Source organism: Macaca nemestrina, chromosome 8 (genome assembly GCF_043159975.1).
Source record: "Macaca nemestrina isolate mMacNem1 chromosome 8, mMacNem.hap1, whole genome shotgun sequence".
Classification (NCBI taxonomy): domain Eukaryota; kingdom Metazoa; phylum Chordata; class Mammalia; order Primates; family Cercopithecidae; genus Macaca; species Macaca nemestrina.
The window spans coordinates 125,019,038-126,041,672 of record NC_092132.1 but is presented as its reverse complement, the minus strand read 5'-3'; the positions used below and the strand labels follow the sequence as shown (position 1 = coordinate 126,041,672).

Here is a 1,022,635-nt window from a genome sequence, read left to right as displayed (position 1 = left end):
TCCCAGCCAGATCGCAGCGACTCCCCTTGATAGCAAAGTTGTCTAATCTCTGTTCATTTTTGCTTTCTTATTTGTTTGCTTTGCACAAACCACTCCATGTCCCTGGCACTCTCCCCCTATTCCTGTCTGCAGAAACCTCCCCAGCCTTAAAAGACAAAATTAACCCTCTACTTGGTGAAAACTTCAAAAATCATGACGACTCCTTCTAACTCCGAGCATGTCTTGCCTCTGCTAGTCATCTGGCACTTAATCAAGTACTGCCTAGTGGATTCTTACTTTCTTGTGTACACAGCTGTAGTTAACTCATTCTTCTGACCAGGCGGGGCGCTGTGGCTCACACCTGTAATTCCAGCACTTTCAGAGACAAAGGTGGGTGGATCACCTGAGGCCAAGAGCTTCAGACCAGCCTGACCAACAGGATGAAACCCCTTCTCTGCTGAAAACACAAATCATTAGCTGGGCTGGTGGTGCATGCCTGTCATCCCAGCTACTCTGGAGGCTGAGGCAGGGGAATCGCTTGAACCCGAGGGGCAGAGGTTGCAGTAAGCCGAGATCGCGCCGCTGCACTCCAGCCTGGGCGACAGAGCAAGACTCTGTCTCAAAATAAAATATAAAATAAAATAAAATAAAAAACTCAGTTCTTCTACTTGTCAATGCAAGGATACTTTCCTTTCTGAATTGCACTGGAAGCAGAGTTCAAGTGTTGGAGTAAGATAAAATAAGATTGAAAAGCTGTTAGAGAACTTTGTTAGGAGTTCAGACTTTGTTTTATAGGACAGGGTTTCCTACTTTATAAGCTTTAATGTGCGTACGAATGGAGGGAGAGCTTACTAAACATTCAGATCCTGTGCTTGCCTCAGCAGCACATATACTACTACAATAGAAATTATACAGAGATTAGCATGGCCCCTGTGGGAGGATGACACGCCAATACATGAAGTATTCCATATCTTTAAAGGAATCGGCCAGGTGCAGTGGTTCACACCTGTAATCCCGGCACTTTGGGAGGCCGAGGCAGGTGGATCACTTGAGGTCAGGAGTTCAAGACCAGCCTGGCCAACATGGTGAAACCCTATCTCTACTAAAAATACAAAAATTAGCTGGGTGTGGTGGCGGGTGCCTGTAGTCTCAGCTACTCGGGAGGCTGAGGCAGGAGAATCGCTTGAACCTGGGAGGCAGAGGTTGCAGTGAGCTGAGATCATGCCACTGCACTCCAGCCTGGGCAACAGAGACAGACTCGGTCTCAAAAAAAAAAAGAAAAAAAAAAAAAAAAAAAGGTTCACCTTCCTTTTTGTATCTGGCTTATTTCACCCAGTGTAATGTCCTCAAGGTTCATCCATGTTGCAGCATGGGTCAGAATTTCCTTCCTTTTTAAGGCTGAATAACATTCCACGGTGTGGACCACATTTTGCTTCTCCATTCATCTCTCAATGGCCCCTTGGGCTGCTTCCACCTCTGGGCTACTGTGAAGAATGCTGCTGTGAACATGGGTGTACAAATATCTGTTTGAGCCCCTGCTTTCAGTCCTTTTGTGTATTTCCCCAGATGTGTGATGACTGGATCACATGGAAATTCTGTTTAGTTTCTTGAGGAGCATCATATTGTGTTTTGCTTGTTTTTTGAGACAAGCTCTGTCACCCAAGCTGGAGTGCAAGTGGCACGATCTCAGCTCACTGCAACCTCCGCCTCCCAGGTTCAAGCAATTCTCCTGCCTCAGCTTCATGAGTAGCTGGGATTATAGGTACACACCACCACGCTCCGCTGATTTTCTATATTTTTAGTAGAGACGGTGTTTCACCATGTTGGTCAGGCTGGTCTTGAACTCCTGACCTCAAATGATCTGCCTGCCTTGGCCTCCCAAAGTGCTGGGATTACAGGAGTGAGTCACCGCTCTCAGCCCATACTGTTTGTTTGTTTGTTTGTTTGTTTAATTGCAGCTGCACAATTTTACATTCCCACCAGCAATGCACAAAGGTTCTAATTTTTCCACCTCCTTGACAACTTTTCTGTTTTGTTTGTTTGTTGTTGATAACAGCCATCCTAATGGGTGTGAGGTGGTTGGTTACTTTTTTTTTTTTGAAATGGAGTCTTGCTCTGTTGCTAGGCTGGAGTGTAGTGGCATGCCTCCCGGGTTTAACCGATTCTCCTGCCTCAGCCTCCTGCGTAGCTGGGACTACTGGGGTGCCACCACTACGCCCAGCTAATTTTTGTATTTTAGTAGAGACGAGTTTCACCATGTTGACCAGGCTGGTCTTGATCTCATAACTTTGTGATCCGCCTGCCTCGGCCTTCCAAAGTACTGGAATTATAGGCGTGAGCCAGCGCACCTGGTCAGTTGGTTACTTTTTAAAGTGGTTATGTTTCTTTAGACTTTTAGTTGTTCAAAAACTGACAATGTGATTATTTGCTTGAATGATTCTAATGGAATCAAAGACTTGAGTGGAATAAGTGAGTGATTCCCTAAGGGTGTCAGCATGTATATTCAAAATTTCCCAGAGCCCCTGCCTAGTAGTGATGAAATCTGTGTTTTCATGAACGCCAGTCCTGTTTGAATTTTTGAGACACAAATGGGTAGTAGTGATGTGCCCTGATCTCAAATAAGAGGGGAAGGAGCGCCCTCTTGTGTTCCTTCTCTGCTGGTGTCAATGACTACAGAAAGCCTGCTGAGAAATGCACATTTTGGATCTTCCAAAGACATTCCAATGACAGTGCTACTGTCAAACGCCAATCATGTGTCTACTGCGTGAAAGAAAATGTGGAAATATGGCATGAATGAAACTGGAATCCTTTGAGGAATTCCCAACCTAGTGGGGGAATAAGATACATGCAGAAATCACTCGAGTAGAAGACAGATTGAGCAAAATGGACAGAGTATATATAACGTGAATACGGGAAGATCAAGACTTCGACGGGGAGAGAAGTCGAGATTCACATCAGAATGTAAACCTGGCTGGTTAAGGAGGAACTTGAGATGGCACTGGATTTTTTTTGTGGTTTTTGGGTTTTTTGTTTGTTTAGTTTTTTTGTTTTTGGAGACAGAGTCTCACTCTGTGGCCCAGGCTAGAGTGCAGTGATGCAATCTTAGCTCAAAGCAACCTGTGCCTCCTGGGTTCCAGTGATTCTCCTGCCTCAACTTCCCGAGTAGCTGGGATTACAGGCATCCACCACCACGCCCAGCTAATTTTTGTATTTTTAGTAGAAACAGGGTTTCACCATGTTGGCCAGGCTGGTCTTGAGCTCCTGACCTCAAGTGATCCACCCACCTCGGCCTCCCAAAGTGCTTAGATTACAGGTGTTAGCCATCTCACCCAGCCAGCACTGGGGTTTTTTAATGGCGCCAGCTTCCGTTTGTCTGGACGTGGAAGGGCCAACCACATAGGTATAGTTGTCAGATTCCCTAGTCGTTTGGAGCAAGGACCCCAGAACTCACGGGTTCCCTGTCTTCTCAGTAGTGCCCTTCCCACAGCTGTCTCTCTCTTGAGTTTCATCCCCCGAACTCTCCCTTTCCTAAATTGGCTGATGGCAGAGGCACTGCCTCCATAGCTTCCGCTGTCCGTCGTGCACACAAAGAAACTTACATAGGTCCTCTGGTTTTAGGATTTTGCAAATATAATCAGGGTAGGGACAAGTTACAAAGGGATTAAGAAACTCTTGAAATCTCTGTTTCTGAGAGCAGCCTTCTGCCATCCTCTTAGAGTCCTGAGGAGGTGACGCTCCCATCCCTTGGTCTGCATCCTTCTGTCTCTCTGTTTTTTTTGTTTTGTTTTTTGATGGCATGTTTCTCTGTTGCCAGGCTGGAGGACTGTGGCGTGATCTCGGCTCACTGCAACCTCGGCCTCCCTGGTTCAAGCGATTCTTCTGCCTCAGCCTCCCAAGTAGTTGGGATTATAAGTGCGCGCCACCACACCCAGCTAATTTTTGTATTTTTAGTAGAGATGAGGTTTCACCACCTTGGCCAGGATGGTCTCAATCTCCTGACTTCGTGATCTGCCCACTTCGGCCTCCCAAAGTGCTGGGATTACAGGCCTGAGCCACCGCACCCAGCTAAGAAAATTCTAAGTTCTGCTATTTCTCCTGAAGACATTCTACAACCTCCTTGTATTATCTCCACCCTCCTCCACTACTTTCAGTTCAAGTCAGCAGCATCTCTTCCCTGGAAAACTGTGATGGCCCCAAACTGGTCTTCAGTGTTGCCCCTCTCCCGCATTATCCAGAAGTCAGAGCTCTTTCAAATGCAAGTCCTAGCAAGTCACTCTCCTCTTTAAAATCCTGTCCTGATTGCTCAGCTATGTTGGAGATAGTGTCTTAACTCCTTAGCACAGCCTGGCTTCCCATTTGGGCTCCTGGCTATCTTTTCGGCTATCTCTCTTTTCCAACCCTGCCGCAACTCAGCCCCACTCCTCTAGGCTCCAGCTGCACTGGACGTTTTACAAGGACCACTCACAGTGACAAGAAGTTTCCTGGATGTGGATCTTGTGGTGCTAACGCCAGGACAGCCCTGGCAAACCAGGATGCTTGGTCACCCAGGTTTGGTCTGGGGTCTCTTTACTTTATTTGGCTTACTTTATTCCTCTCCGTCCTCTCTGTGGAATGCTCCCCCTTGTACACTCAAACCTCGTAGTTACTATGAAATACTGTTCATCCCATCCCAGGTTTCTCCCTCCCTCCTTCCCTCCCTCCTTTCCTTCCTTCCTTCAACAGAGTCTTGCTCTGTCACCCAGGCTGGAGTGCACTGATGCAATCTCAGCTCACTGTAACCTCTGCCCTTTGGATTTGAGCAATTCTAGTGCCTCAGCTTCCTGAGTAGCTGGGACTGCAGGCACGTGCCACCACGCCTGGCTAAATTTCGTACTTTTTTAGTAGAGTCGGGGTTTCACCATGTTGGCCAGGCTGATCTCGAACTGCTGACCTCAAGTGATCCACCTGCCTCGGCCTCCCAAAGTGCTGGGATGACAGGTGTGAGTCACCGTGCCTGACCCATCTGGAGTTTCTGCTTGGACATCACTTCTGCAATGCCCCGTGGAGTGGCTCACTCCTTCCTTCTGTGAGCTTTCACAGCCTGGCCGCTCTGTCTCCTTCGCAGCTATGATCACCGCGTTGAAGGCAGGAACAGTTTCTTTCTCATATCTATATTCCCAGAGACTTGCATGAAGTCTGGTGCAAAGTGGGCATTCATAAAGTTTTGCTGAATGTGGCCGGGTGCGGTGGCTCACGCCTGTAATCCCGGCACTTTGGGACGCCGAGGTGGGTGGATCACCTGAGGTCAGGAGTTCGAGACCAGCCTGGCCAACATCGTGAAACCCCATCTCTACTAAAAATACAAAAATTAGCCGGGCATGGTGGCGCATGCCTGTAATCCCAGCTACTCGGAGGGGCCGAGGCAGGAGAATCGCTTCAACCTGGGAGGTGGAGGTTGCAGTGAGCCGAGATCATGCCATCACACTCCAGCCTGGGGACAAGAGCGAGATTTCATCTCAAAAAAAAAAAAAAAAAAAAGTTTTGCTGAGTGAATGAATATCAACACAGTTTACCAACCATTACCTGGTTCCTACCACAATGGGAGATGTGCCTACCTCACATGTCTGTGTCCAATGTATGGCAAGGGTTGCCCAGGGAACCATCCTGGGGCACAGAGCCTACCCCCAAATGATCACAAGATTATTTCCCATCTCACACGTTCTCCTAGAACCTTGCAGCTCTCCCAAGTCTTCGTCCTCTCTGCTTGAAATTGGACAAGCCCCTCTGGCCAACTAGGGATGGTGGAAGAGACTAGGAGACTTCCAAGGCTGGGACCTCAAAGGTGATTCCGGTCAATCTGGCTCTCTCTTGGGACCCTCATCCTTAGAACCCAGCCCCCCTGCCATGAAAACCCCAGGCCACATGGAAAGGTAAAGAGGCCCCGCCCTCAGTCCCGGCTGAGCTCTCAGTGGGTGGCACACACCCACTTTCCAGCCATGTCCCTGTATCCCTTCGGACATGGATCCTGCAGCCCTCGGTTGAGAGGATGTGGAGGATGCTGTGTGGGTCGGAGGTCTTGTCTCTGAGAGAGAGACAACCTCCCCACAGAGCCCAAACCACAGATTCATGAGGAAAATGACGGACTTGCAAGCAAGTGCATTCAGGGTGGTTTATTACACAGAAATAGATAACCCGAATATTCCTTAAGACAACATGCAGGCTGGGCGCGAGGGCTCATGCCTGGAATCCCAGCACTTTGTGGGGCCAAGGTGGAAAGATTGCTTGGGCCCAGGAGTTCAAGACCAGCCTGGGCAACATAGGGAAACCCCATATCTACAAAAAATTAACAAATTAGCTGGGTGTGGTGGCACACGCCTGTAATCCCAGCTACTCAGGAGGCTGAGGTGGGAGCACTGCTTGGAGCCTGGGAGGTCGAGGCTGCCGTGAGCTGTGATGGCGCCACTGCACTCAGCCTGGGCCACAGAGAGAGATCCTATCTCAAATAAAAGAGACAACATGCAGCCTCTGGCACTGGAGGGGACTTTCTTTCTCCTGATACGTCCTTGCCCCAGGGGATCTTGGCTTATTCTGAAAGGGGCTGTGAACAGACTCTGGTCTGGCCCATTCAAACATCTGCCTGCAAAGTGACAGGCTCGTGATATAATCAAAGAATGCACTGGGACAAAGGGGGTCAGACGCACGGAGCTACAGGCCATCCCAGCTTACCTGTCTGTCCCTGGCTTCTGGGGGCAGCCCAGGAGGAAACCCTTCCTGACAGCCGTCTTCTTTTGGAACACATGGGAGGAACACAAGGTCTCAACTCAGGGAGACACATTCGCTTCACCCTGGATAGGACAAACAAATCAACTGAACCCACCTATCATTTGGGCATCAATACCCCTGTGTCTGGGGCCTTCCGCCCAGGCCACTATCTTTTTTTTTTTTTTTTTTTTTTTGAGACTGAGTCTCGCCTTGTCGCCCAGGCTGGAGTGCAGTGGCGTGGTCTCGGCTCACTGCAAGCTCCGCCTCCCTCCCGGGTTCACGCCATTCTCTTGCCTCAGCTTCCCGAGTAGCTGGGACTACAGGCGCCTGCCCGCCAGCACGCCCAGCTAATTTTTTGTATTTTTAGTAGACACGGGGTTTCACCGTGTTAACCAGGATGGTCTCGATCTCCTGACCTTGTGATCCACCCGCCTCGGCCTCCCAAAGTGCTGAGATTACAGGCATGAGCCACCGCGCCCGGCCCAGGCCACTATCTTTTGTGTGTGTGTGTGTGTGTGTGTGTGTGTGTGTGTCTTTATTTTTTCATCTTTTTCATTTTACAAGAGATGACCCTTTCAATAACCAGACAGTGGATGTGACAGGAGAAGTTTCAAGGCCAGGAGTTTGAGACCAGCCTGAGCAACTGAGCAACACAAGTAGGAGAGCCCAGATGAAAAAAAATGAAAAAAGGAGGAGGAGGCCGGGGTGTGTGTGTGGGGGTGGGTGTGTGATGGGGGTGAGGGTGGCTGGGGGAAGGAGAATGAAAGAAAAGAAAAGGAAAAAGAAAAGCAACCACCAAGAAAGTTAACATTCTCCAATTGTGCAGGCACAAAAAAGAGTGATTTCACGTCTTTTCCAACAACACGGATAAAGCAAGAAGCAAGTATGTATCCAGGGAACTGCCAGGCCACTATCTTAAACCATGCCAAAATATATATTTACAGTATGTAGCGCAAGGACATAAGTGTTCAACATTACAAGCTTGGCAAACGTGTGTGTGAGTGTTTTTGTTTTGTTTTGAGACAGAGTCTTACTCTGTCACCCACGTTGGAGTGCAGTGGCACGATCTCGGCTCACTGCAACCTCCACCTCCTGGGTTCAAGCGATTCACCTGCCTCAGCCTCACGGGTAGCTGGGACTACAGGTGCCTGCCACCACATCCGGCTAATTTTTCTATTTTTAGTAGAGATGGGGTTTCCCCATGTTGGCCAGGCTGGTCTCAAACTCCTGGCCTCAAGTGATCCACCCACCTCAGCCTCCGAAATTGCTGGGACTACAAGTGTGAGCCACTGCACCCAGACTCTAGGATTCTAATCTAGTTAAAGCAGAATGATAGAAAAACAGATGTTAGCTGGGTGCAGGGGCTCACACCTGTAATCCCAACAATTTATGAGGCCAAGATGGGAGGATAGTTTGAGCCGGGAGTTCAAGATCAGCCTAAGCAACGTAGGGAGACCTTGATTCTACAAAAAACCAAAGAACAATTAGCCAGGTGGCATGTGCCTGTGGTCCCAGCTACTCAGGGGGTTGAGGTGGGAGGATGGCTTGGGCCCAGGAGGTCCAAACCCAGATGGGTTTGATCAAAGGGAGGTGCTATTGAAAGTGAGGAAGGCTGGGAAGGGAGAGAGGTGGGGGTCTTCTCCGTCTTCCCTCCCTGCTAGGCCTTGGGGTTTCTTTTTTTTTTTTTTTTTTTTTTTGAGACGGAGTCTTGCTCTGCCGCCCAGGCTGGGGTGCAGTGGCCGGATCTCAGCTCACTGCAAGCTCCGCCTCCCAGGTTTACGCCATTCTCCTGCCTCAGCCTCCCGAGTAGCTGGGACTACAGGCGCCCGCCACCTCACCCGGCTACTTTTTTGTATTTTTTAGTAGAGACGGGGTTTCACCGTGTTAGCCAGGATGGTCTCGATCTCCTGACCTCGTGATCCGCCCGTCTCGGCCTCCCAAAGTGCTGGGATTACAGGCTTGAGCCACCGCGCCCGGCCAGCCTTGGGGTTTCTTTGTTGTTGTTTGGTTTTGTTTTCTAGAGACGGAGTCTCACAATGTTGCCCAGGCTGGTCTCAAACTCCTAGGCTCTAGTGCTCCCACCTTGGCCCCCCAAAGTGCTGGGATTACAGGTGTGAGCCACTGCACCCAGCTCCCAGGCCTCAGTTTTGATGTGGCTGTGTCGCTCGGCCACACCACACATGTCCTGGTGGACGGCCCCTCTTCCGTGGCTACAGCTCTTCACTGATCCCAGCAACTCCACCTTCTCTCTCTCCTTTGCCTCTCCAGCCTAAGGGATGATAAAGTTTTCTGCTGTTGCCAGTTCCTGGGCACTTCACCAGCCCTTCTTCATGCTCTTTTTATTTATTTATTTTGAGACAGAGTCTCACTTTGTCACCCAGGCTGGAGTGCAGTGGTGCCATCTTGGCTCACTGCAACCTCTGCCTTCCGGGCTCAAGCGATTCTCATCATGCCTCAGCTTCCCAAGTAGCTGGGACTACAGGCGTGTACCACCATGTCCAGCTACTTTTTTCTTTTCTTTCTTCTTTTTTTTTGGTAGAGATGGGGTTTCACCATGTTGCCCAGGCTGGTCTTGAACTCAGGGGATCAAGCGATACGCCCACCTCAGCCTCCTAAAGTGCTAGGATTACAGGCGTGAGCCACTGCACCCGGCTCCTTCTTCATTCTCTTAACTCTGCCCACAGCATATGTTATGGGCTACACTATGTCTCCCACAAATTCTATGCTGAAATCTTGACCCCCGGGACCCCAGAATGTGACTGTATTTGGAGACAGAGTGTTTAAAGAAGTGGTTAGGGTTAAATGAGGTGGTTAGGGTGGGCGGTAACCCAATAGGACTGGCGTCCTTTTGAGAAGAAATTAAGGCCAGGCACCGTGGCTCACGCCTGTAATCCCAGCACTTTGGGAGGCTGCGGTGGGTGGATCACCTGAGGTCAGGAGTTTGAGACCAGCCTGGCCAACATGGCGAAACCCCATCTCTACTAAAAATACAAAAAATTAGCTGGGCACGGTGGTGGGTGCCTGTAATCCCAGCTACTCCAGAGGCTGAGGTGGGAGAATTGCTTGAGCCTGGGAGGCAGAGGTTGCAGTGAGCTGAGGTGCCACTGCACTCCAGCCTGGGCAACAAGAGTGAAATTCCATCTCAAAAAGGAAAAAAAAAGAAGAGGAAGAGGAAGAAGAAGAAGGAGAAGGAGGAGAAGAAAGGAGAAGAAAGAAGAAGAAGGAGGAGGAGGAGGAAGAAGAGAAAGAGGAGGAAGAAGAAGGAAGAAGAAGAAGGAGGAGGAGGAAGAAGGAAGAAGAGAAGGAGGAGGAGGAGGAGGAGGAGGAGGAGGAGGAGAAATTTAGACACAGACATATACAGAGGGATGACCACTTGAGGATGCAGGGAGAAGATGGCATCTACAAGCCCAGAGAGAGGCCTCAGGAGAAACCAGCCCTGCCAGATCCTGGGTGTCTAGCTTCTAGAACTGCAAGGAAATACATTCCTGTTGTTGAAGGTTCTTGGTCTCTGGTGCAGCCCTAGCAAACTAAGATACCACGGTAAACAGCCCCTCCATTCAACTGCTCATGCAGCCTTGGGAATGAGCCTGTATCCTTCTGGGACCTGCCTCACCCACCTGGTACTACCAATGGTGCCGTTATATGTCCCATCACTAACCTCATGATATCTATCATCATGTTTCTACATCCGTAAATCTGTCCACATTTATGCCATGAATTCCTTTTTACTGAAATACTGTAGGACTCACTACCACAATAAGTACTTAAGCTGAAAGAGTTTCTAATAGGAGCCAAGTAAATTCAGCTCTCCACTGTGCAAAGCATCTTGTCATTTCTATAATAAAAGTCTTTCTATGTTGTTCAGTCCGCTTTGGCTCTGGAACCTGGATGAGTCATGCCTGGGGCCCAGGGTGTCTCTGAAGATGCTGCATGAGAATTTCAGCTGTGGTGGTAGTGGCTGGGAGTCCCACTGACTCAGGAGGAGGCCAGGCGAGATGAGCTGGAACTTTTAGGGGAGAGCTGGAACTTAGGGACATCTAGAAAGGAAAAAGGAATCATGAAAGCGAGAGTTATTAAAACACCAAGGGAGCTATCTAGTTAAACTTATTTTTAACGACATAAAACAATTTTATAAAAGTATAGGGCTGACTGGGATTTATTGAGATTTCCCAACTTCACTTCCCTCTGCCCCCATGCAGTCTTCACCCTGAGCTACAAATAATACGGTCTTTAGCGTCCAAAGTGCTCTCACATTATTTCATCTGAACCTCAAGATCACATGCAGTAGAGAGGATAGTATTAATAAGTTTCATTTTGCAGATAAGTGAAACTGAGGAATTTGAGTGACAGTCCAAGTTCACACAGCTAAAAAGCATCACAGCTGGAGCTAGAAACTTGGGATTTTTAGATGAGACTATTGGCATCATTCCCATATTTTAATTTTAAGTATTTTAAAAAATAGATATTTTTTAGAGATGAGGCCTCCCTATGTTGTCCAGGCTGGTCTTGAATTCTTTGATCCTCTCGCCTCTGCCTCCCAAAGTGCTGAGATTACCAGCGTGAGCCACCGTGCCCAGCCTGTTCCCATAATTTACACTCTCCATTAATCAATGCATGCGCTTGATCTCTCTAAAAAGGCAAATGTCACAGGTTGACATCACAACCAAAACTCACAGTGGGAAGGGATTTCTCCTCGACATCTGGCCGTGAGCAGGAAAGCGAAGAGAATGGAGAGAGGAAAAGAAAGAAATAATCCGAGTTGAGCTTGAAGGGAGAGAGAGTGAGGCACTCTTTAAAGTTCGCCCTTATCTTGGTTCCAACTGTGCAAGGAGAGACCTAAGAGGATTGGGCTGAACACGGATACCGTAGCCTCCCCTGAGCACAATGCCCCCCCGTTACTCCATACTAAGCTGCCAAGTCACAGGAGTCTGATCAGAGTCCTTGTTATCTCTTTAACACTGTGGCGGGTATGTTTGCAATACACAGGGTTTCTGTAAGTCTGGGAAAATCCTACTTTAGACTTTCATTGACTCAGCAACGACATCCACCAATGACAGCTCCCTGGTCCTCCCCTTCAGCTAACGGGCTCCCTCTCATTCCACAAGGAAGCTCCACACCTGCCTGAAGTGCTCTCTGTAGTCCTCCCGTAAGTCTAACCTGTCCTTCCAGGCCTGCCTTCCTGCAAGAAGCTTGCGTGTCTCCATCCACAGGATGTTTCCAGCAGGTGGATTCCCGAAGCCTTTATTACCGACTTCTCTGGCTTCGTGTTGAACATATGCTCTAAAGCATTAGTACTCACTTCTAAGTGTAATTATTTGTCCCCCAGTGAGACTGCAAACTCCCTGCAAGCAAAACTGAAAACTGTATTTTATTTTATTTTTGAGACAGGGTCTCACTCGGTCTCCCAGCGGCACAATCACAGCTCACTGCAGCCTTGACCTCCTGGGCTCAAGCAATCCTCCCATCTCAGCCTCCCGAGTAGCTGGGACCACAGATGTGCACCACGATGCCTGGCTAAATTTTTTACATTTTTTTTTTTTAGAGATGAGGGTCTCCCTATGTTGCCTAGGCTGGTCCTGAACTCCTGAACTCAAGCAATCCTCCCGCTTTGGCCTCCCGAAGTGCTGGGATTACAGGCCCACTGTGCCCAGCCAAAGCTGGAAGCCTACACTTCATTGAATCGACAGGTGTCTGCCTATAGTAGGTGCAGACATGTTTGTTGATTTTTTCTGGGAAAGAGTGGGCAAAACTGGGGTTAAAGTAGCAAGTTGTTAGCATCGGAAAGGAAAAGGGGGAAGAGATGGGAGTAAATAATCTTCCCTCGTTTGAAGTGTTTGGTGTTGATTAAGATCCCTGTAGTGGAAGCATTTTCATTGTTGTTTCAAGATCAGCATGAGGTAAGAAAATAAACAGGAAGGTTCCTCTATGCTTTTTTAGTAACAATGAAGATAAAATAATACCTGTTGAATGGCCAGGTGCAGTAGCTCATACCTGTAATCCCAGCACTTTGGGAGGCCGAGGCGGGCGGATCACCTGAGATCAGGAGTTTGAGACCAGCCTGGCCAACATGGTGAAACCCTGTCTCTACTAAAAATGAAAAAAATTAGCTGGGCATGGTGGTGGGTGCCTGTAATCCCAGCTACTCAGGAGACTGAGGCAGGAGAATCTTTTGAACCTGGGAGGTGGAGGTCACAGTAAGCAAGACCATGCCATTGCACTCCAGCCTGGGGAACAAGAGTGAAACTCCATCTCAAAAAATATAAATAAATAAAATAAAATAATACCTGTTGAATGAAGAAAAAGCCTAGCTCTCTGTGATACAAGAATGGGCTAGTCACATCTCACCTGTAAGAGTTTCAAATTTAATCCTATTACCGAGTAATGCTTATCTGTCACTGCATTTGCAGAACCCCTTTCTCCTGAGTCCCCGGGCAGTTCACAGGTCCAGGCAGGCTCCTCACAGCCCTCCCATTTCACCATGGCAGGTCCCAGGGCTTCCCCTGCTCTCCTCTCCTCTTGGTAGCTGTCACCACCCATCCAGACTATGGCATTTCTCTTCCCTCCAAGATGGGCTCAAGGAAGATGGTCTCCTTCCGGCCACCATTTCTTGTGGTCCCGGAACACAAGCTCACAGACCCTCTTCATTTTGAGACTTTCATGTCCATTATTACAAGAGAAAAGATAAGATTTAAGGGAGAAAACATGGGGAAGTTCTATAAAAGGGTAAAAATCTTACAGTTCTCGATCCTGCTCTATAGCACCTGACTATCTGGTTGAAATGATAACTAGAAGTTTCTTCTATACCAATGTTGGGGTCTCCCAAACCTTTTCTTTCCTTCTGATCTTTTCCCCTGGCTGTGAATCCACCCCCACCTTCTTCCCCCAGAAAGGTCCGTCTTCACAGCACATAGACTTCACAGCAAGAAGCATCTTAGCCGGATAACTCAGGCCAAGTTTCACATGGTTTAACTTCTGAGCACCTCGAGACACAGCAAGGCACATTTCATGACACCTCTATTCTCCGTGAGAATCTTCCCTAAAGGGCATTTTCCTATGGCTCCTCAGGGATTATTTTTGCTTGTCTCTTTGAAAATAATTAAGCTTGTTTATTTTTTGAATAGGTTACTTTTCTACATAGTTCAATATTCAAAAGGTACAAAAGCATTCAGCGAAAAATCTGCTCCCACCTCATCCTTGAGCCTCCTAATTCCCTTTCTCAAAGTTACCAGGGTTGTGTTTGTTTTTCTGTTTTGTTTTTTGTTTTGTCTACTTCCAGTGATATTGTGTATGCATGTGAGCAAATGTAGACATAAAATGCAAATGTACCGTCCCACTCTCCTTTTTAACACAATTGGTAGCACGCTGTGAACACCACTGCTGTTTGCTCACTATATATGTGAGAGGCTATGTATGGAGTGTGTGTGTGTGTGTATGTGTGTGTGTGCGTGTGTGACTGTTACAAATCAATACACGAGGCTGGGTGTAGTGGCTCACGCTTGTAATCCCAGCACTTTGGGAGGTCGAGGTGGGTGGATCACCTGAAGTCAGGAGTTCGAGACCAGCCTGGCCAACATGGTGAAACCCCATCCCTACTAAAAATACAAAAATTAACTGGGCATGGCGGTGGGCACCTGTAATCTCAGCTACTCAGGAGGCTGAGGCAGGAGAATCGCTTGAACCTGGGAGGCGGAGGTTGCAGTGAGCTGAGATCGCACCACTGCACTCCAGCCTGGGCAACAGAGTGAGACTCCATCTCAAAACAAAACAAAATAACAACAACAACAACAACAAAAAACCCCAAATCAATACACGAAGAACTTCCCTAGTCTTTCAATGGCTGTAGAGCAGATGAACCATACCAATAGATTATTTGGGCCATTTTCAATGTCCTGCTCCTACAAACGACGCCAACATGAATGATCTTTTATGATTGTGCAGGCCCCTCCGCTTTTTGGTAGGTGGACGTTGCCAATGGCCATGCCATCTATCCGCATTCCTAGTGCTGCCCTGGAACACCATCGTAAGAATATTCCGGCCAGGCATGGTGGCTCGCGCCTGTAATCCCAGCACTTTGGGAGGCCAAGGTGGGCGGATCACCTAAGGTCAGGCTTTTGAGACCAGACTGGCAAACATAGTGAAACCCCATCTGTACTAAAAATGCCAAAAAAATTAGCTAGGCATGGTGGTGCACTCCTGTAATCCCAGCTACTTGGGAGGCTGAGACGGGAGAATCACTTGAAGTCAGGAGGCGGAGGTTGCAGTGAGCTGAGACCGCACCACTGCACTCCAGCCTGGGCAACACAGTGAGACTTTGTCAAAAACAAAAACAAAAACAAAACAAAACAAAAAACCACAACAACAACAACAAAAGAATTTTCCAATCCCCCATCTGTCCCTATGAAGAGGGATGGGATCAGATAATTCAAAGATATTTTTCTCATCAGTTGAGCTTTCTGTTCTTTTTCTAGAGGTATTTACACAATATCCTGATGTGCCGTTATTGTGTCTTTAAAGGGAAGGAAATAGAAGAGAAATGCAAGGCAATGTGTTTGACATTGGAATTCGCCAGGGTTCTGTTCTTGGCCCGCTTCCTGGCCAATCAGTGCCTGAATCTTCCATGGCTGGATGTGTTTCTGTCACCCTGCTATTCCCCTGGGCTCCGGGCCCATCTATTCAGACCTCTTCTGAACTCGTATACTTGTGGTCCCTGAGGTACCTCCAACCTGACATTTCCCACTAGGTTTCCAGTCCCACTGGGGAGAGGCAAGAACCTTAATACAACTGCCCGCCCCAGATTCCTGGGACTTTTCCCTTGCTGGGCCAGAAGCTCTCCCTTGTAGCCTGGAAGTTCTCGAGGGCAGGGGCTGTTATCTTATGATTATCTCCCTAGGGCTAGTTCAGTGCTTGTAAAATCCTTGTTCATTAATGACACACATACCAATGCTTCCTTCTTCTTTCTCATCTCAGGGCAATGGCTGAAACCACCTTGCAAGTGAACTTTAGATGGGGATAGAAAATTCCTATTTTCAGACTGGATGTCATTTTACTGGGCACAGAGAAATGGGTGAGAATGCCAAGAGGCTACTGAAGGTGAGGGGCCCAAGAAAGACAAGGGTCCCACAGGAGGCTAAGGCCCAAGAAGAGGTAGAAACAGGAACAGCCTATGTATACTAGCTTGTCTATAGACCTGTGTTTTTCACTCCTTGATTGATTTTTTTTTCTTTTCTTTTCTTTTTTTTTTTTTTCTTGAGATGGAGTCTCACTCTGGTGCCCAGGCTGGAGTGCAGTGGCGCAATCTCAACTTACTGCAACCTCTGCCTCCTGGGCTCAAGCTATTCTTCTGCCTCAGCTTCCTGAGTAGCTGGGATTACATGCGCCTGCCACCACGTGGCAAATTAGCCCAGCTAATTTTTGTATTTTTGGTAGAGACGGGGTTTCACCATGTTGGCCAGGCTGGTCTTGAACTCCTGACCTCAGGTGATTCGCCCACCTTGGCCTCCCAAAGTGCTGGGATTACAGGTGTGAGCCACTGCACCCGGCCCCTGATTGATTTTTTTGTTTGTTCTCCATTCATGTTATTTGCAGATATCTGCAAATGATCACTGATGCAAACAATACCACTGGATCAACCCGAGGATCAGTGAAGTGAACACATTAAGTAAAGAAGTATGTGGATACGGAAAATAGATAAATATAGTAATAACAATGACAGCACCTGCTTTGTGCCAGTCCCTCTTCTAGGAATACCAATGACAGTAATAACTGCAAATACCTGACAGCCAGGCATTGTGCTAACATGCATTTATTAATTTATTTCTTCTTCACCACAAGCCTGTGATGTGGTAAAGAATCTTACCACATCTTCACTTTTTGTGACAATCTTCACTTTGTAGAAGATTCACCTCCTCCCTTTAAAAAAATCTCCATCTCAACGTTTTATGATGATTCCCAGTTGAGTAGTCGATGCAGGATTTTTCTTGGCCCCTTTGCCAGACTTGCAGCAGGGGCACCCTGTCTACTCAGCCTGCTGTGCTCAGCCCCTTGCGGGAGGGAACATGCGAGTGAGTGAGTGCGGACCCCAGTCGGCCACTCTAAGCGCCAACACAGGAGCAAGCTCCATGTGCAGGGCCTGCAGCCAGGCCAGGCATGTTACCTCAAGGGAACGTGGTGGCTCCTGGACAAGGGTGCCCACGACCCTGAAGCCCCAGAGGGGGCGTCAGTGTGCTGATTAGCTCTTTTAGTTCCGTTGTCCATAGCCCAATGGATGGCAGTATATTAGCACTCATTGGCCCCTGCACCTGTCGCGTGGGGCAGCTGCCCTCCGCTAGTGAGGGCAAAAGGCCAGTGTGGCAGCCTTTTTGGGTACCCACACTTGGTGGGTCCTGAGCTCTTGTCCAGCATCCAAGAAGAATGAGGTCACGCTGACAATAAAGGGTGTTGAGGGCAGATTTTTTTTTTTTTTTTTTTTTTTTTGAGACAGAGTTTCACTCTTTCTGCCCAGGCTGGAGTGCAATGGCGTGATCCTGGCTCACCGCAAACTCTGCCTCCCAGGTTCAAATGATTCTCCTGCCTCAGCCTCCCGAGTAGCTGGGATTACAGTCACCTGCCACCACATCCAGCTAATTTTTTTGTGTGTGTTTTTAGTAGAGATGGGGTTTCACCATGTCAGCAAGGCTGGTCTTGAACTCCTGACCTCAGGTGATCTGCCCGCCTTGGCCTCCCAAAGTGCTGGGATTATAGGTGTGAGCCACCGTGCCTGGCCTGAGGGCAGATCATTTTATTGAGGACAGAGCAGCTCTCAGCAGAGAGGGGATGCAGAGGGGTGAGGAGGTTCCCCACCCCCACAGTTGGGTGGTTTCTCTCTCCCCATGTGGCTGGGTCAGGGCTTTTTATGGACTCAGAATGGGGAGTGCATGCTGATTGGTTTGTGAGTACACAAAAAAGGTTAAAGCAGAGACACCAGTCAAAGGTGGGCACAACAGTGTAGAAAACCAATTAGAAAAGGGTAGGTACGTGTAAAATAGGTGAAGGCTGGGGATCAATCAGGGGAAAGCGTGCCCAACGGGAAGACAGATTCTCAGTAGGTCTGTGGATTTGACTTGTAGCGTGGCTTTCAGGCTTTCAACTGTCTACGGGTTGGTGGTGGGATTTCACCAGGGACCCACCCCTATCTGCCCAGGCATTTGGCTGCCTCCTGGTGCTATCAGAGTGATGTGGTAATATTGTATATAAATATGGATTATTGTGTTTGAAAAACATAAAATCAGAAGTTATTGGTTTTAGCAGTGCAAGCACAGTTTAAACTTACCCCTGTAAATTGCCTAAAGCACAGGCTGGGGGCTGAGGTCATGGGTAGAGACAAAGCCTCTGAGTCCAGAGGAGATGGTTGAGAAGGTCCTCCCCGGGGGGGCCTTCCTCTAAGAAGAAGGACTAAGAGGCTGATGCTAGTCCCAGTCCCAGCTTCATCCGGTTGAGAGGATGCTTAATCCTCAGGATGGAGTTGCTTCAAGGACTTTCCATCTAGGAATTCTGGAGAAGGACCCCTGCTGTCTCCTGTCTGATCAGGAGCCCAGAAAGCTGCTCAGTCCTGTCTGGACACCTTCCAGAGGGCCCCCGATTTGGCCAACACCTATGAGCAAAACATTCCCTTTCACTCCCAGCTTTTGCTTCTGGCGGAAATAAAGGCAAGGTGTTAGAAAGAAATAACCAACGCAGTTTTAAAGAATCCACAGGCCTGGCTTTGTGTTTATCTTTTAAGTAACCTTGGGGTAATATTTTTAGCTGCAGAGGAAGGCTAAGCAACTTGAGCCAGTGTTTTGAAATTTAAATCCAAGACTATGTGACTATATCTTTCATGCTTCCAAGTAGGTGAAATAGGCCATAAGGTCTGAGTGGTTGGTTGTTAGTAATCATTGTGAACTAATATTTCAAAACATCTGTGTCTTACAAAATCGACTTCCAGTGTAATTTGTGGTAAAGTACCATATTACTAAACACACACCCCACACACACACACACACACACACACACACACACACACACGGTACATATATATATCTTATTTTATGTTATTTATATATATATTTATAAATATATAAATATATATATATATTTTTTATATATATATATTTTTTTAAGAGAGGGTCTCACTGTCACCCAGGCTGAAGTGCAGTGGTGCAATCATAACTCACTGCAGTCTCAACCTCTCAGGCTCAACCAGTCCCCCCAACCTGAGCCGCCCCAGTAGCTGGGACCACAGGTGTGTACCACCATACCTAGCTAACTTTCATTTTTTGTAGAGACTGAGGGGGTCTCATTATGTTGCCCAGGCTGGTCTCAAACTCCTGGACTCAAGTGATCCCCCTGCCTCAGCCTCCCGAAGTGCTGGGATTATGGGCATAAGCTGCTGCATCCAGCCTACATACATATATATTAAACCCCAATGGTAAGAGTGACCAAAGCATGTTATAACAAATATGTATATAACTAATAATATTATATAAATCACAAACACAGTTCTCTTCTGGTAGGTCCTGAACAGAAGTTAATTTGTGTCAAATATTTTGTGTTAAAATAAAAACAAATAGCCATTTGGCATTGGTCTAAATGCTCAGTGAAGAGAGCGGGTAGAATCATTTCCATTGGAAATATCACAGTAATTTATTACGGATAGCCTGATGAAACGAGAGGCAACAAGACAGAACAAGTAAACTCAGCTCTCTTCCAGGCAAAGGAGAAATGCAAAGACTCCAAGTAGCGGGCTCGCCTGACAGTTGATTTTGCCCCCAGGATTCTTGCCAAGGAGGCTTTTTCATCTCTTAGGTATAAAAAATTAACAACAACCAAGATTGTAGTTCTCAGGCAGTGGAGTGCACATAGCATATAATTCATGGCACTGAGTTCAACACACATGCACTCTTCAGTCTAGGAATATGGAGTAAAAAACAAAACACTGGCTAGGTGCAGTGACCCACACCTGTCATCCCAGTGTTCAGGGAAGCAAGGTGGGAGGATTGCTTTTGGCCAGGAGTTCAAGAACAGCCTGGGCAACACAGTGAGACCCTGTCTCTACAAAAAATTGAAAAATTAGCCAGGTGTGGTGGTGTGCATCTGTATTCCTAGCTACTTGGGAGGCTAAGGCAGGAAGATCGCTTGAGCCCAGGAGGTCAAGGCTGCAGTGAGCTCTGATTGCACTGCTCCACTCCAGAATGGGCAACAGAGCGAGACTCTGTCTCTAAAAAAAGAAAAAGAAAAAACAAGGACCACCACAATGATGAGGAATACACACACAGGCACAAGACTATACAGAGGCCATGCAGGAGCTGAAAATATATGGCTTACATTCCACATAGCTATTGATGCAACTGTTTCTTACACAGTGGAAACTGACTATAAGGGCCAGGTGCGGTGGCTCACATCTGTAATCCCAGCACTTTGGGAGGCTGAAGCAGGCAGATCGCTTGAGACCAGTAGCTCGAGACCAGCCTGGGCAACATGGAGAAACCCTGGCTCTACTAAAAGTACAAAAATTAGCCAGGCATGGTAGTGCACACCTGGAATCCCAGCTACTTGGGAGGCTGAGGCATGAGAATTGCTTGAACCTGGGAGGCGGAGGCTGCAGTGAGCCAAGATCGCACCACTGCATTCCAGCCTGAGCAACAGAGTGAGACTCTGTCTAAAAAATAAAGAAAAGAAAAGAAAAGAAACTGACTGTAAGGAAGAGAAAAGACAAAGGGAGGAAGAAGAAGATAAATGGGAAAGGTCAAGGAAAAAGTGAAAAGGAGACTCTTGTTCCATGGACCAGGGCCTCCCGCTAACGCTTTCTGGCTGCCTGGCAGGTCTCTCCTCCATCTATCTCTCAGCCGCAGCTCACCATCAGATTTCTCTTGTCTTTCATTGTGGGCTCGGGTGATGGCTTAGTATGATTTTTACTGCTGTTACTACTACTATTACCACTACTAGCTTTGAGCTAGGTACTATGCTAAATGCTTTACATCCTCCTCCCAATTGAGTGACGTTAGTTAGTCTTGTTACTAACTCCATTTTACAGATAAGGAAAAAGAGGCTCAGAGAGGTTACACAACTTGGCCAAAATCACCAGACTACTAAAATAGTGGTACGATGGGCATTGAACCTAGGCTATTTGCATCCCAATCTGTGTCCTCAGAAAGCAAAGTAGGCTGGGTGTGGTGGCTCATGCCCGTAATTCCAGCACTTTGGGATGCTGAGGCAAATGGACTACTTGAGGTCAGGAGTCTGAGACCAGTCTGGCCAATACGGTGAAACCCCATCTCTACTAAAAGTACAAAAATCAGCCGGGCATGGTGGCAAGTGGCTGTAATCCAAGCTACTTGGGAGGCTGAGGCAGGAGAATTGTTTGAACCCAGGAGGCAGAGGTTGCAGTTAGCTGAGATGGCCCCACTGTACTCCAGCCTGGGCATAGAGTGAGACCCCATCCCCCCCCCAAAAAAAGAAAGAAAGAAAGAAAGAAAATAGAAAAATAATATGATACTGAATGACAGCACAAACATGTATTACATGCTTAATATAGACCTGGGATTTAGGTAGGTGTCATTATTCCCATTTTACAGACAAAGAAACTGAGGCTTAGAGAGGTTAAGTAACATCCGAAGTCATACTGTTTAGTACAAGAACCCAGGTCTGTCTGACTGCAAATCCCATATTCTTTCTTACTCCTCTTTCCAAATGGAATTCCCAGGAATTTCATTGGTTGAATGAAATAATTAAAAATATCTCCCATGGATATTTTTGGTTCTGCACATTCAAACCAGACAGACATTGTTATAGAATGAACACCTGGCATTGCAGAGTGGCTCATTCCTGTAATCCCAGCACTTTGGGAGGCTGAGGCAGGAGGATTGCTTGAGGCCAGGAATTTGGGACCAGCCCCGGCAAAATAGCGAGACCCTGTTTCTACAAAAAATACCCCCCTAAAAAATCACAATTAGCCAGACTTGGTGGTGCACAGGTCCCGGCTACCTGTGACGCTGAGGTGGGAGGATCCCCTGAGCTCTGGGAGTTGTTGAGGCTGCAGTGAGCTGTGATCACACCACTGCACTCCAGCCTGAGTGACAGAGTGAGACCCGTCGCAAAAAAAAAAAAAAAAAAAAAAATTAATTTAAATTTTAAAAACCCCAAATACCTGAGGAGTGCATCAGAATTTGATAAGAAGTATATTAAAGACTGCCTGCAAGGAACCTTCTACAGAAACTGTTTTATAAATTCTTCTGTTTTGGTTCATTATACTTCCTACAGTTCAAAGAAAAAGATTGGAAACAGAAAATAGTTTGTATTGGTTTAAAATTAGGATTCACGAATGTAATGTTTTTTTATTTTATTACTACTATTATTATTATTTATTTAAGTGCTCTGTCACCCAGGCTGGAATGCAGTGGCACAATCATGGCTCACTGCCCCCTTAACTTCCTGGGCTCAAGTGATCCTCCTACCTCAGCCTCCCAAGTGGCTGGGACTACAGGCATGCGACACCACGCCTGGCTAATTATTTTATTTTTTTTTGTAGAGACGGGGTCTCGCTATGTTGTCCAGGTTGGTCTCAAACTCCTGGCCTCAAACCATCCTTCCACCTCAGCCTCCTGTGTCCCTGGGATTACCCAGCCACTGCACCCACCAAACTCTCATTTTATAAATGAGGAAACAAAGACTCAGGGGATTTGAGTGACTACTCATTAGTGGCAGAGTTGATACTAGAACTGGGGTTTCCTGATTCTTAAACCATTGTTCATTCCACAATATGATCCAGGAATCACTGTAGAGTATATTCCTGTTTTTTCTTTCTTTTTTTTTTTTTTTTTTTTTGAGATGGAGTCTCGGTCTGTCGCCCAGGCTGGAGTGCAGTGGCCAGATCTCAGCTCACTGCAAGCTCCGCCTCCCGGGTTCACGCCATTCTCCTGCCTCAGCCTCCAGGCGCCCGCCGCCTCGCCCGGCTAGTTTTTTGTATTTTTTAGTAGAGACGGGGTTTCACTGGGTTAGCCAGGATGGTCTCGATCTCCTGACCTCGTGATCCGCCGGTCTCGGCCTCCCAAAGTGCTGGGATTACAGGCTTGAGCCACCGCGCCCGGCCCTGTTTTTTCTTTTCTTTTCTTTTTTTTCCTCTTTTGAGTGAAGGAAAAAAGGTGAGAAAGCGTGAAGAAGCACTTTTAAAAATCAGGACTCTAAGAGTAAAGTTATCCCTGGAAAGAGGTGAAAAAAGTAATTTCAGAGGCTGGAATTAGCAGAGGACAGAAAAAGATAAGGTCTAATCTAAGGCAATTAGAGTAAGCAGGCAATTAAAGACTTTTGTTACTTGTATTTAAGTGAATGCTCTGAAATGGCAGGCTTTTTGAAATCCATGGCTGAACCAGGACCTAGAAAGTGAGGACACCTAACTCCCAAGTAAAAGTTCAGTGTTAGACAAGAGGTATTTGTATTTATGCTTAATAAAGGAAAAAACAAAGAAAAGAAACAAGATGTCAGCTAGGGTCCTCTTAGCCCAATTCCAGGGCCTCGGAAGTTCAAAGCCCATCTCCTTATTTTCTGTGAATTGTCCTAAGGAGTGTTCATTTTCTTAGCTTTCTAGACTTCTAAGATCTTGCTTCCATGTGTAAATGGAGTAGAATTTGCTGCAGAGATGGAGGCAGGTATTTACATCCCAGTAACGGCAAACAGGTTTAATTGGAACAGGTGGTATCTAATACTGTTCCTACCTCTCTCCCCTACCTAATCTTGGCTTCTCTCCTCCTCCTCCTCCTACCTCTTTCTGCCCTACTCCCGCTCCTCCTCCTCCTCCTCTTCCCTTCCAGGAGCAGAAACAACAAATTCTTCCTCTAATCTCTAGTCGAGCAGGTTTTCCCTGTCTCTGAAGGCCTAGAGTCTGCTGACATCCTTGCTCTCAAGGCCTCCTCCTTCCCTATGAGTTTAGTAGTCTCTCCCTCAAGAACACAGCTCCTTTCTTCCCTAAGAATTACATGCAACTGCTGTTAAAATTTAAAATATAGGGCTGGGCACAGTGGCTCATGCCTGTAATCCTAGCACTTTGGGAGGCCAAGGTGGGTGGATCACCTGAGGTCAGGAATGTGAGACCAGCCTGGCCAACATGGCGAAATCCCATCTCTACTAAAAATACAAAAATTAGCTGAGCGTGGTGGCAGGTGCCTGTAGTCCCAGCAACTCGGGAGGCTGAGGCAGGAGAATCACTTGAACCTGGGAGGTGGAGGTTGCAGTGAGCCGAGATTGCGCCATTGCGCTCCAGCCTAGGCAACAAGAGCGAAACTCTGTCTCAAAAAAAAAAAAAAAAAATTAAAAAATATATATATTGTATGTCTTTACACAAGGTTGAAAATCTTTTAAGTTTAATGAAGATGGTATCTGACTACTGTGGAGTTTATATATATATATGTATATATACATATATACACACACACACTGTGGAATTTATATATATACACACACATATATATATATAAACTCCACAGTATGTGTGTGTATGTGTGTATGTGTGTGTATATATATATTGTTTTTTTTTTTTGAGACAGTCTTGCTCTGTCACCCAGGCTGGAGTGCAGTGGTGTGATCTCGGCCTCCCAAGTAGCTGGGATTACAGGCATGCACCACCATGCCTAATTTTTGTATTTTTAGTAGAGATGGGGTTTCACCATGTTGACCAGGCCAGTCTCCATCTCCTGACTTCGTGATCCGCCCTCCTCGGCCTCTCAAAGTGTTGGGATTACAGGCATGAGCCACTGTGCCCGGCCGGAGTTTATATTTTCAATTGCTTTGTTTTATATGGAATCTTGTTCTCATAACTAATTGTAATGGGAGTGTCTTGACATTTACATAATTTTCATAAGGAGCCTTCAAAACTGTAAAGGATTAGCAATCAGGTCTAAGCTTTATTCCCATCTTTTTTCTTTTTTTTGAGACAGAGTCTTGCTCTGTCACCCTGGCTGGAGCACAATGGTGCGATCTCAAGTCACTGTAACCTCTGCCTCCTGGGTTCAAGTGATTCTCTTGCCCCAGCCTCCCAAGTAGCTAAGATTACAGGTGCCCACCACCACACCCAGCTAATTTTTGTATTTTTAGTAGAGACGGGGTTTCACCAGGTTGGCCACCTGACCTCAGGTGATCCTCCTGCTTCAGCCTCCCAAAGTTCTGGGATTACACGTGTAAGCCACCTTGCCCAGCCCATCGTTCATCAATCATTCACCCCAAAAAATGGTTAGACTAAGTGGTTCTAAGGCAGCACTTGGGGTCCGCTTTAGAATCAAAAGCAGAAGAGCAAATCAGGTACACTTGCAAGGGGGCAGGTTTTGAAAACTCAAACTCATCGAATAGGAAACATGACAAGCTCACTGCAACATGTGGAAGATGTGAAACCGTTTCCCCAAGTATGGTTCTGTTTTTGGAGAGAGCACTCACATCTGTAGGCTTAAGTAATGATACGCGAAAAGGGAGGCTGGTGTCAGTGATCTGAGAGCCACATCCCCAGAGAGATGAACTAAGGAATATTACCTGTACTTTTTTTTTTTTTAAGATAGGGTCTCACTCTGTCACCCAGACTGGAGTGCAGTGGTGAGATCATGGCTCACTACAGCTTCAAACTCCCGGGCTCAAGTGATCCTCCCACCTCAGCCTCCAGAGTAGCTGGAACTACAGGTGCATGCCCCTGCCATGCTTAGCTAATTCAAAAACGTTTTATTGTAGAGATGGGATTTTGCTGTGTTGCCCAGGCTGGTCTCAAACTCCTGGCCTCAATTATTCTCCCATCTCAGCCTCCCAAAGTGCTGGGATGACAGGTATGAGCCACTGCCCCCCGGCCACGTGTCCTCTTTTATTCTCCCATTGTCTTCTCTCTTCCTGCCCTTTCCATTTAACAAAGCCTCTTTCCTGATAATAGGAGCGAGGAATCTTCAAGTGTTCAGGTCTCAGGTAACCTCCTAGGTTTGAGGGTCGGGGTTTGGGGGTATGTCACTTTCATCTTTGTCTTTAGAAGGTGCTCCCCTAAGTTTGTCCTGCTCACCCACTTCTCTAGGTCCTCCTGAAATCTTCCTCCATAAACCTGTCTAAATGATGGGGGAACTTTCTGTCAGAGGTGTTTGAACCAGAGCAACTCCATCTTGAAGGGGGGCTGGGTAAAATGAGGCTGAAACCTACTGGGCTGCATTCCCAGATGGTTAAGGCATTCTAAGTCACAGAATGAGATAGGCGGTCAGCACAAGATACAGGTCATAAAGACCTTAATGATAAAACACGTTGCAATAAAAAAGCCGGCCAAAACCTACCAAAACCAAGATGGCGACATGAGTGACCTGTGGTCATCCTCACTGCTACACTCCCATTAGCGCCATGACAGTTTACAAATGCCATGGCAACATCAGAAAATTATCCTATATGGTCTAAAAGGGGGAGGCATGAATAATCCACTCCTTGTTTAGCATATAATCGAGAAATAGCCATAAAAATCGGCAACCAGCAGCCCTCGGAGCTGCTCTATGGGGTAGCCATTCTTTTATTTCTTTACTTTCTTAAGAAACTTGCTTTCACTTTACGAACTTGCACAAGATCCAAGAACTCTCTTTTGGGGTCTAGATCCAGACCCCTTTCTGGTAACATTCATGTATCAAATGAATACATGATTTTCTGCACTGGAATCACACCTGGGCTATGTCTGGCGTAACAAATTCACTCTATGGCTGCAGTTACCAGAGTTTTACCCTCACTTTCCTTTGTTCCCCTGATTGGATTTCCTCAGTACCCATTTCCTCTTCTCTTCTTCTTCTTCTTTTTTTTTTTTTTTTTTTTTTTTTTTTGAGACGTTGTCTCGCTCTGTCACCCAGGCTGGAGTGCAGTAGTGTGATTTTGGCTCACTGCAACCTCCGCCTCCCGGGTTCAAGCAATTCTCCTGCCTCAGCCTCCTGAGTAGCTGGGACTACAGGCGCACGCCACCACGCCCGGCCAATTTTTTTTTTGTATTTTTAGTAGAGACAGGGTTTCACCGTGTTAGCCAGGATGCTCTCAATCTCCTGACCTTGTGATCCGCCCACCTTGGCCTCCCAAAGTGCTGGGATTACAGGCATGAGCCACCACGCCCGGCCTATTTCTTCATTTTCACAATCATCTTGCATCACTTAGGAGGCCGATGAGGGCGAACTACTATCCTGTGGAGAGGAGAACTGAGTCACACCCGCCTTGTATCCCAAACAGCCAAGCTTGTTTTTGGCAAGCTCATCACCGGCATGAGTCATACATCACAGCATACTTTTTGGGGGATTTAATGATGCCTTATACTCTTTATCAAAACTACAAAACGTAAATAGTGATTATAATTAGTATATTTACAAAAAAACACAAGAATAGACAGACACACTTAAGAGCCCCGTTCACGAAGAGCTAATTCTTCCATCATTGCTTAACGTACTCTGGTTTCCCTTTCAGCCTTAATTAGTACAACTTCTTAACTTTTTAATTTATAATGAATGCTTTCACTTAAGCAAGCCCTGCTAGTGTTTGACAGATGGTTAATGTCAAAAGCCCATGGGGATGGCTTAGCTTTGGGTTTTGTGTTTTCGAAGCAGGAGAAATGTCTGACTGTGCTGATAATTTCTCAGCATGCATCACCATCAATTTTTATTGTCCTTCAAATTCCCCATTCTCCCTTGGACTTCTCTTCCACTCCTTGCCTATCACGGCCTGGAGACCAGGCAGAAGCACGCCATAATGGCTCATGTGATAAGCCTCATATAGTTATTTTTCTCAGTTAATGGCTTCACTGACAATTTTACTGCTTTGCTCTAAGCTCCCCCATTCCCTTGGGCATCAGTACACATGTCTATGATAAGCCTCATCCAGCCCAACAAAACTGGCCCTACAGAATTCAGATGGCCCTGTTTAAAGAAGCTCATCTCTCTCTCTGCTTTTTTTTTTTTTTGCAACATAACACTTGAAAATACATTTAAACAGAAAGTAATAGAGCTTTAAAGCAGAGCTATAAAAGTGATTTATTCCTGAGTACGTACTTTTTCCTCTCCCAGCTGACATCCATTTTATATTAATTTTCCTTGAGTGTGTATCTTCATCTCTTTTCTAAATCCTTACTACTATATATGAACTTTTAATTTCACCCTTAATCCTTTCTACTTCGTGCCAAAGACTTGCATAATGTGCTGAAAGATCCACAGGGCTTCGGAGCCACGATTTGGGAAACTCTGCTATGCAATGATAATGCTCCCTAGTCACAATTACTGGCTTTATTAGGTAGTCAATTCGCTGTTTTTTAATTAGGAAAGGAAAAGTTCTTAATTCATGTTTTCCAAAGTTACTTTAAATGCATTTTCCTTTTTTTTCTTTTCTTTTCTTTTTTTTTTTTTTTTTTTTGAGACAGTCTCACTCTGTTGCTCAGCCTGGAGTGCAGTGGTGCGATCTTGGCTGACTATAACCTCTGCCTCCTAGGTTCAAGCCATCCTCCTGCTTCCCCCGCACCCACCACAGGCATGTGCCACCACACCCAGCTAATTTTTGTATTGTTAGTGGAGACAGGGTTTCGCCGTGTTGCCCAGACTGCACTCGAATTCCTGACCTCAAGTGATCCTCCTGCCTCAGTCTCCCAAAGTACTGGGATTAAAGGCGTGAGCCACCATGCCTGGCCTAAATGCACTTAGATCAGGGGAACCTTCCTTCACTTAGAGATAGCGATTTCTGATAGCACCTCCCCCTGCCCCAAAGGACTCGGCAGAAAAAAGAACCACTGATAAAAAAAAAAAAAATACTTCCCTTGGCCAGGAACGGTGGCTCATGCCTGTAATCCCAGCACTTTGGGAGGCTGAGGCAGGTGGATCACCCGAGGTCAGCAGTTGGAGACCAGTTTGGCCAACATGGAGAAACTCCATCTCTACTAAAAATACAAAAATTAGCTTGGCACGGTGGAGGCACCTGTAATATCAGCTACTTGGGAGGCTGAGGCAGGAGAATCACTTGAACCCAGGAGGCGGAGGTTGCAGTGAGTCGAAATCACGCCATTGCACTCCAGCCAGGGAAACAAGTGCAAGACTCTGTCTTAAATAAACAAACAAACAAACAAAAATACTCCCCTTATATCATACAGTTTTCAAAGCAATTTCATACACATCAGTTCATCCAGTCTTTTTTTTTTTTTTTAAACAGATGAGAAAACAGAGGCTCCGAGAGATTAAATAAAGTGTATCTTCAAGGTCATGGCTTCTCTGTCTATCAGTGTCAGAAACCCGAATTTAATCACCACTCCATGATTCTGATTAAATAAACGAATTCAATTTTGCAAATAGGATTAGAGATCTGGAGATTTTCATTAATGTTATGGTGACGAATCTTTTATAAACAATACTTACCATTGATTGTGCTTTTCTTAGCCTAGTTCTGTCCTGCAACTTATTTTTCTTATCATGTGACTGTCGGCTGAAATCTGGGGTCATTTCGTTTCTTTTTTTTCTTCTGTAAATTGGAAAGCAGTGGGGAAATTACAAAGTATCTTTTTAACACTCGGTGGTTTGCATAGCTATTTGTCTGTTTGAGTTTGTTGTTGCCATGATTTAAAAGATTGTCTCCACTTAACTGGAAATAAGCCAAATATCTATCAATAGAGAACTAGTTGAATCAACTCTGGCATCTCCACACAATGCAGTACTATGAGCTGCAAAAGGAAGGTAGGATGTTTCTATATTCAACTGTAGAAGGATCTCCAGGATATACTGTTACATGAAGAAAGAAGGGTGGATGAGACGGTACGTACTGTGTGCTGCCATTCATTTCAAGAAGGTATTAAGATCTCTGCCTCTACATATTGTGCATATATATTTACTTGTACTTTTTAAAATGGAAGGATTATGGCCAGGTGGGGTGGCTCACGCCTGTAATCCCAGCACTTTGGGAGGCCAAGGCGGGTGGATCACCTGAGGTCAGGAGTTCGAGACTAGCCTGGCCAACATGGTGAAACCCCATCTCTACTAAAAATACAAAAATTAGCCAGGCGTGGTGGCACACACCTCTAGTCCCAGCTACTTGGGAGGCTGAAGCAGGAGAATCACTCGAACCCAGGAAGCAGAGGTTGCAGTGAGCCGAGATGGTACCACTGTACTTCAGCCTGGGTGACAGAGTGAGACTCCATCTCAAAAAATAAATAAATAAATAAATAAAATGGAAAGATCAAACCATAAAATGAAAAACAGTTACCTACAAGTAGGATTCCCATGTGAACTGATCAAAAACAGGGAATGTGAGCTGGGCACGGTGACTCATGTACGTAACCCCAGCTCTTTGGAAAGCGAGGGGGAAGGATAACTTGAGTGCAGGAGTTTGAGACCCACCTGGGCAACACGGTGAGACCCTATCTCTACAAAAAATTAAAAAATTTAGCTGGGCATGGTGGTGCATGCCTGTAGTTTCAGTGACTCAGAAGGCTAAGGTGGGAGGATCGCTTGAGCCCTGGAGGTCCAGGCTGCAGTTAGCCATGACTATGCTACTGTGCTCTAGCCTGGGCAACAGAGTGAGACCCTAAATCAAACAAAAAAGAAAAAAGAAAGAAAAGAAAAAAAAGGAACAAGTAATACGGAGGAACAGGGACCAAAAGTTAGATTTCTCCAAGTATAGCTTATTTTGTATATTTAATTTTGGAACCATCTAATTTTTTCTCAAAATCATAAAATAAAATGAACTGAAAAATATCTAAAATCTGAAAAGCAAAATGAAACATATATATTATCTATTGAGTTGGTGGCATTACTACACACAAAGGAGTTACTTCATGTGAGTTTAATGCAGTAATTTGTCTGAATATTCTTGATAGAATATATCTGAGAGATAAAAACACAGACAGGGAAGTCAAACTGTTTTCAGTAATCATATCACTTGCTTTAATATTAGCATTTGTTTTCTAAAACTCCTGTATATATTAGGATAAAGTAAGGCTCCTCCAACCACAGCCCACAGGCTCAAGCCAGTCTGCCACCTGTTTCTGTAAGTAAAGTTTTATTGGAACATAGTCATGCTTATTTCTTGCACATCGTCTATTACTATATTCAGGCTACAATGGCAGAGTTGAGCAGCTGTGACAGAGACCATATGCCCTGCAAAGACTAAAATATTTCCTGCCTTGCCATTTACAGGAAAAGTTTGCCTGATGTAATAGATCTAGGCGATGAGTATCCATGGCTACCAACACAAGAGAGACAACCAGAAATGATGGGCGTTGTGACGGAAGTACATATCCCTGTTCAGTATATACATAAGCCTCTAGGTCTGACTCTCAGTATAGCCAGGTACAGGGGACAGAAGAACCTGTTAAGATGCATGTGGGCGGTGCAATCAACAAAATCCAGAATGTGAGAAGCTCTCCAGGATAAATGGTCTGATAGCTATAACAAATAAATTGCAAGGAAAAAAAAAAGGACAGAGGGGAAATCTATGGAGAAAACAAAAGAAAAGAAAATGCTGAAGTGACATATAGATCAAATGCATGTATATTGCTATGTAGGCTTCTGTTTTTTTTTTTTTCTTGAGACAAGGTCTTGTTCCATCACCCAGGCTGGAGTGCAGTGGCACAACCATGGCTCACTGCAGCCTCCACTTCCTGGGCTCAAGCAATCTTCCCATTTCAACCTCCTGAGTAGCTGGGACTATGGGCATGCACCATCACATTTGGCAAATTTTATTTTATTTTTATAGAGACAGGTTCCTGCTATGTTGCCCAGGCTGGTCTCAAACTCCTAGACTCAGATGATATTTCTGCCTCAGCCACCGAAAGTTCTGGGATTACAGGTATTTGCCACCACACCTGGCCTGATCTTTTTGGGAGTTCACTCCAACCTCTCAGCTCAGCTCCCTTGGCCCAATAAAGAAGGGTGATATGGGCCAGGTGCAATGGCTCATGCCTGTAATCCCAGCACTTTGGGAGGCTGAGGTGTGCGGAGCAAGAGGTCAGGAGTTCGAGACCAGCCTGGCCAACATGGTGAAACCCCGTCCCTACTAAAAATACGAAAATTAGCTGGGCGTGGTGGTGAGCACCTGTAATCCCAGTACTAGGGAGGCTGAGGAGGAGAATGGCTTGAACCCAGGAGGCAGAGGTTGCAGTGAGCCGAGATCATGCCACTGCACTCCAGTCTGGGTGACAGAGCAAGACTCTGTCTCAAAAAAAAAAAAAAATAAAAATAAAAATAAAAAACAAAAAAGAAGGGTGATTTGCATAAATGTCCAAAAAGAAGATCAAAATTGGGGGACTCCCACTTTCTGGCTTTAAAATTTATTACAGAGCTACAATAATCAAAACAGTGTCATACTGGTGTAAAGACCAACATAGAGAACAATAGAATAGAATAAGGAGCCCAGAGTTAAAACCCTTACATATATGGTCTATTGACTTTCATCTAAGACTCTTCAGTGGGGCAAAGGACAGTCTTTTCAACAATGGTGCTGGGGAAACGGGATATCTACATGCAAAACAATGAGGTTGGACCCCAACTTTATACCATATGCAAAAATTAACTCAAAATGGATCAAAGACCTCAACCGCGGAACTAAAACACAAAACTCTTAGAAGAAAATGTACAGGAAAATTGCCATGACATTGGATTTGGCAATGATTTCTTGGATATGACACCAGAAATTTAGACAAATTGGACTTCATCAAAATTGAAAACTTTTGTGCCCTAAAAGATGCTATCAAGAGAGTGAAAAGTCTGGGGTGTCAGGTCTACTTGGGGAAATGAGCTTCAGGGTTGCTCCGTTTCATTTGTTTAATCTTTGCACTATCTCTTGATTTTTCTGTCACCAACCTGACTCCAGCTCAGTCTCTCCAGCTTGCTCCATTCCCAGGACTCTGATCTCAATTATGTGCCTCTGAAATTGGACCTCTGTGGAGTAATACCTCAGCCTTTCTTGTACCTGTGTGCTGGTTCATACTGGGCTGGCGCTGTCCATCATGCCAGCAGTAGGCACCAAAACTTATGAAGACCTAACCACTAGCCAGGCATGGTGGCTCATGCCTGTAATCCCAGCACTTTGGGACGGCGAGGTGAGAGGTTCACTTGAGTCTGATTACTTCAGTCTGGGAGTTAGAGACCAGCCTGGGCAACATAATGAGATCCCATTCTACAAAAAATAAAAAAAATAATAATTTTTTAAAAGGCTTAGCACTTTTTAAAAAAGGCCTAAATCCTTGACAAATCCAGTCCAATGGTCCTTGATTTGTGTTTAATTCATCTAGAAGTGAAAGGTAATGCCCTTTTACTAAGGGAAACATTTAAGCAAGAAAGAGGCACCTCCATCCCTGCACTCACCCAGCCTTCTTCTTTCAAGTATAATATTTTAATAAACAACAAAGGAGCTCCACCAGGAAACCTCAAAGATCCAAGGCTGTTTCACATATTCCACATCTTTGGGGAGAGCTGAAGAGTCACTTTCAGCTTAAGATATTGTACTAGAGCCCTATTGGCTCCTGACAGGATGTTTCTAGGTTTGAAAGATACTCATGAAGAGATTTCTGGTGTGTTTGTCAAAGAACCAAAAATATTTTTTCTTTGTTTTCTTTCTCTCTTTCTATCTCTCTATCTCTCCCTCTCTCTTTTTTTTTTTTTTTTGAGATAGGGTCTAGCTGTGTTGCCCAGGCTCGTCTCAAACTTCTAGGCTCGAGTGATCCTCCTGCCTCAGCCTCCCAAAGTGCTAGGATTACAGACACATGCCACCTTACCCAGCTTTACTTTCAGAATTTATTTATAATTGTATATACATACATACATATATATATATATAGAAAATACAATCAGTAAATCTAATGAGTGTCAGGTTTCTTACCATCAGAAAAGGGAGGTACAAATACAGAAAGAATAACGGCTAGAATGAACCCTTTGGTGCTGGATTGCAATTTAATATTAAAATATTAGAAGAGGCCAGGCACAGTGGCTCATGCCTGTGATCCCAGCACTTTGGGAGGCCGAGGCATGTGGATCACCTGAGGTCAGGAGTTCAAGACCAACCTGGTCAACATGGTGAAACCCTTGTCTCTACTAAAAATACAAAAATTAGCTGGGCATGGTAGCAGCCGCCTGTAGTCCCAGCTACTTGGGAGGCTGAAGCAGGAAAATCACTTGAACCTGGGAGGTGGAGGTTGCAGTGAGCTGAGATTGCGCCACTGCACTCCAGCCTGGGCGAGCATCAGAGACTATGTCTCAAAAAAAAAAAAAAAAAAAAAAAAGGCCAGGCGCGGTGGCTCAAGCCTGTAATCCCAGCACTTTGGGAGGCCGAGACGGGCGGATCACGAGGCCAGGAGATCGAGAGACGATCCCGGCTAACACGGTGAAACCCCGTCTCTACTAAAAAATACAAAAAAACTAGCCGGGCGAGGTGGCGGGCGCCTGTAGTCCCAACTACTCGGGAGGCTGAGGCAGGAGAATGGCGTAAACCCGGGAGGCGGAGCTTGCAGTGAGCTGAGATCCGGCCACTGCACTCCAGCCTGGGTGACAGAGCAAGACTCCGTCTCAAAAAAAAAAAAAAAAAAAAAAAAAAAAAAATTAGAAGAAGCAATGTTAAATCATTACTATTACAAAATGCAAACATACTGTAACCAATAGAGCAAATTTGCTAGTAATGGTTAGTATCCTGTTCTATTACTTTTTGCTTCTATGTACTGAAAAGCTTTTGTATTTCACAGTAAGTTCTATTTTCATCTCTTCATATACTGAAATGCCAATAAATTATTTCTAAAAACAAAGACGTTGAGAAGAGCATGGAGCTTCTTACCCTTGCCAGACAGTCTCCAAGGGGTCACAGTTGTCTAGGTAATTAAAACGAATGATATCTGTTGGATGCTTATCAGAAGATCGCCAGGGTGGAAGTGCTTTCTGCCCTGAGTTATTCTTCTTTCTTAAAGAGGAAGAGGACCGAAAAGCTGATAAAGGGGACTGTTTTTCCTCTGGAGAATTGCTTGTAACTAGTTGAACGTCAGCGATTACAAATCCATCCTTTGGGGGTGTCTAGAAGAAGAAAGTTAATTATGTTCTCAAAACACCATAATACGCTGGGTGTGGTAGCTCACGTCCATAATCCCAGCACTTTGGGAGGCCAAGACAGGCGGATTACCTGAGGTCAGGAGTTCGAGACCAGCCTGGCCAACATGGTAAACCCCATCTCTACTAAAAATACAAAAATTAGCTGGGCAGGGTGGCGGGTGCCTGTAGTCCCAGCCATTCGTGAGGCTGAGGCAGGAGAATCACTTGAACCTGGAAGGCGGAGGTTGCAGTGAGCCAAGATCGTGCCATTGCATTCCAGGCTGGGTGACAAGAGCGAGACTCCATCTCAAAAAACAAACAAACAAAAAACAAAACCACACCCTATAATAACAACAACAACAATAAAACAAAGAATATATTGAACGTCCTATACCATTACCATGGTGACAATGATTATAGCAGCCACCACTCCAGGAGTACTTGCCATGTTGCAGGCACTGTCTCAGGCAGTTTTCATGCATTATATTGTTTAACCTTCACAATAACTCTATAAGGTAATCATTACTACTTCTGTTTTGCAGAAGAGGAAATAGAATATAGAACAAACTAATTCATTTGCCCACTACTACAAAAGTAGTAAGTTGGAGGGCCAGAATTTGAATACAGAACTGTCTTGCTTCAAGCCCATATATAAGACCTCCCTATCCTACTCTTCTACCATACCATTGTCTAGTTTGTCACAACTGCAGCTAATTTACTCATAAAAAGTACACATTCCCCCAAAAAAGTACTCCAGCTCTCATGACCTCTAACACATAGAAACAACTTATAGAAACAACTTGGAGTTGTAGAGACGTAGACTAGATTTTATCAATTATCAAAACCTCAACCACTCCCAAAGAATACTTCTGCTTTAATCTCCAAAACTGAAAGCCTGTCTCGTGTCTGTGAAATTCATAATGTTTTTATGTGGTTGTAGCCTAAGGAAAGTACTATTGGTAAGTTGAGAAGCCACTAAGGGCTTAATTTTTGTTCATTAAGAGATTAAGGAAGCTTTGCTTGGTAAATCAGTTTGCTTCCATTGTTGGTGAAAATCAAGAAATTCCTCAGTTCCTCCAAGCATAATCAGTTAGTTTCTCATCCTTGTTTCAACAGCTCTTTGTATACAATTCTGTTGGATAACGCTTTAGTACTCAGTGTTGTAATTATTTGTTTATTTTTCTATGTCCTGGGCTACTAGACTAGGCTCTGTGAAAGCAGGGCTGGGGTCTTTCTATGTTTAGCACCTAGCTCACAACAGTGTTTAATAAATATTTATTCAGGCTGGGCGTGATGGCTCATGCCTGTAATCCCAGCACTTTGGGAGGCTGAGGAGGGTGGATCATGTGAGGTCAGGAGTTCGAGACCAGTCTGGCCAACATTGTGAAACCCCGTCTCTACCGAAAATACAAAAAAATTAGCCAGGCGTGGTGGCGCATGCCTGTAATCCCAGCTACTTGGGAGGCTGAGGCAGGAGAATCGCTTGAACCCCGGAGGCAGAGGTTGCCGTGAGTCGAGATCGCGCCACTGCACTCTAGCCTGGGCGACAGAGTGAAATTTGTTTATTCAATGAATGACTGTAACCTAGAAGCAGATTAAGAAGACATTTCATATTTACAAAATTGATAGCTCATCATTGGTTTAGTATTCAGTATTTTGTGCAAGTCTCGTTCAGAATGGACATTCATTTCATTTCCCTGAGCTTATATTGAATTAAATCTGTTTTTGCTGGAAGAGGTCTAGTTTAATACTGCTGGGAATAAATAATATATGATAATAAAAAATAACTTCAGGGGAAATTTTAGGCATAAATGCTAGAAGTCATATGTAAAAAATCATTAATTCTGTATAGTACAAAATGCTTACACTTTAACAAAATAGGTAATAGTGAAACCTGTGATAACTTATTTGTATTAAGTAAACAAAATTTTTGTTCACATCGCCTGGAGTCTTTTTGAGAATTTTCCTAATCATGAATAGATGTTGAATTTTGTTAAATGCTTTTGTTTGGATATATTGAAGTGATCATATATCTTTCCTCTCTTTAAAAAAATACGGACTGCTTCATGAATTTGCATGTCTTCTCTGAATCGTTCCAATTTTAGTATATGTGCTGCTGAAACATGCACTTTTTTCTCTTTTATTTCGTGAATTACATTGATTTTTTTTTTTTTTTTTTTTGAGACAGTCTTGCTCTATCGCCCAGGATGTAGTACAGTGGCTCGATCTCAGCTCACTGCAACCTCCAGCTCCCAGGTTCAAGTGATCCTCCTGCCTCAGCCTCCTGAGTAGTTGGGATTACAGGTGCATGCCACCACGCCCAACTAATTTTTTTTTTTTTTTTTGAGACAGAGTCTTGCACTGTCACCCAGGCTGGAGTGTGGCACAACCACAGCACACTGCAGCCTCAACCTTCTGAGCTCAAGTGATCCTCCCAACTCAGCCTCCCAAGTAGCTGGAACTGCAAGAGTGTGCTACTGCACCCAGCTAATTTTTAAATTTTCTGTAGAGACAGGGTCTTCCTATGTTATATAAGTTGGTCTCAAACTCCTGGCCTCAAGCAATCCTCCTGCCATGGCCTCCCAAAGTGCTGGGATTATAGGCATAAATCACTGTGCCTGGCCCCAAAGTCAGTTTTTTATATATATATATATAAAACTCACAACTTTTCATTTTACTAGTTGGTTAATCACTTTTCTCTCCTCTGCCCCTGAACAGCCTGAGCTTCCACTATTGCTTCCTGAGAATGAGATGCAGGAGAAGTCTCACTAGGAAAGGAGTCAGAGCTACGGGAATTTTCAAGAGAACTTTAAAAATGCTTCACTTAAAACTCTCTTTTTAAAAGAAATCCTCATGGAGCATACCAACTACTGAAATCAGAAAGACTTTTATCATTGCAATTGTAACAATATTAATTATGCATAGTTTATTACTGTATTAAGTGTAGATGGAGCCTATTTCAAGAAAACACAATAAAGCCTAAACTGAAATAAGCAAGCTAGGAGTTGACTATTCATATTTCAAAAGGATTCTCCAATTTTAACAGGATTCATTGCTGTTTTTTTCACTAGCTTTAATACCCCTGTGGTTTTAAAAATCATTTTAAAAATGTAATTTACACATAATTTTTCAGGAACTCATCTATTGTACAAAATTATGCACAACTCTGCATGTGTATAGATAATACTATAAACAAAGGGCTCATAAAATTTTCCCATAAATTATCTCATTAGCTGGGACTGTACGAATGAATATAAGCATTGGTTAGAATGCATAGGAAGCCACTAGAAAACATTATTCTTGAATTATTTACTTTTTATTAATATATGTAAATGCTCTACATTGCTTAGTTCCTAGCAAAAACTAAGAATTCTAATATGCCCATGGGGCCCTTCCCTGATGACTCATTTATTAGAAAACTTTTCCTTATAAACGATACAAAAATAAACTTCAGCTCACCTGGTACAATCACAGAAAATTTGAATTAGTAAAGTAAAACTTGAAGACCCATAGGTAACAAATACTTCACATTACCCACAGAGTTCCCATGTAAGAACCGTCTGATGTCACTGTCAGAGACACAGAAACCAGGGACCTGGACAGAGAAAAAAGTTCCGTGGTCCTAACCGCCTGGATGCAACTGTGGTTTGGGCGTGGCAAATGAGGGCTCTCAACTAACATGAATGTCTTGAAAACAACTATCAAATCTCAGGAAAGGATAATTTTGAAATCATAGTATATGTCCTTTGAACTACCTCCCTTCCCCAATTTCCAATCTGATCCTTTATTCTTAGTTCTAGAATTTGCAAAGAGTCAACGTTTGCAAGCTTGCGGCTTTTTGTCTAAAATTCACCTTAGGCTTGGTAACATGAAGTTCTTTCACCATTTGAATATAGTGCTTCTTCCAGATCCCCTGCTCAAAAGGAGTTGGAGAGAAATTGATGTACCAGTTAAACCGTAAACATTTCAGCATCCAGAGCTGATCCAGCTCGGCTAGGTTCTTCCAATGCCAGCACACCTGGAAAAACAATTACAATTAAACAAAACCAAATCGAACAACCCCCTCAGTTTATATGCCCACTTTCTCTAGGGTTTGAACTGTCATCCTGGGCCTGAGATAACTTTTTTTGTCCTTTGCCTCCAAACCATAGCTTAAATGGTCACCTCCTACCTGAAGTGTTTCCTACCCAGGCAGATTTAAAGTAAATTAGCATTTGCTTTAAATTCTAATTCAGATTTAGAATCAGAGTCAATTAATATTTATGGAGCACCTATTAATTATCTTCATAGCAACCTAGGGAGGTAAGTACAATTATTACTCTCATATTGCCAATGAGGAAATTGGGGCTCAGATAGACTTTGGAACTTTCCAGAGGTTTCCAAAGGTCATATAAAAGTTGTATAAGGATTATATAAACTTGGGTCTGCATTTTATTTATTCTTTTCATGGTGTGCTTCCTTTTCCCTCCTACATTAGTCTGTTTTCACATTGCTGATAAAAACATAGCAAGACTGGGTAATCTATAAAGAGAAAGAGGTTTAATGGACTCGTAGTTCCATGTGGCTGGGGAGGCCTCACAATCATGGTGGAAGGCAAAAGTCATGTCTTACATGGCGGCAGGCAAGAAGGAACGAAAGCCAAGCAAAAGGGGAAACCTTTATAAAACCATCAGATCTCATAAGAGTGACTCACTACCATGAGAACAGTATGGGGGAAACCATCCCCATGATTCAATTTTCTCCCCCTGGGTTCCTCCCACAACATGTGGGAATTATGGGAGCTACAATTCAAGATGAGACTTGGGTGGGGACATAGCCAAACCATATCACCTCCGTTCTTTCAATTTCACTAAATATAAATTTTATAATGGAATATAATCACTGATACCATGTGATGTATAGAGCCTTTAGGATTCCACAAAGCAGAAAGCATTTATTCTGTACATACCAGTTCCAGAGCATTATGGCTAATCCCACCCATCCAGCAAATGGCAGAGATGGCCCTACTATGTGTAGCAATATTTATAATAATTTACCCAAGGGTTTGAATAAGTCTTGCCAGAAACTAGGATCAAGTTCACATATAAAGCTGAAACGAGGGATTCAGTGTCTTTGTAAGAGTTGCAAAGATGACATATAACCTTCAAGCCCAAATTTCACCCTTAGAAAACTGGCCTCTTTTTCAAGATTAATTAAATAATTAATAATTTTTGAGTGCCCCTTCACCCCAAAAAGGGAACACTCCGTAATGGCCTTGCTGTCCACACACCTATTTTTCTATCCCTCTCTGCCTCCCCACTTCCACTCACCATTTATTGAGTTCCTCCTATGTTTAGTATTGTTTTATGTGCAGAAGATGAGACGTTGAGGAAAGAGTAGGGCACAATTAGAAGAAATAATAAATTCAGGAAAGGTTAGGGAAGGAGGAAAAAGTTAAGGATTTGATAGAGCCCTATAGGCAGCAACAGAAATCACATTTAGTTTGTTTGACCCAGAAATGAAACAACACCAACCTCATCTCCGTATGGTAAATTCACTCAGAATTCAATGGGGAGATGGAGTTTTTGGGAAAGGGAAGGGGGAGAAAAGTCTCAATTTTCATTCCTTTTCTCCTTCTTCTTCTTCTTCTTTTTTTTTTTTTTTTTTTTTTTTTTTTTGAGACAGTTTTGCTCTTGTTGCCCAGGCTGGAGTGCAGTGGCGCAATCTTGGCTCACTGCAACTTCCGCCTCCCGGGATCAAGCCATTCTCCTGCCTCAGCCTCCTGAGTAGCTGGGATTACAGGCATGCACCACGCCTATCTAAGGGTTTCTCCTCTTCTTTAGATAATGTTTTGACCTGAGTACTTAAGTTGTTTTTCTTCCCAAGGCAAATATAGTTTTTGTTTTTTGTGTTTTTTGTGTTATTTTGTTTGTTTAAAGGTAGAGAGGAATGAAGAGAATTGAAAGGTAAGTAAGAGCTTTCAAATCTACAGGACACAGTTCCTCCACAACCTTCCATCTTTTTAAAACAGCAGGGACTTTATATGGTTTACTTTAAATTGAGCTGAAGAATGATGGTCTGTGTTTTCCCCACAGTCAGTAGTGAGGAGAAATTATGTCTTACAGTGCATACAGATGATAGAATTAGCTATTTCAAATAACATTTCCTTCTAATAATAATATTATCCTTGTGGAAAATGAAAAATTCTGAGAAGTTTAACCCATGACCCCATTAATCAGAGATGACCATTATTGACAACCTGCTACAGTTCTTTTCCTTTCAGTCTTTATTTGAAGTATATACAAAAGAAAATCAGGAAACCCTATATACAACTTAAAATATTTTTTCATTTTAAATATTATAACATCTCTGTTCTTCCAAAACATGTTTACTAATGGTTGCACAATAATGCATCATAGGCCAGGTGCAGTGGCTCAAGCTTGTAATCCCAGCACTTTGAGAGGCCGAGGCGGATGGATCACCTGAGGTCAGGAGTTCCAGACCTGCCTGGCCAACATGGCAAAACCTGTCTTTCCTAAAAATACAAAAATTAGCTGGGTGTGGTGACACGCGCCTGTAATCCCAGCTACTCGGGAGGCTGAGGCAGGAGAATCGCTTGAACCTGGTGGGGCGGAGGTTGCAGTGAGCCGAGATCGAGTCATTGCACTCCAGTCTGGGAGACGAGAGCAAGACTCTGTCTCAAAATAATAATAATAATAATAATAATAATAATAATAATAATAATGCATCATATATGGCTGTATGATACCCTCTTATTACTGGGCATCCAGATTGCTATGCTCTTTTAAAAAGTCATTTCAGGCCAGGTGTGATGCCTCACACCTGTAATCGCAGCACCCCTGGAGGTCAAAGTGAGTGGATCACTTGAAGTCAGGAGTTTGAGACCAGCCTAGCCAACATGGTAAAACCCTGTCTCTACTAAAAATACAAACATTAGCCAGACATGGTAGCGCATGCTGTAATCACAGCTACTCGAGAGGCTGAGGCAGGAGAATCGCTTGAACCCGGGAGGCAGAGGTTGCAGTGAGCCGAGATTGTGCCACTGCACTCCAGCCTGAGCAACAGAACAAGACTTCATCTCAAAAAAAAAAATCATTTTTGGAATAGGTATGTGCATATTAATACCAAATTCAAAGAAACAAAGGAAGTCCCTCTCCCATCACTATCCCCCAGTCACCCATTCTTCTCCTTGGATGAGACCACTGTTACCAGTTTCTGGTAAATAATTCTTGAATATTCTAGGTATATAGTAACAAACACATATATGTATTTTTGAGACAGGGTCTCACCCTGTTGCTCAGGCTGGAGTGCAGAGGCATGATCATAGCTTACTGCAGCCTTCAACCCCCAGGCTCAAGCAATCCTCCTGCCTTACTTAGTCTCTCAAGTAGCTGGAACTCTAGGCACATGTCACCATACCTGGCTAATTTTTTCTTTCTTTCTTTCTTTTTTTTTTTTTTGAGACAGGGTCTCACTTTGTGACCCAGGCTAGAATGCAGTGGCATGATCTCAGCTCACTGCAGCCTCCTCCTCCCAGATTCAAGCAACCCTCCTGCCTCATGCCCCCCAAGTAGCTGGGTGTAGGTACAGGTGTGCACCACCACACAGGGCTACTTTTTGCATTTATAATAGAGATGAGTTTTCACCATACTGGCCAGGCTGGTCTCAAACTCCTGACCTCAAGTGATCCGCCCACCTTGGCCTCCTAAAGTGCTAGGATTACAGGTGTGAGTCACCTCCGCACCTGGCTGACCTAAGTTTTTTTTTTTGTTTTTTTTTTTTTTGAGATGGAGTCTCACTCTGTCGCCCAGGCTGGAGTGCAGTGGCGCGATCTCAGCTCACTGCAAGCTCCACCTCCCGGGTTCACACCATTCTCCTACCTCAGCCTCCCGAGTAGCTGGGACTACAGGTGCCCGCTACCACGCCCGGCTAATTTTTTGTATTTTTAGTAGAGATGGGGTTTCACTGTGTTAGCCAGGATGGTCTCGATCTCCTGATCTCATGATCCGCCCACCTCGGCCTCCCAAAGTGCTGGGATTACAGGCATGAGCTGCCACGCCCAGCGTGACCTGGCTAATTCTTAACTTTTGTAGAGACAGGGTCTTGCTATGTTGCCCAGGCTCTAGAGTACAGTGCTGCAATCTTGGCTCACTGCAGCTTTAAACACCTGGGCTCCAGCGATCCTCCCACCTCAGCCTCCCAAGTAGTTGGGACTATGGTCATGGGCCACCACACCTGGCTAATTTTTGTATTTTTTGTGGAGATGGGGGTCTCGTCATAATGCCCAGGCCAGTCTCAAACTCTTGGCCTCAAGCATTCGCCAGCCTTGGTCTCCCGAAGTGCTGGGATTACAGGCAAGCCACTGTGCCTGGCTGTATATATTCTTTATTCTTTTCAAAATGTGGTAGGATAGTTCTACACCTCTGCTTTTTTTTTTTTTTTTTAACCAATGACATATCTTGGAGATAGTTGCAGTTTATTTACCCAGTCCCTCCTGGTAGATATTTTCATTGTTTCCAACCTATTGCTAGGACAGAGAATCGTGCAATATTCTTATACAAGTGTGGCTTTTACCACGTTGCAGGATACCCATCAGACAAATTCCAAGAAGTGGAACTGCTGGGGCAAAGGGAATTTTTATTTGAAATGTTAACACTGCCCAATGGTTCTCCATGGTGGTTACATCAATTTATCTACCAGCAATATATGAAAGTTCTTGCTTTCCCACATCCTCACCAATATAGAATATTATCATTTAAAACAAATCTCAATCTGAGTCATGAAAGATGGCATGCCAGAATGAGGCTAAGCATCTTACATATTCTAGAGACATCTGTATTCCTTTTTCTGTAGATTACTTGTTCATTTCCTTTGCTCATTTTTCTCCTGGGTTGTTGGTCTTTTTTTTTTTTTTTTTTTTCTTAATATAGATTTATAAGAGCTCTTTAAAAAAAAATAAAGAAATTAGCCCTTGCATGCAATCGATTTTTTTTCCCTGCCTACTGTTTGGATTTATTTATGGTGTTCTGTTCCATGAAGAATATTTTAATTTTTATAGTCACAGTTTAAAAATCTGCCTTCTTCATTCTTGCTCATGATACAAAAAATGGAGGAAGCAAGATTTCAAATTGTGTATTTTCTTTTAAGACTTCTGGGTATGATGGAATACTGACATCCTTTCCTGTTTTCTTTGAGGATTTTAATGGTTTCCTTTGGTTTCATCTGTCTTTTATACTACTTAATTTTTTTTTTTCCAGAGAGTTGCTCAATTGTCCCTATACCATTTATTGAATAATACATTTTTTTTTTGAGACAGAGTCTCACTATGTTGCCCAGGCTATAGTGTAGTGGCACAGTCACAGCTCACTGAAGCCTCAACCTTCTGGGTTCAAGTAATCCTCCCACTTCAGCCTCCCAAGTAGCTGGGACCACAGGCACACATCACCACACCCACCTAATTTTAAAATGTTTTGTAAAGATGAGGTCTCCCTATGTTGCCCAGGTTAGTCTTGATCTCCTAGGCTCAGACAATCCTCCCACCTTGGCCTCCCAAAGTGCTGGGATTACAGGTGTGAGCCACCACACCCAGATCCATCTTTCCTCCTGCATTCATTTTCTTAATTTTAAAAACTCAAGTTAACATGTCACACATATATGAATGCACACTGGCGGGTAATTTCCAGTCTTGCCAGACTCTATGAAAAGACTCAACAAAATGACTACCAGTTTTATATCTAAAATAATTTAACTTCATTTTAATACAGGACGGAATTACTTGTAAAGGAAAAAAATAATGACAATCACCTCCTTTTCTAAGGCCTGTATGAGCACACCTGCCCACTTGGATCTCTTTTAGTCTCATTCTCTTTTGTACATATCTCATTAGGTCCTTATTTTGAGCTTTTTTATTCATGAATGACCTGCACCGTACAATTGAGGACTTTATTGCAACTGAATGCCGTACAGTATAAGACCATCCTGCTGACGAACCATTTCTTACATGTATATGTAATTCCCCAACTAGCTAATACTTCTTTGTTGTATACTAATGTGGCCTATACTTTTTTCCCCATTTGAGTTCTAAACAGAGTTGGACGCAAAGATGGTGAAGGTTAATACAAATGTACGAACATACTGATCTTCCCATCTCTTTCTTAGTTTCGTGTGTGTGTGTATATGTGTGTTTGTGTATGTATGTGTATGTTTGTGTTTATCTGTATGTCTGTGTATGTGTATGTGTGTTCAAGTGTGTTTGTGTGCATATGTATTTGTGTGTGTATGTTTGTATGTGTGTATGTGTGTATATGTGTGTGTTTGTGTATTTGTGTTTGTATGTGTTTGTGTGTGTTTGTATTTGTATTTGTGTGTAATTGTATGTGTATGTTTGTATGTGTGTATGTGTGTTTATGTGTGTGTGTGTGTACATTTGTGTGTATGTGTGTATATGAGTGTGTTTGTGTATATGTCTGTGTTTGTGTGTATGTGTGTATATGAGTGTGTTTGTGTATATGTCTGTGTTTGTGTGTATGTGTGTATATGTGTGTGTGTATGTGTGTGTTTCCCCTTAACTACTTCTAGTTTCAAGTTTCCTAAGGCTGTTCTCAGAAAACACCACATACCCCTTCCTTGCCTTTACCTGTGCACAACGACAGAGGCTCCGGGGGTCCAGGAAAGAAAAGATGTATAAAGATAACACCCTTGGAAGCTTGGTTGTAAAGTCCAGGGCTTCTGCTGGAATTTTCTCTTGAAGCTTTCGACAGCAGAACTTTTGCTGGGACAGCGAGCAGCGCTCCAACAGGCCTGTGAGGATTCTTCTTCTCTGAGAGTCTGTCCATTTGTCAAACTGGAAAAACAAAAGAAAGCAAAATGTAAAAAGCTCCAGGTTTAGTCTGATAGCAGATTCATTACAAGTAAGAGATGACAATGGCACAGAAAGGGAGTTTAGTAACTTATTTCTAGTGCAAATCAAGTATTTATTTCCCTAATCAGCAAATTCCATGCTTTGCCACCTGTCTTCTCTCACATTTATATGGGAGCATGTGCATGACCTAAGTGTGTACACAGAAGTGCATGTGACCTCAAAACTTGCAGTCACATATGAACAATAAATTGGGAGCTGCCCATATTCATAAACTGAGAATATATCTGCTTATAAAAGACAGTTTTAAGGGAAAATAACTGCACAGCTCCTCCCCGCAAATAGTTTCTGCATTATCCCATCAGTGCTTAAAACGGCAGGACCAGAAACAAACCCTTGTATTCACAATTGGAGATAAAGTATTATAAGCAAATATCCCTGGGAAGGAAAGTATATTGGAGTCAATTCTCACTAGTATGTAAATGACTGATATGATCGGAGAGGATGTGTTGATAAAGGAGGACTTGAAGAGAGGAAGTGAATGCCAAAGGAAGCCAGGGTACGTCCAACAATTGGCTACCTCACAATTTTCCTCAGAGATTGCCCTGAACAACACCCAAGATCAGGGAATGACCAAGGATGAGCACCTTGGGACTGCCCAAAACCAAAAGAGAGGAAGGAAAGAACACCTACCAGCTCAGTGAGCCACTTCACTGGAAGTCTAAATCTCTTTTCTTCCCTGGCCCATTGGGGAAGAGAAAATAGGGAAGTTTCAGCTGGCTGTATTTTTGTATATCATTGCATTTCAGATATAGATATTCAGTGCAGTTATAAACAGACTTTTTTTTTTTTTTTTTGGACATGGAGTCTCGCTGTGTCGCCCAGACTGGAGTGCAGTGGCGCAATCTCGGCTCACTGCAACCTCCACTTTGTGGGTTCAAGCGATTCTCCGGCCTCAGCCTCCCAAGTAGCTGGGATTACAGGCACGCACCACCGCACCTGGCTAACTTTAGTATTTTTAGTAGAGACAAGGTTTCACAATGTTGGTCAGGTTGGTCTCGAACTTCTGACCTCGTGATCCAACCACCTTGGCCTCCCAAAGTGCTGAGACTACAGGCGTGAGCCACCGCACCTGACTATAAACAGAATTTTATAATCTGTTTATAATCGTTTAGTTGTAATCATAAAATACACTGACTACCTAAAAAGGCATGTAAAGGAAAAATTTATTTTTTGCAAGCATTACAACAAGTTAACTTCATTATAGTTATACAATATATTTTAAATTTAATTTGATTTTTTTTTTCTTTTTGGCTTCTCAAGGGTCAACTTGATTTTTTTTTAATTAATAGTGTTAAAAAACAAAATGTCAACAAATTGCATTTAAAGATCTAATTGGTTTTTATTAGCGATTCATGAATCAGGCAGCATCCCATCAAAAGAACAGACAGCAGGTCCTCAGAGTTGAGCAGAGGAGGTTGGTTGGCTTCAGGGTTGGAAAAGGGTTGAAGAAAGCAGAAATAGGCCCAGTGCGGTGGCTCATGTCTGTAATCTCAGCACTTTGGGAGGCAGAGGTAGGAGAATCTCTTGAGCCCAGGAATTCGAAACCAGCCTGAGCAACACCCCATCTGTACAAAAGAGTAAAAAGTTAGCTGGGTATGGTGGTGTACAACTGTGGTCTCAGAAACTCGGGAGGTTGAGGTGGGAGAACTGCTTGAGCCCAGGTGGTAGAGTCTGCAGTGAGCTGTGGTCATGCCATTGCACTCTGGCCTGGGCAACAGAGAGAGACCCTGTCAGAGAAAAATAATAATAATAAAGTAAATTTTAAAAAAGGAGAAATAAGGAACAAAAAGTGGATTGATTATTTCAGAGTTACTTTCCTCATAAGATTAACACATAAGACTTTCTTATGCCAGCTCAGATAAACTGGGACCCTTCAGATTGGTGGCTGTGAATCTCCTGTTTTGGGTTTGTTTGTTTGTTTGGTCCTGTTTTTCATTTTTAATTTAAACTGGCCCTTTTTAAAGTTCAGTTTGATTATGTGAGAGTGCCTCCATTCCGGGTTGGTTTGGTCTGTTGGGGCCTAGTATAGGAGCTCAGTCCAAAACAATGGCCTTCCATAAATTTTAACAGTAGAGGCTCGGTGGCTCATGCCTGTAATCCCAGCACTTTGGGAGGCCGAGGCCAGTGGATCACGTGAGGTCAGGAGTTCGAGACCAGCCTGACCAACATGGAGAAACCCCATCTCTATTGAAAACACAAAATTAGCTGGGCATGGTGGTACATGCCTGTAATCCCAGCTATTCAGGAGTCTGAGGCAGGAGAACTGCTTGAACCCGAGAGGCGGAAGTTGCAGTGAGCCAAGATCGTGCCATTGCACTCCAGCCTGGGCAACAAGAGCAAAAACTTCATCTCAAAAAAAAAAAAAAAAAAATTAACAGTAGAATAACAGTAGAAATACTTCCTAATTAAAACTATCCACTATTATAGATTTATTCAATGACCCACAAATCTCACTTTGGAGACTATCACTGTGGTGGGGAGGAGGGGGATCCTAAAATGAAAAAACAGAAACTTTAACTGCGAAGACCACGGGAATAAAACTGATTCATATGTGAGTGTTCCCTGACTTCTAGCCCCGTTTCTATACAAGCCGTATCTCCAACTGCCATAAAAGGAGACTTCTGGCTGGGCGCAGTGGCTCTCGCCTGTAATCCCAGCACTTCAGGAGGTCGAGGCAGGTAGATCACGAAGTCAGGAGATCGAGACCATCCTGGCTAACACAGTGAAACCCCATCTCTACTTAAAAAAAAAAAAAAAAATTAGCCAGGCATGGTGGCGGGCGCCTGTAATCCCAGCTACTGCACTCCAGCCTGAGCAACAGAGCAAGACTCCGTCTCAAAAAAAAAAAAGGAGACTTTTTTCCCAGCTCTTTCGGATGGGTTCTCAGGAGAATGAGTAGAGAGAAACCAGGCCAGAATGGCTAAGGCCAGAGGAACTGGCCCCAGAAGCTGAATTGATCTATGAAATAAAGAGCCAAAAAGAAGGTGAGAAGAGAGAGAGGGAGAACAGTTGGAAAACTGGCTTGATAGGAGTCACAGGGGTGATAGTAGCCTCTACAGTAGCAGTGTGGGAGAGCTCGGGAGTGAAGGAAGACTGGAGGAGTATGGCTATGAGTTTTGAACTGGATTTCCTGTTTTCTTTGAAAGAGACAAAATGAAGATTGGAATTCATTTTATTTATTTTTTATTTCATTCTGTTTTTTTTAGAGACAGGGTCTCACTCTGTCACCCAGGTTGGAGTACAGTGGTGCAATCCTAGCTCACTACAGCCTCAACCTCCTGGGCTCGAGGGATCCTCCCACCTCAGCCTCCTGAGTGGCTGGGATGTGCCACCACATCAGGCCTGGAATTCATTCTAAAATGACATTTGGGCAGTGCTATGTGAGTCTGGCGAGGCTGAGCTACGTTGAGACCCAGGATGATTATGGTCACAAAAAATTTTCATAAGATATTATGGCTGCCACAAAATCAAAGATAACTCAAAATGCCTAGTAGTAGGGAATCAGCTAAACAAACCATAATATAACAACATGATAGGGGAAAGCAGGGCATTATGGGTTGATGGTGGGCTTCAGAATAAGACAATTTGCTGTCTCACTCCCAATATTCTATTAGTTCTTTTACTCATCAAAAATATGTCAGCCTCGATTTCCTCATTTATACATTAGCGATAATTACATCTACCTTGTAGGGTGGTTGAGAGGATTAAATACAATAATATATGTATAAAATTCCTAATAGAGTACATGACTCATTGTAGACATGGCAGCTACTATTAGAAAATGTCACAGTGATGTTAAAAATAATATGTATGTGGGTTAAGTAACTATAAAAAGAAATGCGCATAAAATTACCATGTTTGTACATTGACAAGGATGGAAAGTGCATTTAGAATAAATGAGGCTAGCTCATCCACTTTCCTGCTGCCCTCAAAAGAGAATGGGCTCACGTTGCAGAATGAGTGATTTAACACAAATATAAAAGAACATCAGGATGATGAAATACTGAAGAAATCTATAAAAGAAAACATTAAAACACTTTCTCTAGCGATGAAAAAGATAATTACATTGGTTCCTCATTTATTTCCCTGATTACAATGGTCAGAGGTAATTTGTTTGGCTTTGATAGGTGTTCTTTGCCTCAAGGGATTTTCCTTTCCAATTCTGTTTGTTTAGGCTAATAGAAAACTAATTTACATTCCTTGAACTACCAACTGAAGAAGGTTGGGAGATGACTCAGAAGAATGCTGAACAGTAGGGGGAAATCCCTTTAGGATTTAGAAGGTGCTAGAAATAATCCAAAAAGTACATAATCCATGGAAGGGTTAACTGTACAGGAATTCAGTTATCCCCCACATCTCTTGCGTCACCTCTCAAGGAAAAATACCCCTGACTGAGTAGCCAAGGACCTCATGTATGAGACTAGGGGACTGTCAGGACCATTATTCTCCTATTCTAGCATCACGTACGGTACCTTGCTTCACGATTCATTCCTGAAGGATGCCTTTTTTTAGGCTTTCTTGACTCAATATAACTGTGCACATCCTATTTTTAGAGTAGTTGTTACAAGGATTCTTGCTGCCGTTTGAGGAAGTGAGAAGGTTGCTGGGGTGATCAGGTTCCACCCACCTCACACTGAATGGCAAAAAGAGGGTGGGAGGGAGATAAAGAGAGAGGCTTGTGGCAAAAAGAGGGTGGGAGGGGGATAAAGAGAGAGGCTTATTTTTGCTGGCTTATTCGTTATATTATCTCTTCTGGTTGAGTTTCTGAGTCCTATTATCAAAAATTTAATTTCACAAAGTGTAAATACGTTTTTGTCTTAGAAGTTTCAAACAGGGCTGGGCGAGGTGGCTCACGTCTATAGTCCCAGCACTCTTGAGAGGTCAAGGCGGAAGGATTGCTTGAGCCCAGGAGTTCAAGACCAAAACCAGCTGGGCAACACAGCGAGATCGTTTCTTTAAAAAAAAAAAAAAAAAGTGCTATGTTGGCGTATGCCCGTAGTCCCAGCTACTTGGGAGGCTGAGGTGGGAGGATCACTTGAGCCCAGGAGGTAGAGGCTGCAGTGAGCCGAGATCACACCACTGCACTCAAGCCTTAGCTACAGAGCAAGACTCGGTCTTGAAAAAAACAAAAGTTTCAAGCAGACACATATAGAATCAATAGAATAAAAAATGAAAAGCTTCTTTAACACTGCTCCCTATCAAATCTCACTTCATCTCCCAGAGATAACCACTGTTCAAAAGTTTGATGTTCATGCATTTCCTTTTTTTCTAACTAAAAATAAAAAACAATTTTTAAGGCCGGGCATGGTGGCTCATGCCTGTAATCCCAGCACTTTGGGAGGCTGAGGCGGGCAGATCACCTGAGGTCAGGAATTTGAGACCAGCCTGACCAACATGGAGAAACTCCGTCTCTACTGAAAAAAATTTACAAAATTAGCTGGCCATGCTGGCGCATGCCTGTAATCCCAGCTACTCAGAAGGCTGAGGTAGGAGAACGGCTTGAACCCAGGAGGAGGAGGTTGCGGTGAGCCGAGATTGCGCCATTGCACTCCAGCCTGGGCAACAAGAGCGAAAACCCGTCTCAGAAAAAAAGAAAAATTGTTTTCAGAGACAAGGTCTTGCTATGTTGCCCAGGCTGGAGTGCAATGGCTATTCACAGGCATGATCATGGTGCACTACAGCTTCAAACTCCTGGACTCAGGTAATTCTCCTGCTTTAGTCTCTGGATTAGCTGGGACTTGAGGAGCACACCACCATGCCTGGAAGATGGTCATGCATTCCTATACGTTCACACACACACATATCTCCATCAAGTTGGAGGTAGTGAAATAAATTAGAGTATACCCATCCCAGGGAATACTATGCAGCAGTTTAAAAAATAAACAAAATGGCCGGGCGTGGTGGCTCAGGACTGTAATACCAGCACTTTGGGAGGCCAAGGTGGGTGGATCACAAGGTCAGGAGTTCGACACCAGCCTGACCAACATGGTGAAATGCTGTCTCTACTAAAAATACAAAAATTAGCTGGGTGTGGTGGCACACGCCTGTAATCTCAGCTGCTCAGGAGGCTGAGGCAGGAGAATTGCTTGAACCTGGGAGGCGGAGGTTGCAGTGAGCCAATGCACTCCAGCCTGGGTGACAGAGTGAGACTCCATCTCAAAAAATAATAATAATAATAAATAAATAAACAAAATGTAGCCACACATGTCCTGATATGTAATGAACTCCAGGGCATATTGTCTTCTCATTCTGTCATAGTAGGATGAATATAGCATTTTTTGTTTACTCAATTTACTACTGATACCATTACTACTGATACATTTCCAGTAGGAAGAAAGAAAAAGGAGGAGGAGGAGCAGTATCTTGGTACATGCTTTTTCATGCCTTTTCATGTTCTGAATGAATAAATCTCTAGTATACATAAATATAGAGGCTCAAAGGGTACGTGCCTTTAAAATTTTAACAGATCCTGTCAAATGGTCTTTAAAAGGTCTTTACCATTTTACATTCCCTCCAAGTGAGTTTAAAAGTATCTTCCTGCTCTCTAGTGAATCCTTCCTTACAGGGTATATTATATATGTAATATATATAATGAAGAGTTATATATATTATCTAATTCTTCAATTTTTGCCATACAGGCAAGGAAGAGAGAATTTGGGAATTTCATTGTTTTCATTTGCATTTCTCTGATTTTGGTAAAATTGAGCATATTTTATATGCTTAGTGTTCATTTATTTTTTAAATATTCCTCATTCTTATATTAGCCCATTATCCTATAGGGACATTTGTATTTTTCTTATTGACTTGTCAGAACTCTTTATATATCCTGGATATTAATCATTTTTCTGTCATGCAATTTGCAAAATAGTTTTCCTTGTTTCTCTTTTGAATTCTAACTCTGATTGTGGTTGTTTCCAGCAAGTTAAAAGTGATGTCATCTACTTTATTAAAATAGGTTATGATATTACTATTATTTATACTAGCAACAGAGCAGAAGCTGAGAGAAAATCTGAGATTCTTTCCCTCTTCACTTCTCCTGCTGTGTTCTCTCTCAATTTGGGAGGCAATAGCCTTTTCTAACAGGGATCGAAGGGCAGAGATTTGAGAGGAAGGGGATTAAGTAGTAGCATGGAACAGCAAAGTAGAAGAGCTTTTCAGTTTCTCTTGATTGTTTTATTTGCTGTTGTACAGAACATTAGACAGAACCATGTGCAAATAAATGAACAAAAATTGCCAAATTCTATGGCCAAATATGAAAACACTTCCAGACTGTCTATCATTGAATACAATTCATATTACATTTTATCTCTCACTGTCTAGATTCTTTTTAAAAAAATGACTTCACTTCTAATACTAGATTAAACTTTAAAACTAACACAGTGCTGGATGCCTACAGTGAAAATTCCAAGCAATGCTAAGTAAAAACACTGGTATCTTTATTTCTCCTTCTTCCCTCCTTCCCTCCCTCCCTCCCCACCTCCTTCCTTTCTCTCTCTTTCTTTCGAAAATGCATTTCTTATATTACTGTCTTGAAGTCCATGAAATACACAAAGAAAATCTAAAAATTAAAATGGAGACAGAAATGTAAATAAAGTAGAAATATCTCCCTTAAGCCCCATTCATTGGGTTTTTGCAGGGGTACATAGGCTACCATATGACTTAGTGATTTTAAAGAATAAGTTTGTTTGGGGAAAGGAGAAAAACAAGAGACCATTATTTGTTGATTTAGAAAATATCTGTTAATGCCTGGTAAGCATCGAGGTATGTACAACGAAAAACAGGATAGAAGCCAGCCCTGCCTCCGTAGATTATTCTCTTGAAGAAAGAAAATAGAGAATCTCAAAAAAAAAAAAATGCCCAGAGATGGATATTTTGATCATCATCCAGGGATGGCCATTGAGACTTTGTGTCCCTCCTTTTGAGGAACAGACGAGAAAGTCCTAGTTTTTGATGAAGGACAGTTGTATCTTGTTAGGTAAAAACATAACATTGTTACAGTTCTTGTATGAAAGTGTCAGGATCTATAGAAGGTTATATATGAATGCTGAGTAGCCAAATGGGTAAACTGTGCTGGTTACTAAGTTATTGTCCCTCAGATCCAAATTCATCTTTCTATTTTGGGGTTTGTTTTGAGACATGGTCTTGCTCTGTTGCCCAGGCTGGAGTGCACCAGTGCAACAGCTCACTACAGCCTTGAACTCCTGGGCTCAAGCAATCCTCCTGCCTCGTCCATCCCAAGTAGCTGGGACTATAGGAATGCACCACCACGCCTGCCTAATTTTTTAAATTATTATTTTTGTAGATATGGGGTCTTGTTATATTGCCCGGCCTGGTCTCAAACTCCTGGCTTTAAGGTCTCCTCCTCCCTCAGCCTCCCAAAGTACTGGTATTACAGCTGTGAGCTATTGCACCTGACCCAAATCCACCTTTCTATGCTCTACTTTGTGAACATAGAAGGCAGGATCTCTTGGGCTGGGCATGTGGTTCACACCCGTAATCCTAGCACTTTGGGAGGTCAAGGGTGATGGATCACCTGAGGTCAGGAGTTTAAGACCAGCCTGGCCAACATGGTGAAACTCCAGATCTACTAAAAATACAACAAACTAGCCAGGCGTGGTGATGGGTGCCTGTAATCCCAGCTACTCAGAAGGCTGAGGCAGGAAAATCACTTGAACCCGGGAGGCAGAGGAGGTTGCAGTGATCTGAGATGGCACCATTACACTCCAGCGTGGGCAACAAGAGCAAACCTCCGTCTCAAAAAAAGAAAAGAAGGCAGGATCTCTATCACCATGTTTCTCCTTTGACAGCTGGCTCCCTGATAAATGCTGCCAATGAGGAGGAAGGTGCTAGAGGGAAACCGAGGGACGAGAAACTTACTCCTGCTTGGTTGCTGTTCCTATCAGGATCACCTAACTCTTGACCCTGACAGTAGCCATTGATTCCAAGGTCCAGCTTTTTTTTCCATACACCTAGAACCATCATGTTTTGCCAGCTGTATCAGAACCAGCTGGCTGTGATGTCATCTGCTTTACTCCATAGAAATCTGGCTTCCCTATGGTGCTGAAGGTCTTCCCTCTGAGCTCCCAGTACCAGGAGAGCTGGTGGTAGCTAATTCCCACAGTTCTACCTCCCTGGAATCTCAGCCTTCCCTTTCTGTCTCTTCTGTTCTCCAATATTTGCTTAACCAATCCTTTTCATTTAATTATGTCTGTCAAAATAAGATACGATTTCTGTTTCCCTGACCAAATCCTAACTGACACTTACAGAAAGCACCTGTCATGCTTCTCAGGAAATGAGGAAGCACTCCCTTAAATCCAAGCTGAATTCTCTGGGCTCTGTGATAATGCTACAGACTGAATGTTTATGTCACCCCCAAATTCATGTTGAAATCTCAACCCCCCAGTGTGATGGGATTAGGAGGTGGGGCCTTTGTGAAGTGATTAGGTCAAATGAGGGTGGGCCTCAAGAAGGGGATTATTGTCCTTATAAAGGAGACCCCAGATAACTCATTCCCCCTCTTCTCCACATGAGGACACAGTGAGGAGGTGACTGTCTATGAAGAGAGGCCTCAGCAGACACTGAATCTGCCAGCACCTTGATCTTGAGATTCCTAAGCCTCTGGAACCATGAAAAATAAATGTCTGGGGTTTTTTTCTTTCTATCCAAGTTGAGTAAAAAAATGCCTGTTATTTGTAAGCCACCCAGTCTGATTTTTTAAAAGCAGCCTGAAAGATGAAAACAGATAACATAACATAATGCAAAAACATTATGTTTTTAATATAAATATAAACTATATTTTAAATGTTTACCCATTTGCCAAGCAGGGCTCTTCTTTCTTCAAATACCTACAATAAGTAAAAAAGAATATGGTAATTTCATATATCATAGTTCAAAATACCCATTACAAGAACGATATCATTAAGGGATCTGTGAATAAATATTCATTGTATCAGCTGAATATAAAAAGACAGATTTTACTCCTGAGGTTATGTATTTTTACCCTGGGCAAGGTTTCTCTCTTTTTTTATTTCAGTTTCTACATGTGGAATAATTCATATGAAAGAAGAAGTAATAAGGCTGGGTACAGTGGCTCACACCTGTAATCCCAGCACTTTGGGAGGCCAAGGCAGGCAGATCATTTGAGCTAGGGAGTTTAAGAGCAGCCTGAGCAACATGGTGAGACTCCATCTCTACAAAAAATACAAAAAATTAGCCAGGTGTGGTGGTGTGTCCCTGTAGTCCCAGCTGAGGCTGAAGTGGGAGGATCGCTTGAGCTCGGGGAGTTGAGGCTGCAGTGAGCTATGATCATGTCATTGTACTTCTTACCTGGGTGACAGCACCAGACTCTGTAAAAAAAAAAAAAAAAAAAAAAGAAGAAGAAGAAAAAGAAAGAAGTAACAGTTGTTTAAAGGGAAAGAAATTTTAAAAATGGAATTATAAAGGTAAATCAGTTTTAGAATTTGAAAGGAGATGAAAAAACTAACAAAAAAACAGGAACATGAAACTCCCGCATCTGAAATATTTCAGTATTAATAGTATGAGAATTTACGAAACAGGTGAATGATCAGTTCTGTTTTTCTATTTCAGTGTATACACATATCAGTGGGTGTACAAGTATGTACACATCTGTAGGATTAGAAATGTGTGTGTGTACACATCTGGGCTTCCACTTGAATGTTTGTTGGTATAAGTTTATTACAATATACTATTTAGGACAGAAACTAAGTCTTATTCATCTTGACATCTCCAGCAGAGTGTTTACAGAGCATGTTACAGGTATCTATGTTTATTGAATTGAATGAATGTGATTGTGAGAATGAATATCCTTATGGATGTATCAGTACAATGTGAGTATCTTTATATATTGGTGTTGAGGTGCTTTTCTGAGCATCAGTGCATATGCACATTTCAGTGAGTGAGGAAAGGAAGACTAATGTAGGTACATGTGGCAGAGAAGGGGCTTATTAAGAGAGGAAGAGAAAGAGAGTAATGAACATATTTGAATGTCTCACTTGCTTTATCCCATACACCCTCTGTCAGCTTTCAAAATCGGGATTGATATTTTCCCCTCCTCTTGGCACTCACTACATTCTCTAGTGCTGTAAGAATGTTCCCTCTTGGAGAGGTGGCTCAGACCTATTTCTTCTCTTTTTATGGAAGAGGTTGAGGATCTGGTTTTATGCTTCCCACAGATTGTGTTTTCCTTCCTTTTTTAACTCTCAAGCTCTGGTTGCCAAGGACATACAAAATAGGAATTGAAATAACTGGTTCAGCCACCACCTCGGGACCAGTGAAATGTCAGTTTTGCTCTTGGCCAGGGAATCTCTTCTGTCACAGACAGACACTTTTTGCACATAAAAGAAGAAGAAAAAGACCCTTCCCCGCAGCTAACTGCCATCTGGGCTACCAGGACCCTCAAATAATGGCAACAGATAAACTCAGAATTTCTAGATGAAAAGAAGTAGAAGAGAATCTGTAGAACACAGAAGATTCAAAATATCTGGATTCAAATATTGTCTGAATTCTTCTCTATCAATCATGCATCACCCAACCCGTGCAACCAGTGTTGTCACTTTTCTGAAGCCCAGGGATTTCTCTCTTCCCAACTCCTACTCTATTTATAGTTCATGCTTCACTTAGACTTTATAGTGTTTGTTTTGCTCTCTAGTGGTGTCTGTTAATTTTATCTTCCCAAGTAGATTACAACCACTTTCTCTTACATGCTCCATAGAACCCTCAAGTACAGAGTCCATGGAAGGCCCTCAATAAACCATTTTGCTGATTGACTAACAACAAGAAGAAAGCTTCAGAAGTCATTGAATTTTAGAGCTAAAAGGAATCCTAAAGATCTTTTTATTCGATTCCTATATTTTAGAAAGGATAAGCAGAGGACCAAAGAGGTTATATTTACAGATATTTAAAAAATCTCTGGGTCCAAACTATGTGTTCAGCTCAACACTGCACTTGATTCCTCACCAGATCCTTGGTCTTCCCCATTCTGACTTCCAGCCTTACATTCTTGATGAACTTCTGCCCATGCTTTGGTCTGACTATAAGAAGAAGCAGAGGTTAGGTCCTGAGACCACAACAGAGCTTCAAGAGGAAGTTGAAGCATGGTGTCCAATGATGGTGTAACCCATTGGAAACAAAAGGAAACTGACTTAAAGGGGAAAAGACGGTCAACAAGAGGGTAGTAGAAAAGGAATGGGGTGGATATTGGGAAGTGCTACACAGGCTAAAACATGAGACAAAGTCTAAGCAGAGTCCATGCAAGTCCAGCTCTTTACCAGAAGGTAAACTCAAGCAGAAACTGATGGGACACAAGGAGTAGAGGAAAGACACTAGACTGAAAGTCAGGAGACCCCAGATCTGGTTCTGACTCTACCTTTGACAAGACGTATCATTTTGGGCAGATAATTTTGTCGTCAGGTTCTCAGTTGGACTTACAGTCTTACACACTCTGGTTTGGAGTAAGTCTTTATTTCAAAGATTTGCAATCAGGTTCTTCATTTTAAAGAGCTGGAAAACAAAGTATTTCTTCCAAATGGAAATATTAAAATGGATCTTCTTTTCTTGCAAGATGCTGCAGTCTGTTTATATCACAGTTTACTCAGAGCCTGCTGTTAAGTCAGAATCCCATGGTTGTTATTTTAGTCTGTTGACACTGTAGTTACATATTTCACCGTGTGACATCATTACAATGTAGGAGTGAGATATTTAGGGGCCCCTAAATAATGATCGATTGATGGTAACTGGGTGCTTTTTCTCAGAACACCTTTTTTTAACATGTACTGTACAACATGTGTGAACCATACTCTAAAAGAAATGTGGATCACTTTCTTTTCTTTTTAAAAACTGTGTATATTTAAGGTATACAACTTGATGCTTTGATATATACATACATAATGAAATGTCAAGGAAATTGTCCTATCCATCACCTTCCATAGTTACCTTTCTATGTGTGTGTGTGATAAAGATCACTTTCAATTAAAACACTAGTTGGCAAAGAAATACACATTTTAAAAACATTCCTTCACTCAAAATTCACAGTGCTTGAATAACTTACTAATCCGTTAAATATGCCTATCCTGGTGATGCTGTTTTTTTTTTTTTAGGCATCTAAATTTGAATTTAGAGAATTCAATCTCTCTGCTTAAAGCCTGCTGTGAAGTTAAAATCCTGACTTTTATTTTAGTCTAAGATAGTTACATATTTCACATTTTACTACAGAATAGAAGAAAGACAAAATTAAAACAAAAACTTAAAACCAAGAAACCTTAAAATTTCACTGATCATTGGTGACAAACACCCTCATTTAGAAGTGTGGAAGCCCCTTGAAATGATTGTCTGCATGCCTTTTGGCCGGCTGTCTCCTTGGGCATCTATTTTTAATTCCTTTCACACAGTTAGAATGTTAGAACCAGAAGAGACCTTCAAGGTCATCTGATCCAATCCACTCATTTTACAAAGGAGGATAAAGCCCAGAGAAGGTAAAATTGGTACAGCTGATTTGAAACCAGAGTTTTCAATTCCCAGAGTTATCGTCCTTTGTTTGCTTATATGTACGAATATGTGTGTGTATAATATATGATACATATTTATATTCTAATTTGTTTTAAAATTGGAAACTGCTGCATTGTATGAAGTAAGAAAATGAAAGCTCTCTCTTCTAACAGACCCTCCTCTGTCCACCAACACCCATATAACTCTTCGGGAAAAACCAGTATTAACAGTTTGATATGGCTGGGCATGGTGGTTGATGCCTGTAATCCCAGAGCTTTGGGAGGCTGAAACAGAGGCTCACTTGAGCTCAGGAGTTTGAGACCAGCATGAGCAACATAGTGAGACCTTGTCTCTACTAAAAATAATAAAAAATTAAAAAAATTAGCAGGGCATGGTGGTGTGAGCCTGGTGGTCCTAGCTACTTGGGAGGATGAGACAGGAAAATCACTTGAGCCCAGGAGGTGGAGGCTGCAGTGAGCCGTGATTGTGCCACTGTACTCCAGCCTGGGTGACAGAGTAAGATCCTCAAAAACAAACAAACAAACAAACAAACATCGGCTTGGCATAATCACATACAAATTCTATGTGTGTGACTCTGTGCATTCGTACACATACTTCTGTGTATATATACACACTAAGATTTTTAAAAATAATTTTACGCCACACAATAACCTAACTAAACCAAAAAAATGATTTTTTTTGGGAACAGAATGGGAATTCGGGACAATGCAATACATATTATCTTGAGAAGTGATTGTTACATTGGATAAAAATCTGTTAAAGAAACAATGAGTGCTGTGATGCACTCGTTCCCCTCCAGAACGGAAGGATTTATTTCCCCACCTGCTGGAAGGCTGCTGGTTGACAGTCACAAGCTTGAGAGAGCTGCCTTGCCCAAGGTCAGACCTGGTGGGGGTGTAGGCAGCTGGTGCCCACTGAATGGTCAGTGTGGAAGTATAAAGACCAGACCCTCTTCCCCTCTTCCCCCTTGCCACAACGTAAGACAAATGATGTGGTTTGGATCTCTGTCCCCACCAAATCTCATATCAAATTGTAATCCCCGGCCGGGCGCCATGACTCACGCCTGTAATCCTAGCACTTTGGGAGTCCAAGGCCAGTGGATCACTGAGGTCAGGAGTTCAAGATCAGCCTGGCCACCATGGTGAAACTCCATTTCTACTAAAAATATGAAAATTAGCCAGGTGTGGTGGTGGGCGCCTGCAATCCCAGCTACTCAGGAGGCTGAGGCAGGAGAATTGCTTGAACTAGGAGGCAGAGGTTGCAGTGAGCCTAGATCGCGCCATTGCACTCCAGCCTGGGCAACAGAGTAAATTCTGTCTCAAAAAAAAAAAAAAAAAAAATTGTAATTCCCTATGTTGGAGGTGGGGCCTGGTGGGAGGTGATTGGATCATGGGGGCGGTTTCTCATGGTTTAACACCATCTCCCTAGCGCTGTCATCAGCAGGAGTAAGTTCTCATGAGATCTGGTTGTTTAAAAGTGTGTGGGACCTCCCCTGTCTCACTCTTCCTCCTGCTCCTGCCACGTAAGATGCCTCCTCCTGCTTTGCCCTCTGCCATGATGGAAAGCTCCTTGAGGCCTCCCCAGAAGCAGATGCCATTGTGCTTCCTGCACAGCCTGCAGAAGTGTGAGCCAGTTAAACCTCTTTTCTTTATAAATTACCCAGCCTCAGGTATTTTTTTACAACCTATCTGAAGCATCATGGCCGCCTCAGGGAGTCCTATGAGGTCAGCGGAGACCTCACTGAGACTGCATTCCAGCCAAACTTCTTCCTCTGTCCCACATCTGCCCCTTTTCTCTTCCTTTTATTTCCTTCCTTTTCCAGGTGTTAATCCAGAAAGTCCTCTCCAGTCAACACTCTACATGCTAATCTCAGAATCAGCTTCTCTAAAAATCGAACTGCAAGAGGCATTCAGGAAATTTTTTGCCTCCTAAGACACTTTTCTTCTCCACAGCTGCTAAATTGATCAAGACTCATAATTTTTCGAAGAAAATTTCTGAAAATCAAGGAATCCAATGAACGCCTATTTGAATTCAAGTCACTTTTTCACATGTGTGTAAAATCTTCACAATTCTATGGGAAGACAGATTTCAAAATGAGACCCTGAAGTTTTGGTAGGGGAACCAGATAAGCTGTTATACAAACTGTGGGAGAGTGTCAAGCATTGCAAACAGGTGCTGAGTAAATTACTGTTGAGCTGGATAAAAACGATTTTCTTTCTTTCTTTTTTCAGAGACAGGGTCTCTGTCACTCAGGCTGGAGTGCAGCGGTGCAATCGTGGCTCACCCCAACCTCCAACTCCTGGGTTCAAGCGATCCTCCTGCCTCAGTCTCCCAAGTAGCTGGGACCATAGGCATGCACCACCATGCCAGGCTAATATTTTATTTTACTTTTTTTTTTTTTTAAATAAAGATGAGGTCTCACTACGTTGCACAGGCTGGTCTTAAACTCTTGGCCTCAAGCGATCCACTGGCCTCACCCTCCCAAAGTGCTGGGATTACAGATGCGAGCCACTGTGCCTGCCTCCCAAAATTTTTTCAATAGATTTGTTTGGTGTTCATGGCTAGATGAAGGCTGAATCTTTCTCTCCCTCTTTCTCTGCCTTTCCTTTTGTTTCTACAGGTCCCTCTATTTTTTTTTTTTCATTCTCTTTCCTCATTTCCTTTATCATTTTCCTTTTTCAGTCTCTCTCCATTTTATTTCTCACTATTCCAATCTCTACCTTGGCCCTTCTGTTCCTTTCCTAAAATTGCTCATCAGTAGAAACTGATTTGACTAGAAATAGAAAGTACCGAGCAGGAGGGTTCAGGTTGGATGAGAGCTTTGCCAAGGGATGAGGCCATCTGTTGAGTTTAGAGGGGCAGAGGGGTAAATCCAGGCTAAGGACACAAAGATGAAGAGGCAGGAAGACAAGAGTCAATGAAAGAGGTACCAGGGAGTAGACCTGAACTCTGATTCAATTTCCCTCCCTCCCTCCCTCCCTTCCTTCCCTCCCTTCTTTCTCTTTTTCTCTCTTTCTTTCTTTCTTTTTTTTTCGGAGACAGAGTCTCACTCTGTTGCCCAGGCACTGGAGTATAGTGGCACAATCTTGACTCACTGCAACCTCCACCTCCTGCGTTCAAGTGATTCTTCTGCCTCAGCCTCCCGAGAAGCTGGGACTACAGGGGTGCATCACCATGCCTGACTAATTTTTATATTTTTTAGTAGAGACGGGGTTTCACCATGTTGGCCAGGCTGGTCTTGAACTCCTGACCTCAGGTGATCCACTCGCCTTGGCGTCCCAAAGTGCTGGGATTACAAGTGTGAGCCACTGTGCCCAGCCCTGGCTCTATTTCTTATGCTTCAGGAACCAAACCAGGTTCCTGGGGGTACACAGAGAAAAGACAGAATCTCAACTCTTCATGCATGGGAGTTGACTGGGAAAGCCAGTAAATAATGATGAGAGCAAAGAAAAGGAAGCAGGACGCAGCGGGAGGCTTCACAGAGGAAAGGACATTTGAATTGACTCAGATAGGAGGCAACGGCAAGAGCACGTGCAAAGGCATGGAGGTGTGAGACAGCAGGGTTCACCTGGGGGCCCTGAACTGGGCCTGGGCATCGGATGTGAAGGAGCAGTGGCAGGGATGGAGCTGGGAAGTTGGCTGAGGTCAGATCATGAAAGATCCTCAATGCTATGCCTGGGGGTGTTGGAATTTACTCTTGGGAGTGGAGCCTACTATTGGTTTCACATAATAGAATCGGAATCTTAGAAAGATCTCTCTGGGACCAGAATAGAGGATGGATCGGCAGGGACAGAGGCAGTGAAACCAGTTAGGGGGTGACTGCAGTATACTAGGCAAAGGGTGCAGACTGTGAGCTGAGAATGGAGCTGGAAGTAGATAGGCGGGTGGAGAAGAGAGGCCTGAATGAGAGATTGGGAGGAGGACTCAGAGTACTGGAAAGCAAATTACATATGGTGGCAAGGGAGCGTTGGTAGACACTTCTCTGTGTGCCTCTCACACCCTGAAACATCTTGGCATGCCAAGAATGTAGGGGCCTGCGTATTCGTGGCCGAGCACGGTGGCTCACCCTGTAATCCCAGCACTTTGGGAGGCCGAGGCAGGTAGATCAGGAGGTCAAGAAGTCGAGACCATCCTGGCCAACATGGTGAAACCCCGTCTCTACTAAAAATACAAAAATTAGCTGGGTGTGGTGGCATGCGCCTGTAGTCCCAGCTACTAGGGAGGCTGAGGCAGGAGAATCACTTGAATCCGGGAGGTGGAGGTTGTAGTGACCTGAGATCGCACCACTGCACTCCAGTCTGGCGACATAGTGAGACTCTGTCTCAAAAAAAAAAAAAAAAAAAAAGCAAGGCCCTGAGCATTCGTGACCTGGGCCATTATTGCAGGTTGTGTCTGCAGTAAGGCAACCTTGAGGGATGAGGTAATGTCTCCCTTTGGGAGCAAGAGCAGGCTTACTTACTGCTTACTATGAAAAGCAGTGGATGCCCTGGGCTCACTGTTCCTCAGCTGTGGTTCAAACCACTGTATGTGTAGCATTTATCTGGGCCCTATGCGTCCCACCTGTGGGACGGGGAGGACCAGCAGAACCCATGCAAACATAATGTTCATGCCACTTGCTGCTTGTAAGTAAAGTTGTTTTGACCCAAGAATCTCATCCTTTATTGTGAAACAGCAGAGTCTTCTATTCCATAAGTCACAGGCTAACTTTTTAGCTTGTAATCTGGGGGAAAATCAAATCCCAGACTGGACAGGGAGAAGCAGAATTTCTGGCTTCAGTGACTTGGTATAAAGTAGTGTCTCTCACCGGGGGAGGAACTGGTATGTAGGAGCGAGAGGATGAGGTCAGTTTTATACATGGTGATTGTGTTTTCCTGCCAAATAGGTGTGGTCCTTATATACAGCGATTGGTCACTGGAGCTTACAGACCTGTTGGTAAATTTTGTCCCTAACTGAAGCAGGAATAGAAACCCCTAAAGGTTGGTCACTCTCACACCTCGGCCGTCCACCGTGATCCTTTAGTGTAGTCCGCTGGCACCTTCCCAGAGTGCAGGTGGAAAATAAATGTCTTTGTTGTTGTTGCTGCTGTTGTTGAGATGGAGTTTCCTCTTTTTGCCCAAGCGGGAGTGCAATGGTGTGATCTCGGCTCATTGCAACCTCCACCTCCCAGGTTCAAGTGATTCTCCTGCCTCAGCCTCCCAAGTAGCTGGGATTACAGGCACCCACGACCACGCCCAGCTAATTTTTTTTTTTTTTGTATTTTTAATAGAAACGGGGTTTCACCATGTTAGCCAGGCTGGTCTCGAACCCCTGACCTCAGATGATCCACCTGCCTCAGCCTCCCAAGTGCTGGGATTATAAGCATGAGCCACTGCACCTGGCCATGAAAATAAACGTCTTAAGAGAACCTGAGTAATGTGAATAATCAGCTGAAATGTATTCTTTTTATATATCTTATTAAATGTGCAGCATTACCCAGCAACCTCAACTATACCAAGAAAACCGGGTTTTGGGGAATGCCGTGGACCACTCTCTCATTTCTCAGTTCTGGTGGTTCTAGGGAGAACAAGCGATGGAAGAAAAAAGGCAAGTGGGGTGGGAGAGGAAGGTGACAGTGGGCGAAAGAACAAATCTAAGACATTTTCTTCTTGGGCAAGGACTCTGCGTCTATTGCCAGCTTTGCCCATATAGCAAGGGTTCAGTAAAAGTTTTTGAATATCTTCATTTTGGTTTTTGTTCATCCATTACACAATCCTAAATAATTCCTGTTCATATTTTGGTAAGTAAAATTTTAATATCTTTTTTCCTTTAAGTCATGGATTCAATTGATAAAATAGTTCTGGTCACTTACCCGGTCATTCAATAGCTGATGGTTTAAGGGTGTCCAGGTGCTCATCTTTGTCTGCATTTTGGGACCATCTAGGTTTTTTGGAGGTGCAAATGCCATCATGAAACAACTGGATATCCTTCCATAAGAAAAACAGCACCTATCAGAAGAAGTGAATCATATAACCCTCAGAAAACAAAAATTACTAATACCAGCCGGGCACGATGGCTCACGCCTGTAATCCTAGCACTTTGGAAGGCCGAGGTGGGCAGATCACTTGGGGTCAGGGATTGGAGACCAGCCTGGCCAACATGGTGAAACCCTGTCTCTACTAAAAATAAATGTAAAAAAAAAAAAAAAAAAAAAAAAAAGCTGGGCGTGGTGGTACATGCCTGTAATCACGCCTACTAGAGAGGCTGAGGCAGGAAAGTCACTTGAACTTGGGAGTTGGAGGTTGCAGTGAGCCAAGATGGCACCACCGTACTCCAGCCTGGGCAGCAGAGCGAGACTCCACCTCAAAACAAATAAATAAATAAACCAATACTAATACCATATAATTTTGTAGTATGTTGGCAGAGGGAATGGGGTGGGAAGAGCATTTATTGGGGGCATCTTATATGTCAAGCACTTCATATGTCTCCTCAATGGAAGCGCACAATTATCTGGTAAGGCGGTGGGTTTTAACTCATTTTACACATGAGGAAAATTTGGCTTATTGATGTCACCCTGTGCAAGGTCATACAGATAGCAAGTGGTGGAACTGGTAGTCGGACCCAGGTCAGTTTAATGCCACTTTATTTTCAATGGACTCTGGGGGGAAATCCAGAATCACCGCTAGCTGAGGACATACTATATGGGCCAGGAAGATAAGTATTTTAAATTTGAAATCATCATGCAATATGAAACACTTCATTCTTGTCCCTTGTGATATTAACTCTCCTCCTCCCCTCTTAACTTCCAGATATCCAAGTAACAAGAACTCCTGCCTGAGAGTGTATTAAAGAGGTAGCATGGCGGGAGAGACAAAGCCAAGGCTTTGGAAATGAACAGATTTGAGTTTATTGTGGGAAATTTGCTATTTTTAGTCATCCAGTATATGTCTGCCTCCTTTTGATTAAAGCACTTTAATTTTCAGGAGGAATTACTTTTCCCTCATTGTTTAGAGCCTGATGGTTTAATTAATTAAGGTAGCCCGTCCTTCCCTAGCCAAGAGATGGTCATGAGACCAAACTAGGCCAACTGGGCTGACAATGGCTTATTCTTACTCTTATTTTATTAACTGATTTATTTATTTTGAGATGGAGTCTTGTTCTGTCACCCAGGCTCGAGTGCAGTGACACGATCTTGGATCACCACAACCTCCGCTTCCCAGGTTCAAGCGATTCTCCTGCCTCAGCTCCCCTAGTAGCTGATTGAGAGTAGTTCTGATATATACACTCAGGGTTGCAGGTTTCTGCATTTTCCACGCTCTGATGGTGGGTTTCACAAGGACAGGTAGCAGAGATGGCGAATGGGACCAGGGCCTGCTTGCCTGATCAATGGGCTCCACAAATGACCCCACAGCAACAGATACTGGATATTTTTTATTTTTTGAGAAAGAGTCTTGCCCTATTTCCCAGGCTGCAGTAGAGTGGTGCAGACACGGCTCACTGCAACCTCCACCTCCCAGGTTCAACCTCCACCTCCCACGCTTCTCCTGCCTCAGCCTCCCGAGTAGCTAGGACTACAGGCGCCTGCCACCATGCCTGGCTAATTTTTGTATTTTTAGTACAGAACGGGGTTTCACCATGTTGGCCAGGCTGGTCTCGAATTGCTGACCTCAGGTGATCTGCCCACCTCAGCCTCCCAAAGTGCTGGGATTACAGGCACAAGCCACTGTGCCCGGCCTTGGATAATTTTTTTAAATCATTATTTTTTGGCTGGTATGGGATTTTCCCAAACACTATCGGAGATCTTTGAGGTTCTCATTTGACATGTAATACTTTCTCTCAGGAAGATAAAGCCCACGTTTTAAACCCCCTTGGGTGCCAAGACAATGCCTTCCTGCAGTTGTCTGCTGCCAATATGCCACTGGAATGAGGGGCGCTCAGATCAGCACTCAGGTTCTTCTCAGCCTCAACAGCTAACTATCTGAGACATATTTAGGTGAGTTACTAAGCCAAAAGAAATGATTTCATTACAGTAATATTAACTGGCAGCTAATGATAAAAGTACATGTGAGCAAGCCGGCATGGTGGCTCACACCTGTAATCGCAGCACTTTGGGAGGCTGAGGCAGGTGGATCACCTGAAGTCAGGAGTTCAAGGCCAGCCTGACCAACATGGTAAAACTTCATCTCTACTAAAAATACAAAAATTATCTGGGCATGGTGGCGCACCTGTAATACCAGCTACTCAGGAGGCTGAGGCAGGAGAATCGCTTAAACCCAGGAGGTAGAGGTTGCAGTGAGCTGAGGTCGCACCACTGCACTCTAGCCTGGGTGACAGAACAAGACTCTGTCTCAAAAAAAAAAAAAAAAGTTATACATACAAAGTGTAGCCTCTGAGTCTGGCTCTCCCCAGCTAAAAAGTGATATATTTGTTTTTGTTGTTGTTATTTATTTTCTACATTTCTTCTTCTTCTTCTTCTTTTTTTTTTTTGGAAGAGTTTTGTTGTTGCTGCCCAGGCTGGAGTACGACGGTGCTATCTTGCCTCACTGCAACCTCCGCCTCCTGGGTTCAAGTGATTCTCCTGCTTTAGCCTCCCTAGTAGCTGAGATTACAGGCATGAGCCACCAGGCCCAGGTAATTTTATTGTTTTAGTAGAGACAGGGTTTCACCACGTTGGTCAGGCTGGTCTCAAACTCCTGACCTCAGGTGATCCACCCGCCTCGGCCTCCCAAAATGCTGGGATTACAGGCGTGAGCCACTGCCGTGTCTGGGCTACATTTCTTCTTTTTAAACTAGTTTTTTTGTTGCCTGTAATCCCAGCACTTGGGAGGCTGAGGCAGAAAGACTGCTTGAGCCCAGGAATTTGAGACCAGACTGGGGAACATCGTGAGATCTTGTCTCTACACAAAGCAAAAAAACCCAGAAAATTAGCTGGGCATAGTGGTGCACGCCTGTGGTCCCAGCTACTTGGGGCAGGGGCAGAGGGCTGAGGTGGGAGAATCGCTTGGGCCCAGGAGGTTCAGGCTGCTGTAAGCTGTGATTGCGCCACTGTACTCCAGCCTGGGCAACAGAGCAAGACCAATTTTTATTATTTTAAAAAGAGCAATTTTATTATTTTAAAAAGAGCAATTTTTTAATTATTTTAAAAAATAATAAAAACATAAAAATTAAATGAGTTGTTTTGAATCCTTTCTTAAGAGCTACATGGCTCTTGGAGAATATGATGAAAGCTATGAATTCTTCCCCTAGAAAAATGCACATACGCACAAAATTTTGCTTACCCCTGCTCTATGCTGAACAACTCTCTCCTTTCCAGTTTGTGTAGGAAATCATGTGACTGATCCTAGGCACGTTCTTCTGAATGAGGACAAGTAGCTCTCCTTGGTAACTCCCCCAAGGGCCTGCACTGGTTGTTTTCTTTTTCCTGGTTCCTCAGAGCTACATGTCACTTAGATTAGACTTTCTTTCAACCTGCTTAAAGATAGATGGGTTTTCAGCAGATGGGCCTGGCCCCGGGAAGCAGCCCTCTTGGCCATATAGGCCAATGCGGATGTCCTGCCTCGTCTCTTGCTATTATCCTTTTACAGTATTTTCCTCCTTCCATTCCAGAAGACAGGCAGTATGTGTATTTGCATGCACATACATGCTCACAGAACAGACCACTTGCTATTATTAAGACAGATTTTTTTTTTTCTCTTTTGAGATGAAGTCTCACTCTGTTGCCCAGGCTGGAGTGCAGTGGCGCGATCTCGGCTCACTGCAACCTCCGCCTCCAAGGTTCAAGTGATTTTCCTGCCTCAGGCTCCCGAGTAGCTGGGATTACAGGCATGCACCACCACCCCTGGGTAATTTTTGTATTTTTAGTAGAGACGGGGTTTTCCCCATGTTAGTCAGGCTTGTCTTGAACTCCTGACCTTAAGTGATCCGCCTACCTTGGCTTCCCAAAGTGCTAAGATCACAGGCATGAGCCGCTGTGCCCAGCTACAGAGATTTTTATATAACACATACAAAACATAATTGTCCCCACTTAACAAAACAAAGCCAGTTGTCATCCTCTCCTTCCACAGATGTCTTGCTGTTGCTTTTTGTAATCTCCTTCCTTGTAAGGACTACCTTTGAATATTCATCTTTTTCTTTCTTTTTTTTTTTTGGTGGGTGGGGGGGGGGGCAAAGTCTCACTCTGTTGCCCAGGCCGGAGTGCAGTGGCACAATCTCGGCTCACCATGACCTCTGCCTCCCGGGTTCAAGCAATCCTTCTGCCTCAGCCTCCCGAGTAGCTGGGATTATAGGTGCCTGCCACCATGATCAGCTAATTTTTGTATTTTTAGTAGAGACGGGGTTTCAATATGTTGGCCAGGCTGGTCTCAAACTCCCGAACTCATGATCTGCCCACCTTGGCCTCCCAAAGTGCTGGGATTGCAGGCATGAGCCACCGCGTCCAGCCAAATATTCATCTTTTTCTTAGAATTAAAATACAGAAAGAGGGCCTAGGACCCTAGTTCTTGACATATGGTTCTAGTCTCATTTTCAATAGCAAGGATGGGTCCTCTGGCCACATACTTCCAATTTGATCCTCTAAGCCTTTTTTTTTTTTTTTTTTTTTTGACAGGGTCTTGCCCTGTCACTCAGGCTAGAGGGCAGTGGTGTGATCACAGCTCACCATAGCCTCAACCTCCTGGGCTCAAGCAATCCTCCATGTCAGCCTCCCAAGTAGCAGAGAATACAGGTGTGCGCCACCACTCCTGGCTAATGTTTTTGTACTTTTTGTAGAGACAAGGTCTTGCTCTGTTGCCCAAGCTGGTCTCAAACTTCTGGGCTCAAGCAATCCACCACCTCAGCCTCCCAAAGTGCTGAGATTACAGACATGAGCCACCACCTCCTGCCTTAAGCCATTCTTCACACTGTCATCATTATTTAACCACCTTACTAAGTACCTACAAGGCAGATGTTAGGGGTACAAAGATAAGAGTCAGCTTTAATAGAGCTCACAGTCTCCTGTTAGGTATTTTTTAAAAGACCAGTTGATCATGTCACTTTTCAGCTCTGAACCTTCAGAGGTTCACTGATGGCTACAGGATCCAGACTTCCTTGCACGGAAGTCTAGGTCTGCCATGATTTTACCTCCATCTACTCTTTCAGCCTCACCCGGCCCCACCTTTACGCACTCTCTGCCCATACACACTGAACTCATGGCCACTCTGAGAATGTGCCACACAACTCTGATGATTCTTGGCTTATGTGGTTTTTCGGTGCTCACTGCTCACCTGAATCATCACAGTAGTATATCATAGGTACTCAATATTTGTTAAATCAATAGAAAAAATGACTACAGCAGTGGAAGTGGGGAGCAGTTTAAGGATTAAAACTTGTAGAAATGTTTGGGAGGCTGAGGTGGGTGAATCACTTGAGCTCAGGAGTTCGAGATCAGGCTGGGCAACACAGTGAAATCCCGTCTCTACCAAAAACAAAACAAAAACAAAAAATTAGCAGAGTGTGGTGGTGTGTGCTCGGGAGGCTGAGGTGGGAGGATTGCCCTGGGAAGCAGAGGTTGCAGTGAGCCAAGATCATGCCACTGCACTCCAGCCTGGGGGACAGAGTGCGACCCCATCTTGAAAAACAAAAAAACCGCCACCACCACCACCACAACTTGTAGAAATGTAGGCCAGGTGTGGTGGCTCATGCCTATAATCCACACATTTTGGGAGGCTGAAGCAGGAGGATCTCTTGAGCCCAGGAATTCCAGACCAGCCTGGGCAGTACAGCAAAATCCTATCTCTACCAAAAAAAAATAAAAAAATAAAAAATTGCCAGGTGTGGGTGTGGCGGTGGGTGCCTGTAGTCCCAGCTACTCAAGAGGCTGAGGTGGAAGGATCGCTTGAGCCCAGGAGTTCAAGGCTGCAGTGAGCTATGATTGCACCACTGCAGTTCAGCCTGGGCAACACAGCAAGACCCCATCTCAAAAAACAAAAAAAACAAAACCAACCAACCAAAAAAACCAAAAAACAAAACAAAACCCTTGTAGAATTGTAGAAATGTAGAGTGAAACTCAGAACATGATACTGGGCTCTGGGGTTATATGCAGAGTTCGCTGAGCAGAATAGGATTGGGTCTGTCTGCTAACAGAATTTACCCATATACTGTAATATCATCAAACAAGGGAATCTCAAATTATTATCAGGAAATTATCAAGAAATAGGGTATGGGTAGATTTAAATATGAATTCATCGTCCGCTTAACTAGTTTTTAAAAAGCAAGAACTATAATACAACGCAAAGAGCTAGTGTTTGATACGCATATAATTATCTGTGGGTTGTTAATTTCACAAGTATAAATATCTGGCAGTTGCACTGTAGCCCAAATGAGAGGGTACAATGAAATCCCCAGGAGCACTGACAAGGCTCATGAGAGACCCAGGAGCTTTCCAAAGAGAGTCTCCATCTTTTTCATGCACTGCCCACAGCTCTCACCTCTTTTAGCTTGTCTCCCTCTTCAAGCCTCGAGCGCTGACGTTACCACAGCTGCATTAGGTCAGCTTTTCTCTGACTCCCTCCAGCCCCTCACCTCCCCCAGCTTCCAGCAAGCCCAATCACCGCCTATAAATCCCGTCGCTGGCATCCGGGGTCTCTTAGGCAACAATGTGTGGGCTCTTGATTGGCCGCGAGATCCAGGAGGGCTGGCTACAAAATTGGGCACGGGGATAAAATTAACAAGTGTGGCGGCCGAGAGCGTGGGAGGGACTGCAATGTCTCAATATAACCCGAGAATGAAGATGCGTCGAATCCTGAAACAAGCAGCGTTGAAAACCTTCATTCAAGACGTAGTGTGTCCCAAATCAGCCCTACCTACCTACGGAGTATGCCCAGTCACACTGTCCTGGTCACTCCGGAGCTGCGAAATGCAGGCTCCACTGTGCCAGGTTTTAAGAGTGGCCAACAGGTAAACAGAGGGTTGGAGGAAGAAGAATTCGAGACTGGTTCAATGAAATAATAGCACCTGCAACAGGAAGTGGAAGGATGGGGCCAGCAGGAATTGCCCAACACACAGACACACAAATGCTTAAATGCAAATTTCAATTTATTGGATTATAGAATTCAGGCTGACTGACAGATACACCAGGGAACCAGCAGATGGCATGCCCTAATAAGAATAACTAAATTTGGGAACTCTTAGAATCCCGTCCAATTCATTAAATTTATTGAGCGCCTGTCTTGTAATAAGAAGCGAAATGAGAATACAAGGATAAAAAAGAAATCTAAAAAGGAAGACTGGAAAGTGCAATATACAAATACCTAATGGAAGGCTCCCACGGTTAACAGCTGTTATAGAGTTATGAACAAGTGCTGGAGGATACCAAAAAGTTCAAAATTCCGGAACAGAGGTCCTTTGGTCAATGTAAATCAGGTCTTATAAGCAGCAGTGAACAACAACAAAAAGCAAAACAAAACAACAGCAAAAAAGACTTTCCTCACTATCTTTGTTTCCCAAAACCAATAAGAAGGCATTCTCCGACTTAAATGTACAAACCCTGTGTTTCTGTTGTGTTTTATAGTTTTTATTTTTATTTTTTAGGGGACGGAGTTTTGCTCTTATTGCCCAGGCTGGAGTGCATTGGTGCGATCCCAGGTCACTGCAACCTCTGCCTCTCAGGTTCAAGCGATTCTCCTGCCTCAGCCTCCTGAGTAGCTGGGATTACAACCATTTGCCACCATGCCCGGCTATTTTTTTTTTGTATTTTTAGGGGAGACAGGGTTTCACCATGTTGGCCAGGCTGGTTTCAAACTCCTGACCTCAGGTGATCTGCCCGTCTTGGCCTCCCAAAGTGCTGGGATTACAGGAGTGAGCCACTGTGCCTGACCCGTTTTATAGTTTTTAAATAGGCAGCATTTGTGTATCTCCAGTTTGAAAAGAAAAAGTGAAGCTCATAGAAGTTGTTGCTTTCCTTAGATTAAAATGGATCAGTAAGTGGCCAAACTGAAATTAGAACCTACGTTGTTTGAATTCCAGCCTAGGGATTTTTTCCACATGACCAGGTTGTACCTAAATGAATAAACAAAGCCTTGGGGAAAGGGGCGGTGAGGGGGTGGCCTGGGGGAGGTACTTAGATGCAATACTAAATTACCATGTATTACCAGTTAGCTTTTATGGTTTCAAAACGGGTTCATCCAGAAAGAGACCAGTTTTAACAATGTCGGGAGTGCTGTGTCTCTCTATGAAGTTCCCGCTCATTAAAGACTTCGTATTTGTGGTTACAACATGGAATGAAAGAGAGATGGGATCATAGAGAGCATCTCCTTTAGCCCTGTTGGATTAGAATATTTTCATTCCTGAAAAGAAGATCTCTTTCTTCTTGCCTCTCAACCAACACCTTCTGGGCCTCTTGTTGTCCTGCACCTCATCATCAGACTACTGTCCTCCCAAAAGAACCTGAGCCACACCGTCCACACTGTCTGTGTTCACAGTGAGTTCTCAATGTCTGACACTGCAACATTACTTTTTATTTATTTATTTATTTATTTTTAAGAGACAGGGATGGCTTTGTTGCCCAGGCCGCCAGTGTAGTGGCACAACCAGAGCTCACTACAGCTTTGAACTACTGGGCTCCAGCAATCCTCCCAGGCTAATTTTTAAATTTTTATTTTTGTAAAGACAGGATCTTGCTATGTTCCCCAGGCTGGTCTCCAACTCCGGGCTCAAGCGATCCTCTCTCCTCGGCTTCCCAAAATGCTGGGATTATAGGCCTGAACCACCTCACTCAGCCCCAAATATTAATTACTTTTAAGGGGGACATTTCGAACATAAAGAAAAGTTTGGACACTTTCATAAGAAACACCCTTGATTCTCCACGGAGATTTAAAAAAAATGTTACATTTGTGTGTATTTCACAGATACAGGAGAAGCTTCTTTTGTCTCATTCCCAGGTCTCATTCCCTTCCCTGCCTGCCTAGAGGCAGTCATTGTCACGAAATTGGTGTGCAGCCTTTCTGTCCATTTTTATGCTTTTATTATATGTATGTTTGCCCTCATAGACATTGTATAGTATTGCTAGTTTGTTTTTTTTTCTAAAGAGGCATAATCACTTATATATCTTGTGTCCTCCCCACCCCACTCAATGTTCTTTTTCTGAGATTTAGTCATGCTGATACAGTGGTGATCATTTCTACGTCATTTCCACCTCCCGATGTTGAGCTATGATGTGTCCCATTCCTGACAGTCTTTACAGGATGGTGGCTAAATTGAATAAAAATGCACCTCGCACAGCATCTCCGGAGGTTCCCCAGCTACAAGGGATCTGATACACACAGATTTCCCCCACACTATCTGCCCCCTCACTCACTCTCCACAGAGGCACAGCTGGCTCCAGAGGATACACTGCCCTGCCTAGAATCAACCTAAGAATCAATATTATTTTAAACATTGTTTACTGCATAAGTATTTACTTATTAGAGAAACTGAAACTGTCATTTCAGATCTCATTTATCATGCCTGTTCACACAGCTCACCTTCTGATGTGAAACACTAGGTCTAAGTTCAATACTCTTAAACATTTACTTAACACGTATCAAGCGCCTTTCTAAAAATAATTGTAAAACACACGCAACGTAAACGCACCACTGTAACCATATTTTAAGTGTACAATTCTAATAGTGCTAAGTCCATTCACATTGTTCAATTTCTTTAAGTTCTATGTGCTACCGAATGAACAAAATGATGCCCATGCAATCTAGGTTCACGAGGAACAAAAAAAGAAGAGAAAGAAACGGTTAAACGGTGCAGTGAAAAGAAAAACAGCCCTTTTCTTTTCATCCCAACAACAGGTTGGGATGAATCCAGGCCCTGTTGTTAAAACGCTGCATGGCTTTAGGTAAATCATCTAACCTTTTGGGGCGATCTTTTCCTCGTCTGAAAAATGAGAGGTTCAATTTAGACGATCTTTAAGAATTCTTTCAGCTTTAAAGCCAATTATGTAGAAAAGGAGAGGAGAAACATTTCCTAAGGAGCAAAAATTGGGGCGCGCACCAGTAACGACCAGCTCCACCTGTTTCCAAAGGTCTTGGCCAAGAGGCTATGAACTATCCCGGGCGAGTAGCCTGTCTGCCATGCTGTTTCGCGTGGAGCTCTGTAGCAGGCCAGAGCTCCTGCACCCCATTCCACCCTCAGCATCCGGGCATCTGCCTCTTGAGCACCCCAAATCCCCAGGTCCGGAGGTCGGCACCTCTGGTTCTCAGACCAGGTGTAGGTGGTCCTGCAATCACACCTCCGCGCTCGCGTGTTATCAGGGGAGGGAGTGCATTGCCAGGAGGCCCCCGAGTGCATCTCAGATTAGCGCCTCCGGGGCTGGGAACCAGCACGCCGGAGCAGGGCAGCTCCAGACGTCAATCAGGGCGAGAGGCACAGAACAACGAGACACGCCAGGCCAGCCCGGTATGCCCAGGCTCCGGCAGGGAGCTTTCGGCCGAGCGTGCTCAGTGCGCCTGCCCCGTGCGTGCGCGCGCGCTCGTGCGCTCGCTCCCCGGGCCGCGCGCCCTGGCGCTCGCGAAAGCTCGCTGTCGCTGGGAGGCGCGCGCCGGCGGTCTTCCGCCGCTCCGGGTACCTGAGGGACGCGCGGCCGCCCTCGGCTGGCGGTGCAGCCCCCACCGCTTTGGAGCCAGACGCCGGGGTCTGAGGTGAGCCCCCCGAAGCGTGTGGGCCCCTGGGCCGGGGCAGCGGGAGAGGGAGCGGCGAGTGTGGAGCCCGCGGACGCGCCGCGCGGCTGCCTGCTGCTCCGCCTCAGCCCGCGCCGAGGAGCCAGCAGCAGCCCGGCGCCTCCTCCTTAGGGATCGTTCCTCTCGTCGCGGCCACAACAAAAGCCTTGGGCACCGGGCTGTGGCGGACGGCGGAGCGGGGGCCTGGGCCCGCGGTGGCGGCAGGGGGCCTCGGGGACGCCTAGTTTGGGGCTGAGGGCTGACGGGGGAGCTGCCCCTGGAGACGGTTAACCCTGTCCGCCCTGAGCCCGCGCTCGGCAACCTGTGCGAGTGTGGACCGCGGTTCTTTCGCCTCCACCCCGGCCCAGACCCTGCGCGGCTGGGAGAGGGGCCTGGCCAGAGCCGGCTGCAGCGCGGGGCGCCGGGGGGCGTGGGCGGAGGACAATGCGCCGGTGGCTCCCTGCAGCCCGAAGCGCGCGCCGCCAGGCTCCCAGCCCCGGCTCGGGTCAGCTTCGGGCCCACCTTTGCCTGCCCACGCCTGAAAGTTTCCCCGCCGGTCCGTCAGTTTGCAAAATCCTTGCTCCCTTCCGCGAGCTTCCCCCGGCTGCCTCCTCCGCGGGCTGTGGGTTTGCCGTGGGGTGGCCACTGCTCGATGCCCGAGGGTCCGCATCTGAAATCAAGCTGTGGTGAAATAGCCTGCAAGGTTAAGGAGCCTTATGTCCTTTCAAGACATGTAAACGTTTTCCTAGAGGTGTTTTACATCCTAGGAGTCTTGAGTTCGATCCCTCTGTTGTAAGATAAGCCAAGGGGGCTTTTCTTGGCTTTGTTTTTAAGAACAAAAGCACGTGCCATGAATTGAGGCAGAGGAGTAGACTTCAGATTTAGAGAGATCGGCCCCATGAAGGAGGTTCGGCGGTTTGCCCAGTGTAGAATGACTCTTTGAATTTTGGTCCCCGTCTGGATTGAGGGAGATGCAGCGGCAGTACAGCAGAGCAGCCACATCAGTGACTGCTATGGGAAAGTGTTCAGACACAGCTTCATCTTAGAGAAGTAATTCTGATCGGGAATGCTTATTGATGGGAATTGAGTTACTTTGTAAAGCCAGTATGATATGAGCAAGGAAACAAAGACCTGACTACCCCTGGGGATGTTATCTCCTTCCCTCATCCTCCTTTAGTCCTTGGTGGTGTGCTGGTGCCGTTCCTGCATTTTAGTCTGGAAAAGGAATAGAAATCCTTAGTTCTATTATTAAGAAGTGGTTACTCCTGAAGATAATGCTTTCCGTCTTTACTATTAAACAAATCAATACTATTTTTTTCCTCCAGAAAAAAAGAAAACCCACAAAGATTAAAAAAAAAAAATCAGAGTCGGAGAGCCTAGGAAAGAGGTGTAAGAGCTTGACTGGGCGGGGCTGGAAGGATAGAGCTGAAGATAAAGTATAACTAAGAGGCAGCCCTTCTACTATACCCCCGTCCCACCCCATTGTTTGAAACTGTTAGGAAAATAAGTAAATTACGGGTAAAGCCTATCATTCTGCCCTCTCTTTCCTCCTATCCTTTTCCCCTCATCCACTACTAAAATTCTGTATCTCCATTTCTCCTAAATCTGTAAAAGCGTCCCATTTATAAAAGGAGAAGAAGGACAATGAGCCGTTTCCTCATCCTAGCTACTCTATGCTTCTGAGCTTTATTTTGTGCTTTGAGCATTCAGGTGGATATTTCTTGGGAGTTCCGTGATTGAGATATTTGAAGTAGAGAGGGCTAAGGGAATTTAATAGCAAAGTGCACATTCTTTCTTTGTATAGAACAAAGTGAAAGCTTTATCACTGGGGAAGGAGAGAGGAGTTTTTTACTCACAATAAGTTGTCTGTTTCCCAGGAAACAGACTTAAATTTCATATTAGTTTGATAGTGAAACTCTAAGATTTTATATTCAAAACTTTTTCTGAGTATGTGAGTTTGTTGATGTTAAGCTGCTGTTGACTTTCTTTTCCTTCAGAGACAGATAGTAGGAAACAATTCGTACCACTTCTTTGAGCGGTTTTGGCCCGAAGTTTTTTTTTTTTTTTTTCCTATCCCCAGAATTCTAGAATTATGCATGATTAAAACTGCAGCTGTGCACAAAAATAAAAAGAACGATTTTGAAAATATGTACTGGATAAATTATTCAGCATAGATTGGAGGAAATTTTGTGGTAGTCTCGAGGAAAGAAATTAGATTTTCAGTAGTGATATTTCTATAATGCTAGGAACAAGTGAAGTGTAACAGCTTACTGGCTAGGAAAGAGTTTTACCTACTATGTCAAAAAATCAATTTCCTCTTTTTGCTTTCCAGTTCATCATGTTGGGAACTATTGACAGTTCGGTATATTCAAGGAGTGTATTGCACATTAAGTTAGAGATGAATATAACTAGGCTAGTGGACCTGAAAACCAAATCCTGGTCCCCAGATTTTATCTCATTAAAATAATTCCGTAGCCAAAGCATGCAAACCATACAGCCTTGTTAAGGGGGATGGAAAGCAGGGACTTGGTATTAGAGAATTTTTTGATAGCAGATTTAAGAGAAGCTGGGCTGAAATTTCAGCCCATTTTAAAGTCCAGAATCTATCTGTCTCTTAACTTTTCAGTTTTATTTTCAGGTCAATTTTTAAAGATCTTCTGTCTTCTTTAGTCTTAGTAATTAATAATTTCTAAATTGGACTGAACTTTGATGCCTACCATTCATTTAAATTTTGAACCTAGATGGATTTACTTTTCCTCTGTGTGCGTGTGTGTGTGTGTGTGTTTTAAGCCTTAATCACTTAACACATTGGAAGATTAAGTTATTTGTTGTAATCAGTAGATGATGACAAATGGACTTTAAACATTAGATGAAGTAGGAAAGTTCAGAAAAGAGATTCTCTGAGATTAGTAGGAATCTAGGTCCTGTGAATTAAATATGAAGCTATATAAACTTTCTTGTAGCAACCAGTAGGCAAAGGGCCAAAGACTATATAGACTTTAAGAAAAGGAAAGTACCATTTGAGCAATGAGTGTTCGCTGAGTGTATATTTTGTCTAACAAGACAATAATTTTCTTAAGAGAAGGAACTGTTATTTAGAGATAGTTATTGCTAATCCTTGCAATGCGTTCTTGAAAACGTGTCTGAAAAAAGACAAAGAATATTCCTCCTGTTCCCTCTGTAGGCACTGTGTAACCAGCATTTACTTCTTGAGACAACCTTTAGATGATCTTTCTCAAGTTGAAATGCAAAATGTTACCTGCATTTATCAGGTGTCAAGAAAATGAATTCTCAACAGAACAGTGAAATGGAGCACTATCTGTAGAGAAAGTGTAAATTGGAATAGAGTTGCTGAACATAATCTTTTGTTGCAGAACCCCTTTGACAAACCCTTAGGGCCCACTTCTCTCATCATCCTTTCTTCTGGGATTCAGTCTGCTTTCCTCTTCCCAGTTGCCACCTCCTGCATTTCCCACCGAGTTCTTTGGGTCTGATTTTGCAGCCAGCCTGGGAAGATGGTCTTCCAAGATTGGAATCCCTTCCCTTTATTGCTGTCTTTCAGGAGAAATACTTAGTTTATTTTATTTTAAAGACTTTTTGTCATCAAAAGAAACCTGATAAATAATGGTTGGGAAATATAAATTCCTAATGTTGTACATTCATAAAAATAGAAATGTGTAAACTTTAAAGTATCTAGTCCTTTTTGTTTTCTGATGGAATGTTAACCAAGTAACTTAGTCTGAAATCAGCTTTCCAGATATTCTGTATTGCTCTATGGAGAAGTGAATGTGTCTCTTTTCCCCTACAAAGGGCATGAGCAACTGTTGCATAGCATTCACTTTTTGCAGGGCCCTCACCCCTGAAGCTGCTCACTCCAATTGTGTTAATCTAGTAGGTCCCCCCTTTGTTTTTCCAGTTGATATACTGCAGTTTCTTATAATAAAAAAAGAAGATAATATGAATAAGAATGCCCCAAAAAACTCTTAACCTTTATTTAATGACTTGCTACGTTTGGATAGGATCTCTTTGGCCAGAATCTTTACTATGTCCTGCAAATCTGGAACTTCAACTTACAGCTTTTCCATGGATGACCCTACCTTAGGAAAAATGGCATGCTCACATGATTGTGATTAAAGCAGATAATTCATTATGTTATTGAAGACATATTATTTGGAATGTTTATCAAAAGTTTTAATTTTTTATTTTATTTAATTTTTTTGAGACAGGGTCTCACTTTGTCACCCAGGCTGGAGTGCAGTAGTACAGTCTCTGCTCACCGCAACCTCCGCCTCCCACGTTGAAGCAATTCTCGAGCCCTTCCTGAGTAGCTGGGACTACAGGTGCAAGCCAGCTACTTTTTGTATTTTTAGTAGAGACAGGTTTTTGCCATGTTGGCCAGGCTGGTCTCAAACTCCTGGCCTCAAGTGATCGTCCCGCCTTCGTCTCCCAAAATGCTTGGATTACAGGCGTGAGCCGCTGTGCCCAGCCAGGAATGTTTATCAAAAGTTTTTAAGTTGTGCATACCATTTGATTCAGTTGATTGGTTATCTGATTTTTTTAGTATTGAAAATCAGATTTTGACTCTTACTATATTGATCATTACTGATTTGCTTTTCTTACTAGGTACGGTAGAGCAGTAACGTGTTCCTTGGCTTGTTGCTTAATTAGTAGTCAATAAACCAGTCATTTCACTAGTAGTTTTTCTTGTCAGCTAGTCAGCACACATTTATAGATTGAGCAGAGTTAATTACTTCATACACAAAATAATGCATGATAGGTTCTTTAACAAAATTCCGTAAAGCATTTAATATTTTATTTTTAAACAATCGAAATAGTTTTACTATATTACACGTACATATATTTTTTCTGACAAAATGAGCTATATACATATACTGTTTTGTAAACTGCTTTTAAATTTTATTTTTTATTTATTGTTACTATCTTACCATATCCACAAATACAGGTTTATGCTCATCATTTTTAGTAACTATATAATATTCCATCATGTGTTTATACCATAATTTATGTAACCAGTTTCTTATTGGTAGACGTTCAGGTTGTTTCCAGCTTTTATACACTAATATTTTGGTTGTGCATCATGTGTACTTATGTGTTTACTTAGAATAAATTATAAGATAGATTTGCTGGATGAAGTTGTGTACATTTTAAGGGCTTTTGATGTAAGTAGCCCCCCCCTTTTTTTTTTAAAGTACCAACTAGTTTACTATTAGCATTTGAAAATGTTGAAATGTTGAAGGTGTTCTTTACCCTGTACTTCCACCCTTTACTATGTTCTATCATTATTGTTTTTTCCCATCTGATTGGCAAAAATCTTATCTCACATTTGCATTTTTTATTAGTGAAGTTGAATATCTTTTCATATGTTTCTTGGCTACTTGTCTTTCTTTTGTAAATTTATGTCTTTTACTTATGTTTCTATTAAAATGTTATCCCCTATCTGCTTTTATTTTTAAAATTCATTTTATGTATATAATTATATAAATGATACCTTTATTCTTTTTAATTATTCTGTTCTAGGATAGCATTTCTCAAGACCTGACATGGAGCACTTGTAACCTGAGGTAATCATTAGAATGCATATCATTCTCCAGGATTCAGATTTCTGGGAGAATCCATGAATCTGCTACACTTTAAGATTAGAGAACTGCTATTTTGGGGGAAATGAAAATTCTTTAACACCTGTACTTTGCCTGTTTTCTTTTTGTCTCACTGAATTCCACTGCTGTTTTTTCCCTTCTTTAATAATCATAAACTACAGTCTTTCTGTATCAAGATTATTGTCCTTTCACAGCTGAACAGTAGATTTTACAAAAGCATCTTGGTACATGGTAATGTGAATGTCATAGTACATAAGGAAGCACTTTTATAAGAAGGTGGGATACTTTACTTGCAAGTGAGGCAAAAGGAATAAAAGAGGAAACCAGGTAAAATAGATGGAGTAGGCAGAATGTAGGGGGACATATCAGCTAGTTTTAAAAGCTGAATGAGAGGCCGGGCGCGGTGGCTCAAGCCTGTAATCCCAGCACTTTGGGAGGCCGAGATGGGCGGATCACGAGGTCAGGAGATCGAGACCATCCTGGCTAACACGGTGAAACTCCGTCTCTACTAAAAAATACAAAAAACTAGCTGGGCGAGGTGGCGGGCGCCTGTAGTCCCAGCTACTCGGGAGGCTGAGGCAGGAGAATGGCGGGAACCCGGGAGGCGGAGCTTGCAGTGAGCTGAGATCCGGCCACAGCACTCCAGCCTGGGCGACAGAGCGAGACTCAGTCTCAAAAAAAAAAAAAAAAAAAACGGAATGAGATATTGCTCAGTTTCTTCCTCAGGTTTTATGTGGTAGTATTCTTTGAACCATTGATTTGAAACCCCTACCTGCTTGAAAAATAGATTAGTTTAAATGAAATTTTTGAAATTCTTGGTGTTACTATATACATATTCAATAGGGAGTAATGTTCCCTTTAATTTTTTTTTTAGTTGCAGGCAGATGAATATGCTGCATAAGCAATAAACAACAAAGACTGAACTTACATGGATGTTTTAATACTACAATCAAATAAAACTTTCAACAGTTATTTGATGTATTTAATGATATGCATAGTTGTTACTGTGCTGCATGGTAATTAAGATAAATATGTTTTTAACTATGGTTAATATCAGTTTTCTTTTCTTTTTTTTGTGACGGAGTTTCGCTCTTGTTACCCAGGCTGGAGTGCAATGGCGCAATCTCAGCCCACTGCAACCGGAGCCTCCCAGGTTCAAGCAGTTCTCCTACCTCAGCCTCCCGAGTATCTGGGACTACAGGCGCCTGCCACCATGTCTGGCTACTTTTTTGTTTTAATAGAGACGGGGTTTCACTATGTTGGCCAGGCTGGTCTCGAACTCCTGACCTCGTGATCCACCTGCCTCAGCCTCCCAAAGTGCTGGGATTACAGGCATGAGCCACCCCGCCCAGCCCAGTATCAGTTTTCTATAGGCAGACCTCCACATTTGTGGGGAGAAAAAAAATATGGCAGGCCAAGAATCCGTTTCAGAAATTTCTGATGTAGAACATGAGGAGCTTTGGGGCTTTTTGAGCAGGGTTTACTTTTAACCTTAGTTTCCTAATTCTAGGGACCATACACTTTTCCCTTCCGTTAGTCAAGACCATCTGCTAGAGGGAGAAATTGGGAAGATTCAGCCATTGTTTTACTTTCTCCAAATAGTTTTCTGTCTGGTAACTGAAGCTTGGGACATAGAGTTCCCAATCATTGATAGTTAATGCACAAAGGATAGTTTCTTTCCCCGCTTAAGCCAAAGCAGTTCCAGGTCCCACAATCTAAGTTATTATAGGTGCTAGCATTTGAGTTGTCCTGTTAATCTGGGGCTTTGAGAATTTCTGAACCTGAATTTCTCATCTTTTCCCAACCTAGGCTCTCCACAACAAACATAAAACTATCCAATGCATATGAAACAAATTGAAATAAAAGCAAAGTTAACATCGTTACTAAACCAAATCGAAATGTGATAGCTTAGAATATGCCTTTTTCATACCAGACCTGCCTTCCACTCCATCCACACCCTCTCAGAATCACACATAAGTTTGCCCCTGGAGAAGTACATACAAGTTAGAAATTCTAAAGCTCCGTGGAAACAATAACTGGGAATTATTCTTATTTCTGCTGTGACTTTTTAGGGATGATTTCTATTCTCTGTGCAGCATGGCTGTGTGTAATGACCATTCGTTGATGAAATATTTCTTAGTGCTACATCTGTGTTGTTAAATTTTTGTACTGTCTAAAATATAATGTAATACTGTGAAAATTTCCTAGTATTTTAGAACCTTCTATATGTCAGTTCAGTATTGGTTGATAGAGGTAGCATTTGTATAAACTAATTCAGTGATTAAAATGTCTAATGTTTAATACTGCTTTACCATTTATAAAGTACCTTTGCGTTCCTTGTCTTAATGATTCACTCATATCATCCCTGTGAGCGAGGTGGTATTGGAGTCATTTTCAAGAAGAAAAATTCTGGGTGCATAGAAGTTAAGTGGTATGTTTACATTCACACAGCTAGCAAGAGACTTGAATCTGTATCTTTTGACTTATTTTTCAGACCACTTTCACAGATGTCTTCTGCTACGTCAGTTAATGCAAAAATATACTGTTAAAGATTAAAACACATACAATTTTAAGTTCAATAATTTAGGTTATAAGCATAATATTTATATTTTAAATAAAATTCAAGACAATAGCATAAGAATTTTTCAAAATGAATCAATTGTATATTGTGACTGATGAAAAAATTGCCATTATAGATGAGAAGTTAAACCATGTGTTATATAAGCAACTGAGGGAAGAAATGAAATTTGCATTTAAATGCTGTTTAAGAATCATTTTAGTGTAGCTATAGCATAAATGATAAAGTAGAAAAATTATATCTTTATAAAGTACCCACATATTGTTAACTATTAGGTCAGTGTAATATCTCTCATCAAAGATTATTAATGTCAAGTCCATAATACTTTGAGAGCAAATGACTAATTTCTCCCATTTTTTTAAAATAATACTTTCCAGATATTTCAGTCGAAGGAAGAAATAGCTCTTCTCCTAAGATGGAATCTGTGGTTTGGGAATGTGGTTGATCAACTTGATATGTTGGCCAAATGTGCCCCATGTAATAAAATGAAAAGAAGAGACAAGATGATGTCATTTTCCCATATTGTGAAACCAAAAACAAACGCCTTTTGTGAGACCAAGCTAACAAACCTCTGACGGTGCGAAGAGTATTTAACTGTTTGAAGAACTTAACAGTAAGATATAGAAGAAGTATCTTCGAGCTGAGACCTGCAGGTGTATAAATATCTAAAATACATATTGAGTAGGCCTCATCATCCGAATCTCGTTCAGACCCAGGAAGGATGGCTATGACTTGGATTGTCTTCTCTTTTTGGCCCTTGACTGTGTTCGTGGGGCATATAGGTGGGCACAGTTTGTTTTCTTGTGAACCTATTACCTTGAGGATGTGCCAAGATTTGCCTTATAATACTACCTTCATGCCTAATCTTCTGAATCATTATGACCAACAGACAGCAGCTTTAGCAATGGAGGTAAGACTTGGTCTATTCTTTGATGTATCTTAGTGAGTGACTCTTGCGTTGTCCTATCAGCCAATCTAATGAATGTGTTTGATAAACAACAGGAAAATAATATGCTATTTTAAATTATGTCTTATACATTTAAAAATTTATATGTTTTGCTTCAGACTCTAATAGATTGAAGAATTCACATTTGGTGAATGTAACTGTTATATTTTAGACATTATACTTTTATAAAGAAATTTGAAATACCAGAACATGGGAGATAATAGCCATTCAGAAGTTTAAAATTTAAGAATAACTCCCAAGCAGTGAAAAAGTTTTTGTCAATGCGAATTATCTGTTCTTGATCTCTCAGAATTTTATGAAAGTTTGCTGCCTTATTTGAATTTTTTTAATGGTAATTCTTCAGACAGTTTTTAATTATTTTCATTTAGAAACTATTTCAAATTTACAAACTGTGGACACATTAATTGATATAGTTAATAATAGGTTTAAATAAGGGTATATATATCTATAATGGTTTTAGAATTGAGGACAGGGATATATATATACCAGATAAGAACTGGGAGGCAGTAAGCAGTGGTGGTATTAAGAATAGACTTTGAGGTAGACAAACCTGAGTTTGAATTCTACATCTACCACTTTCTAACTGTATACTTTGGCCATGTTATATGAACTTTCTCACCACTTTCTCACCATAGTTTCTTTGCTTGTAACTTAGAGACTTCTGTAAGGTACAAAGTGAAAATCCATGTATAGTACTTGGCACATAGTAAGTACTCTATAAGTGATAGCTTTTACCATTTGTTCATATTCTCATATTAGTGAGGCTACCTAATATAATTTAGAGGGAATGCTTGATACATTAGACTTCAGCCTGTTTCCATAGCGCTTTCAGCAAATGGAAGCCTATGTTTTAGAATTCTTCATTTTATAGTAAAATCGAAAAACCTAAGTCTGAGAAAATTTGTAAGATTATTATTCATATATTTTGAAATAAGGAGGGCATCTTATATATTCCACATATTTGAAAATGCTGTAGATGTTGAACAAAACATTTTTTGCTTTTCCTCTGAGTACACGAGGTCTAAGTGGTTGAAGAGAGAGATTTGGTATAGGCTATCAGATTAGGATATATAAAAATGGGTATTGGTTTAATACAATAAGTTGGTTCCAGGTGTAGTAGTCTTTGCTATGTATTAAAGCTATTGATTTCTCACAGAAAATTGAATTAGAAACATTTTTATGTCTGATATCATTTTAAATCATAACTCCTTTGGGAAGCAAATGGGTTAATAAGAAGCAGGTCATAAAGATGCTTGTCCTGACTTGGGTTCAACTTTTGGCTCTGCCATGTAGTAGGTTTAAGACTTTGGACGAGTTGCTTAACAAACTCCTGATCTTTGTTTTCTTCATTTGTGAAAAGGCAGTATATGATATACCTTGAAGGGCTGTTGGGATTAAATAAGAGATTTATAAAGTAGCTAGCACAATGCATCATACACAATAGGTGATTTGCAAATATTAATTCTATTCCAAATTCCATTTCTAAATCATCTAAAGGGAAGTACTAGAAACACCACATATTTGCTCCAGTGAATTTGCATCCCTCCTTGTAGGTTCATGGGGCATTCATTCATAGTGATAGCGTGATAGGCCCTCTCTGCCTTCTCAAATATACACAGGTAGTCTAGATATTTCAGTGACAATGGGGTTGCCTCTGTTTGAATTTCAGACATTCTAGGGAGAGCACCTAAGTGAGTAATAGTTTCTAAGAGAAGGTTCTAATGACTTGAAGTAATGTTGGGAATAGTTGCATATTGCATGGTTATCATATCAGGACAGTGATGCCACTGGCTGAAAGAATAATCAAACACAGTTTGAGAGTGTAACATTTCTTTAATAGCAAATGACGTGGAAATTCAGCAGACAACACAGCCTGTTCAGTGCTGCTGATGACTCTCTCCACCTCCATCCCTCTACTGATCCAGGAACCAGCTTAGCAGGCACAAGTAATTGGAGCAAACCCAGCACATTCTTGAGTGTTTGCTGTGAGACTGGATGAATTCAAAGACAGTTTCCTAGGTGTAGCATCTTTCAGCAGGCCCCAGGCTTTAAGCCTGCCTAGAGTCCATTCCTTTTTTCTTTTTTTGTGGGTTTTTTTTTTTTTTTTTTTTTGAGACATGTTCTCACTCTGTGGCCCACAGTGGAGTGCTATGGTGCAGTCATGGCCCACCACAGCCTCAACCTCCCAGGCTCTGGTGATCCTCCTGCCTCAGCCTCCCAAGTAGCTGGGACTACAGGTGTGTGCCACCACCCCTGGCTAATTTTTTTGTATTTTTTTTAGAGACAAGGTTTTGCCATGTTGCCCAGGCTGGTCTTGAACTCCTGGGCTGAAGCGATCCACTTGCTTGGGCCTGCCAAAGTGCTCGATTATAGGTGTGAGCCACTGCGCCTGGTTGGAGTCCATTCCTTTACTGTTTTGTGAGTTAAAATGAGTGCCTGGAACACAATGGTATGTGGGCAGTAAGCTAGATTAGCCACAAAGAGGGGAACAGAATCTGGGTTACTTTAAATTTTATTCACAATCAAGTTGGATTTCTTACATTGTGTCTGCAGGGTTCATACTCTGTACTTTTATTGAGATTGGGACATGTTTAGATGGGTAAGTGTCAATCCATTAAGTTAGAAAAGAAGATTCTTGCTAATATGTTTATTTCTTTATTTCTGCCTTCCAAAACATGCACATCGATATACAAACATACATGCTACATTCTTCTAAGTTGTTAACTTGATGTTCTCTTTTCCCCCTGGGTATGAGTAGGTTTTGATAGGAAAAAAAATTCTCACTTCTGAGCCTTCCAAACCATTTTGAGCTGTCCAGATTGCTAAGTAAAGTTTTGGGAACTGTTCAGCATGGCGCAATAATCAACAAATGTCAGTAGCAATCTTTACTGAGCCCCCTATTATCAGGTATTTATGACTCTAGTGGTAATAAAAGAGATCTGGGCAGGCTTTTCCTCATACTGAATAGTTGAACCAAATTGGCTAGGATGGGAACAGATTAGTGTAAGAAGCACTAGAATAGGGATAGAAGACTTGTATTCTGTCACTAACTAGGTTTGAGACCTCTTTGTGTTGATTTCCAATAGGAAGTAAATTTTTTCTCCTGCCATTTTATAGGGTTATTGTTAAGATCAAGTGAGATAAGTGGCATTTATGTTAAAGAATTTTGAAAAGTTAAAGTGCTGTGTGAATACAGAGCATTATTCTTTGTTGCCTGTCACCCTGTTTTTTAATTTCAGTTAGTGTGTAGAACGAGCAATCTTTAATCTCTTTGGGAGGCTGATTGCTTGCCCCTCCCCACCCCGTATATAGAGGAAAGTAGGCCTTTCTATAGGATAATCAGAGGAAAAATTCCTGGGATGGTTTGTGTTTGCTTCCATTTCCTGTTTTCCTTTGTCATTCTCATTAAAGATATTTTTATGATTTAAGGTTTTCTTATAATGGGAGCATGGGAATCTGGCAATGAAATAATCCTAGTAGGAACACAGAGCTTAAAAGCCTGAACATCCTGTATCTTTTATGGTTCATTAAGAACCAAGTATGTTTGAACCAGTCTCCCAGTTATCCAAACTCAAATTTGAGCTTTTTACTAAAAAACTTTATTATGGTAATGTTCAGTATATACAAATAGAATAATATAATGAAATGCCATGTATCCAGCATCCAGCCTTAAACATTACCAACTCGTAGCTAGTCTTGTTTCATTATCACTGCACGCCCTTCTGGGTCACCTTGAAGCAAATCCCAAATATCAAAATTTAATCCACAAATATTTTGGTATATATCTCTGAAAAGTAAGGTCTCTGAAAATACATGAACACAATACCTTGATTTCTTTATCAGTGTCAAGTATCAAATTAATGTTCAAATTACTCTTGCATATTCCACAATTTTTTTTTCATATTGGCTTTTTCTAATTAGGGTTCATACATTGCATCCAATTGATGTCTCTTAAGTCTGTTTTAATTTATAGGTTTTCCTTTCCTGTTCCCCTTTTTTCTTGTAATATATTTGTCTTATAGAGTTTCCCATAGTCTTTATTTTGCTGATTGCATCCCTGTGGTGGTGTTTACCATGTCTCTGTCTCATTTATTTTTGTAAACAGGCACTGTAGAAGCTTGATTTGACACCAGTTTGGTTTTTTATTGTTGTTTTGGAAGGAATACTTCATAGGTAGCTAACATACTCCTGCCAAGAGCACATAATATTAAGTTATTACTCTTTTTGTAAATGTTAGCAGCCATTGATGATTTCCTAGACCAATAGTTTTGTTAGGGGTTTGCAACATGTGATATTCTAATTGTTACCCTTTCTTCATTTCTTAGCTGGAATATTTGGAAGCTTCTCATTGACTATTGGATTACTTTCTTGTACAGTTTATATAAGAAAGATAGGATAAGTGCTTCCATGTTCCCCCTTTATTAGTTTTTAGAATAATTAGTTGATTCCCAACCATCCATCCAAGGTGACCAGTGAGGGTTCTTTTTTTTTTTTTTTTTTTTTGGTTTAAGTCTCATTGTGAACTCAAGGTTGTTTTTTTTGTTTTTTTGTTTTTTTAAAAAACATATTCGATGTTTTAAATCTATCACAGTGATTATTGAGGCTCAGAATATTCCATGTTTGGTAGTGGGAGCCTCTACATGGTAGCTCCTGAGTGTTTTATTTTTGAGACAAGGTCTTGCTCTGTCACCCAGGCTGGAGTGCAGTGGAGCAATCATAGCTCGCTGTAGCCTCAAGCTCCTAAGCTCAAACAATCCCCCTACCTCAGCCTCCAAAGTAGGGACTACAGGTACATGCCATCATGCCTGGCTAATTTTAAAGAACTTTTTTTTTTTTTTTGGTAGAGACAAGGTCTCACTGTGTTGCCCAGGCTGGTCTTGAACTCTTGGCCTCAAGCTATCCTCCCGCCTTGGCTTCCCAAAGCATTGGGATTACAGGCTTGAGCCACTGCACCTAGCCCTCCTTAGTGTTTTTGACACCACCCTAATGATATTTAATAGTTTCTTTTCTTTCTGGTGTGATTCAAGCTCACTTCATAAAATTCCGCATCAAACCCTGAATCATCAATTTCTCTAGGAAGTACTGGTTCCTTTTATTTTGGAAATGATAGAATTAAGAGATCACTATCTGGGTGCTAAGTCTGTTGATACGAAGTCATTTTTAGGCCTTTTCATGAACACAGCTAGGGAATACTTTTTTTTTAAGAGAAAGTCAATCGTAAGTTTATACTGATACTTGCAATTCAAGTAATATTGCAGGATGTTGTTTTGTTTTTGAGACAGGGTCTTGCTCTGTCACCCAGGTTGAAGTGTAGTGGCACAATCACGGCTCACTGCAGTCCTAATCTCCCAGGCTCAATTAATCCTCCTACCTCAGCCTCCTGAGTAGCTGGGACTACAGGTGCATGCCACCATGCCTGGCTAATTTTTGTGTTTTTTGTTTGTTTGTTTGTTTGTTTGTAGAGACAGGGTTCACCATGTTGCCAAGTCTGGTGTCGAACTTTCGTTCTCAAGCTATCCACCAGCCGTGGCCTCCCAAAGTGCTGGAATTACAGATGTGAACCACCATGCCTGGCTATGGATTTTATTTAGCATCTTTAAATTCATTTTTGTTTCTCTATTCTCTTATCCTCAAGTTTATTATACACATACATTATAGATTTTCAGAATAATATTAGTAATATTATTACTAACAATGATTACAGCAAGCAGTTTAAGATTTCTTTATACTTCTTTTTGTCCTTTAGGGACAAAGATTTCTTTTTTTTTTTTTTTTTTTTTTTTTTTGAGACGGAGTCTCGCTTTGTCGACCAGGCTGGAGTGCAGTGGCCGGATCTCAGCTTACTGCAAGTTCCGCCCCCCGGGTTCACGCTGTTGTCCTGCCTCAGCCTCCCGAGTAGCTGGGACTACAGGCGCCCGCCACCTCGCCCGGCTAGTTTTTTGTATTTTTTAGTAGAAACGGGGTTTCACTGTGTTAGCCAGGATGGTCTCGATCTCCAGACCTCGTGATCCGCCCATCTCGGCCTCCCAAAGTGCTGGGATTACAAGCTTGAGCCACCGCGCCCGGCCGTGGGACAAAGATTTATTTATACTTTTTGTTCTTTAGGGATGTATATCAGCAAGGATGTACAGTGAAATTATTGTGTTTTAAGTCACTGAAATATTTTTTCTTCATGTGGTTAAACACAATATACAGGTTCATATGTGTTACTTTGATTTTGAGGAATGACATTTATTTTGTAATTATACTTCAAGGTACATTCAGAGAAGTCTAGTTTCTATCCCTCTCTCACCTCTATCTTTCTTTTTCCTTTCACCTAAAGGTAGCCATTTTTAAAAAGTTTTTATCCTTCCATTTAAAAACCTTAAATTTAACACTTATATAAAATATTTATTTAATATATATCTATATATATTCTTTCACCTTTTTTGATACAGTTATACTGTTTTTTTCCCTACATTACTTTTTTTTCCACTTAATATATTTCGGATATTTCATAGTAACATTTATAGATGTTCCTCATTTTAAAATTTTAAAAAATTGTGGTAAGATATACATAATACAGTTATGTAACATAATTACAATTCCATCTCCAGAGTTTTCTCTTCTTCCAAAACTGAAAATCTACACTCATTAAATAACAAATCGGTCCCCATTTTTTCTTCTTCCTAGTCTCTGGCAACTACCGTTTTACTTTCTTTGCCTCTGGTATTTTGTATAAGAAGAATCACACAGTATTTGCCCTTTTGTGACTGGCTTATTTCATTGAGCATAACATCCTCAAGGTTCATCGATGTATCATGTGTTGGAATTTTCTTCTTTTTTAAAGGCTGAATAATATTCCATTGTAGGTATATAACATGTTTGGCTTATCCATTTATCCATCAGTGGACCCTTCGGTTGTTTCTACCATTGGAGTATTGTGAATAGTGTTGCTATGAACATAAATGTACAATCTGAGTTCCTGCTTTAAATTATTTGGGGTTTGTAGTCAAAAGTGGAATTGCTGGGTCGTATGTTAATTCCATGTTTAATTTTTCGAGGAACTGTCAAAATGTTTTCCATATGGTGGCACCATTTTACATTTCCACCAGTAATACACAAGATTCCAGTTTCTCCACATCTTGGCTAACACTGGGTATTTTCTGGTTTTTTTGTTGTTGTTGTTTTGTTTTGTTTTGTTTAATAGCTGTCTTCATAAGTATGACATGATCTTTATTTTTTTATAGTTAAATTTTACTCCATTGGGTTGGATATACAGTATTATTCGTTCAATTCCTGTTGATGGACACAGGAAACAACTGTGTTTCTGGTCTTTTACTGTTACATAATCTTACAAGTGTGTTTTCACATTTTGACTAGTGTATTTTTGGGATAGGTTCCTAGAAGTATAAATGTATGTGTTACTTTCGTTAATATTGCCACACCTCTTTATAGGGGTTGTACCATTTTGCGTTCCCACTAATAATGTGTGAGAGTATCTGTTTCTTCACAGCTTTACCAAAATAATATGTTGTCATGTTTGTTTGTTTTAAACCAGTATGATAGGTGGGAAATGTTGTCTTAATGATTTTCATCACCTACTTTACAGAGACAGAAACACCTTCATAATTATTGATACATGAAGGTTCTTAATACCGACAAGAGTATGAAATTCAGAGACAAAGCAGTTCAAGCCCAAGTTTTGCTACTTATCAACTGCGGACAGTAACAATATAATATCCATGTGCCATCATTAGAATGAAATTGGTTATGAGGATCAAACTATGTGAAAATTGCTTTTTAAAATAACAGTGGGCCAGGCGTGGTGGCTCAGGCCTATAATCTGAGGACTTTGGGAGGCCGAGACGGGCGGATCACCTGAGGTCAGGAGTTGGAGACCAACCTGACCAATATGGTGAAACCCCATCTGTACTAAAAATGCAAAAATTGGCCGGGCACAGTGGATCTACGCCTGTAATCCCAGCACTTTGGGAGGCCGAGGCGGGCAGATCACGAGGTCAAGAAATCAAGACCAGCCTGGCCAACATGGTGAAACCCTGTCTCTACTAAATATACAAAAATTAGCTGGGCATGGTGGTACATGCCTGTAGTCCCCGCTACTTGGGAGGCTGAGGCAGGAGAATAGCTTAAACCTGGGAGGCGAAGGTTGCAGTGAGCCGATATCCCGCCACTGCACTCCAGCCTAGCGACAGAGCAAGACTCTGTCTCAAAAAAACAAACAAAAAAAAAACAAAAACCGGGCGTGGTGGTGTGCTCCTGTAATCCCAGTTACTTGGTAGGCTGAGGCAGGAGAATTGCTTAACCTAGGAGGCGGAGGTTGCAGGGAGTGGAGATTGTGCCACTGTACTCCATCCAGTCTGGGTAACAGAGTGAGACTCCATCTCACACACACACAAAATAAAACATCAGTGCCAATCCTTGCCTAGAGGATCAAATCCAAAGCATAATAGACATTCACAAATTGGCTTCTACTTATTTAGCATTCCTTAAGTCTATCAAGTCTGTAAATGCTATCTCTGCTTGGAAGGCTTTTGTAGTATCCCATTTGGTAATGTCTTAATTTTCAAGGCCTGGTGTGGCTGTTATTTCCTTGTGAAACCTGGGATGCCTAGAAGTTAGTGACTTTCTCCTCCATACTCACCAGTGTGTTTTATATGTACTTCTATTTTTGTGTGTATATTATTATATTGGAATTGTTTACGTTTTTATTCCTTCTACTAGAATTAACCCCTTGAAAGTAGAGTTTGTCTTTATTCATCTTTGTATGCCTAGTACCCGACACAGAACCTCACACATAGTAACTGCTAAATAAATGTTTGAATTAATTCATGAACTTTATAAATCCTAAATCCCTTAGAGGTGGCAGTAGTAATTGATTACGGTTTAGTGCTATACCTAAGCTCTTAATTTCCTAGGGTTATAAATAATTCTGTGGTTGGTGGAGATGGTGATGGTAATTCCAGTACCAAGGTTGCCATATACTTTTGAATACTAGTATTTTACTTTTCTTTTTTTCTTTTTCTTTTTTTGGGGGGGCCAGGGTGTCAAAGTGACTTGAATCCTTCAACATTATGTGTTTCTACTTATAAGTGGTGTAATTAAGCAAAGAAAGCAACACAACTTTCTCATCTCTAGGCCTTTCATGTTTCTTCTGCATGCATATTCTCCATCTTTGCTTATCAAAATTCTGTTGTACTTGATCCATTGTTAGGTTGAAAAAAGAAAGTAAGGTAGATAGCAAAACATTAGTATGGTATCATCCTGGTTTGGTTGAAAAACATATATGCATGGTCATTCAGAGTGAGTGAGCTGGTGGGATTTTCACCAGGACCAACAGTGGTTGTTCCTGAATTAGTAGTTTGTGTTTTTTATGTTCTTCTTCTTCTTTTTTTTTTTTTTTAAATTATACTTTAAGTTCTAGGGTACATGTACATTTTCTGGTTTTCCTGTAAGGAACACATTATGCTTTTAAAATAGTAAAACTAGCAAATTTTATTTTTAAAAACTTTCAACTGTCCTTTTTTGCTTAGCTCCTGGTGCAGGGTCTAAGATTTAGTATTTATTAAATATATTTTGATTGGATAAGTACAATATAGGGAAGAACTTGGTAAATACTGCAAAAAAGCAAAGTGCTAAGGGGATTCAAAGAGAGAATGGTCGTACGTGGAAGGAGTCATGGAAGGCTTCAAATCGCAGATGATATTTAAATGAACCTTGAAAGACAGATTTTTTTTTACTGTAGTTTTTATTTTAAGAGAATAGTATAATGTACCCCCATATAACAATAATTAGTAACATTTCATGGATAGGGTTTTTAGAAAATGAAACTTCTTTTATTACATTTATAGAATTCATGGTGTTAATCTTTAGAATATGTGCGTTATCAAACAGATTTACTTTCTTTATTATTTTTTGTTAAGGTTAATAGGTGGTTTTCCCTAAACAAACATCTAGCAAAGTGGCCTAAGAAGCCTGGTGTGACGAGAAACCAGCCAGGAATTAAACTTCCAAATTCAAAAAGGTACATACAAGTAGTAAATTGCATTTGGTCATTTCAGACTTTAGGACAAAAAATAGCAGCTTCTGAAATTTTTGATTGATTTTCTTGTGTGACAAATCACTATAAAGTGATTTGTCTTAAATTATTAAATGCATTGAAATTTGGTTTGTAAAGCTTTATCTTTTGAGACTTAATTCAGAACCCGTCCATGATATTGGAAATATTAAAAGTTTACTTCCCATAGGAGAGTCAGATTTATGGACCTCTCTGGGAACTTGGCTTTAACTTATGAAAATACATATTCTTCTCTGATAATGAGAAATTTCTGTAAAAAACTCACTGAGAAAGTATTGGAAGGTATTTAATATGCTATCACAGAACATTTTTAAAAATTAAGATTTGAACAGGAAAATAAATCTATGAGATTAAAGACATTTTTACAAACCTAGAGTTTTTTTTTTTAAATACAAAATAATTATTAAAGTTTGGACCTTTTCTCATTAGGCATTTTATTGTTACAGAAAGGGGATTTTTAAAAGGTCTCATTTTTAGTCACTTACAGTTATTCTAAAAAGTTGTTTTTGAATAATTTCTCATTCTAAGGGATCTGAAATAGCCATTTTTAAATTTTCAAGACCATTCCACGTTTGGTTTTATATTTAGTGAATTTAGTCATAAAACTCCCAAACCCCATAGGGTACAGTTTCTATGGTTACCAGACCCTTTGTAGAGTGACAAAGGTTGGAATTCTGATTCTCATGAGTCAAATTTTGGCCTTTGACTGGGTCTCCTCTGCACATCCATGCTAAGCTTGGGCTGTTGCTATGCTTGAAGGCTTGTCAGCAAGCAGGTTCCTATGGTAACAGGAATGGAAATTTGAAAGAAGAAAGAGAATGGTAGCACAAAGACTTGGTTGATTTGAATTTGAACAAAGAATGGAAGGTTCCCTGTAGTGCACCTTTGTTGTAGAAACCAGAAATTTAATTTTAGAAAGTTACTTTCCAGTTTGTAAACTTCCTATACCCTGGTCTTGATTTAGTGAACAAAAGTATTATGGTTTAGGGAAGTACTCAATAAGAATCTTTTAAAATTCAGTTAGCTAAAGTTCCTTTTCTGTACTTCATAGAGCTTTCATAGTGTTTCTTATGTTATCCATTTGTTCTCAGATTTTTGGTGTTCAGGCTACCTCATTTAATTTTGATTTTGCTGAGGTCAGAAATTGCTAAGGTTAAAATCAGGGCAATTTGCTTATTTGAAAAATGTTAATATTTGTATTTGTTTTTATGTAACAGCTTTATTGAGATATAATGTGAGTACAGTAAACTGCCCTCATGTAAAACATTCAGTTTGATGAGTTTTGACAGATCCTGTGAAACCATCACCACAGTCGAGATACAGAGCAGTTCTATCACCTCAAAAGCTTTCTTGTGCTGCTTTGTAGTCACCCCGCTCTCTACTGCCTGCTCCAAGCAACACTGATCTGCTTTCTTTCATTATGGATTAGTTTCCATTTTCTAGAGTTTTGTATAAATAGAATCATGCAGTATCTACTTTTTTATGTCTGGTTTCTTTCATTCAGCATGATGATTTTGAGATTCATCTGTGTTTTATTTTGTTTTTTTTGAAAACTTCACTTTAAAAACTGTCTCACTTGGCAGTTGAGAACAGGGAATTTAGCAAGGTTCCTCCTTATGCCCACCAAGTAGGCCTGCTACAGCTCTATTAACTTGCACCTTTTCCCCAATCCCTTTCAAGCTATCATTTATTAATTGTGTTCTGTATGCTAACTTTTATCTTTTTACTTATGAGTTATTAAGACCATTTTACAGAAGAGGAAACTGAAGCTTAGAGAGATTTGAATACAACAAATTTGTTAAATGCAAGGGCTCTGGATAAGAATGCCGAGATTTGACTTAATCTTGGGTCTGTCTTTGTAGTTGTGTGATCTTGGAAAAGCTACTTAGTTTTCTATATCTCATTTTCTTCACGTGTATTGTAAAATGAGTTCATAATAATAGTACTTACCTTATAGGATTGTTTTGAAGGTTAAATGAGATAATATGTGTAAGGCATTTTGAACAGTGCTTGTATTAGCATTGGAATGTATCCAAATCACACAGCACCGAAGTGTATTACCAGTGGCAGGGAATCCATACGGGTCTGCAGCAACCTCAGTTCTTGCCTCCTCAGAAGAAAGAATTCGACTGAGGGGCATAAGGCAGAGTGGGAGACTGAGGCAAGTTTTGGAGTAGGAGTGAAAGTTCAGTAAAAAGCTTTAGGGCAGGAACGAAAGGAAGTAAAGCACACTTGGAAGAAGGCCAAGCGGGTGACTTGAGCGATCAGGTGCGTGGTTTGATTTGACTTATGGTTTTATATGTTGGCATACTTCTGGGTCTTCTCCCCCGAGTCTTCCCTTGGGGTGGGCTGTTTGCATGTGCAGTAACCTGCTAGCACTTGGGAAGGGGCTGCATGTACAGTGTGTTTACTGGAGTTGTATGCATGCTCACCTGACGCATTCTTCCCTTACCCGTCTAGCCTTCCTAGAGGAAGGTCATATACCAGTAAAACGCTGCTATTTTGCCTCTTAGTGAACATGTTTGAGCCCACTCCCTCAGCTCCTGAGATCTTATCGGGAAGCTGCTAATCACCAATTTCAGGTTTTTCTTATCTGTTGGGAGGATGCCTTTCCCTGGCATCAGCTGAAACCAATTATTATTTTAGAGCGGCTTGAACGTCAAATATTTTCTTCCATTCTGTTGGTTGTCTGTTCACTCTCCTGATAGTGTCCTTCAGTACACAAAAGCTTTTATTTTTGTTGAAGTCCAGTTTACCAATTTTTTTCTTTTCAACTTGTGCTTTTGGTGTCATATCTAAGAAACTACTGCTAAATCCAAGGTCATGGAGATTTGCCCCATGTTTTCTTCTATGAGTTTCATAGATTATGCTTTTATACTTAGGCCTTTGATAAAATTTTGAGTTAATTTTTGTATATAAGGTAAGGTAAGAGACTAATGTTATGCTTTTGCATATGGATTTTCTCTTATTCCACTGTCTTTTGTTGAAGAGACTTTTTTCCCATTGAACAGTCTTGGCATCTTTGTTGAAAATGAATTGGCCACACATGTGATGGTTTAATTCTGGACTCCTAATTCTGTCCCATTAAACTATATGTCTGTCCTAATCTAGTACACACTTTTGATTCCTATAATAGCTTTGTGATACGTTTTTAAATTGGAAAATATGAGTACACCAGTTGGTTCTTTTTCAAGATTGTTTTGGCTATTCAGAGTCTCTTGTAATTCCATATGAATTTTAGGACCAGCTTTTCCATTTCTGCAACAACAGAAGGCCATTGGGATTTTTGAAGGGATTACACTGAATCTGTAGGTCTTTTTTGGGAGTATTGCCATCTGAACAACGTTGTCTTCGAAACCATGAACACAGGATGTCTTTCTGTTTATTTAGGTCTTCAGTTTCCATCAACAATATTTTATAATTTTCTGTCTTATGTGATATTGGATAAATTTATTCCTAAGTATTTATTCTTTTTGATACTCTTTTAAATGGAATAATTTTTTATAATTTTCTTTTCTGTTGGTAGTTTTTAAAATTTTCATTGATCTACTTGGGTTTATATCTACAGTCTTACTATTTGATTTTAATTTGTTCAAACTATTTTGCATCCTTTTTTTCTCTCTTATCTTGCCTTCTTCTTTTTATTGTTTGTTTCCCTCTCTGTTGCTTTGTTAGTTGTGCGTTCTTTTATTGTTTACCCTAAAAATTATGATAGGTACTTTTGACTTATAATATTCTGATAGAAATAATTACTTCAACCATTCCCCCATTAGTGCTCTTCTGACCCTCCACCGTTTCCACTTTACTATAATGCATGTTAATTTTACGTGTATTTTGTATGTATTTTAAGATGATATTATTTTTGTTGGCACAGAGTATTCATTCATTCATTCCCACAGTCATCCCTTTTGTTGCTCTTAATTCATTTTTAATTTTCATCTTAGATCATTTCCCTTCTGTCTAAAGAACTTTCAAGCATTTCTTTTAGTGCAGTTTGCTGATGGCTATTTTTTCCTTTTTTGTCTATCTAAAAGTGTATTTATCTTCATTTGTAAATAATATTTTTACTGGCTAGAGATTATAGGTTTGCAGTTATTTTCTCTCAACTTTTTAAATAAGCCATTCCATTGTTTTCTGGTTTTCTGAAGTCAAATCTGAAAGTTACTGTCCCTTCCTTGAAGGTAATGTCCTTTTTCCACTGACCGCCCTTAACATATTTTTCTTTGGTTTTCAACTCTTTAAATAAGATATGCCTAGCTGAGGTTTTCTTGTATTTATCCTTGCGGTTTGGGGAACTTCTCAAATCTGTAGGTGATTGTCTTTAATCAGTTTTGGAAAATCCTTAGCCATCATCTTTGTAGATTTTGCCTCTGCCCCGTTCTTGCTGATCTGTCCTTTTGAGATTGCATTTACATGTGTTAGATCTTTTTTGTGTGTTTTACATGTTTCTTACCCTCTCTTCTGTATTTTTTGGTCTGTGACCTTCTTTCTGTTTGAATATTTTCTTTTGCCTTATTTTCTATTCTGCAAGTCTTATCTTTTGATATCTCTAATAAGTTCTTAATTTCAGTAATATAATTTCAATTATAGAATTTTAATTCTATTATAATTCTAACTTTCTGATGAATTTTTTTATCTTTTATTGAAGATAAAAAAGATAGTCATAGTTATATACAGTCTTGTCTGTTAACTCTAAGAGCTGGATCACCACTTTTTTTTTTTTTTGGTTTTCAGTTATATCACCCTGTCTTTTGAGATGCCCAGTAATTTTTTACTAAGTGCTAGACGTTATAAAATATTAGTGAGATTCCAGATAGGTTATATTACTATAGAAAAGATTAATCCTCTTTTCTTCTTAGCAGATAAATGCAATTAGCACTTTACTTTTATTTATTTGTTTTATTTATTTATTTTAGAGACAGGGTCTCACTCTGTCTCCCAAGCTGAATGTGGTGATGTGATCGTAACTCACTGCAGCTTCGATCATAGCTTACTGCAGCCTTGAACACCTGGGCTCAAGTGATCCTCCTGCCTCTGCCTCCCAAGTAGCTGGGACTACAGGCATATGCCGCCATGCCTAGCTTTTTGTTTGTTTGTTTGTTTTTTTAAAGTAGAGATAGTCTTGCTGTTTTGCCCAGGCTGGTCTCAAATTCCTGAGCTCAGGTGATCCTCCTGCCTTGGTCTCTCAAAGTACTGAGATTACAGCTGTGAGCTGTTGTATCCAGCCAGCAGATCACTTTAATTCAGTCAGGAACTGAGCTGAGTTAGAGGCTGCATTGCAGTGTTGGTAGGTCTCTCCCTCTGATTTGTCTCTGCTACTAGGGTGTAGTCATTCAGGACTTCTCAGCAGAAAGTTTGGTATGTTGAGATGCTGTGTGGAGGTTGAACTGTAATTCATGTCCTTTAGACTGATAAGACTGCCAGAATCTCCACTCTGTTCTCTTTCTGCTTAGCTTCTTGGCTTCCTTCCCTGTGTAGCTTTAGAATTTTCAGATACACATAGGGAAAACTGACTCTGTGTTAGGCTCAATCCTTCCCACTTCTCACTTAGATCTTATTTCTTTCATTTCCAATTTTGTCTCTATAGCCTGAAAAGACCACCTACAGCTCTGCTAGTTTCTCAGGTTCTCCAGCACAGCCTAGGCCAAGCTTGATTCCTAGCCTCTTGTTTTATGCCCAGTTCAACAAATACCTGCTTCGAAAAGTGGCTGTACATATCAGGCTACCTGTTGGTACTTTCCTGCTCTTTGAATTTATTCCATCTGAAGTTCTTTAGCAGTTCTCCAGTGGCTTTAAATAGATAACTTAAAACTTTTTTTCTCTTTGTAAGTTGTTCTTGATGGAAACATTGGTGTAATACAGAGTTTCTTAGAAGTGAAAGTCATAGTTTGTTATATATCAGTTATTATATTCATTTTATAGTTCTCTGACATCAGTTTCTTTAAGTGACTCTTGATTTTCTAATTGTATTATGTATAGGAGGCTCTGGAAAATAATATACATCAGTGCAGAAACAAATTGATTCGTCCACATTAGAAAGGCCTGGTGGTAAGAATATCTCTAACAACTTCAAAATCAGCAGTGACTCAAACTTTTATATAAATAAATGCAAAAAATATTCCATAGTCAAAAGCACAGATGCACATCCTTGGGATATTTTTTCTATTCCTGTGGTTGAATTGATTATTTTACTGGGTTTTATGTTTGGGGCTACTGTTTTTTTTCCCTTAATATTAACTTACAGCATTAGCTTTGTTTACATCACGTGATTTCACAGTATAAAGAACTCTGTTTAAAATGTGAAAAAGGCATGGTGCTGTAATCCTAGCACTTTGGAAAGCTGAGGTGGACAGATTGCTTAAGCCCAAGAGTTTAAGACCAGCCTGGGCAACATGGTGAGACCCTGCCTTTACAAAAAATACAAAATTTAACCTGTGTGGTGGTGCGTGCCTGTAGTCACAGCTACTCAGGAGGCTGAGGTGGGTGGATTGCTTGAGCCTAAGAGGTAGAGGTTGCGGTTAGCTGAGATCCTGTCACTGCACTCTAGCCGGGGTGACAGAGCGAGACCCTGTCTTTAAAAAAAAAAAAAAAAAAAATCAAGAAAATTTGAGCCCAAAGTGAGAGCCCTTTCCCTACCCTCAATGCTTAAATTGCTACTATGTTGCTACTTACCTTCCTCTCCTCCTCCCATTTTTTCTCCTATTACTTGTCCTCTCTCTCCTGTTGACTATTGTTAATTGAAGAGAATTTAGAAATTGAAATACTTAAATGAGGCCAAGTGTGGTGACTCACACCTGTAATCCCAGCACTTTCGGAGGCCAGGGTGGGCAGATCACCTGAGGTGGGGAGTTTGAGAGCAGCCTGGCCAACATGGGGAAACCTTGTCTCTACTGAAAATGCAAAAATTATCTGGGCGTGGTGGTGCATGCCTATAATCGCAGCTACTCAGGAGGCTGAGGCAGGAGAATTGCTTGAATGTGGGACCTGGAGGTTGCAGTGAGCCGAGATCATGCGACTGCACTCCAGCCTGGACAACAGAGCGAGACTCCATCTCAAAAAAAAAGAAAAGAAAAAGAAAGAAAGAAATACTTAAAGGAAGAAAACTAAAATTTCTTGTAATCCCATCACCGATTTAGTCACACTTTTGAACATTTGGTGCATGTCTTTTGTGTATTTATTCTTTGTAAAATGGATATTGTCAGTGGTTCTCAACCCTGCTTCTTCATTAATATCACCTAAAATATAGATTCTGGGATACACCTCACATTTAACTAAATCAGAATCTTCAAGGGTAGGGCTAGGAGAGTTTTATTTAAAAAACCAAAAACTCCCCTTCAGAAAATTTTAATAACCCTCAGAATTTTCTTTTAATGAAAAAGAGAATGTTGCAATATTATAGAAAGCTTTAACTTGTATACAGCTCTTTAACTAATTATTCAATTTTAACTTTTCCCTAGCCATTCCACCCTATGGTGAATCTGGATTGTTCTCGGGATTTCCGGCCTTTTCTTTGTGCACTCTATGCTCCTATTTGTATGGAATATGGACGTGTCACACTTCCCTGTCGTAGGCTGTGTCAGCGGGCTTACAGTGAGTGTTCGAAGCTCATGGAGATGTTCGGTGTTCCTTGGCCTGAAGATATGGAATGCAGTAGGTGCGAAAATTGTAGATTTTCATGGATCATTTCTTATGTTGCAATATGTTTGAAATTACTTGTCTTCTTTTCCATCTGTTTTAAAAAACTTTTTTTGAAGTGTACATATTAGTCATTAATTTTGAATAGCAGTTTTATGGCCTCAGAATTGTTTATTTGCTTAGAAATTTGGAAGCACTAAATGAAAAAGAAAACATTTCTGTGAAGAAGTTTTTAAAAGACTTAAGAATTACATAATCAAGACAGTTGATTTTTCCCCCTTTAAAACATTTTTTTCTGATTATGAAAATAGTGCTATTTGTGAAAAATTATACAGAGAAGAAAACCATTTATTACCTCATCATTGCAGGAGCTTAAATACCTTTATGATTTAACTATAGACTTGTAGGATAGTTCTCTCAGTTCTTTTTTTCTGTCAAGTATTAACATACCAAATCCAGAAAATGTCAAATACTTTTCAAATTACATCCAGTATATAGACTATAATAAGCATGTCTTAAAGTTTTGAGGATTTATTAGACATTCTTAAAGTTTCGTTTGAGTGAGCATTGTTATTAGTAATAATATATTTATTATATAACAATGTTTTACCTATTTGTATTCTGAAATATTTCAAGGATAAAGATTAAGGTGAATACTTATGTATCTATTATTATCTAGCTTTGCCCAATCTTAACAGTTTGTAATATTGGCTTCAGATTTTTTTAAAGAAATAAAACAATACAGGTTGAATTGAAGGTTTTTCCTTATTATCCATCTTGAGCTTATTATCTTCTTACCCCCCAGGAGTGAGATAATCTTTATGTTGAATTTGTTTTAAAATCATTCCCATGTTTGCTTATATACTCTTACTACATATATGCATATCCATAAACAACACAACATTTTTGTATGTATCTATCTGTGTTTGTACCTGTAACCTGTAGGTCTGGTACATTCCTTTTAATTGCCGTGTAGTGGCCAATTGTATTAATATCCTACAGTTATTTAGCTTTCTACTGATGGTCATTTAGGTTGTTTCCAGGTTTTTGTTATTATAAGCAACCTTCTTTTCTCCTTCATATTTAAAAATAATTTTGTTTGTTGTCTGGCAATAGCCCTTGGAGGCAAGTAAAGCAGATTTTGTTACTTACTTGACAGATGGAGAAACTTAAGAAATAATAAATGCTGTACAGTAAGTCTTCACTTAACGTTGTTGATAGGTTCTCAGAATATGTGACTTTAAGCAGAATGACATTTAATGAAACCAATTTGTTTTCTTTTCTCTTCTCTTTTTTTTTTTTTTGAGCTGGAATCTCACTCTGTGCCCCAAGCTGGAATGCAGTGGCATGATCTTGGTTCACTGCAACCTCACCTCCCGGGTTCAAGCGATTCTCCTGCCTTAGCCTTGTGGATACCAATTTGTTTTCTTATAAACGTTATAACAAAATGACGTTGAAAAAAAACAGTGATTTTTAAGGACCTGCTGTATGGTGTCTTGCTTGAAGTCACAGTTTAAAAGAATCTATCTATGATGTTAAATGGGGACTACTGTATTAGCTTCTTGTAGTCAATTCATTGATGTTCTGCTTTCTCATATTTGTCTATTTCCCACCTATTTTACCTGCCCTTTTATTTAGTCCCATCTAACCATTCATCTCTTCTCTCTCCAGACACCTGAAAATGTTGCTAGTTTCTCTTTTAGGAGTCCGTAAATAAAACAATTATGAATTGCCTGGGTAGGAACTCTTGTTTTATGCTTCTTGTATTTAACGCCTATTGTTTAGGTGTCTTTTTATTTTAATAGCTTATATATAAGCATAGAAATCTCATAATCTTTATTTTTAAAATTTGTTTTGATAGGATTAAACCTGTTTTATGTCCTCATTATATCCTGGGATTGCCTAAATTTGAAATCTTAAATTCTGAAAAAGGGAACTTTCTTTTTTTCTTTTTTTTTGAGATGGAGTCCGCTCTGTCACCCAGGCTGGAGTGCAGTGGCGCAATCTCGGCTCACTGCAACCTCTGCCTGCTGGGTTCAAGCAATTCTCCTACCTCAGTCTCCCGATGAGCTGGGCTTACAGGCACCCGCCACCATGCCCAGCTAATTTTTGCATTTTTGGTAGAGACGGGTTTTCACCGTGTTGGCCAGGCTGGTCTTGAACTCCTGACTTTAGGTGGTCTGCCCGCCTTGGCCTCCCAAAGTGCTGAGATTACAGGCATGAGCCACCGCGCCCAGCCTCAAAGGGAACTTTCATAGCAACCTTTTATTCTTCCATGGCTCTCATACTTTTGTACCTACTATACTGGTTGCCTTGGTTCATTTGTGCAGCTATAACAAAATACCACAGACTGGGCAAATTATAAATAATAAAAATTTATTTCTCAGGCAGAGGCACAGGCAGATTGTGTTTCTAGTGAGGGCTGCTTTCTGCTTCCAACATGGCACCTTGTTGCTGCATCCTTCAGTGGATAGGAACACTGTATCCCCATGTGGCAGGAGAGCAAGAGGGCCAAGCTCACTCTGCAGCCTCTTTTATAAGGACATTAATCCCTTAATTGTCCCAAAGACCTCACTTCGTTTTTCTTTTTTGGAGATAGGGTCTCGCTCTGTTGCCCAGGCTGGAGTGCAGGGGCACAGTCATAGCTCACTACAGCCTCAAACTCCTGGGCTCAATCAGTCCTCTTGCCTCAGCCTCCCAAGTAGCTGGGATTACATGTGCGTGCCACCATGTCCAGCTAATTAAAAAAAAAAAAAATTGTAGAGATGGGGTCTTGTTTTGTTGCCCAGGGAGGTCACAAACTCCTGGCCTTAAGCAGTCCTCCCGCCTTGGCCTCCTAAAGTGCTGGGATTATGAACTGAGCCACGGCACTTGGCCAGGCTCTGCCTCTGAGTGCCACTGCAGTGGGGATTGTTTCATGAATATTCATGTCCCTCAAAGTTCATGTGTTGGAAACTTAATTCTCAGTGCAACAGTGCTGAGAGGTGGGACCTTTAAGAGATCATGAGGACTCCACCCTCATGAATGGATTAATGCCATTATCTCAGGAGGGCATTAGTTGTTGTGAGAGTGGGTTCCTGATAAAAGGATGAGTTTGGCCTCTTTTCCTCCCTGGACCCCCATGCTCTCTTGCCCTTTTGCCATGGGTTGGTACACCAAGGATGCACCTCCTTCCCAGATGCAGGCCCCCTTGACTTGGACTTCCTAGCCTCTAGAACTGTAAAAAATAAATCCCTGGTTTTTATAAATTACCCAGTCTTAGATAGTCTGTCATAGCAGCACAAAATGGACGAAGACAGCACCTATTCTAATAATTCATGGACAACCCCAGAATTTTTATCTTTTTATCCTAAATAGACCCTTTCTGGTCTCATTTGTTTCTTTATTTAGCTTAAATGTTGTGGTCTATCACTTGAAATAACATGTTTGATAGCAGTTTCATCTCATTCCTCTTACTGTACTTATTTAGACCTCCAAATAGACTGATTAATTTTTTACAAATTGATTATGCTGTATATTTAATGATTCTGAAATTACAGCAGTTGTATTTTCTATTTGTAACCACTTGTCTTGGTCAGAAAAATTTCTGTTCATTTTCCTCAGCACTTGTGCCAAATCTGTATCACTTAAACTTGTATCTCACCTTTATTTCCTTCAACCTCAGCCTGTCCTCCTTTCCTGAAAATGATTCAGTCCATCGTGTAAGAGAACTATTGTGATCTGTTATGTCTCAGACTGTTCCTTCTCAGTTTCCTTCCTGGATCCTCCTCTTTTTTCTGCCCCTTGAATAATGGTGCTTCCCAGAGTTTGGCTCCTGTTCTCTACAGCCCTTGCTGGATAATCTCATCTCACCTATTTTAACTCTTATTTATATACTGATAATTCCTAAACCTGAATCTGTAGCCTCTCCCTGAAAAGCTCAAAACCTGCATATATCCAGCAGCTGTTGAAAATCCTAACATATATCCGGTAGCCATTGGAAATCCTGGCCTCAGTTTGTCTCAGCAACCTCAATTTTGGCATATGTAAAATTGATTTTACTTCTTGGCTTACTTTTTTATTCCCTTGAAGTATCTTCTGTTCCTACTTCATTGATCTTAACTCCCACATTCAAATTATGCATTCTGTTGCTTTTAGCTAACTAATTTCATATCCATCTCATTCTCGCTGCCTTATTTGGCTTTCATTTTGGCACTTCTGGTGTCCCTGCCCCCATTTTTGCCCCACTCAAGTCTGTCTTTTACACTGCTCCTGGTTACCTTTCTGATTACTTGGGTTTGGGTTATATGAATATATTCACTCAACCAACATTCTTTAGTTTGACAGATGTCAATTGAATGTCTTTGGTGTGCTAGGCACTATTCTAGATGCCAAAAATGAGCAGTGAGGAAAACAGAGATCCTGTTCTTATGGAGTGAAAATTCTAGTGGTGGAGGTAAATAAAATTGTAGACAATGTCACAGGAAAATGAATGCTAATAAGAACAAATGCGGTAGGTGATAGGGATACAATATAGGAGAGCAGAGGGATTCTATTTTCTATAGAGTGCTTGGAGAAGTCCTTTTTGATAAGGAGGCTTTGGACCAGGGACTTGAATGAAGTGAGAAAACAAATGATGATATCTGGGGGCAGAGCAGGCTAGGCAGAGGGGAAACAGAGCAGCAAGTACAGAGACTCCGAAGTGGAACCATGCTTCCTAAACTCAGAACGACAGGAGACCAAAGTGGTTGGAGCCAAGTGAGTGAGGGAGAATGGAAGGAAATAAGATCAGAAAAGTACTGGGACTGAGGGTCTGTATAGCTGTGGTAGGGAATTTGGATTTGACTCTGAGATGAGAAGCCATTAGAGGGTTTTAAGCAGAAGAGAGGGAGGATCACGGACACAGGAGTAGCATATCTTTAAAGGATTACTTTAGCTGCTCTGTGGAGATGGAGATCAATTGGAGGCCCCTCTAGAAGTCCAGGGAAGAAGTATTGATGGCTCAGACTGGGCACCAGAGGGGAGGAAATGAGAAGAGGTCGGTTTCCTGATGTATCACTAAGTAGAATCACAGGAAATGCTGGTAGATTGTGATGTGTATATGAAAGATAAGGGACATCAAGGATAACCCCAAGGTTTTTGGCCTGAGCAGCTAGAAGTATAGAATAATCGCTTATTGATATGGGGAAACCTGTGGAGTGGAAGTCAAGAATTTGCTTTCAGAAGGGTTGAAGATTGAGGTGCCTATTATATATCTAAGTGTATATGTTGGGTTGGCAGTTAGATATACAAATAATTTCCATAGATATATCAGTATCGGGTAACATGGGAAAATTGTAGTGTTTACATGGTTTTAAATTTTGTTAATGTTTACACACATACACACACACACACACACATTTCTGCAACATGCTTACCTCTCCAGTCTCATCTCCTGCCACAAGTCATGCACACTTTATGTTCCAGCAGTAACAAACACACCCTGTTCAGACACCTATGCCTATGTTTATATTTGCTTACTAGAATGCTGATTGGCTTACTGCTAATAATGATTTAAAATCCTGTATTGGGGAACTTACTCTGTGAAGTCTTTCATAATTCCTACCACTTATGTAATTAATTTGTCTTTATCATTATCATTTTTGTACCTCATACAGATTTTAATTGCTAGCAGAGTGTCACACTGCTATATTTTGTGTATGTTGTGTTTATAATTATGTGTCTCCTTCTAGATTCAAGGATAGAGATCTGTATTTTTATCTTTTTAACTCCTGGCATATTGCAGTGTTCCAATAAATACTTGAATGCAATACATTCTGTCATTGGCTTTATAATTATCTGTGAAGAAAATGGTTTGTATTAGAAAATCTAAAAAATTTGAAGATATTAATCATCTACAGTATAAGGTTATATATGTGTTTGGCAAACTTAATGATAGTTTCTTAGAAACTATTTGATGCATATAAAACAGCAAACAGCTAGTTACTGGGAGTCTAAAGTCTTAGAAACAGTTATTGGCAAAAAAATTAAAGATGAAGGGAGTTCATGATAATGGTCTCCTTAGTTGCATAAATATCTGCAACACAACCTTGTTTTCTTTGTCTCGAGGCTATCATACTTTCTCAAGACATACAACTAGTATTTTTTGCTCAACTGTCAAAAATCTGGTTGTATGGACCACAAACAAGATATCACCATTTACTTTATTTCTACATATTACATTTGCTCTCCAGGAATAAATAAGGTTGTGAGTGCCAGATTTGGAAATCCAAATTGTTAGATCGTGGTAGATTTCCCCATAAGTAAAAATAGTTCTCATGTTGTTTTGTTTTTTAGGTTCCCAGATTGTGATGAGCCGTATCCTCGACTTGTGGATCTGAATTTAGCTGGAGAACCAACTGAAGGAGCCCCAGTGGCAGTGCAGAGAGACTATGGTTTTTGGTGTCCCCGAGAGTTAAAAATTGATCCTGATCTGGGTTATTCTTTTCTGCACGTGCGTGATTGTTCACCTCCTTGTCCAAATATGTACTTCAGGAGAGAAGAACTATCATTTGCTCGCTATTTCATAGGATTGATTTCAATCATTTGCCTCTCTGCCACATTGTTTACTTTTTTAACTTTTTTGATTGATGTCACAAGATTCCGTTATCCTGAAAGGCCTATTATATTTTATGCAGTCTGCTACATGATGGTATCCTTAATTTTCTTCATTGGATTTTTGCTTGAGGATCGAGTAGCCTGCAATGCGTCCATCCCTGCACAATATAAGGCTTCCACAGTGACACAAGGATCTCATAATAAAGCCTGTACCATGCTTTTTATGGTACTCTATTTTTTTACTATGGCTGGCAGTGTATGGTGGGTAATTCTTACCATCACATGGTTTTTAGCAGCTGTGCCAAAGTGGGGTAGTGAAGCTATTGAGAAGAAAGCATTGCTGTTTCACGCCAGTGCATGGGGCATCCCTGGAACTCTAACTATCATCCTTTTAGCGATGAATAAAATTGAAGGTGATAATATTAGTGGCGTGTGTTTTGTTGGCCTCTACGATGTTGATGCATTGAGATATTTTGTTCTTGCCCCCCTCTGCCTGTATGTGGTAGTTGGGGTTTCTCTCCTCTTAGCTGGCATTATATCCCTAAACAGAGTTCGAATTGAGATTCCATTAGAAAAGGAGAACCAAGATAAATTAGTGAAGTTTATGATCCGGATTGGTGTTTTCAGCATTCTTTATCTCGTACCACTCTTGGTTGTAATTGGATGCTACTTTTATGAACAAGCTTACCGTGGCATCTGGGAAACAACGTGGATACAAGAACGCTGCAGAGAATATCACATTCCGTGTCCATATCAGGTAAGGGAAACCTTGTTACAAATTTCAGAATGTGTGATAATAAAACAAAAGCATATTACTATAATGAGTTAATATCAGCTGTTTTTTGAAATGTCATGAATCTTCAACTTGTACGTTAACATTTTAAGGGTGAGATAAATACGTTGTAGTAAATATGTAATATATTTGATAGACATCTTCATTTTAAAAGATGACTTACAAGTCTACGCTATGGGCTTTTAAGCAGTGTACTTCTATTGGTGATTTTTTTTTTTTCCAGAAGTGTGCAGTATTGTGGGGGAGAAGCACTTTACCAACATTTATAAAAATGTGCTGTCTTTTTATGGGAATTTTACTGATGTTCAGGTTAGAAATTGTTTTATTAATAGCAGTTTTGCAAAAATAAGATGCAAGTATAAAAACTCTTAATGATCTTGATTTTTCCTCTTTACATACTGAATATTTTGTGATTTCTTTTTGAGTTTAGAGTTCAGAGCCTCTGGTAGTCTTAGAATTATGGAATTTCAAATCTAGAAAGAACTTTAGAGATCATTTATTCAGATTCCCTCTGTAATTTAGAGTTCTTGAACATCTAGCATCATATTTGAAGCTTTGAAATGTTAAATGACTTGCTCATGAGTAGTAAATGAACAGCTAGGATTTAGTCTTAGATAAATGTAGTCAAGGAAAATATATCAGAAGAGTTAATGCTAAGTATTTCTCTCTCCCATCTTTAGTACTTCTAGAATCTATGTTCCTACTATTACCCTATCTTCTTTTATATATTTACGATTATTATTTAGAGACAGGGTCTTACTAGAATGCAGTGGCGTGATCACAGCTCACTGCAGCTTCAAACTCCAGGAGCTCAAGCAATCCTCCTGCCTCAGCCTCCCGATTAGCTAGGACTACAGGTGTGCACCACCATGCCCAGCTCATTTTTTATTTCTTTTTTTAAGAGATGGGGTTTCACTACGTTGCCCAGGCTAGTCTCGAACTCCTAGCCTCAAGTGATCCTCCCTCCTGGACCTCCCCAGATGCTGGTATTACAGGCGTGAGCCACCATGCCAGCCTCTCTCGTTTCTTTTAAAACAAGTTTTCTTAAAAGAGTACTCTAATGTGGTGTCTCCTGTTTGTCATTTTCCAGATTTCCTATTATAAAAGTGCACCAGCCACCTTTTCATCTCCTCCAACCTTTGTTACTCTAATACTTTTAAATACCTTTATTGAAGTACTTATGTATTACAGATAACTTTTGTTTACTAGTCTGTTTCCCCTACTACTATACAGTGAATTCTTTGAAAGGAAGAATTTCTTTTTTTGTGTTTTGAAGACATTCTGTAGATAATAGTAATGAGAATGTGGGTATATAGCTTGAGAAGAGAAGACATTTTTAAGACATGGTAACAGAAATGTACATTTAAGAAATGGTTACTGCTACAGAGAGTATGGGGTTAGCACATAATAAATGCTGATACATTTTTGATCACTGAGAATGCCAATTACCCTTTTATTTTGGTATAAATAGTCCTATACAAATGATATTTATCATTGTATAATATTAGGTACTGATTTTTTAAAAATAAACCAACTCATAACTTAAGAGACTAGGAAAAAATGAATAATTGAAATTTCATTCAATTTCTTGCCAGAACTGCTTACTAAAAACTCCTAATACGAGTTTTCAGACCTAAAGGTAAAAATCCAGTTTTCCTTCTGAGAGAGAGATGTTGAGTTATATTTTATGCTTCCCCATGTCAGTTTCTAAGATTGTAAATTATTATTTTAGGGCTATGACCATGAAATAATGGTCTTAAAAAATAGCAAACCTCAAACATGTAAATCAGTAGAGTAGTTGGGATGCTGCTCTTTTCATGACATACCTAGAATTCTTTTAGCATCTTTAGAACCAGTTTGAGCTACACTGAAATATATATGTGTGTGTGTTGGGGGCGGGATTAATAGTGTTTTCTAAGAAATATTTCCATCATACAGAAATGAATAACAAATGATAATAACAACAAAGGTATTAAACTGTAAGGTATTAAACTGTAGGAGTCCTAGCTTCTTTTCTTACTTTCATTAATTAACTTTATAACCTTGGATGAACTTCACCTCTCTCTGCTTCAGTTCTTCATAATATGAGGATAGTAATAGAATCTACGTCCTAGGGTTGTTTTTAGGATTATGCATGTAAATACTTAGAAGTGTGGCTACTAGTCTAGGGCCACTTCACTCTGAATGCTCTTGATATCTTCTGATCTCGGAAGCTAAGCAGGGTCGGGCCTGGTTAGTCCTTGGATAGGAGAAGTGTGGCTACTACATAATAGGTGCTCAAAATGTTGGCTCTATTCTTACTTGTTATTGTCTATTATTGTTGTTGCTACCATTATTTACATATAAATATGTTTTTTAAAAGCCATCCAGTAGTAAGCCTTAGCAAATGCAATATTTGTTTCAGACTTTTAAAAGAAGTCATAAATTTAGCTGAAACTTCCTGTGTACCCTTCCCTCATCCTGTTCCTCTTATTCGCTCCCCAGAGACAACCATCATCGTGAATTTGGAGTTGTTCATTCCCATAAAAGCCGATACAATTACCAATACATATGTAGTTATAAAAAATGTTTGTTTCACCCATGTTTGACTAAATTCTTTAACTCAACATTTTGTTTTTGAGTTGCATTTATGTTAATACTACAACTCTAGTTTTTAAAATGTTTCCTTTTACTAATATAAAGGAAATTTATAACATTTCAAATATATAGAGATATAGAAAATAAATATCCATGTACTCACAACCCAACTACCGTGAAATCTTGAAATTATGGCATATGTATCTATATCTGTCTGTGTACCTAGGTATCTAATATTAAAGATACAGTTAATACCTCCTCTGTTCCTTTCCATATTCCCATTCCTCTTCTGTCTCCCTCCCTAGAGAAACTCTTCTCATAAATATGGTATTTTTCATTCTCCTGAATATTTTTATACTGTTGCTGAGTGTTTATGTATCCATGAAATTTGCTGTTGATGCAAGTTTCTAAAATGCATATATGTGAGATCATTCTGTAGCTCATTTTTAAACTCAGTTTTATGTTTTTGAGAATATATATGTTGGTATGTGTACTGATAATTTGTTTTAACTGCAGTGGAGTATGCTACTGTATAAATATACTGTAATTTATTCACTCATTTATTGATGAATTTTATAGTCGTTTCTAATTTTTTGTTAAGCCATTTTTCAGTGAATATTCTTATAACACCTTCATTTCTTACATATGAACAAGAGTTTCTATTGGAAGTTTTGCATTGTAGGCTATAAGCACGTTCAACTCAAGTGGTTATTTTAATTTATACTCACACCAGAGTATGCGTTTCCCCTTTGTCCCCATTTTGGCACTCTCAGGCTTTTAAATTTTTGCCAACCTTTGAAATAATATGTCAATTCTGTAGTAATTTACCTTTTTCTTATTATAAGTAAGGTTGAATGTGTTTTCGTATTTTTATCAGCCATTTGGGGTTTCTCCGTGATTTACCTATTTTTTTATCTTTGTCCATTGCTCTGTTAGATTGTTTGCTTTTTACTGTTTAAATATTCTTGGTATTCTTTGCCAGTCATTTGCATTACAGATTTTTTCTGCTTTGTGGCTTGTCTTTTCACTTTATTTGTGCTTTGTCTTTTGTGTTTTAAGATAATTCTTCCCTGCCACTAAAGTCATTAAAAGGGCCTGCTGTATTTTTTCTAGCAGTTTCTACAATTTGCTTTTTTGAGTCATATCTCTAATCCCATAAAATTTATTTTTGTGAATGTTGTAAGGAACATAATTTTATTTTTCCATATGGATAAGACATGCTTTCTGCATCATAGATCAAATAGTTCATCTATTTCAATTGTAATGCAACCTTTTTCATGCACAAGTTTGATTTTTAGGCTCTCTCATTTGTATAACCATGTGTCAACTTCACATCTTCCTTACCTTGTTCTTCTTCTTCAAAACTATTTTAGCTATTCTTGGTACTTTGCTCTTCGGTATGAGTTTTAAAATCAATTTTCCATGAAAACACTGTCAGGATTTTCATTGAAATTGTTTTCGATTTATAAATGAATCTGGGGAACATTGCTGTTTTTGCAATACTGAGTTTTGATATCTTGTTTATTTACATTTTCATTAAATTGGTTGTTGGTGTACAGGCATGCCATTTAAAAATTTTTTAAATTTATTTATTGTGACAAAGTCTCGCTCTGTTGCCTAGGTTGGAGTGCAGTGGCACAGTCATAGCTCTCTGTAACCATGAACTCCCAGGCTCCAGTGATCCTCCTGTCTCATCCCCCTTAGTAAGTGGGGCTACAGGCATGTGCTACCATACTTGGCTAATTTTTTTTATTTTTTGTAGAGATGGGGTCTCCCTGTGTTGCCCAGGCTGGTCTCAAGTGATCCTTCCACCTTGGCTTTCTAAAGACTGGGATTATAGGTGTGAGCTACTGTACCTGGCCTGATTGATTTTGTGTATTGGTTTTATATCAGACATCCTTGTTGAACCCCTATTAGTTCTGATTGTGTATGGATTCTCTTAGATATTCTTTCTAGAAATCATGTTGTTTGCAAGTAGGGACCATTCTGTCTCGCTTGCTTTCAAAGTTTTATATTTCATGTAAGAGCTGCCTACTCTTGGAAAGGATTTGTGCGTCTTCCTGTAAAACTCTGTCCTCATATCTTTGAAGTGAAAGGAAAGAAGTTAGTTAAGAAAGTAGGCTTTTGTAAGTTAACCATTTAATCTCTTCAATACTAATGGTTTTATTCAGGTCTTTTATTTCTTCTTGAGGCATTTTTTTTTCATTTACATTTTTCTGGAACATTATTTCATCTAACTTTTCAAATACATTGGCATAAATTTGTTCATTTTTAAAATGTTTTTACCATTTTAGTTTTTGTTCCTAATATATATGTTCTTTTTTTCCCCCATGATCAATCTTGTTAAAGGATTATTTCTTTTTGTTTGTTTGTTTTTGGTAGAGATGGGGTCTTGTTATGCTGCCCAGGCAGGTCTCAAACTCCTGGCCTCAGGGATCCTCGCTCGTTGGCCTCTCAAGAGCCACTGTGCCCACCAAAGATTATCTTTTTAATTCAATTATTTCTGGTCTTATTTCATTCCTACTGCTTTCTTTAGAATTACTTTGTTTTTCTAGATTCTTGAATTGAAAGCTTAACTCATTTATTGTCAATATTTTCTAATTTTAAAAATACATTTAATAGTTACTTTAAATTTAACCAAAAGACCATTATTAACCAGTTTGGTCATTCACACTCATTCTGTCTCCTGAACTTAGCTTTAAGCAACTTTATGGTTTTTTTTTTTTTTGAGAACCTTTATTGAAGTTTGGGAATCTCTCTCTGGCTTTTTGTTCTTCACAGAAATGTCCCTTCACAAAGCTGATGGAAAGGGATGTTTTTTACCCTAACATCTCATGGGTTAATAACACTTGGATACATTTTAAAAATTCCCTCCAATAAGTATTTTTTTCTAGGATTTCCTTTCTCTTTAGCATAATAATTCAGAGACTGTTCTAGAAGATAGTGCTGGTGTGGCTAAAGTTTTATTCTATATGTGAGTCCCATGAATTCCTTTGTGATTCTTGTACTTTCCAATCTTGCTTGCGTAAGTAGATGTTGAGTTAAACCTGGCCTGTTCAAAAAAAATAAAGCACTATAAATATGAACTCTTATTCGTGTAGACGTCATTGTGGGTAAAATCTGTGGTTACTGATATCCACAACAACCTTTTCAAATAGACAGCATGGCTTCATTCCTGCCATTCAAAAGCATTTAAAGCAGAAAGAAGTAATGTGGCTTACACAGTTACATTAGTTTAAGGATCAGCAAACTATAGCCCATCTGAACTGTAGCCTACAGATAAACTAGAGGACCAGCCACCTGTTTTTTTTAATTGTCGTTTTATACACACACACACACGTTATGTATATGTTTCATTTTAATCATTTTTAAGTGTACAGTTCTGTGACATTAAGTAAATTCACATTGTGCAACCATTACCACCATCCATTTCCAGTACCTTTAAATCTTTTCAAACTGAGAAGACTTAGCAACACGGTAAGACCCCGTTTCTACAAAAAATATAAAAATTAGCCAGGCATGTTGGCATGCTCCTGTAGTCCTAGCTACTCGGGAGGCTGAGGCAGGAGAATAGTTTGAGCCCAAGAGGTCAAGGCTTCAGAGAGCTGTGATTGCACCACTGCACTCCAGCCTAGGTGACAGAGCAAGATCCTATCTCAATAAAAATCAGCCAATCAATCAGTGAGACTCTGCACCCATTAAACAATAACTCCCCATTCTTCTTCCCCACATCCCCTGTCAACTACCATTCTACTTTGTCTCTATGAATTTAATTCTAGATATCTCATATAAATGGAATTATACAATAATTTGCCCTACTTTGATTTTTTAAATATTCAGATATTAGGATATTAATATTTGTTTTTGTTCAGAATTTATTTTTAGAGGAATCTTATACAGACTTCTGAATTGAGCACCAGTGATGTGAAATTTTTATATTGAAGTAATACCCCACATACTTGAATAAAGATCTGCTGTTATTGAGTGTGCCTTATAGAACACTTAGTAGGTGATGATGATAATTCCTAGTAAGTTTTTTAAATGTTTTAAGCAATGATGGAGCAGTCTCCTCAGGTGACTTAGAAAGAGAAAATATTTGAATATTGCTTAAAAACCAGTAAGGTTGCTTTACAGTTATCTCTCATATTATAGAAACTTTCAAATATCTGAAAAAATCAGTTCGTGAGTTGTTTATCGTGTTTTTTCAAAATACCAATTGGGTTTAGTGCAAATCGCGTAAATATAAATTGATAATTTAAAGAAAAATTGGCTGGGTGTAAAGTATTTTAAAATGAGTGCTGTTGCTGAAAACAGTTTCACTGGCTTGTTTTTTCTGTTTTCTAAATAAAATTCTAGGTTTTAGCACAGTTTTAGATTGACAGAAAAATTGTGAAGATAATACAGTGAGTTCCCATATGCCTTGTACCAGCTTTCCCTGTTATTAACATCTTATATCACTGTGGTACATCTGTTGTAATTGGCTAACCAATAGGGATACATTATTATTAACTGAAGTCCATACTTTAGTTCGGATTTCTTTAGTTTTTATCTAACGTCCCATTTCTGTTCTAAGATCCCACCCAGGAGGTGACATTTAGTAGGCATGTCTCCTTGGCCTCCTCTTGGCTATGACCGTCTTTCACCCTCTCTTTGTTTTTGATGTCACTACCTAGATTTTAAAATACTATACCAACCATTTTTAGCAAGAAGACTCATTTTTAATGTTTATTAAATAATACTTGAAAAGTAGTATTGAATGCCTAAATTATGAATTAATTATGAAACATAGTCTGAGTAGTCAGAGTAGTATTTCACAATTTAAAAGCTGGTTTATTTCTAGAATACTTTTTTTATATTGTGTATTTAAAAATAACAGATCAGTAATTTTACAGATATTTGGGTTTTTTTGGTCTAATAATAATTTCCTCTGTTTAATGCCTTCTAAGAATTTCAAAGTATCCTATGAAAGAGTTACAGTTCTCAAAGATTCTTGATATTTCTAGAAAAGAATTTGAATTTAGCATGATATTCATTAAAAATGTGGGCTTTAAAATCAGACAGGCTGGGTTTATGACTTGTTGCTACCATTCCTTCATATAAAATGCAGGAAATAGTATGCTAAATACAGTAATATGTACCTCATGGGTGGCAATGAAGATTAAATGAGAAATTTAAACCTCTTACCAGAGTGCTTTGCACAAAGTAAAATTTCAGTATTAACTCCTGTTACTACAAGTACATAATTCTTGAGGCTTTAAAAAGGATTATCCTATACTCTGCACTAGAGTAATTTTTTTCTTTTAAACATCGATTTTGAAAAGCACATGTTTCCTTCCTTTCCTAAAATGCCCCTTCCTTCATTTTTTTCATCTGTTTCATCCATCTAATTTAATGCAGTGTGTCCCAAGGAATTTTGACATTAGAACTTTTATTTCGGGCCGGGCGCGGTGGCTCAAGCCTGTAATCCCAGCACTTTGGGAGGCCGAGACGGGCGGATCACGAGGTCAGGAGATCGAGATCATCCTGGCTAACACGGTGAAACCCCGTCTCTATTAAGAAATACAAAAAAAACTAGCCGGGCGAGGTGGCGGGCGCCTGTAGTCCCAGCTACTCGGGAGGCTGAGGCCGGAGAATGGCGTGAACCCGGGAGGCGGAGCTTGCAGTGAGCTGAGATCCGGCCACTGCACTCCAGCCTGGGTGACAGAGCGAGACTCCGTCTCAAAAAAAAAAAAAAAAAAAAAGAACTTTTATTTCAGCAACGGAAATGTGTTATACAGGCAGCTTAACCAAGACTGTCAAATTCACATTATAACCATTTATAGAATTCTTTAAAAATTATTTTTATAGTCCAGGCACAGTGGCTCATGCCTATAATCCCAGCACTTTGGGAGGCTGAGGAGGGTGGATCACCTGAGAGGTTGGGAATTCCATACCAGTCTGACCAAAATGGTGAAACGCTATCTCTACTAAAAATACAAAAAGTAGCTGGGCTGTGGTGGCGACGCACCTATAATCCCAGCTACTGAGGAGCCTGAGGCAGAAGAATTGCTTGAACCCAGGGGGCAGAGGTTGCAGGGAGCCGAGATCGTGTCACTGCACTCCAGCCTGGGTGACAGAGGGAGACCTGGTCTCAAAGCAAAATTATTTTTATAGAAAACAAACAAAAAATATTATTTCTGTTCTTCTGAGCACACAAGGCATCCCATCTGTTTTATCTAGTCTTGATTCAGAAAAATACAAAAATAGCAGAATAACATTAAATCTAATTTGTTATGATTTTAGCTTCATTTTCTGATGAGTCTTTCCCTTTACCAGGCAGCTCCAAAAGGAGTCAGAATTGTTTATGAAAGGACCATGAGGGAAATGGGTATGTTTTACGCTTCCAACATTAGACAATGAGTAATTCTTTTTTATAAATATGTAGTACTACTAACCTTTTTTTTTTTTTTTGCTACTAATCTTTAAATTGGTAAATATCCTGCCTACCTATGACTTCTTAGGGCCAAACCTCAAAATTATTTAGTTTCTGTAATAGAGGAAAAGAATGAGAATTCCCTGAAAAAATATTCTATATCTCTTGTTTTGCCAGAAAATATTACAGAATAGGATAAGAAGGAAACATAGACTGTTATAGAAATTTATAGAAACCGTTAATACTGTTATGTACTGGTTGTAAAATGCTGTCAAATGACACTTTTGGATAAATATGATAAAATATACAAGTTATTCTGGCCTCTGTTAAACAGAATAACCTGTGTGTTCAGTTTAAGTCTTAACTGCAGAAATACCTGGTATGCAAATAGCTTACACATTTTTAGGAAAAAATTCAATGTACTTGCCATTATCTACAGTAGGGCATGGCAAACTGTAAAAGATCAGATAATAAACATTTTAGACATTGCTGGCCATTGCTTTTTGTTGCAGCTACTCAGCTTTGTGGCTATGGTACAACTACTCAGCTTTGCTGCTATGGTACAAAAGCAGCCATAGACAATAAGTCAGCAAATGGAAGGAAGTATTCCAATAAAGTTTTATTTGTAGAAACAGGCACTGCAACAGATTTGGTCTTCAGGCTGTAGTTTGTTGACCCCTCATCTATAGCAAGTATTATTCTATGTCATCTTTGATCATTCTTTTATTTTTTTTTTTAATTTTTATTTATTTATTTTTTTATTTTTTTTGAGACGGAGTCTCACTCTGTAGCCCAGGCTGGAGTGCAGTGGCCGGATCTCAGCTCACTGCAAGCTCCGCCTCCCGGGTTCACGCCATTCTCCGGCCTCAGCCTCCCGAGTAGCTGGGACTACAGGCGCCCGCCACCTCGCCCGGCTAGTTTTTTGTATTTCTTTGTAGAGACGGGGTTTCACCGTGTTATCCAGGATGGTCTCGATCTCCTGACCTCGTGATCCACCCGTCTCGGCCTCCCAAAGTGCTGGGATTACAGGCTTGAGCCACCGCGCCCGGCCTGATCATTCTTTTATAACAGTGGTTGGTGACCTATGACATTTTTCTGTCCCATATAAATTGTCATTGTTGCATTCTCATTACTACTTTTGAGGATCATCCTTTTACTCTACTGCATAATAGTATTAAAAATATTTAATATATGCTGGGCTTGGTGGCTCACGCCTGTGATCCCAACACTTTGGGAGGCCAAGGCAGGCAGATCACCTGAGGTCAGGAGTTCGAGACCAGCCTGACCAATATGGTGAAACCTGGTCTCTACTAAAAATACAAAAATTAGCCGGGTGTAGTTGGGGGGCGCCTGTAATCCCAGCTACCCAGGAGGCCGAGGCAGGAGAATTGCTTGAACCCGGGAGGCAGAGGTTTCAGTGAGCCTAGATCACGTGCTGTACTCCAGCCTGGGCGACAAGAGTGAAACTGTCTCCAAAAAAAAATAATAATAATTCAATATAATCTAGTACTGCTATCACTATAGTAAATAAATAAAAAGGAATTCTAACATATCACTATAATAAACACATGTGAATAAGACGTATTTCCAGTAATCTTTGAAGGCATTACCATACCAATTTAAGGAAATAATTTTAGTATTTTATGAGAATAGTAGAGTTAGAAGCAACGTAGTTTAATAATCATAGTTTCTTCTAGTTTTTTTAAGTTATATGCTGTGTGTCATGTCCTGTGCTCAACAATTTATACACGTCATCTCATTTAATCCTCACATTAGCCCAGTAAGTTATATTGTACTCAGTTTTACAAATGAGAAAACTGAGTCTCATATATTTATACAGTTTATCCCAAGTCATACAGTAAGTTACAGAGTTGGGATGTGAGCTGATTCCAAAGTCTATAGACTTAACATCACTTTACACCTCTTCCTATGCAAAAAACACAAGTTTGAGTATTTGGAGAGACATCATGTAGTTCTGGCTAGATCTTTAGTTTTGTGTCTGTAGGCTAGTCACTAAGTTTAAACTTTCTTCATCTCTAAAATTTTTAAGGGATTGGATTGAATAATCTGTAGGGTTTTTTTCTTAGGTCTAATATTAAATGAATCTAGGAACTGTTCTCCCTTAAACCACAATTTGTTTTTCCCCTTTTACAAAATTCATTCATTAGTGCAAAACCATTTATTATGTATGTACTATTTTGGCATATTGATAGTTGCTGGAGAAGCAACTGTGAGTAAAATACAGCCTCTGCCCTACAGTTCATAGCCTAGTAAGAGAAAATAAACATGGAAATCAGATAATTCTATGACTAAAGAACAGTTAGTTTTTAGTTCTGTCTCATCCCTTAAAAAAAAAAAAAAAACAAAACAAAAACGGAGATCCCTAGTAAAAATAAAAATGTCTTCAGGAATATGATAGTTATACCCTATATCAGGGATCTCCTACCCCCAGGCGACGGACCAGTATAGGTCCACACAGCAGGAAGTGAGTGGTGGGTGAGCCAGCAAAGCTTCATCTGTATTTACTCCCCATCGCTTGCATTACTGCCTGAGCCTCCTGACGGGTAAGCAGCAGCATTAGATTCTCATAGCACGAACCCTGTTGTGAGCTGCGCGTGTGAGGAATCTAGGTTGCGTGCACATTTATTGACTAGTTCATCTTTTCTCCCCTGATCTATAATACTGCCTTAGTCATATATCAAGTTCCCATATGTGAAATGTGTTTTGCTGTTCTATTCAAGGCTACATTGTCTTAATTGCTATCACAAAATAAGCCTTTATATTTGATAGGGCGAGTAAGTGACTTTTCAAAGCATAATAACAGTAAAGGTTGCTAAGCAGTGTAGTGTAGCTAAAAAGTACGCAGAAGCAGGAATCAGAAGACCTCCATTCAGGAACTGTTGTCACTTACCAGTTGTATGACAGACTCTGTATGAACCTGATGAATAGCTCATTTTTATGCGGGCTTTAGGTGACCATAGGCTTGATATAAGTCAATATTTTGTAATGAATTTATTTAAAAAAATAAAAGCAAGCCCAATGCAATATGTACTTCTATTAGTAAAGTATAGATTCCTCTTGATAGGGAAAGAAGCCAGGGATTCTGCCAACCTGATTCAAAGCTAAGGTCTCAAAAACAAGTATTGAATTTAGGCTGCCACAATAATAATAATAATAATAATAATAATAATAAAATACTTTAAGTGTTTTTCTTTTTTTGCAGGGTATTTCACCCTTAGCATGAGTAGTTTTTTTTCTATTTAATTAAAAATAATTTAAGCCTCGAAGTCTTTGTGGATTATGTATCTAAATAGAAAAATCAAAACGCAGGTAAATGGTTTGTATATGATGGTTGAAAAGAGTTATTGCAATTCTGTAGATTAAATCGGAGCACTGTTAGTGGAGATCAGTGATTCAGAAGACAGTGAATGTAGGCTATTTATAGCTAGCCAGGCTGTTGTAGAACAGGGACAGTCATCAAGACCCAGGGCTTACAGTAAGTAGATGCTGATGTCTCCCTTTTTTGCCAGGTATTCTCCAGGTAGATAAAGAAATACATCAGGTAAGTTTTGGGGATTTTTTTTTTTTTTTTTTTTTTGAGATGGAGTTTCGCTCTGTCGCCCAGGCTGGAGTGCAAAGGCACGATCTCGGCTCACTGCAACTTCCGCCTCCCAGGTTCAAGCTATTCTCATGCCTCAGCCTTCCGAGTATCTGGGATTACAGGCACCCACCACCACATCAGGCTAATTTTTGTGTTTTTAGAGACAGGGTTTCACCATATTGGTCAGGTTGGCCTTGAACTCCTGACCTCAGGTGATCCACCTGCCTCAGCCTCCCAAAGTGCTGGGATACATCAGGTAAGTTTTTTCCAATTGCAAAGGTGATACAACATCAATAGGAATATAGCGTTTTCAGGAACACTTAAAAAGAATACTTGAAAGTTTTCTTACTTGTCCATTTTAATTATGCAAGGAACTGAGATGTTTTGTGAGTTTTTTCTTTAAAAATTCTATAGCCAAGTGTGGTGGCTCACGCTTGTAATCCCAGTACTTTGGGAGGCCAAGACAGGTTGATTACTTGAGGTCAGGAGTTTGAGACCGGTCTGGCCAACATGGTGAAACCTCGTGTCTACTAAAAATAGAAAAATTAGCTGGGCGTGGTGGCGGGTGCATGTAGTCCCAGCTACTCAGGAGGCTGAGACAGGAGAATTGTTTGAACCCAGGAGGTGGAGGTTGCAGTGAGCTGAGAATTGCACCACTGCACTCCAGCCTGGGTGACAGAGTGAGCCCCTTTCAATAAATAAATAAATAAATAAATAAAATTCGGTTTATTATAGGGCTTTTTAAAAATAAAAACTAAACACTGTATCCCATTTCCTTTATTTAAATACTTTTCTTTAGTGAGCTTTGCCTTTCTAGCTAGTATATGGCCTGTTTTACATACTAACTACCCCACTATTTTTGTGTCTCTGTGTGATTTATAAGTAGATAATAATGTATTCTCCCTCCTCTTTGTTCTTCATTTATAAGGGGACACTCCTTTATAGCAGTAGCTTGGCTGTTCTTCCGTAGTGTCTTGGCCCTCTGGCTCCAACACTCTGCCTGTGGCATGTTCAAAAAACAGGTGGTGTTTGAGTTGCTTTCTTACTGTATCCCTGCCATGGGCAGGTGCTGACTTGTCTTTTCTGGAATTTTGGCTTTAACCAGAACTCTGTAATGCAAAATGTTCTGTGTTACATCCTTGCTGTTTTCCAAATCTTCTTGCCTAATTGGAGGTTTTGGTTATTGCTTTTACTGATTTTGTTTTTAGCGCTCCTTCCCTCTTATGCAAGCATTTATGTTATGTGAACAATATTTCTAATTTACACAGACAATTCAGTTTAAGGTGCTAAAGAATAGAAGTTGGAAGATAGGGTGTCTCTCCTAGGATCTCTGTTTTCTTTCCCTTCTCCTTTTTTCTGTGTAATCTTATCCAGTCCCATGTTTTAGACTATACAGCCCAACCTTGTTTCTGTGTTCCAGAATATCTATTTACATGACACTTCCTTTTGAAAGTCTATAAAGCATTTCAAACTTAGTATGTCTAAAACACAGCTCTGAATTTTTCTCAAATCTGCTTCCTGCATCCCATTCCCAGTTCTGCTCCATTCAGTAAATGGTATCATTGTCCACTCGTTGTTCAGACACAAATTTGGAGCTGTCTGTGCACCCTGTCTTTCTCACATATCTCAGATCCAGTCCTTCAGCTTTTCTGTACCTCCACCTTTACCTTAGTCCAAGCCATTCAGTAATTCACAGTGGCCTTCCTATTCATCTTCATGCTTCTACTTTTGTTTGTTTTCAACACAGTAGTCAGAGCGAGTTTTAAAAACATAAGTGAGATCATGTCGCCGGTTTGTACAAAACCCTCCAGGGCTTCCTATTACTCTTAGAATAAAATCCTTTTTTTTTTTTTTTTTTTTTAAATACTATTCCCTGCAGTGCCATATATGACTTGACCCCTACCTCCTTCTTTGACTTCATCTCCTACCACATCTCTTCCATCCATGCTCACTTTTAGCCTTGCTGGCCTTGTTGTTATTCTTCAGAGACAACAGACTTGTTCTGTCAGGATTATTGTTACTGCCGTTTCTTCTGCCTAAATCCCTACTTAAATGTCATGTCCTTGAAGAAGCCTTTACTGACCACTTTGATCTAAAATTGCTTGCTGGCCAGGCGCTGCGGCTCACGCCTTAATCCTAGCACTTTGGGAGGCCGAGGTGGGTGGATCACCTGAGGCAGGGAGTTCGAGACCAGCCTGGCCAAAATGGTGAAACCCCATCTCTACTAAAAATACAAAAATTAGCTGGGCGTGGTGGTGCATGCCTGTAATTCCCAGCTACTTGGGAGGCTGGCGCAGGAGAATCGCTTGAACCCAGGAGGCAGAGGTTACAGTGAGCCAAGATCCTGCCATTGCACTCCATCCTGGGCACAACAGAGTGAGACTGGGTCTCAAAAAATAAATAAAATAGCTTGCCCATCCACCACCACACCACACCCACACACGTTATCCCCTACCTTGTGTTTTTGTTCTTATTGCTACCTGAAATTGTAAGCTTTCTTTAGTTCCTATACATTGATAGCACTGTACCCTTACCCTGTTCTAGAGTGTAAGTTCAACAAGGGCAGATAATTTTCTGACTCATGATCAGTCATCTAGAATTGAAGACAGCCTTGAAGTCATTAAGTTCATGCCTCTTATTTTATAAAAAGTGATTGGACCCATGTCACATTGCTCAGGCCAGTGCTCTTCATATCACACAATTGTTCTAATTCTGCTATCAACTCTGATTAGCTCTCTTTATCTTTTTTCATTACAATTCTATTAGTTTTAATTTTTATGTTCTTTGCCTTCATCCTCTTCATCATATTACTTATGTAAGTCACCTCTTTACAAATAATTATTTTTCTTCAGTTAGTCTTTGTTTTCTCACCATTTATTGAGTATAAGCAAATGTGATTTGAAGTCTGCTTCCCAGCTCTCATTCTTTCCCTTGCCACACTCCACTGTTTTTTGTTTGTTTGTTTGTTTGTTTGTTTGAGACAGAGTTTTGCTGTCACCCAGGCTGGAGTGCAGTGGTGTGATCTCGGCTCACTGCACCCTCTGCCTCCCAGGTTCAAGCAATTCTCCTGCCTCAGCCTCCCGAGTAGCTGGGATTGCAGACGCCTGCCACCATACCTGGCTAATTTTTGTATTTTTGGTAGAGACACTGTTTTGCCACGTTGGCCAGGCTGATCTCGAACTCCTGACCTCAAGTGATCTGCCCGCCTTGGCCTCCCAAAGTGCTGGGATTACAGGTGTGAGTCACTGCGTCTGGCCCACACTCCTTTTTTATGAGATTTTCTCTTTTTGTGAGCCAAAAAAGAAAAAAAATTTATACAGTCATGGTTATATGTACATTTTAACTAATATGATAGATTTTTTAATAATGGAAAAGGAAAATAACTTTTGTAGCAAAACTAGTCTCTAATTCCCCTATAAAGTTTTTCCAGATTAATAGGCTCATAGGCTATTAGAATAAATCTTAGAATTTACCTATTCCAACTCCTTAATTTTCAGTGGGGAAAATGTATCTATCAGCTTAGAAAACACTGAGGTAAACAAAATGAACAATTCTTCAGGACTTCTCAGAACCTTGAATATATTAATGTCTAATCCCTCAGGGGCAGGGGGAGAGTCTCATAATACCCAATATCTTTTTAAGATATTCTGTGGTAAAATAAAATCGGATAAAATATGGATTACCTGTTAATATCTTCTGGGATAGTAGTGCTCCTAAAAAACATTTTTGAATATTTATTAGGTGTCAAACACAGTTCTAAGTACTTTACGCTTTTCAACCTGTTTTATCTACTACATTCATGTGTTCCTCCTTAATATTATGTGAATATCTGCCTTTAAGAAGTAGCATGCCATATTGGATAATACATATTGGAAAATGCAAGAAAGGATGTGTTTGTGTATGCAGAATATAAGTCCTAGGTATTGATTCATTTACAAATTTATTGTGTTTTCTATCTAGTTGATCATTGATTTATTTATATAGCTTACTTTACATATTTATGATATTCCTATATCATATACTGTAGATTAAATATCAGTATAATTTTTGATAATTTCTTAGAGCAATTCAGTTGTAGAACATTTGTTGATATCTATCATAATATAAATTTACATTGTGTCTCTTGAACTTGTGGAATTCCATTAATACAGTAAAAGTTTTCCTGGTTAAATGTTTTGTCAATTTTGATTATACACATATAGTCTTTTCTACTTTTTAAAAAGTCCAGAATATGTAGGAAGAAAATGATAAAACATACTCAGAGGAAAAGCCCCCTTACCCCTGTAAACCAATATAACCACAATTTACGTTTTTTCCACACTTTTTGATCCCTATGTCTCTAGTCTGTTTTCTGTTGAGTATAACAGAATACCTGAAACTGGGTAATTTTTAAAGAAAAGGAATTTATTTCTTACAGTTTTGGAGGCTAAGAAGTCCAAGGTTGAAGGGGCCGCATCTGGTGAGGGTCTTCTTCCTGATGGGAACTGCAGAGTCCTGAGTTGATGCAGGGCATTATATAGCGAGAGGGCTCAAAGTACTAGTTCAGTCACTCTTCCTCCTTTTATAATGCCACCAGTCCTATTCCTGTGATAACCCATTAATCCATTTATGAGGCAGAGCCCTCATGACCCAACACCTCTTAAAGGTCCCACCTCAATATTCCCCCACTGAGGTTTACGTTTCAACGTGAGTTTTGGAGGGGACAAACATTCCAACCATATGTAGCAACCACTATGGTAGCTTCTCTTCAGAGAGATGCAGCCCCCTGCCTCCAACCAGGGAACCACATCTCTTGCTCTTGAGTAGTCCCTTTCCTTACATCGTGCTGGCACTGTGACTTGCCTTTGATGAGTAGAATGCAACAAAAGTGATTCTGTATGACCCCAGGACTTGGCCAAGATCTCCTGGAATGCTTGCTTTGGGAGAGGTCAGCCTCTAGTAAGAAGTCAGACTATCTTGAGACCACAAGATGTGTGGAAGCCCAGGCTAGTCCTAAGCTGTGTAGAAAGACTTCATGAAGGGAGGGAAACAGAAAGAAAGGTGATTGAGAAGATCAATCACAGAGAGAGGGAGAGATCTTCTCAGTCAGCTCCCATCTTTTCCAGCCATCCTAGCTGACATTTGAGTGAAGAAGCCATCCTGTAGGTATGTCCAGCTCAGACTAGCATCCAGATGATTCCAGCCCCAGCCATCATCTGACTGCAGCTACATGTGAGAGCCCAAGTGGGAATCACCCAGCTGAGCCCAGTCAATTCACAGAACTGAGAGAGAATAAATTCTTGCTTTAAGCCATTAAGTTTTGGTGTAGTTTTTTACACAGTCATAGATGGCCAGAACAGTGCATATTGGTATATTAAAAAACATACCAAAAGTCATATTTAATATATGTATAAATAATGTTATAGATATTACAGTCATGCACCATATAACAGTGTTTCAGTCAACCATGGACCACATATGGGACTATGGTGTTCCCATAAGATTATAATGTTGTATTTTTATTTTACCCTTTCTATGTTTAGATACCCAAATATTTAATATTGTGATACAATTGTTTGTACTATTCAGTACAGTAACCTGCTGTACAAGTTTGTAGCCTAGGAGCAATAGGCTATACCATAAAGCCTAGGTGTGTAGTGGGCTATACCATCGAGGTTTAGTCTAACTACACTCTGATATTCGCACAATGACAAAACTGCCTAATGACGCATCACTCAGAACATATCCCTATTGTCAAGTGACACATGACTGTATAATTTTGAAACATAAATGGTGATCATATTTGGCACATCGGTCTACACCTAGTTGTGTGCTGTAGCTGGCTCTCAGGCCTGTAAGAGGCAACTCCACGTTCAGTGATATCACACTGGTTGCTTGAAAATGGCCATCGAAGTTGGCAGATGCTGCAAATCAGGGCTTGCCTTGACCCAGAGAGCCAGTTGTTGAACTTTTACCAGCACACCACTGTCTGTATTTTCCTTTTTTCATTTACATTATTTTTTTGAATGACTGTTTATTTGGTAATTTGGATGTACCATAATTTATTTAAACAATCCCCTGTTATTGACATGTTATTTCTTTAGGATGTTATTTCTCAAAATAGAATTGCTGAATCAAATGGAATATACATTTAAATTTTTTATAAGTTTTACAAGATTGTGTACTAGTAAGGTTATACCAGTTTACCAACAGTGAGGATGTTTCCCAGTGCCCCACCCAGCACTTATTTTTATATTTAGAATCTTCATACATATATTTTTTTAAATTTTTTTTTATTCTTAAAAGTTTTTAATGGTTCGAGGCTGGGCGTAGTGGCTCACGCCTGTGATCCCAGCACTTTGGGAGGCTGAGGTGGGCGGATCACATGGTCAGGAGATCGAGACCATCCTTGCTAACACGGTGAAAATCCATCTCTACTAAAAATACAAAAAATTAGCTGGGCATGGTGGCGGGTGCCTGTAGTCCCAGCTACTCTGGGAAGCAGGAGAATGGCATGAACCCAGGAGGCGGAGCTTGCAGTGAGCCAAAATCGTGCCACTGCACTCCAGCCTGGGCGACAGAGCAAGACTCTGTCTCAAAAAAAAAAAAAAAAAGTTTTTACTGGTTCGAAACCCAAAAGCTACAAAAGTATATGGGAAAAGTCTCTCTTCTATCACTGCCTGTGCTTCCCAGCTTCCCAGTGCCCCTCTATAAAATTCCAAGTAAAATTCCAAGTGTTACTTCCCAGTGCCCCTATACTTGGAATTTTATAAGGAATTTGTATATCCTCTTTCAGTGGTATTCATGCGTGTACAAACAAGTATATTCCTTTGCTCCCTCTTTCTTTTACTCACTTGGTAGCTCCCACACACACTTCCCCACCTTGCTCTTGTCATTTAATGATATGTTGGAGATCAATACCAAAAGAGAAAACTCTTCCTCAGTATCTTTTCATGCCCTCATGGTATTCCATTGAGTGGATAAATCATACTGCTTCTAATATTTTACTATTGGTATATGATATATGTACAATACTTGAACATACATCATTTCACATATATATATGAATATATAGCATACATTTTTTAAATAGTTGCTTAATCAAAGGGCATAACTTTGATAGATATTGCCAAATTGTCTTTCATAGAGGTTTATGAATTTACCTCTCCATCGCCAATATATGAGAGTATTCGTCCACACATTTGCTAATGCAATATACTGTCAGACTTTCAGATCTTACCTATTTGATAGGTTGAAAAGTAGAACCAGCATATAATTAACTATGAGTCTGAGCTCTAGATCTGTCTTTTGTTTTCTGTAAATTGTTGATATATTTTGCCTGTTTTTCTTCGGGTCATGGGCTTTTTTAGTTGTAGGAGTTTATTATTCATTAACGAAATTAGCCCTTTTATCTGCCATATAATTTGCAACAATTTTATATCAGCTTTTTAATTGTATTTTGGCTGCTGTTAACAATAGTTATGGCCGTGCAGAAATGTGGGATTTTATCTGGCATAGTTGTTTCTTTCTTTCTTTCTTTCTTTTTTTTTTTTTTTTTTGAGACAGAGCCTAGCTCTGTCGCCCAGGCTGGAGTGCAGTGGCATGATCTCGGCTCCCTGCAACCTCTGCCTCCCAGGTTCAACCAATTCTCCTGTCTCAGCCTCCCAACTAGCTGGGACTACAGGCGCCCACCATCACACCTGGCTAAATTTTGTATTTTTAGTAGAGACAGGGTTTCACCATATTGGTCAGGCTGGTCTCGAACTCCTGACATCAGGGGATCTGCCTGCCTCGGCCTCCCAAAGCACTGGGATTACAGATGGGAGCTACTGCGCTTGGCTCACTTGTCTCTTTTTGATGGCTTCTAAGTTTTGTGTCATTGTTAGAAAGTAACTCCTCATCTCTCTCCCCGAAATAAAAGCTTTCATCTACAACTTTAACTTTATGGTTTTTTTTGTTGTTAATTTTTTTCTTACGTTTGAATTTTTGTTTTTTTTGTTTTTATTTAATTATTTATTTACTTTGAGATGGGATCTTGCTGTGTTGCCCGGGCTGGAGTGCAGTGGCGCCATGCAGCCTCTGCCTCCTGGGCTCAAGCGAGCCACCTGCCTCAGCCTCCCTAAGTGCTGGGATTACAGGCCTGAGCCACTGCGCCTGGCCTGAATTTTTGATCTTTTAGAAATTCATCTAGGTATGAAATATGGTATGACTTCACAGCTGTTTTTTTCTAGAAGCGTGTCCAGAATCCATTTATTGAATAAACATTTTTTCTGAATGGTTTGAAATGTCACTTACTTAAGTACTGCTTATATTAAACACTGTATTCCATAATTACACAGCTTTAATTATTATAGCTTAATGATGTATTTTTCTTCTCTTTCAGGACTTTCCGGTTTGTTTTTGTTTGTTTTTCCCTATAAACTTTAAAATCAACTTGTCTAATTCTCATATAACTCTTGGTATTTTTATTGGAATTTTGGAATTTGATAACTAAATCAAGGATAATCTCCTTTCTTATGATAAATTATTTCTAACTAAGAACATGTTTGAAGTGGGGTGTGTTTTAAAACATCTTCAAATAGATCATTTTTCGTATTAAATTTATTCTTAGGTGTTTTGTCTCTTTTGTTATAGTTTGTGTTAGTATGCTAGGGCTACCATAATGAGAGACCACAGACTGGGTAGCTTAAACAACAGAAACTAATTTTCTCACAGTTCTAGAAGCTGCAAGTCCAGGATGAAGGTGCTGGCAGGTTTGGTTTCCTCTCAAGTCTCTCTCCTTGGCTTGTAGACGGGAGCCTGCTTGCTGTGTCCTCACATGGTCTTTCTCTATGTGTACACATCCCTGGTGTCTTTATGTCCAAATTTCATCCTCTTATAAGGATATCAGCCAGATTGGGTTAGGATCTACCCACATAACCTTAATTACCTCTTTGAAGGCCCCACCTCCAAATACAGTCACATTCTGAGGTACTGGGAGTTAGGGCTTCAACATATGAATTTGGATAGAGGAGACAGTTTAGCCCATAACAATGGTAAATGAAAAATTTTCTTTCTTATATCTACTAATTGATATTTATATATGTGAAAGTTATTTGTGTATTTTATTTCATACCTAGCCACCCCGCTTATAATTTATAATAGTTTTTACTTTATTCTCTTAGTTTTTCCAGGTATAAAATTATATTATTTATAAATAACGATCACATTGCCTCCTCCTTTCTAGTTTTTATAACCTTTATTTCTTTTATCTAATTGCAGTCTAGAGCTGTTGAAATGGTTAACTAAGAGTGGTGGCAGTAGATACTCTTCTTGTATCCCATATTTTAATGAAAATATTTCTGGTGACTTTTGGTGTTTCTATTAAGCATGATGTTTGCTTTTGGATTGTGATATAGATATATAGCATCTTTAAGGACTCCATCTATTTGTATTTTATTACAGTTCTTAAAAATCAAGAGTGAATACTTTTATCAAATGCCTTTGTGGCATTTATGAAGATGATCATATGTTTTCCCTTTGATCTAATAATATGTTGAATTTATAAATAAATTTACTGATATTGAACCATGCTTGCATTCCCCTGTTTGGTCCTGGCCTATTCTTTTAATTTGCTTTTGAATTCTGTTTGCATACAAATTCCTAAATGAGACATAAATAAATAGTTTCTTTATGGAGCCTTTGTTAAGTACGATTTTATTCTTGCTTTATATCAATAATTTTAATAGCTTTCTTTTTGTGTGTTTTCAGACAATTTGAAATTATGTGTTCTTTAATGGTTTATTAGCATTTTCCTATGAAACTCTTGGGTTTAGTGCTTTCTGAGAGGAGGTGGCTCTTTGACAACTTTATTTCTTCTATAATATATCTGTTTAAATTTTTTTATTTCCTGTGGAGTCAATTTTGTTAAATTACATTTTCCTATCATTTGTTTCCATTGGTTTTCAAGTCTGTTTGAATGGAATTGAGCAAAGTAGTCTTTTTAAGATTATTTAATTTTTCTCTATTTGCATCTGTTTATTATCGTTTCTGTGTCTGTGTATTTGCTGTTTTCTTCCCTTTGTTGTTTTGATTAGACTGGAGTCTGGACTATTCCTTTTTCAGTAACCAACTTTGGGTTATTCTGCTATTTTTTGTCTTAACAAATACTTTATTTCTTCTTTTATCTTTTTTTTTTTTTTTGGAGACAGAGTCTTACTCTGTTGCCCAAGCTTGAGTGCACAGTAGCACAATCTTGACTCACTGCAACCTCCACCTCCCCGGTTCAACTGATTCTTCCTGTCTCAGCCTCCCGAGTACCTGGGACTACAGGTGCCTGCTACCACGCCCGGCTAATTTTTGTATTTTTAATAGAAATGGGGTTTCGCCATGTTGGCCAGGCTGGTCTTGAACCCCTGACCTCAGGTGATCTGCCTGCCTCAGCCTCCCAAAATGCTGGGATTACAGCCACCACACCCAGTCTATTCTTCATTTTCTTTTCCTTAGGTTTGCTTTATTGATTGATAATACAATTGATATTTCTAGTTAGTCATTATTCTATTGATTTGATTTAAGGCTTTTTGTTCTATAGAAGTTTTAAATTTTTAATAGTCAAAACTATCAGTCTTTTCCTTTCATTGCATCTTTTCACATTACTCTTTTAAAAAGTTCATCTACATCACCACCACCCTTCCCCCGCCATTGTACAAATGCTCTTCATTCTTTCGTATTTTAGAAGATGACTAACGTCAGCCAAATGTCTATCATCATATCTATCTAGATAGATAGATATGTCTCAATGTATAGAGTATAAATTTATTGTCAGATTTTCAGGAGTGTGTTTTTTCCACATAATAAGAAAATTACCTATAAAACCTTATAAGTGAGAACATCAAATTTGTAGAATTATTTTACTCTTACTTTATTTAAAAGATTTTGGGCCAGGTGCAGTGGCTCATGCCTGTAATCCCAGCACTTTGGGAGGCTGAGGCAGCAGATCACCTGCAGCCTGACCAACATGGTGAAACCCCCTCTCTACTAAAAATGCAAAAATTACCTGGGCATGTTGGCACATGCCTGTAATCCTAGCTACACGTGAGGCTGAGGCAAGAGAATTGCTTGAACGTGGGAGGCAGAGGTTGCAGTGAGCCAGGATCACACCATTGCACTCTAGCCTAGGTGACAAGAGCAAAACTCGGTCTCAAAAAAAAAAAAAAAAAGAAAAAGAAAAAGATTTCATAATGGCCTTTAATAGAAAGTTATTTTTATATATTTAAGATGCTTTTCTTTCTGTTCTTCCAGGTTACTCAAATGAGTCGTCCAGACTTGATTCTCTTTCTGATGAAATACTTGATGGCTCTCATAGTTGGCATTCCCTCTGTATTTTGGGTTGGAAGCAAAAAGACATGCTTTGAATGGGCCAGTTTTTTTCATGGTCGTAGGAAAAAAGAGTAAGTTGAAATAAATTATCACAGTGTTCACAAACCTCACATTTACGTAATTTTTTTGTGTGTTGCTTGTGTTAAAATGATTTGGATTTGGAGAATTATTCAAACAAGACTGTAACATTTTCAGCAGTATCCAGTTATGATTAGCACAGTAGCATGTCTTAATTTAAAACTAAAAACTTATTTTGAGAAGACGGCCAAGTAGTCCCGAAGATGACCAAGCCTCCTGTACTAATTCAGAGTATTTGAAGGAAGTCCAATCTTTGTGAAAAAAATTCAAATTGTAATTTTCTTAAAAGCAAATTAATGCTTTTCTCTACATTCTTATCCGATCTTCCTGATATTCCTTTGAAGGTTGACATATATTCTTATCTCTCTTTTACAAATGAGAAAACCAAGATAGTGGTTAAGTGCTTGGCCAAAGTCACACAGGTATTTACTGATAAGAGCTAGATAAACTTCTGTCTCCAGTTGTCCATTGTTCTTCCAAGTGTACCAAAAGTGACATAAAGAAATACTCTTATTCCATTCTAATATAGTACATGTTAAAGCCAAATAGAAAAATGATATTAGTAGATTAATTGAAATGTGTTAGAGGTTGTTTAATTCATAGTTGGCCATACTGCATATTACAGTGTGATTTGAGGGCATATTTAAGGAATCTTTGAATGTTTGTACCTTAGTTTGTAAAACAAAACAAAACAAGACCCTTCAGTTTTCACAGTGGAACAAATGATTTCAGACTCTACTTAGTTTTAAGTCTCATAGGTATCTCTGTCTGAGTTATCACAAACTCTGAGTTAGTGGATTGTATATTTCTTATGATTTTACTTAACCTAGGATCCATGAAAGAATGATTTTTTTGTGGGGTAGTCTGTAAATATTTTAAAATTGTATGTAGAATGTGCCTAGTACTGGTTAATGTCATTTTCTCATGAGATACAATTTGAAGTTACTTTAGTTTCTGCCTCACTAATAAAGTTTATATTCACTAAAATACCAGTAATTAACAATTTCTGTTACACAAATTATATTAACATCACATTTTAATATACAGTCAGCCTTTTGTATCTGGGGGTTCCATATCAGTGGATTCAACCAACAATGGATCAAAAATATTTGGGAAAAAAAAAATTCAAGAAAATTCCAAAAAGCAAAACTTGAATTTGCTGCATGCTGAGCACTACACTGAATCTATGCAAATAAAGTGATGTATTAGGTACTGTAAGTAATCTAGAGGTGATTTGAAATATACAAGAGGTTGTATGCAAATACTACGCCATTTTATATAAGGACTTGAGCATCCTCGAATTTTGGTACCCGCAGGGGGTCTTGGAACCACTCTCTTGAGGAAATTGAGGGATGACTGTATACATTTCTTATTCTGATATCTGAGACTGCTACTAGTGATATCAGATCATGCATTTCTCCTTTAAATATAATTTCGTAGAGCAGAGAAGGAAAGAAGGGGATGAGCTCACTCAATAGCAACCAAAAACATTTATCTTCTGGGCATATTCATTCTTTGAACAACGAGAACTTGGACACAGGAAGGGGAACATTACACACCAGGGCCTGTTGTGGGGTGGGGGCAGCGGGGAGGGATAGCATTAGGAGATATACCTAATGTAAATGACGAGTTAATGGGTGCAGCACACCAACATGGCACAGGTATACGTATGTAACAAACCTGCATGTTGTGCACATGTACCCTAGAACTTAAAGTATAATTAAAAAAAAAAAAAACAAAAGAAAGTCTTGTTGAATGCTTACTATGTGCCACCAACTACCTTTGGATACCAGTGATTTGATAGCAAACAGAACAGGCCAAGACCCTGCTCTCTTAGAGTTTCCTCCCTTTTGGGATTTACTGTGATTTATTTGTGTATTCTTCAGAAAACTGTATTGTAATCACAGTAAAACACGATGCTGAGGAAAGGACTTGAATTAAACATTCCTGGACACCTCTGGGCCATATATAAATAATTCTGTAATAGAGTTGCATTAGAAATTCCAGATAGAGCTAAACTGAAGCTTTCCTTATAGAGATTTATTCTAGTTAGTTGGCGGGGATACTGGTTGGGCCCAAATCCTTCTGAAACTGGTTAAAACTCTCGGGCCCTTCCATTTGGTTTTCTGCAGCTGTGGATTTCCAACCAACAGTCCTTGTCATCTTCCAAGCCAGAATGTGCTCTGAGCTGGAGTGGCAGCCCCTTATTCTGGCATTCAAGAGTGTGGGCACCCTTTGGCTATTTCTAGCATTTGTCTGGTTAGCCTTTGGGAAACGACTATAAGATAATCATAATAATGGGTACTAATTTATTGGGCATATTTAATACTCAAAGACTGTTCTAAGCACTTTACACATTAAATCATTTAATGCTGTAAACAGCCTTGTGAGGGAGGACATCATTTTACAGATAAGGAAACTGAGGCATAGAACCAAGATTTCATAACAAGTGATTGCAGACATATAGATTCAAACCCAGACAGTCTGACTCCAGAGCTTTGCTTTTAACTGCTTTGTTATACTATGCTGTAGATTCGTTTCTAATATTGTGCTAATCAAATTAATGTTCTCCCCTTAAGTGAAGCCAGATTTAAGACCATACTTATGCTAATAATTCTGACATAGATTTAAATATTTTTAGAAATCCTCTTTTGGATTACCTGGGTCATTTCACTTAATTTCTCTGGACATTATCTGTAAAATGAGGGGACAAACCTTCACCATTTGAACGTGAGTTAAACTTCTGGGACAACTAGAAGTCAGTTTTAACCAAGTTTAGAAAATAAAGTCAACAACCAAGAATGACTTGGTAGGATGTATGTATATATGTGAATAAGGTCATTGATGACAGAGGAACGAATCCAGATTTTTTTTTCCACTATTTTTGACTTGTTCTTTTTTCTGTCATGTTTTTGACACTTTGTTTTCCAGATATATATAAACACTGTTTTATCATTACCTTGTGATTAGCCTCTAAGACTTTAAACTTAAGTTTGATCCTTGACTGTTGGTTTTGTTGTGTGATTTTTTGAAAGTTCTTTAATCTCTTAAAACTTTAGTTTCTTTGTATATGAAATGGGGATTATAATGTCTGTTATTAATAGATATCCAATATTCCCTTAGAAATCTACTCTTAGGACATGAATCTCTGTAATGATGACATTATTAAGGGGATTCAAAGAAGAATATATATAAAGTACTCGATAAATACTAGACTTCCTTCAGCCCACCTACCCCAACATGAAAAACAACAGCAATAATGACAATCCTTTTGTAATGTGAAAATTTATAATATATGTAATTTCTCAATATATGATCCAGTCTTTACATGCTGGAGTTTTATTTTTGAAGTGAAATTGATGATCTGATTTTAACTTTATGATTTTTCATAGTAAGTCCTTTATTTACATAATCCAAGACACTAACCTTTACAACTGTTTAGCTCATGTATTAATTTAATTACTGCCTTGTTCATCATCATAAGCCATCCGTCTACTTAATCCTTTGATAGCAGTTAGAATTTTTTGTTTTTGACAATAATTTTTCCCCTAAATGTTTCCCTTTAAGCTTCTAATATGTCTGAGACTTAATTGTAACTTTAATTTTTCATTTTGTTTTATTCTAATTATGACTGCTCATGTTTATTCCAGCACTAGACAACTGCTTCTGCATAAAATCAACTCGTACACTAAAACAACTGCTCTTACAACTTAAATGTTGTATCCATGCTACAGTGAAGCCTCTACTAGTTATATAAACCATGCAAGAAAACAATTTTTCTATTTTAGAGTTATATCTTCATAATAGTTCAGTATTTTGAGAATGACAAATTTCTTTGGCTGAAAGGGACCTTTTAGAAATGATGAAATTGTATACCTTCATTTTATAGATGAAGAAATGAAAGGAAGAAGAGATAATGACATGCTTAAGATCATGTTTTTGTTGATAAAGTTGGAACTAAAATCCTGATTTCCTTATTCTAACACAGGCCTTTTTCCATCATACCACCTTAGGGGACAGATTGACATGGATTGTTGTTATAGTCTTTCCTCTGTCAACAATGTTTCTTCATATCAGTCCTATAGATCTAATTTGGCGAGCAATTAATTTCAAGAATAATATCAGTGTTGCACAGAAGTATTGCTTATTGGTCTGTGGGAAGATTGGTATGTATGTTAAACTTACTATTCTGTTGTCTAGGATAGTGAATGAGAGCCGACAGGTACTCCAGGAACCTGATTTTGCTCAGTCTCTCCTGAGGGATCCAAATACTCCTATCATAAGAAAGTCAAGGGGAACTTCCACTCAAGGAACATCCACCCATGCTTCTTCAACTCAGCTGGCTATGGTGGATGATCAAAGAAGCAAAGCAGGGAGCGTCCACAGCAAAGTGAGCAGCTACCACGGCAGCCTCCACAGATCACGTGATGGCAGGTGAGTTTTGTTAGTAGTGTAGTTTATTTCATAAGCTGAATTATGGTCATACAGCTTAAGAAAGAAGAGCAGCCAATTCTGAAATAGAAGTTGAACATAATTAAGCCTTTGAACTTTGCTAGATAGAGTTGTCCAGACTATGGTCAGACTTAAAGTCAGTCAGAGTTGTTTAGATTTGATGCGGTAAGCAATATGGGAGTTATTGCAGGGGATTGAGCAGGGAGAAGACCGGGTAAAAGTGGTTATTTTAGTAAGACTAATTTAGTAAACAATTATGGAACACCTGCTACATCTGGCACTGTGCTAGGCCCTAAGAATACAAAGATGACTTAGGCATGATCTTTGCTCTTAATAAGCTCACAGTCTGTTTAGAAAGAAGTGTAGTCAGTTTGTGGTTTAGAACATGGATCTGGAATGATAAGCCTCAGTTTCCTTATTTATAAAATGAAAATAGTAATATCTGCCTCTTTAATAATGTTGTACAAATTAAATGAGATAGCCTACCTAATTCCTTGGAACAGTGCCTGCCTCAGCGAGTACCTCATATCAGCTTCTATTATTGTAATTGACAAAGCAACATATAAGTATGATAGTATAGTTCAGGAGTTAGCAAACGTTTTCCGTAAAGAGTCAGATAGTAAATATTTTAGGCCTTATGAGCCATATGGTCTCCATTGCAACTATTTGAGTCTGCTGTTGTAGCATGAAAGCAGTCGTAGACAATATGTAGTCAAATAGAAGTAACTGCATTCCAATAAAACTTTATTTGCAAAAATGGGATTTGGCCAGCAGGCCTTAGTTTGCCAACCCCTGTTTACTAGGTACAGTAGTAGCATAGAGGAGGGAGTGATTAATTCTGGTGGCTGGGGAGGGGTTGGTTTCACAGAGAAAATGTTTGAGAGAAGCCTGGCTGTGCGTTTCTTGTTAAATTTGAAAAATGAGACACTAGAATTAGAAACTGCTTGGGATTTTTTCAGTAATTTATTTGAGAGATGATAAAGGCTTTTAGGAGAATGGTGGCAGTGGGAGGAGAGGAAGAGCTGACCTGAAAGATATTTAGAAAGAAGAAATGATGTAGCCAGATGTGGTGGCAGGTGCCTATAATCCCAGCTACTCAGGAGGCTGAGGCAGAAGAATCACTTGAACCCCGGGAGGTGGAGGTTGGAGTGAGCTGACATCATGCCACCGCACTCCAGCCTGGGCAACAAGAGCAAAACTCTGTCTCAAAAAAAAAAAAAAGAAGAAGAAGAAGAAGAAAGAAGAAATGATAGAGATTGGTAAGAAATTAATATTAGCAGCTAGAGAAAAGGAATGTGCTAAAGACTTTTTTGGGATTTTTTTGTTTGTTTGTTTGTTTTAAGATTTCTAGTTTGGGAAACTGAAAGAATGGAAATTATAATGCCTGAAACTGACAGGATTCTGTGTTCACTTGAAAACATCTGTTTCCACAGCTGTTTCTGTCCTGTCAGTCTCAGTCTTCTCCCTGTCCTCCTAGTGTAGGATCCGATTCTCTGTACTTTCCTTTTTTAATCTTCTGTTTTTTCCTCTTAACTTGTTTTCTTTTACTTTCTGTTGGTCAGCTACCCTGTGTTTAAAAGAGCAGCAGTCTTTCTTTGATGCTGATTTATCTTGTATCCATTTCCTTTTCCTTTCCTGGCTAAATTTTGGAAATAACTATTTTGAATATTTTTCTTCCTAATCCATCCTTTATGCCTTGAAAGTGTAGTCTTTTTCTCCTCTCTACCTGCCTGAACTGTACCCTCTAACATCACCAGTGACTTCATTTTAACCACAAGGATCCTTTCTCCTTCCTTCCTCCTTTTGTTCCACTTAGCGCTCCTATATGAGAAGCATTCTTCTAAGTGCTGGGGATGCAGAGAAGGAAGACAAAAGAGTAAACAGTCAATTACAATACACTTCAGTAGGTATAGTAAAAATGTGTACAGGGTGCATTGGGATCTCAGAGAAGAAAACCATTTAATAAATCATAGAAAGTGAAAGCTTCGCAAGAGATGTCTCTTCTACTTTCAATAGGATTCAGAGGAGGCAGTTGGGAGTTAAAGACAAGGAAACAGCACATGCAGAGGCAACGAAGACAGGCAGGTAGTTAGGTACGTGGGTATGGCTAGAGCATAGACTGCATGTTTCGGCAACTGACGGAGAGGAATTCATACTGAGGAGTTTGCATTTTTCCCTCACAGCAGTGAGAAACTATCATAGGACTTCAGGCATTGAAGTGAGAAAATCAGATTTGTATTTTAGAAAAATCACTTGGCAATAGCATCAGAATGAAGAAAATTGTGAGTAAGACTAGTTAGGAAGTTTCTACAGTAATTTAGGGGTCCCAGCTAAAAATACTGATAAGGAGGGAGGGAATCAGAATTCTTTTAACATATATTTATCAGTCACCACCCTCCATGAACTCAGCTTTATTTGACATTATCGGCCTTATCCTTTCTTTATTTCTTTTATTTATTTATTTATTTTTTTTTTTTTGAGGCCGAGACTCACTTTGTTGCCCAGGCTGGAGTGCAGTGGTACTATCTCAGCTCACTGCAACCTCTGCCTGCCAGGTTCCAGCGATTCTCATGCCTCAGCCCCCTGAGTAGCTAGGATTACAGGTGTGTGCCACCACACTCAGCTAATTTTTTTTTATTTTTATTAGAGACGGGGATTTGACATGTTGGTCAGGCTGGTCTCGAACTCCTGGCCTCAAGTGATCTCCCCATCTCAGCCTCCCAAAGAGCTGGCACAGGCATGAGCCACCATGTCCGGCCTGGCCTTATCCTTTCAATGATGAATGAATAATTATTTATAGTATAATATCTATGCATGTGACATACTGTGTATAAAGATGTATATGGAAGGAAAGTAAGATGTAATTTATGCATTCTAGGAGCATATAACCTTATAGGAAAGATAAGATGTGTATGGAAGAAAAGTAACATGTAATTTATGCATTCTAGGAGCATATAACCTTATAGGAAAGATAAGACATATACATATGAACCAATTAAATAATAGCACAAGCCAGGATATAATTAAGACAGTGAGTGTTAAAGATAATAGATGTAGAACTGCAGGAAAGAGAAAGGTCAGATTGGTTCATGAAAATATCTTAGAGGAGATAAGTAGGGTGAATGAACAGTAAAAGATGAGTTTATATTAAGTAGAGAATTTCTGAGGGCAGTTAAAAATAGATTTCAGCCACTCTCATCTGAATAGAGCTGTAGCTTAGATAAGAAAGTTTACAATCATCAATACGAGGTAGTTGGCAATTAAAATTGTGAGCTAGAATCCCTTGAGTCACTATTAAAAAAAAGAACAACAGGCCAAAAACAAGACCTTGGGAAATATTCACAGTAATAATAATACAGGAAGAAGAACAATGGGCATGTGAGTCAGAGAAATTGCTTATCATTCTTTTTGTTATGATCTATTTTCTGTATAATTGTCTTTCCTCAGCTAAGTTTGCAGCTTCTAGAAAATAAGAACTAAGTGACACCATATTCCTTCACAGTATCTAGCACAGTGCTAGGCATGTATATAGTAGGGAATGTACACATCTATCAAATAAATAATGACTTCAGAAATAATGTGGATGTTTCCCAGAAATTCAGGAGCCAGAATGACAGTGGCACCCTACTGAAGGTGTTTTGTAATGTGGCGCACGAGTACTCATACTGTAGGACTCTTTGCTGTACCTAGAACTTTAGGGCAGATTTGAGAGATTCCAAGACTATGGTGAACCAGAAGTCTGAACAAGGATTGTCGTAATTTGAAAAGCCATCTCATGGAGATTTCCTTCTGCTTCAGTCAGTTTTTAACTTTGTGTGTCAACACTATGTTTTGGTCATTTTCTAGTCATCTCATTGGCTGTGGGATCTCACACACACACACACACACACACACACTTCCCAATACTCACTCTGGCCCAGATTCTTTGCTGGATAATTATTGATCTCTGTGCTATATAAAACAAAATAGGCTGAGGTGAATACACCTACACACATATGTCAGCTTCAAAGAATAAGTAATTGGTGGTTAGATGAGAGGGTGGGTGAAAAAGGAAGTGAATAAGTAGGTAGGTGGAGGTTTGGGAATGAATGATTAGGTTGGTAAGTGGGTGCCATGACGAGAAAAAGCTAGGGAATAAATAAGGAGGTATTAGTAAAACTACAGTTAATTCAGTTATTTAGATTAGTGATAGCAAATACTATGGAAACTCAGAAAGAGTCAGTCGTCTTCAAGGTTTTTATATGTTGACTTTGGAAGGCACCACAGTATCTTTTTGACAATAGCAGCAAATTAACCATCCTAATTGTTTTGTCTAAGCTTATATTAAAATTTATTTACATTTTCACATTGTGTTTTAGAGTCAGTGGTCACAGTGGTTTAAATGACTGTCAAAAAATAAACTTGGTAATTCCTACATATACAGTTGAGATTAAACAGTATATTTAAATTTACTTTTCTATGTAGTTGACTCTTAATTATCCATGGGCAGGTTGTTCATATTCTAAAATGTTTTGTGGATGGCCATATGTGTCACTTAATGAATTTAGATAAAATTATTCAATATAGTAAATTTTTCTATGAAAAATATATTATTTGAGTTTTTGTAACTCAAAGCTTTATATTTCATTTTAGAAAATGCTCAGCTTATATTTTTATATAGTGATTTTTAAAAGAAAACTTTATATCATTACTAGAAAACTGCATCATATTTTGCTCTTTTCATTTGCCATATTTATTTGAGACAGACGCTTGGGTAGCCATTGAGAGGTGAAAGATCTCCAAATCAGCTGCCAAGTCATATTTGGAAACTTGGAAAAATCTTCTACTCAGTTTTAAGGCAACAACCATTATGCAGAATAATAATTATTAGACTAGAATAACAAGCCCATTCTGAAATGTTTTCATCTGCAAACATTGTCATTATTTACCGAAACATGCAGAACAAATTTAAAACTGTTTTAGGTCCTAAATATGAAGTTATCTTTTAATGAATGAGAAATAACATTTTACCTATTAACATGAGAAATGTTTAAAATATTTATCTTTTCATATTTAACTTTTCTTTTTTGCTTTACTGAAACAAAAATACATGTTTTTGTTTTTTGAGACAGAGTGTCGCCCTAGTCGTCCAGGCTGTAGCAAAGTGGTGCGACCTCGGCTCACTGCAACCTCTGCCTCCAAGGTTGAAGGAATTCTTCTGCCTCAACCTCCCAAGTAGCTGGGATTACAGGTGCCCACCACCACGCCCAGCTAATTTTTGTATTTTTAGTAGAGACGGGGTTTCACCGTGTTCGCCAGGCTGCTCTTGGACTCCTGACCTCAGGTGATCTGCCCTTCTCAGCCTCCCAAAGTGCTGGGATTACAGGCCAGAGCCACTGCGCCCGGCCAAAATACATGTTTTTTTGAAAAAATAATTTTCAAAGGACTTCTCAAGTTTTAAACTCTGATCTAATGAAAATGTTACTAGAAGATCACCTCTGTGGTGTATGAATCTATCTTTAAATTTTATAAATAATTCACACTGAGTCATGAAATTTGTTACAATTATTTTTGTGAAGGAATGGTGGATTAACGCTTTCTGACAGCCAACAGATCTGCAGCTGCTTATGATTAGTTTTTTTGATGACTGTTTAAAAAAAAAAAAAAAAAAAACCTAGCCTGCTATATATTATTTTTAGAAACGTTACTTAAAACTTAATCTTAATTAAAGTTATAGATTATACTAAGTTTTCTTTGAGGTTTATTATCCTAAATCAAATACTTTTACAAAATGGTATATGTATAGGTGTAAGTATAAACAAAAAGTATTTTAAACAAATACTTCTTGAGGCACTAGGGATTAAAGGATAAAATATGGTCCTTACCTTGAAAGAGCACACTATAAAGCCAGAATCATTGATAAATAGCATGCTAGCTCCATAAGCAAAGGCCTAATAAAAAAGTCATAATTGATTTTCCTGACCTTGACTGGCCTAGAGCTAATCTTATTCCTCATGGCAAAGCTCAGTGAGTCAGGACTGCAACAAAAGAAAATTTAACAGCTCCATTGCTGCTTTCCAAGATAAGTGCAGAGAAGGAGACAGCCTGCAGTTAGCAGAGGGAGCCCAGCTCACAAACTCCAAGCTGGGTCTAGAGCTGAAGGTACAAAGAATTTACTTTAGCCAGAATATAGGTTACAAAGTGTTAGGACGTAACTTCCAAGCAGATGTAGCTTCCATGAAGGAGCATCTTCACAGCCTGAAGCCCTGATGAGAGGTAATTAAGATAATTTACAGGTAGTTAATTCAGTTGTTAACTGGGCTATCTGGAAAGCAGCTTTCGGCACATACTGTCATCATTGCTTGCCAGTTTATTCATTTATTTATTTTTTTAGGTTATACCGATTTCACCTCTGATTTCATATTCTCCCTCTTCCAATCAGAGTCTTTTAATAAAATTTGAGTGTACCCGTCTACTGATCATAGCCACTCTTCTTGGCTGCCAGGGACAATGCCACATTTCTTCTATTTGTTGTTACCCCTCTCCCTGAACCCACCCTGTTCAAAACTCATTTGAATGACAAAGGTATCCATATCTAGTGCAGCTTTAAATCGATCAGCCTTATTTAATCTTAGCTTCTGTCCTTTTGCAGAGAATGAATGGAACCTTAATTCTGAGTGGATTATTTCTTCTCTTTTGTTGGCCATGTCAATAATTCTACAGTGTTAACGAAGTTAAGCAATCAAAAGTTGGTTATTACTTTCTCATGGTTGATTTCCTAATAATTTCCCTTACTGAGGCGTTTTTATGAAAATTATTAGTGTTATTAATTTTCTAGTGTGTTCTGTTACCCACTTCAAAATAAACTCTCTCGTGACAGGTACACGCCCTGCAGTTACAGAGGAATGGAGGAGAGACTACCTCATGGCAGCATGTCACGACTAACAGATCACTCCAGGCATAGTAGTTCTCATCGACTCAATGAACAGTCACGACATAGCAGCATCAGAGATCTCAGTAATAATCCCATGACTCACATCACACATGGCACCAGCATGAATCGGGTTATTGAAGAAGATGGAACCAGTGCTTAATTTGTCTTGTCTAAGGTGGAAAACTTGTGCTGTTTAAAAAGATTTTATTCTTTGCCTTTTGCATGACTGATTGCTGTAACTCACTGTTAACATGCTTTCAGTCAACTACAGATTGTGTCCACTGGAAAGGTAAATGTTTGCTTTTTATATTGCATCAAACTTGGAACATCAAGGCATCCAAAACACTAAGAATTCTATCATCACAAAAATAATTCGTCTTTCTAGGTTATGAAGAGATAATTATTTGTCTGGTAAGCATTTTTATAAACCCACTCATTTTATATTTAGAAAAATCCTAAATATGTGGTGACTGCTTTGTAGTGAACTTTCATATGCTGTAAACTAGTTGTGAGATAACATTCTGGTAGCTCAGTTAATAAAACAATTTCAGAATTAAAGAAATTTTCTATGCAAGGTTTACTTCTCAGATGAATAGTAGGACTTTGTAGTTTTATTTACACTAAGGGAAAAAAGAACTGTGTTTTTAAACTGTAGGAGAATTTGATAAATCAGCAAGGGTATTTTAGCTAATAGAATAAAAGTATAACAGAAGAATTTGATTAGTCTATGAAAGGTTCTCTCAGCATTCTCTCGAAATAATCTTCATCCAGAGATATTCAGGATTTGGATTAGCAGTGGAATAAAGAGATGGGCATTCTTTCCCCTATAATTGTGCTGTTTTTCTAACTTTTGTAAATATTACTTTTACTGGCTGTGTTTTTATAACTTATCCATATGCATGATGGAAAAATTTTAATTTGTGGCCATCTTTTCCCATGTAATAGTATTGATTCATACAGAACTTAATGTTCAAAATTTGCTTTGTGGAGGCATGTAATAAGATAAACATCATACATTATAAGGTTCTTTGTGGTAACCACACTTACAAAATGGCAAAATGTTTTCTCTGTATTCATTGTTGTATTTTTCAATAGTGAGATGTGATCTTGCCAAAGCCACCAGACCTTGGCTTCCAGGCCCTCCTATAGTGAGTTGATTGTCTGCACTTGCCTTGCCCAATAGCCAGTAGGCTACAGCTTTTGCCCCACACCCTTATTTTCAGATTCTGGATCATTCTTGTTTACAACTGAAATATATATAACCTCAGTCCAAAGTGGTGATTGATTTGATATTGGAAAATCACTGTAGCTAAATGAAGCATGATTAGTAGTCTTACTATGAATATCATTTAATCTTAAAAAAAGTAAAAAATGTTTATCTGGTAATGTTTAAATAATTTACAATATAAACTGTAAACCTTATTAGGCATGAAATAATCAGAAGAGAAAGAAAATTGCTGGAACATGCTGGATGTATTATGTAAAAAGCATATTTAAACAAGGGTCCTCAACCCTGACTGCAGGTAAGAATCACTTGGGTTACTTCAGATGCCTAACACCTTCTCCTCATACAAGTAAGAATTGGTAGCTTTCTTAAAAAGGAAAAAAGCTTTCCAGGTGATTCTAATCTGCAGCCTGGCTTGAAACTCATTACTATAACTTGCCCCTGCTGATCTGATGGCATCATATATCACATGAACATCCACATGGATTCAGTCTTTGGCTTTCATATCATTATCTGATATTCAGTTGTTCTGCATCAGATGCCGAGTTCTGGGCTCCACTCTTAGAGAGACTTAGTAAGGCCAAAGTGATAGGACTTTAAAATCTGTAGTTATAAAAATACTGCAGGTGATTCTTATGCAGATAATCCAAGAATTATACTTTGAAGATTTATTCTAGACTCTGAAGAGGCCTGGCTCTGCCTTCTGCTATTATAGTTTATGACCTTTTAACAATTCAGCTTTCCGAGCCTCAGTTCTCTTGTTTGTAAATGAAGATAGAAGATAAATACCTACTCTACCTACCTCACAAAGCTGTCAAATTAAGACCAAGTGAAAAAAAATTCTGTGAAAGCTCTTTGAAAACCATAAAGCATTATGAATGATAAGGGATTAGGTTATTGTGGATTTAAGAGGTGTGAGGACTGCTGTAGTATATTCCTTGACGTGTTGAATTCATGTGTACTTTCTTTCTCACCCTTTAAAACAAAAACTGCCAAGAAGTTAGGTGTTGAAAAAGAATCTTCTCTTCAGGCAGCAAAGTCAGTTTTCTGATAGTAATAATTTGTCTATTATTTTATATATTTCAAAGTACATATATGATAATATGACTTACTCTTCATGGGAGATATTTGAATATTTGGCCCAAAGTGTTTTCAGTTTTTCTCTGTGTTCACTGCCTTGGAACTGGAGTTAATGCTCAAGGCAGGTAGGTCTGAATTCCCTCATAACTGACAATTAATAAACATTTTCTCTGAAAGCCAAACATATAACAACTCATTTATCAATAATTCATGAAGCTTTTGTCTGAGAATCTCTCCTGCAAACAGCATGAGAGAACCAAAACAAACATTCACAAACAAAAATAAGTTAATGTAGAAGGTACCAGTTTGAGCTCGAAGATGTTGTCATTCATTGCCATCTGCATTATATTATCAACTGCCAAAATGTTAATTGGTTTTCTTTTACAAGTGGGCCAAGTATAGACAGTTAAGTGAACATCACTATGAAAATCTTCGTGCTTCTACATTTTTATATATTCATTTGTATTTTCTTTGTCAAATTAATTGTTGGTATGTATGGGAATACTATAGTGACTTTTCAGTTACTTTCAGTAAGTATCTTTATTTTGTCCCACAAAATTTATGTAATATTGTTAATCCATGGTTTTAAACAACAGTATTTAGTTTGGGCAGCAGTTTCAAGTCTCAACTAGCTTAAACCAATCTGAGTAAGTCTGGACAGTTTTCCTACCATATGTTTAACTTTGATTGGCATATGATAATGTTTAGTGTTTTCTTTTTTCAGTTGACAACTGAGAAAACAATAGTTCTCTCTAAAATGTTAATATATTATCAAAAGCTTTTCAAAAAGTACTTTGATTTCAGCAACATTGTTTTATTCAATAATTAGACAAAAGATCTAAGATAATATTAAACTCAAAACAGTTTGTTTCAAAGAACAATTGGTCAATAACTCAGCTGGCACAGGGCTTCATACAGTTTTTCAATAAATATTTAAATGAACAATTCTTGCCACACAACTTGCTTTTACTCTAGTACTGAGTCTCACATCAAATAAATTGGAAAGATCTAAATTTAACCAATGTATTTGAAATGAAGTCTCTGCTTTACCAGAATAATATATGGCAGGTAATAAGCATGTAAAATACACTGAATGAAACATATTTTGCATAGATAACAGTCCATGTCACTATTGTAATTAAAGAAATATATGTACAGACATGTACCAATCCTTTTAATTAATTTTAGAAGATAAAGAATGATTCTTAGAAGTGAGTAATTAGACTCCTTTTAGTCTTATGCTGTTAGATCTTTGTGGACCAGTTGGGTAAATTAATCTTCAAATCAACCTTCCTTTTTCTGCTGCTCTTAGAGCAGATTTATAAAAATTCTAAGAATGTGTTCAAATTAGAAAAATTTACTACATTTTAACCTACCTCATCAATTTCTTTGTGATAATAGCTGGAAATAACTCAAATTGTACCCATCTTAGTTTAGGCTGTATCTCTGTGAAATGAACAATTTAATTTTTTTATATAAATTAGTGAATCATTTGCTGGAGCTTAGAAAATATCAACATACCAAAATTTCATTATGATGATGTTTATATTGCTTTTTGACATGCCAAAGGTACATTTACATATTACCATATTTGGATGACTTACGTAGTCTAGTGTAATGAAAATTCCCTTGGGATTGGAATTTAACTCATGATGTCAACTGGGCTGGTCATTTAATTTCTCTGAGTCTTTGTTTCTTCAGTGTAAAATGTGGATAAGGTAATTTTTGGTTTTAGCGTCCCTCACTGGATATTGTAAGGATCAAATGAAATAACATTTATTATAATGCTCTGTAACCCATAAATTATTCTACTTAAAAAAAATTTTTTTTAGAGACAGGGTCTTGCTCTGTCACACAGGCTGGAGAGCAGTGGCATAATCATAGTCCATTGTAACCTTGAACTCCTAGGCTCAAGCAGTCCTCCAGCTTCAGCCTCCCAAGTAACTAAGACTGTAGGCGTGCACCACTACACCTGGCTAATTTTAATTTTTTTTTTTTCTTTTTTTGAGATGGAGTCTGGCTTTGTTGCCCAGGGTGAAGTGCAGTGGCACAATCTCGGCTCACTGCATCCTCCACCTCCTGGGTTCAAGTGATTCTCTTGCCTCAGCCTCCCAAGTAACTGGGACTACAGGTGCACGCCACCACGCCCGGCTAGTTTTTGTGTTTTTAGTAGAGATGGAGTTTTGCCATGTTGGCCAGGAGTTTTGCTGTTCTGGTCTCAAACTCCTGACCTCAAGTGATCCGCCCACCTCAGCCTCCCAAAGTGCTAGGATTACAGGCATGAGTCACTGCATCTGGCTTAATTCAAATTTTTTAAATTTTTTGTAGAGATGGTTCTCACTATGTTGACCAGGCTGGTCTTGAACTCCTGGCCTCCTAAAGCACTGGGATTACAAGCATGAGCCACCATGCCTGATCCATAAATTGTTCTACTGATATCATTTGATTTTGTTAGAATTTGGGGGGGGCTGTAGAAAACAAGGTTACAGTCTTCATTAGTATTTCTTTTTAGCAGTAACAACAAAATAAGGCAATTAGACCAGTATTCATTTGGTACAGTCTTTAAATCGGTCATCCAATTAACCTTTAAAAAGTAGGTTATGCTTTTAAATTGTATTGGTTCTTTAATATGTGTTATACCAGAGTATGCTCTCAAATTTTATGTAGTTGAATTTCTAGAACAAATTTGGGGATATTCATTATATTTTTCCTTTTATATGAAATTGTGTAAGTACATTAGCTTGACTTAAATTATAAAAATATATATATATAAAGAAGAATGTAGACCCTATAACGTTTCTTGTCTTTGACTTTTTGGCTTTTATGTACCTAATTCTTTCTGATTGAGAACAGTTTTGAAAAAGTCATTCACTTGTTGGTTTTCATCATGGCAAAACTTTACATTTTAAGTCATCACACTATGAGAATTGTACACATTTATAATTTTTTTAAACTGTGTAAAGTAAGGATTTTTTCTCCATTCTTCACTCACAAAGGATAGCATTTTTATGGAACCTAGATTTACAAAGGAACTCATGATTCTTTTAAATGTTTTTATGTAGTTTTACAACTGATTAAGAAAAAATGTTTACATTTAATACAGCTGTATTTCCTAGTAGCTGTATAATCTTATACATTATTCTTATATAATTTTGACCTATTTTGTATGAAAATAATTGTGTTGGCATCTCTTCATAATTTCATTCTTTTCTCTCCTCCTTTTGTTCCAATTAGATGAATTTGGGAAAGGAGTAGGAAGACTATGCCTTCCGTCTGACTGTAATCAATCTCCTGGGTTTTTTACTGATTTAATCTTAATCCTGTCCTCCTCTTTAGTCATTAAATTGATATAGGATTACAGTTTTCTCTCAGGATCCAAGTCTTCTAAGAATGAAAATGTTAAAGTCTACCCAGAATCAGCCATCCTTGTAGACATTTCTATTTGGTTGATTTATAAATATTTAATATATAAAGATTTAATATGAGTTAAACATGTTTCTTATTCTGTGATCTCTAATTAGGAAGTAAAATTCTGTTGACATAAATATAAAAGAAAGTAAAGTTTTCACTCAAACACCAAACCACTACATTACTTACTTCCTAAGACACAGTAGTTCAATCTGTTGAAATGCATTGAAGGATGATTTCCTTCAGATTACTTTTTTAATCATCATCTGCCTCAGGAAATCTGTTATGTTCTTTCTTGAATATTTTTGTTGGTGTGAAAGTGTTGCTTATACTTTATGCTCATTTTATTGGTCACTGTCACCAGTTTTTCCCAATAGAGATTAAACAAGTTTTTTTACCTTGAAATAATTCAGATTTTGAAGATTCACTGTTTCATTATTTTGCTAATTACCATTAACTGGTAAAGTTAGTCTTTAAAGATTTTTTAAGGTTGATATTTTGTCATATTTCCTGAAGTAGGATGGATTACTTTATTATTATTGTAGCGTTAAGGCTTTTTGTTGTATAAGTCAGCTTGTTTGTATATGCTAAATTGCAGATATTTCTTTGTGTTGTGCTTATTGGTTGTTTTTTTTTTTTTTTTTTTTTAACTTAGAGCTTAATAATTTCTATTTTCTATCCTGGAGTCTAAAATTAAACAAAAAAAAATTTTCTAAATTGGCAGAATTTTTTTTTAATGATTAGTAAAAATGCATTATTTTATTTTTAAAAATACCATAGGATTTTGAGTGAGGAAACTTGATTTCTAGTCTTGCCTCTCTTTTGCAGTTAACTGTGTAACTTTGGACAAGGCATTTTACCTCATGCTGCCTCCATTTTCTCATTCTCTAGGGAACAAGAGAATTAGTTTAGATGGCGTCTAAAATTCCACCCAGCTCTCATTTAGTTCTCCTATGACCATTTTATAATCATTATTTTGGTCTCATTTTTATTCTTGTTATTCATCCCATGAACTAGATCAACTTGTATTATTTTACTAGATCGACTTGTATTATTGTCATTTGCATGTAAATTGATGGGATTCAGATATGTTATCAACTTTTTCCATTAGCAATTTTAAGTAATTTCAAAAAAGGAAAATTATATTACAGGTAATAAAATGAAAGAAAGTTATAAATATTAGACATGGCTTTTTTAAATGGGAAAGTCTTCTTAAGTACCAATATAAGCACCTTAAATTGATATATAGAAAAGAATGACATAACATTTTGTGGTCTTTGTTCTCTTAAATGTGAATATAGCTAGTTAGCCTAAAATTTACACAAAATGTATTCAAGATCGAATTAGTGAACAAAGCAGTGGTTCATATGGCTAATTTAAAAGCTATTCAATTTACCAATATTAAAATAATTATAAAATATAAAAGAAATTTCAGAGGAGTTGATTGAAAATTTTTTGTTCAGTAATTATTCTTAAGCTGCATTCTTAGGTTTATTACGTAAATATAGTTGCCAGATTGCCATGGGCAAGTGAATGTCTTCATTTGAAGTATTGTTAGAGATCAGTGTGGCTTGCTATTTTTAATTTTTTTCTGGCCATACAGAAAATGTTTCTCGAAGGGTTCCTTAAATGTCATGGGATAGAATGTAGAGATTGAGGCCAGATGCAGTGACTCACGCCTGTAATCCCAGCACTTTGGGAGGCTGAGGTGGGTGGATCACCTGAGGTCAGGAGTTCCAGAACAGCCTGGTCAACATGGCAAAACCCCTTCTGTACTAAAAATACAAAAATTAGCCAGGTGCAGTGGCTCATGCCTGTAATCCCAACACTTTGGGAGGCCAAGGCAGGCGGATCACGAGGTCAGGAGATCAAGACCATCCTGGCTAACATGGTGAAACCCCCATCTCTACTAAAAATACAAAAAAATTAGCCGGGTGTGGTGGCGAGCACCTGTAGTCCCAGCTACTCGGGAGGCTGAGGCAGGAGGATGGCGTGAACCTGGGAGACGGAACTTGCAGTGAACCGAGATCTCACTACTGCACTCCAGCCTGGGCAGCGGAGCGAGACTCCATCTCAAAAAAAAAAAAAAGAGATTGTATTAGTTACATTTCAGATTTCTCTGGTAGATTAAGTGTTCTCTGTGCACTAGGCCAAGGAAGTTCCTGTTACCTTTAAAGATCATTGTGTTTGCTCTGATTGTCTACATTAGCTCATATCAATCTTTTGAACACTGGTTCAAATCTGGGTGTTGGGATAAGATCTGATGATTAGAGAATAGTGGAAAGTTGATATAGGAAGGTATACTGGTTTCTGGTGTGATTCTTTAGCTCCACTTGATTCCTTGTCTTATGTCATTTCACTGGATCATGTAACTCTCTCCTGGCTGTCAGAAATTAAATTAGATGCCCAGCCTTTCTCATTCAGAGATGCCTGTATTATGTTATTTTGATTGCGTACCAAAAAAAAATTGTTTTCAGTTCTCTGGCTCTGCAAGTCTTTGTGATCACATTTGTTAAATTGAATCTGAGATTCAGATATTTCATTTAATATTTTCTGGGTTTTAATAATGGGATATCCTGTAAGATAAAGCAAGTAATCCTAGAGTGATTTACTTTATGTTTAGTCATCCACCATTTTCCTATTTCTCTACTCCTCCCATTCTAAATTTTTAAAAGGAAATTTACAAATGTCTTCCCTTTTCCCTGCCTCAGATAATTTTTCCCTGAACTCATCTTGTCAGCAGAAACATTTAATATGAAATAATTCCATATTTCTGAGACAAGATCAACACAGTAGTTCTTTACATTGAGCTGAGGTGAATGTATACTTAAAAATACTCTTATTTTCTTTTTATATGAACTTAAAAAACTTTAAAAATCATATATAGGACTCCCCAATGTGAAAATTTTAGGCTGGACATTCTCTTGCCATCAGGTGCTATTTCTACCTTAGCTGTGAGTTGGACTAAATCCGAATTTTGTAGCATTCATCTTTTTATAATATTTAACTTCACTAGAATCACCACGTCTTTAACCCCAACTTCCAACAACTTTCCTGCTTTTATTTTCAAATGCCAAATTGTATCTTTGTGTTTTATTTTCTCATTGAAGTGTAAAAGTATCACATATATGAAGGAATGACTGATTTAGACATTCACTTTGGCATAATAAAGATTGATATTGATGCCATCCACCATCCCTTTCCTCTAGCCCCAGAAAGAAAAGTTCGACAACTCAAAAACGAGTAAATTCTCTTATCTTGTTATTTAATAGAACAGTGGAAGCTGTTTCTTCAAAACTAAAATATTTTACCAAAACAATACTTTTTGTATTTTAATCTGATAGTGAATTTGAGGATTATTTATGTAAATGTATCATAATTAACAGTAATTATTAGTTACTTCACTCTCTAATTTGTGATACCCAAGACTCATATTTATTTAATGTGAGGTGTTTTTTGAGCCTTTTTTAATCTTGTTTTCTTAACTTTTTACAGTGTTGTTAGATGATCATGGTCACATCTCAGCATGTAGATCAGCTCCTGTAGTAGATCAGTTGTTCTCTGTTAGAGTCAGGCCAAGAAGGTTTTTGCTACATGGTCATAATTGGATAATACAGTATTATTCTGAACCACCTGAAATTGCTGGTTTTATTGGTCAAAAATGATCAGATGCTGGCAATTTCATAATATATATATTCAAGAAGGAACAAACAAAAGATCTTTTAGAATAGATATGTTAACTTCTCATCCTAACCCTATCAACATATCAGATGTTTTATGAAGGAGATTCTACAGATAACCACAAGTCTTACCAAGAAAATTCTCCTTAAAAAAATTATCCTTTATTTTGTTGTAAAATTTTCCAGTTTTCAAAAATGTTTTATCAAAATGACTTCATAATTGAAGTAAATACCTTTTGGGAGTATATATATGTTAATAAGGCTTTCACTAACTCTGTGTGTAGTTTAAAGCTTTTATAATCTGAGATATTGTTATATATTAGGTTGGTGAAAAAGTAGCTGCAGTTTTTGCCAGTTTTTTAATGGCAAAAACCGCAGTTAGTTTTTCACCAACCTGACATAAAAGGATTCATCTGTAAGTATCATTTAGAGGCAAAACAATTTTCCCCCTCACATCTAATATGGACTCAAATTTTGGCAACTGGAATTGTATCCTCTTGGTAGGCATTCTAAATTAATGAATACTGCTATGTGGTATAGTAAACAAATTTGCCATAAAATGCCATTTAAAGATTTTCTTTGTACCTTTATTTCAGGTTATAAGAATAAAGGTATATAAGTTGAAGATCATACAAAAAAATAGGAAACTCCTACACAGGAAATCCCCAATTTTATGATTTAATAGGTTGTAAATTGAGTTGTTCCAAATTCAGACTACATCTCATCATATAAATAATATGAATAATAAGGGTAAAAGATTAGCCAACAAAAACTAATCTAGTACACCACAGAGGTACTCTAGATACATTTTTATAGTGGAGAAAGTTTACTTTGATCTCTCAATAATTGCTTGGTACACTTCTTCCTGGGCAATATGCTCGTGATACCCTCTTCATGTGACCTATTCCTCAAATGCTACATTCTCCAGAACTTCCCTACCTGCCTTCTATCCCCTAGTTATTCTTATCAGTACTTCCAAAATATAACCTATCTCAAGTGTTAGAAATTTGCTTTAACTAATTTATATTAAAGTGTTAGTGACTATAGCCCTTTTAGCTCTCTTAAAGAGAAATCTGCATTAAAAGCAACCACGTTGCTGTTAGCGCAAATTAATCTCAATGAGTAGAATGTTAAGCTTTAAAACAAAAGTGGAAATCATTTAAATTAGTGTTGATGGGACATTTTGAGGCAAGAGATATCATTAAGTGACCTAGCTTGGAAATCTGCCTCCTTTGCCCAAACCCATGTAATGTCTGAAACTGCTGTGTTTTTTCAGTGACCTTGAGAAAGGGAGCTAGTCATTTGTATTTATGGGCCTTATGAAGTCACGGCCTGCTGATCCTGTTTTTTAAGTTCAAAGGCAATGCCTGAAGCATCCTAGATCTCCTTCACCCTCATTCTACCTGACCAACGGCTAGGTCTGTCTTCTAGCTCTTTCTCATTGATACTACATTTACAGATGAACACTATCCATGCTTGTTTAAAAAAAAAAAAAAAAAAAAAAAGTCTTTCCCCATTTTACTGTTACACTTTTTCAAGAGCTATAAAGGTAGAAAACGTATCCTTTTCATTATTCTAAAAAATATATCATTTTTAAATAGCTGGCACTTAGAAGTTTAGTTTTCCAAACTATTCTGAATCAAATTGCTGAGGTGATTCTAAATGTCTAATCTTGGTTTATCATATAAACATCTAATTAGAAAGTGTTTATGCTAAAGACTTGTATTTTGTGGTATTAGTTCTTTGTGTTTCTTTTTTATATGTTCATTAAAATGGTTCACTTCCAAATGAGTGGAAAAGTTGCTGTTGTTGGGATGTACAGGGCAAGTGCACTTGGTTAGAGCATGAACTGGGAATTTCACATTAGCTGATGTGCTTTGCACTCTGCTCTTGTAGATTTATTTTGTTTACAGTAGACTGATGTCAGTTTTTGTAAATGTTTTTTCTTAGCACTTTAACTGTGAGTGTACAAACTGATTTTAAATGTAGTGGTTGTATATTTTGGTTATAAATTGGAAATTTTTAATAAAATTAAAAACTTTGTTCTCTTTTCTGTCGTTAGTACCTGATTAATTATAATTTTCTTTGTCATCTTCCAGACCCTTTAAACAGTCTATTTAACATTACTGTACTGCATTTTTAAATGTTTTCATATTTTAAGTTTTTCATATAATAATGTAGGAATCACAGTAGTCTGCCACATAGAAATAAACACACACCATCCTATATTATATCCCTTTTTCTCTTACTTGTTTTGTCAATGCAGATAAAACCCATCTCTGTTCCTTGTTATATCTTCAGCACATTACACTATTAGACACATACTAGAGGCTCAATAAATATCTGTTAAATACATTGAAGTATTGTATTTATATCAATTTCCCAATAAGAAATCCTACCCATATAAGCAAACAAATTATCAGGTGATTTATTTTCATGCACAGGAAGGCAGAAGAGGATTTAAACTATTAGTAGTATGTATTAGCATATATCTTGCCTCGATCATACAGTCTTTTATTGGGAGACCTTAGAAATCCTAAGGTCCAGCTTAACCTGGTGCAGACCTTCAAAACACCATCCTTTATAACCCTCTGCTTGAATGATTTCAGTAGCAGGAAGCTCACTATGTAAAGCCTTACATTTCATTTTTATTTTATTTTATATTTTTGTCTGTTTTTTTGTTGTTTGGCCTTCCATTTCATTTTGAGACAACTCTAATTGTTATAAAAGACTTTCCGTATATTGAGTGGAAATTATACCTTCACTCATTGATACTATTCTACAGATATACAATAATTCTATCACAGAAGTACTTTCTAGACATTTGGAAAAAAAAAAAAAAGGTATCCTATTTCCTCCAAATCTCTGCAGGCAAAATGTGTCCTATTCTCCAATTCCTATTCTCCAGTTATCCTATAACATCCTGTCAGACCCTAGTTCTTCTCCAAAACACTCCAGTTGTGAATACTCCTCTTAAAGTCTTCCAAAGAACTGAACACTCATCTCCAGATGCTGTAAAATCAGTGAAGATTGCATTGTACATTATGTGTACATAAACTTCGAATTAACCTCTACACTACTGTTAATCCGAAGTTTATGCAGAAAAACAGGAGCCCTTTTTTACAATCATCTCCCTCTAACCATTGAAGGGTCTAGCTATTTATATGATGAAGTATGTATATATACATATTAATTGTCCAAATAAATTTGTCAACTAAAGTCAAATATTTCCCTGAGGCACTGATTGTCTACTATGTGCCAGGCAGTGAACCAAATAAAGTCCCTAATCTCCTGACTATTTCTAAGATAAACCAAAGACTTAATTAAGATGGAAAAATATCCTAAATTATTGTTGCTAAATTTAAGATTCACCTTTGAGGGAAGGGAGGAGGGTATTTTTGAGTGTTTTATGTTGATCATTGGCTAACTTGGTGGGCAAATGCCGGTCATTCGCCAGTTGAGGATTAATCAGCGTGTATGCTGGAGCACAGAGGTACATATATGCACAGTTTCTTCATCTGCAAAATGGAAGTATTGGACTAAGCCAGTGTTTTTTAGCTATGGGATCCTTCATCAAATAAAATAGTGTATGTAGTCTCAGTACGTAAAATAGATAAAAGCACCCTTTTGTTTAAAAGAAGTGTAAGATCCCTGAATTCCACTTATTTGGCCCAGCCCTTCTTAACCCCTGTCCATAACAGCATCTCTTGAAGCACGGAGACAGAACTCTCTTCCAGCTGGAAGAGCCCACTTTAAAAATTACTAAACTGTTCTGTATCTTGACTGGTGGTGGCCACACACATCAGCATGTGATAAAATTGCACAGAATTGCATATACACACACCCAAATGAGTGCATATAAACCAATGAAATCTGATTAATATTGATGGATTATATCTATACCAATTTCCTGGTTTTTATATCATAGTTACCACTGGGGAAAACTGGGTGTGGGTATTCTTTAAACTGCATGTAAATCTACAATTAAAAAGTGTAACAAAATTTTTTTGTAAATTAAAATAATCTCTAGGTCCCTTCTAAAATTCTCTGATTAATGCCCCATTCATTTTCTAGCTGCCTTTCCTTTCCGTTAATTTTAAAGAAACAATTAGCATTTGTTTTGAAGAGACTCTTGGTGAAAGTATCTTACCCGGGAATTTTTCGATTGTTACGTGGCCCTCCTAATTGGGTGTTCTCAGTGAAAACAAGACACTGGTAATGTGCTTTACATAATTAGAAAATAGCCCTCACATTCTACCTGTTTCCAACCCCCCACTTTCTCTAAGCTTCCCAGGAGCAATTATTCAGAAGTCAAACTGCTCAGGACCCCTACTCCAAGTGTGGCAGAAGAATGGCCTCTTAAAGATGTCCACTTCCTGATCCCCAGAACCTGAGAATACCTTACCTTATATGGCAAAAGGGACTTTGCAGATATGATTAAGGTTACCGATCTTGAAGTGGGGAGATTATCTTGAATTATGCAAGGAGACCCTATCTAATCACATGATTCCTTAAAAGAAGAGAACCTTTCCCAGCTGTGGTCAGAGAGAAATGTGACAATGGAAGAAGGCTAAGAAAGGCTCAACATTGGAAGGACTTAACCCAAGGTCACTGGCTTTAAAGATGGAGGAAAGAGGCCATGAGCTAAGGAATGCAGGCAGCCTTTCAAAGCTGGAAATGGCTTTCAGCTGACAGCCGACAAGAAAATATGGCTCTCAGTCCTGCAACTGCAAGGAACTAAATTCTGCCAACAACCAGAATGAGCAAAGGTATTAATCCTTCCTGAATGTCTCCAGAAAGGAACCACTGACATCACGACTTTAAGGCAGTAAGACCCACGTCAAGACTTCTGAGCTACAGAACTGGAAGTTAATAAATTCAAGTTGCTTAAACCCCTAAATTTGGGGTAATTTCTTACGGCAGCAATAGAAAGCTAATATACTAAGCCTCACACCTCCACATCTGCAAAGTGTAGGCAGTAAACAAATGAGTAATGGAAAATGGCCCAAGGAGGCCATTAAGAGTCAGAAACATTTCAGAGAGCTGGCCAGTTGCCATGAAACAGACTGTTGAGGTGGGTGGAGGCAGGTTGGAGGAATTGAGATTAATAAGAGCAATCGGTCCCTGCTGCCTTTCTTCTGATTTCATCTCTTTTATTATTATTATTATTATTTTTTTACCATTACTTTTTCAGTTTTCATTTATTTCCATATGGTCTTCATTTTTCTCTTTTAATCTAATCAAGCATGGTGGTTTTTTGTTGTTTTTTTTTTCCAACCCCACACTTCCACCAGCAAATGAACCCATTCGTCAGAAGGAGATGAGGAGCAACTTAGGCTTTGGAAAAATGAGATTTTCACATGTACCAACTATTGAAAAATTAGGGAACACAGCTTTAGTATCTAGTCTCTGGGTTCTCCTGAGACTGTGAACATACACAAAAAAGAGTTATACACAAATCCACTTATTTAAACAAACAAAAGCTACAACACCAGGCACTCAAAAATATTTTGAAAATAACAAAAGCTCTCTACTAAGGTACTGATGAGTCACTGTCTTCTATTCTGCAGCTGAAGAATTATATTGAGCTCTTTTCACTATGTCTGTGGACAGCTCAAGACTAAAAGCCCTTTGGGGCCAATGGAATGTCCTCATCAGCCTCAAATAATATTAGACAAGCTACTGTACAATAATAAAAACAGCAGAGGAGTTTAAACACGCCACATGACACCAGACTCGTTGGAAAAGTGTTTGCTAAATGTGGGAAATACGTTCATACACTATGTATGCAAGCTTTTGATTTCTCACATGTCCAGGTGACCAGAAAGGCAGAAAGAGGGAAGTTGTTCTCTGACGACAGATAGGGTACAGTTGAGCCAGATTAGGGGAACTGTTGGTAACAGGCCCCCAGGGCACAGGTAATGCATGGGCCTCCACTCATCAATTTGGTGGATTCCAAATGAACCCTTATTATAGTGACAAAGATTCCCGTGCATTCTCAGTGTGATGGTAGTAAGCATTTCTGAAAATTCCAAAAATGTATGGGCCAGATATTGGCTTATTTCTGGAGCCCCTGCTACAGCACTAAAATTGACAAATCCAGAGGTTCTCAGGTGGGAACAAGCTAAATCCTGTAACTGAAAACTCCTTGACGTCCTATTTTGGGGGAGAAAAAAATTGAAAAATCCTTCCTTTCTTCTCCTTGTCCTGTTCATTGATACAGGCTCTTTACGTGACATATTTAACTCTAAGCCTGTTTCAGCTGTCATAATTTTGGTTGTTTTCAGAGCCAAGGGTCATTTGTGTATTGTTCCTTGTCTGTTGATGAAAATTGCTTTAGAAAATGATGTTCAAGTATCTGTAACCATTCAATAGCATTCATTCATTCATTTATTCAGTAAATACTCATTTGTTTACCTACTCCTTTTGTAAGACCCTAGGCATGCAAAGGAGAAAATGATGTGGTTTCTTTTTTTTTTTTTTTTTGAGACGGAGTCTTGCTCTGTCACCCAGGCTGGAGTGCAGTGGCACAATCTCAGCTCACTGCAACCTTTTCCTCCTGGGTTCATGCCATTCTCCTTCCTCAGCCTCCCGAGTAGCTGGGACTATAGGCGCTCGCCACTATGCTCGGCTAGCTTTTTGTATTCTTTAGTAGAGATGGGGTTTCACTGTATTAGCCAGGATGGTCTCGATCTCCTGACCTCGTGATCCACCTGCCTTGGCCTCCCAAAGTGCTGGGATTACAGGCGTGAGCCACCGCGCCCTGCCAGTGACATGGTTTCTAATCTTGCAAAGCTCACACAGCTCACACTGTTGTGAGGAGATGAGCTCCTAAACACCTGAGAACTGCAATACTGCTGTGCTCAAAGCATCATGGAGGCACACATGTGGAAGAACTTCTGCCATGAGGACTGATGGTACAGAGGGGTTTGTAGAATATGGAAGAGTCAATCAATGTTTATTGACCACCTATTGATTGTTGAGATTATGTCAGGGAACAAAATGCCCTTGTTCTGTTGAAGTCCTGTAATCAGAATTTTAAATCTAAAGGGAGAACACAAACAATAAACATTAATTTCAGATAGTGATAAATATTATAACATGGTCTGATAAGAGACCCCTAAAGGTCTTCATAAACAATGTGGATATTGTTTAAAGTAATAAACAGTGGTTTTAGTTAAGGGATTAACATGACATAATTTTATTTTTTTAAAAAATTATTCGGCAGCTCCATAGAAAATGGGTTGTTAGGACCAAGATTGCACATAGGATCCTGGGCAACATGGTGGAACCCATCTTTACAAAAAAAAAAAAAAAATTAGCAGGGTGTCATGGTGTGCACCTGTGGTTCCACGAGCTATTTGAGAGGCTGAGGTGGGAGGATCGTTTGAGCCAGGGAGGTAGAGGTTGCAGTGAGCTGAGATTGCACCACTGCACTCCATACTGGGTGACAGATCAAGATCCTGTGTTAAAAAAAAACAAAACACACACACACACACGGAGACCAATTCAAAAAGCAACTATGCCAGTACACATTAGAGATACTAGTATGGCTGGTACTCAGATTCTAGTTGTAGAGATGAACAAAAAAGGGAAGTATTTTGAAAGTAGAGCTAGACGTACTGATGTACTGGACGTGACAGATGAAGGAAAGGGGATGAATAATAGATGACTTTGTTTTTTGACTAGAGCAGCCTCATGGATTATGGTGTCACTTACTGAAATGAAGACTGGGGGAAGAGCAGATGCTGGAGAGAGAAAAATCATATGCTCTATTCTGGACTGGTTAGATGTAAGGTGACTGCTAGCCATCCAAGTGGAAATGCCAGGTAAGCAGGTGGACATATGAGTCTGGAGCTCTGGTTGAGTTTGACCTGAGATAGAAACTTGAGAATCATCAAGATTTAGATGGTATTTAAAGCCATCCGGCTACATGAGATTACCTTGGAGAAGACTTTGTAGTGAAGAGAATTTGAGTAGAGGACAAAAGGTCAGGAAAGCAGAGAAGGAGAGACCTGTGAGATAGGGAGACAGTCAGGGGGATGTGTTATCACGGAAGCCAGGAGAGAAAGGAGATTTGTAAAGGAGAGAGTGGTTCAACCAATCAAATGATTCTTAAAGATCAAATAAGGCAGTGGGCGCAGTGGCTCATGCCTGTAATCCCAGCACTTCGGGAGGCTGAGGCCAGTAGATCACCTGAGGTCAGGGGTTCAAGACCAAACTGGTCAACATGGTGAAACCCTGTCTCTACTAAAAATACAGAAAATTGGCTCGGCGTGGTGGTAGGCGCCTGTAATCCCAGCTACTCGGGAGACTGAGGCAGGATGCTTGAACCCGGGAGGCGGAGGTTGCAGTGAGCTGAGATCATGCCATTGAACTCCAGCCTGGGTAATGAGTGAAACTCCATCTCAAAAAAAAAAAAAGATCAAATAAAGCCAGACACCGTGTCTTACACCTGTAATTCCAGCACTTTGGGAGGCTGAGGTGGGAGGATTGCTTGAAGCCAGGAGTTTGAGACCAGTTAGGCAACAAAGTGAGACCCCTGTCTCTACAAAAAAGAAATATATATATACACACACACATATATACATATATTTTTACATATATAATATATAAATATATAGTATTTATATAATATATTAAATATAATATAAATATAATATTTATATAATAAATTATATATAAATATATATGTAAAAATATATGTAAATTTATATATTATCCAGGTGTGGTTATATATATTTTTATGTATATTATATATTATATATTTAGTATGTATTATTTGTATATTAATATATAAAAATTAATGTATATATAAATATATAGATTTATATATAAACATATATTAATTTATATTAATTTATATATTATATATTAATTTATATATGTATACACATACATAAAAAAGCCAGGTGTGGTTAGCTCATAGTCTCAGCTACTCAGAAGGCTGAGGTAGGAGGATCACTTAAAGCCCAGGAGTTTGAGGCTGCAGTGAGCTATGATGCTACCACTGTACAAGACCCTGTCTTAAAAAAAAAAGATCAAATAAGATGATGACTGAGAAAGACAATTTGATTTGACATCATGGAGGTTATTGAAAAGAACAACTTCAGTGGGTAGGAGTAAAGGCAGTTGCAAACGGATTGAGGAGTAACTGGGGAATTTGCATTTCTAGCACTTGAAAGATTAGATACTTTCAGTGACCTTCCCAACGAAAACAGCACAAATTCTGGACTATGTATGAAAATCTTTGTAATTTGCATTGCTAAGCTGCCCTGATCTTACCAATAAAAGTCAAAAACAAAGTGAAAGCAAAAATCATTGGTAATAAGCACCAGAAGCAGCTCTGCTGTGAGAGTTTCTGCTGAACTCTAGAGACAGCACAGCATGTGGGGGCAAGAGATTGAGCCTAAGCTCCAGCCCATTAGAGAATGTAATAGGAGACTTCCAAAGGGGTATACTTTCAATGTGAAGGTGAGGGAGGAAAAAAGAAGTCATGCAGAACAGGACATCAAAGAAACTTAATTGCTTCAAATTTAGCGTTGGTTGGCAGGAGTATGGTGAATCCCCCCTGAGAATTTGTAACCATAACTGCCTTCATGAACATTGTTTGTTCCAAATACACACTTTTCTCTGTGTGGTTTGAACCTAAAGCCAAGAATATAACTCAAAGGGTCCTGGATGACTGTAATTTCATGCAACCGGCAGAAGCAAATGCACCATTTCTTTGGAGGAATGCAATTTCAGTTCAGGTGTCAAGGAATTCCCACAGAGAAATTTGCAAGGTAAATGAAAAGTTCATAGTCAAAACTAGCAAAACACACAAAAGAGCACAAGACATTGTGAGTGAGAGCCTGTTCGCCAAAGACTTCCGTATTCTAACATTAATAAAGAATACAAAATAATTTAATATATTTAAAGAAATAAAAGAAGGTATTGGGGTATAACTAAGGAACAAGATACTGTGGAAAATGCCAAGACAGATTTGGAAAAAAAAAGACCTAATTGAATTCATAGGTATGAACAGTTTAATTAGAAACAACAGAAGAAACAACTGATGAGAGATTAGTGAAATAAAAAAGTGACTTTTTTAAATGTCCAGGATTCTTTAGCTTTTCGCTTCTAACAAATAGAATAAAGCAGAAGTGAAGCTATACAGTTTTGGAGATAAGGTCATAGGAGTCACTGTGGCTTCCTGCAGCTTCTTGCTGTTTCTCTTGGATCCCTTTCTGGGGAAGCCAGCTGTCATGTCATGAGGGGACTCCAGCAGCCCTGTGGAGAGGCCAGGTGACAAGGAGCTGAGGCCTTGGGGCAAGCCAAGGCCTGGGAAGCAGCTACTCTAGCCCTGGTGATGCCCTCACACGACCACAGCCCTGGCTGACGGCTCCTTGTGAGACGCTAAGCCAGAACCACCAACCAAGCACACCTGGACTCCTGACTCTCAGAAACTGTGAAATGATCAACCTTTGCTGCATTACACTGCTCCCTTTTGGAGTAATTTGTTATGCCACAATAAATAACTAACACAAGATTGATTTGAAGAAGTTATCCCAAATGCAGCACAAGACAAAGAAATAGACGTGAAATGACATTAAATCAGCATTCCAGCAAAAGCAATGGGAAAAAGAAATATTTCAAGTGCTAATAGCTAAGAATTTTCTAGAATTGTTGAAAGATATTAATCATTAAGTCCATGGAGCCCAGTGAATGCTAAGATGAATAATTTGTTTAAGTGCATTTGGACACGTTATAGGAAAATGGAAGAATACCAGAAGGGAAAAAATGAAGCAGCCAGAACGGAGACAGATCAATCATAAAGGAATAGCAATTACACCAAAGGCTGGTTTCTTTACAGCAATAGTGGAAGTCAGGAGTCGGGAATATATCTTAGTTTATTGAAAGAAAAGCAATTGTAAACCAGGAATTATCAGTTGGCAAAACTCTCTCTCAAAAATGAAGGCTCGGCTGGGCTCAGTGGCTCATGCCTGTAATCCCAACACTTTGGGAGGCCAAGGCAGGCGTTATCACCAGAGATCAGGAGTTCGAGACCAGCCTGGCCAACATGATGAAACCCCGTCTCTACTAAAAAAAAAATACAAAAATCTTGGCCAGGTGTGGTGGCGTGAACCTGTAATCTCAGCTACTCGGGAGACTGAGGCAGTCTTGAACCTGGGAGGCGGAGGTTGCAGTGAGCCAAGATCGCTCCACTGCACTCCAGCCTGGCAACAGAGCAAGACTCCATCTAAAAAAAAAAAAAAGAATGAGGGCTCAAATTATCTGGGTAGCCAAGATCACCACTATGGCCACCTACCCCAAGTCCCTCCACATCTACCTCTTACTGTTTTTCAAGAAGAATACAACCATACACATCACACACCTTTAGCATAACAAGACAAACACCGCAAATTTCAAATTACCTAAAGCAGGAAAGTAAACACTGTCTTATAGCAGAGATTTCTCTTGAGGCCCCACTGCCAAACTTTGCAGAGAACCAGAGGGTCTAGAAAATCTGCACTTAAGAACGAAAAGGGGCCTGGCGCGATGGCTCACGTCTATAATCCCAGCACTTTGGGAGGCTGAGGCAGGTAGGTCACTTAAGGTCAGGAGTTGGAGACCAGCTTTGCTAACATGGTGAAACCTGATCTCCACTAAAAATACAAAAATTATCCGGGCATGGTGGTGCACACCTGTAGTCCCAGCTACTTGGGAGGCTGAGGCAGGAGAATCACTTGAATCCAGGAGGCAGAGGTTGCAGCGAGCTGAGATCGTACCACTGCACTCCAGCCTGGATGACAGAGCAAGATTCCGTCTCAAAAACAAAAAAGGAGAGAGAGAGAAAACGAGTTTGAGCTAAAATCAAAGTTTCACTCACATTATGAAAATATTGGAAAAGAGTCCTGTCAGATTAGAGGTCACAGGACTTTAAGAGTACATGCAAGATTCAAGGACACCGTCATCTTCTCAGGGCAAAGAGAGTAAAAAAATGGGGAGCAGTAGAGGCAGAAGTGCCCTGTGGAAACTGAGTAGTAAAGGGGAAAAGAACCACGAGGGGAAATTTCAGAATCTTGCAAAATGAAAGAAAACCAAAAAGTCAAAGGACAGCTAAACCCTTCCCTTGACTCTTTCCCAAAATCTGCCCATTGAAGAAATACACTTTACTACCCCATCAGAAGAGGATGCTCCCAAACTCACCACAAACCCTGCTCAGGAAATGCATAGACGTAAACAGTCTTCACTTATATAAACCTACTTCAAGAAAGAAACAGAAAAAGAAAAGCAAAAGATTTTGGCCGGTAAAATTTCCATCACCACTGCCCAAAAATAATATCTGCAAAGCTGAGAAAAACCAAAACAGAACGCTACCCAGAAATATAAGAAGACTGGAGTCTACATATTGATAGTGTCCACTGGGCACTGAGAAAACTGATTTGGAATTATCAATTCTGAAACATATCCTGGTAAGGTAAACTGTGGATGCAACCGAAATGAATCACATCGCCTGGCATTCACGTCCTTTGTAATCTCCTCCCACACTGACTCTGGCTTGGTCATGTGAGTTGCTTTGGCCAATAAGACATCAGCATGTTGCAAGCAGGTGCTTGTTAAGTGTTAGTATATTAGGGGTTGTCCTCTTGGAATGCTCCTACTTGGAGCCATTAGCCCCCATATAAAGAGGCCCAGCTACCCTGTGTTTTAGCCACCCTAGCTAAGGCAATAAACATGCGAGTGTCCCAACAGAGACCATGTGTAGCAGAAGAATTGCACATGTAATTCCAACTCAAATTGCAGAATCATGAGATATAATAAATATTTATTGTCTTAAGTCACTAAGTTTTGGGGTGGTTGGTTAACTAAAGCACCTGGTAAAATGATTAGACTTTAAGGACACAGAAAAAAACCCTCGGAGTCTTGAGAAGAAAAAAAAAAGTTAACTAACTTAAAAAGACATGAGAATTATTCTGGCATTAAACTTCTCAAAAGCAATATACAAAGCAAGACCAACATAAAGCCTCATTTTTAGGAGACTCGAGAAAAGAAGGAATTTTATGTTCAGCTAAAGTGTCCTTCAAGTATTGAAGCTTTAGGGGGAAAAAAAAGCTTTAAACATACAAGAACTAAATAACCAATGGCTCAAATAAGAAATCAGAAGGGAAATTATAAAATACTTTGAAATGTATGAAAATAAAAACACAACATACCAAAACTTACGGGATGTAGTGAAAGGAGGGAAATTTATAGCTGTAAACTACATTGAAAAAAAGAAGTTCTCAAATCAATAACCTAAAAAAAAAAAAAAAAAAGAGCACACTAAACCCCAAGGAAGCAGAGGGAAGAAAATGATAAAAGTTACAGCAATCAATATCAGGAAATTAACATTGATACAGTACTACCATATAATCCATGGATCCCATTCAAATTGTGAACACACACTTTGAGCCCATGTATATATTCTATTCCTCAACAAATTTTTACCCACTTGCTTTTTTTACCCACATCCTTCTACGAGTTTTACCTGAATAAATGTTAGCAGACTATTACTCTGACAGCTGTCAAATAATTGATTTTGCTAATTCTATCATTCCTTATGCTTTTTTTTTTTAAGACAGAGTATCCCCAGGCTGGTGTGCAGTGACACAATCTCAGCTCACTGCAACCTCTGCTTCCTGGGTTTAAGCAATCCTCCCACCTGAGCCTCCTGATAACTGGGACCACAGGTGTGCACCACCACACCTGGCTGAGTTTTTAGTTTTTTTGTAGAGATGAGGTCTTGCTGTGTTGTCCAGGCTGGTCTTGAAATCCTGGGCTCAAGTAATCCTCCTGACTCAGCGTGAGCTACCACGCCCAGCCTGTTTACTTTTTGTTATACCTTATGCTGTAACTTATAATTAATGTTAAAATAATCTGTAATTTTTCCACAGAATAAGGCTAATTATTTTTTCAATGCTTTTTTTTTTTTTTTTAAGAGACAGGTTCTCACTTTGTCACTCAGGCTGAAGTGCAACAGTGCAATCACAGTGCACTGCAGCCTCAACCACCCAGGCTCAAGCAATCCTTCCTGCTCAGCCTCCTGAGTAGGTGGAACTACAGGCATGCACTACCACGCCCAGCTATTTTTTTTTTTAATATTTTTGTAGAGACAAGGCCCAGCTATGTGGTGCCCAGGTTGGTCTTGAACTCCTGGGCTCAAATAATCCATCGTAGCCTCCCAGAGTGCTAGGATTACAGGCGTGGGCCAATGCGCCTGGCCTAAAATGCTATTTGAACTTAAACATAGTAGTGTATTTCATGGGCCAGGCACGGTGGCCCACCCTGTAATCCCAGCACTTTGGGAGGCCGAGGCGGGTGGATTGCTTGAGGTCAGGAGTTCGAGACCAACATAGTGAAACCCCATCTCTACTAAAAATACATAACTTAGCCGGGCATGATGGCGGGTGCCTATAGTCCCAGCTACTCAGGACGCTGAGGCAGGAGAATCGCTTGAACCCAGGAGCAGAGGTTGCAGTGAGCCAAGATTGTACCACTGCACTCCAGCCTGGGTGACAAAGTAAGACTCCATCTAAAAAAAAAAAAATATATATATATATATATATACACACACACACACACATATATATATATATATATATATACACGAATGTATTTTATTAGTGCTACTCATTATTTCAGTGCCCAACCCAACCATCTCTCTCCCCATCTAATAGTTTTGTGGGGCCTCCCAAGGTCCCTCAACCAGACTCAGACTGATGACTCAGCTCTCTTCCCTCTTGGCAATATTTAGGGATATTTTGGGTTCTGTCATGAACCATGAGGTTCATGGTCATGAGGTAATGGTCATGAGGCTCTGTTTGGGTCCTCTTGTCTCCCTAGGCTTGTTGCCTGCAATAAGTCATAATCCTAGGAAGAGTTAACAACAGGCTTAAAAAGTGGGTAGTGTGAGTTAAAGTCAGTGGTATGTGTTGGGCCTGGGGGCAGAGTGGACGCTCCTGGCTTTGAGTGACTTTGGCTCCAGTTTCTGGAGATAAGAAGTCCAGGGTCTGACTGTGGGAGACGGTGACCAAGGTGGAGGGTAGGAAATGGTCATTGGAGATGAGGGTATCAGGTAACCAAGAGGCTTGGATGTAGTGTTGGATGTATTGTTGGCACAGACCTTGAAGCTGCTGAGGCAGCTGCAGGAACCAGGTTGCAGAAGAAACCTGGGACCAGATGCTGCAGTCTTTAGCGCATGAAGGAGGGAGAGGGAGTGGTAAAGAGATGTTGCAACAAGAAGTGGGGGAGGGCCGGGCGCGGTGGCTCAAGCCTGTAATCCCAGCACTTTGGGAGGCCGAGACGGGCGGATCACGAGGTCAGGAGATGGAGACCATCCTGGCTAACGGTGAAACCCCATCTCTACTAAAAAATACAAAAACTAGCCGGGCGAGGTGGCGGGCGCCTGTAGTCCCAGCTACTCGGGAGGCTGAGGCAGGAGAATGGCGTAAACCCGGGAGGCGGAGCTTGCAGTGAGCTGAGATCTGGCCACTGCACTCCAGCCTGGGCGACAGAGCCAGACTCCATCTCAAAAAAAAAAAAAAAAAAAAGAAGTGGAGGAGAATGCTATAGATGGATGGTGCATTCCTCACAGAGGCAGGGCATGTGGCCCAAGTCCTAGAACCCAGTAGATACTCAAATCACTTATTACACTGAAACTCTCAACATCAGAGTAGCGCATAGGTTAGAGTCTAACCGTTAGACAACAGAAATGCAGTTAAAATTCCTTTTTCTACTTGAGAGTGGGCTTTTTTTCTCTTCCCCATTAGCTTATCAGCATGGATTAATTTACAGATTAACATCTTTGTTTTGGAATGGATGAGATAAAGATAGGAAATTTTGTACGGTAGAAGGAAATATAAGGGTTCGGTCTGGGGATGTAAGTTCTAAGCCTGGAACGTGTTCTGAATGAGGCTAGGCGAAAGGTTGTAGGCACTAAAACCAATTTCATCTATTGGGTTGGTGCAAAAGTAATTGCGGGTTTTGATATTAAAAGTAATGGCAAAAACCACAATTACTTTTGTACTAACCCGATACTTCACAGTTTTAGACCAGACCACTCTTCACTGGTTTAAAACAAACTCTGAGAAAGGAATCCTGCCTTCTCTTCAATTCCCCCTTCGTTTGTATTTTCAGTGGTACTAACCGCCAATTCTCAGGCTCCAAATGTTGTCTTCTTCCTCTTCCATCCCTGGTTTTCCTCACTCTCCCTGGCCGTGTCAAAAATAAAATAAATTCTTGATGCAGGAACTCCATAAACATGTCTATGGAGGGGGGAATCCATTCTTTTGAAAAGAATCTCAGGATTGGAAAAGTGCTTAGAAATCATCCAACCTGGGGACTGGCAGACTTTTCCTGGAAAGGGCACACAGTTAACATTTCAGGCTAATTGTGACAGTTGTCTTGGGTGTGACTACTGGGGCCCATATTGTCACAGGTAGTAAAAGTATTTACCAAGACAGTCATCGGTAAAGAAAGGAAGATATATTAGAGAAAGGATGAGAATAAGTTGCAAGAATGCAAGGGGCAGCACAGCAAGGAAGGGGCTGTCTGCAAGGATGCAGGGGCCGGAGGGAAGCTGTACAAGGTCATGCTACAGGGGGTTACATGCAAGTAAGCTTGGGCTATATACACTCAGAAAATATTGGGGTGAATTATAACCGCCAGGCCTTTCCAGGTGCCTGAGGGAAACACTTTGCTGATCTTAGCCTTCTTGCAACTCACATATCTTCATTTCTGGAGTTGCAAGATACTGGCTGTGGTTTTTCACACAAAGGGGTTGCAAACAGGGTTAGGTCCCTGGATTAGGTCCCTGTTCTGCTAGCCTGGCTCCTTCCTAATTCCTGTTAACTTATTGATTTGTTAGGGCCCCGGTCCCTGGATTAGGTCTATGTTTTGCCGCCCCTGGTTCATTCCTAGTTCCTGTTAACTTATTGAATTGTTAGACCCCCGGTGCCTGGATTAGGTCCCTGTTCTGCCAGGCTGGCTCCTTCCTAGTTCCTGTTAACTTACTGATTTGTTAGGGTCCCACAACAGTCTCTGTCACAACCCCTTACCTCTACTGTTGTAAAACAAAAGTAGTCATGGATAATACAGAAACAAATGAGTAAGGCTGGTGCCAATAAAACTTTATTTACAAAAGCAGGCTGTAGGCCAGAATGGGTCCAAGGGCTGTGGTTTGCTGACCCCTGATCCAAACCAACAGATGATAAAACTGAGGCCCCGTTAGCCTGAAGGAAAACCCGGACTAGAAATCCAATTCCCGTGAGTCTCAGAGAAGAGCTCCTTCTATTAGAACAGAGATTCTCAAATTTTGCTTTGCATCAACATCACCTGGAGGCCAGAGAGGTGAGGGGCAATTATGAGAAAACAGATTCCTAAGGGATTTTTGATTCACTAGGTCTGCGGTAGGATCCAGGACTCTGAATTTTAAAAGCACACATGATTCTGCCCTCTATGGCCCAGGGATCATACTTTAAAATACATTTCCCCACATCACAGATGCTTTTTTTTTGAGACAGAATTTCACTCTATCGCCCAGGCTGGGGTGCAGTGGTGCAATCATAGCTCACTGCAGCTTTGACCTCCCTGGCTTCAGTGATCCTCCCATCTCAGCCTACCAAGTATCTGGGATCGCAGGTACATGCCACCATACCTGGCTGGTTTTTTTTTTTTTTTTTTTTTTTAGATACGCGGTCTCACCATGTTGCCCAAGCTGATCTCAAATTCCTGGGCTCAAGTGATCTTCCCACTTCAGCCTCCCACAGTGCTGGGATTACAGTCATGAGCCCCTGTGCCCAGTCCCCCCACATCAAGGATTTTTGAGTCGCCTGGGCAACAAGTAAACCTTCTGTATCCCAGACAGACAAGTAAGCAGGTGATGACGAGACGTCTTGAAAGCGCCTCTGGATTTGCCCTCCCTTCCCCTTCGCCCCAGCAGCCCTTTCTCTTTAACAGCTGGCCTCAGTCACGGGGAGCAGGTGGGGCGTGTGCAGACACACCTGCCGGCAAGCCCAGAGGGGCGTCCCTCTAGGGAGCTTTCCTAATGAGCACCGCCTGCTGACTGACTGGAGGGGAGGAGCTCATTATTCGCTTTTGGCCCAGAGCCTTGTCTTGTAGGATTGCAAATGAAGGAATGCCTGTGGCTCCCACGTTCACCTCAGTGGAAAGATCTCAAAGCAACAGTGTAGTTCACACATCTCACTGAAAAGGGTCAGAGCAGCTGGAAGGAAGCTTGTGGAAGTTGCTTGGCACAGAATTTTCACACTTGATCTATTCCTTTCTTCCTCCATCCATTACTCCCACCTTGATCCCTTGAATGGGAACATTGTTTGCCCCAAGTCATCTAAAAGCCTCTGTTCTTTTGAACAATACCTGCCCCCCAGCCCCCAGATGCTTAGGAAATATAACCCGTAAGAAAATAACACGAGGTTAAGAATATTATGTCAGCAGTCCTTATTCCTGTAAAGGCGCGGGCCTAATCCAGCCACTTTATTCCTTATGTTAGCCCTGCTTCAAACCCCTGATGGGACCTTTTTCTTGTAGCTCTTCTTCTCTTGGCAAGAACTCTAGAATGAAAGCCAAGCCTAGATATTTAGTGTTAAAAGTTAAGTTGGAATTTATAGAAGTCAATTCCAAAATGCCCTCCTGGGCCATCCGCCAGCTGACACCCAAGGAAAGGGAAGAGGCCGAGGGCAGAGGTCAGATTTAGACACAAGGTTGATGGCCTCACTGCAGTAACCACCTTCTTAATCACAAGACCACACTATGAAGACCGGGCGCGGTGGCTCACGCCGGTAATCCCAGCACTTTAGGAGGCCCAGGCAGGGCAATCACCTGAGGTCTCCATCTCAAACAACAACAACAACAACAACAAACAAACAAACAAAGGACCACAGAAGTGCAAAAAGGGAGGTTCCTCCCTCCACCGAAAGAGGGAGGTTCCCTTCATTGTGCGCCCCTGTTCCTGTCACCCACAGGTCCTAGAAGAGAGAGAGCCTTAGCTGGTCTTCCTGGTAGCCTTTGCACCTGCTGTCTGTCTATGACACGCTGACTCCCACTGCCCCCTGCACTTCTGAGCTGACGTCGTATTCATTCAAAAGTGTCCGTTATCCTCAACAGATGTCCCCGATTTAGGATGGTTTGACTTAACAATTTTTTGACTTAACGATGGTGGTAACAACATGCATTCAATAGAAACCATACTTCCAGTACCCATACAACTTTTCTGATTTTCACTAAATTACATGAGGTATTGAACACTCTATGTAAAATAGGCTTGTATTAGATTACTTTCCCCAACCATCAGCTAATATAAGTGTTCCGAGAACATTTAAGGCAGGCGTGGCTACGCTGTGATGTTCTATAGGTATATTCAACGCTTTTTTTTTTTTTTTGAGATGGAGTCTCACTCTGTTGCCCAGGCCGGAGTGCAATGGCACGATCTCGGCTCACTGCAACCTTTGCTTCCTGGGTTCAAGCAATTCTTCTGCCTCAGCCTCCTGAGTAACTGGGATTACAGGCATCCGCCACCACACCCAGCTAATTTTTGTATTGTTTGTAGAGACAGGGTTTCATGATGTTGGCCAGGCTGGTCAAACTCGACCTCAAACCCCTGACCTCAAGTGATCTGCCCACCTCAGCCTCCCAAAGTGCTGGGATTACAGGAGTGAGCCACTGCACCTGGCTGCCTCAATGCATTTTCGACTTAGGATATTTTGAATTTACAATGGGTTTATGGGGACGTAATCCCATCCTCATTCAGGAGTGTCTGTATTTGAATCCTCCATTGTCCAAATGAGAAACAGGGGACTTGAGAGGTAAACAGGGGACCTGAGAGCCGAGGTAGCACAGCCTAACAGACCGCAGGACTGTGAGCCCTGCTGTTGCCATGGAATGGTGCACCTTGGTGAGTTTTGAGACCATGGCGCTCCCTTTCCTGTGAGAAACCCGCTTTGATAAGGAGAGCGAGGTGGGCGGGGGACACAGAGAGGCACTGAGGGAAGCCCATCTTCGGAGATGAGCCCAGGCTTAGCCTTGCAAGGACTTCAGGTACATGTGGAGCAGGGGAGGGTGGGGGGAGGGGGAGGAGGCTGCTGGGCCCCCTCCCTGCTGCTCGTTCACTTTCCTCCTGGCTCTTTCTGTGCGTCTCTCCATCTTTCTGCCTCTCTGCCTCCTTCCCTTGGCTTCTGCTTCTCTGTAGCCCTGTTTAGACCAAGAGTTGTTAACTTAGGGCTCCTGAAGTATAGAAACATGTTATCTATTTTATGGAAGAATGGCAGTGAACATAGGAGTACATGTGTTTCTTTGTAGAACAATTTATTTTCTTTGAAATGTATACCCAGTAAGGGGATTGCTGGGTCAAATGGTAGTTCTAAGTTCTTTGAGAAATCTCCAAACCGCTTTTCACAGTGACTGACCTAATTTACATTTCCAACAACAGTGTACAAGAGCTCCCTTTCACCACAGCCTCGTCGGAATCTGTTTTTTCACCTTTTTTGCGAAACAGGCCGGGCACGGTGGCTCACGTCTGTAATCTCAGCATTTTGGGAGGCTGAGGCGGGTGGATCACAAGGTCAGGAGTTCAAGACCAGCCTGGCCAAGATGGTGAAACCCTGTCTCTACTAAAAATACAAAAATTAGCCAGGCGTGGTGGCACGTGCCTGTAATCCCGGCTACTTGGGAGGCTGAGGCAGGAGAATCACTTGAACCTGGGAGGCAGAGGTTGCAGTGAGCCGAGATAGTGCCACTGCACTCCAGCCTGGGTGACAGAGCAAGACTCCATCTAAAAAAAAAAAAACAACAAAGCACCCAGAAAAATGGGTTGTTGCCTTCACTTTTTAATAATAGCCTTTCTGACTGGTGTGAGATGGTATCTCACTGTGGTTTTGATGTGTATTTCTCTGATGATTAGTGATGATGAGCATTTTTTTCATATGTTTCTTGGCTGCTTGTATGTCTTGAGAAGTGTCTGTTCATGTCTTTTGCCCACTTTTTAAAGGGGTTATTTCCTTGTTGAATTGTTTAAGTTCCTTGTAGATTCTGGATATTAGAGCTTTGTCAAATACATAATTTCAAATATTTTCTTATATTCTATAGGTTGTTCACTTTGTTTTTATTTTTTATTTTTGTTGTTTGTTTATTTGTTTTGAGACAGTCTCACTTTGTTGCCCAAGCTGGAATGCAGTGGCGTGATCTTGGCTCACTGCAGCCTCTACCTCCTGGGTTCAAGCAATTTTCCTGCCTCAGCCTCCTGAGTAGCTGGGACTATAGGCACATGACACCACGCCCGGCTAATTTTTGTATTTTCAGTACAGATGAGGTTTCACCATGTTGGCCAGGCTGGTCTCAAACTCCTGACCTTAGATGATCACTCTGTTGATAGTTTCTTTTGCTGTACAGAGCTTTTTAGTTTAATAGGTCCCACTTCTCAATTTTTGTTTTTGTTGCAATTACTTTTGAGGACTTAATCATAAATTCCTTCTTAAAGCCTATGTCCAGAATGATGTTTCCCAGGTTTTCTTTTGGGATTCTTATAGTTTGAGGTCTTACATTTAAATATTTAATCCATCTTGAGTTAATTTTTGTATCTGGTGAAAGGTAGGGGTCCATTCTTCTGCATATGGCTAGCCAGCTATCCCAGAACCATTTATTGAATAGGGGTTCCTTTCCCCATTGCTTATTTTTGTTGATTTTGTTGAAGATGAGGTGGCTGTAGGTGTGCAGCAGCTTTACTTCTGGGTTCTCTGTTCTGTTCCATTCATCTATGTGTGTGTGTGTGTGGTTTTTTTTGTGCCAGTACCATGCTGTTTTGGTTTTGGTAACCTTGTTGTATAGTTTGAGGTTGAATAATGTGATGCCTCTGGCATTGTTCTTTTTGCTTAGGATTGCTTTGGTGATTTGGGCCCTTTTTTGGTTCTATATGAAATTTTAGGATAGTTCTATCTAGTTCTGTGAAAAATGACATTGGTAGTGTCATAGGAATAGCATTGCATCTACAGATTGCTTTTGGCAGCATGGCCATTTTAAGGATATTGATTCTTCCAATCCATTTCCAATGGTATGAAATGGTTTTCCATTTGTTTGTGTCATCTCTGATTTCTTTCAGCAGTGTTTTGTAGTTATCCTTGCAGAGATCTTTCACCTCCTTAGTTAGATGTATTCCTAGGTATTTTGTTTTAAATGGGATTGCATTATTGCTTTGTCTCTCAGCATGAACATTATTGGTGTTTAGAAATGCTACTGGCTTTTGTAAATTGAATTTTTTTTTTTTTTTTTTCAGACAGAGTCTTGCTCCGTTGCCCAGACTGGAGTGCAGCAGTGTGATCTCAACTCACTGCAATCTCTGCCTCCCTGGCTCAAGTGATTCTCCTGCCTCAGCCTCCCAAGTAGCTGGGATTGCAGGTGTGCACCACCATGCCCAGATAATTGTACATTGAATTTGTATCCTGAAACTTTACTGAAGTCATTTGTCAGTTCCAGAAGCCTTTTGGTGGAGTCTTTAGGGTTTTCTAGGTATAGAATCATACAGTCAGCGAAGAGAGTTTTGACTTCTTTTCCTATTTGGATGCCTTTCATTTCTTTCTCTTGCCTAATTGCTCTGGCTAGGACTTCCTATGTTCCTAATTTTAAAAGCCACCTAGCTGGATATTTTCTTCTTAGAAACATTTTTTTATGAGGATAGTTGCAGGCTGCTTTTGACTTGCCTATGACAATTCACTTTGCCCCCCAGGAACCCCGTTAATGGGAAGTTCCCCAGGATGGCCTACTTAGACATCTGGAGCGTAACGGCTCCCTCTAGCGTCACTGTTTCAGATTGCATATTGCTCGGGTGAGGAAGGTAAGAATTCCAGTCCGTGGACAGGATTGGCTGTCAGCAGGCTGTGGGGCTGCCAGAACAGGTGGCTGCAGATGTAGGAGAGAAAAGGAAGAGTCTTATACTGTGCTCCTGAGCAATGCGAGACTTTTCATGATTTGCCTCAACAATTACAGAGAACACCCCTTTGACATTCAAGGGTACAGACTGCACTCCCACTTTGTGGCGTTCCGATATCTTGGCATATAAATATTCCTGTATGCTGTATTATTTTTCAATGTTGAAATATTGGTATTTTTGTTGGCACGATGCTATCATTGTGGTATGTTAAAAATCTGGGCTAGGCACAGTGGCTCATGCTTGTAATCCCGGCACTTTGGGAGGCCAAGGTGGGAGGATCACTTAAAGCCAGGAGTTCCAGACCAGCTTGGACGATACAGCAAGACCCCCATCTCTACAAAAAAAGAAAAATTAACTGGGCATGGTGGCATACGCCTGTAGTACCAGTGACTCAGAAGGCTGAGGCCAGAGGATGATTTGGGCCCAGGAGTTTAGGCTGCAGTGAGCTATGACTGCACCACTGCCCTCCAGACTGGGCAACAGAGCAAGACCCTGTCTCAAAAACTAACTAACTAAATAAATAAATAAAAGAAAACTTTACATCTTGAGATATATTTAGAGAGTTAGACACTAGCTTAATTTTCAAATGGAGTAAACATGCACTCATCTAGGAAGCATTCTCAGATGCTTTGGTAAGGAGCAAGGACAGAAAGGAAAGTAACTGATAAGAATCTCTGGGAAGAATGAGTCTCAGTTCTCAAAGACATTTTAACCAACACAATACGAACATGACGGCGTTGAAGTTGAAACAGGTAACTCTGCGTTAGAATCTCCAGCTGTCGGCCGGGCGCGGTGGCTCAAGCCTGTAATCCCAGCACTTTGGGAGGCCGAGGCGGGTGGATCACGAGGTCAGGAGATCGAGACTATCCTGGCTAACACGGTGAAACCCCGTCTCTACTAAAAATACAAAAAAAAAAAAAAACTAGCCGGGCGTGGTGGCGGGCGCCTGTAGTCTCAGCTACTCGGGAGGCTGAGGCGGGAGAATGGCATGAACCCGGGAGGCGGAGCTTGCAGTGAGCCGAGATCACGCCACTGCACTCCAGCCTGGGAGACACAGCGAGACTCCGTCTCAAAAAAAAAAAAAAAAAAATCTCCAGCTGTCCATGCCAGAAGATGATAAAAAAAAATCCAGACAAAAGCTATAACTAAGAGTCAATAAAATGATTGCAGTTCCTGGAAGGTAAGCACAAAGCAGTTGTCCTAAAAAGATTCGTTTCAATGTTATAAAGCAAGACCAAAAACATGTGTAATTTGAAATGGACTCAGAGAAAAAAGTCAAAGCTGTTAACTCTGAGGATGCCACCTGCATACCACAGCATGTCTGGAGCTGAGATCCTTCCACCCAGCAGATAGTTGTGTGTTTGCATTGCCACTGTGTTTGGTACAGTCACAGGAAAAGGTACAGTAATGAAGCACAGAGCAGGGAAAGCCGTGCCTGCTACACCCAGGGGGCATGGTCTCCAATGAAGTAGTTTCCCTATTTCACCTTTAGGGACTGGCAAAAGTTACCTTGACCTTCAGGGGTTAAGTGATAACCCAGATTGGAGTGCCTTTTTTATCTGTCTAAGGACAAGTTTTTTTTTTTATTTGTTTGTTTGTTTTCTGAGGCAGAGTCTCGCTTTGTCACCCAGGCTGGAGTGCAATGGTGTGATCTCGGCTCAATGCAACCTCTGCCTCCCGGGTTCAAGCGATTCTCCTGCCTCAGCCTCCCGAGTAGCTGGGATTACAGGCACCTACTACCACACCAGGCTGATTTTTGTATTTTTAGTACAGATGGGGTTTTATCATGTTGGCCAGGCTGGTCTCGAGCTCCGGAGTGCAAGTGATCCACCTACCTTGGCCTCCCAAAGTGCTGGAATTACAGGCGTGAGGCACCACGTCCGGCCAATTTTTATGTCACTAGATAGGTTTTCCCAATATTATCACTATTTCCACTTCATTCTCTCCCTTCACACTCTCTCCTTTCTTCCACTCTGAGTCCCATCCATCCCTGCCTATGTTTCTCCTGACCCTCACATCTTCCCTGCTTCCACCCAACCCTCTCTGTCCCACACAGCTCTCTTCACCCCCTCATATGGTTTCATCCAGTCTCTATTTCAGCCCTTCCTGGTTCCAGAAGAGAGCTCCTTATAAGGTCCATTAGCCAGGGGTGCGTTCTTCTGTCTTGAGGGGCCTCCCCCTCCTCACATACCTTTCTCCTTTTTCCTTTGCCCTTCTCTCGTTTGAGTATGAAACCAATGTCGGATTTTTCTTCTTGGTCACTTTGCAAGCCAGGGACACTCGGTCGGCAACATTCCACCCGGGCCTCAATCGGCCACACTGGCGTGCCCCAGCTCACCTGTGTCATAGCTTGGACCTGTGTTCAGTGGTTCCCAAGCTCTTATACTGCACCCAAGAAGAATGAGGATATGCTGGACATTGAAGGGTGAGGAGGGCGGAGAAGAATTTTATATAGCGATGGAACAGCTCTCAGCGGAGAAGGGACACGGGGCAGGGGTGACTGGGTAGTTCCCCTATCCGATGGCGCGAAAGTCCCCCTGTGTGGCTAGGTCTGGGGCCTTTTAAGGGCTCAGGATGGGGAGTACATGCTGATTGGTTTGTTAGCATGCCAAAATGGTTAAAGTGAAGACACCACTCAAAGGTGGGCATGATAGTGTAGGAAACCAATTAGGAAAACGTAGGTATATGTCAAATAGGTGAAGGGTGGGATTAATCAGAGGAAAGCACGCCAAGCGGGAAGACAGTTTCTTAATCCGGTCTGAGGATTTCACTTGTAGCTTGGCTTTCAGGCTTTAAACTCTCTTCAGCTTGGAGGTGGGGTTTCACGGGGGATGCACCCCTATCTGCCCAGGCATTTGGCTGCCTCCTGCCGCTCTCAAAACTGTCACTGAATAGTTGGGATTTGGGTTCTTTGGTCTGACAGTGCTGGTATAGCCTTGCTCTCCAAATAAGATTGGCGAGAATGTCCATCGCGTGCCCAGGAATTTGCACTCATTTCTGTGACTTCCCGACTGTGAGCCCTGCTCCCATCATGAGTTGAGCTGATGGATCTCACCCAGGCCCTGTAAGTGCTGTGTGGGCTCTGCACTTCCTTGACCCAGAAATGAGACTCAGCCATCCCCCACTTTCCCACCTAAAACCTACTTTCCAGAGGCATTTGTGTGAAGAATAGACTTAGCTGATGTTCAGGAAGAGAGAGTAGTAGGTCTTTCAATATAATCCATAGGCTCACAGAAAGAAAAAAAAAGAGTAGGTTACAATGCTTCAAGGCAAACAGCTGGAAACAGACATCAGAATGTCTGTGTTTAAAAGTCCTTCAGGTAGCCAATGACTCCAGGTCATTTTGCCCCCTTATTGCTCTGTTCTTGTGATGTCTGCACAGCCCTCCTCACGCCTCCCTTTCCCACCTGTCCTCCTCCCGTGCTTTTTCTGTTACCCCTAAACACTATACATGTATTTTTCTCTATTTCACAGAGCAATTCTGCATTCTAGCCTACTGGTTTTCAAAGCGTATCATAATCCATTAGCAGGAAGTAGAATAAGCTTAGTGGGTCAAAAGAAGATGTTCTTTTGTTTTTTGAGGCTGAGTCTCTCTCTGTCACCGGGGCTGGAGTGCAGTGGCGTGATCTCAGCTCACTACAACATCCGTCTCCCGGGTTCAAGCAATTCTCCTGCCTCAGCCTCCCGAGTAGCCGGGACTACAGGCATGTGCGACCACACCCATCTAATTTTTATATTTTTAGTAGAGGTGGGGTTTCGCCATGTTGGCCAGGCTGGTCTCGAACTCCTGACCTCATGTGATCTGCCCGCCTCGGCCTCCCAAAGTGCTGGGATTACAGGCGTGAGCCACCATGCCCAGCCTAAGATTTTCTTTTTCTTAATTTTTTTAATCGAGAGGGAGTCTCACTCTGTTGCCCAGGTTGGAGTGCAATGGCACGATCTTGGCTCACTGCAACCTTGGCTGCCCGGATTCAAGCGATTCTTGTGCCTCAGCCTCCTGAGTAGCTGGGACTATAGGCGCCTGCCACCATGCCCAGCTAATTTATTTATTTATTTATTTTTTAAGTAGAGACGGGATTTCGCCATGTTAGCCAGGCTGGTCTTGAACTCCTGACCTTAGGTGATCCGCCTGCCTCGGCTTCCCAAAGTGCTGGGATTACAGGTGTGAGTCCCCTGTATCCCGCCTAGATTTTCTTTTAATTGAAATAGAATGGAATGGAAAATATCCATGTGGGGTGGTAGGGGAATAGATATGATTGCTGGACACAGTGGCTCACTCCTGTAATGCCAGCACTTCAGAAGGCCAAGGTAGGTGGATTGTTTGAGCCCAGGAGTTTGAGACTGGCCTCGGCAACATGGCAAAACTCCGTCTCTACAAAAAATACAAAAATTAGCTGGGCGTGGTGGCACACACCTGTGGTCCCAGCTACTTGGGGGGCTGGGGTAGGAGAATTTGGGCCCAGGGAGGTGAAGACTATAGTGAGTTATGACCACACCACTGCTCTCCAGCCTGGGTGACAGGGGGAGACCCTGCCTCAAAAAAACAAAAAGTATTGTTTTGTGAAATATGTTTGGGTTTTGTTTATTGGGTTTTTTTTGTTTTGTTTTGTTTTGTTTTTTTTAGGGACAGGGCCTTATTCTGTTGCCCAGCCTGGAGTGCAGTGGTGCAATCACAGCTCACTATATCTGGGAATTCCTGGGCTCAAGTGATCCTCCTGAGTTGCTGGGACTACAGGCATATGGCACCATGACAGGTTAAGTTTTTATTTTTTATATTTTGTAGAGATGGAGTCTCAGTATATTGTTCAGGCTGATCTCTAATTGCTGGCCTCAACTGATCCTCCTACCTCAGCTTCCCAAAATGCTGGGATTACAGGCATGAATCACCATGCCTGGTCAGTTTTGATTATACTACATGAATAAGTGTTATTAAGGGTTGTAATTTTTTTTTCAAGTCTGTAAAACACCATCTGGTCCCTATGGTTGAACTTAGCTGCAAGTCCACTTTTTTTTTTTTTTTTTTTGCCTCGCATTAATAAACATTTATTTCATTCAAATTAGAGCAATAATCTTCCATATTTGAGTATCTTCCCTGCCCATAATTCAAAGGAAAAAAATCCAAAATGATTAGTAAAGAAAACAAGTGAGGCTTAGTAGATCCTTTTAATTTCTTAAAAAAGTTTTTTTTTTGAGATGGAGTCTCTGTCGCCCAAGCTGGAGTGCCTGGAGTGGCACGATCTCAGCTCACTGCAAGTTCTGCCTCCCGGGTTCATGCCATTCTCCTGCCTCAGCTTCTCAAGTAGCTGGGACTACAGGCACCCGCCACCACACAGGCTAATTTTTTGTATTTTTAGTAGAGATGGGGTTTCACTCTGTTAGCCAGGATGGTCTCGATCTCCTGACCTCGTGATCTGCCTGCCTTGGTCTCCCAAAGTGCTGGGATTACAGGTGTGAGCCACTGCGCCCAGCCTGTTTTAAATATTTTTAAGCTTTAAAAAGTGTTTCAAGTTTGTAATTCCTAGTAGGAAAACATTATCTGAATGAAAACCCTAATGGCAAACTACTGTAAAAAGCTTGAGCTGTGGCCAGGTGCAGTGGCTCACGCCTGTATTCGCAGTACTTTGGGAGGCGAGGCGGGCGGATCCCTTGAGGTCAGGAGCTCATGACCAGCCTGGTCAACATGGTGAAACCGTCTCTACTAGAAATACAAAAATTAGCCAGGCGTGGTGGTGGGCGCCTGTAATCCCAGCTACTCAGGAGGCTGAGGCAGGAGAATCGCTTGAACTGGGAGGCGGAGGTTGCAGTGAGCCGAGATTACACCACTGCACTCCAGCCTGGGCGACAGAGTGAGACTGCATCTCAAAAATAAATAAATAAAATAAAACAAAAAATAAAAAAGTTTCAGCTGCATTTGGGGTAGAGGGGTAGGGATTACTGCAGAACTGACATCCATCCAGGGATAGGAGAGCAGAGATGTCTTAATAGGGTTAATCTCAGGGAAGGAGCAAGAATGTTTATAATTTGTAATGTTTCTTAAGGTAAATAACAATGGGCCGGGTGCGGTGGCTCACGCCTGTAATCCCAGCAATTCGGGATGGTGAGGCGGGTGGATCACTTGGGTTCAGGAGTTCGAGACCAGCTTGGCCAACATGGCAAAAACACATCTCTACTGAAAAATACAAAAATTAGCTGGGCATGGTGGCGCGTGCCTGTAATCCCAGCTACTCGGAGGCTGAAGCAGGAGAATCGCGTGAGCCCCAAGAGGAGGAGGTTGTAGTGAGCCAAGATCGTGCCACTGCACCCCAACCTGGGCGACAGAGCGAGACTCCTTCTCAAAAACAAAGCAAAAACAAAAACAATGATGGTGTTTTAAACTGTATCAAAAATGCTCTTGCATCAAAGCAGCTGCATCAAGCTGTCACAAATCTAGTAGAATATGGAGTTCCAGGGACCATCAGGCTGGAACCAAGCTGGCTCTACCCACGTGGGGGTAGTGTCTCTTAATTGCTGGCCAAGCAGTCTGAAATAAACTTATCAACTCATCTTGTTTAAGGGGCGGGGAACAGGGGGAGTGGGATGTGAGTGAGAGGAGCAACCACGACTGCACACCTGCTGTATACAAGGCCTCCTATCTCATTTAGCCTCAAAACAACTCTCTGTGTTAAGTATTTTCACCCTAATCTTGAAGATCTGGGAACTGATAATTAGGGTAAGTGACCAGATTTTTTTTTCTTACCAGGGATTTTTTTAGTGCTCCAGCAAAACTCCTTGCAGGGCTGATTTAAAGTCTGGGCCAGGGCCAGTAATCCCAACACTTTAGGAGGCTGAAGTGGGAGGATCACTTGAGCCCAGGAGAGCAGCCTGGGTAACCTAGCAAAACTCTGTTTCTACAAAAAAATAAAAAATAAAAATAAATTAACACAATAAAGGCTAAGCCAACTGTAGGGGCCCAGACATCAATCTCTAAAGAGTGCGGATACCTTACTGGACACATAATGAGGTGAGACTGTTTCACTTCCGGCTCTTTTCCTGGGGAAAGGAGCATAGACAGCAGCAGATGGTAAGACACAGTTGATGAGTCATACCCCTGGCTACTAGGCGGAGGGTGGAGCAGGGCCCGGTGAATGCAGGGTTTGGGCCAGGTTGCAGTGATACCTGAATCCTCAGGGCAACAGAAGAAAGACTGAGCAGGGCCACCGGAGGGTCCACTGCTCTTCCTCCCGGCAACCCCCGCCCCATCACGCCATGCGGCGTGGCCTCCCTTCCACGTACTGAACGTTCTTAACGTTTAGAGTGACAGCTATATAGTTTAAAAATCAAACTTCCACACAGTTATGTACAAGAGTCTAAATGAACAGGAAGTGTGTTTTGTAAAACAAAATTTAGCTTTCTCCAAATTCCTTTTTAAAAGAAAATAATTTAGAATGCTGTAAAGCATTGTGAGATCTTTCTTCCATAGCCTTGAGGTTTTATGTGAGGGAAGATTGGGAAGAGAGAGGGAATCACTGAGAGGGGGTGGGGATAAGAAAAGGAGGAAGACAAGGATGTGTGGGCACAGAGAAGACTATTGTTTTGAAGGAGAGGCAGGTGGTCTGCCTCCCACGGTCCCAGGTAACTTGCACCCAGCCCTGTCTCTCACCAGCATGCAGGCCTCTCCCTGCCCTGGTAGCCTCCCTCAGGGGGCCTCACTTCTTCCCCCAGCCATACTCCAGCTGCATTTCCTCTCTCTGCGGGTCACACGGGATCAATGAAACAACTCTCTCACAACAGCATTCCCACCACGAGGCATTTTGTAAATTACTGTATATATAAATGGAGACCGTTTAGAAATTGTATGTGATTTTCAGCTGGAGTAAATCTTTTCTGTACTTAATGCCAGCATTGCTGTAAATTGTTTTCCTGGGGAGAAAACAGCAAGCCTACCACACCACAACCCCAACAGGCGTGATTTCTTTATTTTTTTTTAACCTTTAGAGTGACAGCTATGTAGTTTAAAAAATCAAATTTCCACGTAGTAATGTACATGACTCTAAATTAACAGGAAACGCGTTCAGTAAAACAAAACTGAGTTTTTTTCCAAAGTCCTTTTTAAAAGGAAATAACCAGGCCGGGCGCAGTGGCTCACGCCTGTCATCCCAGCACGTTGGGAGGCTGAGGCGAGGGGAATCATTTGAGGTCAGGAGTTCGTGACCAGCATGGCCAACATGGTGAAACCCCACCTGTACTAAAAATACAAAAATTAGCCGGGCGTGGTGTCGCGCGCCCGTAATCCCAGCTACTCAGGAGGCTAAGGCAGGAGAATCGCTTGAACCCTCTGCTTGAAAGCTGAGGTTGCAGTGAGCCGAGATCGCACCACTGCCCTCCAGCCTGGGCGATAGAATGAGACTCTGTCACAAAAAAAAAAAAAAAAAAAAAGAGAAAGAAAAGAAAAGAAAGAAAGGACAGAAAAGAAAGAAAAGAAAGAAAAACTGGGGTTGGGCACGATGGCTCACGCCTGTAATCTCAGCACTTTGGGAGGCCGAGGCGGGCAGATCACCTGAGCTCAGGAGCTTGAGACCAGCCTGGCCAACATGGTGAAACCCCATCTCTACTAAAAATACAAAAATTAGCCAGGCATGGTGATGCACTGCCTGTAATCCCAGTAACTCAGGAGGCTGAGGCAGGAGAATTGCTTGAAGCCGGGAGGCGGAGGTAGCAGCGAGCCGAGATTGTGCCACTGTACTCCAGCCTGGGAGACAGAGCAAGACTCATTCTCAAAAAAAAAAAAAAAAAAAAAAAGGAAATAACTTAGAACGCTGTAAGCAATCGTGAGATAGAATGCTGTAAGCAATCGTGACATCTTTCTTCCACACCCTAGAGGTTTTACGTGAGGGAAGATTGGAAAGAGGGAGGGAATCACCGAGAGGGATGGGGACAGAAAAAGGAAGGAGGGAGACAAGACCATGTGGGCACAGAGAAGGATCTGGGAAAAATAGGATAAAATAGGAGATACAATAGGATAAAATAGGGAAAGGGAGAGACAGAGGCTCGATGGGTGCGGGGCGACTTGTCCATAGTGGATCCCACCCATAGAAGTTATTCCACAGGTGCGGTGCTTTTGGAGAATATTCCTTAACTCTGAGATAGAGCATTTGTGTGCAATCAGGGAAAACGCAAGGGGAAAAACGCAATCAGAGAAACTTCTAATTCCACCGCTTTTCTCAGGGCATACACTCATCTCTTTATCCACAGCCTAGGAGATTGCAAAAGTGCAAAGGGAGGGTCCAGATTGCTGCCTTTGGGGAGGGATGTGTGCTTCCACCTGCTGCGTGTCTGCTTGTCTTGCACACTCACAGCACCCTCAGATGCCACTGGGCACAGACACCAAGCAGGCAACAAAGTGAGAACGCGGGGAGAGGGACAGAGCCCCGCTCGTTTCTGCTTTGCAATTTGTGATAATCTATGGGTTACTTTATTTTGAATTTCTAAATACATTTTCCTTTTGTTGTTTGTTTGAGGCAGGCTCTTGCTCTCTCGGCCAGGCTGGAGTGCAGTGATGTGATCACCACTCACTGTAGCCTCCCAGCTCATGCAATCCTCCCACCTCAGCCTCCAGAGTAGCTGGGACTACAGGCACACTGCACCACACAGGGCTAATTTTAAAATTTTTTAGATATATATTTTTTAAATAGTAGAGACAAGGTCTCGCTATATTGCCCAGGCTGGTCTCAAACTCTAAGGCTCAAGCAAACCTCCTGCCTCAGCTTCCCAAAGTTCTGGGATTACAGGTGTGAGAATATATTTTCTCACTTTTTGATTGAGGTGTAACTTACATACAGTAAAGTGTGCAAGTCATGACAGTTTCTTACATGTGTATAGGCCCATGTAGCCACCAACCACATTAAGACATAGGATAGGATGCCTCTGGACTCCAGTGGGCTCCTTGTGCCCCTCCCAGTGAGTATCCCCCAGAGGTGACCACTCTTCTAGTCTCCATAACTATGCATTGGCTTTGCCTGTGTGATTTGTACCTATGGAGACAGAGTGCTAGACAGACATATGGAGACACCTCTGTATGCATTAGTTGTGTGTTTGGTCTCTTTTGTTCATTATTGTTTTTGCCATTCATCAGTGGATGGTGGTACATATAGCAACAATTCATCCTTTTTCTTCTTCTTCCTTTTTTTTTTTTTTATGAGACAGAGTCTTGCTCTGTCACCCAGGCTGCAGTGGTGCGATCTCAGCTCACTGCAACCTCTGCCTCCCAGGTTCAAGTTGTTCTCCTGCCTCAGCCTCCTGAGTAGCTGGGACTACAAGTGCATGCCACCACGCCCAACTAATTTTTGTATTTTTAGTAGAGACGGGGTTTCACCATATTGGCCAGGCTGGTCTTGAACTCCTCACCTCAAGTGATCCGCCCACCTTGGCCGCCCAAAGTGCTGGGATGACAGGTGTGAGCCACCACATCCAGTCTTCCTTCCTTTTTAAGGCTGAGTAATATTCCATCGAATACATAAGCCACATTTTGCTTATCCATTCACGTGTAGCTGGATATTTGGGTTGCTTCTACCTTTTGGATTCCTTTATACATTTTACTAACATTTACTGAGTACGTACTCAGTATAAATAACTGTGATAGTTGCTAAGGGGAGTTTAAAAAAAAAGAATGGCATGATTCTTCCCTCAAAAACATGATTTTCTAGGTGTGGGTGTATAAAAGTAATTATATAAGGTAAGATAAAATAAGTACAATAATATGTGTACATACAAAAGAGTACTGGGGCCAGGAATGGTGGCTCACGCCTGTGATCCCAGCATTTTGGGAGGCCAAGGCGGGCAGATCACCTGAGGTCAGGAGTTCCAGACCAGCCTGGTCAACATGGTGAAACCCTGTCTCTACTAAAAGTACAAAAATTAGCTGGGCATGATAGCACATGCCTGTAGTCCCAGCTACTCGGTAGGCTGAAGCAGGAGAGTCACTTGAACCCCGGTGGAAGAGGTTGCAGTGAGCTGAGATCACATCACTGCACTCCAGCCTAGGTGAAAGAGCGAGATTCTGTCTCCAAAAAAAAAAAAAAAAAAAATAGAGTACGGGAATCTGGCGAAGCAGTGACCAATCTCAATCTGAAAATATCAGACAGGTTCTCAGAAGGTGCAGCACCTGAGCTGTGCCCTAAAGAGGAAGAAATGGGGTTTCCATAGGTGGTGAGTCGGGTGGGGTGGGAAGGAGCTCAAGTAAAAGCCAATAGTGTGAAAGCACGTGGCATGCCATGAAAAGAAAGAAATAATTAAGAGTGTTGTGTTTACTTTAGGTAACTGATCCTCCGAAAAGACTGCTAAGCACAGACTTGAGGCAGTAACTTCCGTGCACATGTCTGTGGTAAGAGACCATCCACTGCCATAGCACAGAGCACTGGGAACACAAGTTAACAGTCTTGAAATAGGTCATCAAGGCTGGGCGCGGTGGCGCACGCCTGTAATCCCAGCACTTTGAGAGGCCGAGGCGGGCGGATGACAAGGTCAGGAGATCGAGGCCATCCTGGCTAACACGGTGAAACCCCATCTCTACTAAAAATACAGAAAATTAGCTGGGCGTGGTGGCGGGCACCTGTAGTCCCAGCTACTCAGGAGGCTGAGGCAGGAGAATGGCATGAACCCGGGAGGCGGAGCTTGCAGCGAGCCTAGATCATGCCACTGCACTCCAGCCTGGGCGGCAGAGCGAGACTCCATCTCAAAAAAAAAAAAAAAAAAAGAAAGAAAGAAAGAAATAGGCCATTAAGCTGGTCCCATTACAGAAACACACAGAGAACTCCCTTTGCAGAGATCTCCTGGCGGAGAGGCCTTTGGATGTCCAGCTAGTTGGGATCACTTGGGGAAGGGTTCAGGGTATCCTGCTGAACTCACCCATCCTGTGGCTCCTGCCCAGTGAGCTAGTGCATTTAGGCACAAATGTGCCTAATGTGAGACCATCTTGGGAGTCCAGTGAAAATGAACACTCCCCAAGATAAGGCTCTCCACTTTACTACTAGTTTTTGTGGGTTGGAATTCAGTCTTTCATTTACCCAATCAACATACCTTTGCTGACAGCCAAAGAGTTTCTGGGTGCTAAGATATAGTTAACAAGATACATTGATAAGATCTCTGCTGTCTCATAGAGCTTCCCTTCCTGTAGAGTGAGATAGAAAATAACCAAAGAAATAACCTGGCTGGGCACAGTGGCTCACACCTTTAATCTCAGCATTTTGGGAGGCCAAGGCGGGAGGATCACTTGAGCTCAGGAGTTCAAGACCAACCTGGGCAACATGGTGAAATCTGGTCTCTACCAAAAATACAAAAACTTAGCCGGTCATAGTGGCGCATATATGTGGTCCCAGCTACTTGGGAGCCTGAGGTAGGAGGATCACTTGAGCTCGGGAGGCAGAGGTTGAGCCAAGATCATGCCACTGTACTCCAGCCTGGGAGATAGAGCAAGACTGTCTCAGAAAAACAAAAAACAAAAATGAACCAAAAAACACACGCACACAAAACCCAAAGAAATAACCAAGAAAATTATCAAACAGCAATAAGAGCTGGGAATTAAAATAAAATGGCGTAACAGTGAATGGGTGGCTTCTTGTGTCGGGTGATCTGAGATTGTGACATTAGGCTGAGTTCTGAAGGAGCCTACCACACAGAGGTCTGCTAGCAGAGCATCCCAGGCAGAGTCACAGATCGTGCAAAGGCCCTCGGGCAGGACTGAGCTTGACACATTTGAGGCACAGAAACAAGGGCCGATTTGTCCAGAGCACAGTGAGTGAACAGAGAGTGGGTACAATAGGAGTTAGAGAAATAGCCTGGGGCCATCACAGAGAATGTGTGACTCAGAGAAAGGAGTCTGGATTTTTTTCTAACTGCAATGGGAAATTGTTGGAAAGCTACAAGCAGAGGGAAAACTTGATATGGTACATATTTTTAAAAGGTCACTGGCATGAGGATTTGGCTGGAGGGGAGGGTGGTACAGTAAAAGTGGAGAGTGGACTTGGGTGCATTTCGGACATGGATTCCACAAGCGATAAAGAAGATTTTAAAAAAAGAAATCTAGGGAAATTCCTACAGTTTTGGTTTAAGTTACTGAGTGGATTATGGTGCCTTTTTAAAGATGAGGACCCCTGAAGGAGGAGATCTGGGTGGGCAAAGGAAAGGTGGAATCCAGAGTTCTCTTTTGCATAAGTTCTTTTGAGGCGTATGCAAGGCCAGGCATGGTAGCTCATACCTGGAATCCCAGAGCTTTGGGAGCCCAAGGTGGGTAGATCTCTGGTGGAGGCCGGGAGTTCAAGACTAGCCTTGTCAACATGGCAAAATCCCGTCTCTACAAAAAGTTTTCAAAAATAACCGCGTGTGGTGGTGTGAGTCTGTAGTCCCAGCTACTTGGAAGGTTGAGGTGGGAGGTTCGCTTGAGCCCACGAGGTTGAGGCTGCAGTGAGTCGTTATGAAGCTACTACACTCCGGCCTGGATGATAGAGTGAGACATTGGCTCAAAAAAAAATTTAAAAAAAGCCAGATGCAGTGATTCACGCCTGTAATCAATCCTACCACTTCGTGAGGCCAAGGCAGGTGGATCACCTGCGGTCAGGAGTTCGAGACCAGCCTGGCCAACATGGTGAAACCCCGCCTCTAGTAAAAATACAAAAATTAGCCGGGCGTGGTGGTGTGTGCCTATAGTCCCAGCTACTCGGGAGGCTGAGGCAGGAGAATCATGTGAACCCAAGAGGCGGAGCTTGCAGTTAAGCTGAGATCCCACCACTTTACTCCAGCCTGAGTGACAGAGCGAGACTCCATCTCAAAATATATATGTGTGTGTGTGTGTACGCATGTGAAACAACTCCAGAGTTAGTCAAGAGTCCTGGGAAAAGAGATCAGGGCTGAAAATATAGATGTGGGGAATCCTGGGGCAACAGGGGAAATTTCCTCATCTCTTTGTTAACGGATCATTAATTAGGTCCAAGTCAATGTCTTGTGTGCTGGACAGCCGCTGTAACATACCCAGGGATCTCTTTCATTTCCAACCTGACCTAGTCCTGGCAAATACACTACCTGTGGTTGTCATCTGGACCAGAGGAAAAAGGGATGAACTGGGATCCCAGAGCTCAGGCGCTGAGAACCAGCTCTGATTCCAGGAATCAAAACAAAGAAAAATAACAGTTATCGAGCACTTTCACGTGGCAACCCTATGTGGTGCTTCTCAGGATCTCTGTCTTAATTTCCACACCAGAACTTTGTGATGATTCTTACTTTCCCCACTTCACAGATGAAGAAATGGGCTCAGGTTGGTAAAATGGCTTCTTCAAGTTTGTAAATCAAGCCCAGATCTATTTCTTTTTTTTTTTTAGATGGAGTCTCATTCTGTCTTCCAGGATGAAGTGCAGGGGCGCGATCTCAGTTCACTGCAACCTCTGCCTACCGGGTTCAAGCAGTTCTCCCTCAGCTGGAACTACAGGCACATGCCACCACACCTGGCTAATTTTCTTTGTTTTTTTTTTTTTTGAGACGGAGTCTCGCTCTGTCGCCCAGGCTGGAGTGCAGTGGCACGATCTCAGCTCAATGCAAGCTCTGCCTCCCAGGTTCACGCCATTCTCCTGCCTCAGCCTCCCAAGTAGCTGGGACTATAGGCACCCGCCACCACGCCTGGCTAATTTTTTGTATTTTCGGTAGAGATGGGGTTTCACCATGTTAGCCAGGATGGTCTCGATCTCCTGACCTAGTGATCCACCTGCCTCGGCCTCCCAAAGTGCTGGGATTACAGGCGTGAGCCACTATGCCTGGCCTTTTTTTTTTTTTTTTGAGATGGAGTCTTGCTCTGTCACCCAGGCTGGAGTGCAGCGGCACAATCTTGGCTCGAAGCAACCTCCGCCTCCTGGGTTCAAGTGATTCTCCCACCTCAGCCTCCCAAGTAGCTGGGATTATGGGTGCCTGCCACCATGCCTGGCTAATTTTTGTATTTTTAGTAAAGAGGGGGTTTCACCATGTTGGCCAGGCTGGCCTCAAACTCCTGATCTCAAGTCATCCACCCACCTTAGCCGCCCAAAGTGCTAGGATTACAGGTGTCAGCCACTGCGCCCCCCACATCTGTTGATGCTGTTCCACTGTATTACCTCTCCTTGCTGCATGTGCTTGGGCCAGATTTTTAGTCCCTCTGGGCTGGGGTTTCTTCATTTATGAAGTGGGACATTATTAGGATGGGTGTGGTGGCTCAGGGCTGTATAATTATAGCACTCTGGGAAGCTGAAGCAGGAAAACTGGTTAATTCCAGGAGTTGAAGATAAGCCTGGGCAATATAGTGAAACCTCATCTCTACAAAAAATAAACAAAATTAGGTGTGGTGGTGCATGCCTGTAGTCCCAGCTCCTTGGTAGGCTGAGGTGGGAGGATCACTTGAGCCCAGGAGGTTGAGGCTGCAGTGAGCTGTGGTCATGCCACTGCACTCCAGCCTGGGTGACAGAGCGAGACCCTGCTTCTAAAAAAAAAAACCACATTGACTGTTACGGTTTCATCTAACTGTAATATTCTGGATTCTGAATGCATTCGAGTGTGTTTATGTTTCAGTTTTCTAAGTGACTTTGAATCTTACTGTAGCTGAAATGCTTTAGCGAGAGCATGATTTCCACGCTTTCCCAGCAAGAGGGGTGATGATTCAGCAGTTGGGGCATCTGAAATGCAGGGATTTGTTGCTGCGAGCCCCGAGGTGAAAGGCCTCTTGGAAGCATAAAGGATTCTGTCGCAGTCACTTTGCTCCCTTTGCCCCCAGCGCCTTCCTTTCCTTAGCTCTGGAAAATAGTTCTCATTTTCTAAATCATTGTGCTTTGAAGACCAAGTCTGATGGCGAATGTCAAAGGGGTCACAGGGTTAAATACAGAACCGAGTCTGTTCACTGCTGGCTGGGAAGCTGGCCGCTATCACCCACCCCAGCTAGACCTCGTCATCGGGGCTCCCTGCAAGAGGACCGTCATTTCTTTTAGGCTTTGCCAACAGCAAAGAGCAAAGGGCTCTTTCTTCATTGACGTATGCCCGCCTGGATCCAGAACAGTATTCTGATGGCAGACAGAAAGAGCCACTCCAGCTTAGTGGCGTGATGTTTGTTCAAAATCTATCTTCAGTGCAAATGTTCTTCGGATGTTTAAATCTCCTATGGTAACTTTTTGGTGGTTGTACATTTCTAACATGTCTTAAAACTCTAGCAAGGTGGGCGGGGCATGGTGGCTCACGCCTGTAATCCCAGCACTTTGGAAGGCTGCGGCAGGCAGATCATCTGAGGTCAGGAGTTCAAGACTAGCCTGGCCAACATGGCGAAACCCTGTCTCTATTAAAAACACAAAAATTAGCCAGGCGTGGTAGCACATGCCTGTAGTCCCAGCTACTCAGGAGGCTGAGGCAACAGAATCATTTGAACCTGGGAGGTGGAGGTTGCAGCGAGCCGAGATCGTGCCATTGCACTCCAGCCTGGGAGCCTGGGTGACAGAGTGAGACTCCATCTCTTTAAAAAAAAAAAAAAAAAAAAAAAAGAAAGGAAAAAAAGAAAAAAACAAAACTCTAGCAAAGTGAGTCAACTCTCCAGGTATGCTTGACCAATAATCTACCCAGGTAAAAGTTATTATTATCTTCTTAATTTTATAAAAGCCCCAGGGTGAATTCTTATCATGAACGGGTGCTGAGTTTTATTAAATGCTTTTTCTGCATCTATCGCTGTGATCATATGAGTTTTCTTCTATAGCCTATTGATGTGATAGATTACACAAATTGACTTTTTTTTTTTTTTTTCCAGACAGGGTCTTGCTCTGTTGCCCAGGCTGGAGTGCAGTGTTGCAATCATGGCTCACTGCATCCTCGACCTCCCAGGCTCAAGCAATCCTCCCACCTCAGCCATTCAAGTAGCTAGGATTACAGTCACACACCACCATGCCTGGCTAATTTTTAAGTTTTTTGTAGCGATGAGGTCTCACTACGTTGCCCAGGCTGGTCTCAAACTCGTGAGCTGATGTGTTCCTCCTGCCTTGGCCTCCCAAAATGCTAGGATTATAGGTGTGAGCCACTACATCCAGTCTATAATTCTTTTTAAACATTGTTGTATTCAATTTACTAATAATTTGTTGAGGATTTTTGCATCTATGTTCATGAAATATATTGGTCTATAGTTGTAATGCCTTTGTCTAGTTTCGGTATTAGGTATGCTGGGTTTTTTTGTTTTTTGTTTTTTTGTTTTTTGTTTTTTTGAGACGGAGTCTCACCCTGTTGCCCAAGCTGGAGTGCAATGGCATGATCTTGGCTCACTGCAACCTCCGCCTCCTGGGTTCAAATGATTCTCCTGCCTCAGCCTCCTGAGTTGCTGGGATTACAGGCAACCGCTACTATACCCAGCTAATTTTTGTATTTTTAGTAGAGATGGGGTTTCACCATGTTGGCCAGGCTAGTCTCGAACTCCTGACCTCATGATCCACCCACCTCGACCTCCCAAAGTGCTGGGATTACAGGAGTTAGCCACCGTGCCCAGCCATATGCTGTCTTTTATAGAATGAAATGGGAGGTACTCCCGCTGCTTCTATTTTCTGGAAGAGATTGTATAGAATTGATATCATTTCTTCCTTAACCATTTCATAGAATTCACTAGTGAAACCATCTGGGCCTGGTGCTTTCTGTTTTGGGAGGTTAATAATTATTGATTTGGTTTCTTTAATAGGTATAGATCTATTCAAATTATCTACTCCTTATGTGAGTTCAAGGAATTGGTCCATTTTATCTAAGTTATCAAATTTCTGGACATAGTTGTTCATAATATTCTTTAATTATTCTTTTAATGCCATGGGATCAGTAGTGATGGCCTCTCTTCTTTCATCTCTGATAATAGTAATTTGTGTTTCTCTCTCTCTCTTTTTTTTTTTTTTTTTTGTTAGCCTATTAGCCTAGTCACAGGTGTATTTTCTTTTTTTTTTTTTTAGGGACAGGGTCTCACTTGGTGCAGTCATAGCTCACTGCAGCCTTGACCTCCTGGGCTCAAACGATCCTCTGACCTCAGCCTCTGGAGTAGCTAGGACTACAGGCACATGCTACCACACCCAGCTAATTTTTTTATGTTTTTGTAGAGATGGGGTCTCATGAAACATCATGAGCCCAGGCTGGTCTCAAAATCCTGGCCTCAAGCAATCTTCCTGCCTCAGCCTTCTGATCCCTAGGATTACAGGCATGAGTCACTGAACCCAGTCAGATTTATCAATTTTATTATACTTTCAACAAACCAGCTTTTAGTTTTGTTGATTTTCTCTATTGATTTCCTGTTTTCAGTTTCTTTGATTTCTAGCCTAATTTTTATTTCTTTTCTTCTGTTTACTTTGTGGGGTTTGGGGGGGGCTTTTTGCTTTTTTTTTTTTTTTTTTTTTGGACAGGGTCTCACTCTGCTACCCAGGCTAGAGTGCAGTGGCACAATCTCAACTCACTGCAACCACTGCCTCCCATGTTCAAACAATTCTCGTTCCTCAGCCTCCCGAGTAGCTGTGACTACAGGCATGTGCCACCATGCCCAGCTAATTTTTGTATATTTTGTATAGATGGGATTTTACCGTGTTGCTCAGGCTGATGTTGAACTCTTGGACTCAAGTGATCCACCCACCTCGGCCTCCCAAAGTGCTGGGATTACAGGTGTGAGGCACCCAGCTCTTCTGTTTACTTTGTATTTATTTTGCTCTTTTTAAATTTTCCTAAGGTGCAAGCTTAGGTTGCTGCTTTTGGATATTTCTTCTTTTCTCATATTTCCATTCAATGCTATAAATTTATCTCTCTGCATTGCTTTCACTGCACCTACAAATTTTGATAAATGATATTTTCATTTTCATTTACTTCAAAATGTTTAAAATTTTTTCTTGAGACTTCTTCCATGTATTATTTAGAATTATGTGTTTTATTTCCAACTTTTATTTTAAGTGTGGGGTACATGTGTAGGATATGCATGTTTGTTACATAGGTAAACGTGTGCCATGGTGGTTTGCTGCACACATCATCCCATCCCGCAGGTATAAAGCCCAGCATCCATTAGCTGTTCTGCCTGATCTTCTCCCTCCTCCCACCCCTGTCCTCCAAATTATGTTGTTTAATCTCCAAATATCTGAGAATTTTCCAGCTATTTTTCTGCTATTGATTTCTAGTTTAATTCCATTGTGGTCTGAGAGCATATTTTGAATGAATTCCATTCTTTTATGTTTCTTAAGATGTATTTTATCCAGAATGTGGTCTACCTTTGTCAGCGTTCCATGTGCACTTGAGAAGAATTTGTAATTTGCTGTTGCTGGATAAAGTATTCTGTAGATGTGAATTATATTCAGTTGATTGATGGTGCTGTTGAGTTCAGCTGTATCTTTACTGATTTTCTGCCTGCTGGATCTGTCCACTTCTGATAGAGGAGTGCTGAAGTCTCCAATTACAATAGTGAACTCGTCTATTTCTCCCGCAGGTCTATCCGTTTTTGCTTCATCTATTTGGATGCCGTTGTTAGGCACATACACATTGAGTATTGTGATGTCTTCCTGTAGAACTGACCCGTTTGTCGTTATGTAATGTTCCTCTTTATCCCTGATAATTTTCCTTTCTCAAAAGTCTAATATGTCTGAAATTAATATAGCTACTCCAGTTTTCTTTTTTCTTTTTTTTGAGATGGAGTCTTGCTCTGTCGCCCAGGCTGGAGTGCAGTGGCTTGATCTCGGCTCACTGCAAGCTGGGCTCAACTACCTCCTGGGTTCAAGAAATTCTCCTGCCTCAGCCTCCCAAGTAGTTGGGATTATAGGCATGCACCACCATGCCAAGCTAATTTTTGTTTGTGTGCATATATATATATATATATATATATATATATATATATATATATACTTTTTTTTTTTAGGAGAGATGAGGTTTTACCATGTTGGCCAGGCTGGTCTCAAACTCTTAATCTCAAGTGATCTGCCTGCCTGGGCCTCCCAAAGTGCTGGGATTACAGGCTTGAGCCATCACGTCCAGCCTGCAGCTTTCTTTTGATTGGTGTTAGCATAGTATGTCTTTCTCCAACTCTTGGATTTTATTACATTAAATCTATCACTGGGCCAGGCAGTGGCTCACACCTGTAATCCCAGCAGTTTGGGAGGCTGTGGCAGGCAGGTCACTTGAGGCCAGGAGTTTGAGACCAACTTGGGCAACATAGGGAGATGCTGACTATCTTTTAAAAAAAGAAAAAAGAAAAAATATATCACTGGTGAAATTATTATTGTGAAAAATGTAACCATTCTTACAAAGGGCAGTGCAGTAAGGTACTTTCAGTCATTTGTACCTTAGTAAGAATTAGTATATAAGAGACTTTCAATAAACAGGTATACTTTTCTGTGGAGGGAAATGGGGGAGGGGGGTGAGGGATGAAGAGTCAGTAACTGAAGGAGGGAGATGAAAGACCTACAAAGAGAAAGAGAGGCAGTCAGACATGAAAGCCAAAATATGTGCTCTTCAAGATTCTTACCCAGGGCTGATATTGCCTGAATGCTTAAGAGCTTTCCTCTCTAAGTGAATTCAGTTAACAGGTGTGCTCGAACCCTTTGCACAAGGGCTGCATCAAGGAAACACAGTATGCCTACTAATACTCGACTCCAGGAAGCCCACTTCCTGTTAGAGTGTCTCAGTCTTGAGAGGATTTGTCCTGGCAGGACTTGCTTTTTAGCCACGCCAAGTATGTGGTGTGTCTCTGTGGAATGATTTGAGGAGTGTCTGCAAGATTGCCCTGTCCTACTCATGCCAAAAATTCCACCATGAATGAGTCATACCTGTTGCTAGCAACACCCCGTGCGGGGAAGGCGAGGACACAGAAAGAAGATGGGGCAGCTTCCTTCCTCATTTTGCATGGGGATGGCCCATGACTAGGGTCTACAGTGGAAATAAGGTCTTATGCGGAGGGGAAAACATATGTGAAGTGTAAGCTGATGTTCATTGCAACATTATTCACGATAGCCAAAATGTGGGAACAATCCAAGTGTTCATCACATGAATAAACAAAAAGGAATGTTTATGTACAATATACAATAGTACAATATATATGTACTATTCAGCCATACAAAGAAATGAAGGTCAGGCCAGGCATGGTGGCTCACACCTGTAATCCCAGTACTTTGGGAGGCCAAGGTGGGTGGATTGCTGGTGGAACCCAGGGGTTCAACGCCAGCCTGGGCAACATGACAAAACCCTGTCTCTACAAAAAATACAAAAATCAGCCAGGCGTGATGGCACATGCCTGTAGTCCCAGCTACTTGGGAGGTGAGGTGGGAGGATCACTTAAGCCCAGGAGATGGAGGCTGCAGTGAGATAGTGCCACTGCACTCCAGACTAGGTGACAGAGCAAGACGCTGTCCCCAAAACCAAAACCAAAAACAACAACAACAAAAAAAAACAAGAAATGAAATTCTGACACATGCTACAACATGGATGAAACTTGAAAACATTATACTGAAAGAAGACAGACACAAATGGGCAAATATTGCATGATTCCATTTATATGAAATATCTAGAACATGGAAATTCATAAGACAGAAAGCAGATTCGAACTCACTGGGGTCTAAGGGGAGGGGGGAATGGAAATTATTGCTTTAATAGATATGGAGTTTATCTTATGGGTGATGACAAGTTTTGGATAGTGTTGATGGTTGCATAACTTTATGAATATAGTTAATGCTATTGAGCTCTATACTTAAAAATAACTAAAATGGCAAACTTTATCTTAAATATTTTACCATAATAAAAAGGACAGTGAGGCCGGGTGTGGTGGCTCACACCTGTAATCCCAGGTACTTTGGGAGGCCGAGGCAGGTGGGTCATCTGAGGTCAGGAGTTCAAGACCAGCCTGACCAATAGAGTGAAACCCCATCTCTACTAAAAAAAAAAAAAAAAAAAAAAAAAGGTATATCATAATAATAGTAAAACTATAGATGTGACTCGAGATTCCTGGCATGGGAATAGACTGAGGGAACTATGGAAAAGAGATAAAATCCAGAGGGGGAAAAACGCAAAGGCCTAGAATTAGAAGCAAAAAAAGCTTGTTGGGAAATGGGAACCTGGGTTCAATGAAGTCACCAGGGGCTGGCAGTGAATGTAGCTGCTGGGGAGCTGAGTGGAGGTCAGATCAGGAGAAGCCTCATGTTCGGCACAAAAGAGGTTGAACCTGGCGCAGCAAGGTTTCTAAGCAGGAAGGAGCTTATGGCTGGTCAGATTTGACCGTGGGTAAAATCACTCCAGCAAGTGTGGGGGATTTATGGCCTGAGAACAGTGCTGAAAGCAGTGAGAGAACGCCACAGGGTCTGCCAGGCGCGAGAAAATAGGCTCTGGCCTCGCTCCCACTCCCCAGCAGCCCCTAGTGCTCCTAAGAGCCAGTGTGAGAAACAGGAGACCCACCTGTATCTCAGTTCTGATACCTGATTTAGCACGAGCTTCCCCTGCTCTAACAGGAGACCATATGGCCTTCTCGAGGCTCACCTGGATATCAAGTCTCTAAACTGGGGAGGAAGCCCACATAGAAATTACCTTGGTGATTAAAAAAAGAAACACCTGTGTGAGCCCTGGACCCTCTAACCTAAATATCTACCTTCCTGGCAAGGTCTCCTGGGGGAGAAGTGAAAGAAGGGGATTTTCCTCCCTTCTGAAAATTCAGATTGCCCCCCTTTTGCACTCCGAAAGAACACGCTTCCTCCTGGTGTGTTGGGGCTCCCTGCCATTCCCCACCCCTGCTGCTCCTCCCTGGACTGACCCACTGCCCATGGCTCCCAGCTCCCCTCGCCCACTGCTGCCAGGTGGAGGTTCTGCTCCTAACCCCCAAGGGCTGCTGCTTCTGTCTGCTTTTCCCCCATGGTGCTCCCAGATACAGCTCCCTGCCAGTAGCTTCTCCACTTTGAGACCCTGTTAACTCAGTCACCTGGGCCCCAGCTCCTTGTTCAGTGACTTCATGTCGGTAGCTTGAAATCAACGAGGGTGGCAGTATTACAGCACAGGCATCTGCAGACACCACACATCACAGCTTTTATTTCTGGAGAGCCAGCTGTCATCCGTATCCGTACACCGCCGACAGGGCTTCTGGTTCTTGTAGACAGACTCCCGCAAGAAAAAAAACTGATCCCACAGTGCCAGGCAGGGCTTCAATACTCTGAGATCCACTAAGTCCCCACCACCTCAGGAGGCAGGGCCAGTGCTCCCTGACATTGTAGAACTTCCCATTTCACCCCTGTGGTCGGGCTAACTGATAGAGGTGGCTCAGTTCACAAGCACATTCTGCAGGCTCCTACGGAACTTGAACTAGAGCGCTGAGTTCTTCAGCAGGAAGGATTGTGTGTGCCATCCACGAATGGGGATGCTGTTTCCCATAACTGCCAACCCATGTCCTCTCATGTTCCTGGGGTTCAAATGCAAGGAGATGCTGCCCCTACACCCATCTCAGGCATTTGGACCGGAGTCCAGGCACGTTAGATTCGCCATGTAGGCTTCATGGCCTCTAGACTGTCTTAGCTCATTAACATCTCAGAGTTAAACTGGAAAGGCCAGAAAGGTGTTAAACAGAAACAAAAACATTGTAATCAATTTGGTTTGACTGTATTTAACCGTTTAGCTTTTCTTTTTATTTTTTTTTTAAGAGATATGGCTCACTCTTATCCCCCAGCCTGGAGTACAGTGATGTGATCATTGCTCATTGCAGCCTTGAACTCCCAGGCTCAAGTGATCCTCCTGCCTCAGCCTACTGAGTAGCTGGGGCTATGGTGGGCACCATTATGCTTGGATAACTTTCTTATTTTTGTGGAGACCGGGTCTGGCTATCTTGCCCACGCTGGTCTCTAACTTCTGAGCTCAAGCGATCCTCCCCTCTCAGCCTCCCAAAGTGCTGGGATTTCAAATGTGAGCCACAGTGACCACTGTTGGCTTTCTGAGACATTTAAGATCATGTACATTATTGTTAATTATGATTGTTTTTGTCATTCAGTTTGTGTGATTTTCCAAAGAGTACACTTTGAATCTCCAGGTGTGTTTGAATTATCCCCCTCCTTGCTCACTGACAGGCTGAAGTCCTAAGCCCCAGTACCTCAGAATATGACCTTATTTGGAAATCAGGCAATTGCAGATGTAATTAGTTAAGATAAGGGCATGCTGGAGTAGGGTGGGCCCCAAATCCAATCTGACTGGTGTTCTTATAAAACGGGGATATGTGGACACAGGAAGAATGCCACGTGTACATGAAGCTGGCCATTTACAACCCAGGAGAGAGGCCTGGAACAATCTTCCCTCACAGTCCTCGGAACTGGAACCAAGGCTGCCCACACCTTGAACACAGACTTCCATCCTCCAGGGCTGTGAGACAGCACACGTCTGCTGAGTTAGCACCCCAGTTTATGGCACTTTCTGACAGCAGCGCTAGCTAACCAATACCTCTCTTGCTAAACGTACTTTTCCGTTTGTGCCCCACCAGGGTTTGCAGACAAGCAAAATTGTCATGGTTCCCTAACGCCTCAGAATGTTTTCTTCCTAAGTCACTTTTTAAAATTATTACTTACAGTGAGGAAAAACTGAAATATTGCAATGCCATCTACAATTAGGATTAGTCCCAACCACTCAGAAACGTTAAAAACTGATCTAATAAAAATAAAGAACCTTAAGACGCATTAAACTCTTAAGCTGCTCAGAAGCTGCTGCTTCTGTTCGTGGACACGCAGATTTGCCACAGTTGACATCACTGGCCACGTGCTGTCTTGTGTTTGTTACTTAACATCGCATGACAAGTATTTCCACGTAGTGACAATGTTCATATCTTATTTAAGTAGCGACTTACTAGTCATTTATGTTCTCATTTTTCACTACATTTTTGTGTAATTTGTTTAATTCCATTTAAACTTTTTCCTCGGGGCATGTATGGGAAGAATTCGGGATTCCAGTTTTAGCCCCTGTCACACGGAACCCCGTTCTTCTCCAGACTGAGCTGATCTGTGGTTTCCCCAGAAATAAAAACGATGCGTACAGGTTTCTCCCTTCCCTTGACGTCATTTCGTTTGACCCTTTGTAATGATTTTCCCTAGTTTCGAAAGCTTGCCCTAGTCTTAACGCTGCTTTCGCGTTTCCTTATATCGCTAAGCGGGAGGTGGCCTCGCACTCTAAGAATCTGGCTCATTGTCATGCTTTACCGGGACCCCAGCGACTCTGCGCCCTCGGCGCTCGGCGCCCTAGCCCACCGCCGCGTGCACCCGGGTGCGGGTGTTGTTGCAGCGGCGCCCGCCAGGAGGCAGCGCAGGCTCGGTGTTGGCTGCGACGTCCCACAATGCACCGGGCTCTGGGGCCTGCACTACCTCTTGAACCCAGCTGCCGGGCCTCGAGAAGGCGGGCCCACGAGCCGGCGGGGGCGGGTCCTCCGAGGAAAGGGCCGGGAGCCTACGCGGAGGCGGTGGTCGGGGCGTTAGGGGGCGGGGCCGGGAGCCGCCGAGGGGGCGGTGGGCGGGGCATTCTGTCGGGGGCGGGCCCGAGAGCGGCCGGGGGGCGGTGGGTGGGACCGGGAGCCGGCAGGGCCGGGACTGCCGAGCGCCGGGGGCGGGGCCTCAGGGGGCGGTCCCGTGGAGAGGGCGGGGCCAGGCCACTGGCCCTGTTGCCGGCCGCAGTGGCCGCCGCTGGAGACCGAGGGACCTGGCGCTGCAGCGAGGTAGGGACTCTTCGGGATCTTCGCTTTCGGGAGTGGGAAGTCTTTTCTCCGTCGTGCTAATGGGAGAAGCGGCGAGCTGCTAAAATTTAGAGACGGCTTCGCACTTCTCGCCGTAGCCCGGGCTTTGCCCGGGGGATCGATTTTAAAACTCTTTGTCTGGCCCCGTCGTCTTGCCCGCGGGCCGAACGTGGGGCGCCTGCTCTGGGTGTCTGGGGCGGGCGATTGCAAGCTCGCGGTGCATGCCTCCTGCCTCGAGTGTGGACGTGAACTCCGGGGTGGGCTGGGCTGGGTTTCTGCAGAGGCGGGAATGTGTGAGAGCTGGGAGAGTGTGGCTGTCAGCAGGGGTCCGTATCACACTGTGGGCGGGGGTCCCAACCCCTGCTGCCTCGGGTACGGGGTAAGCGGCATCTGCCACCCTCCCGCCTCGCGCGCTGTCAGGAGGCGCCGTCCCCGTGGGTAAGCCCGTGCCGTGGGTGCCCTCCCATCCCTGCAGCCCCAAACATACCTACCCCAGAGGACACCACAGAATGCGGACCCCAAAGCCAGCTGTACCCGCGAGCCCCTCAGCACATCTAACTTTAATTTGGTATCCCACAATTGGAGCTTTTCAAAAGTTAAGTTTGGCAGATTGGAAGCCTGGGAATAGGGGGCGCTAGGAATGCTGAATTTTGTTGGTGTCTGTCCTCAGCCTGTTTCTGGGTCACCCTGCAAGGCTCCATCCGTTCAGTCTCACCCCTTGGTAAGAATGTCCTGCCCTGAAGGCTCCAGGCTGAAAGTCTAAGGTGACCCCATCTTTGCCTACTTTTCAAGGTTTGGCAAAGCACGTGTGTCTTTTGAGCCTTATCCCCCATGTAGCATAATTCATGTTTTTAAAGGTATGTTTTTATTTAAAACCTTCACCCTATATTTTCATTCCTATAAATACGAATTGGTTGATTTTACTTGTTAACTCCTTTAGGTGTTTAGTAATAAAGGTTATAATTAGGAAAACTGAAAGATATTCATCAGGTAAACACGATCCTCCTTAACGAATTTGCTGATCATAAAAGGAAGCAGATGGGAAATCAGGCAAGCTTGGTTTTAAAACATTTCTGCCTCTGAGAAGGTTGAACTATTAAAATTACATTTATTGTTCATTCCAAGTCTAAAATGCTAGCAATGAACTCAGATTCCTTTTTTGCTAGACGTTCATACCTGTTGACTTGAGATAATAAAAAATAAGAAAATTCTCCCCATCCCCAGAACTGAAGAAAATTCTTTCAAATTGTTCTCACCTTACCTATCCCCAGGGAAAGGAGGTAAGTCTCAGGTTGTTGGGATTCTAAATATTTTGTTAAGCAGAAATTCCTGCTGGTCCTTAACTTTGCTCTGGAATTATCAGTTCTTTTTCAAAATGTGAAATTATGAATTGCCTATTACATACAATATTCCACATCTCACATTAATATTCATTTAAAAGCGTTGTGAGGCCGAGCGTGGTGGCTCTCACCTGTAATCCTAGAACATTGGGAGGCCAAGGTGGGAGGATTGCTTGAGCTCAAGAGTTCAAGACCATCCTGGGCAACATGGAGAAACCTCATGTCTACAAAAAATGAAAAAGTTAGCTGGTATGGTAATGAGCACCTGTGGTCCCAGCTACTTGGTAGGCTGAGGTGGGAGGATCACTTGAACCTGGGAGGCAGAGGTTGCAGTGAACCGAGACCACCCTACTGCACTCCATCCAGCCTGGGTGACAGAGTGAGACCCTGTCTCAAAAAATAAAAATCATCGTGTATTTGTGAGTAAAAAGAAACAAATCTTTAAAAGATTAAAAACAAGAAAAAATTAATATATTTTAGTGATTACCATTTTGACTTCCCTGGAGCGACAGTAAACCCAAAAGATAAAACCAAAATCTAGTCATTAATAGTCACTGACACCATAAGAACTAGAAGGCACCATTTGAAGCTTAAAAAGAAGTTTAAAGACATCTTAAATTCAGACAATAACTTTGCACAGTGGTTTGCGAACATCGGTAAACCCATAGCCTCAAGTGATTCCTATGGAAAGACAGTGACACTCAGATCAAGAAATTTAAATACAAATTCAGGGCTTACTAAAAAAATAAGCAGATCAAGGGTCTCCAACATCAACTGTAAATACACACATGTTAGGTTAATTTAAAAAATGATCCACTGTTTTTTACAAAATTCCAATGCCCATATGCTTCCAAAAAGGCACAACTGGCATAGTTTTTGCTTCTAAAGGAGGTAAACTTTAAAAACGGACCTGTAGTTACAGACTGGCACTTAGAGGAGTTAACATAAACAGGTGACTGACTCATCAATTACTCATTTTTTCTGAGGATTATTTACCTACTAAGTGCAAGACTGGACTCATAGCTTTAGCTCAGTCCTAGTGAAAACACTGTACATAGGATCTATTAATGGAGGCTGTGTCATCAAGACCTCAGAAGTAGGGGCCAGTGTATTTCTTAGACACTGATGAAACAGAAGCATCTCTCAGAAGAACCATAAAGACATGAGTAGCTCTGTGTTAAAACACATCATTTATTTGGAAGGGAGAAAGGAACAGAGAAAGAACAACAGAGAGGAACTCAGAGCATTTCCTCTGTGGCTTCCCCCTTTGTGGTGCCAATTTAAAAAAAAAGTTCTTTATTGTCTAATGATACTAATTTTTAAATAATAGTCATGTAATGTGAGGCTATAGAAGCAGTTATTCTGAAGGAGAGTCACTCATACATGAACTATCCAGGTTTCCAATAATAAAAACATCACTCTATTCCTATTCATGTATTTGTTCAATAAACACCCTAGCACAGTTCTAGGATTAGGAATATGAAGATGAATAGTTTAACATGTGACTTTAAGAGGCTGATCTAGTTGGGGAAATCAACCCAGAGATAATTATAGTATGTACATGGTATGATGATAGATGTCTGCTCGTAGTGCTATTGGACCTCTGAAAAAATCAATGGCTGAAATTAGTATTAAAGGATGACTAAGTTTTAGCCAGAAGTGGGACGAGAGTGCTCCAGGTAGAGGGGACAAACATTAAGAAAATCATGGAGGTAAAGGCCAGGCACGGTGGCTCATGCCTATAATCCCAGCACTTTGGGAGGCCAAGGTGGGAGGATTGCTTGAACCCAGGAGTTTGAGACCAGCTTGGGCAATATAGTGAGACCACATTTCTCCAAAAAAAAAAAAAAAAAAAAAAATTAGCCAGGTGAGGTGGTGTACTCCTATTGTCTCAGCTACTTGGGAGGCTGAGGTGTGAGGATCGCTTGAACCCGGGAGGTGGAGGTTACAGTGAGCTGAGAGATTGTACAATTGTACTACGATCTGGGCAACACAGTGAGACCCTGTCTAAAAAAAAAAAATTTAAATTAAAAAAAGTTTTTAAATGATGGAGATAAAGTACCAAAATATGAGGCCCAGAAAGATACAGAATAAGACTAAAGAAAGAGGAAGGGGTCACACCATAAAAAGTCTTGTAAAGGCAGGGGGAGCCACTGGAAACTTTGGTGGGAGAATAATGGGATCAGATCTGCTTTAAGCAGCTTGCTCTGAGACTTCACTGAAGAATGGACTTAGGAGGATAGGAGGCAGGAAGAGCCGTTAAGAGGCTGCAACGGTGATTAGGAAAGAAATGATGAGGGTGCAGCATTGGTGGAATGTGTGACCAAATGGTCATTCATGCTTAGACATTATCAGCTTTCTTAGACATGATTTCATTTGGTTTTTATAACCACCCTTTGGTTTTTGTAGGGTAGATTAATAGGCTCATTCTACAAGTGTTTACTTAGGTGTTTTGTGTTCACTATCCCTGATTCTTACAAAAACCCTATGAATTGAGCATTATTAGCCCATTTCCCAGAAGTGTGTACTAAGGCACCAGTGAGGGCAGAGGCACAATCAGCCCCAGGTGCGGTCTTTCATACAGGGCTCATTCTGAACAGCAGGTGGGTCCTTGCCTCTGAAGACGGAGGTGGGACAACCCTTCCAGGTAAACCCACACCTCAGGCGCCAGCGTGGGAGTGAGACCGCAGTGCCTGGCTTCTCAAGCAGTGCTGTTTATGCATTTAAAAGTCCCCTGGCCTAGTGCGGTGGTTCACGCTTGTAATCCCAGCACTTTGGGAGGCCGAGGCAGGCGGATCATGAGGTCAGGAGATCGAGACCATCCTGGCTAACACCGTGAAACCCTATCTCCACTAAAAATACAAAAAATTACCTGGGCATGGTGGTGGGCGCCTCTAGTCCCAGTTACTTGGGAGGCTGAGGTAGGAGAATGGTGTGAACCCGGGAGGTGGAGCTTGCAGTGAGCCAAGAGTGCTCCATTCTGGGTGACAGAGCGAGACTCCATCTCAAAAAAATTAAAAATTAAAAAAAAATAAAACAAAATTCCCCTTGAGGCTGGGCACGGTGGCTCATGACTAATCCCAGCACTTTGGGAGGCTGAGGCAGGCAGATCACTTAAGACTGGGCAACATGGCAAAACTCGTCTCTACAAAAAATACAAAAATTAGCCTGGCATGGTTGTGTGTGCATCTGTTGTCCCAGCTACTAGTTGGGGCTGAGCTGGGAGGATCTCTTGAGCTGAGGAGGTAGAGGCTGCAATGAGCTAGTATAGAAGTTCTGGAAAAAATGAAACATAGAATTATATGATCAGCAATGCCACTTCTGGATTTAAACCCAAAAGAATTGTAAGCAGGGATTTGAATAGATATTTGTACATCCATGTGCCTAGCAAAGTTCTTTACAATAGCCACAAGGTGGCTGCTGCCTCAGTGTCCATGGACAGATGAATGGATAAACAAGATCTGTCAATACAAACAGTGGAATATTATTCAGCCTTAAAAAAGAAGTTCTGAGACATGGTACAACATGGATGAACCTTAAGGACATCATGCTAAGTGAAATAAGCCAGTTACAAAAGGACAGATACTATATGATTCTACTTGTATGAGATCCCTAAAGCAGTCAAGTTCATAGAGACAGAAAGCATGGGGGTTGCCAGAAGCTGGGGAGAGGAGGAGTGGGGAGTTAGTGTTTAACGGGTGCAAAGTTTCAGCCTGGGAAGATGAAAAAGTTCTAGAGAAGGATGATGGTGACGGTTATGCAACAATGTGAACATACTTAATGTCATAGACCATTGCACTTAAAAATGGTTAAGATAGGCTGAGCACGTTGACTCAACACTTGTAATCCCAGCACTTTGGGAGGCTGAGACTGGTGGATCACCTGAGGTCAGGAATTCAAGACCAGCCCGGCCAATGTGATGAAACCCCGTCTCTACTAAAAACACAAAAAGAATCTGGGTGTGGTGGCACGCTCCTCTAATCCCAGCTACTCGGGAGACTGAGGCAGGAGAATTGCTCGAACCCAGGAGGCAGAGGTTGCAGTGAGCCGAGATCGCACCACTGCACTCCAGCCTGGGCAACTGGGTGAGACTCCATCTCAAAAAATAAAAAGAAATAGTTAAGATAGCTGGGCAGGGTGGCCTCACGCCTGTAATCCCAGTGACTCAGGAGGCTGAGGCAGGAGGATCACTTGAGCCAAGGTTGAGGCTGCAGTGAGCTATCATTGCACCACTGCTCCAGCCTGGGCAACAAAGTGAGACCTCATCTCTTAAATAAAATAAAAAATGGTGAAAATGGCCAATTTCATGTTCAGTCTATTTTACCACACACGTAAAAATTTCCATGGAACGTCACATTATGATCAGATTTTCAAGGTCTAGGAGCTTGTGACAAACTTGTTTTTTGTTTGTTTGTTTTTTGAGACAGAGTCTCACTCTGTTGCCCAGGCTGGAGTGTAGTGGCACAATCTCTGCTCAGTACAACCTCTGCCTCCCAGGTTCAAGCAATTCTCCTGCCTCAGCCTCCCGAGTAGCTGGGATTGCAGGTGTACACCGTCATGCCTGGCTCAGTTTTGTATTTTTTGTAGAGATAGGGTTTCACGGTGTTGGCCAGGCTGATCTCCAACTCCTGACAGATTTGTGACAAGGAAGACTAGGAAATGCAATTGGGAAGATTAAAATGGGCATCTCATAGATCACAGCCCAAGGAAAGAATGCTGGCTGGATTCCTGGAGGACAAATCACAGAACGAGAAGCTGAAAGGTGGCAGAGACGGCATTTAGTTCAACTTCCTCTTTTTACAGATGAGAACAGTAAGGCCCGAGTTATCCAGTGACTGCCTAGGGTCACTGAGCAACTTCAAGCAAAGGGAGGATGTGAAGCCAAAACCTGTCCACCCTTCCCCACCCCCACCCTCCCATTCCCCCTGAAAGACAACCAGCGCCTGGTACTGAGAAGGAATCTCTGGGCTGACTGACAAAGCTGTGCTCTGGCTTGCTTTTCAAACAGAAAACAAACCGAGTTTTCCATCTCCGTCAGTCTTGCTACAGCATATTCATAGGACTACCATGGCTGAAGAGATTTGGGTGCTCAGAATTTGGTGTTTGGTTGCTGGCTGTCTAGGTATCAAGGTGAAAAAGTGGTGATGTTAGAGTGAGTTCGTTCATTCATTTATTCATTATCAAATATTTGAGGGCTGACAACGTGTCAAATATCTTTTCCAATTTCTAGTTTTTCTATCTAGTAACAACCATCTGCCATCTTTATTCTAGATGTTCTGCCAGTTGCCCTTGGACATAAACTCCTTTTATATAAGCTTTCATTGAGTCTTGGATGGGGCCACTCGGGAATAGGTAGAGTTGGAGGGTAGATGATATGAGATGAAGGTGGGCGGTACCAGATGCCAGACAGAGTTTCAGTTCCATCAAGGAAGCCACCCAGAGCTACAGGATTCCATTTCAGACGTGTGTCTAGGGGCTGTAACATGCAGAAGTGGAATCCTGTTAGTGTAACTTGCTCCAGCAGAGACCAGGTATGGGGATTGCCTGGAGGTCTTAATGCCTGCATGGATGTTCAGAGTGATACATGCAGCAGAAAACTCAAAAGACAGACTAAAAGGAGAGATATTCAGAGATAAGCAGAGATGCAGAGAGAGAGAGAGATGTGGAAGAGAGTGCAATCTGGAAGAACCACAATTTTCCTGGGATGACATCTCAATCTTGTGGCCTCTAAGGATAAAGCCAGACTGACTCGTCACAATGATGCATAAAGGTAGATAGAGCCTCTTTTTCTTTTTTAACTGATATGGTTTCGCTATGTCCCCACCCAAATCTCATCTTGAATTGTAGCTCCCATAATCTCCATGTGTCTTGGGAGGGACCTGATGGGAGGTAATTGATACATGGGGGCAGGTTTTTCCCGTGCTGTTCTCATGATAGTGAATAAGTCTCTTGAGATCTGATGGTTTTATAAAGGGGAGTTCTCCTGCACACACACTCTTGCCTGCCACCATGTAAGATGTGCCTTTGCTCCTCCGCCTTCTGCTGTGATTATGAGACCTCTCCAGCCATGTGGAACTGTGAGTCCATTAAACCTCTTTTTCTTTATAAATTACCCAGTCTTGGGTATGTCTTTATTAGCAGTACTAATACATTAACCCACTATTTGTACCTGCTTGCTTCCAGGAGAGTTGAGTTGTAGACTACACGATAAAACAACTTTAAAAATGAGGCACTAGGGTGGTTTAGTAAAACAATGACCAGCTTTGAAACCACTTATCAAACTCTGGAACCTTGGAAAAATTACCTAACCTACCAGAATGTTATGTTTCCTTATCTGTAAAATGCAGATAACAACAACTTTACAGAGTGTTGGGAGAATTAGAAATCCATTAGTGTTTTCATTCAGCATTTTCACTGAGTGCTACATTAGTGGCAATACTGTGTTAGGAGCAGAACAGGTAAGGACGGGTAAGACATGGTGCCTGCCCTTGAGAGGCTTATAACTGGGGCGGAGGAAGACAGACACGTAGATAGACAAGTGGGTGAGGTGTCAAAGAACTTTGCTGGAAATGCATACAGGAAAGAAAGAAGGTATATCAGGAAATGTGTGCAGAAAGAAGGAAGGCATGTCAGGAATGGCATGGGGCCAGGCATATAGGAGACACAGTAGATACTAGCTGTTTTTAAAATTATAAAACATAAAAATGATCAAAGCAATGAAGCAGAAATAAATCTCATGGGACACCTGAGATGAGACATTTTGGCAGAGAATTTGGCTTTAAGTCTCTTAGAAGCCACGACAGAAAAGGAAACAGGTTGGGTGACATCATTTTCTTATTCTAGTAAGAGAAAGTACACAGATTCAACTTTAGAGAGGACTTTTTTTTTTTTTTTTTTTGGAGCTAAATCAAGGAAGGATTTATCACGTGGACTCCCTTGAATATAATTTTGAAGCTGTGAACAGTACCATCAGTAACATTTTATGGACAGCTCTGATGGTTTTTATACCACGGCACTCCTCTTACCTTTGGTGGAAGCTCTCTGGAGTTATCACTGACGTGTAAAGTGGTTTACTGTTAGAATCCTGGTGTGCTAGGATTCTGGGAGAGTCACTTTCAGGAAGTTACCTGGCGATGAGTCATCAGAAGAACCTGGAGAAGTGAGAGGATTGGAAAAGTTCTCAGTGTTCTGAGCTTAGTTATTTTCTCTGTGCTACAGGGCAGAGGATCCCTTGGCATGAAATAAGAGCTAAGTGGTCCAACAGGCGTTGAAGTGTTAAAACAAGAATAGAATAAGTCCTGTGCTAATCCTGACACAAGATAGTAGGCTCTGGGGATGATAATGCTTACTGCTGATGGGAAGACCAGGGATTAGCAACCAACCAGGGAATATACTTCAGATAAACTAAACAGGAGGTAGGGTGATGTCATGGAAAAGGCATAGACTTTGAAGTCAGGTTTATCGGGTTCAAATCCTAGGTCTGCTAGTTGGTAGTTTCACAAATTACTTAATTTTCTGATCCTCAATGGGATATTAAGAGTTATCTTGGGCCAGGCATGGTGGCTCACGCCTGTAATCCCAGCACTTTGGGAGGCCGAGATAGGTGGTTCACAAGGTCAAGAGATCGAGACCATCCTGCCCTACATGGTGAAACCCCATCTCTACTAAAAATATAAAAATTAGCTGGGTGTGGTGGTGCACACCTGTAGTCCCAGCTTCTAGGGAGGCTGAGGCAGGAGAATCGCTTGAACTTGAGAGGCAGAGGTTGCAGTGAGCTGAGATCGAGCCACTGCACTCTGGCCTGACGACAGAGTGAGACTCCGTCCTGCCCCCACTCCCCGTGCCGCACCAAAAAAAGTTATCTTGGGCTGGGCGTGGTGGGTCACGCCTGTAATCACAGCACTTTGGGAGGCTGAGGCAGGTGGATCACCTGCGGTCAGGAGTTCAAGACCAGCCTGACCAACATGGTGAAACCCCATCTCTAATAAAAATACAAAAATTAGCTGGGCACCGTAATTGCAGCTACTTGGGAGGCTGAGGCAGGAGAATCGCTTGAACCCAGGAGACAGAGGTTGCAATGAGCCGAGTTCACGCCATTGCACTCCAATCTGGGCAACAAGAGTGAAACTCCATTTCAAAAAAAAAAAAGAGTTATCTCATATTTCTAGTTGTTTTGCCAATTAAAGATAAGGTATATAAACAATAATAATAGTAATAATAATGAGTGCTAACAATGATTGAGACCTTAGTGCAGGCCCTCTGCTAAGTGCTTTAACTGCATTATTTCATTTCTTCTTCTTCTTTTTTTTTTTTGAGATGGAGTCTTGCTCTGTTGCCAAGGCTGGAGTGCAGCGGTACGATCTTGGCTCACCACAACCTCTGTTTCCTGGGTGGAAGCGATTCTTCTGCCTCAGCCTTCCAAGTAGCTGGGATTTACAGGCGTGCTACCATGCCCAGCTGATTTTTGTATTTTTTAGTAGAGATGGGGTTTCACCGTGTTGGCCAGGCTGGTCTCGAACTCCTGACCTCAGGTGATCTGCCTGCCTCGGCCTCCCAAAGTGCTCTGATTACAGGCATGAACCACCACGCCCAGCCACATTTATTCTTAATAGCAACTCTCTATGGTACATACTACCTGCAACTAGAAGATGCTCAGCAGATGGTATATATTGGTATCATTTGTTTCAAATTAATAAATAATAAAAATATTAAATCTGGCCCATTGTCTGTTTTTGTAGTCCATGAGCTAAGAATGGTGTATACATTTTTAAGTGGTTGAGGAAAAAAATTAAAATAGAGGCCAGGTACGATGGCTCACACTTGCAATCCCAGTGCTTTGAGAGGCCGAGGCAGGAGGATCACTTGAGGCCAGGATTTCAAGACAAGCCTGGGTAACATAGCAAGACCCCATCTCTACAAAAAATTTAAAAATTAGGCAGGTGTGTTGGCGCACACCTGTATTCACATCTACTCAGGAGGCTGAGGCTGGAGGATCACTGGAGCCTGCGAGGTTGAGGCTGCAGTGTGCCATGACTGCACCACTGCACTCCAGCCTGGGCAACAGAGGGAGACCTTGTCTGCAAAAAAAATAATAAAAATAAAAAAATAAATCAGGCCAGGTGTGGTGGCTCACTCCTGTAATCTCACGTTGGGAGGCTGAGGTGGGCAGATCACTTGAGTCCAGGAGTTTGAGACCAGCCTGGCCTTCTTTACTAAAAATACAAAAATTAGCCGGGTGTGATGGTGGGCGCCTGTAGTCCCAGCTACTTGGCAGGCTGAAGCATGAGAATCACGTGAACCCACGAGGCGGAGGTTGCAGTAAGTTGAGATTGCCCCACTGCAGTCCAGCCTGAGTGACAGAATGAGACTCTGTCTCAAAAAAAAAAAAAAGAAAAATTTATGACATATGAAAATGATATAAATTTAAATTTCTTTTCTTTTTTTTTTTTTTTTTTTGAGACGGAGTCTTGCTCTGTCGCCCAGGCTGTGGTGCAGTGGCCGGATCTCGGCTCACTGCAAGCTTCGCCTCTCGGGTTTACGCCATTCTTCTGCCTCAGCCTCCCAAGTAGCTGGGACTTACAGGTGCCCGCCACCTCTCCCGGCTAGTTTTTTGTATTTTTTAGTAGAGACAGGGTTTCACCATATTAGCCAGCATGGTCTTGATCTCCTGACTTCATGATCTGCCCGTCTCGGCCTCCCAAAGTGCTGGGATTACAGGCTTGAGCCACTGCACCCGGCCAAATTTCAGTGTTCATAAGGTTTCCTTAGAACACATTCATGCCCCTTTATTTACATGCTGTCTAAAGATGTTACATGCCATCTAAAGCCATCAGTGCTGCATTAATCTTCAGTGGTTGTGACAGAGATACGAATGGCCTGCAAAGCCCTACATGTTTACTGTGTGGCCCTTGACAGAAAACGTTTGCTGATCCCTGATTTAGAACAAGACTTCCAGGGGCAGCTACAGAACAGAAACTCAGCTGACCTCTGTGTAAGCAAGATCGCCCAGGGGTGACTTTTCAGACATGGAATCCGGTAGGAGCAGAAATCCCATCTGCTCCCTTGTTGAACCCATGGACAAGGCCTGTGCTGGGCAGTCCCGACATGCACATGGGCCGGGTTGAGGAGAGAAACAGGGCTGGGGCCAAGCCTATCTAGGGCCAGAACTTAGTGGAGCAGGCTGAGAAATCTGGGATCTCTGAGCTTTTTGTTTCTATGCTTTCGTATTTGTTTGCTTTTCCCTTTGTATTTTAGCAAAAATTCTCTTTTAAAATTCTCATTGAAGCTAAACCAAGGAGGAGAAATGATTGATTCACATCTGGGCCAGGAGAGAGTCCAAAGTTCTTCATTGTTCTTAAGCCATGCTGTGTCTGCCTGGCCCCTGTCACTTCCTTGTCGGGACTCCCCTCCTGATCACTCCCTATACTCTGGCTCTGCCCAGGCCCTGCAGCTCGCAGCACCCAGGAAGAAGTCTGCTGCACCCTTCATGCTGTTTTATTCTCTGCTGGTCCCTCTGTTTCCTACCCCTCCACACCTTCCCAGCCTGGCGGAATCCTCAGCCTTCAAGATTCTGCTGAAGTGCCACCTCCTCCTCCAGGAGGCCCTCCCTGGCTCTTTCTGCCCATCCGGAAAGAGATGACCACATCTGCTTTTTTCTTTTTTCTCTTTTTTTTTTTTGAGATGGAGTCTCACTGTGTTGCCCAGGCTGGGGTGCAGTGGTGCAATCTCAGCTCACTGCAACCTCCACCCCCTGGGTTTAAGTGATTCTCCTGCCTCAGCCTCTGTAGTAGCTGGGATTACAGGCAGGCACCGCCACACCCAGCTAATTTTCTTTATTTTTAGTATAGACAGGTTTTGCCATGTTGGCCAAGCTGGTCTTGAACTCCTGACCTCATCTGCTCGCTTCGGCCTCCCAAAGGGCTGAAATTACAGGGATGAGCCACCGCGCCTGGCTGACATCTGCCTTTTTGCCACACTCTACCTCCTATCCTACCACCTGTCACTCTGCATGGGCGATGTCCACTGTCCATGGATTCTTTCCCATTAGGGATGACATTATAAGCTTAGCACCCTACACGGCTCCTGGACCATGGTAACCTGGAGTGTGTGAAGGCTGAAAATGAGGATCAGAGTCCTCTGAAGGACTGGGAGGAATGAACTTTCTCACTCAAGAACTAGAAATTCCTTAATAAGAGATGATGGTGATAAATGGAAACTCAAGCAAGGAAGGCCTAGGGTGGCAATATTCCTGGCTGGGCTTTTTTCTTTTCCCTTATGTGAAGGATATTGAATAATTCAGTAGGAAATACCCTTAACTATAAAAGACAGAAAGCACTAAGCAAGGAATGGTGGCACGCACTTGTAGTCCCAGCTACTCAGGAGGCTGAGGCATGATCACCTGAGCCAAGGAGTTTGAGACCAGCCTGGGCAACATAGCAAGACTGGTCTCTAAAAAAAAAAAAAAAAAAAAAAATCTGGGTTTAGTGATGTGCACCTGTAGTCACAGCTCTTCAGGAGGCTAAGGTGGGAGGATCACTTGAGACCAGGAGTTCGAGACCAGCCTGGGCAACATAGTGAGACCCCCGACTCCAAACAGACACACACATACACACACACACACACACACACACACACACAAATCAAACAATATTCATGTAATACCTCTCCAAGGACTTATAGCACAAGACTACATTGTAATTCAGAGAAGACATTTCAGGAGGGGCTGAGACAATATTGTGCAACAACTTTGTTGATGATAAAATATAAGGATAGAATTTTCTTTTCTCTTTTCTTTTCTTTTCAATAGAGATGGGGTTTTGCCATGTTGGCCAGACTGGTTTTGAACTCCTGAGCTCAAGCAATCTGCCTGCCTTAGTCTCTCAAAGTGCTGGCATTACAGGCGTGAGTCACTGCCCCTGGCAGAGGATAGAATTTGAAAAATGCAAATGTTGGCCTAGCACGGTGGCTCACACCTGTAATCCTAGCACTTTGGGAGGCTGAGGCAGGTAGATCAGCTGAGGTCAGGAATTCAAGACCACCCTGGGCAACACAGTGAAACCCCGTCTCTACTAAAATACAAAAAATTAGCTGGGTGTGGTGGTGCGCACCTGTAGTCCCAGCTACTTGGGTGGCTGAGGCAGGAGAATCGCCTGAACCCAGGAGGCAGAGGTTGCAGTGAGCCGAGATTGCACCACTGCCCTCTAGCCTGGGCGACAGAGCGAGACTCCATTTCCAAAAAAAAAAAAAAAAAAAAAAAGCAAATGTCTAACTTGGCCAGGAGATAAGATCTTTCAAGTACACATGAGCTCTTATCACTCTCAACAGAATCTTGTCACAAGATCCAAGGGCAATATCTGCACTTAAGAGAATGGTTGTCTGTAACTTTGACCTCAGCTGGGTGATCACTGAGCTCTCAAGACCTTTATCTTATAAGAACAGTTTGAGTTGGGTTTTTCATACTCTCACTCTAGCCTAGGAACCCTTTCGGCCACTTTGGGCCTGTTGTGAGTTCCTAGGGTTGCAGATCTCCATGAGCTTGCCCGTTTACTCTGCAGAAAACTTAGTGTTATAGCAGGTTGGCGCATGGTGGCTTATGCCTATAACCCCAGCACCTTGGGAGGCTGAGATGGGTGGATCACCTGAGGTCAGGAGTTCGAGACCAGCCTGGCCAACATGGTGAAACCCTGTCTCTACTAAAAATACAAAAATTAGCTGGGCATGGTGGCGTGTGCCTGTAATCCCTGCTTGAATCCAGGAGGCAGAGGTTGCAGTAAGCTGAGATCCTGCCACTGCACTCGAGCCTGGGCAACAGAGCAAGACTGTCTCAAAAAAAAATCAAACAAACATAGTGTTATATCAGCCAACCTAAAGGTTCCTCTTTCAGGTCATTAATGAAAAATGTCCCAGTAATAACATTTCTTTATAAAAGAAACCTTTTATAAATCAGTCGTTTTATTGTAATCAAACTTCTAGATTCCATTCTTTCTCATCAGGTTCTGGTAAAATGGGAGCAGTTTCTATGATCAACGGGACTCTCCTAGCTTAGTCTATTTTCTAGCCAGCTTTCTCTCTCTCCTGTTCTTCACAGCAGATTTTCAAACACCCCCATTCCCCTTAAACCTCCCAGGTTCCCATCACTCCCGGCAAAGAGCCAGCTGGCTACTTTATGGAGATAGGAGAGACAGTCAGTTCCTGCTGCCGTCCAGGTGCATCTGAGCAAGTTTTTCTCTCTTTCTATCTCATTCCAGCTGAAGAAGTATCACTCCTTTGATTAGGGCCAACGTTTGAATCTGTCGATTGAGTAAGCATGGTAGTGGTCTGTGTCTATAATCCCAGCTACTCAGGAGACTGAGGTGGGAGGATCACTTGAGCCCAGGAGTTTGAGACTAGCCTGGGCAACATAGCAAGACCCCATCTCTAAAAAAAAAGAAAAGAAAAATCAATCAATCTGTGGATTGGCCTGTGCTCTAGGCCTTCTCCCTCCTTTAGGGTCTCTCTCATTGATGATCACCTCTCCTGCATCCTTCTTGGCCTTTACACCTTGTCCCATCTCATCCATCAAAGTCTGTCTTCCTCCAGCAACCTGCCCCTTCACAGCCCAGCTTCTTGGCTTAGAATTATTTCTCTCCAGGGACCTCCTTCCTCTTCGGCTCCCCAGCTGCCTTCACTCTGGCTTCTGTTCCCCTGGCTGCACTGAAACCATCCTCGCAAAAGTCACAACCACTTTCCTGCTGCTAAACCCAATGTATGTGTCTTAGTCCTTATCTAACTTATCTCCCGAAAGCATGTGTCTTTGAGAAATTCTCTTCTGCTGGCCCTGTCCTCTCCCACTTTCTTTCCTCCTTTTCCTTGTGCTGTTTGTTCTTGGTCTCATCTTCCTGGATCTCTTCTTCCATGGCAGTTCTGCCCCGGGCCCCCTACTCTCCCTGTACCCATCTTCTTGGAAATCTTTTGGTTCCAAGTGACAGAACCCAAACTCATGGTTTTGTTGGTAGTGGTGTTTTGCTTTGTTGGTTGTAACAGCCAACCAAAGGGATAGTTGAGTTTATGGAGTTATTTATGGTTGCACAATTAGCTCCATAAACTCAACCAACTAAAACACCACTACAAACGAAACCTATGACAAAGGAAATGCATTGTTTCACACATCTGAAAATCCAGAGGTAGATCTGTGATATCTGGTCCAGAGACATAAAGTAAGGTCGTCATGCTCAGCCTCCCTCTGCCTGTCTCTTGGTTTGTTTTCCTCTGTTTGCTTCACTCTCAGGCAGCCTCTCTCCAAGTGATGGCAAAATGCCTGCCAGCATCTCCAGGCTGAGACCCAGTCCTCTTAGCAAACACAAGACAATCTTCTACCCAATTTCTTAAGCTGGAAGTCTAGGATTCTTTTTTGTTTTGTTTTGTTTTGTTTTGTTTTTTGAGATGGAGTTTTGCTCTTATCACCCAGGCTGGAGTGCAATGGTGCAATCTCAGCTCACTGCAACCTCTGCCTCCCAGGTTCAAGCGATTCTCCTGCTTCAGCGTCCTGAGTAGCTGGGATTACAGGCATGTGCCACCACGCCTGGCTAATTTTGTATTTTTGGTACAGACGGGGTCTCACTGTGTTGGCCAGGTTGGTCTTGAACTCCTGACCTTAGTTGATCCGCCCACCTCAACCTCCCAAAGCACTGGGATTACAGGTGTGAGCCACTGAGCCTGGCTAGGAATAATTTTTTTTTTTTTTTTGAGATGGAGCCTCACTTTGTCACCCAGGCTGGAGTGCAACGGCGTGATCTTGGCTCACCACAACCTCCGCCTCCCGAGTTCATGCAATTCTCCTGCTTCAGCCGCCCAAGTAGCTGGGATTACAGGCGCCCACTACCACACCTGGCTAATTTTTGTATTTTTAGTAGAGACAGGGTTTCACCATGTTGGCCTGGCTTGTCTCGAACTCCTGACATTGTGATCCGCCTGCCTCGGCCTCCCAAAGTCCTGGGATTACAGGTGTGAGCCGCCGCGCCTGACCAGGAATAATTTTTGACTCCTCTTTCCCAACATTGGCTTAGACACCAAGTCCAGTCCCAGGTTCTCAATCTCTCTGCATCCCTGCTGCCAATAATCTCATTCAGGTCACTGTCCTTTGTCTCCATCCCTGTCTGACCCCCGGGGGGTTTCCTGCCTCAGCTCCTGCTGCTTTGCACTCCACTCTTCCCATCACAGCTGGGACCATCTTTTGAAAACATTAATCTGGTCCCATCCCTTCAATATACAAAGTCCTCATTAGCAGGAAGCTGAAAGCAAAACTCCCTGTTATGTTTTCTGTAAGGCGCTGCCTGCTGCGGCTCCTGCCTGCCCCTGCCCGCCTACCTCTTTATACTTCCCCTCTTGGTCCCTGTGATTTGGCTTCTGATGCCAGATGAGCCACTCCCTCCCAGTTCTCTCTCCATCCTACTCCCTCCACCTGGACTGTTCCCCTCCTGAGTCCCTCCTGACAGCTGATTTTTGGGTCATAGTTAGACATAACTTCACTGAGGACAGCCTTTCATACTGCAGTATGTATATACTCTTCCTGTTAGAACATTCTACTTTTTCCATCTTAGTACTTATCACCCTTTCTTGTAATTGCTTTTAAATCATCCATACTTTTGGGTTGGGCGCAGTGGCTCATGCCTGTAATCCCAGCACTTTGGGAGACCAAGGTGGGCAGATCACTTGAAGCCAGGAGTTCTAGACCAGCCCAGCCAACATGGCAAAACCCTGTCCCTACTAAAAATACAATTAGCCAAGTGTGGTGGTACGTGCTTGTAATCCCAGCTACTCGGGAGGCTGAAGCAGGAGAATCACTTGAACCCAGGAGACGGAGGTTGCAGTGAGCTGAGATCACGCCACTGCGCTCCAGCCTGAGCAACAGAGTGAGACTCTGTCTCAAAAAAAGAAAAAAAAATCCATACCCCTCTGCAGACTCTAAGGATCACAAGGGCAGATATTTGCTTTGCTTTATGAAATATCCCCAATATTACAGAATAGAACTCAATATGTATTTGTTGACTTGTACCATAAAATGAGATGCAATTGTGTTAGTGGTTTTCCAGTTCTCTTCTAGATTTTAGAATTTAGATTGATTCCATAAACTGGAAAAATCTAAAAATATAATATCTACTCTTTCTCTTTATTTATATGCTTATCGTTCCCCCTTAACAAACGGTAACGTTTGAGAATTGAAAAGATCGTAGTAAAATCTAGCACTAATTCACTTCATTTGACAGCTTAGGAAGGGAAGGCTCAGAGGGTCTCTGTAACTTGCAGAAACCACAGAGCTATTTATGGTTGCATAATTCGATCCATAAACTCAAACTCAGAGCCCCCAACTTTCAGTCCAGGGCTTCACCATGGTATTAACACTTTTATTAGCATTTTTATGTATTTTTAATTTATTATTTTTTTGAGACAAGGTCTTGCTTTGTTGCCCAGGCTGGAGTGCAGTGGTGCGATCATAGCTCACTGCAGCTTCGACCTTCTGGTCTCAAGCAGTTCTCCTGCCTCAGCCTCCCGAGTAGATGGGACCACAGGCATGTGCCACTACACCTGGCTAATTTTTATATTTTTGTGGAGATGGGGGTCTCAATATGTTACCCAGGCTGATCTCAAACTCCTGGGCTCACATGATCCTCCTGTCTCAGTCTCCCAAAGTGCTGGGATTATAGGCATGAGCCACTGCACCTGGCTGTCACTAGCACTTTTAACAGACTAGTGTAGTATGATTTTTTTTTTTGTATTGATACAAAGGAATCTTATTGCTTATAGCCTCATGTTTTACTTTTTAAAATGTGCTTTTGGATCCTGTACATCTCAATAGATTTTCAAGAGGAAAATCACTGCCAGGTCTGTAGACACCTGGGTATCCTCTAAGGTTCTGTGCTCACGGGTTGGGTTAATATCTAACACATTGCTCAGAGAGAGCCAGATGTTACACACTGCATTCAGTTCTCCTTCAGTTTCACCTCACAAGGATAGTGACTGAGTAGATGCCATCTGGATTTGATGATCTGGGGAATGCTTATATTGTGTAAAAGAAGTAACAGACTTTGGTTTAACTCTTTGTATTAACTGTTCCCCATTGCTTCTGTGAAATCTACAGGACACACTGTTAACTTTACAGGGGCAATGGAACAGTCCATTACGAAATATGAGCTTGAAAAGAAAGTTGTTTCTGTAAGTTAAGGTTTGGAAAAGACCAAGCAAGAGTAACAGTCGAAAAATAATTATTTTAGAATTGGGTATGGATTAAAAAAACAAATATTGGGGAAAAGTATTTAGTTAATTTATTTTTTTTTAAGACGGAGTCTCACTCTTTCCTCCAGGCTGGAGTGCAGTGGCACAATCTCAGTTCACTTCAACCTCCACCTCCCGAGCTAAAGTGATTCTCCTGCCTCAGCCTCCAGAGTAGCTGGGATTACAGATGTGTGCCACCAAGCCTAATTTTTGTATTTTTAGTAGAGATGGGGTTTCACCATGTTGGCCAGGCTGGTCTCAAACTCCTAACCTCAAGTGATCACCCCGCCGACCCCCGTGGCCTCCCAAAGTGCTGGGATTACAGGTGTGAGCCATGGCACCTGGCCATAACTTTTTTTTTTTTTAATTTTTAATTAAAAATTTAGGCCAGGCACAGTGGTTCATGCCTGTAAATTCTAACACTTTGGGAGGCCTAGGTGGGCAGATTTTTGAGTCCAGGAGTTCGAAACCAGCCTGGGCAACATTGTGAAACCCCATCTCTATAAAAAAATACAAAATTAGCAGGGGCATGGGGACATGCACCTGTGGTCCCAGCCACTTGGGAAGCTGAGGCAGGAGAATCACTTGAGCCCAGGAGGTAAAGGCTACAGTGAGCCAAGATTGCACCACTACACTCCAGTCTGGGTGACAGAAACACTGTCTCAAAAAAAAAAAAAAAAAAAAGGGCTAGTTGTGGTAGCTCATACCTGTAATCCCAGCACTTTGGGAGGCTGAGATGGGAGGATTGCATGAGCCCAGGAGTTCGAGGCTGCAGTGAGCTCTGATTGTGCCACTGCACTCCAGTCTGGGAGACAGAGCAAGACCCTAGCATTACAAAAGAAATGTTTTAAGAAAACCAAAAGTAGAACCGATTGACCAATATATTATGAAACTCCAGTGAATGGACCTATTCCAAAAGGAAATTTCTTGGCCACAGATTGCACATAATTGTTCTTCAAATGTTAATTTTTTTTACCATTAACTTTTTTTTTAACGTTGAAATTTTATTTTAAAAATTGACATGCAAAAAATTGACTTTTGGGATATATAGCTATAGACTTTTTAATTTTAAATTTAGCGTGTAGAAACTACTTTTAAAATGACTTTTATATAAATATTGAGTAGATGCAAAAGAAAATGTGCAATACAGGTGTAGGGTATAGAAACAATACTACGTTGGGCCAGGTGTGGTGGTTCACGCCTATAATCCCAGCACTTTGGGAGGCCGAGGTGGATGGATCACTTGAGGGCAGGAGTTTGAGACCATCCTGGCCAACATGGTGAAACCCCATCTTTACTAAAAAGACAAAAATTAGCCAGGTGTGGTGGTGGGTGTCTGTAATTCCAGCTACTCAGGAGGCTGAGGCAGGAGAATTGCTTGAACCTGGGAGGTGTAGGTTGCAGTGAGCCGAGATTGAGCCACTTCACTCCAGCCTGGGTGACACAGCAAGACTCCATCTCAAAGAAAAAAAAAAAAAAGAAATAATACCACGATGAATCCTGTGTACTCATCAACCATTTTAAGAACATGATGGCTTGTCTTAGAGGCCCCCATTGGCCCATTCTACTCCCTTTCTTCCCCCTAAGAAATAACCACTATCCTGAATTTTGAACCTATCATTCTCCTGCTTTCTTTTAGTACATGCCTTTGTATTTCTTAACAATATGGGTTTTTTGTTTTACGATACAGAGTCTTGCCTTGTCACCCAAGCTGGAGTACAGTGTCACAATCATGGCTCACTGTAGGTTCAACCTCCCAGGCTTAAGTGATCTTCCCATCTGAGCCTCTCAAGTGGCTGGGACCACAGGTGGGCACCACCACACCTAGCTAATTTTTAAAGTTTTGTAGAAATGAGGTCTCACTATGTTGCTCAGGCTGGTCTCAAACTCCTAAGATAAAGTGATCCTTTGCCTCGGCCTCCCAAAATGCTTGGATTACAGGCATGAATCATTGTGCCCAGCCTAAGCCATATGTTTTTAAAACATATTTACAGTTTGATTTTTTTTTTTTTAGTTTGACGTTTAGATAAATGAAATTATACTATTTGTATACTTATGAGCCTTTTTTTTGCTCAATATTATGTTTTTCAGATTGATTCATTAAAGATGGGTGTGATTCATTTATTTAGAGTAGTACTCTGTTATATAAAGGGATCACAATTTACTTATCAGTTTTACTATTGGACATTTAGGACGTTTCAAGTTTTTCTTTTTTTTGCTAGTGAATCAGTGCCGCTATGAACATTATTCTGGGCGTATGCTTGGACATAGAATCTCTGAAGTACAGTCTCAACTGTTAATTTAAAATAAAATGTTTGGCCCAGTGCAGTGGCTCACACCTGTAATCCCAGCACTTTGGGAGGCCAAGACAGGAGGCTCACTAGAGGCCAGGAGTTTGAGACCAGCCTGGTCAAGAGAGTGAGACCCCATCTCTACAAAAATTTTAAAAATTATCCAGGCACAGTGACTCACACCTATAATCTCAGCACTTTGGAAGCTCGAGGTGGGAGGATTGCTTGAGCCCAGGAGTGCAAGGCTGCAGTGAGCTATGATGGACAGAGCAAGATCCTGTCTCTAAAAAATAAATTTTAAAAGTAAAATAAAATGTTCAATGTATCTTTTTGTTATGATTCCTTGCTTCAACTGGTTATTTCAGTTAATAGAAAAACCTACTCTCTTAGTGCATGTATGTGGCTTGTTCTATGCTTCTGAATCTTCATGTATTATAATTTTGCTTTTGAAATGAATTTGAAGCTTCTCAAGGGCTATTACTGGACCTATGGATTTCATATCTCTTAGATCTTACCATGGTGCCTGATGCAATGTTCTGTATACGCCTCTGGTGATGGAGTTTTATTTCCTTAGCTATTGGTCAGGCCAGCTAGTCGTTCTCATTTTGGGTTAACATTATCGTATTGTTTTCATCTTTTCTCCTCCTTTCATTTCTTCTTAATTTGGGGCACATTGTTTCTTCTGAAAAGGGGAGTGAGAAAGGAAATAATAGAAGGAACTGCTCAGCCAGTCTCTACTGGGGGCCTGCACTGTATTTGTCGTGGTACTTGACACTAAAAAAAGAAACTAACATGAAATGAAAGACAAGTTTAAGATATATTTAAAACAGATGTTTGTGCTTTAATTTAAAAATTCCAAATGCAACCCTTTGACCCAGCAAGTCTACTTCTTGAAATCTATCTTATGGAAATAATTAAAACTTGTGCAAAAACATTTAGGTCTAACATGTTCATCTCAGCCTTGTTTGTAACGGAGAAGAATTAGAAACAAATTTTCAACCATGGGGATTTAACACATAAATACAGTGGAATTCCTCTGTTAAAAATTATATATATATATATATATATATATATATATATATATATATATATATATACACACACACACACATATATATGGATACAGATATTTATGATTTATTAATTGGAAAACATGAGCTATAATGTACAGTGTCATCCTATTTTTGTAAAAGACAAATGTACAACAATGACTAGGAGAATGGTCACAAAGAATATGTGCTAGTGATGAAAATAAATTTTTTTTGCTTATCTGTGTTTTAAACTTTTCTACAATAAACCTTTATTTATTTTTTTTTGAGACGGAGTCTCGCTCTGCCGCCCAGGCTGGAGTGCAGTGGCCGGATCTCAGCTCACTGCAGGCTCCGCCTCCCGGGTTCACGCAATTTTCCTGCCTCAGCCTCCCCAGTAGCTGGGACTACAGGCGCCCGCCACCTCGCCCGGCTAGTTTTTTTTGTATTTTTTAGTAGAGACGGGGTTTCACCGTGTCAGCCAGGATGGTCTCGATCTCCTGACCTCGTGATCCGCCCGCCTCGGCCTCCCAAAGTGCTGGGATTACAGGCTTGAGCCACCGCACCCGGCAAACCTTTATTTTTTATTAGAACCACTTGTAGTCTTACCATAAACTAAGGCTTTCTAAAGTTACTCTGTTTTTTTTTTTCTTAAGAAATGGGGTCTTGCTATCTAAAGTTACTCTGTTTTTTTTTTTTTTTTCCTTAAGAAATGGGGTCTTGCTATATTTCCCAGGCTGGTCTCAAACTCCTGGGTCCAAGCTATCTACCCACTTTGGCCTCCTGAAGTGCTAGGATTATAAGAATGAGCCACTGCATCTGGACTTTTTTTTTTTTTTTTAAAGTTATTCTCTTATTGATTGATTGATTGAGACAAGGTCTTTCTCTGTCACCCAGGCTAGAGTGTGGTGTTGTGATCATGGCTCACTGCAGCCTCAACTTCTCAGGCTCCAGAGATCCTCCCACCTCAGCCTCCTGAGTAGCTGGGACCACAGCCCACACTGGGCTAATTTTTGCATGTTTGGTAGAGATGGGTTTTGCCATGTTGCCCAGTCTGGTCTTGAACTCCTAGGCTCAAGTGATCTACCTGCCTTGGCTTCCCAAGGTGTTGGGATTATAGGCCTGAGCCACTGTGCTCAGCCTAAAGTTATTCTTAAATTAAAAACTGCTTCAGCCACCAGAGCTTCTGTTAATGTAATTATTTTATATAGCTCTTTTTCCTCAGAAGTACTCAATTACAAATAAATAACTGTTAATAGTTGAGGTCTTGTGAAAAGGAACACATTTCTTTTACTTTCTTGCGTTGATAATACTTTTCCCCCAGCTGCAGTGGGTTCCGAGTCCATAGCTATGTTAAGTTAGAGCCTTGTGAGAAGAGAACAGGGAACTTGGATTTTGTTTATGGTTGACATACTAATTCTCTTTACAACCTTGGCATATTTACTTTGCCGCTTCTTGTCCAGCAACTCTCTGTGAAATGTGGAGAATGCCTTTCTCATTACTACCCTAGCAGATGTATTAAAAGTCTCCGGGGACTCCCCTCCTGGAATGAAACATGGTCCATCTTGGCCAGCCAGGGTAACCTTTCAGGTTACCTTGTAACTTCCAGTGTAACTACTATGCACATTCACTAAATTGTCAAGTTAAATCTGAGTCATTACTTATTCATTAATTCAACAGATATCTGAATATTGACAGGCTGGGTTCATATGCCGGCTTTGCTATTTAACACTGTGAGCTTGGGGGAAGTTAGTTAATTTCTCTGGGCTGCCATTTCCTCCTTTATAAAGTGAATAGTATGAATGCATAATTGTTGCAAGGATTAAATGAGATACAAAATGCATCATAGTAAGTTCTCAAAAAATTACAGCTAAGTGCCAGGTACTGAGCTTTAAGTCCCATTCATTCAGTATACACTAAGTGAATCTTAGTATGGGCCGTGTTCTAGGTACTTGGTTACTTCAGTGAACAAAACAGACAAAAATCTCTGTTCTTGTGAGTCTTACAAATTCAAGCAGATGCAAACATGAAATAAACTGTATTCTAATCCACGGCTGTTGCTAATAAGCATTCCTATTTATTTAGTTCTTGTTTTTTTGAGACGGAGTTTTGCTCTTGTTGGCCAGGCTGGAGTGCAATGGCATGATCTTGGCTGGCTACAAGCTCCTCTTCCCAGGTTCAAGCCATTCTCCTCCTTCTGCCTCCCTAGTAGCTGAAATTATAGGTGCCTGCCACCACGCCCAGCGAATTTTTTGTATTTTTAGTAGAGACGGGATTTCACCATGTTGGCCAGGCTAGTCTCGAACTCCTGACCTCAGGTGATCCACCCACCTCGGCATCCCAAAGTGTGGGGATTACAGGCCCCAATTTAGTTCTTTCTATGTGACAGCCACTGTGTGGAGTGATTGCCTGCATAATCACTCATACATAATCTCACTTTCTCATTAACTCTGTGAGGCAGAGATTCCTGTTGTCATCTGATGGTATGGCAGCTGAGCATCAGAGAGGTTATGTTAAGTTCAGGAGACAAGCCAGTGGAGAAGATGGTATTCAAACCCAGGCTGTCTGTCTCTAAAGCTCACGCCTGATCCCTGCACATTGGGAGTCTCGCTTCCAGTGTCTGTGTGAGGCTGTCATTTCTGCTGATAGTTCTTTTCTGACATTCTTGCCAACACTTTTTTCTAAGCAGCAGAAGCTGTCGGGGAAATAAATTTGAGTTTTCCTCATTTTGTATTAAAATATTTAATTATCTCTGCAGGAAATGATTGGAGAAGGCAAAAATGACAGCTCTGCTTAGAATGTTTCTTTGAATCAATCAGGAATTGCAGGTGACTCTCCTCAACATGTGAAAAAGAGGTCTCAATTAGAAGGAGAAGTCAGGGTGCAGCCTTGAGGGGGCACTAGTTGGGTTGGGGGTGGGGGGTGGTAGGGGAGACCATCAGTGGAGGTCCTTTGATGCTGGTCATGCTACCAGGCTAAGGTGAAGAAATCCAAGAGTTGACGCCTCCTGTACACTGCACAGTGTTGTATGGATATTGGATAATGGATTGGTCCGGCACCTTTCCTGTATTTATTCTTTACTGATTATTTCTCGATTCTTTCCCTACCGGTTTCTTATGTCATTCTGATGCTGAGTTTCCATACAGGTAGGAGTTTGTTTTGGGCCCCTTTGGTTGATTGATCTGGTTATCTATTTCTGGGCTAATATTGTACAGTCTAACTACTATACTTTGTAATTTTGGGTTTTTTTCCTGGCCCTGAGTCTTTCGGAAAGGTGTGCCTCCTCAGCTCCTCCAGCTCCCCCATATCCCTCTTCCTCTGCCAGTCTGCAGTTGCCCAACCCTCTGGAATGTTCATGTCCTCCAGAGGTAATGTTGAATAAGTCCTGCACAAATTTAAAAAATTATCATTTGGAGATATTTCAAGTATTCAGAAAAGTATGAAGAATAACATCCCATAGTCATTACTTATCTTTGACACATCATAACATTCTGCCTTTTGGCTCCAGATCCTTTTTTTAAGTAATACGAGAAAAAGTCATGAACACCCACTGTGCACCACTTCCAATTTCACTATCCTCCCTCCCTCCCTCCCTTCCAGAGGCCACCACTGTCCTGAGTGAGCTGTGTGTCATTACAGGGCATGCTATCCTCCTGTTACTATATATCCATGCACAGATCATAAGGCACATACTTTTATTCTTTAAATCTATTTTTAGAGATAGGGTTTTGCTATGTTGCCCAGGCCGGACTCAAACTCCTGGGCTCAAGGAATCCTCCCATCTCAGCATCCTGGTAGCTGGGACTATAGGCGTGCACCCACAGCCAGCTAAGATTTGTTTTGGTTTCTTTGTTTGTTTGTTGAGACAGAGTCTCACTCTGTCACCCAGGCTGGAGTGCAGTGGTGCAATCTCAGCTCACTGCAACCTCTGCCTCCGAGTTCAAGCAATTCTCCTGCCTCAGCCTCCTGAGTAGCTGGGATTGCAGATGCCCGCCACCATGCCCAGCTAAGGTTTTTGTTTTATAGAGACAGGACAGGATCTTACTACATTGTCTAGGCTGGACTTGAACTCCTGGGCTCAAACGAGCTTTCTACCTCTGCCTCCCAAGTAGCTGGGAATACAGCCATGTGCTAATGTGCTCCGCATAAGTCATATTCATGTATCATTTCCTTGTACCTCTATGCAATTGTTCCTCTAGGATATTTATCTAGAGCTACAATTGCTGGGGCTTAGTGAGTGCACACTGATCTGGTCAAATTTTTCTCCACAGTGCTTGTCCCAGTTGATGGTGTGTATGACAGCTTTTGCTTCTCCTCTGCCTCTACCATGCTTACTACTGTTGGCTGACTTAAATTTTTGCCAATCTGATGCCTGTGAAATCGTGTCTTGTAATTGTTTGCATGTGCCTTATTACTAACGAAGTTGAGCATCTTTTCATATGTTTATTGGCCATTTGCATCTCCTCCTTGTTGAATGATCTGTTCATATTCTTTGCTTTTTTGTCTGTTGTGTTGTCATTTTTCTGATTGGTTGAAGTAGTTATTTATATATTCTGGTTACTAAACCTTTACCAGCCATGTGCCATGCAGGTATCTTCTCCAAGTCTCTTGCTTGTTTGTTTCTTTACTTTGTCTATGGTGTATTTCAGTGTGTAGATAAGTTTAATTTTAATGTAGTCAGCCATTTCACAGTAATTTCTTTGTGATTTATGCTTTCAAGTCTTATTTTAAAAATTCTTCCTCTACTCCCAAATCATGTATGCATTATCCTGTGTTTTCTTTCTTAAATTCTATAAGGTTTTGATTTTTTTTTTTTACATCAAGCCTATAAGCAATAAGCAGATAATCCAAAATATAGATGTTGTCGAAAGGCCAGGCATGGTGGCTCACGCCTATAATTCCAGCACTTTGGGAGGCAGAGGCAGGCAGATCACCTGAGGTCAGGATTTGAGACCAGCCTGGCCAACATGGTGAAACCCCATCTCTACTAAAACTACAAAAATTAGCTGGGCATGGTGGTGCACACCTGTAATCCCAGCTACTCTGGAGGCTGAGGCAGGAGAATTGCTTGAACCTGGGAGGCAGAGGTTTCAGTGAGCCGAGATTGCACCACTGCACTCCAACTGGGGTAACAGAGTGAGACTCTGTCTCAAAAAAAAAAAAAAAAAAAATTCCAGATGTTTTTGAAGGCCTCTCTCTACCTCTCCCCAGTTTCAGAATTTATTCTGTGATTGGTGTGAGGTAGGGGTCCATTTTTCTTTTCTTTTTAATATGGATAATTGATTGGTTCAGCACCTTTATTGTATTTATTCTTTATTATTATTATTATTTTGAGACACAGTCTTGCTCTGTCCATGCTGGAGTGCAGTGGCGTGATGTCAGCTCACTGCAACCTCCGCCTCCCAGGTTCAAGCGATTCTCCTGCCTCAGCCTCTTGAGCAGCTAGGATTACAGGCATGTGCCACCACACCTGGCTAATTTTTGTATTTTTAGTAGAGATGGGGTTTCATCATGTTGGGCCAGGCTGGTCTCAAACTGCTGACCTTGTGATCTGCTCACCTCAGCCTCCCAAAGTGCTGGGATTACAGGCATGAGCCACTGTGCCTGGCCTATATTTATTCTTTACTGATTATTTCTCTATTCTTTCCCTACTAGTTTCTTATGTCTGTCTGATGGCAAGTTTCCATGCAGGTAGGAGTTGGTTTTGCGCCCCTTTGATTGGTTGATCTAGTTATCTACTCTGGGCTAATATTGTACAGTCTAAATACTATACCTTGTTAAAAGCCTTGATATCTCATAGGGATAACAAAGCCTACCTTCTTTTTCTTTTTTCAAATTTCCTTCTTGTTATTTTCAGTTCTTTGTTTTTCCATATGTATTTTAGAATCAGCTTATCTAGTACAGGTTGAGTCTCCCTTATGTGAAAAGCTTGGGACCAGAAGTGTTTCAAATTTTATTTTTCTCCTTTTCACAGGTGTTGAATGTTTCAGATTTTTGATTTTTTGGATTTTGGAATGTTTGCACTGTTACTAATCCCAAACTGCAAAATCCAGAATGCTGCAATAAGCATGTCCTTTGAGTGCCATGCCGTTGCTCAAAAGTTTCAGATTTTGGATTTTCAGATTTGGAATGCTCAATCTGTACCTTTAAAAACAGAATACATAATCCTGAGTACTTTCCAAAGCTTCATGTAGACCACCATGCTGCTGTTTGCACTAGACCCGATGACATTATCCTTCCTGATAAGCTTTCAGAACAGTTTCTTCTGTTTTTTCCAAAGACATGGTCTAACTTTGTCCCCCACGCTGGAGTGCAGTGGCATTATCATGGCTCACTGCAGCCTCGAACTCCTAGGCTCAAGCAATCTTCCCACCTCAGACTCCAGAATAGCTAGTACTACAGGCATGTGCCACCACACCCGGCTAATTTTTAATTTTTTTGTAGAGACATGCTCTCCCTATGTTGCCCAGGGTAATCTCAAACTCCTGGGCTCAAGTGATCCTCTTGCCTCAGCCTCCCAAAGTGCTGGGATTATAAGCATGAGCCACCATGCCTGACTGGCAACAGTATCTAATTCCTGTATTCATAGGTCATTTTGCACATATTACTTTTTTCTTAAAAAAATGTGTTGAAATACATATAACACAAAATTTCCCATTTAAACCATTTTTGTGTATAACTCAGTGGCATTCATTACATTCATAATCGGTGCAAACATCCCTACTCTGACAAAACTCTCTTCCCATTAACCGAGGTTAATAATTCCCAATTCCTTTCTCCTCTCAGCTTCTGGCAACTACCATTAGACTTACGTATCTATGAATTTGCATCTCTTCTTATATGTGGAATCATACAATATGGTCTTTTTAGGTCTAGCCTCTTTCATTTAGTATATCTTCAAGGTCCATATTGTAGCATGCATCAGAACTTAATTTTGATGGCTGAATAGTGTTCCATTATGTGTATGTATATACTGAACCACATTTTGTTTCTTCCCATGTTGGGCATTTCAATTCTAGCTTTTGGCTCCTGTGAATAATACCTCAATGAACATCGGTGTGCAAGTATTTGCCTGAGTCCTTTTTATTTCTTCTGGGTATTTTCATAGGAGTGAAGTTGCTGGATCATATGGTAATTCTATGTTTAACTTCTTGAGGAACTGCCAAACTATTTTCCACAGTGGTTGCGTCGCTACATTTCCACCAGCAATGTCCAAGGGTTCCCATTTTTCCATATCCTCTTCAACACTTGCTATTTTCCTTTAAAAGAAAAAATTATAGTCAACCTGGTGTGGTGGCTCATGCCTGTAAACCCAGCATTTTGGGAGGCCACGATGGGAGGATTGCTTAAGCCCAGGAGTTCCAGGCCAGCCTGGGCAACATAGGGAGACCCCATAGCTAAAAAAAAAAAAAAAAAAAAAAAAAAATTATCTGACTGTGGTGGTGCATGCCTGCGGACTCAGCTACTCAAGAGGCTGAGGTAGGAAGATCGCTTGACCCCAGGAGGTGGAGGCTGCAGTGAGCCATGATCGTGCCACTGCACTGTAGCCCAGACGACAAAGTGAGATCCTGTCTCAAAAAAAAAAATACATACATATATATATATATAGAGAGAGAGAGAGACAGAGAGAGAGAGAGGGCACAAGCCATCTTAGTAGGTGTGAAATGCTCTCTCATGATTTTCATTTGCATTTCCTTAGTGATTAGCAATGTTGAGCATCTTTTCCTGTGTTTATTGGTCGTTTGTGTATCTTCTTTGGAGAAATGTCTGTTCAAGCTCTTTGTCGTCTTTTTCTCCCCATTGTATTATTTTTTAGAGTAGTTTTTAAGTTAACAGCAGAACTGAGCAGAAAGTAGAGAATTCCCATATACCTCTCACCTCCACACATGCATAAGCTGACCCACATTCAACATCCCTCATCAGAGTGGTACATCTAATACAATTGATGAACCAACTTGACACATCATTAGCATCCAGAATGCATAGTTTACATTAGAGGTCACTCTTGGTGTTGGTATGCAGGTTTTGATGACTGTATAATGACATGAATCCACATTATAGTAGCATATAGAATAGCTTTACTGCCCTAAAAATCCTCTGTGCTCATCCTATTCATTTCTTCTTTCCTGCTAATCCCTCCCTTTGCACATTTTAAAATGGGATTGTTTTTATGTTGTTCAGTTGTAGTAGATTTTTACGTATTCTGGACATCAAACCCTTATTGGGTAGATGATTTATACATATTTTCTCCCATTCTGTGGATTGTGTTTTCACTCTCTTGATAGTGTCCATTGATACCTACAAATTTTTTATTTTCATGAAGTTTAGCTTATCTATATATTCTTTTGTTACCTGTGCTTTTTAAGTGTCATCCTTAAGAAACCACTGCCTAATCTAAGACCCTGCAGATTTGCCCCATGTTTTCTTCTAAGAGTTTTATAGTTCTACCTCTTAAATTTAGGCTTTTGATTCACTGTTAGTTTTTATATGGTGTAAGGTAAGGGTCCAACTTCATATCGCATGTGGATATCCAGTTTTTTCAGCACCATTTGTTGAAAACACTATCTTTTTCCCATTGAGTGGCCTTGGCACTCTTGCTGAGATCAATTGACTATAGATATTTGGGTTTATTTCTGGGTTCTACATTTTATTCCATTGGTTGATATGTCTATTTTTATGCCAGCACCACACTTAGTGCTGTTTTGATTACACTTTTTTTGATTATTGTAGCTTTGTAATAAGTTTTGAAATCAGAAAGTGTGAGCCCTCCCACTTTGTTTTTCTTTTTCAAGATTATTTTTGGCTATTTTGGGTCTCTTAATTCTTTATGAATTTTAGAATGGGATTTTTCTTTTCTGCAAAAGATGCTCTTGAGATTTTGATAGGAATTGCATTGGATCTGTATAAAACTTTGCATAGTATTATCATCCTAACAGTGTTAAGTCTTTCAGTCCATGAACATGGGATGTCTTTCAATTTATTTGGGTCTTTTAAAATTTCTTTTGGCAATGTTTTATATTTTTTTTCACTGATTACATTTTAAGTTAGTTGTTTACTGGTGCTCTCTAGGAAGAGAGTAGCATGTCTCTAGAATATAAGAGGGTCTTTCTGAAATGCTGAGTCTTACAAAGTTTAGCTAAAAAGGGAGAAAGCAGTATTTATTTTTAATACCAGAATTGGTTTCCCCAGTCATGATTTCTGAGAATTGTTAAACAGGTGAAAAAGAAACTTGTATGGCTTCAGATTCTTGGGAGATTTTGTGGACTTCATTATGTTTAGCAGGTCACAACGAGATGAGTTTACCCTGTGCTGTTTTTGTTTTGTTTTGTTTTTCTTAAAGACAGGATCTTGCTTTGTTGCCCAGGCTGGAGTGCAGTAGCATCATCATAGCTCACTGCAGCCTCAACCTCTTGGGCTCCAGCAATTCTCCTACCTTGGCCACCTGAATAGCTAGGACTATAGGCATGTGCCATCGCTTCTAGCCAACTTTTTATATTTTGTAAAGATGGGGTCTATGTTGCCCAGGCTGGGGAGTCTGGCTTAAAACAAAATCTTTCAGGAAGATGTTATTATTGAATCCATGTTCAATATTGTAATATCATCTTTAATACCATCTTCTATCATTATATCCACATTGCAGTCTATATCATATAATAATATAGAACAAACGCTTTAGATCTTTGACTTTCTGGAGCCCCATCTTCTTTCTCATACCCCAATTTTGTTGTAATTCTGCAAACATTCAAACCTGAACATTTGAACATTCTAACCCTCTTCCAAGAATGACTCTTGACTTCTTTCTTCAGGTGATGGTACCACATCAAAACACTGCCTAACAAGGCAAACAGAGAACTATTATTTAGTCAAACCTTTTGGGCTTAGGGAAATAAAATGGTAGCAGACCTTTGTTTGGGAGCCAAAGCAAGGTGAGAAGAGTAAGGCCGATGTATTTTTCTGACCCTCATCATTTTCCTTGTGTTTGTTTATTGACTTTTGTAAGGTTAGCATGAGGCCTCTGATATTAGCAGCATATACTGAATATTGTCTCAATATTCTGAGCACTTTAAAAATCTTTCACCTGATTTAATCTTCATTATGAGTTCACAAGGCCAGGCCTGGTGACTCACACCTGTAATCCTAGCACTTTGGGAGGCCAAGGTGGGAGGATCACTCGAGTCCAGGAATTCAAGACCAACCTAGGTGACAGTGAGGCCCATTGTCTATTCAAGAAAAAGAAGAAAAAAATTCTGCAAGACAAATATTATTATGCCTATTTTATAAGAAAGTCAGACTCAGAGAGATTGAATACTTTGCCATGGTCATCCATAGAGTAAGTGATAGAGCTATATTTAAGCCAGAACTAGCTGATTCTGAAACCCATGCTCTTGTGATTTTCCTAGTCTTCTTTAATATACTTTGAGAATAAAAATCATTCTTTTTTTTTTTTTTTGGAGACAAGGTCTCCTGTTGCACAGGCTGGAATGCAGTGACATGATCATAGCTTACTGCATCTTTGACCTCCCTGTGCTTAGGCGATCCTCCTACCTCAGCCTCTGGAGTAGCTGGGAGCACAGGTGTGTGCCACCACATCTGGCTAGTTTTTTGTATTTTTAGTAGAGGATGGGGTTTTGCTATGTTTCCTAGGCTTATCTTGAACTCTTGGGCTTAAATGATCCACCAGCATCGGCCTCCCAAAGTACTGGGATTGCAGCATGAGCTACTGCACCTGGCCTAAATCATTCATTCTTAATGGGTATTTAGCTAATAAGCCCAGGCATCACATTTCTCCATCTACTATTTACAGAATGGTTCAACCTGGTCATGATGGGGGCCTGAACAAGGACAGTAGTTGAGAGAGAGGAAGGGACTAATTGGAGACCTATTATTGGCCTAGAAGTAATAGGAGTTAGTTGATGATGCAGTAGGTGAGAAAGAGCAGGTGGTGTCAAGATGAGTACAGATGCAGGATCATTGAGAACCTTCTGCCTTTTAGACAATAAATCTTTTCATTTCAGGGAAGCACCTGCCATTAAAACTTCTTTTCTCTATGGCATGCTGGACCCTGGTCATTAATAATTTATAATTTATCATCCGTGAGCAATCAGAAGGTTGTTCAACCATTTTTTTTTTTTTGAGACAAGGTTTCTCTCCCGTCATCCAGGCTGGGGTGCAGCCTCTGCCTCCTGGGAGGTTCAAGTGATTCTCCTGCCTCAGCCTCCTGAGTAGTTGGGATTACAGGTGAGCCACTACACCCGGCTAATTTTTGTATTTTTAGTAGAGACAGGATTTTACCGTGTTGCCTGGGCTGGTTTTAAACTCCTGACCTCAAGTGATCTGCCTGACTCAGCCTCCCAAAGTGCTGGGATTACAGGCATGAGCCACCACGCCCAATCTGTTCAGCCATTTTTTGAATTATATCCTCCAATTCGTTCCCCTCTGTGTCATTTGAGTTTCTATAATTTATAATCAAAAGAGTCCTGACTAATAAAGGGGAAAGTTTTTTGCTACAGGGCTGTTCCCAACCTTGGGATTAGGAAAGGTTTTGGGATAAATAACTTGCACACGTCAAGGTCTACTGTATTCTTTCAAGTATTGAGGGGCTTGATTTTGCGTCTGATTTTACTGACTTTATATAAAGCCTTGTGTTAAATGGTGGGAAACTTTGCTAGCTTCAAATATGCCCAAACCTCCTCAAATAGTTTAAATATTTGCTTATTCCTTTCATAACCCCTAAAGAGCTGAGAAAAAAAATTTGTGAAGACTCAAAAATTATTTGTTGTTTCTGAGATGAATGTGACCATCATTATGGTCTTTCTTTTCTCTCTCTCTCTCTCTTCTTTCTTTCTTTCTTTCTTTTTTTTCATTCATTTTGAGACAGGGTCTCACTCTGTTGCCAAGACTGGAGTGCAGTGGCATGATCTTGGCTCACTGCAGCCTCTGCCTCCGGGTTCAAGTGATTCTTCCATCTCAGCCTCCTGAGTAGCTGGAACTACAGGTGCCCACCACCACCACACCCAGCTAATTTTTTTGTATTTTTTGGTAAAGTGGGGGTTTTACCATGTTGGCCAAGCTGCTCTTGAACTCCTGACCTCAGGTGATCCACCTGCCTCGCCCTCCCAAAGTGCTGGAATTATAGATGTGAGCCACTGTGCCCAGTCTCATTATGGACTTTAGCGAGTATAAGGAAGACAGTGGTTTGGAGTGTTGCATAGAGAGTTTTAAACTCAGTGGGAGGAAGACTGGGGAGGAGCTATTGGCCTGGCCAGCGCACTGAGTAACGCAGTCATCTCTGCATCTACTGCCCTTTCTTACCCTGGCACCTTGGACAGCTCCACTCTGCCTGGCCTGACTAAGTGGGCCCCACTGACCTGCCGTCCAAAGATATCTTCAGCGTTATGGGAACATTTTTTTGTTGTAATATTTTAATTTTAATTGTTTAGAGCTGTAACATTCTTATGCTGCCCATCTGAGCTTCCTTTTTTATCCTTCAAGGTTTCTGGACTACATGGTTTGGTAACAATCATGGTTTGGTTTTTATTTTTAATGTATACATCTTTCACATTGTACACTCTATTTTTTTGCTTTGTAAGAGTCATACAAAATTGGAAAATTGGAAAAAAAAATTGGAAAGCACATCAAAACATAAAGACCAGGGGGGAAAAAACCTACCCATTATTACACAACTTGAAGCCAGTAGCATTTGCATTTGGGCATGTTTCTCTGTGGTATCTTTGGGGAGTGTTCCAAGCTTGGCTTGGCAGCTAGCCTTGCCTGGGCTCTTTGACCTCCTGGGCTTCACTCCTCCCTTAATAGTGGTTTACTTAATCGACCTTCCCCTCCACTTTCTGCCTTCCCGTAGACAGAATTAAAGCCAGCTGCTTGAGGATTCTGGTAACTGGTGAGGACAGCTGATCCTGAGCCCGCTGGCAAGAGGGCAGGCTGAGAGGGTGGGCTCGGACTCTGGCTGATGCAGGGGCACCAGGCAGGAAGCTCAGCAGCTGGGCAGGGGCCTGGACACAGGGCTGCCCGCGCAGAAGCCACGTGGTCCCGCTCTCACATTTCCCCTACTGTTCAGAGCCGGCCAAAGCTGAGGGCTTATGCTTGACACCGGATGGGGGATGGGGGGGTCCCCCAGAAACCAACTTCCTGCTCATTATGTCAGGCCTCAGCAGGGGATATTTGTTCATTATTCTCTTAATTGTTTTGAGTAGGAACATAGTCACATGGTTTATGGAGCAGAAGTCTCCCTCCTGCTCAGCCCCATCCACCCTGTTTTCACCCTCCCTGATCCACTCCAGGTAATCAGCTTTTCATTTCTATGTGTATTCATCTAGACTTTATTTGTGACTACTAAAGCACATACAAATATATTCTCTATTCTTTGTTTTCCTTCCTTGTAAACAAAAGGAAGTGTCTTATACACCTTTTCTGTACCTTGCTGGTTTTTTTTTTTTTCCTACTTAATATATCTTGGAGACTTTAAACATATCTGTACCTTGAAAGCTTCCTCATGCACTTTTTTTTTTTTTGAGCTCGCTCTGTCGCCCAGGCTGGAGTGCAGTGGCATAATCTCAGCTCACTGCAACCTCTGCCTCCTGGGTTTAAGTGATTCTTCTGTCTCAGCCTCCCGAGTAGCTGGGATTACAGGTGCCTGCCACCGTGCCTGGCTAATTTTTGTATTTTTTAAAAGAGATGGGTTTTTGTTGTGTTTGTCAGGCTTGTCTCGAACTCCCAACCTCAAGTGATCCACCTACATCAGCCTCCCAAAGTGCTGGGATTACAGGCATAAGCCACTGCACCCGGCCCTCCTCATGCACTTTTATACCTTCAAAATATTCCATTGTATGTATGTAACACAATGTATTTCATCAGTCTTCTATTCAAGGATATTTGCCTTCTTTCCAATCTTTTGTTATTTTGAGCAATGCTACAGTGAGTAACTTAGAGTATATGTTATTTCCTAAGTATGGCTGAAGGATAAATTCCCAGAAGTTAAATTACCGGGTCAAAGGAGATACTCATTTGTAATTCTGATCTCTGTGGCCCACTTCCCTCCATGGGGTACTGTGCCAATTTGTACTTCTACCGGGAAAGTATGCAATGCAGTCTTTGTTTCTCTTGGGGGATTATTACATACTTCTTATATGTTGCTTTGAACTGTTCTTCTTTTTTTTTTCTTTCCATTTGGATGCTGTCCTCCCAGTTAGAGGGCAAGTTTATTGAGAGCAAGGGCCAAGTGTTTTATTGCTTTTGAAGTGTCTGCATTTATAAATAATATAATACTGCACCCTAGGAGCATAAGAACTACTTCTGCCTTCAGTATCATTTGGGAGATTAAGCCAATTAAACTTGAATGACAAGAGGATTCTCACGCCTGGTTAGAGTTCAGCTGAACTGATTTCAACTTCTCCCTCCAAAGTCAAGGTATTCCACATCCTTGTTTCAGGTAGTTATGGTAGGAATCCTGAGAGGAGAGTCCTTGACCGGGACGTACAGCAGTTTTGCTTACTTCTATGTCAGCTTCTATCCTGGATCTGGGTGTCAGTTTCCCAGATGCAACCCCAGGGTTGCCCCTAACATCAGCAAGTCTAATTGCTGCCAGTCCCGTCGCTTACTTTCCTCAATTTGTGCCAGCGCCTGCCCCAAACTCAGCAAGAGAACAAAGAGCTGCTTTTAAGCTTTTTGTATCTGCCACATATGCAAACATGACATCATTGCAAATTTCGTTTGCCTATATCCTGGTGGTGAAAATGTCCTCAGTGTTTCTTTGTTGTCTCGGTTCTCACTGTGCTGGAGTCTCCCCTGTGTCTAATTCTGCCTGGGGGTCCAGGGCTCTTCACATTCTTTGGCTTGAATATCCCCTGAAAGAACTTTGTAAAATTGTATGCCCCCTAGCATGCTGACAATCTACATGCGACATTTTATTATACATTTAAACAGTTGTGAGGATATATTTTACAGAATATTGTCAATATTGACACTCAACTTTATTTAAAAAATAAAGTTGGGCTGGGTCTGTAATCTGAGTGCTTTGGAAGGCCAAGGCAGGAGGATTGGTTGAAGCCAGGAGTTTGAGACCAGCCTAGGTAACATACCAAGACCTCGTCACTACAAAAAATTTTAAAAATTAGCCCACTGTAGTGGTATGCACCTGTAGTACTAGCTACTTATAAAGCTGAACTGGGAGGATTGCTTCAGCTAGGGAGGTTGAGGCTGCAGTGAGCTGTGATTGCACAGCTGCACTCCAGCCTGGGTGATAGGGCAGTGAGACCCTGTCTCCAAAAAAAAAGTTTTTAGGTAGACATGTACACATGTATATATATGTTAAGCTCTTAAATAATGATAATAAATATATGTTTGTACACACACACACATATATATACACATACCCAATTTTTTATTTTGTTAAAATATACATAACACAATTTATCATCTTAATCACTTTTAAGTGTACAGCTCAGTGGTATTAAATACATTCATAATGTTGTGCAACCATCACCACTGTCCTTCTCTAGAACTCTTTTCATCTTGTAAAACTGAAACTCTGTACCCACTAAATACTAACTCTCGATTCCCCGTGTCCCTGGCAACCCCCACTCCACTCTCTACCCTTCGATTCTCACTATTCTGTGTGCCTCACATAGGCACGTACAATATTACTTACTTATCACATACTAAGGAAATAGCCCTCTATTCCAATTTTTGGCTTTTTTTTTTGCGATTGCTATTTTAATGGAGAAAGTTTTCTCTCTTTTTTTCGTTTATATTATTTAATACAATAAAGTCTACCAATTTGAAGTGTATAATTTGATAAATTTTGGTCATTGTATGTATAATCTCATCACAATCAGAGCATATTCATGTTGAGGCTTTGTATATGAGCTTTATCATATATATATGTACACACATATACACACAATGTATGTATTATATGATATAAAGCCTTAGCATAAATATAAATGCATACATGTGTATGAATAGATATGTATATTATATATAATAAAAAATTTCTAAATACATATACGTAAATATAAAGCCTTAACATGAATATATGTATGTTGGGGTGTATATAAACACACATATATGTATAGTACACATATGTATTGATATTAAGGCTGTATGTTATATAAATTATAAATGTAGGCTGGGTGAGGTGGCTCATGCCTGTAATCCCAGCACTTTGGGAGGCTGAGATGGATGGATCATTTGAGGTCAGGAATTCCAGACCAGCCTGGCCAACATGGTGAAACCCCGCCTCTACTAAAAATACAAAAAAAATTAGCTGGTCGTGGTGGCAGGCACCTGTACTCCCGGCTACTCAGCAGGCTGAGGCAGGAAAATTGCTTGAACCCGGGAGGTGGAGCTTGCAGTGAGCCGAGGTTGTGCCACTGCACTCCAGCCTGGGACACAGAGTGAGACTCCATCAAAAAAAAAATTAAATAAATAAAATATAAATGTATTTATTACATGTTGTTTCACATATTACACAAACAATATTAAATATGTGAAAGTATAAATATATATAATACAATATAACATATAAATATACTTATATAAACTATAGAGGGTAAATGATAGGTCCTTAACATAAATATGTGTATAGATGTGTGTGTATATATGGGTGTAACATACACATGCGCAGAAACCTGTTACATTATTCTTTTCTTTTGATGGTATACAAAGGAATCTCATAGTGTTTGACTCCCGCCATCATCCATTAAAATAATACCTGGACAAGCTCTCCTTTAAACATAAGAAATGTTATTCTTTTTTTTTTTCTAAATTTGAATTTCCATTCCACTTCCCACACAGCTTTTTCTCATATATATTTTTATCCTTGAAAGTCTTTTGCTGGTCACCCTATCATACTGCATAAAAAGGACAGACCTAAATTGATATTTTTATTTGCTGTCACCATTGAACAAGCGTTTAATCATTTCTTCTGATGAAGTTGTCATCAGTAGTAGTAATACAAATTGGCCAAAACCACACTGTGTATTTCCAATGAATAAATCCTTATTAAATAGGAAGTTAATTTAAGTTAGAAATATATTCCTTAATGAGATGGTTGGCCTTTTTCTCCGATTAGTTTATGTGTCTAGGTTTGGTTCCTACTCACTGCTGGAATCAATTGGGTTTCTCCATGACACTGCAGAGGAAACTTGTTTGTATAAAGAGTAGAGCCAGGCTTGGTGGTTCACGCCTGTAATCCCAGCACTTTGGGAAGCCAAGATGGGTAGATAATTAGAGTCCAGGGGTTTGAGACCAGCCTGGGCAACATGGTGAAATCCTGTCTCTGTGAAAAATACAAAAATTAACCAGGCGTGGTGGCACGTGCCTGTGGTCCCAGCTACTGAGGAGACTGAGGCAGGAGGATTGCTTGAACCCAGGAGGTCCAGGCTGCAGTGAGCTGAGCTGCAGTTGCGCCATTGCCCAGTTGTTTGAGGCTGCAGTGAACCATGATTGTGCCACTGCACTCTAGCCTGGAAGACAGAGTGAGACCCTGTCTCCAAAAAATAAAAAAGTAGATGGAAATGGAAATAATTGTATTACCGTACTGTCAGTTAATTCTTTGAGCTCATTCTGAGCCAAAAACCCTATTCTAATTTATTGTCAAAAATAATTTTTAATGCTCTATCCACATGCAATTCAATGGGATCTCTCCTTGGGCTTGAGGGAAAGGAAAAATGTTGGAAACCCCCTGACTTTGCAAAAGCAAATTTTACTCAGTCCTTGCGGTTATATGTTGGTTCAGCACTAATACCGGGATTGGGTTTGGTGCCCGAGGAAATATGCCATGGTAAGATTAGGATGGGTAAGGGGTGTCCTCTTGTTTTATAAGGTGGAAAAGGGGCTACTGGGGAAAGTAAGACTCTGCCCTTCCCTCGCAGGCAAGGGCTCAGGCAGATCAGTTGCAGAAAAGCGGGCCTAATGAATACCTGGAAATCAATTCCTTTAAAATTGTTGGTGCCCTCGTACTGAAGAGGAAGTGTTCTTACACCTCCATTTGAAGACCATTATTCTTTTGTTTTTATTTTGCGATGGTGTCTCACTCTGTTGCCAGGCTAGAGTACAGTGGTGTGATCTTGGCTCACTGCAACCTCCACCTCCTGGGTTCAAGCGATTCTCCTGTCTCAGCCTCCCGAGTAGCTAGAATTACAGGTGAACTCCACCACGTCCAGCTAATTTTTAAATTTTTAGCAGAGACAGGGTTTCACCATGTTGGCCAGGCTGGTCTTGAACTCCTGACCTCAAGTGATCTGCCCACTTCAGCCTCCCAAAGCGCTGGGATTACAAGTGTGAGCCACTGCGGCTGGCCTGAAGACCACTATTCTTTGAAACCCCTGATCTCTTCTACTTTACAAGACAGCGTTCTCAAATTAGGGTTTGATATGGTTTGGCTGTGTCCCCACCCGAATCTTATCTTGAATTGTAGCTCCCACAATTCCTACGTGTTGTGGGAGGGACCCAGTGGGACGTAATTGAATTATAGGGGTGGGTCTTTTCCTTGCTGTTCTTGTGAAAGTGAATAAGTCTCATGAGATCTGATGATTTTATAAAGAGGAGTTCCCCTGCACAAGCTTTTTCTCTTTCTGCCACCATCCCTGTAAGACGTGAGTTGTTCCTCCTTGCCTTCCATCATGATTGTGAGGCCTGCCCAGCCATGTGAACTGTGAGTCTATTAAACCTCTTCCCTTTATAAATTACCTTTACCTTTATAAAGTCTCAGGTATGTCTTTTTCAGCAATGTGAGAATGGACTAATACAGGGTTTCAACATACGAATTTTGGGGGACAATTCACTGATTCAGCAAGAATCAGGATATGAGGCATCTGATCCTGATTCTGCCACTAAGTGATTGTGATCCCAATGGACTGGTGGCTTGGTTGTTTTTCTGGGTTTCAAGGAAGGCATGTGTGATTATGGGGAAATGGTGACCCAGTTGTGGTTATACATACAAGATCCTGTGTTGAGAGGCAGATTGCATTCTGTTCACTGTGTTGTTTACTGTGACAAAGTTGAAGCTAACATATTCAAGTTTTGTTTTGTTTTTTTGAGACAGGGTCTTGCTCTGTCACCCAGGCTGGTGTGCAGTGGTGTGATCACAGCTTACTGCAACCTCCGCCTCCTGGGCTTGAACAATCCTCCCACCTCAGCCTCCTGAGTGGTTGGGACTACAGGCATGTGCCACCATGCCCAGCTAATTTATGTAATTTTTTTTGTAGAGACAGGGTTTTACCGTGTTGCCCAGGCTAGTCTTGAACTCCTGGGCTCAACCCATCCATCTGGCTTGCCCTCCCAGAGTGCTGGGATTAAACATGTGAGCAACTGTGCCTGATCAAAAAATATTTTAAAAATAATAAACATTGAAAGATAGTTGGACATTAACATGAAAAGTCTAATTTAAGGCATTAACAAGAAAAGTTCAATTTCCCAGAGACCCCCCCTGTATAAGTCAGGTTTTACAGTATCCCAGCCCCAGAAGGATGACAAAAAGGACAAAAAATATCTGTGTAGAGTTAGGTTGATTAGAGGAAAATAATAAGCCCAAAGTCTGAATTTGAGTTTGTTAACTGATCTCTCAGCCAGCACCAGGGCAGAAAGGGGGCAAATGACCCACAGAAAAATGGTGAGCATCTCATCTGTAAAATTAATCACGGTGGTTACAGGAGACCCAGGCCATCGTCTTTCTGGGGTCTTTTTCTTTTTTTCTTTTTCTTTTTTTTTTTTTTTTAACGGAGTCTCACTCTATCCCCCAGGCTGGAGTGCAGTGGCGCAATCTCGGCTCACTGCAACCTCCACCTCCCAGGTTCTCCCGAATAGCTGGGATTACAAGCACGTGCCACCACACCCAGCTGATTTTTGTATTTTTAGTAGAGACAGGGTTTCACCATGTTGCTCGGGCTGGTCTTGAACTCCTGACCTCAGGTGATCCACCCACCTCGGCCTCCGAAAGGGCTGGGATTACAGGCGTGAGCCAAAGCACCCGGCCTCTGGGGTCTTTTTTCATTTTGAGTAAGCAAACACCTGAAGTACTTTTTTCATGTGGAATGAGTGGTGGTAAATGATGTGAGTTTTGACAGGTCTGAATATATTTTTTTCATATTAATTCTTTAACTGTATCGGATGATTCTTTATAGAATCCAGAGTTCAAAATATTCCTTTCCCCAGGCATTTGAAGATATTGTTCCATTGTCTTCCAGCAACCAGTATTGTCGATGAAATTTGATGGCAGTTTAATTCCCTTTCCTTTTTATATACATCTCCCCCACTGGAAGCTTTCAAAATTTCCCGGCGTTCTGAAATTTCATAAGAATGCCATTAGGTCTTTCTTAAATTCATTCTGTACAGCAGTCAGTGGTCCTTGTAATCTGACGATGAGTTCCTCTTCAGCTCAGGGTCTTTTTCTCTCATATCTTTGGTGATTTCCTCCCCTTCCTTCTTTTTCTCCTTTGGAATTCCTATGAAAGGAATATTGGACTACCTGACTCTATCACCCTTAAGCCTTTTCTCTCACATTTACCTATTTTTGTCTATTTCCTTCTTATTCTGAAAGTTTTCCTTTACTTTTGTTTTGTTTTGTTTTGTTTTGAGACGGAGTCTCGCTCTGTCGCCCAGGCTGGAGTGCAGTGGCCAGATCTCAGCTCACTGCAAGCTCTGCCTCCCGGGTTTACGCTATTCTCCTGCCTCAGCCTCCCGAGTAGCTGGGACTACAGGCGCCCACCACCTCGCCCAGCTAGTGTTTTGTATTTTTTAGTAGAGACGGGATTTCACCTGTTAGCCAGGATGGTCTGGATCTCCTGACCTCGTGATCCGCCCGCCTCGGCCTCCCAAAGTTTTGTTGTTGTTGTTGTTGTTGTTTTGAGAGGGAGTCTCACTCTGTCACCCAGGCTGGGGTATAATGGTGTGACGTCAGCTCACTGCAGCCTCCACCTCCTGGGTTAGAGTGATTCTCATGCCTCAGCCTCCCGAGTAGCTGGGATTACAGGGGCCTGCCACCACCATGCCTGGCTAATTTATGTATTTTTAGTAGAAATGGGTTTTTGCCATGTTGGCCAGGCTGGTCTCAAACTCCTGACCTCAGGTGATCTGCCCACCTCGGCCTCCCTAAGTCCTGTGGTTATAGGCATGAGCCACCACGTCTGGCCGCTTTACTTTCACATCTCAAGCTCAGTCTTCACTTGTTTACTTTTTTTTTTTTTTTTTTTTTGAGACAGGGTCTCGCTCTGTCTGTGGTCATGGCTCACTACAGCCTCAATCTCCTGGGTTGAAGCCATCCTCCCACCTCAGCCTTCCAAGTAGTTGGGACCACAAGCACATGCCACCACACCTAGCTAATTTTTGTATTTCTTGTAGAGATGCGGTTACACCATGTTGCCCATGGTTCAAACTCCTGGGCTCAGGCAATCCTCCCATCTCAACCTGCCAAAGTGCTGGGATTACAGGCATGAGCCACAGTGCCTGGCCTACTTGTGTACATTCTAAGGAAGGCAGTCCTGCCATCTGATTTTTTTTTTTTTTTTTTTTTTGCCCTGTAATCATACCTTAATTACCAAGTACTCTTTTTTATTCTTTTCTGGATGGGTTTTCTATGTTTAGCTGGAGGGCAAAAGCTGAAGGTGTTTAAGACAGTGGCGGTCCCAACTCTCCCAGCTTTTATGAATTATCCTAAGAATCGCCGTGGTGCACTTCTGTGCCTTCTGTCTGGCGCCATCCAGTTAGAAGCTTCCATGGACTTCTTTTCAAGACCTGGCCTTCCTGGTGGCGTTTGAGTCTGTGGTTTTCTTGTCTACTTCTTTGTCAGTCTCATCCTAATGCTTTCTGCCCTCGAGGATTTTTAAAGATTTCTTGCCTGCTGATCCAGCCTTTATTTTTGCGCCTCTTACTATTTCATTCTTTTTCAAAGTATCTTTTTCATCATTTCAATGGGTCCTTGAATGGGAGATGAGAAGGATCTTAGGTACTCAGTGCATCAGTTTAAGCTCTGGAAGCTTCTTTTCTTTTTTTCTTTTCTTTTCTTTCTTTTGCTTTTTGTTTTTAGACAAGGTCTCGCTCTGTCACCCAGGCTGGGCTGAAGTGGCACGATCATGGCTTACTACATTCTCAAACAACTGGGCTCAAGTGATCCTCCTGCTTTAGCCCCCCGAGTAGCTGGGACCACGGGCATGTACCACCATGCCTGGCTAATTTTTTTTTTGATGGAGTCTCACTATGTTGCCCAGGCTGGCCTCAAACTCCTGGTCTCAAGCAATCCTCCCACCTTGGCCTCCCAAAGTGCTGGGATTACAGGCATGCTCACGCCCAGTCACTCTTTTCTTTTCTTTTCTTTTTTTTTTTTTTTTGAGACACAGTTTCACTCTGTCACCCAGGCTTGGAGTACAGTGGAGTGATCTTGGCTCACTGCAACCTCCACCTCCCAGGTTCAAGTGATTCTCATGCCTCAGCCTCCCCAGTAGCTGGGATTACAGGTGCATGCCACCACACCCAGCTAATTTTTGTATTATTAGTAGAGATGGAGTTTCCCCATGTTGGCCAGGCTGGTCTCGAACTCCTGACCTCAGGTGATCTGCCTGCCTCGGCCTCCAAGAGTGTGGGATTACAGGCGTGAGCCACCATGCCCAGCCCCAGCCACTCCTTTCTTAAAATTGTATTCCAGTCCTCTCCTCCTGCCTTCGACTCCCTGTTTTATCTCCTTACCTTGCATAAAGGTCCCCACAGCAGTGCGTCCTGGACAATCCTCCTGGCAGACTGGACTTGAAGGTGTGGGAGCTTCCTGTGCTGCTCGGTCTGTTGACCCAGACACCAGATCCTCTGGGGCAGCAAGGATGAAATACTTTGGTTGTGCTAATGGAGCTCCCCCATTGTTTACCTGTCAGAGAAAAATTGCACTGGACAAGTTAAGTAGGCAAAGAAAACTTTTTTCAAGACTATTGCATTGGGGGTCAAGACTCAACTCTGAATGTAACAGCGGCAGCTGGGGATTTGTAGACAATGGACAGGGTGCAGGGGCCAGTGGATGGAAAAGTAGTGCGAGGAACTTGGCAAAGTAACAAATGTGGGGGATTCTTGCAGAACCAGATTCAGCAGGCCAAGGATGAGACCTGGTCAAGAAGAGCACTCAGAGAAGCCTTACTCAAGTTTGGTCAAGGACCGGGAGTCACTGTTGGCCCCTCCTTCATTCAACGTTCTGTGAATATTTCTGTTCAATACTGGGCCTCCTGGCCAAGTGTCTACCCTCCTCACTGGACTTGATAGCTCAGGCCTCTGATACTTCTTTATTTTGCATGGTTCTGATTGGTGAGGTTTCTTTAAAGCTTACTCAGCTCTAATGCTTTGGCAAGCAGAATCAAATTGTGTTTAAGCCCAGGCTTTGGAATCAGAAGCACTTGGGTTCAGATCTTGTCTCTGCCACTTATTAGCTGTATGACTTTGGGCAGGTCACTTAAGAATATTTTCTTCCCTTGGCCAGGCGTGGTGGCTCACACTTGTAATCCCAACACTTTGGGGAATTGAAGCAAGAGAATCTCTTCAGTCTAGGAGTTCAAGACCAGCCTGGGCAAGTGCGATGACTCACACCTGTAATCCCAGCTCTTTGGGGGATTGAGGCGAGAGAGTCTCTTGAGTCTGTCCAGGAGTTCAAGACCAGCCTGGGCAAGATGGTGAGACATTGTCTTTACAAAATAAAACTGGAAAAATTAGTAGGGTATGGTGGCGTGCACTTGTAGTGGCAGCTATTTGGGAGGCTGAGGAGAGAGGATTGCTCGAGCCCATGAGTACAAGGCCGCAGTGAGGTATGATTGTACCACTGCACTCCAACAACAAAGTGAGGTCCTGTCTCAAAAAAAAAAAATAAAAATAAAAATAAAGAAAGAAGAAAAGACAAAGAATACTTTCTTTCCAGAGTTGTTAACTTTTTTTTTTTGAGACAGGGTCTCACTCTGTCACCCAGGCTGGAGTGCAGTAGCGTGATCTCGGCTCACTGCCACCTCTGCGTCCCGGGTTCAAGAGATTCTCCTGCCTCAGCCTCACCAGTAGCTGGGATTACAGGCACCCACCATCACGCCTGGCTAATTTTTTTATTTTTAGTAGAGACGGGGTTTCACCATGTTGGCCAGGATGGTCTCGAACTCCTGACCTCAGTTGATCTGCCTGCCTCGGCCTCCCAAAGTGCTGGGATTACAGGCGTGAGCCACCACACCCAGCCCAGAGTTGTTAACTATTGATGTTATCATCATTGTTCACTAAATGGAAGCTATCATTAATTTTCACATTTTATTGATCCCAACTCACTCACATCATGTAGATCTCCTGAAGCCAGGGCCAGCCCCAACATACTTCCCGTATCATGGCTAATGTACAAGTTGACCTAGGCTTGGCATCTGGCAAGCATCTAATACGTACCAGTAACCAATAGCATACCCCTGTCTCCTTTGATAGAAACAGAATCTCTCTCTCTTTTTTTTTTTTTTGAGACGGAGTTTTACCATGTTGCCTAGGCTGGAGTGCATTGGCATAATCTCAGCTCACAGCAACCTCCATCTCCCGGGTTCAAGCAATTCTGCCTCAGCCTCCTGAGTAGCTGGGACTACAGGTGTATGCCACCACACCCAGCTAATTTTTATATTTTTAGTAGAGGTGGGGTTTCACCATGCTGGCCAAGCTGGTCTCAAACTCTTGACCTCAAGTGATCCACCCGCCTTGGCCTCCCGAAATACTGGGATTACAGGTGTAAGTCACCATGCCTGGCCTGATAGAAGCAAATCTCCGAGGCCCTTTGTGGTACCTCTCTTACTCTGAAAAGCATTCTTAGTCTTCTTCAATTTGCACTGCACTAACTATAAGGAAAATGTCCTAACTTTATTCCAATAGCAGCATGTATCAAGGCCATTGGAACACTCTTTTTTTAATGGCATAATTATTACAGCAGTTACCTACATCAGTACTTAAAGTGGAGTGGGGTGTTAATGTTATGCAGCTTCGCTGTTCTTTCATGCCTATCAAATGCTTCTCGTCAAGTTACCATTTCCTGCATAATGCTATTACTCTATTAGATAAATTGATATGTCCTCTATGGCCTCTTTACTTTCAAAAGTATGTCTGAGAGCTTTCAGAAGTTTGAGAAGGAGTGTGTGTTGTGCAAACTAAGGGGGAAATGGAGGACAGAAAGCCCTGTCATTTTTGTAGTAGCTCACATAGAAGCTTCAAGACAAAAGACAGAAATGGAATCTATCCCCATAATTCACAAATTATGGGGAATGTACATGTTGTTTCCACTTTTGATATCATCTCTAACTCCTCTGTTCTCTGATACTAAGCAAGAAAATTAACATCACCCAGAATATTATAGTGGGTGTCTCAGTGACCATGTGTTCCCCTTCCAGCAAGCCTCAACCTTCACTTCCAGGGCTGATGGCACAACAAGGGCTGAAATCACCACTGAGTCATTGAATCTGAATCACCTGTACTGAGATGCCAAGTTACAGATGTCCTTTAAAGGGACTTTGAGGCCGGGTGCAGTGACTTATGCCTGTGATCCGAGCACTTGGGGAGGCTGATGCGGGTGGATCAGCTGAGCTCAGGAGTTTGAGAGCAGCCTGAGCAACATGGCAAAACCACGTCTCTACCAAAAATACAAAAACTAGCTGGGCGTGGTGGTGTGTGTCTGTGGTCCCAGCTACTTGGGGAGCTGAGGCCAGAGGATCGCTTGAGCCAGGGAGGTGGAGATTGCAGTGAGCTGAGATTGTACAACTGCACTCCAGCTTGGGCAGCAGAGTGAGACTCTGTCTCAAAAAAAAAAAAAAAAAAAAAAATGGGTGGGGGAGAGGGAGGACTTTGAGACAGGTTGCTAGGAATAGTGCTAATCTTTAGTGAGGTAGAAATTAAGGCAGAAAACAGTGATTTAGAAAGAATTTTTGGTCCAGTGCTGTATTAAGGGATTGCCAGAGAAACAGATCCAATAGAGTATGTGGGTGTATAAAGAAATTTATTACAGAATTGATTTGCATAATTATGAAGGCTGACAAGTCCCAGGATTTGCAGTTGGATGGCTGGAGACCCAGAAGGGCTGGTGATGTAAATTCTAGTTCGAAAGCCAGCAGACTTGAGACTCAAGAAGAGCTGACGTCTCAGTTCAAGTCTGAAGGAAGAGGCAATGTCTCAGTTCAAGTCTGAAGGCAGGAAACAACTGATGTCCCAGCTCAACAGTGAGGCAGGAGGAGTTCTCTCATTCTCAGCCATTTCGCTCTAGTCAGGTCTTCAACTGTTCAGATGAGGCCCAAGCACAGCAGGCTTTACTCAGTCTCTCGAGTCCAATGTTAATGTCATCCCCAGACACCTGAATAACATCTGACCCAATGTTTGGACACTCCTGACCCAATCAAGCTGACACATAAAATTAGCCATCACTAAGTTCCTCCTCCTCAATATCATTTTGGTATTTAAGTAGTCCCTTCAACTATCTGAAACATAAAGGAGGAGAGAATAGAATGGGAGCAAATCTTTACTCCCTTTCCTGACAGCACCGTAGCTTCTGTTTTACTTTTTTTTAATTTAATTAATTTATTTTTTGAGATGGAGTCTCACTCTGTCACCCAGCTGGAGTGCAGTGGCACAATCTTGGCTCACTGCAGGCTCTGCTTCCTGGGTTGAAGCGATTCTCCTGCTTCTGCCTCTTGAGTAGTTGGGATTACAGGTGTGCACTACCATGCCTATCTAATTTTTTGTATTTTAGTAGAGACAGGTTTTCACCATATTGGCCAGGCTGTTCTTGAACTCCTGACCTCAGGTGGTCTCGTCTGCCTAGGCTTCCCAAAGTGCTGGGATTACAGGCATGAGCCACAGCGCCTGGCCTAATTTTATTTTTATCATTTTTTTTTGAGACCGACTCTCTCTAAGTTGCCCAGGCTGGAGTGCAGTGGCACAATCTTGGCTCACAGCAACCTCTGCCTCCTGGGTTCAAGCAATCCTTGTGCCTCAACCTCTGGAGTAGGTGGGATTACAGGCGTGCGCCACCATGCCTGGCTAACTTTTGTATTTTTAGTAGAGACAGGGTTTCACCATGTTAGCCAGGCTGGTCTTGAACTCCCGATCTCAGGTGATCCACCCGCCTTTGCCTCCCAAAGTGCTGGAATTATAGGCATGAGCCTCCACGCCCAGCCCAGAGCTACTGTTTTAAGTGTACCTGTAAATGTTGGCTGCACCCTTTAATCAAACTCACCCCATGTTAACGCATCGGTCACTAAACTAGGAAAAAGGTAGGAGTTACTGAAATGCTGCTTTCCACTGGCACCACTTTGTGAGGAAAAGGGAACCCCAGAAGAATAACACTGTGGGCATAATTTCTTTATTGTACAGTGAATTCAGCCTTGCAGTTATTTTTCAGAGATGAACAGAATTTAAAGTGTTAGAACTTATTTGGGAGGCTAAGGCAGGCAAAGTGCTTGAGTCCAGGAGTTTGAGACCAGCCTGGGTAATAGAGTGAGAGCCCTGTCTCTACAAACAAAACAAAACAAAACAAAATTATGTTCCTCCACTTTTCCAACATTTAGCTTTTACATACACAGCTGATGTTTTCCTCCCTTAAGTAGCTTGGAGGAGCTGAGGTTGCTGAAGTAATTGTGATAACTGTTTGCTTTCCTTAGAATATGGTTTTCTGGCCAGGAGTGGTGGCTCACGCCTGTAATCCCAGCACTTTGGGAGGCTGAGGCAGGTGGATGACCTGAGGTCAGGAGATTGAGACCATCCTGGTTAACATGGTGAAACCCCATCTCTACTAAAAATACAAAAAATTAGCCGGGTGTAGTGGTGGGCATCTGTAATCCCAACTACTGGGGAGGCTGAGGCAGGAGAATGGCATGAACCTGGGAGGCGGAGCTCGCAGTGAGCCAAGATGGTGCCACTGTACTCCAGCCTGGGTGACAGAGCAAGACTTTGTCTCAAAAAAAAAAAAAAAAAGAATATGGTTTTCTTAAGGGAGATCAGATTAGTTTGTCTTGGTTGTGAAGATTGTCAGGTGTAGCAATTGTACTCTTGAATTTACTGTATTCCTTTGATCAGCATCAATATCAAAGTATATTCCTTTGATCAGCATCAATATCACCTGGGGATTTGTTAGTACTAGGAAATCTCAGGTCCCATCCAAAATCAACTAAATCAGAAACTCTAGGGTTGGACCCTAGAAATCTGCATTGTAACAAGCCACCGAGGTGACTCTGATGCATGCCCATGTTTCAGAATTACGGATTGAGTATATTTGCCATGTAGTTGCTTGGTGGTGATGCATACATCTTGAAATTGACCTAAAACCTAGAAAGGTAACCAATATGGTTTGGCTGTGTCCCCATCCAAATCTCATCTTGAATTGTAACTTCCACAAATCTCACGTGTCATGGAAGGGACCCGGTGAGAGGTAATTGAATCATGGGGGGTGGGTCTTTCCTGTGCAGTTCTTGTGATAGTGAGATCTGATGGTTTTGTAAAGGGGAGTTTCCCTGCACAAACTCTCATTCCCTCTTGCCTGCAGCCATGTAAGATGTGCCTTTAGCCTTCCGTCACGATTGTGAGGCCTCCTCAGCCACGTGGAACTGTGAGTCCATTAAACCTCTTTTTCTTTATAAATTACCCAGTCTTGGGTATGTCTTTATCTGCAGCATGAAAATGGACTAATACAGTAACAAACCAGAATTCTAGAGAACTTCAAAACTGCAGATGACACTCTTCCTTTCAGCAGGCATTTTCATCAATGTATGGTTGCTAAGTTTAGTCATATGCCCATGAAATGGTTAATTTTATCTGTCAACTTGACTGGCCATGGGATACCCAAAATAAACATTATTTCTTGATGTGTCTTTGCGGGTGTTTCTGGATAAGATTGACATTGGGATTGGTGGATTCCATAAAGTAGATTGCCTTCCCCAGTGTGAGCGGGCATCATCTGATCAGTGGAGGGCCTGAAGAGAACAAAAGGCAGAGGAAGGAGGAGTTTGCCCTGTTTTGGTTTCCTGCCTGCCTGCTTGAGCTGGAACATCTCCAGACTGGGATTTACACACCATTGGTTCCCTGGTACTCAGGACTTCGGATGCAGATTTAATTATACCACGAGCTTTCCTGGGTCTCTGGCTTACAGAAAGGCTGGTCATGGGACTTACTATCCATAATCGTGTGAGTCAATTCCTTACAATTAATCTATCTCTTTCTCTCTCTGTTTTTCATTGTGTCTTTGAGAATGTTTGTGGATGCGACTAGCTCTCTGTATCTGTCTATATACAGAACCAGAAGGAGATATCTGGAGATATCTCTATGTCTATCTATATATAGAGATATCTCCTCCTTGTTCTGTTTCTCTGGAAAACTTTGTATAGATTTTGGCACTGAGAGTGCTTCTAGAGGAACAGAATTTTAAGGATGAATTTTCTGAACTGGTTCTGGGGTTTCTAGAATTGGTTCTCTAATATGATTAAAGGCACTAATGACTCTATTTCCAGTAGTAAAAAGAGTGCTAATAGTCCATAGTGTGAGCTGTTTGTGGAGATACACAGAATACTGTGTTGGATACTCCTAATCAACCAACTATAGAATCAATGAGCTCACTAATGTTATATATGATACTTTTTTGTTTTTTGAGATGGAGTCTTACTCTATCACCCCAGCTGGAGTGCAGTAGCACAATCATGGCTTACTGCAGCCTTGACTGCTTAGGCTCAAGTTATCCTCCCACCACAGCCTCCTGAGTAGCTGGGACTACAGGTATGTGCCACTTTGCCCAGCTTTTTTTTTTTTTTTTTAAGAGACAGGGTCTTGCCGTGTGGCCCAGGCTGTTCTGAGACTCCTGGGCTCAACTCATCCTCCCATTTTGGCCTCCCAAAATGCTGGGATTACAGGTGTAAGCTACCACGCCTGGCTTATATATGATACTTTCAAACATTTTGGAAAATGAATGAATATAATGATGTTGGTTGGAACCCTAATGTCATGCTGGTGGAAGGAAAGGATGAGGTCAGGGATTCATATTCCTAGTTCGTGCACCACAAAAATGACCTAGGAGCTTCTATGTGTGCCCTGAGGGAGACCTTTATCTACTATACAGAAGGGCTGAAATTGCTGAAAATCAAATGCAGAACCTCATCCTGCAAGTGGCTGAATTACAATACAAGTTGAACTCACAGCTTTGCAGGCTGTGTGCAGTTAAAGTGAGAGCATTAATTGGGAAAGAATGGGATCTTGCAAGTTGGGATGGGGATGTTTGGGAAAACTTTGATAAAGCTGAGGACATTGAGCCCCTAAATTCTGATGTCTCCTTTATCAGTGAAGGAGCACTCCCACCTTTGCTTCCCAACCCCAGCAATGGCGGCATCCCCACCCCTCAGTTCTATTGGTCTTTCCCCCTCTGAGAGGAAGAAGCCTGCATTGCCTGAGGAAATAGTAATGACCTCCCCTGAGGCAGGTGCCGAGCAACACAATGTTGAACTCCTCGGGACCCACCCCACCACTCCTCTTTGTTAGACTTCAGTCCAGCAGCCCCTGAAGATGAGGTACACTGTGTGACTGGCCCATAAGAGGTGTGCTACACTCCACTGAACTACTTGACTTTTTAAATTTCTACAGACAGAAATTCAGGGAATGTGTATGGGAATGGATACTATGAGTGTGGGATAATGGTGGTGAGGAGAGCAAAGATCACCTGGGCAGAGGGCACCAAGCAGACCATCCAGAGGCCAAACTCCTCAACTGAGGGATTTACAAATAATGAGATTCCCTATGATCTAAAGTAGGCATCTGGTATGCGCTTCTTTCTCCAAAATGTATGCGTAACTAGAATTTATGTACATCTCCAGAATGCATGCACGTCAAAACTCATTGTGCAACCCTTGCTGACATCAAGGCACAAAAATGTCTACAAATGTAATCGTTTATCATGACCTATGTGGTTAGTATAGTCCAAATTACCGTTACGCTCCCTCTTTAAGGTTCATAAATACCCCTAAGGAAAAGTCCACTGCAGCACGCTCAGTCCTTTTTTGCAGAAGCACTCAGCTGCACTTTTCTGTCTAATAAAACTGTCCTTTTCTAACCTATACTGCTGTCAGTAGATTCTTCTTACTACGCTACTATCCACGAGCTTACCACTTTCTGATGCTGGGGCTCTGACACCTCGCCCAGCAGGTGGAAGGAACATAAAGTTGGATTGGGCTGAATGTTTTGACATGGGCTCACTATGGGAGCAGAGATTCTCCATTCAGTGTTGCAGCTTGGGGCGTTAGAAAGTGTTGAATCCGGCTGGGCGCAGCAGCTCATGCCTGTAATCCTGCAGTTTGGGAGGCCAAGGCAGATGGATCACTTGAGGTCAGGAGTTTGAGACCAACCTGGCCAACATGGTGAAACCATGTCTTTACTAAAAATACAAAAATTAACTGGGTATGGTGGTGCACGCCTGTAATCCCACTACTTGGGTGGCTGAGGCTGGAGAATCGCTTGAACCTGGGAGGCGGAGGTTGTAGTGAGCCAAGATCACGCCACTGCACTCCAGCCTGGGTGACAGAATGAGACTCCGTCTCAAAATAAATAAATAAATAAAATAAAATAGAATAAAAAGGAAGTGTTGAATCTGATTGGTTGGCTGGCTGGCTGAAACATACACTCAAAAGTAGTCCTCGTGAGTGAACTGGAAATGGTGGACATGCCTTGGTTTAATGTGGAGGAAGGGATTCAAAGACTTAAGGGACAGGCAGGTTACAGTGCAATTGTCATTTGAGGTCTACTCACCCACCCTGGGAGGGTCTAGAAGGCATACGTTTCATCAGTATTGTGAGAAATAAATGTGTGAGGGGTGCCCTGGCATCCTTGAAGAGCTCCGTGATTGCTCTTGTCTGTGGGCCAGACCTTGTGGTGTACATTTCAGTTAGTGAACCGGGAAGCATAAATGCAGTGGGTGTAGCTGGATCTCGGGGTGGCAGGGGCCAAGGGGGTGGCAGAGCTGTCATACAACCCAGATTATTGATATTGATGCAGAGTGGGTTTAGGAGATAGTAAGTTGGTTTTAGACATAGTTTAGAGAGCTGTGCAACATTTTGGTAAGCAAGTCCAGAAAGCAACTGGACATTCTGAGGGCTCAGAGAAACAGTCCTGAGATAGAGACATAAATTTGAGAATCACTGGTATAAACCTATGTTAAAACACACAAATAACCAAATCAACCTTTGGTGGATGAGATCACGTAGGGAAATGATAGAGTGCAATGAAGCCAAGGCCCAGGACAGAGCCCTGGGGAAGGTGCAAGCCTTAAAGGGACGGAGGAAGATCACCCAAAGTGGTGAAAGGAGACAGGAAGTAGAGGCAGTGCTTTTCAGACCCCAATGTGCGTAAGCATCATATGGAGAGTGTGTTGAAACAGATTTTTGGACCCCCAACCACAGAGATTCGGATTCAGTAGGTCTGGGTGAGCCTGAGAACTGCATTTCACATCTGGCTCCCTTGGGATGCTGATGCTCCTGGTCCGCAGCCCATGCTTTGGGTAGCATTGGAATAGGCTCGTCCCTTGGCTACAAAGAGAAGGGAAGAGAGTGAGCATCTGAGGGTAGCTGGAAGTTTCTGGGGATGTAAGAAACTTGTACATCTTGATAGGTCGAGGTGAAGGAGGCAGTAGAGACAGGGAGAAGTTGAACATCCTGGAGAGAAAAGGGATAATTAATGAAGGAAATGCATGGAAGAGATTAGAGGAAAAAGAAAATGAAAGCACCAGAGATGTGCACAGTAAAAATATTAAAGAGCTATGGTGCCTGCTTTCAGAAAACTAAAGCCCCTTTGAGGAAGATGATTTCTTATCACTTCCCCTCCTTTTATTATTTTTTAAAAAAAATCTAACTCCTTGGAGCTGCTATTTACTTGTACCTTTCTGACTCCCGCACTGTGCCTAGGAGCCTTTGTCTCTCTGCCAAAATTCTCCCAGGGCTGTAACTTCCGGGTACAGAGACCTGAAGGGATGACTCGCTACAGATGACTGAACAGTAATGAATAGATTTTCAACAACACAAGGCATTTGAAGGATAAAGGAAAATTTCAAAAAACGTATGATCATTATTGCAAAATTGTGTTTCTACCACTTCTTGCTAGAATTGCTGTCAAGCTGTTTGACAGCTCCCCTGGGATATCACTCTGGCATTGCAATCATTGTGAAGCACAAAGACACATCTCGCTCTCCTCTGTTCACTAAAGCTGCTTCTGTATAGCCTCAGAGCCCTCTGACAAACTAGAAAAGCATCAAAAATCACTTTGTTGTGTTACAAAAAAAAAAAAAAACCACACAGCCACCCCAATAATAGCTATGAGCAGCTATCTGCCTGTGTGCTACACACTCTGAGTTCAAGACAACAAAATTTTATTGAGGGCTTGTAATAGAACAAGCACCAGGAGAGGTGCTGGGATCCAAAGATTAGTAAAATACTGTTGGGATTCTGAGAGGTCCTTCATCTTCCTCTCTCTTTTGAGTCCTGAGCCAAACGGTACAGTCACAGGAATCAGACTGGGTTTAAAATGTCAGCTTGATTGCTACTGAAGCTGGCCTGGAGAAGGTGGCTTGGATCCAAGGCCAAAACAGGCTTCTCATTTCTTTCTCCATGAATTGAACTTGACCTTGGACATTGGCATAGTTGCTGGAAACTGCTGTATCTGCTGCTGAGTGGAGAAGAGAAGAAGGCATGTGGCCTGTGGGCAGACATCTACAAAAGAGGAATTCAAAGGGAGCCTGGACAGTGAGTGTGCAGTGACCCTGCACCTAGTCTCATCGATCACACACTGAATTGTTTTCTTCTACAAGGAAGAGTAAGTAAGCAGAGTGCGCAGAGAGAAGGATGGACGCTGAGATAGTTTGGATGTCTGTCCCCTCCAAATGTCGTGTTGAAATTTGATTCCCAGTGTTGGAGGTGAAGCCTAATGAGAGATGCTTGGGTCATGGGGGTAGATCCTTTAGGAATAGATTAATGGTGGGAGGAGTGGGTGAGTTCTCACTCTATTAGTTTCTGAGAGAACTGGTGTTAAAAAGAGCCTGGCACCCCCCCTCCCCTCTCTCTTTGCTTCCTTTCTTTCCATGTGACCTCTGCACACTCTGGCTGCCCTTCAACTTCCCCCATGAGTGAAAGCAGCCTGAGACCCTCACCAGATGCAGATGCTGGTGCCATGTTTCTTGTGCAGCCTGCAGAACCGTGAGCCAAACAAGCCTTTTTTTCTTTGTAAATTAATTATCCAGCCTCAGGTCTTCCTTTATAGCAACACAAATGGACTAAGACAGATGCCATCGCTTCAATACTGTGGAGAAGAGAAAGTTTCCTAGATTCTTGGTCAAAGCAAGCATGGGGAGAAGGGAAGAGCATGATTTCCCCTGTATGTTCCAACTGTTTGGTGTCTTAGTCCATGGGTTTTAAAATAAAACCTCTGGCCAACCGAGGATGGGCTGCCCTCTTGCACTGCATGTAGTGGAAGTGATAAAACAGATACCAGGGGATGCAATCCTAGGCATCAATGGCAAATTCAGCTCTAACTTTCATGAGGCCTCTCTCTCCCTCACACCAGCTTGTTTGTGCATCTGCCTGGGACCAGGGGTGGACTTTCCAGTCTTGCCTGCAGAAGGTTCTGTAAAGACACAGAACAGTGCATTGAGTAGATTAATGCCAGCACTGTGCTATGCTCCAAACCAAAGGGTCGTTTTCTATTCTTGTTCCCATTTTAAGAATGTCCAGTCTAGGCCAGGCATGGTGGCTCAAGCCTGTTATCCCAGCACTTTGGGAGGCCGAGGCGGGCAGATCACGGGGTCAAGAGATTGAGACCATCCTGGCCAACATGGTGAAATCCTGTCTCTACTAAAAATATAACAATTATCTGGGCGTGGTGGCACGCGCCTGTAGTCTCAGCTACTCGGGAGGCTGAGGCAGGAGAATCACTTGAACCCAGAAGGCAGAGGTTGCGGTGAACCGAGATCACGCCACTGCACTCCAGCCTGGAGACAGAGCAAGACTCTCTCAAAAAAAAAAAAAAAAAAAAAAAAGAATGTCCAGTCTGGTGGCTCATGCCTATAATTCCAGCATTTGGGAGGCCAAGGTGGGAGGATTCAGCCTGGGCAACATAAAACATAGTTTTTTTTTTTTTACAAAAAAACTGTTTTCTACAACATAAAACACAGTTTTTCTACCAAAAAAACTAAACATAGCAGGCTGTTGTGAGGCATTCATGTAGTCCCATCTATGCAGGAGGATCACTTGAGCCCAGGAGTTCAAGGCGGCAGTGAGCAATGACTGTGCCACTGCATTCCAGCCTGAGTGACAAAGCAAGACCCTACCTCTTAAAAAAAAAAAAAAAAAAGAATGTCCAGCCTTGTCTACTATGATCCTAAATTGTAGCATGAAAGTACTCTCATAACGCCATGCCAGGAAAATAATACTGCCCTGAATTAGGATAGTTGTCTCACTATTCAATTCCAAAAGGCAATTTAAGTTCTTGCATCAAGAAGCTCTCAATCTAGTAGAATAAGACAAATGCTTAAACCAATAATTACAACCTAATCCAGGCTTTTTATAGTAAAAACAAGAAAAATTTACAGCCGCTTAAACCAAGCCACATTAGTTCTTTTTTATGTTTTGAAAAGCTAGGATTTAATATTTGTGCTTTTTTTTTTGGTGTAGGTTAACAGTACATAGACAAAATACTATTGCCTTAAAAAAGAACCTCTTCCTCAGCCAGGCTTGGTGGCTCATGCCTGTAATCCCAGAACTTTGGGTGGCCAAGGTGGGCAGATCACCTGAGGTCAGGAGTTCAAGAATAGCCTGGCCAACATGGCGAAACCCCATCTCTACAAAACTACAAAAATTAGCTGGGCATGATGGCAGGTGCCTGTAATCCCAGCTACTTGGAGGCTGAGGCAGGAGAATCACTTGAACCTGGGAGGTGGAGGTTGCAGTGAGCCGAGATCACACCACTGCATTGCAGCCTGGGCAACACAACGAGACTCGGTCTCAAAAACAAACAAACAACAACAACAAAAAAGCACATCAGCTGGGCGCGGTGGCTCACGCCTGTAATCCCAGCACTTTGGGAGGCCGAGGCAGGCGGATCATGAGGTCAAGAGATCGAGACCATCCTGGCTAACATGGTGAAACCCCATCTCTACTAAAAATACAAAAAATTAGCAGGGCGTGGTGGTGGGCACCTGTAGTCCCAGCTACACGGGAGGCTGAGGCAGGAGAATTGCGTGAACCTGGGAGGCAGAGCTTGCAGTGAGTGGAGATCGCGCCACTGCACTCCATCCAGCCTGGACGACAGAGTGAGACTCCATCTCAAAAAAAAAAAAAAAAAAAAAAAAAGGCATATCCAGAGAAGAAGTATCCTCTTCCCCTGTTTCTTCTTTTCTTCCCCCCAGCTTTATTAGGGTGTAACTGATAAATAAAAATTGTGCATATTTACAGGGTATGACACGATGTTTTATGTACACATTGTAAAATGATTAAATCAAATGAATTAACATATCCATCACCTCACATACTTAATTTTGTGTGTGTGTGGTGAGAACATTTAAGATCAATCTCTTAGCAATTTATAAATATACATTGTTAACTACAGTCACCATGCTGTACAGCAGATCTCCAAAACCAATTTATCCTATCTAACTGCAACTTGGTACCCTTTGACTAACATCTCCCCATACTTCCAATCCCCGCAACCACCATTCTATTCTCTTCTTTTATGAGTTTGATCTATTTAGATTCTACATATAAGTGAGATCAATACAGTATTTGTCTTTCTGTGCCTGGCTTATTTCACTTAGCATAATGTCTCTAGGTTCATCCTTGTTGTTACAAATGATAAGATTTCCTTCTTTTTGAGACTGAGTCTCGCTCTGTCACCCAGGCTGGAGTGCAGTGACACGATCTCGGCTCACTGCAACCTCCACCTCCTGGGTTCAAGCGATTCTCCTGCCTCAGCCTCCTGAGTAGCTGGGATTACAGGTGCCCACCACCATGCCTGGCTAATTTTTGTATTTTTAGTAGAGACGAGGTTTCACCATGTTGGTCCGGCTGGTCTCAAGCTCCTGACCTCCTGATCTGCCCGCTTTGGCCTCCCAAAGTGCTGGGATACAGGCATGAGCCACCGCGCCTGGCCAATTTTCCTTCTTTTTTGTAAGGCTGAATAGTATTCCACATTTTAAAAATTCATGCATCCCGGCCAGACGCACTGGCTCACACCTGTAATCCCAACACTTGGGAGGCTGAGGCAGGCAGATCACCTGAGGTCAGGAGTTCCAGACCAGCCCGGCCAACATTGTGAAAACCTGTCTCTACTAAAAATACCAAAAAATTAGCTGGGCACCGTGGCATGTGCCTGTAATCCCAGCTATTCAGGAGGCTGAGACATAAGAATCATTTGAACCCTGGAGGCAGAGGTTGCAGTGAGCTGAGATTGTGTCACTGCACTCCAGCCTGAATGACAGAGCGAGACTCTGTCTCAAAAAGTGAATAAAATTCATGCATCCCTTGATGGGTTGGACTGATTTCATATTTTGGCTATTGTAAATGGCGCTGCAATGAACATGAGAGTGCAGATATATCTTTAACATGCTGACTTCATTTCCTTTGGGTAAATACTACAGAAGTGTGTTTGCTGGGTCATATGGTAGTTCTATTTTTAATATTTTAATATTTTGAGGAGCCTCCATACTGCTTTTCCGTAATGAGTGTGCCAGTTTCCATTCTTATCAACAATATAGGCTGGGCATGGTGGCTCACACCTGTAATCCCAGCACTTTGGGAGGCCAAGGCAGGCGGATTACCAGAGGTCAGGAGTTCCAGACCAGTCTGACCAACATGGAGAAACCCCGTCTCTACTAAAAATACAAAATTTGCCAGGCGTGGTGGCGCACGCCTGTAGTCTCAGCTACTTGGGCGGCTGAGGCTGGAGAATTGCTTGAACCTGGGAGGTGGATGTTGCGGTGAGCCGAGATCGCGCCATTGCACTCCAGCCTGGGCAACGAGAGCGAAACTCGGTCTCAAAAACAACAATCTATAAGGTTTGCTTTTTTTACGCCTACACCAACATTTGTTTTCTTTTTGATAACGGCTATTCTAACAGGTGTGAGATGATACTTCATTATGGTTTTAATTTGCATTTTCCTAATGATTAGCGAAGTTGAGCATTTTTTTTTTTTTTTTTTTTGGTATACTTGTTGGCCATTTTAACGTATTTTTTGAGAAATATTTGTTCAGGTCCTTTGCCCATTTTTAAATTGGGTTATTAGTTTCCTTGCTATTGAGTTGAGTTCTTATGTGTTTTGGCTATTAACCCCTTATCAGATGTATGGTTTGCAAATATTTTCTCCCACTCTGTAGGTTGTCTCTTCACTGTTGATTGTTTCCTTTGCTGTGCAGCAGCTTTTAATTTTTATTTATTTATTTATTTTTTGAGATAGAATCTTGCTTTGTTGTCCAGGCTAGAGTGCAGTGGTACAATCTCAGCTCACTGCAACCTCTGCCTCCCAGGGTCAGCGATTCTCCTGCCTCAGCCTCCCAAGTAGCTGAGACTACAGGTGCGTACCACCATGCCTGGCTAATTTTTTGTATTTTTAGTAGAGACGGGGTTTCACCATGTTGGCCAGGCTGGTCCTAAACTCCTGGCCTCAAGTGATGCCCCCACCTTGGCCTCCCAAAGTGCTGGGATTACAGGCGTGAGTCAGTGTACCCAGGCTGCAGCTTTTCAGTTTGATGCAATCCCATTTGTCTATTTTTGCTTTGGTTGCCTGTGTTTTAGAGTCATATCCAAAAAGTCATTGCCCAAACCAGTGTCAAGAAGCTTTTCTCCTGTGTTTTCTTCTAGTAGTTTTACAGTTTCAGGTTTTGTGTTTAAGTCTTTAATCTACTTTGAATTCATTTTTGTATATTGTGTAAGATAAAGGTCTAATTTCATTCTTCTGTATGTGGATATCCAATTTTCCCAGTGCCATTTATTGAAAAGACTGTCTTTTTCCCATTGTATGTTCTCAGTACTTTTGTGGAAGATCAATTGACTATAAATGTGTGGATTTATTTCTGGGTGCTCTATTTTGTTCCATTGGTCTATACGTCTGTTTTCATAGCAGTACCATGCTATTTTGATTGCTGTAGCTTTGCAGTATATTTTGAAACAGGTCATGATGTATTCTTTTCATTCAAGATTGTTTTGGCTATTCAGGGTCTTTTGTGTTTTCATGTGGACTTTAGGATTATTTTTTCTATTTTTATGAAAAATGTCATTGGAATTTGGATAGGGATTGCATGGAATCTGTAGATCACTTGGGTAATATGAACATTTTAATAACATTAATTTTTCCATTCAATGAATACAGCATATCTTTCCATTCATTTGTGTCTGCAGTTTCTTTCATTGATTTTTTTGGGGGGATATCTGTCACCTCAAGCATTTATCCTTCTTGTTTATAACTGTTTCAAACAATCCAGTTATACCCTTTTAGTTATTTTTAAAATGTACAATAAATTATTGCTGTCTATGGTCACTGTGTTGTGCTATCAAATATGAGATCTTATTCATTGTTTCTAACTATATTTTTGTGCCCATTAACCATCTCCCCTTTCCCCCACCACTGCCCTTCCCAGCCTCAGGTAACCATTGTTGTTCTACTCTCTATCTCTATGAATTCAGTTGTTTTAATTCTTAGCTCCCACAAATACGTGAGAACGTGAAGTTTGTCTTTTTGTGCCTGGCTAGTTTCACTTAACATAATGACCTCTGTTTCTATCCATGTTGCTGCAGGTGACAAAGTCTCATTTTCATATGGCTGAATAGTCCTCCGTTAAGTATATGCACCACATTTTCCTTATCCATTTGTCTACTGATGAACACTTAGGTTGCTTCCAAATCTTGACTATTGTGAATAGTGCCTCAATAAACATGGGAGTACAGCTATCTTTTTGATATACTGATTTTCTTTCTTTTGAGTATACACCCAGCAGTGGGATTGGTGGATCATATGGTAGTTCTATTTTTAGTTTTTTGAGGAACCTCAAAACTCTTCTTCATAGTGGTCATACTATCTATCATCAGTGCTTTTTGGTTTTCAGAAGGCATTATTTCTATCTGAGGTGACTCTGTAAAAATATTTTTTATTTTCACTGAGCATGATGCATGATGGCTCACCCTTATAATCCCAGTACTTTGGGAGGCTGAGGTGGGAAGATTACTTGAGGATAGGAGTTGGAGACCAGCTTTGGCAACACAGCAAGACCTGTTTCTATAGAAAATAAAAAATGCTGCTGGGTATCTTGGTACATGCCCGTAGTCCCAGCTACTCGGGAGGCTGGGATGAGAGGACCACTTGAACCCAGGAATTTGAGGCTGTGGTGAGCTGTGATTTTGGCACTGCACTGCAGCCTGGGCAACAGAGTGAGACCCTGTTTCAGAAAAAATATTTTTAAAAATGTTAATTTTGAAAAAATTTCAAACTTGCAGAAACATTGCAAAAGTAGTAAATCTTAATACAGATTTACCAGTTGTTAACATTTTGCTATATATTTTTTCTCTCTAGACAGACACACATACAAACACAGGCTATTTATTTATCTGAAACATTTTAAAGTTGCACATATCATGATCCTTTGACCTTAAATATTTTAGCGTGAATTTTTTAAAGCACAAGACCATTCTCTTACATAATTACAGAATAACTTTTAAATTCAAAACATTTAGCATTGTTATAATGCTATTATTTATTATATAATAGAGTCAATTTGCAAATTTCACCACTTGTTCCAATAATAAATAAATAAATAAATATATATTTTTGTGTGTGTGAGATGGAATCTTGCTCTGTTCCCCAGGCTGGAGTTCAGTACCATGATCATGGCTCACTGTAACCTCTGCCTCCTGGGTTCAAGCAATTCTCCTGCCTCAGCCTCCTGAGTAGCTGGGACTATAGGCACATGCCACCACGCCTGGCTAATTTTTGTGTTTTAAGTAGAGATGGGATTTCACCATGTTGGCCAGGCTGGTCTCCAACTCCTGACATCGTGATCCACCCGCCTCAGCCTCCCAAAGTGCTGGGATTACAGGCGTGAGCCAGCGTGCCCAGCCCAGTAATGTATTTTATAGCAATTTTTTAAATACCAATTTAACATCCAATCCAGGATAACACATTGCATTTAGCTCTCATGTTTCTTTTGTCTTGTCTATTCTTGAACGTTTCTTCAGCTTCCCCTTCTTTCTTCCTGTCTCCCTTTTCCTTTCCTTTCCCCCTCCCCTTCTCCCTCTTCCTCCTTTCCTTCCTTCTGCCCTTGCTTTTTTTGATGACATTGACATTTTTAAAACATAGCCTAGTTGTTTGGCCCTGTTGTCCAGGCTGGAGTGAAGTGGCAGGATCATAACTCACTGTAATCTTGAACTCCTGGGCTCAAGTGATCCTCTTGCCTCTGCTTCCCAAAGGGTTGGGATTACAGGCACAAACCACCCTGCCCGTCCTTTCTTTTTTTCTTTTGAAATATTTTCAAACTTACAGAAACATTGCCAGAATTATATAGCATTTTGCAAGTTTTTTTGTACATTTGAAATTATTTTTACTCAGATTCACCAATTTTTGATGTTTTGCCACATCCACGTTTTAGCATTTTTTCTCTCTTCCTTTGTGTGTGTGTGTATATTATATTATGTATGTGTGTGTGTGTATATATATATTTTATATTTTTATTTTTTTCTTGAGACAGAGTCTTGTTCTGTCACCCAAGCTGGAGTGCAGTGGCACCATCTCGCCTCACCTACAACCTCCGCCTCCCAGGTTCAAGCAGTTCTGCTGCCTCAGCCTCCCGAGTAGCTGGGATTACAAGTGACTGCCACCATGCCCGGTTAATGTTTGTATCTCTAGTAGAGATGGGGTTTCACCGTGTTGTTCAGGTTGGTCTCTAACTCCTGACCTCAAGTGATCCGCTCACCTCGGCCTCCCAAAGTGCTGGGATTACAGGCGTGAGCCACGGTGCCCGGCCTATGTTTGTGTATACGTAAAAAATCGTTTTATAAAATTGAACCAGGCCAGGTGCAGAGGCTCACACTTGTAATCCCAGCATTTTGGGAGGCTGACAGGGGGGTGGATCACTTGAGCCCAGGAGTTCAAGACTAGCCTGAGCAACATAACAATACCCTCTCTCTCTCTAAAAAAAAAAAAAGAAAAGAAAAGAAAGAAAAAAATAAAAAAATTGAACCACTTAAGAATAGGTGTCACCCTTTATGTGATAGTTTTGGAAGTGGGCCTTGAGGTTCTTGCCAATTGGACAGAACTTGGTGTGGGGAAGGGAATTAGCCAAAGGGCTCTGCATGTGTGGAGATTCAGCCCGTATGTACATGAAGTGGCTGGCAAAAAGCCAATGTTTTGGAGTAAATGGGCTGAGGGAACAGGGACCAGAAAGGCAGCTGCAACTTACAACTTATATTAAGGAATTGGGACTTCATTCCACGGAAAAAAGAAAACGTTGAAGGTTTTAAAGCCAGCGATGATAGTACCAGATTTATTTATTTTAGAAAAATTAACTCTAGGGCAATTAGGAGGAGAAAGGACAAGATAGACCAAGTAGGCAGATATTGCATTCCACCAGGTAGCGAGGGAGACCCGAAGGAAGGGGATGCAGCGGAATGTTTGTTGAGTGTTTACTGTGTGCCAGCTATTTTACATGTGATATCTCATTTAATTATCACAAAAAGCTGAGGTCAGAGAGGTTAAGTCACTTGACCAAAAACAGTCATTAGTAGGTTTATGGCATAGTTAATATTTGAACCCAGGCCCATGTGACCCTAAAGCCCACTCTGAAATACAGTGGGGTCATGTAGGACAGAGCAGGACTCCGGGAAGCCATGAGACTCTAAGGTGGGACTGTCAGGCCCTGCTAGCCAGTTGGACATGGTAGGTGAGGGAGATATAAGGGTAACAACTGATGTTTCCAGCTTGGACTCCTGGCTAGACTATAACAGTGACATTCCAGTCCAAGCTGGAAACTAGAGAAAATGATTACTAGGGGCTGGGCACGGTGGCTTACACCTGTAATCCCAGCACTTCAGGAGGCCAAGGTGGGCAGATCACTTGAGGTCAGGAGTTTGTGGCCAGCCTGGCCAAGACAGTGAAACCCCGTCTCTACCACAAATACAAAAATTAGCTGGGCGTGGTGGCGCATGTCTGTAATCCCAGATACTCGGGAGGCTGAGGCAGGAGAATTGCTTGAACCTGGGAGGCAGAGGTTACAGTGAGCCGAGATCGCACCACCGCACTCCAGCCTGTGTAAAAGAGCAAGACTCTGTCTCAAAAAGAAAAAAAAAAGAAAATGATTACTAAGGAAGGGAAGGAATTGGGAATTGGGGAAGGGAGAGAAAATAATGATTTTGTTAACAGTTTGTATAAATTTGGTTTGGATGACTGTGTTTGTGAAAACCTTAGACAATATATCCAGTGGACAGTTTTGCTCAAGAGCTCAGAAGAAAGGTCTGGCCTAAAGATAGTGATTTGGCTGGTGAAGTCTTAGAAGTGTTCACCTAGTGATGAAAAGATGGCTAAGGATGGAGACCCAGGCATACAAGCATTTAAAGAATGGTGGAGAATTAAGACTCAGTGAAAGAAAAGAGAAAGGATGGGGAGAGGCAAAGCAAAGACTGGACCATTTCAAGAAGGTGAGTGACTAGGTCTGTTAAGTTCTAAAGAAGAGTTCCAAAGGGAAGCTTGAAAGATTAAGTGGGATAACAAATTAGGAAGTTGCTGGTTATTTTTTTTCATTTTTTTTAAATTTGTTTTTTTCGATAACCTCATATTAGAAGTGATCACTGGTTATCTTAATGAGAGCAGTTTCAGTAGATTGACTGCAGCCAGCACCCCCAGGGATTAAAGAGTGAATGACAGTAGAGAAGAGATGACTCTTTTATTTATGTATTTTTTTGAGACAGAGTTTTGTTCTTGTCATCCAGGCTGGAGTGCAGTGGTGCGATCTCAGCTCACTGCGACCTCTGCCTCCCAGGTTTAAGCAATTCTCCTGTCTCAGCCTCCCAAGTAGCTGGGATTACAGGTGCCTGCCACCATACCCAACTAATTTTTTTTTAATTTTTAGTAGAGACAGAGTTTCACTATGTTGGCCAGTCTGGTCTTGAACTCCTGACCTCAGGTGATCCATCCACCTCGGCCTCCCAAAGTGCTAGGATTACAGGCGTGAGCCACCGCGCCCAGCCTGAGATGACTCAAGAATTTGGGCAAATGATGATGATGACAGCAGTTGATGTTATTGAAGGCTTACTGTATACCAGGCCCTGGACTAAAAATTTACATGGATTATCTGGGATAATCCTTACAATACTCCTATGAGGTAGGTACCATTATTATCCCCATGTTCTGATGAGGAAATTGTAGTGGAGAGAGTATAGAGAGGTTATGTAATATGCCCAAGGTGTTCTACCATGAATACATAGTGGAACAAGGATTCAAATCTAAATCTTTCTGGGTTCAGTGCCCGTGTTGTAAGATGATAGTAGCTTGAGCTGAGTTATTCTCTTATTTTCCCCCAGGCCTGAGACTGAGCCTGTTTATAAGCGGAATGGGGGTAAAACCCTATAGTAAGGAGGATAGTGACCATATATGTAGCAAAGAGAATAACTGATCAAACAAGATTTAAAGGAAGGATATTAGATCACATTAAAAAATGGAGCATCTAGTTTCAGAAAGGAATTAGGGACATCCCTTTGTCAAGGGCCAGAAGAGATGAAAGAAGAACCAGTGAATACGTACTCAGCTGTCAGCTTAAGGCAACATTCTTTTCTGAGATTTAAGTAACATTGGCTTAAGTCCCCATTCCCCATCCATTGGGAAACTCAATCCAAGATTTCTGTGAATTCCTGGAAGCTCCCCTTCTTTTTTTTTTTTTTTTTTGAGACGGAGTCTGGCTCTGTCGCCCAGGCTGGAGTGCAGTGGCGCGATCTCGGCTCACTGCAAGCTCCGCCTCCCGGGTTCACGCCATTCTCCTGCCTCAGCCTCCCGAGTAGCTGGGACTACAGGCGCCCACAACCGCGCCCGGCTAATTTTTTGTATTTTTAGTAGAGACGGGGTTTCACCGTGGTCTCGATCTCCTGACCTTGTGATCCGCCCGCCTCGGCCTCCCAAAGTGCTGGGATTACAGGCGTGAGCCACCGCGCCCGGCCAAGCTCCCCTTCTTATGGTTTCTTTGGCTTTGAGTTTCTGCTTCCACTAAATTCTTTATCTTACTTGTTACCGAACTTCTGTGGCTGTTCTCATTTCTTGGTTCCTTGCTGACCCAGTTGTGGAACTCAGCCCCTTGCAATCTTTTTTTCTTAATTTTCCCCCAGATCACTCACATAAGGCATTTGTGCATGTGACAGATATTACTGAAGGCTTAGGGGATTTTATATCCTTAGCAACACAAATAACTTAAAATTCCGACAATGGATATCTCTATTTTAAACACTCTCCAGCTCCCCATCACTGGGAACTCTCTCCCGCAGATCCAGCCTCCCACACTGTTATTTGAGCCCCATCTCTTTTTATCCACCTCCATTTCCTCTCCTCCAGTCCCCATGCTTTTGGATTTTAAAAAATATAGATCCGACTAGCTGTCTCTTTGCTTCCGAGTTTTATTCTAAGTCATCCTGTCTTCTTCCATACTTCAAATGTCATTTCAAAGTAGTTTCCTAAATAAGGCATTTTCCATCCCTAAGAAGAACTCTAGCATCTACTAAAATAATAGTTTTTCACCTCAATACTTATAGTTTTAAAGGTGGAAGGAAAGCATTTCAAAGAGTTTACATCTGTTGTCTTCTATTTTCTTAGTGAAATATAAGACATGCTCCTCTTTGGAGGTAGGGATGAGTCTAGCAAAGATTTGGATAGCTGGGGTTAGGGATTCTGTCAATAGACATTTACCAGTTTTCTAAAATTTCATAAAATACCATATTTACATAAAGTAATTCCTTTAAGCTTATAAACTTCTAGGATTGATTCCCTTGCTAGAGATGGATTATTCGGTTTACTGAGTACCCTGGTCAACACAAGAAAAGTAGAAAAAGCAACAGGGAGAAAAAATGTCAGAGTATGTAAACTAAAGCCAGGGTAAAGGAGATCACAGTCTTTGCTGATCCAATCTCTCTTCCAACTCAGCCATAAATACAGTTTCTGCACCGCACCACATTGCATCCCTGGGGGGCTACAGGGATGTTCATTTTGCGGCTGAAATAGGATAAAAGGGTTGTATTTATTATCTTTTGGTCCTTGACAAATTATCTCAAACTTGATGGTTGAAAGTACAAATATTTATTTAATTAAAAAAATAGTCTGCACATCAATTTTAATTTTTCTTTTCTTTTTTGAGAGAGTCTCACTCTGCTGCCCAGGCTGGATTGCAGTGGCACAATCTTGGCTCACTGCAACCTCTGCCTCTTAGGTTCAAGTGATTCTCATGTCTCAGCCTCCCAAGTAGTTGGGATTATAAGCACATGGCACCACACCCAGCTAATTTTGAAAATACAAATATTTATTATTTCACCGTTTCTGTAGGTTAGGAATTCAGAAGTGGCTTAGCTGGGTGTTTTTTGTTGCTGCTGGTGGTGGTGGTTTTGTTTTAACTTTTAAGTTCAGAGGTACATGTGCAGCTTTGTTATAGTAAACTTGTGTCACGGGGGTTTGTTGTACAGATTATTTCATCAAGCTGGGTGGTTTTGGTGCAGGGTCTTTCTTGAGACTGCAGTCATCTGAAGGCTTGATGGGGGCTGAAGGATCTGTTCCCAATCTTATTCATGTGGCCGTTGGCAGGAAGCATCAGTCCCTCACCTGGGCCTCTCCATAGTGTTGTCACAACGTGGCAGTGAGTTTCTCCCAGAGTGATCTAAGAAGGAGAAAGCAACCAAGATGGAAGCTGAAACGCCTCGTGTCGCTTAATCCTGGGAGTGACATACCATCACTTTTGCCATGTTCCATTGGCCACAAAGATGGATCCTAGTTGGGGTGTGGGTGGAGACTTCACAACAGTGTGAATACCAGGGGGCGGGGATCACTGGGGGCCTCTTCAGAGGTTGGCTGCCATGGAAGTCTCCGAAAACATTTTGTATTGGGGGGGGTGACGTTGGGGGGAAGCGTATGCCTTAATATATATGTGTGTTGTTAGACAGGCTAGACTGGTATTATAGTTACCAGACTTTTAGATTTAATAGACCAGTAAAATAAAAAATAACTGGGTAGGGGATACCAAAATTAGTATATTTCAGTGTTTTGTTGTGTGAGAAAGATACAGAAAAAGCTGCCATTGACCACCACCATGTTCATTTCATAAAAACACATTTTAACATAAAAAAGGGAGAAGGACATAATCTCAGAATAAAGTCTAATCCTTTCAATTGAATCATTCAACTTTGTGAAAAACTCGCAAACTTGTCTGTGCTTTTCGCATTTAACTGTGGACTGATGAAAACTTCATCCTAGCTTGGTCAACAAATTGTTATTCAGGAATTACTGAGCTAGACCATAGGATGCTCCAGTAATTTTCAAGATGACTGTGAGGATCATGTAGAAACATAATAGTTCATTCAAAGTAAGTGAAAAAGAAGGACTTGAAATGGTTGACACAGAGATAACAATTTTATAAAATCATGCTCATGAGCTGGAAGGAAGCCACAGAGCTGGTAAATATTTAATGTATCAGTTTTTGTGATTTTTTTTTTTTTTGCTATTGTGTTCCTACTAATATTTAGATGTTGGCCGGTTGCAGTGGCTCACGCCTGTAAACCCAGCACTTTGGGAGGCTGAGGCGGGTGGATCACCTGAGGTTGGGAGTTGGAGACCAGTCCGACCAACAGGGATAAACCCCGTCTCTACTAAAAATACAAAATTAGCCAGGTGTGGTGGCGCATGCCTGTAATCCTAGCTACTCGGGAGGCTGAGGCAGGAGAATTGCTTGAACCTAGGAGACCGAAGTTGCGGTGAGCCGAGATAGCGATGTTGCACTCTAGCCTGGGCAACAAGAGTGAAACTCCATCTCAAAAAATGTTTAAAAAATTTAGATGTTTATTATTTAATTAATGAAATAAAGATAAATAGAGCATTATTGAAGCCTCGTTAAATGTACATAAAGGTAATACAAGGCTCGGCATGAGCTTTTAAAGGACTTTCATAGCTAATACATTTCACGATGTTTAATATATTTTTTTATTATTTGCATCATTTATGTCAAGTATCCTTTTTCTAAATAATCACCTCTTCACTTTAAATATATGCTTTTCTTAGTAACCTAGATGATGTAATTATACATGTTTCTTTTGACATGAGGGTGAAATATCTAACACTATCCATTAGAGATGGGCTTTGGATTGTTAGTTTTTTGCCCTCCAAATTGATGGATTTGTAGAAATATGGTCACATTTTCATTTGGTTCCACTTTTGATCTATGGCATAGTGTTTGCAAGGCTGAAGGCTTGGGTTGGGAAAGGGATCAATTATTATTTTGTTCTGGGATTGACTTGGACCCTACTGGAATCATGCTATCACCTTTTAGGTTGAGAATTAATTTTGAGTAATATTTAGGAAAATAGGGGAAAACTTTCTCTTCAATAAAATCTTATTGCAGATCTTCATAAATTGGTTTAAAACCTATATATTTTTCTTTTGAAAATCCCTTTGGTGGAAACTACTGTTTCTTTCCATACATAAAGTCCAAATGTTATTAACAAGTTATATATATTTAAAAGTAGCATAATTAGTTTTGGAAATTGTACTTTCAGTTTTGATTTTACAGCCAAATTGGTTGACTAAGAAGCTAATTGATGTGCTTTAAGAACCTCTGTGAATTTTGCCAGTTTTCAGTTGGAACGCCTTGTTCACACAAGGCATTTTTAAATGAAAGTAGTGAGCAGTTGATTTTTTGAATCTATGAATAACATTATTTTGGTGTAAGGACAATTCTAGAGTCATTGAGCTGTATATAAATGTGACACTGGAACTCAGCCATCAACACTCTGCCTAATTTTACTTCTTTCCTCTGGGTATAGCTCTCACTGCACTAAGTTCTTCCAACAGTCAGACCATGTTGTGACATGTTGCGTCTAACTGAGCACATTTTTGCTACTCACCGGCATAATTTAGGGTAAATGTTAGATGCCTTTATGCTTGCCTTAGGGAACATTTGTAGGTACAAGCCTAGAAAATTTTGATGGCATTTTGATACCCGCTGTTGGTGCTAGCTAATTTGAGTCTTAATTGGTCATTACAGGTTAGGTGTCTTATGCAGATAACAGATTTTTTTGTTGTTGTTGAGATGGAGTCTTGCTCTGTCGCCCCGGCTGGAGTGCAATGGCACGATCTCGGCTCACAGCAACCTCCGCCTCCCGGGTTCAAGCAATTCTCCTGCCTCAGCCTCCTAAGTAGCTGGGATTACAGGCGCCTGCCACCACACCAGGATAATTTTTGTATTTTCAGTAGAGATGGGTTTTTTGCCATGTTATCTAGTCTGGTCTCAAACTCCTGACTTCAGGTGATCCCCTCACCTCTGCCTCCCAAAAGTGCTGGGATTACAGGCATGAGCCACAGTGCCCGGCCACAGCTAACAGATTTGAATCAGGCTAAGCTTTCTAATGTGAAACTTGAATGTTTATTTTTTTTTTACAGCCACATGGCAAGGCAGAAAATACTATGACATGAGGTAATGAGTTAACAAATACTTTAATAATAAAATGTGTCTTGTCTTGAAACTGATATTAACTCAGTGTTCTTGCCACAAATTATCTGTGAGCCACCCAAATGGCCCCACCTTTGGCCAGACAAAAACCAGCTACTTTTAAAAGGTAACATCAAAGTCAGGACTTCTAGAGTGAGCCATTTATCTGGGTAACGAGTGCTATCCCTGGAGCCTTAGAAGATGACCTTTTGGCTTTTTGGCACTGATAGACCAAAGAGAAGAGTAACCTTGGAACCTCAGTCTAGAAATTGTCATGCATTGTTCTAATTATAAGCCACAAAATTGCTTAGTCATTTATATATAGAAGAGATCTTGAATAGCAGCTGTCAGCACTTTCTTTTAAAATCAAAGCTTTACAAATAGACTAAGTTCTTATCTGACTTAACCTCACTGATAATTCCCTTTGAAGATTGCTGGGGGTCACCAATGGCTTGTTTGGGATTGATCTAGAAGGCTTGCTGAGTGGATTGTGGGGCTGGCAGCCATTAGCACGGAAAATGACTCAGGCACCTCCCTCCCTGAGACTTGAAGTAACTGTTATCACCAGTTTCTCCTTCTGTGGGACTCAAACCCCCTTCTTTTGGATATTAAACACGTGGGGATAAATAAGCAATCAGTGGGGGCCCCCAAGAGAGCATTTGCTGAAATCTGTAAAATAATTTCTTGGTAAGAGAACACAGACTTGCTGGGCATATTTGTCACACTCTATGCAATTTACATTTTTCTGGCATGTACACCTCAAATGATAATTCCCTTGTCAAAGAAATGTGCGCACGAGCTTCTCTAGACAGCCGATCTTTTGTATCATCTCTACATTTGAATTCATTTAACAAATCAAATGCCTTTGTTAAATCTAATGCAGCAGACAGTTCACATCACCATGGTCAGCATCTATCTTGCACCACAGTGGAGTAGAGTTGGCAAAGTTTCAGGCTCTGGAGTTAGACTGCTCGGGTCCAAAACCTGGCACCACCACTTACTAGGTTGGCGATTTAGGCAAATTAGTTAACCTCCCTGGGCTTCATTTTTCTCATCTGTGGCAAAGGAATAATGGTCCTTATTGTTTAGGGTCATTAAAGGAGCACATGGGATGACACATGCAAAGTGCTTAAGAGTCTGGTTCTGAAATAACTACTTAGGGGCCGGGCGTGGTGGCTCACGCCTGTAATCCCAGCACTTTGGGAGGCCAAAGTGGGTGGATTGCTTGAGCTCAGGAGTTCCAGACCAGACTGGGCAACCCGGCGAAATCCCATCTTTACTAAAAATACAAAAAATTAGCTGGGCATGGTGGCACATACCTGTAATCCAGCTACTCGGGAGGCTGAAGCAGGAGAACTGCTTGAACCCAGGAGGCAGAGGTTGCCAACACTGAGCTGAGATTGCGCCACTGCACTTCAGCCTGGGTGACAGAGTGAGACTCTGTCTCCAAATAAACAAACAAACAAAATAACTACTTAGTTACTCCCAGGGAAGAACATCGTAACTTTAGTCAGGGCCATGTTTGGTGACCAGAGACAAACGTATTCATGTTAGTTTAAGTAAATGAGGATTGTTTTTTTTTTTTTTGAGACCGAGTTTCGCTTTTGTCACTCAGGCTGGAGTGCAGTGGTGCCATCTCGGCTCACTGCAACCTCTGCCTCCTGGGTTCAAGTGATTCTCTGCCTCAGCCTCCCGAGTAGCTGGGATTACAGGCAGCAGCCACCACGCCCAGCTAATTTTTGTATTTTTAGTAGAGACAGGGTTTCACCATGTTAGCCAGGCTGGTCTTGAACTCCTGACCTCGTGATCCACCCGCCTCAGCCTCCTAAAGTGCTGAGATTATGAGGATTTTTTAAATAATAAGGCTACATAAGCAATCACGTGGACACCCAGTGTCAGCTGGGACCTGTGGGTACCAGAGGTCAATGTCAACAGCCTGTGAGGCTTCTCGTTGCATCTCCGTGGGTTTATTTGCTTCTCTCTCTATGCTGACTCTATTTGCTTCTATTTTCTGCAGACCAGCTTTCTGGGCTTATCACTGTGCACAGGCCCAGAAATTCTTTCTCCCAGATCTGTGTAAATTAATAGATCAAGCACTGTCTCTGTCACGTGACTCAGTTACAGTGACCTGTTCCCACAATTCCAGGTGAGAAGTCCAGTAGGCTGGGACCAGAGGAGAGGAGGTCATGCGGTAAATATAGTGGCCCCTTCCAAAGGCTCCGGTGTCTTATGTCCCTAAGAACGGGGCATAATGGTGGTGGTGGTGGGAAGGAGGCAGGGAGTGTGGGAATAATTGGCAACTCTACGATAATCATGGTGCTGATGTTCAAGGGAGATTAAAAGTGTCTTACTTTGAGTGCCAATTATTTATTTTTTTAAGACATGGTCTCGCTTTGTCACTCACGCTGGAGTGCAGTGGTGCGATCACGTCTCACTGCAGCCTTGACTTCCTGGCTCAAGCGATCCTCCCACCTTAGCCACCTAAGTGTGCCACCATGCCAGGCTTTTAAAAATTTTTTTTTAGAGACAGGGTCTTCCTGTGTTGCTCAGGCTGGTCAAACTCCTGGACTCAAGTGCTCCTCCCACATTGGCCTCCCAAAGTGCTGGGATTACAGGTGTGAGCCACCACACAAGCCCAATTATTTATTTTTTAAAAACTTTTTATTGAAGGATGACATACATATAGAAAAGAAGATGTATGGGAAGTGTAAGCTTGATGAATATGACAAACTGAACACACCTGTGAACCCAGCACCCAGCTCAAGAAACAGCATTATCACTGCCCAGATGGCCCCTTTTGTTCCCCCTTACTTAAGACTCCATAAGAGTGAATTAGTTTTGCCTGTTTTTAAGCTATCAATGGAATCATATACTGTACACATTTTTGTGTGTCTGGATGCTTTTGTTTAACATTGGGAGAGTCAGCAATATTGTGTATATTTGTAGAACATTCATTCTTATTGCCGTAAAGTATTGTGTGCATGCATACACTATACATATATATACTTTTTTTTTTTTTTTGAGATGGAGTCTCGCTCTTTTACCCAGGCTAGAGTGGAGTGGCATGATATTGGCTCACTGCAACCTTGGCCTCCCAGGTTCAAGCGATTCTCTTGTTTCAGCCTCCCGAGTAGATGGGATTACAGGCACGTGCCACAACACCTGGCTAATTTTTGTATTTTTTAGTAGAGACGGGGTTTCACCATGTTGATCAGGCCGGTCTGAAACTCCTGACCTCAAGTGATCTACCCGCCTCAGCCTCCCAAAGTGCTGGGATTACAGGTGTGAGCCATTGTGCGGTGTTATATTTTATATTTTGTTTATCTGGTCTACCTCTGATGGACATCTGGGTACTTTTCTGTTTTTGGGTAAATGGTGCTGCTGTGAGCTTTTGTTGATCATGTACACATTGCTGCTAACTACTTTTACCGCCAGTGGCTTATACTAGGTATAATGAATTATCTTCCATCATGTGTAACTGAATTGATGGTCACTCATGAATACTTATGAATACCATTATGCTTTTTATCTGGTGACTTCTTTTTATGTGGTAACTTTCGTGATGTGAGGGCAGGGCCGTTTTACACATTTTGCATACATAATAGAATCTTGCATATATTTCTATAGATGCTCAACTATTTGCTGATTGAATGAATGAACAAATGAATGGTGCGTGCCTCCCTTTTTTTTGGGAACAAGCTCTATTTACAGGTGAGGCCCCCAGCTGTGATGTTTGGACCAGGATGACCTGCTGCTTGGCTAAAGCTGATTGATTAAAGGGGTGGACATGTGACCCAAGCTGGGCCAATGATGTCTCTCTTATGGGAGTTTAAAATTTGGAGCTGAAAGGAGAGTGCATGCTGCTGATGCTCAGTCCTTGTGATTGTGCTCCAGATAGAAGACCCACAGGCTCCTGCTGCTGGGTACCAAAGGTTCAATGCATCCTGCTTTTCCTAATTTCTAGATGTAGATAAATATCTACACACATCGCAGGGCTGGGTGCGGTGGCTGACGCCTGTAATCCCAGCACTTTGGGAGACTGAGGTGGGCAGATTGCCTGAGCTCAGGAGTTCAAGATCAGCCTGGGCAACATGGTGAAACCCCATCTCTACTAAAAATAAATTAGCCAGGCATGGTGGTGTGTGCTTGTATTCCCAGCTACTCAGGAGGCTGAGGCACAAGAACTGCTTGAACCCAGAAGGCAGAGATTGCAGTGAGCCAAATTCACGCCACTGCACTCCAGCCTGTGTGACAGAGCCAGACTCTGTCTCCAAAAAAAAAAAAAAAAAAAAAAATCTACATACATGACTGTTAAAAACAACAATGCAAAACTATTTTGGATTCAGTTTCAAAATACAGAGTAGAGATAATAAGTGCTGTAAAATGTCAAAATATGGAGAGATCAGTGAAGACAGTGAAGACTCACTTCATTGTGCATACTGTTGCCTTGGCTTCCTTCTTGAGGACAGCTGCTGTGAACGTGACCATATTTTCCAAGCCAGGATTTCAGTGTTAAGGGATGGGCCAGGGAGGGGAGTTACGGGGATTGGGAATGAGAATGGGATGTAGGTGTGAAACTGTAGAGGATCAATGGTAGAGATCCTACAAGTAAAGGCTTCAAGTCTTGGAAACTGATTGAATGTGAAGGTAAAGAGAAAAGTTGAAAATGATGTCAGGTTTTGAGTTTCTGGGTTAGGAAAGATAAAGGTAACTATTTTAAACAAGGACATTTGAGAAGTGCAAAGTGGGAAGGGATAAAGATGAGTTCGGTTTGGGATATATTAAATTTAAGGCCCTGGTGAGATAGCCAGATGAGCTCAAGAATTAGGAAGATTTGGAGTCCCATGTGTCCTTTGCTCCATGCTGTGTGGTGTTGGACACCTTATTTATTTAGCTTCTTGAAGTCTCAGTTCCCTATCTGGCAGCCGATACCTCCCTGTAAGGATTGAAGTGAGGCAGTGAATAAAAGGGTTTAGCTTATTGCCTGGCAATTAAGTATTCATAAAGTATATATTAATAGGGTGATGACGGCCCTGGGTGGTGGCTCACACCTGTATCCTAGCACTTTGGGAGGCCAAGACAGGCTGATTGCTTAAGCTCAGGAATTTGAGACCAGCCTGGTCAACATGGTGAAACCCCATCTCTACAAACAAAACAAAACAAAACAAAACTTAGGCTGGGCGTGGTGGCTCATGCCTGTAATCCCAGCACTTTGGGAGGCCAAGGTGGGTGGGTCACTTGAGGTCAGGAGTTCGAGACCAGCCTGGCCAACATGGTGAAACTCCGTCTATACTAAAAATGCAGAAATTAGCTGGGCATGGTAGTGCGTGCCTGTAATCCCATTTACTTGGGAGGCTGGGGCAGGAGAATCACTTGAACCCAGGAGGTGGAGTTTGCAGAGGGTCTAGATCACGCCACTGCACTCCAGCCTGGGCAAAAAGAGTGAGACTCCATCTCAAAACAAAACAAAAACAAAAAACAAAAATTAGGCACGGTGGCAGGGATGTATGGTCCCAGTTACTCCAGAGGCTGAGGTGGGAGGAACACCTGAGCCCAGGGACATCGGGGCTGCAGTGAGCTGTGATCGCACTACTACACTCCAGCATGGGCGACAGAGCAAGATCCTGTCTCCAAAAAATAAATAAGGATGATGATGATGATGGGAGGGTGTTCAGAGTGCTACTGGCAGCAGGGCCCCAAGCTCTGCTGTAAAGGACCAGCTTGCAGATGAAGATGATGCAAGGAAATTGGCTGAAATTAGCAAGAAGGGAGTGTGAGGGGGAAAAAAGAAAGTAGCCCCAGTCATATCGTTGATAGAGAACACAAGGTAGGAGAAGGAACAGGAGACAGAGAGGGGAGCAGGAGAGTGCAGGCTCACAAGATCAAAGCGGAGGGGAGGTCAGCAGCAGGTGAATATCCCTGTTCCCTAAAGCTTCATAATCTTTTTTCTTCTTCCCTAGACGGAGACTTGCTCTGTTGCACAGGCTGGAGTGCAGTGGCACAATCTTGGCTTACTGCAACCTCTGCCTCCTGGGGTCAAGCGATTCTCCTGCCTCAGCCTCCCAAGTAGCTGGGATTATAGGCGTGTGCCACCACGCCTAGCTAATTTTTGTATTTTTGGTAGACAGGGTTTCACCATATTGGCCAGGCTGGTCTCGAACTCCTGACCTCGTGATCCACCTGCCTGGGCCTCCCAAAATGCTGGGATTATAGGCCTGAGCCACTGCGCCTGGCCAGCTTCATCATCTTTAAAAGCAAGTAAGTCAAAGTTAAGGGCAGCAATGTGTTAAGTTACTCCAACGTAAAAGAAGACAGTCCAACAGGTAGCAGGTACCTGCACGTCCTCTCTCGCCAGTGTGAAGATGAACCAAGGCCTGGTAGTTCTTCCGTCTTCTGTGGTATCTCCTCCCATACTGCCAAGCCCCTACCTGCTACCGCCGCGTACCTTTGGAGGAGAGCCAAGTAGAGGAATTGTTAAAAAAAAAAAAAAAAAAAAATAGAATTTATGATACCCAGGCAACACTCACTCCATTTTCATTTCCTGCAATGCTTGTGATTTTTAAACTTTGCCTCCTCCTCCTCTCTTGACTTTCCTCAACAAATTGGTAACAGTAAGGGGTTGCGTATGTACACATCTGATGGCGATAAGACTTGGAAAGCGTTTGTTTATAGTAATCAAGAAGAAAGGACAGGAAAAGTGAACAGGAGAGGGGAAAGCAAGAGAAAGAGGATAGGAAAAGGAGGATCCGAGTAGGGACTGGTTTGGGGGTGGAGAGATGAAGAGTGTGCTCTAGAAAACAGGTTGCTATGGGTTTTTAAAGGTTTGTTTTGCAAACGTCATCCTTAGCCCAAGCTGTCCCCCGTGGGCATCAGTCTTCACAGTTTTCTCAGCCTCCTCGCTGGAGCACTGGGCCTGGGCTCCAGCAGGAAGGGCAAGTGGATAAGGCCGGCAGCTGCGAGCCTGTCTCTGGGGTGCAGTTCTTCTAAAGGCAGCCGACCACCCAAGCGCAGGGCCAGAAGCCAGCCTGGCCGGGCTCTACCCGGCTTCTCCAGGCCCTGTGTGTTTGGGGTTCCCTGGCGAGGAAACCCTGAAGTAGAAGCCCTGTGTTCTGGGTATTAAAAACATAAAAAAAAAAAAAAATACATTGAGACAAATTTGATCGTAGCTCATACTGCAGTTACAGGTTTTAAAAGCTGGTTTCTAAGTTAAGCAGGTGACCAGGTAGGGTGCCTGCTCCCATCCCCATCCCCTGTTCCATTATCCAAGAGGTCTTGTCCTGATTTCGCCAAGTATGGAAACACAGTTACGTGTTCCTTGGGACTGTGGAAAATGTGCAGTTTGGGGCTCACAGGGGCTGGCTCTTCAGCATTGACACGGTGTCCTTCTTTCCTGTCTTGTTTTGGTGATATCTCACACGACTGGATTAACCTGTTGTTTTTGCAAAGCCCCAGGATTTTCCTAAGCGTCCAAGCCGTCCGGCCTTGTCTTTGTTATGAAATAGTCAAAGGGCTTCAAAACTGCAGGCTGTTGCCGCGCACGGCGCCCGTCCTTGGAGGCCTTTTCTCTGGGGATGGAGTTTTAGATTTCAGGGGTTTGTGACTTGACTTTTCCTGGGCCAGCGCTACTGCGGAAGCGGCGCTGGCTCGGGAGTCAGAGCCGGTTCCCGCGCCGCCGGGAGCATCCTCCCTGCCCTCCGCGGTCGCATCTTCTCAACTGGGCCCGGCGGCCTTTGCAGGACGCGGGTTGCGAGGCTCCGAAGGCGGCCGGCGCGCCCCCCGCACCTCCCACAATCCCCGGCGCCCGGCCTCGCGCCCTGACCCGGGTGTCACCGTGGCGCTGCGGGAGGCCTCGGCGGTCTTCGGACGCGGTCGGGAAAATGGAGAGCGCGTGCCCGCGTCCGCGCCCCCGCTCGCGAACGCCGGCTTCGGCCATTTCCGGCGCGGCGCCCTTCGGCAAGTTCCGCAGGCTTCTGTCGGAAATGGCTGCCGGCCGGCAGGGGGAGCGGCGGATCCGGCGCGGCCTGGAAGGCGGGCGGCCGGCAGCCCGAGCGGCTTCTGGGACGCCGACTTTCGCGCAGGCAGCGGCAGCGGCGGCGGCAGGTCCCTAAGCTGGAAGCCGGTAGGACTGCTAGCCGCGCGTGAGCCCGAGGAGCGGGGGCCGCGCCCGGAAGGGCTCGTGGGAGGGTGCCGGGGCTGGCCCCGAGCGCTGGGGACGCGGCGGGAGGAACCGGGTCCGCGGTGCCCTGGGGAGGCTGCTGCCCGGCGGCGGGAGGCGTGCAGCCTCCGAGCGGAGTAGGCCTGCCCGACGGCTCAGGGGCCCGGGGAGAGGCCGCCAGGCCCTCGGCCGGCAGTGGGGAAGGCTAACGGGTCCCTGGGCTGGGGCACCCCCTCCCCGCCCCCACACGCCCTCTCTCGCCCCAGTTTGGGCTGCTCGGGACCCGCCTCCACGTCTTTTCTTGCACGCTCGGTTGCAGCTATTGAGCTTCCTCTGCTCCCTAAAGCCCTCCATCCTCTGTGGCTCGCGGCGTTTGTCCGGCTGCTGGCCCGGAGCATCTTCTGTCGGCGGAGGCGCAGCCCGGGACTACCCCCACCCCTTCCCGTGCACACCTTCCCACATCTGCCCCCTGCTTCTACACGCAGTCGCCTGCTGCCCTCCCCGCTGGCTCTTTTTGCCGGGCTCGCCTCCTTTCAGGAGCCACAGTCAGAGGAGCCGCTTCCTGTCCGATGGTCCAAGTGCTGCAGGACCCTGACTCCCAGGCCCAGCTCCCCTAGAGCCGGCCTCGCGCTGCCCGGGCGGGACCGGACAGGGCTGCGCGGGGCGTGTGTGCGCGGCGGAGCTCCGAGCCCAGCGACGGGGACAGCACCTATTCCGAGCCCCTCGGAGGCGAGGCAGGGCTGCCCGGCTGCTGATGGGTGCTGCTTTCTCTTCCCCACATTGAGCGAGAGGTTCGGCTCCTTTTATTAATAAAATCTATATGGCTCTCAGAAGACTTAAATTTTGTGGATTTTGCCCCTCCCCCGCCAGCCGCACCACCCCACCCCCGCCCTTCCCCGCAACCTGGATTGTTTTGCTTCCCCTTTTAAAAACTCCAAAAGCTTCATCAAGTCTTCTTGGTTCGACTGCTTTGGTGGAGGAGGAAGCGCGGAACACCACCACATGTCCATTTTTTTCCCCATATGTGATTTACTTAAGAGGCGTCTTTAGCATTTCTTGTCACTTTGTCCTATTCTTTGTCCAATTTAGGTAGCTTCATTTTTACTGGCCGAGCTCCCCGTGGGTTCTTTTGTTTTTAAAGGCATTGTGTGTTGCAGCCATGCAGACTCTGCAGTTTTCTGTATTTTGTTCGCCAGCGAGTCCTGCATTCTGATACGGTGACTGTCTGTGACCTGTGTGCTGGTATAGTAACAGCGGGGCACAGAGTCTGGAGCGAAGCGAAGCCTTTTCAGCGACTTGCTGTTTAGCAGAGGGACTTTTAAATATTTTGTGATGAAAGAACTGTTTTCTTAAACTGTTATTTGGTGTGTTAAAAATACCTTATCCTGTGGGAATTCCCCATTCTTTTGCCTGTGGGGGGCCCGAAGAATCATAAGAACTCACGAGCATGAGAGAATCTAGCTTAACTAAGTGCTTTCTGGAAGAGTCGGAATTGTGGCTCTTCTGACTTCCGGAAACATGTGTTTAATATCCAGATGTGAGGGGCATACCTACCTAAAAAGTGATTGACAGGCATATGTCTGTATCCCTCCACCTCTGACTTTTCTAGTGGGGGAAAACTCTGTTAATATTTGGTGTGTAGTTGGGATCTTTCAGTGATGAGGCCTCAGAGTTTTGATCTCAGAGTAAAAAGATTTTAAGTGAACAGTTTGGAGAGAAGTAAGTCAGGGGCCAGGCTGAGCATGGGAAATGTATTTTTAGGAGAGAGGGCAAGTCCAGAGGGTGGTTTGAAGCCAGCAGAAGAATGTCTTAGACTCCGGTTCTTTTCCGCAGGGCCCTAGGCCAGCTGTGGATTGGAGGGTTATGGGTGATGAGGGGGTGCAGGAGTGATGTGGAGACCCTGTCCCAGTTGAGACTGGTGGTCTTCTGGAGGAGGGTGGGAGGGATTCCCTGTTGTAGACTCCGGTGTTAGGAGAAAAAAATGAAGGTCCCACCAGACCTACTCTTGGTAAAGGTTCGAGTGCCTTGGCATGTTACTGTAGAGTGAGGCAAGGAATATGAAACCAGGACCTTTCATAACGTCTTAAAACTGCCCACTCCATTCACTGGTTATTAAGTTTAGCTCAGAAAACTTCTGTTAACATATTTCTGTTTTATTTTTGTTACCTCTTCATTTCGGCAACTATCATTTCGAAGACTTTCAATGATAGGGCAGTTGACTAAGAGGGAAGAAAGGATTTTTCACTTTTAGAGGTTTCATGGAAATAGCATAGCCCAGGCAGAGAGAGTTGATGAGCTCCAGAGGGACAGAGGTGGGCTCACCTGTAAGCTTCATCTTTTCTTTTCTTGGCGGAATCAGTTGCACAGTCCTTTTAAATTTTCAATCATTCAGACCTCTTGGGTGATGTTACTAGGGAGAAGAGAAGCAGGATTTAAAAAACCTGTGATCTTGAAAATAGAAGAGGAATGTGGAGACTCATTACTAACATACTTCCCTCTCCCACACTTAGGCCATAAAGTGCAGTGTAGGATACTACTCACACCCAAATGACCCATTAAAAGTCTAGAAGTGGAGCCATAGGAAGATGAACTGTAGAGTCTGTTGGAGAGTGAAAGCATCATATACATAATATATAAGAATGCCTACTATACGCAGCCATACAAACGGAATCCATAACGGAATGAGCAAAGCTGTATTCCAGTGAATCTTTATCTACAAAAGCAGACAGCTGCCACTTGCGGGTGCCTGCCTTAGGGCGCCACCCCTCACACACATGCCTTTTCTTTGGTATATTCCTTCATTTGGCTGTATCCAGTACCTTTTGGACTGGTCAATAACATTAATGGTTAACGTCCTGGATGTTTGCTTTGTTGACTGCTTTCCCTTTCAAACCTCTTCTCCAACTTGCTTTTACATGTTTTTTCAGCAATTTTGATGTACTCTTTCCAGCATGGCTTCCTTTCTTTGTTTTTCTTTTCTTTTTTCTTTGAGACAGAGTCTCGCTTTTTTCGCCCAGGCTGGAGTGCAATGGCATGATCTCAGCTGACTGGAAACTTCCGCTTCCCAGGTTCAAGTAATTATCCTGCCTCAACCTCCCGAGTAGCTAGCATTACAGGTGCGCGCCACCACACCTGGGTAATTTTGTATTTTCAGTAGAGATGGGGTTTCACCATGTTGGCCAGGCTGGTCTTGAACTTCCACCTACCTTGGCTTCCCAAAGTGCTGGGATTATAGGCGTGAGCTGCAGCATCCGGCTTCCTTTGTTTCTGAAATAGAGCTGTAAAATATAAAAAGCACAGTGGCTTCAAATGCAGAAAATAGTTGATGGGATCCCAAATTATTAATGGAGTCTGTGGAAAATTAAGATGGTCCTTAAAGGAAAGCCTTATGCTTGAAATCTTGGAGGTGAAACGAGAAGGAGGTCTTGGAAATGGCCTTGCTGCCTTGAGTAGATAGGGTGGTGAAATTTTCCCCACAGTAAAACATGTTTTTGTGCTTTCTGGGAGCAAGACAATTGTCAGTCACTGAGGGCCTAGAGTCTAAAAGGATCTTTGAGGTCATCTGGTCTAACCCCTTAATTTATGAGTTAACAAAGGATAAGGAGCTTGTGAGTCAAGAAGGAGGAACTGGGAAGTTAGGGGGCCTGATGAATCAGAAAGATGGTAATGATGATGGGATGGTAAAGCGTCTCAAGCTGAATTCACCCATGAAGGGTGAAGGAGGATGCCCGAGTCATAAGCTGATTTAAGGCTGGGCACGGTGGCTCACACCTATAATCCCAGCACTCACCTTGAGTCCAGGAGTTCAGGACCAGCTTGAGCAACATCATAGTAAGACTCCGTCTCTTAAAAAAAAAAAAAAAAACCAAAAACTGATTTATGCATGGCTTAGCAAACTTGCCTCACTTTCTGTGTCTCATTCAGGGAGGCCCAGGGCACGAACGACATCAGTTGTATGCCTCCACAGCATAAAATAAAAATCATGTGTTTTGGAGAAGTGGAAAGCGTTAGAGAGATTAGTTTATACTCTAGGCACTTGTATACTAAGTTGACTGTTCTGAGAATAAGTTAGCAAAATCCATCTGAAGACCGTATTTAAAAACCTTGTTTCTACATCTCTACCCAGCCCTTATGAAAATGATGCATCTCATTTTAGGAGGGAGAGTGAGAAAGACAGGAAGAATGCAGAAATGACCTATAATTTCACAATCTAGAAGTGCCTCTGTTGGTGTTTTTGCTTCTGTTTTTCTATTCAGAAATATATACATATGCATTTTAAACTTGTTATACGGCGTATATGGCTTTGAATCTGTATTTTTCCGGTTAACATTATCATGTGAACATCTTTTCCTTTTATTTAAAACCATTGAAAAGCTTCCTAATGGTGTGATAGTCATATCAGTGACAGTCACACATTGTTTAACCTTGCTCCTAGTCTTGGACATTTAATTTATATATTTTATATAGATGATAAAGAATAATGAGGTGATTGCATCTTTATATACAAATCTTGCTCACCTAAAATACATTCCTAGAAAGTGAAATTGCTGAATCAGAGATAAGAAAATTTTGAAGGTTTTTTTTCTTACAAATGGCAAATTACTTTTCAGTTTACCTTTTTACTGACACAAGAGTACCTGCCACATTGTGGCAGCCAGCATAGTTCAGAGTTGTACTCTAATCACTTTATTTTAATGTTTTAGTACGAACATTTTGGAAGTTAAATCTTTTTTCTCACTCATGATTCTTTAAGAATAATTTCTGGGATAGAATTACAGGGAAAGAGGACAGGCACAGTTTCACTGTTTCTATTACTGCCAAATTGTGCTCCAGAAAGGTGTGCCAACTTGCAATCCCAGCAGCCAAGTGTGGGAATGTTTACCCTGGATCCTGCTTAGCACCAGATATTATAATTTTACAATTCTTTGATGATTTATTAGTGGAAAATACCACAGTATCTTGTTTGAAATGTGCATTTCTTTGATCGCTAGGAAGGTTAAATATATAAACATGTTTATCACTTGAACCCTTTTTTGTGTAATTTCTTGTTTATATCCGTTGACCACTGTTGATTGCCTTTTTAAAATTCTGTCATATTGCGCAGGCTTCCCAGTTTTTAATCAAATTTAAGCTTTTTTTCCCTTCTGAATACTTAGAATCCTTTGATTCTTATAGAGTCAAACCTGTTGAACATTTCTGGATTTTAATTCTGCTTGGATTCCTGGAAAAGTGGCTATGCTTAACTTGAGATGAAATTACACTTATGTTTTCCTTTTCTTGTTACAGTTCATTTATTATAATTAACTCTTGAATGCATCTGGAACTTATTTTTGGATTTGGTTTGTCATGTAGTAATCTGACTTTATTTTTTTTTTTCCAAATAGATGTGTCACATTATTTATTGAAAAATGTAGTGAGGTGTTTTTTAAAAAAGATTGCAACAAGGTAATATTTTTAATTACAAAAGTAATACATATTGATTGTAAAATGAATTAAGACAAAATGAATCCTCTAAGTAAACAAATGGTAGATAAGTGAGAAGCAGTATACAGGGCTGTAGGTCATACAGACCTGGATTTGTAACTTGGTTGCTGTATTGCGTTGAACAAATTTCCTAGCCTCAGTGATATGCCACTGCTTCATCGGTGAAGTGGGAAAGACAGTAATCCCATGTGGCTGATGAAATGAGATAATATGTGTGAAGTGTGTTATCTAGAGTACTGTGCCTAGCACACTGTAAATATAAATCAGTAGCAATTATGATAAAGCCCTCTTCTCCCCATCTTCCAAGGGCGTGTGGTGCATTGTAGTGTGGACTTTCTGCATTAGCTAAGGGATAGTGCTGTTTGTCTTCTTCAGCTGTCTACAGTTACATTGATTCGGCTGCCATCAATCTGAATCTCCATTACTATCAGTTCTTCATTAGACCAATGGTTTTGGAGTTAGGGTTGTGTGCTCTGCATTAAAATCACCTGGGAACTTCGTCAAACTGCAGGAGTCTGGCCCCCCACACGTAGGAATTCCGATTTAGTTAAAGTAGCTTGGGCCCCGGTTTATTATTTGAAAAAATTCTTAAGTGGTGAATCTGATTTTTACACCTAGTTAAACTTGCCTGGTAAAACAATACGATTTGGATTTGTAGGACATTAGCAAACTGGTGGGAAGGGAAACAGGTAAGGCAATGGCATAATTTTCAAATTGAGGACTTACCCAGCGAGTTGAGACTTCTGGGCTCAGGTTTGTTGCCATATAAACAGATGACTTGGGGTAATCAATAGCCTCATTTTCCTTTTTAGTATCTATATATTGAGCAGCGGAAGGAATGCTCACCACTTATTGATGAGTTCCTTTTGTATTTTGTGATTTGTCTGCTAGTGGCATTTGTGGAACACCTTGGGATTTAGAAATCTGCTCTTAAACCCAAAGAATAACTTGTTTTCCCTTTCTAACAGCCATAAGGGTGGCTCAAACTCCGGTTCTCTGGTTGCATCATAATCTTCACTCTCGAGTCAGTAGGTCAAGGCACAACCAGTTTTTCACACTTCATTTTGTTTTTTAATTGCTGAGGATGTTCTATTTCGCTTTTTTCATCCAGGCTAAATTATCCAGTAAGAAACCACTGTGGTCGTTGGATTGTGAAAACATAGAGCCTTGGTCTCCTGTAACTTGGGAAGTGTCTATATGTAGTTCTTACAGCTTACTCTTTATCTACAATTAGCTTCCCTGGGAAGTGCCTTTTTTTTAAACAGAAGACAAATCAGTGATCGCGTTGGGAAATGTGTTTTAGTGCTTATTAACATACTTCCTGACTTCACGAACTAGGTACTGTCTTGCCTTGACAGGCTGTTTGTCATGCCTGTACTTAGTAAGGAAATCAGGAAATGATGTTTTTTTGGGTTGTTAGTACTTCAAAACAAAACAATCCTCTGAAATACTGCTTTCAACGACCTCACTGAAATGGTTTCCTGTGGAGAACTCTCTTTACCTAATTGGAAGGGCTCCTGGTGATGGCAGCAATGGCAGCAACGTGCAGACAGCTCTGTAGAACCCGCACCTGGGTTGTCATGGAGTTCTGCCACTTGATGGGCCCATTTTGACCTAAATGAAAAAGAGAAAATGGTACTATAAGCACAGATATACAGGTGGGTCAAAGGCACACTGGCAAACATATTTTTCTCTAAGTCTGCTATTCTCTTTAGCAGGTAGATACTTTGAATATAGTGTTGACTTTCGGTTTTGGAGGAATATTATGTGTTTCAATTGTAATTATTATTCATGGTTACAGTGGAGTAGCAGTGATATGGAGAATGTAAAAATACATATGATAGGCATGTGTGTGTGCCTGCTTGCATTGTTACTTGTATTAATATAGACAGTGTAACATAATTAAGGCATTAAAGGTATGAGCCTTACAGTCAGCTTGCTTTGGTTTGAATTCAAGTTTCACCACGTAACAAGGGTGACTTATGGCTAATTAGCCTCTGTGCTTTGGTTTCCTCATGTACAGAACAGGAATAACAGTAAATCCACTTCATGAGATTGTTGTGAGGATTAAGTGAGTGTGTTGAGGAATATGTGGTAGTAGGTTTAACCCGGCATATAGTGAGCATTCAGTACCTGTTAGCTATTATCATAATTATTTAAGATATTAGAGGCCATTGAAGGTTTCACTGGGAACATCTGGAAAGCGTCTAGCCTCTCTGTTTCTCGCCCTGTTCTCCCTTCATACCTTCCACGTGGAAGGCATAATAGCCAGATGGAGCAGTGACTCCATTCTTCCCCGTTGCGCCTCCTGTCTCTCCAGGTGAGTGTTTTAGTGTAGTTTAACTTTTTTTCTTTCTGTCAGAGCTGCATTGTAGTCTGATAATTTTCTGCGTATAAAATTATACAGTTTTATTAAAAGACGCGAAAGAAGACCTAAATAGAGACATATCCCAGATCCGAGATGGGAAGTTTCAATATCAGTGTTTTTGTTTTACAAGGAGAAAAGTCAAGTCGTAGGACGGTTGTTATATCAACAAACTCTTGAAAGCAAGGCCGTGAGTAATGTTCCTGCTGATAATCGCAGTTTGCTGTTGAGATAAGGGATGCGAGAGGAGGAGGGCCCGGTACTTGGAGGTGGAGGGGTGAGAAGGTGAAGGGGAACACCAGCACGTGCACAGTTCTGGATGGGAACTCTGAGCCCCGACTTCTCAGCCCACTGCTCAGACTCTGAAACAGAGTGATTACATTGTAGCTTTCCAGGGCTACAGCTTGGTTCAGCCGTTCAGTGAATAGCTAGCAGATAGAGATTTCTACTTTGCATTTGTCACCAAAATGTCTAATTAGGGAAAAGAGTAAAAGGTAGGACGCTGGCCACAATCTGAATGATAAATCTCTGTATACAACTATTTTAGTTTTTTTCCCCCTGGGAGAAGACACTGTCATGATCCCCTTCTAGTCATAGAAGATGTGCTTGCTGCCATTGGACCTTTGACGTGTAGATGGCTGTGTTGCTGACCACTGGAAAAAGGATATCAGGAGGGAGGTGAAGATGGGAAAAGTAAATTTGAGAGTCAGCCAATCCGGGGCTAACCGAAGCTCACTGGCAAATTCTGGGAGGTGAAGGCAGAGAAGAGGTCGAGGACAAGCCTGCGGGAACAGCTACATTTGGGGAGCAGTGAAAAGGGGTCAGAGAAAGAGAACCAGGAGAGGGCATGGGCAGGAAGTGTAAAATGCAAACTGCCTTAATATGAGGTACACAGCACGGGTGAGAATGCAAGACACTTTGATAGGAGAAATGAAGGTGTAAGTGGAGAGACTTTTTATGCTTCTGGATAGGATTAACTATATTAAAATACTTAAGACTTCCCTACTTAAATGCAATATAATGGGATTCTTTTTATATGTCACTGAATTCTGTCCCTAATATTGTGTTGAGTTTTTTTGTGTCTATATTCATGAGAGATTTTTTTTGTAGTTTTCTTTCTTTTCTTTTCTTTTCTTTTTTTTGAGGCAGGGTCATGCTCTGTCACCCAGGTATGATCTCACCTCCCACCTCAGCCTTTCGAGTAGCTGGGACCATGCCTGGCTAATTTAATTTTTTGTTGTTGTTGTTGTTAGAGATGGTGGGGTCTCACTGTGTTGCCAGGGCTGGTCTCAGGCCATCCTCTCCCCTCAGCCTTCTGGAGTGCTGGGATTATAGACGTGAGCCCCAGTGCCTGGCTTGTGGTGGTCTTTTTTTTTTTTTTTTTTTTTAGTACTGTCTTTGTTTGGCTTTAGTGTCAGGGCAATGCTAGGTTTATAAAATGAACTGGGAAGTGTTCCTTCCTCTGGAAGAGACAGCGTAGAGTAGGTGTTTAGTTTTCTTTAAATGTTTAGTAGAATTCTTCAGTGAAACCATCTGGGACTGGAGATTTCTTTTTTGGGATTTTTAAAAGTATGAAGTCAATTTACTTAATAGTTATAAAACGAATTAGATTATTCCCTATTGGATGAGTTGTGGTACTTTGTGTTTTCCAAGGAGTTGGTCCATTTCACTGAAGTGTGTAGAGTTGTTTGTAGCCTGCAGTGGTAGTCCCTGTTTCATTCCTGGTACTGGAAATTTGTGTCTTTTCCCTTTTTTCTTTGTCACTCTTGCAGGTTTGTCAAACCAGTGACAAACCTCTTTGTTTTCTTGCTTTTTGCTTTTTCTCTTCTGCTTTTCTGTTTTTGATTTTGTTGATTTCTGCTCTTTAGGTTTTGTTTTTTTTCCGGGTTCTTGAAGGAGGAGCATAGGTGATTTGAGACTTTTCTTCAATATAAGAATTCGTGCATACATTTTCCTCTAAGCACTGTTTTAGCCATGTTCCCGTTTTTTTTTTTTCTTCCATCTATAATATCTTACTTATTTTGTGCAGTAACTTTGGCAGTAGGCAGAGATTTTCAGCCTCACTTTACAAAGGAGGAAATGAGCTCAGGGAGATTATGTAACATTCCGAAATTCTCAGGGCTGAGCTGCGTCCTGAGCCAGGTAGTCTAGCTGCAGGTCCATATGGCCATCCAGCTGCCTCCCGACTCTGAAGTTCTCTCTCTGTAGTTTACAGTGTATTCAATACATTATTTGTTCATGGATTCATTAACATTATGTTGAGAGCCATGGGGAACACGTTCAGTATGAGGTAGGAGGACTGGGTCCCAGCAAAGCAGAAAGGGAGGATGAGTCAGAGAAGTAGATGGAACACTAAAAAAGCACAGCTTCCTGGAAGTCCAGGGGAGAATTGAGAGTTTGTAGGATGAGGAAGTGAGTTTGTACGACTCATTTATTTAACAAATATTTATAGAGTGTGTACAGTGTGCCGGACACGGGGCTGGGTGCTGGCCACCCAGCAGTGATCCAAGCACAAAGGGTTCCTCCCCTTGAGGATTAGGCTTTGGTGGGGAAGGGAGGGAATTAATAAATTAAAAGATACTGGGAAGTAAATCAGTGGGTCGGAGCCAGAGGGCATCAGGGAGTAAGAAAGGCAACTTTAAATGAGAATGCCAGGAAAAGTTGAGACCTGAAGGATAAGAAAGAGTCTGCCAGGCAGAAGCCTGGGGAAAAACATTTCAGACAAAACAGGTGAGAGCGAGAAGCTTGGCATAGTCGAGGAGGTAAGAGGAGGCCAGTGTGGCCGAAGCTGAGAGAGCAAGGGGAACAGTGATGGTAACTGAGATGGGTCTGGGGGGCCCGGCAGTACAGTGGGCAGCCTTGAAAATACCAAGAGGGGAGGCGTGGTCTGAGTCACGTTTCAAGATGGTCCTGGTCGCTGTGTGTGGAGTGCATTGCAGGGGCAGGAATGGAGGCCAGCTGGCAAGTTAAGCATGAAATGCTGTGGCAGGTGACAGAGAATGAATTAGACATGTACATTGTATATGGAGTAAAAAATCTGAAGGTTCCTCCTTATTATTTCAGTGACATTTATTCTAGAGGCTGATATATTTATTGTCATTTTCCAGAGAATGACAGAAGAGATTCTGAGAGTATTCTTTTTCTTTCGGCTTGAAATAATTTAATTAGCTGTTTAGGAAGGAATGCTAATGCTATTGGACATGGATGATGCTTTTGCCTGGCTCCAGTAAAAGAGATGGGAATTTAGTGGGGATGCATTCTTTTGAATCATTGTTGAATTATTGGTTTCTGTGAGAATGTTTGTTTTTACTCTCAGCTCTGCTTATATGTAAGTTGGTAGCACTAGAAATATTACACTAAATATAGTCAGTCTCCAAATGACTTTTTAAAAACCCGTGTTTAGACGCTGTATGTGGTATCTTTTTGAATTTTTGGTATGAAAAATTTCAAACCTAGGCAAAAGCAGAGAGCGTGATATAATAAGCCCCCATGGGTACCCATCATTCATTGTCAACAGCAGTCAGCGTACGGCTGATCTTGGGTTGATTTCTACCTGCAAACACTCCCCGCCACCCTCATCCTGTTTATTTTGAAGCAAATTCCAATAATATTTCATCTGTAAATATCTCAGTATATACTTTCAACAAGTAAGGACTTTTCCATATTTTAGTGTTTGGTTTTATTCCACCTTAGAGCACATAAATAGGTAACGTCTGTCTGGATGGTTTGCCTGCGTGAGTCCCCTTGTATACCACTTGTTGCGGTGTGTTTATTAAAAGTCTACCTTTCCACTTCAAAGAGTCTGTTTGGACAGTAAATTATTCGGTGACCTCATATACATGAGAGAAATCTTTTCATAGGGGACAGTAAATAAGTTGTTTAATAGCACTTTCAGTATTGAGTATTTTCTAATAGCGTGTCACTGTTCTATTTTTGTTTTTGCTTAATTTTTTTTAATCAGGAGAGCAAGCCCTGGAGGTTCACTCTTTCAAGAAATCATGTGTTGAAGTGTAATGCTACACAAGTCAGAGGAAGGAAGGATCCTGAAACACATGGTGAGAAAGGAATGAGTCAGCTGGATTGCGGTGATTACGTGATTATGCCTTCTTTTCTTTTTCTTCCATTCTGTTGTTTCTTTGTTACAATTTGGTCATAAGTGCAAAGAAGATTCTTTTGAAAGCAAGAGATTTAAACGTGAATCACAAGGATAATGTAAATTCGAGTATTTGGTCAGCTGCTAATTATCCAAGTTTAGATTATCCAAATACTTAAAACTTTTATTAATATTATCATCAACTTGAGGTCTGATGTCTTGTCAGATGTTCTTTCTAATGGACGAAGTGACTCACACCATCATTTCCCTCCTCTCATTCTTTGCTGTTAGCCAATTCTAATATCCTCTTTTCTTTCTTTTTTTTTTTTAAGAGATGGAGTTTCACTCTTGTTGCCCAGGCTGGGGTGCAATTGTGGGATCTCCGCTCACTGCAACCTCCGCCTCCCGGGTTCAGGTGATTCTCCTGCCTCAGCCTCCTGAGTAGCTGGGATTACAGTTGCGTGCCACCACACCCAGCTAATTTTGTATTTTTAGTAGAGATGGGGTTTCTCCATGTTGGCCAGGCTGGTCTCAAACTCCTGACCTCAGGTGATCCACCCGCCTTGGCCTCCCAAAGTGCTGGGATTACAGGCGTGAGCCACCATGCCCGGCCTAATGTCCCCTTTTCTTTAGAAATTGTTATTATAATTTATTGACAGATTAAAATTTAATATCAAATGTTACAATGAAATCAAATGTTACTTGAAAAAATGTTAGAATGTTTTAAGAAATCTTTATTCTGAAAAAAAATTATGTTTATAAAAATGGTAAAAAGGAGAGAAGACTATTACACCTTTAATAGTTAAACATCTTTGACAGAGGTAGAGGCTAGAAAAAGTGGTTGTGCCTCTGTGAATTCCTACTCATTTTATGCTACGTGTACCCTTGTTTGTTTATATCTTATCTCTTAGGCTGAAGGAAGTTCCATGAGGTCAAGGATTATACATCCTAGATTCTCCCACAGTTATATTTAGCATGTCTTAGCCCTGTTAAGAGTATGGTGAATATTTTTTGGAAGAATGAAAAAAGAAACCGGGAATATTCCCTGGCATAGAATATTATGATTTGCTTCCAGCTCTGTTGAGTTTGAGGGAAAGCAAGTGGCAAGCCTCTGTAGTCAGTGGCAGTGAAGCTTGGTGAGAGAGCAGGGCTGGGAGTGTCGTTGAGGGACTGAGTCGCTTCAAGCATCCTCCCGTCCACTCTACTTTGTGTCACAGCATTGTGGTGCCCTGCCGTCTCCATGCACCTATCTCCATTTTAGAAGACTAGGAAACCGAGGTCTGATAGCAAATCTGTCAGCAAAGAATGAGAACGAATGTCTCTCATTTCTAAGTATAGTGTTCTTTCTAAAAGAGCAAGTTACTATTTATATTTTAAGAAAGAGCACATGATGTCTGCTAATGGAAGATAAATGAGAAGCAAACTGGGAAATACATTTTGTCTCAGGATTACTGCATCTACTACTGGATACAGATCAAAAGAGTTCTCTTCAACCCTTTCAACTCTATGTTGAACAAATTGAGCTTTTCAGAGTCTTTTTTTGTAAAGTATTTCCAAAGAAGACTTACAGGTTAGGAGTAAACATAAACTACCCAAGTTGGCTAGGAAGGTATTTCTCTTCATCTAAAGAGGATGCCCAGGTATGGAACAGATAAGAAAATGAGACTGTGGACATCTTTGTCCCGTGAATTTAGTTGGTCATTGTGTTATAGGACTGTAATGCCACTCTAGATCCAGTTAAATAAGAAGTGGGGAGGGGTTGTAAACTGCAGCTTTTTGGGGGCACTTATCCATTTATTGCCCCAAGTAAAATACCCGTACCAAACAACAAACAGCATCTCTACATTGTCATTGTAATGTTCTTTGAGACACAGCCAGTGTTCTAGCCGTTGTTCCATCTAAGATTTAAGCATTTTCTAGAAATGTATGGTGGTGGGGGTGTTGAACATAATCTCTTCAAGACTGACATGGTTCTCTTTCTTTTGCAGGCCTGATTGTTGGCAAAGGCATCGTAAGAAGCTGGCATTTATTTCTGTTCTAACCCATTACTGTATAACTGTGAATTGACACTATGCATACTTGTTGGTCAGCAAAGCCAAGAAACAAGAGCTATGGCAGTTGAGAAAGTCTGTCTGATTCCAGGGTGTTTTTTCTGGGTTTCATCATCAGGTACTTCCTCCCTTTCATCGCAGCAAGAATGTGGCACCTTTTACCGTTTGATAAAGATTAAGGACATGTTCTTTGGTCAACAGCCAGAACTTAAAATCTTCTGGAATAGGGTCAGAGACCATTTCAGCTGCAGCTGAGGAAAATGAAATTTCCATTTTATTTGGTGCCTTGTCCAGGGAGCACACTAACTCTTCCGGAAACGCGTCAGTGAAACAGAGATAGTTTTGTGGAATAGCAACCCATGGTTATGGCGAGTGACCCGACGTGATCTGGGGGGCAGGCTGCAGAGGACTCATGACAGGCTATACCATGCTGCGGAATGGGGGCGTGGGGAACGGAGGTCAGACCTGCATGCTGCGTTGGTCCAACCGCATTCGCCTCACGTGGCTCAGCTTCACGCTCTTTGTCATCCTGGTCTTCTTCCCGCTCATCGCCCACTATTACCTCACCACTCTGGATGAGGCTGATGAGGCAGGCAAGCGGATTTTTGGCCCCCGGGTGGGGAACGAGCTGTGCGAGGTGAAGCACGTGCTGGATCTGTGCCGCATCCGGGAGTCGGTGAGTGAAGAGCTCCTGCAGCTGGAGGCCAAGCGCCAAGAGCTGAACAGCGAGATCGCCAAGCTGAATCTGAAGATCGAAGCCTGTAAGAAGAGCATCGAGAATGCCAAGCAGGACCTGCTCCAGCTCAAGAATGTCATCAGCCAGACCGAGCATTCCTACAAGGAGCTCATGGCCCAGAACCAGCCCAAGCTGTCCCTGCCCATCCGACTGCTCCCAGAGAAGGACGATGCAGGCCTCCCTCCCCCGAAGGCCACTCGGGGCTGCCGGCTGCACAACTGCTTTGATTATTCTCGTTGCCCTCTCACCTCTGGCTTTCCGGTCTATGTCTATGACAGTGACCAGTTTGTCTTTGGCAGCTACCTGGATCCCTTGGTCAAGCAGGCTTTTCAGGCGACAGCACGAGCTAACGTTTATGTTACAGAAAACGCAGACATTGCCTGCCTTTACGTGATACTAGTGGGAGAGATGCAGGAGCCGGTGGTGCTGCGGCCTGCTGAGCTGGAGAAGCAGTTGCATTCCCTGCCACACTGGCGGACAGATGGACACAACCATGTCATCATCAATCTGTCGCGTAAGTCAGATACACAGAACCTCCTATATAACGTCAGTACTGGCCGTGCCATGGTGGCCCAGTCCACCTTCTACGCTGTCCAGTACAGACCTGGCTTTGACTTGGTCGTATCGCCGCTGGTCCATGCCATGTCTGAGCCCAACTTCATGGAAATCCCACCACAGGTGCCGGTGAAGCGGAAATATCTCTTCACCTTCCAGGGCGAGAAGATTGAGTCTCTGAGGTCTAGTCTTCAGGAGGCCCGCTCCTTCGAAGAGGAAATGGAGGGCGACCCTCCTGCTGACTACGATGACCGGATCATTGCCACCCTGAAGGCGGTGCAGGACAGCAAGCTGGATCAGGTCCTGGTGGAATTCACCTGCAAAAACCAGCCCAAACCCAGCCTGCCGACTGAGTGGGCGCTGTGTGGGGAGCGGGAGGACCGCTTGGAATTGCTGAAGCTCTCCACCTTCGCCCTCATCATCACCCCCGGGGACCCTCGCTTGGTTATTTCCTCTGGGTGTGCAACACGGCTCTTTGAAGCCTTGGAAGTTGGTGCCGTCCCGGTGGTGCTCGGGGAGCAGGTCCAGCTTCCCTACCAGGACATGCTGCAGTGGAACGAGGCGGCCCTGGTGGTGCCCAAGCCTCGTGTTACCGAGGTTCATTTCCTGCTCAGAAGCCTCTCCGATAGTGACCTCCTGGCTATGAGGCGGCAAGGCCGCTTTCTCTGGGAGACTTACTTCTCCACTGCTGACAGTATTTTTAATACTGTGCTGGCGATGATTAGGACTCGCATCCAGATCCCAGCCGCTCCCATACGGGAAGAGGCGGCAGCTGAGATCCCCCACCGTTCAGGCAAGGCGGCTGGAACCGACCCCAACATGGCTGACAACGGGGACTTGGACCTGGGGCCAGTGGAGACGGAGCCGCCCTACGCCTCACCCAGATACCTCCGCAATTTCACTCTGACTGTCACTGACTTTTACCGCAGCTGGAACTCTGCCCCAGGGCCTTTCCATCTTTTCCCCCACACTCCCTTTGACCCTGTGTTGCCCTCAGAGGCCAAATTCTTGGGCTCAGGGACTGGCTTTCGGCCTATTGGTGGTGGAGCTGGGGGTTCTGGCAAGGAGTTTCAGGCAGCGCTTGGAGGCAATGTTCCCCGAGAGCAGTTCACAGTGGTGATGTTGACTTATGAGCGGGAGGAAGTGCTTATGAACTCTTTAGAGAGGCTGAACGGCCTCCCTTACCTGAACAAGGTCGTGGTGGTGTGGAATTCTCCCAAGCTGCCATCAGAGGACCTTCTGTGGCCTGACATTGGCGTCCCCATCATGGTAATAGAAAAATGAAGAGTTCGTTTTGGTGCATGAAATAGTGTCACTCTTAATCCCTTTTCCATCTTCCTTCACTTTAGCAATAGTGACTTCTAGTAGAGGAGAATACATGCATACTCATGAAAAACCTGTATAGTTTCCTTTCTTCCTGAAGGATTTGCTTGCTGCTTTTTCAAGCCTTGGTAGTTCTGTTGCTGTTACTCACTTCCTAAATCTAGGATCCCCAAAACCAAAACTGATTGTATATTCAATATACAAAACCTTGTCGGTTATCCCATAGACTTCTTCCATGTCACAACAAGATGATGATGATAATGATAAGCTACCATTTAGGAAGCACTTAGCATCTAGTCACTATAATAAGCATTTTGTGACATATCATTATCACTGTTTCTTCAACTTATTCATATGGGAGCTGAGGCTTAGGTTAATGAATTTGCCCAAGATCATGGTGAGTAATGGAGAAGCTGAGCTTTAGTGTGTCTGATTCCAGAAGCGGCAGCTTTAGTCACCTCCCAAAGGGTTTAGGAAGGCCTGTGTCATTTTCCAGGTATTCATAGAAGTCTTTTGGAAGACTGGGGTTGGGGTTTGATATTTTGGAGTTGGAGAACCAACTCCAGTGGAACCTTCCAGGGTGTCTTGTAGGTTCTTTCTCATTCTTTACTTCATCTCATGGTTAGGTGCTGTATTTTACAGGAAAAATAATAGCTAAATATGTAGGACAGGGCTTTAGTTCTGAGGAGTGTATCCACTTCAGAATGAAACTTGGCATTCTAGAAGAGAGATGGCGACCATCTCTCTTAAATGTGCAGCCTTAGAGCAGGTCTTAAGCAGACTGCCAACTATTTAACCTGCTGCATATGTAGTTACTTTCCGGCAAAAGGTAGCAAAAGGTCTGATGGGCCACACATTGCTAGAAGTCTAGTTTTTTAAAAAATGTATTTCATTGGGAAGCCAATTTATTTGAATTGTTTTTCTAAGCAGCAGCATGGTATAATAAGTATGAGATTTGGCGTGATACAGACCTGGGATTAAGTAGTCATTTTGTGATCTTTGATAATTAGCTTTTTTGATCTTGCATTAAAGAGGAATCTAAGATAAGACAACTAAGAATTCTAGAAAGGTGCTCACTTACTTGATTCCTTCTTGCCCCTTAATGTTAAAGGAGATGGAAGCCAATATGTTTGTCTTGCCTATGCTGTGGGCAGCTTTAACTGACTTCACTCATAAAGGCTTCTTGTATCCTCTCTGCATCATTTCTGTTTGTGTCATAGTTGTTACTGCCTACTTCCTTCTGTGCAAAGTACCTCTTTGCTTTAAATTTTTTCTTACTGCTGCTAATCTTATTTTTTTATTTAATTGAATTTATAATCAGAAGCTATTCAAAGACTGTAGGGTTATAAATCCTTTTTATCCCTGTTTATTTTGTATATTAAGCAAAGTTTTGTAAATGAGTTTTTTTAATAGACTTCTCAAAGTTCACTTTTTTTCTTTCTGTTACAACTTTGTCATTGAAATTAAAGAAGGATTTGCTCTGTGAAAGATAGATGCTCCTCAAATAGTGGAATAATAGAGAAGCCATTGTTTTCCATTTTTCCTGAGTTTTCTTTGATTTTGATAGGGACGTAGAGAAGCTAGTACCACCCCAGTTGACTGAAATTCATCGAGAACTTACCAGAATGAATCCTTTTTAAAAAACTCTCGTGGGAAATAAGTTGTCCTGACTGTTGGGCAGCCCATCGCAATAATACCTAATGGAAAATGCCAGAAACTTTACAAATAGGCCGTTCTAAACAGCTTTCTCATATTAGCATTACAAGTTTTTTTTCTGATCCTTTTAAAAAAGAGGAAGTAGCTTCAGATGGAGAATTTCACTCCATCCTGCAAATATTCTGGTTGTGCTTTGTATCTAGGAGAGGCAGGTGTTCTGGCCTGCAGTTGAAGTTGCTGACATCTTGGATGTACCTGGGTATCAGAGCTAGAAAGAGACTGGCAGCCCTCTCTGCTATAGAAAAATGGCACTACTATGATACACCTCAGAGTGGGTTTTCCGTCAAGATGTAGATATAGCCAATTCAGTATGCTAGCTTAAACCAAGGTTCCCAGGCATCAGTGGATCTACCCAGGAACCTCCGTGCCACTTCAGAAAGTGCTGGGCATTACGGGCTTCTCTTATGCTCAGGTTCCCACTAACAATAGGCATAAGTGCTGGATGTTTGTGGGCTGTGAAGTCTATTGAGTACCAGCTATTTTAAGTGGAGAAGGATTGTCTTAGGGATCCCCCATAGGACTTACATGTTAAAATTTCTCATTCTTTTAAATAATTACTTACATACAAAGATCTAGCTTAGAGTGAAGGTGATCTTTATTGCCACCACCCTTGAACAGTCCTGTTTCAAATGCTCTGTGTAAAGAGAACTTCAGCACGAATGGGATGGTGGCGGGGCAAGGAGGCAGGACTTGTAGAGAGATGGGAGAAGTGTCACCAGTTGAAATGGGTCTCCTGTTGAATGGGGTAGGACTACTAAACAGAGGGGCGATGGTGGGTGTCTGCTCTCTCCCTGGCTCTTGTATATTTTGTAAACATGTGAATCAGGTCCCTTAGCTCCTGGAGCACAACAACAAAATACCTAATGAAAGCCAACTAGAGAGTATTGTTATGCCAAAGGATTTGAGGTCTAGGCTTTTGAAAAACTCTCCACTGTATTGGGGACCACCACTTTCATGGCACCTGACAGATGTTCCACTGTTTCCAGGCCTCTGTTGTTTCTGACGATATGTCAGTGGTTTTCAGATTTTTGTTTCCTTGTATGTAAGGTGTGGTTTTCTCTGGCTACTTTTGAAATTTTTTTTTATTTGGTTTTCAGCAGTTTGTGGTATGCCTCAGCATGGTTTTCTTTGATGTTTATTCTAGAAAGTGTTGATATTTTTGTTTTAGTAGGTGGTTAGTTGTATTGACTCAGACTAAAAGCCCTGTCTCGTGAATGGCCACTCGCATGTTGAGTTATTTTATATGTAGCTGCTCTGCTTACAGCCTGCACCAAGCATGCATGGCTTAGGGGTGGGCCAGAGACAGAGCAGTTTCTACACAGAACTTGGAGCTCCCCCTCTCTGGCTTTCTCCTTTCTGGATTTTTCTCCTTTCTTTCTAGGGGCTATGGTTACCTTATACATTTCCTTTACAGGCCAGAAAGACCATAGGTTTCGTATGAGAGTTTTAGCAGTCTTTCTTGGTACCAACTCTGGCTTGCTCTCAGGGTGAAGCAACAGTAATTCTCCCTGTACCAGTAACTCCCTCCCTCTGAATTTTAGCACCTCTCCATAATTGGTTGTCTTTTGTTGACTCTCTAGTGCCTTCTGGAAATTGCTTTTTTGGGATTTTTGTGCAGAGGTTATAGTTGTCATCTGAGGGAAGACTGGGTCTGGCAGAAGCTTACTCAACTCTCTGGAGGCAGAAACGCCAAGTAATCTCTTCTTGATAGATAGTCCCATTAAAAATTTTGGTTTCAGTTACTACTTTGACCAGTTGACACATCTTCCTTACTCTGCTTTATACTCTGGAAAATAGTAAGTAGGGTGGCCGTTTTAGAATCTGTCCTTTTGGAGTTGTAACACGTGGGCTGTTAGGAAAGGGACGTCTTTCAGTTACTAACAGTGTAGTCTAGCTCACTCGAGACGTTGCTTCTCTTCACACTGTATACTCACTGATTGCTGAGACAGTCTCTTGGCAGCCCATCCCTGAGTCTTAGTTTTTCATTCTTTTCTTCATAAAGGGTATGGCTAATTTACACAGGGTGCCTTGGAAGGGCTCTTAGAAGGGATGACATTCGAGCAGAAGCCTGAATGAAGCGAGCGAGAACGCCACGTACATTCTGGAGGGATGTATGGGGAATGGCAAGCGCCAGAAGCAATACCCAGTGCATCTGGGTGGCACGTTTGAAGGAGGTTGGAGTAGGCGGTAGGGCCAGCAGGTGCAGGACAGCGCAGGTCACGCTTGTCTGGGTTTTATCCTCTCTGCCTTAGGATGCCCTTGGAGGGTGTTGAACAGAGGAGACACATGATTTTTATGGAACTATGGGGAAAAGAGCAGAAGCAAAAAGACTCGCAGTAGCCTAGGTGAGGAGCGGTGGTGGAGAGAACCAGTTCAGAGATCAGCATAGCATACATCCTTGCAGACTGCAAGGTCTGTGGAAGTGATGAGGTCAGAATGCACCATTTTTTTTTTTTCCAAATGAAAATGATAGTGCCGGACACAGTGGCTCACGCCTGTAGTCCAAGCACTTTAGGAGACTGAGGCGGGCGGATTGCTTGAGACCAGCCTGGCTGACATAGGGAGACCCCATCACTACAAAAAAATAGAAGACATTAGCCAGGCATCATGCATGCCTGTAATCCCAGGTTCTTGGGAAGCTGAGGTGGGGGGGATTGCTTGAGCATGGTAAGTCAAGGCTGCGGTGAGCTGTGATTGTGCCACTGTGCTCCAGCCTGGGTGATAGAAGGAGACCCTGTCTCTAAAAAAAAAAAAAAAAAGAGAGAGAGAGATACAAAATTATTTTTCTGATGTAAATATCATTCCAGGGGAGTTATTTTCATGCTCTCTCCCCAGTAGCATCTGTAGTGCACTCTTGGCGTCAGGAACTTTCTGGATGGGGACTCTGCCTCTCAGGTTAAGAGGCTTGGCTTCTGGCTAGACCTCAGGCAAGAGAGTGGAGATCGTTCTCAGGGCTTACTCCTTAAAGTGTTGGTAAGCTGTATTTTTTATCTCTGCCCACTCTATTTTTAAAAATGTCCCTTGAACGAATGAGATGATAATTTCCTAAAATTGTGATAGCTAGGTGAAGCCAGCAGGAAAAACCTTGTCCAGCTTCTCCAGGTCCAAGACTGTGCAAGGTCTGGTGCACTTCACTAGGAGCTGGCACATCTGGGTGGTTTGATTTTCTCTCTGACAACATTTGATTTAATAACTTGGTGGCTATAGCTGTGGCTTTCTGTTTGCGAATGGGCTGTATGGCTGCAAAGGAAAATTATATAAAACAAGGCTACCCCAAACCAAAAATGAATAGCAAGAAATGCAGAAGTTTAAAGGAATTGCCGGAAAGTCATGTTGCATAATTTACTAATTGCAGCAAATTGATTCTTGAGGTAGTGTCTTCCCCTCTTAGTTTATGTATACTCTTTTTACTAATTCAAAGTAAGGAATCTGAGACTGTGATAATTCTGTTGCTTCAGGTCACTTGACTAATTGATGCCTGTATTACTCAGGACTTTTTTTTTTTTTTTTTTGAGACACGGTCTCACGCTGTTGCCCAGGAGCGCAGTGGCATGATCTTGGCTCACTGCAGCCTCCGCCTCCCTGGTTTAAGTGATTCTCGTACCTCAGCCTCCCTTGTAGCTGGGACTACAGGCACACACCACCATGCTCGGCTAATTTTTGTATTTTTAGTAGAGTTGGGGTTTTGCCATATTGGCTAGGCCGGTCTCGAACTCCTGACCTCAGGTGATCTGCCCACCTCTGCCTCCCAAAGTACTGGGATTACAGGTGTGAGCCACTGCCAGCCCCAGGTCTTAGGACTTCTGACAATAGATATGTATTTTTTTTCTTTTTCTTTTTTTTTTCCGCATGCACATTTCCTGGAGAAGCACAAACTTGTTTTTTAAAATATGTATATAAAATATAGAAAATGTATAAATTAAAATACATACAGAATATAAAATATACATGTAAAGTGTATGACAATTAAAATAGAGACTGTGCTAATATCATGTTATAATAATTGTTAACAGTTTTTGGGCATTTTCTGTGTGCTAGGCACTGTGGATGGTCTTTATCTGCATTCTCTCATTTGTTGACCTGCTAACCTAGGTTTTTTACCTGCACTTGCACTGGGATCATTGGCAACTTTTTCTCTTAGAAGTTAAAATAGACTTGTGTCATTTAAAACATGTACAATTTTGTTTGTACTGTATGACATCCATATGTAAAGTTATAAATGGAAAACCAATGCACTGTTACCTTCTTATTCTCTTTCCTTCCTTTGCATTTTCTTGCTTTCTGCCCCATCACTTGACGTTTATTGAATGAATCCCTAAATAATGTAGTCCTCGGCCGGGTGTGGTGGCTCACACCTGTAATCCCAGCACTTTGGGAGGCCTGGATGGGTGGATCACGAGGTCAGGGGTTTGAGACTAGCCTGGCCAAGATGGTGAAAACCCCGTCTCTGCTAAAAAACAAACAAAAAACAAAAATTAGCCAGGCACGGTAGCGGACGCCTGTAATCCCAGCTACTCAGGAGGCTGAGACAGGAGAATAGTTTGAATCCGGGAGGCAGAGGTTGCAGTGAGCCGAGATCATCCTACTGCACTCCAGCCTGGGTGACAGGGTAAGGCTCCGTCTCGATGATGATGATGATGATGAGGATGATGATGATGTAGTAGTAGTCCTCTTTCTGTCATCTTCTTTCTGTCACTCACCTCCCTCCCCACTCACTTCAAGCTGTGTTACCTAGGTCCTCCTGAGTTAGGTGGGCATGACTGTGTGCCTCTTCCTGGATCTGATTTTCCTGTCCTGAGTTCTCTGATGGGTTCCTCTTTTAAGTTGGAGGAAGGGGATGATGGAGAACTAAGATCAGTTGCCGTTTCCTTTCTTGCCTGTGTGATGGCATGATGTTAACTTTCATTCTCAGATACGGATTTGCTATAGGGATGTATTATGCATGTATGTGTATTGTTGGAGGATGGAGATTATTGGGCATGGCTGGGCTGGATATAATCTTAAAGAGAAAAAGGGCATTTCAAGTGTATTTAAATGGCCAAATTTCAGAGGTGGCAGCGTTCTAGGCCACGATTGCTGTCCCTTTTCCTTTGTGATGGGAGGTCAAGGGTCCCGTGAATGATATTGTGCAGAAGAGCAAGCGAGGCACTGTCAGGGAGCCCTGTGTGTGAGACAAGCCAAGCAAAGAGTGCTCCTGGCTTGATGTAGGTGGATGGGTTTTTTGCTATAGAAAACTACACTAAATACTAAGAGGTTTCCTATTCCTCTCTAGTTATCATTCTTTAAGATTATTACAGATATTGAATGTTTACTTATAATTTTGATCTAGAAACTTCTCAAGTCTTTATTTCATATTCTGTAAATAGAATGGCAGGGCTAAATTATGTTCTATTTTCTGCTCATTCATTCATTTATAAAACATTTGCTGAACATCTGCTATATTGCCAGGCACTATGGTCTATCCATTTTGGTTAATGTCATACCAGTAATTAAAGCAATAACTTGAAAGTGAGTTTTCCTGTTCACAAGTTACTAAGGTGTAATCATAAGGCATCTAATAGCAATGTGCTAGAGTAACATGAAGAAATAGCCAGTATTGTGGGGTCGGGGGAAGAGTGTTGTTTTAATTTGAAACAAAACGACTTCAACAAAAATGAGAACCTTTCCTAAACATGACACAGTCCCTCTGGTTGACTGGTTTCTGTTATGTTCAACCTGTCTTTTCTCAGATTCTTAGAGGCCATGTTAATCTGTGAGTCTGCGTTTAGAAATTTTTTTTTTTTTTTTTTTTTTTTGAGACGGAGTCTTGCGCTCTCGCCCAGGCTGGAGTGCAGTGGCACAGTCTTGGCTCAGTGCAACCTCTGCCTCCTGGGTTCAAGCAATTCTCCGGCCTCAGCCTCCTGAGTAGCTGGGATTACAGGCGCACACCACCACACCTGGCTAGTTTTTGTATTTTTATTAGAGAAGGGGTTTCACCATGTTGGCCAGGATGGTCTCGATCTCTTGACATTGTGTTCTGCCCGCCTGGGCCTCCCAAAGTGCTGGGATTACAGGCGTGAGCCACTGCGCCCAGCCTGCATTTAGAAATGTTTGAGCCTCTTTGTTCTTCTGATTTTGGTGCCAGAATGGATAATAGTTGGTTTGCTGAGCTTTTGTTTAGCCATTAAACACTGCAGCTTTGAAGCAAAACTGTTAGAAGAAAACTTTTACTCTTCCACCCATTTAGTTTTAGTTGGTGTTTGCAAAGGTTGTGAGGGCAGAAATCTTTTTGTGGTTATGGGGAAAAGGGGAATGTCTTAGGTAATGAACTATAGTTACTCTTCCAAGCGCTGTTTGGTTTACTGTCTCCTGCAGGTTGACTCTAAATCAGGGTGTTGAGCAATGGCACAGTGACATTTTGGGTCAGATAATTCTTTGTTGTGGGGGGCTGTCTTGTGCACTGTAGGATCTGGTAGCATCCCTGTCTTCTGCCCATTAGATACTAGATGCAAGTAGTGCACCCTTTTCTCCAGTTGTGACAACCAAAAATCCTTTCAGACATTGCCACTGTAGCCTGGGGCAAAATCATTCCTGGTTGAGAACCACTGCTCCGAATTTTTAAAGCTGACTTACTGCAGTTACTTGTCAGCTAACCACAAATAAACTGTAGTGCTTGGTGGTGTGTTTCTGTGAATCTTTAACAGCTTTTCTGTTCTTTTTTTTTTCCTTTTGAGACAGAGTCTCACTCTGTGGCCCAGGGTGGAGTGCAGTGGTGCGATCTTGGCTCACTGTAACCTCTACCTCCTGGATTCAAGGGATTCTCCTGCCTCAGCCTCCTGAGTAACTGGAATTACAGTTGCCCTCCACCGTGCCTGGCTAGATTTTTAAAAAATTATTTTTAGTAGAGATAGGGTTTCGCCATATTGGCCAGGCTGGTCTTGAACTCCTGACCTCAGGTGATCCGCCCGCCTTGGCTTCCCAAAGTGCTGGGATTACAGGCGTGAGCCACCATGCCTGGCCCTTTTATTCTGATTGCTGTTCTGATTATTAAAATGCAGTTCGCTCTACCTGAACAGCTGTTGTCATTCTAGCCCAGAGCAGTTGTGCTCAGAGGGTGAGCAGTGGTGGCAGGCGCCCTGTGTTCCTGGAGTCCTTAGTAGTTGTTCTCTTGTTGCTTCTTTGATACCTAAGTAATGGACTTTAATAAACTTACTAAAAAAACTGGTGTGAAATCTAGGCCAAAACACTTTGATATTTGACCTCCAGCTCCATGACCCCACCGAAGTCTTCTAGAGCACAAGTAGGTTCTCTTGATTTGGTTGTTTAATAATTTTGGGTATGACCTAGATATCACATCATTTTAGTTTTTCTTGTTTTTCATTTGCAGGTGCAGAGTTAGGTTGTTAATAGGATTGTCAACTTTGGCTGATAAGTAACTTCAGATTTTGCAAACAGCATGGTGCTATGTTGAGTTAGCAGAGAGGGTACTTACATTCACACGTCTAGTAAGTGGAGGAGTTGGAATTTGAACCCAGGCTTTTCTGAATAGCTCCAAAGCCATGCTTTCTCCCTCTGTACCAGTGCTTCTCCCCATTTAATGTGCACAGGAATCCCCCAGGGGCATGTTAAAATGCAGATTCTGACTCTGGGCTTGGGGTGGTGCCAGCACCCCTGCAGGCCCCAGTGGTGTGTGCTGCTGGTCTTCACTTCACACTTTGAACACTGAAGCTCCTTGCTATATTCCTGGTTTACTAATTGTGCCGTAGATAATCTGTCTGAAGGTTAACCCACAAAACTGATAATCTTCAAGCCAATATTCAAGAACTGACATTTTCAAGTGGTTTTTCTTCATTTTAAGCTGTGTGTATTCACTGCTGCAGGTGACGGCGAGCTTTGTTTGGCTGAATTGGCAGAATTAGTTCTATACTGAGTGAATGCTAGGTGTGTTAGGAAGGTAAAGTGAATGATTGGGGGGAGTTTGTTGAGGGAGTTTGTGAACAGCTGCTATGTGCCATCATTTCCAAGGCAGACCTTATTTTACATTTTGTCATCTCTGAAATTGAGGATGCGTCTTACAATGGATGGCCTCTCACCATCGCCGAGCTTGCCATTCAAGTCCAGCCCCTTCTTGCCACCCTCCCGCCCTGTGGCAAGCGGAGCTGACAGCTGCTAAGGTGAGCACTTGGCATCTCCTCTCCTTGCCGCTCTCTCTTGTCTGACCTAGGCCTCACTCCGTCCTTCGTTTTGTCATTGCGGAGTCTGAGCTTAAGACACCCTGGGCTGTACACTTGGGGATTTTTATGCTGGTCAGACATGCTGCAGGGCAAAGTAGATCTCTCAATCTGTTGCTTGGCTTGGACATCTGTTAACTGTGGTGGCGAATCTTGCAGATCCTTCTTTGTCTTGAGTTGGGCAGGAACTCCTCTGGGGCTGAAGTGGAGTCTTAAAGAAAGCTCTGGCTGAGAGTGTTGGCTGTCACCTGTAATCCTGTCACTTTTTTTGGAAGGCTGAGGGAGGGGGAATGCTTGAGACCAGGAGTTTGAGGCCAGTCTAGGCTACCTAGCGAGACCGTGTCTTTACAAGTTTTTTTTTTTTTTGAAATTACCCAAGTATGGTGGTGCATGCCTGTAGGTCCAGCTACTTGGGGGGCTGAGGCAAGAGGATCAATCACTTGAGCTAAGGAGCTCTAGGCTGCAGTGAGCTATGACAGCACCATTGCACTCCAGCCTAGGTGACAACTCAAGACTCCATCTCTTAAAAAAATTTTTTTTAAAGTTCTGTAATAAAGTAAACATGGGATCATCAATTTCACATGCCTTCTTAATTAGCAACATTGTTTTTCCTTGACAGTGCACAGATTAATAATGCATTTTCAGGCCAGGTGTGGTGACTCATGCCTGTAATCCCAGCACTTTGAGAGGCTGAGGCAGGCAGATGCCATAAGGTCAGGAGTTCAAGACCAGCCTGGGCAATATGGTGAAACCCTGTCTCTACAAAAATACAAAAATTATCCGGGCATGGTGGTATCTGCTTGTAGTTCCAGCTACTTGGGAAGCTGAGGCAGGAGGATCACTTGAGCCTGGCAGATGGAAGTTGTAGTGAACTGAGATTGTACCATGGCACTCCAGCCTGGGCCACAGTGAGACTCTATCTCAAAAAAAAAAAAAAAAAAAAAAAAAACTGGGCGTGGTGGCTCATGCCTGTAATCCTTGCACTGTGGGAGGCCGAGATGGGAGGATCACTTGAGCTCAGGAGTGTTCTAGACCAGCCTGGGCAACATAGTGATGAGACTTTGAGAACTTTTTTTTTTTAAAGGTATGAATTAGAGTTTTGGCTCTTGCAACTTGCCAGTTGTATGACATCACTCTGGGCCTCAGTTTCTGCATGTATAAAGTGAGAGACACTATAGTCTCCAAAGCCCTTCTAGCTCTGAATTAATTGGATTTTAAGTGTGCTAGAATGAATGAATTGAAGTATGAGGGCTCTGCGTTAAGAACACGGAATAAAGGATTCTCCTGGTAAGGAGGGTGTGGCAAGAGGCGTCTTAGCTGGACCTCCAGCGGGAGGGAAGGTATTATTTGAAGCTGAAGAGACATGCTAGTAGGTCACAGAGCTCCTTGGAAACCATTCATAAAATTAAGTCCTCAGATGCAATTAATTCATCATGCCAGGTAGAGGTTGTCCTCAGTACAAGTAAAACAGTTTGTTGGAAGTAAGGTGATTTTTCGTGGCATTCTGAAAAGATCATTCTTCACGAGATGCTCTTTGTTTTTGGGGTTTGAGAGCAAAATAATGGTTCCCCTTTGGTTGGACTAATTAGACAAAGATACTCTAAGAATAAAATGAGCCATCCAGGTACTGACTGTGGTCATGATTTATATGAGTATTAGGTGGCAAGGTGAATAACACAGCTACTCACCCACATTGTAGGTAAACTAAACTGAGATATGGTAAAATAAAAATTGTTTTGTTATATAGTTGTACTGTTTGAAGCACCAATTTTTTTTTTATGAAGAAAATACTGCTTTGCATATATGTAGAATCACTTAGATGTTTTTTGAATTGGGATTTGCTGAAGATGCAGAAGCTGTTGTACTGAGTACATGACACCTTGAAAAGAAAGAAAAAGTTTGTGTACGAGTAGTCAGCACTGTAGGTAGGAATTGCAAAGGTGAAGTAATTAATCTCGACCAGATGGGCTGTGCTCTTTTTTTGGGTTTATATCCCAAAAAGGCATTAGAATTGGGAGTCAGAAGTGACAGACTCACGAGGTTTCTGAGTTAGGTTTTAAAATTACTGACCAGGCTGGGAACTCCATAGCCATTGGAATCTCAGATCCACTCTGCCACCTTGTGTTCTCTGGGGAGAGTCGTTTTTAATTTCCCTACATCGTGTTTATTGCATGTGTAAAATAATCCTCAGCTTTTGCTTGATTCACAAGAAAATTAGCTAACGAGTGAAGCTGAAAAGGTAAATCCATATACATTTATTGAAGTGTAAGGCAGCTTTTATTCCTGAAAGGCACATGCTAGATTTTACAAGTGCGGAGATCAGTCAAAATTATTCAGTAAATCCAGCCATGATCTCCTTAGACCTAAATACACATTTTGTTTGACCTTCCATAACACAGCCTTGATTTTTAATGTTTTTCCTTCCTCATCACAGGTGGTCCGTACTGAGAAGAACAGTTTGAACAACCGATTCTTACCCTGGAATGAAATTGAGACAGAGGCCATCCTGTCCATCGATGACGACGCTCACCTCCGCCATGACGAAATCATGTTTGGGTTCCGGTGAGAGACTAATTTCCAGTCAAACACTTTAGGTTGCAAGTGACAGAAAACCTGGATTAGGCAGCAAAATGAATTTCTGATGGTAATTGGCTGATGGTAACTGAGAAACCCTTACAGGTAGTCAGGGCTGATGTGGGACGTGGCTGGATGCAGGCTTGTAGATGGCGTTGGAGGAGTCTGTCTCTCTTTACCTCTAGGCTGTGCTCTGCGTTCCTACAGGCCTTCCCTCTGTGGCCGGGGAGGTGGAATTCTTTGATTGGCTAGACCGTGGTTATCTGCCTGCTCCTGGTGCTGCAGGTGTATCATCCTTAAATCCAAACTACATGGGCAGAGAGTAGAGGCAACGGGTAGGGTAGTTCTCTAAAGGAAATAGGAGGGTTTCGTTTTTACAGGAATGGGAAGTAACTTCCAGGCAGGCAGAAGTGACATGTTGCTGTGTGTTGGAGCAATGGAACAGTGCCAGGATCCTGGACCCAAAAAGATTTGGGGGAAAGAGGGTGTCAGAAGCAATGATTTGAAAGGGAAAAGAAGGGAAGGAGGAAAAGGAGGTGGTGGTAATGATGGCAGCGATGATGATGCTAAACATATGTTGAACCCGTACTGTGTGCCAGGGACTAGCCTAGGACTTTTTCTGTCTTATCTCATTAATCCTTCTAAAATTTGATGACATAAATTGTAGCTGTCTACATTTTATATAGGAGTAAATTGAGATACAAGAGAACAAAACCATGTAGAAGCTAGGAAGTGGCAGCAGAGCTCTGGGTTCAAATGCAGGTTTGTCACACTCCCGACGTTCACCCAGCCTTCAGCTCTCGTGCCTTCTTGAGTCTTAGGAATTGCTGAAGGATCCCACTTGAGGGTCACTGTGGGGAAGAGGATGGAGTAGATGAAGGCTACTCCAAGTGTGTCAGGGACTGGGATGTTGGCTTGGGGACAGTTGGTTACCTGTTTATGGTGAGGTAAGTACAAAAATTGAGGGCAAGCATTCAGAAACTTTTAAAGCAATTTGACATTTACTATGAAATCCAAGTATATGATTATTTTTCTTGTAGTTCTTTTTTTTTTTGCAACATTTCTTCAATATAATTCAGACACCGTAAAATTTCCTCATATTAGTGTATGATTCAGTGGTTTTAGTATATTCAGAGTTGCACAAACATCACCATGGTTAATTTTAGAAATCTTCATCACCACTGAAGGAAACCCTGTACCTAGTACCTATTAACAGCCATTCCCAATTTTTCTCCAACCCCTCTCAGTCCTAGGTAGCCACTCAATCTTTGTGTCTCTATATATTTGCCTATTCTGGACATTTTCTATAAATAGAACCGTACAACCACGCATGGCCTTTTATGACTTTCTTCTTTCACTGAACATGATGTTTTCAGGGTTCATCCATCTTGTAGCAGGTATCAGTTCTTTTTTTTTTTTTTTTTTTTTTTGAGATGGAGTCTCACTCTGTTGCCCAAGCTGGAGTGTAGTGGCTTGATCGCAGCTCATTGCAGCCTCTGCCTCCTAGGTTCAAGTGATTCTCTCATGTCAGCCTCCTGAGTAGCTGGGATTACAGGTATGGACCACCACACCCAGCTAATTTTATTTTTTGTATTTTAGTAGAGATGGGATTTCACCATGTTGCCCAGGCTGGTCTTGGACTCCTGAGCTCAGGCGACCTGCCCGCCTCGGCCTCCCAAAGTGCTGGGATTACAGGCTTGAGCCATGGTGCCCAGCCCAGGTACCAGTTAGTCATTCATTTTCTGTTGATGGCTGTTTGGGTCATTTCTATTTCTTGGCTATTGTGAATAATGCTGTGAACCTTCATGTGCAAGTTTTTGTATGAACATGTCATTCCTCTTGAGTGTATACCTAAGAGTAATGTGGATAGCTGCTTTAACATTTTGAGCCTGTCAGATTGTTTTTCTGGGTGGCAGCCCCATACTGCATTCTCACCAGCAGTGTATGAAGCTTCTAGTTTCTCCACATCCTCGTCAACGCTTGTTATTTTCTATTTTCAAAATTTATAGCCGTCCTAGTCATTGTAAAGTGACAACTCGTGTGTGTGTGTGTGTGTGTATTTTTTTTTTTTTTTTTTTGAGATGGGGGTCTCACACTGTTACTGAGGCTGGAGTACAGTGGTGCAATCTTAGCACGTGGTAACCTTGAACTCCTGGGCTCAAGTGATCCTCCTGAGTAGCTGGGACTACAGGCTCACATCACCACACCTGGCTAATCTTTACATTTTTTTTTTTTGGTAGAGATGGGGTCTCACTTTGTTATTCAAATTGGTCTGAAACTCCTGGCCTCCAGCAGGCCTCCCAAGTGCTGGGATTACAGGCATGAGCCACAGTACCCAGACATACAGTTGTGATTTGCATTTCTCTCGATGTTGAACATCTTTTCATGTGCTTATTGATCAGTTAGTTAGCCTTTGTATACCTTCTTTGGAGAAATGGCTTTTCACATTCTTTGCCCATTTTTGTTTGGATTGTCCTTTTTTTTTTTTGAGACAGAGTCTCGCTCTGTCACCCAGGCTGGAGTGCAGTGGTGTGATCTTGGCTCACTGCAAGCTCCGCCTCCCGGGTTCATGCCATTCTCCTGCCTCAGCCTTCCAAGTGGCTGGGACTACAGGCGCCCGCCACCATGCCCAGCTAATTTTTGTATTTTTAGTAGAGACGGGGTTTCACCGTGTTGACCAGGCTGGTCTCGAACTCCTGACCTCAGGTGATCCACCTGCCTCAGCCTCCCAAAGTGCTGGGATTACAGGCATGAGCCACCGCACCAGGCCAGGATTGTCTTTTTATTATCATGTTATAAGAGTTCTTTATATATTCTAGATGCAAGTCCCTTATCAGAGATCAGAGTTGCACATATTTTCTCCCATTCCATGGGTTATTTTCTTACTTACCTGATGGTATTATTTGAAGCACAGAGTTCATGTTTTGAAATTCAGTGGATCTGTTTTCTTTGGTTGCTTGTGCTTTGGGTGTCATATTTAGAAACCAGGCAGTTCATTTTTGTTGTATTTTACCAAAGTATTAATCTATAATAATTTTGGGGAAAAATTAGTTCTTCCCCACATCATTTGAAAACCACTGGAGGCCAGGTATAGTGGCTCACGCCAGTAATCCCAGCACTTTGGGAGACCAAGGTGGGTGGATCACCTGAGGTCAGGAGTTCGAGACCAGCCTGGCCAACATGGCGAAACCCTGTCTTTACTAAAAATATAAAAATTAGCAGGGCGTGTTGGCGCGTGCCTGTAATCCCAGCTTCTCAGGAGGCTGAGACAGGGGAATTACTTGAACCTGGGAGCGGAGGTTGCAGTGAGCCAAGATCACGCCACTTCTAGCCTGGGCAACAGAGCTAAAAAAAAAAAAAAAAAAAAAAAAAAAAGCCACTGGAGTAGATTTCTTTGGAGGTCTTGTTCAAATTAAGTGTGGATCCAGAATAGAGAGTTCTTTCTCTGTGCTTCCATTCTGTTCACCGAAGGCCTAACCTGACCTACCTGGCAATGGGGCTGCCTTTGGCTTAGGCTTGTAAGAGCAGATGCTCAGATGAAAAGAGCAGTGGCTTTATTGCTCATCTGTCTTAAATCCATCTGTAAAGAATGATTTGACACATTTCTGAAAAATTAGAACATCTGTTCTTATTCTCCTCCACCCAGCCTCTCACATTTCCTTTGACCTCTTGCCTAGTGTACTATTGAGGCAAATCTATTGATAGCTGTGATTTAAAAAAATCCTTGTAAGCCGAGGTGTATTTTTTTTTACACGATAACAAATAGCTGACTCTCTCCATTTGTTTTTATGAAAGGAAAAAAGCCATGCAGTAGCTCCAGGCGTGATCTTTGCTGCTGCAGGTGGTAGTGGTAGGGGGTGGGCGGCAGGGAATGTGTTTCTGCTGCAGCGTGATGTGGTTTGGAGCATGCTGAAGGGCTGGTGTGGTGAGCATAGTCGTGGGGTGTTAACAGGAGAACTGCCAACCCTTAGATCCAAGAATGATTTTGATAAGGAGCCCAGCTTTAAGGAGTTTGAAGCTTATTAACATAGCTGGCATTAACATAGCTTCCAAGCCCCTGATTTAGGGATTTCTGACCTTGCCCATGCTATTTTCCAGCAGATTTGCAGGTGGTGAGAGAGTAATGGGAAGCCTTTTAATGTGTCTCTTAACCGTCATTCACGTTTGAGATTTAGCCTCTGGTAATGGAGCTGGTGAATTATTGCTGTCTGTACATCCTAACCTTTTCCCACCCTGACCCTTTTCTTATGTGTTTGGGCATCCTTTGATCTAAAGCCTTTCTCTTATTAATCTCCCCAATTTGCTTATTTCACCTTAATGGGAATGAAACAGACCTAAGTTGAAAGGAAAGGGTAAGTCTAAGAATTCTTTCCTCTGGCAAAGATAGATCTTGACTCACTTCAACTTATGTAGCCAAGAAAGAGATAGAATCAATCGTAAGGGACAGATAGAAAAGGTATACCAAGAGACTTGAGAGCATGTGTCCATACAGAAAGGAATACACGAATGGCTAGAGCAGCATTATTTGTAACAGAAGTGCAAACAACACAGAGGGCTAAATACTGTGGTTCCATTATGTGAGGTCCCTAGGTAGTCATTCATAGAGACCGAGAGCAGAATAGAGGCTGCGGGAAGGTGGGAGTGGGGATGACTGTTTAATGGGGACAGAGTTTCCGTTTGGGCAGATGAAAGAGTTCTGGAGATGGATGGCAGGCATGGTTGCACAACACTGTGAATGTCTGTAACGCCACTGAACCATATATTTAAAAATGATTAAGATGGTACATTTTATGTTCATTTTGCCACAATTAAAAAAAAATCAGTTGTCTTAAAAAACCCGCCTAGAAGGCTATTACATTGTGATAGAAATTGTGATTTCTCATCTTTTGGATTAGATTAGAGTCTTCCAGACTTATTAGGAGAGAAGCTCTTTTGAAATAAAATATGTGTCTTAGGAACTGAAGTTCCATGTAAGTGATGAGGGAGTTTGCAGGCAGTTTAAATCTCTGGCAGCCCTTCTGCAGGCCTGTTGGGTTCTGTGGAGCTTAAAACGCTTTCAGTTCTCCAATGTATCCTGTGACACTGGGGACCAATTTTATTTGTTCTACTTTGCCTATAAATTTGGAGATGATATAAAAGTTTCTACTGAAACATATTGAATTCTCCATTTATTTCTGCCATTTAATGAAACCTTTCAGTTGTATGGTTCTGTAGACCACTTCTCACGATACACGTTTCTCCCTCAGCCCTGCTCAAATTTGGAATTAGGAGTGGTGCAGTTCAGTAGTCTTCTGTGGTTAAACCAGTGGTCTCCAAACCTTTTTATTATGTTTCTTCTTCATAAAAGAAAAGTGTGCAGTATATGTAAATTACATACACGTCCTACTGAACTAATATGTCGTGCTCATTAAAAACAAAGCCTTTCTTAGAAAATGTTGGTTCATTCATTTTTAGAGCCAGGTCTTGCTCTGTTGCTCAGGCCGAGTGCAGTGGTGCAATCACAGCTCACTGCAGCCTTGAACTCTTGGGCTCAGGCAGTCCTTCCACCTCAGCCTCCCAAGTAGCTGGTAGTACAGTTGTACTCCACCATGCCCAGCTAATTAGAAACAATTTTTTTTTATAGAGACAGGATCTTGCTATGTTGCCCAGGCAGGTCTCCAACTCCATGCTTCAAGCGGTCCTCCTGTGTTGGCCTCCCAAGTGCTGAGGTTACAGGCATGAGCCACCCTGCCCGGCCCTTTCTTAGAAATTAAATAAGCTAAAAAGAGAATTGAAATTGATATCATCTTCCTGCTTCTTAGTAGATTATTGTACATACCCCATTCTGGAGACCTCCTTAGTAGATTATTGTATATACCCCATGCTGGAGACCCCTTTCCCAAGTTATGACTTATTCTTTCTGGAAGGGCTGGAGGATACTGACTGCTAGAGGAACAATGTGCAGGTGCTTATTAAGGAAGCTGAATATGGTACCTTATTTGCTTTTATCCTGTTTGGCTTGTTGTTGATTTTGTTTTATTTTGAAAGGATAAGAGAAGTAAAAGCCTAAGGGCCAGAGCTTGTAAGGTAGAGGCAATAACTGTGAACGCTTTTGATGACCCTAAAGCTTTGTACTCAGGTCTGTGTATGCACTTGTGTTTTTCAAGGGTGTGGAGAGAAGCTCGGGACCGCATCGTGGGCTTCCCTGGCCGTTACCACGCATGGGACATCCCCCATCAGTCCTGGCTCTACAACTCCAACTACTCGTGTGAGCTGTCCATGGTGCTGACAGGTGCTGCCTTCTTTCACAAGGTAGGAAAAAGCTGGTAATAATGGCATTGACTTGGTGAGAGTTTGGCCTTTGTGTGATAGTGGAATGCTGCCCTCAGCTTAGCTCTCCTAATGCTTCTTACATGTTTCTTCTGTGCTAGAAGTCAGTTGTTTCAATTTTTAGAGACAATGATCAAGATGCTTAGAGCAACTCTGGGATAAAAAGTCAAGATTAGAGGGCTGCCTGTACAGTTGCACATAGGCCATTTGGAAACCACTTTATCTTTCTGGGCACTGGCTCTCCCTTTGTAAAACTGAGGGCTCTGGGCTAAAAGACACCTCAAATACTTCTGGTTTCAACACTACCACCCCAGATGTGGCCCGGCTATCAGAAGGTGACCTGGGCACTTTTCTGACTTAGATGTACCATGCCTGTCCCAGGCCCCGCGATGAGCCTCTGTGTGGCTCTGCCAGTTCTTTGTGATACTTTAGTGCTTATTCTTTCACTGTGTCTCATCATCTAATTTTCACTGAATATCTGAAGCTTAGGACCCTGCAGTCTTTCCTCCTCTACTGGTCTGTGTTCTGTTTTTTTGCTCTTGGCCTGTCTTCCCTCTCTACCTCTTCCATTCTGTAAAGTGGCCCCTGACCACGTGTGGCCACAGAGCACCTGGCACATGACTGGTCAGAATGGAGACGTGCTGTTAAGTGTAAAGTGCACAACAGCCTGCGAAAACTTGTAACTAAGGATGTCACATAGCTCAGTAATTGTTTATATTGATTGCATCTTGAAATGCAGTTAGTTTGGATTACTGGGTTAAATAAAATTATTGAATTTTACTGTCTCTTTTTACTTTTTAACGATGTGGCTTCTAGAAAGTTTACAGTGCTGTATGTGGTTTGCCTTCTGTGTCCGTGAGTGCTGCTCTCTACCTCCCTCCTGAGGTCTTCCCGGGCCCTGAGGAGTCCCTGTTCTAAATTACCCTGGCATTACCCCCACTGCCCACCTCACAGAGCACCTCTTCTGTCCCGAGTCTTCTCTGAAGACAGTGCTCCCTTTAGCCTTTTCCTGTGGACTTTGAGGCACTCATTTCCCCACATCTGTGCTTTGGCACAGGGCAGGCGTAGGGAACGTTTTCATTGCTTACCGATGACACTTCCTTCCCAACTGGCACATAAAGTCTCATTTGCAGCTCCTGTCGTCTGTCTTCCTGCCATCAACTAGCCTTTTCATCGTGCCCTGACAGTCACCAAAGATGGCGGCACCTGCCTCCTTCTCTTTGTCTGCATTCATGCCCTCCACGGTTCTGGCGCCTTCACTGTCCTCACAGAAGACCCTCCCACCGCTTTCTCTGCATGGATGGTGAAGCGTCCCGGGGTCTAGCCTCTGTTGCTCTTCTTATTTTCCCTAGGCGTTCTCTCACACACTCAAGGTTTCGAGGCTTTTCCTAGCATCTGCAGGCTGGTGATTTCCTCTTCTGTATTCCAGCCTTGGCCTTTCTTGCTGAGGTTTGCGTTTGTGTATTTAATTATTTTCAGCATATCTCCCGTTTGCCCCTCAGACACTTCAGATAAACTTTTCCCTCACCGTCTCTCCCCAGCTCCTTGAAGTCTTTCCTCCCTTACATAGCTCACATCTCAGGTGGCGGCATCTTGCCGGTCACCTCAAATAGAACAATACAATTCATTTTTATAGGGACTTTTTTTTTGTTTTTTAAGACAGGGTCTCACTGTCGCCCAGGCTGGAGTGTAATAGTGGGATCTCAGCTCACTGCAGCCTCAAACTCTTGGGACCAGGTGACCCTCCTGCTTCTGCCTCCTGGGTAGCTGGGACGACAGGCATGCATCACTACACCTGACTAATTTTTTTTTTTTTTTTGGTATTTTTTGTAGAGACGCGGTTTTGCAATGTTGCTCAGGCTGGTCTCCAACTCCTGGGCTCAAGCGATCTGCCCGCATTAGCCTCCCAAAGTGTTGGGATTACAGATGTGAGGCGCTGTGCCTGACCTATAGGGACATTTTGAACCAGCCTAAGCAGTCATTAAACTTTCAGCTGTTCTTTTAAAAACTTAATGTGTGAAGTTGATACACTCATCCCATTCTTGCACTTCTCCTCAGGACTTCCTTTCCTTGGGTGGGCTTTGTTTGGGGAATTGCAAGTAGGGTGAGAAGAGCAGGGTGTTAGCAGCTGGTCAGCTAAGAAGGAGCCACTGACTGATCTTAGCAGTGTCTACTCATACCTTGAGGATGTACTTTTCTTCTGAATTGCCTTCTCAGATTCAGATTGTTCTTTAAAATCACGAACGGTCAGGTACCTCTACTTTCAAGAAATCATTTACTTAATGAAATTTAGTATTTTTTCTGTGTGAAAATCTATAAAGAAGATTACAGACTAGCAGCCCCCAAGCCTCAGTTGGCTTCCAGAGAGACTTTTGGGCCCTCTAGTGTTGTCCTATACACTGACAACTTTTAAAAATCAGAAGATTTCATAAAAGACCTGAGCTGCAATACAAATGAAGATCAGGTCCTATGAGGCCCTGGCTGGGGCTTCGTGGCGGCTGCTCCTGTAGTTGGGGCCCATGATGGGGTCTGCGTGCGCTCACCTGCCTGTGGCTCCTCGTTTTTCTTACACCCATTTCTGTTTTTATTTTTTTGAGACTGAGTCGTGCTCTGTGGCCCAGGCTGGAGTGCAGTGGCACGATCTCGGCTCCCTGCAATCTCTGCCTCCTCAGTTCAAGCAATTCTCCTGCCTCAGCCTCCCGAGTAGCTGGGACTGCAGGAGCATGCCACCACACCTCGCTAATTTTTATATATTTAGTAGAGATGGGATTTCACTGTGTTGGTCAGGCTAGTCTTGAATTCCTGACCTCAAGTGATCCATGCATGTGATAGATATTTTTTAAAGGTTGAAATAAAGGTGAAACAAAATTTTAAAATAATGTGATCACTAAAGTCTTAAATTTTAGTGAAAGCAGTATGATTGAATATGTTTTATTATTTTTGAAAATCTTGATACTGTGTGTTACAGCAAGTCAAGTCTGTTTCTAAATTAAACTTTTTTTTTCCTTTTTTTCTTTTCTTTTTGAGGTGGAGTCTTCTCACTTCTTTGCCCAGGCTGCAATGCAGTAGTGTGATCTTGGCTCACTGCAACCTCTGCCTCCTGGGTTCAAGTAATTCTTCTGCCTCAGCCTCCCCAGTAGCTGGGATTATAGGCATGTGCCACCACGCCCGGCTAATTTTTGTATTTTTAATAGAGATGGGGTTTCACCCTGTTGGCCAGGCTGGTCTCGAACTCCTGACCTCAAGTGATCACCAGCCTCAGCCTCCCAAAGTGCTGGGATTATAGGCGTGAGCCACCACACCTGGCCAACATAAATCATTTTTGACAGCAGAACCACATGCTGATGGAAATAACTGAACATTTATTCTGATAATGCTTTCATCATAGTTTTTAAAAAAATTATTATTAAAAGGCAGTTCTTATTACTAAAATGTCTCTTCTTTCAAGACATGAGTTATGTTAATACCTTCTCATCAGCATACTAAGGACAGTCACTGGCCATTTAAAGGGTCAATAAATTTGAATTACCTTTTTAAAAAAATGTATTATTTTTTATTTTATTTATTCTTACTTTTTTTTTTTTTTTTTTGAGACGGCATCTCACTCTGTCACCCAGGCTGGATTGCAGTGGCACAACCATGGCTCAGTGCAGCCTAGAACTCCCAGGCTCAAGCGATCTTCTCACCTCAGCCTCCTGAGTAGCAGGCATTACAGGCACATACCACTACATCTGGCTATTTTTTTTATTTTTCGTAGCTATGAGGTCTTCTCCTTATGTTGCCCAGGCTGGCCTTGAACTCTTGGGCTCAAGCATTTCACCCACCTTGGCCTCCCAAAAAAAGTGTTGGGATTACAGGCATGAGCCACCATGCCCAGCCTGGATCACTTTTTTGTTTAAAAAAAGAAAAAAAAAGTACAATTCATTTTTTAAGTTCACCAACTCTTAAGTACTTTGCTGTTTAAGTTAGTTTGTCTTAAACGAGCACATTTGTTCTGTGTTACAAAAAAATTTTATTATTTCACTAAATAGATTGTATTGTAGGTAATGAAATATGTTAATCAGTTAATCAGTTTAGCTGGGCACTTCACCTGTTCATTTGTTCATTACAGCAAATTGCGACATATAGCAGTTAACATGTGCCCTGTCTTGTAGTATTTGCTGATTTCTGTGGTATGAATAAATATTCTTACCTTGGCTGATTTGAAGTTATCAACATGAGTCACTGAACATGGATTTGGGAAGAGATACACAGTTGTACACCATTATATAGTAATTTCAACATAAACAGTAGATATAGGTAACCTCAAGTTAATAGTAAAATACAAAGTTAGGAAGTAATGAGTTGAAGGTATTTATTGCATGGATTTTTAATATAATTATTTAATTTGAAGTTTATGTAATTACGTCTTTAATGGCTATGTTTAACAACAAGCTCACAACATTCTGAAAATGTAGCGGTCGGCATTCATGAGCAGGTGTGAGTGGCTCCAGCACGCCCCTCTGTGGGCCTTGTAGGACAGTCTGAGAACTTTGCCTTTTACTCTGAGTGAGATGGGAAGTGTTGGAGGCTTTGGAGGGAAGGGGTGACATGTTCAGTTGGCTTGAGTGTTAACACAGTCACCTGCTGTGCTGGGACTAGCACATAGGGAAGAATATGGCAGCAGGGAGAATCTTCAGGAGCTGATGTGGAGAATCCAGACAAGAGATGAAGGTGGCTGGGAGCAGGGGGTAGCCAGGGCCGATAGCGAGTAGTGACCAGACTCAAGAATCTGTACAGGAGGCAGCGAGGGATCGTGTGTTTCGTGGTTCTGTGATTTATTGAGATCTGAGAAAATAACCAGGCTTTTTTCCCTCACTTATCTTTTTTTTTTTTTTTTTCCGCCATTGTTAGAGATAAAATAGTGTTCAACTGAACCAGCATCTGACCTAGTTTGACAAATCTTTATACTTATTTCAAAATTGCTGCGGTACCAAGAAGATGATATGACATTGTTACTAAAGGGGGTGATGATGGCAATTTGAATGGGATAATTCCTCACTGCAGAAGATCCACACGATAGAATGTTTCGAATCCCCGGGCCCAGCCCTGAGTGCCAGGAATACCTCCTAGTTACTGCCACACCCAAACAACCCAAACAACCCCTCCATCCACGCATATTTTGGCTGAAAGCCAACAACCTGTGTCTTCTAACACAGCATGTGGTTCTTTTTCTTCCTCTGACAGTATTATGCCTACCTGTATTCTTATGTGATGCCCCAGGCCATCCGGGACATGGTGGATGAATACATCAACTGTGAGGACATCGCCATGAACTTCCTTGTCTCCCACATCACTCGGAAGCCCCCCATCAAGGTGAGGTCCCGCCGCTGGTGGGACTGGATGCGCGCATGTTTACTTCACTTTTTTTTACAGTAGCGCAGCACGTAACTGCACTGTACCTCAGAGTCCTCATTCATACGATAGGGATGATACTACCTACCTCATCAGAGGATTATGGGCTTAAATAAGTTGTTACGACAGGGGCCCTTCATTCCTAAGGGCAATGGATAGAAATCAGAAGGTTTGGAACTTGGGTGGGAAAGATGTTGCATCATTATTTTTATTAATCTCTTACTGGAATTTAGCATTTTCTTCAATTATGAAACAGGCTACAGTTCACAATAGTATTTGTAGTAACTGATTTGTCACCAGTAGAAATCATAGATATCTTCGTATCACATTACCTTTGTTGGAGTATCTGCAAAAAGTATTGTTTCTATTTGTTACCACTTTGAATTCACGGCAGTTATTCCCTTTCCCCTAGATGTTGTTATTTAATGCATTAGGAAAAGAGCATGTGTGTCACTGTGTTTTACTGAAACTTGCTTCCTTTGTCATCATGTGTATTGCAGTTTATATATCTAAAAACATTATTTTGAGGAGTCCACAGCCTTGATCAGATTGCCAAGCCAGAGGCACAGGCGATGTCCATCAAACAAAAAACTTAAGAATTTCTGAGTTAATATATGTAAGGCTCTAAGAATAGTATTGGCACATAAGTACTATGTAAATTATTTGCTCACAACCAAAAATACCCTCAGAATTTCTAGAATTCCTCTGACAGTATTATGCCTACCTGTATTCTTATGTGATGCCCCAGGCCACCTGGGACATGGTGGATGAATACATCAACTGTGAGGACTACTCACACCTGTGAATTCTAGAAATTCTGAGGGTATTGTTCTGTTTTTTCTTGGAGTTATTAACAAATACACTCAGTGCACGGAAAGCCTGGTTCCACCCCCTTCCTGTCATCTTTGAGGGCTCTGTCAGCAAGTTAGAGCATGCTGGTAAGCGTTAGGATAGCTCAGTCCTTAGAGAAGCAGACGTTATTAGAACCAGTAGTACTGTGGAGTCTGTCACTTCAAATGAATATTTGTGACTGTGCTTATGTCTGTGTTTATGTCTGTTTCATAATTGAAGAAAATGCTAAATTCCAGTAAGAGATTTGTACCTGATGTCTTTAGAAGGGTCAGCAAACTAAAGAGGTCATATTTTCATTATTATCAAAAAGGTATATTACTTAATTTTATGAAATAAGTTTACCTTCATGGGTGTCATTGCCATGAGTAAATAGTTGTGTTCAGCCTGGCATGGTGGCTCATGCCTGTAATCCCAGCACTTTTGGAGGCCATGGCGGGCGGATCGCTTGAGGTCACGAGTTCGTGACCAGCCTGGTCAACACGGCGAAACCCTGACTCTACTAAAAAATATACAAATTAGGCCAGGCGCAGTGGCTCACGCCTATAATCCCAGCATTTTGGGAGGCTGAGGCAGGTGGATCACGAGGTCAGGAGATCGAGACCATCCTGGCTAACACAGTGAAACCCTGTCTCCACTAAAAATACAAAAGATTAGCTGGATGTGGTGGCACGCGCCTATAGTCTCAGCTACTCAGGAGGCCGAGGCAGGAGAATCACTTGAACCTGGGAGGCAGAGGTTGCAGTGAGCTGAGATCATGCCGCCATACTCCAGCCTGGGCGACAGAGCGAGACTCAGTCTCAAAAAGAAAACACACACACACACACGCACACACACACACAACACTACACTAGCTAGGCGTGATGGCATGCGCCTGTGATCCCAGGTACTCAGAAGGCTGAGGCCGGAGAATCGCTTGAACCCAGGAGGCAGAGATGGCAGTGAGCTGAGATCGTGCCACTACACTCCAGCCTGGGTGACTAAGTGAGACTCCATCTCAAAAAAAAATTAATAATAATTGGTTCTAGACTAAGTACCCACCAGCATATACTAATAACAATAATGAAATCATATGTTTAGAAGCCAGGTGCAGTGGCACACACCTGGTAGTCTCAGCTACTCAGGAGGCTGAGGCAGGAGGATTGCTTGAATCCAGAAGTTCAAGGCTGAATGTTCCATGGGCGTGTCTGTGAACAGCCACTGCCTGGGCATCTTAGTGAGAAGTCGTAGCTTGAGTGCTAAGCAGAGTGGCCACCAGAGGACGCTGGTTCCATGCAGCAAAGCATAACAAAGATAGAAATGTATTTGGAGGCTAACTGTGGCTCTTGGGTAGAATGTCACTCCTGATTGTCCCAGGGTTTCTTCTGTCCGAGACTTCTGCTAAAGTCTCACAAGAGAAGAATAATTAGCAAAATAATGTATCAATTTTTTTTAACTGTGAAAAATAATAGTCACAAGTATTTATATAAAAATAGTATGTTTTCCAGGTACAGTGGTAGGTCTCATATTAAACAGTGAAAAGACTTTGTAGACTTTGAGGTAGGGAGGCAAAGGTTTTAGAAAGCAATGAACAATGGGTGCAATTTTCTTTTCCTTATGTTTCCTTTCTTATGTAGCCAGGGACTGGATTTGAGTCAAGATGTGTGCATCAATTTATGCCTCTCTAGTAGACCAGAAGACATGGTCCATGAAAATTTAAAGTATCTGAGTGATTAGGTACCTAATAATAGCATCAGTTACCTGAGCAGGCACAGACATGGGGGATTTTTCATCTTTGTAACGTGTGTTTGTCTACTGCATTATTAGGCCAGTGTTTCATTAGCTAAGCCATCTCTTCAGTGCAGGGGGAAGTAATGTGGGCATGGTGCACATGATTCTTACCAATTGAAAACTTCAAAACTGAGTATTCTCTCTCAGTTTTCTTCATCTTTCTGGAATATATGAAGAATTCAAGATTGGGATGAGTTTTCAAATTCAAAGGCTGAAATTAAGTGTGTTTTCAAACTCAGTAATTCCTTCAACTTATGAATCTAATTATTCATAATAAAGAACCAGTTTGAATTAAATATTTTATTTACCTAATTTTAATGGTATCAGGTGTATGTACTATTGTATGTTCAAAAATAGTAATTTTTTTGTTGTGCTTTAAATACCTCCAATTTTTACTGTCAAACTATTCCCTGTTTGAATTAGGGAGGTCTGACTGCTTTGTATGATTGGCAGTGTTCTCTCAGTAATGTTAATATCTTAATGATATTGACTAAAGAATGGGGAGTTAATGTAATATTATTGCTTTGAATAATGTACTACTTTTGCAAGGAGAACACAGAATGTAAATAGGCTTCATTCAGGATAAGAGATTAAAAAATCACCCGTAAAGTTTTGAGAAAACAGATGGCTTAGGTGGTAAGGAAGCCGAAATGCAAGTGAACGTCTTGGTTCTTTGGGGTAATATAGGTTCTTGGCATCTATTGAGGATTTTCCTCATTGTTACTAAGCATAAAATGAATATTTCTCTTAGACTGAGTTACCTGGAATCTTCCATGTAAACTGTGATCCACGATATTGGTTAAATAAGTAAATGTCCAAACTTCAGTTTATATTATAGTTATTTCATTCTTTTTAATTTTTTTGCATGTTTTATTATGCAACATACTTATATATTTACAAATATATTGGGGATGCAGTCTTAAGTGGTTTTTTTGTTTTGTTTTTGTTTTGTTTTGTTTTTTTGAGATGGAGTCTCGCTGTTTTGTCAGGCTGGAGTGCAGTGGCACAATCTTGGCTCACTGCAACCTCTGCCTCCCGGGTTCAAGCGATTTTCCTGCCTCAGCCCCCTGAGTAGCTGGGACTATAGGCATGTGCCACCACGCCCAGCTAATTTTTGTATTTTCAGTAGAGACGGGGTCATGTTGGCCAGGCTGGTCTCGATCTCTTGACCTTGTGATCCGCCCGCCTCGGCCTCCCAAAGTCCTGGGATTACAGGTGTGAGCCACCGCGCCCGGCTTAAAAGTTTTTTTACTGATGGATTACATGATTAAAAACATTTGGAAACCACTGCTTCCGTGAAAACAACAGTTATAAAGACACTTTTTGTGTCACGTGGAATAATATGCAGGCTAAAGGGCATTTCTCCTGGGGCTGGATTCTGGTGTCTGGGGTGAGGAGAAGGGTTTTTAGATCCAGTGAGAGCCCCATGGAATACTGGACATAGATGCTGTTTGAGAACGTCCTTCCCCAGATTCCTGACCCCCACATCCTGTTCCAGGGGGAACCATGGGAAGAGCAGTAACTCGGTGTTGACATGACCCCAAAGGGTTCTAAGGGAGCAGCCAGTGAGTGAGGGGGGATGTGAGGAGACAAGTGGGACCTGGAGGGGAAGCTGTGGAGGTCACGACTGCCCAGAGACTAGATTCTGAGGTGAGCCACCCTTCGAGCACTGGCCTGTGTCTCCTCCCAGTTTAAACTCTGGGACCTGGGCTTTGACGGCGAATACTGGCCGTACACAATGATTACTCTTCTGCTATTAAGTTATGGGATGTGTCTTTCAATTAAAAATTTTCCACTTAATTTATAATAGAAATTTAAAAATTATTTGGGAAAAGAGACATGCAGAAAGAAATCAAAAGTGCTAAAACTTTTGGCTTCTTTTGGTTCTCTGGTATCCTGTCTATTGTGGTGACTTTTTTATCCATACATATATATACACAAACACACACACACACGTACATGTGTAAAAATACATATATACATATTTTTTCTTTTTTTTTTTTGTTTTTGAGATGGAGTCCTGCTCTGTCACTCAGGCTGCAGTGCAGTGGCATGATCTCAGCTCACTGCAACCTCTGCCTCCCAGGTTCAAGTGATTTTCCTGCTTTAGCCTCCATAGTAGTTGGGATTACAGGCATGTGCCACCATGCCCAGCTAATTTTTTTGTATTTTTAGTAGAAACGGGGTCTCGCCATGTTGGCCAAGCTGGTCTCAAACTGAGCTCAAATGATCCACCCACCTTGGCCTCCCAAAGTGCTGGGATTGCAGGTGGGAACCACCACACCTGGCCTTATTTTTGTATTTTACATTTATATACTTGATTTGCAGTCTGCTTTTTAAAAACTTGACAGTAGGCTGGGCGGTATGGCTCACACCTGTAATCCCAATATGGAGGCTGAGGCGGGTGGATCATGAGCTCAGGAAATGGAGACCATCCTGGCTAACACAGCGAAACCCGGTCTCTACTAAAAATACAAAAAATTAGCCTGGTGTGGTGGCGGGCACCTGTAGTCCCAGCTACTTGGGAGGCTGGGAGGCTGAGGCAGGAGAATGGCGTGAATCTGGGAGGCGGAGCTCGTAGTCAGCTGAGATCACCGCACTGCACTCCAGCCTGGGCTACAGAGCGAGACTCCGTCTAAAAAAACAAAAAACAAAAAACAAAAAAACTTTACAGTAAATTTTCTCGGTTTTTGTTATATAGTGGACTAGGTAATTTGAAATAAGTAACAAACTTCTTTTTTCAGTGTATAGTTGAGCTAATAAAAAGGTAAGAGAATTGCCGGAAAGGAAGCAGACGGGAGGACTAAAACTTAGGGTGGCAAGCATGGAGGCGTTGCTGAGGCCATCATGGGGAGCTGTTCTCACCTCAGCTGTCTAGAGGCTTGGGTTTTATCACTCATGTGAAGGAGTGAAGAGCCTGTTAAGGGCGGAGAATTAGAATGGAGATCTCCTACCTGTTGCCCTGGGGAGATGACATGCACCTTATTTTAACCTGGACTCTGACGGAGCGGGGCGCGCGAAGTGTAGGTTGAGAACGTTAAATAGTCTTTTGAGCCTCCATGGGCTTAGGTACTCACTCTGTATGAAATCTAGACCCAGGGCCACATGAGGTGGCTCAAGTCTGTAATCCCAGCACGTTGAGAGGCTGAGGCAGGAGGATTTCTTGAGTCCAGGAGTTCCAGACCAGCCTGGGCAATGTAGGGAGTCCCCAGGGAGAAAATAACAAAAGAAAACTAGACCCAGTCATTGATACCCTTGGACTGTTTGACAGAATAAAACCAAAAATCTGTTGTAAGGAGAAATTACTCTCAGCAGAGGAAGTTCCCACTTAAGAAAAAGAAATTTCTTCACCTCAGGCCACATAGGCATGCACAGGAAAAGCCTCATTGAAAATGAGCTTGAAATGTAAAATTACCAGTTAGCCACCGAGGAAACAGCTGATCATGAGCAAGAGCGAACACACATAATAAACAGGTTATAGTTCTCCAAGGATTTCAAGTAATAAAGCCATTAGGTAGACTCTAAAACAAGTAGGCTTAAAATGACTAACCTGAAAACATAAAAAAGCAACAAATCACTCCAAAAAGAACAGATTGGAAAGCCCTAAATGGAAATGAAAGCCCTAAATGAAAACTACTGAAAATGAAAATCATAGTTATTAAAATCTCTGTCAAAAAGGCATGAAAAGATCAGACTTAGGTGAAAAGAAAATTAAGGAAGTAGAAGATAAATTTAAAGACATTTCTGCCCCATGTTTCTTTGTGTGGCGTCCTCCCCTCCCTGCTCCCCTCCATCCTCCCTTCCGTGGAGCCAGTGTTTCCAAAGCCCGCTTTGCAGGTGTTGCTTCTTCAGCCCATTGAAAACCCAAGTTCATGGCTATCTTGCAGGATTTGCTTTTTCATTGGCCTCAGGATTTCGTTCATTCTTTCATTCATTCATTCATTCATTCTTCATTGTTTATTCATGCATGCATGTATGTATGTGAGTGAGTGACAGGTTCTCACTGTCCCCCAGACTGGAGTGCAGTGGTACCATCATAGCTCCCTGCAGCCTCAAACTCCTGGGCTCAAGCAACCTCCCAAGTAGCTGGGACTACACCAAATAACTGGCCTGCTGCCACACCCTGCTAATATTTTTATGTTTTGTGGAGATGAGGTTTTGCTTTGTTGCCCAGGCTGGTTTTGAACTCCTGGGCTCAAGCGATCTTCCTGCCTTGGCCTCCCAAAGTGCTGGGATTAATCACCAGGTGATTTCATTTCTTATTACAGGCTCAGCCCTGTATTTAAAGAGGGTTTCTGTATTTCATCTTGCGTGTTCAGGTGTTCTGAGGGACTTATGCCATTCGGCCTGCCACATTGTAATGAAGCTGTCCCTCTTCACACTTTGCTGGTTAGACATTTTCTAATTAATAGCAATATGACTAGACTGTAGTATGGCCACTTTCCCATGGCTTTAAATGTAGTTAAGCATCTTTTTTGTGGACAGTATTCAAGAATGATTTGACTGGCCCCTGTTTGGGTAGTCTTCAGTATTTTCATTCAAAACATTGATGAAACAACTCGGTACGTAACTATGGCTCTGCAACCAGGTACATACTAGGAGTGGACTTACCGAGACAGCTCACACTGCACACGTTAAGGCTTGTGGCATCTGAGAAGTGCAGGCCGTCTGGACAGAATACCTGACGATGTTTCGAGACATCTGGTAGGCAGGAGGCCTGGGGCGGGGCTCTGGCTCCTGCCACACTCTGCAGGGTTGTTGCCTCTGGGGGATCAGCGTCTTCACCCTGGACATGGGGGTTGTGGGATCGGTTCAGCTGCAAGGGTTCTGTTGGTATTAGCTGGGATTCCCACTCTGTGTCTCTCTTCCATTTCCAGGTGACCTCACGGTGGACGTTCCGATGCCCAGGATGCCCTCAGGCCCTGTCGCACGATGACTCCCACTTCCATGAGCGGCACAAGTGCATCAACTTCTTTGTGAAGGTGTACGGCTACATGCCCCTCCTGTACACGCAGTTCAGGGTGGACTCCGTGCTCTTCAAGACACGCCTGCCTCATGACAAGACCAAGTGCTTCAAGTTCATCTAGGGGCAGCGCAAGGTCTGGGGAAGAGGATGGGCAGAGGGAGGAAGATGGCTCCCAAGGTTCCAAGGCATTGCAGGACCTTGGGGACATCTGCTGGGTGGGTGGCCCAGACCCTCTGCTGGGAGGGGCAGCATGAAGAGTGGAAGGAAACCGCTGCCTTTATCTTGAAGTCGGCCACACTGGGCCTGGAGCCCTGGGCGGAGGCCCCGGGGTTCCCCACACAGGGCACTGACTGATAGCTTACACTGAGGACCGTGGAGACTCTGCAGAGTCACTCACACCATTCATACGCCCAGGACAGCTAGTTTGTGGTTTTTAAATTCAGTAACAACTATTATGATTATTTAAAAAGAGAAAGTTTCAGATTTGCCATTCACGGCTTATTTATATATATGTGTGTGTATATAAATATATGCACACACACTTGCATACATATATATTTTTGGCTGGGGGAGTGTGAGTTTTGCCTCTCTAAGGGAGGGACCGCGCAGGCTCCTTTGTTCTGTATTCTGGCGGAGATGGGTCCTGGCCTTGTGTCACTGGCTTATACTTAAAGATCATCTCCCATCCTCCCCAGCGCCGTCTGTGTGCAGAAACCAGACAGGGATGAACGTGGCCCTCTTACGGGCCTGGACGAGAGAAGACCTGTGGGTCTGTTCCGTACCCTTTCTGTTGCCAGTCGGCAACCTGCAACTCCCGTTCTCTTCCCAGTGAATCCCTGGGAGCGCCTGACCCTGGTGGGCCGCTCAGCTTCCTGCTGCTGGGGCCAGTGATTTTTGAGGATTTATCTTTAGGCCAGGCTTGCCTCAGTACTTACCCCTGCTCTCCCATTTCTCCCTTGTTTGAGAGAGAATGAGGAAGCAAAGAGTGAGAAAGAATAGGGTCTGAAGATGTTACTCCCAGGTGGCTCTTTCTGTCTTGTTCTTTTGTTGAAACATACGTGCTGTGGGCCTCAGGCTTTTCTGAAGTGCTCTCTCTTGGATTGGACAGGAAATCAGCAGGGTGCACGTCTGCTGTGGTCTGAAGTGGTTTGCAGGTCAGCCTCCTCTCCCTGGTGTAGAGCAAGCCAGTGTCCTTCGAGGACCCCACCCGGCTGGCCGGGAAGTGTTACAGCAAGGCACCTGCCTTGGGATAATTCCTTGGTGAAATTCACCTTCCCCCTGCCTCTGTCTGGAGCCCCATCCTGTGTTATCTGTGGTTTTTGGACCCCTAATGTCAGCTTGGCTGTAGGACCCCCTGAGGTTTGGTATGTGCTAGAACAATGGGAGGCCGTGATTTGCTGTGTAAGCTCACATCCAGCCTTCGAATCTTAACAGGCATTCACAGCCCGAGTTACCCCTTTCCACTCCCTGCTTAGGATTCTGTTCCCTGGGCTGAAACTGAAATAAGCTAATTTTTTGGGTCATAGTGGCAGTAGGGGAACCTAGGAGGGTGTGAGTGGAATTGGTCAGGGATTTAGCCCATGAAATTTGTTTCTTGAACCCTGCTTTCTTGAAGTGGAGTTGACTCGAAGGTTTCTAGCAACTGAACAAAAGCTCAGGTCTGTCCTGGTCATGCACATGCCTTAAGCCAGTTCCGTCTTCCCTAGACCTTGGCATCCTGTGCTTCTATTTCTCGGAATACGTTCTCTGACCTGCCTGTACCACATGGGTCCTCTTCAAGTATTGTGTTGAAGCTGGGCTCTTTTGGTAGCTCCCACCCAAAGGGGGAGGGCTAGCTCAGCTTAAGGGAACGCTCCCCATTGGCAAATCGGACCTGGCTACTGCCAGGACTGTTTCCAGAGGTTCCCCCTGGCAACAGCCTGTAGCTCCCCCGCTGAGGCAGCGACCTAGGAAGTGTGGTTTTGTTCCCAGCAGTCGGGGGTCGGACGCTCTGCCTCAGAACTTTCTAGTTGCGCTCTCCCTGACTCCTGACTGGTATTCCTTTTAGCAGTAGCCTTCTTCCCTCGGGGAGCCAAAGAGTGTGGTGTGTGGGGCTATATTGTGGCTGCTATTTTATCTGGTTTATTTTAATGTGAGGAACTCATATACTGACTTTAGTGGGACTTGGTGAGCCGGGGCCGTCTGTGTGGTGGGACCCCCTTTAGAGGGACTTGGTGAGCATAGGTCGTCTGTGTGGTGGGGTCAGGGGCCTGTCCCTTTAGTGGAGCCAGGTTGTCGGGCCCTGAATGTCACTGGTGGATCCAAGAAGGGCTGAGTGGTCTGACACCAAAACGTGCTGTAGGGAGGGCTGTGGTGCTGGCGCTTCCAGCAAGGACAGCCCTCCTTGACCCTGAAAGGAACACTGGCTTGAAGGACTGCAGACAGGTTCGGAGGGGCACGCCCTCCTCGGCGAGAGGCAGCAAGGCAGCCACGGTGTCACTGGTCAGGTGCTTCTCACCACGGGAAAGCCGCTGACCTGTGACTCATGCGAGATGGGAAAGTAGCGCCACAGACGCCGGGTCTCCTTGGCTGTCTGTGAGCCGCCCGTGGCCACCTCGTCCTGGCTCGCAGGGTGCAGGACCACCTCGTTCTCTGGGTGGCCAGCTTGCTGCTCCGGTTTGGGCTGTCCTACTTTAACGCCATCCCAGGGCTCCACAGGCCGCTGTGAGCGCTGGCTCCCTGGGCAGTGCTCCTCAGTGTGGACGGTGCCTCGGGCCAGGGCTCACCAGCTGGGGTCCTGTCCAGAAGGATGGGATCTTTCTGGGAGCTGCGCTGGACCGAGTGGGGAGCTCCTAGTTTGGAGGGGGGAAGCTTTGATATCCATGCCACGTCCATCCACCCCACCCCTTTTCGTCACGAGCACAATGGTCTTACATTGGATTTTTGTAAAAAAATAAAAATAAATGGAGACTTTAACTCAAGCAGCTTGGAGTTCTTTTGTGGTTTTCCTCAGCAGGTATGGAAGAGGGACCTGAGAGAAGGCACCTGCTTGATTGCTTGATTCCAGGTCGCCACCTGCGTACACCAGCTGGGCCCGCTCGCAGAAGACGACAGGAGGCAGCGTGACCAGGCCCTGGTGTGGGCTGTGGACCAGAGATGGGTGAACACACTCACATTCACGCGGGCATCCTTGCCTGCGCCCGGTTCCAGGGCAAGTCATTTTGACTAAACAGGAACTTAGGGGCTGTTGAGGTGCTTTGCAGGATGTGGAAGGGCATGTGGCCCATATATGCAAAGTTAATTTTTTCACGGGAATTTAAAAGCGTGTGTGTATATGGAGTGGTTATGGGGAGCTGTGTGTGCCTGTGATCCCAGGACAGGTGAGGCCTCACTGTGAATGGCTCAGTTTGGTCCATAGGTCATGCCCCTGACCTACAGGGCACTAAGACACCTGTGCCTGCACCGGGCTGGCGCTCCCTGACTGCACAGCCCCTTCCTGTTGGTGCCCACAGGCCTAGAACTTGTGCTTGGCTGTGGGATCAGAGGCTTCCTCAGGAGAGGGCACTGAGCTGTGGGCTTCGGGGAGAAGGATGGAGAAGGGAAAGGGGATAAAGGCGAGGGCTCCTCTCCTGGGCTCTGCAGGTGGCATTTTCGGTCACACTGACAGTCCTAAGAATGGGTGAGACCTAACGGTCAGTGTCCCTCCTCAAGTGGGTTCACGACTGATCAGGCAGGTTTGCAGCAGCTGATGGGTGAGATGTCATCTAGGGGCATTCTCTGGAGTTTTGGCTGTCAAGCTGCTATTCTTCCAGCCATCCGTCTCCATGTTACGATTGTCCTGGGACCGGAGAGACTTGAGAAGGTAGCATGAGGCTGTAGAAAATGCATCTTCCTATATACACAGAGAGACGATGTCTGCTTTGAGTCTCTACCTGTTGAGTTGTGGCTTGGACTTACGGTCACCCAAGGTGGTGAATGTGAGCTGCTGATGGGATCGTCACTGAAGTGGAAGGCTCCACAAGGTTTACGAAAATGTGTGAAGAAGAATGTTGATGGCGGGGTGTGCTGCCTAACGTCTTAATCTCAGCATTTGGGGCGGCAGAAGTGGGAGGATCACATGAGGCCAGTTCAAGACCAGTCTGGGCAACATAGCAAGACCCCCATTTCTACAAAAAAAATTAAAAATAGAATGTTATGAAGATACCGAAAAGAAGAAAGGAGAATGTAGCGGGTCAAGGTCTGGATCCTAGAACACACTGGGTGCAGATCCTGGGCTGGCCATCACACTGGTGGAGAGCAAGTTATCTATTAATATTTTAGGCTCTAATCCCACCATACGATGGCAAAAGTTGTGCCCATCTCCTAAGCATATGTTAAAAGTTAAATAACATAATATATGTAGAGTCCACTGTTTGACACAATAAAAATGAACTGTTACTGGAGTAAAATACTGTCCACTTATTCATGGCTCTTTCTGCCTTCCACTAGGTTTGAGCACCAGCGCCTGGCTGTGTGCCCTGCCCACCTCCTGTTAGAGCCCCCATGCTCTGTCGCCTCACCATGCTGTGTGCTGGCCACTGCTCTGCCTCCCACACCAGACTGCAGCCTCTTGAGAACATAGCACACAACAGGAGTTCCATAGTTTTCTCATGAATGAATGCTTTGACAGACTGAAGAGGGCCACTTAGAAATCACAGCTTGGGCAAACTGTTTTACCTTTCTTCATCTGTCTTCATGTTTACGAAAGAGTACAGGCTGGGCATAGTGGCTCACACCTGTAATCCCAGCACTTGGGGAGGCCAAGGCGGGTGGATCACCTGAGGTCAGGAGTTTGAGACCAGCCTGGCCAAAATGGCGAAACCTCATCTCTACTAAAAATACAAAAATTAGGTGTGGGGGCACGTGCCTGTAGTCCCAGCTACTCAGGAGGCTGAGGCAGGAGAATTGCTTGAACCCGGGAGGTGGGGGTTGCAGTGAGCTGAGATTGCGCCATTGCACTCCAGCTTGGGCAACAAGAAACTCCGTCTCGTAAAAATAAGAAATAAAAAAGTAAAGTACAACTGCTGGTCCTGTTGTAGGACTGTCATGTTAGCATTTAAACTACTTAAATTCTATTGATGTAAACGATTGGTCCCACATTTCAAACATACAGCAATGTTGAAATTATTTCTAGGGTATAAATGTATATGTCTGTCATTTTACTGGACCTGCCTTGGAGTGTCCTATCTTCCCATGCCCTGTCCCTTCACCCGTTCCTTCATTCATCCTTTCACAGTGCACTGGCTGCATTTCTGAGTAAACTGGTAACATCAATGCATTTCCTTCTAAATACGTGGGCATACAACTGTTAATTATAGGGCAGTATTTGTGTTTTTAATGTAAAATTTATTTTAAACTTACACACGTTAAGTGTGCATTCTTTTGAGTTCTGACAAACGCACACGCCTGTGTAACCCAGACCCCTCTCAAGATACAGAACACTATGATCAACTCAGAAAGTCCCCTCATGCTCCTTCCTCCTAGTCAGTCGCCACATCCTCCATCCCCAGACATAGCCAGTGCTGATTGTTTTTTCACCTTGGATTAGTTTTCCATATTCTAGAATTTCATATAAATGGTGTCATACAATTTCTACTGTTGTGTTTGTCTTCTACACACCCAGCATAACATTTTGGAGAGGCATCCATCATTGCTGCATAGATGGGTGATTAGTTACTTTTCATTGCTTAGTATTCCCTTGTATGAATCGAATAAAATCTGTCCATTCTATTGTATAGGTGCTGGGGCTGTTTCCAGTTTTTGGATATTACGAATAAAGTTTCTCTGAACATTCATGTGCAAGTCTTTCTGTGGATTTTTATTTCTCTTGGGTAAATAGGAGTGGAACTGTTGGGTAATATGATAGATGTATACATGTTTAGTTTTATAAGAAACTTCTAGACCTTTTCTCAATGCGATCATTCCATTTTGTACTAACACCAGTAATTGAGACTCCCAGTTCCACATCCTCACCAATCTGTGGTCTTGTCAGTCTTTTTAATTTTAGCCATTCTGGTGAGTAATGGTGTCTTACCGTTTCATTCTGCATTTTCCTAATGATTTAAGTACCTTTTCATGTGTTTATGCCGTTTATATATATTTCCTTTATGAATTATCTGTACACATCTCTTGCCCATTAAGAAAAACTGGATTGTCCTTTTTTGAATTGCTTTCTTTTCTTCCTACATTTTTAATAGATTTTGAGGGGAGCAGTTTCAGATTTACAGCAAAACTGCATGGGAAGTACAGAGTTCTCCTCTTCTTCCACCTCACTCCTCACTTGCCCTTTATTAACATCTGCCATTAGTGTGATAGATTTGGTACAACTGATGAGCCAGTGTTGACACATTGTTCACGCAAGCCTATGGTTTACATTAGGCTTCATTCATTGTGTTGTATATTCCGTGGGTTTTGACAAATACGTAATGACAAATATCCACCATTATAGTATCATACAGAACAGTCTCACTCCCCTAAAAACTTCCTGCGCTCCACCTATTGGTCCCTCCCTCCCTCTCTGAATCTCTGGCAACCACTGATCTTTTTACTGTTTTCACACTATGGCCTTTTCCAGAATGTCACATAAAATCATACAGCATGTGGCCTTTTCACATTGGCTGCTTTCATGTAATATAATATGCACTTAAGGTTCTTTTGTATCTTTTCAGTTTGATAACCAATTTCTTTTCTCACTGGATAACATTGTATGGATGTATCGTCTTTTTTATTACTGAGTTACAGGAATTCTTTGCCCTGGACACTAGTCTGTTGTCAGATATGTTTTGTAAATTATTTTTAATTTGTGGCTTGCCTAATCATTTTCTTTATGGTGTCCTCTGATTAGCAGAAGTTTTTAATTTTGAGGAGATACAATTCTTTTGTTACTGCTTTCAGTGACCCAAGAAACCTGTGCCTACCCAACATCATGAAGATATTTTCAGTGTTTTTCACCAAATGCTGTATGGTATTAGCTCTTGTAATTAAAGATCCATCTCAGTTTTTATGTATGGTGTGTGGTGGTCAGGTTTCTGATTCTTTTTATGGGCATTGCAGCACCATTTGTTAAAAAGACTTTCCCTTCCCCATTGGATTGCTTTAGGGCCTTTGTTGAAAAAGTGGCCATTATAGAAGTGGGGCTCTATTTCTGAGCAACCTTTGTTGTTACGCTGCTTGGTTCATCCTCGTGCCAGTTCCATACTGTCTTGATGAACGTAGCTTTCCAACTTTGTTCATCTCCAAGATTGCTTTCAATATTATAGTTACTTTGTATTTCTCTGTCAAGTTTAGAATTAGCTCTGTGGTATTAGCTCTTATGCTTATATAAAATCCATCTCAATATTGCCAGTCTTTTCTAAGAAACCTGGGATATCAGATACAAAAATGTAAACATAAAATTTGCCACGTTAGCCATTTTAAAGTGTACCATTTAGTTCCATTAAGTACCTTCACAATGTTGTGTAATCATCACCACTAGCTAGTTTTAAAACTTTTTCATCTCAATTTCTGTACTCATTAAACAGTAACTTCCCATTCCCCCACTACTTCCAGCCTCTGATAACCTCTATTCTGTCTCTATGGATTCATCTATTCTGGATATTTGAATATCAATGAATCGTAAAATATGTGGTCTTTTTTGTCTGACTTTTTTCACTTAGCATGTTTTCAAGGTTTACCCATTGCAGCGTGTATCAGAATCTCATTCTTTTCTGTGGGTGGATAATAGTTCATTGTATGTATATTACACATTTTGTTTATCTGTTCATCTGTTGGTGGATACTTGGGTTGCATCCACCTTTTGGTTACTCAGGTGGGGAATAATATTGCTAAGAACATAGGTGGTCAAATATTTGAGTCCCTGCTGTCAAGTCTTTTGGGTATCTATAGAGCAGTGGAGTTGCTGGACAATATGGTAATTCTGTATGGTAATTCTGTATGGTAATTTCAATTCAATATGGTAATTTAACTTTTTGAGGAGCTGCCAAACTGTCGTCCATAGCAGCTGTGTCATTTTACATTCCACTGGCAGTGTATGAAGGTTCCAATTTCTCCACTTCTCCCAACACTTTCTTTTTTTTTTTTTTTTTGAGATGGAGTCTTGCTCTGTCACTAAGGCTGGAGTGCGATGGTGCAATCTCTGCTCACTGCAACCTCCGCTTCCTGGGTTCAAGCAGTTCTCTGCCTCAGCCTCCCAACTAGCTGGGGTTACAGGCACCCGCCACCACGCCGGGCTAATTTTTTGTATTTTTGTTTCACCATCTTGGCCAGGCTTGTCTTGAACTCCTGACCTCGTGATCCACCTGCTTTGGCCTCCCAAAGTGCTGGGATTACAGGCGTGAGCCACCATGCCCGGCCCAACACTTACTTTCTGATAAAAAATTAAAAAAAATATTACAGCCATCCTAGTAGGTGTGAAGTACCTTGTTGTGGGTTTGATTTTCATTTCCCTAATGACTAGTGTTGAATATCTCTTTATGTGCTTATTGGCCATCCATGTATCTTCTTTGGAAAAATGTTTATTCAAGTCCTTTACCTACTTAAAACATTGGGTTAGGTTGTGGTGTGGCTGTCTGCTGGGATGGTATTGTATCAAATCTGTAAATCAATAGGCAGAATTAAAATGTTAGTATTGAGTCTTCTAATCCATGAATATGGTATATTTCTCCGTTTATTCAAGTCATTAATTTCAGCAAGGTTTTGAGACTTTTAGTGTAGAGATCTTACATATATTTTCAAAAGTTATCTCACACTATTATGAATGAAGTTGCTGTTTCAAAAACATTTTATTTTCTGGCCAGGTTTTGTGCCTCACACCTTTATTCCCAGCACTCTGGGAGGCCAAGGTGGGTCTCTACAAAAGTAAAAAGAAAAAAAAAATTAGCTGGATGCGGTGGCATGTGCCTGTGGTCCCAGCTACTTGGGAAACTGAAGTGGAAGGGTCACTTGAGCCTGGGAGTTTAAGGCTGCAGTGAGCCATGACTCTGCCACTGCACTCCAGCCTGGGTGACAGAGCAAGACTCTCTCTCAAAAACATGTTAATATATAAAATACAGTTGACTTTTGGATACTAACCTTGTATTCTGCAGTCTTGCGAACTTATTCCAGTAGTTTTCTAGATTTCTTAGAACTTTCTATGTAAAAAGTCTCATCTGAAAACAGTTTTACTTCTTTCCTACCTTTATGCTTTATCTGTTTGTATGCCTGCCTGCCTTCTCCTCTTCATTTTTGCCTTACTGCAATGACTGGGACTCCAAGAGCACTATAGAACAGTAGTATGGATCGGCACCTTGCTTTGTTCTCAATATTTGGGTAAAAGCTCTAGTATTTCACTGAGCTGTAAGTTTTTCATACATGACCTTTATCAGGTTGAGTATGTTCCCTTTTATTCCTGTCTGCTGAGTGCTGTTAGAGAATTTCATCAAATGCTTTTTTCCTGTATCTATTGAAATGATCATATGGGGTTTCTCCTCTATTCTGCTATTATAAATTAGATTGGCTTTCAAATATTTATCCTTGCATTCCAGGGATAAACCCTACTTGGTCATGTCATATTATCCTATTTGTGTGTTGCTGGATTCAGGTTGCTGATAATTGAAGTTTTTGTTTTTGTTTTTTGCATTGATGTTCATGAGATATATTTACTTCTCATTTTCTTTTTTGGTAATGACTTTGTAAGGTTTTGGTATTAGAGTTATGCTGGCCCCTTAAAAAGGATTGGAAGTATCCCCTCTTCCTCTTTTTCATAGAGGTTATACATGATTGGTGTTATTTCTTCCTTAAATGTTTGATACAGTTTCCCAGGGAAACCATCTAGGCCTGGAGTTTTCCTTGTGAGAAGATACTAAATTTAATTTCTTAAGTGAATATCAAGTTCTTTTTCTTGTTGAATGAGCTTTGTCTATTTGTGTCTTCAAAGGAAATTTTTCATTTTATCTGTAGTGGTAAATTTGTTGGCATAAGTTGGTATTCTTTTTATCCTTTTAATATTTGTAGGCTCTTTAGTAATACCCCCCTTTTCCTTTCCGATTGGTTGTCGTCTTCATATCCGTAGGATCTGTAGTGATGACCATAGTTTTTTCACTGCCCATATGGGCAGTCGGTCCTGTCTTTCCTTGATCAGTGTAATGAGGTGTGTATCAATTCTGCTGATCTTTTCAAAAATCAGCTTTTGACTTTGTTAGTTTTCTCTATTCTGTTTTGTTCATTTGTCCTTTTATGATTTCTTTCCTCTGTGTTCTCTGGGTTTACTTGGCCCTTTTTATAGTCTTCTAAGGTAAAAATTTAGGTCAATTTTAGGCTTTTCATTTTTTCTGTAAGCATTTAAAGGTATAAAATGACTTTTAAGCACTACTTTAGCAGTATCCTATATATTTTGAGCTTTATTTTTCTGTTCAAAATATTTTCCAATTCATTTTGTGATGTCATCTTTGATCCATGAGCTATTTTAGAAGTGTTTAATTTCTTTCTTTCTTTTTTTTTTTTTTTTTTTGAGATGGAGTCTTGCATTGTTGCCCAGGCTGGAGTACAGTGGCACAATCTCAGCTCACTGCAAGCTCCGCCTCTCAGGTTCACGCAATTCTCCTGCCTCAGCCTCCTGAGTAGCTGGGACTACAGGCGCCCGCCACCACACCCGGCTAATTTTTTGTACTTTTAGTAGAGACGGGGTTTCACCGTGTTAGCCAGGATGGTCTCAATCTCCTGACCTCGTGATCCGCCCTCCTTGGCCTCCCAGAGTGCTGGGATTATAGGCGTGAGCCACCACGCCCAACCAGAAGTGTTTGATTTCTAAATATTTGTGGTTTTCCAAAATATTTTGTCGAGTTTGAATTTAATTCCATTGTGGTGAGAGAAGGTTTTGTGTATGCGTTCAATCCTTTTAGATGTAATGAGATGTGTTTTATCACCCAGCATGTGGTTTTCATGGTAAACATTCTGCTGCTGTGGAGCAAGTACTCTAAAAAGTATCAATTACGTCAAAGTTTTTGACAGTTTTGTTCAGGTCATCTAAAGAATTTACTTTTTTTGTCTAGTTGTTTTAATAATTATTACCAGGGTGATAAAATCTCTATGCTAATGGAATTGTTTTTTGTGGTAGGTTGTTCTGTCACCTACTTACCTAACTACATACGTCCGGAGTTTATAGTTTTATCTCTAGGAGGGTCAGGTCTGATGGGAGCTGTTACATCGCCATTCCATTATTTGACCATTACTTGAATAAGTACTATAGAAATGTTTCAACACACTGAGCAGGGATTGGCGTACTTTTTCTGTAAAGGGTCAGCAAATGTTTTAGGCTTTGTGGACCACATGTGATTTCTGTTGCATCTTTTTTCCAACAAGTCTGCTTGTGGGCCAGATTTGGCTTGTTGGCCACAGTTACCGACCTCTTTTCATCAGGAAGCTGCCCACTGAATCAAGTAGCTATTTTAAAGCACGGGCTAAATGATAGGGATTTTTACACTTATGTGCAGGTTCCCATGTTTAGAATATTGCAGTTAAAAAACTGACCCACCAGGAAATGTTGTTTTGGCCTGTAATTCCTAAGTATTTCTGAAATTTTCTTTCCTTACCTTCTTCCCCCAAGCCTCATGCTGGGACAAGGTGGAAAAAACAGACTCTGTCCTCAGGGTGCTCATGGTCCTGGAAATGTGCTCCTCTCTAGCTGTAAGTCTGGGAGAAGGGCTTATCTGTGACGGTGAGCTAAAGCCATGATAGACAGCACAACACACCGAATATGTGAGCAGGTGCCGACTAATGCCCCCTGATGACTGGAAGGTGCTTCCTGATGACTGGGAAAGGCTTTGTGAAATGAAAGGCCATTATTTCCAAAGTATGTGAAGCAACTATGAATAGTTACTAGAGTAAAAACTTAATATTGGATAATTTAACAAAATGTTAGCAAACTTAATTGATAATGTGTTTGGTAACTCAGAATGAGAAGTTACTTTTTACCGGTGATTGATTTGATAACTACATCAGGGAGACTTACACATGGATTAGGAATGTTTATTGTAGAGAAAGGTAAAGGGTAAATCCTGCTAACACAAACAACATTACGTGGGGGCTATGCATTTTTTTTTCAATGGCCTGCAATGCCAACATAAGAGAAGCAAGAAATATTCTACATGCCTAAGGAGATGGGCGTTTACACCCCTTTCAAAGATCTGTGGTCCTGTGACTCAGAAGTTTACGTTTAATATGTGTGTGTGTATATATACACACACATATACACACACATATATATACACGTATACATATATATACACACATACATATATACACACACACATATACACATATATATACACGTATACATATATATACACACACATATATATACACACGCGCATATATATATATATATATATATATATATATTTTTTTTTTTTTTTTTTTTTTTTTTTGAGACAGTCATGCTGTGTCTCCCAGGCTGGAGTGCAGTGGTGTGATCTTGGCTGACTGCAAACTCCATCCCCCCGCCCCCTCCCTGGGTTTCTCTGCCTCAGCCTCCCGAGTAGCTGGGATTACAGGCGCCTGCCACCACGTCTGGCTAATTTTTGTATTTTTAGGAGAAATGGGTTTTCACCATCTTGGCCAAGCCGGTCTTGAACTTCTGACCTTGTGATTTGCCCACCTTGGCCTCCCAAAGTGCTGGGATTACAGGTGTAAGCTACTGCACCTGGCCATGATGTATATCATGTTTTATGATGTGATTAAAAGCCATAATGGGCTGCCAAGGAGCAGTAGAGACTCTGGTATTTGATCTTTAGAAGATCAGTTCCTGACGGAGGCTGGATTGAGTCTTCAGTGAGACTGGCCCTCCGGCTCAGCTCAGCACTGCTGGTCTCCAGGATTTACCTGTGACTTCCTCCAGGATTGTCGTTGGTTATTTCCACTCTATTTTAGGTTCAAAGAAGAATACTGTTATTTATCTGTAGTCCCACTGCAGTGCGTTTGAAAGGTAAGTGTTGTCTACCTTCTTATAGATGGCCTAAAGCAGTGAGGCAGCATTCGCTTCTCTTGGCTTCAGGAAAAAAACTGGACTCAGGGCCAGAGGAAGAGTGTGTTCCTTTCCTTCCCACTGGTTGCTTGGCTCCTGTTAATATGTCATTATGCAGGTTTAAAGGTTTCTTCACTCCTGTTTCTGTTGATACTTCATTACAGTTTGGAAACGCCTTTACAGGACAACTGTGAGGGCCAAAAGCTTCAAGCTCTCCAGGGATCGGGAGAGATGGAGTACATGTGACTTGAAAAGCAATGGCCTAAAAGACAGATTTCCATTTCCTGGCCAGCTGCTGACCTGATACTCACCCATGGTGTTGTGGTAAGGCAGAAGCCACTCACTGGCTGTTCTGCGGAAAGTTACTTAACCTCTGTTCCCTCACCCAACACCTGACTGCAGCCGTGTGAAGAGGAGACCCTGAGCCAGGGTCGACCAGCTAAGCCACACCACACCAGATTCCCGACCACCACACCAGATTCCCGACCATAGAAACAGACGAGAAACATTTTTTTTGTTGTTGTTGTTTGTTTTTTTGAGACAGAGTCTCGCTCTGTCACCCAGGCTGGAGTGCAGTGGCGTGATCTTGGCTCACTGCAGGGTCCGCCTCCTGGGTTCACGCCATTCTCCTGCCTCAGCCTCCTGAGTAGCTGGGACTACAGGTGCCCGCCACCACGCCTGGCTAATTTTTTGTATTTTTAGTAGAGATGGGATTTCACCATGTTAGCCAGGATGGTCTCGATCTCCTGACTTTGTGATCTGCCCACCTCGACCGCCTCCTAAAGTGCTGGGATTACAGGCGTGAGCCACTGTGTTTGGGGTAATTTGTTGTGCAATAGATACCTAATATATCACTTTGTACTAAGACTTAAATAATATGAGGTCTCTGCACTATTGTTAAGTTTTTTTCAGTTAATCACTAGGATTCCACTGGGTTTGAGTACAAACTTTTCTGGATGTCAGAGTCTTCACCAGGTTGGTGTCAATGTCAGTCAATATCAGTTAGTGTCAGTGAGCCGCATCTCTGATACAGCCAGGCCACATCTGCTGCTCATGCCACTTATGCCGCTTCTTCTGAGTCTTCTAATCAACCTGGCATGGTATCCAAATACCTGAACTTTAGGCAATTACTCCTAACTGCTCTTCTCATACCTGGAAAGGCTGGCTCTGGATTTTTCTCTCTTCTCTATAAAGCATGAGTCTTTGCTGCTTCCTGCCTCTGACTGTTGCCACTAAGTGGGTGGTGATGACTTGATTAAAACCTCCTAAGTTTCACCCTGCTCATTGGGCACCCACTGACTCACTTGTTCCTACTGCTTGCTTCTTTTGCAACCCCCCTCAAGGGACCAGCACTGGGCTCTCTGATCAAGCCCTTTCACAGCAGACAGGCTTGACAGATCCCATCATTCCTAGATAGCACTGCTAGGACATTTAAATAAAACCAAAATTTTTGGTTTCTCCTGAGCTCTAGCTTACACTGTTTTTGCATTTCAGATATTTTTTTTATATGGAGTCTTGCCCTGTTGCCGAGGCTGGAGTGCAGTGGCATGATCTCAGCTCACTACAACCTCCACCTCCCGGGTTCAAGTGATTCCCCTGCCTCAGCCTCCCGAGTAGCTGGGATTACAGGTGCGTGCCACCATGCCTGGCTAAGTTTTTTTGTATCTTTAGTAAAGACGGGGTTTCACCATGTTGGCCAGGCTGGTCTCGAACTCCTGACCTTGTGATCTGCCCGCCTCAGCCTCCCAAATTGTTGGGATTACAGGTGTGAGCCATTGCACCTGGCCCTCAGATGTTTTAAAAATTTAATTTCACTTGATTCTCTCAAAGGTTCTGTTGGAAGTATGCCTGCCTGGGATGCCTATTTGTAATTCTAAAAAGAAAACTAAATGTTCATAGCCATGGCACATTCATCTCTTGTAATGTCAGTCCTGCCCCGTGGTTGGAAGCCTCGTTTATTTTGTAGCCTATCCCTTGACTGGAGTGGACCCAAACCTTGGAAAATAGAAACCTGCTTAAGCATTCCTGTGCCCAGGTTTGGTAAGGTCGGAGATGGCAAACTGAAGCAGTCATTCCCACCGATATGATCGTTCCAACAGAAGTGATAATGCGCCATAAAGCCAGAGCAGTCAGTTCTGCAGCTGTTCATGTTATGTATTTATCGGGTCACTAAATCCCCGTGTGCTGTTTAGCAGTCAGCCGAGTTGGAGGCTGACTTCTGACTGGATTTCAATCACTCCAAGACGGTTAAGAACAGCCTGCGCTGGGCGTACTACCTAGCATGGCCCGCCAGGGCTAAGATTTGTTCTTAAAACTCACAACGTGTCACAGCTCATGCTATCTGACCTGGCAACTGTTGGTTTTATACACTTCAAAAGCAGTCGTCTTTTGTGAGGTTACTTTTGTCTGAAAGCTTCCTGTGACGAGTGGCTCTGAGGGTATCCGTGAGTAACACTCGGTTTAACGCAGAGACTGAGGCTCTGTGGGAGAGGTGGCGCAGGTGGAGCCTGAGGCTGGGGTACCGACCTGCATCACTCTCCATGCAGCCACAGCTTAAAGGTGAGCACCTTCGTACACAATTTAAGAAGAAACAGATCTGTGTTTTTATAAACTGCAAATTATATCATTTAACATACACATCAAAATTCAATTTGCTGTGGTGTTTTCTAAGTTCATGCTGTCTGTATATTTTCATATTTTTTCAGCTACTAAATCAATATAAAGATTTAGTAGACAACAGAAGACAGCTAATTATATAAAAATAAGTTTTTATTAACCAATGTGCTCAGAGTAGAAAATGCAGACAGATGGGTTCACTTTACCATATTTTGGGATCATCTTATTGGGTGCAGCACTGTAGGCAAGTAAACGAAACCAAAGGCTGGCTCCCCTGCCCGAGGCCTGGGACCCATGTGAGACAGCCAGCCGGTCATCTCCGCCTCCCTGGCTCCCATGAGCCTCTTGGAAAACTGCTTCCGTTCCACTTCTGCCACCCTTCAGCTCCTCGGGAGAGCCAGAGTTGAGAAGAAATTAGCCTGAAGTTGAAAGGGAAAGTTCTTGCCTGAAACAGTGCTGGGAGTAAGTCCAGACCATTTCCCTCAAGAGCCACCTCTTCACTCCTTAAGCCAGAGGACACCACAAAGACATGGTTAACGGCCTCTCATGCCACTCGTCAGGTGGCTTGTGAGGGCAGCCAGTGAGGGCCTGCAGGATTTCAGGGAAGTGGCTCAGACGGCCCACTCAGAACTTCTGTAAGAATTTGAGGACCAGGTCCCGCAGTCGCACTCTGAGCATCTCGTCATTGTCGCAGATGATATGGGTCGAGTCTTCTTCAATCTGGATGAGCGTCTCAGCTTCCTGGAGCAGGACGATATGGCCCTTGGCTGTGTCCTCCACCTTAATATCACTGAAGCCGTGCTGCTCCGAAAGAAAAGAGAGAACGGGGTGGGCGGACTGCAGCTGTGAGATCTACAAACTACACTTCGCAGACTTGACCGAACTTTCTAGAAACTGACACGCCTCAACATTAATTCTTCAGACTAGTCATAGGGCCTTTGACAGCAATAGTTTCATATACTTGAAAAGAGACCCAAAACATGCAAAATCTCATGCAAAACAGAACAGAATTTCCACAACCTGCCTAAGCTTTGTGAGCTCTTTGAGGGCACGTCCAAGCCCTATGTTCAGGAGTCTGGGACGCTCGGTTGCTTGCACCATGCCGTCCCCTGGTGACAAAGCTCCCTCCTAAGTTGCAGCTCTCTGAGCTTCCAGGAAAATGCCAGGTGACACCAAGATACCCCTGACTGTGGGACTTGGCAGAGCCCTCTCAAGAGTGAAGGAGAGAAGGCAGCAGAGCAAACTTTTCTCAGCTATTGCTAAGGACAGAATTTCCTTCCAAATCAGACGTGACGTGGAAAGGAGGCATGTGCCTGAAACACACACACAGCAGGTGAAGGGCCTCGGTGTGGGGAGGCCACCTGTACTTCATGGCTGCAGGCTCCCCTAGGGACTTGGACAGGTGCTTGTTCCTCCTGCATAGAGGAGCCGAGGTGGACGTGCCAGGGTGGAACACTGGGTCAGGACATAGGCCAGGCCAGGCAGAAGGTCCTCATCTTAAGTTTTAAAAAGTCCAGCTTGAGGCCCATCAATAGGGCCCAGGAGCCCTGCAAGGTCATGGAGGAGGGTGGAGGAGAGCTGCAACCACCCAGCCAGAGCCTTTTCCCTATGGGAAGATCAACGACAGGTGGAGAAAACCAATCCTAGGAAAGGGAAAGTCTTTAAGATTTGAAAGTCCGTAATTGTGATATTTACATTGGATAGAAAATTTGTAGAAATCTCCTTCCATGTAATTATAATTTGTTGCAGTTCTTGCAAGCAGCAGCATGAACAGTATTACCTTTAGCCAATTCCTTCTCCTTCCTATCAAGGACTCTATAATCCTAATAAAGTCATCTCTGAAGTCCTGTGACTGAAGCCAAAATTACAACCTTTAAGGTTAGATATTTTTTTTCTTTTAATCATAGTCAAGAAATCTCATGTCTGGGAGAAGCAGCCATCAGGGCTGCTGAGACAGAGGGGAAGGGCCAGTGTCCCCTCCCTCCATGGCCTCCTGCAAATCCTGACACTCAGCTGGAGCCTTGGCTCCCCTCTGACAGCAAGGAGTCATGCGTGGAAGCGCAAGGCTCTGGCAGGGCCGGGTCCTCCTTTGTCCTGGCCTCCCTACCCTGCCCCACTCATCACATCTGTGTGTGGAAGCAGCTTTTTCTTCAGTCTGGAGAGGCCTTCTGGTGACCTCGTGCTGGCAGGAAGGACGGGGCACTCCTCAGTCCGCTGTCTTTCTCCTGGGTCTCCCAGCAGGACCTTAGACCAAGCAGATGCCACAGGACAGCGGGGACTAAGTGACAAGCAGCAACATCCACTCCCTGCAGCCAGGGGGCCATAGTGAGCCAGAGAAAGGCTGCCACGTGTGGCGTTTCCACGGCGCCCGCGAAATCTGCTCACCTTCTCCAGGGTCTGCACAAACTGCTCCACGGGGATGGAACCGCTCAACAAAGGCTTCAGGACTTTGCAGTCCGGGACATCATCGCTCACCCGCTTTCTCTTCTTCCCACTGGTGGGCTGGGCGGGCCGAGGAGGGGGCTAGAGCAGAAGGAAAGAGTGGCTTTCATGAGCTTCCTCTGAGCAGCAGGGGCCACTGCAGGCCACACTGAGAGCCTGAGACTATCCTGTCCTCACAGGCCACAGAGCCCTGGCCCGGTTTCCTCAGCTGGCACTCAGTTCAAGTTCCCTGGCTGCCGGGGGCCCCATATCCACACGCTCTGATGCTCAACTGTCCACCCGACCAACACCTTATTCGCTAAGATCTCTGCCTTTTATCAAGATCCACTGTTAAACTTTCAGGTGGTTCACTTTAGTATCTGCTGAGTAAATTCTCCACAATACACTGTGTCGTGTTGCAGGTACAGTCATGACCCTGTGGCTAGGTACACTCACTGTGCGGTCAGACCAAAAGGGGGAAACCCCAGCTTTGCCACCATCTGGCCAATGTTAGAGAAGCTGCCTACAAAATGATGACAGCAGCGAATTCTGAGGGCTCAGTAAGACAAGGCGGGTCAAGGACCCAGCACAGGGTCTAACAGACTTTAAGTGGTAGCTAGGAGCAATTCTACATGTGGCATAAAAGTGACACAGTCTAGATCTGAAAGGAATTCTTAAGATGCAGTGCCTGCCCTGGAGCCGAAGTGCCACCCGCTTGTGTGCGGGTCAGTGGCAGGGCCAGGCTCTCAGGCAGCCACAGCTTCATGCAGGTGCCCTCCAGTTCCAGCCCCCAAGGGCAGGGCTGCACCTGCTGCCCTGCCTTGCATGGCAGCGCTCCCCTATGGAATGTGCCTGTGGCAGCCCTTGGGATGATGTACGGCCTCATCTCTGGGCAAAGCAGCCTCTCTGAGGCACATGGCCAGGGAAATAATTCTTCAACAAGAATTCATGGGCCGGGCGCGGTGGCTCATGCCTGTAATCCCAGCACTTTGGGAGGCCAAGGCAGGTAGATCACGAGGCCAGGAGATCAAGACCATCCTGACTAACATGGTGAAACCCCGTCTCTACTAAAAATACAAAAATTAGCCAGGTGTGGTGGCGGGCACCTGTAGTCCCAGCTACTTGGGAGGCTGAGGCAGGAGGATGGTGTGAACCCGCAAGGCGGAGCTTGTGCCACTGCACTCCAGCCTGGGCGACAGAGCACAACTGCATCTCACAAAAGCATATGAAGTGCTGTTTCAAATATAATCTGTTAGGTGGTCTGGTCTCTTGTTGGGGAGAGGGTCCCCTCCACTCCCGCCCAGCACCCCCTACCTGAAGCAAGTGCTTGTTATCTTTGGTGTGCAGCACGGCCGAGACAGTTGCCAAGGAGATGCCAGGCTTGATCTCCATGGGCACCAGTGAATCTGCGAGCTGAAAGCAAAAGGCACAGTTCAGGCTGGGGGCCTTTAATGATGACCGTTACTCTTCCTTTAATCTGTATTTACATCACTGCAATCTACAAAGACAAAGTAACTTTAAACAATTTTTTTTTTTTTTTGAGATGGAGTCTCGCTCTGTCGCCCAGGTGACACACCAGGTGCAGCCTTTCATTCATTCTGGCCTTTAGTTCACCCTCGTTCCCTCTCCAGGTGACCAGTGGCAGGAAGGACAGGGACAGCAGCATGGGGGTTGAGGGAGCTCTCTGCTTGCTGAAAGTCTGACTTCTCCCGATGGTGGGAGCCACGGCTTTACCTGGGGGTGGTGTCTTTCTGACCACCTGCACCTGCTGGGTGCCCTGCCATGCGGCCTGACCTTATGAAGTGTTCTGTGGCTGCGTTTAGCCGCATGGGTTTTAAGACATGTAGGCCTCGACCTAGCCAAGCCACCTTTATTTAAAAACAAAAACACGCAAGAGGCCATTATGTAAACATGAAGATCAGTAACACACAGGCAGAGGAAGCAGCTTAGGATAGTTAAGCAGATTGGCAAATGGTACGTGAGGCCTGTTTCATGAAATAAGAAAACTGCCCGTGGTGAGCGTGAAGCGGCCCTCGCGGAAGAGCAGGGTGTGCGCCAGATCCCGTTCTTCACTTCAGGCCGCCTCCTCCCTGCACAAGGCTGGGGTGGGAGCTTTGGGTTGGCGTTCTACGCTCTCCAAGAAGACTCTGAAGGAGTCTTTATTTTTTTTTTTTGAGATGGGGCCTTACTCTGTTGCCCAGACTGGAGTGCGGTGGTGTGATCATAGCTCACTGCAACCTCAACCTCCTGAGCTCAAGTGATGTTCCCTCCTCAGCCTCCCCAGTAGCTGGGACTACAGGCATGAACCACCACGCTTGGCTAAATTATTTTTTTGTAGAGATGGGGGTCTTGCTGTGTTGCCCAGGCTGGTCTTGAACTCTTGGCATGAAGTGATCCTCCTGCCTTGGCCTCCCAAGGCCTGAGCCACTGTGCCTGGCCATAATGTCCATTTTAAAGGCAATCACTGTAGCAAGTTGGATTGAGACAGTTATCTCCATTAATGATCAAAGACATACAATTTGGCTGGGTGCGGTGGCTCACGCCTGTAATCCCAGCACTTTGGGAGGCCATGGTGGGCGGATTGGAGTTTGAGACCATCCTGGCCAATATGGTGAAACCCATTTCTACTAAAAATACAAAAATTAGCCAGGATTGGTGGTACGTGCCTATAAACCCAGCTACTTGGGAGGCTAGGGAGGAGAACTGCATGCACCCGGGAGGTAGAGGTTGCAGTGAGCCCAGATAGTACACTACACTCCAGCCTGGGCAACACAGCAAGACTCTGTCTCAAAAAAAGACATACGACCAGGCACAGTGGCTCATGCCTGTAATCCCAGCACTTTGGAAGACCGAGGTGGGCGGATCACAAGGTCAGGAGATCGAGACCATCCTGACTAACACAGTGAAACCCCGTCTCTACTAACAATACAAAAAAATTAGCTGGGCATGGTGGTGGGTGCCTGTAGTCCCAGCTACTCAGGAGGCTGAGGCAGGAGAATGGTGTGAACCCACGAGGCGGAGCTTGCAGTGAGCCAAGATCGTGCCACTGCGCTCTAGCCTGGGCAACAGAGTGAGACTCCATCTCAAAAAAAAAAAAAAAAAGACAATTTAAAATGAGATATCAGTGTATACTTAAATAACTGGAAAAGAATAAAATTGGAAAAGAACTAAAAAAGGACAACATCCAATATTAGCAAGGAGGCAGAAATAAGAGCTGTCTCCAGCTCTGCTGTGGGAGTATAAACTGCACTCATTCTAGAGGACAAGCCGGCAATATATAGCCTAGAGCCAGAAAAGGATGTTCATAATCTTTGACCCAGAAATTCTAATTTCAGAAAATTTTCTTGTGGAAATAAACATATATGGACAAAGATTTATGTAAAAGGATGTTCTTAAAAGTGTTATAACACAGAAAAAGCAGAAATGAAAATCTATGAATAAAGGAACTGTTAAATTATGACAGACCATTGTGCAACCATTAAAGCTGACGCTTTTGAAATACCTTTTTTTTTTTTCCTTGAGATGGAGTCTCACTATGTTGCCCAGGCTGGAGTGCAATGGCACAATTCTGGCTCACTGCAACCTCAGCCTCCAGAGTAGCTGGGATTACAGTCGCCCGCCACCAAGCCTGGCTAATTTTTGTATTTTTAGTAGAGACAAGGTTTCATCATGTTGGCCAGGCTGGTCTTGAACTCCTGACCTTAAGTGATTCGCCCCTGCCTCAGCCTCCCGAAGTGCTGGGGTTTACAGGCGTGACCCACCATGCCCAGCTGAAATATATATATATATTTTTGAGACACAGTCTTGCTCTGTCATCCAGGCTGGAGTGCAGTGGCATGATCTTGGCTCACTGTAACTTCTGCCTCCCGGTTCAACCAGTTATCTGCCACAGCCTCCCAAGTAGCTGGGATTGCAGGCGCGTGTCACCACACCCAGATAATTTTTGTATTTTTAGTAGAGACGGGGTTTCACCATCTTGGCTAGGCTAGTCTTGACCTTGGCTAGGCTAGTCTTGAACTCCTGACCTCATGTTCTCCCTGTCTCCCAAAGTGCTAAGATTACAGGCGTAAGCCATCACGCCTGGCCAAAATATCTTTAATTATATACTTACTGTTAGGTGAAAAAGACAGTGTATGAGATGTGATTCCAGTATGCACACACACAGTGAACAGACAAGGCAAATACGTCAGAATCTTAACATTTATCCCTGGCATTGGGACTGATTTTTGCTTTTGTCTTTATCTCTTAGTTATGTTAACATATAAGGTTTTTATTACTCTTAAATGAATATTTTAAAAATGTCTTAGCTTTAATTTCTCATATAGCAAACATCAATAGACATAACCCACATTAACAAAACCTCTTTGGCGTTCTATTTGTAAGGATGTCTGAGACCAAAAGGTATAAGGAATGCTGGCTTCGAGAGTTGGAATCTAAACCGAGGCCGTCAATCCCAGCCCCTGTAAAATACTAGACAAAAACAATCCAGAGACACATCTAGAGAAAATGAAAAACAAAATCATAGCAAAATAATAAAAACATAGTAAACATTAAACAACTCTAAGGATGGCACCTGGTGGTCCCTAACAGCCTCTCCAGGCTTGTGGAAATGAGTCACATTCAGGAGCCGAGACCTCCAACCCAAGGTCTGGAGGCCATTTCTGAACCTCAGACTCCAAAAGAAGTTTGGGCACACTGGTTTTAACAGTAAGTTTTTGTATTTCTTTTTCCTGTCTGTTGAAAACACATTCAAGTTGCCTCAAGGGGTGAAAGGAAGCCAGAGGTATCCTCCAACCATCCTCAACGCTGTCTTTCAGGAGAGGCCGCATCCCTCGCTGTCTCCCTCTCAGAGGCGGGCCCAAGCACAGCATGCCACAGCTGTTCCACATGGACAGCGTGCTTTCTGCTCCTTCCCTGCTAAAACTGAAGCTAAGAGTTCACAGACCCGTAAAATACTTAGACTTTGATAGACCAAAACCTGCAAGTATGCTCAAGAGGATATAAATAACCAAGTTTACAATCCTTATGTTTTTGTTCCTGTTATCTCCCCTATCTACCTCTGAATTCAGCGAACTTTGACACTCATAACTAAGGTCCAGGAAGGAAGAGAAAAGTCACCACCCTATGGTATTTAGGGACACAGCGGGTGTCAGCATCTCCATTCCCCAGGGCTCTGGCCCGTGATGTGGCCCAGGGGTCACACCGCTGAACGCTAGGTAGGGACTAACAGCTGTTACTTTATTACTTGGAAAAGCAAGAAGGCCCTGAAAATCCCCCCTCTTCCCGGTTACTTGGTTAAGGGTCCATGTTCTTTGCTCATTCATACTTGAAGTCTCACTCTGTTGCCCAGGCTGGAGTGCAGTGGTGTGATCTTGGCTCACTGCAACCTCCACCTCCTGGTTCCAGCGATTCTCATGCTTCAGCCTCCCCAGTAGCTGGGATTACAGGTGCTTGCCACCACACCTGGCTAATTTTTTTTGTATTTTTAGTAGAGATGGGGTTTCGCCATGTTGGCCAGGCTGGGTTGGCCAGGCAGATCTCGAACTGACCTCAAGTGATCCACCCACCTTGGCTTCCCAAAAGTGCTGGGATTTCAGGTGTGAGCCACTGTGCCCAGCCTGGTTCATTCATACTTGACATAAATCCAAAAGAAGGCCACCCCTGCACGATCTTCAAGAGCCTCTGGAAAACTCTAGTTTAACCCTAGGAAGGAGAACGGCTCACCTCTGGCATGATCTCGATCTTCTCGTACCGGCGTTTGAAGGGCAGGGCGAGGACCTCGGCCCGCCGATAGGACATGGCAGGGGGCTGGCAGTCGATCATGAGGTCCATCCTGTGGGACTGGGCTGGGGGCGGCTGGGTGTACTGCTCGGGACACACCACATGCAGGGGCTGAGGAACCAATGGGACAGGCGAGAAAGGAGGTGTGAAGTACAGTGGCCCCTGCAGAAGGCCCGTTCCTGACCCCGATCCACTCCCCACCATCACAGGCTCACCACCTCCAGGCCAAGGTGAACTTTCATCCTCTCAAGCCCAATGAACCGTAGAGAGCAGAGGGAACGTGAAGGCACTGGGGCAGAAGAAACATCTCAGAAACCCCTAAGCTGCCTCAGCTTGCATTTGTTTTCGTTTTTTTCACTGTTTACGTAAGTTTCATGGTAACTTCCATGTGTCTGCTCCCAACAGTCTCTGGGCTTCCTGGGGGCACGGTCTTTCTAAAACATTCCCACATGTCTGCTTTTATAAGCTCTTGGCCAATTACCAGGCGCTGTGGGTTCGGAGTTTCTGCTGGATGTGCAGGTCGACTGGTATTAGGCAGTGGACACTGCTCAGGTCATATGCTCACTGTGTACGACCAAGCAGCAGAGGCAGAGGTTTTTTTTTTTTTTTTAACAAAATGTCCCTTGAGAAAAAAAGATTAGTAAACCAATTTTTACTTTGCACAAATATCACCCAAATGAAAAGGAATGCTGGCAGCCCACAGGGGCACTGTGTCTTCCCCGCTTCTACTTAAGAGCTCGGACCAAGCCCTGAATTCCCTGATGAATACGGCTTTCCACCGGGCTGACCGGGCTGAGCTTCCAAAAGCACCTGTTCCTTAGGGCTAATACTTTTCTCCTTCGAACTGCCCTTTGCTCCTCTTCTTGACCTGTCTCAAAGCATATCATGCCACAGTCGCAGCCTGATGGCTTCTCCCAGGTTTTCCTCGCCTAAAGTGGAGACCAGGTGGCCTCCAGTTTCCAGGATTAGCACCTGACAGGGGGGCCAAGAGCTGGTTTAGGGACTGGGATTTGAAGTTAATGAGAAGCAACACGCCCTTCCCTTCACCGCTGCTTCTAACTTGGATGAGCACACAGTAGGGTAGCGAATCACTGCAGACAGGCTCCACGTTTGCCGTCTGCTCTCATCATGCCTAGAGAGCGCCAATATTCTTTCTTTGTTGGGCAAGCACATTAATAATCACCAGAATCCGCTCCTGGGGCTCTCCAGGGGTTCTCCGCTTTCTCTGTTTCTTGTTCTCCTGTCTTAGAGTTTTGTGACACAGCTCTCTCATCCAGAGGCCGAAGGTGCTGTGCTGGGCCCCTCGGCCCTCATCTCCCTCCTGGGAACACCAGGGAGTGGAAAGGGAGAGCTCTTCCTCGCCGGTGGCAGCTGTCCTCCTTGCCAATTCCAGTGCCTCTCCCGACTCTCAAGAGCCAGAAACCCAGCGAGCAGTGGCCGAGCCAGCACAGTGGTTCCGTGGCCCTGCCTTCCTGCTACACGCTCCTCCTGTGCGCGGATTCTCCTGGTCTACACTGTACCCCAGCTACTTCTCCCCTTTCTCCAGGGCAGAAAATGTGAAGTGAAACAAATGACCAAAAACTACCACAAAACCCAAACCCAACAGCACTGTTTGTGGTACCAGCCTACAGGTGTGACATGGCCCCAGGACGTGTTTCAATTAAACTGTCTCAGCTTAGTGAATATGTTTCTAGAATGACTCTTTTTGGCAGGGGTGAGAGGATTTGCTTTTAAGCGGACACAGATGGTTTTCTTTCCCTTCCACTTCTGATTTCTTTAGAATGGAAACTGCTGTCAGGGTGTAAAGACCACTCCTTTTCAGTGTGGAGGGGGGCTGGCCTGTGTCCCAGCATTCTGTAGATGCATGAGAATTGAAGACAAGAATCAAATGCAGCCTCTCTCCCTTCACCCCACACAAGCATGAGCCACACCAAGGTGACATGACTATGTGAAGGCACAAGCAGTGGCCTTCATTACCTGCACTTCTTTAAGCAGCTTTGACACCTGGATGAAGTTCAGCCGGGTGTCGATGGGGCAGTAGATGCATTTCATGGCCAGCGGCTGGTAAGGAGCCAGGGCTTCCAGGTAGGAGAAGTCTGGTTCTACGGAAAGTACAAGAAAGAAATCTTACAATGCAGACTACACAGGAGCTGCCGAGCCAGGCGGCGGCTGGGGCGCTGAGGGCCCAGAGACAGCCAGGGGGTTGGGAGGGAGCCAGGAAGCACACATGGCGGGGGACGGAGGTCAAAGGGGCCCCGTGGAAGGAGGGGCAGGCTGGGATGGACCCTGTGGGTGGGCTCCAAGCTTCAGCAGAGGCAGATGAGGTAAATGAGGGAGAAATAACGTATGTGGGGGAGAAAAGAAAGCTCTTCTTTACAACGAAATGCCAAGAAACAAACGATGAAATAAAAACCAAAACCACCATTTGGCAACCATTACAGTTCACCACTTATTCAGATGAGAATCATTAATAAATGCTAAAAATATTAGATACCATTTTGAGGGAGAACAGGTATATACATAGTTTCAAAGAGTCCCCCGCAAGGTACTGATTTAATACAATGAGAAAAACAGTGTTCTGACTCCTACAAGGTCTTTTTACCTTGCTTTTACCCATGCTGTGTGTTCCCCTTGCTGAAATGAGGCAATAAACCCAACTTGGTTTGACCACAGGCATGTTCCTGGTGGCCTCTAGGTCACACACAGAGGCTGGGGGAAGGGCCGAAGTGTCCCTGACCCCCATGCTTCTGATGTAACTGGACTCCCTCCTCCAAACCCAGCCCCTAAAGCTAGGAAGGGAGGTGGTGACGATGATTTCCCAACAGCTGCCACGTGCCGGGTGATGTGCCTGGTGCCCAGAGTGATCCACAGAGGTAGCTACTGACAGTCCCATTTACCGTGGGGACAGTCATGCTTGCTGGTGAATTGGCTGAAGTCACTGCAAGCTGGGCCAGATTTCAAATCAAGGTTTTTTTTTTTTTTTTTTTTTTTTTTTTTTAAACTTCATAGCCTGTAAGATTTCTAAAACCCAAGGCCGACTGAAGATCCTAACCCATGGGTGTCCAAGCTTTTGGCTTCTTTGGGCCACATTGGAAGAAGAACTGTCTTGTGCTACACATAAAATACACTAACACTAATGACAACTGATGAGCTAAAAAAAAAAAAAAAGGTCTGTGCATAATTTCCATGATATCCCCCATCACAGATAAGCAAAAAGGTCCTAGCATTCAAAGGGCTGGGCGCGCTACACTGATAAAAATGATATAGTGATTATCTACGTAAACTCTCTACTTGACCTTACCAAAAGAATTTTTTCCCCTGAGGGATTTGTCTCCAGAAGAAAATCCATAGCTAGAGTAAACTACAATCAGAAGAGAAAGATCTACCTCTGTAAACAATCCCTAACAGGTAAAACAAGATCGGTTACTGAATCACTGCAGTTCTTGAAATGGCTCATGATATCCTAGCAAAAAGCACTCAGTAGGATTCTGTCTTGGAGAAATCTGAAAACAGGCATGAAGGCCTTGCTGGATGCCCAGCTGTCCAATGGCACACGCTGCTTCACTCTTTCTCTGTGATTTCTTCATTCTTTGGAACCTATAGTAGAACACTGTTCGTATTTATGCCTCACTGCAAAATCCTTCCCTGGGTCTCTACCTTGTAGGTGCATTCACTCATGGCCTCAGTGGAGAGAACCGTTTTGTTTCTTTATTTTTTTCACTTACCCGTGAATATGACGGTGTTGAGACTAGATTTTCCCCAGAGCTCCATGAAGTGGACCACGTCCCCGAAGCGGAGGGAAGGGTGCCCGGTGAACACCACACAGGGCTGTCTGAAGTCGTTGCTGAAGTCTCCGTGGATGCTGGGGTAGTGCTTCAGCTTATTGGTCTGAATGAGCTGGAAAATATAGAAAAAGTACACAGAGATGTGAGCCTGCCCAGGCTGAAGGGAGAACCAAAGTACGGGAGGGTGAGCGGGACTGGATCTAAAATACCAACAAAGAAGACAAGCCACGGATTGGGATAAAATGTCTGCAAAAGTCACACTGAGAGAGGACTGTGACCCAAAATGTATGCACTCCGAAACCCCAGCAAAAAGAAATGAACAACCCTACTAAAAAGTGGGCAAAAAACCTGAACAGACACCTCATCAGAGAAGACAGATGGCAAACTAGCATATGAAAAAATGCTCCACACCCTATGTCATTAGGAAACCGCAAATTAAAATGACGAGATACCACTACACACGTATTATAATAGAATGGCTAAAATCCAGAACACTGACAGCACCAAATGCTGACAAGGATATGGAAGAACAAGGACTGTCATTCACTGCTGGTGGGAACGCAAAATGATACAGCCACTTTGAAAGATATTTTGAAAAATTATGTCCACAAGAAACCTGCACATGAATGTCCTAATTGCTAACACTTGGAAACAACCAAGATGTCCTTCAGCAGGTGAATGACAGAACTGTGATGCATCCAGACAATGGAATATTATTCAGCACTAAAAAAGAAATGAGCTACCAAGCTATGAAAAGACATGGAGGAACCTATTCCTAACTGAAGGATGCCACTCCGAAAAGGCAAGGCCCCTATGATTCCAACTGTATGACATTCTGGAAAAGGCAAAACTATACAGATAGTAAAAAGCCCAGCAGTCATCAGGGATTCGTGGAGGGTGAAATGAACAGGCCAAGCATAGAGGATTTGCGGAGCGAGGACGCTGCTCTGTGTGATGATGTAATGGTGGATCCGGGTCACTGTTCACTCGTCCAAAACCACAGAAAGCACAACGCCAAGAGGAACCCCTAATGTACACTCTGGGCTTTGGGTGATGGTGACGTGTCAATGTGGGTTCACCAGCTATAGCAAATGCACCTCTCTGGTGTGGGATGGTGCAGTGGGCAACTGAGTGTGTGGGGCAGGGGCATATGATTGCAGTGAACCTAAAACTGCTGTGAAAAGTAATATTTATTAATTTAAAAAAATACAAGTGGATCTTATTAAAATAGTTTTTACCTAGAATGTGATTTCTGGAACACCTGGGCAAGTCAAGTCTTTCTAGTAATACTGACATACTTCCTGGAAACTGATTCAGATTGTTATGGCTTGATTTAGCTGGACTCTTCCTTTATAAACTGCCTGACACTCCATGCCGGGCCTGAAGTTCTCATTATCACTTTTTGTTTGAAGTACAAGTGACTTTCCCAACACTTGTTAGTCACCAAGTAGTGGCGACAATAAACACATCTGTCACACCAGAAACACTGTTTACCAGTACAGGACCTCCTCCTGTGAAGCTAGAGGTTTAAGCTACTGCAGCAACTGAATAAGGACCAAGACCAAAGACTCTATTTTCTGGGATCATTTCTGTTGTCTGCTACTAGAGAAGCTTCTCTGTGTATAGCATGTGGATGTGTGTGCACACAGGCACACACATGCACACACACGCACACATGCACACATGCACACACACGCACACATGTACACACATGCACACACACGCACACATGTGCACACACGCACACATGCACACACACGCACACATGCACACACGCACACACACGCACACATGTACACACGCACACACGCACACACACGCACACACGCACACATGCACACACAGGCACACACGTGCACACATGCACACACACGCACATGCGCGCACACACACACACACATGCACACACGCACACATGCACACACACGCACACATGTGCACACATGCACACACACGCACACAGGCACATGCATGACAAAGATCAAACTGGCTTTTAGAAATGTGATGTCCTCGTAACACACACAGTTATATTATATAACAAACAGGGGCCAGGCATAATGGCTTACGCCTGTAATTCTAGCACTTTGGGAGACCAAGACAAGAGGATTGCTTGAGCCCAGACGTTTGAGACCAGGCTGGGCAACAAAGCAATACCTCTCTACAAAAAAATAAAAGAAAGTTAGTTGGATACTGTGGCTAGAGCCCAGAAGTTCAAGGCTGCAGTAAGCTATGACTGCAACACTGTATCCCAGCTTGGGTGACTGAGACCCTGTCACTAAAAAAAACACAAATTAAAAAAACAAAAAACAAAAAACCAGCACTTTGGGAGGCAGATCACAAGGTCAGGAGATCGAGACCATCCTGACTAACATGGTCAAACCCTGTCTCTACTAAAAATACAAAAAAATTAGCTGGGCGTGGTGGCGGGCGCCTGTAGTCCCAGTTACTCAGGAGGCTGAGGCAGGAGAATGGCGTGAACCCGGGAGGCGGAGCTTGCAGTGAGCCGAGATCGCGCTATTGCACTCCAGCCTGGGCGACAGAGTGAGATTCTGTCTCAAAAAAAAAAAAAAAAAAAAAAAAAAAAAAAGCAGGTAGCTCGCAGCCTCAAAGCGTTCTTTCAAGTGTATGTTTTGAACCAAGAGTCACCCCTGCGGCACAACACTTGACAATCATCTCCCAGTGCCAGGCCCATTCAAGGCAACAGCAAAGACACTTACGAGTAGATGGCATCTTGTAACGTCTCAGACACTGTGCCTGCCGCCCAGGCTTCCTCGCCCCACCCCAGTATCCAGAGGGCAGACACCCAGACTTCACAGACCCTAAATATCAACCAGGCCAAAGGAAGCACTGCTCTGGGAGGCTGTTTCATGGATAAAGCAATGGCCTGTGATAGGCTCAATCCTGTGGCCACACGTGGTGCATGAGAGGGCCCTGGCCAACACCTTGAAGTGCAAATGAAGTCACCCTAAGAGTGGGGATGTGGTCAGAATGGGACACACCCCAAAGAGAAGCCAAACTGTCTTCACCTTGAAGACCTCATCTTTAATTAAAGAGACCTGGTTGTATTAGGAAGACACTAACACTATCCCGGAGATCTTTATCAGCTGTCGCATGCTTGGATGGAATATGAATAGTAAAGCCGGAGCAAACATCGAATTCCCACTTTCCTTCCAGGTAGTCTGCAAGTCAAACTGACATTCTTTTTTATAACCTATATGGCCAAAATCATTAACTGTCTCAGTTAAATGGGTGAGTGGCTGTCAAAAGGAGTCTATTGTATCCAGAGATGTCAAGATGATGAATGTGATTCTAAGAATAGCAGCAGGTCTCTGCACACTTAAGTCACTTTTAAGCATTATCTATAGTTCCTGTAGCTCTACTGATCAATGCATAGAAACTAAGATAAATTCATCATTTTTTGCCAATTGGATCTACCTTTCTAGCCAACTTACTGCATCTGACCAGCGGAAATGAAGCTGTGGGGCAGGAATTCTGGACAGTAATTTGTTACCAGTACTAAGGGCAGAACCATCGTTTCTCATGCGCAATGGTAACAATACCAAGGGTCGACTCCCTCGTGCCCTAACAATGACAGGTGCACCTGAGGAACCCTGATGGTGCGACCAGTCTACTCACATTCCTAACTCTAAGTGGCACCAGGTCATCTGTGACAGGTGCGTAAGTGAGAATGTGATCACGCTCCTAGGAAACAAGCTCTACAGCAAGGCTGACTGCAAAGGAAGCAAAATAGACTTTCAAAAGCAAAGTCCACCACAAGATGTTTTGCCACACTTAATTTTCTGACATTTTAATAATATTTCTAGCCTGTATTTCACTATGGCATTGACACAGCTTGCAAAAACCCTGGCTGCTGAAATACTATTTAGACTACTGCAACCAAAAACTAACTTCTTCAAAACCTTCTACTTGGCATCCTGGTTCACTTATAAGACCTCTCCTTTACAGTATGAAAACAGTAATTACATTTAAAGTAATTAGCAGGACATTTGTTGAAATACGTGTTAAATAGTTAACTCTAAAACAAAACTCTAAAACTAAATTCCTAAACGTATCTATCTGCACTGACATGCTCTATGTAAAAACAGTCTATCTGCCTTAGTTGAAGAAAGGTTATAATTTTGACAAAGAAATGAGTGGGGAGATAATCACAGTTAACATGGATGTATTGTAACAGTACACTCATCAAAAGCAGCAAATGAACACTGACACAATACTGCCCCCTCTCATCTACATGCCCCATTCAGACTTTACCAACTGTTATCAATGCTCCTAATAGCAAACAAACAAGACAACAAACAAGTTCTTCCATTTCCAGATCCAGCCCATGGCCATGGAGTGCATGTATCTGCCACAACTCTTCATTTTCTTGGCAGTTCCTCAGTCTTCCCTTGTCCCCTAGGTCTCCGGCATTCTCGAAGGGTACAGATCAGTTATTTTGTTGAGCATCATCAACTTGGGTCTGAATGCTCATTAGATTCAGGTGAGGCATTTTTAGCAGCAGGATCACAGAAATCATGCTGTTTTCTCAATAATTTGCACTAAGAGCCATGCAGTGTCAATTAGTCCAATTACTGGTGATGTTAACGTTGATTGCATATGTCAAGTTTGTCCAAACTCCAGTTACTATTTCTCTCTTTAAACATGAATTTTGTGGGGACACACTTTTTGGGACTATAAATGATCTAGTTCTTCATACAATTTTTACTTGTTGGTTTTAGCACCCACTGGTGTTTCTTGCAGGAATAAATTATAACTGTGGTGGCTGTCAAATGGTGATTTTCTAATTCTAAGATTCTTTCCTACATTAATTATGTAAGTTTACTGTTGGAAGAACTTTCCCTTCTTGCCTACGTACTCAGTTACTTCACTATGGATGCGGGAGTTTCTGTTATTCAATGGATTGTATTCATTACTAGCATTATTTATTTTGATGTTCCAGTGATCTCAGATGTGGCTTCTGACCCACCATTCTCTGAGCACACAGCAAGATCTTTCAGCCTCATGTTGTATTTTCCAAAGAGGCCTGGTTCCTTTTAGTGGAGAATAGTATCTAGAAACAGCATCTGGGAGTTAAATGTGTTCTTCAGTTAGTGGCATGTAACTCTCCCAGGCCCTCTCTCTGGCCAGAGTTGGAAGATACGTATGTGCACACACGCACAAGTGTATTTCTCTCTGTGTCTGTCTACATATATTGAAAATAGGAGTTCACACCAATACCATCAATTCTATCCAACAGCACAGGATTCATTCCGGCCTTCGCTCTTTCCTTATATCTAACTCTGTACACCTTGATGGATTTTTTACAAGGTGAGCACATGTACATCAAGAAATAAAGCATTACTAGCTCCTCAGAAATCCCTCTTTGTCCCCTTCCTGTCACTACTGTCCCCTCCCCTCCAGGATCACTACCACACTGGCATCTAATACCACAGATTAGTTTATTGTATTCAAAACACAATAAACTAATTTTATATAATAAAATCATACCATATCTACTCTTTTAGATCTGGATTTTTCACTCACATTATGTTTGTGAAGTTTATCTACACTGCATGTAATTGGAGCTTATTTGTTCACAGTGATGTAAGGTATTGTGTGATTATACCACAAAATCTATTCTATTGTTGATGGGCAGTTGAGTATATTTCAGTACTATTACCAAAAAGTTTAGTTTTTTTTTTTTTAAAGACAGGGTCTTGCTCTGTCACCCGGACTGGTGTGCAGTAGCACGATCACAGTTCACTGCAGCCTCAAACTCCCTTGGCTCAGGTGATCCTCCCACCCCAGCCTCTAGGGTAACTAGAACTACAGGCATGCTCCACCACACCCGGCTAATTTTTTGTATTTTTTTGTAGAGACAGGGTTTTGCCATGATGTCAAGGTTGGTCTCAAATTCCTGGCCTCCAGTAATCCTCCCACCTCAGCCTCCCAAAGTGTTGGGATTACAGCTGTGAGCCACCACACCTCACCAAATTCTAGATCTGTGTGTGTGTCTTTTGGTAACATCTCTATGCATTTCTGTTCGATGTATACTTTAGGAACAAAACTGCTGAGGCATAGAGTACATTGTTCAGCTTTAGCAGATACTGTCAGTTTTCTTTTTTTTTTTGTTTTTGAGACAGAGTCTCCGTCTGTCGCCCAGGCTGGAGTGCAGTGATGCAATCTTGGCTCACTGCAGGCTCCACCTCCCAGATTCATGCCACTCTCCTGCCTCAGCCTCCCGAGTAGCTGGGACTACAGGCATCCGCCACCATGCACGGCTAATTTTTTTGTATTTTTAGTAGAGACGGGGTTTCACCGTGTTAGCTAGGATGGTCTAGATCTCCTGACCTCGTGATCCGCCCGCCTCAGCCTCCCAAAGTGCTGGGATTACAGGCATGAGCCACCACGCACGGCCGAAACTGTCAGTTTTCTAAGGTGGTGATACCAATTTAGACAACCTTTGAGTGAAAATATAACCAAAAAGAGGAGTAACTATTGTGTGTTAGCTTCATGGTAGTAGAGCAACAATAACATGAAACACAGAAAAATGTTCATAATATACCCTTGGGTGAGAAGAATCTGACAACAAAGCTGGGTATTCAGCTACACAGAAAACACCCATTTGTTCTGTGAGGGAGGAAGAAGCCTTTAGTTTTTGAACTGAAATGTTATTGTCATCATTAAAAATGTACATATATGACTGACATAACTGGGAAGAACACTCTGCCAATACATAAACCCAATTCAAAAGGGTAGTAGTATGTATCAAAATAAAATTCCTCATGCGGTCAGTAGAACAGAAGCAGGCTATGAATTGCATGAACATAGTACAGGCTAAGCATCCCTAATCCAAAATGTTCCAGAATCTGAACTTTCTGGGCACCAACATGATGCTCAAAGGAAATGCTCACCGGAGCTTTTTGATTTCACACTTTCAAATTTGGGATGCTCAACCAGTAAGTATATTCCCAAATCCCAAGTCTGAAACAATTCTGTGGCCCCCAGCATTTCGGGGAAGGGCTGCTCCCCGTGTGCAACAGAAAGTGTTAATAGAAGGAAAACAAGTGAAGCTTGAGTTAAAATACTTCCCTGCGTCTGACTTGGGAGGCAGAGGGGTCTACAGGTTTACTGGGGGTCTGCTGTGTCTCACGACCTGCTGCCTGCATCTGCATCAGGTTACCCACACTGCTTCCTTTCCATGTCCCAGTGATTTTGTTTTCTTACCTCTGCATGAGGAAAAGGTGGTTCTGGAAGATACACCTTACTCTGTTTGTTGTGACAAAGCCTATTAAAGAGGAAAAACACAGCAGCATGTGAGGAGGAGCACACGGTGGCATCTGTTGCCACCTAGAGGCAGCAGTGCAAATATTAAATACTGAAATTTATTAAAAATTTCCTGCCAGCGAATTTCCCCGTGAATGAAAGGCAGTGCCTACAGAGCACAGACATATCTTGTATTTTTTTAAACTTTAGAAAATTTCTCAATACGTTTTTTATTAAAATATAAACTTGTTATTTTGGAATAATTTTAGATTTAAAGAAAAGCTGCAAAGACAGTACAGAGTTCCCATGTCCCCTTCTCCCTATGTCCCCAGAGTTAACATCTGATATGACTGGCACAGTCATCAACTAAGAAATTAACATCAAGACGTGACAATCAACTAAACTCCAGACTTCATTCAGATTTCACTCGTTTTTCAATTCATGTCCCTTTTCTGTTCCAGGATCCAATCCAAGATACCACAGTGCATGTAGCTGTGATCAATTTCACAAAGAAAGTGATCTACACCTTGAGACATGGCTTCTGTTTTTGTCTATGTACTCTTCTTTTTTTTTTTTTGAGACAGAGTTTTGCTCTTGTTGCCCAGCTGGAGTGCAATGGCGCAGTCTCGGCTCACTGCAACCTCTGCCTCCTGGGTTCAAGCGATTCTGCTGCCAAAGCCTCCCAGGTAGCTGGGATTTCAGGCTACAGGCACCCGCCACCATGCTTGGCGAATTTTTGTATTTTTAGTAGCGACGGGGTTTCACCATGTTGGCCAGGCTGGTCTTGAATTGTTGACCTCAGGTGATCTACCCGCCTTGGCCTCCCAAAGTGCTGGGATTACAGGCGTGAGCCACTGTGCCTGGCCCACACACTCTTTTTAACAGCAGCATTGTTAACTCCAACGAGAGAAGAACAAAGGATCGTGGGCTAGAGACACTGTGAATGTTTTTGGTAATTTACGTTTGCTTTTTCCTAGTCAGTTATGACTTTACAATACTGAGATGTCTGGATAAAGCAAATGTGGCAAAAAGTTTAGTTGATAAATCAATATATGTGAGTGTTGTGCAGGTTTGACATTTAAAAAACTGTCCTACTTAGAGGGGAGGAGCTCAGGGCTTCAGGGCTTGGATTTTGTATTAATACATTGTATCTAATTTTTCCTACCCTTAGTTTCATTTAACTGTGGTTTAAAAAAATCACTGTATACCCTACTTGGAAGATATAAATATGGAAGAGCAAGATGCTTTTGGAGGGTTACCTTATATTATCTAAATAGATACTAGTTCCGTCTTTACTTCTAGCTCAGAGAGACAAACATAAAGTGCTTGGTTCTAAACTTATTTTTATTGTTCCAAAGGACATTATCCTACATCCATTAAAGGCAGAGATTAGGGATACCGAAGAGATTACAATATGATTAGAGATTGTGAAGCCCATCTACATAACACTTAGGCCAGTTCTGCTAACAGATCCTTCATGCTCTGCTCTAGAATCTTCATGCAGGCACAGCAGACAGCAACCCACCCCCTTTCTAAGACAGAGGTTGAAGGACCTGATTAGAGTTTGCTTCTTCTGGGGGTAGCTGCTGGAGTTCAAAAGGAGATCTGTGTATACCAGATTATCAGAAGAGTGAAGAATAAATGATGCTTCCAGGATCATCTCTAATTGGGAATGTGACAGACCCTCCTGCTCCCTGATGGCCGGACCTCAGGTACCACACACTCTTCCACTGCTTGTTCAACAAAGGATCAGAGCCAGGCGCTGTGGCTCAGGCCTGTAATCCCACCACTCTGGAAGGCCAACGTGGGTGGATCACTTGAACCCAGGAGTTTGAGACCAGCCTGGGCAACATGATGAAATCTCGTCTTTACAAAAATTAGCTGGGCATGATGGTGACACCTGTAGTCCCAGGTACTCAGGAGGCTGAGGTGGGAGGATTGCTTTGAGACCAGGAGGTTGAGGCTGCACTGAGCCGTGATCGTGCTATTGCACTCCAGCCTGGGTGACAGACTGAAAGCCTGTCTCAAAAACCAACCAACCAACCAACCAACACTCCAAACCCCACAAAAGATCAGAGAGGTCTGTCAAGAGCTATTCCCTCCCATCTCCATCCCCTGCAAAAACAAAACCAACCCAAACAACCAAGCCTCTTAGCTTGGAGCAGGGACAGACACTGGATAGCAAGGGGCTGGGCTTCTGCAGGCATCAAAGCAGGACCATGCAGAAGCCAGAGCAGAACCCATGAGAATGGGAAACACAGAGCCAGGGAACCAGAGTGGCAGGGAGTAAGCCCAGGACAGCAGGCCGGGCCTGAGGCTGAGCACAGAGCAGCCAGGCTGTGAGGCACCCATTCAGAACACCAAAGAGGAGAGGAAGCCAAACGTCAGAACAGGCTGTGGTGGTCCTGGCGTAGGGGCCTGGGACTTGCTAAGTTAATGCAAGTCTGGAGCTAGCAGCTATCCATTTTGGTAACTAAGTTCCTTATTTAGGGAGAAAGGGTGCTTTTCAGCAAGGCTGCATGAAAGAGAACAGCACAGTGAAACAGAAATACAGAGAAATCTCCCAGGCTCAAAGATTCCCCTGCCTCAGCCTTCTGAGTAGCTGGAACTACGGACATGCACCACCATGCCCTGCTAATATTTTAATCTTTTGTGGAAATGAGGTCTTGCTATGTTGCTCAGGCTGATCTTGAATTCCTGGTCTCGAGCAATCTTCCCGTCTTGGCCTCCTAAAGTGCTGGGGTTATAGGTGTGAGCCATCCTGACTGGCCTCTTTCTACTTCTTTAACTATTTGTCTTCACACTTCCTAAATATTTGTTCTCTACCGACCCCCAAAATGCAGGCATTACTTAAGTCCATCCTTTTCCCACTGCCTGTTCTTCTAACCTGAAATCCTCTCCCCAGGCAATCCCATTCATTCTTGTGGCAATCCCAGCCACTCACAACTACCTCAATGCTGAGGACACCCAACCTGTGACTCCAGCCTGGGCTTCTCAGATCTTTGAACTGGGCAAGTTTCACCTGCACATCCCCTGCCTCAGGCACCGTGAATGCCCTCAGGGACAAAACCAAACTAAGCTAACCATCCTTGCTGTATGCACCTACCCTTCCTTTATAGAATCTATTTTGTTTGGGGTCAACACGATCTACCACACTAGAAATTGCAGTGTCAATCTCGATTGCTACCATTTCTGTGTCAAGTAACCAGTAAGTACTGCCCGTTGTATTTCCTCATCGCCTCTCAAATCGGTTCCTGCCTTCCTTTCCTCCATGATGGTAGAGACTGGAGTCTTCTGTCCCTCAGCCTCTGCAAAGACTATTGTCTTATACTTCAGTTTCACCCACTCCCACCACCCCCAACAAACTTCACATAAATGCAGAAGGCTCTATATAAAATGCACATATAATCATGTTCATTTCCTGCTTAAAATCCTCCAATGAATCCCTACCATGGACAGGATCCCTCTAGCCTCGTACCCTGCCACTCCCCACCCTGAACTTTATACTGAAACAATAAAGAACTATGGATAGTTCTCTGAACGAACCAAACCATTCAAACCTCCCATCTATGTCTTGGCCTGTGTTATCCCCTCTTGACCCACACTATCACCCCCAGCAGCCCACCCAGCTCATCCTTAAGTAGGGTTTCTGTCTGGCTGATTCTTGGTCATTCTTCAGGAGCACCTCCTTCCAGAATGCCTTTCTTAAACCCCCAAATGGGGTCACCACCCCTTCTCTGAATACCATACACATATACATAGGTGTATGCGTGGGTATGTGTGTATATATCTCCATCAGATTATTTCCAAGTGGTAAGAGGTTTACACAGCTGCCTCTTCCTTCATGGTACACATTCCTCAAGGTCAGGGACCTCTTTGTATCCTCAGTGCTTTGGCACTTAAAGGTTTATGGACTGAACTAAATACAACTACAGATGGAAACAAGAATAATATGATCTCTGAGTTTAGGAGTCCATGGGAGGAATATTTGAAAGGCTTAAAAGACAGAGACACATCTCATGTCTCAGCATGGGAAAACTACTGCAAAGATGCTGATTTGTAATTTATAGGTTTTGTGGACTCAAAAAAATATTCTGAAAACTGGCAAAGTGATTCTATAATTCTTACACAAAAATAAGTAAGCAAAAATAGCTCCAATAATTCTGACTAAGAAAAATAATAGAGAAATGTACTTTACCACTGAGTACAATTATAAGTGAGGCTGCAGTTATTAAAATATATTGGCAGTATGTTGGCCAAAGAATGAATGGATCACTCAATCAGGGTAGTCTAGAAACAAAATCTAGTACATATGAAAGTCTGGCATACAACATTAACACAAGTCAGTTGAAAAAGTTAACATTATTCAGTAAATAGTACTTGGACAGGTAACTACGTGACTATTTGGGAAAAAAACAAAGTTAATGCTTCTCTTCATACTCTATACTAAAACACATTCCAGATAAAATAGTTAAGGGATGATGTAAAAAAAGAAAGAAAGAAGCTACAATAAAACTGAAAGAAAGTAGGTTTAGCCATGTGACACCTATCAGGCAAGAATTTTCTAAAGATAATATCAACAGAAGAAACTGCAAAAGAGACTAAAATTATCAGTATAAAAAACTAAAAAAACTTATTGCAAAAAAACAACCAAAAAAACCAAAGGCCTAAATGCAATGTGGACCCTGGATTGGATCCTGAACAGAAAAAAAAAAAAAAAAAAAAAATTGTGGAGAAACTGGTGCAATCACAATAAAGATCAGAGTTAATAATAATGTACTAATGTTATTTAGGCCGGGCATAGAGTGACTCATGCCTGTAATACCAGCACTTTGGGAGGCCAAGGTGGGTGGATCACCTGGTCAGGAGTTCGAGACCAGTCTGGCCAACATGATGAAACCCTGTCTCTACTAAAAAATACAAAAATTAGCTGGGCATGGTGGTGTGCACCTGTAATCCCAGCTACTTGGGAGGCTGAGGCAGGAGAATCACTTGAACCCAGGAGGCGGAGGTTGCAGTGAGCTGAAATCGTGCCATTGCACTCCAGCCTGGGCGAGAAGAGCAAGACTCCGTCTTTAAAACAAAAAAACAAAAAACCAAAAAAAGGTACTAATGTTATTTTAAAAATTTGGATGAATGAACATGGTCACGTGAGACATCAACATTAGGGGACACCGAGTAAGAGGTATACAGGACCCCTCTGTACGATCTGTGTACTTCTCTGTAAATCTAAAATCATTCCAAAGTAGTAAGTTTATTATTTAAAAATTGGAAAAAAAAAAGACAAAAATGTGCCAAAATAAGAAAAAAAAAGTCTACCTAAATATATCCTTAATACATATATAAGGAGTTCGAATAAATGTATGAGTGATGTACAAAACCTCTAACAAGTAAATGGGCAAGAAGAGAACGATTTTACAGAAAAATCTTTCTGGAAAGCAATTTAGATGCAGATAATAAGCATTAAAAACTATTTATACCCTTTGTTCCAGTAATTCTACTTTTAGTAATTTACCTAAAGCAAAAGATGTCACCATATATACAGAGATATTAATTGAACATTTGTTACGAAAAGCAAAAAAATTGGGAAAAGCCCTTCCATCCAGTAGTAAGAAATAGTTAACTACATCATACTATATACAAATGATGTACAAATGATGGAATAATGTAGTCATGTAAAATTTATGTTCTTAAAGATTTGATGCTTTAATATTTATTTATTTTTTTCTTTTGAGACGGAGTCTTGCTCTGTCACCCAGGCTGGAGTGCAGTGGCTCGATCTCGGCTCACTGCAAGCTCCGCCTCCTGGGTTCACACCATTCTCCTGCCTCAGCCTCCTGAGTAGCTGGGACTACAGGCACCCGCCACCACAACTGGCTAATTTTTTGTAATTTTAGTAGAGATGGGGTTTGACCGTGTTAGCCAGGATAGTCTCAATCTCCTGACCTCGTGATCCACCCACCTCAGCTTCCCAAAGTGCTGGGATTATAGGCATGAGCCACTGTGCCTGGCCTCTAATATTTAATTTTTAAAAGCAGGATTCAAAATTAAATATTCAGTAAGATACTGATATAGGAAAAAGAAATACATCAGAATGCTAAGAGTGGTAAGTTACTTCTGGATAGCAGGATTATGGGGTCAGTTTTTTTTTTGAGATGAAGTCTCCCTTTGTCCCATGCTGGAGTACAAAGTCGTGATCTCGACTCACTGCAACCTCTGCCTCCCAGGTTCAAGTGATTCTCCTGCCTCAGCGTCCCAAGTAGCTGGGATTACAGGCACCCACCACACGCCCGGCTAATTTTTGTATTTTAGTAGAGATGGGGTTTCGCCATGTTGGCCAGGCAGGTCTCAAACTCCTGACCTCAGGTGATCTACCCGCCTCGGCCTCCCAAAGTGCTGGGGTCACAGGTGTGAGCCACTGTGCCTGGCCGGGGTCAGTTTTTTTTTTTTTTTTAACTGTCTTCTGTAATTTAAATTTTTTTCTATGGTAAACACATATTACATGTATATTAGAAACTAACAAATATCTAAAAACCAGAAACACAAAAACAACCTCCTCTCATTTTTGTATTCTCGACTTCTGTTGAATAAAATATTCCAACAACATAAAACATATGTGGTGGGTGAAAACTGGACTTGAAGAGTGCACACCCTGCTGGGATCCAAGCACAGAAGCCCACAGGGCTGGCCCAGGGAGTTATCTTCTTCAGTATTTTTATTAAGGATCTGGAAGCAGAAATTCAGAGCACACTGATGAAATGTGCAAGTGATACTGAGGGTAGACTGCTCATTACTCAAGATGACCTTCCTCTGTTGGGAAAAATGAGACCCTGTTCACAAAGGATAAAATTCACTGGGTACCAATAAAAAGTGACAAAGGGCCGGGCGCAGTGGCTCACGCCTGTAATCCCAGCACTTTGGTAGGCCAAGGCAGGCGGATCACCTGAGGTCAGGAGTTTGAGAACAGCTGACTAACATGGTGAAACCCCGTCTCTACTAACAATACAAAAATTAGCCGTGCATGGTGGCGGGTGCCTGTAATCCCAGCTACTTGGGAGGCTGAAACAGAATTGCTTGAACCCAGGAGGCAGAGGTTGCAGTAAGCCAAGATTGTGCCACTGTACTCCAGCCCGGGCGACAGAGCAAGACTCCGTCTTAAAATAAACAAACAGAAAAAAAACGCACAGAGAAGAATAATTTGTACATAGGATAGAGAAGCCTGTATGAGTCTAAACACAGGAGGGGTTTAGAAAAAAAGACCACAGAAGGGAATGAAAAAAGTACTTTAAAAAAGCAAGAGTTGGGAGCAGCATAATTGAATATGTTACGAGAAGGTGATGCACAAATTCCTTTTTAATTAGAAACTCAGTACATGCTGTGTCTATCTGGTTACCTCACGACTAAAAGGATTAAATGCACCCTAGACTGCCTGTGTCACAGTCCCAGAACATTTGGGAAGCACCATTCTAAGGCACCATTGGGATACTGTACAAGTTATTTCCCACTTCTCCCTTTATTTTTGGTCAGGTGAGTTACATTCAAACATGCATCTAAATAACTCTAAAAAGGTTCACTAACTTCGTATTGTTTAATATTTTGCCAACTCTAGGATTTGATCAATTTTCTGATGTAATAAAATTTTGTCAAATATCATACTGTTGCAACTTTAAAAAATCTAGTTTTTCTTCTCAGATTTGGTACTATACATTTTAGACAACATGAGCTTGGGCTTGAAAAATTTTTTTAACTTTTAGAATGTCATTTCACTGAGTAACAGGCAGAGGGTGACATTTGAGAAGTATATAAGATTTTTGTTACCAATTTTGAAAGTGCTGTAAGTCTCTGCCTTACATGCTTCCCTCTTTGACAACTATTATTCTAAACTTAGCAATGCCACAGTTTTGGCTTTTAATAATGCAATCTTATCACAGAAAGAAAAACAACAAAATGAAATTTCCATAGTAATGTGAGAAAAAACAGGATTATTTTTATTCTTACTGCTTGAATGTCCTGAATCAAATAAAATTCATAGAAAAAAACTACTGACATACCACTCAGCAAAGATCTGGGAAAACTCCAGTGAACTGTTGGCCACAGGGGAGATGAAGTAGAGGGGGACGCTGGAGAGCCCAGCTGAGTCGATGTACTGATACAGGCACTCCAGGAGGTCATAGATCACTCCAGAAGGGTAGCAGGGAACCAACACGTTTCCTCCATTGCGGACTGTCAGAGCTAGAAAAGTGGATGCCAGAGGAGAAAAAACGTCGTATCAAGAGGGCAGTGTTATAGACTGTAACTTGTAAAATAAGATTTGCACTTGTTTTCCGACTTCTGTTTTTATGATTCACTCGCCTGTCTAATAACCTGCTTCTTTTGAAGAACACATCAAAGCAGGGGATGCTATAGGCTGATACTGATTTTCTCATCACTGTCTAATCTAGGTCCCTGGGAATAGAGCATGTGATTAGGGGTTTGGGTTTTTACCAATGGCAGCTGAGCTTCAGGACAGAGCCTCCAAGCTCCTTCCTGTTTTAAATCCTGCTCAAAAATTTGCTGAATTTGTCTCTGTTCAGTCTCTGAACATGGCTGAATGACATATAAGGAAATAGGCCAAGTTTTTCTGTTTGAGTAATATTTGTCTGCAGGAGTTAGTAGTATTTTGTTTCATTAACGTTTGTCTGCAGGAAAATCCCCTATACTTTAAGTACTTAGGCTCACCTAGATGCTGTTAACTTGAGTGCTGGTGGACTTGCTATTGCTAGAGTATGGTATTAAAGTAGGGTACAGTGGAGAAAATCAACATAGCTGGTCATAGCTCAAGAGCCTAGCTCAAATCCTACCTCTGTCCCAACCCACAGGACCACAGGAAAGCCACTACAACCTTCCCTGGCCTCAGTTCCTGCATCTGTTACACGAAAAGAATGAATGAGATCAGTAATTTTCAAGCTTCAGTTTGCATGGAAAATGTCAGAGAATATGTTGAAAATGCAACTTTTCTTCTGGGTGTCTCCTTTCCCCAGAGATTCTGACTTACCAGGTAGGGCCCCCAAATTTGCATTTTTAATAAGTAATCCCATTGGTCTTAAGGAATGTGGTTAGTGGACCCCACTTTGGGAGACTGAATTAGAAGTAAGGTTCCTTTCAAGCCTAAAGTTCTTCGAGTAGATGATTCTAGACTATAAACAAACATACAAACCAAGACTATTTGAGATTAGTCCAATTATTTTTCTAAGGTAAAAATAAATTACCTTTGGGTTAGTATCAAAGAACAAAAACAGACTATGTTTATTAGCATGGCCAAGTGAAATTTCTAAGAACAGTGCCTTCCATGTAAATATAAGAAGATGACCACTTCTTCTTCCTAGAGCAGAAGTAGTATCACTTAAAGTTGCTAGAGCTGAAGGTCTGAGCTCATTAACTTAGCTGTTATGGACTGAATGTGTGTGTCCTCCACAAGATTCTTATGTTGTTGGCCTAACCCCCACTGTGATGGTACAGAGAGGCAGGGACTTTGGGAAGTGATCAGGTTTAGATGAGGTCACAAGGGTGCAGGCCCCATGATGGGATTCATGCCCTCGTAAGAAGAGAAAGAGAGGCTGGGTACGGTGGCTCACACCTGTAATCCCAGCACTTTGGGAGGCCGAGGCGGATGGATCATGAGGTCAGGAGTTCGAGACCAGCCTGGCCAACATAGTGAAACCCCGTCCCATCTCTACTAAAAATACAAAAATTAGCCGGGCACGGTAGTGTGCACCTGTAGTCCCAGCTACTCAGATTTAGTGAGTTATATCTGAAGGAAAATAAATTTCTTACAGGTAGAAAATGCCCCATACCTCTCTTAATTTAGCCTTTCTCCAAAAGAAGAAAGAATAAAACCAATCAAATATTAGTGGGGAAAAAATATACCTGTTTGGCTGGGTGCTGTGGGTCACACCTGAAATCCCAGCATTTTGGAAGGCCAATGTGGGCAGATCGCCTGAGGTCAGGAGTTCCAGACCAGCCTGGCCAACATGGTGAAACCCTGTCTCTATGAAAAATACAAAAATTAGCCAGGTGTGGTGGCACATGCCTGTAGTCCCAGATACTCAGAAGGCTGAGGCAGGAGAATCACTTGAACCCAGGAGACGGAGGTTGCAGTGAGCCAAGATCATGCCACTGCACTCCAGCCTGGGTGACAGAGCAAGACTCTGTCTCAAAAACAAACAAACAAACAAACAAACAAACATACATATATATATATATCTGTTCACTGTATTGCTGTTGTGAGTTCAAAGTGTAACACTCTTTTCTGTGCTATTATTTGCAAAGATGTACTGCCTCCCTTCTTTGACAACTGCTACCCTGTAAGCACTCCTTCCCGCATTATTGTAAAATAGTATATTTATTATTATTATTATTATTTTTTTGAGATGGAGTCTCGCTCTGTCACCCAGGCTGGATTGCAGTGGCCGGATCTCAGCTCACTGCAAGCTCCGCCTCCCGGGTTCACGCCATTCTCCTGCCTCAGCCTCCCGAGTAGCTGGGACTACAGGCGTCCGCCACATCGCCCGGCTAGTTTTTTGTATTTTTTAGTAGAGACGGGGTTTCACCGTGTTAGCCAGGATGGTCTCGATCTCCTGACCTCGTGATCCACCCGTCTCGGCCTCCCAAAGTGCTGGGATTACAGGCTTGAGCCACCGCGCCCGGCCAGTATATTTATTATTGTAAAATAAATGCAAGATAGAGCATCCAACGTAAGATGAGAGATGGTTGCACACCTAGGTTGCTGCAGAATTCTCCCACCATGCCATCTGGGTTTGCAGTGGGGATCTGGGTAAGCCCTGTCAGGACAAGAACATCGCTGTTTTTGAGAGAAGCTTGGTCCATGGGCTGAAAAAGAACACAGAAATATGGTTGGTAATTTTAAAAGGAGCATTACCTGCAAATAGTGAAAGAATAAGAGAACACAGACATTGCTCTTTCTATGTTGAACCCATCATCGAGTTCTCTTACGTTCTCTAAGGAATAGTCTGTCCTTAACCACTGGCTGCCTAAGTTGGGTGGGGACTGATGGCAGGAGGCAAGAGGAAGTTTTACGCAGGGATGAACAAGTTCTGTATCTTCACTGGGGCAGTGATTATATCAAAATTCAGTTTTACACATTTAAGAACTTTATGTTTCACCATATATACATTTTACCTCCATTAAAACAAGGTATCTTGTATTTCTGTAATGCTTTCTTCGTTTCAAAATGCTATCTCACATGTCATCAGTGGTTCTCAAACTTCATGTGAGTCAGAATCCCCTGGAGGGTGTGCTAAAACACGGATTGCTGGGTCCCTCCCAGAGTTTCAGATGCAGGTTGGGATGGGGCCTGAGAATCTGCATTTTCACATGTTCCCAGGAGATGCTGCCATTGCTGGCCTGGGGGATCACACTTTGAGAAGCATACATTATAGAATTTGATTCTTAAAATAACTCTGAAGCACAGGAAGTAAGCATACACTATGGGAATATGGAATTTGGGACTCAAAGAGGTAAGGAGATTTACACTAAATCCCAGTGGCATAGAAGTCATGAAGAACCCTGGATTGGGAACTAGAAGGTCAAATCTACTCCCAATTCCATGACCAGCCTCATGACCTCAGTCATGGCTCTGAGCTGAGTTTCCTATAAAATGGGGCTATTTCTTGACCCATCTCCCTTAGATGACTTCTGTAAGTCTCATAGGTTAACATCCATGATCTTGTGAACTAGGAACTCCCAGGGCACACTACTATGTGATTCTTAGGATGCTGTGTTTTTATTTTTACTCACCACAGCTTGAATTTAATTTTGATTGTTTTCCAATCATTTCAAAAAATATTACCCTTTCTAAATAAATTAGGATTAAAATAAGAAACCAAAATGAGGGCCCATGGATTAAGAAGCTGGAGAGCTCACAGGAGACCTCATAAAGATTTCCATGTGAAATGCATCCTCTCCTCGTCTCCATTGAAAATACCCAGTGGATCATCAGAAGAAAAAAGCTAGCAACACAGTTTACTATGAAGGCCTATCCCTCTTTTTTCTGTCCCACCCAATTTCGCAATAAATAAAATTCCAAATAATAGCAAAGTCTCAACATCTGCATTGTGGTCTCCGAGGAGCTGTGCCTTGAGTATTTTCCTTTCACCTTCTATTATATATAAGCATGGATACATGAGCTTCATTATTTTTTAAATAACATAATTGTGGTCCTACGTTATAAGCAGCTTTATAACCTGAAAAACATTTACTATGAAAACAGAAAAAGGCCAGTGGTGAAGACAGCTATATGTGAATAGCTTCTATTTTCTATTTGCACAAGTATATTCACACAAGTATGTAAGAGTGTTTTCTCTGCTTGGGCAGAACTCATCTATTTGTACTTCTCCAACAAATACATATGCATCCATTGTTTCCAGAGAAGAGAGGAAGGTAAGTACAGGACAGCGATTCTTAGCAGATGTGTAAGGGGCCTCAGATGATTTCTCATGTGCGAGTATCAACTGGAAAGAAACCAGAATGGTGACAAAGGAACCAAGCATCAATGGGTAGCAGTTAGCTTAAAATGGCAACCATTTTATATAGACCTTGTTAGAATGAACCAATAATGATCCCGAGGGCTGAAGGGAGATGAGGGACTTTAGAGGATCCAGGAACCTTCTGAAATGGTATATACAATTCTGTGTGTGCCTGTGTATACTTTTCTTTTTTCTTCTCATCTCGGCTCACCACAACCTCCACCTCCCGGGTTCAAGCGATCTCCTGCCTCAGCCTCCTGAGTAGCTGGGATTACAGGTGCTCACCACCAAGCCCAGGTAACTTCTGTATTTTTAGTAGGGAAAATTTTCACCATGTTGGCCAGGCTGGTCTTGTACTCCTGACCTCAAGCGATCTTCCTGCTTTGGTCTCCCAAAGTGCTGGGATTACAGTCATGAGCCACAATGCCCAGCCTCTGTGTATACTTTTCCATAAATTTAACTGGGTGGTGAAATGGGGCCATGATCCTAAAAAGATGAAGAACTGCTAATCCACACTTGAGCTCAGACATTTGAGGCTGCAGTGAGCTATGTGTGTACCACTGTGCTTTGGCCTGGCCGGCATTGCAAGACTGTCTCCCTCTCAAACAAAACAAAAGAACTACCGATCCAGATAAAAACATGTAACACAGGCAGGGCTCGGTGGCTCACGCCTGTAATCCCAGCACTTTAGGAGGCCGAGGCAGGTGGACCACAAGGTCAGGCACTGGAGACCAGCCCGGCCAACATAGTGAAACTCCGTCTCTACTAAAAATACAAATAATTAACTAGGCGTGGTGGCGGGTGCCTATAATCCCAGCTACTCGGGAGGCTGAGGCAGGAGAATTGCTTGAACCCGGGAGGTGGAGGTTGCAGTGAGCTGAGATCACGCCATTGCACTCTAGCCTGGGCAACAAGAGCAAAACTCCGTCTCAAACAAAACAAAACATGTAACACAGAGCAAACTCTGCAAACATCTCTGAAACTTGGCCATCAGCATCTTCCTCTGAATATTAAAGGACCGCCAACACACAAACAGAGGCAGTGCTACAGTACGAATGTCGCCGAGTGGGAACCATTTTAAGATACCTCATGATCAGGTCAGACTGGATGTTTGTAATTTTAGCCCTTAACTCAGAGACATTTCTCGTTGATTCCCAGGGCTACTGTGATGAAGCAGGCTTAAAAGGCTTTTAGTGACACTCTCCAAAGCAAGCTGACACCTCAAACATCTCCATTTCACCACCAAAGGGCAAATGTATAGATTACTGGTGTCAATGACCACTCACTGAGTGCTGCAAACGGGAACATTTTGTTCAAACACACACACAAAGAAAAAGCCATCTTGTCCAAGTACCAACTTAAAATACCTTACAAAGTTGAAAGTCATAAACAAGTGATTCTTCTTTTTGGTCACTTTGCAAGCCAGGGACCCCTGGCCAGCGACGCCCCACTCGGGCCTCACTCAGCCACGCTGGTGTGCCCCAGCTTACCTGTTACTGCTTATACCTGTGTTCAGTGGTGTCCGAGCTCTTGTACAGCGCCCAAGAAGAATGAGAATACACTGAACATTAAAGGGCGAGGAGGGTGAAGAAGAATTTTATTGAGCGATGGAACAGCTCTTAGAAGAGAGGGGATGTGGGGGGTGGTCCCCCACCCCTGCAGTTGGGTGGTTCTCTCCTATTATTGACTGAGGCTGGGGTCTTACAAGCAGAGGATGCACAGTGCATGCTGATTGGTTAGTATGTAAAAAAGGTTAAAGCAAAGACACCAATAAAAGGTGAGTATCACAGTGTAGAAAACTAAGTAGGAAAGGGTAGGTATATGTAAAATAGGTGAAGGGTGGGGATCAATCAGGGGAAAGCGCACCAAACAGAAAGATAAATTCTCAATCCGAGTCCGAAGATTTAACTTGTAGCTTGGCTTTCAGGCTTTAAACCGTCTTTGGCTTGGAGGTGTGGTTTCACTGGGTACCCATCCTATCTGCCCAGGCATTTGGCTGCCTCCTGTTGCTCTCACAAACTTGAGGAATAATATTTTCATAAACCCCAAGCCTAAGAGAGCTGTGGCCATGGTGTCGGGCCTCTGATGCTTCATTTAGATTGAACACTTGGCACAAGGCATGAGAAGAAGACCTGGTCCCTAGAAGCTTATAATCCAGTTGAAGAAAACATTTATGCATAATTTTAGAAAAAGGATTTTTCAAAAAGCCACAGAAAGTATAACGCAAATTTTCAGAGTTTGCACTGAGTATACAGATGCCAAGAGGAATGCAGACTAGCAAGCTGCACCAGGCCAGGTGAGGTCAGTAACACATGGCTTTTGGCAGATGATGTTTTGCTCCAGTTTTCTTTTCTTCCTTGGCTAAGGAACTTAAGACTCAATTTCAACAGCCTGGGTCACTCACTGCCTTTGGAACATCTCCCGGACATCTCTCCCTTCCCCAATACCAAGTTGTCCCTTTAACATGTGCCCTGGGGCTTCTAATACTTTCTATCTCAGCACTGATCACTCCAAACTGAAAGTACTATTTACTTGTCTGTGTCCCCCACAGGACTCTGAAGCTCCGTGAAGGCAAGTACTTTGTTTCCCTGTTGCCTAGCAAAATGCCTGGCATACAGCATATGCTAAACAAACATTTGCTGAATAGATGAATAAATAAAAAGAACGTGGTCTGGTAGGAAATGTGAGAATTTCACACTGGGAAAGAGTGCAGTGGGAGTCAGGAAGGTGAGAGGAAGCATGACCACTGCAGGATGGAGAGTGTACTCTGGGCTAGAGAAAGGAGTTGAGTAAAGAGAGTGCAATTGGTAAAGGACCAAAGTGGTCAGGATCATGCCCACTGACAGAGTGGGCAGTGAGGAGTCAACCTTCTGAAGCAGCAAATGACATTCTGGTAACAGCAATTACAGGAGATTTTGCTAAAGGAGGTAGGTGAGAGCAAACAGAGAACATTTTTAAGGCCCCTATAGCAGTCCAGACAGAGAGAAACAAATTATGTCATGGCAGGTGAGGAGATGGAAGCACCAGATCCACTTGACTGATCACCTGCACCCTGGAGAAAAGTTCTGCATGTACACATCTTCGCCCACTATTACCACTTCTGTAAATTTCATGTTTCTCCTATAGCCTAGCTTACTCTGTTCCCCAAAGTAGGGGTTTAGGAAATATCACTAACTACAGGAGGTAATGAATGAACAACTAAACAAATGCACCATAAATGGTATACTTTATTTCTGAGAGAAGGAAACATTCTGCAGAGAGAAGCTGTATAGCCAGATAAGACAAATAAGATAGAAAGCATGGAAAGAAACAGGTGGAGAGCCAGTAAATTGTCCGGTCTCCCCCTCCTTGCTTTGTGGGACCTACCTCCAACCAATCCATGGACCATTAGTAGCTCAGCTTACCTGCCGCCCTAGCCCCCAAATATATTACGCTTAATTTTTACTGTAGAGCTTCCAGATCAGGGCATAGTATTGCAGAAACAGCATAACATTTGGGGAAATTCAGGGGGAAGAAAACATTACAAAAAACAAAACAAACCTACCTAGCAACTGCCTTAGTTCTTAAAAATTTGATTTGGCTGGGCATGGTGGCTCATGCCTTTAATCCTAGAACTTTGGGAGGTCGAGGCAGGTGGATCACTTGAGCCCAGGAGTTTGAAACCAGCCTGGGCAACAGGGCAAAACCCCATCTCTACAAAAAATACAAAAAAATTAGCTGGCATGGTGGTGTGCGCCTATACCTCTAGCTACTCAAGAGGCTGAGATGGGAGGATCTCTTAGGCCCAGGAGGCAGAAGTTGCAGTGAACTGAGATCATGCCCTTGCCCTCCAGCCTGAGTGACAGAGTAAGACCCTGTCTCAAAACAAACAAACAAACAAAAAACAAAAAAAACCCCAAAAACAAAAAACCTGATTCAAGAAATCCAAATTTAAGATATTTTCTTTAGATTTAAGAGAAGAAACTACATTACTGCCAGTCTTTGTTATTTATTTCTTATTTATTTTTGAGACAGAATCTTGCTCTATTGCTCAGACTGGAGTGCAGTGGCATGACCTCAGCTCACTGCCTTGGGCTCAAGCGAGACTCCCACCTCAGCTTCCCAAGTAGCTGGGACCACAGGTGCATGCCACCATGGCCAGCTAAGTTTTGTATTTTTTGTAGAGATGGAGTTTTACCATGTTGCCCAGCCTGGTCTCAAACTCCTGGGCTCAAGCAATCCTCCTGCCTCGACCTCCTAAAGTGCTGGGATTACAGGCGCAAGTCACCAGGCCCAACCAGTGCCAGAGTCTTTAAGACCTCAAGAAAATGAGCCAATAGGAGCATTCCCCTGACCTTCAAAGGGAAAAGGATCATGAAGTACAGGTGTGGGAATTGTGCCAGCTCTAGGAGACCTTCTCATAGGCCAACCACCATCTTCCAACCCCATGGATAAGAAGGAATTCCCACAGTGAAGAATAAAACATCGTAAGCTCAGGGAATGACTGGGTGGAAAATGCCAATTCATTTTCTTTTATTTCATTTCTTTTTTTTTTTTTGAGACGGAGTCTCGCTCTGCCGCCCAGGCTGGAGTGTAGTGGCCGGATCTCAGCTCACTGCAAGCTCCGCCTCCTGGGTTTTATGCCATTCTCCTGCCTCAGCCTCCCGAGTAGCTGAGACTACAGGCGCCCGCCACCTCGCCCGGCTAATTTTTTGTATTTTTTTCTTTTTAGTAGAGACGGGGTTTCACCCCGTCTTAGCCAGGATGGTCGCGATCTCCTGACCTCGTGATCCGCCCGTCTCGGCCTCCCAAAGTGCTGGGATTACAGGCTTGAGCCACCGTGCCCGGCCCTTTTATTTCATTTCTTAAACAAATTCTTTCCAAAATTCTAAGCCAGAGATTCTTAACCTGAAAAATAACAATGGGCTTCTGAGGACTCCATAAACTCAGGGTCTCCAGAAATAAAAAGCGAAGTCTGTGTCAATGTGCATAAATGTTTTATTACTTTTTTTGGAGTACTTCTCATCAGATTATTACTATCAGGCTTTTGGTTAATGACCCACAAAATGTTAAGAACCACTGCCTGAAGGCAGACATCCCCCTGTGGAACCCTTGCTTTCAAATCATCTCTCCTCCCCTTCTCCCTCAAAGACCCAGGAGCCTTAGAAACTAGGGAACCACGTGTCTTAGCTTCAAGGCCAAAAGTTAAGTGGGAAGGAAACAGCCCACTGACTGGCTGTGCCTGGTTTTCCAAATTTATTCCTGGCCAGAGACCAAGGTGTTGGAGAGTCTTCAAGGCCTTCAGGTAACAGCTAAAGGGGTAGGATGGGTACCTTTCCAGGTCTGTTTTGTGGTCAGAAGGATGAGAAAAGATCAAAACAATAAACAACTAAACCTAAACACAAATGAAAACATACTGCCAAGAGTAACAACAAAATACTCTACCGTGCCCAACAATTTTCCATACTTCAAATCTTAGCCTGGTAAGGACATCAGTGTCACATTCTATTATAGATAAGTTTCTAAAACTAACCAGACCAGGCGTGGTGGCTCATGCCTGTAATCCCACCACTTTGGGAGGCTGAGATGGGTGAATCGCTTGAGCCCAAGAGTTCAAGACCAGCCTGGGCAATATGGTAAAACCTTGTTTCTAAAAAAAAAAAAAAAAAATTAGCCAGATGTGCTGGCGCACTGTAGTCCCAGCTACTTGGGAGGCTGAGGTGGGAGGATCATCTGAGCCTGGAGAGTTTAAGGTTGCAGTGAGCCATGATCACGCCACTGCACTCCAACCTGGGCAACAGAGTGAGACTGTCTCAAAAATAAATAAATAAATTATAAAACTAAGCCCTAATGTCTAGGTATATGTAGCTTTTGCTATACTATGCTGGGGAGTTTCACATCTAAAACTCAAGTCTACCCCTGAAGTCAGGCAGAGTAGCCAAGAAGCTATTGAAATAATATGACTATTACGTTGCCTTTTCAAACCAACATAATACAAAATGTAGTATTCAAATACAGGTTCAAAAGTCACAAGCAAATCCATTCATTTGATTTCCACAGTCAGAAAGGCTGCGACTTCAATTATCAAAAGTGCTTGCTAGTTATTGCCAATACATTTATGGGATCTTTCCAACAGGTGCTGCTTGTGTTGTTCTATTAGTATTATTTTTAAACTGTGTCCTGGGCCCTCTTTCTGGGCAGACTATACAACTGTTTGAAATAAGTTTTTTTCAGGAAAAAAGTTTTAAACCATTTCAATGTCCAACAGTGAGAAAGAGTTAAACATTTCATGGTATATCCACGGGACAGAGCACTAGACAGATATCATATGTCATGTGGTAGAATCCATGATGACCTAAGTAAAGTTCACTACACAGTTCATCAGAAAGAGCAGAAAAGCAGGCTGCAAATAGCTCTTAATGTTAGGATTCATACAATTTTTATCTTTTCTCTGAGATTTTTGTATTTTCCAAAATTACTACAATAAATACAAATTAAAATTTTCTAATCAGAAATAGAAGAAAATAATATTATTTCAAAATAAGACATCTACTATGACTCCTGACAAGACCACACATGGGCATGAGCTGCTGGCATGCTCCTAGAATCTATTTTTATTTTTATTTATTTATTTTGAGACAGGGTCTCACTTTGTGGTCCAGGCTGAAGCACACTGGTGCGGCCACAGCTCACTGCAGCCTCAACCTCCCTAACTCAAGTGATCCTCCCACGTGAGCATCCCGAGTAGCTGGGACCACAGGCATGTGCCACCACGCCCAGCTTCTTTTTTGATTTTTTGTAGAGATGGGTCCCACTATGTTGCCCAAGCTGGTGTCGAACATCCTGAGCTCAAGCAATCCTCCCACCTTGGCCTCCCAAGGTGTTGGGATTATAGGCGTGAGCCAATGTGCTCTGCCACACTCCCAGAATCTAAACTGAAAGGACAGAGGTGCTCAGAAGCAAAGGCAGCTGACAAATGTGAGAAACTAAATCATAAATTCCTGGGGAATAAATTCCTGGGGAAACTAGGGGCCTTGGAATGAGGACAAAAGGGCAGGCAATAGCTTCTACTGCGGGTGGAGGAGAGGTTGCGCAAAAACCCTTTGTCCTTTTTTCTTTCCTCCATATTACAGTTGGCAGATTGTGGCCGGTTCAACCCCCACTCTGTGAGGAAGGAAATGCCAGAACAGCGGGATGAAGGTTCACAGAACACTAAGCCACTCCTTGGTTGTTCCCTCACACCACAAGGGCAAAGTGGTGACAAGTCAGGGAGACACTCAGGAGAAACAATGTCTGAAGCACAGATATGAGAGGAGGGGCCCTGAGGGTCAAGCAAGGAGAGCTTGCAGGGAATCAAACAAGACCACCAAGGAAGGCAGCATCTACTAAACATTGTGAGCTAAAATCTATCTCCACAGGGAGAATTAGTGAACCACAGTAGGAATATATGTATTACAATATCCCAAAAAATATACAGAGGGAGATTAAAATGAGCAAGTGTAAGGAGAAACATCTAGAAATACTGTGAACAAAAGTATGTTTGTGTGAGGAGCAGCATGAATATGGCCAAGAACGAATTCAGGAGCTGGAAGATTTTTTTCAGGAGGCTTCATGAAGTAGATGGGAAATATATAAGAAAAAAGACATGCAATACACAAAAGTGTCAGTATCTATATACTAGAAATTCCATAAAAAGAAAAAGAAAATCAGCCAGGAGTAAGTAATTTAAAATATGACTAAGAAGTTTTTTAAGTTAAAGGAAACTGGAAGATCTCACAGACACTATATTAACAGGAAAAACACACATTGAAGAGAAATCATTGTAAAACATACAAATATTAAAGTGAAAATTCTAAAAGCAGATCCCATATAACGGAACACAAATCTAAATGCCTTCAGAGTTCTTAACAACAACAAGTGATACAAGTGGAAAATGAAGTCGTATTTCCAAAGCTTTATCCTATCAAAGTTTTTTTGCCTTTGATTTTTAATCCATCCAAGCTATCATTTAAATGTGAGAAAAAATTAAAGACACTCTTAATAATCAAGGCCTCATAGGCTTACCACTTCAAGATCCTCTAGATTCCTTCCCATTCCTCAAGTATTCCTGGAAGAATAAAAGTCAATCTAGCAGGATGTTATGAGATCCTGCATATGGAAAGTAAGGTTGAAGAACTTACAATGTATCTCAATGAAGATCACTGTTGTTGCAATAAGGAATACATTCACCACCCTATGTGTATTCTAAACGACCCAGAACTAAAATTCTAGATGGTTTCACCATAGTCAGCATGGGGTATGGTGTGCAAAGGAAGAGAGAAAGATGGGGGAGACAAGAGGACAGTGTGGCTTTGGGAGGAAACATACAGATACTGGTAAGTAAGATAGTCACAGAAAAAATAAACTAAGAAATACCTCAGAAGAATAAAAATAAAATGTGTATTTTCACATATACAGAAGGAAATTTACCCTTCTAAAGGAAGGCAAGAAAAGACTAGGAAAAGAACGAACTAAAAACATGAAAGAAGATGGCAAAACTACAACAGCCATCACAAGAAATACAAACAGGCTCACCAACCAAGAGACACTAGATTAAAAAAAAAAATCCCGGCCAAGCACGGTGGCTCATGCCTGTAATCCCAGCACTTTGGGAGGTCAAAGGTGAACTGATCGCTTGAGCCCAGGAGTTTGAGACCAGCCTGGGCAATATAGGAAGATCCTGTCTCTACAAAAAGTACAAAAATTATCCAGGCATGGTGACATGTGCCTGTAGTCCCAGCTACTTTGGAGGCTGAGGCAGGAGGACTGCTTGAATTGCAGAGGCAGAGGCTGCAGTGAGTTGAGACCACACCACTGTACTCTAGCCTGGGCGACACAGCAAGACCTTGTCTCAGAAACAAACAAACAAACAAACAAAAACCAAACCAAACCTGGGAAAAAGCCTCTTGGCTTTTAATGCAGTTTTTATAGAGAAAAAAAAGAAAGCATCGAAGCATCCTGATAAAAAGAATAACTGATTGATAAAATATAATGATCATGAATATATGGACTCCTGAGTATACAGCATAGAAATATTAAAAACTAAAAATTGGTAAAACTACAGTGAGAAATAATCAACAACTAACACACCCTTTTCAGAAATCAGTAGCTAAGCAAAGATATGACTTGAATGATGCAAAACACTCAAATACATATAGAAATATTTTACCCAACAGTGAATACACATTCTTTTCCAAGACACGTAGAGAACATTTACAAAAATAGATTGTGCTTCAAAGGAAGCCTAATCAAATTTCAGTCCATCAGGATATGTTTATTATAATGCAAAAGATTAGACTCTTGAAACATAGGCTTAAAAAAATTTCCTCTAATCCTATGTCTAATCAGACTGGATGGACTAGAAACAATTATACTGTAAAATAACCTTTGGTTATTTAAATCATGAACATTATAAAGAATATTATGACATACTTAGAGATGAATGACAAAGCACTGCGTATCAAAAATGTAACAGAGTAAAATTATACTAAGATACAAACTGGTTGCTTTAAATACATTTGTGGAAAAGCAAACACTGAAACGCACTTAGTAAAAACAGTAAATCTGAAGTAAAGAAGGAAGGAAGGAAATAAAGGGCAGAACAAAGGATGAAAATACAACCAAAACAATTAAAAGCAAAAACTTATTTTTTGAATAAAATCAATAATATAGACAATCTTCTGGCAAGTCTGATCAAGAAGATGATGAAAATAAAATTTAGAATGAAAACAGACTTACACAAAAAGGTTAAACAAATAAAAGAGGATTATAAATAGTTCTATACCTATGATTTTGAAAACCTAGGCAAAAAGGACAAATCTCTGCCAGAATTCTGGCACAATTTTGGCCCAGAAAACGTAGTTCAGTAGTGGTCATCCAGATCCAGACAGTTTTATGGAACATTTGACCAAACTTTCAGGAAAAGATAATCGCTACCTCATATATTTTTTTCTGACATTAGAAAAAGAGGGAAAGGCTCCCAAATCACCTTATGAGATGAACATACCTTGGTTTCTGACAAACAAAGGTAGTATAAGAAAATAATGTATGGGCCCATTTTTCACCTATGACTATAGATTATAAACTTCAATAAAATACTCACCAACTCATTCCTGGAGAGTATTTTAAAAATAATAGATTGTAATCAAGCAAGATTTATCCCAGGAATACTGGATGGTTGAACGTGAGCAAAGCTAACACTGCAATTCACTACACTAATGGTCTCCAAGGAGAGAAATCAAAGTTGATCGCACATGCTCAACAGCATTTGATAAAGTATAACACTTATATCTGACTTTTAAAAAATCAGAAAGCTGGGGATAAAGGAGACACTCCTTAGCTTGACAAATAAAAATGGTGTAGTAAGCACAATGTTTAACGAAGAAACTACAAAAGCTTTCCTTTTACAGTCTTATACAAGACAAGGATGTCCACTATCATCACTGCTGTGCAATACAGTATTATAGGGCTCAGTCACAAGATAAGAAAAATAAAAGATACAAAGGTTAGAAGAGAGGTGAGAAAACTGTTACTTCATTGCAAGATAATATCAATAGATAAATATCAGAATTAAGAGAATTCAGCATGGTTGCTAAATATCAAATCCATTAAAAAATTAATACTGAGACCTCATGCTCAGTAAAGGCTAGTTCTCTTCCTTCTCCATTTGGGAGGCTGCACTCTTTGGCCTCAATTTTCCTTTAACTCTCCAACCATTCTTACACAAGACTATTTTTTCTTCCTTCCACTGTCTGTTGGTAAAAGTTCCCTATGGCTCAGTCTTTGGCCCTCGGCCCTTTATCTAGATTTTTTTTTTTTTTTTTTTTGAGACAGAGTCTCTCTCTGTTGCCCAGGCTGCAGTGCAATAGTGCGATCTCCGCTCACTGCAACCTCCACCTCCCAGATTCAAGCGATTCTCCTGCTTCAGCCTCCTGAGTAGTTGGGATTACAGGTGAACACCACCACACCGGTTAATTTTTGTATTTTTAGTAGAGATGGGGTTTCACCATGTTGGCCAGGCTGGTCTTGAACTCCTGACCTTGTGATCTGCCTGCCTTGGTCTCCCAAAGTGTTGGGATTACAGGCATGAGCAATCATGCTAAGTTAGATTTTTAAAATGTGACAACTCTCCAGTCTGTCTCCAGACTTGCCTCCACATCCCAGTTCCAGCCCCATATTTCCATTTGTCTAATGTTCTTAAATTCACATTCATGAAACCTACTACCCTCTTCTGCAACAAATGGCCCTCTGCCAACTCTTCCTTGTTAACTGGATTAGTGGCCATTAACACCATTCTCAATGTCATGCAGACATAAGATCTCTAATTTTTATTCTTTCTTTTCTGAAGACAGTGGGCATTCAACAAATATTTCTTGCATTAAAGACCTGCCAATGTTTTAACTCTTTTCTCCATTCTTACTGCCTTCAGGCTTAATCCAAAGCCTTATTTCTCTATGTTTATCAGAATTCTACAGCAGCCTGTGATATTCTTCCTAGTTAGTAAAGATTCTACTCAAATAGACCAGGGGTTAGCAAAGTTTGCTGTAACATTTAAAGTAGAATTCTGCCATTATAACCTTTTTTTTTTTTTTTTTTTGAGACAGGGTCTTGCTCTGTTGCCCAGGCTAGAGTACAAATGGCACAAACATGGCTCACTGCAGCCTCAACCTCCCAGGCTGAAGCAATCCTCATGCCTCAGCCTCCTGAGTAACTGGGACCACAGGCGTATGCCACCACACCTGGCTTCTTTTTTTTAAACTTTTTGTAGACATGGGGTCTTGCCATGTTGCCCAGGCTGGTCTTGAATTCCTGGGCTCAATCATCTTGCCTTGGCCTCCCAAAATGCTGTGATTACAGGCATGAGCCACCCTGTCCAGCCTATGGTGTATATTGAGCCATAAACATTCCATAAACAAACGGGTGTGGCTGTACTTCAACAAAATATTATATGCCAAAATAGGTGGCATGCCACATTTAGTGCCCAGGCCACAGTTTGCTAACTGTGCAATTAGACTATCAAGTTTTTCAAACCAAAACTTTTCTCATCCCTGCCAATTCAACACAGAATCCAATTACGTGGGTAAAGAAAAATCTAATTTTTTTCTTTTTTACATATAACACAGGTCGCCAGCTAGAAATTAAAATTAATTACTTAGGTATGTTGCTCATTACTTTCAAGACATTATTTTCCCTTTAAATTTATGAATCTTGTAAGAATAATTTACTGGAAATTACATCAATAGTACTGTAAAGGCTTTGAACTAAGCAGGACAAATCAGAAGAGTTGGCAGCCAAGTCATCTTTCTCTCTTTTATGGAAGAACACATCAGGAATGATAGAAGATGCCAATAAAAAATTTTGATTCAATGAACCAGATGATGGTGACATTGATGGGCTTTTGATTTCAATAACCAGGAAGGGCCCAGAATTCCGCTAGATGGAGGAAAAAATAGCAGCGTCCCCTCTAGACCCTGAGATGAAACTTGGCTATAAAAGAAAGTATAAAGAAATAATGCAGAATGGCAGCTCAGACATCCTATTATTCCCCACTAGAGCACAGCATGGTTCTCCCCATATTAAAATGGGTCTGTTAATTATTGACTTAGCCATTCCATAATGCATGCTTATATCAACACATCATGCATACCATAAATATATACAGTTTTTATTTGTAATTAAAAGATGAATAATTTCTTTACTTATGGATAGTGCTCTCACAAACATGGTGAATGTTCTTCACACCCACTGAACTTTGTGTAAGAAGCATGGTCAGCACCAACTCCACAGAGTGACACGGTACAAGAAGGGCAAAGATGATCTGTATGCTGAGGGAAAGTGGCTTAATGGCAGGAAGGAGTGGCTATGCAGGCAGACCAAGCCAATCTTCTGGAAAAAGGCTAAAACTACAAATGAGATTGTGCTAAAGCTTAAGTGTTGGGCCCAACTGCAGATCTAAGAGAATGCTGGCTACTAAGAGACATAAGCATTTTTAACTGGGAAGGGATAAAAGGAGAAAACACCAAGTGATCCAGTTCTTAGCTTCATTTTTGTTTGTATTATGAAGACAATAAAAATTTGAGGTTATGTTAAGAAATAAATAGGCCAGGTGTGGTGGCTATAGTCCTAGCTACTTGGGAGGATTGCTTGAGCCCAGGAGTTTGAGATTACCAGTGAGCTATGATTGCACCACTGTACTCCAGTCTGAGTGACAGAACAAGACCTTCTCTCTCTCTGTAAATGGATGTAGATAAATAAATGGAATATGGACTCCCACAAGTTACCTAATGTATCTATATACCCATTCAACAGCTAACTAATGTCCCCCACTCCCTATTACAAACATAGAAATAACCAACATTCAGGAAATGAACAGTAAATTATTTAGAAATACCTAAAAAGGAGTAAGTATCACATTCATAACAATGTTTATATGTGCTGGGCTTCTTGCTAAATATGACTGGAATGAGTAACTTAAAACCTTCCAATAGTTTCCCTCTCCATATTAAAATAAAACCAAAATTCTTCCTCACAGCCTGCTAGCACTACATGACATGGTGTCTGCCACTCTCTTGGACCTCACTGCTGACCACCATGCTGAGACCACAATAGCCTTCTCTGCCCTTCAAATTATTCTTGCTTTAGGGGCCCTTCACTGGCCATCCCTTTATAATACAAACACTCACAGCTTCACGTGGCTAATTTTTCTGTTTTTCTTTCTCTTTTTTTTTTTTTTTTTTGAGATGGAGTCTTGCTCTGTCACCCAGGCTGGGTGCAGCACACGATCTCGGCTCACTGCAACCTCTGTCTCCCGAGTTCAAGTGGTTCTCCTGCCTCAGCTTCCCAAGTAGCTGGGATCACAGGTGTACACCATCACACCTAATTTTTGTGTTTTTAATAGAGACGGGGTTTCACCATGTTGGCCAGGTTGGTCTCGAACTTCTGACCTAAAGTGATCCACCTGGCCGGGCGTGGTGGCTCAAGCCTGTAATCCCAGCACTTTGGGAGGGCGAGACGGGCGGATCACGAGGTCAGGAGATCGAGACCATCCTGGCTAACGCGGTGAAACCCCGTCTCTACTAAAAAATACAAAAAACTAGCCAGGCGCAGTGGCGGGCACCTGTAGTCCCAGCTACTTGGGAGGCTGAGGCAGGAGAATGGCGTAAACCCCGGAGGCGGAGCTTGCAGTGAGCTGAGATCCGGCCACTGCACTGCAGCCTGGGCAACAGAGAGAGACTCCGTCTCAAAAAAAAAAAAAAAAAAAAGGGATCCACTTGTCTTGGCCTCCCAAAATGCTGGGATTCACAGGCATGAGTCACCATACCCAAACTTTTTTTTTTTTTTTTTCTTGAGGCAGAATCTCACTCTGTTACCCACACTGGAGTGCAGTGGCGCAATCTTGGCTGACTGCAACCTCTGCTTCCCAGGCTCAAGCGATCCTTCTGCCTTAGCCTCTTGAGTAGCTGGGCCCACAGCATGTGCCACCACACCCGGCTAATTTTTGTATTTTTTGTAGAGACAGGGTTTTGCCATATTGCCCAAGCTGGTCCTGAACTCCTAGGCTCAAGCAGTTATCCCATTTTGGCCTCTCGAAGTGATGGGATTACAGGTGTGAGCCACTGCGCCCAGCCAACATGGCTTACCTCTCCAGATCTCAGTTAAGTGAGATCTTCCCACCGGTTTTCCTGGGCACCCAATCTAAACCAGTCTCCAGCGCTCTGAAAATCATCCTGATTTACTGTTTTCAGTACTTGTATCACAATAGGAAATGGCCATACACTTTATTTTTTTACCTACTATACACCATCCTCTCCCCAACATCATCAACTCCCCTACAACATAAGATCCACAAGAGTGGCTTTGCCCATTGGTCACCACTGAATCCCCAATACCCAGATGTGTGCATGACACTTGACACTTGGCCCTTGGGAAGGATTTTAAACAGCTAATATTTGCTGAGTAAATGCATAACTATCTGTGTCCCACATTAGGCTATGGTCTTTGGAAGGACTGTGGGAATTTCAGAACCCTAGTGGTGACCCTCAAGGTAGCAGGACTATTTCAGAGAAACCTGTAGGCCAAAATGTTGGGATTCAAATAGTCTACCTTGGCTAGAGTGTATCTGTAGAAAACCAAATTGGGAAGATTTAAAAATGGCTGATGGTACCCTGGACACATTCCGAATTTGAGTTAAGTAACCAAAAAGCTGAGTTGCAAGAAGAGAATTTGGAAATACCTGGGGGTGTGTGGTAAGCAAGGAGGATCCAGAGACATAAGACACTTTCTCGTAATGAGACTGGATGATCCAGTTGGAGCTCCCAAGGGCATAGCCAGAGCTCAGAGGCGTCACCTGGACTGCACCAAAAAGCTCCTAAAAGAGAACCACAGTAAGAATGTGCAATGAGCTTACAGTGACAGTCACACAAGGTAATTCTGGAGGGAAAAACAACAGAAATATCCTCAGTTTAAAAACAAAAAATATTTTAAAGTAAACCAGAGACTGGGTGCAATGGCTCACGCCTGTAATCCCAGCACTTTGGGAGGCTGAGGCCGGTGGAACGCATGAACCCAGCCTGGGCAACGTGGCGAAACCCTGTCTCTACAAAAAAATACAAAAATTAGCTGGGCATGGTGGCACATGCCTGTAGTCCCCAAGTAGCTACTTGGGGCAGGAGGATCACATGAGCCTGGGAAGTCGAGGCTGCAGTGACCCGTGTTTGTGCCACTGTACTCTAGCCTGGGTAACAAAGTGGGACCTTGTCTCAGTCAATCAATCAATAAAGTAAACTACAAAGTTTAAGGAAAACAGAAAGATGATGGAGATCATCATGCTCCAAATATAGAAAGCAATCCTATAATCTGTACTTGTCACCTGAGAGCTCCAGCCCTCTTCCATATCCCTAGGCACTCAAGGTTCACACATTAAAAGGGAGAGATGAAATATTACCATACAGACCAAAGATACGCTTTGGCTTTCCTTTTTCATTTTCAGTTAGGTGTTAGGCCCTTGTTCCTGACTGGAACGGAGGAAAGAACAGAGGCTCTGGATCCTCAGTAACGGAATGGCTTTAAAAACGTAACTATAGGATCCTTCGAAACAATAACAATATGAACGGAAAGCATTCATAAATGACTGAAATGTAATATGAATACTCACAATTTTCTGAGAATATCCCACCAGCTGGATTTTACTAAGGGCAGAGTTCACCTCTTGCATTGTATAGCATCTTCTCCAGGTTGACACTTCCACTGCATCCTTGAGAGGAGAAGGTAACAGCCTGCAAATGGATCACAATATCAACTACCGGGTGAACATTTCTTCATGTTCTACAGCATTCCTTTCAGTAATTTGTCCATTTGATCTAAATGGTTTAATTTACTGGCATATAATTGTTCATAGGATTCCTTTATGATCGTTTCTCTTTTTTTATTTTTACTTTTTTTGAGACAGAGTCTCACTGTGTCACCAGGCTAGAGTGCTACGGTGCAATCTTGGCTCACTGCAACCTCTGCCTCCCGGGTTCAAGCGATTCTCCGGACTCAGCCTCCTAAGTAGCTGGAATTACAGGTGCCCACCACCATGCCCAGCTACTTTTTGTACTTTTAGTAGAGATGGGGTTTCACCATGTTGACCATGATGGTCTCGACCTCCTGACCTTGTGACAGGCCCGCCTCAGCCTCCCAAAGTGCTGGGATTACAGGTGTGAGCCACCGTGCCCAGCCATTTCTTTTCTTTTCTTTTCTTTTAAATAGAAACATGGTCTTGCTATGTTGCCCAATATGTGTCAACAGAAAAACGTTTTATCATTTGCTCCAAAAGAATCAGAAGGAGACCTGAAGAGTAACTTCCCTGACATTCACTGTACAATACAGGTCCAAGTACTGGGGTGAAATGAATGCATGCCATTAGCCTCTCCTCTCTCTCCTGAAACAACACTGAACAAAAGAGGAGGGCTACACACACACACGCATACACACACACACACACACACACTCACACACACCGTTAAGACAAAGAGAATGAGAAGAGACAATAGCAAGGCATTTTAGAAAGCAGAAAGACAAATGATAACTGACTTAGTAGGCCCAGGAAAGTTCAATGCAAATGTTTAATTTCTACTGCAGAACCCACAAAAAGTATGGCAACTGAAAACAACAGGTATATCTGGAAGTTGAATCAATCTAAAAACAAGAGGAATTGTTGAAAAAATAGATGAGATTCTTAGAACCTTCCAGATCTCCTCATTCCTTCCATATAGCTCAGCGGCTGTCCCTTCTCCTCTCAGATATGCTACCAGAGATTGTTCTCTGGAGGGAGTAAAAATAGAAATCTGGACTAGGGGAAACCATCAACTGAGGCAGCCTTCCTAAACAAAAATTCATATATTTAGAGAATCAACGTTCCTCTCTTCATTTGGCTGCCAGAGCACTATGAGTAAGCTTATACCCTCCAGGGTAGGGGGCTGAAAGAATCTTCTCTGAAGAATCCGATCAGCCTCAAAGAAAAAAAATTAATGAAAAGATCCTAACACAGGGGGTTCCACAAAGAAACCGCTCAACCAGATTACTTTATGGTAAAGTCTGGAATTGAATAAGCCCTACTCATGGCACACACACTTTCTAATTAGTTTTTTTTTTTTTTTTAATTTTCCAACTCTTAAACATGAGCCAGTAAGCCAAGAACTACCATAAATTTGAGAAAAGTCTCTAAAATAATAAAGGCTTCAAATGGGGGCAGAGGAGCAGGTAGGGAAATTAGAAGAAATAAATTAGGCAGGTAGAAGAAAACTTTAAGTTAAACAGCTTGTCCTTACTATCGTTAGAAAAATAAGATAGTATAGCTAAGAAATGAGAAGAGATTGCTACAGAAAAAAGATTAAGAGAATAAAAAGAGCTGTTAGAAATTAGAAATACAATGTCATACAGAGAGTGAAAGCATGCCAACAATACATCAGAATTTCAAAATAAGCGAAAAAGATTTAAAAGTTATACAAACACGAAAGAGGCACATACATGAAAAACTAGCAAAGCTTATAAATGACATGACAGAACTCAATACAGAATTAGAAATAAAAGAAAACATCACTTTGGAAATGAAGACTAAACTACAGGTTGAGCATCCCAAATCTGAAAACCTGGACGGTGCGGTGGTTCACACCTGTAATACCAGCACTTTGGGAGGCCGAGGTGGGCGGATTGCCTGAGCTCAGGAGTTTGAGACCAGCCTGGGCAACACTGAAACCCATCTCTACTAAAAATACAAAAATTACCTGGGTGTGGTGGCGGGCGCCTGTAGTCCCAGCTACTCAGGAGGCCAAGGCAGGAGAATCGCTTGAACCCGGGAGGCAGAGCTTGCAGTGAGCCAAGAATCTCACCACTGCACTCCAGCCTGGGTGACAGAGACTCCCTCTCAGAAAAAAAAAAAAAAAAAATCTGAAAACCTGAGATCAGAAATGCTCTAAAATCTGCAACTTTTTGAGTGCAAACATGATGCTCAAAGGAAATGCTCACTGGATTACTTTGGATTTGGGATTTGGGATGCTCAATCAGCAATATTCCAAATTGGAAAAAATCTGAAGTCTGAAACACTTTGGTCCCAAGTATTTCACATCCGGGACACTCAACCTGTAACAGAAACACAAGAGTAGATTAACACAATAGATAATGACACAAGAAAAATGGGAAGAAAAAATAGCAAAAAGAAATGACGAGATTTAAACAATTCAAAAGAAACAAATGTTGAAGACAGATAAGCAAGATGCCACATAAGGGTAATAGTAGTCCCTAACAGAAAACCAAGTGAGAAAATAAAAATTAATACTCATAACATTCAATTACTAAATATTATAATTGCTAAAATAAAGAGACATGAAAGCACACACTAAAAGAACATAGTGCACACTTGAGAATACTGACCCAGAACAATGAACGCCAGACATATTCTGTGAAAGTATTTAGACAACAAGCAAACCTTTGGGATCTAGGAAAAGAGCAAGTGACTTACCAAGGAAAGAAAATTAGATTTTATCAGTGGTTTTAACAGCAATGTTTAATATTAGAAAAAAATAGGAGAACATATTTAAGATACTCAAAGAAAGAAAATGCAAGCCAAGGACTATATATCTAGCAAAACTGACTTTCAAGGCCAAAGATCACAGAGAAACAATTATGAACATGCAGGAACTCAGGGAATACTGTTCTTGTGATCCTATCCCGAGAAATCTACTGAGAACTGAGTTTCAGACAATCAGAATGATTAAAGAAACCAGTATGAATGGGCCAGTAGTGAGCATTAAATATACAGTTGCTAGTAGCTGACAGACTAAATGAAGGTTAAAAGGAAGGGAGGATAGTATGTAACGAATATATATTCTGACAACACAGATACGGTACAAGTGTAAAAAGAACCGGGCGCGGTGGCTCAAGCCTGTAATCCCAGCACTTTGGGAGGCCAAGACGGGCGGATCACGAGGTCAGGAGATCGAGACCATCCTGGTTAATACGGTGAAACCCCGTCTCTACTAAAAAGTACAAAAAACTAGCCGGGCGAGGTGGCGGGCTCCTGTGGTCCCAGCTACTTGGGAGGCTGAGGCAGGAGAATGGCGTGAACCCGGGAGGCGGAGCTTGGAGTGAGCTGAGATCTGGCCACTGCACTCCAGCCTGGGCGACAGAGCAAGACTCCGTCTCAAAAAAAAAAAAAAAAAAAAAGGAAAAAAGAAAGTGGGGGGAAATATATATGCTCTGTTCTCCAAAGAGTACTAGAAACAATGACCAATTGAGTAGCAATGAGCATTGCTAACAACCAAAATGGGATCTTAAAATTCCACTTCCCATTGGAGAAACCAGGGTTTCTTGGAGAAATGGGTAATTTAGGGAAGAGAATGTACAAGAAGAGTCTTAAACATCCTGCTATCACAGATGGCAAGGAAACAATCAAAGACTATGAGGGTCACAATAAATGACCTAGGGGACAATGAGTCTGTTTTCATGCTTCTGATAAAGACATACCTGAGACTGAGAAGAAAAGTAGGCCGGGCGCGGTGGCTCAAGCCTGTAATCCCAGCACTTTGGGAGGCCGAGACGGGCGGATCACGAGGTCAGGAGATCAAGACCATCCTGGCTAACGCGGTGAAACCCCGTCTCTACTAAAAAATACAAAAAACTAGCCGGGCGAGGTGGCGGGCGCCTGTAGTCCCAGCTACTTGGGAGGCTGAGGCAGGAGAATGGCGTAAACCCCGGAGGCGGAGCTTGCAGTGAGCTGAGATCCGGCCACTGCACTCCCGCCTGGGCGACAGAGTGAGACTCCGTCTCAAAAAAAAAGGAAAGTAGGTTTAATTTGACTTACAGTTCCACATGGCTGGGGAGGCCTCAGAATCATGGCGGGAGGCGAAAGATACTTCTCACACGGCGGTGGGTGGCAAGAGAAAATGAGGAAGAAGCAAAAGCAGAAGCCCCTGATAAACCCATCAGATCTTGTGAGACTTATTCACTATCATGAGAATAGCACAGGAAAAACTGGTCCGCATGATTCTATTATCTCCCCCTGGGTCCCTCCCACAACATGTGGGAATTCTGGGAGATACAATTCAAGTTGACATTTGGGTGGGGACAGAGGCAAACCGTATCAACACCTGACAAGGCTTTCAGTGTTCAAAGATGGGACAATTTCAGCTGAAACAACCACCACCACCACCACCACCACCACCCAATGAGTTGAAACCATGCAATATTTCAGAGGGGGCTGTGATTGGATTGGAGCTTTTGAGTTGCTGGGAATGTTCTCTTCCTTGACTAGGGGGGTGGCTTTAAGAGTGGTTGCTGTATAGTAATTAATAATTAAGCAATATATTAGTTTTGTGTGTTTTGATATCTCTGGGTTGTTTTTTTTTTTTTTTTTTTTTTTTGCTGCTGTTGTTTTTAGACAAGGTCTTGCTCTGTCACCCAGGCTGGAGGGCAGTGGCATAATCACAGCATACTGCGGCCTCAACTTCCTAAGCTCAAGTGATCCTCCTGCCTCAGCTTCCAAAGTAGCTGGGACTACAGGTGTGTGCCACCATGCCCGGCTCGGTTTATTTTTTGTAGAGATGGGATTTTGCCACGTTGCCCATGCTGGACTCAAGCAATCTGCCCACCGTGGCCTCCCAAAGTGCTGGGATTATGGGCATGACTAATATCTGTCTTTTATATTACAATAAAAAGGTTAATTTAACAATCAGAAGAATTTATGTTAAAAAATATTACAGCAGGAATGAAACACGGATAGAAGGCTTGGGAAATGAAGTTAAGGGAATTCTGCAGAAGAACAAACAAAAAGAAAAACAGATGGAAAAGAGGAGAGAAAAATATTTACATGACAATCTAGGAAGTTCAGCATCTAATAGCAAGAGTTGCAGAAAGAACACAGAAAAGGGAAGTAGAAAACTTTTTTTAAAACCAGAATTAAAATTCTTAATTTTCTAAATTGGGAATTGGCAAACCTTTTCCATAAGTGGTTGCAGGTATTTTAAGCTTTGCAGATCACATACAGTCTCCACCACAACTATTCAGCTTAGTCGCGTAACAGCATACACAATATGTAAATAAGCGTGGCTGTGTTCTGATAACGCTTTATAAAAACAGTGGTGGGCCAGATTTGGCCCAGAAACAGTGCTGGCCAACAGTTGCCACTCCTGTTCTAAATTGAAAGGGCCCATTAAGTACTCAGCACATGAATGAAACTGCTTTAGTAAGATCCATCATCATGAACTCAAGGAATAAAGATTCTAAAAGCTATCATATGGGAATCAAGAGGTACAAACTAAAGATCTAGGCTCAAAACAGCACTGGACATTTCAACAACACTCCTGGAAGCTAGAAGAAAATATAATAATGTTTTCAACATTGTAAGAGAAAATTATATCTAATGTAGATTTCTGTCAAATAGTTTGAGGGTTATTTCTACCAAATAGTTTTAGATGTGCAGATTCAGAAAATTTACTTCCCACACATTCTTTGTCAGGGAGTTGCTGGAGGATGTGGCCTGAAAAATCAAGGAGTAAACAAGAAAATGGAAGACTCAGAAAACAGAGCTTCTAACAGAAGCAAAAGAAGTCTTTGGGATAATGGTGAGGAAAATCCTCAGCTGAAAGCCATGGCATTGGGCCCAAGACAGCTGACATCAGAGAGAGAAGGCTGGGGAGAGGACTTTTCAAGGAGATAAAAGTTGTCTGAATACCTATGGAGACTGAACATGATGGGTGGCAGGATATGCCACCCCAAAATATGCCACTTCAGCATAAAGGTTAGTTTGAGGTAAAGGCACCTGAGAAACAGCAGGTGCAGGAAGAGCTCTCTGACCTCCTCTTTTTCCTCCTGAAAGGAGATGAAATCCCCATATGGAAGATGTCCTCCCTATAGCAGGAGGAAAGTAACACTTTATCTGTAGGGAAAGGGAATGGAGTTTGAGAAAAACCTGTACCAGCAAAACTTGTTAAACCCTGATCTTCCCAGTCACTTCTCCACCCAATTGACTGCTCTGGCCCAAGTCCCCTTCCCTTGTCACATTTTCCCAACGTCCTGCTCTTTGTCCAACTCAGTGTCTGCGTTCAACTCTAACTGCTCCTTTGGGTCTTCATTCTCCTGTGCGGACTCCTACATATATGTAATTTAATCAAATGTGTATGCCTTTCTTCTGTTAACCTGTTTTATGTCAGTTTAATTCTTAGGCACAACTGGATACCCTAAGAGGGTAGAGGAGAAATTTTAATCACTTACAAACATATTGAGGAGAGACAAGTAGGGGAAGAGTATAGAGACAATAGGTACATAAAATAACTACACAAATAAGAAAACAAGGTAATTAACTCAAGGGAAAACAAAAAGTTGCGCAAGATAGAAAAAATAATCCTAACAATCTTATACGGCCAGTGAATTGCATTTATACAGCCATAACAATGGAAACACTGAATTAAGATTTAACCAGAACAGCACATAGATCAAATCGTTCCTGTGCTTTTTACCCTTGTTTCTTTGGCAACAAAGTATCAATGATCCATTGTCATTACCTTCTACATAAACAGATACATGAAGATTTTCTTACTCACTTATCTTAGGTACACATAGTGAACTGCTTTATGTTTTGCAATATTTATTCTATACATATTTACTTAGCACTGACTGTGGTCTCGGGACGTAAGTCACATAAGGGGAATGACACGCACAATACAGGGCTTCTGTTCACACTGTGCTTAAGTCTAAGAAAAATTTAACAGAACAAGGCAACAAAAGGGATGCCAAAGGACTCGAGTCATTCTTGCCTACAGGCTGGCCTTCCCTCCCAGAAAGGCCTAAACAATATACTACAAATGCAAATCTCAAGATCGTATCATCCCCCAACTTCAATGGTTCACCAATACATTGAGGATAAAATCCAAGGCTCTCAGCATGACTTCCTAAGGCCCTTCTTTATCTGGGCGCTGCTTTTGCCTGTACTGTCTATACCGGGCTTTTTCAGTGCAAGGCCCTGCTTGCCTGCACCCCACCTACTTAAGTCCCTCTGTCTTCTACATTTTGAGTGGACAACACTTACTTGCTCTTGCTTAAAACCTAGACACATCTGTCACTTTCTCTCAGATCTTGTGACCCCAGTCTAGGCTAGGTGCACACTCACATGCTCTTCAGGAAGGCTGGCTGGCCCTGAGTCTGGCAGGAGTGCAGGGAAGTGGCACAGAAGCTCCCTCTGGACTGAGGCCACCTCAGGGTCTGCTGCTCCTGCATCTCTTACCTCCACATCCCCATAACTCACGACTGCCTGCTTTGAGGAAGGAGATATTTCTCTCAGAGGCACTGGTAAATAAGGAAAAAAGAGAATTTACAACCAGACAAGTCTAGGTTTACATCCTGGAGTTAGCTCTTCACCTCCAAGCCTCAGTTTCCTCATCTATAAAATGGAGAGAATACTACCTTCCTTTGAGAGTTTCTCTGCAATGGGGAAATGATGTATAATATAATGCATGTGAAGTGTCTGGTGCAGAAGAGATGCTGAGTCAAGGTTTGTCTCCAGCCCTGCTCCAACACAGCCCAAGGAGCATATGCATTTCTCTACAATACTGCAGTGGACTCCAACCCAAGGAGATTGACTCTGACTGGCAGCAATGATTCTGAACTTGAGAGGCCTCAAGGAAAAACCCAAGGTTCTACCCAGCTTTGACTCCTCCTTTAAGTTCTCAGGATCAGGCAGCCCAGGGGCTTGAACCTCCTGGGGCTGCCCTGCACAGAAAATGAAGACCTCTCACTTTGGACCCAGTAGCAGCCAAAGAGTTTCTTGACTTAAAAATGCCAGAGCTGGAAGGCTGTCATGGGAGTGGCTAGAGAGCAGGGACTGTGATGAATAATGATGAATAACACTTGCAACTCCAACCACATCTCTCCATTCAGTTGAATTTCTTTCACATTGTCCCCAGCTTTGCCAGGGCCCTGCAACAGTCACCTCTCTTAAAGGCTGACTAGAAAGTCACACACAAGGCCAGAACTATGCCTGCTTTCTTTCTGTGATCTTCCTTACCTATTATTTGACAACCAGTACTGCCATTACCCAGAACACCATACCACGTGGGCTTTCCTTCCTGCTAGCTCTGTCTTCTCTTGATGGCCCTTCCCAGCACAGTCTCCCCTTTCCATCTAGGACAACACCCTGTGAAAATTCAGCAGACTAAGAACTGGAACAGCCGAGCTAAAAAAGAGGCTTTGGTCACTTTAATGTTTTCATTGTGTGTGGAGATGAAACAGTCTTACACTCAGCTTATTGAGTACTAGCAGTGTTCTGACCAAACCCTTAGAAGGGAAAGAGGGAAGCACGAAGATGCAAAGCATCTACAACTTTTGTCCTCAACAGCCCAGAACTTATTTCTAGAGAAATTACCGGTGTTTCAAATAGGGACACAATTTTCTTAAGCAAAACAAAAGGCTCCTGAAGATCCAAGTATATTTCAGCCTGAATCTTTCCCATCTTTTCTTTTAAACTAAATGGTATGGAAATCATAAACTTACGTTCTACAAAAACTGAAGAAAGCATGTTTATACAGAAATTTTCACTACAGATGATTTTTGCTAATCAGATCCATAGAACACTGTAGTTAGAAGGAGAACAGTCTTGTTAAATTCGCCTTTTGTTTTGTATTTTACTAATACCCACTGAAAAGAGTAATGTGTATCTTTTTATCCCATTGTTATCATATGATTCACACAGCAATATTTTTTCGTTTTTGTCTCCTCAGCATTGAGCACAGTGCCCAATATAAATGACACTCAAAAGAAAAAAAGTTCAGTTGCTATCCCAGGAAAGAAAAGAACCAGCAATGCAATTATCAACATGTCCCCTCTGAACTGCACCACATTTGGGTAGAGGTGAGCCCTATAACTGTGAGAGGTGGTGAAAAAAATCAGGGAGGAGCTCAGGGGTAACCCAGAAGAGGAAAGTCAAGTTATCCCCACTGCCTCTGGTTCAGTCTGACCTGCCCGGTTCAGGGTTTTGTGGCAGGCGCTTCTGCCATGGCTCCAAGTGACCCCCACCTACAGGATTCACCCCCTTGTGGAATCCTCTCCTCAGTGTGAGCTGGATCAAGTGGCTTGCTTCTAATATGACAAAGATGATGATGGGCTGTCACTTCGGTGGTTAGGTTACAGAAGACTAGGACTTCTATCTTGCTCACTCTCTTGCCCGCTTGGAATGGTCTCTTTTTCCTCATTCAAGCCCTACTCAATCTGCCCAGCCCAGCCTAAGTCTTGCCATTTAGCCTCTATTTTCTCTGCTTGACAAGCTCCTTGAGTAGAGGACTAAATCTTAAATTTTTTTGGGTATTTTTCTACAAACTTATCATAATACCAGGCATTTGGCAGTTACTCAACAACTCTGAAATTCTCTGAATTTCATATTTCTGCCCACAAAGTCCTTTTGCTGACATCCTCTTTTATTCTTTCTAGATATTTAGTTACTTTGTTGTGCTTCTGCTATCTCCTAACACATCTTGTCTAACTTAGCTTTCCCAGAAACTCTCCTTAGGCTTACTTGAGGTCCCAATTACGGAGAGGCATTTATAGAGCCATTTAAAGCCATTAGAATTATTGGCTGATTTTGGATAAGAAGGATAAGGAAACCCAGAGGGAACTAGTTCTGTGTTTCTCTGGCTTTCTAATTTATCAAAGTCAAGTTCTCAGAGTCTAAATGCTTCATAAGTACTTTCTAAAGGATTTCATTGTTTTGCTTTGTTCTTACCACACTTGAGTGCCTGATGAACTTCTTTCCCAGGGCTCTGACATGATGCCAAAGCTCTGCGGCCTCTTCCTCCATCCTGCCAGCAAAAGCAGCACGCTTTTGTGTTTTTATTAAATATTAAGACTTTTAAGTCCAGAAGGACCACTTGGAAGGTGGTAAGTAAAAAACTGGCTGGGCATTAAGTGTTTGTTGAATGAATGAATGAATGAACAAAATTAATATAAGGAGAGAATACAAAGAAGATAGGAATCAAGAAAGTTCCCTGCCTGACTCTCATCACAGCAAAGGGCTTAACATGCCCGTTGGGGCTGGGATGGACTGGGTATGTTGGCAGAATAAGGACCCACATGGAGTTTGTGGAGCCTCAAAATGAAGTATGTTTCAATATTAACCAGAAACTAGGTTATAACCCCTGATGTTTATTTTAGATCAAATTATTGCTTAAAAAACAGCAATTGCTTAGGCTACCAAAGCATGACAGGAACAACTCTTGAGAGCAAGTCAATGATCTCTGCTCTAATCCTATGCTCATGGAAAAATTTCTTACCCATAATTTGAGGTCTTAAGTGGACTTCCTGGCTAGCATAGAGTGTCCTAGATAGAAGAGCCACTCTAGTTCTGGAGCCAGTCAGAGGTCTTACTTTAAAGTGATTAATCGGGATTTTTGTTTGTCACTCTACATCCTGGGAGTCTGGTCAGCATGAATCAGTCCCTCAGAGGCTAATCAACTCCGAGTGAAATGAAACAGTGAAGTGACTGGAATCGCAAAGCCCAACCAGCTGTGATGACTCCGTCAAAGCACTGCTGCTCTCTGAGGGCCTGCCTTAAGGAGCCTCTCTCTGGACAACTTTCAGAACTCTAACACAAGTGGACTTAGAGATAATTTAATTCTTATTTTACAGAAAAGATTGAGTCTAAGAGTCTGAGTGACAGTGACAGCTAACTACAGGTAACAGTGGAATTTGAAAACAGTTTTCCTTCTGCCCACTTGACTACCTTGCTTTCATCAGAAAGCCAGTGTCTGAAGGTACATTAGGCTGTGGAAGACAGATGTGTTCTGGTTAACAAAAGCAGATTATGTAAGCCACTTATCTTATTAAAGGAGACAAGGACACTGGCATTTATTGAGCACCTACTGGGTGACTGGCATAATTTTAAGAACTTAGTCATATTACTCATTTAGTCCTTACAATAATCCTATTAAGTTGTTAATATCGCTCCTATTTCATGAAGGAGGAAATAGAGCCTAGAAGGAATAAGTTGCCACAGTTACCAAGAAACAGATCTGAAATTCAAATACCAGTCTATTTGACCTCCAAGTACACACTTTTATCTTCTCTTCCTATCATAGAGTTAGTTGATAAACTGTACGCATACCCAAGGGGTGTCAGAGCAGAGGAACTTCAACTTGAACATGCATGGTTTTAAGTCTTTTTTGTTTTGTTTTGTTTTGTTTTGTTTTGAGATGGAATTTCACTCTTGTTGCCCAGGCTGGAGTGCAAATGGCACGATCTTGGCTCACCGCAACTTCCACCTCCTGGATTTAAGCGATTCTCCTGCCTCAGCCTCCCAAGTAGCTGGGACTATAGGTGTGACTAATTTTGTATTTTTAGCAGAGATGGGGTTTCACCATGTTGGTCATGCTGGTCTTGAACTCCTGACCTCAGGTGGTCCACCAGCCTTGGCCCCCCAAAGTGCTGAGATTACAGGAATGAGCCATCATGCCTGGCTAGTTTTAAGTCTTCTGTAAGGTATGAAGCCACATTTCAAGTTTCAAGTATTAAAAACTGCCATAAAAATTCAGCCAAGAATATATCAATGCTTAATTGCTTAATGCTTGCATGAGGATGATAATATGTTGTAATGATTTATCCTTATTGTAACTGTAGATTTCTAATCTTATAAAAAATGTTAGCTTTATACAAAAGAAGTACTAGAGGTGGGGTTACTTTCTTAAGTAGAATATCTTCCTTTATATTTTTCCATTAAAAACCTAAACTTAAGTGAGTGTGGGAAAGTCAGAGACCCAAAAATTATATTGTGAGGGATTCTCCTTTTCCTTCCCTTCAAAATCCATCTCTTTTTCAAGAGTAATCTGTAATGTCAAAGTTAGGAAGAAGGATGGCTAACTTCTTTGATATAAATCTCAAGGAGCACTGTCAACTGAGGCAGGAAGTTATACAGCTGCCAAAAAGTAGGAGTAATAGTTTTTTTTTTTTTGGTACATGTACTAATAATAAATCAAATGCTAATTCGAACTAACTTCAAATGATTTACGAGAATTTGTCAGATTCTTTTGACTGAGTTTGAAAATTTTTAATTTACTGTTTTCTTTAGTTGATAGTTTTATTAGTAATGTAAGCTACTAAGATGTATTAATTCTAGGCACTTGACAAGATCTGCTTTGAGTCTGCCTATATATAGTGTAAGTCAAAAATTGGGGGCTGAAGTCTCAAATCGAGTACCTCTCAAAGTACCTCTCAAAGAGGTTCTTTGCTCAGATCATACGGGATTTTATTCTAATGTAGGAGCCAACATTTCTAAAAAGATTTTTTAAAAGTCACATTTACAACATCTAGACTTTGAGTTCTAAGGAAGGCTTGGGAACTGTGGGCTCACATTCCCATATGGCCACGATCTGCTGGAGTTGCGAGTCAGCTGCCCCTATAGAGGGGTGTGGTCACTGGTCCACATTTTCCACCAGCCCATCTCACTCTGGTGTGTACCTTCCTCAGCCCTGTAGGCATGTGGACCTGTGATCCCTACTTTGGAAGACCTGGACAGGCAAAGCGCAAGAATGAAGAAAATAACAACAACAACAACAACAAAAAAAGAATGAAAACATAAAGAGAAGATACAGCCTACATAATGGGAAAAATTTTGGTGAACTAGATAGCAAAAAATAGCATTTGTCAATGTAGCATGCCACAGTAGTTTGGGACGCTAGATATCAACTAGCTTGTGATAGAGAGAAATCTAAAGGTGACGTAAATCCCTTAGCACAAACATTGTCCAAATGCAGCACTTTTAGAACTCTGGTCCAATATTAAATTCTAGGTGAATATTTCAAAAGAACTCTTTCGCTTGATGCCAATTAAAGAATAAATAGCTCTTATGGCCAAGCACAGTGGCTCATGCCTATAATCCCAGCACTTTGGCAAGCTGAGGTAGGCGGATCACTTGAGTTTGAGACCAACCTGGCCAACATGGTGAAACCCAAAAAACACAAAAATTAGCGAGCATGGAGGTGTGCACCTTTAGTCCCAGTTACTCAGCAAATTGATGAGGGATAATCGCTTGAACCCCGGGAGGTGGAGGCTGCAGTGAGCCGACATTGCACCACTGTACTCCAGTCTGGGTGACAGAGACCCTGTCTCAAAAAATTAAAAAAAAAAAAAAATAGCTCTTCAAATTCTTCTACCACTTCTAATATTTATGCTGAATTTATCTAGGAGAAAAAGAGAACACAGCTATGGAGTGTCTCTTTCACACCTCAGTATATTTTCCAATAATTAGACTCTTCCCTTTCTCTACCAATAACTATGGCTCATCTCATGCTGTCATGCTCAAAAATCAAAGCACAATCCTTGGCCAGGGTGAGAATCAAAGACGGCCTTCTCCAAAAGTGCAAGTTACTACTCTCCTTGCTCCTCTACCAAGTTAGTCTCAACAGTTTCTGATTTTTGCCCACAGTTCAACTAGCAGCTTCTTTTAAAAGGGCGATTTCCATTCTATTATAAAGATACATGCAAGTGTATGTTCACTGCAGCCCTATTCACAATAGCAAAGACATGGAATCAACCAAAATGGCCATCAATGATAGACTGGATTAAAAAAATGTGGTACCTATATACCATGGAATACTATGCAGCCATAAAAAGGAATGAGATCATGTGTGTTGCAGGGACATAGATGGAACTGAAGCCATTATCCTCAGCAAACTGAGGAACAGAAAACCAAACACTGCATGTTCTCACTTTTAAGTGGGAGCTAAACAATGAGAACACATGGACACAGGCAGGGGAACAACACACATTGGGGCCTCTCAGGGAGGGCGGAGTGGGGAGAGAGAGCATTAGGATAAACAGCTAATGCATACGGGGCTTACTACCTAGGTGATCGGTTGACAGGTGCAGCAAACCACCATGGCACATGTTTACCTATGTAACAAACCTGCATGTCCTACACGCATATCCCAGAACTTAAAATGAAAAAACTTTTAGAAAGGGAGATTTCTTTGCTGGGCGCGGTGGCTCAAGCCTGTAATCCCAGCACTTTGGGAGGCCGAGACGGGCGGATCACGAGGTCAGGAGATCGAGACCATCCTGGCTAATACGGTGAAACCCCGTCTCTACTAAAAATACAAAAAACTAGCCGGGCGAGGCGGCGGGCGCCTGTGGTCCCAGCTACTCGGGAGGCTGAGGCAGGAGAATGGCGGGAACCCGGGAGGCGGAGCTTGCAGTGAGCTGAGGTCCGGCCACTGCACTCCAGCCCGGGCGACAGAGCGAGACTCCGTCTCAAAAAAAAAAAAAAAAAGAAAGGGAGATTTCTTGTGCATCCTAGGAAATACCTTTCAGGCCCCTCCCTAGCCTTCTCCTCCTTTAGCCTCATTCATACTCTCCCTAATGTAGGTGGCACTTCTTTTGTGTGGCCAAATGGGAGGCAAAGAAAAAATGGCCGAGGATTGTGCCCAAGGTCACAAGAGAAAAGGTGAAGTAAGGATTTGGGGCTTCCTAAGACTTTGCCCAAGATTTGGGAGTCAGGAAACACTGCCTTTTTTTTTTTTTTTTTTTTTTTTTTTTTAGACAGCGTCCTTGCTCTGTCCCCCAGGCTGGAGTGCAGTGGCGTGATCTCAGCTTACTGCAACCTCTGCCTCGCAGGTTCAAGCGATTCTTCTGCCTCAGCCTTCTGAGTAGCTGGGACTACAGGTGTCCACCACTATGCCTGGCTAATTTTTTTTGTATTTTTGGTAGAGACGGGGTTTTACCATAGTGGCCAGGCTGGTCTTGGAACTCCTGACCTCAAGTGATCTGCCTGCATCGGTCTCCCAAAATGCTGGGATTACAGGCCTGAGTCACTGCACCTGGCCAAGAAATACTGACTTTTGAACACTATTTGTGGTGTGCCAAAATTATTTGCAGCAAAACACTATAAATGGTTTATATTTAAGAGGAAGAAGGGAGGTCAGAGCATGCATGTTCCATGGGAAAGAAAACAAAGTCCTGAGGTTTCTGAGAGGGAGATGTAGGGAACTGGGGTCCTGTCCAGTCCAGTGGGCACACGGGAGATGAAAACAAAAGAAGGGAGGTTATCAGAACTGAGGAAAAGAGAAAAGGGAGCTGGGAACAAGAATGCGGTACTGCACCAGGGCAGTCAGATCAAGGAGGCCATTCACATACACTCCAAAGACTTATATATGCACATGTCCAGAAAATGTTTCCTAATGTGAAGCCACGCCCACACTATACATCCCCAAACAAGGAAATGGACATTCAGAAGATCCTTAAAACACAGGAGAAAATGCACAGATAAGCCTACTTCCTCATCCCCTGACACAAGAAGCGGCTCACATGCATGTGAGAAGAGGCATGTGTGTGTGCACAAGAGGTGGCCCAGCAGATGGGTTAGGAGCATGGACCCTGCAGCCAGGCTAGCTGGCTGGCTGGGTTTGAATGCAAATCTTGCCACTCACTAGCTGTGTAACCTTGGACAAGTTATTTAATCTCTCTGTATCAGTTTTCTCTCCTGTAAAAAAGTAATAACACTGGCTGGGTGTGGTGGTTCACGTCTGTAATCCCAACACTGTGAGGCTGAGGTGGGCAGATCACGAGGTCATAAGTTTGAGACCAGCCTGGCCAATATGGTGAAACCCCATCTCTACTAAAAACACAAAAATTAGCCAGGCATGGTGGCACGCACCTGTAGTCCCAGCTACTCGGGAGGCTGAGGCAGAAGAATTGCTTGAACCTTGGGAGGCAGGGGTTGCAGTGAGCGGAGATCACACCACTGCACTCCAGCCTGGGAGACAGAGAGAAACTTCATCTCGGAAAAAAAAAAAATGTAGTAACACGACTACTTACCTACCTATTTATTAAAGGAATACATAAATTAAACAACACATTTAGAAGAGTGCCTGGCACACAACAAGTGTTACATAAGTAAAATAAATAACGTGTACAAAGGGATGCACGGAGGAGACTAATGCTCAAGCTCTGAAATAGTCACTATAGAAAAAGTGTATTCCTCTAGCTACGTATTTATATTCTAATCAAAAGAAGATCTGCAAAAACTAAGACATTCTAATGTTGAAATAAGCAGATGACTACAAATCGCTGATCTAGAAGGGAAAGAGAAACCAGTGCCAACTGGAAAAAAGTGGACTTGGGTAGGAGCATATGGAATATAAACTGCCTAAGAAATTATAAGACTATGCCGGGTGCAGTGACTCACACCTATAATCCCAGCACTTTGGGAGGCCGAGGTGGCTGGATTGTGAGGTCAAGAGATCAAGACCATTCCGGCCAACATGGTGAAACCCCATCTCTACTAAAATTACGAAAATTAGTTGGGCGTGGTGGCATGCACCTGTAGTCCCAGCTACTTGGGAGCCTGAGGCAGGAGAATCGCTTGAACCCTGGAGGCAGAGGTTGCAGTGAGCCAAGACTGCACCACTGCACTCCAGCCTGGGCGACAAAGTGAGACTCCGTCTCAAAAAAAATAAATAAATAAAATAAATAAAAGAAAAAGAAAAAGAAAACAAGAAATCAAAAGACTAGTTTTTACTCCAGATGTGATGCCACCATCAGAAGGTGGGGCTGCTGCAGGGCCTGGAGGTGAAGGCAGAATTGCTATGGTTAGAGAAAGCCCAGTGTGTTAACATCCACAGGGGTACTCTGTTGCCAATTTAAGTAAGAGAGCATGGAAGTGAAATTAAGCTGCTGCTTCTACCATATTTCTCCTTACTTCATCTCTTACAGCCTGGTTCCTGGACCTAGCACTCTAAGGCAACTCACCTCTTTGGGATTGTTAAGGACTTCCCCATTCCTATAGCCAAGGGCCTCATCTCCATTTTACTTGATATTCCTGCAGCATCTGAGACCAACAACAACCTATATTTTCTGAAACTTCCTTGTCCCTTGGCTTCCACTCAGCTCTCCTCTTACCTTCTTAATTACTTACAGCCTCTTTTACAGCTCTTACCAGTTCTTTTTAATTCTATCTCAGAAATTCCTTTGAAGTTAGACTTCAGGTTCATGCTCACAGATACTGCCTTAGTTCAAGGCTTTGTCATCTCCCCTGGATTTCAGCAGTCACACTGCTGGTCCTCCTGCCTGTCTCTGCATTCCCGTCCATCCTTTACGCTACTTCCAGAGTTACCTTCCCCAAAACAAATGTGGTCATCTGCCTCCTTATAAACCTTCACTGGCCGAATTCACACTCTCAACAATATAAAACTCAAGTTTCACATATGAGAATCTTCATTCTCTTGCTCCAACTCACCCCTTTACTTGCACCTCTCACCTCTCTACTTACCCTAATCCACACTGAACATCTCACTGTTTCCTGAATATACTATGTCCCATGACACCATGCCTGGACTTCTCTTCTCAACCTCTGCAATAGGGACAAGTCCATTTCTTCTTCCAAGACCCACCTCAACTGTCATCTCCTAAGGAATGTCCTTCTCAGCCTCCCTAAGCAGGGTTCTTCAGTTTCAGAGTGCCTACAGCACTGTGGGTAAACATCTTTTTTTTGTTTGTTTGTTTGAGATGGAGTTTCACTCCTGCTGCCCAGGCTGTAGCGCAATGGCACAATCTCGGCTCACTGAAACCTCTGCCTTCTGGGTTCAAGCAGTTCTCCTGCCTCAGCCTCCGGAATAGCTGTGATTACAGGCATGCGCTACCACCCGGCTAATTTTTTTGTATTTTTCGTAGAGACGGGGTTTCTCCATGTTGGTCAGGCTGTTCTCAAACTCCCAAACTCAGGTGATCTGCCCATCTCGGCCTCCCAAAGTGCTGGGATTACAAGCATGAGCCACCGCGCCTAGCTGGCAAACATCTCTTCTAAGACATGCCATGCAAAATGTAACTGACCTGAGTTATCTGATTTTCCATTAAACTTTGAGCACCTCATGGACAGAGCCAATTGTTTCTAAAAACTCCAGTACCCAGAATAGCACCTTGCACATAGTTGCCTCTCAAAAAACATTGGTTGAATCAAATGTAACCCTTTCATGTATTAGGAAAAAGAGAATCTTTAATATAACCAAATCATTGTTTAAGCATAGAAGAAGAAATCAAATGAGACTGCTTTGCAAAGCACCTGGCGCTATAGTCTCTGGGAAGAGAGTGGTCTGTTCCTCACCTCTGAATGTCCTTATTCTTCCACAAGGAGGCAGACTGAGCCTTTGGCACTCTTTCAATGAAATTCACCAGCTCTTCCATGAGAAGCCTGAGTTTAAAGAAAAAAAGTGAGGAACACCCATTAAAAAATTAGAGAAACACCCTACTCTAACAGTTGGCCAGGAGAAATGACTTGCCCACCTCCTCCTACACCATCTCATCATCATCTTCCTCTCTGCTGCACATAAACTTGATCACCAGTTGATATTAAGTTAAACAAAATCCTCACTCTCTTATTGCATTTCCGTGCTAAAAATCCTGAACTTAAATAATTTAATTCACCTTTAAAACAAGCCTGGCCCGTTTATTGTCTCTAAACATAGAAATACACAAGCCTGTTTTAACTCTCACTCTAAGATCTCTACCTTTATGTTACTAAAAATACATAGGGAGAAGTTAAATGACTGTCAAGTATCTAATTTTGGTGACACAGCAGGGAATGGGCAGGATTTTTTTTTTTAAATTACAATATTAAATGAACTTATTTTTTTTTGAGACTGAGTTTCACTCTTGTTGCCTAGGCTGGAGTGCAATGGCACAATCTCAGCTCATTGCAACCTCCGCCTCCTGGGTTCAAGCGATTCTCCTGCCTCAGCCACCCGAGTAGCTGGGATTACAGGCACCTGCCACCACACAGAGCTAATTTTTTGTATTTTTAGTAGAGACAGGGTTTCACCGTGTTGGCCAGGTTGGTCTCGAACTCCTGACCTCAGGCGAATCCACCTGTCTCGGCTTCTCAAAGTGCTGGGATTACAGGCGTGAGCCACCACGGCCGGCCTAAATGAACATTTTAAATGGATAAAATAAGTTTTCTTGACATGTTTTAGGAATTAGCAAAATTCCATCTGGAAGAATACTCCAAGGACAAATGGAGTAGGCTGCTAAATGCAGAAGGCTAGCTCTCTCTGAGATGAGCTGGAGTACCACAGAACCAGGGATGAGGAATCTAAGAAATGCTGCGCTATCAGTTGGATCAAGGTACACAGGCTTTGGGGATTCACAGGACAGAGAACTGCGGGAATTCTTGATGGCCAGAGGATGACCACAAAGCTAGAAATGGATTTAACACCTTGAATCCTCATTCCTAATCTAATACTGGTGATACGTATTGACTTAAATCCCCTCCAAGCTAACATATACATACTGTTAAGCCATTAATGTATTAGTATTTGAAAGCTAAACAACTTCATTTCATTCTCATTTATTTATTTGGCCTAATACCATCTCCTCCTTCCATCTTGAAGGAAGAGTGCTAGTTTCAACATCTCAAGACCTGTGATTCCAGCTCACTGGTGTCCTGGATGTAGCTTTCATAGGAACAGTATGGTGTGCTGATCCTCACTGCTTTAACTTTTCCAGACTAGAGGCTAGTTTTTTAGCTTATCCTCTCAATTGAAATTGATGCATCACTTTGAGTGTTTTACTTTCCTATGAGAGCCCTTTCTCAGCAACCTTATGGTTACATACACAGTGCAGGTAATATGGTTTGACATAAAAACAAGAAAACACATTATTTCATCTATAAGACTCTAGAATCCAACCTAGGAGTCTACAGCAATTCTTAAGTCTCACATTTTGGGACCTGACAGTTTCAACTTATACCATTCTTATTCTTTCAAAAAAATAAATTGACAAATTTTTTTTTCTGGAGTAATTTTCTTTACCTAATTTCTCACTAAATGATACTATGGTTACTTGTGGTAACCACCCGTGTCACAAAGGCTTAGTAGGGGCAGAGAAAGGGATGGCAGAGGCTTCTTAGAGTCAAAGGAAAACTGCAGTTTTACTCCTAGATTGCTCAGTTTCACTCCATCAACAGCAGAGACAACTTAACCATCTATTTACTTATCTATCCTATATTTTCTACAAGCTGTCTCCATTTATAGTCTACAACAAACCACAAAAGGGGGAATTTTTGAAAGCAAAGCAATAAAATGTCTTCTTAAAGATGCTACACTTTTTCTCTTTGAAGCCCTCTGCCTTGCATCTTTGTGGCATCTTCCTAAACATTACCTCCCCTAATTAGTATCCTCTGTACAGCTGTCTCCATGAACTCCTTCCAATTAATTTATAAGAAAAAGACCAACAAGGCTACTTGCACCATCAATCCTTAGGCATTTCCAATGAACATTCCTCATCTAGAGAGTCGCCTACTCCTGCCTGTTCTTTGGGTTAGTTGTTCAGAAGGAAGTAACCACCAGCTCTGGTATAATACTGTGACAGCGTCGTCACTGAAGGAGGAGCTCCGTAGCCACATCCTAGCGGGATCAGAATCAACCCTCTCACCTGCCGATCTGGACGGTCGGTTCCGTGGCATACACTGTGCCCGTGAAGCCAGTGTGCTCGGTGATGTATGGCAGCGCCATCATACAGTGATAGTTAGAGATGAGAATCACATCTACCGTAGACAGATCTATTAGCTCGGTCTGAAAAGAAAGGGAGGGAATGATATATATCTGTTCAGGGATCGATCAATATGATGTGACTAAAAAACGATGTTGTCAGAATGCAGAGAAGTAGTTTCTGTATTGCAGAATAACAATGGCTTTCTCTGCAACACTGCCATTCTCTCATTTGAAGAGGTTTTCTACACTGACATTAAGTAGCAGGACAGGATGGCCAGCAATGAGAACACAGCCAGCCCAGAGGCAGCACTCTGATTTTACTAGAACAGAATTCTTCTGAATTAGACTTATGAGGTTAAATGACAGCAGGACCCTTCGGCAGCTGCTGCCAGGCAAGTGAAACCAGGTAACTGGAAGCAGAGAGAGCAGCATATAGGCTGCAAGCATACACTAGAACACAACACCCCACTGCTACAGATTAATGGGCAATGGGGACGCAGCACACAGAAACCAGCTCTTCAAAAGCCAGATGGAGAGACAATTGTTTTGGTTTTTCTTTTGAGGTAACTTTTGTTAGTTTAGTGCTGGTTATAGAGCTCTCCAAAAAAGCAGAGTGGCAGTCATGAAAGGAAATTATCTTTTCATCTTCCATCCTAATCTTAACCCCAGATCTGTGCTTTGAAGTTCATCACTAAGGTCATGTAAAAAGGGAGAAAAGACAGGTTAGCAGGTGAGGGAAAAGGCTATCCAAGTTTGGGTAAATTTTAGGAAAACACCTAAAATTCTTCCATATATTTAAGTCCTACCAGTCTGTCAAGGCGCAATTCTCTTCTTCCACTAGGTCTTCCTGATTTGCTCACAAGATAGAAACCACAACTTCCTCAGAACTCCCAAAGTATTGTATGTGTAACTCAATTTTTAAATTTTTATTTATTTTTGAGACAGAGTAGCTGGGATTACAGATGTGCCCTACCACGCCTGGCTAATTTTTGTATTTTTAGTAGAGATGGGGTTTCGCCACGTTGGCTAAGCTGGTCTCAAACTCCTGACCTCAAGTGATCCGGCCAGTCTCCCAAAGTGGTGGGATTACAGCAAGCCACCAAGCCTGGTCTGTATGTGTAACTCTTATGACAGTTCACAATCTATACACAACACCTCAAAGTAGCACTTTGTCCTGTGTGACTCCTCTGTCCCCTCCCACCTGTGGCAGCCAGTACTTAACAAGCCTTGGTGTGCTTCTGTTGAAGGAATGCAGCTTTATTAGTGGCATGTTCTGGGAGAAGTGAGACACCGTGGTTCAGAGACAACCCGTCACTCACAGGGCCCTCCGCCGTGGAGGTACATTTCCCATAACTCTGGGAAATGTACGGTGCACTAAGGAAAAGCAAGTGACTCGGTTAAGAGGTGGGTCCTTGAGATAATACATCCCCACGAAGAAGAAATAAGAAGGATGATGTGACACAAGCAGATGAAGAGAGGCAGGGTGCCATTCTGGCTATGGGTATTTTTCAGTTGAGTAAGTTTACAAACAAAATGAGTAACTTAATAAAGATGCCAGGCAGCATTGGCCCCCAAGGATAGGATGCCAGCAGAGCTCATAAACTACTCAGTGCCAGGGTACTGCTGTCTGTGTGAACACCATGCCTAATGAACAGCCAACCCATCCTAACCTTCACCCCAAGTTGTGCACTGCCCTTGCAAGACAGTGTCCTCCTCATGAAGGACCATATAACTCTTTGCTGGTCCTACTCTCCACTACCTCCCTAGCATCATTTTTAAACAAATAGGGAAATTAAGACGGAGTAGCACAGTGATAGATCCAGAAGAAAACAATGCGAATCACACTGAAGCAACAATAAAGCTGAAAACCATCGCCACCAGTCCTCATGTATACAGAAACTGGGTGAGAAAACTTGAAATTTCTCTTTAATGTCTAAGAACCAGCCCACAGAGTCTAGAATTAAAAAAATAAAAAAGTATTCTGTTGGTATATATAAAAAATGTATGCTGACATAAAACATTTTTCCTCTGAGAAATTTAAATTCCAAACCACATTTATATACATGTAACTCTTGACCAACACAGGGGTTAGGGGTGCTGACCCCCTGGACAGTTGAAAATAACTTTTGACTCCCCTCAAACTTAACTATTAATAGCCTACTGTTGACTAGAAGCCTTCCTAATAACATAATTAACACATACTTCGCATATACACTATATACTATATTCTTACAATAAAATAAGCTAGAGAAAAGAAAACGTTATTAAGAAAATCATAAGGAGCCAGATGTGGTGGCTCATACCTGTAATCCCAGCACTTTGCGGGGCTGAGGTGGGAGGACTGCTTGAGGCCAGGAGTTTGAGACCAGCCTGGTTAACGTAGTGAGACCTAATGTTTAAACAATTAGCCAGGCATGGTGCTGCACACCTGTAGTCCCATCTACTCAGAGGCTGAGACAGGAGGATCACTTGAGCCCAGGAGGTCGAGGCTGCAGTGAATTATGATTGTACCATCACACTTCAGGCTGGGCAATAAAGTGAGACCCCATCTCAAAAACAAAAAAAATCATAAGGAAAAGAAAATACATTTACTATCCATTAAGTGGAAGTGAATCATCATAGAGGTCTTTATTTTTGTCATCTTCACATTAAACAGACTGAGGAGAAGGAGGAAGAGGGGTTGGTCTTGTTGGCTTGGGTGGCAGAGAGGAAGAAGTGTAGGAGGTAGAAGGCAAGGTAGGAGAAGCCAGCACACTCGGAGTGCTTACGGATATATGTCATAATTTGTTTGACATTTTCACATTTTCATTTCTCTAAAAATGTTTCTATATGGTATCAACCCTTCTTCCACCATTTTAGTTTCTGTGCCCATATCACAGAAGGATCTAAGTTGTAAAAGAAGTCAAAAGCAGTCTTGAATAATCGCAACCCTTCTGCCTGACTGTCTAATGTCAATTTGTTTTCCAGCACTGCTTCTTCTATGTCTTCTTCATCATCTGGCACTGGTTCAGAAGCACTCATCTTGGTCAGGTCATCTTCTGTTAACTCCTCTGGTGTGCTAATAGGCTCCTGAATTTCTCCAAGTTCCATATCTTGAATCGCTTCACCTCCCACTTTTTTTTTTTTTTTTTTTGTCATATCCACAATCTCTTTCTTAAGTTCCTTGACTGGTTCTGTTGTAAATCCTGTGAAGTACAACACCTGGACACAGTTTTCTCTAGCAGGAATTTATTTATTGTTTCAGGCTTCATAGCTCTTTCTATAACAATGATGGCAGGTTCAATGGTGTAATCCTTCCAGACTTTCATGATGTTCCATTGGGGTCCTCTTCCATAGAGCTGACAGTCCTTTCCACAGAGTACTGTGATGAGGCTCAAAGGTTCTTATGACCTCCTGATCTAGAGGCTGAATTAGTGATGGTGTGTTTAGGGCATTAGACCACGCTGACACCTTTGGAGTTGAACTCATGGGATTATGGGTGGCCAGAGGCATTGTCCAATACTGAAAGAACTTTAAAATGCAGTCCCTTAGTGGCAAGGTACTTCTTGACTTCAGGGACAAAGCATCAGTGAAACCGATCCTGAAAAGCCGTTCTCGCTGTCCAGGCCTTCTTGTTGTACAAGCCAAAGACTGGCAACTGGTGTTTACCTTTTTCCTTCAGGGATCAGGGGTTGGCCACTTTATAGATAAAGGCAGTCCTGATTAAAAACAAACAAATAAACAAACAAAAAAACCCGAGTGCATTTGCGCAAAACAGTAGAGTTAGCCTATCCCTTCCTGCCTTAAGTGTTGGAACTCACTTCTCTTCCTAATAAATGTTTTTTTGTGACATTTTCTCCCAGATTAGGACACTTTCATCTGCATTAAAAACCCATTCAGGCAGATAGTCTTTCTCCTCAGTGATTTTCTTAATGGCATCTAGGAATTTGTCTGGTGTCTCTTGGCTGGAGGAAGCTGCTTTTCCTGTTATCTTGACATTTTTTTAAGCTTTCCTTTTGCTTTAAGTTGTCATACAATGATTTCACTTTTTCTTGAATCACATCAGAGTCTATAGGTATGCCTTTCTTACAGCAGACTTGCACCCACGTAATGCTGCATTTTCAATACGAGGTAAAAATGTATTTCACAAGAAGTACAAGTTTTCATGCCTGCTGGTGTAGCTACAGTGACAGCTTCATGTGTTTTCTCTTGTTTTTCTTTTCTTTTTCCTTTTTTTTTTTTTTTTTTTTTTAACGTGGTCCTTTTTTACAATAGTCCTTATGCTGGATTCATTTGTCCCGAAATGGCGGGCAATGTCAGCTGCAGACTTCAATCTACATATCAGGCACTTCAACTTTTCCTTGTAATGCCACGACTTTTCTTTGCTTCTTGGGAGCACTTCAAGCATCACTAGCGGCACTTCGTATGGGTCCCATGGTGTTATTCAAGGTTAACGGTACTGCATTAAACATGACGCAAGATCCATGAGAATTGTGAGAGATCACTCTTTACTGCAATACGCAATTTACAGGAGAGGGGAACGGCTCACATGGAGATGACTGGCATCACATGGTGTTTTAAGCGGACACTTGAGCTCACCACAACAGTAACAGGAGGTGGCTATGAAGTTATAGACTGTACTACAGTTTTATGCATGTGATTAAATACTGAATCTTAATGCTCATTTATGTTTCTTTCGAGTGCAAATCGTGTCATGTATGGTCTGTAAATGTTGGTGTGCATAGTTTTGATAAATTTTAACTTTTTCAGCTGGGCGCGGTGGCTCAAACCTGTAATTCCAGCACTTTGGGAGGCTGACGCAGATTGCTTGAGCTCAGGAGTTCAAGACCAGCTTGGACAACAAGGCAAAACCCCTCTCTACAAAAAATACAAAATTAGCAGGGTGTGGTTGTGTGCATCCGTGGTCCCAGCTACTTGGGAGGTTGAGGTGGGAAGATGGCTTGAGCCAGGAAGGCGGAGGTTGCAGTGAGCTGAGATCGAACTACTGCACTCCAGCCTGGGCAATAGAGCCAGTGAAAAAAAATTATTGGCTGGGCGTGGTGGGTCATGCCTGTAATCCCAGCACTTTGGGAGGCCAAGGTGGGTGGATCACCCGAGGTCAGGAGTTTAAGATCAGCCTGGCCAACATAGTGAAACCCTGTCTCTACTAAAAATACAAAAATTAGCAGGGCATAGTGGTGGGCACCTGTAATCCCAGCTACTTGGGAGGCTGAGGCAGGAGAATCGCTTGAACCCAGGAGGCTGAGGTTGCAATGATCCAAGATTATGCCACTGTACTCCAGCCTAGGTGACAGAGTGAAACTCTGTCTCAAAAAAAAAAAAAAAAAAAAAAAAAAAAAAAAAAAAAATTTCTCTTTTTATAATAAATTTGTGTATACTTTATGATGGTAAATGAGAAAATAGACTACTTTCTATACATACTTTATGAATTAATGACATGTCTAACGTTTTCTTAATTTGCTATTTCTCGACTATGCAGTTCATCTGCAAGTTTTTTCAAATTGTCATAATGAAAAACTCCACATGTAAGTGGACTTTTCCAGTTCAAACTCATATTGTTCAATGGTCAACTGTACTAACATATTTACTTACATATGTTCACTCAATGGAATCCAGTAAAGATTACTCTAACTTTAAAACTGTTGTATACCAACACTTGGGGTTCTACAGACCATAAATTCAATCAAAACAACCCTCATTTACTGGTTGCGTACTGTACTGGGATACAAAGATATATAAGCTATTTGTACTAGTTTGTAAATTTCATGACGATTGGGACCTTGGCTGTGTGGCTCACCCACAAGTCAGTGAAGACTGGGCTATAATAAGTGCCTCTCTCCTGCTTCCATTACTCTCCCATTTTTTTTCCAATCATACAAGGCCTGGCTCTACCTTAAAACAGTGACTATTACTAATTTGTGCCCTAAAATCTTGCCTGAAAAAATGTATATGGCTCTAGAACCCTAAATATATCAATAATCCTTTAGCTTGGCAAAAGTGAACTGTGGAATGGTAACTGTCTAATTTAAAAGCTGAGTATCCTAAAGAGTAAGTCAGAAAGCCACCGGAACACCAATTCATAAATTCTACAGTGGTGTCCATAAACAGAAGGTTGCAGTAGTCAGTATCACACGTGGTCAACTGAAAACAAATGTAGCACCTAGGATCAGGAATCTTCAAACAGATGGTGAACTGCCCTACCAATTCCTAAGTGACAAATGAGGATGACAAAATGACTTTGGTTAATGGTGAGGGAGAGCTCTGGATTCTTGGATTCCTTCAGCTTTAGGCTTACTACTAAATCTCAAACTTTCTCCCTTATCTGCCAACTTCAATTACCACGTTTGTCTGTGTTTCTTTTTCTGTTTGCTCTGGTACCCTCAAAGACATATACACATACTTCCAAGAGAGATAAAAATGTTGATCTACAGGATATTAAACAAAGCGTAGAAATGGAAAGAGAAGGAAGAAGAGAAAACAAAAATAAGAGAAACTGCACTCCAAATTCTTTTTCTCTTTGGCCCTGAATTTGTGGAAGTATTTTCTACAGGTACTGTGATCCACTGGGCATATGGAAAAAAGAGGATGGCACCTTCTCATGAACCTGCGAGCAGCTCCGGCTTTCCACATTTCACATGTCTGTTAAGAACCGCATCTAGGCTACTCTGGGGATTAGGTCTCTCAGCTGAGATTAGCTGCCTTTAAAACAAACGGAAACTGATCTTAGTTTCCCTTGAAAGGATGAAACTGGCCCCACACCCTAACAATAAGTCTCACTATGATAATAATAAGTAACTGTTTTCTATGACTCAGTTCAGAATCTATGAATTTCAAACAATATTAAATATGGTATTTCAAGTCAGCAAGAATTTTTACAGTTTACTGGCATTGGCTAAATAATAGCAATTGTCAGTTATCCACCATAAAGCAAGACCAGGACACATATGGCTAACCTAAGCACATAGGCCATCAGAATCATAAAACTAAAAGGCTTGAGTTATTTCCTTACCTTGCTCAAAACATGCCCTAGTAGGAGTATTAGTGGGGATTACAGAAAGAACAGGAAATAGGAAGAAGAGAGTGACGTAAATGACTTACAGACAATATAAAAAGCTGCTAAATGATCACATTTTGGCTGTGTAACAATGTGCCTGGAATAACGGATTCATTTAAACTTGAAAACAGGAAGCTAAGCCTCTTAAAATTATTTCTTGACTTCATTTTGAGCAATTACATAATAAGGTTTGTTTCTACAATAAGATTCACCTTAATCTTACCTCTGGTAAACAGAATTCAGGCACAGAATCCACAAATACATGACCCGAGCACTCCTTTAGCTCCTAAAAGAAATGAAAAGGAAAAACACAAGGAAGAGATACCCAGTACATATAGGACCAAATAAATATACTCCTCAAACAAAACTTTTCACGAAGAATCATAGACTACTAGAGTTGGAGGGAAGCTGGGAGGTTATTAGGCCGACTGTCCTGTGTTTAGGCTCAGGCAGGCCAAGTGTCTTACTAAGGGTAAAATGCTGGTTGGTTGCAGACTCAGGACTTGAATGCACATTTTTTGAAACCTCTTCCATGCATGGGTATGTGCTGCTCCCATAACCCACAATCCAGTGGTTTCCAAATAAGGTATGCAAACTGTACTAGCAACACCAGAATTATGTGGGGACGTGGATTACAAAAAAGATCCCTGGCCCTATCTAAGACTGAAGGGATCAGAAACTGGGGATGAGGCCATGGAATGTGTGTTTATAACAAGCACCTCCAGTGATTCTGTTATGCTGTCAGGCTAGGAGTCATGGCCCTACATAAACTGTTTAGAGGCTTTTTCTCCACCTACCAAGGGTTGGGAGGAAAGGGGGACGTAAGGAGGGAGGGTCAAGAGCCTGAAACAGGGATTCAGCATCCACCACCAGCACTACCACCATCACCACCTCCTCCGCTACCACAAGTACCACCACTGCCTCCACCATCACCACCACCACCACCTCCACCTCCACCACTGCCACCTCCACCTCCACCACAACCACCACCAGCACCACGAATATAACGTTTTTCCTTGCACAACATACCATTTATTTAGCATTATAAACCAAATGTATTTATTCAAAAGAAAAAAGTATATGTATAAATAAATAGATATAGTCCAGCTTCTCACCCCACCCATGACCCACCAAATTTAATAAACCTGTCTTTCCCCCACAGACTGACCCTGAGAAAAGAGTTTGACAGAAGGTAGTTCATATGGGAGGTACTGAGAAAACAGAGTAGAGATGTGATCAGTGCAAAGGAAGGTGACAGATAATGGCTTTGTCACTGAGCCACATACAACTTGGGGCAACTGGAACTTATCCCCATGGGGAAACTCAGAAATGATCTAACACAGACAGCTCCAAATTATCCCACTGAGGAGCAATGGGGTTGAAATGTTTATATACCAACTCCTGCATTTTGTGCAGCCTCAGGAAAAAAACTCTCAGGCAAAGCCATACAGACACTGGCAGATGGAATTATGACAGACGACAGTGAAATAGCAAAGTCCGAGAGATATGGGTGGGCTACCAATAGGGTCTGCTACGATGCCTCCTGAAGGCCACTAATGCTTTCTCCTCTCACTGACACTTTAAACTGAAGTCCACAGTGAATTTTTTGCACCATCAAGGTTAAAGCTACCTATGACTTCACACTGAAACCAGTAAAAGATAGAATGTGGTTGACAGTTTCCTTTGCTCTTTCCAGAAAGGGAAAGATACTTTTGTAATTTTGTTCTATCATGTTTCCATTAGTCACTCAACATATATCATACGTATCTATATATACATGTATCTATAGTTACATATCAGAGTCTGAATGATTTTACTCTCAATCTTTATCTGAAAATAGGGCACTGACTACATAGTACTGTCCTTTTGAATGTTACAAGTCTCATATCAGAACCTTGATAGACAATTTCCTCCCCTTGCCTTCCACTATACACTCTGGTTCCTCTCCTTAGATGAGTACCATTTAACTAGTGACAGGCTGAGCCAAAAGGAGACTGAACACTTTTCTTAATTACAATGTACCTGCCAGCTAAAAACAAATGAGCAATTATGTTTAATGGGAGAAGACTCCCCACTCCCTTAGGATGAGGTTAAAAATGATTAAAGACAAATCATGGGAAATTTCAAAGCTTTGCCTGGCCTTAAATGGGCTATGTAATCTTCTTCCCCATAATGCTACATTTCAGGACAGGGCATATGATGAAGTCTCCTCGCAGGCTCTCATCCTTCCTGACCTGCAGAAGCATATTTGCCATTCCAAACACTTACAATGTCACTGTATTTTATTCACCACTCCCTTCTAATGAAATACTCCCACATACACATGCAAGTCATTTCGCTCACAATGCGCTGGTAATGGGATGCTTCAGAGCCTTTTGCAGGGAACAATGATTTATAGCCAGCAGGAGAATCAGGCTGAAATCAGGTGCACAGGTTTCTGAATGTCACATAATTTTACAGTCAGCTCTGAAGAAAATCTGGTTTCAAATTATGCATTTGGCTTGTACTTGAGGCTACAGTGCAGTTACAGGAATTAATTCTGTAAAAAGAACACCTCTTTATTTAATAGTATCTATTACAAGAGAAAATGCTTTATTTAGATGAATCATGTTAAGCATCTTTAAACTCTTAATTTTTCAAATGTGAAACTGAGGAAAGGAAGAATGATTTAGGGGACTAAGAAGTGGCCTGAGGGGGCTTTACAGTCTTTAACCTTCCTATACCTCTGATTTTAGTACAAAGTTTGACTAGCTTATAGTTGGAACATTTTTTGGTAGCTTTAGTCTTTCATTTATTAAATAACTGTCTAACTATTGATCCGAGGAAGAAATTACTGAAAAGATAACCTAATGTCAAAAATTTAATAGCCTCAAAGAGAAAGAAGTAATTTAAGCCATTTATTTTAGGTGTAGTCAGTCATTAAAGTCATAACAGAACTCCAAATCCCAGATTCCTAGAACTGTTTTTTTTTTTTTTTTTTTTAAATCATCTATAGAGATTATCCATTCTAGACTATCAGGACAGGCTGAAATGGGATCACAGATCATAGTGTGGGAGACCCTCTACTCAAATTTACCTAAGAGCACTGTCCCCTGCACACGAAGGCACTGCCGGGGAAGTCAAACACTCTGCTCCTCAGACCATTCCCCACACAGTGGCCAGAGTGATCCAATCTGACAATGCCACTGTCCTTCTGTAACCTTCTGTGGCCTATTGTTATCCAAAAAAGAACCAAGCTTTTTACAAAGCCCTACCTGATCTGACCCTTCATAGAAGCAGTTTAAAACTCATCTACTTGAGGATTTTAAAGTTATTTTAAAAAAGGTTTTACTCTTTTCAATCACAAAATGAACTGGATTGATTCTTTAAAAAACCTTGTTTTTGAAACACTCATTGCAATTCTAGAAATAACAGTTTTCTTTCTGCGGTGATAAAAGGTATTTGCAGCAGAAGTACTTAAATTTCTACACATGAGCAAAATGGATCTGAATCAGAACAGTGACATTCTCTAAAAGGCACTTAAAAATAGTAGCTACCATGTCCTGAAGACCCCAGCATAGATCTTGGGGTTTTTCAGAGAGGGAAAAAAAAAAGCCATCAGTCACACTACTACAGGGTGGCTCTGGTATGAGAAGATAACTTTCCACTGTGTATAGATATGCTTTAGTTTGTAGTCTTAGATATTACCTTGTCCAAGAAAGCATTTCCATCCTTCAGGGACCAGCCAGGAAGACTGGACAGCCTGGGACTGCAAAACAAAATATTAAGATTAAATTAACCTAGATAGATTATAATCCTCAATGATTTCATGGTAACTGTACTGTCTCCATAAAGTTAAGAACAGTTTAAAATTACTGGTAGTAGTTCTTATCCTAAATACCAATCAAATATAAGAGAAATAACCATGTTGTATCAAGCTTAAAAATTATGTGGCAATAGGATATTAAAAGGTCAAACGGTTTGGCGGAAAATTGGAAAAACTAAAAGTCGTATGCAGAATAATAAAGAAAAAAGAAAGATGAGACATGAGAGGCTTTTATAGTTGTCCAATCACCCCATCTTCTTTCCCATGTGTCTGGCCACAGTCCTTAGACAGGGCAGAACAGGCATCATCTTATTGAGGATGAAAAAACAGATGCGAATAGGAGCTCTGATGAGAACACTGCCCTACTATCTACCCGTCAGCATTCACCACAAACACGAATACCTGAATTCCAGTCCAATCCATGCTTTGGGTTCACAGCTTTACAAGTGGATTAGTCACCTGTCACCTGTGACTTGAGCTTCCAATTCTGGAGAATGAAGCTAGTTTTCCCAAGTGTTACAAAATGACACCATGTCTAAAGTGAACAGCTTCTAGCAGATGAGGTCAATTTCATGTGTATGTTACATTTTAAAAATCTGAATTAAAAAATCATTTACTACTAATAATCTAAAGATTTAACTGTGTACTACTAGTTGACCAGAAGAAATATAATGCAAGCTGAAAGTGCCAATGACTCAGGAGAGAAAACAGTATGCTGGTAAAATTAAAAGCGTAATGACCAAGGTAATGTGTGAAGAAAAAGCCCATCAGGATTCCAAGTTGGATGGCAAAAGGATTTCAGCACTCACTACAAAATTATCTTCTGTGATGCAAAAGTTAAGGACAAAGTAAGGGTGCGGGACTAAAAGAATCAGAAACCAAGTATCTGTAAGGTCTCTCTTCCTCTTCTCAAAATAATTTGGTCAGATGCTAAGTCTGTAAGTAGATAGGTATGAAAGTCAACATAAAAGCATAAATATGTGAATATCTGTCAATCTTTTAGGAAATGGTTAAAAACCTGAATAAAATATAAACGCATCTACTTTCAGAAAAAAGTGAGAATTGGGGGTGGGGGTAAGTTTTTCGTTGTTGTTGTTGTCATTGTTTTTTGAGACGGGATCTCGCTCTGTCACCCAGGATGGAGTGCAGTGGTGCAATCGTGGCTCACTGCAGCCTCCGCCTCTTGGGTTCACGCCATTCTCCTGCCTCAGCCTCCCAAGTACAGGTGCCCGCCATCACATCCGGCTAATTTTTTGTTTTTTTAGTAGAGACGGGGTTTCACCGTGTTAGCCAGGATGGTCTCGATCTCCTGACCTCATGATCCACCCGCCTTGGCCTCCCAAACTGCTGGGATTACAGGCGTGAGCCACCGCACACAGCCGGGGGTGGGGGTTAAGTTTTAATTATTAGGTTGGTGCAAATAATTTTGACATTAATTCCAAACTTACAGAAAAGTTGCAAGGATGTGAATACAATGGACTCTCACATACCCTTTATCTAGATTAACTGTTTACATTTTGCCTTTATTTATCCAAAAGTGAGAATACTGATGTATATTAGAGAATGAAAATCACTACTGGAGGCCAGGTGCAGTGGCTCACACCTGTAATCCCAGCACTTTGGGAGGCCAAGGTGGGAGGATCATTTGAACCCAGGAGTTTGAGCTCAGCCAGGGCATCATAGTGAGACCCTGTCTTCACAATAAATTAAAAAATTAGCAGGCTGTGGTGGTACACGCTTGTAGTCTCAGCTACTTGGGAGGTCAAGGAGGAAGGATCACTTGAGCCCAGGAGGTCAAGGCTGCAGGAAGCCATGATCGTGCCACTGCAACAAAGTAGAATCTTGTTTTGAAAGAAGACCCTGTCTAAAAAAAACAAAAAAAGAAAATCACTACTGAGAGAATCAAATTTGACTGGTATAAATCACACCTGATAACTTTTTTTTTTTTTTAAACTCTGGGAGTTTTTAAAAAAGTTTTAAAAATAAACTCTGGGAGTTTTCTGCTCTAACTTTTCAGAAAAATATGCTATTACCATTAGTTGTTTTAATTCCCACTTCATTTCATAGTCATATATTTTGAAGACTTCTTACTTCTTGAAAAATATATTTGCTATCAGATCAGATTAAGAAAGCAAGTATTCCAATAAAAGTGTAATGACAAGACAATGTGGACACTGTTCTCATTTCATGCATGTTAACTCTCTAAAACAAGGTTGTAAATATCTACTTCCCTTTATAAAGATAACTGGATCAAAGGACACACACTCTGTCTGTTCCCCATCAGACCCACACAAATCAGATGACAGATGCAGTTAGCTGTCCTCAACAAACGTTTAGAAATAGTTAAGTTGCTTATCAGAATATAACTAATTTTTTAACAAGCAAAATTTTCAGGTGTTGTGGTTTACACTCCTGGAAAACATTTTTTTAATAACATCAAAGCCATCTATTATACCTGGGTGGTTACTTTGGGTTAGAGCCACTGCTAGTAGATGAGACTGAATGCTGAAAGGAAATCATGACCACGTTGTAACAATAGTGCCAATGACAAGGGGATGCAAATACATCACCACATGGCAAAGGGATGCTGACTATAGAGATGAAAATATTTGCTTACTGTGTTCCAATGAGTTAATGAATAAACCACAAAGAGTAAATTTTAAGTTACCAAAGGGGAAGGGACTTAGTTTTTTGCTTTTAATGATTACAAAGTTCGATGGTGTAAACTTTGTAAACAAGGAGCTAGAGATCTTTCCACAGAAATCTAATAAAATGGCCAGGCACGGTGGCTCACGCCTATAATCCCAGCACTTTGGGAGGCAGAGGTGGGTGGATCACCTGAGGTCAGGTGTTCGAGACCAGCCTGGCCAACATGATGAAATCCCATCTCTACTAAAAATACAAAATTATACGGGCATGGTAATGCCTCCCTGTAATCCCAGCTACTTGAGAGGCCAAGGCAGGAAAATCACTTGAACCTGGGAAGCAGGGGTTGCAGTGAGCCAAGATGGCACCACTGTACTCCAGCCTGGGCAAAAAGAGCAAAATTCCATCTAAAAAAAAAAAAGAAAAAAGAAAGAAATCAATCTAATAAAACATGGGAGGTAAAGGTGCCCAAAAAAAAAAAAAAAAAAAAAAAAGATTGTAGAAGAACACATCTTTGCACCCGCTATTTTACTAACATTTCTTAGGAAAAAAGGATACCATTAAAATTTTTAGTCGAAAAAATGTATAAAAGATTTTTAAAGGGGCCAGGCGCGGTGGCTCACGCCTGTAATCCCAGCACTTTGGGAGGCCGAGACGGGCAGATCACGAGGTCAGGAAATCGAGACTATCCTGGCTAACACGGTGAAACCCCGTCTCTACTAAAAAAATAGAAAAAACTAGCCGGGTGAGGTGGCGGGCGCCTGTAGTCCCAGCTACTTGGGAGGCTGAGGCAGGAGAATGGCGTGAACCCGGGAGGCAGAGCTTTTAGTGAGCTGAGATCCGGCCACTGCACTCCAGCCTGGGAGACAGAGCAAGACTCCGTCTCAAAAAAAAAAAAAAAAAAAAAAAAAAAAAAGATTTTTAAAGTAATTGTTTATTTTGGAAAAATAGGTAAATTATTCTAAGATTTCTGTGGAAAGATTTACGAAGTTTACACAGTTGAACTTTAATGCTTAAAAGCAAAATAACCTTAGACAAGTAATCTATTGCCTAGGAAAATACTGAAAAGAAGATTGAACATTATACACAATTTCTTTTTTTTTTTTTTGAGGCGGAGTCTCGCTCTGTCGCTCAGGCTGGAGTGCTGTGGCGCCATCTCGGCTCACTGCAAGCTCTGCCTCCTGGATTCCTGCCATTCTCCTGCCTCAGCCTCCCGAGTAGCTGGGACTACAGGCGCCCACCACCGCGCCCGGCTAATTTTTTGTATTTTTAGTAGAGATGGGGTTTCACCACTTTAGCCAGGATGGTCTCCATCTCCTGACCTTAGGATCCGCCCGTCTCGGACTCCCAAAATGCTAGGATTACAGGCGTGAGCCACCACGCTTGGCCTGCAATTTCTTTTTTATTTTTATTAAAGACAGAGTCTTACTCTGTCGCCCAAGCTGGAATGCACTTGTGAGATCACAGCCCACCGCAGACTCAAACTCCTGGGCTCAAGTCTCAGCCTTCCAAGTAGCTGGGACTACAGGTACATACCACCACATCCAGGTATGAAATGTATTACTTTTACAATCAGAAAATAATAATGAAAGAGGCATGAGTCCATTCATTCATTTATTCAAAAAATACTAACAAGCTTAATTCCCAGTGCAAAGTGTTGGAATGATAGTAAATAAACAATCCTTTCCTTTTAGGAGTTTGCAATCTAGTATAGGGAGTCATTACACCAGAATAAAATAAGAGCTCTGACAGGGGTACACAGGAGGTGCCATGGGTTCACAGAAAGTGCACTTTTGACAGTTTGCAGTGAGGTGGTAGAGTAGAAAATAGGAGTTAGGAAGTGAAGGTGGAGGAGGTCTTTCAAGAAGAAGGAAACAGGGAAGAGCCTCATCACAGGGTGCGGTGTTGCAGGTCAGTGAGGTGCTCATCTTTTCATTCACTGATTTAGGAATCTTTATTAGTATGTCAAGATGTTGGTGACAGGACTAGGTGCCAGCGATAGGACTGTGAGCAAAATACTCCCTCCTCCTGAGGAAGCAGGCGAGGCACACGAATCCAGTCAGCATGCAAATTGATGGGGACAAGTGGAGGCAGCATCAAAAAATTTCCCTGGGGACACGAGGACTGAGTTGAGATCTGGACAGAGGCAGAGTCAAGGGGAAACTGGGGGCAGGGCCTGAGGGACTAGAAAAAGTTTAGCTCCCACTTACAGGTGAGAACATACAGAATTTGGTTTTCTGTTCTTATGTTAATTCACCAAGAATAATGGCCTCCAGCTGCATCCATGTCACTGCAAAGGGCATGATTTTGTTCCTTTTTTCTGGCTGTGTCGTATTCCATGGTGAACAGCCCAGCAGGTTCCTTCAGTCCTTTTCACCACCAGTCCTTGGCATGGACAGCTTCCATGAAGGTTATTCATTTATTCACATGGAACTTTGAGCAGATTCCAAGACACTCCCTCCCAGTCCCCATCCAGCTAGAATGCCATCATTATGTCCTTCCTACATCAAAACTGTAGTCATGGATGATCTCACACAGTCTTCCAAGCTGGAAAAACAATACATGTGACTGCTCTGAGTAAGGAGTCAGAAGATTTCTTTGAAACTATTTAATAGAAGGAAACAAAGAACAAGAGGCAGAGTATAAAGAAGGTACTGGAGGGGCAGGCGTGAACGCTGATACACTGAGATGAGTGTGGTGTTTGTCCTAAGAGCAATGAAAAACCACTGAAAGGTTTTAAACAAGGAATATAAGATTAGATTTGTGCTCCTAAAAGATGATTGTGGGGAAAACGGAACCATGTGCCTTCTGATAATAGATACTATCATCAGCAAGGTATTCCTACGAAAAACAATAACCCCAACCTAATCATGAGGGAACATCAGACAAACCCAAATTGAAAGTCATTATATGAAATAATTGGCCATACTCTTAAAAACCTCAAGGTCATAAAACACAGACCGGGAAAGTCTTCCAGATTAAAGGAGTCTGAAGAAATGACAGCTAAATACAATGTGGATGGGATCTGGATGAGATCCTGGACCAGAAATTACCATTTCTCTCTCTTGCTATAACGGGTTTCATAGTGAATTATGAATTGGCAAAAGTGGAGACATATGTATAAGGTATACAGATTAGACACTGGTATACTATCAATGTAAATTCTCTGATTTTGATTTTTGTATCATGGTTATGTTAGACGATGTCCTTGCTCTTTGGAAATACACTCAAGCATTTACGGGTGAGGAGCATCATGCCTGCATCTCACTCTCAAATGGGTCAGAAAAAAATTATGTGTATACATATCAAGAGGAAATGATAAAGCAAATTTGTTAAAATGCCAATAAACTGGTAAAGGCAATTAGGAATTGCTTGTACTGTTTTTGCAGCTTTTCTGTAAATCTGTAGGATTTCAAGTAAAAAGTCACACAAAAAAGATGACGCTTGATTGAGACAGGGTCAAGATGAGAATTGAAGAAACTGGTGAGGAGGCTTTAGTAATGATACCTATAAAAGACGGGAATGACTACAGCAGCACTGAAGAGAAGTGACTGGATTCTAGAACTATTTAGAAGGTAAAAGTGTCAAGGCTTAATCAAAGATTGCATATGGAGCAGTGAGGAAAAAGGCTGAATCAAAGTTAACTCCCAGTTTTCTCGTTTTTATAAAAGGATACCATTTACTAAGATAGGAACTTGAAGAAAACCGTATCTGGAAGGATTCGTTTTCCTCTTCTGGACCCAGTGTGATCGTGAAAAAAAGTTTGAGGGCATGAGAGTTTTTTCTTTTTTTTTTTTGAGACATAGTCTCTCTCTCTCTCTCTCTCTCCCTCCCTCCCTCCCTCCCTCCCTCCCTCCCTCCCTCAAGCTGGAGTACACTGGCATGATCTCATTGCAGCCTCGTCTTTCTGGGCTCACGTGATCCTCCTGCCTCAACCTCCCAAGTCAGCTAGGACTACAGGCACACATCACCATGCCTAGGTAATTTTAAAATTTTTGGTAGGCATTTTGGACACATCAATCTGGAACTTGGAAAAGAGTTACTAACTAAAGATACACATTTGTAAGTTGCTATTTGGATGGTTATTGCAGCTCTGAGCAATTTAATTTTTAGAATTTCAACTTCTATTCAGATTCATAGGGTACACATGCAGGTTTGTTACCTGGGTATATTTCATTATGCTGAGGTTTGGGGTACAACTGAACCTGTTGCCCAGGTAGTGAGCATAGTAGCCAAGAGTTAGTTTTTCAATCCTTGACCCCCTCCCTACTAGCCCTTCTAGTAGTCCCCAGTATCTATTGTTGACATCTTTATGTCCATATGAACCCAATGTTTAGCTTCCACTTACAAGTGAGAACAATACAGTATTTGGTTTTCTTTTTTTATTATTATTATACTTTATGTTCTAGAGTACATGTGCACAACGTGCAGGTTGGTTACATATGTATACCTGTGCCATGTTGGTGTGCTGCACCCATTAACTCGTCATTTACATTAGGTATATCTCCTAATGCTATCCCTCCCCCCTCCCCCAACAACACAACAGGCCCCGGTGTGTGATGTTCCCCTTCCTGTGTCAAAGTGATCTCATTGTTCAATTCCCACCTATGAGTGAGAACATGCGGTATTTGGTTTTCTGTTCTTGCAATAGTTTGCTGAGAATGATGGCTTCCAGCTGCATCCATGTCCCTACAAAGGACACGAAATTTTTTATGGCGGCACAGTATTCCATGGTGTATACATGCCACATTTTCTTAATCCAGTCTGTCACTGATGGACATCTGAGTTGATTCCAAGTCTTTGCTATTGTGAATAGTGCTGCAATAAACATACGTGTGCATGTGTCTTTATAGCAGCATGACTTACAATCCTTTGGGTATATCCCCAGTAATGGGATGGCTGGGTCAAATGGTATTTCTAGTTCTAGATCTTTGAGGAAACGCCACACTGTCTTTCACAATGGTTGAACCAGCTTACAGTCCCACCAACAGTGTAAAAGTGTTCCTGTTTCTCCACATCCTCTCCAGCACCTGTTGTTTCCTGACTTTTTAATGATTGCCATTCTAACTGGTGTGAGATGGTATCTCATTGTGGTTTTGATTTGCATTTCTCTGATGGCTAGTGATGATGAGCATTTTTTCATGTGTCTGTTGGCTGCATAAATGTCTTCTTTTGAGAAGTGTCTGTTCACATCCTTTGCCCACTTTTTGATGGGGTGGTTTGTTTTATTCTTGTAAATTTGTTTGAGTTCTTTGTAGGTTCTGGGTATCAGCCCTTTGTCAGATGAGTAGATTGCAAACACTTTACCCATTCTGTAGGTTGCCTGTTCACTCTGATGGTAGTTTCTTTTGCTGTGCAGAAGCTCTTTAGTTTAATTAGATCCCATTTGTCAATTTTGGCTTTTGTTGCCATTGCTTTTGGTGTTTTAGACATGAAGTCCTTGCCCATGCCTATGTCCTGAATGGTATTACCTAGTTCTAGGGTTTTTAGGGTTTTAGGTCTAACATTTAAGTCTCTAATCCATCTTGAATTAATTTTCGTATAAGGAGTAATGAAGGGATCCAGTTTCAGCTTTCTACTTATGGCTAGCCAGTTTTCCCAGAACCATTTATTAAATAGGGAATCCTTTCCCCACTTCTTGTTTTTGGCAGGTTTGTCAAAGATCAGATGGTTGTAGATGTGAGGTATTATTTCTGAGGGCTCTGTTCTGTTCCATTGGTCTATACCTCTGTTTTGGTACCAGCACCATGCTGTTTTGGTTACTGTAGCCTCGTAGTATAGTTTGAAGTCAGGTAGCGTGATGCCTCCAGCTTTGTTCTTTTGATTTAGGATTGTTTTGGCAATGTGGGCTCTTTTTTGGTTCCATATGAACTTTAGTTTTTTCCAATTCTGTGAAGAAAGTCATTGGCAGCTTAATGGGGATGGCATTGAATCTATAAATTACCTTGGGCAATATGGCCATTTTCACAATATTGATTCTTCCTATGCATGAGCATGGAATGTTCTTCCATTTGTTTGTGTCCTTTTTTATTTCACTGAACAGTGATTTGCAGTTCTCCTTGAGGAGGTCCTTCACATTCCTTGTAAGTTGGATTCCTAGGTATTTTATTCTCTTTGTAGCAATTGTGAATGGGAGTTCGTTCATGATTTGGCTCTCTGTTTGTCTGTTATTGGTGTATAAGAATGCTTGTGATTTTTGCACATTAATTTTGTATCCTGAGACTTTGCTAGAGTTGCTTATCAGCTTGAGGAGATTTTGGGCTGAGATGATGGGGTTTTCTAAATAGACAATCATGTCATCTGCAAACAGGGACAATTTGACTTCTTCTTTTCCTAATTGAATACCCTTAATTTCTTTCTCTTGCCTGATTGCCCTAGCCAGAACTTCCAACACTATGTTGAACAGGAGTGGTGAGAGAGGGCATCCCTGTCTTATGCCAGTTTTTAAGGGGAATGCTTCCAGTTTTTGCCCATTCAGTATGATATTGGCTGTGGGTTTGTCATAAATAGCTCTTATTATTTTGAGATATGTTCCATCAATACCGAATTTATTGAGAGTTTTTAGCATGAAGGGCTGTTGAATACTGTCAAAGGCCTTTTCTGCATCTATTGAGATAATCATGTGGTTTTTGTCTGTGGTTCTGTTTATATGCTGGATTACGTTTATTGATTTGCATTATGTTGAACCAGCCTTGCATCCCAGGGATGAAGCCCACTTGATCATGGTGGATAAGCTTTTTGATGTGCTGCTGGATCCGGTTTGCCAGTATTTTATTGAGGATTTCTTCATCGATGTTCATCAGGGATATTGGCCTAAAATTATCTTTTTTTGTTGTGTCTCTGCCAGGCTTTAGTATCAGGATGACGTTGGCCTCATAAAATGAGTTAGGGAGGATTCCCCCTTTTTCTATTGATTGGAATAGTTTCAGAAGGAATGGTACCAGCTCCTCCTTGTACCTCTGGTAGAATTCGGCTGTGAATCCATCTGGTCCTGGAGTTTTTTTTGGTTGGTAAGCTATTAATTATTGCCTCAATTTCAGAGCCTGCTATTTGTCTATTCAGGGATTCAACTTCTTCCTGGTTTAGTCTTGGGAGAGTGTGTGTTGGGAGAGGAATTTATCCATTTCTTCTAAGTTTTCTAGTTTATTTGCATAGAGGTGTTTATAATATTCTCTGATGGTAGTTTGTATTTCTGTGGGGTCGGTGGTGATATCCCCTTTATCATTTTTTATTGCGTCTATTTGATTCTTCTCTCTTTCCTTCTTTATTAGTCTTGCTAGTGGTCTATTAATTTTGTTGATCTTTTCAAAAAACCAGCTTCTGGATTCACTGATTTTTTTGAAGGGTTTTTTTGTGTCTCTATCTCCTTCAGTTCTGCTCTGATCTTAGTTATTTCTTGCCTCTGCTAGCTTTTGAATGTGTTTGCTCTTGCTTCTCTAGTTCTTTCAATTGTGATGTTAGGGTGTCAATTTTAGATCTTTCCTGCTTTCTCTTGTGAGCATTTAGTGCTATAAATTTCCCTCTACACACTACTTTAAATGTGTCCCAGAGATTCTGGTATGTTGTATCTTTGTTCTCATTGGTTTCAAAGAACATCTTTATTTCTGCCTTCATTTCGTTATGTACCCAGTAGTCATTCAGGAGCAGGTTGTTCAGTTTCCATGTAGTTGAGTGGTTTTGATTGAGTTTCTTAGTACTGAGTTCTAGTTTGATTGCACTGTGGTCTGAGAGACAGTTTGTTATAATTTCTGTTCTTTTACATTTGCTGAGGAGTGCTTTACTTCCAACTGTGTGGTCAGTTATTGGAATAAGTACAATGTGGTGCTGAGAAGAATGTATATTCTGTTGATTTGGGGTGGAGAGTTCTGTAGATGTCTATTAGGTCCGCTTGGGGCAGAGTTGAGTTCAATTCCTGGATATCCTTGTTAACTTTCTGTCTCATTGATGTGTCTAATGTTGACAGTGGGGTGTGGAAGTCTCCCACTATTATTGTGTGGGAGTCTAAGTCTCTTTGTAAGTCTCTAAGGACTTGCTTTATGAATCTGGGTGCTCCTGTATTGGGTGCATATATATTTAGGATAGTTAGCTCTTCTTGTTGAATTGATCCCTTTACCATTATGTAATGGCCTTCTTTGTCTCTTTTGATCTTTGTTGGTTTAAAGTCTGTTTTATCAGAGACTAGGATTGCAACCCCTGCCTTTTTTTTGTTCTCCATTTGCTTGGTAGATCTTCCTCCATCCCTTTATTTTGAGCCTATGTGTGTCTTTGCACGTGAGATGGGTCTCCTGAATATAGCAAACTGATGGTTCTTGACTCTTTATCGAATTTACCAGTCTGTGTGTTTTAATTGGACCATTTAGCCCATTTACATTTAAGGTTAATATTGTTATGTGTGAACTTGATCCTGTCATGATGATGTTAGCTGGTTATTTTGCTTGTTAGTTGATGCAGTTTCTTCCTAGCATCGATGGTCTTTACATTTTGGCATGTTTTTGCAATGGCTGGTACTGGTTGTTCCTTTCCACGTTTAGTGCTTCCTTCAGGAGCTCTTGTAGAGCAGGCCTGGTGGTGACAAACTCTCTAAGCATTTGCTTGTCTGTAAAGGATTTTATTTCTCCTTCACTGATGAAACTTAGTTTGGCTGGATATGAAATTCTGGGTTGAAAGTTCTTTTCTTTAAGAATGTTGAATATTGGCCCCCACTCTCTTCTGGCTTGTAGAGTTTCTGCCAAGAGACCTGCTGTTAGTCTGATGGGCTTCCCTTTGTGGGTAATGCGACCCTTCTCTCTCTTAACATTTTTTCCTTCATTTCAACTTTGGTGAATCTGACAATTATGTGTCTTGAAGTTGCTCTTCTCGAGGAGTATCTTTGTGGCATTCTCTGTCTTTCCTGAATTTGAATGTTGCCCTGCCTTGCTAGGTTGGGGAAGTTCTCCTGGATAATATCCTACAGAGTGTTTTCCAACTTGGTTCCATTCTCCCTGTCACTTTCAGGTACACGAATCAGACGTAGATTTGGTCTTTTCACATAATCCCATATTTCTTGGAGGCTTTGTTCGTTTTTTTTTACTCTTTTTTCTCTAAACTTCTCTTCTTGCTTCATTTCATTCATTTGATCTTCGATCTCTGATACTCTTTCTTCCAGTTGATCGAGTCGGTTACTGAAGCTTGCACATTTGTCATGTAGTTCTCGTGTCATGGTTTTCATCTCTATCAGGTCATTTATGGACTTCTCTGCATTGGTTATTCTAGTTATCCATTTGTCAAATCTTTTTTCAAGGTTTTTAGTTTCTTTGCGCTGGGTTCATAGTTCTTCATGTAGCTCTGAGAAGTTTGATCGACTGAAGCCTTCTTCTCTCAACTCGTCAAAGTCATTCTCCGTCCAGCTTTGTTCTATTGCTGGCGAGGATCTGTGTTCCTTTGGAGGGGGAGAGGCGCTCTGATTTTTTGAATTTTGAGCTTTTCTGCACTGCTTTTTCCCCATCTTTGTGGTTTTATCTACCTTTGGTCTTTGATGATGGTGACGTACAGATGGGGTTTTGGTGTGGATGTCCTTTCCGTTTGTTAGTTTTCCTTCTAACAGTCAGGACCCTCAGCTGCAGGTCTGTTGGAGTTTGCTTGAGGTCCACTCCAGTTAGGTTACTCCCAGTTAGGCTCTCCAGTTAGGCTACTCTGGGGTCAGGGACCCACTTGAGCAGGCAGTCTGTGCGTTCTCAGATCTCAACCTCCGTGCTGGGAGAATCACTACTCTCTTCAAAGCTGTCAGACAGGGACATTTATATCTGTAGACATTTCTGCTGCTTTTTGTTTAGCTACGCCTTGTCCCCAGAGGTGGAGTCTACAGAGGCAGGCAGGCCTCCTTGAGCTGTGGTGGGCTCCACCCAGTTCAAGCTTCCTGGCCTCTTTGTTTACCTACTGAAGCCTCAGCAATGGCGGGCACCCCTCCCCCCGTCTCGCTGCCACCCTGCAGTTAGATCTCAGACTGCTGTGCTAGCAATGAGGGAGGCTCTGTGGGTGTGGGACCCCTCGAACCAGGCACGGGAGATAATCTCCTAGTGTGCCGTTTGCTAAGACCTTTGGTAAAGCACAGTATTAGGGTGGGAGTGTCCTGATTTTCCAGGTGTTGTGTGTCACGGTTTCCCTTGGCTAGGAAAAGGAATTCCCTTCCCCCTCGTGCTTCTCGGGTGAGGCAATGCCTTGCACTGCTTTGGCTCTCACTCTCTGGGCTGCACCCACTGTCCTGCACCTACTGTCCGACACGCCCCAGTGAGATGAACCCGGTACCTCAGTTAGAAATGCAGAAATCACCCATCTTCTGTGTCACTCATGCTGGGAGCTGGAGGCTAGAGCTGTTCCTATTCCACCATCTTGGCGCCAACAACCCAGTATTTGCTTTCTACTCTTGTGTTAATTCACCAAGAATAATGGCCTTCAGTTGCATCTATGTCACTGCAAAGGGCATGATTTCATTCTTTTTTTATGGCTGTGTAGTATTCCGTGGTGTATATGTACCACATTTTCTTTATCCACTCCACTGCCGAGAGACAGTTAAGTTGCTTCCATGTCTTTGCTATTATGAATAGTGCTAAGCATTTATTAAATGCCCTTGATGGAGAATATGATGGCCAAGCAATTAATACTGAAGAATGTCAATATATGATGGCCAATTACAGGAAAACACATCTCCAAAGTATACAGAGAAAGAAGGGTCACAGAGGTAAGAGGAAAACCAGGAATGCATTATCATGGAGGTCACTGCTACTGAATGGTCAAATAAGATGAGGACTGACAAATGCCCATCACGTCCAATGACATGAAGTCATGTGGGACCTGAGAGGTTCTAGTGGAGTGGTGTGGGCAGAGTGAAGCCTGGACAGGGTTTAGAAATGCTGAAGGGGAAAAACGAGTTGAGAGAAATTAAAATTGTTTTTTAAATTTTAAGTTAAATGTGAATGATTATAATTAAATGACAATCAACATGGAAAAGTCCAAGCAGATATAAAATAATAATTTAATTAATTAGTTAAATGTAATAGTAAAAGGACTCTGAAAAAGTGATTAGGATGGAATCCAGAGAAGATAAAGCAACTCATTCATACAACAAATACTTACTGAGTAGCTACCACATGCCAAGAATAGTTCTAGGCAGTGGGGATACAATGGAGAATCAAATTCCCTGCCTTTATGAAACTTACATGTAGTGGAGAAGAAAGACAATCAATAAATATGTACTCATAATATAATAAATGCTACGAAGACAAATAAAGCAACTGAGCGGACAGACAGGGTCAGGAATACCACTTTAGGCAACTGTGCCCTGGTCTGAGCAAAAGGAGACACCTTTTGTAAGAAACCGTATGGACAGCTAACCATTCTGCTAGTAGAACTTCCCTCTGAGAGTGAAAGAATGGGAAGTGGAAGAGAGATCTCATCCAGTTCTCATCACCCAGGAAATTCATGACCCCACAGAGCAGGTTGGGCTCCCTTTTGGAATCTCTCATGGTATCTTAGACTTCATTTTTTAAGTAATTATCCTAAATATATATACTTGTTTTCTAATCACAGGTGTAATTAAATATTCATCTGTGTGATATCTTTCTCCCTGATGGACTGTAAGTTTCATGAGAGAAAGTAGGTTGTTCTGTTCATCTCTAAATCCTCTGGTCCAGAACAGTGCAGATTTTTAATAAACATCAAAAAACAAACATTTTGCTCTTTGGGGGAAAAAGACAATAATATCAGGCTATTTTATTAGGAAATAACCAATTGTCATGTAATTAAGCTCCTCCCAACCCAGTTTTTAGGCAATATCTGTGGGTGGTACATGTACTTCTTTTTTTCTTTTTCTTGTTTTTGAGATGGAGTATCTGTTGCCCAGGTCAGAGTGCAGTGGCACGATCTCGGCTCACTGCAACCTCCACCTCCCAGGTTCAAGTGATTCTCCTTGCCTCAGCTTCCCAAGTAGCTGGGATTACAGGCAGCCACCACCATGTCCAGCTAATTTTTTTTTTCCTGTATTTTTAGTAGAGATAGGGTTTCACCGTGTGGGCCAGACTGGCCTCAAACTCCTGATCTCAGGTGATCCACCTGCCTCAGCCTCCCAAGGTGCTGGGATTATAAGCCTAAGCCACTGCGCCTGGCCTGTGGGTGGCACATGTATTTCTAAATGCTGGGTGTAATTATAACTGAATTCCATCAGCTTTGCATAAAATGTAATCTGGAATTATCTCTGACCTTATCCTCACACCACCTTACTGTACCCCTTATCTCAGAAAAATCAATAGTTGATGAAAATTTTAGATGGTTCATCAGGTTATCGCTGTGAATAATCATTGTACTCAGTGATATCTTCAGGAATGACTGAGATAAACTAGAAAGCTTACCCAGCTTGCTATGCTTTTGAGCTCTTAAATCTGCTTTAGATAGCTTTTCCATATCCTATCTTGTATGTGGTGTCACTTTTTGCTACTGTAAGTATATTTGCTTCTACAAGGTAGTCACATCTTTTATAAACTGTTTCTAAATAGTAGTATGCTGGGAAACCAATTTCCTAAGGCAAAGTCTCAGTTAAGCATAAACAGTGCTATTGTAGGCCTGAGGCAATCTGTCTCATTTAAGATATGAACTTGGGCTACATATGTGGTTCTAAATCTAAGGTTGACTTGGTATGAAAATAATGCACAGAAGCCTATCGAAAAGAAATGTCAGATTCCATGCTGTTAAGTCTCTGCAAAGGCTGTTAAATAATTCTAAAATTCAATTCTTGGGCTCATCAGTTGACCATTTACCAGCTCTTATGTGATGAAAGATGAAATATACATGACTTCAGTTGTACTGAGCAGATGCAGGAACATTTTACAGAAGCTCAAAAGAAGTTATAATAAAGAAGCCAATCAATAAATCAATAGAACACTTTCCATCAACTCAGCCAAAGGAAATTATTTTGATAAAGAACATTTTTAAGGGAACAAAGCAAACTTACGACAATACACTAGGTACTAGTAACATTCATACTAATGGTATCATTTTTCAGCAAACTTAAAGCTCATTTTTTCTTTGGCTGCACCAGCACATACCTTTGAACAAGTGGCAAAGGAAGGAAATTGAGGGTAGAGGTCATGTCCAGTCCACAGTCCAACATAATGGTGGTTGATTTGAATTTGAGCACATTGCATGGTAAGGTTGGGTGCCCTGACAGGCAATACTGAAAAAAATTAAATCACTTTGATCAGTAATCAATTACAGAAGAATCCTACAAAGTAAAATGAATTAAGTAACACTGACGATCTTCTCTCATAAGACCAGAATGTTAAGTTCAGCTAACTTTCTATGTGGTTTCCTCCCTTTTACTGCTTGGGGACTAGTTTCCCCAGCTGTTCAAAATACTCAAGTCTCAGATCACGCCCGTCTGTTTTTTCACAGGGTGCCAAGCAAGCCTGGTTTTAGATGGGCCACAGTTATTCAAAACAGAAGGTTTCAAGGCTATAGTTATTCATTCTGTTCTCACAAGACACTGGCGAATTATCATCTTCCCCTTTGTATGGAAGTACTGTCTAAAGCTGTGGATGTCAATGCAACTCTAAGCTAGATACTCAAACTGTGCTCTAGGTTTGGTTTTCTCCCCTTGTAAATAAGTGACCTTGCTCAAAGAGGAACTGGTTAGAAAGGTTAACTAACAAGCATGAGTAAAGGTTTATGCTCAGTCTTGTCAGAAGAAATGACTCAAAAGGACAATGACTTCCCTGATGTGCAGACGCTAAGCAGGAGTGTGGGAACCTACTTCCAGACAAGTAGGAGTCTTTTGCCTGTGGCGGCAGAGCTCAGAAGTCAAAGGGGCACAAGCCACAATGGTGTCTTCAAAGGAGAGTGAGCACAACACATTGACCCAAAACATTTCTCATGTTCTCCTCAATGTTGTGGCAGTAACAGATCTGCCACACTGAAAATTATCTATATGGGACACGCTCTGCCACTTTTAATAATTCCATTGCTGCTCTGAAGAAAAGAAATGGAGGAAGACCCTTTCCCCAACTTTTAAAGCCCTCCCTTGAGCAACAAAGCCCAGAAAACGAAGGGAACAGTGTGTTAAATCCACTAGCAAGTCCATTCTCTCTATTTTTTTCCCCTTGGGACAGAGTCTCACTCTGTTGCCTAGGCTGGAGTGCAGTGGTGCGATCTTGGCTCACTGCAACCTCCACCTCCCTGGTTCAAGCGATTCTCCTGCCTCAGCCTCCCAAATAGCTGGGATTACAGGTGTCTGCCCCCATGCCTGGCTAATTGTTTTGTATTTTTAGTAGAGATGGGGTTTCATCATGTTGGCCAGGTTGGTCACGAACTCCTAATCTCAAGTGATCCGCCTGCCTCCTCGGCCTCCCAAAGTGCTGGGATTATAGGCGTGAGCCATGGCACCCAGCCCTCTCCTGATTTAAGCACAAGGACAGCACGAGTGGGAGTGAAGCTCCATCAATGCCCAGCCCCATATGGCTACAGTCACTTAGGCTAAGTCTTTCCAGGTATTTGTTGCTCTGTTGGTTCTATCTTTGTAGTGGATGACTTTTTCCAGAGGACATTACAGGAACTGATAATTTTTGAAAACTGCATGTTCTAAAAATGGTAAGGCCAAGAGCCAAGAAGTTGTATTTTGCAAGCTGCTTCTTCATTCCAAGTTTATGTATGATGATTACATTTTACCAAACAAAAATTCACAAGTCATGGTTTGAAAAGATGCAGGGCACTTACAATGAAAACAATACAAAGTATTTAAAATTGCAATTGTCCTGAAGAAGTCTAGGATCCATGATTTTGGTAATTACATTTTACATAAGTTCCTTCTTTGATAGGTATCAGAATTACAGAAAATTTGTTCCTCCTAATTGTCTAAGACAGAGATATTCCTATCTCTACCCTCCATCTGGTTCCCTATTGCTACTCGGTCTTTATCCCCATCTAAAAACTATTTGTTAAAGATAAACTATCTCAAAATGAACACAAAGCATCATGTTAAACTTGCTCCAAATATAGCTAATGTTCCAGGAAAAGCTTTCCTATATTTTTCCTTTCAAAAATAAGAAAAAATCAGATATTCAGAAAAGCATGGAAGAAAATAAAATGAAATGCATATAACACTTATTTCTGAGTGGGAAGATTATTGTCCAATTTTCTTCTTTCGTCTTCCTCTATTTTCCAAAAGTTCAGCAATGAGCTTTTACTACATTTTTATAATCAGAAAAAAAAAAATGTGATTAAAACAAAACAGAAAATTTAGCCAGCCACGTTGAATGACAAAATTTTTATCTTCCTCCTTAACTCTAAATCATGGAGGATAAGGTACACCAGAAAACAGAAGAATATGTACAATTTTTAAAAGCTGATGCTCAAAATATTTCAGCAAAGGAAGTTCGCTGAACGACTTTACATTTGTTACTGTTGTTAAAGGCCAAAGGCCAAAGAAAAGTGAGGAACGCTTTCTAACAGCTACCACCAAACGGAACAAACATTTTTAGAGCACTGATGAAAGGTGCCAGGCCCCAAGCTCATTCGCCTTATTTGTATGGATGAGAAGGTTGAGCTCTACCAAGTTTCAGCAGCTTTCCTGGGAAGAGCTGGACACACAGCGAGGTCTCTCTGACTCCAAAGATCCCACTCATGCTTCCCAAACTGCACTGCTCATCATGGGTCAACTGAGTGCACAGGAGCACAGAGTGGCTTGCCTGAGGTTCGCACACTTGTACAGGAGGCGCTTGCAAAGGGCCCAGACCTTGTGGCCTCTAGCGATGCTCTTTGGGCAATTCCAGTTTTCTGCCTCTGTCATCAAGCAGCGTATCGTCTACTGAGGGTTATGAGACTAAGGCTCAAAACCAGTAAGTAATTATGGAAATAAAATTATCTACAATCGCACCAATCTGATCATTTTTGTATTTCATCTTTTTTCATATTTGTAAAAGCTGTAATTTTAGTATTCATACTGCTTTGGGTGCTGCTTCAACTCTGGATGACTATGTTTTCCTCATGTTACATCACACTTCATTTTTATTGGCCTAAGTAAATATACCATGGTTTGTCTGGTCATTCATTCCCTTATTGTTGAACATTGAGGGTTGTTTCCTGTCACTCTACTATCACAAGCATGGCTGTGGTGATTACTTTAGTGCATAAGTCTTTTTCCACACTGGACTATTTTTTAAGATGATTCCCAGAAGTGGTACTAACTGGGTCAAAAAAGATGAGGATTTTACAGCACTTTCAATCTGCTGCCAAAATGCTTTCCAAAAAGGACTGTACTTATTTACAATGTCATTGGTAATATATCAGAAGATCTGTTTCACTGCTCAAACCCATGAGCATTATATTCAAAACCATGTAGAATCTGTACTGAAATGCAGTTATCACCCTAGTAGTAGCCATGTAGGGGTAATGAAATGACCCTAACCAAGGAAAGTTAACTATGTGATAAGTGGCTTTAGTTCTGAGAGGCAGTTTGGTGCAATGATATAAAGTAGGGAATTTGAAGTTAAGACTGCCTGGGCTCAAATCTTGACTGCACTCAGTGTTAATGTGTGATTTGGGGAAGTTACTTAACTTTGGACTGTAAGGTGCAGTAATAGAACCTATCCCTGTAGCAGAGTTGATGGGAGGACTAAATGAATGGATACGCTACCTGGTAAACAGTAAGTGCTTTTAGTTGCTATTAGTTACAAAATCATTAAGGGGCTGAAGAGGTCATGTAAGTTTGGATGGAGTAATTTATATTCTGCAGCGGCATTCACTAACATTATATATGCATCCCCTAAGACTAGGTGAAATGAATGAACAATTTTATAAATAGTTCCCATTTTGCTAGTCTGCTCTTCAGGAAGATAGATCCACTAGTAAGTACAGAATAAACTTTATTTTTTTCCAGCTTAACAAGCACATAGCAATGCTTTCATGTTCACTTTATTTCTACTTAATTAAAAAGCTACAGGTTTTTCTGTGATTACAATCTATAGTTGGCTCTCCATATCCATGGCTTCTGCATCCACAGATTCAACCAACTACAAATGGAACAATATCTGAAAAGAAAAAACTACAAATAATAAAATATAACAACGCAGCAAAAGTTATATAAATTTTAAAATGCAGCCTGGGCATGGTGGCTCATGCTTGTAATCCCAGCACTTTGGGAGGCCAAGGCGGGAAGATCACCTGAGGTCAGGAGTTTGAGACCAGCCTGACCAATACGGTGAAACCTCGTCTCTACTAAAGATACAAAAATTAGCTGGGCGTGGTGGTGAGTGCCTGTAATCCCAGCTACTTGGGAGCCTGAGGCAGGAGGATCACTTGAACCCAGGAGGCAGAGGTTGTAGTGAGCTGAGATCATGCCACTGCACTCCAGCCTGGGCAACAGAGCAAAACCCTGTCTCAAAAAACAAACAAACAAACAAACAAACAAAAAGCAATGTACAACTATTTGCACAGCAATTATATTGTATTAGATGCTATCTACTGTGGGTATGGAGGGACTACTATACTATCTGTATTTCCCCGTGTGCCTTTTTTTCACAGAATAAGTGAACTGGTTTTGAAAGTTACATGTGGCTAAGATAAACATTATATTTTTTGAATAAAAATTTTATCAGTTATACTTAATGTATATATTTCTCATTCTGTTATTTTCATTAAAAAGCTTTTATTATGGGCAGGCATGGTAGCTCATACCTATAATCCCAGCACACTGGGAGGTCAGGGCAGGATAACTTAAGGCCAGGAGTTTGAGGCCAGTCTGGGAAACACAGTGAGACCCTGTCTGTACAAAAAAAAAAAAAAAAAAAAAAAAAAAAATAGCCAGGTGTGGTGGCACACAACAGATGCCAGAAGACAACTGGAGTAGTATCTTTGGGGTTTTAAGGTAATTTGCTACCCCACAATTCCAACACCATCATTGTCGAGAAGTAAAGTTAAGAAATTTTCAGACCAATAGTAAGTAAGAATTCATTATTTCAACACCATCACTGAAGGAGGTATATTCAAGGTTATATTTCAGGAAGAAGGGAGTTGAACTCAGAAGACATACGATACAAGAAGGATTGGTGAGCAAATAAATTGGTTAAAATATTGTTAAATAATAACTATTTTAAAAGTCAAATAATTCATTGACTCTAAAATGTGATGAAAACACATCTTTTATTTACATACCACTGAGAAAAACAGCAACAATGAGAAATAAATAAAAACACAGTGCTTTAATGATGGGACTGAACAGTGCAGTATATTATTACGCTAACTTCTTTTTACTTTGAAATTCCTTTCATATAGTGCAAGAAATTTGTCATTTGTCTTCATGTGCTTTAGAACGAGATAGGGAATCCTGTTGTACATATCTCAGTTATAAAACATCAAAGCTTCAACTTGGCCAGATGTGGGGCTCACACCTGTAATCCCAACATTTTGGGAGGTTGAGGCGGGTGGATCACTTGAGTGACTAGCCCGTCATGGTGGTGTGCACCTGTAATCCCAGCTACTCGGGAGGCTGAGGCAGAATAGCAGCTTAAACCCAGGAGATGGAGGTTGCAGTGAGTGAGCTGAGATGGCACAACTGCACTCCCTCCTCAGAGACACAGCGAGACTTTGTCTCAAAAAAACAAAACAAAACAAAACAAAGCTTCAACTTGTGGTCAGTTTTCATAGTAAAAAAAAAAAAAAAAAAAAAAAAAAAAAATCTGAGCGAATCAGAAGAAAAAATAAAAACAAAAAATCATAATAACTAAAACTTAAAAATCAAGAAATAACAGTATAATCATACTATTGAAAAATATAATGGTAACTAGCAGAGCCAAAAAAGTTATCTCTTACATTTGGGAACTGGGGACTGAGAGTTTTTCCAGTTTGTAAAACTATTTGATTCATTTTTAACTGTGCATATATAAAATTTTATTTTAAAAAAACCTCATTAGACAATGATTCATCAAGTGAAAAAAAAAAGGGGGATGTATCTATTTAGAAATAAACCTAGAAACCTACTTAGAAATAGCCCAGCTACTTGGGAGGTTGAGGCAAGAGGATTGCTCACACCCTGGAGTTGAAGGCTACAGTGTGCTATGATCATGCCACTGCACTCCAGCCTGGGCAACAGAGCTAGATCCCATTTCTAAAAAAAATTAGTAAAATTTTAAAAACCTGGAAATAGATTTTAAGACAAAGATTATTATATAATAATAAACAGTTCACTGGTAATATATAATAACTGTGACCCTTATGCACAAGCAATATAGCCTCAAAATACATGAAGTGAAATTTGACAGAATTCCAAAGATTTCAAGGGGAGAAACCTGCTGCCAGTCTAGCTGTTTTAAGCTGCTATTAAAATATTCTCTTTGTTGTTGGTGCTCTGATTTTTCAAACACAGGTGTGAGGTATAACTTACTTTCCTTTTGGTTTACGCTTCTAACACATAAGAACTCGTCTTTCACAACTGTGAAAAATACTGTCAGCCATGATCACTTTGAATATGGCCTCTCTCCATTCTTTCTAGTTTCTACTTCTGGAATGCCTATTAAATACATGTGGTAATGTTTCATTTTACTACCCCTTCCCTGTTTATCCTTTCAATTTTTTTTTTTTTTTTTTGCTATGTATAGTGCATGCTGGGTATTTTCTTCAGATTTATCTTACATTTTGCTAATTCTTTCTTTAGTGGTGTCAAATCTGCTATTTAACCAATGGGTTAAATACTGAAATTTTCTTCCCAGTGACTATGTTTCTGAAATCTAGTAAGTCCTCTTTCCTTATTAAAAACAGCATCTTATTATTTTCAAAGGTTTGGATTCTTTCATACATGCCTTTAAATCACTTTCACATATTACAGAGTCTCCATGTTACACGATTTTCTGAAGTTCTTGGTAGTCTTATTATGTCTACTCATCCTTACTCATGGTGGATTTCAGATCCTTGAACAGTTTGCATGGTGAGCTCATTTTTGGTAGGGCTTTGTGGGAATTCTGTGGGAACTCTATGAGGAATGGGTTGAGGCAGGTCCCCAATAAATGTCACCATTTTGAGACCATTTTATGTTGATTTCTCAACTTAAATATCTGTACTGTAAGCGGAGCATACACATCAGACTCTCAACACTCTCAAAACACTGGCCCAAGCTCCTTGCAGAGACGAGCTTCCTTATAGACCCCAGGAGCAAACAAATGAAATTTTTCTAGTACTCCCTTCACTGATGTATATAGTCCTTGGGAGTTTCTTGATTATCAATCTTGAAATATGCATTTTGAATGTCACATTTATTACTAACAAGATTAAATCATATTATGCTAAGGTTTCAGCAAATCTAATACTTCAAAAATCTGCTGGCTGGGTGCGGTGGCTCACGCCTGTAATCCCAGCACTTTCGGAGGCCGAGGCGGGCGGATCACGAGGTCAGGAGATCGAGACCATCCTGGCTAACACAGTAATACTCCATCTCTACTAAAAATACAAAAAATTAACCGGGCGTGGTGGCGGTTGCCTGTAGTCCCGGCTACTCGGGAGGCTGAGGCAGGAGACTGGTTGTGAACCTGGGAGGCGGAGCTTGCAGTGAGCCAAGATCCTGCCACTGCACTCCAGCCTGGGCGACAGAGCTAAACTCTGTCAAAAAAAAAAAAAAAAAAGAAAAAAAAAAAAGAAAAGAAAAAAGAAAAAGAAACAATCTGCTTTCCAGCTGGGCGCGGTGGCTCACGCCTGTAATCCTAGCACTTTGGGAGGCCGAGGTGGGTGGACTCCCTGAGCTCAGGAACTGGAGACCAACCTGGGCAACATGGTGAAACCCCATCTCTACTAAAATATAAGACATCAGGCCAGGAGCGGTGGCTCATGCCTGTAATCGAAGCATTTTGGGAGGCCAAGGCGGGTGGATCACTTGAGGTCAGGAGGAGTTCAAGACCAGCCAGCCTGGCCAACATGGTGAAACCCTGTCTCAACTAAAAAAACACAAATTAGCTGGGCGTCGTGGCATGCGCCTCTAATCCCAGTTACTTGGGAGGCTGAGGCAGAAGAATTGCTTGAACCCAGAGGGCAGAGTTTGCAGTAAGTGGAGATCGCACCACTGCACTCCAGCCTGGGTGACAGAGTAAGACTCTGTCTACAAAAAAAACAAAAACAAAAAAAACTAGCTGGGCATGGTGGCGAGCACCTGTAATCCCAGCTACTCGGGAGGCTGAGACAGGAGAGTCACTTGAACCTGTGAGGCGGAGGTTGCAGTGAGCCGAGATTAAAAAAAAAAAAAAAAAAAAAAAAAAAGGCTATACAAACAAAATGACAGCCAGCCAACATAATCTCACAAAAATCTTTAAAAGCAGTATGAAATACTGTGAACTTCATTAAAAAAAATTGGCAAATTAGTAAATTTGGCAATTTGGTCATAGGACAAATTGAATTTTAGTGAACTGACTTTGGGTAACAAGTCTGTTTTTTTTTTTTTGCAAAAAGAACCATAGTCTAAAACATCATCTATGTTCTTTTCCCGAATCTTGTTTAAAGTAATTACAATATGCATAGTTATTATGCTATGGTGTTTATTAGGTATCAGGTACTACTCTGTAAGAACTTTATATTTTAACTCTTACAATCCTCCCAAGAATGCCATGAAGTAGGAATTATTTTCTCATTTTACAGATGAAAGAAATGAGGCACAGAAAGTATAAAACTTTCACATGATCTCAATGTTCTAAGAAAATGTGCCAGGACTTGAACCTGGACAGTGAGCTCTGGAATCAGTACAGTTAGCCAACATAGCATACACACCGTGTTACACAGTATGAAAGGCATTGTCAGAGACCTAAAGAATTATTATTTTTTGCAGAGATGGTATACCCTAAAAGGCCTTATTTTGAATTGGTAAGAATGCAGATGAGTTTATAATCTGGTTCTGAACAAAGAGAATTAGTTAGCTGACTGATGCAATAAAGCAAAGGTCCCAAGTAAATTAAATTATTAAATTGCCCTGCAATCCATTATAAGCAGTAATTTTCTTTCGTTGGTTTCCTTTCCATTCAAAAAGAGTGAGAAGATTCTCTTACTGTAAAGTAGTTTTGCTGCTGAGACTGCCTTTAATTATCTATACTGTAACCTATAACTTCTAGGCTGAATTGATGCCAATAGCTCTTACTCTTGCTTGAGAGAACTGCACAGTCATAAAGAAACTGTTTTTTTTTTTTAAATAGGCAATAGTGTTAATGAAATAAGTTGTAAATGACATCACCAATTTTTTCCATTTTCTATTTAACCAACCCATGTATCACATCATCTAATATCTCATTTGATGTCAGCATAAAGTATTAGTTCTAACTTTGCTGATACATTGATATTAGCCTGAATGAATCCCTAAATTCTGTGGGTCTCAAATATCTTTATCTGACAAATGAGGAGATTTAACTAGATTATTTTAAGCTTTCTTTTAACACACAAATGTTGTTTCTCATTATTCCACCATTTCACTGGGTCAATCAAAACTCCTCTTTTATATAACCTGTCACCAACACATGTTTGTGACATTGTACTCTTTACAATTGACTTTCTGGGCCGGATGCGGTGGCTCATGGCTGTAATCCCAGCACTTTGGGAGGCCGAGGTGGGAGGATCACCTGAGGCCAGGAGTTCAAGACCAGCCTGGCCAACATGGTAAAACCCCGTCTATACTAAAAATACAAAAATTAGCTGGGCGTGGTGGCACGTGCCTTTAATCCCAGCTACTTGGGAGGCTGAGGCAGGAGAATAGCTTGAGGCAGTGGAGGTTGCAGTGAGCCGAGATCACACCATTGCACTTCATCCTGGACTACAGAATGAGGCTTCTGTCTCAAAAAAAAAAAAAAAAAAAAAATTGACTTTCTGAAAATGTAAAAAACTATACAATGCACAAGCTGGAACTAATTTCAAGATCATCTAGTCTAAATGCTTCCTTTTAAAAAAATCTTTTATTATTTTCTTTTTAAAGTTTAAAATAGAGATGGGGTTTTGCCATGTTGCCCAGGCTGCTGTTGAACTTCTGGGCTCCAGCGAGTGATCCACCAGCCTTGGCCTCCCAAAGTGCTGGGATTACAGGCGTGAGCCACCATGCCCAGCCTAAATATTTCTTTTAGAAACAAGGAACCCTGTTCTTCCAGAGCTTGTAAACTTTTCTCTTCTCCAACACATCCGAGTATTAACATTCACTGCCATCAGTAAATGCAGCTTACTAGGAGACACTCCATGGCCTAACAGGGCATATAAGGTTCCCAGAGGGACAGGGAGCGTCTCTACCTTGTATTACCCCATTCTGAGATGCTAGCTTCCACTGAGGCAAATTTGCCTAATTTGGAGGCAAATTACCCCTGCTAGGAATTTTGGGCCAGGCCCTCCAATAATCAGAGTTCTATAAATACATTTCAATTTTATTTGGTAATCTTTCACTTTCTTCCACTTTGTGTCTTGATTCCATCTCGCAGGAGAGCTGTTAAATGTGCCAATCATACTCACTGTCAAAGTGACTACACAGCTGGATAAAAGAGAAGGATAATTTTCCACTTGTGCAGAAAATCTGTAGCATGCATGGCGAACACAGAAAAGCCACTTTCTGGTTGAAGAGTGGCTAGATATCACACACAGCTGAGTAACTGCCACTTAGGGCTGCTCCCTCACGCTCATCCTTGGCTTTCCATGAAAACGAGACAAGCAGCAGAGGGTGGTCATAAAAAGCAAAACTTCCGCAACAGAAGCACAGGAAGGGTGGAAATGTTGATAGTAAACCATTAAGGGTAAGGGAAGGAAAACAGGTAGGGGCTGCCTTTGGAACCAACATTGTTGGCTATCTGGAACCAGCACTTAATACACGTTAAAAAGTAATTATAGTTGATGAAAAAAAGTTCATGGAACTATATATGTGACTCTGTTTGTTATATATATGTATATATGTATGTATGTATAAAAGACTGTAAGCACACACACCAAACTGATTGAAGTGGTTACCACAGGGGAGAGTGGTTGACCATACTGGAACTCTCACTTTCTACTTAGATACTTCTGTATCCTTGACTACTACTACTTTTAAACATTAACCAGAATTTTCTTTTTTTTTTAAAAGAAATCAGAAAAACCCCTTTCTCTCTCTCTCTCTCTCTCTCTCTCTTTTTTTTTTTTGAATAGTCACTACCAAAGAAGTTTCTATTGGCAACAAAGTTTTTAAGGACAATATAATTTATACAAATTGCTGAAAATGTGCAACAATGACAACTGGCAAGAAAAATGGTTAATGAAATGGTAAAACTTGTACATGGCTAGAGGATCAGCATCAAGAAAGGAGACTTATTAGTGTAATATTATTCAAGAGTAAGCTAAGAATTTATTCTAGCATGTTAGAAATATGCTTTTTTTCTCTCTCTCTTCAAACCACATATAAATGCAATGGTTCAAGTTTCAAGGTTTAGACAAATCTGGACATCACAATCAATCACAAAGCATGGAGCAGAAATACCATGGATACTAGGGAGTTCCTGATCACAATTGTGAAGACAATCAGGAAGGGGTTCCCTAACTTAACAGACTTTCAATGCAGACAAAAGTGTTTTATATTTAGGGGAAGATGCCTGGTATAATACATTTCAGCAAGAAGGAGAGCACGCCTAGTTTCAATCTTTGAACAAATATGCTGCTGGGTGGATCAAGAGTTGGGGGTGGAGAGAAATTTACGCCTTTAGTCACTTCAGTTTTTCAAAGAAATGGATTGCCAAACAGCTTTTGATAAATTGAGTAAGTTTTTAAAGACAGTGAACATTTATTAATCACTGACTCCATGCTGGATTATTCGCATGCATTTATGTACGCACAAAAACCAGGCTGACTGGCTAAGTACTAGGGCCGAGAAAAGGCTTTTCAATGGAAAAACTTCTTACTAGTCACACCATAATAAATTAGGAGTCAGCAAAGGAAAGAGCTTCCATTTGCCTCTACCATTTGGTAGAGACTTTGGGAGAGAACGGAAGCAGTAGCTTCTTTACTAACGTATGCTGATCCTATAGATTAGGCAGAAGGGAGAGCCATACTTACTGGAGGAACTAGTTAAGTTTTGATTTTCAGTTTACCTTGGTCCATGATAAAATACTTCTTTGAAAATCTTTATTATGGAATCTAAGCAAGGAGATTCTAAAATTTTAGCGAAATATTTAATATAATTTTGGGGTAGGAGATAACTTTTTTTTGAGACAGGGTTTCACTCTGTTGCCCAGGCTGGAGTGCAGTGGTGTGATCATGGCTCACCACAGTCTCAATCTTCTGGGCTCAAGCAATCCTCCCACACCTCAGCCTCCTGAGTAGCTGGGACTACAGATGCAAGCCATTATGCCTGGCAAATTTTTGTATTTTTTTGTAGAGAGGAAGTCTCACTATGTTGCCCAGGCTGGTCCTGAACTCCTGGGCTCAAGCGATCCGCCCACCCTGGCCTTCCAAAATGCTGGGATTACAGGTGTGAGCCATCATGCCTGACCCAGGAAATAACTTTTAAGGCATGATCCTAAAGCCATGATCCTGGGAGAAAACACTGATAGATTGGATTACTTATACTAAAGACTTTTCTATGAGAAAAACTACTTTGAATAAAGTAAAAGATTATCTGGGAAAATAGTATTTATAAAACCAAGACAAAAAATTGATACCCTTAATATATAAAGAGCACTAACAAATGAGTAAGAAAAAGACAAAGATTCCAACAGAAAAATGTGCAAAAAGCACAGTTAATTCATGAAATACAAATGAGTGAAAAAACATATGCAAAGATGTAACAGAAATGCAAAGCAGAAACCCAGAAGAAATAAAAGTGTAATTTAAAACTATACTGAGATAAAATGCCCAGTCCATACATTGGCAAAGAAGCTAAAGATGAGGGTGTGGGGAAATGGAAACTCTTATTTATTCTATGGGTAAAAACTAAAGCAGTCCTGAAGAGCAATATTGCATCAAAGTTTAAAATGTGCATGTATAGTCTTTGAACAATAAATTCCACTTAGGAATTTACAATAAGCAAATACAGTAACTAGATGGGTGCAAAAAATATAAACAATATGTTTTCATCAGCACTGTGCAGGACAGTAGGGAATAAAAACCAAAATGTTCAACAGCATAATACGTCCATACAATGTTATACTGTAAACATATTTAAAATGAACTATATAAATGTTCCAAATGAAAAAGCTTATGACCATTGTCTCTCATTATCTATATGTCTCTTCTCCATTTAAATTAGAATCCATGTCTCAGTTGTAATTATGGCCACCTGGAACAAAAACTATTTGCTAGACTTGACTGCAACTAGATGTAGCCATGTAAGAAAATGCTGGTCAGGAAGGTATAAATAGAAGTAGCGTACACAACTTTGAGAAAGTATCAAAGGGAGAGGACATGCCTTTCTTTGTCCCTTCCTCCTTCCTACTGGTTAGAATAGGGATATAATGGCCTGAGCTGGTAGTCATATTGGATCACAAAGAAGAAGTCATGGATTACAGATGGTGGAGCTACAAGCTATCAGGAGAGCCTGGACCTGCCACAACAGCCCTGGACTATTTAACTCAGCACATCATTTACACAAGAGAGATGTAAACATTTATCCTGTTTAAGCCACCATTACTTTAGGCTTTCTGTCACTCAGAGCTGAATCTAATCCTAACTGGTGTACAGCTTTAGGGTGACTCACACAGAAGTTATCACTGTACACACCTATCATAGCAGGTATACCATAATGACTGATTATTTGAGGTGGTGAGATTACAGGTGATTTTTATTATTTTCTTTATACTTCTCAGGATTCAGAAATATATTCTGAAAATTTTTTCTTACATCAATACGTACTGATTCTGTAATAGTTATTTTTATTTTGAGAAGTTTTCTAAAAATGTGTTTAAAAAAATAGAAGCTTTCTTTTACTTAGTTCCTTGAAAGAACTCTCTTTAGTTTAGTCAGATTGATTTCTTTTGAAAAACAACTATATTGCCTGACAGTTTCCCACTGAATCTCAGCAGCCTGCCAGGCACACAAATAGATTTTACTAGGCTGAATTTCTTAAGGTTTCCTGAAGAACCCCACATAAAGATGGTAATTTATCTTTATGGATAGATTTTCCATAATGGATTTATGGATGAATTTACAGATGAAAGGCAGTTTGCCAGTCCTCTACCAAGTTGCTATTTGCAGATAGGTGACATATTCAACAATTTCACCCTTTAAAACTTTCAGGTCAGCATAATGTTGAATTAAAGAAGTCAGACACAAATGAGACATAAGGTATAGTTCCATTTAAATGAAGTTCAAGAATAGGCAAATGGGAGACGCAGTGATTTAAGTCAGAATAGTGATTAACTGGAGGGAAAGTTATTGACTGGGAAGGAAACAAAGTTGGTGGAAATGTTCTGGATCTTAATTTTGATCATGAATACATGGATGCATATATAGGTAAAAATTCATCAAGCTATACGTATGCTTGAAGTTTATGCTAGCTGAACTGAATGAAAAGTATACCTAAAACCAAACAAGCACCCTGTGGACCGCAACATACTTTCTAGTAATTTGTCTATACTCAACATGTTGATGTGACTGAGAATACATATTTATCAGTTCTGGAAGAAGAGGATACCCCCTGCTCACTATCTCTTCCTCAACAGAGATGAAAGTCAAGAAATTCTTTAAGGTTTCTGTTCCCTCCTTATTCACATCTGGGCATTCTTCTCATACTGTATCATCAACTGGTCCCACTGATTGTTGGGATGTCTTTTGCCCTCTGGTGTATTTGTGAATTCTGTTACTGCTTCTGAGGTCTTCTGTAAAGTGCTAAAAAATATTTTCTCTCCTATGTAGGTAATTCTGACTTGGAATTTGCTTTGATGCATTTGCTAAGCTCCCTAATTCTTCTTGTTTTGATTATATGTCACTTTCCTAAATATTTTCTGTAACTGCAATGAAGTCATATTTTTTGATTTCACATTCCAGTTTTTCTTAATTGTGTGAAATAAAGCTCTTTTAACTCCTTGGTCCCAGATTTCCAAAGGGAAAAAATTAAAGGCTCTACATGTTTACAAATTCTTACTTTAAACTCTTTTTTTTTTTCCGCTCAGGCTGGAGTGCAGTGGCGCGATCTTGGCTCACTGCAAGCTCCACCTCCCAGGTTCACGCCATTCTCCTGCCTCAGCCTCCCGAGTAGCTGGACTACAGGCGCCCACCACCACACCTGGCTAATTTTTTGTATTTTTTGTTTTTTAGTAGAGATGGGGTTTCACTGTATTAGCCAGGATGGTCTCGATCTCCTGACCTCGTGATCCGCCTGCCTCAGCTTCCCAAAGTGCTGGGATTACAGGCATGAGTCACTGCGCCTGGCCACTTTAAACTCTTAAACTTCCTTGAAACTTTTTCTGGAAAACAGAAAACCTCCACAATCCTTACTCTTTACTGTCCAAACCACTCAGCTTTGTAGTTAAAACCCACCATGCTTTTGCTTCAATTTGCCTAACTTCCCCTTCCAATACACTTATTAGGTCTGCCCCTCCCCCACTTATAGTGATCTATTGTTGCCATCAAATACACAAATCTGTCAGATGTTAATAACATATATAATGAAACTAATTTCATGAGTAGCTGTATTAGTCCATTTTCACACTGCTGATCAAGACATACCTGAGACTGGGCAGTTTACAAAAGAAAGAGGACTTACAGTTCCATGTGGCTGAGGAAGCCTCACAATCATTATGTAATGCAGAGGGGAGCAAGTCACATCTTACATGGATGGCAGCAGGCAAAGAGAGAGCTTGTGCAGGGAGACTCCCATTTTTAAAACTATCACATCTTGTGAGACACATTCACTATCATGAGAACAGCTTGGGAAGGACCCGCCCCCATGATTCAACCATCTCCCACCAGTCCCTCCCACAACACGCAGGGATTATGGGAGCTACAAGATGAGATTTGCGTGGAGACACAGATCCAACCACATCAGTAGTCGATATTCTGAACTATCCAAATAGGAAGATGTCACCGGGGGAAATAAGTCCATTTTTGTACACACTGCTACAGAGCACTACAAAGCAAAAAATACAAAATAAATTGTACACATACATTATTGGGGAAATGGAACTTCTCCAAATTATTTTTACTTTAACTGTTCCTTCTACTTGGAATAAGACAAAACACTCCTTCTTGAACATATTTATCAAAGTACTTTTCAAGGTCAGTTCAGATTTTGCCTCTCTAGGGAACTGTGATTCTCCCATTGGAATTCATCTTTTTTTCTTTCCTTCAACTTTTAAGTTCAGGGGTACATATATAGGATGTGAAGGTTTGTTACATAAGTAAATGTGTGCCATCGTGGTTTGCTGCACCTATCAACCCATCACCTAGGTATTAAGCCCAGCATCCATTAGCTATTCTTCCTGATGCTCTCCCTCCCGCTACCTACCTGATGAGATTAATCTTCCATAATCTTAATCTTACATAGGTAGGTCCTTACTGCCTGTATCAAAGGCTATCACCAAAACGTTATATTCTCAATCACATACATTGAATATACACAGTTTGTTCAATAGTAACTGATAGGTAGGATCTATGTCTTATTCATCTTTATATCTCAGAGCACTGAGAATGTTTTATACGAGATAGACATTTAATAACATTTGTTCAATCGTATAGCCAAACAATGGATTTTTGTTATTGCTTCTCTTATCTGTTAGCTGTAACTATCACAGTCATCAACATAATCATCAACAGTTTCTTCCTACTGGATACATAGCTTCAATCAAAAACCATTTAAAAATAAGCCACCACCTACGGCTCTGAGCCCCTTTGTGTTTCTACAGAGATTTTTTTTTGTGGGGGTGTGTGTGAGTGGCCATTGTGTTTATTTTAACAGATTGATTGTTTACATTTCTTGGGTTTATCAGGCCTCTCTCTCAAGTACAGAGAAACTATTTCTGGCTGTTCTGTTTTCCAAGGAAACCTTGCAATTTTCTTTTAAGGTCATAGAAATCTATTACTCATTTCTTCCCTGTGTTTTGGCTAGGATCATGTGTAGCAATCTATTACTTCTATGAGTGCTATGCACCACCTAAGACTTTAAGTTATAAAATCCATTGTTTACTCAAAAGTCTGGAAAGGGCTTACAAGATATAATTAACTGCCTAGGACACACAATAAAACACAAATATATTTTCTCTTTAGAAAAATACCTTACTGTTAGGCTATGTAAAAGAATCTCACTTTACTAATGACTAGAAAATTATGGACCAAGAAAGCAGCCAGCTATAGCATGTAAATTGAAATATATAAAAATTTCAAGCCAAAAGTCAGTATGCCCACTCTAATCAGAAACAGAGATGCCTACCACCAAAACTCCTATTCCAAATCATTCTGTACATGTAAGCCACTGCAATTACATCAGAGAAAGAAATGAAGTGTAAAAAAAATCTGCAAAGTTATGCACCTGGAAACCCCATGAGAATCAACTGGAAAAGGCATTAAAAATTAAAATTCAACAAGGGGCCTGTGTAGTGAACACAAGAAATAAATAGCCTTCTTACATGAAAACCACACAGGAAAAGATTTCAGTTTCAGTAACAATCAAAAAGATAAAGTATTTAGATATAGATTTAACAAGAAATATCTAAAAGCTATATTAACAAAAGGTTTTAAAATGCTACAAAGAAACATTTAAAAAAAGATTTAAATAAAGGAAAAGATGTCTTATTCTTAGACTCAACGATATAGTAAAATAAATTAGTCAATTCTCTTCTTAAATTTTATAAATTCAACCTGATCCCAATAAAATTACAAAAAATATTTTGCCAGGAACTAATAATTGTAAATTTATACGAAATGTAAAAATCTAAGTTTTATACAAAAAAATAAATGTCTGAGAGCAGCCTGGAAAATTCTGAGACATAGGGCAATGAACAGGAACAAATACTATAAGATATTAAAATATACTCCAGAACTACATAAGGTAAAACAGTTTACTACTGGAATATTAATAGATCAAGAGGAAGATAACTGAGCAGGAAACGGAAATACAAATGCTTTTATAAATATATAAAAATATGCTCCACATTGCATACATGAGAAAAATCAAATTTAAAATATAATGATATAATATTTTTTCACTTTTCAGTGAGAAAAAAACAAGTTTGATCATTACATTGTAGTGGTAAGCATTAGGATATGCTACTGGCAACTGCAATTTGATAAATCTCTATGGGAGCATTTTTGCAATAAACCTTAATAAAAAATGCATATGCCCTTTGAACTATCAATTTCACCAGTAGAAATGTATGCTATAGATGTACTTCCTAAGAGGTTCACAAAGGAGATAATCTGTAAAACATGAGTTGTAATTGCAAGAGACTGGAAACAATTAATGTTCATTGATAGAAGTTTTGTTAGATAAATTATGGTATATTTAAACAACAGAACATTATGCAACTGGTTTTTCTTTTAGCAACAATATGAATGTATTTTTGAGATATATTGACACTAGTTTCATAATTATGTTTTAAATCAGCAACAAAAACCATGCCCTAAACTTTAATCATGAATGATTTTTAAAATAGCTGGGGAAGAGTATAGGTGGTGGAATGATATCTTTCAGGCAAATACCCACAATTCTAAATTCTTCCTACAAGCAATGAAAATAAAAAGTGTGTCAGAAATATTTTCTAAAAATATTTGAGAGCAGTATTGAAAATATTTCATTATTCAGAAGAAAAGTATCTTGAAACCAAAAGAACTAGGATCTTGTTAAATGCAGATTCTGTTCATTAGGTATGGGTATGCAGTCTTATAAAATGAAGTCGTTCTAGATATTTATATGAAATAATCTTAAAGACACATCTCTAACTTAAAAAAGAAAAAGTGATATGCCAAACCAATGTGGATAATATCTCACTATTTTTGTCAAAAATAAAATAGGGATGAAAACTATATACATGCATGAAAATCCACAGAATATCTTTGAAAAATACAAAGCAAACTGATAACTGAGATTGCTCCTGGAAAGGAGGATAAGGAGTGAAAGAGTGGGAGGGAATCATTTCACTGTTTCTGTTTTCCTGACTTAGGGTTTCACTCTGTTGCCCAGTCTGGAGTGCAGTGGAGCGATCATGGTTAACTGTAGCCTTGACCTCCTGGGCTCAAGTGGACCTCCTACCTCAGGCTCTTGAGTAGCTGGGACTACAGGTGCGTGCCACCACATCCAGCTAAAAAAAAAAAAAATACATATATATTTTGTTCTGTAGAGACAGGGTCTGACTGTGTTACCCAGGCTGGACTCAAATTTGTGGGCTCAAGTGATCTTCCTGCCTTGGCCTCCCAAAGTGCTGGGATTACAGGTGTCAGTCACTGTGCCTGGCCTTCACTGTTTTGTTTTGTTTTTTTGTTTTGTTTTGTTTTGTTTTGTTTTTAAGTAAAGTATACTTTAAAAACGTTGGGCTGGGCGTGGTGGCTCACGCCTCTAATCCCAGCACTCTGGGAGGCTGACATGGGCGGATGACGAGATCAGGAGATAGAGACCATCCTGGCTAATACTGTGAAACTCCGTTTCTACTAAAAATACAGACTTCATGTCTAAAACACCAAAAGCAACGGCAACAAAAGCCAAACTTGACAAATGGGATCTAATTAAACTAAAGAGCTTCTGCACAGCAAAAGAAACTACCATCAGAGTGAACAGGCAACCTAGAGAATGGGAGAAAATTTTTGCAATCTACTCATCTGACAAAGGGCTAATATCCAGAACCTACAAAGAACTCAAACAAATTTACAAGAATAAAACAAACAACCCCATCAAAAAGTGGGCAAAGGATATGAACAGACATTTCTCAAAAGAAGACATTCATATCTTGACACATGAAAACACGTGTCATGAAAAAATGCTTATCATCACTGGCCATCAGAGAAATGCAAATCAAAACCACAATGACATACCATCTCACACCTGTTAGAAGGGCAATCATTAAAAAGTCAGGAAACAACAGGTGCTGGAGAGGATGTGGAGAAATAGGAACACTTTTACACTGTTGGTGGGATTGTAAACTAGTTCAACCATTATGGAAAACAGTATGGCGATTCCTCAAGGATCTAGAACTAGAAGTACCATATGACCCAGCCATCCCATTACTGGGTATATACCCAAAGGATTATAAATCATGCTGCTATAAAGACACATGCACACGTATGTTTATTGCGGCACTATTCACAATAGCAAAGACTTGGAATCAACCCAAATGTCCATCAGTGACAGACTGGATTAAGAAAATGTGGCACATATACACCATGGAATACTATGCAGCCATAAAAAAGGATGAGTTTGTGTCCTTTGTAGGGACATGGATGCAGCTGGAAACCATCATTCTCAGCAAACTATCGCAAGAACAGAAAACCAAACACTGCATGTTCTCACTCATAGGTGAACTGAACAATGAGACACTTGGACTCGGGAAGGGGAACATCACACACCGGGGCCTATTATGGGGAGGGGGGAGGGGGGAGGGATTGCATTGGGAGTTATACCTGATGTAAATGATGAGTTGATGGGTGCAGCATACCAACATGGTACAAGTATACGTATGTAACAAACCTGCACGTTATGCACATGTACCCTAGAACTCAAAGTATAATAATTAAAAAAAAAAAAAATTAGCCGGGCATGGTGGCGGGTGTCTGTGGTCCCAGCTACTCGGGAGGCTGAGGCAGGAGAATTGCTTGAACCCGGGAGGTGGGGCGGAGGTTGCAGTAAGCCAAGATGGTGCCATTGCACTCCAGCCTGGGCAACAGAGCGAGACTCCTGTCTCAAAAAAAAAAAAAAAAATGTGCACAGGCAGGTCGTGGTGGCTCACGCCTGTAATCCCAGCATTTTGGGAGGCCTAGGCAGGTGGATCACCTGAAATCAGGAGTTCCAGACCAGCCTGGCCAACATGGTGAAACCCCGTCTCTACTAAGAATACAAAAATTAGCCGGGTGTGGTAGCAGGCACTGCCAGCTACTCGGGAGGCTGACGCAGGAGAATCACTTGAACCCAGGAGGTTGCAGTGAGCCAAGACTGTGCCACTGCACTCCGGCCTGGGGACAAGAGCAAGACTTCATCTCAAAAAAAAAAAAAAGAAGAAAAGTGCACGTATTACCTAACTAAAAATATACCAAAAAAAAAAAAAAAAAAATACTCAGCATAACTAATCATTAGGGACATACAAATTAAAATCACTAGATATCACTTCACACCCATTACAATGGCTACTATTTTAAAAAACCAGAACACCAATCATTAAAAAAAAAAAAATAGAAAATGACAAGATGGGAAGAATGTGGGGAGAAATCAGAACTCCTGTGGACTGCTGGTGGGAATATAAAACAGTGAAGGTGCAGCCACTATGGAAAACAATGTTAGTTCTTCCAAAAGTTAAACACAGATTTACCATGTGATTTGATCCAGGGATTCCACTTCTGGGTATATACCCCAAAAACCAAAGGCAAGGACTTAAACAGATATTTGTACACCCATTACTACCAATAGTCAAAGAGCAGATGCAACCTAAGTGTCCATCAAGGGATAAATGGATAAAGAAAATAATACCACATTGTTTGTAGCATACACAAACGATGAAATATTAGCCTTTAAAAAAAAAAAAAAAAGGGCATTCTGATACATGCTACAAAAATGTATGAATTATTATGTTAAATGAAACAAGCCAGACACAAAAGGACAATACTGCATGATTCCACTTATATGAGGTACCTAGAGTAGTTGAATTCATACAGATGGTAAGTGGAATGGGGTTTGTCAGGGGCTGGAGGGTGTGGTGGCGTGTGCCTGTAGTCCCAGCTACTCGGGAGGCTGAGGTGGGGGGATGGCTTGAGCTCAGAAGGTGGAGGCTGCAGTGAGCTGAAAGAGCACCACTGCACTCCGGCTTGGATGACACAGCCAGACTCTGTCTCAAAAAAAATAAATAAGAAAAAAAAAAGTGAAAGTACTTAATGCCACGGAATTGTTCAGTTAAAAATGGTTAAACGATAAATTTGACCCAGTTGTGTGTATTTTGCCACAATTTAAAAAGAAGTAATGCACAAATAGAAAATCTGAAAACACCTATGGAAGTTAAGAAATTGAATTAGTTGATTAAAAACCGTCCCCGAAGAAGAGCCCACCCTACATGGCTTCACTAACAGATTCTATCAAACATTTAAAGGCTGGGCATGGTGGCTTATGCCTGTAATCTCAGCACTTTGGGGGGCCCCGAGGAGGCCAGGTAACTTGAGGTCAGGAGTTCGAGACCAGCCTGACCAACATGGAAAAACCCCGTCTCTATTAAAAATAAAAAAATTAGCCAGGTATGGTGGCAGGTGCCTGTAGTACCAGCTATCCCGGAGGCTGAGGCAGGAGAATCGCTTGAGCCCGGGAGGTGGAGGTTGCAGTGAGCCAAGACTGCCCACTGCACTCCGGCCTGGGTGACAGAGTGAGACTTAGTCTCAAAAAAAAAAAAAAAGTTAAAGAGGAAATAATACTAATTCTTCATACACTCTTGCAGAACATAGAGGGATAGAGGAGGAGGAAACATTTTCCAACGCATTCTGTGAGAACAATATTACCTGATACCAAAGCCAAACAAAGATATCACAAGAGAACTACAGACCAATATCCTTCATGAATACATACACAAAAATACTCAACAAAATGTGAGCAAACCAAATCCAGCAACATATACAAAAGATCATGATCAAGCGGAATTTATTCCAGGAATGCAAGTCTGGCTTAACATTCAAAATTCAATTAAAGTAATATATTAATATAAAGGCAAAAACCACATGATCGCCTTGATAGATGAAGGAAAAGCATCTGACAAAATCCAAGACCCATTTATGATAAAAAACACTCAACAAGCTGGATAGAAGGGAATATCCTCAGCCTGACACAGGGCATCTATGAAAAACCTACAGTTCACATCATATTTAGGAGTGAACAACTGAATATTTTCTTCCTAAGATGAGGAACAAATCAACGACGCCTGCTTGCATTACCTCTATTCAACATTGTACTAGAGGGTCTAGCTAGTACAATCTTATAAGAAAAAGAAGTGAAAACCTGGATAAATTAGAAATGAAAACTTATGTCTACACAGTCATGACAGCCAAAAAGCAGAAATAATTCAAATGTCCATCATCTAGTGCAGGAATAAACAAAATGCAGAGTACCCATAGAGGAAAGTATTATTCAGCAAGAAAAAAGAAACAACTGATATATGCTACCACATCAATGAACTTCAGAAACATTACACCAAATGAAAGAAGATGTCTTAGCCACAAAACACCCCATATCAAATGAGTTAATTTACATAAAATGACGAGAAAGGGCAAATCTTCTGAGACAGAAATTAAATAGATTCGTGGTTGCTGAGGCCTGGAGGAAGTAATGGAGATCTTTTTGGAGTGATGGAAATGCGCTAAATCTGGATTGTGGTGAATGAGGCACAACTCTGAAATTTACTAAAAGTCAATGAATTTTGTTTTATATGCATGAATTTTACATATTACATATTATACCTCAAAAAAGCTGTTTAAACCATGTAAAAAAAGGTACCTATAATAATATCATTTACATATTAAAACTACTGCTTTTTACCCATATTTCCACATGCTGGAAAAAAATAGAGGAATGAAGACTTATAAAGCTAGAACATCTCATTATGCTTGCCTTCATATTAACGGCATAGAAAAATGTAGGAATGCTGTATTTAGAAAAAGAGACTGATTAAGCCATAAATCTGAGAAATGGATTATACAAGACATTTTATTATTCACCTCCCCCACCTCTTCATAAACATGAGTGATGAGAAATAAACTAATCTAAGGCCAAAAAAGGTGTTAGTTTTACAATACCTATTAAAGAATAGCTTTCTTGAACATCATTTGTCTGATTACCTATCTTCGAGAGAGCTAAAGTTCATTCAAATGTGCTTTCAATAAATTTAAACATTTTAAATCTTCGAGGCATTTCCTTCAAATTTATGGTAAATCAGGAGCCATTTAAACCCATTGTTTTTCTCTCAGTAAAGTTCCCACCACACAGTTACTAGTCATGATCACTGAGCAACTTGTGACTTTCAAGCCAGTGCCTTGCTCTTACAGGGTCTTCTCTATTTCCCTTCCTGTCCTTGCTGTTCCTACTTTTGCCTTTTCCTATGATCTCTGCAAATTTCTGGCATGTACCCCTTTCTTAGTCCTGCCTGATGTGTCAACTGCAGGCTTCCTCTCACTGGCCTTCCCTATTGTGGGGAGAATAAGGGATTTCCTCTGCTATCTACCCACACTTCCCCAGCTGCCTCTCCAATCTGTCTGATCCCATAGTACCATCATCTTAATTCCTACATCTAAGCACTGGCATTTTCAAAGCAACACCATAGATCTTTTACAAGCTTCCTTTTGAAGATTCTTATGGCACCATATTTTTATCTGAAGAAATGTGTTCCCCTTTCTGGTACATCTTCCCACGTCTGCAATCACTACTCTAGGGACATTTTACTAAACATGGATGAAGTCTATAGTAGACTGAGAGCATGTGAGGATAGATCAAAGAAGAAAGTTACATTTGGAACACAAATAGTGAAAGTAAAGAAACAGTATCATTGGCAAGGGTGGGGAAAATGCATTCTCATATACTACCTGTACAATGGAAAACTAGTGAGCAATTTGGCCTCATCTGTTAAAATATTCAGAAAGCATATTACTGGATACAATTAAATATAGTTTTGACCATTACAAGTAACAAAAATATTTGAGACAGTGCCCAAGGGTATCTCTAATCAGGACATTCAATGTAATACTGTTTGAATTGGATAGTAAACCCACGAGGCTTCACATTCCATATAGGCTGGGGATAAATCTGTTTTGTTCACTGCAATATGCTTAGTATCTTGAGCAATGCCTGGTACAGAGGAGGTGTTCAGGTTTGTTGAGTAAATAAATGAATGATGGAGATCTGAGGGTTGGTTTATGCCTGGACCTCTGCTGGTGTTCAGCAAACCAGGAGTGTATTTTCCATGTGGAATGACTTGGTGGCCATGCTGCAACCTGGGCCGTTGTGAACTATTAACTAAATATTGCTGAGCATCAGAGCAAATGCCAGAGGGATCTGAGTACTCAGAGCAAACCAGTCACAAAACAAATGTGCTACTGTGGTTATAGCAACAGTAATGCTGTAATACTTGTATTAGAACAGTCTTCTGGCTTTGCTGATTGACCATAGGTAAGCCAGAATTTTTTTTTTTTTTTTTTCAATTCAACTATTATTACCAAAAGTCTGTCATCAGTGTATTTTTTTTTTTTTTTTTGAGACAGGGGCTTGCTCTGTCACTCAGGCTAGAGTGCAGTGGTGCAATCAGCTCACTGTAACCTCAAATCCCCAGGTTCAAGCAAACCTCTCACCTTAGCCTACTGAGTAACTGGGACTATGGGCATGATACACCAGGCCTAGCTAATTCTTAATTTTTTTTGTAGAGACAGGGTCTCACTATGCTGCCCAGGCTGGTCTGGAACTCCTGGGCTCAAGTGATCCTCCTCCTCAGCTTCCTGAAGTGCTGGGATTACAGGTGTGAGCCACTGTGCTTGGCCCGGTATATTTTTTTATCTTGTTAAGTATAAAAGATTTAATCTTCAGAACAACAATTTTGGACTCAGAAATGCCTAAGAGTAAAATACCCATCTTTATCACAGAGCATTACTGAGCAAGGTATGTAACTTAGCCTTATGTCACACGTAGCTTTTCAGAGTTTGAGGAAATCATGAAGGAAAAAACCTATTGAGGTTATGATAAAATATGACCTTTGAAAAGCTTGAAATGACATTACATCCTAAAGACACAGGAGGGCACTCTTATCAACCAGCAAAGAAAAACAGAAAAGACAGTGAAGTCAAGCTGACATTTTAACAAATTGTACTGCAATAGTTGAATCAGGCACTGGTAAAACGTTGAGGGCTTGTAATTTATAGCCCAAGATTTCCTGTTTTTCATGTACAACCTAGCAAGCCAACAGGATTCTCCAACCATGTAAATTGGAGGAAGAATCCAACACTCGCAGATTCAAGGTGAGGATTAACCACGCCCCTTTCTAATGATTTCTTAAACTGACCTTGGGGCAGGATTTGCCCCTTTCAAGCAATCTTCTACATAATCTACAATTGCACTCAGTGTTTTACTTGTCTTCCACTGGGAGCAGTCCATGAATTCATTTCTTTGCTCCATCTGTTTTCCCAGGAGAAATGGCAAGTTAAAAGTTTGAGCCAGTAGAAATGAAACAGCATTTTGAACAAAGGAGCAAAGACTACTGAAGAATGTATTTCGTGGCTTTCTCAAGTTTTAAAATTTGTAAACACAACTACAGAATATAATTTTCTCCATCAAATTTAGTTAGTATAACAAGCATTTAAATGACCTTCTTTTAAGACTTTTAACAAGCCGGCTTCTGCAGAGCTCCATGGATTCTGAGGCACTCAGGCCCCTCCCAAAGGATTATCATTAATCTTAAAGTCACATTCAAATTTGTGTCTCAGCAAAGTTATAAATAATTCCATGTCACAGGGGTCAAATGTAATGGTTAAAATGGAAAGCGTTAAAACTGTGAATGCCAAGGGTATACTGTGGTTGCATAATAAATCTTTGTTGACTGAATAAGCCAGAAGAGTCTCTCCATCTCAGGTAGTATCTGTAGGAAGTACAACACACAGGCTGCATTCTTGAACTGCTTCGGACTATTTTATTCGCTTGAATCTTCATCTATTTAAATGACTGGGTTGCTGGACATGATGTTTCAAACTTAATTTCTGTCGATGTGCTCAGAATTTTTTGTTCCATGGTCTTTCGGTAAGGGCCTTTGTGAATTCAGGTTTCTATCCCTAGCTGAACTGGCCATCAGGGTACCCAATTAGGCTCAATCCATATGAATAACAGAACATGCTCTAAAATGCGCTAATTTAAAAGATACATTTCTAATTTTCCTCTGCTTTCTAAAATGATTCTGGTTAACTGAAAATGCCAACGAGTTTTCTTCAGTTAAATAAAGCTGCCTGAATATTGCATATTATAAATATGGAAGGCCACTGAAATCCTCTGAGTTGGTATCTAAGAAGGAGATACCCAAGTATTACGTTAAAATGGCATCCATTGTTTTCATGTGGGTGTGTGAAAAGTCACCAAGAGGGTGATGTGCAAAGTTGGAGAATTATAAATGGTATCGCAGGAACTAAATTTGGAATATAAAAAAGACTAACTTCAAAATCAAATTGGTATGCTCTGATATGGGGGCCTTTAGCTCATCAAGAAAGTTTCCAAACTTAAAAAAAAAAATTTTTTTAACCAATAACCTTAAAAATATTTTTTTGTTTTTGTTTTTTGTTTTTGAGATAGGGTCTCATTTTGTCACCCAGGCAGGAATGCAGTGGTGCCATCACGGCTCACTACAGCCGCGAACTCCTAGGCGCAAGTGATCCTCCTGCCTCAGCCCCCCAGGTAGCTGGGACTACAGGCACATGTCACCACGCTCAGCTAATTCTTGTATCTTTTGTAAAGATAGGTTTTGCCATGTTGCTCAGGCTGGTCTAGAACGTCCTGATCTCAAGCCATCTGCCTGCCTCCGCTTCCCAAAGTGCTAGGATTACAGTCATGAACCATTGCACCTGGCCTGAAGATCTTAATTGAACCACACTTGCATTTAAAGCTAATTTTTAAAAATAGCCTTGAATACATTTTGGGTATGCACTCTACCTTCCTTTTTTTAAGAGATAACCTAGGCATGATGCAGGGTGCTAGAGTTCCTACCCTCACTAAATAACAGGGAAACCTGGGTTTAGATCTTGACTCTATCATTTGTAATCCGTGCTAACTTTAAGCCACTTACTTCACCTCCCTGAAGCTCACATTGTTCTGTCTGTAAAATGGGAATACTGTCATCTGAATCAAAGGATTAAATGGGAGACTATATAGCTAATACTTAGCACATTGCCTGGCATACAATAATTGCTTTATAAAAGGTAGCAATTATTCATTTTTTACTTCAATTGTTACTGCTTATTGTAATCTCTTTAATTTCATTCTTTAATCTTTTCTCAAGGGTATTCATAGATAATATGATAAACCTTGATAAACCTTCAGAAATTATTTACTAATTATTTACACAGAGTCTACATGGGGGAGGACAGACACAGTCCAATAATTACTAGTGCTACATATAGGAAGTATGCCATCAAACATATGACAGGGGTATTTAATTCAAGGAGGCCCTGACGAAGTGTTATTTAGACAGAGATCTGAAATATATGAAGAAATTAGGCAGGCAAAAAAGAGTGAGGCCGGCAATGGAACACATTCAACCAAGTTAAGTGTAGGAAGTTATCCTAAGGGCAAAGGAAGATACTGAGAGGGTTTCATGGAACTCTGCAATTAAAACAACTTCTGGATGCAGAGGAAAGAATGAATTTGACAGGGTTAAGACTGAATACAGGGAGACCAGATAAGGGGTCTTGTTGAATTCCAAGCAAAAAGAGCCCACTACAAAGACAGTATTCTAGTTGGACTGGAGAGGAACAGAATCTATTTAAGAAAGTTTCATTTAGGAAGTAGAATCAATAAGAGGTGGTCATAGATTGTATGTGGGAAGGGTACTCTGGAAAGTCAATCTCAAAAATGAGAAAATGTTAAACAAAATTATGTATTTTTGTTTCATAATTATAAACTTAAAACACAGCCTATCACATATTCCTGAAGCAGTACACAAAATTAAAACTTTTAGGCCACGGGAGGACTTATTACCACCATTTGGGAGGCATGACGCATCAATCTAACTTACTGAGCAACAATGCTTTTGGTATGTTGATGGAAATTCTCAATTATATGTATCTATCAACTACCAAATAAGTTTTAGTATGTAATACATAGTTGCAAAGTAAAGAGAGAGTATGAGTATCAGTAGAAGACTTCCTTTTCCTCTGAGGCATCTTTGGTTCTTAATGGAAAAAATAATTTTCCACTTTTTTACTTTTTCCTATTCCCTGGTTTCCTATTTCTAAATAAATTAAGCAGAAGGATTTTATGAGCAAACTAAAGTATACGTAAAGTAAACTCTGGCTTTTTTTTTTTTTTTTTTTTTTTGAGACAGAGTCTGGCTCTGTCGCCCAGGCTGGAGTGCAGTGGCCGGATCTCAGCTCACTGCAAGCTCCGCCTCCCGGGTTCACGCCATTCTCCTGCCTCAGCCTCCCGAGTAGCTGGGACTACAGGTGCCCGCCACCTCGCCCGGCTAATTTTTTGTATCTTTTTAGTAGAGACGGGGTTTCACCGTGTTAGCCAGGATGGTCTCGATCTCCTGACCTCGTGATCCGCCCGTCTCGGCCTCCCAAAGTGCTGGGATTACAGGCTTGAGCCACCGCGCCCGGCCAACTCTGGCTTTTTGATACCCTCACTAATGAGTTGTTACGGGAAAAACTATTTCACACTTCCCTGCCTTCTTAAACTGAACACACCAAGTATAATTTGTTCTTTATTGAGAACACAGGGTCTGTGCTTTAGCCAATAAGTTACCAAGGTCTTCTGCTCCTATAAGCTGACTTCTTTCATGGAAGGTCCTGGCTTACTTATCCTTCTTATCAGCTCAAGAGTCAGTCACCTTTCCAGGAAGCTGTCCCTGACCTCCCCAATCTTCTCTCAATTCCCAAAACCCTGAACACGCCTCTATTTTACCTTGAACACAGTGAATTATAATTTCGGACCAGGCACGGTGGCTCATGCCTGTAATCCCAGCACTTTGGGAGGCCGAGGTGGGCAGATTCCTTGAACCTAGGAGTTTGAGACAGCCTGGGCAACATGTTGAAATCCCATCTCTACAAAAAAATCAGCAGGGTGTGGTGGTGCGTGCCTGTATTGCCAGCTACATGTGGAGACAGAGACGAGAGGATCGCTTAAGCCCAAAAGGTGGAGGTTGCAGTGAGCTGAGATCGCGCCACTGCACTCCAGTCTGGGCCCCACAGAGCCAGAGCCTGTCTTTAAATAAATAAATAATAACTTTGGTTTACTTTTCATCTTCTTCTTAGGTTGCACGCTTCTGTAGGGCAACTGCTATGACTTTTAATTCTGCATTCTTAAATGTATAGCACACTGACCCAGGAGTAAATTGCTATTCTCAAGGTTTAGTGACCCGCATCCTTCCTCTTACATAAACATCTTTACATGGAGACAATTTCAGAATTGAATCCACTTTTAACACTTTGACTACGCAGAAAACAGCTGGCTTTGAAGAGTATATGCCTGTAACACAATGATTATCAAGATGAGGGTAGGTGGGTTGTGTGGTTTGGAAAAGCATATTCAGATAATTATATAAATGGTAAAATAAACTTTTTTTTTTTTTTGAGACAGAGTTTCGCTCTGTCGCCAGGCTGGTGTGCAGTGGCGCGATGTCGGCTTACTGCAACCTCCGCCTCCCGGGTTCAAGCGATTCTCCTGCCTCAAGTAAAGCTTGACAGTAACTTGGCTGCACGAATATGGATTTTAAAAGGTTGATAAAGAGAGTTTCACACCTGCCTTTCTACACTATGTTATTACTAATTGAATCTAGTTGGAATAAACTAGTCAGACCTGTATGCACAATGAGTCAAATGGCTCAAATCAAAGGTTTGAGAAGTCTCTATGAGCCAGGTGCTTGAGTTGTGTGATGTTAAGACTTCAGGTATACCGGCACACTTCATCCAGACTTGGCTCATGCAGTCCCTACAGTCTTAGAATGGAATACCATATAACACTTCTCTCCCCATCTAAATCCCAGTTAGGGTTTAAGACTCAACTTCTCCACACTCTGACCTCGTCCTGAATACCAAGGGCAGTGAGGAGTCTATACAACAGGATATTTAATAAGTGATTACGGTCTGCCGAATGTTTTTTTTACTGTCTGCTTAAATCTAGCCAAAGTCTCAACAACAGTAGGGAGACAGGCTACTCAAGCGCCAGTCGAATGGAAAGGGGTTGTTAACAGCCTATTATAACCCTAACGTGGGAGCCAGGACGTCCAAACCTGGTTAACAGAGCCCACAGAGTTCATAGGGGAAGGACTGTGACAGAGTCAACGTCTTGTCTGAACAAAAAGACCTACCAACGAGTGAAAGAAGACCTCCTGGGAGGGATAGGGGGGCGGGAGAGGGAATTCAAGCCTTCTTAACAACAAAAAGCAGCTTTCTTTAGCCCACTCCACTTTCCAGCTACTTAATTGCTACCCCTCCTGTGTGACGATTCCCTGCCCAAAGTAGGAAAAAAAGAGGTCCAAAAGGATATAGCATCAACTTTGCCCTCTGACCTAGGAGCGAAGACTCACCAGTTTCATAATGGACTTTTGGTGGTTCAATAGCAGTCACTGAACTCCTCAAACGCAGGAAGCGTCTTCCGGTGCAATCTCCGCCACCTGCCAGCCCAGAGCATCGCGGGACTTGCAGTCTTTCATTCTCACGTCCCTTCCAGGGGAATCATAGGAAATGTAGTCTCCCCCCCAGGCACCATGGGAACTGTGGTCGCCTTTCCTTTTCCTCCGTTTCCTCTGCGGACGCCTCCTTCCGTCAGCTCAAATTCATCCCCGCCGCCCTCTCCACCCCAGCATGATATCATGTCCCCATTACGCGCCTGGAGCACATGGTGTTCTGGGATGTGTAGTCCCGACGGCTCCGGGTCCCCTTTCCCCTCCTCCCAAAGGGAAGGCGGATGGGCACGGGGCTTGCCGGGAGTTGTAGTTCTCTTGGGCCTCTAGGCGCCGGGCTCCGCGCTTTTACTCGGGGGAGGCAGGAACTACAACTCCCAGGGACGCCGGGCGGCAGCAGGTGGGAGCGGGGCTGTTGATATCAATATGGCGGTTGTCAGCCAGACAAAGACAGTCAGTCTGATGTGATTGAGACAAGGGAGGTTTTTCAGGGGGAGACTGGGAGATAGGGGCCTCCCCTCCCCCTTCTCCTCTTCCTGCGCCGGCCTCAACCCCTCCCCAGTCCCCTCCCGACGGGCGCCCCACGCGGAAGACACCCCTCCCCCTCCCGCTTTCCCTCCTCCCTACCTCAGCCCTTCGTACTGGGACGTTGGGGAGGGGGCTCTGCCGGGCGGAGAGAACTCAGCGAGGATTCTGAGGTGAGTCGAGCGGTTTTGAAGCCGGACAACCTCAAGTCTCTTTCCTCACTTCTTTCTCTTCATTTAAAACAATTTTTTTTGGAGGGGTTTTGGGGAGGAAGTGAGCGGACGCTGGGGATGGGTCTCGTTAGCGGCCGGATTGAGAGGAGGGAGGAAGCAGGGGGCTTCCGAGTGGGTGATCCAGACGCGGGCTGTGGGGTGGGGCAGTTCGTGGGGGCCGGTCCTGGAAAGGCGTCGACTGCCCCCCAACTCTTCTGGTTTCCTCTACTATGAGCGGAAGGTTTGAATCCTGGAGGTGGGGGTCTCTGGTGTGGAGTTCGAGAAACTGTGAGGTGATTTGCAGGTGTGTTGGTTTGTTTGGGGTGTGGAAGTGTGTTTAAACTGTGTGACGTGTACTTGTGTGCTCTGCTTGTTTTGGAGCGGTGTCTGTAGATGAGAAGTTAGACAGCGCGAGTTCTCGCTCGCTCTGGGCCTGGGCTGAGGGGCGGGCGTGAGGTCCTGGTGCTGGGCATTTGGGCTGGCGACGTGGTGCGGGGCAGCCGGGCTTAGCAACTCGCTCGTGTCCCGTCGCCCGCTCACACTCCGCCACTCGCCTCCGCCCCCTCCCCTGGACGAATCTCCACCCCAAACTCCAGCCACGAGAACTGTAGAGATGGTGTGATGTGGAGATGGGTTTTTTGCATCCTCAAGTCGGTAGATAGGTGGGAAAGGAAAAGTGTTTCTTAATATTTTATTCCGGAACCGTGTTTTGGTTACACTATTGGGGCTACTTTGAAAGGCGTCCTCCACCCACCTTCACCCCGAAACAGTAGGTAGAGGTATCTTGTCTTCGTGTGAATTAGATGAATAATTGCTGAAGATTCGGGGGGGCGTGGGGTGGGGGTCGGGAGTGCTGGATTGTGTACGCGTCTGTGTATGTCTACTAAAGAGACGGAATGTCTGCTGTGTATCTTGAGATAGGGCGACTTATTTTCGTAGTAGGAAGAACTGTTGGAAATTATTTGCGGGAGAGGGGGTGCGCGGAAAGGCGCTGCTTGTATTTTTCTTCTACTCCACCCTGTTCTGTCTTGCATTTGCCTGAAAGCTGGTGGAATGGAACAGTGAAGAAGCATTGGGTGAGTAAAGGGAAGAATGCAGTTGGCATTAAAGATAACACTGTGTAAAGTTGAATGGTATAAAGTGATTACCGCTTTTATTTACACTGAAGCTTAAAAAAAATCACCCATGTATCATATAGGGTAGAGTGATGTGACTAGCTCATTTCTCTGGGATCCTGCAGGTATAGAAACCTCTGGCTTCCCTCTTCCTTCCTTCCCTCTTCCTTCCTTCCTATCCTCCCTCCTTCCTTCCTTAAGTCCTTCCTTTCTTTCTTGGCTTAGTACGACATTTCTCATTCTGATGGACGTAATACCGCCTGTGTCTTTTTGTTTAGTTTGTGCTAATATGGTTGTGCTTTTTGTGGTTTTACCATAAAATGCATCATTAAATGCATTTATTATTTTGCATTTATGCTGCAGGTAATTATCACATCAGGATTGCAGTGCTTTGCATTAAACTTATTTTAAAATTGTACAATTAAGTTGCTTGATCTAGTTGAATTATGTTTCTAAGTCAAAGTTGGGAAATTTGAATTCTAAATTTTTTTCAAATTTCAATTAGAGTTAAAAAGAAAAGGATTGCAACATATTTCTCACAGTTTTTAATATTTAATAACACACTAGAAGAATTTAAGATCACATATTTTGTACTTCCTTGTTAAGTTCTTCAATAATTCTTATGTGACAATTTTTTTAGTGTAACGGATTTTTAAAATAAAGAAATTGACATAATTCCTATTTCAACTGTTGAGAGTTGAATATATTCCCCAAACTTATCAATTCTTGAATCTGCCACCTATCATCAGTAAGGGACCTTTAGATTCTATGATAACTGAAAACCACATTGATAGTGTATAATTTTATGGTATGTCCTCTAACCATTTATTTGAAATTTTTGCTGTTGGTCATTCACACAGATAAGGGGGACTGAAAGAATGAGGTAGCATGTATACTTCAATTGACCTGAATAGAAAAAAACTGTGGTTTCTAAATCTTCAGATGTAGAATATACAATATGTTGATTCCAAACTAAGCCATTAGTTTGTGATAGACCAGGATTTTCAGAATCATTTGTTTTAAGCTTGTGTCTTAACTTGAAACACTACTTTGCAAAAGCTGGAGAAAAATCCTACATAACTACTTAACGGAGTGTTTTGTTTTATTTTTCTGAAGCATATTATTATAGTCATGGAGGTTTTAAAAAATGTTTAATAGTTATTTTAGAAGTAAAAAACCTACATGTTTGTTAATATTTTGAATTGGAAAAGCATGAGTATTTTCTCTTCCATCCACCCTTACCTCAAAATTTCTTTTTGTTTTGTCCATGGAAGTACAAAGTTATTTACTGGGAAAAGCGTTCATTAAACTTTTTCTGACTACTAGTGGGATCAAAATCATCACGTGTAAACCAAATATATTCCTAGCATTCATTGGGGGTGATTCCGTTGCATTTAAGTACTGGGCATTAAAATGATGTAAAGCCTTTACTGCAGGTTAAAGCATAAAACGTTCTCAGCATGTGGGAGTCATATGGTTTACGAATAAAGTAGAAAACCAGGGCATTGGTGCTTGTCCAGCTTAAAATTTCATCGCGTAACTGTGAAAGACACATTTATTTTAATGTGATTGCTTCTAAAGATGTTGCTTGTATTATGGGAAGTTGAAAATCTAAGCTACTTTTAACTAATCTGTTGCTAGTTTAGTGTACTGCATTTAGTGAACACTATTTATGATCACAAATATGCATCAAGGAAAGGAGCCTTTAGCTGGAAGTTGAATGCCTTTGGTGAGGCTTCGTTTTCACTGCTGTATGAACAGATTTCAGTCTTCTAGCCCAAATCCTCAGTTAAAACATTGCTAATAGAAACTTAATAGCTCAGTGTTGGTAAGTTACAAAATATGTGGCAACAAATCTGTCATTGTTACATCATTTAAAAAATAGAAGCAACCAGCTTATGGCAATTTTTGTGGCAAGTGTTGATTGAAATTCTATTGTTTGTTTCATAGATATTGAATACATTGGGAATATTTAGGCTTAATATGTGCATTTTGAGTCTCCTGTACACTGTATTCAGTACATCCCACATTTAGTGTTTCAGGCAGCTACCATGTAATTTGCTTCTGTTCTTTTCATTGTAGCTCTTCTCTTATTTTTGTATACAGCTCTTTAAACCTGAATTATTTCTCTTGGGAATTAGGTATTTATGTAGAATGTTGTCATAAGTGAAAGTTGACGTACTAGTCAACTTTTTAAATACATGAACATTTATAGATAAACCGAATAGTGCTCATTGAAAATGTGTTGGTTTTGTTTGTTTTGTGAACCTGCATTATTTAGTTCTTTGGCTTCTGGAATTAATTTTGTAGCTCACTTTGCTATTCTTTGGCTAGATTTTTCTGTTAACGGTTGGCTTTTACTTCTCACTTTAGTAGAACTGTAATTTATTAAAATACTGTTGTGAGTGAAAAGCATGGCTTGTCTAGAGTGTTATATATGTACACCCACACATGCACTCACACATAAAATACCTTTATGTTTGTTTATTTATGAAATTGGTATATATCTATCAGACATGCCTCCCATAAGAAAGAATCTGAGCCACAAATAGCAGGAGACCTTGAACTTTGAGTGACGCTAGAAACCAAAGAGTAACCAGCACATGTTGTCCACATTATAGAAGCTAAGGAGATTTTCTGTGTCATTCCAAGCCATTATTTTCACAGATTTTGTTAAAATATAGTTCTCTCAAAATGGAAGCTATCGATATTGAAAGTTTTCTCAAAATACTACTAAGTAACACGTAGCATGGATTCCTAGGTGCAGCTATTCCCCCACATTGCCCTTACTGAATTTAGGGCCCATGATAGGTACAGAGTAAAGATTTTTCCATGGGATTATTTGATGTAAAACTTTTAGTTGCAGTGTATTCAAATATAATCCAGTGCTTTAGATAATTTGTTTTCCTTGACCTTAGATGAAACAAGTTGGAAATTTACTATAACATTGTTTTGGACACTTTCCAAGAGCATTTAGCTCCTGGAAGGGCCCTGGCTTTAGCATGGTTTTTACCCTCATAGTGATAATAAGGTTGAAGTTACATTAAGTTTTTCCAGTGGCTATTATAATCTTAATGCAATATTTGACAGCTTCTTAGGCTATAGTGTTTTTTTTTTTAACATTTACAAAAAAAAAAAGGTAACAATAGTCTGATTTTAGCTTTGAAGTGATCAATTATTTTAACTTTTTCGCCCTTAAAATGGGTGGCACTAGACTCCTTCCTGTTAAGTGGTAAAATGATTCTAATTCAGTCAAAGGGCACTAGGTTTTTCTTAGAGTGTGGATTGTGATAAAAAATGTTTACTAAATTCCACATGCTGAATATACTCTCTGGCTGCTTCTTTGTTTATCTTATGTCCAGAGATGGTCCACATGTGGTGTATTGAAAATATTAGTAGCCTCATTACTGTATACATATTAAATAGTGTAGAGTTGCCAAGTGGCAGTAACTTTAATTTGTATCTAGTCACAATTTTTATAGCAAGAAAGTGAAATGCTGTGGTTACTGCTGAAACAGGGATGACTTAAGACTGAACTGATTTAAGATTTTAATAATTTAGGCTGGGCATGGTGGCTCACACCTGTCATCCCAGCACTTTGGGAGGCCGAGGCGGGCAGATCACCTGAGGTCAGGAATTCGAGACCAGCCTGGCAAACATGGCAAAACCTTGTCTCTACTAAAAAGACAAAAATTAGCTGGGTGTGGTGGTGCATGCCTGTAATCCCAGCTACTCGGGAGGCTGAGGCAGGAAAATCGCTTGAACCTGGGAGGTGGAGGTTGTAGTGAGCTGAGATTGCGCCACTGCACTCCAGCCTGGGCGACAGAGTGAGACTCAGTCTCAAAAAAAAAAAAAAAAAAAAAGATTTTGATAATGTAATAGTATTGTTAAAACATGAAACTCTTGGCTTGGGTATAGTCACTCAAGCCTTGAAATTGGATTAAGTTCTCTCTCTTCAGTCGTGAAGTCAAGTTGGTTTCATGTTTTGTATACATTTCTTTCTATTACTGTTCTCTTATTTCACGCCTTCATCATTTCTGGTTTATTGCATCAGTATCTTAACTAATCTTGTTTGAAGTTTTTTTCATTAGTCATTCTAAACTCCTATTGGAGTATCTTGCCAAAATAAAATGTGAATTTGATTGTCAGCCATACTTTGCCTGTGATCCTTTAGTGGCTCCTCAGACTTTCACAGAAATCAAAAATTTAGAGTCATACCACCTGTGTCCAAATCCTGACTTTGCCAGTTACTAGCTATGTGACCTTGGGCAAATCATTTAAAATGTCTGTACCTCAGCTTCCCCATCAATAGACTGGGGATAAAAATAGTAGCTACTTCATAGGATTATTGTGAGCCCTTGAAGTGCTGGCAAGTCCTTAGGATGCTTTTGGCATATTATAGTTTACAGGAAGCTGCAAAAATAGTAGAGAGGGCACTATACGTTTTACCCAGTTTCCCCTATTGGTTACATCCTACATAACTTTAATACAATATTAAAACCAGGAAATTGACGTCCGTACAATGTGTGTGTATAGTTCTATGCCATTTTATCACAAGTGTGTAGATTGCGTAACAACCACCAAAATCAAGGTACAGAACTGTTACTGCAAAGGTTGAATGATTCTCCTCTTCTTCATAAGTTCTGTTGTTTTGTCAATATAGCTAAGGAGAAAGATACCAATTATTGGATCAGTAATTTCGTTCTTTTGCCTTATGTAATACAGTCATATAGTACATAATGATGTTTCAGTCAAAAACGGACTGAATATATGACAGTGGTCCCATAAGATTATATCATATTTTAACTGTACTTTTTCCAAGGTTTAGAAACACAGATACTTTCCAGTGTGTTACAGTTGCCTACAGTGTTTAATACAGTAAATGCTGTACAGGTTTGTAGCCTAGGAGCAATAGGCTACACCACTTAGGCTTGTGTGAGTACCCTCTATGGTGTTCACACAACAATGAAATTGCCTAATGGTGCGTTTCTCAGAATGTATCTCTGTCGTTAAGTGTTGCATTGGCACATCCTGAAAGTTTTTATGAAAAATTCCAATTAAACTTTCTTTTAAAAGTTTATTATTTAGTTGAACTGACATTGCAAGCATACCAATTTTTTTTGTTATAAGAATCTAAATATTGGCTAGTTTGTTTTTGTTTTTGTTTTTTTTTTTTTGAGATGGAGTTTCGCTCTTCGTTGCCTAGGCTGGAGTAAAATGGCGTGATCTCAGCTCACCGCAATCTCTGCCACCTAGGTTCAAGCGATTCTTCTGCCTCAGCCTTCCTGAGTAGCTGGGATCCTGCACCACCATGCCCAGTATTGTATTTTTAGTAGAGACGGGGTTTCTCCATGTTGCTCAGGCTGGTCTCGAACTTCTGTCTCAGGTGATCCGCCCGCCTCAGCCTCCCAAAGTGCTGGGATTACAGGTGTGAGCCACCGCGCCAGGTCGGCTAGTTTTTTTTTTTTTTTTAAATGAGGAATTATAATATTAGGACCCATTAAAATTTTCTGGTAAAAGTTAACAATAACTTTGAAATTGTCCACAAATGTGTAAGATTTAAATGAGGCTGGGTTTGGTGGCTCAGGCCTGTAATCCCAGCACTTTGGGAGGCCGAGTTGGGCAGATCATGAGGTCAGGAGTTGAGACCAGTCTGACCAACATGGTGAAACTCTGTCTCTACTAAAAATACAAAAATATAGCTGGGTGTGGTGGCATGCACCTGTACTCCCAGCTACTCAGGAGGCTGAGGCAGGAGAATCACTTGAACCCGGGAGGTGGAGGTTGCAGTGAGCCCAGTTCGTGCCACTGTGCTCCAGCCTGGGCGACAGAGCAAGACTCTGTCTCAAAAAAAAAAAAAAAAAAAAAGATTTAAATTTTAATGAATTCAAGGCTTACATGATATGTTTCTTGCTAGAGACGATATGTTAGAATCTGTGTTAGATAACCAAAATTATAGCTATTTTGACATTAGTTTGGTTTTGACAGTGTTAATGCAAACTTGTCAGATTAATTGATTGTCAGCATATGTCATAGTTTTATTTTGTACTTATTGCAAGGGAACTAGCTTTAAAGAAAGTTAATTCAAAGATATTTTCAGAAAAAGGATCTTTACAGAATAAAAAGGGAGGTTATAGTTACTATTTTTGTTAGGTACAAGTTAAAGGATAGTTACACGGTTGGTTATACTTTGCTGCCCCTTAATCAGCCATATGATTATAAAGCCTGTCTTAAAAAGATGAGGCTGTTAATCCAATATACTATCGATTATTATAGACAACAACAGAAGTCTGTTTTGAACAGGCTAACAAAATATTTTCAAATGTATTCACAAAGGTAGAGCACCTGATTTTTGTCTTCTCTGGATTTGAGACAATTTTCCATATGTCAGTACTGTGATAATTTCCATTGAAAAAAGACCAGTTAAAGTTTCATTTGTTTCATTAGTAGGAATACAGCAATATAAATATTGATGGCACTTCCTGATAAATAAGATTCGTATTTATAAAGCTTTTTGGCTACCTGTGATTTCAGTTTTTTCCTGGTAGGATTATTTTTTCCTCCTTGGATTTATGTTTCTAGCTTTTTATTTGTCTTGGTGTACCTTCTAAAAAATAATGCTTTAATTAGGGATCATTTGGCTTCAAGGACAGGCTGTTGTAGGGATTCAGCTGTTTTGGGTTGAAGAAGAGTGACTAGACCTTGTGTGAATGGGAGAACTGTTAGGAATCTGAGAAGCTAGTCTCTCAAGCTCTCTGGTGTTAAATGGTTTCTTGTCTCAGCATCTCCTTCCATGTCTGCTTCATCTCCCTTTCTCATGTCTTCCTTCCAGTTCTGTTTGTCTTGCCCTGGTTTTTCATAGTCTCTGCTTCTCCAAAGTTCTGACTGGAAAGTGGATTTGATTTGCCATGGTATTGACTTGAACTGTTCTTTCAACTAAAGTTTACCTGTTGGTGACAGTATGTTTCTTTTAGTTCAGTTGGGAAGAGAGAAATTGGAATGCATTGCATGACCACCGTGACTTAAATGCCTGTCCTTATCCCATGACCTTGGTGGGAGGTAGGGTGGAAAGCACCTTTTGTGTGAAGCTTAAGCTTTTAGATGCTTTATATGAGGAGGGTTTTCTTGTTGGGGTTGAACAAGGCACTCAGTTAAACATGTCAAGTCTAGCAGTGCATGATGAGGTACTTTGTGGGATACAAAGGTAAGTTGGATTTAATCCTTTTCTGCAAGGATCAGTTTGTTGGAAATAGCAAAAAGACTCCTATAATTTAATATTGGCTTTTTATTCTAGGCACTTCAGGCAAACCAGAAAGATGACAAAGTAGGACTGTAAGAACTAGGTAGGATTAAGGAAGGAGAATGAGAGGTAGCCCTGGATACATGAATGTACTATCTCTACAATTTGGATCACTGACCTACTAAGCATGAAAGCATCTAGAAGCCATGTATCAGGATCCTCATTGTTGCTATCAAAGACTATCCCTTATTGAATAAAGAAGCTCTTATTCATATCAAGCAGACATTCTTTTGTCCCATCGTTAAGATCTAGAGACATCTTAGGAGAACTCATTTCATCACTATTCTAGGAACTGGAACATTCTCATAGGTACCCTCTATCTATATAGTGACAGCTATTCTCTTAGCAAATGTCATTCATCCCTAACAAGACAATTTGTGCCTTCTTACTTTAGAGGCAATAAGCAGGAATTCAAATAGTTGAGTCTGTAGTAGTGAGCATCTTGTTCTCTGCAGATCTGGCAACAAGAGAATTGACATATTGGGTCAGTCCAATGTCCAGTCAACAGCATATGTGATATTTAACAAAAGCTCCATGAGTTCAGGGAAAGGAACTGGACCTTTTTATTCCTATGTCAGTATTGGAGTTTATATGGACTTCAGAGCTAAAATTTCCAAAGCTAAGTCTTTATTATATTACCAAATCAGGGCCAAGATTTTTAGAAATAAGTACAAGTCAAGGGTAGGCAACTAAGGAACCTAGAAGATTGGAGTCACATTGCAGATCCACAGGAGATAAATAGATGGGGAGTCACAGAGTTCTAAGCACTTAGGCTACAACAGAAGGAAACAGTGATCTCAACTTTTGTGCTGAAGAATTGCCTGGAAAAAGTATTAATATTTTAGTTTCTGGCTGGGCATGGTGGCTCATGCCTGTAATCCCAGCGCTTTGGGAGGCTGAGTGGGGCAGATAATGAGATCAGGAGTTCAAGACCAGCTTGGCCAACATGGTGAAACCCCATCTCTACTAAAAATACAAAAAAATTAGCTGGGCATGGTGGCGCACGCCTGTGATCCCAGCTACTCAGGAGGCTAAGGCAGGAAAATTGCTTGAACTGGGACCTGGGAGGCGGAGGTTGCAGTGAGCCGAAATTGCGCCACTGCACTCCAGCCTGGGCTACAGAGCAAGACTCCGTCTCAAAAAAAAAAAAAATTGTTTCCTGAGCTCTACCCCAAGATTCCTAAAATCTGAGATGGGCCTAGGAATATATATCCTTCATAAGTATATCAAGTAATTCTAATTGGTAGAGTCCTCAGAATGCTTGGAAAGTGCATAGACAGCATAATACCTACTTAGAACCTATTATGTGCTTTGTTCTGTGGAAGTCTCAAATATCTGTTTATAATTGGGAGTGTTTCTTTCCTGATATGTGCCTGCCTCATATTAAACACTATGTCCATCCTCTCTGATTGCTTATGTGAGTAAATCGTGACATGGGCTATATTTTGGGTAAGTATGATTATTTTTCTAGATGTCGTGCTTAATAGTATTATGCCCTAAACATCTAGTTTTTATGGTTATGGCATCAGCTCATTTTCCTTTTCTTTTTTTTTTTTTTCTTTTGAGATGGAGTCTCACTCTGTCGCCCAGGCTGGAGTGCAGTGGCGCGATCTCGGTTCACTGCAAACTCTGCCTCCTGGGTTCACGCCATTCTCCTGCCTCAGCCTCCTGAGTAGCTGGGACTACAGGCGCCCGCCACCGCGCCCGGCTAATTTTTTGTATTTTTAGTAGAGATGGGGTTTCACCGTGGTCTCGATCTCCTGACCTTGTGATCTGCCCGCCTCGGCCTCCCAAAGTGCTGGGATTACAGGCGTGAGCCACCGCGCCCGGCAGCTCATTTTCTTAAACTCTGTATTTTTATATATGAACTCTTAAGAAGACAGTCTTTTTTTATTCCCACCTTTCATCATTAAGTCCTCCTTTATTCTAATTTTCTGGATCTAGTAAGCAAGTTTTTTGTTTGTTTGTTTGTTTTTTAACTTATATACTTTGGAATATCAGCCATCTCTTGAACCTTTGCCCTCACGAATTAAATTTCTCACCTTTTTTTTTTTTAAGGTCTGTCATTCTTTTTGGAGCCTTAATTACTCTTACGATATTGAGCTGGTTGAAAACATGAACTTTGGAGCTGTATTGTCTAGGTGCAAATCTGATCTCCACTACTTAACCCTGTAATTTTGTGTAAACCTCTATGTGTCTCATCTGTAAACTGGGCATAGATAAATAATAGTATTTATTCATTTACTAATAGGATTCTTGTGAGTATATGAGGCATCATTTGCTAAGTGCTTAGAGTAGTGGTTGTTACACCTTATCTTATTATTAGTTGTCCTGTTCTTCTTTTTCCAAGGTAATACTTACTCCCCTCCTTAATCTTTAGAATTCTCATTTGTTGTAAATAATCTCTTTCTGGCTAATTTATTTTGTCTTTGCGCATTATTTATTTTCTTCTCAGTTTTCCTTTTGTAGCTCTTAGCTGCATTAGATATAATATTTCCCCTTAAAATTCTTTCTATACAAGTCTTTCTTCCATCATTCTTTTCTCTCTTGTTAAAATTACCGCTGGTCTTGAAGTTCCTAGAATTAAAGGCTTTAAATCTCCCTTTAGTACTTTTCTTTTTGTTCTTTTTTCTTCTCCTCTCATCTGATTTGTCAGTGATCTGCTGATTCTGTCACCCCATAACATCGCTTAGATTATTCTCTTCCTTTATTGTCTGTAATTGCCATCCTCATTACTTCTTGTTAAGATGACTGCAGAAGTAATACTGACCTTCCTGCCACTTCCCTACTCTATTCCATGGTGCACAGCACTCTTAGAATAATTTTTATCGAACTTTTCATCAAGTCATTTAAGAGGTTACTATACCTTAGTTCAAATTGTGCCATATGCCAAATTTTAGTCCCCGTGCTTTGTAATGGGTTTGCTGACATTTCCTTTCCTCCCTTTTCCATGTCTTATTTTCTTATTCCAGAAGATATTTTCTACATTGCATTCAAATAAATTACCTTTCCTCCTGCTGTATATTTTCAGTCTTTGTTTCTTGGTATTTGCTACCCTACCCACTTAATATATTTGTATATCCTTATCTTACTAGTTAAAACCTTATACTTAAAACCCAGTTAAATCCTTCTGTCGAAGAGACATGTCCCAGTGAACCTCGACACACTTAGACTAGTCATTTACTCCACATATAAGCTGTATTTACATACTCAATCATTATTGTAACTTTTTGTATTTATTTGTAAGGTATGTGACATTTAAAATAGTTTAGTTTTCATGTTGTGTATATGAATTGGATTCCTGGTTGAAGTGTAAGATCCTTGAATTTTCTACTGACTTGCCCCTGGGAGGGGGCAGGGGTGAGGGGACTGAATTTATCCTCAGAAGATAATGAACCTAAAATTTCTGGTACCCCTGCCACTGGTGCCAGCATTCTACAGCCAATAATACTTGTCAAGAACTTAGACACAGCAATCTGTCTAGTACCGAGGGTACTGGATCAGAGAAATGACGTTCTTTCCCATCCCCCCTTCATTTTCACAGTTCATTTGTTAACTTCCACTTATTTAGCCAACAATGAGTGAGATGTAGGCCTACCCTTTAGGAAACTCACCGTTTGGTTTCAATAGGATCAGAAAGAGGACTCAACCATGAGGCACAGATCTCAGTACTGCACATGGGGTATGCTTGCTTCAGTAATTTCAGTCATCTGAGCTAGCTTACTCATGTGCTCACTGTTCCTTTGGGGAAAACATACTGTCTTCTTAGGCATCTCCCTGCCTCTGTGTGGTCTCTCCAGTATGGTGGCTTCAGGGTAGCCAGACTTCTCACGTAGTGCCTCAGGGCTCCAAAGGCAGGTGTCCCAAAAGAGAAAGGAAGTCAGGCTTATTGTTTTTTATGACCTATCCTTGGAAACTTGAGGATTACTTCCACAACATTCTACTTATGAAGGCAGTCTTGCAGGCCTGCCCATGTTGGAGAGCAGGGAACAGAGACTCCACTCTACCTTTTGATGGGAGGAGTGGCAACATTCTCAAAGAGCATATATGATGGAAATGTTGTGGCAGTTTTGGAAAATGCAATCTGCCGTACCAAAAGATAAATACTGTTAATAATTTGCTTTGCTTTCAGGTTACAAGTGTGTTCTCTCCTCTACAATGGTGTCATACTATCACTTATATTTCTTTCTTTAGCGATATATAATGGTGTCAGCATATAAAGACATAACTCATTTTTTTAAATGTAAACAAATGAAGTATAATTTAACCATTTACCCACCAGTGGACATTTAAGCTTTCTTTTACACACACATACACACACACACACAGAGAAGCAAAAACAAACAAAAAGCCTAAAGGCATAATATAGTTTTAGATTTCAGTTGAATTTTGTCTTACCCCAAGTTGGTAGGATTTGTGAGGGCATCAGGGAGGGCAGTGATCATGCCACTTGTGGCCTTTGAAAGAGAATAATCCTCTTCACTCTTGATTTATCAGCCTTGGTAAGTAATTTTAGTAGGAACCTCTTGTTTGGTGTTAGATTGGCCTGTAGTAACATTGCTGTGAATGGGACTAAGAAGGCAAGAGGTAATAAGCTTTTTCCTTGTGCCACTATTGCAACCATCTGGGAATTGTTTCTTACGTCTCCTTTTTCCCCCCTTTGCTGCTTTTTCTTTCTTTTTTCCCTGCTACAACCTCCTCAGTAATCCTGTGCTTCTGTCTTGATCTCAGCAAAAGATATGGATGAGATGGGGCTATCATCATGTACAAAGATATCTCATTTGGCACTTGATCAGGTGAAGGATTATTTTTTGTCTTTCTTCCTGTTGTGTATGCAAAAGACATCTTAAATGACTTGAACTAGGAGTTGATCAATTGATTTTAAAAAGTTGGTTATAGTAAAAAGCATTAAAAACTGATGACTTAAACATTTTACTTTAATCAAAATATATAGACGTGCACACATTTGTTAGTTATTTGGTACAGGGACAGTGGTTCTCAACTGGTGATTTTACCCTCCAGGGACATTTCGTAACATTTGGAGACATTTTTGATTACCACTACTGGAGTGGGAGTGCTACTGCCATATAGTGGGGAGTAGCAAAGGCAGGGATGCTGCCAAACATCCTTCAGTTCACTGGCCAATACCTCCCCCTCCCAACAGAGAATTCTCCCATCTAAAATGTCAGTAGTACTGGGGTTGAGAAACTGATCTAGGGCCAATGCCTTTTCTTTGTGTGTGAATCTATGGATTGACTGACACTCTACATCAGCTTTTCATGCATAAACCATACCCATAATGTATCATTTATTATTTCCAGTTTTTATTTTTTTTAAATGGAAGGAGACCTTAAAGACATTTATAATCTATGAGTCAAATCATAATATTTTATTTCTCCCAAATCTTTTTTTTTTTTTTTTTTTTTTTTTGAGATAGAGTCTTGCTCTGTCTCCAGGCTGGAGTGTAGTGGCGCGATCTTGGCTCACTGCAACCTCTGCCTCCCAGGTTCAAGCGATTCTCCTGCCTCAGCCTCTACAGGTGTGTGCCACCACGCCCAGCCGATTTTTGTATTTTTAATAGAGATGAGATTTCATCATGTTGGCCAGGATGGTCTCCATCTCTTGACCTTGTGATCCGCCGCCTAGGCCTCCCCAAGTGCTGGGATTATAGGCGTAAGCCACCTTGCCCGGCCCATTTCTCCCAAATCTTTTACAGTAGTCTCACCTATACTCAATTCAATAGCATTCGTATTTTTTTAAGGAAATCATCTTAAATTGTGCCAAACATTTAACCCTTTTTGTGTGTGTGTGACTTACTTTTAATAGAAACAAGTCTTCACACACTTTTTTTTTTTTTTTTTTTTTGAGACGGAGTCTCGCTCTGTCACCCAGGATGGCATGCAGTGGCACCATCTCTGCTCACTGCGAGCTCTGCCTCCCAGGTTCATGCCATTCTCCTGCCTCAGCCTCCCAAGTAGCTGGGACTACAGGCACCCACCACCACGCCCAGCTAAATTTTTGTATTTTTAGTAGAGACAGAGTTTCATTGTGTTAGCCAGGATGGTCTCGATCTCCTGACCTTGTGATCCACCCTCCTCAGCCTCCCAAAGTGCTGGGATTACAGGCGCGAACCACTGCGCCCGGCCTCTTCACACTCTTATTTTGTTAGTTTAGATAGCATAATCAAATTCCACAGTTGCAAGAACAACTTGTCTAAACAGTAAGGGAATAAACCAACTTGCTCTTGGTTGGCACACAGTGGAGTGTTTGAAATAGCCTAATAAGCATCCTTGTCAATTTGTTTTAGAAGGGGATCTAGAGAATATTGGTTGATTATGATGGTTGGTTAATTGGAGGTTGACCAAGAGCTTCTACATGAGCAATAGGAACTGAAGGGTTTTTTTTTTGTTGTTGTTGTTGTTGAAAAGAATCGTTTTCAAAGTAAGTTCACCGGAAACTTTTGCTTAAGCCAAAAGAAAAACAAAACAAAAAAAACCAGGCACAAACACACATGCAGAGAGAGAGAGAGAGAGAGAAGCAAAAACAAAAAGCCTAAAAGCATAATACAGTTTTAGATTTCAATTGAATTTTGTCTTATCCCAAGTTGGTAAGATTTGTGAGGGCATCAGAGGACGGTGATGATGCCAGTTATGGCCTTTGAAAGAGAACAATGCTCTTCACTCTTGATTTATCAGCCTTGGTGAGTAACTTCAGAAATCTTTGGGTATTTAGGATAATCAGGAAGCTCTGCCTATCTAGAAGTGATTCAGTTATTTTGCTAGGTTTCGGTTCGTTTCATAAAATGTGCTTAATCATATTTTTGTGTGTGCTTCAAGGGCTGCTACCAGCTGGCCTTATCCTGTTTAACAACTCTGTTTTAAGCAGACTAACAGCCTCGATCATGTCCTCTGTATTTCTGGAATACTTTCATATGGGCCTTTACATACTAAGCCCCGTCAGCCAGTCTCATGCACTTTGCCAAAACATTTCTTAAACTTCTTTAAAATACTTAAACCCAGCATCTCAGTTTTCACTAAAGACTTGATTCAAACACATTTCCAATCTTTGTAACAGCACATTTTTTTCAGCTTTGATTATATGCATTTTCAGAATATATGCATAATTTTGGCTACATGAATTTATGCAGGCTGACTCGTTGCTTAATAAAAGTGATGTTTTTTTAGAATTTAATCAGAGATTAATCAGAGAGGTCCAGAAAACGGCATTTTAGATAGTCTAATGGATTCTCTAGTAACCAACACCCATTGGGAAATCTAACCTGAATAGATTGTTAATCTTGTCAGAGCTAGAGGATTAAAGCTGAATTAGCATAGACTTGTTAAAGTTGTTAATTACTGTTTCTGTAGTTTTTGGGAAAAATGTTAGCCTTTCTTTCCTGCACTTTCTGCTAATGATGGTGGTTTCTTTATCTAGAGAAACTTTAAGATTATAGAAGGATAAGAGATTACTTGGAGCAGCATGCCTGAGTTAACTCTTAAGGTAATGAGATTTTTAAATATAATCATTCCTTCCCTCCAGGCTTATATTAAAACAAAAATCACCGTATAAAAAGTTATTTTGTGTATTTGTGTGGTTATCTTACATTTATAAAATACTTAGTATTTGAAACTTTGTTCAGTTTTACATGTCCATTTCCTCTCACTTTTCAAATATAATGACTTATGTAGAGATTCTTAGTAAATGCTTTTTGAAAATGGTGGTTTATTATTATTATTATTATCATTATTTTTGAGACAGAGTCTCGGTCTGTCCCTCAGGCTGGAGTGCAGTGGTGTGATCTCAGCTCACTGCAACCTCTGCCTCCCGGGTTCAAGGGATTCTCCTGCCTCAGCCTCCCAAGTGGCTGGGATTACAGGCGTTAGCTTGACCACACCTGGCTAATTTTTTGTATTTTTAGTAGAGATGGGGTTTCACCATGTTGAACCAGGCTTGTCTTGAACCCCTGACCTCAGGTGATCTGCTGGCCTTGGCCTCCCAAAGTGCTAGGATTTCAGGTGTGAGCCACCACACCTGGCCTTGAAAATGATGTTTTTTAATGGGTTATCAAACTAATAATTCCAAACTGATCAAGATGGTAAATTGCAAGTCAGTTATAATGTTAAATGTTATCAAAGTTACTGAAAATGTTATCAAAATTATTGAAAAATGTTATCAAAATTATTTGAAAAATAATTACATGGCTTTATAGCAGGAATTAATTTATTTTCAAGGCATAAATGAAAGATTATTTTCCAAATGAACCATATATATAGGGTTCATTTTAGAAGAAGCACAGTAACCTTTTAAGGCAGTGTATTCCTTGTGGTGGTGGTGGTGGTTTGCATTGTTGATATTTAAATCAACAAACTGTAATGTAGATTTCTTGAAAGGAAAGGACCAGAAATAATCTAGTTTATCACTTGTGTCCAGTAGGGAAATGAAGGGAGTAAGATGTTCTTGTCTAAAGTCTTATTGCCAGGGTAGAACTCGGTCACTTATCTCCTAGTTTTACATTTTCTCCATTGTACTACCTGTTGCCAAAGGTGGCTGAAACATTCTAATTCATTGTGCCCAAATGCTACTAATTTGTGTTAGACACTTAGGATTTGAATTACTTCCTTTTTGTAGATATGTATTGATTTTTAATAGTAATTCAGTTTATCTCTATTATATAGTGTACATTGTCTAAACATCTCATCCAGGTGGTATAAAAACGATTAGTGCAATCAATGATTTGTTATGTGTCTCTGCTCCTGATTATGTGTCTTAAGAAGCCTACAGGCATCTCAGCATGTCTGTGGGATCTTAGACAGCTTCTGTTCTGCTGTTGTCCTGAGTCTTCCAGCTATTTGCTGACCACCGAATTATAAAGCACCTCTCCTGGAGATCTCTTGAGTATATGTGTATCCTTGGTTATTATATTGCCTGATTTAATTCATTGACATACATTTGGGACATTTCGTTGTATACTATATAAAATATACTGATTTCTTTCCCTTCCTTCCTTCCTTCCTTCCTTCCTTCCTTCCTTCCTTCCTTCCTTCCTTCCTTCCTTCCTTCCTTCCTTCCTTCTTTCCTTCCTTCCTTCCTTCCTTCCTTCCTTTCTTTTTTCTTTTTTTGAGACAGGTTCTTGCTCTGTTGTCCAGTTTGGAGTCCAGTGGCATGATCTTGGCTCACTGCAATCTTGTCTCCTTGGCTCAAGCCATCCTCCCCACCTTAGTCTCCCGAGTAGCTGGGACCACAGGTGCACGCCACCATACCTAGCTAGCTTTTGTATTTTTTGTAGAGATGAGGTTTCGCCATGTTGCCCAGGTGGGTTTCAAACTCCTGGCATCAAGTGATTTGCCTGTATCAACCTCCAAAGTGGTGAGATTACAGGCATAAGCCACTGTGTCCAGCCTAAAATATACTGATTTATATATTATGTTTTAGATTAATTTCCAAATGGACATAGGAACATATTTGGTTTGTACTGTTATTTTTAAATGAAAATATAATTAGCTTGTCTTGTTTTATAGGACCTTTCCTAGGACCATAATTTATTAGAATTCAAAGAGTAGATTTATTTTTCTTCAAATTCAAACCTACTTTTTTAATTAAGGGAAAGGGAAAAAATTGACATTAATTATATACAGCTTGAATTTTTATCTTTTAATTATAAACTTGAAAGTCTATTTATAAAAACGGGAACACAAACAAAAATCTATTAAAATACGGGTTTGGGGCTGGGCGTGGTGGCTCACGCCTGTAATCCCAGCACTTTGGGAGGCTGAGGCGGTAAGATCACCTGATGTCAGGAGTTCGAGAGCAGTCTGCCAACATGGCCAAACCCCGTCTCTACCAAAAATACAAAAATTAGCCGGGCATGGTGGCACATGCCTGTAATCCCAGCTACATGGGAGACTGAGACAGTGGAATTGCCTGAACCTGGGAGGTGGAGGTTGCAGTGAGCCTGTAGTGAGCTGAGATCATGCCACTGGACTCCAGCCTGAGCGACAGAGCGAGACTCTGTCTTAAAAAAAAAAAAACCTGGGTTATATAGAAGGACTTAAAATTTAGCGTTGTGGCGGGGTGAGGTGGCTCTTCCATGTAATCTCAGTGCTTTGGGAAGCTGAGGCAGGAGGATTGCTTGAAGCCAGGAGTTTGAGACCAGCCAGCCTGGGCATCATAGAGAGACTCCATCTCTACAAAAAATGTTTAAAAATTAGCTGCGTGTAGTGGCATGCACCTGTAGTCCTAGCTACTCAGGAAGCTGAGGCAGGATCATTTGAGCCAAAGTTGGAGCCTGTGGTGAGGTATGATTGCACCACTACACTCCAAGATGGGTGATAGAGTAAGACCCTATCTCTCAAAAAAAAAACCAAAAAATTAACGTTGATTGTACCACCAGGGTAGTTGGGGTATTTGAAAGCATGTTTATGTATTTTTTAAAAGTTAGTTTGACAGGATAGTTAACCTACCAGTCTATATGATGGCCAATTGTAGGATGGTAGAAAAACCTTGTTGAGCAATGTTTTTTGAACTATCTGGTAACGCAACGTTTTTATAATCTCATTGGCTGATAGTGTCTTTTGTAAAACAATAAAAATGGGTAACTAGAAAAATTAAGTGGGAAAAATAGCCAAAGAAATACAACACAAGTCCAAATATCAGTTTTAGGAGCTATATTAATTTATCAAATTGCTATTAAAATTTCTAAACACTTAGTCTCAATTTCTGTAATTATCTAGTCATGGACCAGTTTCAGACAGTAACAGTGCCCATGGATCAATGTTGGTCTACAGACCAGACTTTGAGACAAACTGTCCTAGAATATATAAATGCTGTGTAATAGGAGTCATTGCTAGGCTGAAGAGTTGTCTTTCACACCAGACACAGCTTCTGCAAGCAATATAAAGGTGCCTCGCCTGCTAGAGTGCTTAGTGGCCTTCTATGAAGACCAAAAAAATGAGACTTGAGAACTTTATTTTAAAAAGAAACAACAAACTTTATTGACATATAATTTATATGGTGTAAAATTCATCTGTATTAAGTGTACTGTTCATTGACTTTTAGTGAATTTTCCAACTTGTGCAAAACACCACCACAATCCAATTTTATAACTTTTTCTTTTTTTTTTTTTTTTGAGACCAGGTCTTACTTTTGTCACCCAGGCTGTAGTACTGTGGTGTGATCATGGCTCACTGCAGCCTCGACTTCCTGGGCCCAGGTGATTCTCCTACCTCTCAGCCTGTTCAGTCCCAGAACACTTTCATCACCTCCACAAGAACCCTCATGTTCTTTTATACTTAATCCCTATTCCTAGCCCCAACACTAGCTCCAGACAACCACCATGCTTTATGTGCTTATACCAACCAAAATACCTTTTGTGTTTACAGATTTGTCTTTTCCGGACATTTTATGTAAATGGAATCAGACAGTATGTGGCCTTTTGTTTCTGGTCTCTTTGACTAAGTGTAGTGTTTTTGAAGTTCATCCACATCATAGCATGTATCAATATTCTGTTCTTTTGCTAAATAGCATTCAGTTGTTTTAAAATACCACATTTTGTCCAGCAGCTGATGGTTGTTTGGGATATTTGCAGATTGGAAGATATTTTTAAAAATGTCTCTATGACATTTGCATGCAACTTTTTGTGGGAACATGTTTTTATTTCTTGGATAGGTACCTAGAAGTGGAATTGCTGGCTTGCATGGTAATTTATGTTCAGCTTTTTAAGAAACTGCAAAACTGTTTTACTTTTTCACCAGTAATATATTAGAGTTGCAGTTTCTTCACATCCTTGTCAACACTTGTTATTGTCTTTTTTTATTATAGCCATTCTAGTGGGAATGGTATTGGATTGCATTTCCCTAATGACTAATGATGTTGAGCATGTTTTCATGTGCTTATTGGCAATTCATATATCTTTTTTGATGAAATACCTATTCAGGTATTTGCTCATCTTATAGTTGGGTTGTCATCATATTGAATTGTAAGAGTTCTGTATGTATTCAGGATACATGTTTTTTATAGATATATTAATATGTTTTGCAGATATTTTCTCCTAATCTTTCCCTTGTCTTTCTCTTATTGAGTTGTTTTGAAGGGGGAACCTTTCAATTCTTTGTAAAATTGATGCTCATTTTAAAGAATCACAGGGACTAATGAAATGAGAGAGCAGTGACAGCCCTTATTCTGCTTCAGCTCTGTTTCAGAAAGTAATTATCTAATTGTAGAGTTCACTTGCTTAGTGATGCTAAATGACCATGTCACTTTCAAACCTGAACATTCTGGTGGTTGTACTGGGGGAGTCGATTTGCCACCATACCACTGACAGAACATCATCTTTTACTGTAATTCCTTAAGCAGTCAGATTTCTTAGTTGGAAGCAACAAAAACTGATTTTGGCTTATTTAACCTAGAAGTAAATTTATTAAATAGACATTAGGAAGCTCTTAGACTTGCTAGGAAGGCTGCAACCAGGCTTGTACAATGAGAAGACCTGTGGGGGGCTGTTCCTTGGCAAAAACCATAGTCAGAGCCACACCACAGGTGCAGTCTGATTAGGACAGCAATACCGTTGCTTGCTTACTGCTGGCACCACTGAATGCTGCTGCTTGACTTTTTTTGAAGTCTCCCTCTGTTGTCCAGGCTGGAGCGCAGTGGCGCGGTATCAGCTCACTGCAACCACTGCCTCCTGGGTTCAAGCGATTCTCCTGCCTCAGCCTCGTGAGTAACTGGGATTACAAGTGCCTGCCACCACGCCCGGCTAATTTTTGTGTTTTTGTAGAGACAGGATTTCACCACATTGGCCAGGCTGATCTCGAACTTCTGACCTCATATGATCCACCCACCTTGGCCTCCCAAAGTGCTGGGATTATAGGCATGAGCCACAACGCCCAGCTGCTGCTTGACTTTTATTGCTGCTGCCCCTAAAACTTGCCCCTGCTGCAGTGGTCATCTCTATTTGAGAGGGTTCTTTCTGGTTGTGACACCACCACTACATCATTTTATATAAGTGATTTGAGCATCTGTGGATTTTGGTATCTGCAGTGTCAGGGGAGGGCAGAGGGGAGTATTTTGGAACCAGCCCACTGCAGATACCAAGGGACAGCTGTATAGATGATCCCTGACTTACCATGGCTTGTCTTAATGATTTTTTGACTTTATGAAGGTACAAAAGTGATATGCATTCAGTAGAAACCATACTTCATATTTTGAATTTTGACTTCTTTCCCAGCTGGCCATATGTGATATGATACTTTTTCACAATGCTGGGCCAAATAATCTAACCAAAGGCTATTTTATAATAAAGTGTTGAATATCTCATTTAATTTATTGAACACTGTACTGAAACTGTTCTGAGCACATTTTGTTTAGGCTAGGCTAAGCTATGATGTTTGATAGGTTAGATGTATTAAGTACATATTCAACTTTAAACTTACTGTGGGTTTATCAAGATGCGACCTTACGCTAAGTCGAGGAACATCTGTACTGTATTTCTAAAGGAAGCCGGGGTATGAATATCTGGCACTTTCAAGCTTCTTAATGAAAAATAGGTGCTCCGTCTTATTAGTATTAAAGAATCCCGAGTGTTTCCCATCTTAAAGTAAAAAGACACAAGCTCCCTCAACCTCACTTTCCCTCATTTCCCTGTCTGTTATTTCTTTGTGTCTCACTTTAAATACTTCCCTAAGTTAGGTTAGGATATTTTCTTACATGCTTCTGGAATACTCTGTACTTTCCCTATAATATACATTACAACTTATTGTAATTATTTGTCTGTTTTCCCACTAGACTGTAAACTGCATAGGGTTAAGAACCATGCATTTCTCTTTCTCTCCCCATAGCACCCAGCACAGTTCTTGACTCATAGTAAATGCTTAGTAACTATCTGCTAAGTGAATAAAGATCCTTTGATCTGTTTTATTTTTATTTATTTATTTATTTTGAGACAAAGTCTTACTCTGTCGCCCAGGCTGGGGTGCAGTGGCATGATCTCGGCTCACTGCAGCCTCCACCTCCTGGGTTCAAGTGATTCTTTTTTTTTTTTTTTTTTTGCAGGGGTGGGGGGATGGAATCTCACTCTTGTCACCCAGGCTGGAGTGCAGTGGCGCAATCTCGGCTCACTGCAACCTCCATCTCACAAATTCAAGTGATTCTCCTGCCTCAGCCTCCCAAGTAGATGGGACTACAGGCATGTGCCACCACGCCTGGCTAATTTCTGTAATTTTAGAGACGGGGTTTCACCATGTTGGCGAGTCTGGTCTCGAACTCCTGACCTCAAGTGATCTGCCTGCCTAGGCCTCCCAAAGTGTTGGGATTACAGGCGTGAGCTACTGCGCCCGGCCTGATCTGTTTTAAAAAGAGATAACCTCCTTGTATTAAATAAATCAGCCTAACCACTTGAGATGGGTAAGTTCAGTGTTGACATTTATATTCACCTACGGAAAAACTACCGAGAATTTTATAAACCTGCATTGTCAAAGAGGATATTAGAAAACTCTTGGGACTTATATAGTAAAATCTGTATTTAGGAACTTAAGGATCAAATTGTAAATGTGGAATCAAATAGATACCCCATCTATTAAAGAATGGCCAATGGGAAATTTAACATACTAATTAAATGCTTAAAAAATTGCGTCATCAGAATCATCTTTTCCCACTTTAAACTGTGGACAGCCACTGTTTTGCTAGGTAAGCAAATATCTGAACACATGTCTTCCCTCATCTTGGTCAAGACAAACATCTGTATAAACGTCAGCTTAGCATTCTTTGAACCACAGCACAACAGACAGCCATGACAGTTAATGTGACATTGAAGCCTATTTGACATCCCTAACCTAAGTTAGAGGGTCAGTAACATTTGAATTAATAAAATAAATATGTGGTTTTCATTTCAGTGAAAATTTCTTTTTTTGCTGTTCTTATTTCAGTGAGAACCTCCTTGTTAGAATATATTCTACTTTATTTGAATACAATGTTATACTTGTAATACCTATAATGGAAATGCAATGCTTTATAAAAACCAGTGAATGCATTATAAGCATATGCGAATAGAGTGAAAGAACTGCAAAGGAAATTCTGCAGAACATATTTTTATTTCTTCAAAGATGGCTATAGAAGTACTTCTGGATTAGATATTTTCAGTTGCAAAACAACAAATTCTACGGAAACTAACAAACTATAAAGGCAATTTATTTGTTTATATATCACAAAATCCAAAGACAGGGAAGGCTTCTGGCAAAAGTTGATCCAGAGGCTCTAAGATACCATCAGTAATCTTTGTTGTTGTTGTAATGTTGTTGTGTTGTTTTACTTTGTATTCTCAACTTCCTAGAGCAACTCTCTCCAATAGGAATATAATGCCTATTACATTTTAAAATTTAAATATTCTAGTTACTACATTTTATGAAGTAAAAAGAAACAGATGAAATTCTTTTTTTTTTTTTTTTTTAAAGAGACAGGGTCTGGCCTGGCGCAGTGGCTCACGCCTGTAATCCCAACACTTTGGGAAGCTGAGGCGGGCGGATCACAAGGTCAGGAGATGGAGACCACCCTGTCTAACATGGTGAAACCGCATCTCTACTAAAAATACAAAAAACTAGCTGGGCGTGGTGGCCGGCGCCTGTAGTCCCAGCTCTTCAGGAAGCTGAGGCAGGAGAATGGCGTAAACCCAGGAGGCGGAGCTTGCAGTGAGCCGAGATGGAGACAGAGCGAGACTCCGTCTCAAAAAAAAAAAAAAAAAAAAAGAGAGAGGCAGGGTCCTGATCTGTTGCCCAGGGTGGAGCGCAGTGGCTATATTCACAGGTGTAGAGAGTTTTGACCTGCTCTGTTTCTAATCTGGGCTGGATCACCCCTCCTTGGGCAACTTGGGTGGTTCCCCACTGCTTTGAGTGGTCACCATATTGATATGCCATACTTAGTGGGGGCACCTGATCAGCTTTAGCACGCTATAGCACAGAACTCCTGGGTTCAAGTGATCCTCTTGTCTCAGCCTCCTGAGTAGCTAGAACTATAGACATGTGCCACTGTGCCTGGCAAAATTAATTTTAATAACAGGTTTTATTTAACTCAGTATTTCCAAAATACTACTATTTCACATGGAATTAGTATAAAAACTGAGATATTTTACGTTCTTTTTCAAGTCTTCAAAACTGGTATTTTGCTCTTACAACATGTCTCAATTAAGGCTAGCCAGATTTCAAAGGCCCAGTAACCACATGTGGCCAGTGGCTACTATTTTGGACAGCAGTTATAGTTTCTACTTTGTCTTAGGGCTGGCTCTCATTTTCTCAGGTTGGCCACTGCATCAGCAGATTTATGTGTTTTCTTGTTTATATCTTTAAGAAGACAGCATATTTTCAGTATCTGCCCTCTAAGTAAGGGGAAATTTTTCCCCAGAATCCCTCAGCAGATGTCACCATGAGTTTCGTTGTTCGTATTGGGCCTTCTGATCATGATTCCTGCCCCTGTAACCAGGAGGATGAAATGTACTGAATGGTATGTGCCAATCGGGAGTCACCCATGGGATATAACCCAGGATCACAAATCCTATGTGATTCATAAAGAGTTTTTCTCCTGTGTTTTGTTCTAGAAATTTTATAGTTTTGGGTTTTCCATATAAGTCTGTGACCCATTTTGAGTTAATGTGTGTAGAAGATTTGAGGTATGGGCAAGGTTTTACTTTTTTAGATACAGATTCTCCTGTGTTCTAGCTCCATTTATTGAAAAAGGCTATCCTTTTTACATTGAATTGACTTTACACCTTTGTCAAATATTAATTGACCATATTTGTGTGAGTCTGTTTCTGGACTTTCTATTATTCTGTTTTATTGATCTGTCTGTCTGTCCCTTTTGTGCGAACACACTATCTTCATTACGGTATTGTAAGTCTTACAGTCCGTTAATATGAGTCTTGAACTTTTTAAAAAATCTAAATTGTTTTTACTATTTTCATTCATTGGCCTTTCCATGCAGATATTAGAATTAGCTTGTTAGGCAGACGTGGGAGGATAGCTTGAGCCCAGGAGTTCAAGACCAGCCTGGGCAATAGAGTGAGACTTTGTCTCTACAAAATATAAAAATTAGCCAAACTTAGTGATGCATGCCTGTAGTCCCAGCTATGATGCATGCCTGTAGTCCCAGCTACTTAGGAGGCTGAGGTGGGAGGATCACTTGAGCCCAGGAGGCAGAGGTTACAGTGAGTGGAGATCACATCACTGTACTCCAGCCTGAGTGACAGAGCAAGATCCTGTCTCAAAAAAAAAAAAAAAAAAAAAAAAGAATTAGCTTGTTAATATACACCAAAAGATATTCTAGAATTTTTATTGGGATTGTGTTGGCTGTTAGAGCAATTTGGGGAGAATTCACATCTTAGCAATATTAAGTCTTCTGGTCTGTGAACACTGTATTTAGATCATCTTTGATTTTTTTCTGTCTATTGTTTTCAGCATATAGATTCTTCATCTATTTGTTAGACTTATGCCTAAATATTTTATGATTTTGGTGCTATTATAAATGGTATGTTTTTATTGGATTGTTAGTTCATCGTTAATATGTAGAAATGTAATTGATTTTTGTATATCATCTTTGTATCTTATAGCCTTGCTAAATTTGTACATTAGTTTGAAGAGTTTTTTTCTAGAAACCTTAAGATTTTCTACATGACAATCCCATTGTATATGAATAGCAAAGGTTTTACTTTTTCCTTTCCAATCTGTGCTTTTTTTGTTCCCTACTGTATTATACTGAGACTTTTGGTATGATACTGAATAGTAGTGGTTAGAACGAACAAACTTGTCTGTTTTCAGTGTTAAGGCAAAAGCATTTTATCTTTCATTATTAAATATGATGTATTTAGGGTTTTCATGGATGCCATTTATCAGTTTAAGGAGGTTCTATTTCTGGTTTGCTCTGAGTTTTGGTCATGAATAAGATACTGTATTAACTTTTATCAAATGCTTTTTCTTCATCTTTTCTTATTTAGTCTGTGATTATGAAGAATTACATTAACTGATTTTTGAATACTGAATAAACCTTGCGTGCTGTATTGTTCTTTTCATATATTGCTGGATTCAGTTGGGTACAGTTTTGTTGAGGATTTTTTCATCTGTGTTCATCAGGGATATTAGTTTGTAGTTTTCCTGTCATGTAATTTAATCCTCTGGCTTTTGTATTAGGATAATGCTGGCCTTCTAAAATGATTTGGGAAATTCTTTCTTCTCTTCTATTTTCCAGAAGAGATTGAGTAGGATTGGCATTATTTCTTTGAATATTTGGTCAAATTGGCCAGTGAAACTATCCAGGCCTGCAGTTTTCTTGGTTGTGATGTTTTTAAACTATGAACTCAGTTTCCTTAAGAGCTATTCAACTATTCATGTTATTTTTATTTATTTATTTATTTTTGAGATGGACTCTCACTCTGTCACCCAGGCTAGAGTGCAGTGGTGCAATCTCAGCTCACTGCAAACTTTGCCTCCTGGGTTCAAGCGATTCTCCTGCCTTAGCCTCCCGAGTAGCTGGGGCTACAGGCACCCACCACCACGCCCGGCTAATTTTTTGTATTTTTAGTAGAGATGGGGTTCCACCATGTTAGCCAGGATGATCTCAATCTCCTGACCTTGTGATCTGCCCGCCTTGGCCTCCCAAAGTGCTGGGATTACAGAGGTGAGCCACTAGGCCCGGCCATGTTGTTTCTTTTGGTAATGTATGTATTCAAGGAGCTGGTCCATTTCATCTGAGTTACTGAATTTATGAACATAGACTTGTTTATAGTATTACTTGATACTTTTAATTTCTGTAGGGTCTCTACTGATGTTCCCTCTTTCGTTATTAAAAAATCATAACTGGTGAAATGTTTGTGCTTTATTTGAGTTTATAAACATCATTTTACCACCAGCACACCAAGTTTAAGTGCTTCCCACCTTTCATTTAACATAAATATCTTAAAGTAGTAAGAATCACTGTCATCAAAAGCATCGTCATTTTCTGGAACATGAATACAAAATAAGGTCTGCTGCTATTTATGATATATTATCAAAGTTGTTTACACACCTGTATTCAGTGTGTAAAGCCATAACCCAGTTTTAAAAACAGCCGGAACTTCCGAAGACATTCAAATAACTATAGCAACTTTCAAAGCATTTCTTTATACTATCAATTCTAAATAGAAAAATTAGGGAATTAAAAAACGGGGAAGTTCTTTTTCTTGAGGAAAACGGAGAGGAAAGTGACAGAATATTGATTGCTCAGTGTTCATGTCATAAATTTTTCTCCATTGGTGAAGGATTAACCCAGTAACAGATACAGTTAGCCTTCAAACTATATACTGTGTTTTTGACTATGTCTTTGTGGGGAATTGGTTCCAGGACTCCCTTTGGCTACCAAAATCTGCTGATACTCAGGTCCCTTAGATGGCCCTTCTGTATCCAAGGGTTCTGCATCTGCAGATTTAACCAACCATGGATGGAAAACACTGTATTTATTTCAGTATTCATTGTATTATAGCCAACACAATACTGTATTTTCATGTAATTTAATTCTCTGACCTTTTTATTGGGATAATTTTGACCTCATAAAATGATTTGGGAAATGCTTTCTTCCCTTATATTTTCTGGAAGAAATTGAGTAGAATTGACATTATTTCTTTATTGAATATTTGGTCTGTACTTATCTCAGTATTTATTGTGTTACAGATAGCACAATACTGTATTTTCAATAAATAATACAGTGGATTGTTTATTAGCTCCAGATTTCCATAGTTGATTGAATCCTCAGATGTAAAACTCGTGGACATGGAGGGCCAACTGTATAGGTAAAAGATGTAGGATGTCCACAACTTGAATGACTTCTTTATAATTTTGGATGTCATAGTGATACACATACCCACACACATTTTTATTTTCTCTTGGCAAAATCCGTTTCCTTGGAAAGTAGTATGTAATATGAATTTTTATAAATCAAATTTTGTTGCACATGCCCTAAGCAAGAACAAGGAAAGCTAAAATGAATACTCGAGATCAGTGTTACACCTTAATTTTAAAATGAAAGCCATAGTCAAAAAGGTATTTCAAATGCTAAATATTATAAAGAGCAAAGTTTTGTGTGTGTGTGTTTTATTTTCAATAGCTAGACCTAGAGATGTGTTGCACACAGAGCTGGCTTATGAATAAACAAGAACATTTATTGTGACAGATACAGCATTTTTTTCCTACATTTCTTCCAAGATTTTACATCAACCAGGTAAACTTGATAACCCAGTTTCAAATTTATATGTTAACCTTTTCTTTATATTCATTGTTTATTAGCTCCAGATACTATTTACTAACTTGTGCCTCTCTGCATCAAATTCGTTAACCTGTTTTTATTAACTAATTTATCAAATCACTATTGAGTTCCTACTATGAACAAGGTGCTGTGGTAAGGCCTTGGAATGTAGTTGTGAATAATACAGTTGGTCATCCAAACTCATAAGCCCTTCATATTTGCTTATAAATTAAAACCCTAGGCAGTATTTGCCTGAAGTTTAAACACATTATATTTTATTATGATAATTTTTTGTGTTGCCATAATGGAAAAGATGTAACTGTTATGATATTATATGATTAGATTATCTCATGAGATTTATCTTTTTAAATGATTCTCTGTAACATGTATTCATTTATGCATAGTACCCTCATGCCCAAATACTTCCTCAAAGAAATTAATGGGCATTTATTGAGTACCTACTATGCTGGAGACTGTCATTAGGTTTACTGTCTGATGAAGGAGATATGAATATGAACGAGCCCAGCGGTATGATTGTTGCCATAATAGAAACATGCTCAAGGTGGTATAGAAGGAAAGTGCTTAATCTGCCTTGATTTTTTAGAGGAGAGTGTCAGAAAAGTATTCATCTATCTTTTGAGAGACCAGACATTCTATAAAATAATGAGTAGATGAAATAATCACAGTGGAAAAGCTAGGGTAAGTGAAATTTAAGTAGAGATGTATGTTATTTTACTTTATATCTGACTTAAAGAATAACTTAGTCTAATATAAACTAGACAAAAAATATAAGAAAACTTTTATGGATTCCAGAATAATTTGTAATAAGTGGTGCTAAATACACTATAACTTTATGATATAAATAAATCTTTAAAACAAACATTTCATAAGCATTTAAAATCATAGCTTAACCTGGCTGGGCACAGTGGTTCGCGCCTGTAATTCCAGCACTTTGGGAGGCTGAGGCGGGTGGATCATTTGAGGTCAGGAGTTCAAGACCAGCCTGGCCAACATGTTAAAACCCCTTCTATACTAAAAATACAAAAATTAGCCAGGTGGTAGTGGCATGTGCCTGTTATCCCAGCTACTGGGGAGGCTGAGGCAGGAGAATCACTTTAGCCTGGGGGGCAGAGGTTGTGGTGAGCTGAGATCACGCCACTGCACTCCAGCCTGGGCAACAGAGTGAGACCTTGTCTCAATCATACCTAAACCAAATATATTTCCATAGACCTTTGGCCATCACTTGATATCAGGATGATGGATTATGACCTTTTATTTTTAGTTTGTTATGCAGTGAATATACTGTATAAAGGAAACCTGTAGACTTGAGAAAGATTTTAATAAACCTTCTCTATGTGTAAGTAAAATAGGCAAGAATGAATACTACCAGTAGTACCACAAAGCATTAGTAGATCTGGTTGACCAAATGAACCAACATGATTAGGAGATACTTTAATGATGGGTTTGATAACTATATATGTTTCATTCATTATTCAGTGTTATGATAACTGCAGTATTACTCCAAAATACACATCCTCATTTGAAGCATAGAACATATACCATACTAAATAAAACATGCTTATATTTAATTTTAAAAGACATAGCAAGCTTATAAAAATAAAATAGTTATGTGTTGTCTTTTATGTTGTAGGGCTACTAAATAAGTAAAATACAAAACCTCTATCAATTGAGTGGCTTCTCATTTATGGAGATAGAGAAGACTTATACGCAAAAGTACTTGGGATCAAGGTAGTACATAATAAGATGTTGAATTATGCTAAATCAACAAATGAGTACATAAGAAGCTAATCATCACAAAAGTAATACTTAGAAGAGAAGTATTAGAAAAGGGAGACAATTATGAACTAATGTCATCAGGAAAAGCTACAGGGAGGAGGCAGAACTTAAACTTTGCCTGGAAATATAGTTGGTTCTGTATATCTGTTGGTCCCACATCCATTGATTTATGCAGATATGGATCAAAAATATTTGGGGAAGAAAAAGTAAAGGTTGTGTCTGTCCTGAACATATACAGACTTTTTTCTTATTATTCCCTAAACAATACAGTCAAACAACCATTTACATAGCATTTACGTTGTATTAGATAGTATAAGTAATCTAGAGATGCTTCAAAGTATACCATAGGATGTGCGTAGGTTCTTTGCAAATGCTACACTATTTTACATAAGGGATTTGAGCATCCATGGATTTTGGTATCTGTGTGGAGAGGTGGAACGGCGCGTGGTCCTAAAATCAATAGCCCGAGGATACCAAGGGACAGCTGTAATAGACCATTGCTTTCTTGGGCTTTTATTTTTGAATTCTACTTTTTAAAGCACTTTTATCTTTGCAAAATCAAATCTGTGCTTTGAGAAGTGAAGCAAAACATTCTTTGTTTAATGTTTTCTTTGTGGCTTATCAGTAGTTGTTAACCTGGATACCGTTGAAATCTAAAAATTATGAATTCTTACAGTAATACACACACACAATTTCCACATAATTTCAGACAGTTCTCAGACCTCTAGTTAACTCACCAGGCATTAATTTTATGTTATTTTCTTAAGTTATTCTTAATCTGTAATGGAGACTTTGAACACATTAAGTTGCGTTTGAAGAGGAGTAACAATATATTATTTCTAATATATTCTATGAGTTACTACTGTGAAATCTCATTTATCCAGAGTGTGCTTTGGTAGCAACCATTCTTTTCTGGCATAATAATCGTTCCCTGGAATAATAATAATTTATTGTGAGTAAAGTGATGCTATGTGTCTGATCTCTCTTTACACATCAAGTAATGCTATAAAAAAGCCTACAGGTGGATGGGCATTATCCATTTTTTGTACTTGTTCTTTTGTTTTCTTAAAATTTAAAATTATGTAAATACACATAACCTAAAATTGACCATTTTAACTATTTTAATGAGTACAATTCAGTGACATTAAATACATTTACAGTATTGCATAACTGTCACCACTGTCTGGTTCAGAAGGTTTTCATCTAGGGTTCAGTTCAGAAGGAAATTATACCGATTAAGCAGTCACTCCCAATTCTCTCCTGCCCTCATCCCCTAGCAACTGCAGGTCTACTTTCTGTTTCTATGGATTTGCTTATTCTGGACATTTCATATAAATGGAAATCACACAGCATACTACTTTTTGAATCTGGCTTATTTTGCATAGCATAATGTTTTCGGGGTTCATCTATATTGTAGCATGACTCATTACTTAATTTCTGTAGTTGAATAATACTCCATTTTGTGGGTATGCCACATTTTATCCATTCAATTTGTCCAAATTGATGGATATTGCTATGAAATTAGAGCTAAAACCAGGAGCTAACAAAGAAGTTTTCATTTGAACACCTGTTTCCATTTCTTTGGGATATATAGCAATACTTTTTTCTTGTCATTATTCCCTAAACAATACAGTATAACAACTATTTACATGGCATTTACGTTATATTAGGTATTATAAGTAATCTAGAGATGCTTTAAAGTACACCAGAAGTGGAATTGCTGGGTCATCTTGTAATTCTGTTTAACTTCTTGAGGAACTCCCGAACTGTTTGCACAGTGGCTGTACCATTTTATATCCCTACCAGCAATATACAAGGGTTCCAGTTTTTCACATCCTCACCAACATTTGTTATTTTTCTATTTGTATTTTTTGTTTTTTTAATTCTAGCCATCGTAGTGTGAAATGGTATCTCATTAAGGTTTTGATTTGTATTTCTCTAATGACTAATGTCCTTGGGTATCTTTTCATGTGCTTATTGGTCATTTATTTATCTTTGGAGAAATGTCTGTTTAAACCTTTTGCCTATTTTTAAATTAGGCTTTTTTGTTGTTAAGTTTAGTAGTTCTTAATATATTTTGGATATTAATCTTGTATCAGATATACATGATTTGCAAATATATTTTCCGATTATATATAGGTTATTTTTTGTCTTGTTAGAGTGACCTTTGCACATAAGTTGCGTGGTTTTTTTTTGTTTTTTTGTTTTTTTTTTTTTTTTTGAGACGGAGTCTTGCTCTGTCGCCCAGGCTGGAGTGCAGTGGTGCTATATTAGCTCAGTGCAAGCTCCACCTCTGGACTTCACGCCATTCTCCTGCCTTAGCCTCCCGAGTAGCTGGGACTACAGGCGCCCGCTACCATGCCTGGCTATTTTTTTTTTGTATTTTTAGTAGAGATGGGGTTTCACTGTGTTAGCCAGGATGGTCTCAATCTCCTGACCTCGTGATCTACCTGCCTTGGCCTCCCAAAGTGCTGGGATTACAGGTGTGAGCCACCGTGCCTGGCCCTGCACATACGTTTTTTATTTTGATGAAATACAATTTATCTAATTTTTTTTTTTTTTGGTTACCTGTGCTTTTGGTGTCTTGCCCGAGAAATCCTTGCTAAATCTGATGTCATAAAGATTTTCCTGTTTTCTTCTAAAAGTTTTATAATTTTAATTCTTATATTTAGGTATTTGATCCGTTTTGAGGTGATTTTTGTATATGGTATTCTTTTCTTTTTGAGACGGAGTTTTGCTCTTGTTGCCCACGCTGGAGTGCAATGGGGTGATCTTGGCTCACCACAACCTCCGCCTCCTGGATTCAAGCAATTCTGCCTCAGCCTCCTGAGTAGCTGGGATTACTGGCATATGCCACCATGCCTGGCTAGTTTTGTATTTTTAGTAGAGACGGGGTTTCTCCATGTTGGTCAGACTGGTCTTGAACTCCCGACCTCAGGTGATCTGCCCACCTTGGCCTCCCAAAGTGCTGGGATTATAGGCACGAGGCACCATGCCCAGCCTCTTTTTTTTTTTTTAATAGTTGAAGAAAGTGGAGTTCAGTGAAGTTATGGATTACATGTAAGAGCAGAACTTGTTATCTTTTCTATTAGTGATCTTTCTTTTTTACTAGGAGTTGATAAACTATGGCCCAAAGCCAAATTGGATTCACCATCTGTTTTTGTTCAGTCGTAACCTAAGAGTGATGTTAAATTTTTAATTAAAAAATTAAAAGAATAACATTGTGTGACGTGAAAATTATATCTTTCAAATTTCATTGTCCAGAAATCAGGTTTTAGTAGAACGCAGGTGTACACATTTTGTTGGTGTATTGTCTGTGGTTGCAGGGGACATAGGGTGTTTTTTACCAGTGACTAAGAACTTAGCCCCTGAATAAGAGTACTTTAAAGGGAGAATAACCCAAGGTTTGCATCTGATCAGCCTGGTTGCAGAGAAAACTATTTTGTTTTTTTCTTCAGGGTGTTCTTTAGTTCTAGTTTTGTTCTTTTTAAATGGCAGCCATATAGTTATTGTTTAATCCTTTCTTTTGTTTATTGGCAAACACTGTATTCATTATTGTTTGCCCTCAGTTATGTGGTGGTAATGGGGAAAATGTTTTGAAAGCACATAGAGTTCTATAGTTGAAAATAAGATGTGTTGTTTTTAGTAAAGCACTGCAGATAAACCACCTTGACCCTGTCAGAAATACGGACTTAGCCTTGAGGTTTTGACCCTGGCATTGAAAAAAAAACTCTCTCATTATTTTACAAGTATCCATCTATTCTGTTTCTTCCTCATTATGTTGCTTCTTTTGTGTCCTTTTAATGAGAGGCTTTTATGTCAAGAAATCTTTTTATTTGATCCTTATAAAGGCATTTTTTAATATTTTAAAAATAATGTATTAAAAATAATATAAAAGTAGTTAATTACTTTTCTCTCAACTTGTTTTTGGTGACCTTGAATCTACTACTTTTAGACACTTGTGATAAATGAAAGATTAGAAACAGTTAAAACCTGGTGTGTTGATGGTTAAATGATGTTTATTTACTCAAAGTATAAACATGTCATCAGCTTCAGGTTTTTTTTTTTTATAATGATTTCTTATGGTAAAATGAACCTGGACAAGGTGTGGTGGCTTATGCATGTATTCCCAGCACTTTGGGAGTGCATGGCAGGCAGATGGCTTGAGCCCAGGAGATTGAGACCAGACTGGGCAACATGGTGAATCCCTGTCTATACCAAAAAAATGCAAAAACTAGCTGGGCACGGTGGCATATGCCTGTAGTCCCAGCTACTCAGGAGACTGAGGCTTACCTGAGCCCGGGAGTTTGAGGCTGCAGTGTGACTTTATTAGAGATAAACATATATGTATTTATTCATGAGAGAGAGATATATATATACACATACACACATATATACTTTGGATGCATAAAATATAAATATTCATTTAGAAGTAGATGGACTAGATGTATTAGATATCTTTGTACTGTTCAAATTTCACCTTTGAGTTTGAGAGAATACCTCTGCCAGAAAAAATTAAATGCTTCTAACAACCTCATGACTTATTCCAGATCTAGTCTAATAGGCATAGTTAACTTTAATCTGTAATTTACTGGAGTAAACCTTGAGAAGTAGAGCTTTTTATATTTTTTTATTTTTTGAGACAGGGTCTTACTGTGTCCCCCAGGCAAGGGTGCAGTGTCAGCCCAAGCTGGAGAGCAGTGGCACAATCACTGTTAACCTCAAACTCCTAGGCTCAAGTGACCCTCCTGCCTCAGCCTCCTAAGTAGCTAGGACTGCAAGTGTACACCACCATGCCTAGCTAATTAAAAAAAAATCTTTGTAGAGATGGGGTCACTCTGCTGGCCTCAATGGATTCTCCCAACTTGGCCTCTTAAAGTGCTGGGATTACAGGTGTGAGCCACCACACTTGGCCTGTAAAATAAGGTTTTGTACTATGAACTCAATAGTCTGTTTTAAGTTTTTCCATAGCAATTTTTGTGAGGCAGAGAGTTTTTAATCACATGACCCATTCAAAAAATATAAAATTGTTGGATGATTACCAGAGGCTGGAAAGAATAGTAGGGGGTTAGGGAAGAAGTAGGGATGGTTAATGGGTACTAAAAAAATAGTTAGAAAGAATGAATAAGACTTAGTATTTACTAGCACAACAGGATGGCTATAGTAAAAAATAACTTATTAGTACATTTTAAAATAAGAGTATAATCAGATTGTTTGAAACACAAAGGATAAAATGCTTGAGGGGATGGGCACCCCATTTATGCTGATGTGATTATTATGCGTTGCATGCCTGTATCAAAATATCTCTTGTAATCCATAAATGTATATACCTACTGTGTACCCACAAATATTAAAAAGAAAAATATATATATTAAAATAATAAACTTGTCACTTTTAGTCCATTTGTGTTGCTATAAAGGGATATCTGAAGCTGGGTAATTTATAAAGAAGAGAGGTTTATTTGGTTTATGGTTCTGCAGGCTGTACAAGAAGCATGACACCAGCATCTGCTTCTGGTGAGGGTGTCAGGCTACTTCCACTCATGGTGGAAGGCAAAAGCTAGCCTGAGTGCAGAGATCACATGGCGTGGTAGGAGAAGGAGGAGGAGGAGGAGGAGGAAAAAGAGAAGGAAGAGAGGGAGGTACTAAGAGTGAGAACTCACTCCCTTGAGAATGACACCAAGCCATTCATGAAGAATCTGCCCCCACAACCCAGAGAACTTCCACTAGGCCTCATCACCAACAGTGAGGATCCGATTTCAACGTGGGTACAAACAAACCATATGTAACCACTAGAACAACTTCTATAAAGAGCTACTCATTTTGGGAGGCCAAGGTGGGCAGATCACTTGAGGTGGGGAGTTTTGTTGCATGGGCAACAAAAGCGCAACGCCTATAATCCCAGCACTTTGAGAGGCCTAAGAGATCGAGACCATCCTGGCCAACATGGTGAAACCCCGTCTCTACTAAAAATACAAAAATTAGCTGGGTGTGGTGGCGTGCACCTGTAGTCCCAGCTACTTGGGAGGCTGAGGCAGGAGAATCACTTGAACCTGGGAGGTGGAGATTCCAGTGAGCTGAGATCACACCACTGCACTCCAGCCTGGCGACAGAGCAAGACTCCTGTCTCAAAAAAAAAAAAAAAAAAAAAAGGAACTACTACTACCACCATAGACAACTATTCTAAAGTAAAGATGCAGGGTGTTATGCATACCAGTTTGCCCTAGTATGGGAAGTCAGTGAAAACTTCCCAAGAAAGTACCTCTTGAGCTAAGATCTGAAGGATCAATAGAAGTTAACCAGTCTAAGAGAGAAGAGAAAACCAATCAAACAGAAGCCCAGTAGTAAGTTGGAATTTGACAAGTATAAGGATCAGCTGGTATGATTAGAGTCAAGAAATCTGAGAGGTGTGTTGGGAATGGAAATTAGTACAATTGTTATGGAGGGCAGCATGGAAATTCCTCAAAAAATTGCAAACAGAATGACTATATAAAATCCAGCAATCCCACTTGTGGATATATATCCAGGGGAAATAAAGTCACTATCCATGCACTCTCAGGTTCTTCATTTCAGCATTATTCACAATAGCCAAGATATGGAAAAAACCTAAGTTCTGTCCCCAGATGAATAAAAAAAATGCAGAGTGTGTATGACACACATATGCACAATGCAAAATTATTCATTAGAAAACAAAGATACTGTTGCATCAGAGAGAAAATAAGGATAACTTTCTATTTGTGGCAACATGGATGGACCTGGAGGACATTATGCTAAGTGAAATAAACCAGGCACAGAAAGACAAATACCACGTGGTCTCACTAGTATGTAGAATCTTTGGAAGTTGAACTCATAGAAATAGAATAGAAGGGTAATTACCAAAGGTAGGTTGCAGGGGGAGAAATGGGGATGTGTTGGTCAAAGGGTACAAACTTTTGGTTATAAGATGAATACGTTCTGGAGACTTAATGTACATCATGGTAACTACATGGTGTGAGGTGATGGATATGTTAATTCGCTTGATTGTGGTAATCATTTCACAATGTGTACATATATCAAAACATCGCATTGCATGCCTTAAATATATATAATTTCTCTTTGTCTCTTATGCCCCAATAAAGTTTGGGGGAAATAAATCTGAGAGGTGTGGTACAAAATGAGTATGAAAGGGTGAAATGGGGTCAGATTACCCATAGCCTTTTGTATCAAGTTTTAAGGAAATTGGTCTTCATCGTAAGAGCAATGAAAGCATATGAAGTGTTTTAAGCAAGTTGAAAGATATGTTTGGAAAATCTCATTCTCGTTGCTCTGTAAAGAATGATTGTGAGAAGGAAAGTGAGAAGGCAAGATGAATGAAGACTGATAAAATAAAGGTGATGGTAGCCTGCATTTGGGTAGTAGTGGTGGCAATGGTGATGGCTATTGATGGAGACAGATGACAAATGCCAGAAATATTTAGGATGTTAAATTGATAGGACTTTGAATTGGATATGGGGAAGAATGAGAGAGTGTAAGATACTAAGAATAGCTTCAAAGTCTGGCTTTTACAGTGTTCTTGGAGGTTATTGCTCTTTATTGAACTAGGATGGTTGTTATTGTTTATTGTATTTGTTTGGGATAGAGAGATGGGGAAGGCATTTATGTATTCCATTTGGACCTGCTTGAGTTTGATAAGCTGTTGAATATGCATGTCTGGAGCTCAGAGGACATTTCCGAGTTGAAGAAATAAATTTGTGAGGCCCACTCTTGACTATTTTAAAATGAAGCAGTACTGTCCCCTGCCCACCCACGGGACTCGATCCTTTTTACTGTACCTCTGTGTACAATTCAGTAGCATTTAGTGTGTTCACAGTGTTGAATAGCCATTGCCTCTATCTAATTCCAGAACGTTTCTAACCCCCACCCCCCCAACGGAGACTCTCTAATCGTAAGTCACTCCTCATTCCTGCCTCCTACATCAGCAGTCTTTTTGAGAAAGAAGGGCACTGGGCCTAATGTCAGGGAAACATATTTCTCTTGGTTAGAGTGATGGTGGGCATAGAAGACTGTCTTTGGAATGAGTGATAGGGGTTCTAGAAACTAGATGTGCTGCTGTTGCTTCAAACTCATATGTCCGAACCAGACTCTTTACTACTAAAAACAGCTCCTCCCCATCTGGACTTAAATATTTCTCTCAATTCTGCCATCCTTCTCCTAGTAACTGAGGTCTAAGACCTGGTAGCCTTTTTATCTCCTTCCCCAGTTATCACTATCACCTTACAAATTTCTTCCTTTCTGTTCCCACTGCTGTCACTTTAACCTGGGTCCTTTTTAGCTTACTGCTGAACGGTCATAACTAGTCTCCTTGCTTCCACTTTCTTTATCCTCTAATGATGGAGTATTCCATTGTAGACACGTAGATACTGCTGCTAGATATTTATAACCTGATATTCAAGGCCCTCTACAATCTACCCTTTCTTGTGCTGCTGTTTTGATAGTCAAATAACATAAGTGAAGTATTATGCAAATATCACTATGGTTATTAGGCCTTGTCTTTTTCCCTCACTGTTACCTTTACCAGCCCCAGGTTTAAATCAAACCAGTCTAATCAGTATCCTTAAGCATACGTTGTTTTTTTTTTCTTTTTCAGCATCTTTGTTATAGCAATTCCACTTCCCTGGAATTCCCTCCCTCCCTTGCTTCTTTCCTCCTATATCCTTTTTGAAATCTTCCTTTTTGAAATCAGAGTCTCAGTGATCATTCACTTCTTTGAATCAATTGTAACATACATTTTTTGTACCATGTGTTATTTAGCCTGTGCATCCTTATTGTTTGATTTGTGTTAACTATATTTTTCTTATCTCGACATTTAGGTTGTGAAACTTTTGATGGTAGGGAACATGTCACCTAGCACCTAGCTGTGTATTCTGAATATAAATGATTGGTAAATGATCTATGATTATATGACATGGTACTGAGAGAGTCATCAGAAATCATTTTGGGAACAATTTGCCCTTTCTCCTCAACCCTCTTATTATTTTTTGTTGTTGTTGTTGTTGTTACCATGTTGACTTTTGGCATGAAATGTTAACTCAAAAAGTGATTTTTTACATTAAACTTAATAGTAATTTTTACATCTCATTTTAGGTGAGGAGATTTAAAAATCTAGCTAGTTTATTTTCCAACACCTAATATATGTTTCACATGATTAAAAAATAACAAATGTAGAAAGTTATATAGTGACAGCTTAGATCGTGTATTCTGTTATTCTGTGAAGACAATTATAGTCTAAACTTTCTCTGTGGAAACACTAGTTTTACTTCCTGTGCTCATGCATAGTCCTGGTCTGTAGCATGAAGGAGGAGACCGTATTTAGTTAAGTGTGACAACTTATTAGATAACCTAATACTTGTACCTTTCAAAATACTTAGTTTTCCATTAATGGGGAGCTTAGTCTTTCTCATCCCCCTTCTCAGTGGGGTGGAGTGAAAGTCCAAAACTAATACCTTATCTTGGTCGTTGTCGTTGTTTTTTGAGACAGGATCTTGCTGTGTCACTCGGGCTGGCGTGTAGTGTTACAATCACAGCTCACTGCAGCCCCTACCTCCCAGGCCCAAGTGATCCTCCCACCTCAGCCTCCTAAGTAGCTGGGACCACAAGAGTGTACCACTGTGCCCAGCTTATTTTTTCATTTTTGTAGAGATGGGATCTCCCTATGTTGCCCAGGCCAGTCTTGAACTCCTGGGCTCAAGTGATCCTCCTGCCATGGCCTCCCAAAGTGCTGGGATTACAGGCGTGAGCTACTGCACCCAGCCAATACCTTATCTTTACGTAATGTAATTACTAGGAAAACAAGGACCTTTTATGTGCCAGGCACTGTGTAAGATCCTGGGATGGAATGGTGAACGAGCCTGAAACAATCTCTACTTTGATAGGGTTGGGAGGACATATATAATAAATAATTTTAGATAGTAGTAAGTGCTAGAAGCATATAAGTCAGGGTTATGTTAGTATTTTAAACTTAGGGGCTCAAGAAAGGTCTCTTTGACGTGACATTTAAACTAGTACCTAAGTAATAAGAAGGAACCAAATGTGAAAAGAATATTTTAGGCAGAAAGAACAGTTAAAATATCTAAAAGGAATTCAAGGATCAGAAAGAAGGCAGTTGTGCCTAGGGAATGGTGAGTGAAGGGCAGATGCCAAATCTTATAAGGCAGTATAGATCATGAGGTGGAATTTGAATTTTATCCTATGTACAGTAGGAAGCCAATTGCAAGATTTTAAATGGGAGTATTACATTATTTGAGTTATGGTTTTGAAGGGTGATTCTGACTACCATTGAGAATGGCTTGTAAATTCTGCTTTTTAAAGAGAGGGATTAGTAGACACTGATAGACAGTGTAAAACTAGTGTATAAATTATAGGAAGTCCTTATATAAGCTTTTCTGCGTCATACCTATCTTTTTTTTCTTTTTACTTTCATGGTTTTAAAAAAGTAGGGTTAGCAGTATTTCAGTCAACTTTCTTCTTCCATATGTTTTCCCCTTATTATCAAACCTTCAAGAACAAAACCTTTTCATCTATTTTTTATCAGTACTCAGTAGTTTATTTGTAGACTGATCAACCACTTCAAAACTACATGACTTAAAACAACAAGAATTTACTATTTCTCATGATTTTGAAGGTTGATGGGGTTGTTATTCTGTTGATTCTGTCTGTGCTTACTCAGGAGCTGCATTTAGGCAGAGGTGTGGCTGGGCTAGAAGGTCCAAAATGGCCTTAACTACATGTCTAACTGTTGATTGGAGTGCCTTTGTTCTCCCTGATGATGGAGATGTGGTATTAAATCAGAGAACCAAGGCAGTTTCCAGTAAACTAGATCATTTTCTTTACATGGTGATCTCTGCGTAGCTCTCCAAGAAAGTGAAAAGCAGAAGCTAGCAGAGGCACCAGATTTATAGTCAAAAGTCATATAACCTCATTTTTGTCACATTCTGCTTATAAAAGCAGGTCCAAGTCCAGTCAGATCCTGTACTCTTTTTTTGATGGAAAGAAGGGCAAAGTCACATTGTAAAGGAGCAATTTTGATGATCTACGTAAATAGTCTATCATGGTCTACCCTCTAGCCACTGCAATTCATATTTCTCCCACATGCAAACACTCATCCTCTCCCTAAATACCAAAAAACCATACTTGTTTGCAACCATACTCTCCAAGTCCATGATCTCTTGATCTATACCAGGTCCCTGTGTGAATAAGGCTTCTCAAATTCAGTTTCTCCAGTATGGAAACTCTTGATTCAGAGACCTGTAAACTAAATAGACTGCCAAATAAGTGATCTGAGCTTACAGCTTAAAAAACTAGATAAAAATGAGCAAATTAAACCCACAGTAAACAGAGGGAAATAAATACGAGAACATTAATCAATAAAATAGAAAAGTATGAAAATCAGTGAACCTCTCAAAGCTGGGTGCTTTGAAATCAAGATCAATAAAATTGATATACTTCTAGGTAGACTGATCTAGAAAAAAAGAAGAGGCACACATTACCAATATCTGGAATGAAAGAGGTGATATCACTACAGCAGCTACAAACATTAAAAGAATAAGAGAATAGTATGAACAACTTTATTCCTGTAAATTTGACAGCTTTGATAAATGGTCATATTTCTTGATGGACACAAATTATCAAAGCTCACTCAAGAAGAAATAATCTAAAAACCCCTATTAAAGTCTATAGTGGACTGTAATATGTTTTTTGAAGAAATTGGATTTATAGCTAAAAACCTTTCCTGCAAAGAAAACTCCATGGCTTAATGGTGAATTAATTAATGTTCTTCCAAATATTTAAGGAAGAAATAATGAATGCCAATTTCATATAAACTCTTTCAGAAAACAGAAAAGAAGGGTAACACTTCTCAACTCATGAGGCCAGGATTACTAGAATACTAAGGCAAAGACATTACAGGAAATCTATAGGCCAGTGTCCCTTAGAAACATATGCAGAAATCCTTTTTTTTTTTTTTTTTTTTTTGAGACGGAGTCTCACGCTGTTGCCCAGGCTGAAGTGCAGTGGCGCGATCTCGGCTCACTGCAAGCTCCGCCTCCCGGGTTCCCGCCATTCTCCTGCCTCAGCCTCCTGAGTAGCTGGGACTACAGGCGCCCGCCACCGCGCCCGGCTAATTTTTTGTATTTTTAGTAGAGACGGGGTTTCACTGTGGTCTCGATCTCCTGACCTTGTGATCCGCCCGCCTCGGCCTCCCAAAGTGCTGGGATTACAGGCTTGAGCCACCGCGCCCGGCCTATTCATAATATACTATAGCTCCTCACCAGTAAAATAGGAAAATAGAAGGCATATGGACTACAGAAAAAAGAACCAAAGCTGTCTCTGTTCACAGACAACCTAATTGTGCTTGTAAAAAAAAAAAAAAATCCTAAGGGATATGTTTTTTAAAACTCTTAGAATTATTAAGTTAGTTTAATAAAGTCACAGGATATATGAAATAATATACAGAAATCATTTTTAGTTCTGTACACCCTTATATTAGAAATAAACAATTGGAAAGGGAAAGCACAATAACATTGCCACTTATAGTGGCATCAAAAAATGAAATACTTAAAAATAAATAAATATGTACAAGACCTGGTACTGAAAAATATACAACACTGCTGACATAAATTAAAACCTGAATAAATTAAGATATATACTATGTTAATGGATCAGAAGACTCAATAATTTGTAATTTTCAGTTCTTTCCAAATTGTTCCAGAAGTTGAACCCAGTCTCAATCAAATCCCTGGGAGGATTTTATAGAACTTGATAAGCTTAGTCTGTCACTTATATGGAAATTCAGAATACCTACAGTAAGCCAATTTTTAAAAAATTAGAGGAATTACATAACTAAAGACTGTGTGATGTTAGCATAGGATAGATGAGTTGAACAGAATAGAGACTAGAAAGACTTTTGTTTATGGCTCATTAATTTTTGACAAATATGCCAAGATAGTTCATTGAGGAAATGGAGGTGGAAGAACTGAATATCCATTTGAGGGTAAGGGAGAGCATTTCTTGACTCTTACTTCATACTATATACAGAAATTAAGTTGAGTAGATTATAGTCCTAAACCTAAGAGGTGGAAGGATAAAGATTCTAGAAGAAATACAGAAGAAAATATAACTTTGCTAAAGCCAAGTTTCTTAGAGAGAAACCAAAAAACATGAACAATAAGAGAATATTGGTAAATTCTATTTTATCAAATTATAAACTTCTAAAGACATGATGGAAGAGCAGCAAGGTCACATTACAAAAGGATGTGCAACATGAGATGGGTATAATTTGCAGCTTTATTTTGCAATGCATTACTCCAGTATAGCATAGAAAAGAGTGTACTGAGCTTAGTCAGGAACCTCTAATATATAATCTTGACTCTGACACTTATCAAAGATACTGTTTAGTAAATTAGTGTTTTGTTATTTTCTCTGTGTATTGGCTTTCTTTTTTTTGTAAAATGGTAATACTGATGCCTGCTCTCTAGAATTACATAGAAAGTCAAATAAAAAAATAGAAAAGAAAATATATATAAAGTGCTCGTGCTATTATTTAATGTGTCATCATCACCATTGTTGTTGTTATACATAGTTGGTCCTTAATAGTTCCTCAAAATGCTAAGTATGAAAAGATGTCTGTTTTTCACAATACTAACTCTAATTATCTGCTAAGGGGAGTGTAAAATTTTTTAATGTTTCAGTAGATGTATAAACTCCAGTTTATTTTAACCTTCTGATTCTTGACTGTAGGAATCAAAAGTGGGTGTAATCACATTTTTTTTCTCATAAGAGAAGAACTGCTCACACTGTTACACTCTGTAGTTTTATGTCAGACCAGTCCCTTTCACCAGTATTACTTTTATGAGCAATTAAAATATAGAGATAATAATATCATTTATAATTATATGAATTAATATTACATTATAAATACATACTATGTATTATACATTAAACTATAATAATAATAAAACTGGTCATTAGAGTACTTTTTGCCTAGAAATTTTCTCCATGTACTTTTTTAGTTGTAGTGAGATTCAGCTGTACTCTAAAACATGTAATTATCCACTGTGAGAAATGAAAGATAGTTAAGTGGTTCCCAAGAACATATTAGGCACTTTGAGCTAAAATGAGAATGATTTCATGTCAAATGAGATGAACTCTATGGCTTCACAAATCCACTTGTCTTTGGCACAGAGAAAATGAATCTTTTTAATATCTGAGAGTTAGGTTATAGAGATTCATCCATTATAAATTTAAACTTTCTATATTACACAAGTTAAGAGTATTTTTTCCATCAAGGACCACTGAACCAGAGGGTTAAAAAAAAAAAAAAAAAAAACAGCAACCAAGGCCACTTTCAAAGAGCTGTGCTGAGGGTTTTGGGGGCAAGAAAGATTTTAAAAAATTACGTTCATTCTACTTTTAATATAAAAACAGGAATATAGAATTTTGTTCAATTAATACAATTAAAGTACAATATTATTCTTCATTTTAGGGAGTACAGGATATAAGACGGTAGTATTGAAAAGAGTGAAAGAAAAAAATAAGCTATCATCTTCTTTCTATATGTATATTTTTCAGTTGTTAGTGTACCACCTTTCCAGTCAGCCAGACAAGAAGGAAGATGTGAGATTGCTAGTGAGGATAGCATAGCTAGGATGGAAAAAGAGACTTATAAACTGGTTCTAGCGGTTTTGAAGTGGGTGTCAGCATTTCTGTACAGATGTCCTAAATCTTTTGGGTTGTAGTAATAAGTTGTTTGTTATCCGTAGTCATTGAAATTCTGTTTTTCTCACTAGCAGTTAATGTTTATTCCTAATCTCTGTTCTTTCTAACTTTATGCCACCCTAAAGGAAAATTATTCTTATGTGTACAACATTATTATCTCATAAGAGTACTTGCTATAGGCCAGATAGATTCATAACCCAAAGGCCTCCAGTTCCTTGGATTAATTTCTGTGTGACATGGAATTCTTTCATCATGGCTCTGAAAGTTTTGTTCTTCCATTCAAGAAAAGTTCTTTTTGTTTATGAAAATAGAGTGCAGCCCAACACATTTTCTTCAATACAATCTTGGGAAGTATTCTTAGTACCTACCAGTGTTGCCAAAATACTAACCTTGAGACTGGAGACCTCCTGTTTGTATCTTCCATAATATTTTGCGCAAAGTGGAGGTTTAATCTCAAAGGCAAGACTCTTATCATTTCTAGGGCCCCCCTGTGTTAGAAAAGGAAGAGAAGAATAAACATGTTTTACAGCCAGGAACAGCATAGACTTAGAAAGTGTGATGATGATCAAAGTTTTCTTGAAGGTAATTTATGGGAGAAAACTGAAAAATAACTTTAAAAATTAGAAAGTAAATTTTGAAGGTGAAACATGGATCCGCCATCTATTCATTTTTGTCCCTCAGTATATTATGCTACTTAGTTTTGTTTTTTCTCCCCTGTCCATAATTTTTTTTTATACTTCAGTTATTAGGTGTCATCATAGATCCCTCATTGAATCTCCATCTGTCATTTTCTCTTTTTGACTGCCTCAGGAGACCTCTTGCTCATTGCCTTTATTAATTGAAGCCAGGATAACAGGCTTTTGTTTCAATTTGTCATACTAGAGTTCTTGTATGTCTGGCATCGCAGGCCTACTCAGTTCTCCATATTTCAGATAACAGACTTTGATAAGTATGTTTTCCACATCATGTCGGTCAGGAATCTATATGTTAAAAACAAAGAGCAGTGTTGAATTGTGACTTTGCACAAGTAAACCTCCCTCAGTTAGTTTTATCTGCAAAATCGAGAAACTTAATATCTACTGTTGCAATGTAATAGAATTTGTTGTGAGTATAAAATTAAAGATTTGTAAGCTGCAAGACCTCTGCAACTTTCAGGTATTATGGGAATGATATTTCTAAAATAAGTACCACTTAGGAAGGGCTACAGTAAAATAAAATATTCACACTCATAGGAAGCAGCAAGGGGTATCTTTTTTTTGGGTTATTTTTAGTTTTTTAAGAGACAGGGTCTTGCTCATTAGCTTAGACTGGAATACAGTGGCACAATCATAGAATCATAGTTCACTGCAGTCCCTAACTCCTGGGCTCAGGTGATCCTCCAACTTCAGCCTTAAGAGTAGCTAGGATTACAGGTGCACAACACCACTCCTGGCAATTTTTTTTTTTTTTTTTGGTATAGACAGGGTCTTGCTATGTTGCTCCAGCTGGTCTTGAACTCCTGGCCTCAAGTGATCCTTTCGGCCTTGGCCTCCCAGAGTGTTGGGTTTATAGGCATGAGCCACCTCACCTGGCCAGGGGTATCTTTTCATTTGCTTCTTTTCTTTTTCTTCTGGAGTAGTAGCCTTTTTCTATCTGTGGAAATTCAAAGCCTAGGGCGATGGCACCACCTTCATAAATTCTTCCTTTCTAGATTAAAAATGATGGGGGATCAGGCATGCAATCCCAGCATTTTGGGAGGCCACGATGGGAGGATTGTTTGAGGCTAGGAGTTTCAGGCCAACCTGGGCAAGAAAGCAAGACTTTGTCTCTTTAAAAAAACAAAAGCGGCCAGGCGTGACTCATGCCTATAATCCTAGCTCTTCGGGAGGCTGAGGTGGGTGGATTACCTGAGTTCAAGAGTTCCAGACCAGCCTGAGCAACATGGTGAAATCCTGTCTCTACTAAATATAAAAAATCAGCCGGGCATGGTGGCATGTGCCTGTAATCCCAGCTACTCGGGAGGCTGAGGCAGGAGAATTGCTTGAACCTGGGAGGCGGAGGTTGCGGTGAGCCGAGATTGCACCATTGCACTCCAGCCTGGGCAACAAGAGCCAAACTCTGTCTCAAAAATAAAAAATTAAAAAAAAAAAAAAAGAAAAAGAAAAGGAAAGAACAAAAAATGATATCACCCTCTAGAATGCAGATAATTTAGCAGCTTTTGAATGGATGTAGCAGTTCTTCTATTTTTGCATTGTTTACAGTCACCCGCTATTCCTGAGTGAAACATCTTGGATGCTCTGAAATAATCATTGGAATAGGGCAGGAGTCACTGAAACCTTACTTTGTTTTTTGTTTTGTTCTTGTTTTTGTTTTTTGAGATGGAGTCTTGCTCTTGTCGCCCAGACTGGAATGCAGTGGCGCCATCTTGGCTCACTGCAACTTCCGCCTCCCTGGATTCAAGTGATTCTCCTGCCTCAGCCTCCCTAGTAGCTGGGACTACAGGCACCCACCACCACGCCTGGCTAATTTTTGTTTTTGTAGTAGAGGTGAGGTTTCACCATGTTGGCCAGGCTGGTCTCGAACTCCTGGCCTCTGGTGATCCACCCGCCTCGGCCTCCTGAAGTGCTGGGATTACATGCGTGAGCCACTGGGCCCGGCTGGGGAGCTTGTTAAAAAACACCAGCCCTAACCTTACACTCTGATTGCAGTAAGCTGGGGATGAGGCAGTGTGTCAAACAGGCTGCTTTTTTAAAAAATCTCTTGTATTTTGGCCTCTCCCATAGTAGGTCTTTTATACATAATGTTCCCTTTGCTTCTTTGTCTATATAATGTCTATCCTTCAGATCTGAGCTTTATCTTTTTAAAAACAATTGTTTTAGTTTTTTTTGTTATTGTTTTTGAGACAGAGTGCAATGGCGCTGTCTTGGCTCACCCCAACCTCTATCTCCTGGGTTCAAGCAATTCTCCTGCCTCGGCCTCCTGAGTAGCTGGGATTACATTCATGTGCCACCACATCCAGTTAATTTTGTATTTTTAGTAGAGATGGGGTTTCCTCATGTTGGTCAGGCTGGTCTTGAACTCCCAACCTCAGGTGATCCACCCGCCTCGGCCTCCCAAAGTGCTGGGATTGCAGGTGTGAACCACTGCACCTGGCCTGTTTTAGATTTTTTTAAAAGGCTAGTCAGTGAACTTTATCATTAGTTCCTAAGGTGAATCCTTTCCCAATCTCTCTGACAAAGTCACCTCCCCCACATTATATGTTCTTATAGCACTCAATACCCCATTATAATGTTTATCACAAGTGCAACTTTGCATTTATTTGTATTGTTATTTATGTAATGACTCTCACTACACTGGAAGCTTCCTAAGGGTAGGAATACGTACGTTCTTTTTCTCTGTTATGTTCCTAATGACTAAAATAGTTCCTAGAACACAGTTGTTGCATAATAAATATTGAGTGGGTGGAGGAATAATGGTCTGCAGACATCTTTTGGACAAGCAATGGACCAGGAGTTCTGGACCCTTGCATTCTGTCTCTGACTTACAACTGACATATAATTTATCCCTTAACTTTTCTCTATCTCTTTTAGTATTGTAAAACTGAATGAAACCTGCCCTACCTACTTCACAGGGCGTTGTGAGCATCAAATGAGAAATGTGAAGGTACTTTGAAAAGTATAAAGGTTCTATTCACATATAAAATTACATTAAATAGCTCCTGATATAGGTGGAAGGCACTGTGGTGGATACAAAGTAATAATATTAATACATGGATCATGTTATTGTTACTTATTCTATAACCTCTAGGAGTTGTATTTCAAGATGGAGTTTAGTTTCTAATTCTTGTATATTTTACTTTTTGCTTATCTTAGAAATTATCTTACTGTCCATTGTTTAGAGTAGTGAATATTATTTATTTCCCCTTGTGAAAAACATGTAAACCAAAATTACCTAAGGCTAGTCCTCATATTTTTTTCTATGGTTCAGAAAGCTCTATGGTTTCAGCACAAACTATCTTTTACAAATGGCTCATCTATGTATTTATAAATATTTTGTGCTGTGGGGCATAAAGAGATTGTATATGTTAACTCTGGGTAAAATGGAATAGGAAAACATCAGTTAGATAAATTAAATTGAAATAAATACTTTGTTGTATTTTTGGAACAGGGCAAGATGTCCTCAATTTAAAAAACAAAACAACTCTATATTAGGTCATTACATAATTTTCTACCACTAGGTTATTAAAATATATTTATGGTTTCCCCCTCTCTTTTCTGTTCCCAAATCTTACCTTTACTTTTTTATTTTTCTAATTTTTCTTCTTTTTAACTTCGACAATCTGGGTTGCAGAGGAAAAAAACCTGGCAGTTAATCAAGAACATGATCTCATTGCTTTCAATGGCTTAGAAAAGAAACATTTTAAAGCAGTTGAAAGATTTCACTTTAGAAAGTAGGTACTGCATAACTAAGTGTGTTGGTTCCCAGCAGAGCCTTGAGTAACCTCTTTCCAGCCATCCTCATGTTTTTTCTCTACTTCCTGTTCAGTGAGCAGTAGCCTAAGTTTAAAAAAAATTCAGTAAGAATTTCCTTTGGTTCTCTTGCCAGAGTATTGTTTTCTGTTCTTTTACTTCTCTACATATTACTGTTATATTTTTATAGGTTGATTGCTTCTAGGGCTTCATCACCAAAGGCAGAGATGGAGAATAACTTTTAGTTTCCTCTTGCTTACACAAACCCCCCAGCCCTTTCAGAGTCCTCTTCAGTATTTCTAGGAGCCCTCGAATGGAATGTGATATGTGTTCAAGAACAGAAACAAATACTCCTTCCTTACAGCCTCCCTTGGGAAGTCCATCCTCTCTCAGGCCACCCCAGTGTGGCATCTATCAATGCCACTGCTACTGGGTCCTCTGTGAGAGATAGTAGCGGTGTGAGAAATGCTGTCTTTAGTGCTTCAGAGCTGCCAGTCTTCAGGGTGCCCTGGAGGTACCAGACTGAATTAGACCCAGTTCAAGGAGCCAGATGGAAAAAGACTCCATGCCATTTATTCCATTGTCCTTAGTTCATCGCAGTCTCCTTCTGCTCACTCCTTCACCCCCTCTCGGTTCCTTCTGAAATCTCCAGCATCCTTGAACAAGGCAAAATAACATATATATGGAGGGAGGGGGTCATTGCCACACCAGTTCTGGTAATTACTTAATTTCTTAGTCATATTTGGAATCAGCTCGGCCAATTTGTTACATTTTTAAAACTAATTTTTACCTGCTACAGAACTGCCCCCATCCCTTAGTTATTAAGTTCTCCTCCTTGAGGGAATTAATACTACCAGTTTCTTCTGTATCCTTCCAGAAATATTTCATGCATGTGTAAAAACAAATCTATATATAGTTATTTATATTTTTCCCCACTTTCCTCCTCCTGCTGCTCCTTCACAACTGACATATGTATATTCAGCTCCTTGTTCTTTTCTCTCGGAGTCTGTTTCATATTAGCACATAACGAATTTTCTTATTTTTTTTTATAGTTGCATTATATGGTTATACTGTAACTTATTTATGTAGTCCCCTAATGGTGACATTTAGGGTGTTTTCTGATCTTTTGGTGTTACAAATAATACTACAAAGAATAATACTGAACATAAATTATTTTGCTTATGAGTGTATCTGTAGCATAAATCTCTACTACTGGCATTGCTGGGTTAAAAGTTGTGTGCATTGTAATTTGGATCCTGCTACCTTTTCAGTTACTAAACTCTGAGGGGCTTTGTCTGGCTTTTTGGCTTTTGTTTTGTCTTTGATTCCTAGCTTCTACTCTAGACTCCTGCTTTTTGTGAACTGCTTCATCACCATCTGATTTTATTTGATGATTGCTCAGGAAGTGCCCAGGCAATATAAGTAAGTGGACCAGGTATAAGGGGAAAAAAATAGGTTGTTTTGTTTCACACTGTGGGGGAGGTAAAATTTCTTCTGTGTACATTTAGGGTCTCTAGCCGGGCTTAAGGATTAAACTGATGTAAATTAACAAGAGAAAAAACATACAAATTGTTTTCAATAATTTACATGTACATGGGAGCCCTCACAAGAAAATGAAGACCCAAGGAAGCAGTGAGGACCAAAACCTTATATACTGAGTAGACAAAGAGTAGTAAATTGTGAAAACATGACAAGGCAAAGGGATATGGGCTAGAGCAGTTTGTCGTGGAAAACTGACTAGGCAGATAAGGGTTAGTTTGACAAGGTTTGTTTGTACAGATTTCTCTTGTCCTCAACTCCCAGGTTCTGGTGATAAGAATGTCTTCCTTCCTCCTGGTACAGGGAGGGCACCTTTCGCATGGAAATGTTATCTTCTGCTTTCAGGAAGGAAAGGAAGGTCAGAGTGCCTTCTTGTATCTGCTGTTTTTCTAGTGCCCTTAACTGAAAATAATCAATATGCCAAAGTAACATATTTTGGGGTGGCATGCTCCGAACCCTGTTAACACTTCTCATAGAGACATAAGTGTAAAGAATTACGTCTCTTGCGTGGGACAAACCACAGTATAACCTTCAATGATAAATGAGAGTTGATACTTGGTGTCTAGAGATGGTGGGGTGACCACTGTCACTCTGCCCTGTGGTGAACTGAAAGGTGCATGTCCCATATCGAGGGATTACATGAGGGATTACAAACTCAGTGGTGACAGATGCTGCACTTCTTCTTCTATAAAAACAGAAGCCTCAATATTTATATGCAGCCTCCCAACTTTTAAATACTGTGTAGGTCAATATACATCCACAGGATTGATCCAGCCCCCTAAGCCGAGAGTTTCTGCCCTCTACTGTTGTACCTACAGAGACACATTCTTGGCTTGTTTCTCTAGCTCTGACTTTCTACATATTCTAGTCTCTCATCATCTGCTGCAGGCTAGATATTGCCCTAGATGGTCCACTGATTTTTACAATATTCAGTTCTGCGTATCATCATTGTCTGTCTTCTGAAATCTTTATTTGGAGTTTCCTTTACCCTTGATGTGTTTTAGTCACAATATACAGAATCATGAGATTCAAATACTGCATTTCTGTTCATTTAATTATTCATATCCTATAAATCCAACAAGCATTTCTATTTTGTAAGTGTAGACTTAGAATTTTAGCAACTAGAAACAGAAAATACAGACATTTGTTATGTTCTCTTCATGATCTCTACCAAGATTCTTTCTAGAGTCTGGTCATTATTTGAAGGAGCAGGAGAGCATGATCATTGATATTGGTTAAGTATTATTAGTAAAAATAAAGCTTACCAATAAAAGTTTTTCTGTCTGAAGTCATTCATGGCATCCTTTGAATGTGGTTTGTTCTGTGAGGTCCTGGAAGAGGAATTAAGAACTTGAGCTAAAGTTTCCAAGCATTGGATTACTATTTCCATTGGATCAAAAATCTTAACCTGGTGGGTCTCTGGTACTATATCCTTATTTTAGTTTTTAGAAATTCCCACTGGAGAGAGGTGTACAGTTGTCACTAATCATTTCTTCTCTTCCTCTTGTTGGACCTGTTTCCAATCCATCAAAAGTGATTACACAGCTTTTGGGAAGAAAAAGGTAATTCCTTCAAGGTGGTTAGAAACTACTGCTTTGATTCTTTTTCTCAAATAGTAATTTATTCATAGTTAGAATAATTAAAAGGTTCATTAGAGGCACTGTAAAAACCTGAAGTTTGGAAAGAAACTCGGGACAATGAGTCCCTGCAGTTGCTGGGGGAAAGCAAGTCTCATCCAAGCAGTTCTTGGCTGAGAGATACCTGCCTAGCTCTGGATTTCTGCGTATTTAGGAAACAACTTTCTCATCATAGTTTGATTCTGCAAATAAACTCCCCCACTCAAAAGCAAGTGTTCTCAATAGGCCATTCCAATGTTGTTATTTTTGTTACAAATACTACCTCCTGTGACTTTATCCTCCTTAAGAGGTTTCCCTAAAGATGTGATAGCTTTTAGAAAGGTTAATGCTTCAAACTTTCAAAGAGGCAAAAGTGCTAACATTTCTAGGTGCCTACTTTAGAAGCTTCTTCTACTGTATCTTTAATTCTCATACTGATCCCTTGAGGAAGATATCATTGTCCACAGTTTATAGAAGAGGAAATGAGGGCTTAACAAGATTAAGACATTTGTACAAGATCAAACTGCTAACAAGTGTTAGAACCTGAGGTCAAACACACAACAGTGTTGCGTAAAATCTTATTCTTTGTAATCTCTTATTTTATCCAACTCCCAGTTTTTCATTTGAGGAAGATTACTTTGTTAATGATGTATAACAAGAATAGGACAGAAGGTAGGGAGAGTGGTTGGAAATCATTACATTAGTACAACAGAAAGAGAAGGTCTCAAGTAAGATAGCAGTAGGATTGGAGAGAAGGTTATAGATAAAAGAACCTGCTAAGGAGGGCAGCAACGTACCACTTAGTGTAGCATTTTTGTATTTTGTTTTAGTTTATCAAGTAAAGAATGAATTTTTCCAGATGTGAATTTCTGTTTAAAAGGATGACCTATCAATTATATTTTGAATTTATCTAATAACACTTAATATTGTGGGATATGGCATAACATAAAGTATAAAGGCAGAATTTTAATAGTCCATTATTCTCTGCCTTTCATGGGGAATATGTTTTTTCCCCCCACTTTTTGAAATTAATAAGATATAATTCACATACCATACAATTTACCCATTTAAAGTATACAGGTCAATGAATTTTACCATATTCACAGTTGTGTAACCATCATGAAATCCTTAGAGCATATTATTATTATTTTTTTTCTTTATTGAGATAGAGTCTTGCTCTGTCACCCAGACTGGAGTGCAATGGCACGATCTTGGCTCACTGCAACCTCCGCCTCGCAGGTTCAAGTGATTCTCCTGCCTCAGCCACCCAGGTAGCTGGGATTACAGGTGCCTGCCACACGCCTAGCTAATTTTCATATTTTTAGTAGAGATGGGGTTTCACCAAGTTGGCCACACTGGTCTCGAACTCCTGACCTCAGGTGATCCACTCACCTCGGCCTCCCAAAGTGCTGGGATTACAAGTGTGAGCCGTCGTGCCCGGCCCATAGGGGATATTCTTAATACGATTGTGTTGCCCAGGCGTGGTAGGTGGCTCATGCCTGTAATCCTAGCACTTTGGGAGGCCATGGCGGGCAGATCACTTGAGGTCAGGAGTTCAAAACCAGTGTGGCCAACATGGTGAAACCTCATCTCTACTAAAAATACAAAAAATTAGCCTGGCATGGTGGTGGATGCCTGTAATCCCAGCTACTTGGGAGCTTGAGACAGGAGAATCACTTAAACTCAGGAGGTGACCTGGTGCCATTGCAGTGAGCTGACATGGTGCCATTGCACTCCAGTCCAGGTGACAGAGCAAGACTCCATCTCAAAAAAAAAAAAATAATAATAATGTTTGATATATATTTTCAAATCATTATTTTTATGTATCTTAGCTCAGATAAAATAAGTAATAAAGAGCATAGGATATAAATTTAGCTCATTTAAAAATGCTGTATAGAAATAACATAAAAGAATTTAAAGCCAATTTGAGTCTGGAAATTATTCTAAAGATCGAAGAGGTCTTGCCACCTATAGTTACATATAAGTCCATAGAACAATGGGTACTTTGTGAGACCTCATTATATTTGGTTGCACACAATAAATACAAATATTAACACTGTATATTTGTATGGCACATTGTAGTTTATAACTGTCATTATAGTTTGAGAACCCAGGAGCTTGTCAGTAGATATCTGAGGAAAATAATTCAGGATAAGGGATCTGAAACATATGGATACTTTAGAAGATAAAATTGAGATAAACCCTTGTCATTTTGGAGTAGAATACATTATCTTGAGGAATATAGAGGAACATAAGAAAGAGAAAATGTGATGCTTATCTGTAGCCCAGGTGTTTAAAGATGGGTGTGTAAGAAAGATGTATGCTCCACAACTCAGATGGAGAACCTTTTTTCATGAATTCAGGTAATTTTTATGTCTATTAGCAAGGCAGTATAAAATGTGAGGCCCTAAAATAACTCTCTATAGTAGACTCTGAGGAATGCAGAGAAATAAACTGTTGTCCTTGAGTTGCTTACAGTATTACGAGTATTGGGTAAAGAGTAAGTTGGCTCTGTGGAATTTGTTAGACTTCAGCTTTTAATTGTGAACCATTATCTGACTGGCCACCTGGTTATTCTGAATTATATATTAGCATATCCTCCTGAGATATGGAAAGTAAAACACTTCTCCACTTCTTTTGCAATTGAAAGCATATGAATTCTCTCATCTTCTGCCTTCTTTTCTTCCTTTCAGCACTCACCACCTAGTAAATTGACTGATGATGCATCAAAGCTAGTCGGAAGAGTAGTTGATAATACTCTGAAGTACAATTTAATGGATGCTGGGAATGTCCAAAATTAATGTCTCGAGTAACCTGTTGATATTATGAGAAATTCTACCATTAGCAATTCATGCTAAATCTCCTGTTAAATTGGATTATCCCTACTAAGGCTGTTGACTTAATCCACGTTAGCTAAGATAATATTTCATATTTTTAATAGAAATTTTCAAGTGTAGATTCTCCTTTGATCTGGCCCTCATGCCCCTGATTTCATGTTCTCACGTGTTACTTTGTTCATGCAGCTCTAACCATATTGCCTTCGTGCAGTTTCTTTGAAACTGGTAGGCTGCGAGATCTTGATCTTGAATGCTTTGTCCTTCGTATCTACATGGCTTGCTGCCTAACTTCATTTATTTATTTATTTATTTATTTATTTATTTATTTGAGACAGGGTCTTGCTACATTGCCCAGACTGGAGTACAGTGGTGCGAATACACTCACTACAGCCTGAATCTCCTGGGCTCAAGTGATCCTCCTGTCTCAGCCTCTTGAGTAGCTGAGCTGGGACTAGAGGTGCATGCCATGATACCTAGCTAATTTTAAAAAATTTTTTGTAGATATGGGGTCCCACTATATTGCACAGTCTGGTCTCGAATTCCTGAGCTCAAGTGATCCTCCTTCTTTGGCCTCCCAAAGTGCTGGGAGTGCAGGCTTGAGCCACTGTGCCAGGCCTAACCTAACCTTATTTAAATCTTTATTAAGATTTTACTTTCTCAATAAGACTTTCTCTGAGCATTCTATTTAAAATCGTAATCCTACCATGCACTGTCCCTATCAAATTTCCCCACTTTTTGTTTCTCCATTGTAATTATCATGACCTGAAAATACATTGTTTTACCACAAGAATGTAACTTCCATGTGAGCAGGAATTTTGTTTTGTTCATTGCTATATTTCCCAGTGCCTAGCATGTAATAGGTGCTTAGTAAATATTTGCTGAGTGCATAAATGAATGAATACTTGGGTCTTGCAGGATTGAGGCATAAAAGAAGTGCCTGTATAGAGAGGATACCATTTATCTCATGTTACAGGTTTTTTAAAGATGGTATTCTGTGAAAATATGTTTTAAAATTTTATTTTCTTCTCCTTCTACAGGAAATCCTTGTCTATGGCCAGCTATAGAAGGCTTCTGTTTGCACATTTATAACAATTCTTAACTCTTAACAAAACCTTTGAATGACATGCATTTAGTAGATCTTAAGTTTCTGAATGTCTGGAATTTTTGCTTTTATTTATTGTGCAAATTAGTGTTAGCACTAACCTGGGAATCAGAGTTTCTAGCTCCTACGATCAGATTTTTTTTCATCTGTAAACTGATGTGACTGGAAAACATGATTGTTAATATCAGTTCTAGCTTAATATAAGATTTTATTATTTACCTTATTCTAGCTTAATAAAATATCTTTCTCCAATTCTATAATTATTTCCTTTATTAAGGATTGGGAAACTTCTGGGGTAAGGGAAATGCAAAATAAGGATGAAGACATTAAATCTTCCAGAAACTCAAGACCACAATTTTTTGCTCTAGTAATTGTTTATTAAACTCTGCCTGCAAAGCGAAGAGAGTAGAGGTTTCAAAGCTACATGAATGAGTAATAAATCAGGGCATCTGTATTATATTCTGTATTAGTTCTATGAGTAAACTTTAATTTTTTAACATGAAAATATTCCAGATGTATGCCAGGAATAATTTTTGTTTGTTTTAGTCCAGGAGATAGTTTCCTTTTTTGAATAATAGTTACACAGACGTTAAAATTATTTATAATGATGATAGGAGACTCTGCAATTCAGCTTTTTAAGTTTTCCTGTTGGAGTCAACTCTGGAGAGCTGTCATGGGCTAAGCAACATGGAGATGTTGATCTGGATTCTCTGGTATTTTTTAGCTACCTTGGTGGAGGGGTGGGGCACCTGCAGTCTTAACAGAGTTTGGCCTGCAAGGCACTGTGAATATAGATCGTAAACCAATGACAGGGTAGGGTGGATGGTAACTCTTTCATCCTGAGAACACATATTATTTACCCAATTATCAAGAACAAAGCCTATTTATCTTTGTAACTGTAGCATTTTGGCTTGCAGTGGATACTTAATGAATTCTTATTAATTTTCTTGGAAAATGTCTGAATTATGCTATTTTTAAATTTAGTATCATAGAATCTTTTGGTGCTAATTTTTAGGACTGGAACCCTTAAGATGATCTTACTTGAATAAGACTTCAAAATGGGCATTTTCTTTCATTTCTTCACTAAGCAAAGATTTATTTACTGCTTGTTGCCAGCTCATTGGTAGCAGCTGAGACTGTAGCAATTGATAAGAAACAATCCCTGCTCTTCTGCTCACATTCTAGTAGGGAAAGACAGATAGGTATTCAAATTATTGTAATACAGGATAACAGAAATATATGTGTGGTGCTGTACTAGCAGAAGTTTGAAAGACTATTTGCTGTCCTGAAGCCAGTAGAAAAGAAAGGGGAGGAAGGTATTCCGGTTCAGAAGGTCTACAGGACCTGATTGGCTGGGGCAAGTCATTACTATGTGGGATGAGAGCAACAGAGGTTAGAGACTAGTTTGGGAATTCTTATGAGTTACTTTCACCAATATCATATATGAATTCCTTTAAAGTAGACATATCCTAAGTGCTGTCAAGTTTATCTTCACTTATGATTAAATCATTAAATGTATTTCATCAATTTAGCTTGGAATGCCAGTATGTATGTCTTTATGCCTAGACATTATATTTTACCCAGGAGATAAGGTATTGCATCATGAGAATTTTTCTTTTTTCTTTTTTTCTTTTTTTTTTTTTTTTTGGAGACGGAGTCTCGCTCTGCCGCCCAGGCTGGAGTGCAGTGGCCGGATCTCAGCTCACTGCAAGCTCCGCCTCCCAGGTTTACGCCATTCTCCTGCCTCAGCCTCCCCAGTAGCTGGGACTACAGGCGCCCGCCACCTCGCCCGGCTAGTTTTTTGTATTTTTTTTAGTAGAGACGGGGTTTCACCATGTTAGCCAGGATGGTCTCGATCTCCCGACCTCATGATCCGCCCGTCTCGGCCTCCCAAAGTGCTGGGATTACAGGCTTGAGCCACCGCGCCCGGCCGAGAATTTTTCTTGTACTCTAAACCAGTACATAGTTTCCAAGTGGAATTATCTTAGGAGCCATTTAAAAATATTCTTGGACCCCCACCTCTAGTTTGGATTCAGTAAGTCCAGAGTTGGCTGGGGATTTTTCTATGCTTATAAAAGACTTACATGTGATTCTGATGTACAGCACAGTTTGGGAACAATTGCACTAAACTGACATGGAGAGAAAGTTCTACCTGCTATAATACATTTGTACTGTAATTCAGTAAGAATGGAATAGGTTCACATATAACTTAACAGTAACAACCCCATGGGAGTGGAGCACCCTGAGATTTCCATAGAAGGGAATGCTAAGTAGTGTATTATAAACAGTGGCGGCTCCTTAGATATGTTTAGATGAATCTAAAGATCTGAAGTCAAACCACAGATTGTACAGTTACAACTCTTTCTGAAACAGTGAAGCCACAAGGGAAGTGACATTTAAACTGACTATGCTTGAAGGTAATCATGGTTGGAGTCAGTACATTAGAGGCACAACTGTATAGAGGTAGAGATGGTAGCTCAGCTCTGACCTAGGGATAAGTATTCTCTGACATTTCCTAGCATAGTTCAACAGAGTTTACCAGTTACTCACTATTGATAATAGAGAAATATATATTTCTATTTCAGATTACATATTTTAGAATAGAAAAAAGTAGAGAACATAATTGAGATCAACAGTAAAAGCCACCATGTGTTTTAAAGTAATCAAGACCTGTAATTCCTGTACTAGACTATTACAGTAAATTCTGGAGGGTATGTGGCAGTCATGTGGCTTTTCTGATTACCTGTATTTATTGATAAAGCTCTAACATCATCTAGCAGTAGCCTGGAGCCTCTTGTCCAGAAGCCATAAAGAATGTGATGTTTTAAACTCTTCTCTCTATTCATGAATTAGTTCAGCAAATATTATAGTGCCTGTTATGTTCCAGATATTTATTATTATTATTATTATTATTTTTTTTGAGACAGAGTCTTGCTTTGTCACTCAGGATGGAGTGCAGTGGTGCGATCTCAGCTCACTGCAAACTCCCCTCGGGTTCACGCCATTCTCCTGCCTCAGCCTCCCAAGTGGCTGGGACTACAGGCGCCCGCCATCACGCCTAGCTAATTTTTTGTATTTTTAGTAGAGACGGGGTTTCACCAAGTTAGCCAGGATGGTCTCGATTTCCTGACCTTGTGATCCGCCCGCCTCGGCCTCCCAAAGTGCTGGGATTACAGGCGTGAGCCACTGCACCCGGCCTATTTATTTTTTTTTGAGCGGAGTCTTGCTCTGTTGCCAGGCTGGAGTGCAGTGACGTGATCTCGGCTCACTGCACCCTTCACTTCCTGGGTTCAAGCGGTTCTCCTACTTCAGCCTCCCGAGTAGCTGGAACTACAGGCGCACGCCACTACGCCCAGCTAATTTTTATATTTTTAGTAGAGGCAGGGGTTCACCTTGTTGGCCCGGATGGTTTCGATCTCTTGACCTCATGATCCACCCACCTCGGCCTCCCAAAGTGCTGGGATTACAGGTGTGAGCCACTATGCCTGGCCCAAATAATATTTTAGGAGCAGATATAGATAATAGACAAATAAAATCAATATATAGTATGTCAAGTGGTAATACCTGCTTAGAGGAAAAAGTGAAAATAAGACTATTTTGCTTAACAACAACAACAAAAGCTGAGTTTAGGAAAAGGAAGCCTGGAAAAAAGAGAAGCTTGTGTGGTTGCATCATACATGTTTAATCAATGCTTCTTGAATGAATGTGCAAAAGACATAAGGGTTATCTGCACATCTAATATACAAAAAAATGATGTGGTGATGAGAGAAAGTACCGAATATAATTTTAAAGTACAGGCCCAGAGAATTAATAGTTTCCTTGCATTCTGCTCTGGTTAGGCTCTCTGCAGGAGTTTTGTGCTGAATTTGGGGAGCCACTTTTTAAGATAAACTCTGACATGCACATCTGAAGAAGGCAGTCAAGATAATGAGAAAACCAGGCTGAGCGTGGTGGCTCACACCTGTAATCCCAGCACTTTAGGAAGCCAAGGGAGGAGGATCGCTTGAGTCCAGTTAGGAGTTTGAGACCAGCCTGGGCAACATAGTTGGATCCCTGTCTCTACAAAAGTATTTTATAAAACTCAGCTGGGCATTGTGGCATGTACCTGTAGTCCCAGCTACTCTGAAGGTTGAGGTGGGAGGATTGCTTGAGCCTGGAAGGTTGAGGTTGCAGTGAGCTGTGATGGTGCCACTGCACTCCAGCCTGGGTGACAGAGTAAGACCCTATCTTAAAAAGAAAAGAAAAGTAGAAAACCATATCCAACTGGAATCAGAACTAGGAATATTTATTTATTTAGTTGTATTTTTGAGGCGGAGTCTCGCTCTGTCACCCAGGCTGGAGTGCAGTGGCATGATCTTGACTCACTGCAGCCACCACCTCCTGGGTTCAAGCGATCCTCCTGCCTCAGCCTCCCGAGTAGCTGGGATTACAGGCCCCCGCCACCATGCCCAGCTAATTTTTGTATTTTTAGTAAAGATGAGGTTTCACCATGTTGGCCAGGCTGGTCTTGAACTCCTGACCCTCAAGCCATCTGGCCACCTGGGCCTCCCAAAGTGCTGGGATATCAGGCGTTAGGCACCGTGCCCAGCCAGGACAAAGAATATTTAACATGGAGACTATTTGCAAAGATTATGCTGATTTTTAAAAAGGCTGACTTGTAGAAGAAAAAAGAAATTTAATCTTTATCAGTCCAGCCAGATGAATAGGTTGAAGTTACAGGAAACAATTTTAGAAACTATAAAAGGAAGATCTTTATCAGTAAAACTCTCCAATACGCTTTCTGGTCACTGGAAGTGTAGGAAAGGCTACATGATTATCTATAGGTCTATCAATTTTTGACAAGTACTATATGTAATAATTCTTTTGGAATAAAAATATCCATGATACGTGATATATGTAATTTTAATCACAAATCATAATGATGCTTGACTTCTTGCATAGTACTTATCAGAAGTAAACATTTGCTCCAGAGAAATGATAACAAATAGTATTTGAATCTTACATTTTGAGAAAGGTGAAGCCTACTACAGCAGAACTACAGTTCTGCTAAGAAAAGGGAAGTCCGTTAGCTGATTGACCTTGGGCAAGTAGTGCCTTGTCTTAATTACCAACCTGAAGGGATTCTGAGATTAAATGAGCTATTAAGTGTAAAGTACTTATTTCCCAGTGAGTGTCTGACCCAAAGAAGTGTTCATTAAATGGTGGTAGTAGTTTTTCTTTACCATTTTAAACTATCAAGAGGCATTATTTGAGAGATTTATATCTTAATTATCATTTTTAATTCCTGTTTCTATGGTATGTGTTTTCCTTGTGTCACCAACCATCCTTCACCCCAGACCCTCCATGTGTCTGTCTCTCAAGTCACAGCTAAATGTAGTAAGGCCTCATTTATTGGGTATTGTTTGAGGGAAAAACCGTTTGGCATGAGTGCAATACCTGCTGATTAACTTCCTAAAAGGTAAACTTGTCTTTTAGCCATTTTAGCTTTAAAAAACATAGTTTCCTGCCTGTTTAAAACAAAGATCCTAAACATGACTTTAACTTCTTGATGAGTCACTGTTATGTGTAGCTGTAATTAAATAGTTGTTTTCATTTACTTTATTTTCTTCTCTTCTGGTAGCTATCATTTTTCCCCCCCCCCAGTGGTTAAGCCTTTTTATACTCTCCCAACCACTTTTTAAGTTTCTATGTCTAGTCTGGATTTGGAAACCAAATATTGAGCGTTTGCTAAGAATTTTACATGTTAAAATGATGAGATATCTGATACCTGGAATTTGCTTGAGAATACCTCTTGGAGCAGGGAGAGGAAGGGATATAAGATTGGCCATGATTTGCTAATTGTTCAAGCTGGATGATAGTTATATAAGCGTTCATTAACTGTCTCCTCTTTCTGCTCTTTTACATGTTTGCAAATTTTCGTAATAATAACTGATTTTAAAGAACCACCAGTTAAAAATAGAGTTGTATGTTAGCTATATGCAGGCCTATGCATATTTTGTATCTTTGTTTTTATTTTTGTAAGGATTCACAGGAAAGCGTGGTATTTATCTTTGGTCAGGAGCACTGAGAGCTTAGGGGAGAGGATGTTCACTTTTCTTTTTATCCTGCTGGAGTTTATGATATTTTTTCCTCTATGAGTTGTGTTTATTTTTATATTTATGTATATATGTATTTTTTAAAAATTTATAGTCAGGAAGGAGGTTCATATTCTAGTCTGTAAATTGAAAGTACCAGTAATGTCTAATTTATGGGATTCTGAGCATTGCATACTTTTCTATTTTAAACTTTTTTGGTTTTATTTTTATAGATATTTTAGATGGGTAAAATTGGGTTCTGTGTAAGGGAATAAAAGAGCAGTAAAAGGGGCTCTGTAATGGTGTGTAAACTTTTGGGGATTCTTTTTTACTATCCAAATCTGGGCTTAAGAGTCTTACTAGTTGGTCTCTGTAGTATACCCTGTCATCTCTCCCAATGATGGCTTACTTGCTGCCTGTGCCACCCTTTCTTAATTCTTTGCTTTCTTCCAGAAGCCTTACATTCTTAATATTTCTTTCTTCCCTGATTTAAATATTCTGCCCTTTCTGTGTGTACCATTATTGAGTGAAACAGATCTGTGCCAAGCTGTACAATGTAAATTCAATTTTAAGTCACCACTAACATACTGGATTCAAAATGCAGCATTTTTTGAAGATGGGCGTATAAACTGGTGCCTCTTTGGGAGGCGATTTGACAAAATCTGTCATAACTTAAAATGTATATACTCTGTCACAACAATTGTTCTGCTAGTATTTTACCCTGATGACGTACTTACACGTGTACAAAGATGTATGAAGAAGGACGGATGACAAGAAACTGTATGGTGTGTGAGTGGAAAAGAAGGAGTTTGGGGTGGGAGGTCAGCTTACCTTTCATTTTATGTTTTTCAAAGTTTACTTTTTTCTGTACCTTATACAGTAATTACTTTTTATATTCAAGAGAAAAACTAGAGTAGAATGAGCCATTGTGCCACCTGCAGGCAATACAGTATCGACAAGTTCTTATTCCTAACAGATTTTTCTTCATTATATTTTTCTTTAGAGGTCAACATTGTTGATGGTAGGCATCTTCATTGCTCAACTTGACTTCATGTAATATTTTGACAGTTCTAGTCCTTTGGTAATTAAAAGTTTATTTCTGATGGTAGGAATTTTTATAATTTTATCAAATATGCATATATATATTTGTTACATATACATGTAAATGTGGCCATATACTTTTTAAAAAGTATAGTCTTTTTTTTTTTTCTTCTCAAGTTGTTTTTTTTCTTTACCTCCTTCATTTCCTTGGCTTCCCAGGCCATTCACTTTTCCTTCCTGATCATATCCTATACGCACACCCATTCTTCACCCCAGTTCCATTGTGTGTTGCTCACCTGTTCTTGTCTTCTATGCTCTTGTACATAGAGATGTGCATATGTATGTATGCCTTTAGATATGCAAACTGACGTCAGAACACACATATAAAGGGATATTTTGGTTGTAGTTTTTTTTTTAAAAATCTGATCATATTATGCTTTCTTAAAATAGCATTTTGTTTTTTACACAACACTGCATTAAATAAATTCTACCAAACCACTTGATAAAACTCTAATTCTTTTTAATGATTGGATTTATGTTAATTGATCAAAGTGTATTGTAGTTTATTTAGCCATTTCTGTATTGATTGAAACAACGCTTTGTAGAGATAAGAAATTGGGGCTGGGCATCGTGGCTTATGCCTGTAATCCCAGCACTTTGGGAGGCCAAGGCAGGTGGATCACCTGAGGTCAGGAGTTCGAGACCAGCCTGGCCAATGTGGTGAAACCCCCGTCTCTACTAAAAATACACAAATGAGCCGGGCATGTTGTTGGGCACCTGTAGTTCCAGCTACTAGGGAGGCTGAGGCAGGAGAATCGCTTGAACCTGGGAGGCGGAGGTTGCAGTGAGCCAGGATCACGCCACTGCAGTCCAACCTGGGCAACAGAATGAGACTGACTAGGAAAAAAAAAAAAGAAATTGGAAAGTAGGTGATTTTCCTATATATATATCCCTATGTATGGTTACTTTTATTTCTGTAGAATTGATTCTCAGGAGTAGGATTGCTAAATTAAAGGTGTAAGTTCTTTAAATTTTAATATGTATCACAATATTTCTTTCCAAATGATGTCATAATCACATTTAGACCAATGAAATATGGTAGCATGATTGAAGATATATCTTTTAAATTTTTACTGAAGTGACATCTCATTGTTAAGCTGTTATTTCCTTGACTTCTAGTGCATTTGAGTATTTTTTGAGTGAACTTGATAACTTGGATCTGCTCTTTCTCTACATGTCATATTTTTTTCAGTTTAACTGCTTAGTTTTTTTTTTTTTTTCATAATAAGGAATTTTTAACCTTTTGTTTATCTTTTGAAGTTTCTGGTCTTTGTTAAGCATATCTACAAGACCTGTCATCTTCTAAATTTTGTTGTAGATGTGTTACTGTGATTTTTTTACATTTGTCTTTATTTTGCCTGATACTTATTTTGTACATATAATATAAGATAAAAATGCAATTGTTTTTTTGCTAGATGATAACCAGTTTTTCTATTATAATTTTAAAAAATATTTATTCTCTCCTGCTGAATTAAAATGTAACCTTTGATAGCACATTGTGCCGTACTTGCTGTAATCTATAATTAAGATCTTTATTCTGTCCTGCTCCTTTGTGTGTCCGTTTCTATACCAGTGCCATATTGATTTCATTACACTGGCTTTTGACTTCTCTGGTCAGAAGTCCACTTTTGGTTTTCTTCTTTTGCTCAATTTTCTTAGTAGTTCTTAAACTGTCTGTTCTAACCCCATTAAAAAGTGGACAAAAGATATGAGCAGACATTTCTCAAAAGAAGACTTACAAGCAGCCAGCAAACATGAAAAAATGCTTATCATCACTAGTCATCAGTGAAATGCAAATCAAAACTGCAATGAGATACCATGTCACACCAGTCAGAATGGCCATTATTAAAAAAGTCAAAAAACAACAGATGTTGGCAAGGCCACTGTGGAAAGCAATTTGGAGAGTCTTCAAAGAACCAAAAATAGGCTGGGCATGGTGGGTCATGCCTGTAATCCCAGTGCTTTGGGAGGCCAAGGCGGGCGGATCACCTCAGGTCAGGAGTTCCCCACAAGCGTGACCAACACGGTGAAACCCTGTCTCTACTAAAAATACAAAAATTAGCTGGGTGTGGTGGTGCACGCCTGTAATCCCAGCTACTTGGGAGGCTGAGGCAGGAGAATCACTTGAACCCAGGAGGTGGAGGTTGCAGTGAGCCGAGATTGCACGACTGCACTCCATCCCGGGTGACAGAGCCAGACTCCATCTCAAAAAAAAAAGAAACACAGAACTAAAAGTGGAAAAATTCTACTCAGCAATTCCAGTATATATATCTCTGTCTCCAGTATACATACACACACACGCACACACACACAGTATTTCCAGTATATGTATTTCTAGTGTGTGTATATATATATATCTAGTGTATATATATCCTGTATATATATATATCTTCGGTATATATATATTTCCTGTATATATATCTCCAGTATGTGTGTGTATATATATATGTATGTGTGTGTGAGAAAATAAAAGGATATTATATAAATAAATATTTGTTATTTTAGTGTTCTGCCAAATCATTGACAAAAAGATATTTTTCTCCTTTATTCCAATATTTTTGCCGGTTAATTGCCAGGATAGATATAAATAAAATATCCTTTTATTTCCTTTGGGTATAAACCCAAAGGAAAATATATTGTTCTACCAAAAAGACACATGCACCCATGTGTCCATCACAGCACTATACACAATAGCAAAGACATGTAGTCAGCCTAGGTCCCTATCAACAGTGGAATGGATAAAGAAATGGAATACTACCATGGAATACTACCCATAAAAAAGGAACAAAATTATGTCCTTTGCAGCAAGGTGGGTACAGCTGGACACCATTATCCTATGTGAATTAATGCATAAATAAAATTAAATACCACCTGTTCACTTATAAGTGGGAGCTACACTTTGGGTACACATGCATGTAAAGATGAGAGCAGTAGACACTGGAGACTCCAAGACAGGGGAAGGAGGAAATGAGGGGCAAAGGTTGAAAAAACTAACTTGGGTACTATGCCCACTACCTGGGTGATGGGTTCAACTGTACTCCAAACCTCAGCAGCACACAATATACCCTTGTAACAAACCTGCACATTTACCCCTTGAGTCTAAAATAAAAGTTGAAAAACAAACAAAACCTTTCTGCTCTATTAGGTCCTGTTTTTATTTATTTTTACTATTACTATTTTTTTGAGATAGCGTCTTGTCTGTCGCCCAGGCTGGAGTGCAGTGGTACAGTCTCGGCTCACTGTAGCCCCAGCTCCTGGGTTCAGGCAATTCTCCTGCCTCAGCTTTCCGAGTAGTTGGGATTACAGGTGTGCGCCACCATGCCCAGCTAATTTTTGTATTTTTAGTATAGACGGGGTTTCACCATGTTAGCCAGGCTGATCTCGAGCTCTTGACCTGAAGTGGTTGGCCTGCCTCAGCCTCTCAAAGTGCTGGTATTACAGGCATGAGCCACCACGCCCAGCCTAGGTCCTTTTTTTTTTTTTTTTTTTTTTTTTTTTTTTTTTTTTTTTGAGACGGAGTCTCGCTCTGCCGCCCAGGTTGGAGTACAGTGGCCGGATCTCAGCTCACTGCAAGCTCCGCCTCCCAGGTTTACGCCATTCTCCTGCCTCAGTCTCCCGAGTAGCTGGGACTACAGGCGCCCGCCACCTCGCCCGGCTAGTTTTTTGTATTTTTAGTAGAGACGAGGTTTCACCGTGTTAACCAGGATGGTCTCGATCTCCTGACCTCGTGATTCGCCCGTCTCGGCCTCCCAAAGTGCTGGGATTACAGGCTTGAGCCACCGCGCCCGGCCGGTCCTATTTTTAAATTGAAAGGAAAACCTTTTGGGCTTCTTTCTCAATATAGTTATTCATAAATATTGGGAAAGGTTACCACTGTCAATGAAAATCTCTTTCCCATTCTTTTTCTAGGTGTTTCCTGCTCAATTAGAGAAACTTTTACTTTTAAATGTATTGTATCATATCTCAATTTAATACTTTCTTTTATTTCAGGGTTTTGTTTTGTTTTTAAAGATACCGGTTTTGCTATATTGCCCAGGATAGTCTTGAACTCCAGGCCTCAAGCAGTCCTCTTGCCTCAGTGTCCTGAGCTGCTGGGATTACAGACATGAGCCCCTACACACAGTTAATTTTCAGTTTTTTGACAATGTAATTGCTTGAGTTTTCTAGACATTGTTTTGCCAAATCATTGACAAAAAGATATTTTTCTCTTTTATTCCATTATTTTTGCCAGTTAATTCTTTTCTGTGTCTTACCATTTTTCCTATAAACTTTAAGTCAGTGTTTACTTATAAAGGATTTAGTGGGCGTCTCACTCTAATTCCTAATTTTATTCATTCGATTTATTGAATAGGTAATAACAATCACATGGTTAAAATAATTTTTAAAAAAGCTTCCTATGAACAGCTTTCTTCCCATTCCTCTCCATAATCTCTCTAGTTCCCAACCCCGCATTCAAAGTAACCACTGTTATTGGATCTCTTCCACGGATTATTTTATGCATATAAAAGTGAAATTACACACATATATACTCTATATATTTATTGTGTGTGCATGCAATCTTAATTTTATTTGAAATGCTTTTAGTGTTTTGCTGTTTAGAATAATATTTTCCCTTCTTATGTTTTTATCAGTGTTTTTTTTCTAGCCGCCTTTTCCATAGAGTTTTTTCTTTAAAATGGCTGCTAAGTTTTGCTGAATGCCTTTTCAACATCTATTGATGTAACCATATAATTTCTCTGCCTTAAATGTGTTGACATATTGGATTATGTTGATTCCTAAAAATGAACCACTCTTGCATTTCTGCGTAGATTATAGTGGTATACAGTGAACCCCCCTTATCCACCGGGAATACATTCTGAGACTCCCCGTAGATGCCTGAAACTGCAGATAGTATCAAACTCTATGTATACTGTGTGTGGATTTCATTTTCCTTCTTCACAGTTTCACAGAAGATTCATTCTTATAGTTCTTAGTAACCTCAGCATATGATTTTTTTTTTTTTTTAACTTAAATTGAGAACTTTCACCTTTTCACTGAAAGGAAGCACTTTTGGCTTCTATTTGGTGTATTGAAATTGCCAGCATCATTATTCTTGAGCTTTGGGGCCATCATTCTGTAGAATAAGGATTACTTAAACAGGGGCACTGTTAGATACCAGGACAGTCAGTGTGATAATCTAGAGAGCTAGTAAGTGACTAAGGGGCAGGTAGGGTCTACAGTGTGGATGCCCTGAAGGAGGGTCATGAGGTTTCTAAGTTACTAAGAGTGGCTCAAATTTTAAAACTCACGAATTGTTTATTTCTGGAATTTTCCACGTAATATTTTCGGACCATGGTTACTGCAGGTTACTGAAACCACAGAAAGCCAAAGTAAAACAGCAGCTAAAGTGGGGGACTACTGTATTATTTCTCATATGTCCTGCACTCTATAGTCTAATGTGAGTTTTTCCTTAGAACTTTTACATTTAATTTTTAAGTGAAATGGCATGTTCTTTGTACTACCTTTATTAGGTATGCTATTGAATAATTCTGGCTTCATAAAATGGATTGGAACATTTCCTGTATTCTATAGTTTAGTATTATTAGAATTCTGTTTTTAAAATAGATTGAATCTGCTGAGAACTCAGCTGATTTTGATGCCTCTTTGTATAGATTCTTAATTACCTTTATTTTACGCTGTCTGGTTCAACTAAAGAATTTATTTTTTGGTCAATTTTGATATATTCTATTTTACTGGGAAATCGTTTTCCTCTTTTAGGTTTTTAAATGAATTGTCATGCAGTTGCATTTATAATTTCTTAGGGTTTTTTTTCCCCAATACCATGGCTGTATTTTTCTTTTCATTCTGAATCTTAGCAGTTTTTTTCTCTCTCTTTTCTTTATTAGACTTTGTGTAATTATTTAATAGTCTTTCAAAGAGCCAACATTTGGACTTATGCCTTCCGTAGCTTCATTTTATATTAATTTCAACTAGTATTTCTTAGTTTCATTTTTCTAGCTTATTTTGATATATAGTATTTTTCTAGTTTTTTAAATACTGTTTTTTCTTTTGACTTTTAAAAATATTTAGGCTGTAAATTTTAAAACAGTAAGAATATGAATTTTAAAATATTAAAGCCTTTAAGGCCATACATTTACTTCTAAATACAACTTTTGTTGGGTCATTTGGGTTTTCTGGGGTTTTTTTCCCCCCTCAAGGCGGAGTCTTGCTCTGTCACCCAGGCTGGAATGCAGTGTCGCTCACTGCAGCCTCTGCCACCCAGGTTCAAGCAGTTCTGCCTCAGCCTCCTGAGTAGCTGGGATTACAGGTGCGTGCCACCACGCCCAGCTAATTTTTGTATTTTTAGTAGCGGCAGAGTTTCACTGTGTTGGCCAGGCTGGTCTCGAACTTCTGACCTCATGATCTGCCCGCCTCGGCCTCCCAAAGTGCTGGGATTACAGGCATGAGCCACCGTTCCTGGCCTGGATTTTCGTTATGAATAATAATCCTCTTTTTTTGTCACAGTGTATAGCTATGTGGATCATAATTTCCTTTGTGATTTCTTCTTTGATCCAAGGGTTATTTATGACTATCTTGTAGTTTATAAGTAGTTATTTTTGTACATTTTTCCCTAGATTGTTTGGATTATATATATGAAATTAAACCTTTTGTTTTACCATGTTTGTGATCAATTATGGTAGTGGACAAAGAAAAAAAAAAACTTCTTTGTTAAAAGGTTTACAAAGTATCTTTTTATCTTTAAAATTATGTTTATTGATAATACAGCAAATTTCTCTTTTTAAAATTTTCTCCAACTATATTTGTTCATTCTAAAAGGTATACTGAAATAACTCATTTATATTTTTAAAAACAAAATTATTAAAGTTGTTACGATTTTTGCTTTATTACCTCTCATGTTATTTGGTCTTTGTGTTTGTAACTCTTATATCTTGGTCATAAACTGTATATTTTATAATTGTATAATCTCTTTTTCTTTTCTTTTCTTTTTGTTTTTGGAGACCAAGTCTTGCTCTGTCGCCAGGCTGGAGTGCAGTGGCATGATCTTGGCTCACTGCAACCTCTACCTCCCAGGTTCAAGCGATTCTCCTGCTTCAGCCTCCTGAGTAGCTGGGACTACAGGTGCATGCCACCACGCCCAACTAATTTTTGTGTTTTTAGTAGAGACGGGGTTTCACCATGTTAGCCAGGATGGTCTTGATCTCTTGACCTCATGATCTGTCTACCTTGGCCTCCCAAAGTGCTAGGATTACAGGCATGAGCCACCACGCCCGGCCTCTCTTTTTCTTTTATAGGTTGCTTGTTTTCTATGACCAGGTGCTTGAATGTGATCCAACATCCATAAATTTATATCCCTAATGCCTTTTAATATAAGGTTTTTATTATAATGTTCTACTTTTTTATTGTGTTGAAATATGCATAACATAAAATCTACCATTTTAACTTATATAGTTCAGTGTCATTAAATACATACAGTATACAGCAGTCACCACCATCCATTTCCAGAACATTTTCATCCTCACAGATTGAAACTCTGTACCCTTAAGTAATAACTTCTCATTATTCCTTGCCCATTTTACCGGTCATTCTACTTTCTGTCTCTCTGAATTTGACTACTCTAGGTACCTCATGTAAATGGAATCATATAATATTTGACCTTTTGTGATTGGGTTGTTTCACTTAGCATAATGTCTTCAAGGTTCATTCATGTTTTTGTGTCAGAACTTCCTTCCTTTTAAAGGCTGAGACAATATTCTGTTGTTTATATATATATCACATTTCATTTATCCATTTATCTGCCAGTGGACATTTGGGTTATTCCCACCTTTGGCTTTTGTGAATAATGCTGCTGTGAACACAGCCTGATTCCACTTCTTTTGGATAGATATCCAAAAGTGGAATTGCTGGATCATATGATAATTCTGTATTTAGTTTTTTGAGGAACTGACATACTGTTTTCCATAGTGGCTTCACCATTTTGCATTTCAGCCAGTAACATACAAGGATTCCATTTTCTCCACATCATTGCCACACTTGTTGTTTTATGTTTATTTTTTAAATAATAGGCATTCAAATGGGTGTGATTGTATTTTGCTTTTTTGTTTATTTATTTATTTATTTATTTTTTTGAGACAGAGGACTCACTGTGTTGCCCAAACTAGGCTTGAACTCCGGGCCTCAAGCGATCCTCCTGCCTCAACCTCCTAAGTAGTTGTGATTACAGGTGTGAGCCATTGCACTCATTGTGGATGTGATCTTAATACCCATTTTGATTTAGTTCTTAATCTATTTTTAAAATAACTTCAAAACATCTGTCAATTAGAAAAAAAATAGTCTGTCTCCTCTGCCAGAAGAGCTTTGTGAAATTGAAAGAATTCATAACATCTTGTTTGCTTGGTCCTCTGTTTTTAGAACATTTTGTTTTTGTAGAATATTTTAAGCCCATTTATGTCTGAAATATAACTGACAAAATTCAGTGTCTTATGGTTACATAAATTTGTATCAGTGACTTAATGTGTTTTCTTGTCTGTTAAATCAGGGTCTTTGATGATAACTTCCTAGCATGGAAGTTATCAAAGGATCCCCTCTAGAAGGGGATCCTGACCTTTATTCTATTTTCATGGTGCATGCTACATGCTAAACATGCTACATGTAAACATGCTGCATGGTTCTCATGATTACAGAATAAAGGCCAGGATCCCCTTCTAGATCATCTACTCCTCACACATACTGTGTTAAAGGCCAGCAACACAAGCCTACTGATTACCTAAATAAATCTCATAATTTCTTTTCACTGTTCCCTCTTCCTGGAATCTTTCCTCCAATGATTCTCACCTCCCTCTATGCCTTGATGTTGTGGAAGTCTTGTTCTAATCCTCAAATAACAGCCAGATTTCACTCTAAGAAATCTTCCTAGTTCTCTCTAACCTAAATTAGTTTCTGGATTGTTATTCATATAAACGTTTTATTTTTAGTCTTTCTTTAATGTTATACTTTTTATTCGAGAGAGGCGTGTCTATAATTTTTGTCCCTAGTCTCTATTCTCCCCACCTTCTGCCATTTAATGAGCTCCTAAGCTCCTCTACTGTTGGGACCATATCTTACTCATATTTTGGTTCTTGTGTCTATGCCAGGGCAAGCAGGTGCTTCATATGTTTTAACTGAATTTGAGCAGATAGTGAAAAATGTGTTTTGACCAGTAATCATTTTTGTGTCTTTGGTTTACTATTTTGCCTAGGAACTACAATGAGGAACAATTTCAGTAGTTTCATTTTGTACTTTATATCTACTTTTTTAGGACAGGTTCACCCCCCTAGCCCAAGATGGAGTTTCGCTCTGTGGCCCAGGCTAGAGTGTAATGGTGCGATCTCGGTTCACTGCAACCTCCGCCTCCCAGGTTCAAATGATTCTCCTGCCTCAGCTTCCCAAGTAGCTGGGATTACAGGCATGTGCCAGCACGCCTGGCAAATTTTGTATTTTTACTACAGTTGGGGTTTCGCCATGTTGGTCAGGCTGGTCTCGAACTCCTGACCTCAGATGATCCACCCGCCTTGGCCTCCCAAAGTGCTGGGATTACAGGTGTGAGCCACCGCGCCTGGGCCTGTCTTTTAAGTGGGCAAGAAAATTATCTACAACAGGATCCTCATTAATGCTACAATTTAGAACATACAAATGTGAAAGGTTTCTAACTTTACCTTGTACATTTTGCATATATCATTAGTCATTGTTGGACACTTCAGCCATGCATAATGTAATTCAGTACTGAATGTGTATTTTAATGTGAGAGTTTTTGACATCAACACTTTTAACTTTTGTCTAATTTATAATCTTAACTTAGAGTTAATGGAAATCAGTGCCTCTATGGCTATGGTTTTAACCAGCTAATAAGTTGTCTTCATGATCTTTAGCTTCTAAACAATGAATAGTAAATACCATTTTTTGTGAAGATCTGTGTCTGAATTGAAAGGGTTCAAACTGTATAGTGAATAAAGCAGTAGAATGCAAATCAGAAGACGTAATATTTAACATGATTAGCTAGTGTTAACTTTTGATATCCATGAGTTATATAATTAAAATTTTTATTCAACACTTGATTAACATAAATATTTCTCAATTTTCTATCTTTGTTCTACAGAATGGTAGATAACGCAGATCATCTCTGGAAAGGATATTGATCCACCTCATGTAAAGTATGCTCAGTTCCTTTCCAGTGGTGTAAGTATCAAGTCCTTCTTGATTTTTATCTTCATAGTCATTTTAATAAAGTTAAGATGTCATTATGATTATGATCCAGATTCGACAATGGGTGTTCGTAGAGTTGAAAAGTTTTTTTAGGAAATGAATCAAATGGTATACCTGTTTGACATTAAGGTGAATAAGTGTCATGATCATGTGGTGAGAAATGAATCTTTAAATCTATCAGCCTTCTCTTACCATTTCTGTTTTCAGCTTTGAATTTTGACATTAATTTTAAATTGAATATAAAATTACTTATTATTTTTAACTGCTTAAAGCTTAGAAGCATCCAAGATAGATGGCTAACAGTTCAAGAGAGCTAGTATTGGATTCCTTGTGACAAGCAGACTACTGGAAGCATACACCTTCATGTTGCCTTTTGTGTGAAAACTCCTAGCACCTTAACCATTTTCCTTTACCTGCTGGGGGCATGATAATGTAGTTAAGCCTATTAGCTAATGTGCTAGCCTTTATTTGGAGTCAGGCAGAAAATACAAATTGAGATAGTGGTATTGTGTTGAGAGTGTTTTTGTGCTAGGATATGAACTATAACCACCAGTTCATATTAAATAGGCCTTTGAATAAAAGTATTCCGGGAATTTCAGATATTAGAGAAGACAGAGTATCTATTAGCTCATTAAGTGCATCTTTAGAGTCTAATGCAGAGTGCCTTTAGCATAAGTATTTTCTAAAATTTGATGGAGTCTCCACTTTGCTTAAATTTCTTCCGTTTTGGTTGACAGTTCTATAAAACAATAAGTAGATATTAAGAGAGGTTTTCCTTATTATTTAGTCTTTTCATTATAGTTCCCCCCCACCCCAACAGATTCTATGACACAATGAAAAGTTTCTGGAACAGACCTAGAAGATGTGAACTGTAGCCTGACTTTCTGCTAAGTAGCTATATCCTTGGGAAGGCACTTCACCTCTTTGGGCCTTAGTTTCCCTCCCCACTTTTTAAAAAATTTTATTTGCTAAAAGCTGTTTTCAATCTATCAGCCTTCTCTTTTATCATTTCTATTTTCAACTTTGAATTTTGACATTAATTTTAAATTGAATATAAAATTACTTATTATTTTTAACTGCTCAAAGCCTAGAAGTTTCTGAGATAGATGGCTAAGCATTCAAGAGAGTTAAGATGTCTAATGGCTATTGAAAATAGTAAGATGTCTAATACTTACTGAAATGAATGTAAGCATCATGAAGCTGTGAAATTTTGCATGATTTGTTCCTTGTTGTGTCCTCTGTGCCTCACATAGGATCTGTTACATAGTAGGCACTCAATAAATGTTACTTAAATGGATGGTTTTTGTCTAAATAGTCTCCAGTTTTCTCATTCCACACCTAATTTATATCTCCCTCTATAAATGTGCATATTTGTACTTGGATTTTTGTTACTTATGGTAGAAATAAGATGATCAACCTATGATTTCATGAATCACAGTGTTTATTGCCATACAAAGAGAATTTTTTCTTGACTTAACAATACTTAAAGATGGGGAGAGTAACATGGACAGACTTCACAGGGAATACACTCAATAGATGAGGTACATTAACCACATTGTGAGTGTGTTCCAAAGCTATTAAAGTGTCTTTGCTCAGTTATGATGAAAGGAGGCCTCTGTGTTCAAGTGAAGGCTAAAAGTGGAAGTGTACCTTTATATGAGCAGTTCTTGGGAGAAACTGATTTGACCACCATAGCTGAGATCCAAGACCACAAGTAAGGCCCCTCATTGCTAGAAAGTGCTGGCCTGCAAAGTGTAAAAGCTTTGAGGTCTTTTGCAGCCTGAGCTCTCCGGTTTTGGAGAAGCCGCTGACAGAGTAGCCCTGCCACAGCCTAAGCTCCCAAAGTGTCTGTTAAGCTCTTGAGTGTATATGTATTTTGAAGTCCAGTAGTTGTGACAGTAACTCACATATACAGTTTGATATGAGGTGACATTCCTGAGAGGATGGAGAGTTCACTCTCTGATAAAAATATTGTGATTGACTCTAGAGTGTGTTAAATTATCATGCAGTAAATATCATGTATGCAAAACAAAACTAACCTATTTTGCCTAGTCATTCTAGATAATAAAAATAAAGAGCAGAATTGCGCTAAAGAAAAAGCTGTTATTCAATAAAATTTTACTAACTGTTGGTGCTTTACAAGTAAGGTAGTAATGTCCTTTCTACCCATGTTATTTCAAGGTTAATTATTTGTGAATGCTTTAGTCTTCTCTGCTCTATATGTTTGTAGAATTTAGCTTATGAAATTATATTCTGGACCTCATGCCTTATCCAAGAAGGGTTTAGGTACATATTCAAGTCAGGATAAAATGTATTGTGGAAAGTTATTATGGTCTTATGGTATGATATTTTCTTAGAATATCAGTTTATGAACTGAGCCATAATTCCTGAATTTAATTGTTCTTTTATGCCTTAAACATTCTCTGTTATTACAGTGTTGAAATTCTTCTCACATCATTTTCAATTATTGTTGGCCTGAGTCTGCATTCAGATTAGTAATTTAAAGTGAAAGATGTTCCTTATCCTGTGAACAATCCTGTGCAAAAGAAAATTAATTCAATTCTTACACGTTATCTTTTTCTGTTATAAAAGAATTGCTGGTATCATGGACTTAGATGACCTTTGTAGGTCATTTACTGCCATAAATTCGTGATTATGTGCTTAAACTAGGTAAATTATGAGAAATAAAATTTTGAAATGCCAGTGTATATGCCTTTGTTTATATTAGTACACATTGGAACATTGTTCTCAATATCCAGGAGAGCTTCTAGTGTCAGCGTTTTCTCAGTAAAATATCGTATCTTCAGTGTCACATGCATGCTTTGATCTTGTTTGTTATGCTCTTAATCATTTTGCTTTGTAGTGATCATACGAATGATCATTCTAGCAATTGTGGATCATTTTGCTTTAGGTTATGTTTGCATTAGGGACCTCTCAGTGCAGGGCACAGACATCTAATTTGAACAAGGTGATACATAAAGGGAAATGTATTCTCTGATGAAACAAAACAGCAAGAAGAACAGGGATGTATCAGGGGCTTAGGGATTATTGGAACAAGGGATATGAGCACTGCACAGCTTTTGCCATCGGTCTGTTCTAAGTTTCTTGGTATGTCCGCTTCATCTTCCCATGAACTAGCTGCTTCCGTATAATAAGGAATTTACCAGACTAATATCTTCCTGAAACCGAGCACAGTTATGGTGACTGTTCATCTTTCCCCTCGTCTGACTAGAAAATTGTGGGGAGAGCAAGGTTTGGCTTTCTTGTGCGCCCACGCCACTGGGCAGAAGGTGGGGTATTATGAGTGATAGCCCAAGAACATGTGCTTGAAAACAATGAGGTGTTCTAGGCAGACAAAGTAATAGGTGGCCTATTGTTTCTCCTTTTATGACTTGGAATAAAAGTGGTTCTAATAGTCAATGAATCTGAAATAACATAAAATATTAGATTGTTTTACATGCTGTGAAATCTTTAGTTTTGACAATTCTAATTCAAGTGTTAGGATGGATACTTTTCAGTAATAAGTGAAAGTCATATAACTTACTTTTGTTTTATGCTAATACAGAGTGCTGCTCCATACCAGGAATAGTTTAAAGAACTGTATACAGATAACTAACTGCTCTGATGTGAATACTGTAGGAAAATACTGTGATTGGGAATTTTTGTCCATATAATAAAACAGTTATTGAAGTCATCTAAAGTAAGATCACTTTATGAAATACTTTGATAACATGAAGGCTGAAGATAGCAACAAACAGGTCTACTTCATTTTCAAGGGAAAATAATAATGTTTATGTTTAATATTTTTCATTACAAAATATTGTGGGGGGAACTTAGGCCATCAAGAAAGAATATACTAATCATGAAAATAGGTCTTTTTAAAATGATGCCTAGCTTATTACAAGTGAGTATCGGAAGAAATCAGACCGTAACATTTGTAGGTGTAGGTCAGATACTGTGGCCCGTGGGCACAAATGGCCTGCAACATGTTTAGGTCCACAGAATATGTGTGTTTGGTTGTGTTTTATTTTAATGAGCTTGTTTTTAAAACTAGGGAGATTTCATCTAAAGTTCTAGATTTCCGCCTACTTATTTTAAAAAGAATTTGAAAGATAAAACAATCAGTAAAATGGAATAGACTATCCAAAGGTAATGCAGATTCATATGGAAATTGTGTATATGATAAAGGCAGCATTTCACATCAGAGGAGAAGACAGATATTCAATAAAAACATATGACATCTAGCTGTCCATTTGGGATGAAATAAAACCCCAATTTTTTATACTTGTTAAGTCAATAAAAATTCTAGATGGAGCAAAGATTTTAAATGTAGAAAACTATTACTAGGACCCCTAGGTTCATCAGTAATTAGAGTAGTTTTATCTAAATGGCTTTAAATGAGACTTAAAGGAGTAGAATAGCCTGTGTCCCATATCATATGTTTCCAGTTAAGTCCTGCAAGGTATTGTAAAGGAGAATGATGTGTGCTTTTGGAGTCAATAAGATCTAGGCTTAAATCTTTTTCCTAATGTTTACTCAGATTTTTTGTAAGGTATAAAACTACTCTGAGCCTTAGTTTCCTCAACAATCAATCCGTCAACATAAAATGAAATGAATAAAGAACATCTACCACGAGAATTGCTGTGAGAATTGGATGAGATTATGTTATGTGTGAAACTCTTACCCAATACCTGCCTAGAAGTGACTGTTCAATAAAGTTTTCGTGTAGAAGGACAAAGAAACAGTGAAACTTTCAATAGCTGTGGGGCACTGGCCCAGAGCAGATGTTTGTTTGAGAAAGATGAAAAAACTTGACATCTATTTCCATCTGCAAACACTTATTGAGAGCCTATGCATGCCATGCATTATATTTGGCACTAGAACAATAAATATCAAAATAAAAGAGATTACCACTTCAAAAAATCTTGAATGGGAAAGTGAGGTCTTATAAGAAAGTAATTCAAGGCCGAGCATGGTGGCTCACACCTGTAATCCCAGCACTTTGGGAGGCCGAGGTGGGCGAATCACCTGAGGTCAGGAGTTTGAGACCAGCCTGACCAACATGTTGAAACCCCATCTCTACTAAAAACACAAAAGTAGCCAGGCTTGGTGGCAGGTGCCTGTAATCCCAGCTACTCAGGAGGTTGAGGCAGGTTGAACCCAGGAGGTGCAGGTCGCAGTGACCCAAGGCCGCGCCACTGCACTCCAGCCTGGGTGACAAGAGCGAAACTCTGTGTCCAAAACAACAACAACAACAACAACAACAACAACAACAACAACAAAGGAATTCAAGCAGTGAGAATTTTTACAGTATTTGACTACTCTCTTAATATTGTTATTCACCCTAAGAAAACATTTTCTGATATGCTGCAGTATCTTGTGCTAGTTAAAGGAAACATGTAAAAGTAATTTCCTAAGAAAAATGAATAGCATTGTCTGGCTACAACCACGAAATATCTTTCTCAGGGTAGCTATTAAGAGAGAATGCATTACCAGAGATGAAAAACTTAGGAAATTGCTAAGTAGTGAATGAAATGGTGCTTTTTTTTTTTTTTTTTTTTTTTTTTTTTTTAATGTACCTCTCTTTTCCACTTAAATATTTTTGCTGGTTATTAGCATTTGCTTGGACTTAGCTTAGCAAATCATTTGTTTTCACTAAATGAGGTTGTAGAGAATTCCTAGGTCTGTGTAGCTAATAGTTGGTAAATAATATAATACAAACTATTTTTTCAGCAATTTTCCATTAATACTCTAATGTAGAGTAATCCACTTGAGATGGGCAAAACACTTCTGAGTTATCACATAGCCTGGGTTTAATGCATTCCATGTACCTAATCTGTTGTTTTGGTATTATTTACATAACTAAAATTTTGGTTCTGATATTTTCCAAAATTGAGGAAAATGTAAATTGTATGCCATATGAAATTAGGTTTTATGTTACACCTGTGTTCACCTACTAACACATTTAGTATCTGTACCAATCCATTTGCCATGGCACAATCATTCTAGCATGGGACATGCTTTCATTTTCAATAAAGAAGCTTGTGTATAAATACTGCATCTTCTGAACATTCTCTAATGATATGTGCTTTGGTAGATACTGTCAATAAAGAGACTTCTTTTTATCTTTTTTTTTTTTTTTAGTTTGCTGGAAACCATGTCTCATTATACAGATGAACCCAGATTTACCATAGAGCAGATAGATCTGCTTCAGCGACTTCGGCGTACTGGAATGACTAAACATGAAATTCTCCATGCCTTGGAAACTTTGGACCGTCTTGATCAAGAGCATAGTGACAAGTTTGGAAGAAGGTCCAGCTATGGAGGAAGTTCATATGGGAATAGTACCAACAATGTCCCAGCATCTTCCTCTACAGCTACAGCTTCCACACAGACGCAGCATTCGGGAATGTCCCCATCACCTAGCAACAGTTATGATACTTCCCCGCAGCCTTGCACTACCAATCAAAATGGGAGGGAGAATAATGAGCGATTATCTACATCCAATGGAAAGATGTCACCAACTCGCTACCATGCAAACAGCATGGGTCAGAGGTCATACAGTTTTGAAGCCTCAGAAGAGGACCTAGATGTAGATGATAAAGTGGAAGAATTAATGAGGTTAGTGACTTTGCTTATTCAGAGTCCCTAGAAACATCTGTATTCTTAGATTGTTTTAAAGTAGTATGCTGCATTTCAGCTACTTAGCTATAAGAACTGTAACTTCCTTCTCCCACCTTTGGAGATGAAAGGAAGTTCAAGCTTTATGTTTTTAATTTAAATTTTCTCTTCTTTACTTCAGCCCTTTCTCTTTGCTGCTTGATAAGTCTTTTCCATTCTCTTTATCAAACACTAATCTCTATGACTCTACTAGCTTATTTCTGACTAACAGACACATTCTAATCTTGAAATCTGTAGTAAGTACTTTTTCTGAGGGATAATTTTATCTTGGTACAGAATACATACACTCTTAATTTTTCTCTCCAACATTCTAATCAAGAAAATAATTTGGGGTACCTATTATATAGGTTCTAATTTTAGCAATAGATGACACACACACTCACACACACATATACACACATTGTCTTATAAATGTAAGAACTCTTAGAGTTTTAAACACTGAGAAAAGAAATCTACTTTTTTTTTTGAGATGGAGTCTTGCTCTGTATGCCCAGGCTGGAGTGCAATGGCGCCATCTCAGCTCACCTCAGTCTCCGCCTCCCAGGTTCAAGCAATTCTCCTGTCTCAGCCTCCCGAGTAGCTGGGATTACAGGCATGCACCACCACGCCCAGCTCTTTTGTATTTTTAGTAGAGACGGGGTTTCTCCATGTTGATCAGGCTGGTCTTGAACCCCTGATCTCAGGTGATCCATCTGCCTCAGCCTCCCAAAGTGCTGGGATTACAGGCGTGAGCCACCGAGCCCAGCCCACAAGAAATCTACTTTCAACAGAGATAATTAGGAAAGGCTTCACACTGGACCCTGGGACGCTTTGAGGGTAACACCATGTGTTTTCCATTATTGTGCCTCCAGGATCTGGAACTTTCCCTGGCACATGGTAAGGGCCTAATATGTTTAATGAATGGGTAACCTTGACCTAAATGGTAAAGAATAGCATTTGTTTTTAAAATACAGGAACTTTATTTAAAATTAAGGGACTAGTAAAGGGTAGAAAAGGCAAGGCGTGTCTTCAGTCTGATAAAAATTACTGACGGGTAAGACAATGTAATAAGAATAATATATTAGGAAACAATACAGGTTTTGGGAGACTTTGAGTTCATACTAGTTTATTTACTTTTGTTGGAATTGAGGAGTTTTGTAAAAACTCCTCTAGGAATAGAGATGATAAAGGTATTGTTTTCAGTAGATTTCCACTACCATAGAAGGGAAAGAGCCTGCAAATAAATTAGCTACAGTAGATAATGAAAGAAACTGTAGCAGGAATTTGTCAGAAATAAAAATAGTACCTGTAAATATCATTATAATTCTTCCTAAAGATTTTTAAACTTCAAGATTGAATAGTAGTGACACATAATATTGCCACTTGGAAGATCTGTCCAATAGTACCACAATGTTGAAATATCCTTCAAACTGTCCTGAATTTATTTTTAGGTAGATCTTTATTATATGAAATTCTGTGCTAAATCAACTATTTTATCTGGATTTCAGATACAGTATAAATAAAGTATAATATTAATACCTGTAATGAATAATATGATACAGCAGTTACAGTTACAAGTCATTGTTTTGTTTTGTTTTGTTTTTTTGAGACGGAGTCTTGCTCTGTCACCCAGGCTGAAGTGCAGTGGTGTGATCTCGGCTCATTGCAACCTCTGCCTCCTGGGCTGAAGTGATTCTCCTGCTTTAGCCTCCCGAGTAGCTGGGACTGCAGGCATGTGCCACCACGCTCAGCTAATTTTTTTAAAAGTTAAAAATAAAAGAGATCAGTTTGAGTTTGAATTCTTTTTCATGTGTTAAAATAAGTGACCGAAGTTCAGGTGTTGCTTTTGAATTTAACGTTGTTAAGATTAAGAGGGAGAACCATTTGGGCAAAGAAGTTACTTCACTCATTGAAACATAACAAGATTAGCTTTTAATTATTCTGAGTAGAGAGGATATCAAAAATTTTAAAAGGATGCCAACCTGGTTTTTTCGGTGGTGTTGCTGTTCATCAGTTTTGATAAGCTTTTGACATAACAGTTAATTCTTAAACGTGTATAAGACTAACAAGAAGTATGGGAAAGCTCGTTAGTAAAAGTCTCTGGAAGATTGTTTGGAAAAATAAAGGTCTAAAAACTTGACTTTTAACTCATAGGTTGGCATGATGTTTTAATTCAAATATATGCTCAAACTAAACGAAAACCTATTTAGCAATGACTGGGATTTGTAGTTAAATCCTGTAATTACACCCATTCCAGTTTCACTGTGAAATATATACAGGTTTATACTTTGTTATCAGTATTTATGTACTACCAGTTGTCGCTTAATCAGGACACTTGATCTTTTTCCATTTCTCTGCTTCTTTATTAGAACTGCTTCTTTGGGTTCTCTTGATCATCTTGGGGTCTCAATGGTCCTTCTAGATCTCTCTGGTTCTCTGCCATTGCACCCTCACCCACTGCTGCACTCCTGCTTTCCTCCATTGTGTCCGTCTCTTACGCTTCTCAGGTTGTAGATAATAACAATCCTTGGATCAGTGGGAAAGTTTATTGGATGACATTGTCACTTATTAAAATCATGATGTGAGGTTGATCAGAGAAACTGAGATTCACAAAAATTAAATACTTTGCTCAAGAGAACTTCAATATTAAGTGGCAGAGCCTAAATTATGTCTTTATTATCAATATATCACTAGTGTACATTGCCTCTCCAAATAAATTTTTCGTGTCTGTAGATTTTAATAAGATTTTAGGAAAGGTGGTTAATTAACATAAGACAAAGAATGAATTGCCTTAATGGGCTTCGCATCCCCCTCCCCCATGATATTTGCTGCTTCAAAACAATCACTTACCATGTGAATTTTTATTTAGTGGAATGTTAGAGAAATATTTTGAGCGGTGGATCTTTCTGAGTATTCTGTGCTCTTTTAGGAATATACTGCCCTTGCTGATCACTAGATGCTATAAGCCCGCTGGAAGTGGTGGTCTCTGGTGGGGGAGCCTGGATATCTGAATGCTTTCCTGTCTCCTTTTCTACCTGTGTGCTTCACCTCTTGCTTGTTCACATTCCTCAACTCAAACATAAGACGTAGTTTTAAAAATCTTATAATTCATTCACTTTACAAATTTCACTCCTAAAAATTTCAAGATACATAATGGAGATTTTTTTTTTTTTTTTTTTTTTTTGAGACAGAGTCTCACTCTGTCAACCAGGCTGGAGTGCAATGGTGCAATCTGGGCTCACTGCAACTTCTGCCTCCCAGGTTCAAGTGATTCTCATGTCTCAGGCTCCCTAGTAGCTGGGATTACAATGTGCACCACCACCCCCAGCTAATTTTTGTATTTTTAGTACAGACGGGATTTCACTATGTTGACCAGGCTGGTCTCGAACTCCTGGCCTCAAGTGATCCTCCCACCTCGGCCTCCCAAAGTGCTGGGATTACAGGCATGAGCCACCGTGCCCAGCCCATAATGGAGATTTTTTTGTATAACTTCATCAAGTTATAATTGTACACCTTATCAACTCATTGAGAAACAGTGAGAAAGTAGCTTTCACTTTTTTCGTTTTTGAGTTAGGTTAAAAAAATAAAGGTAAACTAGGATATGAATTTAACAGATTGTTGAATATAACATTTTAGGAAGGACTTTAAAGCCAGAAATAACTGTTTTACATATTAATGTTTAAAAATGTATCTATTAATATATAAATATATGTGTAGGGGTATGTGTGTATACACATCTGCTAATATAGTGTATAGATACTAGTGTGTGTTTTATGTACATATTATGATATAATTTAAATATAATTTAATTTATCAGAATTTGTTAATAATGCCATACATTAAATATATTATTCTTAACCACCCATGTACTAAATTTTATGATATGTTAGTATTTTGTATAAAACTGAGGCTTTATTCTAAGTTGGTTATCTATAGGCTAAGTATTTTACTTGCATAGGTAGGATGTGCATGTTCTGTAGATAAGACAAAATGGTCATGATATCCAGTTACTATGTTATTGATACGTATATAGTAACTTTTATTTTTGAGTGAATTTTTAAAATTTAAAGTTATACTTTGTCTCCATGGGTAAAAATGTATGGGGATAGGTTTTATTCAAATGTGAAAGAAATTTGTACATCATTGTATTTTTCCAAGTGTGAAATAGTCTGTCTTGGCAGGTGTTGCTTCATCTCTGGAAGTCTTTCAGATAGATGATTACCTTTCAGAGATCCTAAAAAATGTGCAGTGTATATTAACTATGAAAATATGGAAGATCTTAAAGCATATCATTTTTAAAACAGGTGGTCTTTATTATTCTTTGTTCTAGAAAAGGAAGCAATGTCATTTCGAACTACTATAAATAATTCTTTTCCTTTCTGATTTGGTAAGCTTAAATCTATTTGAGAATAAAAATTTAAAGCTGTTTTATAAATTATCTAGATTGGGCTTTCCATTTTACAACCTTTTTTCTCCAACTACAGAATTGTTCATTCATTGAACAAATTAAGCTCTATTATATGCAAACCCCATAAATGAATAAGGCACAATCTTTGTGCTAAAGGACTAAGGACTTTACAGCGTAGTAGGAGAGATAAGACAAGATTAGAAACAACCATAATACAGAACAGCATGTAATATATTAGCATGTGAGTAGTAGTATTGAAATGTTAAAGTTAGCCATTGCAAGAAGATACCTTTTTTAGCTGTGAAGATCAGGGAGAACTTCTTTGAATAGATGACAGTTAAATTGTGTCTTAGTAAAAGGGGATTCCACAAAGAGGCATTACTGATGAATTCATCCAGATATTAAGAAAGATCTGTAAGTAACAGTGAAAGTTTAGCAAATTATAAAAATAATGGCAATGGAGGGTGGGAAGGAAGAATTTCATCCTGGCGTGGAAATCACCAGATGAATCTAGCATGGCAATGATTTCAAAAGGGAAGTAGGAGGCAATGACATGGACTTGAACTGGTTAGCTACAAGTCAGGTGGGTATCTTATCTTGAAGTAAGTAAGCTGTGGAATGAAAGACAAGATCAGCCTGCTCTTCACTTTAATTCCATAAGACTTGAGGCATAGAAATCTTGAAGAGTATGAGATTTTATAAGAGAGGAAGGAGGGGATTTATTCTTTTTAAGGAGGATGTAAAATTGCAGATGAAGAGAGGAAGTGAGGGGTGGGAGAAGATGAGATAATTAGATTTAGAGTAAATGAAGTTTTTACACTAACAAAGTGGTGATTCTTAGATTACAATGAGGACAATAGGAGTAGCAGGTCCTTGAAGGCTGAATGAGGAGAGAATGAGGGAAGGAGGTGATGTCAAAGTTTGAACAACAAAGCTAACCCACTAGAATGGAACTTTTAAAAATATTTAAGAGAATTGGACACAATGAAAATAGAATGTGTTTAGTATTTTGAAAATACCTAGTGAAACCAACTAAATGACACATCGCTGCTTGTGTATAGAATTCTTTTAATGCCACCTTAAAGTACCTGGTACAGATGTTTACTTCGGTCTTATATGATTACAGCAGATCATTTGTTTCTTCTTTTCTTGGGAACCTTTCTGAAGTTTTATAACAATTTCAAAAAAAATTTTGCAATGAATTTTTGATTCTATGTATTACAGACATATGTATACACACAATATTTAATTTCATTGCTAGGAGACAAATTTTAAAAGCCTTGTGAAGGGAGTATTGATGCTTTTTGTTGTTGTTGTTGTTGTTAGATGGAGTCCCACTTTGTTGCCCAGTGGCGCAATCTTGGCTCACTGCAGCATCCACCTCCTGGTTTCAAGCAATTCTCATGTCTCAGACTCCCAAGTAACTGGGATTACAGGAGTGAGCCACTGTACCTGGCCAATGCTTTTATTTTATCAGATGATACAGCCAGGGCCCAGCTTTGTTAAATGTCTTGCCCTTGCACACCCTTATCTTTTAAGTCTTTTCTTTTGCTTTTTGAAAAAGCTCTCTGGTAAAGCAGTAAAGAGTTTTTTCTTTTTTTTTTTTTTTTGAGATGGAGTCTCGCTCTGTCACCGAGGTTGGAGTGCAGTGGCACGTTTTTGGCTCACTACAACCTCCGCCTCTGGGGTTCAAGCAATTCTCCTGCCTCCGCCTCCTGAGTAGCTGGTATTACAGGCACATGCCACCACACCTATTTGTTAAATATTTTTTTTTAACTATTTGTTTAACTATTTGTTAAATATTTTTGGTAGAGACGAGGTCTCACCATGTTGGCCAGGCTGATCTTGAACTCCTGACCTCAAATGATCCGCCTGCCTCAGCCTCCCAGAGTCCTGGGATTACAGGCGTGACCCACCGTGTCTGTCTATTTCTATGTTTTTAAACATTATTGATACTTAGAAACTTGTCAAATATCTAAAAATGAAAATTGCTACTGTTTGACATATTTTTGGGATTCCTTCTGTCTTGTGCAGTCCTTAATAATATCATGCTGCAAGGCTGTGAATAATTTACAAACTGGATATTTCCTATTTCAATAATTGAGTGTTATCTGTTCTGTATGATTTAGTGTCTAAATGAATTTGATTTGAAATAAATTGATTTAAATATCAATGTAAATTAGTCAAAAAACCTATTTAATTCTTTCCTCCACAAAGGTACGTTTTTTAATTTAACCTGAAAAAATATTTTTTTAAATTCAGCTTCATTTTCCTAGATCATTCTATATATAGAAATGCAATACTTTATTTAAAAATTTTCAGATTAATTTTATAGTTATATTAGAAACCAAATGATTTGTTTTGTTTATATAAGCCAATTGAAATAGTGCTGAAGTTATCTCTTGCACACTGATTATTGATGCACATTTGAAAGCTTTTGTTCTACATTACCTGCATTTTAGTCAGCAATTATTTTGTTTGACTTTAAAATATATTTATTTGTACGTTTTTCTTTTTTGTATACACAATTTTTAAATAAAATGTGAATGCGTGTTTTTCAAAGAAATATTTCAGGCTGGGCGCAGTGGCTCACGCCTGTAATCCCAGCACTTTGGGAGGCTGAGATGGGTGGATCACGAGGTCAGAAGATCGAGACCATCCTGGCTAACATAGTGAAACCCCATCTCTACTAAAAATACACACACACACACACACACACAAAATTAGCCTGGCGTAATGGCGGACACCTGTAGTCCCAGTGAGTTGGGAGGCTGAGGCAGGAGGATGGCGTGAACCCGGGAGGCGGAGCTTGCAGTGAGCTGAGATTGTGCCACTGCACTCCAGCCTGGGCGATTGAGCGAGACTGTCTCCAAAAAAATATTTCAAATATAGACAGGCATTTTGGGAAGAATCTAACCAGAATCTAGATCAGTATGAGAAAATTTAAATACTGCATTAGGCAGCTGATTATTTTTTTCCTTTAAGAATATTTTTGGTTAGGATTTCCAACTGATAAATCAGCAGTATACTATAGAGCTACAGATTGGAAACTCACCACTATCACCTCTCTGTTTTTTTCCAGAATTCCCCAAAGGGAGCATGGTCTTACAACAGAGCATGTAACAACTACTCATCAGGGAGCTAAAATCCCTCATCCAAGTTAAATCACAACTCACTGTTTTTGGATAGGATACTTAAGTTCCTCCAAATAGTCTACAGAGAAATGTGAACCCCTAAAAAGAGTTTGTGGTTCTTTCACAAAACAATTATTAAGGTTTTGTGATCCTTTGTCTCAGATCAAGGGTCAGCAAACTTCTTCTCTAAAGGACTAGAGAGTAAAAATTTTAGACTTTGTGGCCAAGAGGCAAATTTAAGGATATAATGAAGAGACATAGGCTGGGTGCGGTTGCTCACACCTGTATTACCAGCACTTTGGGAGGCCAAGGCAGGAAGATCACTTGAGGTTAGGAATTCAAGACCAACCTGGCCAACCAACATGGTGAAACCCTGACTCTACTAAAAATACAAAAATTAGCCGGGTGTGGTGCTGCATGCCTGTAACCCCAGCTACTCAGAAGGCTGCAGGAGAATTGCTTGCGCCCGGGAGGTGGAGGTTGCAGTGAGCCGAGATCATGCCACTGCACTGCAGCCTGGGCAACAGAGTGAGATTCCGTCTCAATTAAAAAAAAAAAAGGATATCATGTAGAGCCACATACAAGACAGAAAACAAACAGCCACAAATTTTTATTGACAAAAGTCAATACAGAATAATAATAATTGGGTAGAGTTTTTAAAAATATAGGCCTACTAGTCAGAAGAGTGAAATTGCAAGGGGAGGGATAATATTTTGCTTAGTTTGTGTTTATCGTTTGCATTTTCTGTCATCAAATCAATTGCAAATGTCCATCTCTGAAAATGATCCTTAGCTCACAGGTTGTGTAAAAATAGGTGGCAGGCTAGAATTAGCCCATAGGCCATAATTTGCTGACCCCTGTGTTAGATAAGAAGTTACCTCTAAACAGAAACCACTGCTCTATTTATGTAATCCTTTTGAAGATAAAGCATTGAAAGAGAGATTGGTCAGTTTTAAGGGTTTAACTATAATTTTTGTTTATTAAATCTTGTTCTGGTGAAATAACAGAAGTCTTGCCACTCATTGTCATTTTTGTGGATGTCTGGTCTTTTGAGAATTTGTTGAGTCTTTAAGTAAAAATTTGGAACAAGCATTTTAGTGGAGGAAAAATGAGGTCTATAATGTATTCCCAAGGACACAGAATATTGTGTAGTTTTAAGTATTCTTATATATAATACAAAATGAATAAATGCCTTTTTAATACTAAAACTTTATATTCAACCGATCCCACTTTTTTTGTTTATACAGGAAAAGAAGTTAAAGGGCAAGCCTTTCTTCAAATGGCTAACATTTTTACAGTTGTGGGAACGATGATTTCTTTTTCCTTAATCATTTTAAAGGTTTTTAAATGAACATTGTTCATGCAGTTGTGTAGTTAACATGCAAGCCCACAGTCTGCTCACAACTGAATTTGTTGTTGTTGCTCTTTATTTTTCTAGGATTTCTGTCTCTGTAAGATACATTCATTCCCCAGTAATGAAACTTTGTATATACCATATGACAGCCTTGTTCCTAATATGAATTATACAGAGCATGCGATTAACCATCCTCTGGTATGAGACTTATATCTGTTATGATCTTCACTAAAGCGTCTGTCTGATGGTGTGATGTTTTAGGACTTGAATATTTGGTGTTTCTTGGTTCATTGTAATTTCATATTTTCACACAAGTTTGGTCTGTTTACCCTTTATTTTTGTGTCCTTTCTGTGTTCTCCCCACCTCTCTGCTTCACCTTTCTTTTAGCAAAGATGAGGATTTCTACCTTCAACATACATTGTTGGTCTTGTCTTCTGTTTTTGTTAGGAGGGACAGCAGTGTGATAAAAGAGGAAATCAAAGCCTTTCTTGCCAATCGGAGGATTTCCCAAGCAGTTGTTGCACAGGTAACAGGTAAGAGCTGAAGAGCCCTTTATTCTGGAATCATGTCTAGTCTCTGCCTTCTGGTGCAGATGTTGGAATAATGCTTGCATTTCTGCATTGCAGTGCAGATCTGTCAACTTAGGCATAATTATGTATGCCTGTGATTTAAAACCCATTGTCTCCAATATCACCGAACTTCTCTAGTGATTTTTTTTGACTTGTGCTAGTAAACTTTATAGCATTTGTAATAAGCACAAAATTCCCTATTTTGTGGCTAAAAAAGGTTCCTATAGTTTGCTTTTGATTGTAACAGAGCGTATGACACATGCACATCCAACTGCTTTCTATACTATATATTTTTAAAAGCTTTGTAGTCCTCCAAGTATAATCCCTGATTATACATACAGTTAAAAAAATGATTCATGAGGGTAAAGAAAGTTGTTTTTTAAACCACTTTTGCATATGTAAAAGCATTCCTTGAAACATTACTGAGAAGAGTTACCATTGTCTTCTCTTTGTTCTTTATATCCCATCCCATTCTCCACCCCCACCCAAGCCCCATCCTTAGTATGTGGTGTATTTTGTCATTCTCTATTCAGATTGCATTTTTTAATGAAGTTCTTAAATTTGGGGGCAGATGTCTTTTGTTTGTTAATGTGTGAACTTCCTTTCTTAGATCTCAGTGATTTATAAGATCCTTAAAAAATTAACTGGGCCTTAGTCATTAGAAGAACCGGACACTCTTTCAAGTACATTTTGTAGTTGCAATGTTGTTATACTTTGTATATTGATAGATATAAAAATTAATTCTCCCCTCCTTTTATTAACATTCTACTAGCTGGCTATGTGAATTTGGGCTTTTTAACCTCTGTGCCTCCGTTTTCTTCCTTCTACAATGAAATACTTGGATCTGATCTTCAACAATAACTTACGATTTAAAAATATTATTTCTGTTCTCCAGACCATGATACATATTGGAACTAATTTACCTAAAAGGTTGTTACTGGCCATTAATTTTGTTAAAAATGAAACTCCAGAGTTTAGAAGTCTTACATTTCATCCCAAGTATCTAAGGTCAGCCAATCTTTTATAGTGTGTGTGTGTGTGTTTAATATATTACACTAGTAATATATTTTTATAAACGACACTTTTGTTTATGGTAAAATACTTTAATTAAAGGTATCCTTCGGTGTAGAAGTCTTATACCAAAGGATAGTGTGTTAGTTTAGTTGTTGTAGTATTTAGGTGTTTTTCTATAGGATATTTAAAATATGTTGTTAACCTTTATCTTCAAGGACCAAGTTATGGTGCTTAATGCAATGTAAGGACAAGTCAAGCAGGTTTCAGTGAAACTCACTGATTTGGACTTTGAAAAGATGAAATGTTGTCTTTCAGTACTTATATTTCAGCCTCCATTACTAGAAGCAATAGTATCTTCCAGTTTGCCAGCCTAAAACTAAAAAGACAAAATTTTAGTGTTACAGAATAGCATTGCAATGTTGATTTTTTTTTTTTTTCAGGTAGAAGCATTTCTTAGTGTATTGAATTCCCTGAATCTTGAATCATTTAGGACTTTTAAAATAGTAGCTTTGAAACCCATCCAACCTTAGTTAATACAAATCATAGTAACATACCTTTAAAAAGCATTTCTTGAACATATCTAAAGGCATTGGATAAACCATAATGGGTTAAACATGATGCATTAAATATAGTATTGCTTTTTTGGAAAGGGAAACTGAAAGATATGTTTTCCCATCTTGCTATTCAAAATATAGTACATGGAACAGCGTTTTTGGCATCACCTGGGAGCTTGTTAGAATTGTAGAAATACTGAATACTGCTCTAAATGTGCTGAAACATAATTTACATTTTAACCACAAGCCCAGGTGATTTCAGTTTGAGAAATGCTATTCTAGGAGACTGGTAAACTTTACTGACTTTAACTTCAGTGGATTGGAATTGTTTAACATTACCTCACTCAGTAATGGTCATCATGATGCCATCCCCTGTTTTTATTTTTGTTTTTGTTTGTTTGTTTTTTTGTTTGTTTTTGGTTTTGTTTGAGACAGGGTCTTGCTCTGTTCCCGAGGCTGGAGTGCAGTGGCCGGTGATCATGGCTCACTGCAGCATCCACCTCCTAGGCTCCAGTGATCTTCCCATATCGGCCTCCTGAGTAGCTGGTACTACAGTTGTGCACCAACATACCTGGCTAATTTTTATTTTTCACTTTTTCTTTTTTTTGAGATGGAGTCTTGCTCTGTCGCCCAGGCTAGAGTGCAATGGTGTGATCTCAGCTCACTGCAACCTCCGCCTCCTAGGTTCAAGTGATTCTCCTGCCTCAGCCTCCCAAGTACCTGGGATTACAGGCGCCCACTACCATGCCTGGCTATTTTTTGTGTTTTTAGTGTAGGTAGGGTTTCACCATATTGGCCAGGCTGGTGTTGAACTCCTGAGCTCAGGTGATCCACCCACTTCGGCCTGCCAAAGTGCTGTGATTACAGACATGAGCCACCGTTCCCAGCCTATTTTTTACTTTCTGTAGAGATGAGGTTTCACCATGTTGCTCAGGCTGGTCTTGATCTCCTGGGATTACAGGTATGAGCCACCACACCCGACCATCATCTTCTGTTTTTGCAAGCAAGAACTGAAAATACAGTTACACATTTATTATCTATTGTACCACATGGACCTTTCTTTTGCTGCCATAACTATGGGATTTGGTGGTGTTACAAACCTATTTCCCCCTTTCAGCCTCACCCCAACTTGTTCTTCCTCCTCTTCATTTCTACTCCAAAAGCTTGAGTTCCTCTTCCCTTGATCAGATATCTTTTGATGATTCTCCATTGTCTAAAAAATGAAATTTCTTGTAATCTGACTCCAGTCTTCTCTTTTGTTGCCATCCTCTATTCAGTATGCCCCCAGCTGAATTTCACTATTTGCCATTCCCAGAATTCTGCTCAGTTGGATGCTTCCGAAGTTTTGTTTGTGCCAAAGATATCTTTCACCTCCTCATCCCAGCCTTATGAATTTCTGTTTATCAAGATTATCTCAGTTGTTACCCTCATTTTAACTTCTAGACCAATTTAGTCCTTGCAGACCTCTCTTTTTTTCTGAAATGAATTACACTTAGTTCATCACCCTGAGGTTTAGTACTCATTTTAGTTATGCATTTTAGAGCAGTGTTCTTCAAGAGTGACCTTTCCTTACACAAAGAGTCTAGCATTGTGCATGTACTCTGAACATTCCATGTTTATCTAGCCACCTTATAGTATAAGAGGAGAACTGGTGATGCTGACACAAGCTATACATGTGAAAATTTGTCCAGTGTGACTTTCTTCAGTGGTGTGCCCTCTCCAAAAATAATAATTCATTTGCTCGACAAATGCTGTGTGAATTTTTGCCGTTAAGGAACTTGCATTTTTCCTTTATCTACTTCAGTTGTTTATATCAGGCCTGGGGAATGAGGATGATTGATAACCATATTGGTTCGTTGTCCTATTGGTCAATTTACTGAACTCCTATGTTTTTTGTGTATTATTGTGTTAACATTTTTTTACCCAGACTGCCCAGCCATCAAGCTAAACTCAGGGGCAAGGCTTCTCATTGCAGAGAAGAGATCCAGCTAGAGAATAGTGAGGCGGTAGAACTGAATAAAGCCTTGTCCTCGTAATTGGTCCACTTAGGTTAGAGTGAACCTGAGTATGGAAGCCTTCTGGTCACCTAGAGCTCACTCCCTGCAGTACCTCATCAGTGTATATACATATTTTTTTGTCTTTAAACAAATTAGTCAAGTGTATCTTCAAAGAATATGTACCTAATGAAATCTACCTTAAGGTTTAGGATGTGGTTATCCTGAATCTTATAACAAGTTATCTTAAAAAGATTTAAGTTCAACTCTAATATGTGAAATAAGTCAACCTTGAGATAAAAATGAGAACGAGTGGTGCATAACAAAAGAAAATGCTAAATAAAAAGTGTAATGAGGTGCAAAATTATAACACATGTGCTTGTTCCAGAAACAAATACAGAAGTTTCTTTTTATAGATTCAGAGGATTTCTATAATAAGATAAACAAGAAGTTCATGGGTGGGGTCTGTATAAATAATATCCTACTGATAGGAAAAATGACAGTATAAACAGGATATAATAACAGTGCCTGCTGAATTCCCAGCATGTTATTTGTAGCTTCTTTCACAGTCGCAGCTGTTCCCACCAAGGGTGGATTTTTACCTCTGTAAGAGGTCAGCCAAGATTCTAAATTCTCACTAACAATGGTGGGTTGGTAAGCATAGTCTTTGCTTTAGTAATAAGCACATGTATTCTCTATTCACTTTCAGGGTAAAGTGTTTTCTTAGGCTGTTTAAGAATGCTTAAAAATAGTTTTTTTTAATGACCTTTGGGGAAAAAAATCAAGCATGCAGAATAAATGAGTAAATGGGCAGAGCCTGATGAGCGCTTATCAGCCAAAGAAATATACTAATTTGATGCATCTCCTCTGAAGAAATAAATACACAGAAGAAGAAAAAAACAGCGCCTCAGAATTTTAAGAAATTTACCATAATTTTATTTTCTTAAAATGTAGTATAATGAAGAAATAACAGAATCTCAATGTTCTGGTCTTTCTGCCATAAAATAGCCTTGTGACCCAGAGTCTCATTTTCCTTATTTATAAGATAAAGGACTTTGACTAAATAGTTTCTTTCTTAGGTCCATTTGAACTGGCTGCTCTAACGAAATACCATGAACTGGGTGGCTTATAAGCAACTGAAATTTATTTCTCACATTTCTGGAGGCTGGGAAGTCCAGAATCAAGCCAGATTCAGTGTCTGGTGAGAGCCTGCTTTCTGACTTACAGACCATGCCATCTCATTGTGTTCTCACATAATGGCAGGAGGAAAGGGTCTCTCTTGGGCCTCTTTTATTGGGGGACTAATTCTGGTTCATAAGGATTCAACTCATATGACCTAATCACCTCCCAAAGATCCCACCTCCTAAAATCTTGGAAGTAACAATTTCAACAAGTAGGAATTTTAGAGGGACATAAACATTCAACCATAGCAGCTTCTATATATCTTTTCTAGCTGTCAAATTCTATTGTTTTTAAGTTGTAAATGCATTTTATCAGATGTGCATCTTACCTGTACCTAGTGATTCTCATTCCCAAAACATAAGAATTTGTGTAAGACAAGTTCTGAACTGGTTTTACAAATGTTCCAACTGTACTCAGATCAATTCCTTTTTAACTTATCTCTAAAATATGGGATAAAACCACTGCATATTCTATTTAATTATAGCAAAAAAATTTTTACAAAGGTAAAGAATTAAGTTCCCTAATCAGAGAACTTAAGATCAGACATTAAAAATCAACTAAAGTTTCAGTATATTAAAAACAACAACCACCACCACTTCATTTTCTACAGTAGTTTTAGGTTCACAGCTGCCTTCCATACATCCCCCTGACCCACTATCACCATCCAGCACCAGAGTGGTACCTTTGTTAATGCCAGTGAACCTACATTACACGTCATTGTCACCCAAAGTTCATAGTTTATATTGGTTTTGCACATTCTGTGGTTTTTGGACAAATGTTTAATGACATGTATCCACCATTGTAGTATCACACAGAGTTGTTCCACTGCCCAAAACATTCTCTGTGCTTTTGCCTGTTCGTCCCCTCCTCCCCTCAACTCCTGGCAACCTTTTTATTGTTTCCCTAGTTTCGCCTTCCAGAATGTCATATAGTTGGAGTCATACAGTGTGGAGCTTCAGATTGGCTTCTTTCACATAGTAATACACATTTCACGTTCCTCCCTGTCTCTTCATGGTTTAATAGCTCATGTCCTTTTAGCACTGAATAATATTCCATTGTCTGGATGTACCACAGTTTCTCTATTCACCTACTGGATGGCATCTTGGTTGCTTCCAAGGTTTGGCAATTATGAATAAAGCTGCTATAAACAAGTGGAATTTCTATCTATATTAGTAAAGCAATGCTGGTAGACTATAAGTCACAGACTGTGGAATTGTCCTATTATAATACAACCAGAAATAATTATCTTGCTCATTTAACAAGATTTTATGAATTTCTGCCTAATGGATTTTACCAGTTTTATGTGGATCTCCAATTTGAAGGCTATCACCTATCTACAGAATGGGTGGGCTTCTACATGAAAGATGTAATTCTCTCTCCAAATGGAAGAGGTTTAGAATTTTTCTTTTTGTTAGCAGAAACCTTCTTTTCAAATCTTCTCTGAATGTACTTCATTCACTCACGTTATAATTGTTTTCGCAGAGTGCATGTTGGGATTTTCTTTTGTTTTGCAGCCTTGGGGGAATAGGAACAGATGTTATTCCATGGTTCAAAAAATTCTTACTTTTTAATCTCATTTCCTTCTGTCTTCTTTAATTTTTTGGAAAACTATTTTCTTATAAACATAACACATGAAGTTACTTTTTTTTTCCCTCATAGGAAAAAACCAGCCTTTTCTACATCTAAATGCCCATATTTTCTCACTTTGTTGACAGCTAAGTGAGGAACTGGAGTGAAAATAATTTTGGAGGATATTTTTTGTTGTTTGAAAATCAGTTCTGTACAGTTATTGAAATTCATTGTCCTGCCAGGGCTTCGATCATCTCAGATACAATGCATAGGAGTATACATTTTTGGTGTAAATACTAGGAAGACTCATTGTCAGGTATAAAATGGCATCTCTTTCACCTGTATATAAAGGAGAAACTGTATTTTTAAAAACACTACCCTACCACAGGCCCTGACAATGACTTATAAAGGTTAGGCACAGATGTGGTTTTTCCCTCATTCAGTAATTACCATTTTTGTTTCTCTCCAGTTCTTGTTTCCTAAGATTATGGGGAAAAGCCTGTACTTAGATACAATGTTCCTTTGATTGTTGTGTGAAATATTTCTTGCCTAATGTAATTTAAAAATTGTTATATTAAATATGTTAATTGTTAAATATACAGGAATAAATGACAAAAAGAGGAAGTGATACCCAAGTAAGAAAGTCAGAAGGTATCTGTGCGTGATAAAATAGCAAAACCTTAGATTCAGCTGTAGTCTGTCAGTCTTAAACGGTGGCTCAAGCCTGTAATCCCAGCACTTTGGGAGGCCGAGACGGGCGGATCACGAGGTCAGGAGATCGACACCATCCCGGCTAACACGGTGAAACCCCGTCTTTACTAAAAAATACAAAAAACTAGCTGGACGAAGTGGCGGGCGCCTGTAGTCCCAGCTACTCGGGAGGCTGAGGCAGGAGAATAGCGTGAACCCGGGAGGCGGAGTTTGCAGTGAGCTGAGATCCGGCCACTGCACTCCAGCCTGGGCGACAGAGCGAGACTCCGTCTCAAAAAAAAAAAAAAAAAAAAGTTTTACTCAGAGTGAGACCTTAAATCAAGGTGCTGCAAATAGTTTTGTCAGGAAGATGTAATACTATATTTAGTGTTACTAAATCTACTTAAGGAACTGACGCTTGCACTAACTAAACTACAGCTGAGAGCCTTGATACCTGAGAGGCCTATAAAATTTTGAAGCAGTGTTTCAAATTATTTTGGCTTAGAAGAAAAGTTTCTAATATCAGAATGTGTCAACTTCAGCTAAATTTGACTATATCATTTGATTCTCACAAAATAAACTTGGAGATATGCAGGGGAAATTGTTTTTTTCTTTGTTTTTATTACCTTTAAGATAAAATTTACCTAAGAGTATAGGTTTCTGAGTTGTACCAAACTTATACAGTAGTATAATCATTACCAAATTCAAGATATGAGTATTTCAGTATTCCAAGAAGTTGTCTCATGCATCTTTGCAGTCAAATACTGTTATCCCACCCCCAGTCCCTGGCAACCATTCATCTGTATTCCTTCACTATTGATTTGACTTTTCTAGAATTTCATGTCAGTGGAATCATAAAAAACATACCTTTTATGTCTCCAACTTCTTTCATTTAGCATGATGCTTTTAAGATTCGTGAGTGTTCTTACATGTTTCAGTCATTATGCCTTTTGAATGCTGAATACTAATCCATTGAATGGATATAACAAAATTAGTTTACCCATTAGTCAGTAGATGGACATTTGGATTGTTTCCAGGGCCTGACTATTTTGAAATAAGCTGCTATGAACATTTTGTGTACAAGTTTTTGTGTTGGATTATGTTTTTATTTTCTATGGGTAAATACCCAGGAGTGGGATTGTGGGGTTGTTGGTAAATATACATTTAACTTTTTGAGAAACTGCCAAACTGTTTTCCGGTGTGGCTCCACCATTTTGTCTTCCCACCAGCAAAGAATGAGGTCTTACTGCTCTGCATTCTCTTCAGTGCTTGGTGTTTGTGCTTCTCTGTGAGTTTAGTCATTCTAGTGCAGTTATAATGATATCTCACTCTAGTTTTATTTCGCATTTTTCTAATGACTAATTATGTTGAGCATCTTTTTATATGATCATTTGTTATTCATGTATCTTCTTGGGTGAGATGTCTGTCAAATCTTTTGTCTATTATTTTTTGCCTTATTTATTATTATCTTTTGCCTTATTTATTATAAGAGCTCTTTGTATATTCTGGGTACAAGTCCTTAAATATACAGATATACATATTTTCTAGTCTAAGGCTTGCGTTTTCATTTTCTTAATATCTTTCAAAGAGCAAATGTTTTAAATTTTTATGAAGTTATGTTTATCCTTTTTTTTCTTTTGTGGGATCTTGCTTTTTGTGTTCTAAGAAAATTTGCTTAAACAGGGCCGGGCGCCGTGTCTCACGCCTATAATCCCAGCACTTTGGGAGGCTGAGGCGGGCGAATCACAGGAGGTCGGGAGTTTGAGACCAGCCTAACCAACATGGTGAAACCCCGTCTCTACTAAAAATACAAAATTAGCCAGGCGTGGTGGTGCTTGCCTATAATCCCAGCTACTCGGGAGGCTGAGGCAGGAGAATTGCTTGAACCAGGGAGGCGGAGGCTACGGTGAGCTGCGCCATTGCACTCTAGCCTCGGCAACAAGAGTGAAACTCTGTCTCAGGAAAAAAAAAAAAAAAAAGGAAAATTTGCTTAAACAAAGTCTCAAAGATTTCCTCATGTTTTCCTTTGTAAGTTTTATAATTTTAGCTCTTACATTAGGTCTGTGGACCATTTAAAGTTAATTTTTGTATTGAGATAAGGCTTGAGGCATTTTTTATTTTCTTATGGAGATCCAGTTGTTGGAACATCATTTTTTGAAAAGTCTAGTCTTTCCCCATTTGATTACTTTGTTATCTTTGTGGAAACTTAGTTGGACATCCATGCAAGGTCTGTTTCTGGGCTTTGTATTCTGTTCTGTCAATCTTTATTTGTATACCAATACAAACTGTAGATTATTATAAGTCTTGAAAGCAGAAAGTGTAATTCTCCCAATGTTGTTTTTCCTTTTCAAGATCACTATTGACTTTATAGGTCTTTTGTATTTTTATATACATTTTAAAACTAGCTTTCAGTTTCTACAAAAAGCACATCTGTAGTGAGATTGGGATTATGTTGAATATATAGCTCAATCTGACATTAGGAATTTCATCTTAATCATATCAAGTCTCAATCTATGAACACAGTTTGATACTTCTCCACTTGTTTAGGTCTTTTTTATTTTAACCATTTTAGTGGTTTTCAGTGTACACGTCTTGTACACATTAAATTCCTCTCTAAATATTTTATATTTTTGTTGCTATTATATTGGTATTATTTTTAATTTCGGTGCCCACTTCCTTGTTTCTTGTATCATAGATCAATTGTTTTTATTATATTGACCCGTGAACTTGCTTAACTCATTTATTTGTTCGAGTAGCTTTAAAAGATTTTTTTTGTTTAGGATTTTCTATACAATCATGTTATCTGTGAATAGAGATAATTTTACTTCTTCCTTTTCAATATGTCTTTCTTCTTTCTTTGTTCTTTTTCCCCTTTATTGAACTAGGACTTACAGGTCAATCTTGAATAGAGTGACAAAAGCAGACATCCTTACCTTGTTCCCAATCTTAGGGAGAAAACATTCAGTCTTTCACTGTTAAGTATGATCTTAGCTGTAAGTTTTTCATAGTTGCCCTTTACCAAGATTCCTTTCAAGGAAAGTTCTATTTATAATTTTTAATAGTTCTTACCATGATGGATGTTGTATTTTATCAAATGCTTTTCCTGAATCTTTTGAGATGACCATATGGTTTTTCTTGCTTAGTCTTGTTAATATGGTAAATCACATCGACTTATATTCTGGGAAAAGCCCCATTCAGTTATATTATCCATTTTACATTATTTCATTTAATTTGGTGATATTAAGAATTGTCACATCTGTGTTCATGAGGGACATTATTCTGGGTTTATGTTTTACTTCCTATGTTCTTTCTATTCTTTTTTTTTTTTTTTTTTTGAGACGATGTCTTACTCTGTCTCCCAGGGAGTGGCGCAATCTCGGCTCACTGCAACTTCTGCCCCGGGTTCAAGCAGTTCTCCTGTCTCAGCCTCTGGAGGGGATTATAGGTGTCTGCAACCACGCCTGGCTAATTTTTGTATTTTTAGTAGAGGCAGGGATTCAACATGTTGGCCAGGCTGGTCTCGAGTTCCTGACCGCAAGTGATCTGCCCACCTCGGCCTCCCAAAGTGCTGGGATTACAGGCGTGAGCCACTGTGCCCGGCCACTTTCTAGTCTTACAATGTCCTTATATAGTTTTGTTATCATAATAACATTGGCCTCATGAGATAAGTTGGGAAGTGGTCCTTTCTCTTGTATTTTCCAGAAGCATTTGTGTAGAATTGGTATTATTTCTTTCTTAAATGTCTTTGCAAATGTGCCTTTTTTTTTTATTATAGTGAATATCTTACACTGGTCATAATTTACTAACTGGATCTTAGGGCTTGTGCCCTGTACTCAAGTCAGCAGAATAGAATATAGAACAGTAGAGATTATTGGGTCCTTAATATTTGAAAGATTGCCAGCACTTTTCTACATGATTTTACTCATGGCAGGAATATTTTTCTCTTGCCAGTTGCCTAAAATAACAGATTTACTAACCACAAACCAAATTAAATTAGCTTTGAATAAGCAGTGGCCCTTCCCTTATGTCCTTGTGATGCCTGAGTAAAGAACATAGTTTTTACTTGCTATGCTATGAGATTTTGCTCCCTATAGTAGTTTTAAAAATATTGAGTGGCCTGTCACTAGATCTCCCAAACAGATCCATGAACACCATCTTGCTTTTGAACATGTTGATTTTAAAGTACAAGTCCTAATATTGCTCCAAGCTTATCATTGTTCTTGATGAGAAATGTAGTCCAGGATTCTTAGAAACTTTCTTAATGTGATCTTTCATTTAATGTTCTGAGTCATTTTAAGAACTAGAATATGCTATTTTCTTAAAAGTGCTTTTTTCTCCCTTGACAGTTTTAAACATACTGTCTTTTGCTTCCAAGCCCTTCCATTGCTGAACAGTTTTTGCAGGACATTTTATTACCAGTTTGTCTTGATTTTTCTAGGAGATAAAAAAGAGTCTTTGAAATGCTTGAGTGCTGTGTGTTAAAATAATTACTATCATGCATAAGAAATAATAAGAAGAAATCTCTTAAGCCATTGTTTAGCCACATTGTTTTTAGTCTTCAGCTTTATCATTAAGCTGAATCCCTATCAGTATCTAGCCGTCCAAGTGACTTATAGATGGCCAGTGGTTCTGCTTTTTACTAGCCTGCACCCTCTTAGCTAACCCTCTTTTTTTGGGGGGGGGTTTTATTTTTAGCTATAACTTGTTTAACACTATCAGGTGTTAGATGTCATGCTAACTGTTTTATATACTTGAGAAGCAGGTGTTAACTTCCTCAGTTACAAATGAGAAAACCCAGGCTTAAGGGGATTGACTCATTTGCCAATAGTCATGCAGTTAATTGCTGTTTGTTTTGCCACACAGCCACTGTTCTTTACATAGCAATTTGGTATACAGAGAAAATGTACTGCCATGGTCAAGGGCACTTTGTTGATGGACTGCCTGGCTTCAAAAATCTGATTTCCATCCCTTACTTATTATGTAACTTTGGCCAAATTACTTAAGCCTCAGTTTCTCCTCTTCTAGAAAATAGAAAGAATAACAACAGTACCTACCTAAACGGATTCTTGAGTGGATTAAATGAGTTAGTTTTGGTAAAGTTTCAAATGGCATATAGTAAATGCCATAGAAGTTTTTCTGTTATTATCGTTAACCATTATAATTGCTTAATTTTCAGCAGGCAATCATTTTTCATTCATGTCTCTCCAGTTAGACTTTCCTAAAGCTAAGTTTCCTGAGACTAAATATGTTAACCATAATTTTTATAGCTTTGGGAACTTTTGAACAATAAATTTACTTTTTATATTACAAAATATACTCATGTGGTTCAAACTTCAGAAGTACCCTTAGAAGAGTATACAATGCTGGCTGGGTGAGGTGGCTTACTCCTGTAATCCCAACACTCTGGGAATCCAAGGGAGGGGGGATCACGAGGTCAGGAGTCCAAGACCAGTCTGGTCAACATAGTGAAACCCCATCTCTACTAAAAATGCAAAAAATTAGCTGGGTGTAGTGGTATGTGCCTGTACTCCCAGCTACTCAGGAGACTGAGGCAGAAGAACTGCATGAACCTGGGAGGTGGAGGTTGCAGCGAGCCCAGATCCTGCCGTTGCACTCCAGCCCAGGCAACAGTGTGAGACTACGTCTCAAAAAAAAAAAAAAAAGAAGAGTATGCAATGCTAAATCTCCTTTCTCCTCTGTTCCTCAGCCATATCCCCTTCCCGGATGAGACTAATGTTAACAGTTTCTTCAGAAATTTTATTCATTTATTAGCAAATAAGTATGTCCATTGTCCTTTTGTGCCAAATGAACACCTAGGTTTTTTTAACTTGGAAATTGTTCCATGTCGGTATATAAGAGTATTATCAGTATTTTCGGAAAGAACATAGTATACCATCTTCTAGATGCATAAATTTCAACTATTAATAGTTAGCAATTAAGTAACTATTTTAAACTATTTTTTGCCTTTATTCCACACAAAATAGACACTACTTATGTAACAAATTAAATAAGGTATATTTTGATAAAGATTTAGATAAGATTTCAATTTGATGATGTATTATTCTTTAAGATATACATACTTTTGTATGAGTAGGATTTTTTAAAGTTTTGACTGTGTAATTTAGGAATTTATCCTATAGAAATATTTGCTTATGTCTAGAATGATGACAGTAGAAGAATATTTATTGCAGCATATCGTATGATAACAAAATGCTATAAATAACCTACATGTCCACTAGTAGAGGCTAGCTAGGTAAATTATAGTACATCTATACTATGGAGTACTATTTGCCCATAAAAGAATAAAGCAACTCTGTATGTCTCCAGTGGAATGAAGAAGGGGATAGGTTGTAAGGTATGGATGGAAGATGACTTATTTTTGTTCCTTTTGGATTTTGTACTCCATGTATAAGTTCTGTATTTTAAAAAAAATTCCAGCACCAATTTTAAAAACAAATATTATGTCACAGACTCAACAATAATCTCTACTGGCCAAATTCAACCCCAGGGTTACCAGTTTGTTCATTGTGCTCTCTGATACCAATGAGAATCATAACAGGATTTTGTTGTTTTTGTCAACATGAATCTAAAGTTTATCTTTAAGAAAAAACTACATAAGAATAACTTAAAGATTGTTTAAAAAGAACAGGGGAAGGCCAGGCATAGTGGCTCACACCTGAAATCCCAGTACTTTGGGAGACCAAGGTGAATGGATTACTTGAGGTCAGGATTCAGGACTAGCCTGGCCAACATGATGAAACCTGTCTCTACTAAAAGTACAAAAGTTAGCCAGGTGTGGTGGTGCATGCCTATAATCCCAGTTATTCGGGAGACTGAGGAAGGAGAATCATTTGAATCCAGGAGGTGGAGGCTGCAGTTAGCCAAGATTGCACTACTGCACTCCAGCCTGGGCGACAGAGTCAGACTCCGTCACAAAAAAAGAAAAAAAGGGGTGGGGGTTGTGGGGGGAAGAGTTGGCCACATTTGCCCTACCAGATATTAAAATACGCTACATAAAGTTAGAGTAAGTAAAACAGAGTCATTTTATTGTCAGATAAATATATCAGTTGTACAGGATAGAGTTCATTAATAGATCCTTGGAGATGAGCAAATTTAGCTTAAATAAAGGAAGCTCTTAAAATCTGTAAGGAAATAATGTTTTTCCATTGATTGTTTGAAAATGAAAAAATAAATATAGATACCAACATTATACTGGAAGCAAAAATCAGTTTTCATACAGAATAAAGAACTAAACGAATATACTTTTTAAAGCTGGAGAAAAGATTCTACACTACTGTTAAAAGAAAATAATGAATATTTTTATTATTTTGGGATAGGAAAGGCTTTCCTAAGCACTACATAAGACCCAAAAAATAAAATTGTATGGGTTTAACTGCATAAAAATTTTAAGCATATATCCAGTAAAAGATACTGTAAAGATTCACATTGACAGATATTTGTAGCATTATAGAGCAAAAGATTGGTATCTATGATGGTATCTCAAAAGAGCTCTTACAGGTTATTGTGAAAAACGACAAGTAACCTAATGAAAAATTTGTAAAGAGTAGCAGTGTGTAACTTACGCAAGACAAAATATAAATGGCCAATAAACATGAAAAGATGTAAAGCATCATCTTAGAATATTAAATAAGAACAATTTAATTGCAAGAGATCGGGGGGATTTTTGCCCATTAAATCAGCAAACTTTAGAAGATTGAGGGATATCAGTGGTCCACTTCTGTCCATCAAAACCCAGCAAAGACAATAAAACAAAAATAGAAGAAAAACTAGTGAAGCAGTAGCTAGAACCTTAAAACACAGACCAAGTCAAATAAGAATTCTGGATCAAAACAGAGGAAAATGGTGGGAAATCTTGCATAGATACAGTCTAACATAGAAACCCATACCCATCAGCTGTAATTCCTAATCCCCCAGTCCTCCAAGCCCTGGTATGCACTAATTTACTTTCTGTCTCTGTAGATACAGCTACAGACAAACTTCCGGACATTTCATAAGATTGAATCATACACTACTTAAACTTTTGTGTTGGTCTTCCTTTTACTTAGCATAATGTTTTTAAGATGCACACATGTTATAGCATGCATCAGTAGTTCATTCCTTTCCATAACTGAATAATATATCGTTATATGCATATACTGTATTTTATTTATTCATCAGTTGGTGGACATGTGGATTGTTTCATTGGCTATTGTCAGTAATAAAGCTGCTATGAACATTTGTAGATAAGTTTTCGAGTGGACAGATTCTCTGGGAAATGTGCCTAGGAATAGAACTGCTGGGTCACATGGTAATTCTGTGTTTAATGTTTTGAAGAACTGCCAAAACTCTTTTCCGTTTTATAAAACCACCACCAATGTATGACATTTCCAATTTCTTCACATACTCACCAACACTTTATGATAGCTATCCTAGTGGATATGAAGTGGTATGTCTCTCACTGTAGTTTTGATTTGCTGTAGTTTTGATTTAGTGAGTAATGCACTTTTCACATGCATCTTGGTCATTTAGGTATGTTTTTTGGAAAAATGTCTAGCCAAATCCTTTGTCCATTTTAAAAATTGGGTTATTTGGCTGGGTGCGGTGGCTCACGCCTGTAATCCCAGCACTTAGGGAGGCCAAGGCGGGTGGATCACTAGGTCAGGAGATCGAGATCATCCTGGCTAACACGGTGAAACCCCATCTCTACTAAAAAAAAAATACAAAACATTAACCGGGCATGGTGGCACACGCCTGTAGTCCCAGCTACTTGGAAGGCTAAGGCAGGAGAATGGCATGAACCCGGGAGGCAAAGATTGCAGTGAGCTGAGATCGTGCCACTGTACCCCAGCCTGGGTGACAGAGTGAGACTCTGTCTCAAAAAAAAAAAAAAAAAAAAAAATTGGATTATTCATCTTTTTATACTCTTTATATTGAAGTGTTAAGAGTTCTTTATATAGGTTTATATAATATATTGAAGTGTTGAGTTCTTTATATAAGTTCATATATAAATTGAGTTCTTTAAGTTCATATAAAAGTTCATGTATAAGTTGAATTCTTTATATAAGTTCACGTATACACACACATATACGTGAACTTATATCTGGCAAGTCGCTTATCAGATGTATCCCTTAGCAGATATGGTGTTTGCACATATTTTCTCCCATGTTTTTGGGTTGTCTTTTCACATTCTTGGCCAACATGATGAAACCCGTCTCTACTAAAAATACGAAAATTAGCTGGGTGTGGTGGCGCATGTCTGTAATCCCAGCTGTTTGGTAGGCTGAGGAAGGAGAATCATTTGAACCCAGCAGGTGGACGCTGGGTTGTCTTTTCACATTCTTGATAGTGTTCTTTAAAGCACACAAGTTTTTAGTTTTGATGAAGTATATATTGTTTTGTTGTTTTGTTTTTGCTTTTAGTATCATAGCTAAGAAAACATTGCCTATTCCCAAATCATGCAGATTTGCATTTGTGTTTTCTTCTAAGAGTTTTATACTTTTAGCTCTTACGTTTACATCTTTGATCCACTTTGAGTTACTTTTTATATATGATGTGAGGAAGGGATGTGAACATTCTATTAATGTGGATATCCACTTGTGCCATGTATTTTATTCTTTTTGATGCTATTGTAAGTAGAACTGTTTTCTGAATTTTATTTTTGGATTGTTTATTGTTAATGGATAGAAATAAGGTTTATTTTGTATATTGATCTTATATTCTGCAACCACGCTGAACTCATTCGTTAGTTCTAATAGGGGTGTGTGTGTTTTGTTTGTGTATTCCTTTGGATTTTTTACATGCAAAATTATGTATCTGCAAGTAGAAGTAGTTCTACTTTTTCCTTTCCAATCTGGATGCCTTTTCTTTCTTTATCTTGCCTTCTAGCTAGAACCTCTAATACAATGTATAACAGAAGTGGCAAGAGCAAACATCCTTGTCTTATTCCTGATCTTAGGGAAAGTGTTCAGTCTTTCCGCATTACGTATGATGTCAGCTGTTGTTTGTTCATAGATACATATCAGGGTAGGGAAGTTTGCTTCTATTCTTAGTTTTTTATATCATGAAAGGTTGGATTTCGTCATGTTTTTCTGTGTCTATTAAAATAGTTATGTGGATTTTGTCATTTATTTATGTGACTGTATTACATTGATTTTCCTTTGTTGAGTAAACGTTGCTATCCTGGGATAAATCCCACCTGGTCATAGTTTATAATCCTTTATATTTATATGTGTTGTTGGATTCAGTTTCCTAGCATTTTGTTGAGGATTTTTACATCTGCATATGTAAGGGACATTAATCTGTAGTTTTTTTTGAGACTGGGTCTCACTCTGTCGCACAAGCTACAATGCAGTGGCACCATCAGGGCTCACTACAGCCTTGACCTCCTGGGCTCAAGTGATCCTTCCACCTCAGCCTCACAAGTAGCTGGGGAGTACAGGTGTGTGCCATCATGCCTTGCTAATTTTAAAATTTTATTTTGCAGAGATGGGGTCTTCCTGTGTTGCCCAGGCTGGTCTTGAACTCCTGGCCTCAAGTGATCCTCCCTCCTTGGCCTCCTAAAGTGTTGGGATTACAGGTGTCAGCCACCATGCCCAGCCTGTCTGTAGTTTTCCTGTGGTGTCTTTGTCTGATTTTGATATTAGGATAATACTGCCTCATGGAATTGAGTCAGAAGTGTTTTTTTCCTTTTTTATTTTTATAGAAGCGTTTGTGAAGAGTTGTTAATAGGTGTATGTGCGTTAATTATTTTTTATATGTGTGGTAGAATTTACCAGTAAAGCATTCTGGCTTTTCTTTGCGGGAAGATGTTTGACTATGAATTCAGTATCTTTATTTGCTATATAGCTCTATTCAGATTTTCTGGGCCTTGAGTCAGCTTTAGTAGTTTTTTCCTACAATTATGTTCGTTTCATCTAGATTATGTAATTTGTTGGCATATAGTTGTTTATATAATCCTTGTTGATCTATGTATTTGTTCTGCCTATTATTGAAAATGGTCTATTGATATCTCCAACTATTATTGTTGAATTATCTCTTTCTGTCTTCAGTTCTGTCAGTTTTTGCTCTATGCATTTTAGGGCTCTGTTGTTTGGTATATATACATTTATAGTTATATCTTCCTCGTTAATTGAGCCTTTTATTATGTCTTTTTTTTTCTAGTAACAAGTTTTATCTTAAGGTCTGTTTTGTCTTACATTAATATTTAACTGTCACTCAAGTTCTCATTTGGTTATTTTTATATGATGTATCTTTTTCCATTCTTTTACTTTCAACCTAATTATGTCTTTGAATCTGAAATGTCTCTCTTATAGACAGCATACAGTTGGATTGGGTTTCTGCCAATCTCTGTCTTCTTATTGGAGTTTTTAATCTATTTAAATTTAATTTAATTATGATAAGGAAGGATTTATATCTGCCATTTTGCAATTTGTTTTCTATATGTGTTTCATCTTTTTGTTCCTCTGTTTGATTACTTTCTCTTTTGTGTTAAAAATAGTTTTCTCATGTACAATTTGAAATCCCTTGTTATTTCTTTTGCTATATTTTTAGAGTTATTTTCTCAGTCATTGCCCTGGAGATTACCATTAACATCTTAATTTATGACAACTTAATTAATACCAACTTAATTTTAATAGTATAAAAAAACTTTTCTCCTATAATAGGTTCATTTTGTCTTATAAATTACATTTATATATTGTGTGTCCATCAACTTAGATTATAATTATTGCATTATATAGTTTCCTTGTATAAATAAAGCAGGAAAAGGAGTTATAGACACAAAATATTTAGTTATACTCTCATTTATATTTACCTACTTAGTTACCTTTACCATCACTCTATTTCTTCAGGTGTATTTGAGTTACTGCTTAATGTCCTTTCCTTTCAGCCTGAAGACCTCCCTTTAGTATTTCTTACAGGGCACATCTGCTGAGAGCATATTTTCTGTAATTTTCCTCATCTGAAAATGTCTTAATGTCTCCTTCCCATGGTTTCTGATGAGAAATTAGCTGTTTATCATATTGAGCATTGCGTGTATGTAATGAGTCACTTCTCTCTTGTCACTTCCAGATTTTTCTCTTGGTCTTTGGTTTTCAATAATTTATGATGTGTCTAGGTATGGATTTCTTTGAGTTAACCCTACTTGAATATCATTGAGCTTTTTAGATGTGTGCATTAATGTTTTTCATCAAATTTGGGAAGTTTTGGTCACTATTTTTTCAAAATATTCCTCACTTTTGTCTCTCTGTTTCTTCTGGGATTCCCAGTATGTGTATGTTAGTAAGCCTAATGGTATCCCATAGGTTTTTGAGCCTTTGTTCCATTTTCTTCATTCTTTTTTTCTTTCTGTTCCTTATAACAGATCATATCCATTGACCTGTCTTCAAGTTTGCTGATTATTTCTTCTTCCAGTTCATATCTACCGTTGAGTCCTTTTAGATAATTTTTCGTTTCATTTTTTATACTTTTCAATGCCAAGATTTCTATTTGGTTCTTGTAATTTTTGTCTGTTTATTGATATTCTGTGTTTGGTAAGGCATTTTTCTCATACTTTCCTTAGTTCCTGAGACATGTTTCTTTTGATTCTTTTAGTCTTTAAAATGGTTAATTTAAATCTTTGTCTATTAAGTTCACTGTCTGGATTTCTTCTAGGACACTTCTTATTGACTGCATCTACTGTGTATGAGCCATACTTTCTTGTTTCTTTGCATGTCTCGTAAGTTTTGTTTTAAAACCTGGAAATTCTAAGTAATGTGGAAACTGGAAATCAGATTCCTTCCTCCCTTGGATTTATTATTACCGTTGTTGGTGATGTTTGTTTAATGAATTTCCTGATTTAACATTATAAAGTTATTATTCTTTGTGGTATGTAGCTGTTGAACTCTCTTCCTTGTCAGCTTAATGGTCAGATAATTACTAGGTAAAGAATTCCTTAAATCTCTAGAAACAATAAGTCTCCCAGCTTTTGTCAAGGGTCTCTCTCTGTGTACTGGGCACACCTTTAATGCTCAGGCAGACAGCTTATAATTCTGCCTAACCCTTCACTTTCTCTTTGTACTAGGTCTCAAGGTCAGCCAGAGGTGAGAGCTTCGAGTCTTCATGGGTCTTTCCTGTACATCTTAATAGCCCTATACATGTGCACAGCCCTACTCAAGTTGAGGACCTTCTAGATTCCTAGGAATATGTCATAGCTTTTTGAAGACTCTCATGGACATCTCATACCTCCACTTCTCTGTTGAAATATTTTGGTCAGCTTCTTGTTCACATCAGTTGTTGTCATTGCCTCAGGCAGCTGCAGTGTTAACTTACTGGCACTGATTGTTTTCGACAAATTACCTCACATCTGTCTTTCCTCCTCAGAGAGAAGCTGTTCATACTGAGTGAGATCTTGAGTCAGGTCAAATAAAGCAACCCTTGCAAATAAAGGATTTCCAGGTAATTGCCAGACAGGTCAAATAATGACAGTTCTCTTAGAAGGGTGTTTTGAGGAACTTCAAACCTGTCTTTTCCCCTCCAGTGGCTACTAGGCCACACCTGGTTTTCACTGTGATTGCAGTAATGTTGGTTTTTAAGTCTACTATAATGATAGTATGACAGGCATGGGAGGAGGCCAAGTTAAAATGTCACATGTTGTTCTTACCAGAATTCAGCATTTTTTAAAATAAATGCTCTTTGGATTGTTGGAAAGCCTTTGGTAGTTTCTAAAGTTCTGAAGAAGTTGATTCTGACAATTGTTGACAGTGCTTTGATGGAACAGCAGATTTTACTGTTTTTGCTTTTATGGAGCAGTAGCTTTTCAGAGGTTTTTACTTCACCATTCTCACTGATGTCACTCCAAGAGATTTTGAAGGAATGCTGACCCCAAAAATTTTCCCTGTAGAATTGTCCTCAAAGTATAAAAATGGAGACAAACATACAAACATACAAGGGCTGGAAAATACAGCACCAATTAGCCTGTGCTGTTAAAAACTACTCTGTGAAGAAATCTATAACCAAAGTTATATTTAAAAAGAAGGCATTTTGGCCGGACACAGTGGCCCACTCCTGTAATCCCAGCACTTTGGGAGGCCAAGGCAGGTGGCTCACCTAGAGTCAAGAGTTCAAGACCAGCCTGGCCAACATAGCAAAACTCTGTCTCTACTAAAAATACAAAAATTAGCCAGGCGTGGTGGTGGGCACCTATAATCCTAGCTACTCAGGAGACTGAGGCAGGAGAATTACTTGTGCCTGGGAGGCAGAGGTTGCAGTGAGCCGAGATCATGCCACTGCGCTCCAGCCTGAGTAATAGAGCGAGATTCCATCTCAAACAAAACAAGGCATTTAGGTATTGACTGGAAAGGGAACAAGAGGGACTTTTCAAGGGGCATAGAAATAATCTATAAATTGATTTGAGCATGCATCATGTACATTTATCACATGCATCTGTACATTTATCAAAACTCATTGAACTATATACTTAAAATTTTACTGTTTGTAAAATATAACTCAAAACAAAACAAAAATGGAGTTGAGGAATGGAAAAACTAAGAAACTCTATGGTAAATCCTAAATCTTTTAAAATCTATAACCGTGAGTGTACAGCTGTGGCAACTATGAATTCAAAACAGAATGTAAATGTTGACCATCTAAACATATGTTCTAAATATGAGGAGATGGGTGCAAAGGCTGGGATATGGAGATGGGGGAACTAGAGTGTAAGGATGTGTGTTAGTTATCTGTTGCTACATTAAGAACTTAGCATCTTGTAATAAATAAACCTTTATTATCTCACTCAGTTTGTATTGGCCAGGAATTCAGGAGCAGCTTGGATAGGTTGTTTTGGTTCAGGGGGTCTCTTGAGGTTGCAGTCATCTGGAGGCTTAAATGAGATTAGAAGACCCTCTTCCAAGATGACTCACTTGCATTGGCTGTTAGCAGAATGCCTCAGTTCTCTGTCACATGGACCTCTTCATAGGGCTGCTTGAGTGTTCTCATAACATGGCTAGCTTCTCCCACAACCAGCTATCTGAGGGTGGGGCAGTGGGAGACAGGGAGAGAGGGAAAGAGAGAAGGAGAGAAGGCAGAAGATGTAGTATCTTTCATGACCTAGCTTCAGATGTCACAGACCATCATTTGTGCCACATTTGTTGGTTGCACAGAGCAACTCTGATGCAGTGTTGGAGGGAATTACACAAAGGTAGTAAGACCAGAAGGATCATTTGGAGGTTGGAGGTCCCTTTGGAGGTTAGCTACCACAGTCTGCTAATTTCCTTAGCTTTTAAAGCTTGGAACCATTAAATAGTGCCCGTAAGTTTAAAAAAAAAAATGCATCCCAATGATACAGTGTTTTTATATAATGCTTTTGCCTTGCTTTAGTGGACTCTTTCAGGAACCTCATTTCTCTTATGGAAACATTTACAAAACTTCAGATCTTTTGTTTTCACTCCAGTTAAAAAAAATCCTGTGTTAAAATAAAACTAATTTTTTATACATTTTAAAATTCTGTCTGTAGTATGGTCTCATTTCAGTTATTACTTCTACCTGTCCTATGTCTATATATGCTTGGAGTGATCTTGGAATTAGTGTATTTATTTCTAAGGGGCGAGAATTCAGGTGTGTGGTTTTTAAAATTCGCTTTTCTCTTAATTTTTCCTTTCATCTGAATTGCTTAGGATTTTTAAAATAATGGATATGTATTATGCTTACAAAAAGAAAGTCAGACTTTCAAAACAGTTTTATAGTATTCAGTAATATGAGAATGTAGGGAAACATGCTTATCACTATGGTTAGAATATAAAATTAAGTAGTCTTTTTTTTTCCTTTTTTAATCTAAGTAGGAGAGGAGTGAGAGTACAGTCTTCTTTAGGGGACAGTTAGGTGATATTTGTCACAAACATAAATGCTCTTCACAAACTATGACTCAAAAATTTCATTCCTGTGAGTTAGCCCTAGAGAAATATTTATCTGTCTGCAGAAGGATATACATAGAGTGTCATTGTGTCATAATTTATAATAGTGAAACATTAACAACAACTGCAGTATCCAATAATAGATTCATGTTTTATTAAATTATGGTATAGAATACCTTGTAACCACTAGAATGAAGATTTATAATGTACTACATGAGAACATTCTAAGATATTAGACAAAAGTAAGTTACTTATTATATGTAGAATAACCCCAAGTGTATGTTTTTTAAAAAAACTGGGTGTGTGTATATATATATCTATATATATATTTGCGTATTTTTCTGTATTAAATGCATGGGGAAAGTCTGGATGGATTCACACCAAATAAGGATACCTTTAGGATAGGAAATAAGGGATGGGAATGGAGCAACAGCTTTTTTTTTTTTTCTGCACACATTTATGAATTATTTGAATTTTTGTAGAGAATGCGTGTATGTGCTTTAACTGAAATTTAAACATAACTCTGCTTGCACTGTGGAAGGCGAATTATAGAGATGATAGCAGTTCTGAGGTAGAAGATTGCTTGAAGAAGGAAATTTCAATTTTTCAATTGTGAAATGGTCCTCTAATTAAGAAGGAACTTATCATGAGAATTTTGTACTTTGTAGATCTTAAATGGTTTGTTCTTTTTCTTATAGTTACTACAATTGTCCAGGCAAAAGAGACTGAGATTCCAAACTTCTGGAATGAGGATTGGAGAGAACATGAAAAGAATTTTAGGAAGAGAAAGTGATTGTATTTAGTAAATATGTAAGAGTGTGGGGGGAAAGTAGAGTGAACAGTAAAATTGAGATGGAGAACACGGGAAGAACAGATTTAAGGATGATAGTGAGTTAAGTTGACTATGTTGAGGACCTGTGGGAAAATCTCATGGACGCTATCTAGCAGATGGTTTGAAAGAATGGTCTGATACCCTGGAGGTCATTGGCATTTAGATCACATTTTAAATCAATGTTGTTGGTAACTGAGATGACCAAAGGAATCCTGAGGGCCACTAACACGTAAGAAGCTAGCAAAGCAGCCCTGAAGTCGACTGAAAAGATGTGGTGTTGAAATTGTATCCAGCATTCCAAGGAGGAAGATGATGGGAGTAGTCAGTAGTGTCACTCCACAGGAAGTGGAAGGAAAATTAAACATAAATTAGTGATACTGGAGATTCTGACAAGAATGGATTATGGTGGAGAGCCCTCTAGTGGAAGGGAGTGTGGTGTTTGAGGAACACATAGCCTGCTGCAGCTGCTCAGAGAATAATGTGAATGAGGCTGGAAAGGTTTTTCTTCCTTTGAATACCATGTGATAACTTTCTTATTGGAAAGAAATTAATCAGGGCTTAGTTTTAGTCTCTCAATGTGTGAAGGTTATATGTAAATGTTTTCTTTTCCTCTGCCCTGTCAGAAGTAGACAAGATGAGGTTTTGAGGAACTAAAACTTGTGGGCAATGACATTTTCTTCTGCAGTGGGAAGTAGGTGGAAAGTTAGGGAAATTTTCTCCTGAGGAAAAGTATCAAAGCTGATAGTATCAAGAGACTGCCAGGGCTTATGAGACTGTGCTCAGCTGAACGACCAAAGCAGCTCGAAGCATGAGATCGTGGAGCCTTACCCATCTGTTAACAGGCTGCTAAGAAAAATCACTGTAAAATGTGTCCTTTTATGCTTTTATTTTTTTTTTTACAGTGCTTCTTTTGGAAAAACTACCTGCTTTACTTATTTTCTACGTTTATTATGTGAATACTGAGATTAAATTTAGAGGGAAGAAATTCTTGTTTATTTCTTCCTCACACAAAAGACAGGAGAATATTCTATATTTCTCTTCTCCCTTTGTTTTATTAAAGTAGTAATTACATATAGAGAAAATTGTGGAACAACATATGTGTAAATAGCTAACCTTGCTTACTTCAGAAAGTAGAATTGGAGGGGGAGGACAGAAATTCTTTGCAACTATTTGGTTGTTAAAATAACCAATAAAGTTCTGTATGTAGTATTTAGGGTGAAAAGCCAAAAATAATTAATGCGAATTTATAGAAAGATTAAGAAAACAATATAGAGATAGAAATGTAGGAAGAATCTGCCACTTTAAATTCATATTGTATATCTTTAGTTATATATTAGCTTTTGTTACTATACAGACAGAATTTAGAATATGTAAAATTGTATATTCATAAAAATATATACCTTTTCATTTATTTCGTGGGCATCTTTCCATATTGATACATATCCATTTACTTCATTTTTTTGAAACTACATAGAATTTTAAAAACATTTTTGGGGAGACTTTAAAATTTAAATATATACACAGAAAACTGTCCAACTTAATGGACACATAAAAGTCAAGTGAGGACACCCATATAACCACCCTCCAGATCGAGATAAAGAGAAATGCTGGTCACCACATAAACCTTCCTCATTCTAACTCCCAGGCAGAAACCTTCTCCCTCCCATGTGTGTAACTACTATTCTGATTTCCATCCCTATAGATTAGTCGTGTCTGTTTTATAACTTTATATAAAATGAATCATATATAGTTATGTATGGCTTTTGTGTATGTGCGTCTGTGTTATAAGATTTTTCAGTTAACATTGTTTTTGTGATGTTTATCCATGTGGTTTCATATAGCGGTAGTTTATCTTTTTCTATTTAGTATAGTAGCCTGTAATAGAATGTGTAGCTATCACAGTTAATGCATTCTTTTTTTTTTTTTTTTTTGAGACGGAGTGGCATTCTGTCACCCAGGCTGGAGGGCAGTGGCACAATCTTGGCTCACTACAACCTCCACCTCCTGGGTTCAAGCAGTTCTGCCTTAACCTCCCGAGTAGCTGGGACTACAGGCACACACCACCATGCCTGGCTAATTTTTGTATTTTTAGTAGAGATGGCATTTCACCATATTGGTCAGGCTGTTCTCGAACTCCTGACCTCAGACAATCCACCCGCCTCTGCCTCCCAAAGTGCTGGGATTACAGGTGTGAGCCACTGCGCCTGGCTGATGCATTCTATTCTTGATGGGCATTTAGTTGTTTCACATTGGGGTCTATTATGGAAATGTTTATAAGAGCCTTCTTGTCTCTTCTGAACATACTTCTATTGAGCAGGTGCACATTTCTGTGGGATATATGCCTAGGAAAAAAATTGCTAGGTCATAGAGTATGTATACGTTCAGCTCTAGCAGTTATCATCCAACTATTTCCCAAAGTGGCCCTGCCATTTTACCCTTCCATCAGCAGTGTGAGAATCTTATATGCTCTATAACCTTGCCAACACTTGGTATTGATGGCTTTTTGTTTGTTTGGTTCTGCTTTTTTGTTGTAGTTTTCTGGGGTTTTTATGGCTTTTTAAAAGCATTAATTTTAAAACCTTCAAGTGTTTTGTTATATAATATACTCTAACTTAACTAACGTCTGTTTGATGAGATTTTGTCCTCTTCTCTCACTATAGCAAAGTCAGAACCTGGACAGCACTGTTGACTAGCGAGTTCTGAGGCTTGTTCTATGTATGATCTGACTAAGGAAGATTTCATATTGGAACCAATTAACAGCTGATAATATATTTTTTCCTAACCAATTTTTCTGAAGTTTTCTGTTTTGAGTAGTATGATAGCAACATGAAAAATTCATGTAAAATAATTTTATTTTGCTAACATGAAAATCAATGTTGATTTCATGATGGTTGTTTTCTTCACCCTTTAAAAAAGCAGTATAGGCTGGGTGCGGTGACTCATGCCCATAATCTGGGCACTTTGAGAGGCTGAGGTGGGCGGATCACCTGAGGTCAGGAGTTCAAGACCAGCCTGGCCAACACAGTGAAACCCCATCTTTACTAAAAATACAAAAATTATCTGGGCATGGTGGCACATGCCTGAAGTCTCAGCTACTCAAGAGGCTGAGGCAGGAGAATTGCTTGAACCTAGGAGGTGGAGGTTGCAGTGAACCGAGATCATACCACTGCACTCCAGCCTGGTCAACAGAGTGAAACTCTGTTTAAAAGAAAAAAAAAAAAAAAGTAGTGTTAAAAGATAACCATAATGTCTGAAACTAGACTTTTGGTGAAAGCCGAATTAATTATCCAAAATAATTTGCATTTTCTTAGAAAAGGCATACAGTGCGCCCATCACATAAATCTTTAGTCCACTGGAAAACTGCTCTGTGAATTATTTGAGAATATAATCACTTAGGTTTTGGAAAGCTGTTTGAATTTTGCCTTTTGAAATTGAAAGATTTTTCCCGGAGGGGCATGGTGACTTGTGCCTATAATCCCAGCACTTTGGGAGGCCAAGGCAGGAGGACCACTTGAGCCCAGGGGTTCGAGAGCAGGCTGGGCAACATTGTGAGACCCCGTCTCTACAGAAAAAATAAGAAATTAGCTGGATGTGGTGGGGCCTGGTACAGTGGCTCATGCCCTTAATCCTAGCACTTTGGAAAGCCGAGGTGAGGGGGTGTGGTGAGCCATGATTGCACCACTGCACTCCAGCCTGGGAGACAGAGGGAGAACCTGTCTCAAAAAAGAAAAAGAAAAACAAAAGATGTTTCCAGTTGGAGAACTTTGCTTCACAGTCTTTCTTTTAACACTCCCCTCTCCCATTTCCTCAAATTTTCTTTTGACATAGGTTTTTAAGTGTGTGAAACTCTAGGGGCTTGCTTTTAATGAGTTAAATGTGATCCTCGGGACCTCCTGCTTTTTCTGATGTTAGAGGGTATGATTGCTTCATGATAGCTGCTCTTCCTGTTGGGCAGTATAGCTTTAAACAGGTGTCAACACAGGTGGTATTTAGTAATATTAGGTTACCCTCAGTAATTCCTTGGGAGGTTTTAGGTATTGGTAACCTTCTCTGGTAGCTGAATGGTCTTTTGGAAAGTGCCTGTGAACTTACAAGACAGTTTTGTCTTTCCCATTGTTACTTGCTTTTGCCAGTTTGTACTGAATTACTCACTTTTTGGAATAGCTATGAATGATCAAATGAACATGTGATTCTCATACTAGTAAGGTTTAGGCATGCTTTTTTACTTTCAGATGTAGAGATTCTTTACATTTCTAAGTAATTGCTGTCAAGAGCTTCTTGGAGATAGCAGAAAACTACTGCTTTATATTCTATTCAGTTTTGTGGAAAGCATGTGTTGGAAAAATGTCTTTAGCTGTTGAGATTTCTTAAGAGGTCATGTTGTAGCATACATAACTCTAAAAGTCTGCTAATTCTTCTCTGTACTAATGGTAATGACTCTAAAAATGGCTAAATGAATTAACAAATAAGCCAAAAAAAAAAAAAACCTTACTAAGACAGTATTTTCAATGACCTTTTGTTTCCTAGCCCCTAAATCTTTTGGTCAATATCTGTAATGAGTAACAAAACTTGCTGACTTGACTTTTTTGCTCAATATCTGTTAAAAGTTTTATTATTCTAAATTAGGGGTGGAATGGAGAGCAGTGGTAATTGAAGGAGCACAAATATAATAAACTCTGACAAATAACTCTTACTTTAGGAATCTTTATCTCAGATTCATGGACCTTTTTTGGAGATTAATTTTAGAGGCCATTGTCGGGTCTTAATTAATAAACTGCCTTGACGTCTAAGAGATAATTTCTGAGTATATCCTAGCCAGCTCAGTCTTTACAGTCTTATTACAAAATCCAATAATAGTTTGCTCAGGTTGCAACTTCCTTATGGACTGGACACAGAGAATAAAGCACCCAGTAACCTAGAACCAAAGGAACCTTTATTAATTTCACTGTAATTTCTGTGCCCCCCAAAACTTATTTCTATTTCTACATAGGTATCAGTCAGAGCCGGATCTCTCATTGGCTATTGCAGCAGGGATCAGATCTGAGTGAACAGAAGAAAAGAGCATTTTACCGATGGTATCAACTTGAGAAGACAAACCCTGGTAAATAGCATTTTCTTTTATTTATTGCATCTGAAAAAAGACAGATATAATGAATTACTTTAATGACTCCATGTGCTAACTTGTTCAGTAAGATAGTTTCATACTTTACTATGGTTGCTTTATGCAGAAAAACACTCTTAACGGCAATAGCTAAACCCTGATTGTAATAAATTTTATTTTATTGTCTAATATTATCTAGTTGTATTCATTTCTTCCCCTAAGACACCTCTTTGCTTAAAGGTTATATGATATTTCTAGCCATAGTTTGAAAGAATGCCATGAATGTTCAGTGGCTGATTTTGTTTTCTTCAACTACATAACTATGTAAGATTCCGTATCTTTTTTTTTTTTTTTTTTTTTTTTTTTGGCAAATCTTGTTTGAATTAGTAATGTAAATTTAATATTTTTATTTAATTCATGCTGTACCATATCCAATGATCTCTGCTAATGATTTCTTTTTTTCTAATTCTAATGACCTGGGTAATGGATGTGTCTTTGGACTTTAGGATGCAGCTGCCCTGATGACTCCCAGGAGCAGCAGTAGATTGGAAAGCAGAATGAAATCTTAAGAAAACTAAGATGACAAAAAAAATGTATGTCTAGAGTTGGAAGAAGTAGGCAAGATCTATTCAAGATACTTTTAACAGGTGATTTTATAAAGTAAAATCTGAAGTTATGGGACTATCTCAATCTATACTTTACGCAGGCAAGTGGCAGTGAGCCTGCCCTCATGTGTAAATTTATGATTGGGTTGTATATTCTGTAATGCTGCAGCCTTAAAGCCTTTGCACACAGACTGAATCACTAGTCAAAATAGTGCATAATAATAGCATTGGCTCTGAGGTAGAAATAAAGAATGTCATAGACATGTATTTTTGTATTTAAGTATGTGATAAGATTTTTTTCCCCAAAGGTCAGTTTCTCAATCCGAATGGTCCAGGCAGGGTGAAACACAAGAGACCATATCAACCTCTACAATAATATTAAAAATCTGTTCTAACCCCCAATTTTTATTTTGAAATGTTTCAGATGTACAGAAAATTCAAAAGACTAACACAGTAGACACCTGTTTACTCTTTCTTAGATATAGTAATTAATAGATAGATAAAATAATTACCATTTGGCCAGGTGTGGTAGCTCATGCCTGTAATCCCAACACTTTGGGAGGCTGAAGCAGGCAGGTGGGCAGATCACTTGAGGCCAGGAGTTCAAGACCAGCCTGGCCAACATCGTGAAACCCTGTCTCTACTAAAAATACAAAAATTAGCCAGGTGTGGTGGTGTATGCCTGTAGTCCCAGCTACTTGGGAGGCTGAGGCAGGGAAATTGCTTGAACTTGGGAGGCAGAGGTTGCAGTGAGCGGAGATGGTGCCACTGCACTCTGGCCTGGGTGACAAAGGGAGACCCTGTCTCAAAAAAAAAAAAAAAAAAAAATATATATATATATATATATATATATATATATATATATATATATATATATAAAATTATTAACATTTTACATTTGCTTTATTCCTATAAAAGAAATAAATTAAGATTTATGTATGTGTGTATTCAGCATTCATCTCCTAAGAATAAAGATAATCTGTATTACCACAGTCCTCATTATTATACCTATGAAAATTAATAATAATTTCATATTATTTTATATCCAGTCTGAGTCACATTTCTCTAGCCATTAGAAGAATGTCTTTTGTAGCTCTTTTTTTAGTATCTCTTTTAGGTTGGAAAATTAGGATGTCTCTTAAATCTAATAACCCAAACTTTTTTTTTTTTAATGACATGAACTTCTTAAGCCATGTAATTTGACAGAATGTCCCACATGCTGGATTTTTCTGTTTACTTTTATTATCAAATATCTCATTTCTTTATCTTCTATATTTCTGTAAACTGGAAGTTAGAATTAAAATCTGAAGTTAGGATTCATGTTGAATATTTTAGGCAAGATTACTTCATAGATTATTTAGGGAGGCACGTACTAATGGCAGCAATTTATTTTGAAATGCATCAGAAAATAAAATGGATTTATATTTAGGGAAATGGATAGGTATGTGATAAAGTAAAATATGTGGTATGAGTATGGTTTTCACTTAAAAAATTATTTCACTACTGTATGTTTGAAAATTTTTGCAATGAAACACTGGGGAAAAATACTTTGTAGGTAGTGTTTACCTAATATTGCCACATATTAAAAGGCCTGTCAGCATTAGAAGGTTGTAGCACTATTCATATGCCAAGTTTGATGGTTTTGTTAAAATGGTAACCACCAGATCTTTTCTTTGCAGTTTGTGAATAATCTTTAGGGTGACATTTTGCCCCTGGATAAATATCCTTTCCTGCAGCAGCTTTCACCAATGGCCTTAGCATTCATTGATGCTTCTTGATTGAATCTGTTATTCTAATGGGGATTGCAAAATGGGGTCATCAACTGGTAAGGCCAAATTCCCTCACTGGAGTTTCGGGGTTGGGCTCTAGTCCGGCTCTGAACTAGAAACAGGAGGGAAGACTAAGGTGCAGCTCCAGGGCCACGGTGGCATTGTTGCAGCTGATCTGATAGCCAGTTGTTGGATACTAACTACAGGAGTCCAGCTTTAGCACTGGGCTGATAGTGTTCTTCCAAAACTGGTTTTATTTTTTTTTTATTGTTATTTATTTTAGCTTTTAAAAGTCTTATTTCCTATTTTAGTTTATCTTGAAACTAGAGCTGGGCCCACTCATTATCAGGAAATTAGAGGAAGGTAGAACTAGGGAATTGAAACTAACAGCATTCTTCTATCTGATCATTAGGAGCTGATTTCTTTAAGGACATAGTGCCTCCTTTTAAGACGTTCCTTTAATTATCTGCATTTGGTTTTTGGTGAGGTTGCATTATTGTCACCTTTTTAAAAGAAATACTTTCTATTTTTTGTTTAAAAACCAAATCCTAACTACTGGTTTTCTTGTCAAGTTTTTCTGTGGGACATAATTTAAAGGCAGCCAGAGATAAGAGGGTAAGTTCATAATTGCCAGTTGGTAGTTGTTGTTGCATTAACAGCAATTGGGTATTAGCAGTTGAAATTTGTTTATCTTTTTCTTTGTATTTTCACCTTTATTATAAAGGCAAATATGGCATAGAATTCTTTCTTGATAAAAATGATTTTGTTTTGTTGACTGTAAAATAACCTTTGATTTTAGCTAAAGAATTTGGAGCTACTATTACGTTTGGTTAAGATGAACTAAAATTATGTTAGCTTATAGGACAGCAGATCCTTTGTTGCAAGTCATTTCAGACCTGATTAGAATCCACCCAAATGTCCCTCAATTGAGAACATAAATAAATTAATGGCACATCTGAACAATGGAATCTTATGGAGCTATGTAACTACTTTTTGAAGGCAGCTTTATATGAATTAAATTTATATGAGGTGATATGGAATTCATAAGTAAAAAAAGGTACATAACAGTATCAAGGGCATATTTATGTAGGGGAACACACACACACATACACATGTATATACTTACCTAAGCATTGAAGATCTCTGAAAAGCTGTGTTAGGAACTGGGAAGAATAGCTCTGTGGAGGGGAACTGAGTGACTGGGAGTACAGGGGTAAGGTGTTAACTACACAGCCTAACGTGTCTTTCTAAATTTTGTATTATGTACTTGTATTGCATATTTGAAAAATAAAGTGTAATAGGAAGGAGGGAGAGACCAAAAGAAATCAATCTGCCTTGTAAGAGAAAGAGAGAGAGAGAGAGAGAGAGAGAGAGAGAGAGAGAGAGAGAGAGAGGAGAGGGGAGGGGAGGGGAGGGGAGGGGAGGGGAGGAAAAACTTAGGTTTATATAGTCCAGACCTGCTTTTGAGAAGCAAGTAGAAAATAAGTTGTCTGTGATTTTTATCAAGTAATTCTTTTATTTCATAATTTTTTGTCTGTCTAGGAAAGAGAGCTCATTAGGGTAAGTGTAAATAATGTGATCCCTTTACATATATTCTGAGAAGAAAATGCAAAATTAAGAAAAGTCACAAAATGAAAAACTACTTTTTCTTTTTTCTTCTGTAAATTTAAGCATTTAGAAAACAAAAATGTTTCTATGTTCTATGACTCTGTTCCCGTGCGTTAGAGCATTTCTCTTTGTATACTTTGAGTGAAGTTCTTGTTTTGTTGTTGTTGTTTAGACAGTCTTGCTCTGCCGCCAGGCTGGAGTGCAGTAGCGCAATCTCAGCTCACTGAAACCTCTGCCTTTCGTGTTCAAGCAATTCTCCTGCTTCAGCCTCAGGAGTAGCTGGGATTACAGGCACACACCACCACGCCCAGATCATTTTTGTGTTTTTAGTGGAGATGGGGTTTCACCATGTCGGCCAGGCTGGTCTTGAACTCCTGACCTTGTGATCCACCCACCTGGACTTCCCAAAGTGCTGGGATTATAGGCGTGAGCCACCGCACCCAGTGGAAGTTCTTTTTTTCAACCTCTTCAGTCTGGATCCAGTTGGATATGGCTTTTGGTTTTTTGTAAGTTTCTCTTTAAGTGGACTCAGCAAGAAAAATAATAGAATGGATATTTAGGTTAATTTTACTGATAACCCAGTTGATATAGTGTAGTTCTCTGATAACAGACTCATTATCAGAATTTACCAGCATAACTGAAAGCCTGCCAAGGCATATTAATAAAATAGGCTGATGTAAACGAATCAGATAGATTTTATCTTGTTTCTTGTGAAAACACTTACAAGAAAATACCTATTTTTTTTTTAAAGTGAGTGCTAAATTCAGCATGGTTGACATCAAAAATCCCTTTATTTGATCAAATTAAGTTCACAGTCTTTTTCCCTTGTCTAATTTAAACATTACTATAGCAGACAGGGTTTGCTGAGTTCCTCTTGGCATGTGGCGCATATTCTGCATGTTTCTAAACAATTAAATAAAATTTGCCAAGAAGGTTATGCAGCAAATACATGAGATAAATGTCATCAGAAGAAATGTCCAGTCCTTCACTTTCAGAGTGTTAGATCTCAGAGAAACATGTGTGTGACATGGGGGGAGATGTGAAATTTTGGAGAGGCTAGTTCCTATGGAAGGCATAGTAATGATGTGCTTATAGTCCCTCACCCAGAGCTAACCCTGATCAGCAAGAACATTGTCTATCATATATGTAAAGAGAACACTTAACAAAATTTTTAAGTCTCTTAACAAATTATGAAAAGAGGTTTTTTGTTTTTGTTTTTGTTTTTGTTTTCCTCATGGGTTTAGATTTGCTAGGTGAAGGTGCAAAGTTTTGTTTTAATGAAAACTTAGATGAGGGGAAAAAACATTTCTGTAAGGAAATAGACAATACACTTTTCCTGTTAGGACCTTAGCTAACCCAGAACTCCTGTATTTTACTTCAGAGGAGTTTAAAGGCTTATATACATTGTTCCTGCATTCTAGTATCTTTTTGTTTTTCTGTTAGAGTCCGTAGTTTTGAACTCATTCTTGGATTTTTTCATTGCTTTTCATCCATTTCAACCAAAACAAGATGAACTAAGGTTTCCAGAACAAATCTGTTCATCAATAGAGTGTTTCCAGAGTACTTTTTTGTGCTGTTTTTAACTACTGCTACATTGAAAAAGAAAAAGGAGCCAGAAAAAAATCTGAAAAGTAATGTAATAGTATGTTTTAAATTAAGCATTTTGATGAATTTAAGATTATTCATTTTTCACCTTCTGTGTGTAAACTGTCTTGATTCCATTCTTTTTCCCCCCGAGACAGAGTATCGCTCTGTCACCCAGGCTGGAGTGCAGTGGCACGATCTTGGCTCACTGCAACCTCTGTCTCCTGGGTTCAAGTGATTCTCCTGCCTCAGCCTCCTGAGTATCTGGTGTACGCCACCACACCTGGCTAATTTTTGTATTTTTAGTACAGACGGGGTTTCACCATGTTGGTCAGGCTGGTCTTGAGTTCCTGACCTCAGGTGATCCACCTGCCTCAACAAAGTGCTGGGATTACAGGCATGAGCCACCGTACCCAGCCTTGATTTCTTTCAAAATAACCAGGCCACTACTTACTTTTCTATCTTCTTTTTCTCCTTTTTTCCCTTTTTTCCTCTCCCCTTTTCCTTTTCCTTCCTGCCCAGTTTTATTTCATCTGAATTTCTTTCAGTTCTTGAGACGCTCTTGACAATACAGAATATTATAAAGAAGCATAATATTAACAATAAACCCCAATACCAAGAAAGAACCATTATTATTAGTTGGCTTATTTCCTTCAACCTCTTGGTTAAGATTCTTTCTGTTCTCCATTCTATTTGTACACATTTATCACTCTGCTTACTGAGGAGCGTGCCGCAATTATGGATGTGGCCTACTACCTGGAATTCACTGACCTATTGCCCACCCTTCATCCTGAAACTCTTTCTTTCTTTACCAGGGTCAGCCCCTAGACAAGAGGTTGTATTCCCTTACTGAGTCTATTTCTACCTCTATCTTGATCAGCCATGATAACCGGTTGGCTGTGTTTTAGTCCTTTTCACCCTTGCTGTAGAATAAAATTTATATAATTTTAATTAGGTAGATTCCAGAGCTCTTGCTGTGCTGTAATCCCTGCTTGTTTTCAGAAAAGTACTAAAGACTGTGAAACCCTCCAGCCCCCAAATTCCTGCTTATGTCTAAACTTAGTTAACTTTCAATTAGGCCCAGACTAAATTCTCAGTTTATTTTGGCAGAGTGAAACCCTTTTAAATTGTTTAAAGAAGAGTTTCGGTTTAGAGTTTCATGTTGGGTAGAGCAGAAATGTTTTTAAACCAGGGGTCAGCAAACTCTTCATATAAAGGGCCAGACAGTGAATATTTTAGGTTTTGCAGGTTATATGATCTCTATCACAGCTACTCAGCTCTTCTGCTCCAGTGCATTCATAGCTATAGACAATCTGTAAATGAATGAGCATGAGCATGCTGCAGTAAAACTTTATTTACAAAAATAGGCAGCAGGTATAATTTGCCAACTCTGTTTCAGGGTGGGCTGTAAATCTCTAAAGCATTATATGATGACAAGCTTACTTGTTTGAGCAGAAATGTTAAGTAGTTAAATATTTACTTTCCATCACATGCTATAGGAAATCACATACATACTAAGGGCTGAAACACAAAATGAAAGATATAAAAATACCCTGAGTGATATTCAAACCCATTGGCCATAATACAAAAGACTGACAAATTTGACTATATTACAATTAAGATCACAAAGCACACTATAAAAAACAAATGAATAACCCCCTATAAAAGGAACAACAGATAGGACTTCACAAGAAATGATATAAATGGTCAATAAACAGGCAAAGATGCTCATTCTTGTAAGTAGTGAAGCCTCTATATTAAAGGGAAATTTTTTGCTGCCAAATTTATACATTTGAATAATTAATAATAGTATATTGGGGGATAAAGGGAAATAAACAACTGGGAATGATTGTGATAATTTTTATTAGTTATCTATTCTTATACAATAAATTACCCACAATTTAGTAGCATAACACAATCAGCATTTATTATCTCATAGTTTTCGTAGATCAGGAATCCAGGAGTGGCTTAACTGGTTGTTTCTGGCTCAGAGTTCTGTAGAGGTTGCCGTCCAGCTGTCAGCCTGGGCTGCAGTCACTGAGACTGGATGGTCCACTTGGAAGTTCACTCATGTGGACGTGGACAGGTCCTAGGTCCTCACTGCTTGTTGGTCAGAGACATCAGTTCCTCACAACATGGGCCTCACCGTCCACTGCCTGAGTGTCCTCACACATGGCAGGTAGTTTTCCCTTGAGTGAATAAGAGAGAAAGCATCCAAGACAGATGCCACAGTGTCTTCTGTATTCTGATCCTGGAAGTGACATACCATCACTGCTACATGCTGTTGGTCACACAGCCTAATCATGGTGCAATGTGGGAAGGGACTACACAGAGGTGTGCAGACCAGGAGGCAGGGATCCTTAGGGACGTTGGAGGTTGACGTCTACTTTCATGTGCCGGGACTGAATGTCTGAGGCCTTGTTTCTGTCTGTCACCTGGTTTCTGCACTTCTCCATGTGGCGTTTGCTGTGGCTGCAGTGTCCAAGATGGCTTTTTCTCTCAAATGCTGGCACCTGGGTGGAGTTGGCACAAGCCCCTGGGGACTGTCAGAGCATCTTTCACTCCATGTGGCCTCTCCACGTGGCTATCCTGGGCCTCCTTACAACATCATAGTCTCAGGTTAGTCAGACTTCTTATATGGCCACTCTGGTTTCCCCCAGAGCCAGCATTTTAGGAGACCTAGGCAGAAATTTCAAAGCATCTTATAACGTAGCCTTGAATTGTTTAGGTTTTCTTGCTCAACAACCTGTCACAGGACTGACCCAGATTCAAGGGCATGATTAGCCAGAGGTATGACTTACTGTGAAGAGCCATCTTTGAAACTTGTCCCAGGAAACCATGATTGTGAGAGATGATGCTGACGTGTTCTAAAAGTAGTAGCAGTGCAAGAAATAAAAATTGGTCTGATACTGGAAATATTTTGATAAAATGAACTTGCCTATGAATTAGTTATGTGGTAGATGGGAGAATTAGAGAAGTGAAAGATTAATTTGAGAATTTTGAGCTGAGCAGTTTGAAGAGTGGGTATCTATTTACTGAGATGGGAAAGACTGCAGGACAGTAGGTTTGAAAAGCAAAATCAGTATTGATTAATATTTTGGACATCTGTGTAAGAGAATACGTCTAAAGATGTAGCTATTAAGAAAGGGATCTACAATAGGTCTGTAAGTCTTGAAGTAGAAATGCTATCCATAGTATTATTTGCAAGGTACAATAAAGAGAGTATTAATTCTGTTAGAAAGAAATATTTATTAATATTCATTAACATAAAATTAATATATGCATTAATGTTTGCATAAACTACAGATTCTAATGTGTCTTTCTAGACCTGTATTAAGAGTTTGAATTAAACTACAGGCAGAGAGAACTTGTTGAAGATTTTTGATTAGAAGACCGATATGATCATAATTATGTTTTGGGAAGATGAATTTAACAGTGTAAGGAGTGAAAGAAGAGTGGGGTAGCCAGGGACTGAACTCCATGAAAGCATATACCAAGTTACACTGGAAGTCTATGAAATAAGTTCATGGAGGTCAGAGACAATGTTGCTTTCCTGGTTGTATTCTTAGCTTCTAGCCTGGAGCAAGCCACTTGAAAAGGATTTGATAAATGGTAAATGAATAATGAATGCGTCATTGGCAATTCAAGCTATTTGAGAAAAGAGTAATCTGAATTAGTAAAATGTCTCAATTATAGATATTTTTCATTGAAATTTTATTATGTTCAAGAGGTAACAGAATCTAGTATAGCATCTAGACCTATAGAGACCTGATTTAGTTAGTAGACAAAAAGCACATCAAATATCATCTTATTTTCTTTCATGCTGTATTTCACTCTTTAAAAAAAAGAGTTTACAAGAATTAGGATTATTTTAAGTTTATCTCCTACATGCATAAATCCCTAACCTCATAACTTATTTGAATGGTAATGAAAGATTCTGAACATCTGAGGTATATTGTTCAAAAAGTATAACTATCAAGCAGGAATTTCAAAAGAAATTTTTCAGAGAAAGATACATTGATAAAGTTGTCACTAAGCCAAAGACCATACTTCCCTAGTCCCATAGGAGGTAGATGTCATATTGGTTTAAATTAACTGCAAGATATTTGCTAAAACTGTCTTATTTATTTCAGGCGCTACACTAAGTATGAGACCAGCCCCCATTCCAATAGAGGACCCTGAATGGAGACAAACGCCTCCCCCAGTCTCTGCCACATCTGGTACTTTCCGACTACGACGAGGGAGTCGATTTACTTGGAGAAAGGAGTGCCTGGCTGTTATGGAAAGGTATGTGTCTCCTTTTTCTATGAGAAATCTCGCAAACTTAGGGAAGACATCAACTCTGGATAGATTGGGACAGTTTTCACTTCAAACAAGTAATTGGGTATCTTGGTTCTATCTCTAAAAGTGCATTAGAATATTATAAATGCTGTATTATTGAAATAAGGTGATCTTAGCATTGAGAATTCATAAAGCTGGAGTTAGCATCTGTCAATTTATTTTACTTATAATAGTGTCCCCAGTAATTTAAGAAATGTTGGAATAAATATTTTTTGAATTCACATCTTTGTATTATATTTTGGAAAACTCTCTGAAGTCTTCTTTTCATCAAAAATATTGAATAATTGTATAGGAGACTACTGAGATTTAACTTTCTTTATTAAGGAGTATGGTCTAAATAAGCTTTGTCCCAAAGGTTAAAAATACTTATTTTTGACTTTGTTTTAGTAATTTATCCTCTCATTCTACAGTACCTGATCCATAGTAGGTACTCAGTGATTTTTTTTTTAACCTAAATTTGACCGTAGCTTCAATTTTCCCATCTGAAATGGTATAAATTAATTATGATTCTGAAATGTTTGGCATACTTAGCATAGATCCTATAGTAGAATTATCTTTTTTAGTCATCTACTTGTAAGTGATGTTTACAGAATTTTTTTTCAGTGGAATTTTGTTTATATGCAGTTAGGTAATAATGTTCCAGCTGTACATTTTTCTTATCTGACCTGACTAGTAGAATTGGTATATTGGACAGAGCACTGGACTCAGAGTCGGAAGACTTACACCCAACTAACTTTGTTTAGGTCACAAATTCTCAGCTGTAACTCATGTCTAAAATGAAGTTTTTTGATAGCCAATATGTCATCTAAGACTTTTGCCATCTCTCCTCCTGCTACTTTCTGATTATTTCCCAGCTCATGAACTTTACTACCTGAAAGAGAGGGAGATTTAAAATGCCGAAATTCGGATGTTTTTGTTCATGTGATATGGTTGAAATTAATAGGTTTGCTTAAGGTGAAGGTGAGATCCAGTATCCAAAATGAGATTATAGGTTATCCATTGATGTTGTCATCTATTCCTTTCCTCGCTCTCTTTATTATAGATAAGAGCAGAAGCCATTCATTGAATAATGAATCCTTATATTCTTGTCATTAAAGTGAAAGAATGAGACATTATTGTCCTGGAGACCTGACATTTACAATCTGCTCTATTTTTCTCATCTAGGAATTTTTATTCTTTTTGAAAATTTCTTTAGAACTTGGCACACAGCAGATGAGAATTAAAATAATGTCTAACCTAAATTATTTTCAATATTGTACATTTTCCTTTAGGTATTAGTTTCTACCTGGTGCTAAGTTCTAATTGTGCTAGTGACTTAGCCAGTTAGTTTTTTTCATGAAAATACCAGTATATATTTATCACAAAATGTCAGCATGAGAAAGAATTAAGTAAAAAATTGATGACAGTAATATCAATAGGTGATATTCCTAATGTACTTTCAGAGTTGAACCTCAGAGACTTAGGGATTCTTATTTTTCCTAGGTGACAAGAATTAGACACAGAATCACACTGAATTTTAATTAAAAAGATATTGAGCATTTACCCTGTTCTGTGACTCCTATTTAGTCTTAATTTATGCTTTTTAACATTAATTTTAATTAACAAATGGCTTTATCTAATGCAGGAGTTGGTTATCTTTGGCTTAATTTTATGTTACCTGGCACAACTAGAAAGAGGATGCAGTTTATGCCAATAGTTGCAAAAGTGCAGAAAGCCTTTCAAAATACTTGATAGTACAGAAGGTCACAGTATGATTTTTGTTCTGTAAAAATGTAACTTTTTGTTTTCCAAAATGAAATGCAAAATTCCTACCCTTAGTATGACACATAAAATTTTTTCTTGACTGAATGGACAAATGAATACATAATGCATAGACTGTAAAACCAGCAAAGAAAGCCTTACTCAGATATTAGTATAAGAGAAAAGTAAGGCTGGACATGGTGGTTCACACCTATAATTTCAGTTTTGGGAGGCCAAGGCGGAAGGATCAGTTGAGGCCAGGGGTTCGAGACCAGCCTGGGCAACATAGCAAAACCCCATCTCTACAAAAAATTCAAAGAATGTCTGAGCGTGGTGGCATACACCCACATTCCCAGCTACTCAGGAGGCTGATGTGAGAGGACTGCTTGGGCCCAGGAGTTTGAGGTTACAGTGAGCTATGATTGCACCACTGTACCCCAACCTGGGTGACACAGTAAGATCCTATCTCAAAAATTAAAATGAAATTTTAAAAAAGTAAAAAATTATTCCATTCTTCATATATCAAGATAAATTTCAAATGAGTCAAAGAAGTGAATCCATATAAATAATAGAAGAAAACATGAATCCATATAAATAATAGAAGAAAACATGAGTGGTCCCTTCATATCCTGGAAATGGGAAAAATATTTCCTAACTGTGACTCAAAATCTAAAAACAATAAAGGAAAAGATCGATAAATATGGTTACGTAAATTAAAAGAAAAACTTTGGAGGGAGAAAAAGCTGAGCAAAGTAAAAGACAAATTGGGAAAAAAAATTGCAACTTTTATTATCTCTAATAAAGAGTTCTTAAAAGAGAAAAGACCAACAACTCTATCCTTATTGGGCTAAAGATAGGAGAAAAAAATGCAAATGGTCCTTGAACATATGAAAATATGCTCAATCTAATTGATAGCAAGAGAAATTCAAATTAAAACTACATTGAGATACTATTCTTATCACATTAACAGAAATCCAAAAGTTTGGCAACATTTTCTATTGATTGGGCTGTAGAGAAACACTCTCATACATTACTTGTAGAAATGCAAAATGAAACAACTTAATGGAAGGGAATTCGGCAATATCAAGGAAAATTACCTATGAGTTTACCCTTTGACTTGACCTTCCTACTTCTAGAAAATTATCTTAGGACCAGTGGGTCACACCTGTAAATCCCAACCCTTTGGGAGGGCTGAGGTGGAAGAACCACTTGAGGCCAGGAGTTTGAGACCAGCCTAGGCAACATAGTGAGACCCCATCTCTACAAAAAATACAAAAAAGTGTGGTGGGGCATGCCTGTAGTCCCAGCCATTTGGGAGGCTGAGGCAGGACGATTGCTTGAGCCCAGGAGTTTGAGGCTGCAGTGAGCTGTGATCACACCACTGCACTCCAGTCTGGGTGACAGAGAAAGACCCTATCTCAAACAAACAAACAAAAAGAATCTTAAAGATATACTAGCAAAAAATATGAAAAGATAACAGCACTGTTTTTACTAATTTCAAAATACAGAAGATGACCTAAATGTCTATTTGTAGTGACTAGGTCAGGAAACTATAGCACATCCATATATTGGATGTTGAAGCCCATGTAATGGAGTACTATGCAGATAAAGAACAAAAAACTCTGTATACAGTGATCTCCAGGATACAACATTAAGTTAAAAACAAGGCAGAATCAACTGTATATAATGCAAAGCTATCATTTATGTATTTGCTTATAACTTATTTTAAAATGGAGGAATAAACCATAAAATAAATGGTTATCAATAAAAGAGAAACAACTTGGAAGAGGGAGGGGTAGAACCTAGATTTCTCGGGAAACACTTTGTTTTGACCTGTAACTAAATTACACAATTATAAAACAAAATTTAAAATCAGGGAAAAAATGGGGGGAAAAGGGTGATCTTTAAAAAATAACTAAAATGAAACCTGTGTATCAAAATAGTGACTTAAACACCCAAGAATTCTCAAAATGTGTTTATAACACAGTAATTTCACTATATTTCCCAAGTGGGAAACAGCTTAAGAAAAAGAAACACCAAAAAAATCTTACACTGTTTCTCCTGAATTTGGTGTCATAGATACTGCTATTTAGATACTTTTTTTATTTATATAGCTAGATAGGTGTAGATATAGATGTAGGTACAGATAAAACAAATAGTCATATTAAAGTTATTAGGAACCAAGATTGTCAGTGCAAAGGAAAAGAGAAATATAAAATCAAAAGATTTAAATAAAACACTGTAGTCTTCTGTGTGTATGTTTGCATAGAGATAGAAATTTATCTTGATTTAACAAAAAACAGCCTTAGTGAAATACAATTCATCTATTTAAAGTGTACAATTTAATGCTTTTTAGTATATTCACAGAATTATGCAACCATAACCTCAGTCAATTTTAGAACATGTTTATCAGCCCCCTTCCCTTTTTGAGACAGAATCTTGCTCTGTTGCCCAGGCTGGAGTTCAGTGACATGATCATGGCTCACTGCAGCATCAACCTCCTGGGCTCAAATCTTTCTCCCATCTCAGCCTCCTGAGTAGCTGGGACTATAGGCACGCACCACCATGCCTGGCTAATTTTTATATTTTTGTAGAGACAGGGTTTTGCCATGTTGCCCAGTCTGGTCTTGAACTCCTGGGCTCAAGAGATCCACCCACCTTGGCCACCTACAGTGCTGGGATTATAGGCATGATCCACCGCTACAGCACCAATTTTAGTAACCATAAGATTGATCAGTGAATTCAGTGTTACTTTCTTGATTCACTTATTAGAAAATCCCCTATTGACCATCTGCCTAATAGTTTTAGAGCATTGATTCTTAAATCTGGATGCATATTAGGATCACCTGAGGAGCTTTAAAAAAAAAAAAAACAAAAAAAAAAACAAAACTATCAGGGGGCTTCACCCCTGACGGACTGAATCTTAATTTCTGGGTGTAGAGCCTAGGCAGAGATATATTTTGAAAAGTTCCCAAGTGATTCTGAAGTGTAGGCAGGACTGAGAATCACTGTTTTGTTATCTATTGATGATTGCTTCCTAGTCATTTTTTCCATAAGGAGTCACAAAATTGTTGTATTGAAATTTGTTTATTTCTTGTACATTAATCAGCTGGAATTCTGTAAAGAACTCTTTGGTTACCCTGAAATGTACTCCCTCACAAATGTGTGACGGCAGGGAGGGAGCTAACATGTAAGTAATTGTGGAACTGAGAACTGAATGCTGTTATGACAAAAGGAGCATGTAGAGAAAAGTGGGAAACTACACCGAAGTGGTAGCATTTTGGCTGCATTCAGATGAGGGATAGGAGTTCACGAGTTAGAGAAAAGGCATTATAATGTTAGGAGCATTCTTACTTTGATTATTCAGAACTTGGTTATATTGTGCATTCTATAATCAAACAAGCACCGTGTTTAATTATACCATAAGCGTTGGCATTCGGGCCTTATGTAGGAGATATATCTGATTAGATAATAGTGGTGGGAGTATGGATAATGGACAAGAAATCAAGTATGTATTTTAACACATACTACATGCGTATAATTGGAGAAATAAATGTAATATATATCTAAGTTATAGTATCTCCCTTCGTAAATCTTAAGGCAGTGATAGCTTACATTTGAATAGGAATTTAATTACTATACAGTTACTGATCTTATTGATAATTATATGAAATTATTTAAGTTTCAGAATTCTGTACTGTAGGTATTTTATTTGCAGTTTATATATAAGAGCCTCAGAGAAAGGAAGTGACTAACTCATATGCAAATGGATTAGAGCAGGGGTCCCTAACCCCCTGGGCTGTGGACCTCCACACAGCAGAAGGCAAGTGGCAGCAGAGCAAGCATTACTGCCTGAGCTCCACCTGCTATGAGATAAGCAGTGGCATTAGATTCTCACAGGAGCTCGAACTCTATTCATTTTCATCCCTAAACCACCCTTCCTATCCCGCACCCCATCTGTGGAAAAATTGTCTTCCACGAAACTGGCCCCCTGGTGCCAAAAAGGTTGGAGAACACTGGATTAGAGGAGGGATAGATGGAGGCCAGCTTAGGAAGCTATTAGAGTAACCTGTGCATGACTGCTGAGGGCCTAAGCTATATTGTATAAGCAAAAGGATAGCAAATGGATAAAAAGTGATAGATATCAGAAAAAAAACGGAAGAAAAACAGTCTAACCTAGTTACACACTTTGGAATGACAAAACAGGAAGTATTTAAGAGTTTAGCATAGTGATTAGAGAGCATCTGGGAGACAGTACGTGCTATTAGAAAATGCTTTCACTGACCGGGCTCAGTGGCTCACGCCTGTAATCCCAGCACTTTGGGGGGCCGAGGAGGGCGGATCATGAGGGATCATGAGGTTAGGAGATCGAGACCATCCTGGCTAACGGGGTGTGAAACCCCGTCTCTACTAGAAAATACAAAAAAAAATTAGCCAGGCGTGGTGACGGGCGCCTGTAGTCCCAGCTACTCTGGAGGCTGAGGCAGGAGAATGACGTGAACCCGGGAGGCGGAGCTTGCAGTGAGCCCAGTTTGAGCCGCTGCACTCCAGCTTGGGCGACAGAGCGAGACTCCATCTCAAAAAAAAAAAAAAAAAAGCTTTCACTTTGGGCAAATCATTCAGCATCTCTGGGTCCCAGTTGCCACATTTATGAAGAGTTAAATATCATGATGAAGTAAAAAGATGGACTTCAGAGGCACACAGACTTAGGAATTAGTCACAGCTTCACTTTAATCTGTGGGAATTTCAGCTTTCTGTAAAATGGAGATGGTTATTATGAGAAGAGTTATGAGAATTATTTGAGATAATATGTATAAATCACACAGTAGAATGCCTTTCTCATAACCCTTATTAGACCACTGTTCTTTTTCCATCTAAGCTTCTTCTAGTTTAATGCTTTGACTGTGAAGTCACCTCAAGATTTCTGTGTTAGGAGAGTTCAGTGGCACTAGAAATGGAGATTTGGGAGTCATCAATATATTAGGTACAGTTAAAGCCATGAGTGTGAATAAACTCTGGTTAAATATATCCACTTATACAGTTCGTGCATTTTTGCAGCAAAATGTGGCTGGAGAAAAACTTAAAACCCTACTGACTGATCTCATTTTAAATTCATGACCATGAACCTCAAGTGGGTCTTTAATTCTGCCAAGCAGAATTAATATTATACCTTTCTGGTTTATTTTTTCCCACTCTCCTATAAGATTATTTCACACTTTCTTCTCTCTCTGCAAACTCCCCATCCTCATTCTCTCATGGTGACCTTGCTCATCATGAAAGGAAATGAAGAAAATAAAGCAATCAGAGACTGTCCACAAACTACCTACTTGCTACCATGTACACACACACACACACACACAGTTTTCCTGCCTCTTAACATACCCAGAGCACTTCAATGATATGTATATTTCCTAGTATGTGTCTTGGTGCATCATTCATATATATGTGCGTTTTCTCCTTCTCTGACCTCATTCCACGGTGTATTCCACATATTTGACTTTTAAAATATTTAATTCCAGAAACATTTATTGTCACAAAGGACAGTATTCTGTGATTCCATTTAGATGAAGTATCTGGAATAGGCAAACCTATAGAGACAAAAAGTAGATAAGTGGGTCACCTAGGGCCAGGGGAGGATAGGGGTGTTGGGAGGGGTATGTGATGGCTAAGGGGTGTGTGTTTCTTTTTGGGGTGCTGAAGATTTCTAAAATCAGTTGTGGAGGTGCTTGTACAACTTTATGAATATGCTCAAAACTATTGTATGCCTTAAATAAGTGAAGTTTTTGGTATATGAATTATATCAAGCTGCTTTTTAAAAAACATTTATTCAGTGCACTATTAGAAGCTTCACATATACTTACTATTAGAAGCTTCACATATACTTACCCTCCGTATTTAATTCTCACTGCAGTCCTGGTTTTTCCTTTTTCTAATGAGGCAGTCAAGGCTCAAAGAGGTTGAATAACTAACTTCTTAGGACCACAAAGCTAACAAGTGTCCCAGTCACATGTAGATCTTTTTTTTTTTTTTTTTGGAGACAGTCTCACTCTGTCACCCGGGCTGCAGTGGCCAGATCTCAGCTCACTGCAAGCTCCGCCTCCCAGGTTTACACCATTCTCCTGCCTCAGCCTCCTGAGTAGCTGGGACTACAGGCGCCTGCCACCTCGCCGGGCTAGTTTTTCGTATTTTTTAGTAGAGACGGGGTTTCACCATGTTAGCCAGGATCTCCTGACCTCGTGATCCGCCCGTCTTGGCCTCCCAAAGTGCTGGGACTACAGGCTTGAAGCGCCCGGCCACATGTAGATCTTTAACCAGTGCTATTCATAGATTTGAGTTCTTTTTATTAACTAAGAAGAATGTTATTTTAATTTGGGTATATAGTGATTGTTTTTAATTCGTGGACTTGGGCTTTATTAACTCTAAAGTCTGATGTCCCTAGATTAATATATGTTGCAACCTTCCATTTGTTTAAGAGCATATGGGGATTAGAATGGGGAAAAGATGAAACAAGAATGGCAAAATGGTTGCTAATTGTTGAAGCTGGTATGTAGGGGATTGTGGGTTTATTATATTTTTGTGGGTTTAAAATATTTATAATTAAAAGGATTTTGTTTTTAAAAAGAGGACCTGACTAGATTTTAATGGATAAAATATATAATTGACTAATATTTATTCGTTTTTTAAATAAAGCATTTGCTGTGTGTTAACAGTAACCTAGGCTTACCTTAAGTAGTTTACATATTCTCACGGGGAAAAAAGTCATCTATAGTGAATGTCTGGAATATCTGCATATGCAGATCATGTGATTCTACATGCTCAAACGTGATTCTACAAACCTAACTGTCCCATTTGTTCATTCATTCAATGAAGTACTTAAGGGCTGTGAGGCAAAGTGCTAGGAATAGAAAGAATAGATACATTTAAGGATGAGAAGAGTGAAAGGAGTAGAGCTGAAGAGAAGGTTTATGTCAGAAGAAGTTTTGGAGGCTTCATGGCCTAGGAGAGTGACTTCTAATATACTCTTTCCTTACTAATCTTTCAGCAATTTGGGCTAGATATTCCTTTATCTTTGGAAACAGGCGTGTCTCTAGAGCATTAGCGTATGTGACTGGGACACAAAAGAGTAAGACCTGGCTATAGCACCTATTCTGGTCACAAGGGAGGAAGGTAAAATAAGCCTCCAAATCTCCTTACAGGTTTTTCAGCCCAACTAAGCAAGAACGAAAGAGAAGCAACAACTTGGAAAAAAGCTTTGACTGGATGCAGGCATAAATGTGAGAATACCTAGCAGTGATAGATAGAAGCAATAGAATATAATGGTTAATAGTACCAGCTTTGGGGCCAAATTTATGTGGAAAGGTTACTTATTGCTATCATTTTTAATCAGAGTGGCTAAATGATGACCCTGTATTTGGGTGTATCCAGGAACATGCAAATTAAATGCTAATGAAGGCAAATGAATACCTCTGTTTGTAATGAACACTATTGCATGTTTTATTTTTCTTATGGATAAGTATATTTAATATGTTTTTGTTATTAAATTCTGTTCATGTTCATCTTCAGTGAGCAATATGAAATAAAATCATTAGTAAAACCTAGAACCCTCTGAAATTATACGGAAAATATTTTGTTTTTGTTGTTTTAACCTCTGTCAGTCTCCAAAACAACTTTAAAAAATTAATCCAAAATATTCTCCCAGGCAAGGAATCAGCATTAAAAATTTTAGCTTGAGAGTATCTCTTTCCCCCAAATTTAAGCATCTAAAAATCAGGTCTTACAATAAAAGTGTCTTCATGAACAAAAATAGCATCACAACCACAATACTATAACGAATCAAAATTATATCATAGTTTTAAATTTGGTGTCACTGCTGTTAACCTGACATGTATATAATCTGAATTAGAGGCATGCATCTAATAACCAAGTGGATTTTATTCAAGGATGCTTTACATACTGGGAGAACTAGCATGGAAGAGACAAATCAGCTTGTAAAACGATTTCTAGAACATTGCTTGAGGTTTCTGTAATTTAATTTTCTTGGTCTTTACTGCATTTTGGAATTCTTCCCAGGAGAGTTTATTAGTACATAGACTTTGGTTTCGGTGTCTTTCCTTTCTCCTTTTTACTTTTAATTTTTTCAGTGAAGGTTAAGACTAACAGTTCCAGAAACTAAATTCTATATTTAACTGCAGACTGGGTGTGGTTGGTTCAGACAACTGCAGTGCAACTTGCCTAGTGTTTTGCAAGTCATCAAAACCCTGACCTGCAAAGAACATTTCTTTTCCTAGTCTTCTGACTCTGAACTATGCTGAGCGATGATATGATGATCTGTAGTAATACTTTCGTATGTGTAAAGACAAAAGAGACTCATAGGTTCAAGCTTCAAGTGACTGTGGAAGATCAGTTTCTTCTGTGTTCTTTTATAGCAATCTCTGAATAATATTAACCTGCCCTATTTTCCTAGTGTCACTTCCTGTTATTCTTTTATTACCTTTATTAACCACTGTGAGATTTTAAAAATATTTACCCAGGAAGCTCTCTCCACTTCTTCTCTCGTTTCATGAAGCTATGCTTTCATTTAATATATTTTTTCTTGTTTGCTTTATATAATTTGAGGCTTTCTTAATTGTCATTTAAAAATGAAGAAATAACTTCTAGTAGGATTTTCCCCATCTTAAAAAAAAACACTCTACCTCTTGAAGAGAATCCTGTTACTTTGCAAAATGCAAAAATAATCATGTTTTTCTTCCTTAGCAGTATCCTCACTTTGTTATGGCATTGTGATAGTGATGCTATTTTGTTTATATCTTTCATTATTCTGTATAATGTACCAATATGTATATCACTTATGCAGAAACCTATGGAGTTAGAGACCCTTCTAATGTCAGTAAGATTATTCCTAGCCAGAAAAATAATTAGAGCAGAAATACTTATAAATCCTTTCTAATATTGCTCTTCTGAGAAATTAAAACCTATCTGGATGTTTCTTTGGACAGCAGCTTGTGTCATGTGAACAGTAAGTGACTTTTGCTCTTGTTGTACAAAAAAATATAAATTGCATCTACTGACCACTGATTCCATGTAAGCAATCCAGGTGTAAGCTGAGAGCCTTCCTTTGATTTCATTTACCTATATTTGGTCACCATTACTGCAAAGAATAAGGAAGTGACCCTAAAGATCATCTAGTTCAGTTTGTTGTTTAGATCAAGAACCTGTAATTCAAAGAGACTAATTAACTTGGTTACATTCACAGAAGAAATAAGATTAAGTTGCTTATTTTGAGACTTTACAGTTATGGGAACCGTAAAATGTGATTTGAAAAATAATTCTACTCGTTGAACTTCTTAGCCCTTTATCTTCCTTAACTTTTATGTGGTAAACATTTATTGACTGTTGCTAAGGTTTAGACTAAGAATTGGGACACAGAGATGAGGAAGACAAAAGTCCTTATTTCATTTAACCCAGATTTCTTCTCTTTGTTTCTTTATTCTTGTTTCTCTTAGGCCCCCTTATTATTATTATTTTTGTTTATTTTCGTTCCTAAACTCCTTTCTGTATCTTCCTCTTCCTCACCTTCTGGTACTTTAGTTTGCCAAAAAGACTTCTGTCCATTTCTTTTTTCTTTTCTTTTACACTTTTTTCTTTTAAGCACACCCTCCAACTCTGTTCTTGGTTTTGTTGATTATAATGTAAAACTGAAGTATGTGCTTTAGTGTATCTTATACTTTCTGAATAAAGTATTAGGTTCCAGTTTTTTTTTTTTTTCATGTAAAAAACAAAATTGTTTTCATTTAAAAAGCAAATTTTTTTTTTTTTTTTTTTTTTTGGAGACAGAGTTTTGCTCTTATTGCCCAGGCTAGAATGCAATGGTGCGATCTCGGCTCACCGCAACTTCCGCCTCCCAGATTCAAGTGATTCTCCTGCCTCAGCCTCCCAAGTAGCTGGGATTACAGGCATGTGCCACCCCAGCCCCAGCTAATTTTGTATTTTTATTAGAGATGGGGTTTCTCTATGTTGGTCAGGCTGGTTTCGAACTCCCAACCTCAGGTGATCTGCCTGCCTTGGCCTCCCAAACTGCTGAGTTACAGGTGTGAGCCACCACGCCTGGCCGATCAATACCTATTTTTAAAATCAATTTGTAAATGTTATATAATTTCTTAAAAGGTCCTTCAAGTTATTAAAATTATTATATCACTCTATGCTATGATTGTAAATAATTTCCTGTTTTTGTGTAGAGTCTTTGTTTTCTCTGAGATTCTGTGGCTTTGGATAAGAAATTATTTCCCACCCTAGAATTAAATCTTTGGAAAATAACTGATTCTTAGCATAACAACACAAACAGACCAACTTCAGAAGACAAAATCACGTCATGCATATTCTCATGAGCTATCTTAATAGTTTGTTTAGCAATTGGCTTGGATTCTGGTTCCCTCACTTTTTATGGTTATGCACTACAGAAATGAAGTATCTTGAGGTTGCTGCAATCTGAAAATCCTAAGAAATTATTGTTCACCTACCTTTTTATCAGTCTAGGTAGTTAGAATTACTTCCTTCTTCCTTATAAATGAGAAAACTAAAAACTCACCTTCCTACTGCTTAGAAGAAATCAGCTTCTCTTATTTTTCAGTTTATCTCTAAAACTTGTTTCAGCGGTTTACAGTTGCAAAAAAACTTACATTTCATTTTCTTCTTTATTATGTTGCTGCTGAATTGAGCGAACTAGGTGAAGATATCTTCTTCATATGTCATAACAAAGAGCCCATGTGTCTGACCAAGATGGTGGTTATATTTGGATAGGAAATTCAGTGAATGTTTTTCCAGCTTCTTTACATTCACCTCTGATAGCTTTGTAGCAAGTGGCTAAGTCAGTGATGATGAATTTATTAAGTGGAATATCATCGTAAGATGACAGATATGGCCTATGTAAGTTTGAAGAAAAATGCAAATGAAATAATGTTAAGCAAAAGAAGAAACAGTATATTATAGTAATGTAAAAAGCCATAAATATCCAAATATAAATAATGAGAGAAATAAATAAATAATTTACCTTAAGTTTTTTTTTTTTTTCTGATGACATAATGGTTAAAAACACAGACTTTGGAGTTAGAACCACTGGTGCTCCAGGCCCTACCCTCTTACTCACCAGCTATGTGTCCTTATGGAAATTGCTTGTTATAAACGATTTTAATAACCATACCTATCTAATAGGAGTACTTTGGTATGGCTTTAGGAACATACTTTTTCTAATAGTGTTGCTCCTCAACGCTGTACCCCGTGCTGAGGAGTACGGAAAGATTAGCTCCTAGCCCTGGCAGGCTCAGTCCATTGGAGGAGTCAGGTTAAAAATCTCACACAAGAGATGGGTACCAAGTACAATAAGGACACAGGAGAGTGGTGCAAGGAAAGGAAACCTTGAGGTCACAGTGGAGTGGGGTCCTGGAGAGCAGTACAGTTTCGATGGGGTGAGAAGAGGAAGAATGACATGGCCAGCAGTGGGAGCAGCATGTGCAAAGGCACAGAGACTGGAAAAATGAGGCTGCTGAGTGTCTGCTCAGTCGGGTGGGAAATGAGGCTGGGTGAGTAGGTTCTAGTCAGATTGGGAATGACCTTACATTGTGACATTTGCAACATTTGTCTTTCTCAAAGCATGCTATTTGTATCTATGTGAAGTATGTTCTTTTAATAACCAAAAAACAGTTTTCTTAATCAGTTTTTGGAATTGTTGGCGCCACTTTTCTCCCAGATATAAAACAGAAGTAATAACTCTTTTATGCCAATGATTCAAACTATTTTGCGGGTGGGGAGTGGATTTTCTGTTAATATTTACAAAACATCCTGGGAATTAAAAAATTGAAACTGTTTTGAAAAATCTTTCTAGCCTTCCTTTTTAAAGACAGAAGCGTAAATAAGATTCCCCTTTCTACGTGATCAAGGAAACATCTTGAAATTCTAATCATTTTCAATTAGAAAGAAGAAAAAAAATCTTTTGATCAATTTTTTTTCCTGATTCATGTTACACAGGTACATTGTTAACAAAAATTAGATAATTCAGTTTTTCTTTAACTGACTTCTATTATAGAGGTACATTGCTAGGATGAAAATTTGGGCAATATCTTTGCCAGAATGAATTACTTCACCATCTGCTGAGTAAAGTCTACTTGGTATTTCAGTGGTGCAGTTTTTATGCTCCTTTGGGCTAGGGTTTGGTTATACTCGGCTGGTCTGTAGGCAGGCATAGTGCTATGTATGAAGTCTGGTATTACAGAGTGTCACTTGAACTTGATCGAATATTTAAGAAGATCCTATAACTTTAACAACATTAGAAAATGTTACCACCCTTTTTCCCCCACCGTACATGCTAGACTCAACGTGGTAGATATGGTAGTGCAGTATTTTCTAATTTTGTTAAAATCCTAAGTCATTCAAATCAGTTTGATGATAAATAATAATAATCAGAAGATTTAAAGTGATCCAATCAAAATGACTCAAAAAAGCAGGAAAATTACTTTTGAATGCCTCAGTGTCGTTTTCCTTAGAACATTATATCATTTTCATCCATTTAAAAAAACATTTTGTGGGAGCAGAGTTGAGTCCTTTAAAATGTGATGTTTGTCCTGGCCTGTAATGAACGAGGATGTAAAACATGCACTCTGCCCTCCCTTAGGTTGTTTTGCCACCACTGCAACCCCTGGCAAGCTGGTCTTCCTTCCCCTCTCTTCTGATGTCATTGCTGTTCTAAGAGAACATGCTGGAAGAATGCACTATAAATTTTGGAATTAATTATGCTGGAAGTTGTATTTTAAAAGGAGTTTACCCTCTTTTATACTCCTTATGGAATGACTCGGGTGGAACATAATGAACTACACCTCCTGTATCTCTCTACAAATAGAAGGCAGTTCTTAACATTTATATGAGACAGCAGGAGCCTGGACATGACCTCATTTCAATCCATTAGACTATTTGAGGAAAAAACAACAAAACTTTCCCACTTATTGACAGGTAAAGTTATCCCAATCCATTTCTCATAGCCAGTAAGAAGATGAACTGTGCTTAAATGCATTTTAAAATTGGCAAATTATACTTCCTGGTTCCTTTTTGGTCAAACAAATAGCCAGAAGAGAAATTATCATGATGTTTTTGAGGCAGATTAAAAATTTTCCCTATCCTCATAGAGATGCTTTGCCAGCAGTTTCATATTGTACAAATGGTATACCCCTTATTTCTCTAGTCCCCAAGCCAATTAAACAGGGCAAAAGACCCCATGTTCCTCATAACAATGTTCTGTGGCCACAGTTTACAAATAAATTAAGCATAGTTAGGTAAATACTGGTATTGTATATAACGAGTGACCAGTTAAGTATATGATTCATCCCAGAGCAGAATTCTAGGCATCATATTATAAACATTAATACCAAGGGAAATCAACTTATAGATGAATTGGAAAATCTTCACAGAAAACTAGTGAACCTTCAAAAACTCAAGCAAATATGTATTGAGCTTCTACTTTGTACCAATCATTGTAATAGATACTGGGCAATACAGTAATTAACAGGACAAATGTGGTTCTGGCCTTAATGGCATTAAGAAATCATTACTGTTATACTAAACATACACAACATGTACAGAGGCTTGTATATGTCTTTGGTGTTTGAAGATCTCAGTTGGTAGGATCTGAATGGACTGTGCTAGTTTAGTGGTAGGAGGCATCTAAAAGTGGTCTTAAGAGTATACTTTGAAAACCTAGGAGCCCTGATTATAATAGTGTCTCATCCAAATATTCTATTTAATTGGTTCCTACTTTGACATGTCATCCATTAAATTAAAATGCCAGATTAAGCTATGTTTCTGTCTTTCTTGACACTATTATGTGATTATCATCATCTTACTAGGCTTGTCATCAAAATATTTTTGCTCTGCAGTGTTATTGTGAAGAAATTTATTTAGCTTGTATACAGTTGGTAAGATAACTTTCCAGCTCTGTCAGTATTAATATAAGTAGCACATTTTTTGGTCAGATGTGATCAGAATTAATTTGGCTTTTTAAAAGGCAATTGAGGGCCAAGCACAGTGGCTCATGCCTGTAATCCCAGCACTTTGGGAAGCCGAGGCGGTTGGATCACCTGAGGTCAGGAGTTCGAGACCATCCTGGCTAACATGGTGAAACCCGTCTCTACTAAAAATACAGAAGAATAGGCCTAGTGGTGCGCACCTATAATCCCAGTTACTTGGGAGACTGAGGCAGGAGAATCACTTGAACCCAGGAGGCAGAAGTTGCAGTGAGCTGAGATTGCGCCATTGCACTCTAGCCTAGGCAAGAGTGAGACTCCATCTCAAAATAAATAAATAAACAAACAAAGGCAATTGAAGACTCATTTATCTATATCCTGGTAGTTTGATTGACTCCCACCTAAAACAGCAGCAAACCTAAGAAAAAAGAAGTAAAAGTCTAGGTTTAAGAAAAAGTAATAAGTATCCCTGTATATAAAGTATTGTGTTTCTCCCTCTGCCTTCAGAGACATATCAGCATAATCCCAGACCAATGCACCTCTGATTCTTAAAAGAATCTATGCTGTTCTCCATGCTTGGTTTGCTGCTTATTGAGATAAAGAATTTGGATTGATCCCTGGGAGGACCAGCTCTCATTTTAGATACAGACAATACAATAGCCTTTTAGCAAGAGGTAGTCATTTTGCAGAAGCATAGTATTGATCATAAGAAAAACCATGCAAAAAACAATGGATTGATCCATATCAATCCTGTTCTGTTGATCTCCATGTTATAATAATTATTGATCAATCGTGTCAAGTTTGTAAGTGACCAGTTTATAATTCAGCACTTTAAAAAAAAAAAGAATAGATTCCCTGCCTTGGGACACCTTGTACACCATGAATGAGAAACTTAATTCTGGGTCACCTTACAAACCTCTTTGGTAAACCTACTTCCTACCAGTGAAGGCTGACAAAACAGAGAGAGCAAGATGCAGCTGGCATCTAGCTAAAGTGGAGCAAATGGAGGAAGGAGTATACCACTACCTGTGCCCTAGGAGTTTGGGAACTGGTTAAGTGCAGTTTACTCTCCAGGGTACCGTGGCTTCCACTGGTATGACCTTAGTTATCACTCACATTTGGTCTTTTCATTAGGAAACTAAGAAATCCACAGACTAACAAAACCAAACACTGCCCTCTTGTGCATGTTCTTTTTCTTCATTATTTAAATAAAATGGAGGGCTAAGCAAATACTTGCTAAATTCAGTGGTAGTCAAAAGACATGTTTTAGGAGAAATACTGTTTCTCAGTTTTTCTTTAAGATTTGGTTCAAATTTGTCAGTTTTACTGTTTTTGTGACAACTCTAGAAAATTGTCTCCATTCTTTTCATGGTCTTCACAGACATAATTAAAAGATAGTACACATTAGAAGGAAAACCAATTATTACATAGTAATAAGACTCACACCAAACCTCTAATATGGTAGCACTTCATTTAAGACTGCATGTTTTAGGACAAGTGATAGTCAGTGTTGTTTTGAGGGCTTAGTAATAGGATAAAGTGTACTAAAAACTCACCTTCTAAATCCAGTGTTATGCTTGACACCTGTTTATCAATTAGCAAGTGGGATCTAGTGGCTATTAGCATGCTGCAAGTAAATGAAACATTTAAACATAGAAGGAAACATTGCAGTGAAGGGCCTGGGGAAAGGAAAACTTTATGTTAGGGCACATTTCATACATGGTATCCATAATTCTCATTCTCATGTATGGATTTTTTTCTTTTTTTTAAACAAGTAAAGAAAAGCATCCTACCATCCTGATAATGATTTGGAAGCTTTGTTTTCTGCTAGTGTCTGAAGAGGTACTAACTCTTCTAAGATAGGTTAACTGTGTAGTAGACACACTTAATGGGTGTTGATGTTCTGTTTCAAGTGAGAAGTCCCAGGGTTTATTTAATTCTCCTCTGCCCAGGAAAAAAGGGAGGTCAGTGTTATGGTTGTGTCTCCAGAGCAATTAGATTTCCTTTTCCAAAGAGGAAAAGGCAAGGCTAGATGAGATGTAACTGTGGTCCTTTGGCTATCACGAGTTTCTTTCTGGTGCCACCACATCTTTGCTTCCAGGAACTCTTGTGAAATTAACAGAAACTTGGTCTAGGTGATTCATTGATACAGAGATTTGCATTACATATGTTAAATGATGTCGGAAACAATACCATGTCTCTTAGCTGAGTAATGGCTTTTCCTGATCTAGTGAACTAAGTCAAGAAACCTGAGTTACAGGTCACGTGACCTTGAGCAAGTCAGTTCTCTCTGGCTCTTCATTTGCAACGTTCATGTCCTCCCCTGCAAAATAAAGAAGCTTTCAGCTTAAAGGTCTTTGATTCTTTGTCAGATCTACTCTGTGTTACATCTAAATCCATGTGTAATGAGCTGTGTTATGGGATTCCATAGGCATTTGTAAATTAGGCTTCAAGAATTCACTTTCTCATGTGAATCTCTTCCTAGGTCAGTACTTTTTTTTCCGTTTAGAACTCTCTTCTCTTTTCACAGGCTATTCTATTTTAAAACCTTAAGATGCTGCAAAGTCATGAAAACTTACAGCTTCTTCTGTAACAGAACTCATTTATATTTTAGCTTGTGCTCACACCTTCTAAAAGGTTGATATGGACAGAGCCATTATTTATTTTATTAAGTCCCCATGGAGTTAAAAATAAGCTCATCTGTAAAAAATACGTTAGTATAGAACATCTTTTGTTTGTTATTCCTCAGTGTGTATGCAAAACAAACTTTTAAAATGTAAGTTGGTTTGTTGCTAAAAGGCATTAAGATAGGCTAAAGTTTATTATTTAAGAATAATTTTAATCTAATTCCATTTTGCTGATACTTTAAGACAGCAAACTTTATTTTCAAATAATGCTTTTCTAAATTATAAAATTAGCACATGCTTAATATATAAAATTGAGGGATACACAAGAAAATATAAAGAAAATTAAAATACCTCTTAATACTACAATCCAAAGATAGTTAACTGTTAACATTTGGCATATTTCATTTGGGTCATTTTTCTGTGTATTATGTATATATCTACACATCTTTTCAAACAAAAGATGATTGTGCCAGATATGTAGTTTTATACTTTCTCACTTATATGATCTTTGAAAACATGATTTTCATTGACTAAATCCATTTTAAGAATATCCTCTTATTTATTACCCAGTCCCTGGTGGTTGGATATGGAAATCGTTTTGTTTATTTCCAGAGATCATTTATCACATAGATACTCTCAAATAGGAGATGGGACTTAGGTTCTAAAGTATGTTAGTTTAAAGCTGGTTTTTTTCCTTCTTCTGAAAGAGTAATCTTTCTTCTAAAAGCAGACCTTTCCTGCCCACTGCCCAGTAAGTTTACTTGGTGATGAAGAAATACACACTGAATTGTACTTAGTGGGACATGTCTGGCAATTCTAAAACCTTATTTTGGATAACTGAAATGATGAGGTTTAAATATCTCTTTAGCAGAGATAGTTCACAGGAAGGCACAGAAGAACATGTTCATTTACATGGCATTATCCCTTGCTTGGAGAGTCAGTCTCTGTCTTTTCTATATGCTCATGCAGACACAAAAGAAGGAATTCTTTGGCTGCAGTTTTTATAGACTTCAGTGTTATTGAAATGAAAGTGGTTCAAGGACATTTCCATTTGTTACTAGCTTATGGTTTCTCATCTCATGTAAATTATTTTGCCACTTTTCATTTTAATTCTTTGCTGTCATTGTCTGGCAAAAGATCATTTGGTTTCTCCCTGTGAAGACATTCACTGATCACTCAGCCGACGGTGTCCTTTGTCTGTAGAAGTGTAGTGCCCTCCGGATTTATTTTATCACTTTTTTATTGCTACCTGTGGACTTTTGTTTATACTTCTTTTCCTGTTTTGTCTTAGGAAATGTCTAGGGCTATATACATTTCATATGGACTAGAAGTATGTTTTGAGCTCCAGAGTTTCATTTCAGAAACAGGTCCCCTTTAGAGTCCAGCAGCCAAGTTCTCCTACAGTTTATCCACTTGGTAACAGAAATTTCTAGTCCTTCAAAATAATCTAAAATGTTGGAAGGTGAATAACAGTGTATACTGTTCCTAGGGCTGTCTTGAATGCATTTTATCACCATTCCGAAGCATCTCTTGAATCTCACCTTTCTTTTCTATGTCCAGGCCTCAACCTACTTCAGGCCTTCTCCACAGCCATCATCACAGCTGCCTAACTGGCTTCTGCCTCTAGTATCAGCAGAGATATTGCCCTACAAAAATAAGTTTGATCTTAGAATACCTCTGCTTTAAATTATAGCTCCCAGTTGCCTACAAAGTTAACTCCATACCCTTTAAAATCTGGACCCAACCTTTCACAACCCCCCGTCATACGCTGTGTATTCTAGCGATACTAAACTCCTTCCCATTTTCGGAACATTGTAAGCTCTTTTGTGACTCTTTCACTGCCTTTGGATATCGTGTTGTTTCCTCTGCCTGACAACATTTCCCTGCACCCACCCTCTCTGCCCTGAAAACCCTTGCTATTTCTTCAAGACCCTGCCCAAATATACATTCCTCTCTGCTACCGCGGTACTGTATTCATACAACTAATACAATTTCTTTTACAATACTTCATAATATCTTCTTTACATACCTGTATCTCCTGGTGACTACTTGGGGAAGCTTTGTCTGGTTCACCTTTGCCACCATTTAGCCAACTGCCTGGTATACACTAGGACTTAACATTTTTGGGTGATTGAAATGAATGACTAATTCAGTATATTCAAAATCAAAGTTATTAGATCTATTTCCCAACTTCATTGGCAGTTCATTTTGGTTATATATAGCTCAGAAATAAACACAAATATCAAAAATAAATACAAATAAAACAAAAATAGCTTAGGCTAAAACCACCAAATTTACTTAGAGAAGATAATTGTACAAAGTGGTGAAATCCTCACTTTCTCCTGAGATAGTCTGGGTTTTACCAAAAGTCTTAACTGAAACCACTGTTTTCTGTTTTCACCTTTGTTTCCTTTTCTCATTCATTTATTCCCTGGTGTATTCATTTATTCAACCATCTGTTCATTAGATACTTACTGTCTATTATATGCCAAGCATATTTTTTGGGCTTAAATACCTCCTTTTGTGAGTAGATAGAAACTATAGCCATCTTCCTCTTGATGCTTCCTTTTTTCTGAGCAATTACCATATCCTCCTCGTCAGAGCACATGTGAAAAAGATTCAGAGGATTTTAGTTGACATTAAATTCAGATATATATATATATATATATATATATATATATTATGTAGTGTGGTCCTAGAGTGGCCATATAATTTATTGTCCAAAGCGGGACACTCTGGGAGATTAAGATGGGATTTGTTAATAATCCAAGAAAACAGCACTATGTCAGGCAAACCAGCGTGTATGACCATCCTTCTGTAAGCCCTATAGCCTAATCACATCACATCACTAGTTGCCTTCTGTTTTTCAAGCATGTCTTAAGTTTTATACCTTCATATTTTTGTCTTTACTATTACTGTTGCCCTTGCCTCTCCAATGCCTGCAACCTGCTCACCCCTCAGAAGCCTGCCCAATTCAATGAGCTTTCCCAGATCAGCCCAGTCCATAGAGATATCACTCTTTTCTGAATTTAACATGTTGTTTTATACTTAATTAGAAGCTAGATGCATTTTATTTTGTCACAGTTATGTTTTGACTCCTTTTATTATTTAATTTTTTTATATCTTCTTCTCAACTGAACCATAATCAGGGCCCATATTTTGAAATTACTCATATCCCTCAAGTACAATGCCTTATGCATAGTCATGTAATACATAGTTGTTTGGTATTTTAATTTCCTGGTCTACCTTTATCTTTTCAAAAAACTCGTCTACTTATATCAATATTGTGTGTCTTTTCTCACAAAAAAGTTTTAAGAGTTTTGCAGTGAAAAATCTTATTACGTTTTAAACTTAAATTTTACCATGAGGTACTGTAAATGTCATTTTATCCATTTAGATTATACTCTGTATCTTGAATTAATATTTTTTAAACATTGAAACATTACAGAAATAGAGAAAGAAGAGAGTTGTGCTAACAGTCCTTTGTATACTCCTCCAGCTGCAATAGCACGTTTCAATGAAAATTCATATTTTTTAATAGGCCTACATTTCTTAATTACAAAAATAACAGGTCTTTAGTAGAGAAGAAAGGATTAATTAGTTATACCAGACTTAGAGATTTAAAACCATATTGAATCAATTCTTATTTTCTTTAGCCTTTGATTTGGAAAAAGTTACTGATTTCCTTTTTTACTTTAGTCTTCTTTATTTTATATAGTTAGATCCTAAAAATACAGATTAATTTTAATCTTTAATTAAATTTAATTCATTTTAAACCTTTTTAACTCAGTACAAAAAATTATATATACCATGAATAACTGCAAATTCTAATTTAGCTTCCAGAGATAGCATGGCTTTATCTATTTGTCACAAGAACAGAAATCACAATCCTAATATTTTCTAGCTGGTCCAAATACACTTTCCAAACATAAATAGTTACAGAGTTGTATTAATCATTAAACTAGTTCTTAAATATTGTACTGTCTCTCCCAAGTTCTCTTCTTAAAAAGTAATTTATAAAAATAGCATGTGTTTATTTCAGAAATTCAACAGAGAAGTATATAAGGCAGAATGTCAATTTTTTAAAATTTTTTTCTTATTTCTCCAAGAAAAAGTGAAAATCATTCTTAATTGCCACCAATATTTTCCGTTTTTACCCCCATCCCCAACACTGTCACTTCTTGGAGGTAGTCATTGCTAACCCCTTAGTACGTATCCTTCAAGATCCATTTTGCAATACCTATTTGCCCTCGCTTGTTAGCAGTTCATTTACTGTGAGATCCATTTCTTTTGGAGGCCCCCACACTGGGTTGGTGGTGCCTTTGTCTATCATTATTGACTCATCAGCACTATCATTAGTGAGGAGTGCATGTGAGGATGAGTCAGACTTGTACCCTGGCATCATGTGGTTTTCAGTGCAACAGAAGACAGATGTATACAGTGATAACTGTAATACAAGATGAAAGATATATAAGAGAGGAATAGATGAAGTGCGGTGGGATCCATAGGGCAAAGAAAATACATTTGATTGGCCAAGAGGTGATATTTGAGGTGTACCCTGGAAAGATAAGATTTGCACTGCGGGGTGGGGGGAGGCAAAAAGCTGATGTACTTGCAAGAGAAAGGTATAGAGATGCAAGGAGTTTATCGAGTTATTCCATTTTCCTAGGTGGTAGCATGCATATATGGGAGTAGCAGATAAAGATGTAGAGGTTGTTTGCTGAGAATGATGGTTTCCAGCTGCATCCATGTCCCTACAAAGGACACGAACTCATCCTTTTTTATGGCTGCATAGTATTCCATGGTGTATATGTGCCACATTTTCTTAATCCAGTCTGTCACTGATGGACAGTTGGGTTGATTCCAAGTCTTTGCTATTGTGAATAGTGCTGCAATAAACATACATGTGCATGTGTCTTTATAGCAGCATGACTTATAATCCTTTGGGTATATCCCCAGTAATGGGATGGTTGGATCAAATGGTATTTCTAGTTCTAGATCCTTGAAGAATCGCCACACTGTCTTCCACAATGGTTGAATCAGCTTACAGTCCCACCAACAGTGTAAAAGTGTTCCTGTTTCTCCACATCCTCCCCAGCACCTGTTGTTTCCTGACTTTTTAATGATTGCCATTCTAACTGGTGTGAGATGGTATCTCATTGTGGTTTTGTTTTGCATTTCTCTGATTACGAGTGATGATGAGCATTTTTTCATGTGTCTGTTGGCTGTATGAATGTCATCTTTTGAGAAGTGTCTGTTCATATCCTTTGCCCACTTTTTGATGGGGTTGTTTGTTTTTTTCTTGTAAATTTGTTTGAGTTCTTTGTAGGTTCTGGATATTAGCCCTTTGTCAGATGAGTAGATTGCAAAAATTTTCTCCCATTCTGTAGGTTGCCTGTTCACTCTGATGGTAGTTACTTTTGCTGTGCAGAAGCTCTTTAGTTTAATTAGATCCCATTTGTCAATTTTGGCTTTTGTTGCTGTTGCTTTTGGTGTTTTAGGCATGAAGTCCTTGCCCATGCCTATGTCCTGAATGGTATTACCTAGGTTTTCTTCTAGGGTTTTTATGAGGTTGTTTAGAGGGGACTTTGAACACCTCTCTAATAAACCTTTGAGAATTTCTGAACAGGATAGTAACTAGAGATATGCTTTAGGAATATCAATCAGGCACTGGAGCGGGTACAGTGTCATCACAGGCTTTGCAGTCACTTGGAAGAAAAGTTATCACAATGAGGTGTACTGGCCAAAGAGCTATTGCTTAAAAGGAACCCGTAGGTCTTAGCAACTAGTGTATCCCATCAAGTCTAAGAAGGCCTTAGATTGTAAGACACACCTTATTTGACGTGCCAGTAAGGGAGACAGAACACCACCAATTATAAAATGCATCCTGACTTCAGAGATCACAATAATGAAGAAATATGTATTATAAAAACAGTGAAGTAAGATCACTGTATGGGCACATGGAAAAGATGAGATATGCAGGAAAGAAAGGAGAGAGTTGAGAAAATGAAAGGAAGGGGAATGAGGTCAAAGACAAAAGCGGAGAAGTTGACCTTGAAGAGGAGGAGAATGCATGCATCTTCCTCTGCCATAAGACAAATGAATGAGTAATGCTTAGAACAGTGTACAAGTTGAGAAGCCAAGCAATTAACTCATATTAAATAATCTCCATCTTCATAAGAGAGAAAGCAAGGTCATCTGCAAAAAGTGACAGTGGTCAATTTGAGGGTTTGGGGTAAGAGAGTGCAAAGTTTTCAGGTAAATGGGGCAGGAAAGATGGGATATGAAAGGCAATTGGTTAGAAAAGACCAAAAGAATTCCGAACAGAAATGAGGGTCTCAGTTAAGGTTGAAAAATGTGGATTTATTAAAAAACCAATTGGCCCTATTTTATGACTTTGTCCAGGAACACTTGGTCCCCTGAGAAAAGGATGGAAGAAAATAAATGGAAGTTGCTTTCTGCAGGGTAGGAGATTGACTGGACAGGTATGGTGGAAGGACAGAAAAGCTAAAGAACCTAGTTTCTCTAAGGGAAGTTGCTGATTTCGCATGCCATGGAGTTCAGGCTAAGAAATGACAGGTGAAGCCCAAAGAGGAGTGAAAAACAGAGATTGTTTTTGTTTTTGTTTTGTTTTGTTTTTTTAACTGGTGGTTGGGAGAATTAAGGAGTTAAAATAAAGAAAGTGCAGAACAAATTATTTTGAAGAGGAGGCATAGGTAAATACAAAGTTGACTGGGGAATTTCAGAATTGAAGATCATGGAGGTAGAATTCCAAGGGTTAAGCCTTGAAGATAAAGTGTTGTCTTTTAAAGAACAGATGGGAGTATATCTCTGTGTATCTTGGAAACCTCGAAGGCACCCCGTTTATTTCAGTATGAAGTCTTCTTGAGGAACACACAAGGGTCTTCACAAACTGGCCCCATCCCACCTTTCCAGGCCACTATCTCATTGCTTTGTACAAGCCCTATGTTCTAGCCACATTCAACTCTTCTCTATGCCCAGAATCCTCAAAAGCTTTTATCTGCTATTTTGCCTTTGCATATGCTGTTCCCTCTTAAATAAAATGCTTTTCCTCCTCTTCTCTGCTTTGCAATCTCCTGCACATCCTCTAGACCTAATTCAGATGGCACTCCTCAGTGACGCCTTTCCAGGCTCCTGCCAACAACACTGAGCACACATTCATCCACGCTCCCTCAGTGCTCTGTCCGTACATCCTATGGCATTTCACCACAGGGTATTGACTTACATGTCTCTCTCTAGTGGACTGTGAACACTTCGGAGTCAGAAACTATATCATCTTTCTTTATCCACAGTGACAAGCACATATTAGGTACTTAGTATCTGCTTTTTGTTAAATTTTGTGTAAATGAACTCATCCAGAACATCTCAGAAGTTATGACCTGTGCATTTAGGTCACCTGGAAATCTTGTTAAAATTCAGATTCTGATTTAGTAAGTCTGAGGTGGGGTCTGAGATTCAGCTCTTCTAACTGGCTCCTAGGTGACAGCCATGCTGTTAGTTCTCAGAGTTAATCCAAAGCTTCTTAGCCTAAGTAAATAGCAGACATAGAGCAGAGACAGAAGCCATTAGAAATGTGAAAGTGAAGCAATTATGAGGGTAGTGACTTGGAAAAATCCTCAGTATGCACACTGGAGTCCCAGAAATGACAGCAGAAAATGGTGCAGGAAGAGATGCTCAAATAAAGCAGAAGACCATGGTGGAGGGTGGTAGTTGACAAGACTGGGAGGATATAGCTATATGACGTAAGTTTTACAGAAGAAAAGGTAGTTAGGTGGGGACAGCTGCTGTGGGTCAGGACTACATCAGGTGAGACATCAGATGAGGTTAAATAAATAAATAACTACAGTGAAGGCATGCCCTCCAAGGAAGAGTGGGCGGTGAGAGGAGGGAGTCAGTGTTAGGAGCTGGGTTTGCAGGTCATCGTCAGGAAGGGCTGGGGCCTCCAGTGCTATTCACAGTAGGATGGCATTTCCACCAGTGCAGACAGGAGTGCTGAAGGTTTAAGAAAGGCTGGATTACAGGGAAAGGGAAACCCGTGAAAAAATGGTAGGTGCTAGAATTTGACAGGGGCCCATTTCCTGATTGGAAGTTTCCGAGTTGAAACCATGAAAGTTCTCCTTTTCTTTTTTTAAACTCACGGGTGACTGAAAAAGTAGCACTAATAAGCATTCTATTCCCACATGCAGTCTGATGGGTCTGAGAATTCTAAGGATGGGTTAAGTAAATATTTTCTTTCTTTAAAGTACTATTGTTCTTTAAAAAGTGCAAAAGTGGCCGGGCGCGGTGGCTCAAGCCTGTAATCCCAGCACTTTGGGAGGCCGAGACGGGCGGATCACGAGGTCAGGAGATCGAGACCATCCTGGCTAACACAGTGAAACCCCGTCTCTACTACAAAATACAAAAAACTAGCCGGGCGAAGTGGCGGGCGCCTGTAGTCCCAGCTACTTGGGAGGCTGAGGCAGGAGAATGGCGTGAACCTGGGAGGCGGAGCTTGCAGTGAGTGGAGATCCGGCCACTGCACTCCAGCCTGGGCGACAGAGCATGACTCCGTCTCAAAAAAAAAAAAAAAAAAAAAAGTGCAAAAGTAATACGTACTTTTTTAACAAATGAAAAAGAAAATGTTTAAACTCCTCCCACTAAGCCCCCTCCCCACAAATCAGTAACCAGTATTTAAGCTTACTGTGTAGTCTTCCAGCTTTCATCTATGCAAACTTATGTACACATAGGAATTTTTAATTCTGTAATGATATTTTCATATTATTATTGGTATAATACCAATATTGAAAATAACAGTGTTTTCAGTATTATTCTGTGGATAGTTTTCCTCACTTAGAAATATGTCATATGCCGGGCGCGGTGGCTCAAGCCTGTAATCCCAGCACTTTGGGAGGCCGAGACGGGCGGATCACGAGGTCAGGAGATCGAGACCATCCTGGTTAACACGGTGAAACCCCGTCTCTACTAAAAAATACAAAAAATTAGCCGGGCGCGGTGGTGGGCGCCTGTAGTCCCAGCTACTCGGGAGGCTGAGGCAGGAGAATGGCGTGAACCCGGGAGGCGGAGCTTGCAGTGAGCTGAGATCCGGCCACTGCACTCCAGCCCGGGCGACAGAGCGAGACTCTGTCTCAAAAAAAAAAAAAAAAAAGAAATATGTCATAAACATCCCTCCAGGTCAGTGGACAGAACTCTTAACTTATTTTTTCCTACTAGTTTTAAATAGCAATGTATAAGTATAGATATCCCATAATTTGTTCTGCCATTCTCCTATTGATGGATACGTGGGTAATTTCAAATTTTTGCTATATCAATGACATCTTTTAATGAAGCACAGCAGTATGTAGACCTGTTCTGTCCCATATAATAGCCACTAGTCACATGGAGCTATTCAAATTAAAATTAAATAAAATTCAAATTCCATCCCTGACATTAGCCTCCTTTCAAGTGCTCAGTAGCCATTTTTGAGTTTTGGCTACCATACTGGACAGCATAGAAGATTCTACTCTCACAGAACATTCCATTCGACAGCCTGGACCTAGACACTTACGTGTGGCATCTTACAGCACATATTTTTCAACGAGTTAGTGTTTTAATGAGAGTATGTTTGAAAAATAAAAACTTTGTGTTTGTATTGGTTGCATCTGCAGTTACTTCAATGAGAATCAATACCCAGATGAAGCAAAGAGGGAAGAAATTGCAAACGCTTGCAATGCAGTTATACAGAAGCCAGGTAAGGTCGCAGGCACAGCCTTGCTCTGCGGTGGTGCAGCACAGCGCTTGGTTACAGGTTGACATCTAGGACAGTTAGTCTTGTGCGTGCGTTGGCATAGTGCTCCCAGCTCAGTCTGTGCCATCCTTCAGCAGGTGACCAGTGCCCTGTCCTTCTCACACAGTACTTCTGAGGGATGTTTTTATGGTACTCAAAATCAAATGCTCACATAGGAGAGTTTTCAAGGAATGACCCTACATGAGATATGAGACCTTGAAATTACTATTTTTTTAATGTGTAGATTTCCTTTTCCAAGAATTTAGCTAAAAGATACTATGAAACAGTGTTAAAGTTTTAAATATTTAAGCAAGCTTTGTCAATATAAAATTAAGATAGAATTTTTTAAAACAATTGTTATAAATTGTAAAATGCTGTATTTCTCTTTGGGAAAAGAATTCTTTTTGTAGTTAGTTTCTATCTCCTTTACACATTGAGATGACTTCTGCTTGCTTAGCTAAGAAAAATTTAGGGCAGGTACCATTTTGAAGTCCTGTTGTTCCAAACTCAACAAACCCACTTAAATATTTCAAATGTATTTTCTTCCTTGTGCTAAAATGTTATTTCACATTTTACAGATTTTGTTAAACATAAACCATTTTCAGTTAATAGATCCAATTGATTTCCATGTCGCCAGTTATTTTGATTGGCCTAAAGGCTACATATGAAAGTATCAGTGTTTTATAAAATTAAGTAGACCTTCATTCTCCCTCACCCAGAAGCCAGACTTCTAGCAATGTAGACCCTACAAACTCTGCTCCAGTGACACATAAGTGAAAGGAATCTGTACCCTGTTTCAAACATGCCAAAAGTCCCAGCCCTAAAGCTGTGCAGAAACTTGAACTCTCCCTGGAACATGTTGCCCTCGTATCATCAAGACCCTAACAAACCTGCTTTCTGGTTTCTTCACACACTGGATTAATAGCTGAAAAACAAAAGGAAAGGTGAGGAGGGAATGTTACAGAGGGGTCTGTATTGGCAAGCATGGTACTATCCATAAAAAACCACATTGGACTTCTTGCCGGGTGTGGTGGCTCACGCCTGTAATTCCAGCACTTTGGGAGGCCAAGGCAGGCGGATCATGAGGTCAGGAGATCGAGACCACCCTGGCTAACACGGTGAAACCCTGTCCTTACTAAAAATACAAAAAAATTAGCCGGGCGTGGTGGCGGGCACCTGTAGTCCCAGCTACTCGGGAGGCTGAGGCAGGAGAATGGCGTGAACCCGGGAAGCGGAGCTTGCAGTGAGCTGAGATTGCGCCACTGCACTCCAGCCTGGGGGAGAGAGTGAGATGCCGTCTCAAAAAAAAAAAAAATCACATTGGACTTCAAAGATGGTAAATCTAAAATGCAACTTGAATTGTGCTATGTAGTCACACCCAGTTACAATAATGGATAGTCATAGCGGCCTTCAGCCTTCAAGAAAACATGTATAATATCCTCTGTCCTAAGACAGCAGGTAATTAGTTAACATAAGGTCTTAAAGATGTAAGTAAATTTTTGTTGTCTGGATACTTGACAAAGAAGAACTTATCTTGGGTCGTTGTGTGGCTCACGCCTGTAATCCCAGCATTTTGGGAGGCCAAGGTGGGCAGATAGCTTGATCCCAGGAGTTGGAGGCTACCCTGGGCAACATGGTGAGACCCCATCTCTACAAAAACCACAAAAATTAGCTTGGTATGGTGGCTTGGGCCTGTAGTTCCAGCTACCCAGGGGGCTGAGGTGGAAGGATCACTTCAGCCCAGGAGGTCAAGGCTGCAGTGAGCTATAATTGCACCACTGCATTCTAGCCTAGGTAAGAGAGTAAGACCCTTTCTCAAAAAAATAAAAAAAGAGTAACTTATTCTGATACAATAATGGTAATTAAATGAAACCCCCATAGTACTGTCACATGAACATGGATCTGGCACCCTAGCCAACTGACTTTGTGGAATTCTCTAATATTATGTATGGCTTTCTGAATTGAAGCATGTTGTGTTACTAGTTGCTGTGTTTGTATTCATTTACATATTTATTCATTCAATAATTGGGGTGTGTACATGGTACCAGGTAATACTTTAAACATCCCTCTGCATCTATAGTTTTGGCAACAAATGTAATCAAAAGCAACAAAATAAAAATATTAGCCCTTAAAACTAGTTTATTCTTGGATCCCAGATACAGATTATCTGAATTTTATTGCATGTATTTACAGGCAAAAAACTGTCAGATCTGGAAAGAGTTACCTCCCTGAAAGTATATAATTGGTTTGCTAACAGAAGGAAGGAGATCAAGAGGAGAGCCAATATTGGTAATGTATCAGTGAGGCTGCTTTTCTCTTGTGCTGCAGTTGTGAACGTCATGTTTATATTAAGATTAACTTCAGTTTAGAAACTGCAAGTCTAAAGGATCCTAACTTCTTTTTTTTTTTTTTTTTTTGAGATGGAGTTTCGCTCTTGTTCCCCAGGCTGGAGTGCAGTGGCGCGATCTCGGCTCACCGCAACCTCTGCCACCCGGGTTCAAGTGATTCTCCTGCCTCAGCCTCCCGAGCAGCTGGGATTACAGGCATGCGCCACCACACCTGGCTAATTTTGTATTTTTAGTAGAGATGGGGTTTCTCCATATTGGTCAGGCTGGTCTCGAACTCCCAACCTCAGGTGATCTGTCCGCCTCGGCCTCCCAAAGTGCTGGGATTACAGGCGTGAGCCACCATGCCAGATCCTAACTTCTAGGACTAACAAAAATTGCCCTAATGTCTTTCATTGTATTTTTAATAAACCACAGTTAGTAGTATTTGCACTATTTGTATTGTAATGGTAATGACATTTTTATAAAACTCATTGTTCTTAAAGTTCTAGAATATAGAATTAGACTTGGCCCCTGAGCAATTGATTACTCCTGTGGTACATATGAAAGATACTTGTAGGGTCTTGAGAAAGGGAGTGTAATACCCAGAATTTATTATTACTGGACTATGACTTAGATATTACAAAACGATTAATAGTTTGGAATGAAAGAGACTTAATAGACAAGGAATGCAGCAAAAGGCAGAGATAAAGAGCATTTAAGAAATATGAATTCTCGATGTAATCATGTATACATGTATATATACACATATCAAAACATCACTTTGTACATTATAAATATATACAATTTTTATTATATTTCAATAAAGCTGAACAGAGAAAACAAAAATGCCAGAAGTGCCCTAGAGGGAACTATGAATACAACTGAAAAAGGAAGAAATAAAGGATTTTTTCCCATTCAAAACTATAATAGTAATACATAAGAATAAGAAATTTAAGTTGGTGAGTCAGGTAGGATGTTGGTTTTTAGCTTCTAAAATTGAATTTCATTTCTCCCATCCAAGTACTAACCAGGCCTGACCCTTCTTAGCTTCCAAGATCAGACGAGATCGGGCGCATTGAGCGTGGTATGGGCATAGAATGCATTTCATTTCATTTCCTTTCCTTTGTAAATATACTTTTTATTCATCAGTACAGTTCTCATATGCTTTATAGAACCCTAAGATAGGAGGACTGTTTAGTTAGTTAGCAAGTATTTATGAAGCACGTAACATGCACAGCAGCAGAGACCCCAGAATGGCAAATGTGTGCCTCCCTTGACCTACATGCATTTGAATTTCATCCATCTTACAGTCTAAAAGAAACAACTGTAGAGAAATATAGGTTTTTGTTTAATTATATTCTAATTTCCTTAGCACAAAAATTCATTCAGTGTTTCAGCCATTGTGATAAGGTAACAGATAATTTAGGGATCTATTTGCTTTTTTCGAAGAAGCAGCAATCCTGGAGAGTCATGGAATAGATGTGCAGAGTCCAGGAGGCCACTCGAACAGTGATGACGTCGACGGGAATGACTACTCTGAGCAGGTGAGCCCCTGCACAGCTGGGCGAGGTTCTTGGTGCCTGAGCAGGGGTACAGTGGGACAGCTTAGTTCCGTGGGTGTGGCTGATGGGGTGGGGGAGGGGAAGCAGTCACTGTCCCTCCACTCTGCTCCTGTGTCTAGTTAGATTTCATGTAATTTGAAAGGAATGTGGTAAGATTCGGTTGTCCTGTTGAATTTGTGAGAAATCGTTATTCACCCACATGGATTTATTGTCATACAACAGGATACTTGGCAAGTACGCAATGGGGAGGAGGAGGAGGGAAGAAGTTCAGAGGGAGGCAGAGAAGCAGAGAAGGTAGAAGAAGAGAGGAGGATCTGATCCAAACAAGCAAGTTACACCATTCACGACACACACTCAGTGTTTGAGAAATACTAGGGGCAGCTGGACCCCATGCCTAAACATGTACCGATGCAGGGCACGATGGAAGGCCCCACTCACTCTGGCCCCACTGCAGTGGGAACCCTCCTGCCCAAAGGAGTGGTTCTTCCAGAGTCTCTGGCACACTGACACATGCATCCTCTCATAAGTGCAATACCTGCATGACTCGTCACCTCGCCCTGATTTATTCTGCATTGCTTTTGGGGAAAATGTATTTAATTGTAGCCACTGCATGGAGTAATTCAGTAACTAAGACCGTGGGAGTTCCTCCTTGACCCCACATAGATGTTGACAGATTTCATTAAAATTTTGATAGGATGTAAATTTCCATTTGGAATATGCAGAGAACGCATGGTGCCTTCCCCTAGACCACAGCAAGAAAACTTCTCATTTTTCTGGGGTCTGTGCTTTTTCCTTGCCCCCCAGCCAGCTCATATAGTCCAGTGTGTTCTTTAACAGCCTCTGTTTACCACACGCCTAGAATGCATGCAAGTCTGTGCTGATCCCTCTGTAAATTCTAAAAACTAATCTGTGAACATCAGAAGGAAACAATGATGTCCACACTTCCAAAGAACTACCATTTTTTTCCCTTTAGGACTCTACTTCATAGCCCCAAGAGAATATTCTGTAAGTCTTTCTGTTCATATACATTCCTGTTATTTTTCAGTCTACCCACAAAGATGGATCATTTCCATCTTTTTTTACAGATGCCCTAAGGGCAGCACATCCCATGTTTTGTTTGTTTTTTTCCTTAAGGGACTTACCCTTTCCAAAGCTCTTTGATACAGAATCCCCCTGAAGATGACAGGTGAGAAACGTACCCCTTATTTGTAACACCGTCTTCAGTGCCTGACGTACATCCTGCAATGCCAGCTTCCTTCACAGCTTTATTGTTTAACACATTGAGCTGCGCGGGGAGGACAGCCTCACACTTGTTCTAGGTAAGACACCTGCCGCTGCCCTTGCACAGCTGCCTCCAGCAGGAGAGCTCCACACCTTCCTCCCCTTTCTCCCATAGCCATTTCCAGCAGAGACACGTGTCCTGTTGTAATTGAGAATTCCTTTTTTTTTTTTTTTTTTAACAAAAATGCACTTTTTATCTGTAAGATGTAATTGTAAGTTTTGTCTAGTTTTCTCAGTTCAGAGAGGGACCATGAATTCTAATAATCTATTTGTAAAAGCAGCAATCTGGAATTTAATAGCTCACTAGTATGGCCTTCAGTGATTAGTGCTATATTTGTTACAAACAGAAAGATCCAAATATCCAAATTGTTGGTTTTATATCAATCACTGCAGGTTTGATCATCATCACCAGCAACCTTATTAATAGAATGAATAGAATTCTCAGTGAGGAAAAACATTTTTTGTGCTTTTTACTTGTTGAATCCTAAAATTATCAACTGAAAATCTTTGGACCTATATCCATTCAGTGTCTACTTAAATACAATTTACCTCTATTCTATCATAAGCCCCTCCCCCAGTTTCCTCCCACGAATGTTCTGCCTCCCCTTGCCCCAGCATGTCTTTCTGTGACTGAAGAATTCTTCCAATCCACTAATAACATTTCTTATTTCTGCACATCTAGGATGACAGTACGAGCCATAGTGACCACCAAGACCCCATCTCATTAGCTGTGGAAATGGCAGCAGTCAACCACACTATCTTGGCATTGGCCCGACAAGGAGCCAACGAAATCAAGACAGAGGCCCTGGATGATGACTGATCAGGGAGGTTAAACACGACAAGTTAACTTAGTTTAGACGTAGCACCTTAGCAGACTTTCCTCGGTCCTTAACATGTGTTCTTACAGTATAACTTGCAGTTTCTTGTATGTCAGGTAGCCATTAGGGTCTTGTTCTGTGAAGATGGCATGGTGCCCTCAGCCTTTGCATATACTCTCTCAGTATTAATTCCCAGTAAATAATAACCAACCAACCAAACTTCCCTCTCCCAGCCCGTGAGGCTAGAAAATCTTGCTGCTCCGTCTTAGCATTCCAAGAAAGTGCTTCCAGGTATTTAGATAGCCCTCAGTTCTGAAATATTAGGCTATGTGTAAAATCTTGGGTACCTTTAGATTCTTGTAACACTAGTCTGTACCCCCTTTTCCTTCCCCAAGACTGATAGGATGCAAGCTGAGGTCGTGGCACAGGAATGACAGACACCATTTGGGGAGTATCCACAGAGTCAAAGGAACACTAGAATCCCCACCTCAGTGTGAGGATAATTGATTTCCAGCTGCAATAAGCCGTGCCTCATTATAGCCACACTGTGGCTAGATTATACTTCTTTGGGTGCTGTGCTAAGAATGTCAATGGAAAAAGTCAATCTCAGATTTTGTTTGAAGTTAACATGCCTGACACAGACATCCTTTCCTCTCACAAGCTGTGTGACTTAGTAGATAAAATACTGCCTTCTGCCTTTGGGACCATGATTAAAAACAAAGACAAAAACCAAACGTCATAAAAAAAAAAAAAAAAAAAAAGGCCCAGCTTGAGAGCATTGGAAAAAAACATGAGCTGAATGTCTAATGGATGCTAAGTCCAGTTTTCAGAACCACTGTACATTCCGCGGCACAGTTAGCAGTGCCTGCCTGGAAAAGTTTTGGAGGCCATCGTGGAAGTTGCTTTGCCTCCTGTCAGTGTCCCCTTTCCCTGCTACCAAAAAAGTCTTTCAAGGATGGAGCTAAGGTCAAAAATGAGTGAAAAAACTTGCAGTGTTTGTATCCATTAAACGGAAGCCCCCTCAATCTGAGAGGTCGCTAGAGGACTTCATAGTGGGGTTGTGCTGCCTGTCACAGACGCAGACACTTGCCCAGACAGGAGCAGAGAAAAGCAGGGGACGTTTCCGACTCACATTGTGGCTGTACGAGAACACGATGGGACTGCTTTGCTGTTCTCTTTACTCTGTCCTTGGAGAGGTGTGAAAAGCTGTATTGCTACAGGCAATTTATTTAATAATTGGAAGCCATATTGATAATGGATGTGGTAATATTTGTAAAGTTTAATCTACTTTAAGCGGCAGTAACTAATGGAATTTTTTTCCTTGATCACATATGTAGCACTTTTGTTACTTTTTAAAGATATTTATATTTGATAAATCTTTTTTTCATTTTGAGAACTCAAAATACCAAACAGTGAACTTGCGTTATAAAGTCACCCTGTGATCACCTTGTCATCTAGTAGCAAAATGATGAACTATTCATGCATCAAAGAAAATTACATCTGCTGGCCTTGTATGAAAATGATCTCTTGGCATCCCGATTAAATGACACACTGTCACTGTGGGTAAGAGGAAAGAGCCTTCAATGTAGCAGCACAGGGTGCGTCTGAAAGAGGCACAACTGCTGTGGTTTCTGCCTTGCTCCATCTCTCCTATGTATAATGAAGCCTTGTTTAAAGGGGCATGTGGGGCTGGCTATTAAGCAGGGCTTCTTTTTGTCCATTACCTGAAAACAATTTCTAAGATAAAAGGAAGGTGCCGTTTCCTTACCTCTTCACCCATCCTCCTCCACCAAATGTATTCAATGACCTTCCTCAATTTTCTTTCTCATTCAGGAGATACTGAATATCCGCCAGTTTCCAGCTGGTCTCCTTCCACTTAAGGCACACGCTGACTGCGTCATTTCCTTCTGTTAATCCTGCTTATGTGAGTGTGAGGAAAGTCTTCGAGAGGGCATGAAAGTGCCACCTTATATATGTCTGTGACTTTAAAGAGCTATATGCGGGGCCTGGTCCTGCTGTTTGTCCATGGATTTCAGGGGGAAAAAATATATGTACTTTTTTCAGCTTCCAAGCATTGAAGTAAAGTGGAGCCGTCTCTTCTGTTTTACTGTATTACTTGAACCAACAAATTCAAGAGTAGCATTTGTTATTCTCAGGAATGAGCCTCCCCCCGCGGCCAACTCATATTCTTTCTTGGTTTATCTGACTTTTTATTTCAATTAGGAGATTGTGTTCTCTTGCTTTCCTTTTATTTTGCTTAAAGGAAATGTAACATATTTCCATTTTTGTGGAATTTTGACTGCTTATTCTCAGTTGAATCAAAATACAAGGAGACAGAGAAATATCCACTCTGACAAGCCACATCCATGATTGATTGTAAGGAGATTATTATAATTGATAGCTTCTTTATCATGGGATTGCTAGTATCATTTGTACTTGCTAGTCTTTTTAAAGGAACAGACTCAAACTGTTAAGACAGCTGCAGTTTCTAAAGAACTACAAAGATTGTCATAGATGTACTCAAAGGTTTCATTGTTTTAACACCTTTACGGGAGGAAAAAAGCTTCAGAGAATAAAGGCAAGTTCGCATCCATGAAGGGCAGTACCAGACCCTATATGGCAATGTGGTGAAACTGAAAGAATATTTCTGCCACTGCAGGAGAATGTCCTGGAGAGCTCAGTGGGAGCAGGAGGAAGGCATCTTCCACCCACAGCTGTTCTTGTCATTGGAGAAGACCGCTGGCTGCTCTGAAGACCCACTGCCTTACATGTCACTTTTGCTTTTTCACCAAGAGTGAGAATTTACTTCCTCTGGGCCTAGATTTAAACCTGTTAGTTTTCTGTTTGTCACCAAGTTCAATTCTGCCATCTTGTCCAGGCCACCTTGGTTCTTATAATGGTGTGTGGCACTGCTACTGTTATATTTCTAGTGTCTTTAGGTAGTATATTTCTCTCTTAAGCTTTTTCAGGTTTTAGTGGCGGAATTAAACTAGAAACCCTAAACTTCCTTATTACTGAAGGGAAAGCAGCCAGGCTCTGAAAACTCGCACTGTGTGCTTCTTGGTGGTTCTGCTCCCCCCGCCCCGCCCCCGCCCGACCCGGGTTGTACTTCACTCTCTCCTTCAGGCCCCAGGAGACTCCTGCAGGGGCTGTTCCTGTCGAGGAAGACTTTCAAAAGTCTTTTGAAGTGGGATGTGGGGGAACTTGCCAACAGGTATTCATATAATTTATTTCTTTAAAGACACCTTAATTGAATTACTATGGTCAGATGGGTAAACTTTCCAAACTTTAGAAACACTGACACAGGGACCTTTTAAAATGGGCCATATTGATGAGATCTCTACCCATCTGTTGATAACCGCAACAGCAGATGAAGGCTGGGAGGGCAACACACTGCATTCTTACCTGAGCCCTTCAGTGCTATTTAGTCCCAAATAGATGTTTTGATTTGTTTCAGCAAAGCCGGTAATGTTGGAGTGCCCTTACAGCAATTTTCTTCACAATCAAAATCACAGTTCTTTAAGTGGTTAATAAATGTAGTTGCCTTCCACCCACCTATGACTCTGGACAGTCCCCATCCCCGTCACTCACAAGGGCAGTCCTCCCACCCCACCCCCATATTCACATTCCCATGGCCCATCACAGGAAGAAGGAACCTGAGGCAGAGAGGAGGAAAATCATTAATGCAGAAGTATACACATCCAGTTCTCTAGTTCTTGGTAGATTGATGGTGGCAGCCCGTTCAGTGATCACCACCTATGTTAGGGTCCGTATATCCAGATATATTTTACCTCAAAGGAGATGACTGAAGAATTGACCAATATAGTTATTTCCTTTCTGCCTGTTTAACGTTTGTCTTTAAGAAATGTTGACTTTAGAAACTTCTCCCTTGGATATCAACCATCAGGCACCAAGTATAAACAGACTCATTGAATCAGGAGTCTCCAGCCTCATCCTGTCTGTGAATAGCTCCTCTTCTGTTTCCCTCTGACAAGGCCTTAAGCTGACTTCTTTGCTGGAATTTTCTAATCTTGTGACAGCAGGGAAAAGTAGCTGGATGTGGTCCATCTCTTAACACAAACACTCCTCCCTGTCTTGACCAGCTACATATTCCACTGAACAGCCTCATCATCTTTGCCCTCAACAGTGGAAATGATCCCTTTCCCACAGATGTTCTCCCACCCACCCTCCCTCCCTTCCTCTTCCTAAAAATGTGAAGTCTTAAGTCTTTACTCTCTGGTCTTCAGAGGGTTTGGTTAGAAGCAGTCTTCCCATTTAATTTGTGGCTCTGCCTTTTAAAATTGTTTTTTGTCTTTTGTTGTTCAGGGAACAACCAGAGTATTTTCTCCCCAGTGTGTCCCAACAGATTCTTAGGCAATAATTTTTCTTGTTGATGATCCTGTGCTCAATAGCACACTACATTGAAGAACCCTGGCCCTCACCATTGTGCGTTGGTTTCTGTGTTAATCTCTGTGATCTGAATCATGTCAGAGAGATGACAGATTTTATCATTTTGTTGTGATTATTAGTAATGTTTTACTACTGTATTCATTGGGGCTGCATTGAGACCAGCCAAATCCATTTATAGCTTTACTGAGCCGGATTGATTTGTCAAGATTTCCCAAGTGAAAGTTGGGCACATTGCCCAGCTCCTGCTGGTGGTATCTTTGGGGAGTGTGGGATGGGGTGGGGGGATGTCCTGGGGCAGGGGTGGGAATGACACATATAAGGCATTCCTTTTGTTTTTTTTTTGCTTGTGCTCATTACATAGCAAGGGTGTTTACTCGGGATTTGGGGATCAGTTGTCAGCCATGTTGAATTTGGCAAACTGAGCTGCGTGCCCTGAAAGCCCTCTTTTTATTTCTTCGTTTCCATATTGTCTGACTTACTTCGCCTAGGAATACCTAAGTTATCCAGTCCAGTGTTCCCTGATGAGAGTGGAATATTCTCCTGGAAAGGCAGCTGTCCATGCCAGGTCATCTGTCAGGATGTTATGGTGGTGTGCGGTCAGAGCAGAGGGCCTTTCTTTTCCTGTAATGTGCTCTACTTCCTTCAGCATGCTTGGTTTCAAAGATGACCACCACTTTAAAAGAAAGATTTCCTTACAGCTCTCCAGAGAACTATCATACTAAGGTGATAGGAAAGGCTTCTCAGATACAAGCCAACATTCTGTTTTCTGATTACAGAAACTCCTCTCACATGCAGGTTGTGTTTGGAAAGGCTGTCCCTCAATTCCACCTATAAACTGAAAGTGATAAGCTACTGTCTTGTGATCTTGCAGAGCCAATAGTTGAGTCACTCATCTCTGAAAGGTAACTTTGTTCATATCTATGTATTTTCAAACCTGGAAGTTCGTAAATTGAAAGTTTCAGTATTAGCTGTATTATTCTTTCTTGATGAGGAATAGAAATGGCAGCAAAAAGCAAGCCAGCAATCTGAAAACTCCAGTCTCCTCTAACACTGGCTTTGTTTTAAATCAAGACGGGAAGAGATACATGAGGGGAGGGAGGGAAGATTTGCTGGCTGCCCATTCTTATCTCAGTGACATAGATGCCTCGGGATTACAGGCATGCGGAGCACTGAACCTCTTTGTCGTTCTTCCTTTGACATTTGTGGCAGAACTTTCTAGTTGATTCTGTTCACATGAAATGTGACAAGCATTTTTACACCATGAGACAGTTTACTACCCACATGCCACACCCATTGTCTGTCTCATCAGCCAGCCCCATAACCGCATCCAGAGGGATGCAGCTGAAGGGGAGCCGTGCCTTTCTCCTCTCCTGACACTCCTTTCATGTGGCAGGTTTGCAGGTTGGTCGGCCGCAGTCTGGACAGCTGTGTCCGTGCCTGCTCGGCTGCCCTCCAGTTGGTTGGTGCGGCCGGCGTGGGCATGCACAACCCGGCTCCCACTTGAGAAGTCTTGGGATGCCAGCTCCCTCGACTCCATTTTCATTTTCTCTTCTTTTAAGTAAGAGTGGCTCTGTATAGCCATAATTAACTCTCAAATTCACATTGGTGTGCTGTGATCAAATGAAGGTTGGACTGAATCTTTTCAAATTGTAACCATGGTAATTGAGGGGGGTGGCATAGAATGAATATATAAAAATATAATGGCAATTGTTCTGAATGACTGAGTGTCCTCCTGACATGTAATTAGCTGTTTTAGCAGGATGTAGATTGGCATGGTCATAATTAAAAGAATTTCTGTCCTTTATGTGATTGGAAATGGCAGCGCTCCCATCCCCTGTTCCCTCTTAGCACTAATGCTCCCAAGAACATTTGGAACAGCAGCTCTGTAAACTAAAATAATGACATGGTGCTTCTGTTCTCCCCTAAGTGAAACAGCAGAATTTGGAGTTGTTTCAGCTTCAAAATGGAAGCCTTTGATTATTGTTCCCCATTTGACTTCTAAGTTCTTTGAAACTTCATTCAACATCCAGTTCCAACTTGCTCCACCTCTGGCAGAAACCACAGTCGGGACCCCAGAAGGAGCCCCTCTGACCAGCCTCTAGTGCGTTCCAGCCCATGGTCTGGCCAGCTCAGGGCCCTTGCTTGCCTAGCTCGAGGACACTGCTGCTTGCTGGGCTCTCTGGGATCTTCAGATTTCCCTTGGTTGCTTGATATTTCCATTGATGTCACTATCAGAAAGCATTTCCCAAACAGAAGTTTACAGAAAATTGAATCAAGGTTTCCTCATTGAATCCTAAGACTCAGACAACATGACAGCACACACATAACTAACACAGGCTTTAAACACGTGGGGGCATGAATGGAGTACTATTCATGACATTCTAAAGCTACTGGAGCATGGGACACATGTGTCTGTGCGCTCCTCTCACACCCCTTGGCAGGTGCCCCCTCCCACCAGCGCTGTTGCCCTGAGTCTTCCCCACTGTTCCGCTGTGCCAGTGTGAGCATCTCCCTGGCACTCAAGTTCATGTTCTCTCCCTCCCACTCTTCCTCCTGTCTCTTCCGTGCTCCCTGTCGCACGGGACATCATGTGGGCTTGATGCCATACACAGTCCCTGACCATGGTCCCCTACTTTTCTCCGGAAGTGTCACACTGGACAGGAGCTGCTGAGTCACCAACTCACCTTTCCCTAGAATGTGGCTTTGTTTTTTTTCCCCCATCACTTGCAGAGGTCTTTATTCAATTATATGATCAAGAATGAGTCTACAAGGATACCAGCACCAGACATAGTGCCAAACGGCCTTTTGCAAGCGGTTCCATGCCCAAGAGGCTCACACTTGTGCTGGGTGAGCCTGGGACCATGAGCCTTTTCTTTTCCAGGTCTGGACACTCCAGGGTTGGTTTGGCTAGCCACTGGGGAGAGTACAACTCTGGCCTTTTTTCATATTTTGCTGCTTCTCTTTGTACAGATCTTTCCCCCTCCATATACCAAAAGGAATCCTAACCTAGTTGAAATGCTAGTTGCAAATCAGTTTCATGAGAATGCTGAAGTAGGCTACTGATTTAAAATTTTCCTCTTCCCTGAAAATACACACACCTAGAGAATTTAGGGAAAGGCTCTTAGGCCTTGGGAATCTTTTCATTCCCCGCAAAATACCTACAAAAAAATGTGTAGTATTCCTTCAGTATTCCTCCTCTTACAGGCCCTGAAAGCAACCTCATTCCCACCCAGTCCTTGCACACCTGCATTCAAGATCCATGCATGCAGTTGTTGAAACTGTTTTCTTTGGGATCCTATCTTTATGACAATTGGAATGATTACAGATTTATGACCCCAAAGAGTAGAGCATTCCTTTTCCTATTTTCCCAGCTGCTAAAAGATGACTATCTCCATTAGAATTTAGAATCCATCTTAAGATTAGAGATGGTAAGAACTGACTGGATGGGTCTAATTCTATGATTTGTGAGACATGCATTAAAATCGTCAGCAGAACATTCTGATGATCCACCTACACTCAAAACACCACCACAGTTAAAACCTTCTAATGGAGCCCCTGTCTTAGGGCTCAAGGTATTAGAGGTGCTGCCTCAGGGATGGTGCTACTTCAAAAGAACCGAAGTTGGAGAGACACCTCCCTTCCCAAATGCTTCTGCAGGCCACTCTGGTGCTTCAGAAAACCCCAACCATATATTCCTTTATCAGCAGCCCCCACCCCTCTCCATCACAACTCAGCTTACCAAAATCAGTGAAAATCGAGGCAGTGCTTACCCATGAAATATGTGGGTTTTGTTCTTGTAGGAAACTAAAGATGCCACCACTGTAAATCATAGTATGACAGAGACAAACGCACAGGTCTCCCAAGCACCCCAAAGTCAACACAGCCCATGTTTTCTGAGCACGTACTGTGTGCGGGGCGTCGTGCTGGACATGTGTGCTGCCTCATGACCCAACACCAAGCAAGTCCCCTCGCCCACGTCAAGGCAAGTCTCCCCTCGTTTCTTTCATTTCAGTAGGACATTCATCTTCAAACAACAGACCGCATAGGACAGTCTGCCCTCTGAACACTAACCTGGTTGGTTTTCTCACGCAGCAGTGCCAGGTACCCCCAGGCGCGCTGTGGCATCGCCCCCACCTCTGTGAGCTGAACTCCCTCCGTGAGGGTCTGGATGCTACAGCCTCTCCAGAGTCTTCCTCCTTGGTCAGTGGTGAGGACAGGAGTGCAGGGAGGCGCCGCAGTGGTTGACAGGGTGGGAAGCCTGTGTGGCTGAGGGGAACTTGAACTCCAGCACCGCTTGCCTGCAGTTAGCAAAGGCAGAGACCAGGAAACCTTCTTGCGCTTCCTGTCTTCTCTCTTCAGCTCTTGTAGCACTTCCCTGGTCGTTCCTTCGGGGCTCCTGCTGTGTTCAGGAGCATCTTGCCCAGCCGGCCCCTCCTTCTCCCTAGAAGCCGAGGGTCTGGGGGTCTGGAATTAGATCCGTGTCTGCACTGCCTCAGGCCTCCCTGGCTCCTCACGGGTCCTGACTGCAAAGACATACCTTGATTTGGGCTCAGCATAAGAACTTTCTAGAAGTCAGAATCCAGCTGAAGCACGAGCTCCTTTGAGGTAGAGGTCTGGTTCCTGTCCTGTCACGTTTCACGTGGAACTGCGGTGACTGTTGTTAGGGACATTGAACAAGGGACATGGGTGCCAAGCTGACCTGAGGACTCGGCTAACTAAAGTTCCACATTTCTTCCCTTCTCCACCTGTCTACCTCTTTTCCATCAAACATGAGTGGTCCTCTCGGGGTTGGCTCTCTCATGGTCTCTCTCTTCTGATCTGCTCTGCCCTGTTGTGGGCATCTTGGAACCATCTCAGAAGCAAAGCCACAGCTGTGGACTGGTCCTTGTGAGAGTCTCCCTGGATCCTATGTACCTGTAATAGGTACATAGTTACGTTATTATCCAACCTCCAATCCCCAAAAAGCCTCCTTAATTTGAAAGAGAAAAGGTGTATGTGCCTTGCATTTTGTTATCGGTCCAGATTTTGCATCTGGTGGTGGCTGGGGTGCCATTGGGATTTTGGAATGGGAGTAGTTTGATTCCTCCCTAGGAAGGAACTCATGGCTCTCACAAACCAGTGTCTGTGGCAGTGACAAGTCACAGAATTTGTGTTTCAAGGTTTATTCCTTCTTCCCTTTAGGACTTTTTCAACTTCCTGTCACTTCGGGCTAAGTCTAAATTTCAGTCATGTTTTGTGGCTTCCTTTGAGCACAGAAACCTCTCCTTTCCTTCCATTACTGGAACTAAGATCCCAGCATAAACTCGTGAGAGTCACTTTTCCACCTCATCATTTGCTGGAGGTATTAAGCTGGACACAGAATGACATCAGCCATACTAATGTGAGCAGCAGCCACTCTGGTGTGTTCCGTTGAGCTCTTGTTCTTAAACCAGATTCACGGGGGTCAGGGACAGAGTTAGAAGAGGGGGCTGCATGAAGGCGTGTGTTCAGCGGTGGCTGCTTTCAGGCAGCCTTGTTGTATGCCTTGAAAACCACATTTCATTATGTTAGAATCGGTGATCCCCTTAATACTGCATCTCTGAAAACGGGCACCCTGAAACCAAAACCAAAGTTCTGGAGGTGGGGAGTGGAGCTTTTCTTTCAAAGCACTGGGAGCTTGGGCAGGGCGTCCCCTGACTGCTCCTCAGTTTTGTCGGAACACTCAGAAGGGCCTCCTCTTTTCCTAGTAGTTGCCTCATGTTGACTCTAGAAAGCGTGTGCAGCCTGTGCCTCCCCGACCCATGGCGGGCATCTGGATAGACCCTGGGAGCCTCCCCACCCCTGCCTCTTCTAGCCACTTTTCCAGGGGGCTGTAGAACACGGTCATGGGAAGGCCTCTGCTGGGCCAAGTCCCTGGCCCCTAAGCCATCACAGCACTGGTGTCGTCAGACACACCCTGGCTGCAAGGCAGGACACTCCCCTTGCCGAGAGATGCCAAGTGCGTCATCATTGCCTCCCCTGGAAGAGCCCACCGCCTTCTATGACCTCCCCCCCAGCCCGGGCTTGCCCTGCCTTCCACGGCCATGGTCACATTGGGTATGCAGTACCTTTCAAGGATAAATTTTTGTTTATGTTTTTTAAGTGCCTAAGCAAGTTACAGACCTCTGGAACCTGCCAGAGAGTCGGCCTGTGCCCTGTCCCCATCCCTCCCCACCCTGCACTGGCCCTTGAGGGTGGGCACAGGGTGGCTGCCCCTCTCCGGTGTCCCTGGCGTTCTGCAGGCAGAACAAGGCAGGGACAAACTAGCGGGGGAGATCGCTTCACAGCCACAGCAGGCTGGCTTCATCACTGTTTTCCAGCGTTTGTTTCTTTAGGGCTGTTTCTGTTTATGTGGTTTTGGTCTTGGTTCATAGAGAATTTAAGTCTGCTTAGGGAAATCTCAGTAGCCACTAAGAAGACAGGAGAGCAAGACAGCCTCACAGCAGCATTCCAGCTCTGGCTTTGGTAGGAGTTGGAAATGTATCCACATCCAAGAGGGCAAAGCGTCGAATCATCCTAGCTCATGAGCCTGACTCAGCTGCCAGCATGAGCCACTGGAACCCCAGCTGCCTTTGCGAGCCCTCTCTTCCTAGACTAGAGGGATCGGGGTGTCTGCTCACGAGGGCTTGGGAAAACCAGCAGTCGGGCATTCAGATCCAAAGTGTGTCTTTGGAAATGAGTGTGAGTGTATTTGTTTCTTTTTTAAAAAATAATTTAAGTCTGATCTAAATATGGGGCCTTTATTCTGTGATGGGTGTACGACAGATTATTTTGTGACTGCACTCTGTTCAAATCACATCGCTAAGCAGCGCTCAGATGATTTGTTGGTGCATTAAAAGGTTTTGCAAAATGGAACAATCCATACCCAGGCACTTTATTTTCATTAATAATCCAGCATTTTTGTTCAGACAATGTAATGACCCAAAACACTGGGTATTCATATTTGACACATGGGCAAACTTGCCAGTGGAATTATGACCTGATAGAGAAGGGAAGGCAGGCTGACAAAGGTGATCGAATGGGGGAACAGTGCTGTGGTGATCATGAGAATGAGGCTTTTCTGTAGCATGTAAACCAAACCAGGCCCTTGGCAGTGTGTCATCCCTCAGTTCTCCAGATGCTATTTTTGCAGGTTCTACCAAGTGCTTGTTGATTACCCTAGTTGTAATTGTCTAGGGAAGAGATGAATGTAAGTGAGAGTGCAGAGCACTGGGGAGGGCGACAGTGAAATGCAATTAGAGGCAGCAAGAGAGTCCTAGTCTGTTCTCACGTAACCGGACTTGAAAGCTCCAGCGCGAGCAGAGTGCTGGGGGTGGATTCCACTGCCGAACCGCGGCACCTTTGCTTTACTCTTCAGCATGGGGGTGGTAACTAGCTGCACAGCAAGTTATGAAATGGAAAGCAAGCTTAACGGCTGTAATCTCGTCGGATACCCCGGAGCAGATGCCTTGGGATTGCCTGAAGTGTTTCGCATCCACCAAATAAGTTGAGTTTCTAAGATGGGCCATGCGGGATCCCTGCCACATGGGCGTGGGGGCAGCGCGCTCCTCCCTGCCTCGGCTGCTGTGTGTCTTAGTCTTCGTGTTTCCCCTTGGCGTCTCCTCTAGTCCCTGTCCATCTTGTACACCATGTGTCCCTGAGGGTGAGTCACACCTGTGTCTGAGTCTGCTGTAAGGTGTTCAGTCTACCTCAAGGGGTCATCATGGTAAGCTCTGTCCCACGGCATCCTCCGTCCATCACCACACACACTGGAATGTATCTCCCCCGCCCTGCCCCTTCGATAACCTCCTGACCCTGTCTTTCCTATAATCACCACAAACTCCTAGTGCAAATTGGATGCTGCTTTAAATGTGAAAACAATTGTTCAAAAGCTATAAAACCTGAATGAAAGCTGAAGCTGAATTTATAAGCCTTGTTGCGTATGAGCCAAAAGTGCAAAAAGCTCTATATAATGAACTAACCTGCCACTCGTATAAATATAAATATATATAAATATATTAAAATCAGACTGTTCTACAAAATTGTGTATTTGTATTTTTGTGTACGTACAATTTTCTGCTAAGCAGAAGGAGGATGTAGTATAGGATGCTGTGAGAAGAGATTGGTTTAATCCTATTTCTTTGTTACTTATTTTTGTTAACATCAGATGCCTGTCTTTGTCTTATATGTGTATGACACTGTTTGGAAAGCTGCAGTATCTCTCTTCCTGAGGTCCAGAGGCCATTAAAGAATAAACATGGGGCTTAGAGTTGTCTTGGCCACCAAACACAGACAGGTAAGCCAGCAGAGTTCAGCTCCCCTACACGGTGTGGTGGGACCTGGGACCTGGAGCCACTCGTGGTCCTGAGGTGGGACTGAGGGAGGGAAAGGGCTCCCCCACTTCAGGCTGGTCACTGTATTTTGACTTCCCTCTGGGAAGCAAAATCCCACTCGTAAAAATCAACTTCCAAGACAAAAGATGATCCGATGTCACTTTTCTGGATCCACCAGGAAAGGACACAGGATGTCTCTGAACTTTGGAACAGCCCCTCATATTTTGGGGCCAGAAGTTTGCCCAGAAAGCAGCAGGTGGCTCTGCCTGGCTGTAGCCCGGCTCATCGGCTGTCCCTGGGCTTCGTCTCCCTCTTCTGAGTAGTTGCTGCCTTTCTTCAGATCAGGTTACCACAATGCCTCCCCGCTGCTGACGCTTCATCCCCCACACCTCCAGCCCCAGTTACCTGGAGCTTCTCAGAACCCACTTTGCCGGTGCTAAAACACAAGAGGGGGTGAAAGTGGCTGCCAGTAATGGCCAGAAACCAACCACCAGAGGCCAGGCTGAAAGACAAGCTCCGGGTGCCCAGGGGCTGACGGGCCAACCATGTGGCAGGTCCCAGGCCCCACCCACTGCTGCCATCCGCCTCTGAGCTCCACGGTGGTCCCTCTAATGGGAACCTCCTCTAGGGAGAGCGATACTGCACCTCCACCCGTAGGACTCATATTTATAACAATGTGTAATGGCTGTAGCAAAAAGCCCTTGTTTCTAGATGTAAATGGTCAAAGAAACAAGCGCTCTATTGTATTGAATAAAATAGTTCAAATGAGTCCTGTATCATTGTATCTCCTATTCTGGATTAGTGCCTTTTGGACAGTAGACTGTTCTGTAATTAAAATGTAGTATACTGCTTTTTTGTACAGTTTTGTTTTAATAAAACTTTTTTTTAATTTGTGTTTATTTTAGTATTGTACCTATTAGAGAATAAAATGTATAACTGAATACAGACTGGCTGGGATTTCTTTGGATCAAAGTGATTATTTGGGAAGTGACCGACCCAAACAGGAGATGGAAGTGTTCCATTTTGAACATTGGTCCTTTTGTGCATTTAAAATGACTGGGAAAGGCTCACGCAGACTGCTGCACACCACCTGGGTAAGAGGGCAACACCGAGCCAGGAAAGCCCCTCTGCACATCCCACTCCCTGATCCTCCAGCCTGCGTTTGGCACGTGTCTGGATGACACCAGGAGAGGCTGTGCCTTCTGGGAGTCCCCTGACTGCACCCTCAGTATGGCACATGCCCACCCGGCCTGCCTTTTCCCCACCATCTTCAAGCTACACGATCACATGAAGATCTGGCCGCCCCTAAAACCGTCAGGATCCTAGCAGCTCTCCCCGAACTAGGAGTGCAGCCTCTGACTTACGCCAAGCGGCTGAAGTCCATGCAGCTTTTCTCTTCCATTCCAGGCCACGCCCTGAGCCTCATTTTCTTAAAAGAGCTCTGTCTCTGTTGGGGCTGCACCTTCAGCAGTAAATAAAAAACACAGTAAATAAAGCCAAGCCTTCATTATTGGTTTTCTCTAAAGGCTTCCATTGGTTGGCATCAAATTCTTGAGCAGGACTCAAGGACAAGGTGCCCTGGCTTCCCTCTCCCTTCTCAGAGGAAGCCTAAGACACAAAGGGTGTGTCTTTTCTTCTTCACAAGCATCATGAGGAAAGATGATGCCAAATTTTCAGCTGCCCCAAACCCTGCTGAAGTTGCCAAGTAGAGGCAGGGAGGGGTTCGGGGTTGGGGGGTGAGGACAGGGGCCAGCTCTGACGACATCCCCACCCATGTTCCCCTTTCTTGGCCCGGGATTGCTATTTCTGCTTAAGCAGAAGCGCTGGTGAACCCTCCTTCCCACAGCCCGCCCAACCCTTCTCCGTGCGCACCACATAGCCCGGACATCTCCCGACTGCCCTGTGTCCTCAGAGCACTCTAGGGCCAACTCCCTCAACCCCCCAGGCCCTCCTGGGTGCACCAGGGCCGCCCTACCATGGCACCCATCAGGAAAGCTTGCTTCTGTCCTCTCCATGAGGACAGGCACAGGGTAAGTATGTGAATGTTAGTTAAGCGACTAACAGTGAGTGGAAGGAATGAACTGGGTGTGACATCCATTAGAGCCCATCTCAGGGTCTGGGCAACTCTGAAAAAAACACAGCCTTAGGCAAACAAAAGACATCTCATTGAGTTGCAAGACAGTAGCAGCTTGAAAAGTAAGATCCACTCTAGGCGCTGTATCAATTTTACGTTCAGATTCCTGCCTCATTCAGAGCAGGGCATCTCCTGCTGCCAAATTTCTGTCATTATTCAGCAGCGCTTGTCTCCGAGCGTTCTTCTACACTGAGGAATGTAACCCAGCCCTGCCTGGCTGTGCTGGCTGATGGACAGCTCTCGTCGGCCCTCGGAGTGGCTGAGCCCGCCACTTGCAAGTGTATTTCATATCCAAGGGCCAACTGATTCGCTGGCACAGCAAGAAAAGCTTTATACAGGGCCACAAGTGCCTCTGTGTCCTTGTGGGAATGTGTACTGGCTGCGGGCATCCCTCACTGGTACTGGGCTGGGGCCCTGTGGCTGAGTGGGAATCCACTGGTGAACGGAAGGGAGCGAGGTCACCTTACCCGACTCAAAGGCTGGACCCAGCATCCTCAGTACCGTTCTAGGCCCACACGGCACAGCTGGGCAGGGTGGTTGCAGAACGCAGGCCTCGTTGGCGAGCAGGTCCCGGCAACACCAATGTCAGCCCCGCAACCATGATCCCCCACTTCCCAAAACCCCTTGTTACAGAAGCCCTGCCAGAGGCTGCCCACCTCTGCAGCGGGGAAAGAAGTCCTCTCACCCCAGTTGGAGGGAAAGGGGAGGTCCAGTGTGGAGACTAACACGAAGGTCACGGCAGACAGTGGAGTCATGCCTGAGAGCCAAGGACAGTCCTTACCAGGTCACCTGTCTCCCAGTAGCACCACTTACCTGGGGTCGAAGGGCCCCAGAAAGTTTCCATAGTTCCTGGCTTCTGTAAGGGGCTGAAGTCCAAACAAGGAAAGATGACTCGGAACCAGGAGGCCTCCCTGGGCTCTTTGGTCCAAATCATGAAGAGTTCGGCCTCTGGAGTCCATGGGCTGGAGAGGCGAGCATGGCCCGCTGCTGTTCCCTGATCCTCCTCCTCCCAGTCTCCGTCTGGAAAAGCCCCACCACCACCTTTGCTGAGAACAAGGCTACGCCATGACAGGATGGCCTGCCAGGAGCCCCAAAACCCTATGTTGGGGTCAGGGGAAAGAGAAGCAACAAGAGTGACCTCAGACATGATGCAGGTGAGAAATCATCTGGTTTTATTGAGAAGCTGTTGGTCATTTGATGGAAAGACATATATGGTACACAATTACAGGTGGTTTAGTTCATTACATGATACAAATCATTAGTCTTTACAAGTCATTACAGTCTTTGGATTTTTTAAACTCCCATTTACTGTGTACCAAATCAATATAATCCCAGAATCAAAGTCACTTCTTTATATGTGAACTCCTCGCATTTACACGAATCCACACATAGAGAAGCTGTTCTAAGACCCCCCAACACCATTAGTGTCAGCAGCCCACCAGGAAGGCACCGCGGACTCTGCAGAGAAAGATGCTTTGGGGTTCAATGGGTCAGTATCTTGGGCAGGAAGCACAGGGTCACTCCCGTCTTGTGTGCGTGCACACACAGCCACACACACACAATCAGGACTTCCTGTTTCACATACAGGGAACTTTTAAGGCAAGAGGAGAAAATGCTAGGAAGTAACGGGGGGATCTGAACACCTCCACCGGTCACCGTCCCAGCTCCGTTCTCTTATTGAACACACAAGGCCCACCTTGGTGGGACCAGAAACACCTTCCCCTCCTCAGCTCCGCCCTCCCACTCCCTCTGGTCAGGCCTGAGCACCCGGGACTCCAGTCACACGCCTGCCCCTGTCCCCTCTGCTGCCGGACGCAGGGCCCTGGGCAGAAGTGAGCCTTCTCACCCTGGAGCCTCCGTCCTTCACAAGGGCCCAAGGGAAGTGGCGGGGCAGGGCCAGGGACGTTCTAGGCACGCAGTGGGGAGGCAGAGCCCCCAGAAGCATCTCCCATCCCCATCTCTGACAGCACCTTGTGTGCGGTTACTGCCCTTCCCGACCTCGGGTGCCATCTGCGGGCCAACCCGCACTAAAGTGCCACTCCTGGGGCATTCCAGGAGCGCTTCAGGAGTCCTAAGGCAGGTAGGCGGGCAGGCATTCTTGGGAGGAGAGTCTGCTGGTCAGGGAGGCAAGAAGTGCAGACTAGAAGACGGAGGCCAGCCCGTCCTGGCCCACCACTCTTGAGACCGCACCTCCTGCCATCGCTGGCCCGGGTTGGCGGGGCTCAATGCCTTAGCGACCACAGCGCTGCACGTCCCTCTTTCCCAGCCACAAGCTGACATTAGTCTGCACCGAGAAGCAAGAGTGAACAGGGCCTGGGCCCAAGTCCACCTGCTCCAATCAGGAACTCTGGCTCGTTCTACTCCACTGTGAGTCAAACCGATGGTAAAAAGCAGGGCACACCCGTCCCCCAGGACTTTCCCGAGACGGTGCCACAGGAGGCCACTGCTGGGTGGATGGCTCAGCCACCACGAAGTTCCAGGTCCCACCCACACTGCCCAACCGCCATTCCCAGAGCGTCCCCACTACACGGCCCAGCGGCTCCCCCTCAGGGCAACAGCAGTGCCGGCCTCTCACCCAGGCCACAGTGACACCAGCAGACCCAGAAACCAACTTCTCAGTGAAACGGGTTTTAAAAAGAAAGCTGCTGTGCTGGGAAGCGGGTTGAGTTAAAGGGCAAGGCAGAGGTGACAGCTCTTCATCCAGGGACAGGTGCCACAGGGTTCCCTCGAAACTCTGGCTAAGAACAGGGAGAGCCCTGCAGGGAGTGCCTCCCCGCAGGGGCCAGGCCCTCTGCCAGCCCGGCCTCGGCCTTCGTGTCCCTCACAGCAACTGGGGAGAAAAAGACAACCTGTCCTCGCAGCCAGGGCTGGGACAGGCCCACCATGGAGGCCACTCCATTGGAGGCTTCAAGACCCTGGAGAACGAGGCTTCCACAGCGCTTTCTAGGTGTTGTCTAAACATGAGAACTAGAAACCAGCTCCAAGAGTGGCTGTATGAATCCTGACCCAGGGCTCCTGTCCCTAGATTGGTGGCCTTCCACACACAGACACTAACCGCCACCCCACAAACCTGCCACCAAAGGCTCCAGGAGCAGAAGTGCCCCAGCAAGGAGGTGGAGGCCACCCTGGAAGCTTCCGGCTGTGTCGCCCGCACCATGCACAGTGGGCCTGGGGGCGCACCTGCTGCCAGGGTCCGGACACAAACCAGGCACACTCCCTGTACCCGCCCAGCCGCCAAGTCCCAGCCCTATACTCTCAGGGTCTGGGAGTTGCCAAGAAGTTAAAATGATCCAAAGACCTTCCTAGAAACCAAAAGTGCACAAATAAAGTAGCAATGCCTCTTCCTTTGTCACCGACTACAGAAGCACATCATTCTCCCAGGTTTTTGCTTTCATCCAAGTTAAGAGTAAGGCCACTGTGGATCCGCAATAGAGTGACGTGAGGAGGGGGCTTTATCCTCTGCTGCCCCCAGGACCCTCCACCCGGGCAGGAGGCCAGCAGCTCTGCAATGGCCAGAGAGGCCGCAACGTGCAAGGCAGGCCCTGGGCCCCCATACACAGGCAGACGACGATTGCGGCTCGCAAATGATTTCGGATTTTGAAAAAATAAATATAAATAAATACATTCCAAGCCTTCTGTGAAGGGATTAAACGGCAAACATAAGAGACTTTTCAGGTGTAAAGATGCCAAAACACCCACAAAGAAATCACTAAGAAACCCTGGCAGAGGAGGGATGGGGGGCTCAGGCCCTCGGCCCCCGCCTGGGGCACCAGGGCCATCTGCCAGAGTCCAGGGCCCTCCAGAGGCACTTGTGGAACCTGGGACCAGGGTGGGAGGCTGGGGGGGTCCCCAGAGGCACTTGCAGGAACCTGGGACCAGGGTGGGAGGCTGGGGGGCTTGAGAAGTGAGCCAGGACATCCTGGGTGGCGGGGGGGGCTTGCCCTCCAGTGGGGAGGAAAGGCACTGGTTACAACTATGGTTTAGGTTAAGACATTAGTGGGGCCACCAGAATGGAAATGATAGAAAGAGCAACATAAGGCCCCAGGCACAGGCACACAGCAAGATGGCCAGGTGCTGCACCACCCAGGGCCTCAGTCCTAGCATCCCCCAGCCCCTGCGGGCACCCAGAACCTTCCATCCACTTGAGGAGGTACAGCTGAGGCCCCCACTTTCCCCAGGCAGAGAAGAAACAAAGCTTCCAGAGGCCCAGGGAGGTCACCAGCTCTGTGTCGTGCAAAAAGCATTCATTGCCCCGCCCCTGGGGAAGAGGCCACCAGGCTCCTGGCTCCCCAGGGCTGTCACTGGCAGGGCTCAAAAGGGGCTGGGCACCCCAAGAAGAGTTCGCTCTGAGGCAGCGGCTCAGTTGGCCCAGGATTTCCGGTTCTCAGGGTTCTTGTGGCTCCTGTCGGCCTTGGCCAGGGCAGCTGTCAGCGAGGCCAGGTTGGTGGCGGAGCCTGAGAGAGTGGCGCTCCGGCGGGCCTCTGAGACACCCAGCCGGAGCCCTGTGCTGCGCCGCCGCACGGGGCCCGTGGCTCTGCGGACCCGGTTGGGCCTGACCAGCAGCCCGTAGCCGGGGTTACACCTGAAGTACTGCTTCCCGCCGATGGAACCGTCATTCTTACCTGTGGGGGAAGGAGAGGGTGACATGGAGGGCAGCCCAGCTGCAGACTCCCCCCTACACCTCCCTCACCTCTGCAGAGGCCATGTGCCCACACTGCCACCCCCCTGGCACAGGTCCTGCACAGTCAGCACTCAGACACTGGCCATTGTCTGGCAGGGACTAAATGAATGTGGCCAGGGCATGGAGTGACCGCCTCCCACGACAGTGAGCAGTGGTGACCAAGGATGCACAGCCCATCCTGCAGCTTCAGGTAGGAGGTGACAGGCCCTGGGGAGTGCCTTGCGGAAACGCAGGTACAGGTCAGCCACTAAGGCACAGCTGGTCCGACCCGTGGGGGAACAGACCCTTCTCCATCGGGACCCAGGCCTGGGCTGGGTGGCGGGAGAATGGTTCTTTTGCTGAATCTATGAAGTGGAAACTGGCAAAACTGCCAAATGACGGCGAGTCAGAGGCCAGCGAGATGTGTCCGGATGGGGTGAGGAAGAGCCTCCTCCAAGGGCAAAGCAGAGATGCTCTAAGGTGAAGGATGAGAAAGCAGAGTCCAGGGAGAGCCAAGGGCGGGGGAGACCAGAACAAAAGGAGCAGGGGCAGCCATGGCAATAGGGGGGATGGGTACAGCATCTTCGTAGCCAAAATTATCAGGAATCTTCCACGCCATCTCCAGGGACTAGCCCTGCCCCCAGCTTCACCCCCGCAGGCCCAGCCACTCCTGCAGCTTCAGCCAATCCGCTGCCTCCCGGCTCCTCCTCTCCTGCCTGGACCCTGTCCCCTCTCAGGTCGGCCACGCTCCTGCCTCCCCCGACCCCCGGCACCGCCCTGGAGCCCGGAGTGCCCGGTACCCACCTGAGGGCAGGTCGAGCTCCACGCCGACCCACGTGCCCTCCTGGAAGTCAGCGGGCCCCACGTATCTCACCACGCCTGTTTTGTGGGCGCCCACGGTGACGAACTCGCCCTCTCGGAGCCACTCTGGGACCTCCTCAGCTTCCTCGGAATCAGAGGCCAGGGCCTGCCCCCCAGCGCCCGTGGCCGACGCGTCCCCCTCAGCCCCTGGGGAGCAGCCGGGGTCCCCGGCCAGCATGCGCGAGAAGGAGCGCAGCTCCGAGGCCCGCACCCTCCGGACGCGGAAGGGGGAGCCGGGCGCCGGGGCCTCGAGGTCCGGGCGCTCCTGGCCGGGGCTCACGAGCTGCTGGGGGCCAGGGGGCTCCTCGGCAGAGGCAGCCGTGGGCGGCGGGGGGCGGCTGATGGGCGCCTGGGGCTCGGCCTCAGGGGCGGTGGGCATGGAGCCGGGCGGGGCCGCAGCGTCCAGGCCTGGGCCCAGGGCGTCCGACAGGGTCGCGGTGGAGACGCTGTGGGAGAAGTAGCCGCTAGAGGCTTCACTCAGGGGGCTGGGGGGCCCGTCCTGTGCCTCCGGGGCCGGGGTGACCGCTGTGACAGCTATGACAGGCGGTGGGGAAGGCACTTTGGCGGGTTTGTCGCAGATCTTCAAGGCTGGGGCCCCCATCGTCTGCACCAGCACGTCAGCGCCCATCTCTGGCTGAGCCTGCAGCGGGACAGGGGGAAGCAGGGGCTGAGAACAGAAAACTTCCCAACACAATCCAAACAGGCAGCGATGACTTGGAAAAGAGCATAAGGTCAGGGGCACTGGCTCAGCCTGTAACCCCAGTGCTTATGGAGGGCAAGGCGGAAGATCACTTGAGCCCAGGAGTTCAAGAACCAGCCTGGGCCACATAGTGAAACCCCATCCCCACAAAAGAAATAAATAAATAAAAGAGCATGGCTGGGACCCGGCCAGGCCTGGTTCCCACACTGGTTCTGCCACTTAGGGCTGCGTGGCCCTGGCTTCCAAAGTGACAAAGGTTGAGGGGCCGATGGTGCACTCTGCAGGCCCTGTGCTGTGTGCCCAGGATCAAGAACACTGACCATGGCCACAGCCCCTGCCCCATCTACTTTTTACCTTTCATACAGAATAGAATCCAGCGCCTGCCATGCAGGGCCAGCATGCTACTAAGACCAAGACCCCTTGCCACAGAGGGCAGCACACAGTAGGTGCACACCAAAACTCTGCTAGGGCGAGAGCTTTCCTCCCATGGAGACAAAGGCCCTGCCCACCCCTGACCTCACGAAGAGACTGAGTCACTAAAGAGGCCAGAGGAGCACTGTTTTCTCCGGCAAAACCTAAACAATGATCTCATTGGAGGACTGGAACATGCTCAGCACAGCCTGGCCAGCTCAGGCACCAACAAGGAGCCACAGGCCTGCAGCCTGGCTGGGCATCCTGGGCAAGGCGGCAGGGGGGTGAGGAGAGAGGCGAGGAGGGGGATGAAGAGGCAGACGAGGAGGGAGACAAAGGCTCCCTGTGGTCCGTGGCCCTTTCTCTCCAAGGCTGCTATTCTGGCTGCTATGGAAAGCAGGTGCCATGTCAGGGGCTGGGGGGGCCTCGGACCCTGGAGAGGCGCCAGGAAGCAGCCCCCAGGGAGAAGCCACCAAGTGAGGCCAGCTGCTCTCCTCATGTCGGTCACTCTGTCTGAGTCACCCAGGCAGAGGACACACACACACACATGCAATGCCCACATCTCATGGGGGATAGTAGCCACCGCTTGCCCCAATCCTACTGTTTCTGGGGTATTCTTTCGTCTATAACGGAAACCATGTGAAGAAGCTGCCAGATCATCTTTCTATTCCTGTTCACAGTGACCGAAGAAAAGGAGAAGACGGGAACAGGGAATGAGATTGGTGGGGTGGAGAGCACTGTTATCCAGAAGAAATATGTTTTCCGATATTTACGGAAAAATTATTTATATTACAGGAATGGTCATTTTCCATTTGAAATACAGGATTTATTTGAACGGGGAAGCGGCTGAGATCTATAAGTCTCTTACAGTTACTTGGCTTACCTCAGCGGCTTGATAAATCATGCGTTTTCCCAGGAACTGTCATTTATATTCCCGTTTCCAAGGGCCCTCTTTTCCCCACCAGCCACACTTTCAGGGTGTGAAATTAACGGCACCTCTTGAGATTAACAGCCCATTTTTGTGATGAATCTCTAGGCTGCAAAATTTACTCAATCCAATAGATCAATAACTGTCACCAGCATAAATACTCTAAAAGATTAGGCAATCCTTCAATCATTTTTCCTTTGCACATTGTCCATGTTTTTTATTTATTCTCTTCTATTTTAGTTTTAATATCACTGACCTAGCAGGGAAGAATATGCAAAACTACGAGAGCCGGGAATCTGAATGGTAACCAGGGTCCTGAAATGGCTTCTGTTCCCTGCCCCCACCCCGCGTGAGGCCAGCCACTGTCACTTCAGCACCCGGCGCTAAGGGCCGGCCAGGTCAGGCTGTCCCAGGATGAGGCCAGCTGCATGCCTCAGATTTGCAAGTATCATCATCCCATTGGCTTCCACGGAAGTCACTGGCTTGGGCTGGGCTGGAAGGATCATCACATTATTCTACAACAGGCCTCCAGAGGGGAAAGCGCTTATCCAAGGCTGCTCGAAGTAAAAAGGCAGGAATTGGGGGCAGAGCTGCAGTGTCAACAAAGGAGGGAGCAGGATGGTGGAAAGCACTGACTAGCACCCCAGGCCACGCCCCCATTCGACTGGAGTTGATTTGGGAGTTGAAACCCAGGTGCCTTCTCTGGATTATACCCTTGCCACTGAAGGAGACATTTCTGGAGATTTCTGGAAAAGTCCAAGCTTGGAAAACTACCATGATGAACCACAGAAGCCACTGCCTTCACTGGCAAGGGGCCTGCTCTGACCGTCCTGCTGACCGGGGATGCTCAAACCTGCCTCAGCAAAGAGACCAGCACCACTCCGGGGGGAGGGGGCACCCCATCCCATCCACAGCAAATTCGTGAATGCCCAGCGTACACTGGGATAGTTAAAGGGTCGTTCAGATACAAGTAAATTCATGGAGATCTGAATATTCTTTCAAATTATTGTGCCTCTGTTGCTGTTGTTTTAATAAAGAAAATTTTCCTAAGAAGATAGAGCATTTCCTAAGAGAATGAAAGCGCAGTGGGAGAAAATAGATTTGCTGTTCATAAGATGAGAAGTGCTGTTGATCTGTGGGAGATCATAAGAGACTATTTTCTCCCCAGTTCAGCATTCGCCTTTTCACGCTGATATCATGAATCAGAATGAAATATAAAACTGAGAATTAAGCAAACATTTAGAAGGAGGAGATTGTTCTGTTTATAGAAATCTCCTCTGCCTAGCTGTGGGCTATTAAGGCAGCAGACTACATTAGCAGTCAAGCACCTAAAAGTTTAGCAATCATATGATTAACAAGTTGAAAATAGAAAAGTGTAACAAGGAAAATAGAGAGGGAAAAGGCAGTGACCTATATTATAGCTAATTACCAAAACAGGAATGCTAACATCAAAAACCGTGGGTGTGGACTCAACCGTTTCAGCATCAGGGCCACCCGCTCGCTGTAGGCGGGGTGGCCATCCCTGGCCCGACTGACTCACCTCCTCCATCCTGGTCACCCCGACGTCCGGGCCAGCTGCCTGCACCATGATGCGGGGCACGGGCTGAGGAGGCAAGTGCGCAGGTCAGGGGTCGAGAGGACAGAACAGGGGTAGCGGAGAGGCTTCCGCTGCACAGGCTGGAGGGCCAGGACCTGCCCGAGGGGAATTGGCCCATCAGGTGAGCAAGTGCGAGGGGCTCCACACCCTCCAAGGAACAAGGGACCCAGCCAGGGGCTACTCCTCCAGCCAGGGAAACAGGCCGCATGCCAAGATCACCAACACACGTGGTGCACTTAGACACATGTGACACTCCCTCCCTCCCTCCGATCACATATGCACATGTGAACCGAGGACTGGGCCTGTACAGACAAACATTGAGACAGGAAAGATCCAGAAAGACTTCCGGCAGGAGGTGAAAGCCACGCCAGGCCCTGATGGCTGGGGAGAGGAAGGAGTGTAGTCACAGGAGGGGAGGAGGAAGGAGGCCAGGCTGGCTGGAGCACAAACCCAGAGCCCAAGATGGCAGGCGCAGGTATGCAGGAGGCCCTGGGCATTGGAAACTAACCCTACTCAGGAGAGGAAGGGGGTCCCCACTGAGTCCTGAGCAAATCAAGAAGACAGCTGAAAGCCAGAGAGACTGACCAGGCGGGGACACAACCTGACCAGAAGAATATTTAAAGTCCAAAGAAGCAGATCAGTAATGCAATTCCAGCAACAGAGCAGGGGTGAGGAGATAAGAGCCACAGGAAAGGGCCTGGTGACTTGTGGACACATGGGCCAGGGAACATTAAAGAGCGAGAGGAAAGAATCATCAGAGCCAGGAAAAGGGAAGGCTGGGGGAGAGAAGGAACCAGAGCATCATTCTTTGCTGCGAAGTGGCTGTGGGACACACAAGCAGCTGAACAGATGTGCTCATCCCGGAAGAAGCTAGGAACACGCCACTTCTGCCCCTCACCCTCCCAACTCCCCAGCTGCAGGAACTGGGCCTGGCCTCACATGCTGGGCCTCACGAGGACTCCATTCTGCCAGGACAGCCGCAGGTCGGGCTTCTTCCTTGTTGGGTCCACAGGGCACAGCTGGTGGCTGCTCGGTTACTGAACTTCAACTGCCCAGAGGTGTGGACTCCACCTCTCCCGCCTCCTTCCTCCCAGCCCTTGGCAGTCCTGGTGCTTTGGCTCTTGTGTGTCTGGGCACCTGAGGCCTCGACGGAGTCAGGCCTTCTAGACAGCCTGCAGGCGTGCAGTCGGACTGCCCAGGCCTTCCTACTGGGAAGCCTGGACTCCAGCCATAGGGAGAAGAGCCCCAGAAGAAGCCAGTCCGCTCAGCAGGGTGCCCACCATGTTTACAAGCATGGAAGAGCCTCGCTTCACCAAAGGGCACCACTATGACCACTTGTGCCTTGGGGCTGCTTTTGGAAGAAAAGTATAAGAGGGAATTGATTCTGTGGAAGGTAAGGGGGCAGTGGCAGGACTCGAGAAAAGGCACGGTGGAGAGGACTCGAGAGGAAACGCAGCGATCAAGCTTAAAGACCTGGAAGGACTGGAGCCAGATGTGGTGGCGCACACCTGCAGTCCTAGCTCCTCAGGAGGCTGAGGCAGAAGGATCACTTAAGCCCACGAGTTGGGAGGCTGCAGTGAGCTATGATCACACCACCACACTCCAGCCCGGGCAAAAAGCAAGACCCCGTGTCAAAGAAGAAAAACAGAAAAAAGGTGGAAGGACCAAGGAAATGAACAAAAGGCATGGGTACTTTACCCTGCAAACACTGGGGCGCTCCTGCGGTGGTCTGAGGTCAGGGACAGCTAGGACCAGGGTCCATTGAAAACTATGTGAGCAACCAGTGGGACAGAATGAGGGAGGGTCCCCTAGTGGCAGTTAGGCCACTGCACATGACAAGGCCAGAAGAACAAGATCTTCAGCCTCCACCTCAATTCCTTGACCAGAACAGACTCTCCTCTGCGCCCCTCCCAGCACTGAGTTCCTTCTGTCCCGGCTGTTGCTCTCCACGGTCCCGCCTGTGGCCTCCCAGAGAAGAAAGTGAGGCTCAGGCGTGCATCCCGCACTGCCAGGCAGTCCTCGCATGCCGGGGCTGGTGTCTTCATTTTTCTCCCCATAGTATTTAACGTCCCCACAAATGGGAGGGTGTTCAAGGGTATATTTCATGACAAAAGCAGCAAAAACATGTCTCAAACTCCAGAATACTTGCATCCTTCAGCTACATGTTACCAAAAGTGGACAAGATTGGGGAGCAACTGTTTCCACTACGGTGAAGTTTATTCCCCTTAAAGCCTAAAAATGTAAATACTCCAAGGATGGGATGTTAAGTGCCTAACATGAAACTTTTTCTAAGATCACATGATTCCTGCCCTCTGAAATAGAACATGCAAACAAGTTACACTTTCCTTCAGGACCCAGTGTGATTAGAAAAACCCAGTAGATAGATGCTTATTAAATATTTGCTGAAATGGACTCAGGGACTGGACTGCCTGCCACTTTGGTTCTCACCCTCCACGTAAAAAAGTTCAGCTCAACAGAGACTGCATCAGGTCCTACCACGCGGTGGGCATGGCACCAGGTGCCTCGGGTAACATAAACATCAGAGGCATGGGCTTTGCTCTCAACAGATGGGCAACCTCATTGGTGGGGAACACGTGAGCAAATCACTAAAATCAAGGAATGTGACAGCGGAATGGAAACTTCAAAAGCAGGGAGGAGGCCGGGCACAGTGGCTCATGCCTGTAATCCCAGCAGTTTGGGAGGCCAAGACAGGAGGATCACCTGAGGTCAGGAGTTTCGGACTAGCCTGGCCAACATGGTGAAACCCTGTCTCTACTAAAAATAAAAAAAAAAAAAAATTACAGGGCATGGCGGCAGATGCCTATAATCCTAGCTACTCAGGAGGCTGAGGCAGGAGAACTGCTTGAACCTGGGAGGCAGAGGTTGCAGTGAGCCAAGATAGTGCCATTGCACCACTCCAGCCTGGCCAACGATAGCGAAACTCCATCTCAGAAAAAAAAAAAAAAAAGAGGATTCAGAGGAGGAAGGGGTCATAAATACAACGGGTGTGAATACCACATGAGGGGGGCTTTTGGCACAGGCCTTGGGTATGAGTTCAGCAACTTTTTAAGGATGCCAAATATATCGACCAAGAATACTGAAACTGTAACTGACTGTAACTGTGCCATCATCCTTCACATGTAATAGCTGAAATTTTCAAGGGTCTGTCTGCACCTTCATGCTCTTCTACATCTCCCCCGTACAGGCAGTCACTTCCTGTTTCAGGGGCTCAAAACATTTCAGATCGTAAGTTCATTAATCCTTATGACACATCTGGTAACTATTAATAAAAATGACTGTGAAGTATTTTGCAGCTATAAATATTAAGGAGAAGTCCCATGAGGCAAGTGAATATGAGTATAATTATCTACATTTCACACTACAGAAACCGAGGCTCAGAGAGCACTTACCTAATGGTTAAATGTGTTCACGTGGCCCTATGAGTGAGTGACACAGATGGAAAAGGACTAAGTTCTCAAGTGCTGGCTGAACCTGCAATCACACTGTCTACTGAGCGTTGCTGAAACTGAACAGATGAGTAGCTTACAGGCAACAGAACGGCTTAGAAATATTTCAGGGAAAAGGTGCCAGTCACTGCTCTAATCATATTGCGCTATTTTTTAACTCTGGCTTTCACATTCTACATGAACACACGGGAGATCAGATCAGAATTTCAAAACCTGGAATAAAAGCTGTTTTGGAGACCCCTCTGCCAAGAAGAATAAAATTAACCCTTTGACATGACAAACAAAATCTCCAAGGGGACACACCTTGCCTTGCTTGCTCTACTAGGCCACTCAGAATTCCCTCAATGGACGGCTTTTCCACTCAGAATTCCCTCAATGGATGGTTTTTCCAGAACCTTCCTCATGCCACTCCACCCCCTGGGGAATCGTGTTCCACCTAGTGAATACAGACTCATTTCTAAGTCTCTGCTCAAGCATGATCGAATTCTCCTGCAACTGCAGGGAGCAGCGCCCACTGGCTTCACTGTGTCATCCACAGACACTCACACGTGATGGTATCTACATCATCCTGCACTGTCTCTTCATCTGCTTATGTGGCTCTAAAGGGGCTTCTCTAAACTTCAGGCTCTTGGAAGGAGACAGACTACGTCTCATTCATCCTTGTATTTCCTTACATAAAACAGTAGCTCAGTGTTTATTGAATGAACAAATGCATAAATTACTTAGCAAGTGACAGAGAAGACTAAATTGTACAGTTACATAGGAATGTGGGATAGAACAGACTCTGAAATGCGGGCATCAGAGGAGGTAAAGGGGAAAAGAGGTCCCAGCTGAAGCAAAAAAATAATCACTTCAGAACTTCTCCAACATTGAATTTTCTGATGCATATTTTTTCTTGTTTGAAAATAAACCTTTCATGGCTAACAATCACGCCTTATCCTGAATTTAAAAAATTCTTAAATGTCATTTTTTAATGGTGCTTAAACTAATACGATCCTCTAAGTCTTGTTTTAAATACTAACCAATGATTTAAATCCAAGTATAGAAAATTATTTTTTAATGGAATATATAAGATATGTAAGATTTATTTTTTATTACAAATAACTAGTAGCCAACCTTTCATCTTCCCGCTGCTGAAGTGTGAAAAACCTAAGAAACAAAAGGAAGCAGGGCAAGGGCATATAAGGAAACACCTGCTAACCTCCAAAAACGTTCTGATAAAAGTAATACACAACGGATACAAATCAGACACAGTGCACAGTGACTCTCGCGCCTGCAATCCCAGCACTTTGGGAGGCTGAGGCAGGAGGATCCCTTGAGCCCAGGAGTTCGAGACCAGCCTGGAAAACATGGAGAAACTCCATCTCTACAAAAAATAAATTAGCTGGGCATGGTGGTGCACACCTATAGTACGAACTACTTGGGAGCTGAGAATTACTTGAGCCCAGAAGGTCGAGGCTGCAGTGAGCAATGATCACGCCACTGCAATCCACCCTGGGTGACAGAATGAGACCCAGTTTCCAAAAAAAAAAAAAAAAAAAAAAAGACATGTACAACCCAAACATTAAGCCTCAGTAATAACCTAATCAATATAAACACTTTTCTAAGGTTGTCTTGACCAGGGGCCTGGAAGAGAGGAAAATGAAGCGTTCCGGGAGGCGAGCGCACGTCCAGCCCTGGATTGGAGCCTGTGATCCAGGCTCCGGCACGTGAGGCCTTCAGTGACCGGGACACGCAGCCACCCTGTGCACCTGGAGGCTCTAGATCCTGACAGGCTGATCTGGAGGAATGTGTGAGCCATGACGGCAGCAGCACTTTTGTCCAGTTGGCAGGTGTAGTTATTTTAAATGCATGGCTTGGCATTGTAACTTTCGTGTAAAAACCTCATCACCTCTGGGCTTCCACACCTGTCTGCAAGGGGGTGATCCCATCCACATGAATTCTCTAAGCAGGGAGGTGGGCCGGTGGCTGCTGATGCCCGCCACAGCCACCGTGACCCTGCCTGCCACATACCCCTCCAAGCAGTGCCTCGAAGGACTCAACACCAGAAGGCGACTGCGGGTTTCTGACCCACGTGACAATCCCTGCTGAGGGTTCTACCCACACTCGAATAGTGTCTTCTAGTTCCATTCTCTTCAAATCCACTTTCCAAACTGCAGCCAGAGGGAGCTTTCCGAAAACCAGAAGTGACCATGTCACTCTCGGCGTAGCAGCTGCCAGGATTTCCCACTGCAGCACACGAGGAAACGCCGGCAGGTCCCGCATGGTGTATTTCTGCTGCTCGATCCTTCCCTCCTACAAACGCTCTACTGATTCATTCATTCCACAAATACAATGACTTGGTTATTCTTAATCACTGTCAGCGAAATCTCTTATGGTCACATTTGAGCATTTAACCTCGCTTTCTCAATGGGAAGCTCAGTTCTGCCACTCCCAAGGCTCTGTAACCAGAGACAGGTGCGCACCCTCCCCATTTCCCCAACAGGGCAGCGGCCCTGACATGGCAGCCACCGGCCCCTGGTGGTAACCCAGCACTGAGAATGAGGCTAATGTGATTCAGGAAGTCCATTTTTTATTTTAATTAATAAAGTACAACCTTAACTGGTTATATAACTGAAACGGTTTTAAGTATGTTTAGAACAGCCTCGGCATGTGGGTCTGCTTTTTCAACCATAAATTTTATGAATTCTAAATGCAGATCAAGTATTTCCGACGGAACTTTAGTGTCTGAATTGCAATGTGCTAGAAATGTAAAATACGCACCTGATTTCAAGGACTTTGTACAGAAAGAAGGATGGGAATATCTCAATCTTTTTTTATACTACAGTTGATATGACAGTACTTTCAATACACTAGGTTAAACAAATGTTATTAAAAATAATCTGACCTGTATTCTTTTTACTTCCTTAATGTGGCTACTAGGAAATTGTAAGTTACATACATGACTCGCATTATATATCTATTGCATGGTGCTTGTCTAACTCAGTCCTGTTGTTGAGATGGCGCATTAAAATTCCTGGTGTGGTGCCAGGTACACTGGAAGCACTCGGCACATTTGTAAAGTACTTCATTGGAATTTTGTGTCTGGTCTTCCTAGATATCTCTAAGTTGGCTTACTAAAAGTACATTTTTAAACAGTCAATAATTTCATCTGATCTAGAAATCACAAGTTTTGAATTAACTGAATCAGTCCCAAAGTCATTCCAGGATGAATTCCATTTTCTTTCAAAAGAAAGAAACTAAGATTTCATTAATTTACTCATTTGCAAATATGTACCAGGTACCTACTACATTCTAAAGACTGTGGTAGGCACTGGGGATGCAGTGTGAGCAAAACTAGTCCCTGTGCTCTTCAAAACTAGGCACTCAAGGTCTAACATTTATATTCCTATTTAATTTCGGTTACACAAAACAATTAAAAGGCCTATTTTTCCTATCAACAAGTAAATTATTTTATCACTGGATATAAGTGAATAATACCATTCATGTGGTCTATAAGACATTAGATATGTGTTATAGTCTAACTTATTCTAAGTATTACATAAATAAAATTTTAAATACTAATATTTCCAGAGCTACCAGAAAAGATATTGCTTCTGATTTTTAGTATCTAGCCAGTTTACTTTAAAAACTTCTACATAACAGCCTGGGCAACATACCAAGGTCCCATTTTTATAAAAAAAAATTTTTTTTTTAATTAGCCAGGCATGGTGGCACACTCCTGTGGTCCCAGCTACTTGGGAAGCTGAGGTAGGAGGATCACTTGTGCCCTGGAGTTCAAGGCTGCAGTGAGCTGTGATCACACCACTGCACTCCAGCCTGGGCAACAGAGCAAGACCTTGTCAGAAAAAGTAAATTTAAAAAAAAAAACAAAAAACTTCTACATAATAATACTTAAAATTGATTTAAACATTCATATAAGAAAATTAGACACAGAGATTTTAAAAGATATAACGCTCACTTCATCCAAAATGAGTTACCAGTTTTTCAAGTGCCCATGAAGGATTAAGGATGCTTAAAGAATGTTCGCTAATCTAAAAGCTTTAAAAATAGGGCCTTGTTGGGCGGGGCGGCTCACACACACAATCCCAGCACTTTGGGAGGCTGAAGCAGGAGGACTGCTTGAGCACAGCAGTTCAAAACCAGCCTGGGTGACACAGGGAGATCCCGTCTCTACAAAATTAAAATTTAAAAATTAGCCAGCCATGGTGGTGTGTACCTGTAGTCTCAGCTATTTGGGAGACTGAGATGGGAGGATCACTTGAGCCCAGGAGGTCAAAGCTGCAATGAGCCATGATCACGCCACTGCACTCCAGCCTGGGCAACAGAGCAAGACCCTGTCTAAAAAAAGAAAAAAAAAGTCTTCATCCAGCCTGTCACCAACTTAATATGCCCTATGAAATAAGAAATGGCTTTTACATTCTTAAGATTGAAACAACTCAAAAGAATGTTTCATAACATAAAAATTATGTAAAATTCAAATTTCAGGTTATCAAGTTTTACTAGAACACAGCCAGACTTATTTGTTTAATACTGTCTATGGCTAGTTTTGACAGAGACCACATGGCATGCAAATCCTAAAATATTTACAATCTGTCCCTTTATAAAATAAAGTATGGCAACCCTTGGTCTAGAGAATAAAACAAAGCCCATTCCTTAAAAATGGCTGGCAGATGCACCTCTTCAATCGACTTCTTTACTGCCTCAGAAACCCTCTTACTTGCTGAAGTGAATTTAAGTTAAATTTCATTATTTTTCAGATCAGCTACTAAACCTGATTATGAAGACAAGTCTGGCATCTCTAACTATGTCCACTATGTTACCTATAAATGCATGGGGCGAGGCTAGACAGCAAAATGCTATGATTTTAGAAAACTGAAAGAGTGATAAGAGTCTTACAACAATGACAGGATTGCCTAAAAAATCCTCCCTACACTGAAGAGAAATCAATTGCCCTGAATTTTTTTAAAAAAACTATTTGTTAACCCCAGAACAAGTGAAATGCAGCACACTATATCAATAGCTGCTTAAGATGGGCGGTATTCAACTACAGAGAAAATGCTCATATGTTATTTTTTAAATAACCTGAAGGTTTAAGAAAAATGGAGGCGGGGAAACAAGGCCTAGATGTGTTTTCTTTACTTTTTTTTTTTTTTTTTTTGAGATGGGAGTATCGCTCTGTCACCCAGGTTGGAATGCAGTGGTGCCATCTCAGCTTACTGCAGCCTCCACCTCCCGGGTTCAAGCGATTCTCCTGCCTCACCCTCCTGAGTAGCTGGGATTACAGGCGCCTGCCACCACGCCCAGCTAATTTTTGTTTTTTATCAGTAGAGATGGGGTTTCATCGTGTTGGCCAGGCTGGTCTCGAACTCCTGACCTCGTGATCTGCCCACCTCGGCCTCCCAAAGTGCTGGGATTACAAGCGTGAGCCACCGTGCCCGGCAGTGTTTTCTTCTTTTAGTTAGGATGTTGAACCTTTACTTGAGACACAAGGATACGTGTTTACATAATTCATTTAATCAAGGAAGTATGGCTAGTTTAAAACAGCATCCTTGTGTACAAGGCAAGAATTAGTATTTGTGCTTGTTTCTCCCTGTTTTATATAAGAAAGAATCACAGTCATGAAAGATGGATAATTACACAGACATCTTTTCAATTAGCATCAGAGATGGGCAGGGGCGTGCTCTTTCTACACAAGCCTTTATCTACCTACCACACATGAGGCTATGTTGAAATAGGAGAAAAATATCCCTGCTGTTGATAAGGCAGCCCTAACCAAAAGGGACGGACACATAAATCAAGACAGGCCAGCAATGTGACTGTGCTTTTGACAGTGGAAATTAAATCTGACCATTAACTCTTTAATTCTCCAGATTCATCAAAGATGCCATTTACAGTTCCTAACTTTGAAGTACATAAATAGCTTCATCTGAACACAAACTTCTAGATACATGAAAAAAAGCTATTATGCCAAATTAATTCAATCTAACTAATTAGAGAGCAGGAAGTTCCTTCAATTATTTTATGTGCTGTCTGAGAAACACACTTGAATATGAGTACAGATTTCATTAATTGCAGTTCATTATTTTCCAGATTAGTTACTAAACTTGCATCAGAAGGTCAAAGACAGCAATTTTGTCAGCTGCCACCTCTTTCAGTGCAGTATTTTTGCATTTCTGGAACTCAGACAGAAACTGATTACAAACAAAAACAAATCTCCATAAAAATGAGAAACATAAGTCCTTATGAATATGTTCAAACCAAAAGATCTTGTAAATTTAAGAATATCTTTGTTTTTAAACCTTCTGAATAAACTGTTGACTTTCATCTTATAAAAAAAGATCCAGGAACATTTTCATTTCCATTTGATAAACAATATGAAGATAAAGTAACAGGAAAACAATAACATCTTCACCTGAGAACCTGCTGATTCCAAAGAACAGGTTAATAAGCATCCAGGTTTTCATTAAAGCTTCTCTGCGGTTATGGGTCTGTGTATCTTTGCATGAGGGAGGGAACTGAACATTCTTGTCTGAAAATGTCAAGGACACTCTAATTAAAAGTATTTTTTTATAATAATCATTCCTCCATTACACAACTTGTACCTCTTTTCCACTTAACATAACAAAATATAAGGAATGGTAAAAACAGGACTCATTCTATTCCTTAGTCCTTACCTGGATTATTTTATATTCTCATAAACTTTGTTTTTATTTTTATTTTTGAGGCAGGTATGTGTCACCACACCCAAATACTATTTTTTTAATTTTTAGTAGAGACAAGGGTCTTATTATGTTGCTCAGGCTGGTCTCGAACTCCTGAGCTCAAGTGATCTGCCTGCCTTGGCCCTCAAAGTGCTGAGATAAAGGTGTGAGCCGCCGCACCCAGTCTAACTTCCTGTTTTTAAGTAACAGAAATCCACCCCCTCCTTTTTTAAAAAAAAAAAAAAGACAGGCAGGCTGGGATAGCAGGATCCCTTGAGCCCAAGAGGTTGAGGCCACAGTGAGCTGTGACAGCACCATTGCACTCCAGCCTGGGCGACAGAACAAGAGCCCATCTCAAAAAAAAGAGTACCTTGCTATCTGTAAACCATTTTCCCACTGTCAGCTGTCACCATCCTCTCTGTTAATTTCATCACTATGGCCCTAGGACCCTCCACTGCCTTAGCAAAACCATCCCTAACAATCCTTCCCTCCTCGGTGCTGGTATCCCTTGAATGCTTATACAGTCAGCTCTCTTAGTCATTGTTTGGTGAAGCTATAAATAACTCCTTTAATCCTTCCTCATAAATCATTTTTGATGTTATTCTCTGAAACAATTCCAACTCGTCACTGCATTTCTAGTAGTAATAAATCCAGAACCAAGTACAGTAATCTAAGTGTCATCTAATAATATCAAAGAGAGCCCAGGTTGGGGGCTGGGGCTTTGTTTAGATAGGATAGTGTGAGTTTCTGCATTATTGCAACTGTTTCAGAGAAGTTTTAAGTCTCCAAACTAAACTGGAATAAAAACATATGTGGGTGACTGAGGCAGGAGGATTACTTGAGGCCAGGAGTTTCAGATCTGTCTCAAATAAAATAAACTAAAAAGCAGTTTCAGTATCTTTCATGACAGGTGGGAAACGGGAGACAAACGGTTTCAGGAAGTGTGTTATTAAACATGACCTGCTTGGTTTCCATGCCGATCCCCAAACCGTTCGGGGTGTTTTGTTTTTGTGCTGTTTCACGTTGTCACCCTTAAGTGATGTTAACTATCTGTCCTAAGTCTTTATGCCATATTAGTATCACTATTTCCCCCTTCCTATATTGTACTATTGATCCAGATTCCTTTTAGGCATATGAATGGACCTGGATTTTTCTGGATTTTATCTTGATGTTATCTAAACATTTAAATATCTGATATTGCTTATTTCACAACCATTTAATGGTCACAGACTATTGAAACTGGTGCACTAACAGGCACTAGCAAATAAAAATGAAGCACAAGACTCAAAACTGGAGAGGAAGGTTCCGGGTACTTGTGTATTTCTTTAAAGGTGCGGCTAAGTCCAGCACTGGATGCCTCACACAGGGCCATAGCCACACCAGTGTGTGCGCAGGGCAGTCCAGCCACCGCCATCAACATCTACCCTGCTTCAGGCTTGCGTGGCTGGTGACACAGAGGAAGGCCCTGGCCGCAGTGCCACTTTATTTCCATATATGTATGTAACACAGTCTCCCACAAACTCTTTGGTAGAAAGAGGGAGAAGTGTGGAGTGGAGAAGCTAGTACTGGCTACATGGAACTGAAATGTGTTGGTCTGTCACTCTGGCTTGACAAGTGATGTCTACTTCCAGGTATAGAGCTCTGCTATAGGCCTTATTATGTTCAATATCCCAATACTCTCAAATGCAGAGAGATTACAGCTTTAGAAGTATGTGGACGGCCAGAATATATGCATTTAAAAAAAAATTACTCAGAAAGATCTTGATATCCTGGGAATGTTAAAACGATATCAAAGATAAAAAATTCTAGGAATGAATCTGAAGTTCCTCATTATTTTCACACATCAATTACACCATATAATAAAAGAGTAGTAGTACAGTGACAAGCGTATCAACAGACAAAAAACCTGGTGATGTTACCTGACCAACAGCACAATGAGCTAACACCTTTCAAAAACAAGCCCCACCAAGCGCGGTCCCAGGCTGCGCCAGCAGCGTGATCATTTAGATGAGGAAGGAAACACTTCCACCATTTGCAAGTCCAGGGGGAACGCTCTCATTTCTGGACTCCTCACTTTAGGGAGGACCCTGGCGAGACAACTGTGGAATGACAAAGCATGTCTCAGATGAGATGTGGGAGACTCATCTAGAGCTGTTAAGACGGGGGAGGTCTGAGAGAACAAAGATCCTAAGAGAGCTATCATCACTCCACTGCACTCCAACCTGGGCAACAGAGCGAGATCTTGTCACAAAAAATAAAAAAAATTTAAAAAACTTCAACATAATAATAGTTAAAACTTATTCAAATATTTATATAAGAAAATTATACATATATATTTTGGCAGGGCACGGTGGTTCACGCCTGTAACCCCAACACTGTGGGAGCCCAAGGCAGGCAGATCACGACATCACGAGATTGAGACCATCCTGTCCAACATGGTAAAACCCTATCTCTACTAAAAATACAAAAATTAGCTGGGCGTGGTGGCGGGCACCTGTAATCCCAGCTACGCAGGAAGCTGAGGCAAGAGAATCGCTTGAACCTGGGAGGCAGAGGTTACAGTGAGCTGAGATCGCACCATTGTACTCCAGCCCGGGCAACAGAGCGAGACTCCGTCTCAAAAAAAAATAAGTATATATTTTAAAGGATATAATACTCACTTCATCCAAAATGATGGTTATTAGTTTCTCAAGTGCCCATGAAGGATTAAAGATGCTTACTTAAAGAATGTCTGCTAATCTAAACACCTCAAAAATAGGGTCTTGTTGGGCAGGGTGGCTCACATATATAGTCCTGGCTCACATATACAATCCTCCCCACTCCCTTTACTTCCTGGTAAGAACAAACTCTGAGGCAAAGATTGGTTGGAAAAATGACGATCTCGTTCCTGTAGGATCCCCAGGAGGGGGAGTAGAGATTGTTTTAGAAGCTCAAACTTCAAATTGTAGGTATCGAATCTGATTTTCAAGTGCATGGAACTCCATTATAATAATAAAGCTTACTATTTTTAAAAAATGAGGAACACTAAAGGAGTCTAGCCAATACGGCATTTTTCTTCTTCCTGTTATTTGCAATTCCACAGGCACTAAAATGCCCTTTTTCAAAGATGAAACACACTTCAGAGTGCAAGTGAAAGCATAAAGCATATTCAAAGTATATTTCAAGTATGCTTCACTTGTTGTACCCTGAAGTGTGACCCAAGTAAGAAAAACAGTTTTCTTGACATTATCATCTACAGTTCTAATTTATTTCTCACCGAGCTTTAGTAGAGATGGTCAGTGAAAATGAGATAACCAAGATCATCTCTGATCAACTAAATCCAAAATGAAAAGCTAAGATTTTTCTCTCCTTTGGAAATGTTCTTTAGCACTTCCACCAACCTAGGAAAGAAGGTTCTTAAATATGTCTTCATCCCTCTAATCCCCACTCAGTCGTGCTTCTTTCATCTCTAAGCTGTAAACACAGTCCCGTCTACCACTGAGTAACACTTGGGACCCACAGTCTAATATTACAGTCTGGGCACAGTGGCTCATGCCTATAATCCCAGACACGTGGGATAGCAGGCGGGAGGATCACCTGAGCCCAGGAGTTCGAGACCAACCTGGGCAACACAGCGAGACTCTGTCTCTAAAAATAAAAATTTTTTAAAAGTTACCTGGGCGTGGTGGAGCGTACTTGTAGTCCTAGCTCCTTGGGAGACTGAAGCTGGAGGATTCCTTGAGCCCAGGAGTTCAACGCTGCAGTGAGCTATAATCGTGCCACTGCACTCCAGACTGGGCGACAGACCGAGACCCTGTCTCTAAAATAATATTATTATAATTTGTTCACATGTCAAACAATAGACATTTTGCATCCTCTATGCACCAGGCACCATTTTGGCACAACAAGTCCTGCCCTCAAGGAATACTGTGGAGAGGGATAATTGATAAACATGTAAACCTAACAATAACTCCAGATAAAAAGGTTAGAAATGGGCTGGGTGCGGTGGCTCACACCTGTAGTCCCAGCACTTTGGGAGGCTGGGGCGGGTAGATCATTTGAAGTCAGGAGTTTGAGACCAGCCTGGCCAACATGGTGAAACCCCATCTCTACTAAAAATACAAAAATTAGCCAAGCGTGGTGGGGTGGGCGAGTGCCTGTAATCCCAGCTACTCAGGAGGCGGAAGCAGGAGAATCCCTTGAACCTGAGAAGTGGAGGTTACAGTGAGCCAAGACTGCACTACTGCACTCCAGCCTGGGCAACAGAGCGAGACTCCGTCTCAAAAAAAAAGAAAGAAAGAAATGGTAATGTAGTGCCTGCGTGCATGGTGGAAGCTGTTCTGGTGTGGCCGTTCAAGAAAGCCCACTCTAGACTCAGAGGTCCTTCCTCAGAGTGGCCTTTCCTGACTGTTCCATGGGAGGCCTTTGGGAAGAGCAGGGTGGCAGGGCCAGCACCAGAGCTCTCCAGACTGAAGGTGCTTCGCGTGCTCATAGGCTTTATAAAAAGGCGACTTATCTGACTTAGTACTGGTGAGCAAATAAAGAAGAATGAAGATTCAAGACCGGGGACAGGTCCTGCAGTGCACTGTGAGCCACAGTGAGAAATTCACATTTCACTCCTTTCAGTGGGAGGAAGTGGAAGGTGTCACGCTACTGACGACTGTAAGGCTGTGAAAGACCACTCTGGCTACTCTGTTTAAACAGCTAAAGCCACGGAACTGAATGAAATTTATGCATGGAAGGAAACAGGTTTAAAAATAAAAGACAGCGTCCTGGTTGTAGCTCTGGGCGCTGGATGTAAAGACTTGATGGAATCTACAGTCCCAGGAGAGGATCAAGGACCGAGGGAAGGGAAGCCAGGGAAAGGAAGTTGCACTGAAGCCTGGAGATGGAAGTGTTTCCAGTGTTATGTTGACGCAAAGTCTGCACCATGAGGACAAGGCGGCATGGACAAGGGGGAGCTCCCTGGAGACCCTGAGAAAAGGGAAATGCCTTCCAAGGAGCAGAGTTCTCACAAACCAACTGGAATGTTCTGGCTCTATTACCAGGTATCTTCATCAAGACCAGTTTTAGATTTATATACTTTATATATTTTTATTTTTATTTTTATTTTTATTTATTTTGAGACAGAGTCTCACTCTGTCACCCAGGCTGGAGTGCGGTGGCACGATCTTGGCTCACTGTATCCTCTGCCTCCCGGGTTCAAGCAATTCTCATGCCTCAGCCTCCTGTGTTGCTGCGACTACAGGAGTATGCCTGGCTAATTTTTGTATTTTTAGTAAAGACAGGGTTTCACCATGTTGGCCAGGTCTCAAACCCCTGACCTCAGGTGAGCCACCTGCCTTGGCCTCGCAAAGTGCTGAGGTTACAGGTGTGAGCCACTGCACTCAGCCATATATTTTATATTTTTATGAAATACAAAATATATGTATGAGGCCAGCTTTCCCAAACCTTTGCTCACATGTGCTCAAACAATAAATGACCAACTAGAGTAAATGAATAAAAGTTGCTTAAGAAATCTTCCATATATTTCAAGGTAACCTCTAACCTGGGCATTATAAATTATAGTTAGTCTCCAATCACTACATTTGTTTCTAACACACTGTTGTTCCTCTCACATCCAGAGAAAGCTAATCACTCATTGCCAACACAGTAAGAGAGTAAGTAAGTTCTACAGGTAGCAGGTGATGTGACTTGCCACAAGCAAAACTGAAAATAGCTTTAAAGGAGAATGGTAACGATGGCAGGCTGACTCCGTGACTTCCAGCGTGATTCCAATTTCCTCCAACCTACGTGACTGCCTTCACCAAACAGCAACTAACAACACTGGATAGCAGACTTCTCTGAATAAAAATAAGAATCACCACAGGCGCTTATAAATGCAGATTACAAGGTCTCTCCAAGTTAGCTATGGGTTCCCAGGGCAGGCCAAGAAACTGTTTTTTAAAACAGCTCCCTTGATAAATCTGACAGTTCATGAATCACACTTTGTGAAACAATGATGCAGAAGTTTAGAACTGAATAACACACACAATAATGACCCACTGGTTCAGTTCTGGTGGATCTCTGAGGAAAAAAAAACACCAGGAAAAATAATCACTGCCTACCTCAGTCCCCGCAGGACTTAGCCCCTGCAGTCATAGATTCATTTCACTAACTCTCAAGCCCCACCATGTGCCTAAATACAATTTAAACAGCTGCAAAATCTTGGTTTTAATTTTTCCATCTACTGTGTATGCTTACTTATATGCTTATATAAAGCTAGAATTTTAAAAATTACATATCTGCATGGCAGCCTGATAAAAACTAATTCCTTCTCCCCTGAATATATGCATTCATACACTTAGAGAATTCTTTAAATAGTTAAGTCTCAGACAACTCACTTGGATTTCTGCAACTCGAATGTTTAGAAGAACGTGGAGAAGCTGATGTCAAAAGACCTATTTGGACAACAGAACTTACCCTGTATGAGTTTTTGAATGAGTATAAATAAATCCTCATTTATCATTTTCTGCTGAGTTAACACCTATATAAGGCTGGAAATTGCATTTCCAATGGGGTTCCCATTCACTATTGCATAAGAGCAGCTTCCTGATTGTTTAGAAAACCTTTTCGCATTTGCTCTAACACTTACCCTAGGGCTGGGTAAAGAGTTTTAAGAAAAACGAAGTAAGACAGGTGATCACTTTTCAATGAAAGAACAGGTTATCCATAGTAGAGAAAACAGAGGTTGAGAGGGAAGGGCACTCATACAAAATTGTTTGAAAAAAGAAATGAAATCAAGAAATAAAAATAGAATTACATTTTCTACTTGGCAATACACAAACAACACTAAGTGCACTTCATAAATTTTACTACTGTTGCTCTAAGTAATATTACCATAAATCACATTAGCAGTGTCCTTGGCACTTTTTAAAAGCAGAAAAGAGGGAGTGTGTTTGTAAGTTTAAACAGCTCTGTTATCGTTGAAGAGCGTGGAGGAGAAATGACTGACAGCTGTTCCTGGGTTTAAAAACCCGGTTTAGCCCCCACCCGCGAGGCTGCGCCTCCACCTCCAGCCAATTTGGCGCAACACAGAGCACGGGTTTATCAGAAAAACGCTCACAGCTGCTTTCTCGGTGCTTTTTACCTGGTGTGTGAGCGGAGATGGCCGCTTGCCCCTCTTCTCGTCGCGGACAGGAAAGAGAGACTTGAGGAGCTTTGGCATCTGAGGCACGAAGGATTTGACGGGATTCAAGTAGGATGCTGCGAGGTTACTTAGTCCTGCCCATATTATAGGGGAAAAAGATAAAACATATACAATTACATAGACATCTTCTTTCCTGTACATTTGCCAGACATCACTTGTCAGCAAATCTAACAAAAACCAAAGGTATCCTTAAAAAATATTAGAAAAACACAGTATTATTGTAGTTTCCGTAATTTCCCTCAAACATAGTAATGTTAATGTCCCTTTTTAAATTAAATAGCAGTAACTGGGGTGCTGCCAAAATGCTCTAGTGCCAAAATGCTCAGTGTTCCTATCAGCATCAGAACAGCAATTCACCTCTATCCTGTCAATAATTGGCAAAAGCATTCACTTCTGCCCTAGAATAAAATGGGATTGATTTTTAAGTCACACTGCCAATGACACACATGTATAGCTCTCTGTCTAGACTTTAAGCTCTTTGAAGTCAGGGACTATGTCTTATTCAATCTAATGTTTCATAACTATTTACTGAAGGAAGATGATGAAACTGACCTTTTGGGAAAAGGGTGAATGGTAATGTTTGAGTTATTTATTACAAGTCAGGGAGAGATGCCCTGAACAACTTACGTTCTTATCTGCTGTTAATTTCCAAGGGCTGGGATCAGAGGTATAAACAGGTCATACTTATGATATACTAAGATTTCTTCCCCCTATTAATTTATAGTAAAATCTAATCCCAAGTCATAAGTGATGAAAAGCTGTATTCATATAACATTTAGAAATGAACAAGCAAGTCATCTTAAGGAATACATTTGCCTTAACAGATGCACACAACTCCCCACAGATCTCTACTCCACACCAACCCTGAAAGGATTCCAAATTTACCGGCAATTCAGTTGGTAAATGGATGGATACAGCTGTAAGGTTTCTACATTTTACATAAAGCAGTAGAATATTAAGTGTAAGCATACTGCAAAAAGTTAAGGATGTACATTGTAATCATGAGGGCGACCACTGAAAAATAAAGCAAAGAATGGCTATACCGAGCCAAGAGATAGATACATCATACCTCCGTTTAGAAAAGTCCAATTATTTACAGCAAGGCAAAAACAAGGATAAGAAAAATAAAAGAGGGGAGACAGAAAATAAAATAAGTTTAAGATGAATAAAGATCCAAAAAGATACAATTATTTCAAAGATGAGGAAAAAAAATACAATCTAGAGTTCTTTATCAAATTAACATTCTAGAGTAATGATAATCCCTCATTAAGTAAAAATCTAGCCAGTAATGAATCAAAGGCCACACATATCACTAAATGAGACCATCAGACATTATGTGTCTCCAACCTCCCCACCACACATCCACACCCAACCACCCTACTACACACATCCTTCTCAAATCAGCTGAATTGAATCAAGAATCTAGCCCTAACTACCAGTTCACAGGCAAAATGGGGGATAGAATTGCGTTTCAATAGTCTCATGGGAACGCAACAGGAAAAAATAAGAATGAACAGAGTCTGCTGTGCAAGAACCTGGCCTACCGTACCAGTCTACCGTACAAGAACCTGGTTTCTTCAACAAACACAATGCATGGTCGTGAAGTATTTCTCACCAGTAAAAAATAAATGACTAATGCAAGCAACAATCTGGAAGAATTTAACATATAAGGTAAGCCAAAGAGACAGACACAGAAAGGGCATACACCGTATTGGCTCCATTTATGAAACTGCAGAAGTAATCTAGAGAAGTAGTCATCAGAACACTGGCTGCCCACAGGGAGTGGGAATTAACTGGAGTAATGTCAATGTCTTACATTTTGACTGGGGTATGAATCACATGGGTATATACAAATACATTTGGTAAAACTTATTAAATATGACCCACAGTCAACAAAGGAGTCAATAAAAATAGACCATGAGATGTCTAGACACTGGATTTAATAGAAAATGACTTTAAGGCAGCTTTCTTAACCAAGTCCAATGATGCAAAGGAGAATACAGTCTTGACAAGTGCACAGACCGGGAATATCAGCAGAGAAATTAAAACCAGAAAAGCAGCAGCAAATGGAAATTCTAGAACCGAAAAAAAATAAAATAAAATGACTGAAATGAAAAAAGTTCCCTGGATGTGCTTAACAGACTACTGGAAATCACAGAAAAAAAATTATCCAACTAGAAAAAATAAAATTAAAAGATTAAAAAAAAAAAAAGAATAGAGCCTCTGTGACCTGTAGGACAATATTAAACAATCTAACCTGTGAGTAATGAGATTCTCAGAAGGAGTAGAAAGAGACAAAAGGATTAGGGGGAAAGTTTTAATGAATAATGTCTAAACATTTCTTATAATTGCTGAAAAACATCAACTGACAGATCCAATAACTTGATAAGCAAGTTAAATACTAAGAAAACAATACCTAAGCAAATCATAGTACAATTGCCACAGATAAAGAGAAACTTCTGAAAGCAGGCAAACTAAACAGAGATATCACACTGAGTGGGAACTGACAAATGATGGCTGAATTCTCAGCAGAAAAGAAGGGGCTGGAGATGAGGAGACGTCATTGAAGTACTGAAAAAAAAAACCTCCAACTCAAGAGTTCTCTATCCAGTGAAAATATTCTTAACAACAAAACAAAACAGTGAAATAAAGATACTTTCAAAAAAGGAGAGCATTTTTCTCCAGCAGGACTGTACTCTAAGAAATACTAGGCTGGGTGCAGTGGCTCACACCTGTAATCCCAGCACTTTGGGAAGCCAAGGCGGGTAGATCACCTGAGGTCAGGAGTTGGAGACCAGCCTGACCAACATGAAGAAACCCTGTCTCTACTAAAAATACAAAAATGAGCCCGGCGTCGTGGCAGGCGCCTGTAATCCCAGCTACTCGGGAGGCTGAGGCAGGAGAATCGCTTGAACCCAGGAGGCAGTGGTTGCGGTGAGCTGAGATTGGGCCACTGCACTCCAGCCTGGGCAACGAGCAAAACTCCGTCTTCCCCCCAAAAAAACCAACTACTTCTTCAGGCTAGAAAGAAATAAAATCAGATTAAAATAAGACCATCAGGAAGGATTGGATACTGTCAGAAATAATCTGAAAAATAAATAAATAAATAAAAGATTATCCATTTTTTCTGTATTCTCTGAAAAGACAAGTAGCTTTTTTTTTTTTTTTTTTTTTTTTTTTTAAAGACAGAGTCTCACTCTGTCACCCAGGCTGGAGTGCAGTGGCGTGATCTTGGCTCACTGCAACCTCCACCCACCTCCCAGGTTCAAGCGAGTCTCCTGCCTCAGCCTGCTGGAACTACAGGTACCAGCCACCACGCCTGGCTAATTTTTGTGTTTTAGCAGAGAGAGGGGTTTCACAATGTTGACCAGGCTGGTCTTGAACTCCTGACCTCAGGTGATCCATCTGCCATGGCCTCCCAAAGTGGTGGGATTACAGGCATAAGCCACTGCGCCCAGCCTGAGCTTTTTTTGAGAAAGGATCTCACTCTGTCGCCTAGGTGTGAGTACAGTGATGCAGTTGTGACTCACTGCAGCCTCAACCTCCCGGGTTCAGGTAATTCTCCCACTTCTGCCTCCTGAGTAGCGGGACCACAAGTGTGTACCACCGCGCTCGGCAGATTTTTGTATTTTTGTGTGGAGACAGGGTTTTGCCTTGTTGCCCAGGCTGGTCTCAACTAACCCATACCTTGGCTTCCCAAAGTGCTAGGGCTACAGGTGTGAGCTACTGCACCCGGCCTACAAGTGGCTATTTTAAAGCAAAAAGAATAACGTCATAGAGGTTTGTAACACCTATATATGTAAAAGATGAAACAACAGTACAAAATAAGGGGCCTAGAGGAACAGGTCAATGACTTACACTGTTGCATGGTTCTTGTACTGTGAGGTGAGGGAAGACATCATATGAACTCTAAGCAGATTTGGTAAGTTAAGGATGCCAAGTAGGGTTTCTGAGCAAAGAATTTAGCAAACAAATACAGGTGTCCAAAAAAGCAAAAAGAGGAAATAAATGAGATACGAATTGTTTTTTATTAACCCAAAAGAAGGTAAATAAGGAGTTACAGTGAAACAAAAACCAGAAGAATGGCCAAGTAGAAAACCAATAATAACATGGCGGACCAGAATGGGAGGCACTGGAAGGGGTGAAGCATGGCAATTAAAGGGCAGGAACTATGAGATGAGATACAGGGGGAAATAACTGGACCCAAACAGACGTTGTCTACAAGGCAATCACTTTTGATTTAAAGACAAATACAGGCTACAATTTTAAAAGCTGAGAAAAAGATACATCGTGCAAACAGTGAATAAATTTGATGCAGTTATATATAAATGATAGGTAAGAGAGATTTCAAGATAAGAGTATTCCCAGAGATAAAAGGGACATTTCACGACAGAAAGGTCACTCCATCAGGAAGATATAATAATCTTAAATGTGTGTGTACCTAATTATCAGAGTTTCTAAATGAATGAAGCAAAAACTGTTATAAAGGGAAATACAAATAATTTTCACAATCGTATTTGGATATCTAAGGCCCTCTCAAGAATTGATAGAATAGGCCTCCACCAAATCAGCAAAGATCCAGAGGATTTGAACAAGGCGATAAACCACAGTGACCTAATTAGATATACATAGAACACCATGTCCCCAAACACAACAGTGCACATAGAATATTAACCAAGATAGAACACAATCTGGAATACAGATTACCCCCAAATATAAAAAAGAATTAATGCTAGTTGATAAGTCACGGATCAAAGCAGCAATCAGAGAGAAATTTTAAAACACTCTGAATAGAATGAAAATGAAAGCACAACATAACAAAATACGTAAAATGAGAAAAATTTAAAAATACAATTGCAATACAAAAATTAACAAAGCCAAAAACTGGTTCTGAGATTAATATATCTGATAAACCTGTCAGAAAAGTATTCAAAACAGAAAATAAAAATTATCAGTATCAGAATAAAAAGAAGGAACATCACAAGAGATCCTATAAGTATTTAAGCAATAAGGTAAAGTAGCCAGGCACAGTGGCTCATGCCTGTAGTCCCAGCACTTTGGGAGGCCAAGGCTGGTGAATCACAAGGTCAGGAGATGGAGACCATCCTGGCTAACATGGTGAAACTCCCATCTCTACTAAAAATACAAAAAGTTAGCTGGGCGTGGTGGCACGTGCTTGCAGTCCCAGCTACTCAGGAGGTTGAAGCAGGAGAATCACTTGAACCCGGGAGGCGAAGGTTGCAGTGAGCCAAGATCATGCCACTGCACTCCAGCCTGGATGACAGAGTGAGACTCCGTCTCAAAAAAAAAAAAAAAAGTAAAGTGATGTTTATGAAAATAAACTTAATAATCTAGATAAACTAAGAAACTCCTTGAAAAAAATATAACCTATGATAGGTGACTCAAAAGGAGACACAAAGATCTAGATATTCCCATACTAAAGAAACTTGCCAGGCATGGTGGCTCACACCTGTAATCCCAGCACTTTGGGAGGCTGAGGGAGACAGATCACCTGAGATCAGGAGTTTGAGACCAGCCTGGCCAACATGGTGAAACCTCATCTCTACTAAAAATACAAAAATTAGCCAGGCTTGGTGGCGGGTGCCTGTAATCCCAGCTACTCGGGGGGCTGAGGCAGGAGAATCGCTTGAACCTGGGAAGGGAAGGTTGCAGTGAGCCGAGATCACACCACTGGACTCCAGCCTGTTGACAGAGCAAGACTCCGTCTCAAAAAAAAGAAACTCAAGTCATAATTTAAAATCTCTCCACAAAGAGGATTCCAGGCCTGGATCATGTAACTAAGGAATTCCATGAAACATTTAAGGAAGAGGTAATACCAATCTTACATAAACTCTCCCAGAAAAAAAAAGAGAAACATTTCCCAAGTCATTTTATGAAACCAATGCAACCATAACAAAACCTAACAAAGACATGAAGATGAGAAGATACAACATTACAGATATTTACTATAGAGCACATACACAAAAGTCCTTAACACAGAGAAGCAAAGAGAGTCCAGCAATGCACAGGCTAACACACCATGATCAGGCGGTATATATCAGGGCAATGCAAGATCAATCCAACATTCCAGAACTCAACCAGTTCCAACGGAACTCAACCAGTTAAGAGGAGAAATGAAACAATTCAATGGACATTATCTAGTAGAACAGTGGCTGCCTGGCAAGAAATCCTAATTTAAACTTTCTGAAAGATGCTCAGATTTCTGACAGTAATTGACAAGTGAAAAGATAACTTACCTGGATCTGGAGAATGATTATTTTGGGGAGAAACAGAGCGCGCGGGAGCAGGAGCTATTCCTCTGGAAACTGTGGTTTGGGATACATCCTGCTGACTTTCCCACCGGCCCTAGTAAAGACAAAATTGGCAATTGTGTTTCAAGTTATTCAATTAACCAAATAAAAAAAAAGTACAGATACTCAAGAAAAAAACTGTTACATATTACTAAAGCTCCTTTGAATATAAGCTTGATTACAGAAGCACTTTTTTTTTTTTTTTTTTTTTTTTTCTATTTTAAGAGGCAGGTTTCTCTCTGTCACCCAGGCTGGAGTGCATGGGTGTGCCATCATAGCGCATGTAACCTCCAACGCTTAGACTCAAGCAACCCTCCCGCCTCAGTCTCCAGAGTAGTGGGGACTACAGGTACATGCCACCACAGGAGGCTAATCTTTTTACTACTTTTGTAGAGATGGGATGTCACTATGTTGCCCATACTAGTCTCAAACTCCCAGCTTCAAGCAATCCTCCTGCCTTGGTCTCCCAAAGTGCTGTGATTACAGGTGTGAGCCACCATGCCTGACCAGCACTTTTCTCCTTGTCATCCTGCTTATTTTATTAATTTCTCCAACAACAACAACAATGCCCCCCCACACACATTTGGACAGCCCCTCCATACTGCAGTTTACAGTCTCCCATTAAGCTCTGTCCTAACATGTTTTCTACTCTGTGCATCCTGTTGCCTCCCACAGAATACAGACATATTCCTTCCGCAATTCTCCCTTCGGTTCTGCTTTGAGACAACTTCTGCTCTTTTGCCTCAAGATGCCCTTTTTCACTCAGTTCTCCACAGAAACCCACGAACAACTCTGTAGTCAGAGGGTGTCTCTTCTCTCTGCTCCCAGACTGTGTTTCCACTCACTCACATACAGTGCATAACAGTAAATATTACCAAACCTCTCATTTTAAATAGATATTAAAGATATATTACAGTCAAGCCCAAGTCAAATAATTACAAATTCTCAATGATGGAAGTCTCTGAATTATCAAATTTTATTGTACTCTCAACTTATTTGTAAATACCCATTAAAGACATTTCATCAGCTGATGGATTAAAAGACCATTCCAGGCTGGGCGTGGTGGCTCAGGCCTATAATCCCAGCACTTTGGGAGGCCGAGGCAGGCGGATCACGAGGTCAGGAGATCGAGACCGTCCTGGCTAACACGGTGAAACCCTGTCTCTACTAAAAATACAAAAAATTAGCTGGGCGTGGTGGTGGGCACCTATAGTCCCAGCTACTCGGGAGGCTGAGGCAGGAGAATGGCGGGAACCTGGGAGGCGGAGTTTGCAGTGAGCAGAGATCGCGCCCCTGCACTCCAGCCTGGGCGATAGGGCGAGACTCCGTCTCAAAAAAACAAAAACAAAAACAAAACATTCCAAAATTCATGTTGAGCCATAAAAATAGTGATACCATCAAAGCACTTTTAACTTCAGCCCTATCTAGGGAAGATATAAACCCCAAACGTTGCTTGCTTCTACTAAAACTGGTAAGAGATGAGACCAAATCTTTTAAATGCTTTAAGTTCCCTTTGATCCCCTGATAACCACTGACTTCTTTACCACTGGAGTTTAATACACACGTGAATATGAGTTTGAGCTAGCGCTGCACAGATGAATAACCCTAACGATTAACTCAAGGTTTTTTATTTGTTTGTTTGTTTGTTTGAGACTGAGTTTCGTTCTTGTCGATCAGGCTGGAGAGCAGCTGCGCGATCTCTGCTCACGGCAACCTCCGCCTCCCGGGTTCAAGCGATTCTCCGGCTTCAGCCTCCTGAGTAGTTGGGATTACAGGCATGCGCCACCATGCCCGGCTAATTTTGTATTTTCAGTAGAGATGGGGGGGTTTCTCCATGTTGGTCAGGCTGGTCCTGACCTCAGGTGATCCGCCCACCTCGGCCTCCCAAAGTGCTGAGATTATAGGCGTGAGCCACCGGGCCTGGCAAGTTTTCTTTACTAATTGCCCTGAACAGCAGGATGGGGACAGTGAGTTCTCCGCTGCTCTTGAAGATGGATTGTGGAGGAAGGGCCTCTTAGGTTTCAGAAATGTATTGGAAACTCATCTGCTTTTAGTAGCAACCTAAGTACTGATCATAAAAATCAATAAGCCCTAAGTGATCTGGATCCTGTGTACCTCAGAGAATGCCACTTTTCCCTAGGAACTCTCTCAGCACTTGGTATCATTTTTTAAATTGGTGTGATGGTCAGGATTGATTAGGAAGCAAGGAGAACAAGAGAGACAGGAACATGTGATCAGTGAGACTGTGAGCTTTGAGATACTTGACCGGAGGAGCGCTGGCATCCCCATGAATCACACGCTGATTTACATACTTTAATGTTTTGTTAATTTTTGCATTCACATTTCATGATCTGTCTGGGAAGCTGTGGCCTTGTGTACCCCGGGATATCACCATTAGGTGACTGAACAGAGGTCAGCCCTCTGTGGAGTTTCTCAGAGGAAGAAAAGCCACCTGCTTTGTGTACAGTGGCGAGCTCACACATGGCTGTTCTGAAGACAGCTTACTTAATTTGAGAGTATTTATTTTCATACTTTAGATTTTCTTTGTTTGGCAGCTGATATGGCTGCAGTCTGTCCCTATGGAAAACTAAGCCGGTGATCTGGAGTCGGCACCTGGGCTGCTTGACGTAGAATTGGGCCAACAACAAATCATGGAGGTGCCACCTCTTCCCCAAGGCACACCCAGGCCCTGATGGCTTCAGGGGCAGTTCTTCCCAGCAGGCACCACCCAATCAGAACAGAGCAGTAACTCCATCTCATTTACTCAAATACTGCAAGTGAGAACACTGAAAGCGACACAAGGCGTAGATCCTGCCAGCCCTATGGAGTGTGACAAACGGAGACACGGCTCACTCTGCCCTCTACCTGAACAGTCATCTTAACCTTGAGGAACCTCACATGCTTCCCCCCAGCCACCTATTCTGATCCCACTGTTCTGAGACAGGGACCTCAAATTGCACTGGGATGGAAAAGGCTCTGCTTCAGAGGGAGCAACCAATGCAGATGCTAAACTGGATACCACTCGCTTTCCTCCTCCAGCTGATGCCTACGTATCTCTGCGGAAACGCTCCACTGGAATTACTCACTCGATTTTTCTCCTGCACTACACCTCCATCCTCTTGACAGAGGTAAAACCTGTGGTTCAGGGTCCGGCTACGGCTACGCACACTGTTCCCCAAGGACAACGTAACGACTATCTTCCCAATACATTGTATATGCTTGGCTGTCCTAGAGTTACGCTCCCTTTACTGAAATGTTGGGGCAGATAAAAAAAAAAAAAGAAAAATGAAGCAACCCAGTTCAATGTACCTCACAGGGAGATGAACCCAGGACCATGGACTAAAAGGACTTCTCAGGATGCTGGAACTTCTGGCTCTCTCAATAGCTCAGATCTAAAACGGAAAGAGTATGATATCCCTGTTTTGCCTCTCCTCCAGTGATCTCCACCCTCCGCCTGAACTCGAAAAAGATACATCTCTCATCTGTCTCCAACACCCTGCATGTCTACCACACTCAGAATCAGCCATGATACAGTTACACAAGAGGGAAGCTGGCTTCGTTTTGGATCCTTACCCAGCTTTACTGCCATTAGGGCGCATTTGTCCTCGCAGGCAGACTCAAAGAGATAAAATCCCAGTCGATACTGAAGTCACTGGTAGCCAGCACCATGCTCAGGGGCAAAGTTGACGAGGTAAAAACACAGGAGGCACCGGGGGAGGGCCTGACTTGGTCCCCAGGCAACCCTGCAGTTTTTCCACTCCTGCTCCTCTGCCAGATACAAATTATTTGGGTTTTCTGGAAATGAGTCTGGTTTTGATCAGGAAAGTGACAAAAAGGTAAATAACGAGAAGTGCCAGTGACATTTCGGGTCCAAAGGCAGCTTCCACTGCAGCTGGAAGAGGAGTGACTCATGCATGGCAGCTCCTCCCAGGGCTGCATGAAACCGTCACGGCTTTCAGGGAGGCGATGGAGCCAACACAAAATTCAATTCTGCTAACTGGATATTTGTTCACGCTATTGACTAATCTTCATTTCCTCAAAAACTCCAATCAAAAGACGACAATCATACAACCTTACTGGCTTATTAAAAATAAAATTTCTCCTAAAATAACTTTGGAAATAAAAATGGTTTTGTCGAAAGCATTGGTCGCACTGCAGAAGACTCAATGCATAGCTGACTCCGGGGGGGAAAGATCAGCGACACGCCGAAATTCACCCTGCACCTCAACTTCAGCCGGTCTTGGCAGACACTCATAAAAACCCTGCTAAGGTTTCATTATACCTACAGGAAATATCTGTACAATAATGACGAAACACCCAATAGCAATAAATAGCAACACTACTTCAATCAGGGATCGTATTTTATATTTTTAATTGAAAGACTTATCCCAAGAGTGATTTATTTTAGGCCCTATGGTGAATTTTGCATTTGGAATAGTTAACCAAACTATTTTTTTTTTAATTAATTAGTTCATCAACTCAATCTTGGTGAAGTTCAGCAAAACAATTCCACTTTTCACATGTAGGGGCATCGACAAACAGAGGAATGGAAAGCAGGCTGGCCTTACTCCAAGTATTATTAGGCCAAACTGTGAGTTTGTCTTTAGAACCTAACCACTTCCCTCTCGCCTCCCATACCCCTAATCCTATCACACAGAGAGGCATGTGCCTCCCTGCCCACTTCACAATGTCTCTCATGTACCCAATTGAGAAATCTTTGCTACAACATTAACTGAAAACTAAGAGACCCTCACCAGAACCTCCCGGTGGCCTCTCTCTGCTTCTAACATTATTCCAACTAACCTGACCTGACTGCTCCCGTGTGATGTGATACAGAATACACAGCATGACAGACCCTACAATCTACAGTTCTGATTTGTAATTAGCATCAGAGAGATGAACGTATGGATTAATGGAAGGGACCCCAAAAATGTCTGCAAAGCAGACATAACTAATGTCATTATAATTGTCAATGATTTCAAAATGTATTTTCTAGCATTCTCAGCATCATCAAGTCCAGCTTAAAATTACATTTCTGACTCAACTCTCCTGTACATTCAACATTTTCATGCAAAGAAACCAAGATGGTCCCACTGGGCACAATTCTGGTGTGAAAAGGTCACCTAGAGCACCTTCACCATGGTTTGCTCCCCACTCACCCTCACCCAAGCTTCCAGGTCTCCAAAAGTTTATTATTTATTTTAATACGAATTAACTCCAACTCCTCACATTCCAAGACCTTCTAAATCCAGTAGGATGCCTTAATTCCCGGTCTTTTTTGACAGATAAATACTTTTATAAACAGCCTTGGACCCAGGTAACAGGGAACATTTGCAAGGCATCACTTGTACTGGTTGTACCGACAGACAGACATACTGCCATAGGTATTTTTACAAAAGGGTGAGGGTTAGTGGATCACAAGGTCAGGAGATCAAAACCATCCTGGCTAACACGGTGAAACCCTGTCTCCATTAAAAAATGCAAAAAATTAGCCAGGCATGGTGGCAGGCTAGTAGTCCCAGCTACTCAGGAGGCTGAAGCAGGAGAATGGCATGAACCCAGGAGGTGGAACTTGCAGTGAGCTGGAGTGCAAGCCACTGCACTCCAGCCTGGGCAACAGAGCGAGACTCTGTCTCAAAAAAAAAAGGGGGAGGGGGGTGAGGGTTAGTACAGTGTAGAATGTAGTCATCTTCTAAAAACTACAGTTAAAAAAGCAGTCATAAGCTGGAGGGAAAAGCAAGCATGGTAAGTTTTAGAGAGTAGGATAGTGCTTGTATCCCACTCAGGAGAAAAGCCTAATGAATTAGTTATCTCTCCCTGGAGCTCTGAAAACTGAGGAACGCAGAAGTCCCCAAAAGAAAAAACAAACAAAAAAAACCACGAGTCTGAGATTTCCAATACAACAATGTTTTCAGTATCTCTCCTTTGGGATTTTGTATGCAGGCTATTAAGGAAAAAGCAACTGGAGACCTCCTCAAAACACTAACTACAGAAGAACAAAAACTTCCAACAAGTTAAAATGTTGGAAAATAAGACTTTAAGATCATCTCTTCACGTGGTCCAAAAGCCAAGTAATATAAAAAGGTACACAGCAAGATGTCTCCTCCGACCTCTACCCTGACTTGCTGACCCACTGCAACCTCCCACCCCCATCCCCAGGCAGGTAAAGGAACGATGAATCCTTACAGCTTCTCATTTACATGCAGGCAAATCTATAAGCAACCCTCCCATTATAGACAGTGGTATATTGTTCCGCACTTCGTTTTTAATCACTAAATATATCCTGGCAATCTTTTCATATACTTGAAAGGGTTTCTGGTCATTTTTACAGCTGCATAGTGTCCATTTGTGTGTGTAACAATGTTGCCACCAATGCCCTTGTACATACTACCTGTGTAAGCATTGCCGCGTTAAGGAGTTGTAGGATCCTGAGCATTCTGTGTATTTAAACACTACTCCCTCCTGAGAAGTGCTGCTACAGGTGGCCCATAGCACTTTGATTTTAAGGCAATGCCACACAATATTTAAAGATGTTTTTCCTTGTTTCATTTAAAAGGCCACAGGGAGAGTCTCTTGTTCCCTGCTGCTATGGGGGTAGAGGGGTGTTTCTTAAGAAAATACAATTTAAAACATTTTTATTTTCCCTAATGTTATTTCAGGATGCTCTATTTTAGGTAAGACCACTGTGAGTCCCTTCCACTGAAAATGGGGAAGCTGTTCTGCACCCCTTACAAGGGGATCTGGAACCAAAGCCCTTTGGGCTAGTCTTTTTCTCCTCTATCACCTGAACTTGCTCATCTGTTAAGGTCGATCCATACAACTCTGTTAAAGAACATTTCTGCTTCACTTCGCCCTGTGGAGAAACAATTCTCCAATTCTGACACGCGGACATTCACCTAACTGGCTGAGCTGACACGTGGTGAGCCCCATGGTGCTGAGGCCCTGGTATCCATGGCAACCTTCCAGGCTTGTGGGTGCCAAAAGCCTCCACGGCTGAACTGGAAGCAAAGCTAGGACTGGCAGGCCGGCGTCTCTGTCTCTCCTGACATACTTCACCATTTCTCAGAGGATGGAACTGCCACGGTTGGGGAGAGCCAGAGAGGCCAAAATCTGAGGAGGACCGCAAACCACTGCCGTCCTTGAACAAAGGCGCACGACCTTGAGAGCACTATGACCAGGGCTTGAGAGGTACATGAAACAGTGCGGAGAGATGCGTCCTTATGCCTGCGCTGGCACTGCCACAGAAGGGGCAGCCGAGCAGCCAGAACCCAGGCTTTCTTCATCTTCACTAAGTTACCTAGGCACCCCAAGGAACCAAAAACCGGAAGTAGGAAGGTCCAGAAGCATTAACACAACTGTGTAACATTATAGTTACTTGCCTAATACGATTTGTCCTGCTAACCCTTAGCCCTCAGCACAGAAGGCACCTTGCACAGGCACACAATGAGTGCTGCAGTGTCGCACCTGAAATGGTCTCCTCCATCCTCACCCCATGCTGTCTCTGAAGCATCTGGATGGAGTCCTTCCTAAAACACTCCTCCCCTGGACTGCTGAGACTCCCTTGGCCCTGCCTTCCTCCCTGGTGCCACCACCTTAGCACCGTGACCCTAAGCATCACCCCGCCTTGGTGCTCCCTAGCCAACCCAGCCCCTCACTGTCCCCACTATCCCCTCGGGCTCCCGAACCTGACTTCAACTCAGACACATGAGACCCTCAAAAATGGAACTGAATCATTTCTTCCCCAAGCCTGCCCTACAGTTCATCTCTCGGACCTATATACTGCCGTCCAAAACCCAATGTCACCCAAGTCCCCTCACTCCAGCCCCTCACATACCTGGCCTCTGCAGGATTCTAAAGTCCCCCTCTCCAACCCATCTGTGTCTCTCCTCCTCTCTCTAGCTACTTCTCCCCTAACCAGTCCCTCCACCCTCCGACTCAAAACCATTTTCCCCCACGTTTGCACTGATAACTGTATACATTTATACCATATAGTTTCCTAATGCAAAATTACACACCACAGCCAGGGACAGGGTGGGACTCAGCTGGACCATTAAAACAAACTTTCTAATTCACATGTGGCCATGTTACTGCTCTGTTTTCAATTCCTTCCATGGTGTCCAACACCTCTGCCATTCATTGGGCCATGACGTCAGGATGCCAAAAATAAGGCCCCATGTCTCTGGATTCTGCCCACAGACTCCCTCTTTTTTTTTTTTTTTTTTTAAAGACAGGTTCTCTGTTACCCAGGCTGGAGTGCAATGTTGTGATCATAGTTCACTGTGGCCTCAAACTCCCAGGCTCCCACAATCCTCCCCCGCCTCAGCCTCAAGTGGCTGGGATTACAGGTGTAAGCCATCATGCCTAATTTTTTAAACTTTTTTGCAGAGAAGGGGACTCCCTATGTTTCCCAGGCTGGTCTCAAACGGCTGGGCTCAAGCCATCCTCCCACCCTGGCCTCCCAAACCACTGAGATTACAAGCATGAGCCACCGTGCCCAGCCCATACGCCCTGTGCTTGACCCCCACCACGTGTACTGTCAAGAACACAGCAAGCTGGTTCATCCCCAAGCCTTCCTTCATACAGATCCTTCTGTTCACAGTGTTCCTTCAGCTCCTTCCCTGCCTGTGTGGACCTCAGCGTCAACCTTCAGGGAAAGGCTTAAGAATGGCCTCCGCCCTGCAGCCTCCTGTGAGTCGTGTGTGAAGCCAGTGGGGGGTCCACGCCCTCTGCCGTGCCCTGGCTCGGTTCTAATAGCGTCTCTGCTCCTTTGTTCTATTTTTCCGGTGTACATGAGGGACGGTACTTTTCTTTGAAGTAGATTCTATTACGTTCTGTTATTGTATCCATTTAAAATAAGGAAACTGGGCAGAGTTTTTTTTGTTTGTTTTTTTGGTTGTTTTTTTTTTTTTTTTTTTGAGACGGAGTCTTGCTCTGTTATCCAGGCTGGAGTGCAGTGGCACGATCTTGGCTCACTGCAACCTCTGCCTCCCGGTTCAAGCAATTCTCCTGCCTCAGCCTTCCGAGTAGCTGGGATTACAGGCATCTGGTACCAAGCCCAGCTAATTTTTGTATTTTTAGTAGAGATGGGGTTTCACCATGTTGGTAAAGCTGGTCTCAAACTCCTGACCTCAGGTGATCCACCGGCCTCGACCTCCCAAAGTGCTGGGATTACAGGTCTGGCCAGAGTTTTCTTAACAGAAGAAAAACAGAAGAATTTTGGCCACTTCTTTTAAGGAACTTATAACTGGAGATTTGGGTTAGATGCATTTCCCAAAAAAACACAGAAAGTCGTATTTTTCTTATATTTTCCTTAAGATATTTTACTTACATTAAAAAATCACGTACAACCAATTTTCAAAAACTCTGCTCTCCTCAGGTAATCACGACTGATGCTAAACTACAGCTAATCGAACCTATCACTGGCAGAGGACAAGCAAGCATTCAAACTTCAGCACCCTTACAGAAACCATGTCCATGCAGGGCTTCAGCGAATGGGTGAGCTGGACAGCAATTTGTATGTCTATAAACACATACATGTATCATAGTGTAGGCAAACTACTCATAATCTAGATCTTAAAAGAGTCTAGAGCCGGGAGCAGTGGCTCACGTCTGTAATCCCAGCACTTTGGGAGGCCAAGGCAGGCAGATCACTTGAGGTCAGGAGTTCGAGACCAGGCTGGCCAACATGGTGAAATCCCGTCTCTACTAAAAATACAAAAATTAGCAGGGCGTGGTGGCGAGTGCCTGCAATCTCAGCTACTGGGGAGGCTGAGGCAAGAGAATCACTTGAACGTGAGAGACAGAAGCGGCAGTGAGCTGAGATGGTGCCACTGCACTCTAGCCTGGGCAACAAGAGCGAAACTCTGTCTCAAAAAATAATAATAAATAAATAAATATGCAAATAAACAAATAAACAGTCTAATGAATCAACTTCATCTTCATTGTTCTTAAATTTTTATAAGGAAAATGTCAAACATACACAAAAGCAGAGTGTAGAATAATTAACAATAGGAATAGCATAATGAACCCCACACAGCTAAGAATTATCATGAAGCAGCCAATCTTCTGTCTGTCTCTCTCACTCTGATTTGAGTGAGATTTGAAAACAAGTCCCTCACATGAGACCATCTCATAAGACCACAGCCGCTACTGACCTCCTCGAGGGCTGCAAATCAACCCGGAGCATGCTGCGCACAGATGGCAGCACCAACATCTACCCAGGCCCCGCAAAAGCGACAGGCACAAACTATGATGTGTGGTGCCCAAATAAGATGGTTTCAAGGAGCGCTAACCTTTTTTAAAAATAAGAATGAGTTCTCCATGCTTCAAACTCTGTTAAACAGGGAAGGCTCTATTACAAGTAAATAAATTCCAGTGAACAAAATTTCCGTTCCCTTGTTTTTCTTTCTTCTCACAAATAATGTTAACTTTTAGATATAATTTTCTTATTCCTCAAACATTTTCTATCATTATACATCAGTACTTCACCATAAAACTCTGATTTCAGCAGGGCACAGTGGCTCACGCCTGTAATCCCAGCACTTTGGGAGGCTGAGGCGGGTGGATCACTTGCCATCAGGAGTTCACATGGCGAAGTCCCATCTCTACTAAAAACACAAAAATTAGCCGGGTGTGGCGGCATGTGCCTGTAATCCCAGGTACTACTCGGCAGGCTGAAGCAGGAGAATCACTTGAACCTGGGAGGCGGAGGTTATAGTGAGCCGAGATGGCGCCATTGCACTCCAGCCTGGGTGACAAGAGTGAAACTCTGTCTCCAAAAAAAAAATCTAATTTAAAGTTTCTTTTCTGACAGAAATAGGAAGATAATTTAGACAGAAGCAAGCTTTAGAGGAAAAATTGTTTTTCAACCCCAGTAGAGTCTAGTAAACCTTATTTTAATTGGCAGGTTAAAAGAAATGAACTCTAAAATACTTTCCAGTAAGTTTCACATAATACAGATGAGTAGGGGAAATTCTGGTTTGCAAAAATAACCTGAGATTTGAGAAGATGAAAGCTGAATGGGAAATGGGCCTTAAAACACTGATAGAAATAGTTACAAACACCTACCTTGTTGTTGCCTAGACTGTATGATGGAATGAGATCTTGTCGGCTTCCAGACAACTGAAGAAGAAAGAAAGGAGGGTTAGTTCTTTATGCATCAGAGCATAAAAATGTGGTTTAGGCAATGCCAGCCTTTGCCAACCCAGTCAACCAAACGTCAAAAATTTGGGTGGCAGCAGAGAGGTTGTCAAGACGAAGGCTGCACACTAGTGGTCTTTGGGACATTACCAACACTGAATTGGTTATGAACAATTTTCAGATGAGAGGTTTCTGTAAGATCTGGATATTCAGTTCACACTGAGGTCACAACCGGCTGGACCTGAACAAGAGCTGTCCTGTTGGGTGAGCCCTTCTGTGTGAAAGATACCAGGTTACTGGTTGTCTTACCATGGCCTGAGCTTATGATTCCTTTCTCTGGGTATTTGTAGCAACTGTAAATAAACTCACAAACTATTTAAATTATCAGATCCCAAATACTGAATCTCTGCATATATCAGTGTATTTTAATATATCATTTTCTGGAGAAATGAGATGTTATCTGCCTTGAGTTAAAGTGATCTTCCTAAATGTCTGAGATGGTTGGTGGCGTCCAGTGTGAAACTCCTCCTATCGCTCTCCCTTCTCTCTCAGACGCTAAGGCCAATGTCAGCTGCCCTTTCTCACAGCACTTGTGCTGTAACTTCTCTCTGTGTGAAGTTAGGATAAAGTGTCATTTTTCATATCCACATCTTCATCAAAAATGAGGAAAAGAGTAATAAATCAAGGGGCCAAGAGCCTATTTCTTTGTGAAGGATTATTCCCACGTTCAATATGCACATAAATTATATCTAGGTTTTTAAAAACAACAATAAACTGAAGCCATTGTTATGAAACAACCCCATGTATCTGACACATGGACACCACCCTGGCTGTCTTGTGAACAACTGGTTTCTGAACCTAGTCCAGACTCCTCCTCAACTTAAAAATAATTTGATCCAAGGGCATTGGTTTGCAATGGGCCCTTGGCTAGTTCTGGTTTAGTTCAACAAACATTCACTGAACACCTCAGTCTATGCTAGGCAGTGGTGATGGGAAGATAAGAAACAACTGAAAGGTACTTAACTGCTACTTCCCCTACAATATTAATAGGAATGGGGCAGAGGTGCACAGACCCAATGGGGTAGAGACCAGGGGACCTGACATCAGTCCTGGCAAGGGAAGGGTTTCAGAGATGGGGTTTGACAGGTGGAAAAGAGTTACCCAAGAAAAGAGGAGAGGAGAGAAGTCCCAGGCACAGCACAGAGCTTGGTTCCACACACTCACTCTGTTCACATTTGGAGAACTGATACTCCTCCTGCTCAACTTCCCTTTTCCTGTTAACTGTTCCTTCACTGCAACTTCCTGCGAATCAGAAAACATACAGAGGAAAAAGACATGTAAGAGACACACTGCAAAAGCAACACCATGTACAGCAGACTTGCATCCCCCATCTATACAGACATCCCTAGCTATTTAAACAATGCTGTTATGTGATTATTACGTACTGCATGCCTGTATCAAAACAGTACATGTGCTCCATAAATACATACATCTACTATGTACCCATAAACAGTTTTTTTAAATTAAATAAAGGCTGTTACTTCATAAGACAGAATGATCCAATTATAATCACTCTGGATTATTCAAAGTTCGTAAGAGTGAACTCTTCACATGTTAGGTGCAACAATACTGTGAATTACAGAGTCCAACACAGACTCAGCCTGCATCAGGGCCTCTGCTGCCTGCCCTATCCACGCGGTTGGCTAACCTGGCGCAGACGATCTAAAGTCAGGAGGTTTTCTACAGCCAGCACGCTCCTGAGGTACTTTTCAATATAAGCCTCCGAGTCAGCAGAAGCTGGATTTTCAACATTGGCTGCCATTCTTGCTAATGCTTCCCGTTCCTCCACTCCCTGGGCATCCTGAGGAGTAGAAAGTTGCACATTATAAAAGCTTCTTGATTTACACACACACACGCGTGCACACACACATACACACACATGCACACACACACAGAACGTATTCCAAAGCTCCATTTTAAAGTCAGCTTTGGAAGGCCAATGCATTTTTCCAAGGAAATAATGAAAAAGTGATCAGGTGGCTAAGTCCACTTGAAAGGCCGGTTAAGTTAAACACAGCACAGCTGAAACACAGCGCATTCTCAACAAAACTGTTCTCTACTACATTCCCACTGCAAAAAACCCATGACTGGTTAGAAAGGATTTTGTCGACTAGCCAGAAATGTAACCACCATAAAAACAATATTTCAGGAACATTACCCCCCGACCTGGAACTCCTGAGGGACAGAGAAAGGGAAGAGGGACTGGGGTGACTGCTACACAGGGTGTCAATCAAACTGCCTCCCAGGGAGGAGACCCGGTATGGAGAAAATAGTGGACATAGGGTTTCAGCGCCTGCCACCACGCAGCCCAGGATAGCGAACATATTCAGAACATCGTAGCTTCTAGAACTGGTTCAATCTTCTGCTCGAGTGGCAGAGGCCAAAGGCCTGGAGCCAGCCAAAGAGAGGTTGTCTAGGTAAGTTCTCCTACACTGAGCTTTCTGGTACAGCCCGTCCCCAATCCTGGGACATGAGCTGGCTGCGAATACAAATGGGAGATGCACAGTCAGAAAGAAGCTTTATTAATGTATTTAGTTATTTCAAGCAAAGTGGGCTCTTAACAAATTACTATTCTCAGAGACAATCAGATACTTTATTCACTTGTAAATTTCTTATAATTATGCCAAAACTACAGAATGTATATCCATATACCACTGCACCTTAAATGCCATCAACTGTAAGACAAAAGATTTTATACATGATTGAGGGGAAAAAAACTCTGTTAATTTTAAGATACCGTCAGTTACGACACATTCTACTTCAAAGATACTTTAAACAATTTAAGTGAGTCCTAGAACAGATAAAATATGGGAGGATTTGTAAGATGGCTTAAGTTCACAAAAACTTTGTCTTGTACAGTAATTCACTTAAGCCTCATAATAACCATGAAAAGAAGGAATCATCCTCATTTCCTAGATGACAAGAGGAAGACCACACAATTTGCAAGAGTCAAGACTAGAACTTAGGTCTCCCGTCTCCTGGTAGGATATTCTTTTCACCCCAACACAGAATACTTTCAGTGTCTGAAGGGAACAGACATTATCCTCATTTTATAAGGAGAAAGAAACTGTCTCTGGCCTGGGCTACTTCTTTTGGCCATGATGCCCTATTGGCTTCTGTGATACAGAACCCAAGGAACTTCTGGGGCTTTTTCATGATGAAACTTGCCTATTATGGGATCTTTTTGTTTTGTTTTTGGGTCTAGTCTTTACACAATCAGTTTTATGTTTCATTTTGCCTCTATCATCAGGATTTGATAATGTGGAAACAACGTTTGCCAGCTTGGATGTTTAGCTAACTAACAGCACAATTACATGAGGTTATGTTTATCTTCAAGCTGATCCCCCCCATATTTCTTTCCTTTTAAACCCTGTCCTCTGGAGAATAAAAGCACTTTTAAGAGGCATAAGAAACTAACTGGAAGAGAAGGAAAAGGGAGGGGAAATGGAGAGAGAAAAGAAATGAAAACAGTTTCCTATAGCCATCACTGTTTCTCAACTGCATTCAAGCAATTTACAGAGACAAGATCTGAAACAACTGGAAGATACAGAAAATGTTTAGATACATAAACAGTAAGTCTCTAGCTAGACATAGATGTATATTTATTTTAAATCTTGCAAACAAGAGTGAATGAAGCACACAGAGCAATCTATTACAGACCCAAGACCGTGCAACAACTAACTCTGCAAACAGGCTTAATTTTTAAATATTCTGCAAACTCCAAATTAAATAATTAGATGGTTAATATTTGCTATGCAAGCCTAACACTTTAAAGATCCAGGAAAGAACAAGTTACTATCCAACATGATTTGAGAGGCAAAAGCATCCTGCAACACAAGATATCTAAAAGAAAGCCTAAGTACTGTGTAATATTTTTCTTTTCCAAAAGCTGATCTCTGGCAGGGCGTGGTGGCTCACGCCTGTAATCTCAGCACTTTGGGAGGCCAAGACGGGCGGATCAGGAGGTCAGGAGATTGAGAACATCCTGGCCAACATGGTGAAACCCCGTCCCTACTAAAAATACAAAAATTAGCCGGGCATGGTGGCACATGCCTGTAATCCCAGCTACTCGGAGGGCTGAGGCAGGAGAATCACTTGAACCCGGGAGTTGGAGGTTGCAGTGACCCAAGATCATGCCACTGCACTCCACCCTGGTGACAGAGCAAGACTCAGTCTCAATTAAAAAAAAAAAAAAAAAGCTGATCTCTGTATTAAAATATACACTGTTCACCTATTGTTCAAATACTCAACAGTGTCGATGGGCAAATCCTAAGCCCTGAAATGACAGGAACTGGTGCTGGTGTTGATGGCATGGTGAGGAAGGGCATCCTCTGATGTCTCACATCCCCCACTTCTCCAACCCCGAGGAAGTGAAACCTCCACCACCTTGCCCACACCCCCTCTTTGAGGGTGAGGGTGGGAGAAGGAATTTTCTCTTTTCAGAGTCCTTCACTTAAGACCCTCACTTCTCCTGGCCCTGCAAGGGATGCCCCATTTCCCAGCTGTGCTGGTATCTGGGTGAATGAATACACATCTAATTCAGGAATGACCTATCAGGAAGTACGGATAAGCCACATCTTCCATCAAGTTTGTACCAAGGATAAATTTAAGCTCTGCTTCTCTGAATCCTCTGAATATCTCAATTAGTTCAGAAAGAGAAATACTAATAGTACTAATAAAATAATCGTAGTAACAACAATCGTAGCAATAACATTTTCTCTAGCACATGCACAACCGTTGGTACAAACTGTCTCATTTGACCCTTAAAAATACTTTGTGCAAAGGTATTACTAACCCCATTTGACAAGAAAAAAAAATACGGACTCAGAGTAATTTACGCAAGTTCATTTTCCTAGTAAGTGACAGAAACAAGATTTCTGTTTGACTTCAGGATCCAACTGGAATCTCTATGCTATATTGCCTCCCTTCCTGGGTACAATATGTTTCTCTTCTGTCATCTTCTGTGTAAAAAGGTGTTGATTTGCTTTTCAAAAGAAAGTTCTTCAACAAAATACTAAAACTGGAACTTTTTTTTTTTTTTTTTTTCAGATGGAGTCTTGCTCTGTCTCCCAGGCTGGAGTGCAGTGGTGGGATCTCGGCTCACTGCAAGCTCCACCTCCCGGGTTCACGCCATTCTCCTGCCTCAGCCTCCCGAGTAGCTGGGACTACAGGCGCCCGCCACCTCACCCGGCTAGTTTTTTGTATTTTTTAGTAGATACGGGGTTTCACCATGTTAGCCAGGATGGTGTCGATCTCCTGACCTCGTGATCCGCCCGTCTTGGCCTCCCAAAGTGCTGGGATTACAGGCTTGAGCCACCGCACCCAGCTAAAACTGTAACTTTTAAAGCCACAAGTACATTGTACTATGAATTGATATTAGAAAATCGTTCTAAAAATCTACAGCTTCCCTAAACATACACTTTCACTTCATATGTATGTCTTGGGTAGGTCACTTTTCAGGGAGTTGGCTCTTTTTTTAAGTGTTTATTTTTAGTAAATTCAAATTGTATATCCTTCACCTCTGGAATATTGGAGACAATTTCAAAAGTCACTCCACAGCCAGGAATAGAACTTCGATGAGACATCTTTTTTAGGAGACTCTGTGCAAAACCCTAGAGAAAAACAAAATAGAAGATATGGTTTCCCACCTAAAAAACTGAGTTTACATTATTAACAAAAGACAGCATAGAAAATACCGGTTCATTCTAACCAAAAGAAAACAGGTCATGTTTCCAACATAAGCAAGTGAAATCACCAAGTACCGTTTCCTCAACGTCGTCCTATGGTACGAAACCAACTTATTAGATGCCCACCGTGTGTGAAGGGTCCCACACCCAACACAGGAAAAGTACAGACCTCCAAGTCTGTAAACTGGCAGTAGGCATCCAGAAGAACGGTGCTTAAATGCTACAGAAATATAAGCTTGTTGACTTCCACACAATAAAATGACCTTCTAACTAAGACAGAAGCAAGGACTGGTGAGGCTTACACATTTTTTTCTCCCCAGCACGATGGACATCTCGTACCATGAATATTGACAAGTCCAGGCATTAAATTCTTGACCAAAGCAAGATCGTTATGAGGAATGATTTAAGAGTGCACGGTCATTGTTTATGCTGACTGCGCTCTTTGCACAGTTAGGAATTGAACTGTTGAATTAATGTATAGATGACTCATTTCAAGATGCTGTTAAGACTGAACACCCTGCAGAGGTTGAAGAGAGCAGGGATGAGAGCAGAATACCATCAGGGAACAAAGGTAAAGGGGAGAGAACATGAAATGGGCACCGAGCTTTCTACCCACGCAAAAGGAACAGCAGAAACATGTGAAGCCCCCAAGAAAAGAGCAAAGCCAAGCTATTTGGTCTTAGACATACACCATTTCAGAAACCTACCTAATGATAATTTATTTCATATTCAATGATCTTTAAATTTTAAAAAGAATATAGTATCTCAGAATGCAGGGAGACAATTTATGTCATTACTTCTCTCCCTTGACTTTAGCCTTGCAGTGCTGAGCCAAGGCTAATTACGCAAGTCAAGGTATAGAGATCGCTGTCCCTAGGGGTGGTGAAGGGAGATGTCGATGCTACTATTATCCGACCTTTTCGTTTTCCATTTGTATGGAATTAGTGAAGCTGACGTATGTGTATTAGGGTCATGTGGAAGGTCCTATTCTTGTTATAAAGAAGAAGAGAGCCTTCCACATGACCATTCTTAGGAATGAAATATCCGAAATTGAGAGAGAAAATGGCATGCCTTACAAATACTTCCACATCATTTCAACCAGGAAAAAAAAAAATATATATATATATATATATGCCATATAGATATACATATATCCCATATATATATATGGAAACCTATTGTCCCTACAATAGAAACAAAAACCAAGCAACATGTGGTGACTGCACAATGTACCTTTTCTGTCAAGGACCCTGTAGGGCCGGTGGTTGTGGCAGGTCAGTCCCAGGGCCTGGCAACCAGGATGTCTAATTCCGAAATGGAAAATCGCTCTTCAAAATGCTCCTCATGAGCAGTGTGTCTTTTTCAAACCCTCACAGACTTATGAGAAAAGGAAGACAGAGAGAGTGAATGGGAGCATACCATATACATCTATAGCTAACCCCGTGACCTGGATTTTATTGATGTTGGATTGCCAAGCTAAAGAGCTGCAATTTTAACGGCATTACCGCCAGTCTTCATTTCAAAGATTGATATCGGTGTGACATTTAGAACTAAAGATTAATTTTTAGGGGTGGAGATTACATCTAGGAGTCTGTCAACCATGACTGTGCTCTTTTAAATGAAAAGATTTTCATCTGTACTGGTTTTAGTCAGTGTATTGAGAATGCCTCAAAAAAGGGAGATAAGACAGTTAAAAGGATCCCCAGACGCAATCTCCCAAATCCTTATATTTGCAAAACTAGTAAGAGAAAGAATTTAAATTCTTTTTTTTTTTTTTTTTTGGAGACAGTTTCACTCTTGTTGCCCAGGCTAGAATGCAATGGGGCAATCTCAGCCCACCACAACCTCTGCCTCCCAGGTTTAAGCAATTCTCCTGCCTCAGCCTCCCTAGTAGCTGAGACTGCAGGCACCCGCCACCACGCCCAGCTAATTTTGTAGTTTTAGTAGAGACGGGGTTTCTCCATGTTGGTCAGGTTGGTCTCAAACTCCCAAACTCAGGTGATTCGCCTGCCTCGGCCTCCCAAAGCGTTGAGATTATAGGCGTGAGCCACCACACCCGGCCTTAAATTCTTACCTAGAAATTTTGTATTAAATCCCTTCATATGGCACATGGACTTTCACAATCCAGCCGCAACGATGCGAGAGCCACGCTCCTTGGCACAAGCAGGACCCCCAGCACATGGAGCTCCTCGTGGTCCCCGATCCTACCATGTCCTGCCCTCCCCACTTTTTCTGCACATGTATTTCCTCCGATCCACAGAACTGCATCTCCTCCTGCTCTGCCTAGCCAATGCCCCTCCTCTCTAAGTCCCAGCTCAAATGCTGCCCTCCTCTCTGAAGCGCCCCCACCACCCCCCAGCTCCCTGGGGCTGAATTCTTCCTTCTCTTACCTGCATTCTCACCACAAGTGGTGAGGACCTGCTGCACCACGCGCTCAGCTCAGGCCGAGAGCAGTTGCCTGTTGTTATGTATCTACCTATGCAAATCAACCTGGCTCTTTCAGGACACAGACCTTTTTGTTTGTTTTTTGAGACACATTGCCCAGGCTGGACTCGAACTCCTAGGCTCAAGTAATCCCGCTGCCTCAGCCTCCTGAGTTGCCGGGAAAGCAGGTGTGCACCACTGCACTGGGCTCATTTCTTATTCACCTTTTTATCCCAAAGTCAAATATACACATCAAAGACGGCAAGAGGTAAAAGGTCTAGAAAGCACCCTGGCAGCATGGCGAGACCCCGTCTCCATAAGAAAAACAAAAAATTAGCCAGGTGTGGTGGCACGTGCCTGTGGTCCCAGCTACTGGGGAGGCTGAAGTGGAAGGGTCACCTGAGCTCAGGAGGTGACGGCTGCAGTGAGCTATGATCGCATCACTGCACTCCAACCTGAGCAACAGAGCAAGACCCTATCTTAAAAAAAAAAAAAAAAGCCTAAAAACAGCAGAGTAAGAGGGAAATTCCTCATTTGACAGGGCCCAGATAAAAAGGCAACAACCAAACCACTGACCTTGCCCTTGACAGGGCTGTGTGGTACCCAAAAGAATAACCATGATTTGTGAATCTGCCCTAAGAAAGATTCAGTGTAAGAATACTGTCCAGGAGCAAGTGACACATCTGGGGCTTGAAGCAAGCATGGGTACAGGACAGCAGCAGTCACCTGGAAAAGAATAGGTCAGTGCTCCCGGGAGCCTGTTTGGACAGAAGGTTAGAGCAAGCACTGCCCGGCCCTACCCTCGGGTCGCAACTGTGGTTAGAGTCGTTTCTTCCACGGAAGACTAACCTGCCGGCCGTGAACATTGACACAGATTCTCTTGCGTAACACCAGTTGCATGTCAGCCGGGTGGCTGAGCTGGACCGTCACGCGCACGATCAGAAACAACCGCTCGTCCGCGGGCGTGCCTTTGCTGAGCTGAGGGCAGCCGTGCACCGCGGAGTCCCAGGAGGCTTCTGCTTTCGCCTGCAGAGAAGACAGAGAGGAAATAGGTTTCTCTCTTCTCCAGAAACACGAAAACTCTTTCAAGGAAACCACCTTGGCTTAGGCTGAAAGGGCATATGCCAGTCACCAGCGAAGTTCTACTATGACAGCTGCCCTGAAAAGACAATGGAGTGTGACAGTGTGGCCACAATCACCTTAGTCTGAAAAGTATAGGGCATGATGATCCCAGTTGGCTTACTTTTAAAGTTTGTATTAAAAATGCTCAAATGTCAAGAAAAGTTGCAAAAATTCAGTCGAGTGATCTGTAACCCTTTCATCACGATGCACCAACTGCTACCATCTGGCCACTTTTGCTCCTCTTTCTCAAAACTCACACACACACATTATCACTTTTGCTGAACCACTTTCAAGTAAGTTGCATATCATATCTAAGAAATTTAACAGCAATACATTATTATTTAATATAGAATCCATATTGAAATTTTTCAATTTTCCCATCCCGGAACCACACACTGCCTTAGTCATGTTCCTCTAGCCTACTCTACTCTGCAATAGCTCCTCAGCCCTTCCTTGTCCCTGCTGAACTGGAAGGGTGCCGGCCCACTGTTCACAGAATGCACAGCCGCTGTGTGTGTCGGACTGACTCCTCACTGTTAAGACTCAAGTTTTGATTCTTAGGGACACTACTAAGTAATGATGTGTCCTCAAAGCATCACATACAGCTTTCCTTCCTGATTATTTCAGAATTTTTCAAACATACTCAAAATTAGAAAATAAACTCCTGTGAGATACCCATCGCTCAGATTCAACCATTAAAATCAAGATGTCACCACATTGCCTTCACCTATTCTTTTCCTTTTTAATAAATCCTGGCTGGGTGCGGTGGCTCATGTCTGTCATCCCAGCACTTTGGGAGGCTGAGGCAAGTAGATTACTTGAGGTCAGGAGTTCGAGACCAGCCTGACCAACATGGAGAAAACCCATCTCTACTAAAAATACAAAAATTAGCCAGGCTTGATGACGTGCACCTGTACTCACAGCTACTTCGGAGGTTGAGGCAAGAGGATCACTTGAACCCAGGAGGTGAAGATTGCAATGAGCTGAGATCGTGCCATTGCACTCCAGCCTGGGCAACAGAGTGAGACTCCATCTCAATTTAAAAAAAAAAAAAAAAGTCCTGACAAAAGGATTTCAAAGCAAATCCCAGCCAGGCGCAGTGGCTCACACCTGTAATCCCAGCACTTTGGGAGGCCAAGACAGACGATCACTTCAGGTCAGGAGTTGAAGACCAGCTTGGCCAACATGATGAAACTCCATCTCTACTACAAAAAATATATATATATATATATATATATATTTTAGCAAGGCATGGTGGCACACACTTATAGTCCCAGCTACTTGGGAGGCTGAGGCAGGAGAATCGCTTGAACCTGGGAGGTAGAGGCTGCAGTGAGCCAAGATCCTGCCACTGCACTCCAGCCTGGGTGACAGAGCGAGACTCCATCTCAAAACAAAAACAAACAAACAAAAAAAAACCCAAAGCAAATCCCAAACCTGGTGCCATTTTACCTCCATGCCCTTCCGCAACCCGTGCTTCCATCTCTCACTGGTTGAGGAACAGAGACAGCCTCAAGCTCCCGACCGCTGCTGACCTGAATTGCTCACAAAAGCTCAGTACAAGTTACCAGGAAAGGAAGGAAAAGGTGAATGGATATAATATGATGCTCAAGCTCCATTCTTCTGCAAGTCATGATGAAAGGTTTTCCTTTATGTATTTTGAGAAATGTAAAGCACTGGCATGATTGCCTTATTAATTGTTTCAAAAAGCTTGAGGAGAGGTTAAGTAAACCACTTTTCATCTGATTGTCCCAAGTTACGCTTTCCTTACCTCCCCATCATGCTGTTTCACAATCTGCAGTTCAAAGAACTCCTCTTCTTCTTCCCCAGTCAAGGTCGCATCCCATCCACCAGCTTCTGGGTCATCAAGATTATCCTGAGAGCTGAAATCATCAGCTAAAAGCAAAGAATTTCCATTAAATACTGAGATCATTTTCAAGGATAACCCCTACCAGCTAAATTTCAATGTGATTATTAAAATTCTTCTGCTTCAAATTTCATTTACTTTTTGCTCTGAAATCTTACATGACACTGAAGATGACCATTTAAAAGTTCACGGATCTTAGAGATAAGAAAGTGCCTCAAAAAATGATCTCATCCAATCTGCTACATTTTTGCCTTATTTTATAGGGAAGAGAAATGAAACCAAGATACCTAAGAGGTTACCCATGGTCATCTCATCAATATCAGTGACTGGGTTATAACGCAAATTCCCTACCATTTAGTGCACTGAAGGAGTGAGAAACGAGCCTGACAGTGACACTCAGCAGAAAGTTCCACTGGCTGTATGGGCTGGAAACAGAAGGGCTACACCATGGTCCCCTGGTTCCTCAGGCCTGAGCCTGGCCCTCCCCACTCCCCTTCACCTGGAGCTCATGGGCAGACATCTGAAGTTCCTTTTCTAGGAGGTGGGCATGGGGGGACCGAGAACATGGACCATGCTGACCAAAGTCCTGATCATCCCCTCGAATGCCCAGACTAACGCGTCTTCCTTAAGCTTATTGTTTTTCACTTTTTTATGCACATCCCTGCCTGCACCCAAATATGAGCACCTCACCTACCCAGGAAACCTAACAGAAGAACAGGCCAGAATCACCCTCAGGCGCCAAGTTCAAAACACCACAGCATGATAAGGACTTGTGGCAAACATTAAAAAACAAACACCTTCCACCCCATCAGGCAAACAGACAGGGGCTGTATTATTCGGTATTATTCTCCAACTCTATACATAGAAAAATCTTCCATGTAGGCCGGGCGCGGTGGCTCACGCCTGTAATCCCAGCACTTTGGGAGGCCGAGGCGGGCGGATCACAAGGTCAGGAGATCGAGACCACGGTGAAACCCCGTCTCTACTAAAAATACAAAAAAAAATTAGCCGGGCGCGGTTGTGGGCGCCTGTAGTCCCAGCTACTCGGGAGGCTGAGGCAGGAGAATGGCGTGAACCCGGGAGGCGGAGCTTGCAGTGAGCCGAGATCGCGCCACTGCATTCCAGCCTGGGCGACAGAGCGAGACTCCGTCTCAAAAAAAAAATAAAAATAAAAATAAAAATCTTCCATGTAAATAAGCTAAGTGGCAGGAGATCCTAAATGCCTCAGAGATTGCATCTCGCTGTCAGCTAGGTGGAAGAAAATCATGGAAGACATCCACACTCATCTATTAAGGAGAGTTAATGTTAATACACAGTTCTGCAGATGTTTTAGGAATTTAACTGCTGACTTTCAACTTATTTTTAGATCCTTAATCTACCTTTCCATTTTCTATTTTCCCTCCTACAGGCAGAACTCCTACAGGCAGAATATATGTAAAATGTATCCAGGCCCAAAATATTTGACATGGGGGTGAATGGGAAACAGAAAAAAATGACAGTTTTTTTTGTTTTGTTTTGTTTTAAACAGGTAATACAGGGATGAATGGCACAAGAACTCATAGAAAAAGTGAAAAATTTATTAGATAATGCTAAGAAAACACCACAAGAAGGAAACATGCTTCATAAGTACCACTAGTTATTTGTCCTTTCCAGAGAGAAGTCTTTCCCTAAGAATTAAAGAGGCTGGGCACGGTGGCTCACGTCTGTAATCCCAGCACTTTGGGAAGGCCGAAGCGAGCAGATCACGAGGTCAGGAGATGGAGACCACCCTGGCAAACACGGTAAAACCCCATCTCTACTAAAAATACAAAAAATTAGCCAGGTGTGGTGGCACACACCTGTAGTCCCAGCTACTCAGGAGGCTGAGGCAGGAGAATCGTTTGAACTGGGCAGGTGGAGGTTGCAGTGAGCCAAGATCGCACCACTGCACTCCAGCCCAGGTGACAGAGCAAGATTCCATCTCAACAAAAAAAAAATTTAAAGAAGAAAATATTTTCAGTGCAGAAGAACACTGCTACCATCCTAATACCGGGAGAGTAGAGCATCCACATGGCACTGTGAGCTGCAGGAATGAGAGGTGAGGAGCATGGTGAAGTGCGCCTATTACTGTCAAAAACATATTCGACTATGACATAGAAATCAGTCTGTCTACAACCAGGGGACTTGGACACACGTCAAACTGGTTCTAGCCTTAGGAGGAGAGAACTGCCTCATGATGCACTTGGTTGGAATCTACATGTTATGAGGCACTAAATTTTCAGAGGTAAGCCTTCAGAAAACACCTCCTAACTTACCGTTTAAGTCCAGGAATATAACAGGAATGTGTGTCTCCATCCCAGGCACTGGGGTCCTAAAACATGAAGAACAAATGGCATCCGAATCAGGTTACCTTCTCAGTGGCAGGCATGTAGGAACACAGCCTTAATGGCATTCAGGGCTGTTAGAGGGCAAAGCGGTAACAACCCTGGCCCTGATTTTACTCTAATCCAGAATCAGAGAGGCCACAAAGCCTCCGCTGTAGCTGCTGCTTCGTACCCTGACATTTGAACTTAGCCTTATAAGACACCCCTACCTGTTTATAGTGAAGTTCTCTTGTTTAAACCTACTTTCTCATAAAATGATACACTTAAGGGCTCCCTCTGGCTAAATTTACTATTTTTAATTTCTATAAAGTAGCACAGAACATTTGCTGACAGCACAGTTTAAGCCAGCACCAAAACCAAAATCGCGTGGAGATGCAATTTTCTTATGACCGAGCAGTCTTCTAAGGGAATGACCCAAGTAATTAACATATTAACTATTTTTTTAATGCTAAGTGCAATGGTATTAAATATTGATTTAAGTTCTCAGAAATCTTAATGACTTTGGCCAATAACAACATTATTTAATAAAACAGTTTTAGGTCATAGTTACTCAACTCATGAAAATAATTTAACAGTTCCTTTAATTTAAACAACATTTCCCCCCATGCTATTATGACTCTTCCATTAACCGTAGCACACGCAAAATTCAAGCTAAAAGCAGATGGTCTGGTGAGCATTCAGAACCTCACAAGACGCATCACAGGGTTCGTACCATTCTGCTGGGGCCCCTGGAATACCACTGCCAGCAGAGGGGACCATCACCGCGTTCCTCTCCTCAGTTAAGGTCAGCCGCATCTCCAGAAGCTGCGCTTCGCGGTCAGCATCATCCTCTGTTTTATCTAGAACACCAAGAATGAGGATTCAATGCCAAAACCTCACTTGCCATTTATCTTTTTGTCCCGAGTAAAGACTGGATTTGCCTATATTTCAGTTATTAGCTGACAAGTGCTTCCCAGTGATAAAAAACCAACCCACAGCTAGGGAGGTCAGGTGGGCTCCTGCAGAGGCCACCTTCAGTTCCTGGGAGGCCTACAGAGGGACCACACAGGAGTGACTGGTCCAGAGTCAGAGGACTCGAGCCCTCTGGGTAAGAAAAGTCACCACCTTCCTTTACATTATCTTTGAGGGACCATGTATGCTTTGTGCACCGTATTTTCTCTTTCTTTGTGAGGGGTGGGAGGAAGACCTCCACCAAGATATGACAGCTGGATAAACGGTATGACATAAACAAGGAGTAGCACTCATCTGCTCCTGCCATCCCCACTACTGATGTGTTCATCTGGTTCTTAACTGATGTGGCTACAAAGGGAGAATAATTAATTATGCACTGATTTGCAAGGGAGAAAAATATTCTATTCATTTTTCCTACCATGTTTACTGACAAGCTTTTGCAATTGTTGATCCAAGTACTCCTGACGTTTTGTTAATGCATTTAGCCATTTCCTACGAAGTCTCTCTAAATCTCGATCCTGGAAGCAAGCAAGGAAAATCATGTTCAATGTAATGTCAAGATAACCTATCTGAAACTGAAGCTCCTATCTTAGAACCTTACTCTCCTATGCCTTGGAAAGGTAAGGTAGTATAATTTATTACTACCACCAGTTGACTGCGCCCATCATTCAAAACAGCTGTTTTCAGAATTTAAAGCATTATTTTCTTGAACAGAAAGGGCATTCTCAGGTATCCAGAACCAATTTTATTTCTAATGGCTTGGGGGTAGAACTTTAAGCACCTGCAACAAAAATCTTCTAAAAGGTCTCTTTGCTGGATAAAACCCACAAACAGGACTCAATAATCTTCCAATATGGCTGGGTGTGGTGGCTCACACCTGTAATCCCAACACTTTGGGAGGCTGAGGCGGGTAGATCACTTGAGGACAGGAGTGTGAGACCAGCCTGGCTAACACAGCAAAACCTTGTCTCTACTCAAAATATAAAAAATTGCCCAGGCACGGTGGCTAACACCTGTAATGCCAACACTTTGGGAGGCCAAGGTAGGCAGATCACCTGAGGTCAGGAGTTCGAGACCACCCTGCCCAACATGGTGAAACCCCATCTCTACTAAAAATACAAAAATTAACCAGGCATGGTGGCAGGTGCCTGTAATCCCAGCTACATGGGAGCCTGAGGCAGGAGAATCACTTGAACTCGGGAGGCAGAGGTTGCAGTGAGCCGAGACCGCGCCATTGCACTCCAGCCTGGGCAACAAGAGTAAAACTTCATCTAAATAAATAAATAAATAAAAATTAGCTGGGCATGGTGGTGTGCACCTTTAATGCCAACTACTTGAGAGGCTGAGGCAAGAGAATTGCTTAAACCTGAGAGGCAGAGGTGCAATGAGCCAAGATCACTCTACTGCACTACAGTCTGGGTGGTAGAACAAGACTCTGTCTCCAAAAACCAAACCAAAACAAAACAAACAAAAAACCACTTTCAATTTATGTACCTTGGAATAATCAGACAAATCCTTTAACTTTTGTAACTTCTGCTTTCTATCAACATAGGCTCTCGAAGACATGTAAATGCTTCTCTCACTTGTTTTTGTGCATTTTGTGGGGTAACAGGTAGGGGAAAATGGGACAGGGGTTGTCATTAACAGAATAACAACCTACCAGCCAACACCTACATGAATACCAATCTTACCTCATTTCCTTTTCTAATAAGGTTACAAGACTGGGTAGGGTCAGTGGAATGCTGCAGATATAGTGTGTCTGGACTTTACTAGGGCACTTAACCAAATAGCCTATGACACTATTGTAGACAAGATGGAGAAACAGGCGATACATCTACTTCAGTGAAATCACAGAGGACTCAAACATCACATCCAAAGAACAGTGATTAATGTCAGCTTGAAAAAAGTCTCTATTGTTGTGCCATAGGACTCTGTATTTAACCCTATCTGATACAGTGTTTTTATCAGCAACTTATAGGAAAGCAGACATTTCTATCAAATTAGAATGATGTAAAACCAAGAGAGTGACTACACAGATGACATAATCAGGCTCCAAAGAGCCCTGACAGTCCTGAACAATGACTAACAGATGAAACTGCACAGACAGAAACAAAATCTTTAGAAGGTTAGGAAAAGAAAGTAAAAAAACAGATTCCAAATGCTGTATGATTCCAGGAAGTGGGGAAGAAAGATCTGGCTTAAAAAATGCAAAATACGGGCGGGCGCAGTGGTTCACGCCTATAATCCCAACACTTTGGGAGGCCGAGGCAGGTGGATCACAAGGTCAGGAATTCGAGACCAGCCTGGTCAACATGGTGAAACCCCGTCTCTAGTAAAGATACAAAAAATTAGCTGGGCTTGGTGGCAAGCACCTGTAATCCCAGCTACTCGGGAGGCTGGGGCAGGAGAATCGCTTGAACCCGGGAGATGGAGGTTGCAGTGAGCTGCGATTGCACTATTGCACTCCAGCCTGGGCAACAGGATGAGACTGTCACAAAAAAACAAAAATATGCAAAACACCTAGTGTTGACTGAAGCTCAGATTGACACAACTATAATAAGGGCAACGAGTGGTGACTCACTCAGGACAGAAAATGTCCAGGAAAGAGCATCCGGAGAAAAGGATCTTTGGGGGCCTGGCTGGGGAGCTCCAGGTTTGGAAAAGGATCTCAGTCACAAATGATTTCCCACTCCTAAAACACTTTACGGTCTATGAAACAACACTCAATGTTCCCTACTCTGTTTTACTTTAAAACAACAAAAAAAGCAGTATGAATTGTTTAATCCTTAAATAACAGTATAGCCAGATCCAGGAATGTGTAATTATATACTTTAAACATGCTTATTTGAGATGAGATTAACAGGTGCTAAATTACCTGGTAGCTGTCCATGTCTTCCTCTTCCTCCTAAAAGAAAAAAAATACATTACATAGAACTGAATTATTGATTTATCCAAGAATCAGGCTATGCTAAGCAATCTGACTCTTTACTCATAATTTATATTTTTCAACTGAATTAATATACTATTTCATCTCCCACCTACCCACTCCCTCACTCTGGGTTTTACAGTTGTCAGGAAGTTGGAGCCGCTCACAGAAGAGTGAAGAACACTCATTTGACCTTTTCGGGAACCAGTGCAATGCTCTCCCTGCTGGGTTTATAGTCCCACTCACCAGGGGAAATCAAACACCTGCTGGCAAATAGTCTTTACAAGCCAGTAGGGGGTTTCTCCAGAGGGGTGGGGTGATGTTGAGGAGTTAATCACTAGCAGGCACTGTGGAATCTGTGGAGGCAGAGACGTTTTAACCCTCAGCTTGCCACCTACACCAGGGCAAAACCAGTAATACAGTTCGATGCAATGATTCCATGAAAATGCAAGACACAAAAAAGGACAGCAAAGGTAAACAAAGAGGTTCACAGAAAGAACTGTTCACAGAAAGTAGTTTTCGTACAGGTTCCAAAAGGCACTCTGGTCTGATTTTGTCTTTCAAGAAGAACATAACAGGCATAGCAACTTACATGGAAGGTCTCATGCATTCTGGGGGTTCTGAGCGGTCTAATTTTGACACATCCAATGCCAACAGACAATATACATTCTTCCATCAGTGGTAAAGTCCCAGATTCCTGCACTGACTTCACTTCAACTTGAACTCTCCGGGACTGCCCCTGGGTCACAGACAATTTAGAGTCTTAAAATCAGTTTCTTGATTTCCAAAAATTTGGTTTAGAGAGACCCCTACAGGCTGATGTTGAGAAAAATGTTCAATTCGGACACTATCACCATACCTTATTGTTAAGCATTAAAATACAAATTTAAAAACTAATTAGAAAAAAACATTTCCCTTTTAAGTGAGCTAAAAAACAGAATATATGTTTACATATTCTTTCAATAAGAAGTAACATTAAAAAAATTCTAACAAAGGAAATGCAAACAGTTGGCCAATAAAAAAGTTCAACTTACTGATAAATAAATACATCCAAATTAAATTAAAGCATGATACACCTGTATTTTCACTTCCTAAATTGGCAAATATATTTTAAAAGGGGAATTTCCAATAATGCCCTACATTTATGAAACAAACAATTTCATACACTGTAAGTGGGAATTTAAAATGGTGCAAGTTTTCTGCAAGGCAATTTGACTTAAAAACATATAAGTTCCTTTAACCCAGCAATTTGACTTTCTAGAGAGCTAAGTAAATAATCATGCATATACACAAAAAATCTTAAGCACTTTTAAGAACAAAAAATTAGACGCAAATTGAATATATAATATTGGTAACTTTAAATTGTGAAACATATAATAAAACACTATACAGTTGTTAAAGTATTACTGTAGAAAAACATATGACTTGTTAAAGAGTAAAGCACCAGTAAATATAAATATAAATATAATATCAGTAAATATAAATAAATCAGTATCAGTAAATATCAGTAAATATATTACGTATATAATTTGTATATATAATATATAAAATATAATTTACTGATATAGCAGTATGTCATAAATATAAATATATTAATTGTATAATTATAAACATAATAATCAGTAAATACAAGTATGACTGTTTAGACTGTTTAGACTGTTTATTGCATGGGACTTGGTATATATTTACAATGAAGCAATATTTTAAAAGAGAACTCACAGTATTCCCAAATTACTGACTTCAAACTTGGTTTATAAATTTTAGAAATGTAAAATAGCATTTGAAAAATGGAATTTAAATGTTCAATTGCAAGTCAATCACTCTTGCCCTCTTCCATCAGATTTTAGTTCCCAAGAGCTCTGCATGATCAGGAAAATCAGCTAAGGCAACCAATGATCCTATCAAGCTCCATTTGAATGGATGGGATACAGATGTTTTCTGATTTAGTATCACCAAGGACTAAGCCTCAGATATTTTGTGGGAAAAGTCCTAAAGAAAATATTTTAATAGCCTAAACAGTTTTGTCATTTCAATTAGCTACCTTTTATTTGCTTAGTTTGCCTAAGCACTTTCCAAAGTGATCTATTTTGAATCTGTGCCTAAGTGTGAAGGGTGAAGTGTGCACTTTAAGGGAAGATTCCTAGGGAGAGGGAAGAAAAGGAGAGAAAGGATCCGGCAATGGTTTACTGTTCCACAGAACAACTTTTAAAAGTACACTTAAACTATTAGAACTTCTGTCACTGCTGATATTTGACCATTTATTTCTACAAAAACAGCACTTTTCACTTGGTTAAAGTTAATCAGTTGTCCTCTGCCACCTTCCTGTTCAAGAACAATACAACCCAATTTTCAAACATACTACACTCAAATGAGCCTAGCATTCAAGGCCCTCCGAAACCAGCTGCCACAAGCTTCTGCAACCTCTTCTCTTCTGTTTTCCAGCTCTTTCTCCACATGACTTTTTATCCAAATGGACCTAATTTCTGGCCTCTGTGTCCTTAGTATCATTAAGTTGGTGCAAAAGTAATTGCGGTTTTTGCCATCATGTAATAAAAATCCTTTCAGAACTTGATTTTTTCAGCATCAAGGTAAAGAAGCATATCCTTCAAAAAGTCCTTTCCTGACAAACCAACATTTCTTTGAACACTTTTAGTAAAGGGTGTCAGAAGTCTGACAAATACTTAAATATCCAATTTATACTAAATCATAGAAAATTATCCAGTCTTGCCTTCCAGTAGATGATTTTCTAAGGCTTCGAAGAAGATATATATTTTTTTAACAGATGCCCAGAAAAAGATGTTCTTCACACCCTTAAGAATTCTATTTTATGGCCGGGCGCGGTGGCTCATGCTTGTAACCCCAGCACTTTGGGAGGCTGACGCGGGCAGATCACTAGGTCAGGAGACAATCCTGGCCAACACGGTGAAACCCTGTCTCTACTAAAAATAAAAAAAAAAATTAGCCAGGCGTGGTGGTGAGCACCTGTAGTCCCAGTTACTTGGGAGGCCGAGGCAGGAGAATGGCACGAACCTGGGGGATGGAGCTTGCAGTGAGCGGACATCGTGCCACTGCACTCCAGGCTGGGTGACAAAGCGAGACTTTGTCTCAAAAAAAAAAAAAAAAAAAAGAATTATATTTTATGTGTATAACGCATGCTTTAATTTAAACTAATCTCCTTTCACTTTGCTAAAATTTATTTGCTGGGGTCAGAGAACAAGTGTTTATCATCCTCCTCCTCTTAAAACATTCCAGAACTTAAACGTTTAAGCAAATGTTCTCTTTCCTTCAATTTTCTCTATTTTGCTTTGAAAGCTTTCTACGCTCATTTTCTAGAGCGATTCTAGTGTTTTACTACTGTTTTAAAGTATGGAAACTCACAGAACATAGCAGTCTCCTAAACAATGCATTAAGGTATAGCAAAAAAAAAAAAAAAAATTCCAAATCCTGTATACAAATTAAATTAAAAATTTCCCTGTTGGTTGGCAGCACAGACTCTGCAGATGCACATGGGGTTATGTGGCCACTCCCATATTCTTCTCTGCTCTGTGGATTCTGGCATGTGTATCTACCCAACTGCGTGTACTTAACATACACCTGGCATGTCAGGCCCTATGCTTTAAACACGCATCTCTCTTAATCCTCACATTAATCCTATGAAGGTGGTGTTATCATCATATCTACATAACAGGCGAAGGCGAGAGGTTATTGAACTTGCTCAGGGATAGACAGCTAAGACACTGGAGAGCCAGAATTGAGCCCAAGCATTTTAGAGTCTGAATGCTGATTTTTTTCTGCCATGTCACATAGCTTCTCCTTGTCTTCCTAAATGTTCTAAAGCTGTTTGATATGTTTGGCGTACGTCCTACAAATCAATTCTAAGTTTTCCTTTAACCTTTTTCTTACCTAAACTAACAGAACTAGTTTTTAAAATATTATAAATAGCAATACTTGACTGAGAGCAGTGACTCACACCTGTAATTCCAACACTTTGGAAGGCCAAGGCGGGAGGATCGCTTGAGCCTAGGAGTTCAAAACCAGCCTGGGCAACAAAGCGAGACCCTGTGTCTCTACTTTAATAAAAGAAAAAAAAATTTAATAGCAATACTTGTGACACATGAGATAGGAAAATTTTAATGTAAGAAATGGACTCAGTCAGTCTAGATTTCATTATTACCAACATTTCTGCTAAAAAGAAGCCAATATTAAGCTTCTGGCACCAAAGAATCTAATATAAACATTTACGATTCTGTTACCTGCCGAAGCTGGAAGATTCCTCCTGTTGGGACATCCTTAGCAGCAATCACTTCTACAGGGCAGTATTCACCATTCTCATTCTGTTCCAAGATTTGAACCCAGAATTCCAATTTCCTGGTCACTTCACTCCATCTAGGAAATAGGTGAAGTTCTTGGAAAATCATACATTTCTATTTCATTACAGGCAGCTTAGGGTCCTACACACATAAGAATTAACAACCAAAATGACCTCCAAACAGCGTAACTCAGAATGAGAATGATCTGCAGTTCAATGAGTACCATGCATGTACATACTGGCAAGTATAATGGAAAGCAAAGTTAAACTCACAGTATTGGAACTAGAAACGGCTCCTTTACTTTGTTCAAAAAGATGTAATGACAAATCTATTTCAGAGTCGTTACTCAAAAACTGGAAATTCTAATCGGATGTACAGAAGCAGCAAGTACACAGCCATAAAAAAATACAACCAAATAAAATCACGTCCCTTCCAGCAACTTGGATACAGCTTGACACTGTTACCCTAAGCAATTTAACACAGAAACAGAAAAGCAAAAACCCCATGTTCTTACTTATAAGTGGGAGCTAAACACTGGGTATTCACGGACAAAAAGATGGCAACAAAAGACACTGGAGACTCCCAGGGGTTGGGGAGCAGGGAATGAGCAAGGGTTGAAAAACTACCTACTGGGTACTATGCTCACTACCTAAGTGACAGGATCAATCATATCCCAAAGCTCAGCATCACACAATATACCCAGGTAACCAACCTGCACATGTACCCCCGAATCTAAAATAATTTGAAACTATTAAAAAAAAAAAGGAAAAAAAAAAAAAAGCAAATACAGGGGTTGTCTTTTCATAGATAGACAAAGGTAGTACCATATGCTTCAGTGATTTGCCAAGTATTTTTCTCAGGTCAGGAAGAGAATCAAGAAAAAAATGTCAAATGTCACTTTCTAATTTAGTATTTGCTAAACTATCTAAATGCAAAAAAGTCTGGTTTTCATCTCTAATTAGATGAAAAGCACAAACATATGCAATTTCATTCATTCCCTATTAACACTTTCTTTTAAGTCCACAAAGAAGCCTACCTCTTTCCAACACTGATGCCACTCAGAGCTATGAGCTAAAGACAAAATGTCAACACTAGAGTGAATCTTGATCCATCCTCTCTACAGCTAATTAATTAGAAGTAATTCATAATAGTAAGTCACTATTCTCCAAAATTCATTTCACTGTTTCTTCTTAACCAGCTACAAACTGAACTTTCTTCCATCATTCTCTGCAGTTCACTTCCCTAAGGATTTTTAATTGTGTGATTAATACCCTGGAGACACCGCCATCCCTCCAGGGAACACTGGTCATGCTCAGGAAATAGTAACCTTTATAAACGGCAGTACTAATTTCCAGCAATTTTTAAAAATTCTAAATAGAATCTGGCCAGGCATGGTGGCTCACACCTGTAATCCCAGCACTTTGGGAGGCTGAGGTGGGCGGATCACTTGAGGTCAGGAGTTCAAGACCAGCCTGGCCAACATGGTGAAACCCCGTGTCTACTAAAAATACAAAAATTAGCCAGGTGTGGTGTGCATGCCTATAATCCCAGCTACTGGGGAGGCTTAAGCAAGAGAATTGCTTACTCCCAGGAGGCAGAGGCTGCAGTGAGCCAAGATCGTGCCACTGCACTCCAGCCTGGGTGACAGAGTGAACGAGACTGTCTCAAAAAAAAAAAAAAAAAAAAAATTACATATATATATATATAAATGGAATCAGATGAACATCTAATATTCACCTGTCCCGAAGACTACGTGTCTTTGCTTGGATGATTCCCAAATCCCACAGGGCAGGGTTTTTCCGGGGATCATTTATCTTATGTCCATATACTTCGATTGCCAATGCTCCTTCGGAAAGATGCTCGATAAAGTCTTCAGTGATGTTAACAGAAAACTCCTGAAACACAATAGCTAATTACAGAAGAGCAAACTCTTTCTGGTAATCTTATGATTGTTTATACCAGACATCACATACTTAATTATATCAGGGAAAAAAATAGAAAACGGAACGTTTTAGTTATACAGAACTATCATCTAAAACCCATAATGAATGCTCGGATGGCAAAAGGTTGACTTTAAACATAACTATAAGTCTGAATTTTTAAAAACTTTTCAAATCAAAAGTCTAGTATGTAAGACCAGCATTGTATTCTATTTTGTTAGCAATATTTTGGGAGCTATTTTTAAAAGCATAATTGCATAAAGTATTACAACACTGATCTATAATGTGTTGATATAAAAGTTATATGCAATAAGGTAGTGTGTTGCAAAAACATTTCTTCCCACTTTTTAGAAAGTTAACTATCTCTATTAGGAAAGAAACAAAATAAAAATCATTAGCACCAAAAAAAGACCTAATTTGTAAAAATTCTCCCAGCCTGTCCATCTTTATAAGATAACATATAGCAATTAGGATTTAGCTCTAAAACAGTTTATTAAAGAAATCACAGAATCTCCTATCTCTGTTGTTGTCTCCACCTCTCTATCTATCTTTAATGCACTGAAGTATTTTGGTTTCAAATGGATTAGAAAGAGGACTCTCCCTTGAAAGAGATGAAATGGATCAAGTGTGGTGCAGGAGCAAGAAAGACTGGGGGACCCAATAGTCCACATTCTGCTGGTCACCAGCCACAGACAAACCAGTGAAGAACTACTTTGGGCAAAATGACCTCTCTGATTTGTTCGTGTTTTCAGCTGGGAAGGAAAGAAAAAGAAAAAAAAAAAAAAAACCACACACACACACACTATCAGCCAGGTGTGGTGGCTCATGCCTGTAATCCCATCACTTTTGGAAGCTGAGGTGGGCAGATCACTTGAGGTCGGGAGTTCGAAACCAGCTTGGCCAACATGGTGAAACCCTATCTCTACTAAAAATACAAAAAAATTAGCCAGGCGTGGTGGTGGGCGCCTGTAATCCCAGCCACTTGGGAGACTGAGGCAAGAGAATCGCTTGAACCCGGGAGGCAGGGGTAGGAGTGAGCCAAGATCGTGCCACTACACTCCAGCCTGGGTGACAGAAAACAAAACAAACACACACAAAAAAATGCACTATCAACAAAGACAACTGCGGTGAGGATCCAAATGAAGGAATAACAAAGAGCTTCACAGAGCATTCAGTGCCCAATAAAGTTAGTTCTTCTGTTACCTATGTTCACTTTCTCTAAAATATGTTTCTTAACTGTTTTAGATAATTTCTCCAATAATCTAATATAGGACATAGATTTTCTTTGGAGAAGAATATGCATATATACATACACATGTATTTGTTTCTCACGCAAAAGCTACCTTTGGGTTGTGGAGGAGTATAGATGCATTGACGCTTTTTACTCAATCCCCACACTCTACAGAAACTTCTACAACACATATACTGGTACAATTATTCAAAGAAACAAGGGTCATTTTCTGTTTTGTTTTTACATAAGTAATCTAAATGCTGACCTACTCTGGAAAACAAACTCACATTGCAATGATCAAAGACAACCATGCAGTGCGGCTCCTTGCTGACGGAAGATGAGGAGGTGTCCACTTCAGGAGCGACAATCACCGGCTCCTGTTGATCCCAGAAGCTGTATTTGCAGAACACAAAGTGGGACAGATGCTGTGGCAACCCAGTAGCTTGGAGGATTTTAACCTGAAGGAAAAAGAAGGCTGTGTGTTTTGAAACCCAAGGGTTCCAACAAGCACTCGGAGTCAGAGTTGCAGGTTCCAGTCCCAGGTCTGTCACTAATTTAGGTGCTTATGTTTATGTTGGCCAAATCCCAACCACCCTGAGACTGGACTTCTGCATCTGGGAAATAGCGGTAGCAATTATTATGTTTAGTGAGAGGGTGGACGCAGGGTTACAAGGACCTTGACTACAGATGTGGACGTTGTAAAGTCTAAGAACATTTAAATGTTAGTTTCTCAGAATACAAGAATCATCATCATCAATTCAGATGAAGAAAGATCTCAAACATCAGCACTCTTCAATGCTATGAACTTGGCCAACCACAGATATGCCATAGAACAGAACAAGATTGTCAGGCACAGCGAATGAAGAACAAAATCAATGTATGTGCCAAGAAACAACAAATATTAAGGAAAGAGCAAAACATGGATTTGATATTTTGAAGTATAAAAAGGAACAAGGTTCTCAGCTGAAGATTTTACACGATACTACAACATTGTTTGGGAGAACTTAAAAGCACCAGAAATGTATAATTTAAAGATGTGGGGGAAGAAGGAAGGGAAGTGAAGATGGTGAATGTTGACCATTTTCTGCACCGTTTATGGAAAACCTTCCCTATGCAGATTTGCGGGGAAGGTGTATCAAAGGAAGCGTGCTCTGGACCAGGAGGGCAGGGCGTGGTTGTAACAAAGTGCAACTGGAGATACATGTCTAATCAGACCCAAAGGCCCCAGAAGAAACACCTATAACAGTTTCTAAGCAGCCAAATATTCTTTTTTTTGAGATGGAGTCTCGCTCTGTCGCCCAGGCTGGAGTGCAGTGGCCGGATCTCAGCTCACTGCAAGCTCTGCCTCCCGGGTTTATGCCATTCTCCTGCCTCAGCCTCCCCAGTAGCTGGGACTACAGGCGCCCGCCACCTCACCCGGCTAGTTTTTTTGTATTTTTAGTAGAGACGGGGTTTTACCGTGTTAACCAGGATGGTGTTGATCTCCTGACCTCGTGATCCACCCGTCTCGGCCTCCCAAAGTGCTGGGATTACAGGCTTGAGCCACCGCGCCCGGCCCCAAATACTCTTAATATTTCTTTTGGTGGGCAGCATTAGATTGATTTTTTTTTTTTTTGAGACAGGGTCTTGCTGTGTTGCCCAGGCTGGAGTGAGTGGCACAATCATGGCTAACTGCAGCCTCAATTTTAAGGGTTCAAGTGATCCTCTAGCCTCAGCCTCCCGAGGAGCTAGGACCACAGGTGTGCATCACCATGCCCAGGTAATTTTTTTTATTTTTAGTAGAGATGAGGTCTCACTATGTTTCCCATACTGGTTTTGAACTCCTAAGCTCAAGTGATCCTCCTGCCTCAGCCTCCCAAAATGCTGGGATTATAGACATGCCTGGCCTGCGTTGATTTTTAATTTGGAGTTTTTGTGATAAACTGCGATATTCTAAAACTTCTCCAACTATAAAGAAAATGAAATCCTGAAGTCAGTTAAGCTAAATTCTGACTTTATAACTGATTAAACCAATTTTCACATGACTGAGCATTCATCATAAATGATATTTTTCACTTGGTCACTTTCTGCATGTTGTATGATTTAATCTACCTCCAGTAAATGTATTTAATGAAAATAAATCTGAATATATGACATAAGAGCTCATGTAGTTCAGAAACCACAAACATAACCTTAACATTTCAGGCTATAATCCCAGCACTTTGGGAGGCCAAGGATCACTTAGGTCAGGAGTTTGAGACCAGCCTGGCCGACATGGTGAAACCCCATCTCTACCAAAAATATAAAAAGTAGCCAAATGTGGTGGCACATGCCTGTAGTCCCAGCTACTCCCGGAGGCTGAGACACAAGAATCGCTTCAACCCAGGAGGCGGAGGTTGCAGTGAGCAGAGATCGCACCACTGCACTCTAGTCTGGGTGACAGAGAGAAACTCTGTCTCAAAAAACAAACAAGCAAACAAATAAAAACACATTTCGGGAAGCATTGATAATGACACACAAAACTACACAAACCAGATAATTTTATTTTCTTCCATACCAGACACACCAGCAACAAACAGGAACCCCCATTATAATTCATCTTTTCTGTGATGTCAACAGGAGTTTGAAACACCTAGATAGCTACTTCCTGACAGGCTACGAAAGACAGACTGGCTGACATATTTTATTCCTCCAAACCAAACTGAGCAAACAGTACTCTGCAATTAATTTTTCCACCAAGTTTTTAAAAACCATCATTTTCTCATTGTTTTTAAATATTTATCTTATTAAGGTACAGCAATATGGCATTTGGGAAAATTACAAGATGTTGGAATTACATAAAATAAATAGAATAAATATCTCGGCCGGGCGCCGGTGGCTCACTCCTGTAATCCCAGCACTTTGGGAGGCCGAGGCAGGTGGATCACCTGAGGTTGGGAGTTCGAGACCAGTCTGACCAACATGGAGAAACCCCATCTCTACTAAAAATACAAAAAATTAGTTGGATGTGGTAGCACATGCCTGTAATCCCAGCTACTCGGGAGACTGAGGCAGGAGAATCGCTTGAATCCAGGAGGCGGAGGTTGCAGTGAGCTGAGATCACGCCACTGCACTCTAGCCTGGGCAACAAGAGTGAAATTCCATCTCACAAAAAAAAAAAATCTTGCCCACTTATTAGCTTGTGTGCTGGCTCAAATAACTCAAATTCTTACTTTTCTTAGGCTTAGTTTTCTCCTAGGTGAAATGGGAATATCAGTAGCTAACTTACTCGACAGGGTTAAGACTGACCACACCAATGGAATGAAATAAAAGAGACCTGTAACTTTTTTTTTTTTTTTTTTTTTTTTTTGAGACAGTCTTGCTCTGTCACCCAGGCTGGAGTGCAGCAGCGCAATCTCGGCTCACTGCAAGCTCCGCCTCCTGGGTTCACATCATTCTTCTGCCTCAGCCTCTCGAGTAGCTGGGACTACAGGCGCCCACCACCACGCCCGGCTAATTTTTTTGTATTTTTAGTAGAGACAGGGTTTCACCGTGTTAGCCAGGATAGTCTCGATCTCCTGACCTTGTGATCCACCTGCCTCGGCCTTCCAAAGTGCTGGGATTACAGGCATGAGCCACCACGCCCAGCCCTGTAACAGGTATTGAGTAGATACATGTTCAATACATACCTCTTTGTGAGTAAATGCCATCTGAAAGCCTTTTTTTCCGTTCAAAATTAATCACAATTTTAATGTTAAAATAGACAAGAAACAAGATTTAATACGCTGAACTCTCGTCTACAGGCAACCTCTCAGGAATGCGACTGCCAGGAATGAAGACTATTAGCCATAAGAAATGAACACAGGCTGTTTGGGTTTTGTGGGGTTTTTAAAAAAATTTTTGCACACAAAAACTAAAACCACCACAAGGTGTCAGAATACTACAGACTTCAACTTGCAGCTGTTCAAGACAGAGGACAAATGTCTGCAGGGATTGATGCTTGTGCCCAGGTTTTAAACATACAAACTTTACTTCATATCAGTGAAAACATGAAGATGTTAATATGTGCATATAGCCTTGTTACAAAAAAACAAATCCAGACTTCTTTGGGGGCTAATTATACTCATCACCCATGATATCTTAACTGTCTCCAGGCTGGTTTCTTTTGTTTTTCTACCACCGTTTTATTTATTGTCATACAGCTTATTTGTCCTCGTCCTTTTTACATAAAAGGCTATTACATGCCAGTATATGGTCTCTAAAAACCACTTCCCACTGAAAGGAATCAGGTTCCTTGGAGAAATGGCTGATTCCAGGTCTGGGACAGGAAATACACAAGATGAGATCAGAATATTCATCACACCAGAAAACAAGAAAGCTATCCCAGTCCAGGAAGGTTAAAGTTATGACAACAGGACTCAAGGGCCAACTGAAGTGCCTCCCACTGGCCAAAGACGGGAACATTTGTGTTTAAATACAGGTAGTGAATGCAACAGATAGACACACACCAAATATGGTTAAGTCCAAGAGTTCATAATCATGCTGTTAAGACTAAGGACAAAAAAACCCCACTGGTCACATTTTGGAAAACCAATTTATTATTTTAAAAATTAGGCTGGATATGGCGGCTCACACCTGTAATCCTAGCACTTCGAGAGGCCGAGGCAGGTGGATCACTTGAGGCCAGGAGTTCAAGACCAGCCTGGCCAAGATAGCAAAACCCTGTCTCTACTAAAAATACAAAAATTAGCTGGGCATGGTGGCACAACTACTCAGAAGGCTGAGGCGAGAGAACTGCCTGAACCTGGGAGGTGGAGGTTGCAGTGAGCTGAGATCACACCACCATACTCCAGCCTAGGTGACAGAGTGAGACTCTGTCTTAAAAATAAAATAAACAAAATTTGTAAATAAAGGGAGAGATGGAGCATTTATCCTTCCTTTTCTATATAAATTATCTCTGTAAAGCAAAACAGTTGATAATAGGAAGATTTTCTCTGGAGAAAAACGAAATGACAATAGAATTATAGCACCATTCTTTTGTAACTCCTAACAAAATAATGCATCTAGGTAATAATCATCAGTGGCTGATCATCCCCAAAAGACAAACAACCAGACAAGACGTGGCCCCTGATGGAAAAACACAGGCCACCACCCACAAAGTACCTTGGCTGCCTTCCTCCCTCCCTCACGTAACACGTGTATACCTAACTACCAATTTTCAGCAAAGCATCTTAACATGCTAAGTAACACCAATCAGCAGAATCCAGACTATAGGAAACTACAGGTCAACAACCCAGTTTCTACAATAAATTGCAGGTTTGGTGAGAGAGGCAAAAAGAGAAAGCGAGCAAGTCAGACAGCACGAGCATACCAGGGCCTAAAGATTCAAACAGACCCAAGAGACGTACCAACCAAGACAATTAAGGAAACTGACAATTTTATGATATTAAGAAATTATTAATTTTTGACAAATTACTAATTTTGACAACTATGGTTATATTGGTTTAAGGACTCATCTTTTGGAGACACACACTGAACTATTTACAGATAAGATACGATGCTGGGGTGCCTGGGGTGCTAAGAGAGGGGGCAGCACAGAAGTGACTGCGTGTATGAATGAAACAAGCTTGACCACAGGTGATAATTGTGGAGTGAAGGTGAATGGGGATCAGTAACACATTTCTCACTATTTTTGTATATGTTTGATATCTTCCATTAAAAAACATGGTATTTTAACTTCATTTTAGGAAGTCCATATTACTCAGAATGTACAACTTTTTTTCCGTAATAAGGATACATTTCCCAAGTGAGAAGTGTCCTTGTATGTTATTTTACTTTAATAGCAGAAGGTGATATTTGAGAGTTGCATTTACTAGTCCATCACCTTTAAAATGGGCCATTGTGGGGTCATCAACCCTATGTCTCCATCTCTGATCATCATATGACTCAAAGAAGCTGCTCTGAAATCAAGTACAATATAATAAAAATGAACCATTCAGTGAATTAAGATTCCTCCCCCTCCTAGTGAAGTAACTGAAACACCAGAAGCCCTCTCAACATATGCGAAGCCTTACAGAAAGCACCCTGACTCCAACAGCTCCAGCTTCATGCTACCTTGTGGCTAACACGTAACTTACTCCCTTCAACATCAGCTTCAATTCTAAAAACGTTTACTGGGAAAGAGGACTGGTTCTAGGATGAGCTATGAATTAAGAGTCAGGTTTAGGCTTCCTTTGCCTCACCTCACCTCCTTCTCACTTGTACACAGCACCTACGCCCCCTGCTGACTTCCTGCCCCCCAGCACCTTCTTTTTATAACTGGTTCCTGTGGGGATTCTCAGCCACCAGCAGGTCTGGCCCACTAGCAGGTGTTTGGAAATGAAGGAGGGGATTTTGCATTTTCCTGAGTGGGGGAGGCTCAGCTCTACTTCCAAAATTTGAAAAGGAACATGATACTTACATCTAAAGACCTGAAGTTCTCAAAATCAGCCCCACTTGAACTATTAGGTTGGTGCAAAAGTAACTGTGATTTTTGCCATTAAAAGTAATGGCAAAAATTGCAATGACTTTTATATCAATGTAATACTAGGATGAAGCTGGGACTTACCATGCACACCAGTTTGTTCTCCTGGGTCTCCTTCTCAAAGGAGACCTCTGTTGCCTCGTCCCCTCCCGCGATCCTTTCCCCGACATCACCACTGATGCGCATCACCTCCACATGCAGCCGGCCTGCCACCTGCAGCAATGGGGGAAGGCAGAAACATTTCTCCAGATTTGGTTCATGCTCCCTTAAGACGACCTCTCTTCTCTTTTAGAGTCAAGGTGTCAGGTTAATGGGGATTTAGAGGCCTAGTCTCTGACAGTTACTCTGCCCTCAGAGTCCTTGGAAACACAAGGTATTAATAAGACACATTACTGACAAAAAATAGCAACAATGTCCCATCACCACCCTCTTGTTTCTTAAACTGTTCTCTACAGGAAACAAGGCATGAAAAGAAAACCAACCAACCTCTCCTTTCTGGTTGATGATGGGGACAGCGTATTGTAACTTCACATCATAGAAAAGGGACTCGAGGAAGACATTGGCCACCCCAATCAGACTGTGATTTTCCTGCTCATCATAGAATGGATCAGCACGTTTGAAGTACGATCGTATGACCTGTAAAGAGATTGAGAACATACAACTTCAGAATAACCACTTACAATAAATGCATTCCACCTACTGCTTTTTGATGCACTCTAGGTCATTAAACTTAACTTTCATCATCCTGACTCTTGTATTTTTTAGAGTAAAACACTCTAAAGTTTTTGCCGAAGCACAGCACTCTATTACTCCCACACACAGTCTTCCTCATTCCCATTCACAGTGGAGGTCACTCCCATTCACAATGGAGGTCAGCATCCTCCACCCATGACAGAGCGATCCCAGTAACAGGTCATTACTTTTAGCAGTTATTCTACTTTACATGGAAATCCTGCCACAAAATAAACAATACATGTTGACCAGAAAAAGAAGTAGAGTGTGCTAAACTACACTTCACCTTTCTTTTGGGGAAGACAGTAATTCTTATCTGCTCTGCTTGTTCCTAGCAAGTCATCAGATACAACTCTGCTAATGAAAGGTGAGCCCTCACGCCTATAATCCCAGCACTTTGGGAGGCCGAGGTAGGTGGATCACCTGAGGTCAAGAGTTCGAGACCTGCCTACCCAACATGGTGAAACCCTGTTTCTACTAAAAATACAAAAATTAGCCAGGTGCAGCGGCGTGTGCCTGTAATCCCAGCTACTCGGGAGGCTGAGGCAGGAAAATCACTTGAACCCAGGAGGCAGCAGATGCAGTGAGCTGAGATTGTGCCATTACACTCCAGCCTGAGCGACAGAGCAAGACTCCATCTCAAAAAAAAAAAAAAAAAAATACTGAGACAAGGAGCATGTCTTTCTCTAATTTGAAAATACATCGAGGATGAATTATGGGAAAAAAATGGCTACACTAACACAGAAATTAAAATTAAAAAAAAAAAAAGAAAGGAAAGCCCTTATGGAAGTGACTCTTTTGTATTTACTATTGTTGTTTTATTTCTAAGTTGAAATAGGAGAGGGGGACCAAAGAGACAAACATGTTTTAAGCAAAAACGTCACCTAAGAAACATTTTTATTGATGACAATCTGGAAATATCATTTTTACAAAACAAAAGGCAAAGGAAGTAAACAACTCTATGCGGAAACAGGCCTAACAGTAATGAAAATATGTTCAGACATACGTAATATGCATTTCTATTTTAAATACATATGAGTACACGGCTGATCTAAGTAAGAAAACCTGCAAGTGGAGGACAGAGTACCAATGTATATAGATCTACGGCATCTATGTTATGATCAAAACTTCTTCAAAAATGTTCCTTGTAAATATTAAGATACCACTGATGTTCAACTTACAAAACATATACTGTAGGTTTATTATCTGCAAGGTTAAACGGGTTGAGCAATGGGAGGAGAGACAAATAATGAGGCCTGGCCTCTGTCCTAAAGAGTTTCCCAGAGAGCACAGGAGACAGACACCCGCACACCAACAGAAGTCAGAATGGAAAGTGGAGAATTCTGCTAGAAATCTAAAAGACAGAAATGAGAAGAAAAAAGAAGATACCAGAAAGAGAGATTATTAAAATTGTTAATTTGCTAAACAATTTAGGGGATTAAAATAAACCTTACTCCAGAAATAGGATTATAATTTTGGAAAAAGAACAATTTTTCCCTGATATGGGTAGGCTCATTCCAGCTTGGCTCCTTCCATAATCACCAATTAAGTGATTTTCTCTTAAATAACTTACTGGGTTATCTTCTTCACACTCTTTCCACTCCTGATAAAGGTCTCTCATATCCAACAGCCTGTTGTCCAGTTTTTCCAAAGACCAAATCTGCTTCCCTTTTCCTTTTCTTCTCACCTGGATTGCAGGCTCACTAAGAAGAGAGCCTCGCTGCAGAGAGAGTAAGAATGACCGTGAGAAACACACAGGCAGCAGGGGAAGTCAAAGCTGAAAATTCCACCCCCATCAGTCAAATGTCATTACACAAAACTCAAATGGCAATCACCCTTTAATCTGTGGATTACAAAGTTTCCCAAAAGTCTTACAAGCTATGACGTAATACCTTCATACCCAAGTACAATCAAAATCTATTTATAAACTTGAGTTTAAGTATAAACTTACATTAAAAAAATTTTTGGGGGGGGTTGCTGGGCGTGGTGGTTCACGCCTATAATCCCAGCACTTTGGGAGGCCAAGGCAAGTGGATAACTTGAGGTCAGGAGTTCAAGACCAGCCTGGCCAACATGGTGAAACCCCTCTCTACTAAAAATACAAAAATTAGCCAGGTGTGGTGACATGTGCCTGTAATGCCAGCTACTTGGGAGGCTGAGGCACAAGAATAGCTTGAATACAGGAGGCAGAGGCTGCAGTGAGCTGAAGTCTCGCCACTGCACTCCAGCCTAGATGACAGAGTGAGGCTCTCAAAAATAAATATATACGTGGCTCAAGCCTGTAATCCCAGCACTTTGGGAGGCCGAGATGGGCGGATCACGAGGTCAGGAGATCGAGACCATCCTGGCTAACACGGTGAAACCCCGTCTCTACTAAGAAATACAAAAAATAGCCGGGCGAGGTGGCAGCGCCTGTAGTCCCAGCTACTCGGGAGGCTGAGGCCGGAGAATGGCGTGAACCCGGGAGGCGGAGCTTGCAGTGAGCTGAGATCCGGCCACTGCACTCCAGCCTGGGCTACAGAGCAAGACTCCGTCTCAAAAATAAATAAATAAATAAATAAATACATACATACATACATACATATGTATGTATGTATGTATGCGTGTGTGTGTGTAAAGAGACAGCATCTCACTCTGTCACCCAGGCTGGAGTGCAGTGGCACATCACAGCTCACTGCAGCCTCGAACTCCTGGGCTCCAGTGATACTCCTGCATCAGCCTCCCAAGTAGTTAGAACCACGGGTGCATCCCAATAAACCCAGCTAATTTTGTTTGTTTTGCACAGAGACAGGGTCTTGCTATATGGCCAAGGCTGGTCTGGAATTCCTGGCCTCAAGTGATCCTCCTGACTCAGCCTCCCAAAGCAAAGGGATTACAGGCATGAGCCACCACATTTAAATTTTGACTGTAGTTGGAAATGATTTTAAGTTTAAAACCCAAAAGACCACATTTAACAGCAAGTTGAAATAAAAGTGTTTTATTCAGGCCACCATATGACCACAATGTATCAATGGGAGAGAGGGAAAGTTTGCTGCGGTGTACAGGGAAGAAACGTCCCTTTACCTCTCAGAAGGTGAATTTTGTTTTATTGTAATGGATGGCATCTTCATAGAGTATAAAACATGAAACACTTAAAAGAGTAAACTGAAAAGTCCCCAGTTTACCCATGTGGAAACAATAAATGATACCAGTTTCCAAATATGCAGTTCGGGTTTCTTATTAAGATCATACAGAACTAGATGGAGGCAGTGATCACACCACATTGTTACTGTGCCAAATGCCACTGAGTTGTTCACTTCAAAATAGTAATGTTTGGCCGGGTGCGGTGGCTCACGCCTGTAATCCCAGCACTACGGGAAGCCAAGGCAGGCAGATCACAAGGTCAGGAGTTTGAGGCCAGCCTGGCCAACATGGTGAAACCCCATCTCTACTAAAAATACAAAAATTAGCCAGGCATGCTGGTGGGTGCCTGTAGTCCCAGCTACTCTGGAGGCTGAGGCAGAAGAATTGCTTGAACCCAAGAGGAAGAGGTTGCAGTGAGCTGAGATCGCGCCATTGCACTCCAGCCTGGGCGACAGAGTGAGACTCCATCTCAAAAAAAATAATAATAATAAAATAAAATAGTAATGTTCTGGTATGCAAATATCACCCCCCTCCAAAAAAAGGTACGCTCTGAAGTTTTTCCAGCTTATAAGAGCAATGTGGATTTTTTTCAGAGCAGAAGAACTTGAGCAATGTATTTTTAACATAGAAAAAAATTTAGAACCTTTAAAAACCACAAAGTTAAAAAAAAAAAAAAAAAGCCCTTATACATTTCCCCAAGGGAGACTTATCTACTGGTTAGCTAATCAATCTAGGTTTACTGGCTTAATTTTTCAATTGTTCCACTTAAAACTTAAGGGAACTTTGAAATACAGGGAAAAATTTAAGGAAACATATTGATGTTTCATTAACATCTTGCCTACAATCATTTTCTAAGAAACAAAATTTAAATAATAAAACAAACATTTGAGAATTCTTACAGTCAAAATGTGTTTTTCTTTTTTTTTAATTGAGACAGAGTCTCTTTCTGTCACCCAGGCTAGGGTGCGTGGCCCAATCTCGGCTCACTGCAAACTCCACCTGGGTTCAAGCGATTCTCCGGTCTCAGCCTCCTGAGCAGCTGGGATTACAGGTGCCTGCCACCATGCCTGGCTGATTTTTGTATTTTTAGTAGAGATGAGGTTTCATCATATTGGCCAGGCTGGTCTCTAACTTCTGACCTCAGGTGATACACCCACCTTGTCCTCCCAAAGTGCTGGGATTACAGGCATGAGCCACCATGCCCAGCCATCCTACAGTCAAAATTAAAGGCCCTCCTACCTTATATTCAGTCAGCCAGTGAATAAATCCAAAAATCCCATCTGTGACCTTTGTAGGTAGCGGCTTTCCTGGGGGAGAATGCTGGACCTGGGACTAAATAGCAATGGGCAATACGGTGCAACTACCATAACTTAGCCCTCTTGCAAAATTGGAAATAAGAAAAAAATTTGCCAGAGGAGAGAGTGTTCACAGAATGGATGGGACATTAAACAAGTTTTCAAATACCGAAAAATAGTCTGCTGCATTAAAGACTACAGATTCAGCCTAACTAAACTAAGGAGAGATGTCAGGTGACATGAGTTACTTCTGGGTGTTGACATGGCTACCCCAAAGCAGAGTCACACCTTTCAACAAACCCCAAAATAGGTTAGAGAAAAGGGCTGCAGTCATGTTTAACAGGGAAAAATTTTTCAGATTTCTGCTTTTTTCAACTCGTATACTGTAAAATGAAAGAGGATCTTGTACTTCTCAGCCTTCAAGAAGAAACTAGGCCCTGAACCTTCTCCTTGTGACTGGCCTTCCTCTTTGGTTTTTGGTGAGTCCTACTGTACCCAGACTTTGCCCTTACAAATACTAGTAAGTTCTAATTAAGTAAAATTTTTCAAAATACACACAGAGTATACAAAAACAATGATCTGTAATGATCACATCATACTGACAATACCTTTCTTAAAATACTAAGAATCATATTTGCCAAATATCTAACCCTGTACAAAATGCTGACCTCAATGCTGTGATGTCATAGGGAAAGAAAGATGTAATCCTTGCTATCAAATTAGAATATCTGCCTGTAATCCCAGCACTTTCGGAGGCCAAGGCAGGTGGATCACTTGAGGTCAGGAGTTTGAGACCAGCCTGGCCAACACAGCAAGACCTCATCTCTACTAAAACTACAAAAATTAGTCCGGTGTGGTGGCACACACCTGTAATCTCAGATACTCAGGAGGCTGAGGCAGGAGAATCGCTTGAACCCAGGAGGTGGAGGTTGCAGTGACCCAGGATCACACCATTGCATTCCAGCCTGGGTGACAGAGCCAGACTCCATCTCAAACAAACAAATGAACAAACAAAATAGAATATCCAAGATGGATCGATTAAAGCTTTTCTGTATTGACTACTGTAGGATAAACAGAACGCACGGACCTACAAAAAAATTCATCTGAATAGAAAATTCTACCTAATCCATCAGAAATTATGTATGAATGTGATCAAGAGCTAGAAAAGAACCTCAAAAAAAAAAAAAAAGAAGAAGGAAAAAAAACCCAACTGAATGGCAAAGATAGAAGACTGTGATGGGACTTCCCCCTACATTTTATTAAACTTGTTATACCAAAAAAAGTATGATCCTGAATATATACATGACACCATGACACAACTAATGAACAGTTTCACAGAGTAAGCTATTCAAAGTAGAAAATAACATAAGCAAAATGAACACCTAAATTGTGGGAAAGGGGGTGTAGAGTGGTAGCATAAGGAAGAAAAAAAAGACATTTGGGGAAGATGAATCAGAGAAGACTTCTAAGAAAGAATTTAAACAGATTTGAAGGGAGAAAGTTGAGTGAAATGAACTGTCAGGGCCAGGTGAGATGGAGAGAATATTCCCCTAGCGGATAAAACATATATACACTCAAAGGCAGAGAACGGAAAGGAAGTCAATTCTACCCAAAAGCAAGGAGGACAAAGGATCTGACTTGGGGCAGGCACAGATAGGGATCTGAAGCTTAAATAACACCAGGAAACATCAGGCAATCTTATCCAATGAGATCTTTGTTTTTTTCAAGGAATGGCAACCTCACCTTCCTGTTGGCATCCAGGCTGGAGGCTGGAATCTGTAGGGTAACTTTGTATTCTGTTCTTTTATCCAGCTCCTCAGCAATGTAATTAGCTTCTCTCACCAATAGATTGGCCTTAACAATTTGTTCCCTCAGCCTCATCAGGCTGTTATTCAACGTTGCTTCTCTTAAAAAAATAAAGAAGGGGCAGAGGTAGGGAAGAGATTAACACAAAGTAGCTAGTCAGAAAATCATACAGTGGCAGTAAATCATTGCCAAAATGTGAATTGAGCTTTTCCATGGTGGTCTGCACGCAGGGACTGTGTTGCTGACACTGACCCATGCACACACTTGAACCTGAACTACACGATAGGCACTGGCGCACAGCCACACAGCAGGCTGGCTGTAGATAAGGGCAGTGCCCGTGTATGCAGATCACCAGGGGATCTTCATCAACTCAAGATTTTCTCAGCAGGTCTGAGGTGGAGGCCTGAAATCCTACATTTCTATCAATCTCCAGGTGAAAGGGAAGCTGCCTGCCTGCAGACCAAACTTTAAATAATATGAGGTTAGTGAAGTAGTCTGCAACCATGGGATGACGCATTTCAATACAACGCTGATTATCCCGTACAGAGATGACACTTGCAATCTGCACCTCATCAGCACCATGCTTTAACTACCTGAGCTAATCAGTCCAGATAATCAACTTTGTTTTTCTAAAAATCATCTACCCAAGCTTCAGAACCTGAAGCATAATACAATGATAAAGTGTACTCTATATCCAAATCCAAAAGCCATACCAACTGAAAATGGAGCAGCACCTAACATCAACAGTTTTAAATAATGCAATATAAATGGGCAATTTCCCTTTTTAAAAAAAAATGCAAAGTGGTTCTTGGCTGTAACACTTATCTTTTAACATAATTCTTTTGTAAGCACCATCTCAATGTTTCCATTTGACACTTGCCCTAGGTGCGCTAGAGGTGGCGAGGCTGAGCTATACGTGTAACAAGCCTCTCTGTGCCGCCTACCTCTCCTCAGCCCACTGTCTCAAGCGCTGCTGAGCGCTGGGCGAGTGGAAAGAAAACCTGTCCATGCTCCGGCAGTTCTGCTTCTCAGGAGACAGCCTTCTCCGGAGCTGCTCCAATTCGTGCTCATACATAAGCCTCTGGCGCTCCAGTGCGGATCGTTTTTCTTCTTCATGCTGTTGTTCTAGGCTGTTTAATATGGACTGCATTGGATCTAAACACATTTTTAAAAAAGATAAATGATTGCGAGTTACAACATAACAACTTCAAATGTGGTTCTATATGATGTTGTTTGTCATCTTAACTATACCACCTAATACTTTAAAGACAATTTGGCATAAACTTAGCTTTCCTGACTTTCAATCACTCAGGTTGTTATCTATTCTCAGACATATCCTCAACCATCTTCCCTGCAGAAAAGGCAGGTCTATTATATGTTCTACACATAACCTAAGACATGGCGAATCCTCCAGAAATACAATCACAAGCCAGTGGCAGGCAAGTCTCTAAAGCAGAGAGATTTGGCCGGGTGCAGTGGCTCATATCGGTAATCCCAGCATTTTGGGAGGCCGAGGTGGGCGGATCACCTGAGGTCATCAGTTTGAGACCAGCCTGGTCAACATGGCGAAATCTTGTCTCTATTGAAAATACAAGTTAGCCAGGCATGGTGGTGTGCAAGCCTGTCATCCCAGCTACTCAGGAGGCTGAGGCAGGAGAATAGAATCACTTGAGCCCAGGAAGTGGAGACTGCAGGGAGCTGAGATCGTGCCACTGCACTCTAGCCTGGGCAACAGAGCGAGACTCTGTCTCAAAAAATTAAAATAAAATAAACCAGAGAGATTCTATCCATGAGAACAAAGTGATCTGACTGTATATTAAGGCAGAACATTTTGATATAAATTAAAGCCAAAGACACAAAATACAGAGAATAGCAACATAAAGATTTTCCTTTTTAACATTTAAAAAGGCCTCAATCATAAACATTTTTAACACTCTATCATCTTTTTTTTTCCAAGAGAGAAGGTCTTGCTACATTGCCCAGGCTGAAGAGCAGTGGTTATTCATGGGCACAACCTCAGCTCACTGCAGCCTGGAAATCCTGGACTCAAGTGATCTTCCCACCTCAGCCTACCGAGTAGGTGGGACTGTAGGCAACAGTCTACCAACTGGAACCAGTGCTTAACAGCACGCCTGACTTGCTCACCATTGCTGCCCAGGGCCTTCATGGTGACCTCCATCTGTGCATATTCGTAATTAAAGTTAATTTCACTGGACACCTCGCTGGAGGAGTCTCCGTCTACATCCAGCTGCTCAGAACTGTTTTCATTCTTCATGGAGGGATCATGGTCCTCATTCTCTCGTTCTGCTTTCTTTTTCTTTTTAGGCAAATTGAGTCTTGGGGGGAAAAAAAGAGTATTATTTTCTGAAGTTAAGACAGGTACTTATTTATGTCATTCATTAAGTAATGGCATCTGCTAGAAGCCAAGTAGATACCATGTAAGTACAAGGCAATTACTGTACTCAGGAAGTTGATAATCTAGTCATAGAAATAAGACACTCAAGTGCCAGCAAAAACTTACAACAGAAAGTGTGACACTCGTCCACACACCTGTGACAAACTCAGAGTTAAAGGAAAGCTGAGGACGATTTCAGAGCAAGGTGATAAAGGAAAGTGCAACAGGAGGAAATCATTTGAACTGAGTCTTCACGGATACAGAGAAAGCAGGGTAGAGGGAAAGCGTGGGAAAAGATGTGAAAATGGAAACATTCACATTCCCTGGAGAAATGAGTAAAACAACGGGATATTCAAAATTTGTACAGCACACTAGAGCTAAAGCTGGAAAGATCAGCTTCATCCAAACAATGAGAGTTTTGAACACAAAGCAAAGCAGTTTACACGTCATTTAATTTAGGAAGGAAAAAAATACTCCATGCTCTTTGTGCCCATCTACCCTTTTCTCAGTAACCAAAGTATCACTGGCCCATGGCAAACGCTCTCTATTAGCTACAGAAAAGTCAGTCTGACATCTGGAGCACGATGAACAGTGACAGTAACAAGAGACCAGGATGTTCACTTTTTACAATCTCCAGCCTGCCTGCCTTGTCAACGCAACATCAATTTTGTTTGGGAAACCGCATGTACAGCCCCAGGCGAGATACAGTCTTTTGCAGCCCCCTTTGCAACTAGGAAGCAATTTCTAGCAAAGGAGACAGAAGGAGATAGCTGAGGACTCTGGGAAGACTTCTCTGTTTTTTCGGATGAACAGGAGAGTCAGGGCTAGCACAGCTTACGGTTCTCCTTTTTCTTCCTGTACCTGAATGCTGTTTTGACGGCAGTGCAGCATGGCCAACTTCAGGCCATAGAGAGACGCCAAGACAGTGACCAGACTTTAGCCATGACTTTATTTGAGAGGCTTAGCCAACACTAACAACCATGTTCCTTTAGATTTCTGGTTCTGTCAGGGAAATAAATGATCTGTCTAACCCATTACAGTAAAACTGGCCATGACTTAGAGCTGAAAAGAATTTCTAAAAGAAATACCAACCTTATTTTATAGATAAGGAAACTAAAACCAAAACCATGTTTCCATAAAAAAAAAATTAAAAAGATAAACATGTCAGGAAAACTATTAATGTTTATTAATAAATTCTTATACCACACAGCAAAGGAATCACCTTCCAGTGGGAAATAAAAGGGAAAAACTGTGTAGATGAACTCAGTATTTTTCCACGGTGTATTGTTTATATGTCTCTAGGGTTCAGACCATATACAGTGAATGAACACACACACACACACATATATATAATATATATGCAGCAAATATGTATGTACACACACAATAACATAATTGTTTTAGAGACAGAAAATACATATTAAAGAGTAAACCTATTTCAGAGCACAATCTTCAATAATCTCCTTAAGGGACACGAATGACATCATACCTGAAGAAATGGTTGTTTCCCCATAATATCCTGTCCCCATGGTGTAACTGTATTGGACTGGAGACAGATGACCCATTTACAAATGTTCTGTAAGGAGAAGAGATCAAACGTGAACGAGGAGTGCAGTATCATGTCTTCTGCTTTAAATTCCCAGTAACATAGAGATATAGTTACTAGGGAAAACAACAATTCCCCCAAATACAACCTGTTCTTGGTGAATTTTAATATTTACATTCACTCCTTTGCTGATTCACCTAAAATGTTGATGGTACAAAGCACAGGCACATCTCATTTTACTGCGCTTTGCTTTATTGTGTTTTGCAGATATCACATTTTTTACAAATTGAAGGTCTGTAGCTATCCTGTGTTAAGCAAGGCTATGGGAGATTCTTTTCAAACAGCATGTGCTCACTTCACATCTGTCATGGAGGCCTGTGATCAGGGACCTTTGACCTCACCTAATTGTTTTGGAACATCGTGAACTGCACCCATGTAAGATGGCAAATTTAATAAAAGCAGTGTGGGTTTTGACTCTCTCCCTCTCCTCGGGTCTCTTTATTCCGAGACACAGCCATATTGAAATTAGGCTAATTAATAACTACAATAACCTCTACCTGTTTAAGTGAAAGAAAGAGTCACACACCTCTCAAAATGTGGAAATAATTAAGCTTACTGAGGAATCACATCAAAAAACAAGACAGGACGAAAGTTAGGCCTCTTGTACCAACAGCTGGCCAAGCTGTGAGTGCACATGAAAAGCTCTTGAAGGAAATTAAAGGTGCTTCTCCAGTGACTACATGAATGATAAGGCAGAACAGTTTTCCTGCTGATATGGAGAAAGTTCAGTGGTCTGGAGAGAAGATCAGCCCAGCCACAATATTCCCTCAACTAAACCCTAATCCAGAGCACGGTCCTAACTCTCTTTAATTCTATGAACTGAGAAAAGTGAGGAAGCAACCGAAGAAAAGTTGGAAGCTAGCAGAAGTTGGTTCGTGAGGTTTAAGGAAAGAAGTCACCTCCATAACATAAGAGTACAAGATGAAGCAGCAAGTGCTAATGTAGAAGCTGCAGCAAGATTGCTGATGAGATTTTCGATGTAGATTAAACAGACTTCTATTGGAAGAAGATGCCATCTAGAACTTTCTTAGCTAGAGAAGAGAAGTCAACGCCTGGCTTCAAAGCTTCAATGGCAGGCTGACTCTCTTAGGGGCTAATGTAGCTGGTGACTTTAAGTTGATGCCAATGCTTATTGACCATTCTGAAAATCCTAGGGCCCTTAAGAATTATGCTAAAACAGCTCTGCCTGTGCTCTGTAAATGGAACAAAACCCAGATGACAGTATGTCTGTTTACACCACAGTGTGCTGAATATTTTAAGCCCACTGTTGAGACCTAATGCTCAGAAGATTCCTTTCAAAATATTACCGCTCATTGATAAGGCACAGAGAAGAGTATTCTTCGAGTGGCACAGTGACCATGTTTTCGTCTGTGCTTAAACGAAATGATGACGTGGCCTGCTCTGTCTTATTGCGTCCGGTCTTGGAGAACCCTTGCCTGAGGCTGGGGTTTTGTGTGATTATTTATGGCCTCACTAGAGAAGAGCACAGCACAGCTGTGAGGGCCACACCAGCTTCTGCTCCTGTTTTCTCACTTGATCCTTCCCCAGAGCTTGATAGTGTCTCAATACTTGAAGACTTTATGGATAAAATCAGTGATATTAGTGATTTTATGATACCATAAAATGAAACAAATCAGCATTTGAAAGGTCAACATAATTCGTTAATCACTGTCTGTAACAGTTACAGACTGTTATACTTCCAACTCCCTAACAGGGGATAACAGCTCTATAGCAGATGGAAACAAAGTGACAAACGTGTCATTCATAAAATGTGGAGCCCCTTCACTCCTCGATGGTGTATTAAGTTCCTGTGTACTAGTCTCATATTCTGCGCCAGGAATGGAGAATCAAAAAAAGGCCCTTGTCCTCAAGCAGCTCACGGTCTAATGGGGTAATAAGGGTTCAGAGCCCATAGGCAGACACTAAGAAGCACTGCCACAACAGGGGGATGGTCCAATACCTCCTAAGGGCACTGCATTCAGACCAAACAGGGACCTCCCCTCAGGAGATCATGGCAGCCCTTAACCCTGCAGACCGAACAGGAGTTAGCAGGCCAAAGGACTGGCAGGTGCAGAGGAGGAGGAGATAAACCAGGGGGCTATAAGGGATTTTCTATCACAAACAGAGGAAAGCCTTCTAGGGCTATGGTGAGTGAACCAGGAGGCAACTCAGGGTGTTAGCGGGGGCTCTGATGAAGACTTGATGAGGGCCTAAATACGTAAGGCCATGGCAGTGGGCATACAGAGGAAGGAACGGGTGTGACAGGCATTAAAGCTAAATGTAAGGGGCCCACCCAACCAACTGGATAGCTTAATGTGGTCAACTTAAAAGCAACAAAGGCCATTGTCGCCAGTAGAGTACTTTCTTCCTCTGAAAAACTCTCATGATATGAACACTAATTCAAGTACGTTACCTGGTGTTCTTCTGAGGAGTCAGCATGACCTGGCCTTCTGACGTGATGTCTATAATGCAGTGTTCAGGAAGAATTCCCATGCCACACAGTTGGATATCTTGGGAATCTGCTGACCCTATCAATGTATGTTCCTAAGAAAAAAATCAAATTCACTGATTAATACTGTATTCTTACATGTACACAATTGAAATCATTTACACTGAGCCCTCTTATATTGTCCTATTACCTTTGCTAAAATATTTTTTTATTTTTATTTTACTTTTGAGACAGAGTCTTGCTCTATTCCCCAGGCTGGAGTGCAGCAGTGCAATCTCAGGTCACCATAACCTCCGCCTCCCAGGTTCAAGCGATTCTCCTGCCTCAGCCTCCCAAGTAGCTGGTATTACAGGCATGCACCACCATGTCCAGCTAATTTTCTTTGTATTTTTAGTAGGGACAGGGTTTCACCATGTTGGCCAGGCTGGTCTCAAACTCCTGACCTCAAGTGATCCAACCACCTCAGCCTCCCGAAGTGCTGGGATTACAGGCGTGAGTCACCATGCCTGGCCTAAAAGATTTTTAAAAAGCAAACGGAGGCAGGCGTGGTTGAAACAAAAACAGGAAGGGAGCTAGATTTGGCCTGTGAAAAGTAGTTGGCTGACCCTGACCTAGACTAACTCACCCACTCCCACGGCTTTAAATGCCATCTACAAATAAACTACATCTCTATCACCATCCTAGAGCTACATACTTTAGTTTCATTTTTTTCCCCACCTCCACAACCACTATTGCAGTCTTAGTCACTTTTTTTTTTTTTTCTTCGAGACAGGGTCTTGTTCTGTCACCCAGGCTGGAGTGCAGAGACACCATCCGTGCTCACTAAGCTTCACCCTCTTGGGCTCAAGCAATCTTCCTGTCTCAGTCTCTGAGTAGCTGAGATCACAGGCAGGCTCCACCCTGACCACTAATTTTTTTTTATTTTTTGTAGAGACAGGGTCTCACTATGTTGCTCAGGTTGATCTCAAACTCCTGAGCTCAAGCAGTCCTTCCACCTCGGCTGCCCAAAGCACTGGGATTACATGTGTGAGCCACCATGCCCAGCCTCAGCCACTATTATTTTCTGCCTACTCAGCCTACTTGACACAACTTGGATGTCTGAAGATGTATCAAAGGGAACAAAGGCCAAAGCTAAACTCTTGTTCCCATCTCCCCCAACCCAACAGAAGTCTATTTCCTTCTCCAATAATAATGGATGGCACTACCACTACCAGTCAGTCAAATGAAAAGCTTAGATATGATTCTTGAGTCCTCTTTCTCTTACAAGCCCATACCCACCCCACGTCAATCAGGGAGAATCTTACAGATTTTTCCTCCAAGGTCTATCAAGAATCAGCTTGTTTTCCCCACCTCCACAACCACATCCTAGATTCGCCCTCCAGGATCTCCTGCCTGTGGATGCAGGAGCTTCCTACTGTGTCTCCATTGCATGCCACTCCCTTCCACTCCTGCCACAACAGCTGGTCACATCATCCCCTATTTAAAACCTTCTAAGAGTGGGCATGGTAGCTTACACCTGTAATCCCAGCAATTTGGGAAGCCAAGGCAGGAGAATCGCTTGAACCCAGGAGATCAAGACCAGCCTGGGCAACACAGTGAGACCCTGTCTCTACTAAAAAAAAAAAAAAATTGTGGCTAGGCGCAGTGGCTCATATCTGTGATCCCAGCACTTTGGGAGGCCGGGGTAGGTGCATCACTTGAGGTCAGGAGTTCAAAACCAGCCTGGCCAACATGGTGAAACCTCGTTTCTACTAAGAATACAAAAAAATTAGCCAGGCGTGGTGGCGCGTGCCTATAACTGCAGCTACTCGGGAAGCTGAGGCAGGAGAGTGGCTTGAACCTGGGAGGTGGAGGTTGCAGTGAGCTGAGATCGCGCCACTACACTTCAGCCTGGGCGACAGAGCAAGACTCCATCTCAAAAAAAAATAAAAATAAAAATAAAAATGAGGCAGGAAGATCACTTGAGCCCAGGAGATTGAGGCTACAATAAGCCATAATCGCACCACTGCACTCACCTGGGTGACAGAGCGAGACTCTGCCTCAAAAAAAAAAAAAAAAGAAAAAAAAAAAGTAAGAATAAAACCTTCTAGTGGCTTCTCTTTGAATTTCCAATAAAGCCCAAATTTTTACCCAGGCTTACGAAGCATTCAACAACCTGTCCTTGCCTGTCTCTGACCCTCACTCTCACCATCTTCCCCTCACAGAGCATGTGCCAGCCACATCGGCTCCCATCTGTTCTTTGAGCACACTGAGCCTATTTCCATCCTATTGCCTTTTACTAGCTGTTTCCTCTGTCTGAAATGTTCTTCCCCGATCCTGATATGGGTCATTTCTTATCATTTCTATCTCAGTTTTTAAAGTCACATCCTCAGAGAGGTGTTTCCTGAGCTCCCAACTGGAAAAAGCCACTGTCATCCTGCCCTATTTTAACTCTTTCCATGACACTGACTGACTGTGGGTTTACTGTCCATCTTGTACTCCAAGCACTTAACAAAGGCTTGGCATATGTAGGCATTAAAAAAATATAAAAATAAATGCACAATCATTTCCCTTTGTGTGCCCAGGTAATCAAAGTAAGATGAAGTTACTCAGGGATAGCATCTCAGTCTCTTTATTGATAGATGGGTATCATGATTCTAAAGTATTCTATTATAAAGTATTCCAGGATAAATAAAGGGGGTGTTATATTGTAGAAGAGTAAGAGAACTGTACAATTGGAACTAGAAAGAACTTTAGAGATGTTTTAATCCAATGCCTTCACTTACACATGGAGTGACGGAAGTCATCTGCCCAGCATCTAAATTGACTTTTGAATTTGAAGGCATAGTAATAAAAAATGCTCAGCCTCCAAATTCCACCATCCCACATTATGGTATCACTTTACTGAAGCAAAAACGGTTCTTTTACTTAAGCAAAAACAGTTGGTATCACTTTACTGAAGCAAAAAGTATTCTTTTACTGAAGCAAAAACTGTTCATCCTTTTGAATGTGCTTTGTTTTGAAGATATGCTTGTTGTGGGGTCAGCTTGGGCAGTCAAGAAATCAACACTGCCTCAGACTCGGCCCAACAGGGCTGGCCACACAGTCTGAAACAGAACCCAAACACCTCCATACAAGATGACCAGAAACATTTGACGACTCTCCAAACATCTTTAAACAGCTTCTTTAGTTTTTAGTCAAGGAGCAGATATGAATCAGAGATTTTTCTTGATGTGTGTGTTTGTGTGTTCCGATTTGAACTACATTACAATGGAAAGAAAAAGAATTTCTAGTTCTGAAAAAAGGACAGAATATTTAGGTCCTATTCTAACATCGCATCTCTTCCCACATAGTCAGCTCGTTAGCTTTACTTTCCTGGTCACCGTCATGTGACTATCCCCAGCTGACATCCTAACTCAGAATGCTACCAGCACTGTTCAGAAGCAAAGTAGGTAATGGATAATACTTTTTTTTTTTTTGAGACGGAGTCTTGCTCTGTTGCCCAGGCTGGAGTGCGGTGGCATGATCTCAGCTCACTGCAACCTCCACCTCTGGGGTTCAAGAGATTCGCCTGCCTCAGCCTCCCAAGTAGCTGGGACTACAGGCACATACCACCACCCCTGGCTAATTTTTATATTTTTAGTAGAGACAGAGTTTCATCATGTTGGCCAGGCTGGTCTTGAACTCCTGACCTCAAGTGATCTGCCCACCTCAGCCTCCCAAAGTGCTGGGATTACAGGTGTGAGCCACCACACCCGGCCAATAATACATCATTTTTTAATAGGCAAGGAAAATATGTGTATAAGAAACCATAGGAGTATCAAACAAAAAAGTGGAACGTGGAATCTTTTCTTTTGTGTAGTACTTCTGTTTACAAAGTGCTTCTGTATCTCCAACCCTCACAGGAACCTGGTAAAGTAGTCAGAGACACTTCCCTCCATTTACAAAGGAATTAATCTAGAGGGGCAAAGGGCTTGGCCATAGACTAGAGAGACAGGTCACTCCCTCCTACCCCAGCTTTGGGGCCACTGAACCACAACACCTGAGACAAGCACACATGAAGGTATGCATCAAAGACACAGCCAAACTCACAGCACAACAACACACCGTATAAGACATTTATTAACAACAGGCCTTCTCAAAATGACACAGAGTCACTGCCCCCGGATCTTTCCAAGCTTTTCTGAAATGAAATCATGCAGTTCTCTTAGAGCTGTTTTCCAGGTAGTCAGCTTGTTAGCTTTACTTTCCTGGTCACATTAATTAAACCCACACATGTGAGGGGAAAAAAACTATTATCAACCCTGTGTTAGAGTCGTGCAGTCCATCATATATAATAAGTAATTTGTGCTCTGGGCTTGACACAGCCCATTCTGGACACTCCTCGAATCCATGTGGCATCTCAGGGTTCAGGCTTATTCTGAAGTTGTCTCTTATCTTACTAATATATCCCATGATTTATAGATTTCAGTGGATACATCTTTTCTGTTCCATGCTCTGACTCACTCAGTCTCTAAGTAACCTATATTCTCTCTCTTTTTTTTAACAGATTGATAACCCAAATTTTTAATTTTTCCTAAGAGTTATTGGAAACATAAATTTCATACCAACCTGTCCTAAGAACTTTATTTATACATTTTTTTCTTGTGAGCTAACACACTGCTCCCAGAAAAATGCGCTTCACGTAAACCATAAAAGCTTTAGTATACTTACAAAATGAATCATTTAGTCTTCAAAGTCATCCATTTTTAAAGTTATCTACTTAATTCCTTGATATAAATCACATTAAATAATGGTAGGAAGGCTATTTAACTTATTGGAAATAATATCAGAGTATCATTTTTTTCTATTGTCAGGTTGAATGGCATCAAGGACTAAAAAAGAAAACTGAGCCCAGAAACCCAAGATGGTCCGTAACTTCTTGCTGTTTTTTGAGTAAGCATGGTTCCCCAAGTTTACTAAAGTACTGTGAAATATTAACCTATTTTGTGACAAGAATCTAGTAGCAAAGCACATTACTTCACCTTTAAGTAGTAGACCAGAAGCTCATTCAGAGCTGGGTCAGCATTCAGATTCACCAGGAAGCATTTATCATCCCCAACTTTGATTCCCGAAGACTGAAGAGATATTCCAAGACTCTCAAGCTGTTTCTGTCGTTCCTGTAAATGTATCAGAGAAGTATTAATTCCACAGCCATTGAGGCAGTGAGATATCCAAGCGCTTACATTACAATGTTACAATTATTCAATAGTGTTGTAATTCAGATACATTCTCTTAGGCTATGGTATTATAGATTTATTGCATTTTTCTCTTCTTTCCAAACTATATAATTTTTGCGTTAATTCTAATTTTATTTTGAAAAATAAAGTCCATTACATATAGTAACTAATTGTACTAGTGAATTCTCAGTTTTCATTCTTGAAAATATCTAAAATCTTGAATTCATCTCATTTAACTCTGAATATATGAGCAAAGGTGTGTGCACTTTCCTCAACTGTGATCCTTCTTAAAAGCAAAGGAGGATCAATACACTCTTCGGCTTGACATCTTCAGCGACCTCCCAATCAGGATAAAGGCCAAACTCCCTCAGTAAAGTTCACAAGGCCCTTCAATCTGGCCTGCTTCCCCTCTGGCTTCTAACCTCTGTCAAACCCGGCATGAAACTGCATGAAACAAGTTCCAGGTCCTTGAAAATGCTAAGAATGTTCTCTGAGCTGGGCGTGGTGGCTCACGCCTATAATCCCAGCACTGTGGGAGGCCAAGGCAGGCAGATCACTTGAGGTCAGGAGTTCAAGACCAGCCTGGCCAACATGGTGAAACCCTATCTCTACTAAAAATATAAAAATTAGCCAGGCATGGTGGCAGGCGCCTGTAATCCCAGCTACTCATGAGGGTGAGGCAGGAGAATCACGTGAACCCGGGAGGTGGAGGTTGTGGTGAGCTGAGATCATGCCACTGCACTCCAGCCTGGGCGACAGAGAGACTCCATCTCAAAAAAACAAAACAAACAAACAAACAAAAAACAAACCAAAAAAAGTTATCTTTGTTCTCGTTAGCTGAAAAGATTTTATACCTCTTTCTTCTATCTGGAGCAGACATGCTCCACTTCGTAACTGTTTATCAGGCCATTTCTCTCACACGGGACTGTGTGCTGTGTGGGCACGGATCCTACCTTATATACTGTTGTGTTCCCAGCACTTAGCAGTGAAGGACACATGGTGAGCACTCAAAACATCAGTGTGGTGAATTTATCCAAAAACAAACAAACTTGCATATGCACTCAAGCACTATCTTCATAATACGGGCCTTTCCTTTTTTGTGCCTGCCTCTGAACCCATACAACATATGAACATCTGTACATCATAAGGGTATAGGCATGGATCTCACAACCAGATGCTCTGTGGTTAGGGTACAGTCGGAGCTGGAGAGGGTATCTTCGACTATGGGTAAACAGCAAGTAGCAATGAGTCAATCACCTAAGACCTCTGATTCTGGGGAAAGGCAAGACAGACTAAGTCACTTAACTACAGCCACACAGTAAGTTTGCAGCATAATTAAAATAAAGCTTCACAATTTTGCTATTTCTAGGCATGCCACTGTAATTTATACAATCACTGCAACTCAGCCAATATATCCTACCTAGAAGTATACTACCACAAAACTGAAATGTGTATTTTGGTCCTGGGTCTTCAAATCAAATCAAGTCTTTAAATCAAGTTCTAACAAAAAGGACTACAGGCTTCTTTCAGAAGTTTTGAGTCATTTAACACTAACCATCAGCGTTTTCTGCGCTCATTTCCAAGAATTTCTCCTTGATAAAGAGTCATGTCCATAAGATGAAGAAAGTAGCTATACCTTTCTCTAAGTTATCCTAGTTATTACTGTTTTACGCTACTTCCCTGTGCATGTTTCTGTCATTTGAGATTTTATACTGGTAAAAACGCTACAAAACTTTTGTCTAATCCAAAAGAGACATAATGGTGGAAAACTGTCAATTCGTTTTTGTGTTTCCCACCAAAAACTAAAGTTTTAAAATCATCTTAAAAAATTACGAATGTTTGTAACACCTAGGAATCAGCTCATAACAAAGTACTATATGATAAAATACAGTTTACTGATCTCATCAAATATTGCTTCTGATATCAGGGGTTGGTTAACTTTTCCTATAAAATGTCAGATAGTCAATATTTAGTCTTTGTGGGCCATGGGCTCTCTGTCTTATTCATTTCTGCTGCCGAAAACATACATAATACGAAAACAAATGAGCACAGCTGTACTCCAAGAAAATTTACACAAGCAAGTGGCGGACCCGGTTTAATTCACATGCATTGTCTGTCAACCCCTGACCTATCTCAAGGTTTGGAGTTCACTTAAGTGTATATCTTCTAATGGGAATATAAAAGATAAAAATAAGGGACAATGTGGTATAGCAGATATGGCACTGTAATTAGAAAATACTCATCATGAGTTCTTTTTATGCAAAAATATTATTAAGCGTACAACACTAAAAGATAGTCTTTTTTCTTAAGAACCTTACAAACTCAATAGCAACTAAAACTACCCATAACAATTAAACAATGGTAAAGTATTGGATGATGTAGGGTCAAAGGGTGCAGAAGCTGCAGGGAATTCCGTGGCAGGGCCATCTGAGGGCTAGCACCCTATCGGAAGGTGTCACAGAGTCCGGAGGACCCATGGAGAGCCCAGCTAACTTGCAATTGCCCCCAAAATGATGTGAGAAGTCCTTCAAAAAAGAAAGTCATTGAATTCAGTCTGCCCGGAAATTGCCAAATTTATCTGACCATGGACCACGTCAACTGACATGTCTCAAGTCATCTTCCAGAAGATATACTAACACTTTGTGGCTCTACTGTCAGCAATAGATTTTGGAAGATGTCAGTTTGGATTAGGAAGAGGTAAGTGACCAACAGACCAGGTATTTTCAATGACAGAAGAAAAACGTTCAGCAGCACTACAGCCTGGGAGCTCTAGAAGGTAAGGCATTGAAGCTGCTGCTGAATAAAATCAGGCAGTGCCCCCAAAAGGGACCCCTGGGAGAGGAAAAGTAAAGGTGCGAACACTAAGATCCCCGATGCAGACTCACTTAGACTTGCCCTGTTTTCTATCAGCACAACGACTCATCACAACAAATGTTTACTGTTGGAGCAACTGAGAATGGCTCAAAGTGGCTTCCAAATTGGACAATTATTAGAATGACTTATAATTCATAAAAACCACAGGGAGATATGTAATGAGAAATAGTTTATATACTGATCTCTTCTCTATAATTTGAGGGATATGCTTTAAGATAAGCCAATGCAGGGACACAAAAACAACACTGGCCATATGTTGATCTTTAATGAAACCAGGTGATGGGTACCTGTAGATTTAGTATACTTTTTTCTAATTTTTATCTACTTTGAAAATGTCTGCAATAAAAATGTTTTTAAAATCTATTTTAATCCCGGTCTGTGCTAATATAACATCCACTTTATGCTAAGTAACAACAGTACCATCCTACAATATCTGATACACAGATTGATTCTGGACAGCACATTTCAAGATGGAATCTACTGAGTGAAAACAGATGGAACAAGTCCTATATATTCTCTAATACAAGTTAAAACAGTTAAAAACAACAGGGAATTTTAACTTAGAAAAGGAAGAGGAAGAAGCAGAGAGATGACTTTATATACACGAACAACTTGGGTAGCAACAGTCCCTATCTTGTAAGACTACTGAGAGGATTACATCAAGTACTGTAGTTAAAAGTGCTTAGCATAGGGCTCAATATGTAAGTGGATCCAATAAATGCTGGCTGTTACTGTCATCACCAGTTCCTGTGTTTGGGTGGGACCTCTCTTAGCTACTAAAGAACAAACTAGGGCCAGTAAGTAGAAGTGAAAGAATAAAAGACTGATTCAGTCGCTACTATTAGAGTTGTCTGATCACAAAAAGCCTGTCAGATGTGGTCCTGAGCTCCACATTACTATATATATTTCTAAAACAGAAGTTGGATAATCATGAAACAGGAAAGCCACAGTGTAAATCTATTATTAGGTGGACAGACTTTTTCTCCCAATGCTAAACTTAAATAGATCTTCCTAGACGAATACTAATGTTCCCGCCCTAAGGTTTCTGTTGTGTTTTTTTTGTTTTTTGTTATTGAGACAGAGTCTTGCTCTGTCACCCAGGCTGGAGTACAGGGGCATGATCTCAGCTCACTGCAACCTCCGCCCCTCGGGTTCAAGCGATTCTTGTGCCTCAGCCTCCCAAGTAGCCGGGACTACAGGTGTGTGCCACCACGCCCAGCTAATTTTTGTGTTTTTAGTAGAAACAGCGTTTCGACATGTTAGCCAGGCTGGGCTCGAACTCCGGACCTGAGGTGATCCACTTGTCTCAGCCTTCCAAAGTGCTGGGATTACAGGTGTGAGCCACCACACTGGCCACCACCCTAAGATTTCATAACTATTACTGTTACTAGAAAATGGTGAGAGACAGTCACCTCAGATTTAGGAATTTCATATTACTTTCACTGGGTTTTCACATGGAACCAAGAAGTTCATGGCCTAATACCTAAAAAAAAAATTAATGATACTTTTTTTTTTTCTTGGCCACATGCACTGGATTAATTTTGTAATTTCAGGAAGTTCCTTAGGTCTCTAAAGCACTTAATAGAATGGAGTGTTAAGAGCCAGGGGCTACAAAGGAGTTATTTCATTAAATTTTTTTAAAAAAAATTACTGATACTAAAAAATTATTTCTTACATAAATGATTAAATGCAATTATATCCTGTTTATCCTTCGAATTAATTTTGCAAAGTATAGATTCTCTTAGATCTAGATTCCTAATGATAGTGTTAGATTTGCCATCAACCAAGCTGAAGATCAAAAAGGAACTAGGAAGACCATGTGTTCCACTGTGCAAACTGCCATGAGGTTTCACACGCTTCATCAGTCAGGAAACACGAACCTGTGCAATCTCCTCCGTTTTCCTTAATTTCTCCTCCCAGGTCACAGTCATTTCCTGGATTAGCTTCTCAGATTCTTCCAGCCGGTCCTTTAGCTCTGGAGATTTCATTGCCTACAAGCAAAATGTTTACTTCATGAAATGTCTAGATGATGCCCTGGAAAAAGAAGCGGCCAACTCTAAAAGGACAAAAGTAACAATCTGCCTCCTCTTGGCTGAATGTCATGCTGAGGTCCAACATCTACTTGAAATGTAACGACAGACCTCCAGTACCTCGATTGTTCTGAGGACCACAAACTCATCGAGTTATCCAAAATATGCCCAAAAGGAAGGCTTTTTTCCTTTTCTGCCACTCTACTGTGAAGATAATAATTACATTTAAGGATGCAAAAATGTAAAGCTTCTAAGGGTTTATTTTTAAAATCCCAATAGGTTATACATCTAGACTCAGACACATGATTCATTCTAGCCCTTGCTGATGACTTCAGGAATTAATCCACGTATATACAGACTTAACGTGTACATGTTGCAGATTGGATGGTGTTATTAATACCAAGGAGACAAGAGTCTTCATGGACTGTAAAATTATTCCTATAAAAACAGGATAAAATTCAACAGGTAAAAATATGATCAAGATAATCATCTTGACCATGTCTCTTACTGATTTATTCCCAGAAAACAGGTATGAGAAAGAAAGCAAACTCCAGAAAGAATCCCATAGTGCTGAGAAACTGTGGGAAGAGAAATGCTAATGAAAGCAAGAATCCTGGCCGGGCACACTGGCTCACTCCTGTAATCCCAGCACTTTGGGAGACCGAGGTGGGAGGATCACCTGAGGTCAGGAGTTCAAGACCAGCCTGACCAACATGGAGAAACCCCATCTCTACTAAAACCACAAAATTAGCTGGGCGTGGTGGCATGCACCTGTGATCCCAGCTACTCAGGAGGCTGAGGCAGGGGAATCACTTGAACCCAGGAGGCAGAGGTTGCAGTGAGCTGAGATCATACCATTGCACTCCAGCATGGGCAATAAGAGTGAAACTCCATCTCGAAAAAAAAAAAGTAGGAATCTTGAATCTGACACTTCATTCCACTTTCCCAAGAGGATGAGCACTTGGGATTGCAGGTCAGAGTTGGCAGGTTTTCAAATTTATTAATGTAACATTATCCATTACAGAATATACAGAAGATAGTTATAACAGAATACTACTAAATATATGGGTACTTCTACTATAAAATATTTTCTACAAACATAATTAATCCACAACATGGAAAAGCTAGATTATGAAAGTGTAGAAGACTCAAGATTTTCATTCTGACTTCTACCAGGTAACAAATGAGATTCAACAAAAATCTTGCTCTCCATCATTTTCTGCACAAAAATTAAAATTATATACACAAGGTCTCCAGCATCTCTCTTCCTCTTCTATTCTATTCTACCTCTCTTTTGTCTGCTGCCTGAATAGAAATGCAAACATTTTCTCAATTGTCTTTATTTGTTCCTGTTCAATCTTTTTCATATCTGTAAAACCTCTTTGGATTCACAAAGTAGAGTACTCATCCCTCACAGCCCAGGGGAAGAAAATTCAAGCTCCAGGCTGACTCCTCTTTCTGGACTCACAGGGCACACGCGGTTGTGCCTCCTACCTCTGCTTTGGTCAGCTGCTCCCGGAGTTTCTCAACTTCTTCCCGGAGATCCCGGATAATTCGGGCATTAGGGTCCTCGTTCACCACAGCGTGGTTAACAATGTGCTTGGCTCGATCTGCATACCGCAGAGTTGAGAGGGTTTCATCATAGTTATCAGCTGCAGGACTCACAGTAGCCACCATGGCAGTCTTGCTGTTACCCCCAAGGCTGTCCTACAGGAGAAAAAAGAAAGTTGAGTAGCATATTAAAGTTGAAACAAGACATCATATGAGAAACCTGAAATCAGAAATGGTGAACAAATTTCCCCGGGTCCAACACGTTCAGTGACAGAGCCAGGGCTAAAATGCAGGTGTACAGACTTGGGTCCTGTGCTGTGTCTTCTCTGCCAAGCCATTGTACTAAAAAGAGGGAGTTTTAGCCTTTGATAAAGGACAGGGAAATGTCATGAAACCTACCTTTATCTCAGGTTAACAAAAATTAATTCTAAGCTATCTGCCCTATTTTATAAGCAAGATGAGACCACAAGAACACAGACTACTCGGAATAAAAAAGGACTCCTTAAATGCCTCCCACATCTTCCTTAGAGGAACAAGCATGATACTTATTTGGCAAGCTCCTCCACAACCCCCTGCACTGGGAGTCTCTGTGAAGCCTAATAACGGCTCAGAAAGTTGCTGTTACAAGCTATCAAGCACCTTGTAAAGTTTTTACAACATAAGGTACAATTACAATCTTACAAAAAATATGTTAAAGCAATTTCATTTTCTTCCCTCTGATAGCACTTCAAAAGCTACTAACGTTACAAGTTCTACAGAAACACTTCCACCATTCGGACAATGGTCCTGAGAAGAGATACTGTCTTCACGATACTCAAACTGCTAAGTGCAGTGAAACAGCTTGAGGACTGACTGGCTTCCAACAGCATGAAAAAATGACCCTTGCTTGAGAACATTAAAAATAGAGAGATATAGCTCAGGCACAAAACTAGACTTGGGGCATCAAGCCCACCACGCCGTACTGCACCACAGACAAGGCTGCCCGTGCAGGTGACCTCCTGGTACCCACACCTTGAGTGTGGCCAGGACTTATTCATCGGTCTCCAAGGAATGAAAGTGATGGCATGTCACTTTTAAGGGTAGATTCAAAGAAGATGGTGGCTTCTGTTTTGGGTGTTTTCTTTCACTCGAGGGGAAACGGGCTGCCGTGAAGTGAGGTGGCCCTATGAAGGCAGGCCCACAGGAATGCGTTTGGAAGCAGATCTTCTGGACCCTGCTGACAACCATGTAAGTGAGCAGACACCTCCCCACACTGGTCATGCCTTGAGATGATGATGGCACCCCCATCCCCAACACTTTAATTACATCCACGTGAAACAACCCGGCTAGAGCCAGGTTGTTAAGCTGCACGCCCCCGGAGTCTTGACCTATGGAAACCCTGAGACAACAAATGACTTGTTTCCAGCTGTTCCATTTTGGGGGTAATGTGTTACAAGCAATAGGTAACTACTCATACACTAGGACAGCAACCCAGGCTGAGACAAAGTATCAAAGCAAACAAACAAAAAGATTGAATATACTCTTTTTGGTAACAGAATGTCACTGAATGACAGACTCTCAAGATTAGAGGGAACACTGCAACGGGCCAGTAATGGGGAATTCACTAGAGCATAAGAAAGCTAACTCTCCTTTGGGGCAGCATTAACCTATGGAAAACTGCTTTTGAAGACTTTGCCAATCTTATTACAACTAAAATGTGTTGGAACAATCTGTGATTTCCCCAGTCTTTGGGCACGCACTTTATTTTACTTAGGTCTCCACCTTTTGTGAATTCAATTTATCACAGAGCCTGGTTTTATCGGTGAGAAACAGGTCCGTTTGGACAATGGAGGTTAAATCTTGCACTCTGCCTAAAAATCTAGAACTGGTAAGTTGAACAATATCCTAGCCCAGTTAGATTCTGCCTTCAAGTCCAACATGATTTCCACTGCCCACAATACACATTTGGTAACACAGAGAAAATTCAGGTCTGAAGATTGAATAAGGTGACCTGATATCTTTCCAAATTATCTTGCCCTAGTTTCAGAAACAAAATGATTCCTAAGGTGTTACTAAAAGGTCAGTATGATCACAGACAGTATGTCCCTTATTCACATACAGTGAAAGTTTGGTTTTCCACAGAAAACATAATTATATTGTTGAAGAAAATATAATTTAATGCATGACACAGAAAGAACTATAACTAATTTGGACTTTAGGAGGTAAAAGCCATGACTGTTTGCTTCGCTCTTCACTTCTAGACACTAATCTCACATAGCTGGTGCTCCAGATTTGGCAACTTCCAGAAAAAATTCACGAAGAGTCCCATGCACATGAATGAAATTCAAATGTGATATAACAAGAGCACAGGAATTCAATCTCATTGCTGTTTGGTTCACCAGCAGCATCGCGCTGTCCTCTGAGAACCACAGCACACTGTCAGCCCACGTGAACAGCAAATGCTGTCAGTTGAAAGGGGATCTGTAACAACAACTACCAAAGGAGAAAAGCATGTATATTGTGCTCCAATTTATGCTGAGAAAAGGAAACCTGGCAAACAACAAATGCTTGATATTTTAAAAGCCCTTGTTCATGGAGTAACAATACCCTTATGTTAAAAATGACCTCATGCCATCAGCAAAAAGGAAATCACAACAAAAGAACTGGCACTCATTCAAGGAAAAAGTAGAAAGTGTCTTGTTTACTCTTTAACTGTTTAATTGGGCAAATCAGACGAGGTTTGTTTCAAGAGTGGCAACTGCAAATTAGACATAGGATAGAATTTACTTTTGGAAGTCAGAATTTTTAAAAGCTGAAAGAACTCTGTGAAGACATATAATCAAATTATTTCATTTTACAGATGAGAAAGTGAGACCCAGGAAAACGACAGACTTTTCAAAGGTCACAGAGCTGGTTCAGAGCAGAGCTGAAATTATTCATTCATTCGACTCTTCCTGGAGTTCACCATCTAGGGAGGATGCTGGTAAGCAAACATTATATAACAGGAACTAAGATGATAGGGATAAATACAATATGGTCTAAAACAAACAGCAGAGAGCCAAATCTTGAAAGGTTAAGGAAGACTCTCACAGAAAGTGACACGTGAGACTCAAAAATAGAGAAGCATTACCCAGGTAAAGGGAGAGGGTCTGAGAGGAGGCAGGAGAGACTGAAGAGATGGGAGGGGAAAGCATGTTTCAAGTGAAACAAGAGTAAAGTCCTAGAGGTAAGACAACACTCATCACCTAGCTGGAATTTGTAACACCAAGAAGCACAAGATGAACAATAAAAAGTAAAGGTGGTCAGCTCATGAAGGACCTTGTAAGTCACACGCCATTAAAGAATTTGGACTCTGTGGCTGGGTGCAGTGGCTCATGCCTGTAATCTCAGCACCGTGGGAGGCCGAGATAGGAGGATCACTTGAGTCCAGAAGTTCAAGACCAGCCCGGCCAACATAGTGAGACCCTGTTTATACAAAAACGAAAAAAAATAGAATTTGGACTTTATCCTAAGTGCCTGTGGAAGTTACTGAAGAGACTGAGGGTTAAGAGTATTAATTTAAAAAGATGTTGCAACCTAACCATGGAGAAAGGACTGGACTAAGAAAGCTTGAGGGAAATGACTGTCATCCAAGCGACAGATGAAAGTGGCCTTCATTAGGGAGGTGGCAGTAGGAACAAAAAGAGGGAGATGAATTAGAAAGGTACTCATCATCTGAGCACTCATTACCAGAAATTACTTCATGTTAAGAGGCCCACATTTAGATGGTTATTCAGAGGACCAAAAATCATCTTAATATGAAACAGTTCTCTACTAACCACTTAGCGAATGCATAACCCTCGTTTAATGGTTGTTCCATCCTCCCTGGGAGAAGAGCACTCACATCCATCGCGGACCAACTCACCAAGAGGAGCCACAGCTTCTCTCATTCTCAGATGTTACACACATTAAGAGCACAACACAATTACAATGCAAATACGAGGCAGAAAAAAAAAAGACCCTGGGAAACTGAAAATGTTATAGAAGATGGGCAGTTTTACAAGTTCAATGGAAATTATTCTGGAGAATACAGGAAGTATGCCCATGTCAAAGTAGGATCTGGATGAGTCAGACTAAGAATTTAAGAAGGAAAAAGCAACAGGGACCTGAAACCCACTTTAAAGGAAAAGAATCTGCATTTCCACCAATTTGGAGAGGGCTCTGGGAAAACTGCTTAAGCTCTGGAACATGTTTTGCAAAAAATACCCCTATTTACGATCTTCTGTGAAGGCTAAATGATGTTAAAAAAAAAAATCATATACATTTCTTTTTTTTTTTTTTGAGATGGAGTCTCACTCTGTTGCCTAGGCTGGAGTGCAGTGGCATGGTCTTCGCTCACTGCTACCTCTACCTCCTGGGTTCAAGTGATTCTCCTGCCTCAGCCTCCCAGGTAGCTGGGATTACAGGTGCACACCACCACTCCCAGCTCATTTCTGTATTTTTAGTAGAGATGGGGGCTTCACCATGTTGGCCAGGCTGGTCTCAAACTCCTGGCCTCAGGTGATCTGTCCACCTCAGCCTCCCAAAGTGCTGGGATTACAGGTGTGAGCCCCATGCCCAGCCAGATCACATACATTTTTAAGGAAAAAAATAATGTCAAATATTCAGCAAACACGGGACTTATTTTTAATACATGAAAGTTGTAATTATAACCTAAGTTAACTGAATAGCAGATTAAGTGACCTTTTAAAAAATGTTTATGGTTTCATTCTTCAAGCTCAAGTATTATGAACAGTTTTTTTTTCATTATTTTCTATCAAAGACTGGTAAATATCAAGTGAGTATCCTTCTAATGAAAATAACCTTTGATAAGATGAGCACAACCTTGGCAAAAATAGCTGCACAGTCAAGTCAGTGCTGATTCCAATCCCAATCCTGCCATTCACTAGTTCTGCACCCTCTGTCTCATCTGACTACTGGGAACACCACCCTTTCCGTTCTAAGAAGGAAATGAGATGATGTCCATGAAGCCCTTGGTATGGCACCAGACACTCCTGCAACGGGTGCTCCTGGCCTCCAGCCCACTGAAGCCACCCAGTGATTACCCATGCCATTTTCACTGTGTCGATTAACAAAAGATAGTTCTTGTTTTCTGGTGCTTTTTTTTTTTTTTTTTTTTTTTTGAGAGGGAGTCCCACTCTGTCACCAGGCTGGAGTGCAGTGGCACGTTATCGGCTCACTGCAACCTCCTCCTCTTGGGTTCAAGCGATTCTCCTCTCTCAGCCCCCCGAGTAGCTGGCATTACAGGCATGCACCACCACGCCCAGCCAATTTTTGTATTTTTAGTACAGGCAGGGTTTCACCATGTTGGTCAGGCTGGTCTCAAACTCCTGACCTCACCTGATCCTCCCGTCTTGGCCTCCCAAAGTGTTGGGATTACAGGCGTTAGCCTCTATGTCGGACCAACAAAAGATACTTGTTGTTTTAAATGGACTCAAGTAGCAACACTGAAACAAGGACAATGTATGATCAGGAAATGTTTCTGTGGAAAGTTTGAGGAAGCATCTTATCAAGATTTATTCTAGAGGACAGGCATGGTGACTCACAACTGTAATCCTGGCAGTTTGGGAGGCCAAGGCAGGAGGATGCTTAAGGCCAGGAGTTCAAGACCAGCCTGGGCAACATAGTGAGACCTCATCTCTACTAAAAATTTAAAAAAAAAAAAAATGCTACATATCGTGGTGCATACCTGTAGCCCCAACTACCCAAGGAGGCTGATGTGGGAGGATCACTTGAGTCCAGGAGTTCTAGACTGTAGTGAGTTATGACTGCACAACTGCACTCTAGCCTGGACAACAGAGACCCCCCCCCCCCGTCTCAAAAAAAAAAAAAAAAAAAAGACTTCTTATATATTTAAAAAAAAATTCCTGACCAGTTGCGGTGGCTCATGCCTGTAATCCCAGCACTTTGGGAGGCTGAGGTGCATGGATCACTTGAGATCAGGAGTTCAAGACCAGCCTGGTGAACATGGCAAAACCCTGTCTCTACTAAAAGTAAAAAAATTAGCCAGGTGTGGCAGTGCGCACCTGTAATCCTACTCGGGAGGCTGAAGCAGAAGAATCACTTGAACCAGGAGGTGGAGGTTGCAGTGGGATGAGACTGCACCACTAAACTCCAGCCTGGGTAACAGAGCAAGGCTCTGTCTCAAAAAAAAAAAAAAAAAAAAAAAAGTTCCTTTGGTAATGAAACAATTAAAAAAAATTTTTTAATACATATGTTTAAGGTGTAAAGCATGTTTGATATATGTAAACATACTAATATCATTGATTACTACAAACAAATGAATACATCCATCACCTTACACGGTTACCTTTTGTGAGAAGCACACCTAAAATATAGCAAAATTTTTTTTTGTATACGATACAATGTTATTAACTATAGTCCTTATACTGCCCATTAGATATCCAGACTTAGTATCCTATATAACTGCAAGTTTATTCACTAATTTTAATGGCTTTTATGAAAAAGAATAATTATATTCATCCTCCAAAGTCTTGAATTTTGCAGTTTGCTTGTTTTTCTAATTATTCTACAGAAAAAAACTACAAAACATTTCTGTTAGTCTTACAGAAGTAGAAGTGCTTATGCTGTTTGAGACAGGAAGGAAAAGTAAATTTTTTTTTTTAGGTTAAAAGCACTGAGGTGTTTAGTTATATAGGCTGACATCAGTGATTCAAATAACAAAATCTGAATAATAATGTACTACTTTAAAAGACTAAAGGTTAGAATTGTCTTTATGGCAGGCCAAGGTGTTTTAATTTTGTTCCTAAAAATTATCTCTTACTATCTGATGTTTGTGAGGTTGCATGACAAACCTTTACAAGTGGTTTTAATTATCAAAATTTGTTTACACTTTTGTTTAAATTTCTAACAGTACTGCATTTTGGCCAAAGGAAGTAATTGGACCTGATTTTCTACTGTGGCCAATTTATTGAATTTTAGCATTACATTTAAGAAAGAACACACTGACATTTACATAAAGAATGTTTTATTTTAACAAAACATACTCAAACAGTGTGCGGAGTTTTGAATTAAAAAGTTGAACACTAGTAAATCTTGAGAGGAGGTAGAAACCAGGAGAAACCCCTAATTCATTTCACAAAGGCTGTTTTTTAAACATGCTATGGACTAAATCAGTAACTATGTCCTCTACTAAGCTACTGGGGCGGCCCGTGTTGAACTCATCTTAGTACTTTCAACTCCCAATGCAATGCATGCCAGGTATTCAACAAATTCTTGATCAATAAGAAAATAGAGCATCACAAAATTAAACAGGGCACATAAAATTATTTCTCCATTTTAAAAATAGAAAAAAAAAAGAGTATTAAAGGATTTAGTCAGGTGACACCCCTATAAATGGGTTAAATTGTCACTGCAACTTATATCCTCTAATTCCCAGTCCAATATCCAACTCACCACACCACCTTATGGAGACTAAAGGGGCTCCGGAGGGCTGGAGGAAGCTGGAAATAAGTCTCTCTTTTTTCACCAAATTCCTATTACATGTTATCACCATCTCTGTCATGATCTATCACAAATTCAGGTTCTAATATTGTGTGTGCACATCTTATCTCCCTCGTGAGCCACAGAGCGCAAGAAGTGCCCTCTGTTTTCCTCTGTTTTAAAATGGAGGCTACGTTCTCCTCCTACCACTGCACATTGACTTTCTTCTTTCTCACTTCCATTGCTCTTGTTCATACAGAATCAATCAATTAATGAATGACTGTGTGCCCTACTCTGCAGCCTTTAACAACACCTTTAAGAAGCCAAAAGCAAATTAAAGCCATCATGAGAAAGCTAAACAGAAACCAAGGTCTGAATGCACTGAAGTTAAACAGAAAACAAGCTCCAAAATGTTAGCCCAAGAAAAGGAGTCTGTGGTAGGCCAGGGTGGCCCACTTGAGTGTGAGGGCAGCGGAGGCTCCTCCTCCATGACTCACACAGCAGTCAGATTAGCAGAAGGCCCTTTCTCTACTCCCCCAAATCTCCAGAAGCAATCGTGTGATTCCGTGCGCGTCCAGCAACCTCACTGCATCCAGGTTCTAGTAAGCTGGAATGTGAATTGCTAGGAAAAAAACCTATGTTTATTCCATCAAAAATGTCATTACCATAAGAGCCTAATAATTATACATTTGCACACCGATGGAGGAAATGATACCTGGAAGGGATTAACAGTCTACTCTTTTTTCCTTTCTTCTTGCCAACCACCAAAAGTTTGCCATGAAGAAAAAAAACAAACTTACTTTGAGCAGCCAAGTGAGAACTGAGTCACGATATGGAACAAATTTATTCTTGTTTTTGCCAGCACTCTGATCTGCAAGAGCTGAGATAACCAGACCGAGGGTTGTGAGGGACCTGCATGGTACAACAATATATCAAATGTCACATTTTAGCACAAAGATTGAACACCAAGATGCCCTTGTACCTGCATGTGAGCAGCACCCTGTCAGCACTTTGCTGCTCAGTTCAAAAGCACACAACTCGAAATAGCTATTTTCCCCAATACTACTATAAGCAATAAAAAATGCTTAGCCCAGTATTTTGTAGTACATAAAAATGTGAGCTATAAATCTTCAGGTCAATATAATACCAAAACCACATATCTCTAAGAAAGCAAGCCAGAAACACAGTAATTAAACCATAGTACAAAGCAAAAATTATATATATGAGATTCAATAATAGGATAGCATCTGGGTGATGGTGTTCTATCATCTCCATTTGGTTTATGACTCCTATGTGTCCTTCTGGGAGCCACAAGGACAGAAAAGCTTCCTACCCATAATGAGCTAACGATTCGGCTTGAGGGAGAAAATGTGAAGCCCATATGAAGGAACTGGTAAACAAAATATTACTTCGTATTATTCGTAGCACAGGATCACCCCTTCCATGAAAAGAATTACCTGACCCAAAACAGCAATAGGGCCACTGCTGAGAAACCCTGACCTGACTGAGTCTGTGCTCTTCGGCCCCATCAGGCATCTCAACAAAACCTAAAATGAGCCCACATGAAGGAACTGGTGAACAAAATATTACTTGGTAAAGTCTTAGCTTCTTGGACTTGGACAAGCACGACAGTGTCTAATAAAGGAAAAGCTCAATGTGGTTAGTACATGTTTGTCCAAAGAGCAACACACAGGTCAAGTTTCAACAGCTCCACTCTGAGAGACCAGTTATCTTTGATCTTCTCTATAGCTAAACCAGTGGTTCTCAACTGGAGGGTGACTGTGTCCCCACAAGGAACAGCCATGGATATTGAAAGTGAGCTTGGGTTGACACACCTAGGGGTGGGGGAAGAGGTGGCAGCTACTATCGCCATCTAGTGGGGAGAAGCCAGGGATGCAGCTAGACACTCTACAAAGCACAGGATCACCCTTCCCATGAAAAGAACTACCTGACCCAAAACAGCAACAGGGCCACTGTTGAGAAACCCTGACCTGAGGCTGTGCTCTTTCGCCCCATCAGGCATCTCAACAAAACCTCATATGAGCCCAGGGCCATTGAAAATACCAGAAAAAAATTCCAAATCACCTTATTATTTTAATAACCACAGATGTTCCCTCATTGGCTATCAAATCAACAAAGCAATACAAATAAGCTTGAGAGCACTTACTTGTTAATGTTGCTCCCTTCCTTCAGCCTGTCCCCTGCAGCGCCCGTCTTCGTTGCTCGTTCACTGCCAGCTAAATCCACCAGGCTCAGTTTGCCCACTTTCTCTCCAGATGTCTACAAAGGAAATCAATCAATGCTAATAAACAGGAACACAAGGCCAGTTGTGGTGGTTCATGCCAGTAATCCCAGCACTTTGGGAGGACAAGGAACGGGGATCACCTGAGCCCAGGATTTCAAGAACAGCCTGGGCAACACAGCAAAATCCTGTCTCCACAAAAAGTTAAAAAAAAAAAAAATAGCTGGCCATGGTGGTGCATACCTATAGTCCCAGCTACTTGGGAAACTGAGGTGGGAGTTCACTTGAGCCCAGAAGTTCCAGGCCACAGTGAGCTATGACTGCACCTCTGCATTCCAACCTGAGCGACACAGTGAGACCCTGTCTCTTAAAAAGCAATACAAAAAGCAGTTCTGTCGCAACTAAATGAATTTATGATCTAAACCCTTTATTAAAAGTATTTACCATTACTTCAAAATTATTTTGTGCTGCTATAACACACTGTAAGAAAACTGTACAATCTAATGATGGAGACACAGAAAATTTATAAAACTACTAATCCAGCCAGGATGAAAGCTAATTATCTCAGAAAAACAGTGCCTCCAAAATGAGCCATTTTGAAGGGTGCCCAAGGAAATTTCCAGAGTAGTATACAAAAGTACTTCTAAGAGTTAAATTTTACTATTATTGGAAACTGTGTTTAAAATTTCATGGATATTTATCAATAATCCTGAGACAAAACACTTGCAATTCTGACATAAAAAAAAAACTGACCTTTATACAATAGAAGAATCCCTCAAAATCTCAAAATATTTTGTAACATTTACATCTTATTCATATATAATTCCATTTCATGTCGGGTGTTAGATTTATATCTTTTTCTAGTTAAGATATTATATACATACAGACACAAAGATATCGTTATCAAAAGTGTTTTCTTATCAAGCACATACATGTAACATACTTTGTACTTCAATAGCAATACAAGAAATGTAGGAAACCAATACCAAAATCTACAGACTGAATCATTTTTAAAGCCTTCCTTTAAAATAGACATTTCCATAAATAAACATGCTGTTAACAAAAGGATATTCAGCATCCCAAATCAAAAGCACTTTTAGTTTAAAAAAAAAAAAAAAAAAAGTCCTCAGTATGTTTTTTGTTTTATGCTGAAAAGGAAATAAGAAACAAAGAACTTTTTGTTGTTACACTAATCTTGCTGTGATGGTAAAAGGAGAAAAATATGCTTTCAGCAGATGAAAATCCTGCCAAAGTATAGCACTTTGCCAGGGTGATTATTTTACCTTCTGGTATTTGAAATGGACACACTAGGGGGTAGGCATCATAATAAAATATGTAAAATTCACATTAAGAGGGAAGACGCAAATATACTAAGCAACAGACAAGTCTGCAACGCAGCAGAAGCCATGTATCTCTGACTGGGTTTACTCTTCACAAGATTCAAAACCAAACACTCAAAAAGTTATTCTACAAAAGCGAGTGATTTTATAGTACAATTTCCCCAGTGTCATTTATTCCTTCTAATAGTGTTTTACAGAAGGCAACACTGCAAAAGAACCTCTGCTAAATCAGCTAGAAGTTTTGTTTTGTTTTGTTTTTTTGAGGCAGGGTCTTGCTCTGTTGCCCAGTGCAGTGGGGCAATCATAGCTCACTGCAGTCTCAAGCTCCTGGGCTCAACTCATCCTCCCACCTCATCAACTCATCCTCCCACCTCAGCCTCCCTAGTCACTAGGTCTATGGGCATGAACCACCCACACCTTGCTAATTTTCAAATATTCTGTAGAAATGGAGTCTTATTATGTTACCCGACTGTTCTCCAACTCCTGGGCTCAAGCAATCCTCCGGCCTTGGTCTCCCAAAGTGCTGGGATTACAGGTGTGAGGCACAGTGCCTGGGCAAGCGAGAGCATTACCATTGGCTTACTCAGTTAGCCATCACAGTTTAAAACTCAAAAACTGCTGGGGCAGACAGTGGGCCATCGGTCCACTTAACTTCTGCTCCACCTTCCTTTAGTGGGAGTGGGTGGAAAGCTTAAACCCACACTTCTCAGACTCCCTGGCAGCCCAGGCTCAGGATACACCTGCTAGAGGCTGAAAAGCAGAAGTAGAGCATAGGCCGCCTGCTGCCACTTTCTGGCTCTTTCTGCTGGCAGCGGGACTAGGGAAATGTAAGCACATTCTCCAGGTTCCAGGATGCTACGAGGCGGCAGCATGGACCGAAGCAACTTCTCTATTCCTGCTTCCTGGATCACAGCTATGGGTATGCCTGGAACTCAGCGTTCTAGAGGTGTCCTCAGAGGTGGCACCACCCCGGTGGCCAGATGTGTGCTGTGCAGAAAGTTATTCCTCAAGAGGCAGTCTAGAACCTGGTCCTCCTCAGATGTCCCAACAACCCTGGAATCACCTGCTTCCCTACATGACATCCCTTTCTATTGACCTAGAGTGGCTTCTGTTTCTTGTCCAGAGTCCTCATTGATACACAAGTCTAGCCAGGACTTTAATTCATCTAACACCTATAGAGAAAAAAAAACCACAATCCACTTTAGAAATATAAAAACAGGTCATGCATCTGAACACCTACCCCAGACTTCACATCGTAGAGAGTATGTGTGAGGGTGATTTTGAAAACTGCATGGGATCGGCTACTCTCCTCGTTCATGTTGGTTGCAGCAACTGTGCGAGATTTGTTACCCTCAGACATCAACGACTCGATATCCTAAGTGGAAACAAATCATAGACCCACATTTCTTTACTTGTGTAATACACACTAAAACCCTGCTACACTACAAAATGCATTACAAGTTTTGCTACTAAGTCAACAACATTTGGAGTTAACATTCTTGTTTCTCAATGAACATTGGGCCCCGTGGAGTACAATAGCCAATACCATCTCTGAAAACTTAAAGTAGATCATTTGCTACAGGTACAGAGGTGGCAGCTTTGACTCTAAGTTCAGAAGCTACACCTTTGGTCACACAAGATGAATAAGTATGCCACGCCAACCTCATCTAATATAGAAATTTGAAAAAACTTAGTTTCTTTAATACAGAAGCAATACAAATTTATTGTTAAAACAAATTAGATTATACAAATAAGCAACACAAATAACTTAAATAACTTGTGTTATTTCTCCTTTCATCCAGGCATATCACTGACTACTACTATCTTAGCAGACCTGTTTTTTATTTATTTATTTATTTTTACTATACTTTAATTTCTAGGGTACATGTGCAGAACATGCCAGTTTGTTACATATGTATATATGTGCCATGTTGGTGTGCTGCAACCATTAACTCGGCAGACCTGTTTTTAAAAATTAGAATGTCAAGAGACTAATTTTCTGCATTGATTTACCACTTGGTTGCTACTACTACTAAAAAAGAGAAACAACAAAATACAATAGGAAGGTCAAGGGATTTTCTTTTTTTTTTTTTTTAATGTTATAAGCTCTAAAACAGTTAACCAACCTGGATTTTAATTGCATTAACAACAATGCAGAGCTATGATACCCATCTGCCTTACAAGGATCTTAATGAGGAGTGAGAAAAATGGCATGTGTGAAAGTTGACTAGATGCTTCCTATTACCCAGTCTTCACTTCGTTCCAGTAAGACAGCCCAATCTTCAACTTGGCACATATGGCCAAGCTAAGAGACTACATTTCCCAGATGCCCTTGCAGCTCACTCTGGCCACATGACATTTTAGTAAGATTTAAAATTAAAATAGGCCATCTGGGAATTCTCCTTCAGGGAGTAGGCGTGCTATCACGTGTTGGTTCTAAGAGCCATCTTGAACTATGGGAATAAGGACATTACCACACCTCTCTATGTTGACCACTGGAAGGAATCCAGGTCCCTAATAACACATTTGGGGCCACCATATCAGCCCTGGAGAGCCTACCTCCATATTTCTTTTCCATTAAAAGTCTTGTTTCAATCATCATTCATTCATTCATACTTTCCAATATATACTGAAAGCACCTACCACAGGGCAGGTACTTTTCAAACACTGAGAATATACAATGGACAAAACAGGTAATAATCCATGTTTCAAAGAACTGTTACATTTTTTTAATGTTATGTGCAACTGAACACAATCCTAACTGACACACATCACCAAAAACTGAAAATCACAATTTTCTATTAAAAGAATAATGTTTAAGAAAAAATTCAACACGATACATAAAAAGCCTTAAAGTAAAAACATTAACTGCAAAAGGAAGTATAAGTGGGCCCCAGAATGGGAAAACAACAACAAAAGATAAAATTCATAATTTTCTAGATTGATTCAAACCCACTTTAGATTCACTAAGTCTGATAACTTCTCATTTAAAAGCCTCATCCTATTTAGTCTATATTTATTCACTGGTCTCTGATCAACTACCTCATTTTTAGGATTTTTGTAAAAAGGGATTTATTAAGTGATGCTATTATATATGCAATTTTAAAAAACAACAAAGTAAGCCAGGAAAGAGAGCCCACCCTACTACACTAAATTTAAGTCGTTCACATACAGGATGTTGTTACCTTGTAGCTTGTGACAGCCAGTTTAGAAAGTCCGTCGACATAAGGTCCCAACACACTATGCTCTCTGACTTTCAACGTCTGACGGCTTCTGTTCACGAAAAACAAAGAAATGATTTTTTTAATAATAGCCTATTTTTAAAAAGGACTCAGCTCTGCTCCATAAAAATATACAATGAATTCAAGAAAGACCCCAAATAAATAAAACCAACCGACTTGATCCCAGAAGAATTTAAACCAAACTTTAAAATCTTCACTGCGAAGAAAACTTCATAATGTGATTAAATATCACATCACTCAAAGGGTACATTGTGGGATGTCTATTTGCTACTACAAAGAATGCAGAGTCAAATAAATATGAACAATCTATTTGTCTTACACAGAATGTGGTACAAACAGCAGAAACTCAGTAAATGTTAACTGTGCAAGAAAGGAAAACTACAGACCAGTCTGTCATGAAGAAAGACAAACAAAACACAATAAACTGAATCTAATGATTTCAAAATACAAAATTGGGCTTATCTCAGGGCTTCTAGGCTATTGACCACTGGAAAAAAGATGCTCGCACTTTAATCACATTGACAGCCTAAGGGGGCAGAGGAAGGAAGTACGATCATTTCAATAAACGCATGAAAAAAGATTCAATAAAATTAAAATTAAATATTCGTAAGTTGTTTTTTTTTTTTTTTTTAAAAAAAACCCTCTTAGCAAACAAGGAACTAATAAACCCAGTAAAGGACATCTGAGAAAACTGTAGAGCACAGATAGCATAGTTAATAATATAAAACAAAAATATTAAGAATATTTGTTGAGGTGTTAGTCAAAGGGTACAAAGTTTCCGTTAGGAGGAGTAAGTTCTTGAGATCTATTGCACAGCATGGTGACTATAGTCAGTAACACAGTGTGTGTTTCAAAATTGCTGAGAGTAGATTTTAAATGTCTGCACCATAAAAAAAAAAAAAAGGTAAGTGGGTAAGGTGACGGATATGTTAATTAGCTTGATATAATCATTCCATAATATATACATGATCAAAACACACTGTACTCCATAAACATATACAATTCTCATTTGTCAATTAAAAATTAAATTATAAAAAAGAGTGTTAATGATGAGGTTACTGGTGATTTTCATTTTATATTTTTTTCCTTATTTTATACCATGAATGTGTGTCCATTTTTGAACTACACAAAATCTTTTTTAAAAAAGTAATAAATTATAATACTTAAAGTTTTTTTGTTTTTGTTTTTATTTTCAAATGGAGTCTTGCTCTATCACCCAGGCTGGAGCGCAGCGCCAGGATTTCAGCTCACTGCAACCTCCGCCTCCCGGGTTCGAGCAGTTCTCCTGCCTCAGCCTCCTGAATAACTGGGATTACAGGTGCACATCACCACACCCAGCTCATTTCTGTATTTTTAGTAGACACGGGGTTTCATCATGTTGGCCAGGCTGGTCTCAAACTCCTGACCCCAAGTGATCCGCCTGCCTTGGCCTCCCAAAGTGCTGGGATTACAGGCATGAGCCACCATGCCCAACCAGTGTTTCAAGTTTTTTGGTGGTTCTTTGATGCCTATGAAGAGAGGTGCACACTCCTCAGCTTGATACGTATGCTCCTTCATAATCTGCTCTTGACTACCTCTTAGTCAGCTCTCCTTATCCTCGCCTTAGGCAGGAATTAATTTACTTTTATCCATTTGTATTATAATAAACTTTGGGCTCTAGAATAGCAAGAATAATGTCTAATTACTTTGGGAGTCTGCAGTTCCTAGCACAAGTCCTGTCACATAAGAATCACCAGATGAATGAACAGACTTCACTAACAAAGTGAAGATGAGAGAGATTAAGGTGACAGAGAGGACTTCAAATGTTAGCTTCCATCATTTGGAGAGGGAGTGCTAGTAACTAAGAAGGCAGGAGAGGAAGGGAAGAAATGTTGAACACATACAGTGAATGACTAGCACGGAAGCTGAACCGCATTCAATCGCTAATACCCATAATAAAGAAAGCAAGAAAAGGATAGTTCTAGAATAACCCTTCATATAAACAGTAAAATCAGGGGATAAGGAAATGACTCTTAAATCTAAAATCTATAGTACCCTAGGATCAACCACAAAAAAAATGTCACTTATTACCATGTAACTGGATAAAGCAGATATAGAGTATTTGATTTACTTCTCACCCCAGGATATATTCTATTATTCACTTTTTTCCTTTCATATTTCCTCTTTTTTCTTAATGTATCCTCTATTATCTCCTGAGTAAAACAACATAATTATATTACTACATACTAGATGCTGAATTAATATAATTAGTACGTGAATAAAAAACGAAGTTTTCTCAAATGGTCTTTGACCGAAATTCACCTTTAGAGATTTTAATCCATTTACTTTGAATCTTCAGAAACTAAAAAAAAAAAATTTCCAAGAAATTTTCACTGGGGAGATAACAGCAGCAGCTACCACTTATTGAGTACTTACTGTATGCCAGCAAATGTTCTAAGACCTCAGGTGTATCATCCCAGTCTATCGTCACAACAGCCCTCTGAGATAATTGTATCCTATCATTTCCCTCTTCAAGTTCCCTCTAGGCCCACAAGTTAGGCCTAGAAAGCGTAAGAAACGTGCTCAATAGGTAACAAGTAGAGGACCTAGATCTGGAGCTACGCGAATCCGAAGCTCTTCGGAATTCACTGTTAATTCATTACTGTAAGTAAGCTGTTAATTACTATACCCAAGACAAACACAGGAGAAATTACTAAAGACTGTACATGTGCAGATAAGTTGAAAAGATGCCATACAAGCACCCTGGATTAAGCAGAAGAACGAACAGGTATGAAGTCAGTCAGCTAAGAATTTCTGGAAGGAGTTAAGTCTGGGCTGGATCTCAGAAAAGTGATGATCTTTGCAGAGGTCAAAGTCCAAGAGAAAGTATTCAAGGCAGAACAAAATATATACATATACAGGGGTATAATATTAAGTAGGATGTGGGTACCTGGGCCATAAGGTACTCTCTGGCCTCTTTGTTTTGGAACAGTTTTTATTAATTAAAAGAAATTTACTTTTAATTTCTTTTGAGACAGGATGAATCTCTCATCCTGTCACCCAGGCTGGGGTGCAGTGGCACGATCTTGGCTCACTGAAGCCTCAAACTCCTGGGCTCAAGCGATCCTCCCACCTTGGCCTCCTTTCGTTCCATGTTGACTTCTGTGCATCCTACTCTCTGACCACACTGAACTGCTGGATCATTCTCCAAAGGAGATTTACATTTAATGATTAATTTACACCTTCAAGGTGTGGCAGAGGCTGTTCCCTACGCCTGAGTAGTTCTCACCCAACTTCCCAGTGAACAAACTTCCCACTCAGCACAAAAGTTATCAAGCAAGTACACTCGGTGGAATCTTCCCTTCTCCTCAGGGCAAGATCAGTCATTGTCTCTTTGCTCCCTAATTTGTAGGAGCCTCTTTCACAAGTTAAAAGCAGACTGCCTTGTATTTTAATTATTTGTTTACAAAACTCTCATTCTGTCCACATTGTGAGCTCTTGCATAGTGCCTGGCATACAATGATCACTCAATAAATGTTTGTTAAGTTTGTATAGAAGCACTGAGCATCAATTCAATCTCCCTGAGAGAACCCTGAAGATTATCATCTTGGTCAAGGAAAACTGACAACAGAGAAGAGCTGAGGGTTCTGTTTGCTCTTGACTGAGAGTCACTAAGATTCACTGCCTCTAAGATTCTCTTTTCCTTGATCATCTTCCTCATCCGGCAAAACTAAATGTCCTCCTGTTGTCCTCCAAACTTTCTGTAGGCCTCAGCTTATTTGGCTCTTTGACCTTCCTAATATTGTTTTTACATCAACAAGCCACAGGCTGTGGTCATTATCTCCATCTCTCTCCACTGTCACGCTTCCTTAAAATCTGAACTCAAAGAACTCTCTGTGGAAGGAATAGATTTCTAGATACCTCGCACTTTCCTCACTCAGTTACAGCTGCAGTGTCAAACCAGCATCTGTGAAGGCCTCCTAAGACTTCTGACCCAATTCTCTTTCCAAGTCTGTGCCATGCAATCATGGGCACTTTTTTTTGTTCCTGAGAATCTTTAAAAATTCACTGTCCTAAAGACCAGGTTTCATCACTCTGATAATGCCTCTCCCTCACCTCACGGCCCGCAAAGAGCTGAATTCCACCTGAAACTTCTTGATTAAAAAAAACTCTTGAGCCCAGGAGTTCAAGGCTGCAGTAAGCTATGATCATGTCACTGCACTGAAGCCTATGTGACAGAGCGAGACCCTCTTAAAAAGTTAAAAAGTAAGATTTGTACTTAAGCCAATTTAAGTCTGTTTCAGTTCACAATGCTGAAACACTAAAGTCTCAAATTCGTTTACCCTTTGGGATCAAGGAGGTCTCGAACTTTTTCATTATAAATTTCCATGTAGGACACTTCTACTTTAAAACTCTGTTCTTCATTTTCCTCTTTCTGAGTTCGTTCAAAGAGTCCACTGCAAAGTCTTGGGATTAATCCAGGTTGGTCAGCTGTGCCCATCATGGTGTAAGATTTTCCAGATCCTAAAAACAAGGAAATCAGAGTTACTATTGTCTCTTTGAGAAGTTAAATATATAACCCTCTTTCTGTTGCTCATAATAAATTATAAACACTTAGCAAAATGCAATGAAAAATACATCCAAATATGAGAATAATAAATACACAAGCTTTCTTACTGCACATGAGAAAGTGAAAAGCAAATGTCCTTTAGAAAGAAAAATAGGCAGGGCACAGTGACTCATGCCTGTAATCCCAGCACTTTGGGAGGCTGAGGCGGGCAGATTGCCTGAGCTCAGGAGTTCAAGACCAGCCTGGGCAACAAGGTGAAACCCCATCTCTACTAAAATACAAACAAACAAAAAAAAAATTAGCCTGGCGTGGCGGCGTGTGCTTGTAGTCCCAGCTACTCGGGAGACTGAGGCAGAATTGCTTGAACCCAGGAGGCGGAGGTTGCAGTGAGCCAAGATTGCGCCACGACAGTCCTGCTTGGGCTATAGAGTGAGACTTCATCTCCAAAAGAAAAGAAAAAGAAAAAGAAACTTCTTTAATCATCCTCATACTTTTAGAAAATACCTAAAACAACTGAGAAATAGTGAGGTCTAAAAGTTTTCTGAAATAAGCTGGAAGAGCCATATAATTAATACTATTGTGCCTGCTCCCAACCAGTGATCACAGCACAAAAAAAATAGGTTCTCCCTGCAGACCCCAGAGCAAATTAACTCACTACCCTTTCACTCTAGTATGGACACTAAAGAATAATCTTATTTTTTCTTATATAAAATTATTTTCTTGGCTGGGCGTGGTGGCTCAAGCCTGTAATCACAGCACTTTGGGAGGCCAAGGTGGGGGGATCACCTGAGGTCAGGAGTTTGAGACCAGCCTGGCCAACATGGTGAAACTCCATCTCTACTAAAAATACCAAAAAAATTAACCAGACACAATGGCAGGCACCTGTAATCCCGGCTACTCAGGAGGCTGAGGCAGGAGAATCGCTTGAACCTAGGAGGCAGAGGCTGCAATGAGCAGAGATTGTGCCAATGCACTCCAGCCTGGGCAGCAGAGCGAGACTCCGTCTCAGGGGAAAAAAAAATGCATTTTCTCCTTTGTAAAAGAAATGTATATTAAATAAAATTTAGAAAACATAGGAAAATAGAAAGAAAAAACTTAAATTACCATAGTCCTACTGTCCAAAAACAAGTAACTACCGACACTTAAGTATAATTCCGTTTTTAGTACCAGTGTTTTTGCAAACATGCTTTTAACCTACAAGTTGCTGCTTTTGTCACGCAACATTTTATTGTTATCATAATACCTAAAGCTAATGTGCCACATTTCCTAAGTACCAGGACTTCTGTAAAAAGTCTGCACATGGGAACTCGTTATGACAACCCTACAAGAAGGTCTATGATCATCAGCCTTTCCAGGTAAGGACACTAAAGGGCAGAGAGGTTAAGTAACTGCCCAGGTCTCTCCACTGGCCAGCTGCAGGAGCAGCACTGGAGCTGTCGCCACTTGACCCCAGCTTTCTGCCCTTTCAACACGACACAAGGCTTCTTGAAAACATCTGACACATTCTTCAGTGAGAACATTTCTAGTTGGACAAGCTGTACGCTTTACTCTTATAAAAGTAACAAGTTCACTTCAAATAGATTTTCTTTTCTTGACCACAGAGATGCAAAAGCCAAAAAGCTTATTAGTTATTACTGGAGAGACATTAAGAAGTACATTCTTTTTGGTATTTTCTCTGTTAAGATTCTGAAAGCCTTAAAAAAGCATGATCTATAGGCATGGCTAGTAATATGTTCAACGGTCATAGCTCTGTATTTTTTTTTAAAAACAACCCTGCTAGTGCCTTGTGAGAAAAATCAGTAAAGATAAAAGATCCCAATCCTAATTTTATCACATTCATTCTAAAATAATGTTATTGACTACTTTCAACATCTACAATACTTTCTGAAAGCAAAAATAACAAGGAATAAATCAGCAATGTTATTCAGTAAAATACACACAGTTCTACTTTCTCCTTCATTGATGGTTATGTGATTCCATGTTATTTAACATTACCAGTCTGTCCATAGGCAAAGATACATGCATTGTAGCCATCAAAAGCATTCTGCAGGATATTCTCCCCAAGGCACTTGAAAACAATATCTTGACCTGAGAGAGAGAGAATAAGAGAAAAGACATTTTAAGCCAAAACTACATATGAACAATTCATAAAACAAAAACAAAAATCTCAAAAACGTATAATGTGCTTATTTATCTCCAAACAAGATTTTTAAATTTGATGAATGTTCCCAAAGGCTTATGCCTTCCAGGTTATTTCTAGTTAGCACATGAGGGAAAATCAGCTCCCTGTACTACATACTTGAACAAATAAACACTAGTAAGAATCCCCTGCAATGCAGAGCCAATGAGCTGCTCACTTTATAATCAATGATTATAAATATCTGAAATTTATACTTGGAACCCAGGTGTACCTGGATTTAACTATTTACCACTCAGCCAATGCTTTTATTCAGTGGGTACCAGAGTTTAGAACAATCATATATATCAACCCCCTCTCCTTTCCCTCAGTGACAATTTCTAATTACAGGATCTATAATACATACCAGTTAGGACAGGGAGTCAGAGCCTGGAAATTTCCCCCAGTTTTCATCATGGACATAAACCACAGAGTCAAGTTTATGTCCATGGAGATAAATGAGATATGCCATTTCCCCCCACAGGCCAAATGAGATATGTCAATAGTCAGTAATCGAATGTGAATCTGACAAGTCACCCTACCTCACTTAGTCTCAATACCATATGGAAGAACTGGATGCTTTTATGTTATGGCAAGGGTATTCCATTATGTCTCTTCTTTTTTTTTTTTTTTTTTTTTTTTAAATACCAGTTAATTTATACTTCTGATATTGGGCCACCTAGACCAAATGAATCTTAACTTCCAAACAGCCATAATATTCATCTTTCTCATAACAGAAGCCAAAACAATATGATGCTTAATATTTAAAAGAGATTGTTTAAAAACAGGTGACAAAAGCAGTTAGGAATAAAGGCAATCAAAGGCTGTCTCTGTAGTCCTAAACTTGTGGTGAGATGGGGCTAGAGACAGTCATCATTTAGAATAGAGTAACAGACTTCCAGAGCCAAAAGAAAATTTAGAGAGAATATGGTATCTTCCTCTTCATCAAAGAGAGAAAACTGAAGCTCTGACAGGTGAGGTGGGCCTAGGGTTCCTTTTCTCCTTGGCCGGTGCTCCCCTTCTTTCAGTATGCCTTCCTGTCTCTCCCGCCCAATCTCAGGCCTCCAGGGCAATCTAAGGAGCAACCTTGCGCTCCCAGCCTCATGTAAGAGCTGGGGATTGTGAGTGTGGAATAGCCACTGTGTGCACTAGTCATGTAATTTCATCAGCATATACCAAGAATGGCACATCGTGAGTCTCCCATTTTCTAATCAACATTAAAAACTCTAATAGCAAACACGGGAGGGTGTTGTCTGTACTTTCTAAAGTTATGCAAAATAATGCTATGGTACTCATATATATCCTATGGTAAATATACAGATATAGGTTACCATCCACAGTTCCTGGCTCATTAACCCTTGTTGCAGTCTTTTACATTGCTGGGGCACTTTAGGCCTCAGGAAACGATCTGATCTCCTACCCTCCTTCTACCTGCCCGAGGCAAGATTCTCCTCTGATTGTGGGTCTAGAGCTTCTCATTCCACAGGTCCTGCCTCATATCCTAGAGGAAGGAATGCTACACAGAATGGCCAAGAAAAGTCTGAACAGACAGGACACACTGTGTTCAGATCATGCGCTTTATGTCTAATCACATTTCTAATCAGTTGACCATCATGCCTACGTAAAGAAGTCTCCATAAAAACCTAAAAGGACAGGGTTCAGAGAGCTTCTGGATTGCTGAACACACAGGGCCCAACAGGAAGAACTCATCCAACACACCGAGAAGGTGCCACACCACCTCCACGGGGACAGAAGCTCCGGCACTTGAGACCCTTCCAGACCTCACCCTCTGTATCTCTTCATCTGGCTGTTTACCTGTGTCCTTTAAAGAAAATCCCTTGTAATAAACCCCTAAACATGAGTGTTTCCCTGAGTTCTGCGAGCTGCTCTAGCAAATTAATCAAACCAGAAGAGGAGGCTGTGGGAACCCTAACTGGAAGCCAGTAGGTCAGAAGTTCTAGAGGCCTGGACCTGCGCTGGTGGGAAGGAAGGAGCAGTCTTGTGGGACTGATTCCTCAGTCTGTGGATCTGACTCCGTCCCCAGGTAGACAGCGTCGGAACTGAATTCGAGGACGCTCAGCCAATGTCTGCTGCTTGGGGTGCAGGGAAAACCACCCCCATGTTTGGTCACACACAGTCATCTTCTGTGTTGATGATTGTTATTGCGATGTGACAGCAGATGAAACACATAGTTTGGGGGGTTTGCCAAGCAATGTAAAGGAAAAAATACTGAACACCTCTTCTATACGATCAGTAGCTGACAGGATGCTGGATTCTATTACCTGCATACTTTTCTTTGACAGATTCATCCATAGACCAGAAACAATGATCATAAGCAAACACCTGTTGAAAGTGAACATAAGTGTGTATTAAGAAAACCTTAACATTACTTACAAACCATAACTGATAGAACTGTTCATAATAGTGAAATACAACAACTTATTGTCATACAATGGGAATTAATTATGTATGTAGAGGCTTACAATGAGAACTAAACACCCTATAGGTGATATGACTCTATATTTTACACAGAAAACTATTCACAAAGTAACAAAAGAGGTTACAAAACAAAATGTGTAATAAAATGGCTATTGCACACACACATGCACCTATAGTCACACACACAGTTACACCTATAAAGTTTATTTTTTTGCAACAAAATTAGTGATCTTTGTTTTATGTTTTTATATGTTTTCAATATTTTTATTTTTGTAGTCAAAGATATTTTTAAATAACATTTAAAGATGCTCACTACAGCATGTCCAAAATAGCTTAAAATAGCAGAATGTTTAAATAAATTATGACACGCCCATGCACAAGTATAGATTTGAGGGTATAGAAGACTTACTGATTTAAAAAAAAGTTTATGTTAATGAAAAAGTTATAAAAGTCCAGAGTATGATTCTATATTTGTACAAAAAAACTATATGCATAAAAAGCAGGCACAATCTGTATTAAAATGCTACTTGCTGGGATCTTACAGATAATCTGTTTTGATCTTTCGCCTTATCACCACTTTCTAGAATATCACATAGTTCTTTTGCATTGTTTGAAAAGCTTCTTTTCACTAATTATTTCTTTTTCTTTAAACCAACGAAGCAAAGGCAAGTTTTTCACTGACTGCATCTTTCACTTTTTCAATTTCTGACAGTTTCAAATCTACTTATTCGTGTTTTGTGATTTTACCTCCTTAAAGATTTTAAATGCAATTGTTTTAAAATGTATCTCGGTTCCCATTTTGCCACACTCTCCCACTTTACGAGTCTGTTGCTATGCTTCCTGATGATGGTGTGCATGTTAGTTTGCAGGTGCATCTTAGCAGGGAGTGTTTATTTTATGGTTTACATGATTGCTTATTTTTTCCTCTCCTGATGGCCACCTTTCCATGACTAGTTTATGCTGTCATTTCCATTACCGAAGCCCAGATTTTGGTCTTCTCAAGGCCCAATGTCTCTATCCCTTCCAATTAACACAGACATTAGCTCAGTGTTGGTGGCCAAAAACTGATTGTAAGCCCACACTCACAGAGAAGGCTCACCCAAATCAGTTTTCACAAGGTGAGCTTGGCTCCAGTCCCCAACTATACACCAGTGCCCCCATGAGTCGGCAAGAGTTGAACTTCCAATCACCTCCAGGCACCTGGTCTGATTCCAAAGCCCTCAAAATATGTCACTTCAGCCCTTGCTTACTGCTGGTCCTTGAAGTTATATATGTTGTTGTTGTATTTTTCTAATTTTGGGTAGAGATGGGTCTCACTATATTGCCCAGGCTGGTCTCAGACTCCTGGCTTCAAGCAATCCTCCAGCCTCAGCCTCCCAAGTACTGAGATTACAGCTGTGAGCTACCATGCCCGGTCTAAATATGTTGTTTTTGAGTATGATAACATGATTTTCACATTTTAAAATATTTTATCTATCCCTGCTATAATTTTGGTGTTGGCAGGAGAAGGTTTCTGTGTAAACTCTCAAGATTATTTGGACCAGAAGTTTAAAGGTTAATTTCTTTAAGAAAGAAAATTAGGTTAAGATGGTAAATTAAGAATGCATACTGATATCCATCACCCAGCTAAAATTAACTCAAAATGACAGGGGGTAAGGGAAGTGGGGAAAATGCCAAAAAGGGAGACAAGGGGGGAAAAGAACAAGTTTTTGAAACCAAGAGTACTTGCTTGTGCCTGGATCAGAATTGAGAAACTCCTGAAAAAATAGTTCCGATGAAACTGATGGGGGTAAGGGTGGGGGCCTGCAGGGAGAACACAGGCTGCAAAGCCAGTGAGCAGTTCTGAGAGGTAACAGGAGGGCAACTAAAGGGGCAGGGAGAAAACCCTGGCAGCAACCAAGAGGACAATTGACTCAGCACCTCTGGACAGCTGCGGATCAGCACACCTGCGTCTCTGTGTGAAACAGCAGGCAGGGGAGACACCTGTCCCCTGGAATGGGGTAGTGAGGAGGAAGCAAGGCCAGGAAGTGAAAGCAGACCCCCAGTGGGTGACAGCTCCCAAGAGCCCTTGGGCCCAGAAGATGTCATCCAGCTGCAGTGCTGTGTTACACACTGCTCACCCTCCATGTTTTTCCAAAGCTAAAATGTATTATCTATCAGCAGTGGTGGCTCACTAAGCCATTTTCAAACAGAGAGGAACAAAAGGAGGAAGATGGAAGATGGCCCCAAAGGACTGGGCATCAAACTGGGAGGAACTACCTTGCAAACTCCAGGTGTCAACCATAGTGAGAATCATTACAGCAGAGTAGGATTAAATAAAACGTGGAGCTCAAACGAAGTTTCTCCTGCCCTAGCTTTCCACGCTCATCTCCATAATTTTATTTAATTAATTCTGTTCTTAATAAGGCTAAGTAGAAACCATCCTGATTCTTGTAAGCTTAGTTCTCACTTCAAAAGCCCCATCTCCACATGTGTATACAGTTGTCCCTTAGTATCCTGAGGGGGACTGCTTCCAGGACCTCCTATGAATACTAAAATGCATGGATGTGTAAGTCCTTGTATAAAATACTGTAGCATTTGCATATAACACATAAATATCCTCCTATCTACTTCAAATCATCTCTCGATTACTGAAAACACCTAAGACAATGTAGATGTATGTAAATAGTTGTTATGCTGTACTGCTTTTGAAATTTTTACTTTTTTTTTTTTTTTTTGAGATGGAGTCTCGCTCTGTCACCCAGGCTGAGTGCAGTGGTGCTATCTCGGCTCACTGCAAGCTCCACCTCCTGGGTTCACACCATTCTACTGCCTCAGCCTCTCGAGTAGATGGGACTACAGGCGCCCGCCACCATGCCCAGCTTTTTTTTTTTTTTTTTTTTGTATTTTTAGTAGAGACAGTGTTTCACTGACGATGGTGTGCATGTTAGTTTGCAGGTACATCTTAGCAGGGATGGTCTTTATCTCCTGGCCTTGTGATCCGCTCACCTCGGCCTCCCAAAGTGCTAGGATTACAGGCGTGAGCCACAGTGCCTGGCCCTAAATTTTGACTTTTATTGTATTATTTTTCGTAGTTTTTTAAAAACTATTTTCAACTCGCGGTTGGTTGAACCACAGACGTGAAATCTGCAGATACAGAAGGCCGACTGTATATTTACCAGAGATAGGTTCTAAATGGCACTCTCCTCTCCATTATTATTGGGTTTTTTTTTTTATTTGTCTTTCTTTTAGGGATTTAACAGTGACATTTCTTATTCCCAATTTGAGTTGAGAGGCTATCACCGAAGCAACCATACCGGAGCTAAGCCCCTGTGCTCAACATTGTTCAAAGGAACCTGAGGAACAAAGAAGGTAAGCGCCTTGCAGCTAGCAGGTTGCGGTGCTGGGATTCCAGCCCACAGTCTAGATCCAAGGTCCCTCCTCTGCACCACTAGGCTAGCCTAGCTCTATTCCCCAATATGAAAGTGCCAAAGCCTGGCACAAAGTTGGGGACTAATAAACACTTTTTATTTACTCCAGCACTCAATCTCCTCTTCAAGGCTTAGCAATTTCATAAATTATTATAGGTATCTTCCAGGCAATGATTTCATAAAGTGGACAAGCCTTTTCTTTCCAAGTAAACACTATAACAAATTCGAATAACATAGAAGCATAAAGGAAAAATCAAGGTCTCCCTGTTCAACAAGTACACCTCTCACCAGAGGTGACCTCTGAGGTGTTTAACCTCCCATGTGTTTTAAGTCAACACATTTTCTCTAAACATGCAACTGAATTAAATAAAATATGAACAATTTTTAAATAACCAGGCAATGGTTCCTTCATATCTTCAATGCAACCTCCAGCCTCTGCACCAATAAAAATAAAAAAACAGCTGGGCATGATCACTCACACCTGTAATCCCAGCACTTTGGGAGGCCGAGGCGGGTGGATCATTTGAGGTCAGGATTGACCAGCCTGGCCAACATGGTGAAACCCCATCTTTACCAAAAATATAAAAACCAGCCATGTGTGGTGGTGGGCACCTGTAATCCCAGCTACTCAGAAGGCTGAGGCAGGAGAATCACTTGAACCCGGGAGGCAAAGGTTGCAGTGGGCCGAGATCACGCCACTGCACTCCAGCCTGAGTGACAGAGCGAGACTCCATCTCAAAAAAATACATAAAAATAAGAAAACAAAAATAATCCAACACATTTTCAGTAGAAAAGATGAGAGAAAGTTTACATATATAAAGAAACCAGCGCCCTATTCAACTTTTTCTTAATAATGTTTTATACTGACAGGGTGACTTTGTTTGTCATTCAGTCCCTGTGGTTAGGGGGAAAAAATTTAATAAATAAAAGATCTTAAAAAGTCAGAGTCCCAAACAGCCATGTCTATAATACACATTTTAGCAATAATAATAGAGAACTGAATTACAATTCAGCCACGGGCTCTAAAGGAAAAACAAAACCCCAAGAATGGAGATTAGCAATCTAAGTTTCCTGGAAGTTCCAAGTAACTTCATGGTCAGATAAGAAACAGTCTTTGTGCTCACTTCAAGCAGGGCTCCACAATCCCTAAAAGACAGAGGCGAAAGCATGTTCCCTTGAGGCGGCTGCGGCTGCACAGGCTTCTGTTGGCGGGGAATGCAACCCCAGCTGTCTTGGGAGCAGGGAGGATGAGTCGGTTTTGACCACAGTTTGGAACTACCAGTCTTGAGCCAATCTATGGAGGCAGCTTGAGGCCACGCAGGTTTCTGTTGGCCGGGAATGCATCCCTAGCTGTCTCGGGAGCGGGGAGGATGAGTCGGCTTTGACCACAGTTTGGAACTACCAGTCTTGAGCCAATCTATGGCACAAAAGGAATCTGTGTTGTAGCTGCTAGGAGACCAGCCAGAAGTGGTCAAAGTGCAAATACAGCTTTTCCATAAACCTCCGGCCCTTCCCATGCCAATAAATGGCTTCAGATTTGTGAGTAGGCTGACAGCTTGCATTACTTGTATAAGATGACAGAAAATATTTTCCTTTTTGAGAAGAAAAATTCTAAGAGTTCAACAATATGCACATAAGATCTTTACAAGCATCACGTAACAAATCAAATCTCTTACCTTCGTCTGGCCCCTGAGCTCCCAAAACAGATGTCGTCATTGACATGAAAGAAAAGTTAAAACAAACAAACAAAAGTTAGTTTAGAAGACTTTTTTTGAAGGGTAAAATAATAAACATTATGTAAATTCACAGTAAGAATATAAAATACTACCTTTGAAGCCACATAGTAATTTAAAGGATAAATGAATGTCTATAAGCTAGTAAGATAGGCTGCTAATCATAGACAACTTGTGTCTCTCTGGCAGAAGGAGGACTGAGCACAGATAATTGCAACAGTCCTAATATTTCTGCCTTATAGATTTAGCTTTTATCTTTGTGTATGCCTTATAAATATATATTTTTTTAATCTTTTACTTTTTTATCATCTGGTTTCAGGTCCAAGTAGCTTTCTCTGCTTTGAAAAAGCAACAGATACTCTCTTATCTGTTCAGGCTCTTCTACAAAACAATGAATTCTATTCTGGCCAAGGAAAAAAGGCGAAATTAAAGAAACCACTAATTTCTTGCCAGTGAGTTAACCCAGCTGAGTATCCCTCATCCAAAATGCCTGAAGTGTTTTGGGTTTCATATTTTTTCTGAATTTGGGAAGACTTGCATTATGCTTAACAGTTGCGCATCCCAAATCGGAAAATCCAAACTCCAAAATGCTCCAATGAGCATTCTGTTTGAGTGTCACATGGTACTCAAAAAGTTCCAAATTCTGGAGCATTTTGGATTTTCTATGTGGGATGCTCAACCTGTACTTACTGAATTACTCACTACTTATTCCTCTCTGCACACATAAGCACTTCTAACCTCCCACCTTCCTCCCACTGAAACTGCCACTTACTGACATCTCATCAGGGGACAGGAAAATAACTCAATGTATACAACCAATGTAATCCTGAGATAGTTTCAAACTTACAGAAAAGTGGTAAAAAGTACAAAGAACGCCCATAGACCTTCCCCCGCAATTGTTAACACTGCCATGACTGCTTTTCTCCTTCTCCTTCCCTTTCCCCCCAGGATTTATATGAATAAATACACATACACACACACACACACACACATATATATATAAAATATACATTTTTTTTTTTCTGAACCATTTGAGGGTAAGTTGCAGACATGCCTCTTTTAACAATCCGGGTGTCCGAAACAGAGAAAACAGTCATGGGTTCCTGGTTTCTGTTTCCGGTTGGGCCAGTAAAGCCCCTTCCTCATCCCTCTTTTCCGCTTATCACTAGAGATAGAAACTAAAGACCACGGCTTCAGGCTGCTAAAAGCCTAAAACAAAACAGAACAACAACACAACAAACTAAGGCAGGTCGGACAAGCTTTTCTAAACTTCCTAAAAACGATGATGTTCACTTACATAATAACAGGGCAATACTGAAATCAGACAATTTTAAGAATAAAGGAAAGTACTTTTGAAACTGGAATAAAATAGGAACAATAATAATTGGCCCTTCTCAGAGGATCAAAACTCAACCTTCAGGGCCTGAAATCTGAAAGGAAACTGTACATGAAAATGTTTGTTTCCAATTGTCTTCGACCATCTCTTTGTTGCTTTGTCTTCTAAGATTTTCTTCTAAAAGAAATTTAATACTTATTTGTATCAGATGATTTCAGACAAGAACATTAAAACACCACAGAAAGTCTAGCAAATGAGTGATACCTGTTTAAGAGATTTTGGAGTAATATCCAACAGCTAATACATAAAAGAAAATAATTTCTCTGGAATAACAGATGTGGAAGAACTTCCTGACAAAAAGACTTCTGAAATGCTTATACACTACTGGCAGATATTTAAATTAGTACAACCTCTATGTAAAATAGTATGCAGGGTTTTTTTGTGGGTTGTTTTTTTTTTTTTAAAGACAGAGTTCTCACTCTTGTGGCCCAGGCTGGAGTACAGTGGCGCATTCTTGGCTCACTGCAACCTTGTTCAAGTGATTCTCCAGCCTCAACCTCCCAAGTAGCTGGGATTACAGGGCCATACCACCACATCAGCTAATTTTTTGTATTTTTAGTAGAGATGGGGTTTCACCATGTTGGCCAGGCTGGTCTCGAACTCCTGACCTCAAGTGATCCGCCTGCCTCGGCCTCCCAAAGTGCTGGGAATACAGGTGTGAGCCACAGCACCCAGGCAGAGATTTCTTAAGGAACTAAAAGTAGATCAACCATTTGATCCAGCAATCCCACTATGGGTATGCACCCAAAGGAAAGTAAGTCACTATGTGAAAAAGACACATGCATACGTATGTTTATTCTAACACAATTCCAGATTGCAAAGACCTGGAACCAACCTAAGTGCCCACTGACCAATGAGTGGGTAAAGAAAATGTGGTATATATATGCCATAGACTACTATTCAGTTGTATAAAGGAATGAATTCTTGTATTTTGCAGCACCTTGGATGGAGCTGGAGGCCACTATTCTAAATGAAGTAACTCAGGAATGAAAAACCAAATATTGCATGTTCTTACCAATAAGTGGGAGTTAAGCTATGAGCATGCAGAGGCATACAGAGTGATATAATGGACTTTGGAGACTCAGAAGAGGGGGAGTGGGAGGGATGAAGGATAAAAAGATTACATATTGGGTACAATGTACACTACTTAGGTGAGGGGTACACTAAAATCTCTGAAGTCCCTGTTGTATAACTCATCCACGTTACCAAAAACCACTTGTACCCAAAAGCTATCAAAATAAAAAAAAAATTTTTTAATAGAAAAAAGTTTTTGAAAATTTAAAAAAAAAGACTTCTGAAATGCTAGAGAGGTTACTGACATGCTATCATCTTTTCATTGTCTTTATAAGCAAAGCAGTTTCTCATCAATTGCAGGTGGCTTTGCTATAAACCTAGAGGGAGGTAAGAAGAGAATTCAACATGGATGAAAGGCCCCACTTTAGGCCAGGTGCACTGCATGCTACATGACTCCATTCTCATGATAACTTTGCAAGATACTATTAGGATTTCAGTTTTACAGATGCAAAAAATAAGGCTCAGAAAAGTCAACCCGTCTAGCACATACTACAGGCTAAACATCCCTGATCTGAGAATCCAAAATGTGAAATGGTCCAAAAATCTGAAACATTTTGAGCACCAACATGATGCTCAAAAGGTCATGTTCAAAGGAAATGCTCATTACCTAAGTATAATGCAAATATTAAAAAAAAAAAATCGAAATCCAAAACACTTCCCAAGCATTTTGGGTAAGGGATACTCAACCGGTAATAAGCAGGATGGATCTGGGATTCAAAACTAGGTCTTCTGACTCCCAAAGTCCACGTTCTTGCCCACACTGATCAAAACACTCTCAACAATCTATGAATCACACATTAACCACTGCTCCTGCTAACATTTCCCAATGTATTAATTTCTCTCATTCTAATGATTACCTAATAAAAGGTTAGCACTTGGTGCTTATGCTAGAGTACATTTACTATTCATTTTATTTATAGAAACTCCAAAGTGTCTTTTCTGAGGGGAAAAATATATATTGTGTGATATTTCAAGTTTAAATAAAATGTTTTCGTACCAAAAATATCAACTCTTCCTAAGAGACAAACAACAACTATGAAATTCAATACCATATGACACATAGCAGAAGAATCCACGGGACTAACCTGAATTCACATCATAATAAAAACAGAAACAAACCAGTAAATTAATTACAGAGCTAAGTTTGCTGCTAGGGATTCTGGTAGCTACGACAGCGAAGCTCAAATAACCTGCACAGGCATGGGACACCCAAAGATGTAATTACAACCCTGTACAAAAATAAATAAGTAAATTAATTAAACAAAACCTTGTCAAAGTGTAGCTGCAATTCAATACAGTCATGTCTCACTCATCCCAAGATCCCTTAATTAGAAACCTCAACTATCCAGATCACTGTGGAGATTCAGGAAGCAAAAGCAGCTGCTGACCAATCTAGAGAAATGTCTCAAAGTGCAAGCACTGAAGCTGTAATTTCTCAGCTGAGTTGAATTATTTTTGTTGTTGTTGTTGCTTAACTTCATTTTGAAATACTTTCAGGCTTACAAAAAGCTCCAAAAATAGTACAAAAAAATCCTGTACACCCTTCTCCAAGCTTCCTCAAATGTTAACCACCAAATGTTTCTTATAACACCACAGCCACAATGACCAAAACCAGTAAATTAACCATCAACACAGTTTATTAAATAACCTATAGATAACCTCCTCCAAATTTTTGCCAGCTACCTCCACTAATGTCCTTTTCTTGGTCCAAGACCTTGTGTTACATATACTTGTCATGTCTCCTCCAACCTGGGGCAGTTTGTCTCTCATGACCTTGACACTTGAAGAGGACTGGCCATTTATTTTGTAGAATGTCCCTCAATCTGGGTTTACCTAATACTTCCTCCTGACTAAATCCAGATTGTGCATTTTGGCAAGCCTACCACAGAAGCAACATTCGCCCTCCTTGGTGCATTATACCATGAGGTATATGTGGCGCATGTGCCATTACTGATCATGTTAATTCTGATCACTTGGTCAAGGCTGGATCTATGAGGTTTCCCACAGTAAAACTACTATTTTTCCCTTTGTAACTAGTAAGAATCATGTGGGGGATAAACTTTGAGACTATGGAAACACTCTGTTTCTCATCATACTTCAACCTGCGAATGTTAGCACCCACTTGTAATTCTTGCCTGCAACAACTATTACCTCCCAAATAGTGACTGTTTAGTTACTGGAGACCTCCCCAGCCCAGGTAGATCATCATAGATGAATGTGCTTTTTTGGGAGCAGGCAGCTTGGGAAACAACAAACGATATGGCTGCATATCTGGGATAAAGACAGTTATCTATGAATAAACTACCTTCTTCCTTTTTACTGATCTGCCTTGGGGGCTCGTGCTCACTTCTCATTGAAATAACAAATCACATCATACAAAGAAATCAAATTATATCTGTAATTTCTAGAATGCCAGAATACGAAGAATTTTATAAACTGATCACCTCTGAAAATGTTGTAATACTTCTGTCCATGACACACAAAAAAATTGATATTGCGTCCAAAAGTAAACCACACAGTATCACATATGTGTAAAACACAAAACAACGTCAGTAGAATGGAAAGTTACAGATCAATTACTGTTATCAACTACCAAAATAAAATACTGAATCCAAATCCCATCACCTCTTTTAATTCTAAAGGTCTGAGTTGCTGAAATCTTCACAACTGAAATATATGGAATCTCTGTTTCAACAAGACCCCACCCCAACCCGCTGTATAACAGATGTATACATCACAAAGAGCTTATTCTAATACAGCCATCCTACGTCATGATACTGTTGCTTTTTTGAACTTAGCTGGCACTACCAGCAACCAAACAACAATCTGTGTGATGAGCATGATTTTTTTCTTTGTCACTCCTCCCCCAATGTACTTTCCACACGCGGAATGAAGCCGACCTGACTTGAAATTTAGAAAGTGACTACACTCACAACAGAAGCTTCTCAACGTTTGCTTACTCCAGCCAACTCTCTGTAAGAAGTACAAATATCACAAACAGGCCCGTTCGCTGTGTTCTCAATATCTAGAATTTTCCATCCACTTTTGAAGGATAAATTCTAATAGCAACATTGATAAAATAGAGTATGACTGGAGAATAATAGCATTCAGGAAGTGGGGGGATTTGAAAACTCTACCAGTGAAAGAAGTGGAAATGCCTGGAGTGGGTAAGATGAGAGGAAGATAGGCTGCCCACCCTCGAAGCTGACGGGACTCATACCTGGCAGGGGAGCTGACTTGTTTTAGGTCACTTCCTTTGCATTCAGTAAAATCTACTGGGAAAAGCTGCCAGAAGTGGGATATCTCTTTATTTTATTGTTGTTTTGAGACGCAGTCTTGCTCTGTTGCCCAGGCTGGAGGGCAGTGGCAAGATCTTGGTTCACTGTAACCTCTGCCTCCTGGGTTCAAGCAATTCTTCCACCTCAGCCTCCCAAGTAGCTGGGACTACAGGCACCCACCGTCATGCCCAGCTAATTTTTGTACTTTTAGTAGAGGCAGGGTTTCGCCATGTTGGCCAGGCTGTCTCAAACTCCTGACCTCAGATGATCTGCCTACCTCAGCCTCCCAAACTGCTGGGATTATAGCAAGTGGGTTATTTCTTTAGTATAAGAATAATTAACACTGTTTCAAGAGACAGCCAGTTCCCCTAGTAGTGGAATGTCTAAGGGGAGAGCAGAAAGCATCTGCTGGGAACTGGCACAAGGAATGTGAAGCTGCCTTGGATTCACTGTACAACTCTTTTCACTGACAATAAGAAAAGGAGCAGTGAGCCTTCAACATCCCTATCAGTGCCACCTGTGGACCACTGGAGGCTCAGGCGTCATCTCCCCCAACACAGCTACGTCATTTCCCTGTACTCCATATACCTACACTTAGATAACACCATTCCCCCTAGCAACTCTGCTTGCTCAAGGCCCACCCACAAGAGAAAGGCTCTTATCACATTTCATCTCCCTCAAACATCCGTCCATATGAACCTATACAAAACTGATTTCCTTCCCCAATTCCTATATAAAGCCGAAACTGTTTCTACTGCTTATGTAGGACCACTCGGTTTGTCTCATGATAGAATAAACTTTCACATGTCATCTCGGCTAGACCGTAAGCTTCTGAAAGACAAAGTGTTCTTCCTTTACGGGAATGTAAGGCTTTTTGCTTATTCCGCAAATATTTCTTAAGCTGTTCAGGTGATCTGGCCCCTGCCTCTATCTCCAACTACATCTTATACTGGTATTCCTTTCACCCCCGTGGGACTGACCCAGGTACCCATTTTTCAGTCTCAGGGCTTTCATACATGACTATTTCTGTCTTGGACTCTAGAGGCTAACTCCTATTCAGTTATTAAACTTCATTTATTCATTTATTAAACTCATGATGATTAAATTTCTCAGTTTAATCAGGAGTTCCCTAGATACTATCTTTCCTAAACATCCTATGTTACTCTTGAAAAAGTACTATGGGGAGAATAAAACCACTTCCACCACCATCCTCTGTCTCTAAAATCATGCCCAAAACAATAAAGAAAACAATGTTTCCATGTTCAATGAAACGTGGAGATATTTACAACTGAAACATATGACATCAAGACAGAAAATGCATCCACAAAATACAAAAAAAGACTGAAACTGAGTGGTGCCAATTACCCCAGAAGGTAGAAGGGGAGGGGACCTAGAAAAGGAAGGTTGTTTGAAAAGAGTAGTTACACATTTCCTGTGTCCAATCTCAGGACAGTCGGTAGCTACCGGTAATTTACAGTCCTTGGAGAAAACTTTCAGAGAAGAAAAAAGTTTGACAACCCCGTTCTACTAGAATCTTCCACCCACACAAACAACTGGTTGAGAACAGAGGGATATCCAAGCAATATGGCCACTGAACCACAACTAGTATATTTCACAATCACAGGACTTTAGAAATATGAAGACTCTGATGTATAAATTCCATAATTTCAAACTGTCATATGCTGGGATAGCATACTTGAAAGAATACACTCAGTAGTAACTCAATAACTTGCAAATCACTTGTCTTTTCTCATCTGTCAAACACACCGGCAGAGTAAGTTTCATTTCATTGTCCACTTTCACTATAAGAAAGCCTAAATCTAGCCAGGTACAGTGGTGTGGGCCTGTAGTCCAGCTACTCAGGAGGCTGAGGTGGGAGGATTGCTTGCGTCCAGTAGTTCAGGACCAACATTGCGAGATCCCCATCTCTACAAAAATGTAAAAGAAAGGAAAAAAAAAAAAAGTTTAAATCTGGCCAAAGAACACTGACTCATTTGCAGAGGGTTTTTTGTGAAGTGTATTTCATGTCCCACATTCACAGGGTAATACATACTCATTTTAATCATGGCAAATTCAAATAACTTCAAGGTATTCTATATACAGAGATTAGAATACATTATTGAGCTGAGGCCCTGGGGCCAGACATCTGGCCTTGGGAGACAGGCCAAAAAAAAAAAAAAAAGGACAGATTATTAAGATATTCTTAGACTACAAGCAAAGAAAGCTTATAATTTTTATTTCTCTCAATATTTGTGCTTTTCAATTTAATCCCTATTTTCCATTGTGTTTCTTGATCAGATTAATACGACTGAATTTCTAATTGATTAGATTGAACTGGGGAAAGTGTTCACTGAATATGAAATTAACTAATTTCCCCCAGCCCTTCACCTTTTCTACACCTCTATCTCCAAACCAGAGGCCACACACTCAAGGTCTACAGGCCTGCCTGGGCAAAGTGGCTCACACCTATAATCTCAATATGTTGGGAGGCGAAGGAAGGAGGATCACTTCAGCCCAGGAGATAGAGGCTGTAGTGAGTTATGATCACATCACTGCACTCTAGCCTGGGTGACAGAGCAAGATCCTGCCACCAAAAAAATTTTTTTAAAAAAAGGTCCACAAGCATTTTGTTTGGGCCTCACTTTATTGATCAAAAGTAGAAAATTAGAAGATTTTACATTAGAAAATCTAAATTTTCAAATTCTCTTGAAAACTCAGAAGACTTGGAAATGCTAGGCTTAAGCTCCCACACAGCAGCAACAGGTAGATCTGAACCACTACCACCTCCTACTAGGACCCTGCAGTTTCAAATTCCTCCTATTAAGAGAAAACAGAAAAAAGTTTTCTTTTCTTCAGACTTGAAGAAAAACACCAACTCACAAATTCATAGGAAAATAAAGAGAACACTTCCAAATCCAAGCCCTAAGAACCTAACAGAGCCATCACAATTATGTTAGGACTACATTACAGATTCTATGCACTCCATTAAATACTATAGTCTGCTTTAAAATTCCAAAACCTAATCCCAGCTAGGCTAAACAAGGAATCCCAAATTCAAATGTCCCTCGCAGCAGTAATGTCATTAGAATTAATAGCTATGAAATCAAATTAAACCTAAAGCCTCTGTCTTCACTATAACCAGCAGTAGGTCTAGAGTTTAGATCTAAGCTGGAAAGCTTGGGACTTCAAATTAAAAACAGGTTGGGCGCAGTGGCTCACACCTGTAATCCCAACACTTTGGGAGGCCGAGGTGAGAGGATCACTTGAACCCAGGAGTTCAAGACCAGCCTGAATAATACAGCAAAATTCCATCTCTACAACAACAACAACAACAAAAAAAAAAAAAAACTCAGTGTGGAATAGTGGCACTCACTTGTGGTCCTCAATACTTGGAAGGCTGAGCTGGGAGGATCACCTGAACTGATGAGTTTGCAGTTGCAGTGAGTCATGATTGTGCCACTGAACTCTAGTCGGGATAACAGAGCAAGACCCCACCTTTTTTTTTTTTTTTTTTTTTTTAATAAAGAGGCTGGGGATGGGGGCATGCTGGCTCACGTCTGTAATCCCAACACTTTGGGAGGCCGAGGCGGGAGGATCGCTTGAGCTCAGAGTTCCAGACCAGCCTGGCCAACATAGTGAGACCTCGTTTCTACGAAAAAATTGAAAAGAAAAAAAAAGGCATATGTGAAGTGCCTGGCACATGTATGTTGATGCATGCTTGATAAATGTTAGATGCTATCATTTTTGTGATTCTGTCTCATGATGCAATGTTTTGGGGTTAAGTCAGCCAATAGGTTGAGAGAAACTGAAATTTACTATAATTACTCCTCAAATTGATAGCTTAGCAAAGATTCCCTTAACTTCCTTGAGTGAAAATTCAGTTTCCAAAAGTTCCCCGACTACCTATTTCACTACTTACAAGGGAATAAACAGCTTAAGTAACCAAAGATGGCTTTATCCCTGTCCTAAGATATGGTTTTCACCTTGAAATGTCTCACAACCCCAACCTCCCTTTTTCCTTCTGATAGTCATTCAGCAAATATTTACAGAGTCTGCTGTGCCAAGCACTAATCTAAGCCCTGGAGAGACAGCCTGGAAAAATGGGACAAAAATCTTGCCCTGCAGGAGCTTAAATTATTAAAAATAGAATGAATGAATGAATGAATGTAAATAAATACGTCATATAATAGGTGCTAAGGGAAAAAATAAAGCAGGGAAGGTGGACTGGGTGTGCGGAAGTGGAGGTAGAGTGGAAATTTTAAACATGGTGGTCAAGAGAAGCCTTGCTGGACTGGGCACAGTGGCTCAAGCCTGTAATTCCAGCACTTTGGGAGGCCGAGGCCGGCAGATCACGAGGTCAGAAGATCGAGACCATCCTGGTTAACACAGTGAAACCCCGTCTCTACTAAAAAACAAAACAAAACAAAAAAAAACACAAAAAAATTTGCCGGGCGTGGTGGCAGGCACCTGTAGTCCCAGCTACTCGGAAGGCTGAAGCAGGAGAATGGCATGAACCCAGGAGGCAAAGCTTGCAGTGAGCCGAGATCACGCCACTGCACTCAGCCTGGGCAACAGAGAGAGACTTTGTCTCAAAAAAAAAAAAAGAGAAGCTTTGCTGAATTGACATTTGATGGTGACCAAGTGGAAGCAAGGGAGCGGGCCACATGGCTGGTGGGGCACAACACTGCCCTGCTTCATGCCCTCCTGGTTTACCACGCACCTTCCCAGCTGTGCTCTCACCCAAGCACGCATCTAAACCACAGGTCATAATTTGGCCTCAAATCCCTCAATGGCTCCCGACTCCCTCCCAGATGAAATTCTAACTCCTTAAGCAAGCAAGGCTCTTCACAGCACCACCACCCCCCAACTCTCCAGCCTCAATCTCCTACAGCCGTGCTTATGCTTCCACTGAATTACTCTAAAAGCTCAGCAAGTCCTTCAGGCTCAGTCACTTCCGTCCTTTCGGTTACCAGGGTGCCTCCCCTACTGTTCAGGCCTGATGATGGTCTACTTCTTCAGAACAAAAGTGACCTTCTCTGTCCCCTACTAGTGACTCCTAAGTCCCTCGGGTCTTCTTTTCTAAGGAAGTATCAAAGCTATATTGCCCTCTCTGTGACTGCGAGCTCCCTGAGGACACAGAAGGTGTTTCTTTCCTGGTGCCTGACATCATCTGGTGGGCACTCGATAATGCTTGTTGGACTCTGACATGAAATGATGAGCTTGTCTAAACTGTTCGGTCCCGATTTATGTTGTCCCCATGCCTGCTATAGTTCTCCCAGTGTACTGATACTCATCCAAAAAAAAAAAAAAGTTTCAACAGATTCATTAATACACCTTTTTTAATCCAAAGACTGGAATTCCACCTATCAACTATTCAGAATATACTTGAATCAAAAGCAAAAAAAATGCTTTCAGAGATGGAGAAAAACAGAAGCCATGCTTTTCTCTACAGAAGAGGCCAGGTATATGCTTAATTTAAGGTTACAGACCAGAAGGGGTTGGCTCATCTGCTTCTAACAATCTTAGAGTTTTGGAGGAGTTTGAAATGATGGCTTACTATTATAGAAGCCAACAGTTACTGCTCAAAAAATGAAGAGAGAAACATGAAGGAGGAAAGCATGACAGGCAGTCTGGGGCAGGGACCATGTGAGGAGAGCCCTGACGTATTAATTTCGACATTTCCTGAGAGGCTGCAGAACAGGCACAAGTCCTTGCCCTCAAGGAGCTGACAATCCCGTAAGTCAGGTATCTCAACATTAGAAAATCACATATTTGCGGTCCATCATGAAAAGGATGCTAAGCCATGATATTCCATTAATTTATTCTGATGGCAGAGAAATAAGAACTTAGAAAGCTTTAAATAAAAATTAGTTGAAATAACCAAAAAAATATCCTTTTTGGTGCTTAATGAGGTTACTCAACAGTATTGCACAATATTGACTCACCTAGCATATTACTTACTTGGTATAGGATTAAAGTAGTGCCATTTAAACATATTCGCATATATATTGATTGGCAATTACTTCTAAGGTGTAAGAAAGTGGTAACAGTCTATACACTTCACATGGAATAATGCTGCATCATAGTCACAAAAAAGATAAAATTGTTACATCTGTATAAATAAAATGAGATCCGTGGTGGGCCTCAATGGGTCTGTGAATCCTTGCTACTGCTTTTCGGTTTTTTCTAGGCAGAGGAGTTATATAGCTTTCAGATTCTTGAAATAGTCTAGAGTCTATAACCCAAAAAAGGTTAAGAAACAGTGCGGTAGAGACAATTCATGAAGAGCTATGAGGTTCCATGTCCTAGGTCAGCGCTGGCTTGGGAGAGACTGAATATTCAAATAGACAGCAGGCAGATCGCACACGACCAGAGCTCTAATTCACAGCCTTGGTCATTGGCCCATGAGGGTGGGACCTTGGTCAGTGACTCTTAGCTTCCTTATTTTTCGCCCCTGCTTGCAACCCAGAATCAGAGAGAGAAAGTCAAGTATGCTCCCCACAACAAGCACCTAAGACATCCACTTCTATAAGCCTGCTTCCAGCTCCCCCAGGCCACAGCCTCCTCTCAGAAAACCCTCGAAGCTCTCCTTTTCTCCACCATAAAGTTTCCCACACCCCCACCTGCCTCTGTGCATCTGCCAAACGCAAGTGATGGTGGCCGACTCCCTTGCTGGAGTGCACTCTGGTTAACAGTCTGTTTGTTCTCATTTGTGTGGTCTTAGTTTATTTCCATAGGCTGGTTATCTAACACCTTAGATAAGAAGTAGAGCCACTGAGGACCAAATGTAAACGTAAGACACCAACAGAATAGTAACATTAACTTGCAAGTTTACATTTCTACAATAAGGTAACTTCAAAAGACACTGAAAAAAGGAACTGCCAGAAGAGGAGGAAAACCAGGCGACAGGCACCACTGGGAGGTGAGAGTTTGGATAGAGAAGATGCCATGGGCAGTAGTACCCGGGCTACAGAAAGAACAGGCTCATGGAGGACAAGAAGGCTCCCTATATCTGTCTCTCCGTTCTGATGTGGACTCAACCATATCTCATTTATTCTCTGCATTTCACATAGCCATCCAAACTACCTAAGCCTCAGAAATCCAAGGAACAAGCTCCTGCCACCATCCTATAGTGGTCTGAGTCCAATGTCACAAAGGCCAGTGAAATGGGAGGTTAGCACAGCAGGCCTGGGTCTCTAGCTCCCAAAGACCAATTTTAAGAGCTGCTTTAATTACTCCTTGAGTTCATCTCCTGTGACTCTGTGTGATGATTCCTGACTCCCCTCTCCAGGCAGGGTGTGACTAAGCATATCTGTGTGACAGTCCCTTAAGGTGCTTCTGTTGCTTCACAGCTAACCAACGCGAAGTGGCACAAGCTTTGGACATACAACTAAAAGGTGAGCATCAAGTACACTCTGAACTAGTATCTAGAGCACAAAAAGATAGAGGGTGATCACTTAACAGGATCACTGGCTAGATGTGATGGCTCATGCCTGTAATCCCAACACTTTGGGAGGCCAAGATGGGAGGATCACTTGAGCCCAGGAGTTCAAGACTAGTCTCGGCAACAGAGTGAGACCCCACGTCTACAAAAAAACAAAACAAAACAAAACAAAAAAAAAATAGCTGGGTGTAGCGACGCACACCTCTGTATTCTCAGCTAGTCAGGAGACTGAGGCAGGAGGATCACTTGAGCCCAGTTGGTCAAGACTGCAGTGAGCCATGACTGCACCACTGCACTCCAGCTTAGGCAACAGAGCCAGACCCTGTCTCAAAAAAAACAAAAAAAGAAAAGAAAAAAGGATCCTTGATCCACCACATGAGCAGGGAAGTGGTGGGAAGAGTAGGCAGACTACCATGGATCAAGGAAGAAATGAGAAATATAATTAAAGAGAGAGGGTAATGGATGGAAGGGGATGGAGTCTAAAAATATCTAAAATGAGTTGTAAAAGTTCACAGGATTGACATTCAGTATACCTTTGTGTAAACTGCCCAGAACACTTGAATTCCAGATACCATTCCAGAGCACACAGACAGTCCTACAAATCTACTCACCAGAGAGAGGGCTACAGGCTTCACTGTTTCTAGAAATGACTTGAAGATGGAAGAACTGATTGTCTAGATACACCAGCAGGAACGTGTTCAGATCCTTTCTCAGATGAGATCACACCCAAGCACACCCTACGCCACCTCCTTCCAGCCTTATTGCCCCCAAACAATAAGCCTGAGAAAGCATCTTCTTCCCAAGAGTTTATAGGGCTCTATCTTTCATTTAGTTCGATAGAAACAAGAAGTGTATGGCAGATGACACTTGTTTCAATATGAGAACCAACAAGAAAATATTTGGTCATAAGATATTAAGATGGGATCCTGAGACTTTTTATTTCCATGGTGATTCAGAATAAAATAACATGAATGACCTTTTTCCTGGTCCTTTTCCTTTAACTTTTAGCCAAATTTACTTAACCCCTCTTGTGAATGAGAAATACCAAAGCATGTTTCAGAGAGTTTTCATCAATATGAGCCACAAGTAGAGCACAAAGAGCACAAACGGGTTACAGGATAACAGGATTAATTTGTTTTCCCTTCAGCAACTGACATGCTAAACGCTGCTGCAGGAAAAGAGGTACCTGGTAAAGTGAGACCACCTGGCCAGGGCCTGCAGTTGTACGGTTTGTGTCCTTCATGGAAGCACCTGACCCAGAGGGGAGTGGGGGCTAAAGAGCAGCCCCTGCCACAGTGGGCAGGCAGAAAAGGGCCACAGCCAAGAAGGGGCACAAAGAAAAAGGCACCATGTCCATAAAACTGAGACAGCTCAGAAGTGGTGCCTTCTTCTAATTAAGTCTGGCCAGAGGGGTCACCTTCCTCTCATCTGCACAAAAACATCATTTACTGGTAAGAACCCTGGAGAGGGCATTGGCTTCCATGTATTGTTTGCCATGGGCATCAGACAAGGCATTTACTATAGGTGTGAAGCCCCAGCCATGATAGAACAACTGGGTCTAGCTCTCCTGCCATAAACAGCAAGGAAACTGGGCAAAAGACCTGAAGTGAATGTGTTCAAACAATGGACAACAGGCAGAGTAAAACGAGGATCCCTGAGAGGAGAACAAGGGAAGTGAGCCCTTCAAGTGCTGAGGTTTTCTGCCCATAGACACTTTCCAGATCATGGGCCAGGAAGGGGGAACCCAAGCCAGAACTTGGTGGCCGGAACTGAGTAGACGGGGATTAGAGACCTGAGAAGCTGACGCAGTTACAGTCTGCTGGCCAGGGAGAAGGAAGCAATGCAGAGGGAGAACTCCAGGAATCTGCTCGGGGGCCCTTCAGTCTTTGGCTGAGAAAACTGCACATTCAGGAGGTGAGACACCAAGCAGCTACAAAAATCACCAGGAAACAACTAGTACTGAAGAAGCATGTGTAAGCTGGACAATTCCCAGAGCTCACATGGGGCTTGGAGGCGTGAGTTACAACCAGCCAGAGGAAAGATCTCCTTAAACACCAGGCAGCATTTGGTATAGAGCCTAGTATTGCTAACTGCCACAATTGCTAATTTCTAATTGCTTTGTTCTGTGATACACTTAGCATTATTTATATATATTTTTTTCTTAGTATATTTCCTCTGGGTCCAGGCAACCACTGATCTACTGTCTTTTTTCTGGACATTTCATATAAATTAGATTATAAAATATGTAGCTTTTCTACCTGGTGTCTTTCACTTAGCATGTTTTTGAGACTCATTCATGCACACCCAGCATGTTATCAGTACTTTATTCCTTTTTTATTGTGCACAGTATTTTGTTTATCCATTTACCAGCTGATAGGCAGTTAGGCTGTTTCTAGCGTGAAGCTATTATAAATATCACTGCTTGGAACATTCAAGAATAAATCTTTGTATACACATTTATTTTTATTTATCTTGAATAGATACCTAAAAGTAAAGTTGTTGGGTCACATAGTAAGTATGTTTATACCCAAAAGTATATTTAACTTTTTAGGAAATGGTAAAACAGTTTTCCAAAATGTATGTACCACTTTACATTCCTGTCAGCAAGACGTGAGAGTCACGGTTTGCTCCCCATCTTCACCAACAGCCAGTGCAGCATCGTCTGTCGTTTTGATTACAGACATTCAAGTGGGAGTGTAGGGGCCTCTCACTGCAGTTTTAAACTTGCATTTCTCTAACAACGAATGATGCTGAGAATCTTCTAAAGATGTGTTTAGACTTCATTTTAGAGAAGAGAAAAAGTTTCTCAATTGAGTTTCTCTCCACATTAGACTATTAAAAAGATTAATTCTTATCCAAGTCCAAACTACTTCCTTAGCCCATTCACACTGATTTTTCTGTTCCATATCTATTCAGTCCTTTGACCTCTTCAACCACATTCGAGCTCCTTCATAGTCTTAGTGTAGACATTCGTTATTATTTCCCTTGGGTAACTAAAAGTAGAACAGCTGGGTCATGTGGTAAGCATATATTTGTAAACTTCACAATTACTATTTGTTTTGTGGTCCAGATGCCCAAATTAATAATGCATGTTAATTTATTTTGGGAAATTATATTTGATTTCTAATGTTCATACTAGATAACACACGTACCTGAGGCACTATGCTAAAGTAATCGTTATTCCTTTAGGTCTCAAGTCTCTAACTATTTAAGCATGTATAATCAGATGGCACATGAATGTAACAGTCCCAAGCAGCTAACAGTCTAGTTGATGAGACAAGAGGTAATTAGATAATTCAAGATATTAAACTGTCTTCATGACATGACACTATAAGAAACAGTACTCTACACTAAGAGTAAGCAGCCCTCGTTCAGTTTATGGTCTGCCTTGAACATGGGCTTTAGGATCCTAGGTAGTCACTTAACCTCATTCAACCTCTCCGCCACTTCGGTAGTAAAGTGGGGTCACTATCTACATAACGTACTTCACACTATTGTGCATCGTGGGGTGTGATGGAAAGAACATGGCTTGGGAGCTAGGCAGACTTAAATTCAAATCTAGATTCAATAAATGCTTGTGCTCTTACTGGAACCAAAAGCTATTCTAAGTGCATTTCACTTATTATTTTCTCTAATTCTCACAATAACCCTACAGCATCTATCCTATTATCACCCACATTTTATAAATAAGGGAAGTGAGGCTTAAAGATTAAGTAACTTTACTCAAGGTCCACAAATAAATACAGTCATGCGTTGCTTAAGGAATACGTTCTGGGAAATGCATGACAAGGCAATTTTAACCTGTGCAAGCACCACACAGTGTATTTATACAAACACAGATGGTGCAGCCTACTATGCACACAGGCTGTATGGTATAGGCTATTGCTCCTAGGCTACAAACCCGTATAGTATTTTACTGGAGGCAAATATAACACAATAGCAAGCATCTGTGTATCTAAACATAGAAAAGGGGCCAGGCACAGTGGCTCATGCCTGTAATCCTAGTACTTTGGGAGGCTAAGGCGGGTGGATCACCTGAGGTCAGGAGTTCGAAACGAGCCTGGCCAACATGGTGAAATCCTGTCTCTACTAAAAATACAAAAAAAAAAAAAAAAAAATAGCCAGGTGTGGAGGCAGGCTCCCGTAATCCCAAGTACTCGGGAGACTGAGGCAGCAGAATAGCTTGAAAGCGGCAGGTGGAGGTTGCAGTGAGCTGAGATTGCACCACTGCACTCCAACCTGGGAGACAGAGCAAGACTCTGTCTCAAAAAAACTGAATACGAATAAAATAAAATTTAAAAAAGGTACAGTAAAAATAAGATACAAAAGATTTTAAAAATGGTATAGTTGTCTAGGGCATTTACCATGAATGCAGTCTGCAGGACTGGCCATTGCACTGGGTGAGTTAGTGGGTGAGTGGTGAGTGAATGTGAAGGCCTAGGTCATGACCATACACTACTGTCGACTTCATTAACACTGCGCACTTAGGCTACGCTAAATTTATTTTCAAAAATGTTTCCTTCTTTGATAAACTAACCAACCTTAGCTTACTGTAAAGTTTTTACTTTATAAACTTTAACCTTTTTAACTTTTTGATTCTTGCAATAACAGGTTAAAACACAAACACTATAGAGCGCCACAAAAATATTTTCTTTCTTTATATCCTTATTCTAGAAGTTCTATATTTTTAGAACTTTTTTTAAAAACTTTTTAGATTAAAAAAAAAAAAAAAACCTAAGACACACACATTAGCCTAGGCCCACACAGGGTCAGGATCATCAGTATCACTGTCTCCCACCTCCACATCTTGTCCCCACTGGAAGGTCTTCAGGGGCAGTAACAGGCATGGAGCTGTCATCTCCTGTGATAACAATGCCTTCTTTTGTGGTACCTCCTGAAAGACCTGACTGAGGCTGTTTTACAATTCACCTTTTTAAAAATAGGTAGTAGGCATATACACTAAAATAACAATAAAAAGTCTAGTGTAGTAAATACAGAAACCAGTAACAGTCATTGATGATCGTTATCAAGTATTATATGCCATGCATAATTTTATGTGCTAGACTTTTATATAACTGGCAGTGCAGTAGGTTTGCTTTCACCAACCTCACCATAACCACGTCAGTAATGCATTGCACTACAACTTTACCAATGGCTATGATGTCACTAAGCGACAGTAATTTTTCAGCTCCTTCATAATTTGACGGGACCACCTTCACATAAGCAGTCCACTGTTGACTAAAATGTCATTATGGGGTGCATGACTGTGATACAGCGGTGATCCAAACCAAGGCAGAAGGAATATTTACCTCTAAATAATACTCTGCTGGAGAGACAAAATCAAAACTGTACAGGTCTTGTGACATCATAAGGACTGCATTTTCTCTCCAGGACCTGTTGCTCCAGTGGCTCCACGCTCCCTGCATGAGTCGCATATGTTTGTTTCCCTCCTTTCCCCATCCTCATGAAGCCCTGTGTTCTGAGCAGGCGAACATCCTGGAGGAAATGTGTTCCAGCCTCCAAGTAGAGGGAGTGTTATGTGAGGCAAGGGAGGGAAGATAGAGGGCAGAAAAGACTTTTCCAACCTACCTAACGCAAGCAAAATATGGCAATTTTGGGGCAACACCTGGAGTAGGGAGGGAGGCATAGGAAATGTCTTAGAGAAGCGAAAAAAAACTAAATTCTTTATTTCATGTCTCAGGATCGATTGAACCAACTCTATAGAACAGTATGCGGACCAGGTGTGGTGGCTCACACCTATAATGCCAGCACTTTAGGAGGCTGAGGAGGGAGTATAGCTTGAGCTCAGGAGTTCAAGGACCAGTCTGAGCAACATAGGGAGACTCTGTTTTTACCAAAAACTTTTTAAAATTAGCAGGCATGATGGCATGCGCCTGTTGTCCCGGCTACTCAAGAGACTGAGGCAGGAGGATTGCATGAACCTAGCAGCTCAAGGCTGCAGTGAGCCATGATGGCACCACTGCACTCCAGCCTGGACGACAAGGTGAGACCCTTTTAAATAAGAGTATGCCTTCCAAGTTTATGGTATTTGTCAACTAAGCTAAAAATGTTTTGTAGAAAACAATGGGAATCTTTGAATGCTTGAAGGACAAAGAAAAAAGTGTTTTAAAGTATTAAAAGCTTTGAAAGCAAATTTATAATCTTGGTGGAAAAAAGTAAATGAGGATATGAACAGTAGTTTTAAAACTAAATTGTATACACATACAGGTAACTAGTATTGCCTATAGGAGGTATATCTGAACATTTGTTTTGATCTTCACACATGGGTGTGTGTGCAGATAAACAGACAAAACACCCAATACTGATCACCTCTTTCCCAGAGGAGATAAAGGGAGACTTGCCTGAAAAAACTGTTCACCTGCTTGTTTAAATTTGTTAAATTATGTTTGTCTCTATTTTTAATTGCTTTAGTAATAATAATAGAGACTACCTTTTTTAAACTGCTAAATGTCAAATACCTGGTACACTTTAATACACCAACCCTACAAGGTAGGTCTTATCCTCTCCACTTTATAGAGTAACAAAGAAAGCATATCACAAACAGGTTAAATAATTTGTTCAGTAATAAAGCTAGATTCAAACCTAGGTCTCTCATTCTAAAACCACGTACTAGGCCAGGCGCAGTGGCTGACGCCTGTAATCCTAACACTTTGGGAGGCCAAGGCGGGCAGATTACTTGAGGTCAGGAGTTCAAAACCAGCCTGGTCAACATGGTGAAACCCCACCTCTACTAAAAATACAAAAAACTTAGCTGGGCATGGTGGTGGGCACCTATAGTCCCAGCTACTTGGGAGGCTGAGGCAGGAGAATCACTTGAACCTGGGAGGAAAAGGTTGCAGTGAACGGAGATCCTGCCACTGAAGTACAACTTGGGTGACGAAGTGAGAATCCATCTCAAAAAAAATTTTTTTTTAATTAAAAAAAAAATACAACTATGTTCTTTCTGCTTAAACATTTTGCCCTCCCACCCATGGCAAATGATACAGGAGAAGAAATTAAAGACAACTTTGTAGCAGAAAACTGAATGAAAAGATGCTTGTTTCAAATTATCTTACTTGGACTGTTGTTTTTCCCTTGCCTTCAAATAAAGTGGGCAGCCTGAGACTGGGCTATGAGTAGGGAAACCTATGTGACTAAGTGTAAGCTGTGGCGCAGGGCTGAAGCGATGTGAGCTTCAGGTTCCCCATGCAAATCTTGCCTAGAGGAAACCTGCCCTTTCTCAATATCTGGCCCTGTGTCCATTGACGTATATTCAGTCAAAAAAAAAAAAAAAAAACTTTTTCTTAAGTGCACTGTTAAGTGTTAGGGAAAGAATACTTATTCCTCATTCCTCATGTTTCCATGTGAAAGAACTGAAAGTAGTGCTTCTGATGTCCCTAAACTGTCTCACTCTACCTCTTAGTAGAGGATGCATGAACTATCAAATCAGTGGTACTCAAGAGAAGGAAATGAGTACACACAGGCTCTGCTCCTCCACCCTGTAGAGGAGACCTGCAACTGTCCAGCCTGCCTGTGCCTGCTAAGGGTGAGGGGTCAGCAAGCCTACTTGGCCAATAGACCGAAAGCCATTTTCTCTTACAGCTTTATCAATAACTAAGGTGAAATGAGACAAAGGGAAAAACAGTGGCGAAGACTGGGCTCAGGAACTGAATTGCCTGGTTGTGAATCCCAGCCCCACCACTTACTATGTGACCTTGGGCAACTAACCTAACTTCTCCAGCCTTCAGTTTCCTGCTCTATAAAACATAGCCAACAAGAGAGCCTATTTCATAGGATTGTGATGAAGATTAGAACAGTGCCTGGCACATAATAAGCATTCAGTGTTAGTGTCTTTATTATTTATTTCTTCTATCTCACCGATCCTTGCAACAATCTCAGTTCAAAACTAGGAGGGGGAACAAAGGCGAGCTTCCTAAAATCCCAACAGAGAGAAAGAATTTCTTTCGCCGGGCGCGGTGGCTCAAGCCTGTAATCCCAGCACTTTGGGAGGCCGAGACGGGTGGATCACGAGGTCAGGAGATCGAGACCATCCTGGCTAACATGGTGAAACCCCGTCTCTACTAAAAAAAAATACAAAAAACTAGCCGGGCGAGGTGGCGGGCGCCTGTAGTCCCAGCTACTCGGGAGGCTGAGGCAGGAGAATGGCGTAAACCCGGGAGGCGGAGCTTGCAGTGAGCTGAGATTGGGCCACTGCACTCCAGCCTGGGCGACAGAGCGACACTCCGTCTCAAAAAAAAAAAAAAAAAAAAAAAAAGAATTTCTTTCAAAAGTAAGACAGGAAGAACGTCTTTTGGCTACAGTAGCGAGATGATGCAAATATCTTATGTTACTTTCTGGTGAACTAGTTTGGAGAAAACTTCAGAATAACAGCTGGTCCCAAAGACAAAGCACTAGGGTGCCTAGTTCAAAACCTCCCCCACCATACTCTACCAATGAGAAATTAATTTGCAATGTCATGGTTTTTTCCAGTGTGGGGGGCTATCAGGACACACCCCCCCAAGATGGTTCATTATAATTTTCCATATTAATCAGCTCTATCACTCACTAATACTCAATGTGAGAGTTTGGTGCTTTTCCTGAAACCACCTCTGCTCTCTACTTAGTATAGGTATCAACTGATTCCCCTTCGAACTTCTTAAACCTGTTTCCTATGTGAAATACTCGACGTGTCTAGGAACACATAAGCACAGTGTAAGCTTATTGGATGGGATAAGAGAATTACAGCAATTAAGGATGAAAATATAAGGTTCCTAAACACCTTTAACATCTATTACACGTCATCAGCCACTTACAGGTGATCCTGCTGCCTCCACACCAGCTCCTGCACTGGAAATCCTCAGCAACTAAATTTAGCCCAGTGCCTGCCAAATTGTAGGCATTCAGCAAACATTTATTGAAATCAGAGCCTAGGAATTAGGTTAACCATGACTACAACCTGTCTAAAAAGTAGTTTTCCTCATAAACCGCTCCTCAAATGTCCAGACGCCACTTTTCCTACGTCTGTTCTCTGTCAACATCTTGTCCTTGCTGTACTGTTAGACATAAGATCTTAAACTATGCATTTCCTTAAGAAACCATGAGCTGAAAATTAAAAAGAGACAGAAGATATTAGTTTAAAAGTATTCCTCACCAAATTCCAGACAACAGCTCTATAACAGCAGGTCTAGAGAACAACCAGAAGACAGAAGATTCTAAGATGGAGAGCATTGGAGGAAATTAATAGAATGGCATGGCTAAGAATGTGAAAACAAAAATTTCAAGAATACGCTAAAGACAGAACCAAAAAACACAAATAAAACTACAGAAAAAACAAAAAGCTGTAAGAGAGTCATGGATTATATAAAGCAAACAAAAATGTGGTATACTCTGATGCAACTGATGGGATTTACGGAAAGAATTTATTTAAACTTTATGCTATGAGCCATTACAGTGCCCTGCACTACAGAGACAGCACCACAGCAAGGGAGAGCCTGATGGGCACTGCGCAAATTGCTCCTTGCTGAGAAAAAATAACAAAGCGTGGGCAAAGGAATGGTAAAACATCCTCATATGCAACTTCTGTGCAAACACAAGTGGTGGCAGCCAGAGGCCTCAGTCAACTCCTCAGAGTTTCCTAAGAAGTGCTCAGGAGTTGGAAGGTCATGTCTGCAAAAAGAAAATCTGCAGACATGGCAAAGGCAGAAAAAGAAATGACAAGCTCCATCCCTACTACATGGAACACAAAAGAGAAGTTCCAGGATCCCAATGCATCAAAGAGAAGGAGCCTCCTTGGGCCTTTTTCTTGCTGTGTCCTGAGCACTGACCAAAAATCAAAGGCGAACATCCCAGCCAATCCACTGGCGATGTTGCAAAGAAACTGGGCAAGATGTGGAATAATAATGCTGCTGCTGATGACAGGCAGACCCAAGACCAGAGGGCTGCTAAGCCGAAGGAAAACACAAAAAATCTATTACTGCATATGAACTCAAGAAAGCCTGATGGGGTGAAAAAGGCAGTCATCAAGGCTGTAAAAAAGCAAGAAAAAGAAGGAAGAGGAGGAAGATGAGAAAGATGAAGATGAAGAGGAGGAATAGAAAAGAAAATGAAGATGATGGGTCAGGCACGGTGCCTCATGCCTGTAATCCCAGTACTTTGGGAGGCTGAGACAGTTGCATTGCTTGAGCCCAGGAGTTCAAGACCAGCCTTGGCAACATGGTGAAACCCCGTCTCTACAAAAAATACAAAAAAAGTTAGCCAAGCATGGTGCCTGTAGTCCCAGCAACTCGGGAGGCTGCGGTGAGAAAATCACCTGAACCAGGGAGGCAGAGGCTTTAGTGAGCCAAGATTGTGTCACCGCACTCCAGATTGAGCAACACCCTGTTTCCAAAATAAATAAATAAATAAGGCAAGGCTTGGTGGCTCACGCCTGTAATCCCAGCACTGTGGGAGGCCGAGGCAGGCAGATCGCTTGAACCCAGGAATTCAAGACCAGCCTGGGGAACGTGGTGAAACCCCATCTCTACTAAAAATACAAAATATTAGCCAGGTGTGGTGGTGCATGCCTATGATCCCAGCTACCCGAGAGGCTGAGGTGGAAGGGTCACATGAGCACAGGAGGCAGAGGTTGCAGTGAGCCGAGATCACACCACTGCACTCCAACCTCAGCAACACAGTGAGACCCTCTCTCAAAAAATAAAAAATAAAATAAAATGATGATGATGAATAAGTTGGTTCTAACATATTTTTGTCTATAAAACATTTAAGCCCCCTGTACACAACTCACTCCTTTAAAGAAAAAAACTGAAATGTAAGGCAATGTAAGACTTGTTTTTAAACTGTGCAGTATCTTCTTTTGTATAGTTAATGCACTACCCAATGTGTCTTCAGAGAGCCCTGTCCTGATAGTATTCCCAGTGGTCATTAACCTTGCCTGGTCCTCTACGGGGCTGTAAACTGGCATGGAAATTTAAAGCAGGTTCTTGCCAGTGCTCAGGACAGCTAGTTATATATGCAGATGGTTGTTGCTTTTTCATCTTCAGTTGTCTCTGCTGCAGCTTGTATAAAATAACTGTTGTTCTGTTAACTGAACACTACTCAGTAACTGGCAAGGAGGGGAAGGCGGCAGCTGGTTTGTTGACATTCTGAATCTTTCTAAGTAAATAAAATTTCTTTATTTAAAAAAAAAAAAGTCTATATTAGAACAGTCCCCATGAAACAGCCCATGGGTTTTGATAATAAGCCCACAGAGAAGGACCAGGAAGCCTAAGACACCCTTTGGTCTAGCAATGACAGAAAAAGATGCATATAACATATAAACTAATGTCAACTTATGAATAAAGAAAGGTGGCTTGTAAAAGAGTGCTAGAAGGAGAAACATGGGGTCTCATAATATTGGTAAGAAAAGAGCAGAGAGATAAAGTTTAAGGTTGATTTAACAAGAAATATGGGTATCAATATGTTATGTAAAAACATCCCAAAAAATCTCAGTACTTTGGGAGGTCAAGTCGAGTGGATCGCTTGAACCCAGGAGTTCAAGACCAGCCTGGGCAACACAGCAAAATCCCATCTCTATAAATAAATATATTTTTATATGTTAAAATTTAAATATGTATATACCTTAACTGAGTGCAGTGACATGCACCTATAGTGTCAACTACTCAAGAGGCTGCTGTGGGAGGATCACCCGAGGTGAGGGAAGCCGAGGCTACAGTGAGCTGTTTTTTTTGTTTTTTGTTTTTTTTTTTTTGAGATGGAGTCTTACTCTGTCACCCAGGCTGGAGTGCAGTGGTATGATCTCAGCTCACTGCAACCTCCGCCCCTCAGGTTCAAGCAATTCTCCTGCCTCAGCCCCCTAAGTAGCTGGGATTACAGGCACATGCCACCACATCTAGCTAATTTTTGTGTTTTTAGTGGAGGTGGGGTTTCGTCATGTTGGGCAAGCTGGTCTCGAACTCCTGACCTCAAGGGATCTGCCCGCCTCGGCCTCCCAAAATGCTGGGATTACAGGCGTGAGCCACCGCGCCCGAACTGCAGTGAGCTGTGATCATGCCACTGCACTCCAGCTAGGGCAACAGAGTGAGATCTTGTATTAAAAAGAAAAGAAAAGAAGCACCGAAAAGCACTAAAACTAATATAAAAATGAAATAGGAGAAGAGGTAAAAAGGATTGCACATATGAACTTAATCTTCTTCAGGGAGTCAATAAATATGTATCCAATATGATTTTAATATGAATCTTAATTATTCAAGGTACACATGTATCACCTACAGTAATTCAAGTATTATTGCTCATGTGCCCCAAAAGAATTTTGCGAAGCCTTGTAACTGCTCATACATTTTTAAATCAATGTACAAGATTTTTCAAAATTAAGTTTGAATAGCTGCAAAGGATAATGTACAAAATATTGTTTTTTAAATAAAATTCCTTTCAATATATGCATTGGTATCAAAAGAGCACAAAATTTGGTATTTGGGTATTTCATAGTATTTTTAGTTTTTATATTCACTATTGATACTTTGTAAAATGAAAAACCACTTCTTGAATAGTCAGTAGTTTTGTATCTTTACTTTTTTCCATGAATTCATATTTCCATTCCACTTTCCCCAAAGAATTTTGTCCTAATGTAGAGTCTTATTAGTTAACCACTCTATCACTGTTTTCTATAAAAATATGTACATATGCCAGGCACAGTAGCTCCCAATTACAATCCCAGCACTTCAGGAGGCTGAGGTAGGAGGATTGCTTGAGCCCAGGAGTTCATGACCAGTCTGGGCAACAAAGTGAGACCCCCATCTCTACAAAAAAAGGGGAAAAAATTAGCTGGGCATGGTGGTGTGTGCCTGTAGTTCCAGCTACTCAAGAGGCCGAAGCAAGAGACTGCTTGAGCCCAGGAGGTAAAGGCTGCAGTGAGCTGTGTTTATGGCATGGCACGGCACCATACTCCAGCCTGGGTGACAGCAAGACCCCGTCTCAAAAGAACAAAACAAACAGTACTCTAACATCTAACATTATTATTTTGTTTTCTTTATTTTGGAAATGGGTCTCAATCTGTCACCCAGGCTAAAGTGTAATGTGCAATCATAGCTCATTTCAACACTAAACTCCTGAGTTCAAGTCCCACACCTGGCTTTTTTTCTTTTTTTTTGTAGAGACAGGGTGTCACTACATTGCCCAGGCTGGTCAAATATTATTTTTAATGATCTTTCAGCTAAAGAATGAATTAGATTTCCTGAAAGCAAATAATGGAAAACTATATGGCTTGCAAAAAGAGTTGTGATTTAGATCATAAAAGTCACTCTTTTTCTCAATTTCTTGGATATATGCCAAAGACTTCACCATAACTTTTCAAATCAATTATACCTGCTACTGTTTCACTTAGTGGCACTTTGTTTAACCTGTTATACACAGAAGGGGTTGAGAAGACAAAACACTGTTAACTTCATCATACCTTTGACAAAGTAATATTATGTGACACGATATGTTTTCCTCAAAATGTTAGAGCTGCAGATTTAGCTAATTCAATCTATGGGAAAATTTGTTATGTGATCTAACAATTTGACATATAATCTAGAAAGTAGCTTTATGATCAAAAATTGATCTTTTATATATATTATCAAATCTATATGGCTGGGAGCTATGGCTCTTGCCTATAATCCCAGCACTTGGGAGGCTGAGGCACAAGGATCGCTTGAGCTCAGGAGTTTAAGATCAGCCTGAACAACATGGCAAAACCTCCTCTCTACAAAAAAAAAAAAACTTAGCCAGGCATGGTGGTGCTCAAGTCCCAGCTATTTTGGGGGCTGAGGCGGGAGGACTGCTACAGTGAGCCTTGACAGGAGGTCAAGGCTACAGTGAGCCCTGATCACACCACTGCACTCCAGCCTGAGTGAGAGAGACCCTGTCTCCAAACAAACAAAAAAAATCAGCTAAATCAAACATTTTCTGTACAAGTCGGCCTCATTTTAAAATTCAAACAAAAGTTTTAACAGCCACTTCACAGAGAACTAGATTATTAAATGTTTTATAAGATTACTAAAAGTAACCAAGGATGAATTTGAATTATGTATATCTAACAATTTAAATGGATAAAAGATCAATATGCTATTTCTTAGTAATTAATCTGCAATAAAATTTAACATGTAACTAAAATTAGCAGCTATTAATAAAACAAGCCAGATGATAAAGATAGGGCATTCCTCTGATTAATGTATGTTATTAAGTAATCCAACTCCGGTATATTATATTTTTGAAAATAAATAAGAATGAGAAGGAATTCTATCAATTTTCTTTGAGACAGGCTGGAGTCCAGTGGCATGCTCTTGGCTCACTGCAACCTCCACCTCCTGCGTTCAAGTGATTCTCCTGCCTCAGCCTCCCAAGTAGCTGGGACTACAGGCGCCTGCCACCACACCCGGCTAATTTTTTGTATTTTTAGTAGAGATGGGGTTTCACTGTGTTAGCCAGGATGGTCTCGATCTCCTGACCTCGTGATCCACCCACCTCCGCCTCCCAAAGTGCTGGGATTACAGGTGTGAGCCACCGCGCCCAGCCTATCAATTTTTTTGTTTTTTTTTGAGACGGAGTCTCACTCTTTCACCCAGGCTGGAGCGCAGTGGTGCGATCTCGGCTCACTGCAAGCTCCGTCTCCGGGGTTCAGGGCATTCTCCTGCCTCAGCCTCCCGAGTAGCTGGGACCACAGGTGCCTGCTACCACGCCCGGTTATTTTTTTTTTTTTTTTTTTGTATTTTTTTTAGTAGAGACAGGGTTTCATCGTGTTAGCCAGGATGGTCTCGATCTCCGGAACTCGTGATCCACCTGCCTCGGCCTCCCAAAGTGCTGGAATTACAGGCGTGAGCCACCGCACCAGGCCTCAATTTTCTTAAACATCAATAGTGGGCTTTTTTCCTAAGTATTTAATAAAAGAAGTGAGTATACAGAAGTGTGAACCACTGGCCAGGCATAGTGGCTTATTTATTATTAACTAACAGGGTCTAGCATTGGGAATAATTGCTTCAACTTCAAAGTTGTATTGAATGTCAACATCTAAAGATAACTGTAACAATGAGAACGTGATATGAAAACAGCTGTGATTTTTATTGGTGACAAGGTCACAGGTACTGCTAATACTATAATTCATTACCTATGTTAATAATTGAAGGAATTGCTAAATTTCATTTGTAAGTTGCTGAGAAACAAAAGTGTAACCTTCTCCCCATCCATATTTATAGACCCCCCATTCATTCTATCCACATTAAGAATCCCTATTTTAGAGCATGCATCCTTGATTAGAGGTGGTCATATGCTACCTCATCCACCCTGGAGTGTGTACTCGTAATTAGGATATCAAATGTTAACCAGTTATTCCTCTGTGTGGATTAAAATTAATGCCTGCATCTATATCACTTTTTTGGGTATACTTTAACAGGGATGATGAGACTTCTGTACAAATGAATACAAACAGTGAGGACTTACAAGGAGATCCAAAGGGGTGAGCCATGAAGTGCAGTGCAGTTATGCTGAAGTATTTTAAATTAAAGACACTGTAAGAGGATCTGGCAAACATAAATACAGTAATATGTGTTACAGCAGCTAGGAAAAAAGTGGAGAGAAAGAATGAAAGTCGTTATTACTGTTATTCCTTATTTAAGATTGAAAAAGACATCGCGGAAAAATATGTCACAAGGTCTTTGTTGTCTGTGGTCTGGAGCTGAAGCTGTTTCAGACAGAGAATAGCATGACAGCGTGGGAAGGTAGAAAGGCAGGGCCACACGTGGAGGACAGGAAGGCACAGAAGCTTTTTCCGCATGTGAAGGACAGACTAGTCCAGCCACAGTTATAAGCATTTTATGCATATTAATGGTTTTAGTCCTCACAACAACCCTATTATTTGCATTTTACAGATGGAGAAACAGGCATAGAGAGATTAAGTAACATCCTGAGTCAAAACTAGGTCTGTCTGGCTCCTCCGGACTCAAAACTACTCAATGCAAGATTGAGCTGTTGCTTAGGTGGGAGCATGACTGGAGATAGGAGATCAGGTCAAAGGCTGTTGAAATGATGCTGGCGAAGATACGGTGGAGGTGTACCCTGCCAGTCAAGCATCAGGAACAGGTGAAAAAAAATGTCCAGCCTGGAAATCTAAACATTTGTTTTTAGGCTAGACAGTACCCACAAAATAGGGAATAAAAGTTCAGTGTTTCTGAGTAGAGATTTTTACCAGCAGTTTTAAATATTCCTGTGCCTGGCTGGATCGATTCCTGCAATACCAGCGTCTCCCTCCAACTAAAGAATGTTTGTCTGGGCAGGATTTTATTGTAATCACCAGCTAATGTTTACACTAAGCACCACCTTAGTCCCCTGACCAGATAGGAACAACAGTAACACAGTTTCCAAATGTTCATTATATGGTGACTAAGCTCACAGTTGTCAGATGCTTGCACCAGATAGCAGCAAAGGAAACACCGACCATTTAGCCCATTTGCTAGCAGTTTGCAAGAACTTAAGAGTGAAGCGGGAGGGAACGTTTAAGGTCAAGAGCACGACTGCCTGGCATATAAGTAACTAGGGTCTGTAGCTCTTCACATTGTAGATGGAGTTTCAGATGACTGGAGTTAAATGAAGGTTTTATAAAAACACACCTAACCTACCTTCTGCATTGAATGCATGCAGGATCTAGAGACTGATTGATTCATCTTTGATGTAAAATACAACAAAGTCCCAACTTCCTAGTTGCAGGAAAAGAGAGAAGGTCCTGGCAGCACAGTGAATTCTCTAATAAACAGATTCAAGAGACCATAAAAGTAATTTGAACTTACATGACTGCCTGGCATGTAAGTAATTAGGGTCTGTAGCTCTTCACATTATAGATGGAATTTTAGATGATTGGAGCTAAATGGGAGTTTTATAAAAACATACCTAACTCACCACCTGCACTGACAGTCAGCTGGTTCCTGGTCCAAAAGTCTTTTACTGGGCGGGTTCAGATTCAGCTCCTGGCCTTGTATTTGTACCATGGGAGCCCTTCACTTGAAGGTCATTGTTCAGGAGCCTGTGGGTGGGTAGTCCGGAAAGCCCACGGGTGTCCACTCCCCAGACGCTCACCCACCCAACCCTTGGAGCTATTCCATCACTTTCCCAGGCCCCAGAGAGGTGTCTCCTTATCTAAGCTCTCTGAGATTGCTGGTCAGAATGATTTGTTTTTAACTTACCAGAAAGCAGTGAAGATCTTAAGAACAGTCAAGACTAAATGTTAAAATTTTCACCCTCGTGGTCTCTGACATGTGTTCTTCTCTGCATCCCATGTTTCACTTCCATATTTAAAATTTTCACTTTCATATTGACAGACTAATGGTCTGACTTAAGATTTCTTAGCAAACAGCTTCTGTTTAAGTTTAGTTGTTAATTGTAGTTACTAAAGTGTAGGTTTCCAGGTTGGAAAATAGAAGCAATTATTTTCATCTGTTCTTAATTTATGGGCGTTATTTATATTCTGCTCAAGGTCATCACCAAGGTCTGATTGCAAAAATTCAAAAAATTGCAACCTCAGGCATAAATGGGTTAATACTCATCCCTAGGACAGGCCATTAGTTGGAAGGTAAAGTACTTTGAAACAGCCAAAGTAGGATGACCGATTACTCTTTTAGGATGCATCAGCTTTATGCACAGATACATTTTTGTACCATTTATTTCCGGCTTTTGATGTACCTTATTCAATAAGGATTCAACAAGGTAGTTAACCTATTTTTATTAAATCACAACATAAAATATTTATTTCAATTACAGTCAATCCTCATCTTAAGTTATGAAATATTTAATATTTTCTGCCGCTTATTAATAAAAAGCATTTTATACGAATTGCTATAGTGGTTTACACTTTATTTTTATTTTCACTTTTTTGAGATGGAGTTTCGCTCTTGTTGCCCAGGCTGGAGTGCAATGCGTGATCTCAGCTCACTGCAACCTTTGCCTCCTGGGTTCAAATGATTCTCCTGCCTCAGCCTCCCAAGTACCTGGGATTACAGGTGCCCACCACCACAGCCAGCTAATTTTTGTATTTTTAGTAGAGATAGGGTTTCACCATGCTGGATAGGCTGGTCTTGAACTCCTTACTTAGGTATATTTCAATACATATCTGGTTTCCTTTTTAATCCTATGTATTTTATGCTTTTGGAAGATTATTCTGAAAGGAGTCCATATGATTTATCAGACTGCCAAAGGGTTCATGACCAACAAAAGGTTGCAAATTTCTGCTCCAGGCTGGGTGCAGTGGCTCACGCTTGTAATCCCAGGGCTTTGGGAGGCAAAGGTGGTAGGATCACTTGAGGCCAGGAATTCAAGACCAGCCTGGACAACACAGAAGGAACCAAAAATCTACAAAAAAAACTTGAAAAATTAGCTGGGCATGGTGGTGCATGCCTGTAGCCTGAGCTACTCAGGAGGCTGAGGTGGGAGGATCACCTGAACCCAAGAGTTCGAGGTCATGGTGAGCCATGATTGCACCACTGCATTCTAGCCTGGGCAACAAAGCAAGACTTTCAAAAAAAAAATTTTTTTATGTCTGCTCTCGAAGCAGTTTTTAGTGCCTTCAGCTACCTTTCTTTCCTGATCAACACTAGAATTTTTTTTAACAATTTGTGGGGTTTTTTTTTCCTTTCAAATTTATCACTGGGCATGAACTAGAGGGCTTGTTAATTAGCAAAAGAAATGTAAGAAATAATTTTTCACTGGTAAAGTGCATAGTGTTGAAAGTGTCACTAAAATAATGACTAAAAATATGATACAGGTTCCTCCATTCTTAGGACAGCAAAGTATAAGACTAACAAACCTAGCATCCTGTTCCCTGTCATTTAGTCAGGGCTCTATCCAGACTTGGACTCAGATTCTATTGCATAATTTTGATCAGAAGAGTACCTGAATCCTGCTACATCTGTCTCAAGGGAAACTTCTGGGGAAGGTGTCTGTCTGAGAGCTGTGGCTTCACTAAGCTTACAGGAACAGGTGGCATGACTAATGCTGCGGCTGCTTGCTAATAAAGATGCAGCAGAACCCTGTTAATATCTTGTTACAAATGACCAAAATGGCTTAGATCAGTTCATAACACTCCCGTGAGACTAATAAGGACCATGAAGGCTGGAACCAAATTCTCTTTTGTTTACCAGTGTTTTCTTAGGGTCAACATCCTGATACACACACAGAGGACACTCCACAGTTGTTGAATGAATTAATGAATATGATACACATTTAGCTGTATGTGGGTTTTTCCTAGCTCCAGAATGTCAGTTCCTTTAAACAAAAAAAAAAGCACGTCATATTTATCTTTCCCATGTCAGGACACTCTGCTGGAGTGATGCGTATCAGATGTCAATGAATAACTGCTGAATGTCTTTAGTTCTGATCTAATCTGAATTAACCAGTTACATTTTTCCAAATGTTTGGAGAAGAAACTCTTCTGTAAAATCTTAGAAGGCAATGAGAAGCTGTGATCTCATCTAGTTTTGGAGAGATGAGCTTAGGCAGATCTGAGTTCAGATCCCCACTCTGCCACTTGCTGATCATGTGACCTTGGGAAGCCTTGTAACACCTTTGAGTCTCATTTCCCTTCTGAAAATGTTGAGATAACAATGGTACCTATATCGTTTGTTGTAAAGATGTCATGAGAACTTATACTCCTGCAAAGGCTCTAACACAATATAAACAATAATAATGCCTATAAACAAATGCTGGTTGTCATCAATGAGAAGATCCACAAACTAAGTCTCTATTCACTTCCTGTATTTCCAAGAATGCTGGGCTGGCTGTCTCTGCATTACCGACACCTTCTAAGCATTCAAAGACCTTGACCACGGAGTTCCTTTTCCTGTGATAATGATAGTTCAAGAAACCAACTCTGAGCAATATTATGCAAACTGATGCTCTTCAGAGGAAACCCACAATCCCTGAAATAAACATCTTACAGTTGCTATCTGGAGCATCAAGAAACTACACTTAGATCTACAGCTTAAACAGCTATGATTATTGTCAATTAAAAGCAAAAGGGCATCATTTGTTATTAGAAACCTGGTATTATAATTGACTACATGTCTAACCCAGTTAACATTTATTGAGTACCTAGCATATATGCCAGTGTTATTTGAAAAGAATATTACTTAAAATATGACATGTTTTGATAAATAAAATTTGTTTAAGAGAGTTGACAAGAATAAATAAATCAAGGCAAAATAGCAGCTACCACCTACTAAGTAGGTACCATGTGCCAGGCATTTTACACAAATAACACTCATGACCACGGCAATCTTGCATGATCCATATTACAGTGTTATCACCTCCACTTCACAGAAAAGGAAATGGAGGCTCAGGGAGGCGATATAAACTTCCAAATTTTACACAGCTGGTAAACAGTAGACCCAGCACTCACACCCAAGTCTGAGTCATGCTTCTCTTCAACCAACTCTTGCCTTTCCCATCCCCAGACACAGTGGTAATCATTAAACTCCCTCGCAGCACCTCTGTTCTGCAGCTTGGCTACTGCTTGTGGGGTTGATCAATTTAAAAATTAACCCAATCTATAAATTGGCCTATCCTCTTCCTAATCTTTAAGTTCAGGTCCTTACTATCCACACCAAGTTGTGGGGGGCAAAAGGACCAGATAGGCCCAAAAAGGCCAGGTCAACGGAGAGCCAGCTCAACACACAGCAAGAGAATCCCTGAGGACACAGACAAGGGCTTGCAAGAGGACGTCTTAGTGTGGATTCCTCAGTAAGCAAAAACCAAGGCTTGTGTAGGAGTGCGTCCCAGGCAAGGAGGGAAGGGAGTGAGCGTGAGGAAGTGTCAGATTATGAGCATGTGAAGCTGGCGTGAGCCCAGGCTGAGCTGGCAAAAGCCAGGGTTGAAAAGTGATCAAAGGCTCCGAGGAGAGGTGAGGCCAAGAAGACCTGAAGCGGCACCTGCAAGGGGTCTGATACGGGGCAGAACGATGAAAGCAGAGTCTGAAACCCTAAGTGAAGCTTCTGGAAACAGCAAGGCATAAAGTCCTGGTCCAAAGCCAGAGTGTGACCTAATCTTTTGTTTTGTTTTGTTTTTGAGACAGGGTCTCACACTGTCACTCAGGCTGCAGTGGTGCAATCACACCATCACAGCTCACTGCAGCCTCGACCTCCCCAGACTCAGGTGATCCTCTTGTCTTAGTCTCCCAAGTAGCTGACCACAGGCATGCACCACCATGCCCAGGTGATTTTTATTTTTGTAGAGACAGGGTTTCACCATGTTGCCAAGGCTGTTCCTGAACTCCTGGGCTCAAGTGATTTGCCTGCCTCAGCCTCCCAAAGTGCGGGGACTGCAGGCATGAACCACCACGCCCAGACATATGACTTAATCTTAACGCGTCTCTGTCCCCCATCCTACTTTTAAGCATCCTTCCTGATGTAAATAGATGAAGGCTACCATACGGGTTCGGCCTGATAAATCCTACATTCAGAGAAGGGATTTTCCCACAGTAGGGTTTTCCTATACTACTTATATAACTATATTAAAATGACTAACACAAAATCATACCAAACGTGTATGAAATGTCTGGCTCCTCCCATTGTGTCATATTATACCCAATCCCCCAAAGAAGAGGGCAGGTGGCAAGTGTGGCCATGACTGGCCTAGTAACTAAGGAGGGGTAATCACTGAACAGGCCAAGGATTTCGCTTACACACAGGTTTCTGTTGTGGTAACACTGGATGAGAATGAAATTGAGCAAGAAAGCTTCTGTGCTCCTTACATGTGACTAAAACACCAAGTCAGCCAATCTTCTCTGGAAAGGAATACGCAATCTAACAAAATAATAAAGAGCAATGATAAGAACAGCAGTTACCATGCACTGATTCCTACGATGGTTTGAATTTCATATGTAAAATTTATTTTTTAAAACACAATAATTTTGTAGCTGTTTATATCCTCTAAAAAAAAAAGGAAAAAGGTTTGCTTTAATGGAAATGTACATATATGTGTGTATGTAAACAAAACAAATAACTCCAATCAAAACTTCTTATGCATTATAAATTCCACTTCCAAATTTTTTTTTAAGAATTACAAAGAATCTGTAAGATTCCAGCTACATATTCCAGTCTGTCTGTGGATCTTGAAAAAATAATTTAAAAGAAATTAGAAATATCTGGGTGCAGCTGGTCATGCCTATAATCTCAGCACTTTGGGAGGCTGAGGGAGGCCAATCACTCGAGCCCAGGAGTTTGAGACTAGCCTGGGCAACATGGCAAAGCCCCATTTATACAAAAAAATACAAAAATTAGCAGGGTATGGTGGTGCACACCTGTAGTCCCAGTTACTTGGATGGCTGAGGTGGGCGGATCCCTCGAACCCAGAAAGGTTGAGGCTGCAGTAAGCCGTGACTGCACTACTGCATTCCACTCCAGCCTGGGCAACAAAATGAGACCCTGACTAAAAATAAATAAATTAGAAATAAATAAAATTTTAAAAATAAAATACATATAGGCTTGGCACTTTGGGAAACCAAGATGGGAGGATCACTTGAGGCCAGGAGTTCAAGACCAGCCTGGGCAACCACAGCAAGACCCTGTCTCTAAAACAATAAAAATAGAACAATACACACACACACACACACACACACACACACACACACACACACACATATAAAGAAAGATTCCAGCTACAAAAAAACTCAGAGATCCCGAAATTTGAATTTATACTTCCAAGTAAAAACAAAAATAAAATTAGTCTTGCCATCCTTTTCTCCCTCACAGTGACCACATTCTGCTGACATTAGAAATTTTAGTTTTCTTTTACTTAGGAATATTTTAAAATTTATTACATTACTATAAACTTTCTGACAAATTCACAATTAAATAATTCCAACTTGTTCACAGTAAGCACAACAGTGATCTATCAAAGGTTTCTTGCTTTTTCCAGGACCCATCGTAGATACTTGTTTCTGCCTCTTCTGTCCTCTTAATATCCTGGTAGACACAGGGACTCCACAGCACCCATACAACTGCCCACTCTCACCCCTCCAGCACCTGAAACTCATTTGAAAGCTTTCAGCCAGGGGTGGTGGCTCACACCTGTAATCCCAGCACTTTGGAAGGCCAAGGGGGTGGATCACTTGAGGTCAGGAGTTCGAGACCAGCCTGGCCAATCTGGCAAAACCTCGTCTCTACTAAAAAGACAAAAATTAGCTGGGCATGGTGGCACAGGCCTTTGATCCCTGCTACTCGGGAGCCTAAGGCAGGAAAATCACTTGAACCTGGGAGGTGGAGGGTGCAGTGAGCAGAGATCATGCCACTGCACTCTAGCCTGGGTGACAGAGCGAGACTCCATCTCAAAAAAGCTTTCTAAAAAATCCCATATGACACCAAAATTCCATCTTGGTTCTTCAAATCCCGTTCCCACTATTTACCCACAAACCCTCTCTATCAATAGCAAGAGAACAATCAGAGAGGTTTAGAACCAGGGAATCCTTGCCACCCCAACCCCAAAAGGAGAGGGAATAGCTACATTTCTTGGCATTCTAAGTTGGAATGCTGAACTTATAGAATTACTTGCTCAAAATGTTTTAGTTAATAATGCTATGCACTTCAGAAATACCACAGGTAAATAAGCATGTGTAGTAACCCAGGGATGATTTACACATTTATGTGACATTGCTTATACGGGGAAAAATGTTATAAATGTTCTAAAATTGTGGCGAGTACCTCAGACAATTTTAATTAACCTGTGCTAGCACATTATCTAGATCAGAGATGCTCAAATTTTTTGGTATCAAAACCCCTTTACACTCTTAAATATCAGTGAGGGCAATAACAGCTTTTGTTTATAGGGGTTATAGCCGATAGATATTTTTTGAATTAGAAACTGAGAAATTTTAAAAGTATTTTAGAGCCAGGCACAGTGGCTCATACCTATAGTCCCAGAACTCTGGGAGGCCAAGGTAGGAGGACTGCTTGAGCCCAGGAGTTCAAGACTATAATGACCTATGATCACACCACTGCACTCCAGTTTAGGTGGCAGAGTGAGACCTTGACTCTAATGAACGTATATGTGTGTGTGTGTGTTTTAGTTCACTTAACAATGAGTCATTATATGCTAATATAAACAACATTGTTAAAGAAAAATAGACATTTAATAAGAGTAGCACTGTACATTTTTGCAATATAATGTATTAACTTGAATACTACATTAAGAACGTTTGATAATTTATAAACAAAGTCATGTCAACAATTTGGGAATTCACATGGCTACACTTCTTAATAAGCTAAAGAAAAATCTGAGAACATGACAGATTCAGAGTGCAGAGACTGATGGTCTCGAAAACTAATGTGCGATTCAGCAATTCCACTCCTGGGTCTATACCCAAGAGAACTGAAAGCAGGGTCTTGAAGAGATACTTGCACACCCATGTCCACAGCAGCATTACTCACAAAAGGAAGAAGGTGGAAGCAACCCAAGTATCCATCGGCCGATGAATGGATGGGCAAAATGTGGTTCATCCATACAATGAAATATTACTCAACCTGGCCGGGCGCGGTGGCTCAAGCCTGTAATCCCAGCACTTTGGGAGGCCGAGATGGGTGGATCACGAGGTCAGGAGATCGAGACCATCCTGGCTAACACGGTGAAACCCCGTCTCTACTAAAAAATACAAAAAAAAAACTAGCCGGGCGAGGTGGCGGGCGCCTGTAGTCCCAGCTACTCGGGAGGCTGAGGCAGGAGAATGGCGGGAACCCGGAAGGCGGAGCTGCAGTGAGCTGAGATCCGGCCACTGCACTCCAGCTTGGGTGACAGAGCGAGACTCCGTCTCAAAAAAAAAAAAAAAAAAAAAAAAAAAGAAATATTACTCAACCTTAAAAAGGAAGGAAATTCCAACATGTCCTATAACATGGACGAACCTTGAGGACATGCTAAGTGAAATAAGCCAGACACAAAAAATAGATACTGCATGATTCCATTTACATGAGGTCCCTAGAGTAGTCAAAATCATACAGACAGTAAAATGGTGGTTGCCTGGGCCTAGGGGTGGGAGGAATGGGGAACTCGTATGGAATGAGCACAGAGTTCCAGTTTTTAAGAAGAGTTCTGAAGATGAATAGTGCTATGGTTACAGAACATTATGAATGTATTTAACACCAGTGAACTGTATATGCATAAAAATGGTTAAATGATTTATTTTCTTATGAGTATTTTACCAAAAAAAAAAAAAATTGAGGAAAGAAAAAGTAATGTGAGCTTCAAAACCCAGGGCCAAGGTCAGGAAAGGACATTTTTTGTGACTGAAGCCAGTAAGAATCTACACCAAGGTTGAAAAGGAAAAGGCCTACAGGGGCCTGGCAAATCATATAAATGATGGAATGGATCAGCTGGGGGCCGGAAGAGGACAGAAAACCCAGGATTGCCAGATTTTCAGATTATTTAAGAAACACAATGAATCTGAATCTTTATACAAAACCTGATTTTTAAATGTTCAAACTTCAGGCCAAACAAAACATATCCCTGGGTAAAATATGGACTATGGTGCCTGAGTACGCAATCTCTAATCTATACATTATAAACAGAATTGTTTTATCTTCAGGAAATTCTTCCCAATGGAAATTTATACTACAGTATAATCCTAATATTAGATTGCAAAGAAACATCAAACTTAAAATATAACCTAGCTCTATAATGGCTTAAAAAATAAAAATAAAATATAACCAATGAAACAGCATTGACACGAAAGATTGCTGTCAAAGCGACAAAAGCAAAACAAAGGCTGTGGTGCTTTGGGAGTCTAGAAAGGTTACAGTAATGCAAATGTCACCCTTGTGCACTGTCCAAGCAAGATAATCTATCTAGTGGACAAGGACAGCCACTGCTAGAATACTGAACTCCATAGAGTGGGATGGAGGAAGACAGCTCATCAGGCTCTGTTGTCTTGAGACGTACCCTTCAGAAATTCCAACTCTGAGACCTGCAAATCACCCTTCAAACTACTAATTGAGGGTAATACCAGAAGAGGGAGCCTTTAAGCATGAGCACTAACAGGACCACTGCAATCAATCAAGAGGCCTCTAGTACAGACCACCAAAGACCCAGGAAGAAGCCACAGCGGCCCCCGCTTTCTAGCAGCCACAGCCTGAAGGGAAGGGAGTTTTCAAAATGCACAGATAAAAGCAAAGCAGTACTAATATTAGAAAACAATGTGGGACAAACATATAAAAGATGCCACTTACGTAGTGGCATTTCTCAATGAGGAGAAATCATAAATGCTCTAGATTCAAAAGACAGATTACAGGAAGCAAGAGCAGGCTTGAAGATCAGTCTGGTGATGGTGGGTTCCAGAAACCAGTTAGAAGGCTATGTTATCATCTAAACACAAGGCAATGAGGTCCTTCACTAGGGCAATGTCAGAAGAATGAAAAGGAATACTGGAATGAAAATATTTACAAGGAAAACAAACACGGTTTGGCGTTTGACTCAATGAGGATAATCTAGTTACTGTAATAATTTCACGTATTAATCCATCCACAGGACAGAACAAACAATCCGGCTTCTTCAACGACTGAGGAATCAATAAATTAAAAACCCTATCACCCAACCTCAAAGTGCAGACCACATCTCAATCCTAATCAAAACAAACCTCAGGGAAAAAAAGACCTTATGAGACAACTGGGCATTTAAACACTGAAAATTTGATGCCACCACCTCACTATATTTTTTTCCTCCTCCTTGCACCTAACTATTGTTAATTGTTTAGATATGATAATGGTATTGCAGTTATGTTTACAAATAATAAAAGACACATTAAAACATCTGTGGGTAAAATCGGATCTCCTTCAAAATGATATGGGGAAGAAGACAGGGACGAAGATGTAGCTAGAACAGTAACAGCCACAAATTAATGGTTTTCAGGGTGAGTGACAGGAGCATGGAGGTTCATTATACTACTGTACTATTCTGCCTAAATTGGCATATCTTTTAAATTCTCCATTAACAAAAGTTTTTAAAAATTAAATTGCAAATAAAACTTCTACATATTCAATGATCTTTATATAAATTCTATTTCAATTTTCCTAAAAGTGGAACAAAAGGATTACTGACTTGTATATATAGGTCAAAACATAAAGACAGTCACTACCCTTAATAATTATGACCCATCCTATATGTTTTTACTTAATTAAAAGTATATATAAATTAGGTTTGATAAAAGTAAAGCAAAGGTGAAATTTACCATCTATAAAATACCTATGCTTTTTAAAAGAACTCTGTGGAAGAAGTTTGAGGACTCCAGAGTTCTAAACTCCTTTCTTTGTAAAAGAAAACTTTCTCACGAGAAAATGTACAATTCTCAAAATTAAATAATTTCAAACTTGAGTGTGCAAAATCTAACAAGATGCACAACAGAATAATTTAACTTCTTTTTCTGCTTTCCAGTTTTTTGTTTTGCTTTTTTACTAGTATGCTGAAAGATACATCATGTAAGAAAATGAATAACACAATAAATTTAATGGAACTAAGGATTGGTAAAGATTAACCTAACTCTTAGCTTGATACTTGGCACACTGTTGATGTTCAAATATTGAATACATCACATCAGAAAAAATTATAAACATGTTATGATACAACAACTTTTGTGGTTGAATGGGTTTCTCATGTCACATTTCCTCAAGGAATACTGCTCCCTCCATCTTTAAAACAGAAATCTAGATTCTTTTTGTTGTTGTTGTTTTGTTTTGTTTTTTGAGAGAGAGTCTCGCTGTCACCCAAGCTGGAGTGTGGTGGCGCCATCTCGGCTCATTGCAAGCTCCACCTCCCAGGTTCACGCCATTCTCCTGCTTCAGCCTCCTGCGTAGCTGGGACTACAGGCGCCTGCCACCACATCCAGCTAATTTTTTGTATTTTAGTAGAGACGGGGTTTCACTGTGTTAGCCAGGATGGTCTCGATCTCCTGACCTCGTGATCTGCCCGCCTTGGCCTTCCAAAGTTCTGGGATTACAGGCGTGAGCCACCACACCAGGCCCAGAAATCTAGATTCTTATACAGTGTCTGATTTATATTAGTAACAACTCCTACCCTAGAGATTGAGACAAAGAGCCCTAAAAAAGTACTGTCAAAAAACCTAAGCAAAATAAACAAAACAAAAAAAAAAAAAATGCAATAGTAGGACCTGGTAGTTGCCTAAACTGTGTTCATAATTCGATATTTTATTTAGTATATTATATGCAATCGGACCACTTAATGCTGAATCCAGAATTCTAGGGAAATTCAAAACATGTAATTCCTATTATCCATAACTTACTTAATCAAGAGCTGGCAACTAACCATATACACAAACCCTGAGTCCTCATATCAAATGTTAGTATCCAAGTAGTATTTCAAGCACAGAGGTAAAGATTCTCTTTTCTTGCATTTTTAAAAAAGTTTATTCCTTCTTATTGCTGCACCAATAAAAGTAGTGAAAGCATGAACAATATTTATGTCTAATGATAATGCTAAAATACCAAATTCTATAGTAGCAGTCTACTGTAATTTGTGTTTAGAGAGGTTCACTAATAAGGCTATCAGTTTACTTTGGCAACCAGCTAGACTCTGCTGGTAAAACTTCGCAAAATTTGTATTTGCTGAATTTGACTATCTGCTCCATTAATTATGCAATGATACGCGTTCGACCACACATATTTTCTTATCTTTTTAGCTTTTAAGAGTCTCCCTGATTCATTTTCACAAGTATATTCAAAAGCAGTAAATGATCACAGTATTCTTTTTAAAGGGAAAGGTTGAGAAATCATATACAACTTCTGAGTACATAGAACCATGCTCTCCCCACTATACTCTAACATAATTAGCAGGACAGGCTCCCTGAGGAAGAGCCCCATTATGAAATTAAAACATACCACGTACTATTCTCCAGAGGAGCAGACTCTATTTGAGGAGAAATATTAGCCCCATTCAAGTCATTTCACAGCAGAGAGAACAAACAGGTCTATTGTGGGTACCATAATTACATTTTGCATGACTTCCTTCAATTAAAATCGCTATTTAAATTAGCATCCACATAGCAGTAGAGAAATCTAAAAGGTCATTATCTAATATGACCTAATGATGCCTTCCACTAACAAGGAATTAGTCTGAAAATGGCTTCATGTATGCCATAAGCCCCTCCCCTCAGTAGAATTATGCAACATAATTTGCAAGAGAACTGTAAGGACATGGGTCAAACTCACTTAATTCTGCACATACTTTAAGGGCTCCAATCTGTACATCTACCAGGGTCAGAGTATACTGAAGCTCCAAGGAAGGGCTGGGTGTACTTTGTTCATATTAGGTACTCATTGATTACCTAATGATACTGACTAAATTGATGTCCAGTAAAACTATAAGAAGGAACAAAAAGATTTTCAATGACCTTACTAAAAAAGATGGTGCGATCAACATCTGTCGTCTCATTAGACTGGCAGCTGTTAACCCTTACACTGTCTATTGCTCATTAGGTTAAACATGACACATGGGGGATGGAGAGGGCAGCACCATCTTTTACTGTAAAACTTTAACAGTCTCTGCCTATTTGTGCCATCTGTGGCTACTTTCATCCATGTTAGAGGATCTTCCCCACCTGTTCTAAAGAATAAGTTAACTCACAGAACACCAAAAAAATTAGTGTTCAGGTTAATGAAGATCTTGACACCTACACCTCCAAATGCTTTCAACCTCCAAAAGTTCTGGTCTCAAAACCTTACACTTGGGGGTGGAGAGGACAAAGAAAGAATGAAAATTAGCCAGGCATGGTGGTACATGCCTGTAGTCCCAGGTACTCAGGAGGCTGAGATAAGAGGATCACTTGAGCCTGGGAGGTAGAGGCGGCAGTGAGCAGTGATTGCATCACTACACTCCAGCCTGGGCAACAGAATGAGACCCTGTCTCAAAACAAACAAACAAACAACAACAACAACAACAACAACAAAAAACAGAAAAGAAAGACAGGAGAAACTCTAGGCTGATGTATTTAGCACTGTGTTAATGTGCATACCCCGCCCCCCCACCCCCACCCCCACCCCCACCCCCACCCCCACCCCCACCCCCACACGTAATAGAAAACAGAAGGCTAAGAAAGAAAATGGACTCACACTGGACCAAGCAACTGAAAAATGCAACTTACATAGAGGTGTTCTTTCCTTTCAGGTTTTGGTTCTGATGTTTAAGCAGCACCTCTGAGGAGGTATAGCTCCCTGTTTCAGTCTCCAAAAGAACTAGAAGTGTACATAAGACAAGACGGGAGAGCCTATGTTCTGATTTTGTTTAAAAGGACAAAAGAGAAACAGAAAACCTAATATTGCATGTTCTCACTTGTAAGTGGGAATTAAACACTGGGTACACATGGACACAAAGATGGTAACAACAGACACTGGGGACTCCAAAAGGGGGAAGGGGAGGAGGAGGAGGCAAGAGCTGAAGAACTCCCAGTGAGTACTATGTTCACTGTCTGGATGGCAAGACTGATAAAAGCCCAAACCTCAACATTACATAATATACCCTTGTTTTTTTGTTTGCTTGCTTGTTTTGTTTTGAGACTAAGTCTTACTCTATCGCCCGAGCTGGAGTGCAGTGGCACGATCTTGGCTCACTGCAACCTCCACCTCCTGGGTTCAAGCAATTCTCGTGCCTCAGCCTCTTGAGTAGCTGGCATTACAGGTGCCCACCACCATGCCTGGCTAATTTTTGTATGTTTAGTAGAGATGGGGTTTCACCATGTTGGCCAGACTGGTCTCAAACTCTTGACCTCAAGTGATCTGCCCGCCTAGGCCTCCCAAAGTGCTGGGATTACAGGCATGAGCCACTGCACCCAGCCGCAATATACCCTTGTAACAAACCTGTACATGTACCCCTGGAACCTAAAAGGAAAAAGAAACACAAAAGAGGAAAAAAACAAGGAACAGGAAATTTGATAAAATACCAAGTTTGAGCTTTCTTCCCCAAGCTAAGTAGGTGATATTATTTTTAGCTCCTTTTAACATTTTTTTTGGTCTTTAAAAATCATGCATTATATTTTATAAGAATAGTGAAACTTTTTCAAGTCACCCATCTGGCCTTTCACTAGAAAAAGGCATTCATGTACACATAATACTGGGCAAACAACTTACAAGTATGCTTAAGAAAAGCAGCTGTCATTGTGTGCTTCATCACCACACACCCACAGCAGGAAAAAAAAAAACAACAAGTCTTTTCCACGTAAGAAGGTCCTCCATATAGTGAAAATGTAAAGAAATACAAGGGAAAGAAGATCAAATTTAAGAAAGTGGTGAACTGTAGTGGAGAGGGAAAGGGTTCCTATGTGAACAGAAGGCAGTTCACATAGGTTTAAATTGCATTGGCAAGGATTTGTTAACCTGATAGGTACATAAAAGTGTTTCATTCTGTAGAACTTTTTGTATACCATGTTTTTTAATTTTGCTCAAATTTTTCAAAACATTGTTTTAAAATAAGTAGGTACTGCTCAACAGAGAAGTACACCAGAATCCAGTTTACCAGAACCCAGGGTTCTAAATCAGTAGCCAAGGGCTGAATCTGGCCAGGAGTGTTTAGCTTGGACAGCACTATGTTTGGTTTTGCTTTTTCATTGTAATCTGAATGCCTTGAGGCAGGATATGCACTCTTTAATTAGCCAGAGTTACCTCCATTTTCTTTACAGTAAATGGGAGTTTTTAAAAACTGGAACTCTCACGCATTGCTGGTGGGAATGTAAAACGGTACAGCAGCTTTGGAAACCAGTTTGGCAATTCCTCAAAATGTTCAGAATAGAGTTATCATATGACCCAGAAGCATTCCATAACTAGAAATGAATCTAAGAGAAATGAAAACGCACATCCACACAAAGACTTGTACACAAGCTGCATTATCCAGGAAGCCAAAAGAGTAGAAACAATCCAAATGCCCATCAACAGATGAATGGATAAACAAAATGTGATAGAACAGACTATTTCATTATTAAAAGGAATGAAGTACTGATAAATGCTACGAAGTGGATAAACCTCAAGAACATGATGCTAAGAAGCCAATCACAGAAGACCATATCATGTATGATTTCATTTATAGGAAATGTCCAGAACAGGCAAATCTCACATCTACAGAGACAGAAAGTGGATTAATTAACACAGTGATAAAAATGACGTACACAAGCAGATAGTGGTGCAGGCTGCACAACTCAGTTCACTTTAAAGGGGTGGATTATATTGTATTACGATTATATCTCAATAAATTTTTAAAAAAATAAACCAGGCACATCTATTTGCTTCTTAGAAACTTATAAACTGGATTAAACCCCTCAAATTGTAGTCTGAGGACTCTTGGGGGTTCCCCAGAGCTTTTCAGAGAGTCTGGAGGTTGGGATTATTTACATAACAGTACTAAAGCATCTGCCTTCCTTGCTGTGTTGACATTTGTGCTGGTGGCACGAACATGATGGAGGGGAAACTGCTGGTGCCCTGGGCACGAAGACACCACAGCAAAGCAGCAGTCATTGTACGCTTCATCACCACGCACCCACAGCAGGAGGAAAAAAAAAAAAGCCTTTTCCACATAAGAATGTCCTCCACAAAGCAGAAAGAATGATTATTCGTTTTACTCAGTCTCGGCCCTTGAGTACACAACTACTTAATATTATTGCAGTGAAATGTGAAGATATGAGACAAAATATATTTTTAAAAAAAGATATGAGAAAAAAAAAAAGTATGTTCGAGTTGTGGGTTACACTAGTCACTAGGTTAAACTTTTCACTTGAAACTAACATTTCCTATGGGAAAATGCACTCCATTTTCCAAACTCACCTATGCCTCAACTTTTATAACACAAATGATTCATACAGTGGAGGCTCCCACTCTCCACGAGAAAATGCACCTTAATCCCTTTTAAGGCAACATTTTAAGTATACCAATTAACTTTTTAGCCAGAGTTAGCAAGAAAGGCCTGTTTGGTGGGTAGAGGAGAGAAAGAAGCAAAAACAGAAGATAAAACTTAGCTTAAGAAACTATTTTTATCGTGCCACCGCACTCCAGCCTGGGCGACAGAGGGAGACCCTATCTCAAAAACAAACAACAACAACAAAAAGAAACTACTTTCCCTACCATGGTGACAAGCATTAAAGTTTTATTACAATCTCACCATGGCTTTCAAACAACAACAAAAATTTATTATAGGATAAAAGTTTTAAGTTTTAAGATATAATTCAAATAAAACAAGGCATAAAGATTTAGTCATTTAAAGGGAAGCAATTTAGAAATATATTGCTGACAAAGATTTAGAAAATCCCAAAAACTGATCCAGAAAATTAATTGAGGGGAAAAAGATAATTCCAAAAAGGTATTAATTGTTCTAGCAGTATAAGCAGTACAGCTCTGCATGTGCAAATAAGTGATAAAATGTTTCCATGTGTATCCAGGATTATACACAGAAGAACTACACTGATCTGGCGGATTCAAGTATTTCAGTCACGAGAGTGCTCCCAGCAGTGATGTGGAATAGGAAGAGTTTGTCATTTATCTTTTCCATATTTGACAAAAACGTCCCTTCATTCTTATCCTATGTTCACAGCAATGTTTTGACCTGGTTTTCCAATTCGTTGATACCAAGAAGGAGAAGAGTGGATTGCTGAGATTAATATTTTACTCACTGTAAACATAAAATCAGAGGTCCTGCCTGTCTCCTTAAGAGATGGCATGTTAGTCCCCAAGACTCCACTCAACATTAAGCAAACTGAGCAAAATAAAGTTTCTGACCTTGCAAAGCTGAAATTTCTCTAGAACTAGGTGATTTTTTGGTAGACATGTATACTCAAGTATTGAATACATTTTGGCTTAAAAATGTAGTAACCAGTCAGGTGTGGTGGCTCACGCCTGTAATCTCAGCACTTTGGGAGGCTGAGGTAGGCGAATCACTTGAGGTCAGGAGTTCAAGACCAGCCTGGCCAACATGGCAAAACCCTTTCTCTATTAAAAATACAAAAATTAGCTGGGCGTGGTGATGGACACCTATAATCCCAGCTACTAGGGAGGCTGAGTCAGGAGAATCGGTTGAACCTGTGGGGGGCGGAGGTTGCAGTGAGCCAAGATCTTGCCATTTCACTTCAGCCTGGGCAACACAGCAAGACTCAGTCTCAAAAAAAAAAAAAAAAAAAAAGTAACAACTGGCCCAGTGTGGTGGCTCACATCTGTAATCCCAGCACTTTGGGAGGCTGAGGCAGACGGATCACTTGAGGTCAGGAGTCAAGACCAGGCTGGCCAACATGGCAAAACTCTGTCTCTACTAAAATACAAAAATTAGCTGGGCATGGTGGTGTACTCCTGTAATCCCAGCTACTCGGGAGGCTGAGGCATGAGAATTGCTTGAGCCCAGGAGGCGGAGGCTGCAGTGAGCTGAGATCATGCCCCTGCACTTCAGCCCAGGCAACAGAGTGAGACTCTGTTTCAAAAAAAAGAAAAAAAAGAAAAGAAAAGAAAGAAAAACTTCTTCTCCTGATGTAGTCTCTTGCCATGCTAGTAACGTTCTATTTCTTATCTGGGTGCCACTTATAAGGAGTATGTTCACTATGAAAATTCATCAAGCTGTACATTTTGATATGTCTCTACATCAATAACAATAAACCTGCCCCTGTACAGAACACTTTGCAAGATCTTTTAAAAATCACTTATTTGATCTTTGTGGGAAAAAACCCTTGAGAGATATGTAAGACAGGTTCAAAAAATTAAAAATAACTCACTACAATAAGATAATGAAGGACTCGATTTCAGATTTTCTCACTCCAAATCCAGTGCTCTTTTCAACTCAATTAAACACAACTCAAAAGAACATCTGCAGAGTGCCAAATACAGCACTGTTTCTAGAAGGATTTATGAATCCTACTTTGCACAAAGCCTCATGCCAAACGTCTTTCACCTGTCCTCTCCACTGTCAGGGCCAGTACGAAAACATCTCTGATACAGCTGATCTCCACAAAAGGTCAGCCTATCCCCGCTCTGACCCTCTCTCTACATTGCCAATCAACAACTTTTCCTAATTCTCCTTGATCCTCAATCATAATACTCAAAAACTGTCAAAAACAAAATCTTACTGACAAAAACACAGGCCAAACTTCCTCGTCTGCTTTCCAGGTCTTCTGTAATCTGATCCCAGCTTATTTACTGTCCTCCATTTACTAAGAAAACCCAAAACAATCTTTTCTTGCCCCAAATTCATGTTCTTCCCTTCCCTTTTGTTCATACTACCATCCACATCTAGAAATGATGCTCAAATATTCATCTTCAACCTGAGTCTTTCCCCCAAAGACATTAAAATCCACGGTACAGCTGGAAGTAACAATCCAAAACAATCTATGATTAAATTAAGTAGGACAGATTATAACTGACAGGTATTTAGAGGAAATAAATCACTGAGGGCTGCAGGCATACCTTCATGAAGACAGCACTTGAAATGGGCTCTGACAGCATTTGAACTTGGCAGAAGTAAAAGCCACTATTGCTAAGGAACCGATTTACATCCTAGCTAATCCTCCAGCCAGCTGCACCTCCTTCAAGAAGCCTTCAATTACTTCTCAACGTAACACTCACTGTCTTCTCTGTGCTTCTAATACAATTACTACCTCTAATACTCATTCAGGCACACTGTCATCCCATAGTATAGACTTCATCTCTTCAACTTGAGTACAGGCTCGCAGAAGACAGCAATATGTCTCCACAGGGTAAGCATTCAATATCTATTCAATGCAACTTAATTCTGCAGCCACAGTTGCTTCCAGTTACTTAAACATCCATTGAGCATAGCACTGTTTCTTAACTCACCGGGCATCTCCTTTGGAAAGATTCGTATTTACAGGATTAAGAATAACCTTGTTTGCATCCACATCCACCACACATTTGGTATGCAAGTCAATCTCTGCAGATAGAAAACAAGAAAAACAGTCATTTTAAAAAGTAATTTATTTCAGAAAAGGCATTTGACAAAAATTCAATACTCTTTCATAATGCAAACACTCAATGAAGTAGGAATTAAAAAAACTCCCTCCACCTGATAAGGAGCACCAACAAAAACCCACAGCTAACATCACACTTAATGGTGAAGGACTGGATGGCTTCCCACCCTACATCAGGAATGAGACAAGGGTGTCTGCTACCCAATTTCTACTCACCACTGTACTAGAAATTCTAGTCAGGACAGTTAGGCAAGAAAAATAAACAATGGGCATCCAGATTGGAAAGGAAGAAGTAAATCCTAAGACAGAGAAAATCCTAAAGAATCCACTAAAAATCTGAGAACAAGTTATGCAGAATACAAGAATACATAAGAATCAGTTGTGTTTCTATATACCAGCAATGAAAAATCTGAAACTGAAATTAAGAAAACAATTTCATTTATAATAGCATCAAAAATATTAAAATACTTAGGAATAAATGTAAAAGAAATGCAAGACTTGTACACTGAAAATTCCAAAACATTGTTGAAAAAAATTAAAGACTTGTGAGGGATATCCCAATTACTCTGATTTGAACATCACACATTGTATACATGTATCAAAACATCACATGTGGCCGGGCACGGCGGCTCACGCCTGTAATCCCAGCACTTTGGGAGGCTGAGACAGGTGGATCACTTGAGGTCAGGACTTTGAGACCAGCCTGGCCAACATGATGAAACCCCGTCTTTACTAAAAATACAAAAATCAGCCAGGCATGGTGGTGGGCGCCTGTAATGCCAGCTACTCGGGAGGCTAAGGCAGGAGAATTGCTGGAACCCAGGAGGCAGAGGTTGCAGTGAGCTGAGATCATGCCACTGCACTCCAGCCTGGGAGACAAGGGCAAAACTCTGTCTCAGAAAAAAAGAAAAAAGAAAGAAAGAAAAGAAAAACATCACATATACCCCAAAAATATGTACAACTGTGATATATCAGTTTAAAAAAAAAACTTTTTAAAGAAATTAAAGACTCAAACGGGAAGACACTGCATGTTCATGAATTGAAAGACAATACTGTTAAGATGACAATACTTCCCAATTGATCTGCAAGATTCAAGGCAATCCTATCAAAATCTCAACTAGCTTTTTTACAAAAATCAACAAGGTCTTACAATACATATGGAAATGCAAAAAATTCAAAATAGACAAAACAATCTTGAAAAGCAAAAAGAGGGCACTCACCTTCCAATTTCAAAACTTACTACAAAGCCACAGTAATCAAGACAGTGCGGTACTTACAGAAGGAAAGGCATATATAAATCGATGGAATAGAATTGAAAGTCCAGAAATATATACTGTCACGTTTATGGTCAATTGATTTTGACAACGGTGCCAAGACAACCCAATGGAGAAAGAACAGTCTTTTCAACAAATGGTGAGACACTGGATATCCACATGCGAAAGAATGAAGTTGGATCCTTACCTCACATCACATTCAAAACTCCAAACAGATCAAAGGGCTAAATGTAAGAACTAAAACTATCAAGTTCTTAGAAGAATACATAAGTGTATATCCACATGGCTTTGGGTTAGGAAATGAACACCCAAAACACAGACAAGATAAACTGGACCTCATCAAAATTAACTCTGGGGCTGGGCATGGTGGCTCATGACTGTAATCCCAGAACTTTAGGAGGCTGAGATGGGAGGATCACTTAAGGCCAGGAGTTCAAGACCAGCCTGGGCAATATAGTGAGACTCCCCCACCCCCAGCTCTAAAAAAAACCCAAAAATTAGCTAGGCATGGTGGTACATACCTATAATTCCAACTACTGGGGAGGCTGAGGTGGGAGGATACTTTGAGCCCAGGAGTTCAGGGTTAGAGTGAGCTATGACTGTGCCACTGCACTACAGCCCAGGCAAAAGAGATCCTGTCTCTAAAAACAACAAAAAAAGTTTTAATTAAAAATTTGTGTGCTTCAAAGGACACCATTGACAGTGAAAAAGGGAATCAAAAAAGTATTTGCAAATCATATATCTAATAAGGAACTTGCATCACAATATATAAAGAACCCTTACAACTCAATAATAAAAAGACAAATAGGCCAGGTACAATGGCTCACTCCTGTAATCCCAACACTTTGAGAGGCCAAGTTGGGAGGACTGCTTGGGCGCAGGAGTTTGAGAACAGCCTGGGCAACAGACTCTGTCTCTACAAAAAAAAAAAAAAAAAAAAGTGTTTAAAAATAGCCAGACATGGTGGTGGGAGCCTGTAGTCCCAGCTACTTAGAAGGATGAGGCAGGAGGATGACTTGGGGCAGGGAGATCAAGGCTGCAGTGAGCTGTGATGGCAACACTGCACTCCAGCCTAAGTGAAAGAGTAAGACCCTGTCTCAAAAAAAAAAAAAAGAAAAATAATCAAATTTTTAAATAGGCAAAGGATCTGAATATACATCTCCAAAACAGATAAAAAAATGGCCAATAAGCACAAGAAAAGATGTTCCATATCATTCAACACTGGAATGCAAATCAAAACCACAATGAAATACCACCTCGCACACACTGGGATAACTATAATCAAAAAGACAGATCATCACAAGGGTTGGCAAGGGTGTGGAGTAATTAGAACCCTCATACATTACCACTGAGAATGTAAAATGGTACAGTCACTTCGGATAATAGTCCAGCAGCTCCTCAAAAAGTTAAACAGCATTACCACCTGACCCAGCAATTCCACTCCTAGATACATACCCATGAGAACACAAAACTTGTACACAAATGTTCACAGTACCATTATTTGGATACTCATAACAGCCAAAAAGTGGACACAACCCAATGTCCATCAACTGACAAATGGGTAAATGTGGTATATCCCTAGCGCAGAACACTACTGAGCAATAAAAAGGAATGAAGAACTGTATTAGTCCATTTTCACACTGCGATAAAGACATATCCGAGACTGGGCAATTTACAAAAGAAAGATGTTTAATGGATTCACAGTTTCACGTGGTTGGGGAGGCCTCACAATCATGGCAGAAGGCAAAAGGCACATCTCACATGGCGGCAGAGAAGAGAAGGAGAGCCAAGTGAAAACGGTTTCCCCTTATAAAACCAGCAGATCTCGTGAGACTTATTCACTACCACGAAAACAGTATGGGAGAAACTGACCCCACGTTTCAATTATCTCCCACTGGGTCCCCCCGCAACACAAGGGAATTATGGGAGCTACAATTTGAGATGGGATTTGGGTGGGAACACAGCCAAACTATACCAAGAACTGATACAAGCTACACTGTGTATGAAGCTAACGCTAAGTAAAAAAAGCCAGTCATCAAACACCATACACTGTATGATTCCACTTACTTGAAATATCCAGAATAGGGAAACCTATAGAGACAAAATAAATTAGTGTTGTCTAGGGCCAAGGAGTGACTGCTAACAGGTACAGCTTTCTTTCAGGACTGATGAAAATGTTCTAAAATTGATTGTGCTGATGGCTGTACAACTGGGAGCAAACTAAAAATAACTGAATTGGTTGAATTGTATGGGGCATGAACGATGTCTCAATACAGCTGTTCTAAAAAAGTAAAGACCATGGCTTGTTTATGATCTCATATTTTTATATTCTTATATTTTTCTGACCCAAAGTATGAAACTGTTTCTGTTTCCCTTATCTCCACTACTAAAAGATAAGCTCTGCCAGGCACAGTGGCTCATGCCTGTAATCCCAGCACTTTGGGAGGCCGAGAGCGGTGGATCACTTGACATCAGGAGTTTGAGACCAGCCTGGCCAGCATGGTGAAACCTCGTCTCTACTAAATATACAAAAAATTAGCTAGGTGTGGTGGCGTGTGCCTGTAGTCTCAGCTACTCCAAGAGGCTGAGGCACAAGAATCGCTTGAAGGCCGGGCGCGGTGGCTCAAGCCTGTAATCCCAGCACTTTGGGAGGCCGAGACGGGCGGATCACGAGGTCAGGAGATCGAGACCATCCTGGCTAACACCGTGAAATCCCGTCTCTACTAAAAATACAAAAAACTAGCCGGGCGAGGTGGCGGGCGCCTGTAGTCCCAGCTACTCCGGAGGCTGAGGCAGGAGAATGGCGTAAACCCGGGAGGCAGAGCTTGCAGTGAGCTGAGATCCGGCCACTGCACTCCAGCCTGGGCGACAGAGCAAGACTCCGTCTCAAAAAAAAAAAAAAAAAAAAAAAAAAAAAAGAATCGCTTGAACTCAGGAGGTGGAAGTTGCAGTGAGCCAAGATTACACCACTGCACTCCAGCCTGGGTGACAGAGCGAGACTCCGTCTTAAAAAAAAAAAAAAAAAAAAAAAAAAAAAAAGAAAGAAAAGAAGAAGATAAGCTCTAAGGAAAGGAACAATACCATGTCAGAGTTATTCTGTACTTCCTAAAGAACCTTGGCCAAGGTCAATGTCATATTATAACTTAAGAGTGTTTCCACTCTCAAGAAAGGTAATTGCTTTTTTCACTTTAACTCACGTAATTAAGCCAAATGCAAAAAAGCAAAACAAAACAAAAACTTCCTTCCCTGTGCTAGCCAAAACTTAACTTTTCTCACATCAGTTATTTTACATTTATTCTTAAATACATATTCAAAAAGTACTAAGTAGTTAGTGGTCTCTCTTTTAGCCACACATTTTTCAAGCAAAGAGCAAAGAGAATCAAAAGGAAAACTTTAGAGTTATGTTTTACCTAAATGTGGAACACTAACCCAAAAAAGACAAATCTGTTCTAATGTGGTCAACTAGCATTAAAATCTATTTCTAATGTTTTGTGTTTAAATCTACTCTAGACTATCAATCACAGAAATGCTGCAAGAAAGTCTCAGCCACACTGCAACAATTTTTCAAACACGAAATTTTACCTCTTCACTTCCTCAGGCCCAGAGGTCCATGAGAGTTTCTTAAAACCACTGCTTAATGCAATCTGACCATATTGTATCAGCTGGCTCCTCACAGTCAAATCTATATCATACACAAGCACATTATCAACTCTCCGGAAATCTACTGTGACTCACCACCCACCACAAAGTTGGTCATTAGTTTCTTGCAAGAACATCTGGTCTGCACAGAAGAACTGCAAGGGCAGTTCTCATACAGAATACATCTAGAATGCAGGCCTCAAAAAAATGGGTGGTTCATCAAATATTTTCCCTACAATAGTGCAGTTCCTTCATTTCAAATTATCTTAAGAAGGGAGCCAAACACTGTCCTTCAGCATTCATGTTTCTCTCCTATGCTCTTAACAGCTTCTCCCTCTGCCACCCCCTACACCATGTATGTCATCAGATAAAACCAGTAACTTGGAAGAATTAAATGGTGTGATTAAGGGACCAATCCTGGAAAATCCAAAATAATACAAAAAAAATCACCTAATAACTAATACATCTAACCTAAACTCATTTTGTCCTAAGATGGCAACTTACAAATGTCCCTTACATCCAACACTCATCAAAGATGGCCTTTAATATGTAAACAACTATCTTCACTATTTCAGACAATCTTTTTTGTCAAATAAAATTCCCACCCCAACCCTGTGGATTGAAGGATATTAAGAGAAGGCTTTTCAAAGGACTGTTGAGAATATATACACGAGCAGAACATCTAGGGCACACACCCAAGCAAATAAAGCCAATGAGATTTGAAGCAAGCTTAAGGGTCAGATATATGAAAAGCATTTTAATATGAAATGCATTTCAATATAAAATGCTATAGCTAGTGTACCATCAAATGTTACTAGTTGGTTGAATTAAATTATATTGCTACAAGATTTTAAATGTGACACACTCGCCACTGAAAACTTCTTGCTGTATATAATGCTTAGAGAGCAAAGCAGTGGTGTAGACAACATGGTAAAACCCTGTCTCTACAAAAAAATACAAAAATTAGCCGAGTGTGGAGGTGGGCACCTGTAATCAATCCCCAGCTACTCGGGAGGCCGAGGCCAGAGAATCACTTGAACTCGGGAGGCAGAGGTTGCAGTGAGCCAAGATCATACCTCTGCACTCCAGCCTAGGCAACAGAGGGAGACCCTGTCTGGAAACAGATTTTCTCAAAAAAAAAAAAAAAAAGCAAAAACAATGATTAAATAGCAGTTACAAATTTAAGCTTTAAACTTAGCCTGGAAAAACAAAAAACACCTACCAAAAATCCAAAGGATCAACACCTTTCTCTTGGTTTAAAATACTAAATTAAAAAGAGCCTAGCTGCTATGCACTGCCTTTGTAAAAACAGCACTAAAGTGTGCCCGTGTTCATGGCAGCAGCTAAAACGCGGAAGCAACCCAAGCACCCACTGATAAATGAATGGATAAACAAAATGTATATACATACACTGCAATATTCACCCTTAAAAACGAAGGAAATTCTGACGCACCATAACATGAACCTTGAAGACATCATGCTAAGAGAAATAAGCAAGTCACAAAAGGACTATGATTCCACTTACATGAGGTACCTAGGGTAGTCAAATTCATAGAGACACAATGTAGAATGGGGGTTACCAGGGTTGGGAGAAAATGAGAAAGAGGAGTTGTTACTTAATGGAGATAGAGTTTCAGTTCTGCAAGATGAAAAACATTCTGTAAATAGATGGTGGTGATGGTGATACAACAATGTGAAATGTACGCAACGCTACTAAACTGTGCACTTCATAAGCTAAAATGGTAAATATTATATTCTATTTTACAATTTAAAATATAGCACTCAATACTCATTATAAGTAACACATGGACAAGTTTATTCATAGTGAAGCCTAAAATAGCAAGATTATAATTTAATTAGTACTATGTATAAAAAGCAATTAAAAGCAACAGTGATATTAAGGTAGCACTGTAAGTTTATTTCATGACTAACCAAGCTTTACAATACTCAGAACCACGAATGCTTTGATGTACCCACGAGCCAGGAAAGGAAAGGAAAGGAAAAAGGAAAAAAGGAAAGGGGATGGGAGAAGGGGGAAGTGGGAAGGGAGGAAGGGGAAGAGGAAAGAAAGGAAAAAATTAATACATTCCACCAACATTAAAGATCCGTATTATTTCCCAAACAAGATTCCTTTCCAGGGCAAATTCCCCACAATGAATATTAAAATATCAACAGTTGACAACTCAGTTTATTCAGCCAGCATATTAGTCACCTTGTAAAAGTGAACAATAATTTAAAACAAGTCTTCCTTCGATGTACACATCAGCTATGGCTCGCACCCCAATGACATCATAGTAAAATACGGGCAGGGCCTGGGAGACTCCCTTTACAAAACTCATGTTCCATCTGGGGAAATGCATCATTCTCAGTTTGAACAAAATAATCTGAGTTGCCTACTTAGTAATCTGCTTTTCTAATTCTCCAGAAAATTAGTAATAATTTCCAAACCAAATCTACTATCCAGAAACATAGGTGTACCTCCCTTTACCAGTCAAGTTCCTAAATATCTAACTATAGTTTACTGTTAAATTCACTTGGGTTCATTTTTTAAAGGTAGATAACAAACTATTTGTAAGATTTACTTATTCAACCACAAACTTTGCATGCCACATGTGATCCTATTTTCAACCAATTAGTGTCACATACCCAATACTTTTCCATGTCTACACACGTTCATAAATAAAACATTCATCAATGATATTTATGTAGGAAGGACTTGTTTTCCCAATTGGAATCTAACATTTAATGGCATAGCAGGAAACACTACTTATATTACTCTGTTCTATTTATAAGTCACTTGGGACCCCCTTTTTTATTGAGATCTGCTGACACTGGGAGAAAAAAATCACGTGATACCATATAAGTAAAAAGCAAATTGGTCTTTGCTTTCTAAAAAGAAGTATGTAAAATATCCTAATCACTACTTTTATATTGTTACTAGTAAACATGAAAATGTATTAAATAAATAAAAGGTTAAAATATAACTGAGCTCTAACATGGCTAATGTAAGAATGAGACTCCAGGTTAGGAGAGGAGACATGGTAGTGTGAAAATAATTAAAATAATCCCCCAGCTACTAGGGAGTCTGAAGCAGGGGGATCACTTGAGGCCAGGAGTTCAAGACTAGCCTGAGCAACACAGCAAGAATCTGTCCCTAAAACAAATTTTAAAAAAATAATTAGCCAGGTGTAGTGGCATGCACCTGTAGCCCATCTTCTCAGGAGGCTGAAATGGAAGGATCATTTGAGCCCAGGAGTTAAAGGCTGTGATGAGCTATGATTGTGCTACTGCACTCCAGTCTAGGCAACAGAGCAAGACCCCATATCTAAAAACAAATAAAATAATCCTATGTGATCAAAAACATAAAATGTTCATACTCAAGAAACGAATCAGCTGGGCACAGTGGCTCATGCCTATAATCCTAGCACTTTGGGAGGCTGAGGTGGGAAGACCTCTTGAGCCCAAGAGGTCAAGGCCATAGTGAGCTATGATCACAGCACTGCACTTCAGCCTGGGCAACAGAATGAGACTCCATCTCTAAATAAATAAACAGTTTGAAAAAGAAACCAATCAACCTCAGAAGACTAACAAACAGGTATTTAAAAAACTCATAAGGCACCTGGCCAACATGGTGAAACTCTGTCTCTACCAAAAATGCAAAAATTAGCCAGGCGTGGTGGCAGGCACCTGTAATCCCAGCTACTCAGGAGGCTGAGGTGGGAGAATCACTTGAATACAGGAGGCAGAGGCTGCAGTGAGCCAAGATTATGACACTGCACTCCAGCCTGGGTGACACGAGCAACACTGTCTCAAAAAAAAAAGTCAGAGGACTTGACTCCCAGTTTCAAAACTTACTACAAAGGTAGAGTAATCACGACAGTGTGGTACTTACATAAGGAAAGACATATATAAATTGATGGAATGGAATTGGGAGTCTAGAAACATACTGTCACAGTTATGGTCAATTGATTTTGACAAGGATACCAAGACAATCTAATGGAGAAACAACAGTCTTTTCATCAAATGGTTCTAGAACAACTGGATATTCACATGCAAAAGAATGAAGTTGGATCCCTACCTCACACCACACTGAAAACTCCAACTGGATCAAAGACCTAAATGTAAGAGCTAAACCTATCAAACTCTGAGAAGAAAACAAATGAAATCCACATGATGTTAGATAATGGTTTCTCAGAAATCACAGTAAAATCACAAGCAACTGAAAATAAACTGAACTTCATCAAAATGTAAAACTTTCATGAATCAAAGGACACAAGGGAGTGAAAAGGCAACCCACAAAATCAAGAAAATATTTGTAAATCATCTATTTGATAACAGAATGGTATCCAGAATGTATGAAGAAGTCTTACAACTCAGTAATAAAAAGACAAAAAAACAGTTTTTGAAATAAGGGGAAGATGTGAATAGAGATCTCTCCAAAGCTATACAAATGGCCAATATGCACATGAAAAGATGCTCAACATTATCCACCAGAGAAAGGCAAATCTAAACCACAATTAGATACCACCTCATACCCATTAGGATAGCAATACTCATGGAGAGAGACAAGAACAAGTGTTGGTAAGGATGTGGAGAAAGTGGAACCTTCATGCATTTCTATGGGAATGTAAAATGGTTCAGATGCTTTGGAAAACAGTTCCTCAAAAGTTAGTTACTATATGACCCAGAAATTCCACTCCTATATATATGCACATATGAGAAAAACGAAAACACATGTCTACACAAAAGCTTGTACATAAATGTTCAAAGAAGCATCATTCATAATAGCCAAAATTGGAAACAAGCCAAATGCCCATCAATTGATGAATGAATATAAAACACAGCATATCTGTGTAACAGAATGTTGTTCAGCTATAAAAACAATGAAGCACTGATTCATGACAAAACATGGATGAGCCCTGAATGCATTATACCAAGTGAAAGAAGCCAGATACAAAAGTCCACATAATATAGGATTCCATGTATTAAATGCCAGAATAAGCAAATCCATAGAGTCAGGAAGTAGATTAGTGGTTGCCAGGGGCTGGGGAGTGGGAAATGGAGAGTGACTGCTAACAGGTACAAGGTTTCTCTGTGGGGTGATGAAAATGTTCTGGAATTGGATAGTAACGATGGCTGCACAAGTCTGTGAGTAAACTAAAACCCAGTAATGGTACACTTTGGGGATGTGACTTATATCTAAAAACCAAGAAGAAAAAACTTGGAATGGATGACCCTACTACCCTCAACAGATAGAAAATACAGTTAGGGTCCTTCAACCACATTCCTACACATTCACTACTCAGAATACCCCAGCTCACCAAATTCCTCCTACTTTCAATAACCTCACATTTTACCCTGTCAAGAAAATGAAGCTTGAAATTCCAGGGCTTTCCCATTATATAATTATTCTCTTCCTCCCATATTTCAAAAACTTCTCTCTATTGGCTCTATCTATACAAGGTTCAAATATCTCCAAAAATTTTAAAAAAACAAAGTACCTACCCCTCCAGGTACCACTCTGAACCCTCCCCTTCTACCTGGAGCTTCTTGAAAGAATGTTCTTGAGACTCGCTGCCTCCATACTGGCATTTCCACTCACTCCTCAGCCCACTTCCAATGCCCAACACTAATTCATTTCAGTGAAATTATCCTGAACATTAACACTGACTATCAGAACACCAAATCCACTGAACACAATTCTGTGTTAATCACGCAGCCATTCCTGTGACATGTGATTGCTGACCTTTCACTCTTTTGACACATTTTTTCCTTCTTAGGCATCCACAACATTGCTTTCACCTGATTCTCCTGAGGTTGCTCTTCTTGGCCTCTGTGACCGCCTCTATCACAGACACACCTGAGGTGCTCTATCTTCTACCTACAGTAATGACTCCCAGATCTACACCTAAGTCCAGTCCCTTCGTTTCAGACTCATATTCACAATGGTCTTCTGGATCCATCCACCTGGCTGCACTTCAGACACCTAAAACCCAATTGTGCTGAGTTGCTTCCAGGCACACTGCATCTTATTCATAGTTGCAGGCAAGGTACATGGCACATAAGCACTGATGACATACTGTTGGACTGTCTGAGACTAGAACTCATCATTTCCCACACCTCCACCCTAAAACCTGCTTCTCCTGTGCTTCTGATTCAGCTAATGACACCAGCATTCACCCAGTCATCTAAATCAGAGGCTTTGCAGGGGATTTCCCAAGTTCAGTGATCCTCAGATGCAACACAAATCCACTGCATGTGCAGCACCCATCTGGACTCCTCCACGTCACCTCAGTGGGACTTGGAGCCAAGGGGCCCGGTCAAGCTGTCTTCTGTGCTGTTCTCAAATCCCGCCCCCATTTCTTTAATTCATGATTCGCTGCCATCGGTGCACTAGGTACATACGTTCTTCCAATGAACTTACACATGTATCTCTTATTATCAACAAGACTGGGAGCTCCTTTGGTGGAAGATCAAGACTTACGCTTCCAGTGTATCCTGCACATCTCTGAAAATTAAGTAATCTCAGGATTGCAAGATCCCCTTAAAGATAATAATGTCCAACACTGTAGTAAACGCACAGGTGGGTTTTGTAGTTCTGGGAATGTTAATTAACCTCTCTGAGGTTCTGTTACACAGAAATGCTATAATTACTACCTTTTATTTTGGAGACAGTCTCACTCTGTCACCCAGGCTGGAGTGCAGTGGTGCGATTTCAGCTCACTGCAACCTCTGCCTGCCAGGTTGAGGTGATTCTCCCACTTCAGCCTCCCAAGTAGCTGGGATTGCAGGCACTCGCCAAGACACCCAGCTAGTCTTTGTATTTTTAGCAGAGACAGGGTTTCACCATGTTGGCCAGTCTAGCCTCACACTCCTGGCCTCAAGTGATCCACCCACCTCGGCCTCCCAAAGTGCTGGGATTACAGGGGTGAGGCACCACACCTGGCCTACAATTCCTTTTGAAAGTCTGGTTTGAAGAATAAAATAAAGCATTAAAAAGCACTGAACTCCATTGCTTGCAAATAGAAAGCTGTCAAAAAGCTATTTTCTTTTTCTTCAATCGACACTGTTGAAATGAATGACGAATGGATACCAATTTCTAAAGATATCTTTATCTCCTGAGAGCAAAAGCCCCATACAGTTAAGTCATGGACTTGTGTGGAGTGGACCAGTTAGTTTCATGCACTTCTGGGGTCACAGGGCACACTGCTCATCTTGGCCGAATTTTTTTTTTTTTTTAAGAACGTGCTCTGCCGAACACAAGGGGAACGTGATGAGCAAGCATAGAGATCAATACATCCATTTCCACTCAACCAGCACTTCAATCCATCTCCTTAACTAATAGTTTTGTCAGTGGTTTCTTCCATTTTCAGCACTTAGGTGGAAAAGTCAGACAGTCATCGTTTTATGGAGGTGAGAGGGTAAAAGCTAATGCCAATTAAACAACATCGTATTTTATATTATAAATGTATATTTCTTGAAAGGAGGTCTGGCCAGCCAGGGCAACAAAGTGAGACCCTATCTCTACAAAAAAAACATTGAAATTAGACAGACATGGTGGTGCACACCTGTGTATCAACTCCACAGCAGGCTGCAGCAGGAGCACTGCTAGAGCCCAGGAGGTTGAGGATGCAGTGAGTGATGATCATGCCACTGCACTCCAGCCTGGGCAACAGAGGGAGACCCTGTCTCAAAAGAAAAAGAAAAAAAAACACACACACACACAAGATTTGGGGAAAAGAATTTAAGAGTGTACCTTCTTCTCAAAATGCCTCTGGCCCTATGCGCATATATCCAAATTTCAGTCACTGAGTTGACAGCAGAAACAAAACAATGTTGTAATAGATGGTGTGTCTCATTCACCATTAACGTAGCAAGCAGATGCTGACAAAACAAGTATCTTCTGTTTTAGCAAATTTCCATCCATGGTCCTCTTTGGCTCCACATCTGTCAGTGATCTCTCTGAGAAGACTGAAGAATCACCAATGACCCCAGGGGTCAAAGCCACCTTCTCCTGTCCCTTCATTTCCTAAGGGTCACCTATGTCTTCATCTTCACTGACTACCAGCATCTTCTAAGCTTCCTCGCACTTGCTGGGTTTTTCCTTTGCCTTCTGAGTCACAGCTGCTTAATTCTGACTGGCTTCCTTACGCTGCCCATCCACAAGGCTTCATTTTCAGCAAGCGCTTTTAAAACCTGCCCAGCTACGCCAGAAATCGGTCATCTACTGAGGTTTCCAATCTTGCTTTGAGATCTACCAATTTTTCTCCGTCGTGTTTGTGTCTAAGACCCACACAAGGTCACAAGAAGCAAAACAGAGTGCATGGACCAGCCACCCTAGGTCCAGACTTCTGGCCTGGCCGCATTCAGGGCTTCCTGCAATCCACCTGACCTTCCCGTCCCATCATTCTCTAGCTATCCTCACAGAATCTCCATTCTGGCAGGCAGATCTCGTCTCTGCTGCCTAAACCTGCTTTGCTCATTCTTGTCTCTGCGTCCTCACTCTCAGGCCACACTTCCTCCACGAAGAATCCATGCCCTCCCCTCCCCCGTGCTCACATCATAAGCTTCCTCCCTGGAAGTCCAACCAAAGTTCACCCTCCTCAGTGAAGTCTAAACTCTCGATTCCCTTATTTCCCTGTCATTCGCCTAGCGCTTAATAACTAGCAGCCTGCTACAGCTGTTTATCTTTTAATCTAATCTTTTCACAGGCATTTTCTTTTCAAGCCCATGACAGTCATTTCCTCACAGGCATGAACCATAAAGCATGCTTTAAGAAACTTAAGCCGGGCGCGGTGGCTCAAGCCTGTAATCCCAGCACTTTGGGAGGCCGAGACGGGCGGATCACGAGGTCAGGAGTTCGAGACCATCCTGGCTAACACGGTGAAACCCCGTCTCTACTAAAAAATACAAAAAACTAGCCGGGCGAGGTGGCGGGCGCCTGTAGTCCCAGCTACTCGGGAGGCTGAGGCAGGAGAATGGCGTAAACCCGGGAGGCGGAGCTTGCAGTGAGCTGAGATCCGGCCACTGCACTCCAGCCTGGGCGACACAGCGAGACTCCGTCTCAAAAAAAAAAAAAAAAAAAAAAAAAGAAAAAAAAAAAGAAACTTAATATGATGGTACCAGGCAACCCTAAGAAAACTTTTAGGAAGTAAAATCCCCCTAACAAGAACAATCAATTTCACTTTTTCATGTTTCTTTCTAGCTCTTGCCCATTCCTGTATACATTTTTACATAGTAATAATCATAATAGATTTGATCAGTTACACATACAGCTTTACATTCTTTTTCCACTAACAGAGAAAATGATCTTCCTTGTTAAATGGTTTTGACTGTCATCATTTTAATCGCTGTACAACAGTCCCTCCATTGAGATACATCATGATTACCAAGGCACTGACTCTATTAGACATTATTACATACTTCTGTGTCTTTCACCACGTCAAGTATTGGAAAATGCAAAGTAAACTCATTTGAAATATCTCCTGAAATAAATTTCTTGTCCATGCTCCCTAACACCTGAAATAATCTATTTCACTGTTTCTATCTTCATTTATTTCGTTTCCTGGTTCTACCCCCTTAGTCTAGATAGGTAACAAAGGCATTCCAAACACCTTTTACAGATATTTACTTATTTTGGTAGTTGATCTTACACAGATTTAAACACAGGAAATCCCTTGAGGAAAGGCATTAAGCTCTCATCCTATCTAATATAAGCTAGATACCTGGCAGGCACTCCATAAAAGTTTGCTTAACTATTAAATGTTTTTTAAGCCACCTAAAGTTAGAAAACATCAAATTCCTGGAAAGGAGAATGCTGCTGATCTAACTAATCCCACCAATTATGGCTACAAAACTTTCAGCTCCTGTAATGATTAGACAGGTTAACAACGTATGAATGGGTGTTCTGTGCAGTGCACGGACTGCACACAAGAGTTATCTGTTGAGCTGTACAGTCTGAACAACATTGGAAAACAAACAATATCTGCAAATAGAACTCGAAGATCTTGTGACAAAAACTTACCCCTTTTTCTCTAGTTGTTTCGCTTTGTATCTCAGATGAAGAAAGGCAAAATAAAGGTTGTAATATTAAAATCATGTAAAATTACATACACATGTGAGCACAAACTGGCATGGAAAAGAAAAGCTGTTAGGATGAAGAAAGTATGTGAACTTCTTTCCTTTTTATTTTTCCTTTTGTTAGTGTAATGTTAAAATAAATGTATGACTACAAAAATATTCCTGACAAATTAGCCATTACAACTCTTCCTGTTACTGAATTAGGGCCTAATGCTTAACCTTCAAATAACTAAGGTTCCCAATCCCACATACAGTTTAGCAAAAAGACTAAAACACTTCACTTCGAGGATAACTGTTAAATAATAAATCAGCTAACCACCTTAAAACGCCAAACAGCTAAGCACAACCAGGCACTGAATCACACAAGGACTTAATACACCGGAGTTTTCTGGAAATTTTCAGATTTTCCTCAAAAGATAACTAATGTGATTCCAAATATCAGAGTCTATACAGTAAAACTACATCATCACAGTAATCCATTCTCATCCCCTCATTTGTGGACAGTGATTTATAAGGTTGCTTCCTGCACTTATACGTTATGATAGAAACTATTAGGACTCAAGTTTTACTATTTGTCATAATTATACACTATAATACTAATAACTGTTCAAAGTAATATTCTTTTCAAAATTAAGGGAAAGGTTCCTACAGATCATATGAGGAAGAAAAAAAGAAATTACTGGAAAGAAAAATGGTTTTTAATCTTTTTTTTTTTTTTTTTTGAGACGGAGTTTTGCTCTTGTCACCCAGGCTGGAGCACAATGGCGCAATATTAGCTCACTGCAACCTCCGCCTCCCAGGTTCAGGCGATTCTCCTGCCTCAGCTTCCCAAGTAGCTGGGATTACAGGCGCCCGCCACCACGCCTGGCTAATTTTTTATATTTTTAGTAGAGACAGAGTTTCGCCATGTTGGGCAGGCTGGTCTCGAACTCCTGACCTCAGGTGATCCACCTGCCTCGGCCTCCCAAAGTGCTGGGATTACAGGCGTGAGCCACCGTGCCTGGCCTGTTTTAGTCTTTCTATACAAACTTTAGAGACCAATTTTTAAAAATCACTGGATTTAGAATCCCACCACACTTTATTCCATAATAACCTTTTTATTTATGTTAACAATTACTTCACAGCAAAAATGGAAAAGAACAAATTTATGTGCGGTAATCACTGAAAAAAAGAAGTCCACATGCATGTCAGGAAATATAAGGCTAAGAATGGGCACTAAGTGAACTCAGGAGGTACTTTACTCCAAATAATGCACTTCTCTATATAGGCTAATGGAATCTATGGGTAAACCTCAATTTTAAAATGAGTTGAACCCAAGGATCAGCTCACATCCATTCCACAGCTAAAACTATTATTTCTTTGCCTTCCTCTAAACTCTGATGTTTATTACAACCTTATCAATGGCAATTTATGAGTGAAAAGCATACGAATTCCCCTCAAAAAGTGAAACCAATGGAGAAAGGGAGAGGGAAAGAAGGGCTCTAAATATCTGAGATGTCTTTTGTGGTGGTTGGTTCGCGGCCTCTTTTTAGCACTGACATTTCCAAGTTTTTTGTGAAAAGGAAATTTTAAGAATGTGCTGAAACCATCCTTTCAGAATCAGTTCCCAGATATGTTTCATTTGGCTTCTTTCTTTAAATTATTGTGATGGTAAACTGGAAGTAAACTGAAATACAAATACCTGAATATTTAAAAACTGACGCTTCTGAAAATTTTCAGAATTGCATCGACGTTTGCTTTGTGTTGTCAGAGTACGAGATTAGTGAAGCAAAGCAGGACTCAATCTTGCACTAGTTGAGAACTTAAAGTAATTAAGTTCTTAAGCAAAAAAACTCACCTGACAGCCTTAATCGGACCTAGCAGAAACAGGACAAACCAATTCCCATAGACGAGATAACTCCAAGCGAGAAACCAATTTCCCCGAGAAGGACAAACCAACAAAGCTTATGTCAACTGATTGATCTGTACGTCTCAATATACACAAAAGAGAGCAAAGAAGAGGAAAACAACCTATAATTTCTACATAAAAATTAACATTTGATTTTGCTAAGAAGCTACAACTTCTTAGTTGTCTCTGGTACTTAAAAGATTCTAATTAGTTCAAAGTCTTATCAATGGCAAAGTCATCCCCTGGGACAGTAATAGTGACCCCAATGATAGAACCTTGTATATAAAGCGTTTTCAAATGCATTATCTTATTTAAAGCAACTCGCCCAGTCACGCTGCTTTTTACTATCAAAGCCAAGACCCAGCCCACCTTCTCCCGACTTTTGGGGTTCTCTCCACTCCCTGGGTCTACAGATGACTTCAATGTACTCGGTTTATCTGCTTTCTCTACCCTCCCTGCAGACTTAAGAGAATGTCAGAAAGATACAATTCCACAAGAATCTTGGCACTTAAGCTATTTATTGAGAGATGACCAATGAGACTTCAGGCAAAACCAAAACTTTCTCGACTGTCCAAAAACAACGAAAAAGGCATCTCCTCCACCTGACCTCAATCTCAGGACGCCCAGGTGGAAGGAACTCGCCGCGAGGCACCCACCTGGCCCCCTGCCCTCCTTCCCGCCGCGGGCCGCGGCGGTGCAGGCTTGGGAGACCCGGGCGAGACGCGGGGTCCCGGGCGGTCCCGAGGCGGGTTGCAGGGGCTGGCGACCCGCGCGCGGGGGCGACAGTGACAGCTGGCGGGGAAGGCGCGGGGCTGAGGGGCCAGGGCGAGGCGGGGCGACAGGGCCGAGGGCGCCCTCGGGAACCTCCGGGGGAGACGAGAGGGCGAAAGGGCGCCGGGGCGGGGCGGGCGCAGGCGGAAGGGGCAGCGGGGCCGGCACGAGGGGCCTGGCGGCTCCCGGTACTGGACTGGCCAGGGGGGGAAGGGAGGGGAGAAGAGGGAGCCGGGCGACTCAGCGCGGGCGCGGGTTTCAGGGTCCGCGGGCCCCTCCTCGCGCCCCGCCGCAGACTATAGGGGCGGGGCCGCCAGACCCCCCACGGCGGCCGAGGGACGGGCGCGCCAGGCACCTGCCGCCTCAGCCCCGGCGGCCCGGGGGGGGGGCTCGGCTCTCACCTCGCCGGTTCATGGGTCGGATCCGCACCGCCACTTTCACTTTGGAGTCCCCCATCCTGCGGCCGCCGAGGCACTCGTTCTGCTTCCGTCTGCCGCGGCCACCGGCGACTCTTCGGGGCTGACCCGGCGGGAGGGGGCCGAGGGCGGGGCGGGGCGGGGGGCGGGGACCGGGCTGGGGGCGGGGCAGGAGCGAGCTCCCGGCGCGCGCCGGTGCATGACGGGACTTGTAGTTCCCCAGGGTCGTGGGCGGGGCCGCAGCGGAGGCGGAGGCGGAGGCGGGAAAGCTAGGGCGCGAGTCGTTCGCTGGCACTTACGGTCAGCAGTGAGGGCTTTTGTAAATTCCCGTCTTTACACACCATTCTTGCTCTCGCAAGATGTAAGCCTTCGAGAAGTAAGCCTTCGAGAGCTGATACCTTTTCTGAAAAACAGTTGAATAGATGGCGTCAGGGACCCCGCTACCTCTTCCTGCTCATTTCCTGCCAATCTTAGTGTTTGATCCCTGGCTCAAGTTATTTCCTCTGCCTAGATTGCAGTCCAGCCTTGTCCGCTGAGGACGTCCTTCAAGACAAGTTGCAAATCACCTTTTCTGGGAGTGTCCATAGGTGCATAGGTTAACATTGTCCTATGAGTCGCCCTCCTTTGAGACAGGACTTTGGGCTCTGAAAACCATCTGAGTTCAAATCCCACCTCAGCGCTTCCCACTGTGTGACCAGGGGCAAGTTATTTCACCGCTCTGGGTTTGTCTTTAATATGGAAAGTGGAGATGATGCTAGTACCTAATAAAATAGGTACATTTTTAAATAAGATTAACTTACATGTGTAACCTAGCCTTTAGTAGAGACCCATAAACGTTAATTGCAGGAATGAATCAATGAGGCCACACTAAAATTAGCTTTTTATTAGCCCTGGCAGACATTCTAACAGGTGACCCTGTGGGCCAGAGCCAGCCTGCAAACATGTTCTGTTTAGCCCAACAGTGTTGGCCAACACATAAAAATCAGATTTGTGGCCAGGGGCAGGGGGTCACACCTGGAATCCCAGCATTTTAGGATACTGATGCAGGAGGATCGCTTGAGGCCAGGAGTTTGAGACCAACTTGGGTGACAGAGTGTGAAATCAGATTTGTGCTTGCAGTACTGGGCCTACATTACACATTGGACAGAGTGGATTGGAACTAACTAGCAGCAGCCGCCTTTATCAAAGGCCAGTCTCTCTCCACTTCACCACAGCCTCCCTCCAGGTGGCTTTACCACACATGTGCCTGGACCTTGTGGGTTGGTGACCCCTGCTTAGATGTGTTTAAATGATAGTAATAGAACTCAGAACCATTTTACAGATGAGTAAATACAGAAAGCTGGCAAGACTTGCCCTTTTATCAACCATCCTGTTACTGAACATCTTCAATACAAGCAGTGTTGTCAGAAAAGTTAAAAATACCTTTTTTTTTAGATGGATCTAGCTCTGTCCCCCAGGCTGGAGTGCAGTGGCACGATCTTGGCTCACTGCAACCTCCACCTCCTGGGTTCAAGCGATTCTCATGCCTCAATCTCCTGAGTAGCTGCAATTACAAGCATGTGCCACCCCTCCTGGCCAATTTTCATATTTTTAGTAGAGACAGAGTTTTGCCATGTTGACCAGGCTGGTCTTGAACTCCTAACCTCAGGTGATCCTCCCACCTCGGTCTCCCAAAGTGCTGGGATTACAGGCGTGAGCCACCGTGTCTGGTCAAAAAATACCTTTAAAAGGAAGGAAATTCTGACACATGCTGCAACATGGATGATGGGCCTTGAAAACATTATGCTGGGTGAAATAAGTCAGACACAAAAGAACAACCACTGCATGGTTCTATGTATATGAGATACACACAGTAGTCAAATTCATGGAGATAGAAAGTAAACTGGAGGTTACTAAGCGCTGGGAGAAGGGAGAATGAGGAGTTAATATTCAATGGGTACAGAGATTCAGCTTGGGAAGATTTCAGCTGCAGAAATGAATGGTGGTGATAGTTGCACAACAATGTAAATGTACTTAACACCACCTAAACACTTAAGAGTGGTTAACACAGTAAAGTGTTTTAGGTTTTTTTAGAGACAGGGTCTCGCTCTGTTTGCCCAGGCTGGGGTGCCGTGGTGCAGCCTCAACCTCCTGGGCTCAAGCGATTGTACTGCTTCAGCCTCCCAACTAGCTGGAATTACAGGTACGTACCATGACACCTGGCTAATTTTTATTTTTCATTTTTCAGTAGAGATGGAGTCTTGCTGTGTTGTCCAGGTTGGTCTTGAACTCTTGGCCTCAAGTAATCCTCCTCACTTCAGTCTCCCAAAGCACCAGGATTGCAGGTATGAGCCATTGCACCCAGCCAAGATGGTAAGTTTTTTGTTGTTGTTTGTTTGTTTGTTTGAGACGGAGTCTTGCTCTGTCGCCCAGGCTGGAGTGCCAGCATGATCTCTGCTCACTGCAGTCTTTGTCCCCTGGGTTCAAGTGATTCTCCTGCCTCAGCCTCCAGAGTAGCTGGGATTACAAGTGTGCATCATCATGCCAGGCTAATTTTTATATTTTTAATAGAGACGGGGTTTCACCGTGTTGGCCAGGCTGGTCTCAAACTCTTGACCCCAAGTCATCCGCCCGCCTCAGCGTCCCAAAATGTACAGGCATGAGCCACTGGGCCTGGCCAATAGTAAGTTTTATGTTATGTGTTTTTTATCAAAATTTCAAAAAAGGTTAAAAATAGAAAATGCTACCCCAGAAGGCCCCCTTTTTTAAAAAAAGGAAATTTCTTTCTTAGGGGCACTGCCTCTGCACTTCAGGAGGTCTCAGCTAGACCAGCAGTGGGTTTAGTGTGGCAGGTCCTTTGATTTTCACAGCCCAATAAAGTAAACAGTAACATCAGGAAAACCAAATTAGGATTGCCAGTCTTAGTGTTTGACACTATGACAGCTTCTTAATTTTAGCAAGTATGTTTTTTTTTTTTTTTTTTGAGACACGGTCTCATTCTGTGCCCAGGCTGGAGTGCAGTGGCGCCATCTTAGCTCACTGCAGCCTCAACCTCCCAGGCCCAAGTGATCGTCCCACCTTAGCCTCCCAACTAGCTGGGCCTACAAGCGTGCACCACCATGCCCAGCTGGTTTTTAAATTTTTTGTAGAAGCAGTGTCTCACTATGTTACCCACGCTGGTCTTGAACCCATGGCCTCAAGTGATCCTCCCGCCTCAGCCTCCCAAAATGTTGGGATTGCAGATGTGAGCCATTGTGCTAGGTCATCAAGTAAATTATTTGAAAAGGAATGCACACAACAATCACTACCTACCATCACTATCATCTTTTTTTTCAAAAAAAAAAAAGGTCATAAAGGGTATAATTTTATATTGAAATTGTTTTGCCCTACTGTCCTTTTGCTCTTATTTAGTGTTTGCCATGGGCCCAGACTGGTTATCAGAGGTTGGTACTCTTGTCTTAAACACACATCCTAATTACCACCTCCCTACATTCAGGTTATAAAAAATAAGAGTTTGGAATGTCCCAAGGTTCCATACGTCACTTTATATGTCTTTTATAACCAGGTAAACTTAATTTGTCAGTGGTGTGTCCTGGTGCTAACTTGAATCTGGCTTTTTAAACAGAGTCAAAGCAGGCAGAAAAAGATAACCAGAGAACATTTCTATGGAAATACTGTATTTAAACTTAAGCTGAAACTGAAAAGAGAGGAAAGCCCCTAAGGAGCTCAAGCAAGGGAGGAATAGAACAGAGAAGAAGTGAGGACTTTCTCTGAAGTCCTCAAAACCGCTTAAAATGTTCTGAAAATATTTGGAGGAAAATGACAGTATCCTCCCCCTAGGGACTGCAGGGAAGAGCCCCTGTGAGCTGTTTCCCCTGTTGACTTCTGTTCACACTACTCTGTCTCCTTTGACTTCTGCAGTGAAGATGATTCTTAAAAGAGAGCCCAAGACTAGAAATGCCCGTATCTTCCCATGGAAAGTATTCCTCTGATAGGTGGGAGACAGAGGACCAAGATGCAAGTTACAACCTGCAGCCCGGGAGTTTCAGGGGCTTCAATGCCAAATGAAATTGGAGAACTATCAACAGGCTTCGGGGTTCAGCACAGGCTCCAGCAGGACAGAGAGAAAAGTCCTGGTCTCTCTCTCTTTTCTCTTTTCTCTCCCTTTTTTTTGTTTTCTTTTTTGAGACAGGGCCTCGCTCTGTCGCCCAGGCTGGAATGCAGTGGCACAATCTCGGCTCACTGCAACCTCCACCTCCTGGGCTCAAGCAATTCTTCTGCCTCAGCCTCCCAAGTAGCTGAGATTATAGGCACCCACCACCAAGCCCGGCTAATTTTTGTAGTTCTAGTGGAGACGAGGTTTGGCCATGTTGGTCAGGCTGGTCTCAAACTCGCAGCCTCAGGTGATCTGCCCAACTCGGTTTCCCAAGGTACTGGGATGACAGATGTGAGCCACTGCACCTGGCCAGTTTCTCTCTTTTCAACTATTAGAGGAAAAAGAAACAACTAGTAAATAAGGCATTCCCTTGTACCTGTTTCTTAAGGCAAGTACTTAGGAAATCAACAAGTATTTATGGTATAGATACTACAGCCATTTTGATAGAGCTGTTGAATTTTAGCTGTGTGGATAAGGGGTTTCTCCTTTTTTGCCCTCACATTTTGCAAATCTTGCTCATTCTAAAACTGATTTCTAGTTTACTTTCTGTGGCTTTACCCATTCAATAGTTTCTGGTGGTCCCTGCATAGGCTATGGAAGTCACTTTGTCCTATCTTTTTTTTTTTTTTAAGATGGAGTCTCGCTGTGTCAGGATTTCCCTGCTTGCCTGACACCTACTTTTGTGAGAGCACTTAGTTTTCCCAATTGTAACCATATCTTCATCTGCCTCCCCAGCTATACTGTGCTACTGTGTGCTCTTTGAGCCTGGATAAAGTGTCTTTTGTTTTTGAGACAGGGTCTCGCTCTGTTACCCAGGCTGGAGTGCAGTGGCATAATCATGGCTCATTGCAGCCTCAAACTCCTGGGCTCAAATGAGCCTCCCACCTCAGCCTCCTAAAGTAGCTGGAACTACAGGCATACATCACCACTCCTAGCTAATTTTTGTATTTTTTGTCTCGCTATGTTGCCCAGGCTGGTCTCCAACTCCTAGGCTCAAGCAATCACCTGCCTCAAGCCACCCATAGTACTGGGATTACACACGTGAGCCACCACACCCAGCTTGAAAGTGTCTTTTGTAATTTTTTTTTTTTTTTTTTTTTTTGAGATGGAGTCTCTCTCTGTTGCCCAGGCTGGAGTGCAGTGGCACAATCTCAGCTCACCATGCAACTTCTGCCTCCCAGGTTCCAGGGATTCTCCTGCCTCAACCTCCTGAGTGGCTGAGATTACAAGTGTGCACCACCACGCCCAGCTAATTTTTGTATTTTTAGTAGAGATGGGCTTTCACCATGTTGGCCAGGCTGGTCTTGAACTCCTGACCTCAGGTGATCCACCCATCTCAGCTTCCCAAAGTGCTAGGATTACAGGCGTGAGCCACCACACCTGGCTGAAAGTGTCTTTTTAAAGTCTCTTTATCTCTAACACCTCGTACGGTGACTGGTACTTAGTAGGCACTTAACACATTGGAGAATGAAGATATTAACTACATGGCATCATCATTACTCTCAGATTAAATGGCTTGCCTCAAGCCACACAGCTGGTAGGTGGCAGACTTGGAATGCAAACACAAATTTGTTTGATTCCACAAATCTTTGCCCTTTCCACAAAGAAGGCCCTGTGTGTGCCCTTACATATTTTTCAGGTGTACATTGTCTTTCCAGCATTGTGAACTCCTAGTGAAAGCCTAGATCTCACTAATAACAATGACCTCTTCTAGCTGTTATTGAGTGTTTGTGATGTGCCAGGCATTGCACTTAGCACTCCACACATATGATCTCGTTTTTCACAACAATCCCATGAAATTGGCACTATCATTATGGCCTTTAACAGAGAGGAAACAGGCCGGCGCGGTGGCTCATGCCTGTAATCCCAGCACTTTGGGAGGCTGAGGTGGGTGGATCACCTGAGGTCAGGAGTTCAAGATCAACCTGGCCAATATAGTGAAACCCCATTTCTACTAAAAATACAAAAATTAGCCGAGCGCGTTGGCATGTGCCTGTAATCCCAGCTACTCGGGAGGCTGAGAGAGGAGAATTGCTTGAACCTGGGAGGCGGAGGTTGCAGTGAGTGACCACACTCTTCACACCACCTCCATGGCAGTGTTGTTCTATTAGTCATTCTCTGATACATTCAACCTTTCCTTCTCCATTAACCCCTTATCCTCGGCTGAGAACCTCCCATGGAAAAACAAGAACAAACAGTAACACTTGAAGAAAAAACAAGGACAATTTCCCGAAGTCTTCCTACCTCCTCTGGCGCCAGCCCTCCCCCCAATGTAATAGTCTACACTCACCAGCTTCCCTTCTCCACCTGTCATTAGTCAACCAACAATTAATTCAATCACGCTTTCACCTGCCCTCACCCCTGCACTAAAACTGTCCTGACAAAGCACACCGTTGACCTTCCCTTCGCAAATCCGGGAGCGTGGTTTTTGGTCCTCCTTTGGTGTCCCTGTAATAGTTGGTGTTATTGAGCATCCCCTTCTGGAAGCTTTTGATTCATCCTTGGCTTCTATGACATGGCTCGTTTCCCCCTTATTTTAATTAATATATTAGGTTAGTTAAAACACTTCCCTATTACAGGCTTGGAACTATCTTAAGAGCCTGGGATACAAAGATTTAATTTTTTTTCCCGAAAGACGGAGTTTCGCTCCTATGCCCAGGCTGGAGTGATGTGGTGCGATCTCAGCTCACTGCAACCTCCTCCTCCCGGGTTCAAACGATTCTCCTGCCTCAGCCTCCTGAGTAACTGGGATTACAGGCATGTGCCACCACGCCCGCTAATTTTTGTATTTTTAGTTGAGACAGGGTTTTGCCATGTTACCCAGGCTGGTCTTGAACTCCTGACCTCGGGCCATCTACCTGCCTCGGCCTCCCAAAGTGCTTGGATTACAGGCATGAGCCACCTCGCCTGGCCAGGATACAAAGATTTTTAAAAGACTCCTGGTCTTTAAGGACTAAGAGGTTTGGTCAGATTTCTGGAAATTTGGTAACTTCTTCAGGTTGTATTGCTGCTTGGTACGGAGTGGAAACCCCCTTTAAGGACAAATACCATTGAAAAGGAGGAGGCTCAGTAGCTCGACCTAGGGGAGAACGTGGAAGGCAAAGCTAAGGACCTTCAGGAGTTCCTGGGGAAAGAGGAGCTAGAGACAAAGTGGGCAAGCTGGGCACGGGGGCTCACGCCTGTGATCCCAGCACTTTGGGAGGCCAAGGCGGGCAGATCACTTGAGGTCAGGAGTTTGAGACCAGCCTGGCCAACATGGTGAAACCGCATCTCTATTAAAAAAAATACAAAAATTAGCCAAGTGTGGTGGTTGATGGTGCCTGTAATCCCAGCTACCGGGGAGGCTGAGCCAGGAGAATTGCTTGAACTCGGGAGGCAGAGGTTGCAGTGAGCCGAGATTGTACCACTGAACTCCAATCTGGGTGACAGAGCAAGACTCCATCTCAAAAAAAAAAGAAAAAGGAAAGAAAGAAAAGAAAAGGAAAAAAAAAAAGTGGGCAGCCAAGGAAAGAAAGATGACAAAAGGGTTGGGTGTGGTGGCTCATGCCTGTAATCCCAGCACTTTGGGAAGCTGAGAGGGGAGGATGGCTTGAGGGTTTGAGTTTGAGACTAGCCTGAGCAATATAGAAAGATTCTGTCTTAAAAAAAAAATAAATTTGCCAGGGCTAGGCACGGTGACTCACTCCTGTAATCCTAGCACTTTGGGAGGCCAGGGGGCTGGGTGGGGGGGGTCACCTGAGATCAGGGGTTCGAGACCAGCCTGGCCAACATGGAGAAACCCCATATCTACTAAAAATACAAAAAAAAAAAAATTAGCCGGGCGTGGTGGCGGGCACCTGTAGTCCCAGCTACTTGACAGGCTGAGACAGGAGAATCGCTTGAACCCAGTGGGTGGAGATTGCAGTGAGCTGAGATCGCACCACTTCACTCCAGCCTAGGAGAAAAAGCAAAACTCCATCTCAAAATAAATAAATAAACAAAAAATAAAAGAAAAAAATTAGCTGGGTGTGGTGGTGCATGCCTGTGATCCCAGCTACTTGAGAGGCTGAGACAGGAGGATTGCTCCAGCCCAGGAGTTCGAGGCTGCAGTGAGTCATGATTGTGCCACTGCACACCAGCCTGGGCCACAGAATGAGACGTCAGCTCAAAAAAATAACGGGGACAAAAGGCAAAAGAAAGAAATGCTAGTCTGTATCAGAGAGTAGCCTCAGGGGCATACCATGCAAAAAGTTCAAGTGAGTTTATGTACCTCAAAAATCACATCTCTCTTATCCATTTATCCTGAACCCATTGCCATCAGCTTTCAACAGCTCTTGCTTTCAAAGCCTTGCATGGCCCCTCCCCAAAGATATCTCCTAGGCAGAAAGTATCCCTCCTAACTGTGCACAGGCATCACTTACTTTGTGATAGCTGGATTGCATTTCTCCTGATAAGGTAATACCTGTGGGTTTAGGAGGCTGAATTGAATTGACTTGGAATTTAAGGGACTGGCATGTTTAGAAGGATCTTCTTGGGTGTTGAAGGTTAAAGATGTCCCTAAAATAGGCTAAGGAGAGGGCGAGGTAGCTCCCGCCTGCAATCCCAGCACTTTGGGAGGCCAAGGTGGGCGGATTGCCTGAGCTCAGGAGTTCGAGACCAGCCTGGGAAACATGGCAAAACTCTGTCTCTACTAAAAATACAAAAAATTAGCCAGGTGTGGTGGTGGGCGCCTGTAGTCCCAGCTATTTAGGAGACTGAGGCATGAGAATCGCTTGAACCCTGGAGGCAGTGGTTGCAGTGAGCCAAGATTGTGTCACTGTACTCCAGCCTGGCCGACAGAGTGAGATTCTGTCTATAAAATAGAATAGAATAGAATAAAATAAAATAATAAAATAAAATAAAATATAAAATAAGCTAGGTAGAATGGACTGAGGCAATGCCCACTTTTCCTGGAGTTTGGAATGAGCTAGCATTTACAAGCCCAGAAGGCAAGGTGTACTTTATAAACTAAATTATTTATGTATTGGTTCTCTTTGGGTTTACCCTTTGTGTTTAGTAAATGTTCCTTAAATTTAGGTTTATTTCAGCTGTGCAAGGGGAAGCAAAGGAAAGGACATTACTCCACATGTGGGACAGAGGTTTGAAAAGGAGGAAGTCTAACCTCTGAGGCCAATGTGGTGGGGGCAGTGGGAACTGGGGAGACACCACAGCAAGAGGCAAATCAGAAGTAGAGATTTGGGCCAGGCACGGTGGCTCACGCCTGTAATCCCAACACTGTGGGAAGCTGAGGCGGGCAGATCACGTGAGGTCAGGAGTTTGAGGCCATCCTGGCCAATATGGTGAAATCCTGTCTCTACTAAAAATACAAAAATTAGCCAGACATGGTGGTGGGTGCCTGTAATCCCAGCTACTCAGGAGGTTGAGGCAGGAGAATCATCTGAACCTGGGAGGTGGAGGTTGCAGTGAGCTCAGATGGTACAAGATTCTGTCTCAAAAAAGATAGATAGATAGATAGATAGATAGATAGATAGATAGATAGAAAGATAGATAGATAGATAGATAGATAGATAGATAGATAGATTAGAGATCACTGGGTTTTGCCCCAGGAGAGTCTTCTTTTCTTTCTTTTTTTTTCTTTTTGAGATAGAGTCTTGCTCTGTTGCCCCGGCTGGAGTGCAGTGGCGCAATCTCGGCTCACTGCAAGCTCCGCCCCCCAGGTTCACGCCATTCTCCTGATTCAGCCTCCGAGTAGCTGGGACTATAGGCACCCACCACCACGCCCCGCTAATTTTTTTTTTGTATTTTTAGTAGAGATGGGGTTTCACCGTGTTAGCCAGGATGGTCTCAATCTCCCAACCTCGTGATCCGCCCGCCTCGGCCTCCCAAAGTGCTGGGATTACAGGCTTGAGCCACCGTGCCTAGCCGAGAGTCTTCTTTTCATACTGATCATACAGCTCTGGGCTCTGGGCTCCACTTCATTCTAGAAGATGACACTTCCTTCTATTCCCAGCCCCTATTTTCTCTTCTCTTCCCAACTGATGCAGTCCCTGTAACCCACACTGTTGCTTTAGTGACTTATACTCATGTTGCTACCTTTTCTAGGATGCTCTTTGCCAGTCGAAATCTAACCATTCAAGCCCCATTCTCTCCGTAAAGTCATGCTTCACTTATCCTGCAGACATTAATGTTTTCCTTCTGGAAACTTTCCTAGCACTGTGCCATATTCACATTCGGTTACAAGCTGACTTAAATAATGTACGTAGGTCTTGTCTTCTCCAATTAGACTGAGGACTTCTCAGTAGCAGAAATAATGTCTTCCCTTTTTTGGTATCACTCAAAGTGAAGAGTACACAGCTGACTTAATGAATACTCGGTGGCTGAATAGTGACTTCCAGATAAAAGAAGGCATAGAGGTGGGAGAGCCCGGAGCCAAGGAAGGACTTTAATTATTTTGACTGATGCTCTAGATTGACAAGAAATTAGAGGAATTACATAATCTTGGGTAGTGGGAGTAAAGATCTTTAGAATATTCTTTTGGCCTCTTTATTTAAGAAATTTAAGCCCCTTCTAATCTTGTAACCTCCAAAGAGCTAGAACTCTATTTCTGTCAGCAGCTTAAAAACCATCTCCAAACGCACAGATTTCACACTAAACTCTCCCAAAGTGTTCACTGTCTGGATGAACATCAATTTACAACCCCCATTCCCACGTTGTTGAAAAATGTCTCCAAAGAACAACATCAATAATGAATCTCTGATAGGCCTAGTTCATCTCCATAAATCATTCAGGGACAGAGGTCAGGAGAGAGCATTCTTTTGGTATTATTTAAGGCAGATTGTACAGTTCAGGCCCCATTAGTGAGCACAAAAGGACACCCATAAAATATTCATAGGCTGTGGTACAAACGCATTGACTGCCTGGGGGACCCGCCTCCGGAGGGATCAGATTAGTCAGAAGAACCTGCGGTTGCAGCCTACATGCTCCCTTAAGCTCAGAGGTTCCCATAGCTCATCAGCAAATCTGATCTAGAATTTACAGGGATTTTTTGAAACCACAGAAGAAAGAGTGAGATAAGCTAGAGGTAAAGAAACTATTTTGCCCAGGGCCCCTAGCCTAAGGAGAAGCAACTGACTTTTTTCCCCTAAAGAATAATTTGGAGAAGGAGCAAAGCTCTCCTCTGAGAAATACTGGATAAATTAGAGTTGGAAAAAAAGAAACCTGGCAGAGGTAGGCCTAGGGAGGAATCCAGGCCTATGTTGATATACAAAGACACTCTCCTCCCTGTATTCATTATCAATATTTTAAAAATCAAATATAATTCAGTTTAACCAATATTTGATTGCATATGTAATCAATGCAAAGTACTTGCCAAACCGGGAATTAAAGTGAATATGACACACTTGACATTTCCAGAAAGCTAGAATTTGTTTGAAGATAATTATGCTGTTAAAATGGAATCAAATGTCCATAGAATTCCTACTTTGTTACCAGGCAGGTAAACAAGAGCTTGTTTTCCCAAGTATGTCACATGTTGCACCTGCGGGTGGGTGGAAGTGAGGCCTGAGCCTAGGAGGGGAGGAAGAAGAACCAGTCACCCCGGATTCAGATCTAGAAGGTGTCACTTAGGCAGGAAACATGAGGATGGGTGGGAAATCCTGCTTCTGGAGGGAAGAGAAGGTCGGAGAAAGTGGCACAGGGTCAGAGAGATGTCGCCTGTGGTTTTAATCTTCTGGCCACTGGGCATGAATCAGTTAAAGAGAAACCCAAGACAACTGCAGCCAGGGGCTCCATAATAGCCACACAGAGGAAGCACATAGAGGTCATTTTTCTATGCCACGAAGGGAGACTTGTTTCAGCTGGGACCCAATCTGGACGCTGTTCTGCCCACCAGGAAGCCAGGAGCTATAAAACCCTCCCAGTGCCACAGCAAAGCGTGATTCAGAGGCAGCTGAGCAGGACCCAGAACAGAGGGACGGCTGCTGCGGGCTCACCCGTTTCCATCTTGTATGGGAGGAAAGCAAAACCTCCCTAGAAACAGAGGATGACTTCGCCGTCGTTTACCAATGTGAATTCCAGACAAATGAAATGCTTGGTATAAAAACTTGAAAAACTAAAGAAAAGAAAAGTGAATATTTAGCTGATCTCGAGCAAAGGGAGAAGACATCAATAATAGTAACAGTACTGAGATACTTGCTCAAAGTCTATCTAGGTGGAGCTGGGACTCAAACTTAGAACTCCAGAGCCTCATTCTTTTTTTTTTTTCTTTTTGAGACGGAATTTTGCTCCGTCTGCCAGGCTGGAGTGCACTGGCGCGATCTTGGCTCACTGCAACCTCTGCCTCCCAGGTTCAAGCGATTCTCTTGCCTCAGCCTCCCATGTAGCTGGGATTACAGGTGCCCATCACCATGCCTGGCTAATTTTTATATATTTTTTAGTAGAGATGGGGTTTCGCCACGTTGGCCAGGCTTGTCTCAAACTCCTGACTTCAGGTGATCCACCTGCCTTGGCCTCCCAAAGTGTTGGAATTACAGGCATGAGCCACTGCGCCTGGCCCAGAGCCCCATTCTTTATTTAAAATATATATATTTTATTTTTTAGAGATGAGATCTATGTTGCCCAGAGCTCAAGTGATCCTCCCCACTCAGCCTCCCAAAGTGTTGGGATTATGGACATGAGCCACCATGCCCAGCCCAGAGCCCCACTCTTAACCTTGCATGAAACTGTCTCCTTAAGGAAAAACTAAAAAGAGGTAACTCAGAAGACAAAAACTTCTATAGTATGTCCAAATAACCCACCATAAAGGGCAAGCAACAATTTGAGATGTTTTTGCAATATATGATAGGCATAGGGGTATAGTCCTAAAGAAGTCTTAACAAATCAAAAAAAGACAAAAAGAGGTCAGTGGAAATGTTGGCAAACGTTAAAACCAGGCTGCGCCAAAGGAAGTCATTTGGTAAACAATGAACATGTGAAAAATGTTCAGTCTCCCTAGGAATCAAAGAAATGTACATTTTCTCAAAAGTTATTAATCAAATAATTATTTAACATACATTTTCTTGTCTAACAATTTGGCAAACTTTTTTTTTTAAGAGATGGTATGGGGGGGTGGGTGGTCTTGCTATGTTATTCAGGCTGGTCTTGAACTCCTGGGCTCAAGGGATCCACCCATCTCAGCCTCTCAAAGTGCTGGGATGACAGGCATGAGCCACTACCTGGCTAGCAAACTTTTAGCAAAAAGCTAATGCCTAGTTTTTGGGGTATGGTGACCAGCTTTTTAGAGAGTCAACTGAGAAACAGTCATACCAGACCTATATACACACACACACACACACACACACGTATGTATATATAATATTTACACATATATGTTACTACTTTAACATAAAACATGAAAAATAGGTATTTATTTAAAATTATATATTCTGTGTTACTTTTCTTCCGTAAATGCTATTAAACAAAACCACATAAGACTAGTTAACAGGGGCAATTAGTAGTAATAATAGAAGTAATTAAAAATAATGTGCAAGAAAGTATAATGATATTTTATAATGTTTCTTTGGATTCTCTGATACAACAATTTTTTTTTTTTTTTGAGACAGAGTCTCACTCTGTGACCCAGGCTGGAGGGGGAGGGCAATGGTGTGATCTCTGCTCACTGCAACCTCCACCTCTTGGGTTCAAGCTATTCTCCTGCCTCAGCCTCTTGTATAGCTGGAATTACAGGTGTGCACCACTACACTCAGCTAATTTTTGTATTTTTAGTAGAGACGGAGTTTTACCATATTGGCCAGGCTGGTCTCGAACTCCTGACCTCTAGTGATCCACCGGCCTCAGCCTCCCCAAGTGCTGGGATTATAGGCGTGAGCCACCGCTCCTGGCCTAATATAACAATTTTTAAACTCTTTATTAGATATTTAAATTGTATAGATCATATTATTGTATATTCTTTTTTTTTTTTTTTCCTTTTTTTCTTTGAGACAAGATCTCACTCTGCAGCCAGGCTGAAGCTCAGTGGCACAGACACGGTTCACTGCAGCCTCAACCTCCTGGACTCAAGTGATCCTCCCAGCTCAGCCTCCCAAGTAGCTGGGACTACAGGCATGTGCCACCTTGCCCAGCTAATTTTTGTATTTTTTATAGAGATAGGGTTTTGCTATGTTGCCCAAGCTAGTCTTGAACTCCTGGGCTCAAGCAATCTGCCCACCTCAGCCTCCCAAAGTGCTGGGATTACAGACATGAGTCACTCCACCTGGGCCTCATATATTCTTAAAATACACAAATGTAATACTCTTCAAAAGGAGAGCATGAATACAATAGGACTAGTTAAACAAATATTAACCTATATCTAATAAAAAATAATGACAGTTGGGTGTGGCAGTTCATGCCTATAATTCCGGCACTTTGGGAGGCTGAGGCGGGTGGATCACTCAAGGTCAGAAGTTCGAGACCAGCCTGGCCAACATAGTGAAACGCTGTCTCTACTAAAAATACAAAAATTAGCCAGGCATGGTGGTGCACACCTATAATCCCAGCTACTTGGGAGGCTGAAGCAGGAGAATCACTTGAACCCAGGAGATGGTGGTTGCAGTGAGCGGAGATCATGCCGCTGCACTCCAGCCTGGGCGACAGACTCTGTCTCAAAATACCAACAACAAAAAACAACGACATATTTCTTTCTGTTCCATAATACAGCATATTTTTACTCTTTGTTTCCTTTTCCAATAATATTTCTCTGAAATGCCTGCAGCCTTTAGGATATCCTTCTTTTTTTTCCTGCAGTGGTAAACTGAATATGGTCAAATGGAAAATTCAGTCTGACCTGCAGCTCTGCTGTTATTGATCCCATGGTGTACTAATTTGTGGTGTCGATTTCTTGGGATGACATCAAGCTTAATATCATCTCAACAAAAGCGTGTAAGCGTGGAATCCTTAGGATTTTTAGACTAAGGAGAATTCATTTCCAACACTCCAAAAATGTCCATCTGCTTTGTATCTACAGTCTTGTTTTGTAAACCAGCTGTTTTCAATGAGGCCCTCTGCATCTATACATCCATCATATAGACAATCCACATCTAAGATATCTATCATTTGTAAACATTCCAAAGGACATTGGATGCCGTCATAAGTTAAATCCCTCTCGGGAAAAATGGGTTTAAAGCACAGATGTAACCTGATTTTATGAAATAAAAACTGGATTCCAAATAAGTTGTAGTTTTAGTAAAGAAATGAGAAAGTCCTGTTTAACTTGGCTGCCCTTTTTTGGTAACTTTTTTTTTTAGATGGAGTCTCGCTCTGTTGCCCAGGCTAGAGTGCACTGGTGCAATCTCAGCTCACTGCAGCCTCTGCCTCCCAATTTCCAGCGATTCTCCTGCCTCAGCCTTCTGAGTAGCTGGGATTATAGGCATGCACCACCACGCCTGGCTAAGTTTTGTATTTTTAGTAGAGACGGGGTTTCACCATGTTGGCCAGTCTGGGCTTGAACTCCTGACCTCAGGTGATCCACTTGCTTCGGCCTCCCAAAGTGCTGGGATTACAGGCATGAGCCACTGCACCTGGCCCTTGTCTCACATTTTGAGAATACAACTTTATAGACAATATTTAATTACCTGCCTGTAATCCCAGCACTTTAGGAGGCCAAGGCAGGAGGATCTCTTGAGTCCAGTCCAGGAGTTCAAGACTAGCCTGGGCAACATAACGAGACCCTCTCTCTACAAGTAATAAAAAAATTCGCCGGGCATGATGATGCATGTCTGTGGTCCCACCTACTAGGGAGGCTGAGGAGGGAGGATTACTCGAACCCAGGAGTCCGAGGCTGTGGTGAGCTATGATCATGCCCCTGCACCCCAGTCTGAGCAACAGAGCAAGACCCTGTCTCAATAATAATAACAATAATAATTTTTTATAGCTGGCAGCCAGACAGCTGTCTTATGAGCACATATCTAAGGAAACTATCTCCTTCCATTTTTATAACATCTATTATCTCATTAAGTAATCCTGCAGCTTGGAGGAAACTAACAAGTGACCAAAACTTTCATAATGAAAGCGTCAATGTTACAGGTAACCAAGTCACACTCCTTTTTAGCAATGTGGTGTACAAGGTGTGCAGGATATTGAACAGGAAAGATCCTTTTTATTGTCTTTGGTAAGAAATATAAAGATGGAATGAAATTTCCCAAAATTTATATTTGTACTATTTGCCATATATGCAGATAGACCAGCAAGGCCTAGTTTATATTTGGATAATATATCAATATTAACTATGTATCAATCATTTTGTTGAATATGTTTTCTATAGTTTCATTAAAATCCTCATAGAAATCAAGAGGATGATTTAAAAAAAATTTTTTTTTTGGTGAAAGTACCTAAGAAGTAGAGAGAACATTTTGTTGTTGTTGGGGAGGAAAAACCTTCCCTCCACTGTCTTATATTCAGTAATTGAGGCCTGATAATTCAATGAACAAAAGACAGATTAACAGGGGAAAAGATAAAATTTTTTTTTTAACAGTTACATACACAGGCATTTACAGAAAAGAAGTGAGACTCAAAGAAGCAGGTGCTTATATACCATTTTCACAGGGAAAAGAGTCCTTTGAGCTGCAGCTGCAAGATAAAAATAAAATAAATAAAAACAAAGTGGTTTGGGCTTCAAGGGACAATCATGGGGAGTAACTAGAAATATATAGGGGAACTGGCCAGGTGTGGTGGCTCACGCCTGTCATCCCAGCACTTTGGGAGGTTGAGGCAGGCGGATCACTTGAGGCCAGGAGTTCGAGAGCAGCCTGGCCAACATTGTGAAACACTGTCTCTACTAAAAATACAAAAATTAGCAGGGTGTAGGGGCAGGCTTCTGTAATCCTAGCTACTCTGGAGTCTGAGGCAGGAGAATCGCTTGAACCTGGGAGGCAAAGATTGCAGTGAGCCGAGATCGCACCACTGCACTCCAGCCTGGGAGGCAGTAAGACTCTGTTTCAAACAACAACAACAACAGAAATATATGGGGGAACTAATGCAAGATAAGGGTTTCATTAGTAAGGTCTGTTTATGCAAACTGGTCTCAATGTTTTCTACCTGTATCCAGTGATCAAAATGCTCTTCTCTTCTGGGGCAAGGGGAGAGTTACCTATTTTAAGGGGGGATATGTGCCTTATTTTTAGACAGATAGGAGGAGGACAGAGAGCTCTTCCCACATCTGCTGTTTTTTCAATTGCCTTCAGCTCAAAAGAATCGATATGCTAAAGTGGCATGTTCTGGTTCCCTTCATGGTGACTGTTGTTGGTGTGATCTAACCCATTCTTTGATATACTGGTGTTTCATAGAGCAATCAAGGGAATGATATGATAATGTGTGTTCCTTAGCGTGGTAAGTTCAAGCTAATTATTTTAATTATTATTATTATTTTGAGACGGAGTCTCACTCTGTCATCCAGGCTGGAGTGCAGGGGTGCCATTAGGGTTCATTACAGCCTTGAACTCCTGAGCTCAAGTGATCCTGCTTCCTCAAGTAATCCTACTTCCTCAGCCTCCCTGCAGCTGAGACAGGTGCACACCACCCTGCCTCGCTAATAGTTTTATTTTTTGTAGCAATAGGGTCTTGCTATGTTGCCCAGGCTGGTCTCAAACTCTTAGCCTCAAGTGATCCCACTTTTGCCTCTCAAACTGCTGGGATTACAGGTGTGAGTTACCACACCCAGCCTTTTTGGTGTCTTTTGAAGAAACAGAAAAACTTTTGGCCCGGTGAAGCTGAGGCAGGAGGCCAAGGTGGGAGGATCCCTTGAGCCCAGTAGTGCAAGACCAGCTGGGCAACATAGCAAGACTGTTTCTACAAAAAATAAAAGTATTAGTGGGGTGCGGTATTGCGCACCTGTAGTGCCAGCTACCAGGAGGCTGAGGAAAGAGGATTGCTTGAACCCAGGAGTTTGAGGCTGCAGTGAGCCGTGATCACGCCACTGCACTCCAACCTGGGTGACAGCGTGAGACCCTGTCTCAAAAACAAACAAAAACCCAAAAAACCTTTTGCTTGAGAAAGTCTTGCCTGTCTCACCCCAGACTTGTGAGAATCTACTCTATATGTGCCTTATCTCCTGTCCACCACACCCCACCCATCAAGTATGTGCTGTTTCTGACATTTGCCTCCTTAATCAGGCACCCCTGTCCTTCTATCTGTCATTAAAATAGCACAGTTGCTTAACCTTCCTTTTCAGTGACCACTGGGTCTTGCTGGCATTGGTATTGTAATCTGAACTCTTAGAAAACCTGATCATAATATTCATGGTGTTAAAGATTACACTATCTCAATACAAACAAAGCACGACAGTTACTCCACAGGCAAAGGCGGAGCCAGACTGTCCACGCTTATGGTGACAAAGCACATGAGTTCTACACTGAAGTCCTATCATGCCCAGCAAGAACTATAGCAGCCCTTGTCCCTAGTAATAGTGTCTATTATTGGGAACTACAAATCAGTATCAGTGGCCAATGACCATGGTAGGTGGACAGTCTGTGCACTAACTGCTTGACACCGAAACCAGTGTTGCTTTCAACCCCGCTTTTTCGACTACCATACAAGTTTTCTGCTTGTCCTCAGTCTTCCCCATTCATTGCTGAAAACTGGGACTTCTCATGTCCTGTGGAGGAGTCTTGTGAAATGTGGTGCTTTAACTGCTAAAATCACACATGCACAGCCCCTGTGAACAACACACTTTCAGATCTTTGTGGTAGAAGTTTATATTGGTGCAACTTTTCATCTTTCTTTCTTTCTTTCTTTCTTTCTTTCTTTCTTTCTTTCTTTCTTTCTTTCTTTCTTTCTTTCTTTTCTTTCTTTCTCTCTCTCTCTCTCTCTCTCTCTTTTCTTTCTTTCTTTCTTTCTTTCTTTCTTTCTTTCTTTCTTTCTTTCTTTCTTTCTTTCTTTCTTTCTTTCTTTTTTTTTTTTTTTTTTTTTGAGATGGAGTCTCACTCTGCCGCCCAGGCAAGAGTGCAGTGGTGCAATCTCGATTCACTGAAAACTCCATCTCCCGGGTTCAAGTGATTCTCTTGTCTCAGCCTCCCGAGTAGCTGGGATTACAGGTGCCCACCACCACACCTGGCTAATTTTTGTATTTTTAGTAGAGACGGGGCTTCACCACTGTTGGCCAGGCTGGTCTTGAACTCCTGACCTCAGGTGATCCTCCTGCCTTGGGCTCCTAAAGTGCTGGGATAACAGGTGTGAGGTACCATTCCCAGCCTGGTGTAACTTTTCCGGAGAGCAACTTGAATGTGCATTTCAAGAGTCTTAAACATATTTGTACCTTTGAGTCAGTAATTCCACTTCCGGGAAATTTATCCTAAGGAAATAATTAAAGAAGTTCCTAAACATTTATAGTTATGGATAGTTGACTGGGCTTTATTTATAACATTTGAAAATTGAAAATAGTTTAAATTTTCAACAATAGGGAAATAAACTGTGACATGTATGTAATGTATTAATTTTTTTAACAATGGGATGCAGTCATTAAATACAGTCCTTTTGTTTTATGTTGCATGTTCTAATGAATAAATGCAGTCCTTAAAACTCATGTTTTTAGACCTTAAAACTTATTTATTTATTTATTTTCTGAGATGGAGTCTTGCTCTGTTGCCCAGGCTGGAGTGCAGTGGTGCAATCTCAGCTCACCGAAACCTCTGCCTCCTGGTTTAAGCAATTCTCCTGCCTGAGCCTCCTGAGTAGCTGGGATTATAGGCATCTGCCAGTATGCCCAGCTAAGTTTTGTATTTTTAGTAAACAGGGTTTCACTATGTTGGCCAGGCTGATCTCGAACTCCTGGCCTTGTGATCACCTCTGCCTCCCAAAGTGCTGGGATTACAGGTATGAGCCACCGCGCCCGGCTTATTCTTTTTTTTTTTTTTTTTAAGAGATAGAGTCTTGTTCTGTCACCTGGTCTGGAGTACAGTGGTGTGATCACAACTCGTTGCAGCCTCAAACTCCTGGGCTCAGAGGATCTTCCTGCCTCAGCCTCCCAAGTAGCTGGGACTGAAGATGTGTACCACCACACTTGACTAATTTTTTTTTTTTTTTTGAGACTGAGTCTCACTCTGTTGCCCAGGCTGGAGTGCAGTGGCATGATCTCGACTCACTGCAACCTCTGCCTCCTGGGTTTCAGCAATTCTTGTGCCTGAGCCTCCCAAGTAACTGAGACTATAGGCATAAGCCACCATGCCCAGCTAATTTTTGTGTTTTTAGTAGCAACAGGGTTTCACCATGTTGGCCAGGCCAGTCTCGACCTCAGGTGATCCACCTGCCTCAGCCTCCCAAAGTGCTGGGATTACAGGTGTGAGCTCCCATGCCCAGCCAAAACTCATTTTAACAGTAACTTTAAGAAGCAGTTTACAGTGTGATCCAATTTTTAGTCAAACAATGAATGTATATGAATATATATAATAAAAGAAAAAGAAAAACTAGAAACAAACAATTCACACTATTATATGTGAGTGGGAAGATTATGACGTATTTTACTTTTTTATTATACTTTTCATATTTTCCCAATTTTCTGTAATCAACACTTTTTTTTTTTGGTGCTTTTTAAAAATAATCAAATAAAATGTTTTAGTACTGTCTGAAGGTTGAGTGATTGCTAACTGTGAATATGAAATTTCTGGAATTAGCTGTAAGGCTCATGCTATAAGGAAATGACTTTTCCATTGCAGACTAGAATGGGATGCTGATGCTGAGGTAAACCATGAGAAATAGAAAACTCCAGGCTGGGTGCGGTGGCTCACACCTGTAATCCAAAACTTTGGGAGGCCAAGGCGAGGATTGTTTGAGCCCAGGAGTTCAAGACCAGCCTAGGCAGCCATATTGCAATCCCATCTCTACAGATAATAATAATAATAAATTAGCTGGGCGTGGTGGCATGTGCTTGTGGTCCCAATTACTCAGGAGGCTGAGGAGGAAGTCTTGAGCCCAGGAAGTTGAGGTTGCAGTGAGCCACGATTGCACCACTGTTCCAGCCTGGGTGACAGAGTGAGACCTTGCCTCAAAACAAACAAACAAACAACAAAAAATGGAAATAAGGAAACTCCGCAAAGAAATTTATCAAAGGTTTCACCAAGATGTAGAGAATTTCCCTATATTATTTATTGTTCTGACTTACATAAGTAACTTTAAGTTAATTACAGAGTAAATTGCCCACAGTTCTCATTCCTTAGTGTAGATTTCCTCATTCTTTGTTGTTGTTGTTGTTGTTTTTGAGACCGAGTCTCTCTCTGTCACCCAGGCTAGAGTGCAATGGTGGAATCTCAGCTCGCTGCAACCTCCGCTTCCTGGGTTCAAGTGATTCTTGTGCCTCAGCCTCCCAAGTAGCTGCGATTACAGGTACATGCCACCATGCCCAGCTAATTTTTTGTAGTTTTAGTAGAGATGGGGTTTCGCCATGTTGGCCAGGCTGGTCTCAAACTTCTGACCTCATATGATCTGCCCACCTTGGCCTCCCAAAGTGCTAAGATTACAGCCGGGAGCCTCTGCACCCGACCTCATTCTTGATGCATCTTTTAGTTGATTTTAATGTCTTGAGTTCCCCTGAACAGACTGTGAACTCGGTGGCTCTCAGCTGACAACTGCAGAAGGAATGTAGTGAGCTGATGTGAGAGGTAGCACCTGCTTCTACAGTGGTACTTGTGGCTGTGTCCTGCGAGTCTGTTACACTTGCATGACTCAAGGCAAGGAGGGACAAGATCATGAGTCTCAAGTCTACTGCAGGGACATTCATTAAGAGCATGGCCCTCCCAGACAAGTGGTGCAAGCCTTGTATTAGGGAACTATATACATGTTGAATCCTTGTCACCTGTAACTCTTGCCTACTCCATAGTCCCAGACGGTTCCTTTGATTCTGAAATTTCATTCTTGCTCTGACGGTATAAGTAACTGTGCTTTTCTATTTGGGCTCCTTGTGCTGCGTGTGATAAAATAGGGCAAAGCAAAAAAGGAGGCAGGAATAGATAAGTAGCAGAAACCGTGATATTGAAATGAGAAGATGGTGGGTTTTGCACAGTCTACTGGAATACCCCATGCATTATCCTCAGGTTCCTAAGACACCAAAGAAAAGGTAAATTGTGGCCAGTTGCAGTGGCTCATGTTTGTAATCTCAGCATTTTGGGAGGCCAAGGTGGGAGGATCACTTGAGTCCAGGAGTTCGAGACCAGCCTGGGCAACATAGCGAGACCCATCTCTATTTGAAAAAAAAAGAAAAAAGGAAAGGTAAATTGTGTTGGATCAACCCAAAAGACTCCCCCCGCTTTCCCTAGATTAACTTATTCCAAATTTCTCTCTTCCTTGTTTTTCAATGTTCAGTTCGTCACCTAGTCCTTTATCAGAAGAGTAAGTGGAAGCTGGTGACCTGTAAGGCCCCAGTGGCTGAGGTTGGGGGCTGGTGGGGGCAAGAGGGTTTAGAACTGCAGAACGAAAGCTCCAGTTTGCAAAAGCTGAGAAACTAGAACCTATCAAGGTGGCACTCAGTGGGTGCAGCACCAAGGACCAAAGAAAAATAATCACCGCCCACTCCGGGACCATCAAGGAGCCCAGATAACATGAAATTCCAGCCCCAGCCAAGGTGACTTAGGTCACCGAAAGTCCGAAACTGGTTCTCCATCCAGGATGTTATTGGTAAACCATAAACCAGATCAAGAATCCAGGAAGTTATGAGGGTGGGTCAAGGTGTGTTTGTGGCCTGATTTGAAGACAAGGCTTGTTTGCCTTAGAAGGTACGTCTGTATAATTGCTCCAGGGCAGGAACTGGGGTGAGTTCGCCCTATCCCAGGCAAATGGGGCCCAGGAGAAAGAACCTGAGAACTGTGTGGTTGCAGATGAGTCGACAGACAAAGGTTCAGGTGTGAAGAAGCAGAGGTGACAACAGTGCCACTCAACACTGGCTGCATATTTGACTCACCTGGGAGCTTTAAAAAAAAAAAAAAAAACAAACCCAGTGCTCAGCCACACCCCAGACCAATTGGACTGGAATTTCTGGGGGTTGGGCCCAGGCGCTGGTATGTTTTTAAAGGCCCCAGGTGATTTTAATGTGCAGCTACGACTGGGAGCCACTGGATTATGGGCAGGTTTTTAGAGCTGCTAAGAAGTTCATTCTGATGGATTCATTTTCTTGTGACTGCCTAGTAATTACAAAATAAGCTTTATAAAACTAGTGTTGAAAGAAACATTTAAACAATCCTAAATGTGCTTTTTAAACAGAGATAAAATAAATCCTCTTAGACTTCACCACTATACAATTCATCCATGTAACTGAAAACCACTTTTACCCCAAAAACTATTAATAATTAAAACTATATATGTATTGTTTTCAAAGGTCTATATGCCAAGGCAAATCTAAAAAAAGAAATAAGAAAATAAATTATCAATAAAGTACCTTCTAGCTTTAAAAGGAAAAAAATTCTACTTAAGCTAAGGAGTTGGGGTTTTATCCACATGGAGCAGGACCCTGGAAGATTTTTTAATTAATTCATTCATTCATTATGAGACAGGGAATCGCTATGTTGCCCAGGCTGGTCTTGAACTTCTGAGCTCAAGGAATCCTCCTGCCTCAGCCTCCAAGTAGCGGGGGCCACAAGTGTGTACCACCATGCCTAGCTTCTAGGAGATTTTGATCAGAAGAGTGATGGAAAAAAAGTGAAAATGTAGGAAGAGTGATCAGACATTGAAGTATAAGGCAGTCAGTTTGGTTCAGCAAACATTTATTAATAATAGTGGCTTAGCTGGGTGTGGTGGTGCATGCCTGTGGTCTCAGCTACTCGGGAGGCTGAGGCAGGAGGATTGCTTGAGCCCAGGAGGTAGAGGCTGTAGTGAGCCATGTTCAGTCACTGCCCTCCAGCCTGGGTGGCAGAGCAAGACCCTGTCTCAAAAAAAAAAAAAAAAAAAAAAAGAGCCCGGACACGGTGGCCCACACCTGTAATCCCAGCACTTTGGGAGGCCCAAGTGGGCGGATCACGAGGTCAGGAGATCTAGACCATCCTGGCTAACACAGTGAAACCCAATCTCTACTAAAAATACAGAAATTAGCCAGGTGTGATGGTGGGCGCCTATAATCCCAGCTACTCAGGAGGCTGAGGCAGGAGAATCGCTTGAACCTGGGAGGTGGAGGTTGCAGTGAGCTGAGATCATGCCACTACACTCCAGCCTGGGTGATAGAGCCAGACTCCATCTCAAAAAAAAAAAAAAAAAAAAAAAAAAAAATTAGTGACTAGCATTTATTGAAGAAAACCCTGTGACAGTGACAGTCTTATTCAACTCTGCCAAGTCTTTTTTTTTTTTTTTTTTGAGACAATGTCTCGCTCTGTCACCTAGGATGGAGTGCATTGGTGTGATTATAGGTTACTGCAGCCTTCACCTCCCAGGATCAAGCGATCCTCCCACCTCAGCCTCCCAAGTAGCTGGGACTACAGGCACGGGCCACTAGCCTGGCTCATTTTCAAAACAAATTTTTTTGTAGAGATGAAGTTTCACCATGTTGCCCAGGCTGATCTCAAACTCCTAAGCTCAAGCAATCTGCCCACTTTGGCCTCCCAAAGTGCTGGGATTACAAATATGAGCAACCACCCTGCTGCCAACAGTTCTATGAGGCAGATAGTTTGATGATCTTGCTTTAGAGATGGAGAATCTAAGAGTGAGGGAGGCTAAGTGACTTGCCACAGGTGGATAAAGAGCAAGGCAGGATTTGAATGCAGCTGTCCTGACTGCAGAACCCACATTCATAACCACCCCGCTGACTTCCTCTTACTCATTATGTGATTATGCCACTTTGTTACATGTGGGGGCACAAAGATGGATGGTCACAGCACCTGCCTTCAAGACAGGGACAGATATCTCAAGAAAAAAAACACAACCCTGGGCTGGGCATGGGGTCTCATACCTGTAATCCCAGCACTTTGGGAGGCTGAGGTGGGAGGATTGCTCGAGCCCAGGAGTTCAAGACCAGCCAGGGCAAAATAGAGAGACTTGGTCTCTACAAAAAATAAAAAAAATTAGCCGGGCATGATGGCATGCACCTGTAGTCCCGGCTACTTAGGAGGCTGAGGTGGGAGGATTGCTTGAGCCCCAGAGGTCAAGGCTGTGGTGGGCCATGATTGTGCCACTGCACTGCAGCCTGGGCAACAGAATGAGACCCTGTCTCCCCTGCACCCCCAAGAAAACCAACCAAACCCCCAAACCCACAATCCTGGGTGAGAAGTGGCTTCATGGTGTTCTAGGAACATAGGGAGATGTGACTGTGCCTAGCAGAATGATGCTGGAAGGAGGCAACAGTAGAAATGTCCTTGGACTGAAAGGAGAAGAAGGATGGAAGTGGGAAACCCATCTGGAAAGTTATGGTAAGAATCAGCTCAGGAACCTGGCTTGTGGCTCTGGGAATGGAAAGGAAGGGTCAACGGGAGAAGCAAGGTGGGAAGCAAAGTGTCAGGAGGCATCCACTCTCAGGGGACACACCTGCCCCTGGGCCCCTCACTAGTCTCACCTCGTCCTGTCCCCAAGGGTCTACGTGGACAGAGCAATGCTAGAGAAGACACTCAAAGCTTTAGCCACCTTTCCTTCCTTCTGAAGATCCTTGGAGACTTCAACTTAGTTACCTGGAGAATAACCCTGGCCTACAGAAGAAGGCAAGGTAAGGATAGGTTATCCTGAGATGGACATTTGTTTTTAGGCCATTTAGGTTGGAGCTAATTGGCGGGACATAGAAGTGGAAACATGCCACCTGCATTTAGAACACAAGTGGGCCTCAGGACTCTAATTGGGACTAGGATGTTGACTTGGGTACCGTGAGAATGAATGCTTTCAAGCAATAGAATACGCAGAGGCAAGAGCAGAAGACTGAGGGTCTTCAAATGGAGGCCAAGGCTTGCCCAAAGAAGAACAGCTTCATACACAGTGCTCTTGAAAGAGGCCAGGCGCAGTGTGTCATGCCTATTATCCCAGTGCTTTGGGAGGCCAAGGTGGGAGAACTGCTTGAGGCCAGGAGGTCAAGGCTATTCTGAGCTATGATTGTGCCACTGCAGTCCAGCCTGGGCAATAGAGTGAGACCCCGACTCAAAAAAAAACCAAAAAAACAAAAAAGTGAGTGCTAAAAAAGGGAACACAAATTGTGCAACCCCCTTTTATGCTGATACCTGAGCATTTATCATAATCACAATTTACATTTTTTTTTCTTTTTCAGAAACAAGGTCTCACTATCCATATTGGTCTTGAACTCTTGGCCTCCAATGATCCTCCTGTCTTGGCCTCCCAAAGTGCTGGGATTACAGGTGTAAGCCACTGTCTCCACCCACGGTTTATAATTGTAATCAATCTTTTAGTTGCTCCCCCTGATCAAACCAAGCCCAGGATATGGAAGTGGCTTAACAACTGCAGGTTATCTGATTTATTTTCTTTCTCTCTTTCCCTTTCTCTCTCTCTCTCTCTTTTCTTTTTTGACAGTCTTGCAGTGTCACCCAGGCTGGAGTGCAGGGGCACAATCTCATCTCACTGCAACCTCTCCAAGCCATTCTCCTGCTTCAGCTTCCCAAGTAGCTGGCATTACAGGTGCCTGCCACCGCGCCCAGCTAATTTTTTGTATTTTTAATAGAGATGGGGTTTCACTATGTTGGCCAGGCTGGTCTCAAACTCCTGACCTCATGATCCGCCTGCCTTGGCCTCCCAAAGTGCTGGGAGCTATTTCCAGCAATCTTCCAAACTAAAGGGAGGGCCTGGATTCAAAAGGAATGTACTTCACTGGGGCCCATGCAGTTGAGGGCCAGGTAGGTCAGCCTGTGGCTTGCGGGGGCAGGGATTGAGGATATGCGCAGGTCACCCTGAAGAGGATGCAGAGACTCCAGGGCCATTTGGTCCAACACCAGATAAGCTGGGGTCAGCAAGGTTTCAGACAGATGAGGCCGATCACAATAGCAGGGAGAATGTCCAAGCAAATGGTTTAGATCTTCCGTCAAGCCCTGCAGTGTCTGAAAGATATATCCCGGTTGTGCTAGAAAGTGAGGAGAGGTTACCATCGGCAGACCACAGACCAGCAGGACCCAGATAAAAAGCCAAAGCAATTCTATATCTTCCCCATCACTTCAACTTTCAGGTTTACACATGCAGCTGCAGCAAGTGTCCTGAAATTCTTCTGTTGGGGTTTTCCCCTCTTCAGTCTCTGCCTGGGTCCTCATGTCCCTGCAAACCTTCCTCCTGAACATCCCCACGGGGTCCACCACCCTCTTGGCATTGAGCAGAGCTGCTGGTCTGGGATCAAAGTAGAACATCTAGCCTGTAATCCCAGCACTTTGGGAGGCTGAGGGAGTTGGATCACTTGAGGTCAGGAGTTCGAGACCAGCCTGGACAACATGGCAAACTGTGTCTCTACTAAAAATACAGAAATTAGCCAGTCATGTAGCCCCAGCTACTCGGGAGGCTAAGGCAGGAGAATCACTTGAACCTGGGAGGTGAAGGTAGCAGTGAGCCAAGATTGCACCACTGTGCTCTAGCCTCAGCCTCAGCAACAGAGCAAGACTCCCTCTCAAAAAAAAAAAAAAAAAAAAATTAAAAATTAAACATCCACCAGAGAAGCAAACCATCACCTTGCTGATATTTAACCCCATTTCATGGCATAATTGGAATAACATATTTTATGATAAAAGACCACTTTCTCACCAGGAAGGAAAGACAGAATGAGCAGGATAGAAACCCCCCTCCCTGCTTCTGCGCACGTCAGCTGTAACTGCAGTCATTTATGCTGGAGGCGTGTTTGGCACCACCCCAAAGGGCAGAACCTTCTGGGCCCAAAAAAGCCAGGATTAGAGAAAGTCTAGCTTTCCCAGTCTATCCAGAATTTATTCCTTCCAGTGGGCTTCTGGTCTCACTGACTTTAAGAATGAAGCTGCAGCCCCTCAAGGTGAGTGTTACAGTTCTTAAAGATGGTGTGTCTGGAGTTGTTTGTTCCTCCTGGTGGGTTCATGGTCTCGCTGACTTCAGGAATGAAGCCTCAGACCCTCGCGGTGAGTGTTATAGCTCATAAAGGTGGTGCATCCAGAATTGTTTGTTCCTCCCAGTGGGTTCATGGTCTTGCTGACTTCAGGAATAAAGCTGCAGACCCTTGCGGTGAGTGTTACAGCTCATAACGGTAGTGTGGACCTAAAGAGTGAGGAGCAGCAAGATTTATTGTGACCAAAGCTTCCACAGCATGGAAGGGGACCTGAGTGGGTTGCTGCTGCTGGTTCGGGTGGCCAGCTTTTATTACCTTATTTGGCCTTGCCCACATCCTGCTGATTGGTCCATTTTACAGAGCGCTGATTGATCCATTTTACAGAGTGCTGATTGGTCCATTTTTACAGAGTGCTGATTGGTCCATTTTTACAGAGTGCTGATTGGTGCGTTTACAAACCTTTAGCTAGACACGGAGCGCTGATTGGTGTGTTTACAATCCTTTAGCTAGACAGAGAAGTTCTCCAAGTCCTCACCCAACCCAGAAGGCCAGCCAGCTTCACCTCTCATTCTCTCCTCTAAATAGGATACCCCAACTGCTGCTGGGAATTGGGTGATGACCACTCTAGCTACTTCCTGCTGGATAGGGGTGAAGAAGGGGCCCTGTAGCTGAAGTGTCCTCCAGAGGGGAACTCTTTAGGCCAGTGAAAGGGCCAGTGGGTTGGTCCAGGGGTCCTCAGTAGAAGTTGTTAGTTGAGCTCATTTTGGGTTCCATTTGTAAGACCATCTGTAGCTTGATGGCCTCAATTCTAGAGGAAGCAAATTTGACAAGGAGGTTAAAAATACAGGGCCCAAAGGTGAGTAATAGCAAGATGGCTGCCACAGGACCTAGAAAGGGGAGCCCAGTTCTAAGGCTCGGGTAAGTGCCACTAGTTCTGCTAACTGGATGCTGGTCCCTGAGGGAAGAGGCTTACTTTCAAGTATGGTTACATCACTAACTATGGCATAACCTGCCCTTCGTATCCCATTCTCCACAAATGAACGTCCATCAGTATATAGGTTAAGGTCAGGATTAGCTAAGGGGACTTCTAAGAGATCATCTTGGGCAGCATAAGTCTGGACTATAATTTGTTGGTAGTCATACTCGATTGGTTCCCCATCCTCTGGGAGAAAAGTGGCAGGGTTGAGAGCCACACACATACACATTTGAAGCACCGGTCCCTCGAGGAGTAGTGCCTGGTATCTAAGTAGGCAGTTGTCTGATACCCATAAACTTCCTTTGGCACCTAGTATGCCAGTTGCATCATGAGTTGTCCAGACAGTGAGATCCTTTCCTTGTATTATTTTGATAGCCTCTGACACTAAGATGGCCACCGCTGCAACTACCTGTAAACAGTGAGGTCAGCCTTTTGCTACTACATCAATTTTCTTATTTAGGTATGCCACTGGTTGTGGGGTTGTCCCACGAGTCTGAGTAAGGACTCCAAGAGCTATCTCTGCTCTCTCTGTGATGTGTAAAGAGAAGTTTTGTCCTGTGGGAAGGCTTAAAGCTGGAGCTTGTACTAGGGCCTGCTTTAAAGTTTTGAAGGCTGTTTCTGCCCCTGGTTCCCATTCTACTAGATGAGTATTTGCCCTCTGGGTCTCTTTGATTAGAGTATAGAGTGGTCTGGCCATCTCACTGTATCTGGGGACCCATAGTTGGCAAAAGCTGATGATTCCAAGGAACCCCTGCAATTGTTTTGATGTCTTAGGGAAAGGATAAGCCAGTATAGGCTGTATTTGTTCCTTGCTGAGGGCCCTGGTCCCTCTGGCTAAGATTAGGCCTAGATATTTGCTGTAGGCAAAGCTGGGCCTTTGACCTAGATGCCTTGTACCCTTGATTAACTAGAAAGTTCGAGATCTAGAGTAGCCTGCTGGCATGAGGCTTCTGAATTGGTAGCCAAAAGTAAATCACCCACATACTGAAGGACCAGGGTGTCTGGACTTGAGAAATAGCCTAGATCTTGGGCCAGTACCTGACCAAATAGATGAGGGATATCCCTAAACCCATGGGGCAAGACTGTCCATGTAAGCTGGGATGTGTGGTCTGTAGGATCCTCAAAGGCAAAGAGAAACTGGGAGTCAGAGTGCAGGGGAATACAGAAGAAGGCATCCTTGAGGTCCAGAACAGTGAACCATTCTGCTTCCTCTGGCATTTAAGAGAGCAGTGTATAGGAGATGGGTACAACTGGATATAGAGAAATTACTGCCTCTTTGATGAGTCTGAGATCTTGCACTAGTCTCCACTGACCATTCGGTTTTTGTACTCTTAGAATTGGGGTGTTGCAGTGACTGCTGCATTTCCCTACTAAGTGTTGAGCTTGCAAATGTTTAACAATATCCTGTAATTCTTTATGAGCTTCAGGCCTTAAGGGATATTGCCTTTGATAAGGAAAAGTGGTGGGGTCTTTTAGCCTGATTTGGACTGGGTGGGCAATTTTTGCCCTTCCAAATTGTCCTTCCAATGCCCACACTTCAGGGTTGATTACCTCCTCAAGTAGGGTACAACAAATGGGTAACTCGTTCCCCATATTCATGTAGATAATAGCTCCAGCTTTGGCTAATATATCGCTCCCTAATAAGGGTGTGGGACTTTCAGGCATAACAAGAAAGGCATGTGAAAAAGAGCAAAGTCTCCCAATTACAGCTAAAGAGGTGGGAGAAATACGTGGTTAAAGGCTGTCCCACGATTTCTCAGATGGTAACGGACCTTGAGGACAGTCATCTGGGACAGGAGATTAACGCTGAGAAGGCCATGCCGGTGTCCAGGAGGAAGTCAATTTCCTGGCCCTCAATGGTTAAACATACTAGGGGCTCAGTGAGGGTGATGGCATGAGCTGGCGCTTGCCCTGGGCATCGTCAGTCCTGTAGTTGGATCATCTGGTAGGGGGCTTCTGGTCCAGAGAATCTTTGTCCTCTGGGGCTGTGTGCCTTCCAGTTATTGCCTCAGCATAGCGGACATGGATGAGAGGGTGGCTTGTTTCTCGTTGGACAATCTTTAAGGGCCCTTGCAAACCACACTGGTAATAAGCCCCACCAGGTGATTGGCCTGCTCCATTTTCTGTCCTATCTGGACCACCAAGATTTGTTTATCTGAGGGCCATGACTAAGGCTGAGGCCTTTCTCTGATCTCACTTTTCCTTTTGGGCCTGTTCCTCTTGGTCCTGTTCCTCTTGGTCCCTATTATAGAACACTGAGGTTGCCAGGTTTAATAATGCCTCCAGATTTTGTTCAAGGCCCAGGGCTCACTTTTGGAGCTTTCTTCTGATATCTGCGGCTGATTGGGTAATAAACTTATCTTTTAGGATCAATTGACCCTCTAGTCAGTCAGGTGACAGGGGAGTATATTTTCTTAAGGCCTCCCATAGCCACTCAAGGAAGGCAGGATTTTCTTCCTTTCCTTTCCCTCAGTTACGGTGGACATCATTGAATAATTCACGGGCTTTTTCCTAATTCCCCCTAGTCCTTCTAGAACACAGGTCAATAGATGTTTACAACTCCAGTCCCCGTGATCTGAGTTGAGGTCCCAGTGGGGATCCATACTGGGGACGGCTTGCTGACCGGTAGGGAATTTGTCCCTTTCTTTGGCTGTCATTCTGTCATTTACTTGACTAAATTACCAGGTATCTCCAAACTCTCCGGCTGCAGCTAAAGCTGCATTCTTTTCATTAAAGGCCAGGGTTTGATCTAACAATAGCATGACATGTCTCCAAGTGAGATCAAGGGTTTGCCCTAGACCCTGTAGGACATCTATATACCTATCAGGATCATCTGAAAACCTCCCCAGATCTACCTTGATCTGCTTTAAATCAGAGAGGAAGAAGGGGACATGTACCTGGGTTGGGCCAAATTCCCCTCCCCCTACAGCTTGGAGGGGACATAACCAATAGCCCAGGGGTTTTTGTGGTCCCTTGGAGATTTCTTTGCTTGTTTCCTTCTGGGTGGGGGAAGTTGGAGGAAGCATTTTTTTTTTTTTTTTTTTGAGACAGAGTCTTGCTCTGTTGCCCAGGCTGGAATGCAGTGGTGCGATCTTGGCTCATTGCAACCTCTTCCTCCCAGGTTCATGCCATTCTCCTGCCTCAGCCTCCTGAGTAGCTGAGACTACAGGCGCCTGTCACCATGCCTGGCTAATTTTTTGTATTTTTAGTAGAGACAGGGTCTCACTATGTTAGCCAGGATGGTCTCAATCTGCTGACCTCGTGATCTGCCTGCCTCAGCCTGCCAAGGTGCTGGGATTACAGGTGCAAGCCACTGTGCTCAGCCTGGAGGAGGCTTATTAATAGGAAGGGGAGCTATAGGGAAGCTAGGATATAGGGGTAAGCTGAGAGGTCGTCCTGTAAGATATAAATTGCAAGCTTTGCATAGTTGTGTATTCTCCTTCAATGAAAAGAAAGCTTGGACATAAGGTATTTCACTCCATTTGCCTTCCCTCTTACAGAAAAGGTCAAGCTGCAGGATAGTACTGTAATTTATACTTCCCTCAGGTGGCCATTTTCCCCATCAGAGAGAGAATATTGGGGTCAAGCCGTAGTGCAGAAAAAAATAAGCCACTTCTTTTTCAGGATTTGTGGGTCAAATTGGTCCCAACGGCTTAGGATCATTTCAAGGGTGAGCCTGTTGATGCCTGAGTGTTTCCCATCTGAAAGACAAAATCACCCATGGTTTTGGTTTGTATCTCCCCCTGCCCAAGAACCCACAACAGTCCCTGGATCCTACTGATCGGAATAGTTGCACTCACAGATGCAGCAGCAGAAACAACCCCTGCCCAAGAACCCACAATGGTCCCTGGACCCTTCTGATAGGAATAGTTGCGCTCACCGGCGCAGCAGCAGAAACACCTCTTGCCCAAGAACCCGCAACGGTCCCTGGACTCTGATGATCAGAATAGTTGTGTTCACTGACACAGCAGCAGAAACACTAGTTTTCCTCCTAGACCACAAGGAGGACCGAGGAAGGTTGGGTTTAGTGGCCCTTACCAACACATTCTCGAAAACCTTTTAGAGTCCTAAGTGTTCTCCTGTTAGTATTGGGACCTTACCACTGTCCTATAAAGATGTTATGCCCCAAAAATGAAGTGGAGGGCCATATCCTGAGGGAGGGAAGGGATCTCCAGGGTTGGAAGAGTGATGCCTTTTGTCCTCATTTGAATAGGAAGGATACCATTTCTGAGGCTCCCCATATCCTAGCTTCAGGAATAGCTTTTGTTAGGCCTGCTAGTCTGAGGAGGGATCCTAAAATTCCAGATAGTCCCCCGCCCTGATGGGGCTTTGGGCAAAAATTATGTCTTTCTGATTGGTGAGCCTGGGTGCTTAAAGAAGGTAACAGAGTCCTGAAGTTTATACTAGAAACCATTCTTATAGGAGAAACTAGAAAAGCACCAGAGACAGGGAGTGGATTTTAGAAGTGAGACTAGCTTTGGAGAAGAGAGGTGAGAGGAAGTTTGTCTGATAGGCATTAGGACCCAGTAGGCAAGGGTCAGGATACATAGGATAGATGGGTGAGTCTCGCTTGTGCAACATGACTTTGAGAGTTCTGCTCATGGCTGCAGGGTCAACCAACTTGTTATCAGGACCCAGAGCTATATGGCTTTCCTCTCTGTCAACCCTCGGCTCAGCCCAGAAGTACAGGAAAAGCAGAAGCTGGTTCCAGGCAAACTAACACTCCCAACTCCGAAGAGTCAGGGATTGTTAGAGAGCCCCTTCCCAGAAAGCCTGACACCCACATCTTTAGTCCAGAGGCTGTGCTAGTTGCTTTTAACTGGCCAACAGGTGCCTGGTATTTAGCCCCCAAATTCTAAGGAAAAATAGGACAGAATAGCAAGTGAAAGGGGTCCAATTGTACTCACTGCTTGGTGAGTGTCCCTTCGTGGTGGGCAAATTGTGTCTGGAATTTATTACTTCCGGTGAGTTCTTGGGTCTCGCTGACTTCAAGAATGAAACCATGGACCGTCTCAGTGAGTGTTACAGTTCTTGAAGATGGTGTGTCTGGAGTTATTTGTTCCTCCCGGTGGGTTCGTGGTCTCACTGACTTCAGGAATGAAGCCGCAGACCCTCGCGGTGAGTGTTACAGCTCGTAAAGGTGGTACATCCAGAGTTGTTTGTTCCTCCCGATGGGCTTGTGGTCTTGCTGACTTCAGGAATGAAGCCACAGACCTTCACAATGAGTGTTACAGCTCATAATGGTAGCGTGGACCCAAAGAGTGAGCAGCTGCAATATTTACTGTGACGAGCAAAAGAACAAACCTTCCACAGCATGGAAGGGGACCCGACCGGGTTGCTGCTGCTGGTTTGGGTGGCCAGCTTTTATTCCCTTGTTTGGCCCTGCCCACGTCCTGCTGATTGGTCCATTTTACAGAGCGCTGATTGATCCATTTTACAGAGTGCTGATTGGTGCATTTTTACATAGTGCTGATTGGTGTGTTTACAAACCTTTAGCTAGACACAGAGCACTGATTGGTGCATTTTTACAGACTGCTGATTGGTGTGTTTACAAACCTTTAGCTAGACACAGAGCACTGGTTGGTGTGTTTACAATCCTTTAGCCAGACAGAAAACTTCTCCAAGTCCCCACCTGACCCAGAAGCCCAGCTGTCTTCACCTCTCACTAGGGTGGACCTGACCTCCCTTCCCTTACCAACTCCTTGTATTCGACTGAGGAGAGAGCTGCCATTCTCCAGGTACATTTGGGGGGTGGGGGACTAGTCCATGACACTGGTGGACTGGGTGGGGGCAGGGAGACCCCAGCTCATCATCATGGCTTTTGAGTCTGTGAATCCATCACTCTCTGGGCCAGTGCAGGGGAGCACCTACCCCCACTCAACTCTACCTACCTCCAGATAGCTAGGCAGGGATCGTGTGTGTGTGTGTCTGTGACATTCTATTTTGACTTGGTCCTCATTCTCACATCTCCTACAACCATTTTTATTTATTTATTTATTTATTTATTTATTTATTTATTTATTTATTTATATGGAGTCTCGCTTTGTGGCCCAGGCTGGAGTGCAGTGGTGTAATCTCGGCTCACTGCAACCTCTGCCTCCCAGGTTCAAGCGATTCTTCTGCCTCAGCCTCCTCAGCAGTTGAGACCACAGGTGTATGCCATCACACCAGGCTAATTTTTGTATTTTTAGTAGAGATGGGGTTTCACCATGTTAGCCAGGCTGGCCTTGAACTCCTGACCTCATGTGATCCTCCCTCCTTGGCTTCCCAAAGTGCTGGGATTACAGGTGTGAGCCACTGCTCCCAGCCTCGTACAACCATTTAAATTATGCAGTTCTCATTGTGTCCTTAATTACCAATGATTATATTTCTTGTGATTTTTAAAAATATAACACATCTATCATTGACTTTCCTTCCTGTAATGAAGTGATCCATTCTGACATTTTCTAAACATTCTTCAAGACGCTTTTTTTGTAAGTTGCCTCTTCTGGTTTCTGAAAATTTTACTTCCACCTGGGTAGGAATTTTAACAGAAATCCCTATGCCTGCTTTTCTTTTTAATGTGACTAAAGCAGAATGTAAAGTCATAAAATAGTTCCTCTTTCATCATTTCTAGCCACTCTGCTTTCAGTGACAATTGTGAAGCTGTTTCAGACTATATCAGCATTGAGACTGTTGTTAAATTCAGAGAATGATAAAGGTGGAAGCACTTTAAAACTACGTCCACTATGCATTTGTGTTTTGCAGGACCATATACATTGTTGCCTGAAATTATACATAATCTAATGAAAAACAGCTAGAGGATGCAACAATGACTTTTACTGTTTTTCTTTTCTTTTTTTTTTTTTTTGAGACAATCTCACTCTGTCACCCAGGCTGGAGTACAGTGGTGCAATCACAGCTCACTGCAGCCTTGACCTCCCGGGCTCAGGTGATCCTCCCACCTCAGCCTTCTAGGTAGCTGGGACTACAGGCACATGCCACCACGCCCGGCTAATTTTTGTATGTTTTGTAGAGTAGGGGTTGCACCATGGTCCCTGGGCTGGTCTTGAACTCCTGGGCTCTAGTGATCCGCCCAGCTTGTCCTCCCAAACTGCTAGAATTATAGATGTGAGTCACTGCACCTGTAATTTTACTGTTTTTCTAGTGGTAATTGCCAAACTACTCACCAAATAATTTTTCTACTTCATTTTTTTTTTAAACATTCCATTCCCTTCAAACTATTAATTAAAAAACAATCCTTGGACTGTCTTACACTTTTACTTTTTTCTTTGTGTCTGCTTTGTAATATTCTAATCTACTCCATTTACTCCTTCTAAGCTTTTCTTTTCTTTCTTTCTCGTTACGTCACCCAGGCTGGAGTGCAGTGGCACAATTACGACTTCACTGCAGCCTCAACCTCCTGGGCTCGAACAGCCCTCCCACTTCAGCCTCCTAAGTAGCTGGGACGTACAGGCATAAGCCACCACACCTAGCTAATTTTTAATGTTTTTTGTAGAGATTGGGGTCTCTACAAAAGACCCCAGGCTGGTCTCAAAATCCTGGCCTCAAGCAATCCTCCTGCCTCTACAGCTGGTCTCAATCTTGTTTTTTTTTTTTTGGACAGAGTCTGCCTCTGTTGCCCAGGCTGGAGTGCAGTGGTGCAATCTCTGTTCACTGCAACCTCCACCTCCCAGGTGCAAGCAATCCTCCCACCTCAGCCTCCTGAGTCACTGGGACTACTGGCATGTGCCACCAGGCCCAGCTAATTTTTCAAATGTTTGTAGAGATAGGATCTCACTATGTTGCCCAGGCTGGTCTCAGACTCTTGGGCTCAAGTGATCCACCTGCCTCCATCTCCCATGTGCTAGGATTAGAGGTGTGAGCCACCATGCCTGGTCTCAATCTCTTATATAGGGGTGTTAATGTTCATGCTCGTGAACCTCTGCCTCATACGCTGTAATTTTCATTTCTTCCCCACGTTCAAATGTGGATATGCCATTTAGCAGTCTTTTGTTGTTGTTGTTGTTGTTTGAGACAGAGTTTTGCTCTTTCACCCAGGCTGGAGCGAAGTGGCGCAATCTTGGTTCACTGCAACTTCTGCCTCCCAGGTTCAAGCAACTCTCCTGCCTCAGCCTCCTGAGTAGTAGCTGGGATTACAGGCACGTGCCACCACACCTGGTTAATTTCTGTATTTTTAGTAGAGACGGGGTTTCGCCATGTTGGCCAGTCTGGTCTCAAACTCCTGACCTCAGGTGGTTCACCTGCCTCGGCCTCCCAAAGTGCTAGGATTATGGGCGTGAGCCACCACACCTGGCCTCATTTAGCTGTCTTAATTACAAGCAACAGACACTGAGTTAGGCGGATAAAGCAGGAAAGGAATTTATGACGAGGCTAATGGGAAGCTGCGCTGGGAAGGCAGAAGGACTCAGCTTGAGGCTCAGCTTCCAGAAACAATGTCCAAACCACACTGCAAGCCTGGCCTGTGAGGACACACCTGCCAGGGCCACTGGGCACCGGACTCCACAGTTAGCACCACTGCCTCTTCTGGGCCCCAGACTCACAAAGTAGCCACTGCTGGAGCCTCATCAACATCTTTGCTGCCTCCACCTCAGACAAAGCAAGTTTCCCTTCCTGGGTCAGAACTGTCTGAGCCCCAGTCCAATAAAAGAGCATCCGATTGGCAGAGCTCATGTCACAGATCTTTGTTATGTGACCCTGGGAAAGGGAAGTGGACTCACAACATGAGTGAGAAATTCCCAGGACACAGGAAGAACCTTCAAAAGATGCTGTGTGGCCAGGAACAGTGGTTCATGCTTGTAACTCCAACACTTGGGGAGGCTGAGGCAGGAAGATTGCTTGAGTCCAGGAGTTTGAGGCCAGCCTGGGCAACATAGCAAGACCCCATCTCTACACAAAATTTAAAAAAATAACTGGACATGGTGTTCTGTGCCTTTAGTCCCAGCTACTTGGGAGGCTGAGGCAGGAGGATTGCTTGAGCCCAGGAGGTAGAGGTTATAATGAGCCAATATGGTACCACTGCACTCCAGCCTAGGTGACAGGGTGACCCTGTCTCAAAAAATAAAAATGATGCTGGGTGGCCACGGATGTTAGTGGGGACGCTGATCCCATGTGGATATGTGATGTCCTCAGACACCCTGTCGTCTTACCTGGCACCTGTTTCTCATTTCTCTTTTGCATCATCTTTTTCTTTTGAGACGGAGTCTTGCTGGAGTGCAGTGGCGCAATCTCGGGTCACTGCAACCTCCACCTCCTGGATTCAAGTGATTCTCCTGCCTCAGCCTCCAGAGTAGCTGGGATTATGGGCTTATGCCACCATGCCCAGCTAATTTTTGTATTTTTAGTATAGACACGGTTTCGCCACATTGGCCAGGCTGGTCTCAAACTTCTGACCTTGTGATCCACCCACCTCGGCTTCCCAAAGTGCTGGGATTACAGGCAAGAGCCACCAAGCCCGGCCAGTCTAAAATTTTTTGGGTCCTTTCCTTTTCCTCCTACTATAAAGGTTGTGGACTTCTTAGAATAATGGCTAAAACCTTTTGACAGAGACCCTTAGAGAATTGATAGAAAGTTCTGGATTTTCTCTTCAGAAAAATGCACACAAAAGGTGAATTTTGTGGATGGTTTCAGGAGGTTCAGGGGCCCCCAAAAGCTCCCCCATAGGTTCCCTAGGTTTAAGACTCCTACCCTCAAAGAGGTCTGTGACTCAAAATAAGATCAAGAACCATAACTCCAAGGTGTTCCACAAGCCCTGTTCCATTTAGCAAATGTTGTGCTGCTCCTCAAACATCAGACAAACCTGGGTCACAGTCCTCTCACTGCTACCAGCTGTGCAATGCAGGCAAGTGACTGAAGCCAAACATTAGTTTCTCCACCTGCTAAATGGAAATGACAATACCAACCCAGCAGGCTAGTGTCAGAGTTTTCAATAAAATAACCCGTGGAAGCACGTTGCACAGTGTCCTGTCCATAATGGAGCTTCAAAACCTTAACACGTCCTGCCTCCTTCCTTTCAGCCCCTTAGCTGTGCCTTGGATCTTATTCCGTCTCCTGGAAGTGGTCTCCTAGGTCATCTATTGAGGATTGTCTATTCTCCTTCAGTCTCTCTTTTAATTTTTTTTCTTTTTTTGTGGCTGGGCCTCACTCTGTTGCCCAGGCTGGAGTGCAGTGGCATGAGCATAGCTCACTGCAGCCTCAAACTCCTGGGCTCAAACGATCCTCCCTCCTCAGCCTCCCAAGTAACTAGGATCACAGGTGTATACTACTATGCTCAGATAATTTTTAAATTTTTTGGAGAGATGGGGTCTTGCTTTGTTGCCAGGATGGTTGTGAACTCAAGTGATCTTCCCGTCTCAGCCTCTCCAAGTGCTGGGATTATAGGCGTGAGTCACTTTGCCTGGCCCAGTCTTTCTTTTTAAGAGAGTGAGCTCTGCCCCTTGTGATGAGCTCTGTTGCCTGGAACAGTTTTCAGAGCCTCTGCAGAGCTCAGCTGAAATAATCCCAGAACACAGGTACGGTTCTCAGGCTGTTTCCTCGGAGACTCCAATGCATCCTTCCTTCCCTCTGATCAAAAGCTTGGTGCTGGCCTCTTCCTTGACCTTCAGTCTGCACCTCCCCTGGCTCCAGAAACAGTTGCCTCTGGAGCCCCTCTGTTAGCTGCCACTTGCCTGGCAGCTAGATGAATCAACTCAGCGTTACTCTTAAAAGCCACTCACCCACGGCCCCCTTTCAATTCCAAAACAATTATTGGAAGCGTCTTCAGTGCTCCCCAAAGGGATCAAACTATTTTCTCTCCAGAACCTCTTCTCTCTTATGGGAAGAAGATCTAGTTTCATAGGGCTGGAGATGATGGGAAACCCCCAATCCATAATCTTAGCACTTGTGGTAGTAATGGACGCTATGCAAATATGAATACAGTTTATTTTTATTTTTTAGTTTTGTACAGATGGAGCCTTGCTATGTTGCCTAGGCTAATCTCAAAGTTTTTAGAAAATTTTTCTTTTATTTATTTATGTATATTTTTGAGACAGGGTCTCACTGTCACCTAGGCTGGAGTGTAGTGGCATGATCTTGGCTCACTGTAACCTCTGCCTACCAGGATCGTGATTCTCCTGCCTCAGCCTCCCAAGTAGCTGGGCTTATGGGCACCCACCACCACACCTGGCTAGTTTTTGTGTTTTTAGTAGAGATGCAGTTTCACCATGTTGGCCAGGCTGGTCTCGAACTCCTGGCCTCAGGTGATCTGTCTGTCTCAGCCTCTCAAAGTACTGGGATTACAGGCATGAGCCACCACACCCTACCCAAATACGGTTTTGGAGAAAAAGTGAGATGCCTTTGAGAATGCTAGAAGAGTATATGGGCCTCCTTCAAAGGTTGCTCTTTCTCTTTGAGGGAAAGTCCTGGGAAGCCTTGCCCAGGGCTACATGTCCATTAGCAGCCTGCACTTAGGACAAGAATGTGCCTCACAGGGTGTCAGCCTGGGCCAAATTCAACCCCTAGCTGTCTTATTTGGCTTCTGTGAGGGTGATGTGGGCTGTTCATTTAGTACCAAAACCTCATATAGAGTCCTTGCTTGGCGCCATGGGAGATTGGTTCCAGGACCCCCGAGAACTCTATGGATGCTCAAGTTTCTGATATAAAATGGTATAGTGACTAGGAGCAGTGACTCATGCCTGTAATCCCAGAATTTTGGGAGGCTGAAGTGGGAGGATTGCTTGAGCTCAGCAGTTAAGACCAACCTGGGCAACATAGGAAGACCCCTATCTCTACACAAAATTTTTAAAAAATTAGCTGGGCTTAGTGGTGCAAGCCTGTAGTCTCAACTACTTGGGAGGCTGAGGTGGGAGGATTGCTTGAGCCCAGGAGGCGGAGGTTGCAGCGAGCCAACCGCACCACTGCATTGCAGCCTGGGTGATAGAGTGAGGTCTCATCTCAAATAAATAAATAAATAAATAAATAAATAAATAAAATGGTGTAGTATTTGCATATAACTTACACACATCCTCCTGTAAACTTTTTTTTTTTTTTTTTTTTGAGATGGAGTCTTGCTCTGTCACCTAGGCTGGAGTGCACTGGTGCAATCTTGGCCCACTGAAACCTCCACCTCCCAAGTTCAAGTGATTCTTGCGCCTCGGCCTCCTGAGTAGCTGGGATTACAGGTGAGCGCCACCACTCCTGGCTAACTTTTTTTGTATTTTTAGTAGAGACGAGGTTTCGCCATGTTGGCCAGGTTGGTCTCGAACTCCTCACCTCAGGCAATCTGCCTGCCTTGACCTCCCAAATGCTGGGATTATAAGTGTAAGCCACTGCGCCTAACTGCTAGATTATTTATCATACCTAACGCAATGTAATGACTATATAAATAGTTGTTATGCTGTGTTGTTTATTTGTATTGTTTTATTTGTTTACTTTTTAAGGGACAGTGTTTCACTCTGTTGCCAAGGCTGGAGTGTAGTGGGATGAGCATAGCTCATTGCAGCCTTTTGAGGCTGGCCTCAAACTCCTGGCCTCGAGTAATCCTCCTGCCTCAGCCACCCAAAGTGCTGAGATTACAGGTGTGAGCCGCTATGCTCAGCCTGTATTATTTTAAAGTGTTGTATTGTTACTTTTGTCATTTTTTTCTGAATATTTTCAATTCACAGTTGGTTGAATCTGTGGATGAAGAACACACCCAGTAGGTGCACACTCTGTGATATTATTCATAATATCCTAGAAAGATGATATTACTCTTAATATTACAGTGGGTATACACCCTGTGATATTAGCAGTAATATCCTAGGGAGATGTTACTCCTAGTATCATACTGTGTATACACCTTGTGATATTATTTGTAATATCCTAGGGAGATATAACTCTTAATATCACAGTGGATGTACATCCTGATATATTATTCATAATATCTGAGGAAGTCAGTGCTATTAATATCACAGTTGGTGTACACCCACTGTGATATTGGTCATAATATCACCATGTGACATTATTTGTAATATCCTAGGGAGTTAGATATTATTCCTAATATCTCATTGGGTGGAGATCTTTTGATATTATTCATAATATCTTAGGAATATAGATATTACTCCTAATATCACAGTGGGTGTACACCCTTTGTGTACACCCTTTGATATTATTCACAATATTCAAGGGAGATTTTACTCCTAATGCCATAGTGGATATACATCCTGTGTTATTATTCCTAATATCTTAGGGAGATATTACTCCAAAGAACACAATGGGTGTACACCATGTGTGTACACCCTATGATATTATTGGCAATATTCTAGGGAAATATTACTCCTAATATCACAGTGGGTGTACACTCTGTGATATTTTTTGTAATATTCTAGGGAGATACTGCTCATAATGTAACAGTGAGTGTACACCCTGTGATATTATTCAAAATATCCTAGAGCAATATTACTCCTAACATCACAGTAGGTACACAGCCTGTAATATTATTGATAATATCCTAGGGAGATATTACTCCTAATATCCCAGTGGGCACACACCCTGTGATAATATTTGTAATATCCTACTCCTAATATCACAGGGCATGTGCCCACTGTGATAGTAAAAGAAATATCTTCATAAGATATTAAGAGTAATATCACAGAGTGTGCACCCACTGTGATATTATTTATAATATCCTAGGGTGATATTACTCCAGATATCACAGTGGGTGCACACCCTGTGATATTAGGAATAATATCATGGGAAGATATTACTCCTATTATCACAGTTGGTGCATATTATACATAATATGATAGAAAGATATTACCCCTAATATCCCAGTGGGTGAACATCCTGTGATGTTGTTCGTAACGTCCTAGAGAGATATTACTCCTAATATCACAGTGGGTACACGCCCTGTGATATTATTTGTTATATCCTAGGGAGATATTACTCCTAACATCACAGTGGGTGCACACTATGTGATACTACTTGTAATATCTTAGAAAGATATTACTTCTCATATCAGAGTATGTGCATACCTTGATATTATTCTTAATATCCTAGAAAGATATTACTTCTAATATCACAGAGGGTGCACACCCTGTGATATTATTTGTAATATCTTAGGGAGATATTACTCCTAATATCACAGTGGGGTGCACACCCCATGATATTATTTGTATATCCTAGGGAGATATTACTCCTAATATCACAGTGGGGTGCACACCCCATGATATTATTTGTATATCCTAGGGAGATGTTACTCCTAATATCACAGTGGGTGCACACCGTGTGATATTATTTGTAATATCCTAGGGAGATATTACTCCTAACACCACAGTGGGTGCACACACTGTGGTATTATTTGTAATACCCTAGGGAGATATTACGACTAGTATCAGAGTGGGTACATACCGTGTGATATTATTTGTAACATCCTAGGAAGATATTACTCCTAATATCACAGTTGGTGCACACCATGTGTGTACACCTTGTGACATTATTTGTAATATCTTAGGGAGATATTACTCCTAATATAACAGTGGGTGCACACCATGTGAGTACAACCTGTGATATTATTGGCAATATCCTAGGGAGATATTTCTTTTAGTATTAGAGTGAGTTCACACAACGTGTATATACCCTGTGATATTATTCATAATATAGTAGGGAGATATTATTCCTAGTATCACAGTGAGTGCATACCGTGTATGTACACCCTGTGATATTATTTGTCATATTTTAGAGAGATAGTACTCCTAATTATTTGTAATCTCCTAGGGAGATATTACTCCTAATATCACAGTGGGTGCACACCATGTGTGTACACCCACTGTAATATTATTCGTAATATCCTAGGGAGATATTACATCTAATATTACAGTGGGTGCACATCCTGTAATGTTATTTGTAATATCTTAGAGAGATATTAATGCTAGTATCACAGTCAGTGCACATCCTGTGATATTATTCATAATGTCAAGAGAGATATTACTATTAACATCACAGAGGGTGCACACCCTCTGATATTATTCTTAATATTTAAGGGAGATATTACTTTTAATATCACAGGGGTGTACACCCTATTATGTTATTTGTAATATTCTAGTAAGATATTACTCCTAATAGCTCAGTGGTTGTACACACGGTGATATTATTTGTAATATCCTAGGGCTATATTACCGCTAATATCACCGTGGGTGTACCCCCGTGATATTATTTTTAATACCCTAGAAAGATATTATTCCTAATATCACAATATGTGTACATCCTGTGATATTATTTTTCATATCATTCTGAGATATTACTCCTAATATCACAGTGGGTATAAACCCTGTGATATTATTCCTAATATCCTAGGGAGATATTAATCCTAATACCACCATGGGTGTATACTATATTTGTACACCCTGTGATATTATTAGTAATATCCTAGGGTGATGTTACTCCTAATAGCACAGTGGGTGTATACCGAGGGATATTATTCATAATATCCTAGGAAGATAGATATTACTCCTTATAGCACAGTAGGTGCACCCAATGTGTGTACACCATGTAATATTATTCACAATATTGCAGGGTGTGCACACTTTTCTTTAATATCGTTTGCAATATCCAGATTGCAAGAGGATGATATTACTTCCTATATCACAGAGAGCGCACACTCCCCTGTGTTATTTTTCACAATATCCAGGAGGCGAGAGGATGATATTACTCCTAATATCACAGGGAGTGTACACCCCACTGTAATATTGATCGCAACATCCAGGGAACGAGAGGATGATATTACTCCTCTCGCAAAATGTGTACACCAACCTGTGATATTCGCAATATCCTGGGGGCGAGAGGATGACATTACTCCCAATACCGCAGGGAATGCACCCTCTCCCCCCTCCCCGTGATATTGTTCACAATATCCAGGGGGTGAGAGGATGATATTGCTTCTTATACCGCAGAGGGGCACACCCCCTGTAATATTGTTCTCAATATCCAGGGGGCGAGAGGATAATATTACTTCCAATATCGCAGGAAGTGCACAAACACCTGTGATAGTTTTCATAATATTCAGGGGGTGAGAGGATGATATTACTCCCAACATCTCAGGGGGTGCACAGTACCTGTGATATTGTTGTAATATCCAGGAGCGAGAAGACGATATTACTTTTAACATTGCAGGGCGTGCACACCCCCCTGTACTAATGTTCACAATATTCAGGGGGTGAGAGGATGTTACTTTCGATATCGTAGGTGGTACACACCCTCCTGTGATATTGTTCACCGTATCCAGTGGGCGAGAGGATGATATTGCTCCCAATATCGCAGGGGCTGCACACACCCATGTGATAATGTTTGCAATATCCAGGGGTCGAGACAATGATATTGCTCCCCATATCGCAGGGGTGCACACCTTTCTGCAGTATTGTTCGTAATTTCCAGGGGTCGAGAGGATATTATGCCCAATATTGCAAAGGGTGCACACCCCGCTGCGATATTGGTCACAATATCCAGGGGGCGAGAGAATGTTATTACTCTCAATATTGCAGGGGGTGCACACACCCTTGTGATATTGTTCGTAATACCCAGGGGATGAGAAGATAACATTACCCAAAATTTCGTGGGAGGGCCTAATCCCCCCTTTGATATTGTTCGTAATATACAGAGGGGGGAGAATGATATTACTCCCAATATCGCAGGGGGGTACAGCCCGCTGTGATATTGTTCCTACTAGCCAAGGCAGGGAGGAGATGACATCACTCTCAATATCGTAAGCACCCTGTGTGTACACCACCTTGTGCTATTGTTCATAATATCCAGAAGGAGAGAGGTAATATTACTTCCAATATCGCATGGGGTGTAAACTCCTGGTAATATTGCTTACAATATCCAGCGGGGGAGAGGTGGATACTACTCTTAATATCGAAGAAGGCGTACATACCCTTGTGTTATCGTTTGTAATGTCCAGGAGGCGAGAGGATGATATTACTCCCAATATCTTAGGGGCTATACACCCGTCTGTGATAGTGTTCATAATATACAGGTTGCAGGAGGAAGATATTACTCCCAATATTGAGGAATGTACAACCCCATGTGATATTGTTCACTATAGCCAAGAAGCGAGAGGATGATATTAATCCTGATATTGCAGGGAATGTACATCCGACTGTGACATTGTTCACAATATCTGGTGGGAGAGAGGATGAAATTACTTCCAATATCGCGGAGAATGTACACACCCCTTAGATGTTGCTCGTAGTATCCAGGGGAGGAGAGGACGATATCACTCCCAATATGGCAGGCGGGTGTACACCTTCCGCGATATGGGGAGTAATATCATCCTGCTCTCCCCTCCTGGATATTAGGAACCAAATCACAGTGTGGGGGGTGAACACCCCCCGCGATATGGGGAGTAAGATCACTCTCCTCTCCCTCTCTGTATATTACGAACAGTATCACAGGGAAGTGAACATCCCCCGCGACATGGGGAGTTGTATCACCCTCCTCCCCCCGCCCCTGGTTACTAGGAACCATATCACAGAGGGGTGTACACACCCTGCGGTATGGGGAGTCATATCACCCTCCTCTCCTCCCTGGATATTACGAATCGTATCACAGGGGGGTGAATACACTATGTGTTTACTTTATTAAGAGTAATGTCATCTTCCCCCTTGATGTTACAAACTATCACAAGGGGTGTACACTTTTTGCGATATTCAGAGTAATATCATTCTCTCTTCCCCTGGATATTAAAAACAATATCACAGAGGTGTGTACATACAATGCGAAATTACGAGTAATATCATTTTCCCCCCTAAATATTAAAAACAATATCACCCGGGTGTGTCCTTCATTTGCAATAATGGGAGTAATAGCATCTTCTCCTCCCCTGGATATTAGAAAAAATATCATCGGGGGGGTGTACACGCCCTGTGATATTCGGAGTAATATCATCCTCTCTTTCCCTGAATATTAGGACTAATATCAAAGGAGAAATGTACACTCCCTGTGTTACTGGGGGTAATATCATAGTCTCCCTCCCTGGATATTAGGAACAATATCACAGGGTGGGTGTACAACTGCTGCGATATTGGGAGTAATGTCATCCTCTCCTCCTCTGAATATTAGAAACAATATTACAGCGTGGGGCTGTGCATGCCCTGCGATAATGAAAGTATTCCTCTGATTATTAGGAATAATATCCCAGGGGTAATGTACACCCTCTGTGATATTGGAAGTAATATCATAGTCTTTCTTTCTGGATATTAGGGACAATATCACAGGGTGGGTGACAACCCCTGCCTTATTGGGAATAATATCATGCTCTCTTTTCATGGATATTAGGAACAATATCACTGGGGTATTGTGCACCCCTGCAATATTGGGAGTAATAATATCATCTCCTCCCTTCCTGAATATTAGGAACAATATCACAGGGAGGGTGTACACCTTCTGTGATATTGGGAGTAATATCATCCTCTTCCTCTCTGGATATTATAAATAATATCACAGGGCATATATACATTTCATGCTATAAAGGGAGTCATATCATTTTCTTTTTCCCTGGATATTATGAACAATATGGTAGCAGGGTTGTACACAGAATATCCTAGGGAGATATTACTCCTAATATTACAGGGGGTGTACACCATGTGTGTACATCTTGTGATATTACTCATAATATTTTAGGGAGATATTACTCCAAATATCACAGTGGGTGCACACCCTGTGATATTACTCTTAATATCCTAGGAATATATTACTCCTAATATCACTGTGGGTGTACCCCCTGTGACATTACTCATATTATCCTAGGGAAATATTTCTTCTAAATCACAGTGGAGGTACACCATGTGTGTACACCCTGTGATATTACTCAGAATATCCTATGGTGATATTACTCCTGATATCACAGGGGGTGTACATTATGTGTGTACATCCTGTGATATTACTAATAATATTTTTGGGAGATATTACTTTAAATATCACTGTGGGTGTACACCCTGTGATATTACTCATAATATTTTAGGGAGATATTGCTTCTAATATCACAGTGGGTATACACCTTATTTGTACAACCTGTAATATTACTCGTAATATCCTAGGGAGATATTATTCCTAATATAACAGTGTGTGTACACCCTGCGATATTACTTGTAATATCCTAGAGAAATATTACTCCTAATATCACAGTGTGTGTACATTATGTGTATACACCCTGTGATATTACTCATAATATTGTAGGGAGATATTACTCCTAATATCACAATGGGTGTACATCCCGTGATATTACTCATAATATACTACAGATATATTACTTCTAATATCACAGTGGGTGTACATTATATGTGTACACCCTGTGATATTATTCGTAATACACTAGGGAGATATTACTCCTAATATCACAATGGGTGTAAAATATGTGTGTATTCCCTGTGATATTACACATAGTATCCTATGGAGATATTGTTCCTAATATCACAGTGGGTGTACCCCATGTGCATACACCCTGTGATATTATTCATAATATCCTATAGAGATATTATTTCTAATATCACAGTTGGTGTACACCATGTGCATACATTCTGTGATACAACTCTTAAAATCCATGGGAAAATACTGAGGCACTGTGTGTATGTTATTTGTGCATAAGAATGTAAGTCCTTGACCCTGAAAACAGGACAAGGAGTAGAGTATGTAATAAGGAACGCTGAAAACAGCCTCCTGAGTATGAGGTCTGAGGGCTTTTACAAGGCTGCAGGTGTCTCACGACCCGATCTCAGAACGCCATCTAGTGAATATTTGTGGTATAACAAGCCCTTTCAATAAATACTTAGCGGACGGATCCTGGGGAGGCACTTTCTCAGAAGAGCTGTTCCCCTCCCCGCTCAGCTAGAATTCTCTGAGAACTCATTCTTGGCGTTCACTGCAAGCTATAAGCTTTGTAAGTGGTGCCTCCAATGTGGTGGCCTTGAAGTTACGCGTGAAGTAGGAAAACTCATCAGTTTTCGGGGAATCCCGGTAAGGGACAGCCCTGACTCCCATCAGGAGGACGGTACCCACGCGTAAACTACCAGGGGTTGGGTTATCATGGGTCAATAAATGACTGAAGAACAGAAAGTATTTTGTAACAGCTACTTAAGGCTATCCAGTGCACTGTAGAGCCTGGAGCTCTGCACAAGCTTATGTTTTTAATTCGGCAGGAATGCCCTCGGTTTCCAGATCAAGGAACATTAGAGTTAGAGTTGTGGGAGCAGGTAGTTCGCTGCCTGAAAAGCGGATATGAGCAAGGTCATTTTACTACGGTTACCATTTTGACCACCTGAGCCCTGGTACGCTCTGCGTTGTATCCTCTTTATCTGCAGGATTGCAGTGAGTCAGACCGCCCAGCTTCTCCTCCTGAAAGGAAATCAGGAGATTTAAAGAAGGAAAAACAGGAACCAAAACAACAGGGAGAGACTCCTCCCTCCTCTTCATTTCCTTCTATGGGGAATAAGGAAGAGATTTTTGCTAGTGAGGATGAGGACGGACCGGAGCCCTTTCCTTCCCCTGTAGAAAAGCCATTGCCCTCCTTTCCTCCACCCTTAGAGGGACCTGCATCGGTTCAGCCAACAGCGCCTCCCATCCCCCTCGAGGAGATTGGAGACGCCCAAGAGATGGTTCTTGGATAAGGCCTCGGTCAGTGAACATCTGTGTGATTGGTGGCCGCGTCCTCGATGCCGACTGCCGACTCCTCCTCAAACTTCCTTATTAGACGGATGCCTCCAAGAGGGACTTCGGAAGGGAGACTGAGGCGCTTTTTGGCGCATTCCGTTATTGTTCAAAACAACAGGAGACGGCATGAGAATTTGCCTTTTACTGCCTTTGAAGAGTTAAAGAAAAGCATTCTTGAAAACGGTGTACCTTCACCCTTTACGCAGGGGATGATTGAGGCTTTGGGAAATGGTTATGACTCTATATGATTGGAAAACTTTAGTAAAACTTTCAGTTTCAGCTGCTGAATATACTGTGTGGTGGAGAGAGTACAGTGATTTAGCCATGCAGCAATCCTTACAAAATTTGGATAATAATATCCCAATACAACTTGATATGCTATTGGGAACAGGGCCTTTTGCTTCAGCTCAGGCTCAGGCTTAGGCTCAGGCAGATAGCCGTCTATTTCCTCAATGTTCACAGCTAACAATACAAGCATAAAAAATACCCATAAGACAATCCCAGGGTTCCTTTATGATAGTTAAACAGGGTGCCACAGAAACATACGTTGAATTTATCGACTGATTGCAGGCTGCAATAAAAACAGGCACCCTATCCTAAAGCTGCCAAACTTCTTATGTTGTAATTGGCTTTTGAAAATGCAAATAAGGATTGTCAGGCAGGAATAACTCCAGTCCCAGCCACTGCCACTGAAATCAGCATGTTTATTAAAGTGTGCCAGAATATAGGCACTACAACCCATCTGGCTCAGACCTTTGCTGCAATGATAACTGGGGCCACATATCATAATTGTGGCCTAACCGGGCGTATGACCAAAATAACCCTGCTACTCTTTTCCTACTGTTAAACAAGGAACAATTTCATACTCTCCTAGCTTGTGATCTTAATTGGCAAGTAGCAATGACTGACTTTATTGGTAACATCAGCTTTCATTGACCAGCCTCTAAGCTCCTGAACTTTTTACAAACTGTGCCTGTTAAATTCATATCTATTGTTGTCTCTGAGCCCTTGCTTCATGCCACTTCTGTCTTTACAGATGGTTCAGGAAAAACTGGAAAGGTAACTATAGTGTGGCAAGATGCCATATAGAACTGGCAGCACAAAATCCAGGAACATTTTAGAACCACTCAACAGGCAGAGTTAGGTGCCCTAATATCGGCCTTACAAACTTTTCCTCACCAAGACATAAATATAGTTAGTGATTCCGCTTATGCAGTGTGTAGTATTACTCATTTAGATCATGCACATGTGAAGGGCATTACTAATGAACCCCTACCAGCTTTGCTTCTTGCAGCGCAAGAGCTCCTCTGTGCCCGTCATCACCCTCTTTACATCACACATATTCACTCTCATTCTGGGCTACCTAGTCCCTTATCAGAAGGGAACATTCGAGCTGATGCTGTGGTACAAACACAGATGTGGTTTGCAGATTCTCCTGCCTTTTTGTGAGCTCAAGCTGGTCATGCTTTGTTTTTTCATCAGAACGCCTGCAGTCTTAGACAACAGTTTCATTTGACACTTGCTCAAGCTCGCATGATTATTAAAACTTGTCCTGATTGCCAATGGCATTCTCTTTCCCCCTTTTCCTTAGGGCTTGGTGCCAACCCATGACGTCTGGTGCCTAATGCTATTTGGCAAACTGATGTTACTCAGTATCCATCATTTGGATGTTTCAAATTTTTCCCGGTTACCGTGGACACTTATACAGGCTTAATACATGCTACCCCCCGGACTGGAGAAAAAAACTGAAGATGCAATTGATCATGTTTTTGAATCTATTATGACTTTAGTTCTTCCACAAACTATTAAAACTGATAATAGACCTTGCTATCTGAGTGCTCGATTTGCACATGTATTGCAACTTTGTCACATACAACACAAAACTGGTATTCCTTATAACTCAACCAGTCAGGCCATTATTAAACTCCTCAAACTCTTAAAGTATAACTTAATAAACAAAAAGGGGGAATATGGGGCTCTCTTCTCAAGAATAGGACCTGTTGTTGGAGAATCAACTGACAATGATGACGATGACTCGGAAGGCACCTGACATTACCTGGGGACGGCTACAGAAATTGGACCGATAGGCAACTGTCTGGCTTGCCGCCATGGAAGCCCCTGCAACTGCAGAGAATTGGTTTCTTTTGTATCTGGTGGTAATTGGGGGAACTTCTGAGAAAGTAAGACAGACATGGATGTTGAGGTGGTTGGTAATTTTTGTCCTTTGCCAAGTGGAATCAGCTCAAGAACATGTTTATTGGAGTCATGTTCTAAATCCCCCTGTTTTTAATTTTATTACATGGTGGGATGCTGACCCGCCTTTGTTATCTAATGATACTTCTTGGACAGGAGGTCAATAGATATCCCTGTCATACCCCTTAACTGAAAATTTGGGATAGGTTAAACTTAATGACTCCTTGATTTTATTGTCTAGTTTTTGTCTTTGTTTTTCCACAATAGCACATGATAACTGTGTTACTCTCATTCCTCAGGAGTATCTTAACTATCCGCCTAAAAGGGATGCTAAGCTTGCAAACTTGACCTTTATTTCTACTGTTACTACTAATCTTACTAAGGTATCTAAGGAAGCTACACAAGTGCCTGATCTTCCTATATGCCATCTGAGTAGGAACTGGCGATATAAGTTTGAGGCTGTCCAGTGGTCCCCGTGCAGACAACCTGCACCGCGTCAAGGGCCTCTGTTTAATAATGGCACCTCACTTGATTGGGGTCCCCATGGTTATATTATGTCTGCAAATCAGACTGTTGGGTTTGGGAGTCCCTCCAACAGTTCTATCACCCCGTCAGAGTATGGGCTTTCAGGACCAATATTACAACTAAAAGGGAAGCAAGCTTTAAGCCCTGCTCATACCCAAATTTGGAGATTAGGACTTCCTTCTTTTTGAATGAGTTCTTTTCCAGGGTGAATACATTACTAGCGGTGGCAACTATACCCTCTCTTTGCATAATGTTACTGACACAGTCCTGATTTGTACTACGCACCCCTATATACTTCTGTTTGGGCAAGGTGTTCCTAACATAAAGCAGAATCAGTCCTTTTATAGTATTGAAGTCTCTTCCAGGAGTTGGTATGCTACTTGCTTGTCTTATCAAAACGTTACACAGTTAAATATAAACCTACGTCATGATCTTAAAATGGCATGCAGAAGTGTGGCTGCCTGTAAATTTAACCTGGAGCTGGGAAGGAAATTCCACCCAGCAGCTATTTAGAAAAGCACTGTCTCATATTCGGAAAAAAAGATTTCTGGCCACTTTAATTGACTTTTTAGTCTCAGCTATTATCATACTAGCGACTGCTGCTACTGCAGCTGTCTCTCCAACAGAATTCACACAGCCTCAGTGGTGAACCACATGGTATATAATGTAACCCGTGAATTTCAAGAACAGGTAAATATTGATAAAACTATTCTGTCTCGCCTGGAGGCTCTTGAAGCCGACATTGAATGGCTGGGGGATCAGCAGCAGGCATTCATTACCCATCAAAATTTACATTGTGATTGGCAATATAATTCTATCTGTGTCACACCTCTGCCATATAATAGCTTCCAATATGCTTGGGAGACAGTGAAATCACACCTGCAAGGGGCTTATCACGACCATTTTTCTCAAATTTCTACTCGTGAGTGTGAGTTAAAGAAACAACTTGAAGAATAGTCGCAGCAATTACAAGCAAGTACCCTTCAGCAATTACAAGAAGGCTTTGTGGTCAAACCCGACCACTTGGTTGTCTGGGTGATACGTACACATTTGGGTGATGGCCGCTCTGCTTACACTTTTTTGTATCTGTTTGCTAGGCGTCTGCAGATGGCTCTGTGCTGCCACCCGGTGCATCTATGGCCAGAGAAGAACGATAGAACCTTACCTTGCATTGGATGACCAGCACGTCTAAGAATTGAAGAAGGGGGAGTTGTGGTGGGCGCACGTCAACATATACAAGCTTATGTACATGGCATTTGAGGTCGGGGCATGGAAAAATACTGAGGCACTGTGTGTATGTTATTTGTGCTTAAGAATGTAACTCCTTGACCCTGAAAACAGGACAAGGAGTGGAGTGTGTGATAAGGAACGCTGAAAACAGCCTCCTGAGAATGTGGTTTGAGTGCTTTTACAAGGCCGTAAGTGCTTAAATTAACCGACCTCAAATGGCCATCTAGTGGATGTTTGTGGTTTAACAAGCCCTTTCAATACTTAGCGGACGGATGCTGGAGTGGCACTTTCTCAGAAGAGCTGTCCCCCCACCGCCACCCCTGCTCAGCTGGAATTGTCTGAGAACTCATTCTTGGCATTCACTGCAAGCTATAAGCTTTGCATTACTCCTGATATCATACTGGGTGTACACCATGTGTGTACACGCTGTAATATTACTCGTTATATCCTAGGGAGATATTATGAGTAATATCACAGTGGTTATACGCTCTGTGATATTACAGGTAATGTCCTAGAAACATATTACTCCAAATATCACAGTGGCTGTACACCCTGTGATATTACTCCTAATGTCCTAGGGAGATATTACTGCTAATATCAAACTGGGTGGACATCCTGTAATATTACTTCTAATATCCTTGGGAGATATTACTCCTAATATCACAGTGGATGTACACCCTGTGATATTACTCATAATATCCTAGGAAGACATACTCCTAATATCACAATGGGTGTACATCCTGTAAAATTACTTGTAATACCCTAGGGAGATATTTCTCCTAAATCAGAGTGGATGTACACAATGTGCATATACCCTGTAATATTACTTGGAATATCCTAGGGAGATATAACTCCTAATAACACAGTGGGTGTACACCATGTGTTTATACCTTGTGATATTACTCGTAATGTCCTTGGGAAATATTACACCTAATATCACAGTGGATGTAGAACATGTGTTTACACCCTGTGATATTACTCATAATATCCTGGGAAGATATGTCTCCTAATATCAAAGTGGATGTACACTGTATGATATTCCTTGTAATATCCTGAGGAGATAGTACTTCTAATATCACAGTGGGTGTACACCGTGTATGTACTAAATGTGATACTACTTGTAATAACCTAGGAAGATATTATTCCTAATATCACAGTCAATGTTCACCTTGTGATATTAATTGTAATATTCTAGGGAGATATTACTCCTAATATCACAGAGAGTGGCACACCATGTTTATACACCCTGTGATAGTATGCATAATATCCTAGAGAGAGGTTACTCATAATATCACAGTGGGTGTAAACCCTATGATATTACTCATAATATTCTAGAGAGATATTACTCATAATATCCTAAGGAGATATGACTCATAATATCACGACATGTGTACACCATGTGTGTAAACCCTGTGATATTACTTATAATACCCTAGGGAAATATTACTCCTAATATCAGAGTGGGTGTATGACATGTGTGTATTTCCTGTGATATTACATGTAATATCCTATAAAGACATTGTTCCTAATATCACAGTGTGTGTACACCATGTGCTTACGCCCTGTAATATTCCTTGCAATATCTTAGCGAGATATTACTCCTAATATTACAGTGGGTGTATATCATGTGCTTACATCCTGTGATATTACATCCTAGGATATTACTTGTAATATCCTAGAGAGATATTACTCCTAATATCACAGTGGGTGTCCACCATGTATGCACACCCCATGATAATACTCATCACCCCATGATAATACTCATAATATCCTAGGGAGATATTACCCCTAATATCACATAGGGTGTACACCCTGTGATACTACTAGTAATATTCTAGGAAGATATTACTCCTAATATCACAGTGGGTGAACATGGTGTGATATTACTGGTAATATCATAGGAAGATATTACTCTTAATATCACAGTGAGTGTTCACCCTGTAATATTACTCGTAATATCTTAGGGATATATTACTCCTAATTTCAAAGTTGGTGTACACCACATGTGTACACCCTGTGATATTACTCATAATATACTAGAGACATATTACTCCTCTTATCATAATGGGTTTACACCATGTGTGTATACCCTGTGATGCTACTTGTAATATACTTGGAAGATATTACTCCTAATATCATAGTGGGTGTACACCATGTGTGTACACCATGTAATATTACTCATAATATAGTAAGGAGATATTGCTCCTAACATCATAGTGGATGTCCTCCATGTGTGTACACTCTGTGATAGTACTCATAATATCCTAAGGAGATATTACTCCTAAAATCAGAGTGGGTGTACACCATATGTGTACACCCTGTGATATTACTCCTAACATCCTATGGAGATAATACTCTTAATATCACAGTGGTTGTACACCCTGTGATATTACTCGTTATATCTAAAAACACATTACTCCAAATACCACAGGGGGTGTAAGTTCTGTGATATTACTTATAATATCCTAAAGAGATATTACTTATAATATTACAGTGGGTGTACATTATGTGTGTACAACCTGTGATATTAGTCATAATATCCTAGGAAGATATTATTCCTAATATTGTCATGGGTGTACCCCCTTGATATTACTCATAATATCCTAGAAAGATATTACTCCTAATATTACAGTGTGTGTATAAAATGTGTGTACACCCTGTATTATTTAAAGTAATATCCTAAAAAGATATTACTGCTAATATCACAGAGGGTGTACACCCTGTGATATTACTGATAAAATTCTAGGGAGATATTACTTTTAATATCACAGGGTGTACACACACAATGTACACCAACTGTGATATTACTCATAATATTCTAGGGAGATATGACTCCTCATAATATACTAGGGAGATATTACTCCTAATATCACAGTGGGTGTACAACATGTGTGTATTCCCTCTGATATTACACATAATAACCTATGGAGATTTTGCTCCTAGTAAAACAGTGGGAGTACACCCTATGCATACACCCTGTGAAATTTCTTGCAATATCCTAGGGAGATATTACTCCTAATATCACAGTCGGTGTACAACATATGTGTATTCCATGTGATACTACATGTGCTATCCTAGGGAGATGTAATTCCTAACATCGCAGTGTGTGTACACCTTGTGTGTACACCATATAATGTTACTCATAATAGGGAGATATTGCTCCTAATATCACAGTGGGTGTACACCATGTTTATGCGCTCTGTGATGTTACTTGTAATATCCTAGGAAGATATTTCTGCCATTATCATAGTGAGTGTATGCTGTATGTGTACACCCTGTGATATTCCTTGTAATATCCTAGGGAGATATTACTCCTAATATCACAGTGGGTGTACACCATGTGTTTAAACCCAGTGATCTTACTCTTAATATCCCAGGGAGATATTACCCATAATACTAGGAATATATTACTCCTAATACCATAGTGGGTGTTATATTACTCATAATATCCTAGGGAGATATTACTCTTAATATGTCAGTGAATGTACACCCTGTGATATTACTAGTAACATACTAGGGAGATACTACTATGAATATCACAGTGGGTGTACACCCTGTGATATTACTAGTACATCCTAGGGAGATATTACTCCTAATATCACAGTGGATGTACACTATGTGTGCACAACCTGTGACGTTAGGAGTAATTTTCTAACGAGATATTATGAGTAATATCACAGTGGGTGTGCACAAAGTGTGTAAAGCCTATGATATTACTTGTAATATTTTATGAAGATATGGCTCCTAATATCACAGTGGGTGTACACCGTTTGGTATTATTTGTAGTATCCTGGGGAGATATTACTTTTCATACCACAGTAGGTGTTCACCTTGTAATATTATTTGTGGTATCTCGGGGGGATTTTACTCCTAATATCACAGGGGGTGTACACCATGTTTGTACAACTTGTGATATGACTTGTAATATCCTAGGGAGATATTACTTTTAATATCACAGTGGGTGATATTACTCATAATATACTAGGGAGATGTTACTTGTAGTATCACAGTGTTTTTACATCATGTGTGTACACCCTGTGATATTACTCCTAATATCCTAGGGAGCTATTATTCCTAATGTCATTGTGAGTGTGCATCCTGTAATATTACTCATAATATCCTAGGGAGATATTACTTTTAATATCACAGTTGGTGTACACCCTGTAATATTATTCATGATATCCTATGAAGATGATACTCCTAATAATACACCCTATGATAATACTGGCAATATTCTAGGCAGATATTACGCCTAATATCACAGTGTGTGTATATCAGGTGTACATTCTAGGGAAATATTACCCTTAATATCACAAAAGTGTACACTCACTGTGATATTAAGAGTAATATCTCCCTAAGATACTATGAATAATATCACAAGGTGTACATACATGGGGAACACCCACTATGATATTAAAAGTAACATCTCTTAAGGGTATTACAAATAGTATCACAGTGGGTATACACTGTGATAGGATTCAAAATATTCCTAGAATATTACAAGTAATATCACAGTGTGTACACCCCCATTGTAATATTAGGAGTAATATCTCCCTAAAATAATTACTCCTAATATCTCAGTGGGTGTACACAATGTGTGTACACCATGTGTATCACAGGGTGTACCACTACTGTGATATTATGCTTAACATCTCCCAAGTATATTATGAGTAACATTACAGGGCATACACACACTGTGATATTAGGAGTAATATTTCCCTAAATTATTGTGAATAATATCACAGGGTGTACACACATGGTATCCACTCACTGTAATATTAGGAGTAATATCTCCCTAAAATATTATGAGTAATATCACAGGGTGTACACACATGGGGTCCACTCACTGTGATATTAGGAGTAATATCTCCTTAAGACATTATGAGTAATATCACAGTGAGTGTACACACATAGTGTGTACTATTAGGAGTAGTATCTACCAAGGATACTATAAATAATATCACAAGGTATACACATATATTGTACACCCACTGTGATATTAAGAGTAATATCTCCCTAGGATATTATGAGTAATATCACAGGGTGTACACATATGGAGTACAGCCATCATGATATTAGAAGTAATATCTTTGTAGGATATTACGAGTAATATCACTGGGAGTACATGCATGGTGTACACCTCCTGTGATATTAAAAGTAATATCTTCCTACTATATTGCATATAATATCATAGGGAGTACACACACACATAGAGATTAGGAGGACTATCTCCCTAAAATATTACTAGTAATATTACAGGTGTATACACATGCTGTAAACACACTATGATATTAGGAGTAGTATGTTACTAGGATATTACGAGTAATATCCCAGGGTGTACACACATGTGTACACCCACTGTGATATTAGCAGTAATATCTTTCTAGGATATCTTTCTAGGATATTACTGCTAGTAATATTACATAATATCCATATTACTGCTAATATCCTAGAAAGGGTACAAACATATTGTATACCTACTGTGATATTAGGAGTAATATCTCCCTAGGTTATTCTGAGTAATATCATAGGGTGTATACAAATGGTGTACATCCATTGTGATATTAAAGGTAGTATCTTCTTAGAATATTATGAGTAATATCCCTGTGTACAACCACTGTGATATTATTTGTAATATCTGAGAGGGATATTATGAATAATATTACAGTGGTTTTACACCATGTGTGTACATCCTGTGATATTATTCATAATATCTAAGGAAGATATTGCTCCTAAGAACACAGTGAGTGTACACTCTGTGATATTATTCATAATATCCAAGGGAGATGTTACTCCTAATATCACAATAGGTATACACCTTGTGTGTGTACACTGTAATATTATTTGTAATATTTTAGGGAGATGTTATTCCTAATATCACAGTGAGTGTACAGTGATAATATTCGTAATAAGGGAGATATTATGCCTAATGTGATAGTTGGTTTTCCCCCTGTGCGTACCCCGTGTGATACTATTTATAATATTTAAGGAAGATATTATGAATAATATCACAGTGGGTGTACATCCTGTTATTTGTAATATCTTAGGGAAATATTACTCCTAATATCACAGTGAATGTACACCTGGAGATATTACTTGTAATATCAAAGGGAGCTAGTACTCCTAATATCAATACCCTCTGATATTATTTGTAATATCTAAGGAAGATATTATTCCTAATATCATAGTAGGTGTATACCCTGTGATATTATTCATAATATCTATGGAGATATTACTCCTAAAATCACAGTGGGTGTATACCCTGTGGTACAGACACTGTGGTATTATTTGTAATATCTTAGGGAGATAATGTGAATAATATTACAAGGTATACACCCAGGGTCATATTAGCAGTAATATGGAAGATCTTGTGAAAAATATCACTGGGTGTACACCCACTTTGATATTAGCAGTAATACCAAAGATATTGTGAATAATATCACTGGGTGTATACATACCCACTATGATATGAGCAGTAATAACAAACATATTGTGAATAATATCACAGGGTGTACCCCCACTGTGATATTAGCAGTAACATTGAAGATATTGTGAACAATATCACAGGGGGTACCCCCCGTCATATTAGCAATAATATTGAAAATACTATGAATAATGTCACAGGGAGTACCTCTACTTTTATATTAGCAGTAATGTCAAAGATATTGTGAATAATATTACAGGGTGTACCGTACCTCCACTGTGATATTAGCAGTAAAATTGAAGACATTGTGAAGAATATCACAGTATATACGACTACTGTGATATAAGCAGTAATAATGAAGATATTGTGAATATTAGAGGTTGTACTTCCACTGTGATATTAACAGTAATATCGAAGATATGTTGAATAATATCATAAGGTGTACCCCCACCGTGGTATTAGTAGCAATATCAAATATATTGTTAATAATACAGCAGGGTGTATCCCCACTGTGATATTAACCATAAATTAAAGATATTATGAATAATGTCAGAGTGTTTACCACCACTTTGATATTAGCAGTAATAAGAAAGATATTGTGAATAATATTACAGGTTGTACCCCCACTGTTACATTAGCAGTAATATCGAAGATATTGTGAAGAATATCACAGGGTGTACCCCCACTGTGATGTTAGCTGTAATATCGATAATATTGTGAATAACATCACAGGGTGTACACCCACTGTGGTATTAGCAGTAACATAGAAGATATTGTGAATAATATTACACCGTGTACCTCCACTGTGATATTAGCAGTAATATTGAAGAGAGATATTGTGAATAATATCACAGGGTGTTCCTGCACTTTTGTATTAGCAGTAATATCAAAGAGAGATAGTGTGAATAATGTCACAGATTGTACCCTTACCGGGATATTAGTAGTAATATCAAAGATAGGAATTGTGAATAACATCACAGGGTGTTTTTTCACTGTGATATTATCAGTAATATCAAAGATAGATATTATGAATAATACACTTTCAGTGTGATATTAGTAATACCGAAGATAGATATTATGAATAATGTCAGGGTGTTTATCCCCACTGTGATATTAGCTGTAATATCAAAAATATTATGAATAATATCACAGGATGTACACACATGGTGTATCTTCACTGTGATATTAGCAGTAATATTGTAGATATTATGAAATATCACAGGGAGTACATGTACTGTGATATTAGCAGTAATATCTAAGATATTATGTGTAATATCATAGCATTTACACACATTGTGATATTGGCAGTAATATCGAAGATATTATAAATAATATCACAGTGGGTGCACACCCAGTAATATTTGCAGTAATATTGAAGATATTATGAATAATATCACAAGGTATATATTCACTGTGATATTAGCAGTAACATCAAAAATATTTTGGATAATGTCACATAATAATGCTACTGTGATACTGGCAGTAATATCGAAGATATTATGAATAGTATCACTGGTTGTATATCCAGGGGTGTACACTCACTGTGATATTAGTAGTAATGTGAAAGATATTATGAATAATATCACAGGGTTTACACACATGTTGTATCCCCACTGTGATATTTGCAGTAATATCCTTGATAGATATAGTGAATAATATCAGAGTGTGTACCCCAATGTGATATTACTAGTAATATCGAAGATATTATTAATAATATTACAGGGTGTACCCCACTGTATTACCCCTGCATTACAGGGTATACACCCAGGGTGTACACCCACTGTGACATCAGCAGTAATATCATAGATATTATGAACAGAATCACAGGGTGTACACACAGGATGTACACTCACTCTGATAATAGCAGTAATACCATCGAAGATATTATGAACAGTATCACAAAGTGTACACACAAGGTGTATTCCCACTGTGATATTAGCAGTAATATCATTGAAGATACTATTTTTAGTATCATAGGGTGTACACCTACTATGATATTAGCAGTAATATCATCTAAGATATTATGAACAGCATCACAGATGTATACCCACTGTGATATTAGTAGTAATATCATCAAAGATATTTGAACAGTAAAGTAGGGTGTACACCTACTGTTATATTAGCAGTAATATCATCGAAGATATTATGAACAACAATATCGCTATAATATTTATAATATGCAGTGTTCACACACTGTGATATTAATGAAAAATCTCTCTGATATTTATAACATCCAGTTTTAACACTCAGTGTTTACACAGTACGATATCAATAAAATATTGCTCTGCTATTTATAATATTTGGTGTAAACACACCGGGATATTAATGAAATATTGCTGTGATATTTATAACATCCAGTTTCCCCACACTTTTTATACACTGTGATAATAATGAAATATCGCTCTGATATTTATAATATCCCATGTTTACACACTGTAAGATTAATAAAATATCTCTCTGATATTTATAATATCCAGGATTTACAGTGTTTACACAGTGATATTAATGAAATATCACTCAGATATTTATAATATCCCGTGTTTACATACTGTGATATTAACTGTCTATTCTCTGATATTCATAATATCCAGTGTTTACACAGAATGTTTACACACTCTGATATTAATGACATATTGCTCTGATATTTGTAATATCCAGTGTTTACACACTGTTACATTAATGAATTATTACTCTGATGTTTATAATATTCAGTGTTTATTCAGATATTAATGAAATATCCCTCTGATATTTGTAATATCCAGTGTTTACAAGCAGTGTTTACACAGTGTGATGTTAATAATATGTTGATCTAATATTTATCATATCCTTTGTTTACACAGTGTTTACATACTGTGATATTAATATTAATATAATTAATATTATAAATATTGCTCTGATATTTATAATATTCAGTGTTTACACACAGCTCTTAAGCAGTGTGATATTAATGAAATGTCACTCTGATATTTTTAATATCCAGTGTTTACACACTGTGATATTAACAAAATATCGGTATGATATTTATAATATCCAGTGCTTACACACTGTGAGAGTAATGAATTATTGCTCTTATAATTATAATATCCAGTGTTTACACACAGTGCTTACACAATGTGATATTAATAAAATATTGCTCTGATACTTATACTATCCAGTGTTTACACACTGTGATATTAATGAAATATTGCCCTATTTATGATATCCAGTGTTTACACACTGTGATATTAATTAAATATCGCTCTGATATTTACATTATCCAGTGTTTAAACACAGTATTTATGCACTGTGATATTAATGAAATATCACTTTGTTATTTATAATATCCAGTGTGTACTCACTGTAATATTAATGAAATATCACCCTGATACTCATAATATCCAGTGTTTATACACTGAGATATTATAATGAAATATAGCCCTGATATTTATAATATCAAGTGTGTACACACTGTGATATTAATGAAATATCACCCTGACATTTATAAAATGCAGTTTTTACACACTGTGATATTAATGAAATATCACCAGGATATTTATAATATCCAGTGTTTGCAATTAATGAAATATCACCCTGATATTTATAATATCCAGTGTTTACACATTGTAATATTAATAAAATATCGCTGTGATATTTATAATAGCCAGTGTTTACACACTGTGATTTTAATGAAATATTGATATTACTACTAATATCTAGTGCTAACACACTGTAATATTAAACACATTGTGATATTATTCACAATATCACCGATATTACTACTGATGTCCAATGTTAACACACTGTGATATTAAACACACTGTGATATTATTCACAATATCACCGATATTACTACTGATGTCCAATGTTAACACACTATGATATTAAACAAACTGTGATATTATTCACAATATCACTGATATTACTGCTGATGTCCAATGTTAACACGCGGTGATATTAAACACACTGTGATATTATTCACAATATCACTGATATTACTGCTGATGTCCAATGTTAACACACTGTTATTAAACAAACTGTGATATTAAATAAACACACTTTGTCCAGTGTTAACACACTTTGATATTCATGATATCATCGATGTTACTACTAATATCTAGTGTGTGTTATGTTAGCTGACAAATGTTTCCGGATTAGTGGTGAAACTTGCATTTTCAGGTTTTCTAGGTAACTATCTGTTTTTTGGAGTGGTGATTTTTTAAAAATGGCTACACAGAGTTTTTGACACTCTTCCCATCAAGAGGCAGGGTCTGTCTCCCCTCCCTTGGACCTGAGCAGGCTTGAAACCAATTAGTAGAGAGGAACTGATATGCTGAGACTTCTGCAACTAGATCATAAAAGGCGGGTAGCTTCCATTCTGTTCACTGGAACACTCATGCTCTGATCTGTCATGTAAGAAATCTGACTATTCAGGAACCACCATGATGGAGAAAGTACGTATAGGCACTCAAGTCAACAGTCACAATGGAACTCCCTGCTGATGACCGACATCAACAGTCATTTGTAAGTGAGCCATTGTGGATGGCCAACCCAACCAAACCTTCAAGTAAGAGCAGCCCTAGCAAACATTCATCTGCAACCACGGGAGAGACCCTCAAATAAGAAATGCCCACAGAGCCTTTCTTGGGCTCCTAATTAACAAATGTGTGAGAAAACAAATCGTTGTTAGTTTACAAAAATAAGTTCTTGGGTAAATTGTTATACAGTGATAGTAATCGAAAGCATTATGGTTTGTGGGCTGTTATGCTAGGAGGGGATTGAATGAAAAGGAATGGAAGAGGAGAAACCTGTGTCGGACATTGCTGAATTGGCTTGTAAATCAGAATCTTATGGGAATTTGCAGAGTCTCTAAGTCTTAGGTGGGCCCAGGAATGTTTAAGAATAATCTCCTGTGAAAATGCTAAGCTACTTTTATCACAATAGTAGTAAATGGACAATTCAAAAGGACATAAATTTATCTCCCTCCACCATGTGATTCCCTTCTGTTATGTTTTTTTCAAAGCTTTCCTGAATATTTATTTCTCCAGGTGAATTCAAGATCATTTTGCCATGTTCCTCCCAAAATCTTTTTGCTCTTTTGATTGTGATCCCGTTAACTGTATAGGTTCATTTATGGAGACATCATACTATTCAATACTGGGTGTTCTTATCCTAGAATACAGTTCAGATGCTCCTTGATTTATGATGGGATTACATCCCCATAAACCCATTGCAAATTGAAAATATCGTAAGTTGAAAATGCATTTAATACACCTAAGCCACCAAACATCATAGTTTAGTTCTGTACACCTTAAATGTGCTCAGAAGACATATTAGCCTACAGCTGGGCAAAATCATCCAACAGAGTTGATTTTATAGCAAAGTGTTGAATATCTCATGTAATTTAAAGAGTACTGTACTGAAAGTGAAAGTCAGGATGCCTGTATGGGTAGTGTGGTGTAAACCCAAAATATCGGAGACAGGTCTCAGTCAATTTAGAAAGTTTATTTTGCCAAGGTTAAGGATGTGCCCGTGACACAGCCTCAGGAGGTCCCGATGGTGGTTCTATACATTTTAGGGAGACATGAGACATCAGTATATGTAAGGTGTATATTGGTTCCATCTGGAAAGGTGGGATGACCTAAAGTGGGGATAGGGGCTTCCAGGTCATAGGTAGATGAGAGACAAACAGTTGCATTCTTTTGAGTTTCTGATAAGCCTTCCACTGAAAACACAATTTACAGGAATAGTCACTTAGGCCTTAGTCTCTTAGCGAAACAATATGGCAAAGGAAGCAATCAGATAAGCATTTGTCTCACGGTGAGCAAAGAGAGGACTTTGAGTTCTGTCTGTCCTTTGTTCACAAGGAATTTCCTTGTGGCCTAGTGATTTTTGGAGTCCCAAGATTTATTAGGGAGTTCCATTTGGCTTAGTGGTTTGGGGGTCCTGAGATTTACGTTCCTTTTTCAATGGTTTCTACCAAATGCATTCACTTCTCCACCACCATAAAGTCAAACCCTGGTAAATTGGGGACCATCTGTAAGTTCCGCTTTCTCCAAGTGTCTCTATGTGTCCTGTGGCAGAGCTACACCATGTCCATCGTATACATCCTATTTCTGTTAAGGTCTATCATAGGTATGTTTTGATTGCAAATGGGATTTTCCACCACTTCTAGTTAATTATTGGTATTTCCTATAGGAAATCTGTTTTTTATGTTTACTTTGTAATCAACCACTTACTGAATTACCTTCTCTCTGATGGTTTCTCAGTTGATTCCCTTTTGTTTAACACACATCATGTGAAAATCATTTGACCTCCCACTTTCCACATTGTGTACATCATTTCTCTCCCTTGTGAATTACACTGGCCAGTGCTTCCATAATGTTAAATTGTCATGATATGGTGGGAATGCATGTTCACTAATGCCTTTGGTTTCCAGCTTGGGAAACTCATACCAATGAAATCTGATACAAGTAATCCACAATCAGCACCAGGGGTACCACTGACATATGACACAACCTTTATCAGCTTACTTCTTCAACCTGGCCTTGATACATAGTGCTCATTTTCATGATCCCAGTGGAATAAGAGGTCAGTAAAATTTCTTCAGATTCTCTGAGACACGCGGGACCTCCTCCCCAATGGGGAGGGGTGTTCCAGGAGTGGTCATTCCTTTTGCATTCTTCTATTACAACCAACTACAGGATACAATGATGGCTCCTCGGTGGGAGAGGTCAATCTTAAAGGCCTAATGATGGCTTCTCGGTGGGAGAGGTCAATGTTAAAGGCCTAAGTGATGACACATAGCAGAGGCTAAGAGGAAGTACTATCTCTCATCATTTACTTCTTCCTTGTCTCTCTGCTACTGGAGAACGGTGTGGCGAAATCAGGCTCTTAGGGATGAGTATCAGCCTTCTCCTCTCGCCTGCCTTGAAGAGCGTTCAGGGAGCAAAAAGGGGTTCATGCTAGGTGCGGTGGCAAGGCTGAGGCAGGAGGATGGCTTGGGTTTAGTTCAAGACCAGCCTGGGCAACACAGGGAGACCATGTCTCTTAAAAAAAAAAAAAAAAAAAACTGGGTGCGGTGCCTCATACCTATAATCCCAGCACTTTAGGAGGCCGAGATGAGTGGATCATTTGAGGGCAGGAGTTCAAGACCAGCCTGGACAACATGGTGAAACCCCATCTCTACTAAAAATTAGCCAGGTGGAGGCCGGGCATGGTGGCTCATGCCTCTAATCCCAGCACTTTGGGACGCCGAGGCGGGTAGATCACCTGAGGTCGGGAGTTCAAGACCAGCCTGACCAACATGGAGAAACCCTATTTCAACTAAAAATACAAAATTAGTGAGGTATGGTGATGCATGCCTGTAATCCCAGCTATTCTGGAGGCTGAGGCAGGAAAATAACTTGAACTGGGGATATGGAGGGTGCAGTGAGCTGAGATTGTGCCACTGCACTCCAGTCTGGGCAGTGAAACTCCATCTCAAAAAGACAAAAACCAAAAATAAAACATTAGCCAGGCAATAATGGCATGTGCCTATAATCCTAGCTACTCAGGAGGCTGAGGCAGGAGAATTGCTTGAGCCTGGGAGGCAGATTGTGGTGAGTCGAGATTGTGTCACTGCATTCCAGTTTGGGTGACAGAGTGACACGCTATCTCAAAAAAAAAAAAAATTAGCCTGGTGTGATGGTGTGCACCCATAATACCAGCTACTTGGCAGGCTGAGGCAGGAGGATTGCTTGAGCCCAGGAGTTCAAGGTTGCAGTGAGTTATAATCGTGCCACTGCATTCCAGCCTGGGGGACAGAGTGAGACCTTGTCTAAGAAAAAAAAAAGAAGAAGAAGAAGAAGAAAAGGAAAGGGACACAGAGAGAAGGAAAGAGAAAGAAAGAAGAAAGAAAGAAAAGAAAAGAAAAGAAGAGGAAAAGAAAAGAAGAGAAAGGAAAAGAAGGAAAACAAATGGGCTCTGTAAAGAAAAAAAGAAAATAGAAAAGAGGGGAAACAAATGGACTCCATCTCCACTGTGCTGTTAAGTGGGCAAGGTTATTAATTGACCCAGCAGTTCTTTCCTCCCCTTCCAAGTCGTAACAGCAGAACAGTTTTCAAGGAAAGGTTAAACCAAGCCAGAAGTGGTTGAAAATGTATTTATTTTTTTCAAATGATCTTTTTCAAGCAATAAATAAAACCAGACATATTGACTTCTAAAAAACAAAACCAAACAAAAAAAATCCCCTAAACTATATACATCCTACAGAAATACAGGCATATCAAATGTAGAAATGACATCACTCTGAAAGACGGGGCTATTTACACAAGTTACAAGAATTGCATTGCTGCCTTTAAGAAGCCTCCTCCTTGAATAACTCATAAACTCTAAGGGAGACAGGGTACTGGTGGGGAAGTGGGGTTCAAAGAGGAGACATCCTCCATCTTTATTGATGGACAAGACAGTCTCAAGGAAAAACATCAATACCCAAACACTGTAGAGTCCCTTAACAAGGATCCACAGATCAGCTGGCTTTCAAAACGCCTGGAAGGGTGCTCCACTCAGGAACTCCCAAGAGAAACCATCTTGTTCCTCAGCCAGACTGGGACTGGTGGTGAGGCCATGCTGAGCCAGTGGCAAACCCGTGGCTGTGGTTTCCACAAGACAATCTGGCTCAGTGCTGTCACACCCAGCCTCCAACAGCGCCTTGACATCCAGAAAGCATGGCAGTTTCCCAAGCTTGGATGCACAGGGACACCACCTGGGGAGCTACGAAACACACTGATGCCCGAGTCCCCCCTAGAATTGGTTGAACTGGTCTAGGAGAACCTGGCTATCAGAATTGTGAAAGTTCCCCAGGTAATTCCAACGTGGAACCATGGCTGTACTACAGCCTTGGTTGGTGGTGAATTCCCAATCTCCAGCCTTTTCCTGTCATGTTGGAGTCAACTATCCTATCTCCCTCTCTCCATCTTCCCAAGATTTAAAAACTTTTCTCATGGCTTCCCAAATTGGAAAACTCTCTGGAATCCAGCTTGGATGAGCAACCAAACAAAATGGCCTCGGGAGGGAGTGATGGAGCTGGGACCTACCAGTCACCAGCTCACCTGCGCTTCAGCCTAATACTGCTCTGTGGGAAAACTTGGTCCATTTCCCCCAGGGTTCCTCCACACACAGCCCTGGGCCAGACATTCTGGGAGGGAATGGGCAGCATTCCTCACTCTATAGAATACCCAGTGAACATCCTGTCCTTTCATGGGTAATAGCAAAGTTGACAATGAGTGTCAATGCTTTCCTGTCATTACAGAAAGTTTCCGTCACCAGAATCCCTTCATGGGAGGGATGCATGCCTATTGAAACTCACTGACCTTTTGGACTTACCCTGGGGTGGCGTCTTCATCAGAGATATTGTAAGTCATCCAAAAGGCTTCTGATGAAAGAACAATTTTTTAAAAGTCCTTCTTTCCAATCAAGCCAATGTCCTATTTTATTTCTAAGTTTTGGGACTCGTGTTGTTATCAAATACAAAGAAAATGGCTTTATAAATAGCTGTTTTGACATTGTGATAGGCGGCTTGAATTGGGAGGAAAGATGTCGCTGGAGCTAGTCCTGAGTTCCAACTGTCCCCATGGCAGGAGTCCAGTCTGGGAAAGCAGGACAGTTTTGGCAAATGTGTGCTCGTTCTACAATAATGGAATCCATTCTGCAGGTTATCGTCCCTCCCCGCCCCAGCATCCCCTCTGTCCTGTCTCTCTGCTGCTGGGACCCAGGACTTTTTCAGCTGCAGAACCCACTGGACTTCAGGAATCAAGGAAAAAGTGGGAATGTCCAACGGTGTTGTCTTTAAATGGTTCCATTGTCTGGGAACCCAACCCCTCCATGCTTCACCCTGAACTGTTATTTCCAGAGGAAGCAGGAAGCCTCTGGCTCTTCTAAAAATTGCCCATGGGAGCTCTGACCTCGCCCACAGGCAGAGCTTGGCAAAGTCAGGACGAATGATGCCATCACAGGTTCATGGTCCATGGAAGGGACGGTAACCAACCTGGTCCTGTCTAGGATGCCAGATGAGAAACAGCATCCCAACGTGACGTTAACATTGAAGCTTGACATTATTTATGGGTGAGCAAGAATGTTCATTAGATGTAGACTCTCAAACGGCTAAAAAAAAAAAAAAACCATGCTCTCACTTCTAGACAAGTTTGCAATAACCTCTAATCGGGCACTCCATAACAAGACTGTTCCACAATACTACAAACAAATTAGCAGGTAGCTTGTTCCCTCCTCCCTCCCCCCCAAACCCTCCCCACAGAAAATGTGTCTCCCTCCAAAGCCATTCCCCATGTAGAAAGGCCGAACTAAGGATTCAAAATGGCACCCACGTGCCCACGACAGATTCAAAATGGCGCCTGCATACCCATGATGCACGTCACGGGAGCCAGTGGCCAGCCGGCTCAGCAGCAGTCAGCCGCGACCCCACCCTGGCGCTTTGGTTTCCAGTTTGGGAAATTCATACCAATGGAATCCGATATAAGCAATCCACAATCAGCTCACTGATGCTCTCTTGCCCTTCCACACTTTGAGGAGACCTGAAATGTGGTGTCCACTCCCCTCTCAATTCAAAAGAGGGATTTAGCCTGCTCCAGCATAGTGATTCGAGAAAATATTCATTTAACTAGGAATTTAAAGAACACAAGAAATTGTTGGTATATTTCACTTCAGGTAACTGCCCGAAAATTAAAACCTCCAATTTATGCAAAAAGGAAAAGATGGTGCTTCAATTTACAAAAGGATTCATTTCAGGGTTATCTCTAGTTGTCTGGTTTCCCCAATGGCTGGCCTTGCCAAATGATTTGCTGTAGGAAAATCTGAACTGCACCCAATTTTCCAGGAGCACCTTAGTGTAATATGGCATTGATCACAGACAATAGACAAGTCTTAGGCAGGTTTATGCGAAAAATGCTCCAATCACCCAGTGATCATTGGAGAGAAAAAAGCTTGACTTACTGTGGTCTAAAATTGCTTCAGTGGCCTAGCTGGTGCCCAGGAACCAGCTTCAAAAGCAATTCACATTGGTCATGATGACAAACGCCTGCAGTCCCAGCTACTCAGGAGGCTGAGGGGGGAGGATCTCTTGAGCCCAAGAGTTTGAGACCAGCCTGGGCAACATAGTGAGATCCTCTCTCTTTTTTTTTTAAAAGGCAATTCAAACCTAATCCTTTCCTTTCTTCCTCCTCCCACCCACCCTGCCTGCTTCTCAGTGGCAATTAATGCAAGTTGCTCATCACGTTACCTTGCACGTATCTACAAGACACCATTTACTTCCTAACTGCTTTGACATCTGCATGCTACCGCGCTCAGCTGTTTGACATCAACATAAATATATTCTAAATCCACTGTCACTAGACTTCTTGTACTTACATACTCTGAAGAAAGTCTTAATAAATACTTTATTATTAAGCGTAAATATTCACCTGTTGGTGACTGAGAAATGAAAACCACACCCTTGAAGATTTCTTTTAAAAAATGAAATTCCTGTAACTACAACGACGACAACAAAGGGACAAGCACACAGAACCAGGCACTTCTGGGAAACTTGTCTTCCCATCCCTTTGCCCTCCCTTCCTCCCCCTTTAGTAAAGCTGGTTGGGCACGTTTGCTAGGATCTGTGGGTTTCATCACTTCAAGCCTTACTGCTTAAAAAAATGAGGTAAGAAATTTCTATCGGAAAAGTGAAACTGACACATAAACCAAACCAAGGTCTTCCCTGGCTGCTGCGGCAGCCGTTATTGCTCTAAGTTGGAGTGTTCTGTTTGCTTTTAATATGTATTCGGAGTCCTTATTGCCATTCTGGCTGGCCTCGTCGTGGGCCAAGGAGAAATGATGGGGAAGGAGCTCGGTCGCCTGCTCCCAGCTGCTCAGTCCCAACTTTCTGCCCGCATGTGTCCCGTCCTACCCTTGCTGGGAGCCAGCTCTGGTTCTGGGGCCCCCAGGGCAGCTCTAACAGCTGGGGGAGGTGGTGATGGGGCTGTGCAGGTAAGGCAGGCTGCTGGGGGCCGAGTGCACGCCCACGGAGACCGGAAAGCTGAAGACGAACTGCGAGGTGGGGGTGGCGGGGGTCTTGCCCCGCTCCCGCAGGGGTCCCGAGGGGCTGGCGGCCTCCGCGGCACAGGACGTGGCCAGCACCTGGGACTCGAACTGCAGCAGCTGCCCCATGAAGCTGAAGTTGGGCGAGATGATGCTGCGGCGCTGCTTAACGAACTCGAAGGCCTCCTCCAGCCTCACCCGCTTCTTCATCATCAGGTAGGCCAGGCAGATGGTGGCTGAGCGCGAGATGCCCGCCTGGCAGTGCACCAGCACGCGCCCGCGGCAGTCCTTCACCGCATCTGGGGACAGGGTTCAACAGGTTAGTGCGCGTTTCTGCAGTCCCCGCCCGACCAGGGGCACTGGCCAGCACCTGAGGGTGGGGCGCTCTGAAGGAAGGACTAGCCATGCTAGACCAAGGACTTGGGAGGAAGAAAACCCATGTGGGAGATTCTCCAGAATGCCCCCCATTCTGAGGTCTATTTTCTCCAATCACTATGCTGGAGCAGGTTAAATCCCATTATCCGTTCAAGGATTTCCATTTGCAGAAACAAAACAGTAGGGTCCAGGGTGGTGGCTCAAGCCTGTAATCCCAGCACTTTGGGAGGCCAAGGTGGGCGGATCACTTGAGCTCAGGAGTTCAAGACCAGCCTGGGCAATATGATGAAACTGTCTCTACAAAAATACAAAAATTAGCTGGGCGTGGTGGCACATTTGTAGTCCCAGCTACTCCAGAGGCTGAGGTAGGAGAATCACTTGCACCCAGAAGGCGGAGGCTGCAGTGAGCTGAGATGGCACCACTGCATTCCAGCCTGGGCGACTGGGCAAGGCTCTGTCTCAAAATAAATAAATAAATAGAAATAAAATAAAAACTGTGACTCAATGCTCCCTGTGTCTTCCTCCCCATTCAAAAACTCTTACCATCTAGGCACCGGAGCCACCCAAGCTAAGCCTGGCTCTGCAAGCTAAGCCTGGGTGTAGGTCCATCTTCCCTCCTTCCTCCCAACCAAACATCCAACGTGCAAGCCTTCCCAGTGAGGGAGAGGGGGAATGGGGATCCTTGGATTCAGTGCCTCCCATGTCCACCCTCAACCCAGGCTTACAGGGGTTCCTTCTCATCGTTCCCACCAGCCCTTGGACCCAGGAACCTGAGAGCAGGGCCAGCCTACCGATGTACTCTATGGCTTCCATGAACCAGGAGCTGATGTCAGCCTTGTGATTATCTTCCACCGGGATGCACTTGTACTGATAGTGTCCTTCAAAGTGGTTTGGGCAGTCCGAGGAGACATTCAACAGAGCTGTGATGCCCAGGGTGTCCAGCATGTCTCTCCGGGCAGCATGGTAGGCACTGCCGAGGTAGAGGAAGGGAAGGATCTCCACAGGACCCCCCTGCGCAGAAAGGGAAACAAATGCCCCCAAACGACATGAGAGTAAGGTGCCTGGCACAGGGAGTGGAAGCTTGTCTAAGAAGAGCTATCCTTTCCAGGCCCGGGGAGAATGCCTGCTAGCCTGGCCCTCCCAGGCTCCCCCTGTAGCCTCCTGGAGCTCCTGGAGGGGTGATGGGCCCAGTGGGACTTCCCCAGCCTTTGCTCTCTACTTGTGGGCAGGAAGACCGGGGCAGGTAAAGTCTTGTGGGACTCTTCTGCAGCCCACCTCACCCATGGCAAAGAAGTGGCAGGACAATGCTGGCCTTATGGCACCATCTGTGACACTGAGTTTGTATCTGCTAATCATCAAGCCACTTGCTGTGTGGTTTAGATACTTATTTGGTTGGATATGTATTCACTGGGCATATCAGAAACAGGTGTGCAGTGGCTCACGCCTGTAATCCCAGCACTTTAGGAGGCTGAGGTGGGAGGATCATGTGAGCCAGGAGTTCAAGACCAACATGGGCAACACAGTGAGACCTCGTCTCTACAAAAAATGAACCTGGCATGACGGTGCACATCTGTAATCCCAGCTGCTTGGGAGGCTGAAATGGGAGGATCATTTGAGCCCAGGAGTTTGAAGCTGCAGTGAGCTATGATTGCGCCACAGGACTCAAGTCTGGGTAACAGAGTGAGACTCTGTCTCTAAAAATAAGTAAATAAGCCGATGCCTTCTTGGCCACACAGACAAGAGAAAGGATCTTGGAAAAATGAGGCAACGGTGGCTTAAATTCAGCACATGAGATGTGGGCAGCAGAGTCCATCTAACTGAAAGGGCTGGAGGGTGGGCTTGTAAGAAACACAGTGGCTCAAGCAAGTTTTCTTGGAGGGAGGGTGGGTGACCATCTGTGTCCATTTGGCTGATCCATGGGGGCAGCCTGCCTGTCGGGGACTGAGATGTATTTCATGGCCTGCTACTTCAAAGGAGGATGACCTCAGCTTCCCATACCGCAGGTCCCCCAGGGCTTCTGGAGGCCTCCTCACTTGTCCACACACCACGCTAGAGGTCAAGCCAGGGAGTCGTGTCTTTAGAATGTTTTCTTAGGAGAATATTTAGAGAGAGAAGGGGAAGATTTCCAAGGAGTAAATGGGCCCTACCAAACATCCCACCCCAATACTCAGGGTTCACCGCATTCTCCCCAAATTGAGGTATAACATTCAAAGACTTAAAAAAAATCTCAGGATTGGATGTGGTGGCTCACCCCTATGATCCCGACACTTTGGGAGGCCAAAGCAGGAGGATCACTTGAGGCCAGGAGTTCAAGACCAGCCTGGGCAACAAAGCAAGACTCCCTGTCTCTACCAAGAAACTTTTAAAATTAGCCAGGCATGGTAGCATCACCTGTAGTCCCAGCTACCAGGGAGGATCCCTTGAACCCAGGAGTTCGAGGCTGCAGTGAGCTATGATCACACCACTGCACTCCTGGGTGACAGAGCAAGACTGTCTCAAAAGCAAAGACAAAAAACACCTTTGTAATTCTGAAAAGAAGGCATCCCTTGGCCCCTACGCTGCCCTGCCCCCCACTTCCAAGCGCTGCCCCCCGAGTCTACCTGGTCGTGTAGTGGGGTCCCGCAGGAGCTGCAGCCCAGGTCCAAGGGCTCTGTGGCACTGGGAGGAACCGGGGGTGGAATGGCTGCCAGGGCCTTGGTTTTAGAACAGAATTCTGGGTACTCGGAGGAAAACCTCTCATAGCCACCTGTAAAGGAGAAAGCTCAGGTTAATGGGGTCACTAAGCCAGCAGAAGTCAGAATGAACTTGACTCCTACAGACTCAGGCGGGCTGCTTGGAAAGGCAGAGGCTGGAGTGCTCCCTATTGGCCACTGGGTGGCGCTGTGGACCTAGAGAATGGCCATGGAGCGGTTTCCAGAGATGCAGAGGACACACTCGCCAGGACTGCAGCAAAGCTGGAAGGATAAGCTTTACGGACAAGACCTGGGTTAGAGAGGAAGACATACAAAGGAAGACGTGCAGGGGATGTGCAGAAGGGACTCTGCGGAGTAGCTCCTCAGGGCAATCACAAAACAAAGAAGAGAAGGTCACGCTGGGATTCCAAGGACACTAAGCACCTGTAGAGACACCTGCCACCCCCGATTCCAGCCCTTCCTCGGGGGAGGTTCTCCGATGTGAGAAAGAAGGGAAAAAAAAATGACCCTGGCACAAACTCTTCTGGATCTCAGTAAGGGAGCAGATGCCCATTGCACATCCTCATGAACAGCTGTTCTGTCACCAAGAGGCCAGAACAAGAGAAAACGGGCTGAAATCTAAATAAATCCCTCATGCTACATGCACGTTTGGGGCAAGGAAGGATTTCCTGACCTGAGAGTGGGTAAGCCCTGGAATGGTTATCTGTGGGGTCATCTTCCAGAGAAGGGAGATCTTTTAAATAAAAAGAGAAGAAGAAGAAGAAGATAAATGGCCAGCTGAGCTGGGATAGGGTGGGTGCTCCTATTCAGGAGGGGTGGAGGCGGGTGGGATTCAGGGAGAGGCCACAGGGAGGCCTTCCAAAAAGACAACCTTTCAAGCCCTATCTCTGGCTTTCTTGTGATCTCTGGGACTTCCTTTTGCGGCCAACTTCCAATTCACAGTGCTATCAATGTATGGCCCTGCTTTTATTTTTATTTTGCAGTTTCGGTAGGGCCAGAAATGGATTTGATTGATTCAGTAGGGCCTGTGCGTTGGAGAACCGCCATTCCAACAGACCCATTCAACTGACTCCAATGACAAGTTGGCCAACGGTCCCGGATGTCGCTACCTTTGCGATCTTCGTGACAGTGACGTAGGACCTCTGTGCCCTAGGGCCATTCATAGAAATTTTCCAATGTGCAGACATGTGATGGTGAGTCAGTCACTTGCCCCAAATCCCAACCCTAAAGACTGCTTCCTACTGAGAGGAAGGAAACGGTTCTCTACCACATCATAAGGCTTATAGAAACAGGGTGTACATTTTTTCCCCTCTGACCGGAGGCTTCTCTATTCCCCTCCTCTCCCTCCCTCAGGATATAAATGGATCTCTCTCTGGTCACAGGCCCTTGTTCCTGCTGAGTCACAGTGACCAGCCTCCCTGGATGGAAAACCTGCTGGCAGGGCTGGTACCGCCAGCCTCGGTCATGCTGGTGGCCTCGGCAGCCACCTCATCACAGAAGCACCCCCTCCCTCCCATCATAAACCCCTTTCCTTATTCGGCTGCCATCACTGCTGCCCAAAATGCAGTAATTAGAGGATGGGGAGAGAGGGAGGAAATATCTGTCTGCAGCTGAAGTCCCTCAGGGGCCTCAGTGATGGGAAACTTCCGTCCATGCTCCCTTTTGGAGAAAGTGGAAGGGAAACCCATTCATTAACAGTGGTTGAGCACTTGTATCCCAAGCCATCACTTGTTACTCTATATACTTCTCTAGGATTTGCAAAAATTCTAACTACGTGATCCTTTTGTGTCTATTACATAATCTGAGCTATTAAAACACATTTTTAAACGACATGTTAGACACAGGTGGTGTCCTGCAAAAACTCACCACCAAGACAGACAAGCTGTCGCCTGCACGTGAAAGTGAATGGTTGGGTGGCCCAGGAGTGCCAGGGCAGGCCCCATGGTCACAGAGCAGAGCGACCTTCAGGGCTGGAGAAGCAGGAAGAGCCCAGAGCGGCTTAGAGGATGTTGTCCTCATTGCTGAGGGTATGGAACAGGGCACTGGAGTGAAGTTCTGGAAAGGGCACAGGCTCTGCTACGAGGTTGCACCCCACTCGGAGCATTTATCAGCTGTGCAGCCCGGCCCTCCTGAACCTCTCAGAGCCTCCTCCTTGTCTGTAAGAGGTGATGAAAGTCCCCTGCACAGAGGCCTTTGAGGACTGGTTCCAACAGCCAGGCTCTGTGCCTTGCATCAGGGAGACAGATTAGGAAGTTTTCCCTTCCCGGTGCCTACATGGAGGGGTGCCCTTGGGTACCCTCAGCAGAGATCCTCAAAGGCCAAAGAGGAACCAGGGGATGGGGGTAATGCTGGTAAGGTACTGCACATTTGACAGCCTGCTCTCCCACAAACCTGTCTCCTGGTTTCGGGAGACCTCCAGACCTCATAGTGAAGAAAGAGGAAGGGTTCCATCTTCTCTCCCAGGCATGGCCATTGCTGCCACTCAGCAGAACCCTTCTCAGGGACCTGGAGTCGGCTGCTGGCCACAGAGTGGTGTGGGAGGCAGGGAGTGCCAACGTGACCCATTACGTGGGAAACAGGCTAGATCTGGCCTGAGGGGGCCGTTCGACATCTCCCCCAGGCTGATCACAACTGTTTGGAAAAGGCACCATTAGAAGGCAGCAGAAAAATGATTACAGGAAAGTCAGTTTCCTCTGGGGGAGTTTTAAAGAACAAGCAAAAAGGAACAAGGTGAAGAAGCAAATTCGCTCAAGGGGCAGGAGCACTGGAAGGTTCTCGTCCCTAACAATGGTCGCCAGCTTTTGGGGGTCTGTGGCTGGTTGTCACAAGATGCCACACTAAAGGGAGTCCCTTTTGGTGAGCTCTGGGCTGCACTCAGGCCAGCACTCGTGGGTGAGAACGATATGCTCTGGGTTGGTGGAGCCCTGAGGACACAGTGAAGGTGACGCGGGAGGATGCATGCAAGTTAGCATTTATCCATCGGTGGAAGAAGCTGCTCAAGTCCACCTCCCACAGGGCCAAGACCCAGTAAGTCATCTCTGGGTGTCAATCTATGCCACCTCTGCCTTCCATCCCTTCCTGGGGGGCCCTTCTCCAGGGGGCAGTGCCTGCTGGTTTCCTCAAGTGAAGACAGACTTTTCATGCAAAGACAGAACTGATCCAAATAGGGCACTGCTGGTATTTCACCAAACTCTGCTTCCATCCATTGCTTTCCTAATCCAGGCTGTCATTAAAGAGTCATGACCCACATTTTAAAAACTGAATACAATAGAATAGGAATTAGGAGGATGTATTACCCTTAAAGAGGATATCATTTCATGGAACATTTTTTCAGATGTGCATGTATCCCTCTCCTGGGTCACGATATAAATTAAAATGCGTTTCTTACTGTAGGCGGGGTCAAAAAAAGATTATTCTAAGGCTACTTCCACTCAGTCCCTCCTATCCATCCCCAAATCCATGCAAGTACCATAGTCACAGCTCTTTCAAGAGCTAGATTTAGATCACCAAGTTTTATCCCAAGAAAATCATGAAAGCGAAAGCTTCTTTTCATTGTCTACAAAGGGGCAGGGCTCCATCCCGTGCCCCTAGCAGGTGTGCAAGGAGAAGTGGAGACAGATCCAGGTGAAGTCCAACTCGAGTTGTGGAACTTGGACAAGTATGTTCCCTCCTCAACTCTGGTTTTTCCCACTCTCAAAATGTAAGAATTTATTATTATAATGATCTTTAAGTTCCGGTATCCTGTGCTTCTAAATATCCAGGATCTACTTATTTGCGGGTCAGTTTTGCCAGCTCTGAAGCAGCAGGTGCCTAAATGCTGCATTTCTATCTTCTGAATAATTCCATTATCAGATGTGCCATTCTGAATGAATGAATTCTGTTTCTCCTACGTCCTTTGAAGGTATGAAATGAATGTATTGAACGTGTCTGTGTCCTACTGAATGTAATTCCATAACAGGTTTCTTACTAATTTCAACCTGTTTTTCCCATGTTCTTATTCAAGAATATATTTTCTATTCCTAAATCTCTCATTTTATCACCTTTATTTTATAATTTTAAAGTCTGGAAGAAAAAAAGAGTGTGATTTTCATCAGACTTACTTGAAGAATAACTCTATCTACAGTTCAACTCTGCCGTGCCTCCTCCTCCTCACATCCTCATACAGGAAGGCAATTTTCAAAGTTTAGTGGAAATGAGGACCCCTCATCAGAAGCTCTCCCCCCACTCCCCCATCCCTTGCAGGAGTAGGAGATAATGTATGTAAAAGTACTTTAAAAAGGGCAGATTGATGTAGCGCTGATAATATCACCATAATAGCACTGTTAATGTGATTTGTGATGGGGAAGATGTCCTTTGGTGGTGACTATGGTCATGGATCTTTTTTTTCCCCCAGACAGGGTCTGTCACTGTCACTCAATCACCCAGGCTGCAGTGCAGTGGCACGATCATGGCTCACTGTAGCCTTTACTTCCCTGGGCTCAAGCAATCTCCTTGCTTCAGCCTCCTGAGTAGCTGAGAATACAGAAACATGCCACCTCGCCTGGCTAATTTTTATATTTTTTGTAGAGACCAAGTTTGCCACGTTGCCCTGGCCTTAAGTGATCTGCCTGCCTCCGTCTCTCAAACTGCTAGGATTGCAGGCGTGAGCCACGACGCCCGGCCTTGATCATGGATCTTAACGTGGCTGCCACTTTTCCCCCATTACGCCCCAACACTCAGAATAGTGCCAGATCCCAGGCAGGGCTCATGGCCTTGCTCTTGCCAGAAAAGTCATGCTCCTGCAAGAAAGTCTGGGGTTGTTTGAAGGCCATTTGCCTTTGGGAACTCTACTTTAGGTGAGTGTTGACTTTGTAAGCACCGACGTAAATGTTGAGCTGTATTTAAAATCCAACTAAGTGAACTTCTCACCTTGAGACTCTGAACACAGACACCTGGACCTTCCTGCCAGCTGGCTGACACCTAACGCCATGCTGGGGGCTCGAACTGGTTTGCAGTCTCTCCCAGTCCTCCTGGGCGATCTGCTATATTCAGCAAACTGCCTTCCTTTGGAGTGAACTTTTCTTCCCGTTGTGCTTCCTCTTTGTTAGCCGGGAACTGCCTCCCGGTAAGGAAATCAGCTATCTGGTTTCAGATGTTCTGCTTTTTTTTCAAGTAATTTCTTGGTTCAGTAAAGTGGCCACCTTTTCTCTCTCCCTCCTTTTTCTGAGCAGCCCATTTTTGTGGGTGGAGCCCACCTCTCCTATAAGCACCTAGGATAAGCCCAAGGAAGTTGTGATGGTCTAAAGGGTCAAATTTCACTTTCAATTTTCACCTGCATCTGTCTTTAGTTACTTTTGTTAGTTGGAGACATCCAATGTAAATGACGCCCAAGGTAGTGAGTTTGCTTCATTGTAATTATTTAACGAATTACAATCTGGGTTAAAAATTACCTGTAAGGCCTAGCACTTATACTTCCAATCCTTGGCTGTCATGGGCATTGTATTACATTTGCAAGCAGAAAAGCTACCGTATTTGCTATCAGAAAGGCTATTATATTTGGAAGCAGAAAAGCTAGTCACTTTCCCTTTAGGTAGAAAAGGTATGCAATATTGACATCCCCCAGAGCTGTGCTGTTTGATGCCATTGCCCTCCTGGGGAACTGAAGACAGAGATAGCAATGGTGGGGGTAGAGAGAGAAAAAAATGGAAAAATGTCACCAGAGTTTCCAGAGCTGTTAAGTGTGCCCCTCTTCCCCCACATTCATCATTGGCCTTAGTGACTGTTTTCTACAGAAAGGGTAATATCAGGGACTGTATGGTCAGGCCCTGGGCTATTGGAGGCTATCGGGTACTATAGGGTGAGTGGAAGGAGAAACTGAAATAACTAGATGATCTTCCCCATTTCTCAGACAGCTCCACGACAGCTTTTAAATAAGAACTGACAAAGGCTGAGGGAAGTTTTGGGTAGGTGGAAAGGAAGGCAATGTTTTTATACCTGAAATCTTTTTGCATAACAGACTGTTTTGTTATTTGGAGTTATTAAAGGCAAAGAATAAGGCAAGCAAAAGCTCTTTTTGTCTTTCTCTAATGACCAGGGGAGTCTCAAACTCTAATCCAAGGATTTATGAATGAGAGAGAAAGGGATTTCAACAAATGTATTGTGATAAAATCTGAAAAACTAAAATTTCCAAACTGACCCTAAAAATGCCTTACAGGATTTTAAATGAGTTTTTTAAAAGTTACCCCACTGGAATTCCTTTACTAGCAAAGATAGAAAACATTAGATTTTTCGTTATTGCTTTTAGCAAAAGTCGGGTAATCGAGGAAGTGTTAAGGCTAGGCTGTACTTTATTGATATTAAGCGAAGTTTACCTCCTGCCACCTGCGTGGAGTAACCAATTCAACGTGAAGTAACCCCTCAACGTGGCAGAAATAGAAAAACTGAATTTTAAAATACAATTAATTAAGACAATTAGCTAGCTTTGGCTGGGAATGCTACTATCACTTCTGAAAATATTCTGTTGCTTTTACTGCTTCCCCTAACCCCTCCAAGAATGGCAGACACCAACCCTCAGGCCTTCCACTGGCTTCCTGTCCTGCTCTACAGACATGCACAGGCACACATGAAATGAGACATACATAAATTCCCTCACTGGAAAATAAAATGAACAACTCCAGTAGGAAACAAATTCTACAATCCTTCATCAATTAAGGCATTTACTAGAGATAATCTAAGGAGCTTTTTCTTCCTTTGCTTCTCAAAATTCCTCTTTAGGTCTCTGCCCCAGAGCCCCCTCCCGGGAAACCACATTTGATCCACTGCACTGGCTTCCAGGCACGGAAGGGAGGTGTATCTGGAGACCTGGGAGACACCTTGATTTCCTTCCCCAGCCCCTACCCGCAGAGCTGTGGGAGCAGATACTGACTTTTTCCTTCTGACCTCTCTAGGGATGCTTTCCATTAGAGGGCAAGGAAGAGGAACTGGGTTAAAGATGGCCTCTGCTGAACACATATGTCAAAATCAGCTAAGCTAAAACGAATAGGGCCCAATTAACCTCAAAGATGTTCATCACCACTACAGAGCAAGCTGGAAGATTTCCCCCACCTCTCAATTTTAAGTGCTTGCTTCCAAGGGCAAGCTCCCTTTGCTTGTGAAGTAGAAGCTGAACTTCTGGTTACAGGGGGCAGGGGAGGAGGGGCTATTCCAGAAGAGACCGAAGCTGATCTGTGGCCCAGGCCTGCACACCTCCATCTGCAAGGATGTCCACCTGGCGATGCCGAAGATGATCCTCCCTGCCCGCATCGGGGCCGACTACGAGAGGCAGTGCAGGCTCCAGGAGGAAACAGCCCTTTAAAATACTTCTCTTCCGTTGGCCAGGCACCTCACCACACACCGGAGGGCTGTCATTTTACCAAGAGGCCTATCCCACCCAGTCCCTAGCCTCGCCCAGAGTCTCCAGGGCTTCGAATCGGTTTGGCTGAGGAAACGGAGGAGGTTGGGGAGGTGGACTCTCAACGGGATTCACGAGGGACAGGGAAATGCCGCGCGCCCTGGGAATAAACCTTAAAAAATAATCCCTTTTTCCCCGGGAGCGGGGCCTAAGTGGCTGCAACCCCGGAAGCCCAAGGGACGAGGTCCCGGAGATGCCGCTCTAGAGCGGTCCCCTCGGGATTTCTTCCAGGAAGGAAACCAAAACACAACAAAACAAACCCAGACTCCACGTGGGGCTGGAGCCCAGCCCTCCTGTGTTCTCTCGGGTCCCGGGTTTGGAGGCCAGCGAAGGAAGGCGCGCCCGCGCTCTCCATCGGGGGGACTCGAGGGCAGCGCCGTGCGGGGAACATCCCGGCCAGCCCCGGCCACTCCAGGGGACTTGCGTCCCAGAGGAATTGCCCTCATCTCTCCCACCAGCGCCGACAAGCTCAAACAATGGCGCGGAAGCCCACCCTGGTGGCCTAATCAGGACCTGGCCCCGCTCAGCGGTCAGGACTTCCGGGACAAGCCCCTTCCTGGCACTTTCTCTTGGAGCGCTTTGGGGAGAAGGGAGGGGGACTGGGCTCAATTGGAGGAGCAAAAGACGGCCCCCGCGGAAAAAGAAATAAAAATCAGCAAAATCGCCTTAGCAGTTCAACCAAAGGTCAACAGCAGCGTTTCCCCAGCAGCTGACAGGTCAAATGGGCAGGAAACAACTGCGGAGAACAAAGCCCCCCGCTGTTCGGCAGGGGCGAACCCGGCTCCTCAGCACCGAGCAATTTTGTTGTGTTTTTTGGAGGGGAGAGGTTTCCGCCCCCCTCCAGCTCCCTTCCTCCCTGGTGGACAGGTCGGAAGAGGAGCGGAAAGGAAAGGAAAGGAAAAGAGGGAGGCGGCGAAGGCGCCTGCAGGGGGAGGAGCGGCTCTTTGATGGGGTGTGGGGGGGTCCGAAATGCCTCCCCGGCTCGGAAGCGCAGACCCGACCCGCACGAAAGAATGCGCGGAATGCGGCTGCGGGAGGCGGGGGGCGCAGCGCGGCAGGGAGCGCCCGGACCCCACGCGCCCTGCCCGCTCCCTAGCCCGAAGGCCGCGGACCCACCCGGCCCTGCAGGTGTGGCGGGCCCCCGATCCCTCCAGGGATTCGGACGGCACGCGATTTTTCCGGGATGTCTGACTACAAATGTGACAAGACAGCCCCGCCGCCAAGAGTTTCGCCAGGGCTCGCTAAAATCCGGCACGCGCCGCCATCAGATAGTCGAAAATCCGGGCTGAACAAAAGGTGGTCATTGTCCGCTGCCCGGATTTGCAGGAGCTAGAGGACCGGTTCCGCCCGGCGTCCCCCAGATACCCAGTCCTCCAGCCTCCCGCTCCCAGAGCCTGGATCTAGCCCGGGACGGGAATTGGCCACCTTCCAAGCTGAGCTCGGAGTTGGGCAGCGGGAACGCAGATACAGATCTCTCTACACGGTGTGTGCAACCCAATCTCCTTTCTGCATTACCAGGGTCTTGTTTTCAGTGAAACTGGCAGGGCCAATTGTACCTCGGCGCCCACCCCTCTTCACCCTTTTCCCCACCTCTCTGATTCTCCAGGTCCGGCTCAGTGCAGGGCCCTGGCAAGCAAAACCAACAGGCCTATCTTGTCCCCACGCGCCCCGTGGTACTTGGGAACTGTTCCCGGGACTCAAGATGGGCCGCGCAGAGTGGCCGCTTCATGCTCGAGGCCAGGACCGTTAGTCTCAATAAACGGGGCCTCGCTAGGACGGTGCGGAATTGCAGGTGAGCGGGGGAACCCGTCCGCACTGTCCCTGAGGACTTGAAGCTCTCACTTGCACAGAAACCTCGCAAACCCGTACACACCAACACACAAAAGGGCGCGCGGGGATCCCCGCAACTACGAATCTCGCCGGGGACTCCTTCCCGTGCCAATAAGGTGCAGGCCGCCAAGACCCCCTCCATTTCCCCTCCAGCTAGCGCCCGGAGCCCGCGTTTACCTTTGAGCAGGCAGATGTCAGTGCGCTCGGCGTTACGGCGCAGTGCCTGCACCACCAGCGACACGGTGCTGTCCTCACGGAGGCTCTCGGCGCGCGGGCTGCGCTCGTCGTAGACGATGACCGCCGAGTAGAGGCCGGAGCGCAAGCGGGCACGCACCTCCTCCTCCGCGGGCAGAATCTGCTCCAGGCTCACGGAGCCCTTAGCTCGCCGCCGCACGATGGTGTTGCAGCGCACGTTGACCGAGCCTCGGATGTAGCCCGCGCTGTGCGCCAGGAACGGTCTGCAGTCCAACAGCAGGCACTTGCCGCCGCTCGGCAGCCCCAGGGCCCCGTGGCTGCCGCTGCCGCCTGCGCCGCCGCCGTTCTCGTCCCGGTTCATCAGCCTTTTGAGCACGCTGCAGTCCATCTCCCGCAGCTCCTCCATCGTCACCATGGTCACCGGGAACCGAGGCGGCTGGGCGCGCGAGGAAGAGAAGGGCACCCGGGCCACCTAGGCTGCAGGAAGAAGCGGGCGAGAGCTAAGAAGGGACGCCCGCAGAAGTGGCCGCAAACTTGGTCCTCAGGGGCTCCCGGGGGCGAGCCTCTTCTCCCCTGTCCCCTTCCTCCCGCAGCCTCGCGGTCACATAGCAGTTGGAGCGGCCTCGGGTGCCCAGCCGGGCGGCGCGCAGCGCGGAGGGGAAGGCGGCGGTGGAGGAGAGTGTGTTTACGGGAGAGGACCGCGGACTCTCTTCGGCGGCTGCCTCCCGTGTATTTTTGCCGGTCGCGCGGCTCCTGTCGCCACCGGCGCAGGCGCTGCCGCTCCCCACGCTCCCCCGGCGCGCCGCGCACTACCCCAGCCAGAGTTTCCTCCTAGGCTTAGAGATTTATTAATGCTCCTCCGCGCTCCCGGGGGAGGGGGCGCTAGGTACTACCCCGCCAGGCCCCGCCCCGTTCCATTCCGGGCTCGGCGCCCTCCCCCGTCCCCCGCGCTGACTTCCCCGCCCCCTCCGGGCCCCTCCTCCCACCCCCTCCCCGGAGCTTGAATGGAGCGCGGCCGCTGACTCCTGGTCACGGGAACTCGACGTCACAAAGAGCGGAGTAAACAGGGCGCCGGGTGCTCGCCGCCAGGCCCATTCATAAAACCGAGGCGGAGAGGAAGAGCGAGGCGGCCTCCGACCCGCCGCGAGCTGCAGGCAGCGCCTGGACTTTGTGAATGGAGCGCGCGGCGCCTTTCGCTGTCTGCCCGCTGGCCCAGGCTGCGCCGCGCCTCCAACCCGACACCGGCACCTGTGCCGCCGCTACACCTCGCCGCTAGGCGGGCGGTGTCAAAGGAATATAGCCGGCTGAGGAGGCCGGGGCTCGGGTTTGAGCTTTCATCCCTTTGCACCTTCGCGCTTCCCAGCGTGACAGCCCCGCAGGTCTCTCCTGGGTACCCAAGTGGAGAGGGGACCAGAGCGCCGCTGCCCACCCGGCGGGGCCTGGCACCTCCTAGCCCCAGACTCCCCATGCGCTTTCGACACGGCCAGTCCTTTCTGAAAATGTGATTCCTGAGACGTAGTTTGTATTAGCGTGATCGATTTTCATCGAAAGCCATTAAATCAGTTTTATAGCTTCCTCAGGAACGTGGGCAACCCCCTGCTTGGAAGATGAAAGAGAAAGTCCTCCCGCCCGAAGCCCAGGATCCGAGTGAGGTGTGGGGTTTGTTGCTTTACGACCCAAAGGGAGGCATTAATTGCCGGAATGGTGTTCCGAGGGAGGAGAGCCGTCTACATTTCTGTCCACGCTTCCTAAAAGATGTTTGTTTAACCCTGGTCGGGGGAGAAACAAGGTTTTCGGATTTGGGAAAGGTTTTCACCCTATTTTGCATAGTTGTGAATTATCCTTTCAGGAAATGACAGGGTCCACATTTGCTGCGGAGCTGGACCCTGGAAAATGTACCCGTAAAAAATGACCTTTTGAAAGGACTTCAGCTCTGGGCCTGATTCAGGTTTCTGGGCATCCCTTTTTCCTGGTCACGTAACAGCCCTCCCCATCCCCATTTATCTTTTGCGTTTAATTTCCCAGAGGCGGCTTTTGGCTGGGGGTTTGTGCACGCACGCGGTGGGGACCGTGCAGAAGCCAAAAATTATTCGCCCGACATCTTGCCAAGTCTTGTTAGTGAGAATCACAGAGCAAGGGAGTTACAGGACTCGCTCGCAGTTTCGGAGGCTGCAGAGTAGCGTATTCCATTCCAGCGCGCGCGTGGAAGCCCGACCCAGGCAGCGAGGGCAGCGGAACCCGCCGGGTCTCTCCCGCCCCAGCTCGCCCTCTCCCCATGCCTTTGTTCCAGGCGGAGCTGCTCTCTAGAGCTCTCACCTCCGGTCCCGGGGGCATCCCTGCACTCCCCCACCGGAGCTCGGCGGAGCCTCCACTTCCGAGACCTTCGACCAGCCTCGTCCCCCACTGCGCCCCGAATGCCTCGGCCCTCGGGTCCTACTCGGATGGGCTGTGAGGGGCACCGCTTGGGCAAGGTGATGTTTCCTTTTGCTCCGGGCTCCAAAATGGCTCACGATGGCACAGCACGGATCCTTTCTCTTTTTAAAATTTAGTATTTTATTAATCATGGATATTTTGCATTTTTTTTTTATTTGTTTAGAGAGGCATTGCATCAAGATATTTCTTTTGATTACTGACTTTTCGGCGCCCTTCTTAAATGTTGCGCTCAAGGCTCGTGCTCACCCTAGTCCAGGCCCTGGAAGGGGCCACAACTGTGGACTGACCGAGGCTGCCCGGTGGCGGGACCCTGGGCGTCGGGTACTCCGGGTGGGAGATAAGTGGTCAAAGGCGCACTGCGTGGCCTCCCTGTGGGGAGGGCAAAAGGTGTCGGAGTCCAGTTTCCCATTCTGCTGAATAGGACTGTGGGGGTCTATCTAATAACTCGCTTTCGATAAGGAGCAAGGAGCCCCAGGGGCCCCGACAGTCCAAGGCTGATTTTGCTTTCCCGGGTTGCTCTCTAGCAGCTCAGAAATCCGCCGCCCGTCAGGCCCCAGGGCCGGAGCTCTCCCGGCGCAAGTAAACACCGATACCTTTACAAAGGCTTTAACGACATTTCTGGAAAAAGCCTCTCAGGAGGCAGGTCCGGGCCAATTTCCCGCGTGTCGCAGGAGCTGGGGAGACGTCGCTGGGGCGCACGGGTCGCGCTCTGGGCCAGCCTTTGTCTCCCTTGCTCTGGGGTCGCCTCCCCCAAGGGACCCGCGCCTGGCGCTCACGTGGCCCGTAAATAACAGTCAAATCCGGGGGGAGGAAAATGCTCATAGAACAAAGAGGCTTGCTTTCTGCACCTGACAGTAATCGCTGGTGGAGAAGCCCTAAATCCCGCAGGCGATTCACACGGAAAGGGGTGTGGGAGGGCGCGCGTGTGTGTGTGTGTCCACGTGTGCGTGCCCCGCGCCTGCGCGGCTGTTCCCTGGAGGGGAGTCACAGCTTAGGACTTAATGTGTTTAAGCCGAGAGCCACTTGAATTGCGAAAGAGAAGGCCTGATTTTTAAAAAAGACTAATTTTTAAAATTCCCTCCCACACCCCATTGCTAACTCAGGAATTTCAGCAAAGGGGATTTAAATTACCATATTATATTTGTCGGGGTACTGTGTAAACAACCTAGATACATACTTTTTTAATTGTATGTTTGTGAGCCATTTGGTCCACAGTCAAATGAGTACGACGGGAGGGCTATTCCATGCCGGCTGTAGAGATGATGATAAAACCTGTCTCCGATTCGTCTGCAGTCTGTGGACAAAACATAACCAGTTTAAACAGGAACCTTGTGAAACAGCTTGTCAATAACCAGATCTTGGAGAAAACAAAGGCATTTGGAAACAAGACATGGAATGTCATTTCAAAGTTAATTTAATTAACTAAGGCATATTTGCAGGAATTGGGGTGGGATTGCCCAAGGAGAGGTCTTTTATTTATATTCAGCAGTAAACCTCGGGGTGAAAGAACTTTTAAAAATTCACTGTGACAAGTAAATCCAGCTTCTCTTTCATCAGACAGTCCTTAGACCGACCTTATTAGTCACTGTCAGGCTCCAGCAAAACCCCTGCTCTTGTTTAGGAACATTTCTTTCCAATTAGGAAGTTGTATGATCTGGGAATCTAAAGCCCAGAGTAGAATCCCCAGAGAGAAGTACAGCTTCTATTCTGGTTTTGATGCCAACCTCTGACTCACTGCCCTGTCCCAAAGTGCCTGAATAAAACTTGCCTGAAAAATCATTAATGAATTAATTAAGGTGGTGATGGAAAGAAAAGTCCTATGGCTTTTCCTTTCCTGAGCAAAGAGGGAGCCTTGCTATTACGCAGAACTGGAACAGGAATAATCCATTTTGCACAGATCTGTTGGTTAGCCTTCTTAGATCAACTAATTAGGGAACTTGCCCCCTGGTAGTGGGAAGGCTCAAAAGAACTGGGAGACTCTCTCCTGCTCCTGAAAGCAGAGAAGCCTGTGGTCTACACAGCATGTTCTTAGGCAACATTTAGAAATGGAATTGAGAAATGTCTGTCCTTCCCTGCCTACCTCTGCCCATCAAGTCAGGACTGAAAGCGAAGGAGAGTCTTCAATGTTCACACTGAACCTAACCAAAAACTCTCAAATACATAGCCTGAGGATTATTTTTTTTAAGTCCTGACTTTGCCACAGATCTTCATTTGTTTTCTATGCTTGATACTCTAGCACTTATTAATGATTTAAAAGGCTATGTTTCGGAGGGCAAGGTGGCCCACACCTGTAATCCCAGCACTTTGGAAGACCAAGGTATGCGGATCACCTGAGGTCAGGAGTTTGAGACCAGCCTGGCGAACATGGTGAAACCCTGTCTCTACTAAAAATACAAAATTAGCTGGCATGACTGGTGTGCACCTGTAATCCCAGCTACTCTGGAGGCTGAGGCAGGAGAATCACTTGAACCCGGGAGGCGGAGGTTGCAGTGAGCTGAGATCACACCATTGCACTCCAGCCTGGGCAACAAGAGCGAAACTCCATGTCAAAATAAATAAATAAACACAAATAAAAATGATAAAAGGCTAAATTTCTAACCCAGGGTCTCTGTAGAAAGGTTTTAATGCATTGCTTTATTTACTGCTTTATTTTAAAACTATTCAATCTAGGCTATGCCACCATCTAGCTTAGTGCCCTTGGGCAAGACAGTCTCCTTTGGCCTCACTTTCTTCACCTGCAAAATGAAGACTTTGGGCAGGATGTTTTCTCAGGTCTGGTCTGTTTCCAACCCTGTGTGATTCAGAGCAGAAGAAGACTTGTCAGCTCCAAGTCCAAGTTTCACTAGGTTTCTCATCTCACCCTCTGAAGAGCCGAGCACACTATAATGCCATAAGATAAAGGACGATCTCTAGCTCCTCTTTGTCCCTGCTTTAGAATATAAACTTATGGAGAGCAGAGCTGATAGTTTTTATTTATTTGTTTAGTCAAGTGCTAATGTCCCAAGCATTTTAATAAAACGTCTTCAAAATTTCAGAAACATCACGCCTGTAATCCCAGCACTTTGGGAGGCCGAGGTGGGTGGATCACCTGAGGTCAGGAGTTCGAGACCAGCCTGGGTAACCTGGTGAAACCCTGCCTCTATTAAAAATACAAAAAACTTAGCTGGGCATGGTGGCGGGTGCCTGTAATCCCAGCTACTCAGGAGGCTGAGGCAGGAGAATCACTTGAACCCGGGAGGCGGAGGTTGCAGTGAGCCGGGATTGCGCCATTGCACACCAGCCTGGGGACAGAACGAGACTCTGTCAAAAAAAAAATAAATAAATAAATAAATAAATAAAAAATAAACTGGGAGGCTAGGCATGATGGCTCATGCCTGTAATCCCCTAGCACTCTGGGAGGCTGGTGGATCACTTGAGGTCAGGAGTTGGAGACCAACTCCTGGTTGCCCGGCCAACATTAAAAATACAAAAATTAGCCAGGTGTGGTGGTGGGTGTCTGTAGTCCCAGCTACTCATGAGGCTGAGGCAAAAGAATCCCTTGACCTGGAGAGGCAGAGTTTGCAGTGAGTCAAGACTGGGCCACTGCACTCCTGCCTGGAGGACAGGGTAAGAGAGTGAGACTCTGTCTCAAAAATCAAACAAGCAAAACAATACAAGACAAAACTCCGTTGTTTGGGGTCACTCTATCTGTGCAGATTTTCTTACTCATTCAACAAACATGGTAGACTCAGCAAGAGGTGTGGGAAGTAGGGGAACAAATTTGCCCAAAACATCGTGCCTTCAGAAAGCTGACAGTCTCATTGGTCTAGTCAGGGTGTGATTGCCACTGTACATTGCCAGAAAGCAGGATCTAACAAATGTCATTAGAGAACAAACAGCATGCCAGGAAGTTTCACAAGAGAAAGGGATCGAGCCGTGTTGTGGGATTAGGGAAATGGAGGAAAAGGCCATCATGAATAAAGTGCATTTCATCTACTTAAATGTTATCCTTGAAATGTCCTTGAGTTCTCTTGTAGGTTCTTTTTTTTTTTTTTTTTTTTAAGCTGTTATCTCACCTCTGACATTCATTCTGCCCTTGTGCCTTGTATTCTTTTCCTTTCATTTGTTAGCATCTCTCTTCCCCAGTGGGTTTGCCTGCTAAAAATAGATGAGCAATTGGTCTGAAACTACAAGGGAGCTAAGATGATGCAAAAGCTCTGTAGAAAATCTGTGCCATGGACGAACAACCGACCTAGAATGGTAGCTGACCTAAGTAAGGGCCTGACTTTTTCATTGCCATCCTAACCAAGTCAGTTGTTCCATACTTTGATTTTACCATCTGTAAAACAAAGGAAAATAATGTAATTATCGTTTACATTTTATATTTACTTTTTTTCAGGACAACAAAATGTCTGAATCACCTTTCCAAGGCTTCAACAGTGAATGTATTTTTGAAATCAATGTTGGAGTACATGGTCAGAAAAGATGTCTTTTGGACTTGTGAAATTACTTACATAAAAATTCTTACCAAGAAGGAAGCATTAAAAAACACATTTATTTATATGTTTACTAAATCTTCTTTTATTGAAAATAAGACAACCTGAAATCAAGTCTATCAGAGAAAATCGGGGACTTATTTCTTCACTGACAAAATAATAAATGAGACAAAGTGATAGAAGACCTTTGTCATGACACCTGTTTGCTACCAGAGCCCCAGGCCATCATCATCCACTAATGTCTCCACATTAATTCTGTCGAGGTCCTGGCCAGTCTTCCCTGCCCTGTCTAATGATCAGTTAATTCTTCTTGTAACCACATCATGGCTGACCAGGTGCTAGACAGTGCAAAGAAAGGTGTCAGAGCTTTCAGCTTAAGCCTTGATTAGATGGTGAGCAGGTCTCCTCCAGCTAAGCAGTGGCTTTAGAAACCCTGGAGTCCTTCGTTCTGATTTTTCTGGTAGACTGAAGGAAAAGGCCAACACCAACAATTTCTAAATAAGAAATTTCCGCCTTTTGCTTTTAGCCTTTGATACTGTATGAGACTGATCAAATCACTCCAGTTGAAATAATGGTTTTCTGAAGTCAAGGCACGAACAGCCTTTCCCCACTGGATGGGACGCTCAGATTACCAGCCCTGCAATGGAACAAAAGGAGAAGCAGAGGTGAGGAGGAGCCAAAGGACCCCCATGTCACCCCGCGCTTCTCAACCGTTTGCCGTTCTGAGATGACACCTGCAGAGCCACAGCTCTGCAGCCCGAGCACCGACGGGTGCCTTGGTCATCCTGCACCATGGAGCTGCTCGTCTCTCCTCTATGTATTCTAATCTTCTATGAGTCTGGTTTTTAAATTTTTAAATTTCTTTTCCTTTTGTTTTTAGTTTACACATAATTGTACATATTTATGGAATATAGACTGGTATTTTCATGCATGTATCTATCTACATTGTGTAATGATCAAATCAGGGTAATTAGCATATCCATCACCTCATTGATCATTTCTTTATCTTGGGAGCACTCACAATCCTCTCTTGTAGCTCTTTCAAAATATACAATAAATTGTTGTTAACTATATTCACCCTATGGTGCTATAGAGCACAAGAACTTATTCATCCTATCTGGCTGTAATTTTGTATTCTTTAAGCAGCCTCTCCCCATCTTCCTCTCCCTCGTATAATAACATTCTCAGCCTCTAATAACCACAACTGCACTCTCTACTTCCATGAGCTCAACGTTTTTTTAGCTACCACATATGAATGAGGACATGCAGTATTTATCTTTCTGTGCCTGACTTATTTCATTTATGTAATCTAATTTTAAAACAATTATTTGGACTCTCCGGAATCAATAATAAGAAAAGAATACAGCAAAATGTGCTGTTTTCTTTTGCAGAAAAGAATTATAGTCTCTCTCTACCTTTTTCATTGGAATTAGCATAACAGTACTAAAGGGTTTACCCACTGAGGGAAACACCAAGAGTCCCCTTTAAGCAGAGGGTAATTACATCCTGCTATTCAGCCCATTTACTGGAGGGTCACTCATTAGCACCCTGCCAACTCCATTTTTAATCTAATATATTTCTCTCTCTCCTCCCCTAGACTCACAATGCTGTGTGTCCTCTCTGTCGCACAGTCCTAAAACTCTCCATCAAGTAACCAGGCGACGAGGTCTGTCTTCTCTTCCAGAAGCCCAAGGTCCCTTTTCCAAGGACTGTCTGGATGCCCCTGCCTTGAATCTGAGTTTTATCTTCTGCAGACCTGGGCTTAGTTTGTTGCACTGAAAAAGGACACAGGCTCTGTAGCCAGACAGTTGTGGGTTTTGATGCCAGAGCCACTGTTTTAGTAGCTGGGGAACTTTGGGTACATTTCTGGCCGTTGCTTTCCACATCTTGTCACTGGGAATGTTATTATTATTATTATATTATTATTATATATATATATATATTTTTTGAGACGGAGTCTCACTCTGTCACCTAGGCTAGAGTGCAGTAGCATGATCTCGATTCACTGCAAGCTCCGCCTCCTGGGTTCAAGCCATTCTCCTGCTTCAGCCTCCCGAGTAGCTGGGATTACAGGTGCACACCACCACGCCCAGCCAATTTTTTGTGTTTTTAGTAGAGATGGGGTTTCACCGTGTTAGCCAGGATGTTCTCGATCTCCTGACCTCGTGATCCACCCACTTCGGCCTCCCAAAGTGTTGGGATTACAGGTGTGAGCCACCGCACCCAGCCGGGAATGTTATTAACACCTAGATTCATCATTGGGAACATTTTCAAAAAATGTATTATTATTCCTTATTCCTTTCTCTTAGACAATTTTTTTAAGCTGAGGGGTGTCAATGGGGCAACATTTCTGATTTATACATTGTTTTCTCCATGGAGATGCATTTGGCAAAACTCCAGGTGCACGGAAATGCACGGGTGGGTCTTCATGCCATCAGACTGAGCTGCTCAGTGGCCTCAGCTGTTAGTCCAGGTGTTTGTCTGTCCATCAACAGAACATGAAAGGCTCCTGGATTCTCTCTGTTGCTTTCCGTCCACCTGGACTGCTCCACCTCCCATCTTCCCTGTCTCCTTGATTCATCTCGATGCTACCCCCATTTATCCAAGCGAAGAAAGGCGCTCCTTCCCTTTTTTAGTTTTCTCTCACCCTTCCTTCTTTTCACATCTATTTCTTACTGTGTCCTGCACAGTACTTGTCTTTTCTCTGACATTGTGTGAGCAATTTCTTTGATACAATGGTAGTCTCCAATTATGCTACTGGGCAAGCCATCCCGGAGGTCGTGGAATAGAAAGGCTCTCAGACCAAGTTAAGTCACTCATATCGCAAGGTTTATTGAATCAGCTGAAAATGTCCAGTATTTTCAAGGGGAAATATGTGAGATATGTTCACCCGCTTAGCTTAGGGTGCAAGCGGGTGGCAGGACCATACGACAGGATCCTCAGTGACTCAGTGTTCATGTGACCGGTGTTCTCTGCTACATTGACCTTCCAAACTCATGGGGTAGTTACTTTGGAACAAGGAGGCTCTGCAGAGAAAACTGCCTAAAGCCAAAACAATCTTGTTCTAGCAGAGAGAAGAAGGCGCAAGTATGCCTGGCCAATAAAGAGCTTGCTAAACAGCCATTGCTTTTATCTGTGTTTCTAGACAAAGCTCATGTGAGATGGGATTAACGTAGTGTCACCAATGATGGCTGATTCAGCGATAATGTGCCTGTCATATAGAGGTGGCATAATACACACATTGTAACTTGGCCCTTTCATCTTTTTTCTCACTATAAGTGTCAGAGGCGTGTGAACCAGAGCAACTCCATTTTAAATTGGAGCTGGGTAAAATGAGGCTGAGATCTACTGGGCTGCCTTCCCAGATGGTTAAGGCATCCTAAGTCCCAGGATGAGGTGGAAGGTCAGCATAAAATACAGATCATAAAGATCTTGCTGACAAAACAGGTTGCAATAAAGAAGTTGGCTAAAACCCACCAAAACCAAGATGGCCAAGAGAGTGACCTCTGGTCGTCCTCACTGCCACATGCCCACCAGCGCCTTGACAGTTTACAAATGCCATGGCAACATCAGGAAGTTAACCTATATGGTCTAAAAAGGGGAGGCATGAATAATCCACCCCTTGTTTAGCATATGATCAGGAAATAACCATAAAAATGGGCAGCCAGCAGCCTTCGGATCTGCTCTACCTTTGCATCAGCCATTCTTTTATTCCTTTACTTTCTTAACAAATTTGCTTTCACTTTACTCTACGGACTTGCCCTGAATTCTTTCTTGTGCAAGATCCAAGAATCCTCTCTTGGGATTGGACTGGGACCACTTTCCTGTAACGTAAGCAACGTTCTTATTTGTTTTATTCTTTTTAAAGAATTGTGATATAACATACAGAACATAAACTTTGCTGTTTTGACAATGTTTGAGTATAATTCAGTGGCATTAAGCGCATTCACAATGTTGTGCAACCATCACCATTGTCCATTTTCAGAACTTTTGCATCACTCCCGACTAAAAACTGTGTGCATTAAACACTAACTCCCCATTCCCCTCCCCTTAGCCCCTAGTAACCTCGATTCTACTTTCTGTCTCTATGAATTTGCCTATTCTAGATACTTCATATGAGTAAAATCATACAGGATTTGTCCTTTTGTGTCTGGCTTATTTCAATACTTGGCATAATGTTTCCAAGTTCACCCATGTTGTAGCATGTATCAAAATTTTATTCCGTTTTAGGGCTGAGTAATATTCCGTCATTTGTGTATACCATATATTTTTGAATTCACTCATTTGTTGATGAACATTTGAGTGGTTTCTTTCTTTTGGCTATTGTGAGTGATGCTGCTATGAACATGGGTGTTCAGGTATCTGTTTGAGTCCCTGCTTTCATTTCTTTGAGAGTTGATACCTAGAAGTGGAATTGCTGGGTCCTATGGTAATTCTACTTAACTTTTTGAGAGACCACCGGTTTCATCCTTTTTTAAAATCTGTGTTCAATACTCACATATTCTATTTATTTCTATGGCTAACATTAGTTTTTCTTATTTTTTATAGCAAAATTAAGTATTCCTAAATATTGCAGCCAATTCACCTTACAACCCCTGCCCATGTCATCTACCCAGAAGGCACTGTGAGGTCTGTTCTTGAATACTGGCAAACATTCTGCAATCCTCAGGCCACAGCTGTGCACCAAATATTTGGAACAGAGATCAGTTAACTGATTAATTACTGACTTTGTGCTCGGCGAACATGCCAAGCACCAACCCCCCAACTTCCCCGCCCTGCCTGTGTCTCTCTGTTCCCTTTGTGTCCCCTACATTCTTTCAAATACTCTGCAAATCCACCTGCTCCACCACACACCACTGTTGCTGGCTTCCACTTCTTATTCATTTTGTATGATTTTGAGGTTTCCTGCCTGGGTACCCAGGGCCACAACTCCCTCTCTGGAGATACCCATCCTGACTGATACACCCTAGCCACCTCCCCTTATGCTCCCTCTACTCCATCCTCAGTCCAAGAGCTTCAGGCACTTCCAGTCCTGCCCCAGAGATGCAGGTTTCATCCTCTCGCATGCTTTGCAGGAACTTATTTATTTTGTTATTATTTTTTAAGATAGAATTTCATTCCTGTCACCCGGTCAGGAGTATAGTGACGCAGTCTTGGCTCACCGCAACAAAAAATCCCCACCAGGATTTCCACTTGGAATTTCTCAAGTTTGAAGAATACCAAACTGCAGAATGCTAAAAATATAGATTTCCCCTTACTTATGAGAGTTCCTATTCCTGTGCCTTTTTTTCTCTCTTTTTCTTTTTCTTTCTTTCTTTCTTTTTTTTTTTGTAACAATTGACTGAAGAATCAAGAAAAATGCTGGAGATGGGCTTAAACATTCCCTACTGGACAGCTCTGGCTAAGGCCTTCTCCCTGTATAAAATTCCCCAAGACCTTATATTGCAGAAGATGAAGAGTGTGTATGTATGTGTGCATGTAATTTTTTTTTCTTTTTGAAACACCCATTTCCAACCTCTCCCTCTATTGCTGGATTCATTTTTGTAAAAAGCAAAATAAAAAACAAAGCCCTAGTTCCTTCTCCACCCCTTGCAATTGAAAGGAGTTTTCTCCTTCCCGCTTTCTGTGAGTGTTACGTATGTTAGCGTTGACTGATCACGGAATGTACTCAAATTAAATGCTCACAAAATTCAGGGACCAATTTCCTTCCATATCCAGTCTAAGCTGCTCACTTTTTGGTGATTCTTCAGTCAGTCCTCACTAGAGGAGGTTATCAGCAGTCACTGGGTGGTGATTGATAGGCAGGAACAGGAAAGGTCAGGGGGCACCCCCAGGAGTGGAGCATGTTGCATTTCACTGTGATTATTGTCATGAGAAAGGCAGTTGCTCAAATTAGGCCAAGGGAGGAAGTGCCTGTTAGCCCACCCTGCCACTGTCCTCAAAGTCAGCTTAGGCCTACAGTCAGGAAGGCTCACCCAGTGTCTGTTTATCCCACTTCCTTCTGTACTCCTTCTGTAAGTCAAGTCCTGTTTTGAGAGAAGTCCAAGGGCAGTTGTTGCCAAGAGAATTAAGATGGAAAGAGAGTTGACAGAGACATATGCCACATATGCCACATGCTGAATTTTATGAGGGGTTTCCTACCTACCTGTCTTAGTCCATTTTGTGCTACTATAAAAGAATACTAGAGACTTGGTCATTTACAATGTACAGAAATTTATTTGGCTCATGGTTCTGGAGGCTGGGAAGTCCAAGACTGTGGACTAGACAACAAGAAACCCTCAGTAAATGGGAACTTGTATTAGTCTACTAGGGCTGCCGTTGTGAAGTGCCACAGACTGAGTGGCTTAAACAACAGAAATTTATTTTCTCACAGTCCTGGAGGCTAGAAGTCCAAGATCAAAATGTCACAGGAGTGGTTTCTTCTGAGTCCCCTCTCCTTGGCTTATAGATGGCTGTCTTCTCTCTGGTCTTCTGTCTGTGTCTGTGTCCTAATCTTCTCTTCTTATAAGGACATCAGTTGTATTGGATTAAGGCTCATCCTGATGACTTCTTTTTAACTTAATTACCTCTTTAAATACTTTATCTCCAAACACATTACATTCTGAAATACCGGGAGTTAGGACCTCTATATATGAATCTGGAGAGGGCGTAACAGAAGTGTTTCTGTTTTCCCAGAAAGAGGCTTGAACCTGGCAACACTCTTCTTTCTTATACTCTTACCAGAAGGCAGTTCTGTGCAGTAGAGAGAGTAAGCCAAGGCTGATAAGAGCTTGACTACATGTTCTAGAGTCAGCCAAGGCTGGGTTTGGACCCGAGCTCTGACCTTTCCAGCTACATGGCCTTAGGTCAGTTACTTAATGTCTCTGATCTCCAGTTTTCTCTGCCTTGAAATGGGTACAAAATAGACCACCTGAGGGTAAGCCTGAGGATTCAATGAGATGACATAAAACAGCCTGGCATGGTGTCTGACTCAATACCTAGTTTTCTTACCTTGATTCCAGGCTTGGGAATGTGTCTTTACTTCTCTGAGGTCTCCAAGGACTTACCTGTTCAGGGATCAGACAGATGCATCTATTTCCGATAAGGTGAGCAACTATCTCCTGGGTCAATCGCTTGTGCCCATCTCATGACATCTTTGAATCTCTAGGGCAGATCTCAGTCTCCTGGGGCCCTCGTCTCTTCCAGGTTCCTGCAGGCACAGCTGAGCCAGCTTCCTGCTTGGTCTCACCCCTCCCAAACCTTCCCCACAGCAGCAGCTCCTTACCCTGCTGGGCTTGGGGTTGAGGGAGAACTAGGGGCCTCCATCCCCCAAAGTTCCATGCCCCGAGACAAGCAGAGGAGGGGGCAGAGACCTGGTGAGGATGCCAGAGAGGTTGAAGCCTGAAATAGTAGCCCTCCAGCCTTGAATGGGGGCCAAGGCAAACGCCACTTGCACTAGCTGTTGGATTCAAGTGATTAGCAATTCCCTAGGCTGGGTAAGGTGACCTGTTTATTTGTCAGGAGAGTCAGAAACAATTGCTAAGAGCAGTTGAAGAAGGTGGGGAAGAAGAGGGAGAGTGCCAGGTTAGTTGGAAGAACGTGACACTCCTTGCTCTAGAAGGCAGTGTGTGGAGGACATCCCCGAAGACAGGGAAGGAGCTTCTCTCTCTGAAGGAGGTTGCAGAGCTGCTGGAATCACTGCACCAAGTGCCATTCACTCGTCTCCCCTATGGCTCTGTGCTGCTGAGAGTGGGAGCTTCCTTGAAGTCCAGGGCTCTGGTGGGCAGCGACATCTGGGGGACTTTGGGCAGCAACACCTTCTGAGAGAAGAATGATGGGGGAGTGGAGAAGAGCCAGCCAGGCCAAGGGCAGCTGCACGTGTTTGACCCGGCACTGCTTAGGGCAAGCTGCCCTGCTGGTGGCCGTATTCTCCCTGGCCTCCCTGTCTGGCCTTTTCCTGCCCTTCAATGGTTAGTTTCCACCTTCTCCAGAAGGTGCACAAAGAGGAAGAGGTGACAGAGAAGCAAGTCCATTTTGCTTGGCAGAGGCAGCTGTGTTAGATCTGTTTGAGTGTCGTGTACTCAGAAGCACCCCTTCTTCCCGATACAACAGGACATAGACAAAGGGTAAGTCATCACTGGCCATTCCATAGCCCAATCATCTGCATGAAGCTTTGCCAGGGAGTGGGGAAGGGAATGTGGGATTGAAAGTAGGCTTCCCAGCCTTCCACTGCTTGTCCATGAAGGCACTTAGCCCCACTGCTCCTCAGCCAAGCTTGGCTGGGTGCTTGGAGCTCTTTCCCCACCAGCTGCTAAACCTTGCATGAGTCTGGTAGCCTTACACTGGGTTTGCCCAGGCAGGGCCCAGGCCTGACCTTTCACCATGATTTTCTAATTTCTGCTCCATCCCCTCTGGGCCTGGGTTCTTGCTGCCTGTATCTTATTTCCTTGGCTGGATCTGGTGGTCAGGACGTTCCCCGGGGGGAATGAAATGCTGCTCACTAGATTCCCACCTCCTAAATAAGGGGGGCTGAACCACCAGGTTCTGTGACACCCAGCGTTGGAGCTGGTTACACTGACCACTGGGATTTGCATTTCCTGCCCTTCCTTCCCTCTCCCTCCACCCAGTGGCCAGCTAATCCAAACCAGGTTAATCCCTCCAGGCCACCAACCTGCCCCTGTGAAGTTCAGCATGCTTCCTGGCTGAGTCACAGCCTTACAGCCTGAGAGAGTGACTGCGGAGAAGCATACATATCGGTGGACTTCAGATTGACGGATTGATAGCGGCCTGTCCCAGAGCCATCTGTGACTCCTCCCACCCTCTTCTTTGGCCCCCTCCCTGGCAGCTGGCATGTCTGTCTATAGGCTCTGAGTCTAGGCTTTTGCTACCTCTTACCTGGAATATCACACCAGCCTCTAAACCAGCCCTCTTGCCCCCAGTATCACAACTCCAATTCTATTTCCTGATCACAAATGTTTTAGGACTCTTTATTGCCTCCCACATTCATGGGATCTGCAGTGGGACCTTGACCTCCCTTCCTAGCATCTCCCACCCCTCATCTGGAATCACCCCTTGCTCAGCTCCCTTGAACCACGTGTCTTCCTGGCTGCATTCTCTACTCTATCTCCTGAATGCTTTCGTTCACTCTGTTTTCTCTGCCCTAGTTGCCCCTTTCCTGGGCCTCTTGGGATAGTTCAAGGAAGATTTTGCCCAGCTTGGAGCATGCACGTATGAATCTGCCCTCAGTGTTATCCCCAGCATGCTCCCCGGAAGCCTTATGCAAATCCTGGATCTGTTTGAGAATTGCCCCACGTCTCAATGATGAAAAACAAAAGTAAGAACCCAGCTCAAGAGAGACTTCAAACTTCACTTCTGAATCAATCGGAAATTTGGGCAAAACTTCTTTTCCACGTTATGTCTGTCCCTTTCACTTTCAGTTCAGGGAGACTCACCGACTTTTCTTAAAGGATGTGACTCTCCTTACTGGGTAAACGATAAGTTTGTGTCTGTAACTGAGACTGCACTGGTTATCTTTGTTCTGTGACATGACCACATTCTATATTTTCTTGATATTCCAGCCAAGGAGTTGCTTTTGAATGTTTTCAGTGTTCCATCTGTTCTCTTGCAGTGATCCCTCATCTTCTTTTATACATTCATTTAACAAATACTCAGACATTATTTTTTGGTTTTGTTTCTTTGAGACAGGATCTTACTCTCTCACCCAGACTAGAGTGCAGTGGTGGTGTGCTTATAGCTCATAGCTCACCGCAGCTTCGAATTCCTGTGCTCAAGCCATCCTCCCACGTCAGCCTTCTGAGTAGCTAGGACTACCAACAAGCACCATCATACTCAGCTATTCTTTTTTTTTTTTTTTTTTTTTGCAGAGATGGGGTCTTGCTATGTTGCCCAGGCTAGTCTCAAAATCTTTGGCTCAAGTGATCCTTCTGTCTCAGATTCCCAAAGTGCTGGGATTATAAACATGAACCACTGCACCTGACTGAGCCATTGTTATTCCACTAGGCTCTGTTATTTGCACTGGGTTGTGGTATTGAGCAAAGCAAACAAATATAGACACAAATCCCTGACCTGATGGAGCTTACATCATCTATGGGCAGAGACAGACAATCCACAACACAAGAAGTGACATACATGGTGTGTTAGATGGTGACAGGCTGGGAACAAGGTGGAACAGGGGTAGGGAGTATGGGAAAATGCTTCCAATTTTGAATAGGAAGGTCTTGGGAGCTTGACCTAAGCCAGTCTGGGTATGTGCAATTCTTAAGTTGTTTTTAGTAAATAGTAGTAGACACTAAGGAGGTTGAGGTAGGTGAGATCATGAGCTACTCAGCCATAATGCCACTATTGCGCACATGGTCCCCTCAGCCTAGCACGCTTCCCAAAGGATGCAGGACTCACTTCTCCACCACCTTCAAGTCTTGCCCAACCACCTTTATAACATTTGTAATTTACTTTAAAATACTTGAGTACAATCAGTGGGATATTATGTATGTGACAGCTCACTGAAGCTTTAATACTAGAGCCAGTCAGCCAACGTGCAATCGAGAATGCACAGTTCAGCTGGCCCTCTACCAAAAAGACCACCTTCCAAAAGCTGCTAAATCTGAAGAGTTTCTGTCATCTGCATCTCAAGCAACAACCAATACTTTGCTAATTAACACATTACATTTTTTTTAAAAGTCTTTATTGGCAAAACTAGCAATATGCTAAATAACATGGTGAAAGTTAAAATCGAGGTAAAATGAGATTTTTTTTTTTTTTTTGGATTGGCTCAAATCATTGACTACAATTATTTACAGACAATCCTCACTCTTTTTTTTTTTTTTTTTTTTTTAGATGGAGTTTCGCTCTTATTGCCTAGGCTGGAGTGCAATGGCGTGATCTCAGCTCACTGCAACCTCTGCCTCCCAGGTTCAAGCGATTCTCCTGCCTCAGCCTCTGGAGTAGCTAGGGTTACAGGCACACACCACAACACCCTGATAATTTTGGTATTTTTAGTAAAGACAAGGTTTCACCACGTTGGTCAGGCTGGTCTCGAACTCCTAACCTCAGGTGATCCACCCGCCTCAGCCTCCCAAAGTGCTGGGATTATAGACATGAGCCACCGCGCCCAGCCCAGACAACCCCTACTCTTACATAAACAGGGTATAAGAATTACACAAGGCTTGTAACCTGTATTCATCAGGAGAGACTTGAGGCCTAATCTGCCCTGTGTCCATCTGTTGGTTTGAAAGAATGTGTGGCTACATGATTCCAACTACAAAGCCAGAACCTCAGAAATGTAGAGAGTGATGAGAATTCAGAACAGGTTGTATGAACAATTTGCGGCTGCTTTACTAATAATCATTTGGTTAATAAATACACAAGCAGAATTCCGTTTGAGATGTGCTTTGATTGAAGTGACGGAAGCCTTTGGAGAGTTTTGCACAGAACAGTGACATGACCTGGATTGGATTTTCCAGGATCAATCAGGCCGCCATGTTGAGAATTGACTGTAGGGGACAAAGGCCAAAGTGGGTAAGCCAGTTGGGAGCCTGCTGAAAATAGTCCAGGTGAGACTAGCCAGGTCTACAGATAAGTTGCAGATAGAGTGACAGAATTTGGCGATGGATGGGGGTGGGGTTTCAAGAGTAAAAAAGAACCCAAAGCTAACTTAAGATGTCTGAGCTGAGCAGTCAGAAGATGGGAGCTGCAACTCACTGACACAAGGAAGACTGCTGGAGAAGAGGTGTTGGGGAGGGCAGGGGAGGGTCAGGAATTCAGCTGAACAAGCTTGAGAGGAGGAGTGGTGATGTGGAGTGTACAGTTGCACATAGAAGCCTTAGGTTTAAGAGAGGAGAATAGGCAGGGGTCATAAATTTGGGGATAATCCACACAGAGATAACACTTAATGCCATGTATCTGCCTGTGATAACCAAGAAAGTGAGTGCAGGTGGAAGAGAGAAAAGAGCTGGGTATGGTGGCACACACCTGTAGTCCCAGCTACTTGGGAGGCTGAGGTGGGAGGATCACTTGAGTCTGCAGGTCAAGGCTACAGTGAGCTATGATGGTGCCGCAGCACTCCAGCCAGGGCAATGCAGTGAGACCCTTGTCTCTAAAAAAAAATAGAGTAGGAAGAGACCCCAGGACCAAGCTCTGAAACTCTCTAACATTAGGAGTTTAGGGAGATGAGGGAAAATTAGAAAGAAGTCTGAGAAGCACTGATGAGATGAGATGGAAAAGAACACCAGAGAAGCAAGTGACCAGGCAGAGGAGTGATCAACTGTGGAAGAGGAGGACAGACGTCTGACCACTGGGTTAAACAATGAGGAGGCCACCAGTGCCCTTGGAGAGAAGTAGTGCAGATAAACAACTGGGGTGGACTCAACAAAGATGGGAGAAGCGGAATTGGAGACAGTGATTATAAACCACTCTTCTATTCAGTATTGCTGAAAATGACAAGAGAAAAATGGAAGGTAAGTCCTTGAGTTTCCAGTGCTATTTGCATGAAGTCAGTCGTATATTTCTTGATCATTTACTGCAGGCTAGGGATGGGTGCCGGATGAACAAGGCCTAGCCACTCCCCAGCAGAGGAAATTCTTCTGTAAACAATGACAATTCCAAGTGACAAATATTCTGATACAGGATTGTACTAAGTTTTGTGGGAGCATAAAGAGGCAGAGACAAGCTTTGTGGAAGCCCAGGGAAGGGGCCTTTGAGCTGGTTGTAAAGGAAGGGTGGTGGCTGCCAGGTAGAGTAGGGAAAAAAGTTGTTCTCAGTGGAAGAAAGAGAGTGTGTCCAGGCACAAGATGGGGGATGTCTGGAATGCATGCAGTGGAGGGAGCTGGGCGCTGAGGCTGTTAAGGTTGTAGACTTCATTGACAATGACCTTGTGTGGAAATTGAACTTTTTTTTTTTTTTTTTTTTTGAGACGGAGTCTCGCTCTGTCGCCCAGGCTGGAGTGCAGTGGCCAGATCTCAGCTCACTGCAAGCTCCGCCTCCCAGGTTTACGCCATTCTCCTGCCTCAGCCTCCCGAGTAGCTGGGACTACAGGCGCCCGCCACCTCGCCCGGCTAGTTTTTTGTTTTTTTTTTTTTAGTAGAGGCGGGGTTTCACCGTGTTAGCCAGGATGGTCTCGATCTCCTGACCTCGTGATCCGCCCGTCTCGGCCTCCCAAAGTGCTGGGATTACAGGCTTGAGCCACCGCGCCCGGCCTGGAAATTGAACTTTTATCCCAGAGACCATAGGAAATGCTGGAAGTCTTTTTAAAAATAATCAATCAATTATTTAAGTAGTCAAATAAAAATTGTATATATTTATGGTGTACAACACAATGTTTTGAAATATGTATGCCAGCCTGATGTGGTGGCTTATGCCTATAATCCTAGCGCTGTGGGAGACTGAGGCAGGAGGATCGCTTGAGCCCAGGAGTTTGACACCAGCCTGGGGCAACATGGCAAAACTCCGTCTCTACAAAAACATACAAAAAAATTAGCCAGGCATGGTGGTATGCACCTGTAGTCCCAGCTACTGGGGAGGAGGATCACTTGAGCCCGGGAGGTTGAGGCTGCAGTGAGCCAGGATCGTGCCCCTGCATTCCAGCCGGGGCAACAGAGTGAGACCCTGTCTAAAACAAAACAAAATAAAACACCGAGAAGAAATATGTATGTCTTGTGTGTTAAATCAAGATAATGAACACACACATTGCCTCATATACTTATTCCTTTTTGTAGTGAGAACACTCGTCTACATTTTTAGTGATTGTCAAGATCACAATACACATTGTTTTAACTCTTGTGCCATGTCGTACCATAGGTCTCTCAAACTTGTTCCTCTTGTGTAACTGACATTTTGTGTGCTTTGACCAACATCTTCCCACTCCCTTCCCCCAGCCTCCAGTCCCTGGTCACCACCGTTCTGCTCTCTGCTTCTAAGAGTTCAACTTTTTTAGATTCCACCTGTGCGTGAGATGAAAGAGTGTCGGGATCTAAACTGTACTTGGGGAAGATACTTCTGGGGTCTTAGGGTCAGAGACTGGAGGCAGAGAGACCAGTGGGGGGGTTTTGCCATGGTCTCGGCAAGAAACAGGGGGCCAAGATGAGAGCAGTGACTGAGAGGAAGTTCAGGAGGGGAAGGATGTGGTGGGAGCCACAGGGCTTATGACTGCTGGAGATGGGGACTAGTGGAGGGCAGGCCTGGGTAACTCAAAGGTTTCTGGCTGGAACTGAGCAGTTGTGTTGATGAGTCTTTTTATCCTCATAGTACTTACCATATAACAGGTTTCTGAAAAATAGGCCTTGCTTGTTTGCACTTAAATATGAAAATATGAAAAACCTACATATAATTTTTTTTTTTTTAAGAGAAGAGGTCTTGCTCTTTCGCCCAGGCTGGAGTGCAGTGATGATCATAGCTCAAAAAACCTATAAGTGGGCCAGGTGTGGTGGCTCACACCTGGAGTTCCAGCACTTTGGAAGGCCGAAATGGGAGGTTTCTTTGAGCTCAGGAGTTCGAGACCAGCCTGGGCAACACGGTGGGGCCTGTCTCTACGAAAAATTTAAAAATTAGCCAGGTGTGGGGGTGCATACCTGTAGTCTCAGCTACTCAGGAGGCTGAGGTGGGAGGATCTCTTGAGCCCAAGAGTTTGAGGCTTCAGTGAGCTATGATCACACCACTGCACTCCAGTCTGGGCAACCAAGGGAGAACTTGTCTTTAAATAAACAGAAAGAAGAAAAAGAAAAATTAAAAAAAAATCGTATAAGTGAATTCTGAGATAGGTTTGCAAGAAATCAAGAGCCCAGCACACAGAATGTCCAAGTTCATAGAGATTCGCAGGGGGTCTCTGTGTACCTGGCAACCTCGAGGCCTTCCATGGAGCAGGACACTCACCATCTCCCTGAGGAGCAAAGAAAACCACCAGAAATAACCGGAGTAGTACTGAGTGACAGCGCTGACCATCTGTGATGTACTGTGTGCTGCAGATGGAAGTACTCTGGGGGTCTGGAGAAGAGAAAGACCAGATGAGACTTCCAGGTAGGCCCTGAAGGGCAGGTAGGATGAGGACAGGTGTGAACATTTCTTATGCCTATGCTACCTGCCAGCAGCTGTTCTAAGTGATACCCGAACCCGGTTGATCCTCACCACAGATCTATGAGGGGGACCCTGCGATTGCTCCCAATTTACAGATGAGGACAGTGAGGAACGCAGAGCTTAGGTCACTCCTCGAGGTTCTCTGGTAGGAGCTTGCAGGTGGTGAGCTCAGGTGGGCTCGCCCCAGAGACTCTTGAAACCTCCACAGTACTCACTGATGTGCACAGGTGGAAGGGCCGTGGATAGCCCTTCAGGGACACAGCAAGCCTCTGTGACCGGCCCAGGGGTGAGCGGGAGGTGAGCTCTGATAGGCTGTTGGGGAGATGGCCTTCACAGGCAGTTCTTTGTACCCAGAGACAGTTGGTTACCCAGGGGAAATCCTTCCTGACCATGGAAATCCCGGGGAGGAGGAGAAGGGAAGGAAGTGGAGAGGCTGCAGGGGGGTGCAGGCCCCCAGCGCCAGGGGTGCAGAGTGGGCAGGCAGGGTGCTAACTGCCCAGGGGTGTGGTAAGCAGGGCCCCTGTCAAGGGTGCTTCCCAGGCAGCCGCTGCAGGCCGTGGCCTTGGTCAGGAAGAGTGGGAGGTAAGTGCCCTTGCAGCCTCTAAGGGGCGGGGGCTCAGTGAGTGGAGCTGCTCTCGGCAGCAGGCTTCCCTTCTCCTCCTCATCACATCCTCTGGAGTCAAAGGAAGAAAAGGATCTCAGGAAGAAGGCTGAGTGGGAGCGGGCCCTGTGCAGCTGCAGGCCCCCCAGTCTGCCTTCTGTCTCTTACATAACAGAAGAGACTGCTCTCTCCCGGCTCTCCGGGCGAGGAAGCCGAGTGTGTCTGCTGCGTGTGTGCTTCTGCTGCCAGCCACTGCCCACAGGGGCCACCGGGCGCGTCACAGCCTCTTCAGCCTAGTACTCAGGGCGGAGGAACTCCTGACTCATCCTCAGCCCTGAGTACTGCAGAGCCGCTGGCCAGCTGCCTGGCTGGGTCACACGGCTGCCTCTGATGGCCGGAACCAAGCAGAAGGGGGGCTTTCTGAGCCCCTTTCCACAGGCAGTCCCGGCCGGTGAGGAAGAGGATCCCACCCTGGTTTTGCAAAGAAGACAACGCCATATTATTACACATTCGTGCTACAAAGACATAGTGACTCCCAGATGGGCTGGGTGCTGCTCTGGGCAGTGGAACCACAGCAGTGAAGAAAATGAATGAGACACCCTGCACTTGAGGAGCACATGTTTCTAGTGAATGAATGAGTGACGCTAACCAGATTCGTGAAAATTCTATGCAGCCTGAAGCTGAGGTTGTCCTGTGGGGCATTCTCATCCTGTGTCCTGCCTCCACCCCAGACCCTGTGCTGCCTGGGCTACCTTATCTTGCCTCCTGGTCCTGGCCACCCCTGGAGTCAGTGCAAATTATAGGGAAGGCCAAGATTAGATCCGGAGCTGTGGGCCTCTTCTACCTGCATGGCTCACACCACAGCCTCCGAAAGGAACAGACTTCCCTAAAGCCTGGTTTTTGGCAGAGCTTGCAAAGGAAGACCTGGACGTGCTCAGCCAGACAGAGACAGAGGTGACTCAGGAAGAGTCAGAGTGGGGTTTGCTTAGGAAAATCTCCCACGCAATTTGAGCTTAGGTTGGGCCAAAAGGGACATCCTGGGAAGCTCACATGGTGGACGATAATTTGTCTGGTGGATTTGGAGAGTTCATTCTGAACTCCACACTACCCAGGTCTTTGGTGGGCTATTTGGGATACAAACAACAGAGAGGGCCCTGGGGGAGCCTCAGGGTTATTTGGGCCATTCGCGCTCAGTGCACCATGCTGCTCTGTGATATCGCAGGGCCTTGCAAATGCCCTATAGCAGATGAGGACACAAATTAGACACTGAGGGCACTGGAAGTATTTGGGGCATTTCACCTGCCCAGTGCTTCTTCTGGCCACTGCACCATCATTTTCCCTTGGAGAAATCCCTGGTCTTGGTGGAACTGCCAATCAAAATGCCTGCCTACAATGGATACACCCCCACCTCCAGCCCAGCCTATTAGACTCTCTTTCTCTTGAGCAGACATGGGAACAGCTGGCACAAATTTGCCCCAGTGGGACCGTCCATGTGATTCTGCTACTCAGATCCCAGCTGGCCCTAATTCCTGTCCCTCCAAGCCTGGTTGTTCAGTTCTTTTTGCTACTCTGAGAACTACCCTGTATCTGTCTCATACATTCATTTTCTTGCCTAGATTAAGTTGTTTTCTGTTACTGGCAACCTGAGAACAGTAAGTGATAGGAAAGCCAATCTGCAGCTTGCCTTTGGACCTGATCCTGCACAGGGAGAGGTTGAAATAGGTCCAGCCATAGTCACAGGGTTCCTGGAACCCTGCTTTCCGCAGTGATGGTGAAGCTGTGGCAGGAGGAAGGCCAGCAGGCAGAGCCACTCCTGTCCTGTGATGTCATGGAAGAGCTGGGTGGTCAATGTTGCCATTAAGAAAATTCCTTGATATCTTAACCCACAGTTTCCGGAATGTCTTTTTTACCTTACCCCTGTTCTGGATAGAAAGGAGGGGGGTTCCTCTCAGTATGTGCCCAGCGTCCGACCTGGCCTCCCAGCTCTGACTCTTAACAGGCCTGGCTCCAGGGTCGCTGTCTCCCTCCTTGATCTTCTCCTAAAAGCCCTGAAGCTAGGTCAGTGCTGGTAGACATGGAAAGTGTCAGGCAGAGAAGAAAGAACCAGACCTTTAAGTAGTATCAAACTATCAGCCACAGCGCTGCTGCTTGCAAGGATGCTTTTGCTGCCTGTTACATCTCCAGTGCCAGCTCCTGGCGGTTCTGGAATCCATCTGCTCTTAAGGAGGGCAGGCTACCCAGAGGTGCTTCCTTCCCCCTTTGAGTTTCCATAGCATCCTATCCCTATACCTGTCTGCCTGCCGCACTCACCCTGTTAGTTTTGGAATATGCTGCCCTGTGAGGTAGGAAGCACTCTCCTTCAGTGGATTCTCATACAGTCTGGAAGACCACCTACCAGGGATGTTTTAAGGGAATGCAAGCTCAAAATTGGATGAATGAACATTAAGATCTTTCCTAACTTGGGATTTGATTATTCTGTATTTCTATTTTAAACTTTTAAAATATTCTTATTAGGAGTTGTTTCAAGCATACTGAAAGGCACAAAAATAATACAACAAATAACAAACACATATGTCACCACCCTGTAACTGCCAGATCCTAACTTTTTGTCACGTTTGTTCCCGATACAAATAAACCCTGTGCAGATTTATTTTTCTAATGAAATCTTTATTAAGGAATAATTTACATATAACAAAATGAATGGATTTTAAGCGTGCAATGTGGCAAGATTTGACAAATGTGTACATCTGTGCCACCAGCACCCCGGATAAGATATAGACCTTTCCTCATGCATCTTTTCCAGTCAATGCCCCCTGCCAGAGGCAACCACTGTCCTAATTTCTCTCAACACAGATCAGTTTTGCCTGTTCTAGAACTCTATATAAATAGAATCATACAGAATGAACTCTTTTTGTGCCTGGCTTCCTTTGCTCATCACAGTGTTTCTGGAATTCTTCCACATTGCTGCAAATATTAGTTGTTCTTTCCTCTTTATTTCAGAATAATATTTCATTGAATAAATGAATATACCACAATTTATCTATTCATCCAATAACAGTCCTTTGGATGCTGTATTTACCTAAGATAAATGAAAACATATGTCCACAAAATAATCATACAAGTATATGCATTGTAGCTTTTTAAAATAATACTTCCAAATTGGAAACAATCCAGATTTGTATTTTATTTTTATTTTTTGAGATGGAGCCTCCCTGTGTCACCCAGGCTGGAGTGCAGTGTCACGATCTCAGCTCACTGCAACCTCCGCCTCCCGGGTTCAAGTGATTCGCCTGCCTCAGCCTCCTCAGTAGCTGGGACAACAGGTGCCCGCCACCACGCCTGGCTAGTTTCTGTACTTGTAGTAGAGACAGGATTTCACCAAGTTGGCCAGGCTGGTCTCGAACTCTTCACATCAAGGGATCCGCCCGCCACGGCCTCCCAAAGTGTTGGGATTACAGGTGTGAGCCACCGTGCCGGCATGCATTTTATTTTTTATATGAGCATCTTCCCTTCTAGACAGTGAGGACAAGATGCGTATCTGATTCGCCTGCACACTCTCGGTATTTTTAACATTGCAGGTGGTCAGTAAGTCTTGGTTGAGTGGATGAAAGGTCAGGAAGAGGAGGATGCAGAATTCTGTGATCCTAGTTCAAGGGCTTAGGGATATCAGTCCCAGTCATCCTGCTAGGAGAAAGGCTGAGTGTTAGGGAAGGTGTAGGAGTTGGTTCACACCACAGCCTCAGTGCTAACCACAGAGCCTAGCACATAAATGTTCAGAACGTGTATGATGAATGAATGAAAAGGAGTTAGCGACTGCCCACTGTGGAATCCATGTTGTCCTCTTACTTCCAGATTATCCTTACTTCCTGGAAAAACAACCCTTCCAGGATACAGGGACAAAAACATAATGTCAAATAGGGAGGAAGGTCTGGGGGAGGGGGCTGGAGATAAGGACCAGGAGGTTAAGAGTTTCCAGAATAAAGAATAAGAGGGGTTCTCTCTCCTGCCCCCAAGCCCCATACCTTACTGCTCTTATTCCTGTATACTGATAGAACCAAGCATAGCACTCCTCCCATTTAGGATCAAGAAATTCACCTGACCAGGTGCATTGGCTCACATCTGTAATCCCAGCATTTTGAGAGGCTGAAGTGGGCAGATCACCTGAGGTCAGGAGTTTGAAACCAGCCTGGTCAACATGGTGAAACTTGTCTCTACTAAAAATACAAAAATTAGCCGGGCATGGTGGCGCGGACACCTGTAATCCCAGATGCTCAGGAAGCTAAGGCAGGAGAATCGCTTGAACCCTGGAGGTGGAGGTTGCAGTGACCTGAGATCATGCCACAGCACTGCAGCCTGGGTGACAGTGAGACTCCGACTCAAAAAGAAAAGAGTAGAGAAAGGGAAAGAAAAGAAAAGAATAAAAGAAAAGAAAAGAATAAAAGAAAAGAAAAGAAAGGAAAAAAGAAATTTACTTGGAGATCCCCAGAAAGCTCACCTAGGTTGGCTCACAGTCATGTCTAGGACTTGTTGCCTCTCTCACTTCTCAGAGTAGCTTCAGACTGGTGCTTCAAGTCCTCTGTTAAGGCATCAAACAAAGGCAGATGGTAAATAGTTTTAATTCACCCAGCTAGGGTCTCCAGCCATTCAGCTCCTCAGGAAACCAGACACTTGGCTTTAGGTGGGAAGTTGCTTTTACAAGAGATAGAAAATATGGCCTCGTTTCAGAATGTTTGTTCCAGTGCAGGGATAAATATATTTTGTTAAATGATAAATCTTGAAAACTTTAAGTCCTTCTAGGCAGGAACTAAAGATGTCAAGAGAGGTGTGGAGAAGAGGAAGTATATTAGGCACTCTGACCTCAGCATGACTTTTTTTGTTGTTGTTGTTTGTTTGTTTTTTAAAGACAAGGTTCTGGTCCATCGCCCAGGCTGGAGTGCAGCAGTGCAATCAACGCTCATTGCAGCCTCAGCCTGCTGGCTCAAGCAATCCTCCTGCCTCAGCCTTTAGAGTAACTGGCATCACAGACCCGTGCCACCGCATCTGACTAATTTTCGTATTTTTTTTTAAATAGAGAGAGGGTCTTACTATATTGTCCAGGTTGGCCTTGAACTCCTGGGCTCAAGTGATGCTCTGGCCTCAGCCTCCCAAAGTGCTGGGATTACAGGTGTGAGCCACTGCACCGGGTCAGCATGACTCTTTATCATAGAAAGATTAGTATGGAAGGATCTAGAGATAGTATTATCTCCTGATGCCCCAGCTTGGCCTGGAGCTCACAGGTAATTTAGTTTCTGGTAAGAGAGATTGGAAAAAGGACACTAGGATTTGAAACTCTTGCATTCTTCTGGTTTTGCCTCTAGCTATCATGGGACCTTGAGTGAGTGAGTTTCCTCATCTGTACAATGAGAAAACTAGATTAGACAGCCTCCAAGACCCCTTCCAGCTTTCCAACCAGAAACCTGTGCTTCTGGTATTATGAACTCTAAGCACAGATACCACTGACCTCACCACTATGAACGCATTCGAGGGAAACTTCCCAGCAATCTTTTTACAGGGGGCTCATGTGTGTTAAAGACAGAGATGAATGTTTTAAAGGCTACAATTCAACAGTCATTGCCATTGAGGCGATTTTCCTGCTCATGTTTTTCTCTTTTTGGGTCCAATTCAGAAATGTTTTCAGTCAATATGTCAGTGTGGGTGGAAACAAAAAAAAAACCTGGAAGATTTTCTGTTTTATATCCTTGTTGATAAAACTCACAAACAAGGCCCCATTGCCTTCAATGGGCGGTAGAAGGGTAGGAAATTCTCATCCTTGCAGGTCTAAAAATAAGTCCTTGTTGATGATCTGGACAATCTGATTGCTTGAAAAAGCAGCAGCCTGGAGTTTCACCACATGAAACAGAGGGTGCACTTCCCTGGCTGGGCCCAGGACACCAGAATAATAATAAAGTTGACCTTTTGCAAAGGAACATTGAGAACCTTGGGGCCATGACTTTCCCCACTCTCTCATTTTATGGCCCTGTACTGAATTTCATATAAAATATCTGAGTACATATTTTAGTGTAAACGTCGCTTATTTCCTGTTAGGACTTAAAGTGGTTTATATATTCAGCCTGACCTTTAAAGAAGATATGACACAAACAGGATTTTGAAGGATTCACTTTATGGAAGATCTTGAAGATTAAAGATCGTTCAGTCAATAAAAATGATTTTTTTTTCCTACTTGTTGACTAACAGAACTGATGGCCTCAAATGTTTCCTTTTGCTGGCTTTGTCGGGGCCAAAGGAAAACTACCCCTTTGCCCTCTGAAGATTTGCTGAAAAATCAACTGAAATAAGGCAGATTAATAGGAGGAAAGGCATACAAGTTTGTTTTAATGTGCATAGGTGGAAGGAAGCAGAGGGAATCACAAGAGTGTGATTACCCCACAAGTCAGCAGAGTTTATTTATTTATTTACTTATTTATTTATTTGAGATGGAATCTCACTCTGTTGCCCAGGCTGGAGTGCCGTGGCATAATCCCGGCTCACTGCAACCTCTGCCTTCTGGGTTCAAGCGATTCTCCTGCCTCAGCCTCCCAAGTAGCTGGGATTACCGGCATGCACCACCACAACTGGCTAATTTTTGTATTCTTAGTAGAGACAGGGTTTCACCATGTTGTCCAGGCTGGTCTCAAACTCCTGAACTCAAGTAATACACCTGCCTTGGCCTCCGAAAGTGCTGGGATTACAGGCATGAGCCACCACACCCAGGCTTTTTTCTTTCCTTTTAAATCAAAGGTGCCTACCAAGTGACTCAACCAAACCAATAAGTATGACAACCAAGGATGCATGAGCCATCTCCAAAGAGGTGCAAAGAAGGAGTCCTCACAAGATCCAGAGCTACATTACAAAGACAACAAAAAAAGGTACCTAGAGATGAGCAGAAAGACAAGAGCTGTCCACAGGAGGGAAGAGGATCAAGAACAAATAGGCAGTGCAAAAAGTCAAGTCACACAAATACATAATCAAAACAAATAATTCAAACGAATTCTTTTTTGTTTTGTTTGTTTTTTTTTCTTGTTTGTTTGTTTTGTTTTGATCTGAGTTAAAGGATTTACATCATCTAGAAATTGGTTCCCTGACTTGGAATCAAACCCAAGCTACAATGTGAAAGTGCAGAACCTTAACCAGGCAAGCGACAGGAGAGTGAATACCTTTTTTTTTTTTTTTTTTTTGCAAATCCCACAAGGAACCCAACGCAGGTAGTGTGAGTGTACAAAGGATTTTTAACTTTTCTTTTCTTGTTTTAAGAAAGGGTCTTACTCTGTCACCCAGGCTGGAGGGCAGTGGCGCAATCATAGCTCATACAGCCTTGTCCTCCTGGGCCCAAGGCCCATCTCAGCCTCCTGAGTAGCTGCAACTACAGGCATGCACCACCATGCCTGGCCACTTTGTTTTCAATCTGTTAAAAATCTTGCCAAATGAATTTTTTTTCTTTTTTTTTTCCCGGCAGATTCTTGCTTTCTCACCCAGGCTGGAGTGTAGTTGGAGTGCAACGGTGAGATCTCGGCTTACTGCAACCCCCGCCTCCCAGGTTCAAGCGATTCTCCCACCTCACCCTCCTGAGTAGCTGGAATTATAAGTATGTACCACCATGCCTGGCTACTTTTTGTATGTTTAGTAGAGATAGGGTTTCACCATGTTTGCCAGGCTGGTCTCAAACTCCTGGTCTCAAGTGATCTGCCCACCTCAGCCTCCCAAAATGCTGGGATTACAGGTGTGAGCCACCATGCCTGGTCCAAAATAATTTTTAATTTTTAAGGCTATGTTTCTTTCCCATCCTTTCATAGGTACCAGTAAGATCACTATTTAACATGTGAGTGCTCTAAAAAGTTTTAAAAATATATATGGCCAATATACTTATCCCATAAGTGACTCAAGCCAATGAGCCTTTTTCATAAAAAGTCCCAGAGGTAAATTTCCAGGTTTAGAATATCATGGATGTTAGTGCTATTTTAAAAAAATGGTCACAGAAAATGCAGCCTCCATGATTCTCCAAAAATTCACTCCCAGAAATAGGCTGAGATAGCACAAGACTCTTATTGCCACAGATGGTTAAGAATGGTGTTTGTGGATATGGTGCCTCCAGGACCCACAAACTTGTTGGGTGGAAGGGCTTGCCAATCGCAGACCCATTAGTCTGTGACACCAGGTACGCCCTCCTGGGATTGGACTTTTCCAGGAGTACCAGGCAACAAGAGTTGAGACAAAAGCCCCTTATGGAGGGGACCTCTTATTAAGATAAACTCCCCTGAGAGCTTGGCATGCTAGGAACAGAGAGTGTGCTGCTTAAAATTTAAATATGTCTTGTCATCCCCAGTGCTTTTGGACTGGCCACCAGACAAGACTTGAAAATCATGCCCCTCGGATAGCAGATGGTGTGTGTGTGGGGGGCTCCCACTTGGTCACAATGAAGCTCTCAAGGACATCAAACAAGATGAGAGGCGAACCTCATTCTATCTTTATCTCAGAGACCCATAGTACAATTTGTCTGCTGGTCTGATGAGAACCATCAAAATCACCAATCTGTAAGGGCTAGGGAATAGGCTTAGAGGGGCATTAGGCTCATGTTCTACCCTATGACACACCTTTTTGTGAAAAAATGACACAGGAAGACAAAGACAGGAAAAACAAGGACTATTTCTGGGGGGAAAAAGATCAGACTATGAACATTCATAACAAAAAATACATCAGAGTCACTAAATCTAACACTAGTCACACAAATACTTTTCTCCCATTCATCTTAAACTTGGAAAAGGAAAAAGAGACAAACAGTGACTTTTATCATCCGCTCAACTGGATTCCACGTAAGAGACCAGGAATCTGACCGGTAAGAATTTCTTACCCTTCTGCCAGATTGTCAGGTCCTGGGTTCCCTTGACTGCATCTTCAGAAGAGCAGAGTGGATTTGGTTGTCCTGCTCACAGTGCCAAAACTGCAGGGGCCCAGGGAAAACTTTCTCTCTACCCTCTGAAGGTTTGCAGAACACCAACTGATAACAGGCAGATTCATAGGAAAAAAGGCATACAGAATTTATTTTAACCTGCACTGGGGGGAACCATAGGAAATCAGTGACCCCATAACCTGATAGGTTACAGACGCTTATATTCCCTTCTTCATAGGGGAAAGATGGGGAAATGTGGATGGCTTTGAGAGGTATAGTAAATGATTTTTAGGATAATTCAATGGACTTGGAGAACATACCATGGCCTAGGTCAAAGTCTGTTGGGTCCACAGAGCAGACAATGGCTGGTAAAAGATTCTCTTTGAAATACTGAATGGGACTGAAGCGGAAGACAATGGTTTGTGACAAGTCTGTCCAGGTGTGCTGATAAGCTTCAGCCTTTCTTCCTGTGATATGAGCTTGGTTAATGAAAACTCAGGGAAGGGACCAGAGGTGCTTGTTTTCTTCTTTGGTGGGTGCAGACTTTAGGCAGATAAGGGAACTTCAGAGAACAGCTTCATCCTTCACTTTGGGACAGAGAGAAGATTGAGAGACAGGAGGGGGAGGTCAGAGAGACCTGGAGCCTGCTTCTGTAGTCCAGCATGTCAACGTCCCGTATTTTAGGTATCAGTTTCTCAGCCTCAACAGCACCATCTTTTCTTTCAAGGGGCAACCGGTCTGTGGGGTTTGGAGAAGATGGAGCTGGTCCCAAATTCTGCCTTTGCCCCTCACCAGCTGTGGAACTGCTGCTGACACACCTAAGCCAGTCCGGTCACTCAGCAAGCAGCAGGGGTCACCTGGCAAAGACAGCGACTTTCTGAGATAAGTGGGCTGAGGTCTCTTTCCTCAGCCGTGTCCCCAATAGTGGGTAACGATGAAAGTGAGTCTTCAACTAAATTCTACTAAGCACGCAAATATTTATCAGCAAGCTGGTACAAACAGTCCTGCAACCTGGTCACCCACCCTGTCCTGCGTCACTCAGACAGGCGCCTTGCCTGGAAGGTTAGCTCAGAAGTGCAGGGAACGTCTTTTGTTAGGTCCACAGGGAATGGGAAAGACAGAATCCACGGGAGTGTCCTCTGGCATGAAAATGCCCGACTTGCCCACCTTTTCAGCCTCAAATATGCAAGGCCACTGGAGGCTGTGTGATATTTCTAACCAATGACCTCTTTTGCAATGAATCACCTATTCATGTAGCCAATACAAATATTTCTAGCATCCCTTATGCTAACCAATAAACTCTCTAGTGTAGCTTTTCATACTATAACTTAAATGCTAAGTAACTACCTTTGAAGATATTGATCCTTGATTAGGTCACTTCATCTGTTAACCACTCCCGGAAGGCTGGGTCTTGATTTGTCCTTGAATGCACACTAACTGCCCTCAGTATATAAATCAGAAACGTCTTCTGCAAGTATCACACTGTTTTTATCGATGTATTTTTAAAGTTGGCTGTATACAGCGGCTCCCACCTGTACTTCCAGCATTTTGGGAGGCTAAGGAGAGACGATCGCTTGAGCCCAGGAGTTCAAGCCCAGCCTAGGCAACACAGTGAATTCCCATCTCTACAGAAAACAAAAAAAGTTAGCTGGGTGTGGTGGCGCATGTCTGTAGACCCAGCTAGTTTGGAAGCTGGGGCAGGAAGATAGCTTGAGCCCAGGAGTTGGAGGCTGTAGTGAGTTATAATCATGCCATTGCACTCCAGCCATTGTGGTAATTTACTTTGCTTTCAGAGTGAGTTAACTACTGCACAAGCAATGCAGCAGTGACCAAGGACAAATTACTCAACCTCTTGAAGATTCCTGTTCCCCATCTGTGGAATGGCAATATCATTATCTTGTCAGGGTTTACTGTGAACATTAAAGGAAACAAACGTATAGAAAATAAACCAATACACACACAATTTCACGTGCGTGTGTGGGAGGGTGTGCACATGAGTGATGGGCACATAGTACTTCTAAACGTGAAGCCTCTGCACTTCCCTACTAAGGTATCTAAGGAATGGAAAGGAGAACATGACAGAGTGGGGAAAAGAAGCACAGATACGGAATAGTGGGAGCCATAGGAAGCCTGGAGGATTCCTTAAGATCATCAGAGGCACCCTCCCAGCCTTCTTTTAGAAATGTTCCCTAGTAGAAATTAACATTAAGAGGGAAATTTAGCAAAACAGTGAGACTCAGGAATTTTTCAAAGAGGTTTCCTTCTGAGTTTTTCATCAAAAATACTCCAGATGTCCATTACCCTAATGCCTCAGAGTGACATGTGCTTATCAGATTACAAAGGAGAGACTGAGGCCTCTGGGACTGTGCAAGAGCCTGGCCTCAGGTGTTATTGTGAAATATCCTTACTTGTGATGCCCACAAACTTCCCTGTACCTCACACTCTTCCTATAAACAGGGGGCATAACAAAATCTACTTCATGGTCGGGCGTGGTGGCTCACACCCGTAATCCCAGCACTTTGGGAGGCTGAGCTGGGCAGATCACTTGAGGCCAGGAGTTTGAGACCAGCCTGGCCACCATGGTGAAAACTTGTTTCTATGAAAAATACAAAAATTAGCTGGGTGTGGTGGTGCACGCTTGTATTCCCAGCTATTTGGGAGGCTGAGGCTCAAGAATCACTTGAACCCGGGAGGCAGAGATTGTAGTGAGCCGACATCCTACCACTGCACTGAAGCCTGGGCGACACAGTAAGATTCTGTCTCAAAACAAAAACAAAAACAACAACAAAAACAACAACAACAAAAACCCACCTAGTTCACAGGGTTGTAGCGGGTGGCATTGGGAATGTTTGACTTTCATAAACCATTTGCTGAAATTTGTTAAAGAACTTTTTTTCTGAAGACTGATTTTTTAATTTTTAATTTTTAAATTTTTAAATAGTAGGTGTATATATTAATGAGGTATATGGGATGTTTTGATAAAGGCATACAATGTATAATAATCATATCAGGGTAAATGAGATATCCATCCCCTTAAGCATTTATCCTTTGTATTATAAACAATCCAATTATACTCTTAGTTATTTTGTTTAATTTTAATTTTTTATTTTTTTGAGAGGAAGTCTTCCTCTGTCACTCAGGCTGAAGTGAAGTGGCACAATCTCAGCTCACCGCAACCTCCACCTCCCAGACTCAAGCAATTCTCCTGCCTCAGCCTTCCAAGTAGCTGAGATTTACAGGCATGTGCCACCAGGCCTGGTTAATTTTGTATTTTTAGTAGAGACAGGATTTCTCCATGTCAGTCAGACTGGTCTTGAACTCCTGACCACAGGTGATCCACTCGCCTCAGACTCCCAAAGTGCTGGGATTACAGGCGTGAGCCACCACTCCCAGCCTTTTACTTATTTAAAAAATGTACAATTAAATTATTATTGAGATTGGGTGTGGTGGCTCACGCCTAATCCCAGCACTTTGGGAGGCCGAGACAGGGGGATTGCTTGTACCCAGGAGGTCAAGACCAGCCTGAGCAACACAGCGAGATCCCATCTGTACAAAAAAGTTTAAAAATGAGCTGGGTGTGGTGGTGTGTGCTTGTGATCAAAGCTACTTGGGATGCTGAGGTAGGAGTTTCACTTGAGCCCAGGAGCTCGAGGCTTCAGTGAGCCGTGATCACATTACTGCACTCCAGACTGGGTGACAGAGCGAGACTCTGTCTCAAAAAATACATACACACATAAGTACATACATACATACATACATACATACGTACTGAATATAGTCACCCTGTTGTGCTATTAACTACTAGATCTGATTCACTCTTTCTATATATTTGTTTTGTTTTTGATACCTATTAACCCTCTCCTTCTCTGATTTTTAAGTTTTGGCATGAAAAAGTCAAGATCGTGTCAGACAGCACGATAAGGCCTCAGATCAGGGCAGTTGTTTAGGAAGGAAGCTGTGTTTCTTAAGATGATGTGTGGGACTAGGAAGTGGAAATAACAGGAAAGGAAATTGGGAGTGAACAACAACCAGAAAATTTCCTTCCTTAAAAAGGAAGGAAAGTAAAAGAGCCATCTCTTTTCCCATCCCGCTCTCAGACCATCCCCCGCCTCTCATCCCACTCTCAGACGTAAGAGATGTGAAGAGGCCTTTGGTTGGCTCATCTCTGAGCAACAAACAGTTGCAGAGTCCCTGCGCACTGCTAAAGCCTCTAATGCCATAGCTTCCATCCGGGGGCCAACCAAGTAAGCTGCACCTTCTCCAGGGCTCTGCACAGACCCGGGCCCACCCACACCACCCCTTGCCTTGCTTCCAGAAAGAGACTTGTCTACGCAGAGGTTTTGGAGAGAAATTCAGTTTTCTTCTTTTTCTCCTCTGTGGAATCTTGGATGATTCTTTCTCTCTTTTACATACTGTGAAATGATGGAGTTCATTGTTTTACACTCACACACAGATGCCTCCCTCTTTCATGTAAAATTGTGGGCCTTGTTTTTTTTTTTTTTTTCCAGGCAGTCTCTCTGTGTTGCCCAGGCTGGAGAGCAGTGGCGCGATCTTGGCTCACTGCAAGCTCCGCCTCCCGGGTTCACACCATTCTCCTGCCTCAGCTGGGACTACAGGCGCCTGCCACCATGCCTAGCTAATTTTTTTGTATTTTTAGTAGAGATGGGGTTCCACCGGGTTAGCCAGGATGGTCTCGATCTCCTGACCTTGTGAACCGCCCATCTCGGCCTCCCAAAGTGCTGGGATTACAGGCGTGAGCCACCGCGCCCCGGCCAGTTGTGGGCTTTTTATTTCCAGAAGGGATCTTGCTCTGTCACCCAGGCTGGAGTGCAGTGGCACAGCCATGGCTCACTGCAGTCTCCAACTCTTGAGCTCAAGCGATCCTCCCACCTCAGCCTCCTGAGTAGCTGGGACTACAGGCATGTGCCATCACGCTCTGCTATTTTTTAAAACTTTTGTACAGATGGGGGTCTCACTCAGTTGCCCAGACTGGTGTCAAACTCCTGGCCTCAAGTGATCCTCCCACCTCAGCCTCTCAAAGGGCTGGGATTACAGGCATGAGCCACTACATCAGGACTAAGTGATGGGCTTTAGATGCAAGAGGACTTCTGAATTTGGGGTCCATCTTGTGTCTTCACTCTTCAGCTTTGTTTAACAAAAACCCAAACAACCCCCAATTTCAACTCAGGATACTCACGTTTGCCTCTAGCTTTTTTTCTGTTTCTGTTTTCCTTTCTCCTCTGTGCCTACCTTACCCCTAATTCTTCACACCCTCCTGCCCAAGAAAAGTTTTATCTGCCTGTCCAGGTTTTTGCTTGGGGAAATCACAGAAATTATAATATGCCACCATCCAGGGCAAGCTGTACTTTAAAGAGCTTGGCAGTTGAAAGTTGAGGGGAAGAAAAGGAAGAGGAGATCCTCATAAAATATTGCAATACATAACTTTCTCCTTTTGTGTTTGTTTTACTTCAAATAAAGCCTTGTTTTATCTGATCTTTATACACCTGAAACCAGATTCTCTCTTTCTTTTTTTTTCTCTCTCTCTTTTTTTTCCAATCATTACAAACGTGACCCCCAGGGGGAAATTACATGGCATCCAAATTTGTATTCATGTATTTGAGGTTAGGGAGCTTATTTTATTTTTCCTTATATGTGGTTTCTGTGACTCATTTGCTGTTTTTCTTTTCCTCTGATAGGTGACCAAAATGACAAGTCTTCAAGTCTGTTCCAAAAAATAGCTGAGAGCAGAAGCAGAGTCCTTGGGGCATCCTATGTTCCAGGTATGGGTGACAGCCACACAATAGGGCGGAGGGACACACACAGGTGACCCCACAAGCCGGTGTGCACAGTATGTGTGCTCCAGAAGCAAGCACAGGCCCGGCTTTCTTATAGAGGGAGATTAACTTAGACTGGGTGTGTGCGATTATATGGCTAATATATATTCATTATAAAAAGGGTTCAGTTAGGCGTGGTGACTCACACCTGTAATCCCAGCACTTTGGGAGGCCAAGGTGAACAGATCATCTGAGGCCAGGAGTTCGAGACCACCCTGGCCAACATGGCAAAACCGTTTCTACTAAAAATGCAAAAAATTAGTCAAGCATTGTGGCGTGAGCCTGGCCAACAAGGTGAAAATAAGGAAGAAAATAAGTTAGAGCACTACTCAAACTTAAAACAAAGGTTTAGATCATCAGACTATCCCTAACCCTTATCAAAATAGGTAATCAGAAAATTGACTATGCATGCATAGATAGCTACTGGAAAAATAAATTCTCAAGATGCATATTAGGTATCAACCTGTTTTGAGAGGCTAGTATAAGAATGTCTAGAAATTGGTCGCTTTATTTGAAACAAAGTTGTTTAATTTTAAAACTTTCCAATTCCTCCCATTTATCCTATTTATAGATACTTTTCTTTAAAAAGTAAATTCTTCCTCTCCAAAGGGTGACAGATCTAAAGTTGTGGAGAGAATGGGTACAGAGAGGATTGTGGGGTGAGCTCTGATCATCTCTACTTAAGAGATGAGAAATTGAAGTAGGAACATTTACGGTCCTTGATATGAGAATATAAGCCAGACTGTTTCCTCCTGGGACAGTGGACACTTGAACATATAATCAGCACCCTTTCCTATTGTATTCCCAGCACTAATAGATTCATGAGGCTCACCGCTTACCCTTGAGTGGAGAGAATCCAGGAATGGTCAGTGTGATCAAGCAGTCCTGGGGATTTCTCACACGTAGGGGAGAGATGGGAGCTGAGGACTCTGCTGAACCCTTCATTCACCCTGGGCCACAGGCTCCTGTTTTGTAGATTCTTCACTTTGCTTTGCTAAAACAAATTTTACCTGCTTGGCAGGTCTCTGCCTCTGGCATCTCTCCTTAGGAGCTCTGGGTAATAACAGCTGTCAACACCACAAGCTTGTGCTGTCAGCTGCTGAGTGGTCAGAGCAGCTGATGCTGGGGACAGGTCTGCACCTGTGTTTCTGAGGTGAGGCTGGAATGAGGTATGGGGAGGAAAGGGCAGAGACATAGGGAAGGCAAACCTGGGGGCAGGGTGTGGGGTGAAGTTCAACTTTGGTATTCCAAACCCAAAGAGTCAATGTGGCCTTCAGTAATTAAGCCATGAATTAAAACCAAAGTAAGAAATGGGGACCGCATGGCCAGGAGCAGAGGCATGTGCTTGTAGTCCCAACTACTCGGGAGGCTGAGGCGGGAGGATTGCTTGAGGCCAGGATTTAGAAGCTGCATTGAGCCATGATCACGCCAATGCACTCCAGCCTGGGGAATAGAACAAGACACTATCTCTAAAAAAAGGTGGTGGGGGGATTGTACTTGTTAATGATCAGATGCTAAAACAAGACCCATGTGAAGGCTGTAAGCATTTCAGAGTCCCAGGGCTTAAACAGGGTATCTATAGTAATGTAAACCATTTTTGCATTTTGAAGTTAAGTAGGTCTGGTGCCTTGTTAGGTAAAGACTTTTCAGAGCTTGATTCTATCTTGTCTAATGGTTTGTGTTCCCTATCCACTATTGGCTGGAATGGGAGCCTGGAACCTTTTTATTTTCATCCCTCTTCACTCAGGTAGAATGTTGTGCTGCAGATGCTGGTTCTGCCTCATAAGGCTGGGGGAGTGGCACTCCTGTGGCCTTTCACCCTTATTCAGGGCCTCTTATGAACTTCAAGGGAAGTACCATCTAGCACTCAATCTGCCAAAGGCTAGTTTTGTTTCTTCAGTCATTGGGAGTCCTAGAAGCCTCTGGGACCCTTTCATAATGCCCATATCTCTTTCACAATTCCATAATTAAGTCTCCCAGCACTGAGGACTCTGTCTTTATTCTTAAGACTTTATTTTATACCTGGAAGTCTTTAAATAATTTCTTACCCTAGATACCCACCCAAAAAGCTTTGGGGAACGTTCAGAATTGGTTTAGCTGTGTGTGCTGGATCTTCTGTTAAATGCCTTGCAGGGAAACAGGATCGAACAAATATGAGGAAAGTGTTTTAGAAACAATTTGCCAGATGGCTCTTCTCTGCTTGTCATATTAGCTTGGTTTTGTGACTTATGAGTAAATTTCCTTGTACAATTCCCACCGGAGCTACAGAGTTAGCAAGAGCATGTCAAAGGAGTATCTAAATAAATTCTAAGCCAAGGGGAGTTTTCAATCATAAAACTTCTTGGTGACTTTAATCACATAGAGGATCCTCACAGGGCTTCGAAGGAGAGCATTTATGAAATAACCCAAAAGCCTGTGCAGGAACCAAGACTGCCTCTCCACCGCAAAACCAAATGGAAACCAGTTCGAACACAACTTATGGTTGAGTCTCTCTCCCTCACTTGTAGTTAATTTTACTTCTTTCAGCATTGGCGTTAGATCTACCAAAATAGTATGTATGACACTGGCTTTTCTCAGGCTGCATGGATCACAACCAGGAAGGGGAAAATGCCAAAAGTTTCTCAAGGCAAAATATTTTCTTCGTTTTCCATATGGAGAAGTTGGAAATGGCTTTTCAACTCGTATAAGGAAGGTAGGTTTCTGTGGCTACTACCATCTGATGAAAACGGTGCAGAGAATCCTTCCCCAAGAGTAAGAAATACTTCCATTTTAAGGTCTCCTACTTGACTGCAAAATGATTATAGATTTTAGAGTTGATTTTTCTGCCTCTGAAACTGAGTACACAGTAAAACTTCACTCTCCAAAGTCCTTGCTAGCAGGTGCTGTTTCTGCGCTTGCAGGTGGGAGTGGGGCAGAGGAAAGAGAGATACAGTCTATATAATAAACTCTAAGGTTGTTCATAGGTGAACTCGTCTGTGCCCTGCTATTGCTGGTGATTCTATTTAAGTGGAAATGAACGGGAGTAGTATATGTTCTTTCTTAGTTTAGTTGCGTAGGTTAATGTTGCTTAAGTGCGTGAGTTTTTCTAAAACAAACTAGCAACAGAATTAAACCTGGAAGTTAAGAGACCTGGGTTCTCTCTGGTTCTAACTCTGCCATTGATTTAGTTTGTGACTTGAACACTCTGATCCTTTTTTTTTTCCCCATCTGTGAAATGGGGTTTTAGGGGAATGGTTAGATTGGACAACTTTTAAGATTCCGTCCACTTGGGAGATAAAATAATTATTTTCCTTTTTAGTCCTCTTTATATTATACCTTATTAGCCCTGACCTCCTTTCTTGAGTGGCTGCATAGGCGGTAGCATTTTCTTTAGGAAATTCTTCAAATAAGAATTTTAAGTACCTAGGTGTTAGAAGATTAATGTTTAGCTCTGTCAGGGATTTTATTTTTATCTATTTATTTACTTTGAGACAGAGTCTCCCTCTCTCCCCCAGGCTGGAGTGCAGTGGTGCAATCTTGGCTCACTGCAGCCTCTACCTCGCAGGTTCAAGTGATTCTCTCACCTCAGCCTCCTGAGTAGCTGGGATTACTGGCGTGCGCCACCATGTGTGGCTAATTTTTACATTTTTGGTAGAGACGGGGTTTCACCATGCTGGCCAGGCTGCTCTCGAATTCCTGGCTTCAGGTGATCCACCCACATCGGCTTCCCAAAGTGCTGGGATTACAGGTGTGAGCCACCTTGCTTGGCCCTGTCAGAGATTATTTGTATATGTTCTGGGTATGTTGTAGGGCCACCAACTAACTAGACCTCCAAAATCATCACTCTTTTTGCCATTGGTGAACCAATTATGAATAAGACCTTGAATTTCTAAGCAATCATCATAGTGGGCAAGGCCATTCACTCCACTGTCTTCCTCACTCCATCATCTTCCCACTTGCTTGTTCAGGCTGCTTGGAATCTCTCTCCCTAGGATGTTATGTCATTGCCTCCTTTGCATCTGGTTCCCAGCCAAAATGTGCATTCCTCACATCAGGGCCATCTGTGACCACTGTCTAACAATGGTCTCTTTCCATGGCCCTCACATTTTTCTGTTTTATCATCTTTCTTGCTGCTATCTCTTTCTGAAATTCATCTTTTTCTTTTCTTTACTTTTCCTTTTTTTTTTTTTTTGAGACAGTGTCTCACCTTGTCACCCAGGCTGGAGTGCAGTGGTGCAATCTTAGTTCACTGAAACCTCTGCCTCCCAGGTTCAAGTGATTCTCCTGTCTCAGCCTCCCAAGTAGCTGGAATTATAGGCATGCACCACCATGCCCGGCTAACTTTTTTATTTTTAGTAGAGATGGGGCTTCACCATGTTCGCCAGGATGGTCTCAAACTGTTGACCTCAAGTGATCTGCTCACTTCAGCCTCTCAAAGTGCTGGGAGCCACCGCACCCAGCCTGAAAGTCGTCTTTATTTTTTTTGCTTGTTTCTTACCCATCTCCTTCTACTAGAAGCTTAAGGTCTACTAAGCCTTGTCTTATTCTCTGTTGTATCTCTAACACCAAACATGAGATTCATCAGGACATCCAGTAAATATCTGCTGAATGAGTGGAAAAACTTTTCCCCTTCTCATTGCCCCTTGGTACTCCCACCACCCCAAACTTCTTGCAGCTTTTCAAACATGCCACACTCTTTTCTACCTCCAGGCTGTTTGCTTTGCCAAGAAGGGCCCCTTTCTTGGTTACCATTTCACTATCCTTGAAGACCTAGGTCAAACACCACTCCTCTCCTGGATTGGCACTTGGTTTGCATCTCTATTATATCTCTTTCCACATTGCACTCACTTGTTTTTCTGTCTATCCTGTAATTCTGAAGGGATCTCTAGTGTCAGGGACCATGTCTTGATTATCTTTGTGCCCCAGGCTTATCGTACAGTGTCTGATCCCTAGTAGGGGCCAATAAGTGTTTGTGAATGAATGATTTGCCCTGAAACTTTTGGATAATGAGACTCATATATACAGAGGTTGCCTCATCTCCTTTGGGAGTCCAGGTTTATGCTATTGCTGTGTTGCTGGAGTAGGGCTGACTGAGGGGACTTGTGGAATGACCATCTGGGAGTAGAAAGACACTGAGGGAGGACACAGAGTGGGAGGGGGGCAGTAGACTGCCAGCTGCCTTTCGCTGAGGGACACGAGGCTCCCAAAAGAGTGTAAATCCCTTTATCGGGTTGCATCTGGCCCTTTCTCAATTTGTGCAGCAGATTTCCATTCCACAGTTGTTTGCAGCCTGAAAGCTGTGGAAGAACTGGAAACACTTTCAAGTACTAGTCGTCTGTCTGGGTGACAGATTCTCCTGAGATCCTGGAGGAAACTGCAAACAGGGCCATGAGCCTCACCCACTGCAGGTGCCATTTTCCAGGACTGCGTTCCCAAAATCTGGCTGGAAAAAGGGCCTGCCACCAGCGATCTGTTGATAGAAAATATGGAAAATCTTGCCTGATTACTGCATGCCTCCTCCTGGTCCTACACGGAGAGGAACAGGAAGACCTCACTCTTTCTTTCTTTCTCTCTTTGTTTTCCTTTCCCAGACAGGATCTTGCTCAGTCACTCAGACTGGAGTGCAGTGGAATGAACATGGCTCACTGGAGCCTGAACCTTCCTGGCTCAAGTGATCCTCCTGCCACAGCCTCCTGAGTAGCTGGGACTACAGGCACATGCCACCATGTCAAGCTAATTTTTGTATTTTTTTGTAGAGACAGGGTCTCACTCTCGCCCAGGCTGGTTTCAAAGTCCTGGCCTCAAGTGATCCTCCTGCCTTGGCCTCCCAAAATGCTGGTATTACAGGCATGAGCCACCGAGTCGGTCAACATCTCTTTTTTTTAAATCTGTTTCTGAGTCACTAGTTGGTTAATTGCGGTAACACGCATGACCCCTCCCCTGTCAACTGCAAGTAGGCAGTGTACAGACTCGTCATTTTTATTAAGAATAATTATCAGAGAACAAAACATCCCGACACATCAATGCCAGTTTTCACTTATAGGGATGTTATTGAAGACTTTTAGAATAATGCAGAGATTTCCTAAAAGTGATGGCAAAAATAACACTGCTAAAACGATATAGCATGCTGTAAGTATTGAGTGAGTGAAAATAAATTTTTTTCCAAAGGTTTGGAAAATATGAAGGCTAGGATAATAACATGTAAGTAACAAAGCCAGCCTTTGGGATCAGTTTTAAAAGTCTTAAATTTGGAAGATTTGGTGGAGGGTTTGATAACGGGGCAAGGTTTCTCGGAGGGCTTGATGGTGTGGTTCTGATTTTTTGTGTGCTGATGTGTCTGATGGATACTATCTTGGGGTAATATTATTCCTGTTGAATTATTGGCCGATTGACTTTTCAACTGGGTGTTATTCCTCTCTACTCTTAATATCTCAGCCTTTTCTATATTCTTCTGCATTCATCTTATAATGTTAGTATATTATTTCCCCTATTAATTAAAAACTCTATTGAGGGCAAGGCTTAAAGCTTACTTATCTCTACAGCTCCTGCACAATTCAGCATAGAGATAGAAATTCAGAATTGACTCATATAGCCAAGTTCCCTTAAAATCAAAAATAAGGAGTAAAAAAATAAATTCATGAGAGAGTGATTTATAAATCAGAATACCAATTTATGATCAGAGTTTATGCTCATACTGCTTGTCAACTATTTCTGGTTCTTTCTACTTTTGGGCATATTTTCAGATTATACCTCTCGGCCCCCATGTAGTTGGGCAGAGAATACACACGACTGGGTCTGGACGTTAAGTTGTGAGTAGAAATGAGATATGTCACATCTGGGCTACAGCTCAGGTGACCAAGTGTCCTAGTTTCCTGAGACTGAGGGGTTTCCCAAGATGTGAGAATTACAGCTCTAAATCAGGACAGTCCCCAGCAAGCTAAACCTATTGTCACGTTAGCTGGAACATTTAATTGCTGGTTCAAGACCCTCCACAATGCACTCTGTTTCCTTCTGGCACAGAAACCGACAACATTTGAGGTGGTGAGTACCCCATTACCCCAGATCCCTGGATCATTACAATGAGCATAGCCTGCCTGCCCATGAACCTATAATGGGCATGTAAGCATTAGTGGTAATTAAAACTTTATTCCAGTATAGCACGTAGATTTTAGAATTTTTGTTATTGCAACAGAACCTAGTTGATCCTAACTGATACATGGATACAGGTAACAATTGGGCTGCTATGCGGTGGTGAATAAGTGCTTCTTTTCTTCTTTATCTTCTAATGGGACAGTTTGCTTAGGAAATCAAAGAATATGAGAAGATCACTTAGTGAAATCATAAGCAGAACAAAAATAGTTGGATAGTATTAGTATGTTTTCATCAATCTGTGCTAGGTTTATCCTTCATTCTCTTCTCTACACAGCTATATATGTCAAGCAGACTGGGTCAGGGACTGTCTCCTGTTAGTGGTATTGGAGAAGAATGGGCCAATCAGTGCATTCAGATTTTTCCCTTCAATACTGAACTTCATCATATTATTTTATTTTCACGATTAACAATTACAGTTCTAAGCTAATAATGTGGTTAGCAATGTTTCCATTTTAGGTAAGTTTCCTAGGGATATCTAGGCAGAGCCTCTTAGTCTCATCAGTAAATTTTTCCTCATTCACATTTCTGGGGGTCGATTTCATTTATTAGTTCAACAAATAGTTATTAATGCCTATTTCTGCCAGGTATAAACAAGGCAGGTAAGATCCCTGACCTATTGGAGTTTGTATTTCTCTGAGTTAGGTTAGGGTTAGCTATAGTAATTGAGACTCAGCAATAGTTTAGTGGTTAAAGTTAGAACTGTATTCATCTCTCATATAACAGTCCAAGGAGACACTCCAGTTGGCAGGCAGCTCTGCTCCACACCAGCTATCAAGGACCCAGTTTCCTTCTACTGGGTTACTCCACCATCAACTATGGTCTTGTCATTGCTACATGGTTGAAGCTTGGGTGGTGAGTAGGTTTGCTGGTAGGAAAGGGCAAAATAATTCAGAAAAGGCATGGCCACTTTCTAAGGCTCAAGCCTACAAGTGACACATGTCATTTCCATTCACAGTCTGTTGGGTGAGAACTGAGTCACATGACACTCTGAACCATAAAGGAGTCTGGGAAATGTGGTTGGCTTCTGTGCCCAGACATCAGCATGAAATGGTAGGCAGTGAGCAACCTCAATTACAACATTCCGATGGGAGATATAAGAGCTTATTACCTGCTTCTCTGCATACAAACTTCTTCCTGTCACTGTGGGGTGAAGGACACTAAGAAAAAAAAAGCATTATGTCTTTCATAAGGAATCTGCATCTTATTAGAAGAAATACTCTCTGTGTGGATACAGACACAAAGCTACAAGTATGGCAGAGAATGCTGTAAATGCAAGCAAATGCCCAAAGCACAAAACACACAGAGTTCAAAGGGCAAAGGGTTGTAACATGCTATGATGACCCTGTAGGACAGTAACCTTCCTAGACCCTCTCCTTTGCAACATTAGCTCTGCTCTATTGATGTTCATGCCTTTCATCATTCTCTGTGAAATATCAACTCACCTATAGTTTGTCTGCACTGAGAAACAAACCCTCTCTCTGTCACTCCCCATGGAACATTCGACCCCTTTATAATGTTCCCCATCAGTAGGGTGAAGGAGGGGTCCTTCTTTAAATTGGGGCAAATGGATTGGACGGTCACACTACCAAGGGATATGATGCTGGGATGTCACTGGCTCCTAATGGAGGAATCACCCGAGATTCTGCCTCTTCTCCCTTGTACCTGCTGTGCCTTCTCAACAGGTTTCCTACAGGTAGCTGACTCATAGCTTATAGATTCATGTTAATTTTCTATTAAAAAGACATTTTTCCTGGGGTTAGATATACTTTTTTTTTTTTTTGGCGTGTGTGTGTGTGTCCTCAAGTCATTCAATTTACATTGAAATATTGAAGGTAGAACTTAACTTTTGGTCCTGTAGTCCTTATTTTATTCAGTACAATGCCTCATATAAATGACCTGAATTACTTCATTCTAATTTCTGTACTCATAAAATAAACAGGATATAACCAACTTAAACAAAAACTGATCACACAAATGCAAGGCATCTGAAATTTTTTTCTTAGTTATTGTTATTTGGTAGGGGTGGAGTGGGAATGAAGGTACAGGGAAAAAGGGGAAAGCTGTGGGAGTATAGTACATATTCTCATGGACTCCTTTTAGGAACAGAGTGGAAGAATTTACAGAATATATCAAGCAAGTTGGAATTTAGCCAATGTGCCTTGCTCTCTCTTTCTATCGGTGGGAAAATGTTCATTTTGAATACAAGTGCCTTATATGCTGACATTTTTCGCTGCTGTGGAATATGGGAAATGTGCTTTATTTGTCATTTTAAAAAGTTCTAAATTCCTTGACCTTGAGACCTTCAGCACAATGATGTAGAAAAGAGAGAGTGGGAACTCTCAAGTCCCCTGAAGTCCCTTGCTCAGTCCTTTAGGGGCTGAGATGCCTTCTTTGTGTCTGGGGAAGATGGCAACTGATGTTAGTAGCCCTTGATTTTTAAATGGGACCAATAGGATTTTTTTTAAATCCCTGCTTTCTCTTTGCTAAGCTTCCTAGGCTGTTTGGGGTTTTAGAAAAAAATGTTAAAACCAACAACTTTTTATTTATTCAGAGTTCTCTTAACGACAGCTTACCCGTGATCCACTTAAATCCTAAATGAGAAAATTCTTTCCTTTATGTGAATGTATTGCTAGCTCTCTTATGGAATATGGGGTATAGGAGTTGTGGGATAGAACTAGATGGAGCCCAAGATACCAGCGGTTACTTGGCTGGCTCTAAAAAGTCAACTGCTTTAGAGTCCAGAGATGTAGAATATAAGAGTTTGAGTCCCTGGAAACTTTGAGTGGTGTTTACTCACCTACGAGATAGGCACCCTTGTTTCCACAATATGTGGACAATGATAACAGACGAGATTTGTTCAGTGCACCACGTAGCATGCATTGGGTTAATATTTTTTTATATCCTCTCATTTATACCTCACAAAAACTCTATAAGGAAGGCGTTATTATCCTTATTTCATGGATGAGGAAATATAAACTTAAAGAGATTAAAAATCTTGCCAAAAGTCTCAGTTAAATAATTGACTGTAACAGGAATTGGGTCCTCATCTGACTCCAAAGCCTTGCCTTTCATGGGTTTACTCTCCCAAACAGTGATAAAAAGGAAAGTGAGCCCACTTCTCACAAATGCTATCAATACTTCGTGTGATGTACCGGGGGACTGCACCTTCAAATAGTGCTAAACAATACACTTCCCATTGCTTCTGCTTGTGGCATCCCTGGATTTCCTTTAGCCTTCCAAAAGGAGTTTACCTTAAGGAATACAAAGCAGTAATATAAGCTGAATGTTTCTTTCTTTGGAGGGAGTGTTGAGTGGATATCAACTGGCAGTGAACGGTTGCAGATGACCTTGTTTAAGGTTGGAACTTCTCCATCAGCAGTGGGCCATGGAAGATCCTATGGTTGGTATGGTTGACCGTGGCCACTTTTCTGGAAAGCTTGACCTCAATCCATCCAGATTAGGAAAAGTCTACTTTCTGAGGGGATCTTAGAGAATCTCCTGTACTACGGGAATCAGATATTTGCCTGCCTCGCCCAGGCACAGTGGCTCATGCCTGTAATCCCAACATTTTGGGAGGCTGAGGTAGGTGGATTACTTGAGGTCAGTAGTTCGAGACCAGCCTGGCCAACATGGTGAAAACCCGTCTCTACAAAAATAAAAAATTAGCCAGGCATGATGGTGCATGCCTATAGTCCCAGCTACTCGGGAGGCTGAGGCAGGAGAATCACTTGAACCCAGGAGGCAGAGGTTGTAGTGAGCTGAGATTGCACCACTGCACTCCCATCTGGGCAACAGAAGGAGACTGTCTCAAACAACAACAACAAACAAAATAAAAAACAGATATTTGCCTACCTCAAGATAGCTAAAAAATTGTGGCTCTATTTGTTGAAAGATGTTAAATAAAAAATATTCAGAATATCAAGCTATGGATTCAGGCTGGCAGATTCTTTAAAAAGAAATTATCTGTTTCTGGACCAATTTCATACTGAGGTCAAGTCAGATATGACCAATGAATGGTCTGTGATATCCATCTATCCTGTCTGGGCAGAGTGACTACTTGAAATAACTAATTCTGGTTATGGGATTAAAGTAAATTTTATTTTTTAAAGAATATTTAAAAATCTTTTCTATATTTGGTATGTGTTATTTTAACAATTATTAAAATAGAAGTATTATTAAAGATTTATGGCCAGGCATGGTGGTTCACTCCTGTAATCCCAGCACTTTGAGAGGCACAGGCAGGTGGATCACTTGCGCTTAGGAGTTCGAGACCAGCCTGGCCAACATGGCAAAACGCTGTCTCTACTAAAAATAAAAAAATTAACCAGGCATGGTGGCGCATGCCTGAAGTCCCAGCTACTCCAGAGGCTGAGGCAGGAGACTTGCTTGAACCCAGGAGGCAGAGGTTGCAGTGAGCTGAGATAGTGCCACTGCACTCCAGCCTGGATGACAGCGAGACACGGTCTCAAAAACAAGATTTACATCTTCTCGATTCAAAAATAAAACCTCTTTGCCAGGTATTGGAAGGGGTGTATGTGAATGTGAGATTGTGAGATCTCCCATTGTGATTGTCATTTAGAAATGTTTCATTCACTAACAAATTGTCACCTACAACCTGACATTCACTACTTCTAAGACAGGGACCACTGTGTCCTTATCCCATGAGTTGAGAAGCATTCTGCTTTTTATACATTTTATTTGTATATCGATTGCATAGGTAGTACTTCCACCTCACTTGACATTCAGAAGGTACAAGAAGTTCCCTTCCTGGAAGCAAACAGTGTTATCAGTTTCTTATGTATTTTTCCAGAGATTTTTCTTGTTTATATAAGCAACCACACACACACACACACACACACACACACACACACACACACACACACAGAGAGAGAGAGACAGAGAGAGAGAGAGAGAGAGAGGCATGCAACAATTAGGGGCCAAAATAAGAACAAAAAGACTGGCAATAAAGTGTATTTTGGCTCGCTCTATGTTGGGCTGATCTAACTGCACTATCTTTTATCTTTTTCTTTGTGACTAGGACTTCTGACTTCTCCCTCAGATTCTAATCTCTACCATTTTTTCCTCCCTTCCTCTCTCCCTCTTCCCTCTCTTTATCAGAGAGAAATAGCCACTCCTATTTATTTCTGATCTTATTTCTTCTTCCTCCTTCCCCTGCAGTTGAATATTAGATGATAGAGTGGTACAGCAAGAGGCAAAACTGCAGAACAGATGGGGCAGAAGAGAAGGAGGGGGCAGGCTGACACGGCTTCCAGGAAGCCTGCCTAAGCACCTCCCAAGCTGTGCTCTGTGCAGCTCACAGACCATGGAACATGAATGTCCTTCAAGGAGGTGACTTTATGGACTTTCTCCCTCCCACCTCTAGGGCTCACAGACTTCCTCTTTCATGTCCCTGGCCCATGGCCCTGATGCATCATAGGTGTCCTGGGTGCCTTTGAACCTCCTCTTCATTTCACTCTTGGAAAAGGCATTCTGTAGCAATCAAAGGGAACCTGAAGCCAAAACCAATGGCTGAACCATCAGCCTGTTATTAATTTGTAGGATTATTAGTGACAGCAAGAATCGCAGGGTACAACCTTTTTCAAAAAGTAATTTACCCTGCTCTCCCACAGCAGCTCAGTTTTTGTCTGAATTAAATACTGTTCCTCCTACCCAGTTCCCCAGTGCAGTGAATCACAGACTCTGGGGAGGGAGGAAAGGGGGACCATGGCGACGATTTGGTCTGGTCCTCTCAATTCACAGGCCCACGCGACTCTCACTGATCTGATTTGAGACTTTCGGGCTTCGTGTCACTGTCAGGAAATGTATTTGGTTTTTCTTGAAAGAAAAAGTCCCCTGGACAAGGTCATCTGTCTGTTCCTGATGGGGTTTGTCATTCAGCTTCAAATATGGTGACTCATAGTCACAGGTCGGAATAAGCCTACTCACTATCATTTATTAAAAAGGAGCTCCCACCCAGGGAGGCTGCCTGCCTGGTGTAAATCATGACCTCGGCGCCAGCCGAGTGCTGATGAAATCATTTCTAATGACAAGAACTCGAAAATAGCTCAGGCTTGCTGCCTCTGTGTTTTTTTTGTTTTGTTTTGTTTTTGTTGTTTTGGTTCTTAATCAGTCCTTTGCTAATATTTCAGCCTTCAAATGAGGTACAGAACATTTGGATATTGACCAAAATATGCATGTTTCCCTCTCCTCCTGGAGATGGGCTAGATCTTGTAGAGCAGAGCAGGAGGATCCCCTTAATGGGGGGCGGAGGTTGACACCTGCATATGGCTTCGGAGCCGCCTTGTCTCTTCCACCTCCATGGTGGATGGAGTGTTCCAGTTGGACCAGCCGGCCATGTCCTGTCGTGGATTAGACCTGCTGACCTCACCAGTAATAGCTCAAGGGCAGATCCCCCAATCAGGATCGGGTCTTCTGGTTGGGGTTACAGAATCCAGATATTCTGATTCAGGCAAAGAGAAACATAATCATCATGATGGTCAAAAGTCTCAAGAGGAGATTATCAATTTAGAATAAGAAATATAACCACAGGAGGACCAGCGGACAGTTCACTAACCAGCTCATCTTCTCCATGTAGACTTATATTATGTGTGAAGCCAATTATAATTTTAGGAATGTCTTGGTAAAACTAGAACCAGGGGAAAAAGAGGTGGATTTAAAATCTATATCCAGTTTTATTTCCCCCTTCATTGTTCTCTAGTGTTTCCGTGTGTGTGTAGCAGACTTGCTTAAGTAAAAACAAAACCAAAGAAGCTTTACAGGTTATCTGTCACCTATTTATTTACTATTTATTATTTTCAAATAGTAATAATAAACATGCCTATGCTAAAAAAATTCAAATAGTGCAAAGGGTATACAGTGAAAACAGAATTATTCTTCCCCCTTTGTCTCCAGTTCTCCAGTTCCTACCCATAGCTCCTAATTTCTCATGCTTCCTTCCAGAGATATTCTATATGTGTGGAAACATACATGTGTGCCTATTTCTTCCACTTGCATTTTATGTGTGCATATGGCAATACTCTGCATACACTGTTATATGTCTTACTTTTTTCACTTGACATTATATCTTGGGCATCTTTCCATGATGTCTTACTTTTTCCATTGTAGGGATATACCATAATTTGATGGGCATATCTGTGCTTACAATCTTTTGCTATTATACAAACTGCTGAAATGAATGAGTTGATTTAAGGGATATTTTCAGCATGGGGCATTCTGACAAAATACCTGTCTCTTGCAATAGAATAGAGATCTCTTATGAATAGAATGGTCTTGTCAACTGGGCCCAGTGGCTTTCTTCCTGGATACTGATCAACACTGACAAATTCTGACTCTTGTTTTTAACACCACCTTCTCCATCTAGCTAGATTTCGAGTGTTTACCATTTCCCTTCTTTTTGGATATAATGTACTTAATGAGATTTTTGTCTTTTTAGTTAGACTCATATTTTAGTAAGCATGTCTCTGAGACCATATCTAAGTTGCCAAGGTTATATTTTAGCTTTCCCAAAGCTGTTCAGCCATATTTTTACAGAAAATTGTGTTACTTTTAGGAATGTATTTTGTGTGTGTTTAACCAATATAACTCTGAGAAGATAACTTTATTCTGAAGGGCAAAGTTCTGTGTGCCTTCAGATTAATGTATGCTGTTACACTGAATTGAGCTGCCTTACTTTTATACCCATGACATAGACCAATAATTTGAAAAATCTGAATAACATCTCATCCCCCTTTTTTTTTTTTCCTGAGGTTTATCAGTGGCCAGTGGTCCAGGGAAGAACAGAACTGCCCTTTCAACATTGCTATCTCTCTCTCTCTCTCTCTCTTTTTTTTTTTTTTGTTAATAATTTCAATTTGGCCGGACGTGGTGGCTCACGCCTGTAATCCCACACTTTGGGAAGCCAAGATGGGCAGAACACTTGAAGTCAGAAATTTGAGGCCAGCCTGGGCAACATAGTGAAATCCCATCTCTATGAAAAATACAACAATTAGCCAGGCGTGGTGGCATGTGCCTGTAGTCCCAGCTACTTGGAGGCTGAGGTAGAGAATTGCTTGAATCCAGGAGGCAGAGGCTGCAGTGAGCCAAGATCATGCCACTGCACTCCAGCCTGGGTGACAGAGTGAGACTCTGTTTCAAATAATAATAATAATAATTTTTATTTTAGATTCAGGAGTACATATGCAGGTTTGTTACCTTGGTGTATTACATGATGCTGAGGTTTAGGGTATGAATGATCTCATCACCCAGGTACTGAGCATAGTACCCAACAGCTTTTCAACACTTACCCCCCTCCCTCCTTCTCCCCTGTAGTAGCCACCAGTGTCTGTTGTTGCCATCTTTATGTCCATGAGTACACAATGTTTAGCTCCCACTTATAAGTGAGAACAAGTGGTATTTTGTTTTCTGTTCCTACATTAATTCACTGAGGATAATGGCCTTTGGCTGCATCCATGTTGCTGTGAAGGACATGATTTTGTTCTTTTTATGGCTGTGTAGTATTCCATGGTGTATATGTACCACATTTCCTTTATCCAGTTCACCATTGAGAGGTACCTAGGTTGGCTCCATGTCTTTGCTATTGTCAGTTGTGTTGTGATGAACATACGAGTGTATGTATCTTTTTGGTAGAACGATTCCTATTCATTTGGATATATACACAATAATGGGATTGCTGGGTTGAATGATAGTTCTGTTTTAAGTTCTTTGAGAAATCTTCAAAATGCTTTCCACAGGGGCTGAACTAATTTACATTCCACATCAGCACTGTATAAACATTCCTTTCTCCACAGCCTCACTAGCATCTGTTGTTTTTTAACTTTTTAGTAATAGCCGTTCTGAGTGGTGTGAGATGGTATCTCATTGTGGTTTTGATTTGCATTTCTCTGATGATTAGTGATGTTGATCATTTTTTCATGTTTGTTTGCTGCTTGTATGTCTTCCTTTGAGATGCATTTGCTCATGTCTTTTGCCCACATTTAAATGGGGTTATTTGTTTTTTGCTTGTTGAATTGTTTAAGTTCCTTATAGACTCTGGATATTGGACCTTTGTTGGATGTATAGTTCAATATTGCTCTCTTTTTAATGTGTGACGTGTGTGTGTGTGTTTGTGTGTGTGTGTGTGTATGTACATATCAGACTTGTTGAGGTTTTGAAAAGATGGGTTTCTATAATGGCAATGCAAGTAACTTAAAAATAAATATTGGACATCTGTGTTTTCAGAAATCCTTCTGGCACATTGCTACCAGAAATTCCTTACTGACCACATCTCTGCAGATCCCAATCTCCCATAGCCTTTTTAGAGCCGACATGGCTTTCTTATGGCACATTACAGCTGTGAATCCTACGTGTGTCCTGTCATATAGACAACCTGTGCTATCTATTCCTAATGCTAGTGACCTTTTCTCTCCTTTCAAAAAGCTTTTGTTTTTTGTTGTTTTTAACAGAAAGGCTCTTGCTTTGTTGGTCAGTCAACCTTGGACTCCCGGGCTCAAGCAATCCTTCCACCTCAGCCTCTCGAATAGTTGGGACTACAGGCATGCACCACCATTCCTGAAAAGATTTTTAGAAAGAGTATAAATCTGAGTATTTGATATCCTACAGAGAATACAAGTAGGACTCAAGAGCCCTACAATGAACTGTTATCTACCAGTGCCTCTTAGATACTTAATTCTCAAGAGCCATGCCACCGAAAAATAAAATCCATTAGGGTAAGCTAACTGATGTAACGAATAGACCTTCAAGTGTATAATGGTTCTAGTGCATTCAAAATTTATTTCTTGCTCACATAACAAGTGGGTGATTGAATAGTTCAGTAGGGTGACCCTCTTCCACATAATAATTCTGAGACCCAGGTTTTGCTGGCCCTACTCTTTCCACTTTATGACTTTCAAGCTTGCCTGGAGGTTACCTCCACTCCCATCTAGTTGGAAGGAGACAAAGATCATGGAGGACTGCTGCACTGCAGGCTTCTAAGGGCCAGTCCTGGAAGTAGTGCAGATCTCTTCTGCTCACATTCCATGGCCAGGACTCAGTCACATAGGCACCTAACTGCAAGGGATCCTGGGAAGTGTAGTCCCTGGCTGAGCTTCCACTTTGTGGCAACAACTCTACACTGCAGAAGTGGAGCCTGGATATTTGTTGGACACATAGCTGTCATTGTCTTATAGCCACAATCACAATGTTTTTATATATTACCTTCTGAACACTTACATAGGAGGCACTGTAGTATGTATAGATGCACTATCTAATTTAATTCTCACAGGTAGCTATTCATTGTGGATATTATTAATATATTTTATAAATGATGACATTGAAACTCAGAGATTAAATCACTTGCCCAAGGGCACACATCTAGTAAATTTTGGAACTGAGATTCAAATCCTGGTCTGATTCTAAAACCTAATGCTCTTAACTTTTATGTTTATATTGTCTAAGTAGAACTGTCATGTTTATGCCTTTAATGGCTAAAACAGAAGACAGGGACAAGCCCCAGTGTTCTCCATTAGTTTTCTTAGTTTTTTTTTCTAGCAGGACCAAGCAGGAGGCTCAAGGTTCTGAGTAATCTCAATGGGTTGTGTTTTTTTTCTCTCTCCTTCTTTCTTTTTCTCTTTTCTTTTGTCTTCTTTTCTTTTCTTTCTTGGTATCACTCTGTTGCCCAGGCTGGAGTATAGTGGCATGATCATAGCTCACTGCAGCCTTGACCTCCTGGGCTCAGTTGATTCTCCTACCTTAGCCTCCTGTGTAGCTGGGACTACAGGCCTGCACCACCACACCCAGGTAATTTTTTTGTATTTTTTGTAGCGACAAGGTTTTACCATGTTGCCCAGGCTGGTCTCAAACTTCTGGGCTCAAGTGGTCCCCTGCCTCAGACTCCCAAAGAGCTGAGATTACAGGTGTGAGCACTGCCCCTGGCCATCTCAATGATTTTCACACTATTCTTCACCTCTTCTGCTTCATTGTCTGGAACAAGCTTGTCCAACCTGTGGCCTGTGGGCCACACATGGCCAAGGATATCTTTGAATGTGGCCCAACACAAATTCATAAGCTTTCTTAAAACATCATGAGATTATTTTGCAATTTCTTTTTATAGGTCGTTGGCTATTGTTAGCCTTAGTATATTTTATGTGTGGCCCAAGACAATTCTTCTGGTGTGGCCCAGGGAAGCCAAAAAATTGGATACCCCTGGTCTAGAATCTAGATTAGTTTCAATTATTTCCAAGTATTCAATTACCATTCATATAAAGATGACTACTAAGTAATTATCTTCTGCCCAAATGTTTCATCTTAGCTTAGGTTCTAACTGCCTACTCGACAGCTCCATGGGCACCTTCATTCAGTTCATTGCATCCTCAAACTGAAGGCATCGTCTTCCCACCTGAAGATCCATTCATTTCTTAGGTTTGTTAGTCAATAGCCTACTGACTTTCATTAACTTCCCAAAGTGTAGGTGTCAGACATTTGTTTCTCCATTACTGCTCACTTCCCAAAGAGTACGTAGATTCACAGCTATTTTGCATGTTTTCTAGACGGTCCAAATGTCATCACTATCGCCTAGAGAGTTGAGGGACTATTTTGAGATGGTGATGATGATTATCTCAAGAAAACGCACTCCATGTGCAGGCCTCTTCTCTTCTCACTTTCTGTTTGACACTGAGGAAGTTGGTGAGAGCTTCTAAATCACGCAAATCCTTAGGCATACAGGCATGGCCTGAGTCATGTTTGCCCACTCGTGGAGACACTGATGCCTGTGAAAATGATCCTGTAGGTCACAGGCAAATATCCTGCTACCTCAAGTCCCTCTGTCCAGCCTATTCTCTGGAAACCTATTCTCTCTGTCTTCCCCTACATTCCTCACCTTTGAGCTGATTTTAATGCAGTAAAGACCATAACAAATCAGAGTTTCTTCTCTGCTCAGGGACTCCTGAAAATCTGGGGGAAGATGTTGCTTGTCCTTAGTAAAAAGCTCAGCCTATGGAAACACAGAGGCCTCTCCGAGATACTTTGTCTCCAAGGAAAACCCAAGCTATTGTTTATAGACCTTGGAGTTTATTGTTACAAAAAGGCTGGAAGATAAACTGTGCCAAGTACTAAATTAAAAAAGAAACACAAGAGACACCCCTGAGTAAGGATGAATGTGAAAGTGGCAACTGATGCTCAGAGAATTTAAATTCTCATTTTCAGCTATCTTTTCTTCTTTGTCAAAAATAATTTGTTATGAAATGTGAAAGAAAATATTTATGACTGTTTGGTTTTCCCCTCTCATATGCCATTTTGCTAATCTTTACAAAAATATTGTAAGGTAGGTAATATACATATGTCTTTCACAGATGAGAGGACTGACCTTAGAAAGGCTAATTGACAAGCCAAGTTACTTAAATGAAGGTTTTTTTCTTTCCACATTTTTATATCTGTAGCCATAGATCTAGGATAAAGGACTGTGTCTGCTTTGTGCAGTACTGAGGAGCTGGTACAATTCCTGGTACAAAGTAGGGGCTCAGTAAATGCTTGCTGCATAAAAGAATGAATGAAACTGTAAAATAATTATAACAATTGTCTCTTCCACCTAGTAGTGACGTAAATTGGGATGAACAAGGTCATAATGTGGAACAAACAACCCCAAAGTTTCAGCAGTTCAAAACACAGGTCTATTTCTTATATTCTTTTTTTTTTTTTTTTGAGACGGAGTCTCACTCTGTCGCCCGGGCTGGAGTACAGTGGCCGGATCTCAGCTCACTGCAAGCTCCGCCTCCCGGGTTTACGTCATTCTCCTGCCTCAGCCTCCCGAGTAGCTGGGACTATAGGCGCCCGCCACCTCTTAATGTCCATCAAAGGTTGGCAGGGAGTGTGGGGGCGGGGGCTCTAGGCTCTACTTCACTCCTAACAGTTACTCAGCGGCCCAGGCTGATGAAGCTGTTCCTATCTCGAATGTTGCTACTTATGCTGTAATGAAACCATTTAAAGTGGAAGTCACCCACTTCTCTTTGCTCACAACTCATTAACCAGAACTATCCCCACGGCCCCACCTAACTACAAGGGAGCCAGAAAGTGCGACTGTATCACGTGCCTGGAAAAAGGTAGATCCAGAAATATATGGCAAAGGGCACTAATGACATCCATAGGACATAGAGGTCAAATGAAATTATTTATATAAAAATGATTTTTATCACGAGAGGCAGTTAGTGGTGACTGGTGATTATTACGCTTAGTATGGCCTCAAGTCATTGTGTTTGCTCCTACATTAGGTTTCTCATCAGGAATTTATCTTGGGCAATGATAGAAAGGCCCTGGGACCTTGTGGGAAGGAATATCATGTCCAATCCTGATTCTTTTACATATGTCAGGATGGTTTTCTTTCCAGATGCAATTTTTGCAGCCTCCCAGTCATGGGAGTTTCTCAACCACACATAGGTTGGTTAGGAAGCCACTCTCTGATTAAGAGGATGGATGCTTCAAGAAGGCTCACCACCCTAGTATGCTTAGATCTATCCTATTCTTAAATGGTGAATAATATTGTCCCAATTCCTTTCTTTGCCAAAACACCACAGACTCATCTGGTTTGAAGAGTTGAACTGCAGTGGTTGAAGACCAGACAGTAGAGTTTCAAGCTCTACTGGGATGATTACTAGGTGGGGATCTGTGGACAGTGGAGAAAAGTTCTTACTCATTTTCATCATTGAGGATGGGCCACTGGCGTAGGTCAGCTGGAATTTGAGCAAATAAGGTTCCCATCTATCCTTTTTGGCAAATGTTATAAGTTTTTGGGAAATAAACCACATGGAATCCATAAGTTCATTTCCTAACTCTGTAAACTGCTGAATGCTTACAAGAGTAGAAAATAAACATACTCATTCAATGCACAATGAAATGATTTTCAGTCATCTTTTACTTGTAGAATTAAAGTATTAGAAGTTATTTGCCACTACATGAAAGTCTAATCCAATCTTTTTTATAAAAGACAGTAAACAGACTGGAACGCCCAATTCATATCTTAGTTCTGTGAGCCACAAGGAGGTACCTGCTTCAGGTTGAAAGATAGAGATGATAATCAAATTTAAGCATAACTCAGTTCCTCCAGATATTAATCATTGGTTGTGTCTGAAGTGTGAAGGGAATTTCCCTCTTCCAGGCATCTCAGGGATATGTGGGGTTGGGGGTGGATTGTGGGATGAGATGATTAGAAATGGTTTTGGATTCTGTATAGCCCTGTAGATAGGGGTCATTTGGGGCTATTATCTTGGCTTCCTCTGTGTATATCACCTCTAAAATAATGAATATGTCCTCTCTCATAGATAGGAGTGGAGCTTATCAGACAGCTTATATAGACTCAGAGGACATTGAAGCTATTTCTGATTTTCTTATCTACACACTGAGAGATAAACTATCTCTAGAAGGTCTAATAGTACAGTAACCAAGAGCATGGCCTTTTGAGTAAGAAAGACCCACTTATTAGCTGTGTGAAGTTGTTCAGTATCTGTGAGGCTCAGTTTCTGAATTTGGAAAGTAAGAAAAATAACAGAACTCACCTTTAAAGGAATGTCTATGATGATAAAATAAGATTATATATGTAAAGAACTCAGCACATTACCTAGCACATAGCAAACCCTCGATATTTAAAAAATTTCTAAGTTGGGCTGAGTGTGAAGGCACCCCACCGTTGTATTAATTTGTTGACTTTTTGACATATGTGTAGAGTGACAAGATGCACATTTAGCATTAAATAATCACTTCAATTTATTCCTTATGTCTTGAAGTACACATGGGATAGTGAGGAATGCGACCAGTCTCTATTCCAGGTGCCATGCAGAATTACATACATTACATCTGAATGTGGTTAAACATAGAGCTGCTGAACAGGCAACACTTATCTATGATGTGAGAAGTCAGGATAAGGGTTTCCGTGTGTGCAAGGTGGTCACTGGAAGGGTCACACGGGGCACTTCTAATGCACTAGTAATGTTCTGTTTTTTATCTGGGACCAATTACACAGATGTTTCATTTTTGAAAAATTAATTGGGGCTGGGCATAGTGGCTCATGCCTATAATCCAAGCACTTTGGGAAGCTGCGGTGAGAGGATTGCTTGAGACTAGGAGTTCGAGACCCACCTGGGCAGTGTATCAAGACCTCATCTCTACAAAAATAAAATAAAATAAAATAATTAGCCTGGCATGGTGGCCCACACCTATAGTCCTAGCTAAGGAGGGAGGATGCTTGAGCCCAGGAGCTGGAGGTTGCAATGAGCTATGAGCATGCCACTGCACTCCAGCCTAGGTGACAGAGTAAGATGCTATCTCAAAAATAAATACATTTAAAAAATTTAAAAATGTTAAAAATTATTTGAGCTGTATACTTCTTTTTTGGGAGGAGAGGGGAGAAGGAGTGTTGCTGCGTCACCCAGACTGGAGTGCAGTGGTGTAATCACGGCTCACTGCAACCTCTGCTTCCCCAGTTCAAGTAATTCTCCGGCCTCAGCTTCCTGAGTAGCTAGGATTACAGGTGCACACCACCACACCCAGCTGATTTTTGTATTTTAAGTAGAGACGGGGTTTCACCATGTTGGCCAGGCTGGTCTTGAACTCCTTACCTCAAGTGATCTGCCCACTTCAGCCTCCCAAAGTGCAGGTATTATAGAAGTGAGCCACCACGCCCTACCTCATTGATACTTCTGATAGGTACATTTTTCTCTACTGATATTATATTTCAATACAAAATTAACTCAATGAAGCTTCTAGGTCGTCAATCTAACCTGGGAAGATAATCAACCAAGATTTAAAATACTGCTCCAAGGAGATAGAGTCCATACTTAATTCTTTCTGTCTCTCTCTTTTTTCTCAGATAATGTCCACCTAGTATAAGTGGGAAGAAAGAAAGCAAAACATTTCTGACATTTGAATTTTATGTTCCCCCAATTAATTCAGTGGTTATAAATTTAAATTTCATCTTGTCTGAAATTCATATCTCTACTCCAATTTCTTTTTGCTTTACATTTGCCTAGTATTGCTTTGCTTACCACCTTTTAAATATAAACTTTAAATAATAATAATAATAATAATAAAATAGTGACAAATCAATGAAATAATGCTATATGTACTATTTATCTTTGAAATTAGAATATTGTCAGGACATTTGAAGTTCTCTGTACATCCTTTTCTGATTTAATCTTTGTCTCTCCAACTTTTCTTTTCTTTCTTTCTTTCTTTTTCTTTTCTTTTCTTTTTTTTTTTTTTTTGAGATAAGGTCTTGCTGTATTGCCCAGGCTGGAGTGTAGTGGCATGATCATAGCTCACGGCAGCCTTGACCTTCCAGGCTCAAATGATGCTCCCACTTCAGCTTCTTGAGTAGCTGGGACTACAGGCATATGCCACCATGCTTGGCTAATTTTTGTATTTTTTGTAGAGAAGAGGTCTCACAATGTTGCTCAGGCTTATCTTGAACTCTGGGCTCAAGCAATCTGCCCACCTTTGCCTCCCAAAGTGCTGGGATTACAGTTATAAGCCATCATGCCTGACCCCATTTTTCTTTATGTATATGTATACACCACTAAATAATACAGATAAACCCAACTTATGATGATTCCAGTTTAATGATTTTTCAACTTTGTGATGATGTGAAAGCCATATGTATTCAGTGGAAAGCGCTACAGCATCCTTGAGGTGCTGCGCAGGAGCAGTGAGCCACAGCGCCCACAGCTGCCAGTCAGCCACATGACCACAGGGCAGACAACTGACACTACAGTGTGTAGTGGTGCCAGATGATTTTGCCCATAGTGTTCTGAGCACATTCAAGGTAGTCTAACCTAAGTTTTGATGTTCCATATGTTAGTTGTATTAAATGCATTTTCTACTTACAATAGGGTTATCAGTGTGTAACCTCATTGTATATTGAGGAACATGTGTATATTATTCTGTCTTTTTTTTCCTGATTTAAAATTTTATGGTTTAACTACATTGGATACAGAAGGCCCTCTTTTTCTGAGGTTTCACTTTCTGCAGTTTCAGTTGCCTGTGGTTAACTGTGATCCAAAAATATTATGTACAAGAAGATATTTTGAGAAAGAGAAAGAGGCAAAGCACATTCACGTAAGTTTTATTATAATATATTGTTTAAATTATTCTATTTTATTATTTGTTATTGTTAATCTCTTACTGTGCCTAATTTATAACCTAAACTTTATCATAGGTATGTTATGGATAGAAAAAAACATCGTATATGTAGGGTTCCATACTATCCATAGTTTACGACATCCACTGGGGGTCTTGGAACATATCTACCTCGGATAAGGGGGGACCACTATAATGTCAAGTGTTTTTTTAAGGAGTCTTACCAATTTACAATCTTTCCAGCAGTGTTAAGAGTTTCTGTTGCTTCCCATTTCTGCAAATAGTTAATATTGTCGATTTCTTAAATTTTTCCTAAGTTGTAAAATTTCCTACATTGTAAACTGATAGCCTATTGTCATTTTAATTTGCTTTTTACTAATTATCAAGATAGTTTGTTTATTTATTTTTTGAGATAGAGTCTTGCACTGTTGCCCAGGCTGGAGTGCAGTGGCACGATCTTGGCTCACTGCAACCTCCACCTTCCAGGTTCAAGCGATTCTCCTGCCTCAGCCTCCCAAGTAGCTGGGATTACAGGCGCCCACCATCACGCCCTGCTAATTTTTTGTATTTTTAGTAGACACGGGGTTTCACTATGTTGGCCAGGCTGGTCTCAAATGCCTGACCTCATGATCCGCCCACCTCGGCCTCCCAAAGTGCTGGGATTACAGGTGTGAGCCACCATGCCCAGCCATCAAGGTAGTTTAGAATTTTTTCACCCAAATGTTTATTTGCTGTTATTGCTTTGTTTTCTGTTAAGTGTTTACAGGTTCTTTATCTGATTTTATTTGGGGTTGTGTGTATTTTTCTTATTGAATGTATGAACAATGTATATACTATACATAAAAGATCTGTTTTTCTTATATGGGTTGCCAATGTCTTCTTTAAGTTCTTGGCTTGTCTTTTTCCTTTCCTTGTGGGTTTTAATTTTTAATTTTTATAATAAAATCATTTATAAGTAATAAGTCTAATAAAGACTAAACTATTTTGAAAGGGTACATCAAACTTGGAGGACTTACATTACCTAATTTTAAGGCAATATAAAATTGTAAGAATAAGTAACTTAGTGAGGCATTCGTATTCAGATGGACATAAAGATAAATGTGACAGAAGAGAGAGTCTGGAATTAGATCTACACATACATAGTCAATAGATTTCCAGCAGAGTTGTCAGAGGTTTTTGAAGCAGAGCAACTCCATCTTGAATATGGGCTGGGTAAAATAAGGCTGAGACCTACTGGGCTGCTTTCCCAGATGGTTAAGGCATTCTAGGTCACAGGATGAGATAGGAGGTCAGCACAAGATACAGGTCATACAGGCCTTCACTGATAAAATGGGCTGTAGTAAAGAAGCCAGCTAAAACCCACCCAAACAACGATGGTGACAAGAGTGACCTCTGGTCACCCTCAGTGCTACACTCCCACCAGTGCCATGACAGTTTACAAGTGCTCAATATGGTCTAAAAAGGGGAGAAATGAATAATCCACCCTTTGTTTAGCATATAACCAAGAAATAATCATAAAAATGGGCAACCAGCAGCCCTTGGGGCTGCTCTGCCTATGGAGTGACCATTATTTATTCCTTTACTTTCCTAATTAACTTACCTTCATTTTACTCTATGGACTCACTCTGAATTCTTTCTTGTGTGAGATCCAAAAACCCTCTCTTGGGATCTAGATTGGGATCCCTTTCCAGTAATAGAGTTACCAAGGCAATTCAAAGAAGAAGTGATAATCTTTTGAACAAATAGTGCTGGAACAACTGGATTTTCATATGCAAAAAAAAAAAAAAAAAAAACCACACAAAAACACAGAAAACAAACAGGCCTGACCCTTACCTCACACTGTATTACAAAATTTAACTTAAAATGAATCATAGGCCTAAATATAAAAGCTAAAATTATAAAACTACTAGAAGAAAACAGAAAATTTTCGTGACAGTGAATTAGTCAAAAATGTCTTGGGTAGAACACAAAAATAGTACAAAGCATGAATGAAAAAACTGATAAATTTAACTTCATCAATATTATAAACTGCTTTTCAAAAGACACCGGTAAAAGAATTTAAAAAACCAAGAACTGGATGAAATTATTTGCAGGACATATGTATGATAAAGAACTTGTATCCAGAATACATACAGACTTTTACAATTCAATTATAAGAAATTACACAACCCCATTAACAAATGAAGAGAAGGTTTAAGAAACACTTCACCACGGCAAATAGCACATGAAAAGATACTCAATACTGGCCAGGCGCGGTGGCTTACTCCTATAATCCCAGCACTCTGGGAGGCGGGCCGATCACAAGGTCAGGAGATTGAGACCATCCTGGCTAACACGGTGAAACCCTTTCTCTACTAAAAATACAAAAAACTAGCTGGGCGAGGTGGTGGGCGCCTGTAGTCCCAGCTACTCATGAGGCTGAAGCAGGAGAATGGTGTGAACCCGGGAGGCAGAGCTTGCAGCGAGCTGAGATGGCGAGCCTGGGCGACAGAGTGAGACTGTGTCTCAAAAAAAAAAAAAAAAAAAAGAAAAGAAAAGAAAAGATACTCAATACCGTTAGACATTAGGAATATATAAATTGAAACCGCAACGAGATATGACTACACACCCACATTCTAGTGTAACATTCTAGGCTAACATTAGAAAGATTGATTTTATCAAGTATTGGCAAGGATGTGAATTAACCTGAACTCTTTGCTGGTGGGAATACAAAATGGTGCAGCCACTTTGAAAAAGAACTTGGTAATTTCTTTACAGTTAAACATACACTTATCATATGACTTAGCAATCCCACTCCTGAGTATTTACCCAAGATAAATACAACATATGCCTACCATGAAACCTGTATGCAAAAGTTTATTGCAGCTTTATTTGTAATAGATCCAAATTGGAAACAATGCAAATGTCCTTCAACTGGTTAAAAAAAAAATTGTGGTATGTCTGTATGATGAAATACACTCAGAAATAAAAAAAGAATGAACTACTGATACACATAGCAATATGGGTGAATCTCAAAACATTATGCTAAGTGGCAAAGAAGGCAGACCTAAAAGGCTATATATTGAACGATTGCATTTATATGACATTCTAAAAAAGGTTATAGGGAAGAAACACATCAGTGAGTGTAGGAACTGGGAACTGGGGGAAGGCATTAACTGCAAAGGGGCACTAGGAATCATTTTGAGGTGATGGAAATTTTTATATCTTGCTTGTGATTGTGGCTACATGACTGCATATGTTATCAAAACTCACTAAACTATACACTTAAAAAAGATTGTTTATTGTATGTAAATATTATATGCAAATTATATTGTATGCAAATTCAGTAAATCTGATGAGTTTTTAAAAGAGTCAAGTAGTTCCACAGTCCCTCACTAAGAGAAAGGGATTTCTTGGGGGAATTCCCTTCATTCTTTTAGACATATTTTATGGTATCTCTATGTAACATTATATTTCTGGCTTTTTCAGTTGTGGGCATTTATCAATTGATCTTCACTATGTGCGATGAGAATTTAGCACTCCTTCAACTACCCATCAAACGCACATACCCTTCCTGCCCCACCCTCCCTTATTATTATTTTTTCTTCAGGTGGCCAAAGATCATTTTCAATTTCAGTGGTCTGTGTGCCGATGATTTAATCTCATCCTTCTCTTTCTGGCTGTCTGGCCTCCCAGGTAAGCAGTTCTTTTCTCTCTGGGACACAAGTTTGGCTTATAGAATATCTCTAGTGGTAAAAAAAAAAAAAAAAAAAAAATCCACAGGCTATGAAAGCAAAAGTGTCTTCATTAGTGTTTGTTGAATTGGCAATGGACCTACAGAAGAGATTTGTGTATCTCACTCTATTACTGTTGTCCTCTGAACAGACTGAAGCAGTAAGAAAATTTTTGTCTGAACTGCTATTCCGCATTTTCATTTCTAGAAACAATCCTTCCCAGAAAAACTAATCTCTCCTGGAGGCTGAGGTGGGAGGATTGCTTGAGGCCAGGTGTATTAGTCTGTTCTCACATTGCAAATGAAGGCATACCTGAGACTGGGTAATTTATAAACAAAAAGAGGTTTAATGGACTCACATTTCCACCTAGCTGGGGAGACCTCACAATCATGGCAGAAGGTGAAGGAGTAGCAAAGGCACGACTTACATGGTGGCAGGCAAGAGAGCATGTGCAGGTGGGGAACTCTCCATTATAAAATCACCAGATCTCATGAGACTTATTCAGTATCATGAAAACAGCAGAGGAAATGCCACCCCCATGATTCAATCTCACCAGGTCCCTTCCAGGACAAGTGGGGCTTATGGGAGTTAAAATTCAAGATGAGATTTGGGTGGAGACATAGCCAAACCATACCACCAGGAGTTTGAGACCAGCCTGGGCAACATAGTGAGATCCTGTCTCTCCAAAAAACAACTTTTTAAAAATGAGCATAATTGTATCTACCTCATAGGGTTGTTTCAAAGATGAGTAGAGACATGGTAAATTGCTAAATAAGTGTTAGCCTTATCATTTTAAATTTCAGGGTAGAATTCTAAACACAATGTGTTTGCTTCTAGAGAAAACCGGCTCTGGGATTGGCTTCCGATGGGTCCCAATGTTTCTGGACTTTTGTTGGCAATAATCTTTTTCCAACTATGCACAGAGCATCCCTGTATGGAATTAATTTAGTGTTAGTGTTATTTTATATTTAAAAATCCATTTAGATGTTAAATACTGTTCTCCTTTAATGAGTCTCAGAGGAAAGCCCACCGTCTGCTCAGCGGATTTGCCCTGAAGGGAAAGAGGCTAGTGGGATGCATCACTACTAATGGAATAATTAATAGAATGTGTTTAAGACTGAGAATAGAATGATTAAGAAAGCCCTTGTACTGCAAATCAAATCTAAGTTTTCGGAACAAGGGTTTGTGAATGAAACTTGGTATTTTTAACACCACACTATCAGTCTTCAGCAGGTGAGGGGAGGATGAGCAAGAAGGAAAGGAGAAATGTGGGCATGGTGAGACATAAAAGGAAATCCATGATTAGAGAAAAGTCCATTTAATATTGGAGGATAAAGACAGTTAGCTGAAATGCTGGTTTTCCTCTTTAAGAGAAAAACTAGGTAGGTGCCCTAACCTCCCAGATATCAGAATATTAAGACGTTTCTAACTAGAGTGGTGAATAAGGCAGGAATGGACACGACAACGCGCTTTTGACGTGACTCATTCTTCCCTTGAAGCTGGGTGTTCCCAGGCGGTAGTTTTCCAGATAATCCATTCTCAGTGGACATAGCAGGACACAGATTTTAGGGGTGATATTCCATCTTAATAAAGATGGAATCTGGTGTACTTGTTCAAGAGAGAATGAGGAGATACATACAAAGGGATTAAGGATAATTTTGTTAGGTATGGTAATGGCAATACAGTTATGGTTTTGTTAACATAATAACATGAATGGTTCTGGACTTTTTGCAGCTTTATGGTATGTAAGTAATGTTCCCCCCTCTTTTTTTGCAGCAGGGTCTCACTCTATGTCACCCAGACTGGAGTGCAGTGGCACGATTTCTGTTCATTGCAGCCTCAACTTTCCAGGTTCAAGTGATCCCCCTCCTAAGCCTCCCAAGAAGCTGGGACTACAGGAAAGCACCACCACACCTGGCTAATTTTTGTATTTTTTGTACATATGGAATTTCACCATGTTGCTCAGGCTGGTCTCAAACTCCTGAGCTCAAGCGATCTGCCTGCCTTGGCCTCCCAAAGCACTGGGATTATAGGCGTGAGCCACCAGGCCCAGCCATGTCCCAATTTTTAAGAGACGTGTGGAGAAATGAAAGGTCACGCTGCTGTGCATTTGGCATGGTGGCTCACGCCTGTAATCCCAGTACTTTGGGAGTCTTTAAGTGGGCGGATCACATGAGGTTGGGAGTTTGAGACCAGCCTGACCAACATGGAGAAATCCTGTCTCTACTAAAACTACAAAATTAGCCAGGAGCGGTGGCACATGCCTGTAATCCCAGCTACTTGGGAGGTTGAGGCAGGAGAATCACTTGAACTTGGGAGGCAGAGGTTGTGGTGAGCTGAGATCGTGCCATTGGACTCCAGCCTGGGCAACAAGAGCGAAACTCCGTCTCAAACAAACAAACAAAAAACAAAACAAACAAATAAACCATGAAATAAACCAAAATCTTAAGAGTCATTTTGTGTAAAAGGTGCGATTAGAAGGAACCTCTCTGTTAAGAATAGAAGAATAATTACAAAAACAAGCATGTTACATTTTAGCAAATGGAAAAAAAAACAATAAAGCTATTTGCAAAATTTAGAAGATACATGTTTTTTTCTCTCCAGGATCAAGTGCCTTTGGCAAATCCCTTTTGGTTATGTTGCTATCCAATTAAAAGCAGAAAATACTTGATTGGGTAGAGAGACCCACTTCATGTTCTGCCTGCCAGTCTGGGAGTAGATTATCTGTTGCTACGTGCAATCATCAATAGGATCATAAAGATGAATCCTGCATGGTTGTTTGCAGTGTCTGGATGTTGTTAAATGAGGCATTTGCTTCATCATAAATTGTGCAGTGCCTCTCCCATCCCCCTTCTTTCTTTCTACCACTGCAGCCACGGCATGTGTGCCTTTCTCAGAATGCAGGAGTACACGTGCTTTCCACAAATCATTATACCAGGTGCAAAACCTGAAAAAAAAAAAATCCTTCAACAGACCCTTTTGAGCACCAGCTATATACAGGCAGAAGGGCCCTCGGCTTGATTTAATGCTCTGTTGATGCCTTCTTGAAATTCTCAATGTTTTTTAACAAGAGGGTCTGCATTTTCATTTAGCACTGGCGCTGCAAATACTGTAGCCCGTCTTGAGCAGTAAAACACACACACGGGCATGCACACGTGCGCGCGCACACACACACCTCTGGCCTTATGTAGTATATTTGCTAGGATGCTAGGATTAGATTTGGGATCTGGCCCTGGGAGGCATATAGTTCTGTGGGAAGAGAGGCAGTTGTGTAAATACCTTCAGCAGAGTGGGAGAAGAGGAAGACAGGAGGCAAGGTTACCTGGGCAGTGGAGCAAGTTTAACCTTAAAAAAGCAGTAGATGTTGGCTAGTGGAAGTTAGGGTGGACAGGAGAAGATGGGGGATATTTATCCATGAGCAGGGGCCTGGAGGTGCTGGGGGAAAGTGTTCTTCTGTGTGTTTATTAAAGCTGAGCTCATGGTCCGACGGATACCAATGTGATAAGAGTGAGGAGGCCAGAGAGGGGTTCAGTCCCTAAAGGAACTTACCTGCCCTAATAAGAAACTGCAACTTCATTGTTGGGTCAATAACTTTCAACACTTTGTGACCCATTAAGATCACTTGGAGCAACAACATTATACTAATCCCCTATTGTCACTTAAATCAGAATTTCAGGAATGGGGACGAAGATATTGGCAGTCTTGAGAGCAGCCCAGGTGATTCTAAGGTTTAGCCAGAGTGAGAAACACCAGATTTAGGCAACAGGGAGTTGGGGTGCAGGATACTACACTAATAAAGCTGTACAGAGTGTATTTGGTCATACCCATATTTTAGAAAGATCTAAACGAGTTGGAGGGTGAGTTAGGGAGGCATTCAGAAGGGACAGTGCTTCGCAAAATTTTCTGTGCTCATGAATCACCTGGGGGTAGTGTTAAAAGGCTGACTATGCTAAGGTGTGAGGTGGAGCCTAACTACGTTTCTAACAGTCTCTCAAGTGATGCTGAGGTTGCGTGTTCTCTGCCACACTTCGAGTATCAACGAGTCAGGAGATGATTCCAGAAATCTGATTGCAAGAGACAATCAGGGCTGATGAAAGGCAGCATGCGCGGGATGGAGACATTTGTGCCAGCCCTCACGTTTCCTGCTAGGGTGAATGAGTAGAAGTTGTAAAAAGCAAGTTTTTCACTTAGAGCAGCACTTGCCTAGGAGATATCAAAGTTGATTGTCGAGTTTCAGCGCTACTGATTCTGATCCGCCCAAGCGGATAAGGACTGTGCACTTTCAGTGGTCTCCATACCCCAGAACTAAGGGAAGATTCCTTTCTGATGGTATTATGAGCCTTGTTTTTAACCAACTGTCTGCAGATCCGCTGGCTCACTTTATCCAATACAGACTGATAGTTTTCAATGCTTCCATTAGGATAATTATTACATATTCCCCCTTTCTAGCACTTAAAAACTTACCCTCTTGAGGGAATACTTTTGTTTAAAGCTCTATGGGTTTTTGGTTTGTTCATTGACGATACTGCACCATTTAGCATGTAAGGAACATAGGAGAAAGAACACGTGGTTGAGGGAAAGGAATGTGGAGGGGATAAGAGAACAATTTCGGTTTGGATATGTTAAAAATTGCTGTGACCTTTGATGGATAGTTTCAGTAAGCATGTGGGCATACAGATCTGGATACAGGGAAAGTCTGGGATGCAGGAGTGAATTTGGAGCCATCAGGACATATGCAGTAGTTGAACTTGTGAGACAGAATGAATGTGACAATCCTGGTGGTGGAATTAGGTGGGAACAGGGCCACAGACATGACCCTGGGTGGTATGAACAACTTGGGAATGTGGTTGGATGCGGTGGCTTAAGCCTGTAATCCCAGCACTTTGGGTGGCTGAGGCAGGCAGATCACCTGAGGTCAGGAGTTCAAGACCAGCCTGGCCAATATGTTCTAACCCCATCTCTGCTAAACATACACAAAATTAACCGGGTGTGGTGGCAGGTGCCTGTAATCCCAACTACTCAGGAGGCTGAGGCAGGAAAATCACTTGAACCTGGGAGGCGAAGGTTGCAGTGAACCCAGATCGCGCCACTGCACTCCAGCCTGGGCGACAGAGTGATACACTGTCTCAAAAAACCAAAAACCAAAAACCAAAAACCAAAAACCAACATCTTGAGGATAGGTTGAGGATGCAGAGCTCACAGAAGACACCACAACAGAAGGCTTGGGAATGGCTTCTTTTCTGCACTCTCTCCTCCCCCATTCTCTCTCCTCCCTCCTTGTAGAGAAGCCTGTACACTTCTGCCACAATGTTCATTTCTGGAAGATGCATAGGCTGGTGGGATGCCCAGGTAGGGAGGGATTACGTCAGACTTATGTAGGGAGGCAAAATTTTACCTCTACCCTTTCAGAGTGTTTTTGTTGTTGTTGTTCGTTTTTGCTGCATCTGAGAATTAAAATGACATAAGTCCGATTAACAGAAGAGCAGACAAATTTATTTAATATAAAAGTTTTATGTGGCTCGGGAGCCTGCATAAGGCAATGAAGACCCCAAAGATGCAGTCAGAGTTGAACACTTACACCCCGAATTGGACAAAGAGCAGAACATTGTAAAAATGTGACAAGGTCAAAGGGTTTGGGGTAGGGCAGTTAATTGTGTAGAGAGGTAGCTAAGAGGATTAGGGTTCATCTAACAAGGTTTTTTGGTACAGATTTCCCACCACCTCAAGTTCCCGTTCTTGATAATAAGAACGATGTTTCCTTTCGTGTCGGGAGGCATCTTTCACATGGAAATTTCATCTCCTGCTTTGAAGAAACAGAAGGAAGTTCAGAGCGCTCTTCCTGCACCCTTTTTTTTTTTAAGTGCTTTTAGCTCAAAATAATTAATATGGCAGAGTTGTGTATTTTTAACTCCTTCAGCTACTATATTGTTTCTAGAACTACACTGTGCCTCCTACTACCAGGTACTGAGAGTTAGGATAATTTGTCTCCTTCTCTTAAGTTGTATTTTCTTCTCAGAGACCTAAAATCCTCTTTCTCATCTCACTTCTATCTATTCCCCAATCTCCACTTCCCCAGTCTCTGGATATGCCTGAAAGTATCTGAACCCTAGAGAATCCCAGTCCCCACGCAAATCAGCAGAGGCAAGTGTGTAATTCCATGTGCTGTAAGCATCTCAGCTTCAACCCTTCCAGGATCTCCACCTCATTACAAAGCCCCCAAAGACCTCAGTCCTGTTGCTAGATGGCAGGAGAAGGGGGAAAATATCCATGAAAGAGTAGATCCTTTTAAGACAATTGGGATTTTGTGAGAGGTTGGGGAATGGAAGATAGAGGAAAAGGGAGGAGAATCAGGTAAAAGAGTAACTGAAATAATGGTCATCAAACTGTCCCCATAATCATTCAACAAGAGAACATTATGGGAGGAAAAAGAGAGTAAAATAACAATAATAAAAACAATCCTTCCTCCTAATCATCATCATCAACAACAAAATTCCATCTGCAGCGTGGGTTCCAGATTAATTCTGTTTGGTTGCTTCTTAGCTTCCGGTGGAAACAGCTTTGTTGTTTTCATGCTCTTCACAGCTCTTGTACTGGGGCCCTGGGGATTACTGGGTAAAAGAATGATCTAAGAAAAATCTTCTCAGCTCTATCTCCTAGAACAGAGGTTCTAGGCTGACAGTCCCTTCATCCTTGGGATACTATAAAGGAAGAAATTGTGGGAGTCAGGTGTGGTGGGGATGAGATGAACTGGTTCTTTAACTTTCCATTGACCTAGAGTAGGGCTGCAAGTTAACTGAAATCTCAAGATTCCTTGCTCTTGATTGGATTTGTATCAACTTATTACAGAATTCTTCTCATCTCACACTCATCAAAAACTCTCATAGGTAGATATTGGTGCATTTGATGAGTAGTAGAAATGTGAAAAGTCATCCAATTTTCTTGCAAAATAAACTCTTAAAAATATGGTTTCCATGATGGTGAGTGTGTGGTGAGAATTTTGTGGGGGACAGATTGGAACATTAATAGTAAATGCTTGGTGTTCTGGGACTTCATTAAATAGGTATGAGCAGTAAATAAAAACAACAAACATTTTATGCTGATGACATTTAATATTCAAATCAACCAGTACCATTGTGGTACCTCCCAATGAAACCATCCTCATAGAGTTATCAAGAATTAATAGTTATAATTAAACATTAATCAGAGTGCACTTTGACCTACTTCCTTGTAACCGAAAGTCACGTAGCACTGACCATTTACATCTCCATTGTTTCTACAGATAGAATTTCTGATATTAGAATCATAAAGTTTTTAAGAGTTGCTTAAGCAGATCCTGAATTCCAGTGGAACTGCTGACACCAACCAGTTTAAAGACCCCCAAAGAGAAACTGAATCAGTGTCTTCCTCTCTCTGTCGCACCAATCAACAATCTCCACACTTCCATCCACTCCAAAACGATTAAAAAGCCTAGCCCCAAATTCCTTAGGGAGATAGATCTGAAGTTCTTCTCCTTGTTCTATGGCCCTACAATTAAACTTTCTCTGTTGCAACCTGGTGTCTTTGTGTATTGTCATGCTGTGCACACTGGGCAACAAACCTATTATAGTTATACCTTTTCTTTCTTTCTTTCTTTCTTTCTTTCTTTCTTTCTTTCTTTCTTTCTTTCTTTCTTTCTTTCTTTCTTTCTTTTCTTTCTTTCTCTTTCTTTCTTTCTTTCTTTCTTTCTTTCTTTCTTTCTTTCTTTCTTTCTTTCTTTCTTTCTTTCTTTCTTTCTTTCTTTCTTTCTTTCTTTCTTTCTTTCTTCCTTTCCTTTCCTTCCTTCCTTTCCCTTCCTTCCTTTCTTCATTCCTTCTTTTCCCTTCCTTCCTTCTTTTCCCTCCCTCCCTTCCTTTCCTTTCCTTTCCTTTCTCTCTCTCTCTCTTTCTTTCTTTCTCTCTTTCTTTCTTTCTTCTTTCTTTCTTTCTTTCTTTCTTTCTTTCTTTCTTTCTTTCTTTCTTTCTTCCTTCCTTCCTTCCTTCCTTCCTTCCTTCCTTCCTCCCTCCCTCCTTCTCTCTCTTTCTTTCTTTCTTTCTTTCTTTCTTTCTTTCTTTCTTTCTTTCTTTCTTTCTTTCTCTCTCTCTCTCTCTCTCTCTCTCTGTCTCTCTCTCTCTCTCTCTTTCTTTCTGTTGAAACAGGGTCTCACTTTCTCATCCAGGCTGCAGTGCACTGTAAGCTAAGACTACAGGTGCATGCCTCCTTGCCTGGATAATTTTTGTATTTTTTGTAGAGACGGGGTTTTGCCATGTTTCTCAGGCTGGTCTTCAACTCCTGACTCAAGTGATCCACCCACCTTGGCCTCTCAAAGTGCTGGGATTACAGGCGTGAGCCCCTGCCTCCAGCCCTGGTTATATGAATATAATAAAAGAAAACATACATCTATCAGATTTTTAAAAAATCAGTTGACTTCTTCAGGGCTTTACATGAAAGCAGCTCATTTCATGTATGATGCATCTAAGTAAACACTGAGGTAGGAAAGGGGATGGAAAATCACAGATGTAGTGTATTTTAGTTTTTTTTTTTTTTTTTTTTTTTTTTGAGGTGGAGTCTCACTCTGTCGCCCAGGCTGGAGGGCAGTGGCGCAATCTCAGTTCACTGCAAGCTCCGCCTCCTGGGTTCATGCCATTCTCCTGCCTCAGCCTCCTGAGTAGCTGGAACTACAGGCACCTGCCACCACGTCCGGCAAATTTTTTGTATTTTTAGTAGAGATTGGGTTTCACTGTGTTAGTCAGGATGGTCTTGATCTCCTGACCTCGTGATCTGCCCACCTGGGCCTCCCAAAGTGCTGGGATTACAAGCGTGAGCCACCATTCCCGGCCTGCATATTTTAGTTTTTAAAACAGCATAGCCAGAGGGTAATGATACAGTACAACACTTTCACCTCATCTTAGCTATGGGGAGGGAATGTATGACTAAGAAAATTAAATATTCATTCACAGGCATATGAGGGAAGGTAACTTCTTTTTCTTTATTCTTTGTTTTTTTTAATCCAAGTGACAGATTGATTAGTTTATTTGCATATATTCTCTACCCTCTGGATGGTTGGTTATGTTACATGAATTGTTCTTAGATTGTTTTATAAATTTTATGTCAGCTCATGTCAGGATTTAATAAAATAACCCACCTTTAGAGACGGCTACAACCTTGTATTATGAGCAGAGCATGATCAAGCTGTGGTTTCCTTCAGGTAATATTTACCATTCATTTTATGAGAAAACATTTTTAAAAATTAAATAGCTGATATATTTTGAATACCCATGAGTAGATACTAAGTTTTAGCAAAATGCTAACCATCCATTAAGCTAAAATATTTAAACATTGTATTTCAAACAGATTAAATGTAAATACATTTACATTTAATGATGTAATATATGATGGATATATGTCTTCTTTTATTATATTGGTATAACCGGGGCTGGATGCAGTGGCTCATGCCTGTAATCCCAGCGCTTTGGGATCCTGATGTGGGAAAATTTCTTGATCCCAGGAGTTTGAGACCAGCCTGGCCAATGTGGCAAAACCCCATCTCTACAAAAAATACAAAATTTCGCCAGGCATGGTGGCGGGCGCCTGTAGTCCCAGCTACTCAGGAGGATCACCTGTTCCTTAATTTTAAAGGAATATATTTTACAAAAGATTCATTGGAAAAATAAACTGGAAAAGGAATTTTTGGAATGGAAAAATTTTGAGTCAGTGTCCTTGGATTTGCACCAGATATTCGGCTGGGTGTATGCCAGGCACCTATGGTATATTTTTGGCACTATCCTGATTTGAGCTCAGGCTCCAATTCTATCGTTTACCTCTCCATTCTTAGGTAAATTACACTGACACGTTCCTTTGTTCATTTAATTCTCTGTTTGTAAAGAAGGATTGATCCCTTTTTAGCCAAGGTAATATTTTTCTTGTACATAATGAAGCCGGAATTGTGTGAAGCTTTGTGTCCCTAGAGGATTAAAACTTGCTCTGGATTTCAGGGAATAGGAACACACAGAACAAGAGAGAGTGTACAGATGACTCATAAAGCTGACTTTCCATGTCAGAGAGCAAGGAAGAGTCAAACGAACTAGAATTACTTAGATTGGACACTCAATCTAATAAACACTGGTTTATATTTAAATATAGTTTATATTTAATATAGTTTATGTAAAAATGGTTTATATTTAAATATAAACCATTCCCACTGGGATAGGTGTATTGCATGGGAATTAGGAAGAATTTCCAGATAATTATAGTAGAAACCAAAAAAGGAGTTGCTGCTGCAGGATATTATATTATAATCTGTTGAAATATGAAGAGCAGATAAGATACCCTGACTAATAAAATGAAGACCTATCCTCTCTCTTGATGGTGCTGAAGCATTGATTGTTACCCATACATCATCGACACTGAGTAAATGCCCACACGCACTGTGGTGATTTTCAGGCAGAAAGGGTACCTCACAGTTAATAAGAACATTTACTGTTTGTTCATGACAGCCTCAAAGAGGGAGAGATAAGGTTTGTTTTCATTTTCATTATCATATCCTTTGTAGGAGGGTGTAGGACATGGGACTCCTCAGATAAAAATATTCCCCCTGCTTTTTTGGTAACATTTGCTCCATTTTAAAAGAACTGGTAGTTCTGAAAGCACTTTTTCTCTCTTCCTTTCCTTCCTTCCTCCCTTCCTTCCTCCCTCCCTCCCTCCCTCCCTCCCTCCCTCCCTTCCTTCCTCCCTCCCTCCCTCCCTTCCTTCCTCCCTCCCTCCCTTTCTTCTTTCTTTCTCTTTCTTCTTTCTTTCTTTCTTTCTTTCTTTCTTTCTTTCTTTCTTTCTTTCTTTCTTTCTTTCTTTCTTTCTTTCTTTCTTTCTTTCTTTCCTTCTTTCTTTCTTTCTTTTTTTTCCTTCCTTCCTTCCTTCCTTCCTTCCTTCCTTCCTTCCTTCCTTCCTTCCTTCCTTCCTTCCTTCCTTCCTTCCTTCCTTCCTTCCTTCCTCCCTTTCTTTTTCCTTTTCTTTCTTTCTTTTTGAGACAGGGTCTCATTCTGTCACCCAGGCTGGAGTGCAATGACTCAATCTTGGCTCACTGCAGCCTCGACCTCCTGGGCTCAAACAATCCTCCCACTTCAGCCTCCTGAGTAGCTGGGACTACAGGCATGCACCATCATGCCCGGATAATTTTTTGTATTTTTTTCTAGAGACAGGGTTTCGCTATGTTGCCCAGGCTGGTCTCCAGCTCCTGGGCTCAAGTGATCCTCCTGCCTTGGCCTTCCAGAGTGCTGGGAATACAGCGGTGAGCCACTATGCCCAGCCTGAAAGTACTATTTACTGATCCAGTTGTGTGTGTAAAGTGAGATTCCCTCTGAGAACCAGAAGCTGTCTCACAGCACTTGTGTCTGAGAAGGAACTCTCTGGAGGCTGGAGGCAGCAAGTCTGTCCATTACCAGAAGGACTGGCCAGGTACTGAGTCAGGTGAACGGCTCAGTGGTGGCACGCTTACATCTGAAGGGTGGCAGAATGTGCTGCCCTAAATAAGCCAGTTTGGCAGAAGGATTATTTTGAACTTAAGGCGCTTGGAAAACAGTAGGTGCAAGAAGGGTTCTGTGACCTCCCCTTTCTTCCTGAAAGCAGGGGATGAAACCTCCACATGGAAGATGTCCCTTCAAGACTAGGAGGAAGGAAACAGCTGTATCACCAGGGAAGAGGAATTGAGGCTGAGGGAAATCTGTACAATTGTGCCTTGGTATTGGCAGGAGATTTGTTCCAGGATCCCCTGTGGATACCAAAATCATGTAACATATAGTAGTATTTGCAAAGTAGTTTTTGCATATAACCTACGTACATCTTCCTACATACTTTAAATTATCTCCAGATTACTTATAATACTTAATACAATGTAAACACTATGTAAATAGTTGTACTATTATTGTATTGTATTATTAAATTGCTTTTTAATTGTATTTTTTTTTGTACTGTTATTTCTTACTAGTTTTTTTATTTAAAAAAAATTTTTTTTTTTGAGACAGTCTTGCCCTGTTGCTCAGGCTGGAGTGCAGTGGCATGATCACAACTGACTGCAGCCTCTACCTCCTGGGCTCAAGCAATCCTTCCACTTCAGCCTCCTGAATAGCTGGGACCACAGACACAGGCCACCACACCCAGCTAATTAAAAAAAAAAAAAATTTGTTGTTGTTGTTGAAATGAGGGTCTCAATCTGTTGCCCAGGCTGGTCTTAAACTCCTGGGGTCAAGTAATCCTCTAGCACTAGCCTCCCAAAGTTTTGGGATTACAGGCGTGAGCCACCACGCCTGGCCTATTTGAATATTTTTGATCCATGATTGGCTGAATCTGCAGATGCAGATGGAGATGGCCAACTGTACAGACAAAACTTGTTAAACTAATTCTTATCTTCCCAGTTCTCTCCACGATTAACTACACAAGTCTGAGCCCTTTTGTCTTGCCATGTTTTCACTATTAACTATTATTTGTTTAACTCAGTACATAAGCACTTGGGTTTTGCCACTTCTTTGAGTCTTTATTTTTCTGTGTGGGCTTCCATGCCAATATTGAGCCACTGCACTCCAACCTGGGGTCCCACAGAAATAAAATTAGTGTGCTTCTCTCCTGTTAATCTGTCCTATGTCCATTTAATTCTCAGGCCCCTGCTGGAGGCTCTAGGAGGTGAGAGGTAACCTGTTGCCTCCCCCACACCTTCATTGTGGATTTGATGCAGCATTCTATTTGAATGAAGAATTCCTGTGTTGAAAGGATTTAAACCTTGACTGAATTAGAATGGAAACAACAACAACAACAACAACAAAGTACTAGACCAGGAACAATATTTTTGTGTTTTTGTTTTCCTGACATAAACACTGGTACTCAGCTGTGACAGAAAGATACTTCAAATACCTACAGACGGGGAATTCACCATCAGATCCTAAATTATATTCTTTATCAGAATGGAAAAAACAAGTGCTTTAATTGTTTTTGCATACCATTAGTGGGTGAGCCTATACCTTTACATTGACTTTCACCTGCCAAAGGCTATTCATTGGGTCTGCAGCAGATTAGAGGGCCTCTGTTCTTTCTCCTAACCTTTGTGAATGATATTTATTATGCATGGGATGATTATAAACACTAAGCTAAAAATCGTTTTCAGACTCTTTTTTATGTCATTAAATTTCGTCTTTTCAGCTTTCTCTGCAATGATGTTCTAAGAAAACCAATTGGTGTAGGGGTGGCAAAACCACCGTGAACATCATATAGTAAGGGTATTGTCAGTCCTCTATTTGGCCAGTGTCTATGCCTGGATCCAGGGCTTGCTGGAGTGGGTTAAACGAATGAAGCAATCAGCCTCATTCTAGAAAGGAGAGTGGAAGACTGTTCTTATGTGCTTCACTGAGTGAGCCCATGGTCTGGGGAGGGAGTCAACAGCTCTGTAATGTGATCTATCATAGTAGTTAAGGTGAGATAGGTTTTGATGCAAATCGACTTTGGCATTACATAAAGCTGGGTTTGATTATCAGCTCTTTCCTTACAACTGAGTGTTCTGGGGTAAATTACTTAAATTCCTCAGCCTCTGTTTCTTCATCTAGAAAACTAGAGTCAGCATCATGTCTAATTTATGGGAGTGATGTTAGCATTCAATGGAATCATGTTGAAAATGAGTGTAGGTGGCCCGGCGCAGTGACTCACGCCTGTAATCCCAGCACTTTTGGAGGCCAAGGCGGGTGGATTACCCGAGGTCAGGAGTTTGAGACCAGCTTGGCCAACATGGCGAAATCCTGTCTCTACTCAAAACATTAATAATAATAATAATAAAAATTAGCCCAGCATGGTGGCACATGCCTGTAAATCCCAGCTACTCGGGAGGCTGAGGCAGGAGAATTGCTTGAGCCCAGGAGACGGAGGTTGTAGTGAGCCAAGATTGGTGCTACTGCACTCCAGCCTGGCCGACAGAGCAAGATTCTGTCTCAAAAAAAAAAAAAAAAAAAGAAAAAAAAAATGAAAATAAGTGTAGGAGTGCCTGGCATGTGCTTGTTTGTTGAACATTCTAATTGAGGTTATTAGAGGGAAGGGTAACCACTGAGGGTAACCCTGTAGGATTTGATCAATAGGTACTCATGGACATCTCCTTCTAACATGTCTTCCCTTACTGCAGAGGTTAGAAAACTAAAAGTGACTGGACTTCCCAGACACACTTTTAACCAGAAAATTGTTTCTTTTCATCAGAGATACTTATGTGATATTTGCAAGGACAAGATGATATGGTGGCCAATTGCATGATGCTTTTGGCTATTTTCTGTAGGCAAGCAAGGTCATGGGATCATGGAATTTAATGGAGCACTGGTCTAGCTTTATAGGTGGTGAGAAGCAATAACTCTTTTTTCTTTTATTTTTGAGACAGTCTTGCTCTGTCACCCAGGCTAGAGTGTGGTGGTACGATCTCGGCTCACTGCAACCACCACCTCCCAGATTCAAGCCATACTCAAACCACCACCTCCCAAATTCAAGCCATACTCCTCCCTCAGCCTCCCGAGTAGCTGAAATTACAGGCGCCCGCCATCAAGGCCGGCTAATTTTTGTATTTTCAGTGGAGATGGGGTTTCGCCATACTGTTCAGGCTGGTCTTGAACTCCTGATCTCAGGTGATCCACCTGCCTTGGCCTCCCAAAATGCTGGGATAACATGCATGAGCCACTGCGCTTGGCCGGAAACAATAACTTTTTGATCCTGGCTTTCAGATTCCTGTTTCTTCATCCCTGGATTGCAACTTTGTTGATATGTTCTTGAACACAGTAGTTTCTGGAACAGCCTTCGGATTTGCCACTTTCCTGATTTTAGCAGAGGAAGTAGCTCCCTGGTGGTTAATTCGTTGGTATTCTGGGCGTTTCTCCTGGAGCTTCATCTGAGATCCCATTTCTCCAACCTTTCTACTACTTCTATAATGAAATCCCTTTGTGTTTAAAATACTGAGTAGATTGTGTTTCAAGTGCTAGATTCTACTTTAAACGGAAAGCAAGACCTATAAGGATAATGGAAAAAAGGGAGCAGATAAAAAAGAAGGGGATGGTGGGAGGTAGAGTTGCAAGAGGAAGAAGCAGCAGAAGGTAACTTTAGGCCAGGAGTGGTGATTCACACCTGTAATCCCAACACTTTGGAAGGCCAAGGTAGTAGGACTGCTTGAGGCCAGGAGTTCAAGACCAGCAACATAGCAGGACCTCATCTCTACAAAAATAAATAAATAAATAAATAAATAAATAAATAAATAAATAAAGACATGTTTATGTGCCTGAGAAGGTAACACCTATAACTGCTGACAGTCCAGACAGAACATGAAAAACTCAAGAAGTGACAAGTAAAATTTTCTAGAAACTTGAACAAATGGCTGGGTGCAGTGGCACACGCCTATAATCTCAGCACTTCAGGAGGCCAAGGTGGGAGGATCACTTGAGCTCTGAAAACCGAGACCAGGCTGGGCAACATAGTGAGACCTCACTCTACAAAAAAATTTAAAAATTAGCTGGGCATTGTGACGCCTACCTATAGTCCCAACTACTCAGGAGACTGAGGTGGGAAGATCGCTTGAACCCAGGAAGTCAAGGCGGTAGTGAGCTATTGTTATGCCACTGCACTGTAGCCTGGGCAACAGAGCCAGATCCTGTGAAGGAATGAAGGGAGGAAGGAAAGAGAGTGAGAGTGTGTGTGAAAGAGAGAAAGACAGAAAGAAAGAAAGAAAGAAAGAAAGAAAGAAAGAAAGAAAGAAAGAAAGAAAGAAAGAAAAGAAAGAAAGGAAGGAAGGAAGGAAGGGAGGAAGGAAGGAGGGAAGGAAGGGAAAGAGAGAAAAAGGAAAGAAAGAGAAGAAAGAAAGAAAGGAGGGAAGAAAGGAAGGAAGGAGAAAGAAAGAAAAAGAAAGAAAGAAAGGCGGGAAAGAGAAAAAGGAAAGAAAGAAAGGGAAAAAAGAGAAAAAGAAAGAAAGAAAAACAGAAAGAAAGAAACTTGAACAAAGTTCAGATATTTGGTCATCGGGCTTGTTTAAGCAGCATGGGGAACTAACTGTCTTGGAGTAAAGCCTTTGCATGATATAAAAACTTCTTTTCACTGACTTCTTTCTCTACTAAGAAAGTATAAGAAACAACTAGCCCCTCTCGGAGAATTGTTCCATAAACGATTTGAATAATGAAGTTTGATGGTAAATAATTACTTGGGTTTCTGGCTTGATTGGACTGGAAATATATAGACTATGAGTGCCATGGGGCTGCAGAGTCATTACCCATTGGTGCTCTCCCACCTCAAGCTTGATGATTAAGCCACTCTCTCCCCTGGGGCTGTGCTCCTATTTCAGAGGCTGATCTGTCACAAGCATAAAGAGGATTAAGTATTACAGAAGCATTCTAGGCTATGAAGCATAACCCCCTGTTCTGATGATGTTTGTATTCAACTGTGGCTTGGAATAATCATGGATAGAAGAGCCCTTAAGAAAACCCTCTCATTAGCACATTTGTCCACAGGTGTCTAGAGATAACAACTCTTAGTGAAATGTCAGCATACTTACTGGTCTTTGGCGAATGCTGGCTTATCAGCAAGGGTGCTGGGGAAAGGGCACTTGAGTGTAAAGAAAGCAACCATTTCTCTGGCAATCTGTTGTAGGTAGCAGATTGGGACCATTCTGCCTCCTCTTCATACAGATGCTAGTAACAGACGGTTTTAGAAAAGGTTTGATATGCCTGGCCTTATCAACAACTATGGAAGAAGTAAGGGGGTGACAACTGCCTCATCAGAGTTGGATCTTTTGTGGAAAAGATTTCCACTCCCATTCTGTTGAAATATCATCACCAGCAAACACAGATAGGAGACTAAGCATCTGTATAAGACATAATAAAGTTAGGTGGATTTACTAATACAATAGATTTAAGATGGCCACAAAATCTATAGCCCCTCTCATCAAGAAATGAAATCTATATCCACGCCTCTTCAAGTTGGGCTGGCCTTGTGACTTGCTTTGACTAATAGAATGTTGGAGAGGTGATATTATATGACTTCTATGTCTTGCAGCTTCTGTTCTTATCCCCTTGAAATGCTACCATTGCTGTATGAAGAAGCCTAGGCTAGTCTATTGGAGAATGCAACTGTAGAACAGAGGTGCTATCCTAGCTGAGACCCTCTAGATCGAGCAGCCCCCAGGCAATCCACCAGGGCCACAGCCTCAATGGATAACTTCAGACAACACCAGCAAAAGTCACCTGCTCACTTGAAACCAGTCCAAAATATTGGCCCACAGACTTATGAGCAAATAAAATAGATTTACTTAAAGCCACAAAATGTTGGCTTGCTATGCACCAATAGATAACAGATACAATTAGCTATACTGAGATTGGCCTAGCTGAGTATGTAGGAAAGAGCGTAAGACATGCAATACTGTGGGTCTTGATGATTGAATCAAAGCCACACCAAGTTTTTTTTGTTTTTTTTTTTTTGTTTGTTTGTTTTTGTTTTTTTTTTAAATGGAGTATTGCTCTGTCACCATGGCACGATCTTGGCCCACTTCAATCTCCAGCTCCTGGGTTCAAATGATTCTCCTGCCTCAGCCTCCCGAGTAGCTGGGATTGCAGGTGTGTGCCACCACGCCCAGCTAATTTTTGTATTTTTAGTACAGACGGGGTTTCACCATATTGGCCAGGATGGTCTCGAGCTCTTGATCTCATGATCCTCCCACCTCGGCCTCCCAAAGTGCTGGGATTACACGTGTGAGCCACCGCGCCTGGCCAGCCACACCAAGTTTTAAAAGTGATTCTACATCTTCAAATTGGATTCTGTAAGAACCACAATTAGCAACTTTCTTACATCTCTTTAGAGCAATGTACTCCTTACCAAAGAATCATATTTGAAGATGGCATTTTAGAAGATGGCAAATTCAACTACTTCTTTCTTCAGAAATCCCCTTTGTAGCGTCTCTAGTGAGTACCCAGCTAGCTTCAGCTTGAATTATTCTAAGAGGAGTTCATCATACTTTGAGTTTGTTTCTTTCAATGCTTGTTGTTAGAACATTATCCCTTATGCCAAAATAGGTCATGAAATAATTTCTACCTAGTATTCCCGATTCTGTATTTTCTGAAGCTGCAAAGAATGACGCTTACTCCAAATTCCTCTTTCTTCCTTCCTGGCCAAGGCTTTTTTCAACTTACATATTTATAAGTTTATTGACTAATGATTCATTCTGTGATCAACTGTTTCAGATTGTTGATTATCCATATTGCTGGTCATTCAGCTCTTCCACATTCTATTCTTTTGAACCGGAAGATACTTTGCATTTATCCCCTATCTTATCTTCATTATCATACCCATTATCTTCACTATCTCCAAAACAACAACAACAACAACAAAATGAGATGTTTTGCTTACTATCCTCCTCTATTCTAGCACTGAAAAAAAAAGTCATCCCTCCTGACTTCCTGTTGCATATGCATCTCAAGAATGTGTTGTCATTCAGTTGCTAAGCTTGGAACAGGACAGGTCTGAATATATCCAGACAGCAGTAACCAATGTATACATCTCCAATGTGGATGGAATTTTACCCTTTTGGAAGATAGAAAATAGGCCTGGAGCAGTGGCTCATGCCTATAATCACAGCACTTTAAGAGGCTGAGAGGGGTGGATCACCTGAGGTTAGGAGTTTGAGTACAGCCTGGTTAACATGGTGAAAACCCCGTCTCTACTAAAAATACAAAAATTAGCTAGGCATGGTGGCACATGCCTATAATCGCAGCTACTTGGGAAGATGAGGCAGGAGAATCGCTTAAGCCTGGGGGCAGAGGTTGCAGTGAGCCAAGATTGCGCCACTGCACTCCAACCTGGGCAACAGAACAAGACTGCTTCAAAAAAAAAAAAAAAAAAAAAAAAAAAAAAAAAAAAAAAAGAAAAGAAAAGAAAGAAAGATAGAAAATAATGAAAGGAACGTGTGATAGAAAGCATGAAAGCAAGAATGAACTAAGCGAGGAATTGATCTGGTTATGTAGTAGGGACAAATTGAAGAATGGTGGGAAAGAAAACATTGGCTGATGTATTAATTTAGATGGTCTTCTCCTAGAGAAACAGACAATGCAATGAATGCTGGCTTAAACCCAACAGTGTGTTGTAACAAGAGCTGATTCTTGAATTTTCAGGAGTTTTGTGTGCCAATTGTTAAAAACAGCCATTATTGAAAATTAGATATGTAAATATGTTATTTACATTGTCCATGTGATTGGAATACTATATAATGGTGTGCTATTGTGCATCTCTTTTTATTTTTGAAATCAGACCTAAATGAAATAATTTATACCACAAAAATAACAAATGCTAAAAATCAGGGCTTTACGCCCCCACCCCCAACCTCCAAGAGCCAGGAGTTGACACTTACCAATGCTTAAACGCCACGTTTGGTTGTTTATTTTGATTTCTCATGCGCCATGAAATCTGGGCACAGGCAGTGGTTACCGTTAGTTCAATGGCCCAAGAGTATCAGCGCTGAGGTCTCTGCTTTTCCCTCATAGTTCTAAGGCGTCTCTGCTGTTCTTAACATTATGTCCACATTTTCATCAGGAAGAGGAAGGAAGGCACAAAAGGGAAGAGGTAGTCCCCATATTTAGAAAACCGATATTTCCAAGAAGTCTCTAGCAGACTTCTGAGATTCAAGGACGTATAGGAGATGTAGTTTTTAACCTGAGCACAATGACTTTCCCTTCCCCCCAAAACAGGGTTGCTGTTAGTAAGTGAAATGGAGAAAATAGATTTTAGGTAGACAGCTTTCAGTCTTGTCCATGGCTGGGTTGATGGTTGGACAAATCATACCTCATGATTGTATAGTGCGCTAGCATTTACATGTATACATGCCTTAAGTCATTTTCATATTAATAGCAGTTCTGTGAAGCAGAGCAGGTTTCACTGTGACCCATTCTACAGCGGAAGAAACTGAGGCTCAGAGAGTTCATAGAGATCGTTTATCACAAAGTTAGTAATTAGGCCAGGTGCAGCGGCTTACACCTGTAATCCCAACACTTTGGGAGGCCAAGGCAAGTGGAATACTTGAGCCCAGGAGTTCCAGATTGGCCTGGCCAACATGACAAAATCCTCTCTCTACAAAAAATACAAAAATTAGCTGGGCGTGCTTGCACACCCTGTAGTCCCAGCTGCTTGGGAGGCTAGGATGGGAGGATCACTTGGGCCTGGGAGGTCAGGGCTGCAGTGAGTTGTGATGACATCACTGCACTGCAGCCTGGGCGACAGAGCAAGAAGAAGTCTCAAAACAAAACAAAAACCCAAAATTAGTAATTAAAACAAGTCTTCCTTCTCCAAGTCCCCAGCTCTTTCCATTTTACCACATAACTTCAGTCCTCTGTTGTAAAGGATTTTGAAAACCAACAAGAAGTTCTCATAATGAGATCTTCTGAAGTATCTGACAAAAATTGGAAGGACAGAGAAAACATCAAGAATGTGAAGACAGTGGAATGAAGTCTGGAGGAGACATGTTAACACCTTGCTCTATTTTTGCTTCAAATACTTTATATTTATAGCCTATGCTCTTACAGTCGCTTCCTGCTGCTAGAATCAAGGCCGGTGGTTTGATGCATTGCACTGGGGAGTTCACATGTACTTCCTGGAATGTGTTCTAGTTTGTTCATAGTAACTATCTTAGTCTTATCTCAGTATTGGTCTTACCAAGTTCTGCTTTTTCTGTGGATTATCTGGGACCCATTCCTTGGTTGTCTGAAATTATAAACCCAGACAACTGAGCATGGTCAATTGACCTCCACAAAAACACCCAGGTGAAAAGGGAGTGGGTGTTATTTTCTTTGTAGATTGACTTTACTATGTAACGATCCTTTAAACTTCTGCTTAAAAACCTTTTTAAAAGTGGTGAAGCTGCTCCATAATCTTATTGTCTTAAGAGCTCATTCTCTTAACCACTGAGCTAGATCGTCTCTCAAATTAGTACAGAAAGTGTGAGTTTTTATTTACTTACTTATTTTGAAATGGAGTCTCACTCTCACCCAGCCTAGAGTGCAGTGGCACAATCTTAGTACACTGCAACCTCTGCCTCCTGGGCTCAGCCATTCCTCCCACCTCAGCCTGCCAGCTGGGACCACAGGCTTGTGCCACCACACCCAGCTAATTTTTTGTATTATTATTATTATTATTATTTTGGTAGAGACGAGGTTTTGCCATGTTGCCCAGGCTGATCTCAATATCCTGACCTGAAGCAATTCACCCATCTTGGCCTCCCAAAGTGCTGGATTACAGCTAGTTTTTATTTATTTATTTTTATTATTTTTATTTTTTTGAGATGCAGTCTTCCTCTGTTGCCCAGGTTGGAGTGCAGTGGTGTGATCTCGGCTCACTGCAATTTCCACATCCCTGGTTCAAGTGATTCTGCTGCCTCAGCCTCCCTAGAAGCTGGGATTATAGGCGTGTGCCACCACGCCTGGCTAATTTTTGTAATTTTAGTAGAGATGGGGTTTCACCATGTTGGCCAGGGTTGTCTCAAACTCCTGACCTCAGGTGATCCTCCTGCCTCGGCCTCCCAAAGTGCTGGTATTACAGGTGTGAGTTACTGCACCTGGCCTTATTTATTTTTATAGTAGTTCATTGAGTGGATGATTCACAATGTATTTATCTGTTCCCTACTGATGGACTTAAGGCTGTTTCCATTTTTGCTAGTGCAAACAATACTGCAATGAATAACCTTGTATAAATATGTATTAAAGTAACTGGAAACTCAGAATTCTAGGTCCAATTTAAAAAAATTGAGAAATGAAGAGAAAACAATGGCATTATTATAAAAATGGAGATAATTCATCAGTAGCAAACCTGCACTCAAGGAAATAGTAAAGGGAATCTTTTAGGTAGAAGGAAAATAATTCTTAGATTGTAGTTTACAGATTCTGAAAGAAGAAAACATACAGGCTAAATATTTAAATAAATCAAAATAAAAAGTGATACATAAAACAGTAATTGAAGTGTTTTGTGAGGTTTTAACTACGTATAGAATTTAAAGTCACAGAACAATGGTATAAAAGGCAGGAAGAATTAAATGGCGTTAAAATGTTCTAAGGTCATTGCATTGTCTGGGAAGTGACAAAGTGCCAATTTATATTTTACTTAAAAAAAAAAATAGGGTCTCGCTCTGTCATCCAGGCTGGAGTGCTGCAGTGGCACAATCATGGCTCACTGCTGTCTTGATCTCCTGGGCTCAAGTGATTCTACTACCTCAATCTTCCATGTAGCTGGGACTATAGGCATGTGCCACCATGTACAGTTATTTTTTTTTTTTTTAGAGATGGGATCTCACTGTATTGCCCAGGCTGGCCTCAAAGTCTTGAGCTCAAGCAATCCTCCCACCTCAGCCTCCCAAAGTGCCAGGATTACAAGTGTGAGCCACAGTGCCCAGCCTATATTTTGCTTTAATAAATCAAGGGTGAATGCTAGATCTCTAGAGTAATCACTGAAAGAATCTTTTTTTGGGAAAGTATGATTAACAAGCAAATACAGGGCAAAACGGAGTAATAAAAACCAATTAATCCAAAGGAAGACATGAAAAAGAAAAATAGAAGTAAAAGAACACAGGATGGGTGGAACAAATGTAAAGTAGATAGTAAGATAGTGTATTAAAATCTAATGTATCAGTAATTATATTAAATATAAAGAGATTAAATACTCCAATTGAAAGGTGAAGATTATCAGAAAGGATTAAGAAACACTCAAATTATATGCTACTTTCTAAGAATCATACACTAAAGGTAAGGATACTGAAATGCTGGAAGTAAAAGAATGAAAAAAGGTGTATCATGGAATATACTAGATGAAGTCCTACGTTAAACAAAATAAGCTTTAAGAAAAGAAGCAGTATTAAAGTTAGAGGTTCATAACAATAAAAGTTACGCCAAAAGTTAGTGACAGGATAGAGTTCAGAGTGATAAAAGGGTAACCAACTAAGAAAATGTAATAATTCTAAGTTGTATGCATTTAATTGCACTCATACTCAATCTTACTCATATTAAGAAAATACAAATTTAAAAAAACAAAAAATACCTTTTTAAACCTTATATTAGACAATGAGAAAGTTAATATCACTCTGTTGGCAAGGATATGAGGAAACAGGCATTAGCGGTGACAGTATAAATTGATATACCCTCTTTGAGGGCCTGTTCGGTCATAGCTATCAAAACTAAAAATGCACATCATCTTTGAGTCAAAAATTTTACTTCTGGAAATGTGTTCTCCTCACATATTGTGCAAAATATGAGAAAAATTATACGATAACTTAATAGATGCAGAAAAACATTTGGTTAAATTAACACTCATTTAAAATAAAACTCTTGGTAAAGTAAGAGCAGGAGTTGTAATAACCATTGCTGCATAAGAAATTACCCAAAACTTCATGGCTCAAAACAACAATAAACGCCTATCATCCTTACATATTCTCTGGATCAGGAATCTGGGAGCAGCTTAGATTGGAATTCTTGCTCTGGATCTCTCAATGAGGTTTTAATTAACATTTTGGTAAGGGTCACAGTTATAGCAAGGCTTGACTCAGGATCTGATTCCAAGGTGGCTCACTCACATGGCTGGCAACTTGGTGTTGGTTGTTGGTGAGATACATTATTCTTTATTCATTATTATTACATGTGAACCTCTTTATAGGACTGGTTGGGTCTTCTCAAGATATAATGGCTGGTTTCCCTCAG

The 1,022,635-nt window shown here is 41.6% G+C and overlaps 7 protein-coding genes, 2 long non-coding RNA genes and 1 other non-coding gene across 45 annotated transcripts; 5 read left to right on the top strand and 5 right to left on the bottom strand.

Moving 5' to 3' along the window:
* Positions 1 to 847: 847 nt before the first annotated feature.
* Positions 848 to 954, top strand: LOC112426711 (U6 spliceosomal RNA). Its single transcript, XR_003018118.2, has one exon. It is a non-coding gene; the product is annotated as a U6 spliceosomal RNA (small nuclear RNA).
* Positions 955 to 10,152: 9,198 nt separating this feature from the next.
* Positions 10,153 to 71,991, bottom strand: LOC105481992 (F-box protein 16). Of its 7 annotated transcripts, none has more exons than XM_071068459.1 (9): positions 71,637 to 71,990; positions 65,045 to 65,159; positions 55,482 to 55,517; positions 45,388 to 45,594; positions 38,605 to 38,769; positions 34,504 to 34,736; positions 29,103 to 29,205; positions 11,395 to 11,484; positions 10,154 to 10,757 (listed from the first exon to the last, which is right to left on the bottom strand). In XM_071068459.1, the coding sequence occupies exons 2-9, from the start codon at positions 65,141 to 65,143 to the stop codon at positions 10,614 to 10,616; spliced, it is 1,077 nt and encodes a 358-aa protein (XP_070924560.1). In that variant the 5' UTR covers positions 65,144 to 65,159; positions 71,637 to 71,990; the 3' UTR covers positions 10,154 to 10,613. The 7 variants fall into 7 exon arrangements, with proteins under 7 accessions (XP_070924561.1, XP_070924560.1, XP_011740117.1 ...); XM_071068458.1 differs by having other exon boundaries at positions 10,157 to 10,757; positions 65,045 to 65,180; positions 71,637 to 71,986; XM_011741814.3 differs by having other exon boundaries at positions 10,158 to 10,757; positions 11,395 to 11,420; positions 71,637 to 71,984.
* Positions 71,992 to 75,693: 3,702 nt separating this feature from the next.
* Positions 75,694 to 156,909, top strand: LOC105482143 (frizzled class receptor 3). Of its 7 annotated transcripts, none has more exons than XM_071068452.1 (8): positions 75,705 to 75,833; positions 81,390 to 81,433; positions 84,425 to 84,957; positions 102,550 to 102,746; positions 109,043 to 110,060; positions 133,946 to 134,094; positions 138,302 to 138,535; positions 145,413 to 156,909. In XM_071068452.1, exons 3-8 carry the CDS (start codon positions 84,769 to 84,771, stop codon positions 145,624 to 145,626), a joined length of 2,001 nt encoding a protein of 666 aa, XP_070924553.1. In that variant the 5' UTR covers positions 75,705 to 75,833; positions 81,390 to 81,433; positions 84,425 to 84,768; the 3' UTR covers positions 145,627 to 156,909. The 7 variants fall into 7 exon arrangements, with proteins under 7 accessions (XP_024648669.2, XP_070924553.1, XP_070924557.1 ...); XM_071068453.1 differs by lacking the exons at positions 75,705 to 75,833; positions 81,390 to 81,433; positions 84,425 to 84,957 and adding exons at positions 95,549 to 97,360; positions 101,072 to 101,140; positions 101,370 to 101,487; XM_024792901.2 differs by lacking the exon at positions 81,390 to 81,433 and having other exon boundaries at positions 75,694 to 75,833.
* A 46,515-nt stretch (positions 156,910 to 203,424) lies between these two features.
* LOC105481991 (exostosin like glycosyltransferase 3) lies at positions 203,425 to 334,634 on the top strand. Of its 4 annotated transcripts, none has more exons than XM_011741801.2 (7): positions 203,425 to 203,497; positions 295,090 to 295,183; positions 297,210 to 299,832; positions 312,247 to 312,374; positions 318,533 to 318,677; positions 323,922 to 324,050; positions 331,586 to 334,634. In XM_011741801.2, the coding sequence occupies exons 3-7, from the start codon at positions 297,685 to 297,687 to the stop codon at positions 331,793 to 331,795; spliced, it is 2,760 nt and encodes a 919-aa protein (XP_011740103.1). In that variant the 5' UTR covers positions 203,425 to 203,497; positions 295,090 to 295,183; positions 297,210 to 297,684; the 3' UTR covers positions 331,796 to 334,634. The 4 variants fall into 4 exon arrangements, with proteins under 4 accessions (XP_011740103.1, XP_011740102.1, XP_011740109.1 ...); XM_011741800.3 differs by lacking the exon at positions 203,425 to 203,497 and adding an exon at positions 283,084 to 283,243; XM_011741807.3 differs by lacking the exon at positions 203,425 to 203,497 and adding an exon at positions 283,111 to 283,243 and having other exon boundaries at positions 295,090 to 295,213.
* On the bottom strand, positions 272,172 to 283,049 carry LOC105481989 (uncharacterized). The gene is made up of 3 exons (XR_011607138.1): positions 281,961 to 283,049; positions 281,459 to 281,569; positions 272,172 to 272,304 (listed from the first exon to the last, which is right to left on the bottom strand). It is a non-coding gene; the product is annotated as an uncharacterized lncRNA (long non-coding RNA).
* Positions 334,635 to 347,440: 12,806 nt separating the features above from the next.
* Positions 347,441 to 474,395, bottom strand: LOC105481987 (integrator complex subunit 9). Of its 3 annotated transcripts, XM_011741786.3 has the most exons (17): positions 473,961 to 474,395; positions 442,677 to 442,804; positions 426,837 to 426,897; positions 423,373 to 423,435; positions 416,037 to 416,176; positions 413,713 to 413,799; positions 395,254 to 395,374; positions 394,333 to 394,467; positions 377,316 to 377,427; positions 374,610 to 374,790; positions 366,520 to 366,580; positions 359,233 to 359,404; positions 357,485 to 357,609; positions 355,451 to 355,618; positions 351,041 to 351,139; positions 349,691 to 349,828; positions 347,441 to 348,106 (listed from the first exon to the last, which is right to left on the bottom strand). In XM_011741786.3, exons 1-17 carry the CDS (start codon positions 473,967 to 473,969, stop codon positions 347,930 to 347,932), a joined length of 1,977 nt encoding a protein of 658 aa, XP_011740088.1. In that variant the 5' UTR covers positions 473,970 to 474,395; the 3' UTR covers positions 347,441 to 347,929. The 3 variants fall into 3 exon arrangements, with proteins under 3 accessions (XP_011740088.1, XP_070924548.1, XP_011740089.1); XM_071068447.1 differs by lacking the exon at positions 423,373 to 423,435; XM_011741787.2 differs by lacking the exons at positions 423,373 to 423,435; positions 426,837 to 426,897; positions 442,677 to 442,804; positions 473,961 to 474,395 and adding an exon at positions 422,688 to 422,776.
* Positions 474,396 to 474,479: 84 nt separating this feature from the next.
* On the top strand, positions 474,480 to 641,584 carry LOC105481988 (homeobox containing 1). Of its 14 annotated transcripts, none has more exons than XM_011741791.3 (11): positions 474,480 to 474,754; positions 548,855 to 548,934; positions 555,106 to 555,582; positions 564,966 to 565,051; positions 593,800 to 593,910; positions 603,610 to 603,763; positions 631,856 to 631,938; positions 634,168 to 634,263; positions 635,757 to 635,845; positions 636,086 to 636,157; positions 637,827 to 641,584. In XM_011741791.3, the coding sequence occupies exons 2-11, from the start codon at positions 548,912 to 548,914 to the stop codon at positions 637,962 to 637,964; spliced, it is 1,329 nt and encodes a 442-aa protein (XP_011740093.1). In that variant the 5' UTR covers positions 474,480 to 474,754; positions 548,855 to 548,911; the 3' UTR covers positions 637,965 to 641,584. The 14 variants fall into 14 exon arrangements, 12 of the variants coding, with proteins under 12 accessions (XP_011740093.1, XP_011740091.1, XP_011740097.1 ...); XM_011741789.3 differs by having other exon boundaries at positions 635,754 to 635,845; XR_003018109.2 differs by lacking the exon at positions 636,086 to 636,157 and adding an exon at positions 636,998 to 637,182 and having other exon boundaries at positions 474,481 to 474,754; positions 635,754 to 635,845; positions 637,827 to 637,907.
* Positions 641,585 to 642,657: 1,073 nt separating this feature from the next.
* On the top strand, positions 642,658 to 651,643 carry LOC139355882 (uncharacterized). The gene is made up of 2 exons (XR_011607137.1): positions 642,658 to 650,665; positions 650,881 to 651,643. It is a non-coding gene; the product is annotated as an uncharacterized lncRNA (long non-coding RNA).
* Positions 651,644 to 653,975: 2,332 nt separating this feature from the next.
* Positions 653,976 to 849,131, bottom strand: LOC105482142 (kinesin family member 13B). 6 transcript variants are annotated; one of them, XM_071068441.1, is made up of 40 exons: positions 848,991 to 849,131; positions 830,807 to 830,900; positions 781,739 to 781,751; positions 776,496 to 776,556; positions 774,033 to 774,125; positions 771,811 to 771,991; positions 767,432 to 767,519; positions 765,487 to 765,621; positions 762,832 to 762,944; positions 761,465 to 761,576; positions 753,147 to 753,359; positions 751,503 to 751,613; positions 746,554 to 746,688; positions 741,515 to 741,645; positions 738,985 to 739,071; positions 737,246 to 737,436; positions 736,045 to 736,255; positions 735,038 to 735,200; positions 730,450 to 730,596; positions 728,631 to 728,780; positions 728,229 to 728,357; positions 721,951 to 722,121; positions 720,230 to 720,387; positions 718,436 to 718,568; positions 714,775 to 714,921; positions 714,132 to 714,161; positions 711,675 to 711,774; positions 711,018 to 711,144; positions 710,237 to 710,292; positions 707,847 to 707,971; positions 705,803 to 705,979; positions 702,362 to 702,454; positions 698,491 to 698,643; positions 698,007 to 698,084; positions 696,711 to 696,764; positions 685,590 to 685,698; positions 679,273 to 679,406; positions 661,937 to 661,999; positions 658,301 to 658,997; positions 653,976 to 657,458 (listed from the first exon to the last, which is right to left on the bottom strand). In XM_071068441.1, exons 1-40 carry the CDS (start codon positions 849,043 to 849,045, stop codon positions 657,196 to 657,198), a joined length of 5,481 nt encoding a protein of 1,826 aa, XP_070924542.1. In that variant the 5' UTR covers positions 849,046 to 849,131; the 3' UTR covers positions 653,976 to 657,195. The 6 variants fall into 6 exon arrangements, with proteins under 6 accessions (XP_070924542.1, XP_070924541.1, XP_070924544.1 ...); XM_071068440.1 differs by having other exon boundaries at positions 655,209 to 657,458; positions 697,944 to 698,084; XM_071068443.1 differs by lacking the exon at positions 661,937 to 661,999 and having other exon boundaries at positions 655,209 to 657,458; positions 697,944 to 698,084.
* Positions 849,132 to 917,152: 68,021 nt separating this feature from the next.
* On the bottom strand, positions 917,153 to 934,552 carry LOC105481986 (dual specificity phosphatase 4). The gene is made up of 4 exons (XM_011741784.3): positions 933,601 to 934,552; positions 924,072 to 924,217; positions 922,263 to 922,482; positions 917,153 to 921,395 (listed from the first exon to the last, which is right to left on the bottom strand). The coding sequence occupies exons 1-4, from the start codon at positions 934,031 to 934,033 to the stop codon at positions 921,010 to 921,012; spliced, it is 1,185 nt and encodes a 394-aa protein (XP_011740086.1). The 5' UTR covers positions 934,034 to 934,552; the 3' UTR covers positions 917,153 to 921,009.
* Between the last annotated feature and the right edge of the window lie 88,083 nt (positions 934,553 to 1,022,635).

Excerpts from the sequence above, each read along its gene's own strand:
- LOC105481988 (XM_011741788.3), top strand. The coding sequence starts at position 548,912 with ATGCTCAGTTCCTTTCCAGTGGT. Across the intron at positions 631,939-634,167 it reads TGCAGTTATACAGAAGCCAG|GCAAAAAACTGTCAGATCTG; the intron begins GTAAGGTCGCAG and ends ATGTATTTACAG. Across the intron at positions 636,158-637,826 it reads GAGGCAGAGAAGCAGAGAAG|GATGACAGTACGAGCCATAG; the intron begins GTAGAAGAAGAG and ends CTGCACATCTAG.
- LOC105482143 (XM_024792901.2), top strand. The coding sequence starts at position 84,769 with ATGGCTATGACTTGGATTGTCTTCTCTTTTTGGCCCTTGACTGTGTTC. Across the intron at positions 84,958-102,549 it reads CAGCAGCTTTAGCAATGGAG|CCATTCCACCCTATGGTGAA; the intron begins GTAAGACTTGGT and ends ACTTTTCCCTAG. Across the intron at positions 134,095-138,301 it reads CATGGTCGTAGGAAAAAAGA|GATAGTGAATGAGAGCCGAC; the intron begins GTAAGTTGAAAT and ends TCTGTTGTCTAG.
- LOC105482142 (XM_071068440.1), bottom strand. The coding sequence starts at position 849,045 with ATGGGGGACTCCAAAGTGAAAGTGGCGGTGCGGATCCGACCCATGAAC. Across the intron at positions 771,992-774,032 it reads CTTTGCCTATGGACAGACTG|GATCTGGAAAATCTTACACC; the intron begins GTAATGTTAAAT and ends CCTTGTTTTTAG. Across the intron at positions 714,162-714,774 it reads GAATGCATGAGACCTTCCAT|GAGGAAGAGGAAGACATGGA; the intron begins GTAAGTTGCTAT and ends TTTTTCTTTTAG.
- LOC105481991 (XM_011741801.2), top strand. The coding sequence starts at position 297,685 with ATGACAGGCTATACCATGCTGCGGAATGGGGGCGTGGGGAACGGAGGT. Across the intron at positions 299,833-312,246 it reads ACATTGGCGTCCCCATCATG|GTGGTCCGTACTGAGAAGAA; the intron begins GTAATAGAAAAA and ends TCCTCATCACAG. Across the intron at positions 318,678-323,921 it reads GTGCTGCCTTCTTTCACAAG|TATTATGCCTACCTGTATTC; the intron begins GTAGGAAAAAGC and ends TTCCTCTGACAG.
- LOC105481987 (XM_011741786.3), bottom strand. Across the intron at positions 423,436-426,836 it reads GAAATGCTTTCTTGGACAAG|GAGCTAAAGGAGTGCTCGGG; the intron begins GTAATATCTAAG and ends CATTTCTTTTAG. Across the intron at positions 395,375-413,712 it reads AAGAATAAGGACATTCAGAG|GCTGTTACCTTCTCCTCTCA; the intron begins GTGAGGAACAGA and ends ATCCATTTGCAG.
- LOC105481986 (XM_011741784.3), bottom strand. The coding sequence starts at position 934,033 with ATGGTGACGATGGAGGAGCTGCGGGAGATGGACTGCAGCGTGCTCAAA. Across the intron at positions 924,218-933,600 it reads TGACATCTGCCTGCTCAAAG|GTGGCTATGAGAGGTTTTCC; the intron begins GTAAACGCGGGC and ends TCTCCTTTACAG. Across the intron at positions 921,396-922,262 it reads GGAAGCCATAGAGTACATCG|ATGCGGTGAAGGACTGCCGC; the intron begins GTAGGCTGGCCC and ends CCCTGTCCCCAG.
- LOC105481992 (XM_071068459.1), bottom strand. The coding sequence starts at position 65,143 with ATGATGGCATTTGCACCTCCAAAAAACCTAGATGGTCCCAAAATGCAG. Across the intron at positions 55,518-65,044 it reads ATCAGCTATTGAATGACCGG|GTATTTGAAGAAAGAAGAGC; the intron begins GTAAGTGACCAG and ends TACTTATTGTAG. Across the intron at positions 29,206-34,503 it reads TTGGAGACTGTCTGGCAAGG|AAGAAAAAAAAGAAACGAAA; the intron begins GTAAGAAGCTCC and ends TCCAATTTACAG.